We start from the raw sequence: 1,114,603 nt of genomic DNA, 5'->3' as shown, positions 1-1,114,603 counted from the left end.
CAATCAAAGTGAACCTTAAGGGTATTTATACTCACCTGTTTCCCTTGCTCTTTGCCCTATCGTGGTTTCTGTCCAGTTCCCTTTAGTGCTTGTATCGTTCAGTTGGTTTTTTGGTGCTTGACCTTGGCTTTGTTCCTGACTCCGCTCTCTCCTTATCCTTGCTTGCTTATCCGCTGTTTTGTTCTCTGTGTACCAGTCCTCGGCTTGTTCTACGTTACGCTGTCTCTCAGTTCCCTTGACCTCGGCTTGTTCTGACTCTGTCTTTCTCTCGTCCTAGTCCGGCCATTCTAAGGTCCGGTAAGACGAACTCTGTTTCTTGTCTCTTGACTGTGAACTATTCCTGCGTGTTGGGGTATATTACCGTGACAGTATTTTAATTAGTTACATTAAATCTCACAACCTAATTTAGCACTTGTTTCCACTTGGGTTTGCTAAATCAGCTGTAAGCTTTTATGGCTAACAGCCAGTAGACACTTGTAGCCTACTGACTGGTTTAAAACCTCTATAATCACATTTTGCAGCCACCACTATCAATGTCCTCCACTACAAACCTGGTCCACTCCTTTGCATTAACGTATTAGTAACTCAACCATAGAGCACTTGAATGCATGCTTTCTTAGTCATAGCCATAGCGCTGTCAGTGTACCTTTGTGGTCTTCTCGCGGCGATAACATGGAAGGTACTCATTATTATTATTATAATTATTATTATGATATTTATTATTATTACCCATGCTCTTCCTCAGAGCTCCTCCACCGGCAGTTGGAACACCCGTAGCTATGACTCCACCCTGTTTAATAATGCATCACTGTCATCACACTAGTGATGCAGATTTGGGTAGTTTTTTTTATAGACCCCTGACCCAGCTTTTGTCTCTCACTTTCGCTATTTCTGGATTTTATTATATTTGTAATTGATTATTCTCAGTATATATACGTAAATCCTGGCTCTAAGGACCAGTAATAAGATCTTGTATTAATCATTGAAGGTTACACCCTGCGTGTTGTGTAGTTATACTTGACATTAAAACAAAGTCAATGGACCCAGGTGTGAACCTCTAAATGGGTACTTGCGAGGCAGTCATTGAAGACCTTAATCACCACATGAACCAGTTTGCACATGCATTACAGAACTTGCTAAATTATGCTGAAACTGTGCAATTCTAATGGCAAATTCCTCCAGCCACTGTCCATGTGGCTGGGTTAGAAATGTCAGTCCCCGAAGCTTCTCCATACATGACGACATCCATGCCTTATGGTGGAAAACCGAATGTTTGCAGAGGCTTTTTGAACCAAATCAGTATATATTTCGAACTACAGCCTAGAGTCAGGGCCGGATTAACATAGGGGCTTATGGAGCTGCAGCTCCAGGCCCAGGCCCAGGCCCATGGAATAGGCCCATTTAAAAAAAAAGTTCATTTTTTTATTTATTTTTTTACACACTACTCTTAGGTTTGCCACCTGACTGGTATTTTAAGGCACAGCCGGTATTTAAGGCTGCCTAACCGTGCCGATATTGCAGTAATACCGGCAATACAAATGCAAATATTTTTCTCAGTATAAACAGAGATTACTCTGCAATACCAGAACCGGCCAGTAGGGGTCAATTTGTATGGAGAGAGGCAGGGATAGGAAGTTACAGCATTTCCCTCCCTGCCTCTTCCTAATCACTGATCCGCAGGGGAGCAGCTACACAGCACAGAGAGTCCAGACAGCGGCTCCCAGCCTGCAGAGACAGATTACAGACTACAGCTCAGGTATGTGAAGGAGGGGGGAAAGGCAGCAGGGAGACATGGGGACACTGAGACACTAGGCGACACTGTGAGACATGGGGATGCTGAGACACATGGGGATGCTGTGAGACATTGGGACACGGAGACACTAGGGACACAGTGTCTCCATGTCTCCCAGCCAGTGTCCCTAGTTTCTCAGTGTCCCCTAGTCTATCAGTGTCCCCATGTCTCCTAGTGTCCCCAAGTGTCTGTGTCCCCATGCCTCCCAGCCAGTGTCCCTAGTGCCTCAGTGCCTCAGTGTTCCCATGTCTCCTAGTGTCCCCTAGTCTCCCAGTGTCTGTGTTCCCATGTCCCACAAGTGTCCCCAAGTGTCTCATTGTTCCCGGGTCTCTCAGTGTCCCCATGTCTCACTGTGTCCCCATGTCTCTCAGTGTCTCCTAGTGACACGGGACACACTGAGAAATGGGAACACTGGGAGAAATGGGGACACAGACACTGGGAGACTAGGGGACTGAGCGACATGGGGACACTGACACTGTGGTACATAGGGACACTGATGCCAGGCTGGCCTTGCAATTCTTTGGATAGAGATGCCTCTTGGATAGAGATGCCCCCAATTCTTTGGATACAGATTCCCCCTTTTTGGGCATGTTTGCCCCTTTTGGCAGTTCTGGTCACGTGATTCACATCAGTGGCCCACTCTTTTACCCCACCCCTTGACTTCCTGCTTCACTGGACACTGCTGTTAGGGGGTATGGATTTACTTGAAAAATGAAAGCATACATTAGAAAGAGATTAGCATAGAGTATGTGTTTTCTTATAGCTGCATCCTTTGAGTTTCCCTCCAACACCAACTCCATCAGATACATGACGTTTGAGAGGTATGACTGTTGTAGTGTTTTTGGTCGATAAGATGCTGTTTAATTAGCTATTGTGTGCAAATAAGCAGAGGCCTACCCAGGTGTTAAACATTCCTAGTGGGTGGTGATTTTAGGAGTTATATAAGGGTTGTTGTCATTAGCTTGGCTAATATAGCTTGGTTGCTTCATCGAAGTGTTGCTTCTAAGTGTGGTTGGAGATATTCTGGAAAGTGTTGCTTCTAAGTGTGGTTGGAGATATTCTGGAAAGTGTTGCTTCTAAGTGTGGTTGGAGATATTCTGGAAAGTGTTGCTTCTAAGTGTGGTTGGAGATATTCTGGAAAGTGTTGCTTCTAAGTGTGGTTGGAGATATTCTGGAGATAACCTGGAGGTAATCTGAGGTATTCAGGAGGATAAATAAAAAGTTAAGATGTGTTTGATTTAAATTATTCACCTCATAGACATACTAGGAATGGCAGATGGAACACTGTAGGATCTGGTAGACTTAGAGTTGTGGATAAAAGGCATATTGCACAGTCTGTTGCTCTAGATAATTCATTTTCTGCACTTTCAGAGTGTAATGGTGTCATGGAGACAGGCACTGAGGCTAGTGGTGTTGTGGAGAGAGGCACTGAGGCTAGTGGTGTTGTGGAGAGAGGCATTGAGGCTAGTGGTGTTGTGGAGAGAGGCATTGAGGCTAGTGGTGTTGTGGAGAGAGGCATTGAGGCTAGTGGTGTTGTGGAGAGAGGCACTGAGGCAAGTGGTGTTGTGGAGAGAGGCACTGAGGCTAGTTGTGTTGTGGAGAGAGGCACTGAGGCTAGTTGTGTTGTGGAGAGAGGCACTGAGGCTAGTTGTGTTGTGGAGAGAGGCACTGAGGCTAGTGGTGTTGTGGAGAGAGGCATTGAGGCTAGTGGTGTTGTGGAAAGAGGCTTGGAGACTATGGTGAGGCCTAAAAGAAAGCAGTTGTTGTTAGGGGATTCCATCATAAGAGGTGTGGAGATGGACAATGGCGGTCTTGTGAGGTGTCTTCCCGGAGCTACTGCTCACAGAGACAGGAGACGTAACTGTAATATTGTTAAGCGAGCAAAGCAGGAAGGCGAATTGGATGTACTTGTCCATCTAGGGACAAATGACTTGGCTTGCAATGAGGTTTCAGAGGTTAAGGACGGTTTTAGTGTTTTTGCCAATGATATACGGCAGGTTGCTTCCACACTGTTGTTCTCTGAAGTTCTGCCTGTGCATAACCCTCAGAACGACAGGCGGATGTGTATTTTGGACTTTAACTTGGGGCTTGGTGAATGGTGTCGGGAGCAAGGATTTGGCTTTATTTCTCATGGTAGCTCTGTTTGGAATGGAAATAAACTGTACAAAAAAGATGGTTTGAATCTTTCTCAAGAGGGAACAAATGTTCTCATTGAGCAGTTCAGAGGTTTTGCTAGGATTTATTTAAACTAGGAGGGGGGGGGGCAAAAGGGTGATAAAACATCAATCCAATTGTCCCCCAAAACAAGGACAAAGGGTGCCTGTAGCAAGTGTGTTAAAAAATGATAAGCTTAGAGTCATGTCTACAAATGCTCTCAGTTTAGGAAATAAGATCCATGAACTTGTGGCAATAATGGCAACTGATGTAGATTTAGTCGCTGTTACTGAGACATGGTATAATGAGAAAAATGACTGGGACATAGCAATACCAGGGTACTCTTTATATAGAAAAGACAGGGAAGGCAGGAAAGGGGTAGGGGTGGCCCTGTATGTGAAGGATAGCATAAAATCTAGCCTAATAAAAGTTAGTGAGGCGAACATAGAGTCCGTTTGGGTTACGTTACAATTTGGTAATCACACAGTAACAGTTGAGGAAATAGCTAAAATGACAATGAAGGGGGAAGTTATCATCATGGGTGACTTTAATCTTCCTGATGTGAATTGGAAAACAAAAACAGCTGCTTGTGCCAGGAGCACACATATTCTAAACTCACTACTGGGATTGTCTCTAAAACAAGTTGTTGACGAGCCAACTCGTAAAGAGGCCATACTAGATTTAGTGTTAACAAATGGAGATTTGGTATCCGATATTACTGTAGGTGAAAGTTTAGGATCCAGTGATCATCAGTCAGTGTGGTTTAATATAAGAACAGTGACTGAGTCACACCACACAAAAACAAAAGTTTTAGACTTTAGAAAAACAGACTTTTCTAAAATTAGAATATGTGTAAAGGAGTCATTATCAGACTGGAGCAATTTAAATGGAGTCCAAGAGAAATGGGATTATTTAAAAGTTGCACTACTGAAGGCAACAGAAAATTGCATTAGGCTTGTCAGTAAAAGCAAAAAATTCAAGAAACCACTGTGGTACTCCGCAGATGTGGCCGAAATAGTAAAAAACAAAAAGTTAGCATTTAGTAATTATAAAAAAAAAAGAGTGAGGAAGACAGACAGATCTATAAGATTAGGCAGAAAGAGGCTAAGCAAGTTAGAGCTTCCAAATCCCACACAGAAGAGAAAATAGCACAGTCAGTAAAAAAGGGGGACAAAACTTTTTTTAGATACATAAATGAGAAAAGAAAAGTAAAACAAGGATTAGTTAGATTAAAAACAACAGAAGGAAGGTATGTAAAAGAGGATACAGGTCTAGCTGACTGCCTCAATGACTATTTTTGTTCGGTATTTACAGATGAAAATGAAGGAATGGGACCTCAGTTAAGAAAAAGGATAAATGAGTCATTTATTACACATGAGTTTACAGAGGAAGAGGTTCTATTTCAACTCTCAAAAGTAAAGACAAATACGTCAATGGGACCTGATGGAATACACCCAAAGCTATTAAAAGAGCTTAGTGGTGTACTAGCAAAACCATTAACAGATTTATTTAACCAATCATTGATAACAGGAGTAGTCCCAGAAGATTGGAAGTTGGCGAATGTTGTGCCCATTCACAAGAAAGGTAATAGGGAGGAGTCGGGCAACTATAGGCCAGTAAGCCTTACTTCAGTAGTGGGAAAAGTGATGGAAACCATGTTAAAGGATAGGATTGTTGAACATCTAAAAACACATGGATTTCAAGATCAGAGACAACATGGATTTACTTCAGGGAGATCATGCCAAACTAATCTTATTGATTTTTTTGATTGGGTAACTAAAATTATAGATCAGGGTGGTGCAGTAGACATTGCTTACCTAGATTTCAGTAAGACTTTTGAAACTGTTGCACATAGAAGGCTTATCAATAAACTGCAATATTTAAGTTTGGATTCCAATATTGTTGAATGGGTAAGGCAGTGGCTGCGTGACAGGCAACAGAGGGTTGTAGTCAATGGAGTATATTCGAAGCTTGGGCTTGTCACCAGTGGGGTACCTCAGGGATCTCTACTTGGACCCATTCTCTTTAATATTTCTATTACTGATATTGCAGAAGGTCTTGATGGTAAGGTATGTCTTTTTGCTGATGATACTAAGATATGTAACAGGGTTGATGTTCCAGGAGGGATAAGCCAAATGGCTAATGATTTAGGTAAACTAGAAAAATGGTCAGAGTTGTGGCAGCTGACATTTAATGTGGATATGTGCAAGATAATGCATCTTGGATGTAAAAACCCAAGGGCAGAGTACAGAATATTTGATAGACTCCTAACCTCAACATCTGAGGAAAGGGATTTAGGGGTGATTATTTCTGATGACTTAAAGGTAGGCAGACAATGTAATAGAGCAGCAGGAAATGCTAGCAGAATGCTTGGTTGTATAGGGAGAGGTATTAGCAGTGGAAAGAGGGAAGTGCTCATGCCATTGTACAGAACACTGGTGAGACCTCACTTGGAGTATTGTACGCAGTACTGGAGACCGTATCTTCAGAAGGATATTGATACCTTAGAGAGAGTTCAGAGAGGGGCTACTAAACTGGTTCATGGATTGCAGGAAAAAACTTACCAGGAAAGGTTAAAGGATCTTAACATGTATAGCTTGCAGGAAAGACGAGACAGGGGGGATATGATAGAAACATTTAAATACATAAAGGGAATCAACACAGTAAAGGAGAGGAGACTATATTTAAAAGAAGGAAAACCTACCACAACAAGAGGACATAGTCTTAAATTAGAGGGACAAAGGTTTAACAATAATATCAGGAAGTATTACTTTACTGAGAGGGTAGTGGATGCATGGAACAGCCTTCCATCTGAAGTGGTAGAGGTTAACACAGTAAAGGAGTTTAAGCATGGCTGGGATAGGCATCCGGCTATCCTAACTATAAGATAAGGCAAGGGACTAATGAAAGTATTTAGAAAATTGGGCAGACTAGATGGGCCGAATGGTTCTTATCTGCCGTCACATTCTATGTTTGGATGTTTCTATGGCCTTACAGTCACTATTATCTCGGCCGAATCTGCAGCCTGAGGAGGTTCGTACTCCCTTTATTGCGCCTGTAAACACAGGACTAGAGGTAGCTACGGTAGGGGCCTCCTCCCGGGTTACTTCACCACTACCCTATGGAGGTTCACCAGACACTTGTCGAGGTTTTCTGAACCAGATTAGTATCCACTTTGAACTACAACCCCGGGCCTATCCTACTGATAGAGCCAAGGTCGGATTTATCATCACCTTGCTGATAGACAAGGCACTTAGATGGGCTAATCCTTTATGGGAAAATGATAACCCGCTAGTGTATAATTATAACGCTTTTGTGGAAACATTTAGGAGAACATTCGATCCTCCAGGAAGAAAAGCCAACGCCGCTAAGGCATTACTACGTCTCAGGCAAGGAAATAGTACTCTGGTAGATTATGCTTTAGAATGCAGATCTCTGGCTTCAGAGGTAAAATGGAACGAACAAGCCTTCATAGATGTTTTTCTAAATGGCTTATCTGAGGAAATTCTAGATGAGGTAGCCACTAGAGAACTTCCTGAAAATTTGGAAGATCTGATCTCGTTTATTTCTCGCATAGACGAACGTATGAGACAAAGACAAAACACTAGAGATGGAATCCGTAGACCGTCTATCAGATTGGCTCCCTCATTCCAGAATCCCGATTCTATGGCTCTAGCACTACCTGAGCCAATGCAATAAGGGACTACTCATCTAACTGAGCAGGAGAGACAATACAGGAGAAGGGAGGGTCTTTGTTTATATTGTGGACAAAGGGGTCACCTACGCCTTACCTGCCCCACTAGGCCGGGAAACGCTCGCACCTAAGTACCTCCAGAGGACAGGCCTTGGGTGATGCAATCTCGTCCTCTATAAATAAACAAAAAGATCATAAGCTTCTAATTCCTATCTCTTTGATCTGGGAGAAGAGTTATGTTAATACCTTTGCCTTAATAGATTCTGGAGCAGCAGAAAGCTTTATGGATCTAACTTTTGCTAAAAAAAACAACTCCTTCCTTCTCAACTAAGAGTGACACCCTTGGCCATTGAGGTCATATATGGTAGACCATTATCAGAGCCCGTTATTTCTCATGAGACCATACCAATCAAAGCTACTATTGGCGTGTTACACGAGGAAATTATTTCTCTATTGTTAATTTCTTCTCCTTCATTTCCTGTAGTTCTGGGGTATCCATGGTTAAGAAAACATAATCCTGTCATTGACTGGGAATTAGGAGAAATAGTGTCATGGGGTTTGGGCTGTACTGGCAGATGCTTGCAACGGATCACACCAGCTCCCTTAGCAGACATACCTACCCACTGTTCCCAGGTTTCTGACTTACTGATACCTCCACAATACCAAGATCTTAAGACAGTCTTTGATAAAGGGAGAGCCAACACCTTACCTCCTCATAGGTCATTTGACTGTACCATTAAGCTTCTGCCTGGCACAATGCCTCCCAGGGTTACTATGTACCCGTTGTCTACTAAGGAGAATCTAGATAGATTTCCTGGGTTATGTCATTTCCGATGAGGGTTTCAAGATGGACCCTATTAAACTTCAGTCTATCTTAGACTGGCCTTTACCCACTGGACTCAAGGCCATACAGAGGTTTGTCGGAATTTTCCAATTATTATAGGCGCTTCTTTAACGGATTCTCATCTATAACAGCACCCCTTACTAACATGACTAAGAAGGGTGCTAATACCAAGGTTTGGACTAAGGAGGCTTTGGCTGCCTTCAAGACCTTCAAGGAGACTTTTGCCTCTGCCCCGATTTTGGTTCACCCTGACACTTCTTTACCTTTCCTACTGGAAGTTGATGCTTCTGAGACTGGTATAGGGGCTGTGCTTTCTCAAAGACAGGGGTTGGATAAACCGCTGCATCCGTGTGGTTTCTTCTCTAAAAAATTGACTGACACAGAGAGAAGGTATGACATTGGAGACAGAGAACTGTTGGCTGTGATATTGGCTTTAAAGGAATGGCGGCATCTATTAGAAGTGACTTTACAACCAGTTACTATTTTGACTGACCATAAGAATTTATCTTTCATTGGAGAGGTCAAAAGATTGTCCGCTAGGCAAGCTCGCTGGTCCCTGTTCCTTGCCCATTTTAATTACATACTTACCTACAGACCGGGCTCCAAAGAAGTTGTGGGATCAGATTCACCGTGTTCTTGTTCACACTTCGGCTTTATTTAAACAGCAAGCGGATAAACGCAGAAGGCCTGCTCTTATTTTTCATCCGGGGGATAAGGTGTGGCTAAGTACCAGACACATTCGTTTTAAAGTTCCTTCCATGAAATTCGCACCTCGTTACATTGGACCTTACAAAGTCTTACGGAAAATCAACCCAGTTGCTTATCAGCTTGCGCTTCCCCCTGGTCTACGCATTCCTAATTCTTTTCATGTTTCGCTCCTGAAACCTCTCGTTTGTAACAGGTACACCTCGGCTTCGGCTCCTCCCTCTTCTGTTCAGGTTGAGGGTCAGAAGGAATATGAGGTTAGGTTCATTCTTGATTCCCGCATCTCTCATGGGAAATTGCAGTATCTTGTTGACTGGAAGGGATATGGTCCTCAGGAAAGATCCTGGGTGTCTCATGCGGATATTCACGCTCCTCGCCTTCTTCGGGCATTTCATGCCCGCTTTCCCACTCGTCCTGACTCTTTTCGCCCTAGGGGCGTTCCTAAGAGGGGGGGGTACTGTCATGGTACCTGCTACTCAGACCTCATTCTCCTCCAGCAATTTCAGCACTTTGGACGCCGGCCGCGATAGCCCCGCCCCCTTTTATGACGCGGCGCTATGCCGCCGACGTCAATGACGTTAAGACCCGCCGAAAATCTCAAACTAGGACGTTTTGGGGGCGTGGTCATCAATTAAAGAAGCAGGTTATAAAAGGTACTCACTTACAGTGAGTCATTGCCCTGTCGTGGTTTCAGCTTGTCTGTTCCCTCAGTGCATTTAGATTGATTGTTTCTTCGGTTATTGACTTGGCTTGTATCCTGACTTTGCTTACCTCTCCTATCCTTGATCTCGGCTTGGCTTTCGCTTACTTGTCTCCTCGTTCCCTTGACCTCGGCTCGCCCCTGACCATTCTCTGTTCGCTTGACGTTAGTCCGGCCACTCTAAGGTCCGGTCTTTATAGTTTTTAGTACACTGCATGTTGGATCCCTGTCTTGATCCTGACAATAGGGGGCACAGTGTGTAAGAAGGTAACAGTATAGGAGGGTGGACATGTGCAATTTGTTTCGGTCTGAATTTAAATTCGGATGAATTTTGGCAATTCGGACATTCGGATGCTTCCGAATTACCGAATTTCCGAAGTGCTGAAACGAACCGAATTGTGGAAGTGCCGATCCGAACTAAAAATGCCGAAGTGCCGAATTTCAGAAGTGCTGAAGTGCTTCGGATTTCTGAAAAGCGGCAAAACAGGAGAGGGAGGTAAAATTAAAGGAACACTACAGTGCCAGGAAAACAATCCGTTTTCCTGGCACTGCAGGTCCCCTCTCCCTCCCACCCCCAATCCCCGGTTGCTGAAGGGGTGAAAACCCCTTCAGTGACTTACCTGAGACCCCCACCAATGTCCCTCGGCAGTAGTTTCTGCTCGCCGCCGCTCCTCCTCAGCCTTACGTCAGCCGTTGGGCGAGACTGATCCCACCCGTCGGCTGAGGAGACCTAATGCATTAGACCTCCCCACAGGGCCGCCATCAGAAATTTTGGGGCCCCTGACAATGAGGAATTGCGGCCACCCAGACGAACAATTAGAACACTGCGGTGAGAAACGTTCCAAGTTTTTAATAGGTGTTAACAAGCTCCAGGGTGGTCTCTGTTTCGTGCGGTTGTTCGGTGAATGAACCATATAATCCCAATTGCATGAACATAATTACATTATTTTCCCCGGGTCCATAGTCTGTGGGCAGGAGGCTGGCAAGCAGGCTCCTCAAGGAGCTCATGGCAAACTCAGGTAAAAAGGGGAGTTTGTCACAGTGGTGGGATGCAGTATGTGAGGGTGACAATGACAGTGGTGGGGAGCAGGGTGTGAGGGTGACAGTGGTGGGAGGCAGGATGTGAAGATGAGAGTATGGGGCAGGATTTGAGGGTGACAGTTGGGGGGCAAGATGTAAGGATGACAGTGGTGGGTTGCATGATGTGATGACAGTATGGGGGCAGAAAAGTAGGATGGCAGTATGTGGAGGAGACAGTGGGGGGCAGGATGTGAGGGTGACAATGGGGGCAGGCTGTGAGGGTGACAGTGGGGGTGAAGGGTATGAGGATGACATTGGGGTGGCAGGGTATGAGTGTGACAGTGGGGAGGGCAGGGTGTGAGGGTGACAGTGGGGGGGGGGTGATAGGCTGTGATATATGGACAGGCTGTGGGAAGTCTTGTTTTTCAATGCTCCATTCCCTGGTGGTCCAGTGGCTGGCTCTACAGGTCTGCAGCTCCGTCGGGTGTGAGCTGCAGACCAAGTTCTCGCGAGCTCCGTGTAACCCCCGGCAACGCTCTGGGAACTCGCAAACGCTCAATCACATGGTCTGCAGCTCTGCACACTGCACAACTGCAGACCAGAGGCTCTCCCCAGGCAGACTGTTGGAGTGGCCCGGGGGCATACAGGGCAAGCTGCCGGACACCCTCTTGGTGTTGTTTCCTCGGACACTGACCGAGGACCCGACTGATTAGTCTGCCCCAAGGTTTATATATGCAACAGAATCGGCCTGGGGCAGCAAAATGCGCTGTTAAAGTGCCGCCTGAGGCTATTGCCCCAGTCCGTCCTATGGATGGGCTGGCCCTGATACACATGGTCCCTATAACATCGCAATGTATTTCATATCTAGGTCTAACTGGCAAACAGATTGATCAGGATCCCTGTGTGTTCTCTCAGGAAATCATGGAACTGATGCTAGAGACTGTGAAAGAAGCAGTTCCACATGAGGACAGCACAATTTTTTACCTTACAATGGTGGCTCAGGTTGATTGGTGTTGAATAGGGAACTTCCAGATAAAGTGGCTTTTCAAAATACCTCCTTCTCACCAGTATTCCACTTTTCCCTCAGGCTGATCCTTATGACAGTAGGGCTAGTGGGAACTCACACCAACAGCAAGTATTAGCCATGCTTACCACTGTGTACTGATCCTACTCCTTCCCCCTGCATTGACAAATGGTGCCTATCTGAGAGCCCAGTATGCCTGATTTAGGAGGAGAAATGTAAATGTAAATTGGACATGGTGTTTGAAAGAGACATGGGTACATGGTGGGGGAATAGAGATAGGAACATGAATTGGACATGGTGGTTGGGAAGGACAACAGTATGGTTACACTCCAATGGAACATGAAAATATTGAGGGGCAGAGCCTGACAGCGAGACTAGACGTTATTTCTGGCAGCTCCCGATCTGCTGGTGCAATCCATTGAAATCAAATCTTTCACGAGTACCATCCTGCCTCTAATTCCTCAAATACTGGTAAAGATACTCCTACTGCATCATTAAATGCCTTTCTTATACCCCCGCTAAACCTCACGCCGGCATTTCCCAGTCTCAAGAGGTTCCTTCACAGGATCTACTCGACTGAGACATCTGACATCATAGAGCACACCACAGAAGCCTCAGCCTGGTAACATTGCCAACCAAGGAGATATTGGGGCAATGCTGCAATGGCAAGTAAATGCTAAGATGGCTGCCACAGGGGGCCTTGTTATACCTGCCACCCCTCTCTCACCAACCAAGGCCTCCTTTTCGGAGCAGACAGCATGTCAGGGCACACAGTCCTCGGCCACATAATCTACAGTAGGCTCGGCCCCTGCTACCAAGCAGGACTTACAAAATCTGTTACAGGACATTCAGAGGCTCCTGGCAGCTGACCTGAGAATATGTCACGGATAGGGTTCGTGCGACGGAGGAGGAAATGCTGGAAGTGCAGGGCAGAATGGTTGCCATGAAATAAACCATTAAACAGTTACAAACCAGACAACAAGCATTCCCGTTATAGCTGTCTGCAAAGGAGGACCAGTACCATCGCAATCATATAAAAATCCATGACATACCCCTTACAATCTTCATGTAAGAACCGCCACACTACATAAGGTGCCTTTATACTACCCTCAGCTGTTGCCAAAAATATTATAATTGCAGGACTAAATCATCCTACCACCAGTGGTGCATTTTGGTTTTGTGCTGCCCTATGCATGAGTAAACCTGGGCACCCCCTAATCTAAATTTACTCCACCCCTTCCTGTCAAGGACGCACCTCATCCTGATTGGGACACACTCGTAACAGAGCTCCCTGTACCCCTGGCTGGGTACCTCCGCCAAGGACCGCTTCCTAGCTGAAACAGGGGACAAACTGCAGCACTTCTGCCCACAGTTGCCATGGCTTGACTGGGGCCCTGGAACCACTCTCTCCTGGAGCCGAATGGGGAACTCGCTGTAGCAAACCCCCATGCACTGGACGACACTCAGTCCTGAGAGCTCTAGTCCTGGAACCACTCCCTCCTTGAGCCGAATGGGGAATTTACTCGACACCCCCAGGCACTGGACGACACTCAGTCCTGGGATCTCTAGTCCTGGAATGGCTCCCTCCTGGAGCCGAATGGGGAATTTGCTGTAGACGCCCCCAGGCACTGGACGACACTCAGTCCTGGGAGCTCTAGTCCTTACAAGGACTTTCCCCCGTTGAATCCAGCAAAAACAGTATACCTTGCACTCAGGTGCTGCATATATGCTCCGGCCTTCCACCAAGGGGGCGTTCTGTGTGTAGGATGGACACCGCTGAATCCACCAATGTAGTATCAAAGAAGAGAAACACAGGCAGCATTCCAGGATATAGAAGGTAAATGTATTTGTGGGTTCACCACCTCACCAGAATAAGTGCAACGTTTTGGCTCCTTACCTTCTATATCCTGGAGTGCTGCCTGTGTTTCTCTTCTTTCCCTGTTGAATCATCCACACTGGAACAGTGATTAAAGAATAGCCCTTTCCCCTCCCAGTAACCAGACAACACATAGTTCTGGGAGTACAAGCTGGAATATGTTTATTGGCAGCCACAACTGGCCTTATATGCAAGTCCCCATGCAAGGGGTACTCCCCCCTGGACCTGAGAGTAGACTACAGTAAAAACATACACACTATTACATTGGCTCTCAGGTCCAGGACACTCCCATACAAAACAAGATAATCCCTCCCCTGTGCCTGGGAGATAATTGAGTCAAGCACTGTATTAAACTCAATTCTCTCCAAGCACAAAAAACACACATTTCCCAAACACCCCAAAAGTACCTTAAAAATACATAAAACAACACAAACGTTACATCCCCTAATAGCCCCGATCTGGGTGACCAGCATGTGACAAACTGGACCTCATCACTGGTTCTTGGAGGGGCATACTATGGCCCCTGTGATAAAACTTGGTTTAAATCACTATTTGTACCTGTTGGGACCTTTAACAGGAACAATTCGAACTTTAGAAGTGGCTCTTCGAACTCCCGAAACCATTTGAAGTGCCCTTTGACCACGTGGTGGCGGCCATCTTGTTCGCATGGACCAGATCCACGAATAGACTTCAGGGGGACTTAGGCGCGATTCTATGGAACTATTTTCGGCTATGGGACCATGCCTGCGGTCAGTACAAACTATGACTTCCATAAATTTTCTGAACCCCTGAACTGATCTGGGTGATTTTTGGATATGTTGGTCACCCAGATCAGGTCGATCAGGGGATGTAACATTTGTGTGGATATTATGTGTTTTGGGACTTTTAGAAATGTGTGTTTTTTGTGTTTGGAGATAATTGAGTTTAGTATAGTGCTTGACTCAATTATCTCCTAAGTAAAGGGGAAGGCTCATTGTATTGTATGTGGGAGTGTCATGCATTTAACCACTGTTCTTATTGGTTTGCCAGTTTGTGTCCCTGTCCCCAACAAGGTCCATGTGGGTGTCACTCTTGCATGTGGATTTGCATAAAAGTCCAGTGTGGCTACCATTAAACCAGTCCTGCTTTACCCTCAACATAGAGCCTCGCCTCGTGTTTGTAGGGACCTTCTATACAAGCTATAACCACTTGCTCTTGTAAGAGCTTCACAGCTATACCCTCTTGGAGAAGAGGCCTTCCCACTGGGAGCTGGATCCAGGAGTTTGGTCCAGGGTGGGAAGGGACGGCAAGATCCCCAGCCAAGCTATGGCAGCTAGGTGGCTACAGTGCTGATGGTGTCTGGTGGAGGACTTGGAGTCCTCGGTGAGCGCTAGGAGCATCGACTGACGGAGGCACCCGGTCTGGGTAGCAGGCGGTCCGTCACACAACATATCTAAAGATCGGTTCATGGGTTCAGGAATTTCCTGGAAGTCATAATTAGACTGACCGCACACATGGCCCCCTAGCCAAAAATAGTTTCAGGGCTTTCGCAGCTAAGTCCCCCTGAAGTCTATTCGCGGTTTTGGTCCATGCGAACGGCCGCCAGGGAGCTAGCATTCAGTTCTATGAGTACGAATGAAAAGTGCTGAACCATGGGTATTTACAGTCACTGACCTGGCCCATAGTTGGTGGGCAGGAGACTGGCAAGCAGGCTCCTCCAAGAGCTCGTGGCAAACTCACCCCTTCCTCTTTAGGCTCCACCTTTTCATCTTAGAGCTCCATCTTTTTCTCTTAAAACTGCACATCTTCGTACCTAATCCTTTTAAGCACACACACTCTCACTGACCCATACACACACTCATTGGCACACACACTGTTTAACCAACACACACTTTTACTGACAGACAAAATGCCCTCACTGATACACGTACACTCACTGACAGACCGTCATTGTCTCACACACTGTTTAACCAACACACATGTTCCCTGACAGACAGACACTGGCACGAACATGCTCACTGACAGACACACACTGGTAGATACACACTGACATTCACACAGACTCAATGACAAACACACAGACGTCACTGACAGACACAGACTCACTGGTTTGACAAACACACATTCACTGACTGTCACATCCACTCTCACGCTGAAGACTCCAACTTATCATCAGGCATCGGACAGTGTCTAGGTCCCGGGCACCAGACCGCCACCCTGACAGTATGGCCGTAGGCACTTGGAGTTCGTGGAGTGGTCTTTGCAGCTTTCCTGATCTGCCCTGTCTGTATCCTGTCCTGCCTGGATTATGCAGCATACAAGAGTTCCTGTATATGGACCAGTCTACTGGAGATGACTTCCTCATTCCTGTTCAGTCTGTCTGATTCTTGTCTTGGAGGGGGTCGATCTGCTAAGCAGTTCGGTGGTCTCTGCAGGTGTCATCTTGTGATGCTTTGTTCCTGGTTCCGGTTCCGATTTCGGTTTTGTGGCAGTGCTCCTGTTCTGGTGTGACCTTCATTCGCTGCTGGTGGTTCCCATGCAGGAGGCCTTTACGGTGGGGGATCCTTGCCTCCGTGGAAGTCAAGAGGACTTTGTTGCAGGATCCGCTCGCCATTCCTGGTCTCTGCCTGGGAGCTGTTGGGAGTGTCCGGAGGTCGCTCCTTAGGAGGGGAGTTATGTCACATCCTGTTCCTAGCTGCGGATCATTCTGGCTATGGCTTCTGGTATCCAGTACTCTTTTTACAATTCTTGTTTAGTTTTTCTTGTTTTTTTGGTTTTCTATTCTATGTCTGGTTTTCTTTATGCTGTGTTTCTGGGTTCATTCTTATATTCCGTCCCTGGATTTCCCAATCTCTTGGATTCATTTAAATGTTTGTTTTATGTTGCCACACCCGCTTGTTTCCATTATTCCTTTAGTTTCAGTGTTCCTGCAGGCAGCTGCTCAAGTCTTCTGCCCTTTCTTGCAGGTAAGTGCTGTATATGTTTTCTTTGGTTGTTTTAGCGAACATTAGGCAGAGTAGGACCTGCCAGATATGGGGTACATTGGCGTTGTTAACAGGCTTATGCAATATATGATCATATAATGTGACTAAATCCCCATGATTTTTATATGTAGTACTTAGTTATGTCTCCTCTTGTTTTACCTTGTATCTCTTGTCTTTTTTATGTTTTATTTTGTCTTGTATTCCCAGTTCATCTACAGTCCTGTCCTGCCCTGTTCTTGTTTTCCTCATGTCTTGTGTACATGTTCTCGGTTCTGCTTTCTATCCTTCTCCGGTTCTGGGTTCTATTAGTTCTGTCTTGTTTTCATGTTTGGTGCCTATCTCTAATCTTGCCTTGTTTCTGTACTAGATACATTCCTGCTGCAGTACCTCCCTATTCAGCTCTAGGAGGTCTGCTTAATTCCTGCTCCTAGTTCCTGGGATCCGCATAAGCTGAATCAAGGTTCTGGTATGTGGCTGCACAAACGCTGGTGCTCAACACCAGGGGGCGTGCGGTTACCCTGCACCAGACCCTGACCTATCCAATCTCACGCTGAAGACTCCCACTTATCATCAGGCATACTGGGTCCCGGTCCTCGCACCGCCGCCCGGACAGTGTCTGGGTCCCGGGCACCGGACCGCCACCCTGACACTGACACACACTCATTCATTGACACACACGCTCACTGACACACTGACAGACACACAAACACTGACTCTCATTGATTTGACAGACACTCACCAACACACACACATTCACAGACTTGGTCAGGGCCACGCTACAATGGTGCAAATCTATAAACCAACTCTCAAGCCAGCTCTGCTCCGCAGGGATGGCCTACAGATGAAGGACAGCAAGGTCCCTCATTGTCACTCACAACAGCACTGTGCACAGAATCTCATCTGGGGCAGAAACACCCACTCTTATTTCAGCTTTCTTTCAACTTAACCCCTGGCCCAACTGCACAGGCAACCAGCTAGTCCCAGGGCCCATCAAACGTGGAACCGTTTGTGCCGATAACCGGATCGAGGAATCCCTCCGTCCCCTGACTAGAGCAACTGAAGGCTATAATCTCTGGTGGTCAGCTGGCTGCCTCACAGATGTTGATTGTTTATGTTATTTTACTTTTGTTCACCAAAGTTTGCCTTATGATGACCACATTAACATAAAGCTTGGTAACATGTGTAGGGCTACTATGGTGCCTATTCCTAGACCCTCTCTTGGGCAATGTGGTATACAGCCTTTGTCCTGTCTCACAGGGAATGCGACTCTATGCAATGCGAACAACTCCTCCTGGTGCCCCCTTCATCAGGAGTAATCTCTCTTCTCGTGTAGTCCACAATATCTTTTGATATATACCCCATTTCTGATGAAGGTATTTATCTTGGCATATTCCTCTGTGGCGGACACCCCGATGGGAAGAGGCGAGACGAGGCTCTGTGTGAGGGTAAAACTGGAAATGCTCTAATGGGAGCCACAGCTGACCTTTTTTCAAGGGGTTTCTGGTAAAACATTCCAGGGGCATTCCCCACTGGACCTGAGAGGGGACAGCAACATAAGCACACACATAATTACATTACCTCTCAGGTCCAGGACAAGCATAATAAAAATACATCCAAATGTTGATTTAACAATATGATATCACTTCAAGAACTATATACCCGGGTAGCCTGGGTCTGAGCGCCCAACATATGTCGCAATCACTCAGATCCCACGAATATAGCTGAAACGCCACCGGGGTATAATTTAGACCGACCGCACACGAGGTGCCTGCCCAAAATAGTTCAACAAAATCAGGCTGTGCGGTCGGTCTATTTCGGGAATATCAAACTCACAGTTTTATATACAAAACAGAGTTCGTAAATACATTTCCAGAGTATCTGTAGTTTGAATAATGTTTTCACCGAATGCCGCTTCGTTCATATAATTAGTGCCAAACATATTTGCGTATGGAAGTCTTAGCAGACTTAACTGTCTTCTGGGGTAACACTCTTACCATACATTATAATTGGATGCTGTTGTGTATTTCTCATGCCTATGTTTTACTAAATGCACAGCTAAAATAGAGTTCCACACTCATAAAGCCCTTAATTTGGTCCTGCTGAGGGGAAACTTATTACTAAAATGTCAATAGCTTATCATTTCTATTATTTTGCCGCATATTACAATACATTTTATGAACACCAATTTGTCGTATGCACTAAATGAATTGTATTGTTTTGTTCTCTTCCCCTTTTTATTATTTTATTTGCGTGTAACCGGCATACTGGATACTAGGTGTACGTTCTCATTATCAATGGCGTTAAGCATATGAGTTAAGATTTATACTGGGGCTGGGACCCTTTTCAGCACAACTGGATGGACTGTTAAGATTGTTAAATGTATTATGTGTTATTCACAGGGCATTTCATTTCGATATATTACACTGCATATTTTCCTCATTTCTATTTTCTGTGCCTATATTTTGTAAAGGAACCATGTACCTTTTTTATTTTTATATTCTTTATTTTTGTTGTGCAAAGAATAATGCATGAGCATACAATGCCAGTTCAACACTGACCATTTCAGGAATAACAATCGGTGTGAAATTCGATATGGCATGTAGATTGACAGCACATTTTTTACATATCATGAGAATAATTAACTTAACGTAGTATAGTTTAGGTTAATGAATGTGAGGACTAGAGGCCCGGTTAAGTGGTATGGATTGCCCCTCAATGGGGGTGAGGGATCAATGTTATCGTATAAGTATAGTTAGCACTGGGATCGAATGGTTAGATTTAGTGCTAATCATATATAGGTTTGTTGCATACTTGAGTTGATCGTGTAGACCGCAAAGTCATAGCATATATAGGATAGATGTAGAGTCATGGGTTAATTAAGGTTCGGCTCAAAACAGTGGGGATTAGTGTGTGTAAGGAAACTCCTTTAGGTGAGCTGATTTTGGTGTCATGTAGGGGTAATACCTCTCCTTGCTGCGTACTTTAAGTGTGGTTTATTATCTCTGGTCGTTACAAGAGGTAGTAAACCGCTCAGTGGTTCATGATCAAGATTGTACCGTTTGTATTATGTGTGTATACCTGTTCCCTGAGGCTAATGGTGGTGCAGGAGGTATTATGTATCAGTTTAGTGGTCTGCATACTTAGGAATACGGTTGTTGTGCCTTGCCCTCTGTGCCCAAATCATAACATATAAAATGCATTTAAAACAGTCTCAGGTAAAAATAACATTAAAATCAGAACATCAACAGAGAGTAAAACAAATTTTTTGTTTTGGATAGATGCAAGTCTGTCTCTGCAGGCAGACAGAAGCTGGTCAAGTAGTGGCAGCTACATAGGCGTCTCATTGGCGGATCCAGGGGGGGGGCAACGGGGCAATTGCCCCCCCCGAGAAAATATTGCTGCCCGAGGCTCTCCCCTGCCGGTCCATGCAGGGCTGGTGCTATCCAAGCACCAGCCCTGCTGATTGCCATCACGGACCGGAGATCAGTGATCTCCCTCCCCGGCCCACACAGGCAGATTGCTGGGCGGCCGGCAGGGGAGGGAGTGAGAGAGAGAACCCGGGGGAGCTCTTACCTGCAGCTCCGCCGGGTTCTCCTCTCGCGAGCACGGAGCGTTACCATGGCAACGCTCCGTTCTCGCGAGAGTGAACTCTAGCCTGAGCTGCAGGTTAGAGTTCACTCCCCCACTAGAACCACCAGGGACTGGAAGAGAAAGCAATGTCTCCCCCTCCCTCAGCACAGGTAAGAAGGGAGGGGGGACATTAGCTATATTTATTTAATTATTATTTAATAATGAAAACAAAAAAAATTATCTTTTATCTGCCCCCCTAACCCCTCACACACTGCACCACACAGCCCCCCTAACCTACACAGCCCCCCTTACCTACACAGCCCCCCTTACCTACACAGCCCACCCTTACATACACAGCCCCCCCCTTACATACACAGTCCCCCTTACCTACAAAGCCCCCCCCTTACATACACAGCCCCCCCCCCCTTACATACACAGTCCCCCTTACCTACACAGCCCCCCCTTACATACACAGCCCCCCCCCTTACATACACAGTCCCTCCTTACCTACACAGCCCCCCCTTACCTACACAGCCCCCCTCTTACATACACAGCCCCCCTCTTACATACACAGCCCCCCTTACCTACACAGCCCCCCCTTTACATACACAGCCCCCCTTACATACACAGTCCCTTACCTACACAGCCCCCCCTTACATACACAGCCCCCCCTTACCTACACAGCCCCCCTCTTACATACACAGTCCCCCCTTACCTACACAGCCCCCCCTTACATACACAGCCCCCCCTTACTTACACCCCCCCCCTTACACACTCCCCTTACACCCCCCCTTACATACACAGCCCCCCTATTACATACACAGCCCCCCTTACCTACACAGCCCCCCTTACCTACACAGCCCCCCCCTTACATACACAGCCCCCCCCCTTACATACACAGTCCCCCTTACCTACACAGCCCCCCCCTTACATACACAGTCCCCCCTTACCTACACAGCCCCCCCTTACCTACATAGCCCCCCCTTACCTACACAGCCCCCCTCTTACATACACAGCCCCCCTCTTACATACACAGCCCCCCTTACCTACACAGCCCCCCTTTACATACACAGCCCCCCTTACATACACAGTCCCTTACCTACACAGCCCCCCCTTACATACACAGCCCCCCCTTACCTACACAGCCCCCCTCTTACATACACAGTCCCCCCTTACCTACACAGTCCCCCCTTACCTACACAGCCCCCCTTACATACACACCCCCCCTTACATACACAGCCCCCCTATTACATACACAGCCCCCTTACACACACAGCCCCCCCTTACACACACAGCCCCCCCTTACACACACAGCCCCCCCTTACACACACAGCCCCCCCTTACATACACAGCCCCCCTTACACACACAGCCCCCCTTACACACACAGCCCCCCTTACATACACAGCCCCCCTTACATACACAGCCCCCCCTTACACACACAGCTCCCCCTTACACACACAGCCCCCCCCTTACACACACAGCTCCCCCTTACATACATAGCCCCCCTTACACACACACACAGCCCCCCCTTACACATAGCCCCCAATACACTCACTGCCCCCCATACACACACAGCACCCCTCACACAAAAACACACTGCGCCACTCACGCACAAACACACTGCTCCCAATACACACACTGCACCATTTACACACAAACACACTGCTCCCAATATACATATTGCTACCCCATACATACACTGCACCCCTCTCACACACGCACTACCCCTTCATACACATACTGCGACCCTCACACACACTGCACCCCTCACACATACACACTACAACCCCTATCCCGGCAGACATGGGTAAGTTATCAACATTTTTTTAAACAGTTTGACTACTTACTCTGGGAGGGCGCCACAGCAACTCCTGGCACCAAAACCACTACAGAGAGCTGTAGTGGTTATTGTGCCTGGATTGTTTATTAAAATAATCTTCCAGTGCCCCTCCCGAGATTAGCTTCTGGATCCGCCACTGAGGCGTCTGGTGTTGTCCCTTGGGGTACGAATGGAATCACTGCCGCAGGATTCCAAGTGTGGGTTGGAAAGGAAGTAGTGTGTGGTCGTACTTTGACCAGGAAGTCCATTGGCAGTGCCAGTGTTTGCAGAAGATCCTTTGCTTCCTGGAGATACTGGATAGGATACATCGCGAAGCCTGGGTGAACCCTTAACGCGATGCCTTTAGACCGGAGGACAGATGTGAAGGTCTGAAGCGATCTTTGCCACACTATGGTGTTCCCGAACAAGTCTGCGTAGAGCGATAGCGGCATGCCCACGCAGGTGTATGGTGAGTGATTCCTGACTGCATTCAGGACATCTGCTTTATCCTTGCCGCTTTGGAATCGCAAAGCTGAGGTCGGTGCTTTGGCTGGTTTTTGCAGTCAGAATAGCCTTTACAGTGCCACCAGTTTAGCTTGCTTGTGGGGTAGTAGTGCTAGCAGAAGGCGCTCCATAAAATGTGGTAGCTCTGCCTCTGGTGTCTCTTCCGATATCCCTCTTATTTTGAGGTTTAGTATGTGTTTCTGGTCTTGAAGCACTGCAGCCGTTGCTCTGTTTTGGCTTGTTGTAGTTGCAGGTCCTGCACTCCCCGTTGCAGATGGGCTGCTTGCTGGGCATTTTAGTGGGTATCTCGCTTCAAAGCCCCCATGCGGCTTGTAAGGTCCTGCAGGTTTTTTCGGATGTGAGCCATGTCAGCCTGATGGTGCGCTGGAGGTCTGCGAGCAGATCTTTCATGATCGCCGTCATCACCGGGGCCGAGTCTGAGTAAGAAGTGGTCAGCTTGAGAGCCCTCCACTCTGTTGTGTGTTCCTCTGCCGTTCCCAGAGAAAAGTCATCTAAGATTTCAGTACCGTCGTTTGAGATGGTGAGCTGGCACGGAGGGAGAGAAACCACAATGAGGGGGCAAAAGAGACAGACAGGGGCTGGGGGGCACAAAGGGACATAGAGGGTTTGGGGAAGGGGCAAAAGAGACCGACGGGGCCTGGGACACACACAAAGAGACACAGATGGGTTGGGGAAGGGGCAAAATAGGCAGGCAGGGGCTGGGGGAAAGACGACAAACAGACAGAGAGGGGAAGATACATTTAAAAAGTTGATTGCTGACAAGAAGTGTAATATGTCTAGTTACCGGTAAGAAAACATGAAAAATGTATTCAAACTTATCTTAGCAAAGTAATTTTTATAATATGGTATATTTGCAAAATAGTTTAATAATTAATTATAACTTTACTTGGAAAGTGAGGCACTAACTATATCTTCAGCCTGAAGAAGTTAACTTTTTTTTGGCCCCTACATACTGCCAAGTTGTGCAGATCTGAATTAGATCACCCAAGGCAGAGCCAGGTCAAACATTACAAATAAAGAGGAGAAATAATAACATTATTTAATTTCTCCTCTTCACTACATGCTTTCTCTATTTTGACTGCCAGGTGCAAAGGATAAAACGTGTTACAGTGATTGGCAGGGAGCCACGATGGAGGTGTCCAGTTGCAGGATAAATAGGTGTGGATTTCTGCTTAAAAGTTTAGTTTTCTTGTTTTTTTTGATAATTTATTTATTGGTCTTCATTATTTTTTCCATAAAACACATACAAATCACATTGACATATTTTTAACAAATGCATCATTCTTCAGAGTTAGTTACAGACATCTACATAAAAACATTGAGCGATGAGTATCTTCTAGCCCGACCTTAGCTATACTTTTTATCTTTTATTAAAGGTAAATGAGAATCACATTTCTACCAGATGTGTATAAAATCCCCTCTACTGGCCTTACATCTCCAACACACATCCTCAACATTCTGGTATATCTTGGCTAAAAGACTAGGTACTAAATAAAGACTATTACCCACGTGGCCGTGGGAACGGCCACCACAGAAGGCGGCAGACCATCAGGTCCCCGCGGTACTCCCGCCATGGGAAGGACTCGGCTCATAGAGAAGCCCGGGTCCGTGGTTTAGAGATGTTGGCCTTCATCCCGGCCTGGGGCTGGAGGGAGGACTTACTTCGCCCCCGACGAACTGCCTCATCTGTACTCGCTCCTGCAACAAAAGCAAAGGACCGTAATCGGGGCCCAGGGCGTGGGCGCACCCTAAAGGAAGCTCATTACCAGATTGCATGGACTCCCACAAACCACAGAGATCAGATACCAAGCCAAGGGATAGGATGAACCTCCAACAATGTAATACCCGTGGGGCGCATTTCGGATGCTGCCTGGCTTCTATCCCAGTAACTGATGTGTATTGTCCCTTGCCTGGACTGTTTATGCTGTGGCTGTGCTGCGGATTCAGTTAAATATCCGTGTAGTCCTGATGGTACCTAGTAGTTAAGGCACTCTGCCCTCTCTGAGCCAGGACACATTGTCACTATTAATGTCTGGTACAAATCTTTCACGTCATTAAACCTGTCACCTCACTGTATGTGCGACCTATAACACAACTGTCAAAATGTTAACTCTAGCTTACACTAACCCACTATAAGCACACCCAGGGCATACCCCTATCATAACTACAGTCAAGCTAAGTGTACTGACCAACGATCTATGTTTATTATTAACTTAACGCAATCTTACCATTTAGCCTGTTTAGCATGTTCTATGTTATAAAATATAAAATGTGCTGTCTACCGCCATGTTGACCACTACTTTTAATGCGCCTGCTATAGCTGTTGTGGCTCTGCAGGATTATATGCCATGTATATTCATATGCACAAGAAAAATAAAGAATGTAAATAAAGACTATTGAGAATTTTGAATTGTAATTCTATTATATTCTAAAAGTTTAGGGTTTTCAAAACCAAATTCCATGCATAAGTCCATTCTGTTCCTGAAATGTGTTTATTTAGGTCCTTTTCCCATTTTTTTTAAGTGCTGGAAATATTCAGACATTCTCAGAATATCAGCACATTTCTTAAAAAGATTTTTCATCTCATAGCCTGTTCTAAGTTTTTCCAGAGCCTCATACATTTCAAAATTTTCTGAGGCAAAAAGATTTCATTTTTTTTTAAATCCTGATAAAATTAAAATATTCAGAGAGTGGTAAAGTAAATTTTTCTCTGACTGTTTCAAATGTCATAATCTTAGGACCATTGCATCTAAATTTTCTCGATACCAGCATTGGTCCATCGGTCTAATTTTAAGTCTTTCATATTATATGCAAGAATTTTAAAGGGTAAAGCTTTGATTATAAGTTTTTTATTTTCATATAATTTCTTGTCTTTAACCACACTTTCAGAATAGAGTTCACTACAATACTTCCAGCACTTAGTTTGAGAAGTGAAGAATTAGACTCTTGCACAGACCAAAATAATTTTAGCATTTTACTTTCTTCCATTAGACCCTGTTGAACCTCATACCAACTTTCTTTCTTGGATAAAGGCATTTGTGTGATAATACTATGGAATAAGAAACTCGCTTTATAATATTTTTGGATTACTGGAAAACCCACACCATTATTTTTTTCAGGGCTAAGTATTTGCTAGCCATACCTGTTTTTTTTTTACCTTGCCATATGAATTTTAAAAATGCATCTTGACTCATCGTTAACCAAACTATGCAACAAAGTGCAATGTCAATCAGCAGTGGCAAAGGCCAGTAAGGTATTGTCATGCATGAAAAAGGGCATTCATTCTCGGGACGAGAATATCATTTTGCCTCTCTATAAATCACTGGTAAGACTGCATATTGAATATGCTGTGCAATTTTGGGCACCCTAAAAAAGGATATTATGGCACTAGAAAAAGTGCAGAGGCGGGCTACAAAATTAATAAAAGGAATGGAACATATAAGCTATGAAGAAAGGTTAACAAATTTAAACCTATTTAGTTTAGAAAAACGTTGCCTGAGAGGGGATATGATAACATTACACAAATATATTCGGGGCCAATACAAACCATTGTGTGGAAATCTATTCACAAACCGGACTTTACATAGGACACAAGGTCATGCGTTTAGACTGGAAGAAAGAAGATTTTGTCTAAGGCAAAGGAAAGGTTTTTTTACTGTAAGAACAATAAGGATGTGGAATTCTCTGCATGAAGAAGTGGTTTTATCAGAGTCCATACAGATGTTCAAACAGCTACTAGATGCATACTTGCAAAAACAGAATATTCAAGGATATAATCTTTCAATGTAGGGTAATAACTGCTTGATCCAAGTATAAATCTGACTGCGATTCTGGGGTCAAGAAGGATTTTTTTCCCTAGCTTGTTGCAAAATTGGAAGTGCTTCAAACTGGGTTTTTTACCTTCTTTTGGATCAACAGCAAAAAACAAATGTGAGGAAGGCTGAACTTGATGGACGCAAGTCTTTTTTCAGCTATGTAACTATGTAACTCTCTGGGATGGGGTGAGATTTCATTCTCATCATGTAGAGCCACTTTGGTAATATGTATGTTTTTATAATGTTTACTCTTCCCCACCACAATAATTCCAACGATTTCCACTCTTTCAGCAATTTATTTGTTTGCGAGCTTAAGGAGAGGAAATTACATTAAATTATCTTAGTTGGATCGGAGCATGCCTCAATGCCCAAGTATTTAAATGACTGTTCTGCCCAAAGAAAATTAAATTTTTCTTTAATTTTATTTTTGTCTTCATTAGAGATGTTACTAGGCATAATTGTTGATCTGTCCATATTTAATTTATACCCCAATACTTTTGAGAATTCTTCTATTACTTTTATTAGATGTGTTACTGGTTGAACCGGATCTTGTATTGTTAGGATTACATCATCGGCGTACATATTTATCTTGATGTTACTTGAGTTGGGATTAAAACCTAAAATTCTGTCATTTTGTCTTATGGCTATGGCTTACGGTTCCAAAGACAAATTACAAAATAAAAAGGGACATGGGGCACCCCTGTCTAGTTCCATCAGTTAATGGAAACAAGGCAGACGCAAAACCCTGACTCATTACTCTAGCGGTCGGAAATGTATATAATGCATTAATATGTTCCAGGAACCTGCCCTCCATTCCATACGCCGACAATGAAGACCTCAGGAACTCCCAGCTGACCCTGTCAAATGCCTTCTCTTCGTCTAACGGAATGGTTAGCAAGGAAGTCCCCGATATCTGTACGGCGCCTAGAATGTCTATGAGTCTTCTAATGTTATGAATTGCCAATCTGCCCGGAATAAATCCACCTGATCTCGATTTATCAGACTTTCAATTACTGTTTTCATTCTCTCTGCCAACATAGAAGAATAGAGTTTAATATCTATGTTCAGCAAGGAGATGGGTCGATAATTTTTAACAAATTCTGGGTCTTTATCTTGTTTCGGTATCGAGACAATATTAGCCTGCATTAATTCTTTGGCATTAAATGTTTCCAACAGATCTGTTTTTATGTTATTTTTCATTAACGTATAAAAAAGATTATTAAATCCGTCCGGTCCAGGTGTTTTTTTTGTTTTTAATTTATCGATACACGTTATCAGTTCTATTTCTGGTGGTTTATTTAAGTGAAATAATTGATTTTGTGTTAGTTTCGGCAGAGAGATATTGTTAAAAAAGTTACTTACATCTATTTTTGAAGGTCTATTTGTTGAATTATACAATTTTCTGATAGAATGTACTAAAGGCTGTGCCTATTTTCTCTGGTCTCAATAAAGTTTCACCATTCTCAATTATTTTATTAATGATTCTCTTTGCTCTTTCTTTTTTTAAACAATTGGACATACTTTGTCACCTTTATCCCTGAATGGTACCATTTCCTTTTTAAGAAAATTAAGAGTTTATTTGCCTTGCTAATTAATTGATCATTAATTCTTTTTCATTATCTAATATTTTATTGGAAAGTTGTAATGAGGGAACTAGTTTGTTTTGATAATGCAAGTCGTCTAGGTTTATATATAGCTGTGCTAAGTTTTTAAATTTATCTTTGTTAAGTTTTTTTTCTTTAGATGTTAAGTTTATCAGATGGCCTCGGATGACGCATTTATATGCACACCAAATGACTGGGGCCGAAACCTCTTTCCCTCGGTTTTCAGTAAAAAACAAGTCTGTTTGATCTTGAATATATTTCACATTCATATCATTTTTTAATACCCAGTCATTAAATTTTCACTCTGTTCTATTTTTTTAACATGATCGTCTAGATCCATAATTCTCGGGTTATGGTCGGACCATGAAGTTGTAGTAATAAAAATGTTTTTAATGACTTTTGCTACAGATCGATCACTTAATATCAGATCAATTCTTGAATATAAGTTATATGGCTTGTAAAAACACGAAAAATCTTTTTAGTTGGGGTGGAAGATTCGCCAACAATCCAACAAAGCATGCAGTTGAATAATTTAAGAGAATCTTTTAGCATTATTCACTAAGTTCCTATTGTATATTTTTTTTATCCAATGAACATTTGTCTAAGTCAGGGTCTAAAATACAATTAAAATATCCGATAATTACAACCTGTCCTACTTTAATACGACCAATTTTACATAGGACTTTTTGATAAATAAAATTGGTGATGAATTTGGCGCATAAATGTTAGCTAGTGTGTATTTTTGATTATTGATTTCACACACTAAAATAATAAATCTGCCTTCACTATTCAAAACCTGATGATTAATTTTGAAAGCAATATCTTTAGAAAAAATGAAAGCTACGCCTCTTTTTTTCTTTTTAGCTAAAGCTGCGCTTATGACTTTGGGAAAACGTTTTGCATTAAATTTATGTTTATTCTTTATAGTCTAATGAGTTTCTTGGAGGGCCCCGATGTGGATGTGTTCTCTTTTCATATAGTCTAATATCGTATATCTTTTAAAATGCAAAATAACCCCCTGTGCATTTCTAAATACTACTTAAATGACATTAGCCAGCTACTGGTGTTTATTATCTCTAATCATTTTATTAACGTGGAGGGTGTTCAAAATATGTGTATCCTTGTGTATTATATTTAAAAATCAAGTGTTACTATCAACAATTTGAAATATATATTACCGAATTCCACAACATGTGTAAATCTGTCTTAAGTCAGATATATAATTATACGTGTTTCCTGCGTGCTTTAGTGATATACTACCCTTATAGTTAGAACTGGTTGTACTTTTATTTCCTGTTCTCAATGTGGTATATAAAAATTATGTTTTATTTTAACCATCTTATAGTGCTTTTAAATTATTTATATCTTAACTGATTTCCAGAAAAAAAAAAAAATATATATATATATATATATATATATATATATATCATGAATGCTTCCTATTGATTTAATTTTGATTTAATCTTTAATGCATTCTATACTACTATGACTATTTTCAGAACTAAATATATATCTAGACCATTTCTTATTGTGAATTTTTTCACACTGTGCACATCTACCTGTACCTGTGCTTATTTCCCCTTTCCTCCGACCTTCTCTCTCTCCTTTCCTCTTTCATAACTTAAACCTTGTTTTGTCATATATCTCATTTTTGTTCATTTCAATCCCTCTATTCTTGCTTATTACGTGACTAAACCAAGAACATATGAGAGAGGAAGAGGGAGTTTTAACATTTTTTCTTTCCGTATTTCATGCCTTTCCTTCTTAATTTAAGTTATTTTCTTGAAGCCATTGTTTAAGGGACTACGTTTTGTGGAAAATACACTTGTTATCTTCATAAATTAAGCTCAGTCGTATCGGAAAGCCCCATGCATATTTTATTTTTCTCAGCATAACATTAAATGGTGCAAATGCTTTCCTGTTAAATCTTGTTTGTGAAGATAAGTCTTGAAACACTTTTTTTTGTGAATACGGTGAATCTTTTAAGTCTTTAGCAGCATTAGCACGTACCACTAGTGTCTTGAAACGGATTTAATGCAAGAAAATGATAACATCTCTTGGTACATATTCTGGTACCGTATTAGGTTTCATGACTCTGTCACTTCTTTCAATGTAATTGGTTTCTTTGTTTGGGCCTAAACCCAAAAATGAAAAAAAAGTCTTCACAGTAGTCTTCTAACTTATATGCCAAGATATTTTCAGGAATGCCTCTCATACTCCGGTTGTTTCTTCGTGACCTATCCTCAAGGTCTCCAAGTTTGTTTAGTAGACTTTTGTTTTTTTTCTTCTAGTATTTTCAACCTTTCAGTGTTGGTCTGTGTTTGAAGGGTGTCAGGGTACCTGTAGTCTCTACCTCAGAGGAGGTGAGAGACTTAGACGTTTATCCTCCCAGAGGGGTTGTTTCTTCCGTTCCTCGCGGTTCTCTCGGCCATTTACAAGCCAACCGCGAGGGATCCACTTCCTTATATGACGCGACGCTCAGTAGTCGACGTCATGACGCCAACCCGGGTCGACCTGTCAGTCAAGTCCCGAGCACTAATCAGGACTCGTCGGGGGCGTGATTACCCTCTAGAATCAAGGTATAAAGTAAGGCTTTCGGCATCTGCTCATTGCCCTGTCATGGTTCTAGCCTGTCTAGTCACTCAGTGCTCTTGTATTCTAGTTGTCTCTTTGGTTCTGACCCGGCTTGTTTGTACTACCCTGTTTATCTCTGTTACCCCTTGACTCGGCTTGTCTCTCGCTTACCTGTCCTCTCGTTCCCTCGACCTCGGCTTGTTGCTAGACCATTCTCTACTTACTCCTTACGTTAAGTCCGGCCATTCTAAGGTCCGGTATACGTACCTACCACCTGTTTGTACTCTGCGTGTTGGATCCCTGTCCTGATCCTGACATTACGACAGGGCCAATGGATCCTGCAGGTACAAACACTCAGGTTGGTCCTTCTGACTCTAGGTTCGACGCCATGGATCACAGAATGGACCAGATGGCTCTAGCACTACAGGCGTTACTATCTCGTTCCGGTAATCAACCAGAGGAGATGCGTAATACTTCTATCTCTCCTGTGAGTTCAGGTCTAGAGGTAGCCACTGTAGGTGCTTCTTCCCGTATCACTCCACCTGTACGTTATGGTGGTTCTCCAGAGAAGTGTCGTGGTTTCTTAAACCAAATAGGTATCCATTTCGAATTACAACCCCGCTCCTATCCTACAGATAGGGCGAAGGTTGGATTTATTATCACATTACTTGTTGAGAAAGCTTTGAGATGGGCCAATCCATTGTGGGAAAATGATAATCCGTTAGTATATAATTATAATGCCTTTGTAGCTGCTTTCAGAAGAACTTTTGACCCTCCAGGTAGAAAGGTCAATGCAGCTAGATTACTGTTGCGCCTTAGACAAGAAAACCGAACACTTGTGGATTATGCACTAGAGTTCAGGTCCTTGGCGGCAGAGGTTAAGTGGAATGAACAGGCTTATATAGATGTATTTTTAAACGGGTTATCAGACATAATCCTTGACGAGGTTGCTACTAGAGAGCTTCTGTCACGACACTCCTTAGTCGACATGCCCTCGTGCAGTACTCGCACTCACCACTCTTTCTGTTTGGCACTGTTCTCATTTCCTTTCGTTAGGCACTACACCTGGCCCTTGTTTAGCACCTATATATTCTGGTTTCTCCCCTCACTCCCTGTCAGATCATTATCCTCTATCCTTGACCCTGTACCTGCTGTTTCCTGGCTCCCGTGATTCTGGCTCTTGTCTCCTGTCTCCTGTGTCTTGTTTCCTGAGTATCCTGAGTATCCTGAGTATCTTGTGTTTCCTGATCCGGTGTTCCGATGTCCTTATGGTCCTGTGTCCTGTGCCTCCTGTTCCAGTGTTCGCCTGCAGTGTTCCTGTCTAGACTCCTTCTCCAGTGATTCTGACCTTGCTGCATTATTTCTGTGTGACCTGCTTAGGACTTTGCCCCTTGATGTTCATTTTGTACTTGGTGGCTGCACTAACCTGACTAAGCCTTTACCTTTGCCTAGGACTATCGTGGACTCTGCCTGCTCTATTGTATATATTGGGTTATTGTATATATTTATATATTTGTGGCATTGTCATATTTTGTTTTGTATATATTATATATATCTATATCCTTTTGGTTTGCCTTAATACATTTTCTTTATTACTCCATTTATCGTGTCCTAGAATTATTTCTCTGCTAAGTTGGTTCCCACACTTAAAGGGACAGTGCTGTTGCAGGGCAGCACCCCTTCATGCCATGACAGCTTCCTGAAAATTTGGAGGATTTAATTTCTTTTATTTCTCGCATTGACGAACGTTTAAGAGAGAGGCAGAACACTCGAGAGAGAAACCGTAGACCTTCCTTTAAACTAGCTCCTTCATTTCAAAGTTCTGAATCCACAACCTCACTTTTTCCAGAGCCTATGCGGATGGGCAATGCTCGCCTCTCAGAGGAGGAGAGACAGTACAGGAGAAGGGAGGGGTTGTGTATGTACTGTGGAGTCAGAGGTCATTTACGCCTAAATTGTCCTAATCGCTCGGGAAACGCTCGCACCTAAGTTTCTCTAGAGGACAGGCCTTGGGTGTTTCTATTTTGTCCTCTAATCTTAATTATAAATCTCACAGGCTTCTGCTACCCGTTTCTTTAACTTGGGAGAAGGGAGTACTAGAAACTATGGCATTGATAGATTCCGGAGCTGCTGAGAGCTTTATCGACCAAGTTTTTGTTACCAAACACGCTATCCCATCCCAGTTAAGGGAGACACCCTTGGCCGTTGAGGCCATAGATGGTAGACCTTTAGTTGAGCCTGTTATTTTCCGTGAAACCATACCCGTTAAATTAACTGTTGGTATCTTACACGAGGAAGACATATCTTTATTGCTTATTTCTTCTCCTTCTGTTCCCATAGTCCTGGGGTACCCTTGGTTAAAAAAACATAACCCTATTATTGATTGGGAATTAGGGGAGATAATCTCATGGGGTCAGGGTTGTCAGGACAGGTGCTTACGGACAGTGTCACCGCTTTGCGCAGTTAACACACCGATTAATTCTACCTACTCTACAGAGGTACAAATACCGCCCCTGTACCTGGATTTAAAGGCAGTATTTGACAAAAAGAATGCTGATACTTTACCTCCACACAGGTCTTTTGATTGTAAGATTAATCTACTACCTGGTACTATGCCCCCCAGGGGTAATGTATATCCTTTGTCCACTAAAGAGAACTTAGTCTTAGAGGAGTATATTCGTGAGAACCTTGAAAAAGGATTCATTAGGAGATCCTCCTCTCCTGCCGGGGCTGGGTTTTTTTTTGTTAAAAAGAAGGATGGTACACTAAGACCTTGCATTGATTATCGAGGTTTGAACAAAATAACCATTAGAAATGCCTACCCAATTCCTTTGATTACCGAGCTCTTTGATCGTCTAAAAGGCTCCAAGATTTTCACCAAGTTAGATCTCAGAGGGGCGTATAACTTGGTGAGAATTCAGCAGGGACACGAGTGGATGACGGCGTTCAATACCCGTTATGGGCACTATGAATACACAGTAATGCCTTTTGGCCTCTGTAATGCACCAGCAGTATTTCAGGATCTGATCAATGAAGTTCTTAGGGAATTTCAACATGACTGCGTTATTGTATATCTGGATGATATACTTATACACTCTAGAGAGATTGAGACTCACCACAGACAAGTCAGAAGGGTATTGCGCAAGCTTCTTCAACATGGCCTGTACTGCAAATTGGAGAAATGCAGCTTTGACCAATCCCAGATAAACTTTCTTGGTTATGTGATTTCTGGGGAAGGGTTTAAGATGGACCCGGATAAGCTCCAGTCCATTTTGGATTGGCCTTTACCCAGGGGCCTCAAGGCCATTCAGAGGTTTATTGGATTCTCCAACTATTATAGGCGCTTCATTAAGGGTTACTCTTCAATTATAGCTCCTATTACCAATATGACCAGACAGGGGGCTGACACTAAGAACTGGTCTACTGAAGCCCTTCTTGCCTTCAAAACACTCAAGGAACTGTTTGCTTCTGCACCAATTTTAGTTCACCCTGATACGACTCTGCCTTTCCTACTCGAGGTAGACGCCTCAGAGACAGGATTAGGTGCTATCCTGTCCCAAAGGTTAGGTGTGGATAAGCCCTTACATCCATGTGGTTTTTTTTTTCCAAGAAACTATCAGGTCCTGAGAGCAGATATGACATTGGTGACAGGGAACTACTAGCAGTTATCATGGCTTTAAAGGAGTGGAGACATTTATTGGAGGGCACCTTACACCCTGTTACTATTTTGACAGACCACAAGAACCTGTCCTATATTGGGGAGGCCAAGCGCTTGTCCTCCAGGCAAGCTCGTTGGTCTTTATTCCTCACGCATTTCAATTACGTGCTCACTTATAGACCTGGTTCTAAGCATTCTAAAGCTGATGCTTTGTCGCGACAATATGAACCTTCTGCGATATCTGAGCCGGTTTTGTCTTCTATAGTACCCAGGTGCAATATTATCGCCAACACGAGTCTTAGGATTCACTCTCCGTTGCTTGGTCAGATCATGAAGTTGCAGCATCTGGCGCCTAGACAGACTCCTGGGGCAAGGCATTTCGTTCCTCCTGAACTCCAACTGGAACTCTTACAGTGTTTTCACAACAGTAAGGCGGCTGGGCATCCGGGTATTCGCAAGACATGTTCCATGATCTCTAAAGATTTCTGGTGGCCTTCTTTACGGAAGGATATTAGGGATTTCATCGAAGCATGTGAGGTCTGTATGAAGACTAAGCAACCTCATACGCTTCCATGTGGGTTGTTACATCCCTTGAACATTCCAGAGAGACCATGGTCCTGTTTGGCTATGGACTTCATTGTAGATTTGCCTGTTTCTAAAAAACAGACTGTGATCCTCACGGTGGTTGATAGGTTTACTAAGATGGCTCATTTCGTGCCCTTAACTAAACTTCCGACTTCTCCTGAATTGGCGGAGATATTCGCGAGAGAGATTTTTCGCTTACATGGGATACCTTCCGAAATTGTTTCCGATAGAGGTTCCCAATATGTTTCACGTTTTTGGAGATCCTTCTGTTCTCAACTAGGCATCAAATTGAATTTTTCTTCTGCCTATCACCCTCAGTCTAACGGAGCTGCTGAACGTACCAATCAAAAGATTGAACAATATTTGCGTTGTTTTGTTTCTGAACACCAGGACGATTGGGTCGGTTTGATTCCTTGGGCGGAGTTTGCACACAATAATCTCGTTTGTGATTCTACTCGTTCCAGTCCCTTCTTCATGAATTATGGCTTTCATCCTTCCATTCTTCCCTCGGTTTCTCCTTCCCAAGGGGTACCGTCGGTTGATGTTCATGTTGCCAATTTGAGAAAGTTGTGGGATCAGACTCGACAAATTCTCCTACATAATTCCATGTTGTTCAAGAAACACGCAGATAAGCACAGAAGGGCGGCTCCGGTTTTTGTTCCAGGTGATAGGGTATGGTTGAGTACTAGAAACATTCGTTTGAAGGTTCCTTCTATGAAATTCGCTCCTCGTTACATTGGCCCTTACAGGGTTCTGACTCGAATTAACCCAGTTGCGTATCGCCTAGCTCTTCCAGCTGCCTTACGCATTCCTGACTCCTTTCATGTTTCTTTACTGAAACCGCTAGTCTGTAACAGATTTTCCTCCACTATATCCTCTCCTCGCTCTGTTCAGGTTGATGGTCAGGAGGAGTATGAAATCAACTCCATCATCGATTCTCGAATCTCCCGGGGGAAGTTACAATATCGTATTGACTGGAAGGGATATGGTCCTGAGGAGAGGACTTGGGTACCTCAGGAGGATGTACATGCTCCTCGCCTCCGCAGGGCTTTTCACTCCCGTTTTCCATCTCGTCCCGGTTCCTTCTGCCCGGTGGGCGTTTCTGAGAGGGGGGGTACTGTCAGGGTACCTGTAGTCTCTACCTCAGAGGAGGTGAGAGACTTAGACGTTTATCCTCCCAGAGGGGTTGTTTCTTCCGTTCCTCGCGGTTCTCTCGGCCATTTACAAGCCGACCGCGAGGGATCCACTTCCTTATATGACGCGACGCTCAGTAGTCGACGTCATGACGCCAACCCGGGTCGACCTGTCAGTCAAGTCCCGAGCACTAATCAGGACTCGTCGGGGGCGTGATTACCCTCTAGAATCAAGGTATAAAGTAAGGCTTTCGGCATCTGCTCATTGCCCTGTCATGGTTCTAGCCTGTCTAGTCACTCAGTGCTCTTGTATTCTAGTTGTCTCTTTGGTTCTGACCCGGCTTGTTTGTACTACCCTGTTTATCTCTGTTACCCCTTGACTCGGCTTGTCTCTCGCTTACCTGTCCTCTCGTTCCCTCGACCTCGGCTTGTTCCTAGACCATTCTCTACTTACTCCTTACGTTAAGTCCGGCCATTCTAAGGTCCGGTATACGTACCTACCACCTGTTTGTACTCTGCGTGTTGGATCCCTGTCCCGATCCTGACAAAGGGAGATGTTATCCGTCTTCTCTTCCATTTTTATTAATCTTTCTCCGATCTTGGCTAGGTCACTTTTAATGTCAGTAGAGGAGGTAAAGATTTAGTTTTGATTTTAACCAGTTGTGCTTCAACGCATTTAGCTAAATGCTCTGCAGTGATGATAGTCGGTTCTGAACACTGGTTTTCTGGTGACCCACTATCTATTTCAAGCTCTTTAGTTTCAAACAAGCTTGAGTTATCCTGGATTCTGGGCTGAGTACCTTTAGCTGACTGAGTCGGAAAAAAATTGGACACTCTTTTTTCTTGTGATACTAAATGTTTTTTTTTTGTAAATCAATAGTGTGTGTGGCCTCCACGTGCCTGTATGACCTCCCTACAACGCCTGTGCATGCTCCTGATGATGTGGCGGATGGTCTCCTGAGGGATCTCCTCCCAGACCTGGGCTAAAGCATATACCAACTCCTGGACAGTCTGTGTTGCAATGTGACGTTGGTGGATGGAGCGAGACATGATGTCCCAGATGTGCTCAATTGGATTCAGGTCTGGGGAACGGGCGGGCCAGTCCATAGCATCAATGCCTTCGTCTTGCAGGAACTGCTGACACACTCCAGCCACATGAGGTCTAGCATTGTCTTGCATTAGGAGAAACCCAGGGCCACCCGCACTAGCATATGGTTTCACAAGGATCTCATCTCGGTACCTAATAGCAGTCAGGCTACCTCTGGCGAGCACATGGAGTGTGAAACTGCTTTCATCTGTGAAGAGCACAGGGCGCCAGTGGCGAATTTGTTAATCTTGGTGTTCTCTGGCAAATGCCAAACGTCCTGCATGGTGTTGGGCTGTAAGCACAACCCCCACCTCTGGACGTCGGGTCCTTATACCAGCCTCATGGAGTGTGTTTCTGACCGTTTGAGCAGACACATGCACATTTGTGACCTGCTAGAGGCCATTTTGCAGGGCTCTGGCAGTGCTCCTCCTTGCACAAAGGCGGAGGTAGCGGTCCTGCTGCTGGGTTGTTGCCCTCCTACAGCCTCCTCCACATCTCCTGATGTACTGGTCTGTCTCCTGGTAGCGCCTTCATGCTCTGGACACTACGCTGACAGACACAGCAAACCTTCTTGCCACAGCTCGCATTGATGTGTCATCCTGGATGAGCTGCACTACTTGAGCCACTTGTGTGGGTTATAGACTCCGTCTCATGCTACCACTAGAGTGAAAGCACCGCCAGCATTCAAAAGTGACCAAAACATCAGCCAGGAAGCATAGGAACTGAGAAGTGGTCTGTGGTCACCACCTGCAGAACCACTCCTTTATTGGGGGTGTCTTGCCAATTGCCTATAATTTCCACCTGTTGTCTATCCTATTTGCAAAGCAGCATGTGAAATTGATTGTCACTCAGTGTTGCTTCCTAAGTGGACAGTTTGATTTCACATAAGTGTGATTGACTTGGAGATACATTGTGTTGTTTAACCCCTTAAGGCCCGGACTGTTTTTGCGATGTTGTACATTTGCAACCAGGCATCTTTTTACACTTTTGTGGTGTTTGTGTTTAGCTGTAATTTTCCGCTCTCTCATTTACTGTTCCCATACAAATTATATATTGTTTTTTTCAGGACAAAAGGGGCTTTATTTACATACCATTATTTATATAATCTCATGTAATTGAATTTTAAAAAAAATGAAAAAATATGATGAAAAATTGAAAAAAATACACGTTTTTTTACTTTTATGTGAAAAATCTTTTACTCATCTACAAAAGAGAATGAAAAAACTGCTAAATAGATTCAAAATGTTGTCCTGAGTTCAAAAATACCCAGTGTTTACATGCTTTTTGCTATTTTTTTGCATGTTATAGGGCTATAAGTACAAGTAGGATATTGCGCTTTCAAAACATACATTTTTAAAATGTATCAATAGTGACATTGTAACACTATTATCTGTCATAAATCGCTAAATAACACCCCACATGTACATATTTTTTTAAAAGTAACAACCCAGGGTATTCAATATGGGGTATGTCCAGACTTTTTTAGTAGCCACTTCGTCACAAACACTGGCCAAAGTTAGCGTTCATATTTGTTTGTGTGTGAAAAAAGTAAAAAACTAAATTGAACGCTAATTTTGGCCAGTGTTTGTGACTAAGTGGTTACTAAAAAAGACTGGACATACCCCATTTGCAATACCTTGGGTTGTCTTCTTTTGCAAATGGTATGCCATCATGGGGGTAATTCTCATTCCTGGGCTACCATACGCTCTCAAAGGCAACGTAACCAACCTGGCCGTTTCAATGTAAAAATATTTGACCCATATATTTGACCCTGTAACTTTCAAAAACGCTATAAAACCTGTACATGGGGGGTCCTGTTCTACTCAGGAAACTTTGCTGAACACAAATATTAGTGTTTCAAAACTGGAAAATGTATCACAAGAATTATATCATCAGTAAAAGTGCTGTTTGTGTGTGAAAAATGCAAAAAAAGTCACTTTCACTGACAATATCATCGCTGTGATATGTTTTACTGTTTTGAATCACTAATATTTGTGTTCAGCGAAGTCTCCCGAGTAAAACAGTACACCCCATGTACAGGTTTTAGGGTGTCGTAGAACGTTACAGGGTAAAATACAGTGATAGCAAATTAAATTCTCTGGACTTTCGGCCTGGGTTGGCAGGCAGGTCCCTTAAATTGCAATCAATAAAATAACTTAATTATGTAAAAATATTACATAAATACGCACGTAGAATTTAAATATATATGCATATTTATATATTTGAAGTCTATGTGTATATTTATATAATTATTTATGTAATTTTGTATATGGACATATGAATAGTTCGCATTCTTTTTATTTATTTATATATACATAGATATATATACAATTTCATTCTAAGTGTATTTTGATATAAATATATATATATTAATATCAAAATACAGTTAGAATACAATTTCGTATTGATATATAATTTTTTTTAATTTTTATTATTATTTTTATTTTATTTTTATTTAATTTAAATTACTTATTATTCGTATTTTATAATAATATATATATACAATATATATAGTTATTATATATATTATATATATACGTGTGTAATTTAATTACAAGTGTATTTTTATATTAATATATGTACATATTAATATAAAAATACACTTAGCATGACATTATATATATGATATATAGACATATATTATATAGGTATAATATATGTCTATATATCACATATATACACATATATAATAATAATTTTTTTTATTAACTTTCACTTTAATTTTTTTTCAGATTTTACACTGGCAGGGAGATTGCCTGTCAGCACAGACAGTCCCCCTGCAGGCAGACACATGGACACCTATTGTGACCATGTGGTCGCCCTGTTGGGCGATCACATGGCCACAGGGGTCCTAAACCGCCATGGGGAGACTGTCTGGGCTGCAGGCAGTCTCCCCACACCGGGAGCACCGCCGATCGCCGCCGGGGGAACGACGGCGATCGGGTAAGTACATTGGACGGTTAGGACGGTTCAGGACCGTCACCGGTCGGCAACGCAAAAATGCCGATGACGGTCCTGAACCGTCCTCCGTCCTCTGTCCTCAAGGGGTTAAGTGTTGCCTTTGTTTTTTTGACCAGTGTATTTATTTACTACAAATAGGGGATAAGTAAACACAATGACATGAAATAAGCATATAATTAAAGGAATACTATAGGCATCAAAACAACTTTAGCCTAATGAAGTGGTTATGGTATATATAACAAACCCCCGAAGTCTCCCTGCTCAAATTAATGACAGAGTATGCAGGGGTTTGGCAACAAAGTACCTGTCAGTACTAGTAACCCATTTATGCTTGGGGCTGTTGAAATGGTTTAGTAAGACGGATAGGTGCTGTTGTAATAAAGTCCCAGGAGCAAGGGTGAAGCGTATCAGTATACTCTGTCATTGGTTAGTCATCAGGCTATGGACACACCCCACTCGATAGGGGAAATCCTTGGAGAAACTATTGCTACCCAAACCATTAAGAACGGTACAGAGGCGGCGATTGGCGCCACTAATTTGGAACCAAACGCAGGCAGTACAGTTGCCGTCTTGCATTGCTCCTGCATATTCCATAGGAAGTGAACAGCGGCACTGTGTGTGACATATTTTGAGCTCATTAATGTGTTTAAAACCTTAACAGGGTCCTACAAAATCTAATGTAAGCCGTGTTATACTTTGTATTGTATTTTATCTGTAGTAAAGGTTATTATACTATGTTATTTATTTCCTTTTTTTGTACTAAGCTGCAAGGAACAACCCACTTAGAAGAGTGTTTAGTGTGTATGCACTTAAAGGGACACTACAGTCACCAAAACAACTACAACTTATTGTAGTTGTTCTAATGAGTATAGTTAGTCCCTGCAGGTATTTTGCTGCAAACAATGTATTTTCAAATAAATTGCAGTGTTTAGATTGGTCTCCTGGGACACCTCCAGTGGCAGTCACTCAGACAGCCACTAGAGGTGCTTCTTGGGTCAGTTCAGCGTTTTGACACCCTGCATGGAGGTGCTGAAATTTTCCCATAGAGAAGCATTGATTCAATGCATCTCTTTGAGGAGATGATGATTGGCCAGCACAGTGTTTGGCTCCACCCCCGTCCTCCCTCCTTGGCAGAGAACACCAGAATTGACAATCTCAGTACAATCCAATGCTTTCCCATAGAATGCGTCTCCCCTCAAATGTCTGAACTTTTGCACAGCCTCCTTCTCTACACTTAGTATATTCCTTCCTGTTTCTGAAGTGGAGGTTTCTGTGCTCCCCTTTTCATTCTGCCCTTCCATGTGGTCCCATGATCCTATTTCCTTGCATTGTACTCAGTCTCTCTCATCTCTAAATGTCCCATTTATGAATAAAATCTTCAATCTCTCCTTTCCTCTGGTATATTCCTTTCATCCTTCAAGCACACTCTGATCACAATCATACTAAAAAACAACCTTCTCTTGAACCTGATGTTTTGCCTAGCTATCGTCCTAACTTTCTCATAGACTTTGTCTCCAAGCTCTTTGAAACACTTTTCCATATGTGATGGTCGTGCAAACTTATTAACTCCCTGTGCCTTTCAGTAGCCTCTACAAGGCATTTAAAATTACTAAAAAGTTCATTAAATTGTTGTGATATCTTGTCTGGAGAAGAACTAGAAATCATTCCTTTGTAAGTACACACTAATGCCAAAATGGAAATTACTTACTATGGGAAAGCTGACCATCGAGATATACAATACTTCTGACGTCTTCCGTAACTTAAGACACCTTGGTAGCATGCATTTCCTCCACTTGTTAATATTGCAGCCCTGCTATCCTTGTGAATATGTGTGTAAACCCATCATTCATGACGGAAGAGCAGTGAACACTTTCTCCCCATTCTTCCCTGCACCCCTGGAATGTATAGATTTGTAGTAAAATAAATTCTGATATAAAAATATACAGAAAAAAGAGGGAAAAATACCTTTATATAGAAAGCTCTAAAACTGGAAAAGTATAGGAATACACCAAAAACCTATAGAAACAATATAAATGTAATGTGTTCTACTATAAAGATAGCAACAAATATCCAGGAGCTAACTAATAAAATAAATAAAATAAAATAAATGAAATAGAATAAGTATGTAGTAGAAATGAGATAACACACTTATGTATTTAATATAGATGTGCAATGTCAAAAATTGATTCCAGGGACATCTGTATGACATGGATATCCTTAACCCAGGAAAAGAGAATATCCTAGGCCGGGTAAATATAACCTTATGCCAAATTTTATACTTCCATCAAATATGAGAAATGAAAGATATATAATAGCCAGATGGCATAAAAATACTTAAATTACACTGACTACTATCCTGCAAGTCAGATATTATTGATAATAATCAAGCAAAACCAGTACCAAGAGCTGGTTGCTATAAGCAATATGAAAAATATTGCTAAAAAACAACTGAGAATATAAAAGTCAAATTTATTTCAAAATAATAAAATAAAGTTAAAAATAAGTCCACAGTAAAAGCACCAGTCCATTAAAGGTAAAAAATACACAATAATCTTATTTACAGGCACGGATGGATATGGATGTTCTTCACAATTCAATATCCAAATTCTGATCGCCGGTGAGGACGGCTTGCGTACCACAGTGCGTTCCACCTCGAGCCTCACTTTGGGGGAACTGCGCTGCTCGTCGGATGATATTAGTGGGGTGCCTGGGATCCGAGATGATATCTAGGCTCTTGTGATGATACCTTGGCTGGCTGTCACTGTGTGGACGTTCTGTGAACTGTCTGACGCGTTTCGTAGGGAATAGCCCTACTTCCTCAGAGACGTATGACGGTATAGATTTGTAGCCCTGAATAGAAAGGAGTAATTTTTTGCCAATCCTCCTTCCTTTCTAAACTTGTCACAACTTTACATATCTTAAGTCTCTATTTTGACAAATCCATTGCTTTCTTAAACTGTTGCTACACTCCAAGCACAAGTCATGGAGGCAGGGAGCTTCGCCCAAAGGACCACAGTTAAGAAATCAAACTGTTCAAAAACGGTTTGACTCCATACAGTGGGAGGTGTGAGGTGTTGCATCAGGGCACTACTGGCACCATAACTACTACAGCGAGCTTTAACTTTTTAAATGTTTTCTTTTATTTCTGTATACAAACCAATGAAACGTTAATGAAAAGAATGTTTAAAATCCTTCGACTAGGCCACTGCTGTTCCAAAATGACACTCGCCTATTTCCAGCTGTTGTTCCATTTAGTTTTTTTGCTATTATTCTGAGACATTCATGTTTGATGGACATAACACAGTTTGATGGGTTGATTGCAAGTCCTAGTCCGTGATTATACACTCTTAAATGTGCCCTAATAACACCCGGTTATACTTTCTGTTATTTATTACTGGTATGATCATTGATTGTAAACATTCTGAAAAAGACATGGTCACAATGAGAAAGGAAGGATCTCCGTTTAGTGTAAAAACCCTGACTCTGCGTTCCCAGCCGAGGAATGTAAACCAGGCTCAGCGATCAAAACTGCCAACAGCTGCCACAACTCATTACATCAGTTATATGTTTTGAGGGCTCCATCTGTTATTTTATTAACAGTGGTAATGTATAAGGTTTGTATGTGTCTTTTAGGCAAGAACACAACTACCGTGTTTTCGGATTAAATGTAAAGTGACATAACTTCTTAAATGAAAATAAATATAAGGGCAAATAAGCATACATCAGATATTAGGTGACACTGTAGACAATACGCCAGACAATGGAATAATAGGGGATACTGTACTGAAGGATTAAAGAATGATTTAAGAGCAATATCAACAAAAGAGACTAGATCATTTTTTTTTTTTTTTTAAATGGCAGTTATTTATCAAAGTGTTTTGGTCTAAAGTACTAAAACTCGGGCAATCACCATAGAAACCAGGCAGACCAGCAAGCATATTCCACTGGTAACTCCTCCCTTTAACATTTATGCACCACTTTTTAGAACAGAGCAATTTGATATATATCCCCCAATCTTTCACCTTTTAAAAGTACAAAGCAAGATGGACCAAAAAGGTAGAGGAAAGGTAGCATTTTCCAATAACTTAGATGAGTCAGGGTATGAAACCACCAGAGAAATTCAATTTAACAAGCCAGAATAAGTTAAAAGAAATACAAAGTGGACCCCACATAGAAAATACATTTGAGGTCAGAATTTTAAAGTCAGTAAGCAAAGGGGCATACTGACATAATAGAGAAGTCAACTTCAATATCTAAACAATTGGTAAAGCAGTTCACATGTTTTGGGGCTTAAGGACCAAACTTCTGGAATAAAAGGGAATCATGACATGTCACACATGCCACGTGTCCTTAAGGGGTTAAAGGCAGTGCCGCAGATGGCACAATGGGCGAGTGAGGGGGTGGGGGCACATGAAAGCAAATCACACATAGTAGTTCAACAAGCAGTACAGTATCCATGCCACACAGTTAGTGGAGGCTAAGTCAGTAACATACATAACAGTAGGCTCAAATATTTCTTATAAGAGCATTCCAACATCAAAGTGGTAGCAAGCAGACAAATAAAGTGATAAATAAAGTGGTAAAGTGATAACTGCAGCGCTATGGTATTTCCCCAATGTGGCCATCTTAGATGACTTTAGAAGTTCACACTTGTCACATATTTGTTTACAATGTACATGTGACAAAAAGTCCTCTCCAATACCATTTCATAAAACACAATGTATGCATTTATGACTTGAACTGTTTGAACATAGACTCTAGTGTATACAAAGTGGAATTCCACATTGTGGAGTTTCAATATGAAGATGGTAATGGGGTAGATGTTAGAATCTCATGAGCCAGGCAAGGCAGATACATAAAGGTCTTGAGAACATTACTCTGTATGTACTAATCTTACTAAGAAAAATATATGAAAACAACAAAAAAAGCACATGGGAAAAACAAAGAACCTTTACTATATAATCTTTGTTAAGGATGTCTCAGTGTTTGAGCATTGCTAGGAGAAACAATAATGTTTCAACCCTTATAAAGTAACACCTATTGCAGTTCGTCACAGAGACGGTAACATGCAAAGCGATGTAAAGACTGAATCTTCTCCATCAGTAATATAGTATCTCTTGAACAGTGGGATGAAGTATTTAATAATGATAATAAAAGACACCTACATCTGATTCCCCCTTGTTCCACTGTACAGCACTGTACAGCAGTTAAGGATTAAAATACATAGCAACTGGCCAGCTGTGACTGCACATTTGATAAAAGAACCCATGCAATTAGCAATGAGGTAGGGTGCATAAAAGAATTTGGGGGGCATGCTAGTTTTACCCCTCCTGCTTCCACCCATGGGCAGTAGGTGGGTCCCATTAAATGGTCTGGGATTTTCTGCCTCTGAAGCCTGTTGCTCCTACCAATGGACACAAAGTGGAGGCATATTTAGTATTCCAGGGTGAACTTTCTGTCAAAACTACTGTATGACCCAACACGCAAAACTATGATAACACAAAATACAACATATATCGGGCCTTAGAAGGTCCGGACTTAACGTTAAAGAGAAAGGTTGAGGTCAAGGATACAGAATGAGACAATACGAAAATACTAGCCAAAGGTCAGGAACCAGAAGTAGGGAAAGTAAAAAATACAAGCCAATGTCAAAAAACAGAAAATACGAACAAGAACACACTCTCTGACAACCAAAAAGTGGAAACCACGACAGGGCACTGAGAAAAGGGCATTACAGGGGTTAAATATGCCTCTCAGTGCTGTGATTGGTCAGTATGTGGCATCTGACCCCAAAACATGCGTTTAAAGGGTGACCTCACATTCACGCTGGCCACATCTTTAATGTGGGCCCTGTGTATCTTATTATTAAGAAAAGGACCGCAGCGGCTGGTGTCCCTTAGAATGTCTCACCAGCTGGGGCCGTTTCCCTGGAGGATCGGGCGGCAATGCGCCACGATCCAGGTGAGTATTAATTTTCCTTCTCGGTGTGAACACCTTGTTTATGTGTAGCCACACTGGTCGGGGACTTTTGTGGGGCTAGAGTATTGGCGTGACCACACTGATAAGGCGCGATCATGCCGATACGATTCCCCAGCGCCGTCACACTTTCCACTGGTCACCCCAACCCATTGGCACCATCTGGATCTGCATATGGTTATCCTTCATGGCTAAGGAATATATGGATATATGGGCATAGGAGGGAAGCAGGTACTTTTTGTCCAGTAGTGCCAGGTGGATTTGGCATCACTATATATATGAACACCTATATTTAAATGGTGTTGGGGGAGATGGTCTCCTCATATTGTATGTAAATGAGCTTTGGGGAGATGAAAAGACACATTATAATGTATACAAATAGGAAATAGGTTTTGAATACCTCCAAAACCAGCCAAACAGTCCGCACTCATAATTTTGGTGATTTCTACATTTGGGATTAATCCAGCACCAATATTAGAATCTGGGATACATTTAAACATATGTGTCCACATTGTCTTACATATTGTATTCTCCTTTGGAACTGGAGTTGCAGCAACAAGACCACAGGAGCCTCCATAGATCGATGTCTGAATCTCTGGGATTGGACAAAAGTTCATGATGGTGCGCTCAGCTTTTATCAATAATTGTCAACCTCAGGATTGTCCATAAGTCAAAGTAGAGCCTTGTTATGGTATCTCAGGATTGTGTTGGAATTTCACTGCAATTCCAATACAGTCTTGATAAGTATTTAATAAAGAATATATCTTTATAAAATACTGGAAAGTGACAGACTTACTTTCACTGACACACTACATATATATATATCAACAAACATTTACGCACTCTTTTACCACATCTGAAAACTCTCCTCTAACAAATACTGAGGACTAAGTGTGCTGCCCCACTCCCTTGACAAAAATAAATTTCAACTGCATCTAAAGGCTACCCAACAAAAAAACGACAGTCTTAACTAGATAATATCTGGCTATTATTGCATTCGCCTGTATAGAAAAATGAGGGAACAGCACGTTTGTCTTCCCAGGGTCCAGCACATGAAAAAGGTTCTCCCATCATACACCAGTCACAAAAATACACACATGTATTCTCACAGTACACCCAACACAATACATATATTCACACAAATCACAGACTGAATTTCATGGTTTCACAAAGAGACCCAAATATATATTCAATAAGTTTTTTTTGGGCGGTGAGTGTGGAGGGGAAGAGGGGGTGCAGGGGAGAGGGGATTTAGATGGTCCTGAGAATTCTATGCCTACAGGTGCTTCAGCTGTAAATCTAGACATAGAAGCAACATAATGAGAAAGGTTACAAGTCACAATACTAAAGAGGGTAGGGAGAATGTTTAACTGAGGACACCTTAGTGACAAACTCACTATTCCCGTGTCTGTCATTCAGCTATTTTACTTGCTTTTCCCACTTTCGATTTCCGGTTTACGGCCCAATGTAACACAGCCAGTAATAGTTTCATGTGCAACTGCCGCTGTTACCCTTGGCAGCAGATTGGTACACTCAAAAGGATATGATGATAGACACAAAACAGGGTAGGGAGTTAAGAGAGGCACACAAGGGTAGGTGATGGTTAGGAGAAAAAATAAGGAACTGAGGTGGATCAGGAGAGACACAAAGCGTTGTAAGAGGTCAGGAGATACACAAATAAAATGATGGAATGCAGAGAGGCAACACTGTTTACAATTCTGGGGGAGGGACTTGGTGCCCACACACTACACTGTCCAGGACGTCAAATAATCAAGGTACTTCTTCCAACCTGGAAAAGTGGAGTTTACTGCTTAGGTTATGCTATCAATATAGTAAATACATTTTATTATTATTATTATGATATTTATAGAGCGCCTTCAAATTCCGCAGCGCTTTACAATGGGTGGACGAACAGACATGTAGTTGTAACCAGACAAGTTGGACACACAGGAACAGAGGGGTTGAGGGCCCTGCTCAATGAGCTTACGTGCTAGAGGGAGTGGGGTAAAATGACACAAAAAGGTAAGGATAGTATTAGACTAGTGACAGTTGCAGAAGAGGAATCAGTTAGGAGCTATTAACAGTTTAATTGATACACTTTTATGAAGTAGTGGGTTTTTAACGAGTTTTTGAAGTAGTGGAGACTAGGTGTTATGGAGAAACTGGGTGTTTATGGAGTTCAGTCACTTTTGAATGGTGCACTACTACCCTGTTTAATTCCAACAGTGGCGGCTCTAGACTTGGTGAGGCCTTAGGCGAAACTCATCCATGAGGCCCCCACTAACACCATTATTGGAAAAAAATTGCAGTTGACTTGTGTGTGTATAAGAAGCTGTAGATATTTTGAAGGGAGAGCATGCAGCACTGGATATAGAGAACTAGTCTTTGTATACATCATTGCATTGTCTACCAGTGTGTGTCTGGCAGTGAGTATCTTTGTACATGTATGTATGTTTCTCTGAGCATGTGTAGGTTTGTGTACTGCCTGTGGCCTTTGGCATTAAGTTCATGGCGAAGCTGTGTTTTATGACAGTGTGTAGAATGATTGCCTTCAGGGGGTGACAGGGTGAGTAAAGGAGTAACTGTGGCAGGGTGAGTGTAAAAGAGCAGGAGGGTGCCAGAGTGCGGAGAGTGGTGCCTGTTTGTTTAGAGGGAGAGATAGAGTGTATGGAGGTAGGTAACAGTGTGTGCGGAGAGAGGTGACAGAGTGTGTGGGGAAAATGACATAGTGTAGGGAGGTGGCATAGTGTGAGGGGGGGACAGAGTAAGAAGGGGGTGACATTAGTGTGAGAGGGTTACATTAGTGTAAGGGGTGTGACAGAGTAAGAAGGGGGTGACATTAGTGTGAGAGGGTTACATTCGTGTAAGGGGTGTGACAGAGTAAGAGGGGGGTGACATTAGTGTAAGGGGGTGACATTAGCGTGAGAGGGTTACATTAGTGTGAGGGGGGTGACATTAGTGTGAGAGGGTTACATTTGTGTAAGGGGTGTGACAGAGTAAGAGGGAAGAGACAGGGGTGACAGAGTGAGAGGGGGTGACAGCGTGAGAGGGAGAGTGACAGCATGAGAGGGAGGGTGACAGAGAGAGGGGGGGTGACAGAGTAAGAGGGGGCAACAGAGTAAGAGGGGGCGACAGGGTGAGAAGGGGGAGACCTAATGTGTGAGGGGGGAGACCCTAGAGTGAGGGGAAAACCTAGTGTGAGGGGTGGAGACCTAGTGTGAGGGGGGGGGAGACCTAGTGTGAGGGGGGGGGGGAGACCTAGTGTGAGGGGGGAGACCTAGTGTGAGGGGGGGGAGACCTAGTGTGGGGGGGGGAGACCTAGTGTGAGGGGGGGGGAGACCTAGTGTGAGGAGGGAGGGTGACATAGTGTGAGGGGGGGGTGACAGGGTGGTGACAGGGTGAGAGGGGGGTGACAGGGTGAGAGAGGGTGACAGAGTGAGAGAGGGTGACAGAGTGAGAGAGGGTGACAGAGTGAGGTGGGGTGACAGTGTGAGGTGGGGTGACAGTGTGTGGGGAGTGACAGGGTAAGGTGACAGAGTAGTGTGGGGGGTCACAGAGTAAGAGGTGGGGTGACAGGGTGAGAGGAGGTGACAGGTGAGGTAGCAGGGTGAGAGGGGGTGACAGGTGAGGTGGCAGGGTGAGAGGGGGTGACAGGTGAGGTGGCAGGGTGAGAGGGGGTGACAGGTGGGGTGACAGGGTGACAGGTGGGGTGACAGGGTCAAATGTGGTGTGAGAGGGGAGGCAGGGTGAGGGGGGTGACAGGTGGGGTGGCAGGGTGAGAGGGGGTGACAGTATTAGGGGGTGACAGGTGGGGTGGCAGGGTGAGATGGGGGTGACAGGGGGTAACAGGTGGGGTGGCAGTGTGAGAGAGGGGTGACAGGGTGAATTGGCAGGGTAAGGGGGGTGACAGGGTGAAGTGGCAGGGTGAGGGGGTGACAGGTGGGGTGGCAGGGTGAGAGGGGGTGACAGGTGGGGTGGCAGGGTGAGATGGTGGTGACAAGTGGGGTGGCAGGGTGAGGGGGTGACAGATGGGGTGGCAGGGTGACAGGTGGGGTGACAGGGTCAAATGTGGTGTGAGAGGGGAGGCAGGGTGAGGGGGGTGACAGGTGGGGTGGCAGGGTGAGAGGGGGTGACAGTATTAGGGGGTGACAGGTGGGGTGGCAGGGTGAGATGGGGTGACAGGGGGTGACAGGTGGGGTGGCAGTGTGAGAGAGGGGTGACAGGGTGAAGTGGCAGGGTGAGGGGGGTGACAGGGTGAAGTGGCAGGGTGAGGGGGTGACAGGTGGGGTGGCAGGGTGAGGGGGTGACAGATGGGGTGGCAGGGTGAGAGGGGGTGACAGGTGGGGTGGCAGGGTGAAAGGGGGTGACAGGTGGGGTGGCAGCTTGAGAGGGGGGTGACAGGGTGACAGGTGGGGTGACAGGGTCAGATGTGGTGTGAGAGGGGAGGCAGGGTGAGGGGGGTGACAGGTGGGGTGGCAGGGTGAGGGGGGTGACAGTATTAGGGGGTGACAGGTGGGGTGGCAGGGTGACAGGTGGGGTGGCAATGTGACAGGGTGAGAGGGGGGTGACAGATGGGGTGGCAGGGTGAGATGGGGGTGACAGGTGGGGTGGCAGTGTGAGAGAGGGGTGACAGGGTGAAGTGGCAGGGTGAGGGGGGGTGACAGGGTGAAGTGGCAGGGTGAGGGGGTGACAGGTGGGGTGGCAGGGTGAGGGGGTGACAGGTGGGGTGGCAGGGTGAGATGGTGGTGACAAGTGGGGTGGCAGGGTGAGGGGGTGACAGATGGGGTGGCAGGGTGAGGGGGGTGACAGGTGGGGTGGCAGGGTGAAAGGGGGTGACAGGTGGGGTGGCAGCTTGAGAGGGGGTGACAGGGTGACAGGTGGGGTGACAGGGTCAGATGTGGTGTGAGAGGGGAGGCAGGGTGAGGGGGGTGACAGGTGGGGTGGCAGGGTGAGAGGGGGTGACAGTATTAGGGGGTGACAGGTGGGGTGGCAGGGTGACAGGTGGGGTGGCAATGTGACAGGGTGAGAGGGGGGTGACAGGTGGGGTGGCAGGGTGAGATGGGGGTGACAGGTGGGGTGGCAGTGTGAGAGAGGGGTGACAGGGTGAAGTGGCAGGGTGAGGGGGGGTGACAGGGTGAAGTGGCAGGGTGAGGGGGTGACAGGTGGGGTGGCAGGGTGAGGGGGTGACAGATGGTGGTGACAAGTGGGGTGGCAGGGTGAGGGGGGGTGACAGGTGGGGTGGCAGGGTGAGAGGGGTGACAGGGTGAGATAGGGTGAGGAGGGGGTGACAGGGTGAAGTGGCAGGGAGAGGGGGAGTAACCGGGTGAAGGGGGGTGACAGGGTGAGATAGGGTGAGGGGGGGTGACAGGGTGAAGTGGCAGGGTGAGGGGGTGACAGGGTGAAGGGGGTGACAGGGTGAGATAGGGTGAAGTAGCATGGTGAGGGGGGGTGACAGGGTGAAGTGGCAGTGTGAGGGGGAGTGACAGGGTGAAGTGAGGAGGGGGTGACAGGGTGAAGGGGGTGACAGGGTGAGGTAGGGTGATGAGGGGGTGACAGGGTGAAGTGGCAGGGTGAGGGGGTGACAGGGTGAAGTGGCAGGGTGAGGGGGGTGACAGGGTGAAGGGGGTGACAGGGTGAGATAGGGTGAGGAGGGGGTGACAGGGTGAAGTGGCATGGTGAGGGGGGGGTGACAGGGTGAAGTGGCAGTGTGAGGGGGGGTGACAGGGTGAAGTGGCAGGGTGAGGGGGGTGACAGGGTGAAGGGGGTGACAGGGTGAAGGGGGTGACAGGGTGAAGGGGGGTGACAGGGTGAAGGGGGTGACAGGGTGAGATAGGGTGAGGGGGTGACAGGGTGAGATAGGGTGAGGGGGTGACAGGGTGAGATAGGGTGAGGGGGTGACAGGGTGAGGGGGTGACAGGGTGAGATACGGTGAAGGGGTGACAGAGTGAAATGGTGACAGGGTGAGATAGGGTGAGGGGGTGACAGGGTAAAGTGGCAGGGGGTGACAGGGGGAAGTGGCAGGGGGTGACAGGGTGAGATGGGGTGACTGGGTGAGGGGGTGACAGGGTTAGATAGGGTGAAGGGGGTGACAGGGTGAGATAGGGTGAGGGGGTGACAGGGTGAAGTGGCAGGGGGTGACAGGGTGAAGGGGGTGACTGGGTGAGATAGGGTGAGGGGGTGACAGGGTGAGATAGGGTGAGGGGGTGACAGGGTGAGATAGGGTGAGGGGGTGACAGGGTGAGATAGGGTGAGGGGGTGACAGGGTGAAGTGGCAGGGGGTGACAGGGTGAGATAGGGTGAGGGGGTGACAGGGTGAGATAGGGTGAGGGGGTGACAGTGTGAGATAGGGTGAGGGGGTGACAGGGTGAAATAGGGTGAAGTGAGAGGGGGTGACAGGGTGAAGTGGCAGGGGGTGACAGGGTGAGATAGGGTGAGGGGGTGACAGGGTGAGATAGGGTGAGGGGGTGACGGGTGAGATAGGGTGAGGGGGTGACAGGGTGAGATAGGGTGAAGTGGCAGGGGGTGACAAGGGGGAGATAGGGTGAAGGGGGTGACTGGGTGAGATAGGGTGAGGGGGTGACAGGGTGAGATAGGGTGAGGGGGTGACAGGGTGAAGTGACAGGGGGTTACAGGGTGAGATAGGGTGAGGGGGTGACAGGGTGAAGTGGCAGGGGGTGACAGGGTGAGATAGGGTGAAGGGGTGACAGGGTGAGATAGGGTGAAGTGACAGGGGGTGACAGGGTGAGATAGGGTGAAGTGACAGGGGGTGACAGGGTGAGATAGGGTGAAGTGGCAGGGGGTGACAGGTGGGGTGGCAGGGTGAGGGGGGTCAAAATGTACCTTTATCCCTTGTGGTCCAGTGGGGTCAATCTGTCCCTGGTGGTCCAGTGTCCTGGATGGCTCCCTGGTGGTCCAGTGGGCTTTCCGGTCTGCAGCTCCGCCGGATGCAGAGCTGCAGACCACATGGGGAATGTCTCGCGATCTCCTTTCAGAGCGTTGCCGTGGTAACCCGCGGCAACGCTCTGATTGGCTGGAGATCGCGAGACCTCAGTCTGCAGCTCACACCCGGCGGAGCTGCAGACCGAGGCTGGCTCTCTCCCCGGGCGGACTGACAGGAGGGGCCTCGCACCCGGCGGCACAAAGGGCAAGCCGCCGGGCCCCCTCCTGTGTCGGGTCCTGGGTCATAGACCGAGAACCCGACATGTCAGTCTGCCCTCAGGCGATTTAGGCGGCCGCGAGGCCCCTGACTGCGCGAGGCCTTAGGCGGTCGCCTAAATCGCCTAATTAGAGAGCCGCCTCTGAATCATGATATGGTTAGGATGTACCAGGTGTGTGTACATTATTTTATATACTAAACTTGGCAAATTAATCTTGCAACTTTAAAGGGTTACTCCAACCACAAAGAAAAATGTGTTTTAAATTTAAATAAACAAAGCATAAAACTTAGCTCTGCCCCAGCTGGGAGGACAATTTCGCCAGGTGACTTAGTCCAACTCCACTGACGTCACTCCAACTTGCTGCTGGGAGACGGATGTAGGGGGAAAGACATGGGCAACCCAGAGGAGGCAGCATGCTGCCATTAGATACCTGTCGACAGCAGGCTATGCGTGATGATATCAGATGTCCCGTATGCACAGAATTCACATTAGCCAACCTAGAAGAGTTCCAAGCTAGCAAATGAGGCAGCAGGAGATGGAGTTATACCTCCTGCAATAGAGAAGTTAAAGGAACACTATAGTCACCTAAGTTACTTTAGCAAAATAAAGCAGTTTTAGTGTATAGATCATTCCCCTGCAATTTCACTGCTCAATTCACTGTCATTTAGGAGTTAAATCACTTTGTTTCTGTTTATGCAGCCCTAGCCACACCTCCCCTGGCTATGATTGACAGAGCCTGCATGAAAAAAAAAACTGGTTTCACTTTCAAACAGATGTAACTTACCTTAAATAATTGTATCTCAATCTCTAAATTGAACTTTAATCACATACAGGAGGCTCTTGCAGGGTCTAGCAAGCTATTAACATAGCAGGGGATAAGAAAATCTTAATTAAACAGAACTTGCAATAAAGAAAGCCTAAATAGGGCTCTCTTTACAGGAAGTGTTTTTGGAAGGCTGTGCAAGTCACATGCAGGGAGGTGTGACTAGGGTTCATAAACAAAGGGATTTAATTCCTAAAGGGCAGAGGAATGAGCAGTGAGGCTGCAGGGGCATGTTCTATACACCAAAACTGCTTCATTACGCTACGTTCAGGTGACTATAGTGTCCCTTTAAACTCTGTATGTACATGATTTCATAGCGAAATGCACATTCAGATTCAACTTGAAATTTACTTAGCATTTTGACAACTTACTTTTTAGTGACTAACCATGTAAATCATTAAAGGGAAACTCCAGTGCCAGGAAAATGATCCGTTTTCCTGGCACTGGAGGGTCCCTCTCCCTCCCACCCCCCAATCCCTAGTTACTGAAGGGGTGAAAACCCCTTCAGTCACTTATCTGAGGCAGCGGCGATGTCCCTCGCCGCTGTCTCCTCCTCCGCGACGCTCCTCCTGTCCATTGCGTCGGTCGGTAGGCGAGACTGATCCCGCCCACCGGCCGAGGAGACCTAATGCGCATGCGCGGCAATACCGCGCATGCGCATTACGTCTCCCCATAGGAAAGCATTAAAAAATCATTTCAATGCTTTCCTATGGGGTTTTGAGCGGCGCTGGAGGTCCTCACACAGCGTGAGGACGTCCAGCGATGCACTAGCACAGGTTTCCTGTGCTATGGACCAGCAAGTGACCTCTAGTGGCTGTCTAGTAGACAGCCACTAGAGGTGGAGTTAACCCTGAAAGGTAATTATTGCAGTTTATGAAAAACTGCAATAATTACACTTGCAGGGTTAAGAGTAGTGGGAGTTGGCACCCAGACCACTCCAATGAGCAGAAGTGGTCTGGGTGCCTGGAGTGTCCCTTTAATGTTGGTGAGTTGACCCTTGAACTACAAAAATGTATACAAACGGTAACAGTCTTGGAAAAATTATCCTTTTTTTTTTTTTGCATCCAAACTAGTTTGGAATAAATTCTGTAAATTACCTTTTATAGAATCTATGTAAATAACCTGCAGTGTCATGTAGTGCCAAATATTAATACTTTATAAAAACGAATCAAAGTGATGACATGTTTAACAACCTTTGTACCATATTCCATTGCGATCATAAAATAAAGGAGAAGAATAAAAATATTAAACGCACTTCTATCAAAATCCAAACCATGCATTATCTAGCGTGTGTTAAGGGTTTGCAATATGCAAACGCTAAAGGGAAAGTTTCGAAAAATCAATCGAAAATGAGGTGAAACTGAAAGCAGACACAAACAAATAGCAGGGAGGAAGCGAGGTGGAGGCAGAGATAGAGGGAGGGGCAATATTTAACCCCAATGTGATCTCTTCTCTTTCAGAAAGCCGGTTAGCAGCCAGTGAGAGCGATCGAGCTCTAATTCGGAGCTGTGCCATCTACAGTATTTCTGAGAAATCTCTCCGTTCAATTCATAAAATCCACCATCACGACAACAACAGGAAGAGAACAGGGGACAAGTCACAGGACAACTTATAGCCTTGTACAGGAGTATCGGGCTTGATTTCTTCTCCCTGCCATCATGGATGGTGATTTTCCTGTTTGGCCATCAGATCCCCTCCCTGCCATGTGCTAGGGTGGGAGGTGTGTACAGGAGGGTGATGATTTGGAGACTGGAGTCCATGGAACCGGTAGCACTTCCTTGTTACAGGCCTGCGTGACAGACCCACAGCTGGGTGACACCTACAATAACTACTGCACTTCTCTGGGACAAACAGGGCACTAGCTTAGTACCATGAAGAGACATTTCCCACTTCTTCAAATCACATAGGAACTTGGGGAAACTACTGCCATTATTCTTGTAGTTATTTTTTTTTAGGATTATATATATTTTTGTTATTTCATCTCATTTCACTTCCTTGTGTTTTTTTTTTTTTTTTTTTTTTTGTTTGCCATGGGCTGACTTTTGGATATATAGGGACTACGACTTAAAACTCTTTAAAAAGTAATTAATATATATGTACATAATTTTAGATTCAAATTTATGAAGAAGAAAAAAAGTGGATTACATGACATCCTGATTCTAAACTAAAATGTCTAGCCATAGTCATGATAGTTTGTGTATGTAGATTATATTGTGTTTATTGATGTTTTGACAGATTTGGCAGGTAGGGATTCTTTTTGTTGCCTTTTTTGTTTTTTTTTTAAATCGGTGTGTTTATTTCCTTTCTAATACAAATCTATTTATGTCTAGTGTTGTGTTTGCTTTTTTTTTTTTTTTTTTTTTTTCCGAGAAGTTTACTTTTAAGAGACGAGAGTAGTGGATAGACAGAAGTAACTAGTAAAGGATACATTTTTCAATATATTCATCGTAGAATCTTGGCAACATTTTTTTTTCTCTTTATTGCACAGCAAGAGGCTTAGGCTATACAGGTGTACCTTAATATCAGTATAAATCGAAGTAAAATCATAAATATATATTTAAAAAAAAATAAAAAAATATTTCGCTTTTAATTTTGAAATGGACAAGCCCTGTATTGGCCAAGGAAGGAAGTGACTGAAAATAGATTTAAATTGTAATATCTAAGCAGAAGGAGGACAAGGCAGTAGAAGAGAGGACTACAGGGGGTAGCCCAGGGACAGAGAAATCCCTTTAAATAAAGGGTTCAGATTGTGGGCTGTAAGGAGGCTGGGGAGGGGGAGATCTTTCAGTGCTCCGTCAGACTTGCCCCTGATGCCAGGCAGCTCAGATCTTGCCCCTGCCCTGTCCAGCTGTTCCTCCGGGGCCTCCTCGGTGTCAGGGCAGCGCAGGCCTCCGGGCTCAGCAAGGAGAAAGCGAGACCGCCGCCAGAGGAGGAAGCGGAGGGTGCGGGAGCAGGGCCCCTATGTGTCCGCCCCAGGAGTGCTAGGCCTCGGTGCAGCGGCCGTGGAGGGAGCGCAGAGTGCAGCCCGGGGGATGAAGCGATACCGGGAGCGGCGCGACAGGAAAAAGCGGCGCAGGGACCGCGGCAAGAGGCAGCTGCTGAGCCGAGATGGGGCCCTGGCCGCCGCGGTGGAGTATGACGACGTTAGCTCCCTGTCCGAGGGGGCTCTCTCCGCCAGCGAGCCGGGCCGCGCCGCCAACCCGCCCGCTCTGGGACTAGGCCTCGGAGCATCCCCGGCCTCTGATCGGTGCCCCTCCCCGGCCATGTTCCCTCCTCAGCCGCTGGCCCTGCTACGCCAGCCCGGGGATCCGGAGCGCAGCGCCAGGAGAAAGCGCGGCTCCCGCAGGCCGGAGTCCAGGCACCGCAGGAGGGAGGAGGGCCGAGGCGGAAACAACCGGACGGAGGAGCGGCGGAGACCCCTGGCTATAAATGAACTGGTTATCCCCCCGCAGCCGCTGCTGCTGGCAACGCCCTGGAGGCCTCCGGCAGACGTGGGGAAGAGAGCGGAACTCCGGCCCGCGGCCTCCCATAGGCCCAAGCGGGAGGAGGCCGCGGCCTACAGCAAACAGGCGCCCAAAGCCTACCGAGAGGACAAGGCCTACCGGGCCTCCATCCCGGGCAACCACCGCAAGAAATCCGCCAGCCCGGCCCGCTCCCCCAGCCCCGGATACAGCGGCCACCGCCAGGCACGCCGCTCACCCAGCTTCGGCTCCTACGAGAGGACGGAGACCGCCTCCCCCCCGAGCCGCCGGAGATCCCGGAGCCCATACAGTCCTGCTGGCAGGTGAGACCTAGCATGGCTGCTGTCATTCTCTGTATTAATGTCACTTAATGTCATTTTATTCCACAGAGCACGTCCTGTGACAGTGTGTAATAGCAACATTACTGCAATAATCACAACTACACTCTAATTATTATAATAATAATGGTAATCATGGCTCTTCACCCCAGGGTCATTGGGGTCTCATGTCATGTGTCTGCAGCTCTCTATTAGTAGGAACAGGTATTATTATTATTATTATTATTATTGCTATTACCATTTATATAGCGCCAACAGATTCCATAGCGCTTTACAATATAATGAGGGGGGATTTAACTATAAATAGGACAACTCCAAAAAACTTACAGGAACGATAGGTTGGAGTGGACCAGCCTGCTCAAACGAGCTTACAGTCTATAGGATGTCTTATTGTTATTGATATTTATATAGCGGCAACCTATTTTACAGTGCTTTACAATATTTTGAAAGGGGGAATTTAACAATAAATGAGACCATTACAAATTGTTACAGGAACAATAAGTTGATCAGGACCCTGCTTGAAAGAGCTTCTGATCTATAGGCGGTAGGGTATTAAAACCATAATATTCACCTGACCCCTGTCAACTTATCATAACAAGTGATTTACTGTAGGACCGCTGCTTTCCTCAGTACATTGGAAACCCCTTAAGGACCAAGACTTCTTCTTTGAGATACGACAAAATTCACACTTTTGCCGTGCATTTGTTTTGCCCCAATTTCCCAATTTCATGCGTATGATTTATATACCACTTTTTTTTCCATTTTTTCTTATTCTTTATTTTTGATGTGCAGTTTCACAAGTATAAATGGCAGTACACATGCAGAAATAATACCAGAGATGCGTAAACAACAACACGATTCGCCTGATATTGTAAATGAAATAAGAAAATGGTGAGTTCTCACATTAGTAAGAGATACAGCAGGAGTAGTAGGTTCAAGCGCACTGCACATTGTTAGTAAGTACAGTTATAAGCAGAAAAACTTCAATTTTAGATTTTTACAACTTGCTTTTAAAGAGAAATAGGGCTTTCTTTAGATAACCTACATGTATACGTAACACCTCCTATGCCTCACCCTTCTGTCAGTCCCTATATTGGCTTCCTATAAAATATAGAGCTCAATTTAAAATTCTGGTTCTTGCTTTCAAATCTCTACATAATGTTGCTCCCACCTATCTATCCTCCCTTATACACAAGTATGTCCCGTCTAGGCCCTTACGATCTGCTAAAGACTTACGTCTATCTTCTGTCCGTACTCCCACCTCTGATGCTCGACTTCAAGATTTCTCGAGGGCTGCACCGTTCCTGTGGAACTCGCTTCCCTCCTCCGTTAGATGCTCACTCAGTCTCCACTCCTTCAAAAAATCGTTAAAAACCCACTTCTTCATAAAAGCGTATCAATTAAACTGTTAATGGCTCCCGGGAAACCAAGGGGCTGGCTGCACTCACCTAAACATGCTTAAACATGGCTGCACTCACCTAAACATGTGGTGCTGCTGGGGGCCAATAAGTACAGTAAAAATAGAAATCCAGCGCACTCACTTATCAACTAAACAGCTACTTTGATGCTGACAGATTTGACTAGTTTTATTAAAAACACCCAATCTAGGCAAAAAATAATAATGGGGGTTTAGTTACACTATATGATCATACATTGCATAAGCCTGCCACAAACGTCAATGTACCCCATCTTTGGCAGGTCCTACTCTCACTGCCAACTGTCTACTAAATGAGCTTCTCATCTCAGGACCCTATTTAAGCCTTGTACTGCAGAGAACTTGAGATGGAAGGATTTCCCCAAGTGAGTAGCTCATTTAGTAGACAGTTGGCAGTGAGAGTAGGACCTGCCAAAGATGGGGTACATTGACGTTTGTGGCAGGCTTATGCAATGTATGATCGTATAGTGTAACTAAACCCCCATTATTTTTTGCCTAGATTAGGTGTTTTTAATAAAACTAGTCAAATCTGTCAGCATCAAAGTAGCTGTTTAGTTGATAAGTGAGTGCGCTGGATTTCTATTTTTACTGTTAATAGCTCCCAACTGATTCCTCTTCTGCAACTGTCACTAGTCTAATACTATCCTTACCTTTTGTGTCATTTTACATCACTCCCTCTAGCACGTAAGCTCATTGAGCAGGGCCCTCAACCCCTCTGTTCCTGTGTGTCCAACTTGTCTGGTTACAACTACATGTCTGTTCGTCCACCCATTGTAAAGCGCTGCGGAATTTGACAGCGCTCTGTAAATATCATCATAATAATAATAATAATACTACTAAATAGAATAAAATATTAAAAAAATGGGGATGCAGAAAACAAATTTCTTTCAGTTTTACATTTAATAGTTTTTACACACTAAGCGCAACTAAAGAAAGCTAACTTTTAATTAATAGATTAGTCTTGATTGTTAAAATGGCCAAATATGACTAGAATAAAAAAAATTACCACCAGGAGTGAATTGCAGTTTTAAAGCTAAAACTGTTGAGATTACAACTTTTATAGTGGTCACAGAATCCACAACCGCTACACAAAAGTGTGTGTGTGTGTGTGTGTATATATTATATATACACATACACACACATAAAAAAAAAAAAATATATATATATACACACACACACACACACACACAAAGTGTAAATATTGGCTAGCACTCACGGACTTGAATTAAAATGGTACTTTATTGAAAAATCTTAAAATCAACGTTTCAGTCCACGACCGGGGCTTTCCTCGGGATCAACAAACAACAACTGTTTGTTGATCCTGAGGAAAGCCCGGATCGTGGGCTGAAATGTCGATTTTAAGATTTTTCAATAAAGTACCATTTTACTTCAAGACAGTGAGTGCTAGCCAATATTTAAACTCTGTATATTTTTTTGGTTGTGGCTATTTATTGCACCCGGCAATTACATCTGCAGAATACTTCTGTATATATCGAAGTGCAAGGACTGGACAATTTTATGTGTGTGTGTGTGTGTGTGTGTGTGTGTGTATATATATATATATATATATATATATATATATACACACACACAAAAACTTCTCCCAAGCTATGTAACAAAGTGCATTATGACTCAATTTAACAATTTGTTACACGTTTTATTTTGTGGAAATTCATGGAATACACATGTTCTACTACTGCAAACCCTCCATATTTGTATTCTGCTACTTGGCTTAAGTGCAATAATACCCATATATATACCTTCCCCTATTCTCATACTCTATTCCCACCTCTGAGTGATTCCCTCTGCTGATGTCCATACTGACAGCAGAGGGATTTTCTAGCCCACACAGTACAAAGGGCTCTATGAGATTGCAGCATGAGAGGAAGAGCTCCCTATTATGCTGTTCCAGCCACTGAGAATGGTGCTGGGCAGCTGGCAAAGGCTGCGCCAGGCTGGGGGGGACCCTAAATGTATTTGGCCACATTTAAAATTACTGCAACTGAGTGCAATCGTACTCTGTCACGGTATTTAAATCCATTCTAAGAGATATGTGCCGCTCTCACTTTGAGCTGCACATTGCTCTTCTGTCAGTCTGGCGCCAATAATTTTGTCCCCAAGTGACTGTGTACAGTACTCGCTGTGCGTGCTGCACACAGCTAATTTGTCAGTCTGGTGATTTAAACCCTGCTGGTACTTTTAATGCATGACCGTCTGTGGCGTCCCTAGGCGTTTATGCCGTGCAGTGCAGGGCTTCCACAGTTAAAGGGTTAATGTTATTCTATTACAATTGAACAATAGATTATTGAGCTAATTTTCCAGTGGAAAAATAGGTTGCCAAGCAAATGCTATGCCCATTATCTGTATTCCTAGAAAAAAAAAATGTTAAAGGGATACTATTATCACCAAAATTACTTTTAACTTAATGAAGCAGTTTTTGTGTATAGATCACGCCTCTGATGTTTCACTGCTAAATTCACTGCCATTAAATGACCACTATAGGTACCACGACCACTTCAACTCAATGAAGTGGTCTGGGTGCCAGGTCCATCTTTCAGTGAAACTGCTATGTTTACAAATGGGTTAATCCAGCCTCTCATTGACACACTCAGTCTCATTGAAAGCTGCTAGAGGTGCTTCCGCGCTTCTCACTGTGATTTTCACAGTGAGAAGACGCCAGTGTCCATAGGAAAGCATTGAGAATGCTTTCCTATGGACTGGCTGAATGCGCGCGCGGCTCTTGCCACGCATGCGCATTCAGCCGATGACATCAGAAGAAGGAGGAGAGTCCCCGGTGCTGGAGAAAGGTAAGTGATTAACACCCTTTTTCCCCCTTCAGCCCGGCGGGAGTGGGGGCACCCTCAGGGCACTATAGTGCCAGGAAAACGAGTTTGTTTTCCTGGCACTATAGTGGTCCTTTAAGTAGTTAATTATCAGATGAGCTTACTTTAAATGTTTTTATCTCCTGCTCTGTAAATTGAACGTTAGTTACATACAGGAGGCTCCTGCAGGGTCTAGCAAGTTATTATAGAGCAGGAGATAAGAAATTTAAAAATAATTTGAACTAAAGGAAGTGTAAACATTAACTTTTTTTTTATAATAAGTGCTTAGTCACATGCAGGGAGTGAGTTAACTCCTAAATAGCAGAGAATTGAGCAGTGACCCTGTGGGGAGGTGATCTATACAACAAAACTGATTGATTAAGTTGTTTAGTTGACTAAAGTGTCCTTTAACGACCACATGTGAAAAACAGGAGCCATTTTTCTTTGAAAGTCTTGGTGTGGCATTTGGCTGTTGACTGTCATTGATAACAGAAATGTTGACTGTTTTATCTGAAGTTTTTTTTTTTCCATGTTTATGATTACATACCTGCTAGACAGCATGAAAACATATTGAGACATTGCTGAATGAGCTGGTAACTGAAACTTTTGATTTTGGACTTGCATAAAAAAACAAAAAAGGAAGCACCTGTAAAAAGAACACACAAGTGCCCTGAGTTTAGTAGAACGTAATAATGGAAATGTTTTCTGACATACTGACAACTGTTGTGTGTGTTTTTTGGGGTTTTTTTTGTGTGTGTGTGTGTCTGTTTAGATACCTGCTTAGTGCTTACCAATATTTCCCACTCCTGTTATTAACAAGTGTCGCTTTTGCTTTTAGCACTGCCCTTGCTGTTAAAGGACCACTCTAGTGCCAGGAAAGCATACTCGTTTTCCGGGCACTAGAGTGCCCTGAGGGTGCCCCCACCCTCAGGGACCCCCTCCCGCCCGGCTCTGGAAAGGGGAAAGGGGTTAAATCTTACCTTTTTCCAGCGCTGGGCGGAGAGATCTCCTCCTCCGATCCTCCTCTTCTCCTCCCCGTCGGCTGAATGCGCACGCGCAGCAAGAGCTGCGCGCGCATTCAGCCGGTCACATAGGAAAGCATTCATAATGCTTTCCTATGGACGCTGGCGTGCTCTCACTGTGAAAATCACAGTGAGAAGCACGCAAGCGCCTCTAGCGGCTGTCAATGAGACAGCCACTAGAGGACATAGGGGGAAGGCTTAACCCATTCATAAACATAGCAGTTTCTCTGAAACTGCTATGTTTATGAAAAAATGGGCTAACCCTAGAAGGACCTGGCACCCAGACCACCTCATTAAGCTGAAGTGGTCTGGGTGCCTAGAGTGGTCCTTTAAAAGACTACTATAGTGCCAGAAAAACAAACAAGTTTTCCTGGCACTATAGTATTAATAGGTCCCTCCCATGGCCCCCCTCCTGCCTGGTTGAAGGGGGAGGAAGGGGGTAAATCACTTACCTTTCTACAGCGCTGGGGACTCTCCTCCTTCGGACGTCATCGGCATGCATTCCGTCAGTCCATAGGAAAGCATTCTCAATGCTTTCCTATTGACGCTGGCGTCTTCTCACTGTGAAAATCACAGCGCCTCTAGCGGCTGTCAATGAGACAGCCACTAGAGGCTGGATTAACCCATATGTAAACATGTTTACAGCAGGCAGGGTTAACCCTAGATGGACCTGGCACCGAGACCACTTCATTAAGCTGAAGTGTTCAGGGTGCCTATAGTGGTCCTTCTAAGGGTTATATGTAGTTACATTGATCTAGGTTGAAAAAGGACACAGCTTTAAAAAAATCAGGTTAACAGGACTGTTCTCTTTCACACTTTAAAAAATATGTTGATTTCTCTTGAAATTAGTGCTTTTAATTTGCCCTAGCACAAAGCGAAAAACCATGCATTTTGCATTTTCAACTCACTGTCTGAGAGCATCAGCTGATCACTCTCAGCCAATGAATTAAGCTTTGCACTGCTTGTCTTAGTCCACACTGAGAGATTCCAGCTCTTTGTCTGAAGTTGTGGTGTGTGTGGTTTTTTATTTTTATTTTTTTTTATAGACAAAATTTGGCAAAAATGACTACACGATCAAGCTATTAAAAATAAGATATTGCCTGGTAATATTTACAGCTGCTATCTACTATCCTTATAGTGCTTCCCTATTGGCTGAGATCACCAGTATTGATGGTCCTAGCCAGGGAGGCAGAGCACAGTTGACGAGGGCAAACCCTGGGGGTGCTGGATATCCAAATAGTTAGCAGAGCACTGTACATTAGGAATTGTAATTCTGATGTTATATGTCTCCTTTAAACTTAAAAGGTTACACCAATCACTTGTAACCAAAAAAAAAAAAATAGTGTGTGTGTGTGTGTGTATGTGTATATATATATATATATGTGTATGTATGTATGTGTGTTATTTTATTTATATATATATATATATATATATATATATATATACACACCGTATAGAAATAATAATGCCCCATTCATCAGGTGTCCTGATGAAAGTCCACAACGGTGGACTGAAACGTCGACATACAGACAAATTGGAATAAAAGGTTTTTACTTTTTATAAATTGCAAAGTCCTTGAGTGCTGTCTTTTTTCTATACGGTATACATTTGTGTAGCCTAGCACCGGGCAGACACGTGAGGATAGCTGGAGTGCAACTCCTATCAACTTTTGTGTGTGTATATATATATATATATATATCTCATTCACAGTGACCTATGGGGCATTATTTTTTTTATTTTTTTTTATTCTTTATTTTTTCAGTGCATTGAGATATAACAAGCTGGCATGCGGTACCCCAACGGCAGTCCTCATGCTGTTCAACAGATATAACATTAGGGTTTAGGTTAGTACTTGCACAATTTTTATAGTATAGGTTAATTCACTTAAGGAGCATTGCGTTTTTATATTCATACAATGGTAAACAAGCTAGGTATATATATCTAACTGCGAATCATTCTTCATGGCTAAGACTCTGCTAAATGTTATTTATATAGGAACATACAATGTTGTTCTATGCTTAGTATACGTTTTGAAGGTTAAGAATGAGCTGTTGCATGAAAACTAATAGCATTAGAACTGAGCTTGTAACATAAACAAGGTAGGTTAACTACCGTATGTAGCCGTGGTGCTATAAGGTAGGTAAAGTAACTGGGGTTAAGCCATAGCTTAGTAAAAACAGCAGTAGCTGGGTGAGTGCTAGGGGATATGTCGACAGGGTGACACATGGCTGTGCTATAGTGATAGTCAGGCCTATGGTAATATTACAAAGAGAAAAAATAAACATAAAAGATGAACCAAACGCTGTAATAGATGGTCTTGTGGGTCCATTTGAGGCATATGAGGCTGGGTGTCAGCAAATACTTTGTATTAGGAGTGCAGGCCTGTGTTTAGAGTCCCGATCAGCTCACGCCTGTTCTCGTCGGAAAATGATAAACAAAGGGTTAGGAGCTTTTCTGGCTAGATTTAGTAAAGTAGAGGCAGGCGGCAACTGTGGGGTTCTGCCATCGGTCCTTTTAGCCAATGCCCATGAGTGGGGGGTCAGTAACCCAGGAGTGCAAAGTTATCGGGTGTCGTGGTCCTAACTGGGGCCAGTGGGGCTGGCTGGGGCATTTCAGGAGCGGGACAAGCGCTGGCATACCTCGCTCCCCTGGGAGTGTGTGGCCATCTCCGCTCGCACGGCAGTTGGCAGGTGTTGTCGGTCGTTTAACGCGCCGGATGTTCCTTGCGCAGTCTGGCCGTATGTGCCACCGCTGGGTCCCGGTATATCGCTGCGGATTGTTCGGATCTGATCCCTGAGCTGCTGCAGAGGTTCGGCATTTCGTCAATGGTGAGGATTTCTGCCCTACATCTCTGGGTGCCCCTCCGCTGTGCCGACTGTGCTGTTGGGTTCGTGTGTGCTGGGGGTTTGGTACCCCATCTCGCCTCAGAGCCCGGCGATATCTGTTGTGGCGGACGGCCATCTTGGAGGCTCGGGGTATCTGTATAAAGTAGCTGCGTCTCGCTGCAGGACGTATCCATGATGCCACCTTTAATTCAGCTTGGCGGTGAGTTACTCCCCGGCTGTGTAAAGCCTCCCTGAGGCCTGCGCAGAGCCAATCAAAGGTTTCTAGTGAGGACTTGTGTGTCCTGATGCTGATGCTCCGCATTTCGGGCACTGGCTGGGTGGCCCTTGTGGACAGGCTGTGTGGATTTGTTGCCCCACTTTGCTTCACCTCCCTCTTGCCTGCTTTAGAGATGTATGTGGGTGTAGCAGGCTGCTGCTGCGTACCATGAGTTTTGCCGTCGCTTGCGTCCGCCATTTTGGAGGCCCTCACCTCCGGTCTGCTTGTTTCGGCTGTCGGTCCCGAGTGCAGGCGTACAGCCGAGCCAGCTCCATGTGGCGGGGACAGGGATATCCCCCCCGGTCCGTAGGGGGGGGGGGGGGGATGCTTAGTGCTGGCTTGTGGCCCTGTATGGTGAGCGGGAAGCGGCCGCCTTCCCAGCCCGTCTGACCTTGTAGGCCTCACTCCGCCGTTTCGGTTCCCAGGCATGCTGTGTGGCAAGTCGGGTATCCGCATGTGTGTGCTGGTTTCCTCAAGCTTTCTGGACACTGTATGTATGGGGCATTATTAATAGGCCTCACCCACACACTCTTGAAACCTGTTTTAAAAATAAAAAAACAATCTTATCTGACATCCAGTACCAGGCAAAGCTGATGTCTACTTCTCATCTGGCCTCGTATAGAGAAGCTTGTGATTGGATGGTTTTGCTGGTTTAGAACGCTTGCGTGCTAGAAGTTAGTGAGGGGAGGGAAAATTTAAATATAAAACTAAACAAAAGTAATGCTTGCGCGGCCTGCAAGGGAGAAGATTTTTAGGTCTGTTGCCAGATGTTAAAAAATGCACTGGACTGACGTTTCGTGTGCAGGTGGTGGAACTAGCCCCTAGCACACAGGTGCAAAAATCTCTGGATGTGCAGTGTTTCAAGTAGATTACATTCAAATTACTGAAGTGTGGTCATGGTGGTTGGAGTAACTCTTTTAAGAAACGGCTTAGATGGAGCAGCAATTAAAAATACACGGACCATGTTAAATAAACTCCTGAAAGAAATGTTGGTTATCTATGAACAACCATCTTTGCAACATGGAAGGAAGGTGCACTGTAGATCAGCGCCTGCTGCTTTCTTTAAATGGCTCTGTAACCTTCTAGGGTCTTTGCATAATTTGCAAAGATCCCCGGTGATGACATAATTTGCAAAGGTCCCCGATGATGACATAATCACTTGGCGTATGGTGGCCCATGGGTCTAGTGAAGGTACATTTTTGTCAAGTTTTATCAAGTTCAGGATGTTGGTGATTTTATGATATTAAGTTTTCTAACAATTCGATATAAGACAGTACAAACAAGATGTTCAGACCGGGTTTATATCCCATTGTACAGTGCTACAGAATTTTGCTGGCGTTTATAAATGTGAAACTGTGACGCCAACACACATGCTGGCGCCAGACAGACAATGCCTTTATTTTATTTTTTTTGCTTGGAGTAACCATTTCAGGAGATTGTAATAGAAAAGATTGCTCCAAGCTTCATGTCGACTTCAGTGTTTTGAAGTGGTCATGGTACTTGTATGTTAAGTGTTTCAGTTTGAAGCGCTGCACATTGCTGCTGGAGGTGTAACAGCCTCTTTAGCAGCACAAAATGAACGTTCTGGAATTGCTGTTATACTGTACATACAAGGCATCTGTCATTGGCACACATCTTGTCAGGATTAATTTATCACACCTGCTGGTCTTGTCATTGAATTACAGCTTTGGTACATTTTGTTTTCACATTAGTGCATCACTTCCAAAGTCAACTGCCCACAGTAAGTTGTCTATAGTAAAATCTTGTCCAGCACACTGGACACTGATAAGAGTCTAATATGGGTGTTCTGCAGAATTTGTATACTTTTTGAAAACTGGATCACTAATATTCACATTTTAAGAATGAGTGAAGGAAAAGGTAAAAAAAAATAAAGGTTTTTAAAGCATGTCTGATGATTAGCTTGCACACTGGTATTCAACCAGTGTCTCTAAGTGATGTTATATGTTAAATTGATAACAAATTATTACAGCAATCAAAATGTGCTTTAAAAATAAAGCGTGTTTATGAAATGGATACTTCTGCACAAGGCTGTTTTAAGATGTATTGGGTTATTTATCCTTCATGATCATTGCTACTAATTTCTTTCAAGAAAGAAATTCCTTTAGAAAATGTTGCTTTGCAGAGCGCATTTGTAGTCCTAACCCTAATTAAAAAGACAGAATTGACACCATAAATGTGCCATTGCATGTACAAAAATGCTTTGAAGTTGTCTGTAATGGCATGAGGTGCCCTGCTTCAACCTATTAAGCCAGAAGGATGTCCTGGGTTGTGATGACTGTTGTCAAATTGCCAGTAAATTGTTTTTTTAAGCAGCAGCATTGGCAATCCAGATATCTGTCAAAATTTGTCTTTCCTCTGTCACCTGGGGCTTCACTGCTCAAGCTAACGCAGCAGCATTATTTAGAGCAAAAGAGGAACAGAAGATTATTTGTATATGTTTTTTTTTTTTTTGCTTCTGACAGAGTCCCTAAAGGACGACTGTATACACAAACGTGTATCCCAGACTTCCTGAAGAAGTACCACTTGTGGGTTGTGTTTATGGAGATGGGATACTATAAGATTACATTTGACTGGGGTGTTAAGGCCAGGTTAGCAATGTAAGCCCTTGGTAGGAGGCTGGTATGGCTATTGATGTTAAAGAGTGAAACCTCAACCTGGGTCAATAGAGTAAATTATAGGGTGGGTTTTAAAGGCACTGGTTTGTTTACTACCCATATCTCAGCCAATAGGGAGAGGTGATGATGGTAGACGTATTGTTGTCCCTTGTGCCTAGCAAAAGTGGGAGTACTAATAAAGAGCATAAGAACAAATTACATTAATGAGAAAACGTTAAACATATTTAAACTTTCAGTCGGGTCAAAACGGTCTCAGAACCATCAGTCTCTAATGAACTTTAGAATCCATATGTTGGATAACTCTCTGGTTATGTCAAGAGAATTGATCAGTTCCTACACAGTTACAGGATAGGATTCGTTGTCATGGGTGTAATTAAATTTTGCTTGAGATTGGAGTTGAAATGTATCCTCTCAGCCAGGGGTTTGCACATCAAAGTAAATTGGCGTCTTTTAGCTGCGACTTCCGGTGAATATTCTTGAAAGATGAAAATTCTGTGTTTTTGGTAAGTTATTTCATTTGCGCTTCAGTATGTTTGGAGTATGGATTCCTTGTGGCTGCACGAGTCATGGTTTTTAAGGCGGTGTGCTCATTCTATTAGGAGTGGTTTGTCAGAACTGTAGTTGAGATGTAGGACCTCCGGTATCTAATTTTGGAGATATTGGGAGCGTTTCTTCTGCTCCTAATTTCAAGAGCCTCAACTTTCATTTTTAGTTGTCTGATATGATCAGATTGTTGTTGAGCTTCTAGTTTAGTCTTCCAGTCACTATGCCTTTGTTCAAGGCTATCAAGCAGTCACTTTATCAACCAGATTGCCAATAGTGTGGTGTATTGTGTAGAATTTTGCTTCCAGTTTAGGACAGTGAGGCAGTAATATCATCTGTTTAGTGAAGCGGCATTGGTATTCGGTACATCTAGACTAACTAAAGTGTCCGTTGTGGCTGGGCTTGATGGTGGGGAAGATGTTTTTTTTACTGAGCCTATGTGTTTACGAAAGGGAATTGGAATGTTTTGGCTGTGTTTTAGTTTTTTCTGGATTGTACAAATTTCACCAATATTGTTGGTGTAGCAAAGTCTAGAAAAAGGGGGAAATAAAAAATCCTTCTTGACCCCAGAATGGCAGTCTGATCTCTTCTCTCTTAAAAAGCTATTACCCCTCAAATTTAAAATTTATATCCCTGAATATTATTATTTTTTTATTATTTTTTTGCGGGTATTCATCCAGTTGCTGTTTAAACATACTCAGATAAAACCACCTCTTCAGGCAGATAATTTCACATTCTGATCTGTTCTTACTGTGAAAACCCTTGCCTTTTCCTTAAAGGATCACTATAGTGTCAGGAAAACAAAGTGGTTTTCCTGACACTATAGTGCCCTGAGGGTGCCCCCACCCTCGGGGTCCCCCTCCCGTGGCCTGAAGGGGTTAAAACCCCCTTCACCAGCTTACCTTATTCCAGCGCCGGACTCCCTCAGCGCTGGTGGCCTCTCCTCCCCGTCCAACGTCGGCTCCCTAGTGGAGCGGAATGCGCGGCAAGTGCCACGCGCATTCAAAGAGTCCATAGGAAAGCATTTCTCAATGCTTTCCTATGGATACGAAATTTGCATCCTGCATCGCAGATGCGCCTCTAGTAGCTGTCCGGAAGACAGCCACTAGAGGCTGGCTTAACCCCAGATGTAAACATAGCAGTTTCTCTGAAACTGCTATGTTTGCATCTGAAGGGTTAAAACCTGAGGGACCTGCCACCCAGACCACTTCTTTGAGCTGAAGTGGTCTGGGTGACTATAGTGTCCCTTTAAACTAAATCTCTTTTCTTCCTGTCTAAATGCGTGACCTTGTGAGTAGAGTCCTGTTTATGAATCGATTTCCAGAAATTGATTTTTTTATTATTGGCCCCGAATATATTTGTACAGTGCTATCATATCCCCTCTGAGGTGCAGTTCTTCTAAACTAAACTGATTTAAACTTGTTAACCTATCTTCATAACTAAAATGTTCCATTTATTTTATTAATTTTGTAGGCCTCCTCTGTACTTTTCATAGTGACATATCCTTCTTTAGAACAGGTGCCCACAATTGCACAGCATATTCAAGGTCTTACCTTTGATTCATAAAAATGTAACGTTTTATTTTCCTCCCAAGAATTAATGCCCCTTTTTTAAATATTATGGTGCCTTACTGGCCTAATCAACTGCTGATGGACATTTCACATTGTTGCCTAGTTTGTCTATAAAAATGTAAAAATCCTTCTCGTGTGTGGTTAGCCCTCTTTAACTACCGTTTAGGGTTTAAGTTGCTTGTGTATTCTTTACCACAGGGCTTGACAAATTTGTTCGGAATCTAGGAGCCAGCTAGAAAAGTAAGGAGCCAGAGAAATTAACGCCAAAAATACAATTCTTAAAGGGACACTATAGTCACCAGAACCACTACAGCTTAATGCAGTTGTTCTTTGGTCTTTATCCTGTCCCTGAACACTTTTCAATGTAAGCATTGACTTTTCAGACAAAAGGCAGTGTTTACATTGCTGCCTGGTAACACCTCTAGCGACAGTCACTCAGATGGCTTCTAGAGGTGCTTTCTGGGTCAGTGTAACGGATCGCCTGGCACCCCGACCGGGTACCTCCGTTAATGGATGCTCCTAGTGCTTCCTGAGGACTCCAAGCACTCTGGCAGACACCACAATCACCGAATCCGAGAAACCTTTTAAATTCTCCCAAGCATATGAATGCTGTAGACCATTGAATAGGAACCATACGAATAGGCTTGTACTCCTAGCAGTCAACTGGAACAGCATACAATAAATCCTTCCCCCAATAATGAGACGACACATCACTTTGAGGGTAAAACAGGAACTCTGGACTGGCTCATCCAGCCTGGCTTTTATTACACTAATCCACATACAGGCCACACCCAGGGGGAGGCATAAAATAACCAATCACATACATGGTTCAGCCCACACATCCCCTCCCCTCAGATAACATTAAACTCAATTATCCGGTACACTTTTTCAGCCAAGTTCTGGATGTACCCCAAAACCCGGGGGTACACCTTTAAATCCAGCATCGCTTGATAGCCCTTATTCAGGGGGACAACATATCCAAAATTCAAGTCATTCGGATGAACAGTTCGGGAGATATGGGGTTCCAAAGATTTGACCGACCGCATGGGTAAAGTATCCGAAAACAGTTCCATGCATTTTGGCCCTGCGGTCGGTCACAAACAAGGGAATGAAAACAGGCGAATTGCCTGTGTTATAGAGCCTGGAGAGGGTTTGAATGAATTCCCTTGTTTATGGGGTTCTTTCTACCGAACGGCGGGTCATTCGGTAGTTTCCATACGAATTTCTGGAAGTATGGAGGTCTCAGCGGTGTTTGCCTAGTCAAGTGTCCGATTTTAGTTCCAGACACTCGACGGCAAAACACCGCTGTTCGGTAGTTTAAGATGGCCGCCGCCACGTGTTTGTTTCCCGAATGGCGGCCACCCAGAGGACAAAGAATACATTACACTGATTGCCAATTACCCGTTTGCAACATTGTTGCAAACTGTAATTGGAGGCACACTTATTCCTGGGTGGTCTGGTTGTTCGGTAGTTTCACTCAATATAATAAATGGAGTGATTCTACCGAACAATCAGTGAATGCTGCATACATATCCCAGGTTAAACTTAATACACATATAATATTACAGGCAGTACACTAGAATATGTATCACAGTCTTAAAGGGACAGTAGTCCCAAAAGTCCCAATATGTCCATAGATGCTGTTAAAAGGGCCAGTAGCAGCAATATACAGTACAATATGCCCCAAATAACCCAGGGGCCATAGTCAGCAGGTAGGAGGCTAGCAAACAGGCTTCTCCAGGGCCCAGTGGCGAGGTTGGTTTCGCCACAGTCAGTGCTTCACAATGTGCAACACATACGTTAATGTTCCCTATAGAGATGCATTGATTTAATGCACCTCTATGAGAAGTTAAATTGGCGCAGTGGCATTTTGCTGTGCATGCGCATAGTCTTCCAATGCTTTCCTATGGGGAAGCATTGGATTGTCAGAGATCGTCAAGATTGATAATCGCAGCCATGGAGGTGGGGCCAGCTGCAGCATCATCAGCACGGCGTGGGGGAAAAAAGGTGAGTGAAAAAAAACTCACAGGCTCAAATTTCCTGGTCACCATGGCGACCTGGTGCCTGGAATTTGGCAAGCCCTGCTTTACCACAAAGTACATTACTTTGCATTTATCTACATTAATTTCATCTGCCATTTTAGTACCCAGTCCCCAAATCTATCTAAATCCTTCTGCAGCGAAGTAGTATCCTGCTCACATTGTAAATGAGAAAGTGTTTTGGTTTTTTTCTTTTCTTAAGAAAAAGTTCAATAATTCAAGTATTTATTTGGTCTTAATATTTGAATTGGGGATCTGATGTGCATGCGTGGCAGCGGAAGTGCCTCTAAATGTGTGCTTAACCCTTTAATGTAAACATTAGTTTCTACAAAACTGCAGTGTTTTACATTGCAGGTTTAAATTAACAGGACCGCTGCACCCTGAACACGTTTGAGATAAGTGGTCTGGGTTACTTTAGTGGGCCTTTTAAAACCTTTAGATGCAGCCCACCCCCATTCTAAAACAAAAAATCTGCTAAATTATCCTGTAATGTAGCATTGGGCAGTCTGTTGACTGACTGTCGCTCCTCTTTTTATGAGAGCATGATGATTTGAGGTATAATACATTGTTTCTCATAGAGGAGATTTAGGGACATATGCAGCATTCATCGTTTCCTACAATCTGATGCTTCCCATGGAGAAGCACTGAACCCAGTTATTATCTGTGGAAGCATTCCCATTGTTGCTTAGAGACACTAAACATAAAGACTTTCAATAATTAAAAGTCTTCCATGAGGAATTGCCTTTAGTGTCTATCTGTTTGACAAAATAAGTTTGCTCGCTATAAATAATTTTCAAAGAATGCAGAAAAAATATGTTTACAGTTTTTTGATAAATGTTGACATTCAAAAAAGCAAATAACCGTTTCTGTCTTTTTGCTTGGCTGTTTCATTTAGGCGTACAGCAAGGTCACGGAGCAGAAGCCCTTATAAATCACGCCGTTCTCGGTCACGGAGCAGACATAAAGTTTCCAAGTCCAGAAGCAGACAGTCTAGCATCTCTCCAGGAACCTTGACATTAAAGAGCAGCTTAGCATCAGAGCTGAGCAAGAACAAGAAAGCCAGGGAAGCCGAAGCTGCCAGAGTCTTAGCCAAAGCTTCCACCACCTCCACCCCGACTAAAACCCACCCAGAGGTTGGCAGCAGTGTACCACAAGCAAACCACACCAAGGAGCAAACAAAGACAAAAATGGAGATTACTCCATCTCCCTCTGTGAAGACCGAGAAACCCAAGGTTAAGGCACCTACACAAGAATTAAAAGTGGAGAACAACCATCCCGTAGATAAAACTTCCAAGCCACCTGTGAAAGTAACTAAGGTTGATGCAGTTGGAGATGGAAAATCTACACAGAAAGAAAAGAACAAAGTGCATAAAAAAAGTGTGACTACTAGTGAAAAGGTTAAAATTCCATCCTCTACTTTGTCATCATTACCCTTTCCTCCAATGCTCTCCAGTGATGCAGAAAGGTATTTTTTATATATTTATTTGTTTGTACAATATTACGTTTTAATGACCGCAACACATCAAAGAAACTTTTCCTTATATGTGTAGTTCAAATGATTTATTGTTCTCCTGTCACCTGTATATCTACCTCCGTTGTCTCTATCTCAAGGCATTGGCAGAGTTTTGTTTTTTAATTTGAAAATGAGAAACTAGTGAAAGAATGGTAAGGAAAACATATATACCAGTATATACACATGAGTGCATGGGCTGCTCATCCTTTCCCATAATCACTTCAGTGTTCTGGAATTTCACTTATTCACTGTACAACGAATTGACAAGGGAATTGCCAATTTTAGGCCAATATAATGGAATCTGGAAAATGGCTGAATTGAACAATTCTTGTAGCTTGTTGATTTTGGCTTAATAGGGTACTCTTAAAAACCATTAACACTACAGCCCTTGGTATTCTGGTTCCAGCAAACCCTAGGCTCAATTACTTTTTCTGTGTCAAACTTATTTTGAGTGGCTTCAACTCAAACCAAGGGTCCCTCGTGGTGTCGGATCCTTATTTGGCATTTTTGTAATGTAAAAGTTCCACTTCTGCATTAGTGGTGTTTTTCATTTAGTATCTCCTTCTAGGAAATGCTTCTGATTTTACCTTCTAAAAGTATATACTGATCTATTGGCTTCTTTATTCAACAATGTTAAGAGTGGCCTGGAGTTTCATTTCCATTAATCTCAGTCTGCCAAAGACCTAAACCTCCTGGTGCTATACTGACACACCCTATTGTACAACATGAAGTGTAGGATTGAAATAAAAAGCCTTTTTTTTTTTTTTTTTTTTTTTTTTTTTTTTTATTGGATAAATGTATATTGTCCAATTGTTTTAGGCAGGTGTTAAAAAATGCTGCGAAGTCAGAATATTTAATTAATAGACATGTTAATAGTTTATTTTTATAAAATAATTAAAATTATTATAAAATTTTAAATTGGTGAACAAAAGAAAAATTTAAATCCGATTTTTGGTTGACCACTTTTCAAAACTTCATCTGTTTTTATAGGTACACTTGCAGAAAGTCAGGGATTATGTAGGCCTCAAATAAATTCCAGCCTTCACGTTTATCTATCCATATCAGGGCAACTGAAATTCCGAAATTTTTATTAAAATAAGTGTGGTTGCTCTTTGTTCCTTTTTTGTAAGTGCCACTCTGTCTCTCTTAGTTTTAGAGGCTGCATCCCAGGACAATTGGTCAAAAAAGAAATGGAAAGGAAACTCCGTCACTTGCTGTATGATTTGCCTCTACCACCTGTCCATACTGGAGCTGGGGACTTGACTCATAGTCCAGAAGGGAAGAAAGCACAGTCAAAGAGCAAAAGGAGACCTAAGTAAGTTAAAATATTTTAATTTAAAGTTCTAGAAGTATTTTCTGTCAATTACTGTATAATTTATGAGGACTGATGTTATTGTAATGCACTGTTTTACAATGTGATTAATGTAAAGCAAGCAGCTTTTTTGGTGTGGGATTAAAAATGCTCAGTTGTATAAAACCAATTGCAGAGCCCTATGTGTACAATATGACGGCATCTGTCCTCCTCCTCCTTCTTCCTACTAAGTACTAGGCTTCATTAAGGAACCTTGTAATGGATGCTGGTCATAGGCTGACTTTTTGTGTGACAAAGGTGTGTGTGTGTGTGTGTGTGTGTGTATATATATGTATGTATATATATATATATAATATTTTTTTTCCCACACATTTCCCCCCATCCCATAGTGTTTCCCCCCATCCCCTGTCCCATAGTGTTTCCCTCCCCATCCCCTGTCCCATAGTGTTTCCCCCCCATCCCCTGTCCCATAGTGTTTCCCCCCCATCCCCTGTCCCATAGTGTTTCCCCCCCATCCCCTGTCCCATAGTGTTTCCCCCCATCCCCTGTCCCATAGTGTTTCCCCCCATCCCCTGTCCCATAGTGTTTCCCCCCCCCCCCCATCCCCTGTCCCATAGTGTTCCCCCCCCCCCCCCCCCCATCCCCTGTCCCATAGTGGTTTTTCCCCCCCCATCCCCTGTCCCATAGTGGTTTTTCCCCCCCCATCCCCTGTCCCATAGTGGTTTTTCCCCCATCCCCTGTCCCATAGTGGTTTTCAACCCCCCCCATCCCCTGTCCCATAACACCACACACATACACACATACACACATACACACATACACACATACACACATACACACATACACACATACACACATACATACATACATATATATTACAATTATAATTATAAAGAATTTTGGAGGGGAAGCTAGTGAAAACGCTCTCTCTCAGCCTATCACCATCACCCAGTCTGAGGATTCCTCTATGAAGCCAAAGACGTGGCCGTAACAAAAGCGGCAGAAGGATGCTGTCTAAACCACATTGAGGTATAAAAAAAAAAAAGCGTATTTAACAGTATAACCCCCTTAAGGTAAGATGGTGCAAATAACCCCCAAGCACCATAGAAAATTCATTTAAAATTGTTATTTTGGTGCCCAAAGTTTTCCTTTTAAGTAAGATTTGATTTGCCAAGCTAATTTACCCACAATTAGTCTGAAGCAAACAGACCTCATGGGCAGAGGAGAACAAAATGATATGTTTATTTACCATGTTTTCTTCTTTGCATCGGATATCCATACCTGGGTATTAGATCCAGCACAAAGACAAAAACATGGTAAATCTAATTAAAGGAAAGTAGCAAGCAATAGAATTCTTACAATATAGGTGTCATAATGAAAGGAAATCTTAATTAACAGCCATTAAAAATGTCCTTGTCAACAAACCGCTAGCATAGAAAGGAAAGAATAGTAGAATTGTAGTAGATTCTTTTCTGCAAACCAATAAGTTTGAATGACTATCTGTTCCTGTCCAAATTAAAGATAACAAAGTTGTGTGCACAAGAATTCAAGATAACAACAAGTAAACATTATTAATTGGTTTAGGTGTTAAGTGGTTAGTCAAATGCCCTCCCATCAAGAGGTGGTGACATCCTTGACACGGGAGTGGACACAAGATGTAGGTGTCATCCTGTTAGCACGAGGTGTCCACTCGATGGGAGGGGTGCTTTGGCAGCAATTTTGAGTAGTTGGCATTATTAGTTTCAAAGTTAGTTTTCAAGGTTCTTTTAGTAAATACACATTTTATGATTCAGCTGACACATGCTTTATGAAGACCAACATGTAGCTTAGTTGCCACAATGTTTCATTCAACAGAAACTCATTGTTCCGCTGACGCACATTTCCTCCTGACAAAGCATTCTTTTAAGATCATCTTTTATGAAGTCTATAATTCTACAACAGAAATCAAATTTATATTTCTGTATCTTAGGATTTGTGGTCCTCGCTGTGGTGAAATCCATGAGAATGAAATTGATTGGGGCAAACGTTGTGTGGACAAGTTTGATATCATTGGAATCATAGGGGAAGGCACCTATGGACAGGTTTACAAAGCCAGGGATAAAGACACAGGTAAGAAAAATGGCTCAATTGTTAAGCATTAAGCCATATATATATATAATTATTATTTTTTTTTATCACAGAAAATCACTCTGATTTTCTAGGCCAAGCTCGTTGAATCACCTGTCAGCCTTATTTTGATGTCAGCGTGTCAATAATTGAATGCTGACAAATAAAATAAAAGTCCTATAGAGAAAACCTAACTTTATATTTCTGTTGTTGCTTTAAAACCTATTATTATTTATAACGCACCAACAAATGCATGGCTGTGCAATAGATGGTCTAACACACTAGTATTTGTAACAAGACGCGTTGAACGTACAGGAAGAGAGGGTGTAGAGGACCCAGCTCAAGCAAGCTGGATAGAGTGGGGTACGGGTAGGATGTATTTCATGTATGGGGAAAAAGTAGGTTACTAGAATAGTTTACAATGGATGTTTTTTTTCGATGGCACAGTTGCAGGAGAGGAAGCAAAGTTGGTTTCCAAGGTGTGGGGATTGAAAGCTAGTAACAAATTAAATTGATATGCATTGCTAAAGAAGTTTGTTTTTAATGATCCTTTGAAGGAACAAAGACTAGGTGAGAGTGTAACGGAGAAGGGAAGGTAGTTCCATATGAACAGAGCAACCCTAGAGAACTCTTGCAGGTGGAGTACGAACAGCGGATAGACGCAGAGTGTAAGGACTTGGATGAGACATAGTTGTGTTTTAGTGTGGATAGGTAGGAGCAGTGTTATGTAGAGATTTGTAAGCAAGCACCCGATATTTAGATTGAGCCATAAATCTTACGGGAAGCCACTGTAAGGACTGACAGAGGGTCGAGGCATGGGACGTGCGGGCGGACTTGAAGACCAGCACGTAAGCCATATCTGATGTTAGGGGCAAATGAAAGCTATGTTATTGAGATGGAAGCAGCAGGATTTGGCGAGTGACTGGAGTGGTGAAGGAGAGTTTGGAGTCAGAGAACACCTAGGCAGGGAGCCTCCGAGATGGAGTTGATGGTAGTGCCATTGACTTAAAGGGATACAGACATGTGAATTGCAACACTTGAGGGAGGAAAGACCAGAAATTCTGCATTGGACAGGTTAACTTTAAGAGAGTGATCAGCCATTCAGATAGAAATGGCAGAGAGGCAGTTGGAGACCGAATCAAGAGGGATGGCGAAAGATCAGGAGAGAACAGAAAGATTTCTTTGTCATCTGCATAGAAGTGATATTGGAACCCAAAAGGGCTGATGAGTTTACTTAGGGAGGCAGTATAGATTGAGAACAGTAGAGGAAGAAGGACAGAAGCTTGCGTGACCTCAACTGAGAGGGGTAGCATAGAAGAGGGAGAGCCAGAAAAAGAAACACTGAAAGCGCGCTGGGAGAGGTAGGAGGAAAACCAAGAAAGAGCAGAGTCTTGTAACTAGTCTAGTTTTCTTTTCCGGAAGAGCCAAACTGTACAAGCGTAGCATCAATTTATAGTGGAGGAAGTCAGATGCAGAATGAGACTTTCTCCATCGACGTTCAGCATTTCTGGAGCATTTTATTTGTAGGTAATGGGTCAGCTTAGTGTGCCAAGGTAGTTACTGGGGTTGCTTACAATGTTTAAATGTAAGAGAAGAGGGTGGCGTTGTAGAGACAGGTAACAGAGCTAGGGCAGGTGAGGTTTGAGATGAATAAAGGAGCAGGGAGGAAAGACTAGAAGTCTTAAAAGGAGACTTTAATAAAGCGATCTAGGGGAATAAAAATATTGTTTTATTTGCAACCTATTGTCATGCTGTGATATTCCTACTGCTATGTCAAAATAGACTGTAGGCACTGGGAAATATTTTTTTTGTTTCTCTTAAATTGTTTTACACAAATTGTGGAGGTAAAAGTGCCCCGTTTAAAGGATTACGATAGGGTCAGGAACACAAACATGTATTCCTGGCCCTATAGTGAAAAAACAATGTGTAGGTGGCTTGCCCCCTCAGAATGGGTTAAAACTCCCCTTTTATTCAGCTCTCCACTGGTCTGCTGGCGCTTGCCCCGCCCCCTTGGTGACATCATCAGAATTGCTGATTTTCAGCCAATCCAATGCTTTCCCATGGTGAAAGCATTGGATTGGCTAAAATGAGCAAGGGGCAGGGCCTACCACCGTTTTGGCCAATCAGTACCTCTTCGTAGATATGCATTGAGGAAAATTCAGTGTCCCCATGCAGAGCGTGGCAATGCTGAACGCCGAGGCTGCCTACTTTGCAGCACTGAGACAGGAATCGCCTCCAGTGGCCATCTAAGGAGTGGTCATTTGGTGGTGTCCCTAGTGGCATGTTGACATGAAAATGCCTGAAGGGAGCTATTATACTCACCAGAACAACTACATTAAGCTGTAGTTGTTCTGGTGACTATAGTGTCCCTTTAATTTTAATATTTGAGATAAATATAATATAGTTTGCTTTATATTATTAATATTCCTCTAAGCTTTAATAGCTTTCATTAAAAACTTACAAACTTTAATTGTGCCATTGAGTCAGTACAACACAGTTCACTATTTTGTGAATCAACTTAATTATTTTAATATTATTTCACAATTATGTACATCAATCATATGGCCTTTAACATGTTTTATGTATTCAGGGATTGATTTTCCTGATGACAGTGGGAAGAATTCTAAATAAAATATTCATGCACACCAACTGAGCAAATCAAAACTGTTCCAAGATGGAAATTGATAGACACTAAATGTATATTCCTTTTTTTTTTTTTTTTTAATACCTTTTTGCAGGAGAAATGGTGGCTTTGAAGAAAGTGCGTTTAGACAATGAAAAAGAAGGCTTTCCTATTACAGCCATTCGGGAAATCAAAATCCTTCGCCAACTTAACCATCAGAGCATCATTAACATGAAGGAAATTGTTACTGATAAAGAAGATGCTTTGGACTTCAAGAAGGACAAAGGTTTGAACACAGATGCTTGTGTACTTGTGAATTTTAATATATATTATAAATAAATTCTTAATGAGAATTGTATTATAAAAGGCACATCCATGGAAAAAGACGCGTCTCTTTCTGACTTAAACTTGCAACATTTAGCTGTCAGATCACCTTATTTTTCCCAGCACATTGAAATTATAGATAAAGCGCTTTCTCAATTCACAGCTGTAGCTGTGAGGAGTTTCAGTTAGACAGAATCATGATAAGATTAGGTGCCCTCAAATGCACAGGAAAACATCTCCCTTACTAAGATATAGACAGCTCAGCTTTGTTACTTAAAGGAGCACTATAGGGTCAGGAACACAAACATGTATTCCTGACCCAATAGGGTTAAAATCACCATCTAGCCACCCTGGTTTCCCCTTGCCTCCCTAAATATAGTAAAATCTTACTTGTATTCAAGCCTGAAGCTGCTGGCCTTGTCCCGGTTTCCTTTAGACCTGCCCACTGCCTGTTGACATCAGCAGATGTGGTGGTCAGAACCAATCACAATGCTTCCCCATAGGTTTGGCTGAGACTGACAGAGGCAGATCAGGGGCAGAGCCAGCACAATTCAAACAGAGCTCTGGCCAATCAGCATCTCCTCATAGAGATGAATTGAATCAATGCATCTCTATGAGGAAAGTTCAGTGTCTGCAGAGGGAGGAGACAGTGAATGTTTGGATGCATTTTAGGCACCCATGACCCAGGAAGGATATCTAACAGCTATCTGAGGAGTGGCCAGTGAAGTTATCACTAGGCTGTAATGTAAACACTGCATTTTCTCTGAAAAGACGGTGATTACAGCAAAAAGCCTGAAGGAAATGATTCTACTCACCAGAACAAATTCAATGAGCTGTAGTTGTTCTGGTGACTGTAGTGTCCCTTTAACTCCATGAAATGGAAAAAAAAAAAAAAAATGTTTTTATTGCAAATGTATTTATTTATTTTTACCTCGTGGTAAAAACAAGAACCATTGACCTCTGCACATAAAGGGGCACTCCACTACCTAAATATAAAATCACTGTTTAGTAGATACACCTCAAAAGACAATATGCATGCTTTTAATTATGCCTTTTTTCATTTGGGTTATGTCTAAAGCCTCTTGCAAAACCTGCATTTCTCTTGCCTGCCTTTGCAAACCTGCCCCTTCTAACCCCGTCCAGACTTTCTGTGGCTGTCTAATCCCAAACTTCCCAATACAGCTCAAGCAGAAGTATTTGCAGGTGCTCTGAGCAATTCATGCCTCTTGAGTTTAGCTTCACTGAGCTAGCCAAACCAGAAAGTAACAGGGCCTATTGTCTCCTTGAAAGTCAGAGGATGTAACAGATTAATTTATAAAAGTTTCATTTTCTACTGAAATCTGCACGTTTTGCAACATTAAAAACAAATTGGACAGTCTTCAAACCTAAAGCTTTTTAGCAAGCTAAAGTGCCTTACTGGTCAAGGATAGGATCCTATGGTGCATCAGATTGTTGGCATGCTGTTTCTCAAGAGTTATGGGATGTCTGTCTGTTTGCTCCCACCATCTTCGAGAAGTAGCAAGTATATCTTACAATCTGTACAGGTACTTTTGCCAGTATAATGCATAGATCAACTGTATACCTACCTAATGATGATCTTGTCATTATTTTACAGATTACCATTTACTTTAGTACAGTGTAAAGTTGAAAGACTAGCAAATGCAATCATTTAATTGTAAAACCATTTTATCCTTATTAGGAGCTTTTTACCTGGTCTTTGAGTACATGGACCACGACTTGATGGGTCTCTTGGAGTCCGGTTTAGTGCTCTTCAATGAACTCCACATAAAATCCTTCATGAAGCAACTTATGGAAGGCTTGGACTACTGTCATAAAAAGAACTTTCTGCATAGGGATATCAAGTGCTCAAACATACTACTAAATAATAAGTAAGTCACTGTTTATAATTATTTGAAATAGAGCAACATTTTCTTCCGTGTCGCACAGCACAATGGCGTTACAAACAACTTGACGTACAGTATTACAGGAATTTGGTTAAACTGCTTATATATTCAAAAAAATCTAAAAATGTGAATGTGCTTTATTACATTTTAATTTACTATAAACTTGGTAAGATTACAATGTTGGATATGCCTCGCGTTAGGGGAGTTTCCTCAGTATTCACCCTCCCCCCTCAATCCTTACCCACCTTTCTCCGTTTCGGGCGAGTCCATTAATGTCAGCAAGAGAGAGAAATCCGACACTGTAGCCTGCTCTGCATGATCACACTGATCTGACTCCCTCTTTTCTTCCGGTCAGATTTTGTAAGCTGAAGAGAACTTCCAACTGCACGTGTGTCAATTTCAGGCATGCCCTATTCCAGTACTCCGAGGGATAGAATATTGATTGGTTAAGTCAGTGTCCACTCTGTAGTGGTGGAATGCAAGAAAGAAGTAGATAAATGTGAAAATAAATCATATTTACATGCTTTTTTTCAGTCTGCAGAGTTGAGGCAACTGTCTCATTCAAAGCTAAAGCTTTTGAATGAGACAGTTATCTCAAAGTGATGCATGTCCCTTTAATTGCGCAGCCTATTTAAGGGCATTCAAACTGTACCGTATGTTTTTGCCTGTAGATACAGCAGTAAATAATGGCTGATACTGACCAATAGATTAGGACAACAGCTTGATATCCTCGGCATAATGCAGTGATGGCTAACCTTGACACCATAAATTGTTTCTGCACTAGATTTCCAATTATGCTCATTTAGCTTTTAGACTCTAAAAGCTAGCTGAGCATCATAGGAAATGCAGTCCAGAAACAATTTATGGTGTCAAGGTTAGCCATCACTGGCAATATGTGTAGTTCTTTTGTGATTAACATTCCATGCCATGCCACTTGTGTATATACAGAATTCATCCATTTTCCTGGTTTCTAACACACAATTACATATTTCAGATTGGATGTTCTACAAGAGTAGCTACTGTTGATATAGGTTGGACTATGCTTGATGTAATGTAATATATATATATATATATATATAAATGAAAAATATAAATTAAAATGAAAATTGTCACAGATGAGATTACCAAAGAATGTCTCATATATATATATATATATACATATATATATATATATATATGAGACATTCTTTGGTAATCTCATCTGTGACAATTTTAATTTTTGTAAGGATGATGAAAATGGCAACTCCATGTTGGTTTTGTTTGTGGACTTGTTTATTGTATCTTGTTTCAAATTAACTTGTATGTAGTTAACACAACTGTATTTATATTTTGTATCTCCCTTACTAATTTGTTCTCTCTAAATTCATTATTATATATATATATTTTTTTTTAAAGGGGGCAGATCAAACTTGCAGATTTTGGACTTGCTAGACTTTACAGTTCTGAAGAAAGGTACGCCAATGTGTTTATGTGTAGAACCTAAGTGTTGTGTGTAATGTGCTCAAAACAGCAACAGCAGGCAGTTTCAGTTGATTGCCTTTGATATTTCAAGTCCTTAGAATTGTCTGCACTAAAAAATCTTTTCTCGGTATATACTCATTAATCCATCTGTTATGACTTAAGAGAATCTTGCAATTTTTTGAGGACTCACCAAGAATAACTATGATGTAGAACCTTGTATGTTAAGATGGAGCACGTGTTCCTCAATAGAGGGTTTATCCTGACTCATTTCATTCGGATGGACCTGGTCAAATTCATTTTTGCACCTGTATAGTGCAAACCGCAGGATCTACCTACTGGTCCAAATGGATATGATTATGGATGTTTACCAGTGTTAATTTTGGCGTCCAATTTCAGTTTACTTTTAGTCATAGTCTTTTAACTAAGCTCATTGAGCAGGGCCCTCAACCCCCTCTGTTCCTGTACGTCCAGTGGTCTGATCTCAATTATGTGTCTGTTAGTCCACCCATTGTACAGCGCTACGGAATTTGTTGGCGCTATATAAATTATAAAATAATAATAATAACTAAAAAGCCATTTTAGTTTTCGTCGTGGTTTAGTCATCTTTGTTGTTTGTCGACTAGAATCTGACTAAAATTGTTAGTCGACAAAATTAACACTGATGTTTACCATGAATATTTTGCTTGAATCCTCAGAGAATTCTATATTCATCAAAACAACTTTAGCTTCATGAAGCCATTTTGGTGTATAGATCACACCCCTGCAGTCTCACTGCTCAATTCTCTACCATTTATAAGTTAAATCACTTTTCAATTGCAGGAAAAATAAAAAATGGGTTCATTTTCAATCAGACTTTAACTTGCTTTAGAAGTTTTATATCCTGCTCTGTAAACTGAACTTAATCACACACAGGAGGCACCTGCAGGGTCTTAACTGACCAGGAGATAAGACATTCTAGTTTAAACAGACTGTGCAATAAAGGAACCTATTATATCAAGGTTAATTTTCAGGAATTGTTTAGGAAAGCTGTGTAAGTAACATGCAAGGAGTTGTGCCAGGGCTGCATAAACAAAGTAATGTAACTCCAGAGAATTGAGCATTGAGACTGCAGGGGCATGATCTGTACATCAAAACTACTTCATAAAGCTAAAGTTGTTTTGGTGCCTATAGTGTTAACTAGGTTAGTTTTTGTGTATCGGTATGAATAACACTGCTATGCCGTACAAATGGGTGGGTAACATGAGATGGTGTTGGGCACATATATGAAGTTTCTTTCTTTCTTTTTTTTTATTTAAACAATGTTTTTTTGTGTGCTATTGCAAAGTAGTGAATCATTGTCCCTATATACATTTCACTCCAGATTACGTCTCCAGACTGATTTATTTTGTATCTTTCGAATTTTATTTATATAATATAAGGAATATTTATTAATTCTACACTCTGTTTTAAAGGGAGATACGAATAATATCTTTTTGTTCTTTTGATAGTCGGCCATACACAAACAAAGTTATAACCCTGTGGTATCGACCTCCAGAGCTACTACTTGGGGAAGAGCGGTATTCTCCTGCTATAGATGTATGGAGCTGTGGGTAAGTACGTTTGTGGGAATACAATAAGGATTTAAAAATTACTACCTGCATTCTCCTATTTTATTCTTTAATATTTACCCCAACTAACCATTCATGGTTTCAGGATCCAATTTTTATGATCACAGGTAGATTGGTAGACATACAGAAATGACTGACTCTGAATAAGGTTATAATGAAAGCATTTTATAACCAGAAGCAGAGACGATGCTAGACTATTTTGCCCCCACAAAAAACAAAAATTGCTATCTTTCCCCAGCCCCTTGCGTGTCTTTCTCCCCCTCCCCAGCCCCTTGTGTGTCTGCACAGTGGCTGAGCGGACTGTGGTAAAGGATCTTCTGTTCTGATGATCTCCGCAAGCAACGTCCTGTCAGACCAGGTAGTAGATACAGAAGATCCTTTACCGCGGTCCGCATGGCCACTGTGCAGTGCTTTCCCCTCCTGCCGGTCCACTGGACATTGCACTCTAGGTGGCTACCTAGTTTGCAAGTGGTAGAGCCAGCCCATACCTGAAGACCAGTTTTGGAAGTGTGTGGTGTAAATGTATTTAATATATCCATATAATGCAGACTTGTAATGTTAATCCCAGCATAGGCACACTTTAGATTAAATAACTAAAACAGAGTTAAGAGGATCATTCAGTGACTCAAAGGGTATTCCTAATCTCCATGTGTGCAGGCAGAAAATTCTAAACGCCTGTGAGGCCACACTGCAACTTCTATTTTATTCCACTAATAACCCCCCCCCTTCACCCCTTTGGAATCTAGATAATATATGCTGTAATGAGGACTGCTGAACTACGTAGTACATAAACATGTTGAGGGTGTTTGGGTTATGTATTTTCTTAGACGGTTGTGGAAGCACATGATTAGCTCGGGAGTTTAGTGAGAACTCACTTTGTAACTGCACGTTTGTGTTTGTTTTGTTTTGTTTTTCCCTTTTTTTTATTACGTAAAACATTTAGGAGTAAAAGCTTGGTTGAAAGACTGTATAATATAAAAATTATATTTATATATCTATCTCTTATTTAACTCGAAAAATGTGTATAATGTAGATCTAGTAGGCAATGTTCAGTACTCCAGATGTGAAGTGAAACACCTAAAACATGTGTAGAGTGCTAATAGTTTAGTAGATATGCCCCTATAGCAGGTGTAGGCAACCTTTGGCACTCCAGATGTTGTGGACTAAATCTCCCATGTTGCTTTAACAGAATTATGGCTATAAGTGCATTATGTGAGATGTGTAGTCCATAACATCTGGAGTGCTGAAGGGATGCCACAGGGCGCTTCTCCAGGCTCCAGCTTGCTATTAACAGAGGAGATACAAGTTCATTCTAAATGAAACACACTGGTCAATGAAGGAAGTTTGAAAATTGGATCTCTCCTTACAGGAAATGTCAAGGGAGGCTGTGTAAGTTATGGCAGGGGAGGTGTGGCTAGGGCTGCATATACAAAGTAAATTAAAGGGACACTATAAGCACACGGACCACTTCATCTAATTGACTATGTTCCCATATCCCTGCAATGTAAAACAGATGGCCATTAGAGAGACACTTCCTGCATTTTCACAGAGTTTAAATCTGAGAAACGACTTTGGACGTCTTCACACTTTTCATGAAGACACCCAGCATCTTCAAAAATCCCCATAGGAAAGCATTGATTAAAAGCTTTTCTATGGGGAAGCTCTCATCCCCGCTGGAGGATGAGATGGATATAGCACCGAGGGACCTTGTCACTGGATAAAGGTAAGTGTTAAGGGTTTTTAACCCTTTCAGCACTGGGGGTGAGGTGAAGGGGGCAGAAGCAGGGGGACACTATAGCTTCAGGAATACAAAACTGTATTCTTAATACTATAGTGTTCCTTTAACTCCTGAATGGCAAAAAATTGAACAATGAGAGTGTAGGTGCATGATCAATACACAGGAACCACTTAATTAAGCTAAATTTGTTTTGGTGCTTAGTGTATCTTTAAAGGGACATTCTAAGTACCAAAACCACTTAATCTTTATGTTGTGGTTTTGGTTCAGCAACCCTGTCTGTGCAGTCTGACAAATGTAGAGGTACTTCCTCTTTAAAGGGACACTGTATTCACTATAACCATTTCATCTCTTTCAAGTTGGTATAGTGCCTGGCACTGTCCCTCTATTCACACTTAAATCATTTTAGAGCAGTTTAACACTAAATAAGGGTTCCTGGCTACCCATAGTCTGTAACTTTTTGGGGTATGGCAGAGATTACACACTTACATGTAGTTAGATCCTTCATACCAGTTAGAGCTCTGATAGGCTGAGGGTGTCAGCTGACTTATTTTAGCATATCATTACTGCTCATGCTAATACTTCCTTATTAGCCAAAGCAGCACAGATGGGATGGGCTGCTGAGGACTCTCATTTAGCATAAAACATAAAAAAATTTAACTGTATAATGATGAATGAAATCACAACACCAGGGAATTCCAGACACTATAACCAAATTAACGAGCTGAAGCAGATATAGTGTCCCTTTTTAAGACCATCAAGCTAGGAGTGATGACATTTTGAAGCAGCACAACACTGATAATTAATCTCTTTGAGAAGCATCCAAATGGTGGAGTACAGTGATGGTCTCGCATGCGACTTACATTGCCAATGCTTCTATATGAGAACAATCGTATCATCAGAATAGTGATCTCAGAACGGGCGTAGCAGCTACCACAATGAGAATGGGCTACCATTGGATAAAAGGAAAGTTTTATGCAGTTTTTTTTTTTCTTCAAAGGGGAAGCCTTTAATCTAAAATTTCATGGGAACACTCAAACCTTATGAATGCATATTCCTTTTTTTTTTTTTCTATAAATCTTTCTAGCATGTACTCATTCAATGTATGTAGGTTTTCTGATATAATTTAGGGGTTCTATTAAAAAAAAAAAAAAAGTATTAGTCTCCTCTCAGGGCTTGGCACTAATCCCTTTCTGTTTCTTATGTTATTCTTTCAAACTAAAATTCAGGTTTACATGTTTCTACTGACTCCTCTTCCAAAGAGTGACTTATTTTAATTTTAATAGGTGTATACTAGGTGAATTGTTCACTAAGAAACCGATCTTCCAAGCTAACCAAGAACTTGCGCAACTTGAACTTATAAGGTGAGAAACGTACCGTATTGTTCAATTTGAATTTTAAGCACAATTTTTTTTTCTTGGGCAACTTTAACAAATAGTACATTTAAAAAAAAAAACGTTTGCTTATGTTATTACCACTAGGTGGCAAAAGTGTACTGCAAATTCGATTTTCTTACTGCATTTAATTGTTGCTGTTTATTGCCCCAAGGTTTTGGAAAAAGCATCACATTCATGACAATCCTAACATTAGATAAACTGAAAGACAAATATTAGAAAGTGAAAATCACTTTGCATATTGTTGTATGTGCAATAGTCCCTGGCGAACAGCCCAGCAGATATATTTGATTGGTGATGTCAACATCAGAGCTTTATTTGCCATTGAAGTGAGCGATTTCATTGGCATTTCTGTGCAGAGCTCCTATTGATGTAGCAAACATATACCCTTACCAATAAAAGTAATGTATTTAAGAAATATTTCACAACTTACCTCAACCTGCGGGTGCCAGAACAGGACATTATAATCCTGTCATTGTGACATTGTAACCACACAGTGGCTATAAACAGAATTCAATGTCTGCAGTGGTTCACAAAACCATTGAAATCGTATCTGCATTACTAACCGTGCCTTATTCTGTTTAATTTTGATAGCAGTTTGAATGTTATGATTAAAGGGATACTATAGGCACTGTAATTGCTTCATCCCTTTGAAATGATTTTAGTGTTTGGATTAATTTAGTGCTGCCCTTCCCATTCAGTGTAAAACCATTAAAAAAAAAAAAAGAAAAATTCCAGTCTATTTTTTATTGAGGTAATGGCACGATACAAAATGCATAGGAAAAAGCTTAAGCAAAGACAACTTGATTCAGGGTATTGGGGTACATCCTATACTGTATACCTTATTTTTATATATATATATATATATATATATATATATATATATATATATATATATATATATATATATATATATATATATATATATTTATTTATTTATTTATTTTTTGACACAAGAGGAATTACCACCCACCCAGCATTAGCCCCCCAAACAAAAGGCAGAGTTAAGGAAGAGTATGAGAAACGCTAGGCATAGTGTATAACGTGGATCTGCACTGGTAGGTATCAAGTAAAAGGGACTGACCAAATTGGTTGCATTTGACGCATCCGCACCCTATTACCCTGAAGTGATGGGGGGTAGGGGAATGGGGTTGCGTTGCGTTAAAGGTGCACATGGCCATCGTGGGTAGCCTCGTTGGGAGGGTAAAAAAAAAAAAACGCCTACAGGGTTCAACCTGTCAAGTAGAAATTATGCCACTGAAAAAAATCAGTGATGATAAAACAAACGTAAATCTGACTAGAGTCAATGCAAACATAGAGAACCAAGGGAGCTGTTATGCATCCTACGTCAACACAGGGCTGTCGGGACACTCTTCACCGATCACCAGCTACTTTCCTGGGCGTAATTGGCACCACATTATCAATGTCCCATTGTGAAATCGAAGTAAAGGCGGCCCCTCAGGCTTATGGGTCGTGCAGGCGGCGAGCTCAGTAGAAGCCTGATGCGCCAGCTATATCTTCCAATATGTGCTTCTTGCCCGCTCTGGTGGTATATGACAATCACGTTTCGCAGAGAAGCTGTTGTGGGACGGCCCACTCTGTACATCCCTTCAAGTGAGTATGGTTTTCACCTGTTTAGATGGCAGTAAAGAGGAGAGCAAGTGTTTTTAATTCTTCAGTGCCAACTTCGCTCCCAACAAGTGGCGGGTGAGATCTACATGTTGCTTGGTGAGTAGGGCAGAGTTGAATTGGGCCTAACGGGAAGTCGCAGATTAGTCTACCACAGCTTTTATGCAACCGGTGAGGGTATGCATTTCCTCACAGATCCGTGCGCCGCCTGCTTGACACATTGTGCGCAGTTCATGCAGGAGGTGTTTAAAATCACCCTTGTAGTTGGGGCACTGTCTTCCTCTTCCAGTGTAAGGCTTTTGTCAGCCCATGCTTACCGTATGTGGTTTAACATGGTTTAACATTGAATGAAGGGACAGTGCCAGAAGACTCCAGACAATATATCCCATTCAATGAGCTGAAATGGTTATAGTGCCTACAGTGTCTTTTAAAGATAACTGTGACACCCATGGACATGATTCTTTTAACAGTGGATAATTGTGTTTTTTTTTTTGCCATTTCTTTTTGTTTTAAAGCCGTATGTGTGGAAGTCCTTGTCCTGCTGTGTGGCCTGATGTGATAAAACTCCCATATTTCAACACCATGAAACCAAAGAAGCAGTATCGCCGGAAAATCAGAGATGAGTTTGCTTTGTAAGCATTTTATTTAATGTTCACCAGACATTCTTATTAGTACATTATATAAAGTGTAGACAATTGGCACATAATCTGCAAACTGATGCTTACTTCTTTGGGTTGTGAAGCTCTAATGCATATTCAAGGAAAGGGATTGCATTCTTTAAATCTTGTAAATATTCTAGACCAGAAGATACCAAAGCATTCTGCTTATCTAGTGTAGCACTGTATAATCACTTGTTCAGCAGCTGCTGCTACACATGCCTCCATTACTCACATAATAAGTACACATTTAACTGCAATATCTGTTTTTACTTAACCCCTTAAGGACACATGATGTGTGACATGTCATGATTCCCTTTTATTCCAGAAGTTTGGTCCTTAAGAGGTTAAACTTATTTAGTCTTCTATTGCTCTTAACATTTACCCATTTTTTATTTTCTTTGCAGCATCCCAGCAGCCGCTTTAGATCTGTTTGATCTCATGCTGGCTTTGGATCCTAGCAAGCGCTGTACGGCAGAACAAGCCTTATTGTGTGAGTTCCTCCGGGATGTAGACCCTGCTAAAATGCCACCACCAGAGTAAGTAACACTTCCCTCTCTTTCCTGAGTTTATTATGTGAATGTTTTTTATGAATTTAGTAATCTGATAATAAACTCTTATTTTCTGTCACATTACAATATATAATTTAACGTATTCATGCTACAAAACTTGTGACATACATCTTAAAGGGATACTATAGTCGCCAAAACCGCTTTATCTTAATGAGGCATTTTTTTGTGTATAGATCATGCATCTGAAGTCTCACTGCTCAATTATCTGCCATTAGATGTTTACTTTTGAAGTTTTTATCTCCTGCTCTGTAAATTAAACTTTAAATCACACACCGGAACAGTGGCGTGTACACAATCCATGGGGCCCCGGTGCAAAACTGATCCAAGGGCCTACCCCCCTTCCGACAGGCACATTCATACAAACACACGCACAGACGCATACATATGCACAGACGCACATAAACACGCATACATACAAACAGAGAGGCGCACACACACAAGACTCGCATACATACTACAAACAGACAGGCATACAGACATACACATAGACAGGCATACATACATACACACACACACACACACAGGCATACAGACAGACACATAGACCGACAGACAGGCATACATACAGATATACAAAATATTTTAGTCACCCTCCTGTTTCCTACCTTTTAGAAGCAGGAGGGGGACATTCCCTGGGGTCCAGTGGTGGCTTAGGCTGGTCCTTCCTCCCGTGCGGGCTCTCTCTGATAGCTGGGAGGAGTGACCGGGGCAGTCACTTCCTCCCAGCATTGATGTCATCACAGGGGGCCTGGTCGTGCTGTTAAAGCGCCCAGCCCTGCCCGGCCCCCTAAAAATCCATCTCCATCAGGTGGCCCGATGGACCCCTTGAACGGCAGCCACGGTAAAACATGGCGGTGGGTACAGGGTTGCAGGGGTCCGCAGGGCGGGCACCTGCAACCCCTATATGTACGCCAGTGCACCGGAAGCTTTTGTAGACTATTAAGAGTGCAGGAGTTACAAATTTCTAAATTAAACAGACTGTGCAATAAAGGAACTGGAAATATTAGATTTCTCTGTACAGGAAGTGTTTAAGAAGGCTGTGTAAGTCACATGCAGGGAGGGGTGACTAGGGCTACATAAACAAAGTGATTCAACTCCTAAATGGCAGATAATTGATTAGTTAGACTGAAGAGGCATATCTATACACAAAATCTGCTTTATTAAACTAAAGTAATAACTAGTGAACTTTTAATAGCTGTGTGTGCATTTGTTGGCTGTATGGTGTCTGTCATCTTCTTGTTTCTGTTGTGTGCTGGCTGTAGGGTGTGCATGTGTCTGGTGTGTGCTGGCTGAATGGTGTGTGGGTTATCATCAAGTACATGCTTTGTGAGCAAGCAAGGGAGGACAGAATTTGGCGCTCAGCGTTATACTTCCACAGTTGCCGCTGAATCCTTGGTACCGGTAATCCGTAGCGAGTCAGAATGCAGCCGACGGGTGGTGAGCGCCGAAAAAGCGAGGAGAAATTACTGAGGTTGTGGTCACGTGGTAGAATGTGCATTCAAGACTCAGAAATCTCTGGTATGTGTGATGAGAGTCTCTGGTATGTGTGATGTATGCTGGATCTCTTACCAATTCATAAGTCACAAAAGCTGTACTTTCTGAGTCTTGAATGCACATTCTACCACGTGACCACAACCTCAGTAATTTCTCCTCGCTGTTTCGGCGCTCACCACCCGTCGGCTGCATTCTGACTCGCTACGGATTACCGGTACCAAGGATTCAGCGGCAACTGTGGAAGTATAACGCTGAGCGCCAAATTCTGTCCTCCCTTGCTTGCTCACAAAGCATGTACTTGATGATAACCCACATCCATAAACGTGTGAATGCAAAGAAGAAAAAATTACCTTTGATTACAACTTCGGCTCGTGGAAAGTTGGAGAAATCATTTTTTATTTTTTTAATATATAATTTTTATTAATTTTCAATTATACAAACGTTTGACATGCACAAAACTTTGTCAATTTATCCATTGACATAATTTGATTAATATTAAAAACAAATAGGACATCACCGAACACAACAAACAAACAAAAAAAAAAACACAGATCAAAGATGAAAAGTTTACCGCTTAACATCATGGGAGGGTATCTCTCACTTATAATTTCTCAACCTGTTCCAACCACTTTGTATACACATTATCTAATGTTCTACAAATGCCCATCTCCATTTTGATTTGGTAAATAATTTGTATTTTGACCTGATTCCAGCAAAGGGCTATGACCATCTTCCAGCTTCTGTCAATCAACATCTTGGCAGCTGCCAAGATGTGTATTACAATAGTTGAAGCAGGAACAAAACATTTTTGAATGTTTAATTGTAATAATAGAAGTCTGGGGTTGAAATTAATAGTTTTTAAAAGTAAAATTAGAATTTTTGTGTATCATTTTCCAAAATAGTTGGATAGGTTGACATTCCCACCATGTATGCAGGAAATCGCCTCTGTGAACTAGGCATCTCAATCCTCTATCTTAGGCGTTGGGGTCTGACCGCCTATTTGGGACCAAGTACCATTTGTTTAAGAGTTTATAGTGGATCTCCGACAGATTTAAGCAATTTAATTTACCATTTTCAGTGATTCTGACCATTCCTCACAACGAATATCAATTTTTAGTTCTTGCTGCCATTTTTTTTATCACTGGTAAAATAGGTTTGTTAGGGTCTCCCTTAATCAAATCCATACAGGCTGCAACAAGTTTCTTGAATTTCATACACTTAATCATTTTGTTTCTAATTTAATATGTTTGACAGGTCTATCCATTGTTAAATGTTCTTGAAGATAACCTTTTATTCTAATATAATTAAAGATGTCTTATTATTTTTTTATTATGTAAACAAAAATCCGCATTTAACCTGTCATTATCAAGTAGATTTTAAATTTTAGTAAGGCCAGCCTTTGTCCAATTGGAAAGATTTAGATCCGCAACATTGTACATCAGTTGACTTAAAGGAAGACCTGAAATAATGTTATCTTGGAGATAACTGGTACGTCTACATATTTCCCATGTGTTCAAAAGATTATTAAAAACTCTACTTTTTGAAGATCTCTGTACAATATTTATTTTTTTTCTTTTGTCCTTTGTCTGCCAAAATATTGATCCCATTAATTTCCTCTTTGACATTATCAAATGGAGTATAAATAATATGTGCTAACATACAAGCTTTCCAGTAATCTTTTAGCTGGGGTAAGCCTAGTTGAGGAAATCATGGTGATGATGTTATTTTGCTGTAGCAGAATATCATAAAGTCAAATAAGTTAAGGATTCACTCAAATTACCTGAACAACTTTGCGTCATTGGAATGATTATGGCCAGGGAGTGCACTCTGATCCTAGTCTACCTACCCAAAGAAGCTTATAACTGCATAAATTTGCACAAACAAAAATACTGCAGGAGGCTGCCTCTTGGATCACTGAAATTAAAGTCTGCCTTTGCTGCATGGAACACATTTCTGTACAGCTCTGGAGAGACCCTGAACTGCTTTGTGCACATGTGCAACATGCAGCCTTGGAGATTACTGCACATAGCCTGGTTTACAAAACTGTGGGCTGATTGCAACTTATTCAGTATTTCCAATCATCCTGTGTGACATTTGTTTGCTTGTTTTTTGTTTTTTTTGCTTCTTGCAGCATTGGGAATATGGGATAATAAATAAATAAAAAGACGACAGGAAAGCAGCTTTCTATGGTCATTTACAAATCTATTTCACTGATACTTAAACCTTTCTTGTACACTCCCAACATTCTAAGTTAATCGTGCTCAGAAGGTACATCCCCAGATATTTTAAAATGCATTAACACCATTAACATTCTAGGCACCCAGACCTGGTTTGTGCTGGCTTCCTACAGCGGTCTGGGTGTAGTGTCGTTATTGCACTTCGTGTTCACATTGCAACACTAAGACAGCCTCTAGTGGTTGTCTACCAAACAGCCACTAAAGGAGCTTCCGGAATGTTAACAGACTTTTGGTCTGGTAACTGATGCTGGACGTCCTCACACACTGCATAGGAAGCTATTGCGGCAGGAACACAGCTTTGTATTCCTGGCACTATAGTATCCCTTTAAGCTTTGCCATTCTAAAGGCTGGTAGACCATCATGGGAGTTGTAGTTATACGATATTTACATTTTGGGAACCCATGTTCTAAATAGTTTACACCACATGTAGCGTACATTTCAGAGGAACATGGTAACATTTTTCCCTTTCTTTTGCAGTCTTCCCCTTTGGCAAGATTGCCATGAATTATGGAGTAAAAAACGCAGACGGCAAAAGCAAATGGGAATGAGTGATGATGCAACCGCGCCCAAAGTACCCCGTAAAGACTTGTCTTTAAGCATGGATGACAGTAGAAATAACACACCCCAAGGAATGCAGACATCTTCGCAGATAAAAACTCAGGGATTTCCTAGTCTTGGATTAGGTGAGTATACAAAGCTGCAGTATGTGTAATCTTGGATACACCGATTTCTTGATATACTTCATTATTTTTAAAGAAAAATATAAATGTTAATTGTCTAGTATTTATTATTAAGATCTCAAGTTAGAAGGTGACTTTTGCAAGCTTACTATGTCAGTTTGACTTCATCTGTGAAATATGATTGTCATTAAAACTACAAACCACTGAATATGGTAATGCAATTTAAGTAGGTTAGGTATCAATTCTTAATTTTAAAGATTTTTCAGCATTCACACTTCACAAGTGCGTTTTCCAAATAAAAAGCAAACATACACTCTAGGTGTGTCCGTGCATAGTGCACATATGATAAAATTCACCTTTTAAAGGGACACTCCAGGCACCCAGACCACTTCTGCCCATTGGAGTGGCCTGGGTGCCAACTCCCACTACCCTTAACCCTGCAACTGTAATTATTGCAGTTTTCATAAACTGCAATAACTACCTTGCAGGGTTAAGTCCTCCCCTAGTGGCTGTCTTCTAGGGCGCTTCCGGAATCATAGCACAGATTATCTGTGCTATAGCGTCGCTGGACGTCCTGACGCTGTGTGAGGACTTCCAGTGTCGCAACATTCCCCATAGAAAAGCATTTTCAATGCTTTCCTATGGAGAGGTCTAATGCTCATACGTGGCATTAGGTCTCCCCAGCCAGCGGGCGGGATCAGTCTCCCCGCCAGCTGATGTAATGAAGGGGAGGAGCGGCGGGAGAGGAAGAAGCAGCGACGTGGGACATGTCACTGCCTCTGGTAAATGACTGAAGGGGTTTTCACCCCTTCAGCAACCAGGGATGGGAGGGAGAGGGGACCTGCAGTGCCAGGAAAACTGATTGTTTTCCTGGCACTGGAGAGTCCCTTTAAGGAATAAAAAGTCAAGTTGACCATTCTTGTGTAGGCAAACTAATTGAGTTTGTGATGTTTAAATTGTCTTCAACTAAATATTGGGTACAAATTATATATTTGTTAACTTGGGCTTTTTCCGAAGTACTCTGTTAATAGAAGTTTGGTTCATCTCTACACTTGAACGTCACAATAATGTAAAACACTGCTTAACTTTTACAAGTCTTATTTTATTTATTTTAGGTAACCTAGGTGCTGGTCATCATCTTAGCCAGAATGAAGTGGCTATCTTGTTGAATCTACTGCAGTCTCAAGCCAGTGTCAACATGGCACATTGTTTACAGCAGTTGAACATTAAGTTGAATCCTGAAGCTCAACAACAGTTGAACAATGTAACTCTCCCTGCTGGAATCGTAGCTGCGGCTACCAAGCAGCCAGAACAAAAAGAAGAACCCCTTCCTCAAGTTCCAACAACTCAGCCTGAGCTGCCATCCTTTCCACAATTACCAAAACTCAAAGCAGATGGTGCTCCACCAGCTGTGCAGAATGCACTGGCTCTTTTTTTGTCTCAGCTAGTGAAAGACAAAGAACCTAAGACATGTGATGGTGCAAGAGAAGATGAAATTGAGGAGAAGTTGGACAATGAGAGTTCACAGCCCAAGAGACCTCCAAGTCCCTCACCAAATGGTAAGCAAAGAGGATCTTTCCCCTTTGTTATGCATAAAATCTTTTCTAAACATATGCCATAAAACAGGCTTCCTCTAGATGTTGCTGAACTACAACTGTTATGATTCAATGAATGAAATGAGCTGAGAATCATGGGAGTTGTAGTTCAGCAACATCTGGAGTTTGAGGAAGCCTGCCATAAAACAATGTTTGATTAGGGTAGTAATACTTCTTTCTTGCAAGCCATGTGAACATTCACAGTTACATACATAGATTCGATCTCCACAAAAAACATACCTTATCTACTGGAAAAAGCCTACAGATTGTTTTTGTTTTTAATGTTTTTCTTTTGATATAAAAACCATACAATCTACAAAAATAAGGTATAAGGGATAATGCTGCTTACTGTAACATGTTTTGTTTTTCTTTTCTGCTTTTCAGTCTCTAGCTTTTTATTATATTGTGACATTTAACTACTTAACCTTGACACACACGGTAAACTTTATGGCTGATAAGCGTCAAAGTTCACCCTACAAACTACTGTATGATAACTACCTGTTCCCCCTATCGACAGTCTTAATAAAGCTCCTACAGCCATGGGTCTCTCCAATATTATTTTGTATGTCATACTAGTTTATCCTTTTTCTGTTAAGATTCATCAAGCACTGCTTTCTCTGAACCTGGCTAAGGTTAGAGAAAACAGTAGAGTCAAATTAGAGACAAGTCTGTATTAGCCTTTTAATGCTGTAGAGTCAAATTAGAGACAAGTCTGTATCAGAAATAAGATCTGCTGTTTGAAGAATTTGCATGTTTCAACTCTTTATAACTTCTCCAGAAAACTCCAGGAAACTAGTGAACTACAATAGAGGGGAGTTATTGCAGTCAAAAGATATATTGGTGGTGGGTTTTCTTTCCTCCTCTTTTTCTCTGCATCATATCATGATTAAAGGAACACGTCAGGCACCAAAACAACTTAATTGGAATAAAGTTGCTTTGGTATCCAGATGTCCCTGGCACCAGGGATAGTACCTTTAGGAGATTAACCCCAAAGTTCAGTATCCAGTGCTTGATCATTCTGTCACCTGTCCTTCCGCTGCTCAAAATCTTGAAATCAGGAAGCCTCAGCTAGGGTCGCCGCCATTGACGCTCTAAGCCAATCAGTAGCTCTTGCTTCACAAAACTGCTTGTGAAAACCATGTATGTTTCTCAAGCTGTTTTGTGAATGTGGAGCTACTGATTGGTTTATATCAGTGGTTACCAAACCAGTCCTCTCACGGCCCACCAATAGTCCAGGTTTTGTCAGTGTCTCCATTGTAATATAACGGGGAAATACATGAATCGTAGATTGTTGGTGGGCGATGAGGACTAGTTTGGGAACCATGTGTATAGAGCATCAGCTGACCCTACAGCCAATTGACAGCACCTCTGGCCAAGGCTTCCTCTTTCAGGATTTTGAGTAGCGTAAGGATGTGGCAGAGTGATCATATTCTTTGTGAACTCCAGTGGTGTGCTGAGGGGGATTTTTAACCAGATGTTTTGGCAGTGAATTGCTGATAAAATTATTCTATGAAGTCTCTATATATAGCCTAACAAACCTACAGTTCCAGCATACCAAATTCTGCAGTGTTTTTTAAACTTTTTTAAAGCAAATTTCTCTCCTTGTACATTTTGCATTAAAACTGCCAAAATGAAATTTTGGACGTTAAGTTAATCAGTTTTTTTGGATATTAGTAGAAATGGATTTCATTTTACGTATAGTTTATAAAACTAAGCCATACTTGTTTGTTAGAAAAGAAAATGTAATGTGAATTAGTGCACCAGTCACTAATGCAAGGACCTCTACGGTGCTACTGCTTCTTGTTACAATGTGTATCAAATTATTTTTTGCTGAAAAACCTTAAATAAAGATGAAACATAAAGCAAAAGAAAACTGTAAATGTTAGTTTTAGTTTGGGCATATTAAATATATTTAAGGCTATGCTGTTCCTCTTTTTGAAAACACTGTACCGACAGCTAACTTGTCCTTTACGGCATGTATTGCTTTGTACTATTATTGAATATTGATTTACCCCCAATGTTATGTTTTATATATATATATATATATATATATATATATTCGATCTACATCAACACTTAGAGGTGTATGTGTATATAGTTTATTTAGTGAAAAAAAAATAGATTTTCAGGTCCTTGGTGATCAAAGAGAGAGGCAACTAAAATTCACAATTTGACAATAATTTTATGGCTACTTTATTAAAACGGGAATTGCAATTTTTAGACCAAAGGTTAGCCAACTTGGAAAAATTGTCCTGCTTTACGATTTTCCTCCAAAACTAGTAACCTGTGTTTGGAAAATAGAACTAGATTTTTTTTGTTTCCTGGGTGTAACGTGGCGTGTTGGCAATATTAAAAGGAGCTAAATATGAAGGCAATATGACTCCTACACCTTATGAAAATGCAGCAGTTAGAAAATAATATTTAACAGTCCTGTTTTTAGAGTTGTTGATATGTAGACTGGAGAGACACACAGGGTTATTCACTAAACTCTGAATTATCACAATTAAATCACAAAACTGAGGCAAAAATAGCCAAGTTGTTACTATGGCTGAGTTTGAGAATGTTTCCCCTTTTTGCCATTTAAGTGTAATTTGTAAAAAAAAAAAAAAAAAAGTTTAGTGAATAACTCTGTCGGTTTGTAAACTGAGAAAAGTAAGGAACAATGTCACCGAAGAATAGATCTATGTACAGTCAGCTTATGGACAATTCTGTAATCCAACCAGCTGGTGGAATCAAAAAGCAGCCATAAGATTGTCTTCAGCCATGAATCCTTCAAGTTCAGTTGAAGGTCTGTTCTCAGACCATGGTGGCTCAGGAAGACCTGGCCTTCTTTGCTGTTTGGTTACAGACAATCGCGTTTGTTACAATTCAAGTTTGTTTTGATTTACCGAACTTTAAATTAAATGCCATATTTCATTTTTGCATTAGATGAAAATGACTTGGAAGACAGCTGTAATCCACACCTCCAATCTCCACACATCTTGCCACCAGATCAGCGCCCTCCAGAACCACCTGAGCCCCCTCCAGCCTGTGTGGAAGATCTTGATTACAGAACAGAAAGCCAACATGTACACAATGCTAGCATAGCTGCTGGTGAACAACATGCACAAGTAAAAGCACCACTTCATAATATCGTTCAACATCAAGCTCAGGAAGAAGACACAGGTGGTACAAGTTTCCCAGTTAGAACACCATTTGTCAAGGCAGCAGAGTGCACTGAAAAATTTGGATCATCTTTCCTCCAAACCTCTTTCAATAATGATAGAGCTGGCAATATTTCCACCAGTATTTTAGAAAGGCATCCGGATAACCAGCCTTTAAATAACTACAGTACTCCATCTCAGACTAGCAACAGGCTAATGGCCCCTTCAGCTTTTCCAGAACCTTTCTGTAACTCTGCTACTGGATACCAGGACAGCTACCTCAGTGCTGATTCCATGTTGTTCAGTGGTGACAAGGACCATAGGTTTGAATACAGCCGCAGCCCTACTGTTCTTCTGAGAAATAATGATTGCTCTACTCGTTTGGACAATAGTCATTCATTGCCAACAAAGATGCATAATTTTAGCTACAGCACTAACCTACCAGAACACATTGGTATGTCTGATCATATGCATGGTCATGCTTGGACATCCCCTCTACAGGGACCTGCTTTTCCTCAAGGACATCGGGGTCATATGGGCACATATGTCAGAGGTCAAGGTCGGGGCTTACCATTCTGAGTTATTTTTTTTGTTTTGTTTTTTTTTTTCTTTCCTTTTTTTCCCTCAGGCAAAATATTTCTATGTGGAATGACTTCTGACTTTTCAGTGTAGCTGCATTTTACAGCAGCTGTCTATAAGATATCAACAATAATTCAGCAGCTTTATTTTTACGTGGAAATTGTCTTGAAATATAGTAAATTGAGGGGAAGATAATAACTGCAATTCATTATGTGTTTTGAAAACTAGAAAGCTAATTTACATAATGACAAATACTAGTAAACAAAAAAAATCTTTATTTTGTACTTTAAAGTTTTATGTTAAATATTAATTTCAAGGGCATCCTCTGGTATATTTTCCCCTGGCACATGCAAGAATTTTGAAGAACTTTGCATATTTGTGAGATTTTTTTTTTGTACATTTGGACCAATCTTTGGACAAAAAAAAGAGGAAATTACGCTCCGATAACTTTTGGTATATGTTTATTTGTATAAAATAAATTTTAAAAAAATATATAACTACCTTTTTTCAGTCATAGGCCACTGTCAATCTTTACACAGCTTTTGATGTCATTGTGGAAACTGTACCTTGTGCTCATTTCATACAAAAAACTCTTTCCTCCCCTTATGATTCAAACGTTTTATCAACTGTTTTTTTTTTCTCTTTTAAACCTAAGGAAATAAATGTTGATCAAAACGATTAACTGCCTCATTAAGCGTCTGATTTTATATTAATTTTTTTTTTTAATTCTTTATTTTGGTTGTGCACTGATTGAACAAACAGTCGGCGTGTGCCACAACAGCGACATCCGGTATAGAAGGCAAACACTGGTATGACATGTTATGGCATTTGATATACAGGCACATTTTTATAATATTTGAAAACAGTAGTTCAGGATCACGTTTGGTGTTAAATATGATAGCATATTACACATGTCATGGAGAAACAGATATAGAGGAAACATATGCTGGGAACAGGACTTGTGCTTAAAATGTACATATATTATTAAATAATAATAAAAGAAAATTAACTGAATAACAGTACTTCTTACTAGCGTATATGTGTTAACGTTTAAGGTATCTGAATATTAGATCGCTAGAGCCAGGCGCCGTTTTAAAATCAAAATACTGGCTGATTTGGACATATTTAAGCATACTGAGTTAGCTGTAGTGTGGTTCAGGTTAATACAAATCGAATATAAAACCTAATATGCTAAGGTAACCAAGCGTGTTTTAAGTTAAACGTATGTTTTTTAAGACATACTAAACTAGCTATGAGCTAGGTTGGTAATACATAGTAGATTCTTACTAAACAAAACTAATAGCTTTAAGACTTGCATTGCATGCCTGTTCTGGTACCCATGTTTACACCGAGAATAATAATAATTATACCTAAGAGATAAAGAGAAAATAACAATATAAAGAGAATGACATCAGCCCCTATGGTGGTTATTTGCTGAGAAGGGGGGACCTGTAGCCTGGTCAGCCTGTGCCTGTTCGGGGTAGGTCATCGCCCCATGATGCAGTCAGAGTCCAGAGAGCCTGCAGTCCAGACATGGCAACATGCCAGGTGTAGGTAAGGTGTTCGCTGGGTTGTAACGCTGTAAACCTGCGCCATGCTTTACTGTATACGTTTTGGTTAGTCCCGATTGCAGATCTCCTTACTTGGCTCGGTCGCGGGCTGCCTGGTTTCCTGCGCGGTCGGTCCGCTGTGTCCGCCATTTTGGGTCTGTCTCGGAAGGCTGTGTCTCTCCGGGGCTTGCGCCTGTAGTTAGTAAGTAGGCGTTGTGGCCTCTGATGTTTACTTGCTGGTCGCCCCGTGATGGGCTTTTTCAGGTCGTGTCTGCTCTTTGTGGAGTTCTCTTTTGCCACCTTTGGAGCGGCCCGGTGTGGATGCCTGCTCGTCGTAGGAGTGGGGTCCGGGAGGGGAATTACTCCTGTCCCTCTGGCTTCTTCTATTGAGATCTGCGGTGTGCTGTCTGGTGGCGTACCTTGTGTTGCTGGCCAGAAGAGTGCCTCCAGCTTCTCCCATAGAGCGCTGAATAAGCCATTGAGACGGAGCTCGGTTTCTTCACTGGCGCTGTACATGGCTACGGCGTGTGGGCTAGACGCCATTTTGTAGGCCTCAGTAACTTTTTCTCTGTTAGGAGATTTTGTCGCTTGGGTACCCTCCGTTAAGGAGATTGTAAGAGGGCGGTCCGCGATAACCCCCGTCGGACCATGGGGGGGGGAACGAGGGCTCTGGGTCAAAGTTCTCGCCGTCGTTGGCGGCAGGAGAGCGGCCGTCTCCCCTGTGCCCGCCATGCTAGTAGGCCTCGCTGGGATGTCGGTTGCGTACCGGTGGGAACGTCGTTTAACGGGTATCAATGTGTGCACCCCGTTGTCCAGTTGCTTTTGGTGGCCTTTATGTGACTGTGGGTCGCCTTTAAAGTGGCACAGATTGCCGTTCATTCAGTTGGAAGCAGGAGCTCATGCAACCTGCGACCGTTCAGCATGGCCTCCAAGCCCCGCCCCCCATTAATTTTGTTTTTTAAAGCAATTACATTTCATTTTTGAAGAGGTGAATTGTTGGTTAGTGAAAACTTCTTATTCTATTTAAGTAGTCTAAAACCTTATGATTTTTAATATAGTAGATGGGATGATTAAATTCAAACTATGAATTTTCAATGCTACATATACTCCACTTATTTAAAGGAACATTACAGTGTTGGGAATACAAACATATACATTACACATATTTAGGTTGCTCTCCCAGGCATTACCTATTATATATTCGTTTCTTCACAACCAGTCACATGATTTTGCACGGATGTCAAGTCATCATATGTCTTCTTACTGTGCACTTCCGGATTTCAAGATCGGTTTGTGTGCTCTGGGAACATCATTGGTAAGTCTTACTATCTTATACTTAGAAAATTTGTATCTTGTTATATTTTTTTTTATTGGTAATTGATACCTATTTTTACTGCTGCACATGCACAATAGCCTCCCAATGCATTCATATGGAAAAACACTGGATTGGCTGAGATCAATTCTGATGATCTCCGCCAAGGAGTCGGATTGGGAGTGGAGCAAGCACCAGTGTACCCGCACGGCACTGGAATAAAGGTTAGGGGCTGGTAGCCTTAATAGTGTTTAACACTATGCGATATGGAGTACACATTTGTATTTCTGACTCTATAGTGTTACTTTAAAGATGCCTTTATGATGCCTAATATCATCCTTAGATATCCTATGAGTTATCCTATGAGGATAACATATTATATAAAGTCAGCTATTAAATGCGAATATCGATAATGAATTAACAAACTGGAGCATCCCAGAGGCAGAGGGACTTTATGTTCATTTTTTTCTGCAGGAACTTTTCACTGCTTAGAGAACACACCGCTATGGAACTGAAGAATAATCCCATGCAAAGCACTCATCTGTGCAATGAGTAGTTAAAATCAATACATAAGCCTACACTATACGATGGATACTACCAAGAAAGATGTTCTACATATATACCCTTTATTTACACTTTTTATTGCTGAATGAACATAAATCACTGAGATATATTTGTAAAATTTAGACATAGGATGTCACAAACCTAACATTTACTAACAGCATTTCCTAAGGAAATACGAGTCCTGTCATCTACGTGGAAGATTTGGTAAACAAGCATACTATATGCTTTCACTTACGATGAAGATATGTGTCAGCACGCATATAGTAATACAAAGGTTAAATGAAATAGATAGGAGTCAATCAAGAAGTCCCAAAAAAGTCTGGGGGCTAGTCGGTTGGCTCCAAAAAGACCCACTATTATTCTCCTAATTGGGAGAATAACACATAGAGAAAGCCCTACCTTTATTAATCCTAAGGGTAAACAAAACATAGTAACCAAATGAGGAAGGGAGAGGCAGGAGAATATGAAAAAAAAAATATATATATATAGTGTGTGTTTTATATAACCATGCACACAGACATATACACAGAAAAAAGATCTGTGTAAAAACTCAGCTGGGTAAGCTAAGCTACACAAAGCTTAAAAAGATCTAGGATGGGTTAGATATTCCAGCTTGCCTAACAAGGCTCAGGTATGTACAGGTATAGGGGGGAAAGGGGAGGGTACAAAGAAGGGGTTAGACCCCAAAAGAAGCCACCCACAGTATCCCCTAGAACCAAATGCTTAGGTAAAGGCTGTCCCTATAGTACCTCGGTACCATGGGCAAGCCACTAATGCCTACCTAAACCACTGTCCCTTCCTCAACTAAAATAAATTAATGAGACTTAACTTACTAAAACTAGTGCATAGTGCTACCAAGTGTAGTGAGAAAGCAAAAATAAACAAATAGCTCAACGCGCGTTTTGGCGTGTCAGGAGCAGTAAATGTGAAAAAGGTGTGTATGGTGTACACCCACCTTGGTCCCAAACTTATCCCCACCTACTAAGGGGCTGTATCCTGTCCAAATATTCAGTGTTCACACCTATGCAACCTATAGTATAAGCCTATCCTAACGAGGGGCGGTACCTGAAAGGTGTACTACAAATGTGCACGCCCTCCTTAACCCCTTAAGGACACATGACGTGTGTGACACGTCATGATTCCCTTTTATTCCAGAAGTTTGGTCCTTAAGGGGTTAAACTTCATTGGTATTCATCTTCTTAGAGGCGGTATGTTTTACAAAAAAGTGTCTATCATTAGTTATACACCGTTGTAAACACTATGCACTAGTTTTAGTAAGTTGTCTCATTTTATTTATTTTAGTTGAGGAAGGGACAGTGGTTCAGGTAGGCATTAGTGGCTTGCCCACAGTGCCAAGGTACTATAGGGACAGCCTTTACCTAAGCGTTTGGTTCTGGGGGATACTGTGGGTGGCTTCTTTTGGGGTCTATCCCCTTATTTGTACCCTCCCCTTTTCCCCTATACCTGTACATACCTGAGCCTTGTTAGGCAAGCACGAATATCTAACCCACCTTAGATCTTTTTAGGCTTTGGGTACCTTAGCTTACCCAGAGTTTTTTACACAGATGTTTTTTCTGTGTGCATGGTTGCATATATAAAACATATATCCATATGATGTATATCAGTATCGCCATAGATATTTTCTTAACGAAAGGTAGCTGTTGAGTGTGAATTGGTAATGATGATGAAGTAATACCTGAAATATCCTACATGGAGAGTAACTTTGTGTATATGTTTTCACCACTTAAATACCTCAAGCTTTTGTTTTTCCTTAAATTACCTTAAATCAAATGTCCATCTATGCACCCCCCATCTCTTAGCCCATCTGACCTTAAAATACTTCTCTCTCCCACAGTCTGATTTTTAAACATACCCAGTCCAGCATAGAACTCAGAGCTCCATCAGCTGTTCCATGGCCATTTGAAACAGCCTTCTGGAAGACTGACCCTTAGATGTAGCAAATGCCTTGAACAATTACTTTGTCAGATGCTCTACTGCCCTGATTGCCAAGCTAATAAATGACACGCATCCTGAAACTACAAATGTGGATCAGGTCCCACTAAATTTGCAAAAGACCAATATAGACAAATTCATTTTTAGACCTGTACCTGTTAGTGTCATTAAAAAACATCTTAATAATCTAAAAATTAAAAACCAGTCCGCACCTGATAAAATCCCAGCAATGCTGTTGAAGCTCAGTGCGCCGGCAATTGCTAAACCCGTCGCAACTCTAATTAACGAATCCTTGGTGTCTGGAGACATACCCAAACTTTGGAAGACTGCGAGAGTAGTGCCTATCCATAAACGTGGTGACACTACTTTGGTTTCTAACTATTGCCCAATATCATTGCTCCCTGTATTGTCAAAAATCTTAGAAAAATGTGTCCATACGCAACTATGTGAGTATTACCAACAATCAAACTATCTGACCCCTGATCAATCGGCTTTTGCCAGAATCACTCCACTACAACTGCCCTCTTAAGTTTGCAATGACATCCAAACTGGCTTGGAACAAGGAGACCTAACTGGAGTTATTTTCCTTGATTTTGCAAAGGCCTTTGACACAGTAGACCACAATATTCTACTGCACAAACTCAAAAACTCAGGTATTGGTGATCATTCGCTAACCTGGTTTCGATCATATGTATCGGATCGCTCGCAATATGTGTCCATTTCTGACAGCGACTCCCTCCCTCTCCCAGTCACGTGTGGTGTTCCCCAAGGTTCCATTCTCGGCCCTTACTATTTACATTATTTATAAATGATCTGCCTAATGTCTTCAAATCCTCAAATGTACACATGCACGCAGATGACACAGTAATCTATGCGAGCAAATCCAATCTACCGCAACTTGAGGCTGTGCTCCAAGACCAGTTTACAGAGGTAGAAAAGTGGATCGCAAAAAACAAACTCTTCTTGAACACTGACAAAACTGTCACAATGATCTTTGGAACAGTACCCAAATTACACAATTCTTACCTATCAATCAAAACAAATTCAAATGGCACACTGACCGCAGTCCACTCTTTCAAATACTTGGGTATGATGTTAGACCCCAATCTATCTTTTGGCCTGCACATAGAAAAGCTTGCATCTAAACTTTATCCAAAACTAGGTGCCCTGTACAGAAACAAATCCTGCCTAAGCCCTACAGTAAAGGAAAAGATTGTACAGCAAATGCTGATGCCAATCATTGATTATGGGGATGTTGTATATCGCAATCCCACATTAATAAACTCAACACATTGTATAACTCGTTCTGCCGATTTGTGCTACAATATAATTACAGGACCCACCATTGTGACATGCTAAAATAACTAAACTGGCTGTCGCTGGAATCCAGACGTGCACCATTCATCTTTACAGCCTTGTGTTTAAGAGCTTTTCTGGGAAACTCCCACCCTACCTGAACAAAATGCTTTCCCCAGCTGTTCCCACTTCATGTAACCTCCGATCCAGTACCAGCACTTTATTTAGTCTACCTCAATAAAAAAAAGAAAGCAGCCCGATCCTCCTTCTCCTACAGAGCGCCGCAATTGTGGAACGACCTTCCGCACAATTTAAAATCTTCCCTAAGCCTAAAATCCTTTAAGAGATCCCTCTCTACATACCTCAAAACAGAATGCACGTGTCATGGTTGATTATTTATTTCCTACCTGTTCTATGTTAAATTTTGTATTTATTGTGTATTAATATTGGTTTTGTATTTTAATGTACCCTAATGTAACAATGCAATGATTTGTGGACCCAGGACATACTTGAAAACGAGAGAAATCTCAATGTATCCTTCCTGGTAAAATATTTTATAAATACAATAAATAATATACCCTTATGGAACTGATGCATAATCCTATGCAAAGCAGCGATTAGGGCAATGAGTTGTTAAAATGAATACATAAGCCTATACTATGTGATAGATATTACCAATAAAAATTGTGCTTTTACGTGTATGTATATCTGGGGAGTTCTTATGGATTAATAACAACCGGTTACTTTTTCTCAACAAATTGGAGATGATAGTATTCATATCTGCATTTCCAAAAAGCTGTAAATTGCTGGATAGATACATATCAAAAAACAGTTGATGTTAATGGTTATATTCATTGTAACAGTGCATATCACATTTAGTGGATTAGTAATGTACTTTTTGGTCAATTTGCTAGGTTATTTATGCGACTTTGCCAGTGAATCCCCATTGCTCATTGGCCGGTTCCTCTAAGGATTTCCCATGGCTGTTAATACACAAGGCATAGCTGAAAGCTAAAGCTCTATGTAACAGATCCCCTATACTCTTACTGAATATATCCGTAGAAGTCTCCCAGGTCCCGAAGTGAAGCAGTGATAACTCTAAACTACCCAAACATCAGCAAAGACTTAATGAAGGGTACAATGCACTGATTTATTATGGCTCAGTGGCCTGCTTATATACACAGACCCCCAGCATGGGGTCTCCATTCATTTGTACAGTAAGCCCCCCCCCAAGCTTTTCTGTGTCTGGGAGATGATAAAAAAAAATTTTTTAGTTTGCTTTTGCTTAAACTAATTATCTGCCAGGCTCTAGAGGTACAACATATTCTACAGAAACCCTCAAAATACACATAACACACATAGGAACCCCCACAAGTATTATATCCCTGGATAGCCTGGATCTGAGCACCCAACATGTCCAAATAGTGCTCTCCTGCCTTGTCGGGAATACTTAATGACCAAGTGCCGCTGCCTGCGTTCATGAGACAAGATGGCCGTTGTTTTTCACAGCACATGTTGTTCGGTTATAAGAACGGCGGCCACACAGAGAGAACTTAACTGTGTGGTTAGTTTGTAGTTAATGAGCTGGGGGGAGATGGTCGGTGTTTGGTATATTGCAGCTGCTGAATGGAGGAAGCATATTTGTGTTCAAGGAAACTTCTAAACCGAACTAGGAAGAAACTGTCCTAAGGGAAATCATGAGTTTGTCACGGGAGGTTAACTCCAGAACAGGGTCTCGGACCTGGAAATGTACAGGTGGGCAGGAGGCCAGCTTACACACTCCACTAATAGTTCATGGCAAACGTCCATGTTAGAGGGCGTTTGTCACACTCTAGATAGGTTATCATTATTGTGGTTGCAGGGTGATAAGGAAACCTCTAATAGATCCTCTGAACCAATACCAAGGGAAATTACCAGTTTATTTATTGCAGCAAGGCAGCCTAACAGTCATCAGGAAGCGTATTTAAACGCTGAAGAACACGAGGGATAGCAAGCTCCTGAGGAAGTCTCCCGAGATGAAACGAGTCGAGCAGAGTGACGTGAATAAACTAATCCCGAGGTCCGGTTGCAGCAGTGGAGTTCCAAGCCTGGGCCCAAGAACATCTTTAAAGTGTGGACTAAGCTGCATTGGACAGATTTGGTGGGATTGTGCCTTTTGGTACTATGCCTTTTTGCACATTCATTTAAGTACATGCCATGTTCTCCATGTGAGTGAATTTATTTGTTTATTCATTCATACTTTGTTAAAGGTTACACTATTGTATATGTTTTCTTTTCTCTTTCATGAGGACTTATCGAAGTTGGTCATTATAAGAGCACAGTAGTGACTGTGGCGCCCTGATCTCCTTGGTCTTTTACGTATTTTTTTTTTTTTTTAGAGATTTGGGGAGTGACCCTTTATTCAGAGGCTACCTGCATGTATCTGCAACTTAACCCCACTCACTGATATTTGTTTAATAGGAGATTTGGTGCAGACCATAGGATACTCTATAAAATGACAACCGCATAGTTAGAGCGGATGTGAATAACAGTAAATTAGAAGTTTTACTTTGAAAACCTGAGTGATTAGGACTTCTGTTATTTTTATCCCTTTTGGTATTATGTGTTGTTAGTGTAACTAAAATGCACTGTGACTATTTTTTTGCTCATGATAAATATTCCTTTGTTAAGATCTGTCTTTTTCTGTTAAAAAAGAATCACATTGACATCATTGGACTCCGCCTGCATGAAGCATTATATTTCTTCCTCTGAGAAAGTTCTCCGTACTGTTGACCGTGACCTGGGCTGGATCCATTACCCTTGGGAATTATCTGCCAACATTTGCTTCCATCCCATTTACCAAATAGTCAAACGTGAACGCAGGATGTGACCTTTAAGTGAAGGAAACGTGGTACATAACAGCAGGGGGAGTACCTGTACCTATCTCTCCACATTGCATAGTGGAGTCTCTGGATAATCCATCAAAAGTTCATTTCTGGGGGGCGGAGCCAACTGCCGAACAGACTGGTCGCATCTGCAGGGAGCTCCTGGCGATATCGGCCTAAACGACCTAAATACTTGGGAAAACCACCCCCCAAAGTAACCCAGCTGCCCCCACACGAAGCAATAATGGGTAGGAAAACCAAAAAGCCCAAGCAAGATCTGCCCAGGCAGGGCACTAGCATAGGAGACCTATGGCGGCGAGCGCATAGCGCAGCAGAACCAGACATGGCCGCCTACATCAACGACTTTGAGGACTCAGACGATATGCTTTCTGAGCCAGAAGAGCTCTGTACGCCCGCAGTAGGGCCACCTAAGAAACCCAATACGAAGCCTACCATGCAGCCAGACACAGCCCCGGTCACGAAAGTCGAAATGCAGGAGCTCCGCCGGAACATTCAGGAGGATGTAGCAGATATGCGGCGAGACATAAAGGGCCTCACGGGCCGCGTGGAGGCCGTGGAGCAAAACTCCCAATCGCATACCAGACAAATAGCCTCCCTACAGCAGGAGATGCAAAGGCTGCAACAGCAACACTTAAAAGCTGACCAAGCCCTAGCAGCAATGGAAGATACACGAAGAGCCCAGAACTTGAAGATCAGGGGCATCGCGGAATCTGTACCAGACTCCGAACTTCCTCACCTCCTGAGGCGCCTGGTGAGTAAACTACTACCACCAAAGCAAGCCAAGGGAGTAGGCCTAGACGGCATATTTAGAATCCCAAAGCCCCCAACGGCCCCAGCTACAGCGACCAGGGACTTAATAATCAAGTTCCAGAAGCGACAGGACAAGGAAGCGATTATGGCCGCCGTCAGACACACTACCCCGCTCAATTTTGAAGACATGACTCTCTCTTTTTATTCGGACTTGTCCAGGGGGACTATGGCCTGGCGCTCAAACCTGCGGCCCTTCACCACCCTGCTCCGCGAGCGCAACATCATCTACAGATGGCGCTCACCCCACAAGCTCCAAGTGCTGCAGGGAGACTCCACATACCTTATAGCCGACCTGCAAGAAGCGGAGGCTCACCTCTCCACCTTGGGTTTTCCGGAGGATGCCTTGCGACGACGCCACACGACCTTCAAACCGCATAGGTGGAATCCGGCTGCCACAGAACCCTTTGTTCCCGGAGGACCAACACACGCTACACTGACTGCAGCCACCACCTGAGTGCCTTCGTAGGGGTACCGCTAAATATGTCAATATTGCTAATGTGGTAAAGCAAGATCTGTATATAGTTAGGGACGATGCCTACTGGCAGAACGCAATCGGGGGACATATTAAGCATAGAGGTTCCCGCTCTCTAGGGACGGCATCTCAGTAACCACACGTGACCCTTCCCGCCATCGGGAAAGCCCGGGCCGTTTAGACAGCGAAAACCCGCACATAACCAGACACAGCGACTCCCCGTCTAAACTTCACCATACACGGCTGCCCTACACGCATAGAACGGGGTATCCCGCAGCCTTCCCACATTCCCCACCCAACACACTGGCCCTGAGTATGCCACTAGTGCACACTCCTGGAGGGGGCCCCTATATCTCAATCCTCCAACGGGGTCCATAATGCAATATAGAGAAGAAAGAGGATGTAATATCCCGCTACCCATTCAGGCCCCTAAGGGCAAACAAATACAAATATAACGCGGCTCTGCTTAGGAACCACACACATTCTGCTCTCCCTCACAGCCATGCTGTCCCTCCTCATTTTCACCCAGCACATTAAATACATTTTCTTCAGGCACATATTCATAAAGTCCCCTCTCCCTAGAAGGCTTTTCCTTTAAAGTTTCACATAACACATATGACACCCCTTGACATCACACAAATTAAAGCGAACACTACCCAGCAAAAACAAGACATCTATTATCTAAGTGATAAAGTGCAATTCCTGGAAGACAGCCTTGAAGATCTAAACAACCGTTCCCGCAGGAACAACATTAGAATAAGAGGTATGCCAGAAACTGTGGACACAGACGCCATCTTACCCACATTGCAAGATCTATTCAGATCCTTACTCCCACACTCCTCAGACCAAGACAGGGAGATAGACAGGGCACACAGGGCCCTAAGACCAGCAGCCCTCAATCCATCAGTCCCCCGAGACGTGATAGTCCGCCTCTTACACTTTGCCACAAAAGAAAAAATCATGGCGGCGGCCAGAACAGCACAACCAAAGCATGGGAATCACACACTTGCCTTCTTTCAGGACCTAGCCCCTACAACATTAAGGAAAAGAAGAGACTTAAAACCCCTTACAGTGGCCCTGACACAACAAGGGCTAAGATACCGATGGGGCCACCCCTTCAAACTCCAAGTACGCATTGGTGAACAGGAGCATGTCCTACATCACCCAACGGCCATGGAGGACTTTGCAGCGGCCCTGGGACTACAGCTCGCCACCGTAGCACCGCCAAGAGACCGACGCAACAACAGCGAAAGCAGTGAGGCCTACGCGACCAACCGCCCTCACCCGTCGCACCGACACCAAACAAGGAAAGGGCCTCCACCGACAACCGGGACTGAAAACCAGGCCACTGGGACTTGATCAAAACGTTCACGGCCCGTGGACTCTCTCTCCATCCAGTGGACCATACCGCTGTGAACCCTACAAGGACTCAGGCCTGTATACCCTAAAGGGCCGAAATGTTGAAATGTGTTAATGTTTTCTTTCTTTTCTGTTTATACTTACTCCCGTTACGGAGTTTTAATATGTGAAAGCATAGGCTGGCACGCCCTCACGCAATACACACCAGACCAGGAGGGAAAAAAAAAAAAGGCCTAAGCCACCAGCTCAGCCGAAAATCCCCGTCCCTACCTCCCATTTTTTTATGGAGCCACCCTAGCAATCACCCGTAATATTGGGCCGTTAGGAAGACGAGGGTTTGGCGGACTCCGCTTTCCGGCCCACTCCACATTCCCTCTACCCAGCGAGCCATAATATAACCCGCCACCCGGGCACGCTGGCCCACCCCGCGAATAGGCCCAACACAACTAATCTGGGTAGCACTACGCTACATGTAACAGGGCTCATAAATGACAAGGCGCAATCTCCCCCCCCCCAAATGAGACAGGGGTACCGAACAACGCTGACCCCCTTGTTACCATAAGTTACCATGCCAGGACTCAAATCCAGCGGTATCACTATCCCCCCTTCACGGTGGCACAAAGGTCGGTAGACACGTATTCCCTACAGTGGAACCAACCGCTATACCTCCTACGGGAACGTAGACAGGTACACCCATTTACATTACAATGTTGAAATATCTTATTGTTATACTGTTTATGCTCACCCTTGCTACAAAGTTTATATGAGAGGTAACAGACTGATGCACCTGCATAATAAACGGGCCAGACCAAGGGTCCAGGCCTAATCTAACTAAGCCACAGACAACCCTCCCCCCTATCACTCTTTGCACAATCCCCCACAGCACCGAACCGCCAAAACGGCGAGGGTATGGCAGGTACCACTATACAGCCCAAATCATGTCCCCAATACCCAGCAGACCATGGCAAAACCCGCTAGTATGAAAAGCGGACATGCCACGGACCAACAAGACCACTATTCTCTACCACCAGCCACCTAAAGAGCCACGAGCCTAAAAATCCCCCAAGGCGTTTAACACCACCGATATCTTGACGCAAGAGTATGACGGCACTATTCCCCCATCCACTACGACAGGAGTAACAATTAGCAATACTCTGCCCATACTAGGACCAAGAGGTTATAACCCGCTCTATACTGTGGCACAAAAGCCAAGGGACACTCACCCAGCGGACCCGACCGCTAAACCCCGGATAAGGACTAAGAACTATCTACCCCAATAGGTTGCACTGTGTAACTGTTAGCCGGCTATACTCCTCAAGCTCACCCCAACTGTGATATTAACAAGGGAGATACAACCTAGAGTAAAGGTACACAAAACGCACCAGCACAGGGGGCCCCCCTCTCAGAGGTTACTAACGCACAGTCACCGCCCAGGCGTAAAGCCTATAAAATAAAGGACAACCCAAGGTACCACCCACCATGGACCCCCAGCCACCTAAGCTCACCCCTCGTCTTATAACAAAGCCTAAAGATATGTACACTCTCTCCACAGATCCGCAGAACCTATACCGCCTCTACACACCCGGCCAATGCCGAGGCCTCCTCCTAAACGCAACCCCAGTCACCGGGCCACAGCGACCCGCCAAAAGAAAACGATTAAGGTAACACACCCATGGCTCGGAGAGGACGGGAAGCGAGGTTATACCCCTTCCAGACTCCTCCGACTCAACTCACACATCCTACCCTTAACTACATCAACCTAGTAACAAGCGACCAAACCCGCTTCCACCTCCAAAAGGTCCATAGAACACCCACGAGGGACCCGGAATAGGATTGCACCGATACAAGGGCACCTACACCCCCTCTGCCTCCGCCCCCACCTCACCTGGCAGCGTAGGTATAAGACCAGGACATACCCGACCCTCCTCCCGACTCAAAGGCGATCCCCAGACCTCACACACTCAAAGACCCGACTCTTCAAACTCAACAGCCAACAACGGAACAGACAACCCTTCCACCCCGGACCCACACTCACCTTCCCCCCACCGACCCACCCCACACACAACAAGACGCCATGAACACCAAGATGACATGCGTTTCTATCAACTGCAAAGGACTCAATAACCCCGCAAAGAGACACAAACTAATGAGATGGGCAAACCGTACCAACGCGGACATAATCTTATTACAAGAAACCCATTTCACACAATCCAAACCGTTCCCCCTTACTAGCAGACACTATAGAGAGTACTACACAGCAAACTCCCCCACGACCGAACAAAATGGAGTGGCTATCCTACTGAGAAAAACTTGCCCCCTCAACATAAAACAAATACTCAAAGACCCACAAGGTAGATTCCTCACGATCACAGGCCAAGCAGGACACACCCGCTACGCCATAACCTCTCTATATGCGCCACACACCCCAAATAAAGAGTTCTGGGACACATTCCAAGCCCACCTAGCTCTAACCCCAGGCCACCTCAAAATCGTAGGAGGCGACTTCAACGCCACACTGTCCCCTACAGTAGACAGAAGACGAACCCGGACACATCAAAACACGACTCCCAAGATGGACAAACTACTACAGGAATTCGTACAAAGACAGAGACTGGTAGACGTCTGGCGCCTACTCCACCCGACCACTAAGGACTACACGTTCTATTCCCACCCCCACAACTCGTACTCCCGCATTGACCTCTTTCTGATCTCACCCTCCCTCACGCACATGACCCAAGCGGCGGACATAGGCAACATCACGTGGTCAGACCACGCAGACATTACATTATCAATCAAAGTCCCCGACGTAGCTAGACCATGGTCCTGGAAACTTAACCCCACGCTACTACACAACCCACAGATAACAGAGGCAATACACATGGAACTGACAAACTACTTCACACTGAACGCACCCACAGCATCTTCACCGGGCATACTGTGGGCTGCACATAAGACGGTCCTGAGAGGGAAATTTATAAGCCTAGCATCACATCTGAAAAAAACCCAACTGGCAGAGTTAACTACAGTCCTCACAAACCTTCGATCCCTGGAAACGAGCCACAAACAAAACCCCACACAAGACATTCTCAAAGAAATCACAGAATGCCGATCCAAAATCAAGGACTTTATGACAAAAGACACACAAAGCCATGCAATGGACCAAACAAACCTTTTATGAAAAGTCTAACAAAGCCGATATCCTACTTGCCAGGAAACTGAAACGCAGGGCCGACCAAAAACGAATAGACACAATACAATCACCAGACGGCACCAAACACCATACACCATCTCAGATCGGAGAGGTCTTCCAAAAATATTTCTCCACGCTATACGACCACAGCCCCAACACCCGACTACACCCCGACATGACCAGACGATCCATAGACGAATACCTAAAAAAAATACCCCTACCAGCCTTAAAAGCGGAAGCAATAGCCAAAATAAGTGAACCAGTCACCATTGAAGAAATTGCAAAAACCATCAAAAATACCAAACCTAATAAAAGCCCAGGCCCGGACGGATTCACAGGACTATATTACAAAACATTCCCCGCCATCCTCCTCCCCCACCTCTGCAACCTCTTTAACGCAATATTACAAGGACACCCCATACCCCCCGACATCCTAAGAGCAAATGTGTGCCTTCTCCCCAAACCTAACAAAACCCACCTAGATCCAAGCCACTTCAGACCGATATCCTTACTAAACGTAGACGTGAAGCTACTAACAAAATTACTTGCGGACAGGATCAACCCCCACGTACACAAACTTATCCACCCAGACCAAGTGGGTTTCATACCCCTTAGACAGGCGTACGACAACACAAGACGAACCTTTGACCTCCTATGGACGACATCGCACCGACGAATTCCCACCCTATTCCTATCCCTAGACGCCGAAAAGGCATTTGACCGACTGTTATGGCCATTCCTTTTTGCCACCCTGCACAAATTCCGATTCCCGGACACGATCCTAAATGCACTCGAAGTCCTGTACTCCACACCGGTAGCGAACCTCCTAATCCCGAATGCTCAGCCCCCCTCTTTCCGCATTTTCAACGGGACGAGACAGGGCTGCCCCCTCTCCCCACTCCTATTTGCTCTCTCATTAGAACCCCTACTCCAAACCCTACGCACTGACGCATCAATAAAAGGAATACGCATTAGAGACGAAGAATATAAAGTGGCAGGCTATGCCGACGACCTACTCCTCACCATCACCGACCCGAGGAACTCGCTCCCATCCCTACTACACACCATACAAGAATACGCACAGGTCTCAGGCTACCGCCTTAACCTGGACAAGACGGAAGCACTCCCGGTACAAATCCCCCAAGAGGACCTAGACGCACTAAAATCAGACTACCCGTTTCGCTTCAACCTCACACACATACACTATCTGGGAGTCGACTTGCCAGTAGACGTCTCCCAGACATACCGACTCAATTACTCCCCCCTACTGCTAAAAGCAACGGCCGATCTCAAGACTTGGGAATCCCACTCCATCTCTTGGCTAGGAAGGGTAGCTTGCATAAAGATGAATCTCCTCCCGAGATTCTTATACTTATACCAGACACTACCGGTCCAAGTAGTTGCCAAAGACTTTAAACTATTGCAATCACAAATAGACCGCTTTGTCTGGGCCAACAAACGTGCCAGGATACGGAGAAACATCCTCTACCTCCCGACACGGTCCGGAGGTCTTGGCTTACCACATTTCCTCCACTACTTTCACGCAGCTCAACTAGCTCAGATTAAAGCACTGCACACCCCCATAGGACTGAAAAGATGGGTGGACCTAGAGCATGACTTATTTGGCCAAGATTTCCCCTCCCTCTATATCTGGGTCCCAAAACAAGCAAGACCACAACTTCCTCCCACCACACCGGCACTCGACACCTCCATAGCAATCTGGAACAAACTCTCCATAAAACATACACTCACGACGAACCCCTCCCCCATGACACCAATCCTGAGAAACAAACACTTCACACCGGGCATGACCCCAAAAGACTTCGCCCACTACGAAGACAATGATCTCATACGGACATATCAATTCTTCCGAAACCAAAAAATCACTGCATTCACAGACCTACCTCAAAACAGACCATTCACCACGCACGACTTCTTCCGTTACCTACAAATCAAAAACCTCCTGGAAACCCCCACATACAAACAAGCCGGTCTCACACCACTCACAGCCTTCGAACAAACATGCATACATGCCCCCATACAAAAAAGCCAGATCTCCACGACCTACGCACACTTACTCAAAACGACAGGGACACGGCCCCCAGGGTATGTCACAGCATGGGAAAGGGATCTGGGACCCCCCGCAGACCCCACTGATTGGTCAGCCATATGGGAAGCCACAGCAACGGTTACAATATGTGTAACACATAAAGAGCAGGCATACAAAACCCTAATGCGCTGGTACCACACCCCACTAAAACACAAGCAAATGGGACTATCCACATCAGATAGATGCTGGAAAAAGTGCGGCCACAAGGGAACATATCACCATATGTGGTGGGAATGCCCCCACATCACACAAATTTGGACAGACGTAGCGGCCCTTGCCTCAAAAGTTTTACATGACAATATTCCAAGGGACCCGTGGCTATGGCTACTATCCAAACCGCTCGAAGGTACACCGCGAGCCCACAACAAATTGCTAGCCAAATTAGCCTTGGCCACTAGGAGAGCCATAGCCTCCCACTGGGGTGCACCCACAATCCCGACACTCACAGACATAAAAAAGAAAATGAATGAGGCCAGGTCGATGGACAACCTATCAGCACTCATACACGACACCACAACACATTGCAATAAAATATGGGACCTGTGGCTCATGGAACCCTCCACCGCCACCTAGGAAACAGAGGGCAAAGAAAGTGTATACACCGAGAGACTAGCAACTGGCACACAGGAGAACCATAACCTGATCGACCCATGAGGAACACTCAAACGACATACGAAGGGATATATCCACCACAGACGAAAGTTACCCCAGACCTGTGAAAGCTATTATACAGGCAGTAAGATCTACCTATACTCAAACCCGGTCTCAATTGCAACCACACAACAGGGCTAATCTTGATACCACTAAAACACCCTGAGTCAATAATGAGCAACCACTCAACCCAGAGGTCAGGGACGCCTACGCCCCCACCCCTCAACCCCCACCCACTACCCCTCTAGACACCCCAAAACAGGGGACCCCCCAAAAATAAAAAACATACCCCACCCCTGAGTGATGTTTCCCCCCCCCCTACACCTAGCAAAGGGTAAATATTGCTCTTCATATCGCTACAAGGTTACATAACTGTATGTTCAAACTAGCTTGCATTTGTTTAGGTTGAGTTGAAAACGTGTTAAAAAGTCTATGGGAACGACACCCCCAATATTGGTTACAAACATAAACAATGCACGGAATCATTATTGGAACAATGCTCGAGACGCAAAGTAAAGGAAAATGTACCCTACTCCCCACCCTTTTCATTTCTGTTCCCCACCCCAATCCCCAGATACAAAAGATATCGACCAGAAGGTAGAAAATGTTTATTTGCAATTACAGCAAGTGGAAACCACCAACAGTTATATGATATAAACGCTTGAACTGTTTGTCTACCGCAAGAAATACACGATTGTTTTGTGAAATTTGTACTACAAATTTTAATCCCCCGTTTTCTTTTCTGTACCCCCACCCCATAAAACAAAAATCTTTCAAAATAAAGAATTTATAAAAAAAAAAAAAAAACAAATATATAGGACCGGCATGCCAAGGGACTTTAAGATCTTGTTTTGGTACAGTACTACTAAAAGTTTGCCTACCCCAAGACTAGAGAATTGATGTCAACTTTTTTTTTTTCTTTTTCATTTTAAATTCTTTATTTTTATTTTATTGGTTTACAGAAAATAAAATAAATTCATATTACCGTATATACTCGAGTATAAGCCGAGTTTTTCAGCACATTTTTTGTGCTGAAAAACCCCAACTCGGCTTATACTCGAGTCAGAGTCTGTATTATGGCAATTTGCATTGCCATAATACAGACTGGGGGGAGAGGGGGGCTGGCAGAGCTGTACTTACCTTTCCTGCAGCTCCTGTCAGCTCTCTCCTCCTCCGCGCCGTCCGTTCAGCACCTCGGTCAGCTCCCAGTGTAAGTCTCGCGAGACTTACACTGTGAGCTGACAGAGGGAGCTGCACAGACCGCGCGGAGGAGGAGAGAGCTGACAGGAGCTGCAGGAAAGGTAAGTACAGCTCTGCCAGCCCCCCTCTCCCCCCCCACTGAACTACCAATGACACTGGACCACCAGGGAAGGAGCCCCCCTCCCTGCTATGTATCAAGCGAAAAAAACGATATCAAGCGAAAAAAAGACGAAAAAAAAATATAATAAAAAAAATAATAATTAAATAATTAATAATAATACAAAAAAAAATAATATAAAAAAATAATAATAATTAATAATATATTAAATGCCCACCCCCACCAACACATACACAAACACACACTGCATCACACACACTGCATCACACACACTCACACTTCATTCATATACACACACTGCACTCACACACACTGCACTCACACACACTGCATTCATATAACTGGTATGTGAGCGCTCCAATTAATTATGCAGATCTACATAAAAATCAAGATGAAAATATCAATAAACTTAAAAATGACCAATCTCGCCGAGATCACCACAATGACCACCATAAACCACAATTGAATGTACTGGGTGAGTCTTATCTGAATCAGAATACTCTACACATATATATAAGAGTATAACAAAATATCATTTATTGTATAATAAACCAATCATAAAAAATGAAACAACATCTCAAAACGTCCAGTATCAGATGTAAACGTGATGAATAGTAAGGGGCCCCTTATTCATATTCTTGTCGACAAAGGACTGATGTAAAAAATCAGAGATGTGCACATTAGCATAAAAACTATATGTGAACTAAAAAAGTTCAAGCAATAGGCTCCAGTCCAGTCCGTGAAAAAATATATAAGTGGATAAACGGATAGTGCCCAGACGACCAAGCCGTCTTACGGAGAGGGAGCTCAAACACCAGCCAAACACCCTGGTCAAGACTAAGAGGGAAGCGATAGGGATGGCCCCAAAGGTGAAAAATCACATCCAGATATGGAAAACTATGGGGATATCACTTCAGCAACTTACCCTATCCGTCCGACCATCGGGTGAGAAAACTGGGAGCACATAAACTCCAAACCGTGAGGGCTGCAGGAAAAAGGCCGTTCTCGCCAGGTCGCTTGCCGAAAATCAATGGCGGGTCGTAAAGGACGAATCGGCTGGGAAGTTCAAATCCGTCGGCGGTGTGGTGAGGTAGCAGACAGCACGTCTACGCGTTTCGTCCTAGCTGGAGGACTTTTTCAAGACAATGTCTGCTGTCTAAGAGCCGGGTTTATATACCCACTCTTAATTGATTCATAGAATGGTCATGATTGTTAATTGATAAACTGATTGTTAATTGATAAACTGAGATCATTACAGATCTAAAGTAAATGGTCATGATTGTTAATTGATAAACTGAGATCATTACAGATCTAAAATAAAATATGCTGCAATCATCTGCGATCATATATGCTGCGATCATCTGTAATGATCTCAGTTTATCAATTAACAATCATGACCATTTACTTTAGATCTGTAATGATCTCAGTTTATCAATTAACAATCAGTTTATCAATTAACAATCATGACCATTCTATGAATCAATTAAGAGTGGGTATATAAACCCGGCTCTTAGACAGCAGACATTGTCTTGAAAAAGTCCTCCAGCTAGGACGAAACGCGTAGACGTGCTGTCTGCTACCTCACCACACCGCCGACGGATTTGAACTTCCCAGCCGATTCGTCCTTTACGACCCGCCATTGATTTTCGGCAAGCGACCTGGCGAGAACGGCCTTTTTCCTGCAGCCCTCACGGTTTGGAGTTTATGTGCTCCCAGTTTTCTCACCCGATGGTCGGACGGATAGGGTAAGTTGCTGAAGTGATATCCCCATAGTTTTCCATATCTGGATGTGATTTTTCACCTTTGGGGCCATCCCTATCGCTTCCCTCTTAGTCTTGACCAGGGTGTTTGGCTGGTGTTTGAGCTCCCTCTCCGTAAGACGGCTTGGTCGTCTGGGCACTATCCGTTTATCCACTTATATATTTTTTCACGGACTGGACTGGAGCCTATTGCTTGAACTTTTTTAGTTCACATATAGTTTTTATGCTAATGTGCACATCTCTGATTTTTTACATCAGTCCTTTGTCGACAAGAATATGAATAAGGGGCCCCTTACTATTCATCACGTTTACATCTGATACTGGACGTTTTGAGATGTTGTTTCATTTTTTATGATTGGTTTATTATACAATAAATGATATTTTGTTATACTCTTATATATATGTGTAGAGTATTCTGATTCAGATAAGACTCACCCAGTACATTCAATTGTGGTTTATGGTGGTCATTGTGGTGATCTCGGCGAGATTGGTCATTTTTAAGTTTATTGATATTTTCATCTTGATTTTTATGTAGATCTGCATAATTAATTGGAGCGCTCACATACCAGTTATATCTTTTCGGTTTCATTTAATAAGTCGCTCCCTTGTATGTGACGCAGCCCTACTGTTATTTCATCCCATTGGGTATATTTATTTCTCACTGTCAGTCCATATTACATTTACATTTTGCACACTGCATTCATACACACACTGCACTCACACACACTGCACTCACACACACTGCACTCACACACACTGCATCACACACACTCACACTTCATTCATATACACACACTGCACCCACACACACTGCACTCACACACACTGCATTCATACACACACTGCATTCATACACACACTGCACTCACACACACTGCACTCACACACACTGCACTCATACACACACTGCACTCATACACACACACACTGCATTCATTATATACACACACTGGAAATAAATATTAAATTAATATATACGCACACACACTGCACTCATACGCACACACACTGCACTCATACACACACACACTGCACTCATACACGCACTGCACTCATACGCGCACTGCACTCATACGCACACTGCACTCATACGCACACACTGCATTCATACGCACACACTGCATTCATTATATACACACACTGTAAATAAATATTCAATTAATATAATTTTTTTAGGATCTAATTTTATTTAGAAATTTACCAGTAGCTGCTGCATTTCCCACCCTAGTCTTATACTCGAGTCAATAAGTTTTCCCAGTTTTTTGGGGTAAAATTAGGGGCCTCGGCTTATATTCGGGTCGGCTTATACTTGAGTATATACGGTAGATAAGTTTATAAAGAGCAAGCATTTAGAAAAATTTAGAGTACTCCAGTAACAAGCATATAAATAATACAGCATTTTTGAAAGTTTGAGTGCTCTAAATTCCAGTCGAACCGTACATTGTATCTTTTTTTTTTTTTTTTTAATTCTTTATTTTTGTTGTGCAAGCGTTTACATACAGACTTGTGATACCACGACAGTATTGGCAAGTAGTTCAAGCATCAAACATTGTGTAACCTTGACATGGTATATGGAGTAACTGCACATTTTTTTTTTTAAAGCAATATACAACGGGTTAACAATACATGCTGGGTGTATCATGCGATAAGGTAAACTTGCTATATCTGAGGTAGGCTAGGACCACGCTGAACTAGTGTGTCTATCATGTTGTAAGACATAACAGATTTATACTGCACGTTTGGTATCTAGACAAGAAAATATTAAATCCGCATAGATGCCTAGTTCACTGATACTGAAGAATCATGTCAGACACAGGTGGTGAAACCTCTGAGGATATGTTTCAATTATGTTATGCAATGCACGATTGGTACGTTTTTTTGATTGCACAATTTTTCTTTTTATGAACTTGGTTAACATTTCTATTTTGTCTCCGTGTAAAGAATAACCTTAATGCGAGTCAAAGAGATATGCATACATTTCTACATTGCTATAGCATAGAGGGTTAGTTACGGCATTAAGTGAAACAATACTAGTGTGACATCGATTTAAGTGTAGAGAACTGCCGGGTTAAATAGGCATGCATACATCTCCATGGCACATCCGATTAGGTGAGGCATAGTGTTTAACAATTCTAGTGTGTCTTCGAGTTATGTGAGGGATCAGCAGTGTTAAAGAGGCATACATACGTTTCTGTAATATCAGAGAGTACATAAGTCTTTAACTAAGCATAATAGGATAAGCCATGTTAGATGTTACTGCGTTTGCTTTATGAGCAGTGTCCATGGAAGCTGTAGGATTTCTTCACCCCATAGGTCCTCATGCTGCATCTCGGGAATGCTCTGTGCAGGCGGCACATGAGTGGGGCCCAGGTCTTAGTTGTTCAGGGTCGTTGTGCTTGTGCTGAGTGGATGTGGGGCATGTGTGCCTAGTGACTCCTGAGCTACGGTACATTCCGCGCCTTCCATGGGTATAGCACTTTCCTTCTGCGTGTCCGTGGTCTGAGTGCATCGCGGTTCCAGGGCTGCTGGGCAGGAGGCTTCGTACGGTAAGCAGGGGGGTGTGCAGCTTTTTGCCATGGGTGTCAGCTCTCTGGATCCCTCTGAGGGCAGGTACCTTTGGGTAGGCTGCCGATGGCGGGTGCTGTGATGCCGCCGCTTGTTTAATGTTTCTCCTACTCTACTTCCGTCCGCCTCGGGAGGCAAATGTTTAGTGGGACCCCTGAGTAGTTGTCTTGTTGCTGGCTGCGCTAAGTGTCAGGTCAGCAGGAATCGTCGGGCTGCTTTGGGCTCTGCAAGTTAGTTAGCCCGCACATGGGCCTTGGGCCTGTGTAGTGGCATGGCTCTGTTGCCGGGTCTTAGCTGCCACGTTGTGAGTGCGGCTATGGGGTAAGGACCGGGATCACCCCCCCCGGTCCAGAGGGGGGGGAACAGGGCCGGGTCCACGAGGCTCACGAGGCTCAGAGTGCCTGTCAGGCTCCGTTAGGCAGGATAGTGGGGCAGCGGCCGTCGACTCCACTCACCGCCGGATAAGTCCACACTTGGGTCGGCGGAGATCTCACCTCCGAGGGGCTTAAACTCCAGGAGCAAGCCTCTCCTCGGATCTGGTAGCCCTGGCATATCGAGGATCGCAGTGGTCAGTAGTTGGATTCGTCGAGAAGCTTTATTTACTGGCTTAAGTGGTTGAAGTTTTCAGGAGCTGAGCTCTCCTGCGACCGTTCATCTTGGCGGTCCGGCCCCACCCCCTTACATTGTATCTTTTGACGCAACCAGAGACATAATGTATTCTTTTGATAACCAGATTGATGCAAAATTGAAACACAGAAAAAGAAAAAAGAAAGATTGTCCAAAACAAAACAGGAGGAGCAGGACTAGGTGCTCGAGATTACACCCAGTTATAGGAGGTAAGTAATAAGAGAGAAGAAAGTAGAATAAAAAATTTAAGAGAGAGTGCCTTTGTATTCGGTGATAGAAAAGAAGCAGAGCGCTGTGTCAAAATATTAAACTTTAACATTTTAACAAATAAAAGGGATCCCTTTCAGCCAAGGAACACAAACGTTATTAAAGTATTTAGGGGTGTCATGTAGTTATGATGTAAATGTATTCATTTCTACAGCTTCTTGGGTTTTCCTCATTATTGTAGCCATGTAAGGAATCTTTATGGTACTGGCACTGCACTGTATATGCCGGTTTCTTGTGTGTTATGCAAATTGTGCGAGAAGCAATGACCTCCCAAATATCTGACTAGTTGGATGGTTCTTCAAAGGGTCTCAAATCCTTTTCCCATGCAGCTATGTAAAGCAGTGAGATTAGAGTGGAGTGTGCAACTAAGTAAGTGTAAATATCAGATATCAGACCCTTTCTAGCTGGGGAACTTAAGCACACATCTTTGAAGTGGGTCAATTAGGTCGTACCCACTTGCAGGATAAGCGCTGAAGATGTGAAGCTATGGTGTTGTAAAGTTGTAAGGGATGTGTGGTCGGGTATCTCAGAAAAGTCTATTGTTCTGTCAACAGCCTTTAATATTCCTCAGTCTGTTGCTGTCTATATCTTCAAAGTGTAAATCCAGATGGGAATAGTGTGTTATGTAGGATGGGCACGAGAAGAGAACGAAAATAAAGTAAAAATTTCTCTTTCAAACAATCTCCAAGTCCAGTGAGTGAGTTATTGTTGGGAGTTCAAGGGAGGCAGTGATATTTAGGAAGCCAGAGAGGTGATCCTAGCCAAAGATCAGGAGTTCTTAATCTAACCCTAGATGAAATTGCAGTCATAGGACAAAGAAAGTACACCCTCTCCGAATTCTATTGTTTTATTTATTAGTACATAATAATAATAATATACATTCACCCCGGGGCGGGGCCTGACTGCCGAGCAGACTGGTCGCACACAACCAGAGCTCTGTGCGAAAACCGGCTAATAAGTGACTTTTTTCCCCAAAACTACCACACCAAACCTTCCACGACGAAGCAGCAGGGTAGTGGGGTGTCCTCGAGACTCAATTTGCCGGATTGCCGAGCCCGGAGAAGCGACCTGGGGCAGATACAGGATTGCGGCCTAACAACCTATGCAGGCGCGGGAGTGGCGGCCGGCCTCCGCGCCAACAGCTCAGCGGGAAAAAGCTGCAACCCTCCAGACCCCGTTCACCCCCCCTGGCCGGTGAGGGATATCCCGGTACCACCAAGCGACGGACACAGCACATGCGACCCAAGCATACCCAAACGGTGAGCGAGATACTCAGACCGGTTAACTTGCAAACGCACGAGGCACCTGAGGCCCAGCCAAAATGGCCGCCCAGCTAAGACACAGAAACAAGCCAGCGGTCAGCCATGCCACACTCCACCCTCTGATGGCTCTAGACCAGCTGTGCCTGAAATTTTGTATAGCATTGGTGGACAGGGGGGTGACCCACCAACGGGCTGCACAATTAGTAGCCTCGTGGCTACGACCAACCACTCGCAGACGTCACTATGAACGCCCAGCTCTGGCCTTCCAGGCAGCCACCAGGCCACGCAAAAGCCAAAGGCCGGCATGGCGGGATCACGAACCGGGCGCACACACCAGCCCCCTCACACAGAATAGCAACACCACCGAACGGACCCTAAGGCCCAGCACGCTACCAGACCATGGCTACAGGACCACGCCAAAGGCCCAAGGGAACCAGCAAGCACTCAGGCGGACGCATATCAGACCAACCTCCCACCAATATAATAACGAGAACTCACCCACAAGTGATCGGAACCACCTGACAAAGAGGCAGACAACGGCAACGAAGACGGCCCCGACATGGTGGCACATAAAGCATCATACCACACACAGGGAACTGTCAACCCCAGGGAATGGACTTACCTTGCAACCCACTCCGCAGCCTGAAAGCAGAAGTCACTCTCCCTGGCTATCGGGAAATTACACGTCAGGCATAGGCTGAACTGTCTCTGCAACCGGTCGGCCACACGGACTAGAGCCATATACGCTCTCCAGTCCCTTACCACCAGTGGTATTTTCTTATATTTTCCCCATATGATTGCCTTTTTTCTTTATGTTTTTTTCTTTAAATTTCATACTGCCTATATCACCATAATGTTGTTGCCTGATATACGCTTACTTGTAGGTTAAAGCTTATACTATACGGTGATAGTACATAGTAACTTCATTTTAACTCACTTGCATGCTAGACTACAGTGTAGTAACTGTTAACCATTGTTCAGCCTGTTATATCGAATTTGTTTATACCCCAAAAATGTGCACTTACTAACGCCACGAACAAACCTATATGCATATCTATACGAACGCTGCCACAATCAGTTTAACAACTCATACATGTTTATTACCCTAGTGAAACACCACACTTATTGTATATGCACCTGTGAGCAATGCTACACCACCACATATACACCCAGCATGTCTCATGCCATAGACGGTTAGGCACTCACAAGTGACGCCTGACAAACACCCTGTACTTAGCCTAGCACATCTACTGAAGCATAGCTTAACCTGTAAACACAGCTACTGTGATCTTGGTCGACCATAAGCATTGTTTAATTTGCTGTGAAAGTTTGCAGCCTTATATGTCAAGGGGTGTCTAGTCTACAGCTGCTGTCCATCGGGTGTTCTCCCTTGTTTTGATTTGTTTGCTTTTACTTTAACAATATAGTTGTCTAAGCGAGTTAAAATTATAAGAAATGTACGCATTCCCATTTTCTTACTGCATAGGCAAACAAGCGAGATTTAACACTCATAAATCGATTGTTAGAATGCTCTTGTATCTGCGTTCTCTGCACGAGCCATGTTTTTTTCCTCCTTTGTCCCTCCTCTACCTATTTCTACATGGCATGTGCATTATGTTAACATATTGAAAACTAAGCGTCAACCTAAACTATTGTTCTACTATAAAAACTATAAAAATGTGCCTGTATAAAATATGCCATGACTTGTACTATGTTTACCTATCTTACTGAATATCGCTGTTGTGGCGAATATCTGCGATCTGTTAATTCTGTGCACACCTAAAATAAAGAATTTAAAAAAAAAAAATATATACATTCACCCCAAGGTCAGACTGTGCAATGCTCAGATAATATGCAAAAAAAAAACTGTCTCAGACTCTACAGGCATCAATTAGATTGTTAAATGTTAAAGTTCATGACAGTTCAATTAGAAAAAGACTGAACAAGTGTGGTTTGTTTGGAAGGGTTGCTAGGAGAAAGCCTATTCTCTCTAAAAAGAACATAGCCGCATGGCTTAAGTTTGCAAAGTTGCATCTAAACAAACCATAGGACTTCTGGAACAGACAAGCCCAAAGTGGAGATGTTTGGCCATAAACAAATACAAGATGAGCACAAACACCTCATACCAACTGTCAAGCACAGTGATAGAGGTTTAATGATTTGAGTTTGCAGCAACAGGATCTGGGAACCTTGCAGTCATTAAGTCAACCATGTAGAATAAAGGAAAAAAGGTCCAGGCACTCCTTGGTATCAAACTTGATAAAGACCTAGATGGTCGAAACGTTGCTGTGGTTCTAATAAAGTGCCTATCTTGAACCAAGGAGTGCCTGGACCTTTTTCCCTTTATTCTACTACTTTGAGAATCGGCTGTTTGGTTGCAGTACAGTTAAAGCACCCTGACTCAGACTGATGAGAGTGAGTGCACACTCTATAAGGATTTAGGATTTAGTCAACCATGAACCCCTCTGTATACCAAAGTATTGTAGAGTCAAATGTGAGGCCATCTGTCTGACAGCTAAAGCTTGACCAGAACTGGTCAAACAACAGGACAATGATCCCAAGCACACCAGAACAGAATGGCTGAAAAAGAAAAGAGCCAAGGTTTTGCAATGGCCAGTCAAAGTTCAGACCGCAATCTGATTGAAATGCTGTGGCGGTACCTTAAGAGCTGTGCATAAACAAATGCCAGCAAACCTCAATGAACTGAAGCAATGTTGTAAAGAATAGTGGGCCAAAATTTCTCCACAACGATGTGAGAGAATGATATAGTCATACAGAAAATTATTACTTCAAGTTATTGCTGCTAAAGGTGTTTTAACAGCTATTGAATCTCAAGGTGTACTTAGTTTTTCACACATGGCTTTTTGTTAAATAAATCATGACACGGCTATGTTAGGTGTTGTTCATCTAAGGTTGTATTTACATAATTGTAAGACCTGCTAAGGAACAGATGATTGTTTTTATGTCCTGATATGTAAAGTCAAAGAGGGTGTACTTTCTTTTTCCCATGACTGTATGTGTCGTCGTATTTGCGGATATTGAGTTACATGAAAATAGTAAAGAAAGTTGAGAAGCCCAATGTGAAGAAACTACACCTTTTGTTTCATTCCCTTTGATTTTTCTCGTTTGGTATATAAAACTACCGAACAACCACCACCACTCCTGGCTCATTAACTACAAAGCAGACCCCAAATTTACTACTCTCTCTGTGTGGAGATAAAATGGCGGCCATCTTGTTCGCACGAAAGGAGGCAGCGGGAATTGGTCGTCGAGTGTATGGAACTAAAATTGGACACTCGACTCCCCGAATGCCAGTCAACTTAGCAAATGCCTGCTTCATTTCACCAACCAGCCAGGAAAGCGCTATTCGGTAGGTTTGTTCCCACAAACTAGGGGAACAAATGCTACCTATGAGCAAGGGGAACCGTTTGTGGATTTGTTCGGTTTTTAAACTTTACGAAATGAACCAGCCGCACAGCCTAATTTCATGGAACTGTTTCTGGGCAGGAACTTTGTGTGCAGTCGGTCAAATTAAGCCTCACATGAAACCCCCGAATCCCTGAACCGATCTGGGTGATTTTTGAATATGTATGTCCCCCAGACCACGGCTATGAGGGGATATGACTTTTGTGGGGTTTCCATGGAGTTTGGGGTACTTTCTGGGTTTTGTGGAAATGTGTGTTTTTTGTGTTTGGAGATAATTGAGTTTAGTATAATGCTTGACTCAATTATCTCCCAAGTACAGAGGAAGGATTATATTATTGTACGTGGGAGTGTCCTGGACCTGAGAGCCAATGTAACTGCAGAATGTATTTTGTCACTGTCCCCTCTCAGGTCCAGTGGGGAATGCCCATGGAATATGTCAACGTAAACTCTGTACATTTGGAACTGCATATAAACCGAGCGGTTAGCCAGAATAAACCATTCCTGTTCTACCCTTCATCTAGTTTAGGCATCTGTCTGATTTGCTTGGGGAATATACTTGGATGCTGTACTTAGTCGGGAGAACGTTCGAATCAACACCCTAACTGCGAGCTATAATCACTCAGCCACTAGTAGTTCGGAAAGGAAACAGAGGAACGGGTATCGGCAATACCAGTGTTCGTTACAACTGGTAGCAAGTGGCGGGATTCCTATCCCGAATGGACATCCCGAACCAAAGGAAAAGTGAATGGCTCAGCAATATGAACTCCTGAAACGATCAACATTAAAGGACTTACTGGAAGCCCGAGGCACAGTGGCAAGTAATAACACAAAAGCCACTTTTATAGCTGAATTGATACAGAGTGACAGAGCCAGTAACATGGAAATGGAGCACCTGGAGGAAACAGAACTTCAAAAGGATGTATGGTGGATGCTCAGTATGTTGGGGCCCAATCCATCGCAGGACACCATCCTACAAGCCATGGCGCAAGCCCGGGAGATGCAGAGAGCTTGTGAGTCTGGAGCAGGATTACTGCAAGGGAATTTGCTAGCACCCCCAGGAGGTACAAATGGGCAGCCACAGAAGGTGAACAATGCTGCCTTCAAAGCATTCACGGACGGTGAAATGGATATCGACAGCTATTTGCAGGACTTTGAGCGTCAGTGTGCTTTGGAGGGGCTAGAAAAGACTAATTGGGCTACGGTTCTCAGCAGCAAACTCTCAGGATGGGCAGCCGAGGCTTATGGAGTGGTACCTGATGAGGAGATACAGAATTATGAAAAGGTGAAGATATTGTTGGCCAGATATGCGGTCTACACCTGAGGAAATTTCGGGGCCTCAGGAAAGGAAGAAAAGCCTCCTATGCTGAATGGGCATTCCACCTGCACCGCGCTGCACGAAATTGGATGCAGTGGGGGAGATACCACGAAGGCTGCTGCACAATACAGCGACCAACCTAAGATGGCGGACGCCACGTGGATCCCCGGCGCCAAAGAGGACAAACAGGGATACGCGGCTAGGCTGGAGAAGATCTTCCAAGACTTCTGGCGCAAACTGGAGGAAAGGATGCACCACCCTGCCCAGACCCAACCAACTGCCGAACTGTCACACAAGCGACTGCCTGACTTGCGGAACACAAACACGGCTCCTGCAACAAAACGAGCCCCAACATGGCTACCGCACAAGACACGCCAGAACAGAGCAGCAAGAAGGAGGGCACCACTGCGACCCAGCACAGGGACTGTTACACACCCTCAAGTCATGACACCTGGCTTCGTTTGCAGGTTTCCAGCAAGGCTTAGAGGTCTGTCTTTGTGCTATTGTGTATCCATGCACTCTGACCTGCCAGCTGCTGGCATCGGGTGACTGTGGACTTATCCCCCACGACTCTGGCTGCTTCACAAATACAGCCTAAATTCCAGGGCCCCTTTTCTGGCTGACACCCACCCCCTACTAGGCACTTACCGACTTAAACCTCCACACCTACTCCCTAAATAGCCAAGTGACCAGCTTGAAGCCTCCTGGGGGCATCATGCCATTAACTCTCATGTTGTAACAAGCCTACTTCCAATTCAAAGTATGCTACCATTAAGGTTTCAATTTATACTTGACACGTTAGTTTGCATACCCTGTTTTAATTACTACTCCTAATACACGTCTACTCAATAGTACTTTCAGGCCCTAATTTTAAAATGTGCAGTACCTACAATTGCCATAACACTGTCTCGCCTGATAACTCGCCTGTAATCTTTTGCACGCAAAAATAAAGAATTAAAAAAATAATAATAATACTGGAGCAGTTTTTTGATCTGATTGCTTGGGGAATATACTTGTACTTCGTCGGGAGAACATTCGAATCAACACCCGAACTGCGAGCTATAATAACTCAGCCTCTAGCAGTTTGGGAGGAAACAGACGAATGGGTATCGGTAATACCAGCATTCGTTACACCCAAGCTCCCCCAATTTTTTTATTCACATATAGTCTGTCTCTGCATATATGTGGCTTCCTTCTCCTCCAAACAGACCCATCCACTGTAGATTGTAGTGCTTTAAAATCGTATTTAATAAGGGGAATTAGGAATGCCTGAAGGATGTATAGATATCTAGGAAGCCAGTTCATTTTGATATAGGCGACACAGGCTAGCCAAGAAACTCCCAAGTTTCTCAATTATCTTAAGTCAGTGTGCGCTTTCTGTAGAAGGGGAGGAGTAGTTTTTATCATAGGGTGCAAAGGTCATGAGGATTATGAGAGTATTTCAACCTTTTTTTAACCATATTTGGCAGTTGGCACAAGCTTTCCTCCTACAGTGGCAATAAACTCAGTTTATGGAGAGAGAATTTGTAGCAAAATACCAGCAATGGTAGAAGCAGATCCTCAATCATCAAGAGTTTGTAAGATATTCAGCTTGCAGTAGTCTTTACCTTAGAGGATTCAGTTGATGTGCTTAGTGCCCTAGATACATGGCCCTCTCTGTCTACTTGAAGGGCTTTTTTTTGGCTTAGTTCTTGGTCCACAGATGCCTCTTCAAAGATCAGTCTCTGTCCTCTTCTCTTTCAGGTGATATGCGGTTTGTCAAAACATGGTTATATGCATCTAAGAGCAGGAGAAGGGAATAAGGCTTTTCTGCCTTAAGATCGAATGCCTAGAAGAGAATTTCTCCCTACTCTTCCTTTCAGGACAACAGATATTAAAATCATGGGAGAGAATTGAAAGGCCTTGGAAAGGCAGACAGTTTTCTATGAGAGAAGTATAATCCTGTTACCTCAGCTGCTAAATTTGAATTATGTTCACCCCTTTAGGAGAAGGCATTATTGTGAAAGTTCCTCCTATCTGTTTCTTACAAAGCTTCAGGAGGATGGAGGCCTTATTTGAATCTTCACAGGCCCAACAGATATTTGAATACACTCAAATTCAAGATTCAAGTTGAATTATCTACAATCCATTGTAAAGTAGCCATTTTAGAACAATGGAGGATGTCTAAATCATCTGTCTCCCTCTCAGTCCATGTTATATCTGGGACACCTTTTAAACACTGAACAGGATATAGTTCGACTTCAAGACCAAAAGAAAGACCTTTTGCAAATGCAGAGAAATGTTGGTTGTTAATGTTATCTTGACAAAATTATGAGTCTCCTGGAGTTCATGTCTTCCAATATAAGGCTGACAAATTGGCAGTGGAGAATGATGATACTTTAAAGACTTTCCTTCTCCAGATCAGGATTCCACCAAGTGTATACCAGTCCCTGATATGGTGGTTGTGACGGACCGCTGGCACTCCGACCGAGTACCTCCGCCAATCGATGCTCATAGTGCTTACCAAGGACTCCATCTGACACCATCAGCACTGTCAATCCCACTTCCAGCAACGCAGCTGCGCCGGGGTCTCGCCGTCCTTCACCCACCCTGGACCCAAGGCCAGGATCCAGCTTCCAGTGGGCAGGACTCTCTCCCTCCAGAGAGCGTAGCAGGAACAAGAACAGCTCTTACAAGAGCTTACCCTGGGGAGTATAGTGTGAATATAGCAATCCCCAGAGTGTAGTTATCCCATCCCCCAAGCATGAGCCAAGGCTTCAAGAAAGGGTCAAGCAGGTCTGTTTATTAAGCACCAAAGGGCTTTCTTTTATGCAAGTTTTTACACACAGTTCCCACCCACATGGTCTTGTGGAACAGCCAATCAACAACGTACAATACAGTTAAACACTCCCATTCATTCCAGCAAAATCCACCCTGCCTGTGATAGAATTACTGTACACAATGGGTTAATGTACCAGAGAATCAGGCTGTGCGCCCGGTCTATTTCCCCCTGTTAACTAAAGTTCAAGTAGGCCAACGGCAACCGTTCGAATTGTCAAACGAATTGTCGAACGGCGTTCGAATTGTCGAATGAGTTGAAGTCTGGAGAAGGTAAAACTTCAGCTGAATTAAAATGGCCGCTGCCACGTGTTTGTTTGTCAAATGGCGGCCACTTCGGCTGTATCCGAAGTGCCAATATAGAGTTGCAAACTTGCTCCAACACAATTTAAAGGGGCAGAAAAAGTACAATAAAATCCAATATGCCCAAACAACGTTTTTAAAAGGGTCAAATCTTCCAGGGGCCATAGTCACAAGGCAGGAGGCTGGCAATTAGTCCTCTCCAGGCACAAGTGGCGAAGGGCACTTCGTCACAGTGGTTACTAAGAAATCAGGGTTTTCAGGAGATATTCCTTTGACTGTTTTCAATACAGACACCAGCACTTAGAGTTGGGGAACTTTTTCTCAGGAATTTTGATCCTCGGGCTTTAAGTAGAGATGCCCTATCATGCATATGGCCATTCATCTTGGAATATGCAGTTCCACCTCTCCTCTCCTGGAAAACTACATTTGGAACAAGTCCTCATCATCCTAAGAGCCTTACATTGGCCTCACTGACTAGGCATGGACTTACATGGGATCTCCCAAGAGGTTTTAGCCCTTTTCCACGAAGGACCAGTTCTTCATCCAGACCTGCTTTCTCCCACCATGAAGGCATGGAAATTAAAATGAAAGGCGGTATTATTATGGGTTTCGTACAGTTATGAATACCTTTTTCAGGCTTGGAAGTGTTCTACTTCTTCTACTTTTTCAAGAATGGCATGTTTTTTTCTTCTTGGCCTCTTCCTAAGCAGGTGGATAATCAGTATATCTCTACTAAGCAAACTTTGGAATTCCTACAATCTGGACTAGTCAATGTCTGAGTTTTAATACTCTCAGGGTTCGCGTCTCAGAGCTTTTGGCCTTCAAGTGTGCCTATGATATAAACATGGCCTGATTATTACTGTAGTCTTGAAGATCTATCCTTTTGCTTCCCCATGGAATTTACCTTTGCTGTAAGCCCTTCGTCTTTGGATTCTAGTTATCTGTATTTCTCATTAACACAGTTCTACTTAGCCTTTTTCCCCATTCTCATACCCATTAGTGCTGTTAAACTAATAGACTTTATTGCTTACCTAGATTTCAGTAAGGCTTTTGACACTGTTGCACATAGAAGGCTTATCAATAAACTACAATCTTTGAGTTTGGATTCCAATATTGTTGAATGGGTAAGGCAGTGGCTGAGTGACAGGCAACAGAGGGTTGTAGTCAATGGAGTATATTCGAAGCTTGGGCTTGTCACCAGTGGGGTACCTCAGGGATCTGTACTTGGACCCATTCTCTTTAATATTTTTATTAGTGATATTGCAGAAGGTCTTGATGGTAAGGTGTGTCTTTTTGCGGATGATACTAAGATATGTAACAGGGTTGATGTTCCAGGAGGGACAAGCCAAATGGAAAATGATTTAGGTAAACTAGAAAAATGGTCAGAGTTGTGGCAACTGACATTTAATGTGGATAAGTGCAAGATAATGCATCTTGGACGTAAAAACCCAAGGGCAGAGTACAGAATATTTGATAGAGTCCTAACCTCAACATCTGAGGAAAGGGATTTAGGGGTGATTATTTCTGATGACTTAAAGGTAGGCAGACAATGTAATAGAGCAGCAGGAAATGCTAGCAGAATGCTTGGTTGTATAGGGAGAGGTATTAGCAGTAGAAAGAGGGAAGTGCTCATGCCATCGTACAGAACACTGGTGAGACCTCACTTGGAGTACTGTACACAGTACTACAGTACTGGAGACCCTATCTTCAGAAGGATATTGATACCTTAGAGAGAGTTCAAAGAAGGGCTACTAAACTGGTTCATGGATTGCAGGATAAAACTTACCATGAAAGGTTAAAGGATCTTAACATGTATAGCTTGGAGGAAAGACGAGACAGGGGGGATATGATAGAAACATTTAAATACATAAAGGGAATCAACACAGTAAAGGAGGAGACTATATTTAAAAGAAGAAAAACTACCACAACAAGAGGACATAGTCTTAAATTAGAGGGACAAAGGTTTAAATATAATATTCGGAAGTATTACTTTACTGAGAGGGTAGTGGATGTATAGAATAGCCTTCCAGCTGAAGTGGTAGAGGTTAACACCGTAAAGGAGTTTAAGCATGCGTGGGATAGGCATAAGGCTATCCTAACTATAAGATAAGGCCAGGGACTAATGAAAGTATTTAGAAAACTGGGCAGACTAGATGGGCCGAATGGTTCTTATCTGCCGTCACATTCTATGTTTCTATGTAAGTTAAAAGATCTGTTTGTTATCCATCAGTAGATTGTTTCTACCATTTTTCAGACTTACTGCATCTCAGGAGTTTCAGTTCCTGCAAGCGGCTAATTTTCCATGTCCTTTTCTTCCTTATGAGCTGCTGCAATTAGGTTTTCCCCAGGACTGATATATAGAGCAGCTATTTTGGCCTGTTACCTCTTTCATGAGACATGACCAATTAGATGTTAAAACTGGTCAATTTGATTATTCTAATCAGTGTTTTTCTGAATCTAATGGCAAGTAATCGATTCGTTTTTCATGGTTGGATTGTCACTTTCGGTGTGTCTATGCACTTGCATTTGTTAAGGTTGGAGTCTGTGTGCTTTTTTTTCTCCCTTCCTTGGGTATTGCTTATGTTTTCTCGTTATTGTGCTGTCAGGTATATCCATAATTAAATTGTACTTTCTAAACTCGAAAGGTGTTCAATTAATTTAAAAATTAATACTGTATTGAAAGGTGAGAATTCTAAGTTAAGAACTAGAACACATTTAAAATTTAAAGTTTAGAAAAGACTGTCACATACATTGTTGAATGTAATGCTTCATTTATATTTTAAAAAAAATAAAAAAAATAGGTATTCTCTCACATCCAGTTACGTTCAAGAAACACAAAACCTCACAAAATATAACAAAAACTAAAAATTTGTGATTTTATCTAAGCTTATTCTAATAATTTCCCTTTATTATGTATTGATATAGTTATATGTAAAGTACGGAGTGCCCTTAGGTATATCGTGCATGGCCACATGAAGTAAAACAAAATTGTAATTATGAAAATGTTATCTAGACGTTCAAAGGACCAAGCACTCTATGTGTCTTTCTTCCTATACCCTACTTGTTAGTGCTTTAAATCAGATTTTAAAATAACTGCAGCTACAATATGCATGCAAAATTGCAATTGCCAATCTGAAATATTTATAGTAAGATGTATAGAACTAGAGATAAACAGTGCAAATGCTAACAACCATTTACGATAGTTTTGCTCCACTTAAAATCTTATGTCCGTATAATGTCTTTGGTGTTGATATAATTTGCTGAACCAACATGCTGGATCAGTTACGACCAACCTTGTTTTATGGTTGCCTCACGATTTTTTTCCTCCCATCCAACATGGGGTCTCAATTTTTCTTAAATGTCAGTCTTAGTTCTTATTTACCAGTCTCACAGGGTCTGCCACAACCTTTTTTTTTCCTGTATGACAGTTGTCTCCAAATGCACCATAGCTCTCCTTTATCTCATATTATATATATATATATATATATATATATATATATATATATATATATATATATATATATATATATATATATATATACACACACACATATATATATATATATATATACACACACACACACATATATACACACACACTACATATATTCAGTTTAGGTATTTTTTGCATAGAAATTTGAAATTCAATTTGACACACTTCACACTTTATTTACTAACCCTAATAGCAACAGGTTGGATGGATTTCCCTCTGTTCAGACACTGGTGTGCTGGTAATGAAGCCTGTGTGTCAGCATCAAAGAGGATGAGCACCCAGTGTTTGCAAGCCGGGCCAATAATTATGAAAAAGGGCAGAAGACAGTAGGGCGTGTGCTGTATGTTACACAATTTAACAAACAAACCTGGCAGAGAGACTGCATCATTGCTGGAGAGGCGTAAAGCAGGGCAAATCCCAGGTCGTCATGGAGACTAGAAATTTCACCCTGTTGCCTAGGATTTGTCAGCTCTTTAGCAGGGCCGGACTGGCCCACCGGGATACCGGGAAATTTCCCAGTGGGCCGTCGGCACCTGGGGCCGGGCAGGCAGCTGGCTCACCTGCGGCCGCAGAGGGAGCCCTTCTGACGGCCGCAGGGGAAGCTCTTCTGGCGGCCGCTGGGGGAGCAGGCTGTTCTGTCTCTGCTCCCCCTCCCTCGCGCACTAGAAAGAGACCAGGGCCGGAATATGACGTCATATTCCGGCCCCGGTCTCATTAAGCTGCACGCGAGGGAGGGGGAGCAGAGACAGAACAGCCTGCTCCCCCAGCGGCCGCCAGGAGAGTTTCCCCTGCGGCCGCCAGAAGAGCCACCTCCCCCATGGCCACCATCAGACTGAGCTTCCCCCATGCGGCCGCCAGCACACAGGTAGAAATTGTGTGTCAGTGTGAGTGTGTGTGTGTCATGGTGTGTGTCTGTCTGTGTCATGGTGTGTGTGTCTGTCTGTGTCATGGTGTGTGTGTGTGTCTGTGTCATGGTGTGTGTCAGTGTCTGTGTCATGGTGTGTGTCAGTGTGTGTGTGTGTGTGTGTCTGTGTCATGGTGTGTGTCAGTGTGTGTGTCATTGTGTGTGTCTGTCTGTGTCATTGTGTGTGTCCATGACACAGACGGACACACACAATGACACAGACAGACACACACAATGACACAGACAGGCACACACCATGACACAGACGGTGTGTGCCTGTCTGTGTCATTGTGTGTGTGTGTCTCTGTCTGTCATGGTGTGTGTGTGTCTCTGTCTGTCATGGTGTGTGTGTGTCTCTGTCTGTCATGGTGTGTGTGTGTCTCTGTCTGTCATGGTGTGTGTGTGTGTCTCTCTGTGTCTGTCTGTCATGGTGTGTGTGCCTGTCTGTGTCACGGTCTGCCTGTGTCATGGTGTGTGTGTGTGTGTCTGTCTGTGTCATGTAATGTGTGTCTGTCTGTGTCACGGTCTCTCTGTGTCGCGGTGTGTGTGTGTCTGTGTGTCATGGTGTGTGTGTCTGTCTGTGTCATGTAATGTGTGTCTGTGTCACAGTGTGTGTTTGTGTCACGGTCTGTCTGTGTTATGGTGTGTGTGTCTGTCATGGTATGTGTGTCTCTGTCATGGTGTGTGTGTTTCTGTCTGTGTCATGGTGTGTGTCTGTGTGTGTGTTTTTATTCACCTTTTTTTTTCCCCACGTCGCGCTGGTCTCCCCTCGACTGGCCCTGCCTCTATGGCTTGATGATCTCAGCCAATCCGCACTGACACAGGAAGCACCTCTAGTGACCGTCTGAGTGTCTGTCACTAGGAAGCAATGTAAACACTGCCTTTTCTATAAAAAGTCAGTGTTTATATTGAAAAGCCTGCAGGGACAGGCTATAGACACCAGAACCACTACATTAAGCTCTGTGTGTGTGTGTGCGCGCGCGCCTGCTAGTGAGTGAGCTTGTGTTTTTATGTCAATGACCTTATGTATGTCAGTGAGATTGTTTGTCTGTGAGGCTGTGTATCAATCAACTTGTGTCAGTGAGATTGTCTGTGTCTGCATGTGAGTATGCTTACTGTATAATTAAACATTTTACTCTGAAAGGACCAATATTTTATATTGGAAAAAGCAATATATATATATATACATACACATATACATTTACTGTTTAGTGATAGTGGGAGCCTAAATATGTCACTCTGTCCCGAAAATCACTATAGAGAGCACGCAGGGGAGCAGAGGGGAACTGCAGGCAGATCAAAGAGCAGTCCCATGGAAAGATCCACTTAGCTCTCCCAAGTAAAAATCGGTTTAAATATAAAATGTCAACTTATGAGTGTATGTGTGTGTGTGTCTGTTTAGGTATCTGACCCCCTCCAATCGCATGAGAAAGGCGTTTTTACACACTTCTCCCCATGCCGTGCCGTTTTTGCCATGGCTGGTCCCGCCTCCATCTATCTTTATGATCTCAGCTAAGTCAATGCTTTTCCACAGGAAAACATTGAGAACGTCTTGCGCATGCACAGAAAAACACTGCGCTAATCAGCATCTCTATGGGGACCCTTCAGGGTCTCCATGCATGCATTGGGGAGCACCGACCCAGGACTCTAGTGGCCATCTGAGTGACTGTCACTAGAGGTGTTACTAGGCAGCCATGTAGACCATAATTCCCCAAACTCTGGCCCTCCAGATGTTGCTGAACTACAACTCCCATGATTCTATGAATGAAATAGATAGGCTAAGAATCATGGGAGTTGTAGTTCAGCAAAATCTGGAGGGCCGGAGTTTGGGGAAGCACGATGTAGGCACTGCCTTTCCTGGTTCTGGTGACTATAGTTTCCCTTTAAGAATTGCATTTTTTTCATTGAAATAGAAACTTTTTTAGTTTAGAAAAAGTGGCACCCAACATTTTTAGTTGGCGCCTACACTCCAAACAAATTTACCAAGGCCTAGAGTCAAGTATTTAGTTAAGAGCTCATTTAACAATAAATTACCTATAATAGATTTTTACTTGTTAAAGGAACACCAAAAGCACTACAGCCAACCTGGGTTCCCAAGAATCTTTGCTGAATTCTTCTGCAAGACAAGACTAAATGCAGGGTATGCGGCGACAGATTCTAGCATGACCCAGGTACTTTTAGATTATCTTAAAATTTGGCTACTTATGGTGGGACAGTGTCAGGGCTAGCTGGCTGTAATGGGTCTGGTGCTTGGATTAATCCTTTACAGCAAGCATGTCAAACTTGCGGCCCACAATGACTATTTGCGGCCCACCTGTCCTGGGCAGCTTGATGCTGTGGCTATGACCAGCTGCAAGACAGGAAAGATCTTTCCTGTCTGCCCAGCCACAGGCGATTGCGTGATCCAGCAGCCCCAAGAGCGCTAAACAATAGTCCATGCCGGCAGCCAGATATGCACATACATAGGGGCTGCGCAGCGGCGGCGCTACAGTGCGCAGTGGCTGTTTGTCTGCAGAGCAGACCAGCCACTCATCCTTCCCTCCTGCTCACAGTGCCAGAGGAGCTTCTAGCCTGTTTGAGCAAAGAAAAGCAGGGCTGGAACTGGAGGCTCATCTTAAGGTAGGGGAACCTTCCTGTGTACACTCATAGGCTTCAAAATCAACACGATAATGCCATTTGTTTTTTTACAGCTGTGTAACAGTATACATTCACCATTACCAAACGTTTCTTAACATGTCAAGGTAGTTTGACTGAAACATTGGTTTTATGGAAATGCATGTCTCCTTAAAATAAATTTGCTCTTTTGTTTACTTAGAAGCCCTACGAGCATGAGGACATCCAGTGTCTGTAAAGCAACTAGTTTTGTACTGTACTTTTCTAAATAAACCTACGTTTCTATGAAAACTGACGTTTTTGGTTTTTTGAGGCCCACAAACTTAAACCTTGTTTATTTGGCCCTTTAGCCTTTGAGTTTGACATGCTTGCTTTACAGTGTCACTAGGCTCAATAAAAATATGCATGGCTGCAAAGGTTATGGTGCAGAGAGAACCCTTCACCCACTTTCTTCAGCTGTAAGAAAGTCATTCCCTTTCTCTGTCATGTCAATTTCATAAACATAGCACATGCAGAAAGGATCTCTTTACTCTCTACAGGAAGAGATGCATGGATACGTAGTGACAAAAGCTAAACTAGAGCTGCTCTCAGCTTACTAATCAGTTTCACTTGTCTTATGTGATAGGTGATGCTGGTGGAAGATAAATGATTTTTCCCATAAATCCTTGCTGAACGATGGTTATGTAATGTAATGTAATGAAATTTGATTCCGGCACAATAAAAGGCACCTTTATGGATCTATTTGTAGGTGAAGACAGCTTCGCTTAGCTGTGCAACTGCCGAACCTTGAGTACAGTACTTTTTTCTTCAAGTTTTTAAACTTTTTAATGAGGAATACATTTTTTTTACCTATTTTCTTAACATTGAAATTATGATTGTACAGTCCCATTGATATAAATATTCACATAATTACAAACTTTGTAATTGTGTACAGAACACATTATTTAGAAGTTGTTTTCACTATGTCTTGATCAATTGATCAATGTGGCTTAAATGTTCCATCAAATGATATGAGTTATTCACTAAACAAGAAATTGTTTAGAAATGACACATAGCAACGTTTACATCAAAATGGGCAAATATCATTAGATGCTGACAAGGCACCCCCCCCAAACTTTCTCCAGGCCTCATGACTCTTCTATGAGAAATCCCATGTTGCTGAACATTCCTTACCCTTTTCAATAGCTAATGGCAAAAGACAGAGCTGTCCACTGTCTCCGCTTTTATTTGCTCAGTCTCTGTAACTGCTACTGCAAGAGATACAGATGAGAAATGTGTTATTACTAATATGGAGGAAACTGAGAAGCTGTTAATATCTATCACTCTTCAGAATCCCCAGAAAAAGAGAGGGTAATTAGGATGGGTTGGTTATGCAATTAAACTCCAAATACTGTATTTTGTTATTTTTCCCTACAATCATCACTACTTGTATAAGGGCCCAAAACCTCCCCATTTCAGTGCTGTCAGTGGGGTGCCACATGTTCTTCTTGCTGCAGTGAGAATTGGGATTGGTACCAATATACTGTCTGGCATACAAATTAATTTACGCAGCCATAAGCTCTAACATGCCATCTGTTAAACAGGCTAAAATGAATTTCTGGATCATAGCCGTCAACTCTGGTTGTGATGCCAGTGGTTGCCAAAAAAATGGGGGTATACTTAAGGGGCACTTAAATATGGCGCTACCCAGTTATGTTCAGAAGCAGTGTGGCATTCTAAACACTTCCTGGATGCGGTTACAGTGGGAGCACCATGATAAGAAGGCTTGCTCAGGGGCTCTACATCTGACGCAGTGTCTTACTGTCAGACATGTCAAATGAGCCACTCTTCTCTGAATCATGCATCACCTCCACTGCAGTGTATTAAATGGTCACATTAACTAATTTAGTGGTAAAAATAATAGTTTGCTACCTGCCTAACATACACTCTCAACCAACCCCCCAATTCCCACTTGCACCCACAGAACCATACTCCCAAAACCGAAAAAGAACAATTAACCACTGAACGCAAAATAAAAAGCTGCGATTAGCACCGAAAGGTTTATTTTTTTTAAATTAAGGGGGGGGGGGGAGAAGAAAGAGGGGAGAGGAATTGGTCAGAAAACTCTGACACACACTATGCAGTGATCAGAGAGCAGGAAAGGGTTAAAAACCATACAAACCATACAGAGGTTAAAAGGGTTAGATAAAAAAAAATCTGCCTCCCCTTGTAGTGAAGGACGTACAGGCACGTCCCAACGGCGGCATTGGGATACAGTTGTCATCACCACTGATTTTACATAAGTCCATGCAGAAGTTACTGCCCAATGACGAAACACATATGGTGGAGGAAGTTGTATGGGTGGACCGATTTGTAAATAGTAAAATAAGTTCCATGACAATTAGATAAAACAAAAGTTGTTTGGTTAAAAAACAATAAAAAGAAAATGTACACATACACTATAAACAAATTGAAAGCTTTTAATGTTGTATAGCAAGCTATTCCTTATATAGCATACTTATCTGAACTAAAATCTCTGCAGAGCATATGCAATATTACACCTAAGCATCTGTGTAGTAAGTGTTTCGGATGCAGTACAAGTGCGTTATAGAACATGCAGGTTAGGAGAAAGTGGTAAAAAGGGAGCGGTATGTATGTACAGTAACCAGCTAGAATTAAGAGTTAATTTAGAATGGGGACAGAGAATGAAGGCTCAGAATGCTGCAAAACACCTTTCTTGCCAACTGTACACAATGGAGAATGCAATAAATAAATAATTTAGGCCAAAAGTATTAAAAATAAAAAAAAAATGTTTAGTTGCTGCTTGGAGTGTCCATCAAAATTAACATATGCACACGGCAATAGACTTATTTCTAAATCTCTATAAAATTTGCTTTATATAATGCACGGACACTTACCTTTACTATGCTTCTGACATAATTCTTGCAAGCTAGACCCCTTCTGTTAACATTTTATTAATTTAGGAAAAGGCTCTGGACTCTTAGACAATGCATTTATGTGAAAGTCACTTGCCACAAGATTGCAATGGAATAAGTGGAAATCACTTTCTTGGACTGGGCATGGACTACATTTACAACCACGCAGTGCACACACAGTATAGGCATTAGTGATTGATCATCATTTATTCAGTTAAAGGGACACTATAGTCACCAAAACAACTTTAGCTTTATGATGCAGTTTTGGTGTATTGATCATGCCCCTGCATTCTCACTGCTTAAATCTCTGCCATTTAGGAGTTAAATCACATTGTTTATGCAGCCCTAGTCACACCTCCCCCTGCATGTGACTTACACAGCTTTCTTAAACATCTTGTAAAGAGTCATGTAATGTTTACAATTCCTTTACTGCAAATATTGTTTAATTAAAAAAATCATTATCTCCTGCTCTGTTAATAGCTTGCTAGACCTTACAGAGCCTATTGTATGTAATTAAAGTTCAAATTACAGAGCAGGCCATTTTATTTTCATGCAGGCGATGCCAGTCACAGCCAGGGGAGATGTGGCTAGGGCTGCATAAACAGAAACCCAAGTGATTTAACTCCTAAATGGCAGTGAAATTTCAGAGGCATGATCTATACCAGGCATAGGCAACCTTCGGCACTGCAGATGTTTTGGACTACACCTCCCATGATGCTTTGCCAGCATTATGGGTGTAAGAGCATTATGGGGGATGTAGTTCACAACATCTGGAGTGCCGAAGGTTGGCTATCCCTGATCTATAGCTTCATTAAGCTAAAGTTGTTTTGGTGACTATAGTGTCCCTTTAAGAAGCGCCATACATACTTATGTGACAGAGAAAATATAACCAAGGAGAGAAGATCAAGTACAATTATAAAACAAAACACTGTAAATACTAAATGATTGTCTAACATTTGGTCTGCGTGTAAATACTATGCCTTATATACTCTTTTAAAACATAACATCTGTAGCAGTTCTTAACACATTACTTAATGACACAGCTTTAAAGACTTTTTGGGGCAAGTAATTCGTGCACATACCCTTAAGAGTCCAGCACCTCTAGATTCTGTTCTCGGCTCCCTTGGAGATATCAGTACTGCAAAGTATCAGCATAGGACAAATACACAAAGGAACAGACCTTTGCATAATATTACATGTAGGGTGTGGGGGTATCTCTGCCTGCTTTATTTAGTTTTAAATGTTGTACCCGAAGAGTAATTTTCCTGCTAACTTATACTTATGACGCACTTTCCATTTGTGAGACGATAATCTTTTGCATGATGGCTTTCGTATTTGGTGTTATGGGTGTCTGCTTTTAGAATATTTCTTGTTACATGAAGGTTTGCAATATGACCTAATGGTCTCCTGATCAAGTCTGATCCAATTAGTTTAGACCAGTAGAATCCTGTGAACTTAGAGAACCAGTATATAGAGCTTAGACACGTAGTCAAAGTCCTGTGTATAATGTTTAGTGTACTATAATCTGGTTGGTATAGTTAAGCATTGTGTTTTTGGATTACTATGGCAATATTGGTGTCATCAAGCTTTTGGCGCACAAGATCCTGACATACTTGCGACAGTTCAGTAGGAGAGGATAATCCTGCATATTTCACTTACTTTATTGCGATTAGGGAATTTTTTTTTTATAGCTTTGGTTAACCCTTAAGTCACTGCATTCAATGATCTTATGATTTACTGACAGTATGATAACCTAGATTGGCATGAAAACTCTCACACCAAAGTCTTTGTTGATTAAGGAACAGCACATACACAAAACTACAGTTTTAAATTTTACTAGGCTACTTAAAAATCAAAACAAACATATATTGGATTAAGATGCATCAGATGGCAATATCGTGTTACGCCCAGCACTACACCACTGTGGCGTAGTGGTGGGCTTGACACGATATCGCTATACGGTGCAACTGAATCCCCATATTGGTTTGCCGAGATAGGCGATTTTAAGTAGCTATGTAAAATGTTAAAAAAAAAAAAAATTGTGTGGGCGCACTGTTCCTTAACCCCTTAAGGACCAAACTTCTGGAATAAAAGGGAATCATGACATGTCACACATGTCATGTGTCCTTAAGGGGTTAAATCGGTATACATTTTAATCTCTATGGTAGCACAACTGCTAAGAAATGCATGTTCCGAGTGTGCCACCAATTCCCTTTTTATCAACCAACATCTTTACAGTCTTTGACATCATGTTTCTTGATAGATATTTCTGTGGGATACACGTAATTATGGCACTAAAGTTTACAGGCAAAGGTGGTGCTGCATATTTAGATGGTAAGTACCGTAATATCTTCTTTTAAAGCTCTGGGCACCGATAATGAGTAATAACGTGTAACATTTTGTCATCTACTAAGCTCTTATGAATTAAATAGGGTTGCACTAGTAAGCTGTCATCATGCCAGTTTTGTTCCTATCCGAGTTGTTTTGTTTGTACATACAACCTGATTCATGCAGAAGTGGGTTTCTACATAGGCCTGTTTACCATCTTTGGATAGTAATTAAGGCAAGCTAGCCCAGCAAACTTATTATTGCTGCCAGAAAATAGGCAGGCTGTGAAGTTCACTTCTCCATTAGCCAAGTTGTAGCACCAAAAAGCTGATTGTATTGGTTATTATGCCAAATTATGTAAACCTGTTTGAGTGACTTAGTTTGTCGTTTTATACATAACTTCCAAAAGTGTAAAGTCCAGTTTTGCAGCAAAGAAACCCAGTGTGTTTCTGTGAATAGCTCTATCTACATAAAACACCCAATATTTACTAGTGTGTGAATAAAGGAACGCTACTGGCATTCTATGTCATTTAGTTTTTTTTTTAATATTAATCTGCCCTTCCTCAATAAAAATATTAAAGCTAGATACACTACATGGACCTGAACATTACATCAACAGGGACTTTTGTTACATTGCATTCTAAATGCATAGACAATTATGTAGTTGTTCCCCTATTTGCAGCTAGAACAGCTTCCACTCTTCTTTGAAGGTTTTCCACAAGATTTTGAAGTGTTTCTGTGGGAATTTCTGCCCATTCATCCAGTAGAGCATTTGGGAGGTCAGGCACTGATGATGGACAAGAAAGCCTGATTTGCAAGCGCCGTTCCAGTCCATTTGATGGTGTTTGATGGGGTTGAGGTCAGGGCTCTGTGCAGGCCAATCAAGTTCTTCCACACAAAACTCATCAAAAATGTCTTTAGGGACCTTGCTTTGTTCACTGTGTCACATTCATGTTGGAATAGAAAAGGGCCTTCCCCATAATGTCCCCACAAAGTTAGAAGCATAGCATTGTCCAGAATGTCTTGGTATGCTGAAGCATTAAGACTTCCCTTTACTGAAGTAAGGGGCCTAGCACAACCCCATACCATAGCCTTCATCCACCAAACTTTACAGTTGGCACAATGCAGTCAGGTAACGTTTTCTTGGCACCCGCCAAACCCAGACTCGCCCATCAGGCTACCAAACAATGAAGTACAATTCGTCACTCAACTTCTGAAGAGTAGACTTGATCTGAATCTTGTCATTGTATTTGGTAAAGTGAGGCTTGCATGCAGCTGCTTGACCATGGAAACCCATTCCATGAAGCTCCAGTTTCTGTGCCGATAATAATGGCAGTGGAAGTTTGGAACTCTTTAGCAATGGACACAGCAGAGTGTTGGCAACTTTTACGCACCAGATGCCTTAGCGCTCGGTGACTCCGCTCTGTGACGATGTGGTATTCTGCTTCGTGGAAGAATTGCTGCTGTTCCTAAACGCTTCCACTTTCCAATATTACCACTTACAGTTGACTGTGGAATAACTAGCAGGTTTAAGAGTTCACTAACTGACTTATTGCAAAGGTGGCATTTTATCACATTACCACACTTGAATTCACAGATATATTTGTAAACACAGACTGCATGGCTAGGTGCTTGATTTTATACAGCTATGGCCATAGGTCTGATCGAAACACCTGAATTCAATAATTATGAGGTGTGCCCAAATACATTATTCCATATAGTGTAAATATGTTTTCCCCTATAATATATATACTAAATACTTAATTCCTGTCCGTTTATACAGACTAGCAGCTCATTGGCTGCAATTCTGTTACTTCAGAATTTTAACCAGTTTCCATTTAGGAGATCCAATCAGCAAAAAGTAACTGTGAGAAGCATTATGCTGCTGGTGACTATTTCATCACTGGATCTTTTAAAACAAACTGCAGGCAGAAGTTAGACGTGCAATCTCCCCACATATGGTGAAGCACAGAGGGCACTTTTGAACTATTTCTTGCAATCTAGTCAAGTTTCTCCAGTATTGTGAACAACACAGATCATAGTCGGGAAACAGTTTAAAACTTGCACTGTGTAGCCATGGGTGGCTGGATTTACAGCAAGCAGAAAGAGCAATATCATAATGAGGAGGAAAGAGAACGGATTGGAAGCAGAGCGCAGGTACGAGTTGCAAGGAGGTAGCTGGAGGGCACTTGCATTAGCAAGTTGTGATTGGTACTAATGGTCATTTCAGTTTGCTAATGGTGCGATCATAATTAGGAGTGGGAGAGAAATGCGTAAAGCTGATCTGAATCCCATTCATAATTAAGACATCAATTCAGTTTGCTACTGGTACCATTAGTATCAACTGCATTTTGCCAATGACACTCAAGACACAGACATACAAACACAGTAATACTCCCCTTGTGTTTTCCTGCTGTCCTCTTCCATCAATCTGCAGGCCCCATGTCTCCAAACAGCTCAGCTCTCAGTGTCTGAGGTACATACATATTAAATGACTGAGGCCACACTGACTGAAATGGGGGTATGGCTAAAGAGGCAGGCGTATGCAGCAGAAAGCTGCACTTTATTTCTTTCTTTATTAACATTTAACTAGGGAGAGTCATACAGCATATTTTTGAGACCAAAACCTATCAAATGAAGCTGTGTTTGACCCTTTAACGTTTTGCACACATAAATCAAGGTGATACTTCCTTCCACTTATATCAGGAGTACAGCCAGAATCTTGATATTATTGCACTTTGACGCCACATTAAAAAGTTTAATCAACAGAATGTCTCAAATTTTTGATCGTCATAAGACAGTTTGCAGGATTTTAGCAACATACATAAATATATATGGCAGTTACCGTAATATTAACGGAACAAAACACCCATGCGGGAAAAGTAAGTAATCATAATGTAAATTAAACACCAACGATAAAAAGAGCATTAAATATGGACAGTTTCAAAGACATTAGATATAAGATTTAATTCACTAAAAATTGAAATAAAAAACTTGAAACCTTGAAACACTAAAGACAGCAGCAAAAAACACTCTTATCTTATATTTCCAATAAAGCCATCACACCTCCAAATAATGCAACTCAGTTTCACTACAATTTCATATTTAGTGAATAAATCTCCAAACGATTTATAGGTTGTCATGTTGGGTTCTACAATAATTTGAATTCACAAACGCACACAATTTTTTTTTTTTATATTTTTTTAATAAGCATCGGTGCTAAAAAAAAAAAAAAAAAAAATACCTTACACAAAAAGATACCTAGGTACAGAATATTATTGAGGGTGACACATTGACATATTTACATTTTGAGTAGGTCAGATATACTGGCCCTACACAAAAATTATAATTCCTCTGAAAATTATCTACAAATGACATGCTTGTAGCATAAAGAATTACAAACTTATATTGTATATAATCCAGCTAAACAGCTTAAAAATAAATCCCATATAATAATGGAAGAAACGGTAAAAAATAGACTTTATCGTAAGCCTAAATAACACAGAAGATTTAAGAGAGTCTTGGAATCTGAGACCTGAAGACAACAGTCACAAATGAAACGCTGGTGATCATAGAACAAATTGTTCTTGATTGCTGGTGTATTCTTCCTGATTATATAATATAGTGGAGCTCAACACTTCCAAAACATTACAGACTGACATCTGATGTGATAAAAAAATAAATCTGATAAAAGACAGAATCTGTCAAATAAAAAAAAGGTTCTGAATTGTGTCCTTTACAATTTGTGGGATTTAGGTCTACCCAGGAAAATATTACTTTTTGTGGGTGTTAACTAAAATACCGTCCCTTTTTACCAGTATATGTTGTCTGCTCTGTGTTGTTGGTTTGGTTTATATCTGAAAGGGATATTGGCTTTAGATTAGCCCATGGGTCCTCAAGCATTGAAGGTCTGTAATACTTTTCCACATCATTAGACACTCTTTTCCCTCTGCCATGCGCTGTACCAAATGGTGTAGAAGTCCTGGGTGAACCCTTTGAAAAAAAATCATCAAAGTAAAGATATGTTCAATATTTGGCCTATAGTGTTCTACAGTAATTAATGCTAATAATGAAACCAATGTTACATGTTTATAACAGTTACAATTAAAATGGCCAACAATTTTTTAAAATTAAAAAAAAAAAAAAAAAAAAAAAAAAAGCCCCCACCATCACGACAAGCAGATTTTCACATTTACGCTACATATTTCATTATAAATAGGAAAGCGTTTGGAGCAACAGTATTTATGTCTGCAACCAACAAATCTTATGTATCAAGTGGTCATAATGCAGGTCATTGATAGTTCCACATCTTTGCTTCCAACCTAAAGAAAAGTTCAATCTGAATCTTAACTAAATTTAAATTATAAGATCAACACACATTTGAGAAAATACCACCATCCTAGAAGAAAGAAAAGACCTTCTACAAATTGTCATGAATTATTTGTGTTCCTCTCTGTATAAAGCAGAAAATTATTCATTTGGGCAGGTCTGCAAGTCATATGCTTTGGGAAGAGAATTGATACTTAAAGGGACACTCCAGTGCCAGGAAAACAATCTGTTTTCCTGGCACTGCAGGTTCCCTCTCCCTCCCACCCCCCATCCCAGGTTGCTGAAGGGGTTAAAACCCCTTCAGTGACTTACCTGTATGGTTCAGGGTCTGCCCACGCAACTCCCCCGCTGACGTCATCTTGCGGGGGAGACCTAATGCGCATGCACATTAGAACTCCCCATAGGAAAGCATTGAAAGATGCTTTCCTATGGGGATTTCAGCGACGCTGGAGGTCCTCACATAGCGTCTGTGCTATAAACCAGGAAGTGCCCCTCTAGCGGCTGTCTAGTAGACAGCCACTAGAGGAGGAGTTAACACTGCAATGTAAATATTGCAGTTTATGAAAACTGCAATATTTACAGTTGCAGGGTTAAGGGTAGTGGGAGTTGGCACCCAGACCACTCCAATGGGCAGAAGTGGTCTGGGTGCCTGGAGTGTCCCTTTAACTATTTTGTTTTTATCACAATCGCAGCCACAAAGGATGTCAAGCATTATCATTTCGCTATATAGGTCAGTAAGCAATGTTAAAGAAACACTCCATTGCCCAAATAAAAATAAATACAATCACTATTTAGTAGATAAATACCCAAATAAGCATGCATTTTTTATTAGGGGAATATAACAGAACAGCCTGCAAAAGCTATAGCTCTCTTGTCTGCCGCATTTATAAGCCCCCCTTCCTCCCCAGCACAGACTTTCTGTGGCTGCATGGTCACAGACTTTCCAATGCTCAATGAGAAGTCTTTGTAAGGCAGGAGCTCTGGTTAATTGCTGCCTTTTGAATTTAGCTCCACTAAGCTAAACAAAGCAGAAAATAAGACAGTTTGTCAGATTTACAGCCATGGTGGTGCAAAGAAGGTTAATTTATAAAATGTACCATTTTCTATAAAATGGAAAGAAAGAGATAGAGGAAAAAAAGGTTTTGTACACACAAAGCACTTCAGCAAGTAAAGTGTCCCTCTCACTTTCCGGGGATAGTGACTGTTCCACTGGTTGTGCCTGAGGGTGCCGGGTAAAGAAACTGAATAGAGGGTAGAGGGTGACAGGTGTTTTGACTGTGCCTTAAAAAAAATAAAAAAATAAGAAAAAGTAAAAGGAAAGGTGCTGCCAAACAGTCAAAAATTACAATTCCATTTGGGGATTCTTGTTTAAAGGGACATTATAGTAACAAATACCTTATTGTATTTGTTCTGATGAGTATAGTCAGTCCCTGCAGGCTTTTTGCAGTAAACACTTTTTTTAAGAGAAAATGCAGTGTTTACATTGCAGCCTAGAGAAATCTCCACTGGCCACTCCTCAGATGGCTACTAGAGGTGCTTCCTGGGGCAGTGCTGCACAGCGTGAAGCACTGACATTCACTGCCTCCAATGCAACGTTTTGCTGCACATGCGCAATAGCCTCCCAAAGTGAATTTTAAATGTATTGTCAAAATAGCCTAAATGTAAAAATTCAGCTATGCTTCCAGTTTGGCTACTTTGGCCATACATTTTTACATTTCTCTCTTTAGTGAATAACCAGGAAAGTGGGGTTAAATGCCTTTAAACTTGCATGTAATCCAGTGCTGTGACAATCTCCTCTCGGAAGCCACCGAGCCTCATCTGAGATCACTGCTGATGATCTCAATCCAATGCTTCTTTCTGAAGATGCTTCTCATAGAAGAAGCATTAACGTTTGACATCATTATGCTGTGTAAGAATCATGAAGACCTTCAGTTTTGGAAAATTCTTCATGGAGGGGGAGGATCACCTCTAGCAAATGTCACTAGAGGAGTGGTTTAGCCAAAATATAAAAATTGCTGTTTCCCTGAAACAATGTTTGACATTTTAAGAAAAAAAGGACAGTGTATACTTTGGTGCTTGCGTCATGCTTTTAAGTTCCTCTCTCATCCTATCAATCTTCAGCATAGCTTCTATCGTGAAGAAACTGCATACACTTGAGCATATTAAGGAGAATATTCAAGCAAAAAAAAAAATCTCCCCCCCAAAATAATAATCGAGCACTAGACCCTCAAACATCAGCTAATGTTATGAACAATGCAACCGAAAAAGCCTGACTAAGCAAAATGGAGCTCATCTAAAAGATGTAATCTTATTAACATTAATAAAAATTTTATGGACTCCTCAAAGTCTACTCTGAACTTTGGTCCACCCGATCTATGTAACTTTATTAGGTTAAAAAAAAAAAAAAATGTATAGAGGTTTAATGAATTTTGCTTGTTGTACGCTGCCATCAGCTGTCGCTCATTACAGTAGATGGGAACATGTATTTACTTCTGCAATGCTTACTGGGTCACTACAGCATCTAATTGCATACATGTGTATTAGAATAATAAAGGATGTTTTAGGCTGTTCCATTGAGCCTTGTATTGTATTTTGACGCACATAATGCAAAATCATGGCAATTTCAACAGCCAAAAGCTGAACACCAGAACATGGAATGTTAGGAGAAAGTGCACTAAGTATATGTCCTTGCCTCCTTTCCACTAGGGAACAACCATTCAAGCAGGTGTCACCAGAAGGACATTCTTTACTAAATAAACTAAAAACTCTGCCACTTTAACAGAGAGTAAAAAAAATCCAAAAAGAAATCCAATAGAAAAAAAAAAAATCAAGGCAACTATGCTGAAAATAAATCATACACAAAGCACCTTGTCTTAAATGTAACTGGAATACCACTTTAGTTCTTGGACAAGTAATTTTTCTAAAATTTCCAAACCCATTAATGTTTTTTTCCCAGCATGCGCAAGAGTACAGCAGAAAATTGGTTCCTTGAACGTGAAGCACCAGGAGTTGAAGAAAGAACATGGCAGGACTTATGAGGTAGATCAGGGGTGCCCAAAAGGTAGATCCATAGATAATTTAAAACTACAGCTTCCATGATGCTTTGTCAATGTAAATGCATTCTAAAGGCATGCAAAGCATCAAGGGAGTTACAGTACTACATCTTGGAATCTATCTTTTGGACACCCCTGAAGTAGAGCTGATGTCACCTTTGGAGGTCTTTGTGAAGACATCCATAGACCACTGAAAGTGGCAGAGCCCTATTAAATTATTCTTCCTAAACCCATTTGTTTAAGTTTTAAGCATCAAACATGAACGCAACATCTATATAGACTTGGAAAAGAGAAGAGAACAGAGTCTGTCCACACGTGTATGCATACATACACAGATATCAAAACAACAGTAGAAAAGAATAATAAACTTTATTAAATGAAAAACAAAAACTGAACTATGTACAAAGGGGGAAGGAGAGGGGGAGAGAGGGAGATATCCGATGCAAAAGCACCTGGGTAGTTAAAAATAGTTTCCTCAAATAAGGAAACCGCTGGCTAGGGTACTACAGTTATAGCAGGAACCACTGCAAAGAGAGGTAACAGACCACTAAAAATTAGCTCCTTGGTACAATAAGTACTAGCCGAGAGAAAGAGAGAATTGATAGACTGTATCTAAGCAAGGCGTTCACTAATGGTGCCCGGCTTGAAGTAACAACTTGAATCTCCTCGGTACAATGTAACTCTTGCCGAGTGAGACAAACGTGATAGTATGTATCTGAGCGGGGCGAGCACCTATAGCAGGGACCACAGCAATGAGAGGTATCAGCCCACTCAAAATAAGCTCCTCGGTACAATAAATTCTTGCCGAGAGAGAGAGAGAGAGTTAATAGGCTATATCAAAGCAAAGCATACACTAATGGTGCCTGGCTACAGGTACACCTTGAATCTCCTCGGTACACTGTAACTCTTGCCGAGTGAGATAAATAGTAGTGGCACAGGATCCTGTGCCACTACTATTTATCTCACTCGGCAAGAGTTACATTGTACCGAGGAGATTCAAGTTGTTACTTCAAGCCGGGCACCATTAGTGAACGCCTTGCTTAGATACAGTCTATCAATTCTCTCTTTCTCTCGGCTAGTACTTATTGTACCAAGGAGCTAATTTTTAGTGGTCTGTTACCTCTCTTTGCAGTGGTTCCTGCTATAACTGTAGTACCCTAGCCAGCGGTTTCCTTATTTGTGGAAACTATTTTTAACTACCCAGGTGCTTTTGCATCGGATATCTCCCTCTCTCCCCCTCTCCTTCCACCTTTGTACATAGTTCAGTTTTTGTTTTTCATTTAATAAAGTTTATTATTCTTTTCTACTGTAGTTTTGATATCTGTGTATGAATGCATACACGTGTGGACAGACTCTGTTCTCTTCTCTTTTCCTCATCACTTAGGGTTAACCCCTGTTCTGTCCTATAGGACCTACTTTTCTCTGGCCATTTTTCTCCTATACTTATCTATATAGACTTGGTCCAACACTGAAATCATGAGACTTTAGCCTGTTTCACAAGTTTTGTGTGAGACACTTCCTACATATCAAAGAAAGGTGCAAATTAAGACACTAGACCCTACATGAAGTCTCTCAGAAATACTATACAGCACTTTAAATATAAAGGATACGAAACAAAATTATATGACGAATCACTCAAAATGGAAGGAAGAATTAAGATATAGGTTTCAATGAGCACTTCCTATGAAAAATACTTCACTACTCTTTTCTACAACACACATCTAGTTTAAAAAAAAACTAACATCTTAGAACACTGATTAGACAAATACTGGAGGATTACTGTATAGGTTGCACCTATCTCTGCTCCTACTCTATCCGTGTTGTTTTTACCTGTTTCCATTTACCTGACCCTCCGCGATCTCATTACAAAGGTGGGTGTTATTCTATTGTCCCTCAGTCACGCAGGCATCTTTGCCCTGCTCAGGGACACTTCCCCAAGCAGAGCAAACTTCCAAGATGCCAACACATACACACTTTGTGACGTCATTCAAAAACTGCTTGGTGATGTACAGTGGCTTAATCTAATTCACTGCAACTACTATAGTGTAGTGTGAATCTGACCCCGAGTCTGGAGTATTGAAAAGAAAACAAGATGCAGATTACTAGAATAATTCAAACGGTTTTGTCATCTCTCGTTAATGTATAAGTAAATCAGTGATATGGACTGAGTTGGAAGTTAACAGAGTTACAGTGTTGGTCTGTGGAAAATCATCCATAGATCTCTTACTAGTATGTGCATGCACAAGGCTAAATGGGTAATGTGAGCTCCTGGCTTATGAGTCGCCAGGAGCTGAAGAAAGAATAGCACAGTGCCAACAAGGGAGAGCTTCAGGGACACTATAATCACCCAGACCACTTAAGCTCAATGAAGTGGTCTGGATGCAGTGTCCCAGGTCCCTTAACCCTGCAATGGTAATTACTGGAATTCATTTAAACTGCAATAATCACCTTTCACGGTTAGCTCCACCTGTAGGGGTGGTCTATCAGACTTCCAGGTCGTTAGCCTGACCCAGCACTGAGGGACATCGGCGCTGGGCTCAAGTGACAGAACAGGCTTTTCACCCCTTCTGCACAGGATGGTGGGGAACTATAGTGCCAGGAGAAGAAAAAAATTCCTGGCAGTACAGTTGTCCTTTAAGTTTCATCCCCAGATGCAGCACACTGAGTAGGAGTGCCATATACTATAGAGTCTGCAAAATACGCAAGAAACTCCAGAAGTGACAGAGCCACTTTAAGCCATATCACACACTTTTTGGGGGAAATTGTGCAGTAGCCACATCCACCCACACAGAATAATTAGATTGACCAACTGCAAAACCTATACTACACATTCACCATATTCTCTCCACGTGTGGGGGTGTAGGAGGGGGGTGTCTAAATGTGTTTTTTTTGTTTTTTTTAATGCTTACAAAGTTGTAAATGTGGATAATTATTAGTTGAATGTATCTGGTGATTCCATGATAACTGCCCAAAGTACCCCAAAATGGTGTACCACATTACATTAAAAAAAATAACAAAATAAATTATATACATACACACACACACACAATTTAAGGACCAATTTTCACATAATGTGTTATTTAATACAAGCCTAAATTAATGCTCCATTCCCGAGCCCGTTTAATAAACTAAACTGACAAAATAAATAAATATCCCTGATCTTCCCCGTTGTCGTGTTTGGTTTGCACTCCTATGATGTGACCCCCCCTCCCTTTGCATGGTGTGGCTGCGGAGCGCAGAGACACTGTTTTCCCTCCCTATTACCTGGTAGCTTGCCATCGGCTGCCTGGGAGAGGAGTAGCCTCTGCCATGATGATGCTGCTGCTGGTGGTGGTGGTGCTGGTGGTTCGTGTTTCCTGCTCCTCCTGGTGAATTGTAAGGGGACGAGTTATACCGAGGGCTTGGCCTCCGGGTGTCTCCCGGGGACTGGCCGCCATACCTCCCGCCGTGGTAGTTCTGCCCTCCCCCGGAGGCTGATCGCGGGGACTGACCCCCTCCTCCGCTGCCATAAGGCCTGTGCGGCCTCTGCCCGAAGGGCGGGGTGTGGGGGCTCCCGTAGCCCCAGTTTGGCAGCGGAGGAGGCAGCATCCCAGCGCCCGGATTGACCACATAGGGTGGCGGACTGCGAAAGGAGCCGGGGCTCCCTCCACCACCATGGAGCGGGCTGCTCGGGGAGCGGAAATGGGACCTGTGCATGGTTTGTGTTCACTACAACCTGCTCCCCGGAGCCAACGTCTCGGAATCCCGCGCTCACTAACCGACCAAGAGCGCCAGGCAGGCCACAGCTTCCCAAAACACACACTGCGTACCTAGCAGGGCAGCACTTCCGCCTGGTCCTACTGCGCTCTATCGCCCGTCAACTTCCGCTCTACCCTTCAGCGCGGCTCTGAGATAATGGTTCCGGCTGCTGCTTGTGCACACTGGTTTCATAGGGACTTCGAGTGCAGGATTGGCAGGGACATTAGTCTATTGATACACAAATGTGTGGGTTGTCAGTCAAACCAATTTAATTAAACAAAGTCTTAGTCAGCAAAGTGTGAAATGTTGCAAATTGAATTTAACTTCTTTCCTAAGGTGTGCATTCAAAGTGGATTTTACATTAGAAGATTTTAATACAGTGAAACTGAAAACATTGCACACATATAAATACAAAAAATAAAGCACACATAAATCAATGAGTTATTATTATTTGCTTGTTTATATCAGTACAAATTGTTGATCTACTTAAATAAAACTGGTTAGCAACTTTGATCACCAAATGTATATATTAAATAGTGTTGGGATTAAAGTTTTATATAAAGCTTAAAACTGTGAAATAAAGTCAAATCCTGTGTCTTCATTCTACATAGAATAGTCTACTTCTACTTTAAATTTATACTATGCAGCAATAAACCACTGGTTTCTCCATAAACACAGGAATTGTTAGTGTTGCCAATATTGATAAAAAAAAAAAGAAACATAAAAAGCCAGGAATCTCTCTCAGCAGTATAACATAATCCAAACATTCTGTAACCAATGTATTAGCAGACGCGTATTCTAGGGTGTTTATGGTCTGATTGAACAGCGTTCTATTGCCTGGCCCGCTCTTAGTGCTTGTGTTTTAGGAATATTGGCATTGCTAAGCATTTTTGTGTGTGCATGGGAGCCAGTGATACATTGCTACATACAATGGGTAATTCACTAAATTGAGAATTCAGGGTGAATTTCAAATTTAAGGCCAGAGTAACCAAACTGAAAGCCTAGCTAATTTAGCGAATTTACCTATTTCGACCTTAAATTTGAAATTCACTTTGTAATTTTACTTTAGTTATTAATCCTGACAGAGTTATTTACTAAATTGTAGAATTTTCAGAGGACCTTGCACACACATTTTTGGGGGAGTGCTCCCACTCACTGCTTTAAAACAGGAAAGGCCCAACCCAGACAAATACGGTGAAACAAAAAAGTAGGTTTGGGCACACCCAGTAGTTTCTTCAGCAGGTAGACTTTAACCCCTTAAAGACCAAACTTCTGGAATAAAAGGGGATCATGACATGTCACACATGTCCTGTGTCCTTAAGGGGTTAATGTGGAGTACAAAAAAAATTAGACAACGTTTTGGCTCCCCTGAGCCTTTGTGAAGTCTCTTTGTCAAATACTGGGTGTGCTCAAACTTATTATTTACTAAAGTTAGACTTGTTGGGAATTCAAATTAAATTCCACTTTTAAGGTTTCCAAACTGGAAGCATAGCTTAATGTTTTTTTTTATTTTATTTTAAGTTTGGCTGCTTTGGCCTTACATTTCAAATACACTTTGATTTCCCAACAATCCTCATTTTAGTAAATAACCCTGCTAATATATACTGTTCTGTGTGTATTGAAGAAACATGACTTTGTGAATCTATTTCACATTTTTAGGTTTTATATAAAATTTTAGTTCTGACGCAATTGTTTGAACTGAAATCATTGCTTCGCCCACCCATCCCCTATTTGCATAGGTTGGCCAAAATTAGCAATTTACTTTCAGGGTGATCAACTGAACTCTGAATACTCATTGTGTGGATTAGCATCTGACTTTAGAGAATAACCCTGTTGTTTCCAGACCATAATCACATTTGCATGCGGATAGGCAGGATATGAAAAGTGGGGTCTTACAGTATAAGGCATATGTCTTGGAGGGTGGAGGATTGTCTTTTGTAATTACGTTAAACCTTGATATTAATGAGTTAATTTAATTCACATATCACCTTCGTTCTGCATGCTTTAGCACAGCATTTTTCACAGAGATTATCATAAAATCAAGAAGCAAGACATGGAGTAACTTTTCTAAATAAAGCTTGAATCACCCAGCTAAAAAAAATCTCTCAGTTACTAAAAAAAACTGAAAGGAAACAGGAGCCAATGTTTTAATTAGGTCACTTCCCAGAATCCTTATCTGATGATTGAATAACACACATGGTCATCATAATTCTCTGACTCCCCTTTATTTGGCCCTACCCAATTCCTAATCAAGGGGTGACGTCAGATTCACAGTCTATTATAATGGTAATGCAGATTGAATAACATGGTAAATTCCTAATTTGATTAAACGCTTGCTAATATTATTATATACTCATTGACTGTTGGCATCTTTTTTTTTTTTTTTTTTTTACCTATACCTAATGCTTTGTACTTACATTTATGTGTGTATAGCACTCTTTAATCCAAGAAGCATAAAGATTCCAGTCTGGAGTGTCTATTTAATTACATACACTGCAACCACTGTGGAGATTCCTCACAATTCAATGAGCGCGAAATGTTTCCATTCTACGCCAATTATTTTATGGGTTGGTTTGAATGTGGCTATATAATTGGACATAATAGTTTGTTTCACCAACTCGTTTCACCATTTGTTATGAACGAAAAAGAAAACATGTTGCGTTTCCTCTTCCCTGTGTTGATGCAGCAATGAGTCTGAGCAATCATGTTAAATTTTTTGGACCCTTTTAAAAAAAGTCAAATTTCTGGACTAAAAAAAAAAAAAGTTTGTATTTTTGCAGTGCATCTGCATATAACAAACACGAGTGAGGTACCCCAACGGCAATCCTCAGGCTTTTTTATCATTTGTAACATTGAGGTATTCGGGAATGCATGCACAGTTTTATATTTTATGAAGAGGTTAAGCAAGATTAGCATAGGGTAGTTATGGTTCGAAGCAGGACACAGAATGTAACTCAGGTTGGGCCACTACAAGGTAAGGGGTTAAAACGATAAAACAGGCTGAGCTTTATATTGGTAGTGGTAGTGCTGAGCTTAAGTAAGTGAACGTACACTGTGCCAGTGGTTAGGTCAGACAAGGAAAATGGTGAACATACTAACTGGCTGACTAGGCTAATAGGCTAAACAGAAAAAGAGTAAAACAAAACACATAATAACATGTGGTCGGCAAACATGCTGGGTAGATGAACTGCCCGAACTTGCGCCATCCGCTTCATGGTTCTAGAAGTGCGTCTGTGGTGGTGCTTAGTGGACCCAGTTTGCGGGCTACCATGCAGGTCCCTCGATCAGTAGGCTAAACAGTCATCCGACACCTCTGCTGGGATCACTGCTTGTGTTTGGGCTCAGTCCACTTGGGAGAGCAGTGCAGCGTCGTGAAGGTGAGATGCCCCTCCAGCCCTGGTGCTGTGGGAGAACTGGTACCCTTTTGCCACGAGCCTGGAATCCGTCGAGGTCGGGAGGGTGCGGTGGGCCCTGCGTGATTTAGTTGTGTGTCGCCATGTGAGTCTTGCGGCCCTCCACGTGTGTGGCCGGTACCTGTGGGTCTTGACCCGTGTTGCTCTCAGCCCAGGTGGGCATCTTCAGGAGTTTCAGGAGTGGGGGACAGCGTTGCGCCCATTAGAGGTTTCCCAGGCCTCCACTTGCTTCGAACTTGGTCCTTGTGTGTGGTACATGAATAGCCACAGCTGGCCTTGTGTGAGCCAGCAGCTGAACCCAGAATTGGTCAGATATATTATCAAAGTTGTCCCTTGCTTTATTACTGGGGCCTGGCACATCAGGCTGCTGCAGCTGCATGCCGCGTGTAGCTGGGTATGATGAGACCGCCATCTTCGAGACCTTCACCCCCGTTCAGCTTGTGAGGTCCACCAGGGGGGGGGGGGGGGGGGGGGAGTGAGTAGTGTTGCGTGCGGCTTGGAGCAGCGAGCAGAAAGCGGCTGCCTTTCCACTCCACCTTCTCCAGTAGGCCTCAACCCGTTGTTTCGGTTCCCGGATATCCCGGGCGTCAGATTTAGTATGCACAGGTACGTACCGGCTTCCCCAGTCTGTAGGGCTCCTTTTGGAAAGCTTCCCAGCATTTCAGCCCGAGATATCGTTGCGAATAGTGTCCGTGCAGCAGGAGCTCATGCAAAGTATGTCTTGCTTGCGGCGCACGGTGTCAGACTAAGCGCCGGGTAGTCACGTGACACCCGGTGCTCCTATGCAGAGCAGGAGGGGGAGACGCTCCCCCTCCCAGTGTACACTGCGTGCGGTTCCATTATTAATATTTTAATAAAGACGGCCCTGCAAACTACTCATAAACATATACACTATAATAGCCCACGTACACCTAAATACAACATAGCAACTGCAGCACCAAATAAATAACACAAGCAGAATACAGCAACATAAACATCTAAAGAACAAAAAAAAAAGACCTCAAAAAGGGACTTCAAGATCTTGTTTTTGCACAGTACTAGTAAAAGGTTTCTTACCCCTGCCCTACACTGTGTAGCCTGTGGCCTTTCACCTTGCACCTCCATTCCTGTGTGCAGAGTTCATTAAAACTAATAGTATTTATTGTTTTGAACACATTTATATCGCATTTACATTGTCAGTCATGAACAAACAATATAGTTTACTTTAGTAAAATAAATCAGTACAATCTATTTGTCTGGTAAGTAATGCTGCTAAACATTATCTGTCTGTATACATACATTCCTAAGACCACAGATACACACAGCCAAAGGATTAGCCCTCCCTCTGCCAGGACATCCCCCCCTGCTGCCCCTCCTTCCCTTGCTTGTCTCCCTGTTGTGGGAATCCCGTGTCCCTGACTCTTAGTAGCTTAGCAGGATTTGTTGTCCCCTGATCGACGTGTCCCCGAAATATGAAACTCGCATCCCGGCTTCTGGAGGCCTTGAGTGGGGGTTACAGGGTGGTGAGGGGGCAGTTTGGATCCTTCTCTTGCACCTCCCCACTTCGTGCACATCACCCTCCAGTCACCCTGCAGCGGGGTTACTGCACTAGAGGTACACATGTACTGCCACTTATATATGTTTCACAGTGTTCTAAAGCTTCATAATAATGATACTGTGTATACAATGAAGAGGTAACCATAACCACTTTTTGAAAGAGATATGAACCCATCATGACAATACAGTACAATAGATTCGAAATGTATACACTGCATTGAAAACTACACTCTCACTCATTACAGTTATTATGTATTTCTCCAAATCCAATGCTGATAAAGTATTTCAGACACTGACATGCTTATTATTTGTGATACTTATTTATAAAATACGAGTTATAGTTTTGTGTACACCTGGAGCAGTGACTGTGTACCATTGTACCATTATTGTGTACACTGTACACATTTTGTAGTCTGTGTTTATATGGAGGATTCAGTTTATTAATACAAATCTAAGGATTTTATTCACTAAACAGTGAATTTTGACAAACTGAACAAACAATGACTTCTAAAATATTGTGCACTCGGAAAAGTTCTCAAATCCAGATTTATTTTTCAAAGCTGGATATCTTGGAATAAAATGCACAGTTCAATTCTTTTCCCCTCACAACTTGCTGTTTAGTGAATAAACCCCAAAATGTGTAAGCCATAGTGTAAATATTAAATTTTTTATTTTATTTTTTAGTAAGTCAAAATTGAACATTAAAATAAGTGTTACGACTGATGTTTATGTTCTATATTTGCAATAATAACGGGGTACCATCCACACTTACTATACAGTGTGGGGGGTAATGGGTTGGATGATACTTCCCTGAAAACGGTGCAGGATTTGCCCCCAATATATTTCCTACTCAGCAACCACTGGTAATGTCTTGTCACAAGTTGTATTACCATTGTATTCTCCCACCTACTGAATGATCCTCAGTATACAACTATTGTAATCTAGTACAAGGCTGGCCTTAGGCCCCCATAGTGTTCACTATCCATCATTATTGATTATCATTTCATGTTAAAATTTTAAAGCCATGTTGTATGATGTAAAACAGTCCCATCACTAACAGCTACACTCAGTTAAGATTATGGTGACCTAATGTCATAAATTACTTTTGTAATTAAAAAATATCTAGTTTGTGCAATATCGGTGTGAGTATTCCTGTGTGAACAGCTGTTTTGAATGTCTCCCTGTGTGCAATATTATCGTGTATTGTGTACGCAGTGTTAATGGGTATTAGAGGTTCTGTGTATGACCAGTCATACAAAGCTAGTGTTACTGAATGTATACACTGTCAGTACATGTGTATGTTAGTATGCGACTGTTACACATGCAGACATGAACTACTCCAGGTGGGAAGGGGGTGCACAGAGCACAAATGTTCTTGTACTCAATGTATGCATCTTTATGGGGAACGTTCAGCACCTTCATGCAGCCCTGAATTAGGAAGCATCTCTAGTGGCCGTCTGAGTGACTGCCACAAAAGGTGTTACTAAGCAGCAATGTAAACACTGCCAGCGTTTTAATGGCTGAGACTTCAGGGACATGCTATAGACACCAGAACCACTACATTAAGCTGTGGCGGTTCTGGTGACTATTGTGTCCCTTTAAGGTTATTTATTTAGTGGCTGTTTATAAAATAATCTTCAGCTCAAGTGAGTATGGGACAGATTAAAACTTTGAACCATGGTGTTTGCTTAAGAAGGAACTGTAGCAGTACAAAGTCCACATTCTCATGCTGTGTGCTAACATCCATGAAGGAGAAGGAGACAGAATAAATTATAAGGGAACTGGTAATATACAACCTCTTCCCCTGTAAACATCGAAAAATAATATGTTGGTTATGTGTGAAATATATTAATGATATATTTAATTTGTAACTGAAAACTTGGTTAGTGGAACCCATTTTGACTCATCTTACGGTTATTCAATAAACCACATATTGTAGTAAATTCATTAGGGATTTTCACATTTTAGGACAAAATACCTAAGGGGAAACTCTCCTACTAATCTTTTTTACCATCTCAACTGTTGTGACCTACAATATGTAATTCCCTGACAGGTGACATTTCCTGTTTTCTGAATAACCCCCGATGTAATTCACTTTATTTACCCAATAATTACTTTCCAGGTGCACTCAATTTACTGAGCTCTTCAAATGATTCAATACTGTTAGAAGAGTTTCCCACTGATTAAAGGGACACTATAGTCACTAGAACAACTACAGCTTAATGTAATTGTTCTGGTGAGTATAATAGCTCCCTTCAGGCATTCTCATGAACACACTGCCTTTTCAGTGAAAAGGCAGTGTTTACTTTGCCCCTACGGACAACTCCAAGTGGCCACTCCTTAGATGGCCATTGAAGGGGCTTCCTGGCTCAGGGCTGCACAGTAAGCAGTGCTGCCGTTCAGCGTCCCCACGATCTGCATGGAGACGCTGAATTTTCCTCATAGAAATGCATTGATTCAATGCATCTCTATGGGGAGGTCCTGATTGATCAAAACAGCATTTGGCCCCACCCCCGTGCTCATGTTAGCCAATCCAAATTGGCCATTGGCTAAAAATCAGCCATTTTGATTATGTCACAAAGGGGGCAGCGCCAGCGGTACCGCGCGGCGCTGGAAATAAAGTGAGTTTTAAACTTTTATAGGGGGCCTGGGGGGGGGTAGGGGGGAACAAGCCACCTAAATGGTGGGTTTAGCACTATAGGGTCAGGGATACATGTTTGTGTTCCTGACCCTATAGTGATCCTTTAACCCCTTAATGCCGTTACGGCATTCTATGCCGTCCCCATTTAAATGGGCTTTAAAGCCGCTGCGGCGGCATAGAACGCCGTAACGGCTTGCAGCCCCAGGAGGTAAAATTTACTTCCCTCCGCTGCGATCCTCTTCGGGAGGACTGCCTGACAGCCCAGGCAGCCCTCCGCCGGCAAATCAGGCCCCCGGGGGCCATGTGATCGCTCTCAAAGAGCGATCACATGGCCCCCTATAGCTGGCTGTGGATCTGCCTGCAGGGAGACCATCTGAGCTGTCAGACAGTCCCCCTGCTGGTTGAAAGAATTATTTAAAAAAATAATTAAACATAAAATAAATACATTTAATAAAATAAATTAAAAGTATTTATATATGGGGGCGGAGCCAAGCAACGGAGCTGTATGGCCGCATGTTCACTGAACTCCAGGCCACCAAACAAATTACCAAGCAATTTAAGGGGTCTTTCACACCCCAAAACCAGGCTAACTGAGCCCACAGCACACCCTCACGTTATGGGGAGAAAGACCAAGAAGCCAAGGGCCGAGAAACCGAATATGGGCATGAACATCGGCGATCTATGGCGCCAGGCCCAGAGGGGAGCAGAGCCCAACATGGCCGACTTCTCAGACGACTCGGAGATCTCTGAGGACTTCTCACTGGGAACACCAGGAGGTCAGATGCCTGAGCGGAGAACCAGTAAACCCACAACCCCTCACCTAGACTTGGCCCCGGTGACGACCGCAATCATGAAGGGCCTCTTAGCGGAGCTCCAACACACAATCCAGGCCGACATGGCCCAGCTCCGAGGGGACTTACAAGGCCTCATGACCTGCATGGGCACTATAGAGAGTGACACCCAGAAACAGGCCCAACACACAACCCGTCTTCACACAGCTATACAAGAGCTACAAACCCAACAAAGCAAAATGGATAAAAAGCTCACAGAGCTAGAGGACCGGAGGCGCACACCGAACCTCAAGATAAGGGGCATCTCGGAGGAGATCCCGGAGAAGGAGCTACCACACTTCCTACGTCGACTTCTCACAGGACTGCTAACCCATAAGCAGGCCAACAGGTGGGAGTGGAGGGGCCATTCTGACTTTGAAAACCAACGACAGCACCAATGTCAGCACCGAGAGATGTCTTGGTAAAGTTCCACAGCGACAAAGACAAAACAGCTCTCATGAACGCAGTCCGAAACAACTCACCATACCCCTTCGAAGGAATGCAACTGACGTTCTATGCAGACCTGTCCGGAAGCACCATGGTGTGGAGGAGGTCACTTAAGCCTTTCACGGCGTTACTCCGAACCAACGGCTTCAGTTACCGATGGCGACTGCAACGCGCACTGGAGATACTACACGGCACCGACACACACTCTGTCAGCGACCTCAAGGCTGCCGACCTGCTACCCAAACTGGGACTACCAACAAACGCCCTGGACACAGTGCGATCGAGCACGGCGGCATCCCTGCCTCACACCTGGAATCCGGCAACAACACGTCCCTTCATACCACGGGGAGCGCGACAAGAAGAACGGGCAGCTGTCACTACCTGAGCGGCTCCAGATAGCCTGCAGAGACAGGCCTGAACTTGCCTCACCACTGGAGTTGTGTTCTCAGTTAACTCTATTGGGTCTCACTGAACTTTACGTTAATAGTGTATGTTACCGTTTTTCTCTTATGTTGATGTTACCTACCACGCTTAGATCCTCCACCACTGAGGCCACTCGCATGTCACCACTCCCCACACCACACATAGTGGGGCACTACATGACGAGCCACCAGACCGCCAGGTCTCACCCTCACCACATCCCCCGCACTAGCGCTTTCTAATGATAGCACTTCGGAACTTAGCCCTGCTGTGCCAACTAGTGCCTAAATGACCCTACCCTCTGTTAGGGTCAGTCAATCCCACATATGTTACAGTAAATGTAGCTTACAGTACCTGGCACCATAACACACAAGCCACACTGCTCATCAGCACTTAACGTTCATGAGAGCAGCACCCATGGCATACGAACATAGCTCATGCCCCTAATCCTATTTGGTTAACCGCATATTTTTTTATTTTTTTTTTAAATTCTTTATTTTGGCGTGCATAGTGATAACAAACATGCCAGCACTGCCACAACAGCAGGTGCCGGCCATTAATCGACATAGATTACATCTGCACATTTTTTTTATAAGTGTCATGCTTGGTTCAGGGTTAAACTGCAGCTCATGTCAGTGTAACAGGCACTATAAAGCAATAAAGATCCGAACATATACTGACATTGTGAGTAGGTAAGAAAACAATACTAATGCTTGAATTTTTAAAACTGAAGATAACTGGCTTTTTAACATTAGCAGGTAAAGACATAGGAGAGGCACAGAGTTGGAGTGCTGCATTTATGGACACAATAGCATAGGGTTTTCATCGTTGTGTTTTGTACCTGACTGCATGAAAGACCAGGCAGTGAGTTAGCAGGTGGTGCACTCTATACTAGTCACTTTCTAGGGAGTGGAATGTCTCAATCTATTATTCAGTTAGGCTCCTAATGTGTATTTAGACTATGCATGTATATTTATGTCAGGCATTCCAGGCTACACTGTATATACTGCGTGCCACCTTGCATTCTCGCTTAAACTAACATATGACGGGTCCCAATGCCCGAGCCATCGCTTGTAGTTCCATGTTATGTGTTATGTGGTAGGGGCAGTCTACAACCGCAAACAGCACCCACAGAGTAGATCGAGAACTAGTTGAGCGCATATTAATAATCAATGTGAGGTATCAGGCCTCGACTGAAATTGACACATGTGTATGCAGAATGATTAACTGATGTAGTGTTATAAACTAATGTAAGATTATAAAATTATAAACAAAATTATAAACGTCCGCTCATTTTACATATTCGCCAGGTTAAATGTGTTCTGCAGGGTCTTCTATGACGGCATCATCACCGGAGCTGGCTGGCAGGCAGTCCGGGTCTTTTCTCCCGCTTAACCGATGCCCAGTCTATGGAGGGGGGTATAGACGCTTTGCCGCTGACTCATATTGCTTTTAATCCGGTTATCTGTAATGGGAACCCGGGGTGAGGCAGGATGTTGCGGGCTTTTGGATCTGAGATCGTCCAGATTGTGGTTATGGGAGTAGCAGTCCCGGGGGTCCGTGAGTTTAATCAAATGCTTTCTTTCTGCCCCTACCCGCCGTGATGAGCGGGTCTGCTGCTTGCTTAACGGTGGGCATAAGAGTGGTGACCGACAGACGGTCCGGGATGTGCCGGTCTGCTGTTTCAGGGGCTTGGCTGGTAACAGTCGGCTTGGGTGCTGGAGCTGATGCCTTAATTGGGCTTTACCTCGTTTGTGTTTGCGTGGAGGGGGATTCCCGCCAAAACGGCGTCGTGTTGCCGGGCGAATCCATGCTGCCACCTCCTGTATTGCCCTCATGTAGGCCGGTCTCTGAGTGTGTAGCATAGTCCATAGGCTGGCACCAATCTTGTCAAAGAACACCCCTATGTGCTGGGGTGGCGTGTGGAGTATACGGTTTCTGTAAGACCGTGCTTGTGCCGCCATCTTGATCAGGGCCTAGTACTTTCTCTTCGTGTCAGTCGTTGTCTCTCGTGCTGGTCGTGCTGTGGGGGTGATCATCCCCAGCAGGGACCGGGATGACCCCCGCCGGTCCAGAGGGGGGGGGGGGGGGGGGTTGGAGGTGAGTGCTGCGTGGGTATCACCTGCGAGGTTACCATCCAGGAGAGCGTCCGTCTCTCCCTGGCTCGGTCGCGGTTAGGCCTCAGGTCGGGATTGTGGGGACCCGTTGGGGTACGGGTGTGTGTCTGACCTCAAAACGATTCCCTCGGCCTCCCCCACTCAGTAGGCACCTTCCCAGCAGTGAGTGAGCGATGGATCGGGGTTCATCCCCCGTTTCAGTCGACGGTGTGCAGGAGCACTTGTGAAGCACGTCCACCCTGCTAGGAAGCTAGGCTCCGCCCCCGGTTAACCGCATATTAAACCATCACCCTGTGTACCTTGGGTAAATGTACTGCTCAACCCAGCCAAGCCAAACTAGCAAAACACCCGCGCGCACACACGTGTAGTTACTCAATTAACTTGTTGTGTTCTGTACTCATAAAGCATCTAAGTCATACATGTGTATAATTAATACCAATCAATATAAGCATAAAATATGTAAAGCCTGTACCAAACCTGGAACCAGAACTGGAAACAAAAATGCGCAGTAGTTTGCATAGTTACCCTGTAGTTACCCATAGTGATGATGCATCATTGCGCCAAACGAGTTTATACTGTAAATTTGCGTTGAATAACCCAATATTTAAGCTACTCAAAATCCTAGACTGTCGCAACTTTGTTCTCTCTAACTTCAGATAGCATACAGAGTCATTTCTTGCAATTCACTACCACATAAAAAATGTGCAATGTGCTATCAAGCCATGCTTTATTACAATGCTGTTTATTGCTATATCGAGTGCACATGCTGTTGGAGCATGGCACACGCCTCTGTAACTGCTTTCTCCTTTTGCACTCAAAAACAAAGAATTAAAAAAAAATAAGTATATATATATATATATATATATATATATCTTATATATATGTAACGTCATACGTAGTGTATTTTAATGTTAATATAAGTACATATATTAGTATTAAAATACACTTAGAATGAAGTTACATATATATAAGAAATATATATTATATATATAATACATATATATTTTATATATACACGTATAATTACAAGAATAAATAAATACAATAATTAAATAAATAAAAAAAAATTTTAATTAAATAAATCATATATACATATGTAATTTAATTCTAACTGTATTTTGTTATTAATATATATATATATAGAAAAAATTCCAAAGCCAGGCACTCCTCCGTTCAGATAGTTTTAAAGTATTATAGGCCCAGGTGCAATCCCGCGTTATATATATAGAAAAGTAATGAAGGGAGCACACTAGGTCTTAGAAATAGTGCAAAATTATTTACTGCATTCAAAAGAATACATCGCTGTGGTATACAAACAAATCAACGTTTCGACCCTGCTGGGTCTTTATCAAGATCACAGTGCAAACTGAAAATTACTGGCAATTTATACATAATCGTGTGTTAAGCTTACCATTAAGATGATCGGACAGCCTGTAGACTGAAAACCCGTAAGTGAGAACCACCACGTGACATCGTGCGTGTGACGTATTGCGTATTGCGTGAATAGCGTAGTTGCTAGGTAACTACATCCAAGGAGTGAAAACGTATATATATATATATATATATTGGTAACAAAATACACTTAGAATGACATTCTATATATATCTATATATAAAATACAAACTTTCCAATGAGAATTACCCGCATGATTGCATACCATTTGCAAAAGTAGACAACCCCAGATATTGCAAATAGGGTATTTCCAGTAATTTTTAGTATCCACTTAGTCACAAACACTGGCCAAATATTAGTTTTTTGCTTTTTTCACACAAAAATAAATATGAACGCTAACTTTGGCCAGTGTTTGTGACTAAGTGGCTACTAAAAAAGACTGGACATACCCACTTGCAATACCTTGGGTTGTGTACTTTTGCAAATGGCATGCCATCATGGGGGTAATTCTCATTCCTGGGCTACCACACGGTCTCAAAGGTAACATTACTAATCTGGCAAATTTTAATGTGAAGAAAATGCACAATGGAATGTGCTGTATTTGACCCTGTAACTTTCCAAAACACCATAAGAACTGCTAATGGGGGGTACTGTTTTACTCGTGAGACATTGCTGAATACAAATATGTGCATTTTATTGCAGTAAAAGTGAACAGTATTATGAAATTTACAGCTAAAATGTCAGGCGGAACAACATTTTTATTTTTTAAATCTTAATTTCTCACAGTTTTTTAAAATGTTATTCATAATAAATTATGTTTCATATATGAATAGATCATGAGAAATTAAAACCCTGTTTCTCCTGAATAAAATGATATATAATAAGTGTTGGTGCACTTTATATGAAAGAAGTGAATTACGGTTGAACATATAGCGCAAATTCCAGGTTTTGTTTACATTTTGTTTTGATCAGAACGTGTACTATTGACTCCGTCCTGAAGGGGTTAATCTCCACAAGTCACTATTAAAGTCTTTGGGAATTTCCGTAAATAAATAATTTGGACATTTTTCTAGCAGTATTCAATTGGAAAGCATACTAAATTGACACTTGTACTAGTACATTTATGTTCTGGATTTCAGTTAGCTAAATAAAAAGAGTTTATTCAACAAGCAACAAATGTTGGTGAGGTAAAAAAAAATATTTACAAACTATAGAATATAATATCCAGGCTATGAGTGTATATGAGCAAGATATTTTTTTCCGGGTAAAGGGCTAGATTTAGTATTGTTGGATAAGATTTTCAAGTAATTTAACATTTTTGGATTCACTTTTAAAATGATTTCATATTATAAAAAATATTTTCATTTTGTAATATTTAGTTATTTTTTCATATATTGATATATTTTTATGTATGATATACACTGCCTGTCCAAAAAACAAATCGCCACCAAAAAAAAAAAAAGGTCACACATTCTAATATTTTGTTGGACCGCCTTTAGCTTTGATTACGGCACGCATTCGCAGTGGCATTGTTTCGATAAGCTCCTGCAATGTCACAAGATTTATTTCCATCCAGTGTTGCATTCAATTTTCACCAAGATCTTGCATTGATGATGGGAGAGTTGGACCACTGCTCAGAGCCTTCTCTAGCACATCCCAAAGATTCTCAATGGGGTTAAGGTCTGGACTCTGTGGTGGCAAATCAATGTGTAAAAATGATGTCTCATGCTCCCTGAACCACTCTTTTATAATTTGAGCCCGATGAATCCTGGCATTGTCATCTTGGAATATGCCCGTGCCATCTGGGAAGAAAAAATCCATTGATGGAATAATCTGGTCATTCAGTATGTTCAGGTAGTCAGCTGACCTAATTATTTGGGCACATAATAGTGCTGAACCTAGACCTGACCAACTGCAGCAACCCCAGATCACAGCACTGCCCCCACAGGCTTGTACAGTAGGAACTAGGCATGATGGGTGCATCACTTCATCTGCCTCTCTTCTTACCCTGATGCGCCCATCACTCTGGAACAGGGTAAATCTGGACTCAACAGACCACATGGCCTACTTCCATTGCTCCAGAGTCCAATCGTTATGCTCCCTCGCAAATTGAAGCCTTTTCTTCCGATTAGCCTCACTGATTAGCAGTTTTCTTAAGGCTACACAGCTGTTCAGTCCCAATACCTTGAGTTCCCTTCACATTGTGCGTGTGGAAATGCTCTTACTTTCACTATTAAACAGAGCCCTGAGTTCTACTTTTCTTTTTCTACGATTTGCCAATCACGATCAATCAGGATTTTTTTCCGACCACATTTCTTCTACGAAGACGATGATTCCCCACTATCCTACCAGTTTTTAATAATGCGTTGGACAGTTCTTAACCCAATTTTAGTAGTTTCTTCAATCTTCTTAGATCAGGGCTTGACAAATTTGCTTGGAATCTAGGAGCCAGCTAGAAAAGTAAGGAGACAGAGAAATTAATGCCAAAAATACAATTATTAAAGGGACACTATAGTCACCAGAACCACTACAGCTTAATGCAGTTGTTCTGAAGTCTATATCCTGTCCCTGAACGCTTTTCAATGTAAACATTGACTTTTCAGACAAAAGGCAGTGTTTACATTGCTGCCTGGTAACACCTCTAGCGACAGTCACTCAGATGGCCTCTAGAGGTGCTTCCTGAGTCAGTGCTTCACAATGTGCAGCACCTGCGTTAATGTTCCCTATAGAGATGCATTGATTCAATGCACCTCTATGAGAAGTTAAATTGGCGCATTGGCATTTTTCCGTGCATGCGCAATAGTCTTCCAATGCTTTCCTATGGGGAAGCATTGGATTGGCTGCGATCGTCAAGATTGATAATCTCAGCCATGGATGTGGGGCCAGCTGCAGCGTCATAAACACGGCGTCGGGGAAAAAAGGTGAGTAAAATCACTCAAAGACATACAGACACACACACTCAGACATACAGAGACACACATACACTTACAGACAGACAGACAGACACACACAGGCACACACACACACACACACACACACACTCACAGACATACAGACACACAGACACACTCACAGACATACAGACACACACACACACTCACAAACATACAAACACACACACACACTCACAAACATACAAACACACACAAACATTTACTGACATACAGACACACTCACAAGTAGTTACTTATTTAAATCCACCCAGCCTCCTTACTTCTGGGGAGCTGGAGTGGATAGGTATTCCCTGGGGTCCAGAAGGGCTGCTGTTATCTCCCTACTCAGCTCCCTCTCACACACTGTAAGTGAGCCGGGGGCCGGAGTGATGTCATAACCCAGCTCCCGGCATCACTACAAGCCGCGCGAGGGAGCAGGTTAGGGAGATTACAGCTCCCTCGCCGCGGCATTAAGTCAAACGGCCACCTCGCCTCCCTCTGCACTGCATTTCCCGGCCGCCCCCTCAATCAGCCGTCAGCTCTCCATAGGCTGATGGAGGGGATGGCCCTCCAGCAATAAATAAGCCGGCCGCCCCACTGCCTTTGACAGCTCTCCGTGATCCGGTCTCCCTCCCTTACATCTCAATGAGCAGGCCGCCTCCATCTGTCAGCAGCCTGCCTCAGCCCTCCGTGATCCGACTGCCCGCCTCTGCTCTCAGGCAGCCGGTCACCTCGGGGGCTGAACAGGCTCACATATCCCAGGTGCCAGGACAAATTTCCAGGTCGCCATGGCGACCTGGCGCCTGGGATTTGTCGAGCCCTGCCTTAGATGTTTTCTCTGCTTGATGCATACCAATGATTTGACCCATCTCAAACAGCCTAACATAATTTCCATGACCACGGGATGTGTCTTTCGACATGGTTATTTAAGAAATGAGAAGCTACTAATTGCATCAAATGGGGTTAAATTACGTGTTGCCAGCTGAAAGATCTAAATGGCTGAAAGAAAATCGCCCATGCAGTAACTATCCAATAGGAGGCTCTTACCTATTTGCTTAATTAAATCCAGGTGGTGACTTGGCCAGGCAGCGTATGTTTTTATATTTTAATATTTAAAAAAAATCATTGTGGTTCCTGCTTCTTGGCTGTCATGAATAGTGAAAAGTTTAAGTGACTGCTACAAAAGGACACTTACTGTCTTTAATAGCACAGGTTCGGAGCTGCTTGTTTCCACTATGGCTACTCGATTGTTTAAGGGAAAAACCCATGCATCTTACTATCAAAAATATAGGTTCTCTCCACCACAAGAGGTCCAGGACTTGATATTCAACTACATGGGTGAAAGGCTATCCAAACCTTATGGGTTTGCAGTGGATGTTGGATGTGGAACAGGACAAAGCACCAGAATCTAGGTTCCTTACTTTGAAAAGATCTTGGGGACCGATATCAGTCCTGCTCAAATAGAAGAGGCTAACAAAGCTAATGATATCCCAAATGTTACTTATAGTGTTTCTCCCGCTGAGGAATTGCCACTGGATGATGCTTCTGTAGATCTCGTAACTGCATGTGCTGCTGCCCACTGGTTCAGTATTGAAAAGTTCTATAAGGAGGTGGATTGGATCCTGAAGCCTCATGGTCTCCTTGCTATTTTTATGTACATTCCTGACATGGAAGTACATTACAAAGACCGATCAGAACAGTTGACAAAAGTCTTTAAAGAGGGGCAAGAAAAGTTGGCCCCGTATGAAAATGAGAAAGTGAGGCTTGTGAAAACAGGTTACAAAGACCTATTTGATGCCATACCTCATACAGACAAAAAAAGTGTTGAAACCAAAATGCCAATGTTGTTGTCAGACTTTTTGGGTCTCATACAGACCTTCTCTATGTTCCAAGTTTGTCTTAAACATGAACCCGAGAAAGCTAAGGAATTTATATTGACAACAGAAAAAAGGGGTATCCTCCACTGAGACAGAAATTGAAGTGCGGTTGAACAATGTATGTTTGTTGGCCTCAAAGTGAAGAGATAAAACAATAAACATGCCTAGCGCAACAAAGCTTTTGTTACATGAACCATAATATGTCTGTTCAAATTAGAAAAAAAAGCTTAAGTAAATGAATCTTGTAAGGTGCTAAACATTGTATAAACTCTTGAAAAAAAATCTGGGTTTCCTGTTTGATTTTTAATTCACGCAGTTTAAAAATCATGATCAGGAAAAAAAAAATATTGTAAAGGTTTATCTGAAAATATGAAATCTTTTGTAAAGCTTATCGAACAATATTTAATTAACACCAAACTACTTTGGAAAAAATGTTGCAGTTTAGTTTCAGACATCGCCATAAGAACCAAAGAACATTTGTGGGATGGGGGATTAGCAGTTTTCTTCAGACAAAATAATATACTATCATTAGGTAGTCTATTAAACACATAAACAATGAAATATGTGATCCAGAGGGGTGAGGGGATTCATCCCCCATCCCACCTGGTTCCATCACCCAGTGTTTCAGTTCACTATACTTCTTTAGTAAATAAATATTGTAATGCTCAAATTCTACTCTAATATTATCCCAGTGGATGTGTTTAAAGCAATCTGTTAATAATTCTGATGCTGATTAATATTATAATAGTTGCCTACAGCAATTTATATTATTTGTTAATAGACACTATTCTAAATATACTAAGTTTGCAAATTTGGGAACAATAGCTGAATTGTTAACTGATTTACATTAAGTTAATAATTGAATTTGATGTTTAGCTCTTGTAACCAGATTTTAGTAAGTTGCACATTTAGGGCAGAGAGCTGTAGTGGTTATGGTGCCAAGAGTCCTCAGATGTCATCTGCTGGTATTCTGTCAAACTGTTTATGAATGGTTTGACCTTTACTTTGCTTTGTCGGGGGCCCTCAGTCAGTCTGCTCTGGATTACTTCTGCATTACCATATCAACTCATAACAGGTTTAGACAGTATACAACAGTGCTCCCCAACCTTTTTATCGCCGCGGACCGGTAAACGTTTGATAATTTTTCCGTGGCCCGCTTGTTTTGATTTAATAAGACAAAAAAAAAACAGTCACATATTAAAAAAACACACAGACACATACATAGTCAGAAAATCACAAACACAGTCACATAAAGACATAGACTCAAAATTGTTGGTTCAGGGTCCCACACATACGCAGACTGAATGTATATAGCATGTTCATGTGAGAGTTAATAAAAATGGGGGCAGTGTTTGTGGGGCAGTGTGTGTAGTGTGTGTATGGGGGCAGTGTGTGTAGTGTGTGTATGGGGCGGTGTGTGTATGGGGGCAGTGTTTGTGGGGCGGTGTGTGCAGTGTGTGTATGGGGCAGTGTTTGTGGGGCAGTGTGCGTATGGGGGCAGTGTTTGTGGGGCAGTGTGTGTAGTGTGTGTATGGGGCAGTGTTTTTGGGGCAATGTGTGTAGTGTGTGCATGGGGCAGTGTTTGTGGGGCAGTGTGTGTAGTGTGTATGGGGGCAGTGTTTGTGGGGCAATGTGTGTAGTGTGTGCATGGGGGCAGTGTGTGTATGGGGGCAGTGTTTGTGGGGCAGTGTGTGCAGTGTGTGTATGGGGGCAGTGTTTGTGGGGCAATGTGTGTAGTGTGTGCATGGGGGCAGTGTGTGTATGGGGGCAGTGTTTGTGGGGCAGTGTGTGCAGTGTGTGTATGGGGGCAGTGTTTGTGGGGCAATGTGTGTAGTGTGTGCATGGGGGCAGTGTTTGTGGGGCAGTGCGTGTAGTGTGTGCATGGGGGCAGTGTTTGTGGGGCGGTGTGTGTAGTGTGTGTATGGGGGCAGTGTTTGTGGGGCAGTGTGTGTAGTGTGTGTATGGGGGCAGTGTTTGTGGGACAATGTGTGTAGTGTGTGCATGGGGGCAGTGTTTGTGGGGCAGTGTGTGTTTGTGGGGCAGTGTGTGTAGTGTGTGTATGGGGGCAGTGTTTGTGGGGCAATGTGTGTAGTGTGTGCATGGGGGCAGTGTTTGTGGGGCAATGTGTGTAGTGTGTGCATGGGGGCAGTGTTTGTGGGGCAGTGTGTGTAGTGTGTGTATGGGGGCAGTGTTTGTGGGGCAGTGTGTGTAGTGTGTGTATGGGGGCAGTGTTTGTGGGGCAGTGTGTGTAGTGTGTATATGGGGGCAGTGTGTGTAGTGTGTGTATGGGGGCAGTGTGTGTAGTGTGTGTATGGGGGCAGTGTTTGTGGGGCAGTGTGTGTAGTGTGTGTATGGGGGCAGTGATTGTGGGGCAATGTGTGTAGTGTGTGCATGGGGACAGTGTGTGTATGGGGGGTAAGGAGGGTAGGGCGGCTTTTTCTTTTTTAAAATTTTATTAAAATTAATATATTCATGTCCCCCCTCCCTTCTTACCTTTACTGGGAGGAGGGGGGGCATTTCTTAGTCCCTGGTGGTCCGGTGGGGAATCCCTGGTGGTCCCAGCGGTGGTGAGATGAACTCTAGTCCAGTTACAGGGCTAGAGTTCACTCTCGCGAGATTTGAAGCGTTGCCGTGGTTACCGCGGCAACGCTCTAAATCTCGCGAAAGCAGGACCCGGAGGAGCTGCAGGTAAGAGCTCCTGGGTCCTCTCTCACTCCCTCCCTCCCCTGCCGGCTGTCAGCACAGTGCCTGCTGACCGGGGAGGGAGATCTCTGATCTCCCCTCCGGTCCGCAGGCACATTGCAGGGCTGGCACTTGGGCAATGCCAGCCCTGCATTAGCCGGCAGGGGAGAATCTCGGGGGGGGGGGGGATCCGGGCGGCCCGGTACCGTTTGATCCATGGACCGGTACCGGTTCGCGGCCCGAGGGTTGGGGAACACTGGTATACAATGTCGGGGAGCTGTCAGCTGACACTGTCAGCCGGAAATTCCCCTGCACTCTACAGCCTCTATCCCCCAACCCACACATACGCTACAGCCCTTATCCCACCCCCACACACTACAGCCCAGTATACCACAAACAGCATCTCTACACATACTACACCACACATGGTTCCAACTACTACACACACAATGACTTAAGCAACCTACAAACATAAAGATACGTCACAATGGAGTAGTGATGTACCCTCATTATAATAACATGCCTATACCAGGCTAAGTTTGAAAAAGCCCATGTTACATACAAAAACCAATAAGAAATGGTGAAGTATGGCTAAATAACATAGTGTATATATATATATATATATATATATATATATATATATATATATATATATAGGAAACATGGGGGGATGGTTGCACTCACCTAAACATGCTTAAATGGGGTGCTGCTGGGGGCCATATTATACAATAAACAATACACAAGATCCAGCGCACTCTCCTATCCACTAAACAGCAACTTCAATGTTGACAGATTTTATTAGTTTGTAAAAGTTTTTTTTCAAAAACACCTAATCTAGGCAAAAAAATGGGGATTTAGTTACATTATATGATCATACATTGCATAAGCCTGCCACAACGTCAATGTACCCCATCTTTGGCAGGTCCTACTCTCACAGTCTAATGTCTGCTCTTATGAGATTAACCACTTACTTGGGAAAAAATTCCATCTGAGGCTCTCTGCAGTACAAGGCTAAATAGGGACCTGAGATGAGGCACCTGTAACAGGGAGGGGTGCAAAACCAAGGAGTTGGCTAGACTCCCAAATATATATAGGAAACATGGGGGTATGGTTGCATTCACCTAAACATGCTTAAATGGGGTGCTGCTGGGGGCCATATTATACAATAAACAATACACACGATCCAGCGCACTCTCCTATCCACTAAACAGCAACTTCAATGTTGACAGATTTTATTAGTTTGTAAAAGTTTTTTTTTTAAAAACACCTAATCTAGACATGAAGATACGTCACAATGGAGTAGTGATGTACCCTCATTATAATAACACGCCTATACCAGGCTAAGTTTGAAAAAGCCCATGTTACATACAAAAACCAATAAGAAATGGTGAAGTATGGCTAAATAACATAGTGTATATATATATATATATATATATATATATATATATATATATATATATAATTATATAATAATAGATATCACTTGAAACACATACAAATATTATGCTGGGTGAGGTATCTCCTGAGTGAAGAACAACCCATAATTAATAATGTCTTCAAAAGCTTTAGGAGGCTTAAAAGTAAATCAAAATATACATAGTGCAAAGCTTATGATACATGAAAAATCACAATACAAACATAACACACTTACAAACATAAAGCACTGGAAATAGTGGCGGAACTAATGTAGAGAGAGCCCTGGTGCAAGACCTTTTTTGGGCCTCTAGCGCAGTGGTGAGAAGAAAGATCCCTATTTGTTGTACATCTCAACGATGCACTGGCAGCTGATGATGTATTTGTGTTTGAATGTAAGCATGTTTTTGTATCAAATATGTGTGTGCATGTAGTGGTGTATTTGTATGTACTGTTGTTATTGGAATGTAGTGTTGTACTTGTGTGTAATGTTGGCTTTTAAATGCAGTTGTGCTTTTGTCTGTAGTGTTGGTGTTTGTATGTGATTTTAGCATTTTAATACATGTGTGTGTTTGTATGTAATATTTGCATTTGAGTGCAGAGGTGTGTTTGTAGTGTTGGCTTTTAAATGCAGATGTACAATTGTATGTAATGTTTGTGTTTGATTGCATGGGTGTGTTTGCATGTTGTGTTGGTGTTTTATTGTTGGGATGTATGCACATACACTGCCACATACATACTTACACAGATATACATACATATTAACACACAGATACACACATACAAACACACTGCCACATACACAAACTTAAGGTGCTGCTGGGTGAGGCTACTGTGTGTGAGGTTTACAGCAGCTCACTTCTTCTGTCTCTTCTCACTGCTGCCTTTGCCTCCTTTCTATTCTGCCTGCGACACTTTCTCTAGTAAGTTGGGAGGAAGTGACAGCAGATCTGCCGGTATGAAAGGGGCCTGGTCGCGCTCCTAAAGGGCCATGGTGCCTGACCAGGAACCAGTTAAGCAGTACCCATCAAGTGGCTCTAAAGGCAGCTCCTCACTCTGTCCTCCTTCACCCCCTCTTTCCCTCACTCTGCCCCTTGTCACTCCTTCATTCTGTCCCCTCTCAGCCCCCTGTTACCACCTCATTCTAACCCCTGTCACCCCCTCTGTCAGCCCCCTGACACTCCCTCACTCTGCCCCCTTTTATCCCCTCACCCTGCCCCCTGTTACCCCCTCCTTCCCTCACAATGCCTCCTGTCACCCCCCCCACACTCTGCCACCTGTCACCCCCTTCCACACTCTGTCACCCCCTCCAAACTCTATCCCTCCCCTCCACACTCTGTCAGCCCACTCCATACTCTGTCAGCCCCCTCCACTCTCTGTCAGACGCCTTTCACACTCTGTCATCCCCTCCACGCACACACACCCTGTCACCCCCCCCACGCACACTGTCACCACCCTCCACACACACTGTCACCCCCTCAACCTTCCATACTCCTTCCCTCACTCTGTCCCCTGTCAACCCTTCACTCTGTCTCCTGTCACCCCCTCCTTCCCTTACTCTGCCCCCTGTCACCACCTCACTTAGCGCCCTGTAACCTCCTCACTCTGCCCCCTGTAAACCCCTCACTCTGCCACCTGTCACCCCCTCCACACTCTTCCACCTGTCACCCACTTATACACTCTGTTACCCTCTTCCACACCCTGTTACCCCCTTCCACACTCTGTCTCTCCCTTCCACACTCTGTCCCTCCCTTCAACACTCTGTCAGCCTCCTCCACTCTCTGTCAGCCCCCTCCACTCTCTGTCACCCCATTTCACACTCTGTCATCCCCTCCATGCACACACACACTGTCACCCTCCTCCACACCATGTCACCACTCCCCACACACACTGTCACTACACTCCCACACAAACTGTCACTCTCCCACACACACTGCACCCCTTAACCCTGCCACACTCACTTTAACCCCTCCTGATCCTGTCACACTCACCCCCTCCAACCAAACTACACTCACCTCCCCTCGCTCTGCCACACTCACATTACCCCCTCAATCCTGTTACACTCACCTTTTCTCTCACTGTCACACTCCCCACTCCTCTTCCTGTCACACTCCCTCCTCCAACTGTGCCACACTAACCCCCAATCCTGCCATAGTCACCGTCAATGAACCCCCTAAGTCCTGTCACATTTACCTCCCCTTGCCCTATCACACTCACTCCAATAATGCCATATACACCGCAACCATGCCACATTCACCCTGTCACATTAACAATTTAATCCTGTCACACTTACCTCCCATCACTCTGTAATACTCCATTCTCTGGCTCCAACCATGTCATACTTGCCTCATTCTCACACTCACCCCCAACCCTGTTGCATTTACCCCCTCTCCCTATCTTACTCACCCTGCCACAGTTACCCCTTTACTCAACCTGTCACAGTCACCCCTGAAGACAATCATCATACACAGAAAGTCATAAAACATAGCTTCAACATAAACAAAGTGCACAAAGGCCCCAGGCAGCCCCCCATATATACAAAACACCGCAAGCAGCTACGTCACACATACTGTCCCAGACACAAACATACACATGCTCACAGAAACATACATTCACATACAAGGATACTCACTGTCAGACACACACTCTCAGAAACATACACAGGTAGACAATGCCAGACACATTCAGAAATACACACAGCCAGATAAATACACATTGTGACTGTATGTCTGTATTAGTCAATATTTGTGCATCAGTGTGTTTGTGTGTGTATGCATGTGCATGTTTCAGTGTGTATATGTATTTGTGTATTAGTGTGTATATGTGTGCATGTATTAGTGTGTGTGTGTCTGCCTTCAATGTGAGGGTGGTATGGTATGGGTAATGCAAAGGTAAAGTTGCAGGCAACATATATATTATATGCATACATACATACATACATACACATTCATAGGGAAACACATATATGATAATATACAGGGAGTGCAGAATTATTAGGCAAGTTGTATTTTGGAGGATTAATTTTATTATTGAACAACAACCATGTTCTCAATGAACCCCAAAAACTCATTAATATCAAAGCTGAATATTTTTGGAAGTAGTTTTTAGTTTGTTTTTAGTTATAGCTATTTTAGGGGGATATCTGTGTGTGCAGGTGACTATTACTGTGCATAATTATTAGGCAACTTAACAAAAAACTAATATATACCCATTTCAATTATTTATTTTTACCAGTGAAACCAATATAACATCTCAACATTCACAAATATACATTTCTGACATTCAAAAACATAACAAAAACAAATCAGTGACCAATATAGCCACCTTTCTTTGCAAGGACACTCAAAAGCCTGCCATCCATGGATTCTGTCAGTGTTTTGATCTGTTCACCATCAACATTGTGTGCAGCAGCAACCACAGCCTCCCAGACACTGTTCAGAGAGGTGTACTGTTTTCCCTCCTTGTAAATCTCACATTTGATGATGGACCACAGGTTCTCAATGGGGTTCAGATCAGGTGAACAAGGAGGCCATGTCATTAGATTTTCTTCTTTTATACCCTTTCTTGCCAGCCACGCTGTGGAGTACTTGGACGCGTGTGATGGAGCATTGTCCTGCATGAAAATCATGTTTTTCTTGAAGGATGCAGACTTCTTCCTATACCACTGCTTGAAGAAGGTGTCTTCCAGAAACTGGCAGTAGGACTGGGAGTTGAGCTTGACTCCATCCTCAACCCGAAAAGGCCCCACAAGCTCATCTTTGATGATACCAGCCCAAACCAGTACTCCACCTCCACCTTGCTGGCGTCTGAGTCGGACTGGACCTCTCTGCTCTTTACCAATCCAGCCACGGGCCCATCCATCTGGCCCATCAAGACTCACTCTCATTTCATCAGTCCATAAAACCTTAGAAAAATCAGTCTTGAGATATTTCTTGGCCCAGTCTTGACGTTTCAGCTTGTGTGTCTTGTTCAGTGGTGGTCGTCTTTCAGCCTTTCTTACCTTGGCCATGTCTCTGAGTATTGCACACCTTGTGCTTTTGGGCACTCCAGTGATGTTGCAGCTCTGAAATATGGCCAAACTGGTGGCAAGTGGCATCTTGGCAGCTGCACGCTTGACTTTTCTCAGTTCATGGGCAGTTATTTTGCGCCTTGGTTTCTCCACACGCTTCTTGCACCCTGTTGACTATTTTGAATGAAACGCTTGATTGTTCGATGATCACGCTTCAGAAACTTTGCAATTTTAAGAGTGCTGCATCCCTCTGCAAGATATCTCACTATTTTTGACTTTTCTGAGCCTGTCAAGTCCTTCTTTTGACCCATTTTGCCAAAGGAAAGGAAGTTGCCTAATAATTATGCACACCTGATATAGGGTGTTGATGTCATTAGACCACACCCCTTCTCATTACAGAGATGCACATCACCTAATATGCTTAATTGGTAGTAGGCTTTCGAGCCTATACAGCTTGGAGTAAGACAACATGCATAAAGAGGATGATGTGGTCAAAATACTAATTTGCCTAATAATTCTGCACTCCCTGTACATGTAAAGGATTATAGAATATGTTGGGCAAATGTCTATTACATTGTTTTCTTATCTGTAACTTTATTATTTGGTAAATTATATTTTAAAGTCCAACCAAAATGTTAATTTTGTTTCAAATACCCCTTTACACTGGCAGTTATGTATACACGACAACCAGGCTATACAACCATACCCAGGAATTGTGGATAAACGATTAGCAATAATTGCAAATTATGCCATAACTACAGTCAAAGAGCTTACAAAGCACATCATAGGGAGCCGTGACAATGCAGGGCTCTGAAGATGAATACAAAGACTACCTTTCTGTGTCCAATGCTGCAAACCCGCCCTTCATTATGTCTACAGCTCCTTATACACACACAAGTAAACCCCTATTTTTTCACTAATGGTGTTAGTGGGGACCTCATGTTTGAGTTTTGCCTAAGGCCTCGCAAAGTCTAGAGCCACCCCTGATTAGGAATACATGTTTTTATTATTGACACTATAGTGTTCCTTTAATTATTGTGTATCTAAATATATAGGTTTTATTTTTTAGATGCTCGCAATGTGAAGCCATTGGAAGGTGTACGAATCTTGGACTTAACTAGGTACGTTGTGTTATGGTATAATCTACATGTTCCCTAGCTTGTATTAGATGGATTATTTAATTTAAGATCTTATTAGATGAATGCACTATAGTGTTCACTGCACTATGGTTAAAGGGAAACTGCCACTTCCCAGGATTTTTAAAGGGACACTATAGTCACCAGAACAACTACAACTTAATGTAGTTGTTCTGGTGAATATAATAGCTCCCTTCAGGCATTTTCATGTATGCCTTTTCTTAGAAAAGGCCGTATTTACATTGCCCCTAGGGACACCTCCAAGTGGCCACTCTTCAGATGGCCACTGGAGGGGCTTCCTGGCTCAGAGCTGCACAGTAAGCAGCCCTGCCGTTCAGTGTCCCCACGCTCTGCATGGGGACGCTGAATGGCCAAAACGGCATTTGACCCCGTCCCGGTGCCGATCTTAGCCAATCCAATGCTTTCCCTATGGGAAAGCATTGGATTGGCTAATAATCGGCCATTTTGATGTTGTCACAAAGGGTGCGGAGCCAGCGCCGGCAGACCCGCGCTGCGCTGGAAATAATGTGAGTTTTACATTTTATTAGGGGAGCTAAGGGGGGCAAGACACCTAAATGGTGGGTTTAGCACTATAGGGTCAGGAATACATTTGTGTTCCTGACCCTATAGTGATCCTTTGATACTATATTTATTTACGCCTAGTTTTAATATATATATAAATGTGAGGCGTGAAAAACAAAACTGAATGTAGAAATTCACACATAGTTATCCTACAATTGGGTGCCTCCATCTTAGCTCCCTGTCAATCATCATGCCTGACACACTTTGTGATTTCAGTGGGACAGTCCCAATTTTAAGGTCATGTACCACTGTCTCAAATTTGTTCCTTGGAGTCTCACTCATGGTGCTTGGAGTGTTTCTTTAAAAACAATTAATTGTGAACATACAGAAAACTTTTTAATTTGTAAATTATTACAACAGCATTAAAGGGATTCTCTATGCTAGAGGTGAACACCACTTTAATTCATCATGTAGATAATAATTTAAAAAGCTGCAAAGAATAAAATGTAAAAAAAAAAAAAAAAAAAATCCAACATGCATATCTGACAACACTGGCAAACAAAACATTTCTCATTAACTGATTATACAAGTAGGCAGATATTCTTCTCCAGAGAATAAAATTTGAGTATATTAAGAATATTAAGAAAGAATATGTAAATTGACATCTCTCTTTTGCAGAGTGCTTGCTGGACCCTTTGCTACAATGATTTTAGCAGATCTTGGAGCTGAAGTGATTAAAGTAGAACGGCCAGGTAATACAACACACATATGCACACACACGCATACAAAATCTTATTAATGTTGTATTTGTTTTTAATTCCACCACATATATGTATTAAAAGATAAATTTCTTGTATAGCTGACTCATTCCATTGCAAATGATTGGTCAGAATAGTAAATTAGCAAGAGGAAGCAAAATTATATTCCCACTCCAGTCTACCCAGACTGGAAGCTGTTGGACTGTGATTCTTAGTCATGTATGAACTAACAATTTAGCTTTGGATAGCTGTTTTACACAACCCTAGCCATTGCTGTCCAGTGATTAGAAAGGCTAAATCTCGTGGGAACTGGGCCTGTAAAATAAAGGAGAGATATAAGCCCACACCCATGACTTGTGTATGGGGGCTTCTAGATTAAACAAAATGTGGTACATCCTAATGGGGGCTACTTATTAAATTGGGGAACCTAGTGTTACCCACAATCAACACCCACAATACAAGGTGGTACACCCAATGTTCTATCCCAGCCACCACCAATAGGTGGCAGGTATGAATTTTAATTATAATATATGGTGGGGCCTGGTGTCCACCCACAATTCCCAACCATGGGTGGTAGATGGAGGCCCTTATTACATGTGCAAGCACATGCCTTTGTCAATCCCGAAATTGCCAATAGTTCCCCATTGGGTGGTTATGGGTTTCTAGTCTTTTAGTCCCCCCACATGATAAAATAAAGTAACCATACCTACCCATTCACTAATAACAGTGTGTGGGGAAAGGGGGCCTTAAAACCAGTACTTGTATGATACAAAATCAGCATCAGCAGTTTTTTTTTTCTTGTAAAACTCCTTGTAAAACTCCATAATAATGTGATGCAACATCCAGTTCACAAAAAAACCTGATAAAAATAAAAATCAACAAAAAATAGATACATATTCAAATTTCTAAGCTCCTTACACTCCCCAGGCTTTCCCACATTTTGAAATCCAATTGCAGCGCTCTCTTAGGTTGACTTGGTGGGAGGAACAATAGGCCCTCCTTGTGATATAATTCCCAGATTTTACTATTAACATGACGTAAAGTATATATAAAGACATATACGGGGGCGAGTATTATGCATCCTCTTTCCTTTTATTTACCTCAGCAGCAAAGATTGAGAGAAAAAAACTTTATGTATATAAACAAAATAACAATCTGCCTAGGAACAGGGCAGCCAATCATAACACAGGATGGTTTATTAGAGGTCTGATCCAATAGTAAGCTTCCTCTTCTTTGCAGCAAGTGCCGATGATCAGATCATCCGAAACTTGGAACCATGCACCTCTGTCAATGTAGATATTCTCATTTCCCGAATTCAAGCTGTAGAAAGAAAGTGGTATATGGTAAAATCCAGTATAGGAATATTTATTCACAATACAGGTGTATATGAAGTTATTATTTCTGAGTATAAATTAACAAAAACTGATAGTACATATCAAACGATATACAAATATTGGCTAAACCCATCAACTTACCGCCACTTAACATGGAGTATTCCATACCATAAGAACTCATCAAAAACCACTGGGAGGGTGGGCGGGAATAATACTCGCCTCCGTGTCATTAATAAAATCATGACTTTACATCATGTTAATAGGAAAATCTGGGAATTTTATTAATGAAACGGAGGCTCCTAATATGCTAGTTCCAAACTGATCCACAACTCTAGAAGAAAAATGATCGATCGGACGGAAATAAAATTCACGAAACGTGGAATCGTGTGACCAGTACGCTGTTTTCAAAATGTCCTCGAGATGGCACCCACCACAGAAGCTTTAGATGCCATGGCACCTCTGACGGAGTGAATGAGAAACAGCGATGTATCCACACCAGCCAATGACAGCAATACATCCTACGAGTGATGTAAAAAAATAAAAATATGCCCGGTGGGGTGAAGGGTATCGCATTCCAATCCAGAGTAGGCAGAGCAACATCAGCAGCTTCCATGAAATGTGTTTGAGGGGCAATCCACCAACGGGAGACCAAGAGTCTAGTAGAATCAGAACTAGGTTGACATCCCAAAACGAGGAATATTTTGTTCATGGTGGTCTAGCAAATCTAATTCCTTAGAGAAGACAACAAACAAAAGGGTGTTTCCTGATGGGAGTACCATCCAATCCATGCCGTCCCGCAGAAATAGTGGATCTGAATACGTTACGATATGCTTTACCTGATTCGAAAATCCAAGTCAAGAACTGTAACACCATGTTTGAAGGTTGGCAGAAACTAGATCCAATGATCGTTCCATGCACCAGCCCAAGCAGACCGATATGCAGATCTTGTCCCTGGTGTCCAGGCGTTGTCAAGGAGTTTGACAGCTGTGCGTGAAACCTCTGCGGTTGTCCAGGGGCTCTGGAAATCAACCAAACTACTAGATGTAGAGTAGGCCATGCTCTATTAGGTCGTGCAACCTCCCATCTGGATCGAGAAGCAGGTATGGTGCATTCAGGATAAGGCAAGGAAAATCCATCGACATTTCCAAAAATCGTGAGAACCATGGTTTTGTTCTCCATTGAGGCGTAAACTATCACCAAGGAGCATGCGTGTCTGGAGAGGTAAGACAGCGTCCGAGAGATGGAAGGAGGAAATGCGTAGTGTCATGTAGGAGGCCATTCTTGTAGGAAAAGCGTCCACAGCCAAGACAGTTGGACCTGGACGCCAACTGTAATACAGAGGGAGTTGGTAATACAGCCTGGAGGAAAATAGATCAATGTCCATTGGGCCCCATAGTAGTTTGATCGGTCCGAGTAGCCTCCAATCTTGGAATCCCTCAGGTATCTGGAGTTCCAATCCGCCCATGTGTTGTCTAGTCCCGGAATATGTTCGCTACGACCGACACGTTGTTGTGAAGGCAGAAATGCAAAAATTCCTTGGCCAGATTCGCCAACAGTTTTGATTTCGTACCCCCAGATGGTTGATCTATTGAACCACTGACAGATTGTCCATTCGGAGTAGAATGCAACAATTCCCCTGGTCGGGTGTGAGGCTACGAATGGCGAATTAACCTGCTACAAATCCAAGACAATTGATGTGTAGGGTAGATTCCTCTGTTCACCATCTGCCACCAGTGGAGATGGTTCTGCAACAAGCACCCAGCAGTGTAAGCTGGCATCTGACTGTATAATGATGTCCAGTGCTGGTCCGCATATCACTCGACCTTTCCACGCTTCCATATAGTCTGGCCACCATCGCAGCTCTTGCGACAAGACTCGTAAGAGTGACCCAATCTGAGCGCTGTAGAGCGCAGTAGTGCAGAGTTCCCGGGAATATCGCTTGGTTGGATGAGGTGAGTAAGCCCATCACTCTTGCCTATTGACGTATGGAGAGGTCCTGTGTGTAAAGAACTAGTCTGAGTTCTTTTTTGATAGACTTCATTTTCGTGTCTGGGAGAAATAGGAACTGTGCGGAAGAATCCACCTCAAAACCTAGAAACCTTATCTTTTGCATCCGAGTCACAATAGATTTTTTTCCAGTTGATGAGAAATCCCAGGCTCTCGAGCAAATGCACCGTCCACTGTAGATGGGAGCAAAGTATTTCTGGTGAGGTTTAGAATGTCATCCAAGTATATAATCAAGCGTACTCCTCTTATTCTGAGGAAGGTGACCACCGGTTTAATTAACTTGGTGAAGCACCAAGGAGCCGAAGAGAGTCCGAATGGCCAACAAGTAAATCTCCATTGCCGACCTTGCCCTGTAGAGTGAAGTAGATCTCTGTGTTCCTCCACTATGGGGATATTTAGGTAAGCATCCTTGAGGTCTAGCTTGACCTTCCAGTCCCAGGGCTGAAGCAGATCCGGGAGGCAATATATGCCTTTCATATTGAAGAGATGATAATGGAGGAAGGCGTTTAAGTTACGTAAGTTTGTAACTGGACGAAACACCACTGTCTTTCTTGGGCACTAGAAACAGTTTGCATGTGAAACCTGGGTACAGGTTCGGGACTTCTTGGATCTCTCGTTTTGTTAGTAAATCTGCAATCTCTGGGACGGTCTGTGAGTAATGGATCTGGAAGCCCTTGATGGGCCTCTATATCCTTGGCCGGGTGATGGCTTCCAAGACCCGTTTAATATTGGACTGCAGTTTATCTAAAGCCGGAAAGATCTTGACAAATGACCCAAGGTCTTTGACAAAAGAATCGCCGAACAACATGCTCTTCGCCGAAGAGCCTGGTTCTTTAATGGCTAAGTTCACTAACTTGGTTAAATTTTAAGCAAAATTGCCTTGTGACGTTCCACTGTAAGGTCCGTGCATTACCAAGGAGGCATATAAGCCTGTGCACCCATCCTATAGCCACGTCAAGTCTAGATTAATATCACCCGCATTAGCGGCTTCAAGGAGTTTGCATAACTTAGATGCTGGGCCCAGCATATCTAAAATTTATCTTGGTAGTTATGCAATGAGAGAACTCCAGTCCAAACCTGGGCTTCCAGTCCGTCTTAGCGAGGAATTAAATAATTTGAGGGTCCACCTCTGGCTTTTTCACGCTGCGTCAGGGACCGAGGGTCTAGGGCATTCTACCCGCATTTTGCTGCGACCCTCCTTAGAAAGGGGGTTTCGCATACGGAGTGACAAATATGTGGCTATGTTCCCCGGTGGTTCCCACTCTACAGAGCGTGGATGGTGCTGGTAATCTGGATTGAGCAGGGGGCAACCCTGCAGAACCCGAACACCCGCCTCCACCCCCGCTGCTAGAGCAGTAGCACCACAAGACAAGGGGTCGACAACCTGGGAAGGTGGCAAGTTAGAGGATTCCTCAGGTTCAGAATCAGCCTCCTCATACAAGGCTTAATCGGGTACTTCAGATCCAGTTTCCCAACTATGGTCAGAATCTGACCCATCCTCCCAGGCTGTTTCCAATTTCTGGCCGATTTTGCCAGGTCAGTGGCTCTTTTGCACGGTGGTAGCGCGCCATCTTGGACCGCCTGAGGCGTGTCAGTCATATCAGTTACAACTTGAATCGAGGGGTGAATTTCAGAATCAGCCTCCTCATACAAGACGTAATCGGGTCCTTTTACTGTTGCACATGCCTTGCAGGCCGTAGAGGCCGACTTATCAGCACGAAAAGGGGTGGGGGCCAGTGAATCCTGGGTATGCATGAGGGCTTGTGCTAGCGTCTGGGATATAGAGGAGAACATAGCTCCTACAGCCAAAGTTAATGTCCTATGGATATGACCCGGCATAGTGGAATCCAGAAAGGCCTGATATTCATCAGAAAGCATCAGCCCACCATCCTCCAGTGCCAGAGTACAAAGTTCTGGTGTAGGGTAGGATGGCCTATCAGTCCCATCGCCCTGAACCTGCATTGTCAGGCGTGTGGTAGCCCAGATAATATGTTCCATGGTAATGAAAAAAATATAAGGCTGTCACCAAATGCCGGGGGAGAGAAATGTCAGCACTACAGCTGCACACTCACAGTAAAGCCTGGATAGGTAGGTATCAATCAGCCATTACAGTAGTAAGTAGCATGACAAAGGCCCACAAAAACCCAGACAAATATATGTGAACACTAATCCATAGGAAGAAAAACTACAGCATTAATGGGTTGAGTAACCCCACTTACAGTAACACAGGAAAAAGCCAATGGGAACAACAAGAGGAGTAATAAGTACAGCAGCCCGGGCGCTGCAAGGTTATAGATTAAAGGACCACTCTAGGCACCCAGACCACTTCAGCTTAATGAAGTGGTCTGGGTGCCAGGTCCTTCTAGGGTTAACCCATTTTTTCATAAACATAGCAGTTTCAGAGAAACTGCTATGTTTGTGAATGGGTTAAGCCTTCCCCTATTTCCTCTAGTGGCTGTCTCATTGACAGCCGCTAGAGGCGCTTGCGTGATTCTCACTGTGAAAATCACAGTGAGAGCACGCAAGCGTCCATAGGAAAGCATTATGAATGCTTTCCTATGTGACCGGCTGAATGCGCGCGCAGCTCTTGCCGCGCGTGCGCATTCAGCCGACGGGGAGGAGAAGAGGAGGATCGGAGGAGGAGAGCTCTCCGCCCACCGCTGGAAAAAGGTAAGTTTTAAACACTTTCCCCTTTCCAGAGCCGGGCGGGAGGGCGTCCCTGAGGGTGGGGGCACCCTCAGGGCTCTCTAGTGCCAGGAAAACGAGTATGTTTTCCTGGCACTAGAGTGGTCCTTTAACAGCACAATCAAGTGAATTCAATTAATACAATAAATCACTACATGTAGACTGTAGAGAAACTAAATTGTTACTTAGCTGATCTGAGGTAGCAGCAAAGAAAGAGGAAGCTTACTATTGGATCAGACCTCTAATAAACCATCCTGTGCTATGATTGGCTGCCCTGTTCCTAGGCAGATTGTTATTTTGTTTATATACATAAAAAAAAAAAATCTCTCAATTTTTGCTGCTGAGGTAAATAAAAGGAAAGAGAATGCATAATAGGAGCCACTGTGTCATTAATAAAATTAGAGCCCCCACCTACCAAAAAGCAAGTGAATGATATTTTGCAAACGTGCATCCTACTGAATGCATTCAGATCTAATTTAAAAAAAAAAAAAATTGGTACTTGATAAATATTCTGAATCCTCTACTTTGTACAGGGTTCAGATGTGGAAGTAGTGGTTTTAATTTGGACATGCAATTAATCCGGCTGATTTCTTATTTTGGACAGACTGAACAAATTCTGACTGGATTTGGCATTTGTAAATATGATAATTGCCATCCAGACCAAATTCGATGTTTATTGAATTACCCTGTAAAGAAGCAAATTAAAAATGTTTATTTTTTTTATTTTATTTTTATTTTTTAATGATTGCACTCCTTTAATAGATTCGTATTACTAGTCATTGTCAGGGTTTTGCATACATTTTCAGACATTGAAAATAATTTTTCAAACTGTGGAATTCACTTACTTAGATGATTTAGATACATATATATGTTGAACAACTACTGTAGTCCACTGAAGGATCAAGACATTCCTGCAGAAAATGGCACTTTGATCTTGCCTTCATTAAAATATACAATTCCTGACATTTCATGGTTTAGCGAATAACCCTAATTGTTTAAATATTGCAATTTGTGGAAACATTGCTTTATTTCTGACAGAGGTCAGATGTCAGTTGGTTGTAAATAAGTGAAAAACTTGTAATAATCGTATTTATAACCTCCTAATCTGAAGTCAGCTACTTTGAACTAACTCTTAATTAACTTTGAATTCTCACTTTAGTGAATAACCCTGTTAGTGACACTTTTGTTTGTCAGTGGCAGCATTGTAGTTTTGATGTCTGAGTGTGGATCACTACACCTCATGTAAAGATGAGAAAAAGATCATTATCTACTTTACAATTAGGATAAAAGACTTACATGGTTCTTCTCTGATTTCCAAGTGAATCTAAAGGGGCATTCATTGAAGTGGTCTGGGTGCATAATCCCAGATCCCTTAATCCAATTTCAAGAAACTGCAATAATTACTTTTCAGGGTTAACTCCAACTCTAGTGACTGTCTACCTGACAGCAACCAGAGGGAATTCCGGGACTGTTAGGCATCTTTTTATCGCCTAACTGACGCTGGACGTCCTCACACAATGCATGGGGACATCCAGCATCACCCAAAACCTCATGGGAAAGCACTGTATAATGCTTTCCTATGGGGAAATCCTAATGCAAGTGGCCATGCATGCACATTAGGTTTCCCCCGCGGGCGGACCCAAGCCAGCGCCGAGGGACATCCTTTAAAGTTTCCCTTTAGGGCCAGAGTAGCCACACTAAAACATAGCTGATAATTCACTGTGAATTCTCACTTTAGTAAGAAGTAAACCTGTGTATTGAAGATGTTATACAGAAGAAAAATATTGAGATTATCGGAGCTCACTTACTTTATATGACAGACCAGTGATTCTGTTTTGCGTTTATTATTGGTTTTAATCTGTTTACTCACTTTTCATAATTGCAGGATCAGGGGATGATACAAGATCATGGGGCCCTCCTTTTCTAGGAACAGAAAGTGCTTACTTTCTAAGTATAAACAGAAACAAGAAGGTATGTACTCACTAGTGCAGTTTGTTTCCCAACAACAATAAGCATGGGGTAAATAAATTAAAACAAATAAATAAGTAAATAAATACATTTTTGATGCGATGGCAGCAAAGTTACTCAAAGTGTTTGAGCTGTGTTGCAAGTCAGGAACACATATTGATGCTCAAGCCCTATGGCAAACAACTACAGTTTCCCAAATAGGACAAATGGATGCACAATCTCCAAGGGTATTTATAACTTGCCCCTCACCCCATAGAAGCTAAGAATCCCTAAAGCGCTAAACACTGAATCCCAAACACCCACAGCTCTAAACACTGAATCCCAAACCCCCTCAATAAATTAAGCATTTACTTTCCAACTCCCCTTTACCCTAATAAATAATGGTGGAGGGTGGTATGGTTATTAAAAAAAATAGCTGTAACACTCGCAACCACAGGGCAGCCCGACAGAGAATGGGCCATCCCAAGCCCGTCCACATACTCCTGCTCATACCCCCCCCCCCCTCCCCCGGGTTACAGGGGCTACCAAACCCACATGGCAGGCCACAAACCACCCGACTCGCTACGACCACGCGTACCGGGAATGCCATGATTCCTGGAGACAACTAGCCAAGGCATACACCAGCAAATAAGAGACACACACACGACATTACGCAACTAAACTATTGCTCACTACACGACCTACACATTGCCACCACTTCTTGAATGCCTACAGAAACAACACTACTTAATTAAACATAAAATTGTGCAGTCTAAACGAAGCCATATGATTGACTAAAGTTGAATGTTATTATTGCGCTTGAAACAGCTGTTGTGGCAGCTCAAGCATGTCTGTTACTATTTGCACATGAAAAATAAAGAATTAAAAAAAAAAAAAATAGCTGTAAAACAATGACTGAAAAAAGGAAAAAAATACGTGATAATTATTGTTTTAACATACCCCATAAACACTACTGCTCCTACCCATTACACTACAACCCTGTACATTTCAACCACTATCACCCTACACTTCAGCCCCTACCACCATTCAATACATCCTCTCTCCCATCCTACACTACAGTCATACTGCCCTCTACACTACAGCAAGCCCCCATCCCTTCATACACTAAAGCCTCTGTTTCCCATCTACACTGCATCCCCTATCCCACCTGCACTGCATCCCCTATCCCCCCTTCACTGCAGCCCCATCCTCCAACAAACTCACCTACACTTGATCCATTACCCCCTACCCTCGACGAACACACATACTACAGCCTTTACCTCCTACACTAGAGCCCCATTCCGCCCACATTACAGCACCTGTATCTCCCTCTCACACACGCTACATCCCCTATCCACCCAAACACACATTACAGCTCCAACCCGCCCCACACACAGAAGCCCCTAGCCCCCACACTACAGACTCCATACTGCCACACATATATTACAGCCCCTATATAACCACACACACACACAAACACTACAACTCCTATCCACACAGACTACAGCACCTAACCCCTCCACCCACAAAAAAAAACCTCATACATACTTACACACACACACACACACACACACAGTCTTCTCCACACACTACGCCACACACAGTTCCATCCATACACACTCAACCCCACAAGCAACCTCCCCCACCACAGTGCAATTCCACAAGCAGTGTTCTCCTTGACTTGCTACCCTTCATACATGGAACACCACAAGCAACATCCCTACAAATTTGCAACCCCACAAAAAGCATCCTTACAAACACACAATATTCAAAGCAGCACACACACAACACCACAGTCAACCTACCCCCAAATTTGCTACACCATAAACCGCATACACAACCATGCCTTGCCTTTCTTGTCCTCCGGTGTCCCATTTATGACAATAGGAAGTGTGTCATTTAATTTGCTGTGCTAAACACAGTGCATTTTCTAAATGCCAGAGTTTTTTTTACTTCGGCTCTGTGCATAGGCTGCCCTGAAGGGGCACTGAATTAAGAAAGTAGCTAAACTGGAAACATATTCTGGAAGCATAGTCAAATATTTTCAGTTTGGTTATTTTAGCCTTAAATGGGAAAAAAAAATATTGAATTTCAGAATATTCTAACTTTAGTGAATAACCCCATTAAAAGTGAACTATAATAAATTTGCAAAGGAATTGCAAAATCTAGGCTAAAATAGCCAAATTAGCCAAACTGGAAAAACTCTCCAAGTCAGCCTAGATTCTGTAATTTCCCCAACAATCCACCTGATTTCAGTTTCTTAGTGATTGGACCCCTTTAGTATAAAGATCAGGTTGTATATAGAGCAAGTAATTTAGTATTACATTTGATGGGTCTGTAGACATATTATTATTATTATTGTTATTATTAGCAAACAAATGTTAAGGGATCTCAATCTGTTGGAGGCATGGAACTGAATTTGGAGGGGGACAAATAAATTACTTGCCTCCGGATGCCTCATGACCCAAATTTTAGAAATATTTGTCAACTTAAATGTGTTCTTCTGGAGTCAAATACATACCATGCATATATTTGGCTCACATTGATTGAATTGCACATGTTTGTGTTTTGCACTATTTATAGGGCAACGCATGTTTTTGACCTCAGGTCTGATGAAGACTTCTTTGAGGTCTTAAAGCGGCACTGTCATGCCGAATCCCGTTTTTTTTTTAACCCCCCTCCCGCCTCCACTACATCCAATTGACCCCCTAGTCACCCCCAAATGCCCCTAAGCCCCCCAGATTACCTATTTTTAAATCTGTATCTTCTGCCCCGATCTTTATTCAGGGCGCCACCATCTTTGTGTGGGTAGGTGAAATCCCTGTGGGACACGTCATCTACCCACACTAGACAGACTGTGAGATTCCCGCACATGCCCAGTGAAACACCTGGACATGCGAACGGGAATTTCATCTATTCATTCATTCATCAGACAGACGAATGAATGAATAGAAAAAATCAGACGAACAAACTAACACTGAGTATCAGTGTGTGTTTGTTCGATCAGTTTATTACAAGGAGGGAGCTACCGACGTGCAGCTCCCTCCTTGTAATATGTAAAGACAGAAGCGGTGGGGAGCTGTGCTCCCCACCACTTCATAAGCCCCCCAGGTCCCCCCCTCACTCTATGGGGGTCAATATGACCCCCATAATAGCACAAGGGAGATTAAAATCTCCCCAATGCCCCTACTCGCTATACCGCGAGTAAGGGCATGTCCACTAAACAGTGAGCAGCCTGTGGCTGCTCACTGTAAAAACATAAATGGTAATAAGGGGGGGGGGACCTACTGTCCTCCCCCCTGGCCCCCATCCCCTGCGCGGTGGGTGGGGGCACTAATAAAATAATAAGGGGGGGGACCTACTGTCCTCCCCCCCGGCCCCCACCCCTGCGCGGTGGGTGGGGGCCCTAATAAAACAATAAGAGGGGGGGACCTACTGTCCTCCCCCCCCCGGCCCCCACCCCTGCGCGGTGGGTGGGGGCCCTAATAAAATAATAAGGGGGGGGGGACCTACTGTCCTCCCCCCCGGCCCCCACCCCTGCGCGGTGGGTGGGGGCCCTAATAAAATAATAAGGGGGGGGGACCTACTGTCCTCCCCCCCTGGCCCCCACCCCTGCACGGTGGGTGGGGGCCCCAATAAAATAATAAAAGGGGGGGGGACCTACTGTCCTCCCCCCTGGCCCCCACCCCTGAGCGGTGGGTGGGGGCCCTAAATAAAGATAGGGGGGGGGCCTACTGTCCTCCCCCCTGGCCCCCACCCCTGCGCGGTGGGTGGGGGCCCTAATAAAACAATAAGGGGGGGGACCTACTGTCCTCCCAGCCTGGCACCCACCCCTGAGCGGTGGGTGGGGGTCCTAAATGAACCCCCCCCCATCAAGGTGACTAGGGGTCCCAAGCCCCTAGTCACCCCCCCCCCACCCCAAAACATTCTAACCCCTACCTACCCCCCTCACCCTAAAAATAGTGAGGGGGGAATAAAATAACTAACCTGTAAAAAAAATAATTAAACTTACCATTTGACGTCTTCTTTTTTCTAAATTCTTCTTTCTTCAGCCCCCAAAAAGGCCAAATAAAAATCCATCATACCCGTCGCACTTTAAAAAAAAAAAAAAAACGAGCGCAAAAAAAAATTAATCCATGTTCACCCATGGAGGGCACGCCTCGTACTGAGCTCCGCAGGGCGGGTCAAGGCTTATATAGCCTTGCCCCGCCCTGCAATTAGGCTTAGAACACACTGATTGGTTGGTTTAAGCCAATCAGAGTGCTCTGTGTCATTTTACAAGCGTGGGAAAATTCCAAAGAACTTTCCCACGCTTGTAAAATGACACAGAGCACTGTGATAGGATGGTTTTCAAGCCATCCAATCACAGTGCTCTGTGTCATTTTACAAGCTTGGGAAAGTTCTTTGGAATTTTCCCACGCTTGTAAAATGACACAGAGCACTGTGATTGGATGGCTTGAAATCCATCCTATCACAGTGCTCTGTGTCATTTTACAAGCGTGGGAAAGTTCTTTGGAATTTTCCCACGCTTGTAAAATGACACAGAGCACTGTGATTGGATGGCTTGAAAACCATCCAATCACAGTGATCTGTCATTTTACACAGCGTGGGAAAGTTCTTTTGAATTTTCCCACGCTGTGTAAAATGACACAGAGCACTCTGATTGGCTTAAACCAACCAATCAGTGTGTTCGAAGCCTAATTGCAGGGCGGGGCAAGGCTATATAAGCCTTGATCCGCCCTGCGGAGCTCAGTACGCGGCGTGCCCTCCATGGGTGAACATGGATTAATTTTTTTTTGCGCTCGGTTTTTTTTGTTTTTTTTTAAAGTGCGACGGGTATGATGGATTTTTATTTGGCTTTTTTGGGGGCTGAAGAAAGAAGAATTTAGAAAAAAGAAGACGTCAAATGGTAAGTTTAATTTTTTTTTTTTACAGGTTAGTTATTTTATTCCCCCCTCACTATTTTTAGGGTGAGGGGGGTAGGTAGGGGATAGAATGTTTTGGGTGGGGGGGGGGGGGGGGGGGGTGACTAGGGGCTTGAGACCCCTAGTCACCTTAATGGGGGGGGGGTTCATTTAGGGCCCCCACCCACCGCTCAGGGGGGGGAGGACAGTAGGTCCCCCCCCTTATTATTTTATTAGGGCCCCCACCCTCAGTGCAGGGGTGGGGGCCAGGGGGGGAGGACAGTAGGTCCCCCCCTTTATTATTTTACTAGGGCCCCCACCCACCGCGCAGGGGTGGGGGCCAGGGGGGAGGACAGTAGGTCCCCCCCCTTATTATTTTATTAGGGCCCCCACCCACAGCGCAGGGGTGGGGGCCAGGGGGGGAGGACAGTAGGTCCCCCCCCTTATTATTTTACTAGGGCTCCCACCCACCGCGCAGGGGTGGGGGCCAGGGGGGGAGGACAGTAGGTCCCCCCCCTTGTTATTTTATTAGGGCCCCCACCCACCGCGCAGGGGTGGGGGTCAGGGGGGGAGGACAGTAGGTCCCCCCCCTTATTATTTTATTAGGGCCCCCACCCACAGCGCAGGGGTGGGGGCCAGGGGGGGAGGACAGTAGGTCCCCCCCCTTATTATTTTATTAGGGCCCCCACCCACAGCGCAGGGGTGGGGGCCAGGGGGGGAGGACAGTAGGTCCCCCCCTTATTATTTTATTAGGGCCCCCACCCACAGCGCAGGGGGGGAGGACAGTAGGTCCCCCCCCTTATTATTTTATTAGGGCCCCCACCCACCGCGCAGGGGTGGGGGCCAGGGGGGAGGACAGTAGGTCCCCCCCATCTTTAACCCCCGCGCAGGGGGGGGGGGTTATTAGGTGTTTTTTTGTTTTGTTTTACAGTGAGCAGTCACAGGCTGCTCACTGCTTACTAGACATGCCCCTACTCGCGGTATAGCGAGTAGGGGCATATTATTTACTAATACTAAGTAATCTTTACTTAGTATTAGTACATTTGGCTTCAAGACCAATTCAGGTCTTTCAGCCTTTTAGTAGATAGCTCCCTGATACCGTGGGAATTAGGGAGTTATCTACTAAGCGGCTGCAAGATGCAGCCACAGCAATGAATAGGATCGGAGTTTCATTCATTAGAATGAAATTCCGATACGATCAAAGTACCGAATTGCATCCTAACACCAATGGAGAAACTCTTCTCATTCTGTTAGGATGCAATTCGGCAGTTTTGCCGGCGTTCTGTCTAAGTGACAGGACTTTCGGCAATACTGACAGGAAGTATTGTGGGAACTGGGAGGAAAGCTAGGGATCATGGGAAAATTGCTCTGACCAGCGGAAATGATGCACACTTTGCTCCTCCGCTGGTCAGAGCTGGTCAAGCGGAAGAATCCTCCATAAGGCAAAGAGTCCCTACTTTGTCTTATAATTTTAAAGAAAACTAAAGAAGAATGGAAGAAAAGAATAACAGATCCTGAGAGAGGCGGAGAAGAGGAAGAGATTGAGGAAAGGTAAGTTCGGCATGACAGTGCCGCTTTAAACATTGCCGGACCATGTGCAGGGTTAAAACGGTGGCACATGCCATCTGAACAAATGACTTATTTTTTCACTATTGGGACTAAGTATTTATCAATTTGTTTTCCTACACTGGGGGTTGATACTCAAGTTTATTGCTTTTAGCGGGAATTGAGTGCCCAAGTTATAGGACTTTTATAAAATGCTCTTTAGAATAACCCCAATGTGCATTATTAAATAAAATATGTTTTTTAAATAAAAGCAAAGTTGCAAAAAATTTTTAAACTCTCATTTTCACTGATATACATATATGTTTATATTTTTTTGTTTCCACAACAGAGTATAGCTGTGAATATGAAAGATGAAAAGGGGAACAAAATTATTCAACAGGTATGTAAAATAGAAAATGCATCAACATGTTATTCTGTATTAGTAAATTTTGACTTAAAGGAACACTAGTGTTAGGAATGCAAATATATATTCCCAATGCTATAGGTCCCTAGTCACAGTTGAGATGACCAGGCCAGCTCTGCCAGGGTGAAAAGGTGAGATTACTTACTTTTTCTGCCATGCAACACTAGCCTGCTCCGTAAAGTTCTGCTTCTTTGGCTGAGATATCGAGATCGATGATCTCAAGCAAGCCTATGCTTTCCGATAAGTGAACATTGGGAGGCTAGTGATCATGCGAGGAAAAACACCGCTCTGCGCCATCAGATGAGACCATCTGACTGAAATAGCAGAGTTTTTATTTTTAATTTGATTACCTTAATTTGGTAGTTATTATGCTTAGGCAGTAAGATGAGGCAAATAAACATATTTCCACACCGCACTCTTGAATCAAAATATTTTACGAAGACTTTCCATTAAGGTAATGATTTAATGCATAAACAATAGCAAACGAGTTCAGACCATGTTCGTGTATGGTGATAGTTAGAGAAAAAGAAGAAAAAAAAACTCATACACCTGAACAGAAAAAAATATTTTCTCTATTTTTTTAGTTTCAGCTGGGGTCGTGGCACATATAAAGTTTTTATTTACTTTACCATTTGTTAATATACGTAGGATCAGGAGGCATCTATATTTAAGTTTTTTAATTTTATTTTTTTTATTTACATTAGCTTGCAAGAAACTGTGACGTTTTTATTGAAAATTACATTCCTGGCAAGCTGGCTGAGATGGGATTGGGTTACAATGATATAAGTGCAATCGCTCCTCATATTGTATACTGCTCTTTAACAGGTAAAGTAATGTTTTTTAAACAGTTATTTTTCTTGCCTCTGAATACTAGCAATTGATAGAGTCAGTGATGTCCCATAATGCAAATATACACTTGCGTGATCCGCGATGGTCTGACTTCTTTACTGCTAATTTAGTCTAAAAAATGTCCAAGTACCAACAAAAATGTTGAGGTTATGCTGTGGTAGAAATGAACCCTAGCACAGATGGCAAGAAAACACATAGATAGGTGACAGTGAGACTATATCACCAGGACTTAATATAAAAAGCTCTGTTACAAAAATGTAGACGTTTCGTCTCCCCTGAGCCTTTGTCAAAGGTTCAGGGGAGCCGAAACATTGTCTAAATTCTTGTACTCAATAATAAAGTCTACCTGCTGAAGAAACTTCTCGGTGGGCCCTAAGCTACTTTTTTGTTCAACTGGATTTGTCTGGGCTTGGGCCATGCCTGTTTTAGAGCACCCAGTGGGGCCACTCCCCGAAAAAGTGTGTGTGCAAGGTCCTCTGAAAATTCTACAACACTACACACATAAGGCATAAAACAGAAAGCATAAAACATGAGACAGTTGCCTATTATGAAACGGTGAGGATAAATCGCCATTAGTATACATCCTATGCTACGTACCATCGCCGTCCCAGGACCTGGTTTAAATATATGGCACTTTTCTTGTACCAGGACCTTGCTTTTCAGTTCAGCAGATCAGCCAAGTCTTCACCCACCATATAATTGCTGTATTCCTGAATGTAACAAAATCCATAACAAAATCCATTTTTAAATAAATCAATACTTGGATAATAATTATCAACCTAGATGATAACCCTTATTTAACAAGGGAAAGATCAGATCCCACTCAATCTTGTCATTTGTGCTTGCAGAATAAGGGCATCCTGGTGGGTCAAGATGTCTATATTTCCCTTGATAATTCTGAAATTTTTATAACTTATAGAATTTAATATTGTGACCGCTTAGATGGAATAGATTGCTTGAAAAGCAGTTTACCTTTAACATTCATAAGGGGTTTATCAATGTGAATAGGATATAATTTTGAGAACATGTGTCAGACAGGAGTTGGATAAGGGGCCAAATCTTTTAGAGCCTGTCAAACAAAGGGTCATTTTGAGGGAGACACAGTGCGTTATTGTTAAAATTGAGGAAATGCAGCATTTGTTTATAGCGATAATCGCTGGGAAAAGAGGGGTAGCCAGGATGGGGTGCTTGTACCAGTAAAACCTGATGCTTTTATTTTTCACAATACCCATTATAAGGGTTAGTGCCCCAGGTTTTAAGTTCTGCAACATCAGTGGGGTGCCATATATTTTTCATACTGTATTGTGATCTTGGATTCACAGACAGATACTGTCTGGCATACAGGTTGATTTGCTCAACCACCTGCTCAAATATGTCATCCGACATAAAGAGCCTAAAATAGTTCACTGGCTCACGAACATCTACCGTTGTTGTGATGTCAAGTGTAGCCATGAATGAGGGTATTTCTGGGGCAGTAAAGATTTAATTTTGCACTGTGGGGCGTCCTAAGCGCCTTCTTTAAGATTGGAGTGGGGCACTATCACTGGAGGACTCGCTTAGGGGCTCATTGTCAGAGTGTCACTGTCTTCTTAGGGAGATTTTTAATTAATTTGCCTACCTGACTAATACCCACTAGCTCACCGCCACCAAATTCCCACTTTCACCCCACAGAGAACCCTATACCCAACCCAAAAATTTAAATAAAATTACTGATAGCATATGAAACAGCTGCAACAAACATTTAAAGGTTTTTTATTTTTCATGGAGAGAACTCTGTTCACACTTATCACTAATACAGTACTGTACAGCACAGATACAGGGCCAGATTAAGAGCCCAGTGGGCCTGGTGCTGACAATTATGATGGGGCCTAATTACAGAAACTTATCGACCAAAAACACTAAAACAGTCATACCTCCCAAGAGTCATGTATCTGTTGGAGTTAATGTTGGAGGGAAACTCAAAGGATGCAGCTTTAAGAAAACACATACTCTATGCTAATCTCTATATCTAATTAATGCTTTCATCTTTCAAGTAAATCCATACCCCAGCAGTGTCCATGGGCGGGGTAACAGGGTGCACCACTGACACGAATCACGTGACCAGAACTGCCAAAAGGGGTGAACATGCCCAAAAAGGGGGCATGTCTGTCCAAAGAATTGGAAGGCCAGCCTGGCATCAGTGTCCCTATGTATCACAGTGTCACTGTCTCCATGTGGCCCAGTCCCCTAGTCTCCAAGTGTCTGTGTCCCCATTTCTCCCAGTGTCCCCATGTCTCAGTGTGTCCCGTGTCACTAGGATACTAGGGGACACTGAGAGACATGAGGACACAGACATTTGGGGACACTGGTAGAAATGAGGAGACAGACACTAGGGACACAGACATGGGGACACAGACACTAGGAGACATGGGGACACAGACACTAGGGACACTGGCTGGGAGGAATGGGTACACAGACACTTGGGGACACTGAGAGACATGGGGCACTTGGGGACATAGACATGGGGACACTGGGAGGCATGGGGACATTGAGACATTTGGGGACACTAAGGACACAGAGACATGGGGACACAGACACTGGGAGACATGGGGACACTGAGACACTAGGGACACTGGCTGGGAGACATAGGGACACTGGGAGACATGGGGACACAGACACTAGCTGGGAGTCATGGGGACACAGAGACATGGGGACATTGAGAGACATGGGGACACAGAGACATGGGGGCACTTGTGAATACAGGCATGGGGACACTGGGGGACATGAGGACACAGACATTTGGGGACACTGGGAGAAATGAGGAGACAGACACTAGGGACACAGACATGGGGACACTGAGACACTAGTGACACTGGCTGGGAGACATAGGGACACTGGGAGACATGGGAACACAGACACTAGCTAGGAGTCATGGGGACACAGAGACATGGGGACATTGAAAGACATGGGGACAAAGAGACATGGGGACACAGACACTAGCTGGGAGTCATGGGGACATTGAGAGACATGGGGACACAGAGACATGGATGGGGACACAGAGACATGGGGACACAGAGACAAGGGGACACTGGGAGACATGGGGCACTTGTGGACATAGACATGGGGACACAGACATTTGCGGACACTGGGAGACATGGGGACACTAAGGACATAGAGACATGGGGACACAGACACTGGGAGACATGGGAACACTGAGACACTAGGGACACTGGCGGGGAAACATAGGGACACTGAGAGACATGGGGACACTGGCTGGTAGTCATGGGGACATTGGGAGACATGGGGACATTGAGAGACATGGGGACACAGAGCCACGGGGACACAGAGACATGGGGACACAGATACTGGGAGACTAGGGGACACTGGGAGCCATGGTGACACAGACATTTGGGGAAACTAAAACACTAGGGACACTGAAAGACATAGGGACACAGACACTAGGGACACTGGCTGGGAGGCATGGGGACACAGACACTTGGGGACACTGGGAGACATGGGGCACTTGTGGACATAGACATGAGGACACTGAGACATTTGGGGACACTGGGAGACATGGGGACACTAAGGACATAGAGACATGGGGACACAGACACTGGGAGACATGGGGACACTGAGACACTGGCTGGGAGACATAGGGACACTGGGAGACATGGGGACACTGAGACACTGGCTGGGAGTCATGGGGACACTGAGAGACATGGGTACACTGAGAGACATGTGTCCACATGTCTCCCTGCTGCCTTTCCCCCCATCCTTCACATACCTGAGCTGTAGTCTGTCTCTGAAGACTGGGAGCTGCTGTCTGGACTCTCTGTGCTGTGTATCTGCTCCCCCGCGGATCAGTGAGTAGAGAGAGGCAGGGAGATGCTGTAACTTCCTATCCCTGCCTCTCTCCACACACAGTGACCCCTACTGGCCGGTGCTGGTACTGCAGAGTAATCTCCGTTTATACGGAGAAAAATATTTGCATTTGTATTGCTGGTATTACTGCAGTACCATCACGGCCAGGCATCCTCCATTACCAGCTGTGCCTTAAAATATCAATCAGGTGGTAAACCTAAGAGTAGTCTGTAAAAAACAAAATTTAAAGGGGACCCCGAGCATTAGCAACACCCTGCCATGGAACGGCCGCAACAGGTTTGCAGGCAAGCACCGGGAACTGGGGCTGGTGGGGTGCTAACACCGGAGAACCAAGCACCAGACACCACACCAGCAATACCCTCCCTACATCAGGTGTAGGTTGAAAAACTTGAACTTACTGCCAGCGAACGTAAGCTCCATATTGTGCAGTATATGGATCTGCGTGCCACACTAATTTCAATCTCCTAACCTACATTACTCCCAATGTTTGAGTACCACACTGCAACCTTTATTGTTTCACACAAAGTAATTCCATTGCACATATTATGCCAATCTTACTACCTCACTATTGCCCGTGTGCAGCCCCATGCGGTTCCATATCAGATGGCTCCATACTTCAAACCTACTCATTCATACTTGCACACGCGCATGCCTCACTACTCTTGCAAAATGCTTCCTACACAATGTGACATGCCGAAAAGTCTAAGCCTGTTTTTGAATTGTAAAGTGCAAATTTCCATGCCGCTGCCTTATTACTATGCTAGTATACACGCTGCAGATTTAATCCTATTGTTGGCTTATATTACTGTCTTCTAACTTGATATTGCCTACCTGCTGACAAGCCAAAAGTTTTGCCTTTCTTTAAGCCTGAATGTTTTACTCAAAAAATTGTGCTGATTCAACTTATGCCATATATATGTTAGATGCAAGTTGTCGGTACCTGCTATTGTGGCATTACCTGCATGTCTGTAAACCTTATGCACGCAAAAATAAAAAAATGTTAAAAAAAAAACAAATTAAAAAAAATAATATTTTTTTTACTTTTTTTTTTTACAATGGGCCTATTCCATGGGCCTGGGCCTGGAGCTGCAGCTCCATCCGCCCCTATGTTAATCCAGCCCTGCACAGATACTGTACATTACAGTGGCAAGACAGCAGGGAAGGGATTAAAAACAGCTGTGGCTGACACAGAGGGTCAAACAAGACAAAAATATGAATAGTACTGATGTACTAATGGCTGTAATCAGACATTCAGACAGGACTTTTCAACTTTTTTACACACTGTAGCAATAAGCTCTCTGTCTCTCTCCACTCAAATCAAAGTGAGGAAAGAGAGGGGCAATGTTACAAATCATTAGCTGAGACATTGTAACTTTGATCAGGGTGACAGGCAGGTGACATGGATCAGCAGGATTGCCAGCCGGAGGACTGCCTGGTTTGCTGGGGGTAGACAAATTAAAGAAAACACCTAAAAAAAACCTTCTTGTTAAATTTGTAGGGGGTCTTTTGTCTGTAAACAGCTCTCCTGATAAAAATGCCTTTTTCGGGTTCACCCAAAAAAGAAATAAGGGGGACGGGGCCTGATCGCCATGCTGAATGGTCGCATGAGACAGTAGCTGCTACACTCTTCCTACTTTTAAGCCCAATAAAGCTGATCTTGTACCTACCTGACAACCAGAAGCTATGGTCCTATACACAAGGAAGTAGTGATTCCGAGGCGAGGCTTGCAATCTTTGTTTTAGTCCCTTGGGAAGTTATTTGTCGTCTAGAATGAGACCTACTCAGGTGGTGAGTGGCGTGGACAGCCGCCTACCCTGCTATCCTTCCCGACTATATCAAGCTGGACTCCCACAGCTAAGTGAACCTGGCCCTGTTTCCCCCCTTTTGGATCGGCAGGGTTGATCCTGGTCCACATCCTGTGGCCCCTACTGTGACAGTGACTCCACTGCCCCAATGTACCATCATACTGCTGCTTAGACCAGGAGTCTCATATAAACTGGCTGCAAGCGTGAATCCAACGGCTAGCATCAAAGAGGACTACAACTTTCCCTCCTTGCTAGATACAATCCTCACAGATTTCTAGTGGAAGGTAACTATGTTTTTATTTTGTCTGTATTTTCAGATGTACTGAACTTGTGCTGCTCCAACACACAATAAGTATATTTAGTGTGTATCCACATTGGGTGTATACTGTTGTATATCTCGGAAGGTAACTACACGTCTGTGGCAGCCTGATCAGCAGGAACTCAGTGGTATACCACCCAAGTATTTGCCAGCTAAGACCCATCGCAGGGACTGGGCCCACATATGGCGAGGAACATGGAAGTACTACAGGTCGGCGAACGCGGCACAGAACCATTGAAAACTTGTAAACCCTAGAGGACTTACCCTCGTGCCTGTCCAGGCAGCTGGCTCACAGTGTGAGATTTCACTTCCTCTCCCAGTCATATAGGGGCCTTCCCTATCTTCAGCCTTCATATTGCTGACCTTAGTTAGGAAAGTTTTAATTACGTGTTCTGAGCCTAATCTTATATTCGTAAACTGCCTTTAAATTCTACCTGGGGCCTTACTATTCAGCTACCCGCTGTGGGGGTCTCCAGGGTGTTCATGCACTCTAAGATTGTTTAAATTTAGCTATATGTCGAACGTGCTTTCCATTATGAGACTTAGTGGCTTTTTTCATAAACATGGCTGGCATGCATTTGAATTCAACTGTACTCTTCAGGTCTAGCTAGTCATGCCTAATTTATATTTAGCTTAGCCTGCCTATGAACCACATTTATAATGCCTAATAGTTAGACATGATTGCCCAACATGTTTCTTTTTCTACGCCTGACTTATTAAAGATTACTAACTTTCTGTGTTATATATTATACTCCTCATGTCCAAATGGGCTATCTAGTCTTGCACCTTCAACGCAGTTTAGCAATCTATACATGCATACCTAGACTGTAATAATCATGTTACTATAAAAAAAAAAAATGTGCATGATTATCGAGGCCATGCAAATGTTTCTTATGTTTTATTTTACACCTGGGAATCCTTTTGTGACTTGGCACAAAACAATAAAGAACCCCACCCTGCGGAAACAACTAAAACTATAAACAAATCAATAAAAAATTAACCCCCCCCCCACCCCTCACCCCCATCAAAAACAAAGAGCAAAACACAAATTGCCTTAATCAGAAGGTACTGGCTAAAATATAGGGCAGGACAACTGATTGATGGACAAGCTTACTGATGTTATCTATAATTATTTATTATTAAATTAAAGTATAATTATTATAATTATATATATTTTTTTATTACTAGGTTTTGCAGTTGTCTCCTGGTGATTAGGTTTTCCCTTTTTACATTTTTGTTTGTTTGTTTTTGTTTCTTGGATGCTTAGAGAACTTACTTGGTACCATCCTTGAATGTAAGCCTACTGGGTGAATACTTTGGATATAAAACCTATATCTTTATACCCTTTATGACACTGCTCACGTTTTATAAAGAATTTAAATAAAGATTTTGAGGAAAAAAAAGTGTTTAGTACTATCCTAACTGTAATGGAACTCCTGCACTTGTGACATCACAGGAAGTGGAACACTCATGAACCTGCTGCATGCTGTAACCTTAGGTTCTTGACCAGTTTCAGTCGTGCGGTCTTGGTAATCTCAGCTGTTACTATGGCTCTTTCTGCAGAAATGTATGGTTGTGAACCAGTGGAATTAAGGTTACCAACATCTTCAGAACCTGTGACAGTGCAGTATGTTCCTGAATTTTTATTTGGAGACATGTTTATGCAAACATCACAGGCGAATGCATTATCAGCTCGAAAGAATAGAAACATTGATGGACCACCCACGGTCAGCATCTTCGATGATCCACTTTATATTCCAACACCATTAAAGAAAAGAAAATCTTTTCTTTCTACTGTCCACCTGGATCCCTTCAGCAAGCAGGTCAGCATCATCGATGAGCCACCTTATGATCCAACACCATTAAAGAAAAGAAAGTCCTTTATTTCTACTGCCCACCTGGGCCCCTTCAGCAAGCAGGTCAGCATCATCGATGAGCCACCTTATGATCCAACACCATTAAAGAAAAGAAAGTCCTTTATTTCTACTGCCCACCTGGGCCCCTTCAGCAAGCAGGTCAGCATCATCGATGAGCCACCTTATGATCCAACACCATTAAAGAAAAGAAAGTCCTTTATTTCTACTGCCCACCTCGGCCCTTTCAGCAACCATGGTAAAAGACAGGCGCTGGATGACACTTGGGGAAAAGTATCCAACTCCACAGGAGTTGTAAATATTCAAGGAAAATATAGTCTGCCTAAGACTAGAATGTGCAAGCTTGCTGCAGGCTACAGAGCCTCCACCAGTCCATCCAGTGTCATGCAACAGCCGCAGATTTGTAAAGAAGGTATCCTCTCAAGGGTGATTACATACCTGTTCCAATTGTAACAGCTTACAGTAGCTCATTGTTTAATTAAAATGTACACTGTATAAAAAAAAAAAAAAAGAATAAAAAAAAAAGAAATACGTTTTTATCAGGAAGTATTCATTTGAATAAACACAATAATTTAAGTAGGAAATAAATAAGTATAATGGAAAACATTTTATCTAATGTAATAGAAGACAGCTGAATGAATTTCATGTTTGAAAGGATTTATAGAAAGAAGCCTTTGGATATCATGCCTTTCTAATATTGAGTAAGTTAACTGATAGCCCTGAGTTCAGATGTACTAATTAAAAAAAAAAAAAACTGAAAACGAATCTTAACTCATTTACAGTAAGCAATACCGTGCAGCTATTTCCATGCTTTGACGCATATTACCGTTGTGTTCCCCAACATTTCAAAACTTGTACATGAATTATGAGCTAAATTGGTTCAGTCACTGGCATGCCTCCCCTGACATTGGTGTCCCTGAAAGCGGGATCCTGGTGTGCAAACAGGGCAGGATAGTGATGCAATAACATAAATGGCACCGCACAAAAGGTATATGCCAGAGATACTGGCAGGTCAGAGAAAATAAAATATCCCAATGTTTAGGTGATATACCACCACCTAAAAACATTAAAGTGTAAGTGCAGTGCTTACATTGAACTTATCCTATGTACAGACTTGGCTACCCTGCCGGTTCTATGCACACCGTCCTTCCAAATTTAGCTGTTAGTCTTTTACTTATCCATGTATATAATTTTTCTTTTTGGGGCTTACTGCTGACCGTGACTGAACCCTTTCATTTATACATAAGGCTCTCACTAGGCACCATACAAGGCTGTTTATTACAAACTTTGTTAGCACTGCTACATTGTTGATTAGGTGTTACACTATCTATTGGGTGCATTAGCGATCTTTTTTCAGGAGGTCTCAGCCTTTTACTATCACCCAGTCATTAACATTGAGAGTTGTACTTGTGTACTACATTAGCCTATATGTCAATATGGATAAGTGACTGTATTGCTGCCGTTACCCAGGAGGCTTTAGCATACAGTCATACTTATGTCTCTCACATGGGCAAAAAATTGTTTTTTGCGCAATGATTTTCTGTATTGAGGACGCTGAAAACTTTTGAACAGGTCCTCTCTATTCATCCTACCAGGGAAACTTTCCATTATTTGACACTTTTAGTTGTCTATAGATATGGGTTTTACCTTGAAACGCCGGTATATCTAACAGATATCATATGGGAAGTTTATTAACCTTTATATGTTAATAACTATCTACCTCTCAGACATCTGTTTTCTACTAAACCAATATCAGTGTCAGCTTTTATACTATTCTCCTGTGGTTATTCCCACATTAATTTTAAGTGTATTATTAAAGGTTATGTATTAACTATTCTAGGGCACTCACCCCTCTCTCTCCTTTTCTCACTACTGTGGTAGTTCCCCTAGGGTTAACCCCTTTGTTTTTGAGTGCTCTTCTCAGGCTTCCAGCTCTCTCCCTTTTGTTCGCTCTATGTACAGACTTAGAGTTATGTACTCTGATATATACCGTACATGGAAGACAAAAGAAAAAAAACCAATAGTGCAGCACAGTAAACACTATAAATGGGGTATGTAAGCAAAAGATAGATTTATGCTCACAGTGTTTTGAGCCTTTTAAACGGTATGGCTTTGAACGTACACACAGTTGTGCCCTTCTGGTGGCAACTTTACCTCTTTTCAGAGTCAAAATCCTCCAATATGGTACATAAAAGACATGAAGGGAGCATACAATAGTGAAGGTACCTCTGGGAAAGTGCTTAGATAATACACTGGATGTGTATCAGTATGGTATGTCCTTGGGTTTGTCCATGTTTAAGGGATAAATCCAAGGACATACTGTGGTGGAATCTCAGTAAAAATAAATTTACTAGGACAAGATTGCCACGTGGTATGTGTACTTGCATATGTTGATGTATCAGTTAGTCAGTTACACGTAGCTAAGATACAATCAGTAGTGTAAGGAGCAAGTGTAGGAATACTGGATATACGAGTATTTCCCCTCCTCCATTGTGCTGGGCAAGCCATGTGGTCAAACAGGAATTTAGTCTCTATTCGGTTGATTAGATAAGAGTATGTGTAGGTTGAACTGATTATGGGAGGAGCTACATGCCTATATAAGGGACCTACACTGTATGATCAGGGCTCAGACTTTGCTGTTTTTTGGTGACATTAGTCCCTCTGAGTCCCGGTCGGTGAATCGAATAAAGATCTCTTCCTTCCTGAAGAAACCTGTGTCCACTTCTCTGTGCTTGGCTTCCATCAGTTTCTCCGGTATCATTTGGTGCATTGGCCAGGAAGCTCATCGTTCAACGGTAGCTGAGAAGCAGAGGCGTGAGACGGTCTATCTTTGCCCACGCTCTCTACGGCTGCACCCCTGAACTTCTGCGTGGACCTCCCTTTGTCTCGGCGCCACTGGTCTGTTGTCCAGGAGATTATCGGCCTCTACGTAGTAAGTGCTGGGGTGTCCCCGTCGATGAGTGTGAACCCAGGTTCAGGAACGAGGAGGTAAGACGACTACTGTTTTAGACGGTGGACCCACTAGGGGTATTGGATACCGATTGTGCGGTAGGCCCATAAGGGGTTATTTGTGTATGGAATCTGCCCCCTCCAGTGGAGGGAAGGAGCGAAGGCGCACCGCTCAATTAAACGCCCTGTAGTCAGCCCATTTAATTTTGGTTTGGAGTCAGGTTGGGTTCTGTGTAAATAGCCCAAGCCTGACACCGGTGTCTTGTCTAGACTAGCGTTCTAGGGTGTATATTACGTTCGCTAGGTCGTAGGGACCGGGAGACTAAGCGACGTCTGTGTAAATTCGGTCCGCTAGATCTCAACCTATCTTGGCTAAGTGGGAAGGCGTGTAAATTTGGAACCCACTAGATTTTTGATAGAGTATATAGACTAAGAGGGTGCTGTTTTAAATTCCGCCCTCTAGTTCGCTATATGTGGTGCTTGGGCAGCGTGGCTAACCAAAACAGATGTAAATAGTTCTAGGTAGTCCATCGAGGTACTGGCCAATAGATTAGTTGGGAATTGTAAATGTGTTAAAGATTGTCGTAGTAGCGTGTATATCTTGCTAGATAGCGTGAGCTCTGCCGTCTAGCGAGAGTGTGAATAGTGTGTAACTGTATTATAGCGCACGGTACCATAACCATGTATAATTACTGATACTGTAAATAACTACTAATAACTGTCGTCTATGTTGTATGTTTAACACCATAACCACTACTAATTGAACTGTGACTTTAAATTGTACTCTAACCAATGCTAACCGTACTATAACTACTGTTTGTAAAGACGATGTTACTGGGGTATGTTATAGACGGGTAATTCAGATATAGGGAATTATAGCGTGGGTGACTGTATAGTTTCGCCAAAAAGCACAGTAATAGTTATTTAGTGACTGGTGTAACAGCTGTGTGTGTACGGGAATTCCCTGAGTGTTTTGTTGTGTGCGTTTCACCTAGTAACTGTACCACGTGGTGCTGTTGCCAAGGGAACGGGTGTGACCGTTGGAAGTGTGTTTGTTTAGTTTCTGTTGGAGACGACGCTTCATTGTTAGCATGGGTGCGTCAGATTCAACGGTTATGGATCCCTTAGGATGTATGTCGAAAAACTTTAAAAAGGGATACACTGTGTATGATTTTGGGGTAAAGATGTCTCCAACACGCCTGACTACTTTATGTAGTAGGGAATGGCCTTCTTTGGTGGCTGCATGGCCACCACGTGGCAGTTTGGATCCTAATCTGGTACAGCGTATACACGTGGCTGTATCAGGTAGGCCTGAACTTTACGGCCAGTTTCCGTATATTGATTGTTGGAAGCAGGCCGTAAATGACTTGCCAAAATGGATCCGGGTATGCCACGAGGAACAATGTCGCCTCATGGTGGCCAGAACTCGCTTGTCCACTAAGGCCGTAATTACGCCCATTTTGGACACGCCTCCTGAATCCGAGATCCCCATGCCGCCCCCTTACTCCTCCTCCACAGGAAGAGGAATAGGAGGTGCTGTTGGTAACGCTACTCCCCTTGCCCCGTTGTCCCCACCTACCCCCTCCTCTAGCTCAGAGCCCAGCCCTCTTGTTTTAAACCCTCCCCTTCCGGTACCTACCTCCGTTAACCCCACCTATCCAGATTTGACGTCATATCTAGTTCCTGGTCAGGCTCCTCCTAGCCCGGCCCGGAATATTTTACTCACTGATCTCCCCCTCAGTAAAGCGTCCCCTTCCCCTCGTCTTACTACCCCTCGCCCGGAACCCCTAACTGACGTTTCTAAACGAAGCCCCATACTAACCCGACAACTGACCGGTACCCTCCAACCCCGACATTATCAAATGCCTCTCCGACAGACACCAGGCCCGACACACATTAACGGTGACGGCCAGTTACAACACGCTGATCCTGTATTCGTCTATGTTCCCTTCACTACTACAGAACTATTTAACTGGAAGACCCATAACTCCTCATACACCGATAAACCTCAAGCCATGACGGATTTGTTTACCTCCATAGTCCAGACACATAATCCCACTTGGGCTGATTGCCAGCAACTGCTTATGACATTGTTTAACAACGAGGAAAGGACACGGATAAACCAAGCGGCAATTAAAGCGCTGGAAGAAGTGGCCCGTACACAAAATCAGGCCAACCCAGCAGCATGGGCCGCAGCACATTATCCAAATACTGATCTGGAGTGGAATGTCAATGGCGCAGATATTGCCCATTTAAAAGCATACAGGGACGCTATTATTGTTGGCATGAAAGCCGGAGGAAAAAAGGCGATTAATATGTCTAAGACGGCTGAGGTATTGCAGAAATGTGATGAATCGCCCAGTGCCTTTTATGACCGATTATTGGAGGCATACCGTTTGTATACCCCCTTTAATCCAGAGGCTCCTGAGAATTCCCGAATGGTTAACTCTGCCTTTGTCAGCCAAGCCTACGGAGATATAAAGCGCAAGCTACAGAAGTTAGAAGGGTTTGTAGGGATGTCCATAACCCAACTAATGGAAATAGCAAATAAGGTCTATATGAATAGGGAGAAAGAGACGAAGAAGGAGGAAGAGCGAAAGATGCGAAGGAAAGCAGATATGCTAGCAGTAGCTATCGCAGGCGTAGATAGAAGGGAAAAGGAAGTATATAGGGGAACGGATAAAGGTGAGAATAAGTGGAATGGGGAACCTTTGAGTAGGAACCAATGCGCGTACTGTAGGGAAGAAGGGCATTGGAGAAGTGAGTGTCCACGAAGGGAACAGTATGAGAGAGACAGACCTAGGGCAGGATATAGCAGTAATTATAGAGGTAGAGCGAGAGGTAGAGGAGGTCCTGGAGGAAATAGTGGGAATAATAGAGGAAGTGTTAGTGGAGATAGATATTACCCAGCAGCGCAGAGACCCCGCGAGAGAGAGGATAGGGACTTTGTGGGTCTGGCTGACACAGTCATGGAGGACTATTGATACAGACCGGGCTCCATCCCCCTTGGCCGAGCGGAGCCTATGGTCGATGTAGCAATAGGGGGAAAAAGGAGTTCTTTCATGATTGACACTGGTGCTGAACATTCGGTGGTGACTGACCTAGTCGCTCCTCCTTCAGGAAGAACTATCACTGTAATAGGAGCAACTGGAAGGAGTGCCGCTAAACCGGTTCTTAAAAGTCGACTCTGTACATTGGGAGGCCACATAGTGAAACACCAGTTCCTTTATATGCCTGAATGTCCAGTCCAACTGCTAGGACGTGATTTGTTGTCGAAATTACAGGCACAGATAACATTTCTACCTAACGGAACAACATCTTTGAAGTTCAATGGACCCTCAGGTATAATGACTATATCTGTACCAAAGGAAGAAGAGTGGTGACTCTATACAGTGTTGACTAGCCAAAACCCTAAGAGTGATGAATCCTTGTTCAATATACCAGGAGTGTGGGCAGAGAATAACCCACCAGGACTTGCTCGTAATATCCCACCAATTCGTATCGAACTAAAGCTTGGGGTTTATCCAGTAAGCCTGAGACAATATCACATTCCACAAAAGGCCAAGAAGAACATGCAATCTTATTTGGATAAGTTCATCAGGTATGGTATTCCAAAATTCTGTACTTCCCCCTGGAACACCCCATTGTTGCCTGTTCAAAAGCCCGGTACAGATGAGTATCGCCCTGTGCAGGACTTGAGAGCAGTCAATGATGCGATAGTAAGTATACATCCAGTTGTGCCCAATCCATATAACCTGCTTGCTTTAATTCCAGGCGGGGCTACCTATTTCACTGTTTTGGATCTCAAAGATGCCTTCTTTTGCCTTAGAATTGCTGCGGAAAGCCAGTGCATCTTTGCATTCCAATGGGAAAATGCTGTAACGGGCTCGAAACGCCAGATGACTTGGACAAGATTGCCCCAAGGGTTTAAGAATTCACCTACCCTATTTGGATCAGCTTTAAGTCAAGACTTACTGGATTTCAAGTCCATCCCAGGAGAATGTGTACTATTACAATACGTAGATGATTTGTTGATAGCGGCAGTTACAAGAGAGATATGTCAGCAAGCAACACATGATCTACTGCACATTCTTTGGAAGGCAGGATACAAGGTGTCCAGGAAGAAAGCCCAGTTGTGTCAGTTGTATCTGGGATTCCATATCTCTGAAGGTCAAAGGATAATGGGGCCAGAGAGAAAAGAAGCTGTATGCCAAATACCAATACCCAAGAATAGAAGACAAGTGCGAGAGTTCTTGGGGGCAGCAGGCTTCTGTAGGATATGGATTCCCAGTTATGCGATATTGGCGAAACCTCTTTATATGGCTATAAAAGGTACAGAACACGATCCCTTCCTGTGGACCCCCGAACAGCAAAAGGCATTTGAAGATGTGAAGAAGGCATTGATGAGCGCCCCAGCATTAGGTTTACCTGATCATACACGCCCATTCTACTTATATGTACACGAGCAAAGAAGAATGGCTGTGGGAGTATTGACACAGTACTTGGGATCATGTCAACGACCTGTTGCATATATGTCCAAACAATTGGATGCAGTGGCCAGTGGTCTTCCACCTTGTCTAAGAGCCGTAGCTGCTGCCGCCCTGCTGGTAGCCGAAGCTGATAAGCTCACTATGGGTCAGGAACTCTACGTGCGAGTCCCGCACGCAGTACAGACGTTGCTAGACTATAAAGGCACTCATTGGTTTAGTAATAGCCGCATGACTAAGTATCAAGCTATGTTATGTGAAAACCCGAGAGTGCATCTAGAGACTGTTAATACCTTGAATCCAGCTACCCTTTTGCCATAACCTACTGAGAGTCAACATGATTGCCTGGAGGTGATGGATGAAGTGTTTTCAAGTATACCGGACCTTCGTGATTTTCCCATCCAGAACCCTGATGTCCAGTACTATACGGACGGCAGTAGTTATGTGAAAGAAGGGATTCGCTATGCAGGATATGCAGTGACAACCATAGACAAGGTGATAGAAGCTCGGCCATTGTCAAAAGGAACATCGGCACAGAAGGCAGAACTAATCGCACTCACACGAGCGTTACAATTGGCTGAAGGTTTGAGGGTGAACATCTACACGGACTCCAAGTATGCATTTTTAACCACTCATGCCCATGGAGCTTTGTATAAAGAAAGAGGACTACTGAACTCAGAGGGTAAAGAAATCAAGTACGCAGCTGAGATATTACAACTACTGGAAGCCGTGTGGGAACCGAAAGAAGTTGGTATCATACATTGTCGAGCGCATCTGAAAGGTGATGGTGATGTAACAAAAGGAAATCGGATGGCAGATAATGCAGCCAAGCGTGCCGCTGAATCAGGAAAACAGGAGTATGTGGAATGTATAGCTGCTCTCATACCCCTCTGTCTCAATGGACTCCAATTTATACAGCTCAAGAAAGAGAGTGGTTAAAGACTGAAGCTGGGAAGTACCTGGAGAACAATTGGTATCAGTTAGAAGATGGAAGAATAGTTATTCCAGCATCGCTAGCTGTAGAAATTGTCCAGAATTATCATAACGGGACACATTTTGGAAGAGATAGCATGGAAGAATCTCTTAGGAAGCATTTCTACATACCAAGATTGTCCAACTTGACTCAAGCCATTGTATGAAGATGTGTGATATGTGCCAAGAACAACGCAAGGCAAGGTCCAGTGAAACCACCGGGAGTCCAGTATATGGGAGGACTCCCTATGTCCGATCTCCAAATAGACTATACGGTAATGCCTAAATCCGGCGGACATCGCTACCTACTAGTAGTTGTGTGTACCTACTCAGGTTGGGTAGAAGCATGTCCTACTCGTACAGAGAAAGCAGGAGAAGTTGTGCGATTTCTGTTGCGAGAAATAAGACCCCGATATGGACTACCATGCTCTATAGGATCGGATAATGGTCCAGCCTTTGTTCACCAGTGCCAACAACAACTGACTCATATGCTTGGTATTAAGTGGAAACGTCATACGGCATAAAGGCCTCAGAGCTCTGAGAAAGTGGAAAGTATGAACAGAACTATTAAGAACCAATTGGCAAAGATGTGTCAAGAAACTCAACTTAAATGGAATGTTCTTTTGCCAATAACTCTGTTACGCATTCGTAGTACACCTACCAGAATGATGGGTCTCTCACCTTTTGAAATTATGTATGGGCGTCCATCTCCTGTACTTGGTAACTTAAGGGGGGATTTAAGTCAGTTGGGAGAAGGAATTACCCGGCAGCAGGTTGTAGAGTTGGGTAAAACTATGGAGGAGGTACAGAAATGGGTACAAGATAGATTACCTGTGAATATTTATCCACCTGTCCATTGTTATCATCCAGGAGATCAAGTTTGGATAAAGGAGTGGAACAGTGTACCGTTGGGGCCAAAGTGGAGGGGTCCTTATGTTGTTCTTTTGTCTACCCCTACAGCTATAAAGGTGGCTGAAGTGACTCCGTGGATTCATCACTCCAGGGTTAAACCAGCAGCAGTAGATTCTTGGCAAGCTACACCAGATCCAGAGAATCCCTGCAAGATCCGGTTAAAGCGTGTAACTCAGTCGGAGTGACGAGGAGATATTGGGACTTCTAGAGTAATCAAAGAGATCAGCAAGTAGGTGTTTTGACGGCCATAATAAAGCCTGACCACCTACCCACGCTACATAGCCAGAGTGTCTTGAAGGGACCTCTGTAAAGGGAAGAGAGGACTTGAAGGACTCCATTCCTTGCAGCCCTTACAACCTGGAAGCTGAGGTGCCATCGCACAGACGAAGAATTAGGATAAAGATGTCAGGAGAAATGCATTTGATAATGTGTATATTTGTGTTTTTAATTATTCAGGAAGGTAGAGGTACCGACACACCTGGCTGTGAGGTTTGCATTAAGACTACAAAAACAGGTAATCATATTTCCCAGACCCTTATTTGGCATTCACAATATGAGTGTAAAGGATATGTATCGAAGTGTAGATAATTAGGTATAAATTATAGTGTATGCCATTTAGGAGTAGGAGAACCTAAGTGTTTTAGTCCAGAGTATCAACCCCGTACAATTTGGTTGACCCTTCGGAATGGAGACTCACAGGGGACCCTAATAAATAAGACAATACTAGAAACCGTACATTCTTCGAGTGTTCTGCTATTTGATGCATGTAAGGCGATATCAAGTGGTAGAAAACCATGGAATGTATGTGGGGATCTTAAATGGGAAAGAACGTATGGGTCTAATGATAAGTATATTTGCCCCAGTAGTAAGAACAAGTATATAGATCCAAAATGCCCAAATAAGAATTATAATTATTGTCGATATTGGTCTTGTGTAGGGTGGGCAACTTGGGGACAGACAGTAGATAAGGATATGATTGTTACTAAGTTGCCTACCAAACCATATTGTAAGTCTATGGAGTGTAACGTCCTGCAACGTGTCACTGCTTGCCTCTCTTCCATCTCTGACTGGATGTCGCCACGCTTTCTCAAACTTAACATCTCTAAAACTGAACTCCTTGTCTTTCCTCCTCCTAATACTGATCCTCCTCTCTCGCTCTCCCTTCAAGTCAGTGATATCCACATAAGTCAATCCCTACAAGCGGCTGTCTTGGCGTCATACTTGACTCTGGTCTCACCTTTGAGTCTCACATCCAGTTTGTTGCCAAGTCCTGTAGGTTCCAACTCAAAAACATAGCCCGCATCCGCCCCTTTCTTACGCAAGATGCTACCAAGGAGCTTGTCCATGCTCTAGTAATTTCCCGCATGGATTACTGTAACCCTCTCCTGATTGGCATCCCCAAAAGCCGTATTGCCCCGCTACAGTCTGTAATGAATGCTGCAGCTAGACTGATTTTCCTCTCCAGTCGGTCCTCTCACACCTCACCCCTCTGCCAGTCCTTACATTGGCTCCCTGTATTCTATAGGAGTCAATTCAAAGTGCTAACCCATACATTCAAAGCACTGAACAATTCCAGCCCCTCTTATATCTCGTCACTGATCCAGAAGTATGCCCCTCCTCGTACCCTCCGCTCTGCCCGCGACCACCTCCTGACCGCTGCTCGCACCCGTACGGCCAACTCGCGCTTGCAGGACTTCTCACGGGCGGCTCCTCTCCTATGGAATAACTTGCCTACTGCCATCAGACTCTCCCCTAGTCTTCAATCATTTAAGAAGGGCCTTAAAACCCATCTCTTCAGGAAAGCATATGGCCTCCCAGAGTAATCTCTCCCTTACATACCTGTCTCTTGCTCTCTCCTATGGGACAGTGCTTTGCTCTCTCCTCCAGCTCTGCTTCACTCCTACTTGATATTTCCTATCCTAATGTTTCTAATACCCCACCTCCTATAGACTGTAAGCTCATTTGAGCAGGGTCCTCTTCAGCCTATTGTTCTTGTAAGTTTTCTTGTAATTGTCCTATTTATTGTTACATCCCCCCTCTCAAAATATTGTAAAGCGCTACGGAATCTGTTGGCGCTATATAAAAATTGCAATAATAATAATAATAATAATAATAACCCAGTCCATAATCCTGAACAGTTTATAGATAGGTTCGGAAACTTATTTGGGTTCCAGATATATGGGACAGGTTTGGATCCTGGGACAATATTATTCATAGGGATAGAGACCGATACTGTGGCAGCCCAGACTCATCAGGTTTTCCATTCTTTCTACGAGGAGATGAGTGTAGAGAATAAGATCCCCCATAATGCTAAGAACTTGTTTATTGATCTAGCCGAGAGTATTGCCGGTAGTCTTAATGTAACCAACTGCTATGTGTGTGGAGGTACTAATATGGGAGACTGTAACCGCTGGCGGTTCCCTTATTTACCACTATAATGTCTTAAAGCATAGAACTTAGTAGGGCTAACCATACAGATATCTTAGCCATAATTTTATATAGTTAGTAAGAGATCCTCTATTTACATATATAAATAATTGAGAATACAATATAAAATAAGGATTGTCTTGGAAGCAAAAGATTTTGTCTTTTAGATATTTATTATATAAAAATATAAATATAGACATATCAAATCCATTATAGCAGAGTTTATAAGATGAAATTAAATGCTTGCAAATATCATTAATAGGTTAACATACCCTTCTGAACATGTCATCATGTCAGCCTCTCAGTCATTTTAAGATGGAGCAGCGTCTGTCTCCAAGTCTCTCCTATGTGTGTTAACATTTAAAAGTACACTTATTTATACCTTAGGTGTCGTCATTTTAGAGTCACCATAGTTCATATGAAAAAGTCCATAACTAGAAGCGAGTGCACACGTCATGGGAAACTCCCGGACCTGGGGAACTTCCATCAAGTTCAAGGGACAAGATGGCTTCCCAAAGTCTGAATAGCTTATCTGTTGTTTATACTAAGACGTAAGTGCACAGTCGTGGGAGATTCACGGATTTGGGGAAGTTCCATTAACTTGGGGTTACCATAGTATATTGTGTACTGAAAGAGTCGTAGTATAGCCTTGAAGCTTGTTAATGCATTATTGTTATTGTAATTCGTCTGGGACAAATTGGCGCAAACATATTATGCACTGAGGTTATTGCTTAAAGAAACATCTATGAAAAACAATATGTTCAATTTCTAACACCTTGTCAATTTGCAATATCTCTTAAAGACAAAGTACACAGTTTAACCCCTTAAGGACCAAACTTCTGGAATAGAATGGAATCATGACATGTCACACATGTCATGTGTCCTTAAGGGGTTAAGAAATACAACATTTCATTCTAAAACTTGTAATATTTGCATTTGCCCATAACACCCTCTCCATTAAACTGTGGGCATTGTAGACAATTTCTTCCTTAAATTAGTGAACCAAAGTTCTCCAACAGTCTAGGTTTTTTTTGTGCTCCCAGCATCTTTGATCATTGTTGTAACAGTAAAACATCCGTAGTGTGATCTTTGCCTGTAAAGGTGGTTGATTAAAATGAGCAAAGCTTTTGTCTAGCTAATCTTTTCTGTGAAACATTTTTACACCGTTTTATGATGTGTATATATTGGATAATCTCCGATATTCTTTTACGGAATAAATTAATTTACAGCATTTCCAAGACATTGTCTTAAGTGACATGGATCCCATTATAGTAAATGTTATGTTGATACAGCAATCGAAGTGGATTCTCAAGAACGCCTCTTTTTGCTGTATTGGAATCTTTGTAACATCTCAGTGATAGACATCTCAATGACATCAGGTGCTGTTGTGCTAAAAATGTTAACAGGTAAAATCTGTGGAAAAATCTTTACATTTGTTATACTTTGTATAATAATGATAGATGAAATAGTAACATAGTTAATCTTTCTAGTGTTTTGTATTAAAGATAAAAACATTTGTATATGATTTAGATATATAAGGATAATTTGAAGCAGCAAAGTATTTACCGCCTTTGTTCACAATGGTATGTAAAATTACATTCTCTTTAAATGATAAAAAATACTCTTTTATTCAAATTCTCTCAATATATGTAGAATAGTTGCTAATTGGAAATATGACATTAATTATCTTTCTTTGGCCTGTTAGGTAGAAGACAAGTTATTCCCTAAGTTACAATTAGTAAATATAATAACTACAGTTATTAGTGGCTTAAAATACCAGTAACACCAACAAATTGTCTCAATTTTTTTTTTTTTTTACCAAGATCTGACAGCCATTGTGGAAAGTTACGTTCATGAGGTTGGATGCTTAACAATGTGAATCTTAATTGTTTAAGTATATTTACCAACGGCTGTTGGGTGTAACTTAAGATGATTTGGATATTTATTATTTCTAAAAGCGAGTTAAGAAAGCACTCAGATACAATATTGAAGGTATTTATATTTTAACACTACCTTTGTATAGGTGGTTTTATGTACCTTTAACCCCTTAACGCCGTTACGGCGTTCTATGCCGTCGCGGCTTTAAAGGGCTTTAAAGCCGTTGCGGCGGCATAGAACGCCGTAACGGCTTGCAGCCCCAGGAGGTACTGTGTACTCACCTCTGCCGCGATCCTCTTCTGGGGGGCTGCCTGAGAGCCCAGGCAGCCCCCCTCCGGCAAATGAGGCCCCCGGGGGCCATGTGATCGCTCTCAAAGAGCGATCACATGGCCCCCTATAGCTGGCTATGGATCTGCCAGCAGGGGGACTGTCTAAAATATTAGACAGTCCCCCTGCTGGTAGGTAGTGTAAAAAAAAAATATTAAAATGTTATAAAATAAATTAAATGCCTTTTTATATATATATAATATGTATATATATTATATGTATAATATATATACATATTATATATATGTAACGCCATACGTAATGTATTTTAATATTAATATTAGTATATATATTAGTATTAAAATACACTTAGAATGACGTTACATATATATAATATGTATATACATTATATATATAATAGATCTACATATATATATTATATATATATATATATATATATACGTATAATTACAATAATAAATAAATAAAATAATTAAATAAATAAATAAAATATTGAAACAAAATTTAAAATAAATTATATATTCATATGTAATTTCATTCTAACTGTATTTTGTTATTAATATATATATATATTGGAAACAGAATACACTTAGAATGACATTCTATATATATCTATCTATATATAAAATACCGCAAATATATATATAGAGATAAATACATATAATTACATAAAAGATTACATTAGTATACACGTAGAATTTATATACCTATAAATGCACATATATTAAAATTCTACGTGTATATTTAAGTAATTTTTTAACATAATTATGTCATTTGATTAATTAACATTTGATTGACATGCCTGACAACACAGGGAGAAAGTGCAGAGAATGTAATTCGCAAGCACTATATTTGACCCTGTAACTCTCCAAGACACCATAAAACTTGTATATAGGGGGTACTGTTTTACTCGGGAGACTTCGCTGAACTCAAATATTAGTGTTTAAAACTGGTAAATTGTATTACAACGATGATATTTTAAGTAAAAGTGACTTTTTTTGCATTTTTTACAAACAAACGGCACTTTTATGGACTATATTATTGTTGTAATATGTTTTACTGTTTTAAAACACTAATATTTGTGTTTAGTGAAATCTCCCGAGAATAACAGTACCCCCCATGTACAAGTTTTATGGTGTTTTGGAAAGTTAGAGAGTCACATATAAGGCTTGCATTTCATTTTTTTGACATTGAAATTTGCCAGATTAGTTATGTTGCCTTTGAGACCGTATGGTAGCCCAGGAATAAGAATTACCCCCATGATGGCATGCCATTTGCAAAAGTAGACAACCCAAGGTATTGCAAATGGGGTATGTCCAGTCATTTTTAGTAGCCACTTAGTCACAAACACTGGCCAAATATTAGTTTTTTGCTTTTTTCACACAAAAACAAATGTGAACGCTAAATTTGTCCAGTGTTTGTGACTAAGTGGCTACTAAAAAAAACTAAACATACCCCACGTTCAATACCTTGGGTTGTCACTTTTTCATGGTATGCCATTATGGGGGTAATTCTCATTCCTGGGCTACCACACTGTCTCAAAGGTAACATTACTAATCTGGCAAATTTCAATTTGAAAATGGAACGTTCTATATTTGACCCTGTAACTTTCCAAAACACCATAAAACCTGTTAATGGGGGGTACTGTTGTACTCGTGAGACATCGCTGATTACAAATATGTGCATTTTGTTGCAGTAAAACCTAACAGTATTATGACATTTACAGATAAAATGTGAGGCGGAGCTAAAAATGTTTTTAAAAAATTTAAATTTCTCACAGTTTTTTTTTATTTTATTCATAATAAATAGTTTCATATACAAATATTTTATATGAAATAAAAAAAAAGCCCTGTTTCTCCTGAACAAAATGATATATAATAAGTGTGGGTGCATTTAATATGAAAGAGGTGAATTACGGTTGAACAGACATATAGCGCAAATTCCAGTTTTTGTTTACGTTTTGTTTTGATCAGAACGTGTACTATTGACTCCGTCCTGAAGGGGTTAACCATCACAAACCAAATAACATTTTCTTGGTATTTGAAAAACCGATAAAATATTTGATTACGTGTATTTTAATATATATACATAGAGTGGTATGGATGTTGAATTTATATCTTTGACATCTTTTCACCAGTTTGCAATAGGTGACCTAAATGATCAATTTCCAAAATAATCATGTATATCACCTGGACGGGTTAATCAATAATACTCTTTGATTTCCATTGGCTGGCCTTAGCTATGGCAGACTGAATATGTTGATCATTATAAATAAACTTTATGATAGGTGAAGTAAAGTTTCTGCCTGTCTTTCAGTTACATTTTAACTGTTGAAGTACTTCACATATATTAATTAGATTGTATTAATTATACCACTCTGCAAACTTAAACGAATATCGAGTAGTTTCTGATGTAATAAAAACATTTAAAATGTTCTTCTAAAGTTTAAACGTTATTGCAGTTGTTATTGTAATCATATGATCTTTAACTATCATGATTCCATTATTCATCTCGGTAATCAGCTGTTATACTCTTACATGTATGTCTAATATATTTGTTTGTAGGCCAGACTGCAGCTGCATATGGCATTTTAGCAATAATCTTCAATTGCGTTTCAGATATTCACCTATCATAGACCTATCAAGTCTATCCACCTTTGTAATTAACACATTATGTGTTTATTTTATACCATTAATTATAGTATCTGTATTATATTACACATTGTCACTGACACATTTCTGATACAGGGAAAAAAATAGCATGATTGCTTTAGTAATTATAATTTTTCTGTCCATGCACCACATTCCTGGAAGTCCAGAATATAGCAAAAATCCTTTGTCGTTTGATTCTATGGAGCCATTTAACGTTTTGATTGGTATAGGTATACCAGAAGAGCAAGGAGTACATCGGTAGATCACATCTGCAACAGGACAATTACAGATTCCTTGTTGTAGCAATGACTCTGTGTTTATGTTTACAGGAGTTCCTTACTTTGCAGGTATGTACATAATATGTAGAGTTTAAGAAAAGCTGCAAATCGTGCTTTAGTACAAGTGTCCCATGATGTAAGGTTTCTGACAGATTTTGCTGGTCTTTTATATTCCATTCTCTTGGCAGGGCATCTGCTCTTAGTAGGCCTGTGTTGTTATTGATTAATTGCATCAAGGTTTCTTTCGTTAATTGATATGTTTCTGCCGAATTCAAATTCATATGCCACCAAATGTCATAATAAAGTTCATTGTTACAGAATATTGTTCCAGGATGGTTTTTCACTCCAGTAGGAAATCTATATTCCTCTTCTTCTGCTCCTTCCTATTAACCACGTTTCCTGAGTTGTAGGCAACAATCTGCGTCTTGTACTGTGAGGCGCTTTGATAGTCAATCAGGTTTTCTCAGTACCATGTTCCATCTTGAGAAACAGCTGGGTGTTGACAATTATCATCCTTTATTTCTTTTTCCGGTCATCTTCTGTCTGGATAATAGCAATGTCCAGAATTAACATAGCACTTCTTTTCAGCATAAGAAGGCTGTTTGCGGTAGTCATTCAATGATAAACTATATTGCATAGTCTTTTCTTACATCACCTTCATAGGTGCATCCAAAGTATTTCACAAGCATCTGTCCCATCTTTTTCTGATTTCAGCATGCTTTGCCATCATCGTTGAGTCCATTATTAGGATTTGAAATAGTCCAATCACATCTCTCTCATGTATAATCAGTTTTCGGAATGATCTCAATAGGTTCCTTGTGAAATACCAGTGTAGGTCACATTAGCAATCATTTCACTGTGAGCTATGTCTCTCCTTTTGAGATAGTTCTTGGAGGTAGTCCTCACGATCACAGAACTTGTATAGTGTGCAGTCCAATTCAGTTCAGGTGCTTCCTGCTTGTTAACATAATCCCAATGCAGTTTTAAAACGACAGCTAGGGTTGATGTTATGATAATGCTGCAGATTGTAAGAAGGAGACACCATAACCAATTTTCTAGCATACCTTTGCTTGCATCTTTGCATTTCTTTCTTACTGTATAAGATAATTCAGGTTCAGTCTGTTTTCTCCAGAGTCTTTCTTATAATGATGATGATTCATTTTTCATACATTCCATGTTAACTGGAATCTGTCTGTTCATCCTTCTCCTTCACATTTGCAGGTTCAGATGTCAGATCACGATTCAGTCTGTTACGTGGCTATGATTCTGGTCGCTTTTCTGTCGTCCTCTGTTTGTTTTATCTTGTCATCTTTAACAGCATTCACTGTGTCAGTCAGTGGTTCTGTGAACATCTTGGAAGTATTTAGCAGGTTGTAAAATATAAAAACTTACTGTTCTCTGTTGGCTCTAATTGTTCTCTGTAGTAAAAGTTCTCAGAGTCACCCTCTCCAGGACAAACTGGCCAACAGTAAGAAAAAAATAGTGGTGGTGGGTGAGGTGGGCTGGAAAAAAAAATCCCTAAATTTCTCTAATAGAACCAATGGTTCTAAGCTCTCCCTGGTGCAGAAATATGATTGTCAGTGAAAAAACATGTAACATTTCATATGGTGTCTCACCATTTGTATCATCAGGTATGTTGTGAATGCTTATCTGTACCATAGGAATAAATAGATACCACTGTGTGGGGCAAGCAACTAGTAACTTGGTTAATAATCATTTAACCTCAGCATTTTCCCAAACCACAACCCCACTACTTTGGGGGTGGTTGGGGCACTGAAATTCCAAAGTAACCCAAATGTGGTTGCCCAGTTGTAGGTTTCCTTTGCAGTAACTGCAGGACCACCATCCAAATGGATGGTCCTGGGATTATCAAATGCATACTAAGGAAGTGAGACTAGAAAACGTGGCATCAGAGGTTGCACTTCGCACAGGATATATCCAAGTAAACCTGGTACATGCATCAACACATACAAAAACATATTTATAACCATGAGATGTTGGCAAACTTCCAATATATAGTAATTCAAACAGTATGTTAAATATTAATATTTCAATAAACAGTACATCAGTAATGTGGCAATAAGCAAATGCTTATGATTACTAAACACATGAATTACAGTATTTCCCATATTGGACCACCAATATTCCTTTTCAGGAGTTAGTAGTAGATTACCTCTCTCTATAGGAGCTTGTCCTAGCCATGACAAAGCTTTTGGGCAAGTCTATCTTTCCTCTATAGGAAGAACAACCAACATATTACCTTCAATGGTTATTATGTAATTAACCCCTCTGAACGATAGGAGTATTTATGTGGATACCAGGTGGATAAGGTCTGGATATCCTTGCAAGCATAAACTCTGCATCATGACTGAGAGATAGGGTATGCTTTTGTGATCCAGTGACCCCAGACACATTGCATCAAAGTGCCTGTTAACGGCCAACTATATGAGGAGAGGGACCATGCTTTGTTATAAGCATGTCCATACACGTATTACAATGCCAGGCTTTCAATTTGTTACCACAAAGCAAAATGCAGTTGTGGATATAAACACACGACGTATCGTATCGTTTGAACACCAGACTGAGACTAGAGATCAGTTTACAGTGGACCAAAATAGAGAAATGAAATCCTATTAATTAATATACTTTCAATATACTTTCTTTAAATTACTTTATCCTCTGTATTAACTATGATATATTAAAGTTAAAACAATAACATTTAAAAGCCAACTTTTAGTGTGCATAGGAATTACAAGGCCGTTCGTAGTGTGAGATAAAGAACAGCTTTTTTTAAATCCGAATAGTCTGTGAACACAAAATGACCTTGCGCTGAAAATTCACTTGCAGGGGAAAAGAAAAACAACTTTTTTTCTTTAGTAAATTAATTAATTAATTAAACGTAGTTAGAACTTCCCTCAAAGTCCCAATTACTTTGCAAGAAACATGTCGTCCTTAAATACTTGGTAAGTCTATTAAACAGTGAAATAGCATTTTCCCCCTGTATATTATGTTGTCACAGCTATAATGTGCAGTATTACAAACTATTTTATAAGTGTTGTGCCAGCTGTTCATTAAAAGCCAGTGATCTAGCGAGCTATAGAACATTTATTTATTTATTCTTTAAAGCTCTGACCTCAATCGGCAAAGCAATATTGTAATGGTGTCCATTGCAATCTGCTATCTGTACCTGCTGCTCTCAAAAATTCTGAATATGTTCAGAGATTTCTTGGGCAATAATAAATCCCCCAAAACAACTTTGCATTTATGCTAAACTTGCCTGTTGTAAATGTATTCTGTATATTTCTTGACATAAGTACCCCCTTTTTGGATTTCCCGGACACACTCTTAGGCTGGTTGCCTTAGGCAACTAGCTTTTTGTCTTTTCTCTATTCGTGTCTTTGCCCAAATTATATAGGTCTGCGTAGTATCAGGATAATTAATCGCTTATATGTTTTGGCATCCTGAGTTTGGTCCCAGTACGGGTGGTGAGGTGTGATATTTTTTGTGCTGCCTGCCTATCTCTTAACTGTTGTGCTAACAATTTGCTGGCCTTGTTGCCCTAGTGGTATTGAGTGAGTTGGAGTTTTTACATGTAGCTGTGCATCTTTTCTATTGCCTGTTGGTGTATACATCTAGTGATCTGTTTAATGCGGTCTTTCAGGGGGTCTGATAGTGTCAGTTGGTTTTGGATAATACGTTTGTAGAGCTCCCTTTGCCATGTGGTGACCTGTGCTTGTGTTTGTTTGTGAAGGTAAGAAGCCCTCTGTATGAGCAAGCCTCTCATGACGGATTTATGAGCCATCCATATAGTGGTGGGCAACATGTCGTCCAAGACATTATTTGAAAAGTAGTTTTGCAGTTCTGTGTCTAACGGTGTCACAAACTTGGAGTTGTTTAACAGGGATCCATTTATTCTCCAGGGGCCATTGTGCTTGTAGTCATGGAAGTGTAGAAGTGGGGGATGATCGTTTGTTCTGAAGTGTTTTCCTGCAAGCAAACCACATCTGCTCCTAGTGTCGCTAGTTCTCGTCTCAGGAGGTGTCTCTTGGCTGGGACGTTAAGTCCCCTCACATTTAAGATGCAAAATTTCATGGAGGGTCAAAAGACGAAGTTCAGTCCTATGGTGTACATAATGTGTGGAGTTGCCCACTCCTCCCAGCGCTATAAAGCGGAGTGTCAAATCCCCTAGGTTTGGGGTTTACAGTATCCCAATTCCGGCACAAGACAGAGATAGCGAAAACTCAGCGGTTGTGTCACGTAAGCGAGAGTCTCGCTGGCTGTGGCAATCGGACCCACCCACAAGGCCCAGGGTATAAACAGTGTTACAGAAGCATATTGGTGTGGCCCAATACTGAAAAGAAACAAAACTAAATAAACAGAAATTAAACAGCAAATATACAACTAGAAAAGCTACAATTTCTGGGGAAATTGTGTGAAGTGTTCTTGCCTCCACCAGTAGTCTACAACTGGAGTGGGCGGAGTAACTGGGTGGAGTGGCTTGAGTAACTGTTGTGTGGTTGGACTGGGCAGAGTAACTGTGTGGAGTGTTTGGAGTGAGTAAAGATAGTAAAAATTACACTAACCAATTGATTGATCAAATTTAAAAAGTGCACTTGGCAAGCTTGATAGAATGAGAAATGCATTTACATTTTTATTTATTTATATAGCACATTTAATTGCAGCGTTGTTGCCCAAAGTGCTTCACAGTTACATAAAAACATACATTTATAAAAACATTAGCAGGTGTACAAAAGGCCCTGTCTATGACATCACTTGCTGCTCCAGCCTGGCACAGGTCAGAGTATTTTGGCGGTTGCCATCTTCAAACGGTCATATTTGAAAAACTATGCATCCTGCAGCGAAGAGCTTTATATTGTGAGAATCACAAGACCCAGACCTACATTTTGATGCATAGTATGTTTCTGAAGTATTACAAATGAAGGCACAGTCGCAGTTTAGAAATTGACCTTCAAGTTTGAGCTGGCTAGAGTGGAGTTTCAATGAATGTCAATGGACGGCGAGAGTTGCAAACAAATGGTCATATTGTGAAAACATTTTTAGTGGCAGCAGGGATAGCTGAACATTTTGATATAAGATTTGTGTAGGTGGGCTTGAAAATGAGGGCTTGGTGGCAGTTTAGAAATCATGTCCTGATTTTTCAGCTTTTGCCAGCTCCCACTCTAGTTTTGAACATTTTGCAATTCATTCCTATGGGTCCAATTTCGCCGCAAGAACGACGATATTCCGTGAACCATTTGGCGAAACGTTCCACAAAGTAATAGCACACCAATCGGGAACAATCCACACGTTTCGGTATATTACTGTCTATGTAGTGTAAAAACTGTGGGAGGAGTTAGGGTGGTAAATTTGGCTATAATAAGAATAATAATATATATGTGAGATAATATTAAGTGGTCTTGCTATGCAAGAACACTTAATTATCAATTTCTTGGTTGCCTCAGGGAGTTGAAGTAAGTGCTTCTCGTCCTGGTAAGGCTCCTCCTGATGAGGCCTTTTGTTATATTCTAAGGCATGGTGGGACCCTGTGAGGCTTCTGTCTCAATTAGATTTAGTAATGAGTATGGTGTGTCCCCAGGCTAACTATTCCGCTCGGGGGAATTATATAGCAGTGGGAGGCTCAAGGGTCTGAGACTACCTTGAGACATTACATTCCAACATATGTATCTGAGCACATTGAACATCATGGCAGAGTGAGCGAATTGAGGTTAACATATTTGGATTGAAATAAGAAGATGGAGGAGATTAGGCTTTGTTTTTGTTTTTTGTTTTTTCTTTGTTATTTTCCATTTTTTTTTGTTTTGTTTTTAAATTTTTCCCAGAATTTTCATGTGACTAACAAAAGACTTATTATTTAAAAAAAAAAATGTTTTTGTATATCAGCATTAAGGCTAGCCTGTGGCAGAGTCAGCAGGCATGGGTATAACATAGAGTGATATATATGTAGGCAATAAATGAAAAAAAAAAAAAAGATACTTGCTGTGCATAACGGTCCATAACGGTGAGTGTCCTATTTCTTTAGCTCTCTTCCATTCGGGTGACAGTCTCTGTACCTCCGCCGGGTGAGGGCTCAAGGGTTGATGGCTGATGCCCCATTCATTGAGGATCTTGTTTCCTTCTGGAGTGTGGATCACTGTTGTCTTTCCTGCACGCTGTTCTAGGAGTTTAGCTGGGTAGCCCCAGCGGTATGCGATACACTGGGCCCTCAGCTGCTCCGTGATACCTTGGAATGTTCTCCTTTTCTTCAACGTGAACGCGGAAATATCAGTCAACAGGGAGATCCCTCGGTAACGCTCCGGGAGGTCTTTGCGTAGTCTGCTGTTTCGGAGGATGTACTCCTTTGCGTGATAATAATTCAGTCTCATGAGGATGTCTCATGGGGTGTCCGGCGGCAGAGACAGAGGTCTCGCCGTCCTGTGGGCCCGGTGTATCCTTTAGGAGGTCTGGAGAGATTGCCTGGAAGAGGCCTGTCACATACTCTGGCAGTTTGTTGAGGCCTACCGTCTCTGCGACTCCTCGCAGCCTGACATTATTACAACAGGCTTGGTCCTCCATATCCGCCATTTTGAGCTTGTGATTGTTGGCTCCCTCTCTAAGGTTTTCCATTTTGCTTGTGAGGTCGTTGTGGGCCGCTGCGTATTCCGCCATCTTTTCCTCGAGATGTGAAGTTTTGGCGCCCAGGTCCTGGACATCTTTGGTCAGCACACTGATGGATGTCTGCATGGTCTTCATTATTTTTTAAGACATTTCGTCCAGCATATCCTGCATAAGTCTGTTGTAAGTTGTAAGTCTGTTGCCACGCTAGCTTGGTGTGCTTCGAGTATGTCGACGGTGCCATCTTGTGATAACTCCGTTGGGGTGATATTCCGCCCATGCCCCGTTTTCAGACCAAAAAATGTTGCTCTGTCCACTTTGTCCATATTCCTCTTTGCTTTAGGTCGGAGCCCCTAATGCATGCGACCATTTGCACTGAGGAACGTCGCCCTCCCCACCCCCCCGTGTTTTTTTTTTTTTTAAATCACTCCCTCTAACACAGTCCCACCTCACGCCGGCCTGGAGTATGAACATGCATTCTGAGCTGGCAAAATCAGGAGGGGACATGGAAGAGCAGCTTCGCCCGAGACAGGATTACTTGGTTGAAAAATTTGCAGGTTTTATTACAAATTGAGAATGGGGATTACACTGGAAAGGTCCCGCCACTAAAATGTGTTATAGTAAACCTTTAAAGGGACAATATAGTCACCAGAGCAACTTCAGCGTAATGTAGTGGTTCTGTTATCTATATCTTGTCTCTGCAGGCCTTTTCATGTAAACACTGCTTGTTCAGAGAAAAGGGACACCTCTAGTCACTGAGACGGCCACTAGAGGTGCTTCCTGGGCTAGTGCTGCAAATGTGCAGCACTGACGTTCAAAGTCTCCACACTCTGCATGGCACTTAATGTTCCTTATAGACATGTATTGATTTACCAGGGCTGTGTTTTGTCCACGCATGAGTAATAGCCTCCCTATGCTTTCCTGTGGGAAAACATTGGATTGGCTGAGATCATCAAGTTTGATGATCTCAGCCAAGGAGTCTGATCATGAGAGGGGCCAGTCACGAGGAGACCCACCCAGTGCTGGAATAAAGATGACTAAATCACCTTTTTACTGCATGGAGAGCAGGGCTGAACACCTATACTGCACTATTAGAGCTCAAGTGTCAGGAATGCATGTTTATATTTCTGACATTATAGTGCTCATTTAAAGTGTGCAATTGCAATATGTTGAGTCATCCTAATAACCTGATGTATCTAATTGAAAGGGGAAGGTGTGCACACTATATTGTACTTAGAACACACTCCAGTTTACTAAAGAAGTAGAGTGTACATACAGAAACATGTCAATAAACTCCAAACAACAGCATCAATCGTGTAGAAGGAAATGCAAGTTTGTATTTTCCTCTGTTGCATATTTCCTGTTATTAAATAGCACAATAAGGGTTTATAAAAGAGAAACTGTCATAAACAAAATCTCAAGTTTCTCTTCACTGTTGTGAAAAGCGCAAAAAGCTCTAAAAGCGGTCTTAGCATTTAAAGACTTAGCATATGTTTATTTTAAACAGCTGGAGTTGCTTGTGATTCTTGTATTTTGCTACCAACTCTAGTACGTAATTATTCCCTCCGTGACAATTCTGCGGTCATTTTTGACAGGTGTGATAATAGACTTGGCACTTGCGGGCTTATCCCTGAATTGTTTATAGAGCTCACTCATGTGAACATTCCACTGAAATACTGTCTGTGACTAAGCACCACCTAGTGGATAATCCTGTCATATTTTGGGAGCACTGGCTGCTGTTACTGTCATAGATCTCTATGCAGCGTTTCATATACATACATTATGGAGCTTGCAAACTAAGTTGATCTACTTGAACTGTCTTGTTATTTAATACATACAAGGTTATTCATCAAATCGAACATTTTAAGTCAATATAAAGTTAATTGAAACAGTCTCTAAATGAGCTTCCAATTTGGCTTCTCAGGCCTTACATTTTAAATTCAACTTTGAATTCTCACTTTAGTAAATAACCATGTAAAATATTGGAGATGATTCAGTTTAACCCCTTCAGGACGGAGTCAATAGTGCACGTTCTGATCAAAACAAAACGTAAACAAAAACTAGAATTTGCGCTATATGTCTGTTCAACCGTAGTTCCCCTCTTTCAAATTATATGCACCCACACTTATTATATATCATTTTGTTCAGGAGAAACAGGGCTTTAATTTACCATTAACTATTCATATATGGAACATAATTCATTATGAATAACATTTTAAAAAAATGTGAGAAAATGAGATTTTTTTTTAAATTTGTATTTCCGTCTGACATTTTAGCTGTGAATGTCATAATACTGTTAGGTTTTACTGCACAAAAATGCACATATTTGTAATCAGCGATGTCTCACGAGTACAACAGTATCCCCCATTAACAGGTTTTATGGTGTTTTGGAAAGCTACAGGGTCAAATATAGAACATTCCATTTTCAAATAGAAATTTGCCAGATTGGTAATGTTACAAACACTGGCCAAAGTTAGTGTTCATATTTGTTTTTGTGTTAAAAAAGCAAAAAACAAATATTTGGCCAGTGTTTGTGACTAAGTGGCTACTAAGAAAGACTGGACATACCCCACTTGCAATACCTTGGGTTGTCAACTTTTGCAAATGGTATGCCATCATGGGGGTAATTCTCATTCCTGGGCTACCATACGCTCTCAAAGGCAACATAACCAATCTGGCAAATTTCAATGTAAAAAAAAATGAAATGCAAGCCTTATATGTGACTCTCTAACTTTCCAAAACACCATGAAACCTGTACATGGGGGGTACTGTTATTCTCGGGAGACTTCACTAAACACAAATATTAGTGTTTTAAAACAGTAAAACATATTACAACAATAATATAGTCCATAAAAGTGCCGTTCGTTTGTAAAAAATGCAAAAAACTTCACTTTTACTTAAAATATCATCGTTGTAATACAATTTACCAATTTGAAACACTAATATTTGAGTTCAGCGAAGTCTCCCGAGTAAAACAGTACCCCCCATGTACAGGTTTTATGTTGTCTTGGAGAGTTACAGGGTCAAATATAGTGCTTGCGAATTAAATTCTCTGCACTTTCTCCCTGTGTTGTCAGGCATGTCAATCAAATTTTAATTAATCAAATCACCTAATTATGTTAAAAGATTACTTAAATATACACGTAGAATTTTAATACATATGCATTTATAGGTATTTACATTCTACGTGTATACTAATGTAATATTTTATGTAATTATATGTATTTATCTATATATATATATTTGCGGTTATTTGCATTTTATATATAGATAGATATATATAGAATGTCATTCTAAGTGTATTTTGTTACCAATATATATATATATATATATATATATATATATATATTAATAACAAAATACAGTTAGAATGAAATTACATATGTATATATAATTTATATTAAATTTTGTTTCAATATTTTATTTATTAATTTTATTATTTTATTTATTTATTATTGTAATTATACGTATTTATATATATAATATATGTGTATATATCTATTATATATATAATATATGTATATTATATATATGTAACGTCATTCTAAGTGTATTTTAATACTAATATATGTACTTATATTAGTATTAAAATACACTATGTATGACGTTAAATATATATAATATACATATATATTATATATATAATATATATACATATATTATATATATATAAATACATTTGATTTATTTTAAAACATGTCTAATTATTATTTTTTATACTTCCCACCAGCAGGGGGACTGTCTGATATTTTAGACAATCCCCCTGCTGGCAGATCCATAGCCAGCTATAGGGGGCCTGATTTGCCGTGGGGGGGCTGCCTGGGCTGTGAGGCAGTCCTCCCGAAGCGGAGTGCCGGGAAGGTAAGTATCCCGGGCGCTCCAGGGCTTAAAGCCGTTACGGCGTGCTATGCCGTCACAACGGCTTTAAAGCCCACTTAAACCGTGACGGCATAGCACGTCGTAACGGCGGGAAGGGGTTAAAGGGATGCTATAAGCACCAAAACAACTTTAACATAATGAAGCAGTTTTTGTGTATAGACCCTTCAGTGTCAGGGATCAGTTATTTCCATAATAACCCATGCAACTCTTAAAAGAAAAGAAGACCTGATTCACACAAAAAAAAAAAAGAAAAGAAAATCCTGATGCAAGAAATAATAATCCACCTTCACCAGTAGAGGTCTCCACACATAATTAGCTATTATTGATTTTTATTTGGGCTTTACAGGGTTAAAAAAAGAATATTTAAAGGAACATTATAGTCACCAAAAGCTTAATGAAGCAGTTTTGGTCTCACTGCTCAATTCTCTACCACTTAGGATTTAAAAAAAAAAAAATTCTGTCCATACAGCCCTATCCAAACCTCCGTTGTCTGTGAATGATACAGCCTGCATGGAAAAAAAGGTTTCAAATTCAATCACATATTAACTTTAAAAGTATTTATCTCCTGCTGTGTAAATTGAACTTTAATTACATACAGGAGGCTCCTGTAGGGGTTAGCAAGCTATTAACAGAGCAGATAAGATAAGAAATTCTAAATTAAACAGAATTTGCAATAAAGGAAGTGGAACCATTAGCTGCCTCTTTACATGAAGTGTTTAGGAAGGCTGTGTAAGTCACATGCAGGGAGGTGTGACTAGGGTGCATAAACAAAGTAATTTAACTCCTAAATTGCAGAGAATTGAGCAGTGAGACCGCAAGGCCATGATCTATACACCAAAAACTGCTACATTATGCTAAAGTTGTTTTGGTGACTAAAGTGTCCCTTTAAGAAAAACAAAGACATCTAAAGATAACTTTTGTATAGGTATTAAATGTACTAGGCCACTCTCACTATTATTAGGGTGAAAGGGGTAGATAGATTTTGTTTTCGTTCATTGTTTGGAGTGTGCATAAAGGTTTGGCCATGGGTGGGGGGTGAACAATAGTATATTCACCCCCCTCCCCCATTGATTATTAAGTAGCACCACCTGCCGCTCACAGATGAGGGAAATTGGGATACATTATATCCTCCCATATATTATTATTTAATTAGAGCCCTACCACTGGGTTGCAGGGGATCTGTCGAACCCCCATTTTTAAAATTGATGGCCCCATCTTATGACCGTGAGGGCAATTAGGCAGCTATCGTATCATGCACACATAAGCAGTTTTTAACTATTTGCCCCTTGGCTGCTACTACCCCCAGAAGGCAAATAGTTAACCCTGAATCCTGCAGCAATGTGGGAAATAGTGCATGTGGCGACATGTTCTGTTTTTCAGCCAAATAGCTGATCAGCCCAAATGTGGACGAATCGCAATTTTGCCAAAACTGGATCTCCAAGTCTAGTTCTATCTATGCCTTGACTGTGTGTATTTTAAAGGAAAACTTTAAGTACAATACGCTGTACAACTTATTGTAGTGGTTATGGAGCAAGGAGTCTTCAGGCACAGTCCCCTTTTTTCTGTCAAACCAATTTTGTGAAGATTTTGAGGAATTGTCTTAGGAGTGCAGACTAAACTGAGGTAGAGACGTAGAACTGTAGTAGCAATGGCTGATGGAAAGGGATACTTGCAGTAACATAAGAAAGGCGAGAGAGTAGTAGTCAGAATGGGAGTGGAAAAGGAGATTTCTAGTGGGAATGAGGGTGGCTGGAGATCTGGAGTTGTGATGAAGAATTTTCCAGTTGTGAGGTGGTAGCAATGTCTGAAGATGTGGATTATCTGAATTGTATTGGTGGGGGGTGGGGGGTTAATTTTATAGTTATGGCTAGTAGTTTTCATTGTTGTCATAGGAAATAAAGGGCAAAGAACATTGAGTTACCAAACATCAATTACAAATTAGTTAAGGGTTTATTCTTTACACAAAGAATTGTATTGTATTGTAAGCCAAGTTGTAAAATGTATCCAGAATAGTGGATTTGGAAACGTTTGCAACTAGCCCATTTAGCTTTAACTTTGCAATAACAGCTGGTGCATACATATTTCTTAAATTGTGGTTTATCTGTTTATTTTATGTTTTTCTGTGATTGTAGAACTTTGAACTATGTAATAAACAAAATAAATCATTTTTTTTGCAATATCAATATGCCACTATTTATTTAGTAAAAAAATCTTCTATGCAGTTTTGTATTGCTTTTTTACTCCACTGTGAAGTAAGAATATAAATAGACATGATTCAAAATGTAATGCCCTACGTTAAAAGATATACAGGTTAAAGGAACACAATAAGGTCAGGAACACAAACTTGTATTCATGACCCTATAGTGTTAAAATCACCATTTAGGGGGCGGGGCCGGGCCGCCGAGCTGAGCGGTCGCAGGACAGCTCGGCTCCTGCAAACAGGGCCACAATTAGCCTACAAATCGCACTATCTTTGGGAATTACCGGCAATTTCCTGCGACCATCGTTGTACCCGGGCTGCCCGAGCCGAGGAGAGGCTTGCTCTCGCAGTTTTAGTCCCTCGGAGGATGGGGCCCGCTGCACCAGGCGGGACCTGTACTGGCGGTGAGTGAAGCGGACGGCCGCCGCATCGCTATCCCGCCCGACGGAGCCCGACACGAATGTAGAGCCTGCGGACCCGGTCCTGCTTCCCCCCCCACTGGACCGGGGGGGTGATCCCGGTCGACACAAAACTAAGACTCCACAGCTTTCTGAGACACCGCTGTCGTATAGCCTGTGACCTACACACAAAATGGCGGAGACATGTGCATACTACAAGCAGCCCCGAGCACAGGCCTACCATCTGCCGTCATTTATACCTGCACACAGGGCTATGCCACACGGAGGCCCTCGCACCCGAAGCTACCCCTGGCACCCGACACTCACCAACTACCACGCCTGTGAATGCCACGGTCATGGGGCCCGCTCACTCTTCTTCTGAGCTGGGCGCTCACAGGGAGGGAACCCACCCCCCACAGCCTGCCATACACCCAGGGAGAAGCTTGGGATCCGGCGGAACCCTGGGCCCACGGACCTGGTGATGGGCCCAATGGCACAGGGCGAGAGCACCTATACAGGCCTCAGGCCGAAGACCAGCGGCCCTCGACCGCAGAGAAGCCACCACAGGGACCGTGGCGTGGCATCCCCCGCCCGCAGCGAACCCCAGTGGACTCGGGGCGCAGACACTCCAGACCCCATTGGCGACCGAGATTACGGCAAATCAACACAGGCCTCCTGACCAACCTAGGCCTAAAGCGACATCAGTATCATTGCCTGACATGCAGCAGGACACTGCAACCCAGCGTCGGACACACACTACATGCCCATCAGCGGGCTGATACCGCAAACCTGCAAGCCTGGAACCGGCATGGGCCCAAGGGGACTGTACTGTGGACTCGGAGTACCTCTACTCTATACGCCTCACTGTAAGGACTCCCTCCAACTCACGCTCCGGTCAACCAGAATATGCCACCTCACACCGGCTATGAGAGGGTTACTAAAACGAAACCTGCTACCACTTATGTCTTTTTGCTTAATGCATAGCCTACTGTTGTTTCTGTTGATGAGATGCTGCCCCTTGCTAGCCTAACGTAATCTTACTTTTTAACATATCTTGTGGGATATCCATCTCACCCTATTATCTGTTATGCACAATTTGTTATGCATTATTATTTGCTATAGTTTAGTGGGGCTAGAGGGGCTAGTAAGACTTATCTTCATCTCGTAACTCTCGAGACGTGTTAAACAGATGGAGCTTAATTATAATGTGCAAATTAAGCTTACACGTCCATTTTGAACGTATGCATGCCCTACTCACCGTGTCTGGCAACTTGTAATTGATATAACATGTGAGAAGCCTCAACCTGTCTACAGTCTGCGATTCAACTTACATTCTTAACCCTAGCATTTAAAGGGGGCTATCCCCCATACACTTGGTCTCCAGCCTGTAACTAACCGTAACCTTATATGTGTACTAGAAGTGTATGTCTAAAGCCTGTAATATCACACATAGCTGAGGAACATTTTGATGCTTGAATAGCCTATAAATCCCTTATAATTAAACGTATGCATCATTGTAGGCTAGTAGTCAACACTGTTGTCTTACTTTGTGACACTTACCTTCACCTGAAACGCTGTGTTTATTCATGTTATAAAAAAAGAAAAATATGGCAGTCTTTCTTAGGAGTGTAACACAAACCATCTTATTAGCATCCACGCATGTTATCCCTATGTACCTCCTTTTTCTATTCTGTACCCCATAACGCATATGCCATAATAAAAGAAAGATTTACAAAAAAAAAAAAAAATCACCATTTAGATGGCTTGACCCCCTTAAAAGGTAATAAAACTTACCTTTATTTCAGCACCGCACGGTTCCACCGGGACCGGCCCTACCCCTGATCCGCCTCCTTGGCTGAGATCAACAGAATTGATCATCTCAACCAGTCCAATGCTTTCACATAGGAAAGCATTGGATTGTCTGAAATCCTCAGTCGCCACCCTGGCCAATCAGCATCTCCTCATAGAGGTGCATTGAGGTGCAGAGTGTGGAGACGCTAAACATTAGTGCTGCACTGTGTGCATCACTGACCCAGGTGACTGCCACTGGTGGTGTTCCTAGGGAGCAATGTAAACACTGCCATTTCTCTGGAAAAAAAAATAAGATCTCCCTGCTTTGCCTTGTGCCAACTTATTACATAGAATGATTATTGTGATTTGCAGCTCTGTTGCTCTCTTGCTTTCTTGGTGCTTCTCAGTGACTTAGAGTGCAGCGGACAATGCTTAGTCATTCACTGAGGGTGCTGTGAGAAAGCTCTTAAAGATATCTGCACCTGATAGAGGTGCAGTCCACAACGCTTCCCCACCAGATCAGCTAGAATTCTGCTCCATAATATGCATTCTAATTGCCCACAAGAGATTATACTTCCTTCTTGCCAAAGCTGGGTAAACGTGAGAAATGTGTAGGGGAGGCTGCCTCATACACTAAACATGCTCATCCAACACACACAACACAGTGCACAAAGTACATCCTCCAACACACACACACAACACTCAACCACTCTCAGACTCCTGTCCACACACAAAATTCAGCCATCACACACAACACTCAACCAGCACACACTGGCACACTCAGCCTCCCCCAACATACAGTACTTAGTCTTCTCCCCACACATAACACTCAATCTACCACACACTCTCACACAATACTCAGTCTCCCACACACATAAACACCCATCCACACACACACACACACACACACACCACTCACACACCAAACATGACACAAAGCCACCCCAATTTACAGAACAGAACCCAGCTCTGTGTGTTACACTACTATGCACATTATTGTGAGTTGCATAATGCATATTTGCCTGTGTAGTCGAAATCCTTCCACTGCGCTTTGTTGGGCTTGTATCATATTATCAGGTATTGAGCCTGCTACTTCATTGTAGAATTCCTCTCCGAAGACAGGACTATACATATAATTTGCTCAGCCAATAAGATAATTGGGGTTTAATGTATATGTTTTCTGGTCTGACAACATTTGGTATGACATAACCATTGCCAATGTTACTCATATAATGCAATGTTTGTTGATCTTTTTCAATGTTACTTATAAATCCACTCATTCTGTACTTTGTATCCTACCTTATACTCATTCACATTCATTAATGATCTCTGCAGCACAAATGGTGTTTAACATTGTGAAACCTCAGGGAGTAAGATTCTTAGGTTAATTGGGCAAAGTATAAACATACATCATATTTCTGATCAAAGTCAGAGGCAAGTACATTGCCTGGATTCAGGAAATTGGCAGGTTTTCAGATTCTCCTAGAGCAAAAGGTCACTTCATAATAGCAGGGATGTTTATTTTATCATAATTAAACTGTGGATGGTTCAGTTGAATGAGGCAAATCTTTGTTTACATGAATTCAAATCCCATGTGATTAACACACTTTAGACAAAATGAGAAAAATGAACAAAAGGTCTTAATTTTTTATCCCAAGATTTAACATCATTTAAGTTCAGAGCAGGAATTTTATATAATTTGGTGGGAAATGCAAGGGACAGCCAGAGGGATTAAACCGAGACAAGACAAATCAAAATAAATCACAAAGAATGGTTTATGTTCAGAAGGTGGAAATGGCCAACATCATTTTGAAAACATGTAGGTTAAACAAATAACTGATTCGTTCAATAAGAATTCATTGGTACATCTGCTAACATTCTGTATATGTCTGTGATGCCACAGCCATCGCTAATACGCTATAATCTAACAATGCAGATAGCTTGCTAACTTATCTTTGGAGTTCTGGGATGTAGTCTGTAATGAGTTTCTGGTCCATATTCAAACTATTTTATGCTTCATAGAGTGATATTTTCCTACAATTACCAGAAATCCATATCTTAGATTTTACAGAGGAAAGGAACTTTATTTTGTCTGAAATCTATTTAAGTATATACAATATTTGATTGAACTATTAGTGAAGGTTCAATTGTATCCCCTTAGTGACCGTTTTCAGTTTTCTTACTGTTAAGGACCAGGGCTGATTTTACATTTCTGCAGTGTTTGTGTTTAGCTGTAATTTTCCTCTTACTCATTTACTGTACTCACACATATTATGTACAGTTTTTCTCGCAATTAAACGGTCTTTCTAAAGATACCATTATTTTCATCATATCATATAATTTACTATAAAGAAAATGATAAAATATGATGAAACTTTTTAAAAAACACACCTTTTCTAACTTTGATCCCCAAAATCTGTTACGCATCTATAACCCTCAAAAAATACCTGCGCTAAATAGTTTCTAAATTTTGTTCTGAGTTTAGAAATCCCCAATGTTAACATGTTCTTAGCTTTTTTTTTCAAGTTATAGGGCAAAAAGTACAAGTAGCACTTCGCTATTTCCAATTTTTTTCCCCTAAATTACCGAAAGTTACATTGTAACACTGATATCTGTCAGGAATCCCCGAATAACCCTTCACATGTATATATATTTTTAAAAGAAGACAACCTAAGGTATTAAACATGAGGTATTTTGGCTCTTTTCATGCAACCATTTTACCACCAATCTATGCCAAATTAAAAAACAAAAACAGAATTGGTGATTTTTATGACACACATAGCAATTTAAGAATACATGTACTGAGAATTTTAAGGGTTACTGTCAAAGAACACCCCAATATGTTTTCAGCAACATCTCCTGAGTACAGTGATACCACCCATGTATAGGTGTGTCGGGTTCTCTTGGAGATAAAATACCTTATTTGGAGGATGCAAATTCCAACATGGAATTTTCACATCTGGTCATCATGCACCCATGTCCTTTTTTGGGACATTTTTGAAGCCGGCCAATGTAATTTACCCCCATCAAACCATATATTATTAAAAAGTAGACACCCTAGGGCAGGGGTAGGCAACCTTTTAGCAGTACTGTGCCAAAATAAAATTGTGATATCCCATACCGTGTCGGTGCTATTTTTTAAATTGAGGTGTATATGTTGCTGTATTCTGCTTGTGTTATTTATGCTCCAGTTGCTTTGTATTGTGATATTTGTGCGTATATGAATTGTATATTTTCATGAATAGTTTGTGGCATTTTTTGTGTGATACCTATGAATGTTGGCTGTGTATAGGGGCTGCTTGTGGAATTGAGAGTGTTGTGTGTTTGGTGGGGTGTGTATGTGTGGGGCTGCTTGGGGTATCGCATGGGAGAGGCTGCTTGTGATGTTGTGTGCATGTATTTAGATTGTTAGTGGTGTTGTGTTTGTGCGGACTATGTGTGTGTTTGTATGTGAGCTGTTCATATTATTTGTGTGAGTTGAGGGTTATTCTGCATCTTTGTGTATATTTACCAGTGTAAATGGTTTCCCTTGGGTCCAGTGGGGACCATGCTGGCCAGGTACAGGTCAAGGGCAGAAACTGCGATAGCTGCTGCAGGCGGCTCTACTGTAATACGGATTCCCATTTACAAGTGCTAGGAGAAAGTGATCAGAGATTACTTCCTCTACGTGCTTCAATGCATAAATTGAGGATTGTCCCTCCCCACCTTTTTGCATTATGAGATATCTGAAGTTCCATTGGGACTCTTGATAAGCCAGAGAGGCCTGTTTGGCTCCAGCAGCCTTGAGTGCCGTGCAAAGATACCTCAAGTGCCATGCATGGCACACGTGCCATAGGTTGCATAGCCCTGCCCTAGGGTATTTCAAATGGTGACATTTTTACATTTTACATGCACTAATTCTACCACCAGTATTTGTCAAACTTTTGGGTAGTGATTTTTTTGTGTTATTTTTCTCCACATTGTACTTTAGGCATGGATTCTCAGTTCCAGTTATGTGTTACTGACAAAGAACACCCCCATATGTGTTCAGCAACATCTCCTGAGTACAGTGATACCACCTATGCATAGGTTTGTTGGGTGTTTGGAGGGTGCTATGCCAAACTTCTGACATGTGTTTTTCAAATTTGACATATCTTCTTTGCCTATCTTCTTTTTAGGGGCCTTTTTACATATCCAAATTTATTTTCTTGCCATGAACATGCATATATTTGAAAAGTTGACACCCCAAGGTATTGTATATGGAGTGTTTTGATGCCTTTGATGCAACCGTTTTAGCCAACCAAATTGGAGAAAATGTGTGTTGGTAATTTTTCAATTTTAGGGCAGTGATTTGTGTGGGATTTAGGGGAGCCTGTTGTTGGTTATTGCAAGAAAACACTCCAGGTTGTTTTCTGCACATCCTCCTAAGTACACTCATGCCCCCATGCATAGGTTGAACTTGATCATAAAAATAGTCTGGCACAGTAAAAGTAAAAAAACAACAACTCAGGAACAGTAAAAGTAGCCAAAGAAAACAAAAACTGAACAGCAAATGTAAAAAAAAAAAAAAATGGACCAGTGTGTGATATCGCTTGAAGCAGTCCCCAATGCAGAGTCCAGGCTGTCCAGGGCAACCAGGAAAGTAAAATATGATGCCTTTTCTCTGCCTCCTCTTGAAACAGACTCTGCATCTACTATTTTATTGATTTTATTTTTATTTATTTTTATTCCATATTTTATTTATTTTATTTAAGTCTTCACTGAGTGCCTTGACCCCTCGAGGCACTCAATGCACAGGCAGAGCATCGTAAGCCTGCCCAATGGCTTCTGATGCTCTGCTACACTGCCGGGCGCCACGTGGGGTAACCCGGAAGTGATCTCTGCAATACTCATAGAGCGTCTGGAAGTGATCTCTGCAATACCCATAGAGCGTCTGCAATACCCATAGAGCATCTGGAAGCGATCACGATCGCTTCCAGCGCTCATATTGGGTTTATTATATAACAATATTAGGTGTTATGCTCCTACGCTTCAATAACTTATTACAGTCTATAGACTGTAAGCTCGTTTGAGCAAGGCCCTCTTCAACCTTTTGTTCCTGTAAGTTTTTGTTATTGTCTCATTTATTGTTAAATCTTCCCCTTTGATAATATTGTAAAGCACTACGAAATATGCTGACGCTATATTAACCCCTTAAGACCGCAGGGCGTTCTATGCCATCCTTAAGGAAGCGGCTCTAAACGCCGCAGGGTAACATAGAAGGTCCCAGCCATCCTATGTACTTACCCGGTCGTCGGCGATCCCACGCCAGGGATCACGGTGTGGGGACTTACCTGGGAGCCCAGGGAGTCCCCCTCCTTCCTCTTCGGCCCCTCTGGGCCATGTGATCGCGAGGTCCTTGCGAGGACCTCGCGATCACATGGACGGCATAGCTGTCCAAGGTTTTGCCAGCAGGGGGAGTGCCTGTAATGACAGGTACTCCCCCTGCTGTCTGAAAAATAAAATAAAACATGTTAAAACAGTGTAAAATTAAATAATATATGCTTAGATCATATATATTTATTATATATATGATCTAAGTGTATATATATATATATATATACACATATACACACATACACATAAATACACATACACTGTCTAAGTGTATTTTAATATTAATATATATATATATAATTATATATATATATATATATATATATATATTCATATCAAAGTACACGTACAATGATATTGACTAAATATATATATAATTATTATTATATATATATTTATATATAATAACAAATAAATAAATATGTAAATACGTTAAAAAATAAAATTAAAAAAAAATATACAAAAATAAATAAATAAAAAATATATATACATGTGTAATTTAGTTCTAACTGTATTTTAAAATTAAAATATATATTTATATCAAAATACATGTAGAATGAAATAATATATATATCTATATACATAAGTATATACGTATATATCACTATATATATATATATACCTATATATAAATAAAAATAATAAAAAAAATTATAAACACACACGTATATATATATATATATATATATATATATATATATATAATAATTCTACGTATATATTTATGTAATAATTTTACATAATTAGGTCATTTTATTAATTACAATTTGCAGGACCTGCCTGACAACCCAGGCCGAAAGTTCATGGAATTGAATTTGCTAGCACTATATTTAACCCTGTAACTTTCCAAGACACCATAAAACCTGTACATGGGGGGTACTGTTTTACTCGGAAGACTTCGCTGAACACAAATATTAGTGTTTCAAAACAGTAAAATGTATTACAACGACGAAATTGTTAGTGAAAGTGACATTTTTTGCATTTTCACACACAAATGGCACTTACACTGACGATGTAATTGTTGTGATACGTTTTACTGTTTTGAAACACTAATATTTATGTTCAGCGAAGTCTCCCGAGTAAAACAGTACCCGCCATGTACAGGTTTTATAGTGTTTTCAAAAGTTACAGAGTCAAATATAAGGCTTGTGTTTCAGTTTTTTCACATTGAAATTCACCATGTTATGTTGCCTTTGAGACCGTATGGTAGCCCAGGAATGAAAATTACCCCCATGATGGCATACCATTTGCAATAGTAGACAACCCAAGGTATTGCAAATGGGGTATATTCAGACTTTTTTAGTAGCCACTTAGTCACAAACACTGGCCAAAATTGGCGTTTAAATTAGTTTTTTGCATTTTCAAATATTAACACTAAATTTGACCAGTGTTTGTGACCAAGTGGCTACTAAAAAAGACTGGACATACCCCATTTGCAATACCTTGGATTATCTACTTTTGCAAATGGTATGCCATCATGGGGGTATTTCTTATCCCTGAGCTACCATACGGTCTCAAAGGCTACATAACCAATCTGGCGAATTTCAATGTGAAAAAACTGAAAAATGTAACACGCTATATTTGACTCTGTAACTTCCCAAAACACCATAAAACCTGTACATAGGGGGTACTGTTTTACACGTGAGACATCGCTGAATACAAATATATGTATTTTATTGCAGTAAAAGCAAACAGTATTATGACATTCACAGTTAGAATGTCACCAAGAACTAAAACATTTATTTTAAATTCTTATTTTTACCCTATTATTTTAATATTTTGTTCATGTTAAATTATGTTTAATACCTAAATATTTGATGTTAAATGAAAGCCCTGTTTCCCCTGAATAAAATTATATATAATAAGTGTGGGTGCACATAATATGAAAGAGGCGAATTATGCCTCAACAGACATAGCGCAAATTCCAGTTTTTGTTTACGTTTTGTTTTGATCACAACGTGTACATTTGGCTCAGTCCTTAAGGGGTTAATACCAGTAGTAATAATAATAATAATAATTACAGAGTTTCTATGTTGGCTTTGGTACATAATATTCCAGGTGTTTAGGGTATTTTCAAAAATAAAATAAACCCTTCTCTCCTAAAAGGTCATGGAACTGACCTTACTCATACACTCAAATTGAGTAAAAATAATTTATTCATAAAATGCAGACAAATATATAAAAGAAAAGAAACAGTAACTCTTGCATATAATAATATGTCTATGACGAATAACTAAAAAACAGCCATATAAAAAATAAAGTCCAGACCTTATTTGAATGCTCGGCGTCCCGAGTCAGCAAAGATGCATAATGTTGAAAAAATATATGTCAAATAACAGTCCTCTTTGTAATCCAGATGATGGCTGGTATCAGTGGGAGTCAGACCTCTCCAGACGCGTTTCTCCGCTTCGGCGGCTTTTTCAATGGAGGATCCAATGGATCCATTGAAAAAGCCGCCGAAGCGGAGAAACGCGTCTGGAGAGGTCTGACTCCCACTGATACCAGCCATCATCTGGATTACAAAGAGGACTGTTATTTGACATATATTTTTTCAGCATTATGCATCTTTGCTGACTCGGGACGCCGAGCATTCAAATAAGGTCTGGACTTTATTTTTTATATGGCTGTTTTTTAGTTATTCGTCATAGACATATTATTATATGCAAGAGTTATTGTTTCTTTTCTTTTATATATTTGTCTGCATTTTATGAATAAATTATTTTTACTCAATTTGAGTGTATGAGTAAGGTCAGTTCCATGACCTTTTAGGAGAGAAGGGTTTATTTTATTTTTGCACTTGCCTTTTATATATAGGTTGTTAGGTTTCCTATCTATATACCCTACTCTCATCTATCTCTATTGAATCAGCGCTCCACTACATACACTTTTTCCTACATGTTTAGGGTATTTTATTTGTTGAAATTTGTCCAATGAGATAAGTCTTGGTCTAAAGGTGTTTGTTATTGGGATATATAAACAAGGTTTATACTGGATGGCATTAATGGTAAAATGTGGTAGAGATAGCAAAACACAGGAAGACACACAGGATGCAGTAATAGCAAGGTATTTTTGTCCGTTAACAAAGTAGTGCTATTAAAGCATATCTAATTTTTGTTGGTTTGTTTAAACGTTTAGCAATCCAAGCTATATCTGCAAACTATTTTAAACTGAGTGTCTCGACCCCTGCCCGATGGCTTCCGATCCTCTGCTACACTGCTGGGCGCCTGGGGAGCGATCACTCGGCGACCCAGCAGTCAGTAGAGGTATTGCAAGATGCCTCAACATCGAGGCATCACTGCAATACCTTTAGAGTGGCTGAAAGCAATCACGATAGCTTCCAGCACTCATATTTGACGTGGACGTACTAGGTATGTCCGCGGTCCTTAAGGGGTTAAATGTTCAGTTTTTTTGGTTTTTTTTGCTTTTCTTTAATTAACAAATGTATTTACTCTATTACTAAATGGTAATTAGTCCACACTTACTGCTAGAGCCTGAATCCCTCATGAATATCCCTTTGATAGGTCTGAGAAGTGATCCAAAATGCAATTCACAGCTCAATACACACAACTGATGACAAATAAGTAAAATAAAACTAACGTACAAAAGGAAGATAGAGTGTATGTACAGCCCTGGGCAGGGTTACAGTGATGTCATAAAATTAGTGAGGGTAGGGAGCATGAGGTACAGAATAGCAAATTAAACAGTCAGGTTAAGGGTCACAGAATGCTGGAATAATGAATAATAAGACAGGTCTTATACCAAAAAACATAATCTATAATAAGGAATGCACCATAGGACAAGAATCTACAATTTGGCAAGGGAAATTCAGCTAATTTGGATGCATAGTTGACATTTGTTTGGGATTTTCTTGTCAAAAAAATGCTTTAAAAAACCCTGCAATCATGAAGTGACATTTGGCACCAACAATATAAATTATATGAATTAAGTTAGAAAAGAGAAAATGTTATAAATAAAGAATTTATCAGCTTCCCCCCTGTTTTTAAATAGTACAGGAAGTTACACTGGGTAATAGCATCCTTACAGTCAGTTAAAGGGACGAGTGAGTGGACTCTATCATCTCACTGTACTTACCATTCCAGAGATTGATAAAGATAGCTATAGTCATTTTAAGTACCTTTTGTTTAGTTTTTTTAGAATTATATGATTTAACTAACTGTATTTACTGTACGTGGGCATTCTACTCAAATGCAGACATTTAGTTTACATCCTGTTGCAATTTTTAGTAGTGACTAGTAATGCATTCAGGGGCTTAACAAATACCTATATGCAAGGTATTTTTAATTTATACTAAGATTTCAGACTGTGTGAAATATTGCAAGATAGAGGACAATTGTACACTGTAAAAAACTGTTCATTTCCAATCTATTGTTAATAGTATTTTTAATTTGCTTGTCTGCAAAGCAATCTATACACAAAGTAGTTGTGCTATGATATGTTTAGTTATTTTTTTTTTCCTGAGGCTATGACAACAATGTCATATTTACTTCCATATCCTGTAACAAAGACACCCCAATTATCACCTGTGAGAAAAGTGTGAAGGGTTAAAGTAAAACATGAATAAACATTACCCTTATAACTTCAATATCCTGAAGATTCATGCAAGGGAACTTCTGCTCTTCCAAACCTCTAAGTATGTCAATCCATGATTCAAACAAATCTGGTCAACTGTCTCTAACTTAAAATCCATGTAACACAATCTCTCTCAGAAGAATTAAATGATTAAATATATGTCTGGCAGGTGAGCAACGTAAAGAAAGTAGCTGATCATTCACTGTGATATGTCATACATTGCATTTCCAAGTTCAAGGCTATACATTAGTTAGTACCTTGAGTTTATTTTAACATGTTTTACGGGAACAGTTTTTCTTTTGTGTGTGTTACTTCAATATCAATGTCATATTTTATACCTGATTATGACAGAGAAAATGGGCAGCAATCAGTGGTGTACTAATTAGTTATGTTTTTAATCAACTTCAAAGCTATCAAAACATTTGCTGGAAGTAGCATTTACGGCATACATATATAAAAAAAAACCTGCATTTTCTTATGGGACAAATACTGGATGTCAAATGTTTCTGTCAGTGAAGCGTAAAGATTTTTTGGTAATCATGTATACAAGATTCTTCTAACCAGTGTAAATGAACAGTATAACAGAGTGTAAATGAGTATAATAAACACATTTTATTTGGGAGTATAAAGACAATATATCAAATAGTGTAGTTTAAAAAAAATAAACAAAAAAGTTAGGATGTTCCAGGAGTATTGTGATATCATAAAATGTGCCTAATTTAGTATCCAAAAGGGTCTATAGACCTTTTTTTCGACTTCCCTGTTAACTAATTAGGGGCTTGTTTTAAAATTGTTAGATACATTTTGAAAATGATTTAATATTTTTTATACACTTCTAAAATGTTTTATAGGAACACTATAGCGTCAGGAACACAAACATATATAACTAACCCTATAGTGTTAAAATCACCATCTAGCCCCCCTGGCCCCCTCTTGCCTCTCTAAATATAGTAAAATCTTACTTGTATTCAAGTCTGCAGCTGCTGCCTCTGCCCCTTTCTACCTCTGACCTGCCTGCTGTCTGCTGACATCATCAGAAGTGGTGGTCTGAGCCAATCACAATGCTTCCCCATAGGATTGGCTGAAACTGGGCAGATCAGAGTCAGAGCCAGAGCCAGCACAAGTCATACACAGCCCTGGCCAATCAGCATCTCCTCGTAGAGTTGAATTGAATCAATGCATTTCTATGAGGAAAGTTCAGTGTCTGCATGCAGAGGGTGGAGACGCCGAATGGCAGTACTGCACAGTGTGCAACACTACCCAAGGAAGCACCTCTAGTAGCCCTCTGAGGAGTGGCCACTGGAGTTAACCCTAGGCTGTAATGTAAGCACTGCATTTTCCCTGAAAATACATTATTTACTGCAAAAAGCTTGAAGTTGTTCTGGTGAAAATAGTGTCCTTTTAATTTTATTTAAAACAATGTAATATTGTATTTTTGTGATATTTTTTCATATTTTGATATATTTTTTATGCATGTTATAAAATATTGATATTTTAATATGTTTAAAAAAAATAATTCGAAAAGTTTAGCCAAAAATATCAAATCATTTATAAAGCTTATCCAACCATATCAAAGTGAGGCCTAGATGACCTACATCTGTTTTCGTTTTGTTAAAAAATACATGATTTTAAATTATACTTAGCTTCAGATTCTTTTTCCTAAAAGAGCGCAATATTTAAAGGGACACTATAGTCACCTGAACAACTTTAGCTTAATGAAGCAGTTTTGGTGTATAGAACATGCCCCTGCAGCATCACTGCTCAATCCGCTGCCATTTAGGAGTTAAATCCCTTTGTTTATGAACCCTAGTCACACCTCCCTGCATGTGACTTGCACAGCCTTCCATAAACGCCCTATTTAGGCTTTCTTTATTGCAAGTTCTGTTTAATTAAGATTTTCTTATCCCCTGCTATGTTAATAGCTTGCTAGACCCTGCAAGAGCCTCCTGTATGTGATTAAAGTTCAATTTAGAGATTGAGATACAATTATTTAAGGTAAATTACATCTGTTTGAAAGTGAAACCAGTTTTTTTTTCATGCAGGCTCTGTCAATCATAGCAAGGGGAGGTGTGGCTATGGCTGCATAAACAGAAACAAAATGATTTAACTCCTAAATGACAGTGAATTGAGCAGTGAAATTGCAGGGGAATGATCTATACACTAAAACTGCTTTATTTATCTAAAGTAATTTAGGTGACTATAGTGTTCCTTTAACCCCTTAACGCCGTTACGGCGTTCTATGCCGTCGCGGCTTTAAAGGGCTTTAAAGCCGTTGCGGCGGCATAGAACGCCGTAACGGCTGAAGCCCCCAGGAGGTAAGCTATACTTACCTCCGCCGCGATCCTCTTCTGGGGGGCTGCCTGAGAGCCCAGGCAGCCCCCCTCCGGCAAATGAGGCCCCCGGGGGCCATGTGATCGCTCTCAAAGAGCGATCACATGGCCCCCTATAGCTGGCTATGGATCTGCCAGCAGGGGGACTGTCTAAAATATTAGACAGTCCCCCTGCTGGTAGGAAAGTATAAAAAAAAATTAAATACACATGTTAAAATAAAATAAAAGTATTTATATATATATAATATATGTATATATATTATATATATATAATATATATACATATTCTATATATGTAACGTCATACGTAATGTATTTTAATATTAATATTAGTATATATATTAGTATTAAAATACACTTAGAATGACATTACATATATATAATATGTATATATATTATATATATAATAGATCTACATATATATATATTATATATATATACGTATAATTACAATAATAAATAAATAAAATAAATAAATAAATAAATAAAATATTGAAACAAAATTTAAAATAAATTATATATTCATATGTAATTTCATTCTAACTGTATTTTGTTATTAATATATATATATTGGAAACAGAATACACTTAGAATGAAATTCTATATATATCTATCTATATATAAAATACAAATAACCGCAAATATATATATATATATATATATATAGATAAATACATATAATTACATAAAAGATTACATTAGTATACACGTAGAATTTAAATACCTATAAATGCATATATATTAAAATTCTACGTGTATATTTAAGTAATTTTTTAACATAATTATGTAATTTGATTAATTACAATTTGATTGACATGCCTGACAACACAGGGAGAAAGTGCAGAGAATTTAATTCGCAAGCACTATATTTGACCCTGTAACTCTCCAAGACACCATAAAACCTGTATATAGGGGGTACTGTTTTACTCGGGAGACTTCGCTGAACTCAAATATTAGTGTTTAAAACTGGTAAATTGTATTACAACGATGATATTTTAAGTAAAAGTGAAGTTTTTTGCATTTTTTTACTAACAAACGTCACTTTTATGGACTATATTATTGTTGTAATATGTTTTACTGTTTTAAAACACTAATATTTGTGTTTAGTGAAATCTCCCGAGAATAACAGTACCCCCCATGTACAGGTTTTATGGTGTTTTGGAAAGTTAGAGAGTCACATGCAAGGCTTGCATTTCATTTTTTTGACATTGAAATTTGCCAGATTAGTTATGTTGCCTTTGAGACCGTATGGAAGCCCAGGAATAAGAATTACCCCAATGATGGCATACCATTTGCAAAAGTAGACAACCCAAGGTATTGCAAATGGGGTATGTCCAGTCATTTTTAGTAGCCACTTAGTCACAAACACTGGCCAAATATTAGTTTTTTGCTTTTTTCACACAAAAACAAATATGAACGCTAACTTTGGCCAGTGTTTGTGACTAAGCACCTACTTAGTCTATTTAGCCTTTTATACTTGATACTTGTAGCAAAATAAACTCAAGTTTGCTTATGCAAGTTTATATCTTTTAAACAAGTTATAGCATTAAACATAATAATAATTACATAAGACATTGTATAAATTCATGGAAGACTCATATTTTTTGGGAATATTTCCACCTCCCTCTTCAGTAAGTGTAACTGAAAGTATATAAAAAAAACTTTATTGTTTTATGGGTTTCAGGTATTGCCATTTTCCCATGATGCCATGCATGTGTACAGTATATGTGCTGGGCATCCATTTACCTTGACATTGTCCACATGCATGTTGGGCTTGTGCATCACACAATTGGAATCACAAGATTTTAATAATTTGCACTCTACACCAGCTTTTACAAATCTTACAAGCTTATTCACTAAAGTGAAAAATGTTGAGGATTTAAAGTTAGTTTAAAATTTTAGGCCAAAATACAAAAAAACAAGTCCTGCGTTAAAACTCCCATCACTCCTGGGCGGCAGCAACGACCATAGTACACATCAGCCCCAATACATACAGCTCTTCCCAAATCTCAAATATGCGTAAGGATTTGGGAAGAGCGCAGGTAACTTTTTTCTTTAGGCCAAAATAGCGTAACTCAAAAAATTCTCCAAGTTACAGTTCAGCTACTTTGGCCTTCAATTTGAAATTCAATTTAAATCAATTTTGTATTCCAAACAATTCTCACTTCAGGGAATAACCCTGAGTATTTGTTATTAGAATGTGCCATTCATTCGGAAATGACAGTTTCTCTGTAAAATTAAATTAAGCATCTGTATAAATTAGATTGTTATTTGAAAAAAGAATGTCTTGTTTCTTGTTTAGAATGAATTCAAGGAGTCATTATTATGAAATAAACTAAATACTTGTGATTCATCTTGTTTGGCTGACCCTTTCATCATGGATTTAGCTCTTTGAATTGCTAACAAGATCCTGAACTATGAGAAAATACATTGTTGTACAACTGACGCAAATCATTTTGAAATGAATGGTCTTGCAGTATGGAAACAATGTGAAGCTTGGCTTTAAGTGATGTGGACTTAAAGGATAATTAAGACTGGAAATATGAAAGCACTAGGGGGATTACTTAGAGATTACACAACGATCACTTTAAGAAAAAATGTTTAAGTATTTCAGGGAAGGTCTAAAGGGCATACAAATCGGAACCAGCTATTTGATGCTATTTCCATCTCTGAATTTCTAAATGCAGATTTTCACCATTTGACTGTAACAACGTAATATGGTAACAATTTAAAACATTTGAACAATATATTCTAACTGCATTAGCAAAAGCCTAAAGCGGCACTGTTACACCCCCTGCAAAGTGAGCATCTCATAAAGATAAATTTTTTATGAAATACTCATACTGATTGTGTTGGAATTTAATTGAAATTCGAACCCAGACATAAGATATACTGAGACAAAGTAGGGACTACTTTATCTCAGCATTTTTACTACGCCTGGCTCTTTTAGACACTGGGCGGAGTTAGCGCCATGTAGAAGTGTCAATCTCCCAGCCGTCACCAGGGACGCCTGCAGAGATATTAGCTGTATCTATGGAGGATCCTATGGTCTCAGTGGAACCTCCATTGATCTCAATGCTGTACTCTTGCGCATGCACAAGAGTACAGCAATGATGTTGGCTCCTGGTACTGAAGCACCAGGAGCAGAAGAGGACCGTCCAGAAGAAGAGGATTTAATGCATCTTTATGGGAAGCATTTGACATAACCATGCGGAGTGTGTAGATGCCAAACATTAGTTCTGCAATCTTTGCAGGACTGAACCCAGGAAACCCGTCTATTGATGGCATTGGGCAGCAATGTAAACACTGATTTCTCTCAGAAAAGACTGTGTTTATATACACACTGAGCATGCAGGGGCAATCTCTTTGCTCCAGAACCACTACATTACTCCTCTTTTAGAAATGCTGCTTCTGCCATCTGTCAATCAACTCTTCGCATAGATTCCTGTGCTGACCAACAGGGAGAGCAGGAGAGACCCCTTAAAGGCAGTTTCTTTTGCTCTCCAAGCATAGCTAACACATCACATGAGCTGTAGACGCTATGGTAACTCTCTAGCTGATGTTGCTAGTGCCGACAAGAAAGTACAGGACAGATGAGATTTGGGTGTCATAAAAGTGTAACACCCACAAAGCTGTGGACATGGAAGCACTGGAGGTGAGATTATATCTAAATATTTTAGAATAAATACATAGTTTATCTCTGTGATGTCTCACAGTAAAACAATTTTTTAAATGGTGTGTGTGTATATATATATACACACACTTTCCTCCATACCTATGTTAGCTGTGAGGAGAATGGGTCCAATCTGAATTCATGTTCCTTGTGACTTGGGGAATTGCCAGCAGGCCCCTTTCTGTTTACGGAGGCTGTGCAAGTCACATGCAGGGAGGTGTGACTTGGGTTCATAAACAAAGTTATTTAACTCCTAAATGGCAGAGAATTGAGCAGTAAGACTGCAGGGGCATGATACACCAAAAATGCTTCATAAAGCTAACATTGTTTTGGTGATTATAATGTCCCTTTAATATTTACCTTTGTTATTATTTGTATACCTGTCTACTTGAAGGTGCAACTGCATGTATAGCCCTTTTGTTTTCTTAAAAATGTAATATTTGTGAAACTTTTCAAATTATTTAATATTTTTAAAGGGACACTATAGGGTCAGGAACACAAACATGTATTCCTGATCATATACTGACCCCCCCTCCCTCCTTGCCTCCCTAAATGTAGTCAAATCTAACATGGTTTCAAATCTACAGCTGCTGCCTCTGCCCCTGACCTGCCTGCTTGCCTGACATCATCATAAGTGATTCTGTGAGCCAATCACAATGCTTTCCAATAGGATTGGCTGATATTGTCAAGGAGGCAGATCCGGGGCAGAGCCACCACAAGTCAAACACAGCCCTGCCCGATCAGCATCTCCTCATAGAGATGAAGTTAATTAATGCATCTCTATGAGAAAAGTTTAGACACTGAATGGCAGAAGCACCTCTTGTAGCCATCTACGGAGTGGCCAATGGAGTTATCCCTAGGCTGTTATGTAAACACTACATTTTCTCTGAAAACACAATGTTTACTGCAAAAAACCATAAGGGAATGGTTCTACTCACCAAACCAAATACAATAAGCTGTAGTTGTTCTGGTGACTATAGTGTTCATTTAAAATCATTTTTCCAAAATATTAAAATCCAGATATATCTTGTATAAAATATATTAAAAAGTATCAAAATATTAAAAATATGTTTCTAAATATTAAATTGTTTTAAAAGTTTATCCAAAAATATTAAATAATTTGAAAAGCTTATCTACAAATATGAATCAAGGCCTAATTGTCTACTTTTGTCAGGGCTGGATTTCTGATTAGGCCATGACCTGGGGGTGTCCCAGGAGAAGAGGGTTACTCCTCTTTAGCATACTGTTTATCACTGACAATAAAGTTTGACTAGCAGTTTTCTCGGGCAAGAAGGGTAATAGTTTTTTACCCTTCTCGTGTAGTACCCACGAGAATGATAGATTTTCACTTTCAGTACATTTGGTCTATGTTCGTCCACACTACATAGTCTCAGTGGTTCAGTACTTTTGGCCATGCTACATAGTCCCCATGCGTCATTTTCACTTTGAATCAGTATATGTGGCCACGCTACATTTTCACTTTGATTCAGTACATTTGGCTGCACTACATTTAGGTTTAGTACATTTGGCCTACATTTTGTCGCCCTACATATTCACTTTGGGTCAGTACATTAAGCCTATGTTCGGCCACGATACATATTTACTTTGCATCAGTACATTTCGCCCTGCTACATAGTCACTAAAATTTTGTGCATTTGAACTACAGGGAGTGCAGAATTATTAGGCAAATGAGTATTTTGACCACATCATCCTCTTTATGCATGTTGTCTTACTCCAAGCTGTATAGGCTCGAAAGCCTACTACCAATGAAGCATATTAGGTTATGTGCATCTCTGTAATGAGAAGGGGTGTGGTCTAATGACATCAACACCCTATATCAGGTGTGCATAATTATTAGGCAACTTCCTTTCCTTTGGCAAAATGGGTCAAAAGAAGGACTTGACAGGCTCAGAAAAGTCAAAAATAGTGAGATATCTTGCAGAGGGATGCAGCACTCTTAAAATTGCAAAGCTTCTGAAGCGTGATCATCGAACAATCAAGCGTTTCATTCAAAATAGTCAACAGGGTCGCAAGAAGCGTGTGGAAAAACCAAGGCGCAAGATAACTGCCCATGAACTGAGAAAAGTCAAGCGTGCAGCTGCCAAGATGCCACTTGCCACCAGTTTGGCCATATTTCAGAGCTGCAACATCACTGGAGTGCCCAAAAGCACAAGGTGTGCAATACTCAGAGACATGGCCAAGGTAAGAAAGGCTGAAAGACGACCACCACTGAACAAGACACACAAGCTGAAATGTCAAGACTGGGCCAAGAAATATCTCAAGACTGATTTTTCTAAGGTTTTATGGACTGATGAAATGAGAGTGAGTCTTGATGGGCCAGATGGATGGGCCCGTGGCTGGATTGGTAAAGGGCAGAGAGCTCCAGTCCGACTCAGACGCCAGCAAGGTGGAGGTGGAGTACTGGTTTGGGCTGGTATCATCAAAGATGAGCTTGTGGGGCCTTTTCGGGTTGAGGATGGAGTCAAGCTCAACTCCCAGTCCTACTGCCAGTTTCTGGAAGACACCTTCTTCAAGCAGTGGTACAGGAAGAAGTCTGCATCCTTCAAGAAAAACATGATTTTCATGCAGGACAATGCTCCATCACACGCGTCCAAGTACTCCACAGCGTGGCTGGCAAGAAAGGGTATAAAAGAAGAAAATCTAATGACATGGCCTCCTTGTTCACCTGATCTGAACCCCATTGAGAACCTGTGGTCCATCATCAAATGTGAGATTTACAAGGAGGGAAAACAGTACACCTCTCTGAACAGTGTCTGGGAGGCTGTGGTTGCTTCTGCACGCAATGTTGATGGTGAACAGATCAAAACACTGACAGAATCCATGGATGGCAGGCTTTTGAGTGTCCTTTCAAAGAAAGGTGGCTATATTGGTCACTGATTTGTTTTTGTTTTGTTTTTGAATGTCAGAAATGTATATTTGTGAATGTTGAGATGCTATATTGGTTTCACTGGTAAAAATAAATAATTGAAATGGGTATATATTTGTTTTTTGTTAAGTTGCCTAATAATTATGCACAGTAATAGTCACCTGCACACACAGATATCCCCCTAAAATAGCTAAAACTAAAAACAAACTAAAAACTACTTCCAAAAATATTCAGCTTTGATATTAATGAGTTTTTTGGGTTCATTGAGAACATGGTTGTTGTTCAATAATAAAATTAATCCTCAAAAATACAATTTGCCTAATAATTCTGCACTCCCTGTACATTCGGCCACACTTTTGTTTAGTACATTCAGCCTTTGTTTGGCCACACTACATTTTCATTTTGGTTCAGTACATTTAGCCTACTTTTGGCCACACTACATTTTCATTTTGGTTCAGTGCATTTAGCCTACTTTTGGCCACGCTACATTTTTATTTTGATTCAGTACATTTGGCCTATGGTCAACCGTGCTACATATTAATGTGGTTTAGTATAATTGGCCTACATTTGGCTGCACTACACTTTTATTTTGATTTAGTACATTAGGCCTACTTTAAGCTACGCTACATTTTCACTTTGGCTGAGTACATTTAGCCTAATTTGACGCACTCTTATTAGCTTATTTTAAGTCTCATTCAGCCACGAAACCTGTCATTAGGCATTTACATATAATTCATTTATCATATCAGTTAGCCTGCAGGTACTTTTACCCATTTTACTACACTTTTTTTACTAAGTGTAGTTTATTCTAAGTGTCCTACTTGCGTTTTTATCAATCTACCTATTGTTCATTGATTTTCGCTGAATTTACAAGTTTTGCATTACTACAGTATACTTCAAACTAACTCTCTCTCACCTAATTGTATTTGATATACAACATGTTTATCAGTTGCTAAGCACTGTAAATCTAAAGTCTTGAAATTGCCAGGCATTACCCATTACAATATATATGACTCCAACACTGCAACTTCTATAATTCTCAACCTAACACATTTGGTTTATTATTTGACTTTATAGTTGAGTGAATTTATTTTTCAAACGTTTAGCATCAAGTTGGAATACAGTTCACAATTAGTTATTACAGAGGCGTAGCATGGGGGCTGCAGGGGGGGCCGGCCGCACCGGGCGCAACATCTGGGGGGGGGGGCGCCAGGGGCGTATTAGCCGCGAGGCAAACAAGGCATTTGCCTTGGGCGGCATTTTCCGGGGGCGGCAAAAAAAGCCGCCCCCAAATGCCCAAGGCAAATGTCTTGTTAGCCTTGCGGCTAACAGACATGCCGGCGGGCTGCTAGGCTGGGCGGGCGGCATTGGTGGGCGGACGGCGAGGGAGCACTTCCTCTGAGCTGTCTGCTCACCTCCCTCGCGCACCGCAGAGTGAGGCTGGGAGCCGGAATATGACGTCATATTCCGGCTCCCAGCCTCACTCTGCGACGCGCGAGGGAGCTGAGCAGACAGCTCAGGGGAAGTGCTCCCTCGCCAGCCTGCCGCCCGCCCAGCAGCCACTGGACCACCAGGAAGGAAGAGAACCCCCACCCCCCCCCCCCCAGCATTTCCAAAGGTAAGGATGCTGGGGGGGGTTACATTTAATAAAAATATGTGTTAAAAATGTGAGTGTGTGTGTATGTCTGTTAGTGTGTGTGTGTGTGTATGTCTGTTAGTGTGTGTGTGTGTGTGTATGTCTGTTAGTGTGTGTATGTCTGTTAGTGTGTGTGTGTGTCTGTTAGTGTGTGTGTGTATGTATGTCTGTTAGTGTGTGTATGTATGTCTGTTAGTGTGTGTGTCTGTTAGTGTGTGTGTGTATGTATGTCTGTTAGTGTGTGTGTATGTATGTCAGTGTGTGTGTCTGTTAGTGTGCATGTCTGTTAGTGTGCATGTATGTTAGTGTGTGTATGTGTCTGTTAGTGTGTGTGTCTGTTAGTGTGTGTGTGTGTGTCTGTTAGTGTGTGTGTGTGTCTGTTAGTGTGTGTGTGTGTCTGTTAGTGTGTGTGTCTGTTAGTGTGTGTGTCTGTTAGTGTGTGTGTGTGTCTGTTAGTGTGTGTGTGTGTGTCTGTTAGTGTATGTGTATGTGTGTCTGTTAGTGTATGTGTGTGTGTGTGTCTGTTAGTGTATGTGTGTGTGTGTGTGTCTGTTAGTGTATGTGTGTGTGTGTGTGTCTGTTAGTGTATGTGTGTGTGTGTGTGTCTGTTAGTGTGTGTGTGTGTCTGTTAGTGTGTGTGTGTCTAAAAATCCACGGGTTAGGGGGCGCAAATTACTTGCCTTGCCCCAGGTGCTGACAACCCACGCTACGCCACTGAGTTATTAATATTTTAAGTAGCTCTCTATGACTCCTCTACTAAATTGGTTGTTGTTTGTGACTGTTATCTGCTAGCTAAGTTACATCTCAAGTTCATTAATAACTCCTATTCTTTAGAACTGCAATTTAAGGTTCTACTGTATGTTTTAATGCCTGATAGCGACATGATACTCTATATAAACTTGTTTCTGTGACTTTGCCGCTGTGGAGCTCAGTGATGCATGTACGTAGTGCACATTATTGTTCACAACTTTACTGTGGAAAAAACAGAAAAAAACATATAACATGATTTTCAGGCAAAGATCACTTGTATCGTATGGTGTTAATACTGATGCCTATCACTTTGCTCTAATCATTCCTTTCACATTATTGATTTATTGCTTCTTAGCCATATAATTTTCTTTTCATGCAGAATCCAGCTCAGATGTGTATTTTTATTGGCTACCTGCCACTTCATTAACTCGATTTAAGTCTCAGAATGGCAATACAGCATACATCGGTATACTGCAGTAACCCTTCCTCTATATCTATGTGGCCACATTATTTGCTTTAATCGGTTTTATAAGGAGCAAAAATAAAGCTGAATTTCCTATATTTCATTAAAAAAATTGTATCTAAAACAGACAATCAGGAAACAGGCCACTAGCATGCAGGGTACTGGACTCTATGGCTTCAATTTAATATTTTTTGATCAAATACACTTTATTAGGTAACTGGATTAAAACAATGTAATTTCTTGTTTGGACACATTATATTGGCTGGGAGGCAAGATGTCCATCTGTGTACTGTTTCAGTGTTTCATTTTCTGCTTGTTTCCATGGTTTGTGATGAAGTGAAACCATATTTGCAAAGCAGTTAATAAGGCTGCACCTAGTATTGCACGGAAGGCCTGTTATAACAACCCAAGACCTCACATATTAAAAATATCAAACTATGTCCATGATGGGCATGTTTAGCTTCTGCTAATTTTCATTTTTGCCCTGGTGTCTCAATGTTACCAAAACCCATGGTACTCATTGTATTGACATTAGAAAGGCTATACATTTTCCACTTTAATGTGTTAATAGTACAGGCTGTTCCAACTGTGCTTAATATTTGTGTCCTAAATCTGCTGTTAATTATGAACTGTGTTTTTGAGCAGATTTTTTTTTTCATATTTGAAATGAGAATCATTTGGTTGCTTGTAGTGGTTTAACCACAGTTTGCTGAAACATTCATAGACATTTTCTACTGCACTTATTTGTTTTTTGTTTTGTTTTTTACCAACAAAGTGTGTGGCAGATGTTTAAAGTGAAATGGAGATTCACTTATGCATTTTTATAATTAAAAAGTCATCCATTACTTTATTTTGTGTATCACTCAGCAATGTGCTAAACTTTAACCCATTATTTTGTGGCACGGCAGGATTGCTGGTAAGCACCCCTGGGTAAATGGAATGACCAATTCTTTTCTTTATGGAAATGTGTAGCAATTAAAAATAATTAACTCGATTTCCCTTACTTCTATAAAACATGTCAGCGAGAAACAATGTTATGGAATTGATTTCTGCCTTCTCTTACTAGAGCTTCAGAAATTATCATGCTCCGAGGGGAACATTTGGAACTTCTTCAACAGTTCTGACACTGACCAGAAATCTGGGCTGGACTATAATCTTTTGTACCACAATTTTCTGTATTTGCTGGGAACCGAGCCATTGCTCCAGGTAGACTAGTCTCAATGACAAATCCAATAACATGTCCAGTGTCGGCTACTTCTTCTTGCCCACATGAATGGCAAAGCTATATGCTTATATTGTGCCTTATGCAAAAAGATACGTATTAAATCAACCTTTACTGATAGATGGCTGATGCAATATGAATGCTTTATCACGGCTTCGCCTTCTTATACCTTCTTAACACATGACATGTCATGATTCCCTTTTATTCCAGAAGTTTGGTCCTTAAAGGGTTAAAGAGTTACTCAAGGCACCATGATCATTTCAGTGTTTTGATGTGATTATGGTGCTTGTATGTGCAGTATTTCAGTAGAAAATGCTGCATTTTCAGAGATATTTAATGATGCTGCTGGAGGTGTAACTCAGCCCAAAGCAGCGTCATTAGTATGTCATCAGACAGCCCAGAACAAGAGTTCCAGGTTGGATAATGTAAATTCTGTGCATATTATATACATAGAGTATCATTAGTTGGCAGAAAGCGTCCAGCTGACACTCTCTGCCGATGAATTATGGCAGGATTGGCATTTGGCTTTTGCCATTCCAGATGGCACTGCATCTGTTTTGCCCCATCCCATAGAGTCTGCAATGGTTATGATGCTTTGAGTAAAACTTTAATGTCATGTGAAGACCTGGAGATATATTTTGGGCCAATTTGCAATAAGGCCAAATTCAAAACGATTGGGTGATTGGCCAAACTTCTTATTTACAAGCCACCAGGCACTAGAATCAAGGGGGAATCAATGCACCCAAGCCGAACATACGTAGGCAGCAAATGAACAGTTAGTTGTTGAATTTTCCCGAATATGGACAAGCAAAAAGATCTGAGTGACTTTGACCAAAAGTGGTGCAAGGAAGGATTACCGATGAACCGTTAGAGTCAGGCTCAGGGTAATGGACACCCAAGGCTCATTCATCACATGGGGAGCAAAGGCTAGAATGTCACACAGAAGAACTACTATTGCTCAAATTGCTGTAAAACTTAATTCTGACCATGATAGAAAGGGGTCAGAACAAACAGTGCATTGCAGTTTGCTGCATATAGGACTGAGTATCTGCAAATTGGTCAGAGTGCCCTGGATGACCCTTTCCACCACTGAAAGTGCCTTCAGTGGGGATGTGAGTGTCAGAACTGGACCATGGAGCAATGGAAGAAGGTTGCCTGGTCTAATAAATCATATTTTGTTTTAGATCAGATGGATGGTCGGTTGTGTGCATATCGTTTAACTGACTAATAGATGGCAGCAGGATGCACTTAGAAATCAGGCTGGCAGAGTCAGTGTTATGCTTGGGCAATGACCTGCTGGAAAATCTTGGGTCCTGGCATTCATGTGGATGTTAGTTTAACACGTTACACCTACTTAGAGAATTTTGCAGACCACACACCCCCCTTCATGGCAATGGTGTTTCCTGGTGACAGTGGCCTCTTTCAGCAGGATAATGCACCCTGCCACACATCAAACATTGTTCAGGAATGGTTTGAGGAACATGACAAAGCATTCAAGGTGTTGCCTTGACCTCCAAATTCCACAGATCTCAGTCGGATTGAGCATCTATGGGATGTGCTGGAACAAAAAATCTGATCCATCTTACAACTTGCAGGATTTAAAGGATCTGTTGCTAATGTCTTGGTGCCAGGCACCACAAGGTACATTTCGTCGTCATGTGGAGTCTTTGCCTTGATGCATCACTGTGTTTTTGGCAGCACAAGGGAGATCCAAGACAATATGGGGCAGTTGGTTTTAATGTTGTGGATGACCTTTACTGTGCTATGTGTGAGTGAGAGGTAGCCTGTGTCATTGATTCTAGTGTAAGACTGGGGTTAACTCGCTGCTGTATTTAGTTAGCTAGCCAGAAACAACTTTAAGTGGGATATAGGTGATTGCCATTTTGTCTTCTGATGCTAGTGTGAGGCTAGGTTGCCAGTATACAGATGTTGAAATGTTTTTGTTTTTTTTCTGTTAACTGTCTGTAGAAATAAAATCCTTTTTTTAGTGAGTATGCTGTTAAGTTAAAAAACAAGAATACTCTGAGTGGTATTGATAGCCTGCTTCATTCATTATAGTATGACACTGTTGTTTATGTCTAGTGCAGTGTCACACTCCTAGTCTCTGCTACTTTATATCAATTTATAATTACCAATACAGTGGGACCTCGGTTTACAAATTAAAAATTTAATGCGTTTTCCAGGACGTTTCTTATTGCAAAAAATGTGTAAACCGAAATGCGGCTTCCCATCCGTTCTGGAGGTCAGAAAAAAGTCAAAATGAGCTGGCATGGAAACCAACCCACAATGCAGAACACACAATAAAAGGCATGCAAATGACAAAGCTCAGCTCCCTACCTTTCCACAGTTTGAGAAATGCACCAAAAAGTGCCAAAACAACTGCAAACAATTTCCAGCTATTTTTGCCAAATAATGTTGTGATAGTTTACACAATACACAATCATTCATCTACTTAATTTATTGTAATAAGAAAAACAAACCCACCATCATCAATGTTGCATCCTAATTATAAGAACAAACTAAAGTAAGGGGTTGTGTTCCCCAGTCCATAATCAGCAGAAGTACCATGGCCTTTGAGAGTCTGAATAACTCTTCCTCGGCCATGAGGACTGCTGACACCTCCTCCACTGCTGCCTACACCACTGTCACCAACAATGCTGCCAGCACCACTATTAGTATAATTTAGCCTCAGGATTGTAGGATTAGCAGCACGTCTGTTATGTCCAAAACACTACCGAGGAGGCAATTGGATTTTCAGCCTTTTCATGCTGCAATAATGTCTGCTGCCATTTTCACAGGCACTGCAGCTGCTTCTACCAACATTCAAGCATTACAGCTTCTGTGTTTTATTGTGCAAGGAATCAGTGAAACAAGTGGGCGTTTTGCCTGTGTTACTCACTATTTTGTATAACCTCCCCAAGAAGGAACCAAGGGAGAGCTCAACAAAGACTTTGACGGTTCCATCAGTGCCAATCTTTGCTGAAGTTGTACAGCAGAGTGCCCAAGTAGTGTCCCACTTGATCTTGGTAATGGTGGTTGTAGTGAGGACTCTAGTGAAGATGATGACATCACTCTTTTCCAGTATTCTGAAGAGATCAAGTCTGTAGAGTATCTGGAGGTCGACCAAGGGGTTTTAGCCCTTCAATCAAGATCAAAAAACAATAACCATAGAAAATGAAAAAAAGGTGCTATAAAATATAACTTTTACTTAATGCATATAAAAAGTCAGAGCGCATATCATACTTGTTGTCGGGTACTTCCACCGTAGTGTGAGAGCTAGCCAACTCTAGAGGCTGGAGCAAGAGAAAAGAGGGCTTCCTACACACCATCGATGACAGAATGCCAGCAGCCATCAGAACTCCACTTTAGACATGCTAGAAAAAAACTTTGGAGTTGGAGTAGGCAATCCATAGTATCTCTTTCTACCACTCCTTTGGCATTGACTACCCACACAGCAGAGAGAACCAGCAAAGTTTTGGTGTAAAGCTTTTGATAGTTTCGAGGAAGAAAGGGAATCAGCAAGCAACTGAAAGGAGAGTATTAATGCCTCTGAAATAGTCAGAGCTTATCTGCCTGAACATCTTACTGATGACCCTCTGAGCTGCTTGAAAAAGAAGAAGAGTTTGTGGTCTGCTCTATGTCTGGTTTCCCAAGAGCTATTGTCATGGCCATCCACCCTTGTCCAAGGTAAGTGAGTGTTTTCTCTCACAGGGAACATTCTGAAACCACAATGCTCACAAATGTCCCCGCAAATGAAGGCACAAATAGCCTTTCTCAAGTTCTGTCTCTCCAAGTTGGTTACCCTGTTCTTCACTGTGATACTTAAGGCATCATCATCTGCTAACTGAGATCCAATTGGCCAATCACCTCCCCCTTGTTTTTAAATTTGTGAAAGTACCGTATATACTCGAGTATAAGACGAGTTTTTCAGCACATTTTTTGTGCTGAAAAACACTCACTCGTCTTATACTCGAGTCAGTTGTCTGTAGTATGGCAATTTTCATTGCCATAATACAGATGAGGACCGGGGGCTGTCAGGAAGCTGTAACTTACCTTCACCGCAGCTCCTGTCAGCTCCCTTCTCTCTCCTCCGTCCGTGCAGCTCCCAGGTCAGCTTCCTCTGCAACTCTCGCGAGAGCCGCGGGGTCAGAGCGTTGCCACGGGTTATTTTCTCCTATTCCTTATTTTCTCCTATTCATGTACATTATCTAATATCTGCAATACTCCATTTCCTCTCTCTGATCACCACCTCTTATCGTTTGCTCTCAATTACCCCCTCACCCAACAACCTCAGCCTAACCCCCCTCAGCTCAGGAGGAACCTTAACTCTATTGACCTCCAGCAGCTGTCGGCTGACATTGATTCACAACTGCTATCCATCCCTTCCCTCTCCTGTCCCTCACTGGCCATCTCCACATATAACACTACCCTCACATCTGCCTTGAACACTGCAGCCCCACTCCAAACATGCACCACGAGGAGAACACGACCCCAACCTTGGCATAATAAATCAACACGCTATCTGCAGAGTTGCTCCCGCTGTGCTGAACGCTCCTGGAGGAAGTCCCGCACCCAGGCAGACTATCTTCATTATAGATTCATGTTGCTTTCGTACAGCGCAGCCCTTGCCCTCGCCAAACAGTCCTACTTTTCCTCTCTCATTAGTTCATGCTCCCGCAATCCCAGACGTCTCTTTGACACTTTTAATTCCCTTCTCCGCCCTGCTGTGGCCACCCCCCAAACTAACCTTACAGCTGATAGCTTTGCATATTACTTTACTGACAAGATTGAACAGCTAAGGAAACAATTCTCCCCTCCTTGCCGTTCTCTTTCTCAACCACACATAAATCATGCTTTCCCTACCCTTCAGACTTTCTCCCCAGCTACTGAACAAGAGGTGGCTGCACTTCTCTATTCCTCTCGCCCCACCACTTGCCCACTTGATCCTGTCCCATCTCACCTCATCAGATCTCTCTCCCCTTGTCTTGTGCCTATCCTAACACACATCTTTAACTGCTCTCTCTCTTCTGGCACTGTTCCTGCTGACCTTAAACATGCCACTGTAATACCTATCCTGAAAAAACCATCTCTTGACCCGTCCTTCCCCTCGAACTATCGTCCCATATCCCTGCTCCCTTACTCATCAAAGCTTTTGGAAAGACTTGTCTTTACCCGTGTGTCTCACTTCCTTAATTCCAACTCTCTCCTTGACCCTCTTCAGTCTGGCTTCCGCCCTCTCCACTCTACTGAGACCGCTCTTATCAAAGTGACTAATGACCTAATCTCCGCTAAATCCAAAGGTCACTACTCCATATTAATTCTCCTTGACCTCTCTGCTGCCTTTGACACAGTTGATCATGCTCTCCTCCTTCAAACTCTTCAATCACTCGGTCTCTGTGACTCTGTCCTCTCTTGGTTTTCCTCCTATCTCTCCCAACGCTCATTTAGTGTCTCCTTTTCCAAGGATACCTCCTCCCCTCGCCCTGTCTCGGTTGGAGTTCCCCAAGGCTCTGTCCTTGGTCCCCTTCTATTTTCTCTTTATACTGCCTCTCTTGGAAAACTTATTGCCTCTTTTGGATTCAACTACCACCTGTACGCTGATGACACTCAGATATACCTCTCCTCACCGGACCTCTCCCCGGCCGTCCTGCGAAGTGTCACTGCGTGCCTCTCTTCCATCTCTGACTGGATGTCGTCACGCTTTCTCAAACTTAACCTCTCTAAAACTGAACTCCTTGTCTTTCCTCCTCCTAATACTGATCCTCCTCTCTCACTCTCCCTTCAAGTCAGTGATATCCACATAAGTCCATCCCTACAAGCGCGCTGTCTTGGCGTCATACTTGACTCTGGTCTCACCTTTGAGTCTCACATCCAGTTTGTTGCCAAGTCCTGTAGGTTCCAACTCAAAAACATAGCCCGCATCCGCCCCTTTCTTACGCAAGATGCTACCAAGGAGCTTGTCCATGCTCTAGTAATTTCCTGCATGGATTACTGTAACCCTCTCCTGATTGGTCTCCCTAAAAGCCGTACTGCCCCGCTACAGTCTGTAATGAATGCTGCAGCTAGACTGATTTTCCTATCCAGTCGGTCCTCTCACACCTCGCCCCTCTGCCAGTCCTTACATTGGCTCCCTGTATCCTATAGGAGTCAATTCAAAGTGCTAACCCATACATTTAAAGCACTGAACAATTCCAGCCCCTCTTATATCTCTTCACTGATCCAGAGGTATGCCCCTCCTCGTACTCTCCGCTCTGCCCGCGACCACCTCCTGACCGCTGCTCGCACCCGTACGGCCAACTCACGCTTGCAGTACTTCTCACGGGCGGCTCCTCTCCTATGGAATAACTTGCCTACTGCCATCAGACTCTCCCCTAGTCTTCAATCATTTAAGAAGGGCCTTAAATCCCATCTCTTCAGGAAAGCGTATGGCCTCCCAGAGTAATCTCTCCCTTACATACCTGTCCCTATGGGATAGTGCTTTGCTCTCTCCTCCAGCTCTGCTTCACTCCTACTTGATATTTCCTATCCTAATGTTTCTAATACCCCACTTCCTATAGACTGTAAGCTCATTTGAGCAGGGTCCTCTTCAACCTATTATTCCTGTAAGTTTTCTTGTAATTGTCTTATTTATTGTTACATCCCCCCCCTCTCAAAATATTGTAAAGCGCTACGGAATCTGTTGGCGCTATATAAATGGCAATAATAATAATAATAATAATAATAATAAGACAAAATAGTAATTTATTATTTCTATACAGGTTTTAAATAAAAACATTGTACTGAATCTATGTTTTAGTTTTCCCTAAATTAAGTGCTTATTGGTTTCAAAGAGAAGAAATTTAAAGGAATATTTCAAATCTCAAGCAGCCAGCAAGTTTCATTGACCTTAAAGGGACACTATAGTAACCAGAACAACTACAGCTTATTGAATTTGTTCTGGTGAGTAGAATCATTACCTTCAGGCTTTTTGCCGTAAACACTGTCTTTTCAGAGAAAATGCAGTGTTTACATTACAGCCTAGTGATAACTTCACTAGCTACTCCTCAGATGGCTGTTAGAGATCCTTCCTGGATCATGGCTGCCTAAAATGCATCCAAACATTCAGTATCTTCTCCCTGTGAATGCAGACACTGAACTGCCCTCGTAGAGAGACATTGATTCAATTAATCTCTTTGAGGAGATGCTGATTGGCCAGGGCTGTGTTTGACTCATGCTGGCTCTTCTCTGATCTGCCTCTTTGTCAGTCTCAGCCAATCCTATGGGGAAGCACTGTGATTGGATCAGGTTACCACTTCTGATTATGTCAGCTGGCTGTGGGAAGGTCAAAAGGAAACAGGGACAGACATGAATAAAAGTAAGATTTACAATATTTAGGGAGGGGGGCAGGGGCAGGGGGTGGTTTTAAACCTATAGAGTCAGGAATACATGTTTGTGTTCCTGACCCTATAGTCCTTTAATCCCAGCGAGGCCAACATTTACCTCCCTGGAATCCCCATTTTCAAAAGATCTTTGCACTGTTCCACCTAGAACAGTTAATATGGCACCATAACCACTAAAGTTTATTGTAGTAGTTATGTTGCTATGAGTCTATGTGTGCCACTCTGATTTTCTGTGAAACTGCTTTGGTGTGGTTTGACAAATATGCGGGCTCTCAGAGGCATCCATAGTCCACCCCCTCTGTGGCTATAGGGATAATGATAAAGTAACTGTTCAGGTGAGAATCTGTCCAACCTTAAATGGCAATAATAGGCCGAGAGGTGATATGTCATTGGTTCATAAGGAGTAACCTGTTTCAACTTTCTCTAGTATATGATGTACTTTATCCTGAGGTGCATCTATACTCCTCGCTGCACAGTAGATGGTGCTGCAGACTGATGTTTGTGAACATAAATATGTAATTATAAATAATAGCAGAAATTGTCTTTGCCTTACGGAATAACTTTCTCAAGAAAACAGTTTGTGAACGATCTTGGTTTTTAGATTGTAAGCTCTCAAACATATAATTTATTTTGGAATATATTTTCAAAAGCATCATATTGTCTTAATTTTTCTTTGTAAAAGTAATGCCAAATATTTTGGTGGTTTGTAAATAAAATATAATAATTCTGTTTTGGCTGTAATATGTTGTGGGAATTGTTTTGATTTTTAAAATGCAATTCCAGACTTGAAAATGACCGTAAGTTTGCCTTCCTTCCTTTTTTTTAGCTGTGTTTCATTATGATCCTATTTCAGAATTGTAATTTTTATAATTACTTTTTTAATCTGTATTTAATTATCACACACACATCTAAAATCACAAATATTCTATAAATCTAAAAATGCTTCAGAGCTTAAGAAATTCAAAGAACTGCAATTTCCATTTTTCTCATTTTTTGCACCAACACATATTATACACAGTTTTTAAAGAACAAAGAGAAGCTACGTGTGAACAACTAAGTACACCCTTACTGCTTCTACAGGAATTAAGATGCCAAGTAGGAGACAGGTGCTGCTAACCAAATGCCCTTGATTAATTGATCATCAGCAAGTGTGACCATCTTTATAAAGCAGGTGTTCTAGCAGTTTGCTGGTCTGGAGCATTCAGGTGTGTATTAAAACATGCCAAGAAGGTAAGACTTCAGCAGTTGTCTTACAGAAGCAATTGTTGTTGCTCATCAAACTGGGAAGGGGTATAAGGCTATTTCCAAAGAATTTAAAATACATCATTCTAGAGTTAGAAAGATTATTGAAAAGTGGAAAACATTCAAAACAGTTGCAAGTCTTCCCATGAGTGGGCTTTCCACCAAATTCACCCCATGGTCAGACATGCAGAAACTGCAAAAAAAAAAATCCAAGAGTTACATCTCAGACTCTACAGGCCTCAGTTGGCATATTAAATGTTAAAGTTTATGACAGTACAATTAGAAAAAGACTGAACAGGTATGGTTTGTTTGGAAGGGTTGTCAGGAGAAAACCTCTTGTCTCTAAAAAGAACGTGGCAGCATGGCTTAGTTTTGCAGAGTTGCATCTGAACAAAAGATTTCTGGAACAATGGCCATAATGCACAGAGCCACATTTGGTGAAAACCAAACACAGCATATCAGCACAAACACCTCACACTAACTGTCAGGTATGGTGGTGAATGGTAGATGATTTGGGCTTGTTTTGCAGCCACAGGACTTGAGAACTTTGCCGTCATTGAGATGACCATGAACTTCACTGTATGCCAAAGTATTAGAGAGTCAAATGTGAGGCCATCTGACTGACCGCTAAAGCTTGGCCGAAACTGGGTCATACAACAGGACAATGTCCCCTAGCACACCAGCAAATCTAAAACAAAATGGCTGAAAAGAAATGGTGTAATATGTAATATGGCATGTGTTGTTGTTCATCTGAGGTTGTATATACCTAAATTTAAGACCTGCTAAGGAACAAGGAACAGATGATTATTATGCACTAATAAGTAAAACCATAGAAGTCAAAGAGGGTGTACTTGCTTTTCCCATGATTGTATATATATACAAAAAAACTCAAAACATGTATACATAATGTAAAATAATAATGTATACATAATCACCGCAGTTAAAGAAAAGTAGTTGAAAATAAATTCACCCATGTCTCCTGCTTTACAAAGTACATCATATGTCTAGAATTCCAGTTTATTTTTGGTAGCTACAGGTAAAAAAAAATACACAGAGTAAGATAAACTTCAATGTGGAATGATTTAAGAATTCGGTATGTTTGTCTTCATTTATACACACATTGTAATTTTGCTGATTGTTTTTAAAATCTCTTGTGTGCCACTGAAATACAATTTTCCTAACTATACTCAGCAATATCAACTGATACCTGGCTCTCTGTATGTGGCAGGGATAGTTTTAGCATCTGTGGATTTAACTCGTATTTAAGGAACTGAGTGTAGCTCTTACTTTGAGCTCTCTGTGCAGGTTTAGATCTCACTTTGAGTGTAGCGTAGCATGCAGTTCATCTGTCAGTGTGGGGCGACCAAGTGTGGTCCCAGCTGACAGAGGGGGTCTGAGGTATCTATTGAAACAGTCCCTGCTGGTAAAACATCACATGATAGAATTACTCCATTATAGGTCCTTAAGGGAAGGACATACATGATGGAATAAATTCTTGAAAAAATCATTTAAAAAGTTTATAAAATAAAAATAAATACATAATCTAAAAAGCTTATTCTAAAATGTAAAAGTGAGACCTTTGGCTATTCCCCTAGAAGAGTTTCTCTATAGTGAACCTTCACAATTTATTTATACATTTTGTATTCATTATTTTATTATAAATTTAAACTTCACATGTAAAAGCTTGCTACAAAAAATATACATCAAGACAAGTATAAAGAAACACAATTTTTTAAATTTAACATGGTATTAAGACCCTTGAATTGTCATTTTATCATGTCTTTTGGTGCTAGAAATGCACCGTATGTTTCAAATAAAGCATTGCTAATATTTTGTCAAACAAAAATTGCTCAGAAGTCAAGGGGTTCATTTAGTAATTATATAGAAGTTCAGTTTACTACCTCAATAGATATTGTATCAAAGTTCCCCTTGGCCGAATGTGGATTGTGAAACACATTATGACATCCCTCCAGTGTTTTTTATGTCTGACTCTGACCACTGACCTGATATTTTTTTTTTTTTTTTTTTATACATATTTATCAACACAGAGGTGGGATACACAGGATTAACACCTTAAGGACACATGCCATGTGTGACATGTCATGATTCCCTTTTATTCCAGAAGTTTGGTCCTTAAGGGGTTAAAGCATCAGGACATTAGAGAAACATATTACACCCAGCAAAAACTATAAAACAAAAGAGTCCTGAACCGAGCAGTCAACCAATAAAATACCATCTTGAAGAGTGCTCTTTTCAACTTGACTGACATTATTATTTTCATTATTTTCTTATTTTCTTTCTGTTTTCCCAGCTTCTGGTCCTGCCCTCCTCTTGTCCTCATCCTGTCGTTGTAATCTCCTTACCAAATGCATTGTATAATTGTATTAAAAATAATTGTGGGACGGGGTATGCATAGAGAAGCTCTGCTCCATCTGCCTTGAGAAGACCTAACACTCAGTTGTCAATTCCAGAGCCCATGAAGACATGTGCCAAATCCAGTGAGATGTGTTTTTTTAAAAATTTAATTTATGTTTATTAAGTTTTATCTTATCAAGCAGATATTCATAGAAGTGAGATGTGTTGATGCAGTTGAATGTCTACATACCAGACACCTGCAAGTGACAAAGTCAAAAGAAAGGCCATAGCTCAGAAATCAAATTAAGTTAACTTAGATTGTAAGGACACATGGTAGACTATGGGTATAGGGGCTTGAACATTGTCATCCATTTGTACTGGAGACATGCATCCTGGTACCAAGTAGACACCAGCTGAGGGCTTATATTAGTTTAAGGTCTGGGATAGAGACCTAAGATGGCTATAGTAACATATTACTGGATTCAAACCAAATGAATGTCTTCATAAAGTGTCATGAGCTTCCAAGTAGGATATGAAATTCAAATTATGTTGATGATTTACTGTGTATTTCTGATATCCCACAGCTGGAAGTGCATATATATATATATATATATATATATATATCAGTATATAGTAATAAAGTTAAACTTTAATGAAGTTAAAGTATTTAGTAATAAAGCTAAATATTATTGGCACAACCAGCCTCGACATTATAATTATCATTTTTATTATTATTATCATTATATGTCAGCAAATTCCACAGATTCCATTGTTTCAAGGCTAACTATAGACTCTACATCAGGACTTACTCCAGAGCAGAGCACGTCTTCTTTCTTGCAGAGACATGGTAGCAACATAAATATAGTTATAGGAACTATCTGTTAACATTATACAAAATGAAAGTTGGAGATTTTTTACAAGTTAATGTGCCTTCTTGCACTTCTCCATTGAGTTCAGCAATACAATTGTCTGATCTACAGTGTGAAGATAGTCCATATATCATCCACATAGCAAGCATACTCTGCTTAATTTGAAAGTATGTGTTTCCCTTTGAGCGTGCATATTTTTGCTCTTTCATGTCTGGCAAGCTCTTCTGTAGCTAGATATTTATTTACAAATCACCCTAGGCATGACTTGGCAGCAATCTATTAACAAATGTTCCTCCATGGAACAGCTACAATTTTTATTTTTTATAATTTGTTTTTTAATGTTAGGAACCCAATCCATGTGGCACTTCTTCAGAATTTGTCATGTTCATGTCATCCATATCTGTCTCATACAATGCGGGCAGTGATGATAACATTTATGTTACTTGTAAAGTGAAGAATAGAATGAGAAATATATCGATAAAAATGTCTCCTCCTTATATTTGTTTCCAATATTGAATATATTGAGATTTTTTTTTTATCATATTTGTTTTAATTTCGTTTTGTCAAGTTGACATACAAGCAGTAATATCAGCATTGAACTTTTTTTTTTTTAAATTCTTTATTTTTCTTGTGCAAGGAATAACAATACATTTGTCAATGCCACAACAGCATAGGTAAAATATATAAACATAGTAGTTGAACGTTTACGGCATGAGAGTATCGGCACATTTTTTAACTGTTATGAACATACTATACATACGTATTATACATACGTTAGCAATGACTTTCTGGGTAGATTGTTGTATGAGAATCATTAGACTATATAACAGGGGTTCCAACACGAGGTAACAGTATGGTTAGTTATGAGAAGGATTAACAATATACTTGTACTGTTAGTATAGCTGACAACATTCCATCTCTTATATATTAATGTAGCTAAACAAGCCACTAATGCATGGAAAGTGAGATGTCTCAACGATAGAGTGATTAGCTGCGAAATGCGTATAAAAAAAGAAGAGAAAAAAAATAAATAAAAAAAATTTGTAAATGACAATCATGCGTATAGCACTCGCCAGAAAGGTAGCCTGTTAGCCGCTGGGACACAGGGCAGTAAGGATTGTATGATCCAGGATGATAATAAAGTGGTGTCTATTGATAACATTGGGGACTCTGAGGTACAGGGGCAGAGTATGCCATGCTTAGCTCTATGTCCGTGGGTTATTCATTGTTTCTTTTACCCAGCACACACATTCTGCACAGTCCCCAACACACGATCCCTTCTAACATTTACATGTAGCACTCTTACACACATCATCCCCCGCACTCTCACATATCTCCCACACAGCACTCTCACACTCTTCATCTACACCACCCTCACACCCTGCACCCTCACACACACAGCACCCCTCGCACACAGCAGAGCAATCATCACACACCCATATTGCACCCCTCATGTACGCACTACACCCCTTACACACCTCCACTGTACCCGTCGCATACCCACAGAGCCCCCCCTATCCACTCCCCCGCCCTCATACATAATACTTCCATGCAAGAAAGGTACAATCATACTTGAGGTGCCATTACAACATGCAATGGGTTGTCAACGAAAATACTTCACAGGCTCAGAGAAGCTGGCAGACAGCATAATTAGTCATTATAGGTATCCTAAGAAGAGTTATACTTTTTTTGTTGCGGCCAGTTTGGGGTAATAACTAGGTCGGCCGTGGGTCCGGAGACATATTAGTGTGAAGCCAAGCGATTTAGTAGTGAGTTAGACTGCCCAGGACTATGCATAGCTGACTTACACAGACTTATATTCGGTATGTTTTAAGGACTAGCAAGGTTATAAGTACAACATTCGTCTGTGTGAACTGGCTAGGGACTTCTCACGCTGTGAAGGCATGCTAGGCATATTTCTGTAGGTACACAAGCTGAAGCAAATATAAACACCAGGTTAACAGGCTTATAGTGAAGGCATCTACACTAGCAGAACTTAGACCCCTGTGGTAGCATAGTGTGACGCAGACTAAGGCTAGGCTAAACAAGAGTGCGAGAAATTGTGACTAGGAGAGGCAGGTGTATGGCCTCCCGGCATATAGTCCACTCCTGTCATAGGGTGGGTGCTGTCCCGGTCTGGGGAGGCATTAAGAGGAACAGTGGTAAGTTAACTTGGTGAGAATCAATCTATAGTAACGTTGTGCTTTGTAGTGCTAGTCAGTCATTCCGGTAAGTGACTGCTGAGTGTGTAAGGCTACGTGAGCTTTGTGCAATGTCTGGATGCTCAATGTATAAACCTACCCCGCTATAACAGTAGACTAAACATGAAATAAAAGCGCAGTAGATAGGCACAAGAGCGAGTAAAAACAAGTATAAACGTTAAGTATAAACCATATAAAGTATGCATTATCACGGTATTGGAGCCTGCAGGATTGTAGGCCACTGCAGGTTCATACAAGATTCCGTTGCAGCTCGTCAGCTCGGGCCGCTCCGGAAAATTGGGTTGCAACGACCATCCCTAAAAATATATCACATGTGCAAGAGTCCTTAGCTGGGTGGCTGGATTGTGCAAGTGTCCCATGGTGGCCGCGTTGGAGCCCAGCAGTAAGTGGAACAGTAATCCAGATGATGGACAGCGAAGTCCCAGGGGTTATAGGGTGCTCGGCAGAGGTGGGTGCCGTGGTTCGGTATAGCTAGGTGATGGCGATGTCGGAGTTGGGGCACGGGCGCCTCAGTCCTGCTTAGGTGGTGACAGCGGCATATGTTATTGGCGTGAGATTTCGGGGTATGAATTGGGCACTGTTCGCTGGGTCCCAGCTGCGCTTTGGTGTGGTGGGGGCTCGGAGGCCCGTTTGGAGGAGTGAGTCCCAAGTCAGGCCCAGAGTCCGGAGTAGTTCAGCTGCGTCCTGTGGGTCGTGGATGTGGTGGGTTGTCTCACCCTGCTGCACATTGAGTGAGTGGGGGGTCCGCCAGCGGTATGGAATTTTGAGTCGCTGGAGTGTGGCGGTGAGGGGTCGGAGTGTTCTACGCCACGCCAGGGTTCCCCTGGACAGGTCGCTGTAAAAGCTCAATTATGTATTTTCAAATTGTAAGGGGGTTTTTCCCCGGAGTGCGGTGAGGACCGTTGCTTTGTTCGCTCCGTTTTTAAAGGTAAGTATTGTGTCCCTTGTGGCCGAGTCTGGAGCCCTAGCGGGTTTCAGGATCCGGAAGATTTCTGTGGGTACGAAAGGTTTAGTATGGCCTGGGGACAGTATGTTAGTCAGGAGGCGTTTTATTGTGTGCAGGACTTCTGTCTCCGACAGCTCCTCTGGGATCCCCCTGACCTTAATATTCTGTCTCCTCCTCGTGTCCTCCTGGGCATCCAAGCGCTGTTCAAGCAGTGCATTTTTGCGGCTCAGATCCCATATATTGCTTTGCAGTGTGGCGATAGTGCGCTGGTGGTCTTGAGAGGAGGCCTCCAGCTTAGTGATGCGGCCTGTCAGGCCCTGCAGTTCTCCTCTCAATGCGGTGACGTCCGCGAGAATGTTATTTTGAAGGTCTGCCAGTAAAGCTTTTAGTACCCCAGTGGTCACGAGGTCGGCATCGGGGTTATTCCGTGGCTTACTTAGTTTTGCCTTTGGTTTTGGGTCCGGTGTTGGGAGGTACTCCTCATCTGCCTCCTCTGAATTGCCGTCCGAGAAGTCCATGCAGCCTCCGTGGAGCGCCGCCATATTTGCTTCACTCGGGCCGCATGCTTGCCTCCACATGTCCCCTATTGTAAGCCCCGGGGCTGGTATATCCGATGACTTTTTCTTTTGTTTGGGACCCATGGAGTTTATGGGGTACTTGCGAGTAGTCAGCTGTTAGTGGGGGTGATTTGGGCTGCGATTAGGCTTGTTTTTTCCGATTTTTGTACGGAGCTCCAGAGTTGTGCGTCTGTTTGCCTCGGTTGTTCGGCTCCGCCCCCTGAGCATTGAACATTTTTGACATTGCTTGAGTTACATGACTTCAGCCATAGGTAGGGCAACACATCTTCAGTTCATTACATTGGAAGCATACAATACGGTGACATGTATTTACTTGCTGTGCTGTTGCTCGGTATGAATACGGGCTGTGAGTGCGTTGTGTGACCTTCGTGAGTCAGATTTTAGCTACCAGTGTAGTCGCCATCGCGCTTATGTGTATCTGGTGCATGGCCTAACAAAAGTGAGTCCCACAACTGGCAAGCAATAATATAATGAGGGAAGGGGAACAAAGGAGAGTTAAAATCAACCAAACTTAGAACTTTGATCTGGGATTCCTGCGTCATATATTGGGGTTTGAGCAGGGGAGTGTGCTCGTTGCGTTTATAAACTTGTGTATTATGGTTGTGACTGTTGGGCAAGGCCTGCAGTGGGTGTCCCTCGGTGCATGAGCCAATCGCGCCACAGAACCTCATGCTGCTGCACTTTTTCCTCCAATCAAATGCATAGGGGCTTTCGAGTTGTGTCGTGATTGTGTGTGATAGTAGGATGGGGAGAGCTTGTGTTTTTGCAGTGTTGTTTTTGTAGTAGGATACATCGCTGTACTTGGCTAGGAAGTTATGGAGCATTGGGATTTAGTGTGGGTTTGTAATATATAGGAGGATATCATCGGCGAACAGTGCTAGTTTTTGTTCGCCTCTTGGAGTGGATATGCCCTGAATGCCCGCAGTTTGCTTTATATGTTGTATCAGAGGTTCTAGGCATAGAATAAAAATGAGCGGGGATAGAGGGCATCCCTGTCATGTGCCATTTCGGATGGCCAGTGGAGCTGATAGGAAGCTTGTGCTGAAGACTCTTGCTGAGGGGTCTTGGTAGAGGGCCAGGATACTGGTTAGGAATGCTGGGGGGATGCCCATTTTGGTGAGTGTTAATAGCATGTACCACCAGTTTAAGCGGTCAAACGCTTTTTCAGTGTCCAGCGCTAGCAGGGCTCCCCCTTGATGTGTGGAGTGGGCCCATTCTATGAGGTTAATGAAGTGTCTAGTGTTGTCGCCTACTTGTTTGCCCTGGACAAATCCCGCCCCATCTTCAGAGATCAGGGCGGGGAAGAGAGGTTTGAGTCTATTAGCCAGCAGTTTGGCATATATTTTGACGTCTGCGTTGAGTAGAGATATAGACCTCAGATTGGCGCAGATTGTTGGAGGTTTGTTTGGTTTGGGCAGCGTAACTATGAACGCTTCCAGCATTTCTTTAGGAGTCCGCCCGGTGAGTTTTACGTGGTTGAAGAGTTTGGTGATGTGTGGGGTTAGCGTGTCTTTAAATTTATGGTAGTAGTAATTTGACAGCCCACCTGGGCCGGGCGATTTATGCTTAGGTAAAGTGGCAATCGTGTCGGCTACCTCTTCGCAAGAGAATGGGGCCTCTAGATTTGCTTGTTGTTCTGATGTGATGAATGGAATGTGAGTTTGGTTTAGGAAGAGGGTAATTTCCTCATTTGATGGTTGGTGTGTATGCAGATCCCTGTCGAGCTGGTACAGGGAGGCATAGTAAGTTGCAAGTTCCTCAACAATGTGGTGTGGGTTATATAGTTTGTTGCCTGTATGGGAAGTGATATAGGGGATTTTCGTGTGTAAATATTTCTGTTTCAGTCTCCTAGCAAGTAGCTTACCTGCCTTATTCCCTGTGGAGTAATGGGTTTGTTTAAGGTATCTCATGCGCTTTTCTGTTGTAGCAAGTTCGAGATTATTCAGGTCAGATCTGATTTGTTCTAGTTGCTTGTGGGTTCGTTTGTTTGGGGTGGTTTTGAGTTGGGACTCTAACGTTACTAGTTTTGAGAGAAGTTCAGATTTAGTATTGTTGTGTTGCTTATTGGTGGAGGCCCCCGCCTGAATCAGTACTCTTCGAATAACAGCTTTGTGAGCGAGCCATTGGGTGGTGATGAGGTTGTGCATGACGCGTGGTGCGAGAAAAAGTCTGTGAGGTGGGCTAGGATGGCAGAGTATGTGGCAGGGCGATCCAGGAGGGCCTCATTGAGGCGCCAGGACCCCATGTCACACGCTGGGTACGGGACCCGTAGGGTCACCGCAAGCGGTGCGTGGTTGGACCATGTGATGGGGCCGATTTCAACATTCGTGACGTGCGTCAGTGTGGTTTTGTCCATGAGGCATAGGTCTATCCTAGAGTGTGTCATATGCACGGGGGAGTAGTAAGTGTAATCCCTAGTTCCTGGGTAGAGGCAGCGCCATGAGTATATTGAGATTTCTTATCGTCTACATACTGTTGAATCATGATCACAATGAAAGTATTATGCATATATTTAAAAAAATGTTTATGGTATAATAACAGTACGCCGATGAAGACATGGTGCTACATACAGGTCTGTTGGCTATGTGGTTATACAAAAATATAATTTGTATGGTATACTAAAGTTCCATCAGATTTACTAATAGTTAAGTTTATCTAGTCTTTTTTTAATAGTTTATTATAATTTATATAATGTGTTTTGTATTCTTAAGACAGCTATATTGACATGTTCTATAGCAATTAGAAGAAACCTACAGCGCACCATTTCATACAAAAATATTTATTCAATTAGATACAATATATCATATAATAAGTGTACGATCAAAGGGGCAATATAGATAAAGTGCAAAGTGCACCTTAATCCACATAAATAAAGTGCAACAAGGTTACCTTCAGAAACTGTATACTGACCTAGGGCTGGAGAAAAAAATACCCCAATGTTTCGGTCACTGCCTTGATCACAGGAGTCTCCATGTTCTATAGCAATACCTGCCCTACAAATCAAACGTCTGAGATATCTTATTGTGGTTGGTAACTTTTAATATGGTATTATTTTATGGTATTTCTGGTACATAAGAATTTAATAAATATCAATATGTGGTTTACCTGTGAAAACCTGCTAAAAATATATATATTAAACCAGATAATAAAAAAATAAAAAAACAAGGTAAGGAGACAAAATTGATTTATCCTTACGCAGCCATCCATGCAGGTAAACCCACAGACTGATTGCATAGTGTTAGAGACCGGTATCTCAGAATAGTAACTCCTCGAAACCTCCCAACGTTCTCTGTCACTAGACCAGTTTGATATAGCACTGGTAGAATAGAATATTTCTTTATAGGAGACCTTGACTGAAGGGGAACTGTTGCTTTTTCGAAATTGAAGGGGAACTGTTGCTTTTTCGAAATTTATAACATTGAATTAAACATTTAAAATAACATAACTTGTGTTAACTTTTTTGTTCTTGAGATGTTCATATTAAAGATTTGCTTAGAGCAAATGAAGAGAGTCAGTATTTCCAATTTCTGGGTTTGTGGATTGAGGACAAAGGATCAGAGATGGAAATGAGACACAGTAATATGAAGGTATTTAAAGCTATGACGGGCAAAGGAAGGCGATAGAGAGGGAGTGGGTAAAACATACATTTGGTGTATACAACTGAAACGTTTACCAACCAAATTCTATTACCCCAAATATTAATAACTATGTGTACATGAACTATTGGTGGAATACATTTAATGAAAATAACAATGAATAACTGCATGCACAGAAAGTGGCTATCTACAGGTAAAATGGTGACAATGTTGTAGTAAAAATAATAAGGTGAGAAATGCAGAATAGATGAGATAGATACAGTATCTTATAAGCTTCAGTCAACACCTAAAAGTTGCAAGGAAATAAAAATGAAGAGAGTCAGTATTGCATGTTTCTAGGTTTATAGAGGGAGGCCTGAAAGTTGCAATGCAGAACATCTTCAAGCATGACTGTGACAAATGCATGTTTTACAGGGATCTGTTTTTTTTAATAGCACAAACAACTCCTCCTAGTATGTATTAGAAAGTGGGCAGTGAGAAGGGTCTCTATATTTTGAGATTGATGTCTAGTCACTGTTCAATGTTAAAGTGGACTTGGGAATAATCTTCCATAGATATACTCAAAGTGGTAAATAACTTGAAGGATTATTTAACGGGGATGGGGGTGGGAGGGGAGGTGTAAAGGCAAGAAGGGTAAACATAGAAAGAGAGACCGTTTAATCTCCATACTCTGTTATTCAAGTAGGCTGGAGTATATTCAAGTAGGCTGGAGTATATTCAGTTCCGCCATTATGCATAACGGGTTATTGATTTGATTCCATAACGGATTCCCAATTATTCCGTAGCTTTAGGAATTTAGTCGTGTTGCCCCTTTTTGCCCATTCTTTCTCATGGATGTAGGTGGCATTGACTCTGTTTATCACCTCCTGAGCGGTGGGGCACGAGATGCTCTTCCAGTGGGCGGCAATACTAATCTTCGCCGCCAAAAGGATATTCAGTACCGCCGCTCTTGAGGGGACCTTCCCCAGATCTGGTATTAAGTGAAGGAGATAATTAGCTGGTGAAAGCGAGAGTTTTTGGCCGCTTACTAATTCAATTAATTGTTGTATTTTTAGCCAGTAATTGTGTAGGGTCTCACATTCCCAGAATATATATTTTAGTGTACCTTTGTTTTTGGTGCATCTCCAACAGTCCATATTTATCCCAGGGTATATTTTACCAAGTCTGTTTGGGGTCATGTACCATCTCATCAATATTTTAAAATACGCTTCCCAGTGAGTAACACACTTTGAGGATTGTTAAGTATATTTAATAGCTGTTTCCCAGTCTGAAATGGGAAAATTGTTATCTAGATCCTCTTCCCATCGAAGCATATAGGGCAATTTATCGTTGTCCTTGCTCAGTGACAGTATTAGGTAACAGAATGATAAGGATTTCGATGAGGGGGAAGTTTTGTTAGTTGTGTAGCAGACATGCCCCAAATTACTCAGTGATAAAGGATTGATATATTCTATTGATCTGGATTGTAATATATGTTTCACCCTTAAGTATAAAAAAATATCTTGTGGTGGTAAATTAAAAAGTGTTTGAAGATCTGGGAAAGGAATTAAACCAGTATTTAATGAGTATACATGGGTGATTCCTTTCGTTATCCAGTGTTGTACTGGTAAATCTGGCGAGATAGCCGAAAGGGCTTGTAGTGGTGCTGTGAAAAGCAATTCTTTTTGAGGGCATAGTGATCTAGTGGTGGGTAGTATAACCGATGAAGTGGGTATGGATAGAGACCAGAGATTGTTAGGTAAAGGTTGAATGTTCCCACAATCTGATTCTAATTGGAGCCACACTGGATTGGTTCTATTTGTTATAATGTCAAGGCTTTGAGCCAGTACTGTTGCTCTGTAGTAATTTTTAATATTAGGATTGTTAAGGCCTCCTTTTTTAATGGGGTACCAAAGGGAATGAAAGGAAACTCTTGGGGGTTTCTTCTTCCATACATGGTCACTAATAGCCATCTGGAAGCGTTTTAGAAGAGAGTTGGGAAGAGCAATAGGTAACGTTCTGAACAAATAAAGTATGTTAGGCATGACCATCATTTTATGGGAGTTGATCCTACCCAACCAGGAAGCATTTGCTTTGTCCCATGAGTCTGTCTGTTTTAAGATATTGGATAAGACTACTTCGTGGTTTTCTTGAATAGTTTGTTTTTGAGCTATTTTTACGCCCAGATAGGAGATCGAGGTTTTACGCCATTCGAATGGGTATCGGGTTCTTAGATTGTTTGTTATCTCTGAATTCAATTTGATGGGAAGAATTTGTGTTTTAGTAATGTTGTTTTTATAATATGATATTTTGCCGTACAATGTCAATGTCTAATGCTATCAGTGTACCACTTTCTTTATTTTTAATTGCCCAGTCTAATAAATCCATACCATATCTGGTGTTATCTCCTACTTGCTTACCAGGTACGAAGCCTGCCTGTTCTATGGATACCAGATTGGTCAGGAGGGGTTTTAATCTGTTAGCAATTAATTTTGCATATAGTTTTACATCTGCATTTAATAGAGATATTGGCCGTAGGTTACTACAGATTGTTGGTGTTTTATTTGGTTTGGGCAGAGTTATAATGTACGCTTCCAACATTTCTTGTGGGAATTTTCCGTTCTTTTTGACTGTGTTAAACAGTCTTGTGATGTGTGGGATTAATATAATAATAATTTGATAGCCCATCTGCAACGTAATCTTCCGTAAATGGAGCGCTTATCAGATCATTTGTTGTGATGTAACTTGTGGGAGATCGATTTGTGATAAATAACTCCACACCTCTCCACACCTGTTTTTAGATTGTATAGATCTTCATAGTAATAGGATAATTTGTCTACTATGTTGTTGGCATTATAGATTGTTGTATTTGATTTGGAAGTAATGTAAGGGATTTTTGTCTGGAGGTATTTAGATTTTAATTTGTTGGCTAATAATTTGCCTGCTTTGTTGCCCATATGGTAATATTGTTGTTGAAGCTTTTGTGCGTTTTTAGTGTATTCGCGAGTGTTTAATTGTTGAAGGGCTTCTCAAGTTGCGGCTATTTGTTTAGATAGAGACTTGGAGGGGGACGATTTATTGGATTGTTCTAATGTTGCTAATTTTTGAATTAATGCAGTTTGTGAATTGTGAAACTGTTTTTTAATGGTTGAGCCTATTTTAATAAATTCTCCCCTAATAACCGCCTTGTGGGCGATCCATTGTGTTTCAATTGATGTATCGTCAGTTGAGTTGTGAGTAAAATAGTTGTCTAATTCTAAAGCTATTGTTTTGTGGTTCTTAGGGCAGTCTAGAATAGATTAATTTAGTCTCCATTTTCCCCGACCTTTTGTAGGATAAGGAACTGCTATTATGGTCTCAATTGGTGCGTGGTCGGACCATGTTCTTTGTCCTATTGTTTGACTAATTAAATGTGGTAGTGTAGATTTATCTATTAAGCAGAGGTCTATACGCGTGTACGTCGTGTGGACTTGTGAGAAATATGTGTAATCTTTTGCCGTGGGATAAAGATTCCTCCCAAGAGTCGTACAGGTCATGTGAGTGAATTAGGTGAGAAAAAAGTTTACCTGTGTGCATGGAGTTTTTACTCGGTGGTTTGTTGTGTAAATGTTGCGTGTCCATCGATGGGTCTAATGTGCAATTGTAGTCACCGCAAATTATCACATGGCCTTGTTTTATACGTAATATTTTTTTAATTGCTTTGTTTAAAAACGGATATTGGGCTTCATTTGGCGCGTAGAGGAAGGCTACTGTTAATAGGAAGCCATTTAACTTGCCTACTAGGATCAGCAATCTGCCTGCTTGATCTGCATATTGTTTGTGCAAAGTGAATATCCAATCTGAGTGGAAAAGTATGGCAACTCCTTTAGTTTTATTAGATGCATAAGCATGGTACCCTATGGGGTATCTTGTTGACCGTAGTGTGGGTGGGTTTGTTTTGTTAAAATGAGTTTCTTGTAGGCAAACTATTGCCGCATTAGATGTGTACATATCTTTCAGCACTTGTCGTCTTTTGTAAGGGCTGTTAAGGCCCTTAACATTAAAGGAACACTATAGTCACCTAAATTACTTTAGCTAAATAAAGCAGTTTTAGTGTATAGCTCATTCCCCTGCAATTTCACTGCTCAATTCACTGTAATTTAGGAGTTAAATCACTTTGTTTCTGTTTATGCTGCCCTAGCCACACCTCCCCTGGCTATGATTGACAGAGCCTGCATGAAAAAAAAACTGGTTTCACTTTCAAACAGATGTAATTTACCTTAAATAATTGTATCTCAATGACTAAATTGAACTTTAATCACATACAGGAGGCTCTTGCAGGGTCTAGCAAGCTATTAACATAGCAGGGGATAAGGAAATCTTAAGTAAAAAGAACTTGCAATAAAGAAGGCCTAAATAGGGCTCTCTTTACAGGAAGTTTTTATGGAAGGCTGTGCAAGTCACATGCAGGGAGGTGTGACTAGGGTTCATAAACAAAGGGATTTAACTCCTAAATGGCAGAAGATTGAGCAGTGAGGCTGCAGGGGCATGTTCTATACACCAAAACTGCTTCATTAAGCTAAAGTTGTTCAGGTGACTATAGTGTCCCTTTAAGGGACAATATTTTCATTGTATTATGCGTCATGATTACATTTGTGTAGTAAAGCGTATGGGGTGGTTACCCAAGGTCATAGGAGTGGGTGGCATATGATATGTCCATGTAGGGTGTCTATAGCCTTGTGTGAAATTTGTATTCACTGTGCCATCGATGTGTATTTTTGCTAAATGTATTCTACTGTGAATAACAATCTCCGTTTTTGTGAGGTTGAGTTCGATAAACGGATCTCTATGGGAATACAGGGGTGGAACAAAAAACTAAAGTATGTACACCTATCTCCTTCTTTGAGGAGATGAAACTCGGTCATTTAGAGAACACTAATTAGTGATCCCGAGAGGTGACCTAGGATGGGGGGGGGGGGGGGGGGGGTGGAGCTCCTATCGTCCTGATATTGTATAACCCAAATACAGTTAATTGTAAGAATGCATATAAAAGAAAAAACAATCACAAAAGAACATAAACTCTGGCATTACATACTCAGAAACCAATAATGATAATAATAGTCTGTCCACCTTGTGTATTCTAGGAGATTGATGCCAAAAATATCAAGTTAACTGTCTATGTCCTGGCTACTGGTAATATTTAATCTAAATTAACCCGTACCTGCTAGTTTGGTGGGTATTTAAAAAGCAGGTAAAGTAAAGTCAGCGACCCAACAGTTTTAGTGTGCCGAAGGATTTGGATTGCCATAAGCTGAGGTGTGTTGAGGGGGCATCTAAGTGCCACATACCTCTATTATGTGGGAACAGGTTTGTCACATGGAGGATTAGTATCAATCAAGCATCTTCAACATTCTAGGGTAAATTTTTACTCTGCATGGCAGAATTTGATGAATTAAATTGCTTGTGTTCATTAGAGGCGAGGAGGCAATACCAGTTTTGTTCAGATGTACAATATAATTTTAACCATATACAAGGATCCGTAGATTAGTGTATGCTTATGTGTGGCTGTGCACCATAGAGGTGAGCATACCAACCATCCTAAACTTTGTGGAAATATATGGAATCAAACTATTATTAAACAGAAATCATAAACAAACGTTATAGTGTTCCGGGAAGTTATACCCGGGATGATCTACCTGGTCAGAGTAATATATATATTATGTTATGAGCTTGACCCAACTTATGCTATTTGCATAGTGATAATGACCCCCTTACAACATGGATCTGTGTAGGTGGTTGTATACCTGAGTTAAAACTAACACATATAACTAAGATCAGCTGCTAGTGTTCATACCCATACCGCCAACTCGGTTAAGGCAAGGAATGTCTGCAAGTCTATTTCTTCTTTTTCTGTGCACCAGCCATTTGCCACTCTGCCTGTATTTTCCTTGGGGAGGTATCAATGGAGTCTTCTCGATGTTCACTGGTGTTACACCATAAACCCCATTCAGAGAGTAGTTTCATTCCTTCTTTAGGCTCAGCTATCACTCGTGTTGTACCTTGGCGCCAAATTATCAGTTTAGTCGGGTATCCCCATTTGTAAGACACGTTGTTGTTCCGCAGGGTTTTAGTGATGGTGATGAATTCTTTACGCCTTGCCATGGTGGCCGCTGATAGATCTGCAAATAGAGCGATTTTATTATGCGGATCAGGAAGCGTTGAGGTTCTTCTCGCTGCTGACAGTAATGAATCTTTGTGGGCATAGTAATGAAATTTAACGATCACATCCCTGGGTACTTCGCTAGACAGTCGGGTCGGTCGTGGGAGTCTATGCATTCGATCATAAGCCCATGCGGAGTCGGGTAGGTCCGGGACCAGGGATCTACATATGGAGAGAATATAGGCTGGAAGAGCATCCTGGGAGACATCATCAGGTATACCTCGGAAACTGATGTTTTGTCTCCTCGATCTGTCTTCCAGGTCAGCCAGTTTTAATTTTTGGGTATCGTTTTCTTCTGCCAATTTTTGAAGTTTGTCCACAACTTCATTGTGGGCAGTACATAATTCTCCCGTCTTGTTTTCAAGATGGCTGGTTCTTTCACCCACGCTTGCTATTTCTTTTCTGAGGTCACCATCTATGCAATGGAAATCTGCCTTTATCGTGGCTCTTAACTCCTGTAGCATCTTATGGAGGCTCCTTTCCGTAATTGGGGAGTCCGAGTATTTAGAAGAAACCGATTCTTGATCGGAAAGGCCGTCCAACATATTTTCTATCTCATCGTTGCCATCTTGTGTGTTTTTGCGGCGGTCTCTTTTCTTTGTTTTTATCGACTCCGGTAATTTGAGCTGCTTGGATGGTGACATTTTACAGCTCTTCCTCGTCCGTAGAATATAGATTTATTTGTTCTTTTGAATCGCTGCTAATTATTGCTTGTTTGTAGCTTATCAGGCCGATTTACCGCCGGAGCTCCTAAGCCATGCGACTAGAGGCACCGGAAGCCAGACACGCCCCCCTTGTAATTGTATATTAATGATATAGCGTAAGGTACATGGTCAGAACTGATTAATTCCATACTAATTAGTTACCAAAACCATTATGATTTAAAATACAGAGTGTCTACGGCAGTGTAGTTAAATGATTTTGTAATATTCTAATCAAAATTATTCAACCCCATTTAAAAAATCAGGGTTATTGTCAAAATTTACAGGCTTTCAGCTGTTTGCAATGAACAAATCAAACAAAAGCAATTGAAATAGCTCAACACCATGAATGCTTCACGTGGTTTTCCCAAATTCAACTGAAAATACAACTTATAATAATTTCTTCATTCTCAAAATTATCCAACCGCTTCATGGCAAACATTTTTAGTACATAGTAGAGCACCAGACACCAGCTTCTGGTAGCATTCCTGAGGAATCTTAGCCCATTGCTTATGTGCAATAGCCTCAGTTCAGTAAAATTCTTGGGTTTGTGTGCTGCAACCACCTTCTGCAAACCCCACCAGAGATTTTCTATGGGATTCCAGTCAGGTGACTGTGATGGCCACTGTAGAATTTTCCAGGACTTCTTCTGTATCCAAGCCTTGGTTAAATTTGAGGTATGTCTTGTTGATAGGTTCAATGACACTAAGGCTTCAGCTTCCTCACAGACGGCATGACGTTTTCTCCTAGGATTTCCTGATACTTCAATGAGTCTATCTTGACTGTCATACATTTCAGGGTTCCAGTGCCAGAGAATGCAAAGCAGCCCCAAAGCATCACCGAGCCACCAGAATGCTCAACTGTAGGCAGAGTGTTCTTTTCAGCTTATGCTTTATTCTTTTTCATCCAGATATACCACTGATCCATTGACCTGTAAAGTTCCAGTTTTGTTTCATTGCTCCACAAAACAGAATTCTAAAATGTCTGTGGCTTATTTATATGATTTTGAGAAAATTGGAGCCAACTTGTCTTGTGCATTTGGGTCAGTAGTGGTGTACATCTTAAAGTTCTGGCATGGAATCCTTCTACGTTTAATATGCGCCTTACTGTACTCACTGAAACCTCAGTGCCTGTTGCCATCAAATCTTGCTGCAGGTCTTTTGCAGCCATTCAAGGGTTTTTTCACAGTCTGCTTTCTCAGAAATCTGATTGCAACCATTGATATCTTCTTTTTTGTGTAACCACTGTTCGTCAAACTGTGAACTTGCAAACTATGCTTCAAATATTGTCTCTATGAACATATAGTACCTTTGCTATCATTTTATATCCTGTTCCTTGTTTGTGAAGGGTGATGATCTCTTCTCTTAACTTTGTGGACCATTCTTTTGACTTAGCCATATTTCTAACATTTAGTCAAACATGACACTCAACAAACCCCTAGCCAGTTTAGGTATTTCAAGTGTTCCAGCTCAAGCTCACTTGCTGCAACTAATGAAGCCCTTGATTGTATCAGGTGTGCTTAAGACAACACCTGTTTTACATATGTGTGCTGTTGTGAGGCATTCTATTCAGGGGCTTCAATAATTTGGAGACTGGAGAAGTCATTATAAGTTGCATTTTCGGTTTTTGGGGAATTTGAGAAAACCACTTGAAGCATTCATTGTGTTGAGCTTTTTTAAATTGCTTTTGTTTGATTTGTTATTTGCAAACAGCTAAAAGTCTGTAAATTTTGACAAAAAAAAAACAGAATTTCATTAGGGGGTGAGCTGCATGACGTGGATTTTAAAGTGGTAACTTACATGAGTTGCTTGAAGTTATAATAATTTGTATTTTCATTTCTTCTGTTGAAAGGATATGGACAGACAGGACCTCTCTTCAAGAGAGCTGGCTACGATGCTGTTGTCTGCGCTATGTCTGGCCTTATGCATATAACTGGACCTGAGGTATGATTTCCATTTTTTTATGTTAGACTTTCTAATTATGGCCTTGATTTCATATTTTTGGAAAGGTGTTTGAATTATTTCATATTTTTGGATAAACGTTTATAATGATTTTCTCAGAATATTAAAATATAAAAAATATATCATATATAAATTTATATATATATATATATATAAAAATCTAAATAATAAAATAGAAAAATGTTTACAAAATACTAAATGGGTTTTGGAAGTTGATCCAAAAATATTAAATCATTTGAAAAGCTTATCCAAAAATATGAAATTAAGGCTTATCTGCTCTATAAATCTGTCTAATGATAAATTAAAATGTACTTTGTTTTTAACAGGGATATTGAATGTAACAAGTCAGCCTTAACTTAAGCCTAAACTAAGCTTATATTCCTTTATTGATTTTAATAGGGACTTGGCAGAACTAAGAAAATTATGAAATGGTAAATTTAAAAATGAGGCAAACACCACAATATAAATAACAGTAGAAAAAAGTACTCAATTCTAATAAAATTGTATACAGTATTTTCATTTATTTAATCAGCTACAACTTAATCATTAAAACACACAAAAAAGGGTGCTACAGTATATAAATAGTGACAATACCAGTAGCATCAAAACATGGAATCCCCAACACCTTGTAACACACAGGAAGGTATAAAAACAAGAAAAATTAGAACTGCGCTCGATTATGAGAATACGACACCTCGTGGTCAATATATCTATACACTTACAGATTCTTTTATGAAGGAGATGTTCTCATTAAAGGTAAAACTAAAAACAAACAGTATTATAGTGTAGTATATATGGTTGAAGTTAGATAAATAATAAGCCAAAGACCCACTCACTCACTCACTCTATACAGAGCTATATCAAACTCTGGGTGTAAAAAGCTTGGACGGTACAATCTTTGTCTTCCATATTTGCATGCTTGTGAATATAGACTTTGGATAATGATGACTCCCAATGTATATTGAAAAATAAGTATACAAAGAAAACAATGATATGATAACTAGAATATGTAGTAACATATAAGACTTAAATATATGTAAAGCACTGATTTTAATCCAAACACCGAGCAAAAAAAATAAAATAGTTTTGTCCAAATCAATTAGTTTGGAAAAAAAAATAATAATTTTCTTTATTTATTATATATTTAATAAATACTGTATATAAATATATATTTTTTACATTTATTTTGCTGATCCTCTTTTTTATTCCCTCTATTGGCCACTTCTCACTTGATCTGTGAATAAAATCAACATTTATAGGTTGTCCCCTAACCATCAATCATCTTTCTTTTGGCGATAAGGACAGAACTCTAATTTGGACAGAATTGTGATTTTGTCCAATTTGGCATTTTTGAAACATGGAATCCAGACAAATTCATTAAATACCAAATGCGCAAGTTTAGGTGCAGCACAGATTTCTAAATTGTAAGAATAATGCACTGCTTTTATTTGAGTTCCACTAGTATATTCCATTTATTCCACTCTTAAACATGAAAACTTTCAATATTCAGATACCTAATCATGTGCTATTTTTTGTTATGCATTATTACACTAATATGCTTTCAGCTTGCACATTTTTATAGCATTTATTTTTATTTTCTGCCTGAAAATCTATGCAAAAGTGAGTAGATTAATCACTTTTTAAATCTGAATAGCATAATCGGAATACAAAACACATCTAATATATTTTGACACAAAATGTAAGATAACAAGGTAACAAATGACGAGCAGTTACAGCAAAATTATGTGAAATTGTTTATTTTTGTTTTTGCGCATCTTCAGGATGGGGATCCTGTTCGTCCAGGTGTTGCAATGACGGATCTTGCAACAGGACTATATGCTCATGGCGCAATTATGGCTGGTTTGCTCCAGAGAAGTAAAACTGGGAAAGGAATGCATATTGACTGCAACTTGCTTTCATCACAGGTATGTTTCCCATAAGAATTCTCTCTTGAAAACATTCTGTTTGTTGACTTTTATAAAAGAATTGAATCTCCCACTACAAACCTGATTTATGTCAACTATTAAAACACTAAAGCTAAAGTTCTTGGGATCCTATGTTTTTGATGACAAATCATATTGTAAAATCTATTGCAAGATACTAAATCAAGTTACCCATTGTGCTATTATACCTCAGCCACGATGGACCTACTGTTTTGTTCCTTTATCTCCATCTCCTTGACAAATATGTCAATAGAAATCAGTTGTTCAATTTGCTCTGCGAAAATCATGACCCTGTAACCAAGCCATTGACACTTACAAGGTTGCTTACTAAAGAGAGAATTCAAGATTATTTTTAAGTTAATTTAGATATAAGATTATAATTACTTATATTAAGAATGCATGAATTCCCATCCAAGAGTTACAGGGGTATGTATGAAGGCCTATATCCAGCATATACATATACACAAGTAGTGTATATGTACAAGTATACACAAGCACATACACAAGTACATACTTGTGTATATTTTGTATGTGCTTGTGTATATTGTGTATACTTGTACATATACACAACTTGTACATATACACAATTTACACAACATGTGTATATGTACATGTGAGTGTGTGCATGTGTGTGTGTGGATATAGGCCATACATATCCTGTAACTCTTGGATGGGAATTGCATTCCTAATATAAGTAATTATTTTGTTGTTACTCTCCCCTTCTAGCACCATCTTCTGCACTGTTTGCTTGTTTTTTTCCCTCTTTCTCCTCTCTCTGTGATCTTCACACAAGATATTTACAACCCTCTGTGAGAATGCAGTCTATTTTCTATCAAACCTGTGTCTTATCTGCACTCATGTCGCTTTAACCCCTGTATCACAACTCAACTTTGAATTCTATGTATTGTCTTGCTCAGAAATGCTTCAGACTTAAGAAAGGGGGTTCTCCCAAAAGCATGTCATTAAAAAATTTTGTTAGTCCAATAAAAAAGGTATTACAAGATACAAATTGTATTTTTTTTTTTACACCTGCATCACTGGACTAATACGGCTACAATATATATACATATATATAAAAAAAATGATTTTCCCACCCCTCCTGGGTGGTATGTTTATTCCTCATTTTCGGGTCCTTATCTTGGCTTTTAGTAGGACTGCACTCTTCTGGACAGCTTCTCAGATGTCCCACCTGGAATCTGTTGAAGCCACTCCCCCAACTTGAGAGTCACAGCCCCGAGTGCTCCTATCACAACTGGGACTACTTCAGCCTTCACTTTCCACATCCTTTCTAGTTTCAGTCCTTGGTATTTCTCCACCTTCTCATGTTCCTTCTTGCTGATGTTATAGTCACTGGGTATTGCCACATCCACAACGACTGCAGTCTTCCGTTCCTTGTCTACCACCACGATGTCGGGTTGGTTGGCCAGCACTTACTTGTTTGTCTGGATGTTGAAGTCCCACAGGATCTTAACCCTATCATCTCGACTACCCTTTGGGGTATCTCCCATCTGGACTAAGGCAGGTCCAATCCATATTCTGTGCAGATGTTTCGGTACACAATCCCAGCAACTTGGTTGTGTCTCTCTGTGTATGCTGTTCCTGCTAACATCTTGCATCCGGCTACTAGGTGCTGGACTGTCTCAGAGGCCTCTTTGCACAGTCTGCACCTTGGGTCTTGCCTGGTGTGGTAGACTCCAGCTTCTATTGATCTATATATATATTCATAAAAAAACCAAAAAAAAACTATCTAAATAAACTTTGTATCTTTATACCCCTTCTTATCTTTGGCCAAGGACGCAGGACATTGTAAAACTCGAGCCTGCAGCTCCGCTAGCTAGAGTTCACTCTCACGAGATCCAGCACTGTGCTGTGTTGGAGCACTGCTGCAGTTACCTGTCAGGGTAGGAAGGGGTGCTGACCTATGACAGCAAATCCCTTTACAAACAGGAACCCAATATGTAGATAAAATAACAGACACCTACAAGTAATGAGTGCAGAAATATGTATATTACGAAATAAACAAATGTGATACAAGGTAACCAAACAAAATACAGCATTACTACAATGCCAATATAAATTATACAGTAGACCCAGGTCTAGCACAGGAGGTGCAGGCTGTGTATCAGGGTACAGTCTTTCTGGGTTAAGTAGAGTATGCTGGGCAGGACCAGGTAAGTAGAATAGGAGATAGACAGGATTCAGGTCCAGAGCCACAGGATGTACAGTTAGAGCCAAAGGAGAGCAAAAAACAAGTCACAAGAGTGCACTGAGGACGGACAGCAGCTGAAATAGCCTGCCGTTTGGTGGGTCCCCGATCAGAACTCAAGCTGGTTTTAGCTCATCTTGTGCCATTACAGAGAGAACATCTCTGAAGCATATCAGACTGGTCCCACCGATACGGGCAGTTCAGATCCGAAATGCCAGCAAGTTCCCTCTGCGCGAGAGATACAGCAACCCCAGACGATCGTTTCAACCTTGTTAGGCATCATCAGTGAAGCATAGCTGATATCTGTCTAGGCACCGTAAGTAAGGGGTCCACGTCTGGATTACCCTTTAAAATTGTGGAGAGCAAAAAACAAGGCACAAGAGTGCACTGAGGATGGACAGCAGCTGAAATAGCCTGCCGTTTGGTGGGTCCCCTCTCAGAACTCAAGCTGGTTTTAACTCATTTTGTGCCATTACAGAGAGAACATCTCTGAAGCATATCAGACTGGTCCCACCGATACGGGCAGTTCAGATCCGAAATGCCAGCAAGTTCCCTCTGCACGAGAGATACAGCAACCCCAGACGATCGTTTCAACCTTGTTAGGCATCATCAGTGAAGCATAGCTGATATCTGTCTAGGCACCGTAAGTAAGGGGTCCACGTCTGGATTACCCTTTAAAATTGTGGAGAGCAAAAAACAAGTCACAAGAGTGCACTGAGGACAGACAGCAGCTGAAATAGCCTGCCCTTTGGTGGGTCCCCGCTCAGAACTCCAGCTAGTTTTAGCTCATCTTGTACCATTACAGAGAGAACATATCTGAAGCATATCAGACTGGTCCCACCCATAGGGGCAGTTCAGATCCGAAATGCCAGCAAGTTCCCTCTGCACGAGAGATACAGCAACCCCAGACGATCGTTTCAACCTTGTTAGGCATCATCAGTGAAGCATAGCTGATATCTGTAAATAGCCTGCCCTTCGGTGGGTTAGAGCCAAAGGATGCAAGACCAGATTCACAGGATACAGAGTCACAGGATAGAGGACCAAAGTCACAGGATGCAAGGCCAGAGTCACAGGATACAGGACAAGAGTCACAGGATACAGGGACTATACTGCAACAGGAACATAGAAACAATGATCTGGCCCTGAGGGGAGGGGAGGGTGAGGCCAGATTATAAAGGGGCACCAAACTAGGTGAGTGGTGATCAATGGTACTGTACAAGGGGATATCACCCAAGGAGTGAACCATGAACCGTAACATTACCACGACAACGCTCCAAAACAGCACAGTGCTGGAACTCATGAGAGGTCCTTCTTCCATCTCCTCTTGGGATTTAAGTGCCTGTGAGCCGTGAGGGAGATCTAGGATCTTCCCACCAGCACGTGATGGCAATCAGCAAGGCACTTGGATAGCATCTGCAGTGTAAGGGCTGGCAGGGATAACCCTATTGAGGTCAACCAGCATTTGCCCAGTTTATTCGATGTCCAATCCAGGCATGCATATAAATACACCTCTTCATGGACACACATATACTCCATACAAAAACATGATTACATTCAAATGCACAAACACTTCTCACAAATACCACCCTGCAAAAATTGGCAAATGGTAAATCCCCAGATGGCATAGTATCGTGGGAGTTGTATGACAGCTAAGGATTGTAAGCTTTCGCCTCCCATGTACTAGAGTAGGGCCCAAAAAATCTTCTTGCACCAAGGTCCTCACTACATTAGTTCCACAGCTGTATTTTAAACCCTATTAGTAGGTTAAGAATGTGTGTAAACTGTTGCATACAACTGCATGTAAAGATGTAAAGATACAAGTCTAATATTCACTATATCAATAAATTAAACACTATAGGGTCAGGAACACAAACATGTATTCCTGACCCTATAGTGTTAAAACCACCATTTAGCCCACCTTGCCCATCCTTACCCACTAAATATAGCAAAATATTACCCTTTTCCAGTCTTCTACTGCTGGCTCTACCCCTGAACAGCTTGCTTGGGTGACGTCTTTAGCAGTGTTGATCAAATGCCAATCACAATCCGACTGTCAAGGAGGCAGAACCAGCACAGGTCAAACAAAGCCCTGGCCAATCAGCATCTCATCATAGAGATGTTTTGAATCAAGTTCAGTATCTCCATGCAGAGGGTGGAGACACTGAATGTCACTGCCCCAGGAAGCACCTTTAGTAGCCATATGAGAAGTGGCCAATGAAGTTATCACTAGGCCATAATGTAAACACTACTTTTTCTCTAAAAATTAAGTGTTTACAGCAAAAAGCCCGAAGTTAATGATTATACGCACCAGAACAAATACAATAAGCTGTAGTTGTTCTGTTGACTATAGTGTCCCTTTAAGTTGCAAATGCTGCTAAAATCAACACCCTACATCCTGTTGCTGTCAGGATGCAATATAATCTGACACTCCGGACAACCTATCTGTGAGATTGCAAGAGATACAAAAAACAAACTGCATACTAATCCTTGGGATTGGTGTAGCACAGCGTCTACAGAAAAGAAAAACACCTTTGTGAACTGGTAGATAATAGTCGGGGATAAGCCGAAGTCTAAGATAACAGAAGTCAATGAAGTCAAATTAGAGTTGAGTCAAAACTAGAAATCACAGAAACAATATAATAGACATAACTATGCACCATTACTGGGCAGTAGATATTCCAAGAAGTGCATTTAATGAGCCATAGGCTAGAGTCATAATTGAGATGACAAAGTGTGCAACTATAATGTCTCACCAATGACACCACAAGGCACATCCTTTGGAAATGAAACACAGTTCATGAAAGGACAGGAAAGAGTAGCATCCAGCATCAGAAGTTGTTCAGGAATGGACAGGATTTGGAGGTGAGCAAGACCACGCAGGGCCGGCGCTACCTGTAAGGCGGACTAGGCAGCCGCCTAGGGCGCCCCTTGGGAAGGGGCGCCGCCAGGAGCGCCGGCCCCCCTAATGCTGCAGCCGCCCGAGCGCTCTGTAGAGAGCCTCAGGCGGCTGCAGCTTTGCCCGGGCTGGTGCGTCCATGAGGGCGCACCGCCCGGGCACAGCATGAGGAGAGGGAGGGGGCTGACAGGAGGGAATCGCTCAGCGCTCCCTCCTGTCACTCCCTCTCTGTAGCGTGACCGAGCGCAGTATAGTCCGCCGGTACAGGGAGCATCTGTCTCCTGTACTCGGACGGACTAACAGGAAGTGAACACTGGTGTTCACTTCCTGTTAGTCCGCCGGGTACAGGAAACAAAAGCTCCCTGTACCCGCGGACCATGATACAGAGCTCGGCCACGCTACTATAGAGGTAGGGGAGGGTGGGGGGAATAAATAGAGAGGGGGGGGGGAGATAAATACATGGAGAGGGAGGGGAGGAGGAGAAATCAATGAAGAGGGGGGGGGGGAGAAATAAATGGAGAGGGGGGGGGAGGAGAAATAAATGGAGAGGGAGGGGAGGAGGAGAAATCAATGAAGGGGGGGGGGGGAGAAATCAATGGACAGGGAGGGGAGGAGGAGAAATCAATGAAGAGGGAGGGGGGGGAGAAATAAATGGACAGGGAGGGGGGAGAAATAAATGGACAGGGAGGGGGGGGATAAATGGACAGGGAGGGGGGGAAATAAATGGACAGGGAGGGGGGGAAATAAATGGACAGGGAGGGGGGGAAATAAATGGACAGGGGGGGGGATAAATGGACAGGGAGGGGGGAATAAATGGACAGGCAGGGTGGGGGGAATAAATGGACAGACAGGGAGGGGGGAATAAATGGACAGACAGGGAAGGGGGAATAAATGGACGGGGGGGGGATAAATGGACAGGGGGGGGAAATAAATGGACAGGGAGGGGGGGAAATAAATGGACAGGGAGGGGGTAAATAAATGGACAGGGAGGGGGAGGGAATAAATGGACAGGAGGGGGAGGGAATACATGGACAGGGAGGGGGGGGATAAATGGACGGGGGGGATAAATGGACGGGGGGGATAAATGGACAGGGAGGGGGGGGGAAATGGACAGGCAGGGTGGGGGAATAAATGGACAGGCAGGGTGGGGGGAATAAATTGAAAGGGGGGGGGATAAATTGACAGGGAGGGGAATTGACGGGATTAGGAGGGGGAATGAGAGTGGGGAGGGGAGAAGAGAGTGACAACGGGGGAGACGAGAGTGACAAGGGAGGGGGAGAAGAGAGGGACACGCAGGGGAGAAGAGAGTGACAAGGGAGGAGGGGGGAGAAGAGGGGGGAGAAGAGAGGGACAAGGGGGGTTGAGAAGAGAGTGACGAGGGAGGGAGAGGGGGAGAAGAGAGTGACAAGGGAGGGGGGAGAGATTGACATCCATCACACACACACAATGCACCCCTTGCACACAGAAAAACACACAATGCATTACACACAGACACACACACACAAGCAATTCAACCCTTACACACAATGCATCTCTTACACACACAGAAACACACAATGCATTCCTTACACACACTCAATGCACCCCTTACAGACGCACACACTGCATCCCGTACATACACAGAAACACTCATTGCAGCCCTTACACATACAAACACAGATTCACACAATGCATTCCTTACACACATATCAGGACATCCCCTACTCCTGTGAACAAACTAATTGGTGGAACATTAAGGTGGACCCTGGGGCCCAGACCTTGAGCTGTGCAAAGGGCCTTAAAAAAAATGGAGCCTTCTTCCTGTTCTCCCAGAACACAAACAGCCTCCAGAGAGCCTGTTCTACACCAGACCAGTGGAGCCAGACTGCAGGTAGAGCCCATCACCATCCTCATCTGATTGTAAGTAGGCAATCTAGTATATTATTCGTGGCACTAATCTCTAATTTACCTCACATTAAAGGGACACTTTAGTCCCCAGAACCACTGCAGCTTAATGTAGTGGTTCTGGTGTCTATAGCCTGTCCCTGCAGGCCTTTTAATGTAAACACGGTGGCACTGCAGCACTTGCGTTAGTTAACATGGGGCATTGTGATGTCATATCGGGGGGGGGGGGGGATGGGGGGCGGCAAACTTTACTTTTGCCTAGGGCGGCAAAAATCCTTGCACCGGCCCTGAGACCACGTAATGCAGCAGTTGCCTAATGCCTTCCAGAGGCTGCAATGTTTTTTTGCTTGTTACATAAAGCATCCCTCTGGGAATCTTCCTTGAAGGCAAATGAATATACTAAAACGTGGAAGTAGAAAAATGACTCCCTTACAATGCATCAGTGCTCCAATTCTATAAAATATAATTTCATATAATACCACTGCAGCACATTGTGGAGAAGAGAAAACGATATATTAATTAGGTGTCAGAAACTCCCAAATTATCCAAAATGTTCCAAATCCTTTATTAATGTAGCCAAATTGGTGTATTAACCCCTTAAGGACACATGCCATGTGTGACATGTCATGATTCCCTTTTATTCCAGAAGTTTGGTCCTTAAGGGGTTAAACTGGATTCACACACGAATCACAACATGGATTTGAAATGAATAATTTTACATTTGGACTTTTGAAAAGCATTTTTCACTCTTAGTACAGTAAGGCCAACGAGTAATCTTTGAAGGAATAGTTTGTGGTCAGTGGGTGTATGTCTTTTTGACTCCAAACATGAAGTAGGCTTAATCTGATGTAAATATGAAGATAAAGATGTGTTTGGAATCTGCTGACTACAGTTCAGAGATGCTGACGACTGCAATCATTTTAACCACATTAAAATATCAAACTAGTACTTGTTTTCTTCCTTTTGTTTAATGCAATTAATGTATACATGATTAATTACATATCTGTGTTTGCAGTAAGCCTTTTAACCCTTTCACTAAACCACTGTGTTCGGCTGTCGTTTTAGTTTTATGTTTAAAGAGCAGACTTGTTCAATCATAGTTGTTTGACTCTGGAATAACCTTGTTAATTAGAGGCTAATCTTTTAGATGTAACATTGATTTTACATGAGTCAGGTTAGGCAGAAATGTACATTCTAGATAATTTTAGAAAAATAATTTGATTATCTGCTTTGTACTGAGTTTGACACTGGCAATTTAATCCAGTGAGTATATGAAGGGACATTTCAGATATATCTTAACAAATAAAAAATATAAAGGAAAATAACCACTACTTGCAATCCATAACCTTAAAGGGTTAACCTGGCATTCACTGCTGAGTATGTACACAGTGTAGTGCAGATCCCTTGGCTCAGCATCCTTGGTAACAGACTTCAAAAGTTTCAAATAATAAAATGCTGTGCTTTAGGGATGAATCCTTCATGAGAAAAAACTTTGAGCTGCAGCCTATAAAATAATGCAGTAACACTTTATTGTACAAAAATAGATTCAAATATAAAATATCTTATTACAGACCATCCCGATCCCTCAGAACGTGTTTCATGTGGGAACTTATCATTATGTGCACATTCCTGCATGAAATGCATTAGGTCTGAGGAAATGGAACGGTCTGCCATAAGGTATTTTGTATTTGAATTATTTTTGCACAATAAACTGTTAAGGCATTATTTTGGAGGTTGCAGCTCAAAGTACAGCATTTTATTATTTGTTATGGTATCGGCACTTGTTGCTGAACTTCGATCCACACATTGCCTCACTGTACGTCATTCCTACTGCGATACTATTTCCTCCTATATCACTGGTATCATGCATCAATCTAAGTAAACTGTTTCCAAGGCGTCATCAGACTACTCTCACATATTATTGTAGCTGAAACACCAGCCTGTAGGATTTTACGTTACACTATATGAACTTCTCCCACTTGACATGATTTCTGTTGACGTGATTTCTATTGAGAGTGCCTATGGGCAGGGACTTTTTAGCCGCGAGGCAAACAAGGCATTTGCCTTGAGCGGCATTTTCCAGGGGGCGGCGTTTTTTGCCTAGGGCAAATGCCCAGGGCAAATGTCTTGTTAGCCTTGCAACTAACTGACATGCTGGCCGGGCGTGCAGGGTGCTGTGGGCGGGTGGGCGGCTGGCGAGGGAGCACTTCCTCTGAGCTGTCTGCTCGGCTCCCTCACGCGCCGCAGAGTGAGACTGGGAGCCAGAATATGACGTCATATTCCGGCTCCGCTTCCCAGCCTCACTCTGCGGCCCGCGAGGGAGCTGAGCAGACAGCTCAGAGGAAGTGCTCCCTCGCCAGCCGCCCGCCAGTGCCGCCCTGTAGCCACTGGACCACCAGGGAATGGGAGAACCCCCCCTCCCAGCATTCCCAAAGGTAAGGAGGCTGGGGGGGTTAAATAAAAAAAATATATATGTTAATATTAGTGTGTGTCTGACTGTGTGCATGTCTGTTAATGTGTGTGTGTGTGTCTGTTAGTGTGTCTGACTGTGTGTGTGTTTGCCTGTTAGTGTGAGTGTGTGTGTCTGTTAGTGAGTGTGTGTGTGTGTGTGTCTGTTAGTGTGTGTCTGTGTGTGTTTGCCTGTTAGTGTGAGTGTGTGTGTCTGTTAGTGAGTCTGTGTCTGTTAGTGTGTGTGTCTGACTGTGTGTGTGTCTGTTAGTGTGAGTGTGTTTGCCTGTGAGTGTATGTGTCTGTTAGTGAGTGTGTGTTTCTGTTAGCTAGTGTATGCGTATCTGTCAGTGAATGTTTGTGTGTGTGTATTTAGAAGGTGGGACGGGGGGAAGGGTTGGGTGGGGTGGCGCGGGGGGGGGGGGGGGGAGAAGGGGGGCACCTGAGTTTTGTCCTGCCTAGGGCAGCACAAAACCAGGATACACCACTGCCTATGGGACCCTTGGCTTGCAGTTCTATGTAGATGACACACAGATCAATCTGTCCTCTCCATCTCGCCATCCCTCTAGATTCATGTCTTTGACTGCCTCTCTGCTATTTTCAACTGGATAGCTGCTCACTTCCATAAACGTAATCTATCCAAAACAGAACTTCTCAGCTTTCCTCCCTCAAGTGTTGCTAATCCTATGTCTGTCTCCTTCCAAGTCAATGGCACTACCATGAGCTCTAGCTTGCAGGCTCGCTTCCCAGGTGTTCTTCGACTCCAACCTCTCCTTCATCCTTCACATCTCATGTTCAGTCACTTGTTAAATCCTGCCACTTCCATCTCAAGAAGATTGCATCTGCCCCTAACACCAGATACGACTTAGATGCTGTTCCATGCCGCTGTCATCTCTCGCTTTGACTACTGCAATTCACTTTTCAGTGGTCTTACGCATTTACAGCGTGCCCCTTTACAGTCTATAATGATGGCTCACCTCAGCTGCTTCACCCCTCTATCAGTCCTTAAACTGACTTCCTGTAAGATTTAGGGCTCAATTTAAATTCTGGTGCATGCTTGCAAATCTTTAAATAAGGCTGCTCCTACCTACCTGGCCTCACTAATACACAAGTATATCCCATTCAGGCACCTACGCTGTGCCGAAGATCTGCATCTGTTGGTGCTCGCACCTATGATGCCCACCTTTAAGGTTTCTCTAGGGCTTTCCTTTCCCACAAATTGGTAACCCTGCTTCCTTTCCTGCAACTTTGTCATCCAAAAAAATAACCCTTCATTGTAAACTATTCTAGTAACCTACTTTTTCCCATACATGAAATACATCCTACCCTTACCTCTTGTTCACCTTTCCCCCACTCCTTCTAGAATGAAAGCTCGTTTAAACTGGGTATTCTACACCCTCTGTTCCTGTGTGTCCAACGTGTCTTATAATAATAATTAATAATAATAATAACAATTGTTTGTCAGTCCACCCATTGTACATGGCTCTGGAATTTGTTGTGATTTTATAAATAATAATAATAATAATAATAAAGATAATGTGATGAACGCAGGCATTCACTCTGATATCACTCTGGTTCTATAGATAAATAATATTATTCTACTTTAACAGATATAAGGTGTGAGGTCTGTTGGCACCATAGTACATAAAACCACTGAGCTAGCACAGTGCCTTCAGGCCATGTACTTAGGCTTTAATAAATCTGTATCAAAATGAACTGCAGCTGATTGCTTCCATTTTGGCCACCAAAGAGATATAGCCAATTTTGCGTACCCACTTTAAGGCTATTTAACATCACTAGTCCAGTGCTCAGGTGTATCATCAACAGCAGATGAAGCAGGTATGCAACGACCTGACCACAGAACCTTATTTTAGTTGAGGTGCTTGAAAATCAAGGCCAGCAATGTGATTAGAAGTCTCATAACCTGCAAGAACATAAGCCCAGTGAGACAGACTTACTCACTGAATTGTTTAACCAGATATTTTGTAATATCACCCCAAAGACTATCTTCCTTCATAAGGTGTATAGTCCATGGAGACCCCGATGCTGAGCTGAACACATCCTTCCTCTTTGACTATGTGATGTCAAATGTACTATTACTTTCCATATTATAGATATATAAATGCGTGGTAGTTCCCACAGATGGCACTGATCTTTGGCATTCTACCTCCTTATATGCCAGCAGAAATGCTTATATATAACACTTCTAATTACTAATTATTACATATTAGACATCCATTACTAAACACCTGTTCAATTCATTGAAATCACTGACCACAGCCCTCTGGGGGTCACCTAATGCATGCCTGATTAATAAATGGATGCCAGACGTGGCATAACAGAACAATTCTCCTTGCCCTGGTTCTCATAGTTGGAGTACATCTCATGGAGAAATGGTTGATTGTTGTGATCTCAATCCAAGCAGCCTCACAGGTACAAATGTCTGTTCTATATTCAGATTACATGTAATAAATATGAACATGTTTCTCCTTCTCTATCCTCCCCTTTTCTCTTCCATTCTCTCTTCTGTTTCTACTCTTTACATCTTCACTTCTTTCCTTTTTGGGTCTATGGAATAGATATAGTATAGTATATCTATCCTATAGACCCAAAAAGGAAAGAAGAGGTGTTGGGTCCTGAAATATGGTGCAACATTGAAAAGGTGGAATCATTACCAGTGTAATATCCCTACTCATTCTATTTGTTTCCAGGGTGAATTCTCAACTCTTAGAACTTTTGCAACACTTTTTGGGGCATGACAGTTATATAAATCTTGTCTTTTTTATTGCTGTTTGAAAATTGCACTTGCTGTTCCACTCATTTCACTACAGTGCTATTCAGATGAACGTCTTTGGCAATAAAGATTATCAATGATATATCTTGCTTGTAATTTACATACAAATCACCCATTACTTCCATAAGACTTACGTCAGAACCTGCCACCTTTTAATGGCATTAGAATGTTCAATAACTATAAAATCCATGGGGTTCAAGATGGAATGCACATGAGTCGCGATTGAACATGCAAAGTTCATGAAGGAATGCATATTGTTCAAGGTGGAGTGCACTGATGGAAGATATGTGGCTTGGACCTAGTCAAATGACAGGGCTCAGAGAGCATGAATATTGATCTGTATATACCTCAATATTTCTTTTTGATGTCTTTTGCTCCTTTAATAATACAATATTGGGGAAAAAGAAACTGTAATCAACTTGTACAATAAATGTTCAATATTAATTAGCTTATTTAGGACAAAGGCCTTTTATAAAATATCCACTAAACTTACAATATTTCACTACCCTTACAATTTTTAGTAAAAATGGAATACGTCTAACTAAAAATATATTTCATAAAACATATTGACTGTAATAGCTCACTCAACAATAAAAATATATGTAGACTATAAAAATGGAAGAAATACATACCGAAAAGGTAAATTACTGTATTAGAAGCATTTAATGCCTGGACAACTGTTCTTTCCAGTTTTTAATATTATGCTAATTTATTCCTATATTTAACAGATATATATTTGTGAGGTTTGAAAAATAAAATAAAATGTAGAAATCCACACCTCTAAATTCAGTAACTGGGCACCTCCATCTTAACTCCTTGTCAATCATTGTTATAAACTCTGTCCTTTGCACCTGGTATTCAGTAAGCATTGAAGAAGCTTTAAAAAGTTAAAATTTCTCCTCTAAATTTACAATGTATGTCCTGGCTTCGCCTTGTCTGAACTGTATTATAATGTAATTTTCTAAATCTTTGCTATAAATTTAAAAGAATTTAGAACATCACATGAAAAAAGATTAGCACATTATAGATAATTTTAAATGTTTCATTCCGTGGTGTAAGTGTGACAGTTTCCCTTCAAAAGTCATTCTGTTGCATCATAAAACTACACTGTCAATATTCATTTGAGTGTTTACAATGTACTCTGCTTAACAGTTGCTCAACAGTTTTATATAGATTTAATCATGATTACTGCACAAGGTCCTCCAATGAGCAATTTACTGCAGACACGTGAAGACTAGGAAAGGATGTTAGCAGTTAAAAAGCCCCATTTAATGTCTGTTAGCTTCAAAAGCGTAGTTTATGTTTGTATTTACAGAATTTAAGCATTCACTCATTACTCCTACCAGCATTGTCTGGGTCTTCAAAATCTGACTGATTACACCCTGGAGAATTTTATAGTGTATAATGGGATTCCCACATGTAACAACCAAGAAAATAAATATTAACGAGCTTGACTTTGCCTGACTATATCAAGGATCGAGTTGTGAATATTCTTTTTGACACGCAAAGCTGGTTAATCATGTGTATTAGGATTTAAGGCTCATATTGATTTTGCAGTCAATAGATATAGATCTTTACACAATCTGGATGTGTTACGTCCCTAATTTATATGAAGAAGCACATCATGGCTTTGTATATAATTTACATCATTAAAGAAAACAAGAAAAAGTGTTAACACTTATTGAAACACAAGGTTTGTTTGCAGAACCTGGCTTTAATTAAATGTAGGAAGGATATGAACCTTGCCAAGAAATTCCTTAAACCACAACTGAAGAGTTTAAAAAACCTTTTTGTGTAATCATAACCACATTCAAAATCCACTTCCTTTCATGGCATACTGTTGTCTGAAAGACACCTTCTAGATGCCAACATGTACACGTATCCGTGAGTCACGCATGTATACCCTGGAAAACATACAGACAGTCTGTTTTGTAAACCCACATGGCATCTCCCTCAATACATTCTACTTTGCAAGATGTTTTTCTCTTGCAATAGGATATTCCAATATCATCAAGATGCAAGATTTATTGAAACAAAGAGCTGGAACACTAAGCATGAAACTCCACAGTCTGAATGCTGGTAAATTTAAATTAAACTTCCAGCAGACTTTTAAAGGACCACTCTAGTGCCAGGAAAACATACTCGTTTTCCTGGCACTAGAGTGCCCTGAGGGTGCCCCAAGCCTCAGGAACCCACTCCCGCCCGGCTCTGGAAAGGGGAAAGGGGTAAAAACTTACCTTTTTCCAGCGCTGGGCGGAGAGATCTCCTCCTGCTCTCCTCCTCCGATCCGCCTCTTCTCCTCCCCATCGGCTGAATGCGCACGCGCGGCAAGAGCTGCGCGCGCATTCAGCCGGTCACATAGGAAAGCATTCTCAATGCTTTCCTATGGACGCTGGCGTGCTCTCACTGTGAAAATCACAGTGAGAAGCACGCAAGGGCCTCTAGCGGCTGTCAATGAGACAGCCACTAGAGGACATAGGGGGAAGGCTTAACCCATTCACAAACATAGCAGTTTCTCTGAAACTGCTATGTTTATGAAAAAATGGGTTAACCCTAGAAGGACCTGGCACCCAGACCACTTCATTAAGCTGAAGTGGTCTGGGTGCCTAGAGTGGTCCTTTAAGAGATAATTTCAAGCATGACAAAAGAGTGCCTGATCTTCAAGTGATAAAGCTAAATGTACTATTACATAGTTAGGTGAATAAAAACCTATATTCTGTGTGGAATATTGAATACTTTGGATGTTTAGCTACTTTTTCGGTATAGCACCAATTCCTCCAACATTTTCCTCAGTCTGATCCTTTAAAGATTTTAAATGTACTGAATTTTTTTATAACAAAAATATTAGTTTGGGATAAAAAGGCACTATGGCAGCAAGCTTATAGGATAGAGTTGATGGATTAACATTCACATGAAGGGAGTTTAAGCAAGAAGGATTAGTGATCGAAGAAGATTCACCGATCAAGTGACCAATAGAAGAAAAAGGTAGGAGAAGTAAAACAATCAATACTTCCAAGCAGGATTCTGCAAGACACTTTGACTGCAGATATTGAAGGAGACAGACCAACAGCGGCACAGTGTGTATGTCACGGGTGACGGTATGTAGAGTAAGAGTCCCAACGGCCAAGGGTGCTCCAGAGCAGGACCAGCAATCCCAGTACAATAATCCAAGAAGAAAAAACTCACAGGCACTCCAACTTCAAGCCGCAGGCAGATTTATTATGACAGAATGCAACGCAACGTTTCGACCGGAAAGGTCTTTTTCAAGCGACGGTATGTAAACCAGGACCCCTGTGTGCCTGATGATGATCGGAGTCAACCTCGTGGAAATGAAACAATCAGGGCCTGGTGCAGGGTAACCACACGCCCCCTGGTGTTGAGCACCAGGGTTTGTGCGGCCACATACCAGGGCCCTGATGCAGCTTCTGCGGATCCCAGAAACAGAAGAAAATATGCAGACCTCCCTGATCTGGATAGGGAGGCTCTGCAGCAGGTATGTATCCAGTACTAGAAACAAGGCAAGACTAGAACAGGCACCAAACAAGAAAACAAGACAAAACTAGTAGAAACCTGAACTAAAGAAGGATAGAAAGCAAACCCCAGAACATGCACACAAGACATGAGGGAAACATGAACAGGGCAGGACAGGACTGTACATGGACTGGGAATACAAAATAAAACAAGACAAGATATATAAGGCAATACAAGAGGAGACAAAACTAAGTACTATATATGTAAAACATTGGAGATTTAGACATACATAAATGGCCAAGATGTATGCAGCCCACCAACTGCGGCAAAGTACTCCAATTATGGTGGGTTACTAACTAACTAGATATGCATGACTAAATAAACAATAATAAAACACACACAGCACTTACCTGCAAGGAAGGGGCAGAGGACTTGTAACAACTGCCTTCAGGAACCAACTGAAACAAAAGGAATAATGGAAAAGGAACGGGTGTGGCAACATAAAACAAACATATAAAGGAATCCAGGAGACTGGGAATTCCAGGAACGGAATACAGGAATGAACCCAGAAAACCCAGCATAAAGAAAACCAGACATGGAATAGAAAACAAGAAAAAACAAGAAAAACTAAACAAGAATTGTAAAAAGAGTACTGGATACCAGAAGCCATAGCCAGAAACGATCCGCAGCAGGAACAGGACGTGACAGTGTATTACCCTGAAAGTGCCTGTGTTGGAGTGGAAGATAATCTGGTAATTGAGTCTAGTGTAAGAATAGGTTTGGTTTACATCTGTAACTACCTAGCTAGCTACTGCCAGTGGCATTTTTAAACAACTTTTAATGGGAGATAAGAGACTGCCATTGTGTCATTGATCCTAGTGTTTTTTTGTTAGCTGTAGAAAGAAAATACTTATTGTGGGAAAAGTGTTGTTGAGTAAAATGCAAAAAAAAAAAAAAAGTTCCTCTTTCCAAGCTACTGCCGCAGTGGCACTCACACAAACTTCGAGTGGTAGATAGCCTCCTTTATTAATTTTAGACTTGTGGTTACGGTTAGTTCTGTGACATATTATTAGCCACTGCCACTTAATACCAACTTGAGTAGTTGAGTAAAGAGCAAAATCAAGTTCCACTTGCATAGCTACTACTACAGTGGCACTCAGACATACATTTAGTGGAATATGGTCTCCTTCATTCATCCTAGATGGGTGGTTACAGTTAGTTCTGTGAATATAAACATACAGAATTAAGCCCTGCACTAAAACTTCCACTGTTCCTGAGTGGCAGCAATGACTAGAGTAAACATAATCCCCAATACATACAATAAAAACTAAGTTAACTGCACTTTATCCCAAATCTCTATGCACATCTAAATAACTGGAGGTTTTTAGTATAATTTCAATGGCCATTCAAGTGTAAGCTCACCTGCCACATCAAGGTTGTTTCTATTTTTGAAAGGCAATGTGGTAGCCAAAAAAGCTACAATGGTTGGTGACAGGCTGCCCCTGAATTTATTTGAGAGAGAGAGACGACCACCAGCAGGAATAGACCCAAGGGATGGTTTGAGTTTGGTGATAAAACATGGTGATAATTTATCACTTTTTTGTTTTCAGGGCATTGACAGAGTGCAGCTTCCCAATAGGATATCAACCTTCCTCACGTTATGTCCAAGCGGGAGATGTATTGGATTTTTACTTTAAGAACCAGGTCTCCCCTTGAACTTAATGTTAAATGGGATATCTAATTTTCGTATTAAATTATTGCTATTAATATAATTTTAATTGCCAAATGGATTAGTTATTAATTTCATTATATGTTTTTCTTATATTTTTATTTCATTATTTCAGCTTGTTTTCATTATTTGTATTTTTTTATTTTTTTACTATTTTGTATTATTGATGTATTTTCTATGATAATTTTTGGCTAATTCTACCATTTGCACATCTTTCTCTTTTTTCTCAATAACCCTAGCAAGGGGTGCGGGGTTCCAAGCCTGGTTGTGTACTCACGATTTGTCTAACAATTATTGTCTAGTGTTTGATCTAAAATTGTCCTTGTATTCCGCATTTAGATTCCTACTAAAAGCTAGAAAAAATGCTGATAATTAATTTAAAAAAAAAACATATTTAATGTGATTATTACAAATAAATATTTTTATGAATTAATATTCATTAAATGTTGGTCAATTAAAATATTGTGATCAGCCACAACATTAAAACCACCTTCCTAATATCAGGTTCTGTCACCTTTATATCATTGCCAACATTAAATTTTTCTGCAATTTGAGCCACAGTAGCTCTTCTGTGTGATCGGTCCACATGGGCTAGCCTTTAATTCCCACATGCATGTTCACCGGTTGTTCATCCTTGCACCACTTTCAGTAGGATATAACCACAGCATACCAGGATCAATACTTAACATTTTGGAGATGCTCTGACGCAGTCATTTAGCCATCACTATTTGAGCCTTGTTAAAGTCACTCAGACCTTTTTGCTTGCCCATTTTTCCTGCTTCCAACACATGAAATTAAACAATTGACTGTTCACTTGCTACCTGATATATATCCCACCACTTGACAGTTGCCATTGTAATGATATTTTTTTTCACTTCACCTCTTTAAATGTAGCGTATCAGTGTAAATTTCACTGGGTGCGCCATAAAATGTGCTGCACCTGCCTATGCTTTCAATGTACACAGTGTAGAAGTATGTAAAATAGGTGATGGTGGCCCTCAGTACAAAGGAGGGGCCACGAATTAGGTTAATTGTTCCTTTAAGGGTAAGAAAGACAAGTATTAAATATAAGCAAAATCATGTATAAGAAAATAGCCTAGTTTGATTTGTTGTTTTCCATCACTTTATAGTGACTCACCCAATCTCAATCTATTTATACTTATTTATATCGATTGAATGAACCAATTTATGTAAAAATAACAAATTGTGTTTACTATGCTATGCCGAAGCCTATGTCTGTTTTTACTGTCTGGGTAGTTGACATTTTATATTTAAATCCCTTATCAAACATTAGCTATTTTGTACATGTAAGAATAAAAGTTTTAAGCTTGCTAATACGATATAAATTGTAATAGATCACCTAACCTTTATTTAGTATTTGTTGTCTGCTTGATACATAATTACATTATAATCTAGGTTGAGTAAAAAAAATAAAGAGTTCAACCTTTAAACACACCTTTTTATACTACTGCAAAAAAAAAAAAAAAAACATTTTGAAGCAATGGCAAATTATGGCCTTGATTTTATATTTTTGGATAAGCATTTCAAATGTTTTAACATTGTGAAAAATACGTAAAAGATTTAGATATTTTACTAAATCGATAATGTCACAAAAAGAGGGAAAAAAAATCCTTACTGACTCCATAACGGCAAGTAGATTTCTACTGGGATGATTCATTATTCATGTGCATATTCATTATTTCCTTGAATATTATGCTATTCAAAAGGGGAAAAAAAAAAGTTAAAACATGCAGGCCTTTTTAAAAATGGGAGGTGATCAGCGCAAAAAGTAAAATAGAATGTACATACGGTACAAAGGCAGTATCAAGTATATAAATCTATGGATACAAAGCAAAAGACAAATTATGGTGCAGTACAATTGGTAGGCTAAGTGGGATATGTATAGGTCAAGTGCACACTCACACTTTTTATAGCTGTACCAGCTCTTTTTGGAAGGCCTGGACTGAATATTCCCCGTCTATGGATATATGTAGAAGGTCTTCCAAGCTTGATTCCAAAGTTATGGAGACATCATGTGGAATAAAAAATGCCAATGGTATGGTACACTTACAGAAATGATATAAAAGGAGGAAATAATCCTACTTACGTAACCCAGAGCAATATCCTGTTCTGGTATGAAGAACGTGAGGTGGAATAATCCCCACCCAAGGATATATGCAGGAATCGGATAAGTGGTAGAAGCTGTATATATGGATACTCCACAGGTAAATATATATATATATATAAAAGGTACTTTATTGTGTAAAAAAAAAAGCTGAATGCAACAGCAAATAGTGCTTGAAAGATTGAAAGCTGCTTCTCAGCGTCTGCTTTTTAGGGAGAATATTTTCTAATTTTCAAGTGTGCACTTGACCTATACATATCCCCCTTAGCCTACCAATTGTACTGCACCATAATTTGTCTTTTGCTTTGTATTCATAGATTTATATACTTGATACTGCCTTGTACCATATGTATATTCTATTTTACCTTTTGCGCTGAGCACCTCCCATATTTTATCTTGCTATACATTTCAAAAGGGTGAGGGAACCCCTTGTTGGTGATTTGCTGCCATTTTTGTTGTTCTACTCATTTTTAAAATGATCTACAGAGTCTAAGAAAGTGGCATCTTTCCACATCTTTCCACATCTTTCCATCTTTCCATCTTTCCATCTTTCCACATCAAAATTCCACATCTTTATCCACTGATATTAAATCGATCATGTTAAATTTAAATTCCTCATTATTATATCTGAGTCAGGAGCTAAGGATCTCAAGGAATCCCCAGGTTTTTTTCAAACCTCTTAAAACTATTTTATTAAACCTAGTGAGACTGAACCCGTAGCCTAATAACACCAACACTACTACAATAAGAGTTTGTTCTTATGATTGTTAATATCACTTTTACTATAATTTTCTTTGGTATAATTGCAGAGGGTCTTTAGTGGGGTTGCTTGTACTCTGAACATCCAAAGTTTACCTCGTTAACACCTGCAATTTAATAGTAGTTTCTTTGTTTAAAATAACAATTGAAAATAGCACTTAAACAAAAACACTACAAAATTGTTTAAGATGTCTAATTACAAAAGGTACAAAAGCACACATTTGTAAGAGTAGGTGTTGAATGAAACTACAAATAAACTATTTAACAGACAGTGTAATAGCTGACAATTTACTGTAAATGGCAGTACTGTGAGAAAGCCAGATGTGATTTTTGGAAGTCTGTGTATTTCAATCAGCAATATATATTAAGCTTTCTAATCAAAATATCAACTGGACTATTTTAATTTCCAATTAATATTTTCATTGGAATTCAATCAGTCTTTTGAATCTTCAGTTCATCACTATTAACAGTTTAGCTATTTATTCTTTTCCTTTAGTTAGCAAATGGGCTTATCAATTTTCTAGAATAGAAATGATCAGACAATGCACATTAGCAAAATAAACAACAACATATACCTTAACATTTTTATGAGAAAAACCATATACATACACTTCATGCTTGTTATTAACTCAAATAATGTACAAACAAGCACAGTTATACTAAAAAAATATACCCACTATACCAAAAAAAGGGCCGTGTTAAGCCCTGCCCCCACTTTCGGATTGGCTCTGCCCCCAAACAGCCATAGCTCCACCCCCAAACTTCCGTGCGGCCACTTCAGCTTGCTTGTCTCTGCCTGTGAGCTGTGCGACACCCCAGCTGCCATGCGGCACAGCTCACATGTCCCCCTTTAGCTCTCAGACCTGGGTTATAGTATCCCCCTACCTGGTGGCACCCGGGGCGGACCGCCCCCTCCACCCCCCCCTTAGTCCGCCACTGCTTCTAGTAACTATAACTTTTATCATCCAAAGCTGGGGACATAAAATTAACTCACACTTCTTCCTCATCCCCTGTATAATAGCTTTGGAATTTATATGTACTTGGGATGACATATTAACCAGGGGAAAATTAACCTAAACCTCCTCTACGCCCTCAGCTAATATCCTCTGATCAGCCCCAATAATAATCCCGCCTGTGTAACATTATGTAGGCCCCCCTTGTTCTGCCAAAACAGCTCTGATTTGTTGAGGCGTGGACTCTACAAAAGCCAAGTTGCAAGGTGGGGCCTCCATGGATCAGATTTGTTGTTCCAGCACATCCCTCAGATACTCAATTGGATTGAGATCTGGAGAATTTGGAAGCAAGATAACACCTTGAATTCTTTGTCATGTTTCTCAAACCATTCCTGAAAATATTTTTCCAGTGTAGAAGGGTGCATTATTCTACGGAAAGAGGCCACTGCCATTAGGGAACACCATTGCCATGAAGGTATATACGTGGTCAGCAACAAACTCTAGCTAGGTGGCATGTGTCAAAGTAACATCCACATGAATGTGAGGATCCAAGGTTTCCAAGCAGAACATTGCTCAGAGCATAACACTGCTTCTGCCGGATTGCCTCCTTCCCATGGATCCTGCTGCCGTCTCTTCCCCAGGTAAACAATTCACAAACACCAAGTCACCCACCTGATCTAAAAGAACATATGATGCATCAGACCAGGCAACTTTCTTTTTAACACTATTTAGCACTTGACAAAGTCACTCAGATCTTTTTGCTTGCTTCCAACACATGAGATTTAGGAACTAACTGTTTACTTGCTGCCTAATATATCCCACCCCTTGACAGTTGCCATTGTAACAATATAATATTTTTTATTGACTTCACCTGTCAGTGATTTTATTGCTGTGATTGATCAGTGCATTTAGGACTTATATTTTAATAATATCTGTATTGCTTACTTTATACCTTTGTTAGTGGAACGGGGTATATTGATTATTAATTTACCAAATGTCTCCAACACTCATGGCATAAAACTGCAGGAAACTTGACAGATAATATGATGCCACTGGATGCCACACCCCTGGCACAAAATGTTCCCATACTCATCCAAGAAATATTGTGTCCATGTGTGTTAAAAAATGGTGCCAAGTCTCTTTAAAAGATATATATATATAGATATATATCAAACCCAAACCAGTTATCCGAAATATATATGGGCATGCAGTGGTGACATTCCTTCTTCAAAAATAACTTTAAAAATAAATAATTTTATTCTTATATCTTATATCAGTGCTGCGTAGTAAAACAATGAGCTCAAGTCCTTGTTTTTAACTCATAAAAATAACATGTCTTAGGTAACCTAATTAAAAAAGTTCACTTCCAGAAATATTGGAAATATATGAATCTCTTTTGCATTGACTGCACTTTATATACTATTAATATATTATTTTTTGCTAGAAGAAACAGTATCTCACACAACTCTTGGAAAAATGCTGGCAGTAGGAAATGAACATGTCTATTAGACCAGAGCAATCCATCCAGCCTCTTTGGTTCCTTTTGTAATGTTGCAGGTGGCATTAAAATCTGAGGGAGTTTTTAAAGAGAAGCTACCTGGGAAAGAGGCAAGTGCAATTGACAAAGTCTGGAATTGGGACGAAACTCAATTGGTTGAAAAACCCTTTATTAAGGGTGGTGGGGCCTAACTCTCAAGCAGGCAATATGTGATTTTCAGGAGCTCCTGCAAAAACAAGCATTTAATTTACAAACACTGCTAAAACAAAGCAACAAATAACTCAGAACCAAGCACAGACGATACTTCTAACAAAGGGGACACTAGGGGTCCTGAAAAAAAAAAGCTTTTTCAAGCTTTTCCTGAAGTCTGGCCCTGTGGCCTAATGGCATTGCTGGCACCCCAGTTGGGTGAAGCGGCCGATCACCCACCTGGGGCTGCGCACCTCTAGGTAAACCTACTAAAGCCCCATTACCCCACCTCCCGAACCGGTCGGATTATCCCGGTCCCAACTGGAAACACTAACTACGCGGCAGTAGCCACCTTATTCTCTGCCATTCACGCGACCACGTGGCAACATGGCCGCTGCACCAAAACCTCTATCCTGTAAAGTAGGCCCAGCGGTCCATCTCTTTGAAACCAAATTTTACGAGCTGTGTCAAAACTTCTGGGCTCGTATGTCCTGCCGCTCAAGTTCTAATGCCTCACCTGCTCGAATTCTGTGACGAATGCCAAGGCTCAACACTCCAACCTGAGCAACTATGATGCAAAGCTAAACCAAAACAAGCTGGACGAGACCACGTAGTGCGGAATGTGAGGAAACGGAGGCAGGTGCCCCGAAGGAAGCTTCAATTTCGCCGACTCGGCCCTCCTTAGAACCGATCCCTTCCTGGGCCAATGGTTATAATGGGACAGTTCCACACTCGATACTCCCATCTTCGGAAGGCTTTTGATCAATGCTTCTTACAGAGGCCTATCACTAGGCCCTGAGTTCAAAACCAGCTTGCGGTTTGACAAAGGACTTATAAGACCAGTGCAGTGAACTGTATTTCAGCCCAAGACGGGTGGGGTACAACCAGTTGGAGCTCACGTGACCAATCTCAGCGGGTCATTATACACTTTATACACTTACTAAGGGGTATAGGCTGAGCAGCTTCTTACAGGCAGAGATATAGGCTAACCAGGCAGCTTCTTAATGGCAGAGATATAGGATAACCATTTTTTGTTTGTTGTTTCTCACTGAATGTTTTCCTGCCCAGAGGTAATTTTTACTAAGCAAACAGCCAATTGATACAGCCTGATTTTTTTTCCCTTTGTTTCTGTCGTCTTTATGTTACCTTGTTAATATTTTAGATCTGACTATTCATCAACTTGACATACCGATTAATCTTATTTTCAAGGAAAAAAAACAGTGCAGCCTCTTGACATAACATGTTAATTTCTGTTACTGTATAAGCTTACAATGCCAATTTGACTCTGACATGTCAGTTTAGCCTATTACCTAACATTTCTGATTATTCTTACTATCAAAAGAAAAAAGTGCAGTCGACTATTGACATTTCATTTTGCTGCAACATCCATGTCTCTTTGTAAACCATCTTGCGAAATGTTTATGCATGCTTACCTGTCAAACTACACTACACTAGAAAAATAAACACTTAGCAGGTTAGATATTGCCATACAATTTTCTGCATGTTTCTATTTTTTCTTACTTAAAAATGGTTGATCTGTACAACAGTACAGATCATATTCCGAATAATATGTTTTCATTTAAACCAGGCACTATTACCCTAATGTAATAAATACATTTCTGACACTCATTTGCAATTAATGTTTTAGTAATACAAAAATTTATTTAACAGATGCGTAGGCAGATTACATCATGTAAATAAATAGTTTGTAATTCATTTGCAATTGATCATTACACAACTATGAGCCCTGTGTATTCCTCATGTATGCCAACTGGTATGGACACATACTTACATCAGCCCTATATGTCATACAGTAACGTCATCTATATTAATCTCAATTAGGCTTGAAGAATCAGTATTGGAAGAATCACGATTTCGGTCAATTCTGCTGAAAAACCGAACTCTGAACTAATCCTAAAGCCACTAAAATGCCCAATGACTGGTTGCTTTGATTAATATTATTATTATTATTTACAATATTATGAAAGCAGGAACTTTAACAATAAAAGAGACAATTACAAAATGATACAGGAACAATGGGTAGATGAGGACCCTGCTCAAATGAGATTGCAGTCTAGAGGAGTGGAGTGTAACGACATAATAGTAAGGGCATCTAATGGGACAGCAAACAAACAAGGTGGGGGATTAATATTTGCCCACTGACAGCACTAGCAGCAATAGTTAAAAACTGCCTATGGGTTCATCATTACAATGGATGTTTTATATCTCCTCCATGAGTGGGGGCATTTCTGCTAAATAGTGCCTGATATTGCTGCACAGTCATTAGTAACATAAACCGCTGTGCCCCCACTCATGGGCTTTGGGTTGGGTCTTTAATGGGTAGTGGACAGATCAATGTCCATCTCGTGTCCCCCACAGCTGGACTACAATAAAGTGTTGAAGCCCTTACATTAGGGCTCTAATTATAAAATAATGTGGGAGGACTTCCTTGCAGCCCCGCCCATGGTCAGTGGGTGAGGGCTATACTTAAAATGAACAGGCGAACTTAGTGTCTCCTGCATCCCTTACCATTGACCAGCAGATTTATTAAACTAGGGGAGACCTAATGTCCCTGCCAGCCCCCACCATTGGGCTGCATTTGGGGGCTCTAATATTAAAAGCAGGTGGGATCTAGTGTCCCCCATCTTCCTCACCTTTGGATGGCAGGGGACTCTACATAATATAATATTGCTTAATATTGCTTATTAGCTGTTTTTAGGGTTGAGCTTCTTTATACACTCAAAATGCACATTACTGTGCCACTCTAATTTCTCTGTTAAAATTATGCTTAATGCATATACGCTTGAGTTCTTGTCTCTGTGATGCACTCATACGCACTGCACATTACTGTCAACCTCTGTTTCATATACACGTTGTAAGGAACATTTTGTCAGAACTACAGTATATAATATAAGGGGAATTAAAGGGACACTATAGTCACCAGACCCACTATAGCTTAATGTAGTGGTTCTCGGGTCTATAACATGTCCATGCAGGCTGATCACTGTAAAAACTGCCTTTTCAGAGAATGAAGATGCAGAAAGCTGCATGAAGATGCTGAAAGCTCCCAATAGAGATTCTGATTGGTGCAGCGAGGTATTTTGCCTCGCATGCGCAATGGGCTCTCAGTGCTTTCTTCTGGAAATGCATTAAATTGACAGAGATCATCAAGATTGCTGATGTCAGACACGGGGCCAACTGTGGCGAGACCAGCGTGGCGGTGGAGAAAAGTTGAGTAAAATAACCTTTTATCTTCACAGAGAGAGGGTCTGGCAACCTAAACAGCTAGTTTAACATTATAGTGCTAGGAATACATGTTTGTATTCCTGTCAGTATAGTGTTCCTTTAAGTTTTGAAACAGTAAACATGTATTTAGTGAGTTTAAAATGTAAGCATATTTCATATTCTGGAAAACAGAACTCGGTGTATTTAATACAAAATAATAAATTCCAGAGCTGCTCAGGAGATGGAGTCCAGCAATGAAACTAAATTGCATAAACTGAAAAAAAGAGACGTGGCATATGTAAATAAGTAGTTCATTTTTTATTTCATAAAAAGTCCAGTCACAGAAATTGAAGACTGGGAAGGATTCCACACAGAGTACACAATAAAATTAACACATTTTCTACAAGAACAGACTCATAGCCTATGTTAATAGTACATTCATGGATGAAACATAATAGGCCTTTTTAGAACTCAATGTAGAATCATTCCCAGACTGTAACTGCTGTGTCTACACGTTTGGAAAATAGAAGTGAAGTTTTTAATGAATGATCATTATTCCACCTTGAATTTCACATTGCTACATTGTGAGACCTGTGCACCCATAGGGATGTTCCCAAGTCCTCCTTGGATGGAGGGCCCTTTGGATAGGGCTGATGTGCAATGCCTTTATCTATATGTTGTTGCATGATGTTGATCTAGTTTGTTGTTTTTGTCCACTCAGGTGGCCTGTTTGAGTCACATAGCAGCAAATTTCCTTAATGGTGGAATGGAAGCCAAGCGTTGGGGAACCGCCCATGGAAGTATCGTCCCTTATCAGGTAGGCTTTGGTAATATATTTGCCAGTATTATTTAAAGACTGTGCTAAATAAAAAGCCTTCGGTGTTCAGCATATGTAATGGTAAGCCAAACAGTGCGTTTTCTATGTTATGTGCTTGTTCATAATGTGAAATTTATTTATTTATTTATTATTGCTATTTATAAAGCGCACACAGATTCCGCAGCGCTGTACAATTAGTGGAGAAACGTACAATATACACATACAAATACAAGAGGTAAGAGAGCCCTGCCCGTAAGCTGATATCTAGCCATTGGAGCTCTTTTATACAAAGTGCTTGGCTAGATGGCCCGTGAGCTTACAATCTAAAGGAAACCATGGGGATTTGAGACAAGAGGTAGCAGGGGAAGTTTGGAGGTGATGGCTGAAAGAGTTATCAGAGAGAAGCTATTGGTAAGATGTTAGGGGAATGAAGAGGTAATTGGGTGAGAATCATAATGATCATAGTGAGATCTTGGTGGAAAATTACAATAAATTTGAAATGCTGGCACATAATTAGGTCACCGTAAGGTCTAGATCAAGACAATCCAATTGTAATTCTCTTACATAGTTATAGTCTATGGTCTGTTGTTAAACCACATCTCACTGGGTGTGCAGAAGACTGGGGAGGTTGATCCATCCATCAATCCATCTCCAGAGAAAATCAGACATCATACTCTCTAAACTATGAAATATAGATTGTTTCCTCAATTTTTGATTTTGAATACTGATTTATACAATCAACTGAATAAATGCTAAACATGTGTTAGAAACTGGACCATACAGTAATGTAGTGTGATTATAGGAGTTTTTTTGAGTAAATTCTCAAGAAATGTTGTAGTAGTGTAATTTGACATCTGTATTTTTGGTTTACACTCTTCAGAGACAGAAGCATAAGCACTGCCACACATTTCAGACCCATTTGTCATACAAAGTCTTAAGCTCAGTGTAATATGTCCTGTTTAATGAACACATTATTTTGAATTGCTAATAAAATAACATGGAAGATGATGTAAGTAGAACAAGTTGTCTATTCTCTTAAGTGTTTGGGTCCAACACAGCAGACTCACCATCTGGACTTGGCAGATAGTATTAGTAGTAACTAGGGCTTTTCTTTGGATGTATTGTCCTTATCCAAACAAGTGGGGAGCTTGGCTTCTGCTTAGCAGCGCTGTGGGAAACTCGTTAATCCATTCATTTAAAGGTTCAACTTTAATCTGGTGATATCATGTTCATTTAAACAATTTAGATTACAGTAGTTCTCCTCTAGGTAAATTGCCTGATTTACAGAGCATTGCATTTCTCTTACAATCTATGGGTTGGTTTACAGCTCTATCTACTATCTCACCTGTTATGCTTTTTTTTTCCGATTCTCTGTCCATTTACCTGTTTACTAAGGCTTTCCACATTATTGAAGTTTTTTCAAAGCCCTTTATTAGAATGTATTTGAAACCAATTTTAAAACAAAATGCTCAAGTATAGTACACCTTAGACATTTTATTTGCTCTGTTATATTTACAGTTTCTGGTATGTGGACAGGTACAAGGTATAGATTCAGGGCTGTCCACTCATTTTGGCATCAATTAGCCAATATTTATTGAATATCTAAATAAATATATAAAATCAAGCTTTGATAGGACACTTATAATGTCTAACATTTGCAAGAACAGTCGCTATTATTATCATAGGATAAAGATATTTAATATATAATCCTACAAACATTTTAAAAATGAGTAGACCATGAGCAACATAATTTTTGTATAAAAGAGCAGGAAATAGATACAACTGCCTTGATGAATTTTAACGCATATCTCATCAAACATGTATGCATATGGAATTAGAATGCACGTAATAGGAGCAATAATTTGGTAAGTTTATAAAATAAGAAGTGAGAAACTCTATGAAGATGGTATGATCGAAGAATGCTATGATTTACAAATCAAACCCTACAGAATACACTTAATAAAAATTGACTAGGTTAGCACCAAAAGATTTATAATATATAAATACATTAAATAACAGATTGATAATAAAGAAATAGAGAAAATGACAGGTTCTTAACGGATAAGACTTGTAAAGGATTACCGTTCTCAACAAAGGATAAGGTCAATAAACGGTCATCGTGTGGGCAAACCGTGAGATGGAAATTGCTACCCAATGGTATAGAATTTTACCTACAACTGCATCTTAGAAACATTATACTGAAGATGCAAATGTCCTTAAAAAGTATTCTAAAATCTCAGGTTTACCAGCATGTCTGTTTAACATCCATTATTTAACATAAGGTATCACACTTTGCAAAAACTCCTAAAGGACCATAATTTGCTCAGTAGACCTACTTTTGGCCTGCTTATACACCACGTTGATTCTCCAATAGACGTGCTTTTAAAACATTCCAGCATAAGTCTTTGAGCACTTTCTTTACTCCATGTGCTTTCAGTACAGAGCACATTTTAAAGCAAAACATCTGTGAATTGTTGGCCCGCACATACATTATACTCGCTGATGGCACAATGTGTTTTAAATGTTCCTTTTACAAACATATTTCTCAACCTTTTATCACTGGTTTAGCCTAGATTAAAAATAAACAAGCACTACAGTGAGTTTCTGCGACTGCACAGTCATTTAGCGTGGAAATTAGCAGCAAATTACAGTTGGCTAATAAGTATGCCGAAAATTGATAACTGAAAGTAAGATGTGGCATATCATTTAAATTGTGTTTTTTTTTTTTTTAAAGTGTCAAAATATTGTATTTTTTAAGTTACATAATTTTTCTTTCTTTTTTTTTTTCTTCCTCAAGCGGTCTTTTTGCACAGATGTTGGGGATTTGTTAGGCAAAAATGTAAACGATTTCGAACATCTGCATCTTTGTGCATGACAATAGCCTGATCACAGTCACCCCAGTGCTTCAGTCCAATGAATGTAATATTTAATTAGACTGCACAAAACTTGCCAAATTATGTGATTAAAGATTCTTTTTGTCAAGAATCATGTTCCCAGGATGTGAACTATGTATTTATAGTTCAGAAACCTGGGATTGAACTACTATAATTTTAACTACTGCATTTTGTTCTTATTTTTTGGAGCTTCTTCTTGATTTAAAGTTGATATAAGGTGAGGTCTGTTGTAATGTTTGACTAATACACTTACTGTGCTGGTAAGGTAATCACAAATACAGTTGCATTTGGCAATACCAAAAAGATAAAAAAAAAAGCATATTTGGAAATGCATTATATGTATATAATCTATGCCCTCTTCCTCAACGTTATTGTTCATTTAACCAATTCATCTCCCCCATTCCTGTTGCTGCATTTCCCCTGCCATAGCTATTTAACCTCACCTTGTTTCCTCCATCTTTTTTTACCATTGCTTGGTTCTCCTTCCTTTGGTTCCTCTTCACCGGTATATTTTAAGCTCTCTTTTATATATTGCCTCAATTTCAGGGTTTGCTCCCCCATCTATCTCTACACTCTTGCCACATTGTTCTCTATCCTTGCGGATACAAGGAGAGTGAATACAAGAAGAGGATTATACAGACACAGAAACATAGGCAGCATTAAAAATGTATTGTTACACAGGAATTTACTTCACTTTTTGAGGCTCCTTAATAATCCTCAAATTGAGCTGAAGCATTACATATGTGACAATACATTACTCCTTTTTCTAATACTGCCTGTGGTCCTTTCTGTATACTACTGTGGAAGAAGTTTGCCATTTAGTATTGTGAAGCAACAGGAGAGTATTCTTTCTATATGGGTGTGTGCTTTCTGCTTTATATTAGACCCGAGGAATGACCTGAGTATTGAGTCAAAGGACAGGCCCTATCATTGTTTCATTGTCCTTGTATGTAGATTGTACAGTGATAATAAAGTTGAATCTGAGTTAGTCTTCAGAGCAAGCCTGAGTCGTGGGCATCATTGCAGTCTCAATCATTGGACTGAAGGACAGATCCATGGGCTTGGATCCAGGCTTGTTCTGGGTATCGTCTCCACACAGGTCGAGGCAGATGGTGAGTTTAAGGACATGCCCAAGAGCTAGCCATTAGGAAAAGTTGAGAAGTAGCCCACCACCTATTTTGGTAGTAAGAGGACAGGCACTGGCTGGTTCAGTAAACACAGTTACATTACGCTGCTACAACAAGAATCAGTAATTTGTATATTTCTATACGGTTTTGCAGTGTGATAGCACAACAGATAAAAAACAATGGATTATATATGAATGTATATGCGTGTTCAAATGTGACCCTATTTGGGATCCACCTTCTTCTGCGACAAAGCCATTTAAACTACATGAAAGTTAATTTCATCGGAACTTGAAAGTCTCTGTTTTTATTGCTTTTGTATTCATGCTAGTAGCTTAGAAAATGACTGTAAAAAACTGGTGTGACTAGGAAACAGTGCAGTGAACAGAAAACATATGGACAACTTAATAAGTATGTGCTTTTACTAGTGCATCACTTTAGGCTGGAACCCAGTATTTATAAAATCCAGAACTGTTTCTGTGTGATATCTGATCAGTTAGTATATATCCAAACAAGTGGCTGGTTTGAATTATCTCGCAAATTTTATTAGGAAATTAGACTGCATAAAAAAAGAAAGCTTTCCTTCTAAAGCAAAGTAGTTGAAGTTTTCATGGCAACATTAGCTAACCCTCAATTAGCAAATGTATAACTTGAAGGATACAATCTCTGACATCAAGCCAGTGATAAGTAATACGCTTAACTGTTCTGGACTATAAAGCTGATGTTATGCCGTTACTACATCCCAATCTACTAATTCTACTAATGCATTTTTAAATTGTATCTTTTTAAAGTAATACACCAAGTACCATAACCACCGATACATGCAGCAGAAGTCATGGTGCCAGGAGTGCCCTGGCTTCCTTCAGGAATAAATAGTCAAACCATTTAAGAACAGTTTGACAACTTACCGGGGTGCCCACTACCACCTTTGTATTTTGTCAGTCTCAGGAGGACACATCCATCAAGTTCAATATTGAAACATATTAGTTTATGTTGTTGATCCAAAGGAAGAGGGAAAAACACTGTAGCCATTTCCGATTATACCACAAAAATGGGAACACAATGCTGTGATGTTCTTTTTTGAATGATACTCGTAGTATTAAGTAGATCCTTTGTGAGGGTCACTTGCCATTTTTGTATGCTTCTATGTGCTTGTATGACTCATCAATCTTTTTTTTCTATGATAATGGTAGTGTTAAGTAGATACTTTGGGTGAATGACACCTGCCAATTTTAGAGTTATCTATGGGCTTTATGTATCTTGAGTTATGTGAAGATATTTCCTGTGCCAAGTCCTCAAACTTGCACATTTTGATTTATATTGTTGATTATTAAAGCTGTAAATACCCTAAGAGCTCCTTCACCTTGCAGTTGGATTTTCTAAATCTCCGAAGCACCAATTAGAGGCTGTCCTCTCTGTCCTCTTAATATTGATTGGTCATGGAAAATGTCCTCTAGCTGCACCGAATGGATTATCAGTAGAGATCACAAAAACAGACAATATGAGAACAGACAAAAGCTTAGAGAAACTCAGAAGCTTTCAATCCCCGCTTAGGTCTTAAAATAATAGTTTTTGCACACTTGTGCCATTACAGAGAGAGCCTATTCCAAGGCATTTCAGACTAATCACACCCATATGGGTAGTCCAGAGCTGAAATGCCGGCATCACTGCTGACCCATCACACCACTGTTGCCCCCCAATAATACACCAGACACATCTCGCCCGCATGCAACACTAGCGTGGCCGGTACTGAAATGCTTCAACTCAATTGCACACATTCTGAATACATCTGATCCCAGCATAACCCCCTCAAACCCCTCCAATGTACCCGAACTGACTCATAGGGAAAACCCAAGGTATGACCAAATGCTCTGTCCTACGCATGCCTGGCTGTGAACATATAGCTGATAACGCAAATTTCCGCAGACCCAACCACTTCAGAACCTCCGGAGAGAGACGTAGCTGACTCGCCTGAGTACCCACCCCTATCCGGAAGGAATGTGACGAGTACTGACTCGGATCCAATCCAACCCCCCGCCCTCATACCTGAAGGGTCCTGAAGAACTGGTTCAGTGGCGTCCCATCCTGATGAAGCAGAAGGGAACACTCCACCACATCTCAAAACCTCAGCTACTGCCTTACCAGCCAGACCGGGCAAAATAAGCCCTCGGTGTCCCCGATACAAACTCAAGCTCCCACACCTGCCTGGTCCGTCTTCGACCGGCGAATCAATATAACTATACCTGAGGCAGTCAGAGAAAAATCCTCCTGCCGCAAGGGAGATTGCGATGAGGCACAGGGGGTGTAATGCTTACTTGATAAATATATGGAACACAACTGCAGATAACTGATGGTTTTGTTTAATGAATAGGATTGGAGATAATGTATTAAATAGTACTGGTACTGTATCTTTAAATAATTGGAAGTTGTTAAACGGAACAAGCAGCAGCAGATTTGCAAATAGTGTAGGAGAAAGGCAATAGTTAGTCCATGGAAGAGAGTAGCTTTCCAGAGTTGAATTAGTTTGGTAAGTTGCAGGAGATAATAGTTGTAGCGATAGAGAGTAAGCAGACTTGCAAGCAGGCAGAATCCAATTTTGGACTAAGTGTACTACTTAGCTTTGTAGTGGTGGAAGTCCAGGCTTGCTTTAGCGTTTTCTCCAGAAATAAAAAAAGGTCTTAGCAGGTAAGAGTTGGTCCGTGGTACAATCCGTGGTCGAGGTGAGGAGAAGGTGGGTCAACGGTTTCCAGTCCTGGTCCGGTACACATAAAAGGAAGAAGAATACTGATTGCCGGTTTTGAGGTTCGCGGGTAAAGCTTTCCAATAATCCAGCGTTTTGAATCTGTCGAGGTCTCCCTATGTAGCGTGGGGAGACCGCGTCAGAGAAGGGGGCGTGACGGAGCTCCGTCTACCCGGAAGTGTCAAGGTAGCGGTAATGCCGGCAGTTAGGAAATGACAGTACCCCACTTTCATGGAGCACCCCCTGGGTGCTATCGACATGGTTTGGACGGATAACGTCTGTGAAACGCGGCAATTAACCTGTCCGCATGAACGACAGCGGTGTTTTCCCAAGTGTCCTGATCGATTCCGTAACCTTTCCACCTAATCAGGTACTGCAGGGAGCCACGATGGATCCGTGAATCCAGAATCTTTTGGATCTCGTATTCCTCTTCACCTTGTACCAAAATAGGATCAGGAGAAGTAATTATATCCCTATGGAAAGGGTTGGAGAGGTGTGGTTTAAGTAAGGAAACATGGAAGACAGGATGACGTTTTACAGTAGGAGGAAGCTTCAATTTAACAACGTTATTGTTGATGATTGTCAATATTTGAAAAGGACCAAGAAAGAGGAACTCAGTTTCTTCGAAGGACGGTTGGTGGCTATGTTTTTAGAGGAAAGCCATACAAGATCGCCTACTTTATAAGTAGGAGGAGGTTGCCTTTTAGTATCGAAAAACTTCTTTTGGTTATACGATGCGAGTTTAAGATTTTCACGTAATTTGAGAAATAGGGAGGACATGAAAGAATTTCGATTTGAAACAGCGGGGTTAGAAGAAGGAATGGTGTGGTTAGGAAATGAAGAGGGATGGAACCCATAATTTGAGAAGAAGATAGTCATTTTACTACTGGTGTGAATGGAGTTGTTGTATGCAAATTCGGCCATAGGCAACCATGTGATCCAATCATCTTGTAGATATAAACAATAACATCGTAGATATTGTTCTACACATTGGTTAACTCTTTCTGTTTGCCCATTGGTTTGGGGATGATAGGCAGAGGGCAGTTTGCGTTGGAACTGAAGAGAAGAACACATTTCTTTCCAGAACTTGGAGGTGAACTGAGTCCCTCTATCTGAGATGATTTCATCAGGAAGTCCATGAAGTTTCACAATGTTATCGATGAATACTTTAGCCAGTTCAGATGATGAGGGCAACTTCTTCAAGGGAATAAAATGGGACATTTTCGTGAAGCGGTCTACTACTACGAGAATGGTGGTACAATGTTGAGAAGGAGGGAGTTCTACCAAGAAGTCCATAGAGATGGATTGCCAAGGTCTTTCCAGGATCGGTAGGTTCAATAATTGACCAAATGGTTGATGATGTTCAGGCTTGGACCTCTGGCAGGTTGAACAAGTTTTGACATAGGATTCGGTGGTTCCGTCCTGGCAAGGCCACCAATAATATCTCGTAGATAATTCTAGGGTCTTCTTTATACCAGGATGACCAGCCAAAGGTGAATCGTGAATTAATTTGAGTATTTTATTCCTAAATATAGGAGGAATGTAAATCCTGTTATTGAAATAGAAGATGCCGTTTTTCTTTGTTAATTTAGTTGACTTGGGAAGTTCAAGATCTTCCTCCTTTAGATTTTTTATATCATCTATTAGGGATCATATGATTCCAATAACTTTATAAGGAGGAGTTCCTAGTTCAGGAAGATCCTTTAATTTAAGACCTTGAGGGATTCTGGAAAAGGCATCTGCCTTTTTGTTTCTAGATCCGGGTCTAAAAACGATTTGAAAATTAAACCGAGAAAAAAAAAAGATTCCATCTTACTTGTCTGGCTGAGAGGGTCTTATTGGTGTAAAGATAGTCGAGATTTTTGTGGTCAGTATATACCACTATAGGATTTTTTGTTCCTTCAAGAAGATGTCACCAAGTTTCGAAGGCCGCTTTTATACTCAGTAATTCCTTTTCACCGATAGGGTAGTTTTTCTCAGCGGGAGACATGGATCGTGAGAAGAAGGCGACTAGTTTTATGTTGAGAAAGGACAGCTCTGATAGCTGTCTCTGAAGCATCCGTTTCCAGGACATAAAGAAATGAAGGGTTAGGTAGTTGAAGAACAGGAGCAGTTGTAAATCTTCTTTTTAATTCATCGAAGGCTGATTGAGCCTTTTCATTCCAAGTAAATGGACGTTTATTGCTGTTAAGGAGATTAACCCCTTAAGGACACATGACATGTGTGACATGTCATGATTCCCTTTTATTCCAGAAGTTTGGTCCTTAAGGGGTTAAGTGAATGAGCTACGTCGGAGTAATTTTTAATGAATTTTCTATAGAAGTTGGCAAACCCAAGAAAACGTTGTAAGTCCTCTACGTTAGTAGGAATAGGCCAGCTAAGAATACAATCTATTTTGGAACTATCCATTCTTATGGAATGAGGTGAAATAACATACCCTAAAAAGGTAATTTAATTAACTTCAAAAATAAATTTTTCTGGTTTAGCATATCATTTGTGAGTTTTCAGTCTGGATAACACCCATCTCACGTGTTTCCTGTGTTCATCGAGACTGTTAGAGTATATAAGAATATCATCTAGATAAATGATAACGCATACATCTAGAAGATCCCTGAAGATGTCATTTATGAAATGCTGAAAGGTTGTGGGGGCATTACAGAGCCCGAAAGGCATAACAAGATACTCGTAGAGGCCATATCGGGTCCGGAAGGCGGTTTTCCATTCATCATTAGCTTTTATTCTAATAAGGTTGTATGCCCCACGGAGGTCAAGTTTAGTGTAGATAGTAGCTGTTCTTAACCTTTCGATCAACTTATTTATCAGGGGAAGGGGATAACGATTTTTAACAGTTATTTTGTTCAAGGCTCTATAATCTATGATGGGACGTATAGTCTGGTCTTTGTTTCTTACAAAAAACATACTAGAAGCAGCCGGTGAGCTGGAAGGTCTAATGAACCCCTTACGGAGGTTTTCATCCAGGTATTCCTTGAGGTTTTCTAATTCTGTTTCGGAGAGAGGGTAGATGTGTCCATAAGGGATAGGAGCACCAGGTATGAGGTCTATTGGACAATCATAAGGACGGTGAGGTGGGAGAGTCTCAGCTTCCTTTTTACTAAAAACATCTGCGAACTCAGAATAATAGGTAGGTATAATCGGTTCTTTAGTAATTTGAAAAATGGGGATATGCTGTAAACATGTTCCTTTACAATAAGTGGAGCGAAATGTGAGAGAGAAGGGAGACCATGTAATTTGTGGATTGTGAGTCCTTAACCAATTGATTCCTAATATAACCGGATAAAGTGGAGATGTGATAACATCAAACACAAGAAATTCAGAATGAATATTGTTAGTAGTTATTCTTAAAGGAATAGTTTCATTTCTTATGGGTCCCGAGGATATGAAGGAGCCATCAATAACTCTGACAGAGACAGAAGTGATTTTACGAACACAAGGGATTTTATTATTTGTTACAAAGGATGAATCGATGAACACCCCATTAGCACCAGAATCAATAATGGCCTCAGTCGTATTTCTTTCTTTGTCCCACTGCAATATGAGAGATATAAAGGAAAAGTGAGTGGTTGACTTTGGAGGAAGTACACTCAGTATAGGAGCAAGTAATAGGAGCATGCTTACCGCCTCTTGGACGTTTCAGTAAGGGACATTCTGGTATCACATGATCTTGTGAAGCGCAGTACATGCAGAGGTTTAATTGTCTTCTTCTTGTTTTCTCTTCTGGAGTAAGAGGACCTCTTATTACCCCTAAGTCCATAGGTTCTGTTTGTATTGATGGTTTTTCAGGCATCTTTGAAGGAGTGAATGTTTTTTTCCATAATGAACTGGAGAGAGCTTTTTCAGCCTTTCTTTCTCTAATTCGTCTATCGATGCTGATTGAAAGTTTAATCAGTGTGTTCAAAGTAGGAGGGAGTTCAGTTCTTGAGAGTTCATCCTTTACAGCTTCTGATAACCCACACGGAACTGGTTGCGTAGGGTTATGTCGTTCCACTGAGTTTCTGTTGCCCATCTTTTTTTTTTTTATAAATTCTTTATTTTGAATTGTAGTTATAGCACTAGGGTGGTGGTACAGAAAGAAAAACTTGGGAACAAGGTTATTGATACAGAGTTTCTTTGGTAACATTAACATTAATTGTAGTAGTTTTAAGTAGCATTTAATTGCATGACATGTTAATTGGTGCCTGCATAGTCATTTGTTGTCGCTTTTGGACTCTGTGTTTTGTGGGGGAGGGTGACCGCTCCAATAATCTGGTGGGGGGTAGTTCAGTGGTGCGTGTTGTCGGGTTGTGTCTTCGTTGTCTATAGGATTGGTGAGTTGTGGTTTGAGCTTTTGGGTACCCCGTGCGTCACTGTTGTTGAGGTTCGTTCTGTCTTAGCTCGTGCTGTTCCCGACTGGGAGTTTGTGGGGAGGGGATGGGGGTGGGGGTGGGCCGTGTGGTTGCCCATCTTTTAAATTCAGCAATATAATCTTCGACGGGTCTGTTTCTTTGATGTAAGGTTCTAATGGTTAAATCCGCTGTAGCTTGTTTATTAGGATCTTCATAAAGAAGAGACATCGCTTAAAAAAATTCATCCAATGAGTCTAAGATGGGGTCATCATTCTCCAGGAAGGAGTGAGCCCAGGCCATAGGTTCACCTCTCAGAAAAGAAATAACTGAACAGACCTTGGACCTTTCAGTGGGATAAGATCTGGGTTTTAAGGCAATCAATAATTTGCAGGAATTAAGAAACTCCCTGTATTTGGATCGATCTCCAGAAAACTTTCCAGGGTTGCAGACAGCAGGGTCGCTAGCAGAGTGCAGAACCGTATGGGTTACATAAGTAAGGATTCTTTCGTTTGCAATCTGTAGATCTTGCATGCCTTGGGCAAGTGTATCTACTCTTTGGTTCAAGACAGAAAATTGGGAATTGATATCTGCTGGATCCATTACAGAGGCTGGATTATTCTGTAATGCTTACTTGATAAATATATGGAACACAACTGCAGATAACTGATGGTTTTGTTTAATGAATAGGATTGGAGATAATGTATTAAATAGTACTGGTACTGTATCTTTAAATAATTGGAAGTTGTTAAACGGAACAAGCAGCAGCAGATTTGCAAATAGTGTAGGAGAAAGGCAATAGTTAGTCCATGGAAGAGAGTAGCTTTCCAGAGTTGAATTAGTTTGGTAAGTTGCAGGAGATAATAGTTAGTTTGTAGCAATAGAGAGTAAGCAGACTTGCAAGCAGGCAGAATCCAATTTTGGACTAAGTGTACTACTTAGCTTTGTAGTGGTGGAAGTCCAGGCTTGCTTTAGTTGGTCCGTGGTACAATCCGTGGTCGAGGTGAGGAGAAGGTGGGTCAACGGTTTCCAGTCCGGGTCCGGTACACATAAAAGGAAGAAGAATATTGCTTGCCGGTTTTGAGGTTCGCGGGTAAAGCTTTCCAATAATCCAGCGTTTTGAATCTGGCGCGGTCTCCCTATGTAGCGTGGGGAGACCGCATCAGAGAAGGGGGCGTGACGGAGCTCCGTCTACCCGGAAGTGTCAAGGTAGCGGTAATGCCGGCAGTTAGGATATGACAGGGGGCTACCAATTCCCCAATCCGAAGTGCGCCAAAGAAGCACAACAAAAAGGCCACTCTAAATAGCAGTACCTCTTAGGAAGAAGAGCACACCTGTGAGAAAAAGGACAACACCTCGAAGGAGATCGGCCGCCGCGTATCTGGCTTCCGGCACTGAAGCCTCCCTTTTACCACCCAAGTCTCGCAAAAAGCCTTCGACACATCCTCCCAACTGAGCCATCGACACAAAAAGGACAGAGCGGACAAGTAACAACTCGCAACTGACACTGTCTAACCTGCCGCACATAACGACTCCAAGAGTTCCAACGTAGCACTCAACCTATCCGCTGCTGACGACAGACACCCAGACGATCTCATGCCACACCAGCTACGCCATACCACTGTGTATGACTTCCAGGACGACTTTGAGAGAGATCCTCTAACCAACCTCCTCAAATGTCTGAAGTCAGGTCCCATAACTCTCGCGGGGTGCCTCCCGAAATAGGTCCCACTGAAACCGAGAAACAGAGTCGGCGATGACATTCAATGCCTGGAACGTGGCACGCTACTATCCCCACATTATAGCGCAGGTTCAGCAGAATTAGCCAACTAAGCAGCGCTAGCACTGGAGGTGACGCAGACGTGGACCTGTTACTCACATGGACAATCGCCATGTAATCCGTGTGCACCACCACCTTCCGATTGGCCAAATCCTCGCCCCAAAGCTTCACTGCCACAACAATGGAAAAGAGCTCCAGGAACGTAAGACTGCCAGTCAATCAATCAATCGCTTTCCTTCCACTGACGCGGCCAGGCTTCCGCATACCACCGACCGTGAAAGTACGCACCAAACCCCACCGAGCTAGATGCAACCAACACGACTGCCCATTATACGTACCGAGGATGGAACTCCAAATCCGAAGATCATGCCACAGTCATTTGGTAATCCATATAAAGTGGAAAGGATGCCGCACTCCCACCAACGCCAAGGACAAGCACCGGCAGAACGCCAGTGCCAAGGATAGCACCCGGCAAGCAAAATTGAGGTGACCCAACAGCACCTGCAAGTGGCGCAATTGAACTTTCTTGGCACCCTTCACCATATCAACCAATCATAGCAACTGCTCCTTTCTTCCTGCTCTGGTTGTTGTGCCCAGAGTTGGGACGGACGTTCTCCCCAGCGCGCTGACGTCCCGTATGCGCCCGGCATTCCGGCCTCGACTTCAGGTGCACGCACGTCACGTCGCGTGTGTTATGACGTATTTTCCTGTCCTGCCGGAAAAGACGTGTGCGGACTGCGCAATCTTCCAGCGAGCCCTCCGTCATTGTTCAGACTGCCATCTTGGGCCTCACCTGAGCCACCTCATCCGAATCGTCTCCTGCGTCCAACGGACACCGCTGTCGATGCTGCAGCTCCGGATTTGCCACCGGCAACCCCCTGGCTCCACCGCCGCCTCCGCTCGCCGTTCCACACTGGACTGAGGAATAAGTGCAACAGAGGCCTGGACTGCCTGGCCCTCCGCCCGCTCAAAACCACAACGCCATCCGCTCCCGCTGACCCAGAGGTCGTCTCCACTCCAGACACCAGGGCATCCAAAGCATCCGGCCCATGGGATGCCTGGTAGGCCTGCAAGAGGCTCACCAGATCAGTGTCCGAGACAGGAGGTAGGGTAGCCATTCTTATAAAGGTGTCACACGGGATCCAGGAAGGCCTCAGTGCAGTTTTAACAGTGCTCTTTTATTTTCAGCCCTCTTGGAGATTTGACAGGAAAGCCAGTAAAAAGAAAGTCAGTCTGCTCCTGTTCTTTGACTCTGCTGACTGGTAAGTCTCCTCCCCTAGCCTCTTTCAAAACCCATCCATTTTGCAACATTGTTTCCAATTTAAACCAACCCACTAGGCATGGGCAGCAGTCATGATCCCCCTTCCCAAGTTGCAGGTAGCAGGCCTAGAAGATACACAGCGCCAACGCAACCTGAAGATCAGGGGGGTGAGCAGCGACATAGGCACTGAAGAATTGCCTCAGTATGTCTGACGCCTATTCTCCTCACTACTACCAACCAAGCAGGTGAAATGGATGCCCATTGAGGGGATATACTGAGTGGGCAGTGCCCGTGGACCCACGACAGCTCCTCTGCGGGACGTGATTGTGACCTTCCGATCCCTTGCTGACAAACGGGCCGTGATGTCTGCCGTCCGAGACAGACAACCACTGAACTTTGAAAGTTCCACTCTATCCTTCTATGAAGACCTCAGCAGAGCCACTCTCACATGGAGAGCATCCCTACGTCCCGTTACTCAGCGACTACAGGCAGCCGGGATTCGCTACAGATGGGGCAAACCACGCATGCTGTGCGCCTACCGAGGAGCAAGGAACACAGACTGGAGGACAACACCGGAGCACCCGGCTTTTTTCAAGCCCTTGGTCTACCCGACCAACCAGCTCCAGAAACTGCTCTTACGTCCTCCTCACAATGAGACACAGATAACGTGGTGCCATTCACGCCCAGGAACGCACCAGGCAATGGGTGAAGAGACCCTGATAACCCAGGGTTAACCCGGGCTGTTAAAATACCTCTGCAGTGTCCAATGTTGCAATCTAATACCCTGAGCACTACACTTTAGTTTTATTATTGTTTTGTTATGTTCTTATTTACGTTCTCCTTCAATGCATGACCTCAGTTAATGAGGATCTATCAGTAAAGTCTCCCTCCTAAGCAACCCACGATGGCTATGACCGCCTATAAAACTATATGGGGCAACTATAGTGCCAAAGGTTTAAAAATAATATCAGGAAGTATTATTTTACTGAGAAGGTAGTGGATACATGGAATAGCCTGCCAGCTGAAGTGGTAGAGGTTAACACAGTGAGGGAGTTTAAGCATGCGTGGGATAGGCATAAGGCTATCCTAGACTTAAGATAAGGCCAGGGACTAATTAAAAGTATTTTGAAATATTGGGCAGACTAGATGGTCCGAATGGTTCTTATCTGCCGTCACATTCTATGTTTCTATGATATTAATATAAATTAATATAGATCCTTTAGATCAGGATTCCTCAAACTATGGCCCGCAAGGGTCCTGAAACTGGCCTAAGCATTTAGGGCCACCCGATGGGCCCTATATCTTCAGGGGCCTGGTCAGCGCTGTGGCCATGCAATAGCGCGACCGGGCCCCTTTAAAAAAATCTCTGACGCAAAGTAGTGCTGGGAGGAAGTTATGACCGCTCACTGCCTCCCAGCTCCCTCCACACGGAAAGACAGTTGAGGATGGGAGAGCCACGCCGACTCCCATCAGCCACAGCCACCATCCTGCTAAAAAAGTAAGAACATTTTGCTGTGTTTGTTTGTATGTCATTATGTGTATGTATGTATGTGTCTGTCTGTGTGTATATATGTAACTGTATATATGCCTGTAAGTGTATGTATGTATGTATCTGTATGTATGTCAGTATGTGTCTGTACGTATGTCTATCTGTGTATATGTATGTGTATGTATGTCTGTGTGTGTGTGTGTATGTATGTATGTATCTGTATGTATGTGTATGTATTTCAGTATGTATGTCTGTGTGTGTGTGTGTGTGTGTGTGTGTGTATGTATCTATCTGTATGGATGTCTGTGTGTATGTATTTCAGTATGTATGTATGTTTCAGTATGTGTCTGTGTGTCTGTCTGTGTGTATGTATGTATGTGTTTATATGTGTGTCAGTATGTATGTGTATGTATGTATGTATGTATGTCAGTATGTATATGTGTCTGTCTATGTCTATGTCAGTATGTATGTATGTATGTGTGTCAGTGTCTATATATGTCAGTATGTGTGTGTATGTATGTCCTAATGTGTGTGTGCCTGTATGTATGTTAGTATGTGTCTGTGTGTCTGTAAATGTCTATGTGTCTGTTTCAGTAAGTATAGGAATTAGTTCAAATTTGTTTCAAACTTTAGTCCAGCCCCCAGCAGTGTCTGAGGGACAGTGAACTGGCCCCCTGTTTAAAAAAGTTTGAGGATCCCTGCTTTAGATGGTTAAATAAAGTATGCCATTTTATAACAATATTACTCTATCAATTACTCTTGTTTTTCTCTCTGTGTTTTTTATGCAATTGAGAGTCTTAGTTTTTTCTTATATTTAAAAAGGACTGATGATAAAGATATTTGATTTTTAGTATGTATATATTTTTTTCTTACTTGTATAGTTATTTACATGCTTCTTATGTAATAAATCTATGGCACCTAATATAGCAGCCCTTTATCATTTTCAACTCTGTGTATTGTAATGTGTAGTTTATAGGTTGGCAGAGATAAACTAGGTTTCTTGCAGCTAGCTACATTCTATCTTTATTGCTCACTATAAGTTTATTGATATTTGATAATTGCATACAATATACTTGTTCAGAGTGTCTAGTTTAAGTCAGCAGCTTCTAAAGCTGTTGATGTTATTGTCGTGTAAAACAGGTAATCATGCTTTTATCTATTGTCTGTTGTAGGAAATAGCCACAATGTGGTAATTTGAGTTTTAAGTCCTGTTTTTCCTCACAAAGTATACATTTTAGGGTATTTTCTTGCCATCCTGTATTTGTTTGTGTGCTCCTATAACTATTAATACTTTGTATTTATTTGTGTGCTCTTATAACTTGTAATATTTTGTATTTATTTGTGTGCTTCTATAACTATTAATAATTTATATTTGTTTGTGACATCCTGTAACTATTAATATTTGTCATTGGTTCCCCAGAAAGCATAGTGTGTGCATCATTAGATGCTCTATGCTATGGGCTCAAGGACCGTACAGAGAGCACTTTTGTGCATTGGTCAATGTTCCACCCTTAATGGGGCTGACCAGTATGATTGGCAATCAGCCCAGTGTACATTCACACCAGGCTGACGTGTCCTTTCTTTAGGCGGACTGCTCTTTCATCTTGTACTTGTCCGCTCCTCTAGGCAGTGTCAGTAATGCAAAATGTGTCACTGCCCTGCCCTGTTTAGGTCCAACTAGTCGTCTCCTGCATTAAGTGCCTTTCTTTGTTGGGGATTTTGCTATACTTAATGAGGGAGAAAAATAAAAGTCTGGAGTCATTAAAGTAATTGGACAAGGCCTGTAACTTGCATGTTGATATGTACCTTTTATTGTACAGATATGAAATGGAGAAGCCAAACTTTGCATGGTTTTTATTCATAAGTCAAACTTTCAGTTTTGCAAATTAATAAAAATATAATAATGGCTTCTGCAGAGTGTGTTTTTAAAAATACATAGGATCGGAAAGGAGCAACTATCCTGTGAATAGGTGTAAAATATATGGGCCTACATATATCTTTCCTCCCTTTCCTTGATTAAATTATGTAAATTGCATAAAACTGAAGAAATCACATGAAAAGATCATGCGTTTTCTGATTTTATTTTCCCATGGATTAGTTTAGTATTTGACATTTCTGAGGTAAAACTGCAATTAAAAAACTCAAGCATTCTAGTTTACTTGTTTGAAAAGCTTTTATTTAGTTAGGGTACAAATGTAACTTTAAAGAGCTGACAGCCTTGGCAGGTTTTAAATCCAGCTGTGATTTTGTCCTACACTTGTTTTTCCGATCATGAAAGTGCCTCGGCCTTCTGAAAGTCATTGTCACTCCCTTTGGAATCTGAAACAACCACGACAGTCTATCTATTTACTTGCTTTGGGACTTTATTGAAAAACCCTTTATACAGAAACTGAAACATACAGGGATACTCACTAAAATGCAAACTGTCAGGAATTTAAGGTGCATTCTAGTGAATTCAAATTTATGAATTCACTGAGATTTTTTGCTGCTATTTTGGGTTTAAAGGATCACTATAGTCAGGGATGTATTTACCCCGAGGTAAACAAGGCATTTGCCTTGGGCTGCACTTTCTGGGAGGCGGCAAAAAAAGCCGCCCTCCAATCGCCCTGGCAAGTGCCTTGCTAGCCTCTTGTCCTGGGGGGCCCAGGAGCTGGCCGGGTGGCCACCTCGGGCCCCCCAGGCTGGCAGCGGCATCACTCTCCGGGCAGAAGGCGAGGGAGCACTAATCCCCCTGTACAGCTCCCTTGCGCGCACCGCAGTGATGCCGGAGCCGGAATATGACATCATATTCAGGCTCCGGCATCACTACGCGGTGCGCGAGGGAGCTGAGCAGAGAGCTCAGGGGAAAGTGCTCCCTCGCTGACAGCACTGACCGGCCGGCCGCCCGCCCTGCAGCCCCACTGGATCCAAGGGAAAGTGTTAATCCACCCCAGCATTCCCAAAGGTAAGAAGGCTGGGGGGATTGAATTAAAAAAAAAAGTGAGTGTGTTAAATTGTGTGTGTGTCTGTTAGTGAGTGAGTGAGTGTGTGTCTGTGAGTGAGTGAGTGTGTGTCTGTTAGTGAGTGTGTGTCTGTTAGTTTGTGTGTGTGTGTCTGTTAGTGAGTGTGTGTGTGTGTGTCTGTTAGTTAGTGAGTGTGTGTGTGTGTGTGTCTGTTAGTTTGTGTGTGTCTGTTAGTGAGAGTGTATGTGTGTCTGTTAGTGAATGTGTGTGTCTGCTAGTGACTGTATGTGTCTGTTAGTGAGTGTGTATGTCTGTTAGCTAGTGTATGTGTGTCTGTCAGTAAATGTGTGTGTCTGACACTGAGTGTGCATGTGTATTTTGAAGGCGGTGCCTGGGGTGGGCAGGGGGGGCACGGGCGGGAGCAGGGGGGTGCCTAGGGCAGCACAAAACCAGGATACACCACTGACTATAGTGCCAGGAAAACAAACTTGTTTTCCTGACACTATACAACCCTTAGGACCCCCCACCGTCAGGTCCCCCCTCCCTTGGCGCTAAAGGGGTTATAGTCAGTGGTGTATCCTGGTTTTGTGCTGCCCTAGGCATGACAAAACTCAGGCGCCCCACTGCTCCCGCCCGTGCCCCCCCTGCCCACCCCAGGCCCCGCCTTCAAAATGGTAATAGGGGTAATTCTCATTCCTGGGCTACCATACGCTCCCAAAGGCAACGTAACCAACCTGGCCATTTTCAATGTAAAAATATTTGACCCATATATTTAAACCCTGTAACTTTAAAAAACGCTATAAAACCTGTACATGGGAGGTACTGTTATACTCGGAAGACTTTGCTGAACACAAATATTAGTGTTTCAAAACAGGAAAACGTATCACAACAATTATATCATCAGTAAAAGTGCTGTTAGTGTGTGAAAAATGCAAAAAAAGTCACTTTCACTTTTTTTAGGGTGTCATAGAACGTTACAGGGTAAAATACAGTGCTAGCAAATTAAATTCTCTGGACTTTTGTCCCGGGTTGGCAGACAGGTCCCTCAAATTGCAATCAATAAAATTACTTAATTATGTAAAAATATTACATAAATACACACGTAGTATTTAAATATATATGCATATTTATATATTTGAAGTCTACGTGTATATTTATATAATTATTTATGTAATTTTGTATATGGACATATGTATATTTTGTATTATTTTTATTTATTTATATATACATATATATATATATATACAATTTCATTCTAAGTGTATTTTGATATAAATATATATATATTACTATCAAAATACAGTTAGAATAAAATGTTATAAATATATATATATATAATTTTTTTTAATTTTTATTATTATTTTTACATGTTTTTATTTAATTTAAATTACTTATTATTTGTATTTTATAATATATATATATATATATATATATATACATGTGTGTAATTTAATTATAAGTATATTTTTATTCACTTAGTATGACATTATATATATGATATATAGACATATTATATAGATATAATATATGTATATATATATATATATATATATATATATATATATATATATATATATATATACAAATATATAATTATTATTTTTTTAAATTAACATTAACCTTTATTTTTTTTAATGATTTTACACTAGCAGGGAGACTGCCTGTCAGCACAGGCAGTCCCCCTGCAGGCAGACACTAGGCAGACACTCTGTTGAGCAATCACATGGCCACAGGGGTCCTAATCCGCCATGGGGAGATTCCCACACTGGGAGCAACGCCGATCGCCGCCGGGGGAACGACGGCGATCGGGTAAGTACATAATATTGTTAGGACGGTTCAGGACCGTCACCGGTCGGCAAGGCAAAAATGCCGATGAAGGTCCTGAACCGTTCTAGGTCCTGAAGGGGTTAAAAGGACACTATAGGCACCCTGACCACTTTATCTCACTGAAGTTGTCTGGGTGAAATGCCCCTATCCCTGGAAGTAAAAACAATGCAGTTTCATACTATAATGCAGGGTTAAGATAATCTCTACTGGCTCTCTTCCTGACATCCACTAGAGGTGCTTCCTGCCTTCTCGCAGTGTTTCACTCCGTGAAATGACATTAGATGTCCTCATGCTTTGTATGAGGATGTCCAGCATATTTAAAATCCACCACATTAGGTTCTCCATTGGCATGATGTCGGGACATCGGCACTTGGAATTAAGGTAAGTGAAAAAATAGTTTTTAACCCTTTTCATGCTTGCGTTTGGGTGCGACCTAAAGCTAGGACCAGGGGAATTCTATAGCATTGGCAATACAGTTTTGTATTCCAAGTGCTATAGTGCTCCTTTAAATTAGACAAAAGGAAAGGAGATTTTGCGCACACAATGGATAGCTGATGGTATAATCTATATGTAAACAACTCTCATAGGGCAATATGTATGAGATTAAACATATAATAAAAAATATAATAAAAAAGTAATTGGAAGCACTCACACTCTAGGGAGCCATATAAGTAGGCTCTCTACTGTAATGGCACGTAGGGTATTCCACCAGTGGTGCTGTATTTTGGATGGTCCCCCAGGAACAGGAATCAAATTCTGTCTGGATCAATTCAGGAACCAAAATAACATGTAAATAAATAATACACCTGAGGAAGACCAGGACACTGGTCGAAACGCGTTGTGCTTGTTCAGCTTTTATTTTGAATAAAGTATTATTTATTTACATTTTGTTCTATATACCTGTATATAATTTAGCACCTTTTTCCCATTTATTGTGTTTGTATACTCCTTTAAATTAGCGCTGTTTGAGAAACAATTGATATAATTGTGAAACTGCTGGTCTGCACAAACACCAAGAAAATTAAAGACTGGGCCTTGGGGCAATGTGCATTTTTTCTCCTAAAGTAAAATAGTATTGATATATGTAGTGGCTGATGAACTTTTCCTTGTACATTTGTATTATTATTTCAATGAAAAGATTGCAACTCATCAGTTAATTTTACTGTTGGTGGAGCTGATCAGTTAGAAAACACTGAACTTCACACAAGTTTAGGGCAAAACATTTATAAGGGAAATTTTGGATCAATTTGTGTAATGGCAAACATTTAGGATTATCATCTCTGTTTGACCATCTTAACCCACTTCTACATTTTTCCCTTTTATTTTATATTTAAATTGCTTAAACTTTGTTTCTAATCTGATAAATTTTTAAATATTTTTAGAAAGAGTGAAATCACATTAATATGGAAGCTACCGTTTTGCTGCATGCTTTTGAGGCAATTAGCCTTTGCTCAACCCAAGCTCTCTTGATTGCTGCCTGCCTTGTGACTTTTCCATTTTTTTACCTGTCTTTTGATCTTTGAACCTTTTTTTTTTTATTTTATTTTTTTACAATTATACTTTTTATTGTTATTTCTTACACAAATTACATACATTACCAGATTACATTTGTACAAAAATACATTAAAGGACCACTCTAGTGCCAGGAAAACATACTCGTTTTCCTGGCACTAGAGTGCCCTGAGGGTGCCCCCACCCTCAGGGACCCCCTCCCGCCCGGCTATGGAAAGGGGAAAGGGGTTAAATCTTACCTTTTTCCAGCGCTGGGCGGAGAGCTCTCCTCCTGCTCTCCTCCTCCGATCCGCCTCTTCTCCTCCCCGTCGGCTGAATGCGCACGCGCGGCAAGAGCTGCGCGCGCATTCAGCCGGTCACATAGGAAAGCATTCATAATGCTTTCCTATGGACGCTGGCGTGCTCTCACTGTGAAAATCACAGTGAGAAGCACGCAAGCGCCTCTAGCGGCTGTCAATGAGACAGCCACTAGAGGACATAGGGGGAAGGCTTAACCCATTCATAAACATAGCAGTTTCTCTGAAACTGCTATGTTTATGAAAAAATGGGTTAACCCTAGAAGGACCTGGCACCCAGACCACCTCATTAAGCTGAAGTGGTCTGGGTGCCTAGAGTGGTCCTTTAATACATATCAGACATAAAAACACATTGTCATACAATATTTCATTCTTATTGAAAGACAGTCCTATTACCCATCGGTTTAAATTATTTCATTTTTTTTTTTTATTATATAATAAATAGGGTAAGGGCCATTTGATGCTAATTTTTAGACCTTAAGCTTCACTCATACTATGCGACCCATAACAGGGAAGAGAGAGAGTGGAAAGAAGAGAGGAAAAAAAAAAAGAAGAGGTTTATTAAATACTATTCATTTACACTTCGATTCGAAGTTGAATGTAGATTCATTTTATATACTTTGATTTTTCCAGTATGTTACCTAGGGGTTCCAAATCTTTTTGTAGCTCGTAATATTTTTTGCGGCTCTATCTATACCTTTTTCCATATTACTTTGGAATTTGACCTGATTCATAATTTCTTTTGGGCCTGGAATATCATTCAGTTTCCACTAGCGCGCTAAAAAAAGTTTAGTCGCCATAAAGATGTGAATCATTAGAAATTTAGCATACTCGGGGGTCTTGGGTAGAGCCAAATGAAATAGAAACATTTCCATCTCTATTTTCAATTCACTGTTTAAAACCTCCTTTATTAGCTCTTTCATCCATTTTTTAATTGCGTCAAATTTTTTAAAGGCCACCAAATATGCATGTGAGTTTCCATTTCACATCTCCAACATATATTGGAGTTTTCCAGATTGAATTTATGTAATAAGTATGGAGTTCGATACCATCTATGAATAATCTTAAGTTTGGTTTCCCAGATATTAACCTTATATATTGTCTTCTTGAAGGAACTAAACCAAGTCTCTAAGGAATATGTTTTTTCAAGATCTTTTTCCCAATTAATCATTCCCAATACCTTCCTGTTATCTTTACTAAAATACAATATTTTATTAATTTTTGAAATGATTTTATCTTTATCTACAGATATCAGTAACTTCTCTATGTTCGTATCTTTTGTAATTAACTTATTTTTTAAAAAGGAAGTCACTCTTATGAATGATAAATATTCTTTAAAGGGTATACTGTATTTTGTCTGGATTTTAGAGAATCGCATAATCTTTCCTCTATCCATGATATCTCCCAACTGTTTTATTCCTTGTTCTATCCATAATTGTAAACTCAAGTCTTGGATATGTATTTCTAAGATTTTAATAGGTGTTAGAAATGTAAAATATTCCTGTTGTCTTACATATTTTTTTTTTACATTTCTAACTGATACATATAATTCATGGATAATTCTATTATCTATACTTAGATTTTTGAAAACATTTGATTCTAACCAGTATATCCACATTAAATTAAAGTTTTTGCAGCATGATTTTTCATATAGATACCATAATGGTGGATCTTTACCAACTGTATTCCATGCACGATAATAGGAAAACATTATAGAATTAAAAACAAGCAAGATATCAGGGAAAGACATTCCCCCTTCATCGGATTTTCTGATCATATTAATCTTAGAGATCCTAGCCTTCTTTTTATCCCAAACATAGTTCCACATCAAGCTTTGAAAATGTATTAGTATCTTATCTGGGACTCTTATAGGGATGTTGATCTTTGAACCTTTAAACGCTTATTCTGTTTTCTTCTGCATAGGACTAACTCATGCTATGATAATCCTTTCTGCAATTTGCTTCTCAGTCTACTAGGGCATCATAAGGCCTACCTTCAGAAAAACTCAAAAGGTTCTGTGTTCTAAAACAACTTGGAAGAGTCGCTACAGCTCAAAACTGATTTTAAATCAAGGAATTAAAACATGTGGTAAACCACATGTGTGTAGTAAAATATGTGTAGTATAATAGTTTTGTAGGTTTTAACGTTTTGTAAGTTCACAATAAACATTTCTGATACATGTTTCATTTTAACGTCAGTGCATTTTTTTTTGTAAATTTTTGCAGTACCCTCATAGTATGTGCAGTAGGTTAAAGCAGAGGCCGAAGTACCGCTGTTACAGGCCGCATGCTGAGGGGTCCCATCAGATGGCACATGAACTAAGGGCCACTATATTTGTCTCTATATTTGTGTGTTATATGTGTATGTGTATCTCTGTGTGTACGCATGTGTGTCTATATGTGTGTCAGGGTGTGCACCTGCATGTCTAATGAGGCTCTTGTGCAGTGCTGCGTGAGGACAGTTTCCTGGTGAACCCGGATGCAGGACACCAGAGAACTTAATCGGGATGGCAGAATAGGACCTCAAAATCAATACGGTTTTGCCAAAAATCAGGACTACGGAGGGGCCTGGAAATTGCACTCAGGGACATACTTTTCTCTATTCACTAAAACAGGCACATTCACAGATCTACCATTACAAATAATTTGGAGTGCAGTTCCTGTTAATTGATCAATGTGAGTCACGGCTGTGATTGCAGTCACGCAAATAGTAAAAAAAAATATAATAAGTGTGTGTGTATGTGTCAGTGTGTCACTGTGTGTATCTGTGTGTGTGTGTGTATGTGTAAGTGTGTGTATCTGTGTGCCAATGTGTATTTATGTGTAAGTGTGTGTACCTGTGTGTCAGGATCTGTGTATTTGTCAGTATGTGTATCCAAGTAGGTGTGTATGTGTGTCAGTATGTATCTGAATGTGTGTTCGTGTGTCAGTGCATTTATATGTGCATATCTGTGTTTGTGTTAATGTGCATGTACATCTGTGTAAGTCTGTATATATATGGCAGTGTATGTGTATATGTGCATACATCCTAGCAAATGCAAACACTATATGCAAACACACCTCTGCAATCTAACACAAAACACAGATATAACAAACAAACACATCCCTGCATTGAAACATCAAAATTATATACAAACAAACCCCTTCATTCAAACACCAATACTACACACAAATGTACCCCGCATTTAAAAACAAACACTACATGCAAACACAACCCTACATACAAACGCAAATTCTGCATATAAGTACCCCACTGCATTCCAATGACAACAGTACATATAAATACACCCAAACATGTACACACATACTCTATACAAAAACATGCTTACATTGAAAAGCACAAACAATGCTCACAGATATAATCCTACAATGATGGGGGAATGGTGGATCCCCAGCTGGCATAGCATCGTGGGTGCTGTTCAACAGATAGGGATTTACCTTTTGGCTACCCTTTAGCTAGAGGAGGGGGGGGTCAGAATCGTTTTCTTGCACCAGGGCCCACTCTACATTAGTTCTATTTTTGGTACTCCATCCCCGCATGATTTGCTTTTATTTCTCACTAAGCTTTTTTGAAATATATTTTGCATCACAATCATTAAATGACAAATCCCTGGTTGTAGAAATAGCATATGCAATTAGGCCTAGACTGACTGTGAAAAAATGGTCTAAAACATTATTTCTTAGCTCCTGAGTACCCATGTTATTGGGTAACAATTGGTTAGAACATACTCTTATCTTATAATCAGTATTGCAACTGAGAGCTCTGTAACAAATTCAAATCAGAGTGTTTTTTTAATATAATTTATTGTAGAATGTACTAAAATTTAGGAATGGGTCCCCATGGTAATTGCTGTCGGTCCAGGGTATTTCTGCCCATACAAGAGCCCTTGTGCAGCAATCTGCTAACAAGCAGTCTAAAATGGATGGCTTGCAGGGCTGCCTGTCAGTTCTAGAGACAAGCTGACATACTCCCTTTCCAGTCTAAATGATGCGTGGCAGACCCTGACTCTGGAACCACTCCCTTCCATTCTGATTTAATACATTCCAATATTCGGAGATACGCTTCACGAGAATTGCTCCAATGTTCCTTTGTTATTTCTTATAGCTAAGCGGAAAAAAAACCCTAATATTGTTTTTAAAACATGACTTTCTTGTTGTTTGAAATGTTTGGAAACAGCTTGAAAATGCTAATGAATACTTTACATTTAAATAATTAAATATATTCAATCTCAGAGAATATGACATCACAGGAAAAGGAGTAAACACATGAAATTAATGCCATTATCAAGCTGTTATGATTTCTCACGACTCATGTGCTGCTTTTAATATATGCATTTTAATCAGCAGGGATTTTTTTTTTTGTTTGTTCATACTAATTAGTTTATGCTCATGCACTTGTCTAAATGGAAAGTTCAGGAATGTAACTTTTAGAGGGCAAGTGGAATATTTACTGTATAACGTTAATTTAAAAAACATGCTGAGCATAAGATTTTCTTGGAATGATGAAAACAATTTTAAGTAGAAAAGTTTCTGTTATTACACATGTTAGTAAGAGGGGTTCATGTGCTGTACGAGATTAGTCGAATTTCGCCACTAGATGTCACTCCTGTATATTTTATAACTATGTCTACGGCAATTCTAACCCTTTTTCTCACTCTATATATGTGTGTATGTGATGCATGGGTAAATCACAGACTCTATATTTTTGTGAAAGCAATAACAACGATATAGTCCAATCCACATTAGAAACTTCCTTGTCAAATTTCCAAGATTTAATATTTAATGAATAACCTCATTTATCTCATACCACTGTATCTGATTTGAATGCTCACTCCACTGATTTATTTTTTTATTTTTTGAAACATTTTTTTATTTAGAAAATGTTTTATTAGAAAGGATACATTGAGATTTCTCTCGTTTTCTTGTATGACCTGCAATTTAGTATGTATACCCCAAAGTAAAACATGCATGTATTTTTCCTGCATGTTTTCTTTGAGGCTATATGATAAAAATACATGACATGCTGGCTGCAGTATTAATTTTGGCGGCAAATTTCAATTTAGGTTTAGTCATAGTCTTTCGACTAAAAAGCCATTTTAGTTTTAGTCATATTTTACTCATCTGAATTGTTTCGGTTTTAGTCTAGTTTTAGTCGACTAAAACTTGACTAAAATTGTTAGTCGACAAAATTAACTCTGGCTGGCTGAAGCCTTTTCAAGCCCTCCTCTCTTTTCCCAGCAAAGAGTTAAAGTGTGTTCCTGGGAATACACCAGTCCAAGGCTTGTCACGGAGAACGCTATGTACTGGAGTGGTGATTTCGCGATTGCGGCATTCCCATGCTTTCCTGTGCTTCTCGATGAGCTGTAGTACAACTCATGGAAAAGGGCGTGTGCCCAGAAACATCCGTTAGATATGTGCAGCTAAAGGAAGGGGGAACAAATATCTCCCCAGCTGTCAGGTAGGGTATTTCAGTGAAGTTTGAAAGTGCTGATAAACTGTCACAAATATGACGGACTCCGGGCATACAAGCTGAAATGCTTTATGCGTCTTTAGTGTTCCTTTATTTATTAAATGCAATATCCATATATGACTGTTTATGTATGTTATTAATGTGCCTCATTTATCTAAGTATCAGTTACTCTATACAATATAAATGCCTAGTTATAAGTAGATAGGTTCAGCAATTGGACTTTCAACATTGGACTTTATATAGTAAACAGTATATTTAGAAAAAAAAATGATGGCAGTTTCTTTGACATAAACAACATCCAGTTGCAGTATGAATATGTTTGATACATAAGAAAGAGAGCTCAAAGATCCATGTTTAGGGCATATGGGACAAAGGGTTACCATTAGTGGAATTACAACTGAAGACAAAAAAGATATGCCCTGAATTAACCTATATTTGAACATATAATATGTAAATCCATCATAAATAAATAGACCTAAAACTTAACATTTATTAAAGTTATCAATAAAAATGCATGAGAGATAAACAAAATATTTTATATATTTATATATACAAACATTAGACGAAAAAAGGGGTAAAGAACAAAACCAAAAACAAAAGTATTTACTGAGATAACACTAATATATTATTAATGTGTGGTCTGTTAGGATATATCTATGTGGACAATTATATCTGGCTAGATTTATCCAGTGGCGTCTCTAGGATTCATTGATAGGGGGGGCACATGGTGGGCCAGGGACAAAAGTAGGGGGGCGGGGCACATTTAACCACGCCCACACCACAGTTTGATCCCGCCCCTGCCACATGTTAAGCTCCGCCCCCGACACAATGTGTTTTTTTTTTATAATCCCTGGTGGAGGATTCATTATTTTCCACCAGGGATTATTAAAAAACCAAAAACATTTCCCTTGATACAGTGCCATAGTTGACACTGTATCCACACACACACACACACACAAAACACACAGATTGCTGAGTCCATACACACACACACACACATGCAGACTGCTGAGTCCATACACACACACACACACACAGACTTCTGAGTCCATACACACACACTGACTGCTGAGTCCACACACACACAAAGACACACACACACACACACAGACAGCTGAGTCCATACACACACAGAGAGACACACACACACACACACACTGCTGAGTCCACACACACACACAGACTGCTGAGTCCACACACACACAGACTGCTGAGTCCATATACACACACACAAACACACCGACTGCTGAGTCCATACACACACAGACACACAGGCACACAGGCACACACACAGACTGCTGAGTCCATATACACACACACACAGACACACACACACACACAGACTGCTGAGCCCATACACACAGACACAGACACACAGACTGCTGAGTCCATACAGACACACAGACACACAAACTGCTGAGTCCATACACACACACACACACACACACAGAAACACACACAGACTGCTGAGTCCACACACACACACACAGACTGCTGAGTCCACACACACACACACACACACACACACACACAGACTGCTGAGTCCATACACACACGAATACACACAGACTGCTGAGTCCATACACACACGAATACACACAGACTGCTGAGTCCATACACACACAGACTGCTGAGTCCATAAAGACACACACAGACACACAGACTGTTGAGTCCACACACACACACACACACACACACACACAGACTGCTGAGTCCATACACACACACACACACACACACACACAGACTGTTGAGTCCATACACACACGCATACACACAGACTGCTCAGTCCATACACACAGAGACTGCTGAGTCCATACACACACACACACACACACACACAGACTGTTGAGTCCATACACACACACACACACACACACACACAGAGATACACAGACTGCTGAATCCATACACACACCCACACACAAGCTTCCTCACTAGCAGACACACACCTGTGACTGGAGGCTGTTGCTGGGGTCAGACAGCCATCCTCTGGCCTTTCCAGCAGCAGCAAGGTCTGCTGCTTAACAGCGGGGGTGGGGCTTATGTGCGGGAGGTGGGGCTTGGTTTGGGGGTGGGGCCTGTGCCGTGGAGCCTGTCAGTGCCTCAGCATCTCTCACAGACAACACCCAGCATTGCATTCCCTGGGGCTGTAACAGACTGTTACAGTCCGAGGGAATAGAATTTAAGCGCATTGCAAGCAAGTTGCCGGCACTTGGGGGGGGCACAGCATGATGTAGGGGGGGCCATGGCCCCCTCTGCCCCCTTCTTAGCGACGCCACTGGGTTTATCCACATCAGACAACTAAAAGACCATACAGATGTTCTACATTAGACTCATAAGCTACAGAATAATAGAATAGCTACAATTCGTAACAAAAAATAACAAATTAGTATCACCAAGTGGTGTGTCAAATATCATACTGTAGTGAGTGAAATTCTAGCAAGATACCGGCCTCAAGCACACAGATAATATACTATAAATCAGATTTAAGTAACAAAGCTGAGCTGTCTATATCTTCGTAAATGAGATTCTTTCCTGTGCCTTTGAGGGCACCTAATCTTATCATGATTCTGTCTAACTGAAACTCCTCCCAGTCCCAGCTACAGAAAATTATTTTGTAGTACTCCTTCAAGTTAGAAAATAATAATAACAAGGTATAAAGAGGTCCGGATCCTTATTTTACAAGGGGAAAATCAACTTGCATTACCAAAAAGACCCTAAAATGGGTGGACTTAGAAAGGGGGTGTTACCATCCACGGAAGGAATGTGTCAGCCTGGTGTGAACACATGCCAAACTGACTGACATGCTAAGCTGGCCTCACTCAGGGCAGACCATGCAGAAAGTGGCACAATGTGAGCATGACCTTAGATGCAGGACACCAGCTGTCCTACCTAGGGTTCTCCTACCTTAGTCAGGACAACCAGGAGGCCTGTATTTCTATATGGCTGTTTTGAACTTTTGCTCATTCACATGTGCTGACAATGCAGAATTTATGATTACTTGCAGCCTAATCTGTAGTATATCTTAGACTCATATTTGACCCACAGAGTATTTTGCACTCTTTTGTGCTTTCTATATTCTTCAAGTTCATTTACTTTTTTTGTCAATATTGGCTTACTCACAATATTCCTGCAACCGATAATACTTGGCGTGGACCTTCATGTTTGGCATATTGGACCTCAGCTAATTTTCTCATTTTGTTGGCACCTAAGCTTGTTTGGTGACTACCAGTATTTGATATTTTCTGCATTTATATCTTTCCTTCCCGAAGCATTTTTCTGTTAAAAGGTCACTCCACTGTCCAAATAAAAATAAAATTTCAAAAATGAATTTTTTCCTTGGGGATATAGTTAAAGCAGCTTGCAAAAGCTGCATATCACTTGTCTGAAGCCTTTATCTTGTAACCCAGCCCAGACTTTCTGTGGCTGTCCAATCACAGAATTCCCAATGCAGCTCAATGAGAAGACTTTTCTAGACACGTGCTGTGGACAATTGCTGCCTCTTAAGTTCAGCTCACCTAAGCTGAAATACCAGGAAGTAACAGGACCAATTGACTGATCGACAGCTAGTGGGTGTAACAAGGTTAATTTCTAAAAAGTGGCAATTTCTATTGGAATCTTTACTTATAATGAGATGAAAATAGAGGACACACTCTTCACACATAAATCACTTCAGCAAGCTGAAGTGTTTTAGGGGTTTGGAGTGTCCATTTAAGCTCAGCTACTCTAAGGACCAGTCATTAATCTCTCTGTCACTTAAACCTTTATTTAACTGGATTTAGATACTCTCTATATTTGCAAGTTAGTTTAGGCTTGACTTGATACCATGGTCACACCGCTGTGAGACATTCCAAGGACTAGGATGATCTTTTAATCCCTATTCCTTCTATTTGGAAAATGATATATTAATTTGGGACCAATCATGTCCTACCAAGCCATCAGTAGATGGGAGTAAGGGGCAGAAGCATCATACAACCCTTGTCTGATTTATTAGACCTTCATTTTGATTTGAATGCATATTTCCTTTAAACAAATGTTCATATATAAAGGGCACTATTGAAAACCTCAACAAAAAGTGGACAGCTGCCCTCTTCTATTTATATAAGGCTACATCATACTTATTAAATCAAGCTGATTATTGTGTACTTCTTTGAGATAGAAAACAGAGGAAAGGGAGCTCCTGTGACACTGGTACAATCATATTCATACAGGGCAACAACATTGAATAAATTGTGATTTAAAGCGTTTTTATGTTGTCTAAGCATCTTGTCATTGTGCAAAAAAATCAAAAAGCCAGAGAAAACAACTTCAAGGGCTCATTCTAACAATAAAACTGTAGCCGTGACTGTGAAGGGCTCTGAGGTCCATTTACCAATATGTCCATCAAATTTGCAACATTCAGCACTAACCTGAGCATTAGTTAGCATGAAAATAACAAGTGATTTATCAAAATCCCTATTTGACACTCCAGCAGCCAGGACATTATCTTTTACTGAACAAATTAAGGATGTCAGGGCATTATTACATCCAGCTCATTCATCAGCTAAAATCTCAACCAACTTACCTGAAGCATGCTTAAATCCACTGCAGAATTCAGAAATGGACACCCGTTTGCAAAAAGCTCCTTCCACTTCCTTCCCTCAGTTGCCCACGGAGTGGTCTAAAGGTCCTCCCCCAACTACTAAGGTAATTTGGAGAATGCTCCAATCACTTCGTACAGAGCTAAGTGAGGATCACCGTCAGGACATGATGTTAATTCGTGGAGATATAGCTGCACTTTCAATTTGGTCTGAGAAATTCAAGGCCGAGTTGCAGGAGCAAAAGAATTTGCAGACCGAGTTGTCAATTCGGGTTGCCCAATTGGAAAGCCAATTGAAATTTGCCAAAGAATAAAATCACTGACATTGAGGATAGAAGTTGCAGGAGAAATATAAGGGTCAGAGGAATTCCAAATTCCCTCTGTGAAACCGAATCTAAGGAATTTAGAATTTACCATTAACAAAATCCACAAACTTCCAAAGCCTAATTTGGCCACATCGGTTGAGTGGGTTTTATCATTTTTTTCTCTCCATGGACAGTTTTTGGTTTATTATATTAATGTTTGGTGTGTTCGTGGCCCCTCACATTTTTCATATTGTTATCATTTTTTCTATTCTTAGCTTTTAATAAACAATAAGAATGGTCTTTTTTAATGTGAGGGTCCTGAACATGCCACATAAGTGCAGATTATTGTTTAGGAACGCAAGGATACAAAATATAGCATTCTTTCTCTTCAGGAGACATATTTCAAACATTATAAAATTCCATCCACTATTTTAGGGGATTACTCTCTTCAGTTTCATTCCACATTTGAATCGAAATCTAGAGGCATTTCAATTTTTTTTTTTTATAGGGATGTGGCTTGTAGCACCAATGGGGTGGTTACTGATCCAGAAGGTAGGCTTTTGATTTGGAAGGGTATGCTGAATAATGTGATATACACTTTGGTAAACTCATACTTCCCTAATCATGGTAAATATATTTTTTACAAAAAATAACTTTCAGAAAATGTTAGGGGCAGAATGATTATTGTGGGTGATATGAATTTTGTTTTAGATTGTGACCAAGATATTATTCGAGAAAATGATCAGATCCCTAAAAAATTCTCTTTTCACATGGCTTGTTTGATTGCTGAAGGATCCAACATGCGGGAGAGAAAGAGTATACTTACTACTAGGTTACTCATAATATGTACTCTCGTATTGACAGGTTTTTGATATTTGATATACCTTGTTGGATCATGCCCCTATAGTGTTACATATAGACGAATCCCTTCAGATGAACTTAATAGGTCATGGAGACTGGGCGACTATCTAATTAAGGAATTAGAGAACAAGTCACTTGCGGAGAAAGTGCTTAATGATTATTTTAGGGACAACTTGACTCCACATGTACAAATTACTTCTGTATGGGATGCCCAAAAAGCTGTCTTAAGAGGTAATTTTATACAACAGGCTTCATACTTAAAGAAAATTCGATCTAAAAACGTGAAAGAATTAGAGAAATAATTATATAATTTAAATTTGGCAAACAAATTTGGCCCTTCTTCTTCTCTTGCTTCAATGATTTCCGAAATTAAAAATAAAATAAATATAATTCAGTTGGAACATACAACCTTGATGTTAAGGAGGCTCAAACACATTTTTTATTCCAAAGGAAATAAGGCCTCTTCTCTATTAGCCTCAAAGCTAAGGCCTAGACTCTCCCAGTCTAGGATTGAGCACTTATTGACAGAAGATGGTGCAAAAATAACATATCCAATAAATATTAGTAATGCTCTTTCTAACTATTATAAAAAAATGATTATTTGACATAAAATCCAACTGTGCCGCAGCCCTCAATGGATAAAATTCACTTGTTTCTAGATAAAGTCCCTTATTTATCTGATTTATTTAACCATTATTGGACCTGTGGAGTAATGCCAAGGGAGGCTTTGTGTGCTCAAATTATAACATTACCTAAACCTGATAAGACACCTAATTCATGTTCATATTTCCACCCAATTTCATTGATAAATAATGATACAAAAGTATACTCTAAAAAATATTGGCTAATCGATTGGCACAAATTCTCCTATTTTTAATTGACAAAGACCAGGTGTTTTTTTATTTTATTTTTTTATTTTAACCGTCAGGCCCCAGATAGCACCAGGCATTTTATAAATTTGATTCACCAAATTAAACTAAATCGCATGTCTTCTCTGCTGTTATCTTTTGATGCAGAGGAGGCATTTGACAGGATTCATTGGGATTTCTTAAAAGAGGTTATGTCGACCTTTTTATGTTCCAGATCCTTTCATCAAGGCTGTATTTGCGCTATATTGTAATCCAACAGCTACGGTATCTGCAACTTGCTTTATTTCTGAAAATGTTACTTTGCGGTAGGAGATAAAGAACATAAGATAGGCCTTTCTGCAGATGACATAATGCTATCTTTTTAAAATCCTTTGACCTCGGTTCCATCATTAATGTCTATCTTGCAAGAAGTTGGCGGAATTTCATATTGCAAACTGAATACAAATAATACCCAAGCACTTTCCTTCTTTGTCCCATGTCAAGAATTGGATATTATAAGAGATACATTTGACTTTGACTGGAGAGAATCATATATTTCCTATTTGGGCATCAATCTATGTAAAAATCTGTCGAAGATGCATATCTATAGCCTAGCTAAGGTCTGGCCCACATTTAGGGAGGACATTGAGAGGTGGTGTGGTCTTGAAATGTCATGGTTAGGTAGATTTAATTAGGTAAAAATTACTCTCCTTCCCAAAATGTTATATATCCATAGAGCGATTCCCTTCACTACACCATTATCCTTTTTTAGGAAGATTAATTCTTCCCTTCTGATATTTATATGGAATAGGAAGCCCTGCAGAATTCAATTGGCCATCTAACAAAAGCTCAGAGTTAGTGGAGGTATGGGTTTGCCAAACTTTTTTCATTATTATTTTGCGACTAATGCGGCCAATGCTCTTAAATTTAATATGGTTCGTGGACGCCTCCTGTGGCTTGAGATGGAGGCTACAAAAATTATTCTTCATTTAATAAAATAAGTGTTATGGTTGCCTCCATCCCAACGGCCGCGGGTGGCGAACATGTTTCCGACTACCAAAGTCATTACTAAGGCTTGGGATGTCTTGTATAAAAAAGATCAACCCTTCTACTACCTGGTCCAGGGCTGCTCCCTTGTCGGTGTTGCAATCTGCGTTTCTTGATCTAGATGTAGGATATTGGCTTTCCCATTCTGTCATACATATTAATGATTTATTTTTGTCTAATAAGTTTTTACCTTTTGACCAATTACAGACCAAATTTGGTCTGGATGCCTCCGATGCCCTGATGCACAGACAGATGTTGGATTTACTTAGTGATCATTTTACCTCAATTCCTTTGTCAATTCACTATTTGTTGAATAATATTCATTTTATTATGCAACCTAAAATTACGATAATTTTAGATAAAAAAGATAAAATTACCAATTTAACATTCATTTCTTCTTTCAATCAATTTTTGCTTGATTCAGTAAGATGAAAAGGTCATAACATTTGACATGAAATTTTTGACCTACAACATACTAAAATTAGATGAAAACATTTCCATGCTTTTAAAATGTAAAAGTGTTTTTTTTTTCTTTTTAATTTATGATGCGACTTTTGTAGAAATATATGTACAAGCATAACACTGTGAGTAAGAGTAACATTGTTTATAATGAAAATGTCAGAGAATGGAATTAGTGAATGGATAAGTTCATAAAACTCTGGTCATGACTTCATATATAGAACAATAGCAACATTATCATTCACCGCATCCATTCATCTGCAACATCATCATTCTCCCCACTGCATCAAACCTTCTTTTTACTTAAACTCATCTCAGTTTGGTCATCATTACCACCTGCTTTTAAGGAAGTGTTTGAAGATTTTTGCATAGACGCATATATAAGAAGGTTGTTGAATCTTGACCCTTTAGCTGCTGTTCGACTGCACAAGTCAGGATTCTCTATCTTGCAACAACAGCTGTTGTGGCAAGAATAAAAAGCTTGTGATATACTATATAGTTATGTTCTAAACAGCTGAATATATTTGGACAGTTCAAGATACTAGGTAAGTATTAAAATAAATCAGACTGAGATGAGTTTATAGCATAGTCCCAGTATTGAGACATTATTTGATGTGTTTTTTTTGTGGAAGTTTTCTTTTGTGGTATTGCAAACAACTGAAGGTTTCATAGAAGTGATCTATAAAAAAATAAAATAAATCTGGTCATATGGCCAATGGGTGCGGGATAATGAAAAAAAGTATATAATAGCTCTGTGCACAGCAGAAAGATATATTTGTGACAATAGAATTTAGACCACGGTTTGGCTTGGCAGAAATGTGCTGTTAAAAAGTCTGGGCATCCAAAAAAGCTGAAAAAAAGTTGAAGGGGATGGACTGCCCCAATCTGGCATTACTGTGGCTCAAATTTTCTCTCACGTCGCTAAATGGAATAAAAACTGACACTAGCTGCACTATAAATCTACCAGGCATAGGCAACCTTCGGCACTCCAGATGTTTTGGACTACACCTCCCATGATGCTTTGCCAGCAGTTTGTGTATAATAGCATTATGGGGGGTGTAGTCGACAATATCTGGAGTGCCGAAGGTTGCCTATCCCGGAAATATACAATCCTCAGATCCCTGTGGGGAGTCAACACCCATAGACTGGTGGGCAGATAGACTATGGATAGCTCTCTATCACCACTTGCTGACATCCTGTGGTAGACAGTATTTGAGAAGACCTCTTTTTTCTTGTTCTTGCCTCAAGAGTTGGCGTGTCCTCACACTACAGGGGGGAATGCCCAGAATTCCTCCTGCCATGCTTAAGTATAATGTTGGCTTCCTGAATTTCACCCTTGACCTCAAGATATAGGATGTGTGCAGAAAAACTCACAGCTACAAAGAATTTCTGTCACAGTGCTTTGAACATGATAGCAGCTCTTGAACAAAATTTGCAGATGTGTGCCTGTATGATCTCCCACCCAATTTGACACCATTAGTCTGCATGCCCGCAGTATGTTTGCAACAGAAGAGATTGATACTTCAGCATGTAGCAGGATAGAGAAATTGCCTTTCGCCTTACAGATCCACTCCCAGACTGACATGCTGCTAAGGTTGGACCTCATCCACTTCCACACAGATTGGGGTGCCACCAGTGATGCCAAAGAGAGGAAGGCATGCTGGTCACTAGAAACATTCCATGAAGTGCACCCACTAACCTACAGCCTTAGCCAGCAGCTCCTTTAATAGTAGCACACAAAAATGGCACAGTGATGAAATTACGTATGTTCCTTCTGAAAATTAATCACAAGGGAATTACATATTACAGAGGGCTTGCACCAGCTGCTTTGGAATTAAATTCAACAAAATGTTAAAGAGTGGACTGGTGGACATGTTCCCGGATTGACTAATGGTAATGGGAAGGGAGCTGGTGGTGTTAATCATAATCCCACTGAAAGAGCTACTTCACACACTGGCAGGATATGATGCTCCAACAGTTTCCATTAAATGAAATAAATTAAATGAATTTTCATCCTGGGACAGACTTAAACAAATGTTGGAGGAAAGAGCAATATTGTCATCACCAGATTTCTCACCATGACCCCCACCAAGAACATACATTGGCTACACTACTCGAGTACTCCATTCTACCTCTTCAGTAAAGAGTAGCCTTGATGACATGACAAAGACTCTGCTAAACTCTCCCTTATATGCTTTTTGGCGGATGGCTAAAAGAAATAGGTCTAACACAGGAAACAGAAACTAGTCCACTGTAGTCCTGACCCTCTAGTGTTCAAAACACCATCTAACCCCTATGCCCCACCTTGCCTCCCTAAATATAGTAAAAGCTTACTTTTGTTCAAACCTGCAGCTGCTGACTCTGCCCCAAGTGTTGTTCTGAGCCAATCACAATGCTTTCCCACAGGATTGGCTGAGACTGTCAAGTAGGCAGATCAGGGGCAGAGCCAAAAACAGCCCTATCAGCATCTCCTCATAAACATGTATTGAATCAGTGCATCACTGTGAGGAGAGTTCAGTGTCTGCATGCAGAGCATGGAGACACCGAATGTTGTGATGCACACTAGGCAGGACTGGCCCAGGAACAACCTCTAGTAGCCATCTGAAGAGTAGCCAGTGGAGTTATCACTAGGCTGTAATGTAAACACTGCATTTTCTCTGAAAAGACTGTGTTTCACAGCAAAAAGCCTGAAAGGAATGATTATACTCACCACAACAAATACAATAAGCTGTAGTTGTTCTGGTGACTATAGTTTCCCTTTAACATATATCTTTCTTAGAAGAGTAATAGTTACAACTTTATAATAATATTATTGTTTAATATACTTTACTATACCAGAGTTGTGCCCATCTTTATGGAGGCATTAGTACAATTGTTTGCCATTAATAGACAGATGTAAGACCTAATCTCCTTCTTTTGGCTTCATTACTTAACCATGAAATGTGACTGTATTGGTTTGTACACAAAGTGTTATATAATACAACTTCTATCGCCTGGGATTAAAGACATAGAAAGGCTTGAAAAAGAAAAAAGTTAGGATTAACTTTGTAGTATATTTTGTACGGTAAAACAAAGCAGTATCGATTGATGAGAAAAATCACAAGGACATTAGGTGTAGACTGTTAGATGTGCAAATAAAAGGATTGACCACTAACAAAATAAATTCCTTTGTGGTTTCAGTAATGTTATATGATTAAGAATTAATGATGTTAGGCTGAGCGGGACTCAGGCTCCTATTCTGTTTCACTCTTTTATTTATACATAGTGAGTACAGACAAGTCAGGTCGGCTTAAGATGGTTTCCTTTCAGGTGAGTTATGAAACAAGGTCAACACTGAAGGACTGTGGGAAATAGCATATTAACGATAACTCATGGTGCAGCATACAAGGAAACATTCAACTGTTATGTTTGTTGCCAGTGACTGTTGTGTTTTAAAGATATGCATTTTTTACGTGATTTTTATTTTTTTTAAACGCCTGCAACTAATCTATAGTAAAGATATATGTATATATACAACCCACCCCCCTCCACCTACACCCCATCCCCCCCCCCCCCCCACACACACACACACATAAAGGGTAAATCTTGAGAGAGCAAAACATAGAGTATGCTTGAAGCAGCTACTGTTTTTTGAGAAGTATGAAAAATCTGGCTATTTATTTTGTAGGTTGAGAAGATCAATCTGTGTTGGTATCGGAATAAGAAGGAATAACTCCACTGGCTTTGTTGGAAATTACAGAGTGTTTTCAGGTTTACCGATATGCAAGAGGTTTTTTCATTGGGTGCTCGCCAGAACAAATTAAAGTATAACATATAGGAGAGTACTAGAACCTTTTTTATTTTTAATAGGAGAATTACATCATTTCATGATATAAATGTAACCATACACACTTTACCCAATAAACTACATGCTAATGTAACCTGCATGATAAGTGCAACTAACACATGCTGGAGACTGCCATATACATACTTTATAGCATGCTTCACCAGCTGCTTGAGATCTCACTCAATTACATCTTCATTCCGCATTCATCCTTTAATTCTCCATCATTATTCCCCGTGACACCTCTTGTTCTCATCTTAACCCTTAGATCTAGCTAAGAACTTTCTATAAAATAGTTCTAATGGCTAGATCTCAGTTCACAAGCTGGTCCTTCTTTACATTTTGTATTGGTTGATATTTTTTATAGGTTTTTTGCAGAACATGTTGGAGCTGTATAAATGCCATAAATATGTATATATGTGTGTGTGTGTGTGTTTGTACATGTGTGTGTGCTTATATATAGATAGATCCATATTGATCCATAGCAACAACAGTAGTTTAACATTTACTAACCTTTAATGGTCCTTGGTAATTATAGCTTTCATATGATAGTTGACCAAGTAAGGTCTTTCTATCATTTGTTGTAAGTTATTTTGCGCTTATTTCTCATATGTCCCATTGCCCTTCTGATGGTACCAAGACATAACAGCTTCCTTATGAGGGAAGGAGTCAATGAGTTCTAAGAACTGGTCATACCAAACAGGTTATTATTGTATGCCTCCTGTTAGGGTACCATTTGGAATGCATCAGATCTAAGCTAAGCATGCTTTTGTTGATAATAATAAGTCAAATCAAGCCTGATTAACCTTTATTGAAGTTGAGACATGTTTATAATCTTTGATATATTTAATCTAAACATGTTTTGCACTAACATCTCCTCTAAAAATAATAATGACATATACAGTATTTAAATAAATTATCATTGTATAGTACATGCTATATGTTTTTCTAGGAATGTCATAAAAATAAACATAACAAATATTCTTTCTTTTTTACAATTTAAGAAACCCACCTGACATTTGCCATACACTATTTTATAGCATTTCACGTTGTAAACCCAGGACGTCTGTTCATAACAACAGGAGGGAATGTTTATATATAAATTATTTAATATAACTGGTCAATCACTTAAAAACTGCCATATGTAAAAAGCACTATAATTGTGTTTTTGAGCAATTTTGTTCATATGACTCTACTAAAACGGAAATATTTTTAGCAGGTGTATGACGATAGGAACTTTTATTTAATTCAAGAATTACATTTATATTTTTCCAATGCCACAGAAACTAATAGTTTGTGCCATTTTTTTTAAATTATTCACAATCAAAATCTGTTTTTTTCCTGTGGCTTCCGTTCTTTTTAATGAAAGATTTTGCTTTGTCCAGAATTTTTTTCTCTCTTCTAACATAACGCCATCTGCCATTGCTGCTTAGTGAATAAACCTGTTAGATTAAGTGACTCAAGACAGAGGGATTCAAACACCTTTTTATATATTTTCTAAATCGCGCGAATGGTTCTTAAAATAATAAGTAATATTTTATAATACTGGCCCCCCACTTGTTTCTCACAGAAAAGTACTGAGAACACAGGGCACATCAGTCAGTTCAATCTACCAATCCAATACTGCTTATAGAGAAACATTCAATGTGATGCTTATCTATGAGAAATATTCACATCATATACTGTGTGTGGTGTCTACAAGTCTGAACTTCTTCAAAAATTGAGGGATGTAAGGAGGTATCAGCAATAGTGGCAATCTGACAGCTACAAGAGTAATTTATTTTCAATCAAATGTAAACATGGTAATTTTGAGAAATAGAAGTGTTTTATATTATTCAAGAAATAGGACAGGTATTGATGCTCATTGTGTCCACCTAACATTTATCAGTTAAATCTGATAGCTATAGTACCCACCCCTGTTTCTGCTACTGCACCAATACCCGACATGGGTGATGTATTGCTGGTGGATTCTTGCCTAGAGTCATGCCTCAGGTATACCTGTAGCTAATTAGGGCCATAAAACCAGTATCATGAGGGTTTAATGACTTGATGAGTTTTTAGTATTTTAGGTTTATTAAAGAAACAATCCAAGCACACACACACACACACACAGTGTGACACAGTCTCACGCATAAATATTGGCTTCCAGAGACTCTTCAGTGGCATAGGTAGGGAGTGGTGCATGAAGACAGACACCAGGTAAGAAGACAAACTATTAACAGTTATACTACATGCATTATTGGGGAGACAGGGTACACCTGGCCACAATAACCTGTACAGTTCACTGTAGTGGTTATGGTGCTTGAAGAGATCCTTTAAGGATGGATGTCCTGTGCCACCAGGTATTGCTGAAATGGACCTTACTGGTCAGTGAGAAGTCATCTTCAACAAGTGAGAAATCATCTTCAACATCCACAAGATTTTCACTTTTTTCCCTTTAAATGTGATGGATATGATGCATAACAATAAAACACTTCAACAGAAAAAAAATTGCATTTCATGCAAGAACACTTAAAGTAACACACACACACATAAACACTTCTTTTTAATTGAAGCGCTCCTTAGACTCTTCACATTACTAAAAGTAAACTCACCTTTGTTTTAAATCCTGGAGAGTCACCTCACTGCACATTGTACCCACCTGATCATTACTAATGGTTTGAATTCAGTCACCTGCTTCTCATAGAGGACTATTGGAATGAGAAGCATAACAGAGTTAAATTCGGTTATAGATCAAATGACGTCCTAGAGAGCATTTGATTAGCGCAGTAAGACATTTTTCCTCACATGCACACAAGCCTCCCAATGATTTCCTTGGATTTGATTAGCTGATGATCTCAGCCAGGGAGGTGGAGTAGCAGCACGAAGAATGGTGTGCTGCAGGATGTAAGGTAAGTAAATCTTACCTTGGGGTTTGGTAGATAAACTGGTACATAGGTTGGAGAACACTATAGTGTTACAAATACATGTTTTTATTCCTAATGCCATAGTGTTTATTAAATGGTGCAATACAAGAATAAACTGCAAGCGTGTACTAGAGCCCCAGACAAATATCCATAGAAATGTTGCCTTGACTGTTTTTTTTTTTTAAATAGTGCAAAAATCCTCATGCTTCCAAGAAGATGTGAGACATACAGATATATTTCTAGGAAACCCATGGGCAGCATTTTCTCATTGAAGTGAATTAAAAATATAGTTAGAAATCCACTGCAGTGTCCCTTTAAATCATGAATTATTTTTAGTAAGATAATATACATATGCAAGGCTGAGAATAGAGTATAATCTGTACATGATTGCATTTTCCAATTATACACACACATTTTGCTGTATCACGCCTGTCAGACGAGAACAGATCCATTTTTCATTAGCAAATGCCTTCCCTTACGTATTGCTATGGAAAGCTAAAAGCGTCCCTCGTCAATTGAATTATAAACAGCATGTGAGCCTGAAATTTGTACAGGTGGAACAATTGTAAGGCTGACACATGTTTATCCTTCTGTACGGCTTAATTGTCTCTTCAGGTCACTGTTCTCTAATGTCTCACAGGAAATTTAGCTTTCCGAAGTAACACACTATTGCTTTTTTTTTTTCCCTTCCGCACAGCTGTTCCACACATGCACTTGCACAAAATAGACGATGTATACATCAGTATCCCATTCGGTAAGCTAAGCCTGTAAAATGCAGCAGCTTGGTAAAATTAAGCAGAGCATGACTTCCTGAATACTTTAGGTTCCAGTCTAAAACCAAACAAGAAAATCCAAAAATGCATATCTTCTTTATTTTTCCTGCTAATCGAGCTGCTTTGGTTACTCGCCAAAATATTACACTTTGTTTAAGTAGATTGCTAAGAAAAGTCACAGACAGGCACTGGAGAGTAGTTTCATGTAATATTTTGAAAGGTGTTTTCATCAGCTGAAGGATAGTTTTAAAACTGCTTCCTCCTTTGGAATCTAAAGTGTTAGAAATCCCAGAGATGGAATCTCAGAAGTTCTTTGTTGTCCTTGCAATTTTACTTCCCCTGCCCCCCCACCCCCTGTATTTCCATGTTACTCACAACATAAAGGATCACTCAGAACTCCAGACAGACTCAATCCATTTAAAATCCTTTTACATTTCATGCTTTATATTATCAAACATTTTTTTCAGCCTCTATAAAATTCTCACTCTAGTAACTGCTGCTCTGCTGTTTCACTGGAGCATTGTATTGTATTGTTATTTGATGAAATTATGTATTTAATCTTTAGACTTCTACTTTTTATTAGGTGTTAATGTTTAGGTTTTGTATTTCCTTGTCGGATGTGTTTTTTGTTTGTGCCCTTTTGCGTGATTTAAAAAAAATTGTTATTGGCACGGCTACTAGCCCACAAAGGAGCCTCGGCTGCGGTCCTCTCGGGGGGACGTCCAATGGGGGCACCAGTTAGAACGATAACATAATGGAGGATTCTTTATAGAGTGGCCGGGGGCCCTGAGCTTCCTTCCCGAAATAACACCCCCATAGGCGGGGGTTCCACACGACTCACAGGTCCACGGATAACCCAAGGAACATCATACTCACAGGGGCCGATACTTCTCTCTCTGGCTCAATAGTCTCACTATCATTTCCTCTCTAAACCTCTCTCTAACATGTATGTTACTTTGTTAATTTTTATTCGTAATACAAAATATTAAGTATTGAACAAGCGGGTACGCAAACAAGGGCCTTGTGGCACACTTGATGCCTAACTACTCATTTTGAACATAGCCAGAACCTCATTACTGGTGTCATAACATGAGACAATTGTTAGCAACATGAACATGATGTCATCACTTATGCAGTACCAATCGATAGTTGCTTTAAATGTACAGTCTCCTCTTATTACCTGCTGTCAATACACAAATAAAGAATAAAAAAAAAATAGTTACCGGTATTGGAAATCATAAAAATAAATATATAATTTTCAGTATCTTATGTTGGCACTTAGCATCAGTTACAGCTAAGATATGTTTAAATGATAAGTGATTTGAATAGGAGCAGGACTAGACATAGTCTTAGAGGGAGGAAAGACACAGAGTCTTGGAGAATTTGAGTTTTAGGAATCGTGAAGTCATACACTCAGAGACAAAAGTTACTCAGTTGGTAACATGATCCAGCAGACAGGGAGAAAGGTCAGGTGAGGGTTGGTAGATCTTGATATCATCAGTGTACAGTTGATATTGAAAACCATAGCATCAAATAAGGTCACCAAGAGAGGCAGTGTAAATTGAAAAGAGAAAAGGTCCCAGGACAGTCTTGAGGAACTCCAACCGAGAGACTACAAGAGGGGAGGAGGCACCAGAGTAGAAGTCACTGTGAGGAGATGAAGTGTGTGTGCCACAGTGTTGAAAGTGACAAAAAGATCAAGAGTATAAGTATGGAGGCACAGGTTAGCAGATAGGTAGGACAATAGCTAGGCAAAACATCCGGATCAAGCGAACGATTTTTAGTATGGACGTATGTAAACAGGGAGAATAATACACTACGACAAAAACCATACATGAGTATCTGTTCCTAATGGGAAAAAAAAAATGAAAGCATTTTAAAACAAAAGTAATAAACACCACCAACTATACACATCAAAAAATAAATGAAGGCAAGAAAAAAATGCAGGATTAATGACTAAACTCCGAATTTTCATAAATTACATCAAAATAGTAGTGACTATGGCTGGGTTGAACATTTTCCCAAAACAGCTATTTTTACCTTGTTTTTTCTGTTTGGATTTCATTTATAAAATTGATTGAGTTTAATGAATAACCTTAAATGGAGTTTCTATTGAAAGGGCAGCTATTGTGAATATATAATTAACTGAAACTTTATGTGATGGCACACTATGTAGCTACTTTATTATTGCCCTTTTCTAGATCATGCAGATTTTGGAACACTTGCATCCCCTTCCCGAGAGAATATTTATGATATTTACCAGTATGATGTAACTTAGAAATAGAGATTCCACATAGCCTAATGATTCTGCAGTGGCAGTCTATAGACTTTGCACACATTGGCCACTTAATATGGACTACCTAGACTGTATATTCATGTATCTTGACAAAATGAATCTTGTGCTTGTCTTTCTGTTCTTTCCTGAAAGGAACACTATATAGTTAAACACATATATAGGGTCATTGGCCCCCCTTTGCCCTCCTTAAATAAATTTTAAAAGGTTTTGCACGGCCACCTGCTCTAATCTGCCTCCTTGGCTGCCATAATCAGAACTCATGATCTTAGCCAATCACAATGCTTTCCCATAGGAAAGCATTGGATTGGCTGAGATTGTCAATTCTGATGAACTCAGGGACGGGGTGGGGGTAAACCCAGCCCTAGCCAATCAGCATCAATGCTGATTCAATGCATCTCTACAGGGAGCGTTCAGCGTCTCTATTAGACATGTGCAATTTGTTTCGTTCCGAATGTCAATTTCCGATGAATTTCAGGAAATTTGGACATTCGGATACTTCCGAATGTCCAAATAGCTGAATTGCCGAAGTGCTGACATTAACAAAGTTGCAAAGTTCTGAAGCACAGAATTGCCGAAGTACTAATATACCCAATGGAAGAAAGAAGAGTGTTACACTGTATAGCAGTTTAACCCCTTAAGGACCAAGCTTCTGGAATAAAATGGAATCATGACATGTCACACACGTCATGTGTCCTTAAGGGGTTAAATAAAAAGTATAAAAACAGGATTCAGCTGTAAGCATTTGCAACACTTACAACAATCAAGTAACACATTCAAATAAAATGTAAGTTACTTAGCCAAATTATTCTAATTTAGGGCCCCTACCGACCGCTCAGGGGTGGGGGTTGGGGGGGAGGACAATAGGTTCCATCCTTATTCTTCTTTAGGGCCCCCACCCACCACTTGCGGTATAGCGAGTGGAGGCAGAATTTACTAATACTAAGTAAATTTTACTTAGTAATAAATTTGTCTGAAAGACCAATTTAAGTCTTTCATCCTTTTGGGAGATAGCTCCCTAATACCGTGGGCTGCAAGAGAACATCCGAAGTGTCGAAGTTCTGAAGTGCCGAACCGAACCGAATTGCCAAAGTCCCGAATTTTGGAATGCCGAACCGAACCAAATATTTCCCCCATGCAAATCCCTAGTCTCTATGCAGAGCGTTTACAGCAAAATGCCTGCAGGGACAGACTACAGGTGGTCCTCGTTTTGTGACCTACTTGTTTTACGATGGGCCGCACTTAGGACCAGCTCTCTCACAGGGTGGTAAGTGCGAGCCATTGTGTGAATTAGAGGGATTCCCTGATCTGCTGCGTTCGTCTGTTTTCAAGGACATTTCCCCGAACATAGACGAATGCAACAGAGCAGGGAATCCCTCTAATCTATGTTCAAGGAAATTTCCCCGAGCATAGATTAGAGGGATTCCCTGCTCTGCTGTTTACGTCTATGTTCGGGGAAATTTCCCCGAACATAGACAAGCGCGCCAGATCGGGGATTTCCTTAACTCCTCACTTACCGACCAATTCGTTCTACGACCGGGTCGTAGGAACAGAACCCAGTCGGTAAGTTAGGAGTACCTGTATACTCATCAGAACAACTACCTTAAGCTGTAGTTGCTCTGGTGACTATATTGTCCCTTTAATTACACTTCGATAAAGACAGAAGAGGGCTCCACTATGCACTTGTAGTTATAACCACTGAGTTCACTTTGTATATATCATTTGCACAAGTAAATATATATATATATATATATATATATTAATTTAATTCATTAATTTATGCAAATGGCGGGTGTCTGTAGTCGTTTCATTTGAATATACATCATTTTTTGCATCTCCTAACAACTTATAATCATACTCAATTTAGCCCCAGTTATTAAAAGGAACACTGTAGGTACCATAACTACTTCCATGCATTTAAGTGGTTATGGTGCCTTGTTTTCCGGGGTGCCAGATCCTACATCTTTGCTAAATGGTTTACTCACTATTTAGTAGAGAATTTCTGTCCATGGCAGCCCAGCCTCTTGTGACAAAATGGCAGAGGTGATGCTGTGCTCCACTTCATGCCATACCAGGGTTAGCAGGAAGTTAAAGGCTAAGAGTGCCATTAGAGCGCTGTCAGCCAATTGGTATGATGTGAGCAGGGCCGGTGCAAGGATGTTTGCCGCCCCCACTCCTTATGTTGTGACATCACAAAGTCCTACCTATATGATCCGCCCATGTCATAACATCACATATGTCCAATCCCTGAGGGACTGCTTCTACAGCAGTCTGACCGTCTGGCCAGTATTAATGCTCTTTGCTGGGTCTGCCTGGAGAACTCCTAGTCATTGCCTAGACTCCAGTTGAGTGAATGTCATCAATTGTGAATGGAATTCCACAGAAAATCCCAAAGATATAAATATTTAAATGTGGGATAATAATAACGGTAGAACCAAATATGTGACAAAAAAGGCACTTAATAACTTAACAGAATGTAATACTTGCACTTTCTTGAATAATCATGTCACAGACACCTAAAATATATAAGCAAAACAGGAGCTAGTGCAATACAGTCTGTATATAGTAATTGGTGTGCAAATCTATAGGAGATTGTGACGAGACCAATCTCGCCATATTTCATTGGAGGAGCCTGGTTGCCCGCCTGCTGCCTTTGGACTATGGACCAGACGTTATGTGAATGTGTTAACCCAGATAGCTATGCCATGGAGCCCATTCGTGTAGTTAAAGACTTCGGCTCCATGGCAATTGAACTGTGTGAATAGGATCTGAGCGCTATTCGGTAGTTTTGTGCGCTCAGATCCCAGCTATCTGGGGATATGTGAAATGTCTGTGTGTTATGTGTAAAAGGTGACTTTATGTATTTTAAAGTGTTTTACTGTCTTTGTGTCCCCATGTGCTCAATGGAGTCTGCCTCTATCCCTGGATATAATTGGATTATTTTCCCAATGTCTCCAGGAAAGAGGGCTCTGTAAAACCGGTCTGAGCCAGATAGCCATGTGCCAGCCAGGGCCCAAAAGATATTTTACTAACTTCTGAACCCCTGGTCTGATTCATGCCATTTTTTTATATGTTGTTCCCTGAATGGGTTGATTGTGAATATGTAATTTTTATGTGAATGTGATGTATGGTTTTAGAGTTCTGAAAGTTGGGTAGAAAGTATGTTTAACTGTATGTATAATTGAGTTTCCTCTCAGGATAAGGGGAGGGAATATGTGGGATGTAACTGATATGTGATTGGTTGTTTTATACCTCCCTGTGGGCGGTCCTGTATTTGAAAAGACTGTAATAAAAACCAGGCTGGGTGTGCCAGCACCTGAGACCACTGCTTGACCCTCAACACGGAGCCTTGTCTCGTTATTGGGGGGATTCACTGTATGCTGATAGAGACTGATTGCCAGGAGTGTAAGCCGCTTGGGAGCTTTTCCTGTTTGTCTGCTAGCAGCTATTCGTGAGGTTCCAGTTCGGGAGTTTGGAGTGCTACCTTATTCCCTTGTATGCAGTTCGGGCGTTTGGTGCATTCACTTATATCCAATTTGTGAGTTTTGGTGTTCTGCAGTAGCTGTGCCTGTGTCTCAGAAAGGGGATTATCGCCTAAACGATTTTAACCCCTTGTCTGCTGAAACGGTCCGTTACATTGGTGGCAAGCGGTGGGATCATTCCTACAGCCAGAAGGACAGCTACAGGAGACACCATTTCTTTGGATTTACAAGTTGGGGGCAACGCATGTCCCAGTACAGCGACCCTAAAAGCAACAGGATGGAACCAGCAGTGTTATACGAGGAGGAGGACCTGGATGGCCGGGATGCATTAAGGAAAGGCATCTGGTACCAGGCCCTGGATAATGTACAATACCAGCGGGGTGAGAGTCTCCCCAGTGAAGAGCAGCGGTTGCAGAAGCAAGTGGCCCTGCGGATGCCCTTCCTGGGAGAGCAGCCCCTGGAGGAATGGGTGAAGGAACTAGAGCACCGGGTATGGCAGGAGCTATGGCTGGAGGATGCCTACCAGGCGCTCTGGTGGTATATGGCACAGTATATACCCTGGACAGCCGAACATGACAAGCCAGAGGGAGAGGAGTTTGATGGTCCTGGCTTGTTATGGGAGTCCTTTGCAGAGCCTGGCTTTGGGAGCCCTGTGCAAACCAGACTTCATGACATTTTCTATTAGAGGGAGGCTAGGCATGAGTGGGATGACCCCCCTGAGGTAGAGCAAGACCTGGCTCACCTAGCAACCCTGGAGTGGAAACTGGAGCAGGACTACCGAGATCTCTTCCAATCCATTGGGAAGGCTCAGCAGGACAGTAAGGTGACAGAGCCAGATCCAGACCTATTCAGCTGGGCAGATATTGTAGAGTGTTACTGGGAAGGACCCCAGGTGGCCAGTAGAGATTGGGTCTTTCCACCGGTCCAGCAGGGAATAGAGAGTCCAGTCTCCTTTCCCCAGCAGCAGGACACTGTATTGGGAGCAGAGACATTCGGTCTCCCTCCACAGAGACTGGAAGTATGTATGGGAGAGGAGCTTGTTACCACCTCTCCCCAGCGGCATATTAGTAAGGTGCAGGGAATAGAGAGCCCAGTCTCCTTTCCCCAGCGGCAGAGTGTTCTATCGGGAGAGGAGCTTGTTACCCCCTCTCCCCAGCGACAGCTTAATGTACCAGGGGGAGACTGTAAGCCCCACACCTGTGCAGATGGGACCGTGGTCTCTGCACTTACCACACAGGAGGTAGGGATGGTCTGTCCTACCCCCCCACGACAGGGCTGTTTAGCCAAAGGGGAGACAGTCGGTCTCCCCCTCAGGCAGCAGAGCTGTGTATCCAAAGGGGAGACAGTCGGTCTCCCCCTCCAGCAGCAGAGCTGTGTATCCAAAGGGGAGACAGTCAGTCTCCCTCTCCAGCAGCAGAGCTGTGTATCCAAAGGGGAGACAGTCGGTCTCCCCCTCCAACCCACCAAGGCAGCCTACCAGTCACCCACACAGCCGTGGTGAGGCACCTGGACATGGACAAGATTCTCCCTTACCCAGGTGTAGTAACCATTTATTGTGGGTGGGCTGCACTGCTGTTTCTGTTTTATGGGTGGGCTGCTGAACTAACAAGGGCACTGACCGGCAGGAGGTCAGGTACCCTGTTAGTCTGTTTGGAAAAGGGGAGAGATGTGACAAGACCAATCTCACCACATTGCATTGGAGGAGCCTGGTTGCCTGCCTGCTGCCTTTGGACTATGGACTAGACGTTATGTGAATGTGTTAACCCGGATAGCTATGCCATGGAGCCCATTCGTGTAGTTAAAGACTTCGGCTCCATGGCAATTGAACTGTGTGAATAGGATCTGAGCGCTATTCGGTAGTTTTGTGCGCTCAGATCCCAGCTATCTGGGGATATGTGAAATGTCTGTGTGTTATGTGTAAAATGTGACTTTATGTATTTTAAAGTGTTTTACTGTCTTTGTGTCCCCATGTGCTCAATGGAGTCTGTCATGCTCAATGGAGTCTTTTTATGTGAATGTGATGTATGGTTTTAGAGTTCTGAAAGTTGGGTAGAAAGTATGTTTAACTGTATGTATAATTGAGTTTCCTCTCAGGATAAGGGGAGGGAATATGTGGGATGTAACTGATATGTGATTGGTTGTTTTATACCTCCCTGTGGGCGGTCCTGTATTTGAAAAGACTGTAATAAAAACCAGGCTGGGTGTGCCAGCACCTGAGACCACTGCTTGACACTCAACACGGAGCCTTGTCTCGTTATTGGGGGGATTCACTGTATGCTGATAGAGACTGATTGCCAGGAGTGTAAGCCGCTTGGGAGCTTTTCCTGTTCGTCTGCTAGCTATTCGTGAGGTTCCAGTTTGGGAGTTTGGAGTGCTACCTTATTCCCTTGTATGCAGTTCGGGAGTTTGGTGCATTCACTTATATCCAATTCGTGAGTTTTGGTGTTCTGCAGTAGCTGTGCCTGTGTCTCAGAAAGGGGATTATCGCCTAAACTATTTTAACCCCTTGTCTGCTGAAACGGTCCGTTACAGAGATAAACTCACAATTATAGAGTGGTTATAGTACTACTCCAGACTATTTGGCATAGGGAGAATCAGACCCTTGAGAGCGTTGGATCCTACTGTGGGTTGTATAAGATCATCACCATCCAGAAGATAAGAGGTTAAAAAACGATTTATTATCACAATACTTTAAAAATAAAACAAAACCAGCGTGAGGGTCTCACTATATCTGGAGCAGTTGCAAGAGTCCTGGATATTGTAAGATATTTAGTTTGAGCGTCCTCTTCGTGTATCTCACACAGTCTCCATCTCTCTACTCACAGATATTTCCGGGTGTTGGCTTGTTGCAATGTACTTCCGGGTTGCAGCGTGATCCGATGCTACACGTTTCCCCCGCCTCTCGGGGCTTTTTCAAGCATAATCAGAGTCTCCCACAATTGTCTAATATATCTTCCGTGAACAGCTCAATACCCGACATTTTAAAGTGGCAGCAGTCTAAAATCATAACTTTCTTAAAAGGATCTTATTCAGATTATCCATTTATCTATGTGTGTATGAAATCAGTATATATTATTAAAGACCCATGTTAGTCACATCAAGTGATTAAAAGTAAAACATTCAGCATTCAATATTAATCGAAATACATCAGCAATTTATCACATCATAGAAAACTTAATTAGTTACTATATTGTAGCAGGGGACATAATGTCCAAGGTTCATAATAGATAGCAGGAAAAATGTACAACATATAAAACATTTAAAAAGACATTGTAGCGTGTCAATTGAGGTATGTCAACTAAATTGTTAAAATACATCACCAATCAATATGTTTTAATATCATCATAACCAAATAATAAAAGGGTCTCAATCCAAATACATCATTTAAACTTAATAAAATATTAAATAGCAAACAAAGACCCCCACTGGATCCGTGTGTATGTAAGGGGCCCAAGCTCACTGGGTCTGTGGGTATGTAAGGTGCCCAAGCTATCAGGGCCCCTTACAAGTGAAATCGTTTGGCGGCATATATTCTTAGGGGGGTTTGGGGGGGATGAGGGAGCAGAGTAGGCGCTCGGCGTGCCAGCTGTTGCATGCGTGCCATAGGTTCCCCATCGCTGTCCTAGAAGCATGCTTATTCAGTAAAATGTATGCAGCAATTCTTCTTAAAAATATTTTTTTTACAGAAAACCAAACCATTTTAATAAACACTTTATTGATTTAACTCATACTGTATTAGTGTATTACAAATGTAATGAAAGAATGTAATGAAAAAAAAAAAAAAAACAATCTGAAAAACAACCTTTTCACATCTACTTTATACAAACCTACCCGTTTCTTCTTTAAAATTATTAATGTGAGAGCTATTGTGCAGGTTGCAGTAATTGGCTTTCGTCAGCATGTACAATTATTACTTAAAACACTTGTCCCCCTGTTTGTTTCTTTGTTTGTTTGTCTGTTTGTTTGTTAGTTTTCTAGATGTTTATGTTATCTGCTTGGAAAGTGTAAGCCAATTTTCAGATATGAGATACATAAGATAGAAGGGGATGTCTTATAATAAATCACTCTAAGCAGCACTTTTGAAGTAGTTTTAATTTTGTTTCTTTTACTTTTGTGGTATTTCTAATACATTTCAACACACCTGCATTATATTTACATTATCCAACAATGACAGATTTATATATTTGCAGATTGTTTATAAAACCGCCTGACAAATGTTTAAATCTATTTAGTTTACATTTTGTTCACATGTGTATTCAAGGTAAACTTGATATGGTATTAAACTGGATTAGACTAAACCAGATCCCAAACATATCTGTTTATATGTATACTTACATAACTGCTTTACAGTTACTTAGAATGGCATAGAAAAGTTATACATATTTTTTTTGTGTGTTATAATTAGCTGTAACACAATCAAAACATGTTCCTGTTACTTAATGCAGCACTGTTATAGAGTTATTCACTTAAGTGGGAATTGCCTGGAACGCAAAATGTACGTCAGAAAAGCCTAAATCGAATCAGTTCTTTTTTCAGTTCTGCTATTTTTTCCTTGAATTTTGAAATTCTCTTTGAATTTACTGTGTATTCTGGCTATTCTCACTTTAGTCATATCTCCCAAGTGTCCCTATTTAAGATGGACAGTCCCTATTTTGGGCTCAAGACCCTCTGTCTCTCTTTTCTAAATCAATATCCATCTTTTCTAGGTGCTCCATGTTGTTGGTATGTCTAAGTATATAACAGAGCTCCACATATTACACATATTAATGTTCCTTTAAACTACAAAAAAATGTGTTTACAAATTAATCTGTGTAAATAAGATACAATGTTGTTGTTCTAAATTACATTTTATTTGCATAAGTAAATTACCTAAAACTTCTCAACACAGCCTTGTCCGCACTCCTACTCAAATCCACAAAGTTACTTAGTTACATAGTTACATAGCTGAAATGAGACTTGCACCCATCAAGTTTAGCCTTCCTCACATTTGTTTTTTGCTGTTGGAAAAAAAAAAACAGTCTGAAGCATTTCCAATTTACAACAAGTAACAACAAGTATTTCTTTTTGTTCATTTGAAATGTTGGGATGTATGCTTTAGTAAATCCCCCCACTTAATTTTGAATATTTCAAAAATAGCATCCTTATGAAACACCGCAATGCTGGAATTTGCAACACAATCAAAAGATATCATAAGACACAGTAAATCCTCCTTTGCCTTATAAACCATTGCTGAGGATTACAGATGTTGACAAAAGATGGAGCTTCAAAGGAGCTTCTGCCATCACCCCTTTTCCTAGTAGCTGTCACTAGCTGAAGATGGACACCACAATGAAAATGATGGCACCAATAAGGGAGATATTCAGATAAGTATATCTACCTATAGATTCCCCCCCTGGCCACCATAGTGCAAAATATGCAAAGATCCTGCAAGTGCCACTTTAATTTTATATTAATATTTAAAATATGAGCCACTCAGGCCTTCAATAGTTCTGTTTTGGGGATAGTGTCCTTCTGTCTCGCTTCAGTTGCCTGGTGTCCCTCATCTGATGATACCATGGAAATGTCCCAGTGCAGCATATCATTAGATCGGCCTGCACTGTGCAGCAGGCACCAAGACCATGCAGGAAGTGTTTCAGCATGCACTCCATGCATGGTACCAAAGGCTGGGGGCCTTAGGGCCCTGCCACCCTGCCCTGTATCCATAAATGCCTTTGTAGAGAGCTATGCCAACTTTATGAAGTGCTGAATACAAAAATACAGTTTCTATCCTCTGGTGTTACGGTCTTATAAGTTGCACTGTGTTGACGTGGTGTTCTGAGACACTCACACATAAATTGTATGACATGATTCTCTTACTTAATGTATACTTTTTCAGGATGTGCCTAAATGCTTTTTTAAAGGTGGAGGCAAATATTATATGTTAAAAAAAAATTCCGGCTGCTATTTTATAAATTCTTGAGAAGCAATTTTAGAAAAATATAATGCAATTCAAGAATCAATGATCACGTCATTGATTTGAGGTAAGTTACCTCAGAATTGCCCCACATTAACCTTGAATTTATTATTAGAAAATTGCAGTGAACTGTAGCTTCCCTGAAATGAGTTGATCTCAGAGTGTAGCCAGACATCCATTTTACTCTCAAACCAGATCCGATTAGACCAGAAATTACTATGAAATTAACAACGACTGAGGGGATAAGGAGACCATAGAGAAGGCTTTGCTCAGTAATTGGTGAATTGCCGTGTCACATTTATGCGGTATTAAAGGAAAAAGTCAAAACCTTGCTGATGTGCTTTATGGGTTAACAGAGTGTCCCCTCTTTTTCAACTTATAAAAGTGTTCAATTCAAGTGCTAGCGACACTTTTATAAAACTTCTGGATTACATCATTCTGGCTATCAACCGTTGCAAATTTCAACAGAAAGATGCATTTCAGAGTTACTGTCACTGTCACTACTGTCTGCTTTTATATAGCCTGATTGAACATTATAGTCCTGATATTTCTTTTTGTAATAATATATCGGGCAGGTGCCTAACATAACATTTAAAAAAATAATATCAAAAACACTAATATTCTCCTTCCTCTTCCACCACCTTGGACTAAAGAGACCCGCCCACACCCAAGTAATGCCTATGGCTGTCTGAATTCACCATAACACACTGTTTAGAGACTAGTCTCCTTCATTAATTGACTCTAAAAGGAACACTATAGGAACCCAGACCACTTCATCTCAATAATGAAGTAGTCTGGGTGTCATGTGCCGGTAGTTGGGTCCCTGCAAGTGAAAACATTGCTGTTTTACATGAAAAGCCCTGCTTACATTGCGGGGTTTAAATGTCTCTAGTGGCTGTCTTTCAGCATTTTCGATAAAATATCAGTGTAAAACTTTGCTATTTATATCAGATGGTCTCACAGCAACCATCTGGTTGGCACATTACAAAATTTTGCTCCGCATGTGCACTAGCCTCCCAATGCTTTCATTTCAGAAAGCATTGGATTGGCTGACATCATCAATCTTAATGATTTCAGCCAAAGGGGTGGGACAGCAGCTCAGAGACCGGCACTGCAAGGGAGAAAAGGTAAGCAATACTACTTTTTACCTCCGTTGAAAGGGGGGCAGGGGGTGGGGACTTAAACTTTTAACAGGGCACTATAGCATTAGGAATACACATTTGAATTCTTATCGCTAAAGTGTTCCTTTAAAGGTGACTTGCTCCACAAGTTGGGCTAATATCTTGCTAGCACAACTTATTCCTATGACATTCATGGGACATTTTACATTTGTTCTCACTTATCTATGTTCTTTTTATCCTTTTAAGTTTGTGGCCAGGGAATTAAGATGGAACAGTACTGTCATTAGCTTGAATTAAGCATTAAAATTGAGTAATTGTTAACGAAACAATTTCTTATATTAAATGTCATGGCGAAATAAATAAAGATGACATTGCCCCAGATGTACATAATGTGTTATTCACATATATATATATATATATATATATATATATATTTATATATATATATATTTACAGCAGCTTAACACTGAGAACAATATGAGAATGTGCATCCCTTTACACATTACCTTTCCCTTTCAACGCTGTCTGGACTGCTCTTAGTGATTTTGGAATTTTCTCCCACTCACTAGAGTGCTGTTGTATCCAGGCCACAGAGAGCTGTGTTAAACCATCTGACTGTCAAAAGCCTATCGAATCACTACTTTACTTCATCCCACTAGTCTCCAAGCCCTCTATTGTCAGACACATCTGTCACCTTGTGCATGCATCTAGCAATAAGGAAAGGGATATGTTCCAGCTGCTTAGTTAGCAGGATGCTAACAGGAAATCCCCCAAATCTCCACCCTTAACTATACCTCTCATCACCTCATGTTTGCAATTTCTCTATTTTAAAAAAAAAAGTGAAATGAAGATCCCAGCAAACCAACGTCACCAGCTTCATTACATAAAGGAAAAATGGTCATTGATTTTTTGTTTTTTTTATTACTTCTGAACACAAAATATTATATGTAATATAGCCTGGCTGTGAGTCTCCTGGTTTAACCAGAAATCTTAGACCTTTTTTGGTTGGAGTCACAACTTATTAATAAGACCATGCAGAACTTGAAGGCCTGAAATCACTCCAATAGTATTTTTGAAATGCAAGCACTTCTGCATCATGTTAGGATTTAACAAACAATGACTTCTGATTTCGTTTTTATTCAGTTTTTATTCAGATTTGCTATGCCTCTGACTAAAGATGACTTAAAGGAACCCTGTAGCTATTGGAATACATATCTGTATTCCTAATGCTGCAGTCCTGATGCCCCTTAATAATTTGTTGCCTACTGCATGAATAACACATATATTTTTTACCTGAATGCTGAATAAATATTGAGATTTTCACAGAACTCTGTGGTTCTTGACGTTGAATTAAAATTGGGCTGTGGTAAAGCCCCTTCGTACACCCAAGGTCAGATTTGTTAAAACGCAAAGTAGGCAGTTGCCTAAAGGAACTGGTCTGTCATAGAGAAACTCTAGCTACAATAATTCTCTATGGCTGACCGTGATGTCACTGCGCATGCACGCATGATGTCATAGTATGTTACGGTACAAGAACCAGGAAGTAAGAGTCTCGGCTCTTATACCCAGAGGGCTTGGAGACATGCATTTAGCACGCCTCTAGAAACAATATTTTATTCAAATGTTAAACAAGAACAAATCAAAAGGGCAAGAGCAGTAGAAAATAACTTTTTTTTTTTTAAATGTGTTTTTTATCACCAAAATCTACGCTTCTTGTGGCTTGCTTTGATGTGATGGGACACTAAAATCAAATCACATGTAAATCAAACAATAACATATGTGCTTCTGCAATAGCTTAAATGTAAATTTATAAAGGTAAAGAATGGGCTCAGTTCATTTGCATAACTTGGTAAACTTAGAATGCTGGTTGGCATTAATGTTATGGAATGAATTTATATTCTTAAACCACGAATGCAACCAGGATTTATTATTTTTATTTATCCAGTGTTGCTAATACTGGGAAAAAAATATCCTAATTAAAATCCCATAGTGTCAGTTTAAAAGCATCAAATGTTCTCTGTATGCAGGGCTAACTTCACATCTCATGTGCCTGCAAGCACAGAATTGTCAGGCTCCCTGACCTCCCGCTTAAAAAAATCCAGTTTTCTATTGCTCTCTAACAAACTGACTCTACAAATTAAAAATGCAATTACCATGTAAAAAAGTGAGCACACAGTCAAGAGGGCTTCTTGAGCATTTGTTTCAATGCTTCTCTATGGAAAACATTGTTGATCTTGATAATTGCCGTGCAAGTGCCATGTATTCCAATGCTTCTCTGTAAGAAGCATCTGATTGTGCCCACGTCATAAATAATGAGCTGGAGTAAGAGAATGTCCTGGCACTTTTCAACTGGGAAATGAAAGGGGGGGGCTGTGACCTAAACGCAACTAGGAACCGACCATTTACAAAAAAATATATATTTTTTTTTCATTGAAGTGTTCTTTTAAATCAAAATGTTACAAGCGAAATGTGATTTCTTTTTTTTTATATGTCAAGGCAGAATGGTATGATCACAATGATATGATAGAAAAATTACTGCTTTCTTTTTTAATTAAAAATAATAATAGCGGCCTGCAATTTCCTATATATTTTAAACACAGAAATGATTTATTTTTTTATTTTTGTGTAATTTGTCTGAATCAGCATTCTCATAAAATCCATCATGTTCTTACAAATGACCTATATTTCAGAAAATAACAAGCGTTACATCAGGACTATAGGCTCCATTCTGTCCACCCCACTTTGTGCACCTCACTATTGGCAATACAAAATTATAGTTAAGGAGGGGGCGTGGCCGACCACGGAGCAGCATGGACGTGCTTTAATCCAGCTCCTCCAGGCCTGACTGTGAATCCGCGTACATCGGAGACTTTATTCAAAAATGGGGAACCCCAAAAAACAGGGAAACAATCAAGAGAAGACTGGGAAGACCCCGTTATCGAAATCGGGCACTCTAAACCATTTCTTCAAAGAAAATTTGGATAATGAACCCAGCGTTGAAAACCACAAAATGGCCGCGCCTGACAGGGGAACGGAGCAAAATCCTTCCAGCCCATCGGGCTCCGAGCAATCAATTACAACCCTGGACTCAAGGAAGGAAGCTGATCTTAGAGATCTAATTAAAAATTTACCTTCAAAATCTGATCTGGCTACCATGATGGGCAGACTGGAAGCGAAGATGGAGTCCGTCGAGGCCGCAATGCAACAAGTGACCAACCGCGTTTCAGACCTAGAGGAAGAGAGAGATGTCACCCAGGCACAAATCACCAACCTAGCTACTATGGTTGAATCACAAGGCAACACACTGGCTAGTTTTCAGAGGTATGTCGACGACCTGGATAATAGAGGCCGTCGTAATAATCTAAGAGTGAGAGGCCTTCCAGAGCAACAAGGGGAGGATGTAACCTCATCACTTACCGAACTATTTAACCTACTCTTGAATAAACCAGGAGAAAGTCCTATCTTATTTGACAGGGCTCACAGATCCCTGAGACCCAGGGGCTTGGCACAAGACGCCCCCAGAGATATCATCTGTAGACTGCATTACTTTTCCGTTAAAGAGGACATCCTCCACTCTCTCAGGGATACTTCCCAACCACTTCTATTTCACGATTCACCAATTCAAATTTTTCCGGACCTTACCTGGTATACTCTCCAGGCGAGGAGATGCCTGAGACCAATTACTTCTCTACTACGCCAGCGTTCCATTAAATACCGCTGGGGCTTCCCATTCGCCCTAATCGTACAACACAAAGGCACATTACTCACGATTACCTCGTATCTGGATGTGAAGCCTTTCTTGAGAGCTCTGGATCTCCCAGACACAGCTATAATGGACTGGAATACACCTCCTGCATCTACAGTTAGCTCTTCTGCTCCCTCAACCCAGCGAGGATATACCCCTCTGAAGAAACGCCGACCCGACATCCGTCTATTTTCTCCCAACAGACGACCTCCAGCACCTCAAAGGGAAAACAGAAAGTAAATCTTCAATCAGTCTCAATACTCCCGTTACAACTAAATCTTTTGGGACTTAACACTGCAATACCCTTAAGCACACGCGATCTCCAGGAACTGTCCTTTACTACCACCGGCTACCGACCTGTTCCAACCTTCCCTACCCGGCAGATCCACAGCACACGCTACACTCACTCGAAATCCAGCTGAAAATTCACCGGAGTTATAATTTTTCCTGCAACGAAGTCGGACTCAGAAACTTGCACTCCATGCCATCTTCACAGAGACTTCAGTCAAAAGTTACCTTGTAAAAGATCCTCTTGGAGGCTTAGATTTCCGAGATAACTCTGCCTTAACATAGGTGTAGGGGGAAGCTGCCGGTTCATCTCCTGCCAGGTTGTATATCCCCCAACTGTAAAGGTTACATACCAGATTTTACACACGGACTGTTATCTAGCTTACACCTTGTACAAATCCCCCTTTCATCCCGACCTTTCACCTTTACCAATCCCCTTACAATCCTCCCTATTAGGTGTTGAACCAGGCCCCAAACCTTAACGGCAACAAGTATGGGCCACATCATATAACGATTAATTTGGTGCATCATTTTCATGGAGATTTTCGTAAAAAAAAAAAATTGACAAAATATTAATAATGAAAAAAAAAAAAAAAAAAAAAAAAAAAATATTAATAATAATAAAAAAAAAAAATATATATATATAAATTCTAAAAAAAAAATAAATGGAAAAAAAAATATATATATATAAATTTCAATTAAAAAATAAATAAATAATTACGCCCACACATTTATACATGCGACACTCTATCATTATAACAGTATTGAGTTCTTAAGCCCATCCATTAAGTTAATCTATTCTCCATTGTGTATTTTATATTTTGATCATAGTTACCTTTATAACATTGTATAAGCATCACATAAATCCCTCCCCTCCCCTTTTCTCCCTCTCCCCCACTTCCTACCATCCCTACCCGTTTGAAACCGTTCTCCCACAACGTAGGCATTGGGTATATGTAAACTTTGACTTACAGGGACTACTACACACATTCTACCCCCTCCCCATCGCTACATTTGTTACCTCCTCACACAACTTAAGGTCTTTGCAACACCGCTATGTCACTAAATACAGACATTATATATTATGAAATTTGGTGTGATACTTGTCCCCTCTTCTTTCGCTCATAAGGAGAGGAGGTGTTATACAGTAGTAGATGGTGATAATGTCTGTTATATTCCTATAATCACATTTTTATATTCATCTACACATTGGAATTATCCTAATGAATATGTATTAACAGACTTCCCTGTACAAATCATTTACTGCACATTTTAATGTAAGGTATTTTTGTATCTACGACTCTCATGTCCACGCTTACCCATCTATACTTTCCCCATTCCACCCCTATCCACACCTTTCCCCCCAACTCCCTCCCCCCTTCCTCTTTTTCAGCAATACTCACACAAAGGATGACGGGGCTCCACCAGATAGTTCCCGGAACCGATCTGGTTTGATATACGCAACTATATTTCTAACACTAGGAGTCATCCTCAACTTAAAGGTATCATAATATTCCCTGCACTATAGATTTGATACGTGGAATAGTCAAATCTCAACCCCCCCTACATTACACTCCCCTTCCCTCACCCCACCTACCCTTCTGTCCCTTTATCCTCTCTCTTTCTCCTTCTCTCTCTCTCTCTCTCTCTCTCTCTCCATCTCCCCCTCCCCCTCGAGAATCAACACACTCTGCTGGGTTTCAACTTGTTTCAACACGAGCACACAATGAATACTTTTTTGATCCACCGTCCAATCTATATTTGGAAGGATTCTATGTTTATGTACTAACAGGTCTAGCGATGTATATTTGTATATCATGTATATATTACCTATAATATGCCTAGAGCTCACACCTGTCCACCTCCTCTCTCTCCCCCCCCCCCTCCCACCCCCCCCCCCCCCCCCCTCCCACCCCACCCTCTCCTCCCCCTTCCACCCCACCCTCTCCTCCCCCTTCCACCCCACCCTCCCCTCCCCCTTCCACCCCACCCTCTCCTCCCCCTTCCACCCCACCCTCTCCTCCCCCTTCCACCCCACCCTCCCCTCCCCCTTCCACCCCACCCTCCCCTCCCCCTTCAACCCACGAACCTGGGAGAGCCTGGCGTCACAACTAATTCAGCAAACTCGCTTTTGGGTATTAATAAAACACTCCCTAACACATTGACATTGACACACTTGTCTCCTCAAAAAAAAAAAAATTCAAATTTTAATAGTGGATTTCACTACACAGGGCCACTTATTGTCCACCCGCCCGAGAAATTAGCTGTTCCTCTTGTGCACGGAGAGAGAACTAGCACACCTGTCATCGCTTTAGAGCGTGACAAGACACAGGCAATCACTAGCCGTGTCACTACTGTCTGGGAATTCATCATTGTCTCAAGGGGGGCACACATACCTGGGCCCTCCTCGCAACCACCAGACACTCTTCGGACGAGCGCCGCTGCCCCTTGGCATACTGCCGTCTGACTTTCGTTAGTACTTTCGTTTATCCTTGCTACTTTTATTTTATTTCATTTTTCTTTTCTTCACTTTGATTCTACTTCTACCACATATTTACTTAAGGAGTTAGTTGTCTGCAGTTTGCTTGGGCTATACTATACACATACACGAAAAAAAAAAAAAAAAAAGGAAAAAACTATAATAGAAACCAAAATAAGGATACTAAATAAATAAATAAATAATTAAAAAAAAAACAAAAAAAAAAAACATAATATTAAAAAAAAAACATTCAAATCCTAAAGGAATAATTAAACAGAAACTAATATAAACTTATCTACTTGCGGGGAACATAACTGTGCTACAAGATAAACCTTGATTGGGTCTTTCTTTGGGTCCACCTTCTATAGAAGCGAATTTCACACAACCTCACATCATACGAGGCTTAAGTCAAACACTTAAGTCCCATATATAAATACAACTCTTTAATAAATAATTACGTCACATCAAGTTAATTCTAAAAGTCTGCTAACAAACAATATTATCGGGGAATAGGCTCCACCTAATCCTAACCAGGACCACTTCCGTACCCCGTAATCTCTATTGGAACATATATAACATCCCCCCCCCCCCTCCTGCCCCATCCACCCCCCTTTTTATTAAAAAAAAAAAAAAAAAAAAAAAAGGGAATCTAAAAATGGCAACTATTAAACTATTAACACAAAATGCAAGAGGACTAAATACCCCTGAGAAAAGAACCATAGCCCTATCTGACTTCAAAAGACATAAAGCTGACATTATATTTGTTCAAGAAACTCACTTCCGAGCTGACTCGACTCCCAATTTGCGAAATAAAGACTATCCGACAACATACTACGGTAACTACACAGGCTCTAAGTCCAAGGGAGTGGCAATTTTGATAGGAAACCGTACCCCGTTTGTGTACCAAGACTGCCTATCCGACGACTCAGGGAGGTTTGTCTTTGTAAAAGGGAAAATAGGAGACACCAAAGTCACGTTAGCCAATTTATATCTGCCCAACAAAAAACAAAATGCAACACTGAAAAAAATACTATATAAACTAACCTCCTTCCAGGAAGGCATTCTTATCGCAGGGGGGGATATCAATATCTCACTGGATGGTGACCTTGACTCCACTGCCACATCCCAACTGCACCTAACTCAGACTCGGAAACAAATCTCCACAACACTTTTCGAAGCACAACTATTCGATAGTTGGAGAACCATCCACCCTACACGTAAGGATTATTCATTTTACTCCCCTCCATCGGGAACTTATTCCCGTATTGACGCCTTCTTCCTCCAACACAGATTCCTCCACTTAGCTAAATCGGCCTCGTACGGGCCGATTACTTGGTCGGACCACGCACCTCTGACGATGGATCTGTTGATCCCTTCCATACCTAACCCGACATCCCAATGGAAACTTAACGATCTAATCCTTAACGACCCTGAGGTAATTTCGCAACTCCAACATACAATCACCTCCTATTTTTCGGACAACGCCCACCCCGACAGCTCGCCTGCTTTGATTTGGGAGGCACACAAAGCGGTAGTAAGGGGCGAACTGATTAAAATAGCGTCCCAATTAAAACGGAAGAGAGAACACACGATCACACAACTGATTCGTGAGTTAAAAATACTTGAAAGTAGACACCACCAAGGGCTCAAAGGCCTAGAGGAATATAAAAACATATTAAAAAAGAGATCTGAACTGACTACACTTTTACATCTCCACGCCAAACGCAAAATCTCTCTGACCAAACATACATACTATACGAAGGGGGGAAAGGCAGGCAAACTCTTGGCTCAAACCCTCCAACAACCAAAACAGTCCACATTCATTTCTGAAATCAAATCGGAAGACGGTTCTACGTCCAGACATATGCCAGACATTATAAATTCTTTCCATAAGTACTACACTAATTTATACAACCTTAATACATCAACTCCTGCCTCGGAGGATATCCAACATTTCTTAAGTACTAGGATCAAACAAACCCTCCCTTCAAGCGATATTGCTTACCTAGAGGAACCCATCACAATAGAGGAATTCACTAACACTGTCAAAACACTTCGATTGGGTAAAAGCCCTGGTCCAGATGGTTACACTGGGAAATATTATAAAATACTTTCCCCAACATTAGCCCAACATTTCATAGAGGCATTCAATGTACGAAATTTAGCAACCACACTGCCCACCTCAGCTTTGGAGGCTAATATATCTCTAATTCCTAAATCAGGAAAAGACCCCTCACTCTGTGGAAACTACAGGCCGATTTCTTTAATTAACATCGACTTAAAAATTTTAACCAAAATACTAGCCACCAGACTAAAACCCTTTCTTCCTCTACTCATACACCAGGACCAGGCGGGATTCATCCCCACTAGAGAAGCTAAACACGAAAATTATAAACATCATTCACTGGGCTCAAAAACACAAGGTTCGCAGTGCCTTGCTGGCCATAGATGCGGAAAAGGCCTTTGATAGGGTCAGCTGGGCGCTGCTTACACATACAATGCAACACTTAGGCTTTGGCCCTCGTTGGTTGACTTGGTTATCTACCATCTACTCATTTCCGACAGCAAGAATTCGCATTAATGGCCAACTATCTCGCCCAGTCACAATTACAAATGGCACAAGGCAGGGATGCCCGCTTTCCCCTCTCTTGTTCGTCCTCGTCTTAGAGCCCTTCTTACAAGGGATCAGAGATAATTATCTCATTCAAGGAATTCAAATTGCAAACCACGAATACAAGGTTACGGCGTTTGCGGACGACCTCCTATTCACCATTTCTAACCCGCTTACCACATTACCACACATCCTCACAGAAATGAAGATTTATGGTACGATTTCCAACTTCCAAGCCAACCTATCGAAATGTGAATTAATGCCAATCTGCTCCCACTCCTCACACAATAAAACACTGAGGGAAAACTTTCATTTCTCTTGGGCCCCTCATTCAATTAAATACTTAGGAGTTCACATTCCATCAAACCTAAACAACCTCTTCGATCTAAACTTTCCTCCCCTAGTGAAATCCATTGACTCGGATCTGCAATCCTGGCAGAAACCCTGTTTTGGCTGGTTCTGTAGATCTAATATAATAAAGATGAATATCTTGCCGCGACTATTATACCCGCTTCAAACATTACCCATCATGATACCTAACAAGTTCTTCAAAACAATCAGAACCTTAATTAACAACTTTATATGGACCAACAAACATCCACGTTTAGCCCTCTCGACACTAAACAACACTAGGGATCAGGGAGGAATTAACCTCCCGGATCTTGAAACATACCACAAAGCAACCCACCTGGCCCGAATTTACGAATGGTCGCGACCTAACCCAAACCTCCACTGGGTGCAGATTGAAAATGTATCTTCGCCCATACCTTTACATTTAAGACCATGGCTATTCACAAACCCAGCTCAGCGTCAACTCACAATTGATAACCATCCCACGGTTAGACCTACCCTTCAAATCTGGCAGAAGCTAACCAAAACATCATCAATTGCCCCTCACCCCTCCCCGCTATATCCTCTCACGCACAATCCAGATTTTCAAAGAGGGCAATCAGGGAGCACGTATGACCTCTACCATTCTGGCGAGGCCTTACAACTAAAAGATATTACCGACACCAACGATAACATAAAATCCTTGACTCATCTAATTCCCAACACCACCCCAACGGGCAACCAACGATTACACTATGCCCAACTGATCCATTTCCTTAAAAGTGCCAATCTCTTTCTTGCAGAGAAAAGACCACTGACTGACTTTGAACAACTTTGTTCAGAACACACAATCACAAAGAAAACACTTTCTATCATGTATAGACTAATAAGGAAATCTAGAGATATATCTTTACCTGCTAGCACAAAACATTGGATGGAGGAACTGCAAATAGACATATCTCACTCTGACTGGGAAAAAATTTTCATGATCGCACACAAATCCACCTCATCCACCGCTGCTCAAGAAAGTAATTATAAACGCATCACGCGTTGGCATTTCACCCCAGCTAAACTTAAAAAAATACATAATCTGACACAACAGACATGCTGGAGATGCAATCACGACCTAGCGCATCATGCCCACATTTGGTGGCTTTGTCCACGGATTGCAACATTCTGGAAGAGGATTCAGGTCATAACACAGCTGATACTTGCTGCTACCATTCCGCTTACACCGCAACATTACTTATTCTCCTTAGCCCCTCCAGATATCGGAAAAAACAAAGCCTCACTGTTCAATTACTTAGTAATGGCGGCGTCACAACTCATTCCTATATACTGGAAGCAAGCGCAAATCCCTTCTATCAGAGAGTGGATTAGTAAAGTAGACGAGGTCAGACAAATGGAAGAAATAACCTATGCACAAACAAAAAATTTTCAAACCTTTACCAAAATCTGGAAGCCTTGGCTGCACTTCCTGGCAACTAAAGGCATCGAATACTCTAAGCCTAAATCCGCTTGAATCTTTCACCTCCCAATCCTCTCCCCCCCCCTACAACCTCCCCACCACGTAACTCATGTCGTTCAACATTCGAATGCCCACCTTAAACACAACCTCACGTCAATCTACTATCTCAGTTAAACTACACACACATTTAATGCAATGCTCGAATCTAACCTGTGATTTCGTACAAACGGTCTCATTGAATTACTTAATTATTCCCTGCCATAACTAGCAACACTGCAACAACTGCGCCTACCCTCTCTGTCAGGCTATTTCCTATTAATTCTACCTAGTTGAATTTTAAATATTGTTTCATTTATTGGTTTTTTTTTTTTTTTTCTTTAGTTGACCAATTTGAATATATGTTGAGTAACTACCTTGCCATGACAGTTTATCAGTTGGCTTACTCACTTACTCTGTTTTGAACCTTAATTATTGTGTTATCTACTGTTTTGTATACATTCCATGAAAGTATTTACTGTGAAACTCAATTTTTGTGTATTCTACTGTAATGTATGCAATATTTGGTAATGCATTCTGTGACACATCTTATTGTTCTATATTTCAATTTAAAAAAAAAATAAAAATCTTAAATTAAAAAAAAAAATTATAGTTAAGGAATGATTACTCGCCTCGTTTACAGCACCGAAACTCCTCCGTTGCAGCCTCCAGCTCTTTATCTGGTGATGTCAGCACGCAAGCTGACATCACCCACGACGTCCTCCAATCCATTACTTCTCGTAGAAGTTCTCGTTGACCAAGTTTCACTTAGTTCTGGAGGAGGAAGTGCCTTTAGATGTGGCAGTCACTATGACAACTCTAGCGGTGGATTTAACCATGGAAATTAAACATTGCAGAATTAAAATGACAAGACCACTGCATCCAGACCATTTCATTGAGATGAAGTGGTCCAGGTTACTTTAGTAGTTCTTTAACAAATATCCATAAATGTTTGACCATTTTGTATTTCTTTGTTTTTGTCATCCCTACTGTATGGTAAAATTCGATGTATATGCTTTAATGCAAACTTAGTTTAGAAGACCTGAAGTATTGCAATATAAGGGATAAAATGTGAACTCTAAAACACATTTCTCCAAATAAATCTGTTAGAATGAATGGGAAAAAAGTGTAATTATACATAATTTAAATTTGTGTAGCTGTGGCTGAACAGCAAAACATTTATACAGTTGTTGCTTTTTTATGTTTGTGTGCTAGATATGCATCCCATGTATCAAATAGATGTTATGCTATTTTATAGGCAAAATAACTTGGTGGTGAATTGGTTAACAAAATATTACATGATATCACCATGCATTTAAAGTTACAGAGTGCAGTAAAAAATTCTAATGAGTCATAAACAATATGTCTTTTGTTTAGGCATAACTTTGATAAAAAAAAAATGCATGTGTCCTTTTTTAACCTGAACAAGGTACTTTGAACATTTGAGACATATGGAAATACGAGTGTATTAGTTGCCGTGCATTGTCTCCCTAAGCTTTCATTTATTGTTATCTTCATGTTGTATAATAGTGAGTCTCTAAAACCAAAATATATAGTTTATTCATCAAAGATTTAATGCTGGATGTCAGGGCTTGCAGCAAAGCGCACAGTTTGAACATAAGAGGAAAACTTTTGAAATGAATGTAAGGTCAAATACTGTCATTTGAACATACAACGTCAATTGGTTGTACCTTTGCTGACATTAAAAATTAGTTCAGCCATAAGTTCACACTCTACTGACTCATAAGGAACATCATTTGCACGCTAGCATGGTGAAGAAAACGAGTCTTAATGGGTTTGTGCTTTCAAGTCTTGTTAATACTATAAACTTTGGCATTCCCTGCCATCCAAGGTCAGCAGTTTGAACTCTGTATAAAGAAAATGCTAAATATGAGTGTCATTGCATATCTTACTTGGTATTATCTGGCATTCCTGACTGACTCTTACTTTTCTAAATCCTTAAGGTACAAAATTGGAGAGTATTTTAATCTTTGTAGTATGGCACTTAGAGGTTTATTCACCAGATATTGAAATTAAGTAAATAGAAAACTGCAAAATCACAGATTTAAAAAAAACATTCTCCAATTCAGTTACCGTCACGGATTGGTGATTTTGATCTGAGTTTTCAAAAAAAAAAAAAAAAATATATATATATATATTATTATTATTATTATTATTATTATTATTATTATTAAATATATAATTATTAATAATAATAATATCTGAGAAACAAATGTAGTCCCAAAAGTAGCAACACTTCAGAGGTATGTAAATGGAATGTGGGAGTGAAGTGCGAGGCAGACTGCTCTTGCGTTAGTGTATAAGGCACAGTTAAAAACCTGAAATACCAATTACCACATTTGTATTTTAAAAAAAAAAAAAATTAAAATATTTTTGGGAACAATTTAGCTACTAAGATCAATGTTTTTGGTCAGTTTTGTTCTGCTTTCTGAAAATGAGAACACTACCTTCCTTCTAGGGGAAATTTACAGTTTTTAATTTGTGTTCCTACAAGACAAACCCAGGGTGACAGAAAGTTCAGTTTTTAAGGCTTTTGGCCGCTCCCATACAGCAACTGCCAACTCTCCGAATGATGTGAGTTTTTAGTGATGAGGTCTATAGATTGTGAAGGGCCGAGGTGAGAACACTAGCAGAACTCTCACTGGAGACCTCCATTTGGACAGCATTCTCTGAGACAGGTCAAAATAAGTTGTATCCATTTAACTGGAGACTGCAGCGTTCCTGCAATTTTTGTTGGAAGATGTTGTGCATTGTTTTGAATGCTTCTGTAATGAACTATTTTTATTTAGATTTATAGTGTCATAACTCATAACCGGTGCTTCATTTTCCTTTGTTGCGCTGAAGAATTCAAAGTGGAAATGAATTTCCCCCTTATGTCATCTAATCCACATATTTATTTGAAAACTTGTTTTAAAGTACACGGCTCTTTTTTTTTTGCTGAGCTGGCAGAAAATATTAATATATAATAAAAAAGCCAAGTAATAGTAAAACATTTGCGTCTAAAATTAGAGTTTCAGGCACATTTTGTGTTGTAAATCAAACAGGGCTTGTCAGTTGCAGGAAATGGTTTAGAGTCTGTGGTATCATTTACTAAAGTAATTTTGTTTAGAATTTACAGTAGTTATTCTCCTGTGCTCCCGGCAGGAACTTTTACTTAGATAGTGCTGTGAGGGAGAAAAGGTAAGGGAGATCAACTTCTAAACCCTTGCAGCAGATACGTGGTCACCTAAATGATGACTCTGGCCAGTGGCGGATCGCGGGGGGCGCAACGGGGCAATTGCCCCCCCGAGATTCTGCCCTGCAGTAGCCGGCTACTGCAGGGCTGGCATTGTCCAAGTGCCAGCCCTGCAATGTGCCTGCGGACCGGGGGGAGATCAGAGTTCTCCCTCCCCGGTTCGCAGGCACTGTGCTGACAGCTAGCAAGGAGGGAGAGGGAGGTGAGAAGACCCGGGAGCTCTTACCTGCAGCTCCTCAGGGTCCTCCTCTTGCGAGCATGGAGCGTTGCCGTGGTTACCACGGCAACGCTCCAAATCTCGCGAGAGTGAACTCTAGCCCTGGAGTGCGGGCTAGAGTTCACCTCACCACCACTGGGACCACCAGGGAATCCCCACTGGACCACCAGGGATCCAGAAATGTCCCCCCTCCTCCCAGTAAAGGTAAGAAGGGAGGGGGGACATAAAGTATATTTATTTTATTAAATAAAAAAAAAATCAAAGCCTCCCTACCCTCCTTTCCCCATACAAACACTGCCCCCCAAACACACACTGCCTCACAAACACTGCCCCCATACACACACTACACACACTGCCCCCATACACTGCCACCATACACACACTACACACACTGCCCCACACACACTGCCCCTCATACACACACTACACACACTGCCCCCATACACACACTACACACACTGCCCCCATACACTGCCCCCCATACACACACTATACACACTGTCCCCCATACACACACTACACACACTGCCCCATACACTGCCTCCCATACACACACTGCCCCACAAACACTGCCCCCATACACACACTACACACACTGCCCCCATATACACACTACACACACTGCCCCCATACACTGCCCTCCATACACACACTGCCCCACAAACACTGCCCCATACACACACTACACACACTGCCCCATACACACAATTCACACACTGCCCCCATACACACACTACACACACTGCCCCACAAACACTGCCCCCATACACACACTACACACACTGCCCCCATACACACACTACACACACTGCCCCCTATACACACACTACACACACTGCCCCACAAACACTGCCCCTGTACACACACACTACACACACTGCCCCCCCATACACACACTATACACACTGCCCCACAAACACTGCCCCCCATACACACACTAAACAAACTGCCCCCATACACACACTACACACACTGTCCCACAAACACTGCCCCCATACGCACACTGCACACACTGCCCCCCATACACACACTACACACACTGCCCCCCATACACACACTGCCCCACAAACACTGCCCCACAAACACTGCCCCATACACACACTACACACACTGCCCCCATACACACACTGCCCCACAAACACTGCCCCCATACGCACACTTCACACACTGCCCCCATACACACACAACACACACTGCCCCCCATACACACACTACACACACTGCCCCCATACACTGCCCCCCATACACACACTGCACACACTGCCCCCCATACACACACTTCACACACTGCCCCCCATACACACACTGCCCCCATACACACACTGCCCCACAAACACTGCCCCCATACACACACTACACACACTGCCCCCATACACTGCCCCCCATACACACACTACACACACTGCCCCACAAACACTGCCCCATGCACACACTACACACTGCCCCACAAACACTGCCCCCATACACACACTGCACACACTGCCCCTATACACACACTACACACACTGCCCCCCATACACACTACACCCACTGCCCCACAAACACTGCCCCCATACACACACTACACACACTGTCCCACAAACACTGCCCCATACACACACTACACACACTGCCCCACAAACACTGCCCCCATACACACACTGCACACCCATACACACACTGCCCCACAAACACTGTCCCACAAACACTGCCCCATACACACATTACCCCCACTGCCCCACAAACACTGCCCCCATACACACACTGCCCCACAAACACTGCCCCCCATACACACACTGCACACCCATACACACACTACACACACTGCCCCCCATACACACACTGCCCCACAAACACTGCCCCCCGTACACACACTGCCCCAAACCCACACACACTGCAACTCTCACACACACTTCAACCGCTCACACACACACACTGCAGCTCTCACACACACACTGCCCCACACATACACTGCCCCCTAATACACACTGCAACCCTGACATACACTGCCGCCCTCACGCACTCGCACACACACTGCACCTTTCACACAGACTTCACGCCTAACACATACCACCGCTCCTATGCCCTATATCGCAGCAGACCCCAGGTAAGTTGCCAAACTGTTCTTAAATGGTTTGACTACTTACTCTGGGATGGGATCCTGGCACTATGGGCGCCATAACTACTACACTGAGCTTTAGTGGTTATTGTGCCTGGATTATTTCTTTAAATAATCTACAAGTGCCCCTCCCGAGATCAGGCTCTGGATCTGCCACTGACTCTGGCACTATAGCTTTAGGACACACATTTGCATTCCTAACGCTTTAGTGTTCTTTTAAGTACTAGAGAAACTCATGGAATATGATGGTAAACAAAATGTTTATGTGGTTTAAAAATGTTGTAGCTTGCTTTTAGGACTCTGATGTAAATGAAAGATCTATCTATCTCTGTTTTACTGTAGCTCATTGTTTAGGAAACAAATCTCTATAGTCTAAAGCAGCGGTAGGCAACCTTCAGATGTTGTGCCATACAACTCCCATAAATCTCTTACAGCCATAATGCTGGCAGAGCATCAGTGGAGATGTAGGCCAAAACATCTAAAGTGTGGAAGCTGCCTACTCCTGGTCTAAAGTTGCATACATAGTTACATAGGCTGAAAAAAGACGTGTCGATTATGGTTTTGCAAGTATTCATCCATCTGATGTTTAAACATCTGTACAGACTCGAATGAAACCACCTCTTGAGGCAGATAATTTTACACCCTTATTGTTCATACTGTAAAAATACCCTTTTGTAGTGGTTATAGTCTTTTAGACTTCAATAATAATAATTAACATAAATGAGCAATTTAGCAAATAACTTTAGGTAAGAACCAATTAGTAATCTCAATAACTGGAGAACTTATCTTGCCTTTCTTGTAGTTCTTTCCAGAGTAGAGTGGGTTATGGTTCCCTGAAGTAAGTGGAGAGAGGTAGAAATCCGAAGTGAAGTCTGTTCCTTGTCAGGGAGTTGAAAGTAGAGTGTGAAATACATGACCTGATTGTCAGGATTCTCCCATGTTGTTTCGGAATTCCTCCATATTGTTTTCAGATCGATCGGCATTACCCGTATGACTTCTGCGTTTCGCCAATCCGTCTCCGCCCACGCGTCTGACGTCACGCGCTTCCCTTCAAAAGGAAGCTGCGACCGCATCCAAATTGCTCCATTAATGTTTGTTCATCTTTGATGTGCTCTCGCTACTTGCTACATTGTTGGGCCCTTCCCGACAGAGCTCGGCTAACTGATTTCCTGTGTACCGAACCTCTCTGGCTTGGATCCTGACTACACTCTACTCTCAACTCTCTGACAAGGAACAGACTTCACTTTAGATTTCTACCTCTCTCCACTTACTTCAGGGAACCATAATCCACTCTACTCTGGAAATAACTGGAATACTAAAGTCTGCCCTCTGGGATTCCACTTGCTATCTCTATTGAAAATCTCATTTGTTAAATTGCTCATTTTTGATTATTATTATTGAAGTCTAAAAGACTATAACCACTTCTTAAACCAGGATATATATCATTGCCAATATTTACTGGTTCAAGTTAAAAGACTGTGTTACTTTCCAACAAGAGGAATCACCTGCTCTGTCAAAACTATCTTGACGTCTAACAAACTATACTACCTATTGCTATTTAAGCATTCCTTATTTCATTTATTTCTAAATGCTATATTCGTGTGAAGCAATACTGAAACAAGATTCTCATTATTTATGGATTATTATTTCAAATCCTTATTGCTGCAGAAGTCTGCCAAAGTTAAATTACTTTATTTTAATCAATTATATTTTCTTCAAGTGACAGACAGTATCAAATCTCTTCATTCACCTGCGGTTGAGTTCCAAATAATTTTTCCCTGAGAGTATTACACTGATGTCCTATGCATTGTCCTGTCTATGAATAGATTTCCAGACAATGGTTTTTTTTTTAAATTAACCCTGAATATATTTGTATAATGCACTCACATCCCATCTGAGGTGCCATTTTTCTAAACTAAATACATTTAAATGTTTTAACTTTTTTTTTCATAATTAAATTGTTCCATTCCTTTGTTAAATTTTATAGCCCAACTATTTGCTGAAGTATCCATTTTGAAAAATTGCACAGCATATTCAAGATGAGGTCTTACCATTGATTTATAAAGAGGTACAATTATATTTATTGTAACAAGTAATACAAATAGTTGTGTAGGCGCTTCAGATATTAAAAAAGGATTTAGCAAGTGGGTGTGAAAATAAGGTTTACCGTATATACTCGAGTATAAGTCGAGTTTTTCAGCACATTATTTGTGCTGAAAAACACCCACTCGACTTATACTTGAGTCACTGTCTGTATTATGGCAAGTTACATTGCCATAATACAGACCAGGACCGTCGGGCTCATTACAAGCCCAACAGTCCTGTTGGGGGCTGGCAGGAAGCGTTTACTTACCGCTCCTGTCAGCTCCCCTGCAAGTTTCGCGAGGTCCGTGGGGTCAGAGGGTTACCGTGGCAACGCTCCACGCGGCCATGAGACTTGTAGTGGAGGAGAAGGGAGCTGACCGGAACGGAAGTGAGAGAAGGGAGCTGACAGGAGCTGCAGGAAAGCTTAGTAACAGGTAAGTAACAGCTTCCTGCCAGCCCCCCTCCTACACAGCCATCCACTGGACCACCAGGGAATGAGAGCCCCCGAAAAAAATATAAATACAAAAATTAAATAACAATAAAATAAGAAAAATAAATAATATTAAAATAAAAAAATATTAATAATATATATATAAATAAAAAATAATAATAATAATTTTAAAAAATAATAAAAATGACCCCCCCCCCCACCAAGGCTCTGTATCACATACACACACTGCATTCATACACACACTCACACATACACACTGCACTCATACACACACACACACACACACTGCATTCATACATACACACACACTGCATTCATACACAGACTGCATTCATTATATATACACACTGTAAATAAATATTCAATAAATATAATATTTTGGGGATCTAATTTTATTTAGAAATTTACCAGTAGCTGCTGCATTTCCCACCCTAGTCTTTTACTCGAGTCAATACGTTTTCCCAGTTTTTCGGGGTAAAAGTCGAGGGGTCTCGACTTATATTCGGGTCGACTTATACTCGCGTATATACGGTAATCCCTTATCATCTAAAGAATGAATAGTAAATGAAAGGTAAATAACAGTATACCACATATTGCAGGTATTAACAATACAGTTCCATCTGAAAAACAAATAAAGCATACATAGTGCTCTCCATAACATATAAATAACAGAAATGTAAGATATATGTGGAATGCACTCACAAAGACGGAACCACATAGGCTCTATGTAAACAGCTCTTGGGTGCCTGTCCAGGCTCTCGATATATTTCAGGGAAGAACACGATATCCACAAGGATGGAAATATTAATATAAATTTATTGAAACAATATATAATTAAAAATATGTGGATAATAAGGGACAAAATATATTTATTTATTTATAAAATATTTTACCAGGAACGATACATTGAGATTTCTCTCGTTTTCAAGTATGTCCTGGATCCACAAAACATTGCATTGTTACATTATGGTATAATAAAATACAAAACCAATATTAAATACACAATATATACAAAATTTAACATAGAACAGGCAGGAAATATATAATCGACCATGACACGTGAATTCTGTTTTGAGGTATGTAGAGAGGGATCTCTTAAAGGACTCAAGGCTTGGGAAGATTTTAACCCCTTAAGGACCAAACTTCTGGAATAAAAGGGAATCATGACATGTCACTAGTGATGTCCCGAACGGTTCGCGGGCGAATAACATAGCTTGTTCGCGTTCGCCACCGAACATATGCGATGTTCGGTCCGCCGCCTATTCGTCATCATTGAGTAAACTTTGACCCTGTACCTCACAGTCAGCAGACACATTCCAGCCAATCAGCAGCAGACCCTCCCTCCCAGACCCTCCCACCTCCTAGACAGCATACAATTTAGATTAATTCTAAAGCTGCATTCTTTTTTTTAATTATTATTATTTATTTTTTGTGTTTGTGTTTATTATACATTATCCTTCATAGCCAGTAACCTGTGTTTATTGTACATTATCGCCCCATAGCCAGTAACCTGTGTTCATTATATATTATCCCCCATAGCCAGTAACCTGTGTTTATTATACATTATCCTCCCATAGCCAGTAACCTGTGTTTATTATACATTATCCTCCCATAGCCAGTAACCTGTGTTTATTATACATTATCCCCCATAGCCAGTAACCTGTGTTTATTATACATTATCCCTCCCATAGCCAGTAACCTGTGTTAATTATACATTATCCCCCCATAGCCAGTAACCTGTGTTTATTAAACAGTATCCCCCCATAGCCAGTAACCTGTGTTTATTAAACGTTATCCTCCCATAGCCAGTAACCTGTGTTTATTATACATTATCCTCCCCATAGCCAGTAACCTGTGTTTATTATACATTATCCCCCCAGGTAAAACAGAAATAAAATATAAAAAAAGAAAATGGGGAAGATATGTCAAGTATATTCAATATTTCTTAAAAAATATAAAAATATTTTTTAAAAACTTCTGTGACAACTCTTCAGTGTACAATCGTGCCCTCTACCCAGTCCTTCTTCCTTACAATGACAATTAAGCTCACAGGCTCATGTGATGGGAGAAGTGGGGGTAGAGAAGAAAAACCAACATACTTTATTCAGCACAAGGACTGGTCTTTAACAATTCTACAATCAAATTAACACTGACAAAGGTAAAACAAGATAAAACATATATCCAGGCAGGGGAGTAGATATATACATATATATATATGCAAAAAAAAAATCATGTAGTTTAAGCATTTGAGAAATTCCATCCAAAATTCTCACAGCAAGTAGACGAAGACTTCAATGACATTGATATTATCAGAATTATATTAGTTTACACATTCTATGATAATGGGGGTGTCTGGATGTATCGCATCATAGGACACCATTGATTTGAATACAAAATCAAGTTGATAAGATTTATTGAAACATAAATCACAAAAGTTATCATTTAACATTTAATTTGATAGATTATATCACCTGTCTAAATGCTTAGCTATAATGTTATAAAATTCTGCCTTTTTATGGCTTTACATATAGAATCATTAGCTATTTTTTACTATTATATTCACAGCTCCTCAAAATTAATCTCAAAATTGTAGACCAAAGATCTTTGTTGTCTTTTGGATGAAGAAAATGTTACTAACAGACATTTGTTGATATCTGTTCTTGGCCATTGGTATAGTACACGTAAGACATTAATACTATTTGTGTCCCCAAGAAAAAATATACACATATCCTGATTTATTATTCCTTGAACAGTGAAATTGAGTACCCCTAGTATAGATAGAATATCATAGATTATAATTTCCAGCACAGCCTAAATTTGTATAAATTGGCAACTCATGTTAACATATCCCAATTGAGCATTCAGGAAATTAGAAGTTTTATAAGCCGGAGATTACCTAATTATTCCAGAAGAGACACAGACGTCGATTTTAGTTCTAAGATTTACTGAGTTATGGTCAGGAAGTGTTGGATTGAGAAATAAAGTCCATACTTTAAAAATTACTGCATTGTAATACACATGTTGATTAGGTATGAATGACCTATAAAAGTATGTGCAATTTAGTTTCCTCCCTTTGACATTTTTGCATTAACTTGTGTAATATTGAAATCTTCTGTTATTTTATAACATCCAAATACGAGGTATTAAAAAGGTATCATAAATAATTACTATGTTGGAATTTCCCCAGCCATGTGTGTAATACACACATGAAAAAGCATTGGTGTCACTGAGCCTTGGATTAATAATAAAAAAAAATATGTCATAGTCACTGTATTACAGGAAACCAAGAAAATGGTCTGAGAAGCCAATAGAAATAATCACAGGAAAGCTTTTTCACACAGAAGAGAGTTTTTTTTAAATTAATTTGGAATGGGTTATAGATGATAATGTTATTTTTGGATGTTAACTGCTTGTTTTTCACCATTTCATGACTTGTCAGAATATAAAGGACACATTATGTGAATTTAATCGAGGCAGGTCCAAAGTAAATTGAAAAACTGCACCTATGAGCCAATCAAGCAGACCAGCCCACTGAGAGCAGAACATGCAGAGATCACTATTCTAATGCTTTCTGAAGGGTCCTAGTGCCCTGGGTGAAGCACAAGCATGTCTAATGATGCACTCATGCTACACTTTTTGGTCATGGTTCCCTGGTATCCCCAAATTTGTCGGGACAGCAGGACAGGACCTGAAAATTTAGACTATACTGCTGAAATATGGATAGTTAGGAGGCATGTACTTAGGCCTTGATTTAATATTGTTGGCTAATTTTTTTCAAATAATAGAATTTTATGTAAAATATTCAAATTGTGAAATATTTAGATAAAAAAATGAAAAAAAAATATATTTATTATATATGTTATATTTTGATATTTTAATATGCTGACAAATCATGTAAAACATGTTCTAAGCTTATCCATCAATATTAAATTGAGGCCTTAGTGTTTGTTTTTTGTTTGAGCATTTCCCCTTTTCCTACTCCTCCTGGACACCAGCGGCCAGCCTTTCTTAGACCGCTTGGGACACACTCCTTTTTTTTTTCCCATCCCTGGGTCTTTGTCTCTCCCTTTGCAAGTCTACCCTTGCTTTCTGCCCTCTACACTCCTGCTTCAACCCTGGTGCTTCCTTTTCATTCTGCTTCTTTCAGTGGCTGCTTGCTTTTCTCTCCAGACCGATTGTGCTTTGGGTAGCTCCTGCTCTGTTTTTCCATCTTCTCTCATGGGGTATTGCCAGTCTCCTGCACTTCATCTGGAAGCCCTCTTGCCATGTGGGATTGCCTATTCTCCCACACTTTGCTCTCTGATTGCTTCATGTGCCTTGCTTAGCCTGGGCCCTGATTTATACTTGTTGGCTGTTGTTGACTAAGTTTGGTAACTGACTACACCTGTGTCTGATGACTCCCTCACTGGTGAGCTGCTCCTTCTGAGCATTTACTTCCTTGACTATGTGACGGTAGTCATCATCACTGGGAACATATGTTTGATGCTTCAGTGTAGTGTCCTACTGTAAGCCACTGCCACTTAACAATAACTGGAACTCACCACTTTACAGCTGGACAGTTTCTTTTGATAAGTGCTTGTAGTAAGAAAATCCTTTTTTATTTTTCTATTTCTGAGTGTGTTCAGTCTAGTGTGTGAGCACTGTGCAATACACTTGTGCTATGTACAATATCCACAATATCTCATTCCATAGTGAATCAAATTAAGGCTGTAGGTCAGTGGGTGCACTTCACCACAGGTTTATGGAATGCTTCTAGTGGACAGCATTCCTTCCTCTTCTTGACGACACACTGGTGGCAGCCCATGGTGCCTGGGCATGGCTGAGGTAGTGGAGGAGGTCCAACCTTATCAGCATGCCATGTTAGGAGTGGATCTGTACAACAGCAGGGTAAATGATCTCTGCTGGTACATGCTGAAGTGCTGGGTGAAATGCACATTTCGGTAAACATTGTACAGCCAATCAGTCTAATGGTGGCAAATTGCTTGGGGGAAATCAGGCATGCACCAGGCTACCAATGGAGCTGCTTAGATGGTCAAAGCTCTGCAACAAGGTTCCTTTGTAGGTGTGCGCTGTTCTGCACACATTCTACATCTTCTTTGTGTGATCCTAGCATGAAGGGTAAAGTATTACTCTGATACAATATCGTGACTTCTGGAGGAAAAAAAAATATTAACACGGTCCATAGTTTGCAGTGAAAGAGTGGCATGCTGCTTGAGGAACATTTGCACATTAAACATAACACGTTTTCATGGTCTACTACTCCCAGCAGCAGCGGCACCACCACAACCCCAAGACAGCAGAGTTGAATGTCTGCAGTTTGGGCTGAAGCTGTTGGCTGTTTTGGGGGAGAGAAAGTGAGTCAGCAAGCAGCTAAAATTAGACTATTGATGCCTATGAAGTGGTCAGAGCTTACCTGTGTGAATATGCTTTGCCTCCCAGTGAGAACCATCTGAGCTAGTGTCTGGTTGCACAGCAGCTTATGTCATGTCCACCCATCAATGCCCAAATTCAGCGAGTGTTTTCGCTTACAGGAAAGATTATGAAATCCCCAATGCTCACAAATATTCCCACAACTGATAGATCAAATAGTCTTATCTCAAGTTCAGTCTCCAAAGTTGCGTTACCCGGCTATTCACTGAGATACTCAGTGTGAAGGAATTCCCCTGTTTGGCGTTGGGGTGACAGTTTGTATTCCCTTGTTTCATGTTGGCATTTGACTCCTTGAGCCTTTTTTTTTTTTAAATTGTCAGTTGACTCCCTGTACTGTGCTTCGTCTGGACTGGGGGATTTTTACCTGATATACCAGTGGAGATACGTATGCTGTTTGGGAGTTTGTGTGTCTTACTGAGGGAATTATCCAGGGACACTATTGAAACTACATGGGGATTCCTCTACCATAACTACCGAACGGAGGGCTATGTTCACTACGCTCTGGTGGTCCGGGAGGAAACTACCGATTGAGGTTTAAATACACTTGGTTTCCTTACAACTGGTGGCAAGCGGCGGGATTCGAATCCCAAACGGACGTTTTAAACAAGCAAAGGAATGAATGGCTCAGCAGTACCGACAGCTTAAGAGAGCCACGCTTAAGGATTTATTGGAAGCTCGAGGCGTAATAGCAAGCAACAAAACAAAAGCCACGTTAATTGCAGAACTGTTATAGAGCGACAGGTCTAGCACTACAGAAATGGAGCGTGAGGATGAAACTGAAATGCAGAAAGACATCAGATGGATGCTCAGTTTATTGGGACCTAACCCAGCAACAGAAGCGGTTCTGCAGGTCATGGCGCAAGCCAGGCAATCGCAGAAGGAGCGAGATGACCGTGACAGTCTGCTACAGGGGGATCTGCTGCACTCCCCGGGAAGTACAAATGACCTACCAAAGAAGGTAAATTATGCTGCATTTAAAACCTTTAATGACAATGAAATGGAGATTGATAGTTATCTGCAGGATTTTGAAAGGCAATGTGCACTGGAGGGATTAGACTCCACCAAATGGGCCGCAGTACTGAGCAGCAAGTTATCAGGCAGAGCAGCAGAAGCGGCACGAGCAGTACCTGATGAGGATATTCACAATTATGGGAAAATAAGACATTTTGTTGGCTAGATATGCAGTTACCCCTGAGGCATACAGGAAGAAATTCAGGGAACTGAGGAAAACAGGGAAGGATACCCATACTGAATGGGCATTCCGGCTACACAGGGCAGCCCGAAATTGGATGAAGGGCTGCCAAGCAACCACTCTGGAGGATGCTTTACAACTCATCCTATTAGAACAATTTTGTAACCATACAGCAGAGGACATTAAGGACTGGGTAAAAGACAGGAAGCCTAAATCTGTGGAGGAGGCTGCAAGACTAGCAGATGAATACCAGGACAACCGGAGGCGAGAACAAGGGGTGAGCCGACCTGCGTTTAGGCAGCCGTATTCAGCCCCAACCACGGCTGCACCACCCAGAGGCCCCCTGAGTAATCCGACGCCCAGCTCAACAGCAGCACCACGGCAACCTGCAGTGTGTCACTACTGCAAACAGCCGGGACACTACAAAAACCAATGCCCACGTTTAAACCGGGGAAGCTGGGAGAGGCCGCCACCACAGTCCCAACCCAGGGCCGCTACTCATTGTGTACAGCAGGAGAGTACACCAGTGTTCCCTACCCACGAGGAACAATGGAGTGTGTTGCACGAAGTTAACCCCGTGCAAGCAGGAGGCGATAACCGGAACCACCACCGTCAGTGGATTACAGTAGATGGGGTGGGGGCCCGCGCTTTAAGAGACTCTGGGGCCACGTTAACTGTGGTTCAACCCCACACTGTCAAGGCCCAAGCTCACACGGGCAGCACTGTGGCAGTAAGGGTAGCCGGGGGTGCCATTCACAAACTACCCACGGCTAAAGTCCTTGTGGATTGGGGCTCGGGATCTAAAAAATTGGAGGTTGGCATTATGCAGGGACTACCAGCCGAAGTACTGTTGGGGAATGATGTGGGCTGTTTCACTTCCCAACTAGCCCGAGATCCTGCGTCCGAAGCCTACCCGGTTACCACCCGAGCTCAAGCCAGACTGGAAGCACCGCCGCACTCTGAGGAGACCCAGGTAGGAGTTGAAATACCCCCTTCACCCGACCCCCCTTCCCCGTTCTGGGATACTCCCCAGGGGTTTGAGCAGGAACAGAGGACGGACCCCACACTGGAAGGGTATAGAAAAGCGGTAGGGAATAATAGGGGCGACAACCCACACAAAAGGTTTGAGTGGCACAAGGGACTGTTGTATAGGGTGACAGATGGGGCAGGACACGGGACCGCCCAGGTTACTAAGAGGCAGCTAGTAGTACCCCGCAAATTCCGGGCAGAGTTATTAAGACTCAGCCACGATATTCCCTTAGCCGGACATTTAGGGGTGAAGAAAACTAGAGACCGACTGACCCAAACCTTCTTCTGGCCCAGGGTCACTCAAGACCTTATATACTACTGCAGGACCTGTGACGTTTGCCAGAAAATAGGGAAACGGGGTGACCACCAGAAAGCGAAGCTCCACCCGCTACCCATCATAGAGGAGCCATTTCACCGGGTAGCGGTGGATTTAATAGGACCCCTCAGTCGACCCAGCCAGTCGGGTAAAAAGTTTATACTCACCGTAGTGGACTATGCCACTCGGTACCCCGAAGCCGTGGCTCTCCCCAATATAGAGGCCGAAACCGTAGCCGAGGCCCTGGTCAAAATATTTTCCCGGGTAGGTTTTCCCCAGGAGATCCTATCCGACAGAGGGACTCAATTCACAGCTCTCCTGACACAACAGCTGTGGCAGAGCTGTGGAGTGAAAGCCCTAATTAGCACTCCATATCACCCTCAGACCAATGGTCTCTGTGAACGTTTTAATGGCACGCTCAAGCAAATGCTAAAAACGTTCGCAGAGTCCTACAAGAACTGGGAGAAGCATCTTCCCCATCTTCTGTTTGCCTATCGTGAGGTGCCCCAGGCATCCACAGGGTTCTCCCCCTTTGAACTCCTGTTCGGGAGAAAAGTTCGGGGCCCCCTGGATCTCGTACGGGAGCACTGGGAGGGCAACACAGATAATGGGGGGATCCCTATCATACAGTACGTACTGGAGTTCCGCGACCGGCTGCGGACTCTCACCGAATCAGTTCGGGAGAATCTGCAGGCGGCTCAGGACTGTCAAAAGAAGTGCTACGACAGGGGTGCCCGAGACAGAGTCTTAGACTTAGGCCAAAAGGTGCTAGCCCTGAGACCCGCCAAGAAGGATAAGCTCCAGGCAGCATGGCAGGGACCTTTTAAGGTGGTGGAGCGAATAAGCGGTACCACCTACATTGTAAGTAAATGTTCGGATGAAAGACTGACCAAAGTCTTTCATGTAAACATGTTAAAGCCCTACTACGAGCGAACGGCCGTATGCGCCCCCTCTTCTGAAGATAGTGAGGGGCTCCCCCTCCCCGATCTGCTAGACCCCTCGCCCTGTAGTATTGACCAGGTCAGCCTGGGTCAGAACCTACAACCCCTAGAGCGAGGAGAAGCGTACGGCCTACTCCGGGAATACCAGGATATGTTTTCCGCCATTCCCGGCTATACCTGCGCTGCGGTACACCGAGTAGAAACCCAGGGAGAGACGCCACTACGGCAGCCACCATACCGTATTCCCGAGGCCGTGCGTGAGAGCGTGCTGTCGGAAATTACCGACATGCTCAAGTTAGGGGTAATAGAACCCTCTCAGAGCCCTTGGGCATCTCCGGTAGTACTGGTACCGAAGTGTGACGGCACCACACGCTTCTGTGTAGACTACCGGAGGCTCAACGACCGCACCATAACGGATGCCTTTCCCATGCCCAGAATAAATGAGATGCTGGACCGTATGGCTGGGGGTAGTTACTTGACCACCCTGGATTTGTGCAAAGGATACTGGCAGATCCCCTTGGAGGCGGCGGCCATCCCCAAGTCGGCATTCGTCACTCCTTTCGGGCTCTACCAGTTCAGGGTTATGCCCTTTGGAATGAAGAATGCCCCCGCTACCTTTCAGCGGATGGCTGACGGGCTCCTGGAGGGACTCCAGGACTTCGCATGTGCGTATTTAGACGATATTGCTGTCTACAGCCGCACATGGGGAGACCACCGAGGGCACATGTCCAAGGTGCTCGAGAGAATTCACCAAGCAGGGCTTACGTTAAAACCGGACAAATGTCACGTTGGTATGGCTGAGGTACAGTACCTCAGCCACAGGGTAGGGTCAGGTAAACAGTGGCCTGAGCCTGCCAAAATAGAAGCCATAGTTAATTGGCACCAACCCCGGACTAAGACCCAGGTCTTAGCCTTCTTAGGAACAGCCGGCTATTACCGGAAATTTCATCCCCAACTATAGCGCCCTGGCCAAACCCCTCACTGACCTCACCAAAAAGGCCCTTTCCAAACAGGTTACCTGGACCCCAGAGTGCGCGGAAGCCTTCCAGAAACTGAAAGCAGCATTGAGTGAGGCTCCTGTGTTGGCAGCACCCGACTACTCTAAACAATTTCTCGTCCACACAGATGCCTCCATGTTTGGGCTGGGAGCCGTGTTAAGCCAGGTGGGAGAAGACGGCATGGAACACCCGGTGGCCTATCTCAGCCGTAAACTTTTGCCCCGGGAGGTCAGCTATGCCACCGTGGAGAAGGAGTGCCTAGCCCTGGTGTGGGCGCTTAAGAAACTCCAACCATATTTGTACGGCCGGCCATTTACTCTGATGACCGACCACAACCCGTTGGTGTGGTTAAACCGGGTAGCTGGCGACAACCCCAGACTCTTACGGTGGAGCCTAGCCCTTCAACCGTACAACTTCACCATGCAGTACCATCCGGGCAAACAAAATGGTAATGCAGACGGTTTGTCCCGCCAAATGGAACTGGATGTTTAACTTAGACCTTTCTTTTTTTTTCTCGGACATCTCCAAGCCAACCCGTCAGGGTCTTGGCGGGTATGCCGACCTATGGACATATAGGGGAGCAGTGTGAAGGAATTCCCCATTTTGGCGTTGGGGTGACAGTTTGTATTCCCTTGTTTCATGTTGGCAGTTGACTCCTTGAGCCTTCTTTTTTTTTTTTTTTTTTTTTAAATTGTCAGTTGACTCCCTGTACTGTGCTTCGTCTGGACTGGGGGATTTTTACCTGATATACCAGCAGAGATACGTATGCTGTTTGGGAGTTTGTGTGTCTTACTGAGGGAATTATCCAGGGACACTATTGAAACTACATGGGGATTCGTCTACCATACCTACCGAACGGAGGGCTATGTTCACTAGGCTCTGGTGGTCCTCGAGGAAACTACACTTGGTTTCCTTACACTCATCATTTTCTTGCTGAGACCCAATTAGCCACTTACTTCCCCCTTACAATTTGTTTCAAAATGTAAAAAGGATTCTAGAATCTGGTGGTGAATAAAAAAAGTCTGAGTAAAATGGTCCTGCCACTGCTCTAACACCTTCTTTTTTTCAAATATCTTTCATTGTGATGGCTTCATCCTGCCTGACTGAGTCTTAAAGTGCCTGGTACCTCTTCAGATTTAGTTGAAGCTGATTGGATACAGTTTAGGGAGAAGCTGATTGGATACAGTTTTTTTCCATTCTGTAGGGTGGTCACTCACACTACCAGCTGGATGTGTTGGAATGCGTTGTTCTTGCCAGGATGGAATGAATGCGTGGGTGGTCAATTCCTTTTGACTTTTTCTTTTTTAATATTTGGAAAATCCCCATTCGTCAACTTAAAATGACTCTAGGTCCCCATTTCTCATTAATACACGATAGCAAGGGGAAAAAGTTTACAATCATGTTTTTAATAAAACATATGATCTCACACTTACTATTTCTTCTTTTAATCCAAATTTATGTTTGATTTTGATAACTCAGAATTGGTTTTGCATAAATGCCTCATATTGCATTGCCATTGTGACATGCATTATACTAGCCAGTTTTTTATATCAATCTTTCTTTCCTGCTTTTTTGGCTGCCTGAATTTGTCAGAACTCTGACAGCATGGACTACATTCTGCCATCCTGAAATTTTGTCTAGTCTAGTTCCAAGTTTTCTGCGATCTCTCTTAATTTTCATCACAGAGGTAGAAAAGTGGATAGCAGATAACAAACTTTTCCTAAACACTGACAAAACTGTTCCAATGATCTTTGGAACTGTACCTAAATTATGTAAACTACAAAATCAACAACTGTGTATCAGAACAAATTCAAATAGCACACTGACAGCAGTCTGCTCTTTTAAATATCTACGTATGTGGCTAAACCCCAATCTATCCTTTGACCTTCACACTGAAAACATCTCTTCAAAACTTTACCCAAAACTTGGTGCCCTGTACAGAAACAAATCCTGCCTAAGCCCTACAGTAAGGAAACAAATAGGGCAACAAATACTAATGCCGGTCATTAATTATGGGGATGTAGTGTATGCACCCGCACCGCAAACCCACCTTAATAAACTTAATATGTTATATAATTCATTCTGCCACTCTGTACTAGAATGTAGTTACTTTACCCACCACTGTTACATGTTAAACAAGCTAAACTGGCTATCGCTGGAATCCCAACGTACTCTTTATCTTTCCAGCCTTGTGCATAAGAGCATTTCTAAGAGGCTCCCACCCTACCTGAGCAGAATGCTCTCCCCGGCTGTTCCCACCTCCTATAACCTCTGATCCAGTACTAGCACGGTACTTAGCATGCCGCAAAATAATAAAACAAAAATAAAGAGCACCACAAATATGGAATAATCTAAGGGACACAGTCAAATCTTCATTCAATACAAAATAGATCTATGGCAATATACCTCAGCACAGAATGCACCTGTCATTGTTGAATATATTTATTACCTGTTATGTGTGTATATATATATATATATATATAGTTTGTATATTGCATTTTGTAATATTATAAAATAATATTAATTATTAAATCCATGACTATGTGATGTTATACATTAACCCCTTAAGACCGCAGGACGTACTATGCCGTCCTTATTTGGGCGGCTCTAAACGCCGCAGGACGGCATAGTACGTCCTGGGCGGTCTTACCCCCCACGTGGCCGGCGGCACATGGCCGCTGCAGATCCCCTGTGCCTGGGGACCGCGGTCTGCAGCTTCCGATCGCAGTGACAGGCTGTCACTGCGATCGGTATTTACCATGTGTCAGCCGATTTTAAAATCGGCTGACACATGGAGCCGCGGCATTTTCAATCTGCAGATCGCAGTCGGGGGACATGCCTGGCCCCCCAGGCAGTCCCCCTGCGGTCAGTGACCGCGATCTGCAGAGTCTGATCGCAGTGAGAGGCTGTCACTGCGATCTGAATGCAGAGACAGCCTCTCCCTGCGATCTGATCGCAGTGACAGCCTGTCACTGCGATCAGAGTTACTATGTGTCAGCCTATTGGCTGACCCATAGTAACTGCAGGCAGGGGCGTATTAGCCGCGAGGCAAACAAGGCATTTGCCTTGGGCGGCATTTTCCAGGGGGCGGCAAAAAAAAGCCGCCCCCAAATGCCCAAGGCAAATGTCTTGCGGCCTTGCGGCTAACAGACATGCCGGCGGTCGGGCGGCGCTGGCGGGCAGGCGGCCGGCGAGGGAGCACTTCCCCTGAGCTGTCTGCTCAGCTCCCTCGCCAGCCGCAGAGTGAGGCTGGGAGGCGGAGCCGGAATATGATGTCATATTCCGGCTCCCAGCCTCACTCTGAGGCGCGCGAGGGAGCTGAGCAGACAGCTCAGGGGAAGTGCTCCCTCGCCGGCCGCCCGATCGCCCAGCAGCCACTGGACCACCAGGGAGGAAGAGATCCCCCCCCCAGCATTCCCAAAGGTAAGGAGGCTGGGGGGGGGGTCTAAAAATAAATTTAAAAAAAAACGTGTTAATAATAAATAAAAAAAAATGTGTTAAAATAAATAAAAAAAAAAGTGTTAAAAATAAATTTTAAAAAAATGTGTTAATGTGGGTGGGTGAGTGTGTGTCTGTGTCTGTTAGTGTTTGTGTCTGTGTCTGTTAGTGTGTGTCTGTGTCTGTTAGTGTGTGTGTGTGCCTGTTAGTGTCTGTGTCTGTTAGTGTGTGTGTCTGTTAGTGTTTGTGTGTGTGTGTGTCTGACTGTGTGTGTCTGTTAGTGTGTGTGTTTGCCTGTGAGTGTGTGTGTATGTTAGTGAGTGTGTGTGTCTGCTAGTTTGTGTCTGCTAGTGAGTGTGTGTCTGTTAGTGTGTGTCTGTTAGTGAGTGTGTTTGTCTGTTACTGAGTGTGAGTGTGTCTGTTAGTGTGTGTGTGTTTCTATTAGCGAGTGTGTGTTTCTGTTAGCTAGTGTATGCGTATCTGTCAGTGAATGTGTGTGTATTTAGAATGCGGGGCGGGGGGAAAGGTTGGGTGGGGGTGGCGCGGGGGGGAAAGGGGGGGCGCGTGAGTTTTGTCCTGCCTAGGGCAGCACAAAACCAGGATACACCACTGACTGCAGGCAGGATCCCCCTGCAGATCACGGTGGGGGGCATGCCTGGCCACCCAGGCACTCCCCCTGTGGCCAATTACCGTGATCTGCAGGAGGTGATCACAGTGACAGCCTGTCACTGTGATCACTGATCCTGTGTGTCAGCCAGTGTCTGCCCCTCTCCTGTAATAAAAATAAAATATTAGTTAAAAAAAATAAATAAATTACAGTTACACATCAAATATACTTAGATCATTTATATATATATATTATATATATGATCTAAGTATATATATATATATATATATATATATATATATATATACACACACACATTTACACATACACTAAGTGTATTTTAATATTTATATATATATATAATTATATATATATATATTAATATCAAAATACACGTAGAAGGATATTGATAAAATATATACATAATTATAATTATATATATATATTTTATAATAAAAAAATATAAATACGTAAAAAAAATAAAAAATAAAAATAATAATGAAAAATATATATGTGTGTAATTTCGTTCTAACTGTATTTTGATATTAATATATATATATATATATTGATATCAAAATACACGTAGAACGAAATAATATATATGTATATACCTAAGTATATACGTATACATCACTATATGTATACCTATATATAAATAAAAATAATTGTAAAAAAATTATATACATATATATATACATATATATATCCACACACGTGTATATATAATAATTTTACATATATATTTATGTAATAATTTTACATAATTAGGTATCCTAATTAATTACAATTAGCGGGACCTGCCTAACAACCCAGGCCGAAAGTATAGGGAATTTAATTTGCTAGCACTATATTTAACCCTATAACTTTCCAAGACACTATAAAACCTGTACATGGGGGTACTGTTTTACTCGGGAGACATCGCTGAACACAAATATTTGTGTTTCAAAACCGTAAAATGTATTACAACAATGATATCGTCAGGGAAAGTGAAATTTATTGCATTTTTCGCACACAAACGGCACTTACACTGACGATATTTTTGCTGTAATACTTTTTACTGTTTTGAAACACAAATATTTGTGTTCAGCAAAGTCTCCTGAGTATAACAGTACCCCTCATGTACAGGTTTTAGGGTGTTTTCAAAAGTTACAGAGTCAAACATAAGGCTTGCGTTTCAGTTTTTTCACAATGAAATCCGCCAGATTGGTTACGTTGGCTTTGAGACCGTACAGTAGCCCAGAAATAAGAATTACCTCCATAATGGCATACCATTTGCAAAAGTAGACAACCCAAGGTATTGCAAATGGGGTATGTTCAGTCTTTTTTAGTAGCCACTTAGTCACAAACACTGGCCAAAATTGGCTTTCAAATTCGTTTTTTGCATTTTTCACACACAAACAAATATTAACGTTAACTTTGGCTAGTGTTTGTGACCAAGTGGCTACTAAAAACGACTGGACATACCCCATTTGCAATACCTTGGGTTGTCTACTTTTGCAAATGGTATGCCATCATGGGGGTAATTCTCATTCCTGGGCTACCATACAGTCTCAAAGGCAACGTAACCAAACTGGCAAATTTCAATGTGAAAAAACTGAAAAGTGTAACATGCTTTATTTGACCCTGTAACTTCCCAAAACACCATAAAACCTGTACATAGGGGTACTGTTTTACACGTGAGACATCGCTGAATACAAATATGTGTATTTTATTGCAGTAAAAGCAAACAGTATTATGACATTCACAGTTAGAATGTCACATAGAACTAAGAAAATGTAAAAAAAATTCTCTCATTTTTTTATATTGTATTCATATTAAGTTATGTTCCATACCTAAATATTTGATGTTAAATGAAAGCCCTGTTTCCCCTGAATAAAATGATATATAATAAGTGTGGGTGCATTTAATATGAAAGAGGTGAATTACGGTTGGACAGACATATAGCGCAAATGCCAGGTTTTGTTTACGTTTTTTTTGGATCACAACTTGTACATTTGGCTGCGGTCTTAAGGGGTTAATGCTAATTGCTATGACAAGGGATTCACTGCACACCTTTGAGTTTGGTTACTACACACACTGAAGGAGTAGTTTTGGATTTTGCACTTGTCAGGTATGTAATGTGTACATGGTTCCATTATACATGATTAAGGCCTTTGGGATGAAACATTTTATTTTTATTTAGTGTTCCTGTTTCCGATAAATGTATACCGTATTTTCCTCAAATCTAATGCGCACCATTTTTGGAAAATACATTTCCCAAAATTTTAATGCACATTAGATTCGATGGTGCATTACATTTGGGGCAAAATTAGCAATTTTCCAGCAAATTGCATTTCGGTAAATTTCATTCTGGCGAATTAAAACTGAGGAATTAAAACGAGTGAATTATAACTGGTGAATTCAAACAGGCGAATTAAAACTGGTGAATTAAAACTGGTGAATTAAAACTGGTGAATTTAAACTGGTGAATTAAATCTAGTGAATTAAATCTAGTGAATTCAAACAGGTAAATTTGCACAGGCAAATTCACACAGGCAAATTTCATTCTGGCAAAATTACACAGGCAAATTTTGAGGGCTTAAGAAAGATTTTACTTAACAAGTAACACTATTTAATCCCATCAATGTTACAATGGCAATAAACATTTTCATTGTAGCACCATGTTGTATAGTAGTATCTTGAATAAATGTGCATTGCATTCACCATCGAAAACATTTTTCAGTTTCCAGGTTTCAAAAAGTGTGGTGCGAATTAGACTCAATGGTGCATTAGATTTGAGCAAATACAGTATTTATGTAGCTACCCTGTTGAACCCATAGTTCGAGGGGTTGAATCATAGCAGCAGATATAATATGTACAAACTATCCAACAAAAATGCAATGTGTATGTAAAGAATGCAAAATTTATTTTTACCACAAAAGTTAAAATAAACTGGAAAAAATGGCAGCACAAGATACACCATATGAGATACTGTGGAGTGCCTACTTTTACAGTTTGTAAGTCTTTGTGGGGTTATTTGAACTGTCAGACTGCTATAATGCCTCAAATTGAAACCTACACCCATCAAACCCATCTATCTTAATTCGAACTGTAGAAACTGGATATTCTTGCCTCTTATATGGCACTGTAACTTAATTATGACAGTGGCAAAGGCATACATTAAACATAACTCAGGGTTCAATCACAGTTTCAAACATCAACAGTGCAACATTAAAAACCAGTCCTGCAGTGTGTGTGTAGTAACTATAGCTACCAAGCTCAATCCAACATGTGTGGAGTGAATCCCATGTCACAACATTTGGCATACATGTATAACATCACATCATAGTGCAATTCCATATGATTTTATAAAGGTAGTATATGGAGAAGAGAAACACAAGAGCAAACAATAGAAGCTCATAGCAAACCCGATTATATGCATCAAAGATAGAGAAGATGGTCCAAAATATTATACCATATAACAAGCCATATGACCATTTAACCAGCGCTGCAAAAATGCAAAAAGTTAAATAAAAATTACTACAAACTCTGACATTTCTCTCGTTTTTAAAAAATGTTTTTAAAAAATGTTGCACAATATACACCATACAAGACCCTGGACTGACTGCTTTTACAAATAGTAGGAGTAATTTGAACGGTCAAACTGCTCCAATACCCCAAAATGAGACATAGACCCATTAAATCCATCAATCAAAATTGTAACTGTAAAAACCTACTGGGGGCTAATGACAGATTCCCATTTTTTATTAGAAATACAATTCCCACCTGACACCCATGTGTGAAGGCTGAAGTTGACCAGTGGCAAGACACCATTGTATTACTGCATGTGTCTCATTGTTCTGTTGCAATTTACCCCAAAAGCTGACAATACCCATATTGGACACGTATAGGCAAGTGGAAGAAGGTTTCTCTGCATCAAAAATATGTCATTTTAACGTGTATAACTAGGAATATTTCTTGTCTTATTTATAGACAGCCATTCATTTATTTTCTAATCTGCTTTATGGTATGTTTATGAAAGAGAACTAGACTGTGTAAGAGACTAGTCGTGGGTTTACATCCTAGTGTCTACATTTTTATATAGAATTTATATTATAGTCTATCAAAACAGATCCAGATATAAATGAATAGCCCATCTTTATGAAAGTCATAGGGTTTCTGCTGAAAAAGGTAGGGAAAAATATATGCTTAAAATATTTTACCAAGAAATGCCAATTAAGGATTATTTAAAGCTCTCCTCGCATTTAAGAGTTGTCTTTCCTACTAGTATAAACTTGTTCTATTTAACTCAAGATTACATTAAGTAACTTGTGCATCTGTATCCATAGATGTATTCTGAAAAGTTGTAAATGCATAAATTGCCAGTTATCACTCGATCATTCATAGTACAAAATATAAGAAAGATTGGAAATAAGATGGGCAAACGATGCTAGCACTCAAGAGTTTGTATCAAGAGTTTATATTGTATAATAACATGAAGACTAAAATAAAATCAGACATTAGATATAAAACTCTCTGATGTAAACCTTAATTTAATTCTTCCAGTAGAAAACAGCTGATAAATATTGTCTGTTATTTTATAAAATTGGTTATTTTTACAGTGGCCCAAGTTTGTATGTATATTTTGTTATTAGGCCTCATCTGCTGCTAATGGGTGGGGACGAGGGGGTGGGGACGGGGGGGGGGGGGGGGGCGGCATTAATCCCACCATGGTCTAGTATTAATATTAACCCTCCTCTGTTCATGGATGGGGGCTGGGGTGGCAATAGCACTTGGATGGCCTCTTACTTTTTTTTTACTCTTTAGTCTTCACCCTTACTAAATGGATTTGAGTAACGGAAGCCTATATTTTCAATGTACACTATATGAGCTTGAGATTAGATAATTTTTCTGGCTCCCAGCAAGACTTTAACTGCTGTAATCAATTCTATCAAAATCTGCTGATAAACTTAAGAGCGGTAGCTAAGCCCTGCAATGCATACTAGATCTACACCTCTGGATTAGCTCAGACCGAGAGCTGGAAGCAGGGGGCGGCTCTCAAGAACACCATCACTCCCAGGCAGATAAGAAAAATCCCTTTCAAAGGACCTGTTTGGACAGCAGAACAACTTCATCTAAATTAAGATGTTATGGTGCCAGAAGGTCCCTGGCACTAGGACCTTTAGTGGATTAAATAATTCACAAACAGTTTATCCCAAAGTGTGTGCTCCAGTGCCGGGTTGCTCTGCCCTCTGTCCTTCCTCTTACTGAATTCTTAGATAGCGGAAGGCTCAGACGGCATAAGGCAAGAGCCCTGCTGATTGGTTTAAAATGGGCAGCTAATACTCTATGCCAGACCTGCACAAGATACGGGCAAAGGATTTCGGACGGCCCACCAGGAACTACCACTGTTGCAGCCGCTGCGCTGCTCCGTGGCCGCACACTTAGATATCCCATGCACATATGGTCACCCGGTGTTAATGTGTCAGCAGGGGCCCAGTCGGACACTCTGGTGCTTTAACAGGCGACCGAACCCTTAACTTATTGACGGCTGGGAGGAAGTGACAGCCGCAAGTCTTTTCCTCCTAGAGACCGAAGCTGCATCAGAGGGGGAGGAGTTTGTGAGGATGGGACCAGGCTGGGGAGAGACTGGAGCTGCACCGAGGGAGCAGAGAGAAGGCAGGAGCCAGCCCCCAACTCCCAGCATCCTTAGCCTGGAGACTGGACACAAGGGAGGCCACCCTCCAGCACCCAAAAGGTAGGAAACTGGAGGGTGGCTGTAAAAGTTTATATTTTGACCTGCGTGTTTGTGTGTATGTCAGAGTGTGTGTCTCTGTGCGTCTGACAGTGTGTGTGTGTCTTTATGACTGTCAGTGTGTGTGTCTGTATCTGTGTGTTTATCAGTGTGTGTGTCTGTATGTCTGTCAGTGTGTGTGTATCTGTCTGTTAGTGTGTGTGTATCTGTCAGTGTGTTTGTATCTGTATATCTGTCAGTGTCTGTATGTCTGTCAGTGTGTGTGTATCTGTGTATCTGTCAGTGAGTGTGTATCTGTCTGTATGTCTGCCTGTGTGTAAGTATTTGCATGTTTGTCAGTGTGTGCGCTTATATGAATTTTCATATGTCATTTAAACCTTTACTGGAAAGTGATTGTTAGCCCATATCTACGGCCTAGTTGTGCAGGTCTGCTCTAAGCCAATCATTTCCCATTCGGATTTTTCATTTTTGCACAGGTATTTTAAAAGACACCAAGATTTTTGAATTCAAAGACTGAACAATGAAATACATATTTAAGTTTAATGGAGCCTAATCAAATCTACTGGAAACAAGTCTTCTTCATTAAAATGATTTTAGTCTACTAACATTTTTACAGTATACAGGTATACATTAGATAAATGTTTTTCAAATATTATTGTTATTAAATCACCCTGACATATCTTTCCAATTATGTTCTCAAATAAAACATACACAAATCTTTAGAAGTATGCACCTGTAGTTATCTTTGGTGCATTTTTATTATGACAACATGGCAGACTAAAGGTCAGATGGGTAGATTTAATATAATTATGTTAATACCATTATAGGGCTGTTTAAAGTTCATACATTGAAATCACATTATATAAAGAAAACACACTGATAACTCTAACATTACCATGTCAAAAAAAACTCTGAAATGTGTTAAAGACAAGCAAAGGAAATACCACCAACACAGACAAATTAATTTTAAAAAGTCTTGACCTTAATGTTTGGCAGATACATGCATGAAGAATAATATACCTCGGTAGCAGCTCGACAAATTATCCACAGTGGTGTCATTCATCAGCTATTAATTTCTCTCCCAATTTCATCACTAGAGCATGTTTGTCTCTTAAAATAAGCTTCTGTGCTGGGTTCTCCGTTCTTCCTTTCCCACATGGCTCCTTCAGAGGAAATAATGATCAATAAATCAAAAATTAATCAAGTTAAGTGAAAAAAAAAATATCTTGTTGAAAAAAAGCACATTTAGCTTCTTTTGAGCTTGTTTTTTTTGTAGTGCTTCAGTGTATTAAAGAGTCAGTAAACTTTATATAATGGAAACAAAGTGAAAACAAGCTACTTTACCTGATATGGAAATAAAATAGTAGTACTATTTATTAGACTTGTTGATTGATTTTGTTACTAATGGCAATTCATCTGAATTTTGACCGATCGGGTGATTGCCTGGATTCCTGATTTCCAAACAATCATATAGAATAATAGATGAAACAAACAACTCACAGAATGGACGAGCATGTTCGTTTGATTTGTGATTCGAGGTTCCACCTGTGGCACCAAAACAAGACATGATTGATAAAAAAAAATAAAAGATGATCGATGGATAGCGGATTTAGTTTTATTCACTGATCAAGTAAAAAGTAAGCAAATGAAAAAGGGAGCTGTAAAAATATTCTATATGTATAAAATGTTGAGATATATATATATATATATATATATATATATATTGTATATTTAACAAATACAAATATAAAAATAAACAAGCTGTCTTGGAATAAATTGTTTTTACGCACATGCCAGGGATGTTGTATACTGCGTGTGTGCCACTGACCTATTGATTTCTAAAGGTCATATGGTAGGTTTTTCACAGGAATTATCATTACTCTTAGAAGACGCAAAACATGTTAAGTTGTTTCTAATTTTTATTTTTTCTGTTCCCCTCCTGCTTTGATGTATGTGATATTGGGATAATTCCTGTGGACACTTTTTTATGTATTTTATTACACACATTTTCTGCAATTAAATTTATTGTATTTAATGGTCGGTTTCCTCAATTCCATTTGGATTTTTTAGGTGTGTGGTATTTATACGTTATGAGTGTTTACATTTCATATGTTTGTGCACCTAAACCTGCACCAAATATCTGAATAACAGTGAGTAATGTTATAGTAAACTATTGTATTTTTGTTTCTATTCTGTTGGGTTAGTGGTGTTTATCTATTTTTTTTTGTTTAGTAGTTTTCTCTTTTATACACTATAATTTTATTTGTATACATAGTTTAGAATAATTTGTTTTGCACATTGTGAGCCTGCCCTGTGGATCTTCTGTCTGCACCTATCCAGGATTCTGGTGCTGTTTCAAGGACGGGAGTTCTGCCCTATTTCAGCAACAGAGCATAACAGCCTTTTATAAGGAGCCAATATACATAGGCTCCAGTACATGTGAGTGGCCTGCTATCATTAAGTCATAAATATTGTAATACCATTACCATCTGCACTATACTTTGTATTCTCTCTTTTTGTCTTTTTATGTACTGAATTATTTCTATGCATGTCAAAATAAACGTGGCGTATGTCATTCCACTTATTTTTGCACTTTAGCGCTCCCGGTATTCAGTCTGTGACAGAAAAAAGGTGAAACTAAAGAGTGTAGAAGAAAGGGGGCATGCCATAGTGTGCAAAATCAGCTTTGCCTTAACTGATTTAATTGTCAGCCAGTCTTGTTCCCATGCATCCCTCTTAAGTTACCATACTTAATTCTCTACACACAATGCAAATGCATGTAAAGAGCAGTAAAACAAAATTAAATTATTCTTTTTAACCCCTTAAGGACACATGACATGTGTGACATGTCATGATTCCCTTTTATTCCAGAAGTTTGGTCCTTAAGGGGTTAAATAAATGGGCCTATTAAATGGGCATGAGCCTGGAGCTTCAGCTCTATTCGCACCATTGTTAAGCCAGGCCAACAGCAAATTAAAACATATTTTTTATAGACAGAGATAAGGCAATGTTAATAGAAATCTAATTGGAGGAAATTTGGAGAACATTTCAAAAAAAATATACATATACCGTATTTATCGGCGTATAACACGCACAGTCGTATAACACGCACCTCATTTTCAGAAGGAAATTCCAGGAAATTTCCCCCCCTCCCATAGTATTCCCCCCCCTCATCCCATAGTGTTCCCCCCCTCATCCCATAGTGTTCCCCCCTTTCCATAGTATTCTCCCCCCCTTTCCATAGTATTCTCCCCTCCTCCCATAGTATTCTCCACCCCTTCCCATAGTGTCCCCCCCTCATCCCATAGTGTTCCCCCCCTCATTCCATAGTGTCCCCCCCTTCCATAGTATTCTCCACCCCCTTTCCATAGTATTCTCCCCCTCCCATAGTATTCTCCCCCCCTCCCATAGTGTTCCCCCCCTCATCCCATAGTGTTCCCCCCTCATCCCATAGTGTCCCCCCCTTTCCATAGTATTCTCCCCCCATAGTATTCTCCCACCCCCTCCCATAGTATTCTCCCCCCATCCCATAGTATTCTTCCCCCCCTCCCATAGTATTCTCCACCCCCTCCCATAGTGTCCCCCCTCCCATAGTGTCCCCCCTCCCCTTGTCCCATAGTGCACTTTCCCTTGTCCCATAATTACTTACCTGTCTTGAAGCGTGGGCTGGCTTCATGTGCACACTTCCTTTCAGTCCCGCCGGAAACCGGAACCTGAAATTGAAGTTCCTGTACCACGGTGCGCGCTGAACACCGGCCCACGCTTCAAGACAGGTAAGTAAATATGAGATATTGGCGTATAACACGCACCCATCATTTCCCCCCTATTTTCAGGGAGAAAAAGTGTGTGTTATACGCCGATAAATACGGTATTTAATGGCAGTCAAATTCTCAAATTGAACCAAAAGCATATAGTTGTAGTGTAGAACATGTGTCTTTGCTTTCTTAAGCTGACAATCATATACTTTTTTGGGAAGTCTTCATATAAAACAGAAGCATTCACACATTTTCCTGTAATGTGTCTTTAATTATTTCAGCGTTATATCTGTCAGCATTTCTACACCACAAAGAAATAAACAAATTAGATTGTCTGACATGGTTTTTGTTGGAACAAGACAGAGTATATTTTATTTTTATTTTCAGTAACTCATCAGAGATGGCAGATATTCTGTTGAGCCAAAACTTCAGTCAGTTGTGAACACAACACATTTTCAGTACTGCATGACTTGCCGTAGGTTGAAAGAGCCGTAGACTCATATGGTTTAATAGTTAGCGCATTGTTATCGTCTGTAAGTTGGTAACAATTTAATATAGTGACAACTTAATAAATAATGGGTTCTAAGCTGACAAGAAACTTTCTTCTGAAATCACAGGTTCTGTACTACTTTATTAGGTAAAAAACAATAGTATTAAACACTCATTTTATAAGTATTTTCAATGATTTAATAAGTGAATTCCATGGATGTTTAAAGTTTATTAGATGTAATTGCCTACTATTTCCAAACGCCAAGAGGTTTGGTTATTGCTTTTTAAAGAATTCCGCTAAAATCTGGTCTTGTTTATACTGTCCATCTACTCATAGCGTTATAAAAAAAATGTCGTTTTCTTATAGCAAAGGCATAACTATAATATTTGCAGCCAAAACACTTTAAACTTTTACAAGGCTTCTTACACTGGCTTAATAAGTAAATGTTATTGAGAATTTGCAGATGTGCATTATAATGTAGATTTGTTGGGTTTTACCATCAAAGAAAGGCTCAGATATATAAAACGGAGAAATATATTTAACACAAGCTATAAAGCCATGATCAAAACATAAACAGGGCATTTTGGCGTCCACACTAATACTGTTCCCTGTCAAAATCCACAGATTCCTCCGTCAATATTGATTTTTAAAGTGGGACTCTAAGCACTATAATCAACAAAGAATGTGTAGGTGCTTAATTTCTGTGTGAGAATGCTTTGTCAAAATTTGTATGCCATGTTTTTGGTCATCTGCTGTGTCCAGACTAAACTAAGGAGATGAAGACTAAAATTATCGTCCAAAACCACATAGTGAAATAATGTTAAGACATTCAATTAGGAAATGCGTTTTTATATGCTGTAATGGTATTCAGTACTGACACAAGCTTAGTTTGGTCATGTTAAATGAGTGCGTAAACAGATCTCTTATGAATTATTATCATGGGTGATGAAAATCCTTGAACCCATCTGAGGGTAACTCGAGGGATAACTTGATGAATTCTCTGTCCAGCTGGGATCCAACAGGGAATAGTACAAACTTCTTTTCTTGTCATTTCCTCTAACTAGAGCAGCTTAGGGACAATGTGCCAAAGATATATATATTGAGTGTTAAGCTCCTGAGCCAGGTCTTAACATAAGTCAGTCATAATTGTAAAATAGAATCAGATGGCCTTCCAAATCCTGGTCACTTAATACATAATAATTATCTCTAAAGAGGAACTTTCACTTCTCTGTAATACACTCCATTGAATAAAACATAAAAAGCACCTATAACGTGTGCCTGTTAACCTGTTCTTCATGAGATCTTCCGTTTTCTTTTAAATTTATATAAAAAAATTAGCAAGTGACTTTATAATCCCATTCAGACAAGGCAAAGCCAGGGCAAACATTGCAAATGAAGACAGAGGAAAAATAGGAACACTGTTTAATGTCTCCTCTTTTCTGAATGCTGACTGCCAATTGCCAAGGACATAGCTTGTAACAATGAATGGCAGGGAGGTAAGATGGAGGAACCCAGCTGCAGGATGAATAGGTGTGGATTTCTACATTTTGTTTTATTTTTAACACCTTGAAAATACATGTCTGTAAAATCTAGAGATAAGTAAACATAATATTAAAAGAACGCTGAAGCATTAGGAATAGTGATGTCCCAAATGGTTCGCTGGCGAATAGTTCCTGGCGAACATAGCGTGTTCGCGTTCGCCACGGACGGCGAACATATGCGATGTTCGGTCCGCCCCCTATTCGTCATCATTGAGTAAACTTTGACCCTGTACCTCACAGTCAGCAGACACATTCCAGCCAATTAGCAGCAGACCCTCCCTCCCAGACCCTCCCACCTCCTAGACAGCATACAATTTAGATTAATTCTGAAGCTGCATTCTTTTTTTTTTTTTTTTTTGTGTTTGTATTTATTATACATTATCCTCCATAGCCAGTAACCTGTGTTTATTATACATTATCCCCCCCACAACCAGTAACCTGTTTTTATTATACATTATCCCCCCACAAGCAGTAACCTGTGTTTATTATACATTATGCCCCCATAGCCAGTAACCTGTGTTTATTATACATTATCCTCCCCATAGCCAGTAACCTGTGTTTATTATACATTATCCCCCATAGCCAGTAACCTGTGTTTATTATACATTATCCCCCCCATATCCAGTAACCTGTGTTTATTATACATTATCCCTCCCATAGCCAGTAACCTGTGTTTATTATACATTATCCCCCCATAGCCAGTAACCTGTGTTTATTATACATTATCCCCCCGATAGCCAGTAACCTGTGTTTATTATACATTATCCCTCCCATAGCCAGTAACCTGTGTTTATTATACATTATCCCTCCCATAGCCAGTAACCTGTGTTTATTATACATTATCCCCCCCATAGCCAGTAACCTGTGTTTATTATACATTATCCCCCCATAGCCATTAACCTGTGTTTATTATACATTATCCCCCAACCCCCATATTCATTTATCGTTGGACCTAGGCAGCATGATGTCTTAGGCCGGTCCAGAGAGTGAGTGAGTGAATTAATAATATAATATATATGTTCAGAAACATATTAGTAATATATGTAAGTCGGGTTCATGCAAAGAGGGTGAAAAGGTATTAAAGAAAAACACACTTATTGCATCAAATTTACAAAGCCAAACTTTTAAAAGCTTTCCTCATTTCTTTCTCGGGATGAGGAATATATCGGTTGTAGACTGAGGATTTCCATCTGCCCAATCTTTTAATAATATGCACTGGAGTGTCAGTGTTGAAGGAGACCGAAGCTGCCCCTATTCTAAATGAAAGACCCGAGACATGGATACAACCCAATCTTAGGAGTAGTGTTCTGATGTAGAAGATGAATTTAGCCGTAGTCAGAGGGATTCAGTGAGAGTAGTAGTGAAATGTGTGTGGCATGACTGAGTGTGGTTAAGTAAGAGTCAAGTATTTTAACTGGGCACTAGTTCTAGGTGGGATAAAGTGGTATAGCGGACGGATGAGTAGTTTGGTTCATTTTAGAGGTTTGTAGAGAAAGTATATAGTGATCATGATTTTTTGCGATATCCAATATTTTTAAGGTGGTCTCAAACAAACATAAAATGCTATATAAAATTTGTGGGAATATCGAATAGTCGTGTACAGTAAATCAGAGAGGGCTCAGAATATCGAACCATCGATCGGTAACGTGGATGAAGTAGGGGGTCTATCTGTTTTATTAAATACGCAGTAATATGCTTTTAATGGGATAGGACGTTAGGAAAGGTGTGTGATTGGGATAAGTGGTTGTGGCTATATTTACCTTATCCTGGGACCGACCTGGCTCCTAAGCTTGAGCCGCGCGTGGCTGGATCACTCCTGCCTCCACACGAGCCGCATGCGGCTTGATCTCCTCTTCTGACTTAGCCGCGTGCACTGACCGCAGTGATCGGTCACGTGGCCCGCCTAGCACTAGGAGCACGGCTCGAGTCACGAGCTCTCTCTTAAAGGGGCAGTGGGAGCCAAAAGTTGATTCAGGCTCCCATTGGCCCACGTCATTCCAGCACCCCCACACACGAACGTTTTGGGGCACAATAGCTTGCATTTAAAAAAAACAAAAACCTTTTTTGACTGCAATATAATAGCAGTCAGTTTCCTTCACACTTGTGCATTTCAGGGCCTGCCAGGGCACAGTGTCACACTCACACCAGTGCAACTCATATCTGGTGTAACAGTAGTGTACATTAGAAAAAAAACTAGAAATTTTACTGTGAAATAATAGCAGTCAGTTTCCTTCACACGTGTGCGTTTCAGGGCCTGCCAGGGCACAGTGTCACACCAGTGCAAGTCATATGGTGTAACAGTAGTGTACATTTAAAAAAAAAATACTTGTTGTCACCTTTCGGGGACCCTTGGTGTTGTACGTGGCTGGGTGGAGGAAGAGACCTTCAATGACATCAGTGAGGACAAGGAACGGGAAATGGCTAGCTTGGTATTCAACATGGGGAGTTTGCGGTTGTGCAAATGGACTGTTTGCGGTTGTTTGCGGTGCGTTAAATGGGGAGTTTGGTCTGTCACAGTGAAGCGGGCGTAACCCTTACACTACCTGATCGATACAACATCATACCTGATGTTTTAAAGCATGTTATTCAAAACAATTTAGGAATGTTAGGTTATTTATGCCCTTTATGGATTAAAACCAGACTCTGCATCAACTATGTAATTTTCCATGGGAGTTTTGCCATGGATCCCCCTCCGGCATGCCACAGTCCAGGTGTTAATCCCCTTGAAACAACTTTTCCATCACTATTGTGGCCAGAAAGAGTCCCTGTGGGTTTTAAAATTCGCCTGCCTATTGAAGTCTATGGCGGTTCGCCAGGTTCGCCCGTTCGCGAACATTTGCGGAAGTTCGCGTTTGCCGTTCGCGAACGGAAAATTTCATGTTCGCGACATCACTAATTAAGAATACAAACACGTTTGTGTCTCTGTCCCTAATTAGACAGGTTCCCCAACCCAGTGAGTGTCCAATAAAAATGAATGAAATAAAGGTTCTTAGTTAGTTTCCAGCGCCACGGCTCCCTCACTGCTGCTTACCTCATCACCTCCTGCAACGTCATGGAGCAGGCGTGGCCTCCTTTGGTGTGGTTACATCCCTGATATGCATCTGCGACAAGTTCCGTGCGTGTATCCATGCTACCCCATAGGAAAGCATTGAATAAAAACTTTTCTGTGGGGCTTCAGTGTCACATCACCAAGTTTTACTCAGTCAGTGCAGCGACAAGTGCCTTTAGTGGCTGTTAGTGTAACAGCCACTGAAGGTGTGTTTAACCATTCAAGGTTTAAAATAGCTGTTTCTGCATAACAGCAATGTTGTACCTTGAATGGTTACGTTACCAGGGCCACTGCACCCAGTATGAAGTGGCATACGTGACTTTAGTGGTCCTTTAAAAAAAAAAAAAAAAAAAAAAAAACTGTAAAGTATCAGTTCCACTTTAAGGACAGCTATTTACTCCAAAACAAATCATGATGGTTTGTGTACAATAGAGGGAGAAGGATGATAGGTGCAGATGTTTGCATTAAAATGTTGAGCAGGCATGGAGATTTAATTATTTTTCCTACTTAAATCAAGGCTACCAAAATTCCCCTTCCCCAGCTATTGTATTAAAGGACCACTATAGGCACCCAGACCACTTCAGCTCAATGAAGTGGTCTGGGTGCCAGGTCCAGCTAGGTTTAACCCTTTTTGCTGTAAACATAGCAGTTTCAGAGAAACTGCTATGTTTACCTATGGGTTCATCCAGCCTCTAGTGGCTGTCTCATTGACAGCCGCTAGAGGCGCTTCTGCGCTTCTCACTGTGATTTTCACAGTGAGAAGACTGCAGCGTCCATAGGAAAGCATTAAGAATGCTTTCCTATGAGACTGGCTGAATGCAGGGCTCTTGCCGCGCATGCAGCCGATGACATCAGAAGAGGGAGGAGAGTCCCAGCGCCGAGGGAGCCCGGCGCTGGAAAAAAGGTAAGGGATTAACCCCTTCCTCCCCCTTCAGCGCCACGGGAGTGGGACCCTGAGGGTGGGGGCACCCTCAGGGCACTATAGTGGTCCTTTAAACATTCTCTGCCATAAGCGAGCCTTTAAATGAGGGTGTTGTACCACCCAACAACAGCTAAGGGGACACTGGTTGACACCACTAGCTTAAATCATCCTTTTGTATTGCTGAAGCCTTTGCTTCCATATCCTGACTTCACTTTTATTGTTTAAGCTTTTTCTCCTTATGCTTCTAATTTGAATAAGAATTTTTTTTCTGGAAATATATTAAATTATGTATTTCAGCTTGTCAAGTTTCCTCTGAAAGTTGAAATGATACATATCAACTAATTATATAGCTTGTTGCCATCTTCCATGAGTCTAACCTCATTGTAATGCTTTACAATAATGGAAAACAGCAGCAACCAATGGTTTATATTTCAGCAGAGACGGAAGAGCTTAGACAGGTCAGCAATGTGCAGACAGGAAGTGATATCAAGTGTGTCAGGTTATGTGTGTGTTTCTGTGTGTGTGGGTGTGTCAATGTGTGTTTGTGTGTATGTGCGTGTCAGATATGTAGTATGTGTATCTGAGTGCATGGCACTGTTCTACTACTGCTGTTGTCCGATCTAGGTGTTCTCATAAGGTCTTTGTTTAGCTTGTTTTGAATGACTATGGTCTTCCCAAATCCAAAGGTTAATCCAAACGTGGACCCTTGCTTCCTATGCCTATAGGGGTATCAGCTGCACCTCACCGATGAGACGGATGACAGCAGAAATGATCGGCTTGCTGTATCTTGCTGAGGGATCTTTCTGGCATTTCAGATGTGGACTGCCCTTGTGTGATGGATCATTGTGAAATGCAGTTGGCTAAGGTTTTCTCAGTGAAGACAAAAGTGAGCTAAACTTTGTATGAGATCTGATCAGTGACCCACTAAAGGGCAAGATGTTGTCCTTTGTCTGTTTTCTAAGGTTGTATGCAGCAAGTCAATTTAAAAACATGTATAGATGAAACACGTTCTTCAAGTTTGTTAAAACTTATACAGGGTTACTTACTAATGTGAGAATTCAAAGTGAATTCACAGTAAAATTCAACTTCAAGGTCAAAATATCTGAACTGTAAAAATTCTATAAGTCAGTTTGACTTTCAATTTGGGTACTTTGGTCTTTAATTTTAATTTCCTTTGAATTCTCACTTTAGCGAATAACCATGATGACTTATAAAATAAGTATTCTCCTTCTCCACTGTGAATCTAAAAACCTCTACCAGTTCATATTTTTCAGAACCATTAACAATAACCAAATAAGATGCTTTTGCGTTTTAACATACAATTGAATTATTACAGCTACAGGACTGATTTTTTTCACCAAGGAAGTAAACTGAGCTGAGTCAAGCATTTTTATTGATGAGGTTCTGAGAGTTGATAATGGCTTCTTGAACTATAAGTATATGTAAAATGTAGTGGAAAAAATACGGTCAGCCACAGCAGGAAAAGGTGAAGTGTCCACATAAACTGGAATTGATTTAGGGTGCATTCTACAATGAGCAAGGAAAGGAGTTTGACATATAAAAGCATTCTAAACATTATTGTATAAAACCTAAGCCATATGCATACTAATCACCCTGGAAATGAGTAGTACGATATGTGAGTTTTGTTCCAAACTCTGATTAGTTCCTGTAGTTGCCCATATGTTTGTGGATGATGGCCAGACATAATTGCATGATTGATGTGGAATATTTTACACACGGACCTACAAAATGTAATAATGGAAAAACAACAGATTCCTTAAAGGGACACTCCAGGCACCCAGACCACTTCTGCTCATTGGAGTGGTCTGGGTGCCAACTCCCACTACCCTTAACCCTGCAAGTGTAATTATTGCAGTTTTTCATGAACTGCAATAATGACATTGCAGGGTTAACTCCACCTCTAGTGGCTGTCTAGTAGACAGCCACTAGAGGTCACTTCCTAGTTTCTAGCACAGGAAACCTGTGCTACAGCGTCGCTGGACGTCCTCACGCTGTGTGAGGACCTCCAGCGTCGCTCAAAACCCCATAGGAAAGCATTGAAATGATTTTTCAATGCTTTCCTATGGGGAGACGTAATGCGCATGCGCAGCATTTCCGCGCATGCGCATTAGGTCTCCTTGGCCGGTGGGCGAGATCAGTCTCGCCCACCGGCCGACGCAATCACAAGGAGGAGCGTCGCGGAGACAGCGGCGAGGGACATCGCCGCTGCCTCAGGTAAGTGACTGAAGGGGTTTTCACCCCTTCAGTAACCGGGGATTGGTGGGTGGGAGGGAGAGGGACCCTCCAGTGCCAGAAAAACTGATCGTTTTTCTGGCACTGGAGTTTCCCTTTAACTTTGGGAAGTGTCTTACACTAAATAATGTAAATCCATCCACAATGACAAGTCTAATGTTAATACCATTAGACAGAGGTGGGTCCAATCAGGACCATGTTTTTTATGGAATTGGAAGTAGTTGTGGTTATAAATAGTTGTTACAACTATACAACAATAATACTCCAACAAATGGGTTCTTGGTTCATCAGAGCTCTGTAGATAATCTGAAATTAATCAGCATGATTTTTCTCTATGAAGGTAAATGATGTTGTTTTCAAAGGCATTTATCAATAAACCTGATTCTGACTTAATCAGTTATTAGTTTGAAGTTTAAAAGGTAATTAAAAGTATTAAACTACTATAATCATTACTGGACACGTAAGTTTAGAAATGAGTAAAGACTTATAGTCTTAAGTTTGCCTTTGGATATCTTGGGAAATTCTTGTGCAAAGTGTCTTTATACCGCACAGTTTAGGTTTTCATTGGGTCATTTGTAATTAATAAGTGGAGGTAGGTAGAATTATCTTCTCAAACTTCTTCTTCCCCCAGGGCAGAATCCTGGCCCCCACCCCAAAATTGCCTCTGATACACAGTGAAATTGTAAAGCCCTGCAGAATATGCCAGTGCTGCATAAATAATAATATTATTAATAGTGACTCTACTGCTCTTTACTGGGACAAAAAAGGTATAAAAGTTTGCAACAGGATGAAGAAAGAATATTAATGAAGGCTTTAGTACTCAGTGTAATAGGATGCAGATGACATTTTTAGAAATTGCATATTTTTATGCAAACATAATGCGATTTCATATTTAATAAAAAGGAACAATGTGTTCACCAGTTATATCTGAAAACCTTTTTCTCATCTCAGGAGGCAGCTGTGATTGAAAAATTCCCGGGCCAAAATTTTTTCCCAGTCCATCCCTGGCCCCAATGTACAGGTTTTATTGTTTTTTGCAAACTTACAGGGGTTAAATGTAGGGCTTTCCCCTTTTCCATGTTTGCACATTAAAAAAATTGCCAGATTGGTTTGGTGTGCCTATGTTGCCTTTGAGACCATATGGCAACCCGGAATGTGAATTAACCCAATCATGGTATACGATTTTCAAATGTTGACAACCCAGGGTATTCAAAATGAGGTATTTCCAGTCTTTTGTAGTAGCCACTTAGTCACAATCGCTGGCCAAAGTTTTTATTTGTTTTTTTGCATTTTTTTAAACAAAAACTGCACTTTTACTGGTGATATCATTGCCGTGATAAGTTTTACTTTTTAAAACACTCATATTTGTGTTCAGCAAAGTCTCCTGAGTATAACAATAACCCCCATGTAAAGGTTGTATGGTGTTTTGGAAAGGAAAAGGGGTAGAGGTAGGGCTAGGGTTAGGGGTAGGGGTAGGGTTAAGGGTTGGGTTAGGTTTAAGGGTTGGGTTAGGGGTAGGGCTAGGGCTGGAGGTTGGGGGTAGGGTTAGGGGTAGAGTTATGGTTAGGGTAGGGGTATGGGTAGGTTTGGGGTAGGGTTGTGGTTAGGCATATCATTAGGGGAAATGTAGTCAATCTGTAGTGCTGAAAGTTGCCTACCCCTGCACTATACCAACACTACCCTTAACACTATTCTTAAACTAACTCTATCCATACACCTACCGTAACCTAATCCCTAACCCTAGAACAGCATGAAGTCTAACCCAGCATTAACTCTTATTTTACCTTAACACCAAACCTACACTAAACTAACCCTACCCCTAAAAGATTTATTCTGTTAATAAGAGTACTGATATTAGCATATGGATTTTCTAGCTGCAACAGCAGAGGGCAGACTGAAATTGCTTTCTACTCGCTGTTTGCAGCATGACAGGGAGATCTCCCTGTAATGCTGAATCTCCAGCATGATTTCCCTGCCGATCACACTAAGATAGGTGCTGGACAGCTAGCAAAGTCCAGCATTGTTTACAGCTGGCAGGGGGGTATGCAGGGAGACCCTTTCAGGCTCTGTTTGCACTCTGGGAGGCTCCCTTGAGCAGATGGCAGCTGAGAATCACCACAGCTGCGTGTGATCTGCTCAGCCACTGTGCTTTCACTGGACCTAAAGGGCTGTATTCTCACTTTGAGTGTTACAGCTCATTGGTCAATCTGGGCCCATTCGGACAAAATGTGGTGCTTAGTGAATAATCCTGAGTTACAACATTTTTTTTTTTATTCACCACTAACAAACCAGTTGATGACAAAAAATATATATTTTTTTTATTTCCTCTACTGTTTGATCTTTTAATGTGACACTTCAAACGCCTAAAGCACTTTAGCTTGCTATCCTATTGTCCAATTTTTTCATTTTTGAAAAAAGTGTAGATTTCAATAGAAATTTACACTTTTATAAATTATAATGATTACACTGCCACTGGCTTTTCAAGCAGACTACAGATCCTTTTCTTCCTGGTTTAGTAAGCTTATTTGCACTGAACTCAAGAGACAGCAATTGCCCAGAGCCCCTGCCTTGCAAAGACTTCTCATTGAGCTGCATTGGAAAGTCTGTGATTGGGGTTAGAATAGGAGGGCTTGCAAAGGTCTGCAGTTCTGAAAGCTCATATAATTCAATTTAAAAAATGCATAATTAAATGTATGCACATTTTCATTTATGGTATATCTACTAAACAGTGTTTTTTTACTGTTTGAGGCACGAATGCAGTTTCAAGTTTCATGCTTAATTACATTCACCTTTTTTTAATGTGAAGGTAATGTGGATTTCGTCTGCAACCATCTGTTATAGATTATAAATGAAATAACATATTATATCAGTCAGCTTCAAGCACATGAGGACAAACTGTTTGATAATATTTAGTGCATTTATTAGTTCATGTATTCTCACCCTAGAACCAAGAACCTAGAAAGCTGTGCACCCTAGCAGTCACCTTCCTGTTAGATTTGTCTTATAACTACAGGGATTTGTAATACAGTGGGACCTCGGTTTACAAACGACTTGATTAACATAATTTTTGGTTTACAAATGAAAACCCATTGAAAATAATGCCTCAGTTTACAAAAATTTTCGCAATACAAAGCAAGTTTCTTCAAGATGCATTGAACATGGGAGGTTTATAGCACCGCCCCTGCATGCTGGAGCCTGTGGGTAGCATGTGGTGTCGAGGGTGGAGGTGTTGCAGCGGATTTTGCATCAAGTTTTGGAGCCACTCTGGAAATTGTTTGCTGTTGTTTTGGGATTTTTGGGTGCATTTCTCAAGCTGTGGAAAGGTAGGGAGCTGAGCTTTGTCGTTTGCATGCCTTTTATTGTGTGTTCTGCATTGTGGGTTGGTTTCCATGCCAGCTCATTTTGACTTTTTTTCTGATCTCCAGAACGGATTAATTGGTTTTCAGTGCATTCCTATGGGAAACCGCATTTCGGTTTACAAATTTTTCGCAATAAGAAACGTCCCGGAGAAAGCATTAAATTCGTACACCGAGGTGCCACTGTATTTTTATTTTTTTTTGCTTACGTTGAATTCATTCTGTGTAGATAACATTATGTATTTAACAATGCCCTAATGTTGCAATGTATATGACTAGGATGTGCCATAAAAAAAACTTAAAATCTTGACTAATGATCGGGGCAAGAAAATAAGAAAATAAAACCATAACTTCTGAAGGTTCACATGCTGCAAAAATGTTTGCTAATAGAAAGAACAATTTGTATTATGAAGCATAAAGAAACATTTATTTTTCATGCAGATCTTCCAGTACGCAATGACCTCTAAGAAACTCAATATTCATTTCAACATCAAACCATGTTCATTGATGAGTGTCCAAAAATTTGGCTTGCTTTTGACATTACTTATTAGATCTTAAATCCCACTGTTTATTCATTAGGACATTTCTGCTGGAAAACAATTTGATTGCAATCTCTATAGGCTTACAATCTGCAAACTAAAAAAAAAAAAAAAAAATCTTCACTAAAAGCATTTTTTTGGTTTATTATCATGGACATTCAGGGAAAGACTATGTTGCAATCACATATCCCATTTTAGCAAAAGAACAAGAGCGCTGTTTCTGTGCACTTATTTCCTTTTTCATTAATATAGGAGACATAGAATACAACATTGTTATGATCAGTTTTCTAATTTGATGGTCTTGAGTTTTTTTTCCCAACCTAGATTATTATGTAAATGTAATTTGAAGGGTTTATGAAATTATCGCAGAGCTTCACCTAACTTGTGCAGCAATGTAGATATAACTTCTGCCCTGTTTTCTTTTTTTTACTATATTGAACAGCTTAGGTGGCATTTACAATGTTCTTTGCAGGTTCTGTTCCAGGTTTAAAGCAAAACGTACTAAGTACCAGGCACTTGATTGCTGACCCACATAATTAACCCCTTATAACATTTTCACATTTTCCCTGTATCCTTCCAACAACCCATATAAATGAGACATCACCAATAATCCTGCTTGGGTATAGCATCGACCACAGCTTTGTTAAGATTAAAGGGACACTATCGTCACCCAGACCACTTCAGCTCAATTAAGTGGTCTGGGTGCCAGGTCTCTCTAGGGTTAACCCTGCCTGCTGTAAACATAGAAGTTTCAGAGAAACTGCTATGTTTACATTTGGGGTTAAGCCAGCCTCTAGTGGTTGTCTTCCGGACAGCCACTAGAGGCGCATCTGCAACGCTGGAAGCATATTATGCCTCCATCACGCAGAGCGTCCATAGGAAAGCATTGAGAAGGGGCACCTAAAGTAAAAAACACAGCATGGTTACAACACATGTGGGTGGAAATGTTAAGAAACCCGCTATACCCAAACACTGCACCTCTGCATCTGAGAAGCACATACCACTAGGCTGTATTGACACACCAATCTGAAATAAGAGCGATAAATACCCTGTGAGATCAGCACCCTATGAGACCAAGCATGACTAAAAAAGCCTGAGAGACTGTATACCTAGTAAGGAAAGGCTGATCCTGATTAATCAAAAATGGAACTACAGGAAACCCTAACAAACAAAAATGACCTTGCTAAAACAACGGAACAAAATTTCCCTCCTGTGGCACATATTCGCACCAAAGCACCCTTGCCCACTTGATCCATTTTTGATCTGCGGGTAGAGACCTCTACAAAATCTGAACTAACCAATATTCCAAAAGAATCAAGGTGGATAGCTACTAACTAACCCACTTGAAAAGCCCCATAGAAACAAAATGAGAAAGCAACCTGAAACAGCAAACTATCATGCCGAGACAAACACAATGATCCCAATAAGTAGAGCAGCACATGGAGAAGCTCAATCAACACAGGCCTCCGGTAATCTTTCTTTCGCCAACTTTTCAATATCCGCTGAACCAAACAGTCATTCAAATGATCCTACCAGCCAAAGCAGCAAAACAGAAAAAACCTCTTTCCGCCAATGAACAGAAGACTACTTTTTGTTTCAAATCTGAGTGAGAATGTAATAAAGACAGCAGCATTCCCAACATGAGACCACCGGCGATCGCTGTGATGTCCATACATTTCTTAATTTCATCTACATGTATAAACACCATGAGCGGGAGTACAAGGAGTCCTGAATCAACTGCCACATGTTTCGGAAGCAAAGCTCTGTAAGTGCTTTGGGCACACAAACCCTTGGGCAGTTGCCTCTGGGGCAGACTCTCTGTACTGTTCCCACTGAAAATGAGACAGAGAGTATGCAATCACATCAAGAGAACCGGGAACATGAAATGCTTTGATCCAGATATTCGCTAAAGACAACCTCAATCGAAAAAGCTGTATCCATGGTAAAAACGTGACCCAACAAAAATTGAATCTGACATAATTGAACCATTTTGGCGCCCCTCACCTGCAACATCATCCACCACAATGCTACTAACTTCTGTTCCAGAAAGCGAAAAACTATTTTCTCTGTATCAATTTCACTGCGTCATTTGTCCATCTTTTTTTCTTCTGCCACTGGAACCCCAAACTCTGCCGTCACCCGCTGAAATGACTGCAACAAAGATTAGCAGTCCCCTAACCCAAAAGGACCTACAAACAAAAAATCATCTAAATATTACACCAAATAATTGACACAGACTCTATAACTCACTCAGGAAATGTGCTAAAGGCATCAAAATGCATATCATAAAAATATTCAACCCCCCAAAAACAGCCTAGCAGATGAAAACAATCTGGATGGACAGGAAGGTGACAAAAATCTGATTTTATGTAAGACTTTGACAAAAATGCCCCCTGCCCCACTGTTTAAATCAGTTCTAGAACTCTGTCAAATTAGACATAATGCACCCTGCTCTGCTCTTTTGCTATTCCATCATTCACTGAATTCACAGAGAAATGTGACAAATGATGAATGAATGAATGATGAATCAACCCCAGAGGAGTCCCCAGAAGTTTCTTAAATGGGGGAAAGGAAACAGTGTTAATTTTGGCAGCAAATTTCAATTTAGTTTCAGTCATAGTCTTTTGACTAAAAAAACATTTTAGTTTTAGTTGTATTTTAGTAATCTGAATTGTTTTAGTTTTAGTCTAGTTTTAGTCGACTATATCTCCAGTAGATTTTAGTTGATTAAATCTCCAGTAGATTTTAGTTGACACAACTAAAAATGGGTTTAGTTAAAGACTCTATCTGTCTATTTTGCCCTTTCCCCAGCCCCTCTGTGTCTCTCTGAGTCCTCCAGCCCCTCTAGGTGTCTCTCTCCCTAGCCCTGGTCTATCTCTTTTGCCCCTTACACAACCCCTCTGTGCAGCATTAATTTTGGCAGATTATTTAAATTTAGTTTAAGTCATAGTTTTTTGACTAAAAAGCCATTTTAGTTTTAATCATATTTTAGTCATCTGAATTGTTTTAGTTTTAGTCTAGTTTTAGTCAACTAAATCTCAAAAATTGTTAGTCGACAAAATTAATACTGAAAGGAAAGTGGCTGGACTTGAATCCACTCCCTCCACTCCACAATTAAGCTATGATATATCTTCCCTACCTAAACACAAACACAAATTATTTGTAAATCCCAGGAAACAAATGACAAACCCCCTCAGTCAAAACAAACGGTGCTGCCCTACTACTGAGATACTGCTTGAGCCATGGGTGCATCTTTTGCGCACTCACTGGCACCCTCACCTTAGGGATCTTCTCACACCCACCTTGTGTGAAAAAACTACTTGCCTCTCTTAAAACATCTAATGGCTGGGTGAGCTCCTCTGTAGTGGGAGCACTTGTGTTTTAATCTGCAGGTGCTGTACCACCTGCAGTGACTCTCATTAAAGTGCCTTCAAACTCCCTTCTGCCTACTGGCTGCGTGCTGAAAGGGGTCTAGATGACAGGGTATCATTAGGATTAACCATAAATTCCCACCCTGCATGCCAAACTCTATGCCTCTCTGACTAGCCTGACTACCAGCAGAAGGCAAACACTCAAAATGGTCTAAAGCAACTGCATCAACTCCCCGTGGCCTCCTTGCCTTGCTGCACTATGCACTGTAGGTGTGCACAAAACCCAACACAAGCCAGATTCACTGCATGCAGCACCACCCAGGGATCTGGAAACTCTGTCTCCACTGAAGACTTTTCTGACTCCATCTCCAACCTCTATCTTGACTTCTGGCTTGATCCTGGCATGAAGCGAATTCCTCTCTGGTCCATGTTAAAATGGTGCCAGTGACATGGAGTGTGTGTACGCCACTGTATAGGACACCAGGACTACTTCACCGAACCTCTGCACTTTGATCTGCCTTCAGATCTATTCCTACACCTTGGCGGGCTGGGAGAAAGCCAAGAGGGTGGCCCAGCTCTCCTAGCCCTTATTTCACAGACCTACCTCTCCGGGCTGGTGGGATTCCTGACACGCCTGGCACTGTTGCCAAAAAAATCTTGGAGCAAGGATTCACCATGAGAAATCTAATAAGCCTCCCACATGGCTAGTAGATCCTTCTGAGTCACTGATGCTGACATGGCCACCAACACTGTTGCAACAGAGTAATATAATGCACTCTGACACTTCCCTTGCCCATAAGCTTCAAGTCAGCAGAGGTGCTGAGGACAAAATCAGGTCAGCTTCACTCAACCCTCGTGCACTTCTGGTAAGTCTCCGCCTCTTAGACCCCTGCCAAAACCTGTGACTATATTACCATTTAGTAGACCAATCTCTTTTTACTTGTGTGCAGTAGTCATGCTTCCTCTTCTTTAGCTGTCCAGGGGGAGAACTTTGCCCCAGAAGAACTTTACAAACAGCATAACCACTCTACAGAGCAAATTTGCAGGGTCCTGTTTAGTGGCCGATAGTGCTCAGCTGACATTCTCAGCAAATGATTCAATCTTACATCCATCCTGCTTTGTTCTAAACAGTGACATCTGGCATCTGCAGCTGCAGATGACAAAATCTATTGCACGTGGAACGGGTAACTGGTGGGGCCGATGTAAGTCGTTCATTTGTACTAAAATGGTTTGATTTCTTACTTGTGATAATGATTTAAAAATGAACACACACATATTTATGTATAGAACACGCACAAATATATGTAGAAAAAACTTTCACAAATATTATTTTTATAAACTTTACCTAAATTTTCTACTTTCTTGATCTAGCAATATATTTATTTATTATTGTATGCAGAAGACAAGCACAGAAGGATATTAGGTGAATGACATAGAATACAATGCTTTGATTTTTGTAAATCCAGAGTTTTGAAGAGTTAATAAAGAGCAGGTCATCTTAATGCCTGATGAGTTCATGAATAGAGATTAATCAATCAACGAGACTCAGACAGACATCTTCTTTCCAAGTTGTCCATTTCTCTGCATCCTGTTAAATGAATACGGATGTTTACTTCTTGGTTTCTGGGTGATGTTTTTTGAATTAGCGCTGCTTACAAAGTTCCGTTGTAAATATCATGACGTGCAGTCATGTAAGTGAAGAAAGAAGAAGACGTGGTAATTATGGCGTGGGAAGAGCAATTGACGCTGGCTAAAGTTTGATGCTGAGAGATGTCATCTTTTCCACAACCATGAAAGATCTCACAGGACAATTTATGTCAACGCTTAGGAGTTACCTCACTGAGATTACTTGACTTTTGAACTCTCCTGTCTTCTAAATATCCACTTCCCCTTATTTTCAAAAATAATACTTTCATTCGACGAGTACATCTGATAATATTGACTGTAAAATTTGGTATACTGTGACATATTAAGCAAAATAAGCCTATGTTATTATATCATAATTACTGATGCAATGTGTGGCAACATTTGGATGATAGTGGTTATAATTAAAAATATTTTTATGTTGTATTGTTAAATTATGTAAGATATAAATTACTCAAATGTATATTTAATCAACTGGATATATATAGATATATAGTGCTAACTTGTAAGAGGCAAACTACCTTATAGATCCAATCAGAAGCACTCTCTAACAAACTTTTATAAAGTGGATTCTTAAGCCATCATTTCACATTTAAAGCTAGATCTAGATTTCTAATCTATATAGATATTTATATCACGTTGGACTGTGAATATATGTCCTGACATCATTAATGTACATCGACTTGGAGCATGATTCTAAAAATCATGCCATTCTATGTTAAAAAAAAAATATATGTATATATATATATATCCTAAATGTAGTTTTAAATAAATCCAATTTCCCCTGATTTCAGTTTGGACAAACTGCTGGGTCAAAGCTCCGCCCCTCTGATGTCCCGCAACGAGCAGGCTCTAAAAATGCGCATGCACCCAAATGCTGGAGAAAAGCACCCATATGCAGGATTAAGAGATATGGATTTATTTTCTCTTTTTTTTGGGGGGGGGGGGGGATTTCTTTATTTAATTTAATTTTTCACACCTCACAAATATATATTTGATAAATATAGATAAAAGTAAGCATACTATTTAACATTCTGGGAAGTGATATTTTCCCTTTAACATTTAGCATGCCATATAGTACTAACCAGCTACATTTTACAATGTTACTTATTTCCATTAATAATCAGCCAGAATGGCCTCCTCGTCTAGTTCACTGTTGCTGATTGGCTGGTTAGCAGGTTCATGGATGGAATCAGCATATTCTAAAAACTAAATTCTAAGAAATTATCCCAAGCACACCACAGTTTTGCACATAAAAAGAGTATTTATTCATGCATAGAAAATACAACAAGATATCATTATAGCAGAGAGAAAGTGCATAGTATAGTGCTAAACTAGTATATAGTACCAAAACCACAATGTAAGTAAAGTGCTAAATGCAAAAACCCATTAAAAAAGGTATACTGACCAAGAGCAGGAGAAATGAAACCCCAATGTTTCGGCTGTAAAGCCTTCCTCTGGGGGACCTACTCTTCTTATGGTAAAAAAAAAAAAGTATTTTCTATGCATGTATAAATACTCTTTTTATGTGCAAAACCGTGGTGTGCCTTGGGATCATTTCTGATTTTTTTATTACATGTATATATCTGGTATGGGAACAGATTCTATTCCTTTAAGAGCACCCTGTACCTTATAAACCACACACTTATTACCCATTTTTCAGTAGAGCTCTTCCTGTAATTTTATGTTTAAATATTAAAATAAAACCATAGTTGCATTAAAACTTTTAGTGTTCCCAGAACCTCACACATCTTTCATAAGGGTAGATGATGGTCACAATTAAAAATTGGTTCAATGAGTGTATTTGATTCTTTTTGTTTACTCCACATACAATATTTCTATTTATCTAAGTTGACAATAGTATTATTCTTTTATAACAAAAACATCTGGCATGGGGAACTGACATCACATTTTTCTCTAATGCAGATTTGAATGCCATTTATAAATATGCCTTTGACATGCACTGTGTTACGTACATTTACATTATTTCCAAAACTTGTAGTTCATGTAGAGGTGGAACCTTAGGAAGCAGCAACACAGAGGAAGAAGTGGATTATATAAAAGTATTTTGGACACCTTAATTCAGTGCTGTGAAGGACACGGCAAGGAATACGCCAATTTTCGAGATGAACACCTTTAATTTAATACGTCACTTTGGCAGTGACTGCTAGACCTTACATGACCCAATGCATTGCATTTGATACAAATATGTCTTGCTAAAGAGATTTGTGTGTTCGGAAACAATTGCAAAAAATGAATCAAACACATTTTTCATGCTTCTTGTCCTTAGATATATACTTGTTTTGTGGTTGCCTGGAAAAGTTTTTTTTCCCAGCAGAATTTCCAACTTTACATTGAGTTCGAAAACAGAAATCATGCTACTTGTACATTAAATAGAAGCTCCAGGTAGATGTTAAAGGAACACTCCAATCCCCCAAACCACTACAGTGCGCAGTAGTGGTCATGATTCCAGGGGTGCTCTGGAACCACACCGGTGTATATAGTCAAACAATTATGGGGGTCTGCCTTTCTGACGACCAGGAGGTCTTGCTGTCCTGTTAGGAACTTCCATTACCTATCCTGAGCTAAGCCTTGCAGTGCAGAATAGTACATTGTAGACATGTGCACCAGGGAAATTTTCATTTTGTACGAATGATTTTGTACTAAATAAAAATACAATTCGGCAATCCCGAATTTCGTCTGTAAACCATTCGTTTTCGAACGAAATTCGTTAAAAAATAATTTGTTTTTGTCCATTAATATGACCCCCATATTAATAACAGGGAGGTTAAATCCTCCCACACGCCCCTACTCATAGCATGCCGCATGCCCCTACTCATAGCAACCTAATGTCCTCCCCCTTGGCCCCCACCCCTGAGCGGCGGGTGGGGGCCCTAAATTGGAATAAGGGCGGGGACCTAATGTCCTCCCCCCTGGCCCCCTGAGCGGCAGGTGGGGTCCCTAAATACTAAAAAGGGGGGACCTAAGGTCCTCCCCCATAGCCCCCACCCCTGAACGGCGGGTGGGGTCCCTAAATACTAATAAGGGGGGGACCTAATGTCCTCCCCCCTGACCCCCACCCCTGAGCGGCGGGTAGGGGCCCTAAAACAAATGTTACCCCCCCCCAGGTGACTAGGGGTCCCAAAACCCCTAGTCACCCCCTCCCCCACCAAAAAAAATAACTCCCTACCTACCCCCCTCACCCTAAAAATAATGAGGGGTGGACCTTTAACTAAGTACCTGTAAAAAAATACCATTCAATGTTTTCTTTCTTCTAAAATCTTATTTTTTCAGCCCCAAAAAAGGGCAAATAAAAATCCATAATAACCGACGCAATAAAAAAAAAAAAAACGAGCGCAAAAAAAAAAAATTATCCATCTTCACCCGGCGAGGGCTCCGCGCAGACTTAATCCACCAATCAGAGAGTTATGAGTCAAATTACACAGCGTGGGAAATTTCCAAAGAACTTTCCCACGCTGTGTAAAATGACACAGAGCACTCTGATTGGTGGATTTCAAACCAACCAATCAGAGTGCTGTCACAGGTACATGTAGAGACTTACCTGTCTCTTCATTTACCTGTCTCTTCAGTCTCTTCATTTACCTGTCAGAGCACTCTGATTGGATGGCTTAAACCCACCAATCAGAGTGCTCTGAGCCTAATTGCAGGGTGGGGCAAGGCTTTATAAGCCTTCCCCCGCCCTGCAGAGCTCAGTCTGCGCGGAACCCTCGCCGGGTGAAGATTATTATTTTTTTTGCGCTTGTTTTTTTTTTTTTATTGCGTCGGTTATTATGGATTTTTATTTGGCCTTTTTGGGGCCTGAAAAAAGAAGATTTTAGAAGTAAGAAAACATTGAATTGTACGTTTTTTTTTTTTTTTTACAGGTACTTAGTTAAAGGTCCCCCCCTCGTTATTTTTAGGGTGAGCGGGGTAGGTTGGGGGGGTTCATTTTTTGGGGGGGAGAGGGGGTGACTAGGGGTTTGGGGACATTAGGTCCCCCCCCTTATTAGTATTTAGGGCCCCCACCTGGCGCTCAGGGGTGGGGGCCAGGGAGAGGACATTAGGTCCCCCCCCTTATTCCAATTTAGAGTCCCCACCCACCGCTCAGGGGTGGGGGATGGGGGAGGACATTAGGTCCCCCCCCTTATTAGTATTTAGGGCCCCCACCCACCGCTCAGGGGTGGGGGACCAGGGGTAGGACAATAGCTCCCCCCCAATATTTTACATTAGGGCCCCCACCCGCCGTTCAGGTGGGGGCTCGGAAAGGGGGACATTTTTTTTTTTTAAACAGTGAGTTTTATAGCGAGTAGGGGCATGATTTACTAATACTAAGTAATCTTTTAGTAGATAGCTCCCTAATATCATGGGAATTAGGGAGTTATCTACTTATTCATTCCTGTCATTCCATTGACAGGCTAAATAACTTACATTTTATATGAATGTATGTTACTTGATTGTTGTAAGTGTTGCAAATGCTTACAGCTGAATCCTGGCTATGTTTGTATACTTTTTATTTAAAATTGTATACAATGTAACATTCTTCTTCTTTCACTGGGTAAGTATATTAGTACTTAGGCAATACTGTGCTTTGGAACTTCGGCACTTCAGCACTTCGGAACTTCAGCACTTCGACACTTCGGAAATTCGGTAATTTCGGAACTTCGGGACCTCGGCACTTTGGCAATTCGGCACTTCAGACATTCGGAAGTTCCCGAATGTCCGATTTGCCCAAAATTCGCCCGAATTCATATTCGGACCGAAACGAATTGCAACAAACAAACAGACAAGTAAATAAAAATGTAAAATTAGCCATAGAATTGTAGTTTCATTGTTTTCTGTAAGAATAGATCAGTAGATTTACACTATAAACACAGTCATACACCAAATCATTTTGGAATAAGGGATGTAACAATATTAATAATTATAATATTTATAAGTTATTAATATATGGCTGCTTATTATCAGCAGTGTACAGGTGGGGAAATCTAGCCAGTGGGAAATATTTAGTTTGTTAATTTTCTCTATATGGGATGTAATATGACTAATATGTTCAAGCATGTATTAAATGTTACGTTTGGAGAATTTGGTCCAGTTTGACCAGATAGTCCTGTTTTGTGTGATATTACCGGCTGATCTGTAGAATCCAATTTCCATTTGACCCTTATAGTCAATTTGAGTATCTATGTCTGACCATACAGGTTCTGATGAAACTTTTCAATTTCTATCTAAAATAAGTTTTGTGACCATAAGTATATGGATTAAGAGAGCTTTATGTTTTGATCTACATTTAGAAAAGTCTAGAAAGAACAAGGATAATTGAGGTGACAAGACTGTTTCCTGTATGCACAGTGTTGTAAAAATGTTGGTGATCTGGCCTTAACATTTAAGACTGGATTCTATTAACACAGAGACATTTTATTTCTGTATTTTATTTCTGTATTAACAGAATAGCAGTTTTCCCACTTAAACAGAGGAGTGACTATTCACTAACCTGAGCTAGAATTCCCTTTGGAAACAGAATCAAGTCCAAATTTCCCTTACAGTTCCCTACCTTGTAGATGCTTATATGGAGAAAATTAAAATCTAAATAACAACATTTAAGGGGGGGAAAAAAGTCTGTAACACGGCTTTAGCCAGAACTTCTCTATTTTCACTTAGCTTTGCAATTCAGATTTCACCACAGTTCTGTTTTTAGTGAATAAACCACATTGAATTTGTACTCTAAATTAAATCTTTTATTAATGTTTGATACATTTCTGGTTTAATTCTACTCAATGACTGAGGTCTGGCAACTCATCTTGGCTTCAAACTCTAGCATTAGTCTAGCATTGCATCTTGGAAGTATTCATCATCCATTGTTTGACTCTTACGTTCTCTCTAAATCCTTTTGACGCTCGACTAGTTCATAATGAATTCTCTGTTCTCCTCTATATTTTTATAGTTTTGCTCAGATTAATTATTTAGCCTTTGGGGCTCTCTTTATGCCAAAACCGACAGCACGTCTCAGTCTGGATCTTCAATTTAGCTCTTCTCATTCATGTTTAGGCGAATAAGCACATTGAAAGCTTTTTAAAACCTCACAGAGAAAAAAACACACTTAGGAGAGTTCATATTCACTTTCATATGATTATAATATACATTTATTCCATTGCAGTTTTTCCTCACTTTTTGGTAATATGTTATTTCTGTTTTCCAGAATTCCCTTTCCTGAAAGTGAAAATTCTTAGTTTGCTTACAATGAAAATTTCTGCCATTCAGTGATAAAAGACAGCATAGTCTAGGGCGGCACAGAAACACAGCAGAAAAAGTCCACCAACATGAAATAGCAAATGTACTAATTTAACCAGTTATGGCCCAGAACTTTACATATAGAATGATAAAGCCACTCTAGAAAACCCAAACAAAAGAAAATGACTGTTAGGACATCATGGTCATATAATTAGTGAACTAGTATAGATATGTGTTGTAGAGGCCATCCCTATGATGTGCCTAACAAAGTATAGAGTCTTTATGACTTATGCCTTCTTGTGTAGGTTCCTTATGACCTATTTCTCTAAGTACATAAAGATGGACAACACAAGCCCTATATATTCATGGCTCCATAATAGTTCCAATACACTAGAAATGACATATGACCATTTGTAAAATGTTCGACTGGTGTGTGGCCAGTGGAAGATTCCATGGCCCTTTCTAGTGTTAAGTGCTTTAGTCAACTTTCAATGTTACTTTAGAAGGCATATCTGATGAGGTTCTTTGTTAGTCATAAATTAAATTGTTCAGTTGATTATAGCAGCAGCCAACTCATGTTGAAAGTTTGAAGAAAGCTGCATGCATGTTCCTGGTAAGAGACAGTCTTATCAGGATAAGGATCATCATGAAAGGGACTGGAAGCATCTTAGGTTCATGGGATATAGGATCATAATATTCCTAGGATATAGGAAAATAAACCAAAACATTAATTTTTTTTTAAAAAAAACAAAAGACAACACACATATATTTAAAAACATGCCATTTAACAATATTTTTTTAAAATAAAGGATTCAGAGTTAACCTTCATTTCAGCTGTGCTTACCTGATAAAAAAAAAAAAAAGAGGACATATACTTTGAACCAGCCGTAAACATTCTATAAATGTAAAAATGTAATAGAAGGTATTACAACTCTCAATGTGGAGATATGTCAACTTGATGAAAGTGAAGGTCTCAAGTCCAATATTTAGCTTTTCTTCCTCTACAAAAAAAAAATGTATGCCAGTAAATTATATATGGAACATGCAAAACATATCCAAACGTGACTTCAGAAACAAAGTTAGAAAACTACATGCAAAAGAGCCACAGAAAATAAGGTAGCTGGATCAGAATAGGATTATGTTCTGGCAATAGACTTAAAGACATTAAATGAGGTCATGGTTTAAGATAAGGTTATTGAGGATAAGAATGTGGTATTGGTTTGTTTAAAATATTTTATTTGTTGCTATTGAGTCTACCAGGACTATTATTAGGATTACGTCTGAATATATTTCTTACATGAAGTGCTCAGCAACCATGAAAAAATAAGGTTGAAGAGCTTTAATAGACATATGCATAAAAACAGGGTGCAATCAGTTTGTTAAACTCTCAAATTCTTTAACAGAAAATAAATTCACTGGTTAGATAAATCACAGACTGTAAACATAGTTTGTTCTTCATTCACATAAAAAAAAGAAACATTTCAGACCAAAATCTTTCTTTATTCAGTCTGATCAGTGACTTTCTTTTTCAAGGTTGTGCTTTCCTAACTTAACAATAGCCTGTCGTTGTATTTAGAGGGGTACTATAAACATGCTAACCACTAGAGCCTCCTTTTAGTAGTTATGGTGCCAGGAATCCAATGAAACCATTTCATGGGTTAAACTGTTTATGAATCATCACAGGAGGTCTTCACAATAGAGGTTACATAGTTACATAATTACAAGAGACATGTGTCCATCAAGTTCAGCCTTCCTCACGTCTGGTTGATCCAGTTTGAATCACTTCCAATTTTGCAACAAACTAAGACAAAATCCTTCTTAATCCCAGAATCACAGTCAGATCTCTCTCTCCGGATCAAGACATTGTTTCCCCAAAATATTAAAAATGATATCCCTGAATATTGTTTTTTTGCAAGTATCCAGTTGCTTTTTAATCATCTGTACAGACTTTGATAAAACCACCTCTTCTCAGAAAATTCCACATCCTTATTGATATTACTGTAAAAAAAAACTTTCCTATGAACATAGTCTAAATCTCCTTTCTTCCAGTTTAAATGTGTGACCTCGTATCCTATGTATAGTTCAGTTTGTAAACAGATTTCCAGAAAATGGTTTAAAGTAGAAGTTCCACTTGAGCTATATCAATTTTGTACAACGTTTAAAAGTTTCCATTAGCTGAATTAACACTCTTTCTTTAATTTAATCTTTAATCTACATTAATATCCATTTATGATCACTTGAAACCTCAATGACTACATGAAAATCTGCAATTAAATCCATCCCTGCCCTTGAGAGGATTGTTTATAAAACCACCATGTCTCCATAATTACTTCTCTAGACTCTTTGTAATATTTTGTTTTATAAATGAAATGCATTAAACATAAAAACAGAGATGTAAACACTCAATGTAGCAAGTTAGTTACAGCTATCAACTGATGTTGCCATGCCTGTAGTATTACTGACAGTCACTCACTTAACAATCACATTTTTCTATCTAGCCTGCAAGTGGAACAAGTCAGAGAAGTTCAAAACATGTTTGTACCTTTCATAAAACTTGACAATCTTTACTTTTGGTGCTAAGTGATGCTAACACATTAAAGGACCACTATAGACACCCAGACCACTTCAGCTCAATGCAGTGGTCTGGGTGCCAGAAGTCTGGGTGCCTGCTATGTTTACCTCTGGGTTAATCCAGCCTCTAGTGGCTGTCTCATTGACAGCCGCTAGAGGCGCTTCCACGCTACTCACTGTGATTTTCACAGTGAGAAGACACCAGCATCCATAGGAAAGCATTGAGAATGATGGTGGTGGATGATGGGGAAAGGAGGCGGAGAGTCCCGAGGGAGCTTTTGGCGCTGGAGAAAGGTGAGTGTTTAACCCCTTCCTCACCCTAGAGCCCGGCGGGAGGGGAACCCTAAGGGTGGTGGGTGGTGGGGTGGGGGGGGGGGGGAAAGGGGGGGTCCTAGAGACCCTATAGTGCCAGGAAAACTAGTATGTTTTCCTGGCACTATAGTGGTCCTTTAACTATTGTAGAAGACCCACCATTTGTGAATCATAAAGTCTTTAAGAATCCATATCAATCAAAATATAGCTTTTACATGCTTATGCTATAGCCCAATTCAGCAATTTGGTTGAGGTAAAGCTGACAATTATATACAAAAGATGATTATGGTGTCCATACATGTCTAAGTTAAACCTACTGAAAGAGTGCTAATTGTCAACCTAACATGGTTTCAGCGCAAAATAACTAAAAAGAAGATTATACAGTACTTCTTCTCTAGTGAAATTCCCAGGATAATTGTTTCTGCATGTAGAAATGAAAAATTAGTTGACATGCTTTCTGATATGTAGGTTCATTATTTATGAGTCTGGCATTTGTAGATAGACTCACATTACACAAAATATATTTATCAATTATAGGTGTTTAAGAAATTTAGGATACCCCATTTATCCTTCTGTCATTGCCTTCTTTGTTGTGTTATTGAGTGAAGTTGTTGAAATATAAAAATCTGAACTCATTTTGCCTTATCTTTCTTTCTCTATCACACTCTCTTTTTTAAATTTTATGTGGTCTCCTTTATTATGAATGAAATTCCATGAAAAGTTTTAAAACTGTGTCTCTTTGCCACACATCGAAAAAAAAAAAAAAAAAAAAAAAGCTTGTATTTATAAAGCACCTTAGTTAGGAATCCTAAACCTGGGTCAGTGAAATGGCGTGGTTAGTTAAAGGGACACTATAGTCATCAGAACCACTACAACTTAATGTAGTGGTTCTAGGACCTATGGCATACTTCTGCAGGTTCAGCACTGTAAACACTACCTTTTATGAAAAAAAAAGTCAGTGCAGTGTTTACAATGCTGCCTTTAAAAGCATGGAAATATCAGCCACAAGCCAAAAACACATGGTTATGTGCTTTAAAGCCAACACTTGGCCAGCCACTAGAGAGACTTCTTGGACTCAAGAATCATGTATATGGTTATTTACTAATCGTAGGGATGAGTTTTTCCCATTATTTTTTACAAATATTTCAATAAAAAAAAAACCCCAACAACTCTATTTCCTTTCAAAATTTTATGAAATAATTATTTTATAAAAAAATAGTTTTGAGGTGACAGTTAACTCTATAATTCTAAAATAACAGTTTAGGTTTCAGGCACCAGTCAGCATCTCCTCATAGAGACACAATGAATCAGTGCATCTCTTTGAGGAATATTCAGTGTCTACAGGCTCTGCACTGTGCAGCACTGACTCAGGAATCACCTCTAGTGGCTGTCTGAGTGACAGCCAATTGAAGTGTTCCTGGGTACTAATGTAAATGCTACCCGTTTCCTGAAAAGGCAGTGTTTACATTATAAAGGTCAAGTACAAAACCAAGTACAAGCTATAGATACCATAATAACTACATTAATCTCTAGTTGATCTGATGACTATAGTGTCCCTTTAAGAAAAGAAGATACTTTTTATTTATTTATTTAATTAGTTTTTTTGTTGTTGTGCATAGTGATCAATACAGACAGGCTTTGGGTGCCCCAAAGGCAGTCCCTGAGCTAGTTTCAGGCTTAACAACAGGAGCATTAGGGAAAACGGCACATTTTTTTAGTATTATAGACATGTGTTGCATGATAGAGAACATGCTGGTAAGAAACTGATCAACGATATCAACAATTTGTCAGCAGTAGGGGGATCAATATTTAACTCGGCTGCTTGTTATGTAGACTGACAACATGAGTAGTTAGGTTGATAGGGTAAAGGGAAGGGGTGAAAAAGCATAAGGTATAAGCAAGTAATTACTAGACTTCCCTTTTGACCACTAAGATTAACATAAGTGTGATCAAGATTGGTGAAACCTGCTGGGTCAACTAATGAAACTTTTAAAGCTTTGTCGCCACTGGTTCCTATTGAGACAAGTTAGGCATAAAACGGGGCATATTACATATGAAAAGTTGAGTATGGCAAATGGAGTCCACTATACTCAGATGGGGTACAGAGTGTGGGCCTACATACGGTGAGGAAGGCGCGATCAGCCTACTCCACTAGACGGCAAGCTCTGGATGTGCACATAAAGTTCGCAAAGGCTACTTATCCCCTGCACAATCTGGATTGGAGGTCCAATCGGTGTATGAGTAGGGATGTGCGGGCTCAAGACGACGGCTCCAGGCTTGGGTGAGGGCTTCTTTCGACCCCAGGCTTGTAGAAGGGCCTGTTCTGTATGCCCGCAGCTTCGGGCACTCCTGGGGGTCGAGATCTTTCCCCCTCCAGGAAAGGCATGGGCTCTGAGTGGTGTGATCCGCCGTCGGCGCTTAATCTTTTGCGCTTGTGGTTGCTTTAACGGGGCAGCGCATCAACTGCAGATATCCTTTAGCGTTCCTTGTGACTGTTAGACAGACCACCTGCTGGGTAGCTATGGCAGGCAGGGATGTTTTGAATTTTGTATTTTTTACCCACAATGTGAAATTAACTTTGACATTCTGATAATTCACTTAACTTTTTTGAAGTTGACGAGTTTGTTCTTAATTATGCAATTTCAATTCATCCTAATTCATTGTTTAATGAATAAATGCTGTTAATTGTCAGTTGGATATAAAAATAGCTGATTTGGAAACAACTCTTCCCCTGTCAGACAGTCCTGTTTGTCAAATCCCTACCTGGAAATAGGTATTAACAGGCTTCAAACATGAAATAAAATATACTAAATGGTGTAAAATAAACACCAAAACAGCCCCAAACAGTCCCGATTATGGTGAGACATTTTCGATTTTGGGGTCCCATCCCACCATCCCGATTTAGTTCCCACATCCTGGTTTTTAATTTACTACAAATCTGTGTTTATTAAATACAAGTCATTAAACTGTGAATTGTTGAAAATTGACTGTGACGAGACCAATCTCGCCACATTGCATTGGGGGAGCCTGTTTGCCGCCTGCTGCCTTTGGATTATGGACCGGCAGCTAAAGGGTTAATTTTACTGTGCAGAAAGATTTATTTTTCCCTTTCTGCACAGCCGTTCGGTAGATTCTATCTACTGAACAATCAGCTCCTTTTCAGCCTCCCCAGAGCCGTGGGAAGCCGGCCGGCGCTGTTAATGGGCCACCCAGAAGCTGGCGTGTGCCTCCTATTGACTGCGGTTAACCGCAGCTTAACGCAGCTTAACAATCGTGTGCCAGCAATTGACCACCCAGTAGCTGCGGTTAACCGCAGCCTAATTGATTGTGACTGGGTGGTCGCGGTTACACTTAGCCGCCACACGATGGCGGTGTTCTGGAGCTCCCCGGGCAGCCTGCGCTTTTCTGCCCGGCTTTCCTGCACCAAACCCGGACACTATTACGTGCAGGCACCGCTGAGCCGTCCGTCTCCTGGTTCCTATTTGTGGGGATGTAGCCGAACAGCCGTACATTCTGTATTTTTATGTGAATTTGTGGTAACCCAGATAGCTATGCCATGGAGCCTATTCGTGTGATTAAAGACTTTGGCTCCATGGCGATTAAACTGTATTCGTGTGGTCTGAGTGCCATTCACCTAATAATGTGCACTCAGACCTGAGCTATCTGGGGATATGTTACATGCCTGTGTTTAATGTATAAAAAGTAACTTTATGTATTTTAAAGCATATTACTGTATTTGGGTCCCCACGTGTGTAATGGAGTCTTGCCTTTGTCCTGGGAGATAATTTAATTACTTCTCCAATTATCTCCAGGGCAGAAGGGAGGAAGCCAGGATGCATTGTGGGGATGTTTTACTTCTGTGAGTCTGTAATGTGATACATGTCTGTCTGTGTTACAGTCTTCCATTTGGTCTCCTAGGGGAGTGTCCACCAGGTGGGAGACCTGCATAAATACAGGGGCAGGTAGCCCTCAATAAACAGACCACTGTTTGACCCTCAACACGGAGCCTTGTCTCGTTCTTGGGGGGATTCACTGTATGCTGATAGGGACTGACTGCCAGGAGTGTAAGCCGCTTGGGAGCTTTTCCTGTTCGTCTGCTAGCAGCTATTCGTGAGGTTCCAGTTCGGGAGTTTGGAGTGCTACCTTATTCCTTTGTATGCAGTTCGGGAGTTTGGTGCATTCACTTATATCCAATTCGTGAGTTTTGGTGATTTTACAGTAGCTGTTCCTGTCTGTGTAAAGGGGATTATCGCCTAAACGATTTTAACCCCTTGTCTGCTGAAACGGTCCGTTACATTGACTATGGGATTTAAAAATTTAAGATCAAAATAGCTCAACTGGAAAAATTATCCAACATAATTATATTTCTAAAAAGAAGAGGAAAAGGGTTAGCGCTTTAAAACAGAACAAGGCAGCAACTTTAAAAGGGAATCCCTCAAAACCCTTAAAACACAGCAAAATAAAATAAAAAATAAAAGCTGCGCCAATAAAAAATGAGTCAGTCAATAAAATAGTCCAAATAAAAGAGAAAGTCCAAATAAAATAAGTAAAGTCTTAGCTGAATAGATCTTCTTTAGATAGGATAGTCTATACAATGATGGATGGGGAACGGTGTCCTCGTTGTCCTTCCACAGGTAAATCCAATGATATGAAAAGATAAAACAAATAACCAAAATAGTGTAATATATTCACTAGAGTGTAACAAATAAAGAAAGAATAGTATAGCACTCACATTTGATAGAGCTATAACTAGCTCTAGTGTGGAAAGCGTACAGCGGTTTAGATCCCCGCTTGTAGGATATACTGCAGATTTTATTTTCTTCAAAGGAAAAATGCCACTCAAAGAGAATAAAAAGACACAACCAATAGTATTCTCTGTATAAAATAATGAAGAAATAAAATAAATAAATGAAATGGTACTCAGAAGAATGGAGCAGGCTGACTGCTCCTTGATGATAGCGGAGGTGGAATAATCCCCACCAAGGATTGCTTGGAGTCCAGAGGTAGAAAATGCCAGGTAAAAATAGAGTGTGTGGCGAAACCAACCTCGCCACTGGGCCCTGGAGAAGCCTGTTTGCTAGCCTCCTACCTGCTGACTATGGCCCCTGGGTTATTTGGGGCATATTGTACTGTATATTGCTGCTACTGGCCCTTTTAACAGCATCTATGGACATATTGGGACTTTTGGGACTACTGTCCCTTTAAGACTGTGCTACATATTCTAGTGTACTGCCTGTAATATTCTATGTGTATTTGTGTGTTAAGTTTAACCTGGGATATGTATGCAGCATTCATCTGATTGTTCGGTAGAATCACTCCATTTATTATATTGAGTGAAACTACCGAACAACCAGACCACCCAGGAATAAGTGTGCCTCCAATTACAGTTTGCAACAATGTTGCAAACGGGTAATTGGCAATCAGTGTAATGTATTCTTTGTCCTCTGGGTGGCCGCCATTCGGGAAACAAACACGTGGCGGCGGCCATCTTAAACTACCGAACAGCGGTGTTTTGCCGTCGAGTGTCTGGAACTAAAATCGGACACTTGACTAGGCAAACACCGCTGAGACCTCCATACTTCCAGAAATTCGTATGGAAACTACCGAATGACCCGCCGTTCGGTAGAAAGAACCCCATAAACAAGGGAATTCATTCAAACCCTCTCCAGGCTCTATAACACAGGCAATTCGCCTGTTTTCATTCCCTTGTTTGTGACCGACCGCAGGGCCAAAATGCATGGAACTGTTTTCGGATACTTTACCCATGCGGTCGGTCAAATCTTTGGAACCCCATATCTCACGAACCATTCATCCGAATTACTTGAATTTTGGATATGTTGTCCCCCTGAATAAGGGCTATCCAGCGATGCTGGATTTAAAGGTGTACCCCCGGGTTTTGGGGTACATCCAGAACTTGGCTGAAAAAGTGTACCGGATAATTGAGTTTAATGTTATCTGAGGGGAGGGGATGTGTGGGCTGAACCATGTATGTGATTGGTTATTTTATGCCTCCCCCTGGGTGTGGCCTGTATGTGGATTAGTGTAATAAAAGCCAGGCTGGATGAGCCAGTCCAGAGTTCCTGTTTTACCCTCAAAGTGATGTGTCGTCTCATTATTGGGGGGAAGGATTTATTGAGTGCTGTTCCAGTTGACTGCTAGGAGTACAAGCCTATTCGTATGGTTCCTATTCAATGGTCTACAGCATTCATATGCTTGGGAGAATTTAAAAGGTTTCTCGGATTCGGTGATTGTGGTGTCTGCCAGAGTGCTTGGAGTCCTCAGGAAGCACTAGGAGCATCCATTAACGGAGGTACTCAGTCGGGGTGCCAGGTGATCCGTTACAGAGTGTATATAAAGATTATTGGCACAAACGAAAAAGTGACCAAAAGAATCTTTAATATATAAAATACACAATATAAATGTCCATAAACACATTTTGCCTATAATGGCTTTATCAATATGGAATAAAACATATAACCTGGCAGGGTGACTTTACTTATTTTATTTGGACTTTCTCTTTTATTTGGACTATTTTATTGACTGACTCTCATTTTTTATTGGTGCAGCTTTTATTTTTTATTTTATAATTATATTTCTACCTCTGTTATTATAGCTATTTTAAAATTCCATAGGCCAAAAAAAATTAATAAAAATATCCACTTTAGTAAATAACACTGAATTTTACTTTTATTATCTTTGTAAGAAAATATGTTGCTTTTCTTCACATATTTAAAAAAAAAGACCCTCTCAATGACATAATTCTCTTGCAGCAATTGTTTTACTGTTCAAAAATCGAGATGATAGGTTGTTGAACGGTTTACCAAAACAAAATCTCGTTATATTTTGTAGAGCCTTTGTGTGGTTTTCAACTCATATTGTGACCAGAAAGGACCCTGTAGTAACATGTGTTTTGTGTGATCATCTTCAAATAGCAGATGACATCATAGCAGTCACTTTTAGGTTAAATGATAAATGTGTTGCTAACGATGTTTGAGATGTTTCAGCTACATCAGCAGCACCGAAACCCTTTTTAGAAATGAAACCTGAAAATAGCCATCAAAGAGCTTTTACGCTAAGCTTCTTGCTAAGCAAAAACCGCTGCATCTATCATGACATAGCTTGTTTTGCAAAGATGACATAATACGTTTCTGGTCTTTTAAATTTACAGACCATTAGGAAAAACCCATTTCCCACACATAAAAGAAACCATTAGAAATGTTGGGCTTACTTTTATATGTGGATTAGAGAACCTATTGCAGAAAAGAACAACAGTTTTAAGAAATTCTATGATGCAAAATGTTTTCACGAATAGTAAACAGTGCACATTTGCATTAGATAAATGTTTTGTTCTTTTTTTTCGGTTTAGATGGTTAATATTATTATTTTAAATATTTATATAGCGCCAGCAAATTCCGTAGCGCAGTACAATGGGTGGACTAACAGTCACGTAATTGTAACCAGACGAATGGACGCAAAGAAACAGAGGGGTTGAGGGCCCTAGTGACACAAAGGGTATATATATAAGTAGGGGTGAAATAGGTTACTAGAAGAGTATTCACTGAGAACTTAGTAAGTTATTTTTGAAATTACGACACTTCAATTTGTTTCATGGGAAGTGTAGTCCAAACCATCTGCAGTGCCGAAGGTTGCCTATGCCTGCTCTAGGGAATCGATCAGACAACTGGTACTTTTACTTCCTGGTCTGTTTAGCTCAGTGGATCTAAACTCAAGAGGCAGCAACTGCCCAGAGCACCTGCCTTGCAAAGACTTCTTATTGAGCTGCATTGGGAAGTCTGTGATTGGACAGCCACATACAGTCTGGGCATGGTTAGAAGGGGAGGGCTTGTAAAAGCTGCAGCCAGTAAAACTGCATGTTTTGCAAGCTGTTTATATAAACCCCTAAGAGAAAATGCATTATTAAATGTGTGCAAGTTTTCATATGGGGGACATCTACTAAACGGTGAATTTAAAAATATATTTTGTATTTGGTCAGTGGAGTGTCCCTTTGACATTTTTGTCAGTATACACAGTCTTGGTTAATTTTTTTATATTTAACATACCTCCCAAGTGTCCCTATTTAGGAGGGACTGTCCTACTGTTCCATTTTTCTAGGGGCTTCATGCTTTTGGTGTGTCTGAGTGAATAACAGAGCTTCACAGAAAAAAAATACTTGCAGTATTGTATCTTTAAACCTGAATACACATATGTCATATTCAGTATGAGTAAATAAAATACTAGCTCTAAATTACAGTACAGTTGCATAAAATGTCATTAGTAAGACACCTACAATTTCTCAGAACCACCCTGACCATGGCCACACTCCCATACACAGCTGTACAAGTAAAAGTTGTGTAGCCCTTTCTCCGTTTGAAATGTTGGGAGGTAAGCAGATTAAATACCAATGAATATATATTAGTTGAAATCCATTTTTTTCTGCAACCCTTTATAAAGAATGTGCATGTGATTTGACCTTTACAAACTGAGGAGAGCCTACTTGGGGGTTATCACACAGCACTAAATCTAGTTGACTCTGTGTTCATCAACCCAGATTCTGTGTTATCTGAAATATCAACACAATGTTTAACCCCTTAAGGACCAAACTTCTGGAATAAAAGGGAATCATGACATGTCACACATGTCGTGTCCTTAAGGGGTTAAATAAGCCTCCAGCTGCACAATTCTGTGTGTAAAACGATTAAAATATAAGTTGCAAAGTAAACATATTTTTTTCTGTATATTTTTAATGCATTTTTGAAAGTGACCTTATGTTTATTTTCTTTCAGTCATTTAAGTCAAAGGACGGTTACCTTGTAATTGGGGCAGGCAACGATCAACAGTTCTCTACTGTTTGCAAGGTAAGCCCTGTGATGACATAATGCAAGTGTTCTTCATAATGATCATCTCACATGTTTCTCTTACAATCCACCTTTTTAAACATTCTAAGTTGTAAAAACAAGACTGATAGGAATGGCCATTTGATAATGGGCTAATTATTATTTTTCTTGGCAACCCTAAATACTGCTGGGTAACTGAGCCCTATACATGACCTGGTTGACACACACCAGATTGTACAAACTTAATTAATGTATACAGTTTTGATAGAAATTGCCTAAATAAAAAGCTATCAGTTTACACTCAGGCTTGCTTCATTTCTATATAGGAGAAGGGGAAAAGCGCTATGTTCTTGACCATACCATGAGTATTTGTAAGGTAAACTTTGTCAACTTTTATCTTAAACAAAGTATAGAAAATATGTATGTACATAACCAGAGAGCGTAACAACGTACACAGAAATACAGTGGTCTGATTTAAAGAATAACTTCAGCAATATGTTGTAATAAAATAAACGTGCTAATACGAGCATTGGACTAAGGTATTTCTTAATATCAAGTCCAAAATAAAGGTCTCTTTGTGAGTTTATAGGTAAAGGACCCTCACAGCAGAGCAGGAACTGAGCTCAGTAGATCTGTCGTTCAATTCCATAAATACAATGTATGGAGATTATATATTAGTATTTAGTATTCATATTCCATCTGTTGAATATTCACTGCTGAGCAAAATGTCTTCACCAAATTTTGTTTTACAAAGTGTTAGGTTATAGTTATGCAGTGTATTTTATTTTAATTGTATTAACCTTATATAGTTTTTATTTTCAATTTAAAATTAGTTTTGCTTCATATGTTACCCTTCCTGCCTCTCTCTTTCCAAATAATTTCCCGTTATTCTCCAAAATAATTCAGTACACAGCACCATAACCTAGGTTTCTTGGAGTTGTAGTACAGTTATTTATTTATTTATTTTTATAGAAGAAAACTGAAGTATGTCTAAAACTCGCATAAACCATTACTATGCCCATAAAGGATTGCAGATAGGGTACGCTCAGTAGTGTTAATAGTAGATGGTTAGGTGAGCACAGTCGCTTCTTGCTGGTGACAGCTCAGTGGAGAATGCATTAATGTCATGTTTTTCTGTTACCTTTTATTAAGAATGGGCACCTACAGTATTAATTGTACTGTTTGAAATATGTCTACATTTAGTCCACGCATGATGGTGTATCTCTGTTGTAACATGCATTTTAAAGTAATAGAATACTACGTCTGATATGCAATTTATATTGACCGATTACCACTTCTGTGCCAGAGTTTCTTCATGAATTGTGTATCCGTGTCTAGATGTACAAGCTATTGTTTGCTAAGTACAATTTATTTAAAATAATCTGAGTCATATCGTTGTAGCATTGATGGTGCCTGAGCTTTAAAAGTTTCGCTGAGTGCTATGGACCTGTCATTAAATGCCTTTTTTAATTTACCCAGAATTTGTTTTTCTTCTGCTATTATGTATTATTTATAAAGTAACAGCAAATCCATGACTCCATGACACTCATCCATGTGTCATTGACATAGCTCTTGACTCTCTTGTAGTAATTACCTTTCCCTTTTGTCATTAATTATACTAGCCTACTTTTCTTTGATGACTGATGTTTTGGTTAAGCTGCGTTGCTTATCTTAGTATTGAGTTGGAGTAGCTTAATAGTCTGGATAGTCATGTACAGTTTTTTAAGAAGCAGAACTGCATAGAATTTTGGCTGCCAAACTTGCCGTCCAAGAAGCAGGGCACCAGTGGGAGGGAAGTAAAGGGGCGGGCCATTGATGTAATTGTCACTGGATACACCCAAAAGTGACAGGGCCAACCTCTAAAGGGGGCGTGTCCACCCACATTACTGGCAGGTCAGCTTGGTATGAATAAACATCAGGCTGCCTCTCAATAATTTTAGCCAACCCACTTAGGGCTGGCCCTGCGGGTAGCACTAAACTTCCCCCTGGAACCAAACACTGTCTGTTTGGTTCCATAGATAACGATATATCTTTTGGTTTTTGGGGAATTGACATTTCTTTAGTTCAATTCCAAGAGGATCATAAATCCTGAAATACTTTCTCCCACTGGTACTCAACTATAATCCACATAGTCACTAGATATGCTGCTTTTCAGACACATCTCCCACTTCTAATCTGGGCTTTTCTAGATCCATGTGGTTGTTCAGAAGGACTCTGTCATCATAATGTAGCCATCTCTGTCTTATGTCTCAATGTTTGTCTATTCTTGAACTTCTGCTGGGGTATTTGCCAACGATGGCTGTTTTGCATTCTTGACATGCACTTCTTCTTGGGTGCTCATTCGTATCCTTAATTGAGACATGTAAGGTCCAATGCCTCTCAAATGCCTCCTTTTTCTTCTCAGAATCTGTCCTGACTTTGTTAGCACTTCATATGATCAGATTCCTACAGGAGCTTGTAGGCATGCATAATGCCTCTTTACTCTGATTCACTAGAGGTTGTACCCACATCTACCGACATTTAGACACTGAAGGTCTTTGTCTTCTATGTTGTAGGGAGCATGATTGCAGTGTTGAAGTATTGGTGCCTTCCATTCATTACTTGATTCTGTAATAACAGACTCCCTCTCATTGGGAGTAACAATTTGGTTATTCAACCCATCAGTTTTAAATGGGACTGTACTCCTGGCTTTAAACTATTTTGATATAAAGTAGGGTCCATTATCTATCTGGAATTCCAGATTTTTTGAAAAAATGCCTTTAATTGTTATTACTGTAGTGGATCTTGTATCCATCAGATGGACTATCTCTCAGAACTCATTTTTCAAATATTCCTTACCAAAGAGGGGCTGATGGGGGAGTAAAAAACACAGAGGGACTGTGAAGGGGCGAAAGACACACAGAGAGGCTTGAGGGGGTGAATGACATACAGAGGGGCTTGGGGGGAGACACCCATAGGAGCTTCGGAGGGCAGAAAAACGCAAATGTGCTTGGGGAGAAAGAGACACACAAAGGGCCTGGGGGTGTAAAAGACACACAAAGTTGTTGGGGGGAAGAAAGAGACATAAAGGGAATGGGAAAAAAATACACAGAGAGGCTTGTGGAGCAAGAGATGCACAGAGGGCCAGGGTAAGAGACACCAAGAGAGGCTTGGGGGAAGAAAGAGATAAACAGAGATATAGATGGGAGACACACAAAAGGGTTCGGGCGGGGGGGGGAGAAACAGTCATACAGCGAGGCTGAGCGGAGAAAAACACAGAGACGGGTTGGGGGAAGAGACACACAGAGGGGTGGGAGACACACAAAGGGGCTTGTGAGGAGAAAGATACACAAAGGGGTTTGGGGGAGAGACACTTGGAGAGCTTGAGGTAAGAGAAACACACAGACAAGCTGGGGGAAGAAAGAGATACACAGAAGGGTGTGTGGGACACACATACATGGGCTTGGAGGGAGAAAGAGGACTGGGGGAGAAAGAGATACGCAGGGAGGCGGGGGAAAACATGAAGGGGCTTGAGAAGGAGAAAGAGACACACTAGGAGGATTGGAAAAGAAACACAAGGAAGGTTGTAAGAGACACACAAGAGGCATTGTAAGAGACACTCAAGATGACGCACAAAGGGAAAAAAATGGGTAATGAGATACACTAAAGTGGGTAAGACAATCAAAAGAGGGGATAAGAAACAAAAGGGGGTAAGACATTCAAAAGGGGGATTAAGAGAAACATAGGTGAAGATGTTTTTTGTGTGTGGGGGGGGGGGAGGTAGGGGGGTCTCCTGCTCTTCCTGTAACTCAGTTCTTCAGCCCAGGAGTCTATGCCTCTTATTAAATAGGCTTTTCTACCAATATATACATTTTTCTAGCAATCCTGCTAGCATAATGTACAAATAGAAGCTGTAATTGACGCAATTCTGACATATATAACATATATGTAATGAGCAAATATGGGCCCATTCTTCTTGCTAGGTTCACACTCCAGCACAATAACATATTCAAAATGAAGAGCACACTCACTGAACTTCAAAAAAAACAAGATAACTTCATTTTTTACAGTTGTGCAACAGCATACATTCAACATTTCATTCCCATTACCAAACTTTCTTTAATATGTTAAAGGAGCACTATAGGGTCAGGAACACAAACATGTATTCCTGACCCTATTGTGTTAAAACCACCATCTAGCCCCCCTGGGCCCCTCAGGCCTTCATAAATATAGCAAAATCTTACTGTATTCAAGCTTGAAGCTGTAAATCTGCATGCTGTTTGACTCAGAAAAGCAAGCAGTCTGCTGACATCATCAGAAGTGGTAGCCTTATCCAATCACAGTGCTTATCCATAGGATTGTTTGAGACTGACAAGGAGGCAGATCAGGGACAGAGCCAGCATGATTCAAACACAGCCCTGGCCAATCAGCATCTCCTCATAGAGATGAATTGAATCAATGTTGGGAAAGCTCAGTGTCTGCATGCAGAGGGAGGAGATACTGAATGTTTGGATGCATTTTAGGCAGCCATGACCCAGGAAGGATATCTAACAGCTATCTGAGGAGTGGCCAGTGAAATTATCACTAGGCTGTAATGTAAACACTGCATTTTCTCTGAAAAGACAGTGTTTACAGCAAAAAGCCTGAAGGTAATGATTCAACTCACCAGAACAAATTCAATAAGCTGTAGTTGTTCTGGTGACTATAGTGTCCCTTTAAGGTAGTTGGACTGAAACATTGATTATATGCAAATGTCATTTGCTTAAACTAAATCTGCTCTTTTGTTTATGTTGAAGACCTATCAGTGCTTTATTTCACGTTTGAGTATTAGTTTTCAATTTTAAGTTATCTTTTCCACCTCTATGACTGCACACTATGCTAGTGTGCCGCATTATTGGGCTGATAGAATTTTTTTCCAGAGCTGCTTTTAGGTCCCAGACGGCCCGAGTTGAGGGGGTTTATGGTCATATTGCATAGCTATTCTGTCCCAGTTGTGGAACTACCATCAGTGCAGCTGCACCGGGGCCCCCAAGCTCAGGGGGCCTATCCGGTTACCCATGCTCGTAGGGCCACCCAATGGGAATTGCTGGCCCTTTAACAGTGCGACCAGGCCCCTTTTACATTGCTGATGCTGTGAGAAAGTGAGTACAGATTACTTCCTCCCAGCTACAGGAAGAACTGTGCAGGAGGGAGTTGTGGCTCAGGAGGAGACAGAAGATGCACAGGAGGTGATGGAGGAGGCACAAGAGGAGGGGGGAGAAGCAGAAGACCCAACTCCAGACCAACACTTCCATCAGACTCAGGCAGCAACAGGACTCTAGGCAAGCCACCCTCATGTACATAAAATGTATGTTAACTAGAGGGTAACTAAAATATTTTTAATAACTGACATATGTGTATGTATCTCTGTGTGTATTTTTGTGTCAGTGTGTATATGCCAGCATGCGTTTCTGTGTGTCATGGTATGTGTATGTGTCAGTGTGTGTATCTGTGTCTCAGTATGTGTGTATGTGCCAGTGTATTTATATGTGTGTATCTCTGTGTATGTAAATGTGTATGCATATTTGTGCAAGTATGTATGTGTGTATGTGGCAGTGTATGTGTGTAAATACAAAAAGAAGTCCTGCGCTCACTCCCATTACTACTGGGCCGGCAGCAAGGACTACAATACACATCAGCCCCAATATATAGTAAAAACCAAAGAAAAGAAAGTTACCTGCGCTCTCTCCTTAATCCCTATGTATATTTAGACAAATGGAGGTCATTTAGTTGCTCCAATGGCCATTGGAGGGAATGCCCGCTGCCAACGTCAAGGCAGACCCCCATAAACGGGTCCTAACACTGACTCTTCAGCCTGCTTCCTTGAGCTTCTGGCAAAGATATCTCTAATGAGACAGAGAGGGGTATTTTTTTATATACACCCCTATACTTATTAACCCTTAATAGGGAACACATGGGATGGGTGGCAGCATTGTAACCAGGCTGTGTGATACAAAGTAAATACAAATACAAAAAGAAGTCCTGCGCTCACTCCCATTACTACTGGGCCGGCAGCAAGGACTACAATACACATCAGCCCCAATATATAGTAAAAATCAAAGAAAAGAAAAAGTTACCTGCACTCTCTCCTTAATCCCTATGTATATTTAGACAAATGGATGTCATTTAATTGCTCCAATGGCCATTGGAGGGAATGCCCGCCTGCCAACGTCAAGGCAGACCCCCCTAAGCGGGTCCTAACACTGACCCTTCAGCCTGCTTCCTTTCAACTCATCAGCATGAGATAGGTTACTGGCTTACTATGGAGGCTTGGCATTACTTGTTAAGTACATACCAAATTATTTGTGGTGGGGAAAAAAAGTGTGGATGAAACTTCCGCCTGAAATAGGTGGATAGTTAATGCAACTCGTCAAAGCTGTTACATGCAGCAGGCACATACTCCAAGGAATCCGTGTATAAAGTGGAATTATGAGGCAAAAATGTGGTTCTTTGTTGAGCTCATTTGCATACGCCTACCCAGAATCCCTTGAAGTAGTGAGAGCACTGTTAAAGTGAGATTTCTGTGGTAAAAGCAAGTCTTATGGCTTGACTGGTGTGTGTATTTGTGTTTACCATTGCATTAACTATATATATATTTAATTATTTTTGAAAATGCATTCATTTTATTTATTTTTATTTAAAAAAAAACAATAACTTTGTATTTCCCCTTTTATTCTGTCCAGGGAGGTAGGGGGACATTGCAAGCCCTGGTGGTGAGTGAACTCTAGCCTGGGCCGGATTAACATAGGGGCTGATGGCCAGCTCCAGGCCCAGGCCCATGGAATAGGCCCATTAAAAAAAAAAAAAAAAAAAAGTACTTTTTTTTTTTACACACTACTCTTAGGTTTGCCACCTGACTGGTATTTTACCAGCACAGACGGTATTTGAGGCTGCCTGGCTGTGCCGGTATTGCAGTAATACCGGCAATACAAATGCAGATATTTTTCACAGTATAAACGGAGATTACTCTGTAATACCAGCACCAGCCAGTAGGGGTCACTGTGTGTGGAGAGAGGCAGAGATAGGAAGTTACAGCATATCCCTCCCTGCCTCTCTCTACTCACTGATCCGTGGGGGAGCAGCTACACAGCACAGAGAGTTCAGACAGCAGCTCCCAGCCTGCAGAGACAGACTTCAGCTCAGGGAAGTGAGGGATGAGGGGAAAAGCAGCAGGGAGACATGGGGACACTAAGGGACACTGAAAAACTAGGGGACACTGGGAGACCTGGGGACACTGAGACACTCGGGGACACTGTGAGACATAGGGGCACTGAGACACATGGGGACGCTGTGAGACATAGGGACATTGGGAGACACATTGGGACACGGAGACACTAGGGACACAGTGTCTCCATGTCTCCCAGTGTCCCCATGTCTCCCAGCCAGTGTCCCTAGTGTCTCAGTGTCCCCATGGCTCCCAGTGTCCCCTAGTCTCCCAGTGTCTGTGTCCCCATGTCTCTCAGTGTACCCACGGCTCCCAGTGTCCCCAAATGTCTGTGTCCCCATGTCTCCCAGTGTTCACATGTCTCCCAGCCAGTGTCCCTAGTGTCTCAGTGTCCCCATGGCTCCCAGTGTCCCCTAGTCTCCCAGTGTCTGTGTCCCCATGTCTCTCAGTGTACCCACGGCTCCCAGTGTCCCCAAATGTCTGTGTCCCCATGTCTCCCAGTGTTCACATGTCTCCCAGCCAGTGTCCCTAGTATCTCAGTGTCCCCATGGCTCCCAGTGTCCCCTAGTCTCCCAGTGTCTGTGTCCCCATGTCTCTCAGAGTCTCAATGTCCCCATGGCTCCCAGTGTCCTCATGTCTCCCAGTGTCCTCATGTCTCCCACCCAGTGTCCCCATGTCTCCCAGTCAGTGTCCCTAGTGTTTCAGTGTCCCCATGTCTCTCAGTGTCCCTAGTGTCCCCATGTCTATGTCCACAAGTTCCCCCATGTCTCCCAGTGTCTCCAAGTGCCTCAGTGTCCCCATGCCTCCCAGCCAGTGTCCCTAGTGTCTCAGTGTCCCCATGTATCCCAGTGTCTGTGTTCCCATGTATCTCAGTGTCCCTAGTGTCTTAGTGTCCCCAAATGTATCAGTGTCCCCATGTATCCTAGTGTTTGTGTCCCCATGTCTCTGTGTCCCTAATGTCTGTGTCCCCATTTCTCCCAGTGTCACCGTGTCATGTCTCCCAGTGTCCCTATGTCTCCCAGTGTCCCCAAGTCTCTCAGTGTCCCTGGGTCTCTATGTGTTCCCGGGTCTCAGTTTGTCCCCATGTCTCTCAATGTCCCCTAGTATCCTAGTGACACAGGACACACTGAGTCATGGGGACACTGGGAAAAATGAGGACACTGAGACACTGGGAGAGTAGGGGACTGGGCGACATGGGGACACTGACACTGTGATACATAGGGACACTGATGTCAGGCTGGCCTTCCAATTCTTTGGACAGACATGCCCCCTTTTTGGGCATGTTCGCCCCTTTTCGCAGTTCTGGTGACGTGATTCGCGTCAGTGGCCCACCACCCCGCCCATTGGCTTCCTGCTTCACTGGACACTTCTGTTAGGGAGTATGGATTTACTTGAAAGATGAAAGCATAAATTAGAGAGAGATTAGCATAGAGTATGTGTTTTCTTATAGCTGCATCCTTAGAGTTTCCCTCCAACACCATCTCCATCAGATACATGACGCTTGGGAGGTATGAAGGTTTTAGTGTTTTTGGTCGATAAGATTCTGTAATTAGGCCCATCATAATTGTCAGCACCAGGTCCAATAGGCTCTTAATCTGGCCCTGACTCTAGCCTGCAGCTGCTCCGGCTACAGTTCATTCTTGCAAGATCCCAGCACTGGAGCATTGCTATTGTAACCGCAGTAACGCTCCGAGCTCGTGAGAGGATTATTAAGCACCTGGCAAAGCTGATGGCTAAAGATCCGAGGTCCTCTTTCCCTCTCTTAAAGTGCCTGTGGGGCGATGAGGGAGATCTTTGATCTCCCTACAAGCCATTGATGGCACACAGCAATGCCGGCACTTGGATATTATTAAGCTGCGTCCTTAATGGGATATATAGGTGTGTCAATGTAAAAGAACTTTCTCAATTTGGATCATGGGTGCCCAAGGCTCATTGATGCACGTGGGCGAAGGCTAGACCTTCAGAAGAGCTACTGTAGCTCAATTTGCTGAAAAACTTAATGCTGGCCATGAGAGAAAGGTGTCAGAAGACACAGTGCATCGTAGTTTGTTGTGTATGGTGCTTTCTAGCCACAGACTTGTAACCATGATAACCACGCCGAAAGAGCCTGTCATGTGGATTTACTTTGGTATTTACCACCTATCTAAAGACTGTTGCAGACCATGTACATCCCTTTATGGCAATGTTGTTCCCTTATGGTAATGGTTTCTTTCAGCAGCCTAATGTACCCTGCCACACTGCAAAAATTGTACAGGAATGGTTTGAGGAACATCATGAAGAGTTCAAGGTGTTGCCTTGCCTCCGTATTCACCAGAACTCAATCAGATTGAGCATCTGTGGGATGTACTGGAACAACAAATACGCTTCCACTTCAAAATTTGCACAACTTAAAGGATTTACTGCTAAAGTCTGGTTGCCAGATACCACAGGACACATTCTGAGGTCTTGTGGAGTCCATGCCTCAAAGCATCAGAGCTGTTATGGCAGCATGCAGGAGACCTACATGATATTAGGCAGAGGGTTTTAATGTTGATCAGTGTATGTTAATGCTGATCAGGGACTTAGCTGCTTTTAACTTCTTTTCACCAGACAAGAGGGTGGTGCAGTCTGTAACTCTATCTGTTGCTGTTTGTTAATTTTTGCAGTTGGGAAACAGACACTACTCATTACAAATAGTGACAGGCTGCAAATGAGTCATGGGAGGGGGTGAGAGTGATCAGGTCTCTGTCATACATATACATACATTTTTGATATAGTTAAAAATAAATAGATTTCAACAAGAATACAATATATCATACTTTAATTATTTTGTATTTTATATAATTAAGTTTTCCCTTTTGGGATTCTTCTAATGCACTACCTGATGTGCTACTGGTAAACACATCATAACAACTTAAACATTCTCACAGTTCAAAGCAGAAGGATAGTACTTATAGGTTGTATAGTTATTATGTTTGTTTTTCGATTGTTTAATAAGTGCGTTGAGCGTGTCTCATTTTGCTAGTACTGCTCATCTTTTGCTCAAGAAGTAAGATAATTTAACTTGGAAAAAAAAATCACTGCAGCATTTCTCATGGATATTGTGAGATGCAGAGAATTCATTTAAATGTAAATTTCATGTTTTGTGCAAAAATTGAAAGGCTCTGAATCAGTCTGCATGTTATTAGAATTAGAAGTTCAAACCTCAGCTAATAGTGTGAAGTGATGTCAAATTTAACTCTGCACAAAATTAAGTCATTCAACCATGATCAAAGCATAGGTTTCACAGAAAGGGTTGTTGGTACAAATGCTAAACACTCATTGATTGTTGCCTGAGAATTTATTTACATTGCTCTAAGATGTATGTTCTAAGTGGTTTCAGACATGCCACACATTTGTGATTGCAATTGTTTGATCTTGGGGGGGAAATAGCTATTTAATGTTTTTTTTTTAAAATAATAGTGCTATTTTTATTTTCTAAATGTTTGTAAAATAGCTAAAAATATGCTTTATTTCCCCCCTCATAAAAGTACATGTTGACACTTTACAATAGTTATATTATGTTGCTTATTTATTTGCAAATATCACAATTAAATTCACAAAATGCATTAGAATAATAATATGCATTAATAGTATACTATTTTTTTTTACTTCAATAGTTATTTTGCAACATTCACATATATATTAAGTATGTTCATATACTGACAATACGTCAGGTATTAAGAATTAGCATTGCTGCTTTTCAATAAGTTGGGGGGGGGGGGACTACAACAATTTACCTCAAAATCGTTGTCATTAAGCACTTTGTGAGAAATATAAACAGACGATTTTGTAAAAGAACAGTTTTATATTTTTATTTGCCTTAAGCAGATAATTTGTTTAACAAAAATAAATTGCAAGCAAATGCAACTATAATATTCTTTCCCTTGCCGTTTCCATAGCAGCATTGGAAACAGGACAGGAAAAAGCAAACTAAATTGTAAAAAGGATCTCAAAGTCTAAGGTTTCCCAATCAAGTGACTAGCTCTAACACATTAAAAGGGCCAATCCAAAAGGATGGGAGTCTAATGCTGCCATGGAAACATAGCTGGGGAAATAAAATTATGGTTAGCAAAGGAATTATTTTTCTGTTTTACCAACTATCCATGACAGTATTGACTGTGGGTAATACCCAAGAAAAATAAGGAAGAGATGGTGCAAATTCATTTTTTGGAAGGAGAAATTGATTCAAAAACATTTCTTAGCCAAAGTTAGCCACTGATGCTGCTGCCATATCAAAGTGATAACACTTAATTTAGGCATTGAAGGATGACCATGAGACTGCCCTGCAGATTTTCTCCATAGAGGCTTGTGACACTCCCGCAGAAGAAGCTGGGAGAGCTTGAGTGGAATGAGCTTTAATTACAATTGAAACAGGAAGATTCTGACAATTGTAGCAATTGCAGCAACAATCCAGCAATTTATTTATTCCAATGGCAATATCAAAAAACTAAACAGATTCCTGCCAAGATTAGGTTCACAGAATATAAGCCTTTAGGCAATGAGTCATGTTCAATGCATGCCACTTAGTTTCTTCTGCAGAGGTAAGGTTTGGGAAGAAAGAAGGAAGAATCATTTCTTGACTCACATGAAACGATGCAACCACCTTAGAAAGAAAATGTGGAACAGGACAAAGAATAACCTTTTCATCACACAGGACCAATTCCGTGGCACCTCCATTCTGCATGTTCACAAATTTCTGTATCAAGTGGTCTTGCTTCAGATGAATGTTTTGCTTTGGTATAAGGTTGTCACGAGAGTCGTACCCTAACATGCAGGAAGAGTCGAAACCCACAAGAGGTGGATCTGAAAGACATATTACTGAGCCTTAGAGTGGCCAGACTTAATGTATTAATATAGCGAAAAACAAGGTCAGGATAAGTCAAGGTCAGCAGTACAGAAATACAAAGAGTATATACAAAGCCAGGTCAGGATACCAGAAAATCATGAGTCAAATACTAAGCTGGATCAGGATACTAGAAATCACAAGTCAAATACAAAGCCGAGGTCAGAATACCAGAAATCACAAGTCAAATACGAAGCCATGGTCAAATACAGAAAATCACAAGGGAATCTCTAGGAGCACTAAACAAGGACCTAACAAGAAACCACTATAGTGCAATGAAAGAGGGCTAAAACAAACCTTGAATAGGCTTACCTTTTCCCTGATTAGGCCACGTCATCATTGCAACTCAAACAGATTAAGGTCACCTAGATGATGTGGTACATTTAAGAGGAGGCGTGATGTCATGCAGCAATCTTATATAAGAATGCAACCATAGAGCCAGCAGCATTCTAAGTTCTACCAGCAGAGTGAAGCAGTAGGGCTCCGGCAAATGCGGAAGAGCATTTCGCCGACACTGAAGGCTATTTATGTATATTTATTTTTCACAGGGGCCATGCCATGCAGCCACATGGACTGGTCGGTAAATGCGGCAGGGGGAGGGCTGCATGGCTCGTGAAAGCTAAGTATCGCTACATCGAATACATGGAAAAAAAACTGTGATAACAAACCAATGCTGCAGACATTTGAAAAAAGATGAACACACAAATCACATACACTATGTGTGTATGCCCACTCACATTTACCAGGGCTTCAAACCAGCTCTTGATTAAATGACATGCAGCTGGATGATTCCCATAGTGGGACTGTGTTTCTTATAGATAACACCCAATGATGACTAGTAGTGAATCGTGATTGATTAGATGAAAGTCAAGAAATAAAAGGAGAAAAGGAAAAACAATGGAGTGAAACTGTAAATCAATGTGGAAAGTTTAGTCATTAGGAAGTATGCCCACAAGGAGATAACTTTTGTCATAAGATAACCATTGAGTTGTTGATTTTATATATATATATATATATATATATATATATATATATATATATATATATATATATATATATATATATATTATATGTATTCACTTAATTATATGTATTTCATTATATAGTTGAAATATTGACTACCTGCAGCTGTTATATAGACAAACATACATTTCTAGCAATTGTCTGGTTCTCCAGCTGAGTTTTTCTCAAACCTAATACATCATGAACATGTTGATTTTGCATGGGTGAAATGGGACAAACACCAGTGAATAGCATGAATGTGCACTGCCATACCAAATAGGAAATAAAACAGATACACCTGTGGGAGAACACTCTTGTAGCACCAACCGTAACATCAAAGACATGAAAGAAACAATTGTCAAGGGGAACATCTGACCGCAGAGACAGGAAAACATGGGAATATGAACTCGTGCAAACACAGGATACCATGAATACAGGACTCAACTGGCGTAAGGAGTTCAGATCTCATTATTGTCTATCAATACTTTGTACCACTGACTTTCTTTAGTTCAGTCAGAATCTGCTATGTAACAGGATCTCCAGGTTTACAAGGTCCCTGATGTCAACCAACAGCTTAGACACCTCACACCAGACCTTCTTACCTTTAATCTTCTCTGCTTAGCAATGCTTTGTTTGCCAGTTCTATTCCTAAAGGGAACACTGTCCCACCTAAAAATAAAGCATACATTTTGCAGTAGAAAATATCCATTCCAAGCAATCTTGTTGATTGGCAATGGTGTATTTTTCATGTAGTAAGTATACAAGATTTATTTATGTAAGAATGATTTCGATGACATATATATATATATATTTCCAATAGGTTTTGGATAGTAATGCTTAAAATACAGATGCTGGTGACACGGTAAGTGAAGATGTTCTTTGGGTACAAGAAACTGCTATTTGAAATTTATAAATATTCTGCAATTTTAGCATATCATTTTAGCTTTCTATCTATGCCAGCAGTCTACTACAGAAACAATTTTAGTTTTATGGCAGAAACAGGCAGAGACAGAGATGGAATACTGCAACTTACAAAAAAATTATGTTGTTCTTTTAAAAATGTTTCACATTTCCAGGATCGGTTATTAATTGATTATGGGCAGTCAGGAGCAGGTTCAGAGCCCAAATTGTGGAAGGGTATTTCTGGATTTTGTGGCAGATTACACCCACAGATACACAAACTTACAAACATCTTTTAATGAGATTTTTTGTGCGGCAAATTCTTCTTATGTCTGGTTTTACTAGGTGTAGAATTTTATTTTTTTCATTGTGTGATATTGGGCAAAAATGTGATATACAAACATTTTCAGCAACCCACTTTTAACCAGCACAATCTGACTTAAATAAGCAAAAGAAACCCATATCCTCAGATGCCACATTAGGTTCTAATTTAAAGGGCAGCACAATAAAACAAATACATTCCCTTCAATGTGAAGCCAGATTGGACACAATACTGATTGAAAATTAGCTTTGCATGAAAAAAGAGAAAATAAAGAGAAAATAAAGAGATTAAAGAGATAGGGGAAATTTATAAAGTTTCCAGTATAAAGTTTTCCAGAAAATTAATAATAGCCACCAATAAATGTAATACTCTTTCTCAAATAGTTCAGTACTGTTATAAAATATTTCCAAATTATTTTTCTACAGAAGTCACCATTAGAGTCTATGAGAATGTTTCCTCTATGCTAATGGTGAAGTGCTTAATTACACAGACATAAATGACCATACTTCACTTTCGACACTTGGCTATATCCGATACATGCAACTTTGTAATTTCGCCCAGCTAACCTCTTTTGAATGCGCATATCTCCATAACCCAGCCCAAACAGGTCAACAATCCTCTTTATAGAACTCACTAGTGACATGCTCTCCTCTACATTGCTGTATGGGAAATGGATTTGAAATGTATGTATTCTTTGGGGGGAAATCTTAAAAGAACTTGCCAAGGCTGCAGATCTTATGACATCCAGCCATAGCAAGCTTTCCCCCTTTTTCCATTGAGAAGCCTCTGAATTGGTGCCCACACAAATGCGTGCATCGGCTCATCCAAATGCGGGCACCGACTCATGCATGCACACCTGTCTGGTCTAAGGTCTGGAGGAGCTGATCTGTGGTCTGTGTTGGAGGAACGTGCCTGCCACTTCTGTTAGCTAACAGAAGGAGGCTGCAAATCTCCTTGACTGTTTGATTGACAGCCGGGGGGGGGGTGGGGGGGTGGGGGGGGTGGACGGGGGTGGGGGGGGGTGTTCCCATAGTTAGTTTATAAAAGTGCCGATTTCATACAGAAATCTGGAAACTTTTATAAACTGGGCTTACACTACGATACTCCTCAAGCTGAAGTGATTTTTGGATATGGAGTGTTCCTTTAAGAACCTCCAGCTACAGGTCCTCTCTCTGCTCTCCTGGATTTTAGGCACACAATATCCGTTAGACCCCCGGGTGCTATTGCATTATATGCCCTTGCACTCATTCCATGAGTCCTTTTAAATCAAATCTATACAACTAAGCATTTCCTGACCTATAGAGCACACTGATACTCCTATCTACTCTTCTCCCTCACTTTTCTCCTCTCCCATTCTTCCATTCTTCCTCTCTATTCCCTTATTCTTTTACTCGGCATGATCTTCGACATAACACTTTCCCTCTTCTATATCCTGCTAATTTCCCTGCACATTATCTCTTTATCTACTTTATTTACAAAAAGAGTCTATGAGAATTTTGTAGTTATATTTAGAAAGTTTTTAAATATTTTTCTGAAATTATTAAATCATTTGGAAAGCTTATCAAATAATCAAGAAACATATACTTCATATTCCATATTGTCTACCTCGCGTGTCCTTCTCTTAAAGAGGAACTGTCCCTATTTGGGGTCTGAACCTCCTGTTCCACTTATATATCATAATATTCCTCTTTCTTTAAGCTCCACATTGTTTGGTGTGTATGAGTCATGGCAATACAACAAAGTAATCTATCTTTACAAGAACGCTATAGTTAAAAAAAGGAAATATATTTTTATGTTTTAAAGATGTGTTTATATATATATATATATATATATATATATATATATATATATATATATATAGAGAGAGAGAGAGAGAGAGAGAGAGAGAGAGAGAGAAATATATATATCAGATGTGTTATCTTCTTTTAGTTTAGATGAACAAAATTTGCTAAGAAATCTCAACTACTTCCTTCTCCTTTTAGAAGTTACAGTTTTGCAACAATCAAAATTCAGAACTAATAATTTTTCTTTCTTTTTAAATGCATTATATTAGTAGTTAATTACAAACCATTTGAAAATGATTCACCAACTTTTAACACAAATCTGGAAATTTTGCTAGTTTTTGTCCATACGAATTATATTCTATTAATGTGTTGGAACTTATAAAATGAAAAGAATGCATGAATTGCGACATCATACAATATTCATAGTCAAACATTGCAAGTAGCCAACTTGTTAATTCTGTCAGTGATATCCATTTACATTGCAACCACATGATGTCACCGTTGCTTCAAAAGTTGTTGTCACTCGGACAAAATGTGCCTTACAAGCACAACAGAGTAGTAAACGTCTCATTGATTTATAATAGGGGCAATAAATCTTTAGAAGTACAATGATAAAATTCCAATAAATAAGTATGTTTTCACTCAATAGATGAGTTGCTTTAGGTCACTTGCAGTAATTCTTCAAGAAGGCATCAACAGATCTATGCAAGTTAAAATAAACAGGGCTTTTTAGACTTGCATAAACCAATGCATTAAAAATCTCAGTGATTTAAGAATGTGCCAATTTTAAAGTTTATTTATTATCACATTGTGTTTAAGGAAAAAAAAAGTATTTTTTTTGTGATATAAACTTGTAGGATATTTACTAAAGGGGTAATTGACCGTGAATTGAAAGTTAATATTAAATTTAAGGCCAGAGTAGCCAAACTGGAAGCCCAGCTGACTTACGGAATATTTCCAGTTTATTTTGTTTAATTTGTTTTATTCAGTTTATTTTGAAGTTAAATTTGAAATGTGCCTTGAATTCTTACTTAGTGAATAAGCCTGTTAGTCTCATGTTGTGGTAGATGATGTTATATAATTTGGCAATTTGCTGTGGCATATACTGTAGCAAAATTACCGGTAAGCGGAAATTTAAAATTAAACATTTAGAAAAAAATGTACACATATTAGTCTTCATTCATTCATTCAGTTTTTATCAATATTTTAAATATTGGTTTTATGTGTCCTAATTTATTTATTTATGTATTATTCATTTATTTATGAAATATTTTACCAGGATGCATACTTTTGAGATTTCTCTCATTTTCAAGTATGTCGTGGATTTTGTGGCAGATATTGTGATATTTTGATAAAGTATACTTAATAAAAAAAAACTTTTAATCAATATTTTAATGAAAATATTCATTATGTTTAAGAGATCTACAACAAGATAGACGTCTATCCTGACTAATCATATTATCATACAACAAAAATGCTAAGCCAACAGAACATCCGCTACAAATGGGCGTTTCCACATAAAATTTTGATTTATTATGAATCCAAAGTTTTTCGTTTTGTAGAACTGGACTTACTATATAAATAGATCCAAGAGACAAAACTGGAGGTTTGACAGAAATGCTGAGAAACCAAGTAGAGGGAGGAGACTCTAAAGACTTAAAGGGCCTGAGTTTTTTTGTTTTGTTTTAGCGGATTCTCTGTTTGACAATTTTGCATGTGGTTTGCATGAGTCTCCCTTTATTGTATAATATGCACTATGCTATGTAAAAGAATCATAACTTCTTCACGAGGAATCTGTGAGTTTTAATATTAAGGATATTGGGGGGCAGGGGAGGCATCTTGACTAAGGAATATATTGGTCTTTCTTGCACTCATGACTAAAGATCCACATTGAGAGAGTTTAATGTGGAATTATTTTTCTATGTTCGCTATGCAGTACTCTTGGGAAGTGCTTGATGATTTTAAGTGCAAACTGTGAGCTTTGAAGATTGTTAATAGAATATTGGGTGCATAAGTTGGGTGCATGTACCAGCACTTTATTTAGTCTACTCAATACAAAAAGAAAGCGTCCCAATCCTCCTTTTCCTATAGAGCACCGCAATTATGGAACGACCTCCCGCACACTTTCAAATCTTCCCCAAGCCTAAAGTCATTTAAGAGATCCCTCTCTACATACCTTAAAACAGAATTCACGTGTCATGGTCGATTATATATGTCCTACCTGTTCTATGTTACATTTTGTATAAATTGTGTATTAATATTGTTTTTGTATTTTATTGTACCATAATGTATCAATGCAATGTTTTGTGGACCCAGGACATACTTGAAAACGAGAGAAATCTCAATGTAACTTTCCTGGTAAAATATTTTATAAGGGGGGGCGGAGCCTAGCAGCGCAACAGAGTGGTCGCACCTGAACACCGCTCCAGCGATCTACCGCACTAAAAGGCGAATAACGGCGGCATCGTATCGCCAAAATAGAAACCGGGGGCAGCTCTGTCTGCAGAACGATACACTGCAGCGGCCGATACCTTTTTTCATCACACCGGGCAAAAAAACCCGCAGCCGCGGCCCGAAGGCCTACCGCGTGAGAGACCAGGCCCTCGCGTACCAAAGGGCGTACCCGACGTGGAGTGACTTCGACCTGTCCACGCTCCTACCGACTACACCGACAGAGGGAGACATGGGGAGGAAATCCCAAAAGCAGCCGGTAACCGACAACAAGACACAGAGAGACATCGGCCTCATGCTACAGCCTCCAACGCTGGCCCCAACCCAGCGGGAAATCTCCTGCTCGAGAGACTCCTCACCCTCATGGTCGGGAGGGGGAGCTTCCCCTCGGAACCCAGCACCAGCCTCAGGGAGTGCCTCACAAACACTTGAAGCAACTCCTGCAACCAAACAGGAGATAAAGGACATGCTTACCAGCCTTCAGCATAACCTCCGGAGAATGTGGGAAGCTGATTTGGCGGTGCTCACCACGGAGGTACAGGCCGTCACTGCACGCACCCAAGCCACAGAGGGGGAGGTGATTGACCTTAAGCAGGGGCTGAAGGAGCTGGGCGACCGGGTACAACAAATACAGGCCTCACAGTATCAAACAAACAGGCAAGTGAATATCTTGGACGATAGGGGGCGGAGGAAGAATATAAAGATCAGGGGGGTCCTGGAAACAATCCCACTCGACGAGCTGCCACACTTTATCCGGAGGCTGGTGGCCTCCCTACTCCCAGCAAAGCAAGCCAAATACTTTACCTTCGATGGTGTATATAGGATCACCAAATCCCCCCAGGCACCAGCGACAGCACCTCGGGACGTCATCCTGCGATGCCAATCAATCACGGACAAGATGGGACTCCTACAAGCACTGAAGGGACAGTCTCCCTACGAATTTGAACAATGCCAACTCTCCCTCTTCCAGGATTTAAGCAGAGCCACCTTGTTGTGGAGGAAATCCATGCAACCCCTAACGAAAATCCTGCAAGCCGAGAAGCAGCCCTACAGATGGGCGACACCGCGATCAATCTGGGTCACAAAAGCTGACAAATCGTACAAGGCCACAGACCCGACCGAAATCCCGGCCCTGCTGACGGCACTGGGTATCCCACAGCAACGCACAGCTTCCCATGGGCACACACCCGCAAGAGTGGCCACGGCCAAACCCACGCTTGAGCCGGGAAGGGATAAGAGACTTACCTGAACTTCTTCAGTTAAGGAGACTTTCAAATTATAATTTGTGTTTATGTTTTAATTCTGTTTTAAAGTCCGTTTATATCTTACCAATACCACTCTCTCTGATAGGCCTAAGCCACAAGGTGGCAACACCACGTTACGTCTATACAACCCCCCCCCCCCGAGTGCTCCAGGGTAAAGGTGCACAGCACAGCATGGAACGCCACATATCACCCCAGGAACCTGACATATGGCCAAAACACACGACTACCTTAGACAGGTCCCGAAGACCACAGTCACCATAGCTCCGACCTACGACGCCATCCCGTATAGAAGCTGAACTTTTAGCCAGGCAGTGAGGCACCCAACAGACCTCACCTAATGGGGGTGTGAGAGACTCTACCGCCACAGAACACTGAGGATACACTAGACCGCTATGGTAGGACAACACGCTCTCACCACTACAATTTACTAAGCAAATTGGGGGGCGACCAAACACGACTAGCTAAATAGAGCCCTGCTACACCAACACCAGGTGGGAGGACAATTACCATATAGGCCCCAAGCACACCAACCAACACACCCCTACAACATTGACAATGCCATCTCTAGCCTGGCACCTTTACAGTCATAGAGGAGACAACTCGTTATAACGCTCTAGCCCACTATAAAAAAAAAATTGTGCATAGTTACTTTCACTGTATCTAACGATGTGTACCACAATGTGATATTTTACTGCAAAGTATTGTTATGTTTATGACACGATGTGTTTATATGCCTGTCTATGCCCGCTGTTGTGGCGAGCTAGGCATCCCTGTTCTCTCTAAGCACAAATAAAATAAAGATTGACAAAAAAAAAAAAATATTTTATAAATAAAATAAATAAATAACATAATTTAATACAGCAATTACAATATTGCAGGGCTTTAATTGGGTTCTTATGCTTTTATTTTTGATTCTTTATGGTTAGAAGGAGCTTATGGATTTGCAATGGTCAAAATACTGAAACTACACTTTTATAAGTTTAGTTTATATATTACCCTATTGCTGTTAATCTGCAATGTAGTAAGAACAATAATCATCAAGACACGCAATGGATTATCTCACCTCAGTGCACAGGTTTCACTTTAAAAAAAGAGATAAGCTTACCCGCATGCATGATGATCACAAATACACTGAAGGATGTATGAGCTCAGAGATACTACAGGTTTAACTTATCAGGCACATGAGAAGATTATGGGAAGATCTAGAATTCTGTAGAATTAGGATTCATTTTTTCTGTCTAGAAACAAGTCTTTTCTGGTTTTGCAATGGCCAAAAAGAGTGAAATTACTTTTGTATAAATACTTTTTTTGGTTTGTTTTTTAGAGGTCATAAAAGATATAACTATGGTTAGGTGAATTCATATAAGTGAAGGTATAAAGCTTCGGTGTGTTGTTGTCTATTTTAAAAATAAAAATAATTTATTCTCCTTATTAAGATCTTTAATTTCATATATGGTTTGCAAGTATCACTTAATTTCATGTATTATGACTATTCAATGTAAGAACTATAACACTTTAATGAGGAATCTGTGAGTTTTAAGAGTTTCAGGATATTGAGTGACAGCTTTGGAGTGCATTCAGAAGTGCAGGGTAGGCCTCTTGAATTAGCATAAAAAATATATCGGTTTATGTCTTTCTTTCCCTCATGACTGAAACTACGCATTAGGAGTGGTTTGTTGTTGACCTTTTTTCCCTTTTTTTATTGTATTATATGTACTATTCCTTGATTGATGGGTACAATTCTATAATGAGTATTTTGAACGTTTAGAGGGGATACAGTTGGAGAGATTAAGAGTACATTTGGATAGTTTTGGATGATCTTAACTGTAAATTTTGAGGTATGACCTATTGTGTATGTATGTGTGTAATTTTATATATACATATATGTGTAATTTTTCCTATCTCTCTCACTTCTATCTTGACTAAGAGATCATGAGTAGCAATTTTGTTTTATGCAGTACTCCGCCATTTTTATTTTCAAAGGATATGGATCATATAATATTATTTTTGGTCATAGACCAGGAGGGTCCATTTATTATTATAATTTGCTAAATACAAAGCAAAATGTATACCATAGAAAATGTATATGCCCAAAATCGGTCTCCTGTGAGTTCCATTACAAAATTTCTTGATAAAGAAAAAAAGATTAAACAGGGATTACTGATGATTCTGGGAGATTTTAGTTTAGTTCAAGTTTTGTCGCTTATTGAAAAGGACCTCTTTTTGACTTATGAAGGATTTTTCATACCAAAGAAAATGACATCAATTTTTTTTTTTTTAAACCTCATTGTGCACATTCAAGAATAGACCTGATCTCAGGAGATGCTAGCATTGCACAAGCTACAAAAGCCTATAAAATAATCACAATTCCATGGTCTGATCATAATGGTAATAGTGGAGTTGAAAAACCACTATGTTAGAGCGAGACCAGACTGGAAACCCCATGGCGGATTGCTTCTACCAGGGGGAAATATGTAAAGCGCTACGGAATCTGTTGGCGCTATATAAATTGCTATAATAATAATAATAATAATAATTAAATATTGTGAATTTGTTAGTATCCTATTTTAGAGACAATGAGGATTCTGGTTTATCCCAATATATACCAAATGTGTCATTATGTGTCATCTAAGGCCCTAATAGGAGAGATAAAAGAACTAGAAACTAAAATAAATGATCAATTCATTATTAGTGCAAATAGAAATTTGGACATTTTAAAATCTAATTTCTATTATAAAGGAAACTATGCAGATAAATTATTGACCAACAAAGTCAAGGCAAGACGTACCAATAATCATTTTAATGAAATTATTATGGGTCAAGATACTCTCATTTCCCCTAAAATAGGAACAGCCTTTAAAACATTTTATCAAGGTCTATATAATCTCCTGTGTTTTGTCACACATGCCCATCTTCAGTCTTAGTTTTAGGATAAAATAGAGGGACACTGCAACCACCCAGACCACTTCTGCCTATTGGAGTGGTCTGGATGCCAACTCCCATCACCCTTAACCCAGCAAGTGTAATTATTGCAGTTTTTATAAACTGCAATAATTGCCTTGCAGAGTTAAGTCCTTCTCTAGTGGCTGTCCACTAGAGGAACTTCCGGCTTCTTAAAACATGAAAAGTGTTTTAAATGACGCTGGACGTCCTTACACTATGCATGAGGACCTCCAGCGTTGCCGGAATCCTTATAGGAAAGCATTAAATAATGCTTTCCTATGGGGTGGATTAATGCGCGCACGTGTGCCCATTGCTGCACCTGCACATTATGTCTCGCCCACCAGCTAACATCGGCAGGGGAGGAGCGTGGGCGGAGCCTGACTCAGCGCTGAGGGACATCGGCGCTGGATTCAGGTAAGTCACTGAAGGGGTTTTAACCCCTTCAGCAACATGGGGTGGGGGGTGTGAGGGAGAGATGATTTGTTTTCCTGGCACTGGGGAGACCCTTTAATGACTCTAAACACCATGCAATTAGGTCTTCTAAATGAGAGGATTACTCTGGACGAAGTGGGTTCAGTCATAACTAATCATAAAAGGGCACTGTAGTCACCAGAACAACTACAGCTCAATGTAATTGTTCTAGTGTGTATATTCAGTCCCTGCAGGCTTTTTAATGTAAACACTGCCTTTTCACTGTTTACATTACAGCCTAGGTAGACATCTAGTGGCCACTCCTCAGACAGCCACCAGAGGTGTATCCTGAGGTAGTGCTGCACAATAAGAAGCAGGGAGGATTAGGACTCCCTAACATCTTTTTATATTATAAGGCCTCAATGCTAATTCTTGTGCTATACATGATTATCAGTAATCATAATTCACAAGGCTGGTATGAGATGGAAAAGACTAGCATAAAATCTCCTATGAAGCTGGTCAATTGTCTATGGTTTGTATGGAATAATCAAAACTCTCACGAGTTCAGAAACATATATTTCAATAACATGATACTTAGAGACGTATTGCATGTCTGGAAACAATTTAAAAAACAAATAGAATTAAAAAACAAGATTCTCTCTTCCTTACTGAGAGGGTTTTTGATGTATTTCATTGAAAATCTGGATTTAACTTTATGGATACAATCGGGGATTAATACAATCTCCATGTTATTGGATGACACCAGCTTTAAATCCTTCCAAAGTTTACACCAAACATTTATTCTTCCTAGATATGAATTTTTTGATTATATCAGCACAAGAAGGTTTCTGAACAATGTATTCTAAAGAGGTTATACATCTAGTTCTCTTAAAGGGAATCTCCAGTGCCAGGAAAACAATCCGTTTTCCTGGCACTGCAGGTCCCCTCTCACTCCCACCCCCCAATCCCCAGTTGCTGAAGGGGTGAAAACCCCTTCAGTCGCTTACCCGACGCAGCGCCGATGTCCCTTGTCGCTGCCTTCTCCTCCGCGCCGCTCCTCCTACTGACTCCATCGGCTGGTGGGCGAGACTGATCACGCCCACCGGCCAGGGAGACCTAATGCGCATGATGCGCATTAGCGCTTCCCATAGGAAAGCATTGAAAAAGATTTTCAATGCTTTCTCATGGGGAAATGAGCAACGCTGGAGGTCCTCACACAGCGTGAGCACGTCCAGCGACGCTCTAGCACAGATAATCTGTGCTATAATCCAGGAAGTTCCCTCTAGTGGCTGTCTAGTAGACAGCCACTAGAGGTGGAGTTAACCCTGCAAGGTAATTATTGCAGTTTATGGAAAACTGCAATAATTACACTTGCAGGGTTAGGAGAAGTGGGAGTTGGCACCCAGACCACTCCAATGGGCAGAAGTGGTCTGGGTGCCTGGAGTATCCCTTTAATAAATTAAATTCCATTAGTGGTGATGGAATGGACTCCAGACTACTATCTAGATGCATTAATTTAGTTAGAGCAACGTAAGACATAGTTATCCCTAAAGCAAAAGAAAGATGGTGCATAGATTTATGAATAGAAATACATATTGACTACTGGCACACTGCTTTTCACACAGTTTATTCATCAGTACATTGTTTAAACATAATGGAGACTCGTTTCAAGTTATTAGTAAAAATGTTTCCTCCGTATAATTTCCCCTGCTGGAGAAACAGGACCTCCATAGGTTATGAAATCCACATTTGGTACTTTGGTGAATCAAGTATGGTTAGCTGAGATGGCACTATTGCATTTAAAACTTCCAGTGATGTCGAAAGATAACAAATCTCTACAGATCCACGCCTTCATGGCCTTTAAAAGTCCAATAGCTAGGAACTGGAAACCAACTAGGGTTGACTTTTGGGTACAGATCAGAGATAAGAGTTGAGACCCGGAGACCTAGATAAATCCTTATGAAGAAATGTCCTAGACTCCGTAGACAAATGACTTCTGCCCTGCCACAACTGCATCTTGGTATATCATATTTGTTTGTGTATATGTCATTTATACATGTCTTGTATTGTAGAAATTTCTAATAATGATAATAAGATAACATTTATTGTATGTTTTCTCTAATGAATATCCAATACATTTGTTTGTTTTCACTAATAGATGAGTTCCATTAGGTAATACTTTGAGATGGCATAAACAAATTCTATGCAAGTTAAAATAAACAGGGCTTTTTTCAGACTTAACCAATGCATTAAAAATCTGGGTGATTAAAGAATGTACAAATGTTAAGGTTTATTTATTATCACGTTCTGTTTAAGGAAAAAAGGTTGTGACATTTGCTTTGTGAAAATATACTTCCAGGGATAATTACTAAAGGGGGATTCGAAAGTGAACTGCAAGTGAATATCAAATTTAAGGCTAAACTGGAAGCCTAGCCGACTTATGGAATGTTTCCAGTTTGGATATTTTGAACTTATATTTTAAATTTGCCTTGAATTCTCACTTTAGTGAATAATCCTGTAAGTTAGTCTGATATATGTTTTAGTAGATATTATGCAATTTGGCAATTTGTTGTGTCAGATATAGAGGAAAATTAAGCAGAAATTTAAAAGTAAAGTCAACATTAAAGGATCACTATAGTGTCAGGAAAACAAAGTGGTTTTCCTGACACTATAGTGCCCTGACGGTGCCCCCACCCTCAGGGTCCCCCTCCCAAGGCGCAGTAAAAACCCCTTCAGCAGCTTACCCCCGTCCAACGTCACTCAATGCTTTCCTATGGACGCTCTGTGCGATGGAGGCGAAATTCGCCTCCAGCGTCGCAGATGCGCCTCTAGTGACTGTCCGGAAGATAGCCACTAGAGGCTGAATTAACCAAAAATGTAACTGTTATGTTTGCATCTGAAGGGTTAAAACCTGAGGGACCTGGCACCCAGACCACTTCATTGAGCTGAAGTGGTCTGGGTGACTATAGTGTCCTTTTAAAAAACATTAAAAAAAAATGTACATTCATTCATTTTGTAAAAATCGTATTTCAAATATTGGTTCCAAATGTCTTAATATGGCTTTTGCGACGGAATTTATGTATTTCACGGCAGATATTGTGGCAAAATGTAAAAGTACACTAATTGTAAAAAAAATTAAATCAGTATTTTGAGGAACTGTTCAATATGTTTTGTATAAGAGAGACTTGGCACTTAAAATGATCATCTTTACAATCTATATTGTTACACTTTATTATGAAACGAAGATCAGATCACACAATTTTTTTAATCAATACCAATAAGACAATGCTTGTACAATATTATAGATCATTTATTTATTCAGAATCTCACAGTACAGTGACACGCTAACATGACAGACAAAATAAAAAAGCGAGTGTAACTGTTATTAAACCTTTTAGGACCAAGGCTTTTTTTTAGCTGCCATGCGGTTTTGACCAAGGCCTCCTTGGCACTTTTGCCATGTGTCCATTCTACCACAACTTCCCAACTTTCTGTTTAAATACACCTATCATATATATTTTTTTAAAAGAAGAAATAGCGCTTTCTTTTGATGCTCTATATCTATACGTAACGCAAAATTAAATAGAAATAATATATTAAAAAATGTGAAAAAAATAAAAAAAATGTATCAGTATTAAATTTTATCATTTCTACACACGTGCAAATAAAAAAGCCGACCCGAATATAAGCCGAGGCCCCTAATTTTACCCCAAAAAACTGGGAAAACGTATTGACTCGAGTATAAGACTAGGGTGGGAAATGCAGCAGCTACTGGTAAATTTCTAAATAAAAATAGATCCTAAAAAAATTATATTAATTGAATATTTATTTACAGTGTGTGTATATAATGAACGCAGTGTGTGCGTATGAATGCAGTGTGTGTATGAGTGCAGTGTGTGTATGAGTGCAGTGTGTGTATGAGTGCAGTGCGTGTGTATGACTGCAGTGCGTGTGTATGAGTGCAGTGTGTGTGTATGAGTGCAGTGTGTGTATGAGTGCAGTGTGAGTGCAGTGTGTGTGTATGAGTGCAGTGTGTGTGTGTATGAGTGCAGTGTGTGTGTATGAGTGCAGTGTGTGTGTGTATGAATGCAGTGTGTGTGTGTGTGTGCAGTGTGTGTGTATGAGTGCAGTGTGTGTGTATGAGTGCAGTGTGTGTATATGAATGAAGTGTGAGTGCGTGTGATGCAGTGTGTGTTTGTGTATGTGTTGGTGGGGGGTGAGCATTTTGATTATTGTTATTTTTTAATTATTATTTTAATCATTTTTGTTATATTATTATTTATTTTATTAATTATTATTTTTTTTGTTATATTGTTATTTTTGTAATTATTATCATTTTTAATATTTTATTTTATTATGTATTTATTTTTTTCGTCCCCCCTCCCTGCTTGATACATGGCAGGGAGGGGGGCTCTTACTCCCTGGGAGTCCAGTGGCATTGGTAGTTCAGTGGGGGAGGAAGGGGGCTGGCAGAGAGCACCTACTTCTCCTGCAGCTCCTGTCAGCTCCCTTCTCTTCCGCGCCGGTCCGTGCAGCGCCTCTGTCAGCTCACAGTGTAAGTCTATGACCCCGCGGCTCTCGCGAGACTTACACTGGGAGCTGACAGAGGTGCTGAACGGACCGGCGCGGAGGAGAAGGGAGCTGACAGGAGCTGCAGGAGAGGTAAGCGCTCGCTGCCAGCCCCCAGTCTGTATTATGGCAATGTAAATTGCCATAATACAGACACTGACTCGAATATAAGCCGAGTTGGGGTTTTCAACACAAAAAATGTGCTGAAAAACTCGGCTTATACTCGAGTATATGCGGTAACTCAAAATAGATTCACTAATTAGTCCTAATTGATAAAATGCCCAGTATATCTAATAGATATTTAGAGGTTATAAAACAAATTCTGCAAAGAGTGAATTACGGTTTTAAAGCTAAAACTAAAACTTAACAAGTTGGCATGCTGAGATTACAACTTTAATTGTAGTCGCTGAATCTAAAACCGCTACACAAAAGTATATATTTGTAGAAAAAAGTACATCCCCAAGGCTATGTAACTAAGAGCATTTTGACACTATTAATTTAACCAATTTATCACAAACCTAGGTCAATTTAGTTAAATCTGTTGTGTTTTGTTTCCACACATATTTTATTTAGTGAAAATTCACAGGCCACACTACTGTAAGCACCCCATATTTGTATTCTGCTACTGTTCTCGAGTACAATGATAACCTACATGCATACTTTTTATCCTAATTCTGCCCCTAATCCTACCCATAATATTGTCCCTAATCCAACATTTTATTAAACCCTTAATCCAACCTATAATCCTATTTATAATCTAACCCAACCTCTAATCCTACCTATCATGTAACCCTAATTGGGCTAAAATACAACCCATAATCCTACTCATAATCCTACCTATACTCCCAGACCCTAATCCCAGTACTGACATCAGCAGAGTGATTTCCTAGCTCACATAGTGTGAGCTCTCTGTACTGTGTCATTGCAGCATTATCACTGTATTTAGCATGAGGATGACAAGGCATTTGCCTTGGGCGGCACTTTCAGGTGGGCAACAAAAACGCTGCCCCCTAAATGCCCCGGCAGATGCCTTGTTAGCCCCTTCAATCATGGCCACCTTAGGGCCCCCCAAGAATGGCAGCTGGTCCCTTTGAACGCGGGCTGTGAGGAAGTGCCTCTGAGCTCTTCATGCTCAGCTCCCTTGCCCTCTTCCTCTGAGCTCTTCCTGCTCGGCTCTTATGTCCGCCCTGCAGTGATGCAGGGAGTCGGAATATTAAGGCATTACTAACCGATGCATCAGAGAGCTGAGCAGGAAGATCAGAGTTCCCTTGCCGCCTGCATTGACTACTCACCCTCCTGGCCAGAAGTGAAAGGATCCTCAGTGGACCCTAGGGAAATAGAAAATCCACTCCAGCACTCCCAAACGTAGGGATGCTGGGTGGATTGAAATGAAAAATTAAATTAAAAAATTGTGAGTTTGTCACTGAGTGTTTGTTTGTCAGTGAGAGTGTATATTTGTCCATCAGTAAGTGTGTATGTGTGTCTGTCAGTGAGTGTGTATGTGTGTCTTTTAGTGAATGTGTGTGTCTCTCAATGAATATGCATGTCTGTCACTCAGAGTGCGTGTCTGTCAGTGAGTGTGTTTTTGTGTGTCTGCCAGTTAGTTTGTGTGTGTGTCTATCAGTGAATGCGTGTGTCTGCCACTAAGTGTGTGTGCTTGTCAGTGAGAGTGTATGTGTGTCTATCAGTGAGTGTGTATTTATGTCTGGCAGTGAGTGTGTGTGTCTGTCAATGAGTGTATATGTGTGTGTCTGTCAGTGAGTGAGTCAGTGAATGTGCATGTCTGTCAGTGTGTATGTGTCTGTCACTGTGTCAGTCACTGTGTGTGTATCTGTCTGTCAGTGTGCGTGTGTGTGTATCTATCTGTCAGTGTGTATGAGTGTCTGTCAGTGAGTGTGTATGTGTGTCTGTCAGTGAATGGGTGTGTCAGTGAGAGTATATGTGTGTCTGTCAGTTAGTGTGTATGTCTGTCAATAAGTGTGTATGTGTGTGTCTGTCAGTAAGTGTGTGTTTGCTTGTCAGTAAATGTGTATGTCTGTCCATTTGTGTGTGTTTTTCAGTGTATATGTGTATATGCCAGTGAGTGTATGAGTGAGTCTGTCAGTGAATGCTTATGTGTGTCTATCAATGAGTGTGTGTGTGTCTGTCAGTTTGTGTAACTGCCAGTGGTGAGTGTGTGTGTCAGTGAAAGTTTGTGTGTGACTGTATGTCATTGTATGCATCAGTGAGGGCATGTGTCTGTCAGCCAAAGAGTGTGTTGGTCTTAAACAGGAAAAGGTGTGGCCTTGACAGGAAGGGGTGGGGCAAATTTAAATTTGGGGGTGTCCAAGTTTCGTCATGCCTAGGGCAGCACTAAAGTACACCACTGTGCAGCATGCGAAGGAGAGTTCTCATGTAGCAGCTCCAGCACACAGTTCAGTGCTGGGCAGTTGGCAGAGCCCAGCAGCAATCCTGCAGCAGGGGGTAAGAAATTGTCCTACAGCTGCATTTAAAGGGATTTATAAGGCTATAAGAAATGCTCGCTTTGAACGCTGCCTATAGCTCTCATGTCAGTCTGGAGGCCACTAACTGTTGCCTCAATTGACAGAGGGAACCACACGTATCCAAAGATAGATACCTGGGGGTCCCTTTTTTGATGCAGGAGGCTGGGGGCAGTGATAGAAATACCGCAGATGAGTGATCTTACTGACAAAGAGGACCCCCAGTTATCAAAAAACACCTGGGGATACTTCATACCAGCACATATTTAACTCCTGCTGGTAATTTTACTGCATGACGGTCTATGCCTTCAGTGGATGTTAAAGCTCTGCACTGCATGACGACATAGACCGTCATGTGGTCGTTAAGTTTGTAAAGGGCAGCTTTGTTTTCCATGGTTGCCCTTTTAGCCTGTAAAATGTGTTTGTTTTCTGAATATATTAGCATAGAAGCACAAATACATTTGCTTCTCTTACAATAGGTGTGATATAAATATTTTAAAATGGTTAAATAACATGCTTATGGGTTTCTGTAAAGAACCTATTGACCCTTTTTGGGAAGACAGAGTCCTATACAGAGGTAAATATAATCTGTTTGACTTTTTAGTTGACAGAAAACATAGCATATCTAAAAATAAAATAGAGTTATACCTGGAAAGCAGAAAGATTTGTGATAGTACTAACAGGGCTTTATTTCAGTACTGCAAGTGTAGCGAGTGGAGGCCTGCATAAAACGTTATCTCTGGCTATGAGCAATGCGTGCTGCCATGCTTGATTCTCTGAGATCTTGCATCTTAACTGGCAGCAATTCTAATGCAGGATGCTGTTACATCACGCCCCATTTATTTCATGTAGCAAAAACCATGTACCAGTGACAGAGAACAGCTCCAAGTAGGTGCTCCATAACAAGGGGCTGGCTTGCCGCTATCCACACTCCTTTTACTCTAAACAAAAGATACCATGATTTGGTAAATGTTTGCTGTGCACTGACATGTATACATTCTAGGCAAACAGGGACAAACTATACAATAGTTATATTTTGGTTTCCTGGCTCCCTTGTGCTGTGTACTTTTTGGTATTTGACCCCGCTTGCTCTCATTTCCTATGTTCTCTGTCACCCTTACAAGGAAACTCCACAACACTAAAGCACTTTAGCTTGCTGAGTAGCTCTATTTGTGAAGAGTGTCCTGTTACTTCCTGATTATTTAGCTCAGTGGACCTAAACTCAAGACTCAGGCAATCGACCATAGCCTCCTGATATTTAAATTAATGAATTAATAAATAAATTATATATACAGACACACACACACATATACAATATATATATATATATAAAATATAAACAAGCACCTATTTTTTTTTGTCAACAAAAAAGCAAAAAACATATAACCACTAAATTAGGTTGACATTTCGTACATTTATAACATGTCAATAATCAAGTACCATATCTGATTACTTGATGACAAAATTACTTACATTTTGTTGTTTACTTTATATTACTAGATAATATTTTTGTGTTAATAAAACATTTGTGAGATGCTAAGCTGTTCCATAAAGACAATATCCAAATTCTCTGAAAACCGAAGTGGCAATGTCCCTATTTTGCCCCTTCTTAAAAATCTTTAATTGAACTGGTCTGGGTGCAGTTTTCCTGTCCTCCTCCTTACCCATGCAATGTAAAACATTGCATTTTTAGAGAAACTGCAGACCCACCAAAGGAGCTTTCTGCAGGAGTTTAACTCTGTGAAACCATGCTGGACATCCTCACGTCCGTCCTAACACTATAGTGTTCCTTTGAACTTTTATATGTTTTCCATCATTCAAGAATACACATATATATTTGCTATACAAATGTACAGGCTAGAATTACATTTATATTTTATAATCTATAAAATATAATTTCTCTTTTTGTTTTTTTACATTCAAACATAAATGTAACCCTGATTACATATATATATATATATATATATATATATATATATATATATATATATATATATTTATTTATTTTTTTGCTTGGCTGGTCAAAGAACAAAACTGGTAAAGCAGTTATATTAAACTATTTGCTCATTTCTGCTATTTGTATTTTTGACATTTTTATTGATAAAAACATTGATGAAAACAAGAACTCAGTAAAGTAGATTATCATAGATTATCATATAGCATTTGTGTTATTCCATGTCAAATGTCTTTAAAGCCCCAATTAGAACAAAGACAAAATAAAATCATGTTAACAAAATCAAGAGGGAAGACACTTACTTTGACATGTTGTTTTGTACATGTACTTAAAAAAAAATAATAATATAAGATCTATGTTTTATTATTTGTTGTTTCTAAAAAAAGTTTTTTTAATATTATGCAGGTCTTGGAATTACCAGAGCTAATTAAGGACTCAAGGTTTAAGACAAATGAACTCAGAGTCAAGCACAGAAAAGAACTCCTGTCTATGTTATCCAAACGGTAAGTCAATTTTTTTTCCATTTAAAGTTTTTATTGAGTTTTTTCATCAACAATTCAGGTGAGGAGGGGTTACGGTACAGAAGGGAAGAAGGGGAGGGGGTTAGGAAGCATACTGCCTTTTGATTGCCACTTCAGTACAGTTAGGGCATTTCCATTGGTAGCCAGCAGGTACAGTACATTTTAATGCATCACAATCTTTTACATAAGTATACGGTTGTCATTTATATAGTGACTTAGGTAGGGAGTCTACCGGTCGGGAGATGTATAGGAGAATGTCGTCCGCAAAAGCGCTGACCTTGATTTCTCTGTCATTGAGGGTGATCCTGTGGATGTGTTCGTGGTGTCTGGTTTGGCAAAGGAGAGGCTCTAAGGCTAGTACGTATAGTAATGGCGACAGGGGCACCCCTCTCTGCCATTCGATAGGGGGAACCGGTTCGAGAGGAATCCGACCTGCAACATGTGCCGTGGGGTTAGAGTATAGCGCAAAGATTTGTTTTAAGAACGATTTGGGGAAGCCGAATTTGACAAGGGTCTGTTCGAGGAAGGTCCACCCCAGGCGGTCAAATGCTTTTCCGGCATCTAAAGCTAGCAGCATACCGCCCCGGCCGGACCCCCTAAGGTTTTCCAGTACCAGGGAGAGTTTTCTGGTGTTGTCCAGGCCTTGTCTACCCCTAACAAAACCTGTCTGGTCGTCGTCAATGATGTTCAGCAAGAGGGGAGTCAATCTGTTGGCTGGTAATTTAGCGTATATTTTTGCGTCAGTATTAAAGAGGGATATGGGTCGGAAGTTTTTACAGCTGTCTGTGGTTTTGTCCAGTTTGGGCAGTGTTACGATTGTGGCCAAGAGCATTTCGGGAGGGAGGTAGCCTACCTCTGACGCTCTTTGATACACCTTCAACAGGTGAGGCGCTAGCGTGTCCACAAACGTCTTATAGTATGCGTTTGAGAACCTGTCAGCTCCCAGGGACTTACCTGGGGGTAAGTGTTTGATAACTGCTAGGACTTCCTGTAACGTGAATGGTTTGCACAGTGTGTTCACATTGTCTTGGCTGATTGTTGCGAGATTTATCCCGTGTAGGTAGTTTTGTATGGAGTTGGTCTCCGGGGCCATCCTTCCCTCGCCTTATTTGAGGTTGTATAGTCGTTTGTAAAATTGGGCAAATTCCTGTACTATGTGTACAGGGTTCATTATTTTATTGCCTGATTGGTAAAATAGGTGTGGGATTCTAGTTGCCGCTTGATTCGTTCTAAGTCTGTTGGCTAGGTATTTAGATGCTTTCCCACTGTTATGATATGTAGTGGATCTCAACCTGTGTAGGAAATATGTAGTTTTTTGTGCATTGAGTGTGGTACGGTCCTGGTGCTGGGCTTTCAGTTTGGAGGCCAGTGCTGATATGGGCGTATGTTTGTTTTGGGCAGTGGTCAGTGCGATCTGCTTATGGCACTCTAGTAAACTAGTTTAGTGGCATTTCTTAAGGTATGTCGCATGTCTGATGATTTGGGTAAGTACATTTTTAAATCTCATCCATAATATATCAAATAATGCTAATTGTTATTCAGACATGCATGCTAGTAATAGTGGCATAGCTTTGATCACAATTAAAATTCAGTCACCGCCATTATGTTTACCTCTAGGAAACATGAGATGACATAAAATAGTCTTAGAAGGAGCACTGACCACCTCCCTCCAAACCCTACTAGAAATAAAAGTGCATGTAGGCCTTTACTGCCAAGGAATTATGCCTGTTTGTCAAGTAAACTTAGAAGTAAATATATGTCAAAGGGGTTGGAGAGAGCCATATCTGAATTGTGTTAGTGCTTATAGGAAAATGCTGGGTGAGAGGTAGTTGGGAGAGATCCCTTGATCAGAATTTTACAGAAGGTCAAATACCAGGAGGCCAATGTAAACTAATTTCAATGTGGTGTTGTGCACTATAGTTACTGAAAAGAGACATCCATCCATCAATTTCAACAAAAAGCTACCGGTATATACAATATTGGTATTCAGCTATGCATCTAAAACAAGGATAAAAAAAGCACATAGTGAAGTATATCAAAGTATAAAAACTCTGTGCTTGTAGACATGCACTCACAGTAATATGGAAATTATTTGCCTTGGGGTACCTTCTTCAGGAACACAGTGAAATATAATAAAATACAAATAATCACCTATGGTGAACATGTCCCCCCAAAATCTAAATCTAAATCCCTCTACAGTGAAGTAATATCCTCACATTGTATTGCTTAACAGAGCTTTGTGTCATCTGCTAACACTGAAATATGACTTTATATGCCTATTTCAAGATCATTTATAAATATTTTGAATAGAATCGATCCCAGAACAGAACCCAGGGGGACACCACTTACCACTTTTGTCCAGAATAACATCATTATTATTATTATTTATAAAGTGCCAGCAAATCCCACAGCACTGTACAATAGGAGGACTAACAGACATGTATTTATAACCAGACGAGCTGGACACACAGGAACAGATGGGTTGAGGGCCCTGCTCAATGAGCATACATGATAAAGCAGGCCTGCGTCCCCCTGATGTTTTGAACTACTACTCCCATGATTCCCTGGCTATTAGCTATGAGTTCCTGGTTATCTATTTCATTCAAAGAAACATGGGCGTTGTAGTTCAAAACATCCGCGGTGCCCAGAGGACGGGGCCTGACTGCCAACAGAGATGGTCGCATGGAGCTGAAGCTTCTCTGGAAAATTTACTTTTATAGCCTCAAATGGGACTCTGTTGTTTCTTCTTGTTGGCCAAATCGTGTCTCTATACCGTAGGACCACTTTGCCGATCAGTTAAACCTGTAGCTGGTGGACACGGCCCGTGTCTGACCTTCCTGCGGCCTGCTACTACAGTTGAGGACGCGGAGGCAGCCAATCCTCAGCCTTGACTTGGAGCCTGTGACTCGTACCCTGTCTCCCCTCCCCAACCGGGCAGGTAAGCGATATCCCTGTCCCCACTGGTGACTTGCAGTGGTCGCCATTATACACTCCCCAGCTGACCAACGCTTTGGAGAGCTTGGGTCTAATTCCCACAATGTCTGCCCTGCTGGGGCCTGGGGTCTTCCCACAGTAACATGTGGACCCGCTACTCCAGACCTTCGATCGGATCTGTGAAATATTCTTGGCGCAGCTCCGGAGACCAATTTCCATTCCTGCAAGCCGGGTCGAAGTCAAGCAAACCCCACTTCTGTAAAGCCTAGGTCTCAAGCGCAAGGCCAGCATGTTCTCAGAGGGGAGTGGAAAAAGAGAAGATGCATGAAACCACAGCGGCAGAAGATCCATGCAGGCTGTACCTCACACCGACTGAGGAGCGACAAGTCTCTTCATCCCCAACATAACTCACCTAATTCAGAAGGCTACAAGTCATGCCACTGGGTGAGGGGGCCTGCGGGAACGCAACTACATGCCCTGGTCAATGCCATGAGGAGAGCAAAGATGGTGGTCCAAATCAGACACCTGGCTAGCCCACTATATAGGGGACCATGCAGACAGCGCTGCAAAAGTGCTTTCTGAATGGTCCCAGTGCCCACTAAACAGTGCGGACACGTCTAATGATGCTCTCATGCTGTGCTCCCTGGGGACATTTCCCTGGTTTGCCTGGATGCTGTACTCCAGAACCACGAAATCATGAATGTTCTAACAAAAATTGGGAGGCATGGAGCACGTATATATTCAAGATGGTTGTGTTGATCCTCCTGATGAGAATTTGGATAAAGATGTTTGAGAAGAGGAAAAATGTGTAATCAGCAGTGGAGGAACCTGCAGCTTTTAATGTAAAGATGTATAACTGAACAGTCAAAGACATCCAGGAGGCTGGACCAAACACTGACTGGTACTATAAACACAACTTCTATAGATCTGAGATACACTTCTCATTTCACTTCAATTGAATGTTTATGATATTGAACTCGTAATATGCATCGTGTGGTTATTGTATCTATTTGCATGGCTTCTCCATCTTTTTCCATTCATTGGTGACATGGAAGATCAGTAGTGAAATGAAAAGACCTTTTTTAAAAAAAAAAAAAAAACTTATTAAATATACTTGTGTTTCCTAAAAGGGAAACTGTTACTTCTCTGGAATTTGCACCATTTGAATAAAACATTGAAAATCATCTATAACAGGGTTAATTACCTGGACGATATTCTTCTGTTCGGTTCAGAGAATTCAAGACTGCGTCAACATTCGCGATTCTCTGCAGTCCGGCTGGAATCATTGTTTTGTAGTGGATGGTCCACTTCTTATGATTCGTAATCGACTCTGCGTTTTGCACACTGAAGCTTTACCCTTCAAAGGTCTCCTCTATCCTCAAGGAAATTTGCACTATCCTCCACTGCAACACCGTGACCTGATCGATTGGAACTGGGATAAACCCCGCCAGTCCTGGGGGGGGCGGACGGGGGGGGGGGGGGGGAGGGGAGGTGGAGGTGATTCACAGGAGTGCCAGTTTCAGCTTATGAACCAGGAGAGCATCCTCCTCTCTGTGGCTCAGCTTCGTGTAGGCTGCAAGCCTCTATTGGGTCAGTCGAGTTTCGGAGAAGCCCGTGCGAGGTACCATTGGGTACAGCAACGTCTCCCGGGTAGGATTAGTGGAAGCTGTGGACAGTGAGTATAGATAGCCAGGGGACGCAACCCGAAATTTGTCGCCAGACGCGGGAGCTCTTGCTGAGCACGTCTGGTCTGCTTTGCTGGCAGGCTCTGCCCCCTGGTTCTTTTCTTCTATGTGTTTCTTTGCTGCTGTGGAGCTAGTAAAGAGAGATTATGCAAAATACTCGCCTCCTGTCATTACTAAAATTAAGATTATTAGTACACTAAAGCTAGTATAATCTTCAATTTCTTGTTCATTTTTTGAACACATTCCCTAAGTATTAATAATTTTTTTAACTCTTAGCTATTTAAATAATGTATTTAGTATCACTCCTCCCTCCGCTTCATGAACATTAACAGTTTGTGTGTGGTTTTTTTCTCTACAAAGAACAAACCGTAATTTAATTAACAACATGTTTTATATTGGTTGTTTGACATTCTCACTATATTTTTGACTGCTGAACACATTGCACTGACACCATTTAGATTCCCCGGCCTCATTTCATAGGCATACCTAGCAGTGCTCACTGTTTTAAACACAGCTCTTGAAGCAATGTAAAGTTTAGAATCCTCAGTTTCAGGCAGTTTAGATTTATTGCGTCTTCTTAGTGTTGTCAGGGTCGGCAGCTGAAAATCACTTGCACGACATTAACCAAGACACTAATTAAATAATAGTGAGAAATATGCATGCATATTATACGTATGATTAGCCACCAGCATTTACCACAAGCAACTTGTGGTTAAAATAATAACAATTTATATAATGACAAATTAGATTTTTTTCAGCAAAAAAACAAAAAAGTGTGCTTAATGCCTTATTTACTGACAAGGAAGTCATTTGACTTTAAATTTAGGTCAAGAGCTTTTGTTTCAGGATGTAATGATGAATGTGTCCTCTGGTAATCAAGGAATGCAAAGATGTTCTGTCCCAGACTGACTTTGCTTAAAGGTATTTAATTTCCTCTCCCACTGCATAATATAGACATTAGTTACGGTATTATTGCAACAAAAAATAAAAAAAATAATAGCAATAATAATCATCATAACATATATTTTCTTTTCCATAAAAAGAAAATAAGCCGTTTATAGTCTTGGAGGATGACACTCAAAGATCCGCAAACACAAGATGTTTAAGTATCCCTTTGTGATTACCATAGAATCCTCATTGTTACTAAAGGCACGTTTGATTCTGCCATTGCGTTTGCTTTAGAGAGCATGATTGAGCCTTGTAATGTAACTCCAGATATGATGTATGTGCTCGCCTTGAAAATTCATTAAACGTACCATGAGAGCATAATGTTTACACAGACCTGACTCATTGACATTCTGACTGAAAAGGTTCCGATTTTGGAGAGTTCCGGTTCATTCCCTCTGTAAGTTATCTTTTTACGCAGTACAATTATTATCTGATTTAATGTTAGTCTTAGCAGTATTGTTTCAAATGTTCGTACAGCATCACATGTGTAAGGATACTTTTTGTGGTTTTGCATCTATCATTTTAGAACTCAATGAGAGCCAAGAATAATTTGTCAAAAAAACATCTTGGTGTGTGCAAGTATGTATAAATACCAAAGTGTTCCAAAATGATGTTAGTTTAATAAAAAAGGTAAGTCATTCAATTGTCACAGGACTAATATCAATATCATGGCAGTGATAAATGTCTAAGACTGCTCAGAATTAGTAGGAGTACCACTCCTGGGCAACAGCTGATATTTGCAGCTGATGACATTTTAATTAAACTGTCATTGACTTGGGTAATACTAATAATGATATAGTAAAAGAATAGCATAGGAGACAGTCACACTTTTTCTATTCGCTTAGCTCCTCTCCCGCCATATCATTATCAGGAATGGCACTGGGGGAAAGAGGGGGGGGGGGGGGGAGCCCAATTATGTATCCACTTCCTTTTTCTACTATAGCACTTTCTAGAGAGTTGAATTAATGACAGCAGCTTTATTTCCAAAGGAAGATCATAGTTTAGCATCTACTACTGTATGGCTGTTGATTTCATCCATGAAATAATACCCCATAATAAACAGGGAGTAAGGCATGGGGTCTTATCTATGGCAGAACATAGACATAGACTGTTTGTGTTAGTTGTGGCTAGACATTTTGTGTTGGGGTACTATATATGCTAAGGGGAGGCGTTTACTGTTTTGGCATCATTGTTATATACATGTCACAATGCTGCCTGAGACCTGCTGCCCTATACCTAAAAATAAGTGAGGATGAGCACCTGCCTAATGTATGTGCTAGCAGGATGATGGGAATGCATCAGGCCCAGTCCAGCTCAGGGTCCACATGGGACCCTGTCTCACTTATTGGTCCAGTTGTGGCGATAGCAGTATCTCCCTGAAGTTATGGGCATTTGCTGGTAAAATCTCTTATTATATGAGAGTCTGCAAAGCTCCCTCGCAAGCAGCAGCGCTTGAGGATGTGATATCAGAGATATTGCTTTCTCCCAACATTACCATGTTGTGGGTCAGTGTGTAAAGGGGATGGAGATATGACATGTTATATTGACAATCTCCATCATTGTGTACTTCTGTCTGGCAATGTGTACGTGTTTAATCTGAGTGTATTTTGAGTGTGTGAATATAATCGTTTATGTGTATTTGTGTGTGTCAAGGAGTTTGTATATAGGTGAGAGGGTCAGACCAATAGTTTTTTAACGGGCCCTTAGATTTCTGATGACAGCTCTGTATACTATCATTTTCAGATTAGAAACATCTATATATCTATCTATCTATCTATCATAAAATTGTGTCCCGAGCTGGGTCAATCAGGATACAGAAAGTTGGGACTGGACAGTTGTACCATCCACAGACTCTCCAAGAGCAAGCATAAAACAGCACCAAAATCAAATAAAGATAAACCATCTTAAGGATAAATCAAATATCTGATGCTTTTGAATTGTTATATATTTAGTTGAACCTGGCATTACATTAAAAGGTAACTATTTTAGATTTATTTATTGAAGGGTAACCTTTAAAAATGCTGTTTGCTTGTACCACTCTGGCCACAGAATGTAAACTCACCTGTAAGTGTCAAGGCCGGCATCTTTGGGGAATCTTACACTAATATGTATTTAAAACATTATATACGCAACTTTTCTTTAATCCAAGCACAAATCTCTAATGATAAATAAGGTTACTAATAAAACATTGTGCACTAATTAACCCTAAACAGGGAATCCTAAAATTGGATTGCGCCAAACGTATCAAAAACCAGGAGATTGTAATCCACTTTTCATTCTGTTCATCACATCTCTCCCAGAGAACGCAGTATTAGTTCACACATTTTACCTCTTTCCTGAGGCTGAAAGATTAGCTCCCACTTCTCCTCTTTCACAGGGGTCAGATGATATAAATCAAAATCATCACCACTTTTACAAATGCCAAAGGCTTATCTCCTACTCTTCACCTCTTAATGCTGAGGTCAGAAGGTTGCCCCCCAAACCCCTCAGCACTTTTCTACATTGTGGAAGATTAACTCAAGCTCTTCACCAGTTTTGCAGGTGTCAGAGAAATAGCTCTGTTTTCTCACTTCCTTCCTATAGGATGGAGGATTATCCCATTAATCTTTTGAAGGATGTCTCCCACAACCTACTTCCCTTTCAGAGGCTAAATAATTAGCAACCATATATCACATGTTTCTTTCTGTGTTTAGCAAAGGCCCAATGATTAGTTCCCACTTGTCACCATTATATGAGGTTATTTGAGCCTATAAGAATTTCTTACTATGCTTATTTGTTTCACAGAGCCTGTATGATTATCTAAAACTCCTTACCTCTTTCAAAATTGTTAAAATATTAATCCATGTACACCTTATCTCTGTATGCTCTTCGTTTTTCTTAAAGACCAGACCCTTATCTCCTGCCCAGGTAATGAAAGACATAGGATGGGTAGCAAGGGCTGCTATCATACCAGGTCATGGGCTGCAGCTGCACATTATTCTTCTGAATATTAAAATAGTAGAAGGTGATCTGGAATGTCTATTGCCAGAATTCTATAGAAGTAAGGCAGCAATCAAGTATTGGCCCTTTGCAAGTCCTGTCTGGATTTGTGGTTGGGTTGATAGCCCACAATCCCAATGGTCTCCAGGCGTGGACTATCCCACTGAGCTTTGTGAATGGAAATATTTGGGACTGACCATACTGACAAACAAACTATCATGGGTATACATGTTGTTGGGAGTGTATAGAAGTGACTGCAAGTTGCCTTGAGACTGCTTTTCACCATCATAACAAACAATGGTTGTCATTGGCGGCACACATTTTGTAGGCATGCACAGATATCTGTAAATGCTCCCTCATGTTGTTCAAGTCATAATGATTGTGGTTGCAGAGATATATGATGTCACACAACTCTAGTAGCCTCCTCCTACCATTCCATTTATCTCATGCTTAAATAAGTAGGACCATTCACACATAAGTATGTGAGTTTTGTGCAGAGTCTGGTAACCCATTAGATAGCATTGGCAGCTGCCTAGGGTCCAGACTCAGAAAACTGCCTGGAGCCAGCTGGGGTATCAAAAGATCTCCTTAATCTGCCCTGTGTTCCCTCACTTCATTGAAGGACTGTTGTAGTCTGCACCTCTATTGGATTCAGATCACTTTGAGAGCTCTCTCAAGGTCCCAGTGCTTTTCAATGACTCAGATCACTGCAGTCAGTTCTCAGTCATTGACTGTTAATTCATTTACTGTGTTAAAGTGATCTGGAACCAATGCCACAATGCTTGCCCTCAAAATAACACTAGGAAATACCCTTAACCGGACCACCAGGTATTATACGCCCCTCCTGCCAAAGGGTAATCAACAGGAAGGCAAGTAAAATAAATTAAGTAACAATGTTTGGGAAGACCTCCCCAAACACACTCAACCTCCTCCCCAGCACACATAGCACAGCCTCTCTCCCACACAACACCCCACAAAAAAACAGCCTCCTAGAGTTACATATGCACACAACACTCAGCCATCATGCACACAACACCTAGGGCTCCAGGGAGGGACTCCAATTTTTCTTCCTCCACAGGGCCCTGCACAATCCACCTCTATTTTTCTGCACATAAAAATACAATTTGTTTGTTCTTTCCCTGAAGGCTAGAAGTTGCCACACTTCCCCTGACCTGCCTTTTACCTAGTTTTTCTATCTTTTTCTGCTCATTTTTAAAAGGACACCAAATAAACTTTAGCTTAATTAAGCTCTAGTATATAGATCATGTCGCTGCAGTCTCACTGCACAATGTTTTGTCATGACCCACCTTTAATTATGTAGTTCTAGCCACACCTCCCATGTCTTCGACCCACAGAGCTTCCATGAAATAAAAGGTTTTATTTTCAGTCACAATTTACATAACAGTGTCTTTACTGTAGACATTCCTCTGCTCTGATATAAGGGAAACTAAGAAATGTAGACTGCTTTTTCAGGAAGTGTGTAAGGAGGTATGTGTAACGAACCTCATGTACTTCATATCGTACGCTCGTTCGCAATCTCCAGAAATCCCTCAAGGTTGTGTGAATTATAGCTCTCAGTCGTTCACATACCCAAACATCAGTTGAGACTTGATGAAGGGTACAACAGGCGTCTCTGTGTCTGGGAGATAAGTGAGTTTACTTCGCTTCAACTAATTATCTCCCAGGGACTAGCGGTACAATGCATGAAATATAAAACACCCCAAAACATACATAATATTAATAGGAACCCCTTTCAAGTTTTATATCCTTGGATAGCCCAGATCCGAGTGCCCAAGTTTTCCAAACAGCACTCGGTGGAACAAAATCACCATCCGGGTAAAGTTTGGACCGACTGCACATGTGGCGTATGCCCAAATTAGTTCCATAAGAAAAGTGTTTGCGGTCGGTCACTGTTGGTGAGTTCCTATATGAAAATAAACAAATGGTTCCCCTGGCTCATAGGTAGCAATTGTTCTCCTTGTTCGTGCAAACCTTTTTTCACCAAACAGCGCTCTCCTGGCTTGTCGGGAACAGAAGCAGACGGCAGCACAAAGTTACCAAGGTTTGCGAGTTATGTTATTCGTTTTGGAGTTCCAGATACTCGACGACCAAGTACTGCTGCCTGCGTTCAGGAGACAAGATGGCTGCTATTTTTCAGAGCACGTGTCCTTCGGTTATACGAATGGTGGCTACCCAGAGAGAGCACTTAAGTTTGTGGTTGCTTTGAAGATAATGAACCAGGGGGTGGTCTGCGTTCGGTAGAAACAAAGGGAAAACAACTTGGACTTAGGGAAAATAAAAGAGTTCCAGTGCAGTTTGTCACAGCGTGTTAGTCACAGACAGTGGCGGTGTAGCTAGGGCTTCATAACTAGGGAATCGACCGGTATTGATTTTTTAGAGCAGATACTGATAATCTGTGAACTTTCAGGCCGATAGCCGATAACTTACCGATATTCTGTACATTTACCATTTTGAAAAAAAAAATATTTCTAAAGGTAAATGCACAAAATATATATGCCACCTGTAGTGGATGCAGTGTGTTTAGACAGGGGAGCTGTGTGTGTTTGTGTAGTGTGTGTGTGTAGTGGATGCAGTGTGTATTTGTGTAGTGTGTATATAATGAATGCAGTGTGTACAGTGTATATTTGTGTAGTGTGAGTGTATAGTGAATGTAGTGTGTGTGTATAGTGAATGCAGTGTGTGTAGTGTGCGTAAAGTGAATGCAGTGTGTGTAGTGTGTGTATAGTGAATGCAGTGTGTTTGTGTAGTGTGTGTATAAAATGAATGCAAAGTGTGTGTGTTTGTGGTGTGTGTATATAGTGAATTCAGTGTGTTTGTGTAGTGTGTACCGTATATACTCGAGTATAAGTCGAGTTTTTCAGCACATATTTTGTGCTGAAAACCCCCAACTCGACTTATACTCGAGTCAATGTCTGTATTATGGCAATTTACATTGCCATAATACAGACAATGGGGGCTGGCAGGAAGCTATTACTTACCTCTCCTGCAGCTCCTGTCAGCTCCCTCCTCCTCCGCGCCGGTCCGGTCAGCACCTCTGTCAGCTCCCACTGTAAGTCTCGCGAGAGCCGCGGGGTCAGAGTGCGGCTCTCGCGAGACTTACACTGGGACTTGCAGAGGGAGCTGACCGGACCGGCGCGGAGGAGAAGGGAGCTGACAGGAGCTGCAGGAGAGGTAAGTGCTTCCTGCCAGCCCCCCTCCACTGAACTGCCAATGCCACTGGACCATGTATCAAGCAGGGAGGGGGGACGAAAAAAATATGAATACGAATGTAATAAATAAATAAATACAATAATAATAAAAAAATATAATAAAAAAAATTACTAATTTAATAAATGATAATATTAAAATAATAATTTAAAAAATAATAATAAAAATGCCCACCCCCCACCAAGGCTCTGCATCACACACACACACTGCACTCATACACACACTGGACTCATACACACACTGCATTCATACACACACACTGCACTCATACACACACTGCATTCATACACACACTGCACATACACACACTGCATACATACACACACACACTGCATTCATACAGACACTGCATTCATACACACACACACACTGCATTCATACACACACACACACTGCATTCATACACACACACACTGCATTCATACACACACACACTGCATTCATACACACTGCACTCACACACACATACTGCACTCATACACACACTGCATTCACACACACACTGCACTCATACACACACACTGCACTCAAACACACACTGCATTCATTATATACACACACTGTAAATAAATATTCAATTAATATAATTTTTTTAGGATCTAATTTTATTTAGAAATTTACCAGTAGCTGCTGCATTTTCCACCCTGGTCTCATACTCAAGTCAATAAGTTTTCCCATTTTTTGGGGGTAAAATTAGGGGCCTCGGCTTATATTCGGGTCGGCTTATACTCGAGTATATACGGTATATATAATGAATGTAGAGTGTGTGTTTGTGTAGTGTGTGTATAGTGAATGCAGTGTGTTTGTGTAGTGTGTATACATAATGCATGCAGGGTGTGTGTGTGTTTGTGCAGTATGTGTATAGTGAATGCAGTGTGTTTGTGTAGTGTGTATATATAATGAATGCAGAGTGTGTGTTTGTGTGTAGTGTGTGCATATAATGAATGCAGAGTGTGTAGTGTGTTTGTGTAGTGTGTATATATAATGAATGCAGAGTGTGCGTGTGTAGTGTGTGTATATAATGAATGCAGAGTGTGTGTTTGTGTAGTGTGTAATTTGTGTAAAATGGGGGGAGGCAATTTTAATTATTAATTTTATTTTAATATTCTTTTTTTAAAATATTACATTAGAAAAAAATATATATATTCCCCCCTCCCTGCTTGTTACCTGGCCAGGGAGTTGGGATATGGCATTCCCTGGTGGTCTGGTGGCATAGACCGTGCAGAGGGGGCTCAGCAAGCGCTTGCTTACCTTCCCAGCAGCTCCCTTCAGCTCCCCTGTTTTAATCTTGCGGCCAGCGAGCCGCGTGGAGCATTGCCATGGTAACCTGTAGCAGCACTCTGACGGCCGCGGGGCTCACGGGATTTAGTCAGGGGAGCTGAAGGAAGCTGCTGGGAAGGTAAGTAAGAGCTTGCTGGGCCCCCCCCAGGACCGCCCGGCTTGTCAATGGCCCGGCGGTCCTGGTATGTATTATCGGTAGTATCGGTATCTTTATTGGCCGATACCGATATTGCCGAAAATACCGAATACCGGCCAGACCAATAATCGGTCGATCACTATTCTTAACCAAAGTGGTTTAACTCCTAAACAACAGATAGTTGAGCAGTGTGACAGTTGTTTTGGTGTTTAGATTACCCTTTAAAACATAATGCCTGTTCTTTGCACATTGACAACTTTATTTGTGTTGAGAAGCTGTACATGCAAAATTCCAACCATTCCATGTACCGATAAATATTCTGTCTCTTTAAATCACAATATATGTTGTTATTCTAGGGGCATGCCTAATTAGGAATTATTTCTATCATGTCACAGCCTTAGAACCTTACCATCTGTTAATATTTACACTTTTCCAGACTATATTTCTTAAGGTTATTTACTAAGCCATATGTTTTCTATATCATTATTATTAGCCAGTGTGCAGTTTAAACCAACCTGACGTGCATTGCTTCTGCTAAATTGCAATCTAATATGACAAACGCTTTGTACACTGTTTTTCTTTCATGTCAGAGACTATAGAGCTACTTAAGATATACTCATTAGATCTATCAAATCTGTGTTGTATCATCTGTTGTCATTCCACTTATCTAAAACAAGTGGACAACAAATTGGATGGGGTTACAGGATTTGCCCATTAGAACAGTTTGACTAGGTACTTTAGTGAAATTTAGTAACTAGCTACACATTTCTAAAACATTTTCACATCCCAAGTGTCTTGCCATAGACACTTGTGACACCTGTCAGTAATCTGTCCTTATGCCATATTTCCAATATCCAGTATTCAAAGAACTTAATTTGGAATTATTTGAAAACATTTTCATAGTTCTCCAATTAATAAAATCTTCTTTAAAATCTCTAACCTTCAAACATACCAATATTATCTCCCAAAACACTGAAGGAAACCTTAACTACATCAATCAAAATCTTACACTAAACCAATTCAATGTAAAGTCGTCAAGGAATGATGTGAAATGCATTTTTCATATACAACATACAACATACAACATACAACATACAGGCATTAAAATCACTTCCGAATCTTGTAATCACCCAAAAAATTTGAAAAAATAAACTTTTACATTTTATACAAAACATTACCAGGTTATATCATTTTTGATGCCTGCAAAATCCAATTGAATTGTTTGGCATTATTTGGAGAGACTGTCCTGGTTATGGTTGCAAGCATGGCATATGAGTCTTGGTAATTCAACATTCAATATTTTTAGCTAAGGGGTATTCCTTTGCGTTGGAAAGTCATAAGGTTTAATGTAACAACATTTTATGCCAGCATAGCATTCTACAGTATATTCAACATGTTGATCATTCACTACCCCACAATAGTACTGATATCGTTGACTCCAACTGTTTAAGATTTAACTTTTCATTGGTATTAGTATAACCAACCAGCAATCCAGCAACCAATTCAAAATGCATCATTCACTTGGAAACCAGACTCATTACACCATTTGTTTTTTAGATAACAGGTCACAGGTTCTATTTGATGTGTTAGTTATCGGGCTTTCCAGAGTAATACACCCTTAGGTGCCAAGGAATTGACATGTGACAGGAATCGTGGTTTCTATAATGGTGGGTGCACCTCACAGTCCAGCACATACCAATGAAAAACATCACCCCCTTGTGTGGCACAGCATGACCATCTCTTTTCTCTTTGGGTAATTGCATATAACTATATATTTCAGAAAACCATAGGTTTCTTGTAATTATTATTAACCTGCTTACAGGTTATAAACTTTATAATTTTATCAATGTTGATATCAAGCATGCTCTATGTCTTTAACAGTGAAATAGTCATGTCAATGTTAGCATTGACAAATCTTCTTGATCCCTGCCATGGTCATGCCATGAGTCTTTGTCCTGATCCTTACCATACCCATGTTATTATTGACATTAGTTTGAACGAAGATCATGACTTTTGTCAATTTTGATGGGACTGCTGCTGACATTCGTCATTTTGTAGACAAATATCTCATTGTCAAATTTCGGATGCAACCAGCCCAACATCATTCCGAAGTTGATGCACACACACATTTGGGCCCACAAGAATGATGTGGGTCTGGCTACAGACCCCAAACCTGTATAATGGCCTGCTCTGCTTAGTGTCTCTACCCTGTTGTGGTTTCTCTGTGATTCCCCATAGCACTTTACTTTTTCCCTGTGTTAATTTGCCATATTGACTAGGCTTTTCTTACTGTTAGACATGTGCAATTCAGAAGTGCTGAACCTAAATAAATTTTTTGCCCATGCACATCCCTACTTACTATCATGAATTACTACTGTATTCCTTGACCTAGATTGACTTTAAGTGTATATCTCTGTATATTTCTCTCTCTGACATTGGCTTGTTTTCCGACTTCTTTATTTTCACATACTTTAGGTATTGTGTTATGCCCTGCCACCCTAAGGACCAATAATACCCTGCTATCCTTTGTTATGCTGTTGGATTTGAGCTTTGCGTGATGGGTTATTCGATTTACCTTGACACAGGAACACATTTGTATATATCTGTTTTGCTTAGTAAACTTTTACACTAATACTTTTAGTTGTGGGGGAACTGAAAAACCAGGTTCCTCCTAAAAACCCTTCAAGATATCTTTAAAATCCCTCTATCACCCTTATGTCTGTGCCTCACTGCCACATTTCTGCACCATATTCCCCTACACCTACCACAACATCAAAACACAATATCTATATACTGTAAGTCTCAGCTACATATTATATTCCTTTTTTAAACCTCAGACAAACATTACAACAAAAGTGCTCAGTTCATGGAAAAGTACAGAAATGCTTTAAAACATAGCAAAGACCCTGAAGCAAATAACACTTACTGTATATTTCTATAGAGAAATTTGTTTAGGAACAGTTTATTAAAAAACAATACTTTAGGTTGAAATACTATTATTACCAACAAGCTGCTCAAATGTTTTCTTTTGTGCCTCTGCTTCACGCGCTTCTCTCCACTCTCCCTTCCTACTATCTCGGATGACTACTCTTCTGTTCTCATAAACCATGCCTGTTCATTTGTATCTTCACCTCAATCTATTCCATTACACAATCAGCATAAACTACTGACACAAGGCAGAACAGACCCATGCATTCTTGTTGAATATGTCAAATTCTGTCCTTGTCATCTCCATGTCTCCATTGTATTTTTTTCTGCCTCAGTTTTCTGTTTTTTGCTGCGGAAGCCAGCAGGATATTTTGCTGCTTTATTCAATCCAGGTCAAAGTTCCAAGTGTTTTTTTTAGATATGCTCTTCTACATAGCATTGTTGGAACACACATGCATCTCTGCTGTTGCTTTTGTGTCAGCTTAAACCCGTCTGGCCATTATCCTAAAATATCTCTCATACCGAGGCTTTTTTAGCCAAACAGAATTGCTACTTAATAAATTATTATTTCTGCCTTTCTCTGTAAACTCTACATACTATTGCGTTTAAAAATATCAGCAGTTTATGAGATACTGAACTACCAGCATGACTGGCCCCATCAATCCTTCCATGGGCAAAGGCACTTATATTGCATCCCATCTCTCTATTCCACATTCTATGTTTTGTTTGAATAACAAGCTCTTGACCATATCTGCATGCTTTTATGCATTGAAGCACTGCCACATGATCACGATTGGTTGATTGGATGTTTTACACCCCACCTCCTATAGAATGTAAGCTCTATTGAGCAGGGTCCTCTCAAACCTATCGTTCCTGTAAGTTTAGTTTTTGTTAGTTTGTAATTGTCCTATTTATAGTTAAAGTCCCCTATCATAATATTGTAAAGCTCTACGGAATCTGTTGGCACTATATAAATGGCAATAATAATAAATATAAAAATCTGCTTTAAAAAAAACAGGTGTACCGGGGGCGGGGCCGGACCGCCGAGCTGGACGGTCGCAGGCAAATGAAGCTCCTGCTGTTCAGCACCAAATATGTCGAAAAAAAACGTATCTTTCGCCAAAAAGCTGACCGACAAATACAATGCCCAAAGCAGAAGGCCTGCTGGAGCCAGGGAGAGGCTGGCTTATCAAGCTACAGTCCCCTGGAGGAGAAAACCTTGATGTCCCAACCGGGGCCTTCTCCGGCGGTTAGTGGGGCGGACGGCCGCCGCACCACTATCCTGCCACACAGCACCCAGCCTGGGGCTCGAACCTGGGCGGACCCGGCCCTGTTCTCCCCCCTATGGACCGGGGGGGATGATCCCGGTCCTCACCCGGGGGCATGGCAGCCGGAGCACACAGGTACCATCGTCACACTCGAGGGCCCGACCGCACCACATAAGATGGCGGCTGCCACGTGCACCGAAGTCTGCAGAAGGGAACGTACAACAGCGGAGCTCGGAACACCCAGTGCAACAAGCAAGCACGGGCCCAGGGAGTCAGAGAAGTTGGCGGCTCCACTTTCTCGCAGCTCACCAAATGACTTCCTACCTGTAAGAGCAGCCAGCCTCGAGAAGACGAGCAGCAGCGGAGACCTACCGGACCCGAAGCGGCAGAGACACCAATATGCAGGGACTTCGCTCCACACTCACGACCCTGCCGCCAAGCAAAGAGAGCCACACGCCAGAGTATGCAACACCCAATGTTGACCTCGGAGAACGCTCCTCCCGATTCCCAACAGAGGCAAGCCCGAGAGATGCATCTGGAGAGATACTTCAGCCTAAAAGGACACTAACACCGGGTCGCGCCGACATGCTGGAGCAGGCAATGGCCGACCATATGTCCACTACCACCCATGAAGCATCGGACCCACCATGCCGGCGGTTCCTGAAGCGTGTGCAGCCTTACGAACTTTTGATCAGCCTGGGTGATATTATATCATATTATATCTGTAGATGGCTGCCTGGCCTTAACATGCTTAAGTTTATATGCTGAGCCTTTGACCATAGCTTATCGCTTGCATCCTTTTCATTGTAACACATAAAATGCTAGCATTAATGGCACCCTAACACTGCAGGAATCGTTAATCAACCTTCACCCATGCCTCACTTGCAACAGAAAAGTTTTAGGCCATAGTGTTTATTATGTGTTCCCCCACTCTGCCTGTAATTGTAACATGTGCCCTACCTTCCCGGGTGAGCAACCTAGGAGTAATCCTGGATAAGCAACATCATCACACAAAACATAGTGTCTACACTCGTGTACCGTATTCACTTGTCAAATTAACCTTATATTATATATATATCCTACCTGCATAACTCATCTAGCTATATAACTAAATAATGTTGTACGTCATCTAGTTAGAACGCGACCTTAACACAACAATGTGCAAGTACAAACGTATACCCCAGTGTAATTATTGTCTGACTAACACGAGGAATGCCTTTGGGTTACCCCGTGCAAAGCTGTAACGTCTTATGCAGTGCAAAAAATAAAAATAAAAAAAACAAAAAACAAAAAACAGGTATATAGATGTATATATATATATATATATATATATATATATATATATATATACACATACCGTATATACTCGAGTATAAGCCGAGTTTTTCAGCACATTTTTTGTGCTGAAAAACCGGAACTCGGCTTATACTCGAGTCAATAGTCTGTATTATGGCAATTTGCATTGCCATAATACAGACTGGGGGGAGAGGGGGCTGTCAGAGCTGTAACTTACCTTTCCTGCAGCTCCTGTCAGCTTCCTCCTCCTCCGCGCCGTCCGTTCAGCACCTCGGTCAGCTCCCAGTGTAAATCTCGCGAGAGCCGCGGCTCTCGCGAGACTTACAGTGTGAGCTGACAGAGGGAGCTGCACAGACGGCGCGGAGGAGGAGAGAGCTGACAGGAGCTGCAGGAAAGGTAAGTTACAGCTCTGACAGCCCCCTCTCCCCCCCACTGAACTGCCAATGCCACTAGACCACCAGGGAAGGAGCCCCCCTCCCTGGCCAGCTAGCAAGCAGGGAGGGGGGACGAAAATAAGAATACAGATATTAATAATAATAATAAAAATTTAATAAAAGTATTAATAATAATAATAATAATAATAATGAAAACATATTAAAAAATAATAAAAAAATAATAATAAAAAAAAATATAACAAAAAAACAATTAGTATTAAAATAATAAAAAAAATAATAAAAATGCCCACCCCCACCAAGGCTCTGCATCACACACTCAAACACTGCATTCATACACACTGCACTAATACACACACACCCATACTGCATTCATACACACACACTGCATTCATACACACACTGCATCACACACACACACTGCACTAACACACTGCATTCATACACACACACTGCACTCATATACACACACAGCATTCATACACACTGCACTCATATATATATACACACTGCACTCATACACACACACTGCACTCATACACACACACTGCATTCATACACACACTGCATTCATACACACACACTGCATTCATACACACACACTGCATTCATACACACTGCACTCATACACACTGCATTCATACACACTGCATTCATACACACTGCATTCATACACACACACACTGCATTCATACACACACACTGCATTCATACACACACTGCAAATAAATATTCAATTAATATAATTTTTTTAGGATCTAATTTTATTTAGAGATTTACCAGTAGTTGCTGCATTTCCCACCCTAGTCTTATACTCGAGTCAATAAGTTTCCCAGTTTTTGGGGGTAAAATTAGGGGCCTCGGCTTATATTCGGGTCGGCTTATACTCGAGTATATACGGTATATATATATATATATATATATATATATATATATATATAGCTGCATACATAGATGGAATGTGAATATTATTAAAATGCTATTTAAAGATTATTCTGAATACCAAAACCACTGCATCCTAATGTTGTGTTTTCGATTCAAAGACTCTGTCCTTACAGTCTGACAAATGTAAAAATTGCTATTCATGAGAAACATCCATGTTTACATTTGTAAGAGAGCATGCCTTTCGTGGATGTTAGGCTGACAGTCACTACAGACATTTCCTCATGAAGACCATCTCCATGTTCAGCATCATCATGCACAGCATGATCACGCTAATTGCTTATTTTTCTAATTGAGAAGTATCAGAATAATGCTTCTCTATAAGAAGATTTGATTGTTGGCGTACAAATGCTGTAGGTCCCTAATGCTTTTTTTGAATTGGGCCACAGATCATCAGAATGATGGGCTCATATAGAGCTCGGCAGGATGGCACTGAGTCAATTTGAATGTTAAAAGGAACACTATTATTTAAATTGTTAGCGTGTTCATTTAAGGTAACATTTTCTACTTCTCTATTCTGTCTTTATGTTACAGTACATCACACTGCAAAAGAAAAAGTGTAGCAATGGTTAAAAGAAAACATGAACATGAATAGCATGCACATTCTGTAAAGTACAAATACACAAAATGTGTTCATGGAGTAAGATGACTGACAGCACACCAGGGAGATGCAATCAAAGAACAAGTTTATTGACAGATCATGTTGACTGCTTCATTCAATAAACAGCCCTTAGTTGGGATTACACAATGAGAAAAAGCAAACAATGTAAATATCCACTATACTAAAAGCAAATATCCAAAATAAAACGGACATAAATATACGTAGCAACTGCAGCAAAAATGGTCCTTGGGTTGTGTTTTTGAACTTACTTAAAAAACACAAAATTAACCTAAAAAACATTCGGTCATGAATTGTCAGAAATGTATTAGAAAATGGGATATTTTTTTCTTAGGTCAAAATAAACAAATTATTAATATTTTTCACTTTATCTATGGAATTACACTGTGATTATGTTTTTTGTTATTTTATACAGTGAGATAGCAATAGGGTTGGGCATATTGCAATAATGTTATACCATGAGACAGTAAATTAATATTATCCACTCCAGTTAGAAATTGATAAACGCCAGCAATAGGGTTGGACATATTGGACATATTGCATATTGCAATAATGTTATACCATGAGGCGGTAGAACAGAGTGCAACTGTAGGCTTCTACTGTGATTGGCACATGTGTAAATGTCAATGGTATTGATAATCTGTCAATTACGGATGTACTGCCGTTGGAAGTTGTGATCCCCCCCCCTCCCTTTTTCCTTTCTGTATACCACCCCCTTCTTTTGTTTTGAAAAAAAGAACAAAAAAACTTTAAATATAAAAAAAAAAAATAATAATATAACCCATAAAGACACCTAAAGCGTGATTCCAGAGCATGGTTAATAGAGCATTTCTGTTCATGTTTTACATTTATTTTGAATGCACCTATTATTTGCTTTTGTTTTATAATTTATATAGTACCCCTGGATGTGGGGCAAAAGTAACATCCCCATGACGTACTTGAAAACGAGAGCAATCTGAATGTGCCTTTCCTGGTTAAATACTTTGTTATTATTATTATATGTCACTATGATTTATTTTTTGTATTTCTGTTTTATATGATATCTGGTTATATGGACTATAGGCCAATACAATAAGTGATTTAAAGGAACACATCTAAGCGCCATGACCCCGACAGCCTGCTGTAGTGTTTATGGTGCCAGCAGTACCCCTTGCACCCTCAAACCCTTTAGATGGCTTTGACAACTTACCTGGGATCCGCTGGGTACTGCTTTTTACCTCCTCTGGAAGCTTCACAAATGTAAGCATGTGGAGGGCAGGCTTATTGGCTGAGAGCATCAGATGAGTGCTTTTAGCCAATCAGCTTGTTTCTGAACTGCTGGACATGCTCAGTGCTGGAAGCTTCTGACTAGAGAGTAGGTGGCAATGAGCATCCAACAGACGGCAGGTAAGATGTCAATCTGTACTTTAACACTGGGTGTCCCCTGAGAGCAAGCCTGGGTATTTCTAGCACCATAACTTCTACAGCTGACTGTAAACTGTGAATTGTAATGAATTAACAGGGGAATTTCAGGAGGCCAATATGGCCAAGGTGGATACTTGCTGTATTGTGTAAATTTTACAATATGTCTATTTTAGCTATATATTCCATTGTTAAACCTCCAGAATTCACAGTGCAGTGAATAAACCTCACTGTGAAACATTTATTAATATACTAAAAAAAAAAAAAAGCTAAGAAATTAAGAAATAAATTCTTATTTTTCAGAATTGAGCAAATATATTCACAAGTATAAACTCTTTTTGCATGCTGACTGGCAACACATTACACATTAAAGGGACACTATAGCCACCAGAACAACTACAGCTTATTGAATTTGTTCTGGTGAGTAGAATCATTACCTTCAGGCTTTTTGCTGTAAACACTGTCTTTTCAGAGAAAATGCAGTGTTTACACTACAGCCTAGTGATAACTCCACTGGCCATTTCTTAGATAGCTGTTAGAGATCCTTCCTGGGTCATGGCTGCCTAAAATGCATCCAAACATTCAGTATATCCACCCTCTTCATGCAGACACTGAACTTTCCTCATAGAGATTCATTGATTCAATTCATCTCTATGAGGAGATGCTGATTGGCCAGGGCTGTGTTTGAATCATGCTGGCTCTGCCCCTGATCTGCCTCATTGTCAGTCTCAGCCAATCCTATGGGGAAGCATTGTGATTGAATCAGGCTACCACATCTGATGATGCCAGCAGACTGCTTTTTTTTCTGAGGCAAACAGCATGCAGAGTTAGAGCTTCAGGCTTGAATACAGTAAGATTTTGCTATATTTATGGAGGCATGAGGGGCCCAGGTGGGCTAGATGGTGGTGTTAACACTATAGGGTCAGGAATACATGTTTGTGTTCCTGATCCTATAGTGATCATTTAACATTAATTGTTTCTTTAAACATATTATGTACAATTCATATTTACTGTGTACATTCTTACGCACTATTTATCAAAGTAGCACAATTATGTTTGCTATCTTGGCTTTGGACAGGTAATGTGGAAGTAAAGTAACTTAGACATTCACTATTGCGATTTTTTCAAACATTGTTCACTTTTTTTTATATTCCCTAATTACTTTTTTATTTAGCAAAACTAAGCAAAAATTAAGCCATTACCTAATGAGTTTCCTCTAGCCATGAATCCATAACATAACTAAATTGGTCTGTGTAACACATTATATGTGCTTTGGATACTAAGAAAAATATTGGAATGATTTTGGAAACTTTAATAGAACCGTAGTAGATGAACTGCCAACTGATGTAACATAGTAAATTTTTCCTTCATATTAAATAGCTAGTACTACCACAAAAGGAAAAGTATTATATAACAAGGTTTTGGCTCTGCACCATTGCTCACGGACCCTAATCATACAACTTTGTTTCCTGCTTACCCCTATCAAAAGGTCATATCTGCTGCCTTTGTCCATAACATACACTAATCCTATTGCTCACTGAAAATGCTACATTTAACAGATGATTTTCTATTTTAATAATTGTTCTGTGATCACAGCTTTCACCAGGTTGCAAACACAAATTTGCCCAAATGCAGGATGTGTAGAGTGAGTTGTGGTCCGTGCCCTAGTGACCCTGTAATCCATGTTTCAAAATTATGTTGTTAATAAAGGTGAACATCGCTTAGCTATCTAACAGTTGCGGTTGTTTTTTTCGACATATGTTTCACATATCATAGGCAGGAAAACGTTAGGACTGTTTCATATCAGATTTTTCAGATCAAAACTCGGGCAGCTCAATATTTCATTTTTCTTCCTTTCCCATAGAATGTTAATGCTTTTGTCTTACAAATGTGATGATCGTTAGAGTGCAACAGGCCTTGAGGAAATTTACTGACCATATATGAAATTGCTGATAATTTTGGTTTGCATCTTGTATTAAGACAATCAGATAGAATTACAAGGCTCTTTAACCACGTTCTTTGCCTGAGGGTTTAACTTTCGCATTTCCGCTGTACATTTTTGTTTTAATATCGGCTGCCTGGGAATAAACCAGTGTGGTAGTGCTTTACATCCTTTGGAATTTTAAGAAAGAGAGAGTTCAGACCACAATCTTTTGTTTGTTTCTAGGTTCTCAGAAAAAAACACCAGTGACTGGCTGCAGCTCTTTGAAGGCAGTGGCATCCCTTATGGTCCGATCAACAGTATAAAACAAGTTTTTTCTGAGCCCCAGGTTAGTCAGTGTTGTTACAAATTGTAAAATGTCACGTACAGGGTTATTCACTAAATTGAGAATTCAGAGTGAATTCAAAGAGCATTTCAGATTTAAGGTCAAATTAGCCGAACTGTAAAAATTCGATAATTCTTCTATGCTTCCAGGTTAGCTACTTTGGCCTATAATTTGACTTTGAATTCACTCTGAATTGTCACTTGAGTGAATAAACCTGATACTATTGTTAGTTTATGTCCGCTATCTGTGTACATATGCTGTCTTATGGTACTGCTGTTGTCAGAGCTAAAGTATACATCGTCATTATTACTATTATATCCTTGCTTGCTGCATTCAGACCTATTATGACAAAAAATGAAATATGCTGTGCATGCATCGACTCACATGGCAAGCAAGAAAGCATGCTTCCTGTAAGTGCTATAATCTTTACGGACCACTGTAGTGATTACGATATATGGCACCATACCAACGTAATATGTCAAACCATTTTAGGAGAGTTTCATGACTTACCTGGGTTTTGCAAGGTGCCACCCTGCTACACCTCTGATTTGGTTGTGCTCAGTGGTTTAGAGTGTCAGCTAAATGCTCTCCACTGAGTGCAGTCCTGGATTGCGCATGATTAGCATTACCAAACCAAAATATATTTGCCATTGTTTAGCCAAATCACGCCACATACACAATAAATACTTGAATTAATTAATTAGAAACTAATTTAATGATGGGTGCTTGAGAAAGATCATCAACAGGGTCGGGACATCACCTTTAGGCAAAATAGATTGGACACAAATTTAAGAAGGAGACATTGCTGTTTGTGTTTTTCCTTCAACATTGAAGACTAGACATAGGGAAGAAAAAGTCCCCAGAGACTAGTGGCAATGTTATTTGAGTTGTATGCCTTTATTGTAAAAGCCATACAAACATTTAAGTTTTATCACAGGCTTAAGAAGGATCACTCTAAAAGAATGCTCAAAGTTCTTTCTTTGCCTGAATTTCAAAATATATGTTTGACACAAAACCAACGCTAGTCATTAGTCAAAGAACACAGTACATACTATTTTGCTTGGTGGTGGCTACGTCTCTTTAATGGGCCAGGTCCACATAGAGAAGGAGGTAATTGCTTCAAATATAAAGTAATTTTGACACAAGACCTCCTATAAAGCTGAAGTCAAAGAAGGATTTAATCCTTAAACACAATAAACATAAGCATACTTTTCAACTATTTGTTAATTTATTAAATATTATTGGGTACAAGATGATGTGAGCATTGATAACTTTCATATAAAATTGATTCCTCCAATGCATAATGCTTTGAGAGACCGGCTACCCATGCTACTGGCATACCTTATGCTGAAGCATAAATATATTCTTATATGGCATTGTATATGCAAGAGATTAATATTTACTGGCTCTTAAAGATATTTTTTAAACATGTGTCTCTATGCATTTGAAGCATAAAACAGATATTTGCACAATATTTACTATTTTTTTAAATTACTTCATTAGACACAATGAAAATACTAATACATGCTTGGAATTTCTTTATGTTCTGTTTTCTCTGTCTATGGTCTTGTTGCTTTGAATTCAGAGAGTACAAAAAAGAGCCAATTATGATTTTATTTGTTAAACTGTTAGCTATAATGATTCACAATGCTACAACTTACTGTTACGTAAACAAATATTAAATATGTAAATGGTCAATCCACCTTTTGCTTAATGATGTGGTTGTGGTGTATAGATCATCCCCCTGCAGTCTGACTGCTCCTTTCTCTGCCATTTAGCAGTTAAATCACTTTGTTTATACATATCTAACCACTCCTCCCCTGCCTGTGATTTGCACAGCCTTCTACACACTTCCTTTAATTATGGATCTAATCTGTAAACTTTGTTTATTGCATTACTTTAGAATTTTTTATCTCATGCTCTGTTAATTGCCTGCTAGAGCCTCCTGTAGGATTAAATTAAATTAACAGACCAGGAAATAAACACATCTAAAGTAAACACACTGTGCTGTAAGACCTGCTTGAAAATGAAACAATTTATTTTCATGGAGGATGTGTGAGTTAGGAGGAGGCATGGCTATAGCTTTATAAACAGAACCAAAATTGATTTGACTGAGAACTGAGCCGCGGGTATACAGGGCTTTATCTATACATGAAAACCGATTCATTAAAAATATTAAATATAAATTAAGCTAATAGTTGAATGTGAAATGTGAACTGACAGCATCACATCTGCTAAATATAAAGCAAACAAAGCAGCTATCTATATTCATTTATTCTGTTGGAAGTATAATTGACAAGTGAAAATATAAAAAATGTTATGGCAAATTCTGAGAGCTTGTTGCCATGCCCGAGAATCTGCTAATGTTGAGAGATTTTGTGCTATCTTGTTGTATATGAAAAAATAAAATCTCACTTTATTTTTATATTTTATTTATATATATATATATATATATATATATATATATGCATAGTTATCATTGAACAAAAATTTAGAGTTGTATGCCTTATTTTTTAACTTGTTTTCCTAACTTTTAATGGATGAAAAAAAAACAAACAAACATTGCTTACAGTATATTCTATTTTGTCATACACACCTGATTACTAAATTAAGAATTTATAACCAGGGCTGTACTTGCAATAAGTCACTAAATGATAGAATGTAAACATTTTCAGTCAAAAGCTTTACAAGTCTCTCTTTCTTTCTTTCTAGATTAGCGTAACTTGTGTGGGTCAACCCTTGAGCTGCTGGGTGGTGGTGTTAGGCGTTTAGTTACAGTTTCACAGTCTCTAGGCAGAAGAGTAGTTATCAAGCTCCTCTGCATGCCTGAGCATGTGAGACGTCATGAGTAGTGGGGTTGTTGCTCCTGGCAACGTTGGTACCATACAAGAGGCAACAATGGCATCATTAAGATTGAGGAAGCTTCTGTCAGATCTGACACTGATATTAGGCTCTTAGGCCTGGCTTACTGTCAGCATTATATTTCAAGCCCAATATAAATGGAGCTTTACTTAGGGCTCTGTGCAAGCCAGACAAGCTTATCCAACGTGACAAACCTGTATAGGCATTGGGGACAGTTCCAAAGTTCTTGTTATATATAAAGTCATCATCATCTAGAATGTCATTGTATGCCACAGGACTAAAATGTCCTTCACTGCAACTAAATATTCTAATCTAGATTAAACCATTAATAACCATCCAAAATGTTTTTAAAATGTACAATTATTTGTTAAATAAAAACCGTAAAATAAAGTCTTCCACGCTTTGCATGTAGAGGGCTTGCTCAACCAGTTATTTGGCATATATTAGTGTAAGTTTTAAATATATATTTGATCTACTTATAGTATATGATTGAGTCCTGAGGCTTCACTATTTGCATGAATCTAGTTCAGGTCAAACTAAAGAGGGAGTTAGTTGTATTTAGGCTCTGGATCAAATGAGCAATTATTCACTCATTGCTGTTTCAGTACAGCTATTCAGAGGATTTTTGTGGATAATTCTCCTGCATTATTTATAGAGAAATTCATGGGAAGTGGTGGTGTGCTATCTTAATGCATAAAAACCCTAGAATTTAGAGCGTACCTTTATGTGAGTGTGATATCTCACCACCTTTTTCCTCACGTTATTATATATTTTTTTATTTATCACAGTACCACACAATTGGATATATTTTTTCTGTTTTCTTTTATGTCATATATGAGGTCATACACCTCTGTGATACAAAAAAGTGCAAGTTCACTAAGCTACCAATTATGTTTGAACTCTATTCATTATTGTTTAGTTATTCACCAGTATATATTCATTTTTGAATGTTTTGATGTGGTGTTGGGTGTGAGAGCAATACCTTTGTGTGTGTGAAAGCAGCTTATATATTATATTCACTATCATATATAGCAAACCACTTATTTTGAACACTGGTAGAACTACTTGGCTTGGGAGGTGGTGATGCAGCTCTTACAATGGTCCCTCAGGCCATTATACTAGGCTTTTTCTGCCAATAGGTGGGCAAGGAGGTGGCTGGGGAGAAGGCTTAAGCCTTGGTGGTTGGAAATAGTTGCCCAGGGTGAAGGTACCTGGAGAAAATGGTTCCCTAATACCAGGCCAAGTTGTCCCAAAAATCCCTTTCATTTGCCTTGGCTCTGATTATGAAGGAGTTCATTTTTTTTCATTTTGGAAAAGTCAAGCCTTGCTGTGTAGGAAGAAAATAAAATGCTCTGCCTCACTGCATGGTTTCCCTTGATGACATCCTCACTGTCATTGTGATGTCATTGAGCAAGCCTGTCCATAGCCAGCACATTCAAGGTCTCTGCCAGTTCATCCTAGACTTTGACAGAGCATGGACATAGAAGGGCAGAGCTCAGAGTCACAAAGGAATTTAGCATTTCCATAGTTGATTTGCTAATACTGGAAATGAGGACCCATGGATTTTAAAACTAGGGCCAGTGTAGATAAGGTAAGATAAAAAGGAAATGTCTTTTCATGTCATGGAACATTTTTGTTATATGAGATCACTATTTTAGCCCAGGTTGTGGATTTTCTTCTTAAAGAATCTTGATGTGTGGTTGTGTATATTAATTTAATTGCTTATGTGATTTTATTGTGTGACTTATGTGACTTTTATAATGTGTTGTTTTTTTTTTTTTTTTTTAAGTAGGCACTGTAATATATACAAAATGTGTAATGTTCCTAATGGTTTTTACATATATGCTGCAATATGTATAAGATTTGCATTACTGTCCCTACATTAAAGTGGGAGTTTCAGGTGAAGGTATTTTAAGGCACTCAGTTAATTATATAAGGTGTACACTTGGTAAACGTAAAATGGTAAAATGCAACATTCGTGTTTAGTTGCCTTAAAGGTACACTATAGTCACCAACACAACTTTAGCTTAGTGAAGCAGATTTGGTGTATAGATCATGCCTCGGATGGTTCACTGCTCAATTTACTGTCATTTAGGAGTTAAATCACTTTTGTTCCTGTCCATGGAGCCCTAGCCACACCTCCCCTGGCTGTGACAAAATAATTTCATTTTCAATTTGATGTAACTTACTTTAAAAGTTTTTATCTCCTCCAAGGAGGCGTGACGATGTGATGCACGCACGCTCGCGCGCTTTTAGGACCGGGCAACGAGACGGCAATGAAATGCAGAGCCCGGAAATAGAGCCCCGACGCCAGCGAGAGACTCTGCAAACAACATTATTTCAGTCCTCCCTGCCGACATCTGCCTTTCGGGGGGGTGAACTCTGTATAACCCTTCTGTCCTGACCCTTACCACTTGCTGTTCGTCCTGGAGAGGAGCTGGCGGAAGGAGTGAGAAGAGCGAGGCTGCAACAGTCGGGCAGCGTGGTTAGACCTTGGGCGTGAGCTCTTAAGACAGCCTCTGGGATTTAGAGTCTATTGTGTGGGGGTAACGTCCAGAGTCTGCTGGAGCTTGTTGGAGACCGTTAGAGAGCAGCGGAAGAAAGGAGAGGCAAGATGCAAGATATTTTGCCCACAAGTCATTAAGTTCCTGTGATGATGTACTCAAGCATAGGTTGGGAAGACCGTGAGTAAAAACTGTAGTTAGTGTTCGCTACTACAGTTTTTCTCCCTGTTATTCTGCTGTAAACCCTCAAAGCTACATAATGGTGAATTAGTATATAGACTCAATCTGTAGCTCTATGCTGCTGCTTTATGCTATTGTCCAGTTATGTTTTTTTTTTTTTAATTAGTGCCATATGCACCTGGGCAAGTCTTTCCGAATTAAATACAGGGCTCACTATATAGATTGAGCAAATTAATCAGTTCCTCCTATACAACAGAGAACAAATGACTCTGACAGTATCTCTTTTTTTTTTTCTGAGCAACATTCTGGGAAATAATCAAAATTTAACTTGCAAAATCCCAGGTATCTCAGGTACTCACTCTGGTCCTCTTTTGCTCTACTATCTACCCTCTAGGACTAACTAAGCAGATTTTGTTATATAATAGAGAATCAAACGACTTGTCCATCTCTCTCCAAGCTTCCGTGGAAAAAACTGTAATTTTAAGTAGTGGATTTAAGTTCCTGTTTTATGTTACAGTTTGAACATAGCAGAATTATTATTATTTTTAATTTTTTTTATTTATTTTTTTACATGGCGCCACAGAAGGAGAAAGCTGCAAACCCTGATAAAAATAAACAAATCAGTACATTCTATTCTCCTAAAGTGCAACCCTCTAAAACAGATAATCAGCGGAAATCATTAACTATAAACAACCTTGATCTCTCTGTTAACCAGAATTCCATTTTTTCAGACTAAGACTTTCCATCTCTCCTGCCTCAACCTCAGGGAATATTGCAGGAAGTGTTAGCTCAAATGCTGGCCAATCTCTACATAAAAATTAAAAAAGATATAGATCACAGCATAAATGATCTTAAACTGGAAGTCGCTGCTATATCGGAGAAATTCTCTATCCAATAGACATGTGCAATTTGTTTCTGTCCGAATTTAAATGTGGACGAATTTTAGCAATTCGGACATTTGGATGCTTCCGAATGACAGAATCGCAGAATTTCGGAAGTGCTGAATTTTGGAAGTGCTGAATTTCGGATGTCCTGAAGAGCTTTGGATTTCTGAAAAGTGGCAAAACAGGAGAGAGAGAGGAAAAATTTATATGATCTTATTGCAAATCCCTTTGCTAAGGCTAATATAAATTTAAATTTAAGATATTAGGGTTGATTATCTTGCTCTTTGTGTGTATTGAACAACATAGCGTCTGGATATGCACTGAAAATGTATTCTTTCTTTCCATTATATGGCGTATTCCGGTACAGATTTTAAATACTGTAGGCTTGGTTTGGGCTCCTGCGGCGGCAGCAGGAATAGTACGGAGACTTTAGTTAGAGGCCTTCCGTACAAAAGAATGAACACAAGGATTTTAAATAAATATACTATTTGGATTCATATTTTTAGCTGTTATATACTTTTTACTAGCGCTCTCTTGATACTACACATGTCATTTTAGCAATCAGTTCCTTATTCTGATTTCCTCTGCCCTGTCTGGACTTAATATACTTTTATATTAAATATAAAAAATATGTAATATTTGTCATCGGTATCACCAGCCCTTTGTTGTTTTCACAAGCAGGGTTATAATGGACTCTTATAGGTTCCATTATATTATATACTGAATGTATATCTAATATTGTTATTTTTATCACTTGTATCTCGTTTCTCTTACTATACACAATTGTATTTTGTTAATCATTACGGTAACTAGATTTTTAGCTCCTGGATACTCACACTGTAGTTTATAGTGTTTTTCTCCTATGTTTTTTAAGGTTTGGTGATTCCTTTTTTCCAGTTTTAAAGCTGTTTACCCTTTTCTGTCTTATTCCCTCTTTTTAGTCTGAATATTCTTTTTTTTAATATCAGAATATTTATATTTTATAAAATTAGGTACTTATATAAAACAACAGAAAAGGAAAGACTTGAACAATCTATACATAGAGTTGGCAAAGCTTGAGAGGTTTCATAAGATCACCCTAGATCTAGGAATTATAAGGGACATTAAGGTTATTGGGCAGGAGATACTAGAAAGAACCCAAGAAAAAATAAATAAAGCAATACTAACACTTAATCAAGGTTAGTATCATGGAAACAACAAAACAGGTACAAATCTTACAAACAAAATTAAAAAAATAGGAATAAACTCCTGAAGGAAATTATTTCTCCAACTCCAATAGGTAAAGCATTTGGAGAGTACTATAAGAACCTATATAATTTGAACGCTACCCCTCTCCCCATCCCGGTAATACAGCAATTCTTGGACAAGTTAAATCTTCCAAATATCTCTGAGGATAAATTAACCCAGCTAAATAGCCCCTTCTCTCTACAGAAGATCAGTGACGCCATAAGAGCACTAAAGAGTGGCAAATCTCCGGACCCAGATGGGTTCTCATCAGTTTTTTTATCAGAAGCTAAGCGATTTATTTCACCTTTTTTGCTGAGGACCTTTACAGAGTTTGCCATATATAAAACTATTCCACCAGAGGTGTTCCGGGCATTCATTATACCAATTCCCAAACCGGACAAAGATCCTGCACAAACTTGTAACTATAGGCCAATCTCACTTATCAACTTAGACATAAAGGTGTATTCCAGAATTTTGGCCAATAGAATCAATGGGGTCATATCAGATATTATCCATCTCGATCAGTCCGGTTTTGTGTGGGGCAGGAGCACATCTGACAACATTAGGAAAATTATGAATGTTATCCATTATGCGGGCCAACATAAGTCACCCTTTGCTTTGGTTGCCCTCGATGCCGAGAAGGCCTTTGACCTCGTTGGTTGGAGGTAATTGGAGGAGGTCTTGTGCTATTGTGGCAACAGGGGCACTTTTAAAGATTATATCATGGCCTTATATGGGGACCCACAAGCCAGAGTCTCAGGTTTTACGTTTCAACCTGATTGGTTCCCAATCCAGAACGGGACCGTAACGGGGGTAGGTAGGGTTTTTTTTGGGGGGGTGGGGGGTGACTAGGGTTTTGGGGACCCCTAGTCACCTTGGGGGGGGGTAAATTTATATTTAGGGCCCCCACCGCTCAGGGGTGTTTGTTCTTTTTTTATAGCGAGTAGGAGCATAATTTACTAATACTAAGTAATTTTTACTTAGTATTAGTTAATTCGACTGAAAGACCTATTTAGGTATTTCAGCCTTTTAGTAGAAAGCTCCCTAATGCTGTGGGAATTAGGGATTTATCTACTTATTCATTCCTGTCATTCTATTGACTGGCTAAGTAACTTGCATTTTATATGAATGCATGTTACTTGATTGTTGTAAGTGTTGCAAATGCTTACAGCTGAATCCTGGCTATGTTTGTATACTATTTATTTAAACTTGTATACAGTGTAACATTCTTTATTCTTCCACTGGGTATATTAGTACTTGGGCAATACTGTGCTTCTGGAATTTCGGCACTTCAGAACTTTGGCACTTTGGAACTTCGACACTTCGGAAATTCGGCAATTTCGGGACTTCGGCAATTCGGCACTGGAACAAAACAAATTGCACATGTCTAATCTTTAAGTAAATGATCATTAAGGTAACCTTTTGCCCTTATATATGTGAAAATCTCTTTACTATCAATATTATATTCCATATTTAAATCATTAAAGTCTTTAATTTTACCATTTTCTATGATATATCTTCAATTTCCTTAACACCAAGATTAATCCACTTATGTATATTTAGGTCCATTATGTTACTATTTAATTGACGTATAGGAAGACTTGTGATTATTTTATCTTGCACATCTAGATCCTTTCTAAGCTTGTTCCAAGAACCTTTTTATCTTATATGGTGCAATACCGACTGTGGCGAAATTAACCTTGCCATTTGTGCCTGGAGAGGACTACTTGCCAGCCTCTTGCCATGTGATTATGGTCCCTGGGAGGTTTGGCCCTTTAAATACAAGATTTGGGCTAGTGAATTTATATTGTGCTGCTGGCCCTTTAAGAACTGCATTGTGACTTATGGACTTGTATTGGACCATGCTGGCCCTTTAAGAACCGTCTGGGGACATATTGAGACTTTGTGTGACAATGCCCCTTTAAGACGGTGTCCCCAGTGTCACCAGACTTAGTTTAAACATGACCTATCGCTTTGAGGGCGACGATTACAGGGAGGAGGTCAAGAGGCGGTTAACCAGATATGGCCCGAATCCTTTGACAGAGGCAATTATGGCAACCCTGCGCAAGTTGGCTATGGAGAATCGAGCGGCATGGGAATATGAGCTTTGATTGCGGAGATTGGGGCTGTGGCCAATTGGTCTCTCTCCCCAGCGGCAGCAGGCATCCCAGGGAGAGAAGATTGTTGGTCCCTCGTCCCTGCAGCAACCATCATTACAGGGAGGCGAAGGTGTCGTCCTTCCTCCCCAGCGGCAGTGCGAGTTACAGGGAGCCGAAGGTGTTGTCCTTCCTCCCCAGCCGCAGTGCATCTCACAGGGAGAGGAGACAATCGGTCCCTCTCCCCAGCGGCGGCCTGAGTTCCAGGAGGAGGTGATGGTAGATCCTTCCACCGTACAGCAACCAGTTCCCTGGGGAGGGGAGGCAACCGGCCTCCCTTTCCAACAGCAGCCAGAGGTACCAGAGGTGGGCAACCTCATAGACTTGTCCTGTGGACACACACAGATGGCCAGCGGAGATGGGACCGAGGTCTCTCTGCCGGCCCTACAGGGATGCTGGGCAGTCGGCCCAGGTCCCCAGCGGCAGTATACTATACAGGGAGAGGAGACAACCGGTCTCTCTCCCCAACGGCGGCCTGAGTTCCAGGAGGAGGTGATGGTAGATCCCTCCACCGTACAGCAACCAGCGTCCTGGGGAGGGGAGGCAACAGGCCTTCCACTCCAACAGCAGCTGGAGATACCAGGAGAAGGGGAGAACAACCCTAACCACACTGGCGCAGATGTTTATAAATGGGTTAATCCAGCCCTCAAATCCACTAGAGGAGTTGAGGACTGGATTAACCAATTTATAAAAATAGCAGTTTCTCTGAAACTGCTATGTTTATAAAATAAATGGGTTAACCCTAGCTGGACCTGGCACCCAGACCACTTCATTAAGCTGAAGTGGTCTGAGTGCCTATAGTGGTCCTTTAATGTGCCAAGGGGCTGTTACTTTATACTGCCAGGGAAAGTATTTCTTCACTCTGAAGTGCTCACTCTCCTTAAGACATCCCATAAAATGTGATAACTGTATTGTCAAAAATAATGTCACATTCCAATGATATGTTCAAGAGACGGGATAGGTTTAAAGCTAGGTTTAGAGTTAGGGTCAAAGCCTGCGGATAGGGCAAGAAAATGGCCACACACAGATGGTTATATCACTTTGGATAAAATAATTATGCTTCTGCTTCGGTGAATTTTGTTATGGTAAAAGACAATAACTGAGGAGGAATTTAGATAAAGGAAATGTAAATGGTATATTGGGGTATGGATGTAAGAGTTAAATGGAAAGTGAGAGGGTTCAGGTAGTTTGAAAAAAACAAAAACAAAACAGGATTGATAGAGAGGCAGACAGACATATAGTTTTATTATTTTACCATTGAACTTACTTCAAATGATAAATGTGTAGTTTTTAACTCTGCAGATACTGTTGCAATGTAAACATTTTAGGGTGTTGACAACATACATATGTCACAGATGGTCAGTGCATGACATGATGCTTGAAGTCGTAGATAGCAGGACTGGTAAAGTAAAGCCATTTGCATCTTGGTGTAGCAGGCTAAGGATTTCCACCAGAGTAAGGTATTTCATTATTTAAAATGTACTAGTATTCACAATAAGGGAACAAAAACGAGAGCTGGTAATTATTAAATGGAGCTTAACATACGTTTTAATCATAAAACAAAAGGAATATATGTAATGATGCTTTCTATACATGGTTACTTTTGTGTAACAGTTTTGGATTCTATGAGTGCTATTAAAGTTGTAATCTTAGCATACCAAATTTTGCAGATTTATCTTTAAAACCATAACTCACTCTTTCTGTTATTTGTTATATAACTTTGAAAAAATTAATCAAAATCCTGGATATATTGATTTTAACAATCAATACGTTTACAAATATTTTGAGTTATTTTTATTTAGTTGCCTTTTTGTAGAATTGTAAAAGTGAGCTAAATTTGTTTTTCTTTATTTTTTTTCAGATGTTTTAAATATATTATTCACATTTATTGTTGTGTTATGTACGGGGGCAGGGATGCAATTGTCCCCCAGGCCGCCCTAAATCTAGGGTCGTCCGCATCCAGCAAAGAGCCTCTGGCTCTGGCCCTGCCTCTGGCTGGGGACTTGGATTTTTTAACTTACCTCTCTCCCTGCAGCCATCCTCTCCTGATGATGTCAGGAGGAGGGGGCATGTCTTTTACTGCTCTTCTCCTAGGACCACAGGGAGAAGCAGGGCCGGACTGGGGATACAAAGCAGCCCTGGAAAAAAATCAATGCCAGCCCTATAAGTAACTACGCCATGTATTGTCACATGTAATACTTATGGCTATGTGTTGCCACCCGAGATGATTGAGTAATATATATATATTATGTGTGTATATTACTCAATCATCTGGGTTGGCAAGACATGCATACATATGCATATATGCCTTACATATTATTGGTATGTGTGTATATATATATCTCTATCTCTCTAATATGGTGGGGATGGGGGACTGTGAGGTGGATAGGTGTCCTGTAAGCTGGGTGGGGGGACTGTGAGGTGGGTAGGGGAACTGTGAGTGGGTAGAGGGGCTATATGGTGGGTAGGGGGACTGTTAGGTGGGTAGGGGGACTGTTAGGTGGGTAGGGGGACTGTGAGGTAGGTGGGGGGGCTGTATAGTGGGTAGGGGGGCTGTATAGTGGGTAGGGGGCTGTATAGTGGGTAGGGGGCTGTATAGTGGGTAGGGGGGCTGTATAGTGGGTAGGGGGGATGTGAGGTGAGTAGGGGGCTGTATAGTGGGAGGGGGCTGTATAGTGGGTAGGGGGGTGGTGAGGTGAGAGGGGGGCTGTGAGATGGGTAGGGAGCAGTGTAGTGGGTAAGGGGGCTGTGAGGTGGGTAGGGGGGGTATGAGGTGGGTAGGGGGGCTATGAGGTGGGTAGGGGGGCTGTGAGGTAGGTAGGGGGGGCTGTGATGTGGGTAGGGGGGCTGTGATGTGGGTAGGGAGGCAGTATAGTGGGTAGTGGGGCTGTGAGGTGGGAAGGGGGGCTGTGAGGTGGGAAGGGGGGCTGTGAGGTGGGTAGGGAGGCAGTATAGTGGGTAGGGGGGCTGTGAGGTGGGAAGGGGGGCTGTGAGGTGGGAAGGGGGACTGTGAGGTGGGTATGGGGGCTATGAGGTGGGTAGGGGGGCTGTATAGTGGGTAGGGGGATGTGAGGTGAGTAGGGGGCTGTATAGTGGGAGGGGGCCTGTATAGTGGGTAGGGGGGTGGTGAGGTGAGAGGGGGGCTGTGAGGTGGGTAGGGGGGCTGTGAGGTGGGTAGGGGGGCTATGAGGTGGGTAGGGGGGCTATGAGGTGGGTAGGGGGGCTGTGAGGTAGGTAGGGAGGCAGTATAGTGGGTAGGGAGGCAGTATAGTGGGTAGGGGGGCTGTGAGGTGGGTAGGGGGGCTGTATAGTGGGTAGGGGGATGTGAGGTGAGTAGGGGGCTGTATAGTGGGAGGGGGCCTGTATAGTGGGTAGGGGGGTGGTGAGGTGAGAGGGGGGCTGTGAGGTGGGTAGGGGGGCTGTGAGGTGGGTAGGGGGGCTATGAGGTGGGTAGGGGGGCTATGAGGTGGGTAGGGGGGCTGTGAGGTAGGTAGGGAGGCAGTATAGTGGGTAGGGGGGCTGTGAGGTGGGAAGGAGGGCAGTATAGTGGGTAGGGGGGCTGTGAGGTGGGAAGGGGGGCTGTGTTGTGGGTAGGGAGGCAGTATAGTGGGTAGGGGAGCTGTGAGGTGGGAAGGGGGGCAGTATAGTGGGTAGGGGGGCTGTGATGTGGGTAGGGGGGCTGTGATGTGGATAGGGGCAGTATAGTGGGTAGGGGGTAGTATAGTGGATAGGGGGGCTGTATAGTGGGTAGGGGGCAGTGAGGTAGGGGGGCAGTGAGGTAGGTAAGGGGGCTGTGATGTGGGTAGGGGGGCAGTATAGTGGTAGGGGGGCTGTGAGGTGGGAAGGGGGGCTGTATTGTGGGTAGGGGGGCTGTATAGTGGGTAGGGGGCTTTATAGTGGGTAGGGGGGCAGTACAGTGGGTAGGGGGGCTGTGAGGTGGGAAGGGGGGCTGTATTGTGGGTAGGGGGGCTGTATAGTGGGTAGGGGGCTTTATAGTGGGTAGGGGGGCAGTACAGTGGGTAGGGGGGCTGTGAGGTGGGATGGGGGGCAGTATAGTGGGTAGGGGGGCTGTGGTATTGGTAGGGGGCTGTATAGTGGGTAGGGGGGCTGTATAGTGGGTAGGGAGCTGTGAGGTGGGTAGGGAGCTGTGAGGTGGGTAGGGGGGCTGTGGTATGGGTAGGGGGGCTGTATAGTGGGTAGGGGGGCTGTATAGTGGGTAGGGAGCTGTGAGGTGGGTAGGGGGGCTGTGGTATGGGTAGGGGGGCTGTATAGTGGGTAGGGGGCTGTATAGTGGGTGGGGGCTGTATAGTATGTGGGGGGGCTGTATAGTATGTGGGGGGGCTGTGATGTGGGTAGGGGGGCTGTCTGTGAGGTGGGGGGCTGTATGGTGGGTATGGGGCTGTAAAACGGTAAATACCTTCAGTTTCCTGTTGGTCCGGTGGGCAGTTTTTCAGCACCATGCGTGGGGGCGGAGCCTGTTAGTGGGAGGCGGAGCTTCCGTTTGGGGGCGGGGCATGCGGCCGAAATGATTGGAGACTGTGCAGGGAGACTGACAGGTCTCCCTGCAGCTGCTGCCAGCCACACCAGCCCCCAGCTCCTCCCTCCCCTCGGACTGACAGGCTGGCACAGTCCGAGGGGAGGATTTATCATAATAATCATTAGGGCTGTCAGCCCGGCCCCAGCTTAATGCGGCCCACCGGGAAATTTCCCGGTATCCCGGTGGGCCAGTCCGGCCCTGGGGAGAAGAGCAGAGAAAGTCACCCCCCCTCCTCCTGACATCATCAGGAGAGGCCGACTTCACTGGCTGCTGGCTCCTGCTCCTGCCTACCCCTCCCTGGCCTAAGGTAAGACTCAGGAAGGGGGTGAATACACTTTAGTTTTTTTTTATCCCCCTCCTCAGCCCCTGTCCTTTTGCTAAGCCCCTGTCCCTTTCATCAGCCCTGCCCCTTTCCCAGCCCTGTCCCTTTCCTCAACCCCTGCCCCCTTCCTCAGCCCCTGTCCCCCTTCCTCAGCCCCATGTCCCTATCCTCAGCCCCTGTCCCTATCCTCAGCCCCTGTCCCGTTCCACAGCCCCTATCCCCCTTACTCAGCCCATGTCCCACTACTCAGCCCTTGTCCCCTTTCCTCAGCCCCTATCCTGTTAATCAGCCCTTATCCCCTTACTTAGCCCCTGTCCCCTTACTTACTCCCTATCCCCTTCCTCAACCTCCATCCCCTTGCTCAGCCCCCTGTCACTTTGCTAAGCCCCTGTCCTGATCAGCATTGTCCCCTTTCCACTTTCCCTTTCCTCAGCCCATATCCCCTTCCTCAGCCTATATCCCCTTCATCAGGCCCTGTCCCCTTCTTCAGCCCATATCGCCTTCCTCAGCCCCTGTCTCCCTTCCTCTGCCCCTCCCCCTATCAGCTCATGTCCCCCCTCTCAGCACCTGCCCCCCTCAGCTTTGTTCCCAGCTCCTGTCCTCCCCCTCTCAGCTCCTGTCTCTCCCTCTCAGCTCCTGTTCCCCTTCCTCAGCCCCATGCCCTTCCCGCCACAGCACCTATAACACCCCCACTGCAGCTCCTCTCCCCCAATTGCAACCCATATCACCCACACAGCAGCTCCTTTCCCAAATTGTAGCCATCAACCTACTTCAGCCCCTATCCCCCCACTACATTTCCTAAACCCCCAATTATAGCTCATACCCTCCACTACAGCCCCTATCCTCCCACTACAGCCTCTAGCCCCCTACTACAGCCCTGTCACCTTACTCAACCCCTGTCTACTGACTTTTAAAGTGTAAAGTTTGTGTGTGTTTGTGTGTGTATGAGTATGTATGTGTGTGTCAGTATGTATGTGTGTGTCAGTATGTCTGTGTGTGTCAGTATGTCTGTGTGTGTGTGTGTGCCAGTATGTCTGTGTGTGTGCCAGTATGTCTGTGTGTGTGCCAGTATGTCTGTCTGTGTGTCAGTATGTCTTTCTATGTGTGTGTCAGTATGTCTGTGTGTGTGCAAGTATGTCTGTCTGTCTGTGTGCCAGTATGTCTATCTATGTGTGTGCCAGTTTGTCTGTGTGTGTCAGCCAGTATGCCTGTGTATATGTGTGCCAGTATGTCTGTATGTGTGGATAAGTATGCCTGTAACAGTGTGTCTGTCTGTCAGTGAGTGTGTGTGTGTGTTTGTTAGTGTGTGTTAAATCAGCAAGTGTGTGTGTGTCTGTCAGTGAGTGTGTCTGTTTAGGTGACTGCCCCTCCTTTCAATCACATGGAAAAGGTGTTTTTACTCTCCTCTTGGTGCAATGGGCCACTTGACTGGATTTCTCCCCCCCCCACCCCCAGGCCTAAGGCTGCCAGCCCCTGGTTATGTATATAGAGTAACAAAATAAATATCTATTTATCCTTTAAAATGATATGCAATAGGTATGGGTGCACCTAAACAGAAAGGGTGGTAAAATGAACACAAGGTAACAGAACCAAAAAGACCCTAGTCACCAACTTACTGTATCTCAAAAGAGCCTTGGTCCTTAAATGGTTACTCCAACATATTTTAATGTTCATTAATTAAAATTGTTTAATAAAATGGATTCAACTTACCATATAGACAAGCACTTGATTGGGCCGATCTCCAGGCTGTGGGTACTTATGAGCCAGGCATGACAAAAGGGGTGGACAAAGGAAGGGACAAGGGAAAACAATGTAATGAAACTGAATGTATAGAAGCGGGGAGGACTGGGAGCAAAAACACCAAGGGAGGGAGGAATTTGTAGGGGAGACCATCCCAGCTCAGTACGGCTGTTGGCATTGATGACCTAGATATTTTTTGCACAGCTCCCAGGACACAAGTAGAAATATTTCTATATGTGCAGCGTTTCAAGCAGAAACAATGCACATACAGATTCCTTCCTTAATGACCACTTCTAAAAGAAGAAGTGCTCATGGACATCGGAGTAACCTATTTTATCAGTAAAATATTTAGTATTTTTATCAACCTTTGTATGTGTTAAATTGTACATTTATTAGTAGATTTAGTTATATATTTGTTTAAGTGCAACATATTGCTGAACACATAATAATATGAAAGGGACACAAGACCTTGACCAAGAGCTTACACTCTGGCAAATGCTCCCATTGGTCAATTGAAATGCGTTTCTGAATGTGGAAAGCAATCATGGATAACTGCTGCACCTCATTGACTACAGCAGAGGTTCTGTGATCTGTCATGTGTCTGTGAACAGTGCATGCTCTCCGAGCTCATGTTCACATTGGGAGCTACCTGACTTTTCCCTGGTTCAATCTCACATAGCAAATAATAGTTGACCAGAGCAACCTTATTTGAGCAGATATTTAATGAACAGATGTGATTGTTGGTATTGGTTGACTGTGTGATGTTATGCCGTGATGCAAGCAGTACAGTTCATCCATTGCTGGAATTAGCTATTAAAAGCATGTAACAGCTTGGTTTTATACATCTGTCAGCAGTGGTTGTGGTTGCAATATATGAATTGGTGTCTACATACTTCAGGTCACATAGTATGTCTTGTTATTATCATTATAATTACCATGATTTATACCGAACAAACACATTCCACAGCACTTTACAAATATAGAATGGGGCTATTAGAGACAACAAAGACACTTGCAGGTAACGTCTGACGGATATTCAAATATGGATTCCATGTGAATGATGCTCCAGTGCAAATTGCTTTTCCAATGTCCACTTGTGAGCTACTGAACCCTGAAGCAAAAAATCTATTCTGACTGCATTTATTCTATGCCTGGTGCATGTCATGCATGCACATAAGTAAATGGAACTAATGTTTCTCTTCAACCTTATGTTTGTGTTACATATGCTTTTTGTGTTCTTTATATACGCTGTACACATTTCCAGCATGTGGCAGCATACGCTTCATGGATACATTAAAAATGGCGGAACCTCAACAGCCTGAGATAGTCTGGACGTTAATAAAACCTACCAACTTCACAGACATCCACAAATAAACAGATGAAAACAACAGATAATTTTTCCACTCATCAAATAGTTTAGTTCTTTTTTTGGCTGTTTTGTTTTCTGTGGCATATTTATCTTAGCCGGAAGAACTGTGAAAGAAAATGGAATGGCCTTTTGGGACAGGAAGAATACTGTTTCTGTAGAAATGTTAAATACATTTTTATGGTGATGCGAAATCAGTGACTGGTTGTTAAGGGATGGCTCTCTGCCATTGGGTGGAGTTTTGTTTTGATATCCCATTCTAGTGCTGCAGGTGTTTGGCACAGGCTGAAATCATGGCCAGCTGTGATATTTCACTGCTGATTATCCCCTCTTAGTATTTCTCAGCAGCGATGTATCACAAACAGTTTCCTCCACCTGATAAAGTCCACTTGTGTGGCATAATCAGAGATGCCCTGTTAGTATAATTGGTTGTATCTTTACCATTGTAACTGCAGTTTTTGATTATGTCTGCACTGACAACGAAAAATATATCATCTGCACATAAACCATTGTAACTCAAGCTTTATTGCTCACTTCAGTTGCAAATTCAACACATGTGCACACATTATCTTTTCAATTACTAAATTCCGAAGTTGACATTTGTAATAAATTCTTGAATTGTGACCCGGAAGCTCTTTGTAATCCCTTTTGCGCCGTAGAAATGAGCAATGCACTGTGCAGTAATGTTTTGCTAACCTATTTGGTAAGGAATGGGTTATCTGGATTTAATTCTATATTTCAGGAATGTAACTGTCTTTCCTCTTGCTCATAATGTACACGTTGTGCCTTAACAGGAAACAGCATTGTAGGCATAAAATATATTAGGCAAGCATTTTACAATGATCAGCCAATTTCCTTGCATTTATTATTTAGTTACAAACTCCGATAGTAAATTCTTCTGTGTGTCACATATTTTATCCCCTACCAGTTGTAGCAATCCGAAAGCTGAGTTCTATTTATGTAAAAAAAATACTATTCACTTTTAAGCTTGTATATTTTTTTATGTTTAGGAAAACCTCAAACCGCATTGTATTCAGTTCCTAAACTCCCGAGGCTGCTGTAAATAAGACCAGATTAAGGTCATCCATTAAGATGTAGAATCTTGTTAAGAATTTGTTTAATGTACTGTTTTCCATGATTAAAGGGTGATTACCTTTTCACAAAAAATAGTTACACATTTCTTTTCCAGTTGTCATATAAACGTGTTATTTTGTGAAGAATTTTCTGTTAAGAATTGAACATGTTATTCTGTGAAGAATTGACTTTCTCACCCCTCCGGTGGTATTTTTGTGTATTCTTCAGTCTTAGGTACTCTACCAGAGGCTTGGTAGTCTGGCACTCCTAGAACTGCACTCTTGGTACTCCTGGGGCTGACCAACTCATCATATCTCCAACAATGATGGTGACTGGTTCCTGTCCTGGGAGCATGCAGTGGTCTGCTTTCAGATCTAGTAGCCACTGGGCTTGGTGTTATGTGATGCTTCATTCTCCCAGATGATCTTCCTATACTGTTCAGGCTATGCTATGGGTGGGTCTTGAGTGGATGTGTTGTGGTCACCCTGCCGTTGTGCATACACCTTGGATTTTTCTTTTGTTAACAGAACTTTTATTTTCTTTGCATCTTCTTCCCTGGTGTATCTATCAATCTGCTTGACAGTGCTGCCAACCTTTGCTTAGCTGTTTCCAGTGCCTCCGGTATTGGCATTTCACTTGTATTTCCAGGACCTATCCTTGATATTTTCACCTCTCTGAAGTTGATTCAGCTTGCTAACTTCCTTATGTGTTGCCTGTATCTTGGCTTTCAGTCATGGTGGGCATTATTTCCTCTTTAGCCTGATCTTGTAGTCAAGCTGTTAGAGGACCAATAATGCTGTGGTATATTTGAGCTTGTTGGTCTCTGTGACGTTGTTGGTTGGGAATGTGACAAGTGCCTCATTAACCACTCCTAGCATACTATCTGGTGGCAGTTTTCCAGTGATCTTTGGTAATCTTAACTGGTGTTCAAGGACTTTTCTATTACCATCTTTCTTATATCTGATCTCGGGCAGATATTCAGGTTGGCAACTCTCTGTAAGTAATTTCTTCCTCCTCATGGTTCATGCATGATGTTATGTGTAGTCCATCTAATTCTAGTTGTGTCTTGACAATGCAACTCTAGTAACAACTAGTAACTCGCTGTTTTGGTGGTAGTGTAGATTAAGGTCCCTTATTTATCCACAGCACAGACAGTCCCCCTTCTGCAATTTTGGACCCCCAGCGGCCATGTGACCGCTCTAAAAGAGTGGTCACATGGCCACAATAGGTGTCCACAGTGCTGCCAGCAGGGGGACTGCCTGAACTAACAGGCAGTCCCCCTGCTGGTGGAAAAAGTTAGAAAAAAAAAATATATATGTATATATGAGATAGATATATTTATATACATACATCAAGTTATTCACCGACCTCTCCTCTGAGCCCATGTTTAAACGCCACACTTTTGCACCCATTACCACAGTTATGTGTGCCGCAAATATCTCATACATATGGAATTTCCTGGTCAATTTGTTAGTTAAACAAAGTGGAGTGGACAAACCCATATTCACTCTGGAAGACGGGAGGAAGATCTTGCAAGAATGGAATATCCCGCTGCGCTTTGATGACCCAAGGAATACCTCTGTGGCCCCCACACCAAAGTATCTACCTAAGGCCTGGCTCCAGATGCCCAGATCCACACGCACATCGGCCAACCACAGAGCCTGCCAGACCTGAGTGGACTGTCATGCTGCAGTGCTGTTCCGGTTACCAACGAGCTAAATTACCACTAAGGTTAATTGTTCCTGTTTATTCAATCATTCACCCACTGTTAATCTAAGGCTGTTGTCAATAACATAATTGACCCAAGGTTTAGACCACAGTCGGGCGGGTTAGCACCCGAACGTCCATTTCTGATTCCAACATAGCGTACGATCTTTCTAAAATCTCACCAATCTCGGTGCTTCTCTCTTCCTACGACTACCCCCAAGGCTTCCTCTATAGCCCTTACTGTCCGTTGCTTTCGAGCAGCTTAATGCCATACTCGTATAGCAAGCAGAACATTGTATATAGTTATCATTTTGTTAACCCCCTTTATTTTATTATGAGTATGTTACCTACAAAAGCTACACTCAGTCTGGTGTTGTATACGGGTTTTTTTTTTCCATACGAATGGAGTTGTTGTGGCCATTATCATATAATTTGCCCGACAAGCTATTACAGGGTCTCTTAACTATGACACAGCGGATATCCTAGGCCATTTACAATGGTGTTAAAAATTCTATCTTTCAACGCTAAAGGGCTTAATTCCCCTAATAAACACAGGTTGGCTATGAGGGAAGCTAAACACTACGGAGCCCTGGTAGTGTTATTTCAAGAGAGACATTTTAAATGGGGTAGCAGACCTAAATTTAATTCCAATTGGTTTCCACATGATTTTCATGGCTGCTACTTGGCCAAAAAACCTGGTGTCTCCACCTTAATTATGTAAGGATGCATCATTTTCATTGCTCCGTAAAATTAGTGATAAAAAAAAGAGCAATACTTAATATTGCAATGTCTCCTCAATAATAATCCGTATACCCTGGTCAAAATTTACAGCCCCAATGATTTGTATGATTTATAGCTTTAACTGATATGTATAAATATGGGGAGGTTCTTATTGGAAGTAATACAAATTGTTTTGTTAGATGGCATGGCAGACTCATCCGCTTCTGCAGATCTCTCTTCTTGTACCCTACAGAAGCGATCAACCTTGTTGGCAAGAATCTGTGCCACATTAGCCTCACATCACTTTGTAGATATATGACGCATCCAACACCTGACAGAAATTGGTTATACCTGTCATACAGCAGCACACAACAGTTACTCCCGAATTGACCGTTTCCTTATACCCGACACCTCATTGCCCACAATCAAAGTGTCCACCATTGGACTCATCTCATGGTCGGACCATGCTCCAATTACCCTTAGCATAAGAGAAAACTTCCCAAATAAAGGACAGGGTTCATGGAAGCTCAATTAATCCCTTCTCCCCCTACCCCTTCATAGTCTCCCACATCTCGACAGACCTACAACACTATTTCCGTGAAAACACAATTATTGACTCCCCTATTGACCAGATCTGGTTAGCGCATAAAGCATTCGTTCGATGCAGCTTTATCAAGAATGACTGCCACGCCAAGAAATTAAGAATTGTCACATATAACTCTTTTATTGCAAAGATCACTAAGTTAATGCATTCTAATAAACACAAGCCTAGCTCAACCATGTACACTAAAAAAAAACCACATGCTATTGTTAACTAAATCTCCGGGCCCAGATGGCCTCTCAAACAAGTATTATCAAACCTTTTCCTCTATCGTATCCCCACATTTGTTAACCCTGCTGAACCACTGCGCCGTGAAAGGTGCTCTTCCAGAGGAAATGCTCATTGCACATATATCCACCCTCCCTAAATGGGGACTTCAAGATTTACGCCAAACTTGTTAGCAACCAACTTACCCCTTTACTCCACAAACCTGTACATAACGACCAGTCGGGCTTTATCCAAGTCCGCCAGGGATCAGAAAATACCAGAAAAATACTTAACATCTTGTCAACCTTGGAGACCCGGGGTACTGAGGGCCTTTTTCTCACTTTAGATGCAGAAAAGCCCTTCGACTGGTTGAACTGGGCATATATGACTAAAGTACTGTCTAAATGCAATTTTCCAGAAGAAAAAATTGGCACCCCTACAGCCAGAGTCTCGCACGGGGGATTCCTGTCTACGTCCTTTTCAATCACAAATGGAACCTGACAGGGCTGTCCCTTATCGCCCCTACTGTACATACTGTCCCTTGAAACCCTAGCATGCAAGACCCGCAAATATCCCTTAATACAAGGTATCCCCATTCATGGCAGAGAATATAGTCTAGCACCATTTGCCGACAATATCTTATAGCACTTTCGGACCCTCTACAATCCCTTCCTCCTCTCCTAGATTTACTATGACACTGCAGTAGTGTTCCCCATTATCGGTTGAATTAAGGACCCAAGCCCTTCCTATTAATCTCCTTGGTAACTGACTAACTCCCTCCGCAACAGCTACTCATTCGACTGGAGATTGACCTCCCTTACTTACCCAGGGGTGAAAATTGCACCCACTATGCCTGCTATCCTGAAACTAAACTACACACCTCTGCTTGCATTATGTAAAAATGAAAGTAATAAATGGAGACAGGTACTCCTGGCTCTGATCCCTCGTATCCTATATGTTTTTAGCATGTTGCCTATTAAAATCATGACACAATATTGTAAATCCCTACAGAAATTTTGTGGTGCATTTATATGGGGAGGCAAGAGACCCAGGGTGTCTCTTTCTCTCTTACAGACCACACCACGACTCTGAACACCAGATATAGTTGAGGAGCTCTGTATTGATCATTTAGGATGTTGATGATGCACAGATGGTGTGATGTACCCTGGTTAACCTATTCCCCTTTTTCTTTCTGTACTCTTATTTCCTTTATTATACAAAACTAATAAAATTATTAAAAAAAAAAAAAATACCACCATTAAAATATATGGTTTGATGGAGGTAAATGACATTGGCTGGCTCCAAAAATGTCCCAAATAGGACATGGGTGCATGATGACCAGTAAAAATTGCAAGTTGGAAAACTGGAATGCGCACCCTCCAAATAAGGTCCTTTAGCCCCCAGAGATTTTGACACACCTGTACATGAGTGATATCACTGTACTCAGGAGATGTTGCTGAACACATATTGGGGTGTTTTTCGTCAGTAATACATAACAGGAGCTGAAAATCCATGCCTAAAGTACAATGTGTTTGAAAAAGAACACAAAAAATAGGACATGAGTGCATGATGACCTGCTGTGAAAATTCCAAGTTGGAAAACTGTAATGCGCACCCTCCAAATAAGGTATTTTAGCCCCTGGAGAACCTGACACACTTGTACATGGGTGGTATCACTACACTCAGGAGATGTTGCTGAACACATATAAGGGTGTTCTCTGACAGTAATACATAACAGGAACTGAGAAGCCATGCCTAAAGTACAATGTGTGTGAAAAATAACACAATAAATCACTACCCAAAAAGTTGAAAAGACTGGTGGTAGAATTAGTGCATGGGAAGTGTTAAAATGACAACATTTGAAATACCCTAGGGCAGGGATAGGCAACCTTTGGCACTCCAGATGTTGTTGACTACATCCCCCATAATGCTCTAACACAGATAATGCTGGCAAAGCATCATTGGAGGTGTAGTCAAAAACATCAGCAGTGCCGAAGGTTGCCTATGCCTGCCCTAGGGTGTTTACTTTTCAAATCTATATGGTTTGATTGGTTTAAATTACATTGGCCAACTTCAAAAATGTCCCAAATAGAACATGGGTGCATTATGACTATCTGTGAAAATTCCAAGTTGGGAAACTGGAATGCACACCCTCCAAATAAGGTTTTTTAGCCCCCAGCTATTCATGGGGGGTATCACTGTACTCAGGAGATGTTGCTGAACACATATTGGGGTGTTCTTTGGCAGTAACCCTTAAAGGTCTCATACATGTATTCTTCAATTGCAATGTGTGTCAAAAAAAAAAATTCACATTTTTTTTTTAATTTGGCATAGATTGGTGGTAAAATGGTTGCATGAAAAGAGCATTAAAAGAGTCAAATTACCCCAAGTTTAATACCTTAGGTTGTCTTGTTTTATATATATATATATATATATATATATATATATATATATATATATATATATATATATATATCTATAGATATAGATATATATATAAAAAGTCCAGACTCTGGCACTCACCATAAATAAATCAATATAATCAGCAGTACCTGGGTGCTTCCAGCGCCACAAAATAGAAGATGAATGAAAGGAGCACTCCGAGGAAATTTTCCAATCGTGTATTTATTCAAGAATCAACGTTTCGACCCTCCAGGGTCTTTATCAAGATTATCTTGGACCCTGGAGGGTCGAAACGTTGATTCTTTAATAAATATATGATTGGAAAATTTCCTTGGAGGGCTCCTTTCATTCATCTTCTCTCTCTATATATATATACATATGAAGGGTTATTCAGGGATTCCTGACAAATATCAGTGTTACAATGTAACTTGCATTAATTTTGAAAAGAAATGGTTTGGATATAGCAAAGTCCCACTTGTACTTATTGCCCTATAACTTTTAAAAAAAAAAGCCAAGAACATATTAACATTGGGTATTTCTAAACTCAGGACAAAATTTAGAAACTATTTAACATGAGTATTTTTTGGCAGTTGTAGATGCGTAACAGATTTTGGGGGTCAAAGTTTGAAAAAGTATGTTGTTTTACATTTTGTCATATTTTATAATTATTTTTATAGTAAATTATATGATGTGATGAAAATAATGGTATCTTTAGAAACACAATTTAATGGCGAGAAAAAGGGGTATATAATATGTGACACAAACACCGCAGAAATGTAAATACAGCCCTGGTCCCAAATAGTAAGAACATTGAAAAGTGGTCTGGTCACTAAGGGGTTAAATAAACCTAATATAATATAGCATAACATAACAAGACACCATGCAGCTGTTTTTACTTCTGTGAATGTTTTGTTGTATACTAATTGGTGACCTTATTTTGATTGAGAACATTCTTTTGCTTGCTGATGTCACCAATGGTCAGTTCAGGGCTCTACATAATGTACATCAGGAAAAGTATGATTAGTAATGCCACATTCTGCAGTAAAATGTACAACTAATTCAAGTATATTAGGGTGGAACAGTGGAAATGTTTTCCTCAGATGTTGTTGGACTACAACTCCCTTAACGTTCTGATAGCCAAGATTGTATGAGAGTTATGGGAGAGAGAGTTCATTAATTATTTATTGTGTTTGTGTAGCAGGAAAATAATTGCAGAAAAACAGTGACAACTTTCAAGTAATGCCAATTGAGAGTTGGTGGATCAGAAACGTTGTTGAGTAACTTAACACTTGGGAACTTGATGCTCTGAAATTATCACACATGTCACATTTTGTAGATAAAAAAGATTTATGAAAACTAATCTGACTAAACAAAACGGAGAAAAAATGGTCCAATTGATGTATTGCAAAATATACATATACATACATACATATATATATATATATAAACCAAATAGGTTATGGTGGGGAAAAATTGTGATTGAAAACCCCTTCCACCTGAAGTCTGTGGATAGTTAATACAATGTTAAACAAAAATCTGCACACCAGTCAAGCCATAAGGAATTAAAAGGAATCCATGTTTAAAATGGAATGAGGCAAAAATTTGATTCTTTGTTAAACTAATATGCATATGCCCACCCAGAATCCATTGCGGTTGCAACATCGCTGCAGTTTTGGGATTTCTGTGGGAAAAGCAAGTCTTGTGGCTTGACTGGTGTGCAGATGTTTGTTTAACATTGTATTAACTATCCACAGACTTCAGGTGGAAGGGGTTTTCAATCACAATTTTTCCCCACCATAACCTGTTTGGATTTTGCTTCCCAAGCACTACCAAGCCTCAATAAGCAAACCAGTAACCAACCTCATGCTGATGAGTTGCTTTAACAACGAAACAGCTGTCCATGAGTGGTTCACTGGTTTTGCATTTTTTCCTAAATTGTGTTCCATGCAGTTGTATACTGCAAACACATATTAAAAGGAATCCATGTTTAAAATGGAATGAGGCAAAAATGTGATTCTTTGTTAAACTAATTTGCATATGCCCACCCAGAATCCTTTGCGGTTGCAACATCGCTGCAGTTTTGGGATTTCTGTGGGAAAAGCAAGTCTTATGGCTTGACTGGTGTGCAGAGTTTTGTTTAACATTGTATTATATATATATATATATATATATATATATATATATATATAGTAAAAATAGTAAAAATAGAAATCCAGCGCACTCACTTATCAACTAAACAGCTACTTTGATGCTGACAGATTTGACTAGTTTTATTAAAAACACCTAATCTAGGCAAAAATTAATGGGGGTTTAGTTACACTATATGATCATACATTGCATAAGCCTGCCACAAACGTCAATGTACCCCATCTTTGGCAGGTCCTACTCTCACTGCCAACTGTCTACTAAATGAGCTACTCACTTGGGGAAATCCTTCCATCTCGAGTTCTCTGCAGTACAAGGCTTAAATAGGGTCCTGAGATGAGACACCTGTGATGGGGCGGTGCAAAACCAAGGGGCTGGCTAGTGACCAATTTTTTTTTTTTCAATATATAATTTTTATTGAAATCAAATGTGCAAAGGAAGAACAATCACATCAGTAGTACAACAATACTGTAGTGAGAAACAATAATGCACACGGAGACTTCATAAATTTACATGGATATGAGGAATACAATGCACAATACAAGATACAAATTGTTTAGCAGAATATAGTATGATGACTGATAATTCTCAGTGTATGACAACATAGCGAAGTAAACATACAATATAAACATACAATATACAATATTTTATAGCATTCTGTCATAATTGTTCACCGAAGAAAATTACAGTGTTACCATGTGAAACTCAATGACACTTTAAGTTGGGAAGTATAATCTGCATGGGACATCTGACGTCTAATGACGGTACATGGTGGGCCTAAAGTCTGCAGATTAGGGTGAACAATCCACATGGCCTAATTATAGATCGTACCTTGAAATATGTACTACGGCTGTAATGCCGTTAACTCGCTTCCTCTCTAGAAAGACTGTCTGTCATGTAACCAGTTCTGTCCTAACAGTTACTTAGTTCTCCAGAGCACGTTGCAAATACTGAACGAGAGATTAAACATAAACAAAATTTTTACTTAAATAGGGCGATGAACAGGGAGAAAAGAGGGTGAGGGGGAGAGAATAGAATAAACACTCTAGTACCAGATATTAAGCGAAGTCCGTAGTCGGATTACCAATGGCTTCCCAGTTGTACCACAATGCATTAAAGGAATCCAAGTGTCTTCCCATTGCCCACTTTTTTTCAAAGACATAAGTGGAGTTAACTTTGTTTATTACCTCCTGAACTATGGGGCATTTTACACTCTTCCAATGAGCGGCTATGCTAGTTTTCGCTGCTACAAGAATGTTTAATACTGCTGCTCTCGATGAGAGGTCGCCTAAATCAGGTAATAAATGAAGAATGTAACTGGCTGGTTTAAGTGGAATATCGTGACCACTAACTGATTTGATCAAAAGTCGTATTGAGTCCCAAAACGTGTGTAGAGCTGTACAATCCCAGAATATGTGTTTCAACGTACCATTGGGATCGGCACATCTCCAACAGTTAGGGGTCGAACCTGGATATATTAAACCTAGCCTGGAAGGAGTCAAATACCACCTCATTAATAATTTAAAATAAGCTTCCCAGTGAGTAACACATTGTGAAGATTTTTTAGTGTATGTAATAGCGGCTTCCCAAGTAGATAGAGGAAATATTTCACCTAGGTCTCGTTCCCAACGGACCATGTACGGCAGTTTATCGCCTGGATTTGATGATAGGGACGAGTAGCAAAAGGATAAAGATTTTATAGAGGATGTGCTTTGGCGTGCCAAAAAACACAAGTGCCCTAGTTTACTCCACTCTAGTGGGTTGATATATTTGATGGATCTGGATTGCAGAATATGTTTCAAACGTAAGTACACAAAAAGGTATTTTGGTGGCAACTGGAAAAGTTTTTGTATGGTAGGAAATGACATTAAACCTGTCCTTGTATACAAAGAAGACACATGTGAAATACCGCTGGAGACCCAACGTGATAATGGCAAGTCCGGGGAGATAGCCGTGAGCGCCTGCAAAGGAGCCGCGTAGAGTAGCTCCGAACAGGGCCCCAGCAATGAGCTCCAAGACAACCATGATTTCATTAAAAATGTTGTAGTAGACAGCATGGTTGGTGATGTTGGATGTGTCATTGACCATAAATTGTAACTCAGGGGGAGTGAAGTACCACACTTTATTTCCAGATCTAGCCACACAGGCGTCTCCTTGAGTGTCATTATATCTATACCTTGAGCTAGAGCAGACGCTATATAATAGTTTTTAACGTTAGGGATTTGAAGGCCTCCCTTTTTAATGGGGTACCACAGGGAACGGAAGGACACCCTTGGGGGCTTTTTTTTCCATACATGAGCGTTTAAGGTCATTTGAAAACGTTTTAAAAGGGCATTAGGAAGGGCTATAGGCACTGTTCTGAACAGATATAGGATATGCGGTAGAGCCATCATTTTTAGGGAGGTAATCCTACCTATCCAGGAGGCATTTGCCCTGTCCCAGGATGCAATTTGGTTTGAGATTTTTGCTAGAACCACTTCGTGATTTTCTAGAATAGTTTGTTTCGTTGATCGAGCTATCTTGACACCTAGGTAGGAGATAGAAGTTTTGCGCCATTCGAATGGATATTGGGCCTGAAGTGTGTTTAACAGCTGTGTATCTAGGTTAAAAGGGAGAATTTGTGTTTTAACTATATTGTTCTTATAGTACGATATTTTGCCGTACTCTAGCAAATTGTTTATAACATGCGGAATCGAATGAGACGATTTGGTAAGAAATAGCATGATATCATCTGCAAAAAGTGCTACCTTTTTTTCACCTGCGGGCGTGAGTATGCCAGGGATCAAGGGGTCTTGTTTGATCGCTCTGATCAGTGGTTCCAGGCATAGGATAAAAATATGGGGAGAAAGGGGTCAGCCTTGCCTGGTTCCATTAGTTATAGGAAAACTGCGAGAGAGAAAGCCGGTATTGAACACCTTGGCAGAGGGCGCTGAATATAGGGCTTTAATGCTATTAATGAAGGGGCTGGAGAATTGAAACGCCAATAGTGTGCTTTCCATGTATGACCAATTGAGGCGATCGAACGCTTTTTCAGCGTCCAATGCCATAAAAACGCCTTGTTCTTTTTTCTTCATAGCCCATTCCAATATATCTATGCAATACCTGGTGTTATCTCCCACCTGTTTACCTGGAACAAAACCTGCCTTTTCTTCTGAGACTAGGTTGGGCAATAAAGGTTTCAATCTGTTGGCGATGATCTTAGCATATAATTTAACATCAGCATTTAAGAGTGAGATCGGCCGAAGGTTACTGCAAATCGTAGGGGATTTATTTGGTTTGGGTAGAGTTATAATGAATGCTTCTAACATTTCTTGCGGGAAAGACCCAGATTTTTGGACTGCATTAAATATGTTTGTAATGTGAGGGGACAGATGTGATGCCATTTTAATGTAATAATAATTGGAGAGGCCGTCAGGGCCAGGGGCTTTATGTTTGGGGAGGGAGCGGATAGCTGATTCAACTTCTCCGGTCGTGAAAGGTGTGCTCAACAACTCGTTTTGCTGCGGTGTGACATGTGGGAGATTTATCCGTGTTAAAAAGTGCTGAATTTCTTCTATAGTGGGTGTGTGCGTGTCAGTGTGTTTTCCCAGATTATATAGGTCTTCGTAGTAGTGAGATAGTTCGTTGACAATATCATTAGGATTATACAATTTCACTTCGTCTTTGGATGTAATGTAGGGAATTTTAGTCTGGATATATCTAGATTTTAATTGGCGCGCCAACAGTTTGCCGGCTTTATTACCCATATGGTAGAAGTGTTGTTTCAGTTTTCGAGCATGATTAATATAGTCGTCTGCGTGTAGATGGTGAATGGCCTCTTGTATTTTGGCTATTTGTTTAGATATGGACTTCGAGGGGGAGGCTTTATTGGATTTTTCCAATGATTCTAGCTGTTGGGTAAGCTTAACCATGGAATTTTGGATGCGTTTTTTGTTTTTTGAGCCCAATTTTATGAATGCACCCCTAATGACTGCTTTATGGGCAAGCCATTGTGTTTCAACGGAGGTGTGATCGGTAGAGTTAGTATGAAAATAGTGGTCTAATTCAGCAGCAATCGCTTTATGGTTTTCCGGACAGTCTAAAAGTGATTCATTTAACCTCCACTTTCCCCGACCCTTGGCGGGGTACGGGACCTCAATAATGGTCTCAATTGGGGCATGGTCAGACCAGGTGCGCTGGCCTATTGTTTGACTGACCAGATGTGGTAGAGTAGACTTGTCTATGATACAAAGGTCTATACGCGAGTAAGTTGTGTGGACATGTGAGAAATAGGAGTAATCCCTGCCCGTAGGATATAAATTTCTCCAGACATCATATAAATCAGATGAATGGAGAAGGTGGGTAAATAGTTTGCCGTTCTGTATAGATGTCTTAGTAGGGTTTTTTTTATGAGTGCGTTGGGTGTCCAACTGGGGGTCTAAGGCGCAATTGAAATCGCCACAAATTATTAAATGTCCTTGTTTAAGCCTGGAGATTTTATTAAAGGCTTTTTTTAAAAAAGGGTATTGAGCTTCGTTAGGTGCATATAGGGATACTACTGTAGCTTTTATTCCGTTCAATTCACCCACTAAAATTAGTAATCTACCCGCTGGGTCTACATATTGTTTATACAATGAGAAAGCCCAGTCTGAATGGAAGAATATGGCAACTCCCTTGGTTTTGTTTGGGGCATGTGCATGAAACCCAGTTGGGTAACGTGGTGAATATAGTCTAGGCGGGCCTTTCTTTTGGAGGTGAGTTTCCTGTAAGCAAACGATTGCTGCATTAGAGGCATGCATGTACCGTAGCACCTGCCGCCGTTTGTTTGGACTATTAAGCCCTTTAACATTGAGGGACATAATTTTCATTGTATTACGAGTCATATCAACAACAGTATAGAGAAAGTGCTAAGGACATGGCCGTAACGTCCGATGGACAAATGAGAACACTGAACTATAATCTGAGTGAACGTTTGCTTTACAAATAAACCGCCCTGCGAAGTGGTCGGGCTGTGCATGTGCCTTCCTTTTAAGCCAATGGTGATGAATGCAGCTTCCACTGGTAACATGTATAAGAGTGTGGAAATTACGGGGGAAAGGGGAGAAAGGGGAAAAATAAGGGGAAACAACAAACAAAAGTATATACAATTATCTCCATTTAGAAGGAGATGAGAAAAGGTCATATAGAGTACACCGAAAGATGAACTCAAGAGGTGACCTAAAAAGATGGTGGGAACGTGGGAACGTGGAGCTCCTACCGCCCTGATGGTGTATAACTCAAAAGCAGAAAAAGAGAGAACGTATTTTCATAAAGGGTAGTATCATGGCGGATATGCCGTGCCCTAATCATGATTGGAAACAGCAACCTTAAACAGCAACATAACAAGTGATTTGAATAGAGTGCAGTCGGTAGCCACAACAAATAAGCCTGGGTCAAACTGCAGTATATTGCAACAAGTTAATTTTGGTCTGAGCACGGAGTAGTTATAATCGTTAGGTTGTATTAGTCAAAGTGGCTCTTTAACTAAACTTAGCTTTAAATTTAGATCTAAAATTTAAATGGAAATTAAAATTTAAACGGAAAGTCTGGATAACAGACGGAGCTTTAAGGGTATAACTCGTGAGTTATGACGTGACCTATGCACGCACAGAGCACACTGAAAAGACCAATGTTACATATACCACGGCATCATAAGAATAAAACAATATAAATAAAGCATGAACATTTTTGCTTGAAGTTGAACCTTCAGCATGGCATAGGATACGGGCCGACTTTAGCGTCTACACGCCTTTTACAGGAACAATATAATATGACATAACATATAATGGTAACTTCAACCCCAAGGCCGTCAAAGTGATTAACATTTCTGACTGATAAATAAATAAATGAGGGAGGCCTTAACCATATGGTCAGGGTGAAAATGCTGACAATCGCTCTTACTCTTATTACTATGCCCCTTCAACAAGACCTATCCTTGGTATATGCAATAAGTTAACAGGTGGGTGTTTACAGACGGGATAGAAACCCCTCTGGAGCATACAGTGGAATACTATACCAATATTGCTCGAAATATATGGTGCATGATGACTGTAAAAATTCATTTCGCTGTAGTTTGGGCTCCTGCCATCTGCCACTCATTTTGGATTTTCTTCGGAGAGCTCTCCCCGGGTGCCACTTGACGTTCTCCTGTTGTTCGCCAGAGTCCCCATTCAGAGAGAGTCTTCATACCTTCTTTAGGGTCGCTTATAACACGGGTTGTTCCCTGTCTCCAGACAATCAATTTTGTAGGGTAACCCCACTTGTAATTCACATTGTTGTTCCGCAATGTTTTTGTAATAGTGATAAATTCTCTGCGTTTCGCCATGGTGGCAGCAGACAAGTCCGCAAATAAAGCAATTGTGGTGTGTGGGTCAGGAAGGTTCGCCGTTTTCCTCGCTGCTGACAATAGGGATTCTTTGTGTACATAGTAATGAAATTTGACTATCACGTCTCTGGGCGATTCAGGAGGTAAACGAGACGGTCGAGGGAGTCTGTGCATACGATCATAGGCCCATGCAGAGTCGGGTAAGTCCGGGACCAAGGCCTTGCAAATAGAAAGAATATACGCTGGGAGAGCATCGTGGGAAATGTCGTCGGGAATACCCCGGAATCTGATATTTTGCCGCCTGGACCTGTCCTCCAGGTCAGCCAACTTCAATTTCAGTGCTTCATTTTCATCCGATAATGATTGGAGCTTGTCCACAACTTCGTTATGGGCATTGCATAGGTCGCCCGTTTTGTTTTCCAAGTGGCTAGTCCGGTCGCCCAGGCTTGTAATTTCTTTCCGCAGATCTTTGTCAATACGCTAGAAATCAGCTTTTATGGTAGCTCTCAGCTCTTTTGAGCTCTTTTGATAACTCAGTTGAGTTATCGCTTTGGGTAGCTTGAATTGTAGCCTTCAGGACGGTTTAACGCCAGAGCTCCTACTCCATGCGGCTGCTCACACCGGAAGCCAGCGCTAGTGACCAATTTATATATAGTGTTCAAGTAGAGATTGTAGCCGTATTAGTCCAGTGATGTAGATGTAAAAAACAGATAAAATTTGTATCTTTTAATACCTTTTTTATATATGCATGGTACACTTTATACATTCACACACACATAAATATATACATAAAATGTACCAACCTCTGCACTGTCTGCTTGTTTGTTTTTCTTCTCCCTCTGTCTCCCCCTCACTCTGCTCTTCAGAAAGATATTTATGTCCCTCTGCAAAAATGGTGTCTATTTTCTAACAAACCTGTGTCTTATCTACACTCATGTCACTTTAACCCCTGTATCATAACTCAACTTTGAATTCTATGTGTCGTCTTGCTTAGAAATGCTTCAGACTTGAGAAAGGGAGGTTCTCCTGAAAGCTTGTCATTAAAAGATTCTGTTAGTCCACTAAAAAAAGGTATTACAAAGAAGGTAAACCAAGAATTTTATCTGTTTTTTACATCTATAAAATTTCCTTGGAGGGCTCCTTTCATTCATCTTCTCTCTCTATATATGTATACATATGAAGGGTTATTCAGGGATTCCTGACAAATATCAGTGTTACAATGTAACTTGCATTAATTTTGAAAAGAAATGGTTTGGATATAGCAAAGTCCCACTTGTACTTATTGCCCTATGACTTTTCAAAAAAAGCCAAGAAGATATTAACATTGGGTATTTCTAAACTCAGGACAAAATTTAGAAACTATTTAACATGAGTATTTTTTGGCGGTTGTAGATGCGTAACAGATTTTGGGGGTCAAAGTTTGAAAAAGTATGTTGTTTTACATTTTGTCATATTTTATAATTATTTTTATAGTAAATTATATGATATGATGAAAATAATGGTATCTTTAGAAACACCATTTAATGGCGAGAGAAAGGGTAAATAATATGTGACACAAACACCACAGAAATGTAAATACAGCCCTGGTCCCAAATAGTAAGAAAATTGAAAAGTGGTCTGGTCACTAAGGGGTTAAATAAACCTAAAATAATATAGCATAACATAACAAGACACCATGCAGCTGTTTTTACTTCTGTGAATGTTTTTTTGTATACTAATTGGTGACCTTATTTTGATTGAGAACATTCTTTTGCTTGCTGATGTCACCATATATATTTACTGCTCCTCATTTTTTTCCTCAATTGGTCACTTCTCACTTTATCTGTGAATAAAATCACTATTTAGTGACTGTCTCCTAGCCATCCTATTTTTCCCAGCAATCAAATCAATCATCTAATTTTTTTATGGCACTACATGTGGAATTCAGAATCAGGAATCACAATGAACACTCATTTTGTTTGGTTTGTGATGATCCCAGTTTTGGACGCATTGAATATTGTAGGAAAAGGAAACTCCAAGTCTAGAAAATACATTTTAACATTGATTATGACAGCGTGGCAGCATTTACGATACTGACTCCTATGATTCACAGCCATCAATTCAGCTCACTATTTATGCCCTGTATAAATCCATAGATAGATAGATGGCAGCTGCAATGATTAAACAGATTTTGCTGATGAAGACATTTGACAAGTTTACATGCACTGACATGTATAATCCCCCCTCGCCCCCGAAACATGTGATGATAGTTGCTCTTTTTTTTCTCAGTGTCATTTTCAATCTTTTGGGTTTCTAATGGACATTGTTTGTTCATGACATATTTTATTAATCATTTCTCTGTTGCATTAACCTCCATTCTAGTTTTCTCAATGTAAATATTGCAATGAGTCACTTTCTCCAAATCCTATCTAGAATCAAGTCAGTATGTGCGTTGGAGCCTCTTCTGTAATGTTATAAAACCTCAGGAGGAACTATTAGATTTTCTTTCTTATCAGGTACTTGCTGCTCAGGGTCAGACTGGGAATACAAAGCAGCCCTGGAAATATATGCCAGCCTTTTAAGTCATTGTGCCATGTAGTGTGTGTGCCACTACTCCATACTAATTCATCTTGACCTCTCTGTTTCCCATCTCTTTAGGAAAGCTTATGGCCTCCCACAGTAACCTCTACCTCACATACCTGTCTCTTGCTCTCTTCTAAAGGGTAGCACTCTACTCTCTCCTCCAGCTCTGCTTCACTCACACCTTATTTGATTGCGAATTCCTGTCCTAATGTGTTTTACACCCCACCTCCTATAGAATGTAAGCTCGTTTGAGCAGGGTCCTCTTCAACCTATTGTTCCTGTAAGTTTTCTTGTAATTGTCCTACTTATAGTTAAACCCCCCCCCCCCCTCATAATATCGTAAAGCGCTACGGAATATGTTGGCGCTATATCAATGGTGACAATAATAATAATAATAATAATAATATATACTTTATATATAAACTAATTCTATGTTTATAAATAATTCAATTGTCTGGGGTAGCAAGACATACCCATATTTTAAATGTTATACAGTAATATTTGCCATTATCACTGGAGAGTGTGTGTGTGTGTGTATATATATATAATATTATTGGTGTATTTCTTTTTTCTTTTTAAATGCAAAATATTGTCATTTTCAGAGAAAAAAAATAATGTAATTTTACAGTAAGCATGCTCACATATTGTATAGCAAAAGCAGCTTGTGTGCGGTAGAGCAGCTTGTGTGCGGAATGCAGCTGGAAATTGTAAAGGGAGACTTACAGTGCTCCCTTAGGTCACTGGCAGCCTTAATGCGGGCCGCACCAGCCTCCTGCACCTCCCTCCTTACTTCCCTCGCACTGTCACAGTTCGAGGAAAAAATCATTCAAATGGCATTAGGGCTACCTGCCCAGCCCCAGTTGCCGCAGCTCACCCGAAAATTTGCCAGTATCCTGGTGGTCCAGTCTGGCTATGTTACTGCTTTTACCCCCTGAGAATTTGGTGATCATCTGCCAACATTCTTACAATGAAAATTTCTTCTAGATTAATTAAAGAATGTTTTGAGAGGGGAACTGTTCAGAACTCTGGGTATAATCATTCTCAAAGCTTGTTTGAAACAGGTTTAAAGATAAAATGGCACCTGGACTCAAATATAATTTGTTTATGCAAATGTCTTTATCTATCCATTAAAGCCTCACTGATGAATTGCTACTTATCCATACCTCCTATCTGTCCCAATTTAGACAGGACTGCCCCAATTGCAGACTCCTGTCCCACTGTTCCATTTTGTTCCCTGGCCAGGAAACATCAAGGGACTTACTCTACCACCACGAGCACTTCAGCATTTTTATCTGCATGGTCTGCATTGAATGGGTTTAATCAGCATGGCATGTGTTCATGTGAGGCTGACATGCTCCTTCTCAGGCGGGTACACCCATTTTGGCCATTGCCAGTAATACAAGTTGCCTGTAGTCCTGCCCTTCCTTATTTGGGAGGCATGCTTATCTGATGTGTTGTTGTTGGAAAAATAACTTTGATAGCCACTATTATACATATTAAGTATGATACTTTGCAAAGCCTTAGTCATGTTGCCATTCTGTTGAAAATATATTAGACTTTAACAGAGAGGTAGTAATTACCAGTCAACTAAAACAATGCAACTGTGTTACAGCCAAAATGCACTATATATACACCTGATACTATGTTGATACTATGTTCAAGATTTAATAGAATGTAGCAATGTAGAGATGGATATATTTTACGAGTACAGACAGGCCTACTGCTGTCTTTAGAAAACTCAGAAAACACAATGTTTCATAAACATTTCCCTTTAATCAATGTCACACCCTGTTGCTCTGACTCTTCTTCGTATTGTATACGTTTCTACATTCATGAGCCATTTACATTAATTGTTTAGTAATAAAGCTTGGCATTCTTCAAATAGATAATCTCAAAGAAAAATGACAAATATAAAGGCGGAGCCTGTATTTGTGGGAGGGGTTACGCAACCTATAAATAGCGAGCCGCCCGTAATACTGGGCCAATTCCGCCTGGTTCATCCCACACACCCACCGTTCCCTTCTCTTATATATACTTCACTTGGTGGGCCCTCTTTTGTTTTACCCAAACTTCGGTTTTGGAACACCACAACCAACTTATAGCCACCACTACCGTTTGCTCTGCTTTTGTCTCAGACCACAAGTCTTACATGGTTAGAGTATTACCCTACTTGTAGCTAGCTACATCTGCTTTATTTCCTAAACAAAATGGATTATAATGGTTTACATAATTTATAATAAATTATTACAATTGCACAGATCAGTGACCACAGACATTTTGCGTGAGGGTTTATTAACAAAAACAGGATCTAATTATAAATTCATAATTCAAACTGGCTGGGAAAATAGTGCAGTTGGGCAAGTGGAGCTAAATTTAGCTTTTTAAACAAAATTTCTAATTTTATATTCTGATTCCATATTTCAAGGCAAAGAGACAGAAAATGTATGCCTGGTTAATCCGTATATAATATGGTCTGATAAATCTGATAAATAAATTATATCAATAATTATAATACATTATAACATGTCATTTTGGGTTTCAAGAAAAAATATAAAAATTGATAAACTTACCCAAAAACATTCTAAGGTTTGTCCTTAAGTCTTGTGCTTATTATGTTATTCTAACTTGTATTTTTAAGGAAATTTTTAAGGAAATTACATCTATCCACTTTTGAAGTTCATAAGCCAAATTTTAAGTAATCCAAGGTTATACCAATAAGTCCTTTGTGTGACCTCTAGCAGGTGGTGTTTATTGAATGACATAGTTGTTTTGGTGGGCCCAGTCATTTAACCAGTCTGAAGTATATGACTGACTGTAAGAACGTTGGCCAGCACAGTTTGGTCAAAACAAACAAAAGCAAAATGAAGTAAATCAGATTAAATGAAAGCATCCATGTTTTATTGGACAATAATTCTCAAGGAAACAAAGGTGCAGTAAAATGGTAGCAATATTTATCTCAATGGAAATAAGATAACAAAACTTTATTGAGGCGGTTTGAAAAAAAAAATATTGCAAAGGCCTCAAAACTGTTTAAAAGTACAAACCATATGGCAGTGATTATTCTGTAATCAGACTAAAAAGGGAAATATGGTCTATATTCCATTAGAAATGAAGCTTAAAGCGATACAAGTATAGGAAAAGATTGCATGTTTATTGTTGATTTTACATATCTTTACAATTTAGTTCAAATGTTTTACTGCTGTTGCGTATGTTACACACGGTCAGGAACACATGCAAAGGTGATTTGTCAAACACAGTTATTGGTAGCCTTTTTTATTGTGCTCATGTGGTTTATATTTAGATTTTTTTATAATCTGTTGCAAATACATAAAGTTGACAAATATGATGTTCTAGTTTGGTATTTGTGTCATGACACTGTATCTTCTAATAATCCTCAAAATCATTGTTATTAGGCCCTATATGAAAGTTAATACTGTCATGGACAATTGAAAATTCCATGTAAAATTCTATGAATGCAGCTTTAAAAAGCGTGACCACTTATTTGTACCATATAGTCAGGCTGCAAAGTGTTTCATACAACCCCAGTGAGGTGAAATACTATACTTGACAACTCTCCTGGATATTAAGGGAAATACTCCACTATTGACTTCCTATCCCAGTATCCTGCTGTCCTAGCATCTGTCCTAAGTTAAAATCTGGGATTTAAACTCCTTATCATTTAAGGGTTCATTAACTCTGATTTTACAGTGATATAACATGTTCATATTATGTTAGATTATCTTCATATGTAATAGGGCATAGAATTGTGTTACATTGTAATCTATACTATGGCTTCCGTTGAACTTTTTTTTTTTCTCAATCTAATTTCAGAAAAATTAGATATACAATACACATAATAATGAGTTCATCTATACATATTATACGTATGTAATTATTACAAGGAGATGAGCATAGAAAGTGAAACTCCTAGAGAAGTCTGCCTAATTTTAAAGTGATATACCAACATATGAAAAACAGCATAGCAAAAATATCTATGCAAGGTTAGAGTAGAAGAAGTCATAAACCTGGTACATGTTAATCACGAAAAGATAAAAACATATCAGTAAAGGGCACTGTATAACATGCCAGATAGGTGTACAAGAAATATAACTATATTTATCAATATGCTGCAGCACCAAAGAAAAGAAAATAGCTCAAAGAATGTCAAGACAAGGAACCATAATGAAAAGCAAAACATGATAAGAGAATGCCGTCTGTCTATATCAAAATAGGGGTGGACGCAGGAAGGGGCCCATTGCCATATCAGCCAACTCCCGAAAGTGGCAGGGCAGGAACATGTTTTAAAAAGTCCATACAGAAGCATAATACTTTTATGTGGAGGCTAAGAAAGGTTACAACTCCAGAGAAGTTATAGGGCCTCCCTCCCACCCTATCCATAGTTATATAGGGTCTCATATAGTCCAAGTCCAGGCCCTTAAGGTTGAGAGAAAAGGCCTGGTCGGTTCATCGCTGCCTATGGTAGGTGGTCTTCTGTCTGTGTAAACGATGCAATGGGTCTCTGCCCCTGTTGGCCTTCAGCCCAGGGTGCTAGTAACATATAGTATCTATACTTGCGTGATGTGAGTACCCAATGGAGGGCCATTCGCTGTCCGACGTTCACGCTTCTGTTCTTCTTTCTGCTTGTGATGCGGTAAGACTGTTATTTGCTGGGCCTCCAGGGAGGCCCAAAAGCACTTGAAAACTTTGTCCGACCAAACTTCTGGAATAAAAGGGAATCATGACATGTCACACATGTCATGTGTCCTTAAGGGGTTAAGGAACTACTGTGAGAAAGGGCTGCCACCATCTTGCTGTGTGCAAAGAGTAAGTAGATTCTGTATCAATAATTCACATTTGTGCTTCCTGCAAGCCAGTGAAGATGGGGATAACCCCAGCTGGTCCAAATGGGGGTGGAGGGGGGACCGCAAGGATGCTTGTTAGGGCACTGTGTCGTTATCATTAGATTATCATTAGATACCTGGGGCTCCTCTCTGCCAATTAGTGGCCCCATCCTGACCAATGACTTTTATGCAGTGCTAAATGTGAGCACTGCATTCTGCTCTGTAAATGGGGATTTATATCCTTATTTGCTGTATTGTAGCGTGAGCAGTGTTAAATCCCTGCTCACACCAGGCGATCAATTGATACCTGGTGAATTTCTACCAATTTGTGTCCCCAGACTGACCAATGAGGTGTATGCCCTTTTGTGTCCAATAAAGTATGCTTTGTATTTACTGTTGAGTGCCAAGTCCAACAGCTTTGTTTCTACTTAAGTAGAAACAAGCAAACTAAAGCTGTGTCCTTCAGTGGTTAAGGGCCAGTGAACCATCAGCCTGTTTTAACAATACCACTAATTTCACACCATGTCTGAGTTATTAAAGGGATATTCAAGACCCCTAAAGCACCCCAGCTTGCTGAAATGCTTACTGTATGAAGAGTGTGTCGTTTTCTTGTGTCCTTTTTTCATTTTACAAAAAGTGCAGATTTTAATAGAAATTGACACTTTTATAAATTAACTTTGCTACACCCCCTTGGCTTTCAATCAGACAACTGGTTCTGTTAGTTGGTTGTTTTTTTTTTTTTTTAAACTCAACAGGCAGGCAATTGCCTGGAGTACCTGCCTGACAAAATACTTCTCATTGAGCTGCATTGGGTTAGAAGGTTAGAAGGGGAAGAAGGACTTGAAAAGGCTGCGGACAAGAGATCTTCAAATTTTGAGATGTTTTTAGATATCACCAGAGAAAAGTACATAATTAAATGTGTAGTGGACGCCAAATTACCTGACTGGTTACCTCTGCTATTTTCTCCTCTCAGCCAGACTGGCTCAAGCTTGATCTTCACCTAGTAACTAGACAAGACATAGTTCTTGGAGTCATCTGATTTTTATTTGGCCACATATGGCTTTTATGCACTGACTCCTAGCATTTTGTTTCCATAGCAAAAATAAAAGTGTTTTTTCCCAGAACCCTCTGTGTCTGAGAGATAATTGAGTCAGAAAACCATAACTCAATTGTCTCTCGGTTACTGGAAAATATACAAAATATTATACAATCCCCAAAAGTATCCCCAATATGAACAGGAACCACACAAGAAATACATAACCGGATAGCCCTTGTCTGCGCGCCCAGCTTGGTCAAATAGTGCTTACATCTGTTTGGTAGAATGGAAAAGCCACTGGGGTGAAGTTCTGACCGGCCGGCCACAAGGTGACAGCCAAAAACATTTCTAGGGAAATAGGTGTCCCAGACGGTCTCTGTTCAGGGGTTCCTGTGCGAACACTGTAAAAGGTATTCCGTTGGTTTCAGAGAATACACCCCCCGGTTGGTAGTTCCCATCTCCCGAACGTCGTTCGATTAGCTGGTCAGGAAGTGGGACGGGCCGCGGTATAATCTTTGCTGGAGTTCATGCGAGTGCCTAGTCGAAAAGAGTTCCAGGCACTCGACGACCAAGTACCGCTGCCCGCATTCGGGAGACAAAATGGCCACCATTTTTTTGTTGACCTGGTGTATTCAATTACACGAAATGGCGGCCACCCAGGTGAAGCATTCATTAATAACTTCCCTTGCGGTTTCGCACTTATGTTCACTGGTGTGAAGGTTCTAATGGGGTGCAAAGGTGGTCCTCATTCGGGAGTCGAATACAGTGGGTTCGGGTAAAATAACTCCTGAACATTTAAAAAGGTAAAACTATCGAAAGGAACGGTATGTTCCACCACAAAATGCATGCATGTTTTCATTTGGGGAACTGTATATCTACTAAGTAGTGATTTTTTAAAATGTGGGCAATGGAGTGTCCCTTTGCAAACATGGTATTGATACTCTCTAGAAGTCCATTTTGAATGTTCTACAGCATGGCCCCCCAGATGTTGCTGAACTACAACTCCCATGATTCTCTGGCTATCTATGTAATTCAAAGAATCATGGGAGTTGTAGTTCAGCAACATCTGGGGGGCTGGAGTTTGAGGACCCATGATCTACAGTGTCATTGTCAAACTGGTAGCCTTTGCCGTTGGCTATTCAATTCAGTTGTTTTATATTGTCTCTTCCATCTAACAAAAACCATAGGTCCTATTGTATTTTATCATTAATTTTAAAGTTCCCACCCTAAAACCTAAGCTTCAGAATAGTGTGCCATCCTTAACACTTAAATGTGTGACAACATTTCTCTAAAGCATGGATTTCCAGTGGAAGATTAATGAATACGATATAGCTCTCCATGTCTTTTTTAGACATTACTGTCCTAAAATAACCTTTAAATTGCATTGTACTATACTATCTTAATTTACAATGTTCTGCTACTATGCATTTACATATTGTATAGCTCATCCACTCTAAAAATATAGGCAACACTGAAAACACTGAAACCAAAATATCTTCTGCCTTTGTTTTCATACTTTGCCCCTTTCTTTCTTTATATGCCCCATTTATTGCATTATGAATCCCTTACTAACAATATTTTAATTCATATTTACACTGATACATATTTTGAGTTAGTATTTTTTCTATAATATTCAGACATATTCCATATCTGTGCAATAGGGTATTTTCATTATGGTGATTCTTACAGGGATCCTAAATGAGCCTTTTTTATACTGTTTAGTGCCTTGCTTGTTATATATATGTATTAAGGCAATTTAGCCTGGATTTGTGGGAGGTGCTTGGTATCCACTCCTAGCCTACTTAAGACACACCCCTTACCTTGCTCCTTACCGTTCGAGGTCAGCATTGAATGAGGATCCACTTCCGGGTTCTCTCAGACGCCATCTTTGTTTTCAGTATCCACAAGTTTTTACGTGGCAAGCTGTGTCCAGGAATCCTGTTTCAGGCCTTTCCGTCCGTCCAGCTTCTTCTGACCCCGGTCATCGTCGTAGATCGCGCCCCAGGGACTCCTAAACCGTAAGTTAGACCTACCTGTCACGCCTGGATCGGTTCCCATGGCGCAAGGTACAGCACGGGTCCTCGCTTTACGGTTTTCCCTGTTATGTTGCAAATTGAACAAGCCGTTCACGGTTTCATTTCGTACGGTTATTCCGCTAATCAGTATATTAGTTAAAGTGGTCATTTCCATATAACTGTTCCCTTGTTACAGTGAAACAAATTATCATTTCGGTTGTTTTGCCGTTCGGCACTTAATTCATGATATGCTTAAACACGCTTGCTGTTCGCATAAAATTCATATGTTTAAACCATTCGTTCCAGCTTCTGTTTCCCTTCACATTGGGTTTCGGTTTTCTTTCTATGTATTACGCATAAATCCTTTCGTGGATTGCATTCATCATTTCATGTATATACCATTCGGGTAACGATTTGCTTGATTAAATAGACAGATTATTTCTATTACTGTTTAAAGGTATCAGTATTTTATCAATGTCCATACAAAACCAGCTCACATATCTGTATGGTTCATTTTGACTCCCACACTTTCAGGGGTCCTCCAGACTTATCCATTTCATTCAAGTTGGTTTCAGCCTACATTACAGGCCTCATTTCTGTGTTTTAAACTACGACACATACATAAGGATACAGTTTCCTTTTCCAAGTAATGAATTCTCTGGTTGAATCACACGTACTGATCGTACCAATCATACGTCTTTTACATTACAGTAATATATATATATAACTTTACATCACTTTAAAGCATTGTTTTTATCCTTGCCCCTTTTGTTATTCTATTATATAACAACATAACGCTGTTTAAATATAGGCCACGGCCTCCCTCACCCCATCCTCTTATTCTACTTGACACCCATCATACATTCCCCACTGTTTTAGACAGAATTGTGCATTAAAGACACAGCATCACTTTGCCTTGGTAACACATTTATATTCTCATGGTATATCACTACACTTCATTTACCAAGTAATACGCCATCAAGCCCTTAAAAAACATCGCTGGTACGGGCTACACAGTCTACTTCATTCCCACACAGTCCTCACTCACTATACTACTCTCTTTTTACCCATTTCAGGCTGTCCATGTTTAAATATATATTTCACCACACGGTTTTCCTGTGAGATATTCATACTACCAGGTACGTACACCTGCTCATATGGTATTCTGCCATACATTTAATTTCTCCAACCTAGGTTAGAGTACTGGCAATAGGGTCATAGGCTTCCCAATAGGTATTTACCCCTTCTTGGCAATTGCCATCAGTTAGTGGTCCCGCGAGGCCAACACCCCGCCTCAACGTTTCAGAGGCAAACAACCATAGGGCCACACGTTAGCTAGCCGCCTCGCATGTTGCATGGAGAGGGCCTCACCTGTCACTCCCTTTCCCTGTTTTTCTGTGTTTCAGTCACCGAGAGGCCTAAACTTCCTGCCACTACGACGAGTGGCCTCAAATCCCCTCGCATCAACGCATAGATAGAGCCTCTCAAGCCAATTGGCAACTAGTAGGGCCTCACCTGTCACCAAACAAGTGTAATGTTTCGCCATCCGGCTTAGCTAGCCTGCCAGTACGATTTTGGTGGTTTTTCATACACTAATTAATTGTTTTGTTTGTAGTATGTCTCAGGAAGGGGTAGAGGATTTCTCCCTGCCTAGCACTCCGGCTAGAGCTATCACTCCTGCACAAGGAGGAGAGGTAACTAGTCCAGCATCGATCAGATCCTGGACGATCCCTCGTATAACTATGGAATTGAGGAGACGGCAAATCCCCTACCCCGCTACAGCAAGGAAAGCAGAACTTTTCAAACTGCTACGTACCTCAACAAACAACATGGATGCTGGGGAAGGACCTAGCCAGTCCAACCCAGGAGACATACATTCAATGTTGTCTTCACTCATGGCGTTCATGAGCAAGGTCAACTCCAGGCTGGAGAAACTTGAGTCGGTCACCACGGCCCTTAATCTAGCAGGGCCACCCGCTGCTGCTTCACAATCACCAGCCGACTTGCTATTAGTTGCTCCAGCCATCACCCTGGATGACCAGGAAATTAGCCCTGCTCATATGATCCCTGAGCACATAAAAAGAGATATCCTGGAAGGTAAAGACGTCAACCTGGCTTCCCTGCTGATTGCCTCCCAGGATATTGTGGAAAATAAGACTTATGCTTATGATGATGTGTCTGTTGTTGTCAGATCTAGGGACGCCCACCTAAACAGGAAAATGACTATCCCCGAGTTTGTACTGGCCTTTGGTATTTACCGGGATGTCATCTGTGTGATCTATCCCAATAGAAGAGAGGAGTTTGATCTTTATATGCACAAGCTGGTATACCTGGGCAACAAATATGGTTGTTCCGCCTTTTATGACTACCATAGGTCTTTTTCTGCAAAAGTGGCTGGAGCCTTCTCCCAGTATGGAACAAGATCCAACTGGGGAAGGATTGATACCGTCATATTTTGCAGACACTTTGCAGGTCTAAGAACACCGGCTTGTGCATACTGCTCCTCTACGGCCCATACTACAAATTTCTGTCCCAACACGGCGGACGAACATGCCTCCACGCAAGGAGCTAGTTCCTCTGGTGTTCCAGAGAAATTGACAAGAGACAAACTGGGACGCCCAATCAAGTTTCTGGGCAAGTCCCAGATATGTAATAATTTGAATGTTGTGTCTTGTAATTATAGCGGTTGCACATTATTGCATATCTGTTTAAAATGTTTTAGGGCACATGCAAAAACAATGTGTCCAAATAAAATGTAGCCTTACCTAACGTCCATTAATATGCTGGTACTTACTGCATTTATGTCACATCACCCATCTAAACACTTGGTGGACTTTCTTATTTCTGGTTTAACAGAAGGCTTCCACATGGGTATTCTACACATACCATCCGGGACTCTGGAATGCCCTAATCGACAATCCGCACAACACAACCCCACAGCTGTTGACACTCTCATAGCCCAAGAAGTGGCTGAGGGTTTCGTATTGGGGCCTTCCACAGCTCCTCCATTCAAAGAATGGCGCACTAACCCCATTGGTATTGTCACAGTGAAATCTTCCCTTAAACAGAGACTCATCATTGACTTGTCTGCACCACACTCATCGACCAACCCCAGTCTTAATTCCCTCATACCCTCCGAAGAATTCTCACCACCATAGATCACGCCATTACAGCTATCATACAAGCAGGGGTCGGAGCATGGCTTAGTAAGACCGATATTACTAATGCTTTTAAATTGTTGCCAATCCACCCCACGCTGTGGCACCTGCATGGCAATAAGTGGGCTGGGAACTACTATTTTTTCTCTCGTTTAACTTTTGGGTCCAAAAGTAGCCTAGCTATTTTCGACACATTTGCCGAAGCATTGTGCTGGTTACTATTGAACATAGCCAGATGCCCTATGGTATTACATTACCTGGACGATTTCTTACTGGTCGAGGAGAATACTTCCCCTCCTAGTAGCCTCAAAGCTACCACCAAGCTATTCGAGCAACTAGGTGTACCAATCTCCCCTAAGAAAACGGAGGGGCCAGACATGATTATCACTTTCCTGGGCATTCAATTAGACTCAACCACAATGCAAGCAAGCCTACCACACAACAAGATATAGAACATTCTTACCTACATCAACCGCTACCTTCAGCTCGGTGCTTGCAACCGAAAAGAGCTACAGTCCCTGCTGGGTTCACTAAATTTTGCCATGCGTATCATACCTCAAGGCCGCTCCTTCATATCACGACTCTTGTATCTTTTTCCATGCTTCCTACATGACACACACAGGTTGTCCTTAGATACCCAAGCTACGGCAGACTTACGCATGTGGAAGACATTTTTAACCACTTGGAATGGTAAAAGTATGTTCCTCCCTCAATTGACTGACTCATCACCTACCATTTGGTCAGATGTGGCATCTACCACAGGTTTTGCAGCAATTTTTGGGAACAAATGGCTTTGGGGCAGCTGGCCTACAGCAGTTCAGGATTTGGAAGGTTTTTCTACTACCTCAGCTCTCTTTGAGATCTATCCCACCGTGGCGGCTGCCGTAGCATGGGGTAATTTATGGGCAAATATGCCAGTTCGTTGTTACTCAGACAACCAGGCAACCTGTCACATCATCAACCAAGGTCGTTCCAAATCCCTTACGATCATGAGATTTCTGAGGAAACTCACTTGGTTGGCAGCTTGTCATAATTTATTTCTATATTGTTTCCATGTTCCAGGTATATGTAACACAGCTGCTGACAGTTTGTCTCGTTTTAAATTTCAGGCATTTCACCAAGCACTCCCGTCAGCTGCGCCCACAGCCACCACCACTCCTACATTTCAACAACTAATACTGGACTAGACACCATCGTGCATCATAGCAGGACACTGTCCCAGTTGACACTGTCAAAAAATACACACAAAACATACAACAGGGCTTTTACACTATTCAAAAGATTCCTTTTGGAACATAACATCATGCAACCATTTGTTATGACATCTTTTTTGGGTTTTGCTTCTTTTTGCCACCTTAAACTTAAAATGTCATATAACACCATCAAACGTTATCTCACAGGCATTCAACTCCATATGCTAATCTTACAAGCAAACAACACTAGTTTCATGGCCTCTCACGAGATTAAGACTATACTCAGAGGCATTCAGAAATCTGAACCCACACGTACATCACAGCGGCTACCCATAGATAACCATATCTTCAAATCATTATCTAACCTGCTTGATTTAAAACCTTTTGACACCACTACAAATTCTGTCACCAAAGCAGCAATATACATAGCTTTCTATGGATTCCTAAGACCTAGAGAGTTCACTACAACCAACACAACGCAATCTACTCCTATTCTCCTCTATTCCCACTTAACAAAACACATGGATCATTACATCCTGACTCTACCTCACTCCAAAACCAGCCAGCACATACCAGTAAACATTCCATACTATCCCACGCACAACAGGTGGTGCGCCGTCAGGGTTCTTGATGCATACATACAGCATCATAATTTACTACCATCACAACCATTACTACTATTACAAAGTTCGGTACTCACCACTACAACCACTACTTTGCTCACTCAACTGGGCCTCAACGCAGCTAACTACTCAGGGCACTCCTTCTGCATAGGAGCAGCATCCACAGCCTCCAGTGTCAACATTCCAGTTCATGTTATAAAAACACTGGGGCGCTGGAAGTCATCCGCTTACTCACGGTACATACTGAACCCAGTACAAGAATTAAGGGATGCTTTCAAAAACATGTCTGGTTGATATATATATCTGTATTGGTTGTCTGTAATAAATGTGATTACTTAATTTTTGCCCTCTTCTTTCTCAGGCCTACCTCATCGTCGGTTCCGGCACACCACAACCGACTTGCCCTTTTTACTATCCTACATTTAATTATGGTATTTTACTCTGTACTATCTTGAGCACCTAACACAAATATATATATATATATATATATATATATATATATAATATATATTATTTCAACATCCAATTCACTATATGAAGCAGCTACATTTCCTAGTAAGAGCTATGCCTCATAGAATGTGATGGAAGTTGTTAAAACTATATCAGAATATCAAAGTTTAGCCCATTATGTCAGGCAGGGTTAATTCTTAAACCTTGCCCTCATTTTTTTGTGGGGAATGCTAGTAAACAAAGACACCAATAATCATCAAGTGACCTTTAGCATTTTATCACTATCACTATGTAACAAGTGTTGTGTTGGCCATTGACATGCGTGGTTTGGTCAATAACTTAACGTGAGGTGTAGGTGGAGGATTCATCTTGGATTATAGTGAGCTTACATACTTCAGGCCATGACTAAAGAGCAATATAAGTACAAATTTGTGATCTAACTGTGTCATATTTATGAGCTAATTTCTATTCTGATCATTACTTTACTGTCTTAACCATCCCCAGCATATGCAGTTCACGTAAACTGCACTAATTAATTCATGGACCTTCCAAGTGTCTCATTAAGGAAAGACAATCTCTCTTCAGAACTTAAATCCCTCTCTATTTTTTGAGAAGCAATTCAAATTGTGGCATGTAGTGATGCCCTAAAAACAGGGACAATATTGCTGAGAAAGTGATCTGCCACAACATTAAAACCGCTAACAGCTGAAGTGAATAACATGGAGTAAATCATTATGATGGCATCGGTCAGAAAGTGTGATATATTAGGCAGCAAATTAACAGTCAGTTCTTTAATTTTTTTGGAAGCAGGAAAAAACTGCAAATGAAAAGATCTGAGTGACTTTGACAAGGGCCAAATAGTGATGGTTAGACCACTGGGTTATAGCACTTCCAAAATGGCAAGCGTTGTGGGGTGTTACCGGTATGCAGTGCTTAGTGCCCACCAAAAGAGGTACAAGGAAGGACAACTGTTGATCAGGTGTTAGGGTCATGGACACCCAAGGCTCACCGTGACCGTGGGGAGCAAAGGCTAGCCCTTCTGGTCCAATCACACAGAAGTATCACTGTATCTCAAACTGCAAAAAAAAAAAAACTGAATACTGTTCATAATATAAAGGTGTCAGGGCACATAGTGCATAGCAGTTTGCTGCATCTGCGACTGCGTAGGTGCAGACTGCTCAGATTGCCAAAAGTCCATTCAATGAGAATGTAAGTTTCAAAACTGTACCATGGAGCAATGGAAGAAGGTTGCCTTGTCTTAGGATAAGGTGGATGGCCGGGTGCATGTGAAATGGTTTACCTGGGGAAGAAATGGCAGCAGGATGTATTATGGGAAGAAGGCAGGCTGACAGAGGCAGTGTTATGGTCTTTACATTTTCTGCTTGGAATCCTTGGGTCCTGGCATTCATGTAGATGTTACTTCGACAAATAGCACCTACATAGAGATTGATCCCTTCATGGCAATGTTGTTTTCTGATGGCAGTGGCCTCTTTCAGCAGGATAATGCACTGTGCCACATTGCAAGTATTGTTCAGAAATAGTTTGAGAAACATGATGAAGTGTTCGAGGTTTTACATTGGCCCCAAAATTTCCAAGATCTCAAGCCGATCTGAGTGGGATGTGCTGTACAACAAATACAGTCCATGGAGGCCCCACCTCGCAACTTGCAGGACTTAGAGGATCTGCTGCTAATGTTTTAGTTCCAGATACCACAGACACATTCAGACGTCTTGTGGACCTCAATGCATCAGTGCTGTTTTAGCAGCATTAGGTGGACCTACATGAAATTACGCAGGTGGTTTTAGTGTTGTGAATAATTAGTGTAGATATTTACATTGATTTAAAAAACAACAGTTCACACTGTAGTGAATGACCCTGTAAGTGTAATTCATAGTCATTTATAGATACACATGAATAATACCCAGCTTCACTGACACACGTAGGTGGTATGTCTAAATGTGTATTATGAATTGTCACTGAATAGCACTGTACATATTGTTTATGGTTAAAATGTGTAGCAAAGGGGGGCGGGGCCTGACCGCAGAGCCGAGCAGACGTGTCTCCGTGCGGCTCCCGCTTCAAACGACTAACTACGCCAGTAATCTGCTCGGAGAAGCGGAGGAGAGACAAATCCTGACCCTAACGAGGCAAACAGAGCCGGAACCTACCGGGGGATACCCCTCCGGTGGCTCAACCCGACGGATTCTCTACACCAGCATATGCGGCCTACACATGTGGCTGGCGCTGGGGAGACGGCCGCTCCCCGGCGTCCACTAGCTACGACACGCTCAAGCCTGAATCCCCGTTCCCCCCCCTATGGACCGGTGGGGGTTATCCCGGTCCCCGCCAGCCCGAGGCACACAGCAAAGCCACCCATGGTAGCACTTCACCGACCAAGCGCTACTGGCGGCGGCCAGTACAAAATGGCGGACGGGCCCACGAGGACAGAGCTCACATTACCACAGCCTACTGGTAAGCAGCTCACCCCGGTAGAGCACTATTCAATGCAGCTAGACATAATTTTCCAGCGCTTCTGGGACAGACTGGAACTACGCTGTAAGCCGATGGAACCAGCTTCAGAGAAAAGGGCAGAGAGGCGGGAGGCGCAGAGCAGGAGGGGGCCACATCCAGGCACACCATGCAGAGGAGCAACCGACACTCGCCCTGGCAACCATCCTGGGCCGAAGGCCAAGCGGAGAATCACTCCACGGCACCGACCACACCGCCGGAGGCCCGTCCGCCACAGGTGGCGGCAGCAGAACATCCGGGCTCTCTGAGACGTCCATATAGGAATCGACCCGGCCTCAAAGAGCCCCCGGGTCAGTGGCCTACAGGTGCTGGCCTTCCCACCGGCCTGGGGCTGGAGGGCGGCCTCCCAACACTCACTCCTCGCCATGCCCTTGGGGACTCTGCAGACGCGCGTTACCTCCCCTCCACGCAGAGGTATCGGCTGAAAACGGGTCTATCGGCACGCTGACACCTCCAACAGTGAGCAGCAAAGAACATCTCCAGGACTATCTGTGACAACCTCCCGAAATTTAACCACATCTAGCCTGTTCTCACCTTGGGCTGCCAAAACGGACTGATGGCCTTTATAGCCTGCTTCACAGGCTTCTGCAGCCTGGTTTAATATTACCCGGTTCTTACTTATGTATGCTCAGCCTGAGACACACCAATCTACGAGATCCAAGACATGCTCTTCTTGTGATTATTATTAAGTTACTGTTAATCGTTGTTTTACTCTTACCGTGACTTTACCTAGTTAACCTAAGCTAGAACCTTAGACGTAAGTTTAACTATTAGTGCTCATAAGCCGTAGATATGTCTATTCTGCATAGCTACGTTTGCGCATATTTTGCTAGTTACCTATATCTTGCAATCGCATGTTAACTACCTACATAGTGTACCAGCAAGTTACTTCGCACTGAATAGCTCTCTAACAAGTTTGCGCTCAGATGATTCCAACGTATTAGCTATTGGCTAGGTGAATAACATGATTGTATATACACTGTATCTGCATTGAATACAGAGCTCCAAGCATAGCTCCAATATTCAGGTAGTAACTTAACATTGGCGGTGTTTGCTTGCCTTTAAAATGCTTTATATATGTTTTCGTTAATCAACTTAAAAAAACAAAAAGTGGCATTACTAAACAAGGAAATGTTTCTACCTAATCTTGCGCTAACTATGTATTAACCCCATCCTGTGAACAAACCGTACATTTCCCCATCTCTCTCTTCTGTATCCCATCTCATATGCCGCAATAAAATAAAGATTGACAAAAAAATGTGTAGCAAAAATAATCAAGTACAAGGAAGTAAATAAAGTAAAGATAGCTCAAGATTTTATTGTAATGAAAAACAAAATTATTGAGTTCTCCTCTAATAACAATAAGTAGCATTTTTTTTATTTAAAGTTACATTCCAACAGCCTGCTGTTGTGCCTGTAGAGGTTATAGTGCCTGCAGTGCCCTGGCACCCTCCCAAGGTAAGCAGTCTGAAGGCTGTAGTGGTCATGGTGCATAGAGCATTTCTATAAAACTGAATTTATTTGACTTAAATGTTGCTATACATTTCTTAAATCACTTTTTAATGAATAAACCTGTACGAATTATGTTATGATTAAAGTTAAAAATGATTTTTGGTTTAAGAGCAGCCTAATAAATTGTATGTTCTGTTAATATAAAGCTATGTTGCATATATAAACTGACAATGCCAGACTGCAATTAAACTTAAAGCAAGACTATTAAATGTAAACTCTATTGTTTTATATCAAGTCACAAACTCTCCTCCTATTCAATAATACACTCATAGGAAAAAGCCTTTGATAAAACAATTTGATTAAGAATTTGTTGGCTGAAGCCATAGACAACCTGCTTTCAGAAGTCAACATATATTTTGCCAAAGCAAATAAAATTCCTATATATATACAGTGCATTTAGGGAGGGTTTTAATGTTTTCACCATTCATAACTTTAAAAGACAGAAAAGTAAATCTATTCACATGGGTTTTTCCTGTCTGGATTTAACGGCGGGCTGGGTATCCGCCAAATTTGATGTCTATTTGACTCTAGCACCTCTTCGTAGAGCTGAATTATTCCCCCAAAGTATAGACTTTAACTCTTCAATTTACATTTGGCTTTTAAAGCATAATGGCAATTGAATATTTTGAGAGCCAGTAATAAATAAGGATTTAAAACTATGATTGTTCTGTCTAGTAGTTGCTTTGCTATGCAGTTTTATAAGCATCCTTTGGTAACTATAGTAAAATTCATATTCTATCACATCTGCTAAGGTCACCAAATGGCTACGGGTTTCCTCTTTCTAAAATCTCCAGTTCATCCTTATTTGTCTGAAATTAAATGAAACAAGACAAAGCATTTTTAAGGAAAATTTTTAAATAGCTTTGTTTTCTAATGTTATGTTTTAGAGATAATGTCTTGTGCTTGGGGCTCTTTTCTTAATGGAGTTTGAGAAAGTTATGATTATAATGCAGTAGGATTACTTAAAAACTACTCTTGATTTGATTCTTGACCCACCGAAGGGCAGTCTATTTGAGTTGTTTTCCGTTCTCAGTACTCTCTTGCATCTTGTTTTTTTGCTCTTCACAAGTCTAAAGGGTAATCCAGACATGAACCCGTTGCTCACGGAGCCTAGAGCGATATTGACTATACATCACAGACGACGTCTAACAAGGTTGAAACAATCCTCTAGGTTTGCTGTATCTCTCGTGCAGAGAGCCGGCCTGCATTTTGGATATGTTCTGCCCTTTTGGGTAGGATCAGTCTGGTTCTTTTTGAAATGGCACAAGATGAGCTAAAACTAGCTTGAAATCTAAATGGGGACCCACCAAAGGGCAGGCTATGTGAGCTGTTGTCTATTCTTAGCACCCAGTACCTAGTACTCAGAACTTGCATCTTGTTTTTTTTATATGATTATTGGTTTCATTTTATATAGAACAGGGTATATTGCATCTGGTATCAGATTGTATGAGGTTATCACGATGCACAGCTTTTCACCTTCTGTGGATCGTGTTAACCTCATACAATCTGACACCAGATGCAATATATCTATCTGTCCATGTGTCTGTCTATATATCTATCTCTCTCTGTTTATCTATTTGACAGTCTATCAGTCCATCTGTCTGTTAAAGAAACTCTGCAAGTACCATAATCATAATAGCTCTCAATGAGTACATTAACACTGTTACCACATACTTTGTTAAAATATTTTAGGATAGTTTGATACTTAATTGGGACCTGTTGGGTGTCTGCGCTATTTCCAGTCTTCTTTAAAAAGGATGTTGATGTAGGCATTTGTTCATTGGCTGAGAGGACCAGCTAAGCACTCACAGTCAATGAATGAGTTGAACTAATAATGTGAGAAAGGAAATTGGACACATGACAAAAAATAAATAAAATTAAATACATTGAATAATTGATAACACAAAAGACAAAAGAGAACTTGTGATCTTCGTTATAGTATCCTGGAACATGTACAATAACTATGTGGTGTTTAAATTATGTCATTTTATAGTTATCTGATTTGACAACACGTTTTTTTGAGTTTCTAATGATGACAACTGTGATGCTCCAACTGCTAAATATCAACAAGTTACCGTCTCAACCAGTGTTATTCACTTAACTCCGAACTTTCGTGAGATAGATCTGAACAGTACAACTGAGATAAGACTATTTTTGCCCCAGTTTTACCCTTTTGAATTAATTTCCATAAATGTAAAATTTATTAAATATCCCTTAGAATTAACGAAGAACACAAAAAGCTTCTTAACATGGACAGCAGTTATTTAGTAACAACTCCCATATAGATTGGTTGCTACATCTAAGTGCTGCTTCAAAGTGTGTGATTGAGATATTCTGGCGAGTTTTACAGAATCTTCAACTGTCTAAGATTTTGCTTATAGTTTTGTTTTTTACTGTTCCAGGTAACAGTAAACTGGAGGTAATCTGAGGTATACTGGAGGACAAAAAAATTAACTAGTTAAGATTTGTTTTATTTAAATTATTCACCTCATTAAAATGGCAAATGGCACACTTAGTTCAGTGTAATAGTTGTTATGCACTTGTTTCACGTTCCACTTTTTGGAGATTTGGATGCTGTCTAATCTGTAGACAGTTCTTCACATTGTGGCATGAGATTGCATTTTTGAAGTCTGAGATTTGTAAATTATCTGGTAAACAAACTCAGGCTGGAACTGCTGCAAAGCCACTGCCGCAGAGACGTACTAGGAACGGCATATTAATTACTGTAGGATCTGGTAGACTTAGAGTTGTGGATAAAAGGCATATTGCACAGTCTGTTGCTCTACATAATTCATTTTCAGCACTTTCAGAGTGTTATGGTGTTATGGAGACAGGCTCAGGCACCAAGTGTAGTGGTGTTATGGAGACAGGCTCGGGTACTGAGGGTAGTGGTGTTGTGGAGACAGGCTAAGGCACTTAGGGTAGTGGTGTTGTGGAGACAGGCTCAGGCACCAAGTGTAGTGGTGTTGTGGAGACAGGCTCAGGCAAGGAGTTTAGTGGTATTATGGAGACAGGCTTGGAGAATATGGTGAGGCCTAATAGAAAGTAGTTGTTGTTGGGGGATTCTATCATAAGAGGTATGGAGCTGAACAATGGTGGTCTTATGAGATGTCTTCCCGGAGCTACTGCTCACAGAGACCGGAGACGTATTTATAATATTTTAAGCGAGCAAAGCGGGATTGGGAATTGAATATGCTTGTCCACTTAGGGACAAATGACTTGGCTTGCAATGAGGTTTCAGAGGTAAGGGATGTTTTTAGTGTTTTTGCCAATGATATACGGCAGGTTGCTTCCACGCTGTCATTCTCTGAAGTTCTGCCTGTGCATAACACTCAGAACGACAGGCGGATGCGTATTAGAGACTTTAACTTGTGGCTTAGTGAATGGTGTCGGGAGCAAGGATTTGGCTTCATTTCTCAATGTAGCTCTGTTTGGAAAGGAAATAAACTGTACAAAAAAAGATGGTTTGAATCTTTCTCAAAAGGGAACAAATGTTCTCAGTGAGCAGTTCAGAGGTTTTGCTAAGAAGTATTTAAACTAGTTTAAAACATCAATCCACTTGCCCCTCAAAACAATGACAGAAGGTGCCTGTAGCAAGTGTGTTAAAAAATGATAAGCTTAGAGTCATGTCTACAAATGCTCGCAGTTGAAGGAATAAGATCCATAAACTTGTGGCAATAATAGCAACTGATAATGTAGATTTAGTCGCTGTTACTGAGACATGGTATAATGAGAAAAATGACTGGGACATAGCAATACCAGGGTATTCTTTATATAGAAAAGACAGAGAAGGTAAGAAAGGGGAGGGGTGGCTACTGTATGTGAAGGATAGCGTAATATCTAGCCTAATACAAGTTAGTGAGGCGAACATAGAGTCCGTTTGGGTTACGTTAGAATTTGGTAATCACACAGTAACTCGTGTAGGTGTGATTTATAGGCCCCCAGGACAAATAGAAGAGTTAGATAATCTACTAGTTGAGGAAATAGCTAAAATGACAATGAAGGAGGAAGTTATCATCATGGGTGACTTTAATCTTCCTGATGTGTATTGGAAAACCAAAATAGCTGCTTGTGCCAGGAGCACACGAATTCTAAACTCCCTACTGGGATTATCTTTAAAACAAGTTGTTGAGGAGCTAACTCGTAAAGAGGCCATACTAGATTTAGTGTTAACAAATGGAGATTTGGTATCAGATATTACTGTAGGTGAAAGTTTAGGATCCAATGATCCCCAGTCAGTGTGGTTTAATATAAGAACAGTGACTGAGTCACACCACACAAAAACAACAGTTTTAGACTTTAGAAAAACAAACTTTTCTAAAATTAGAATATGTGTAAAGAGTCATTATCAGACTGGAGCTATTTAAATGGAGTCCAAGAGAAATGGGATTATTTAAAAGTTGCACTGCTGAAGGCAACAGAAAATTGCATTATGCTTGTCAGTAAAAGCAAAAAATTCAAGAAACCATTGTGGTACTCCGCCGATGTGGCCAAAATAGTAAAACACTAAAAGTTAGCATTTAGTAATTATAAAAAAAAAAAAACCAGAGTGAGGAAGACAGCATGATCTATAAGAATAGGCAGAACCTCCCCCCTCCCCCTTCTTTCCGCCCCCCGGACCCGACCAATTCAACTACCCACCCCCCCCCTCCCTCCATTGCACCAAAACACACAGTACGTGACAACGGATACTGACCAGGGCTTTGCAAACCTACACAGAACCACAGATAAGCAGTAATAGGCTACCTTGTTAGAGGATGGTAAAAGGGCGGACACACTAAGAAAACCATTACGAGGGCAGCGCTCAGGCGCAGGGCGACCACCACAGACAAGTGACCCTGCTCTGACACCTACGGAAATAAACTGCAACAGGGTGGACGACCACACCATTCAGGCCACCAAATACCTTCAAAGAACGGGTTATCAAATGGAGGGCGTGCTACAAATGACTATTGTTGATAACAGGGACAGACAGACACTACCCCCATAACATACCAGACGAAACACCAACCCAGACACATTGGATGATGTTTCACTCCTAAGACGCCATGGTAACCTGCGCTGTTCTAGACGCTGACCCGACAACCAAGTACACAAACGAAATGTCTGACGGACCCTAACACCGAATGAAGTAAATGGCATTGTATATAAGATTATGTCCTGTGTCGGATAAACTTAGTAATTGGCTTACCCACAACCACGAACTGCTACATAAAATTAAAAACGACACAGGGTGGCACACAAGAGTCACTTCACAGCATACGAAACTTCTTGTCTTATGTAACATGCAATATTACCTACATCTGTACTAGGCCCCTGCGAGGGCCACTGTATACTGCCAAATCATACTCTGTGTCAAACTAAAATAAAGAAATTAAAAAAAAAATAAGATTAGGCAGAAAGAGGCTAGGCAAGTTATAAGAGCTTCCAAATCACACACAGAAGAGAAAATAGCACAGTCAGTAAAAAAAAAGGGGACAAAACATTTTTAGATGCATAAATGAGAAAAGGAAAGTAAAACAATGATTAGTTAGATTAAAAACAAAAGAAGGAAGGTATGTAGAAGAGGATAAAGGTCTAGCTGACTGCCTCAATGAATATTTTTGTTCAGTATTTACAGATGAAAATGAAGGAAAGAGGCCTTAGTTAGGAAAAAGGAAAAATGAGTCTGTGGCGGAACCAACCTTGCCACCGGGCACTGGAGAAGCCTGGTTGCTTGCCTGCTCCCTTTGGACTATGGCCCTGCAGGTTAAACCTGCTATTTTCCCTGCAGAAAGGCTTATTCGTGCCTTTCTGCCGGGGTGTTCGGTAGATTTGATCTACCGAACAAACTACCGAATGCACGACCACCTAGGAGCTGTAGTGTGCCGCCAATTGACCTCCCTGAAGCTGCGGTTAACCACAGCTTAATTGACGAACGCTGGGTGGCCTTTGTTCGTCAAACGAACACGTGGCGGCGGCCATCTTAACTCCCGAACAGCTGTGTTTTGCCATTGAGTGTCTGGAACTAAAATCGGACACTCGACTAAGCAAACACTGCTGAGACCTCCAGACTTCCATGGATTCGTGCTGGAACTACCGAACAGGCCGCCGTTCTTTAGAACTACTCATACGAACAAGGGGATTCCAACGAAGGCAAGCCACAGCTATTCCCTTTGGTATTTTCAGCCGGTTATACTCATAACCAGAGACCGACCGCAAGGCCAAACCTTATGGAACTATCGTCGGCTACTGTTGCCTGTGCGGTCGGTCATAACTTGCAACATCCATAACTCCCGAACCCCTGGTCCGATCTGAGTTATCTTTGAGTATGTTACTCACCCAGATCAGGGGATCCCCTAGTTAGGAGTGTACTCCAGGTATTTGGGGTACATCCAGAAAGTGTGGAAATAATGTACACGATTAAGGGGATTATGTGTCATGCTGAGGGGAGGAGATGTGTGGGAGGTAACTCATGTGTGATTGGTGTATTGTGTAATTATTGTAAATCCCTCCCTTGCATGGGAGAATCCTTTATAAGGAAGTTATGTGAATAAATGAGTGTTCCTGTTTTAACCCTCAAAGTGAAGTGTCATCTCATTCTTGGGGGGAATTTGACTGTATACCGATTGCCAGGAGTGTAAGCTGTTCGTAGGGCTTTTCCTGTTCGGCTGCTTCCAGGGTTCGTGTGTTTCCTGTTCGGATGTTGGGGGATTCATGTAGTTTGGAGTTCAGGAGATTGGTGATTGCAGTAGCTGCTGGTCTATCTGAAAGGGGATTATCGCCTAAACAGTTTTTACCCTCTTGTGAGCGAAACGGTCCGTTACAGAGTCATTTGTTACATGTGAGTTTACAGAGAAAGAGGTTCTATTTCAACTGTCAAAAGTAAAGACAAATAAGTCAATGGGACCTGATGGAATACACCCACAGTTATTAAAAGAGCTTAGTTGTGTACTAGCAAAACCATTAACAGATTCATTTAACCAATCATAGTTAAGGGGAGTAGTTCCAGAAGACTGAAAGTTAGCGAATGTTGTGCCCATTCACAAGAAAGGTAGTAGGGAGGAGTCGGGCAACTATAGGCCAGTAAGCCTTACTTCAGTAGTGGGGAAAGCAATGGAAACCATGTTAAAGAATAGGATTGTTCAACATCTAAAATCACATTGATTTCAAGATCAGAGACAACATGGGTTTACTTCAGGGACATCATGCCAAACTAATCTTATTGATTTTTTTTTTTTTTATTAAGTAACTGAAATAATAGATCAGGGTGGTGCAGTAGACATTGCTTACCTGGATTTCAGTAAGGCTTTTCAAATTGTTGCACATAGAATGCTTATCAATAAACTGTAATCTTTGAGTTTGGATTCCAATATTGTTAAATGGGTGACAGGCAACAGAGGGTTGAAGTCAATGGAGTATATTTGAAGCTTGGGCTTGTCACTAGTGGGGTACCTCAGGAATCTGTACTTGGACCCATTCTCTTTAATATTTTTATTAGTGATATTGCAGAAGGTCTTGACGGTAAGGTATGTCTTTTTGCTGATGATACTAAGATATGTAACAGGGGTGATGTTCCAGAAGGGATAAGCCAAATGGCAAATGATTTAGGTAAACTGGAAAAATGGCAACTAACATTTAATGTGGATAAGTGCAAGATAATGCATCTTGGACGTAAAATCCCAAGTCCAGAGTACAGAATATTTGATAGAGTCCTAACCTCAACATCTGAGGAAAGGGATTTAGGGGTGATTATTTCAGATGACTTAAAGGTAGGCAGACAATGTAATAGAACAGCAGGAAATGCCAGCAGAATGCTTGGTTGTATAGGGAGAGGTATTAGCAGTAGAAAGAGGGAAGTGCTCATGCCATTGTACAAAACACTGGTGAGACCTCACTTGGAGTATTGTACTCAGTACTGGAGACCATATCTCCAGAAGGATATTGATACTTTAGAGAGAGTTCAGAGAAGGGCTACTAAACTGGTTCATGGATTGCAGGATAAAACTTACAAGGAAAGGTTAAAGGAACTTAACATGTATAGCTTGGAGGAAAGACGAGACAGGGGGGTGGCGGGGGGTATAATAGAAACATTTAAATACATAAAGGGAATCAACACAGTAAAGGAGGAGACTATATTTAAAAGAAGAAAAACTACCACAACAAGAAGTCATAGTCTTAAATTAGAGGGGCAAAGGTTTAAACATAATATCAGGAAGTATTACTTTACTGAGAGGGTAGTGGAAGCATGGAATAACCTTCCAGCTGAAGTGGTAGAGGTTAACACAGTAAAGGAGTTTAAGCATGTGTGGGGTAGGCATAAAGATATCCTAACTATAAGATAAGGCCAGGGACTAATGAAAGTATTTAGAAAATTGGGCAGACTAGATGGGCCAAACGGTTCTTATCTGCCGTCACATTCTATGTTTCTATTTCTCTTGGGTGGCAGCAATGACTATAGTACACATCAGCCCCAATACATACAGTGAATTCAAAATGTTATTTGCACACTAACTCAAATCCCTATGCATATTTAAATAACTGGAGGATTTTTAGTATCACTCCAATGGCCATTAAAGTGTAAGCTCACCTGCCACGTTAAGGTGAAACCTCCTTTTTAGTAGTTAACTTGTGCCTGTGTAAAATTGATACTTGTTTCCTATTCTAAAACCAGTTACTCAGACTTTGCACAGCTAATATTGTGCAGAAAGTGCCAACTTTTCCACAAAAGCATTTTTTAAACAAAATTCAACATAAAACTTATTCAGATCTGACTTTTTTTCTTTCCTGTAACTTTACTCTTGGCATGTCTGCCAAAAGAAACGTATTTTTAAGTAACTCTAATTCCTTATTTCTTCGTTCCTTGAGTAATAAAATTAGGAAATTACTAAAAGGATTTTGCTAGCCACAAGGGAGGCTTAAATAAAAATCCCTAAAAACAGGGGTATATGGAACTATTGACGATAAGTGTGTACTGCTGGAAATAGGAAAATTATCTCCCAGAAAGCCACATCTTATAAAAAGAAACACACCATTCAAATAATGTATATTCTGTATTGGGGGATTTTGGTGGACACAGCTGTTTTAACTTACAGTTTGATTTGGCATTATGCATTTGTAAAATCCTGTTTTGTATTGCTTCTATAAACACTGAAGTCTGTAAAGAGAATATAGTTTTCCTGCCATCAATTTTAAACTAGATTCCTTTGAAGGAACAATGTTCTGGTAAAAGAACTTTCTAAGCACTATAACTACATACAATTGTAGTGGTTATAGTACTATGAGTCTCTCGGCATCATCACCTGATTTTCTTTCAGACTGTTTTGGGAAGGACTGACAAAAAATTTAGCTCCCCCACACTCATCACATAGACCTCCTGCAACTTCATGGATGTAATAGAAATTACACTTCCTCATTATCCTTATAAACCTATCCAATGATAGGATGAGACTGTTGGTCCTATAGTCTCCCTATTCTAAAAATTAAAAATTAGCTACGTGACCCAATAGCGAGTCAATTAGGAGACACATTGGTTTGTCAAGTAATGTAATCAATATAAAAAATAAAAAAGTGCATTCTTTTTATTATGCTCTTTCCTGGATCAGCATAATAAAATTGCGTAAGTAGTGCTTCTACAGTAAAGACCCTATTGTTAGGTAGACTAACATCATTTTGAAAAATAGCTGCTTATATATCATGATAGCTAAAACGTGATATCTAAAAATATTTTAACAAGTCCAATGTAGTAGACTTTATCTTCTGTGTTAAGTTTCCATGTCCTAATTTTCTAATAACAAGTTGAAAGACTATCTAAGCTATGTGAAAGGCAATCATGACCGTAGCTGTGTGTTACAACACACATAGCCACCAATGCTGCCCTACAAGTATAACTTTATTTTTGAGTTAATGGTACATTATAACATCCAAATAAAAGTTAACAATGAGTTTTGATTTTAAAAAAAATATATATATATTTGGACTCCACATCCACAAGTATGAAACAGCACTTACCCCTAATGGTGCACAGGAGTCCAGCCTCTGCCCAACTCCCGTCCTATAAAACGTGCAAGCCAAACAGCAATACTCCAGCATGTTCTTAATTCTTAAAAGAGCTTTTATTAAAATGCACAATGTGAAAAGAGCAGTCAAATAAAAGGCTGGGATGGCCTGATGTACAGGAGCAGGGCCGCCATCAGGGGGTGACAATCATAACGGTTGTCACGGGCCCGGCAACCCTGGGGGGCCCGGCCGCCCGGACCCCACGTGGAGCGGTGAAACTGCTGCAGGTGCATCTGCACCAGGGCCCATCAGGTGGCCCAAGCATGTAGGGTCATCCGATGGGCCCTATATCTTCAGGCGCCCGGTCAGCGCTGCGGCCGCGTAATTGCGCAACCGGGCCCCTTTAAAAAAAATTGCGGCTACAACGCAAGTTCTGCTGGGTGGAAGTGACGGCCGGTCACTTCCTCCCAGCTTACTTCGAGCGGGGGGAGAGGGAAAGGACAGGAGAGCCCAGCCACCCTCCTGCAACTTAAAGGTAAGAGGAGGGTGGCTGATAAATGAGGTTTGTGTATATGTATGTGTCTGCATGTATGGATGTATTTTTGTCAGTATGCATGTATGTCTGTGTATGTATGTGTGTATGTCAGTATGCATGTGTGTATGTCTGTGTGTGTATGTCAGTATGTATATATGTGTGTGTGTGTGTCAGTATGTATGTGTGTATGTATGTCAGTATGCATGTCAGTATATATGTGTGTATGTATGTAGATATCTATCAGTATGTATGTCTGTGTGTGTGTGTGTGTGTGTGTGTGTGTGTGTGTGTATGTCAGTATGTCTGTGTATGTATCTGTGTATGTATATATCTATCTGTGTATGTGTATCTGTCTGTCTGTATATATATATATATATATATATATATATATATACATATATATATATCAGTATGTATGTGTATGTATGTGGTTATGTGTATGTATGTATGTCTGTTTGTATGTCTGTATGTCAGTTTGTATGTATGTCTGTTTGCCTGTATGTGTGTGTGTCAGTATGTGAGTATGTATGGATGTCAGTGTGTGTGTTTGTATGTCAGTATGTGTGTGGGTGTGTATCTGTATCTCCTTATGCATGTGTATGTGTCTATATGTGTGTATGTCTGTTTCAGTATTTGTGTCTGTTAGCATGTGTGTATCTTTCTGTGTGTGTGTCTGTGTCCTTTTGTGTCTGTGTGTGTGTATTACTGTGGGCGGGATTTGGAGGGAGGGCTTGGAGGCGGGTGTCAGGGTACCTGTGGTCTCTACCTCCGAAAGAGGTAGAGACTTAGCTGTTCCTCCATCCAGGCGGTCTGATGGCTCCCTTCCCCGCGGTCTATCCGGTCATGCTAGGCCGGCCGCGAGGGAGTGACTGCCTTTTACAGCATCTAGGCAGGAAGTAGTCATCAGGACACTCCCCCGGAACAACCTGTCAGTCAATGGCTGCAGGACCAATCAGGACGCCTTGGAGGCGTGGTTACTGCTCTGAACAGGGTATTTAACAGAGCTTCTTTCATTAGCTCATTGCCCTGTCGTGGTTCTAGCTTGTTCTAGTCACTCAGTGCTTGTGTATTCTATTATCCCTTTTGGTTTTGACCCGGCTTGTTTACCTTACTCTGCTTATCTCTGTTACCCTTGATTCGGCTTGTCTCTCGCTTACCTGTCTTCTGTTACCCTCGACCTCGGCTTGTCTTTGACCATTCTATACTGTACTACTTACGTTAGTCCGGCCATTCTAAGGTCCGGTATACGTATCTGGCTACTGTTTGTACTCTGCGTGTTGGATCCCTGTCCCAATCCTGACATTACGACAGGGCCAATGGATCCTGCAAGTACAAACAGTCAGCTGGCTGCTCCTGATCCTAGGTTTGAAGCCATGGATCACAGAATGGATCAGATGGCGCTTGCGCTACAGGCTCTATTAGCTTGTGCCAATAACCCACCAGAGGAGATACGTAATACCCCTGTTTCTCCTGTCTGTTCAGGTCTAGAGGTAGCCACAGTGGGTGCTTCTTCTCGCATTACCCCCCCAGTACGCTATGGTGGGGCTCCTGAGAAGTGTCGTGGTTTTTTAAACCAAATTAGTATCCACTTTGAATTGCAACCTCGCTCTTATCCTACAGATAGGGCAAAAGTAGGATTTATTATCACCCTACTCATTGAGAAAGCTCTGAGATGGGCCAACCCACTATGGGAGAACGATAACCCATTAGTTTATAACTATAACGCATTTGTAGCTGCTTTTAGAAGAACATTTGACCCTCCAGGTAGAAAGGTTAATGCAGCCAGATTACTGTTGCGCCTGAGACAGGAGAACCGAACACTGGTGGATTATGCACTAGAGTTCAGGTCTCTGGCGGCAGAAATCAAGTGGAATGAGCAGGCGTATATGGATGTATTTTTGAATGGCCTATCTGATGTAATCCTTGATGAGGTTGCTACCAGAGAACTCCCTGAGAATTTAGAGGATTTAATTTCGTTCATCTCTCGTATAGATGAACGTCTAAGAGAGAGACAGAACACTCGAGAGAGGAACCAGAGACCTTCTTTTAGGTTAGCTCCTGCTTTTCCAAGTCCTGACTCCACGATATCTTTGCTTACTGAATCTATGCAGATAGGGTATACCCGCCTCTCTGAGGAGGAAAGACAGCACAGGAGAAGAGAGGGTTTGTGTATGTATTGTGGAGCCAAGGGTCATTTACTCTCGAACTGTTCTAACCGCCCGGGAAACGCTTGCACCTAAGTCCCTCTAGAGGACAGGCCTTGGGTGTTTCTATTTTGTCCTCTACTCCTAATTATAAGGATCACAGGCTTCTGCTACCAGTTTCCTTAACTTGGGGGAAGGAAGTAGTAAGGGCTATGGCATTGATAGATTCCGGTGCTGCTGAGAATTTTATCGACCAAGCCTTTGCTAGTAAGAACAATTTTCCATCCCAGCTAAGGGAGACACCTTTGGCCGTTGAGGCCATAGATGGTAGACCACTACTAGACCCTGTTATCTTTCGTGAGACCGTACCCATTGATTTAAATGTTGGTATCCTACACGTGGAGAATTTATCTCTTCTGCTCGTTTCGTCTCCTTCCGTTCCCATAGTTCTGGGGTACCCATGGTTGAAAAAACATAACCCTATTATCGATTGGGAGTTAGGAGAGATAATCTCGTGGGGCCAGGGCTGCCAGGATCGGTGTTTGTGCAAGGTTTCTCCATTAGCTAATATTAACATACCGGAGAATCCTACTCAGTCCACAGAAAGACAAATACCAGACCTTTACCTAGACTTAAGGGCAGTGTTTGACAAGAAGAATGCTGATTATTTGCCTCCACACAGGTCATTTGACTGTAAGATTAAGCTGCTACCTGGCACTATGCCTCCGAGGGGCCATGTATATCCTTTGTCTGTTCAGGAAAACTCGGTTCTAGAGGAGTATATTCGGGAGAATTTAGAAAAGGGATTCATCAGGAGGTCTTCTTCTCCGGCCGGGGCTGGGTTCTTTTTCATTAAGAAGAAGGATGGCACGCTGAGACCTTGTATCGATTACCGAGGCTTGAATAAAATAACTGTCAGAAATGCCTATCCTATCCCACTGATTACCGAGTTATTTGATCGTCTTAAGGGCTCCAAAATCTTCACCAAGTTAGATCTCAGAGGGGCTTACAATTTGGTGAGAATCCAGCAAGGTCACGAGTGGATGACGGCATTCAATACCCGGTATGGCCATTACGAATACACTGTTATGCCATTTGGACTATGCAATGCTCCTGCAGTATTTCAAGATTTGATTAATGAGGTACTTAGGGAGTTTCAGCATGATTGTGTTATTGTTTACCTGGACGACATACTAATACACTCTAAGGAGATTGAGACTCACTATAGACAGGTCAGAAAGGTATTACACAAGCTGCTGCAACATGGTCTATATTGCAAATTGGAAAAGTGCAGTTTTGATCAGTCTCAGGTAGACTTTCTTGGATACGTGATTTCAGGGGAGGGTTTTAAAATGGATCCTGTAAAACTCCAATCTATTTTAGACTGGCCCTTGCCCAAAGGACTCAAGGCTATCCAAAGGTTTATTGGTTTTTCCAACTACTATAGGCGCTTCATTAAAGGATACTCCTCTATCATTGCGCCTATTACCAATATGACCAAACAAGGGGCTGATACTAAGTTCTGGTCTAAGGAAGCTCTTGGTGCTTTCAAGACTCTCAAGGAACTTTTTGCCTCGGCTCCCATTCTAGTCCATCCTGATACGACTCTGCCTTTCTTGCTCGAGGTCGATGCCTCTGAGACAGCAGTTGGGGCTGTTCTGTCTCAAAGGTTAGGGGTGGATAAACCGTTACACCCTTGTGGTTTTTTCTCTAAGAAATTTTCTGGGCCTGAGAGCAGATATGACATCGGGGAAAGGGAACTGTTAGCAGTCATTAAAGCCTTAAAGGAGTGGAGACATTTGTTGGAGGGGACCCTACACCCTATTACGATTTTGACAGACCACAAAAACTTGTCCTATATTGGGGAGGCTAAGCGCTTATCCTCTAGACAAGCTCGTTGGTCCTTATTCCTGACTCACTTCAATTATGTACTGACTTACAGACCTGGTTCTAAAAACTCTAAAGCCGATGCATTATCTCGCCAATATGAACCTTCTACTGTACCTGAACCAGTTCTTTCTTCTATAGTTCCGAAATGCAATATCATTGCTAATACGAATCTCAGGATTCATTCTCCATTACTGGCCGAGATCATTAAGTTGCAACATCTAGCACCTAAACAGACTCCTGCGGGCTGTCATTTCGTTCCTCCTGCTCTTCAACTGGAACTTTTACAGTGTTTACATAATAGCAAGATGGCGGGACATCCTGGTATTAGCAAAACTTACGCGTTGATCTCTAAGGACTTCTGGTGGCCTGCTTTACGGAGGGATATTGAGGAGTTCATCGCTGCATGTGAAGTTTGTACTAAAACCAAACAACCCCATACGCTTCCATGTGGATTCCTGCACCCCTTGGAGGTTCCAGAAAAACCATGGTCCTGTTTGGCCACGGACTTTATTGTCGATCTACCTATCTCTAAAAGACAGACTGTTATCCTCACCGTGGTTGACAGGTTTACTAAGATGGCACACTTCATTCCCCTGCCTAAACTCCCGTCTTCTCCCGAATTGGCAGAGATATTCGCTAAGGAGATTTTTCGCCTACATGGGATACCCTCTCAAATTGTATCGGACAGAGGCTCCCAATTTGTTTCCCGCTTTTGGAGGTCCTTCTGCTCTCAACTTGGTATTAAATTAAACTTTTCTTCTGCCTATCATCCTCAGTCTAACGGAGCTGCTGAACGTACCAACCAGAAAATCGAACAATATTTACGATGCTTTGTTTCTGAACACCAGGATGATTGGGTCGGTTTGATTCCTTGGGCGGAGTTTGCACACAACAATCTCGTTTGCGATTCTACTCATTCAAGCCCCTTCTTCATGAATTATGGTTTTCATCCGTCTATTCTTCCTTCGGATTCCCCTTCCCAGGGGGTGCCGTCGGTTGATGTTCATGTTGCCAATTTGAGGAAGTTGTGGGATCAAACTCGACAAATCCTTGTGCACAACTCTATGTTGGTCAAGAAACACGCTGATAAACGTAGAAGGGCGGCTCCGGTCTTTTTTCCAGGTGATAGGGTATGGCTGAGCACGAGGAACATCCATTTAAAAGTGCCCTCCATGAAGTTCGCTCCTCGTTATATTGGACCCTACAGGGTGCTGACCCGTATCAATCCAGTTGCGTATCGTTTAGCTCTTCCTAATACCTTACGCATCCCGAACTCGTTTCACGTTTCATTGCTGAAACCACTCATATGTAACAGATTTTCCTCCACAATAGCCCCTCCTCGCCCCGTTCAGGTGGAGGGTCAGGAGGAGTATGAGGTTAACTCTATTATTGATTCTCGAATCTCCCGGGGGAGAGTACAATATCTGGTTGATTGGAAGGGATATGGTCCTGAGGAGAGGAGTTGGGTACCTCAGGAGGATGTTCATGCTCCCCGTCTCCGCAGGGCGTATCACTCTCGCTTCCCATCTCGTCCCGGTTCATTCCGCCCGGTGGGCGTATCTGAGAGGGGGGGTACTGTCAGGGTACCTGTGGTCTCTACCTCCGAAAGAGGTAGAGACTTAGCTGTTCCTCCATCCAGACGGTCTGATGGCTCCCTTCCCCGCGGTCTATCCGGTCATGCTAGGCCGGCCGCGAGGGAGTGACTGCCTTTTACAGCATCTAGGCAGGAAGTAGTCATCAGGACACTCCCCCGGAACAACCTGTCAGTCAATGGCTGCAGGACCAATCAGGACGCCTTGGAGGCGTGGTTACTGCTCTGAACAGGGTATTTAACAGAGCTTCTTTCATTAGCTCATTGCCCTGTCGTGGTTCTAGCTTGTTCTAGTCACTCAGTGCTTGTGTATTCTATTATCCCTTTTGGTTTTGACCCGGCTTGTTTACCTTACTCTGCTTATCTCTGTTACCCTTGATTCGGCTTGTCTCTCGCTTACCTGTCTTCTGTTACCCTCGACCTCGGCTTGTCTTTGACCATTCTATACTGTACTACTTACGTTAGTCCGGCCATTCTAAGGTCTGGTATACGTATCTGGCTACTGTTTGTACTCTGCGTGTTGGATCCCTGTCCCGATCCTGACAGCGGGCACCCGGGGGTCATGACCTTGAGCTGTGTTAGGGGCCCCACAATTTCTGATGGCAGCCCTGTACAGGGGCAAAGGTTTAAAAATAATTTCAGAAAGTATTACTTTACTGAGAGGGTAGTGGATAAATGGAATAGCCTTCCAGCTGATGTGGTAGAGGTTAACACAGTGAAGGAGTTTAAGCATGCGTGGGATAGGCATAAGGCTATCCTAACTATAACATAAGGCCAGGGACCTAATGAGAGTATATAGAAAATTGGGCAGACTAGATGGGCCGAATGGTTCTTATCTGCCGTCACATTTATGTTTCTATGAATAAAGAGACCCGGCACTCAAAAATACATCCGCTGATGTCTAATGGTAACAAAAAGCAATGTTTCGGCTGACACAGCTGACTTTCTCAATCTTGAGAATGACTGCTGTATCAGCCAAATCTTTGCTTTGTATGCAATTTAAATGCCACTAGATGTTTTTTTTTTTTTTTTTTCTGAGTGCCTGTTCCTCTTTTTCTTTGATATGCTTTTTAGGGTAATGTCTGCCCTGGATCATTAAAGGGACACTATAGGCACCCAGACCACTTCATCTCATTGAAGTGGTCTGGGTGCACCATTCTTGTCCCCCTTAGTCTTGCAATGTAAAATATTGCAGGTTTTGAGAAACTGCAATGTTTGCATTGCAATACTATAACTGCCTCTAGTGGCTGTCTACTGAATGGTCCCCATTAAGATGGATTGATTCAATGCATTTCTACAAGCGTTTTGCAGTGCATTCACAATAGCCTCCCAATGTTTTACTATGGGAAAGCATTGGGTTGGCTGTGATGATCTCAGCCCCGGAAGCAACTAAAAACCCCTTTTTAATGTAGAGAAAGGTGATTTTACCACTATATTCTCAAGAATACATGTTTGCGTTCCTGACATTATAGTGTTTCTTTAAGCCATACTAATGGAATTGTAAAGATCAAGTCAACTATGCTTCCAATTCAATTCAATTCAATGTCCGACAACTTACATTTAAGTGAATAACCCTGTGTGACTTAACAACATGTCATTACTTATTTTAATGTGATAAAAAAGGAACTGGAGAGTTTATGCAGCAGACTCAAAACTCTACAAATTATCACTGGTTTTTGGTCTAGGGATTACTGTTTCCTTTCTTTTCAGGACAGACTGCTTTGTGGTTTCCTAATCTGGTTTTATCTTCCATCCATAAGGTTTGTTCTGAAAATGATTTTGATCTATTTAATTCATATTCCTGGCTCAGCACTCTGCAATTATTTAGCTTTTGATATGTCAACTGAAATGAAAAAGATCTCTGATATGATCTCTGATATGCTGAACTTGTAAAGAGTCCATTGCTGCCCTGTTATCACAAAATGTACAGACCCATATAATTCAGTGTACTGAGTGATGTATATGATACATTTGAAAATATTTTACGAAATTTGTCAAACTCAATGAAATGGCACTGTTATCTGAGTAACAGTTTTCCATAGTAACGTAACTTTTCAAGAGGAAACATTCACAAAGCACACTGTATATTCATGATTTGTAAAAAACTTTGCAGTTTTAAGGTTTCCCCTCAAACCCATGAATCAAATATTCATAATATTAAAAGGGGTGCACAGGAAGGGGGGTTGCTGGTGTGCATACTTTAACGTATGGACAATTTTCCAACCTTTTTCCTGTTTAGGTTTATAAAAATAATTTTGTGTGAGTTTGAGTTAGCTTATAATGCTTTTTTTTTTTTACTTGAAACTTTTTTTTAATTTTATAAGGCACAGAATAGAGTACATTCCAACATGTAACTTAATAAATTGTCACAGTGTACATGTATCACAAAACATAGCTTAGCATGTATAGAAGCATGTTTTGAGTATCTTGGTGTAAGCTTGTGAGAAATTCTCTGTAAGCACCTTGTTATTTTTGGGGCAAAAACGTGCCTTTTGTTAATCTTTTCTGGGGGCAAGATTTAGGGTTACAGATTTGAATTCTGGCAGGGACAACTCTATTTTTCAAAAATTGATAAAAAGATTAACATTACTTTAGGTTGAACCTATTAATCAGTACTTGTTTAACCCCTTAAGGACTGAGCCAAATGTACACGTTGTGAACAGAACAAAACGTAAACAAAACCTCGCATTTGCACTATATGTCTGTCCAACTGTAATTCACCTCTTTCATATTAAATGCACCCCTCCTTATTTTATATCATTTTATTCAGGGGAAACAGGGCTTTCATTTAATATCAAATATTTAGCTATGAAACATAATTTAATATGAAAAAGAAATGGGAGAAAATAAGAAATTTTGTTATTTTTTAGTTCTACATGACATTTTAACTGTCAATGTCATAATACTGTTTGCTTTTACTGCAATAAAATACACATATTTGTATTCAGCAAAGTCTCATGTGTAAAACAGTACCCCCTATGTACAGGTTTTATGGTGTTTTGGGAAGTTGCAAGGTCAAATATAGCGTGTTACATTTGAAATTGAAATTCGCCAGATTGGTTACGTTGCCTTTGAGACTGTATAGTAGCCCAGGAAATAAATTTACACCCATAATGGCATACCATTTGCAATAGTAGACAACCCAAGGTATTGCAAATGGGGTATGTCCAGTCTTTTTTAGTAGCCATTTGGTCACAAACACTGGCCAAAATTAGCGTTAGTATTTGTTTGTGTGTAAAAAAATGCAATACCTTGGGTTGTCTACAATTGGAAATGGTATGCCATCATAGAGGTAATTTTCATTCTTGGGCTACCGTAGGGTCACAAAGGCAACGTAAGCAATCTGGCGAATTTTAATGTGAAAACAAATGAAACACAAGCCTTATATTTGACGCTGTAACTTTTGAAAACACCATAAAACCTGTACATGAGGGGTACTGTTGTACTCGGGAGACTTCGCTGAACACCAATATTTGTGTTTCAAAACAGTAAAAAGTGTCACAGCAATAATATCGTCCGTGTAAGTGCTGTCTGTGCGTGAAAAATGCAAAAAAGTCACTTTTACTGGCGATATCATCGTTGTAATACATTATACTGTTTTGAAACACTAATATTTGTGTTCAGCGAAGTCTCCTGAGTAAAAAAGTACCCCCTATGTACAGGTTTTATGGTGTCTTGGATATAGGGTTAAATATAGTGCTAGCAAATTAAATTCCCTATACTCTCGGCATGGGTTGTCAGGCAGGTCCCGCTAATTGTAATTAATTAGGATACCTAATTATGTAAAAATATTAAATATATGTGTAGAATTAATATATGTATATATATATATATTCAAATGGAAAGAGTGCACTCAAAGGTCTTCTTAAGGATATAAACGATTTATTTTGCCAAAATTTCAAAAGACATACAAGTCGACGTTTCAGTCCTCGTGGGACTTTTTTCAAGACCTTGAAAAAAGTCCCACGAGGACTGAAACGTCGACTTGTATGTCTTTTGAAATTTTGGCAAAATAAATCGTTTATATCCTTAAGAAGACCTTTGAGTGCACTCTTTCCATTTGAATATATTGAAGGCTGAGGCAGCACCGAGGCAAGTACAAGACCGGTACATTGAGTGCGGGACATCTGCAGTTTATATATATATATACATATGTGTATATATATGTATATATATATATATATATCATTTTTTAAATATTTTTATTTATATATAGGTATATAGTGATATATACGTATATATTTATGTAAATATATATATATATATTATTTGGTTCTATGTGTATTTTGATATAAATATATATATATATATATATATATATAATTATATATATATATATTAATATCAAAATACAGTTAGAACGAAATAACACACATCTATATATTTTTTAATAATTTATTTTTAATTATTGTTTTAAGTTAATTTTTTTACGTATTTTTTATATTATATATAAATATATATATAACAATAATTATTTAATCAGTATCAGTCTACGTGTAATTTGATATTAATATATATATATATGTATATTATTATATATATTAATAGTAAAATACACCTAGACAGCGTATGTATATGTGTATATATATACTTAGATCATATATATATATATATATATATATATATATATATATGATCTAAGTGTATATATATATATATTTTACACTTATTTAATTTAATTTAATTTTATTTTATTTCCAGCCAGCAGTGGGACTAACTGTCATTACAGGCAGTCCCCCTGCTGGCAATGCCTGAGTCAGCTATCCCGGCCATGTGATTGTGAGGTCCTCGTAAGGACCTCACTCTCACATGGCCGGGGGGCTCCCATGAGGAAGGACGTGCCGCGGGGGGCTTCCTGAGAGTCCCCCCAACCGCGATCACCGTTGTGGGATCGTCGGCGACCGGGTAAGTAAGAAAAGACCGGAGGGTGTACAATTACGCCCGGCGGCATTTAGAGCCGCTTAAAATAGGGCGTAATTGTACGCCCTCCGGTCTTAAAGGGTTAAAGCAGCACTGTCACTGTCTGGTGACTTTGCAGAATTTGGTGGCTGAGGGGGGAAGGTAAAGGTGAGTTCTAGTTACCTGGACCCTTCCCTCGCGTGAGCGGCCATCTTATTCCGGATTGTTTTCTTCAGCTGCCGATGTCACAACTGTACTCTTGCACATCCTCCATAGACAGAGACAATTCCCTGTAGTTATCACTGGTGACGGGGTGGGGATGGACACTTCAGGTGTCACGTTACCTGTTATCTTGTCATGTCATTGTCATGTTACCTGTTATCTTTGATGTGGACAACTCCACTGCGACATACACTCAAAATAACTCCAGGCCTGCATAAATCCAATTACAACAGTCACGTGCCTTCTGTTGCTGTTAAATTGATGCTAGCTAATACGATGTCCTTGGCATATATTTAAACGTAGACCTCACTCCAGAACGGTTTTTCCAATGTGTGGTTTTTCCAGTTACTGACTACAGACTTGGACTTATACTCTGCTGGTATCTATTATGCTGACCATAGCTAGTTCACACAGACATACACACACACAAAAAAACCCTAAAAATCTATATTTTGTTAGACAAATAAATTAATATAATACCATGATGTTGCAATTCAAATAGCCTTACTGTTGACTTTTCAGGATACTTCTGCTTGACAAACATGTACTGAAACCTGCCAGTCTAACTATCAAGATAACTAAGTAGTTACATTTACAAATAGATATCTGTCTGAATTGATTAGACCTCTAACAAAGATCAGCTTTCTCAAACTAAAACAAACGCAGCTTTAAAATATATACTTTTCCCCATCATTTTAAATGTTAAAGTAGACCTGTCACATGTGGGTTGAAATGGAAATGTACATATACATAGGTAACCTGACAGGCTGAACTTTTAAATCTAGAAGTAGAGTTAAATGCAGTTAAATGATTATAACTTGAAATAATCATCATCTGCACCTCTTGGTAGTCTAGCTTGCCTATCAAGGCAATAAGCAGATAGATTAGAGATCACCCAAGAGGATGAGTATTACAGAATTAGACAGATTATATACATTTAAAGGGAAACTCCAGTGCCAGGAAAACGATCCATTTTCCTGGCACTGGAGGGTCCCTCTCCCCCCCACCCCCCAATCCCCAGTTGCTGAAGGGGTGAAAACCCCTTCAGTCACTTACCTCAGGCAGCGACATGTCCCACGTCGCTGCCTGCTCCTCCCCCGCCGTTCCACCTTCTTCCTCCGTCAGCCGGTGGGCGAGACTGATCCCGCCCACCGGCCGAGGAGACCTAATGCGCATGCGCGGCAATGCGGTGCGCCATTGGCGCACCCCATAGGAAAGCATTGAAAATTAATTTCAATGCTTCCCTATGGGGAATAGAGCGACGCTGGAGGTCCTCACACAGCGTGAGGACGTCCAGCGACGCTCTAGCACAGATAATCTGTGCTAGGGACCAGGAAGTTCCCTCTAGTGGCTGTCTAGTAGACAGCCACTAGGGGAGGACTTTACCCTGCAAGGTAATTATTGCAGTTTATTAAAAAACTGCAATAATTACACTTGCAGGGTTAAGGGTAGTGGGAGTTGGCACCCAGACCACGGTCTGGGTGCCTGGAGTGTCCCTTTAATTATAGAGCAGTTGCTTATTATGCAATGCTCTATACCCTACTGACCTACTGGTGTACAAATATTGAAAGTTTTACAATCTGGAAAAACGTGTCACTTTTTAGATCAAGTCGTCACTATTTTCCCTTAACCCCTTAAGGACACATGACATGTGTGACATGTCATGATTCCCTTTTATTCCCGAAGTTTGGTCCTTAAGGGGTTAAAAGAGCATTGTAAGCGACATATCCACTCAGGGCCGGCCGTCCATTTGGCCAAGTGGAGTGATGGCTCCAGGCGACACCTAAACAGGGGCGGCATTTTGCCGCACCTGTACACTATAACCTGTGCTAGGGGTCCTGGCTGGCTTATTGCATACATGGGACCGATCTTCATTGTGTAAAAAAAGAGAGGCCTGGGAGTCTGCAGAATTACCTCCTCTCTTCTTGCAAGCCGCGAGAGTGGGACCGTAGGTTGCTATGGCAACACTCTGTCATACATTGCGTGTCGCGCGGAGCGTTGCCATAGCAACCGTGGCCACGTTATTGTGGCTTGCGAGAAGAGATAAGTTAATGCTGGAAATAGAGGTGCACCTGGCCAACCCATCTTTATATATAGTGTGCCACCGGACCACCAGGGAGTCCTCTTTCCCCCCTCCCTGACCACAGGTAATAGGCTGGTTTCAACACCTTGACCATTCGTTTTCAGACGAAAGTCGATCATTATATACATTTCAGAATTTCATGTGTAAAAAATGTATTCCATTCTGGGCCACGGCTGCATCTGCTACCCTTGTGGGATTGCCATATAATATTAGGCAAGCTATTAGGGAACTATTTTACGAAAGACCAAAATTAAGTTTTTTCAGCTAACTCTGGAACAATTAAAACTCAGATGCCAGGTAGTAAAATAATAACAATGATAAAGATAAAATGGCTAACTTATAACAAAGAAAGTGGCAAAAAAAACCCTTTTTTAAAATACAGTTAGTTAAAAGTTCCACAGCGCGTTTCTCCCCTTAGGGCTTTCTAATTTGTTATTATTTTACTACCTGGCATCTGAGTTTTAATTGTTCCCGAGAGATACTACTCCAAAGCATCCTTGGTGGGGATTATACCACTTACGCCCTATCATTGAGCAGTGCATCTGCCCAATTAAATGTGAGTAACCATTTGGGATTTTTATACACTCTCCTGGTTTTATCACAGTAAGCACTATTGCTGTTTTTTACATTACATATGGAACCCATCTGATGAGATATCGACTTACAACACTCCCTCATGTATCCCATAGGTGGGGATTATACCAATGTACGCTGTTTATACTGCAACTAGTTTTTAGCTCTCAAGAACGTGAGTAGGACCATATAGACCTATTTATCGGCTGCTACCTATTTAGATTTTATTGAACTATTAGATTTTATTTTCTCTTTCATACGGATCCCACAAACCCCTCGATCCCACTACTCCATAGACGTCTCTACCTCAGATAGAATTGTGATTGTTCTCTCATCCAAAGGTTTTACCGGACTCTTTTTGGACTGTTATATAGAGAGGACCGACTAGAGAGGCAAATCAGTCTGGCGGCGGCATTCATTACTGACTGTAGTGGGGCAATACAGCTTTTGGGAAGACCAATCAGGAGAGGGTTGTAATAATCCATGCGGGAAATTACTAGAGCATTAACAAGCTCCTTGATAGCATCTTTTGTAAAAAAAAGGGGTGGATGCGGGCTATGTTTTTAAGTTGGAATCCACAGGATTTGGCAACAAACTGGATTTGAGGCTCAAAGGTGAAGCCAGAGTCAAGTATGACGCCAAGACAGCGCGCTTGCAAGGATGGACTTATGTGGATACCACTGACTTGAAGGGAGAGCGAGAGAGGAGGATCAGTATTAGAAGGAGGAAAGACAAGGAGTTCAGTTTTAGAGAGATTGAGTTTCAGAAAGCTGGAGGACATCCAGTCAGAGATGGAAGAAAGGCAAGCAGTGACACGTTGCAGGACGGCAGGAGAGAGGTCCAGGGAGGAGAGATATATCTGGGTGTCATCAGTGTACAGGTGGTAGTTGAAAACAAAAGAGGCAATAAGTTTGCCAATAAAGGCAGTATAAAGAGAAAATAGCAGAGGAGCAAGGACATAGCCTTGGGGGACTCCAACCGAGACAGGATGAGGGGAGGAGATATCCTTGGAAAAGGAGACACCGATTGAGCGTTAAATAAAATGGGGATCTAAAGGCATCTGGTGGGACAATAAAGTGTAGAGAAGTCAGAAGAGGGGTTAAAAAATTGATGTTAATCCTACAAATAATTGTTTAAATTTCCAACTTTTTGTTTATGCTGATTTCAAAGAAACGAACATGACCTAATTGCAAATATTACATATTGCTGGCTCATGAAAGCTTTTCATCTCCATTAACATTTTATTTTTACTGATTTTGTAACCTAAAAAAAAAATATGAATCCTTGCACTGACAAATAGGCCTTATTTTCTAAGCAGAAAAGAATGAAACATTTTCGTCTTGACAGATGTTAAGTCAGACTTTGTGACGTGGTACTCACACACATGTTAACTGCAGTTAATTCACAGTAATGTGGATTGTTTAGTTAAAATGAATGAAAACAAACAATTGGCATTCAATGCATTCCTTTGATCTGTTTGGAATTTGTCACGGTACTCGCACGATGCCAGTTATTGTCAGCTTTAATAAAAAACAAGTGTTCCCGTTTATTGATATTAATGTTAAAAGTTGGATTTCTGCAAAATGATGATACTTCTTTCAAATATGTCTTTGATGACAAGCAATATAAATGTGATTACCGTACATTCATTTAATTAATGGTCACATCTTTAGGTATTGTGTAACTGATAGAAGAATAGATTTTAACAGAAGATGAGAATAATTTGGTTTGTCTTGTCGAAACATGGTTAAAGTGACAATCTAAGCACCATAAGCACTACATTTCACAGGGTTATTCACTAAGTGAGAATTGTGAGGATTTCAAGTGAACTAAAAAGGGAATTTAACATGTAATTGGACTGGAGATTTCTCCAAGCAGGCTATGCTTCCAATGTGGCTATTTTGCCTCATATTAGAAGTTCACCTTGAATTTAATCTGAATTCCTGGCCGTTCTAACTTTATAACTTAAAGGGACACTATAGTCACCCAGACCACTTCAGCTCAATGGAGTGGTCTGGGTGCCTGGTCCCTCAGGTTTTAACCCTTCAGATTTGTAATTTATTTGTTTATTCATATCTGAAATACTTGAGAGATGAAAACTTTTCTTGAAACTTCATATAATGTTCATATAATGTTTCGTAAGAGGAAGTGGCTGTTATTCATAAATGAGTGGAACCATTCCTGGAGTATACATACAAGGATTTATAGGCTAAATGTTGCTTTTTCAAAGCAAAGTAAAAATGTGTGCACACATTTTTGGTAGTGAAGGGTTTAGTTCCCGATAACTCTCTATTTATATATTTGCCAACTGCTTGCCTAGCACAGTCTATACAGCATTTTGAAAAACACTGTACCTTTAAGATTCTCATCTGGTCAGTCCGCAATAACAGAAGAGAGTAGAGACTGCAGATGATTCTATCCTTTTGCTACCTATATGTCAGAAGGGAAATATTTGATGTAAATTAACTCATAATCTAATCAGGAAGCACCCAAGGGTGGTGATATAATCAGTGACAGTCTCTTCCAGTCACTAGCATGTACTTGAAAAGATTCAAGATAATCCCGTGCTCTCCCCTCTGGCATACAATAAGTTACAATACATTATTTTGCCTCTTTTATGATTTATAGCCATCAAACCACAGGACATTGCAATTCATTCAAAAGTTCAATGTTATTTATTTATATTAGTGAGAGAATTTACTCAATATATGTGACTTTGCAGATGGATAAAACAAACAAACAGACATTGTGAAACAAAGTAAGGGCATTTATGTTGTACTTCATATGTTGTTAAATGATGGGGGCGGGGCCGGACCGCCATGCTGGGTGGTCGCAGGGACATGCGGCTCCTGCGCTTTTATTGACAATAACACTACTTACAGCGGAATTTTAACCTACTGGAAACAGGGAAGCTGCGGTTCATGCTGTAAAGCGGTGCTGGTACTGGGGCTGCGCATGTAGGTTGCCTCTCGGTCCCTGGGATGGAGCTCCACGGTCCTTGTGGCTGAGGCCTACTGGGCGGTGAGTGGGGTGGACGGCCGCCACCTCGCTGTCCTGCCTGGTAGCTGCAGGTTAGAGCCCCGGTGCTACACATTACCGTCCCTGCCCCCCCCTTTGGGCCGGGGGGGGGTGATCCCGGTCCTCGCCCCTGGGGGATCCACCATTCCCATTGCCTACCTGTGAGTTGCTGAATGACTCCTAACCGGCAATAAAGCCCTATCTAAAATGGTGGCAGCAGGGAGCAAGCGGAAGTTGCAGGGAGCAAGCAGATTATGCAGGGAGCAAGCAGATTATGCAGGGAGCAAGCAGATTATGCAGGGAGCAAGCAGATTATGCCACTGGGCTCAACAAGGTCCCAGCAGACTTTTGGAGACACCCGACATGATGCCTGAGTCTGTCTGCTACAGGGGAGAAACTTCACCACCCAACCTCAGCACTTACCAATCGGGATCCCTCAGGCAACATCCTGAGAGGAGTGATACGCTTCAGAACGCCTACTACACCACATGACCCATCTTGAATCCCTCATCCAGAGATCGGCAGGGACGACGCAAACGACACTGCAGCCTTTACCGAGCCTCCTGCCCCGCATCATCTGGACACCACTCTGGCTAAGGATGGGACTATACTAGAAGCGGGACTATACTATAATCATGGAGGGCATCAGCTGACTCCTGCAGACCTACTATCACTCACATCCAAGCCTATAAAAAGGAGCAATGATTTAGTTCATTTTATGTTATTTCTGTTTTTAAGCCATATGCTCCTATTAGCCTCCTGTTGCTGTGGGCACTTCGGGTCCCCCGGGTGATACTTATTCTAGCATGTCTATAAACATGTGCAAAATGCCAGCTTAACTCCAGTTGCAATGAATGGGCGTTCAGAGCATTAGCCTAATATTGTAATATCAATGTACTAGCCTGTTTTCATAGCAAACGTTGTGTATCAGCATTATCTAGACCGTTAATAACCTATTCACTGACCTAGCCTAAACATACTCTAAAGCTACTGTTACAAGCGATTACCTATATCTGCCTTTAACATTAAAAAAAAGTGCATGTTAAGCCTGTGCCCCGCATGTTAAGCGTGGGAAATGCTTGAGGACTGCTTTTGGGGCACCTCTTGCCTACTGCTGTTGTACAAATGCACTGCAAAAAAAAAAAAAAATTCAACAGTGTACATCTAGTAACTTAAACAATCATTCAATTAGTGCCTTGTGTGGACTCTCGGCTGCGTGTCACATTGCAAGTGAAGACAGCTATGAGGGTGCACGGGGGGGTATATGTGTTCAGTCTCGTGTATAATATACATATCTGTGGTTGATCAGTGTTGATCGGTAGTGTTGTGGCCCATTATGCCGGTGGTTTGCGGTTGTGTTGCCGGTAAGTCTGTAGTGTGCCAGGGGATTGAACGGTAGTCCCTCATTTGCTTTCGGGGTGGCGATGTTGCTGGTGACCGTGCACTGCCAGGTTGTGTCACAGGAATGTTCCATTCTCTGAGCATTTTTGCGCCGTCACTTGGTGTAGAGATTACTTTGTCGACTCTTTTCTTTTCAACAATAGTTTTGTAGGGAATCCCCATTTGTATGGCGGCATTCCATAGAGCCATAGTAATAGGTGCGAACGCTCTTCTCTTGAACATGGTCGCCACGGACAGATCAATGAATAGTTTGATGTCAGCAAACGGATTTGGCAGGAGTGGATTACTTCTAGAGGCCTGCATTAAGCGGTCTTTCACTGTGAAGTAGTGTACTTGTGATTACATCCCTCGGTGTTGAGGGTGGTAGATGTTTTGGTTTTGCCAATCAGTGAGTGCGGTCTAGGCTTAGGTCGGAGGCCTCCAGCTCCGGAATGAGTGCCTTGAACACATCTTGGACAAATTTAGTCAGGTCTTGTGGGCCTGCTTCAGGTACTCCTCGCAATCTTATATTGTTCCTTCTCTCTCTATCTTCGTTGTCCGCTATTTTCCCTTCACTGTTGTAATGCAGTGTGTGCTTCGGCGAGCTCGTTGTGGGCATCTCTCAGCCCTTCCGTCGCCTCTTCTAAGTGTGTCGTCCTATCTCCCAGGGCCTGGATGTCTGCCCTGATGTCCGCCGCCATTTTGGAAAAATCTGACCGGAGGTTAGTCTGCAGCGACTGCAGCATGCTGCTCACGGAGGCATCCGTGGCCAGTTGGTTGTAGGGGATATCTGGGAGTTCTTGGCTCTCACCATTCTCGCGGACTGAAGCTGTGTAGCTCTAGCCGTCTGCCCCATCTTGGTTGCCGTTATTTCCCATTGTTAGGTGAGAATGCAACGTTTTCTGTTTTCGTTTTTTGGTGGATTTGTTGGACATATCGTCCCCTGTGTCCCCGTCAGCTCGAGGGAGAGTTGCAGGTGATATTTTGCATCTCCTCATGCATTGAATCCATGAAAAGGCAGTGTTTACAGCAAAAAAACCTGCAGTGAAACGTATAGACACCATAACAACTAGAATTAGCTGTAGTTGTTTTGGTGACTATATTGTCCTTTTAAATCTAGCTTTTGTACTAAAATATTTGTATAAAGCCCCATTGACAAAATTGAGAATTAAGTATGGTTAGAAAAGGAGAACAATATTAGGAAACATGGCTGTGAGGAAGGGGAGTATATTGGGTATGTATAAAACCGAGTAGGGCTGGGTATCACGTATTCATCTGCACATAAAAATGTGGTTAATGGTATTTACTGCCCTGACAGGAAAAATTGTGCCGAGCACCATTTCTGTCCTGACAGGAAAATTTGTGCTGAGCAGCAATCGTGCACTTGGAAACCTGGTAATTACTTTTGGGGTCAAAGGCCGGTCATGGTCAATCAAATCCACCTGAGGGTTTGTGCTGAGCAGCAAGCATGCACATGGAAACCTGGTAATTACCTTTGGGGTCAAAGGCCGGTAACAGCTAATCACATCCACTGGAGGGGTATTTAAATCCAATTCTCCTCTTGCTCATTGCCCTGTTGTGGTTTCATGCCTATGGGTTTTAGAGAGTGCGTTCCTGATCTTGATTTTCTGGTATTTGACTTTGGCTTTGTTTTGACTTTCCTGATATCTGGTATCCTTGACGTTTGGCTTTCCCTCATCTTTGTGTCTGATTCTGTGTCCCTGACCTCGGCTAGTATTTTGACTATTCTTGGAGACGTTAAATCCGGCCATTCTAAGGTCCAGTTATACGTTATCCTTAGTCCTAGGTGTGACAAAGTACTGTGTGCTGGATCAACTTGTAATCCTGACACTGGAAAACAAATAGTCTAAGTAACAGTAAAGAGATGTCATAGAAAAGAGTGGGGAAGGAGTGCAGAAACGAGGGAATGGAAGAGGGTGAGATCAAACATTGTAGGTGGGGAGGATGGGTAAATAATTGGAGACGTGGAGAAAAGAGGCATAGGGGCACTAAGGAACCAGTGGAACAAAAAAAGCCAGTGACCACCTTAGTCAGGGCCGGATTTACAGGTCAGGTGCCTGTAGGCACACAATTCTAAGGCGTCCCCTGCTCCCAAACAAACATTAATATTTGAGAAAAGCATATGTATAAATGTATGTATGTGTATATTTCTGCCCTGCATGTAATATATTTAGTTTGAATTGAATCTTTGAGTGTATGCAGCTGTGTAAATGCCTGCAGGATTAAAGACAATGTTAGAAGTGGTTTGGGTAAAAGGGTGTTTAAGGTTAAAGATGGGGTAATGTCAGCGTTAGATTACAAAGAGTGTTTAATGTTAAGTCCTCACTTAATGTTAAGTGCTGGCCTTTAGGAGAGAGCAAGGGGCAGCCCTTGCTCTCTCCTAAAGGGCAGCACTCTATTCTCTCCTCCAGCTCTGCTTCACTCACACCTTGTTTGATTGCTATTCTCCTGTCCTGTTGTGTTTTATACCCCACTTCCAATGGACTCCAAGCTAATTTTTGCAGGGTCATCTTCAACCTATTGGTCCTGTTAGTTTTTGTAATTGTCCAGGGGTCAAGTCCTGGGGAAAAAAGTGTGGGAACTCACCCAAGATTCCCGCCCCTCCCCCTTAAAAAAATTTTTTTTTACACTCCTATGCATATAGTGCAGTGTGTGTATAATTAATGTAGTGTGTTTGTAGTGAATGCAGAGTATGAATAATAAATGCAGTGTGTTTGTAGTGAGTGCTGTGTGTAATAAATGTAGTGTGTTTGTAGTGAGTGCAGAGTGTGTATAATGAATGTAGTGTTTGTGTTGTGAGTGCAGTGTGTGTATAATGAATGCAGTGTGTTTGTAGTGAGTGCAGTTTTTTACACTCCTATGCATATAGTGCAGTGTGTGTATAATTAATGTAGTGTGTTTGTAGTGAATGCAGAGTATGAATAATAAATGCAGTGTGTTTGTAGTGAGTGCTGTGTGTAATAAATGTAGTGTGTTTGTAGTGAGTGCAGAGTGTGTATAATGAATGTAGTGTTTGTGTTGTGAGTGCAGTGTGTGTATAATGAATGCAGTGTGTTTGTAGTGAGTGCAGTGTGTATAATGAATGCAGTGTGTTTGTAGTGAGTGCAGATTGTGTATAATCAATGTAGTGTGTTTGTAGTGAGTGCAGAGTGTGTATAATGAATGTAGTGTATTTGTAGTGAGTGCAGTGTGTTTGTAGTGAGTGCATAATGTGTATAATGAATGTAGTGTGTGTAGTAAGTGCAGTGTGTATAATGAATGTAGTGTGTTTGCAGTGAGTGCAAAGTGTGTATAGTGAATGTAGTGCGTTTGTAGTGAGTGCAGAGTGTGTATAATGAATGCAGTGTGTTTGTAGTGAGTGCATAGTGTGTATAATTAATGTAGTGTGTTTGTAGTGAGTGCATAATGTGTATAATGAATGTAGTGTGTGTAGTAAGTGCAGTGTGTATAATGAATGTAGTGTGTTTGCAGTGAGTGCAAAGTGTGTATAGTGAATGTAGTGTGTGTGTGTGTAGTGAGTGCAGTGTGTATAGTGAATGTAGTGTGTTTGTAGTGAGTGCAGAGTGTGTATAAGGAATGCAGAGTGTGTACAGTGAATCTAGTGTGTTTGTAATGAGTGCAGAGTGTGTATAATGAATGTAGTGTGTTTGTAATTAGTGCAGATTGTGTATAATGAATGCAGTGTGTGTGTGCTGGATGATGTGTGTGTGTGTGTGTGCTGGATGATGTGTGTGTGTGTGTGTGTGTGTGCTGGATGATGTGTGTGTGCGTGTGCTGGATGATGTGTGTGTGCGTGTGCTGGATGGTGTGTGTGCGTGTGCTGGATGGTGTGTGTGCGTGTGCTGGATGGTGTGTGTGCGTGTGCTGGATGGTGTGTGTGTGTGTGCTGGATGGTGTGTGTGTGCGCGCTGGATGGTGTGTGTGTGTTGGATGATGTGTGTGTGTTGGATTATTTGTGTGTGTGTTGGATTATGTGTGAGTGTGTTGGATGATGTGTGTGTGTGTGCTGGATGGTGTGTGTGTGTGTGTGTGTGTTGGATTATGTGTGTGTGTGTGTGTGCGCTGAATGATGTGTGTGTGTGCGCGCTGGATGATGTGTGTGTGTGTGCTGGATGATGTGTGTGTGTGCTGGATGATGTGTGTGTGTGTGCTCTGGATGATGTGTGTGTGTGTGCTGGATGATGTGTGTGTGTGTGCTGGATGATGTGTGTGTGTGTGTGCTGGATGATGTGTGTGTGTGCGCTGGATGATGTGTGTGTGCGCTGGATGATGTGTGTGTGTGCTGGATGATGTGTGTGTGTGTGTGTGCTGGATGATGTGTGTGTGTGTGTGTGCTGGATGATGTGTGTGTGTGTGTGTGCTGGATGATGTGTGTGTGTGTGTGTGCTGGATGATGATGTGTGTGTGTGTGTGCGCGCTGGATGATGTGTGTGTGTGTGTGCGCGCTGGATGATGTGTGTGTGTGTGCGCGCTGGATGATGTGTGTGTGTGTGCGCGCTGGATGATGTGTGTGTGTGTGCGCGCTGGATGATGTGTGTGTGTGTGCGCGCTGGATGATGTGTGTGTGCGCGCTGGATGATGTGTGTGTGTGTGTGCGCGCTGGATGATGTGTGTGTGTGTGTGTGTGCTGGATGATGTGTGTGTGTGTGTGTGTGTGTGCTGGATGATGTGTGTGTGTGTGTGTGTGTGCTGGATGAATTGTGTGTGTGCAGGATGATAGGGAGGGGAGCATTTTTTTTCATAAACTTTATGTGTGTATTTTTTTAGTTTATTCCCCCCTCCCTGCTTCTTACCTTGTCAGGGAGGGGGGAGATCGCCTGGTGGTCCGGTGGGGGAGCCAGCCGCTGCACACAGGTCCCATCACACGCTGTGTTTCCTCTCCAGCTCTAACTCTCGCGAGACTCGCCTGTGCGGAGCGTTGCCATGGTAACCCGTGGCAACGCTCTCACAGCCGCGGGTCTCGCGAGAGTTAGAGCTGGAGAGGAAACACAGCGTGTGATGGGACCTGTGTGCAGGTAGCAGGGCAGGTCCTGCAGGACTGGGAACGGGAACGGCGTTCCTGCTTTGGAAAAAGTGCAGGAACGCCGTTCCCATGCGTTCCTGCAGGACTCGAGCCCTGTAATTGTCTCATTTATTGTTAAATCCCTACTCTGAGTATTGTAAAGCTCTACAGAAAATGCTGGCGCTATATAAATACCAATAATAATAATAATAATAATAATAAGAATAAAGTAGATTAATAGCTTGAGAAGGGTTAAAGTTGTGGTACAACGGCTGTTTAGGATTGCTGACTTTATTGTTAGAGTTGGGATGTATTTTGTATTTTGGTACATGCAATGTTTAGTTTTTAAACGTACAATTAAGGTAAAACGTTTATTTTCAAGTTTAGTCTTTAAATTCCAGAGTTTGCAAAGTATTCACCCTCCTATGTATTCTGAAGACTGGTCAGATTGATATTAGAGGTGCATGAGTGGTTATACAGTGTGTATCCCTGAGAGCTTCCTCTTCTCCTCCTGCAATGCATTTCCAATGTTAGAGGTTGGGCAGATGGGAAGTGATCCCTTCCCTATTCGTGATACCTGGACTAAGGTTCACTCCGCTCTTGAAACTGCAGCTGCTCGCTTTAAGTTTCATGCGGATAAACGGCGAAGTACCAATTCAGTTTACCAGGTGGGTGATTGGGTTTGGTTATCCTCCCGCAACATCAGGTTGAAGGTTCCAGCATGAAGTTTGCTCAGAGTTTCTCCTATGTATTCTGAAGACTGGTCAGATTGATATTAGAGGTGCATGAGTGGTTACAGTGTGTATCACTGAGAGCTTCCTCTACTCCTCCTGCAATGCATTTCCAGTGTTAGAGGTTACTAGTGGGCAGATGGGAAGTGATGCCTTCCCATTCCTGTCCATCTCTTCATGCATACACTGGAGGAGCTGGGACAGCACTGCATTTTACATCCTCTATAACAGTTCCAGCAGTTCTGCTATCAAGCATAGGAGTCTAACTTGACTACAGAGGATACAAAAAGAAAATAAATATTGCACTAGAACTACAATCCAGGGTTCAATTGCAGAAAGAAAAGTCCTGCGCTCACTCCCATCACTGGGCGGCAGCAAATGACTACAGTACACATCAGCCCCAATATATAGTAAAAACCAAAGAAAAACAAGTTACCTGCGCTCTCTCCTTAATCCCTATGTATTTTTAAACAAATGGAGGTTTTTTTTAGTTAAATGGAGGTTTTTTAGTTATGTGGCTATTGGAGGTAACTAAAAAAAAACTAAATTTGTTTAAAAATACATAGGGATTAAGGAGAGAGTGCAGGTAACTTGTTTTTCTTTGGTTTTTACAATCCAGGGTTGTCTAAGGGCTTAACCTAACTATCATAAAAAAATGACTCAAATTATCATTATTATTATTATTATTATTATGTTATTTATATAGCGCCATCAAATTCTGCAGCGCTTTACAATGGGTGGACGAACAGACATGTAGTTGTAACCAGACAAGTTGGACACACAGGAACAAAGGGGTTGAGGGCCCTGCTCAATGAGCTTACATGCTAAAGGGAGTTGGGTAAAATGACACAAAAAGGTAAGGATAGTATTAGACTAGTGACAGTTGCAGAAGAGGAATCAGTCAGGAGCTATTAACAGTTTAATTAATACTCTTTTATGAAAAAGTGGGTTTTTAACACATTTTTGAAGGAGTGGAGACTGGGTGAGCAGCTAACGGAGGAGGGAAACGAGTTCCACAGGAACAGTGCAGCCCTCGAGAAATCTTGAAGGCGAGCATCAGAGGTGGGAGTATGGACAGAAGATAGACGTAAGTCTTTAGCCAATCGTAAGGGCCTAGACGGGACATAATTGTGTATAAGGGAAGATAGATAGGTGGGAGCAGCATTATGTAGCGATTTGAAAGCAAGAACCAGAATTTTAAATTGAGCTCTATATTTTATAGGAAGCCAATGTAGGGACTGACAGAAGGGTGAGGCATGGGAGGTGCGGGCGGACAGGAAGATGTCCATTTATTATGGACTGTAACGGCGCAAGTTGGGAGCACGGAAGACCACTGAGAAGCGGATTACTGTAGTCAAGGCGAGAAAAGACAGTGGAATGGACCAACACCTTAGTCGCATCTGGCGTTAAGTAGGGGCGGATGCGCGCAATGTTTTTGATAGATTAAACCTAAGAATAATCATTGGAAAGTCTAACCTGGTATTATCCAAATCTCTGTATGAGTTCGATACAGTTAATATTGTCTGTAAAGTGTGTCTAATCAACAAACACATAGATTCAGTCTCAAATCAAAACAAATAGCAATGTGTGTATTGTATGTCAATGTAGCAAACACTGGTAAACCACTATCAGGCTTTAATAAGATAATGGTTTTTTTTTACTCTACCTCCTCCATGACTAGATGCATGTCTAGCTGGTGTGATTGAGTATATAATTGGCTGGTGTGACTTAAATTTTATGTTATGTATATCTATATTTATATATAAAATATTTTACCATGAAGGATACACATAATAGGTAATACATATAAACAACCATGACAGGTGCATTCTGTTATGTTGCTATAGATCTCTTAAAAGATTTTAGATTGAATGAAGATTTGACTGTGTCTGTGAGGTTATTCCATAATTGCGGTGCCCTGTAGGATAATGAGGATCGAGCCACTTTATTTTTGTATTGCGGTATGCTAAATAAAGTCCTGGTACTGGATGTATATAAATGGAGAAAGTCCTGCACTCCAGCCTCTATGAGTAATATTACCTGGTGCTCAGCTGCACAGTAGATAATGAAAGTTTGAATTGAGAACTGAAACGTTGACTTTGGCTGAATTTATTTGAGATTTAAATTATTTATTTTCTACCATGACCTTGAGTGCTAACTTCTTTTCTAAGGAGAATATATATATATATATATATATATATATATATATATATATATATATATATATATATATATATATATATATATATATATATATATTTGTGTTAGGGGCACATAGCCGTATATGGAATAAGGTTCTAGTATAAGCATAGGATAGTATAAAAGAGCAAGTGGATTGTGGTGTGCCGGGACCGACGATACGGTAGGCCTGTAAATAAAGAGGGCCAACCAAGGAGTAAGAAAAGACAAGTAAAAAGAAAGAAAGGAAACATTTGTGAGAATGTGGAGTGGTGGGGAGGGTCATTCAGATGCTGACCTTGAACGGTATGGAACCAGGTAAGAGGTGTACCTTATATAGGTAAGTGAATAATCAGAAGCCCCTCCCACAATTACAGGCCATATGGCCTTAATACTTGTGTTAGGGGCACATAGCCGTATATGGAGTAACGTTCTAGTATAAGCATAGGATAGTATAGAAAAGCAAGTCGGTTGTGGTGTGACGGGACCATCAATACGGTAGGCCTGTAAATAAAGAGGGCAAAAAGTGATCAATGATTTAATGCAGTCAACAAATACATATAAATTAACCAGACATTTCCTTAAATACATTTCTTAATTCCTGTGTTGGTTTGGGTATGTATCTTGTGTAAGCAGCAGATTTCCATCGCCCCAGTGATTTTATAATATGAACTGGTATGTTGACGCCGGTAGGGCGCCCCTATACGGAAGGAGTGACCCGAGTAGGTAGAAGGGTTGCATGGTTAACAAAGATCTGACATATCTCATGAAAGTAGCGGTAGTAAGTGCTGAGCCTTGGAATACAAATAATGGTTGTGATGGTAGTGAGGTAGGGTTTTGATGGTATGTATCTAGGACCGCCACTAGGCACCATTTATTGTGGGTAGGATAATATGTGGTTTCTACTGGTGGTGCGTGTTAGCTCGTTTTGAACTGTGGTAGAGCAAATATGTAGTGATCCTTGTGTTTGCGTAGGTGGGATCGTTGAAGACATCTATCAGTCTGAGTGGTGGTGATGGTAGTGAACTCTCTTGGCCTGAGAAAACCGTAGAAGGCTATGTACATGGCCACTTTAATGACAGAGTTGGTGGTAGCAGTAAATGGTTTTAAATCTAATAGATCGGATAGTGATTGAAAAAGTTATCTATAGGTAATCTCTGAGAGGTGCTTGGGCAAACCGATTTCTGAATGCCTCTGAGTATATTTTTTATCTGATATGATGACATAAAGCTAGATTTTTTTTGGCCATAGGGTTAGCATGTGGTGTTGTATGCCTGTCAAATATAATTTAATGGTGTTGTACGATAGTTGTAGTTTGAGATGGCAAAAAGAAGCGAAACCCAGGATGGATGTCATAGCGAAAGGTTGGGATATGTCGTGCTCTAATATAAATCTTTTGAACAATGTGAAGGCTCTGTTGTACGTCCTACGAGTATTAGATGACAGTGCTAATTTGGACTGATCCCTGCTATGTTGCATAATTATGTCTAATCCATGATTAGTTGCTGGAACAAAGGAGTGGCTGTCGCTGCTTGAGCGGCTGTAGGAAGTGCTTAATGAAGTGCCTGAAAATTGAATCGAGATAAATTGTCAGTGGCTGTGTTACAAATGCCTGGTACATGAAAGCAAACCAAGAAGAAATTGTGACATGCAGCCAACCAAGTGAATTTCCTGAGAAATCTCATGATTGTTAGAGACGATGAATGGCCCTTGTTGATTATATGACATGTGGCTTGGTTGTCTGAGTAGCAACGGACTGATGACCCTGACCATAAATGACACCCATGCCAAAGCAGCTGCTAGAATAGGGTAGATCTCAAAAAGAGCTGAGGTAGTGAAAAAACCTTCCAAATCCTGAACTTCTTCCGGCCAACTACCCCAAAGCCATTCATCCCCAAAGATTGCTGCGAAACCCGTGGTAGACGCCGCGTCTGACCATATTGTTGGTGACGTGTCAGACAATCCTGGGAGGAACAAGCTTTTACCATTCCATGTGGTTAAGAATTTCTACCACATGTGCAGGTCTGCTGTGGCTTGAATATCTAGGGACAGTCTATGGTCGTCATGTCGGAAGTGTGGGAAAAGAAGTCTGGATATGAAAGCCCGACCTTGTGGTATAATGCACATGGCAAAATTTAAGGAACCTAGAAGATATTGTAGTTCCTTGAGGTTGCAAGTACCCAGCATGATGTAGTGATTGATGCTGTTGAGAATGTTCGCTATTTTCTCTTGTGGTAAGCTTGCTTGCATGGATGCTGAGTCAGGTTGTATGCCCAGGAATGTAATCATAGTGTCTGGGCCTTCCGTTTTCTTAGGGGATACTGGGACTCCCAAGTGGTCAAAAAGACTAATCGCTTCCTTTAGGCTTCTGGGGGGAAAGGTGTTTTCTTCGACCAAGAAAAAGTAATCTAGATAATGTATGACTGTGGGGCATCTGGATATGTTTAATAACAGCCAGCAAAGAGTTTCAGCAAATATGTCAAAGATTTTGGGGCTACTCTTTGATCCAAAGGTTAAGCGGGAGAGGTAATTGTAATTGTCTGCCCATTTGATGCCATTTAAATGCCAGAGGGTAGGGTGGATTGGTAGCAGTTTGAAAGCATTGATGAGGTCTGTCTTGCTTAACCAGGCTCCAACCCCTGATTGGGTGATAGCTGTAACGGCATGATCTATGGTGGCATATTGTAGGGAAAACTCCTCGGAAGGAATGTTGAGACCAGCAGAGGTGTGAGGTGCTGATAAATCTATGATAAGTCTTTGTTTGAGGGAAGATTTCCCTATGACAATCCCAATGAAAGGCCCAAATAGAAACCCCTCTGCCAGTTCTTGGGCTATGAGTGAGTCTACAGCCGTGCTGTTGTGCTGACTGCAAGTTAGGGCATTCTAGATACCCTGAGGGCATATGTATGATACCTGTATGGAACCCCTCTGAAAATCCAAATATAAGGAAATCTACTAAATGTCTGGAAGGGTGATGCGTCAGTAGTGTTGAAAAATCATGAACGTTGACAGACGTTAAGTACTGTTTTGGGTACATTTTATTGGGGCACATGGTTTTTGCATGCACCCTTAAACATTTAGAGCATATATGCAATAGTCTACATGCACTGAAGCTACATGAACCCACGTTAAAATTATTGCAAATCTGTGATTTGCCAAAGAATATGTTGGGACGACCCAGTTTGTCTCTGGTAGTTCTCTCCGTTCTACCAGAGGTGCTAGTGCTTGGAGCCTGAGAGTGATCGTCCGCCGTGCTTGGACAAAAATTTGTTGTGTGGGTAGTGGAAAAGCAGGATGCACAAGCTTGTGTTTTGAGACCTGCAAAGTGTCTGCAGAACATTTCTGTATCCAGCCTGCTCCAGTTGATTCTGTTGCCAAATTGGGAGAGAGCGCCAGACACTTTGGTTGAAAATTACCTATGATCGTCATAAAATGCTGAACTACCATATTTGTTTCCTAGGTCTACCTTGCTTGTGCATATACAAATCGAATTCTTCCCTTCTGTTACACTGCACAAATCACATCTCTATATATCCCAAACGCAAAACAAACTCAGGGATGGTCAATTTCCGGTTTAACATGGAATCCCTGGATCTGACCACCACAGATATATCATCATACATATACGTTTTGTTTTCTACAATATCCTGGGAGGCAATTAGCAGAGATGCTAAGTTGACATCTTTACCTTCCAGGATATCTTTTTTAATGTGCGCTGGGATCGAATGTGCAGGGTTAACGTCCTGAGTGTCGGAAGAGTTGATTGAACCAGGTAACCGTGTTTCGGTTGGTGCTGGTTGTACACTAGCAGGAGGCCCAGCCTTTGTGAGGGCTGTGGTGACTGACTCGAGACTTTGCTCATGGAATTCATGAGTGAGGCTAGCATAGCCTGGATGTCACCCGAATTGGTGTTGCTGGGTCCTTCCCCCGCCTCCATGTTACCTGTTGATGTGCGGAGAAGTTTAAATAGTTCCGCTTTCCTTGCTGTGGCTGGGTAGGGGATTTGTCGCCTCCTTATCTCGGTGGTAATGCATGGGATTGTCCAGGATCTGATTGATGCTGGACTAGCAACATCTCCTCTACGTGAAGGTGTGTCGAATCTAGCCGGAGTGCTAGGAAGAGAAAATTGAAGATTATATTAGCTTTAGTGTACTAATAATCTTAATTTTAGTAATGACAGGAGGCGAATATTTGCATATCTTTCTTTACTGAAAACTCCAGCAGCATAGAAACAGTAACAACCAATCAGAGAAAAGATATGCTGCCCATAAAAGGGCCTGTCTATGACATCATTTCCTCTTTCTTTGAGGCGAAAAAAAGGTAACAGTCAATACATAAAATATCAATACAGATTAACGATTCAACAATATAAAACGATAAAGAACTTAGGTAAATCCATGATATGACTCAGTGGAAAACGATTCTTCGTCCCATGAAATGAATATTCACGCTGAAAGAAAAAGAAAAAGGTGAAAGGTTTCTGGCGTGGAAACGTGTCCGCATATCATAACCATTGTATAACTGAACAATAATATATTAAGAGTAGAAATTTAAATCTAGGGCATCAAAGTATTATACTTAAACTAGGTATCAAAACGGAGCGTGATTAACATGACCACAACATCAAATGAAAAAAGTGATGATATGAATAATCCATACATAACCAGAATAATGCGAAAAACATATGCTAACATATACAGTAGTAACCTGCATGCTTACCTGAGCACTAGGACTTAATACCTGAAGAAAAACAAAATATCTGGGGGGGAAAGAAAAAACCCTAGGGCGGGAAATATTCGCCTCCTGTCATTACTAAAATTAAGATTATTAGTACACTAAAGCTAATATAATCTTCAATTTTACCACATGACAGGAGGCTTCATATTTGCATTTTTAAAGCTTAGGCCTAACCAGTGTGAAGGAAGCATGTGAAACCTGGCGAAAATAGAATGTCCGAAAAGTACTTTCCCTAGACCAGTCTGCGCAACGCATAATGTCGGTTAGGGAGGCGCCTGCCAAGAACGCTTGGGATGCCGCCGCCCCCCTAACTGAGTGTGCCCCAAAGCTAGAATCGATTCCCACCAGTTGTAATAACCAGCGAACCCATCTGGCCAGGGTGGTCGTAGACACTGGTCCGTGAGGCTTCACGTAGGAAATCAACAGTTGACCCGTCGGGACCTGCCGTAGAGAGGCTGTGCATTCTACGTATCTCTTGAGTGACTTGACAACACACAGTTTGGGGTCCAATTCAAAGTATGGATAGGATACAGAGGGCGTATCCGATTTAGTCCGTCTCGCAATGGAAAAGGTGACTCCCTCTGGAGTGAGAGAGAAACCGTCCACGTCAAAGGCCCTAATGTCAGACACCCGTCGAAAGGAGACCAGACACAACAAAAGGGCCAATTTTGCTGAGAGTTGTTTCAGAGATAGAAACGGGTTGTCCGGCCAACCTCTCAGAAAGTCCAGTACTTTACTTACCTGCCAAAGGTTGGAATATTTGGGCGCTGGGGGTCTCGTCATTCTAGCGCCTCGCAGAAGGCGACACACCAGCGGGTCTTGACCCACCGGTCTGCCTTGTACTGGGATGTGAGCCGCTGAAATGGCCGATCTGATCACGTTAAGGGATCTGAATGATCTACCAGTCGAGAAGAGATGGGCCAGATAGTTAAGTATCAGCGGGATAGGGGCAGTAAAGGGATCGGAATCCCTCTCCACGCACCAATCACTCCAGGCTGACCAAGCGGAAATGTAACATCTCCTGGTGCCCGGGGCCCACGAATCCCAAAGGAGGTCCTTAGTAGACTGCGATAGGCCGTGGACTGACCAGGATCCCCTGAAATCGTCCAAGCCACCAGTTCCAACTGGTCTTCCAGGACGAGGGGGTGAGGTTCCCCTCGAGGTCCCGACAGCAGGAGTGGGAAGGTCGGGAGTCGCACGGGAGTGTCGTGGGACATCTCCAGGAGGTCCGGAAACCACGGCTGACTCTGCCAGAGGGGCGTTATGAGTAGAGCCGAAGTCCTGTGGGTGCGTAAGTACCGTAGCACTCGTGGGATCATCGAGAATGGAGGGAAAGCGTAGGCTCCGTGTGAGGGCCAGTCCTGCAGGAAGGCGTCCGCCGCTTCGCTCATCGGATCCGGAAGCCAGCTGTAGTATCTCTGCAGTTGGTGGTTGGTCCTCGATGCGAACAGATCTATTGATAGCGGACCCATCCGTTGTCGCAGTGACTGAAATACCTCTCTGTTGAGCGTCCAGTCGCTGGTGTCTCTCCAGTGCCGGGAGAACCAGTCCGCCGTCAGGTTGGCGACCCCTGGGAGGTATTCCGCCTGTAACGTGATGTTCCTCTGCATGCAGAAGCTGTAGATGTCCTTCGTAGCTTCGGTCAGGTCTTTGGACCTCGCTCCGCCCAGGCGGTTGATGTATTGCACCGCCGAAATGTTGTCCATGCGGAGCAGGATACAGCAGTTTGATTTGTCCTTGGCCAGGCTGCGTAAGGCGAAGGAGCCCGCGATCAACTCCAGGCAGTTGATATGCAGACCGGTCTCCTCCCCTTGCCAAGGGCCCCCTGTGGAGGCCGCTGAGCAGTTGGCGCCCCATCCCCATAAACTGGCGTCTGATTCCACAACGAAGTCCGGGGAGGGGCCGAAGATCGCCTTGCCGTTCCAGGCTTGTATGTGTAGCAACCACCATCTCAGTTCTGATCTCACCTCCCGAGTGAGTGGGATCCAGTGGTCGTAGGAATGTCCGGTGCGTAAGTATCCCGCTTTCAGCCGTTGCATGGCCCTGTAGTGTAGTGGGCCCGGGAATATCGCTTGAATGGATGAGGACAGGAGTCCTACAATCCGGGCGAGCATCCGGAGCGGCATTGAGTCCATCTTCAAGACTCGCCTGATTTCCTTCCTTATTGAGGCAATCTTTTTCGAGGGAAGGCGTAAGACGCATTCCCTCGAATCGATGTCGAACCCCAGGAACTGCACTGACTGGGATGGAGTGAGAGACGATTTTTGCATGTTCACCACGAATCCCAGGGACTCTAGTAAGTGAACTACAAAGTTCGTCTGCGATCGTAGCCTGGACGCTGATTCGCAGAAAATCAGCAAATCGTCCAAGTATACGAGACAGCGTATGCCCCTTGTACGGATGTGAGCCATCACCGGTCTCAATAGCTTCGTGAAACACCACGGAGCCGAGCTGAGGCCGAATGGCAGACAGGTAAATTGGCATACCCGTCCTCTCCATCTGAAGCGGAGAAACTGGCGGTAATTTTTGTCCACGGGAACCGTGAGATACGCGTCTTTGAGGTCCAGGCGCGTAAACCAGTCGTTCTTGACGAGCAGGTCTTGTAGAAGATGGATGCCTTCCATCTTGAAGTGTCTGTAGGCCACAAAGGCGTTTAGTTGTCGGAGGTTGATAACCGGCCGATACTCGCCTGTTTTCTTCTTCACCAAGAAGATATTGCTTATAAAGCCTCCCCCGTCTGGCGCGTACTGAACCGCGCCCTTCTCGAAGAGCGAGTGGATCTCCTCGTCCACCAGTCGGTTTTGTTCTGCCGACATGTGTATCGGGGGGGGGAGAGCGGTTTGGACAGGTTGTGCGGTGAAGTCTATTACGAAACCGCGTACCGTCTGGAGGACCCAGGCGTCTCTGGTGATCCGTGTCCAGTTCTGGAAAAAAGAAGACAGGTTGCCTGCAATAAACTTTGGGGCAAATGTACGTATGGAGGGACTCACCATTATTGAAGCGGCCGCGTCCGCGGCTCCTGAAACCTCTGGACCTTCCTGCGCCTCGAAATGTAGAGGATTTTTGCGAGGCGGACGGGAAGAAGGTTGGCGTCTGTGGGAACGCCCTGGAACCTGAGGTCCAAAATCGGCTGCCGGCACGGTTCCGCTGTCGGCCAGCCCTTCCAAAAACACCTCTAGCTGGAGGAGCGTGGAACACTTGTCTGAGTGAGGTCTGGGCCTTGTTCAAAGTTGTGAATAAGTTCACATGTCGTTTCAGTTCAGAAATGAAGGCATCGCCGAATAAAAGACCTTTGGCCTTAGGCCCGAACTCCTTGGCTCCCAGTTCCAGGAGCTTGCTGTCGATTCTGATCAGAGCCGATCTGCGTCTCTCGACACAAAGCGCTGCGTTGGCGTTACCCAGCAGACAGATTGCGCGTTGGGCCCATTCGCGCATGATATGGGGGTCCAGTAGCGATCCTTGATTGAGGGCCATGTCAGCATGATACAACATCTTGGCTATGGGACCCAGTAGGTCCAGCACTTTGTCCTGTGCTGCCTTGATGCCCTTTTCAACCCCTTTGCGCGGGTCTCTGCCCGAGCGTGACATAAAGGCTACCATTGTATCATCGAATTCTGGTGTTAGTGCCACCTTGTCGGGGATCAGGGGTCTGGGGCATTCGGCCCGGAGGCGCGTCCGCACCTCCTTCTCCAATGGCTTGCGCAGCCAGTAATGAATAAATTTTGCCAGGTGTTCTGGCAGTGTCCACTCTGAGGAGCGAGGGTGTCGGATGGTGCGTGGGTCAAACAGCGGCAAGCCCTGCTCGTCCATAAGGACGCCATCCCCGGACGGACCGGCGGTGTGGCTGTCATCGGTCTCTCCGTCCAAAAAGGTCTCTTTGACATAAGTCGAAGAAGTGGGTGGCAGGTCCTGCCAGTCCTCGTTGTCCGAGGGTGAACCTTCCCGTTGCCATTCGTCCACCACATTTAGGTCACGTGGGTCGTAGGCGTCGTCCTCGTCCGAGGACAGGGGTGCGCGGGGTGCGGGTTGTTGGTCCGCGCCCTTGACCCTTTTGGCGGGCACCTTGCTCTTCGCCTTGGCGGAGGGGGGGCTCAAAGGTTTCTTGAGTCGCCTGGTCTTGGACGTCTCAGAGCCCGACGCTTCCATGCGTCCCGAAGGGCTAGTATCACCATGGCTGTGGGGAAGGGCTCGCAAGAGGGCCTTTTCCACGGAAGCCGCCACGGCGGCGTTGATCATGGCTTGAAAGTCTGAGCTTTGCGTATCTTCCATGACCAAGTGTAGCGTCAAACCTGTGGGGCGAGAGCAAGGTTCAGTGGGGAGAACCGTGGTGGTTTATCGTATGCAAACATAGACAATATAGTCGTATATAGAAGGCTTTTATGCACGTATTTTATCCAAAAAAGGGCTAAGCGTCGGACTTAGGTACGCCCTAGTGCATATTCTCGGGGTTCACCCCGGGTGGCGTGCCGTGGTAACCAGAGGACACCCACATCAACCAAAAAAGGGGGGCTGTATCGCCCTGCATGCGTGACTGGGGGGTCACCCCAGGTGGTGTGCCATGAAAAATACCCAGAGGACACCCACATAAGTTTCACCCTTGGGTGCAGTAATATAACAGGACCCTATGAGGGGTACCCAGTGATATACCCCGAAGGGTTGGTAGTGCCAGTAATTTCCCCTGAGGGGTGATAGCATATATATGTGTATATGTATGTATGTCCCTTTAATAGTAATCACAATGAGGGGACGATAGCCTTATGAGCCTTCAAATTTTAGCATGCAATCCCTTGCCTTACAGTGAGGCAGATGTACAGATAGGAAAAACAAAAGTGATGTGAAGAATTTCTTCTCCCTCAGTGAGAGAGAGTGCATCAAACATTCAAAACGTAAGTGTAACTTTCCCTGCCTGCGGTGCAGGGGTTGGGAGAGCAAGGAGACCGGGGAGTCACACTGATGGAGGTCCCCGGTGTCGTGACGGCGGTCGGTGAGTACCGAACCGCAGAGAGAGGCCGCCGCGGATCTCGCGATAACCGCGAGATCCAAGATGGCCGCCGGCCGCGTGGGGAAGGGGTTCCCGCTCGCGGCCGCGATCGGTAAGGAAAAACAAACGCGGAAAAAACTTAAACAAGCCCTGGTACCCTCCACCCGTCACCCCACAATAACCCTGCGCTAGGTAGAGGCAGGTCCGCGCGGCGAGCGTGGCACAGACAGCCGCGCCGCCCGCGGATCGCCGGAAAAATGAAAGGTAGAAAAAACGAATAAAAACGAGCACAGTGCAGGGAGAGGGGAGCAGGTACAGGCAGTCAGGGCAATTATAAACACATATATGCAACCAATACAGTACAAATAAAGTAGGTATGCAGTAAGAAATCTTTGCACAAGGCAAAATACTCTGACCTGTTAATGGCTGGAGCAGCAAAGAAAGAGGAAATGATGTCATAGACAGGCCCTTTTATGGGCAGCATATCTTTTCTCTGATTGGTTGTTACTGTTTCTATGCTGCTGGAGTTTTCAGTAAAGAAAGATATGCAAATATGAAGCCTCCTGTCATGTGGTAAAATTATTTGCCACCTTCTTAAGACATACTTAAATAACAAGTCATTTATTATAGTAATTATTATTTGAACCACAGGGGTCTTGTACTGGCTTGCTAACTAAGCCATGAGGCAAAACAATTAAAGCTTGGTTTTGGTTGACTGGTGAGACCCTTCTAGTTGCCAAGTGGCTTGAGAGGCTCTGTCTATGCGTTGGCGCGAGGGGATTTTTTGTGGCCACCAAACGTAGTGGCGGGTTGTTGGCCTCTCGGTGACTGTAACCAAAAAAATAATAGGAAAGGGAGTGACAGGTGAGGCCCTCTCTATGTTACTATGCGAGACGGCTAGCTCACGAGTGGCCCGATGGGTGTATACCTCCGAGTTTGAGGCGGGGTGTTGGCCTCGCGGGACCACTAACCGAACAGCATAATGCAGAGAAAAGGACCTATTGGACCCTGAAATCCCTAAATGCCAGTACGCTATTTACTATTTTAGGGAAAATAGGATATGAATACTACATGAGCAGGTGAACGTACCTGGTAGTATGGTATTGAAACTGAAAATCCGTTATAGTAGGTTTTAGTAGTACCTGTAAACTGAATGAATAAAACAACATATGACATAATGGGTATGGCATATACCAAGCTTATCCAAATATGTGAAGTACGTACAAATAAAAGCAAGGTACCGTAATTTGTGAAACTGCTATAACACCATATGCAATAATGGATAACTGCATATGTACCAATCTTAACATTATTAGGTACCGCATGAACCCGTGGTAGAAGAAAAAGTGTTCTGACCTTGTATGCTGTATGTCCCCCTTCTATGGAGAATGTATGCTGTAAGCAGCGATCTCTGTATATGTGTTCATAAAAATTAATTAAGTACAGACTGGCTATTGTTAATACAATATGTGTAATTTATACCAGTTGAAAAATTATATGTGATATGTGACACCGCTGTTATGGCTATTGACCGATAGGGCTCAGTAAGCATAAGTGTTAGTAGAAATCCCTTGAATCATAATGTAAGTTAACCTGAGATATTAGGAGTGACATGTGGGGGTCAGTGTAGGTATGGTAAAATTGCTATTCGTGAGCTATATGGCCCAACATAATGGTTGTATAGTGACAGAATAACCGAAAGCAGTGCCTGTTCGTGAGCTTAAATATATACGAAAAATAAAAGCTTGGTATAACAGGCAATGTGAAAAACAGTGATCCCGTTCGGGAGATTTAAATGCACAAACAGAATTGCCTGGTATGATACACAATGAAACGCACCAGTTTCCTGTTCAGGAGTTTGCCAAAGCACGAACAGAGCAAGTAATGCTTATACAATGTGATTAAACGAATGGATGTGCACGAACATGCCACAGTAAGTATGAAAAATTAGACGAACGTAACCGTAAAGTGAGGACCTGACCCGCGAATGATGCCGTGGGACTGATGCCTGGCGTGACGGGCAGGTCGACTTACGGTTTTGTAAATCACTGGACGTTATCTGCGACGATGGACTAAAGAAAGAAGCTGGTCTGACGGAAAAGCCTGCAGCTGGATTCCTGGACACAGTGCAGAGTAGAAGACCTCGTGCAGCAAAAGGTTTTCCGAAAATGGCGTCTGGATGAACCGGAAGTGGATATCATTCAGATGCTGACCTTGAACGGTATAGAGCCAGGTAAGGGGTGTACCTTATATAGGTAAGTGAATAATTATAAGCCCCTCCCACAATTACAGGCCAAACAGCCTTAATATATATATATATATATATATATATATATATATATATATATATATATATATATATATATATATATATTAAGGCTGTTTGGCCTGTAATTGTGGGAGGGGCTTATAATTATTCACTTACCTATATATAATCTAAAGTCACTACAATGTTAAACAAAGATCTGCACAATAGTCAAGCCATAAGACTTGCTTTTCCCACAGAAATCAATCATTTGCAGTGATGTTACTACTGCAAATAGGCAAATTAGTTCAACAAAGAGTCACATTTTTGCCTCATTATTCTATTTCAAATATGGATTCCTTGGAGTTTGTGTTTGCTGTATACAACATCTTTGAAACAGAAATCAGGAAGAGATAAAAAGCCAGTGAACCACTCATGGACAGCTGTTTCATTGTTAATGCAACTTATCACCATGAGGTTGGTTACTGGCTTGCTATTGAGGCTATTGAGTACTTGCGAAGCACAACCATAAAAGTTATGGTTGGGAAAAATTGTGATTGAAAACCCCTTTCACCTGAAGTATGTGGATAGTCAATACAATGTTAAATACAGATCTGCACACCAGTCAAGCCATAAGACTTGCTTTTCCCACAGAAATCACAAATTTGCAGTGATGTTAATCCTTTGCAGTAGTAAAGACTGCTTTGTCTTAGTATATTTCCTACGCTTGACACTTCTAGATATTAGATAGAGCTTCTGCCATATAGCAATGGCAATTTCCCTGCCATCACCAGCGGAGATACTAGTTGTGTCTATGGAGGATCTTGCGGTTTCGTGGGACCGTCCATAGACCTCAATGCTGTGCTCTCCCACATGTGCGAGAATACAGCAGTGACAGTGGCTCGTGGTGCTGAAGAGGACTAACCAGGAGAAGATGGCAGCGCCCGTGAGGGACAGGTTTAGGTAAGTAAATCTCACCTTTCCCTGACCCCCAACCACCAGACCACTAGTGGTCACTGTTGGGGTGACACATCAAATTATGCAAAGTCCCCAGATGGTGACAGTTCCACTTTAAGACTAACCCCCCCTCCCCCCCCCCCCCCCCCCCCTGCCATCCCCCCAAAAAAAGTTACCTGTGTAGTATACTAAATCACTATGCACATTTAAATAACTGGAGTTTTTTTTGTTTCACTTCAATGGCCATTAAAGCATAAGCTTACCTGCCATGTAAAGGCAAATTTTGTAGGTGAGTCCTACACTAACAATTCACTTTGCTGCTTTCTGCTAAAAAACGAAACCTCCAATGATACAGAAAGGGGTATTTATTCTAAACCTCTTTATATGTATTAACTCTAAGTAGGGTACACATGGGGTAGGTCTCAGCAGTGTAACATGGCTGTGTGATACAAAGGCAAATACATCCGAAATTAAGCCCAGCACTCAAACGCACACAACTCCTGGGCGGCAGCAATGATTATAGTACTCATCAGCCCCAATACATACAATAAAAAACAAAAAAGTTACCCGAGCAGTTTCCCAAATCCCTATGTATATTTAAATACCTGGAGGTTTAGTATCACTCCAATATCCATTAAAGTTTAAGCTCATCAGCCACGTCAACGCGCCTTCTAAAGTGAGTTATTTCTTTAAGACTGTCCCAGGAGAAAATCAGATACGATACAGCAGGGGAATGAAATGCGGAGGATCCAGAGAGCAGAGGCAGCTTTCTGCACCTACTGTGCCCTTACCACTTTCTCTAAGTCTATCTCTATCTGCTGTAGAATAACCTAATTTAGTGGATACAGATAGAGCATCATCTCCTACCAGTTCCAGAAGAAGCTCACTCAGTGATATTATTGTTAACACCATCACCTTCCTTTTCCATTAGCATTAATCTGCAAAGTGCTAGTGTCGAGAAAGCTTCTAAAGATGCAATTCAAACCACTTTAGCCGCCCACAAGGCTGGTATCATGGTAGTATCATGGTAGTACACATTACCAGTATGCTTATAATTCCCTGTTAATTTATCCATGTAATTTAAATCGACAAACTATAAAGCTTCATATCTATGTTTCCCCTGAATTCAGCACTTATCTGAATATTCCTTAATGTGTTCTTTCTTCTTTCTACCATGTAACTATATAAATTAGTAAATACCTTTAGTTCCTTGCATTTTACAAACCAATTTGAGCTATAGAAAGTTAAAAAAATAATAATAAAAAAAATAATACTCCCTTTGGAAGCATTTTAAAATCTTTGTCCCTCATTTAATAAATGAGTGCAGGTGCAGACAATATCTCTTGTCTGTTGTTCATTCTTTTTCCCTGTAGATGGCTGCCTTGTTCAATCTATTGTAAATGCCATACACTACAGCGCAATCAATAATATATGTAATATTTACACTATGTAAAGGTCAAGGTGTGAACTGTCAGTCACGTACCATGCATTCCACCAGATGAAGTAAAGCAGAAATGTATCTAACAGATGATCAACAGGAAACATATATATGTTTGGACTATGAAACAGGTACAGAATTCAGAGTTGATTTAATTACATGTACACCATTTTTAACACAAACTTTTTTTTTTTCTCCAAATCTATAAAAAGAACTATGAAATCTAAAAATAAAGGGATTTTAACATCAAAATGTTGCAAAATTATGTAAGAAACTAATGTTGGCCTTGTATGAAGCATATAAGTGTATATGGTATGTCTGTAAACAGGGGCGGACTGACAGGTCAGGCAGATCGGTCATGGACCGAGGGCCTGAGGCAATCAGGGACCCGGCAGCACAGCCATGCTCTGGGTGAGGAGATCAGAGATCTCCTCAGCCATAAATACATGATTCCTCCCATATTACAGTGATATGGTGCAGGACCCCTGCAATATATCACTCTATAGATACATCCTCCCTCACCCCCTTCATCCGTTTCTCCTCTCTCAGGGAGACCTGACAGCGATTGTTCAGTTCTCGCTGCCAGTTCTCCTCCCCCTGTGGGTGCTGTGTGTGAAGAGGAAGAGTCGGGGCCAGGAAGTGACATCACTTCCTGCCCTCGCCTGAAGAGAAGAAGCTGCAGCAGCCTGGCAGACATCTTTACATCCTCACCTTAGCACTCCCTGCACCCACCACATGTCCCTCATACCCACCTCAACCTGCCAGGACCCATCTCAGCACCCCTTGTACCCACATCATCCCCCTCTGCTCCCACCTCAGCCCCCCTGTACCTATCTCAGCCCCCCTTTATCCATCTCAGCACCCATTGTACCGACCTCAGTCCCCCATGTACCCACCTCAGCCCCCCTTGCACACCCACATCAGCCCCCTCTGCTCCCACCTCAGCCCCCTCTGTACCCACCTCAGCCCCCCCTGTACCCACCTCAGCCCCCCTTTTATCCATCTCAGCACCCCTTGCACCCACATCAGCCCCCACTGCTCCCACATCAGCCCCCCCCCCACCCTGCTCCCACCTCAGCCCCCTCTGCTCCCACCTTAGCCCCCCTGTACCCACCTCAGCCCCCCTTTATCCATCTCAACCCCCCTTGTACCCACATCATCCCCCTCTTCTCCCATGTAACATTTGGTAGTGGAAATTAAATAAAACATTTATAGCTGTGTTGCATACATTTACAGTAAGAGCATTTACATTGCGAAAAAGGTGCCAACCCATATTGTATGCATTGATGTATGCTCTTCAATTCAATTTTGAGCTTCATGAGTGGGCCTTAAAAAGATATTTTTTAACATATACTGGATGCAGTTAGTGGTGTACACCAAAAAAGCTGAAAAATGCTACCTAAAGCCTGGCAATCTAATTAGATTCCGCTTGGCTAAGTTTGTATGCATACATGAGGCAAAGTAGCTCATATTTTGTTTATTCTTATCAAATTTCAGCATGCTATAAAAAAAGAAAACAATCTTACTGGTTCTCTGAAAACCATAAGAGTGACAGTGCTGCTTTACATATAGGTGAAAGGAAAGGAAATAAAATCTATTTTTTAATTTATTTTTTTAACTTAAGTAATGTCAAATGATAGGTATGGGGTTCTTATTTTCCTACATGGCCATTTCCTCAGAGATAAAAAAAAAAATAGAGCCAGACAGCTTGGATGTGCATTATTCTTCTATCTCAAAGGCATAAAGGGATGGAAAAAGGGGACAGTCTACCCTCATCCTCCCATACGTTCCTCCCACACACACATGCAGACAAACAGATACACATGCAAATACACACAAACACACACACACATACAGGCACAAATACACACACACGCACACACAAACATAAAAACAAACATACATACAGACACATACATACAAACACACACACACACACACAGAGACACATACACACATACACACACACAGACAGACATACACAAACATACAGACATACAGATATACAGACACAAATACAGAGCTGCAGTGCTGACCAGGCCCCCTCGAAATACATTACCATCGGGTGGCCCTAACAGCATGGGCCATCCGATGCGCCCCAATGCGTTGGCCATGGCCGCATTACTGAGCCGGTGGGCACCGCGGTCGCAGGGGTTCCGCAGGGCGACTCGGCCCCATGGAGTGACTGGCCCAGTTGCAGCTGTGACCCCTGCGACCGCGGTAGTTCTGCCACTGGATCTACTACTAGCTTATCTGTAGATTGTGTATTACTTACTTCCTACTTTCTTGTGATTAATAGGAGCAGAAGGATGCAGGAGGATTATTGTCACAGGCATGTTATGTGCAATTCCTTCTCTCTTAGAGGCCAGCACTCAGATTATTGATATGTTTTTTACAACATTAGACTATATTGAGAACTCATGCCTGGAAATGAGTACAGCTTTAAATGAACATTCTAAAATAAAAATAAAAAAAAATATATATATATATATATATATATATATATATATATATTTGTGCTCAGAATTTAAATACGTAATGGATAGTAACTGTGAGCAAAGTTAGTTGTGGTGTGCCGAAACCAACGTACGAGTGGGCCTGTAAATAAGAGGGCCCACCAAGGAGAATGTAATTATAACAGGGTGTAGGTGGGTGGGAACAATCAGCTGAACGGCAGAGGTGAGTAGGGGCTGGGAGTTTAAGTAGGGGACTTACTCCTCCCACAAATTCAGGCCTCCACAAGTTCAGGCCTTTTAACTTGTGCTCAGAATTTAAATACGTAATGGATAGTAACTGTGAGCAAAGTTAGTTGTGGTGTGCCGAAACCAACGTACGAGTGGGCCTGTAAATAAAAGAGGGCAAAAAGATAAATTCGAGAAATACACACTTTATTGCATTTTTTACAAAAGCAAGTTCCTGAAAGCTTGGCGAAGCTCTTTCTCTGGCTGTGGAATATATGCAGTATATATGGAGGATTTCCACCGTCCCAGTCTCTTGATGATATGGACCGGTGTGTTAGTGCTAGAGGCTGCAGAGGCGGCTCCTATACGGAAGGAGTGCCCAGAGAATGCCGTCGGGTTGTGTCCGAGCATAGCTAACAGAATTCTGATATGAACCATCAATTTTGCTGTGGTTAACGGGTGCCCTTGTAGTGTTAAGAGCGGAGAGTCCTGTGGGTGACCGTGCAGAGATGACCGTAGGTGGTCTAGTACTTTTACCGGACACCAGGCATTATCAGTAGGGAAGAGAGGAATTATAGTAGGGTGTAGTGATCGGTTGGTTTTAGTTGTAGGGATCGAAAGTTGGTAGTGATCCTCTATTTTAGTGAGGTGTGATATTTTAAGACTTAGCTTTATATCTCCTTGGCAAATTACGGTGAACTCTCTAGGTCTGAGAAAACCGTAGAAAGCGAGATATATAGCAGATTTAATCACCGTATTTGTGCCGATTTCGAATGGGGCTGTGTCAAGGAGATTGCTAAGTGACCTGAAGATAGGCCCATCTATAGGTAATCTAATGGTAGAGAGTGGAGGTGTTATACCTTTCAAAACCTTTTTGACGGGATATGAAGAATGGAAAGGCGAGTTGTTAGGAAAAAGGGTGAGGCTGTGGTGCTGGACCCCCGTGAGATAGAGTTTAATGGTGTTGTGAGATAGTTTTAGGTGTAGGTGGCAAAAAGAGGCAAACGCCACCATGGTTTGAATAGAGAAGTCACCTTGTAGACCGAACTCTGCAGTGAATTTATTAAATATATTAAGAGCCCTATTGTAAGTGATAGCCGTGTTTGGTGATAATGCTTGGTGAGTGAGTGCTCTAGCGTGGTTCAAGAGTGTGTTTAATCCAGGATTAGATCGTGGAACCGTGGTGTCCTGGATGGTTGTAGGTGAGCCGTTGGGAGTGCCTGAGAAAATGCCTGAAATTGAGAACGAGAAAGAGCGTCAGCGGCCGTGTTGTGAATACCCGGGATGTGAAAACAAACTAAGTGAAACTGGCCGGATGCTGCCAACCAGGTCAGCTTGCGAATCAGCCGCATGATGTCAGGGAAGATGATCGCCCTTTGTTCACGATTTCGCAAGCTGCCGAGTTATCAGAGTAGCATTTGACTGCCTTGCTAGACCAGAGATGACCCCAGGTGTGTGCGGCCGCCACAATGGGATAGATTTCAAATAATGCTGAGGTCTCTCTGAATCCTGGCAAGGCATCCGTATCAGTGGGCCAATGGCCCCTGAACCAGTGGTTCCCGAAAATGGCTGCAAAACCGGTATTGGCTGCTGCGTCTGTGTGGATGATGGGTGAAGAGGTGGAGAGAGGGGGAATAAACATGGAGATTCCATTCCAGTCTTTCAAAAACTTCCCCCACATAGCTAAGTCAGCCTTGGCGTGGGGGTCCAAAGAAACTGTGCCAGAGTCCGGAACTCCGTGCATCAGGCAAAGAAGTCTGGATATGAAAGATCTTCCCTGCGGAATGATGCGCATGGCAAAGTTCAGGGATCCGAGAAGGGACTGAAGTTCCTTCCTAGTGCAAACATCATTCCGCAGGAACAAGTCTATTTCCCCTCTCAAACGTGCCAGTTTGTCGTGAGGGAGGCTAGCTCTGAGGTTAACCGAGTCCAGTTCTATCCCCAGAAAGGTCAATTTAGTTGTGGGGCCTATAGTTTTAGCTGGGGACAAAGGGACTCCAAGTGTGGCAAATAGTGCAGTAGTGCTTTTGATTGATGTGGGTGATGGTGACCCTGGCTCTATAAGTAAAAAGTCGTCGAGGTAGTGGATAACGGAGTGACACCTGGTGATGTTCAGGAGCAGCCAGCATAACGACTCTGCGAAAATGTCGAACAGTTTGGGGCTGCTACGAGAACCGAAAGTGAGTCGTGTAGGGAAGTAGTATTGATCACGCCATTTAATACCGTGTAAGTGCCAGAGTGAGGGGTGCATGGGTAGTAATTTAAAAGCGTTAGTAATGTCCGTTTTGCTAAGCCAGGGTCGGTTACCAGATGATATGATGGAGTGTATGGCGTCGTCGATGGTTACGTATTGAAGTGAAAATTCGTCTGCTGGAATGAGTGCGTTTATGCTAGGAACAAAAGAGGAATGCGGTGCCGATAAATCAATAATTTAACGTTTTTTATTAGAATATTTGTGAGTAGCGATGCCAATGGGGTTAGTGCGCCAGGAGGAAAATGGTGAAGAGGTGAAGGGGCCTATCATGAACCCGTTGGTGATTTCTGAGGCAATGAGGGTGTCTGTGGAGACTGGGTCTAAACGTGCAGACTGTAGATTAGGGCATTCTAATGTACCTGGGGGAATGGCAACTATACCAGTGAGAAACCCTTTAGTGAACCCTGTGGTGAGATAATCTACCAGATGCCTGCTAGGGTGAGACCTTAGATAAAAAAACAGGTTGTCGATGTTTATGTCGGTTAGTCATTTGTTTGGTGACAACCTGACTGGACACATGGTCTTTGTATGTGCCCTGAAGCATATGGAGCAGATGTGCAATAATCTACAGGCGCTGAAACTGCAGGAGCCTGCGTTGAAGTTATTGCACACCTGCGCCTTCCCTAGAAAGGAGATGGGCCTACCTAGCTTATCCCGAAGACCACCTGATGACTTGCTGTAGGGGGTGAAAGTGGAGTGAGGTGTGAAAGAGTGAGAGGTGGGTGTGGAGGTGGTGGGATCTGCTTCGACTGGACATAAGTCCGCCATGTGGGATGTCGAGTTGCATATGGCACAAGCCGGGGGCCTGAGTCCAGCGAAGTGGCGACAGAACAATTCAGTGTCCATCTGACCCCAGTTCATTTTGATATTGAACTGTTTCAGATGGGTCGCCGCCTTCGCTGACACTGACTTGTGGTAGTCATAGAAAGAGGAGCCCCCGTACTTGATGCCTAGATCCACCACCTTGAGCAGATAAAGGTCTAACTCCTCTCTCCTGTGGGGGTACACTGTGCAAATAACATCTCTATATATCCCGAAGGCTATCACAAACTGTGGGATTGACAATTTCTTATTAAGCCTGGGATCCCTTGTCTTGAGCACCACAGAAATGTCGCCATAGTTGAAGGCCTTGTTCTCAAGAACATCCTGAGAGGCTATGAGCAGAGACACCAGACACACGTCCTTCCCGTCTAAGATATCTTTCTTGATAGAGTCAGGGACGGAGTGTGCTGGTGACTCAAATGGTGTAATGGCTGTGCCTGGTGCTGGGGGGGGGGGGTATGGGAGGGCATGTAGGTATGACGGGTACAGCCGTGATAGGGGCTGGGACTATCGTGATAGGGGCTGGGACTACCGTGGTAGTACCTGGGGAGGAGATGGCGCTCTCCACCTTGGATAGTCTGTTATTGAGGGCCTGTAGATTGGCCAAGATCTCTGCCAGGGTATCCTGGTTGGCCGTGCTGTAGCTTGGTGGTAGTCCTTGAGAGCTAGTGCCTGGCCTAGGCTCGGGGGCTTGGTGGGTCAGTAGCCTATAAAGTTCAGCCTTTCTGGCTGTGGCCGGAAAGGGGATTCCCCTGAGCCTAAGTTCGGCCGTAATTTTGGGAATAGTCCATGCTCTCAAGGACGTGGGGGTTGAAAGGGTGAGAGAATCGCCTGGAGACTCGGGTCTGGTTGGCGTAAATGGTATATCTTCAGTCAGTTCTTCAGTTGGCATAGGTTCTTGGGACATTCTAAAAGGAATGATTATGCGAAGATACATTAGTGAGGGAGTACGGAAGTTGGGGTGTGTGGGGGGTGGAGTAAATGACAGAACTGGACTGTAATGCTAGATGCCGAAGCGAAGAGTTTAACTGTTGAATGTTTTGGTAGGTGAGGCCCTGCTAATGCCAAGTGGCGGTGAGAGGCTCTACCTATGATTTGGCTTATGACGTGATTGCCACAGACGTGGTGGCGGGGTGTTGGCCTCTCGGTGACAGTAAAGAGAGATCAAAACGTGTGGCCGTGACGGGTGAGGCCCTGACTAGAGCCCTATAGTAGGGCATGCGAGGCTTCTAACTATGATTTGGGCGTGGGGCCGTACCTCCGTGTTGAGGTGGGGCGGGGATGGATGGCCTCGCAGGATAGGATTACCTAATAGGGTGAGCTTAAGGCATAAGGCCTAGACCCTGTAGCCAGTTCGATTGTATACTAAGGGTATAATGCGTGGCCTGGAGTGGTGTGTGGATACCAACCTTGACTGGACGCAAATGGTCTCTGGAACCTTTTAGGCAGATTAAATGTAGTGAGTCTTGTCGTCTTGTTGTCCTCGAGGAAGAATCCTGGGAATTTAAGAAAGATGTTGATGTATTTATGCGTATCGTGGTGGCGTATGATTTGTATTTTTTGATAGGGGCGGCATGTGTGATCCTGCGTTGAGGGATCTGGAATGTTTATGGTGTTTGATTGGGATGATTTTAGCTATTTTTTTAGAGAAGGCTGAATGAGGCCTAGGGTTGGAAAATGGACGTATTTGGGAAGGGCGTAAGTACCTGAAGGTATGGCTGAGTACCGGGTCAGGATTTGGTGTATGTTCCAGAGCCTGAAGGCCGTATGACCGTATGTCTGGATAGAAAAATAAAATAACGAGTTAACGTATCGTGGGCGTAAGCCTTTGAAAAAGCAGAAAAGAGATAATGAGACCACGTGAGGTCTTGTATGAAGAGTTGTAAGTATGTAAGTAGAAAATAGAGGACTATACCTTGGTTAGACGTACAGAAATTTCGTTTGGACGTAGTAGGTTACCAGTGTAGACCGGTGGAAGCCTAGGTTAATTCAGGAGCTTAAGGATTAACCGAACAAAATATACATAGGTAACAACAGGTGCGATGGTATGTAATGAATTTTATATTTATATATATTTTTTTTTTTTTATGAATTTTTTACTTAGACCGTTAAGACTCAGAGTGATGAAATACCGTACCTGTTCCTGTAATAAAAAGGCCTTGAAACTATCAACTTTAGCTCAGAAAGTGAGAAACCGAAGTACTCTGTAAAGTCAAAAATATGTGGCGGCGTGATTATATGAGAAATGCTTTAGTACATGTGTTTAAAGTTCCGGGTGTTTATGTTTAGACAAAGCATTTATTAGGATATGTGACGTATTGCAGAAAATTAGGAGATATGTAGCGAACCGTATGTTTTATAATAGTAGTGGGCGTATTTAAGGTTAGTAAAATGAATATTGCTGGCTAACATTGATAGAAAATCAAAAGGCTGGTATTTAAATGAGTTAAATATAACACCAAACAGACGAGTAGGTATCAAATAGTAACCTGAACATGGAATAACATAAAGTTTGTAGAATTCTTTAAAATAGACCTAAGTGCATACAGTAGCCTATTTAAATAAGATCTAATCGAATATGTGTAGGAGCATCGTGTTTGTACTTAAAATAAACGAAATAAGGTGGTCCTGGGTGACCGCACGTAATAAGGGCATACCGGTAATATTATTGTGTATATGGAATCATAAGATAAGTCGTAAATAACGTATGAATATGTAAACGATATGTAAACGATATGTAAACGATGAGAAAAAGTACATGTGCGAGCGTTGATTAGTTTAAACGAGCATGTAATAGTGTGATTAAGTTTAAAGGGAGCCTACCCCCACGTTTTTAGGCCCGGACGGCGGGAAAATAGCGGAACGCTATTTCCTTCGCCTAACTCACGAGTACGTGCCGGTGTTGAGACCGGAAGCCGGGTACCTCGACCGGAAACGGCTTGGAGGCTTCGAACGGACGGAGGACTTGTTCTGAACGTCTGTCTGCTGGAAACACGAGAAAATTCTGGCGGGAACCGGAAGTGCTGGTTGCTATGGGGACCAAACAATCAGCTGAACGGCAGAGGTGAGTAGGGGCTGGGAGTTTAAGTAGGGGACTTACTCCTCCCACAAATTCAGGCCTCCACAAGTTCAGGCCTTTTAACACACATATATATATATATATATATATATATATATATATATATATATTAAATGTTAATGTACTTCCTGTAAAATAAAATTTAAAAAAATAGAATGTTTACTTACCTTTATCCAGCTTTGGGGCAATCTCTTTCGGGGAATCTCTAAAATTATTCTGGGATTACCCTGATGGCTGACCTTTGGTCCAATGTTTTTCACAGAGAGTTTTCACAAGGAAGTATCTCTTAAGGCTCTCTCTCGAGGCATTCTGACCGACAAGTAGAAATATTGCTCTTTCTAACAAATGTCAATGTTTACATTTGTCAAACTGCAAGGATAGGGATATTAAGAAGTCACGGTCCTGGTATTTAGAGTGTCCCTTTAATTTCTGTGCAAAAATCAGAATGAATGGACCCCTGCGACATGAAATTGAATTGCGTGAGAACTACCCTTTGAGATCTTAGACTGCTTATTAAATCAAGCCCTTTGTTGGCAGGGTTTGAGACACATGGTTTACCAAGTGTCTGCTCACTGTTACACCTTTTCAACATCAATAAAATTCCTTTGCAATTTTGTAATCTTAAGAGACATAAAATTGCTAGAATAAATGTCATGTTCCCTATTACACTGCAGTGTATGTAAGCAAAAACTGAACATTTAATGTAGAAATTGTATTTCCATCCCAAAACTACGTGATACGGAATGTAAGCAAAAACTGAACACTGAGTATATTACCTGTACTTACTGCTAATTGGCTACCATTCAGCTATATTCAAATTGTTCTGAGATCACTCCTGAATTGATAAGCTAAAATATGATAGTTATCAATATGAGATTTACCTAACATGAACTATACTATGGATATATTTTACTCAACTACTTCATCTTGGTTGAGTGTAATCATAATCCTGCTAAGAAAGATGGTTAAACAAACTAGACATGTGTAGTCGCTAAACTGAATAAAAACGTAAGTTCCATCTTAAAGGGACACTATAGTCACCCAGACCACTTCAGCTCAATAAAGTGATCGGGTGCCAGGTCCCCCAGGTTTTAACACTTCAGATGTAAACATAGCAGTTTCAGAGAAACGCCACGGGAGGGGGGGAACTGAGGGTGGGTGGGGGGGGGGGGACTGAGGGTGGGGGTCCAAAGGATGCTATAGTGTCAGGAAAACGAGTTTGTTTTCCTGACACTATAGTGATCCTTTAAGTCATCTTAAGGTGTACACGGTGACAACAGACATATATTTTTTGCACATAATTAAGGTTTGTGTGTTAGGGTGCAGTAATCCTTCAGCATTAACATGCAAATATCTGTCAATGAGCAACATTTCAAACAGAAACACTGCAAATATATATTCCTACCACCACTTCTAAAAGCAGAGGTGGTTATGGTGGTTGAAGTAACCCTTTAAGTTTAACTTTCTAATTATTTATTGTCATTGAAAATAGCCACTAGGTTTGAGAAGTATAATCTTACACCTAACAAATAAAGTGCTGTGTTTCCAATAAGGAAAGCTGGTTAACTTTAATTTTTATGACCACTGTTATACATATGACCACCGAGGGTCTGTGCCTAATTGACCTATGCATAATTAATGTTTCTGCCTTCTGTCTATATTTTTCCAAGATGTCAGAGCCTAATGATTTCTAATAGCAGCTCTAAATTGGTGATATAATGATTGATTATCTTTTTAAGGCAATAGTTTTAAGAATACAACTATTCTATAATAACCAGTAGGGTACATTGAACAAAACGCTATACGATGTGATCTGCTTCACTGCACACATGCCATTCACCTAACTATTCCTGGGATGAAAGATTTATTCTTCAAAGCTTTCCTTTTTCGTTAAGCTAAATGTCGCAAATCATAGTGTTTCTGGTTCAGTACATTATACAGCATGTGAAATGATCTCTTTGACGTCGTAAGTGTTATTTTATTGTTTTCAAATATAAATAAAACATGACACATTCCTAAAACATTAGCATTATACAGGGATATTTACTGAAGTGAGAAAAATCAATGTGAATTCACCTTTTTGGTCTTCCTAAACACTTCACAAAAAAATGATAACAATATTGTCTGGCCTAATGGCTACGCAATAACAGGCATTTTTGCAATGCCATTTCATTTCCATTAGATTATTACAAATCTTGGTCAAAATAATTGGAAGTGAGATATTATTTTATAATAATTAATTGTAATGCTTTTGTTTTACTATTTATATTAATGAAAATTCAGGAGCAGGAGTAATTTCACTGTTGATCATCAACATCTTCTTCGCATTCTCCGTAATTTTGGTCTACGGGATACTGCTCTCTCCTGGTGCTCCTCCTACCTCTCCCAGCGCTCTTTCAGTGTTTCTTTCTCTGACTCTGACTCTGCCTCTTCCCCCCCAACCACTCTCTGTTGGCGTCCCCCTAGGTTCTGTCCTTGGTCCCCTACTGTTCTCTATCTACACTGCCTCCCTTGGTAAACTCATCAGCTCCTTTGGCTTCCGTCATCATTTCTATGCGGATGACACGCAAATCTACCTGTCCTCTCCTGATCTCTCCCTGCCCATCTTGACTCGTGTCTCTGACTGCCTCTCTTCGATTTCCAAATGGATGGCTGCTCACTTCCTAAACTCAACATGTCCAAAACAGAACTTCTAGTCTTTCCTCCCTCAAGTGTTACTACTCCTGTGTCTCTCTCCCTCCAAGTCAACGGCGCTACCATCACCTCTACCTCGCAGGCTCGCTGCCTGGGTGTTCTTTTTGACTCCAACCTCTCCTTCACCCCTCGTGTCCAATCAATTGTCAAATCCTGTCGCTTCCATCTCAAAAACATAGCGCGCATCCGCCCCTATTTAACCCCGGATGCGGCTAAGGTGCTGGTCCATGCTCTTGTTCTCTCTCGCCTGGACTACTACAATACTCTTCTCAGTGGTCTTAAGTGTTCCCAGATTGCACCGCTGCAATCTATAATGAATGCGGCGGAGAGGCCCGTTTTCCTGTCCGCCCGGACCTCTCACGGATCCCCGCTCTGTCAGTCCCTGCATTGGCTTCCAGTTAGATATAGGGCTCAATTTAAAATTCTGGTGCTTGCTTACAAGTCCCTACATAATGCTGCTCCAACCTACCTATTCTCCCTAATACACAAGTATGTCCCGTCGAGGCCCCTACGCTCTGCCAAAGACCTACGTATATCCTCTGTCCGTACTGCCATCTCTAACACTCGCATCCAAGACTTTTCCAGGGCTGCACCTCTTCTGTGGAAAACACTTCCCTTCTCCGTAAGAATTTCACCCAGTCTCCACTCATTCAAAAAATCATTGAAAACTTACTTCTTCAATAAAGCATATCAATTAAACTGTTAGCAGGTTCTCATCCCCCACCCTCCATGACTCATCTCCTGCAACTGTCAAAAAATACCTACTAAGCCTTCAATTAATGCTTTTCTAACAACCTACTTCGTACCCCTACTTTTACCCTCTGTGTCACTATACCCCACTCCCTCTAGAATGTAAGCTTATGGAGCAGCACCCTCCACCCCTCTGTTCCTGTACGTCCAGTTGTCTGGTTACAATTACATGTATGTTAGTCCACCCATTGTACAGCGCTACGGAATTTGATAGCGCTAAATAAATAATAAAACAATAATAATAATAATTTCAAGTTGGGGATTTATCCAAAAATGAAAGTAAAAAGTCAGTGGGCAATTAACCACCCATTCATCCTGACAAGAGCAAATTTTCCCACACATCCAGTCTGTAGCATTAGTGGGAGCCCTTGTGGGAGCAGGAGTTATTTAATTGGAAAAAAATTATTTTTCAAAAGTGAAACGGTGGAACTGGTGAGCAGGTCATCAACTACCCATCACTTTTTACTTTTATTATTTGAAAAATCCGTTAATTTAAATGTACACTATAGTCACCAAAACAACTTTAGGTTAATAAGGCAGGTTTGGTTAATAGATCATGCCTCTGCAGTCTCACTGCTCAATTCTGTGCCATTTCAGAGTTAAATAACTTTCTTTATGCAGCCGTAGGCATGTGAATACAAAGCCTTCCTAAACACTTTCTGTAAAGATTCATCTAATGTTTACACTACCTTTATTGCAAATTATGTTTAACTTTTAAGTTGCTAACTTTTAAGTTTATCTCATGCTCTGTTAATAGTTTGCTAGACCCTGCAGGCCTCCTATATGTAATTAAAGTTCAATTTACATAGCAGGAGATTACAAAGTTTAAAAATAGAAATATAGAAAAAAAAGAACCATTCAGTCCATTTTACCCAGTTTTCTAAATACTTTCATTAGTCCATTGCCTTATCTTATATCTAAGTTAGCCTTATGCCTATCCCTCGCATGCTTAAACTCCTTCACTGTGTTAACCTCCACCACTTCAGCTGGAAGGCTATTTTGCATCCACTACTCTCTCAACAAAGTAATACTCCCTGATATTATTTTAAAACCATTGCTCCTCTAATTTTATACTTTGTCCTCTATTAGTGGTAGTTCTTCTTCTTTTAAATATGGTCTCCTCCTTTACTGTGTTGATTCCCTTTATGTATTTTAATGTTTCTATCTTATCTCCCCTGTCTCGTCTTTCCTCCAAGCTATACATGTTTAGATCCTGTAACCTTTCCTGGTACGTTCTACCCTGCAATCCATGAACCAGTTTAGTAGCCCTTCTATGAACTCTATCCAAAGTATCAATATCCTTCTGGAGATACGATCTCCAGTAGTGCATACAATACTCACAAGTGAGGTCTCACCACTGCTCTGTACAATGGATGAGCACTTCCCTCTTTCTACTGTTAATACCTCTCCCTATACAACCAATAATTCTGCTAGCATTTCCTGCTGCTCTATTACATTGTCTGCCTACCTTTAAAGGAACACATGTATTCCTGACCCTATAGGGTTAAAACCACCATCTTGCCACCCTGGTCCCCTCATGCCTCCCTAAAAATATTAAAATCTTACTTGTATTCAAGTCTGGAGCTGCATGCTTTGTCCCTGTTTCCTTTAGACCTGCCTGCTGACATCAGCAGAAGAGGTAGCCTGATCCAATCACAATGCTTCCCCATAGGATTGGCTGAGACTGACAAAGAGGCAGATCAGGGGCAGAGCCAGCACAATTCAAACACAGCTCTGGCCAATCAGCATCTCCTCATAGAGATGGATTGAATCAATGAATATCTATGATTGAAGTTCAGTGTCTGCATGCAGAAGGTGTAGACACTGAATGTTTGGATGCATTTTATGCAGCCATGACCCAGGAAGGAGCTCTAACAGCCACCTGAGGAGTGGCCAGTGAAGTTATCACTAGGCTGTAATGTAAACACTGCAAGCTCCGCCACAAGCTCCGCCCCTCAAATTTATATGGACGTGCGCGTGACGTCATGACGTCAACGCACACGCACGTTCTGGGGTCAGAGGTCACCCTCTGACCAATCAGACCCCAGAGAGGGATATTTAAATCCCTAATTCACTCCAGTTCCTTGCCCTGTCGTGGTTTTCTGTTCCTGGTTCCCGAGAGTGCATTTATCTTTGTGAATCTGACTTCCTGGTATCTGATCTTGGCTTTTCCCTGGTTATTCCGAATTCTGGTTCCCCTGACTTGGCTTGTTAAACGGTATCTGAGTATTTCTGGCTTCCTTGACCTCGGCTTTCACTTTGACCATTCTCTATCTCTAGCGTATTAGTCTGGCCATTCTAAGGTCCAGTTTACGCTCTGTCCTTTTATTTCCTTTCCTTTTATATGTATGGATCCTGCGGAACTATGCAAACATATGATTGCCTGTGAGAGTAGGGTGGAGGATATGCACCACAGGTTAAATCAATTTGCCCAAGCATCCCAGACCTTGCTCCAGAGAACTGCCTATCCGAAGGCACCTCCGGTACCGCCTGTGGCTCCGCCACCTGTAGTAGCACCTGTGGCACACAAACCACCGTCCATAACCCTTTCACCTCCCCCTCGTTTTGGAGGTGATTCTAAGGAATTTAGAGGTTTTCTAAACCAATTTGAATATCACTGTGAAGCTTCCCCTGGTTCATTCCCTACAGATAGATCAAAAATTGGCTATCTAATGAACCAATTAACGGGTAAGGCTTTACCCTGGGCCAATCCCTTATGGTAGAGTGGAAATCCAGTTGCCCGTGATTACAATGTATTCCTAACAACATTTAAAACTACTTTTGAGCCAAAAGGGAGAGAAAAGAACGCTGCCAGAGCCCTAATGAGAATAAAACAAGGCACCCACTCTGTAGCTGATTACGCCATAGAGTTCAGGACATTGGCGTCTAAGGTTGACTGGACCAATAGCGGTTTGGTGGCTGCTTTTTCTGAAGGTTTAGCGGAAAATATACAAGACGAGACCGCAGCCAGAGATCTTCCAGTTAACCTTAATGACTTTATTGCATACATGATAGACATTGATAACAGGCTCAGAGAGAGAGAGAAAAACAAACAGCGTACTAGACGTTCTAACTTATCCATAGCCCCTCGTTTCTCTAACCCAGTGGTAATTAGCCATGCTCCACCTCCAGAACCTGAACCCATGCAACTGGGCATTGCTAAACTCACTGAGGCAGAGAGACAACACAGATGCAACGAGGGGTTGTGTTTGTATTGTGGCAAAAAGGGACATCAAAGGTTTTCATGTCCGGTTCGGCCGGAAAACTTGCGCACCTAAGGCATTCGGGGACCGACCTTAGGTGTGATGTATATGTCCCCTAAATTGACTAAGAACTTTTTCCTTATAAAAATTACTTTGTCTTGTAAGAAAAACACTGTACAGTGTGAGGCTATGATTGACTCTGGGGCAGCGGAGAATTTTCTAGACAAGGAATTCTCTGCCAAACATCTCCTGCCCTTAAGGCAGAAAGATAAACCCATAGCAGTAGAGGATTTCGATGGGAGACCTCTTACCCAGCCTCTCATCACGCACGAAACCCTGCCGATCACTGTCTCAGTGGGTATCTTACATTCTGAAGAAATGGTTTTCCAAATTATATCTTCACCTACATGTCCGATAATACTGGTTTTCCCTTGGCTCCAGAAACACAATCCACATTTAGATTGGGTTGAAGGAGAAATTGTGAGTTGGGTTGAGAGATGCAGAGGTATTTTTTTAAAACAGGTGCAACAACGAATTGGTACCCTCAATATACCTATAGCGCCTCCCTTGACCACAGAAATCCCACCGTAGTATTTGGACTTAAAAGAGGTATTCAACAAGGTACAGTCGGAGGTATTACCACCACATAGACCCTACGACTGTGCCATACATTTGTTACCAGGCACTATGCCCCCTAAAGGAGGAGTATATGCACTATCTCCCCACGAAAATCTTTGTTTAGAAGAGTACATAAAGGATGCTCTCAGAAAGGGTCACATACGTAGATCCTCTTCACCTGCTGGGGCTGGGTTCTTCTTCGTTTCTAAAAAAGAAGGAGACCTACGCCCTTGTATAGACTATAGGGGTTTGAATAGAATAACAAAAAAAAACGTCTATCCCATTCCCCTTATTTCTGAGTTATTCGATAGGTTGAAAGGGCCCAAGTCTTCACTAAGCTCGACCTCAGAACTACTTACAACCTAGTCAGAATTAAGGAAGGTCATGAGTGGATGACCGCGTTTAATACGAGAATGGGACATAACAAATACCTAGTTATGCCGTTTGGACTGTGCAACGACCCAGCGGTGTTTCAGGATTTCATTAACGATGTCCTTAGAGAATATCTTCACATGTTCGTTTTAGTGTATCTAGACGACATTCTCATCTATTCCCCAGACTTAGAGACACATCACGAACATGTAAGAACATTACTAAAAACCCTGTTAAAGAATGGCCTCTACTGTAAGCTGGAGAAATGCCAATTTGACCAGACTGAGATACAGTTTCTTGGGTATGTTATATCTCCGTCTGGTTTCAAAATGGACCCACGCAAATTGGAAGCAGTCTTACAATGGCCATTACCCAAAGGCCTTAAAGCTACACAACGCTTTATATGTTTTGCGAATTATTACCGCAAGTTCATTAAAGGTTTTTCCTCTGTTATCTCTCCTATTACCAACCTAACCAAGAAAGGAGCAAATTGCAATTAATGGCCCAAGGAAGCAAAGGAGGCATTTGAGCAATTAAAATCTTTATTTGCCTCAGCACCTGTCCTGACACATCCCGATCCGACCAAACCATTTATTCTAGAAGTAGATGCGTCAGAAACAGGAGTAGGAGCCATTCTGTCTCAAAGAGAAAGTCCTGATGCGCCTTTACATCCCTGTGGAGAGAAAAAATATGACATTGGGAATAGGGAGTTATTGGCCATTGTACTTGCCCTTAAAGAAGGGAGGCATCTCTTAGAAGGTTCCAAAGAGCCACTTCTGATTTTTACCGATCATAAGAATTTGGCTTATATTGGAGACGCTAAGAGATTGTTCTCTCGTCAGGCTAGATGGTCATTGTTCCTCTCCCGATTCAATGTTGTAATTACGTATAGGCCCGGGACCAAGAACACCAAGGCAGATGCGCTGTCTAGGCAGTTTGAGACAGATGAGGTTCCTGAACAAGAGGTATTCCCTATCATACCTCCAGAATGCCATATTGTCACTACAATTTCCAAAGTGTCTTCTCCACTCTTCTGTGCCAAAATAACAGATCAAACTCAAGCACCCGTGGAGAGACCTCCGGATAAACTGTACGTTTCACCACCATTAAGGAAAAAGGTACTTGGATTATTCCATGGTAATTTGACAGCAGGTCATCCTGGAGTCCATAAAACTTTCTCTGCTATCTCCAGGAGGTTCTGGTGGCCTACACTTAGGAACGACATCAAAGATTATATAGGGGCATATCAAATATGTGCAGTTTCTAAAGCCTCTCACAAATCTCCTCCTGGGTTGCTACAACCTCTGCCTGTACCTAATGCTGCATGGGCCCATTTTAGCCATGGATTTCATGGTGGATCTGCCCAATTCATACAGATTTAACACAATCCTCATGGTCATAGATAGATTCTCAAAAATTGCACATTTTGTACCTCTTAAAAAATTACCATCTGCTCAAGATCTTGTACACATATTTTTGAAAGAGATCTTTTGGTTACATGGAGTGCCAAAAAACATAGTATCTGACAGAGGTACCCAATTTATTTCTAAGTCCTGGCGTGCCTTTTGTAAACAATTGGGTATAGAACTTTCATTTTCCTCAGCGTATCACCCTCAGACTAATGGCACAGCAAAGAGGGCCAATCAGTCTTTAGAATCTTATTTACGTAGTTTTATCGATGCCAATCAGTCTAACTGGTACAAACTCTTACCCATGGCTGAGTTTGCCAGAAATAATGCAACTCATGAATCCCCTAATCATAGTCCATTTTTTGTAAATCAGGGTTATCACCCCACTGTTTTACCTTCTGAATTTTCAGACACTGATATCCCTGCCTTGAACACCCGTTTGGATTCTTTTCATGACACTTGGGATTCCGTTCATATAGCACCACAGAAGGCATCAAAACATGCTAAAATCCAAGCTGATAAGAGACGGGGTGCTAATCCTGTCTATCAACGAGGAGACAAGGTGTGGTTATCCACACGTCATATCAAACTTAAGGTTCCTTCCATAGGTCCTTTTCGGGTCCTCCGTCGTATCGACCCTGTGACTTATTCATTGGCACTTCCTGCTCACATGAGAATTGCCAATTCATTTCATGTGTCCTTGCTTAAGCCTCTTACTTGCAATCTATACACTAAAGTGGCTGCCCCTCCTCCGCCCTTGGTAGTGGGTGATCAGGAGGAGTACGAAGTTCGTTCTATATTGGACTCCAAAATCTCCAGGGGTATTTTGTCTTATCTAGTTGACTGGAATGGATATGGTCCTGAGGAACGTTGTTGGGTTCCTGCTGACCAGGTTCATGTGCCCCGTCTTATCCGGTCGTTTCACAACCGCTTCCCTCAAGTGGGGGGTACTGTTGCGGCTCCCGGCCTGCCACATGATGCAGCTGTGCCCGACCGGCACGACCTCGCTCCTCCGCGTCTCCGCGTCTTCTGGGCGTTGCGCCCAAATCAAAGATGGCACACCACAAGCTCTGCCCCTCAAATTTATACGGACGTGCGCGTGATGTCACGACGTCAACGCACACGCATGTTCTGAGGTCAACCTCTGACCAATTAGATCCCAGAGAGGGATATTTAAATCCCTAATTCACTCCAGTTCCTTGCCCTGTCGTGGTTTCCTGTTCCTGGTTCCTGAGAGTGTGTTTATCTTTGTGAATCTGACTTCCTGGTATCTGATCTTGGCTTTTCCCTGATTATTCCGAATTCTGGTTCCCCTGACTTGGCTTGTTAAACGGTATCTGAGTATTTCTGGCTTCCTTGACCTCGGCTTTCACTTTGACCATTCTCTATCTGTAGAGCATTAGTCCGGCCATTCTAAGGTCCGGTTTACGCTCTGCCCTTTTATTTCCTTTCCTTTTATATGTATATGTTTACATAGTTTCTGTGTGTTGGACCACACTAGCAGCCGTGACAGTAATGATTCTACTCACCAGATCAAATGCAATAAGCTGTAGTTGTTCTGGTGACTATAGTGTCCCTTTAAGTCATCTGAAATAGTCACCACTAAATCCCTTTGTTCAGATATTGAGGTCAGGACTCTATCAAATATTCTACACTCTGCCCTTGTATTTTTATAACCAAGATGCATTATCTTGCACTTATCCGCATTAAATGTCAGTTGGCACAGCTCTGAGCGTTTTACTAGTTTACCTAAATCATTTTTAATTTGTCTTATCCCTCCTGCAACATGAACCCTGTTGCAAATCTTTGTATCATCAGCAAAAATACATACCTTACCATCAAGACCTTCTGCAATATCACCTTCTGAGGCAGTGGCGTACTAAAGGAGGGCCGGGGCGGTCCGCCCCAGGTGCCACTAGGTGGGGGGGTGCCATGACCAGGGCCAGGGATGTGTGAGCTGTGCCACACAGAACCCTATGGCAGCTGGGGCACCAGGCAGCTGGCACAGTTCACAAACGCAGGGGCAGGCAGCCACATTACTTCCAAACTGGCTGCCAGTAAAGAAGGTGGGGACGGAGTTAAAGGGACACTATAGTCACCCAGACCACTTCAGCTCAATGAAGTGGTCTGGGTGCCAGGTCCCTCAGGTTTTAACCCTTCAGATGCAAACATAGCAGTTTCAGAGAAACTGCTATGTTTCAGAGAAACTGCTATGTTTACATCTGGAGTTAAGCCAGCCTCTAGTGGCTGTCTTCCGGACAGCCACTAGAGGCGCATCTGCGACACTGGAGGCATATTATGCCTCCATCACGCAGAACGTCCATAGGAAAGCATTGAGAAATGCTTTCCTATGGATACTTTGAATGCGCGCGCGGCACAGACGGGGGAGCTGACGTCGGTGGGGGAGGAGAGGTAAGGGAGCCCGGCGGTGGAATAAGGTGAGTAACTGAAGGTGTTTTAACCGATTTGTTTTCCTGACACTATAGTGATCCTTTAAATCGGCAGCGGGGTGGAGCTGCTGTTACTGCTGCACATCAAGGCAAAGCAAGGAGTCCCTGCTTCCCCAACTAACAGGGAGGGACTTCAGTGAATCCACTCCTCTTCCATCCTATACTGTCTGTAAGTAAGAGTGTGTGTGTGTGTGTGTGATTGCCTGTGACTGTGTGTATATATGTGTGTGTGGCTATCTGCCTGTGACTATGTGTATGACTGTCTGTGACTGTATTTGTGACTGTCTGTCTGTGACTGTATATGCGATTGTCTGCATGTGACTGTGTGTGTGACTGTCAGCCAGTAAGTGTGTATATGTGACTGTCTGCCAGTAACTGTGTGTGTGTGTGTGTATCTGCCTGTGACTGTGGGATGCTGCCTCCTACTGTGTGTGTAACCAACTCCCTGTGACTGTGTGTGTGTGTGTGTGTGTGTGTGTGACTGGCTGCCTGCCTGTGACTGAATATGTCACTGTCTGCCTGTGACTGTATATGTCACTGTCTGCCTGTAACTGCCTGAATGTGACTGTGTGTGACTGCCTGTAACTGTCTGTGTGTGACCGTGTGTGTGTGTGACTGTCTGACTGTATCTGTGTCACACTAAATCTGTGTGTGTGACTGCCTATGACTGTATGTGTGACTGTCTGCATGTGATTGTGTGATGCTGCCTGTAGCTGTGTATGTGTGACTTTCTGCCTGTAACTGTGTGTGACTGTATCCCTGTAACTGTGTGTTTGACTGTCTACCTGTAACTGTGTGTGGGGGGGGGGGGAGGCAGGGATTTTGTAGAAGGGGGCAGGAGCTTTGTATTGGGACAGTGGTCTTGAATAAGGGGGGCTGAGTAGGGGATATTTGGAAGGGGGAGCAGGGGTTTTGTAGGAGGGGGAAGTACAGGAGTTTGTAGAAGGGGGGCAGGACAGAGGTTTTGTAGGAGGTGAGCGGGGCAAGACAGGACAGTGGTTTTGTAGAAGGGGGCAAACAGGGGTTTTACAAAGTTTACACATTTGTGCAATACATTTAGAGGGGGTGCCAAACACAGAATGCTCTGGGTACGCCCCTGCTCTGAGCTTGCTTCGAATATACTCCTTTGACTTTAACCCTCTGTTGCCTGTCACTCAGCCTCTGCCTTACCCATTCAACAATATTGGAATCCAGACTTAAAGATTGCAGTTTATTGATAAGCCTTCTATGTGTAACAGTGTCAAAAGCCTTACTAGAATCTAGGTAAGCAATATCTACTGCACCACCCTTATCTATTAGTTTAGTTACTCAATCAAAAAAATCAATAAGATTAGTTTGGCATGATCTCCCTGAAGTAAACCCATGTTGTCTCTTATGTTGAAATCCATGTGATTTTAGCTGTTCAACAATCCTGTCCTTTAAAGGAACACTATAGTCACCTAAATTACTTTAGCTAAATAAAGCAGTTTTAGTGTATAGATCATTCCCCTGCAATTTCATTGCTCAATTCACGGTCATTTAGGAGTTAAATCACTTTGTTTCTGTTTATGCAGCCCTAGCCACACCTCCCCTGGCTATGATTGACAGAGCCTGCATGAAAAAAAAACAAAAAACTGGTTTCACTTTCAAACAGATGTAATTTACCTTAAATAATTGTATCTCGATCTCTAAATTGAACTTTAATCACATACAGGAGGCTCTTGCAGGGTCTAGCAAGCTATTAGCATAGCAGGGGATAAGAAAATATTAATTAAACAGAACTTGCAATAAAGAAAGCCTAAATAGGGCTTTCTTTACAGGAAGTGTTTATAGAAGGCTGTGCAAGTCACATGCAGGGAGGTGTGACTAGGGTTCATAAACAAAGGGATTTAACTCCTAAATGGCAGAGGATTGAGCAGTGAGGCTGCAGGGGCATGTTATATACACCAAAACTGCTTCATTAAGCTAAAGTTGTTCAGGTGACTATAGTGCCCCTTTAACCCCTTAAGGACCAAACTTCTGGAATAAAAGGGAATCATGACATGTCACACATGTCATGTGTCCTTAAGGGGTTAAAATGGTTTCTATTACTTTCCCCACTACTGAAGTAAGGCTTAATGGCCTATAGTTGCCTGACTCCTCCTCACTACCTTTCTTGTGAATTGGCACAAGACCAGTGCTCTAGCCCCTAGCGCCAGATGGCTGTTGCAGCTTAGAGAGGAGCATAAAGTTTGCAGACAACTGTCAGAAAAATGGGTGAAAAGGTTCTTTTGCGATGGCCGGGAATCAAACCTAGGTCAATTGCTTGGAAAGCAGCTTGGTAGGACGAGCGATGCAGCATTTAAAGGATGAGAAAATAGCAATTGCCTTTTTGTTGTTGAATCAGACATAATGGGCATGCTGCTGTTTGCACTATCCTGACATTGAATACTATTACACAGTACAAGCGGATAACCTTCCTGCCCTAGTACATTCTCATTTTGCTTCTCCCCTCTGTAATAAAGACTTGTGGTATCTTTGCCACACAATTTACACTTTACAATTCATTCTTCTAGAGGTTGTCAAAGTAATACCAAACTTGGTTTTGGCTTAATATATTAGCCTCAACCCTTTGTCTTGTGACTGATGAAGATGTGGGTGGATTTGCATTGGTGAGAGTTGAAGCTGTTCCAACACTAATTTGTACATTAGCACTTGGTTGACTAATGGTAATTGTAAGGGAGGTGTTGGCATTCATTATAATAACATCCCTGTGTGAGCTACTTCTGGCACTGTTAAGAGATGTTGCTCCAACTGTTTCTATTAAAAGAGATGATTCTACTGCAGATAGAGAATGACATAGACTAAGTGGCAAGGGCACAATAGGTGCAGAAAATGAACTGATTAAAAACAAACAGTGTACATTCACCTGTGTGTAGATAGCAAACACACTTAATGGGTATTGGGTGAAACACACACACAAATTACCCTTAAATTAACTGTATTGTAGACAAAGGATTCCTCTTATATCCTCAAGGCAATAACAACAAAGTACCAAAGAAATGGCAATCTACAATACAGAAATAATAGAGAAGGACATAGCGCAATATTGTTGCAAAAAAATAATAAAATTATGGTTTAAAGGATTGCACTCACAAAAGGCAGTTTGATTGAAGGCACATCAAATATACTGCTCTGACGAGTTCAGGACTTGTAGACCATCAAAATCAGAATTGCAGTGTCAAATAGGCACATCAAGGTTTCAGATGAAATAATACATCCCAGTGGAGAAATCCAAAGGAGCAAAAAAACCAGGTGCATAAATAAAATCAACAATATAATAAAAATTAAAAAACTCTAGCACTAAAGAGTTTAGTGCTAGAGTTTTTTAATTTTTATTATATTGTTGATTTTATTTATGCACCTGGTTTTTTTGCTCCTTTGGATTTCTCCACTGGGATGTATTATTTCATCTGAAACCTTGATGTGCCTATTTGACACTGCAATTCTGATTTTGATGGTCTACAAGTCCTGAACTCGTCAGAGCAGTATATTTGATGTGCCTTCAATCAAACTGCCTTTTGTGAGTGCAATCCTTTAAACCATAATTTTATTATTTTTTTGCAACAATATTGCGCTATGTCCTTCTCTATTATTTCTGTATTGCAGAAAATGAACTGCCGGCTCTCCTCTCTGTTATGTCCTGTTCTTGTTACTCTGTAAAATAGTTGATTTTGTCCTGGGACAGATTTAAAAAAAAAAAAACATCTGGAGTGGTCGTGGAATGTGCAATATCACAATCACCAGATTCCTCATCACCATCAGACCAGGTATTCGGGTTACTATTTGGGTACTGTGCATTGCCTATTCAGTGAAGAGTAACTCTGATAGCACTGATAAAGTCTCCACTGAACTCTCTCTTAGTTACTTCTTTGGTGGGTGGTGGTGGTGGTGGGGGAGGAGGAAATACAAGAATTAGAGGGCAACACAGGCAACTGTAACAAGTCCACTAGGTAGAATAAGCTGCAGTGCCAGTGGAAGTGGGAGCACAAGTTATTACAGCATGAAAAGACTCATAAAATCCAATTGCCTCCTTGGTGGTTAATCAAAAAGTTATCCAAATAATCCTTGACACTACTGCTGATGGTGGATTGGGGAACACCACTCATTCTCCTACCCTTCCTCAATTTCTACATGGGATGATGGTGGGTTTGTTTTCTTATTACATACATTTGGGAAACTAATACAATTCTCTTTTGCAATAATAGGTATTTGTGTTGCAAAATGGGTTGGTGCTTGGTGGATTTACTACTGTAACGTTATTGTGCCTGACTTAAAGAAACACTACACTGCAGACAGCACACAGTCACTGCACATTTGCACATCACACACTGGACTGAACACACTTAAGTAAATAAATTAACAAGGATTTCCTTTCTACAAATACTGAACAAAAGGTTAGTACTAAGTAGCAGTGGCTAGCAGGAGGTCACTGCACTCACTGACCGTAACCACCAGTCTCACACTAGGATGAATGAAGTAGGCTATCTGCCAATCAAAGTTTTTTTTTAAGTGCCACGGTGGCAGTAGCTAGGCAAATTGATTTTCTTTCTTTTTTGAAAGTTTTTACTGAACAATGCATTTCCCAAAAAACACAACTTTAATTTAGTAACAGAGCCTTACATTAGGATCAATGACACAATGGTCTCCCACTTGTTTTAAGTGCCACTAACTAGTTAGATAGTCCAGCAATACCTTAAAATTAGTCTTGCAATGGTAAGCACCTATCTGTCACTCAAAGTTGTTTTAAGTGCCACTGACTGTTAGCTAAACAGATAGTAGACATGTGCAATTTGTTTCGGTCAGAATTTACATTCGGATGAATTTCGGCAATTCAGACATTCGGATGCTTCTGAACGTCTAAATTGCCGAATTTCAGAAATGCCGAACCGAACCAAATTGCCAAAGTGCCGAGTTGCCGAAGTTCCGAATTGTTGTAGTGCCTAATTTCGGAAGTGCCAAAGTGCCTTGGATTTCTGTGGCAAAGTGGCAAAACAGGAGAGGGAGGGAAAATGAAGGGAATGATGACAGGAATCTAACCCTAACCCTAACCTGAACCCTAACCATACCCCTAACCCTAGTAGGGTTAGGGTTAGTGGTAGGGTTAGGGTTGGAATTGGCATTAGGGGCAGGGGTAGGGAATTGCCAAAGTGTCGAATTTTGGAATTGCCGAACCAAACCGAAGTGGCGTATTGCCGAAGTCCCTAAATTTCTAAAGAACTGAACTGAATTGCCGAAGTCCTGGATTTTTGAAGTGCTGAACTGAATTTTTTGCCCATGCACATCCCTAATAGATAGACACAGGAGTACCTTACACCTAAGCTCACACTAGGATCAATGAAGCAATGGCAATCTCTTGTCTCCTACTTAAAGTTGTTTCAAGCACACCTGGCAGTAGCCTGCTAGCTAGCAGTAAGTTATACATAGTAGAATCAATGACATAGATTATCTTATAGAAACATAGAAACATAGCATGTGACGGCAGATAAGAACCATTCGGCCCATCTAGTCTGCCCAATTTTCTAAATACTTTCATTAGTCCCTGGCCTTATTTTATAGTTAGGATAGCCGTATGCCTATCCCACGCATGCTTAAAATCCTTTACTGTGTTAATCTCTACCACTTCAGCTGGAAGGCTATTCCATGCATCCACTACCCTCTCAGTAAAGTAATACTTCCTGATATTATTTTTAAACCTTTGTCCCTCTAATTTAAGACTATGTCCTCTTGTTGTGGTAGTTTTTCTTCTTTTAAATATAGTCTCCTCCTTTACTGTGTTGATTCCCTTTATGAATTTAAATGTTTCTATCATATCCCCCCTGTCTCGTCTTTCCTCCAAGCTATACATGTTAAGATCCTTTAAACTTTCCTGGTAAGTTTTACCCTGCAATCCATGAACCAGTTTAGTAGCCCTTCTCTGAACTCTCTCTAAGGTACCAATATCCTTCTGAAGATACGGTCTCCAGTACTGCGTACAATACTCCAAGTGAGGTCTCACCAGTGTTCTGTACAATGGCATGAGCACTTCCCTCTTTCTACTGCTAATACCTCTCCCTATACAACCAAGCATTCTGCTAGCATTTCCTGCTGCTCTATTACATTGTCTGCCTACCTTTGAGTCATAAGAAATAATCACCCCTAAATCCCTTTCCTCAGATGTTGAGGTTAGGACTCTATCAAATATTCTGTACTCTGCCCTTGGGTTTTTACGTCCAAGATGCATTATCTTGCACTTATCCACATTAAATGTCAGTTGCCACAACTCTGACCATTTTTCTAGTTTACCTAAATCAGTAGCCATTTGGCTTATCCCTCCTGGAACATCAACCCTGTTACATATCTTAGTATCATCAGCAAAAAGACATACCTTACCATCAAGACCTTCTCAATATCACTAATAAAAATATTAAAGAGAATGGGTCCAAGTACAGATCCCTGAGGTACCTCACTGGTGACAAGCCCAAGCTTCGAATATACTCCATTGACTACAACCCTCTATTGCCTGTCACTCAGCCACTGCCCTACCCATTCAACAATATTGGTATTCAAACTTAAATATTGCAGTTTATTGATAAGCCTTCTATGTGCAACAGTGTCAAAAGCCTTACTGAAATCTAGGTAAGCAATGTCTACTGCACCACCCTGATCTATAATTTTAGTTACCCAATCGAAAAAATCAATAAGATTAGTTTGGCATGATCTCCCTGAAGTAAACCCATGTTGTCTCTGATCTTGAAATCCATGTGTTTTTAGATGTTCAACAATCCTATCCTTTAACAGGGTTTCCATCACTTTCCCCACTACTGAAGTAAGGCTTACTGGCCTATAGTTGCCCAACTCCTCCCTATTACCTATCTTGTGAATGGGCACACCATTCGCCAACTTCCAATCTTCTGGGACTACTCCTGTTATCAATGATTGGTTAAATAAATCTGTTAATGGTTTTGCTAGTACACCACTAAGCTCTTTTAATAGCTTTGGGTATATTCCATCAGGTCCCATCGACTTATTTGTCTTTACTTTTGACAGTTGAAATAGAACCTCTTCCTCTGTAAACTCACGTGTAATAAATGACTCATTTATCCTTTTTCTTAACTGAGGTCCCTTTCCTTCATTTTCATCTGTAAATACCACTTCCACTCCCAGTCCCACAAAAAGTGTAAAACACCTAGTATCACTGTTTGTCTCCCTAAAGAGCTACATTTAAAGTGTCTGAAACAATACTGCTTGGAAGTATATATTGTTTTATTGCTTTTCCCTCTGTTGGTCAGATGTCACTTGAAATGTGAATAAAATCAACATTTAGTGCTGTCTCCTAACCATAAATCAACTTTATATTTGTTACTTCCTGATTGGACAGGATGTGCAGCCCACATAATTTGGTGTCCTCTTGTACAATATGGCAAAGTAACCTGCCTATTTTGTCTCCCCCCCAAAAAAAAAACAGCCTATTCTCCATGTCATCCCCTGTTTTTCTAATGCCAAGAAAGGCACTCCAAATTATGAATCAAAACAAGCAGGTTCGTGTTTGCATGAGTCAGTTTATACGAGATTTCGGCACATGGCTGTTCAGAAATCAGAATTGTGCCCAGTTAACCCAGGTTTGGCCCAAAATCAAATTGTAGTTATGTCTGAAACAAATCTCCAAGACTAGTCTAGAACAGATGAGGATATACATTTTGCCAAACCTGCAAATATGTTGTGTTTCTCTTAGAGCCGCCGTGTTTTGCAAAAGCATAACCATTTTTTTTAATGTGTGGCTTCCAAGTATTATATCAAATGGAAGCATGAGTTGATGGAATCTGATTGAAGGTTAGACACCTTTGGAGCAATGTTCTTCCTTCGGAAGGGGAGAGCTCATTAGTGCATAATTATATTGGCATGGAATACTTTTTCATTTTTCAATCTCATTTTATGGTCAGTGCTACTTGAGAAGAAGGAAAACATGTACAGTGTAGAAGTGTGTTCTCTCATGTGTTTTTAATGGTCTACCTTTCAACTTAAAGGATACACTCAGCCAGAGAACCGAGTGATATAGCAGTTGAAAACAATACTGGCATCACTGGTATACACTAAAAAATGTAATACATACTGTGCAACTTTAACAAGATTAGGTCAGTACACATAATATATGAGCACGCAGATTACAACTAAACTTTTTGCATTACTGCAAATTACCCCAGCCAGTTGACACATGTTAACAGGAAAGTGAGAATTAAAAATAATTGGTGGGCAGGTGAAATATATTTAACAGTATTTCAATATATGCTAGAATATGAAAGGGAGACTTTTGTGGTAGGAATTCAAAGCTGTATTCCTAGCACTAAAGTGTTCTTCTGCCCTCACCCCCGTCTTAGCCTCCCCAGCAAATAAAGGGTCAAAACCCTTTTTGCACACACCTTATTCCAGCCCTTAGGTCCTTCAGCACCAGATCTATCTCTTCCTTCTCTGATATCAGCGCCCTGTGGGAACATAAAATGCATAGTCGGTGAGTGCCACATGCATTAGGCCTTCCCCATAGGAAAGCATTCATTCAATGCCTTCCTATGGGGAATTTAAGAAGAATTTAAGTCAAACTCAGTGACACAACAGCACATCTTGTGGCTGTCTGGTAGACAACCACTAGAGGCAGTCTTAACCCTGCAATATACATATTGCAATCTCTTTGAAACTGCATTATTTTAGATTGAAGTTTAAGGGGAACAAGGACACTGCACCCAGGCTACTTTAATATTTACATATTGTTAATTTACAGGTCTCAAAATTTCTATTACTCACTAGCCATTGTCAAGTGAAGATTCAGCTCTGGTGAGTAGAAATTCACCATTGGTGACTGTGGAATGACTCTCCAGGCTTGCGGTGACAAGAAACATTAAGTCTTGGATGTTAACACAGGACTTGAAATGCTTAACTCTGTAATCACTAAACAAAAATAAACAGAAATGTCCATTAGATACCATTTTTGTACCTAATGCGTTGTGTTCCTGACTTTTGACGGCTGTGGAATCATCTCTTTTGTGTGTTTTTTTTTTTAAATTCTTTATTTTTGTCGTGCAGTTGTATACAACAGAGCTTGGGGTGCCACAACAGCAGTCTCACGCGCAAATACAGAAACATAATATAACATGAGTATGGCGTGAGAGAGACTTGCACATTTTTTAAGTAAATAGTGATTCATCGTCAATACAGTATAACATAAGTGAGTGGTGAGTATATGTTACAAGTTGAGGTACATTATCCCAGTCTGGACAGTTACAAAAATCTTAGCCCTGTAGTAGTGGGCTAATCAGGTGAGACAATTATGCTTTTTGTGTGTTTTTAACATGACAATGCTAAAGAAAAACGCGAAGGTGACATTTTTACTTTAGGTAAAAGTTATAACAAGACATAATTTGACAAGTCATTCAATATGGAAGGTGTTAAAGGGACACTCTAGTCACCCAGACCACTTAAGCTCAATGAAGTGGTCTGGGTGCCAGGCCCCTCAGGTTTTTACCCTGCAGATGCAAACATAGCAGTTTCAGAGAAACTGCTATGTTTACATTGCAGGGTTAAGCCAGCCTCTAGTGGCTGTCTTCCGGTCAGCCACTGGAAGCGCATCTGCGACGCTGGAGGCATTTAATGCCTCCATCACGCAGAGCGTCCTAGGAAAGCATTGAAAAATGCTTTCCTATTGACAGCTTGACTGCGCGCGCGGCACTTGCATTTGGCTCCGCTGACGTCGGCAGAGGGAGCTGACGTCGGCGGGAGAGGAAAGGTCATCAGGGCCAAAGGAGCCCGGCGCTGGAAAAAGGTAAGCTGCTGAAGGGGTTTTAACCCCTTCAGCGCCACGGGAGGGGGACCCTGAGGGTGGGGGCACCCTCAGGGCACTATAGTGTCAGGAAAACCGCTTAGTTTTCCTGACACTACACTGTGTGCAGAATTATTAGGCAAATGATTATTTTGACCACATCATCCTCTTTATGCATGTTGTCTTACTCCAAGCTGTATAGGCTCGAAAGCCTACTACCAATTAAGCAAATTAGGTGATGTGCATCTCTGTAATGAGAAGGGGTGTGGTCTAATGACATCAACACCCTATATCAGGTGTGCATAATTATTAGGCAACTTCCTTTCCTTTGGCAAAATGGGTCAAAAGAAGGACTTGACAGGCTCAGAAAAGTAAAAAATAGTGAGATATCTTGCAAAGGGATGCAGCACTCTTAAAATGGCAAAACTTCTGAAGCGTGATTATCGAACAATCAAGCGTTTCATTCAAAATAGTCAACGGGGTCGCAAGAAGCGTGTGGAGAAACCAAGGCGCAAAATAACTGCCCATGAACTGAGAAAAGTCAAGCGTGCAGCTGCCAAGATGCCACTTGCCACCAGTTTGGCCATATTTCAGAGCTGCAACATCACTGGAGTGCCCAAAAGCACAAGGTGTGCAATACTCAGAGACATGGCCAAGGTAAGAAAGGCTGAAAGACGACCACCACTGAACAAGACACACCAGCTGAAACGTCAAGACTGGGCCAAGAAATATCTCAAGACTGATTTTTCTAAGGTTTTATGGACTGATGAAATGAGAGTGAGTCTTGATGGTCCAGATGGATGGAGTGGTAAAGGGCAGAGAGCTCCAGTCCGACTCAGACGCCAGCAAGGTGGAGGTGGAGTAATGGTTTGGGCTGGTATAATCAAAGATGAGCTTGTGGGGCCTTTTCGGGTTGAGGATGGAGTCAAGCTTAACTCCCAGTTTCTGGAAGACACCTTCTTCAAGCAGTGGTACAGGAAGAAGTCTGCATCCTTCAAGAAAAACATGATTTTCATGCAGGACAATGCTCCATCACACGCGTCCAAGTACTCCACAGCGTGGCTGGCAAGAAAGGGTATAAAAGAAGAAAATCTAATGACATGGCCTCCTTGTTCACCTGATCTGAACCCCATTGAGAACCTGTGGTCCATCATCAAATGTGAGATTTACAAGGAGGAAAAACAGTACACCTCTCTGAACAGTGTCTGGGAGGCTGGGGTTGCTGCAGCACGCAATGTTGATGGTGAACAGATCAAAACACTGACAGAATCCATGGATGGCAGGCTTTTGAGTGTCCTTGCAAAGAAAGGTGGCTATATTGGTCACTGATTTGTTTTTGTTATGTTTTTGAATGTAAGAAATGGATATTTGTGAATGTTGAGATGTTATATTGGTTTCACTGGTACAAATAAATAATTGAAATGGGTATATATTTGTTTTTTGTTAAGTTGCCTAATAATTATGCACAGTAATAGTCACCTGCACACACAGATATCCCCCTAAAATAGCTATAACTAAAAACAAACTAAAAATTACTTCCAAAAATATTCAGCTTTGATATTAATGAGTTTTTTGGGTTCATTGAGAACATGGTTGTTGTTCAATAATAAAATTAATCCTCAAAAATCCAACTTGCCTAATAATTCTGCACTCCCTGTATAGCGATCCCTTAATCATTCTTTATAAATGGTATCATTACTAGTATACAAATAAACAGATTTTTCATCTCTAACTCTATTATAGTATATTACAAACTTCATTGTGAACTTAAGCCAGGCTACAAGGGTATGCAGCACATTGAAGAACAGAAGGTCAATGCAGTGACCCAGATTAAAACAAATTAGATTGCTGAGGTTTGGCCGGAGCAAAGCAAAATTAATCATTATTGAAGGAGCTTATAGAAGCATTGTTTGTTGGCTAGTTTTGGTGTGATTGTTTGTTGTGGCAGTTTCTCTTCCACTAGGTGGATCCTATTCCAAGGCCTTCTGGGAGTATAATAATATTCAGTGTGTACATTTCATGCTTATGTTTATTTTAAGAGCTTTAGGAGAAGTAATAAAGGTTATAATGCTCTTTAAAAGACCCCAGGTAATATGCAATACTATACTTTATGATTTTAAGAAATCTAATTATAAGCTCCTTTACAGGCATGCATTCAATTTTTGTATTAACCCCTTAACCCCTTAAGGACTGAGCCAAATGTACACGTTGTGAACAGAACAAAACGTAAACAAAACCGGCATTTGCGCTATATGTCTGTCCAACCGTAATTCACCTCCTTCATATTAAATGCACCCCCCTTATTATATATCATTTTATTCAGGGGAAACATGGCTTTCATTTAATATCAAATATTTAGCTATGAAACATAATTTAATATGAAAAAAATTGGAGAAAATAAGAAATGTTATTTTTCTAGTTCTACATTACATTTTAACTGGCAATGTCATAATATGTTTGCTTTTACTGCAATAAAATACACATATTTGTATTCAGCAAAGTCTCACATGTAAAACAGTACCCCCTATGTACAGGTTTTATGGTGTTTTGGGAAGTTACAGGGTCAAATATAGCGTGTTACATTTGAAATTGAAATTCGCCAGATTGGGGGGGCGTGGCTTGCCGGTGCATGGAGTGAGACGTGCTTTTCGGAGCTCCGCGATCTCGACCCACATAGCCCCTATTATTAGCGAAACCACGCAGGCGAAATGGGGAAGACTAGGCGCCAGGGCACCCCTGGACCATCGGGCACTAGCCCATCGAGAAAACAGGCCGGCCCGATGGATGATTTTCTCTCCACGCCAGACGCTTACCGTGCCACGAGGCAGGCAGACAAAATGGCGGCGGCATCCCCTGGTGCTGAGAGCGGAGCAGGCTCGGAGCCAAGCCCAGCCAGAGGGGAAACATTAACACAAATCACGGCGGAACTGACAGCCATATCGGCTAATATGCTCACCAAGCAAGATAAAACTGCCATGGTAGCGGAACTGAGAGCGGCGATCCGTGAGGAGATTCTGGAGGTGCGCAGGGACCTCACGGCCTTGGAGGAGCGTGTCACTGAGCTGGAACATGAAAACTTGCAGGTGATTCAACACTCCCAGGCAGCTGACCATGCCACTGCCAGGCAGGGCTCAGTGCTCCTAGACCTCCGCAGACAGGTGGAGGATCTGGACAACAGGGGCAGGCGGAATAATATCAGGATCAGAGGCATGCCCGAAACTGAAACTGAGGACCTGGGTACTGCCCTCGCACAGCTTTTCACTCGTATACTGGGCGACGGAGCTCAGGATGACTACCACATCGAACGTGCACACAGGGCCCTGCGGCCCCCGAGAAGGGATGGCCTGCCCCGAGATGTGATCTGCTGCCTCCTCTCCTTTCAGCTCAAAGAAGCCATTATGAGGGCAGCTCGCACGCAGACAGTCACCTATCTGGACGCCCCGATTTCCTTATACCAAGACCTCTCTGCCCTCACTTTAGATGCACGGAGAGCCCTACGACCCTTGACAGGCATCCTTCAGGAAAAGCGCATCCCATACAAGTGGGGCTTCCCCTTTAGCCTACAGGCTAAGAAGGGCAACACGTGGTGCTCCCTGCGTTGGCCTAACGATATACCCGGCTTTCTGAGAGCCCTCGATCTACCGCCAGTCACTGTCCGCAACTGGATCCTGGACCAGCCTCCACCGCGACCATCCCACCCCGAGGTCCCTGAGGCTCTCCGTAACCAACCTAGGAGAGATGCACAACCCGCCCGCTGGGGGGGCCCGGCAGGCCCCGAAGAATAACAACTGGTCATTAGATAAGCATCACGTCGTCTTGGTCCCGCAGCAGCAGGAGCCGACCTGAGGAGGCCTCCCCAGATGACTTCGCTAACAGATAAGTTGCCACGATTATATTTACACTTGAACACTTAGCTTGTAACATGGGTGGGAACCGGGACAGACCGCCGGCAGGGCCTCCCTACATACTTGTTGCGGTGTGAACAGTGGCGGTTTTCCCAAAGCCACATTTAGGCCCTTGCCGAATTTGGGTGGGGTACGGGTAAATGCCAACACCTTCTTTCTCAGGACATTTGGGACTCCATACACCCTACCACCCCATGCGAGCAGGCCCAGCCCGATCGATAGTACTCCTCCGCCTGGGGAGCGGCCAACTTACCCTACGGCAGCAGTTGCAGGACCCGTTTAGGAACCACCCTTACACGCTGCCTACGAAGGCCGGCCAGCCTGAACTTTTGGCACACATTTTGCAAGGGGGCATCCACGGGGCAGAAGAGACGTTCTGTAATTGTATTTGGGCAGTTTATGAATATTGTTGGAGAGCGGGGGCTAGTACTATACCATGGTGTGTCACCTTATCCGACTTAGTAGCACATGCCGCCCCACGGCAGGCGGTGGGCCGCTAGGCCGGCGCCTGCGGTCTGGCGGTACTGAATGACGACCTGGGCTGGCTTTCTGTCTATTACGGCTGGTGCGGCCCGGGGGCCGCGCTGAATCGCTCGCGCCACGTGCTTTCCCCCCAATTAAACTGTGTGCGGTCTCCCTACAATGCCGTGGCGGGCGGTTTGGGCTGCGACCCCGGGGTCGCTCCTCCCCAACTCACGAGGCCCTTAAAGGTTAATGTATGTCAACAGTTATGATGTATTACAACAGTTATGTTTGGTCCCTTGTTGTTTTATTACGTTATGGATAACTTTGATGTAAGCAAACTGTCTAAGGTTACCGGGGTATGCTGATGACGCGAGGTGGCAACACTTTCACAGCCAGTACCCAGACTCCCCAACCCGGACGGTACCACCCCCCCTGCCCGGTTTACATGATGGCTCTGGCGCTTCGCCACGTGATTCCCATTCCCCGGACGACTAATAGCCGAGACGTACGCCCCACAACGTGGGTCGAGGGAGAGCGGGCACCGCTCTCTTTGGACGAACCTCTCCTACCGGACTTTCTCATCCCCCTGCAACCGACCCACCTGTAGATCAGGTCACCCTCTCACGACCTAGGGTCTTAGTTGCCTAACCCCCCGAAGCCCCTGACGGGCCTGAACCCACAGACAGGGATAGTACCCCTACCTCTCCCTCCCCAGCTTCCCTCCTTCTCCCCACTCCGCCCCGAACAGCCATGGCGACCACTTTCACCTCCGCTTCCCTGACCCTATTCTCGCATAATATTCGAGGTCTTAATGCCCCCGAAAAACGGCGACAAATATTGAGAACCTTGTGGTCACATAGGGCCTCGATAGCGTTTCTGCAGGAAACGCACCTTAAAGGCAATGAGGCCCCCCAGATACGGGATAGACGGTACCCGCTGGGATTTTACGCCAACAACCCAGATTCCAAACGCGCAGGCGTGGCCATTATTTTCGCTAATAAGGTCCCGATCGAGAACACTACCTCGCAAGCAGACCCACAGGGGAGGTTTTTATTTGTAAAGGGCGCAATTGCAGCACATAAGTACACATTTGCCACGATCTATTGCCCCAATAAGGGACAGCATCGATTCCTGATGAAAACCTTGGCACAACTGGAGAGGTTCCGAGAGGGAACTTTGATACTAGCCGGCGATCTTAATATCCCGCTGGATCCCCGGATGGATACATCCGTGGGCACCAGTACCATCCCCGCACACTGCTTAAGGCAAGCCAAACAAGCTCTGGGTAAATCGGGTCTAGTCGACTGTTGGAGGGTGGCGCATCCCGACGCTAAAGACTACACATGCTACTCCGCAGTACACAATAGATACAGCCGGATAGACTATGTCTTCCTTGCCCAAGAATACCTCCCCTTCCTCCTCACATCCAACATTGGAATACAACATGACTCGGACCATGCCCCAGTACTCATCACACTTAAGTCCCCGCTCTTCAAACCCCGGGAACGCTGTTGGAAACTCAATGAAAGTGTATTAGGAGACACTACCTTCACCACCCAAATAGCACAGACCTTGACGCATTATTTTGCAGACAACGACGGCACCGACGTGGCCCCCCTCACGGTGTGGGAGGCACATAAATGTGTGATCAGGGGACATTTTATCAAACTTTGCACCCAACGCAAGAAAGACCACGCCACACGGATCCAGACACTGACACGAACTATAGCGGACTTGGAGACGCAACATAAACAAGACCACACAGACGATACCTACCGCCTTCTCACGACCAACGTAGACAACTCAGGGATTTGCTTTCACAGAATCTGTTACACACTATCCGGAAGTCTAATAGACATTTTTACGAATTCTCCAACAAATGCGGGAAAATGTTGGCCCGCACCCTGACACAGAGGCATAGACAGCAACATGTACATCAGATAAGGGGCAGGGATGGAACGGTGAAACGGACACCTCCGGACATCTTACAAGCATTTAGGCATTTTTACGCAGATCTGTACAATATTGACGCAACCTCACACCGTACGGACACCTCCCTACATCAGCATAATATAGAGGCGTTCCTCTCTGAGTACGTGGGGCGCAAGGTCCCGGCGGACGTAGCCGAGGACTTGGACCGCCCGATTACTGAGGAGGAACTTGCCGCAGCCCTTAAACAATCTAAGTCCAACAAAGCGCCAGGCCCCGACGGCCTGCCGACCACATACCTGCGCAAATTCAAAAATATACTACTGCCTCATTTGCTGCAGGGTCTCAACTCCCTGTTGGAAGGTGGCAGGTTCCCTGTTGACACTTTACACGCGACGGTGACGGTAATACCCAAGGACGGTAAGGACCCCTCTGACTGCGGGAGTTATAGACCGATATCACTACTCAATGCAGATCTAAAATTATTTGCCAAGACCATGGCCCTGAGACTCTCCCGCATACTCCCCGCGCTGATCCACCCGGACCAGGTGGGCTTTGTCCCTGGTAGAGAGGCACGGGACAATACTATCCGAGCCCTCAATCTGATCCACTCCGCCCGGTCGACCCACAAAAATTTGGTACTGGTCTCCACGGACGCAGAGAAGGCCTTTGACCGGGTGGATTGGAAGTACCTAGAAGCCACCCTGCGTCATATGCAGTTCGGGCCCAATATCCGCTCATGGATCTTAGCTTTGTACACTAACCCCACGGCACGTATCCGGATCAACGGAGCGCTCTCGGCCCCGTTCAACATACGCAACGGCACCAGGCAAGGCTGTCCCCTGTCCCCCCTCCTGTTCGCCCTCACCCTGGAGCCCTTCCTGGAGGCGGTCAGACGGGACGGGGGTATTACGGGGTACAGCATGCACCGAGTGGAGCATAAGGTGGCGGCATACGCCGACGATATGCTGTTTTTCATAGACAACCCCATAGTGTCATTCCCCAACCTGCTTCGGGCCTTCAGGGAGTTTGGAGACATCTCCAATCTCAAGCTGAACATGACTAAATCGGAGGCCCTACCGATCTCACTCACTGCGTCAGGGATCGCTCACCTACACTCACAATTCCGCTTTTCATGGTGCACTGATAAGCTCAAATACCTCAGGATCTGGCTACCTACTAATTTGACCCTACTGTACCAGTTAAACTTCCTCCCCATCCTTTCGGCCTTACAGAATGACCTCCGGCGCTGGAGGGGCCTTTATGTCTCCTGGTTCGGCCGGATCAACGTTGTTAAAATGAATGTGCTGCCCCGCCTGCTATTTTTGTTCCAAGCTGTCCCCGTTACGCTGCCAAGAACCTTTTTCCAAACGATCTCCGCGGCGGTGAGAGACTTTGTTTGGAACGGGAGAAAGAGTAGGGTAAGCAAGGCGATACTAGAACGCCCAAAAACGAGAGGAGGCGCAGGGCTCCCGTCATTCCTGAGATACTATCAAGCAGCCCACCTACTCAGGCTGGTGGACTGGCACGCCCGCCCAACCAACAAGCTGTGGGTCCCCATGGAACTCGCGCAGGTGGGTGGCGTTCTTCCCTCACGCCTCTGGTTAAGCACTCTAACGCTGGGAGCCTTGCGAACTGGCAACCCCCTGATTGACGCCACACTGCAAATTTGGTGCACACTGCGATACTCACACCAACTTACGACCACGGACAGTCCTCTCACGCCCATAACGCACAACCCGGGGGTGGGTGGGGGACTAACGCCTGCAGACCTCAGCACATACACCGACTCCGACTGGCTCAGCTTTCAGCATCTCACACTAGGGAACCGACTTAAACCCCTGGCGGACATTTTAGGGGATAAGGTACCCACGGGACTAGACACCTTCCATTACATGCAAATTCAAGCATACTACAAGACTTTCCCAGCCAAACAATGCCTACACAGAGCCCTCACACAGTTTGAAACTCTCTGCACAGCCAGGTCACACCCGGATAAGGGGGTCTCTAGGCTATACGCACATCTTCTAGCTAGCGAACACCTGTCACATCCGAGATATGTTTCCAGGTGGGAAAGGGACACGGGGACCACACTCACAGACCAGGAGTGGGAAAAGATTTTCATACTGTCACATAAGTGCTCCATCAGCTCCAAATTCCAAGAGACGAACTTTAAGATCCTTACGCACTGGTACAGAACACCGGACACTCTGCACCGCATGGACGCGGAGATACCTGGTGACTGTTGGAGGTGTGGAGCCTCAGACGGCTCCTATCTGCACATTTGGTGGAGCTGCCCCGAGATTATCCCCTTTTGGACAGCGGTCAGGGATTCCATTCAACAGATCACGGATGTTACACTACCGCTCCAACCCCTCTCCATGCTCCTTCACCACACAGACATGTCGCTTGCTGCATATAAAAAATCCCTGATAAAACACTTGCTGACGGCAGCCACATCACTGATCCCCACGATGTGGAAGCAGCGGGATGCGCCTACACTCCGGCAGTGGATGCACAGGGTGGGGGATATATATACAACGGAGTCCCTTACGGCGGCCCTACAGGATAGACAAGAAAAATGTACCCATGTCTGGACGCCATGGCTGTGGCACATATCGGCCGCCGGGGCGGGGAGTGGGAGACAGGCAACCTGACCCTCTCTACCCTCACCCTCCCTCTTTCCCTCCTCCCATCCCCTTAGCCCCGACAGTCAGACTCCTTAACTCCTCCGTAGAGACTCCCCCCCTGATTGCCGCACTGTATTGTACCGTATTGGGTACGGCCTATAAGCGCTCTCGACCGTCCCGAGTGACGAACTCACAGACCCGTCAAAGAGTAGACACTCTCCCCTCCACCGACTTGACTATCTAACACCTAGTGTCCTGTTATAGCTCACATGGACCAGACATAGATACCCCACTGACGTTCAACTTCATGGTGGCCCCATATCCCTGCGAAGATGGCACGTAGTTTGACTACAGACACACGGATAGTCCCACATGTTACTGGGGGGAACTACTGGAGTGAGATGAGAAATCGAATCAGAGTGAAATAGGTTGAGAGCTGCATGCAGCTTCATAACGGTATAACTTTGTATCACTAACATTGCACAGAAACCCAGATAGCCTGATATATCTCGCAGGGATCTCCGACGAGAGTTCTACAAAAGTCCTACCACCTCGACTGTACTAGGGGTTAACAAGATATGTATAACAGTTGTGAATATATTGCGCACTCAATATCATATGCAGTCTCTTATTAACTAAAACTCTCTACCCTGGAATATCTGATGTACACCCGTTATAAGATTGGTGAATTGTACTCATGACATGTTTTTGCTTGTTATTGTTGTAATACCTCTTGCTATGCTATCCAAAATAAAAATAAAGATTGTCTAAAAAAGAAATTCGCCAGATTGGTTACGTTGCCTTTGAGACTGTATAGTAGCCCAGGAAATAAATTTACACCCATAATGGCATACCATTTGCAATAGTAGACAGCCCAAGGTATTGCAAATGGGGTATGTCCAGTCTTTTTTAGTAGCCATTTGGTCACAAACACTGGCCAAAGTTAGCGTCAGTATTTGTTTGTGTGTGAAAAATGCAAAAAACGCCAATTTTGGCCAGTGTTTGTGACTAAGTGGCTACTAAAAAAGACTGGACATACCCCATTTGCAATACCTTGGGTTGTCTACTATTGCAAATGGTATGCCATCATAGGGGTAATTTTCATTCTTGGGCTACCATAGGGTCACAAAGGCAACGTAAGCAATCTGGCAAATTTTTATGTGAAAAAAATGAAACACAAGCCTTATATTTGACGCTGTAACTTTTGAAAACACCATAAAACCTGTACATGAGGGGTACTGTTGTACTCGGGAGACTTCACTGAACACAAATATTTGTGTTTCAAAACAGTAAAAAGTATTGCAGCAATAATATTGTCCGTGCAAGTGCTGTTTGTGCGTGAAAAATGCAAAAAACTTCACTTTTACTGGCAATATCCTCGTTGTAATACATTTTGAAACACTAATATTTGTGTTCAGCGAAGTCTCCCGAGTAGAACAGTACCCCCCATGGACAGGTTTTATGGTGTCTTGGAAAGTTATAGGGTTCAATATTATGCTAGCAAATTAAATTCCCTTTACTTTCGGCATGGGTTGTCAGTCAGGTCCCGCTAATTGTAATTAATTAAGATACCTAATTATGTAAAAATATTACATAAATATATGGGTAGAATTAATATATGTATATATATATATATATATATATATATATATATATATATATATATATATATATATATATACGTATTTGTATATATATATATATATATATATATATATATATTATTTCGTTCTACGTGTATTTTGATATAAATATATATATATATTAATATCACAATACAGTTAGAACGAAATAACACACATCTATATATTTTTTAATTATTTATTTGTAATTTAATTTTTAACGTATTTACATATTTTTTTATATTATATATAAATATGTATATAACAATAATTATATATATTTAATCAGTATCAGTCTACGTGTAATTTGATATTAATATATATATATATATATATATATAAATATATATATATATATATATATATATATATATATATTAATAGTAAAATACACCTAGACAGTGTATGTGTGTGTATGTATATGTGTATATATATATATATATATATATATATATATACTTAGATCATATATATATGATCTAAGTATATTATTTTTTTTTTTTTATACTTATTAATTTATTTTATTTTATTTTATTTCCAGCCTGCAGGGGGACTACAGGCAGTCCCCCTGCTGGCAAAACAGCAGGCAGCTAACCCGGCCATGTGATTGTTGGGTCCTTGCAAGGACCCCACTCTCACATGGCCCGTGGGGGCTGAAGGAGGATGGACGTGCTGCAGTGGGCTCCCTGGGAGTTCCAACAACCGCGATCGCCGGCGTGGGATCGCCGGCAACCGGGTAAGTAACAAAAGACCGGAGGGCGTACTATTACGCCCGGCAGCGTTTAGAACCGCTTAAAATAGGGCGTAATAGTACGCCCTCCAGTCTTAAAGGGTTAATATGAGTTTGCAAAAACAAAAGAAAGTATATACACTAAAGATAAGAAAACGTATTACTGGGAGTGATCCCAGGTGTACTCCACAGCCACCTAAGTAAATATGGTTATATATAGAAAAGTGGAACCCACCCAGAATACGTGAAATATAAAACAGAATAACCTGTTAAGTAGATATTCCGGTATATGTTTCTGTATAAATAAATCAAAAAGCTAACATAGCGTAAAAAATATATTAAATATTAGGTCTCAATATATGTGATATAGGTACACTCACAAACGAATGAGAAAAACGAGCCTTTCACCCACTCAGGGGTACTCTGACGAAAATGAGCGGTAGTCTTCCAACCAGATATGTGAATAAAGAATAAGAATATAGTGAAGCACGTATGTAAAAAAGTATAACAAATTTATTGGTCGCACTTACACTTCAGTAGTAAAAAAGAGGCATATCTCCAAATAATTGGACCTCCTGATGTTTGGAAATCCAGAGTTCCGTAGTAGGAGTCTTGGAGCCGTAATACAGTGGTAACAATACATAAAATAAACAGTATAAAAATAAAAGTCCACAGGGAATAAAAATCCAACGCGTTTCGTCCTTTGTAGAATATTGGACTTCTTCAGGGATTCTTGTGGGTCATTCCTTGTGAGCATTTATACCTGGTGGAATCTCCGGTTCACCTCAATCAGCTGTTCGTTTCATATGCGTTCCAAAGATGGGACGCATAAGGGCGCCAAACGTCCGGGATTCTCAATTTGTGTTTCCGGGTATGAAGACGCATGCACGAAATACGCGCATGCGTGTACAGAGAGTACCGCAACCTGCGAGGGACAAAAAGCAAAAGGCGAAAGACCGCCTGAAAATCTGATACTAGCGAGCAAAATTTACATAATCATGTGGGCGTGATGTTGGCCAAAAACCCATAATATATTAGAGAGGGATTATTTAAAAATAAACCTAAGGAAAAAATATATAAATAGCAGTTCTGAGACCACACCAAATATGGTCTATACAGAAAAAAACTCTCTAGTTAACCAACTAATAGGGTCAACTTGATATTGTCTTGTTTTTGAGTTGTCACACCAACATAATATGTATCACTGTAACCAAAATACAACCATTTATAAGAATAACAATAATAATATAAATCAAATTTAAGTATATGTTATATTATTAGCAAACCCAGTTACCATAATTGCATATAGGGAATATAAGTTGCATCCTAATACATCATATTTAGATATACGCGCATGCGCATGCGTCTTCATACCCGGAAACACAAATTGAGAATCCCGGACGTTTGGCGCCCTTATGCGTCCCATCTTTGGAACGCATATGAAACGAACAGCTGATTGAGGTGAACCGGAGATTCCACCAGGTATAAATGCTCACAAGGAATGACCCACAAGAATCCCTGAAGAAGTCCAATATTCTACAAAGGACGAAACGCGTTGGATTTTTATTCCCTGTGGACTTTTATTTTTATACTGTTTATTTTATGTATTGTTACCACTGTATTATGGCTCCAAGACTCCTACTACGGAACTCTGGATTTCCAAACATCAGGAGGTCCAATTATTTGGAGATATGCCTCTTTTTTACTACTGAAGTGTAAGTGCGACCAATAAATTTGTTATACTTTTTTACATACGTGCTTCACTATATTCTTATTCTTTATTCACATATCTGGTTGGAAGACTACCGCTCATTTTCGTCAGAGCACCCCTGAGTGGGTGAAAGGCTCGTTTTTCTCATTCGTTTGTGAGTGTACCTATATCACATATATTGAGACCTAATATTTAATATATTTTTTACGCTATGTTAGCTTTTTGATTTATTTATACAGAAACATATACCGGAATATCTACTTAACAGGTTATTCTGTTAATATGAGTTTGTCATTTATTTACTATATTATGTCCTCATTGTAAAATTATAAAGCGCTGAGCATTAAGCATCCCTATGCCACTAAAGTTATTCGTAATGTAAATTAAGTTGGTATAGTGCCAAGAGGTCCCCAGGTGCACTCTTACCTTGAGGGGTTAAACCATTCTCAAATGGTTTAACCCCAAAGGTTGCCTCTAGTGCTTATCTCCAGGTCCCCCAGAGGGCATCCAGCTCCTACATCTGAGTTACAGGAGGGTACATACCTTTTTTATCAGTTGGGAGCTACAAATTGCTTAGATCATCAGCTGACCGCTCTAGCCAATCAGGGACACCCAGAGTCGGACTGAGAAAACAATTCAGCCTGGGCATTTTTTAATCACAGCGGCCCACTAAGAAGGGGGCGGGGCAGACAGGGTGTGTTTTGTCATCACCAATGACAAGCACACCCATTCTCTAAGTGAGCATGTTGGTTTAACCCCTTAAGGACCAAACTTCTGGAATAAAAGGGAATCATGACATGTCACAAATGTCATGTGTCCTTAAGGGGTTAATGCTCTTCCAGGGCAGACCAAAATCAGATCTCTGCTGAAGAGCTGTGACATGAGAAAGAGGCCCTGTTTTTGTTCTGCACAGTGCAATCAAATTCAATAACATGTTTGCGCCGTGTTTCCTTGCAACTTGTCTCTGGTGTCTCTATAAATGGGATGCCAGGAGACAAAAGGGCTCAGAAAGAGTATTGTGCGTGTGTTTGGAGCCTGCTTGTGGGATAGTGTGTGGTGTATAGGGGATCCAGAGTGTGTATGTTAGGAATGTAGTGTGTGTGTAGGTAATGCAGTGTATGTGTGTGTGTGCGTGTATAGAGGTATAGTGTGTGTTTTTCAAGGACCCAGAATGTGTATAGGAGATCTAGTGAGTGTGTGTATATAGCAGATTCAGAGTGTATATTGGGATCTAGTGTGTAGATAATCCAGAGTTAGGTAAGGGATCTATTGTGTGTCTGGAATGTAATGCTTTTAGGGGTGCAGTATGTGTGTGAGGGGTGCGGTAGTGTATGTGTATGTGTGTATATATATATATATATATATATATATATATATATATATATATATACGTATGTTTGGAAGTATTGTGTGTATGTGTGAGGGGCGCAGTGTGTGTGTGTGTGTGAGGATAATGTGTGTGAGAGAGTGCTGTGTGTGAGGGTCATGTGTGTGAGAGTGTTGTGTGTGAGGGTGATGTGCTTGAGAGCGTTGTGTGTGAGGGTGCCGTGTGTGAGAGAGTGTTGTGTGTGAGGGTGATGTGTGTGAGAGCGCTGTGTGTGAGAGCGCTGTGTGTGAGAGCGCTGTGTGTGAGAGCAATGTGTGTGTGTGTGTGTATGTTAGGAGGGATTGTGTGTTGGGAGGAGAGAGATTAATGCCACTATATAAAAATGTACCGTATATACTCGAGTATAAGCCGACCCGAATATAAGCCGAGGCCCCTAATTTTATCCCAAAAAACTGGGAAAACTTATTGACTCGAGTATAAGACTAGGGTGGGAAATGCAGCAGCTACTGGTAAATTTCTAAATAAAATTAGATCCTAAAAAAAATATATTAATTGAATATTTATTTACGGTGTGTGTATAATGAATGCAGTGTGTGTGTGCATGAATGCAGTGTGTGTGTGTATGAATGCAGTGTGTGAATGCAGTGTGTGCAGGGCCGGTGCAAGGATATTTGCCGCCGTAGGCAAAAAAATTTTTGCCGCCCCCTCCCCCCCCATATGTCCTGACTTCCCCTCCTCCTCCCTCAGTGGTCCTTACCTCCCCACCCCCGTGTTCTTTCACCCCCCCCCCCAGTGGTCCTGACTCACCCCTCCCCTAGTGGTCCTTACCCTTCCCTCCCCTAGTGGTCCTTACTTCCCCTTCCCCTCCCATAGTGGTCCTTATCCCACCCCCTCCCTCTCATAGTGGTCCTTATCCCCCTTCTCCCTCCCATAGTGTTCCTTATCCCCCCCCATCCCTCCCATAGTGGTCCATATACCCCCCCTCCCTCCCATAGTGGTCCTTATACCCCCCCTCCCTCCCATAGTGGTCCTTATCCCACCCCCTCCCATAGTGGTCCTTATACCCCCCCTCCCTCCCAAAGTGGTCCTTATACCCCCCTCCCTCCAATAGTGGTCCTTATCCCCTCCCTCCCTCCCATAGTGGCCCTTATCCCCCCCTCCCTCCCATAGTGGTCCTTATACCCCCCCTCCCTCCCATAGTGGTCCTTATCCCCCCCCTCCCTCCCATAGTGGTCCTTATACCCCCCTCCCTCCCATAGTGGTCCTTATACCCCCCTCCCTCCCATAGTGGTCCTTATACCCCCCTCCCTCCAATAGTGGTCCTTATCCCCCCCCTCCCTCCCATAGTGGTCCTTATCCCCCCCCCTCCCTCCCATAGTGGTCCTTATCCCCCCCTCCCTCCCATAGTGGTCCTTATACCCCCCCCCCTCCTATAGTGGTCCTTATCCCCCCCTCCCTCCCATAGTGTTCCTTATACCCCCCTCCCTCCCATAGTGGTCCTTATCCCCCCCCTCCCTCCCATAGTGGTCCTTATCCCCCCCTCCCTCCCATAGTGGTCCTTATACCCCCCTCCCTCCCATAGTGGTCCTTAACCCCCCCCCCCCCTCCCATAGTGGTCCTTCTACCCCTTTTTTTTGTTATTATTAATTTTTTATTATTATTATTATTATTTTTTTATTATTATTTTATTTTATTTATATATTATTTTTTTCGTCCCCCCTCCCTGCTTAATATATGGCAGGGAGGGGGGCTCTCCTTCCCTGGTGGTCCAGTGGCAGTTCAGTGGGGGGGAGAGGGGGGCTGGCAGAGCTGTAACTTACCTTTCCTGCAGCTCCTGTCAGCTCTCTCCTCCTCTGCGCCGTCCGGTCAGCTCTTCTGTCAGCTTACACTGTAAGTCTCGCGAGAGCCGCGGCTCTCGCGAGATTTACACTGGGAGCTGACCGAGGTGCTGACCGGAAGCTCCTGCTAGAGGTTCGAATGATGGTTTAGTCAGAGCCTGCACGATGAGTGGTAGGTCACATATGGACTTCAGCACCCTCAGTGAAGGCTTGAGTTTAATTACATGAAGCAAAGCACCAGGGGCTCCAATACTCATTGGGTACCCTTCAGTACAAGTAGAGAATGACATTGATAAGCATTCACCTTAGGCAGGAACTCTGGTGCTAAATGGAAGACAACCACATCCTGTTGAAAATTATTGAATGGAGGTACACATGATCAAGCCTGGAGTTTATACATTCATCTTGCTGAGGTACCAGCCACCAGCAACAGCACTTTATGTGCTGACACCATGCTAGAGGTTCAAATGGAGGTTTAGTCAGAGCCTGTAAGACCAGAGGTAGGTCACATATGGACTTCAACACCCTCAGAGGATGCTTGAATTTAATAGACATGTGCAATTTGTTTAGTTCCAAATTGCAATTTAGACGAATTTCGGGCAATTTGGACATTCGGATACATCCGAATGTCCGAATAGCTGAATTACCGAAGTTCCGAAATTGCCGAATTTCCAAAGTTCTAAAGTGTCGAAGTTCCGAAGCACAGTATTGCCGAAGTACTAATATACCTACCCAGTGGAAGAATGAAGAATGTTACAATGTATACAAGTTTAAATAAAAAGTATACAAACATAGCCAGGATTCAGCTTACAACAATCAAGTAACATACATTCATATCAAATGTAAGTTACTTAGCCAGTCAATGGTATGACAGGAATGAATAAGTAGATACCTCCCTAATTCCCACGGTATTAGGGAGCTATCTACTAAAAGGCTTAAAGACCTAAATTGGTCTTTCAGCCAAATGTACTAATACTAAGTAAAGATTACTTAGTATTAGTAAATTATGCCCCTACTCGCTATACCGTGAGTAGGGGTATGTCTATTAAACAGTGAGCAGCCTGTGGCAAACAAAAAAACAAACAACATTTTTTTCCCCTGGCCCCCACCCCTGAATGGAGGGTGGGGGCCCTAAAGAAGAATAATGGGGGGGACCTATTGTCCTCCCCCCCCGGACCCCACCCCTGAGAGGCAGGTGGGGGCCCTAAATATCAATAAGGGGGGGATCTATTGTCCTCCCCCCTGGCCCCCACCCCTGAGCGGTGGGTGGGGGCGCTAAATTAGAATAAGGGGGAAAACTTATTGTCCTCCCCCCTGGCCCCCACCCCTGTGCTTCGGAGCTTCGGCACTGTGACATCTCAGAACTTCGGCACTTCAGCACTACTGCACTTCGGAAATTCGGTAATTTCGGGACTTCGGCAATTCAGCTATTCGGACATTCGGAAGCACCCGAATGTCCGAATTACCTGAAATTCAGACGAATTTTAATTCGGACCGAAACGAATTGCACATGTCTAACTGCCACTGACATTCAGTAAGAGTTTCTGCGAATATGTAAAATAACTTTGGGCTACTCTTTGCCCTGAAAGTTAGTCAGTTGGCGAAATAGTAAAGGCCTTTCCATTTTATTCTGTGCAGATGCCACAGTGACGTATGTATTGGAAGTTTGAAGGCATGGATATGTCGGTTTCCCCCAACCAAGCTGCCTCCCCCGTCTCCAATATTGCCAGTATGGCATTGTCTACCGTGGCATAATGCAGGGAAAATTCCTCGAAAGGTATTAGTGAGTTTAGGCTTAGTATGACAACAGAATGAGGAGCCGAAAGGTCTATGATTAAACGTTTTTTATTGTTGTATTTGCCGGTTGCGATACCTATCGGGTTGGTTCGCCAACATGAGAATGGTGGTGTTTGGAATGGCCCTATTATGAAGCATTTTTCCACTTCTGTGCTTAAGAGTGTGTCTACTGTTTTGTGGCCTGTATCCCAGTTACGGTGTCGTTAATTGCTTGCCCAGATTTCAGTAAGGCTTTTGACACTGTTCCACATAAAAGGCTCATCAATAAACTGCAATCTTTAAGTTTGGATTCCAATATTGTTGAATGGATTAGGCAGTGGCTAAATGACAGGCAACAGAAGGTTGTTGCCAACAGAGTATATTCGAAGCAAGGTTTAGTTACCAGTGGGGTACCTCAGGGATCTGCACTTGGACCCATTCATTTCAATATTTCTACTAGTGATATTGCAGAATATCTTGATGGTAATTTTTGCTGATGATACTAAGATATGTAACAGGGTTGATGTTCCAGGAGGGATAAGCCAAATGGCAAATTAATTAGGCAAATTAGAAAAATGGTCAGAGCTGTGGCAACTGACATTTAATGTGGATAAGTGCAAGATAATGCACCTTGGATGTAAAAACCCAGGGGCAGAGTATAGGATATTTGATACCCTACTCAACATCTGTGGAAAATTATTTAGGAGTAATTATTTCAGATGACTTAAAGGTAACAATGTAATAGAGCAGCTGGAAATGCTAGCAGAATGCTTGTCTGTCTGTCTGTATGTGTGTGTGTCAGTGAGTCTGATTGTGTGTGCCTGTGAGGGAGCCTGTGTGTCTGTCAGTGAATGTGTGTGTCTCTGAGTGTATATGTGTGTTGGAGTGATTCTGTGTGTCTGTCAGTGAGTGTGTCCCAGTGAGTGTGTGTGAGGGTTTCAAGGAGTAATGGGAGGATCTGCTTTTTTAAGGTGCGGATGGGGACATTGGGGGTATGCCAGAGGCTGGACTCTAAACACTGCTTGTTGGCTGTTTATTTATTTATTTTATAGAATATTTGATACCCTACTCAACATCTGTGGAAAATGATTTAGGAGTAATTATTTCAGATGACTTAAAGGTAGGAAGACAATGTAATAGAGCATCTGGAAATGCTAGCAGAATGCTTGTCTGTCTGTGTGTGTGTCAGTGAGTCTGTTTGTGTGTGTCTGTGAGGGAGCCTGTGTGTCTGTCAGTGAATGTGTGTGTCTCTGAGTGTATATGTGTGTTGGAGTGATTATGTGTGTCTGTCAGTGTGTGTGTCTGTCAGTGAGTGTGTGTGAGGGTTTCAAGGAGTAATGGGAGGATCTGCTTTTTTTAAGGTGCGGATGGGGACATTGGGGGTATGCCAGAGGCTGGACTCTAAACACTGCTTGTTGGCTGTTTATTTATTTATTTTTAAATAGGGGCAGGGGTTTAGTAGACAGGGGGACTGGGATTTAGTAGACGAGCGGGGGCTGGGATTTAATAGACGAGAGGGAGCTGGAGTTTAGTAGATGAGTGGAGGCTGGGGTTTAGTAGAGGGGGTGAAAATTTGCGTTTGTTGTTTTGCTGCCCACATAAACTTAAACCTTGTTTATTTGGCCCTTGCTAGCCTTTGAGTTTGACATGCTTGCTCTACGCAAATATAAGTGTTTTAGAGCAGTAAACTGTATTATACTGATAATATCAGTAAAGTGGCAGTTTCTGTGTGAAAAATGCAAAAAATAAATGAATATAAATGCTAGGGTTCGTGACTAAGTGGCTACTAAAAAAGACTGGACATAACCCATTTTGAATACCGTGGGTTGCCTACTTTTACAAATGGTATGCCATGAAGGGGTTAATTTTCATTCCTGGGCTGCTATACGGTCTCAAAGGCAACGTAGGCCCAGCAAACCAATCTGGCAAATTTCAATGTGCAAACATGGAAAAGCCCTACATTTAACCCCTGTAAGTTTGCAAAAAAAAAAAAAAAAAAAACATAAAACCTGTACATTGGGGGCACTGTTGTAATCAAGAGATGTTTCTAAACACATACTGGGGTGTTCTTTTTCAGTAACACATATCAGGAACTGAGAAGCCATGCCTAAAGTACAATGTGAGAGAAAACACAAAAAAACGACTACCCAAAGGTTTGACAAAGACTGGTGGTAGAATTAGTGCATGGAAAGTGTTAAAATACCACTATTTGAAATAACCTAGGGTGTCTACTTTTCAAAAATACATGGTTTGATGGGGGTAAATTACATTGGCTGGCTTCAAAATTTTCCCAAATAGGACATGATGACCAGCTGTGAAAATTCCAAGTTGGAAAACTGGAATGTGCACCCTCCAAATAAGGTATTTTAGCCCCCAGAGAACCTGACACACCTATACATGGGTGGCATCACTGTACACAGAAGATGTTGCTGAACACATATCGGGGTGTTCTTTTGCAGTAACCCTTAAAGTTCTCAGTACATGTATGCTTAAATTGCTATGTGTGTCAAAAACCAATCACCATTTTTTTATATTTTTTAAAAATTTGGCGTAGATTGGTGGTAAAATGGTTGCATGAAAAGAGTCAAAATACCCCAAGTTTACTAACTCAGGTTGTCTTCTTTTAAAAAATATATACATGTGAATGGTTATTCAGGGATTCCTGACAAATATCAGTGTTACAATGTAAAAAAATGGTTTGGAAATAGCAAAGTGCTATTTGTACTTATTGCCCTATAACTTGCAAAAAAAGGCTAATAACATGTTAACATTGGGTATTTATAAACTCAGGACAAAATTTAGATAATATTTATCATTAGTTGTTTTTTTTTTTTTTGCGGTTTTAGATGCGTAACAGATTTTGAGGGTCACAGTTAGAAAAACAAATTTTTTGTCATCATAATTTATATATTTTTATAGTAAATTATATGAAATTATGCAATTAATGGTCTCTTTAGAAAGACCATTTAATGGCAAGAAAAACAGTATATAATATGTGTGGGTACAGTAAATGAGTAAGAGGAAAAATATATCTAAACACCGCAGAAATTTAAAAACAGCCCTAGTCCCAAACGGTAAGCAAATTGAAAAATGGTCTGGTCACTAAGGGGTTAAAGAAACAGTCAATCATGAAAACATTTTCAAGTGGTTGTATAAAGCAATATTTATTTTAATATTTATTTCAGCAGTAAATGTAAATATATAATTTGGATCTTCCTGTCAGCATTTAACGTTTTAAAAATAATACTAATTCAAGAAAAACCTAGTAGGGATTTCCTGGATCTCCAATAAGGTGGAAGCTATGAATCAATCCCCTCCTATTCCTTTATTCTATATGGGTGAGGTGGGTTATTCTGTGTATGTCCTAAAGACGACTGTAATAAGTGTAGGAGAGTTAAACATCAATGTGGGGAGAGCCGGACTAACATAGGGGCTGATGGAGCTGCAGCTCCAGGCCAGTGATGGAACTACCGCGGTCGCAGGGGTCGCAGCTGTGACCGGGCCCAACACTCCAGGGGGTTCGGCTGCCCTGCAGACCCCTGCAATCAGGGCCCCTGGCCTGTGCAGTGTAACAACCGGGGCTTCATTGAATGGGCATATCGGGTTGTCCATGCTGTTAGGGCTACCCGATGCTATGTATGTCCAGGGGGCCTGGTCAGCGCTTTAACAGCGCAACCGGGCCCCCTCTGATGATGTTAGATGCTGGGAGGAAGTGACTGCCCTGGTCACTTCCTCCCAGCAACCACCAGGAGCAACGCAGGAGGAAGAAGAAGAGGGAGTCAGAGTGGGAACTCTGACTCCCATCAGGCTGAGCCATTGGACCCCAGGGAAAGGTATGTGTTTCTGTATGAATCTATGTATGTGTGCATCTGTATATATGTGTGTGTCTGTCTGTCTGTGTGTATGTCTGTCTGTATGTATGTATGTGTGTATGTATGTCTGTCTACTTGTATGTATGTGTGTGTCTGTCTGTGTGTATATATGTCTGGGTGTCTGTATGAGTGTGTATGTCTGTCCATGTTTGTGTATGTCTGTCTGTGTGTCTGTATGTTTGTGTGTTTATGTCTGTATGTATGTATGTGTGTCTGTATGTATGTGTGTGTGTATGTATGTGTGTCTGTATGCGGGTGTCTGTCTGTTTGTGTGTATGACTGTCTGTGCATCTGTATGTGTGTGTGTGTGTGTCTATGTATGTGTGTCTGTCTGTCTGTGTGTCGGTATGTGTGGGTGTGTATGTATGTGTGTGCATGTCTGTCTGTATGTATGTCTGTCTGTGTGTCTGTATGTATGTGTGTGTGTGTCTGTATGTCTATGTGTGTATGTTTGTCTGTATGTTTGTGTCTCTGTGTGTATGTGTGTGTGTTTGTATATATGTGTCTGTATGTGTGTTTGTCTGTATGTGTGTTTGTTTGTATGTATGTGTGTGCCTGTGTGTATCTCTGTATATGTGTGTGTCTACATGTGTATCTGTTTATGCCAAGCTCAGGGGGCTGTTGCATAGCATGCCCATTGTTGGTCAGCCTGCATGATTGGCAGGCAGCCTGACATGCATTCACACCAGACTGACCTTCTAATTCTTCAGGCAGACACGTCCCATTTTTGGGCATGTTCTTCCCTATGGGCGGTTCTGGTTACGTGATTCGCGTCAGTGGCCCTCTATTTTACCCCCCCCCCCCCATTGACATCCTGTTTCATTGGAGACTGCTGTTAGGGGGTATGGATTTACTCATCAACCTATTGTTCCTGTAAATTTTCTTGTAATTGTCCTATTTATAGATAAATCCCCCCCTTATAATATTGTAAAGTGATATGGAATCTGTTGGCGCTATATAAATGGCTTTTCATAAATAATAATAATGAAAGTGAGAGATTAGCATCGGATATGTTTTTTTTTTTTTATAGCTATATCCTAAGAGTTTCCCTCCAGCACTACCTCTGCCAGATACATGACGCTTGGGCGGTATGATGGTTTTTGTGTTTCTGTGAATACGATTCTGTAATTAGGCCCATCATAATTGTCAGCACCAGGGACAATGGGCTCTTAATCTGGCACTGAATAGGGGTACTGTCGGGTTACCAGGAGAATGGAGAAGATGACATCACATGTGAAGAACAAGGGACTTATGTAATATAATTTGTGACTGTATAGTAATGAAATCTAAAAAAAGGTGCGAAATTCTTTAGGAGGAGAAGTAGTTAACTTTTCAAATGGACAAAAAGAAGATGGGGGCGAGGCTATACTGAGAAATATTAGATGACTTACCACTAATAATGTATGCAACTAAAATGGCAGACTGATATCTAAACACATTTATTGAAGTTTAAAGACACATTACTGTATTATTGCTGTGGAGCTCTGTTATACACTCCAACAATATGGAGCTCATTGAAAACAGGGACATTTGGATAGAAAAGAGAGACAGAGGGATTTGGGCCAAAATAGGGACTCTTCCTCTTTAATAGAGACACTTGGGAACAGTGGCGTACACACCGCGGTCACAGGGGTCGCAGCTGGGACCGGGCCAATCACTCCAGGGGGCCCAGCCGCCCCGCAGTCCCCAGCGACCGGGTGCACGCCTCCATGTGTTGCGACCTTGGCCCACATGGTATAACCGCCGGGGCCGTACGTTAAGGGGCCCAACAGGTGGCCAATGCTGTTAGGGCCACCTGATGGCTATGGATTTCCAGGGGCATTTTGTTGGCATTGCACAAATGGGGGAGGTAGACATTGCCCAGGTGATACATTGAGTTGATAGCTACCATAAAAACGGAAAGGGAAGTTTCAAGATGTAAAAAAAAAAAAAAAATGGACTTTTAAAAACTCATTACAACGCACTATTTAGTGAATATGTTTTCTAAGCTTATGTGCAAGTCAAATCTCAAGCTATTTCAGAACGTTTTGTTCCTTCTAAAAAAGATGAAAGTTAATTTTATGGTCTTTATAGAATTAAAGAATTAAGAGCTGGTAAGGTAAGAGGTAGTTCCCAGGCCCAGAGTCATATCAATGCATAGCTTGTGGTTGCAGATTCTTAAATTAGAATGGATTTTGAAATGAAGACATAGTATAAAGTAGAGCATTTAGGCAGACCACAAAAAAGGCACAGACCTGAAAATACAAACCAGAATGTTTAATACAACCATTTAGCTCCAGATATACTAAATCGGACTTCCTACATGTGCCAGACGTAGGGATGAAGGGTAACTAGTTTCATTTACATTTTACATCCTTGGGCATGTTTCTGCTTAACAGCAGTATAACAGTGAGGTTAATTTATCAAACAGTGAATTGTTACAGCATAAAATATGTTTTAGGATAATTCTTTAACTAAGCTATTTGTAACTAGGGATAAATGCTCATTAAAAGGACTCACCAGGGGGGGCGGGGCCTGGACGCAGAGCCGAGCGGGCGCAGGTCAGAGCTGCTCCCGCTCCAAATGCCAAATCTGCTGGTTAAAAAGCCTCAAAACGACTCCAAATCTCATCAAATGGGCCACCAACGAAGAGCTGCTGACAAGGGCTACGCGTTGGTGCCAAATACCAGGCACCGACTGCAGAACACCCAGCAACGCAACCCGAGGCCTACAAGCATGGCCGGCGTGGAGGAGGCGGCCGCTCCCCCGCCGCCAGCGACGGCTTACAGAAAGAGACTGGGCCCACGTTCCCCCCCCTATGGACCGGCGGGGGTTATCCCGGTCCCAGCTGCCCATTACCTGCTGCCAAGCGACGACGGGGTAACCCGAAAACGACTGACACTCTGTGCAGCCGTGGACAAGATGGCGGACTCTGCACGGACCCCCACCACACCGGACCTACTGGAGCCGCTAGAGGTCCGCCTTGACAAGCTATTCACAGCCTTCTGGAAGAGGCTCGAGAGCAGACCACGAACCGCGAAACCGCCACCTGACCCACCTTGCCCTCCCCACTACGCACCAAGCTTGATCAGCCGGCAGGCTCATGAGACACACTCCGACGAGAGGCGGAGGAGACGGGTGAAGCCCAGGGCACGTGGGCCATGCAAGCAGAGGAACAGGGGCTGCCACCAAGCACCCACCCGCAGACCTGGGGGCACTACCTGCCTTCCCCTAAAAGGAATCCGCTGGGCTACAACGGGACCACCGAAGCGAGACACCGTGAAACAGGCACCGGAACAGAATGCTGGCAGGAGGAACGCCTTACCGCCGCATGGCAACTGGGTTCCTGCACGCAACACCGGCCTCTATGCAACACTGGCTGCTCTATCCACCGACTGCCTCGTCTGCCCTCACTCCCAGCGCACATGTCCAGCCTCCAGGGAAGGGGTTGGGTGACCGAGACGGACTCTAGTCTCCAGCTGGCTAAGGACAGTGTCCCCCCCTCTGCGGGCATAGGCTGAGTAAACTGTCGACCACTCTATAACAAAGCATATCTGTATTTTGTTCTTTTTTGTTTCTTCACAAAGTTAGACATAAGCCTGCTATCCTAATACTGCGGTTATTGTATATGCTATACTGTATCCTAATTACCATCTTATACCCTATACTCTATGTTACAGTATACTACTTTCTATTATAATGAGTACTCCCTCGCAAGTTAGACATATTTTTGCCATTATGAAACCGCAGTTGTCACATTAACATGACCCAGTGGCACTTTTATTTGATTTTATTTTATTACTCTACCTATGTGTAACTGCCCATTAAGGGAAGCCTGGACCGTAATTACTTACTAAGCAAGTCTGTCTACAGCCTCACTTAGGTAATGTACAACTAGACCTAATCAACAGGGCTTTCTTGAACTCCACGCTTAGTTCCACGAAGGTTTGGCAGACCTATCAGTAGAGGCAATATCGGTTAGACAAGCCACACTATTACATGTTTAAGTATCCTGGGTAATATAGCGGTAATTGCTTGCGATTAAATGGCTACCACCCTACACGCAACCTAACTGAATGTTCCTATTATAAACTTGTTAATATATAAAAATGTGCTCATTATACTACTGCTCCTAATGTAATGCTTGAAAAATGCTTGAGGATTGCTGTTGGGGCACCACAAGCTTGTATGTCTTAATCACTATGCACACCAAAAATAAAGAATTAAAAAAAAAAAAAAAAAAAAAAAAAAAAAAAAGGACTCACCAGGCAAACTCCTAGAACCAACTCAACTTAAGTGCATTGGGTAGGTTTTCACCCCTTTTAATGGTATATATTTTTGTCCATATATTAATTAAAAATAAAATGTTATGCAGCTTACTGCAATATAACCTGCCTTTTCAGCCACACGTCCAATTTTTCACACAAAAACTTTAGACACTGACTTATCGAATTTACTTTACCTTACAGCCAGTCTTTATTGTCATCTTATTTTGTTTGTTTTCAGCCTTACATATTTCTGTTGGACTGTAATCCAGCCCACTTAAAAAAATAAAAAAAATACATGAAAAAGCAAAACTCTGATTTGATTTGATTTGTTTATTTTATGCTGCATAGCTTTTTTAAAATAGTAAAAATTTATTTTAAAATTGTGTGAATACTATCCTTTCTCCACATTAGTGTTCTTTGGTGGAGACTGTACCACCAGTCAACAGAGCAAGTTGTAAACATTGGATCTTTTCATTCATGCAGATGTTACTTTGACACTTACCACCTATCTAGAGATTGTTTCATACTATGTACACACATTCATGGCAGTGGTGTTCCCTGACGACAGTGGCCTCTTTCACAAGGATAATGCACCCTGCCACACTGAAAAAATGTTTTGGAAAGGTTTGAGGAACATGACCAAGACTTAAAGGACCACTATAGGCACCCAGACCACTTCAGCTTAATGAAGTGGTCTGGGTGCCAGGTCCAGCTAGGATTAACCCTTTCTTCAGGGCCAGATTAAGAGTACAGTGGGCCTGGTGCTGACAATTATGATGGGCCTAATTACGGAATCTTATCGACCAAAATCACTAAAACAGTCATACCTCCCAAGCGTCATGTATCTGATGGAGATGGTGTTGGAGGGAAACTCATAGGATGCAGCTATACGAAAACACATACTCTATGCTAATCTCTCTCTAATTTATGCTTTCATCTTTCAAGTAAATCCATAACCCCTAACAGCAGTGTCCAGTGAAGCAGGAAGTCAAAGGGAATGGTAAAAGGGTGTGCCACTGGTGCGAATCACGTGACCAGACCTGCCAAAAGGGGTGAACATGCCCAAAAAGGGGGCATGTTTGTCCAAAGAATTGGAAGGTCAGCCTGGCATGAATGCATGTCAGGCTGCCTGCCAATCCTGCAGGCTGTCCAACTAATAGCATACTATGCAGACAGCACCCTGAGCTTGACATAAATGTGTCTAATGATGCGCTCACTCCATGCTTTCTAAGGACTGTCCCCTAGCACTCGCTGGTCCACTAGTCTCCTTACCTTCTTACTAGCAGGCAGTAGGTAAGTTCCTGGTATATAGTCTGAGACAGAGAAAAGGTGTATGTAGTGAGTGTAGAAGAAAGGGGACATGCCACAGTGTTAGAGAGACCAACGTCTGCATTACCTAAACTAATTTTATTGTCAGCCAGTCCACACAAGCGTTGTTCCCATACACCCCTCTTAAGCTTTCAAACTTAAAGGGACACTATAGTCACCAGAACAACTACAGCTTATTGTATTTGTTTTGGTAAGTAGAATCATTCCATTCAGGGCCGGACTGGGAAAAAAATTAGGCCCGGGCATTTTTCAATCAGAGTGGCCCCCTAAGAAGGGGGCGGGGCCTGAGAGGGTGTGTTTTGTCATCACTAATGACAAGCACGCCCCCTCTCAAAGTGAGCATGTTGGTTCAATGCGCAGAGCCGCGCTGAAGAGCTCTGGCATTAGAAAAAGGCCCTGTATTTGTTCTGCGCAGTGCAAGCAAATTTAATAACATGCTTGCGCTGTGTTTGCTTTTAAATTGTCTCTGGTGTCTCCACAAGTGGGATACCAGAGGACAAAAGGGCCAGGAAAGTGTATGGTGCATGTGCTTGGAGCCTGCTTGTGGGATTGTGTGTGTGTAGAGTGTGGTGTGGTATTGTGTAAATAGGTCAATTTCATTTGTGTTTGTGGTGTAATATGTGTGGCTAGGGGCTGTAGAGAGTGTGTGTATAGGGGGCATAGTGTTATAGGGGATGTAGCGAGTGTGTGCATACAGGCTGTAGTGTGTGTGTATAGGTGACGTAGTGTGTGTAGGGGTTATAGAGAGGGTGTGTTTAGAGAATGTTGTATGTGTTTGCTTACACGGAATGTAGTGTGTGTGTAGGTGGTGCAGTGTGTGTGTGTGTAGGACATCTAGTGTGTAAAGGACCCAGAGTGTGTATAAGGAGATTGTGTGTGTGTGTGTGTGTGTGTATATAGAGGATTAAGAGTGCATATAGGGTAAGGGATCTAGCGTGTATCTGAAGCGTAATGTGTGTAGTGCTGTAGTGTGTGTGTGTGTATATATATATATATATATATATATATGTATATATATATATATATATATATAAACAAAATCCTAAGCCAGGCACTCCTCCTTATAGGAAAAACTCTCAGATATAAATAAGCCAAGGTGCAATCCCGCGTTATACATATGAAAAAGCAATAAAGGGAGCACACTGGGTCTTGATTGTAGTGCAAAAATATTTACTGCATTCCCAATGAATACATAGCTGTGGTTTAAGCAAAAAAAATCAACGTTTCGACCCTGCTGGGTCTTTATCAAGATCACGATGATCTTGATAAAGACCCAGCAGGGTCGAAACGTTGATTTTTTTTGCTTAAACCACAGCTATGTATTCATTGGGAATGCAGTAAATATTTTTGCACTACAATCAAGACCCAATGTGCTCCCTTTATTGCCTTTATTGCTTTTTCATATATATATATATATATATATATATATATATATACATATATATATTTGGATGTATTGTATGTGTGAGGGGCGCAGTGTGTGTGTATGTAAGAGGAGTGCTGTGTATGAGGGTGTTTTTATCTGACGTCACATTCGAAATTTTTTGTCTGTTAACTCACTGAGGGTTATTTATATATTATATATATATATATATATATATATATTATATATATATATGCACACATATATATATATATATATATATATATATATATATATATATGTGTGTGTGTGTGAGCGAGGGTGCTGTCTGTCTGAGGGTGCTGTGTGCTGTGTGTCTGAGTGTGCTGTGTGTTTGGGTGCTGTGTGTGTCTGGGGGTGCTGTGTGTGTCTGAGGGTGCTGTGTGTGTCTGAGGGTGCTGTGTGTGTCTGAGGGTGCTGTGTGTGTCTGAGGGTGCTGTGTGTGTCTGGGGGTGCTGTGTGTGTCTGGGGGTGCTGTGTGTGTGTCTGAGGGTGCTGTGTGTGTCTGAGGGTGCTGTGTGTGTCTGGGGGTGCTGTGTATGTCTGAGTGCTGTGTGTGTCTGGGTGCTGTGTGTGTTTGAGGGTGCTGTGTGTGTCTGGGTGCTGTGTGTGTCTGAGGGTGCTGTGTGTGTCTGAGGGTGCTGTGTGTGTCTGAGTGATGTGTGTGTCTGAGTGCTGTGTGTGTCTGGGTGCTGTGTGTGTCTGGGGGTGATGTGTGTGTCTTGGTGCTGTGTGTGTCTGGGGGTGATGTGTGTGTGAGTGTGATTTTTTTATTTAAATGTAATTTTACTAATTTTTTAATAATTATTTTGTATTAATAATAATAGTAAAAAAAAGTTATATCCCCCCCTCCCTTCTTACCTTTAGCCTGGGAGGGGGGGAGCCGTTTTGCCTGGGGGGGGGGGCCGTTTTGCCTGGGAGGGGGGGGGAGCCGTTTTGCCTGGGAGGAGGGGGGAGCCGTTCTGCCATTGGAGAGCCATGCTGCCTGATCCCTGGTGGTCCAGTGGTGAGAGTGAACTCTAGCCTGCAGGCTAGAGTTCACTCTCGCGAGATCTGAGCGTTGCCACGGTAACCGCGGCAACGCTCAGAATCCCGCGAGAGGACCCGGCGGAGCTGCTGGATAGAGCTCCGCCGGTCCTCTCCTCCCTCCCTCTGTTACACCCCAGCAAGCGGCCGCCTGGAAGTGTCTCTGGGTCGGTAAAGGGAGATCTTTGATCTCCCCACCGGCCCATGGAGGCACACAGCAGGGCTGGCGCTCGGGTAGCGCTGGCCCTGCAGGAGCCGGCCGGGGAGATCCTGTGATCTCCCTGCCGGCCTCGGCCCCACGGCCATCGCGGCCCACCGGGCATTTGCCCGGTATGCCCGATGGCCAGTCCAGGCCTGATTCCATTCAGGCTTTTTGGAGTAAACACTGTCTTTTCAGAGAAAATAACTCCACTAGCCGCTCCTTAGATGGCTGTTAGAGGTGCTTCCTGGGGCAGTACTGCCTAGTGTGCAGCACTGCCATTCAGTGTCTTCACCCTCTGCACCGCCATTCAGTGTCTCCACCCTTCCTCATAGAGATGCATTGATTCAATTTATCTTTATGAGAAGATGCTGATTGGCAAGGGCTATGTTGGACTTGTCTGGCTCTGCCCCTGATCTGCCTAGTTGACAGTCTAAGCCAATCCTATGGGGAAGTATTGTAATTTGCTCAGACCACCACTTCTGATGATGTCAGCAGACAGTCAGTTCAGAGGCAGAGCCAGCAGCTGCAGACCTGAATACAAGTACTATTTTACTATATTTATGGAGGCAAGAAGGGGCCAGGATGGTGGTTTTAACATAATAGGGTCAGAAATACATGATTGTGTTCCTGACCCTATAGTGCTCCTTTAAGCAAGAGCATGTGAAGAGTAGTTAAGGTTGCCACCTTTCTTGGAAAAAAATGCCAGCATTAATCATTTGTATAATTAATTAGTAATGTGTGACATCACATGATGTAAATCACAAGGAGTGACATCAGAGGAAATTCTGTAAAATCACCAACAAACTACTCACAGTTTGATTTTGCTGTATAGATGGATTGTTCCCAGTGTCTCCCTGTCTCCCAGTGTCTCAGTCTCGCAAGTCACCCAGTGTCCCCATGTCGCCTAGTCTCCCAGTGTCTCAGTGTCCCCATTTCTCCCAGTGTCCCAATGTCTCAGTGTGTCCCCATGTCACTAGGATACTGGGGACACAGTGAGACATGGGGACACTGAGAGACCCGGGGACACAGAGACATGGGGACACTGGGAGAAATGGGGACACTGAAACATTTAGGAAAATTGGGAGAAATGGGGACACTGAGACACTAGGGACACAGACACTGAGAGACATGGGGACACTGAAACATTTGGGGACACTAAGACACTAGGGACACAGAGACATGGGAACGCAGACACTGGGAGACTAGGGGACACTGGGAGACTAGGGGACACTGGGAGACTAGGGGACACTGGCTGGGAGACAGACACTTGGGGACACTGGGAAACATGGGGACAGTTGTGGACATAGACATGGGGACACTGGGACCTATAGGGACACTGGGAGACATGGGGACACTAGGCACACTGAAACACTAGTAACACAGACACTGGGATACATGGGGACACTGAAACATTTGGAGACACTAAGACACTAGGGACACAGAGACATGGGAACACAGCCACTGGGAGACTAGGGGACACTGGGAGACTAGGGGACACTGGCTGGGAAACAGACACTTGGGGACACTGGGAGACATGGGGACAGTTGTGGACATATACATGGGGACACTGGGACATATAGGGACACTTGGAGACATGGGGACACTAGACACACAGACACTAGTAACACAGACACTGGGATACATGGGGACACTGAAACATTTGGGGATACTAAGACACTAGGGACACAGAGACATGGGAACACAGACACTGGGAGACTAGGAGACACTGGGAGACTAGGGGACACTGGCTGGGATACAGACACTTGGGGACACTGGGAAACATGGGGACAGTTGTGGACACTGGGACATATAGGGACACTGGGACACTGGACACACACAGTAACTCCCAGTACATGGAGTTACTGTGTGTATCACTAGGCACACTGAGAGACATGGGACACAGACACTGGGAGACTTGGGGACACTGAGACACTAGGGAACCTTGGCTGTGGGACATGGGGACACTGGGAGACATGGGGACATAGTGTCTCCGTGTCCCAATGTCTCAGTGTCTCCCAATGTCCCTATGTCTCACAGCATCCCCATGTGTCTCCGCATCCCCTAGTGTCTCGGTGTCCCCATGTTTTCCAGTGTCCCCAAGTGTCTCAGTGTTCCCAGGTCTCCCAGTGTCTGTGTCCCCATGTGTCTGTGTCTCCATGTGTCCCCTAGTGTCTGTGTCCCCTAGTGTCTCAGTGTCCCTATGTTTTTCAGTGTCCCCAAGTATATCAGTGTCCCCATGTGTCTGTGTCCCCATGTGTCCCCTAGTGTCTCAGTATACCCATGTGTCCCTGCTGCCTTTCCCCCATCCCTCACTTACCTGAGCTGTAGAGCGGCTGTCTGGACTCTCTGTGCTGTGTAGCTGCTCCCCCAAGGATCAGTGAGTAGAGAGAGGCAGGGATATGCTGTAACTTCCTATCCCTGCCTTTCTCCACACACAGTTAAATTGTTAAATTTATATATGTGTGTATGTGTATGTGTATGTGTATATATATATATATATATATATATATATATATATATATATATATATATATATATATATGTATGTATATATATATATATATATATATATATGTATGTATATATATATATATATATATCTATATATATATATATATATATATATATATATATATATATATATGCATATATACAAACAGACAGGTCCATAAATATTGGGACATCAACACAATTCTAATCTTTTTGGCTCTATACACAAACACAATGTATTTGAAATGAAATGAACACGATGTGCTTTAGCTGCAGACGTTCAGCTTTAATTTGAGGGTATTTACATCCAAATCAGGAATTACAACAGTTTGCATATGTGCCTCCCAGTTTTCAAGGGACCAAAAGTAAAGCGACAATTGGCTGCTCAGCTGTTCCATGGCCAGGTGTGTGTTATTCCCTCATTATCCCATTTACAAGGAGCAGATAAAAGATCCAGAGTTTATTTCAAGTGTGCTATTTGCATTTGGAATCTGTTGCTGTCAACTCTCAATATGAGATCCAAAGAGCTGTCACTATCAGTGAAGCAAGCCATCATTAGGCTGAAAAAACAAAACAAACCCATCAGAGAGATAGCAAAAACATTAGGTGTGGCCAAATCAACTGTTTGGAACATCCTTAAAAAGAAAGAATACAGAGGGTTCACCACAAGATGTAAACCATTGGTGAGCCTCTAAAACAGAAAGGCCAGATTAGAGTTTGCCAAACAACATCTAAAAAAGCCTTCACAGTTCTGGAACAACATCCTATGGACAGATGAGACCAAGATCAACTTGTGCCAGAGTGATGGGAAGAGAAGAGTATGGAGAAGGAAAGGAACTGATCATGATCCAAAGCATACCACCTCATCAGTGAAGCATGGTGGTGGTAGTGTCATAGCGTGGGCATGTATGGCTGCCAATGGAACTGTGTGACGAAGTGCCCTTCGCCACTTTGTACTGGAGAGGCCTGCTTGCCTGCCTCCTCCCCTGTGACTATGGCCCTGGACTGTATTGCCCTGTAAAACTTACATTTGGGTGTGGCAAAACCGACCTCGCCACGTGTCCTTGGAGGGGGCTGATTGCCCGCCTCTTGCCTTTGGACTATGGACCAGACTTTATGGGAATGTGTTAACGCAGATAGCTATGCCATGGAGCCCATTCGTGTAGTTAAAGACTTCGGCTCCATGGCAATTGAACTGTGTGAATAGGATCTGCACGCTATTCGGTAGTTTTGTGCGCTCAGATCCCAGCTATCTGGGGATATGTGAAATGTCTGTGTGTTATGTGTAAAAGGGGACTTTATGTATTTTAAAGTGTTTTATGTCTTTTTGCAACCATGTGCTCAATGGAGTCTGTCTCTGCCCTGGGAGGTAATTGGATTACTTCTCCAGGAGAGAGGGCTCTGTAAAACCGGTCTGAGACGGAAAGCCATGCTTCATTTAGTCACAAAGGACTTTCCCTTAACTTTTGAACCCCTGGTCTGATTCGTGTCGTTTTTTAATATGTTGTTCCCCTGAATGGATTGATTATAAAAATGTACGTTTTAATAATGTACTATGTAAAATGGGAAAGTTATAAAAATGTATAAAAATGTGTAAGTTTTAGCTTGGAGATAATTGAGTAGATATAGTAGGAAACTCAATTATCTCCCAAGCAGAGGGGAGGGAAACTGTGGACTGTACTATTCTGTTATTGGTTGTTTTATACCTCCCCCTGGGTGTGGTCTGTTTGTACCTGACTGTAATAAAAAGCAGGCTGGGTGTTCCAGACCTCAGACCTCTTCTGACCCTCAATACGTAGCCTTGTCTCGTTATTGGAGGGAACTGCTATATCACACTGGGGATTGCTATGCTCTGCATATTCCCCTGAGCTTAATCACTTGGCTCTTTTAAGAGCTTGTTCCGGATACACTCTCCTGGAGGAGAGGTCTTCCCCACACGGACCTGGAGGACAGAATCCGATCCAGGGTGGAAGGAAGACGGCGAGGCTCCAGTTAAGCTATGGCGGTTGTGGAGCCTGCAGTGGTTGTGGTGTTGTCTGCAGTGCTTGGAGTCCTCTGTAAGCGCTAGGAGCATCCGTCAACGGAGGGTACTCCTTCGGGGTACACAGAGCTCCGTTACAAACTGGTTCTCTCGTATTTATTGATGATGTGACTGCTGACAAAAGCAGCAGGATGAATTCTGAAGTGTTTGCAATATTATCTGCTCTTTTTCAGCCAAATGCTTCAGAACTCATTGGACGGCGCTTCACAGTGCAGATGGACAATGACCAGAAGCATACTGCAAAAGCAACCAAAGAGTTTTTTAAGGGAAAGAAGTTGAATGTTATGCAATGGATAAGTCAATCACCTGACCTGAATCCGATTGAGCATACATTTCACTTGATGAAGACAAAACTGAAGGGAAAATGCCCCAAGAACAAGCAGGAACTGAAGACAGTTGCAGTAGAGGCCTGGCAGAGCAGCACCAGGGATGAAACCCAGCGTCTGGTGATGTCTATGCGTTCCAGACTTTAGGCTGTAATTGACTGCAAAGGATTTGCAACCATGTATTAAAAAGTGAAAGTTTGATTTACGACTGTTAATCTGTCCCATTACTTTTGGTCCCTTAAAAAGTGGGAGGCACATATACAAACTGTTGTAATTCCTACACCGTTCACCTGATTTGGATGTAAATACCCTCAAATGAAAGCTGAAGGTCTGCAGTTAAAGCACATCTTGTTTCATTTCAAACCCATTGTGTTGGTGTATAGAACCAAAAAGATTAGAATTGTGCTGATGTCCTAATATTTATGGACCTGACTGTATATTGTTTGTATACTATACTTTATTTGTAATATTGTATCCTATTGTAACAATGCAATGTTTTGTGGACCCAGGACATACTTGAAAATAAGAGAAATCTCAATGTATCCCTCCTGGTAAAATATTTTATAAATAAATATAAATAAATATGACATACTATAGGGCCAGGGTCAGCAACCTTTGGCACTTCAGATGTTGTGGACTACATCTTCACTGATGCGTTTCCAGCATTATGGCTTTTGAAGCATTATGGGATATGTAGTCCAGATCTGGAGTGCCAAAGGTTGCATAGCTCTGCTATAGGGCATCACTTTTCATGAACTGCTCTTTAGCATGGAAAAGTGTGATGAGTGCTCTCAGAAAACATAGTGCATCAGGAAACTTGACTTAGGGCAGTGATGGCAAACCTTGACACCATAAATTATTTCTGGACTACATTTCCCATGATGCTCAGCTACCTTTTAGTGTCTAAAAGCTTGATGAGCATCATGGGAAATGTAGTCCAGAAACAATTTATGGTGTCAAGGTTAGCCATCACTGACTTATGGGCATCATTAGGAAGAAATCAAAGGAGAAGTTCTAAAGATGTAGTTTTTTTTTTTTTTTTTTGTCTTGAATCTACTTTGAACCTTGCATGATAAAGGTGTTCATGACCAGTCACCTAATAATGTTTGAAAAAGTCAAACGAAGCTTCAAGGCGGTTTTCATTTTGGTTTTAAAGAGCAATTTCTCTGTCATTTGCAGCTTTATACTAAACTTTCTGTTTCCTGCAGTCTAAAACTGTACAATCATTTGAGGAGCAGAACAGTGGCTAGCACATGGCAAAACGATACTTCGCTGACTCATTTAACACTTAAATGGTTAACACAATATTAAACAAATGGAAGCAACTGTTTGGCCTCACATTGATAGCTTGAAATGCAAAAAAAGATTAGTTCTTTCAAATAGAAAGACGAACAAGTGTTTTTGTATTTAGGAGTTTCCGGATTACTTTCTCGTGGTCCTACATGAAAAATGTCCTGCTGGCTGGAAAAAGGATAGTGTTACAAGTTAACGGCCAGTAAGCTAATACATAAAAACATTTCCCAGTAGGTGGCTAGGTATTCTTGCAGTAAGCACCTCCAATATTTGTTGCTATAAAAACCATTCCCCTGATGAAATAAATTATTTCAGCTTAAATAGGCATATTTAATAGAATGCAAAAAAAAAAGAAAATGGCAAAAACACAAATCATATCAATTTTACAGAGTAAAACATTCTTTACAGTAAAGCGTTTGAGATAATTCATTTTCTCAGAAGAATAAAAAAGTTAGCACGTTCGTCTAACCCTTTCACCACCGAGCACATTTTGAATTGAAAAAATATTAGCATAACATTTATTTTCAAGGTATGGAATGGCATAGCTAACATATTTTGTGTATATATTGCTCTGTAGACAAGCTTACATATTAAAATTATGTCAATGTACATCATTTTTTATTTTTCACTCATTTGTTCATCCTTTATAAACAATAATGTGGGAATGAAAAGCTTTAGACAAAATACAGTGTTCTTTAGTTTGCAATATTTCACACAAGATCTAAGATAGCATAAAAGCAATCATGCTATTTTATTCACATTCAGTATTTATGTCAACAATGTATAAATAAAAATGTTTAAATCATTATCAAAGTCTAGACTGTTAATGTAATGCTGACAGGGAAATAGTAGAGTCCATTCCACTCCTTCCTGTTGGAATAACATCACTCAGTGAAACTCCCTGTGTACTGTGTGAAAGCAGGGAATGAGCTTACATGTTCAGCAACTTTACAGGCATTAGTAACTTGTGGCTTCTGAAAGAGAAAAATGTTCATCTATACTACCGGCTGGCAATCATCAGCGTGAGTATGAATAAGGGTGAGTGACTAGATTTTTCATACTACAAAATACATGACAATTAAAACGTTTATACTTGATGTTGATATTGAGGGGGTTAAGGAGCTAAGGTTTATAAGCAACTGTCATAGAAAACATTGGACATTTTATTGGTACTTTTTTCCTCTATCTTTATACCTTTCAGTGAATCTAATCACAAAATGATATAGAATAAGAATGCTGAGAATGTGACAATTGGTGTGACCAACTGAACCTCGTCACAGGTGCTTGGAGGGGCCTGCTGGCCAGCCTCATACAGAAAGACTATGGGCCCTGTAAAAAAAATATGTGAACAGACTTGGTTTCTGGGATTTTACATTTGGTTCGGGAACCGAATAGCCACACAAACCAGAGACCACCCTGGTGCTTGTTAAGCCCTGTTGACACCTTGTTACTAGTTTCACCGCAGTGTTCTAATTGTTCGTCTGGGTGGCCGCAATTCGTATGAATGACCATGAGGTGGCAGCCATCTTGTTCGCATGAATGCAGGCAGCGGTGTTTGGTTATCGAGTTTATGGAACTATTTTCAGACACTCTAACTCCCGATCACCGCTGGACTTACATTATCGCCTGTGTTCAGTTTTATAGCACTTAGAAAGACAATGTTCGGTGGAAATTTTCCCACGATCAAGGGGAACTATGTTTGGTAGTTTGTTCATTTTTAACCATGTGTGCGGTCGGTCAAATTATGACTTCCAGGAAATTCCTGAAGCCCTGAACCAATCGGGGTGATTTTTGGATATGTTTTTTTTTAAAGGTATGTTTTCTGTGCCTGGAGATAATTGAGTTTAATACAGTGCTGACTCAATTATCTCCCAGGCACAAGGGAGGGATTGACCTATTTTGTATGGGAATGTCCTGGTCGTGGAGAGCCAATGTAATTGTATGTATGTTTTTTTCTGTAGTCTACTCTCAGGTCCAGGGGGTAGTGCCCCTTGCATGGGGACCTGCATATAAGGCCAGTTGTAGCTGCACTTAAAGAGATTAGTTTTACCCTTCATGAAGTCTAGGCTCATGTTTGGGGGATTGGGGATTGCTATAAAGACTATACTCCCTTGGCTTACAACATTGCTCTTGTAACAGCAGCCCGCTTTTCTCTCAAGACTAGGAGAGGTCTACCCACTGGAAGCTGGATCCTGGTCTTGGGTCCAGGGTGGGTAGAGGACAGGGAGACCCCAACCAAGCTGCGGTGGTTTGTTATGGTGTCCGGTGCGATGCTTATAATTCTCAAAAATTACTGGGAAGCAGCGATTGGCGGAGGTACCCGGTCCATCACAATTGTGACCAAAAATAATTGGTAATTTTGCTCATTAAATTATTATGTAAAAGGGATATAACAAAATTTGCATTATCTGATTTTTGTAGAATTTCAGAATTTCAGAAGTAGCATTGCTCTATTTTGACATCACAAAGAGGATATTTGATTTTACCATTTAATTAAACTGTATCTCACATTTTTGTAAATATTTTATTATATCTTTTCATATGACAACACTGAAGAAATGACACTCTGCTACAATATAAAATAGTAAGTGTACAGGCTGCATAACAGTGTAAATTTGCTGTCCCCTCTAAATAACTCAACAGCCATTAATGTCTAAACCATTGGCAACAAAAGTGAATACACTCCTAAGTGGAAATGTCCACATTGGGCCCAAAGTTTCAATATTTTGTGTAGCCACCATTATTTTCCAGCACTGCCTTAAAGGACCACTATAGTGCCAGGAAAACATACTCGTTTTTCTGGCACTATAGTGCCCTGAGGGTGCCCCCACCCTCAGGGTCCCCCTCCCGCCGGGCTCTGGAGAGAGGAAGGGGTTAAAATCTTACCTTTCTCCAGCGCCGGGCGGGGAGCTTTCCTCCTCCTCTCCTCCTTCCTAGTGACGTCATCAGCTGAATGCGCATGCGCGGCAGGAGCCGCGCGCACATTCAGCCAGTTCATAGGAAAGCATTTACAATGATTTTCACAGTAAGAAGCCACATAAAGGTACAAATAAATAAATAAAAAGCTTATGGGGCCAATAAGACCTTCATAATACTATAAAAGAGGATTAACACTTCTGTATGCCCCAACCAACTATGCTGCTTTGCGGGCAAATCTGCTTACTGTTTTAAACTAGTAACTAGGCAGACATTTCTGCCCAGATGCTGGTAAGGACCAATCCCAGGCATGTTATCGCCCTGTTCCTACTCATGTGCATCGGGTGGGGACATTTAAAAAAATAATAGGGGTGTGGACAGATTATAATATTATGGGGGAATAGTGTCCCCCCAGCCCTCAGCATTGGTGTTGTGTAGGGGCCCTAATAGTAATATCAAATAGTAGCAAGATGACCCCTTGCACTCTTCCCTGGAGTGTCTAGTGGCTTTCAATCCCTCAGCCACCCCCATTAAAAATAAATAATCCTACCTACCACTGTTTATAAGATGTGGAGGCAGTAAAACTAATATCTGTAAAAAAAAAAAAAAATTAGGCTTACCATCTCAAGTACTTTTTCTTCTGACTCTTTTTTTCTTCAGTCCCAAAAAGGGCCAAACTAAAATCTTGAATTCCTGATGCAACCAATGAAGCCATTAAAAAAAGTTCACATAATAGACGAAAAAATCCAACACATTGCAATAAAATCATTCCATCTTCACCCCGTAATTGCTTACCACAGCCTGAGCTATCATAGCTCTCATACCTTGTAAAGACTTTCCCTTGCTATGTCAGCTATTGAATTGTGTGGGGAAATTTCCTATGAAATATGAGTGTGAGCACTCTGACTAGTAAGTTAACCAATCAAAGTACTCCGACAGCCAAATCACAAGTGGGTCAAGCCACCTAGGCTTTTTATTATTTAGAAATAGTTCAGATTTTTTTTTTTTTTTTAAATCCAGGCCTGGATTTGAAGCCTCTGGGCCCCGATTTTTAAGCATTAGGTTTTAGCCATCCGCCGGTGTTCAATCCAGCTGAAATCGGGACCAAATTATGGCTGTCCGGACCTAAATAGCTAAATCTGGACATTGTTGAATAATGTGCTAAAGTTCAAAATGACACTGAAACCAAATGGTGTAAAACCATCCCAGTGCATACAGACCCATTTGGACTTTAGTGAATAACAATGTAAGTTACAATAAGTGGGCTAACCTTCTAGAGCAGATGTACCGAAAAAGTAGATTCCAAGATGTTTTAAAAGTACAGCTTCTAAAGACATGCAAAGCATCATGTGTTGTAGTTCTTTAACATATGGTGATCTACCTCTTGGGGACCCCCTGTTCTAGAGCTTCTTAAGACAATACAATTGTGAGATGAACTTTGTGGACTTGCAACAAGATAAATGTATTAATAAATGCATTGTGGTTTCATATTTTGTCTGCATTACTGAATTAACACAATTGAAACTAAGCCTTTCAGGATGGGTTATTCCTACAGATAGAGCCAGAGGAGCCTAAAGCACCTGCCTTCCAAATACTTCTCATTAATTGGGAAGACTTTGATTGGACAGCCACAGTAAGTCTGGACTGAGAAATAAGGGTAGGACTCGCAAAAGCAGCAGACAAGAGACCTGCAGCTTTTGCAAGCTGTTTTTAGAAATATTTCAAATATAAAAATTTTCATTAGGGAAGATTATTATTATTATTTTTTTTTTTTTGGTATTTGGGCAGTGGAGTGTCCTTTTAGGTTTAATACAATAGGGTTCTCTTCTTGGTTACAGTATAAATTAAGATTGTTTACATTAAGTGACAGCTGAGGTCAGTCAGCTGTCAAGTTACATGTAGTGAATGAAGATTTGAAGTTAAATAGAACAAAGCTATTTAAAAAGAGTTGATTAAATAAATAATAACTTAAACAAACACAGGATATACTAGAAAAGACAAAACACACCATACAAACAGAAAGTAGAAAATAACCCAATCTGCTGTAAGAACTAAGTATGTTTTTGTTTTGAGGAATTCACGTTTATTTCTCTTGCATCTTGCTGAAAACTGTTTACTGGCAATCACACACAAATCATCAGAAATCCTTTCTTATATATATTAAAAAAAAAAAAAAAAAAACAATATCAAGATCTTGATGTGAACTATATTTAACTTAAACATTGGAAGAATTTAAACTTTGGCAAATTTAACAAGTATTTTTCTGGGTTGAGCCTAATTTTTAAATATTCAAGACTCAATTTACTGAATAAGAACTTATACATTTTCCTTGTACTGTACATTGCATGCTTTTTATATGGCTTATTCTACACTTTGACTCACTTATGTCATCCCACTCTCATTATGAAAACAATACACACTTTTTGTAAGAATTTTGTCTACTTCCCTACCGCTTCCATTCCAGAAAAAAAGCTTGAAATAATTCATAACTTAATGGAAGAAGACCATTCATTTTACTTAGACTTCATAGGGTTATATAAACATATAACTTTATGTGTTGATGATTGTGGTTTGAATATATGCAAGCCTTAGGCCAAAGCATGAGTAATATGTGATTGATTCTTTCATTTCATGAACAAACGATTGTTTTGCAGCATAGCTAAAAATATGAATAGTGTTTCATGTCTTTATCAAATACTACACTGCAACTTTTCAAAGACTCGCTGAAAAAAACAAAACAGAAATCTTGATAATTGTATAATGCATTAATGTTAATTATTTCTTGTGAACAGTGTTTAAGGGTATTTAAATGTTTTGGTAAGCTAACATGATGTTTTGTCTATCAGGGCCCGTTTTATTAGCCAGGAAATTATAAGACAAGGCTTCTGTCTCCTAACTATTATTTGCAGAGGCTAAAATTAGCTTCTTAATTTCGTACAATATCATGCTAATGAAGATTGCGCAAAGTGAGAAACAACAGAATTTAATGTTTGCTGGCACGTAATTGACAATTTGCCACTATGAATCAGTTATTGGCTCTTGATTTAATTACTATGTCATTACTAACTTTCACTTTTTCACTTTGGGTAACTCCAGGACACAGTGTTTTAAAAAATATCAAAGACTACACAAACTAAAATGGATGAGAACAGCCATTATTAATTTGATCAAAAGAAAAGAAACTAGAAAGGGATAGATTGTGGTTCTCAATATTGAGCTACTTAACATTGACATTATTATTCACTAAAATGCAAATTGTCAGGAATACACAGCAAATTAAAAGCAAATTTCAAGGTTATGACCAGTATTGGCAAGCTAAACACATTATACAATTTTACATTACCTTCTGCCGCTCCAATATAAACCTTTTAGTAATTTTCCATGAGCTGATCTCCAAAATTCTTTTCAGCATGTCTAAAGTGGAGTTCCACTGAGTGCTGACATCCTGTTTTAGATGGTATATATAAGGCTGCAGAGAACTTATGAATTATTTCAGCAGCCGATGCAATTCTGTAACTTGCAGAGTATCTCTCCAAGTTCCACCATAGTTGAAATAGTAAATGTTTCTTTGATGTCTGATGATGTGATGATCTGTTCTTAAAATTCCAAGGTTAGCTGGTAACATTTTTAGAAAAAGAAGCATTTGCTGAACAGAGTGAAAATGATTAATACAACTTATAGACAGTTTATAAAATGCTAGGTGATGGTGTATAGAAGGGTTCTAATTATAGAGCCACTTTAATTATTATTTAATTACAACTGTGTTTTTTTTTGGTTTTTTTACAAATGACTTTAGTGATGAAATAAAAAGAAAACAAGTAAATGCTCTTCTAAATCTTCTGAGCCAACTGTTAAGATAGAAAACTGAAAACTTGGGAGCAAAGCAAATACCAGAACTTGGACGCTAAACAGATTTGATATTCAATTCATAATTAAAATCTTTATTGCCTGTGTCAGGTTTGGAAAACATCCTCCCAGTTGTTGGTAGACCATCAAAATATGCTGTAGGAACATGATATCAGATTCATGTGAATGTTAACGGAAATAGTCTTTCCAAAGTACATGATTCCAACAAAAGATGTATATTATGTTCAATGAAATCAATGTGTCACCCTACACTAGGTTTACAAACAAAAGTGTGAATTGTCATACTTTTAAATATCTGCAAAAATCAATGATTATAATTACCAGAAAAAAAGAATAAGAATATTCACTAAACCCTTAGTTTTTCATAGTGGACCCAAGATGTTATGATTCTTGTATTTTAAGTTATATAGAGTACCAGACCTGTGAAGATCGGCTTATTTAAGCACCCTGCCATGATTTATGCAAAAGGAATTTCTGCACAAACTGTCAGAATATGTCTCAGGGAAGCTCATCTACATGCTCGTCGCCCTCGTCGGGGTATCGACCTGACTGCAGTTCGTTGTCATAACCGACTTGAGTGTGCAAATGCTCACATTTGATGGCTTCTGGCACTTTGGAGAGGTGTTCTCTTCACGGATAAATCCCGGTTTTCACTGTACAGGGCAGATGGCAGACAGTGTGTATGGCATCATGTGGGTAAGCGGTTTGCTGATGTCAGCTTTGTGGATCGAGTGGCCAATGGTGGCGGTGAGGTTATGGTATGGGCAGGCGTATGTTATGGACAACGCACACGGGTGCATTTTATTGATGGCATTGTGAATGCACAGAGATACCGTGATGAGATCCTGAGGCCCATTGTTGTGCCATTTATCCACGGCCATCACCTCATGTTGCAGCATGATAATGCACGGCTCCATGTTGCAAAGATCTGTACACAATTCCTGGAAGCTGAAAACATCCCCTCCCCCCCAATCCCCCTCAATACAGTAAAACTGCACATTTTATTATGGTCAGCCTAAGGCACACCTGTGCAATAATCATGCTGTCTAATCAGCATTTTGATATGCCACACCTGTGAGGTTGATGGATTATCTCGGCAAAGGAGAAGTGCTCACTAACAATATTTGAGAGAAATAGGCCTTTTGTATATTTAATGCTGGAGTGTTATTTTGTCTTTTTAGATCAGTTGACTCCACCTTTACCCTGAAACAAAGAGTTATGTATTCCAGTGGCAAGGGTGTCTTCTCTTCACAGCTCTGCTGATGATCAGAACTAACAATCTCCCAGCCAACACAATGCTTCTCATAGAAATGCATTACTATACAGGGTAGGGCAATTACCGCGCTGTACCTGTGAGAAAAGCATTGCCTTCTACGTTTTGCTGGAGCAGAAAGTGATCAGAAAGAGCACCCTCCTAGATTGACAGTTGGGAGGCCACAGCCTTGCCACTTTAAGTACAGATTTCTCTTGAAATCTGCACTTTTCCAATGTGACAAAGAGGAGGCATTGTGTTAAAGCTGACGTGCTTTAATATTGTGAAAAGTTCCTATTAACTTACCTGATTTTTTTTTTTTTTACATACTGATATATTTAGGTTCAAGTATACTTCTGTAACTAGAAACATCCATTTTACATTATCTTAAAGTAAATTTGGGAACTAAAGAACAATGAGTAGACTGAGTCCCTGGTGTTATTTCTGGGCTTTCAACCAGCACAATATAAATCTAGGCACGATTGCTGAGGGAGCTTGTATGTTGCATCTAAAGAGCTGTCAAACCTAAAATATTACCAAGTAAACATTGGCAATTAAAAGAATACTTTTTTTTTTGTTTTGTTTATATGCTTTGCTACTTATTAACACTACTCACCCACTTGCGGTTTCGATCATACCTTCTCTGTGGAGTTCATATGCTTGCCAATCTATTACTTTCTGCTTTGTATATTGCATATGTCATCTATAGGGAAATACTGAGTAATAAATCACGTTAATCAACAATAATAGTTCATTGCACAGAAATTATATCTCATCAAAATGGCTTTGCTAAGATTTTACAGTGCTCTGTATGTACTCGCATATCTGCATATTTTGGCAGAGTTCTTATTTTTTTGCACTGTGAGTCTTAGGCTCATTTTTGGGCCTATTCAAAAAGGTCTGACTTATCAAGTGAATTTGAAATGAAAGTCGGTTGATTCAAATAATTTTTGATCGTGGCTTGGACGTCGGACCATATAAATGGCTAAGTACCAAGCCCTGGCCAGAGCGCTAGTACAAACACTGCAAACAACCGCTTCAAAACTTAACTCATAGACATACATATTCTCCACACACTTGGATAGACATGAGGTCCTCACAGAAGAGGGATTCACTGATTGCCCATCTTTTCACACCACACTGCAAGGTTATGAAGACAGCTCAAGATAATGGCGGAGGGAGGCTACACAGCTCCTAGCAGATCAGGAGTGCAGATGCAGTCTCTAAAGCATTACAACCTTACTCAAAGGGCACTGCCATTATCCTGATAGAGATGCAGACTGACAGAGTCTTCCTGACAAATTAAATATAAAGGAGCACAGGGGAGGTTAATGTTAAAATTAAAACTTCAGCCTGCACTTCAGAGCTGGAAACCATAATGGAAAAGGTAGTTTGTGCACGTAACACTATGCTAAACAGCACCAATGAACTATTCATCTTGCTCCATGCCATGGGGAGTTTGCTGGAGGAACTATCTAATAGGTTCTGTTGCAATAATGTGTGGATTAGGGGGTTACCAGATTCATTGGGAGACATGTCTCTCCTATAGCGTATCCTAGGTATATTTCATTGGCTCCTACCTGGTATTACTGACCCAGGATGGACTGTAGCACATAGAGCATAAAGGGCACAAAGACCCCAAGGTTGGAAAGAATAGGCCACTTGCATTAAAGCTCGATTGAGTAAACAATTATTTAAAAATGTAGGGGGAATAAGGTGTCATGTAAGGGTGCACCACTCCAGGTTTTGCAGGACCTGTCTCCCAGCACTCTTCAATAGAAGCAAAGAAAGTGCAAATAATGTGCCCTTTGCTTGAGGCCACCCCTTCAAGATCATGACCTTTAAAGGTGGCAAGACGACAGTGCTCCAACCCCAGGGAGCAAACCACCAAATTTGTTTAGCTTGTTGTTTGGGTTGTCAAATGTTGCTATCATTTTGTTGCAGTAAAAAATTGGAAAGACAGCAGAATGTCCCAATGGCACAAGGGAATAGTATCCCAATTGCATAGGTACCCAGGCATTAATGGTACCTAAGAGAAACCCACATTTAACCAGGTGTATATTCTTTATTCAAAAATCACATCTGCCTAAAACCTCCCCGATTTTCTCTCAAGGACCACAATTATGATAGAGTATAATATACATCTCTAGTTCCTTTTGCAAAATATGATATGATTATACACAAGAAATGCAACCTTCAGGTTACAGGAGTTCAAACTGACAAGTAGTTTTGGATCTCAAACTCTTCTCTTGTTAATGCTGATAGATCATATTGGGACAGGTTGGGGGAGCTCACTGACCTTTTCTTTATAATATGAGGTGACTGTAATGTAAACTGTAACTGTACACTCCCTAGTACAGTCACCCCTATTATGAAGAGGAGGTCAGTGTCTGATGGTTGACAGGAGCTCAGTTCCAGGTACTTTTAGATCACATGGAGCGAGTAGTCAGGATGGTATCTTAAAGATATTTATAGAAGCTGTCAGGTTTTAGCAGTATGAAACCTGAAATGTAGTTTTTGTAATTGAAAACAATAAAATGAAGTCCAAGGCAAACAAATCCGTCTGGAGGAGACTTAGCCAAGGTCAGGCAGTCCAATAGGCAGAATCCAGGCAGCAAAGGTTAAGGAACGATGGGGCAGGTCACAGGTCAGGAAAATCCAGGTGAGCAAAAACATCACATGCCTCTATAGCACCCTAAAGGTGCATGGGGCTGTAAACATCAGGGGTTGCCATATAAGTAAATAGTACTGTAATTAGTTCCAGCTGTGCCCACAGGGCTGCACCGTGGCATGGAATGATTGTGCACATCTTCCAAGCATCGGTTGTTGCCTGGGAGACGCTATGCAATCTGAGGTTGTGGCCCGACCCAAGCATTTGCACGTATGCAAATTTCTGGCAGCGAGGGAATGAAGGTAAGTCTTAACAGAAGCAAAAAATCTGATGGATATATGGAGAGTACAGCATCATGCCGGTCGGTGCACAAGGAGGTGACCAGGGGACATTTGATTTATATAGCTACCCATTGGAAAAAAAAGAATTCCCAGGCGATTATCGACTTTCAAAAATAACTGAAAAAAGAGAAGTCCAGGCATATAACAGACCCAATTCACAGATCCCTAGAGGAATCAAGGACTATTAGAACACACTTAAAAAGACTCCTGTAAGGGGATACAGCCCGTCAGATCATATGGATTTATTGTTTTTTCTATGAGAAGGTGAATAAAATGGACTTGTTGCTGGCTAGAACTTTGCACTCTTGGGTGCACTACAAACCAATCACAGCAGTTAGCAACCACCGGGGAAGTTGATGTCCACTCTGCAGCCTTATTTTCAGCATTCAAAGACTTCAACAGATAGCGCTATAACCTCACTCTGGAGCACTCACTTGATAACTAACCAACGACTTTAATGGCTCCAATTATAAAGTTTTGATTGAAGTACTAGTCCCCCACATGGTGTCAGTGTTACGAGGCAATGAGAGCTGACACGTTATCCACAGAGATTACTTTAGCTACATCATATTATTGCCAAAAGAGGGGAGGTAGTGTACCATGGTTAGCAACTACAGACCCATTTCGCTAATCAATACTGGTGCCAAGTTGTTGTCGCTAATCAATACTGGTGCCAAGTTGTTGTCGCTAATCAATACTGGTGCCAAGTTGTTGTCGCTAATCAATACTGGTGCCAAGTTGTTGTCGCTAATCAATACTGGCTGTTCAGCTTACCCCCCTTCTGCCAAAATTGTGTGAGGGACCTGTTGAGGTCTGTGTTCCAGAGGACATTTGATGTAGAACACTGGCTCTTTCTATTATCCTGGCCATTAGATAGCTTTCCAAAGAGGGCACAGAAACTAATTAAAGGGACACTGTAGGCACCCAGACCACGTCAGCTCATTGAAGTGGTCTGGGTGCTGTGACTCTTTTGCACTCTTTTGCACTTAGTTCCAGACTTTTGGTCTGTTATCTGACGCTGGACGTCCTCACGGACCTCCAGCATCAGATTTTCCCCATAGGAAAGCATTGCATAATGCTTTCCTATGGGGAGGTCTAATGCGCGTGCGGCCATTGCCACACATGCGCATTAGGTCTCCCCCACCGGTTGATGTCGTGGGGGGGATATTAACTCTATAGTACCAGGCACTATAGGATCCCTTTAATACAATTTGGCCGCAAGACAGGTTTTGGCTGCATATTGGCTGGAAAAAACTGCCTATTCAATGAGAGAATTAAGAGCAAAAATAGAGGACCAGCTCATGGACCTCCCTGAAGAAGTCCGGTCCAGACTTAATGCGGCAGGTGAACATGTATTGACACCACACATCTTGTTTTTATTGTTTTTATTGCAGCTATTTATCATATTCTGCCATCTTTTTTAATTGAGTTACCTGCCTTTCATAGAGTATGGGGCCCTTGGCAAGCACTTTACCTAAACATAAGTGAATGGGTAATCACCTTAAGGCTTTGTCTGATCTCATTGCAGTGGTTCCCCCCCTCTCCATCCCCTCTCGGTTAGTATATTTTTTTTTACCTATTTTTACAACATGCTGTTTTGATGTTATCTTCACATCTTCAAAACTAGAGGTTGTTGGAATGCAATTGCTCTGTGCCAGTCTTACATCTTATTGACACTTATTGTCTGTCTGATAGATTTTGAGAGATAATTTGAGAAAGAAAGAAATCATCAAGCAGCCAATTAACATCACACGTGTTGTAAAGGAAATTTATTAAGCTAATATTTTATTTTTAGACGGAAGAATTACTGAGAGGCACTCCTCTGTAAAAGGAATAGAGAAACATTGTGTTTCTTTTTTATTATAGTAAACATTAATTTGCTATGAAATTTGACTGTGTAACACTGTTTATTGTCTGAGGGAATGGACATCCATGTGGCATCCTAATTTAGGGGAAGATGATATTTTCTGGATAAAGAAGATTGGTGAGATAGAGAGAGAAGACTAAGAATTCCGGATCTGTGTTCTTTTCCATTAATGTATTGCTTTGATACTTTCTTTTAAAGCAATCACGTTGTGATCTTCTAAGCCTTGGAGAAAGTAAATTGTTCTTGTAGCTCTGGAAAAAAATTTTTTTTTTTAAATAACAACCCGAGGTATTTATAAAAAATAAATATTAGTAGTATAATTGTTAATGTGCTGATTTAGCTTTGAGCAACAACAGATTTTGCTCTTCCCTCCAGCATGCAGAGGGTTTACAAAGAAGGCATTCTCAAACCTAAATTATGAGATACAAGAACAAAGCTCTGATAAGAAAATATATACCAAAATAACTGCTGCAGACCACACTTCTATTTTACACCGAAACTATTCCTTTTGTAAACGAGTAAATCATGCTAACTTTTTCAGACAAATGCTTATTCCATTTACAGATTCTGTCTACATAAAGATGATCTGTAGGAACCTGAAGAATTATATATTTAACAAGCTTGTGGTAGTTTTACTATGCTTATAAATTTAAAAGATTTTAAAGTTTTGTCTTTGGAATGTTGACATTTTAAGAGGAATGCAAGGATCCTTTGACATCCTGCAAGGCTGCATTTCTTTCCTTAAAAGAGTGTATAAAGTTTGTAACAAGTGTGCATGGTTGTATGTTTTTATAATGTTATGTCTGTTTAAAAGTGTGCTTGTCAGTATCTCTCTATCTGTCTACCTAACTACCAACTTATCTCATCTATGTACCTTTTTTCTCTGCTTACGTTTTTCCCTGTTTTTTTATTTTTGCCAACACTGATGAATGGGTAGGCCAGCATGAAACAGCCCCCCTAATATTAGGATAATATTTATTAGAAGTGATGGGTGGGCTTCTAAAGACAGTCTAAGCTGGGAGGGGACTAGAAATAGGTCTGATAAACCCTCAACAAGTCCAGGCCTTAACTTTACCATATATTATATGGCATTTCTTTGTAGTTAATTATGTTAGATGGACACATTTAAAAATAATAATTGTTGAATTGTTGGGAATTAAACATGTATTCAAAATGTTAGGCCAAATACCAAACCTGAAAACATAATTGACCGACTGGTTATGACCTACAATTTGAAATTCACCTTGAATTCCTGGTAATTTTCTGAATACCCATGTCTCTTTTGGTAGAGAATATGAAAAAAAAAATAAAAAAAATATTAGTTGTATTACTTTCTTCCTATTTGAACCTAGGATTCCTGTGCTAAGATAATCAAATTAAACCCTTTGAAGTATAATGTAAAGATACAGGGAATCGGATAACACTTTATTCATTTAAAAATGTATTGATGTTTGTGATCCAACACCAAAGGGAGAAGCTGTTGCTTTGATCAGCAAATTGTCATTGATGTCTGAGGCCACTGTTATTGGAAATGAATTAAATATATAGCAAATGAAGTATTTTTGATGGTTATCTATAAAGCGCTGTCTTGTGATGCAAAACAGACACTTACAAGTATCCAAAGCACCTTGCATTATGTGTCTAGGATGAGTGAGTACAGTAGCTGTCTGTGAGAAGAAATATGAGAAAAAATCCAGAGCTTTTTCAGGATTTCACTGTTTGCCATTGGCAGAACGTGACACTCTGTATCTACTTTGATAAGTCACAATAAATGCCTATTTTAGTGATATCATTTTTTGTTTCTATTATAATAATGCCTAAACCCCTATATTTTCTAAAGAACACATAAAACATAACAAAATGGATAGAAGAAATTACTAGAACCAGGCAGGTTTGTGGCCTACAAATATATACATATATATGTTAGCTTTTACTACAGTTTGATTTATGATGTTTCTCTCCCACAACATGTTTTATCCTACATACATTCATTGATCTTTATTTACTGACATACTATTTTTACATACATGCATTTGTGGTATGTATACTGTTGTGACAAATTTCACTCAGATACACACACATACATTCTAAAAATGGATATGTACACCTCATAGGACATAGGCTAACAGATGGTAAATATTTATGTTGGCTTTTTTAAATGTCATGGGGAATAGAATGGTGCGGTAAGTTGAAAACAAAGAGCTAGTCTCTAACTCTAAATTAAATTTTCTGTTTGTTAGAGTTATTTCTGCTTAGCGTTTCCACTCATAAGGTGAAAGAACTTATTTTTCTGTGGGACATTTATTGGTCACAAGTGCATCAGAGTCCTGGATTATATAGTAGTCTGCATAGACACAAACATTGCTGATGACATTGCCATACAGTTCAGTATGAAGATTGAATAACTGCTAAAATTGTTTCAGCGAATGTTCCAGTTATATTACCAATAAACTTATAAGGTATTTTAGTAGCTGTAGAACCAAACTGCATACAGTGGTAAAACAGAAATTATGCAAATGTAACTTATATTACTTTATCACTCGAATAATTGTGGTCCCCCTCCTCTTTTCTATCTATGATGCTTCTCTTTGGATTCTAGTGCCACCTTTATGCTAGTGATACCCAGATCCCATACCTACCACCTCTCCTCTACGAACCTCTTTGCATCACTCTTAGATCACATCACCTCACTTCTCATTTTCTGAAACTAAGTCTCTCTAAAACATTTCTTGTGTTTCCTCCTTAAAGTACTACTTCTCCCATATCAGTAACTCTCGCTCAATAATGCTATCATACACGGCACCTTTTCACATTCATTTTTGACTCTAACCTCTTCTTCATTTCTTACATACAGTCAGCTTTATGTCAGCCTCAGAAAATCACATTCCCCAGCTATAACAAGTGTTTGTAAGAGTTTCCTCTTTTTGGCTTTAAACTTAGTTTAACTTCTTAGATATCCCTTTTAGAACTCAATGGCAGGACTGCATATACTTAAATTGAGATTGGATTTTTTTTTGTGTGGTGTTTATCCTTTTTATTAAATCTAAACTGCATAAATATCATAACATAAACACTGCAAAAAACATAGAATGTTACCATGATTTTTATTTTATGTAATTCAATGCCGCAGTAAACTTTGGTTACCAACATAATGCATATAACCCAGTGTATAAATACATGCAAAGTAAGTTTAAACAGTCAGGGGAACCATGTGGCATATGAGTAGCATTTAATTTTGGACAAATGTATTTATTTCACTTATATAGTTAAAAGCAATGGATTAATTATTTTACCAATACTACGTAGCAATAGTTATGTATAGTAACATGTTAGACACTCTCATCGTCACCCATTTTTATGCAGTTTTTCTGGCTACCTTTATTATAGCGATGCACTATTTCAGCTATAATTTGTTGTACCATAAGCGTAATTTGATAAGAAATTGGTTTGTGAACTCATCTGGGACTGAAAACTGTAATTTTAAACATGTTTATGTACCTTTGAATGGATGTTGTGAAACAAAGTGCTGTGTCTACCTATGTATCATGAATAGATTTTTTTTTCTTTCTTTTTTTTAAATTCTTTATTTTGATTTGTGCATGAGGTAACAGGCGTGTAGCGCCACAACAGCTGCTACAAGCATTCTCATTGCATTTCAACATGTGGCGGATTAGACAACACAATTTTTATATATATGAAAAATCAAAACTACAAAACATGAAGGTAACAGGCTGTGTTTCGCTAGTTGTGCAATGTGGAAATGTTAGACTAGTCATGCCTACAACAGAGCCAGTTCTATAACTGAGCTAGTTACTTTTAAGAATATGATGTGCAGAATGGCATTGCTTTTCTGGGAAGGGAAACGTTTATATTTATACTGAAGCCAGAATTACTACAGCTTAAGTTCTTGCTTGGTAGTTAACAGGATAAGCTTAACACAGTAGAGTTTCGTACAAGATCATGCTAGGTTTCAATATCAAATTGTATGACAATAGCTTCGCTAGGCTTTCATGCAGGAGTGGTTGAGCTCAGGCTAAACCAACATGGTACCGTGTGGTTGCTAAAGGTATACACTTATTCTACCTTTCCGCTGGTGGTTAAGGGATATGTCTGTGTCAGTGAGTGTTAAAGCGGTAGGCCTTTCACTAATGTCGGCTGTCGTGTAGTGTGCACGGGAGGCCTCATGCTGTCGGTTGCAGGGTGTAGGTTGTTAGTGTGAATAAAAAAGAAAAGAAAAGAAAATGTAAAAGTTTGAGTCCTATCTTTAAACAGGAATGTCCGCCTTGCCCCTTATGGTGGTACCAACACCTGTCCTCGATCAGCCGATCCCACACATGGGCCACTTGAGATGGATAGTCTCTGTGACTGGTAAGGTTATGGGCCCCTCTCCGACGTGAGTTCTCCTGGTAGTCTGCTGTGCCGTGGCTTGGTAGGTCTCTTTAGCCCTGGATTGCAGAGTGTTGGCTTGCTGGCCAGAGATGCTGTGTTCTGATGCATTGCTGGGGTTTTGTGGCTGCCCGGTATTCCCGTTCGCAAATACGTGGGTGCTTGGTTGCCGCCGTTTGCTCTGCCGGGTGGCAGTTTTGGGGGCTTGTGGTAGGGGCCTATAGTGGCGGCGCCGGGATGTGGGGCGGATCCAGGGGGCCACCGCTCGCACTGCTTGGTCGCGGGTCAGCCCCTGGTGACAGAGTAGTGTCCAGAAGCTCTCACAGAGCCGATCAAGAGTGTCCAGGGACCCTGCCCTTGGCCTGGTGTGTGCGGCTTTTGAGTCGGGTTGCTGTTGAGCCACCATCTTGGCCGGGCCTTGGTGGTGCGGTTTCCCCGTGGGTGGAGACGCCGGTGAGCGTGTCGTCTGCTGCAGCAATCTGCTTTTCACGTGGGGGCTGGGATGGTCCCCGCCGGTTTCTAGCGGGTCTCGTTGGGAGGCATTTATGGCGTCCGCCATTTTGATTGGTGCACCCAGGTAGGCCTCGGAGTTCAGGTCGCTTGTGGGGTGTTAAATACCCTTTTAGTGGGAAGCCTTAGCCTGTGTGCAGGTGCCGTGATATCTCTCACTGGCAAAAAAGGGGGGGGTACAGGAGCCCCTTCCACCTCCCATGTGCCCTGGCGCTGCTGGCTGCAGGGAGACCGGCCGTATCTCCTCCGCTGTGCCCGCATGCAGGCCCAAAGGAAGCTTTGGGTTCTGACCACCTGTCGAGTGGCGGGACGCCTCACAAGGTGTCTCTCAGGATTGCAGAGTGATTCTAGTCGGATCGGAGCCCGGTTTCTCGGGAGAGAAGTTTTTTTTTTTTTAATTGTTTGCTTTCCCTTTGCAGGAGCTCCCTCCGTGTGCGACTTGTCTGCATGGCGGTCAGGCACCGCCCCCCCATCATGAATAGATTTTTAAGTAAACATCCAATACTTATGTAATTCTCGGTCACGATTTAAAGACTTTTGCACAGAGCTGAATTTTGCAATAGGCACCCTCTGTAATAGGGTGGATGTCTTGGCACTTTACATTTGTATTTAATGTTCTATTTTTTTCCGGCCTCTCCCCAATTTTTTTTTTTTTTTTTGTGTGTGTGTATTTTTTTTGTGTTTTTATTGTGGTATTGAAATTGTACAAGACAACAGCAAGTCAGCAAAATAAACCACATGTTAAATAATAATATTTCTTCTTGATATCAAATACAGATAAGACAATAATAAAAAGAAAACGACAAGCAAGCTAGTAGAGGCATCCTCTTAAAGTCATTGCTGACTCTCTGGGATGTACATATTACCTAAAAAATGTATAGAGCAGAGCAAAATACTGAGAACATATTGACTTAATGAGCAATAAATCAATGACTGTTGCTCATTAAAACTAGAGGCCCAGAGCCACAGAGCAATCTAGTTTGTACTCTTTGGGTTACTTCAGCCTACACCTTGAAGGTGCAGGTCTTAGCTATCATGCTCCCCTGGATTCTCATGAGGCAATTGCCCGCAGAGTCCCAGACACCAGCTCGTGTCTGTACAGTAGACCCCCTAATAGGGCTAAATCTTGTGACCAGATGTCTTCCACAATCAACTCTGCAATTTCTACTGGTAACCAACCCATCTGAAATGCAAGGACCCACCTTCTGCAAGGATGAGGGCAGTGTTGTGGGTGTTCCTCCTTTTAGACCGTGGCCACTTTTACTGATAATATTGTCATTATTATATGTCTTACTGCTCTAAAATATTCCTATTTGTGTTCAGAGATGTCTCATGAGTACAACAGTACCCCATATATAGGTTTGTACGGGGTTTTGGAAAGTTTAAGGGTCAAATAGAGGTTATGGAGCTTGCAAATTAAATTCTCTGGACTTTCTGCCTAGGTAGATCTCCTAATATACAATTAATAAAATCACATAATTATGTAGAAATCATGCATAGATATACACATATAATTAAATAATCTATCTATCTATCTATCTATCTATCTATATGTGTGTGTGTGTATATATGTACTTAGCATTACATTATATATATATATTAGGCATTTGCATGGGGAAAATTTTCAGTTCGGTTCGGCATTCCGAAATTCGGGATTTTCACAATTCAGGACGTCGGCAATTCGGCACTTCAAGACTTCGGAACTTCAGCACTTCGACACTTCGGAAATTCGGCAACTTCGACACTTCGGAATTTCGGAACTTCGGCATTTCGGAATTTCGGGACTTCGGCACCTCGGGACTTCTCTTGCAGCCACTTGGTAGATAACTCCCTAATTCCCACGGTATTAGGGAGTTATCTACCAAAATGCTGAAAGACCTAAATTTTGCCCCTACTTGCTATACCGCGAGTAGGGGCATGTCTAGTAAACAGTGAGCAGCCTGTGACTGCTCACTGTTTAAAAAAATAAATAAATAAATAGTACCCCCCCCGGCTCCCACCCCTGAGCGGCGGGTGGGGGCCCAACAGGGCCGGACTGGCCCACCGGGATACCGGGGAATTTCCCGATGGGCCGCGGCACCTGGGGGCTGCGCTGGGAATGTATGTGCCACCGGGTGGCAGCCTCGCCGGTCCGGCGGCACTCCTGTCATTAATGCTGGGGGCTGAAGGAGGAGGGAGGAGCATGTCTCTGTACCATGCTCCCTCGCGGTTCCCACAATTCCCAGCACAGGAACCACGAGGGAGCATGGTACAGAGACATGCTCCTCCCTCCTCCTTCAGCCCCCAGCATTAGAAATGCCGCCGGACCGGCGAGGCTGCTGCATGGAACGCGGCCGGCCCCCCTGACTCCTCTCAGGTGCAGGGCCGGCACTTTCATTAGGCCACCAGCTCACTGGGGGCGCCGCAGAGGAGAGCCTGCTGCTGAACAAGCCGGCAGGAAGATAAAAAGATTTCCCTGACCGGGCGAGGTGTCGTCCGCCCCCTCACTTTCCCTTAATAGAGCAAGACCTGGCAGCACTAGAAGTCTCCCTACCAGGTCTTGCTGTCTGTTTGCTGGAAGGAGTGCTTGGTCCTGAATAAGAGGAGGGGATAGGGAGTAACAACACGTCCCCTCCTCCTTCTACTCACATGCTGTGGGCTCCCTCCCAGCACTTGCTAAACACTGCAAGGAGGAGCTGTCTGCAGGAGGGAAGATTACTGCAGAGGCATGCTGCTCAGGGGCTGGAGGAGAGAGAGAGTGACCACACACCAGAAAGAGGCAAGTTAGAGCAGAAATAACGGGGGATTGAGGAGAAAGAGGTTAATAAATAGTAAATTGAGGCAGAGGTACAGCTAGGGGGTGATAAGAGAAGGAAGTGGAGTGATAGTGACAAAGTAAGAGATGACATACTCACAGGAAAGAGAGAGCCCTGGACTGTGGCTCTGCCTAAAGCTGAACATTTCATTTAGGCAGAGCCGCAGTCCAGGGCTCTCTCTTTCCTGATTCTCATCCCCATTATTTCCCATAACCTCCCCCCCTCCCCCCCCCCTACAAATTTGTAACCCCACTACAGCCCCCAGCCCCCATTACAGGTCCTAACAACACTCTTGCCCCTAAGCAACCACTACAGCACCTAACCACGATTACAGCTCAAAACACCCTACCCCACTATTGCCTCTGATCAACCAATACTGCCCCTGACACTTACACTACAGGTCTTGACCCACCCCTACTGCTCCTTATATCCATTTCAGCCCCTAACCCCCATGTACTGCCTGAGATCCCAATCAACAGCAAACCCCCAATACAATTAGAGCTAACCCTGATTCTCCCTTCCCATCTTATGCTAAATGGAAATTCCTCTACTTTTTTACATGTTTTTCCTACACCTCACACATTGCCACACATCACTCACAGTGGCCCAAACTTTTCACTCATGGCTACTCACACAGCTGCACATAAAGATACCACTCACGTCTACCCACATGCAGCCACGCACATCACGCACAACTATAAACAGAGCCAGCCTTATACATCACGCACAGAAAGCCACAACATACACCTAACACATAGCTACTACACTTACAGCCACCCTACACAAGACGCACACCCACACCACACATCCACTCAACATTTTAATAAATATTCACATTACATAATATTAAAAGAATAACATAGGGGAATAATTTCCTGGTACACATCCTACTGAAATACACTGCACATCCCTATGTGCAGCACGTAGTGGCTTTACTGTAATCTGGGCAAATAAGCTGAGATGGGTGAGTCATATGGTTGTTACGTCACAACATTGGGGGGGGCGGAAAATTGTTTTTTTGCCTAGGGCGGCAAAAATCCTTCCACCAGCCCTGCTCAGGTGGGTGGGGGGGGGGGGGGGGGGGAGAAAGGTAGAGGGTTCAGGGAAGAAAGAGACAGAGGGGGGAGAATAGAGAGACAGAGGGGGGAGAATAGAGAGACAGAATGGGGAGAATAGAGAGACAGAGGGGGGAGAATAGAGAGACAGAGGGGGGAGAATAGAGAGACAGAGGGGGGAGAATAGAGAGACAAAGGGGGGAGAATAGAGAGACAAAGGGGGAGGGAGAGTGCCATAGGGAAAGGAGGGAGAAAAGAGACAGAGGGGGAGAATAGAGAGACAGAGGGGGAGGGAGAGTGCCATAGGGAAAGGAGGGAGAAAGAGACAGAGGGGGAGAATAGAGAGACAGAGGGGGAGGGAGAGTGCCACAGGGAAAGGAGGGAGAAAGAGACAGAGGGGGAGAATAGAGAGACAGAGGGGGAGGGAGAGTGCCACAGGGAAAGGAGGGAGAAAGAGGCAGAGGGGGGAGAATAGAGAGACAGAGGGGGGAGAGTGCCATAGGGAAAGCAGGGAGACAGATACAGAGGGGGGAGAATAGAGAGACAGAGGGGGAGGGAGAGTGTCATAGGGAAAGGAGGGAGAAAGAGACAGAGGGGGGAGAATAGAGAGACAGAGGGGGACGGAGAGTGCCACAGGGAAAGGAGGGAGAAAGAGACAGAGGGGGGAGAATAGAGAGACAGAGGGGGAGGAAGAGTGCCACAGGGAAAGGAGGGAGAAAGAGACAGAGGGGGAGCACACTATGCTGGCGCGATGCATTATGGGGCTGGTAAATATTTTTTTCCAGGGCTGCTTTTAATTGCCAGTCCGGCCCTGGGGCCCAAACGTAAAATGATGGGGGGGACCTAGTGTCCTCCCCCCAGCCCCCACCCCTGAGCGGTGGGTGTGGGCCTTAAATACTAATAAGGGGGGGAACCTAATGTCTCCCCCCTGGCCCCCACCCCTGAGCGGTGGGTGGGGGCCCTAAACACTAATAAGGGGGGGACCTAATGTCCTCCCCCCGGCCCCCACCCCGAGCGGTGGGTGGGGGCCCTAAATTTTAATAAAGGGGGGACCTAATGTCCTCCCCCTGGCCCCCACCCATGAGCTGTGGGTGGGGGCCCGAAATACTAATAAGGGGGGACCTAATGTCCTCCCCCCGGCCCTCACCCCTGAGCAGTGGGTGGGGGCCCTAAATTATAATAAGGGGGTCCTAATGTCCTCCCCCTGGTCCCCACCCCTCAGCGGCGGGTGGGGGCCCTAAATACTAATAAGGGGGGGACCTAATGTCCTCCCCCTGGCCCCCACCCCTGAGCTGTGGGTGGGGGCCCTAAATACTAATAAGGGGGGGACCTAAGGTCCTCCCCCATGTCCCCCACCCCTGAGCGGCGGGTGGGGGCCCTAAAAAAAATCCCCCCAGGTGACTAGGGGTCCCCAAACCCCTAGTCACCCCCTCCCCCAATACAAATTATCCCCTTACCTACCTTTGTCTAAGTACCTGTAAAAAAAAACAAAAAAAAACTTACCATTCAATGTTTTCTTCCTTCTAAAATCTTCTTTTTTCAGCCCCAAAAAAGGCCAAATAAAAAACCATAATAACCGACGCAATTATAAAAAAAAAAAAAAATAATCCTTCTTCACCCGGCGAGGGCTCCGCGCAGACTGAGCTCTGCAGGGTGGGGGAAGGCTTATAAAGCCTTGCCCCGCCCTGCAATTAGGCTCAGAGCACTCTGATTGGTGGGTTTAAGCCATCCAATCAGAGTGCTCTGACAGGTAAATGAGGAGACTGACAGGTAAGTCTACATTTACCTGTCACAGCACTCTGATTGGTTGGTTTGAAATCCACCAATCAGAGAGTTATGAGTCAAATTACACAGCATTGGAAAATTCCAAAGAACTTTCCCACGCTGTGTAAAATGACACAGAGCACTCTGATTGGTGGATTTCAAACCAACCAATCAGAGTGCTGTGACAGGTAAATATAGAGAATTACCTGTCAGTCTCTTCATTTACCTGTCAGAGCACTCTGATTGGATGGCTTAAACCCACCAATCAGAGTGCTCTGAGCCTAATTGCAGGGTGCGGCAAGACTTTATAAGCCTTCCCCTGCCCTGCAGAGCTCAGTCTGCGTGGAGCCCTCGCCGGGTGAAGAAGGATTAACGAATTGCACATGTCTAATATACACACACACACACACGAAGAAGAAGGGCACTCACTGGTCTTCTTAATTTGCAAACTTTATTCACCAATGTGCAGAATCTTTACAGTATCATCAACGTTTCAGTCCTCATCTGGACTTTCATCAGGATACACATATATAAATAATTTAATTCTAAATGTATTTGAATATATGTATATGTATTTTTTTTTACATATTTAAATGATTTTATTATTTCTAATAATCTGTCAATAATGCTGATTTGAGTCATATGATCGTGGTTCGATCGGATCCGGGCTGTTAGAGAGTGCTATGCCATCCTAACAGCATTAAAGCCCTCCTTTTGTAGGATGCCGTAACGTCAGGAATGGGTTAACAAGGAAAGCACATCAGCAATGTGAATAAGTCCTTCCACTTGTTTCCTATTTCTCAACATTGCAATTGCACAATGGTTGAGTTTAAATTGGATTCATGTGTTTCATATTTTAATAATGTCACAACATTATATCAGGTACTTTAGCTGTCCTATTCATGGTATAAATAGTAACTGCTTCAAGGCGTTAGTATTCATTTCTGGCATTTTTTCCACAGAAAGGTTTCCTCAATTTCTTTTCCAGTGTAGGAGTATATGTTTGTGGAAAAGATCACGGGAAAGGGCATTATACTGGAATAGTTAGAAACACTATGAGCTTATTATATCATCATAAATCCAGGAATGTGCTTGAAAATTAACATGAGTAAAACAAATACATTTGTTCCATATATATATATATATATATATTAAATATTACCATTTATACATTTTCAGATCCTGATATTCAAATGAAATGTCATTGTTTGTGTAGTTTCGACAAGCTCATAAACTTGAATTTTGACATCAGACAGAAGCCACTAAAGTGAGAATTGAGTGAAATATAAAGGGAATTTCAAATATAACTTTAACATAGCTGAACTGGGAAAATCCTCCAGTCCAGCTTTGCTTCCATACCAGCTACCTTAAAGGGATAATATAGGTATCAAAACAACTTTAGCTTAATGAAACAGTTTTTGTGTATATATCATGCAGTCTGACTGTTCAATTCTCTGCCATTTAGGAGTTAAATCTATTTTGTTTCTGTCCATGCAGCCCTATCCACACCTCCCCTGTCTGTTAATGACACAGCCTGTGTGAAAAAAAAAATGGTTTAAATTAGCAGTTAGACATTAACTTGCTTTAGAAATCTTTATGTCCTGCTCTGTAAACTTTAATCATACACAGGGGGCTGTTGCAGGGTCTATAAGGCTATTAACAGAGCAGGAGATAATAAATTATTAATTAAACAGAATGGGCAATAAAGGAAGTTTAAACATAAGTGTTCTCTTTATGGGAAGTGTTTAGGGAGAGAGAGAGAGAGGTGTGACTAGAGCTGCATAAACAAATTGATTTAACTCCTAAATGGCAGTGATGGTCTAATGATTTGTGAAAAATATGTAAACATTTGATTTTTTTTGGTGAGCTTTCTTCCCTTCAATGTTAGTCTTTCATTCAGTCTCCATTACTTCAAAAATCATTAAAAACTCACTTCTTCAGGAAGCATATAAATTAAACTGTTAACAGTTTTCCCTTGCTGCACCTTGATTCCTCTTATGCAGCTGTCATCAAAAAATCAAACAAGCAAAAAACAAACAAACACTCAAGCCCTCAGAGAATACTATTCGAGCAACCTACTTTTCTACCCTACCATACCCTAACATTTTGTGTCACTATACCCCTCTACCTCTAGCATGTAAGCTCATCGAGAAGGGCCCTAAACCCCAATGTTCCTTTGTGTCCATCATGTCTCGTTCAACTATGTGTCTGTCAGTCCACCCATTGTACAGCGTTTTATAGATAATAATATAAAACAATTAAACCCAGAACAACAGAACTTTTTATTTTAAACTTAAAGAAGTCAGTTAATTAACCTTGAAAAACATGGATTGACTTTAGTTTATAATTCACACTGTAGCTGGTTGAGCAAAATACGAGGTGCACTTTAAAGGCTTCCAGACAGCTTTTAGATGATAGGTGCATTATTAGGCCTCTGCTAAACACTTATAATTTAAACGATGTGTGTGTCCAACTTTAATTATATTTTTTTTAAAACTGCAAAAGTTTGAGATTAATAAACAATTTATGTGACTGCCATCTCATCCAAATAATTGAAGACACAAAAAAATCCTTAGTCTTAGATTTTAGGCATATTTAGATGGCTTATTTGGTATGTGATTCACATCAGTGATTCTTTAACTAAGACAAATTCCTAGAAAAAAAAGCCAGATGCAACTACACCTGCCACTGCTGTGACAACAAGACCTTGTTTGCGTCTGACCTGGAAATGGAAAGTTCCCAGTAACTGATAGCCACAGATTATATTAACAAATATCAGCTTGTTGTTTAAATAATTTATTTTTGCCACTTTTCATGACAGAAGACAGCTTATGTGTGTCATCAGATAAGGCTATCCTATGATTTAGTTAACACAAACTGATTTCTTTACCAAGTAGGGGATTGGGGTAGATTGAAAACCAGATTGTAACACTGAGAAGTTATTATTCACGTCTGTATATATAGCTTAGTTGGGGAATTTGTTTGATTCTATTATTTTGACTTACATTTGAAGGGAAACTGTCACTTCATATGTTTTTTGATATTATCAGAGTTATTTAGTAAAGTTAGAATTCAAAGTGAATTTCGAGTGCATAACTGACCTAGATAATTTTTCCAGTTAAAGGAGCACTATAGTGCCAGGAAAACAAACTTGTGTTCCTGGCACTTTTCCTGGCACTATAAAGTTATTAGGTTCCCCCCTCCCTCAGGGCCCCCCTCCCACTGGGCTAAAAGGGGTTAAAACCCCTTCAGCCACTTACCTTAATACAGCGCCAGGCTCCCTCTGCGCTGGTGACCTCTCCTCCCCTTGCCGACGTCAGCTCTGAATGTGCATGCATTCTCAGTGCTTTCCTATGGATGTCCAGCGTGTCCTCAATGTGATTTTCGGCATTGAGTGGCTGTCAGGTAGACAGCCACTAGAGGCTGGATTAACCATCAATGTAACCAGCAGTTTCTCTGAAACTGCTATGTTTATCGCTGGAGGGTTAAAACTAGGGGGACCTGGCACCCAGGCCACTTTATTGAGCTGAAGTGATCTGGGTGCCTATAGTGGTCCTTTAAGCAATATTAACCTTGAATTTAAAATTCAATTTGGTGAATACCCCTGACTGTTTTCATATTCCGATATTTTACAAACATGTATTTGTGAGGTGTGAAAATTAAAAATTAAATGTAGTAACCCACACCCTTTTTCCTGCAACTGGGTGCCTCCATCTTAGCTCCCTTTTATTCATTGTTATAAGTTACTAGACTTGAAGCCAATTAGGTAATTGTTAAAATTCCAGAACACCAATCTGAAATCTAGCCAAATCACAAGCCAAAGGAAACATGCAATGGGCGAGTATGTTTGTTTTGATTTGTAATTCCATTCACAGAGCCAAGAAAATGATGATTGATATGTAGGGGACAGTCACTAACGTGGTTATTTACTAAAGTCCATCTGCATACCGGGCCATTTAACCCCTTAAGACCGGAGGGCGTACAATTACGTCCTTTTTAAAGTGTCTCTAAACGCCGCCGGGCGTGATTGTACGCCCTCCGTTTTTTTTTTACTTACCTGGTTGCCGGCAATCCCACGCCGGCGATCGCGGTTGGGGGGACTTCCAGGGAGCCCCCCGCGGCACGTCCGCCCTCTTCAGCCCCCCCGGGCCATGTGAGAATGAGGTCCTTGCGAGGACCTCACAATCACATGCCCGGTATAGCTGACTGCAGCAATTCCAGCAGAGGGACTAACTGTAATGACAGTTAGTCCCCCTGCTGGCTGGAAATCAAATTAAAAAAAGTGTAAAATTAAAATAAGTATATAAAAAAAAAGATATATATATACTTAGATCATATATATATTATATATATATATGATCTAAGTATATATATATATATATATATATATATATACACATACACATACACACACATACACCGTCTAGGTGTATTTTACTATTATTGTTATCAAATTACACGTAGACTGATACTGATTAAATATATAAATAATTATTGTTATATATATTTATATATAATATAAAAAATATGTAAATACGTAAAAAAATAAAATCAAAAAAATAATTAAAAATAAATAATTAAAAAATATATAGATGTGTTTTATTCTGTTCTAACTGTATTGTGATATTAATATATATATATATTTATATCAAAATACACGTAGAACGAAATAATATATATATCTATATACATTAATATATACGTAAATATCACTATATATATACCTATATATAAATACAAATATAAAAAAATATATATATATATACGTATATATACACATATGTATATATATATACATATATGAATTCTACACATATATTTATGTAATATTTTTACATAATTAGGTATCCTAATTAATTACAATTAGCGGGACCTGCCTGACAACCCATGCCGAAAGTATAGGGAATTTAATTTGCTAGCACTATATTTAACCCTATAACGTTTCAAGACACCATAAAACCTGTACATGGGGGGTACTGTTTTACTCGGGAGACTTCGCTGAGCACAAATATTAGTGTTTCAAAACAGTAAAATGTATTACAACAATGATATCGCCAGTAAAAGTGACGTTTTTTGCATTTTTCACGCACAAACAGCAATTACACGGACAATATTATTGCTGCAATACGTTTTACTGTTTTGAAACACAAATATTTGTGTTCAGCAAAGTCTCCCGAGTACAACGGTACCCCTCATGTACAGGTTTTATGGTTTTTTCAAAAGTTACAGCGTCAAATATAAGGCTTGTGTTTCATTTTTTTCACATTCAAATTCGCCAGATTGCTTACGTTGCCTTTGTGACCCTATGGTAGCCCAAGAATAAAAAAATTACCCCTATAGTGGCATACCATTTGCAATAGTATACAACCCAAGGTATTGCAAATGAGGTATGTCCAGTCTTTTTTAGTAGCCACTTAGTCACAAACACTGGCCAAAATTTGCGTTTTTTGCATTTTTCACACACAAACAAATACTAACGCTAACTTTGGCCATTGTTTGTGACCAAATGGCTACAAAAAAAATGGACATACCCAATTTGCAATACCGTGGGTTGTCTACTATTGCAAATGGTATACCATTATGGGTGTAAATTTAATTCCTGGGCTTCTATACAGTCTCAAAGGCCACATAACCAATCTGGCAAATTTCAATTTCAAATGTAACGTGCTATATTTGACCCTGTAACTTCCCAAAACACCATAAAACCTGTACATAGGGGGTACTGTTTTACACGTGAGACTTTGCTGAATACAAATATGTGTATTTTATTGCAGTAAACGCAGGGCCGGCCTTAGGCATTTGGGCGCCCTGTGCAAAAAATCTTCACAGCGCCCCCCCCCTCCCCCACTCCTTACCCCTTCCCACACACCCTGTCACACACACACAGGCAGACAGCCACACACACACACAGGCAGACAGCCACACACACACAGCCACACACAAACACACAGGCAGACAGCCAAACACACAGAGGCAAACAGCCACACACACACAGACAAACAGTCAAACACACACAGACAAACAGTCAAACACACACTGTCAGACAGCCACACACACACAGTCACACACAGACAGACACACACACACACACACTGGCAGACAGTCACACACACACACACACGCGCAGACAGTCTCACACACGCGCAGACAGTCTCACACACGCGCAGACAGTCTCACACACACACACACACAAACATAGGCAAACAGTCACACACACACAGGCAGACAGCCACACACACACAGTCAGACACACACACTCACTAACAGACAAACACACTCACAGACACACACTAACAGACTAACAGACACAGACACACACTAACATACACACACACACACACTAACAGACACAGACACACACTAACATACACAGACACACACTGACACACACACACACACTAACAGACACAGACACACACTAACATACACACACACACACTAACAGACACACACACTCACCCACATTAACACATTTTTTAAAATTTATTTAGACACCCCCCCAGCCTCCTTACCTTTGGGAATGCTGGGGGGGGGTCTCTTCCTCCCTGGTGGTCCAGTGGCTGCTGGGCTGGGCGGTCGGGCGGCTCTGGCGGGCGGCTGGCGAGGGAGCACTTCCTCTGAGCTGTTTGCTCAGCTCCCTCGCGTGCCGCACAGTGAGGCTGGGAGGCGGAGCCGGAATATGACGTAATCTTCCGGCTCCCAGTCTCACTCTGCGGCGCGCGAGGGAGCTGAGCAAACAGCTCAGAGGAAGTGCTCCCTCGCCAGCCGCCCGCCAGCGCCGCCCAGCAGCACGGCATGTCTGTTAGCCGCAAGGCTAACAAGACATTTGCCTTGGGCATTTAGGGGGGCCTTTTTTGCCGCCCCCTGGAAAATGCCTTGTTAGCATTGCGGCTAACAGACATGCCGTGTGAGCTATGCGGCCGCAGGGCGCCCCCTGCACCATGGCGCCCTGTGCGGCCGCACAGCTCGCACACCCCTAAGGCCGGCCCTGAGTAAACGCAAACAGTATTATGACATTGACAGTTAAAATGTCATGTAGAACTAAAAAAATAACAATATTTCTTATTTTTTTCATATTAAATTATGTTTCATAGCTAAATATTTTATATTAAATGAAAGCCCTGTTTCCCCTGAATAAAATTATATATAATAAGGGGGGTGAATTTAATATGAAAGAGGTGAATTATGGTTGGACAGACATATAGCGCAAATGCCAGGTTTTGTTTAAGTTTTGTTTTGTTCACAACTTGTACATTTGGCTCAGTCCTTAAGGGGTTAAACTGCAAAACCTGGACTTTACTCATGCAATTCAACAACGTCTGAATTTTGCAGTTCTGACTCGTAAAAGGCCTGAATTTGGTTCAGAGTTTAGTCAGATTGAACTCTGTCAGACAGCTGAAATCTGGACTAAACCCTGCAAAAACAAATTCTTAACTATTTGCCTGCTGGCAGCTCTAGCTGCCAGGCAAATAATAAAATAACCCATGAGGCAGTGAGAGGGTTAAAAATACATTAAAAAAGCATTGGGGGTCAATAGTTACCAATATTCAATATTGCCAATATTGAAAACTAGAGCTTGGGCAGCTATTGATGCTCAGACGCTAGGAAAGGCTCAGTCCCATCCCAAAGTCATGAAGCACTGCAGTAGTTATGATGGTTGGGGTAACCCTTTAACAGGAGAAAATGGTTCCTGAAATGTGGATTTTGATCTCTCTGATAACTGTCATGTTATACTGCCGAAAAGTCAGAAAACATTATTAATTGGTTGCTGACACTGGATCCTATCATAGATCTTAGTTAAAAATATGGAAATGTAGAAACATATAGAGAGGTAAGTTTATATATTTTTGTACGGGCTTTTTTGACCTATAATTTAAAATGCAATTATTACCACATATTATTGGTTACAATAAAACAGCAAAAGTGATAGGTGAGAGCACTCTATGCTACTTTACCCCTTTTAGCATATATAAGCCAATATATAAGCTAAAATATAAAATATAAAAAAATATATTAAACCAGGAGAACAAGTCAATTCCAAAGGGGGATTATAAATATGGAGTAATCTCAAAATCTACATTAAGACCTTGTGGTATTAAGGTATCCATATTAAAAATCCACTTAATTTCAGTTATATTAAGTAAAGTATCTAGATCTCCCCCTCTCCAATGTACATCAACCTTTTCTATTGCTACAAATTCTAACTCTTTGGGGTCACTATTATTGTGTTCCATAAAATGTTTTGAGACACTGTGATTTATAAATTTACGATTTATATTATAAATGTGTTCCCTATTTCTAGTTTTAAGGTTACGGGAGGTTCTACCTATATACTGTAGTCCACATGGCACTCACATTTGGTGATTGTAGCACTGTATTTTTAAACCTTTTTTTAACCTTAATTCTCTTTTATTTTTTTACATATTATTGGTTAATGACTACCCCTCCACATGGATTACATAGCCATAATATAGCCAGTTCAATTTGGTCTTCCTTCCGAAGACAACCATAAAATGCAATCTAATTTGAAAAATTGTCAGCGACAGCATACTATTGGAATGTAAATTATTTTTGTGACACATTGGCATTTTTTTCCCATAACCTTTAAAATCACATTATAAAACTGTGGGATAAGATAACACCTGCTAAGAATTTACAAGGACGTTTACAAGGTTTGCAAAGAAAAATCAAACAAAAACATATTTTTTTTTTATAGCTCTTCATTGGGGGGCGTCTGAGAGCCAAAACACATCCAGTGCACTATGTCATGTAGGCTTCTATGGGGTGTCATGTGAAATCTAGCTATAGTGTTGAAACCTGTGTAACGATCTTGATGGATAGCACAGCTGTTTGATAATGCAAATGTAAACACAGAACCTGCAGGTTTTAGCAAGTGATAGGAAGGTCTTAGGGAGGGTCTTACGCCAAGTATAATTTATGATTGATAATGCAAAAACACAACTGCAGTCACACTCCACAGGCAAAAGCTGATTGCTGCTCTTTGCTGAGAAAGGTCATACTTTATCATGGGAGGTTTGAGAGAATGTATTTATGGTTAGACTGAATTGAATAAATAAGTACCTATAAGGACAGATAGGTAGTAATACAGAGAATATAAAAAAAATGAAAAAAAATACAAGATCAAGTATTTCTGGCATTAGAGTTTTAGAGTTTTTTCCATGCCTACTCAGATTTTTGCCCACATGTAAAAATTAAATAAAGTATTTTTTACTTAACCACACCATGCCAGACTCCTTGTACAGAGTTGCATATTAAGGAAGTAGAAATACTTTATTTCACAGTTATTGGATCACAGAGGTGGATCCTTAAAAGTACTTGTGACAAACTCCCCTCTCCAAGTGAGTTTGCCACAAGCTCCTGGAGGAGCCTGCTTGCCAGCCTCCTGCCCACAGACTATGGGCCCTGCAGGGAAACCTGTAAAAGACTAGCAAACTTTACCAACTGTTTTCCCTGGAACTATTTTGGGCATAGGACCATGTGTCGGTCAAAACTTTAACTTCCAGGAAATTCCTGAACCCCTGCTCTGATCTGGGTGATTTTTGGATATGTTGTTCACCCAGATCAGGGCTATCAGGGGATGTGATGGGGTATGTTGTGTTTTGGGGTACTTTTGGGACTTTTTGGAAATGTGTTTTTTTTTCTGCCTGGAGATAATTGAGTTGATACAGTAATTAACTCAATTATCTCCCAAGCAGAGGGGAGGGATTGTTTGCCTTGTGTGGGAGTGCCTTAAATTGTAAATGTGTTGTTATTGGTTTGGAAGTTTGTGTCCCTGTGCCCAACAAGGTCCACTTGGGTGTCACCCTTGTTGGGAAACTTGCATAAAAGGCCAGTGTGCCTCCATTAAAATTCTATTCCAGCTTACACTCCAAAACTGTGTGTCATCCTGTTATTGGAGGGAAAGAAGATTTACTCCTGTCTGTGTCTGCTGTTCCAGCTTGCAGGGGATTCAATGGGGAAAGTCCTTGTAAGGACTAGAGCTAATTCCCCAGTCTGCTCCAGGAAGGAGCAGATCCAGGGCCCCAGTCAAGCCACGGCGACTGTGGGCAGAAGTGCTGCGGTTTGTCCCCTGTTCCTGCTACGCTCTCTGAACTAGGAGAGGTCTACCCACTGGAAGCTGGATCCTGGTCTTGGGTCCAAGGTGGGTGGAGAACGGCGAGACCCCAACCAAGCTGCGACGGTTTGTGGGGCCTGCGGTGGTTATGGTGTTCCCGTGCAGTGTTTATGGTACTCGCAAATACTAGGAAGCAGCGATAGACAGAGGTACCCGGTCCGGGTGCCAGGTGGTCCGTTACAGCAATTTTTTAATGTGCAACATTGTACAAAAACAATATAAACATGGGAGAAACATACTTTTCCCGTTCCACTGTAATAGAAATTTGCACTACATGAGAAGGTCAGTGGTAGCTTGTGAGTTGAGGGATATTCGACTGCTGTTAGAAAATTCTGGGAGTAGACGAAGAAGTCTAGATATAAAGGCTCCACCTTGCAGGATGATTCTCATTGCAAAATTAAGGGAGCCTAGTAGAGATTGTAATTCTTTGCGGTTACAGGAACCGATTTGAATATAAGTAGCGAGATTGGCGGTCTGTATGCACCTGAAGTAGCAGCATACAGATTGCCAGACGAAAGGGTAGGAAAGGGGGGGGGGGGGGGGAGTCCCTTATATAGGTCCATAAGCCCCTCCCACAACTTCAGACAAAGCCTTTACATGCATCTCTTTGTGGAATGTTTAGTATATTCATGCAGAGAGTAAAGACTCAGAACGTCAGTCCTGCAAAGATATAAGGACAATAACAAAAATTATTGAGTGACAGCCACTAAAGGACTTCTAAGGATGAAATGTAAACACTGTTTTTTCTCAGAAAATGGCAAGTGTGCATCATATTTTCTGCTAATGGTTGAAATTAGAGTTTTGTCTTCAAGGTAGGATCAAACTTGTGTTCACATGTAAAATATCTTTAATAAAGTTTTTGTATTTCCACTTTATGCTAGTACATGTAAGTTGTGGTGGCTTTCTAGAACCTTACCAATGGACTTACTGATGTATGGGATTGGAAAGAGATAATGAGAGTCTGTGTTCAGATAATGAGTTGGCTTCACAGTAGCAGACCATACGAGCATTCTATTGTCTATTATTTTCAAATCACAATACTTAATGGTACATTGTTTTTGAGGCTGTTATGTTTCAGGAGAAACGGTTGCTTTGAGTCTCTGCTAAGTTTATTTGATACATACAAGGTAGGATTTACATTAGCTGCAGATGGACATCCATTATTTGCTTGTTCAGTATTATATGCATGTTCCCAGAATATTATATCTATTTGTGTCTATTCTTGTTGTATGTGAAAACTATGATGGAAAATTGAATCAAAATAAAATTACAAAGTGTTGGCGTGACTCTCAGTCATGTTTATTTTAAACAAACCAAGGTAATATTTACATTAAATTCATATGTCATAGCTGTTGTTTGCTTTTTGAGTAGGATATACTTGTGTCCAAAATATTCTATATTTTTATATCTATTCTTGTTGTATATGTATATTATGGCAGCCAACAGAATCAAAATGTGTTTTTTTTTTTTTATGTATTACATTTAAACATACCTACAGAAAACAAATATACAGAGACAGATGGCTTTTTTCATGCCGTCTTTGGAATAAAACAACCCCTTATGTGGCAAGGTAACAGAAAACATTGCAAAGGTCATTCATCAAAAGTCAAGGAGTTGTGTAAATACAAAAAATACACAACTTGTCTCTGTCAGTTACAATGACAGATACTATATGCATTACGTAAAATCTCCATATGAGGCATCAACAGAACCATTGTTTTATAATCACTGAAAGAAAAAACGTGATTGCTAATAGTTGACTTATTTATATCAAACATAGTTATCTGCATTGTCAAAGGTCAAATGTTAGTTTTTGAAATCTAAAAAAAGATTGAAAATTGAATTAATGTTTTTGACCTAACTACAAATATCTTATCACCTAAGATATAGTATGTATAGTACTATAAAGTTAAAATAATATATAGCAACAAGCGTTGAATGAGTCTTATAGTTTTATATGAAGTATGAACACAGTTACTCTGTAATTTGAGCAATTTTCGTATATTTTTGCAGATCTTTATTAAAGAAGCACTCCAAGCATTATAACCACTACAACTAACTGTAGTGGTTATGGTGCCATAAGTTCCCTGGTGCCCCTTCTACCTTATTGTAAGTTAAACTGTTTTGGATGGGGTCATCTAGGCATCTCTCCACACCATGACTAAAGTTGCCAGAGAGCTGAAAGTTCCTAAGCAATGGCGGATTCAGAAAACATGCCGCCAAACTATTTCTCTTGTAAGCGGCCCAACGAGTTGGGTATTTGCAGAGCTAAGCATCAGGAAGGAGGCAGCAGACTCTCTGCCTTCACTTTTGCGGCCGGAAGAGTTCTGGCTTTAAGAGCTAGATTCAACATGGTTACGGGACTCGTGAAAAGAGCATTCACCCGGCAGAGCCAGAGAGGTAAAGGCTGAGAGCTCCTAGAGTGCAATCGGACCACAGGGAATACAGTGCTACCGGACTACCAGGGAATACAGCGCCACCGTACCACCAGGGAATATGCTGCCCTTTCCTCGCTGGATACAGGTAAAACACAGGTAGGGGGAGGGGAACACTTTAAAAAACATTTTTAAAATAAAATATAAAAGAATATATATATATATCAAATGAAAAGCTCTTGCACTCCAGCCAAAAAAAAATAGTAGTACCTGGTGCTCTGGAAGCTTAGCAATATAAACAGAAAAAATACCGGCATCAACTCCTTCGTGGAGCTTTCATCAGGACATTCACGAAGGAACTGAAACGTTGTTGCCATTTGAATAAAGAAGAATCATTTGAAAAATCCTGGAGTGCCGGTATTTTTTCTGTTTATATATATATATATATATAATAAAATGAAAAAGCTGTTCCCCTCTCAGACCCCGTAACACTCAGCCCCAGTCCTAGCCTACAAATTATCTCTCAAACTTCACACACTGCACTCCACACAATCACACACACTATACCCCTCACAATCACACACCGTTCACCCCTCACAATCATGTACACTGCACCCCACACGATCACACACACTGCACCCCTGACAATCGCACACACTGCACCCCCACACACTGCACTCCTCACAATCACACACTGCACCCCTCACAATCACACATTGCACCCCCCACACTGCACCCCTCACAGTCACACACTGCACCCCTCACACACTGTACCTCTCACAAGGACACGCACACACACTGTGTGTCAGTAGAAACTATAGCGCTGCATATAAGATATCTGAAATCTTCAATGTTGAGTGCTATTTTATTATTATCATTATTATTAATTTATAACATTCCAAAACATTCCACAGTGCCGGTCATGAGACAAATGGTGCAAGCAAAAATACATAAGTACAATACATCTATGATAATGCAAAATTAGACAAACAAATGCAGGAGGGGTTGAAGGCCCTCTTCCTGCAGGAACTTAAAATCTAGATGGATAGGAGGTGTGAGAAATCCATATTTTAATAAGAATCCAGCACAGGCACCTGTGCAAGAAGCATATAGATATGATAATGAGATGACAACACAATAGTGCTGACAAGTAGATTAATTTATCATTCTTGTTCTTGGTCCTTGCTTGGTAAGTAAACTCAAGATGTAGAATTGCTCAGAACTAACCATGGGTCTGGACACTAATCCAGTGCTGGATGACTTTACTACATCAGTTGATCATCTGTGATGACACTCGCAATTATGTGCATTCGTGGCTGGTGCTTGTAGTAGGGGTCTTGTGACTTGCCTGATGACATTGCAAAATCTTCCAATTTCGCATACCTGATTCTATTGTGATTGTGCAGTGCATTTTTCTTCCAGCATACCTACAGATCGGACATTGTTTGGATAAATTGGTTACAAGGGAAACCCACCTCTGGGCATGCCTCCTGCTTGAATTTAGACAAAGGGAGCAATGCTTGCAAGAGGAAATAAGGGTAAGGGAAAAGCTCTGTGTATAAGCAGCACCAGCAGCAAGCACAGGAGAAAAACAGCCATAATGATTTATTGCAGCAACTTCAGGCAGGTAATATGAGAATGGAGAGAGAGAGAGAGATCAGATACGTTTTATTTTAAAAAAGCCTACGTAAAGTGTTGGCGACTTTTAAGCAGTTATTGTAAGCAAGTCTTGCTTCCCAAACATGGCTATGCAGGAGTGGTGTGTCTTACAGTAAGTGTAACACCCATTGAAAAATGATTGATTGTCTCAGTAGGCGATAGGAGTAAAGTAAACAAATTAAAATATAAGCTTTAAACAGAATTATTGTTATTATTATTATTATTGCCATTTATATAGTGCCAAGAGATTCCGTAGCTCTTTACAATTTTATAAGTGTAGCAGCCTCCAGGTAATTCGACCGATTACCACCGCTAATTCCCTTTCTTCCGCCGATCAGGAACCACCTAAATTGCAACGAGACCCATTTCCCCCCAGTAACTGGACAAGACCTAGTTCTGCAGTTACAACACAATTTTATTGGCCACACACGGCTTTTATGCATACCCCTTGCAAGGGGTGAATCTCACACACATGCTAAGACATATCCCACAATCCTCCCCCTCCCCGAGGTCCCATCACGGGAAGGGACTCCGTTCCTTTTGTCCCCAAAGACCGCCACTAAATCCCCGGGGTTCCCCACACCAACCGCCAGGGGTCTTCTTCCCAAGAGCCTCTGTGCCTGGGAGTCTAAGCGCGGAAAAAGGGACCATACCTTTGTCTCCAACACACACAAGAAATCTCACCCGTGGGAAAAGAGTTGATCTCTTTGTCCCTCGGGCTTATCAGAGCCTGCTAAAACTCACCAGTGCCTCAAAACTCACCAGTGCCCCCAGTTGTGAATCCCAGACAAGGGAAGCGTCTCCTTTCGATGTATGAATGCTCCTCTTGGATGGCATTCGTATATATGAAATGGCGGCCACCCAGGGGAGCACTCATTAATTACTTCCCTTGCGGTTTCACACCTAGGTTGCAAGTGAGAATGTTCTGATTAATTGGTGCAAACGTTCTAAAGGGCACTGTTCGGGAAACAAACAAGTCAGGAAACAATCCACAAACGCCGCCCCTGGCTGGCGTTTGGCTGTACGAATGGCGGCCGCCCAGGGGAGCGTCATTAATTGTTTCCTTTGCGGTTTGATACTTATGTTGCGAGGTGTGAAGGTTCTAAACTAACATTCTAAATGGGGGTATCAGGGTGGTCCCCGTTCGGGAGGCTAATTAATTCCCTTTGTGGAGGCCCTCCCGAACGGGGAGCGGGCAAAATGTACGAAAGGCTGGGGAGAACACACATAATAATAAAAAAAAAGCAATTCACAGACAGGCAGCAGTCCCGCCCCAATAAGGGGAGGGGGGATTTAACTATAAATAGGGCAATTACAAGAAAACATTCAGGAATGATAGGTTGAAGAGGACCAACTCCCACGATTCTCAGCCTATCTATTTAATTCATAGAATCATGGGAGTTGTAGTTTAGCAACATCTGGCGGGCCGGAGTTCTGGGAAGCCTGGTCTATAGGGTTAAGGAAAGAAGCACCTAATTGGATAACATGAGTCAAGCCAGATGTAATAAAAGGTTCACTTTTATGTGGTATTCCTGATGGATGATCCCAGGCAAATCCAATGCTTCTTACAGAGAAGCATTGGGAATCTTCTGAACATGTGTAGCAGATGCTTCGCCCAACCAATTTAATGTTTCTCATAGAGAAGCATTAAATCCACAATGCTGACTGTGATGTCTTTTAATTATTGACAGTCTTCTGGAGAAAGTGACTCTGTCTGACAGCCACTAGAGGCATTCTGACTGAGAAATGAACACATTATGATTTCTCACAAATGACAATGCTTACATTTCATTACTTGAAGATGTCCCAACATTTTCTTTGTGACTTGCAACTTGGGGTGAATACAGAGAAACATGTATGCTATTTTTCCATATACATAGAACCCCCATGCGTTCATTTCCACCTTGTAATAGGATGCTTCATACCCATACCAAATAATTCCACAATTTGTTGTTGAACAGTCCTCAGAGTATTAAGGAGGCAATAAAGCAATATCTGTGCTGAAACCACATTTTAGAAACAAAATGGTAATTATAAACAGTGACCTTGTTTGCATGTGCTTGCCAGTCATAGCACATAATTAAACAACCCCCCTTAACACACTAACAGTTACAAAGCATTTTCCAGTTGAATTATGTATTTCATTATGATTTCCTGTGGTACTTAAAATATTTAATTTATAAAGTATTCTACTAGAACAAATCCATTCAGAACAGAGTTTTCACATTTTTCAAGTATGTCCCGGTGTGAGATTGAGCAATAGAGTGCTACGCAATTGATATAAGGTATATTAAATACAAATAAAGAATTAACAGCAGCAGACGTATTTTGCACTACAATGAAGGAATGTTTAATGGACTTTTTTCCACTATTTACTAAATGGTAAATACTTAGTTCTGGAGCTTGGTAGGAGTAGGCTACTAAAATCACTTCCATTGTGATGCACACAGAGATTATATGATATAGATGATGAGCATAGCCAGAGCAAACCTATTGTTTACATTCTATTTCAGTATGAAAGAAGTAGAACTGCTAGATATTTATCAGATTTCAGATATGTTTGAGAACAAGGTAGCAGATTTAGTTATTTTAGCATAGTAACTTCGGCAGTGAAATGTTAGAGAACAAGGTGACATAAAGAATTGATGTTGCTGTTCAAGTTGTCATATCACATAATGACAATATTCATATTAATAATTATCATATCTTATATTGTTATTGTTGAAAATGTCTGTTTAAAAGTAACAAAACACGAGGGGCGGAGCATAGCTGCAAGAGCGAGCGGTCGCACCAAACGGGAGCTCCGGGCTCAAAGCTAAACATCGAGGGAATACACCCCCTAAACGGACCCCCAAACGAAAGCCAGGGCCCCCCCTGTGTGCCCCCAATGGGACGAAACAATAGAAAAACAATCACGGACAAACCGTCCTCAGGGCTTACCATCGGGGACATGTGGAGACAGGCACGAGGCCCAAGCGGATCCAATATGGCGGCGCTCCACGGAGGCTGCTCAGACTTCTCTGAAGAAGAATCTGGAGAGGAATATCTGTCAACACCTGAAACGGGACAACACTCACAACAGCTCAAACCTAACCCGGACTCAGCTCCGGTAACTACAGCGGTCTTAAAACAACTACTCAATGACCTACAAACGACACTGCAAAAGGACATCACAGCGGTGCGAGGAGACCTGAAGGGCCTGACGACCCGCATGGGCGCCCTTGAGAAGACATCCACAACCAACACCAAGGATATCGGGGAACTTCAGCGGGCTGTAAACGACCTGCAAACAAAACAACGTAGACAAGAACTTCGCCTTGCGGAATACGAGGACGTTAGGCGGAGAACCAACCTGAAGGTGCGTGGGGTCTCGGAGGCAATACCCGATGCAGAGCTCCCGCGACTAGTTGAGCAATTGCTTGCTAATATAATGGTGCCCTCGAACACCATCACCGTTAGCCCTGAACGCGTCTTCAGGATCCCCAAACCACCTAAAGCGCCGACCACGGCCACCAGAGACTTAATTATTGTCTTTCGCAACACCCGGGACAAAACGACAATCCTTACAGCCCTTAGGGGTAAGACACCCCTTCAATTCAACAACACGACGCTAACTTTTTTCACCGACCTCTCGAACGAGACCCTGGCATGGCGACGCTTCCAGCCGCTCACCACACTACTCCAAAGGCATGACTTACAATACAGCTGGCGGCCTTCCCACACGCTCGTAGTACGGCTAGGAACGGAATCCCACAGGCTACAAGACCCAGCCGACTCGGCGCAACTACGGCAGGCCTTGTGGGCCTACCCCCGGACTCCCTCAACCAGGTAGCCCAACAAGGCATCGACTCGCCACAGCATTCCTGGGACCCGACGAGAATAGTCCCATTCCTACCTCAAGGACTGACACCCGACCCATACGTAGCGGTCACTACATAAACGGAGACCTGCTATAATACCAGCCGAAACATGGATGAACTTGATACCCGAAACCGATACAAGGCCAGAGGTCCACACGTTACCCTTAGTTTATCACATCTCACCAGAGATACCCCCACTAGGCTCCCATTGAGCCATACCACCTCCCTATGATTTAAGGTGGCCTTAATGCTTTCACCGGTTTTCACTCGTTTCAAGACATTTCAGATCCCGATGGGGGACCTCACTTTTTCTCACCACAGATAAAGACCTCACTGGGACATTTACAAACTGTATGTACTACCGACCCTCTCAGGTCATCTCATTATTTGTTCTCTGTACCTAGATTGAACCTATCTGAAAAACATAGCTAAATATGACTTGTTGCATATGCCTTTACCCACAAAATTGTATATATGCGGATGTAGCTAAGATCCATTATATTGCTTGGTGACGTGGACAAGGATTTGTTTTTTTTTTTGTTTTTTCTCACATCTATCTAGTTGTACTGGCAGCTAGACAATGCAAAAGCTCCATGACATGGTCCTGAACATACAGAGGTTTGCTATACGAGCACTGTAGCATAGTAGCGGCTACACCAACAGTGCACCTAATCTGCCACTCATGCCCAGCTCGTATTTCGTAGTTTGCATGCACAGTATACTCATATGCCCTATCGTAATTTGTACGACCTACTATCATAGCATAGCAGGCTGCCCTATAACTCAGATAGCATAGACGACACTCACTCTTGCACAATAGCTGGGGACCACACATGCTATGTCCACCAAACATCTTTTTCTAGTCCTACACCGCTTTAGACTGTGCATTAATATTACCCCATATTATAGGACAGACATAACGTTGCTGACAGCTTTCTACTACATCATAACCTATATGAGATTAGCGCACCCGGTCTCACAACGTATACCAACCAACCATTATTCTAATCACTGTTACCTGTGGCCCATGCTTTGAGCTATCATGAATGCCCTTACCTGAGCGGAGACCAGATAACCAAATTAAGGGCAGAACGCATAGCTAAAAAGTCATACCTTACCAGTCTAGCTATCGCCTTACATTGAAAGATGCAATGATAACCAGTAATACAATATGGGACCACAGCAAACTAAGGGGAATGTTTCACTAGGTAATAATCAAGGTGTATCCTGTCCAGGTACAGTGTCTAGTTTATTTTCTCGCCTCCCAACCTCAGTGCCCAGCGGAGCATTTAAACACCTAAGCAGGTCACCTAGAACCGCCAACAACACGCTAACTGCCTCCTCTGACCAACCCTGATTTAGCGACTGACAGGTCCCATTGAAGAGGTTTACGACCTCCATACCAAGCGGCATGCCTAATCTAAATACCGCTGTGCTCACGACAAGCATTCATTGTCACGTTCTGCTCAACACCTTGTTTTACCTTATGTTAACAAACGTCTTTTCTTTTTCCTTTGCTTTTACTGATAACGTAACTGTTTTGTTTAAGCGTGATATCCGCTACATTATATGAAAAAAGTGCAATCTGTCTGTCACTGAATACCTAATGTAATCTTGAAATGCGCTGTTGTGGCGTCCGTTAATAATCTGTAACCATCTGCACAACCAAAATAAAGAATAATAAAAAAAAAAGTAACAAAACACATGCAGGTACACAATGGAATAAAACTAAATGATATAAAAAGGGCTATTTTTTGCCACCAACCCAAGCAAAAGCTCAGGAGGCAAAAGGTTAGCGTGAATGGAGTGTGAATGGAAAGTTCTCAAGAAAAGCCTATACTGATTCTTTTGGTGTGCTTCTTCTGTTTCTTAGGTTCCCAAACCATGATTAGTATAAGGATCTCCAAAGATGCACAGTGCAGTTATTACTCCTGGTTGGAAACCAGAGTGTCTGTCTGTGGCGGAATTCAAAAAAGTTACAGCCATACATATATGAACAACAATTCACCTTACTCACAGATCACAACCTGTTGGTGTGGCTTAACCGGGTCGCTGGAGACAATGCAAGGCTGTTAAGTTGGAGCCTGGCCTTACAGCCTTATGACTTTACAATTCACTATAGACTCAGTAAGCAGAATGGGAATGCCGACGGGTTATCGAGACAAACAGAACTGGAGAAGTGATCTGTGAGTACTCCACCGGACATTCCCAAGCCGATCCGTTGGGATCTGACTGTGTATGCCGGCTTGTGGTTTAAGGGGGAGCTTTGTGGCAGAACTTACACCTATTTGCTTCCCCCTTTTATTTCGTATATTTTATATTTTTCCCGTTCGGGAGTACTTCATACGAATGGAATTATTTCATCTCCCGAATGAGGACCACCCCTGTATCCCATTAGAACATTAACACCAACCACTTAAGTGCAAAATCGCAAGGGAAATAATTAGTGCATGCTTCCTCTGGGTGGCTGCCATTTTGTGTAACAGAACACGTGGCAGATAAACAAATGACGGCCATCTTGTCTCCCAAACGTGGGCAGTGGAACTCTTTTCGGCTAGGCACTTGCGCGAACGCCTATAAAACTTAGACTGCTGCCCGTTCTATTTCCCAACCACCTATACGAACAACGTTCGGGAGATATGAAATATCTCAGGGGGAGCATTCATATCCCGGAATTAAGAGATTCCCTTGCATTGTGTTTGCACAGGAACCTCACAAATGGAGACCGGTCTGGACACCTATTTTTCTGGAACTGTTTTGGGCTAGTACCTTGTGTCTGGCCTGTCAAAACTTTACCTCAATGGCATTACCATTTCACCGAACTGATGAGTGATTCTTGGATATGTTACACACTTAGATCGGGTGTATCGGGGAATGTACTTTTTGTGGAGTTCTTGAGTACACTTTTGGGGTACAGTATATTTTGTTGGATTTTCTGTAGATGAGAAATAATTGAATTAGATGTTTTTTCTCATGCAATTATCTCTTAGGCACAAAGGATCTTGGTACTGAAACCCCTGTGTTATTGTGTTGTAAACCCCTTGTAGGGGACTGAGCATAAAAGCTGTGTGTGGCCTGAATAAAATCAGTTGACTCCCAGAACTATGTTTCATCTGTTTACTGGGGGAATGGATGCCTGTTGGTGTTAATGGTTCCAGAGTGTCTGAACGAATGAATTAGAGGAGGTAACCAGTCGAGTTACTGTCCTTCCCTAACATTTTCTTTTAGTCTCTTCTCTAGAATTATAAGCAAACCATATACTTTATGTTCACTTCACTCAAAAAAGGTGTTATTGATTTCCCACAGTAATGCATTAAGTGTCATCACTCAGTGATGCTTCCTTGAAGCCATTTCCCAATGATCAGTGATGTTTTTGTCATGCTAAAAAGTACAAAGAACATGACGTATAATTCATGTAAAAGTCTTTAGTTGTTTTTTTTTCAACTTTTTATTTAAATTCAAAGTTTGCTACTTTGGCTTCCAATTTGTTGTGAACGTGCATTATTGCCCCATAGCTGTTAGATGAATAAACTGTTTAGTGTTTTTGAGCTGATATTACAGGTAGTTGAGGTAGCACCTCCACAAATACTTTAGCATAGTAGTATTGACACTGATACATAAAGACTGTAACAACTTATGACAATATTTATGTAGGCAGTTCTCTGGTGCGTCAGAAATATTTGTCCATAGGATTCCAGTCGGAATTGAGTGCCTCTAGGACATTATCACATGTTGAGTGTGACCTCTGTAACACAGCATATAAACATTAAGCAGCCATGTTTTTATTGATAGAGGCTCTGAAATGAATACTTTGTAATAACTCGCACCTTGTCCTGGTAGGCCCGTAGTGAGATCACAATTCAAATGTTTAATGTCCCTTACAGACTTACACCTGCAGCTGATGCAGAAAACTCATATGTAATTGTATTTATATAGCCCCAATAGTGTGTTTCACAAGGTTACAACAGAGAAAGTTATAACACAGTACATGATAAAATAGAACCATTACAGCTATGGGCATTCAGGGCTTTGTTCGTTATTCATATTTTAATTTGGGTCTACCAGTTGCAAGGAACATGTACATTACATTACTACATATTTTAAATTATTTGTTTAAAATTGGACCAGATGTTAGCATAGCAATTGAAAAACATATACATGCTCAACATAGTTCAACAATCTCTTTCAATGGGTTAATAATAAACTCGTAGCTTACAAAATGTCTGTTAAATGTCTCTGTCAATGGCAATAAATAACATAGTAGATAGAAGAATGGGGGGAAAAGGGGGAAACCATGTGAACACATATAACAGCACATCTTTTAAATCATCCCTTAGTCATTTTGGAAATGCGCCATTGGGGGAGTTATAAAAGTGATCTCAAAAATACCCTTTAATTTTTGGCATCTAATTTGTTTGTATTTATTAAATAGTTCTTAAAAAATAGATTAAAAGAGTCAGCTTTTCTCTGTAGGAAGAACACCCTTCATTCATGCTTGTAAAGCGGCTTGGTCACCTTTTGGGATCTTAGCACATTTGCTAAGCTCCCTTATGATGACATTACTGCTTTGGGTGTGGTGGTCTGGGGGTACATCTAGTGTGAGTTATATTAACTTGATGCGGTCCTCCATGGGTGCTGCCATCTTCTTTCTTTGGCTTCTGACACTTTATCTGCCAGGAGCCATGTTAATGCCGTTCTTTGGGCCATATGTGAGAGTGCAACACAAATGCCTATAGAGAACCCTGTGGAAGCACGGAAGCCTGTATTGATAGAATCTTGCGTTGAGCGAGACAAGGACTTATTCCTACAGCTGACATTAGTGACGGGTGGAGGAAGTGACAAAATTTGATGGCGGTATCTCCACCTTTTGTAAAGTTTTGTCAAAGTAGGATTTCATCAAAAGACAAAGTAGTCCTTACATTGTTTTATGAGGTACAGCATATGATTGATGTATATAATTGCAAAGTTATCGTCATATAATTAATAATAATAATTGATGGAGTATTATGAACATATATATATATATATATATCAGATATGCTGTCCGTGCTCCTCTGTGACTTTTTAAAAAACATTTTTAAGAATGTACTTTTTAGATAACAACACTTAGACATAGAATATGTGTTCTCCATAGCCGAACTCTAAATGTGCATGTGATGTATATAAGGATTTTTTCCCCTAAGATGTTATTGAATTTGTGTGCAGCTCTTGCATTGTTTATCTAGTCAAGGGTACACACAATTTATTCTGTTTGTAGCATCATTTATTTAAACATTTCAAATTAATTACTAGTGCTTTTTTATAGGATACCATAAAATAACTTGCTCAACAGAATTTATTTACTTGAATATGTTATTAATAGAATTTCATACAGCCCTTATAGCTCATGTTATGTTGGATACACAATATTCAACACAATGAGCATATTGGGCCACTGAAACAACCTAAGAATTGCCTTCAGAAAGGATGTAGCATTTATCAGTGTTGCAATGATCATGCTGATCATATTATTGATCACTCTTGCATACATCTCCAAACATAACTATTATAAATAAATATATTACTATTATTTTATCGTTATTTCAGTGAGCTGACCTTATTACAGAATGCCTTACTGCAAGGATGGTGACGTCATCCCCTGTAATAAATTGGAAAATGCACAGTTAAGTTGTGTGCTGTTTTGGGATAAAGTTTAATATTGAACACGAATATATAATAAAAGGTAAGCACATGAACTTTGTTAATCCAGAGGGGACAAGCATTATTGATGAGTTGTGAAAAATGGATGTTGTACTAAAAAAAACCATCAGGGAAACAACAGGATTTACCTGTGATTGACAGCAGAAGAAAAGCAAAGCTGTCAAATTCCAGACAGATGTGACTGTTAAAAAGCTCATATTGTAAGGTAGAGAAATATAGCAGTTGTTATGAGACCTGAGGCTAGTAAAGAAATGACACCTGTGAGTTAAAGAGGGAGTTGGCTGAACGTGGTAAACACATGGCAGCTGCAATTCACATTGGGATATTAAAAGTGGCTGACATCCTGGTAAATGGGAAATGATAGACATGTGGAGTGGACACATGGAATCAACCACAGGACCAACCGGTATTCTATCCAGGGATTGTGAATCTCTCATATCTGTGGACTATTTTTTTTGTTTTTTGAGGTTCTGGTTGAGTTTCTTTAGAGTTATAGTGTATACTTGTTTACCACCCACTGTTGGAACAGATCTAAAGAATTATACAGAGGTATAAAATATGTTATCCAGTTAAGTTGTCTTCATTACTTTTTTTTTTTTTTTTAATTCTTTATTTTTCTCATGCCACACATTACTTGTACAAGAAAGTATAAGCCACAGGTCACAAAAGAGAGCTGAAAAGTGATACACATGGTATCTTTGACAATATTTCGCTTAAGTGACAATGGTAAAGACTGAGAGGTGAGTGAGTTTGTGACATGCGTGGAAGTGTGGGATGAGGATTTTTTAAAATATAAAGGAGGGTGAACGGGGGCACCGCCTCCCATGTGTAGTAGTATACAGAGAGGTGGACCGTGAGCCCGGTAGGGACTAACTGGAAGGGGTGGGGTGGGAGGGGGTAGGTCGCCTATGGCGATGAGCAAAGCATGAGGGGACTTTCCGGTCAGGTCTCCAAGCTATCTGCATGCTGTAACGTGGTGGTGCAAGAGTTACCCCTGGTATGTGACTATGTTGTACAGCAGAGTTTGGTGCAACTGTGGTTTACCAGGGCAGTACAGAGGAAAGAACGGAAATAAAAAAATAAAAGATAACAAAAGGTAAAAAATGAAACACATTTGAAAAATAAGGAGGCGATTAGGAAAACATCAGTAGCTAATAGGTATAGTTCGGTGGTGTTATTGTATGAGTCCCGGTGTGATGGGAGGCTGTCAACTTGCTCATATTTTCCTTGCCCTAGCATGCAGTTTTCTCTATCTTTACTCTCTTGTTATTTTTGCTAGTTCACAAAGCTCCTATTTTGATTTCAAAATTCCTAAAAAAAAAAAAAATCTAAACTATTTGTGGCCAGTTGAGTGGTGTTTCACCAGAAATTAATGAAATGTACCCAATGGTAGATAGAAATACCACTGAACCATCACTGTTTTCTTGTAGCCTCCCTAGAAATGTGGTTCTTTAGGCAAGTGAATGAATTACCACCTAATCCATGTCAAAATATAATTGTAGTAGGAACAGAGGTGACTCATTCTCTGTGCAGGATACAGACCTATTCCGTTGTGTTGTTCATCCCTTCTGTCCACACCAATGACCACTACTGCAATTCTTCTTGCACTATACCCACTCAATTTGCAGCCATTCTCAATCATATGCTAAATCATTCCAGGTAGTAACTTCTCCTCTGCTCAACCCTTCTTCCAGACATGCAACCTCCTCTGCCTGCACATGATCTCATCTTTATAAAGATGCTTTAGGTTTTTTGAGGCAAAATGACAATGGCTCTCTGCAAAGAGGTTTTCAGATTCTGTAGCAGTTTGTTGCAGTTGATTTATTGTCAATATGTATCAATATTGGTAATATTTGAAAACACTGATCACCTCATAATGGCTCATTTTTTATAGAAAACCATTATCATTGCTACTGAAAAATACCTCAACATAGATAATTTATCCGTCCTCATTTTTAGAATACCTCAATACCTCTACAATGGAAGGAATGTCAACATCCTTACAGACTGTAAGCTTGTTTAAATAAGAATCTTTTTAGAACCAGGGTGAAATTTAAAAAGCAGTCAATAAAATGCCAAATTGCTTCACAAAATATCAATAAATAAATATAAATATAAATACAAATATGCACCCCAGAGAATGGTGGCATTTGGCAAAATGTATGGTTATTTATTTTTACTTTTTTCTTTCTATACTCAAATTACATTGATTTTGTTTCTGAGAATATTGCAGTCTTGAAACAAAAAATATATAATCCCATTTTATGTTTAGCGAAATCCGCTGAGCACATTAATAGCAATATCTAATAGTTTGCCAGTTTTGGGGGGGAACATGTTTGTTCAAATTAGAGAGCTACCCTTTTCCAAAATCAGACTTCCAATTCTGACAGACTTATTTGCTTGTTCCATGCCATTATACTATAGAATACCAGTACCAAGGAGAATTAACCCCAATACATATCCAACTGCAAATTTTCCCCATAGGGTTGCACACCTTGTCAGGTAACTTGCCTATTATCTATTTCTGCTACTGTAAAGATCCAGATTTCTACTCTGCTATATCCACTGAGTAAAGAAATACCTCCTTATATGCTATTAGGAAAATTAGCATCAGATTAGAGACATGTTTTAATTTTGAACTAGCTTCTAACTTGCATTGTATTTTCTTTTACATAAATGGGTATCATTTGGCCACCAAGACTTCTAAGAATAGTCTGCCTTCTGGTCTCCTAAAATAAAAATCATCCCTCTTTGGGTGGTATGAGATTTAGGTTGCTGCCTGAACTTTCTCGTTTCAAATCACCTATTTTGATTTAATATTTGTTATAATTTTAACATAATATAACTCACACTTTTGTGACTATGATCCTCTAGTGAATACCCCAAAAAGTTAAAATGATCACACAATGATTGATCACAACTCCATTTGTCAAATCTCATGTTCTCCTCTGCATATACGATAACACACGCAAAGCAATGTTTGTTTTTGTGTTGACACTCAGGGCCGGTGCAAGGATTTTTGCCGCCCCAGGCAAAATAAAAATGTGCCGCCCCCCATGTGACATCACAATGCCCTACCCATATGATCTGCTATATGAACTAAAGCCAGTGCTGCACACTGTGTTTACATTAAAAAGCCTGCAGGGACAGGCTATAGACACCGGAACCACTTCATTAAGCTGCAGTGTTTCTGGGGACTATAGTGTCCCTTTAATGTGAGGTTAATTAGAGATTAGTGTCACTAATAATATACTAGATTGCTTCTTACAACCAGATGAAGATGGTGATGGGCACTGGCTGCAGTTTGGCTCCACTGGTCTGGTGTAGAACCATATCTCTGGAGACTGTTTGTAACTGCGGTCACAAAATTCAATGTTCTGGGAGAACAGGAAGCAGCTCCATTTTTTGAGGCCCCTTACACAGCTCAAGGTCTGGGCCCCAGGGCCTGACGGTGAATATGCCCATAATGCCCACCCATAAGTTCACCTATATGTTCCACCCATTAAATTCGCTCACAGGGAGTGTAGTGTGTAGGGGATGTGTTATGTATTATTGTAGAGGATCTAATGGGTGTGCTTATGGAATGTAGTGTATAGGCATACCAGTTTGTGTAGGTGATGCAGTGTGTTTGTGTGTAGTGGAAGCAGTGTGTGTTTGTGGTTGTGTGTAAGGGATCCATTGTGTAAATCTGTGTTTGTATGCATAAGGGATGCAAGGTGTGTGTCTGTAAGTGTGTGCATTGAGTGTGTGTAAGAAATGCATTGTTTCTGTGTGTATGTAAGAGAAGCAGTGTGTGTGTGTGTGTGTGTTTGCATGTGTGTCTAAGGGATGCATTGTGTGTTTCTGTGTATGTATAGGGATGCATTGTGTGTGTGTGCGTGTAGTGTGAAAGAGCTCTCCCTTCTGTCCCTTAGAGGTCTCTCCTCTCTCCCCACCCTCCCCTGGGGGTCTCTTCTCACACCTACCCACCCTCCCTGTGTTTTCCTCTCCTCCCCTTCTCCTCATCTCCTTACCCCTTCTCTTGTGTTATTCTCACCTCCCCCTCCCCTGTGTTCTTCTCACTCCCCCTCCCTGTGTTCTTCTCACCTCCCCCTCTCCTCACCCCCCTCCCTGTGTTCTTCTTACTCCCCCCCTGTGTTCTTCTTACTCCCCCCTCCCCTCTTCTTCTTACTCCCCATCCCCCTTTTTTCTTAGTCCCCCCTCACCCTTTCTTCTTACTCCCCCCTCCCCTCTTCTTCTTACTCCCCCTCCACTTGTCTTCTTCTTACTCCCCCTCCCCACTTTCTTCTTACTCCCCACTCCCCCTTCCTTCTTACTCCCCCTCCCCTCTTCATTTTACTCCCCCCTCCCCTCTTCTTCTTACTCCCCCCTCCCCTCTTCTTCTTACTCCCCCCTCTCCACTTGTCTTCTTCTTACTCCCCCTCCCCCTCTCTTCTTACTCCCCCCTCTCTTCTTACTCCCTCCTTTCTTCTTACTCCCCCCTTTTTTCTTATTCCCCCTTCTTCTTACTCCCCCCACCCCTCTTCTTCTTACTCCCCCCCTCCACTTGTCTTCTTCTTACTCCCCCCTCCACTTGTCTTCTTCTTACTCCCCCCTCCCTTGTTTTCTTCTTACTCCCCCTCCCTAGTTTTCTTCTTACTCCCCCACCTTCCCTCGTCTTCTTACCCCCTCCCCTTGTTCTTCTTACCCCCTCCCCTCCCCTCGTTCTTCTTACCCCCTCCCCTCGTTCTTCTTACCCCCCCCGTTATCCTTCCCCCCCATCCCCCAGTTCTCCTTCCCCCACCTTCCCCCAGTTCTCCTAACCTCACCTCCCTTGTAGCGTGGCCGAGCTCCTCTCCTATCAGTCCGGCCAGGACCGCGGACCGGAGAGGAGCTCAGCCACGCTACAGGGGAGGTGAGGCAGTGCGGGCAGCCGCCTGAGCGCTCTCTATAGAGCGCTCAGGCGGCTGCAACATTTAAAGGGCAGGCGATGGGGGCGCAGGGCTGCCTAGTTCGCCTTATAGGAAGCGCCGGCCCTGTTGACACTGTCTGAGACAAGAGTCTCAGCCTTTTTTTTTTTCTTTTTTTTCATATTACATACAGTATTTGACATGCGTGAACACAGGTAAAGAATATTACAAGTAGCAATCTCAAAGAATTAAGAGTAACTTTGCAACGGACATATTATTTCAATCCAGACTGGTGATTCACAGTTGCGCTTACAGGTCTATAGTTGCTATCGTGACTCCTTTCGTATTTCTACCCACCGTCCCCCCCTAATGTTCTCTATATTTTGTGGGTCTTTCACACGTCCCTCGACTACTGGTGTAGCACCTCTATGCGGTATCTTGGTTGAAGCTTTGAGCATCAGTTAAACCTAGTCGAATTCGTATATGCACGTAACAACATAACCTTGGGTTTATAATCTAAATGCTTCTCCAACCACTGTTGGGTTCGTTTTGGGTCTCAACTTCTGGTTCCCATGGAAGGAGGTGAATTCTGTACTCTTTTCTATTTCTGTATTCAATGTATATCACTCAATAAAAACGTAATTAAAAAAAAGAGTTAAAATTATTTTAAAAGTTTACATTCTGTGCTATTTGACATATGAGCTAAATACAATATTGTAATAGCTATGAATACATTTACAGTAAATATGATTTAAGAAAATGTTAATCTCTGTTTTTTGTAAATAATCCTACGAGAAGCAGACCTCCCATTCAATGATATCCTTAGCTCCCACCAGTCAGAGCTCTTTAATATTCTTAGGGAGATGAGGCAAAGTTGAAACCACTAAGCTGAGCTGGAGAAGCTGAACAATATTATGTCTAGGGTCATTGATGTACTCTGGTTACACAGCTGTAAATCCTTGTGTTTCCCTTTAACTCAGTAAATTTTGGAAATAAGCCTCACAGATATTCAGTACCTGTACAAGAAAGTTTGTTTTATCCATTTGTTGGCGACTAGGGATGCATAAACTAGTTTGTTTCCAAAAAACACAACTCTTCATCCACAAGCCGTTTCCCTTTATTACCAGAGACAAACACCAAACCAGGAAATCTGTGATATTAGAGCTTTCTCCGTGACCCTGGACACACCCATAGCTAATGCAAATAATAGTCTCTGTGGAGGGCATCAGGTTCGCAGAAAATGCTTTATCATACAACTTGTGAATTTAAGGTTCCTTTGGGACATTTTTACACATTTTTACAAGTATCGTTTGGTTTAGATGCTAATGTAACTAATGGTAAATAATGTTTAAAATTGTTGTCTTTATCAAACAAGACTTTAGTCTATTATTACTTTAATAAAATAAAGCAGGCCTGTCCAAATCCTGGCTTTGGTTGGACTGCATCTTCTGTCGGTCGTGGCCAGCTTTGTTGGTGGATGTAATGACAAAGCTGGAGGGCGACAGTTGGACAGTCTTGAAATAGAACACAAGAAGTCATGGTTATGGGAGTAGACTAGAAATTGTAAGCTCATTTCAACAAACTTTTCGTTGTTTCGCCTCAAATCTCACACATATTTGTATTAGTTTAATTATTTTGTTTTAATTTCTTAACGTTTACCCCTATATGTATGCCTGTTCTAGAACTACACCTCCCACAATGGTTGTCCCAGTGACAGGGCTGATTAAAATTGTGAATAAAAGTGTAAGGTACTTTTCAATTGTGAATTTTATCAAGTTTTATATTATTTGCCATTTTGAACATCCAATCCAAATTCTCTCCTGTTCAGCATTTAAATAAAATAAGTAGACTCCCATTAGTGCTATTTGCTGCAGTATATTTTATATGAGTTTAAACAATTCCATTTGGATCCTCAATGCTAGCTAAATAGATATGGGAACAGTAAAGTCTGTGAAAAACTATATATAAATCTCTCCAATTTCAAATAAATTTTGCTGGAAAAAAAAAACATAACTCAACATTTATTTGATATTTGGAATGTGTAGCTAGCAAATATGCCTACGAGAAAACAGATATTACCTGGGTTATTCACTAAAGTCTTAAAGACCTCGTACTGAATGAGGCAAAGCTATCTGAATGCATACAGGGCCATAAGGACTGCAAAATACTGGCTTGTTTGCGCTGTTCAACAACGTGTTGATTTTGAAATTCAGACACTAAATGCGCATACACTTGGTCCAGATTTCAGCTGTACCGAATGCCGCTGAATGGCTGCAACCTCGAGCTACATGCTTTAAAGGATCACTATAGTGTCAGGAAAACAAAGCGGTTTTCCTGACACTTTAGTGCCCTGAGGGTGCCCTCACCTTCAGGGTCCCCCTCCCGTGGTGCTTAAGGGGTCAAAACCCCTTCAGCCACTTACCTTAATCCAACGCCGGGCTCCTTCAGCGCTGGTGACCTCTCCTCCCCGTCAGACGTCACTGGAGCCGAATGCGCATGTGCGGGAAGTGCCGCACGCGCATTGAAAGTGTCCATAGGAAAGCATTTCTCAATCATTTCCTATGGACGCTCTGCGCGATGGAGGTGAAATTCGCCTCCAGCATTGCAGATGCGCCTCTAGTGGCTGTCCAGAAGACAGCCACTAGAGGCTGGATTAACCCCAAATGTAAACATAGCAGTTTCTCTGAAACTGTTATGTTTACATGTGAAGGGTTAAAACCTGAGGGACCTGGCACCCAGACCACTTCATTGAGCCGAAGTGGTCTGGGTGACTATAGTGTTCCTTTAAATCTGGCACCGAACACTTCAAATCCAGGCTATTTGGCTGCTAGTAGTCAAATAGTTAGAAACTCTTGGTGGTGAGAGGGTTAATAATGTGGTAGGTGGTCAGTGCTTGCTAGCCGGCTTGCACATTTAAAAAGTTCAAATAACGTAATCATTGATCTGAGTGATCTGAACCAAGGAGGCGGGACTAGATGCAGAGAGAGCAGCACGGAATGGGAAACAAGCTAAGTTAACTCTTGAGGGTTTAACTATTGACCTTCACATTCGGGGTGCTTGGTCACCTAAATGATGACTAGGGCACTATAGCGAAAGGAATGCACATTTGTAGTACTAACACTATAGTTAAGATTGCTGGATCAGTTGCCCTCTATGTAGCTTGCTTCTTCCTGTTCTATCAATGTGAACACAGGGATTTACCTGGCCCTATAGGTCAAGCAATGTTTGCTAATTCTTCATTTCAAAGTGTTCAATTTATAAAAAGCTTTTTAAACTTAGGTGGTTAAAGGAACACTATATGTATTTCTGACACTATAGTCCTGATGTGATTTTAGATTGTGCTGAAAAGGGTATTTTATTCACCGTTTTCTCCCATGCTATGTCCGTTTTGCTTCTGCTGGCCCTGCCTGGCTTGACATCCATGTCTGAGATCATCAGTCCAGAGGAAAGCACTGGGAGGCTTTTCTGCATGCACAGCAAAACGTCACGCTGCGCCAATCAGCATCTCTTCATGTGGAACATTCAGAGCCTCTATGCAGAGTGTGGAGATGCTGAATGTCAGCGCTGCACACTTAGTGACTGCTACTAGGAGTGTTACTAAGCACTAATGTAAACACCGCCTCTTGTCTGAAAAGATAGCGCTTCCATTGAAATAGACACCAGCGCCACTACATTATGCTGTGGAGTTCTGGTGATTACAGTGTCCCTTTAAAGCAAAGTTTTTGTTTTGTTTTTTTCTTTTCCCATGCCCATTTTCAAATAAATTATTTGGTATGATATATAATGAATGTGTGTTATTGACTCACATGTTGTCCTTTACAGAAGATGTCAAATATGAAACAACACTTGAAAGGATACACTGTTTATATGCAAGTCACTGACTCAACTTGTAATTCAGCATGACATACACAAATCCTTTATGTTACTAATATGTCCACGTGCACCTGATTACATTTCCCGTTCACAAACTGTACCTATTATGATTGCCCATGTTTTACTACTTACTGACATATAACACAAATTAATAGTACACATGCAAACCCTCTGCTTGCTTATTCAAGTCCATGTGGAGCAAAATTGGTTTTCCATGATTTCAGAGTGCATGGTTGGCCTCGGTAAACAGAGTTCGTATAATGTTTTAACAGACCACGCTGAGTTCTAAGCCATTGGGGCATCTTTATTTAGCTTTTGCCCTTTCGATCTTGGTTACTGGGGAAAAAAAAACAACAACAGCGTTTCTGTACAAAAGTAACAGAATTGGGGTTTATTCACAAAACACTGAACTGTAGTAAATTAAAAGTTGAATTGTAAAACTTAAAATATTAAAGTCAAATATTGAAGCTGGGGTTATGGTATAGTTGGAGAACTTTTACAAAGTATCACTTTTTGTCTCGATTTTGCATTTCAGTTTTCAATTCACTATTATTCAGTGTTTAGTAGATATTTAAATTTGTAATTTAAACCATTTGCTTCTGAAGTTCTATGAAAGATCCCAGTCATCCAGCAACATGTTTCCTTACCCCAGAATCATGCATGGTTTAACCAACTACAGACAAAATTTGTTTATTGAAAATAAATTTTGTTTACAATTGGTGCCCAATCTGCATTAGGCTGTCTGTCCACAGGGCCGTCTTTAATAACGACTGGACCCTGGGCAAGCGTTTGCTTGGGCCCCCTGGGCCCTGCCGCTGTCGCCCCTCACTCCCTGGTATGCAATCACAGCATCCATCCCAATGCAGTGGCGGCACTAAAATAGAATGAATTTTATTGGGACACCCAATTGCAAGATTGGACTAAAGGTAGAACCCCATCTGTCGTGCAACTCCAACAATGCTTTGACAGCTGGGGCTCTACCAATTTCCCATGCTTGCAGGGTTGTATTTAGCACTGTTTTGTGTGTTTGAATGTAAGCATGTGTGTGTATGAAGTATGTTTGTGTGAATGTGTTTGTATGTGGTACTGGAGTTTGAATGCAAGTGTGCATTTATGTGTAGTGTTTGTTTTTGAATGTAGGAGTGTGCTTGTATGTAGTGTTGAAGTTTGAATGGAGGGGTGTATTTGTATTTAAAGTTGCGGCTCAGATGCACAGGTACATACTCTGACACACAAGCAGATACACAGATACATACACTGACTACATACAGATAAGCAGGCACATACACTGACAGACATACTGACACACAGGTACATATATTGACACACACAGACACATACACTGGTAGACGTACTGACAGACACACACAGGCTCATATACAGACATACTGACATACTGACACACATACAGACATACTGACACACACACTGATCAACATACTGACACACATACACTGACAGAAATACTGACACCCACACACAGGCACATACACTGACCGAGATACTGACACACACACACACACTGACAGACACACTGACACCCACATACACTGAGAAATACTGACACACATACAGGCACATATACTGACACACACAGACTGATATACTGACAGACACACAGACACACACAGCGACTGACACATGCATGCACATGCACTGACAGACATACTGACACACACACACAGATACATTGACACACAGACAAACAGACATACTGACACACACAGATATATTGACACACAGACAAACAGACATATACAGACACACACACAGACATACTGACACACACACAGATATATTGACACACAGACAAACAGACATACTGACACACACACACACAGACATCCTGACACACATGTAAAATGTACATTTTTAAACCCACCCTCCAGTTTCCTACCTTTTGCTGGAGGGTGGATTCCCTGGGGTCCAGTGTGGTGCCTGAGGATGATGGGAGTGAGGATCCCCACATCCTCACTGCAGCCTCGTCCTCTGTCCCTCGCGACTCCTCCTGCCACCTTCCATGCAGCTCCTCTCTTTAAGGGAGGAAGTGACTTGCGGCTGTCACTTCCTTCCAGCCGGCTGCCGGAAAGCAAGGGGCCCGGTCGCGGTGTTAAAGGGAAACAGCTCCCGACCGGGCCCCTGCTGATACAAGCCCTCCGGGTGGCCCCAAGTGCACGGGGAAAAAAGAAATTGATGAGGGCAGCGGGGCCCACGGGGCAGGTGCCTCGGGCCCCCCAAGAGAAACTGGGCCCGGGGCAACTGCCCCGTTTGCCCCGCGTTAAAGACGGCCTTGTCTGTCCATATGACAGAGCCGACACTAGTATCCGAGCATTGGCTCTGTGACGCGCTCTGCCATTTTACAGGCAGGTGAGATCTGCGCTCTCTTGCTAGTGTAAGGAAGCTGCATGTCTGCGTGCCACTACCATAGAAAACTACTCATTCCCTGCCCATAAAGTAAGCAGGAGGGAGAAAAATTAAAACACAAGACTGGACTGAGAAACACAGACTCCCACACATATTCACCCCTCCACATTCATCCCACTGTCATCTTGCACCCCCACACAGACACTCACTTTCATACACACATAGTCAACCCCACACAGACATTATCCCTCATACACACACAGTCACCCCCCATACAGACATTCGCCCACCTTGCACACATAGTGACCCCATACAACGCCATCCTCATATAGACACACAGTCACTCCCCACACAATCACCTTCATAAACAAACAGTCACACCCCCACAGACACCCAGACAAACAATGTAGAGAGATAGATAGATAGACAGACAGACAGAGATACAGACAGACAGAGAGACAGACAGACAGACAGACAGACTTAGGTCCTAAATGCCGGACCCGGCACTGGGAATGTATTGTAAGTAAATATGTGGCTTGAAACTTCTGCACACAAGATGAAAACAGCAATACACCTAGTATAACATCTGTTACACTAACTTCTATTCCAAATTAGACTGGACAGGTATTCCAGATTGTGTCATGTGACACAAAAGGTAAAATGAGAATACATTTATATCATGTTAAAGATAAAATATTTGTATAGGATACCAAGTTTACAACTGATAAAAATAAATATATATATATATATATCCAAATAAGTTTGCACTCCTGGTAAATCCAATGATTTCTATACCCGGTGCTGGTCCAACAAAAATAAAAAAATGACTGAACGCACTCCAAAAAGTATTTTTGTTTGTCCTGATGAAAGTTCCCTTGGCGGGACTGAAACGTCGACTTCTTTTACTATGAATTAATAAAATTTAAGTATTACTTCTTACGTATCCTTACAAGTCATTATATATATATATATATATATATATATATATATAGAAGAGTTTGAGTTCAAATAAGATTATTGATTATGATGTCTATGAAAGTTCCTTTATAGTTTACACATTTTATACAACATTTTTATGATGTGCCCTTTGCTACGAATTATAAAATAGTTTATCTATTATGAAAAAAAAAGTGAAAGTACTGTTGTTTGTGGTCAAATAACTAAAAATCAGTAATATAATAAAGCAGAGATAATACATATTTAAATATATATTTAATAAATCTATATGTAATATATGTAATAAATATATATAAATGTTGTGTAACCCAAGATATGTGAATGACGTAACTATTATTAAAACATTCATTGCTTTTTAAATATATAGTCAATATCTAAAAATTATAATAATTTTACACTATTTATAAAGCTCAGCAAAAAAAGTTTGTGAAGGTGCCATATCTGTAGTAAATAAAACATGCTCAACAAATATACTGCTGGCAAACTCATCTGTTGGTGAAATTGTTGACTCGTGTAACCTAGAAATTTCAGAGGAGTACTGTCCATGAAAAATGTGGAGATTTAATAATAAAATACATCAGCCATTATCATGGCATATTGAATGAATGAATTCATTATTCTGTGTTTTCATTTATTTTTCACTTAAAAGAAAAATGAAATATCTAAAATCAGATATTAAAGAATATGTGTTAGATCTGGTTGCCATTTGTTAAAAATAATAAGGAAACAGAAGACTTAGGACCAGAAGATTTCCAGAATAAAAAAGGTTACACGACAAACGTATTTTGGAGGATTTCATCTGGTATTCAATTCTAACAAACAAGCAGATCTTGGAGGTGAAGCTGCAGGGTGTCAGTGACTAAGCATCTCTATCAAAGAGTAAGCAAACTGTGAGCAAACAGGACCCAATGCCCACTCAGTTGAAGTTGTTATGGTGCCTACAGCAGGGGTGTATCCTGGTTTTGTGCTGCCCTAGGCAGGACAAAACTCAGGCGCCCCCTCACCCCCCCCGCCACCCCCACCCAACCCTTCCCCCGCCTTCTAAATACACACACACTGACAGATACGCATCCATTAGCTAACTGTTAGCTAATGGATGCGTATCTGTCAGTGTGTGTGTGTGAGTGTATGAGTGTGTCTGTGTGTGAGTGTGTCTGTTAGTGAGTGTGTCTGTTAGTGAGTGTGTGAGTGTGTCTGTTAGCTGCTAACAGACACACTCACACACTCACTAACAGACACACTCACACACACTGACATACACACACTAACAGACACACACAGTCAGACACACACACACACACACACACACTAACAGACACACTCTCACACACACACACTCTAACAGACAAACAGACACACTCACACTCACTAATAGACACACACTAACAGACACACTCACACACACTAACAGACACACTCACACACACTAACAGACACACACAGTCAGACACACTCACACACACTCTCACACTCACTAACAGACACACACACACACACACACACACTAACAGACACACTCACACACACTAACAGACACACTCACACACACTAACAGACACACACAGTCAGACACACTCACACACACTAACAGACACACTCACTCACATTAACTCATTTTTTTTTATTTACCCCCCCAGCCTCCTTACCTTTGGGAATGCTGGGGGGGTTCTCCCTCTCCCTGGGGTCTAGTGGGGCTGCCGGTCGGGCTGCTGGGCTGGTTGCTGGGCGGGCGGCTGGCGAGGGAGCACTTCCTCTGAGCTGTCTGCTCAGCTCCCTCGCGCGCCGCACAGTGAGGCTGGGAGGCGGAGCCGGAATATGACGTCATATTCCGGCTCCCAGCCTCACTCTGCGGCGCGCGAGTGAGCTGAGCAGACAGCTCAGAGGAAGTGCTCCCTCGCCAGCCGCCCGCCCAGCAACCAGCCCAGCAGCCACCAGCCCAGGATGTCTGTTAGCCGCAAGGCTAACAAGGCATTTGCCCTGGGCGTTTGGGGGCGGCTTTTTTTGCCGCCCCCTGGAAAATGCCGCCCAAGGCAAATGCCTTGTTTGCCTCGCGGCAAATACACCCCTGGCCTACAGTGTTCTGCTAACTGTTGATAAGTCGTAAATTTCTCTGTTAGTAGATGTTAGTAAAAATCCTGGCAATAGTGTTTACTAAATATTGTTAAAATGTCATTCATCAAGTAGCGGACCAGCAGAATATTAGGCATTTATTTAAATGGTAAGCCTATCCATTTCCAAAAGCTAATACTATGTTTGTACAACATTTATTTATAAAACTAGTAGTAACAGATAATACAATATCTTTAGCATGTTTTGAGATTCATGATTTCTATTCATTCTATATTTTAAGTGTAAACACATCATCATAAATTGTTTACCATTATCATTAATTTATGATTAATTTCAATGTGCATTTGTGTCTGGATAATTGTGGAGAGTTTGCATTGCGAAGGAAATAATTAATTTGTAAGTTACATAAAACATGTGTAATCACATTTACAAGAGAATTCAGTGTGTACTTTTTTTTCAAAATTATGGATGTTTTGGCCAAATGTAAGTGATGTATCCATTTATTTATACAATTATATAAAACATTCTGTTAATGTATAAGAACATTACATGCATGAATAAACAACTAAGGACAACTTTATTTCAGAATTAAACCTAGTCCACACTGTGAATTCTCACTATACACATTTTCTTATCTATGTAAAGCACATATTTTTTCTCTTAACTTTGTTAAACCATCTACACTATCTTTATTTTTAGTGGCCCCGTGTTTATGGGGCATTTCAGGCCAAAACACACGAACCACGGCTTTCAATGGTTTGTTTCAGAGTCTGATTAACCAAGATACCAAAGTAGAGTTATCATGGCCTTAATCAAGTCCAGTTGTTTCAAATGATCAATCTAAGCAAATTAGTTTATCATTGGCAGTGATCGTGGGTTGAATTACCAAGGGCAATCATGAGAAGAGACACTCACATGAGTGCAAAATTAGGAACAAGCCACATTCTATTCTTTACAAATTTCTTGAACTTATTTGAACTCAAACTCTTCCCAAACAAACAACAAACAACAATTAGGGAATCTATCATATATTATACAGGCGATCCATTTCCTTTCTATCTTTTGTCTTCCATTGTACAATGCCTGTGTCTAAATGAGGCTATTGTGAAAATTGTGCATTGCATGGCTGAATTAAATTTATTGGCATATACGTGTTTTATGTTAAAATTAACTGAAGCTAACAACCAAAAAAGTATATAATAAAAACACAACAATTTGAAGCTTTTAAAAAAATAAAAATAAAACATGCTGGAAAATACATATCCATTACCAGCTACATTCAAACCCAACAATTACTAGGGCATCATTAAACAGCAATCCTTCCTAATATGCCTTGCACATTTGTTAAACTAGACTGGTCAGTTTTTTTGTATAACATGTCCATTTTGCATAAGCATACTAAGGGGTGCTAGAGCACGTTTTAGCATTTATGGTATTTATGATATTATAGTATTTATGGTTCTAGAATTTGATAGACACACCTCCTATTTTTTTTAATTTTTATTTCAATACACTTTTTAGAGTTCTCTGATTATGAGGAAACTACACATCCACATTATCAAGTATTGGCCCAAAATGGATGGTATTAAAGGGTTGATGTACACTTTAATAAACAGCTCTTAAAGGACCACTATAGGCACCCAGACCACTTCAGCTCAATGAAGTGGTCTCGGTGCCATGTCCGCCTAGTTTTAACCCTGCAGCTGAAAACATAGCAGCTCCAGAGAAACTGCTATGTTTACACTGCAGGCTTAAACCAGCCTCCCGTGGCTGTCTCCCTGACAGCCACTAGAGGCGCTTCTGTGATTTACACTGAGTAAATCGCATTTAATTGATGCTGGACGTCCTCACAGACCTCCAGCGTCAAAATAGATCCCGATGGAAAAGCATTGAGTAATGCTTTCCTATGGGAGGGTTTGAATGCGCATTCGGCTCCACTCGGGAGCTGACGTAGATGGAGGAGGAGATGTCACCAGTGCCAAGGGAGCCCAGCGCTGGATTAAGGTAAGCATATAAATAGTTAATTAATCATTTATTTGGCACAGAATGGGGCCCTAGTCAAATATTTGTATTCCTAATGCTATAGTGTTCCTTTAACAGGGTTAAATAGAGGGATAGCTCTCAAAAGCTGTACCATAAACACTGCTATGAGCTGTATTAGTGTTAGTGTTGTTGTTTTGTGTCCTTCTTTAAGATATAGCATTGGTGTGCATACCTTGCCATTTTGCTGAAAAGTTTACTTACATATTGCATTGAGATTATATCAGTGCAATATCAAACATATTGCATGTGGTACTTTTTGCGGGTATTGGGCTGTTGCAAAAATGCTAAACTCTGTTTAATTTTCAAAGTAATTTGTCTTCAAATTCACATATCTAATCAAAACACAATGAACCTAAAGTTGACAAATGCAATAAGTTGTTCTACTGTTAACAGTAAGCGACAATACCCATAACGCACAGTCAGCCTGTGACCTAACCATCAGCTTTATGTAATGATGCTTTATCATCTTATATGTTCCTATTCAGTGTTTAATAATGCAAAACTGTATTGTCTGTGCTAGAGAATTACTATAACTGGTTTCAACATCATTTTTATTTAACTTTTTTTATTTTTTATTATTTGTAATTATTTTAGTTCCTGTCCCTCCCTCCCAACTTGCAGTATTTCCCTATTTGCTAATATTCTTGTTCACAATGTCATGAAAACAGGATTATAATAAAATTGGAGAATAAAACTAAAGAACAATTTTAAAAGAATAAGCTGTTAGAATGTCTGCGCTTTATAAATAGCAGTAATAAATAAATAAATAATGTAACAATATTCTACATTTGGAGATGTCATTCACTTGGCAGTATTTACGTGTATTCTGATATTGCCTTTCAAGTGTGTCATTAAATAAATACTGTAGGCACTTTAACAAATTCATTTTAGTGAAGTTGTTATAGTAATAAAAGAATACTCTGACCATCTGGATAAGGTAACCAGATGTAGGGAGTATGCTATGGAGTTATTGAAGTGAGATACTCAAAATAATAATAGATAACTATGGAGTAAATAGTGGTACAGCATAGATATCCAGTAATGGTGGTCAGAAACCCTAAATGGGTACAATCATGCCTAAATGGCTCACCTCTAAATATCCTAGTGATAGAATTACCAACAACTGAATCTCTGACTTGCTACAGACTACAGACTTTAATATTATAACATGGGGTCATGTCTGTAGGCTCAGAGAATAAAGTGTCTTAACACTAAGACACTAAGTATCATATAGAACTAGGAAACTGGTCACAGAACTGAAGATGAATGAATTCTTGAGTGGCTGCCTATTGGCTCTTATAAAAGCATCAAACTGAGCCTAGGCAATCTCAGAAAAAATCTATACAGCTATAGGTAGGTAACGCAACAGGCTTAAAACAACTTCACTGCAGCAGACAACAATATTACATAGGGTGAGATCACCTTAATAGGATCAAATGAATCCCTCAAAATTGCAGTGTATCTAACAGTAGCAGTTTCAGTATGAGGTTATATCGTTACAGGTTCTTGTGGCGTTAGCCTGAGAATCAAGTTACCCACACATAAAAGTGATGGCCAGTTAGAGAGGTGAAATGATAAGTAGAATTTAAAGTGTACTTATGTGCAGAACCATACTTAGGTTGTTGGTTACCTGCACATAGCGACAGAGTACCCTAGTGAAAAGAATTATAAAGTGAAAAGAAGGAAGAAACCCGAAGCGCGTTTCGGTGCTTTCTTTAATGCACCTTCGTCAGGGACTTAGTGAAGTTGTTATAGTGCCTGTAGTCCTGCTCCCCCATCCCCCTTTCCATCTTAAAGCCCTTTATTTCACTAAATAGATGCTTGGACGTGTGGTTTCAAGACACACCTCCAAGCCCTTCAAGTATGAGAGCCTGAAGGTTTACTTCCTGGCTCTTAACATACCATGATGTTGTTCTTGCATGTGTAGTGCCATCACGGTCTGCCACAGAGAATCAATGTATTCACTAACTCTAAATGGCTGAATCAAGTGCCGCACATTGGGTGTGTTTAGTGGATGCAATGTGTATAGTATGTACAGTGTCTGTGTTTGTATAGTCAATTTAGTGTGTTTAGTGAATGCAGTGTGTTTGTGAAGTGAATGCAGTGTGTTTGTGAAGTGTATGCAGCCTGTATAATGGATGGATCGTCTTTGTGTAGTAGATGCAATGTGCATAGGGACTTTATGTACAGTAGACTGACACAAAAAGACACACTACACGTCATTGTGATATTTTGTTTCTGGAAAAATAACACATATAGCCATGACAAAAAACACTATGCCTATTTTTTGAAATAGCAGATATTTTTGTAATTTCTAAATATGTAACAGCTTCCTCAGCTGGCAGGTACGTTATTTTTTAAGCAGGGAATGAGAGGTATTTTCGGCTTAGTAAACTCTTCTCTCAGTCATGGAGTATCTAGAAATCAACTACACTCTCTATCTCACCCTCTATTTTCTTTCTTTCTTTCTTTCTCTTGTTCTCCTTCGTCTTCTTCTTCTTCATCTTTGGCAGCAGATGTTTCCAGAGCAGTCTTTGAAGGAATTTTACACAGGTTATTATCGGTTGGATTGTTTCATTGAAATTCATGATAAACACCAACTGTCCACACTGCAGATTTCTGAACGCTTTGATCTTTAAAATAACCTTTTAAAGCCGGGATAAGTTTTCACTTGCAACCTGGAGATGATTATTTTTTTTTTCCTCTCCTTTAAAGGAAAATACTTTTTTTGGAAACTGTATACCATTTTTTTTCTTGTCAGTTTTTTTGTTTTGTTTTCTTTTATTTGCCTTTTGAAAAGTGTTGACAAAAAGCGTGTGTAATGCCAGTTCCCTCAAATAATGTTTCAGAATGAATGCCAGATAAATTTGCGTATGAAATAGTAGTCTGAGTACAAGCTGAAATGCTCTTTCTTATGTTAGAAGCATTGCAATACATTTATGACACTGTAGACACAAGGGGGCAGTGACCAGATTCTTACAATGGATGCAAGTCTACATTTACAGTTATTTGTAATTTTCATTGAAAGTTTGGTATGTGTTTCCTCTTTTTTGGGTTCTGTTATGTGCTGTTAGTGTAAAAATGTTTTTACATTGACTATTTATCTCATGCTGTAAATCTTAGAATATCTGGTGGCACTATTTCCTGTACTCAATGCATAACCATTGTGTGTATAAGGTGGGAGGGTGGTGACCCAGCTAATTTATTACCTAGAAACTGTGAAAGTGATTGGATGACTTTAATGAGACACTCTAAGCATTAAAACCACTGAAGCTCATTGTGGTGGTCACGGCCGAAAGAATCTTGAGTGTCATGCATTTGGTTTGTCTCAAACTATTTTTGAGTGGTTTGACAAAACTATGCCTTTTTGGCATCTAAGACTTGACAGGTGTATAGTCGCCATTTTGGGCAGTCGAAATCCAGGACAAACCAAACCCATATCCTAACCCAATAACACACAGACACTAAGGAATATGGGGAAATTTGTCCACAGCTTTATTAACCAATAATAATAATAATATTAATAATAATAATAATAATAATAACGATAATAAATTAACAGATAAACATGGGTCATTGCCCCCCATACTCCGCCCCTTCGCATCCTGTTCCTTCGGCTACCATACAAAAGGCAATGACCCCCATATAATAACACATATACATACTTATAATATACACCAACATTATTCCAATCCACCAATTGTAAAAGTGCCAACCATCCATTAACCACGGCAGGGGTATACCCGGATACCCCTGCCCCACCAGGTTCTGAGCCACCTCCAGGACTCGAAACCTCTCAACCACCGATGACCACAACTTGTTTGTTCCACCTCACGTTCATCCTGGGGAGCCTATTTCCTCTCCTTCAGCTCCCCGTCCCGCCGCTGTGAAAGAAACGGGTAAATTGACACATAACAAACAGAGGGAGGGTGGGTGGGACAAACTCGACCAGGTAGAAAGTTAGAATGACTCACCTAAAATGGCAGCCCATTTAAATAGCCAATCCTACTTACCCATAATTCCAACCCTTGCTTACTTCCTCCTAAGCCTGCCTCCTAACCCCTGTCAAGGCCTTTTTCCGCTTAGCTGCGCTCTAGCTACATGGGGCTACATGACAGGTGTATAGTCGCCATTTTGGGCAGTCGGAATCCAGGACAAACCAAACCCATATCCTAACCCAATAACACACAGACACTAAGGAATATGGGGAAATTTGTCCACAGCTTTATTAACCAATAATAATAATAATAATAATAATAATATTAATAATAATAATAATAATAATAATAATAACGATAATAAATTAAAAGATAAACATGGGTCATTGCCCCCCATACTCCGCCCCTTCGCATCCTGTTCCTTCGGCTACCATACAAAAGGCAATGACCCCCATATAATAACACATATACATACTTATAACATACACCAACATTATTCCAATCCACCAATTGTAAAAGTGCCAACCATCCATTAACCACGGCAGGGGTATACCCGGATACCCCTGCCCCACCAGGTTCTGAGCCACCTCCAGGACTCGAAACCTCTCAACCACCGATGACCACAACTTGTTTGTTCCACCTCACGTTCATCCTGGGGAGCCTATTTCCTCTCCTTCAGCTCCCCGTCCCGCCACAAGCTCAGACCTTGACCCCTTAAGCTGTCTGAGCTCCGCCACCCCGAAGAAACAGTGCCATCTGTATACCATCCTGCCAACCCAAGTTGAGCAGGTCCAAACCCACATCCGAGAGATGAACACTATCCGAGCGGTAGTATCCTGGCAACCCTTCCTCCAGCTCAAGGTGCCTCACTACCACACCCCCCACCTTCCTGACAAAGCTTGCCATCAAGCTGTTCACTTTCTTCCTGCACCTATCCATAGCCACCGCATCCCGTGCGTGCCGCCACCGGCGCCGCGGGACAATTTCCGACCAGACTAACATAACCCCCGGAAGCAGGCCCCTTAACTTGTTAATGTCCTGCTTCATCCACTTCACCAGCCGGCGTTGCGGCGTAAGACCCAAGTCATTACCCCCCACATGTAGGACCAGCAAGTCCGGCGTGTGCCCAGCCGCTAGCATCCCAAACAGTGCACCACAAACATCCCCCCAGCAAAACCCCCGATACCCAAACCAACGAACTGCCAACTGGCCCCTCGGAAAACCCAGCTGCTGGCCTTGTGCTCGAGCTGCGGCCCTCCTCTCGGCCCAGAAGACAAAGGAATGGCCCACGATCCATGCCACACGCCCTGGGGAGGAGAAAACAAATGGTGAGGGAAGTCCAACAGAGACCCCCACCCCCGCCCAAAACATCAAAGTGTTCCTTTTTATTTATTTTGTTATCTTTTTTTTTACCGTCCCCCAAGTCCATCATTCCAATAAACCCAACCGGACATAGGAACGGAATCTTACCGATTCCCACCTCCCTATCCGCTTCACCACCTCGTCTCCCAATCCCAACCGTGCTGCCTCCGTGGCCGCCCCAATACGGAACGAGTGCGTTCCAAAACGTTCAGCCCGAAGCCCCAACTTACCTAGGCCCAACCAAATAACTTTTGTGAACTGGAACCGAGAAAGGGACGATCCGTCAGCATGTACCAACATGGAACCCCCTACTGCCGGCCTCCGCGCCAGGTACTCCGCTGTAGCAGCCAACGGGCACAAAGCCGAGCCCGGCAAGGCCCACAGTGTCACATCCCAGCCTACGCCGCGGACGTCCGTTTTGGATCTGCCAAGGTGCACTACTACCTTCCCATCCAAAACACGAACCCCCGAAAATTGCAGACCCCCTTGCACCATCTTATTAGCACTCACCAATTCCCCTATGCGGAACGCCAAAATAAACGCCACCTTGAACAGAGAAGCTTCAAACCCATCGAAACAGACCTCGGGCAACAGACCCACCAAATCCCCCAATAGCTTAACCGACACCGGGCGCCTGGTATCTGGTGACCTGCGTCCCTTGCGATAACCCTTCAGGGCTTGCCTGATGACGAAGGTCTTGGTAAAGTCCTCCTTCCCACGCCACCTAAACCAAAACGCCATCGCCGCCATGGACCTGTCCACCACGGCAGGGGACGCCCCCTTAGCCAGTAACTGACAAGTGTACCACAGGAAAGCGTCCCGCAGTGCATTCCCGCTGTCTATGGCCAACCCGTCCAGCGACCGCTCCCAGGAGTCCCAGACCTTACTGTATGAGGCCCAAGTGGCCGGCGCCAGAGAAGCCTTCACAAGTCCTCCAAGCAGGATGCTCCCAGCTGCCAAATCTCGTCCGGGCAAGCCTGCCCTTCTTTCGATGCCCCCGGCGCTGCCAGCCAGAATCGGGACCACTGAAAACGAGACAGAGCATCAGCCACCTCATTCAAATACCCTGGAACATGGCGCGCGAAAAACAACATTCCGAGACATACACAGCAATACAAGTCGCCTAAGCAGCTTAACCACCGCCTTTGAGGCCGCAGACTGACGATTCACCGCGTGTACCACTGCCATGTTGTCCGAGAAAAGGACCACCTTCCGATCGCGCAGCCCGTCGCCCCACAGTGCCATTGCGACGACCAACGGGAACAACTCAAGGAAAGCCAAGTTGCGCATAAGAGGGCTCGACCCCCAAGATTCCGGCCACCTCTCCGCGCACCAGCAGCCACCGAAATATGCCCCAAAGCCCACACTGCCCGATGCATCCGTGAAAAGCTCCAGCTCGGCCGACGACTGGCCCTCCTGCCGGAAAAACACCGTCCCATTAAAATCCTGCAAGAAGGCATCCCAGATGCCCAAGTCCGCTCTCATGGCCGCCGACACCCGGATGAAATGGTGCGGAGACCGAACCCCCGCGGTAGCAGCCGACAAGCTGCGACTGAAGACCCTCCCCATTGGTATGACCCGGCATGCAAAATTGAGCATCCCAATCAAAGACTGCAGCTGCCGCAGGGTAACCTTGCGCGCCCCAGCCACAGCAGCCACCGCCCCTCTAAGCCTGTCCAGCTTATCCCGGGGCAGCCGACATTCGCCCAGCCCCGAGTCAATCTCCAGTCCCAGGAAACTCAGACACGTGGTCGGGCCTTCAGTTTTATCCGCCGCCAGCGGAACCCCGAAGTGGCCCGCCACCCACTCAACCGTCCGCAGCAGGCGCAGGCATTCCAAGGAATCAGCCGGCCCCACACACAGAAAATCATCCAAATAATGCACGATAGAACGATTCCCCGCCTCCTCCCGTACCACCCATTCGAGAAAAGTGCAAAATTTCTCAAAATAGGAGCACAAGTCCACGAAGTAGGCCCCATCGAAAAAACACCCCAGTAGGTGATGACAGTCCGGGTGGACCGGCAGCAGCCGAAACGCTGCTTCAATGTCCACTTTAGCCATCAGAGCCCCATGCCCGGCCCGCCTGACCAGTTCGACCGCCCGGTCGAAAGATGCATACGACACCGAGCATAAGTCCTTACTAATACCGTCATTCACAGACTCCCCTTTCGGGTATGAGAGATGGTGAATGAGTCTGAATTTTTCCGGCTCCTTCTTGGGAACCACCCCGAGTGGGGAAATCCGCAGGCCCTCCATCGGAGGCACTGCGAACGGGCCCGCCATGCGGCCCAGCCCGACCTCTTTGCCCAGCTTCTCCCTCACCACGTCCGGGAAGTCAGCAACAGACTTCAGGTTGCGCAGCCTCCCCGATCCCCCCCCCGCTCCTGGAACGGAATAAAAAACCCCGTCGCAAAACCCGCCAGGAGCACAGCAGCATCCGCCCTGTTAACGTAGCGGCTTAGCCACGGCTCCATCGCGCCTAGCCTCACTGGGGTTAAGGCCTGGGGAAGCGGATGCACCCCCTCCACCGGTCGCGACAGCCGCACCGGCGCCTCCGGACTTACCCTTCTTGAAGCAGCGGTTGAGCCCATGAGCGCCCCCGCAGCCGGAGCAATCGTGCTTGAAACGACAGGTGGCCCCCCATTTGCATTGGCCCTCATTATAGAGCCAGCATAAGCCCTTTTGTAAGGTGGCCGACGAGGCGGACTGCCCCCTTGCGCCGGCCGAGTTCTGAAAGGGCTGCGCCTTCTGCGCCATCATCAGCTTCATCCAGAGCGGCAGGTCCATCTGATCCCACCTCATACCTGGATTAGCCGCCAGCCGTTGCCTAAACTGCTCGTCATACCGCCACCACGCCAACCCCCCATAAGTACGGTACGCTTCCCAAATGCCATCCAGATAGCAAAACAGAGACGAGCATAACCCCGGCGATTTCTCGCCGAGTACGCTAGCCAGCACGCAAAATGCCCTCAACCAATTACCAAAGGATTTCGGAATCTTGCGATACCGCTTCCTTTTTTCCTCCTCCTCCTTTTTCTCATCCTTCTTATCCTCCTCTTTGAGGTCAATAAAGTCCTCTAACGGGAGGAGGGAGAAAATCTCACAAAACTCACCCTTCCAGATCTTATCCTTCACGTCCTGTTTCAGGTGAACCCCCAGCGGACCCGCAAAAGATACATACGCGTGCTGCCTAGCCGCGTCGGGGATACCCCCAGTCAACTCAGCCCGCTCACTCCCAGCCTCCCCTACGTCCTGCGGCACCACCATGTCCCCGCCCGAACTAGGCCCTGTGGAATTCCCGACCCGAGAACCCGTAGCCACAGCTCCTGGAGCCCACACCCGACCAATGCCGCTAGTGTCACCCCCCACCCCCAATGAGTGGAGTAGTGCCTGAAGTGTGGTAACTAAAGCTCTGGAGTGTAGTGACCCACTGGACTCACCGGCCAAGCCCCCCGACACCGGAACGGTGGGGGCTGCAGTGCTGATCGCCCGACATCCAGGAAGAGGAACTTCCGCCGCTGTCTCACTGACTGGGGAGCCCACCCGGTGCCCCGCCTGCGAAGAGACGGAACGGCTCCGAGACCTAGGACAAGGAGAAGAAGTCCTGGGTAGGGTGTAACGAACATCAATTCCCCTCCCGTCACGACCCCGGGAGCGCCTGCTCTGCACCGAAACCTCCCGCTGAGCTCTACTACCCCACGGCACCTGGGAACCCCTGGGACTACGACTCCTCCCGTCTCTACCAGTAGGCCGCCCCCGCCGACCATACCTAGGGGCTGCCTCACCATCCCCTGCCGAGCTGTCCGAGGGGGAGCAGTGCCGACCCGACCTCCTCCGAGTATCCCGGGACCCCGGAGATCTAACTGTCGAGGGGCTGCCACTACTACTCCCAGAACCCAGGCCCCCCCTTAGGCCGCAGCCCCCCCGCCGCCCACCCACTACAGAGGATCCCATTCCCCCGTCTACCCCACTTCTCTGTCTATCTACCTCCGAGACCCCCCTCCCCGCACCAACTGCTACAGCCCCCTTACCCTTCCCCCCATGCTTACCAGACCCTGACAGCCCAGACCTACCATCCACCCTCTTGGGGGACCCGCTCACTGACCTGGCAGCACCCCGAGAACCCCCACCGCCCTTGGAACCCACCCCTTTTAAACCACACTTTCTCTTAGGGGCCCCAGGACCCTCCCCCCTTACGACTAAGGCCCGGGTGCCCTCTACTGGCCCACTCCCGCCCCACCCTGTGGCAGAGCTCCCCCTAGCGTCCTTCCCGCCAAGAGGGCCCCGGCCGGAGCCCCCTGCACTTGCCTGTTGCCTCCTAGGCCGGCCATGCGGTCTCCCGGATCCGGACTCGTCATCATCACTCTCCGATGGGGGGGAAGCCCTCCTGGACCTCCCCTCCGTGGTCCCCGATCCACCAGGGGGCCGCCCGGTCACCTCCGACCCGAAAGCAGCAGCGCCCCCGTCCACGATATCCTTCCGCCTCCGAGTGCTCATCCGAGGCTCCGGCCGCACGCGGGGAGGCAAGGCCACGACCACGCGGCCACCGGGCCTGCTGACGGCCGCAACCGAAACTCCACTGCATCCGGGGGTAACTTCACTGGGCCCCGCGCCCGGGCTTAGCCTCCTTGGGGGCCTCCTGGCCCGAACCGGCCTACCGCCATTGCCGTCCCGATCCGCCGCCTCCGCCAGGGCAGGGCCTAGCTGGGCCCGAAGCCAGTCCGCACCCTGATGCCGTGCTGCCGACCTGATCCCCTCCAGCAAACGCTCCACGTCGTCCATTGGCCCTGCAGAGGAGACAAAAGAAAATCCGCCAAGTAAAGTCCGCGCACACCGGGGTGAACACAAACTCGACCAGGTAGAAAGTTAGAATGACTCACCTAAAATGGCTGCCCATTTAAATAGCCAATCCTACTTACCCATAATTCCAACCCTTGCTTACTTCCTCCTAAGCCCGCCTCCTAACCCCTGTCAAGGCCTTTTTCCGCTTAGCTGCGCTCTAGCTACATGGGGCTACAGGGCCATCTGAAGTTGCAAGGATAATAAAGAATTCAACTTACGTTATGGCTATCCAACTGTGGATTTTAATTATTGTCTGTAAGTGCTGGGCAGAGATCAGGGAATGTGTCGATGATGCAATGCTTCTCACTGCTGATATGCAACTGAAGGAACACCCAAAAACGATAACACCAGTTCACAGACGTGTTGAGCTGTGGCACTCTCAGCCAATGAATGATGTGAAAAGTAGCAGAAAATATTTATTTAAAATGCAATGAGAACTTTGCTTTAACTGTATCTAGAAGACTAGAAGAACCTTGGGCACTGGCAGGACAGTAGGGTAACCCTAACCCTATTCCTAACTCCAACCCTAACCCTACCCCTAAACCTACTCCTAAACCAACCCTACCCTAAACATTGCAGTTTCTCTGAAACAGGGTCACTGCAGCCAGACCACTTCAATGAGATTAAGTGGTATAGGTACCTATGGTGTTCCTTTAAAGGTCACAAACCATATTACCATATTACATGTTTGGTTAAATTTCTTTAAAATAATATTTATATGTTCTTGCATATAATAAAAGGTTGATACACTGTTTATTAATTTGAGTATTTTTCTGAACTTAAAATGATTGCTTAAGAAAATGCTTTTTTTCCCCCTTCTAGTTTTGATTGGCTGCTGTATCAGTAGACTTGAATATACTTAGTTTTAGCTGTCCTGAGAGACCCCTATAAAACCACAGGTGTTCAACGTTAGCAAATACTTGTTATTATATGTATGGTCTTTTGGCAGCTACTAGGACTGTTTCCTGAGATTGAAAAATGATTTTCTACCTTAAACAGTGGTTTTACATTACTGGAATATTGAGGAAATGGTTTTGCTCCCATCAAACACTATTTACATTTTTTGTTCCTATGTGTTGTAACCATTTTATGGATTGATTAGCTTATGGCCTTATGCAAAGCAAGATATCTGAATTGGTCATCTTGACATTCTTAAACTGTGACTCCAAAAAAAAATGTTATGTTCATTTTAAGTACATCAAATATGTTTTATAATTAATAACATATGGTCTATGAGATGATTTACAATGAAATATGTTTTATGAGAAAAAAAGTACCATCAAGGAGTTCTGGATATGTCTTAATAATCCAGAAGAGCGAATATCTCCAGAATTTTCTCCTAATATATGCCTGACCATTATGCATTTTTATAATGTATGGTTATCTATAAGCAACTATACTTTTTTTGGGTTACACACATAAATACACAGCAACACATATACACTTGTTTGGACTCCGTTTCAGACTTAAAGTACAGTTGTTGCACTAGATACAGCTGCTGTTATTACTTACCGAAAAACAGAGAAAGAGTGATGACAAAGGGAAGGCTACTTATTATTATTATTATTATTATTTTATTATAAGGGTTATATTTACTCTTTTTGTCTCTATTTTTGTTTCACCACTCATACAATATGTTCACAGGCCTCCCAACAGTTCCAATTTGGGCAGGACAGTGCCTATTTATGTTTCTCCATTCCGACTTTGGAAAGGTCCCCAGACTGCACACTACAGCAGCACTCTGTAGAAGGGCAAGTTACATCCCTGGCAATGCCTCCTCAGGACTCACCCTCCCATCCTGATCCCATACCTCCCCAAAGCTGGGAGTTTTGTGTTCAGTGGGAACTGCATAGGACACAGGCAAATGGTGTGGTTATCGGCTTCTGACTGTTTATTCCCCACTGTTCCTATAAACCTATATAAGCTGACATTTATAAACTATGAAAATTCAACACTGTCTCCAGCCACGTCCATAACAGATCATACCATTTATTGGCCAGGGTAGCATCAATACCCCATTAAATATATGTTTTATCTGAAAAAAAACCATTTATGTTATGCATGGGCAGACTGAGAGCCTTTGGGGCCCCCGGCAAAATTAGATCCCAGGCCCCTTGAAGGCCAAATATATGTGCATTAATAAATGTTAAATATAACTCATATATAATCCGGAATTCATTTGGATGTGTAAATTGTAAAGACCTGTGTACCAATGCATGTTTGTATTTGAGTCTGTGTGAATGCACTTGTGGGGGGGGTGACTGGTGACAGAGTGAGGGAAGGGGTGACTAGTGACAGAGTGAGGGAGGAGGTGACTAGTGACAGAGTCAGGGAGGAGGTGACATAGTGAGGGAGGGAGGAGTTAACTAGTGACAGAGTGAGGGAGGGCAGGAGGGAGGGAGGGAGGAGGTGACTAGTGACAGAGTGAGGGAGGGGGGACTAGTGACAGAGTGAGGGGGAGGTTACTGATGACAGAGTGAGGGAGGGGGTGACTAGTGACAGAGGTAGAGAGTGACTCCCCATTTTCCCCTTGCTCTCTGTGGTCTCTCCCCATCTTCCCCTTTTTATTTCCTACCTCTCTTTCTCTGTTCCCTCTGGTCTCTCCCAGGCTGCTGCTCCTTCACCCGCTGGCTGTGAGAGGAGAGTACAGGAAATGTTACTTCCAAGCCCCGCCTTTCTCATCACACAGAGCGCCGCGTGGGACAGGGAGGAGGAGACCTGGCAGAGAGCAGTTGAAGCTGCCAGGTAGGGATGTGCATGGGAAAAATATTTGTTTCGGTATTCCGAAATTTGGCACTTCGGAACTTCGGCACTTCGGTTTGCCACTTTGGCACTTCAACACTTCGGAACTTTGACACTTTGGGACTTCGGAACTTCGGAAAATCAGGACTTCAGGACTTCGGGTGAGTGTAGGGTTAGGGCTAGGGTAGGTTAGGGTTAGGGGTAGGGGTAGGGTTAGGGTAGGGGTAGGATTAAGGTAGGGTAGAGTTAGGGTTAGAGGTAGGGTTAGGGTAGGGTTGGTTTAGGAGTAGGTTTAGGGTAGGGGTAAGGGTTAGGGGTAGGGTTAGGGGGAGGGTTAGGGTTACCCTACCCTAACTCCACCCCTAACCCTACTCCAACCACTAATACTAACCCAACTCCTACCCTTAACCCTACCCCAACCCTTACCCTACCCCTACTCCAACCAGTAACCTTACCCCGACCCCTAACCCTACCCCAACAACTAACCCTACCCCAACCCTTAACCCTACCCCTAACCCTACTCCAACCACTAACCCTACCCCACCCACTAACCCTACCCCAACCCTTTACCCTAACCCTACCTCTACTCCAACCACTAACCCTACCCCAACTCCTAACCCTCTCCTGTTTTGCCACTTTTCAGAAATCCGAAGCACTTCGGAAATTCTGCGTTTTGGTTCGGTTCGGCATTTCGAAATTTGGCACTTTGGAACTTCGGCACTTGGGCAATTCGGTTCAGTTTGGTTTAGCATTCCGAAATTCGGCACTTCGGACATTTGCAAGCATCCGAATGTCTGAATTTCTGAAATTCATCCGAATTGGCATTCGGAATGAAACAAATTGCACATGTCTACTGCCAGGTCTCATTTGAGGATGAGGGGAGAGGTGATGTGCAGAGCGGTAGGTTGCTGGGGCCCTGCACTTCATCAGGGGCCCCACAACCTTTCAATGGAAGAGATCTTTTTTTTTTTTATTTTGCCGTTCCAGTTGGAGAGATCTCTAATCTCTCCAGCTGGAGCTTGGCTGTGCGGCCGGGCCCCTGGCTGTCTCGGGCCCTCGGTCCATGATCGATGTGCCCGAGGGGTCAGTCTGCCCCTGATGCTATATGCATTTCTTCAAACTTTTCATACAAATTAAGCACAGTCTTTAACAATATTATTTAATTTTGTTGATTCTTTCAAGAAATTTGAAAAGTGTGATCTCCAAAATTTGCCTTTTTAGCAATGTACTTAACACTTTGTTAATTTCATAATACATAGAACAGTAATGTAGGCAGGGCAAGATGTCACTCTGTGCAGCTGTAGAAAATTAACAGGGAAACTAGCACCTTAACAAATATATTGCAAGTTCTGGTATATGTGCTTAAATATTTTCAACTTTGCATTATGTATGAATGCCCAATTATTTTTGTGCTGCTTCATACACTAAACAGTGGTTTATCATATGTTAAAAAATAAATAGCTGAAAGGACAACTGCCATTAAATCTTCTCTTCTCTCTCTCTTTTTTAAAAAAAATTAAATGTATTTACTTTAAACTTAAAGGGAAACTATAAGCTAGGAATACCCTATAGTGCCCCCTGTTGCACCCAACACCTTACACTTTAATATCACTATCTCTAGTTAAGAAGGACCTGACAGCCACTAAAGGTGGACGTAACCCTGCCATGTACATATTGCAGTTTTAAAAAAAATGATGAAATGGTCTGGGTGACTTTAGAAGTCCTTTAACTGGACATTGTGGGTGATGGACAAGGGATTCACACGTTATACCAAAACTGAGAGCCTTATATTTGCAATCCCTGTGTCAATCCACAATTCTCTTTGAGTCACTATGTTGAAATTGCAAAACGTAGGTTACAGTAGCTGATTTAGAAGTATATGCAATTCATGTATTTTCTGCTTAAAATATATTCTTCCAATTTATTACAATCTCTTTAGTGAAGAAAACATTATGAAAAAAATTGTGAAAGTACAATGCCTTTTTTACTACTGATGGAAATCACCACTGCTACTATAGTGATAGCAATACAAAGTTGTATTCCTAGCAGTATAACTCCTTGGCACCCCACCCCCTTTCTTCGCACCCCTTCCTCCACACTGTAAGGGTTAATAAACCCTTTGACGGTAGTCACCTCACCTGGACCTTCAGAGAGACTATTTATGTAGGTTGCTGGACTTTTCTTATGTTTTAGTCACCCTATACCCATTATAGGTGCAGGTTGTGTGTGTGTAATGTTATTGTTTATAATGTGTATGTGTGTGTATACTGTTAAATGTTTTGCCTGCTCTCCTGTACTGCTGAGGATTGCTACCAAATAGGTGGATTTGGCTATGGAGCCTGTGTAGTGCCCTCTGTTGGTAGCAACAGCAATATGCACTATCTGAATAGCAAGACTGGTTAATTTGCATATTTGGGTAGATTTGCATATTGCTTATTCTGCAGGCAGGAGAGATATTTTCTGTTAATTATTGTCTTCCCCACCCCTTTATAAATATGTCATTGTGTTATAATAAGTTGCTGTATGTTGTCTGCTATGATTTGACTGTTTGTATTTTAATTGATTTGTCACAGCAATCTCTATGTAAAAATCATATGGGCTAGTCCCGTGAAACATTTTGTATGTCAGTTCCTTTTGGAACTTGTGTCCTGTGTGGATTTGTAGGGATCACAGTGACAGAGTCTTCAGACTTGTTTGTGGGATCCCTCTAGCCATGGGATAAAGCAGGAATTGGAGGGGTTGACAGAGCTAATCAATGAGGAAGAGGTAGGGGCCACCATTTCCAACCTGAAGGGCAACAAAGCGCCAGGCCCAGACGGCTATGACAAGAGCTACTACAAAAAAAATTCAAAGACAAACTGACGCCCCACCTAGTAGCCCTGTGCAATCACTTTCAGGAGGGTGGAAGGCCAGATGCGGATATGGCAACAGCAAACATCTTAATACCAAAACCAGACAAGGGTCACACCCAAACCTCTAGCTACAAACCCATCTCACTAATAAACTCTGACCTAAAAATCTTTGTGAAAATTCTAGTAACCAGACTCACACCACTCCTGACACGACTGGTGCACCCAGACCAGGTGGGTTTCATGCCAGGACGACAGCTATATGAGAACACCCGTAGGGGTGCAGATCTACTGTGGTGCATGAGGGAATCTAAAATGCCTTCTCTGGCTCTCTTGTGAGATGCCGAGACGGCATTTGACAGGGTCAAATGGCCTTTTATGTTCGAACTGCTCCATAAGATAGACTTCCCAAACCCCTTTATCACCACTATTAAAGCCTTATATACAGACCTTTGAGCACAAACCCTCATCACTGGGTTTCAGAAGACCCCCTTTCCCTCGGGCAATGGTACACGGCAGGGGTGCCCACTCTCGCCACTGCTGTTCGCAATAACCCTCGAACCACTGCTCCTGGCCATCAGATAAGATCCAATGATCCGAGGTGTGGAAATAGCTCTCCAACCCTTTAAAGTGTCGGCATACGTGGACTGTGTCCTGCTGACCCTCACAGACCCGATACAAAGCATTCCCAAACTTGAAACCCTGCTAAACCAGTACGGAGACCTCTCCGGCTATAATGTCAATCTCTCCAAGTCAGTTGCGATGCCCTTCCACCTCTCGGACCCGGACACAGCCACCATTAGACAGACATAACTGTTTAACCCCTTAAGGACACATGACATGTGAGACATGTCATGATTCCCTTTTATTCCAGATGTTTGGTCCTTAAGGGGTTAAAATAGCGACAGACAAGTTTAAATACTTGAGAATTAATTTAACAGCAGACCCTGCCTCCCTATGTAGGCGAAACTATACCCTGCTATTCCCCACCCTCATAGGAGACTTAGAGAAGTGAACAGAGGCCCATCTTGTGGATGGGGTGCTTACATTCTGTAAAAATGAATGTCCAGCCGAGATTACTGTTCATGTTCCAGTCACTGCCCTTAAGAGTTACCAGAGGAGACCTGACGTCTACGCAAAAAGCAATCGACTCATTTATATGGCAGAAAAAACGGCCCAGACTGGCCCGCAAGTCAAAATAGACCTATAAGTGGAGCGCTAAACAAATTGTATATATGAGGTAGACTTACCACACGTAACTTGATTAAAAACTTGGTATGAGATACATATAAAAGATAAAAATACAGATAAAAGACAAAAAATACAGCATAGTGCAGATGGTGCAAAAAGTGGAGCACACAATATATGATATTGAAGTCAGGACACTCACATATTAAGGAGCCTGTGTGTGAGTACTGGCTCCGTAATCAAGCTGGTGTGCTTTTATGGCAGCACCACACCTCCTATACGTCGTAAAATGGATCTTGTTCTGAGCCTAGCAATCCCGGCTCTGAGGTGTGCAGGCTACTGTACCATCCGTGCTCATCGAGGAGAGGGGTTTCGCCGCCCAATCAGGAGAAAGGGCACGATACCTGTTTTTTATGGTTGCTTCTTCTCCCATTGGTCGCCTGCGCCCTGCAGCAATCAATCAGCGCTCACTCGTGCCGACCAATCAGGAGAATGTCGCGAACCAAGTTTGAATGGGCGCTCCTTCTCCCGTTGGTCGGCACAGACTTGCAGGTGGCTAGTGGGGCCCCTGTGGCTGTGTAGCCGACTCACCGCTCCAGGTACTCAGCTAGGGCTTGCGCCTCTCGCCAGCGGTTACCTCCACTTAGGCAGCCCAGAAGAGAGCACTCTCGGGCAGCCATGAGCCTGGCCTTGTAGCTCCCAGGTAGGGGAAATAGTGTTTATTGCTCCATTAGGAGAAGGTAGGGCAATCCCCGACTTTGGGACCTGAAGCTGTGCGACAGGCCCGTTTGAGAAACTAATACTTCCCCTGGGGGGCGGTCGGTTATACGAACCGGCGGCCATCCAGAGGAGCATTCGCTAATGATTTCCTTTGCGGTTTTAGAATGTTCTAATAAGCATTCTAAATGGGGAATCAGGTGGTCCCCATTCGGGAGATGAACAGGTTCTTTTTGTATGAACTCTCCCGAACAGGGAGCAGGCAAAATACACGAAATACCTACAAATACATGGGGAAACACAGAATGCAAGGGGGGGACCTTAATAATAAACAAGGGGAACACAAAATACAAGAAGCAAAATATACAAATATCCAGTGGACATGGTACTTAGTGGCCCGCCACATGCTTCATTCATGTTTTTCATAAAATAAGCATTTTGCATCCTTGCATTGGCATAGGCACAGACTAAAAAAAAACAAAAAAAACACTGGACTTTTTATGAGATTGCTTATAAAGGTTTGTATGAGAGTGTATGCCAGTTTCATAGGAAACTATAGTTTTGACCTGTGATGTCATACAGCAAGGGATGTTCTTTCAGATGCTGCGTGTTCTGTAAATCTTTACAGCTACTGATAAGAGAAAGCTCGGAGACTGTTTCAGGGGGCTCCTTGCACCATAACCTATATATATAGTGTTTAGACATCTCTTAAATAAGAATCTGCTCCCCTTTATATCTAACTTTAATGCTTACATTTTCTCTGCTTTGAAGATGCATTCACTAAAATAGTTGTCCCATAACATTTATTTTGCAGCATATTGAAGAATATTATATCGATCTATAATAATTATAAAACTTTATGATATTTTTAAGCATCATGTCTGATCACACCAGTTCAATTTCAAAACATTTCCTAAATATTGCCATATTAATTTTATTAAGTGTATTAATAACCAATGTACAGAAACTAATTGTTGGAAAACAGTGCCGTTTAGGATTTTAGTTCTGCAGGTGGCTATAAGGATTCACTGGAGACTTGACTAAAGAAGAAATAGGTGTAACCTTAAAGGGAACCAAAGAGTCAGTAATATAGTCACTAATACATCGTGGACAAAATTCTAACATGGACTAAGTGCTTGCAATTCCAAAACAAAAAAACTTTATTGAAATAGAAATAGCTTTAAAAAAGTGCAACAACCCTATAAGTGATGTACTAAAATGGTTATATCTCCATGCAGACTTCACTTGCCTATGGCTGTTGGTTACAGTGTTGAAAATTAGATACCCAAGGTAAGCTCAAATGAAGGCAAGGAGATAACACTCACTAGCTGCAGAACCACTCTAATTGATCAAGAGTGGTATCTCTTATCATCTGCAATGAGTATCGATTAGAGTGTATATATAAAGACCACCAACTGACTGGTTTATGGTGGTGGTGGTGGTATATATAACACCACTACACTAAGTACAATAACTCAGGTGGGTGGTCAATAATAAATATTACAGTAGTGAAGATTTAAATAGCTAGCAACCTGAAAAGTTCCTAAATGTCCTAAACTTCCTTGAAAATAATTATAAAGGAGAGGGGGAAGGAGGGAAAAAGAAGGTAAAGGATCCTGATAACTAGATTGGAGCTTAGTCATATATGCTCAGGCTATGCAGAAGTCTAAGCTATGTACAGATGTCCTATCTGACCATATTAACATCTATGTGTCCCTCTGATGAGCTTGGGCGAAACGTGTGCGTTTTCCACATTATGCAGCATTGTTAGTTTTATTATGTCTATTTTTATCATGTGTATGAGGTGTATTCACGGTTAATTTTTGAGTACCGATGTGAGGTATAGTTTTACCTACATTCGAGGGGGATTAGAGATAGGTGCCATCGAAGGCACCTAGTACAGATATTATTTAAGCTACTTACAGATCTATATAGAGGTTGTGTAAATACTTTTACATTAGTAGAGCATACATACCTATCAATATGGTTATGTAGAGTAGAAAATCAGCTATAAGTTGTGTAAACATTTTTGTGCAAACATAGTTTGAGATATTTTTATTAACGGAACACTCCAAGAATCATAAGACTAAGACTAAAGTTCATCAAGTTCAACCTAAATATATTCCAAACCTGTATGGGAAAAAAAAATAAAATATAGTAATTCAATTAAAAAATAATGCATCGTGTCCCTCTGAACCCTCAATAATATCAGGTAGGGGCCCAATGAGTCATCATCTCCCCCCTGACCCCATAAGCAGAAGGGTAATATTAGGTGTTTAGGCAATGCTCAATCTCCTGGTCCTCTATTACTGCCCCCATAAGAGGGTCCAGGAGATGTAAAGCCTCCTAGGTTCCTATGATATCCATATAATGAGGTGACCATTATAAGTCTCATTGATCCTGTTATGTACTATTGGGATTCAGAGAGAAACCACAATTTTTTTTAAATTTATTTACATTTATAGAAATAGGTGATTGACTTTATGTATATCATAAAGCTTTAATTTTAGTATTGTGAGTGGAAATGTGACCATGTGGCTGAGAAATTTTAGATGACTTGCTAAAAACAATTTATGCACTGAAATGGAATTTAGAACAAGAACAATAGAACAATGTACCTTGCTTGCACAGACTGATTTCTGAACACAGTTATAGTAAATGAATTCACATTACTGTGAGCATTATTGCTGTGGTATGCTTGATTGTATCTGTTTCTATGTGGCAGAGACAGGCTTTAATTTGAGCAGGGCCGTGTGTGTGGGGGGGCTCAGTCTGTGTGTGTGTGTGGGGGGGGGGGGGAGATCAGTATGTGTGTGTGGGGTTAGTCTGTGTGTGAGTCAGTCTGTGTCTGTGTGTGTCTCTCTGTTCCCCTGCACGCTCTTTGTAGTGATGCCAGAGTGACATCATGTCACTAAATAGCGCGCAAGGGAGGAACTGCAGGAAGGTTACTGCTCCCTTGCGCGCTGCCTCCATGCTCCCCGCAGCGGCCAGTTTTAATGTTTCCTGCGTGGCTTAACAAAGGGCTGACAAATGCCTGGCGCAAAGACGAAATGTCTAGTCGCCATGGCGACCTGGCACCTGTAATTTGTATTTGAGCCCTGTGTATGTATGTGTGTATGTGTGTGTGTGTGTGTGTGTATGTACATATATATATATATATATATATATATATATATATATATATATATATATATATATATATACACATACACACACACACATATATACACGCACACACACACATACATATATATATAAACATTTTATAACTCCCCCCTACTTTTCTCCCTGGTCCTTTATCTTTCCCCCTCCCTCTTCCTCCCACCCCCCACCCCCCCAAGTATGAATCCTGGAGATGCCACTGAGTTTGAGGGATTGCAGCACCCAGTAAACCTTAACCACAAGGTTGGAAAACAGAAATGTAAAGGTCCCTATAGTCATCCAGACCTCAATGGTTGTTTTACATTGTAGGATTAAAAGCATAGGGCCATCCTTTTAACCCCACAATGTAAAACATTGCAGTTTTTTTTTTTATATTGCAATGTTTACATTGCAGGGTTAAATCCACCTCTGGTGGCTGCCATACCATCATACAGCTAGTCAGTAAAAGTTACTGACAACATTAGAAATGAGCCCTGCATTTGAAGAACATAGACTTTTGCACTTTTGAGTGGACTGTGAGCTGCACAGACTAATCCCAAGTACATGAACAGACCTTTGTGAAATGCCCCTGTATATGACATGCTTGTTCTATGGAAATTGAGAATTTATGAGAACACCAGGTATATAAAAAATGGCATCATTAAGAGATTTAGCTGATCAGGAATAGATACCTATTTATGTGAGATGATCTAAAATAAAATTAAACAATTAAAAAATTAAACCGAGGAATAGTTACATAGTTAGACAATACTCTAGGTTGAAAAAAGACTAAAGTCCATCAATTTCAACCTAAATATACAGTGGTACCTCAGTTTACAAATTTAATGCGTTCTCTGGGACGTTTTGTATTGCGAAAAATTTGTAAACTGAAACGTGGTTTCCCATAGGAATGCATTGAAAACCAATTCATCCGTTCCGGAGGTCTGACAAAAGTCAAAATGAGCTGGCATGAAAACCAACCCACAATGCAGTACACACAGTAAAGGGCATGCAAACGACGAAGCTCAGCTCCCTACCTTTCCACCGCTTGAGAAATGCACTCAAAAAGTCCCAAAACCGCTGCAAAAAAATTCCAGAATGGCTCCACAACTCGATGCAAAAACTGTTCCAACACCTCCACACTCGACGCCATGTGCTACCTACAGACTCCAGCATGTACGGGGGCAGTGCTATAAACCTCCCAAGGCGCAATGCATCCTGGGGAAACTTGCTTAAAATTGCAACAAAAAAAAAATTGTAAACCAAGGCATTATTTTAAATATATTTTCATTTGTAAACCGAGGCGTGTGTAAAACGAGGTGCCACTGTATTCCAAAACTGGAAGCAGAACTTTTAAATTTATGTTGAAAATTATATGACTTTATTCACTTAATTATTTACATTTATTTTTCCTTAAATTATCCTGCTGATAATTTAATATCACATAATATCGTAATAACTGACACTATTGGTTTGCTAATTCTTAACCCCTTAAGGACCAAACTTCTGGAATAAAAGGGAATCATGACGTGTCAGACACGTCATGTGTCCTTAAGGGGTTAAAGACATGCCATTATTTTGTGAAGTTTGATAATGTGATACTTTATTATCTTTTTTTAATATGATGCATGAATAAAGAATGCTCCATAGCAGTGCGTAAGGCATGACTAATACACAGTGTGGAGCAATTTTCAAAAATGTCATAGTTTAAGGTTCACATACTCTATTTCACTATTTGTATAAAACAAAAATAATAAAAACAGAATTGGGAGTATTGACGGATTTTTTTAAATTTAATATCTCAATGTGAATTGGCTGAAGTGAATTCAAAGTGAATTTAAAATTTAATGACACAGTAACTGAGTGGAAAGTACAGTTGACCTGAATTTTTCCAGTTCGGCAATTTTTGAATTCACTTTAAATTTACCAAGAAATCTCACTTTAGTGAATAACCCTGTTAGTCTCTGGGGTCTTTCCTGCTTCTGTGCACAGTGTGATGCAGGGAAGACTACAGAGACTGTTGGTTTTCTAACCATGTCTGACCCAAGATGCATGTATATGGGTTATGGATACTATCATATACTAAAAGTAGGGATGCGGTTTTCTTTTCTTTTCTTTTTTTTTTTATACATCATTTAACATATTTGTTTCCTTTCCAAACTTGAGGAAAAGATGATTATATTAACACCTAGCTGTGAGGTGACAGTTGTCCTTTAATAGACGTGGACTTTAATAGACTATTCTGGCCAATTGGAAAATCGGAAGAAATTCTGATTTCCGAGCTGCCATATGCCAATTCATGTTCGGTTTAAGGCTTGATTCTGTGTGCTGATCCTGATCATATTTAGGGATAGCCACTAAATATTGACTTTATTGACATATTAAATAAAGTGACCAAAGAAGGTTAAAAAAAAAAAAAAAAAACTATACTTCTTATAGATGCTTTAACTTCAGCTATTGAGGGAGACAGACCAGCAGTGATCCTGTATTTTGACCCCTGTTGTGCCTGTGTTGGAGTGGATGATAGTCTGGGTCATTGATTCTAGTGTGAAACGTTTATCTTTTTAGCTTTACACAGTATCTAGTGAGCAGCTACTTACTTGAAACAACTTTAATTGGGCGATAGGTGATTGGCAGGCATTTTGTCACTGATCCTAGTGTGAGACTTAGCTGTGGTTATTGATTCTAGTGTGAGACTAGATTTAGCAGTTTCTGCTGTAATGGGTTGATTTTGCTCGTTATAGCCAGTTTGCTGTGCTGGAGGACAGGATAGCTAGAATGCGTGAAAATATTTGAAACTAGTGGTGTGGGGAGGGACACAGATATCTACAAAATGTAGATAGGGCAAAGAGGAGATGGGATTAAGCTCAGCACGATGGGGTGGGGATGGGAGGAAGAGCAAGAGCAAGATCAGAACACAAGTTCTTTACATACAGTACAAGTGTCTCATGACAATATTAAATGTCTGCTTACCAATCCAAGTAGCCTAAATAATATAATGGGGGAACTAGATGCAATTGCATACACTAAGCAATATGACATAACAGGCATAGCGTGGTGGCATGAGCAGGGTGACCAGATGTCCCGGTTTTACAAGGATAGTCCAGTTTTTTGGCGATATGTCACAGGCGCATACATTTCTCGGGACGCATAAATGTCCCGGTTTTTGCAGGCCCTGTTAAAACTGGGATGTCTGGTCATCCTCTCCCTTACTTGCAGTTTGCTGCCACTGCAGAAAGAGGAAGGGACCCTGGGGCTGGGAGGCAGGAAGCACCTCCCATGAGTAGGAAGGTCGGAGCGTGGCCATCTGTTACCATGGCAATGCTCCGACACAGCCATGTACTCGCGGGAGTAGAGAGTAGTCAGCCTGCAGCTGGGGGAGCTGCATGCCAAACTGCACGTGCCACAACTGGACCACCATGGATTAAATAGTAGTCGCCCCCCCATCCCCCGACCAAATGTAAGAAGAAAATAAGAAGGGTGTGAAGGGGGTAAGATAAAGAATATATATTTTTTTAAATATATGAATTTGCTCCTTTATCCCCCACCAGACACACACACAGCACAATCCACACACATTGACCCCCCACACACACTGAACCCCTACTCACACTACACCTGCCACACACATAGCACCCCCCACACAACCAGCACACCGTCCACACACACTGAATCCCTTCCGACACTATACCCCCCACACACAGCACCCCCTCCAAACACACTGAACTGCTACACACACTGCACCTTCCCACAAAGCACCCCTTCCGCACACACACACACACACACACTGCACCCCCGCACACACACTGCACCCCCGCACACACACTAAACCCCCCACACACAATGCACCCCTCACACACTGCACCCCTCACACACTGCACCCCTCTACACACACTGCACCCCTTTTGTTAGCGATTTTTGTATCGCTAATGGGTGTCCAACTTTTTTGTTTTTAAAATCTGGTCACCCTGGGCATGAGACACATAGTTAAAAAGTTACACATTATTTAGGCAGGATAGGAAAAACAGGAAAGGTGGAGAGGTGTGTCTGTATGTCAACCATGAGGTAAAGTCTAATATTAGGCAAGTGATATGTGACGTGGAAAATTGGGTAAATGTGGGAGCTTTATGAGTAGATATTTGCGTGGGTAAAAAGAAGGGAAATCAATTATTGGTTGGGATATGTTATAAACCAACTAATGTTGATATTGATGAGGAAGAACAGCTATCAGACCAAATTGGGAAAGCTGCACATCTGGGTAACACCAAGAACATGAAAAATGGATAAAAATACCTTTATTAGAAAATGTTATTTAAAAAAGAAAGATATTGCCATAGTAATATTCTATAATTATGCAAACATAATAAATACAAAAATACTTAGTTAATGCCTACAAGGTTAACAGAGTGAATCTAATAATTTCCTTAAAATGTTGAAATTAATTAATATGTGTATTACCACATTCCCATCATTATGGGTCCCTGTAACTGACCACCTCTTGCATACATTCAATGTGTTAATGCCTAAGTGATAAGTTTGTCTAAGGGTAATTTGTGAATGTAGTACCCGAATTTCCCTTCAGAGTGTTCCAATACTCAGATTGTATAGGCAATGAGGGGGAAAGATTGAAACTAAACAGCACACAATAATGCAGAGGTTAAAGGCAATGTCAAAGAAAGGCTGTTCCCTACTCTAGCCTTTGCCGAAAGGCTAAATGTGACACTGTATTCCTATGTATTTGCCAGCCATCAAGGAAATTGCATAAGCATAATACGCGTATGAAAGCAAATAAATGGAACACGCACTCATCCGACTTTTCACACGCTACACCAGATCATCATGAGTGCCGAGTGTCAAATACATACCCCCAATGACATTTTTTTTATTCATTGGGGGTATCTAAAGTATCTACTAAACAGTTATTTCTTCTATTTTGCCCATTTGAGCAGTGGAGTGTTCCTTTAATTAATGGTACAGAATGGTACAAATGTATATAAATGTTACATATTGGAATGTACTCTTTAGTATCAGCTGATCACGCTGGACAATCAGTGGCACTCCTGCTCAGCAGCATTCCGCACTTCCTGAAACTCAGTTTCAGAAGCCAGATGCTGGTGGGGAACCTGGACGTCCGGTGATGGAGGCAGCCTTTGGGGTTCAGGTCACTCGAGATTGATCTAACCCCTTAAGATAAGAGAGTACCAGAGGGCCTCCTGGCATCATAACAACTTAATCTAGATGAAGTTGTTATGTTGATCAGAGTGTTTCTTTAATTTACAATACTTTTCATATTAAAGTTTATTTATGTATTGAGGCTTTGTCCTGTTTAAATGTGGAGACCTGACAGACATGTGGATATCGTTTTCTTCCCAAGATAAATGAGAGAGAGTAAATAGTTTTTGGATTTGGCAGTAGGAGAAATATAATAATGGTATGAAGACAGTCAAATGTATTAGGGTTTTCTGACTAAAGAGACATAGTTCCACAAGGATTTAAATGATTGGAGCATATGAGGATTGCATTGCAACAGTTAATATTTTCTATAAGAACTTCTTATGTATCAGTGGTTTACTAATTTTAGTTTTGTGTTGGCTGTTTCAAAAACAGCAACAATATTACAAATGTAATGTAATATGTCATGTGTATGGACCATTGTCCCATGGGGACATTTAATAAGAAATGGCCATATATAAAACTATTGTGTTTCATCCATGCTACAAAAATTAAGTTAACCACCAAAACCACTTTATCTCAGTGAAGTTTTTTTTTTTTCATATATTCTGTCCCTTTTCTTGTACAGATTTGTTGCTGTTTCTGAGAAATGTTTACATTAGTTTGAGAACATACCTAGTGGTTGTCAGTCACACAGCTGCCTAGAGGCACTTAAGACCCTACAGTTTTGTAGTTCTTCACGTTTGGCATCATCATGCTATGCCTCATCACGTTGGGCGATGCTAGTGATTCTCATACAGATGCATTTTATTCAGTTGTTCTGTATAAAAAGCTGGACAGGCAGAATGCAATCTAAACCTATTAAGGAATACTCTAACATTTATATTTAGTCACTTCCTTTAATGACTATGGTTTATATATATATTAGATATATCATGCAGTGTCTGTTTTCATTCACTCTGGAGTTAAACTCTTTTTTAAGGACACAGCTTAAGAGTCAACTAAAGGGAGTTGTTGTTTTTTTTACAGATGTTTTGAGTTTTGTTAGGGCTCACAATTTCAACTTGCCCACTAGCATTGTGGAGTGAAAAGTCAACTTTAGCAAGTAAAACTTAACCCCTGGGGATTATGCCATGGACCCTCAAGATTTGCAGTGATGACTAACTTTTAGGCCTGTCCAGTAGACCTGAGCCCTGGTTTGGTCATTAATGAAGGGTTTTATATTATTATTATTATTATTATTTATAAAGCGCCAACAAATTCCGCAACGCTGTACAATAGGTGGACTAATAGACACATATTTTTTTACCAGACGAGTTGGACGCACAAGAACAGAGGGATTAAGGGCCTGCTCAATAAGCTTACATGCTAGAGGGTATAGGGTATTGTGATACAAAAGATAAGGGTAGGGGTAGGAAAGTAGATTGCTAGGATAGTATTTACGGAGGGCTTAGTGTTTTGTTGTGATGACAGTTGCAGGAGAGGAATTAGGGTGCGGGCAGGGAAAGCTGTTAACAGTTTACTTGATATGCTTTCCTGAAGAAGTACATTTTCAAAGATTTTTTTAAGGAGTGGAGACTGGGCGAAAATCTAAGAGAGAGGGGAAGGGCATTCCATAGGAATAGTGCAGCCCTAGAGAAGTCTTTGAGGAGAGCATCTAAGGTAGGAGTACGAACAGAGGATAGACGTATTAGGTCATCGGCAGAGCGTAGGCGCCTAGAAGGGACATATTTGTGTATTAGTGAGAATAGGTAGGTTGGAGCAGCATTGTGTAGAGATTTGTAAGCAAGTACTAGGATCTTAAATTGAGCCCTATATCGTACAGGAAACCAATGTAAGGACTGACAGAGGGGAGGCGTGGGAGGTGCAGACGGACAGGAGGATTAGTCTCATATGTTCGTATGCAACTGACAAAGCACAGTGATGCGAAACGCGTCCATCATTCATTCACTTCCTTTCTTCCATGTAAGCAGTATATTTTACATTGCTATTCTTCTTGTTTTTGACACTATTTCTGGCACTTCTTCAATAAAGGTCCAAACCTAACTTGATTCTATTAACTCCCAGCATGCCAATTATTGTCCCGTGCGATACGTCTTACAGTCCATTGAAAGTGGATGAAACATGCATACGTTTCTTGTTTGGGCATATGTGGGACTTCGAAACAGGATTACTAACTCTAAATTAAATGTGTTTTTTGCTTTTTGTTTTTGACATACAAAACACATCCTTCTTGTACTCAAAAGGTTAAGGATATACATTTGTGAAAGAGACATTGAAGTCCTGGGGTGAAGTTAGATCTAATTAATGTAGATGGATTCTGTGTACTCCAGCTAGCTTCTGCCTTACATCATTCTAGATCTATTTTGTCAATGGCCCTGGCAGCCTCCATACTATTCAGTTATTGTACACAACATCAGTTTTTCTTTAACGTATCTCCCGTGGGAGTCTTTTTTGTTAAGTTGCAGAGCAAAGTTCAGATGAATTAAATAAAGACAAACCCAGCTGCGGATCTGTTCAGTGTAGGTAATCTCATTTTAGTACCCAGGCTATATAAAAACATTGCTGAGATGATTGGCTGATAAAGGAAAAGCATTTATGTAACTGATTTAACAGGAACAGTTTAAATTTATCAGATAACTTCAAAAATAGAATTGCTCATATTAACCGTGAGAAAGAAAGAAAGAGCCCCCAAAATGCCATGTAATTTATAACCAATAATTTTCTTTGGAAATAAAAAAAAACAAACTATAATTTTTACCATTCCTTTAAACTCAAAGTTATGCAACTGTATAATATACACTAAGCTCATTGAAAAATAATGACATTCTTAAAATTAGTCACGGTTAGGTATTGCGTTTCCTTTTTTTCTTTTTCTTTTTCTATATTTTACTATGAATTTAACTTTTCTCATAGTCTTTTATTACTGAAAAATATTATAAGATCAGACTAGTTAATAAAATAAAAATGCTTGATTACACAAGCATTTTATTCTTATGAGTATTTTATTATTGTGATTTACAGTGGTTTAATATGCAGCAGAGAGACTAACAAAGATATAGGTATATGTCCCTATGAAATTGAGCACCTCCACTAACACTGATCCAGGTGAAACTAACAAGATTTTCAGGAAAAAGTAAAAAAGGCACCATGCCCAAATTGACACAAAACAGGAAAAGAAAAATACTATTTAGTTCATTGCTTATAGCCTTAATTGTTTCATGGCCAAGACACTTTCTCATAGTCTTAGTTCAGTAGAAACAACTGAATAACCCTTAATATTTAAAAGACATCTGTCAACTCTCTCTAAAGAAGTTTCCCCGAACATAGACATGCGCACCAGAGCAGGGAATCCCCACGACAGCTCGCACTTATGCCTGGTCGTAAGTGCGAGCCGTCGTAAAACAGGTAGGTCGCTAAATGAGGACCACCTGTAATTAAGAGTAGTGAGTCAAGCAGTATTATTCTGACCATGTATAAACACTAGTAGAACTAATTTCATAGTTACATAGGCTGACAAGAGACATGTGTCCATCAAATTATGCCTTTCTCACATTTGTTTTTGCTGTTGATTCAGGAGAAGGCAAAACACAGTATAAAGCACTTCCAATTATGCAACAAATTAGAAAAAAAATTATTCTTGACCCCAGAATGGCAGTCAGATTTATCCTTGGATTAATACGCTATTATGCCTAGGGCATCGCGGCTGCCTAAATCACCTTAGGGGAGACTAACATGTCGGGTCCTTGGTCTATTATTGAGGGCCCGGCGGCTTGCCCATTATGCCACCGGGTGCGGGGCCCTTACCTCAGTCTGCTCTGAGAGAGCCAGCACAACAGTTCAGTCAGCTCTGCCTGGTGCACCTTTCCCACCCCCATTCCCTCCTGCTCCACACAATATTACCCCTGCTCCACAGTATATTACCTCTGCTCAACACTATATCACCACCCACCACTCCACACTATATCACCCCCCCGCTCCACAGTATATCATCCACCCGCTCCTCACTATATAACCCCCCGCTCCACACTATATCACCCCCCGCTCCTCACTATATAACCCCCCACTCCACACTATATCACCCCCCGCTCCACACTATATCACCCCCCTGCTCCACACTATATCACCGCCAACACACACACACTCTCACCCCATTTACACATTGTCCAAACTCATGCCGAGAATCAATGCCCCTGTTTATACATGACAATACTTTAATGGCCTTAGCCATTGCTCATTGACATTGCATGGTGTTGCCTAGTTTATTCCCAAATTCCCAAATCCTTCTCGTGTTTTGTTATCCCTAATTCACTACCATTTAAGGTGTAAGTTGTTTGTGTGTTCTTTAACCCAAAGTGCATAACTTTGCATTATTCTACATTACATTTCATCTGCCATACCCTGCCCCCCAATCAATTTAACCTCTCAGCAAAGTAATATCTTGCTTACATTGTATTACTGTACAGAGTTTTGTGTCATCTGCAAACAGTGAAACATGACTTTCAAAGATCATTTATAAATAGAATCTGTCCCAGAACAGAACCCCGAGGGACACCACTTACCACTATTGTCCAGCTTTAAAATTTTGCATTTATGACAACTCTCTGTACTCTATTTTTAAGCCATTGTTCTACCCTAGACCAATTTTGTTTAGTTTAAACGCTAACCTATTGTGTGGAACCATATCAAGCACCTTGGCAAAATCCAAATAGATCACATCCACTGCAACACCTTAATCTATAATCCTACTTACTTCTTCGTAGAATACAATGACGTTAGTTCGACAAGACCTGTGTTTCATAATAAAACCATTCTGATTTTTATTAATGTTCTTCTCAATTAATTCCTGAATATTATCCCTTAATAACGTTTCATATATTTTCCCAGCCACATAAGTTAAACTCACAAGTTTGTTATTTCCAGACAAGGATTTTGAACCCTTTTTGAATATATGAACCACATCTGCCTTCTTCCAATCCTCCGGTACAATTCCTGAAAGAATCTTGGAAGATTAAAAAACTGTTTTAGAACTAGGGAATTATTTATGATAATATTTATTGACTCGAGTTGAATGCATAAATTACTTTTCTGTATGGATCCTCGTGTCCCATAGATAAGGACTCTTTACGGAACTAACACAAATTTCTTTTGACCCTCATGAGTTGCCTTCAGTTTGTAACCATGAGTAAAAATTATTTTGTTTGCTGCTAATTTTAAGTACATATACTTTGAAGTATCTAATGGTCTGGACTCGAGACCATATACAGATGGGACCAAAAGCCATCTTTTGTGATGGTAATTAAAGGCCAAAAACTCTACACCCAAGTGTCTGCGCATTATACGGAGAGTTATGTTGAGCTGAGAATTAAATCGCAAAAGTTATACCAAAAAGTTGGAAAAATCGCCAGGACTTTTGAATTCATAGCAATTTTTTTTAGAAGAAAGCTTTTTAAGACTGACAGGTTTAGGCCATGGAGATCATAGATTTAAATCATTTTACATGAATAATATGTGTTGTTACAGTATATATTTTTTTATGCTCTTAGCATGCTGAAACATGATTTCTATAAGTTGAACAGTGCTGATAATGTGTTTTTACATGAGTAGCATGAATATCGCTGGAAGCAGTTATTCTTTGAGATTTGAGGACTAGCAAACTGATCAAATAGCAAGCTGTTTGAAAAGTAGTTCTTTGGTGACGTTTTATAGCAACCTGGACAAGTAGTTACATTAGCAGCAGTCAATACTTTGCATCTATGGCCAATCTAAAGGGTCACCTAAAGCACCATAATATCTGTATATTTTTGCAGATGGTATGATGCAGAGCATAGTCTCCTGCCTGTTTCTCTATCGGAAAAAAAACGTAATACAAATATATGCTAGCTATCTGGATGTTACATTAAAGGGATGATTTTAAGTCCTTTGTCTTCCAAGATCGGGCATTCACACAGACCAGTTCACAAAACATAGTGAGCAGAACTACTTATTTCACAAAGGAAAGCATAGAACAACTATCTGGCAATACAAACATTCTGAAAGTATTGCTGAAGTTGAGAAAAGCTTAAGGAGAATACATTAAATATTTCTTAAATAGCTTAAATATGAATTATTTACCTTCCCCACAAGGTAAGGTAAATAGTTATTTTAGTTCACCATTATGTATAATTAAAAAGTAAAAAAAATAGTGTTACCTTCTCTAAAACAATGTTATTGTATTTTGTGGAATTTCGGTTGTATTTTGCACAGTTACAGGTTACATCTTGCATTTGATGAGTAAAGTCACATTTTTAAATGGAGGAGGTAAAAAGAGTATCCTTTGAAAATTATCTGCCTATCTGACACTAAGCTGCGCTATTAGATACGCAAGTTACTGCTGATGACATTTACATTCAAGAACATTGTACGTTTGCCTTTATCTTCTTGGCCTTTGCTTCCTGACAAATTTCTCACACCCATTTGCACAGAGCTTTCCAGATTCTTACAATCATATAAAAGGATAATTTTCAAAGCCTTTCACTTCCATGTCAGTAGCGCAGATTAAAACACGATACAAATACCTGTTGCATACTTTCTTTAAACCTGAGCCAATAGAACAGTGACTGTCATAGGGAAGGTCTTTTCATCTCACATCATACAACACTTTAAAGTGAACGGTGTGTGGATGTAATCCAATTTCTAATCTGTAGAGGTCAGATAAATGCACTTCTGGTGTCATAGATCTATTGATCTTTTTCTCTTTTTTTTTACGTTAAAAGTTTACCCAAGAACTTGGATATTATTTGAGACACTAAATTTGATGGACATGTTGAGGTCACTTGTCATTATCTAAATAGTTCTGACATTCTTTCCTCAAGTATGTAAAAATGACTGTTGGTGTAACTTTTTAAACTTGAAATTCAGACACATGGACCATGATCTTTAAAAATACTCATGGTGGGAAATATAATCGATCTACTTAAAATAACATAGGTTACAATAGTATTTTGGAAGATAAATAGAAAATAAGAGTTCAATTTGAAATTCCAAATTTTCAGTTTCAGTGTTTTATAAAAATAGATATCTTTATTTGCCTCGATGTCTTTGATGCAGAAGCGGAATGTGTTTGTTAGATTTTTAAAGTGTTTCAGAAATTCTAGATATGCCTGTAACTTCAAAAATATGTAGAGGAGGACCAATCGTCTTAATTAACCGTACACAGTGTTTTTTTTACAGTTTTCCTTACAGGGACACTAAACATAAAGCCTTGAAAACACTCCATTATTAAGACACCCTTCATTTTTAAAATAAAACAACTTACTCAGACCTCTGGTCATCTTCTCTTGATGAAATAGCAGAGCATCTTCCACAATCTGTCAGACAATTAGACCAATTTCCTCTTGGTGGCAGTGACAACATGAAAATAACGAGAAAAAAATAAATTAAATAATTCTAGCTCTTCATTTTCATAATTGTTAAAAGGAAATAGAAAATGCATGGATTACATTTGTCTGAGTTTCTGTATCTCAGTGACAAAATAAAATGTGTTTTTTTTCTATGCTTTTGTTACACCCACACATAATGCATATTTTGTTTAACGGCACATAGGGCTGTACAGGGCTGTAGATTAAAGGAACCACATCATAAAGCATGCAGGAATTTTACTTTTCATAGTCGTACATACAAAAGTATCCCAAGAATTCCAGACCTCTTGATAGTTACATTTATTAAAGGCTGTTGTGAAGGATAACTTTCCATATAACTGGTTGATGTGTAGTTTACCATAATCATTTGTTGTAGATTGACATTCAGGGGATTTCTAACCAAGAGTGAGCCCCCTATTAGTTGCCAAAGAAAGTGAGTAATACATGTTTTGGTGTATATGAGGGTTATACTGGTAAAAATATACAACAAATCAAAAGTACAACATAAGCAGCCTCGCTTCATTAAAACAACCAAGTAGAAGTGTATCACAATGATAACTTTTGGTTTGAGGTACATTGCTAGTATGTAACATTATCCTCAAGTTAAACTTGTACATTTACCTAACAAGTGAGATTTTCCAAGTAGTCTCTGGGGATGACCACTCCACACCCAGCCCCAGATCTTGAACTGCCCGATTTTCATCTAAATCTTCCACATTTTCATTAAGGAACAGCTGGTAGGGGAAATAAAAATGATATAATGGGAACAGAAGAAAGGTATGAACAACAACACACTGACTAAACCTGATGTCAGAAAGAATACCTCTATGTCCAAGAGCAATGACTGTGCCCAACCCTGGATTTCGGTATCCTGCACGCCTGTGCTACTCTGCACCATCCCGTATTTTTGTATGACTGACCTCCTGTAGTCTTTTCCTCCCCTCCCATTACCCCCACACCTGTTGATGTTTATGGATTTTTCCTATCATTCTGTATGACATTTCTTCGTAAATGTATTATTTGGTCAGTTTTCTCTTCACTTGATGTATGGTGGGAGGGGACGTCGACTTCCAGGATTGTGCTATGCTTATCCTTTCCTTTAATATGATATGTCAGTTTAATTGTGCCATGGAACTCTTAGAGGGGAACATACTGAAGAGGTAAAGTATTATGTGTGAGTGTTTTAATCAACTAAACTCAGCTAGTATGTGGCAATATCGGAAACAGTGTACCAGGGTACTTTATCCTGTAGGCACTGTGATACCATCTCATGGTTAATTTGTAATGTGTTTCCCAGTGATTTAGGCATCTGGAGACACACTTCATGTTCAGATGAACATTTTCTAGTCCTCATTTGCAAATAGTCTTATTCAGGTCTTCTTCCCATCCAGTCATGTTTATGGGAGCTGAAGTTGTAGGCCATTGGTAGTGGTTAATCTCTTCTTGTGGTATTACATAGCTGTTTCCTCTGTGTGGTATTGGCCTGATCATAGCTCTTGAAATGTCAATATATATATATATATATATATATATATATATATATATATATATATATATATAAGATATGCGAACAAGTTCATGATCAGTAACTTAACTTTATCTTGTAAATTGGGGAACAGTTTTATCACATTGATGTGGTGTACTTTAGTTGCTTCAGCTCTCACTCAATTTAAGAGCACTCTAATACATGAACTGGAGCATACACTATATATGGATTTGATAATAGGAGCATTGGCATGTTAAGTCTTCAAATAAAGTGTAACCTTAACCAGGGGAGTACAATCGGGCTGCCTCCAAAGTTTAGATTGTGGTAACCACAGTAAGTATACGACTGGGTAGAGCCATGCGAATTCTTTCTCAAATTTTGACCTTTAGGTCAAGAATGTATACCACTTATGCTAATATTGATGCTATGTAATATAACTTCATGTCTGGTACTCCCAGTCTCCCTCAATCAACCGAGGTGCATAGAGTGCTAGCAAGAGGTCTTCTCTTTCAGATGTGAGCATTTAGTAGGAGTTGAAATCTGTTTAGCAAGGATGTTGGTAGCACTATTGGTAGTGTTCTAAGTAGAGGCTCTTTGGGAGGATCATCATCTTAATCGTGTTGAGTCTGCCCAGCCATGAAATGTCTACATTTAGCCATTTAGTAAGTGTCTCTGGTCTCGTTTAGCAGTTTAATGTGGTTCTCGTGAATCAGCTTGGTTCTGTATTTTGTTAACCTAACGCCAAGTATATTATATAATCTTCCCTCCAATAAAAAGTGTATTTGTCTAAAAGGGATATGCGCTGTTGTGTTTATTCCCAACAGCATTTCTGATATTATTTTTATAAAAAGACACCACACGTACACTTCTAACATGGATTAAACGGCAGAGATGTCATAGGGTTGCAAAGGATTTGTTGTACATAGTCTGGTAACAATGTTATCTTGTGGTAATATATTAGTGTTTGAAATAGTTTAATCTCTAGTTGTCTCTTAATCATGTGAACCAACAGTTCAAGAGTTAGGATAAAGATCAGAGGCGACAGGGGCCAACCCGGTCTTGTAATTTTTGTGATAGTAAAAGCTTAGCATAAGAACCTTGAATTCAAAATACAGGCCGATGGGTTCAAATGGAGCACTGATATGACTTTTATAAATGTATCAAGAAGGCCAAACCTCTAGAGTGTGGCATCATATATCCCCAGTGTAATCTATAAAACTCTTTGTGTGACACAAGGGTGAGGAGTAGTCCAGTTCTCTCTGCAGAATTTACCTTGTCTATTAAAGATAGGATGTGTCTCATATTTGGACTCGTTAGTCCCACTGGGACAAACCTCACTTGCACAGTGTCACGGCTTATTTTAGTTGGGAGTCCGGTAGGCAGAGATTTGTGCTCACCCTTGCAGATATACACAGTCCAAGGTGATAAGGTTAGAAACCACTAGGACTGTGAATCTGTGCAGGGGGTTTGTGCATGAAAGGTGTTTCCAATATGCAGTACAGACAAGGGTGAATCCAGAAGAGTAGTCAGACATGGTTCCAAAAGTCAAGGAAGGCAGCGAACAGGCAATAATGGATAATCCAAGAATAGGGTCACAAGCCAAATCAGTCTTAGGAAACAGGATACATGAAACAGGATACAACGAACTGACTCAGGGAGAGGCAGTGATTTATACCTGGAGTAATGATCAATCTGCCTCAGGTGGACTTTGATAGTCAGGTAGGAGCCACTGGTGAAGTCGAGCCCCCTAGTGCTGCAGACAATGCTAGAATAAACAAGTTCTGAAGTGGCTCAGAGGCAAGACAGCAGGAACAGGACACATGAGGAACACAGTTCAAATCCCCTGTTGGGCACGTCTGGCCATCTGGATGTCATGGTGAGAACTGTGACATACAGGAGACACCAACAAGGGGATATACTTTTTCAATCTTAAAGCTAGAAGCTTTGCGTATAATTTAATATTGGCATTTAATAATGATATCTACCCAAAGTTGTCGCTGTGCGTTGTTGTTTTTTTTCCTGGCTTGGGTAGTGTTATTATGTTTGCCTTTAATGCTTCACTTGGTGTTGAATCATTTCTTATTAGAATATTGAAGAAACACGTGACTTTGTGGGAATTTAACAAAATAGGAATTAGGAAATTCATCTGGTCCTGGAGCTTTAGGTTTGGGGAGTGAGCGAATGCCTGTCAGTACTTCTTGTTGTGTGAATGACATTCCCAATCTCTTGTTGTGTGAATGACATTCCCAACCTCGGCTTGTGATTCAGATAAGGAGGATAAATTAAGCTTTTGAAGGAAGGATTTTATCTCCCTTTCTGTGTGGAGCTGTGCTGCTCTGATTAATTTTTAAATTACATTGAGTACCATAAAAACTGCCCATTTTGTTAACTATGCCTGTCTGGTTGGTAAGTTTTATGTTGGCAAAATAAATAAGAAAGGGGATTTTTGTCTGTATGAATTTTTGTTTTCATTGCCTTATTGCTCTGTTCATAATATATATTGGCCCTAGTTTCTGTAACCTACGTTCAATGGTGATTAGATGTACAGCTTTTAATTGTTGTCTAGCATCAAGTACTAAGATAAGTTTTATGTTGCTTTTCTAGTTCTTCAAGGGTTTTTGTTAGACTGTCTATGTTTGCAATTCTCTCTTTTTATGAGTGGATCCGATCTATGATGTGTTTCCTGGCCACTGCCTTGTTTGCCAACCATATAGATGAGGCCATTGAAGAACCATCTGGATTACTAGTAAAATAATCAGGCAGCACATTAACTCTCTCACATACATGTTTGTCAGACAACGAAGCCTCATTTAGTCTCCACACCCCAGATTCTGTAGTCAGATGTAGTACAGAAATGGTAGTTAGTATGGGAGCATGATCGGACCAGGGGTTTACATCTACTTGGTCTCTCAATAGTTTTTTTTTTTTTTTTTTTAGTGACAATCCATCCACAAAACACATAACCAATCTGGAATACAGACATACAATGTATATATTTTTTTTCCGCAGAGTATAAAGCTCTCCATGTGTCATAAAGGCCATACTAATGGAGAAGTGGACATAATCAATTGCCCAGCCTTATTTCCTTTTGAGAGGGTTGTGTCTTTTGTCCACTGCTAGTATCTAGTCTGGATCTATTTGAAGCCACCAGAGACTGAAACCTAGTCTGCTTGAGCTTTTCCATTTTTTTTTTTAAATACGTATTGAAAAATTGTATCTGATCTTCATTGATTACATAGACGTTTGGCATTGTTACAGGGGTTATATTTAGAGTTCCTGTTAAGATGATAGCTTTACCATCTTTGTCTGTATACTGATTCTTCAGGGAAAAGTTCCAGTTTTAATTGATCAAGATCGTAACTCCTTTAGATTTTGTTTTGGAGTATAAGTGTTATTTAACTGGATGATTAGCGGATTCAATGGAGGGTGGGTTGGGCTCAAAACAACGTTTCCTGCAAATATATGACAGATGCATTGTGTTTACTTATTTTACAAAAAAAACATTCTGCACTTGTGAGGTGCATTTAACACTTTTATATTTAAATTACACTATAGTATATAGCACATCATTTTGCAGGAGCTCTGATTCGAACATAGTGTCTGATGCTGGTGAGAATGCCTAGTCATATTCGTCATCATGGTCCAGACAGGCTATGTCTTTCCTGGCTGAATCTGAGCATTTAGAGGTTTTTCCAATTTGCCGCTATGTGACACTTTAAGGAACTATTCCGCCATGCAACTTCTCTTCATGTGTCTCTGACACACTCTGATAAAGTGACACTATCTGTGACCTAGATTAAATATTAATGTTGTGCCAGGAGCCTCAGCAGAAAACAAAACTGCTAAAAAAAAGAAAGGAAAACACAAAAATCCTATTCTAATGATAAATGTTATTCTAACCCAAACACATATTGTTATTTCACAGGTAGAAGAGATATGGAACACAACGGCAGATTAGAAATTTCCTTATTTTATAAACCAGACTATTATTAGAGATAGGCAAGAGTCCTTTAAGTAAGCACATTTTACTGTAGCTTTAAGGATTCGTGGATAAGTTTAAAGCAAAAGCAATAGCAACTATAGCAGAGATAGTGGCAACCAAGTTGTAGCAGGAGATAGTAGCAAGCAAGAGAAAGTTCGTTAATAATGCAATTTTCGGGAGCGGGGCCGGACCGCAGAGCTGAGCAGCAGCAATCCTTACCAGCTCCTGCTACCAGCTTCTGTAAAAGCGACATTAAGCTGCTGAAACGGCACCAAAACGCCAAGCTACAGCCACCAAGTGAAGGGGGAAATCGGGGCAAACAAAATGATACCCCACAAGCGACACCCGACCCGATCGAAGCCCGATGCACTGATGCGGCGCGCTGGAATGGCGGGCGCGGGAGAGGCGGCTGCTCCCCTGATGCCCAGAACAATGGAAAAGCAGACTCAGAGCCCTCGTTCCCCCCCCTATGGACCAGCGGGGGATATCCCGGTCCTCCCTCACACGATCAGCCGGACAAGCCATACTCAAGAGTCAGGACCACGGAGTCCGGAGGCCACATGCGGAGAAAACAAAATGGCGTCCGGCTCACACACCACTACTAGTTGCGAGATCAGAAGGGACATGGAACTCAGGTACGAGCGCATGTTCAGGGCAGTCTGGGAGAGACTGGAGGCCCTACTGCAGTCCCCACTCACAGAACCCTCAGCTAGCAAGAAGTGGCAGGACCCGGCACGTACAGGCAATAGGAGAGCTGGGACAAACCCCACTCTCGAAACGTTCACCCATCCCAAGGTGTTGCTGACACGTTCCCAATGCGGGTGCACACTCCCTCCAGCAAATCAGAGCCCGGAAAAGGCGCCGAAAGAAACGAGGCCCCCTGAGGAACCGCAGCCCTATGCAATCAACCCAGCCGATGGTGCCAACAAGCTGCAACAACAATCCAGCCAAACCCAGCCTGCCATCAAAGCAAGCACCGCTCCCTACTACATACTGGGACCGGGCGCGACCGCGGAGGTCGGGACAGTACCCACTGAACCTCTTCCACCTTCACCGCCCGGATGCAGACCACAGGAGAGCTCAGCGCTCACCTCTCTCACGCAAAGCTAGAAAGCAGAGGAGATCGGTGAAGCCAAGGCCCCCTCAGGTGCCCAACACAACGGGGATGACACCGCCCCAAGCAACTATGCATGCAATACCCTGCTCCAGACCCGCAACCACGGCCTCCAGAACGGGCATCGGCTAAGGGTAGGGGGGCTCCCTCACCATCCGGCTTCCAGCCATAGCCTTTGCTCACACCAAGAAAACTTTGAGTTTGCTCAGACGCTCAGATAACCTAGCTTGATTTGTATAACACAAAGACTAACTAGATTACAGGGCACAGCCAATAACTTTTCGTTTAATTTGTTTAATATGTGTGTTGTTTAGTGTGTTAAGTTTCAGTATGCTATAGTATACCATGACTGGCTAGCCGGCTCGACTAAAATGCAAAGTACTTGAATGTTCTACAGACATGTGGGTTTAGCCTGTGTTTAATGATTTGCCTCTTATGTTTACTGCTAGCTTAAAATCAGTCAGACTACGAGTGTTCTAGTTTCCTTTCTACAACGTACACAAGCTTTAGGGAAGGTATCCGTTACTAAACGAATTGTAGCCTATACATTAAAGGGGCTGACTCCTCCCTGCACTACACATTACCTAACTATTAATATAATGCTAGACACGATAACACGATATGACTATACCAGTGTAGTTAATCTTACACGGCGACGCATCGCTAACTCTACCTTGCTTCAGCTAACCATACCCGGACAACACAACGGGTTCAATTCTCAATGTGTATAGCAGGAGTATAACGCTAACTAACACATTAACGTGGGTCTGGCATCATCGTCTACCGTACTGCATATCTTAGCCAGGTACAGACAATCAACACCTAATATTATTGAAGTCACTGTTGAATATTTAAATGTAGCTAAATACAGAAACATACTTGAGAAGTCAACATTTTACTCAGTTTCTGTTTTGTATTAAGTTCTTGTCTGGAAAAAGAGCTTAGTTTTACACAATTTGTAGAATCTGTCCTGGTTAGACCTGTACTGTGTGTCCTTTGAATATCCTCCTACGACCTGAATTAGTTGAGATAGTGCTACAGTGTGTCATCATAATAGTGACACACTGTTGTTGTTTTATAAACAGTCTTTTTATAGAATTGCTGTGTCTTATCAGCATGATAATCAGCATGGACTGTATTTTCAGATGTCAAATTTGTTACAATAATATGTAGGAAGTTTGTGGTTTAACCCTATAGGTGACATACATTTTATGCAAAGTAGTGTCTTAATTAAAGGAACATATGTGTATTCCTAAAGCTACTATTATAATATATAAGCCCTGATGCCCCTTATAAATAAGGTCCCACCTCTGTGTAAAAAAAAAAAAAAAAAAGTTTTTTTACAAATTACTCACCTTCTCCTCAGGTTGCGTCATACTGGAGGATTTTATTTCAATGGAATATGTACAATATATTATATTATTTTCTTTTAATGGAATATATACAGTTATGTACTGTTATACAGCAAATCAAATCTAAAAATGGTGGGGAAAACTAGGATTTGGAAGGATTGTGTAAATATATATATTGCCTAATAGTAACCCCTTAATGTTTAACATCAATTCATGTTCCTAAAAGAAACACTCAGACCCTTGTCAAACTCCAAACCAACTTAATTTCAATAACGTTGTTATGGGCCCTGGAGTCCTTTACAACTGTTCAACACTAACGTTTTGTCCCCTGGCTCACATCATACCACCTCCTTGCAAAATAAAAGTTCACTAGAAGCAGTAGATAAATTAAGGCAATATAACGAAGATGACCATTATCATTTAATCAATGCCTTGTTGAGTTACCAGTGTACACAATATGCTTCTGAAATATAAATTGTAAAAAAAACCATATAAATATATATATATATATATATATATATATATATATATATATATATATATATATATATATATTTGTACAGTATAAACTGATGCACAGTGTAAAAATGCATTTTAGTGTCCTTGGAAATCATTGTCAGATTATGTAGATATTTTTTTTAAAGGTCTGGCTGTTGGAAAAACTAAATTATTCAAGACTATAATTAACATGTATGTGGGTTGTTGATCCAAGATTATCTAAGGAGAAAGGAGAAATCTGATTGCCATTATAGAGTAAAGAAGGAATCCCCCCCTCTTTGTAACATAATTAGCATTTCTTCAAGTTATTTGCCTTCTTTTGGAGTGAGAGGATAAAAAAAATGTGTTGTAAAGGTGGAACTCAAAGGACTTGCGTCTTTTTTTAAACTTGATTACTATTTAACTATAAGTGGACTTGCAATAAAAATACAGTGAGTTCAAGACTACAAGACTGTTTAAATTGCCAGAAAGCTGACCAGACTTACTTTTGAAAAACCCATTTTAAGTACAGGTTGGTAGTTATACAATAAGTCTATACAATTTTAACAGGTACATTTTGAAATGTAATATAAAAAAATCTGCTCCTTGACAGGAATGTACTAAAGCATCCCTCTCAGTTGTTTCCAATCCAAAAGGACTGTCCAGAGTTCATGGTTCTGTCCCACCACCTTAGGTTTCTTGCCTGGTGTCCTGCATCTGAGGACACCAGATAATTGTACTCAATCCGTGTAATTGAAGTCGAACAATATACCTGCTCTCACTGCACAGAGTATCCTCAGGGCACGAAACCCATGGTGGAGCTCTTCCAATGCCTGGATAGCACTAGCCATGCAAGGGAGGGCAAAGGATAGCCTCAGTTTTCTAGGAGGTGGGTGGGGGGGTGGGGGGGCGTACAGCAATTGTCCCATTGCCACCTCCCCTTCTAGAAACCTCCCATCATAGAGGCTATCATTTGCTCTCCCTTGCAGGGCCGGTGCTATCCAAGCATCGGAAGTGCTCCACCATAGGTTTAGTGCCCTGAGGATAGTGTTTCTTTAATATTAAAATACACTGAGTATGAAGTGACATACATATATATATATATATATATATATATGTATTCATGCCCAAACACCGCTGCCTGCGTGCATGTGAACAAGATGGCCGACACCTCGTGGTTGTCTATAGGAATTGCAGCCACCCAGACGAACAATTAGAACACTGTGGTGAGAAACGTTCCAAGTTGTTAATAGGTGTTAACAAGCTCCAGTTTGGTCTCTGGTTCGTGCGGTTGTTTGGTAAACGAGCCATTTAATCTCAATTGCACGAACAGAGACTTTTACATTATTTTTTCACAGGGTCCATAGTCTGTGGGCAGGAGGCTGGCAAGCAGGTTCCTCCAGGAGCTCCTGGCAAACTCAGGTAAAAAGGGGAGTTTGTCACATATCTTCCCCTTCCCGGGGAGACTATCCAGACCCCAGACCTCCAATCGGTCTGGGTCTGTGATAGTCTGGTGGCTTTTCCCAAAAGGCGTAGTCATCCAGACGGCCTCCTGCCACAAGTGCTCATTTGTAGATCCTGCAGTGTCCTGCGGGGAAACAACTTGGATGCCCTCCCCTTGGTTGGATAAAGTTGTTGCTGGGGACAGCGGGTGCAGTTTCCCTCATCCGTGCCTGTTGGGCAGAGGCCAGCGTCGCTCTGCCCCATAGCCTGTGGTTCAGCAGGGTTGGTTGGTGGGTCGTCAGGCCCCGGAATCTCTGCTTCTGCTGGAAGAGGGTCAGTAGAGGTCTTGGTTCCCTCTCCTGCACCTGGACTATAGTTGGGAATGGGCAATTGGGGGTAGGCTGCCCAGCATTCCTGTCGGGCTGGTGCAGAGCCTCTAGTGGCTGTCTCACTGTGAAAATCACCTCTTCAGACCCCTTCACCCTAGTGGGAGTGGGACCCTAAGGGTGGGGGGGGATCTAAAGACCCTATAATACCAGGAAAACAAGTTTGTTTTCCTGGCACTATAATGGTCCTTTAACAATTAAAATATGCAAATAACTATATACCAATTTATATATTTTTTTTTACCAAAATGACCATAAGTCAAAAACTGTGCATTAGGTATTATATTTCTAGGTGTTTACTAAGTCATATAACCCTAAGTGGATAAAATGTGTTACTTACACAATACAATGAATACTTACATATCCACCAGAATAACTGGACCACAAATTGATCTTATAGTTGTTAGATCATAAAGAATAGATTATACCACAAAGACCTAGGGAGCTTTAATGTAAAGCCCAACACCACTAATACACTCTGACTCTTACTGTAATAATTATCAGGCCCATAACAATTATAGATTATTTCATAGTTTCTCTTTAAAACAACAATTATTTATATAGTGCCAACACATATATGCAATACACATTACGATAAATAAAACAAACTTTTAATTCTAACAAGACATGTTTGACATATGGGAAGAGCAGGTGAATAAGCCATGCCCACATGAGTTTACAATCTAAAGCAGGGATAGGCATCCATTAACATTCCAGGTGTTGTGGACTACATTTCCCTTGATGCTTTGCCAGCACTATGGCAGTAAGGGTATTTTGGGAGATGTAGTCCACAACATCTAGAGTGTTGAAGGTTGCCTACTCCTGGTTCAAAAGGATGAGAAACAAATAAAGGGAATCAAATTATCTGTATGTACCTCAAGGATGTACACAGTGTTCAGAAGGAGGGAGCACAGAAGATGGGAGACAGAGAGGAATGTTATAAGGAATGAGGAGGGGAGACTTTTCTACAGAAGTGATTTGTCCTTAGTACAGAAGAGATATGTCCCACATCACATTTAGCCCAAGATGTATCCTGGTTTTCAAAATGAAAGTCCATAATCATGAGGTGCAAGATCAGGTGTGATCTCTCAAATTGTCCAATATTGATTAATAATCTGCTCTGTTGGTTCTTTTGTGATCTAATTGGGGCATATATATTCCTGTGTAAGTAGAAATACTCACATAGGAATACAGTGCTATTAAGACATAAATATAGGACTGCAACTCTCTATTCATTAAACATGACATGCCTGATTTAACAATTATATGTATTATGGAAATACTGGTAGAGATACACTGATCAGCCACAGCATCAAAACTATTGGCATGTGAGGTGAATAGCATTGATTATATAATTACAATGGCACCTGTCAAAGGGTGTCATATATTAGGCAGCAACTAAACAGTCAGTTCTTGAATTTCACGTGTTGGGAGCAGGAAATATGGGCAAACAAAAAGATCTTTGACAAGGGCCAAATAGTGATGGCTAGACAGCTTGGTCAGAGCATCTCCAAAACTGCAAGTCTTGTGGTGTTTTTCTGATATGTAGTGGTTAGTAAATACGAAAAGCGGTGCAGGGAAGGACAACTGGTAAACCGGCATTAGGGTCATGGGTGCCCATGTCTCATTGATATATACGTTGGAATCGTGGCCTACCCCATCTTGTCCGATCATACAAAAGAGCTACTGTACCTCAAACTGCTGAAAAGTGTTATACTGGCAATGATAGAAATGTGTCAAAACACACAGTACATCACAGTTTTCTGCATATAGGGGTGTGTAGCCACAGATGAACCATGTCCGTTGACAATAACACCTTCAATTGGGATGTGAACATCAGAACTAGACCCTGGAGCAATGGAAGAAGATTGCCTGGTCTGATAATTCACATTATCATTTAGATCAGATGGATGGACAGGTGTGTGTGCATCATTTACCTGGGAAAGAGATGGCAGCAGGATACACTATGGGAAAAAAACAAGCCGACAGAGAAAGTGTAATGCACCGAGCAATGTTTTGCTGGGAACCCTTGGGTACTTACGTTCATGTGGATGTTTCTTTGACATGTACCACCTACCACAAACAGCTATTCATGGCAAAGTTGTTCCCTGATCGCAGTGGCCTTTATCAACATAGTAATGCACCCTGCCACACTGCAAAAATTGTCCAATTTGACAAAGAGTTCAATCAAATTGAGCATCAGTGGGATGTGCTGGAAAAACTAATCCAATACATGAAAGCCTCAGCCGGCAAACCTTTGCTAATGTCTTGATGCCACATACCATTCAGAGGTCTTATGAACCGAGTCTATGCCTGAACGCATCAGAGCTCTTTTGGCAACATGTGGGGGACTTACATGATGTTAGGCAAGTGGGTTTAATGTTGTGGCTGATCAGTGTACATACATTCAGATAGATAGATCGATTGATAGATAGATATAGTTTTTACCCTTAAAAAAAAAAAAACTCACATTTTCAATAGTTATACAATATTTGTGACAATGTAGTGACTGTTGCGATCAAGCAAAGTAAAATGCTGCTGTTTGAAATAGCAATCTTTGCCCATGCAAACTAGAGACAAAATAAAAACACACAAAAACAAATTCCCTTTCACCTCCCTGCTGTAACAGAAAGCCCAATAAACAAAATGAAAAAAAAAAAAAAAAAAACTAATTGAAAGCTGTTTCAAATAAAGGAGATGAACAAAAGTGTTTGTCGTTGCTAAACGAAATGTTCTTGTCATCTGCCAACATCTGTCATACAATCCACACAGTAGTTAGTTTTTTGGGATCATGATGCATCACTGACAGGTTTACAAAAAAAAACCTGGGTCCACCAAAAGAAGAGGATTTGGGAATTGAGAGAAGATTTTACATAGCTTCACATTATTTATACAGCTGGAATGTTTATAAACAGAGCAGACTGTAACAAGAGTAAATTCTGAACCACATCAAGCATTTCCCTTGCTGTGCAAGTCATTATAGCATAGAAAAGGGCGTTGTGCTGTTGTCTTCAGACATTACAAGGCCACAACTAAGCATCTTAGAAACGTATCCTGCACATTTTTTTTTTTTCAAATGTGGAAAAACAGCTATTCTCTTTTCATAGTTTTAAGCATATTGTTCCAGTTGGTGTGTTCCGAAACATCTGCTGCCTAAAAAGAAAGAAACAATAAAATCCTCTTTTTTTTTTTCTCTTTTGTCTCCCACCTTAATTTTTATTTTTTTTATTATTATTTATATTAAACTTTTTGCATTCTTTACTTTATGGTTATGAACTTGGAGGGTGTTTTTTTTTTTTGTTTGTTTTTTTTGGAGCCTCTGCAGCAGGGAAGTAAAGTTGGGCTGCAAGCTACTCTTAACTTACAGCCTTTGTCCATCACAGAGAATTATGGGAGTTGTAGTTTAACACTAATGCACTGCAGACGTGGAGATTTCCCTGTAATGTTTTTTGGAGCAAATGTGAATTTATTAAGCATAACAAACTCCAAAAATGGAAAATGAAAGTTTTTTTTTATATAATGAATGATTCACTCACAAGGAATTAGCATTGTGACTTGCAAAGAAAATGTTTTCTCTTTACTTAGTGATGTTAATATGCATGCTTTAAAGATTGTTTCCTTCAAAAGCTGCTTTCCTGGTTAGATCATTTTACTTTGAAATTGTAATCCAAGTGCTATTTTGGGAAGGTGTGCAAAGCATACAAAATACCGGACAGAGGAAATATAAAGACGAAAGTTGCAACAAATGTTTAAATTTTAGGTATGTATTGCAATGTCTACCTGCGGTTTGAGTTTCAGCTGGGCTAAACTATTCTGATTGTATGTATAAGATCCTTTCTTATCTCTGCTTCTAATGGGTACCGGAAACTGTTCGATATAAAACTGCTTGTAACTCTCACTGAACATGCATGGTTCCTTTAAAGGAACACTCCAATCCTCCACTTCTTACCTGGAATCAGCCAGGAACAGCGCCGAGTCTCCTCTCAGCCGCAAGTGAGAGCCGAAAGCTCTCACAGAGGCTCAACAGGTTGTTGTTTTTTTATTCTTGCTCTGTTAATGCTCTACACAAATCCATAGATGTAGAGATATTCAATAAACTAGGCACTGTTGATAATCGATAAAGGAGTTCAAGTTTTAGGCCAAAATAAAATCTTACAAAACCAAAAAATTGCAATTCTCTTGCTGCTTTTTTGAGGTAATGATTTGGTGAATTACCTTAAACAAAAATGGCATTGACATTACTCTGGTCTTTAGTGGATTAGAAAATATAGCGCAAGAGATTTCAAAATCTAATAATCTTTAAAGGGATACTATAGGCATCAAAACAACTTTAGCTTAATGAAGCAGATTGAATGTAAATAAACATCAAGCCTTTGCAGTCATACCGCTCAATTATCTGCATTTTAGGCATTAAATCATGTTTGTTTCTGTGCATGCTGCCCTAGCCACACCACACCTCCTCTGACTGTGACTGACACAGCCTGCATAAAAAAAGATTTCCTTTTTAATCATATGTTAACTTGCTTTAGACATTTTTATCTCCTGTTCTTTAAATTGAATTTTAATCACACACTGCAGTCTCCTGCAGGGTCTAGAAGGCTATTAACAGAGCAGGAGATGAGAATGGCAGATTATTGAGCTATAGTGTCCCTTATGGTTGTCTTAAAATGTTAGGAATGTTCTTAGGACCCAGAGATGTATTTTTAAGGTTGAACTTGATGGACTAGGGTCTTTTTCAACCTGCATTACTTTGTAAATATGTTATAGGGTCCTTGCTCAAGATGCCTCTAATGAGTATGGTATTTCAATGCTTTTCTCTTTAGTGGTAAATGTTTACATTCTGTTTTGTCATGTATGCATATTTTATGTGCTTCCTCAGTCAAACAGGGTTTTTCAGTTGTGAACCCCTTACCCATTGTGCCTTAATGGATATTATCTATTGCACTATGACAAACCCAAGAGAAAGCTACAATGATCATCTCAAACTAAAGTGTCATTTGTGCACTGTGTTCTCTAATATATTCTATTTTTCCTCATAAACACCACATTGGATGGTGCATAGGGCACAAATACATTATGCAACTGTAATTATGCAACTGAAAACATGCCTGAAGAGCCTCTCTCTGTGATATTATTATTTGGTATTTTGTTTAGACACTGTTACACTACTAGGGGTGATTTGGATTGGAACTCAACTGCAGCTTGTAATCTCCCTAATTACAATAGTGAAGAAATGGAGAATTCTTAAGTATCAATACTGTAGCTTTAAGAAAAGAGAGAATCACTGGTAACTTGATTCAACCAAAGTTTTAATAAGTGTTAAACTTAAATAAATTGCATTTAGGCAATAATCCAATAAGAAGAAATGCAAGTAATCAACAACACAAAGTTCATTATTAAGTATTTCTTCAGAGATGCATTAAGTAACATTAGTTCATGAGAATAATCTAATGAGAATAGGAACAATAATCAAGTAGCAAAGAATATTTGCAAAGCAAGAACAGTTCATAGTGAATAAACATGATGGGAGTTATTATTATTATTATTATTGCCATTTATATAGCGCCAACAGATTCTGTAGCGCTTTACAATATTATGAGAAGGGATTTAACTATAAATAGGACAATTACAAATAAACTTACAGGAACGATAGGTTGAAGAGGACCCTGCTCAATCAAGCTTACATTCTATAGGAGGTGGGGTGTAAAACATATTAGGACAGGAATTTGCAATCAAATAAGGTGGGCTGCCCTTTAGGAGAGGGCAAGAGACAGGTATGTGAGGTAGGGGTTAGTCTTTGAGGCCATAAGCTTTCCTAAAGAGATGGGTTTTATGGCACTTCTTAAAAGATGCAAGACTAGGGGAGAGTCTGATGGCGGTAGGCAGGCTATTCCATAGGAAGGGAGCTGCCCGCGAGAAGTCCTGCAAGCGTGAGTTGGCCGTACGGGTGCGTACAACGGACAGGAGGTGGTCACGGGCAGAGCGGAGAGACCGAGAAGGGACATACCTATGGATCTGTGAGGAGATATAAGAGGGGCTAGAGTTGTTCAGTGCTTTATAGGTGTGAGTTGGTACCTTGAATTGACTCCTATAGCATACAGGAAGCCAATGTAAGGACTGGCAGTGGGGTGAGGTGTGAGAGAAACGACTAGAGAGGAAAATCAGTCTAGCAGCAGCGTTCATTACGGACTGTAGGGGTGCAGTATGGCTTTTGGGAAGACCAATCAGGAGAGGGTTACAGTAATCCATGAGGGAAATTACTAGAGCATGGACAAGCTCCTTGGTAGTATCTGGTGCAAGAAAGGGGCGGATGCGGGCTATGTTTTTAAGATGGAATCTACAGGATTTGGAAACATGCTGGATGTGAGGCTCAAAGGTGAGACCAGAGTCAAGTATGACGCCAAGACAGCGCACTTGCAAGGATGGACTGATGTTGGTACCACAAACTTGAAGGGAGAGCGAAAGAGGAGGATCAGTATTAGGAGGAGGAAAGACAAGGAGCTCAGTTTTTGAGAGATTGAGTTTCAGAAAGCGGGAGGACATCCAGTCAGAGATGGAAGAAAGGCAAGCAGTGACACGTTGCAGGACGGCAGGGGAGAGGTCCGGGGAGGAGAGATATAGCTGGGTGTCATCAGCGTACATGTGGTAGTGGAATCCAAAAGAGGTAATAAGTTTGCCAAGAGAGGCAGTATAAAGAGAAAATAGAAGGGGACCAAGGACAGAGCCTTGGGGGACTCCAACCGAGACAGGACGAGGGGAGGATGTATCATTAGAAAAAGAGACACTGAATGAGCGTTGGGAGAGATAAGAGGAAAACCACAAGAGGACAGAGTCACAGAGACCAAGCGATTGAAGAGTTTGAAGAAGGAGAGCATGATCAACGGTGTCAAAGGCCGCTGAGAGGTCAAGAAGAATTAGAATGGAGTAGTGGCCTTTGGATTTAGCTGCGCTTAGGTCGTTAGTAACTTTGATTAGGGCAGTCTCTGTAGAGTGGAGAGGGCGGAAGCCAGATTGAAGGGGGTCAAGGAGAGAGTTGGAATTGAGGAAATGAGACACGGGTAAAGACAAGTCTTTCCAGAAGCTTTGAGGAAAAAGGGAGCAGGGATATGGGACGGTAGTTAGAGGGGGTGGACAGGTCGAGGGATGTTTTTTTTTAGTATAGGTACTACAGTGGCATGTTTAAGGTCAGCAGGGACGATGCCAGAAGAGAGAGAGCAGTTGAAGATGTGTGTTAAAGAAGGCACGAGACAAGTGGAGAGAGATCTGATAAGGTGAGATGGGACAGGATCGAGCGGGCAAGTGGTGGGGCGAGAGGAGCAAAGAAGAGCAGCCACCTCCTGGTCAGTAGCTGGGGAGAATGTCTGAAGGGTAGGAAAGGCATGATCTATGTGTGGTTGAGAAACAGAAAGGCAAGGAGGGGAGAATTATTTCCTTAGCTGTTCAATCTTGTCAGTGAAGTAACATGCAAAGTTATCAGCAGTAAGGTTAGTTTGGGGGGTGGCCACAGCAGGGCGAAGAAGAGAATTAAAGGTGTCAAAGAGACGCCTGGGGTTGCGGGAACATGAACATGAGAGAGGAAAAATATGACTGTTTGGCAAGGGCAAGGGCTGCACTGTATGAACACAATATGAATCTATAATGGAGAAAGTCTGATTGGGTGCGAGACTTCCTCCAGGAGCGTTCAGCACAGCGGCAGCATCTTTGCAGGTAGCGCGTTGATTTAGCATGCCATGGTTGGGGGCGGGTCCTCCTTGAGGTGCTTGTTTGGAGTGGCGCTGCAGCGCTCAAGGCAGATGTAAGAGTAGATTTATATGTGGAGATGGCCAGTGAAGGAAAAGAGAGGGAATGGATGGACAGCAGTCGTGAATCAATGTCAGCTGACAACTGCTGGAGAGCAAGAGAATTAAGGTCCCTCCTGAGTTGAGTGGGGTTAGGCTGAGGTTGTTGGGTGAGGGGGTACGTGAGAGCAAATGATAAGAGGTGGTGATCAGAGAGTGGATATGGAGTGTTGCAGATATTAGATACTGTACATGAGTTGCCCTTCATGAGATTAGTAACTTGAAGCACTGAATGTAATTGCAAAGCAAGAAACAGTTCATAGTGACTAAGCATGATGGGAGTTGTCCTTCGTGAGATTAGTAACTTGTAGCAATGAAGATTTGAGTAAGCAAGCATTAGTTCATTAATAAATGATATTGTAGACAAATAGCTGAAAGATATACTTAAGGTTAATATGGGTAGTCCTCCAATAGTTCAGAGATATGGTCCACTTATAAAGTAGCAAAGTATCAGTTCTCCAGTAATCCTTTATGGCATGCAGCAATCCTTGCATTTGCTCAAAGGCTGGAACGGCTTGTCTGAGCTTGTGGAGAGGTAAGTCTGGTGGAAGTAGCTCTCAGTAGCTGAGCCTGTGGAGCCCGCGGTCTCGCGGAGGCAGCTCACACGTTAGCTCACACAATCAATCACCAAGCACCCTCTCTCTGGCCCAGTCTCCCTAAATACCGTCAGAGCTGTGTCAGAGGGGGGCGGGTTCCGGCTCCTCACCGCTGAGTGCCGTACCCAGAAGTGTTACTCCATGACAGACACAACAGATAGCAAGATAATTGTCTGGTACACAAAGGAGAATTGTTAAAAAAAAAAAAAGGTAGGACTAAGAATGTTTTAGAGACTTATACTGGGGCATGGCTAGGTGACACAAGACCAGGGGCTTCAGCCCAAAAATACGTTTTAGTGTTCCTGCCAAAACCCTGCAGTATTGCACCCCTTATGTTCTGTATTATATAAACCTATATTTCTAAAGTGAAAACACTGATTCTATTAACACTAAACCATGCTGTAAGAACTCAGCACCCGCAGCATTATCACCGAATGTGTAGCATAAAACCTACACCCACTGTATTAAAACCCTGCACTCACATCAATACCTTCACACTACTATATGATTTATGATTTATTCAAATTATGAAAACACTAAAGTGATATTGTCACAAATTAGCTGTAGATGTTTTTTGTCTTTCCTAAATCAAATATGTTTTTCAGGCCCCCACTTTGGGTTGCAGCCCTGGTCAGATGATATAATAACTCCCCAGACCTCATCTTTAATTGTTTAATATTATCAAACTTCTGGGTGCCTGGAGTGTCCCTTTATGATGACAGCTCTCTCCTTGTGTGTGTGTGTACTTCTACTTATTACCTTTTTTACATCACGTAGAATTACAGTATTATACTATTGTTGTTCTTTTTTATTTTTTTTATTCAAAAGTATATTTTAATTAGTGACTACTTGCCACTATTATTCACAAGAAACACAGACCTACTATTGGAATTATCTGATTGCATGTCATTTCCAACTAGAGTTGGTTTGAAGCTCTGGCAAATGTGAGTGGGCATTCACATAGTGCATGTAGTTTGTGTCCCTTTTTCTGTAAAATTCCTATTATTTCTATGATTTAATAATTATAACGGAGTGTTTTTTTTTTATAATGTCACTGTTACTATAAATCAACATTTGAAATTCTCACAATTCGAAGCTAATAAATATAATTGATAGAACAATCATAGTTCCCAAGTCACATGTAATACATAATGTATCTTTATTATATGTAGTGTTTTTTTTTTTTGTGTGTGTGTGTGTGTATGTTTTTTTATTTTACAAATAGCAAAATTATTGTTATATTATAAACATACATATTCTTAGATACTGAATTAATTCTGTGGTTGGCTTTAACAACGATGTAAGTGCAAAATTAAACATAACAGATTAATTTAATTAAAACGATTGTGTATTAGTGAAACAAACCATAAGATGGAGCCCTTTACATTATTATGTGAAGGCTACATCTTAACACCTATACTAGGAGAAAGAAAACATTTCTATTCACACATATATCTACTGAATGTATAAATATGTGTTTAATGCTCATTAAATGACCAATTATTACATTTAAAAAGTATAATTTATTTGATTCTCTCAGAGAAAAAAACAAACAAACACGCAAACAACGTGATAGTATTTAAAATTACAAACTCACATTGCAGATTGGGCTCTTAGCTTATCAGTAGCTCCCCATTAAGAAAAGACAGTGAAACATGTGTACCTGTTTTCTGTCTTTTCTCAGTGGGGTGCTACTGATGTTGAAGAAGAAGGCACACAATGTGAAAGCCAACTAGTTGTGCAAGCCTCTTGGTCTGTTGCACAAGGTCCCTCATTTTGCAGGATTTAAAGGGACACTATAGTCACCAGAACAACTATAGCTTATTGGATTTGTTCTGGTGAGTAGAATCATTACCTGCAGGCTTTTTGCTGTAAACACTGTCTTTTCAGAGAAAATGCAGTGTTTACATTACAGCCTAGTGATAACTTCACTGGCCACTCCTCAGATGGCAGTTAGAGATCCTTCCTGGGTCATGACTGCCTAAAATGCATCCAAACATTCAGTATATCCTCTCTCTGCATGCAGACACTGAACTTTCCTCATAGAGATTCATTGATTCAATTCATCTCTATGAGGAGATGCTGATTGGCCAGGGCTGTGTTTGAATTGTGCTGGCTCTGCCCCTGATCTGCCTCGTTGTCAGTCTCAGCCAATCCTATGGGGTAGCATTGTGATTGGATCAGGCCACCACTTCTGATGATGTCAGAGGTCAGAGGAAGTTCACAGGCAGAGGCAGCAGCTTTAGGGAGTCAAATGGGGCCAAGGAGGCTAGATAGTGGTTTTAACACTGTAGGGTCAGGAATACATGTTTGTGTCCCTGACCCCATAGTGCTCCTTTAAGCAGTCTCTTTACCACCTTCAACAAGAAAATGTTTCAGAAACCTGTAAATTGTCTCTCTTACAAGCATAAAACCATTTGCTACTGGGCATCTGTGAGTAGATATTGAGGTCAGTTCTATATGAACTGAAACATTATTGCTACATTTGCTACTGCCAACGTTTGCACACATAACTATATATATGAAAACATGTTTCCATATGGTAAACCATATATATATATCAAACTTGGCATAACATACTGGTTTCGTCCATGAGATAATTTCAGGAGAGATAATTCGGATGAACCAAAATGGTAATTCACCAAATCATAACCTCAAAAAAGTGGCAAGAGAATTGCAAATTTTAGGATTTGTAAGAAAATTGCCTATTAGTGTTCTGCAAAATAACTAAAATAGTGCAATGCCAATTATAAGTTGTCATAATAAATACATTACAACATCTATATAAAAATATAAAGTTTATACTGATTGTTTTTCAAACAATGAAAAGTTAAACAGCATTTTGAAACATCACCACTACATAATACTTTTTAGAAAAAGATTTATAGGAAATTTGTGTCTGCAGTAGTAGCAGATGTAGTTACGCCACAAGACTTCGACAGGCATGGAAAAAACATGACTATTAAAGGTATTTTTTAAAAAAAGATGAGCAGCAGTAGCAGCAAGTGTAATTTAATTTGAAAAAAAACAAGTTTTTTTTTGTTTTTGTTATTTTTAATTCACTGCCAGATTTTAGAATAATTTAAAAAAAATCGGACTCTGTGTTGAAGGGAGGGATGAGTGGGCACTTAGATCTCAGCTAACATATAATGATGCCTCACGTGTAATCTAACTAGGGGAGACTAAACTGGAGGAAGGCTGTTTGCTCCATCAGTTGCATTTGCATTCCTCCCAACAAAGGCAGTCCCAGAATCGGGGATTAAAGGAATGGGCAGTTGCATCACTGGCTCTGCCCACAAAACGAGGAGGACCTGCATAGAAAGGGTGCAGACCAGCCCAGAAAGGGAGCGTGTTCGTCCACATTAATGAGAGGTCAGCCTGGTGGGAATACACACCAAACTGTCTGTCAACCATTTTAGCTGGCCCACTGAGATTTGACTCTGCAGGGAGCACTGTTTCAGTGCTCCCTGCAGTGTCCTAGTGCCCTAAACATAATGTAAGCGCGTCTAATAATATGCCAGTGTCATGATTGTTGGGGGCATTTGTCCCCCAAAAAAGGAGATGCAGAATCAAGAAATCGGGGCTGTCCTGCCAAAATCAGAAAAGTTGTGAGACTAGAATTTATGCACTGTAGTGGATGCCTGATACAGAAAACATTTACTCACTTTATACAGTGCTTGGTGGACAAGGTCAATAACTGCTAGGGAACCAGAGAGACAAAGAAGGCCATGCACTCTTCTTGTCAGCAGTAGGAGGCAAAGTAGGCAAAGGCACTACTCTACTTCCAAAAGCTTGCTGCTTCACTTGCTCCCCTCAAATTGGCAAGAGCCTCTGCCCAAAACACAGATGCTCTTGTGTGGGGTTTGTGCTGCTGCTGCTGCTGCTGGGAATAGCAGACATGTCAGGTTCAATCTGTAAATATACCTCAACCGGCATGCCTGTCTTTCACTGCAAATCATGGACCCTGCCAATATGTGTCTAGTGGCAAAGCAGCCCACAGCTCCTTCACCATGGGCCACCAAAAGGTAAAAAGGGCCTGCAGTCTAGTGGTTTGAGCTCTCTGGTGTATATAGTTATGATTACATACACACACACACACACACACACATAAACACACACATAAACACACACAAGGTTTCATAATCCTTATATCTCATGTTTCAGACAAACACAGTAGCAACTGGAACTGAATGGTTTTCCATGTCTAAACTGTTAGTTATGCTTTCTGGCCCTTCTTTGCTTTGTTTCAACATTTTATGAATTGTACAAGCATTTAATATGTATACTGGGATTCATAAACCAATTACTTTTGAAGGGCAGATTTGTTGAGAAATTGTCATTCTTTAAAAGAGGAGTTGTCCATCCACAAACGTTTGATCATGTCCCTGCAGTTAGTGCTTGCTATCCAGCCAAAGTAAAATTTAGCAAAACGTCCACATTGTAATTTCCAAACAGAGCAGAAGTAGCATCCAATCTGATCGAGAATCAACCACAATGCAATTAACTCAGCACTGCACTGAAGGGGTGGCATCAGGGACCTAGAAATGGGAAAAAATACTGTGCATCGGGGACAGTATTTCATATACTCTTTCTGTTATGTCCAATAAATGACTAGGAATTTGGCTCTACATCTCATCCTTAGATTAGAAAAAGGGGAATCTGCAGAGGCTGGTAATGTTTCCCACACAAGCATAATAATATATTACTTTTTTTTCCTTTAGCATCTCTCTCCATCCTCTTTGGGATAGAGTTGATGTATTATATACATAATTCCATAAACCTTCTCAACAACTTTTTTATTGTTTTTTGGTGACGTTTTTTTCTCTCTCTCTAAATCTTTTCCAGTCATTCTAAAGAACAGCTGAAAATTGCTTTCAAAGATGACTTATACATTTATACAATTCTGAGAAATTCTGTGAGACTTGTCACTGATACTCATGTATTAAGTCTTTTCTGTACCGTGGTGTGTTATATATTAGTTGACTCTGTTGAAAGATAAGTGTCAAAGACGGGAGTTGAATTTCACAGTGTTTCTTACTGCATGAGGCAATATATATATATATATATATATATATATATATATGTGTGTGTGTGTGTGTGTGTTTTCTGAGATGATTTACTGCAATGAAAACCTTTATCTTAAGTATGTTAGTGCAAATCAGCATATTTAAAACTCTTGCCAATCACTTACTTTGGTTTCTACATGGTTGCCAAATTTGGCACTGTTGAGTAATTTTTTTTCAGTTAATTGCACAATTGATTATTATTAACACTTTTTGCTCCTGCACAAAGAACTTTGTTTATATAGAGTACACTTTAATTTTAAGTTCATCTCAAGTCACTTGCTGTCATATATTTTGATGTTAAAAACACACTATTACAGTAAGAAAAGCAAATGAAAACATCTCACAAAATATGTGTTGCTGAATTGTCGACATTCAGAACTATAATGCACAGGTTTGGATATCAGATTCCAACTCCAACTCTCGACATCAATACAGGAAGAAACTGGGCAAGAGCGCTTTCTTTGGGGCATGGAGCAAAATGTGTAACCTGCAAGACGTCAGAAGCTGGTACAAGAAGGAGAAAGAAAAGGCCTTCAGGCTAAATGCTAAACCTGGACAGAGCTCTGGAACTTTGCAAATCAGAAGATTAGTCTGGTTTGAGCCTCTGCAATCTGTATACAGGCAGTCCTCACTTACCGACCGGAATCTGTTCTTACAATTCGGTCATAAAAATAATTAGTCGGTAAGTGAGGATGCTCTAGCAAGCATAAGCAAGAGAGCAGGTCTACATACAGGGGAATTCCTCGAACATAGATAAGTTCACTAGCGCAGGGAATACCACAAATCTATATTTGGGGAAACTTCCTCCAAACATTGATTAGCTCACTAACGCGGGGAATCTCTGAAATCTATGTTTGAGAAAAATTCCCCGACCATAAACCAGCTCTCTAACGTGGGGAATTGCTTGAATCCCCAAGCTAGAGAGCTGGTCGTAAGTGCGAGCCGTCATAAAACAGGTAGGTTGTAAAGTGAGGACTATCTGTATTCAGTTTCCATCAGTTTTTATTTTACTTTAATATTTTTTGTTGATTAACAACTTCAAATAAATATTTCTTTGATCTGATGACCAGAGTGGGAGCTGAGATCCACATCATCCAAAGGTTCTGGTCTTATTTATAAATATTGTATAGTAAACAAAAAAAAAAAAAGTGCTCACCATTTGCATATTTATATTAGATGATAGTCTTTTTTTTTAATTCTTTATTTTATGCGAGTGATCGCTTAATGTTAACATGGCATATGAAACATTTCAAAATATGACAGTTAAACATGGTACAATTTCTAGTTGTTAGGTCTCATTTCTGTAGTCCACTCATTTTTAGGTTTTAGTAACTGGGATTCTCTATTGTGGTGTTCTATGGCAAGCTATGATTATAGAGGCGACTGGCCTTAGATCTCGTAGTGCCTCTTAGGTCTGATCGTGATATGGCTGTGAGAAATCAGCTTCACTGAGGCCGTCAGTGTGGTATATGTTTAGCCTGCTAGCCTTCATTTGTTGTGGATTTGTGCTTGGTATACAAACGCTAGGGTGGAAGGTCTGAGGAGTGGCTCGTACGAGCATGGTGTGCTTAGCTTAAAATGGTAGAAACAGCAGGCCATTGCTCGTTGTGGAGGGGGGGGGGGAGTGTGTCGTATTATAGGGCTAGTCCGTCAACTTCCGGAGCCAGTGTAGAACTTGGGGGGGGGGGGAGAGAGGGATAAGGGGATAAATTCTGCAGTATAGGCGATAGGCAGAACGGTCCACCAACAGTGTGAACAGTCAACATGGGTGTCTGAAAGTCCTCTCTCAGGTGGGTGAAGTATCCCTCTCGCGTCTCCCCCTTCCTGGAACAAAGGGAGTGATTTCAGCTACTGTCCATGATGGTCGCTCTGCTTGCAGTGCTTTCTCCGTTGGTATGCCTAGGCGTTGGAGGAAAGAGGGTGCTTCTGTGAGGCATGACAATGCGTGCATCTTGCCTGCTTTATCCGCTATAATGCGGCGTGGGCCCCATCTGTAGGGGATAGAGTGTTCCTGTAGTGCCTGGGTGACTTGCTTGAGGGACATCCTCCAGGTAAGTGTGTGCCTTGAGAAATCTCGGAAGAAAGTTAGTTGTGCCCCCTCAAACGATACTGTGGTGGAGCCTCTTACTGCCCCCATGATCGCTCCGCGGTCGGAGTCTCGGGTGAGCTTCAGCAGGATGTCTCTGGGCACTTCTGGAGCAGCGTTGTTGGCCTTGTTGAGGCGGAAACAGGAATCCACCACCACCTGCTTCGCCTGTTTGGGCATGAGCAGTGAGGCGAACAGCCTCCAGCAATAGTGGGGGAGTTCCGCCCCTGCAATCGACTCCGGGGCCCCCTGGATTCTTATGTTGCGGGCTCTGGCTCTGTCCTCCATGGAGGCTATTTGCGCTTGTTGGTCTGCGCATTGTTTCTGGAGCATGGCTATAGCTGCGTCAGTGGCTGATTGCGCCAGTTTAGTGCCCTCCATTCCCTCCTCCAGTGTTTGTACCTTATCAGTCAGCTTTGTGACGGCTTCTCTGATCGGGGCCATGTCAGCATTAAACATTGCTTTGATTTCAGCCATTAGTGCCCTGATGTATGCTTTGGTCGATGGTGCAGACTCTGCTAGCATGGTAGCTGTTTGTGGACCTGAGCGTGGTCGGGAGGGAGGTAGAACTTCTGCAGCAGCACTGTCATCGTCCGACGACGTTGGTGTGTAGGCCTCATCCGGCGCCATCTTGGCAGTGTCTGTCCTCGAGGGTGTGCAGAGGAAATCACCAATATCGCGGTTGCCCGAGCCCGGGTCCGCTCGCTGTTTTTTTGTTTTTTTTCCCCATGGCTTCAGCAGTCGATCCGGTGCCTTTTGGGGTGGCAGTGCAGGATATGGGACCGCAATTTTCGCCGTTTATCAAGCGCGATGCACGTGAGCAGTCTCAGTGTGCGTCCGGCTCGTACAGGCGCTGGCTCCGTCCCCAGATGATAGTCTTTTAAGTCACAAGATTTGAAATGGCTGCTGCAGATTGAAAAGTACACCTTTAGCTTCTTATTTGCATGTGCTGTTTGCAATTTTGCACATTACAATATTGCACGTTTTTCACTTTGCAAATACACTAAAACCATTGACATGTGAAGTGAATAATGTTGATTATATTGCTACAATGGCACTTGCAAGGAGTGGGATATATTAGGCAACAAGTGAACAACCATTTTCTGGATTTCATGTGTTGGGAGCAGAGTGTCTTTGACAAGGGCCAAATAGTGATGTCTAGAAAAAATGGTCAAAGCATCTCTTGAAGGTTGTTCTCAGTATGCCGTGTTTAGTACATACCAAAAGCGGTGCAAATAAGGACAACCAGTGAATTGGCATCAGGATAATGGGTGCCAACATACTTATTGATGCATGTGGGTAGCAAAATTAGCCTGTCTGGTCCGATTACACAGAAAAGCTACTGTATTGCTTGAAATTGCTGAAAAACTTAATGCATGCCATGATCGAAAGGTGTCAGAACACACAGTGCATCACAGTTTGCTGCCTATAAGGCTGCATAGGCACAGACCAGTCAGAGTGCCCATGCTGACTTCTGTCCACTGCTGAAATTGGCTTCAATAGGGATGTGAGCATCAGAACTAGATCATGCAGCAGTGGAAGAGGGTTGCACGGTCTGATGAATCATGTTTTCTTTTAGATCAAAAGTTGGTCAGAAATGCATAAAAAAACAAGAGTTCTTGACAAAGAGATCAAGGTGTTGCCTTAGCCTCCAAATTCCCTAGATCTCAATCCGGCTGAGCATCTGTGGGATGTGCTGGAACAACAAATCTGATCCATGGAGGCCCTGCCTCGCAACTATTATCACTTAAATGATCTGCTGCTAACGTCTTGGTACTAGATACCACTTCAGAAATCTTGGGGAGTCCATGTCTCACCACATGCGAGCTCTCTTGACAGCATAATGGGGACCTACAATATATTAAGCAGGTGGTTTTAATGTTTTGGCTCATCAGTGTGTAAGTGTTGGCATTTTGCACATCGATATAACATTACTTGTGAGACACTTTAACCCCTTAAGGACACATGCCATGTCTGACATGTCATGATTCCCTTTTATTCCAGAAGTTTGGTCCTTAAGGGGTTAAAAGAAATAGCGCTTGTATATCGTCTATTGGGTTTTATTTGAACAATAACGCAATATTTTTTTTTTCTTTAACTATTTTCATATTTTCTTTGAATTTCCAAAATGCAACTTTGAGGTCCTCTATTTTTTTTTCTTTCTATAGGGGTTAACACACTTAATAGCGTTGCTACCAATATCATATATACACATTTGTTTTACCTTTATCTGCTTTGCAAAACTAAATTTAGTTTATAAAACCTCACTTATTATTTATACTCGAATAATTAACAGCTTGTAGAGGAATTCATTTTTATTCCACACATTCCACAGCCCCTCCCTTACTCCCAAACAGTAAAGGAAGCTTCAAAGATCATATTAGAACTGGAGAGTCTGTTCAGGCCAAACTGGAATTTCTAAAACAGGATAGGGGATAAACTACAATTTTATCTGAAATTTTGATTTCTAAACTGTCATGCACCAGATTCTCGAGAGAACCAACTCACACAAGACCATACATGCTCATTTTCATTCTTGATTCGGAGTTCCATTTTTGGTACACAGAAAAATGGGTATAGGATAGAAATGTCCGTCAACTTACGGAGCCAGTGTAGAACTTGGGGGGGGGGGGGGGGGGAGAGAGGGATAAGGGGATAAATTCTGCAGTATAGGCGATAGGCAGACTAACGGTCCACCAACAGTGTGAACAGTCAACATGGGTGTCAAGTATCCCTCTCGCGTCTCCCCCTTCCTGGAACAAAGGGAGTTATTTCAGCTACTGTCCATGATGGTCGCTCTGCTTGCAGTGCTTTCTCCGTTGGTATGCCTAGGCGTTGGAGGAAAGAGGGTGCTTCTGTGAGGCATGACAATGCGTGCATTTTGCCAGCTTTATCCGCTATATTGCGGCGTGGGCCCCATCTGTAGGGGATAGAGTGTTCCTGTAGTGCCTGGGTGACTTGCTTGAGGGACCTCCTCCAGGTAAGTGTGTGCCTTGAGAAATCTCAGAAGAAAGTTAGTTGTGCCCCCTCAAACGATACTGTGGTGGAGCCTCTTACTGCCCCCATGATCGCTCTTACTGCCCCCATGATCAACATGGGTGTCTGAAAGTCCTCTCTCAGGTGGGTGAAGTATCCCTCTCGCGTCTCCCCCTTCCTGGAACAAAGGGAGTGATTTCAGCTACTGTCCATGATGGTCGCTCTGCTTGCAGTGCTTTCTCCGTTGGTATGCCTAGGCATTGGAGGAAAGAGGGTGCTTCTGTGAGGCATGACAATGCGTGCATCTTGCCTGCTTTATCCGCTATAATGCGGCGTGGGCCCCATCTGTAGGGGATAGAGTGTTCCTGTAGTGCCTGGGTGACTTGCTTGAGGGACATCCTCCAGGTAAGTGTGTGCCTTGAGAAATCTCGGAAGAAAGTTAGTTGTGCCCCCTCAAACGATACTGTGGTGGAGCCTCTTACTGCCCCCATGATCGCTCCGCGGTCGGAGTCTCGGGTGAGCTTCAGCAGGATGTCTCTGGGCACTTCTGGAGCAGCGTTGTTGGCCTTGTTGAGGCGGAAACTGGAATCCACCACCACCTCCTTCGCCTGTTTGGGCATGAGCAGTGAGGCGAACAGCCTCCAGCAATAGTGGGGGAGTTCCGCCCCTGCAATCGACTCCGGGGCCCCCCGGATTCTTATGTTGCGGGCTCTGGCTCTGTCCTCCATGGAGGCTATTTGCGCTTGTTGGTCTGCGCATTGTTTCTGGAGCGTGGCTATAGCTGCGTCAGTGGCTGATTGCGCCAGTTTAGTGCCCTCCATTCCCTCCTCCAGTGTTTGTACCTTATCAGTCAGCTTTGTGACGGCTTCTCTGATCGGGGCCATGTCAGCATTAAACATTGCTTTGATTTCAGCCATTAGTGCCCTGATGTCTGCTTTCGATGGTGCAGACTCTGCTAGCATGGTAGCTGTTTGTGGACCTGAGCGTGGTCGGGAGGGAGGTAGAACTTCTGCAGCAGCACTGTCATCGTCCGACGACGTTGGTGTGGTATATGTTTAGCCTGCTAGCCTTCATTTGTTGTTGAGGTTTGTTTTGTCCATTATGACAAACTAAGCTGCTTATTTGCCCCCAATCAAAAAAGAGGTCTGGCCAATTTGGGAGTTCTCCTGTCCAATAAAGAGGTAGAAAACAAATTTGACTGCTGGTTAGAGTTCTGAGAGTTTGAACACCTCACTTCTATTGGCACTGTAGCTGATGGCATTTGTGGTAGCCCACAGTACCTGGGAATGTTGGTGGTCGTGGAGGAGGTTTGCAAACCACACTTGAGTGTTGCAGGATAATTGCAGGGTATTTTCACTGTGGTGTGAGGACTAGCCAACTCTTGATGCAGTAGCAAGCAAAAAGAGGGCCTGCCTTACACTGTCTGACAGTCATCTCAACATGTGATTTGATAATAATAGGGCAGCTAGTGCCAGTTCATATTCAATTTAGGGACATGAGAGAGAATTTGAGGCACACTTATGCAGGTTTATTTAAAAAAAAAAATTGTAGCTGATGCTGATAGTTATTTTTTCAAATGCCCTCATTGTAGCGGTTTCGCCATGCTTTTCTGATTCTTATGGCATCTGCTCCCTCCACAGACGCATTCAGGAGAAGTTTGAAGGGGCACAGTTTCTTTCCACACTGAAGGACAGACACTGAAACTACAGACTGTATGTGTCAGAAAGCTTTGTTCTTCTCAGGGTGGGAGATGCCCACTCACTTTTTCCTTTCATTTTTTGATGCATACCATAGTGTTATTAGCATCTTAAGCCATGAATGTTTGTGAGGGAGATTGTGACAAACAGTACCTATTGTCCTTTGTCAATCTTCAGGTGGTACATAAAGAAACATATTCCCTACTTTTCCTCATGTATAACTTTGTAAATATGGATAACATAATGGCCCATGCAAGGGGGTGGAGGGGTATAGGAATATGTCTGGTTTTTATTTATTTATTTATTTATTTTTTATTATTATTATTATTAAGTGACAGATCTACTTTAATTTTCTTAGGAAGTTGTTTATATTGTTTGCTTCAATGGAACACTCTGAAAACCTAAAGCTTAGATTGCTGTGTATGTATGAAGAATGTGTCCTCTTTTTAATTTTTCAATAGAAATTGTCACTTTTATAAACTAAACTTGTTACATCCAGCTGTCTGTCAATCATATGTCCAATCTTGTTACTTCCTGGTAGCTTAGCTCAGTTGAGTTGAACTCAAGAGGCAGGCAATTTTCCAGAGCACCTACCTTGCAAAGTGCTGTGCAAGTCATGTGATTAGACAGCCATAGAAAAGTTTGAAGGAGAGGGTTTACAAAAGGACAGACAAAAGATTTGCAGCTTTTGCATGCTGTTTTAGATATAATCCCAATAAAAAATGTATCATTAAAAGCATGCATGTTTTTATTGGGAGTCTCCCAGATGCAGTTGGGAGAAGCTGATAGGACACGTACCCCCCTCCCCCCCACACTGAAGGAAGGTCACTGATGCTCTGGACAGGATGTGTGAACGCTTTGTGCTTGTCAGGGTGAAATGGGTGAGTAAGTGAATTGCCCACTGAGTTTGTGTTTTCATTTTTGGATAAATCCCCATTTTAAATTTGATATGACTCCTGTTTCTCACTTGCATTAGGATTGCAATCAATCATTATAAAGGAAAGTTCTAATTTCATTAATTTTCTCAACTCAGAATTGGTATTGGATAAATGTCAGATATTGCATAGCATAGATATAACCATCAGGGCAGACATTATTGTAGCTGTGTTTTGCATGTCAGCACAGTTTTAGGCACTCTGACCATGCCAATTTGTTTTGGCACAAAAAAAATTGCCCGTGCTGAACAGAGGCAAAAAGTAAAACCTGTTTTTATATATATTTTATATATATATTCGTATTAAGCAAAGAGGTGCACTCATAGGTCTTAATCCAAACGTTATTCATATGATGTCCCGATCAACGTTTCTACCTCTCAGGGTTTTTCAAGATCAAATATATAGTGTACATGACACGTTTAAATACAATTTTAGTGATGAACACTTACCAAACACAGTGTGTGTGTAGCTCCTTCCCTCCGAACCTGGAAGTGCACAGGCGAGACACGTGAGCACCCTGACGTGCGTGCGTGTGTGCGCGTTTGCGTGGTTGCTAGGTGGCTGGTAAACAAAGTGCTTTTATGCATAGTAACAGTGTCGTGCTGGAGTTCCGTGAAAGAAAAATATGTTTTTTTCAATTAATGGGGGTATTTTTAGTTATTTGTAGTCATAACCTATTATGCCTACCTTGGGAAGCCCCAGTTATGTGTAACAAAGGGAAATGACAGTGAGAATGGTGCCATGTGTAAGTTATTAAGCATGCATGTGAAAAACAAACAAACATCCAAAACCAAATGAAAAAAGAGAGAGACTAATCCCAAGAGCCAATAAAATGTCAAAAAGATTACTCTAAGAATAGTAATGCATAGTAAAGGGCTGGGTGCTATATCTATGCAATATATATATAAAGATATTACATTTGTGCATATTTATCTCATAGAGAGTAGCTATATGTGTTCCTATAAACAAAATTGTCAGCCATATATGATCTTTCTCAAACAATACTAGGATAAATCACAACATTATATATATCAGGTAGAAATAAATGTACCACAAAGAAACCTGGATTAAATTTAAGCTACTATCAAGCTTTGTCTTGGAATAAACATATAAATGCTTGAGATGCAGAAAGTAAATACATGTTAATATAACTATATACATATCTGGCTAAATGGATGTACCATAAAGATAAATAAATGAAGTGTAAGCTATAGTAAACCTGTATCTTAAAATAATAAGATATATATATGTAGGTAGTGAAGAGAGCACTCCAGAGGACTTGTTGAGATCTTGTTGAGATCATTTATTCAGTGCAGAGGAAATCAGGTCTTTATCAAGATACTAAACAGTGTGCATCAGTGACATTTTATACCCGAAGTAATTGAGGAGTAATCACTTACCCTGGAATAGCTGTGTACCCCCAAGCCATGTGTGAGCGCTAATATGTGATTGCAGAAAATGCCGTACAGGTCCCGTCGGTGAGTGATGACGTCAAAGATAGTGCGACCGGAAGAGGTCGTGAATATGCGTCTGGTAACCAAGGGAACTTGTTGTGAATGGACTTACGTGATATATGTGGAATAACGTGTGTTAAAGGAATATGTATGTTAGGTGGAACTACTGATGGAATTTAATACTGATGTGGGCATGTACGGTTACATAGAGCGAAAATCCTCGGGTTAATAAACTATTCAAAGAGTGCCTAATGTACGAAAAAAACGGGTTACTGGCCACAATGAGCCTGAAAAAAGATAGTGGTGAACAGAGTGCAAAGTAGGTGTATCATAGTTAGAAAGTGACGAGAAAACATAGGAGAAGCGAAAAGTATACTAGTGAACAGACATATGTAAAATAGTAAATAATGCTATACACACAAGTAAAGAGAAATCAAAACGAGCCTAATCACCAGAAGATGAAAAATGAAGCAGAAAAGTGGTAATGGAGAAAACTGCAAATGAGTATGATAATACACTTAAAAAATATCACAAAAGTAGAGATGTGTGAAGATAAAAAATAAAAATGCATACGTGACTGAATGTATAGTGGATAGAAATAAAAAATAGGAATAAAGTACATAAGTAAAAAAATAAAAATAAATATGAATATAAAAATAAAAATAAAAATAAATAAATAAAAAAATAAAAAATAATAAAATAATAAATAAAAAAATAAAATAAAAAATAAAAGTAAAAATATAAATAAATAAATAAATAAATAAAAATGAATAAAAATAGAAATAAGAATAAAAATAAAAATAAAGATAAAGATAAAGATAGACATGAAAATGAAATCGTGAAAAGTAAAGTGAGTTTTAACAACAAACCCAAGGACCCAAGCGTAAAGTAGAGACAAAGAGGCGAGAATACAAAGACCAAGGTGTATAGAAACTGTGGATTACAGGCCCTATAGCGAGAGTACTGCCCACCCTCCTAAAATACAGGAAGCAAAGTAGACATTGTTTGTATAAACTGTCAATGGCTAGATCTATGCAACATAGTGCCAAACAAGTCTATATATGAATACACAGTGTAATGTCCATCAGGGGTGTATAGGTGGCGTACACCAACGCCAAACGTGGAATATCACAACGATGCAGAGCCCAAGCAGATAATTGAACGAATGAATCAAATGGGCCAAACAAAACATAGTAATAAAAGGCAAAGGCAATAGACGGGTCCAGGCTTTGGCAAACATTAGTACAGGTAGATTGAAAAAAAATTTTAAACGGGTGTCCAAAAAAGCATGGAGGGAGACGTATTCGTTAAGGCCCCTGGGGTGTAGAGTGTCCAGTGTCTTGATCCAATATGCCTCACGTTGGAGCAGGATCCTAGATCGGTCACCCCCTCTAGAAAGAGGGGGGATGTGATCAATGGCTATAAATTTAAGAGTGGGCAGACGGTGGTTCACCTCCAAGAAGTGTTTGGCCACCGGTTTGTCTGTCTTGCCATCCCTGAAAGCCGTCATGATTCCTGATCGATGGCCTCGCATTCTGTCCCGTAGTGTAAGGTCGGTTTTCCCCACGTAGTATAGTCCACACGGACAAGATATTAAATAAACTACGTGTTTGGTAAGGCAAGTGATATGGTGTTTAATGAGATACCGCTTCCCTGAGTGTGGATGGGCGAACGAGGAGCCTGTGAGCATATGGCCACAAGTGACACAATTGGTGCATTTAAAGCAACCTAATTTGGTGTGGGTTTTGTGCGTCCCATATTGGTCAGGGTAATCATTTTTGACTAAGATGTCCCTGAGATTCCGATTGCGTTTAAAGGCAATACGAGGGGGATGTGAAAAAGCGGAATGCAGTGTGGAGTCGGAGTCCCATCTCCTGCGAATGGCCTTGGCAATTTGATCACTGGCTGTGTGATATAGCAGAGGTAGTGTGACAATCCTGGGTTTATTCAGAGACATCGTTGGTTGCGTACCAGGCTTATTGTAAATCTCCCAAGCTCTCTCCAATGAGCGTTTCAGTGTTGGATGCGAATATCCTCTTTTCAAAAAAGCCTGTTGCATCGACGAGATCTGTGTCCTGGTATTGTCCAAATCTGAATTATTCCTCAGGACTCTGAGGAACTGTGAAATTGGGAGTGATCTCTTAAGTGCACCAGGATGGAAACTTGTGGCATGAAGGACAGTGTTGCGGTCCGAGCTTTTTTTGAATAAGGTATATCCAATGGACTTGGGAAGTGTATTATCATACTCATTTGCAGTTTTCTCCATTACCACTTTTCTGCTTCATTTTTCATCTTCTGGTGATTAGGCTCGTTTTGATTTCTCTTTACTTGTGTGTATAGCATTATTTACTATTTTACATATGTCTGTTCACTAGTATACTTTTCCCTTCTCCTATGTTTTCTCGTCACTTTCTAACTATGATACACCTACTTTGCACTCTGTTCACCACTATCTTTTTTCAAAGTCCTGAAGAAAGTTCCCGAGTGGAACTGAAACGTTGACTGTTGGAATAAAGACATAACATTTAGTTTTGGAAAAACCCTGGGAGTGCTGATTTTTCTTGGTCTATATCTATTTCAGTGCAATCGAGCACCGGGTCCACATTTATGTAAGTTGGAGTGCAAGGCTTTTTTCTTTTTATATATATATATATATATATATATATATATGTATCTTCCTATGATACAAAAAGTAAATACGAGTTAATCTCTCCTATTGCAGGTCTTAGAGAAAATGGAGAAAAATCAATAACTGCTAGCCGATTTTCCTTAATTATTGGTACATTATTAACATTGGATTTATGTTTCATGTAGCAGGTGCGCTAAATGTAAGCATGGGGAAGCAGGATCTATAAACTATATCTTAACTATTTACAAAAACATAGAATAGGAAATGTATTCATTCAGTCCCTTGGGAACTACTGTGCCAAGTTGGTGTATCCAGTATATTTCCCTTTGTAGGAGAAGTTTAGATCTATCACCACCACAGGGTAAAAGAGGGATATGATCTATAGCCATAAATCGTAAAGTAGGGAGTCTGTGGGAAGCTTTTAAGAGATGTTTTGTGACTGATTTTTCCATCTGTTGACCCTGTAGGCAGTCATAATACTGGATCTATGTCCTCTTATTCAGTCTCTGAGTGTTAAGTCTGTCTTGCCGACATAAGAGTCCATAAGGGCATGTAATAAGGTAGATAAGTAATGTAATGAGGTATTAAGATTATTTTACCACTATGTGGATGTGCGAACGTTGTTCCTGTATTCATGTGTCTACATTTCACGCAACCGCTGTATTTGTAGCATCCTTTGTTCTTGCAACCTCTTTGGTTTTTGGTAACATTGTATTGGATCGCTCCGGACTAATAGATCTTTTAAGTTTTTTGTTTCTTCTGTAACTAATAATTGGTTGTTCTTTAAAAATATTTGGTAAATTCGCATACGAGCTTAAAACTCCCCAATATTTCTTAAAGGACCACTATAGGCACCCAGACCACTTCATCTCAATGAAGTGGTCTGGGTGCCAGGTCCATCTAGGGTTAACCCTGCCTGCTGTAAACATAGCAGTTTCAGAGAAACTGCTATGTTTACTTTAGGGTTAATCCGGCCTCTAGTGGCTGTCTCATTGACAGCCGCTAGAGGCACTTCCGCCCTTCTCACTGTGATTTTCACAGTGAGAAGACGCCAGCATCCATAGGGCATCATTGAGAATGCTTTCCTATGGACTGGCTGAATGCGCGCGCGGCTCTTGCCGCGCATGCGCATTCAGACGATGACATCAGAAGAGGAAGGAGGAGAGTCCCCAGCGCCGAGGGAGCCCGGCGCTGGAGAAAGGTAAGTGTTTAACCTCTTCCTCCCCCTTCAGCCCGGCGGGAGTAGGACCCTGAGGGTGGGGGCACTATAGTGGACCTTTAATGGATTTCCGTATACATGTAGTCCCTGTATGAAATGTAAGGGGTAAGTACATTTTCGGTGCGTGGGTGACCATAGGTGGATCATTCTGTTCGATGTCACATTTTCACTTTTCAATGGCTTTTTTCTTGTCTATTTACAAGATTCGAGGTTGGTAGCCTCTTTCCAAAAATCTATTTGTCATATCCTGTGGCTGTCGCTCCCGATTAACGGAGTTGTGGTTATATCGGAGTACATGCAGGTACTGTGATATGGGTAGTCAATCCTTTAGTTTTTGGGGGTGGTAGCTTGGGGATTGTAGCAGAGTATTCCTATCTGTATCTTTCCGATGGAGTGTGTATCCCAATCTGTTCTCATCTCTGTAAACGGTCACATCTAAAGTTTTTTTTTATCTCAGTCTCCTTACATGTCATCGTGAGTTTGACAGGGAGGGATGAGATGTTAATTCCATTCACCATGTTTTCAAGTTCCATATATGTTCCTGTCCAGATCAGGAATATGTCATTCACAAATCATAATATGTGCGGATGTGTTGTGCATATGGTCTTAATATATGCTCTTCTTCAAACATGAACATGTAGGCATTGGCATAAGAGGGGCTGCCCCCATAGCAGTACTCGCTATTTGGAGGAAAACATGTTCTTCAAATTTAAAGTAATTGCATGTTAATGCTACATTTAGAAGATCAAGGGGGTACTCTATTGGAGGACCCTTGTATATATCTGACGCACTCAAAATTTGCCTAAGAGCCTGTACACCATCTGTATGAGGGATGATGGCATACAAACTCTTGACATCCAATGTCGCCAACCACATCCATTCTCCTAAAAATCACTAGTGTCACGTAAATAAATCCAAGACTGTTTTTTGATGTGATAATCAACATATTTCGCAATAGGTTCTGGGAGACTGTCCCTGGCAGAGACGATTGGTCTCCCTGGTGGCTTGTTAAAATCTTTGTGAATTTTTGGTACTGTGTACAGTACCGGGTGTTTCGGATGTTCCACATACAATAATTTTATGCTATTGGTGTCCATATAGCCCATCTGTGCTCTTATTGCTAATAGATTACATATTCTTTTCTGGAACTTTTTGGTAGGTGGAATTATCGGATAATTGTTGAATGATTTCATTCCTGTATTTCTCATATATCATAATCACAATTGCTCCTCCTTTATCGGCTGGTCGTCTGAGGATACTCAGATCTGTCATAAGATCGTTGAAAGCAGTTTTTTCTAAACCTATAAGGTTTTGTCTGTGGATTTTTCATCATTTGATCTGTATCGATTTTCAATGCCAGCATAAAGGATTTAGTAGTATTGTTAGTAGTTTTAATGTCTCCTTTATATTTCACTGAAAAAAAGGTTTTTTTTGATGCTGTTGAATAGGGCTCCTTCCTTTGTTCATTTTGAATTAGGGTACGCTGTAGTTTATACAGTTCCATGTCTGTTTTAAAAGGATCGGGTTTGGACACAGGAACAATAGTGAGTCCTTTAGTCAAGACTGAATAATGTTTAGTCAATTCCCTATCTGAAAAGTTAAAGATCATGGTAATTTTCTTTGTATTGGTGGTTTTCCCATATGCCTTATGATTCTTCTTCCCCTTGTTTCCTCTGCGGGGAATAGCGTTTTTCTTACGCCTCTAGTATTCATTCATGTGAACGCTTACCTTGTTCTAAAAAAGTCTCTGTACGGCTTTGAGTTCTGCGGATTCACCCTAGCTTACATCTACCGTTTGAAAGGATGTTTTTTTAAGTACGGTATCTATATTGTGGAGCATGTTCTCTACCCGGTGATGCAGTGCCACTGAACCATCTGTACACTTGGTGGTATGTGTAGTTGTGGTTTACTTTGTCTAACTTCTGTTCCTTAAACCTAATGAGGTCATTTTTGTACTTATTGATGTCTTCTTGGAGCTTCACCATTTGGTTTGTGGCTGATGAGGATTGTAAGGTGATAGTATTGGATACTTCAAATTCTTGGATGGATTTTTTTAACCACAATTAACTCCTTGCCTACTTCCTCCACCACTATGACCATCCAATCAAGTGAGCGTTTCATCCATTTCTTACAAAAATCAGTTTTTTTCCTACCTATAGTTGGTGAATTTCTTACTCTAAATCTTCTCTTGGCCTTGTGGTAATCTGAGATGAAAATCCCATGCAGGTCAAGATCAACTTCTCTTCTTCTTAGTTTAACTAAATTGTTTTATAAATCTTTTATTGTGCTTGAATGGACAAGTTCCTTAGTCGTGTGTGGCCAAAGTATAGCTTGTGCTTGATCATCTGATATAGATAAAGTTTCAGCTGTGCCTGTTAGAACCTTTGCCAAAAAATCCTCCATAATGAATTCTTGAAAAAAAAGGCAGAGCTGGACACACTGTTTAGTAGATATGTCACTAATTGTTGAAAGGGGTGAGTATATATATATTTCAGAGGTCCCCGGCACTGTATTTGAGAAATACCTGTATTTGAGAAATGTATGATTTACCTTTATTTGCTACAAATTGCCATTTTAAATAAGCTATATTAATACTAGTTGTACCAGTAATACCACCAGGTACATTACAAATCCAGATAAAAATGGTATTTGCTCATTTTATCTGTTTATTTTGTATTTGAGAAGTTTTTTTATTTAGCTTTTATACAAAATTTTCAGACCCTGTGTGAAATATTACAAGATAAGGGATACTGTATACTGTCTAAAGCGTTTTTCCCTCAAATATTATTATTTTTTTTAAAATAAAGAATGAACAATGAATGAATATAATTTAATAATATAATTTTTTTATAATTTAATTTCTTTGTGTTTTGTTTAATGTTCGTCAGAACAACAATCTATACACATAATGTTGTTGCATTATACGTTTGTGTCCTAGCTATACTCCCAATGCTTCACATAAATGTTATACTTTTTTTTTTTTTTTAAGACAAATATTGCATGATAGTGAAAGGGTTAGGGTTGCTTTGGCCATTTATCGTGATGATTTGCATCAACTGACACCAATTCAAACATATATTTAACATATTTAGAGCTAGATGCCTAAAATATATGTATACAAGTGACTTGGCATAAGTATATGTACTGCTCTATAAATTATGTGACAGAAAACATTGATCTCTTTCACCAACTTTGCTATATTTGTGTAATTTTACCTCATTATGAACATTTATTGTTTATGTCCACTGATGAAAAAAGGTCCATTAGGGGCACATAGCTCTCCTCCTGTGTCTATTAACCACAAAGAATGCAGATTGGATGCCCCTTCATTCTATGAATAGACATGCATATGTTTGGGTGGCCCTCTATGTACACATCTGTGATATCTGCAAGGACAGGGATAAAAACCCTCTTGGCACAGCTCTTCTGCATATCATGCTCTGTTTACCAGCTATTTGAACTGAAGCCATCAATGGCACAGAGCTCTCCCACATAGTTCCATTGTTTTTCTTCTTGCTTTGCTGGCCTTGGTGACTAAGAACACCAGAGCGTAAAATCGTAATTAGTTACATAATATTTACTGTCAGAAAGTTAGAACCTCCTGTTAAGTCTATGTGCCTTGTCAAAATTATTTTTTTATCCATTGAAAATAGTGCATCTCTACCATTGAAATTATTGTCTATTGTAATAAAATATATTGACGTTATATGTTAACAAAATCGAGTGGGTAGAAATGGCATTCTTTATTTACGAAGACAATCTAAACATCCTGCCAATTATTATGTGTTGTGAAATTCTAATAAGGGGTTCATTGCTGTTATTAGCACATCTTGTTATTAGGACACATTGTGTGTGTTTGTGTACATACTTCCTTTACTGAACTAAAGTTGTTTTGGTTTTATTTTGTTTTATTTCATGTTTATTTTGTAAAATGGTAATATGTTATTTAGTTCTTTTAAATACTTGTCACAGTGGTGGAAATAAAGACAGGGCACTGGTGCAATACTTTTTTTAGGTCCCCTCCCATCGCAAGGATGACCAAGGATTCCAACCTGTCATACAACTCCCACAATTGTTTGCCAACTGGGGATCTACCACTTTTCCATCCTAGCAGGATTGTATTTAGCACTGAGCAGCTGTTTGTGTGTTTTAAGGTATGCATGTGTTTGGATTGAGCATGTGTGTGTGTGAATGTAGGAGTGAAGTTGTGTGTAATATTGTGTGGTCTTATGTACTATTGTTAAAGTTTAATAAAAGATAACCAGACACACAGATTCACATACTGACACCCATACAAATACAAGGACAAACACACTAACACACATGCAGATACACAGACGCATAATAACACACATTCAGTAACATAGGCACACAGAATGACACACAGATACAAAGACACACACACATACACATACAGACACACAGGTAGATACATAGACACAAATACAGACACACAGATAAACATATAGACGCACAGATAGACACACATACCCACATACGTTAAATGACTAACCTAACCATGCATAACAAATAAAAATTTACATTGTAATTACAAAGATTGTGCTCTATATAATATGCAATTTACTGAAATTGGAAGTTGTCAAAATAAAATTATACATGCTTGTATCCCTTTAAATCCTATACAATGTATATTGTAGCGTTGAAACTGCAAGTAATAAAACAATATATATTTCTTCCTCACTGGATAGCACATTTTTTAGATGATATATAACAGTTGGTATGAAAACCCTACAAAAAAACAGCTTTTCTTAATCACAATTAAGAGCTGTTTTTCTCTCTCTTTAAAGACTGTCCAAGGAATTGCAATGAATCAGGTTTGTTTCAGGGGTATACATTAAACATCTACATATTGAACATGTTAGGCCGATTTACTATTATGTCTGTTGATGTCTGTGTCAAATACTTATTTGGCAAACTCTGTTCATATGTAACTAATGTAACATGCCAGTGCAATTTAGCTGGGGGTTCTCTTTAGAATTCATAGAAGGATGTATACAATAACTAGATTTTAGATTGCTCCCACTGTAACCTCTCTAGAGACCACTGAAGAGACTCCGTTCATAAAACATTTTCCTTGTTCTATTTAAAGTGAGTTAATAACAGATTTATAGAGCATTGGAACTGGACAGATGTGTAGTTACAAATAAAGGAGCCTTGCTAGGGTAGAATATGTAGTTACACATGTATAGGGTGGTCATAACTTTCTGGTGACTTCCTAATTGTCAAATGAGCAATGTGTTAGTTTGACAAAGTTTTACTTTCCACTGTATAATGAAGTACCAGTCTAATGTGATGATACCTGTAGTAATTTAAAAATATGATTTATTATTATTTCCTAGTTATACTAGAGGGTGGATAGCATACATGACAAATACCACCTCACACTTCTCTTGAAAGAGATCCTCGTTAAAGAGTGCACCATCAGCTATAGTTGGAGGGTAAACTGAGTAGAGTAGATGGTAAAGAATAACCCAGACCCGTTTATGTTTATACATGATGCTTATATACGTTATTTGTTAACTTTTCATGATTGCTTCAACCAATTTTCTTCGTGTAATTATCTAATTGAAAGTTGAGTCACAGGAAACCCTCAAGTCCATTTTGACCATATTTTTTTTTTACTATCCAATATAATAACCAATATAAGGTTTTTCCACTTATATTTACGTTGTTACGGTTCAATGCATGCAGTAAAATCTGTATCATATTTTTATTATTTTTTTAAATTCATTTATTCTTTCATTCATTTATTTATCTGATGCTTTGCATGAACTATTGGTGAATCGTGAAAATGCCCTATTTTCTCCTTTTGCAATTTTCTGTTGATGTTCTATTACCATTGCAATCCAGTAGATAGGAACCGAATTTTTTTTTTCTGTCATGTGTTTGAAATTGAGTATTATCAAACAAAAATAAGTTCCAACAGATTTCACTGACCTGTTTTATTTAAAGGCTTGTCTGAAACACTTTTCCCAGTTTTAAATCAGAAAACTGCACATGCAAGCCAAATGTTTGGTGGAGCCATGGTGAACTTCAGTTAAGACTAAATAAAAAATAACTTTTCTAGATCTGATTTTTTTTTAAAGATGCTCACCAACAGTGATTGTTTAGCTCTGCTTGCAAGCTTAGTTAACCTATCGCTGTCATACAAATTCCCATAAACAAATTTACATTACAACTGTTTAATCAATAAAGTTGGTTTGCACTGACACATTGTAATATACTACATCCAGTTTGTGAAAATTTCCCAGCCCCCCCTTATGTCTACCCCCTGCCACTCCCCCATACATCTACCCTCCCCATCCCATATGTTCCCCTCCCACACATGCAGACAAACAGATACACATGCAGACACAGATACAGAGACACACACAGACAGACACATATACAAACACATACACACATACATACACACAAACATACAGGCACATACATACAAACACACACACATACAGACACACAAGCAGACATACACACATATACATACAAGCACACATACACACACACTCACACACATACAGACACACATGCACACAGACATACATACAGACACACACACACACACACACACACACACAGGCATACATACAGACACACAAACACACATACACTTAGACATACACATGCATACATACAAACACACATACATACAAATACAGACACACATACATGCATACATACATACACACATACATACATACATACATACATACAAACACACATACACATACATACAAACATACATACATACACACACAGCCATACACACAGGAAGACATATACACATGCACACATACAGACACACAGACAGACATACACACACAGAAACATTCATACACACACACAAACACACACACATACATGCAAAATCATATGCAAAATGTTTTAGTCATACTCCTGTTTCCTACCTTTTAGGTGCAGGAGGGTGACTTCCTTGGGGTCCAGTGGTGGCTCAGGCTGATGGGAGTCAGAGTTCCCACTCTGACTCCCTCCTCTCCTTCTTCCTGCGCGGCTCCCAGTGTAAGCTGGGAGGAGTGACCGGGGCAGTCACTTCCTCCCAGCTCTGATGTCATCACAGGGGGCCCGGTCACACTGTTAAAGCACTTCAGCGCTGACCAGGCCTCCTGGTAATTCATTGCCACCATGGGCCACTTGATGGGCTCCTTCAATGCGGCCCTGGTGGCCCGTGTTACTTAGCTGGTGGGCACAATGGTCGCAGAGGTCCGCAGGGCGACCAGGCCCCCTGGAGTGATGAGCCCGGTCCCAGCTGCGACCCCTGCGACTGCAATAGTTCCTTCACTGCCATCAGCTACATTATGTCTCTCATCCCCATGCTACCATGTCTCATAGCTATCCATGTTCATACAGGGCATACCATGGGCATCCACAGGAATTTTTCCAGGGGGGGCACAATTGCTTGGTCCATTTTTGACAGTGTCATGAAGGGGAGGAGCATAGTCATTATCACATAAAGCCAAGGTGAATAGCGTTTTCACAACTATGGTGTCAGGAATAGATGTTTGTATTCCTGACACTATAGTGTTCCTTTAAGCAAATTAAAGGAACATTCTGGTCACCATAACAACTTAATCTAAATGAAAATGCTATGATGCCAGGAAGCCCCTGGGTGCTCTCTTTCCTTCAAGGGGTTAAACCGCTCTCAAATGGTTTAACCCCAAAGGCTTCCTCCAGCTCCAGATTTCCAGGTCGCTCAGTGGTATTCGGCTTCGGAAATGGAGTGTCAGGAAGTGCAGATTGACGTCAGGCATGGATGCTACAGATTGGCTAGAGTGGTCAGTTGATGCTCTAAGCCAATCGCTAGTTCCCGGTTCATAAAAATGTTTTACTTTTTTATGAATGTTGAGCTACTGATTGACTTAGAGTGCCAGCTGACCGATCTAGCCAATCAGTGACACCCCTCCCCAGCGGCACTCCCTAGTGTGCTTCCTGACACTCAGTAAATAAAAGTGAACACATTAACACTGATATATTTTTTTTTTTTACCTGGGGAGATGAGAAGGTCCAAAGTTTCCATGCCAGGCCCAGGTACCAAAGCCTTATGATGTGGTGTCCAGAATATGACACTGTCTTCTCTCCTCCTTGGCTCCTTCTGCTCCGTTACCTTTCTGCTACTTTCTGCTTATTTTGCTCCCCCTTCTGCTCCTTTCTCTTTCTAATCCCTTTCTGCTCCTTGCAGACCATTTCTGCTCCTTCTCCTACTATACCTTTGTTCTCCTTGCTGTCCCTTTCTGCTACTTGTTACCCTTTTTTGCTCCTTCTCCTACTTTACCTTTGTGCTCCTTCTGATTCTTTCTGCTCCTTTACCTTTGTGCTCTTTCTGTCCATTTCTGCTCTTTGCAGACCCTTCCTACTCCTTGCTGTCCCTTCCTGCTCCTTACAGACCCTTCCTGCTCATTTCTGTTCCTTCTCCTACTTCACCGTTGTGCTCATTCTGTCCCTTCATGCCCCTTGCTGCAATTTTCAGCTCCTTGCTGACCCTTTCTGCTCTTTCCACTTTACCTTTGTGCTGCTTTACCTTCCAGCTCCTTGCTGACCCTTCCTGCTCCTTGCTGACCCGTTCTGCTCATTTCTATTCCTTCTCCTTTCTGCTCCTTCTCTTACTTTACTTTCCTGCTCCTTGCTGACCCGTCCTATAAGGCTGTCTCCCCACCCCTTACTTACCTGATTGCTAGGCTGTCTCCCCCCATCCCTTACTTACCTGATCTATAGACTGTCTCCCCCCCATTCCTTACTTACCTGATCTATAGGTTGTCTCCCCCCCATCCCTCACTTCCCTGATCTATAGGCTGTCTCTGCCCCCCCATGCCTCACTTCCCTGATCTGTAGGCTGTCTCTGCCCCCATGCTTTACTTCCCTGATCTGTAGGCTGTCTCTGCCCCCAATGCTTCACTTCCCTGATCTGTAGGCTATCTCTGACCCCCCATCCCTCACTTTCCTGATCTATAGGTTCTCTCTGCCCCCTCCCCATGCCTCACATACCTGATCTATAGGTTCTTCCTGCCCCCCCCCCCCCCACCCACCATTCCTGACTTACCTGATCTGTAGGCTGTCTATGCTGGCCGCATGTGCTGCTCCTCTGCAGATTCAGTCAGAGAGAAGCAGGGATAAGATGCAGCTTCCTATGCCTGTCTCTCTCCATACACAGCGCTACCTACTGGCCGGCGCCGGTATTGCACTGTATTTTCAATCTTACACGAAAAATAGCAGAACAAGCTTAAAAATCCCATCCCCCTCCTCCCTCCCCCCCCCCCCCGTGGACACCCATGCTTGCAAGGCAACATTTTGATTACCAACAGAGACCTTTATCAATCCTTTATAGTTGACGACCAAAATGTTGCCCTGTAAGCTTGGTCATTTGCTTCATTAATAGCTTTACTTAAAAGGTTGAGTACCTGGACCACTTTCTTTTGCTTAGATATTGTGACCATGGACATGAGCCTACCCCAGGACCTGGAGCACCACATCCATGTTTGGTGTTACTTAGAATTAAGGGTATTTCCTATAACAGGAGTGCAGTCCCGTCCATTGGAGGTTCCTACTAAATACACAAGACTTTACAAAAGACTGTGATTGATGCCAAATTTAAAGTCCAATGAGTCCAAATTTAAAGTCCAACATAAAAAAAAAAAAAACTAGGAAGCATTCCAAATGAACACAGACAAAAAGAAAGATCCTTAATTCAAAGTTTGAAATACCTTTAAATCTTATTATCAAATATGAAATGAAAATTACAGATATATTTTCAACATATTCTAAAAGGGTAAAGCATGTAATACAGCTCCCTTTTTAAGTTTTTCTTCTCCTTTGGGAAAACCTAAGCACATTACAATTCATATTTATAATATGCATTTCTATTTATATATTCCAATATTTTAAACTTCTTAATTGTGGTTTATATTTAGTACAAACAAAGCTATACCTGAACAATTGTTCTACATTCATCTTATTCATGACTAGGGTCTGGAAATATTTCTTAAAACAAGTTCAAGGATTTTCACATTTGTCAGTATTTTCCAGCAGGCCGTAGTTTGTACAAATCGTTGCTCAGCTAATTAACACCAGATCCACCAAACTCTATTAGACTATTAATGTGACATTTACCCTGTATGGTGTTTAAATCACTCCTCAATTAGGCGTTAATGATCAATGCTAGTTCAATTATAAAAATAACATTGTGTTATAGTCATGATATATCACATGTAATGAAAAGATGAGTGTAACGGGCACTTCTTAAATGAGAAAATATGTGTCTGTTCAGAATGAGAAGGAGTGGAATGGTGGGATACATTGAGACAAGTAAAGAATGGTTCAAAGATGAAGAGTTTTGTGATCATTAAAACTGAAAATTGTGACTGTAGGTTCTCTTTATATTCATGAATTTACTCATTCACATGTTTCACTCTGCCAGCTCTCATACCTTTTCACTTGGGATCACATGTTAAATTGTTTGGGATGTGGGAAACAGGTTTTATTGAATTGAGGGTTATGAGTTTCCAGAGCTTCGTATGGATGAAGGAAAGTACAGCAGACCTAGAAGAGCAAAGGGAATGCCAAATGGAAGTTTGAAAATGTAGACACCCTCTCCCGTAAACACATGCTAAAGAACAGTAATATGTATATTTCTTTCCATGAGAGAGATTACTGCATGGTATGGTGTTGCTTTCTTTATAGTTTGGTTGACTGTGTAGACACTTGAACTACAGAAGTTAAAGTGTTTTCTTCTCTGATGAGCTGTGTTTTTTTCGGAGAAGTGGAGCCACAATTTCCCATCAGAAAGCAAATTCTTTCATTTTACTTTTCATTTTCAATTTTTTATGTTCACTATTTTTCTCATTTTTTGATTTCTGATTACTTCTCCATACTTTAGTCTTCAATACTGTGATAACATTTTAAGAGAGGACTGTCAACTTCTAGTTTACTATTTTTCTTTCTGTTTCCTGATCCGTTTTTTGATCTGCAGTTCTGACATAATGCCCAATCCTGTAGTGGAAACTTGAGCTCTGTCCCAGTCGGGTTTGGTACTGAAGATTATGATGAGCCTAATTACAGAATCTTTCAAGCCTACACACATGTCATTCTCTCTCTTCCATCTCTCAATCTATCTGTCAATCTTAAAAGCTGTCATCTTCTCTCTTTTACAAATCACAAACTCTGAATCCTCTCTCCTCGGGACTCACTTGTCAACTTCTCTCATTCCCTCCTGGTATGCATCCTGGGACAGAGAAAGAGGTAGATGTAGTGAGTGTAGCAGGAAGGGGACATGCCCCTTTTGTTGGAAGAATCAATTAACCTTTTTCAGGGGCATGGACCGGAATAGCAGTTCCTTTAGTTCCTATATTAATCTGGCTCCTGCCCTCACCATATCTTGTGTGCCTCCTTTATAAAGGCACTTTCGGCTCTCAGGCCTAGCTCTCTTGATTCATCCCAGTGCTAGAGGGATCGTGCAGCCAGCCAACAGGTAGGACCACTCTGTTACTGGGATCTCTAAAAATCCACACAGGGCACTTAGTTCCAAAAAGAACCAACATACATATCTTTATTTTTACTTGGGACTAGCCCATATGATAATTACATAAAGCTTACGATGATACACTAAAATAAATACATAAAACCAAATCATATGAGGAAGCATACAGGCACTCATAATAATACATAAACATATTAATAAAGGGGCAAGGAAGACAATAACCAACATGAAATATTTCTCCTGCCTTTAGAAACCATAATATGCAAATCTACCTCAATATGTAAATTAACAAGCCTTGCTATTCAGATAGATTTGCATATTTATGTTGCTATCAACAGGTGGCGCTGTACAGGATCTACAGCCAAATCCACCTACTTGGTAGCAAGCATCATCAGGACTAGAGAGCACACAAAACATATAACAATAAAACAACAGTACACACCCTGCACCTATAATGGGCACAGGGTGACTTAGACATAGGCGTAGTCCAGAGTCCTAAATAAAGTGTCCGTATGAAACCCCATGTGATGCTGACTACCCTATATATCGGCTTTGCTTCCCAGTGTAAGCAGTCATCCACCTTATAGTTCCTATTTCTTTGTCTTGATGTTCTGTCATAAACTGTGGTCACAAAGAATACAATTTTTTTTGGGGAAAAAAATAATGTAAAATGTTTCTGAAAAGAATCCTTCATGCTCCTGAAAATGGAACAGAGCATAATATTGCTTATGTAATATAAGTACATTTTAACTATATTTTTTTACATTAATTCATAATACATTTCCAGAATATCCTTTCTACTAAAAATCTCGTTTCTTTGCTAAAATGTTTTATTTTTCCACGAAAATAAAATGCATATATATTAGAAACCCTTGTGTAGGTGGTGATGAAAACCTACGAAGAGACAGCTCCTATATGTTTACTAGTATTTTCTCTCCCAAATGTCATACATTCTTTTTGCATACACACACATTTTAATAATGTCGTTGCCTGAAGAACTGCAAACTATTGACCTCTACACAGTACAGCTTTCAATTTAACCCTTCTACCATCCCGTCTTAAAAATATAATACACTCCCAAAGGTAAGTTACTAGCAGAAAAATCTGGCAATTTCACATTATTAACTTATATTGTATCCAAATTTATTTTCTGCATTCTTATAAATAACAAACACGTCATCCCCACACATTATATAACAATATCTCTGAAAAAAAAAAATTGGCTACATACTGATATTTGCCTGAGAAAGCTTATTTCACTTGTAGTGTCACTGAAAAGGCCAGTTGCATTTTATAATTGTAATAGGATTTGCACCTGTGTGACTTGCTGTGTGGTATGTTCCGATTGTCAAGCACAAAAGCCTTACAACTGATGAATAAATTATCGACCTTTGTATTATGAGTGCCGGAATCATCAATAAAGGGGGGCTAGAGTAGTCATGTAGTTTAAGAATAAGAGGCAAAGGTAATAACAATCTAAAATTTTAAGGACAGAGATTGTAATGCATGTCCACTGGGGTAGGTGATAGAACGTTGTGATTATTAAACATACCGTATATACTAGAGTATAAGCCGAGTTTTTCTGCACATTTTTTGTGCTGAAAAAACCCAACTCGGCTTATACTCGAGTCAAGGTCTGTATTATGGCAACTTACATTGCCATAATACAGACCAGGACCGCCAGGCTCATTATAAGCCCGGCGGTACTGTTGGGGGCCGGGAGCAAGCTGTAACTTACCTGTGCAGCAGCTCCTGTCAGCTCCCTGTCAGCTCCGTTCAGCTCACTGTCTAAATCTTGCGAAACCCCCGGCCGTCAGAGCGTTGCCACGGGTTACCGTGGCGACGTTCCGCATGGCACGCAGCCCATCCACTGGACCATCAGGGATTGAGATAGCCCCCCTCCCTGGCCAGGCAACAAGCAGGGAGGGGGGACGGATTTTTTTTTTAATTAAAATAATAAAACATTAACAATACTAAAATAATAAAAATAATAAAATAATACAATAAAATATTAACAATACTAAAATAAAATATTAACAATACAAAAAATAAATAAAATAAAATAATAACCATATTAAAATAAAAATGCCCTCCCCCCACCCAGTTTACACACACTACACAAACACACACACTCTGCATCATATACACACACACTACATTCATACAAACACACACTCTGCATCATATACACACACTCTGCATCATATACACACACTGCATCATATACACACACTCTGCATTATATACACACACTCTGCATTATATACGCACACACTGCATCATATACACACACTCTGCATTACATACACACACACACATACTGCATTCATACAAACACACACTGCTTTATATACACACACTGCATCATATACACACACACACTGCATTATATGCACACACACTGCATTATATACACACACACACACTGCATTCATACAAACACACTCTGCATTATATACACACACTGCATTCATTATATACTCACACACTGCATTCACACAAACACACACACACACTCTGCATTCATTATATACACACAATACACACACACATACACTGCATTCATTATATATACATACTGTAAATAAATATTCAGTTAATGTAATTTTTTGGGGATCTAATTTTATTTAGAAATTTACCAGTAGCTGCTGCATTTCCCTCCCTAGGCTGATACTCGAGTCAATATGTTTTCCCAGTTTTTTGTGGTAAAATTAGGGGCCTCTGCTTATACTCGAGCTAAAAAGTTAAATAATATAATAATAATATATATATATATATATATATATATATATATTGAAATCAAATATTATTTATGCTTGTTTAACCCCTTAGTGACCAGACCATTTTTCAATTGTTTTACCGTTAAGGACCAGGGTTGTTTTACATTTCTGCGGTGTTTGTATTTAGCTGTAAAGCTGTAAATATCTTCTTACTCATTTACTGTACCCACACATATTATATACAATTTTTCTTGCCATTAAATGGTCTTTCTAAAAATACCATTATTTTCATCATATCATATAATTTACTATAAAAACAATTTATAAAAAATTATGACTTTTTTTTTAAAACACACTTTTTCTAACTTTGACCCCCAAAATCGTTTACACATCTACAACCGCCAAAAAACATCCATGCTAAATAGGTTCTAAATGTTGTCCTGAATTTAGAAATCCCCAATGTTAACATGTTCTTAAAGCTTTTTTTTTTTGCAAGTTATAGGGCAATAAGTACAAGTAGCACTTTGCTATTTCCAAACCATTTTTATTCAAAATTAACACAGGTTACACTGTAACACTGATATTTGTCAGGAATCCCTGAATAACCCTTTACATGTGTATATTTTTTTTTAAAAGAAGACACCCTAAGATATTAAAGTTGGGGTATTTTGACTCTTTTCATGCTCTTCATATGCAACCATTTTACCACAAGCTATGCCAAATTAAAAAAAAAAAAGATAATTGGTGATTTTTTGACACACATAGCAATTTAAGAATACATGTACTGAGAACTTTAAGGGTTACTGCCAAAGAACACCCCAATATGTATTCAGCAACATCTCCTGAGTACAGTGATGCCACCCTTATGCCACCCTTATGTGTGTTGGGTTTTCTGGGGCTACAAGACCTTATTTGGAGGGTGCACATTCCAGTTTTCCAACTTGGAATTTTCACAGCTGGTCATCATGCACCCATGTCCTATTTGGGACATTTTATGAAGCCAGTCAATGTAATTTACCCCCATCAAACCATATATTTTTGAAAAGAAGACACCCTAGGGTATTTCATATGGTGGTATTTTAACACTTTCCATGCACTAATTCTACCACCAGTCTTTGTCAAATTTTTGGGTAGTCATTTTTTTTGTGTTATTTTTCTCTCACATTGTACTTTAGGCATGGATTCTTAGTTACTGATATGTGTTACTGACAAAGACCACCCCAATATGTGTTCAGCCACATCTCCTGAGTACAACAGTGCCCCAAATGTACAGGTTTTATGGGTTTTTGCAAACTTACAGGGGTCAAATGCAGGGATTTCCCCTTTTCCATGTTTGCTCATTGAAATTTGACAGATTGGTTTGCTGGGCCTATGTTGCCTTAGAGACTGTATAGCAGCTCAGGAATGAAAATGAACCTCATCATGGCATACCATTTGTAAAAGTAGACAACCCACGGTATTCAAAATAGGGTATGTCCAGTCTTTTGTCATAGCCACTTAGCCACAAACGCTTGCCAAAGTTAGCGTTCATATTTGTTTTTTGCATTTTTTACACAAAAACTGCACTTTTACTGGTGATTTCATCGCCGTGATAAGTTTTACTTTTTTAAACACTCATATTTGTGTTCAGCGAAGTCTCACGAGTATAACAATACTCCCCCCATGTACAGGTTTTATGGTGTTTTGGAAAGTTACAGGGTCAATATAGGGCTTGTCCAATTCAGTTTGCCAGATTGGTTTTCTGGGTTAGTGTTGCCTTTTGAGACCACATGGTAGCCCAGGAATCTGAAATAACCCAATCATGGCATACCATATTCAAATGTAGACAACTCAGGGTATTCAAAATGGGGTATTTTCAGTCTTTTGTAGTAGCCACTTAGTCACAAACGCTGGCCAAAGTTAGCATTTTTATTAAAAAAAAAATTCCATTATAATTATTATATGTATTATAATTAAAGCATTTTACAATATCTTATACATATATAATGCATATATATGATTTCATAATAAGTGTATTTTTTAGATATATGTGTATATATCTCAAAGTACACTTATAATGAAATCATATATATGCATTATATATATATACATAGCGAGACCACTTAATGTTATCTCACATATATATTATTATTCTTATAATAGCCAAATTTACCACCCTAACTCCTCCCACAGTTTTTACACTACATAGACAGAAATATACCAAAACGTGCGGATTGTTCCCGATTGGTGTGCTATTACTTTGTGGAACGTTTCGCCAAATGGTTCACGGAATATCGTCGTTCTCAAGGCAAAATTGGCCCCATAGGAATGAATGGAAAAATGTTCAAAGCTAGAGTGGGAGCTGGCAAAAGCTGAAAAATCAGGACATGATTTCTAAACTGCCACCACTCCCTAATTTTCAAGCCCACCTACACAAATCTAATATCAAAATGCACATGGCTAAGCCATAGTCCTGATTGTTTTCACAATATAACCATTTGTTTGCTACTCACGCCGTCCATTGACATTCATTGAAACTCCACTCTAACCAGCTCAGATTTGAAGGGCAATTTCTAAACTGCGACTGTGCCTTCATTGTTAATATTTCATACTATGCATCAAAATGTAGGTCTGGGTCTTGTGATTCTCACAATATAAAGCTCTTCGCTGTAGGATTTATAGTTTTTAAAATACGACCGTTTGAAGATGGCAACCGCCAAAATACTCTGACCTGTGCCAGGCTGGAGCAGCAAGTGATGTCATAGACAGGGCCTTTTGTACACCTGCTAATGTTTTTATAAATGTATGTTTTAATGTAACTGTGAAGCACTTTGGGCAACAACGTTGCAATTAAATGTGCTATATAAATAAATAATAACAGTTACCCCGCCCACTCCAGTTGTAGACTACTGGTGGAGGCAAGAACACTTCACACAATTTCTCCAGAAATTGTAGCTTTTCTAGTATAATATAGTATACATATATATAGACTCCTATTGCGTCAATGTGATCATGGTGATCACATGGCTCTGGAGGGCTGGGTTTGCCACAGCTGCTGCAGGGGGACTGCTGGAGTCTCCGGCAGTCCCTCCCCAACCGTGATCACCACGGATCACCGGTCCAGGAAAGTCCAGGGGTCCTATTTGCTGCAGACGTTTGCTGCAGACATGCTAGGTACATTCCGTTGTCCTTAACGACCATTTTTTGTTAAGGGGATATATGTGTTTTTAACGTAATTCTAAATGTATTTTGATTATATATGTTTATATATGTATGTATATTATTATCAAAATACAGTTAGAACAAATATAAACCGCTTTTATAATTTAATTTTTTATGTATATATAATTAATGTTATTCTAAGTGTATTTTAATATTAATCTATATAATTAATATATTAAATTATATATATATATATATATATATATATATATATATATATATATATATATATATAACGAAAAAACGAGTGCACTCAAAAGGACTTAATAGAAACAACTATTCAATTTATTCACAAACGTGCCAGTGATAAGTTCAACGTTTCAGTCCTCGTAGGACTTTTATCAAGACAATCAAAAGGCGGGTAAACAATGTTTAAATATGGTGGAGACAAGCTTCAATTGGAGAGTGAAAACGAGGCTGTGATGTCACCAGTGATGGGTCAAAGTTCAATAGACATACCTAGAAAGACTTAACCCCTTATAGTATGACAAGTGCAAAATAAAGAAATCTGTAAAACATTGATAAATAAATAATTAATCAAACTATATATAATAATTAAATCCTGTAAGCGGTCAAGGTCTAGATCAGGGGTAGGCAACCTTTTAGCAGCACTGTGCCGATATAGGATTGTGATGTCCCGCAGCGTGCCGGTCCTATTTTTTTTATAAATCGAGGTGTGTATGCTGCCGTATTCTGCTTGTGTTATTTTTTACTGTAATTGCTTTGTATCGTTGTATTTGTGCGTATATATGCAGGGCTGTCTTTAATAATGACTGGACCCTGGGCAAAGCATTTGCTTAGGGCCCCCTGGACCCTGTCCCCCCTTCCCAGGCATGCAATCACGTCCTCCACCTCAACACAGTGGCGGACCTAAAGTAGAGAGGTGCAAGAATTCTTGGCTGTCTCCCTGTTGCACGGGTGATTAAAAGGTAGATCCCCATCTGTCGTGCAACTCCAGAAATGCATTGACAGCTGGGGCTCTACCATTTACTCATGTTTGCAGGTCTGTATTTAGCACTAAGCAGTTTTTGTGTGTTTTTGTGGAATATGTTTGTATGTGGTGTTGGCCTGATTGCAAGCACGCACACACACATACATATATACTGACACACACACAGACATGCTGTCATACAAACATACTGACACACACACACACAGATATACTGACACAGATATACATGCTGACATACAAACATACTGACACACACAGATATACTGACACACACACAAACATACTGACACACAAGACATGCTGACACACAAACATACAGATATGACACACACACAAACATACTGACACACACACACTGACAGGCATACTGACACAGACATACACTTTAAAACCCACCCTCCAGTTTCCTACCTTTCCTGCTGGTGGCTGAAGTTGTTGGGAGTTGGGGTCTAGAGCTCTTGGCCAGCCCCCCTCCAATCTGCCTACTCTTCTTTCCTGCGCGCTCCTCTCTTGGGAGGAAGTGATGCGTGGCCGTCACTTCCTCCCAGCCTGCTGCCGAAAAGCAAGGGGCCCGCTCGCGCTGTTAAAGCACCTCAGCGTGTGACCGGGTCCCTGCTGACAGAAGGCCAGCGGGTGGTCCTTTGTGCATGGGCCACCCGGTGGGCCTCCTTAGTGTGCAGATTACCAGCCAGAGGGTTAGAAATAGTTGAGGCCAGCAGGGCTCACGGTGCAGCTGCCCAGTTTGCCCCACGTTAAAGAAGGCCCTGCGTATATGAGCTATTATATTGTTTATGTTCATGAGTAGTTTATGGTATTGTGTATGATACATAGATATGAATGTAAACTGTGTATGGGTGCTGCTTGTGGAATTGTGTGTGTGTGTGGATGGATATGTCAAAGTGTTTGGGGTATTGCATGTGGGGTTGTGTGCATGTATGTGGATTGTTAGTGGTGTTTCGTTTGTGCGGATTGTATGTTTGAGTGTGGGCTGTCCGTATTATTTGTATGAGGGGAGGGTTATACTGCATGTCTGTGTATATCTAGCAGTGTGGGTGGCTTCCCTGGGTTCCAGTGGGGACCAGGCCGGCCAGGTACATGTTTAAGGACAGGAGCTGCAACAGCAACTGCGAGCTGCTCTACTACAGTGTGGCTTCCTATTCACAAGTGCTGGGAGGAAGTGATCTGAGATCACTACCTCTACGTGCTGCAATGCATAAATTGAGGATTGTCCTTCACCACCTTTTCGGATTAGCAGATATCTGAAGTTTTACTGGGACTCCTGATAGGCCAGAGCCTGTTTGGCTCTAGCAGCCTTGAGTGCCATGCAAAGACACCTCGAGTGCCGTGAATGGCACTAGTGCCGTAGGTTGCCTACCCCTGGTCTAGATTATCTGTACTTATAAAAAATGAATTTAAAAACAAGGAAAATAAACCACAAAAGACCTCATAGAGTGGTAAGTCTACTAAAGATCTACCTTGTGGAGCACCCAGAAACAGAAAAACCATATAGCAAACACCAAAACGGCGTATCGAAGAAAAGCATAGCTAGTCTGCAAAGTAAATATACAAAATTGATATACAGTATACACCTACAAAATATCCTGTCAGTGTATAACTTTCATGGCATAGAGATACAACTGAAACAGTCTGGGATAAATTATGATACAATGTAACACAGCTATGCTGTTACATTGTGAGAGACCACTTTCTATCTTTTGGAGATGAAACAGTTCAGTGGGTTAATCTCATTTAGCCCCCCGGGAGACAATGTTCCCAATGTAAAAATCCAGTAGGCTTCTCTCTGGAGAAGCAAATTGTCCCAGTCACCTCCCCGTCGTGGAGCCGGGACCATTGAGCTGCATTAAGAGGTTTGTGATTGGACAGCCAAAGAAAGTCTGAACTGGGGAAGAAGGGCAACGTTTGCTAATGCAGCATTCCTGAGATTTGCAGCTTTTGAAGTTATGCATAATTAAATGCATGCATGTTTTCATTGGGGTCTACAAAACAGTGATTTTTTATTTGTCTTTGTATTTGGGCAGTGTCGTGTCCCTTTAAGGATAGATTTGGGTATATTAACCCTTATCACTTGATGAGATAGTTGCTCATATTTATTTGTGAAGTACATCATAATTCTGCTCATTTGGAATATTGTTTTTCATGTTAACTTAAAGCACTTATAGCATAACATTCCACTTTACTGCCATTTCAATGGTGAAGAAGACCCTCTTTACTATATTACATGCCTCTTCTCTAGGTTTATAGACCAAATACTGGGGAATTATTGCAGCACGAGAAAATACTTTCTTCATTATTATCAGGCAAGGTACATGGGTTATATATAGGTTTCTATAACTTTCCTGGATAATGCCCATTGCCATTTCTTTAGATTAGCATCTAGCATTCTGTGTTTATTGAAGATCCCCAACAAATAATAGGTACAATATAAACGTAAAGAAACTGGATAGTGCATAGCTTTGACATTGACTAGACTCATGTGTAAATGAAAGATTACTACAAACTACTAGATTTATTTGTTTTCCAATAAAATTCCATGAAACAGCTCAGGAAAGTGTTATATTTCAAGGAAGAAGACTATTTTTTCAGCTTCTTTTATTCTTCACATAAATCAATATGCTCACTAGGTGTGAATGTAAAGGCTGAAACAACATTATTTCTGTGAGAAAAATAGCAACCTCAGAAATTATAAAAAATAATAAAAAGATTTCAAGTAATTTCACGGAAGGGTTAAATATGACCTGCAATGTTTTGTCTATGGTTTGGAAATTGATCCTACAATGTCCCATGCAAAATGGACATATTTTTAAAACATAAATTAAGTTAATGTACCTTTGAGAATAACAGAATTTGACCTTTTATTCGCTGCGTTCTATGGTTTTATGGCTGATTTCTATAAGTGTTCTTGATTTCCAGATGAAGTCTTCCTATATCAGCAATATATAGCTTCAAATATTTTTCAAATACAAATTGTAAACCCTAGCGCAGATTCACAAGCAGGTAAATGTATCATTGATTCAACCTAGACAATAGAATACTCCGTATTATAACAATGAGTGCCATTTTTTTTTTATTTCTCATATGAACTGGGTACGGCAGACTCAGTAATATTTTTTCTTTTTTTCATAATATGTTTTAAAAGTACATTTATTATTTTATTTTCAATTTTTTACCTTTTTTAAACAAATAAAGACAAATAACTAAATCATAACAAGCCCCCCTGCCCCCACCCAAACACATACAATGATCCACAGTGAATCTAGTCGGACGTAGACGTTATAGTCTAAACACACCATTGTGGCACTTATATTGTAGTAATAAAATAGATGGGGGAGAGTCCGTCGTATGATACTATCAACAATAAAGATTTTAAAAAACAACATTTAGTATTTGTCCTCTCCCCATTTATTTAATCCGTAAGATCAGACCAATGCTTAACCCATGTATCTGTTTGCACCTTGATTTATTTAAAGAATATTGAGCAAAACTGGGATATATAACTCATTGCATATTTATAAAATATCGTGCACATTTCTGGAATCCAAATAGAAGATCACAGTTTTCTATAAATGTTGGAAAGATGACCCAGCTACCCTGTATTTGAACAAAAAGTTGGTCTTCTTCCATTATGCTAATAATTTGCTATTGTTTATCTACTAGAGTTATTGGACAGGAGTTCTATTATTTCTCTTTGTAATATCCAAGCATGGTTTTTAGACCCGTCTTAATGTCATTTAAATAAGTGTTATTCTGCTTTTTATTGCCAAGAGCAGGATTTGTAGCAAGAGCCTAATTATAGGGCCAAAATAAGAGTGTTCGACATGGCCCAGACATGTGTGATGTCATAAGTGAAATCTTGATAGCTGTTCCCTTAGGATAGGTGGAAGGTGATTAAATAATTTTAGAGATAAGTTGAAGTATGATCCTGTTAAACCATAAACATTTTCCAGAACAGCTGCTTAATTTTCATTCCTGAGCACGTGTTTTTTTCCATTCAACAAATGAGTGGCAGCCAAAGGAGAGCATTTCAGCAAATGAATCAAACCAGTAACCTCGACAATTATAATAATTGTGCTTGTTTTTGACCTATCATAAGCCTCAGACTTTCCCAAGTGAGTAGACCTAAAAATCCATTCACCCTAGACTCAAAAGAATTGAAAGACATATGTATTATGGTGACCCTATGAATCAAATTCTTAAACTAAAATAAACACAAAAAGTATATCTCTATTTCTTCTCTGCTTTGGAAATCTTGAATTATTTTCACAATTGGTAAAATTAAGAATAACATCCAAGTTTTTCAAAATGATACCACAAAATAACATGTTGCGCTTTGGATCCTTCCTTAGAAATACTATACAAATAAAGGTCGGACTATTTATTAAAAGGGGATTTCTGAATTTCAGTAATATGATACTATACAGTATCACATGTAAATTATTTGCATGTAACATAGCTAATAAACCGTGTAAACCACATAGCTATTAAACCGTGATGTAAGGGGGCAGGCTCCAAGTGGGAGAATGCAAAACTTTGCACATTTTGTGATAATGATCGCAATTAGTGTCCTAAAGGGAAATGCCCTTTTTAGACATATATAATGTTCAAATTAGAGAGATCTCTAAAACCAGACATCTCCTTTTTAACGTTATCTATGCTAAATTCTGGAAGCATCATACACCACGAGGCCAGTGACTGTGTGGTTTTTGGATGTATCCAGAAAATTAAGATGGCATTATTTTACCATAACAAATGCTTTATCATCAGAGGAGTGCCAGAGATTGTCTGTTCCCTACAATTCCAGCTGCTATGTAATGCATCTTCTACTCGCCTACACATGTCAGACAGACAGACAGAAACACACACATACACACACTCTTTCTCTCTCTTAGATACCCTATGTAATCCATTTTTCTCAAGGTATGAGATAGTGAAATGAACACACAGGACTAAGGAAACTTAGAAATTAGTATAGTAACTAGGGCTCCCTCTGAGCCAACACTGGTTTAATTTTTATAACCCTGATGTTGGACAATAAATTATATTTTGTGTATCAACCAACTGAACTATCTCTACAACATGGATTTGAATTTACTTTGCATATAAATGTACAATACACCTTGTATTTTCAGATTTTTTTAATTTTAAATATTATTCATATTGGCTAATTGTATTCAGACCATGGTAAGCTAATGAGGAAAATGAGTTTTTATTTCTATCCATTACTTTGAACTATACAACGTGTCTTTATTTTTTATGGTGCCTTTCCAAAAATAAATACATCTTTAGCTGTTTAAATGTCTTTCTAAAAATAAAATAAAATTTAGCAGATCATGTTTGCCTGTTTATTTCTGACTTACTTTCATCAACTATTGCTTTGTTTTATTTTTAGCTCACGTTGAGAAAAAAACCCCAACATATTTAATTAATTTGTTTCATGGTCATAATAATAGCAAACTGTGGGAAGACCCACTCATAACTGTAAGTCCAGAATCTCTTAAGTAGCAGTTGTCTGTTTGTTCAGCAATGGATTTATAGCAAGATTGACAGAATGTAATCATTCGTGATGATGGTTTTGTCAAGTCATTTGTTCGTTCCTTCGGCAAGTGTCAATAAATACTTACAAAATGGTTAAGACAATAAACCTGGCAAGTATTTTTTTTTCTTTAATCCTTTGATTCTATCATGTAACAAAGTTTAAGCCACATTGCTACTTTTAACTCTATTTGAAAAAAGTATGTGTGGTCATATGAGCAGGATTAAACAGATTTTGTCTACCCAGAAGGAATGGAGTGAGGTCAGGTTATGAATTGGGGTCAGTAACTCTATTGAACAATTGATTACCTTTAGGCAAGCTGTCTTTAGCACTGGGATTCTTGTGAACCTTTAACACAACAAGGTATTGACTGAAAGTGAAAAGTTCAGAGATTCTTAAATCTTTCTAGTATGTGCTTTAGGTGTTGAGTGTTAAATAAGAGGAGCATATACAAAGAACATGGTTTCTTTAACATGATGGAGCCAGATCATCATTTGACATAGGTAATCCTTAAACAATTCACAGTTATGGTCTGAGTTGCAAATATAGACCTGAAATATGTTTATTCTTTTTTTTTAAAGTCTATTTTTTTATTTTTTTATAATAAACAAACTATTTTTCCTGGCACTATATATGCCCCCTCTGTCAAGGCCCCTTGCCCTAGTGCAGAAGGGGTTCATAACCATCCCTGGCTTAGGTCCGCCTTCACTCCTCCCCCCCCCCCGCCTTCACTCCTCCCCCCCCCTGGCCACACTCACATTAGGATTTTTTAAGCATTGAATGAGGACGTCAAGTGTCATTTAGGCGAGTCGCTTGCGAGCCCGGAAGCCCCTCTAGTGGCTGTCTGGTAGAGGAGGAGTTAGCCCTAGCAGGTAATTATTGCAGTTTATACAATCTGCAATAATTTCATGCTCAGGGTTAAGGGTGATGGGACACTGCACCCAGACCACTTCAATGAGCTGAAGTGGTCTCTGTGCCTACAGTGTCCCTTTAAATTAACTACAAATCTGACAACTATACTTGAAATGTGGGTTGGGGCACGAAGGCACAATTTTCTTTGAATTTCGGACATTAATTAAGAGTAGAATACAATTTTACTATTTTGTCAGAAGATAAGGTAATTGCAAAATTCAGAATATGATCTGATTTGTGGACTTCATCCATTCCTCTGTCCATACAGCGGTTCTCCTGTTCTTAATTTCTAGCTAAACATAATTAAAAAATAAGCATAGGAACAATAAATTGCATAACATGATAATGATGAGTATCTCACATCTATAATGTTTGAATTTGATCATATTGTGTGTTTAAAAGGACTCTGTTATGCACAAATATGTGGATGAAAATGTCCTCCTCCGGTAGATATACAGAATAAAGCCATATATTGTGCAAGATAAATCACCAGGAAAGTATATATTTAAAATGTTTAGTTATCTGAAGATCATCTGATACTCTGGTGGATGGTCATGCTCACATTTAATAATTTGTGAAGTTTAATAATTGTAATAAGTTTCGTTGTTCAACACTCTGCAGTGATAAGTGTACCCGGATACTTTGGGAATGATTTACTAAACACTGAATGGTGGTAAAACTGAATACCATCATTTAGGTAGTGAATAGGAAAATTAAGGCGAAAAAAACCTAGCTAATCTGGAAAAGCTCTGCATTTATGCTATAGCAATAGTTGGTCATTTTAGACTAAAAAATTTTTTTACATTTTCTATTCACAAGGATTCACTGGTTACATTTTCTATTTATGAGGATTCACTGGTTAGTGCATAAAACCCTTTATGTATTTATGTGTGCATGGCATTTGACTAGAATATTATACAGATAAAGTTGGGTGCACAGGAAAACTTACTTCTTGTCATATGTCATCAGAAGCTGGCTTTTAAATTCTTTTAGAGGTTGTAGAAAATTAAATCAATTGGAAGGACACATTCAGCTGAAATATGTTGAGCTGTTTCTGTATATATATATATATATATATATTTTTTTTTTTTGGAGGATTTTTTTTTTAGAAAAGTGCCTAGGGGTACGTTTATATAATCACATAAGTAGATGTTTTGCACAAGAGTTTCTACATTAACCCCTTAAGGACCAAGCTTCTGGAATGAAAAGGAATCATGACGTGTCAGACATGTCATGTGTCCTTAAGGGGTTAAAGTAAAAAAAAAAAAAAGCTTTCATTTTACCTTTAATGGAAATGCATGCTTCTATTTAGCTTGCTATCCATCTTTCTTGTTTATATAATAACAGGACTAAGTACATTATTAACATACGAAAGGTTTGATAAAGTAGGCATGATTCATTTTTATGAAGTGTATATTTTTTAATCATGGACTTGTAAATCCCATAACATGATTCTTTCAGACATGTTAGAAGATTGGCTTACTTTGCTACATGGCATGTGGACATATCCTGGTGAACGGACAGCTGGGCAGATGCATGGCCCATCAGGCTGAACACCGCTGGTCATATTTAAATCTGTCTCTACCCAAAATTACAGGGGATGTGAACATTAACAGAGAAGGCAACCAAAACACCTCATGGGACTCACAAGTTCCTTTTGTGTGGGCACACTCATTTAATACATATTCTTGCACTCAACACCAGAGATGGATTACCCACAAGGTTGCATAGGCAGGTGCCTTGGGCCTGGACTCAGACATGTTCTCAGTGGGCCCTTGTCTGGGCCTGGAGCTCAAGCTCTGGCTATGAGGGGCTCTCCACGAGCCAGCAGGAGATCACAAGCCCTGTGCCCCCTCACTACATTAAGGAAGGTTTATGGTCTTCACCACTAATGGGTGTTGACCATCAGGGATTACATCTCTTGCTGCCAAAACATAAGCAGGAGGGGGGGCAAATGAAAAACCTCCCCAACATACTCCATTACATTACACATACAACATTCAGCCACACACACATACACCTATACCACTCAGATTCTATAACACACACAATTCAGCCAACACAAACAACACTGGACCAGCACACACAATAACACACACATACGCACAGCTCTCAGCCTTTTCCACACACAACACTCAGCAACCACACGCACTTTGACACACACAGCTCTCAGTTTTCCAAACACTCAACCATAAAAAAAAAATTAACCCAGGACTCCAGGACGGGCCCCAATCTGACATCCTGACTAGGGCACTGGAAAATCTTACTATGGCTATGCTTAACACCACTGCTGCTCAAAGTGTGATGAGGAGGAAACTGTGTAGCTGCCTCTGTTTGATATTCACACTCACACTCATTTTGTTGTTTTTGCAGCCAGCTTGCTTTTAATTTATAGTTATTACTAATATGTGATTATAATTATTAATATTATGTGAAATACTCTTAATACTAATTGGATGCTGGTTCAGCATTGCTTAAAGGGATACTGTAGTGCCAGGAATACACAGCTGCTTTTCTGGCACGATCGCCTCCTCTGCCTCTGCCCTGCCTCTCCCCTCTCTCTCGTGCCCCCGCCCGGTTGAATAAAGGGTTAAAAACACTTTATTTGCACACCTTATTCTAGCGCTGATGTCCTTTGGGGCTGGGTGAATGCTTTACCTCCTCTGACGTCCCACAATCAGGAGGTGCTAATGCGCATGCGCGACAAATGGCGCACACGCATTAGACCTCCCCATAGAAAAGCAAAAATTGAATCCATGCTTTCCTATGGGGAAAAATCTTACGCTGGATGTCCTCATGCAGAGTGTGAGGACGTCCAGCGTCAGATACTGGACCAAAGGTCTGTTTCGATCCAGGAAGACCTCTAGTGGCTGCCTATTAGACAGCCACTGGAGGCAGACTTAGAGCTGCAATGTTAACAAGTGCAAAAGGGACACTGCAACCAGACCACTTCTATTAGCGGAAGTGGTCTGGGTGCCTATAATGTCCTTTTAACAGACCGCTATCATTAAGAGATTGTTTGCTCAAAACATCTATTTTCAAAGTTAGCTTGAATCTGTATTTTTTTCCCATGCAGGTGAAATTAGCGACACTGTACTGTTTACGTGTAAACTTTTTTTTTTTTTGTAAATATATAATCTCCATATTCTAATTAACCCTTGTTAAATTAATAGTTTGTGAGGTCTCCTTCCCTTACTCACTGAAATAGCAAAATCAATATTTTTATTTTTTTTCAATGTATTAACACAAAAGTCCTATTTATTCTCTACTAGGTGGAAGATTCCTCAAAAGAGCTGGGTTACTACCTCATTAGACCATACCTTGTCATCCATCAAATTAATTGTTAGTCCGATTGAATGAAATGTTCTACTCTTTCCTTCTGCATTAATTGTTTTTTTTTATGCCTGAAAAATATGTTGCTTATTTATTTTTCCATATAGTAGGGAGTATGTGTTCTGTGCCATTAAGAAAGTAAACATAATCTTTTATTTATGTATGAAGAGATTGTGTGGCTCGGCAATAACTAATGTTTTTTTCATCAGCAACAGTAGCCAAGAGTTTTAGTGTGTGGTAGAGGAGTATATAAAAAAAATAGAAAGTTCACCCGGGAGGTGGGTAGGAGTCTTTGGCTGCTATGCTGTTTGATAGAGCATTCATGTTGCTCCTCTGGGGATCTCGCTAAATTCTGCACTGTAATTCCCAAACATAAAATATTGTACCAACACAAGTGAGCCATAGAACACTCTGTAATAATGCCCAGGACATTTCAGCTGAAAGACTAATAATCGTGTTATATAGTTTTCACAGTAGCCAATGCTGTTCACTTGTTGGCAGCATGTTGAAAGAAGAAATTAAATGCTGTGGCTCTCATGTGAAGATCAGGAATGTGGTCCCTGAGTGGTCTGAGATGTGGAGAATGCTGTAATATGACATGGGCTGCATGCAATGCAAAAATTATATACATATACACAAAGCCGATTGTTCTATATCATTTTTGGACACGAATACGGAGCTCGAAACAAAACAAAGAAAGCACTAAAAATGACTCTGATTATATGTTTAGCAGACAGTACATTGGGGCATAATATGGTTTATAAATATATCATAATGTATGTGAATTATACTGAATTACACTGAACTTACTGACAAGAAATGATCATGTTTAATACTCTTTAAATTATTTGTCCCTTGGTGGAAAGTATATAAAATTGTAAAAGTCTATTGTAGCATAAAAATAAAGTAAGTGCATATCCGAAACATCAGAAAGTCCTCTCTAAATTGGATTCATTTATATACACCAGAGGCTGCTTTTAGGATCTTCAAAGAACTTAATATATGTAGAAGGATAATTATATAAACATACATGGGGTGAGTGGTAACATTCATTAAATGTAAAGTGTCTGGCATGTACTTTCTTCATGGTTCGGTTCCAGCTCTATAAAACTGACCCAGAGAAGAAGGAAGTACACTAATCATATATATGTCTATTTTTATTGTATTATGCTTTCACAAGTCTGAAGACATCTTTACCAAAATAAGTACATTTTCTTCATAGATAACTGCATTCCTAATTTTAGGATTGTTTTGTTTGATTGTTGGTTGTTTGTTTGATTGTTGAACGTTTATGTTGCAGGGTCATACTGACAGCCACTAAAGGCACATACTGCTGCATTCATGAGTTAAACACATGACTGCAGCGCACCATATGTAAGCTCATATAGCTGTCAAATGTTCTGTTTTTTCAAGTGATATGCAAATATCAATCATTAAATTTAAAGGTACACTGTAGTCACATAAACCATGTTCCATGTCATGGAACTGGTTATCATTAGAGATGTCCCGAACAGTTCGCCGGGAACTGTTCGCTGGCGAACATAGCTTGTTCCCGGTCGCTGCGGCGGGCGAACATATGCGATGTTCGGTCCGCCCCCTATTCGTCCTCATTGAGTAAACTTTGACCCTGTAGCTCACAGTCAGCAGACACATTCCAGCCAATCAGCAGCAGACCCTCCCTCCCAGACCCTCCCACCTCCATGACGAATAGGGGGCGGACCGAACATCACATATGTTCGCCCGCCGCGGCTACTCCGAACAAGCTATGTTCGCCGGCGAACAGTTCCCGGCGAACTGTTCGGGACATCTCTAGTTATCATGTCTGGAGTCCCCTGGTGCTGTCCCTCCATCCAGTGTTAATGCAATTCCCAACAGTTTAATAGTAAATAAGGATCACTTGCCTCCCATAGCTTGGCTCTTACTGGAGGTGTGGCTAAAGAAGAGATTATTATTATTATTGTTATTGGTATTTATATAGTGCCAGCTTATTCCGCAGCGCTGTACAATAAGAGAGGAATTTTCCAAATGAGACAATAACAAAAGGTAACAGGAACAATAGGTAGTTGAGGACCCTGCTCGAACAAGCTTACAGTCTAGAGGAGGTGGGTATAAAAACACAATAGGAAGGGTATTGAGAGAGACAGCAAATAGACATGGTGGGAAAGTAACAGAACTGGAGGTGAGAGTGGAGAGTGGCCCTTAAGGAGAGAGCGAGAGGAAGGTTTGAGAGATAGAAGTTATTCTTGGAGACCATAAGCAATCCTGAAAAGATGGGTTTTGAGGGACTTCTTAAATGATTGAAGACTAGGGGAGAGTCTGACAGGGGTAGGCAAACTGTTCCAAAGGAAAGGAGCCGCCCGTGAGAAGTCTTGCAGGCGTGAATTTGCACTAAGGGTGCAAGCAGTAGACAGGAGAAGCTCACCAGTAGAGCAGAGAGACCGAGAAGGTGCATACCTATGAATCAGTGAAGAAATGTAAGAGGGGCTAGAGTTGGTTAGAGCTTTATAGGTAAGGGTTAGTGTTTTTTAATTGACATCTGTAGGGTACAGGAAGCCAGTGTAAGGATCGACAGAGGGGTGAGGTGTGAGAGGAGCAACTGGAGAGAAAGATCAGCCTGACAGCAGTATTCATCACAGATTATAGGGGGCCAGTACGGCTTCTGGGGAGACCAATTAGGAGAGAATTACAGTAATCCATGCTAGAGATTACTAGAGCATGAACAAGCTCCTTGCGTAAGAAAGGGGCATATGCGGGCAATGTTTTTAAGCTTGAAGTGACAGGTTTTAGCAACAGACTGGACATGAGGCACAAAGGTGAGGCCAGCATCAAAAATTACACCAAGACAGCGAGCTTGAAAGGATGGGGTGAGGCAGGTACCGTCAACCGGCAGGGAGAGTAAAGGAAGAGGATCAGTGTTATGGGGAGGAAAAATAAGAAACTCATCCAATCAGAGATAGAAGAAAGGCAATTGGTGACGCGTAGGAGGTAGGAGGTCAGGGGAGGAGAGGTATATCTGGGTGTCGTCAGCGTACAGGTGGTAGCGGAATCCAAATGAATTAAGTTTGTTAAGAGAGGCCGTATAGAGAGAGAACAAAAGGGGACCAAGAACTAAACCTGAGATAGGACGAAGAGAGGAGTTGTCACTGGAAAAAGAGACACTGGAGGAGAATCATGAGAGGGCTGTGTCACAGAGACCAAGAGATTGAAGAGTTAGGAGAAGGAGGCCATGATCAACAGTGTCAAAGGCAGCAGAGAGGTCAAGAAGAATTAGTATGGAGTAGTTATACCTATTCATACTAGCAATGGGCACTCTTATAGGCTAAAAGCAGCCGGCTGACACTCCCAGCCAATCACAGCTGCCCATTGCTGCTCATGCTATTACTTCCTTATTGGCTCAAATAATACAGGGGTGATGGTCTGCTGCTTTCATTTAGAGTTAAAACATAAAAAAACATTAGAAACTGTTTAACGCTGAATAAACAGATAGCACCAGAGGATTTCAATTAAGCAGATATAGCACCTGCAGTGTCCCTTTAATTCAAGGTTGATGCACATCATTTATTGCTAGATTTGAAATTAATCAAGTTCACACAGTACAGGTATTTTGTAAAGAAAATGCCTTATTTTGGGCACCATTTTCTTCAGAGGCCAGAGGAAAGCTATGGATGTTTGTTCTTTCAAATCCACTAACTTTATTTTTAAGGGTAAAACTCACTTGAAATAAAAAACAAGCTGTGGAAGGAAACTGTTTTATAGAAATGCATTGAGAGTTGATGTGTAGATTGAAATGATTGTCCAGGTGTTCATGATGGCTAACAAGTACGTATGTTATCAGCAAATGTCAGTATGTAGGCCTGTTTTGCTGGGTTATGAAAAACAAAATCTGTGTGCTGTGCACTCACATGAAATAAATAAATACAAGCTGGAGAAGGGATGCTTTTCGTAAAAATGCATTGAGAACTGATGTGTTGAGTAAAAGAATTGTCCAGGTGTTCAAGATGGCCAACAATTCCGTTATCAGCATGTGTCAGAATGAGGGTCTGCTTTACTGGGTTATAAAACAGATCTGAAAAACACATGTTTCATAATGGTCTAAATAGGTTGATTGAACAACACACACATTTTATACTTGAGCTTAAAGTCAACATAGTACGTAGTAATGTTTTTTTATATATATATATATTTTTTCATTTATCCAGTTTTATATATTTTGTTTTTAGTTTAGTTGCTGGAGCATGTTTGCAATACTGGTGTCTTAATCTTTCAGTGTATAATTCCGTATTTTAACTGTCTGAGTTTTCTGAGAAATGCATTTTACTATTTTTACATATAGTACGGTCACACGCACCGTCAGTAGTTCTTCTCCTGGTTATTTACATGTCTATCACTTACTGACTTTTATTTTTAGATTGCTGCAGTGAGTAGGGTAAGACCACGGTAACTTCTGTCATCAGCCTTCAGACTGCCTTTGCCTATTATTTGTCCGAGATGGAATGGGTTTAGAAAGTTTAGGGGGTATCAGGGCTAGCACTACCACAAGGTGGCACAGTCTTGGGGTATTCACTCTTTCTCTTTGCCTCTATACCCTAACCTCTTACTATACCTGTACACTAGCAATATACACTAGCGTTATAATAGTGGTATATTTGCCTGGTGTCGGGCTAGTGTAGTGGATTGGCTTAGACCTCTCAGTTAGCTACCTTTCCAACATTGTGCTGGATACTTATAGGCATTTGTGTATACATGTATACACGCAAGTTATAAATATATCTAGTTGTCTCTCACCCTTTCCTGTTTTATATTTAGATTAGTGATGTCCCGAACGGTTCGCTGGCGAATAGTTCCTGGCGAACATAGCTTGTTCGCGTTCGCCACAGACGGCGAACATATGCGATGTTCGGTCCGCCCCCTATTCGTCATCATTGAGTAAACTTTGACCCTGTACCTCACAGTCAGCAGATACATTCCAGCCAATCAGCAGCAGACCCTCCCTCCCAGACCCTCCCACCTCCTAGACAGCATACAATTTAGATTAATTCTGAAGCTGCATTCTTTTTTTTTGTATTATCTATTTATTTATTTATTTATTTATTTAGACAGAAGTGTGTTATATTTGAGCATGCTAGGCTGAACGTGCGTATATCATGGCTAGTTGCACTATGGGTATGAGTATATAGCAGTACATTGTTGTGAAAGATGGCTGTCATGTTTAGGGTGTAGCTTGCACGTCAGAGGTGGCTCTCTAATTAGGCGGTTTAGGCGGCCGCCTAAGGCCTCACGCTGGCTGGGGCCTCGCGGCCGCCTAAACCCCCTCTGGGCAGACTGTGTCAGGTCTTCGGTCACTGCCCGGCCAGCCACCGCAGACACCAGACGCTCTGATGGTCTCGGGAGATGACATGGTCTGCAGCTCTGCGGAGCTGCAGACCGGGAGCAATGGCCACCGGACCACCAGGGAGCCCACTGGACCACCAGGGACTAAGGGTAGGCTCTCTAACCCCCCACCACCACTCCCTACCACCCTCCCCACCACCCTCAGCCTCATCACCCTCCCTACCACCCTCAGCCAGCTTCCCCACCCTCCCCACCACCCTCAGCCTCACCACCCTCCCCACCACCCTCAGCCTCATCACCCTCTCTACCACCCTCAGCCTCCTCACCCTCCCTACCACCCTCAGCCTCACCACCCTCCCCACCACCCTCAGCCTCCCTACCACCCTTAGCCTCACCACCCTCCCCACCACCCTCAGCCTCACCACCCTCAGCCTCCCTACCACCTTCAGCCTCCCCACCCTCCCCACCACCTTCAGCCACACCACCCTCCCCACCACCCTCAGCCTCCCCACCACCCCCAGCACCCCACAACCCTCAGCCTCAGCACCCTCCACAACCCCCACCACCCTCAGCACCCCACAACCCTCAGCCTCAGCACCCCCCACCACCCTCAGCCTCACCACCCCCACCACCCTCAGCCTCCCCATCCTCCCCAATACCCTCAGCCTCACCACCCTCCCCACCACCCTCAGCCTCACCCCCTCACCACCCTCAGCCTCACCACCCCACCAGCCTCAGCACCCCCCACATCCTCAGCCTCTGCACCCCCCACCACCCTAAGCCTCAGCACCCTCACCCTCCCCACCACCTTCAGCCTCCCCCCCTCCCCACCACCCTCAGCCTCAACAGCCTCCCCACCACCCCCACCACCCTCAGCACCCCACAACCCTCAGCCTCAGCACCCCCCACCACCCTCAGCCTCACCACCCCCCACCACCCTCAGCCTCACCACCCTCAGCCTCCCCATCCTCCCCAATGCCCTCAGCCTCAGCACCCCCCAGCACCCTCAGCCTCCGCACCCCCCACAACCCTAAGCCTCAGCACCCCACCACCCTCAGCATCACCCTCCCTCACCACCCTCAGCATTACCACCCTCACCACCCTCAGCATAACCCCTCTCACCATCCTCACCACCCTCAGCATCACCCCATCACCATCCTCAGCATCACCCCCACCCCCTCAGCCTCACCCCTCACCACCCTCAGCCTCACCCCTCACCACCCTCAGCCTCACCCCCACTCCACTCAGCCTCACCGTCCTCAGCCTCACCCCCTCACCACCCTCAGCCTCACCCCCTCACCACCCTCACCATCAACCCCCCTCCTTCTCACATCACCCCCTCCTTCTCACATCACATCACCCCCTCACTCCCACATCAACCCCCCCTCCTTCTCACATCAACCCCCCTCCTTCTCACATCACCCCCCTCCTTCTCACATCACCCCCCTCCTTCTCACATCACCCCCGCTCACTCTCACCATCACCCCGCTCTCCTTCTCACCATCACCCCCTTTCCCTCTCACCATCACCCCCCTCACACCATCACCCGCCATACACACAACACACTTCAGTCTCAGACAAAAACGCAAACATGCTCACAGAGACATACATTCTCACACACAAGGATACTTTCTGTCAGACACACTCTCAGGCACATACACAGGTAAACTGTGCATCAATGTGTATATGTGACACTTTTTTGTTAGTGGGGCCTCATGTTTGAGTTTCGCCTAAGGCCTCATAAAGTCTAGAGCAGCCTCTGTTGCACGTTTTTAACTGTGTATTTATATCAGCAGCTCCACCACTAGTTATAAATCAAGTGTGAGTCGCCCCATGAGATGAGACTAGTGAATAACATAATACATGAACGGTTAAGGTAAAGGCATGTAAGGAACTACAACAATAAACTCTTTAGGAGGTGAAATAATGACATGTTTAAACGCTTGCTACTTTACGATTAGTTAATGTGCAGAGAGCAGTTCATGTTATCAAAGGCATGGTGTGGAGGATCTGCTATAGTGGGACATGCTTGGCAGGCTGCTGTTTACTGCTTGTGCTCATCCGATCCCTTCTGGGCGCCAGGTGCAGACCTGGCTGAGTGCCGGGTTCGCGGCTTGAGGTGGTGGAAGCTTGTTTTGTCGGGTGGTCGGATCTGTCCCGGTGGTGCTTCACGTCCGGTGGCTTAAGGTGGAGGCGAGTGCTTGACGTGGGGCAGACTCTGCATTTCTCTTTGTGCCTCCGGTCCCGTCTTCAACGCCTTTTGCATTGGTGGAGTTTTAATGGGGACTGCTTCGCTTAGCTGTGGTGGAGCTTGTTGGGGCTGTGGTGGAGCTTGTTGGGGCTTCCTGCTTGTTATTTGCTTCCAAAATTGATTAAAGAGTCTGTCCAGCTTAGACTCAATATCCTGCCATGCTTTGCTGGTACCAGGAGGACACGCGGCTGCCGCCATATTGGGAGAATTGCAGATGAGTATGTCAGCCTGGGCGGCTGTGCTCTGTGCGTCCATTAGCTCCAGACAGCCTCTCAGGGGTGGACCGGGATAACCCCCACCGGTCCAAGGGGGGGGGTAACGGAACTCCTGACGGGAAGTAGCTGCTCCTGGGCATGCCAGGATCGGGAGATCGTCCGCCTCTTCCGCCTCCCCACCACACTTGCCACGCGGAGGTAAGTAAGACTCTGTCGAGTTGCTGACCGCTATTAAGCATGTCGGGTCGATCAGGTAGGAGCAACATTGCTGGGTCATCCCCTTCTGGGGTTAAATTTGCTTGTTGATAGCTGCTTAAAGTGAGATATTGAGGGAGCTCACACGAAGTGAGTCTTTCCTCCATGACAGCTAGGCCCCGCCCCCCGGAAGCTGCATTCTTACTGAGAGGAGGGACAGTGTAGCTGCTGCTGATTTAATAGGGAAATCGATAGCTAGGCTAGTGTATTCAGTGTCCACTACAGTCCTGAAGGACTCATATGATCTCTGCTGTAAGGACAGCACCCCAAAAAGCCATTTTTAGGTCTAGAACATCAGTCTGCTTTTTTTTTTTTCTGTGTAATCTAATTGCAGTTGCCTGCCTGCCAGCGTGTGTGTCAGGCTCACAGCGTATACTGTGCCCACTTGCCCAGTGCCACCACTCATATCTGGTGTCACAATAGCTTGCATTTAAAAAAACTTTTTTGACTGTAATATAATAGCAGTCAGTTTCCTTCACACGTGTGCGTTTCAGGGCATGCCAGGGCACAGTGTCACACCAGTGCAACTCATATCTGGTGTAACAGTAGTGTACATTTAAAAAAAAAAAAAAATACAGGGGGCTTGTTGTCACCTTTCGGTGACCCTTGGTGTTGTACGTGGCTGGGTGGAGGAAGAGACCTTCAATGACATCAGTGAGGACAAGGAACGGGACATGGCTAGCTTTGTATCCACCTTTGTGCAAATGGGGAGTTTGCGCTTGTGCAAATGGACTGTTTGCGGTTGTTTGCGGTGCATTAAACGGGGAGTTTGGTCTGTCACTGTGAAGCGGGCGTAACCCTTACACTACCTGATCGATACAACATCATACCTGATGTTTTAAAGCACGTTATTCCAAACAATTTAGGAATGTTAGGTGATTTATGCCCTTTATGGATTAAAACCAGACTCTGCATCAACTATGTAATTTTCCATGGGAGTTTTGCCATGGATCCCCCTCCGGCATGCCACAATCCAGGTGTTAGTCCCCTCGAAACAACTTTTCCATCACTATTGTGGCCAGAAAGTCCCTGTGGGTTTTAAAATTTGCCTGCCTATTGAAGTCTATGGCGGTTTGCCCGGTTCGCCCGTTCATGAACATTTGCGGAAGTTCGCGAATGGAAAATGTTATGTTCGCGACATCACTAATTTAATTCTTTTTATACTATAGTATTTTCCCTAGGATTATTAAAGGTAGGGCTTACCTCTACTTTTTTCCCCATTCTTTATGTTAACGCTCCCACTAGGACATTCTAGTCCATTTCTATTTACTTTGTGCATCGTGGGTTATTCCCCGGATCTAGGGGGAGTAACAGGAATTCTCTGGCACTGCTCCACTAGCCCCTCTTTGTACTGGGACTTCTGGACCAGTGCCTGTTTTCTTTCTTCATTTTTTCTAATATAAATAAATATATCATATATAAATATATGCATGTAATTATATAAATATAATTTACTGATCCTCCTTTTTTTCCCAAACTGTTCGTTAATTCTTCACACTTGATCTGTGAACCAAAAATCAGTGTACAGCAAAATGTATGTAATATTTGTATTTTTATGCCATTTTGGTTTGTCTGAATTGTGTTTCCCGAAATACTCACATGAAATTAATCAAAACTAAACAGCAACACAGATCAAACCCGATTTGCATGAAACAAACAAAAACATGTTTTCCCTCAGTTATATAAACTTGGGGTGTCTGCAGATTTTTGTTCATACCAGTAGTAGTAGTGAGCTGACCTGTCACTCTCCCCCTACTCACTTCCTTGCCGTCCAATTTGCTTTTTGTGGTTCACTCTTCTAGGAAACTGTCAAAGTAATCCAAACGTTGCCTTAGCACGCTATGTTAGCCTCAGCCCTTGAACTTGTGGCTGATGAAGATATGGGTGGATATGCATCTTTAAAAGCTGCCGCAACACATGCTTTTATACTAGCACTTGATTGTCTAATGCTGATGAGAAGTGAGATGGTGGTTACTGGGAAAGCTATCTGACACTGTTAGGAGATGCTCCAACAGAATGAGGTGATTCTACTGCAGATATAAATAGACTTGGATAAAACAGTGAATGCACAATAGGTGCAGAAAATAATGGATTGCTGCCTCTCCTCTACATATGCTTTTCTTCTAATTCCTCAGCATCATAGTTGATTTCCTCCTGGGATAGACTTAAAAAAACAAACAAACAAACAAACATTACTGCTTGTTTTCTCTTTCTGTGATTTGTATCATTTTGTTATTTGTTATTGTATTTATTTTCTTTTTTTCATTCATCTGTTGCTACACTTTGGAGGCCCCTAAGGAAGTCCTATTTGGGACAAAATATGTAGGATCACTCCTAGCAACTTATATGTGTTTTTATATTTTATTATATCCTGAGTGTGTTTTTATACACTAATTTTAATAATAAATAGCAGTTTTTTGCATTGTGAATATCTGAGTCCAGCTCAAACTTCCAGCGCTACTGGGAAAGGAGGAAGGTGTTTTGGATTAGCCCCCCTTTTTATCAGGGGAGGCACCCTGAGGCGAATTACCACTCTTCATCTTGTGAGTGCCACTTTAATTTGCGCTACTATTTAAGTCATATAGTGTTACACTATTTTATTCTTTTTATTTTCTTATTTCAGTTGTAGATCTGCAGCTGTATTCTCCATTGTGTTCGATTCTTTCAGATTTAAAAAAAAGTCTGGAGCGGGGAAAGACTGGTATCATCATCACTAGATTCCTCATCACCACCACCAAGACCAGATATTGGGGTACTCTCTGCTCTACCTCTTCAGAAAAGAGTGGCACTGATAGCATCAACAAAATTTCTGCAGGTCTTAGTTGCATCTTGGGTCGGTGGGGTTCCAATAAATAGGGGGTAACACAGGCAATGACGAGTCCACTAGTTTAACTGATTCCTTGCTCCAAGCACCTTAAATACAGAAGCTATAGAAAAAAAATTGCAACAGAAGTTATTGCAGTATGAAAAGACTGAGAGAAATCCACTTGCTTCCTGTGTGGTGAATTAGACTAAAAGGACATTCTGCTGATTCTAATCTCTGCTGGTCTGTCTCTCTCAACAGCTGAAGTCAAAGTAACAAGAAGAATCCTGCTTAGAAGTATAGTTGTTTTGTTGCTTCTCTTTCTTTCCGTCTCTATTTGTCACTTCACTTGATCTGTAAATACAATCAAAATTTAGTGACTGTGCCCTAACCATCAAACTTTTTTTGCTACCTCTTGATTGGGCAGGAGGTCCAGTCCACATGATTGGGCAGACCTTTTGTTTATTGGTGGTTATTTACCCTCACTAAAAAATATCCTCTTCTCCTTTCAATCTCCCCTCCTTACTGGTGCCAGGAACTGCACTCAGAATTAAGAACCAAACTGAACATGTTCAGGCTTGTGCGAATCAGTTCCCTTGAGATTCTTGCACTTGGCCGCTCAGAAATCAGAATTTAATTCAATCACCCAATCGGCCAGAATATAGATCAAATGCAGTTCGGCTTAAACAAATCTCCAAGTCTAGTAGTCACTAATAACCAGTTACTGTATGTCAACATTTTAACATGGAAACAGTCAATAATTACTGATGATAGAAGCAGCCATTACAGAGTTATCGCAAAATAATTGCAACAGGCATTGAAGCGAGCATATAGTCTTCTTCAACTAATAACCAGTACTAGTGGACCTCTGACCACCGATAGATCTTTAATTTTACATTCCTGGTCTAGAAACATTGAACTCACTGCCTTTTAGAGATTATTTTATGGGCATAGCCTGCCTAAAAAGCCCTTCGATCATTGTCTTACATCATTCATTTAAATTATTATTTTTTGGACTTTCAGACTGTTTTTTTATGAATTATGTATTTTTATTCCCATTAGACACTGGTACAACATGGATATAGAGGAAAGGTCGATACTGACATTTATAATCACCTCTCTATATTTACATTCCGCAGCCCTTGACAACTGCAGCTTCCTTGCTATATCCCTGGCAGCTACTCTTTCGTAGGCAGGTAGCAGAAACATGCTAAGTAAGATAAATGTACCCATCCCTACATCTTAAAAGTCACTGAGGAATTCTGCAAAAAAATTTTAACACACACCATAGCAAGGATGAAAGCAAATTGCCTACATGGCATTATGACCTTGAGCAGAGTTTTACATGTCGAAAGACTGCATGTTAAGCAAAAGTCTCCTTAACTGATCTTTAATACAGTGTTTAGCAAATTCTCAAAGAATTGAATATCCGACATGTCATTTTCATTTCAGTCACATTAAAACACTTGCTTTGAAGGAAAGAGGCATCTGTCTTTAGTTTGTTTTTTTAAAGTTTTTTTCCCAAGCTTTCCTTGCTGAATGTAGTTTGCATGCTCCAATCCTGTATTAGTGATTCACCCTATAACCGGCACTGCAGGAAATTGAACTGCAAAAAAGCTAAAGTATTTGCAAAAAGGAAGCAATGTTTGGAAACCCCGGGTCTGTAAAAGAGATCACGGAAAACCTTATGAATAAAGTCTTGATTCTTTTCCTTACCTTTTGTAAAAGGGTTAGTAATTCATGCATAAGGAAAGAAAAAGTCTTAAAAACTATTCTCAGGGGACATCAGAAAATTTAGTTTTATCAAACCGGCAAAATAACCGCTGTACAAGAAAAATCAGATTTATGGATGGGAACAGTTAACAATGCAGTTGTATTACAACAAAATCACTCTAAAATAATAGCCCTGAGTATTCCGCTTATATAACAGGAATTATAATCCATATTATTACAGAGATCAGCCAAGCCAGTTACATTTCTTTGTATTGAATTATCTGGCTCTGTGCTGACATAAGTAGACGGTTATTGTGTTTCTCCGATTCTATATTTGCCACACAACTTGGCCTTTTCATGCTTTAAATAATTTACAAAGAGGACATGAGGTTGCAATTTAAACTAGTTCTTTTAAGGCAACTTGAATTTATTTCCCTGTCAGTTCCAGTTTTACCGAATTTTTCTTTTTTCCAGTTCATGCTTCATGGAAAAGGAAAATGACAGGGTCTCTTCTAGATTACATGAATGCCTGAGACAAATAGGACAATTAGAGTTTTCTTTAATAGCACTTTTTGTTACATTATATTACATTTACATTAAGGTTTCCATTAATTATTTTTGCACATAGTAATGTATTTATGTATTAATGTAACTAAATAAATTATACAAATTAACATTAATGTGTTGGTTAATGTAGGTGCCCATGACTAAACTGAGTAGTTTGGGTCCTTTTTCCTTGCTCAAAAGTTCTTCACATGTAGGTCAGAATGTGTCTGCTCTAGGCCCAGCTAAATTGATACCTCCCAGTTAACTACACTGTCTATATTACTTACTGTAACGGACCGTTTCGCTCACAAGGGGATAAAAAACGTTTAGGCGATAATCCCCTTCCCAGATAGACCAGCAGCTACTGCAATCACCAATCTCCCGAACTGTAAACACATGAATTCACCAACTCCCGAACAAGAGACACACGAACCCTGGAAGCATCCGAACAGGAAAAGCAATACGAACAGCTTACACTCCTGGCAATCGGCATACAGTCAAATTCCCCCCAAGAATGAGACGACACTTCACTTTGAGGGTTAAAGGACCACTATAGTGCCAGAGCTGTGCGCGCATTCAGCCGGTCTCATAGGAAAGCATTATCAATGCTTTCCTATGGACGCTTGTGTGCTCTCACTGTGATTTTCACAGTGAGAATCACGCAAGCGCCTCTAGCGGCTGTCAGTGAGACAGCCACTAGAGGATTTGAGGGCTGGATTAACCCATTTATAAACATAGCCGTTTCTCTGAAACTGCTATGTTTATAAAAAAAATGGGTTAACCCTAGCTGGGCCTGGCACCCAGACCACTTCATTAAGCTGAAGTGGTCTGGGTGCCTAGCGTGGTCCTTTAAGCAGGAACTTAGGTGCTGGCACACCCAGCCTGGTTTTTATTACAGTTGTTGCAAATACAGGACCGCCCACAGGGAGGGATAAAACAACCAATCATATCACAATTACATCCCACATATCCCCTCCCCTTATCCTGAGAGGAAACTCAATTACACATACAGTTAAAACATACTTTCTACCCAACTTTCAAAACTCTAAAACCATACATCCAATCTTCATAAAAATAACATATTCAGACTCAGCATACTTTAAACATAAACATTCTCAAAAAAACATACAAATCCCTCCAGTATATCAAAAGTTAGACGGAAGTTCTTTTATGACCGACCGCAAGCACATTTTCTTGCCCAAAACAGTTCCATAGATTTGGGCTGTGCGGTCGGTCAGTTTCCTGCATAAAAACGGCTAAGTCCCGTTTGAAGTTTTGCCGGTACTTCGACTTTAGTCGAAGTGGAGGCGATGGTAAGGGTCGGCGGTGTTCGACTTTAAAATGGCCACCGCCACGTGGTCCTTTGTCCGATGCCGGTCACTTCGACGACTTCGACAACTTCGGTAACTCTCCAGTGGCTTCTCCAGTTCACAGTGGCGAGGTTGGTTTCGCCACACTTCTTCCCTTTACCAACTAGACTAACAGGGTATCTGACCTCCTGCCGGTCAGTGCCCTGGTTAGTCCAGCAACCCACCCACAAAAGAGAAACAGCAGTACAGCCCACCCACAATAACTGGTTACTACACCTGAGTAGAGGAGAACTTTGTCCATGTCCAGGTGCCTCACCACGGCTGTGCGGGGGGCTGGTAGACTGCCTTGGTGGGTTGCTGAGTGGGCAGAGACCAGCGGTACTCTGCCCTGGTTCTAGCACTACCACGGAAGTAGCATGGTTGGAGCCTGGTTGCTGGAGGGGGAGACGGACTGTCTCCCCTCTGGCTACACCACTCTGTGGCTGGGGAAAAGGGCCGACTGTCCTTACCCCTGGTGCTGCAAACACAGAGACTACAGTCCCACCTGCACAGTTGTGGGGCTTAACATCTCCCCTTGGGGGGTAAGGCTGCCGCTGGAGAGAGGGTGTAACAAGCTCCTCTCTCTGAACTGTAAACTGCCGCTGGGGAGAGGGGGTAGCAGGATCCTCTCCCTGACACTCTCTCTGCTGGTGCAGAGGGGGACCAGCTGTCTCCCCTTTCAATATTTTGTCCTGCTTCTGGGGTGCGAGACTGACGGCCTCTGCTCCCTGCAGGACACTCTGCCGCTGGGGAGAAAGGACGGCACCTTCAGCTCCCTGGGGTATACACTGCCGCTAGGGAGGAAGGACGGCACCTTCAGCTCCCTGGGGTACACACTGTCGCTGGGGAGGAAGGACGACACCTTCAGCTCCCTGGGACTCACACTGCCACTGGGGAGGAAGGACAACACCTTTAGCTCCCTGGGATACGCACTGCCGCTGGGGAGGAAGGACGACACCTTCAGCTCCTTGGGTTACACACTGCCGCTGGGGAGGAAGGACGGAACCTACAGCTCCCTGGGGTACTGTCAGGGTACCTGTGGTCTCTACCTCCGAAAGAGGTAGAGACTTAGCTGTTCCTCCATCCAGACGGTCTGATGGCTCCCTTCCCCGCGGTCTATCCGGTCATGCTAGGCCGGCCGCGAGGGAGTGACTGCCTTTTACAGCATCTAGGCAGGAAGTAGTCATCAGGACACTCCCCCGGAACAACCTGTCAGTCAATGGCTGCAGGACCAATCAGGACGCCTTGGAGGCGTGGTTACTGCTCTGAACAGGGTATTTAACAGAGCTTCTTTCATTAGCTCATTGCCCTGTCGTGGTTCTAGCTTGTTCTAGTCACTCAGTGCTTGTGTATTCTATTATCCCTTTTGGTTTTGACCCGGCTTGTTTACCTTACTCTGCTTATCTCTGTTACCCTTGATTCGGCTTGTCTCTCGCTTACCTGTCTTCTGTTACCCTCGACCTCGGCTTGTCTTTGACCATTCTATACTGTACTACTTACGTTAGTCCGGCCATTCTAAGGTCCGGTATACGTATCTGGCTACTGTTTGTACTCTGCGTGTTGGATCCCTGTCCCGATCCTGACATTACGACAGGGCCAATGGATCCTGCAAGTACAAACAGTCAGCTGGCTGCTCCTGATCCTAGGTTTGAAGCCATGGATCACAGAATGGATCAGATGACGCTTGCGCTACAGGCTCTATTAGCTTGTGCCAATAACCCACCAGAGGAGATACGTAATACCCCTGTTTCTCCTGTCGGTTCAGGTCTAGAGGTAGCCACAGTGGGTGCTTCTTCTCACATTACCCCCCCAGTACGCTATGGTGGGGCTCCTGAGAAGTGTCGTGGTTTTTTAACCCAAATTAGTATCCACTTTGAATTGCAACCTCGCTCTTATCCTACAGATAGGGCAAAAGTAGGATTTATTATCACCCTACTCATTGAGAAAGCTCTGAGATGGGCCAACCCACTATGGGAGAACGATAATCCATTAGTTTATAACTATAACGCATTTGTAGCTGCTTTTAGAAGAACATTTGACCCTCCAGGTAGAAAGGTTAATGCAGCCAGATTACTGTTGCGCCTGAGACAGGAGAACCAAACACTGGTGGATTATGCACTAGAGTTCAGGTCTCTGGCGGCAGAAATCAAGTGGAATGAGCAGGCGTATATGGATGTATTTTTGAATGGCCTATCTGATGTAATCCTTGATGAGGTTGCTACCAGAGAACTCCCTGAGAATTTAGAGGATTTAATTTCGTTCATCTCTCGTATAGATGAACGTCTAAGAGAGAGACAGAACACTCGAGAGAGGAACCTGAGACCTTCTTTTAGGTTAGCTCCCGCTGTTCCAAGTCCTGACTCCACGATATCTTTGCTTACTGAACCTATGCAGATAGGGTATACCCGCCTCTCTGAGGAGGAAAGACAGCACAGGAGAAGAGAGGGTTTGTGTATGTATTGTGGAGCTAAGGGTCATTTACTCTCGAACTGTTCTAACCGCCCGGGAAACGCTCGCACCTAAGTCTCTCTAGAGGACAGGCCTTGGGTGTTTCTATTTTGTCCTCTACTCCTGAGTATAAAGATCACAGGCTTCTGCTACCAGTTTCCTTAACTTGGGGGAAGGAAGTAGTAAGGGCTATGGCATTGATAGATTCCGGTGCTGCTGAGAATTTTATCGACCAAGCCTTTGCTAGTAAGAACAATTTCCCATCCCAGCTAAGGGAGACACCTTTGGCCGTTGAGGCCATAGATGGTAGACCACTACTAGACCCTGTTATCTTTCGTGAGACCATACCCATTAATTTAAATGTGGGTATCCTACACGTGGAGAATTTATCTCTTTTGCTCATTTCGTCTCCTTCCGTTCCCATAGTTCTGGGGTACCCATGGTTGAAAAAACATAACCCTATTATCGATTGGGAGTTAGGAGAGATACTCTCGTGGGGCCAGGGCTGCCAGGATCGGTGTTTGTGCAAGGTTTCTCCATTAGCTAATATTAACATACCGGAGAATCCTACTCAGTCCACAGAAAGACAAATACCAGACCTTTACCTAGACTTAAGGGCAGTGTTTGACAAGAAGAATGCCGATTCTTTGCCTCCACACAGGTCATTTGACTGTAAGATTAAGCTTCTACCCGGCACTATGCCTCCGAGGGGCCATGTATATCCTTTGTCTGTTCAGGAAAACTCGGTTCTAGAGGAGTATATTCGGGAGAATTTAGAAAAGGGATTCATCAGGAGGTCTTCTTCTCCGGCCGGGGCTGGGTTCTTTTTCATTAAGAAGAAGGATGGCACGCTGAGACCTTGTATCGATTACCGAGGCTTGAATAAAATAACTGTCAGAAATGCCTATCCTATCCCACTGATTACCGAGTTATTTGATCGTCTTAAGGGCTCCAAAATCTTCACCAAGTTAGATCTCAGAGGGGCTTACAATTTGGTGAGAATCCAGCAAGGTCACGAGTGGATGACGGCATTCAATACCCGGTATGGCCATTACGAATACACTGTTATGCCATTTGGACTATGCAATGCTCCTGCAGTATTTCAAGATTTGATTAATGAGGTACTTAGGGAGTTTCAGCATGATTGTGTTATTGTTTACCTGGACGACATACTAATACACTCTAAGGAGATTGAGACTCACCATAGACAGGTCAGAAAGGTATTACACAAGCTGCTGCAACATGGTCTTTATTGCAAATTGGAGAAGTGCAGTTTTGATCAGTCTCAGGTAGACTTTCTTGGATACGTGATTTCTGGGGAGGGTTTTAAAATGGATCCTGTAAAACTTCAATCTATTTTAGACTGGCCCTTGCCCAAAGGACTCAAGGCTATCCAAAGGTTTATTGGTTTTTCCAACTACTATAGGCGCTTCATTAAAGGATACTCCTCTATCATTGCGCCTATTACCAATATGACCAAACAAGGGGCTGATACTAAGTTCTGGTCTAAGGAAGCTCTGGGTGCTTTCAAGACTCTCAAGGAACTTTTTGCCTCGGCTCCCATTCTAGTCCATCCTGATACGACTCTGCCTTTCTTGCTCGAGGTCGATGCCTCTGAGACAGCAGTTGGGGCTGTTCTGTCTCAAAGGTTAGGGGTGGATAAACCGTTACACCCTTGTGGTTTCTTCTCTAAGAAATTTTCTGGGCCTGAGAGCAGATATGACATCGGGGAAAGGGAACTGTTAGCAGTCATTAAAGCCTTAAAGGAGTGGAGACATTTGTTGGAGGGGACCCTACACCCTATTACGATTTTGACGGACCACAAAAACTTGTCCTATATTGGGGAGGCTAAGCGCTTATCCTCTAGACAAGCTCGTTGGTCCTTATTCCTGACTCACTTCAATTATGTACTGACTTACAGACCTGGTTCTAAAAACTCTAAAGCCGATGCATTATCTCGCCAATATGAACCTTCTACTGTACCTGAACCAGTTCTTTCTTCTATAGTTCCGAAATGCAATATCATTGCTAATACGAATCTCAGGATTCATTCTCCATTACTGGCCGAGATCATTAAGTTGCAACATCTAGCACCTAAACAGACTCCTGCGGGCCGTCATTTCGTTCCTCCTGCTCTTCAACTGGAACTTTTACAGTGTTTACATAATAGCAAGATGGCGGGACATCCTGGTATTCGCAAAACTTACGCGTTGATCTCTAAGGACTTCTGGTGGCCTGCTTTACGGAGGGATATTGAGGAGTTCATCGCTGCATGTGAAGTTTGTACTAAAACCAAACAACCCCATACGCTTCCATGTGGATTCCTGCAACCCTTGGAGGTTCCAGAAAAACCATGGTCCTGTTTGGCCATGGACTTTATTGTCGATCTACCTATCTCTAAAAGACAGACTGTTATCCTCACCGTGGTTGACAGGTTTACTAAGATGGCCCACTTCATTCCCCTGCCTAAACTCCCGTCTTCTCCCGAATTGGCAGAGATATTCGCTAAGGAGATTTTTCGCCTACATGGGATACCCTCTCAAATTGTATCGGACAGAGGCTCCCAATTTGTTTCCCGCTTTTGGAGGTCCTTCTGCTCTCAACTTGGTATTAAATTAAACTTTTCTTCTGCCTATCATCCTCAGTCTAACGGAGCTGCTGAACGTACCAACCAGAAAATTGAACAATATTTACGATGCTTTGTTTCTGAACACCAGGATGATTGGGTCGGTTTGATTCCTTGGGCGGAGTTTGCACACAACAATCTCGTTTGCGATTCTACTCATTCAAGCCCCTTCTTCATGAATTATGGTTTTCATCCGTCTATTCTTCCTTCGGATTCCCCTTCCCAGGGGGTGCCGTCGGTTGATGTTCATGTTGCCAATTTGAGGAAGTTGTGGGATCAAACTCGACAAATCCTTGTGCACAACTCTACGTTGGTCAAGAAACACGCTGATAAACGTAGAAGGGCGGCTCCGGTCTTTGTTCCAGGTGATAGGGTATGGCTGAGCACGAGGAACATCCGTTTAAAAGTGCCCTCCATGAAGTTCGCTCCTCGTTATATTGGACCCTACAGGGTGCTGGCCCGTATCAATCCAGTTGCGTATCGTTTAGCTCTTCCTAATACCTTACGCATCCCGAACTCGTTTCACGTTTCATTGCTGAAACCACTCACATGTAACAGATTTTCCTCCACAATAGCCCCTCCTCGCCCCGTTCAGGTGGAGGGTCAGGAGGAGTATGAGGTTAACTCTATTATTGATTCTCGAATCTCCCGGGGGAGAGTACAATATCTGGTTGATTGGAAGGGATATGGTCCTGAGGAGAGGAGTTGGGTACCTCAGGAGGATGTTCATGCTCCCCGTCTCCGCAGGGCGTATCACTCTCGCTTCCCATCTCGTCCCGGTTCATTCCGCCCGGTGGGCGTATCTGAGAGGGGGGGTACTGTCAGGGTACCTGTGGTCTCTACCTCCGAAAGAGGTAGAGACTTAGCTGTTCCTCCATCCAGACGGTCTGATGGCTCCCTTCCCCGCGGTCTATCCGGTCATGCTAGGCCGGCCGCGAGGGAGTGACTGCCTTTTACAGCATCTAGGCAGGAAGTAGTCATCAGGACACTCCCCCGGAACAACCTGTCAGTCAATGGCTGCAGGACCAATCAGGACGCCTTGGAGGCGTGGTTACTGCTCTGAACAGGGTATTTAACAGAGCTTCTTTCATTAGCTCATTGCCCTGTCGTGGTTCTAGCTTGTTCTAGTCACTCAGTGCTTGTGTATTCTATTATCCCTTTTGGTTTTGACCCGGCTTGTTTACCTTACTCTGCTTATCTCTGTTACCCTTGATTCGGCTTGTCTCTCGCTTACCTGTCTTCTGTTACCCTCGACCTCGGCTTGTCTTTGACCATTCTATACTGTACTACTTACGTTAGTCCGGCCATTCTAAGGTCCGGTATACGTATCTGGCTACTGTTTGTACTCTGCGTGTTGGATCCCTGTCCCGATCCTGACAGGTACACACTGCCGCTGGGGAGGAAGGACGGTACCTTCAGCTCCCTGGGATACACACTGCCGCTGGAGAGGAAGGACAGCACCTTCAGCTCCCTGGGATACACACTGCCGCTGGGGAGGAAGGACGGCACCTTCAGCTCCCTGGGATACACACTGCCGCTAGGGAGGAAGGACGGCACCTTCAGCTCCCTGGGGTACACACTGCCGCTGGGGAGGAAGAACGACACGCTTCTCTCCCTGCAACTTGCTCGACCACTGGGGTCTCTCCCCACCTGCCAACTTACGTGCCCGCCCTGCTCCGACCTGCAGGTACTCTTCTACCTGTCTACTCACGAGCTGCACGTATTTCTCCGGGGGGTTGGGTCCGAGGAAAATCAGCCGTGATCTCAGCTCTTTGTCAAACTCCTCCTGCGTGTAGCTGGGTGCCATGCTTGTTCTCCTGAAGTTGGTTCCTTTGTAGATAGGAGCGCTGTACGGGTACTGGCGTTGCCCTCACTTTGTAATCCAAGGAATGGTTTTGCCCTGTAGCTATCCTTCTGGGCTGTGGAAATGCCACCAATTGTTACGGACTGTTTCACTCACAAGGGGATAAAAAACGTTTAGGCGATAATCCCCTTCCCAGATAGACCAGCAGCTACTGCAATCACCAATCTCCCGAACAAGAGACACACGAACCCTGGAAGCATCCGAACAGGAAAAGCAATATGAACAGCTTACACTCCTGGCAATCGGCATACAGTCAAATTCCCCCCAAGAATGAGACAACACTTCACTTTGAGGGTTAAGCAGGAACTCAGGTGCTGGCACACCCAGCCTGGTTTTTATTACAGTTGTTGCAAATACAGGACCGCCCACAGGGAGGGATAAAGCAACCAATCATATCACAGTTACATCCCACATATTCCCTCCCCTTATCCTGAGAGGAAACTCAATTACACATACAGTTAAAACATACTTTCTACCCAACTTTCATAACTCTAAAACCATACATCCAATCTTCATAAAAATAGCATATTCAGACTCAGCATACTTTAAACATAAACATTCTTAAACATCATACAAATCCCTCCAGTATATCAAAAGTTAGACGGAAGTTCTTTTATGACCGACCGCAAGCACATTTTCTTGCCCAAAACAGTTCCATAGATTTGGGCTGTGCGGTCGGTCAGTTTCCTGCATAAAAACGGTTAAGTCCCGTTCGAAATGTTGCCAGTACTTCGACTTTAGTCGAAGTGTCGAAGTGGAGGCGATGGTAAGGGTCGGTGGTGTTCGACATTAAAATGGCCGCCGCCACGTGGTCCTTTGTCCGATGCCGGTCACTTCGACGACTTCGACAACTTCGGTAACTTCGGCACTTCAACAACTTCGACAACTTCGGCACTTCGGCTGCATCCTGTAGCGTTACTCACCATTTCCAGCGGCCGGCCGCGGTCCTCTCTTCAAGCCGCGCGCGGTCTTGCTGCTGCACGAGCCGCGCGCGGCTGATCCGACTGCTCACACAGGATGGCGGGCAGTGACCGCGAGAAGCGGTCACGTGTCCCGCCTGAATCTAAGAGCGCGCCGCAAGTCTCGGGCGCGCTCTTAAAGAGACAGTGGGAGCCTAAATTGCCAAAAGGTTCCCATTGGCCCCTGTCATGCCACACACCCCATACACTTACCTTTTGGGGGTGTGGATATGACAGGAACCAATCACATTAGTTCAGATGCTACATATACTTACCCTTTTCCCTTAGTTCCTTGCCCTATCGTGGTTTCTGTTTCAGTTCCCTTTAGCGCGTGTTGTGTTCAGTTGTGTTCCTCCGTATTTGACCTTGGCTTTGTATTCTGACTTCGTTTTCGCTTTATCCTTGTCTGTTCTGTTTGCCGGCTGGCTGTTTCCTGTGTACCAGACCCCGGCTAGTCCTCGTTTACGCTGTCTCTTTGTGCCCTTGACCTCGGATCGTTCCTGACTCTGTACTTCTCCTGTATACGTCGAGTCCGGCCATTCTAAGGTCCGGTAGACGTATCTCTCCTCTGTGCTGTCTTCTGTTTAGCTGGATTCTGCGTGTAGGGGTATATTCTCGTTACACATCCGAAGTGCCATATGAAAAGTGCCAATCCATCTCCCACAGTAATTAAAGGGCCAGAATGAGTGACATGCACTCTGTTAGGACCGAACACTGTTTTTAAAAGGGCCCAATCTCCCAGGGCCATAGTCCAAAGGCAGCAGGCGGGCAACCAGGCTTCTCCAGTTCACAGTGGCGAGGTTGGTTTCGCCACACTTACATCATGTTAGATCCAGAGCTGGCACTTCCTATAGGCCAATAGGCATTCGCCTAGGGTGCCTCTTAAGGGTTGGCGCTGGCAGTGACTTTACTATTCCTTTCGCCGCCCCTCTATGTGTGACTAATTGTCTAGCGCATCTCGCTAGCCATGCTAGCGGATGCACGTACATGGCTGCTGACACACCTGTTACAACCAGGCCTCCCCCACCCCTAAAAGGCAAGGACATGGAGACAAGTGGGCAGTACGATAACAGAAAATTGGTCTGAGACATGGAGTGATGGTGCAGGCAAGATAAACACACAAATTGTAAAATGATCTATGCAGTGGTGGTAAGATGGGAAATCTCAATGTGTTTCAAAGAATATGTTAAGTCTGCTTCAGTCAGTATATTTGTGTCTGTCAGTCTGCATAGGTCAGTGTGTGTCTGTATGGTTCAGTGCTTGTGTCTATATGGGTCACTGTGTGTGCGTATGCATTGGTCAGTGTTTGTCTATATGGGTCAGTGTGTATCTGCATGTTTTAGAGTGTATGTGTCTGCATGGGTTAGTGTGTGTGTCTGCATGGGTCAGTGTGTGTGTATGTGTGTGTCTGCATGGATCAGTGTGTGTCTGCATAGGTCAGTGTGTGTGTCTGCATGGGTCAGTGTGTGTGTATGTGTGTGTCTGCAGGGGTCAGTGTGTGTCTATGTATGTCTGTGTAAGTCAGTGTGTGTCTTAATGGGTCAGTGTGTTTGTGTGCGGGTGTGTGTGTGTGTGTCTGTAAGGGTCAGTGTGTGTCAGTCTGGTTGGGTCAGTATCTTTCAGACTGCATAAGTCAGTGTGTGTTGGTCTGCTTGGGTCAGTGCGTGTGCCTGCATGGATCAGTGTGTGTGCAAAAGTCTGCATGGGTCAGTGTGTGTATGTGTGTCAGTCTTCATGGGTCAGTGTGTGTGTGTGTATGTCAGTCTGCATGGGAGTGTGTGTGTGTGTCAGTTGGCCTGGGTCAGTGTGTGTGTGTGTGTCATTCAGCATGGCTCAGTGTATGTGTGTATGTGTTTGTCAATGTGTGTCCGTCTGCATCAATCAGTGTGTGTCTACTTCAGTCAGAATGTGTGTGTCAGCCTGCATGAGTGGGTGGAGCGAATGGGGCAGCAAACTTGTTCTTGCCTAGGGCGGCCCTGGCTAGATCACACCCAACAAGCCATGCTCACGTACACATACTTGGCCATTCACACAGTTGTTAAGTCATATCTATATATAAAATGAAACACAAATACACAGGGCCGGCGCGTCCATAAGGCGGCACAGGCGGCCGCCTAAGGGCGCCAGAGGAGGGGGGCGCAAAAATCCGAATCCCCTGCCTCTGGCTGGAGACTCGGATTTCTAATCTCACCTCTCTCCCTGCAGCCAGCACACAGCAGGAGCCTGGCAGTGAAGTCAGCCGTCCTCCTCTGATGATGTCAGAAGGGGGCGGGACTTCTACTGCTCCCAGACTCCCCAGCGGTCCTGACTGCAGCTCCAGCCTCCAGTGCAGCCTGTCCCAGCCGACCACCAGGAATAAGGTTCTCCCTCCTGGCCCAAGGTAAGCCCCTGGGAGGGGGAGGGGGAGGGGGAGGGGGAGGGGGAGGGGAAGGGGAATAACTTTTAGTATGTTTACTTTTATTTTATTTTGTAAATCAAAACGTTTTTTTGTTTTTTTTGCAGCCCCTCTCTACTGCCCCTGCCCCCAGCATACTCCCCCTGCCCCCACTATACTGCCCCTGCCCCACTATATTACCCCTGCCCCACTATATTACCCCTGCCCCACGATATTACCCCTGCCCCACTATACTCCCCCTGCCCCACTATACTCCCCCTGCCCCCACCATACTCCCCCTGCCCCCACCATACTCCCCCTGCCCCCACCATACTCCCCCTGCCCCCACCATACTGCCCCTGCCCCACTATACTGCCCCTGCCCCACTATACTACCCCTGCCCCCACCATACTCCCCCTGCCTCCACCATACTGCCCCTGCCCCCACCATACTGCCCCTGCCCCCACCATACTGCCCCTGCCCCCACCATACTGCCCCTGCCCCACTATACTGCCCCTGCCCCACTATACTGCCCCTGCCCCACCATACTACCCCTGCCCCACTATACACTATACTGCCCCCACTATACTGCCCCTGCCCCACTATACTACCCCTGCCCCACTATACTGCCCCTGCCCCACCATACTGCCCCTGCCCCACTATACTGCCCCTGCCCCACTATACTACCCCTGCCCCCACTATACACTATACTGCCCCCACCATACTGCCCCTGCCCCCACCATACTACCCCTGCCCCACCATACTACCCCTGCCCCACCATACTACCCCTGCCCCACCATACTACCCCTGCCCCACCATACTACCCCTCCCCCCACTATACATTATACTGCCGCTGCCCCCACCATACTCCCCCTGCCCCCGCTATACTCCCCCTGCCCCCACCATAGTGCCCCTACCCCCTCTACAGCACTTATATTTCCCTCTATAGCCCCTGCCCCCACCATACTGCCCCTGCCCCCTCTATGCGCCTGCCCCCCACTATACTGCCCCTGCCCCCTCTATAGCCCCTGCCCCACCATACTACCCCTGCCCCCTCTACAGCCCCTCTATGCCCCAGCCCCTCTATAGCCCCTGCCCCACCATACTACCCCTGCCCCTTAACAGCCCCTCTATAGCCTCTGTCCCCACCATACTGCCCCAGCCCCCCCTCTACTGCCCCATGTGCCCCTCTCCAGCACTTCTACTTCCCTCTATAGCCCCTGCCCCCACCATTCTGCCCATGCCCCCTCTACGTCCCTCTATAGCACCTGCCCCACCATACTGCCCCATCTGCCCCTCTACAGCACCTCTATAGCCCCTACCCCCACCATACTGACCCTGTCGTCCTCTACTGCCCCATGTGCCACTCTACAGCACCTCTATTTCCCTCCACAACCCCTGCCCCACCATACTGCCCCTCTACAGTCCCTCTATTTCCATCTACAGCCCCTGCCCTGTCTACAGCCCCTCTATTTCCCTCTAAAGCCTCTACCCCACCATACTGCCCATGCGCCCCCTGTATAGCCCATGCCCCCCTCTACAGCCCCTGCCCCCACTATACTGCCCATGTCCCCCTCTATTGCTTCTGTGACCCCCTCTTTATCCACTGTGCCTCCTCTATTTCCCTCTACAGACCCTGCCCCCTGCCTCTGCCCCCCTTTCACACGCCTCTACTGCCCCTGTCTCCCCCCTCTACTTCCCCTACCCCTATACAGCCCCTGTTCCCCCCGTCCCCCCCTCTACTTCCCATTTACCCCCACCATACTGTTCCTGTGACACCACTTTATTGCCTCAGTGTCCCTCGTTACAGCCTGTGCCCACACCATACTGCCCCTGTGTCCCCCTCTACTGCCCGTTTCCAACCACATTGCCCATTTTCTCCCACCACAGCCCTTCCACTCCCTTGTACAGCCCCTATTCCCTTACTACAGTCATTACCCCCACTACAGCCCCTCTCACCCAATTGCTGCCCATATCCCCCACACTACAGCCCCTGTTCCCACTTGCAGCCATCAACCTACTTCAGTCCCTAACCCCCTACTACAGCCCCAATTCCCCACTACATTTACTAAGCCCCCAATTACAGCCAGGGAAGAGGGACACACAGAAAAGGGCTGTGGGAAAGAAAGACACACAGAGGGGCTGGGGGGGAGGGGGGGGAGAGGAGATACACATGGGGGTTGTAAGAGACTGTGGCGAAACCGACCTCGCCACGTGTCCTTGGAGGGGGCTGATTGCCCGCCTCTTGCCTTTGGACTATGGACCAGACTTTATGGGAATGTGATACCCCAGATAGCCATACCATGGAGCCTATTCATATAATGAAAGACTATGGGAAAGACTTTAGCTCCATGGCAATTGTACTGTGTGAGTAGGATCTGCGCGCTATTCGGTAGTTTTGTGCGTGCAGATCCCAGCTATCTGGGGATAGGTGAAATGTCTGTGTGTTATGTGTAAATGTGACTTTATGTATTTTAAAGTGTTTTATGTTGTTTTGCAACCATGTGGTTAATGGAGTCTGCCTTTAGTCCTGGGTAATTGGATTACTTCTCCAATTAACTCCAGGGCAGAAGGGAGGAAACCAGGGTGCATTGTGGGGATGTTTTTCTGCCAGAAAGGAACAAAAGATACTTTTAGTAACTTTTGAACCCCTGGTCGGATTCATGCCATTTTTTTAATATGTTGTTCCCCTGAATGGATTGATTGTGGATATGTATTTTTATGTGAATGTGATGTATGGTTTTAAAGTTATGAAAGTTGTGTAAAAGTATATTTTACACTGTATGCATAATGGGATTATGTGTCACACTAAGGGGAGGGGATGTGTGGGAGGTAACATCTATGTCATTGGTTCTTTTATGCCTCCCCCTGGGTGTGGCCTGTATGTGTGAGTTGGAAATAAAAGCCAGGCTGGATGAGCCAGTCCAGAGTTCCTGTTTTACCCTCAACTTGAGTCCTGTGTCTTATTGGGGGAATCTGCTACAAGGGATTGCTATGCTAGGCATATTCCCTTGCTATAATCACTGAGCTCTTGTAAGAGCTTGTTCCTGCTTCGTTCTGAGGGGAGATAGCTGCAGCCTGCGGTGCTTATGGTGTCTGGTGGAGTGCTTGGAGTCCTCTGGAAGCGCTAGGAGCATCTTTCAACGGAGGTACCCAGTCGGGGTGCCAGTGGATCCGTTACATTGGTGGCAGCGGTGGGATGGCGTCCTAGTGTGAGGTAAAGCAGCTCAGAGACACTGTTTGGATTTACAAATTGAGGGCAACGCTAGCAGTCGTGCAGCGCCCCTGGGAGCAGACAAGTATGGAAGGTTCTGGCTCTGGAGATGATTGGCTGGCCGAGGTGAGGCAGCGAGTGGCCGAGTATGGGGATGATATACCCATGGAGACACGCCGGGTGATCTGGAACCAGGTCATGGCTGAGCGAAACACAAGGCTGGACCGAGAATTCCGGTTGGCAAAAGAGAGGAAGTATGCTCAGCAGCAGGAGCGTTACAGCAGCCGAGTAGAGGCGGCGAGTCTTTCCCTGAGGCGGCGAGAGGAACCCGAAGTGGGGGTCCTCATAGACTGGTCCTGTGAGGAACCACAACAGGCAGGTAGAGATGGGACCAAGGTCTCTCCACCGGGCCCACCGGGATGCTGGGCAGCCGGCCCAGATCCCCAGCAGCAGCCAGAGTTGCCAGGTGGGGAAGCAGGTGGCCCTTACTCACAAATGTTGAGGGGCCTCACAGATTGGTCCTGGGAAGACCCACAGATGGCAGGTGGAGATGGGACTGCGGTCTCTCTACCGGCCCTACAGGGATGCTGGGCAGTTGGCCCAGATCCCCAGCGGCAGTGTGCGTTACAGGGAGCTGAAGGTGCCGTTCTTGCTCCCCAGCGGCAGTCTACGGTGCAGGGAGAGGAGCCTGTTATCCCCTCTCCCCAGCGGCTGAAGGTGTGTAAGGGAGAGGAGTTTGTTATTCCCTCTCCCCAGCGGCAGCGCAGCTCACCAAGGGGAGACAGTAAGCCCCTCACCAGCGCAGATGGGACCGTGGTCTCTGCGCCCTGCCTACAGGGAGTACAGAGGGTCAGCCCTGCTCCCCAGCGGCTGAAAGTGTGTAAGGGAGAGGAGTTTGTTACCCCCTCTCCCCAGCGGCAGCTTAGCGCACCAAGGGGAGACAGTAAGCCCCACACCAGCGCAGATGGGACCGTGGTCTCTGCGCCCAAGTTACAGGGAGCTGAAGGGGCCGTCCTCCCTCCCCAGCGGCAGTGTGATTTGTTGGGAATTGGGAGCCCAGTCTCCTTTCCCGAGCGGCAGAGTGTCCAGCAGGGAATAGAGAGCCCAGTCGCCTTTCCCCAGCAGCAGGACACTGCATTGGGAGGAGAGACAGTCGGTCTCCCTCCACAAAGACTGAAAGTATGCATGGGAGAGGAGATTGTTACCACCTCTCCCCAGCGGCAGCTTAATGTACCAGGGGGAGACTGTAAGCCCCACAACTGTGCAGATGGGACTGTGGTCTCTGCACCTACAGCACAGGGGGTAAGGACAGTCAGTCCTGTCCCCCAGCAACAAGGCTGCTTAGCCAAAGGGGAGACAGTCGGTCTCCCCCTCCAACAGCGGAGCTATGTATCCAAAGGGGAGACAGTCGGTCTCCAGCAGCAGAGCTGTGCAGCTAAAGAGGAGACAGTCGGTCTCCAGCAACCAGGCTCCAACCAGACTACTCCCGTGGTAGTGCTGGCACCAGGACAGAGTACCGCTGGTCTCTGCCCCCTCAGCAACCCACCAAGGCAGCCTACCAGTCCCCCACACAGCCGTGGTGAGGCACCTGAACCTGGACAAGATTCTCCCTCACCCAGGTGTAGTAACTGTTCATTGTGGGTGGGCTGCTCTGCTGTTTCTGTCTTGTGGGTGGGCTGCTGGACTAACAAGGGCACTGACCGGCAGGAGGTCAAGTACCCTGTTAGTCTGGGGGGTAAAGGGGAGAAGTGTGGCGAAACCGACCTCGCCACGTGTCCTTGGAGGGGGCTGATTGCCCGCCTCTTGCCTTTGGACTATGGACCAGACTTTATGGGAATGTGATACCCCAGATAGCCATACCATGGAGCCTATTCATATAATGAAAGACTATGGGAAAGACTTTAGCTCCATGGCAATTGTACTGTGTGAGTAGGATCTGCGCGCTATTCGGTAGTTTTGTGCGTGCAGATCCCAGCTATCTGGGGATAGGTGAAATGTCTGTGTGTTATGTGTAAATGTGACTTTATGTATTTTAAAGTGTTTTATGTTGTTTTGCAACCATGTGGTTAATGGAGTCTGCCTTTAGTCCTGGGTAATTGGATTACTTCTCCAATTAACTCCAGGGCAGAAGGGAGGAAACCAGGGTGCATTGTGGGGATGTTTTTCTGCCAGAAAGGAACAAAAGATACTTTTAGTAACTTTTGAACCCCTGGTCGGATTCATGCCATTTTTTTAATATGTTGTTCCCCTGAATGGATTGATTGTGGATATGTATTTTTATGTGAATGTGATGTATGGTTTTAAAGTTATGAAAGTTGTGTAAAAGTATATTTTACACTGTATGCATAATGGGATTATGTGTCACACTAAGGGGAGGGGATGTGTGGGAGGTAACATCTATGTCATTGGTTCTTTTATGCCTCCCCCTGGGTGTGGCCTGTATGTGTGAGTTGGAAATAAAAGCCAGGCTGGATGAGCCAGTCCAGAGTTCCTGTTTTACCCTCAACTTGAGTCCTGTGTCTTATTGGGGGAATCTGCTACAAGGGATTGCTATGCTAGGCATATTCCCTTGCTATAATCACTGAGCTCTTGTAAGAGCTTGTTCCTGCTTCGTTCTGAGGGGAGATAGCTGCAGCCTGCGGTGCTTATGGTGTCTGGTGGAGTGCTTGGAGTCCTCTGGAAGCGCTAGGAGCATCTTTCAACGGAGGTACCCAGTCGGGGTGCCAGTGGATCCGTTACAGAGACATATACAAGAGGGTGTAAGATACACTAATATATACAATACACTAAATGGGGATTTCAAAAGGCTGGATACGGGACACCGCTAAAGATACATCTTATTTGTGTGTCGGGGGGAGGGGGGCGGCAAAATTCACCTTCGCCTGTGTAGCCAAAAATCTTTGCACCGGCCCTGCAAATACATATGTATGTCATATTGTTTTAGAAAGGCACACACCAATACCCAAACACACATACTTAAAATTTTACTATCTCTTCTTCCAATTTGGTAACCCCCCCTTTTTTTTTTCATTGCCCTGTTTCCCATCTATTATAACTCCATTTCATTACCCCTTCCACCTGCTCTCATATCCCCCATTTCATTGCCCCTTTCTCCCACTGCATGCCTTTACATTGCATTGTTGCCATATTATAAAATATTATAGCAATATTGTTAGGAAATTAAAAAAGTAAATTGTATTAGTAGGTCTATCTTTGAAATAAGTTGGAACTCAAAGTCCATTCCTAGTGCTTGAGGAACATGCATTTCTAAGAATACTTGAGTTCTTTCCCATTATGTTGACTGGAGGCAAATGATAACACTTGGTTGAAGGAAAAATTACCACTGGTCTTTCCTAAAATGATCTAAACACACTCCTCATACATAATTTCAGTTAAACCTTCTAAACAGACATCCAGTTTAAATAAAGTTGCGTGAATCACCCTTGTAAGTAGAGATTACTTATATATTTATGGCCTGTTGGTTTGAACTAGTCCAGTCATTCTCTACTGACTGCTTTCTTTAACAAGATGTTTTTGTCCATAGAATTAGTTTTTTCTGGATGTATTATCTCTCCATTCTCTTTAAATTCTGAAGATTGCAGTATGGGAAAATCCCTGGAATGTAGCTGTTTCTACGAGACTGAAGCTGCAGTGCCTGGCACCACCCAACAAACAACATTTAAAAGCTCTTCAGTCACATATCATTTTAATGTTTGGTCACCTAAAACTCTTGACCATGTCTGCATGTTATATATCTTGAGTTGCAGACACATTATCAGTTGTATGGTTATCTACATTAAACAACCAGAAGGCCCCTGAATGTTTATACTATCAATGATAAAAAAAGGCATATTGCATTCAATGATAAAAAATTGCTGGATGAGCATTTAACTAATTTCTGAACGCTGATATATCAAAAGCTAGTGTTTGTAATGTTTTACCTGGAAATTTGTAATGGAAATACTACTTTACGTATCAATATTTTTTTTCATTTGCTATATCCCTGCAACATTTGTGCATATACACATCTCATCATTTTGTGTTTCCACTGTTGTCCTTTTCTTTAGTTAATGAATAAAATCTAATGTTAATCATAAGAATCCAAAAATGCAGTTGAATTGGTTTATGGCTGGTATATGTACGTATTCTACTTGTTCCACTAACAATGTGCTTACCCCACAAAATTGGGTTCAAAAATAAACTCCGCTACCCTCACTGATACACAGTAAAAGTATACTAAAACCACAACAGAAACACAAATAAATATGTAGGGTAAGGAGGAGATTATATCAAGTAAACCATCATGAATAAATGTTTGCTTGTTTTTGTTATTTACTATAAAAAAAAAGGCAGGTATAATCACTAAAATGTAGCAAATTATAGAAAAATTTACTACCATACTATCACACAATAAAATATTCCAGTGTAGGACAAATGCAGAGATCAAGTGATCTCTAAGGATGTCATCCACTTAATAGCAACAACTGTCTCGAACGTAACCAACCTAAATGATTTAAACAGATACCCAATAAGCAGCCAATCACAAAGAAAGATAACATGCATGCTGGGAAGTGTTTTGTTCCCAACTCATTAGATGGGAAATGAAAAAATAAAATGAATTCTTTAAACTTGCCCAAACAAATGCTACAAGTTTTTAAAACTATAGAAAATGTTTTCAACAATAAGAATGGATATAATGACAGCTTCTGTACTATCTTTTCAGTTACAGGATAGAAAACAACATTGATAAAATTACTCAACTATTCATTATATAGTTTATATGCTAAGCTTTTGGATATGCAGAACTGGATTAATGTGTGGTATCATTTTATTGATAAGCATGTTATAGATAACCCGTTAAAATGCATTTCTTAAAAAAAAAAAAAAAAAAGACTTTCATGCCTTCTGTGGCATATGTTCCTACCTAGAGATGGCTATCATATCTCTGCCAATCTCTTGTCTCTCACTGTAACCAGAACAGTATGGCCTATATACTTCTAATGTGCAATGCTTACTAGTCGCCTATGAGATAAATATATTGTAAAATGTTAATTAGCCACTAACATATTTTTTGCAGAAGTACCATTGTCTTCATACACCAACAGCAACTGCCATTAGACAAAAATTATATTACAATTATAGATTTTTGGAGGTTGTATAGCAGAGCCTAATTATCATCATTATAACTTTTAGTTTATTGACATGATACCAACCAGTGGTGTATTTTGGTTTCATGCTGCCCTAGGCATTGCTAAACCTGAGCACCGCCCCCCCAATCTACATTTGCTCCACCCCTTCCTGTCAAGGCCGCACCTCTTCCTGATTAAGAACCCACTTCTTCCTCTTTAGACTTCACCTTTTCCTACTCCTTTTATTTTTTATTTTTAAATTCTTTATTTTTGTTGAGGCATGTGGTTACAGAAAAAAGAGAGGGAGACGTTCAAAAGTTGTACAGGATGGGGTCGTCATAACATATTGACATTGTCTCCTATGATCATCAACCTCATTTTATATATAGTAACATACTATGGCTAAATACTATTATCTCTCGCTTTAAAACTGTAATCTCTCGCTTTAATACTGTAATCTCTCTCGCATTAATACTGTAATCTCTCGCATTAATACTGTAATCTCTCACATTAATACTGTTTTCTCTCGCTTTAATACGGTTTTCTCTCGCTTTAATACTGTTGTCTCTCGCTGTATTACTGTTATCTCTCGCCTCAATACTGCCATCTCTAGCTTTAATATCGTTACCGCTAAATCTAAAAATACCAGTGTAATACGTAAGACTAGTTATGGTTAGTAAGCTGTAGATTAAATCACATCATGGGACTAAAGTCTGCAAGCGCTCGGTTCGCATACCTCGCTAAACATAATGCTTATTGGTAGAGCTTACAAAACTGCAGGCTAATATTCCAAGCTTAACAGTTGCTAGACTAGCATGAATAGTAAAAACTGTATGCTTTCGTGCGCGATTAAAAGTTAATCATGGTGTGCCTGCATGAAAAGCTGCAAAGCTAGGTAACAAAACAAAGGGTGAAGATAACTTTGCTAAATAAAATATGCTTTTATAACATTAGTGGTCACCACCGTTATCCACTGGCTGCACACTTCTCTGGCGGTCTGAGGAGTGGGTTATAAGGCTGGTAAGTTCATGGCGTTGGTTGATGGGGTTGACTGGCAGCAGTTTATCAGTCCCGTGCTCGGTTTAGGTCGTTCACCCCACCCCAGTATTCGGGAACAGGTAGGTGAGTGCCCATAAGGGTGCCGGGTCTGCGTGCTTCACGGTAACCCTCTTGCCCCAGACCTCGGGAGGGGCCCGCATTAAATGGCCACAGACTCGGGGGTTCCTGTCGGAGTCCAAATCTTTCCCATGGGGGGTGCAACATTGGCCCCTGATGCGTTTTCGCCACCTATAGCGGGGGGCTTTCCGTCGTGGGGGCCGGTGCGTTGGGTGTTTCCCCCTTTTGGCCCTTGGCCCAGGTGAGCCTTTTGTGCTAGTGGCTGTAGCTCGCAATTGTCGAGTGTTCGGAGGGTGTACCTGCGCCTGCTGTTCTTTTCCCCCTCGTGGGCTCTCCTGGCTCTGTGAGTGTTTGGCTTCGGCTCGGGCTTCCAGCTTTGCCCAGAAGCGGAGAAAGAGCTCGTCGATTCTTTGTTCCAGGCTGGCAGGTAAGTTCAGGGTGTGTGGTGACTTCAGTGCCGCGCATCCGTCCGCCATCTTGGGGGAGTACATGGCGATCTCCGCCTGCATTATTGTTGCCGCTCGTAGGTATGTGTAGCGGCCAGTGGGGACCGGGATTACCCCCACCGGTCCAAAGGGGGGGGAGGAGATCAGCTCCCGCCTCAGCTTTCTCCAGCGTGTGCGTTAACAGCCCGTGACAGTAGGGCAGGGCGGCGGCCGTCCACCCCGTCCCCCGTTCCACTAGGCCGCAGACCGCGGGGTATCGCCGGAGCGGCCAGAGCTTTGATGTGGTAGTTGTGGGATCAGGCAGCCTCCTCTTCAGTATGCTTTGGCACCAATTTAGGTCTGTTTATTGCAGGATTGGCTTGCTTAAAGTTGTGGTACAGGCCTAAAGTTCCTGGAGCTCAGCAGACATGCGACTGATCCGCTCAGTGGCTCAGCCCCGCCCCTTCCTACTCCTTTTAAAGGGAAACTATAGTGCCAGGAAAACAGCTTTGTTTCCCTATTGTGCCCCTCCACCACTCACTCGGCACTGAAGGGGTTTAAACCCCTTTAGTCACTTACCTGAATCCAGCGCTGGTGTCCCTCGGCGCTGGGTCAGGCTCCTCCTCCGCGCTTGCATTAGGCTTCCCCATAGCAAAGCATTGTATCAATACTTTCCTATGGGGATTTAGCAGATGCAGGATATCCTCATGCACAGCGTTTCTCAGAATAATTAGACTTACACTCAAATAATTACACTTGCTGGGTTAAGGGGACAATGAGCTGAAGTGGTCTGGGTGCCTGTAGTGTCCCTTTAGGCACACACTCTGATAGACACACACACATTTACTGACAGACACACACTGGCTGATACACACTGACAGTCTCACATACACACACTCAATGACAAACACACAGACGTCACTGACAGACACAGACTCACTTATCTGGCACACACACATTTACTGACTGACATACATTGGCAGATACACACTGACAGTCACACACATACATGTCACTGACAGACACAAACTCACTGACTTGACACACACACATTCACTGACACACACTCACTCATTAACAGACACACACACTGACAGACACTCATTGACAGACACACTGATAGTCACACACACAGACTTTCACTGATTTGACAAACACTCACATACAAACATACACTCATACACACACACACACATACACTCATACACACACATACACTCATACACACACATACACTCACACACACATATCCACAATTATATACACTCATACACACATACACACACATACACTCACACACACATACACTCATACACACACATACACTCACACACACATATCCACAATTATATACACTCATACACACATACACTCATACATACAGACAGACACACACACACACACCAGGGAAGCCCGAGTGAGCGTTTGGGGGCTGCATCTGGTTAGATTTTGACTAGCCAAAGATGATGATGATGATGACAATGAGCTATTTAATTGATTATTTAAAACTTTAAAACCATTTAAGTAAACTGTTGAAACCCAGTACAATTTCTTTTACTGCTGTATTGATGTATGCAGTTGAAGTGGTAGGCCTCCTTTAAGTGTTTCTTATCTCAGGAATGTGTCATATAGGTTGACATCATTTCATTATGACCTTTTACTTGACATCAAAATATGCCACTTCCACTGGCTAGCTCCATTTATTTGGAATATTTAGAAAGCACAGAAGTTAAAAATAACACTATTACTTCTGTTTTACTGATACGTTTGTGGCTCTCAAAATACATCAGTTAAGTAATAGAGTTTGTTAATCTGTATTTAGATATGTGAATAGTTTGACTATAATGGTTATCTAAGGGTTTTTGCTGTCATTAACTATGTGTAAATAGTATTGATGTTGAATAAGAAACATAGATGATTGCATATAAGATAGCTACTGCTGCTAGAAGACAAAGCTAATTGATGGACCTGACTGACCCACCTAAAATCCAGTGCTCTAGTTTTTAACTGACTACTGACGGTTAAAGCTATTTTTAAAAATAAATTAGTGGCAGAGTGGAGGAACGTTGCTAGAGAAAGGGAGGTTGGAGGAGCAATGGCAACCAGTTGCTACTCACGGAGCATAGTGTTGAAGCCCATCACAATATTGTAATATACCCAGGCCTGTGCATATGAAGTGAGAAGGGACAATTTCTTATCACCAGTTCCAGTGCCAGGCTAGTGAGAGATGGCTGCTGATATGGGAGAACTTAAATGCGAGTGTGCACTGTTTGTCAGAGAGAATGAGAATGTGTCGGTGAATGCGTATGCATGTCAGTGTGCATCATTGGGTGTGTGTGTTGTATGAGTATACCCATACCATTCAATGTTTACCCATCCATTATATGCAGAACATAGACTTGGGCAGCATTTATGTACCCACACTAGTGTTCTAAACTGGGTGATTAATGGGTACATGAAAAATACCAAAAAATGGGTGCATGTTCTCATTCAGTAAGCAGATCCATTGCACCCTGAAATAAACTATAGTTAAAACCCAGATTTTTTTTTTTTTACCCCTTCATTAATGACTACAGTATTATTAACAAAACCTCTTCTACCCATTGGCTTATTTTCTACCTGCCATCAGATTTGTCATGCTACTGCTATCTATATAAAAACGATATACCGGTATTTTAATAATGATAAACTCAATTGAGCAAATCTATTATCAAACTTCCCTCCCACAAATTGCTAGTTGAGAGATATATATATATATATATATATATATATATATATATATATATATATATTGCATAAAATATAACATGCATTCATGCAAAGATTAAAACAAAGCTGAATGAAACAGATGATCGAAAGAGATGGATGAACCGAACAGTCAAACCATGAAGATGGGTAAGCAGCATCTCCAGCATTGTTCTGCTGACTCAAATCTCCAATTTCAAGGTTCTAGCTTAATTTCATTAATAGCTAGATTATATTTAAATGTATCAACTCCTGATCCACTCTCTGGTATGCAACCTTTTGGAGATGATGAGTGTATATTTAAAGAGTAACTTCTTGTTCTCAAAAGATGGGGAAAGTAAGGACAGTTTTCCAATAGACATGTAAATTAATGTATATAGACATGTAAATTAAACATGTAAATTAAACTTTTACAGTTAGCTAGTGACATCTCATGAACATAGATAGTATAGAGGTATAGATTAAACATGAACCTTACCACTAGAAGCTTTGTTTTGCTTCCTCCAAGATGGTAAACAGGATGGATGTGAACCAATCCACATACCTGCCTAACTGAAAATACTCCAAATATCTAAATTTAGACTAAAATAGGAAAATGAATACACAGAACACATTTCCGCTGCCCTTTGAATTCACTATGAATTCCAGACAAGACACAAGTGAATCACCCTGCTAGCGATGCTATGTAGACTCCTTTTTGTGGGGAAAAATGGCTGGTGAGATAGCTCAGTGGGCTAATTTATCATCAATAGAAGCTGATCCCTTGGGTTGCAGATTCAAATTAACCCCTTAAGGACAGAGCTTCGGAAGCTTGTCTTTCACTTTGTGACAACGGCATTTTTTGCATTTTTTGCTGTTTGCGTTCAACTGCAATTTGCATTTGACTAATTTATTGCACCGACGCATATTATATACCGTTTTTTAAAGGACAGAAGGGCTTTCATTTGATGTAACATATATATATACATGCTTATTTATTATAAAAAAAATACAGAAAAATGCAAAAAAAATGAAAAAATTAGATTTTTTTTACAGTTTTTGCAATAATAATGTGTGCCTAATTAGTGCAGGTTAAGGAAAGTAATTAAAAATAAATTCATTTAGTTGTTCTGATTTACAGAATATATAATGTGTCTGGGATTTTCAGTTTTTTTTGGTAGTTACAGGTCACAAAGCACAAGGAGTAAAATAAACTTTTAATATGGAGCGATTTTAGAATTTGGTATGTTTGTCTTGTAAGCTTTATAGCCATAAAAGAAAACAAAATTGCCACACAAAAGTATATATTTATATAAAGTAGACACCACAGGCTATTTACCTAAGGTTGTTTTGACACTTTTTACGTAGCCATTTTACCGCCAACCTCTGCTAAATATTGGAGTAAAATTGTGTTTTTTGGGTTTTTCGCACACAAACTTATAACAAAGAACTTCTCATGTGTATTTTGTAAAGTTGGTGTGTGCTATTCCTGTACAAAGTTTTATTATGTGTTCAGTTACTTCTGCTGAGTACAACGGTACCCCCATTGTATGTCTTTGGCACTATTTCGTGAAGCTACAGTGCCATATAGGAGACCTGTCCTTTTCAGTATTCACAGTAGAATTTTGAGAGACGGATTTAATGAGCCTATGTTTCCATTTGGGGTATTATAACAGTTTGACTGTTCAAAAAAACCCCACAAAGGCCTACCATTTGTAAAAGTAGACACCCCAGGGTATCTCATAAGGTGCATATTGTGCCTTAACATGCCCCCATTTTTTTACCATTACATGCCAAAGTATGTGGTAAAAAATAATTTTGTGCATTTTTTACATACGGATTGTATTTTTGCTGGGCATTTTGTATATTTCATATGTGCCACTAAGTTCAAACCCCCAAAATTATGCTCAGCTAAGTCTTCTGAGTAAAAGGACACCCCCATTGTATGTCTATGGCACTATTTCGTGAAGCTACAGTGCCATACAGGAGACCTGTCCTTTTCAGTATTCACAGTAGAATTTTGAGAGACGGATTTAATGAGCCTATGCTTCCATTTGGGGTATTAGAACAGTTTGACTGTTCAAAAAAAAACCCACAAAGGCCTACCATTTGTAAAAGTAGACACCCCAGGGTATCTCATAAGGTACATAAGGTGCATATTGTGCCTTAACATTCCCCCATTTTTTTACCATTACAAGCTACAGTGCCATATAGGAGACCAAGCCATATCAGTTTTTACCGAACTTTGAATTTTGACGCCGGGCCTAAGTGCAATTTCCAAGCATCTTCGCAGGTTTTAAATTCAAACTACCCCACAAAGGCCTACCATTTCTTAAAGTAGACACCCCAGGGTATTTCAAAAGGCATATTTTGAACCTTAGCGTGGGATCATTTTTCCGCTAGCGTGTACCAGGTGTAGTGGTAATAAGCGTTTTTTTCTGCCTTTTTGACACACAAAGTGAGTTTGCACAGTATATTTTGCAAACCATATGTGTACTACCACTGTATAATACTTCATATGTTGCTCAGCTATGTCTGCTGAGTACAAAAATACCCCCGTATGTACCTTTGCCAGGTATATGTGGACATCGGAGGGGCACATTTGAGACACAGCCATTCCATTTTTTTTTCCCAACTTTCAATTTTTACGCTGTGCCCATGTCCCATTTTAGAGTATTTTACCAGGCTATATAATCCAAATACCCCATAAAGCCATACCATTTCTTAAAGAAGACATCCCAGGGTATTTCAAAAGGCATATTTTGAACCTTAGCGTGGGATCATTTTTCCGCTAGCTTGTACCAGGTGTAGTGGTAATAAGCGTTTTTTCTGCCTTTTTGACACACAAAGTGAGTTTGCACAGTATATTTTGCAAACCTTATGTGTACTACCACTGTATAATACTTCATATGTTGCTCAGCTATGTCTGCTGAGTACAAAAATACCCCCGTATGTACCTTTGCCAGGCATATGTGGACATCGGAGGGGCACATTTGGGACACAGCCATTCCATTTTTTTTCAAACTTTACATTTTTACGCTGTGCCCATGTCCCACTTTAGAGTATTTTACCAGGCTATATAAACCAAATACCCCATAAAGCCATACCATTTCTTAAAGAAGACATCCCAGGGTATTTTAAAAGGCATATTTTGAACCTTAGCGTGGGATCATTTTTCCGCTAGCTTGTACCAGGTGTAGTGGTAATGAGCGTTATTAAATTTAATTTTTTACTTTTTAAAACTTTTTTTACTTTTTAAAACTATTTTTTAAACTTTTGTTTTGCTTATTAATTTTTTTAAAGTTTCCTAAACTTTCGTAAAACTTTTTTTTACAGATTTAACATTTTTCTAAGCTTTTTTTTTAACGTTAACCCCTAACTAGCAGTAAGCAGCACTAACAGTAAATTCCCCATTTTCCCATAACTCCCACCCACCCCAGCTAGCAAAATATTTAATTATATTTAATTATACAATATTTAACCCCTGAGGGTTAAAAAATAAATAAAAGTTAATCGTCAGGGGTTAAAAAAAAATTAGATCACAGTATAATACTGTTATCTGTATTTTGATCACTGTAGGCAGTGATCGACTGGCAGGGAAGGGGTTAATTTTGATTTGGACTGGGTAAAGGGTTTATTTTTTTTTATTTTTTACTTAAACGTTATTACAACTTTTTTTAACTTAATTTTTTAACTTTTTAAAGCTTATTTTTAAACTTTTTTTAACGTTAACCCCTAGTTAGCCTAATACTAAATCCCCCAATTCCCCACTAACTTCCACCCTCCCCAGCTAGCTAAATTTATAACTTTAAAAAATTTAAATTAATTAATAAAATAAATTTAACCCCTGAGGGTTAAAAAAAATAATAATTAACCCTCAGGGGTTAAAAAAAAAAAATCAGATCATAGTAAAATGTAATCCCCGCCAATTGATCACTGTAGTCAGTGATCAATTGGCAGGGAAGGGGTTAATTTTATATTAAAATGGGTAAAGGGGGGGTAAAGGGGGGTGGGATTTTTATTTAACTTTATTGTTTTGTCACCAGGGGGCAGGATCACTGAAGATCCGGCTCCCTGCACTTCACACAGAACCAGGAAGTGCAGGGAGGCGGAGGTGAGTATAGAGAGCACATGTGCCCGCTCTGGCATGCTGTCAGAGCGGGCACATGTACTCTGACAGCCCGATCCGGTGCTCCCGGTCTGCCTCTAATGCGATTGCGGCGATTGCGATTGCGGCGATCTGGGGTTAATTTTAACGGGTGACGGACGAGGTCCGTCACTCGTCGTTAAGGCAATCCCCTGAGTGACGGACCTCGTCCGTCACTCGTCGTTAAGGGGTTAAATTGGGTAATAGAAACAACTAAGGGGATGTTGGGCTAAGGTAACATCCCAAGGGCATACTTGAAGACCAGAGTAATCTGAATGTACCTTCCCTGGTTAAATACTTTGTTATTATTTGATGGACAGATTTGTTGTCTCTTTCACTTTTATGCCAATGGAGAAAATCATGTAGGCGTTACATTAAAAATGAAAAGTAAATAAATAGGAATTTTATCTGTGCATTTGCAAGAAATTTTCCTAGTACAATAGATTGATAGCATTGCACTTTCTATAAAGTGTTATCACAGATGACGAGTACAGTGTAATAAATCTTTATAATTGTTACTCATAAGAATATTCATTTACATGCTGTTGATATCTGGGTTAAGTATAAGCTCCATTACACAGTGGATTGGAACAACAATCAGAGAACATGAGTTATTAGCTACAGGGCAAATTCTCTGGTGCTTTTCAATGACTATTTCTCAACGAGCAAATAAAATATACAGAGGAAGTCCAAGTCGCTCTAATAATGTTATTTTATCTTATGTGAGAACACATAATTTGATGGTATGTTATCATATAGGTCTAATTTATCAAAGTTTCTACAATAACTCAAATCATGATGAATTGACCCTATAAAACAACATAGCCTAAAGTCATATTTTCTCACATTAGATAAAATAACACTGTTTAATACTTAAGCACTGGGGCCTAGAGATGTATTAGTTTTGGCACAGCATCATGTCAGTAAACTGTAGTTACTGCATGAACTAATTATTTCATTACTGTATGTTACGTGCAGTTAAGTGGGAACATCATTTTTTTGTATCATGAGAAGTCAAATCATGGCCCTTCAGCTAATACTGTGTTACAACTCCCATGACACTCAGCCAACCTTAATAACAGTTTCACATATATTAAAGATTATTTCCTAGAACTGGGTTGATGCAGTCATATGCGCTAGTATACCCCTGGGAAGCAGATTGTCTTTTTGCTAAGTGACATTCTATCCTGCGAAACCATTTTTGTTATCCTTACATCCATGGTTACTTTTGATACTAGTTAAAGGAACACTATAAAAACATGATTTCCTAATACTATAGTTTTCTACTAACCAGTTAGATGTTTGTCCCCATCATGTGCACAAAAAAAACACATTTACTTGACGTTTAGCCACTCCCGCGCTGGTCTCAATCTTCTTAATCTCTACGAGGAGCGTTCAGTGTCACCATGCAGATAGTGGAGATACTGAATGTTGGTTCTGCAATCTCTGCAGGACTGAACACAGGAAGTCCTTACTGTGGCTGTCAGAGTGAAGGCCACAAGAGGTGGCCTTAAGCAGCAGTGTATATGCTGCCTGCTGCCTTTCTCAGGCACTGTTTACATTGCTGAGCCTGCAGCAAACAGCTATATGCCCCAGAACCACTACATTAAGCTGTAGTGCGTCAGGTGACTATATTGTCTGTTTAATTGATCCCTTTTAAGAATCAAAAGGAACAATCAAAGGTTCATAAAGAAACAATCAAATTATATGACTTAACCACTGCCTGGTCATATAGAACCTCTGTCAGCATTAAAGCTCTGCATATTTAGTGTCCGCAGCTTTGTAGATGAATAGATCATTCTATGCTAGAATAGAATATTTAAAGATTTGATTCTCATTGTACAAATTACTATATATGAATACTTAGTGTTATTTGTACTGTTATCTGATTTTGATAAATAATTGAATTTTTGGAATATTTATTTGTGAATGTATACCCCTTTTATTTATCTGCACCCTTTTTATCCAATTATTGATTGTTAAAAAAACATTTCTGAAAATACTTAACCCTTTAAAGGGACACTATAGCCACCTGAACAACTTTAGTTTAATGAAGCAGTTTTGGTGTATAGAACATGCCCCTGCAGTCTCACTGCTCAATCCTCTGCCATTTAGGAGTTAAATCCCTTTGTTTATGAACCCTAGTCACACCTCCCTGCATGTGACTTGCACAGCCTTCCATAAACACTTCCTGTAAAGAGAGCCCTATTTAGGCTTTCTTTATTGCAAGTTCTGTTTAATTAATATTTTCTTATCCCCTGCTATGTTAATAGCTTGCTAGACCCTGCAAGAGCCTCCTGTATGTGATTAAAGTTCAATTTAGAGATTGAGATACAATTATTTAAGGTAAATTACATCTGTTTGAAAGTGAAAACAGTTTTTTTTTCATGCAGGCTCTGTCAATCATAGCCAGGGGAGGTGTGGCTAGGGCTGCATAAACAGAAACAAAGTGATTTAACTCCTAAATGACAGTGAATTGAGCAGTGAAATTGCAGGGGAATGATCTATACACTAAAACTGCTTTATTTAGCTAAAGTAATTTAGGTGACTATAGTGTTCCTTTAAGATCGGAGGGCGTACAATTACGTCCTTTTTTAAGCTGCTCTAAACGCCGCCGGGCGTAATTGTACGCCCTCCATTTTTTTTTTACTTACCTGGTCGCCAGCGATCCCACGCCGGCGATCGCGGTTGGGGGGACTCCCAGGGAGCCCCCCGCGGCACGTCCGTCCTCCAGCAGCCCCCCCCGGCCATGTGAGAGTGAGGTCCTTGCGAGGACCTCACAATCACATGGCCGGTATAGCTGGCTCAGGCATTGCCAGCAGGGGGACTAACTGTAATGACAGTTAGTCCCCCTGCTGGCTGAAATCAAATAAAAAAAAAGTTAAATAAGTGTAAAAAAAAGAAATTATATACTTAGATCATATATATATATATATATTATATATACCGTATTTTTCGCTCCATAAGACGCACCACACCATAAGACGCACCTAGTTTTTAGAGGAGGAAACCCAGAAAAAAATATTCTGAACAAACTGTCCCATAGTGTTTCTTACTATGGGACAGTTTGTTCAGAATATATTTTTTTCTCCCCTGTCCCATAGTGTTCCTTACCACCCACTCCCCTCTCCTGTCCTATAATGATCTTTAACCCTCCCTCCCCTGTCCCATAGTGATCTTTAAACCCCCTCCCCTGTCCCATAGTGATTTTTAACCCCCCCTTCCTTTGTCCCATAGTGATTTTTAAGCCCTCCTCCCCTGTCCCATAGTGTTATTTAACCCCCATCCCCTTGTCCAAGTGTTCTTTAACCCCCTCCTCCCCTTGTCAAATAGTGTTCTCCCCCCTCCCCTTGTCCAATAGTGTTCTGATCCCATAGTGTTCCCCCCTCCCTTCATCCCATAGTGTTTTTCCCCCTTCCCATAGTGTTCTCCCCCCTCCCCTTGTCCCATAGTGCACTTTCCCTCCCATAGTGTCCCCATCCCCCCTCCCCTTGTCCCATAGTGCACTTTCCCTCCCATAGTGTCCCCATCCCCCCTCCCCTTGTCCCATAGTGCACTTTCCCTCCCATAGTGTCCCCACCCCACTTCCCCTTGTCCCATAGTGCACTTTCCCTCTCATAGTGTCCCCACCCCCCTCCCCTTGTCCCATAGTGCAATTCCCCTCCCAAAGTGTCTCCACCCCCCCTCCCCTTGTCCCATAGTGTCCCATAATTACTTACCTGTCTTGTAGCGTGGGCCAGCTTAACAGCGCACACCACGGTACTGGAACTTCAATTTCAGGTTCTGGTTTCGGGCGGAACTGAAAGGAAGTGTGCACACTGAGTGCGCACTTCCTTTCAGTCCCGCCGGAAACCGGAACCTGAAATTGAAGTTCCAGTGCCACGGTGCGCACTGTTAAGCCGGCCCACGCCACAAAACAGGTAACTAAACCTTCACATTCGCTCCATAAGAAGCACAGACATTTGCCCTCACTTTTGAGGGGAAAAAATGCGTCTTATGGAGCGAAAAATACGGTATATGATCTAAGTATATATATATATACACATATACATACACACACATACACTGTGTATATATATATTAATATCAAATTACACGTAGACTGATACTGATTAAATATATATATAATTGTTATGTATATATTTATATATAATATAAAAATAAATATGTTAATACGTAAAAAAATAAAATTAAAAAAATTATTAAAAATAAATAATTACAACATATTACAAAAATACAGTGTTATTTCGTTCTAACTGTATTGTGATATTAATATATATATATATATATATATATATATATATTTATATCAAAATACACGTAGAACAAAATTATATATATATATATATCTATATACATAAATATATATGTATATATCACTATATATATACCTATATATAAATAAAAATATTTAATTTATATATATATATATATATATATTTATATATATATATACGTATATATACACATATGTATATATATATATATATATATATATATATATATATACATATATATATATATACATACATATATTAATTCTACACATATATTTATGTAATATTTTTACATAATTAGGTATCCTAATTCATTACAATTAGCGGGACCTGCCTGACAACCCATGCCGAAAGTATAGGGAATTTAATTTGCTAGCACTATATTTAACCCTATAACTTTCCAAGACACCATAAAACCTGTACATGGGGGTACTGTTTTACTCGGGAGACTTCGCTGAACACAAATATTAGTGTTTCAAAACAGTAAAATGTATTACAACAATGATATCGCCAGTAAAAGTGACGTGTTTTTTTGCATTTTTCACACACAAACAGCACTTACACGGATGATATTATTGCTGCAATACTTTTTACTGTTTTGAAACACAAATATTTGTGTTCAGCGAAGTCTCCCGAGTACAACAGTACCCCTCATGTACAGGTTTTAAGGTGTTTTCAAAAGTTACAGCGTCAAATATAAGGCTTGTGTTTCATTTTTTTTTCACATTACAATTCGCCAGATTGCTTATGTTGCCTTTGTGACCCTATTGTAGCCCAATAATGAAAATTACCCCTATGATGGCATACCATTTGCAATAGTAGACAACCCAAGGTATTGCAAATGGGGTATGTCCAGTCTTTTTTAGTAGCCACTTAGCCACAAACACTGGCCAAAATTGGCGTTTTTTGCATTTTTCACACACAAACAAATACTAACGCGAACTTTGGCCAGTGTTTGTGACCAAATGGCTACTAAAAAAGACTGGACATACCCCATTTGCAATACCTTGGGTTGTCTACTATTGCAAATGGTATGCCATTATGGGTGTAAATTTATTTCCTGGGCTACTATACAGTCTCAAAGGCAACGTAACCAATCTGGTGAATTTCAATTTCAAATGTAACGTGCTATATTTGACCCTGTAACTTCCCAAAACACCATAAAACCTGTACATAGGGGGTACTGTTTTACACGTGAGACTTTGCTGAATACAAATATGTGTATTTTATTGCAGCAAAAGCAAACAGTATTATGACATTGACAGTTAAAATGTCATGTAGAACTAAAAAAATAACAAAATGTCTTATTTTCTCTTCATATTAAATTATTTCTCATAGCTAAATATTTGATATTAAATGAAAGCCCTGTTTCCTCTGAATAAAATGATATATACCGTATATACTCAAGTATAAGCCGAGTTTTTCAGCACATATTTTGTGCTGAAAACCCCCAACTCGGCTTATACTCGAGTCAGTGTCTATATTATTGCCATAATACAGACTGGGGGCTGGCAGCGAGCGCGTACCTCTCCTGCAGCTCCTGTCAGCTCCCTTCTCCTCCGCGCCGGTCCGTTCAGCACCTCAGTGAGCTCCCAGTGTAAGTCTCGCGAGAGGCGCGGGGTCATAGTGCGGCTCTCGCGAGACTTACAGTGTGAGCTGACAGTAGAGCTGCACAGACCGGCGCGGAGGAGAAGGGAGCTGACAGGAGCTGCAGGAGAGGCAAGTGCTCTCTGCCAGCCCACCTCCCCCCACTGAACTGCCAATGCCACTGGACCACCAGGGAGTGAGAGCCCCCCTCCCTGCCATGTATCAAGCAGGGAGGGGGGACGAAAAAAATAAAATAAAATAATAATAAAAATAAAGAAATAATAATATAACAAAAAAAATTAAAATAATAATAATAAAAAAAATATAAAAAATGCCCACCCCCCACCAAGGCTCTGCATCACACTCTGCATCACACACACACACACACACTGCACTCATACACACACACACACACACACACACTGCACTCATACACACACACTGCATTCATACACACACTGCACTCACACACTGCATTCATACACACACACTGCACTCATACATACACACTGCACGCATACACACACACACTGCACTCATACATACATACACTGCACTCATACACACACTGCATTTACACACACACTGCAGTCATACACACTGCACTCATACACACTGCACTCATACACGCACTCACTCATACACACTGCACTCATACACGCACTCACTCATACACACTGCACTTATGCACACTGCACTCATGCACACATACTGCATTCATACATAAACACTGCACTCATACACACACTGCACTCATACACACACTGCAGTCATACACACACTGCAGTCATACACACTGCACTCAAACACACACTGCACTCATACACACACTGCACTCATACACACACACTGCATTCATACATACACACTGCATTCATACATACACACTGCACTCATACACACACACACACTGCAGTCATACACACTGCAGTCATACACACTGCAGTCATACACACACTGCAGTCATACACACACTGCACTCATACACACACACTGCATTCATATACACACACTGCATTCATATGCACACACACTGCATTCATTATATACACACACTGTAAATAAATATTCAATTAATATAATTTTTTTAGGATCTAATTTTATTTACAAATTTACCAGTAGCTGCTGCATTTCCCACCCTAGTCTTATACTTGAGTCAATAAGTTTTCCCAGTTTTTTGGGGTAAAATTAGGGGTCTCGGCTTATATTCGGGTCGGCTTATACTCGAGTATATACGGTAATAGAGGGGGGGGGGGGGCATTTAATATGAAAGAGGTGAATTACGGTTGGACAGACATATAGCGCAAATGCCAGGTTTTGTTTACATTTTGTTTTGTTCACAACTTGTACATTTGGCTCAGTCCTTAAGGGGTTAAATAGAAACTATTTGAAAATATTCTTATGAAAAGTAGACTTTACATGGTCCATAATGGGTTAATAATGATAAGAGATTGTCTGCAAAGTTAGACACCTCAAATGCAAGTGAAAAGATAAGGCTTTGTTATTTTCAAAGTATCCAACAGCATTGCTGAGCGTAGTTCAGTTCATTTCTGTGCGGTCTTGATAGCTGAACTTAGATGAAACTTACTGCAAGTTGTCAATTTCAAATGTCATCTGGTTTTCCTAGCTCTCAATGGGCTACCAATTAAGAAAGGACTCCAGTGTCTACAGATGGTGATTCTCCCTTCCAGAATGTGATATGAGTCATTGATGGAGAAGACACTTCCCACCAAGAATGATCTCTGTGGGGTGCTCACTTTTTACCTTTCATAACTAGTTCTTGTGATGTCTTCATTATTTAAAATAAATATCCTAAGAACCTCTTCCCGAACAGCTGAGTGACAGGGTCACTTTAAGCACATACTATATTCCACAGATGCTAATGCAATCTGCTATTTGAGACAACATTTTTTCCTTTAGTTGGAAATTGGTGAGTTCCACCTTCTACTGTTTTAATGCTAAAAAAAAAAAACAACCAATATATATCCTTATAAATAAATAAAAAATATATATAATAGCATACGTTTCTTGCCTCTGCCTTTAGATTTCACATAGGCACAATAAAAAAAAGTTTCCACATAATTAATTCATTAGGAATTGTGTCTCCTTATAAAGTGCAGTAGCTTAGGTGCAATGTCTGTCTATTTAATAAAACATGTCTGTCTGTCTTTATAATAAAGCGTGAGAATCAGGTTTCTCTAAACTTTTGTCCATTTTTCTGCAGTGTTCATTTAGGTAAAAAATGTTGTCCAAAGAAAATATTTAAATAAAAATAGCTCCAACGGCTCTCTCTGGAGTCGTATGATGTACCTGTAAGTATGTGCTAAAAGAAAATGTGGAAAAAGTTTAATGTCTGCTTTGGTTTATTTTTGGAAAAGTTAATATGGAAATTGTTTAAAAAAAAAAAAAAGAATGCAGACCAGACAGATTTAAAGACTTGTCAAAAAAACACTAGCTTGGAAAATAATAAATGTCCATTAATTGCATTAACAAGCTGAAAGAAGATATGAAAGGGAACCTTCAAGTGCTGACAGCCCAGTGGACGATTATATATTAATTGTGAATTATTTATTAATAGTGATTTATTGTGAATTAACACAGATTTTCAAAATTCAGGTAATATTAGTCAAACAAGATGACTTGCAATGTAAATCCTCCAGAGCTTACCATAATTAAACAATAACATTTCTTACTGGTTAAGGTCGCCAACTGCAGTGACCTTTCATTTCCATCAAAGTTAACTCAGAATGTCATCTTTCCCAGGTAAATAAAACGAGAACCGTTCAATTTGGCAATCATTATATCAGAACCTCAGGATATACCAAGAAAACATTGACAATTAAATGTACCCTACCTAACTTAAACTAATATTATAATAATAATTCACATACACTCATAGTTTAATAAATAGACTTCCTAGTCTTACTATCTGCTCGGATGTATTCCCTTCTAGGAAGAGTTAGCTTACTATAGCACTAAGAGTTTGGAATCCACAAGAGTGAAAGTTTGCATCTTTGCTATGCTTAGTGAAACCTACCATTTTTATATTTGAATTTATATAAGAAGTCAGGGTTAGACATTTATATCTGCATTTTTTCAAAATGTTACTGCAATATGCTGGCTGCTAGTGAGGTAAAATTTGGGACCCATCGATCCTGCTTGAGCTGCAATTTTTTTTGTCAGTTCTTAAATAAAGGATATTGTCATGAAATGCCACTATTTGTTTTATATATATTAAGGCAGAATAGTGTGTTTTGTAAGTTACAGATAATGTTGGAAATAAGAAAGTATTCCATACTGAGGATATTTTGTAGGATACATAAATATAGTATTTCAGTGTATAGTCTAGGTTTAGCAAAGTGGTTTGACCACAAAATAATTGTATGAATTGTTAAATTCAGTGGAAAGACCTGATACTCATAATGCAGCAACAGTGCTGGTATTAGTCCAGAGATTTGCTAAGGAACATTACACAACCGGGGGGAACATAGTTTACATCACTGGTATCAGGGCCGGCCTTAGGCATTTGGGCGCCCTGTGCAAAAAATCTTCACAGCGCCCCCCCCCACTCCTTACCCCTTCCCACACACCCTGTCACACACACACACACACACAGGCAGGCAGACAGCTATACACACACACACACACAAACACACTCAGGCAGTCATACACAGACAGCCACACACAAACACACACACAGACATAGAATGTGACGGCAGATAAGAACCATTCGGCCCATCTAGTCTGCCCAGACAGTCACACATAGGCAGTCACACACAAACACACACACACACACCGGCAGACAGCCACACACACACACCGGCAGACAGCCACACACAGCCACACACAAACACACAGGCAGACAGCCAAACACACAGAGGCAAACAGCCACACACACACACACACACAGTCACACACAGACAAACACACACAGACAAACAGTCAAACACACACAGACAAACAGTCAAACACACACAGTCACACACAGACAGACAGACACACACACACACACACACTGGCAGACAGTCACACACACACACACACACTGGCAGACAGTCACACACACACACACGCAGACAGTCACACACACACACACACACACGCGCAGACAGTCACACACACACACAGACAGTCACACACACGCGCAGACAGACACACACACACGCAGACAGTCACACACACGCGCAGACAGTCTCACACACACACACACACATAGGCAAACATCCACACACACACAGTCAGACACACTAACAGACACAGACACACACTAACAGACACAGACACACACTAACAGACACACATACACACACACACACACTAACAGACACAGACACACACTAACATACACAGACACACACACACACTAACAGACACACACTAACAGACACACACACTCACCCACATTAACACATTTTTTAAAATTTATTTAGACACCCCCCCCCCCAGCCTGCTTACCTTTGGGAATGCTGGGGGGGTCTCTTCCTCCCTGGTGGTCCAGTGGCTGCTGGGCTGGGCGGGCGGCTGGCGAGGGAGCTCTTCCTCTGAGCTGTTTGCTCAGCTCCCTCGCGCGCCGCAGAGTGAGGCTGGGAGCCGGAATATGACGTCATATTCCGGCTCCGCCTCCCAGCCTCACTCTGCGGCCGGCGAGGGAGCTGAGCAAACAGCTCAGAGGAAGAGCTCCCTCGCCAGCCGCCCGACCGCCCAGCATGTCTGTTAGCATTGCGGCTAACAGACATGCCGTGTGAGCTATGCAGCCGCAGGGCGCCCCCTGCACCATGGCGCCCTGTGCGGCCGCACAGCTCGCACACCCCTAAGGCCGGCCCTGACTGGTATGACCTCAAGTGATGAGGGTTGTAATGGCATATTCATGATGATATTCAGAGGTTCCAAATGAAAGAACAATAGATTGTCAATACATATGTTCACAAAAACCTCTGATCATTCTAGTAGTTTGTAGCCCATAGTAACTTAAAATCTGTCTTCAAAAACAATGTTTTAGTTCAAAAGAGACTTAGTCATACATGATGATGGATGTCATTTTCATTATATCTAGACGTGCTCAACATATTTTGACTGTTGCTGAATAATAAGTGGAGGGTTCATCATGTTCTTAGATTGTCATATGTACTTATTTTTAATCAGTTTTGTCTCAAACTTTGTAATGCTGGCTTTAAAGAAAGTGTGTGATCTTTAATCAAATGAGATTTTCAGCGCATTGATACTATTTGTATTGTTGTTTACAGCTGTATTTTTTAGCAGTGTATAATGCAAACCACCTGTAAATAATATTTTACTAGGCTGAATTGTTATTTTTAAAGAGGTCAATATCCTTAAAGGGACACAATAGTCACCCAGACCACTTCAGCTCGGTTAACCCTACCTGCTGTAAACATAGCAGTTTCAGAGAAACTGCTATGTTTACATTTGGGGTTAAGCCAGCCTCTAGTGGCTGTCTTCCGGACAGCCACTAGAGGCGCATCTGCGACGCTGGAGGCATATTATGCCTCCATCACGCAGAGCGTTCATAGGAAAGCATTTAAAAATGCTTTCCTATGGACACTTTGAATGCACGCGTGGCAGTGCAACGCATGCGCATTCCGCTCTGCTGACGTCAGACGGGGGAGCTGACGTCGGCGGGGGAGGAGAGGTAAGGGAGCCCGGCGGTGGAAGAAGGTGAGTAACTGAAGGGGTTTTAACCCCTTCAGCGCCACGGGAGGGGGACCCTGAGGGTGGGGGCACCCTCAGGGCACTATAGTGTCAGGAAAACCGATTTGTTTTCCTGAGACTATAGTGATCCTTTAAATTGGCCCCAAATTAATCGCTTTTTCTATTTCAGACAACTTAATTGCAAAGTTGAATTCCTAGTGATTGCATAGTTTGTTGAATCTGTGTATGTTTATTTTGTAGGCTTCACATGTTTCCTCCTCTTGGTTTAAATACAACTTTATTCAGGTGTCGTGAAGACACAAAGCAGGAGGTGGAAAAAACACATATAAAAATGGGAGGAATCGGAAAAGATGCAACATGTTATTTGAATTGCTAGATTGCTGGTTTCTATATAAACAGAATAGGTATGTAGTGTGCTGTTCAACTGTTCGGGAAAAACTTAAATTACGTTACCAGCATTCGGAAAAACTAAATTATGTTACCAGCATTGATTTCTGCATAGGATAAACTTTTAACTTTTGAAAACACCCACAACAGTATCCTCAGAACAACTATAAAAAGTAACCAATAGCATAACAACACAGGTGTGTGTCTCTCTTGCACTGAGCCGTTCACAGCTGTTTTCCACGGACATCAGGATTTTAAATGAATTTAGTTTCTTTAGAACTAATTAGCATCATGAGAAGAAAAATGTTTTGGTACATTTTTGGCTACCTAATTTATTTTTCTATTTTCAGGAAGGCATGTCTTATGAGTTTCCTTTTAAAATGTCTTTTAATTTTTATTGAAACAAAAAACATTGTATGATGATTTTTGTTTTTTAAAAATATTTTTAGAACTCTATTTGGTTTATCACAGACTGCTTTAATCATATTTCTATGCAATTCCATTTAGGTCTGTATGGTTGTTTCATAAAAGTGTACTTTTTACACTGGGTCCAAGGGTTAAACGTAAGAAGGTTACTTCCTTAAAGGGTTCATTCTGCTTTTAGTAGTGGCCATAGTGGTAGGAGTCTGTATATGCAGCATTGCTTGCAACACTATATATTAATCAATATTTACACGTTTGTGCCAGGGGCTAGCAATGCTGGCACACGTGACTTGTGAACTCTGTTCTGGGCTGTCTAATATTCATTCTGTGCCAAAACATCTGTTGTCAGCTAGCACTGCTCACTTGTGGCAGAAGTAATGAGCTCTTACCGCTAGCATGGGGAAGTCTCTATATCTCCTCCCTCTTTGTGTAACCTGCGCCAGTCTCCCCGCCTCGCTACATTAATTGCTATTCATCTGTTTGTTGGTTTTTGTTTTGTTTTTTAACTCCCTCCCTCTGTCCACCTGACCCTCTTTCTTTACGCTCCCCCACTCAGAGCACACATGCATTTAGAGCAAGTGAAAATGCTTCTCTAAAAAATGCTTCTCTATGAGCATTAGGGGCAATGTGAATTTGGGACGGGGTGTGGAAGATCATCACCCAGTTCTGGATTTCAGGTCATTTTTACCTTCACTTGTCAGATTTTTTAAAATGGAATAAGGGTTATTAACTAATGCCCAATTGGTCACTATTAAGAAAAAAATGGAAAGATAAAAAAGGGCTGGAGTAACCATTGAAGCTATGAGTATAATTGAAGAGTCAGCAAGACAAGTCAGGTTCAAGTCAGTTGAAAAGAAGCCATATATTTGAAGGAGGATGTAGGAATTTCTAACTAAAGGCAAATATAAATTTGAGAGCATCCAAGGAACAAGGGATATCATCCCTGATACAATAGCATAGCAAAATAATTTGTGTGCAGAGAATATGGTTTGCCAAAAAGCAGGGTAGGCATTTTTCTAGAGACACCTGTAAGGTAGGGACACCTAATCCTGAACCAAAGAACAGCAGACTTATAATTGGGAAGTGAGGTTAAAGATGTGACATAAGGGTACGGCCCTACTGCAAGACTTTGGTTGTCAGACACCTTTTAAGTGTTTTGCAGTATATTTTATACTATACAAGAGAGTTAAAAGTGCATGAGAATTTTGTGCCTTCATGTACATAAAGCCATGTGAATGCCCTTAATCATTTTTGTGTTGTTGGATGAGCTGTGATGATTTCAGTGGCCTTGTGAATTTGCAGATCCTATTTCTCTGGTGTTAGAAAACAGGCTTCTTAAAGTGAGCATATTACTGCCATGTTGAGCAAATTTTGCAATTTACCAAGTATGACCAAGTATGATTGGAAATTATATTTGTACAGTAGACTTTAGGTTTAATTCACCAAGCTCAAAATAGAAAAATAGCAAAAAATAGAAATAGAAAAAATAGAAAAATATAGTAAAATCCTTAGCTGTGATTCCTTAGCAATATACACATTTCACTATCTATAAAATGAAAATTCAGAATTGGAGCCTATCCAAATTAATCTAAAGCGGGGCAGAATGACCCTGACAGTAATCTACTACCTCAGAAGTTATTTTGGAGTGAAGTCCCAAAGCAATTTCCAATTTAGTAATTTAAGGTATATACGTTGCCTGCTAAGTGTTAATCACTCATCCACCAACCATTTTGATACGGTATGGGGAGAAACCATTAACCAGTACTCTTCTTGTTCATACATTGAGAGTCCTCCAGACCTTTGACACTATTATCTATTATTTAACCCAAATTCTACAAGTGTTAGAGCTGTCCCTTAACCTTTGGCAAGATAGTGTCAGAGAGGGACTCTATCTCTTTTGGCACTATAGAACCAAATACAATGAAAACATTTATCATGGAAGCCCTTAGGCCAGCACAGAGGTTCCATGATCAGTTTCACTAACATAAATGGAAGACACACTAGACCTACTGCAACATACAAATAATGTGGTATTGACAACTTGTTACAAAAACCCTCTGGGGCATGAAAGCTAAAGGTGGAGCTGAATTCTGTAAGCTTTCCATGAAGATTTCCCCCCATAAAAGCTGACAGCTGACATATTTCTGCATCATATCAAAGAGACACTCTAAGCACTAACACTACATTATCTTAATAAAGTGGTTTTGGTGAATAGGCCCTGCTCCTTTTAATAGAACATGTAAAATATTGTCATTTCATAAAAATGGCAATGTTTACATTTGTTCTGAAACCATAGTTCTGGTGGCTGTCAGACTAGTAGCCACTAGAGACTTTTGAACATCAAAGGTCTTCAAATTCATTGTCATGCTAAATGCTATTAATGCATTGGATTCAATTCTTCCTTATGAGAAGAATTGGTGGTTTGCAGCAAGTGGCATACTTTCTTATTTATATATATTTGGAGGGCATTTATGATTGATAAAGGGACAGGGTCCTGAAACGTCAGTACTTTGAATGCTCTTTGAAAAAAAATTGGGCTGCACAAGTGGGCCCCTATAACTAAGCTGCACTTTATGGATGAATACTTTGGATTGCTTCAATATAGCATTGGGCCGAACAAAAAGTCATCATTACAGATAACTTCACAAGATGCAAGGGGGCTGCTTTGCTGGAATAAAGGTGAGTTTTATAGTTAATTTATACTTCTTACTTTTGTTTTGTTTTGATGTTTTAGATGAAATGTTGTGTCCCAGTAATCTAACCACTAACAATCTAATGTTAAAAATAAATATATATTATTATGTCACCCAACTAGTCCAGATTGTGATGTAGCACTCTCTTCCAGAACAGCGTAGATGGGTGGACTTGTAATAAAATCTCTCAGCTAGTACCTACGTCCTTAGTTGGGACTAAATTTATTTAGATCAGAGACATTGCATATTTTGGGAAAGTTAAACTTATTGCCAATAAAAAAACTTTCCCTATTTAAGAGTCTGTGCGACAAGTATGCCACCCAGACAGCCTTGATATCTACTATATTAGGGGGAATTGTCCTATGCTATACAGTGATAAACTGACCTGGGTGAGGTCCTAAAGGGAAACATGTGGGAAACCATGGGTGGGAGTAGCTCTGAGAGCAGATGTTCAACATTGGTACACAACCCCTGTTCAATTATTTTGCATGGGCAAAAATTACCTTTGCTGCAGAGGGTATCGTCACAAACTTCTATATACATGTGGTGGCATTGTCCGAGTGTGACCCAAATTATGCACAGAATCAAAAACCTGTTGGTCAGGGTGTTGGAAAAACCTTTTGACCTAGACCCTTGGTCCTTCATGCTGTCCAGGATGATAGGGGGACTCCTGGGAGGCTCTCAAAAACTTTATAATAAGATAACCTGGACAGCCAGAAGATACATAGCTGCTAATTGGCTTCAGAAGGAGATGCACACTGTACGAGAGGTTAAAGTCAAGTATAAACTCACTGCTACTGTACTCTCATTTGTGGGATGATTTTATTAATCCTCCTTAACGTACTAGTGTTCATTATCATAGCACTGACCAGAGCAGCAACGTCTGCCCCCTCCCCTTGCTTTTTTTCCCTCTTCTTCATTTTCCTCTTTCTGTTAACCTTCTTAATTTGTTCTTTCTTTGTCTACTGGTAAACACTTCTTTTGGTATCCAGGGTAGCAGGGTACCCTGATCGCTCTCATCATAAGTGTTTTAAGACTGATGCCCTTCCAGGAAACGCTGGACACACGGGGCTTTACTTTTAACTATGAGGGGTTCTAAATGAAGTAGACCGACTTCTTGTATAATAATTTTTTGAAAAATGGATGGGATATATCTGAATATGTCTGTATTAAGAATCCGAATATATGATGCTTTATCACAATGTATAATACTGTATCACTTCATTTCTTGAAAATGAAGAATTAAACAAAATAAATGTATTTATTTTTAACATTAGGGTGTTCCTTTAAGTAAGGCGGTTTCTCTTAATATAATCTTTAATCAATATTTTAAATTGCCCATTTAATCTCCAACACAAAATCATTGCTAATGTAAATATTTAATATACAAATGTTAGACGATTCCTTTAAAAAGGCTTACAGGTTTTTAATCGGTGCCTGCAGTTTGCCCACGTATTAGAATAGAATCCCTTGGCTACTATTTTACTAAGACTATATTTTTTATTTCTTATAAACCTCAGCTTTGAGTGATATTGTAAAGACTGTTGTTTATTAGTTGCTCAAAACAAACTATTGCTTAACTGTGGAAGGACATTTCTCATCCCTATAGCAGTAACAAAATATGAATTCTTTGATGCACTGGAATGTTTGTCATACGTGTCCTTATTTTGTCCTTTTTACCAATGATGTTTTTTAAAATGTTTTTTTTTTTTGTAGAATGCATTGCATTTTGTATTTTATATATTTATATATCACATATTATTTACCTTTCCAATGCTATTTTGGATAATGCCTGTTCTACTGCAGTGTTCTCTATGTGGTAGATAGTGTAAATATGGTTACATAAACTATGTAAATGTTTGTTGTTATGTTTGCCTTTACAGGCATACTGGGAGCACAAAAATTACGTCATTGCAATGTAAAGAAGTTGTTTTGGGGCATAGACCCTGTCCCCTTTTTCTGATAATGTTGCCGTTCCAGAGAAAACAATGCTTTCTTGTTGCTTAAAACACACCACTAGTGGCTGTAAGGCTAATGTTTGCATGATGGATTATAGTATCCTAACATCTGATTAGTGTAATATTGTAATATCTGTTTAGAGTATTACCTGTGTATTTATCTGGGATTATTACATGGGTTAGTTTAAGGAAATTGGACTCTCTAAGGACCAATATTACTTCTTCCCATTACTGTTACTTTCCTTCACCTTCTGGTTAGAGCCTGAGCTATATCTGTGATGTGGGTTATTAGCATTGGAAACTCACAGGCAGAAAAATAAATAAATACATATATAGTATCAGACACAACTAATATATAAAAAAAAAAAATACAATGAAAAAAAATATGTATTTTTTTAAATTAAATCAACCACTACAAAGGCAGCAAAAACATGATCATGAACTACGGTTTTACCTGATTAGGTTTTCCCTAATCCAAGGCTGCTCTCCCAATGTTTGCAATGCATCTTTAGGCTAAATTTATTCAGTGATGTAATAGAGGTACATAATGTGACAAATGCTTTTTTCAACGGACGTTTGCCACAAAATCCTGGAACTCCTGCCAATTTTGAGTTTAAGACTCAGGGGGGCTGCCTCAAAGCAGCAGGGGGGAGGACAAGCTAGTAAGATGGGTTGGACGGGGTTTTCACATGTATACCTATTCACATTCATTTAGACGTTCTCCTTACTCGACTACCCTCCCCTCCCTTTATCCCTACAGGGTCTGTGACTGTTCTTTTTCACGGAAACGTTTTTTCCGCCCATCAACATTTAATGGCTATTTACTAATTATATATGGCTCTTTATATTTATACTAACCCCCTTTGACTCTTTTTTTTTTTTGCAGTGCATAATGACAATACAAACATGCTTGAGGTTCCCCAACAGCAGTCTTCACGCAAGTTATCTTGCATAACAGTCAGGGTAGTGAGATAAACATGCACAATTTTATGTAATAAGTATAGACTAAGCAGATATATGTTACTAAAGGTAGGAACATATGGAGTACAGACTTATCGTAACTGACAGGCTACCACTACACATTGTAGAATGCCTGTGGTGTGAGAGAACAGCTCTAGAAATCAATGCATTATTCATTGTACTAGCTAAGTCACAAACAGTACGGTAAGCTAGATAATTATGTCAGACATGGTGAGAGGAAAGTTTCAGTCGATATACAAGTGATCAGAAAAACAAATAACACAAGAGATAAATAAAAGAAAACAAGGTGTATGGGAGAGAGTTCTCACGGTGTGTGATCGGGCTGAGACCAGATGTTGGATAGCTAGTCAGTCCATATCAGTTCAACCGATGAACATTTTGGAGGCTTTAGATGCAGGGCTGGCAGGTATGTTGCTGGGTCTCCCCAGTTGTTCTTTGGTGACCAATGTGGCTATGGCAGTCACTCTGCATGAACCGGTCGAGGTTCTCCTTCTGCCCTGGGACCTTCCTGGAGCCAGCACCAATGTCTCACGGGCTTGCCGCCATCTTGGGGCCAAGTCCTTCCCCCATGTGGGGTAGCGCAGGGTTGCATTTCTTAGCTGTAGCAAGCTTACTTTCCTCCGCAGGTGTGAGTGGTGTGAATGGGTCGCGCCCCATGTGGCTCCGTTCCCAGGTGGGCCAACTATCTGGTTTTGCGTGGTTCTGGTATGTGTTTTGCCCGGATGGGGCCTCCCCGGCTATGCCACGGCTGTGCATCTTGCTGTGGGTCGAACTCTGCCTGGCCGTCGTAGTTTGGGTACCGTGACCTTGTCGTCGGCTAGTGCTGGAGTCAGCGGCTGTCGCTTAGTCTCTAGGCTTTCCCAAAATCGCCTACAGATGGCATCAAATTTCTGCTTGAATGCCACTGCCCATTCCGTGGGTGTCTGTGGCGCCTGGTGATTAACGGGGCCGCCGGCCATCTTTGTTAGGCCACGTGGTGCTTTTCTGCCTGCTGTGTGTCCTGGATTGCTTTGCAGAGTGTATTCTCTCAGTGAGTGTAGAACGGGATAACCCCTGCCGGTCCAGAGGGGGGGGGGGGGGGGGGGAACGAGGGCCCTTGTGCTGGCATGCGGTCTGTTGCAGCAGCAGGAAAGCAGCCGTCTCTCCTGCGCCTGTTGTGCTTGTAGGCCTCAAGCCCTTGCCGGGTGAGCGGTGCACCAATAGTTGCTTAGGTGGTGTCACCTCTTTATTGGTGGCCTTTCTGATTGAATTAGTAGCCTTTTAGGCTGTGAAAATCTGCTTTATGCGCTGCATATAGTGGGAGCTGCTGAGATTTGCTTCCAGTCAGCTCAGCAGTCAGGCCCCGCCCCCATCTTTGACTCTATATTTAATTCAAATTTAGTGTCTAGTCTATCTCTCTTATTATATTATCTACTACCCACATCAAATAAGGGTATTACTGACAGTTGTCTATTACTTTGTATTTATATATTTGGAGGATATTTTACATTGTGATTTGAATTGTGTCTAGTGTCTATCTAATTACAATCTGTCTGCATATACTTAGTAGCCCTACAGACCACTAGGTGTCCATTTCATCTTTTTTCACCTTCTAATTAGCACTTCTTTGTGATTACTTCACTACAGGTTGCACATACACCTCTAAATATTTATTCTGTTTTGTGTGTTGGTTCGTTTCTAATAAAGGTTATTACCGTACATTGATTTTTAATTTGCGGTAAATCTATTGGGGTTGGCCTTTCTCCTTAATTTAAGGAGGAGTCTAACCTCATATGTTCTTTTTCATGAGTGTGGAAGCTCCTGTCCACCAACTATGATGCAGATCGGAGACACCGTTCGGTAGTTATCCTGCCCAGCCGTCATTAGCAGCTTTCACTCTGTGCCCCTGGTTCGGCACTTTCCCTTCATTCGAATGGAACCGAACGCTAGCTTACTGGCGGCCGTTCGCCTGAACAAATCCACAAATCCATGGTCCTCAGTGGTACTTAGCTAGTTACTGAGATGGAAAATTCACTACTCAGCATCTGGTTCCAGCTCATGGAGGATTCAGTGGGGAAGGTCCTTGTAAAACATTAGCTCCCAGGACTGTGTGTTGTCCAGTCCCTGGGAGGGAATAGAGCTAGTCCCCCTATCCTGTTCCAGGATGGAGAGGCTCCAGGAGGACCCAAGTCAAGCCACCAGCGATAAAGTTTTCCCTGGTTCCAGCTTGGAAGGGACCCTTGGTAGAGGTACCCAGCCGGGGTACAGGAAGCTCTGGTAATTATTTATTTTTCCTGGTTTTGCAGTCTATTTTTACTTGTTTTATGTCTGTTTTCTAATGTTTGTCTTTACCTGTGTAGAAAATATAAATTCAATTGTGTCAGCAGCAAAAATGTTGCAAGGTAAATATGAATTTATGCTTTTGCTATTTTTAATAAATTACATAAAGTTTTTTCTGTCCCCTGCCCACTTGGAATGGGGCTCATATTCAACACCAAGAGATCAGCCATTTGATGGTTATTCGTTAGCGATTTTTCCTATTTTAGCAACAGATGCTTTTGGGAAGCTAAACCAAAACAAAAAATGATATTCTTAAACCTAAATAGACAGTTATACCACAAAAAATGTTTGCTGAAAGCAATATTTTTATGTAAAATCTTAAATATGATCTCTTGCCAGTTACACATTTAGTATCCATGACTTGTAGAAGAGTGTTGTGTGAGTTAAAAACAAAACTAAGCAAACGCTACCAGCACTGTGCACGTAATACAAAGCTGCATTGATAAAGCATGGTGTCGGCAGCAATCCAGTTCTCAATGACCCCAATAATCCAGTTTTCTTTTTGAACATAGATAATCCGTCAAACCTGAATCGATGGTTGAGTTTGATTACTAATTTGTGACTCTCATTTGGGATCTGTGGGCTCAGTAAAAACACTTTTGGCTTGCATGCAAGTTGCATTTTAGCTAAAGGCACGATAGCATCAGCCTGATATGCCACCTTTTTTCAATAAGTTGTACTGGTACAGTCACTATGCACAGTAGTTTTTATGCTGTGTTTTTTTTTTTTTATTAGTTTCTTACTTAAGTCCTCTGTATCCAGCACAAAAGCACATTGCTAAGTTACATTGAATTAATTCCACATTATTAGCCAAGTTTAGTGAATATTGGTCATCGGAGTGGTTTATCCAAAAAATAATAATAAAACGGAAAAAGCATGTATACAAACATACAGACAACTGGAGCCATATGTATGAAATACAAATGTATTTTATATGTTTGAGATACAGAGGAGTAAGAGACTTTTCATGAAATACCGTATATACTCGCTCATGGACAGCTCAGTTAGAAAACTACCTGCTGCACCTGACACCCCTGCAGTTGGCTACCTACAAAAAGACAATCACCCCATATTTGGTAAATGCGGCACGCAGTCCGATCCTAACGTTTTGGAAGAAAACCACAACCCCATCCATGATGGATTGGATAACAAGGGTCGAAGAAATTAGGTCAATAGAGGAACTCATCCTGACTAGATAGAACCCACAAATCCATCCACGGTGGACTGGATACTGAGGGTTGAGGACAGGAAGACCATAGATAAACAAATCCTGCCAACTAGGAGACTCATACACACAGGCCAGAAGAAATGGCTTTGAGGGCCTCGATGGCTAAGGACTAGACGAACGAAGAGGAAACTCTGACTGTATTGTGTTTGATTGGCTGTTCCACAAGACCATGTGGGTGGGAACTGTGTGTAGCAACTTGCATAAAAGAAAGCCCATTGCTGCCATTAAAACATATCTTCTTGACCTTCAACACATAGTCTTGTCTCGTGATTGGAGGGATCTGCTATAATCACACTGGGGATTGCTATGCTCTGCATGCTCCCTTGAGCTTTAAATCACCTAGCTCTTCTAAGAGCTGTTCCTGATACGCTCTCCTGGAGGAGAGGTCTTCCCCACACAGTCCTGGATGCTGGAGGTTCATACAGGGTGGAAGGAAGAGGTCTTTCCCACACGGTCCTAGAGGACAGAAGCTGATCCAGGGTGGAAGGAAGACGGCGAGACTCCAGTTAAGCTACAGCGGTTGTGGAGTCTGCGGTGGTTGTGGTGTCCGGTGCGGTGCTTGTGGTCCTCAGTGCAAGCTAGGAAGCATCCATCAATGGAAGGTACTCGGTCGGAGTACAGGGAGTTCCGTTACATGAATCTTGTCAGTCCTTTACTCCAATAACCCTGTTTCAGCTAATTTTGTGCCTCAATGGCATCATGAGATGTCCACCTGAATTTTATTTGCTTGATGGCTTGGAAATTAATCTAAGCCACAATGTGGCCTACCTAGCTATGTGCAGCCCTTACACCCTATGCAGGACAACACAATATGCTGATCCTGATTGTCCTGCCAGTTTAGTGACAGTGCTTTGCCTGCTCTTTGATACCTTGGTTTAACAAAGGAGGTGAGGTGCTTGCCCCTACCTAGGGCTTCCTTTGGCACTGTCCGGCTTGGCTTCATTCCCATCCCTCCCCGTTGGACTGGTGGGGGGTTATTCCAGTTCTGTTGCAATTTTGCTCTCATCACCTCCCTCTCACCATCAACCCTCTCTCCCTCTCACCATCACCCCCTCTCCCTCTCACCGTCACCCCCTCTCACCATCACCCCCTCTCCATCTCACCATCACCCCATCTCCCTCTCACCATCACCCCCTACCTCTCCCTATCACCACAACCCTCCCCTCCCTCTCACCATCACCCCCTCTCCCTCTCACATCACTCCCTCTCACCATCACCCTCTGACCCTCTTACCATCATCCCCTCACCATCACCCCTTCAATATCACCCCCCTTTTACAACCCCCCCACTCCCATCATCCCCCTCCCTCACCATCACCCTCCACCTCTCAATATCACCCCCCTCCCTCACATCAACCCCCCTCCCTCACCATCACCCCCCTCCCTCTCTCATCACCCCCTCTCCCTCTCACATAACCCACCTCTCACCATCAACCCCCTTAGCTACACCCCCTCTCCCTCTCATCACCCCCCTTTCACCATCACACCCTCCCTCTCTCATCACCACCCTCTCACCATCACCCCCTCTCACCTTCACCCCCTCACCATCACCCCCTCCCTCTTCCTATCATCCCCCTCTCACCATCCCCCTCTCACCATCACCCCCCTCCTCACATCACTCCCCTCCCTCACCTCCCTCACCATCACCCCACCTCTCAATATCACCCCCCTCCTCACATCACCCCCTCTCACCTTCACCACCCTCACCATCACCCCCTCCCTCTTCCTATCATCCCCTCTCACCATCACCCCTTCAAAATCACCCCCCTCTCACATCACCCCCCTCCCTCTCTCATCACCCCCCTCCCTCTCACATAACCCCCCTCTCATTATCACCCCCCTCTTACCATCATCCCGCCCTCCCTCACACCATCACCCCCTCTCTCACCATTACCCCCTCTCTCTGTCACCCCCCTCTCCCTCTCTCCATCACCCCCTCACCATCATCCCCCCCCTCTCACCATCACCCTCACACACAGGATCACCCCCCCCACACACACAGTATCACCCCCCTTACACACACAGCCTTTCCAGACACACTGTTAGCATCCCCTCACACAGTCACCTCCCCACACATTGTCACCCCTCCCTACACTGTCGTCACCCCCCACACTGTCAGCCTCTTCATGCATCCACACTCACATTAACCACTCCTAATCCTGTTAACCTCACCCCCTCCAATCTCACCTGCCCTCACTCTGCCACACTCACCCTGTCACATTAACCCCCTTAAACCTGTCACACTCGTCCTTCCTACCATGCCACAATTGCCCTGACACACTTACCTCCACTCGCCCTGTCACACTCCCTCATCAAACCATGTCATACTCCCTCATTTTCTCTCACAACCCCACCCTGTCCCTTTACCCACTTCAGCCTGTCACACTCTCCCTGCCACTCGTACCCCTTTACTCACATTGTCACAGTCACCAGCTGAAGACATTCATCATACACACACAGTCAGGAAACATAGCTTTGCCATAAACACAATGCACAAAGGCCACAGGCAGACCCCCCATACACACAACACACTTCAAGCAGCTACCCCATACACATACGGTCGCAGATAAAAACGCAAACATGCTCACAGAGATATACATTCACACAGACAAGGATACTTTCTGTCAGACACACTCTCAGGCACATACACAGGTAAACAGTGCATCAATGTATATATGTGTGCATGTATTGCAGCTCTATTTTTTTTACTTTGGTGTTAGTGGGGCCTCATGTTTGAGTTTCACCTAAGGCCTCATAAAATCTAGAGCCGCCTCTGCTTCATGCCAACTGGGATGTGGCTGGACTATATACTGGGTAGTGATGTCGCGAACATAAAATTTTCGGTTCGCGAACGGCGAACGCGAACTTCCGCAAATGTTCGCGAATCGGCGAACCGCCATAGACTTCAAGGGGCAGGCGAATTTTAAAACCCACAGGGACTCTTTCTGGCCACAATAGTAAAGGAAAAGTTGTTTCAAGGGGACTAACACCTGGACTGTGGCATGCCGGAGGGGGACCCATGGCAAAACTCCCATGGAAAATTACACAGTTGATGCACAGTCTGGTTTTAATCCATAAAGGGCATAAATCACCTAACATTCCTAAATCACAATGGATATGGATTGACACCTGACATATGACATATTGACACCTTGACATATGGATTGACACCTGTCCTCAGAGACCCTGATACACACTGACACAGAGCAGAATAGGGACTGTTCCCCCTACATAGGGTCACTTGGCACGTGGGTGGGGGCCATAAAAATAATGAGGGGAGGGACCTACTGTATGATGTTGTATCGATCAGGTAGTGTAAGGGTTATGCCCGCTTCACAGTTCCTTGTCCTCACTGATGTCATTGAAGGTCTCTTCCTCCACCCAGCCACGTACAACACCAAGGGTCCCCGAAAGGTGACAACAAGCCCCCTGGGACGCCTGCTGTGTTTGGTCTTCCACCTCCTCAAAGCCACCTTCCTCCTCTGACTCCTCTTCTTCAGACTCCTCTCTCTGCATTGCCTCTCTCTGCGTTATTATAAGGCATGTTAAGTAGTACTATTCTTATCAGTTTAATCCCTGTTACGAGTAGAGGACTATTTCCTTGTTTCGCCAAACCCCTTCAAAGATGGAAAAAGCGGTATGAGTGGAAGAAACGAGGAAATGTGGTCAGGTGGTGGTGCCAGCCCCACCGAGGGCTTGTACCCAGGTATGCTAATAAACTGAATAAAGAAAAAATCTCCCAAGAAGGAAATCTAATACTGGCATAGGAAAAGGTTAGACAACTATAATAAAGTGATACCTACAAATCCTAGTGAGCATAGGTGTATAATAGAGGGAGAAAGGGAAAGCAGAGTAATGCTTCCTAATACCGTGGTTACCCTTTGTTAAAGTAAATTGAGTAATGGACAAAAGTCTATATTGTAACATTTATAAATAGCAAAGGCATACTATACTCATTCCCCTATAGTGGCTAATTGTGTAATAATGGTAATACTATTACCTATTATATAATATTGCCAGGGGCAAGGAAATTTCCTCTAAATAGATGGGTATAGGCAGAGAGTATGGAGACCGGAGTGATACTGTCATAAAAAGTGTCAATATGGTGATATAAAGTTAAATGTATCACAGACACACAGCCACCCTTTCTCTTAGCTAGTTTCCAGAAATGCTGGATATTTAGAAGGGCTATAAAGACTCAGAGAGGTCTAAGAAGAATCCTCTAAACTAGCCCTAATCTCCTTAAACACCTTCAAGGGTGTTCTAAGCTAAAGCTCAATCTAAACGTTTAGATGACTGCCTGATTTCCCATCACAGATGCTGGCTAGGAATAACACTGTGCAAGACAAAGAGTGGATCTAAGTGCCCATAGTGCAGTAAAGTGTCCCTAGTGAAGTGAAAAAGAGAATAACGAGCTGGCGCCCTATCAGGGGACTGTGCACAGGCAGAGGTTGGCAGAGTACACGCTGTAGGCCTGACACCCGCTTGAAGACCACTAACTGCTATTCAATCTATAACAGTGAAAAAAAATGTTTTGTTTTTAAATGCACGCTATTGTGACACCAGATATGAGTGGCACTGTGCACTGGCAGAGGTTGGCAGAGTACACGCTGTTGGCCTGACACACAGACGCCTGCAGACAACTAACTGCTATTCAATCTATTACAGTGAAAAAAAAGGTTTTTGGGTTTTTAAATGCACGCTATTGTGACACCAGATATGAGTGGCACTGTGCACTGGCAGAGGTTGGCAGAGTACACGCTGTTGGCCTGACACACAGACACTTGAGACAACTAACTGCTATTCAATCTATTACAGTGAAAAAAAAAAATTAGGTTTTTAAATGCACGCTATTGTGACACCAGTTATGAGTGGCACTGTGCACTGGCAGAGGTTGGCAGAGTACACGCTGTAGGCCTGACACACACGCTTGAAGACAACTAACTGCTATTCAATCTATAACAGTGAAAACAGTTTTTTGATTTTTAAATGCAATCTATTGCGACACGAGATAAGAGTGGCACTGTGCACTGGCAGAGATTGGCAGAGTACACGCTGTAGGCCTGACACACCCGCTTGAAGACAACTAACTGCTATTCAATCTATTACAGTGAAAAAAATGTTTTGTTTTTAAATGCACGCTATTGTGACACCAGATATGAGTGGCACTGTGCACTGGCAGAGGTTGGCAGAGTACACGCTGTTGGCCTGACACACACGCTTAAAGACAACTAACTGCTATTCAATCTATAACAGTGAAAAAAGTTTTTTGGTTTTAAATGCACGCTATTGTGACACCAGATATGAGTGGCAATGTGCACTGGCAGATGTTGGCAGAGTACACGCTGTAGGCCTGACACCCGCTTGCAGACAACTAACTTCTATTCAATCTATAACAGTGAAAAAAGTTTTTGGGTTTTTAAATGCAATCTATTGCAACACCAGATAAGAGTGGCACTGTGCACTGGCAGAGGTTGGCAGAGTACACGCTGTAGGCCTGACACACACGCTTGAAGACAACTAACTGCTATTCAATCTATAACAGTGTAAAAACATTTTTTGGTTTTTAAATGCAAGCTATTGTGACACCAGATATGAGTGGTGGCACTGGGCAAGTGGGCACAGTATCCACTGTGAGCCTGACACAGAAACTGGCAGGCAGGCAACTGCAATTAGATTACATAGGGAAAAAAAAGCAGACTGATGTTCTAGCTCTAAAAAGTGCTTTTTGGGGTGCTGTCCTTACAGCAGAGATCAAATGAGTCCTTCAGGACTGTAGTGGACACTGAATACACTAGCCTAGCTATCCATTTCCCTATCAAACGAGCAGCAGCTACACTTTCCCTCCTCTATCTAAGAATGCAGCTTCAGAATGAATCTAAAATAGATGCTGTACAGGAGGTGGGAGGGTCTGGAAGGGAGAGTCTGCTGCTGATTGGCTGGAATGTGTCTGCTGACTGTGAGGCACAGGGTCAAAGTTTACTCAATGATGACGAATAGGGGGCGGATCGAACAGCGCATATGTTCGCCCGCCGTGGTGAACGCGAACACGCTATGTTCGCCAGGAACTATTCACCAGCGAACCGTTCGGTACATCACTAATACTGGGAACTGCTCAGTTTTTATTATTTATTTGGTTAGAATATGGTGTTATTTTTGGCACCCTGGCCTCTGTTCTCCTATGTACCAATGCTTCTTGTAAAGGTCTCCTATTCTGCATTAGGACAAACCTCTGCTTGGTCTCTGCAGCTATGAGACTCTAAAGTAGAACTTTTATGTTGCTTTTACACAGGCTTTACTAATTGTCCTTGACATTTACAGTACTTTTGTCTTACCCAAGCTTTGAGAATACTCAATCCTATAGCATAATGGAACAAACTCAGGAAGTGTGTTTAGTGTCCTCTTTTACTTACTGTGTAGCATGTTATAATGTGCTCTTTCCTTACCTGCTGTTTTATTATGAGTGATGAACCATTTAGCTATATTCTAAACATTGTATACCTTTGGATGTGCTTATCTAAATTCTTGGTGATCTTTATTTTCTCTATGTTGTATTTTACAAAACAATAAAACCTTTGAATATAAAAAAAGATATATATACTTATATGCATGCATTATAAAAAAATATACACAGGCTAGGATAAATATAATCTTTATTCTATAAGTAAAAAAAAAAAGCTATTAATGATGACAGTGTTCCTATAACGAATGCACTTTATTTTATCAGCAACTGAAAGAAAGTGTGTGGGCTTTCTTCGGGGCATTTCGGATCGGGAAACTGGTGAGTGCTAACACACTCGGAGTTAGGGGAATTCAATGGTCGGATGTGGACGTGGGGTCAGACTGGGTGTCGATTCTGCATTGGCGCTCCAAGACCGATGTGTTCGGCAAAGGCTGCTTGGTGTTGCTCTATTCCCTACCGTGCTTTGGCGCCTGCCCAATGGCATGTACCAGTATATATCTGGACTTTTGCATATAGGTTGAGGGTTGTTTCCTATTACACGAGGGTGGGTCAGCCCTGTCCCGTTTTCAATTTTTTAGGGTTTTTCGGCTGGGGCTACAAAGGTTAGGTTTGGACCCCAAGCAATTTGGAGCCTACTCATTCAGGATCGGGGCGGCCACGGAGGCCTCTCATTTAGGGCCAAAATGGTTCTGTGTTTTTACTGGAGGTATGCTTTGGACCCGGCAGCTGTAGGGTGGTGTCGGGGGAAAGGTAATAAGACAATGGCAATTTTTGTGAGGAGAATAGGGGGTATAGTGGTGAGACATCGGGATTTGGAAGGTATGCTTCCTGGGTACGTTGGGAGGGATGGGGTCCATCTATCTGATGTGGGGTATGACCTTCTTAACCAGGGCTTTCAGGAGGGTATTGCCAGGGCCCTGTTCTTGTGTGACGAGCCAGGTCGGGCGAAACGCGTGCGTCATGGTGTGTATTATCACACTGTCTTAGATCTCAGCATGACAGCAATTTTCTCTGTTTTCACTTAATTTGTAGTACCTAGTCAGCCGGGTAAGACTTAGGTGCCCTTGAAGGCATGGGGGGCTATAGCTAGCTTACTTAGGGATACTATATTTTTTTTACTATTTTTCTCATTTGCAATTATTGCCATCTCCGTGTTGTTCTAGATTTCAGCATGACAGCTTGTATCTCTGATTCAGTTAACTGACATTACTAATCCAGTATTCAACTTAGGGATACAATTTTCTATTATCTGTAGTTATTGCAATTTTCTTGTTATTCTAGATTTCAGTATTACAGCATATATCTCTGATTCAGTCTAATCGACACTACTTATCCAGCAGTGATAGATTCAGGTGCCCTTGAAGGCATGGGGGTAATAGCCAATATCTAATTATCATTGTATCTAGGCATACAGCCTTACTCCTATGTATTTCAGCTACATGGTGCTTGTATTACCCTAGTTGATCAGAATCTTTGGGAACCGTTCTGGGACAGCAGTTTTTCACTGCTCTAATTTTATCAACTATGCTCGCTAGTACGGAGGCTAACTGCCAGCATAGCACACTTGCATTTAATTGCTATTCGCACAACAATTACCTTCAGTATACACTACTGATTTACTGATACATTGTAACTTTTATCATCTCCAGTTACACAACGTTAACTGAAATGTAACTGTATTTTTTGGCACGATCTCCAATGACTGCTAAAATCTAGCAATCATAATGTTTTGCCTTCATCCATTTAATTATGCCGTTCATTTAACTATGAGATGACCTCTTATGTCCAGCACAGAGTTGATTGCCAGCATAGTACTTAAATTTTAATCATTTGTTGCTCTTGGATTAGTAGCTTATGTGCATCATTGTATGTGGTATTCATATGCTATCAGCAGTATCACCACTGCTATTTTTATACTGGCAACCTAGGGGTGTAAGATATAGTAAATCTTAAATCTAGTAAAAGTAAATCTTAAAAAAAAACATTTCCCGTATATTCGTAACGTGTATTTTTTTTTATTCAAATGCTATCAGCAGTATCACCACTGCTATTTTTATACTGGCAACCTAGGCATTTTGGACTAGGAACTATATATACTGTTACCATCTAACTATTACTTGTATCCTACATATGCAACATATAGGAATCACATGCTCTATATCCTATGTTGCTTTATTAATTAGAATTAACTCTATACTCCCCGATATTATTAGGCATTATCAGATACAGCTTACCGGTCAGCACAGACGTGTGCTTTTGCTTATTATTTCTATATCTTGTGACTTCAGAGTTTTCTTATATTGAGCTCCGCATTTATTTTATTTACTTTAGGTTTTCACTATTAGTTTAGTGTGTAGAACTTTGGGTGATTGCTATTTTTTGCAATTTTTATATTTTATGAAAAAAATATTTTTTTGTTTTCTCCTTTGTACTTTAGACTCCTACATTTATTGTGGAGCCTTTTAGCACTTTAACAGACCATTTTTTCTCCCAGTACCGTCTCATCGGTACACTATCTTTAAATATTTTGTGTGGGGGTGGGAGCTCAGGAGCTTTAGGGGGTCAAGTCCTGAGCTATGGTGGGGAATGGCAAGGTAAATTGGAAGCTACCGGGAGTAGGATGGGGGGCATGGATAGGTTTAAGGTGATTTAGGCAGGAGGTTACGTGGTTGGTAGGTTTGAACTCCTTGGTGGCTCCGAACCTTAGTGGTGCAGGGATGTCCCGGTACACCCCTGCAGTTTATTATTGGAAATGGGGTCGTATGGATGGCCATGTTATCTTTATATGTTATGTGTTATATATATTGTTATATCATGTTTATGGTTGGGTCATTGCCAGGGGAGACTATGTATGGGGGGATTATGCTTTTTTTTTTTTTTTGTAAATATGTTTTTATTTAGTATTTTCAGTATCAAATTGTTTCAATAAACATAGTATTGTATAGACATGCAGTAGGTGGTGACACGCAGGTCGCCGTATGGCACTTGTGTAAGCATTATTCAAGCAAGTAGGTAGAGGTGACTCGCAGGTCACGTCCCGGCTTTATGGGAAAAATGTATGAGCAAACAGGTAATGGTGACTCGCAGGTCACGGCATAGTATTTCTAGAAGCATTTTATGGACACGTAATCGAGGTAGGTGCATATATCACTGCATAGTATGCGTATAGTTTCTCCACCTGCACAGTTCAACCTCGGCCCAGGGGAACGAGCGCAGCCCGAGCGGCGGCGGCTCTGGTCAGGGCACTCTAGGTTTGTATTGCATCTTATGTATGCCGGCCTCCCCAGCTGCGCCCGTCCCCATGCGCCGAGTGGGTTGTCGTGTACCGTGTCCGTTCGCATGGCTGTGGTGTGACGGTCAGGTATCCCTCCTGTGCGGTGGTCTGGTGTCGTGGCAGAGTGTTCTATCGGTCACAGTGGGGTTCGGTAGGACGTCCAACCCCCGTAAACAAGGGTCTGTTCGTGGAGATGCAATTACTGTGGTCTCCCCTTGGGGAAGTAAGTATCGTCGTAGGAGCTGTTCATGTCCGCTCTGTTGTCGCTCCGGCTGTGAGCCATGCTAATGATCAGTGTGTGTGTGCCAGAGGGTAGGGGGGAATCGGGAATGACTTGTCAGGGAGGGTAGGGGAAGGGTGCGTCTGTGTCCAAGTCCCTTCTGTCTGAGTCCGTCCTGTGGTTGTCCGGTCTTTCGTCCCCTCAGTGTGTCATTATGGGTCGTATCGAAGTCTGGTCGCAAAGTCTGCCCTTGTGGTGGTCAGTATCCATTGGGTCCATATTTCCATGTACCTGGTCGTTGTGTTGGATGTAGTCATAATGAGTTCCTCTATGGCCCTAAGCTCCTCCATTTGGGAGAACCAGGATGTTAGCGGAGGTGTCATTTGCCGTTTCCAGAATTGGGGTATTACCTGCTTGGCAATATTTAGAATTCTGATGGTCAGTGAGTGTTTGTAGCGTGTTCTCGGGGTCTGTGTGTGGTGAAGGAGCATGTTTTCTGGGAGGAAGGGGGGTGGTATGTCGGTGAAGGTTTTCAGGATGCTGTGTATGCCCCGCCAGAAGGGCTGCACCAGTTCACAATCCCACCAGAGGTGGAGTGCAGTGCCGGTCTCCCTATTGCACCTCCAACAGAGGTCTGTATGTTCAGGGTCTATGGCATGCAGTACCATTGGGGTACGGTACCAATTCGTTAGCAGCTTAAACGCTGTCTCTTGGGTTTTGCTGAAGACTGAACAGTGGTGTGTCAAGTAACACATCTGTTCCCAGTCTTCCTCCGTGAAAGTCTTCCCTAATGTTCGTTCCCATTTCCCCATGAATTTAGGAATCTCCGCTGGTGTTTCCCTTTGTAGCAGGGCGTATATGTGTGAGATCCCGTGAGGTTGCGGGTCTGGCTCCATACATAGCCTCTCAAATGTGGTGGGGTCGCGCTTCCTTGCCATGCCCTCAGGGAGGGTGTGCACAAAACTCCGAAGCTGTCTGTGTTTAAGGTGGTGTAAAAGGGTGGGGGCAGTCCCTTCCAGTAAGGTCGGGAGTGTCTTGCATTCCGTCCCCACCAGGAGGTGATGTAGTCTGGGGATTTTATGTCTGATTAGGTCCCTGAACGCGTTGGGGTCAAGCCCCGGGGGGAAGCTGTTGTTGTGTGTGAGTGGGAGCAGGGGAGACGGGAATGGGGCCAGTCTACTTCTCTTCGCTACTCTCTCCCACACCCTCAGTGTTGCGGTCGTGTATGGCGTGCCCAGTCCTCCATAACCCCCTCTCCCCGTCCACGGGACCGTGGACAGTGGTGTCCCCGTGTCCGTTTCCTCCGCCTCCTTCCAGCGCTTGTGAACATTCTCTTTTGTCCACTCCATGACTCGTTGGAGATGACATGCGTCGTAGTACCGGGCGAAGTCCGGTATGGCTAAACCCCCCCTATCTTTTGGCAATGTCAGTGTGGTTAGTTTGACCCTTGGCCGTTTGCGGTCCCATATGTATTTCCCGATGTCTTGTCTCAGGGTTCGGAAGAATGAGCTGGGGATGGTGACCGGTATGGCTTGCATAAGATATAGCAGGCGCGGGAGAAGGTTCATCTTTATAACTTGAACCCTACCCAGCCATGAGATGTGCGGGTATGCCCATTCAGTTAGGTCTTTCCGGAATCTGTCCAGTAGGGGTGTGAAGTTGTGTTTGAATAGGTCAGTGTCTTTCCTTGTTAACCAGGTGCCCAAGTACTGTATGCGGTGTTGTGCCCATTGGAAGGTATGGCTCTGTCGTAGAGGGGAGGCTCTATGTTCCGATAGGTTCATGTTCAGGATGTAGGATTTTGCGTAATTGATCTTAAGGTTAGCAATCTCCCTAAAGGTCTCAAAGGCCTTCAGGATATTCGGGAGTGAGACCTCCGGGTTGGAGACGAAAAAAAGGAGGTCATCGGCATACGCCGCGATTTTGTGTTGCGTGTCTCCAGATCCAATTCCCCTGATTGCCTCATTGTGTCGTATGTGCGTCAGGAAGGGTTCGAGCGTCAGCACGAAGAGCAGGGGGGATAGGGGGCATCCCTGCCGCGTTCCGTTGGTGATGGGGAAGGCGCTCGTCAGGGCTCCGTTCACTATGACGTGTGCGGTGGGCCCGTCGTACAACGCCCCGACCCACCCCCGGAAATGTGGGCCCAGTCCGATGTGTGTCAGTATGTGGAACATATATTGCCAGTCGACTCTGTCGAAGGCCTTCTCTGCGTCTGTCGACAGCAGCAGAACGCCCTCGGTCCCGCCATGTCGTCTGTGCATGAGCGTTAGCGCTCTGATCGTGTTGTCTCTTGCTTCGCGTCCCCTGACAAAGCCTACCTGGTCTGGGTGTATGAGGGTGGGGATGTGTGTCTGGAGTCTTGTGGCTAGTATTTTAGCCAGCAGTTTGACATCGCAATTAATCAGTGAGATGGGTCTGTAGTTCCCGCAATGTTCCCTATCCTTGCCTTCCTTGGGGATGAGCGCGATGTGTGCTGTCAGCGACTGTTTCGGTAGGTGGTGGCCCTCCCTGAGTGCGTTTAAGGCCTCTAGAAGGGGTGAGTATAGTAGGTCTGCGAACGTAGTGTAGTATTTGAGAGGTAGCCCGTCTGGGCCGGGACTTTTGCCTTGTTTCATCATTTTAATGATGCGGGCCAGCTCTTCTATGGAGATCGGTTCGTCTAGCCTGTCCGCGATTTCCGGTGTCAGGGACGGGAGGGAATGTTCTGACAAATAGTCCTGTATTTTCGCATGCAGTTCTTCCCCGTGTTTGTGTTGGTGGGGTCTGGGAAGGGCATATAGGTTCGCGTAGTAATCCCGTGTTATGTCAAGGATCTTGGAAGGCAGTTGGTGTAAGGTGCCCTTAGAGTCTCTCATCCTGTCAATATATGTCCCCTGTCGTCTTTTGGCTAGCATTCTAGCCAGTAGCTTTCCACTTTTGTTGCCGTGGAGCAGGAAGAAGGCCTTGTGTCTAAGTACGTCCCTATGATGTTGTCTGTGTAAGAGGCCCGTCAGGTCGCGTCTAAGTTGCAGTAATGTCGCCTGATGTGTCGGTAGTTGTGCGGTTTTATTGAGTGTTTCCACCTTGTGTATTTCTGTTACCAGGTCTGCCATGCGACTATTGGTCTGTTTTTTGAGAGTGGACCCCTGGCGGATGAAGTGGCCGCGTATCACACTTTTGTGTGCCTCCCATCTGATGGTAGGTGAGGTGTGGTCAGTAGTGTTCGTCTCAAAATATTCCTTGAGTGTGCCTGAGATTTCGGACGTAAAGTCGGGTCTGGTCAGTAGGTAGTCATTAAGTCGCCATTTGTTGTGGCGGGGCCTGAACATGGGTGAGGAGAGTGTCAGGGTCACCGGCGCGTGGTCCGACCATGTCGGCACCCCGTGCTCCGCCGCGCTCGTGGTCGGTAGATTATAGTGAGAGGTGAAGATGTAGTCTAGTCTGGGGTAGGTGTTGTGGACATGTGAGAAATATGTGTAATCCCTCTCGTCTGGGTGGTAGGCTCTCCAGCAATCTATCAGTTGAGATCGGGTCAGGAGGGTTTTGATTGCATTCAAGTGTTGCGACGGGACCCCCGACTTCCCGGTCGAGGAGTCCCACCTCGGGTTGAGCGCGACATTGAGGTCGCCCCCAACTATGAGGATCCCTTCCGAGAAGGGCTTAAGTATCCTAAGTGTGCGTGACAGGAACCGGTATTGCCGAGTGTTCGGAGCATATACATTTGCGAATGTATAGGCCTGACCGGCTATCGTGCCCTTAAGGAAGAGGAATCTACCCTCTCTGTCTGTTAGCTGTCCCGTTACTACTAGTGGTATGTTTTTCCCGATTAGAATAGCCGTCCCTCTGGACCTCCCCGCGTGGTAGTCGCTATAATATCCAGTGGGATAATGTTGGTTCGTCAGTTTGGGCCTAGACCCTTCCCGGAAGTGCGTTTCCTGAATTAGCACTATCGAGGCTCTGTGGGTGTGGAAGTCTCGGAGCGCTCCTGAGCGCTTCTCCGGTTTATTAAGACCTCTGGCATTGATGGAGAGGACCGTGAGGCAGTCCGGCACGAGTGCCCTTGTGTCGGGGTGTGAGGGTGGCTGTGTCATTCCGTCCGTGGGTCTCAGTCCAGTCCAGGGGTCTGTGGTCGTCTGCGTCTGCTAGTTACGGGTCAGATGGGGTATACAGGGAAGGAGGGGGAGGGGAAAGGTGATGTGTGAAGTATATGAAGGTGTGTCCTCGCCTCTGTAAAGAGATGGTGAGGTGACAGCGACGGGGAACGGATTAGTCAGCGGCCACCTGTGGCCCGCTGATCCCGTTCACCTTGTCTTGGTCGCTGGGCCCTGTAGGGCAGTAGAAGGAAGTCGAGCGACTCCGGGTGGAACCAGTCCTCCCCGCGTCTGTGCGTCTGTCTGTGGTAGACAAGTGAGTACCTGGTTGTGTAGGTCGGTTTGTAGGGTCCGTGTAGTTTCTCTGTCGGCTGTGTCAGCTACAGTCGGGTTCGTGTTAGCGTCCTCCTCGGTTTAAGTCGTAAGTATTAGGCTCCGGGTCTTAGCACTGGTCGCCGTCTGGGGTGCCTGTCTTGCGCATGTGGAGAAGAAGCAAATAACATAACAGTTACAGAAACACTTGCCATATAACTCTCTCAACATTAAACATCAAACAATAAACTGTGTTGTGGTGTACATCCGCCTGCTGCGTAATTCAATTCTTGTCATAGTTACGTACCTAACTAACGTGCCCTCTCCTCCCCCTCCCGCCACCCGTGTCCCAGCCCAATCGCCATTTTCCCGGCCCTCCCAAAAGAGGTTCCTATTCCCCCCCTATGTTAGTTTTCTCCATGTTCGTGTCTCACCACATGTGTGTGTTGAGGGAGCGGGAGTCTAGGCCGCTGTACAGTGTGGCTCTTTTCTCCAACCCTTAAGCTATATGTGAGTGAGTGAGACCCCCCGGTGGAGCTCGCCCCCTGCTCGTTTGAGTCATCACAGGGCGGACCGGGCTCCAGCGGTGGGTTCCAGTCCTAATAGAGCTCCGCTGTCGTAACTGCACCGGGCCTAGTGGGCGCCTCTCTCCCCCCCCCACCCCCCCACCCTCCCCAGTGGTCGTCAGATGGCATTTGTGGATAGCTATGAGTGCCAGTTGTATAGGAGCGGGTGGCTACCTCAATGGAGCGAGTTCTGTTCCTTTTACTCCTTACATATCCCCCCAGTGTCTGCCTCCCTCCAAGTGTCCGGGCCGGGTGGGTCCCCCCTGTATCCCTAATCTCCCCTTGCGTAGAGCAGTGTGTTTTAGTGAGATAGTCTAAGAACCCCCAGTGTCTCTGGGGGGACTAAGCCCTGTTCAGGGGAGTGAGTCCCGTCAGCTGGTACTTGCGGTTATATGCTGCAGCAGTCAGTGGCGTTCACTTAAACCGCCATCCCGGAGGGTCGGATGGCCTGTTGTCTAGTCCCTCTGCTCCTGGGTTGCTGTGGCCGAGGCCCTGGAGTCATCTGTAGCGGTGCGTAGAAAGCGAGAGGATCCGGCCATTGCAGGGTGACAGGTGGGAGGCGTAGTTCCAAAGCTAGGTCGCTCAGGTCTTCCGGATTTCGGATTGCAAAATGCCCTTGCTGGGTAATGACTTGGAGTCCGGTCGGGAAAGACCACCTGTATCTGAGTCTGTGACTTTGAAGTAGTCTTGTGAGGGGCTTCATAGCCCGTCGGTAGGCCAGGGTGGCCGGTGAGAGGTCCGGGTATAATTGTAGTTCCACGCCATTTAGCTGCACTTTTTCAGTGTTGCGTGCTTTCTGTAGGATTTCTTCCTTCAGCTTGAAGTCGGCTAGGCAGCAGATGGTGTCTCTTGGAGGAGCCTCAGGAGGGCCCCTTGGTCTCAGGGCTCTGTGGGCTCTGACGAGCTCTATCTCGGAGTGCTCAGGGCGGCCCAGGATCTTGTTGAACAGGTTCATGAGGGTGTCAGCTATCGGCGTCGCCTGGTCCAGGTCTTCTGGGATGCCACGCACCCGAATGTTCTGGCGCCTGCCACGGCTGTCCAAATCTTCCATGTGCAGGGCCATTTGTCTCATTTGTGCCGTGTGGCGGCGTAATGTATCTGTGGTTGCAGATTGAGCAGAGGTTAAATGGTCAGTGTCTGCTTCTAGTTGGGCCACTTTGGTGTGTAGGCCCTGGATGTCCTCCCTGAGGGAGTGCAATTCAGCGGTGATAGAGGCTTTCAGCTCAGAGTTGGCCTCTTTCAAGTCTTGTCTGGTAGGCAAGGCTTTGATTAGTTGGACCCAGTCCGGGTGTTGGTCCGGAGGGGTCTGGGCAGCAGTTGTTGGGCCCTCGCCTCGTGGCGACGCTGGGCGGGAGGCGTCAGCAGGCTCTTCATTAGCGTAGGCCCGAGTGGCCGCGTCCGCGGGAGCCACGAGGAATTGCCGCAGCGATGCCGTTGCTGCGCCCTTCGGCGTGTCCGCCGGCTTGGTAGTGCTCGATGCCCGGTGGGATTTACCCATTTCTGCCCGCAATATCAGTGCTGTGAGGAGGATTAGTGCTCAGCCTGCAGAGGAGCTCCGGGTCTACGCCGCCATCTTCCTCGGCTTCCAAGCCACGCCCCTCGGGATTATGCTTTTAATATGCCGTGATGGTTGTTGGCAATGATCCTAATTGTTATATTTATGATTATATATTTAATAAAGCTGTGGACAAATAATTCCAACAGTATAAATTGGTGTCTGTGGTTTTTGGGGGTTTGGGTAATGGGTATACCAACATGCCGTGATACGACGGTGCGCATGTCATGTGGATGGTTATCTTGATATCATACTGTTACAATAACCAAGATCTTGCTATTATGCTGTAATACAAGGGTATCATTAGTCAGAGGGACTGTGAAAAGTAAAGGTGTATGACAATTCCATAAGTAGATTTTTGCCCATTCTATTTAAATATTTCAGCATGGTGATGGTTTATGGTTAAGAAATGTTGTTGTTTTTATGCTGTTAAATTAATTTTTTTTCCAGGTTTTAAGGGGTGTAAGATATAGTAAATCTTAAATCTAGTAAAAGTAAATCTTAAAAAAAAACATTTCCCGTATATCCGTAACGTGTATTTTTATCTGAGCCAATGTAACATACATAGACTATTGAGCACTGCTCACACCACAGTCCCTTTGGAAGAAACACTTGCTGCTTCCATGTTAGTCTGGAATAGTATGCAGAGTACAGAGAGGAACGTGTTAATGTAGCCCAGTACAGCTTACATAACATACATTTTCATGTGACTGAATGTGATTATTTTTTTCTTTAGCTGCTTCATTAAGGCTTGAATTTCTCAGCACTTTTTCAAGCATCAGTAAGAACTATTTACTGGAATTGAAATGAATCTGCACAAGTATTGTTCAATATTTTGTGGAGAACATGTTCTGTTAATTAAGAAGAAATGCTAAGAGAGGATAGGGATATATGGTACGGGTGATTAAAATATCTTCCGCCCTCCCCCCCACATTTAAGATGTATAATTACAGTAGTAAATGTAAACATTGCATGCTCGTTTTTATAACTGACTCATTTGTATATGGAACCTATTGAGTAGGCATTAACTAGCTCCCTTTTATTAACCTTACAGAAATATAAAGTATTTACACTCTTTATAATTTGTTCTATTCATTTTAATTCTATTTTTGGCTATTTACGTAAATAGTAATAATAACTACCTTTTGAAAATAAAAAAATACAGGTTATCGTAGTGAGTGTGGCAGAAAGATGACGAGTGACATTGCCACATTCTTTCAGGCAGGGACATTGCTAGTGTCAAAAAACACCTTGTTTGAGTTCATAAATTAATTGTTTACCCCATCCTTACATTCCACACCAGCCCCCTCCTCAAACCCTGCCCCTTCCCAATCCCCCCACTTTACACACCTCTTGGCACACTCACCGTTATTTACAGACATACACATGGTTACATATACACACATGTATACACAGACCCACAGTGACATGCACAAGCACACACAGTAAACAGACAGGCACAAATATATACATAGACAGGAACAGATAGGCACAAACATCAACAGGTACACAAGGGCACAGACAGGAAGAAACAGGCACATACAGAAACAGACAGGTACATACGGGTACGGTAAGGTAAGCAGAACATCTTACATTCATGTACATAGTAGAGTATCAGAGACAGTTACTTACAGCTATTTAACAGTTACTCCACAGCTATAAAACACAGAGTAATGTAAATTTTGTTTGTCAGTATCACAATGTCCCACTGTAATAAACCTCAGAATTGATGGTGACTTGTCTTTGGTGTTTCCATAAGTGGTATACCAGAGGTGAAGTTATACAGGGACTGCACATGGTATTGTGAATGCTTTTGGAGACTGCTTGTAAGATTGCATGTGTAGTATGTGTGTCTAGGGGCTGCAGAGAGATAATCTGTGTGTATAAGGACTGTAGTATGTGTTTATAGGAGGATGCAGTGCATGTGCACGGCATGTAGTGTGTGCAATGTGTGAGTAAGGAATGTATTGCCTGTGTGATGGTAATGTGGTATGTGTAGTGGATGCAGTGTATCTGTATGCTAGGGATGCACTGTATGTGTATGTGTTGGTGATGTATCATGTGTGTGTAGGGGATGCAGTGAGTGAGTGTCTGTGCTGGGGATCTGTATGGATACTGAATAGGTGATATATTATGGGATAGGGGCTCTAGTTTGTGTGGAAGGGTGTGAGATGGGGCTGAACTATGTGTATATGTCCCCTCATGTGGGACTGGATTGCCAACTGTATTTGTTTGCAACCATTTAAATATGCAGGAGTTACATAAACACATTTACGGGTTTCTCGAGTGAGCTTATCAAGTTTCTATATCATGGCAGGAGTTTGACACTGGGGCCTCAAGGGAGACAGTGAGTGCAAGGTCCAAGTATAGGTGAGGGGGGCATCGTTCCTGTGGTCTCTCCCTCTGCTGGGAGTAGAACTTGTGTAATGGATCCTATGAGTAACCCGTGGCAATGATCTAAACTGCCTGGAGCTCATGTCAACCAAATAGACTCTCGTCTGCTCCCGGCGCTTCGATTTCATGGCGGTAGCTCTGCTCAGTGTCAAGCAGAGGAAAAATACAAGGACAATATATTACCTACTTTGTCTCTGTATATCTTTTGACTCGGTTGAAAACTTCAGTGAAATCCCAACACTGTCAATATTAAGGTATTTCATAAAGATCTTTTTTTTTTTTTTTAATGAAATACTAATGCAGGGGGAATGACAGTGCTACTTTAAAGGGGAACTGTCAACTGACCGGAATTTTTAATATATTTTTAATATATTCCTTTCAATGTGAAATTTGAAAATAAAATTAAATGTAGAAATCAACACCTCTTTATCATACAGCTGGGCATCTCCATTTTAGCCCCCTCTCAATCATGTTATAACTTAGCTCTGTCCTTTGCACCTGCCAGAAGAAGTAGTCTATCTACCTGTAGAATAAGTTTAATGAGAAGAGGAGGAATAAAACAATGTTTCTATTTATCATCATTTGCAAATTTTGCACTGGCTTTGGCCACTCTGAACTAGAGTGAGATCTAATTTGCTATATTTTTAATAAAAATGTAAATAAAATGGACTATTTCACGAAAAAAGTTAAACATAAATTTGGCAAATTTTAAATGTAATTTAGCTTGCTATTGTGCCCCCCTCCCTTGCACCTCCCCACCACCCTGGGGTAGAGAAGGGGTTAAAAACCCCTTCTGTCATTTACCCTATTCCACAATGTCCCTTGGTGCTGTTTCAGGCATCTCCTCTTCTCCTACATAGTGTGAGGGAAGGCGCCCAGCGTCCGTTAGGCGACCAAAAGTCGCTTAACCATCTGGCAGTCCCTCTGGTGGCTTTCTGGTAATCTAGTGGCTTTGCAGGGTAATTTGGGCGTTGGAAACTGCACCTAGACCACTTCAATGAGCTGTGTATCTTTACTTTTCAGACCTCACAAACAGACATTTTATAAACATTTGTGGTTAAATAAAAATAATATAAAAATCCTGCAAAGTGACATTTTCCCTTTAAATAAACTCTGTGAACTATTTTTTTTTACATTTTGCTTAGAAAATCTATTCAATCTATTAGATAATATTTGCGTTTACATAAAGCTTCAGTCAGTGGAATATATTATCTATGTTAATGTACCTTGAAAAATAGAACTGTGTAGGTCACGTTATTAGTATCTGATGGTGTTACATATGTATTACTTCTAACAGAGCAATCTAACATAATTTGTGTCAGTATTTATTTGAACTGGGCTGATCACCTGAAAAATACCACGACATTAACCGGTAGACCCGACTAGCTGTCTAGATGTTATGTCAGCATTTTTTTAAGGTTCAGCAGTTTCAGGTGTTTTAATAATAAAGGGCAATAAATCTTTTAGTCCCATTATATAGAATGTATTTGACGTTCTCTTACAGATTGGTTACATGTGTTATGTATTTTAAGTATTTATTGCTTGATTTATAGTGGACAAACGTAAGGGGCTGAAAGGCAAAAGGTCTTTGAAGAGAAAAGAAGGTTTAATAGATATGTAAAAAGAAATGAGACAATAATATTAAATGTATATAGAGAGGTATTAATCACAATAATAGAAAAGCTGAAGAAGTGTAAAACTAAAAATAAACACATGTATGATAAGTCTATGACATGATAAATTTAGCAAGGAAAAATTCTAAGTCTACCAGAGAATGAGCAGCCGAGCATCATGGGATATGTAGTTTATCATGGCTGGCATTGGGAAGATTAAATATAATGTATTGTACATTAATTAATGTTTACTCTGTTCGTTCATGAGATATTCCATAGCACATGATTTGAAATAATAGAAATATTAATGTATGCTTACTGGTTACATATTTTAGAAATAAATTGATGAGAGCTATTTTAACAGCAAACTTTGCTTTTAGCATTATTGATACAATCATTAGGCTATTGGTTTATTGAATTAACACATGGAAAAAAAGGGATTAAAAGGGACACTAGTGGTACCAATGCAATGTTAATGCACCGGATTTTGTCCTCATTAATATGTTCCTTTTTTGCATGCTTATGTCTTCATAGTTTCTGCACCAAAAAGAAATGTTTTGCAGAATGCTGTACCATAAGCCTGCCTCCTTAGCCATGCCCCCTCATGCCAGAAATACTTCCTTATCAAAGGTATGCACACAGTCTCAACCCAAACAGAGTGAGCTGCTTTTAATTAAAAACCTGGCTGCAGACAGTCAGAGATTCATCAAACAGGTAGTCATATCCTTACTATATGCCTTCGTGGGCTTCCTCTCCTCCTAATGCAGGTGGTTCTGTAGTTGAGATCACTAAATGCTGTTGGTGGTTGTGTATATACATTTGAGAAGGAAATCTTTCTTCTGGAATGAGGTGGCATGGCTAAGTAGGCAGTTGTATGGTGCACCATTCTGCAAAACAATTTATTTAAAGGGAAGTGTTTAATATTAGAGCATGCCCAGGCCATGCATGCCCCAGATTAGTTTACCTGGTGGCAGGTAATATGGCTTTAGAAGAGAGATGAAATAAAGGAACACTCCATAAAAGTTTATAGACATACCCCTAATGCAAATGTAATTTGTTTTGCATACTTTCTTTGGGGGAATAGGACATATTGGCTTGCAATAACTGCAGATCTAGTATCTGAAGCTATTGCAGCCCTTCCATTCTTCCCCAACACAGACTTACTGTGGCTTGTCTAGTCACAGGCTACTTAGTGAGCTGTATTACATCTCATTGAGAAGTCTTTCAAGGTAGGTGCTCTGGGCAATTGCCTGACTCTTGAGTTTAGCTCTACAGAACTAAACAGCGAAAACATGATATGGACATGCTACTTTTCAATTATAAGTAATCATTTCTACTAAGATCAATATTTCTATTAAACAAAAAATAGCAGACACACTTTTCATAAAAACAAACAAAAAAAAAACACTTCAGCAAGCTGTAGTGCTTTATGTATTTGGAGTATGCCTTTAAAATGACAGAAACTGTGATTTGAGAATGTAACTCTCACTAATCTTGGGGTAGATTAAGAGTGAATGGAAGTGTTATGGTAGTAGTGTAGCGGTTAATGGGGGATAATTAAAGGGACACTATAGTCACCTGAACAACTTCAGCTTAATGAGGTTGTTCAGGTGAGAACTATAGCTCCCTGCAGCCTTTCTCATGTAAACATTGTATTTTCTGAGAAAATACAGTGTTTACATTGAACGCTAGGAACACTTCCAGTTGCAGTCACTCCGAGTTGATTCAGTATCTCCTCCCTCTGCATGCAGACACTGAACTTTCCTCTTAGAGATTTATTGATTCAACTCATCTCTATGAGGAGATGCTGATTGGCCAGGGCTGTGTTTGAATCATGCTGGCTCTGCCCCTGATCTGCCTCTTTGTCAGTCTCAGCCAATCCTATGGGGAAGCACTGTGATTGGATCAGGCTACCACATGTCAGCAGACTGCTTGTTTTTCTGAGTCTAACAGCATGCATATTTACAGCTTCTGGCTTGAAAACAGTATGATTTTTACTATATTTATGGAGGCATGAGGGGCCCAGGGGGGGCTAGATGGTAGTGTTAACACTATAGGGTCAGGAATACATGTTTGTGTTCCTGACCCTATTGTGATCCTTTAATGTTAGGGGAAAATGAATACACCAGTTCTGCCCCATAAAAAGTGTTCCCATCATTGCACTACAGGGAGAATCAAAATAACGGTTAGATATTGCTATATGTGCATACAGTCCTTGTTTTCTTATACTGTGAATACTGTGCAATATAATGAGTTAGTTTAGTTTGGTGCTATATAGGGAGTGCAGAATTATTAGTCAAGTTGTATTTTTGAGGATTAATTTTATTATTGAACAACAACCATGTTCTCAATGAACCCAAAAAACTCATTAATATCAAAGCTGAATATTTTTGGAAGTAGTTTTTAGTTTGTTTTTAGTTTTAGCTATTTTAGGGGGATATCTGTGTGTGCAGGTGACTATTACTGTGCATAATTATTAGGCAACTTAACAAAAAACAAATATATACCCATTTAAATTATTTATTTTTACCAGTGAAACCAATATAACATCTCAACATTCACAAATATACATTTCTGACATTCAAAAACAAAACAAAAACAAATCAGTGACCAATATAGCCACCTTTCTAAAGCCTGCCATCCATGGATTCTGCCAGTGTTTTGATCTGTTCACCATCAACATTTCGTGCAGAAGCAACCACAACCTCCCAGACACTGTTCAGAGAGGTGTACTGTTTTCCCTCCTTGTAAATCTCACATTTGATGATGGACCACAGGTTCTCAATGGGGTTCAGATCAGGTGAACAAGGAGGCCATGTCATTAGATTTTCTTCTTTTATACCCTTTCTTGCCAGCCACGCTGTGGAGTACTTGGACGCGTGTGATGGAGCATTGTCCTGCATGAAAATCATGTTTTTCTTGAAGGATGCAAACTTCTTCCTGTACCACTGCTTGAAGAAGGTGTCTTCCAGAAACTGGCAGTAGGACTGGGAGTTGAGCTTGACTCCATCCTCAACCCGAAAAGGCCCCACAAGCTCATCTTTGATGATACCAGCCCAAACCAGTACTCCACCTCCACCTTGCTGGCGTCTGAGTCGGACTGGAGCTCTCTGCCCTTTACCAATCCAGCCACTGGCCCATTCATCTGGCCCATCAAGACTCACTCTCATTTCATCAGTCAATAAAACCTTCAGTCTTGAGATATTTCTTGGCCCAGTCTTGACGTTTCAGCTTGTGTGTCTTGTTCAGTGGTGGTCGTCTTTCAGCCTTTCTTACCTTGGCCATGTCTCTGAGTATTGCACACCTTGTGCTTTTGGGCACTCCAGTGATGTTGCAGCTCTGAAATATGGCCAAACTGGTGGCAAGTGGCATCTTGGCAGCTGCACGCTTGACTTTTCTCAGTTCATGGGCAGTTATTTTGCGCCTTGGTTTTTCCACAGGCTTCTTGCGACCCTGTTGACTATTTTGAATGAAACGCTTGATTGTTCGATGATCACGCTTCAAAAGCTTTGCAATTTTAAGAGTGCTGCATCCCTCTGCAAGATATCTCACTATTTTTGACTTTTCTGAGCCTGTCAAGTCCTTCTTTTGACCCATTTTGCCAAAGGAAAGGAAGTTGCCTAATAATTATGCACACCTGATATAGGGTGTTGATGTCATTAGACCACACCCCTTCTCATTACAGAGATGCACATCACCTAATATGCTTAATTGGTAGTAGGCTTTCGAGCCTATACAGCTTGGAGTAAGACAACATGCATAAAGAGGATCATGTGGTCAAAATACTCATTTGCCTAATAATTCTGCACTCCCTGTAAATTACAGTCTAAATAATACATCATGCAGAATTCTCTAATACGAAGATATATATGGAGATACAATGCAAGGCTGCAATGTAACACCAGTTAGGTATTCAGTATGCAGTAATTAAAATAGACATGAAGTGGAAGGTGCAAAAAAGCACAGTTCGGGGACAATATCTTATTAAGAAGTCGTAAGTTCACTTGAATTCAAAAGGAGCTGATGACATTTTACATTGGAACAGTTATTAAAGGAAAAACAATACTTGCCGAGATTTTTAGTTATATGTTTACTTATAACTATATTTAACAAATGTATATTTGTGAATTGGGAAAAATAATATTAAATGTAGAAATCCACACCTCTTTATCCTGCAACTGGGTGTTAATTTTCAATGTTATCTTCAATTCCATAAAATCCACCCAAAAAAGTGACAATTCTCCTTTAAATCATGTTGAGAACTGAAAAACGACACCACCATTTTTTCAGTTAGCGTTGCTTAGAAAGTCGTACTCACATTGTTAATCTCTCCTGTGGAATTCCAAGGGGTTAATACTAGATCTCTTTATCGCTGGTATACACGTGGACGGCTTTTTTTAGCTACTTAGCTGAGAACAGATAATTTTGCAAAGCTGGTGTGCGTTTGGCTAATTATGGCTTACCTGCCTGGCTTTCTACAGAGCCCATTTTCTGTAATACTTAACAGAATACTTAATACTTTAACAGTATAAAGAAGGGCATGTGACTGCCTTTTGATGTCTTTTGCTTCGGTGAGCTTTGTTTATACAACAGAAGGATGTAGGCTGTCTCTGGGATCCTGGCACAGAAAGGCTGTAGATATTTTCTGGCGACAGTCTGTGGCTACTCTATTCACTCCAAACATGTGCTGATGGATTAAAACAAAAAACAGTCATTGAGTCAGTTGCCTATATCAAAGACAGCTTGGCTAAGGACGGAGGCTCAACATTCTAACTGATGAGTCCAGATTAACTACAATTCACAGTCCAGACTCTGTCCCGCTTTGTTCACGAATTTTTTTTTCTTTTTTTTAATTGTCTCGAAGTAAAAGCATACTCTTTCAAAGTCGTGTTATTTTAAGTCTTGAAATATTTAGATGTCTGTCCAAGCAAAGAAAACAGATAAGGAATGTTCTGGTATTGCAGTTTTTGTGGAATAAGTGGAATATGAGAATTGAATACACACTCTTAATTTTACTTATAGGACATTTTAAATAATGATCTATGTTATTAAATAAAAAATTTAAAACCGTTCCCACCCATAGAAGCAGAGAGAACTCACAAAAAAATTAAATAAACAAAAATCACCTGCTATTTATTATTGCATTTTTGAAAAAGGAAAAAATAAATAAATATTTGTACATTCCAGGCCACCCCTACATTTAGGTATATGCAAAATAGAGAAATAACTTTAGTTTCATATCCTTATTCAGGAGGTGAAGGCACAGCAATGCAGTCTAAAATTGCAAATACCTATTTCATTTATAGTATTGTATACATTGTATAAATGGTTCACATAAAAAAGCAGAAACTTAAAAGCAATAAACCAATATCAAATAAAAATCAAGAAACTACTTGTAGCCAGAAACTGGAGGACAGTTATAGCTCAGTGCGGGCCAACCTTTAGGGAGCAGTTCTTTTTCCAGGTTAAGATAGAGATGGGTATAGCTCGATCGAATAATGGTCGATTCCACCTTTGTAAGAGAATTTAACCTCCTGATACTTCTTGTATCTTATACTTTTTAAATTTTTTTAGTATGTTAAAGCCTAGGTCTCTCCTATCTCATATTGACCCATAACACAGGGATATGTTATATGTTGTATGTTAAATGATGTGCCTCATTTGTTCTTCAAAAAGCTGAGTTATATGAGCACATATTGTTATTATGTGATTTAGAATAATAAAAAAAAATACATATTAAAAAAAAAATAATAATCAAGAAATGAAAAATATACTTAGTTGAGTGGAGAGTTTTCTGAAATTCATGCTGAAATGTATCAGAATCATGAACCAACTAAAACCAGTAATGGTCAAGCATGTCCGCATCGGCACAAGATTCTGAATACTGAAAAATGACTGATGGGAGAAAAAAGAAGATTGATGGCTGGGAAACAGTCGCTAAATGTTGATTCCACAAGTCAAGTGAGAAGTGAGCAATAGAGGAGAAAAAAGGTGGAGCAGTAATTAAAACAACAAACATCTGTATTTGTATGTTATATATTTAATAATATATAATATACCAATATAGATTTGTTTCACTGATCCTTCCATTTTTCTCTCTGTTGTTACTTTTTTTGCAGCACATTGATTGACCAATTTTTATATTGAGAAAAATGGTTTGATCGAGCCAAATTGTTTTGCCACACACAAGTTTAATGCACATGGGAAGATTTTTCATTTGGCGAGGGCCAGAAAGAGAAAGTGCCTGTTTTACCTGATGTATTTTATTAATATTGGTGTCCATTTTTAAGTATGCATTTATTTATTTGTGAAAATTAAATAATCACTCCATCCTGAATTATGTAAATAATAAACGGAAAATATTAAAAAATAGATACATGCAAAATTTCTACTTTGCAGGATCTATTCTTTCATTCTGCTTGCTGCAATGCCAACAAGGAAGAGATGGGTAATTTATAACCATTCACTGTAAGCAGCACTTAGCAAGCAAATTATGTTAAATATGCACATTAATTCTTTTTATATGACAGTGCTGCAAAAATGTATTGTTTATTTTTTTACTGATGTAAAAACTATAAAACCCCAAACATGTATACTAAAAGAGTTAAAGGGACACTATAGTCACCAGAATAACTACAATTTATTGAATTTGTTCTGGTGAATAGAATCATTACCTTCAGTCTTTTTGCGGTAAACACTGTTTTTTCAGAGAAAAAGCAGTGTTTACATTACAGCCTAGTGATAACTTCACTGGCCACTCCTCAGATGTTTGTTAGAGATCCTTCCTGGGTCATGGCTGCCTAAAATGCATCCAAACATTCAGTGTCTCCTCCCTCTACATGCAGACACTGAACTGATTGGATCGGGCTACGACTTCTGATGATGTCAGCAGGCAGTGGGCAGGTCTAAAGGAAACAGTGACAAAGTATGCAACTGCAGACTTGAATTCAATATTGTAAAGTGCTACAGAATCTGTTGGCGCTATATAATTGGCAATAATAATAATAATAATAATAATAATAATAATAATAAGTAAGATTGTACTATATTTAGGGAGGTATGAGGGGGCCAAGGGAGCTAGATGGTGGTTTTAACCCTATAGGATCAGGAATACATGTTTGTATTCCTGACCCTGTAGTTGTCCTTTAAGCTATTTATCATAATCTTTAATTCACTAAACTGAGAATTCAAAGTGAATTTTAAAATTTAGGATAAAAATTGCCATACTGGAAACATTTTCCAAGTCAGCTATGCTTTCAGTTCAGCTTCTCCAGCCTTAAATGTAAAATTCACTTTAGTAAATAACCCTATTTGTCTAAATTACCTGTGTGACTGATGTGCTCCTCTTAAGAAATATCAGTTGTGAATAAAAAGGTAATAACAGTCAACGTCTGTTCTGCCTGTAAAAAACTTATAGCAGCTTTCAATGTTTGCAAGGCACAATTAAATAATAATATGATGGGAAAAGTGCCGTTGTACGACTGCATAGTAATCTTCTTACTCTCATATTTAGGAACAGCTTAACTAATGTTTTTAAAGGATAATATTTTCTTTGATGTTAAAGGGTGCTATTATGGCCAACCCTGTGTTTTTCTGCCAAGTTCTATTACATATTTACGAGATTTCTTGTTGAGAAATGAAAAGTGATTTCTCTGTGTGTGTGTGTGTATTAAATAAATACCCATAATTTAAACATAGCTTTAGGCAGAAATGATGTTGCCAGTCATATATTCTTGTTCATTTTTCTGTTATATATATATATATATATATATCAGTGTAAGGAGGTGATTTGGTGCTTTATACGACAGAATTTGAAATTAGGATGACTTAATTCTGATTATTTTTTTTTTTTTGATGAATGAATTTTAGATAAATTAAATATTAGTCATGTGCTGCAATCTAAAAGGGGCTGTGCCCCTGACAATTGTAATCTAAATTACTCTGATGTAAATACGGAGCCTGGTCATCTTCAAACCACTCTGTGATGACAGAAATTAAGGAATGGCTTGCTTCCTTCACAGCCGGCCCGGTTTCATTGGTCAATGTTGGGTGTGGATGGATTCAAATTTGCCAACTTCCTAATTGTCGAATATAAGCCATGATATCACTTATTTTTTTTACATATAATCATATGTATATAGTTACATAGTTACATAGCTGAAAAGACACGCGTCCATGAAGTCCAGCCGTTCCCATATCTTTTTTTTGCTGTTGATCCAAAAGAAGGCAAAAAAAAAATTAAAAATAACAGTTTGAAGCACTTCCAATTTTGCAACAAACTGGGAAAAAAATCCTTTATGATCCCAAAGTGGCAGTCAGATGTATCCTTGGATCAAGATGCTATTACCCCACAATTTAAAAATGATATCCCGGAATATTATGTTTTTGCTTATTTTTACTAATTTCATTTATTATTTCGAGTTAAGATTTTTTTTTTTAAAGGTTTTATATTGCGTTGTTTGTGGATTATATTATCATTATCTATGATATTATTACATTCTTGCTAAATCGTCAGGAGAATTATATGCTGGAGTTTATTCACTGAATTGTGGTGAATAGTTAACCGGATCAGATAACTAGATTTAAAAAAAAGTAGTTGAGTTGGACAAACTGTCCAATTTATTTTGTATTACCGTTTTGAGTATTTTGCATATTTTGCTTTTCGATCCTTTGCAAAATGCTATTTAGTGAATAATCCCCAGTGTGTCACGCTGCACTAATTTGAGAACATTTTTTTTTTTCTCCATTACCTGAAAACTCTCATATGGCACCAATTCTCAAAGATTTACAATCTCTTACCAAAGGGGAATACTATCTCAGCATAATGCTATCCACAAAGACCTCACAATTCAGATCTTCTACGGAAGGTCATGCATAGATTACTAAGCAAACATAACTTTGTATTACAGTAGTGTTAAGCATGGATAAATAATTAGAGTGAATTAGATCCCCCTTTTTATATCATTATCTTGCCAGAGAAACCTTTACATGTAGAGTTACATAAATAGAACACTCTTAGATCTTCACAGAGACATGCCAGCTATCCACTCAAGCATAAAATGACATCTCTTAAAATGAAATCATTTAGGACCCCGAGCTGTGTATTGCTCCTTCATTTGTTACTTCAAGGGACATTCCTACTTTAAAGGTGATAGAATGCATCTGAGTAAATCATAAAGTAATTTTAAGAACATTGCATTCTATACCTTGTCTTTGAATTCTAAGGCTAACCTAAAATGAACAGAACTTCAAACATGACAAATACAAATGTTCCCTTTAATAAAAATATTGAAATAACAAATAAATTCATATACACATGGATTTAATAGGAGGACATTTTCTGACCCCCCAAAAAATGTAAGTTCTATTGAAATTACCAAAATCACATTTAGCACTTCTATATTATACAAGCTATAAAAGGGATAGCTGTACAATGTTGCATCAGTATGATTAAAAATATTGCCAGTATACAGTGATACATATTCCTTAAACAGGTTAAAAGGAAGGTCAAACGTTACACCGAATGTTACTGTCTAGTTATTGGGTAGCTAAACTGTAGCTGTCTGATAGAACAGAAAGAAAAAAGCTTATTGCGCACTATCCCAAATTACTATGCACATTTAAATTACTGGAGTTTTTTACTATCAGCCATTTAAGTGCAAGCTCACCTGCCACATCAAGGAAAAACCTCTTATGTGAGTCCTACACTAATAATTCACCTTGATAACTTCAGCTATAAGGTAAAATTTCTAATGAGACTGAGAGAGGTGTTTATCCAAAACCATACACTCGTATTGACCCTTAATATGGAACAAGGTGTGTGGCAGCATTGTAACTGGCTGTGTATTACAAAAGCTGATTTTTCTTTTGTTTTTATTGTATGTAATGGGGCTAATGTGTACTATAGTTAATGCTGCCGCCCAGGAGTAGTGAGAGTTTGAGCACAGGGCTTAATATTGTATGTTTATATTCACTTTTATTTTACACATTCATGATACAGTGCTGCCCCCCTGACGCCCTTATGCTTTAGAAATGTTTTAATTGTTTTGCCTTGACGTGGAAGGTGAGCTTACAATTTAATGGCCATTACAGTGACACTTTGTTTTGTCAATATTTGTTTTATTGAGCCATAAAAGTAGCATATAAGACAATAACACTTTCATGACACGCTGCAAGTAAGGACAGATGTCCACATACAGATTTGGCACAATATTACATGAAGGTAATGTTGATGCAGTATCACAATATGATTATTTATAATAAAACAAAAGAAATTAAGAGAGTATAAACAAGCTTAACAACGGAGTTAGTTACCCAATACTCATAGGTATAAGAACAGACTGACTGCCTACGCTAAGAAATGTGAAAAAAAGACACATTTCCCACTAAATGTATATATAGGCATGAGCGTATTACGTAATGGATGAGACCACCGAGTTACCCCCTCAATAATGTCAATAATGTAAGAATTCTCTGTACTGTACTTTGTGTGTATCTAAATGTGCATAGGGATTTGGGATAGTGTACAAGTAACATTTTTCTTTGGTGTAGGATCAGCCTTAACGTACATTTCAGATATTTTATTAAAAAGGAAAATAGCCATTTATATTTTAGGAAATTAAATTTAATAGGGTTGTACTCTTTCACTATGGCACAGAGATATGTTTCAGAATGCTCTTGTAGAGTTGAGAAACTCTTCGCATTCCTTGTTTAGATGGCTACAAATATCTTACAGAGAAAATTCAACTCAACAAGTTTCTTAAAACACATGGAATATGTAATATATTAAGCATGAAAACAGTGCTAAATATCCAAGATAACATCAAAACAATAGCCAGTAGTGGCATGAGTTACCACATACCGCTAAATTAATATGGAAAACAAAACATATACATCTAAAAAGAATAGGAAGACATGAAACTAGTTATATCTAATAGGAAACATCATAACAAACAAGATTCATTATTTATAAAAGATAAACATTCATCATGAACAATAAACATAGAAAGTAAGAGTGAATTCAAACCTGGTGTATCATGATTGTAATTAGCGTACTGCAATATTAATGTCACAGTAGATAACCACTACATTGAAAGACAGTATCCTCTTCATATACATAGCTAATCATTAGAGCATGTGGGATATGTCAGTGATTAGTGCTCAAGCTGTATCTCTATTCGTTTTCTGATGGCATGTACTCTACCATGGTTAAATAATTGTATATTATATTATGTATATTATATTATAATTATCATTATAACATTACTTTAGGATGCATTTCCCCCACCCTATGAAAAGTCTATATTTCCTTAAAGTGACACCATAGTCACCAGAACGACTACAGCTTAATGTAATTGTTCTGGTGAGTATAGTCAGTCCCTGCAGTCATTTTACTGTAAAGACTGCCTTTTCAGAGAAAAGGCAGTGTTTACCTTGCTCCCCTGGGACACCTCCAGTGGCAGTCACTCAGGCGACCACTAGAAGTGCATCCTGGGTCATTGCTGCACAAGTTCAGTGTCTCCACGCTTTGCATGGAGATGGTGAATGTTCCCCATAGAGATGCATTAATTCAATGCATCTCTATGAGGTGTGCTGATTGGCGCAGTGTGGAGTTTTGTTATAGTAGCATCAGTACTTATTCTGACAACTAACCAAAAACTGAAGGCACATGAAAAATTCACATTTAACACCCTAACTTTTTAGAAACTCTACACGACAAAATATATTCCATGTGCATATAATGAGAGAAAGTATCTATTCTAACTCTGCATCCAAACTATTTGCTGGCTGGCAGTGCTAGCAGCCAGCAGCCAAAGACCCTCAACGGCGGGAGTGTTAATTATATGGCAACTGGCCAGCACTTGCTAGCCAGCCAGCCATCTTTAAAAAATAAAATAAAAAAATCCTATGGGGTCAGAAACATCAATAACGTGTTTGCAATGTTCACCTTGTTCTTCTTTCACATTCTTTTTGATAGTTTCAAGTTGTGAGGAATTGTAAACACAGACTTCAAAATGTCCATTCATCCTCAGTCACTGGTGAGTTAAAATTCAGCCCTGGCAAGTAGAAATTAACCATTGTGAGTGTGCTATGGCCAGTAACATTTAGACCTGTCCAGTAGGGTAAGGCTTGAAATTTTGAGTGAACTTATTTTACTTGCTATTAGCATTAATTTTTGAAATATTATTGTTCATGAGACTACTATTAGGTTTAGTTGTATCTAGTTCTTTCTGTATGGAATATTTGCTGTGTTGGCAATTTTCTCACCCATGTTACAGGCTTCCAAATAGTGTTTCAAAACTGACATTGCAAATGGATATACTGTGCCCTGCACAGCAGAGACTAAAGGATTCAATATGATTGATAATGCACAGTGCACTTGTGAAAACTTGTTTTTGATTCCATACATCGATTTCACACTGTGTCCTAAGCAACATAGAAAAGGTTTATTATCTATAAACACTCATGAATCAAAGACTGTCATCAGATTCTTTGCATTCCTTTAGCAGAAAATAATCCTTTATCAAAGAGACACTGAGAGACAGCCTTTAATAGAAAACTTATATAATTACACAGAGATGATTTAAAGAAAGAGAGTGAGAAAGAAAGAAAAGCAACTTCAGTATATGTAAGCGTTACTAATTCTACAAAATGTAAAAATAAAAAAATACATTCAGTAGTTACATTATTCCAGTTTGATTTAAACAGCAGATGTGATGGTATAATCCTGGGAAGCTGATGTTTGAAAAATCAAGAAAAAATAAGGTTTTACCTGTGTGAAACATCTTAATGACTCCCTTCATGGTCACAATGCCTTTTTAGCTATGTCCCCTTCCTCCCCCCATCCAGTACCTCCCAAAATTAAAAAAAAAAAGATGGAGAATTGCTAGGAATTCAAAGTGAATTTGATATTTAAAAGCAAAGTAGTCAAAATGGATGTTTTTCATATTCCATCCATCTTGCACAAAGTTCCCGTGCACTACAGAAAAGGTAGTGGCACAGTGAGGTACTGCATCAGGCTGATGGGAGAAAACATGACATCCACTCTATTCCATGCCCCTCAAGGCTTGTTTACCTGGGTTGACATAGAAGACTATGACTTACTCATTCAGATTGTTGGATTTTTTTCTATGGTCTGGGCAGTTTAACACCAGCTTTTTTAGATTCTGGTTGCCTCCTACTCAGCACACAAGTGGAACATGTTGGTTTATACATTCATCTACTTAAAACCATGGTTCACAGTTTCACCATTGTCAGCTGTAAAATTACCAAATTCAGACAGCAAACTCTTCCTGAGGATGTCCAAGGGTATTCACTCGGGTACCTATGTGAGAGAGGAACTGTGCTTGCCCTTCAATTCATTATGGACTAGTGGTAATAATATGCAATATCCTTCACTAGAATCCAGACTGGAAAAGTAGATGGAACAGCCCACGTCATGCTATGGAACGCTTGTGCCTCAAGTTCCCCGAGCCTATAAGTCAAATCTCTATCTGCTGCAACATATCTTTTCCAGACATCCCTCATTTCAACTACTTCTACATTCTTAAAAAAAAAAGGTGGCGAGTATGGCTCATTCCATAAGCAACACACTAAAGACATAGATGATAAACAACTGTGTATTAATGTGAATTTTATTCCCTAGTTGTATATGAGCAGGCACTGCTCAGTGGGTTGTTCTTTAACAGAGAGATGCGTTCTATCTTAGTTTTTATTTATCTTTTATACTCATGTGGCATGACTATTTTACTACTTCAACATGTTTTTAGGATGTGACTTCTTGCACATATGCTATTATGATTATTTTTTATACATGTCTGTATTGCATATCTTGAAACATTTTCCAATAAAAATTAGATTTAGAAAAATATGTAAATCAAAATAGGAAACAAGCTAGATTTTCTTTTAATAGTACAATTCATGGCTTTTAGCTGGCTGTTTGGTTGTGCGAGCATCACCTATCAGCACTGTAACTAGAGACCCAGATAACATTAAAAGTGTGAGCATAAGCACATGTTTGTGCAATTAGTGATTCCAGTGTACAAGAAGGAATTAACCCCTTAAGACGGCAGTCGTTATATGCCGTCCTTTTTTGGGTGTCTCTAAACGCCGGAGGACGGCATAAAACGTCCCTGCTGTCGTTCATACTCACCGGGTCCCTGCCAATCCCACGCTGGGGGTCGCGATCCTGGGGTCTGCCTTTTTGTAAGACTTACTACACAGACTGTAAGAACTTGTTATTCTATTTTCATTTGCTTATTTTATAAATGTCTTGTACACTTTATGGATAAATAAAGCACTTTTCCACACAACTGAATTTGTGGCTACAATCAAAAAGTTGCAGCAACTACCAGCCTTAGAAGAGGGAGTGGGACCTCAAAAATCCCACTAAGCTGTAATTTTGAGCTGAATTTCACTGGGTCCTAACTTGTGAGTGTACCTACATATACCTTTTTTATTTGAACACTAGTATACAGATGATATTGTACTAGTGTTCGTTTCTCTCTTTTTTAATCTACCTTTATGATCATACTTCTTAAGGATTTATCGTACACAATACTCTCAAACCTCATGTAAGATACTCCACCGTGTTTTAAACTTGTTGGTGTGGGTTAAAGGGATCCCACAAAGGTGTTAGAGTATCAGATATTGTTTGTAAACTCACTGGGATTTTGCACCCATATTGTTTCAAGCCATATCTATCTATCTATCTATCTATCTATCTATCTATAGTTAATACAATACTCGGGAGACTTCGCTGAACACAAATATTAGTGTTTCAAAACTGCAAAACATATTACAACAATTATATCCTCAGTGAAAGTGCAGTTTGTGAAAAGTGCAAAAAACTGCACTTTCCCTGACAATATCCTCGTTGTGATATGTTTTACTGTTTTGAAAAACTCATACTTGTGTACAGCGAAGTTTCCCAAGTAAAACAGTACCCCCCATGTACAGGTTTTATGGTGTCTTGGAAAGTTACAGGGTTAAATATAGGGCTTGCGAACCAAATTCTCTGGACTTTCTGCCTGGTTTGTCAGGCAGGTCCTTTACATTTTAATTAATCAGATAATTTTTTTATAGTGTTTTCTAAATTTACAGAGTCAAATATATGGCTTGCATTTCCTTTTTTTCACATTGAAATTTGCCAGATCAGTTATGTTGCCTTTAAGACTATATGGTAGCCCCGGAATGAGAATTACCCCCATGATGGCATACCATTTGCAAAAGGAGACGACCCAAGGTATTGCAAATGGGGTATGTCCAGTCTTAGTAGCCACTTAGTCACAAATACTGGCCAAAATTAGCGTTCAAATACATTGTTTGCATTTTTCACACAAAAAAAATATACACAAGTGTAGCTCAAATCATTTTAAAATAATTCTCTTGTAGAACCTTCTTTTTTAGTTTTACAGTAAATACCTAGACATTATTTTGTGGGAAATGCATGCTGTGTCATGTAGATCTTAGTCTAGTAGGATTCAAATACTCTGGAGGGAAAATTGAACCATATCTGTAACCGGTGACCTGCTGAATATATGAATTCCTTTTTAAAGGGGTGAATAATGGTTGAATTGATAGATATAATCGCTAATGTTTTATTTGGATTGAACATATTTCTCTATCAGTAATGTGTTTCTTTTAAACAGGTTATGGTCTATAAGGGGTATGTAGGCTATTTAGCATATTATAACTCTCCAGAGATGTTTGCATGCAATTGTAGAATTTTAGGGATAACACAAAAGGCTTTTATTCTTATAGAAAGTGAATACGGTCAATGATTGCAATACTGTACAAGTTATTAGGAGACATTTCACATAAGCAAACTGTCACTTGTCATAAATCAATCCTTCATTCTTCTCAACATTTATAGCTGTGCATTATTTTAACGTGTCATTATCATTGTAATTCATATGTTTAGCGACTGAAGAGCCATTGTGAAATTATTGTGGATTTATAACAGAAAAAATAAAACAATTTAAACTGATAAAAAAAATATGCTGAATATAGATTAATCAACGTATTTAGTATTATTTATTTAATGATGAAAATTGTATTAGCAGTATAAAAAATTATATATTCTAAATATTTGCTTGTTTAAAGAAAGCTGTGCTCTAATTAAAGGGCCATTCTAGTCATCAGAGTCACTGTAGTGGAAATGGGACAAAGTGTTTGTTCCTGCAAGCTCAGCAGTGTAAACATTGCCTTTTCTGAGAAAAGGTAGTGTTTACATTATCTTCAATGAGGACGGTCACAAGAGGGACTTCCTAGTCAAGGTCCTGCAAAGATTACAGGAACATTGTTTACCATCTCCCTTTTCTGCATAGAGACAAAGGACACTCCTCATAGAGATACATTGAGTCAATACATTTCTAAGAGGAAATGGCACAGTGCTGTGATTTCATGCATTCACACCAGACTTGGATTGGCTGAGGTCATCGGTATTGATGATCTTAGCCAGTAGAGGTGGGGTGTCCACAGCGAGAGTGATGCACTTGAGGAATAAGGTAAGTAAACCCCTTTATTTTATTAATTCTGAGTGGGGGTGGGTGTTATAATCTAACTAGTTACAATAACACTCATGTTATAAATATATGTTTTTATCCTAACGCTAAAGTGTTATATTAAGCAAAGGCTGTAGAACCATACATCGCCAAGCTGTGTTCTTGATTCATTGGGTAATATAAATATAAATTTAAAATGTTCTGCTAATTATTTGAAATATTTTTTACAGGTCACACACAATGGCCTTATTCTAGAAATGGATCATCCTACAGCAGGCAAAATATCTGTTCCAGGTTTGATTTTTTTTTTTGTTGTACATTTTATTTGCAAATGTTTTGATGCAAGTGGTTGTTCTTTTGCTCTTGTAATGTGCTGCTATTCTTACATTTAATATTATATTTTATAATAGGCTTTGATTCTGAAGTTCATTTAAATATAATCACTCAGTCTCAGTATATTGGCTCAATAACCAATTCTCCATATAGCTTTATATATGTATATGCTGTGGTGATGGGTGTTGGTATCAATCAGCAAGATTTCTGGCTCCCAGGTGTTTTATATACAGGTAACGAGCTGAGATTAGGAGCACTCTCTTAAAGGGAGTGCTCCTAATCTCAGCTCACTACCTGTATATAAGAAAACTGTCCAAAGAAGCAATCAATCAATCTGATTCCAAACTCTCCACCATGGCCAAGACCAAAGAGCTGTCTGAGGATGTCAGGGACAAGATTGTAGACAGCACAAGGCAGGAATAGGCTACAAGACCATTGCCAAGCAGCTTGGTGAGAAGGTAACAACAGTTGATGCGATTATTCACAAATGGAAGAAACACAAAATAACTGTCAGTCTCCCTCAGTCTGGTGCATCTGTGAAGTTTTGATGATCATGAGAACGTTGAGGGATCAGCCCAGAACTACACGGGAAGATCGTTTTAATGATCTCAAGGCACCTGGGACCATAGTCACCAAGAAAACAATTGATAACACACTACACCATGAAAGACTGAAGGTTCCTGCTGTGCCTGCAAGGTCCCCCTGCTCAAGAAAGCACATGCACAGGCCCATCTGAAGTTTGCCAATGAACATCTGAATGATTCATAGGAGAACTGGGTGAAAGTGTTGTGGTTAGATGAGACCAAAATCGAGCTCTTTTACATCAACTCAACTTGCTATGTTTGGAGGAGGAGGAATGCTGCCTACGACCCCAAGAACACCATCTCCACCGTCAAACATGGAAGTGGAAACATTATGCTTTGGGGATGTTTTTTTTTTTTGCTAAGGGGGCAGGACAACTGCACCTTATCAAAGGGACGATGGATGGGGCCATGTACCGTCAAATCTTGATTGAGAAACTCCTTCCCCCAGCCAAGGCATTGAAAATGGGTCATGGATGGGTATTCCAACATGACAATGACTCAAAGCACACAGCCAAGGCAACAAAGGAGTGGCTCAAGAAGAAGCACATTAAGGTCCTGGAGTGGCTTACCCAGTCTCCAGACCTAAAATCTGTGGAGGGAGCTAAAGGTTTGAGTTGCTGAACGTCAGCCTTGAAACCTTAATGACTTGGAGAGGATCTGCAAAGAGGAATGGGACAAAATCCCTCCTGAGATGTGTGCAAACCTGGTGGCCATCTACAAGAAACGTCTGACCTATGTGATTGCCAACCAGGGTTTTGTCACCAAGTACTAAGTCAAAGGGGTCAAATACTTATTTCAATCATTGACATGCAAATCAATTTATAACTTTTTTGACATGCTTTGTTTCTAGATTTTTTTTGTTATTCTGTCTCTCACTGCTAAAATACACCTAACATTAAAATTATAGACTTATCATTTCTTTGTCAGTGGGCAAACGTTCAAAATCAGCACTGGATCAAATAATTTTCCTTCACTGTAGATAGATAGATAGAGCTTTATACAGCTAACACTGTAATTCTGTAAATGAAAAAACATAAAATGAATGCAGTAGTAATCAAATTATTGTGTCAGCTATTGTCACTAACATCCTTACATACTTCAAAGGAACAGAAAAGTGTTTTGTTTAAAGGTACATTATAGGCCAGTGGCGTATGCTGGTTTTGTGAGGCCCCCTCTCCCCCCAGCCCCGCTTTCTAAATACACATACACACTCACTGACAGACACATATACACTAGCTAACATACATACATACTCACTGACAGACACAAATACACACTCACTAACAGACAACATACACACTATCACTATGTCACGGGTGGAGGCACGGAGACCGGGACCCCTGAGTGCCTGATGATGATGATGGGAGTCTCAGCGTGGTAATGGACCATCAGAGCCTGGTGCAGGGTAACCACACAGGGTATGTGTGGCCACATACCAGGGCCCTGATGCAGCTTCTGCGGATCCCAAGAGCTAGGAGATTGATGATATGCAGACCTCCCAGGAACTAGATAGGGAGGCTCTGCAGCAGATATGTATCCAGTACTAGAAAAGGCAAGACTAGAACAGGCACCTAACAAGAAAATAGAAGAAGCCAGAACCAGGGCACGACAGAAAGCAGAACCCAGAACATGTACACAAGACATGAGGGAAACATGAACAGGGCAGGACAGGACTACATGAACTGGGAATACAAGACAAAATAAAACAAGACAAGAGATACAAGGCAAAACAAGAGGAGACATATCTAAGTACTATATATGTAAAACATTGGAGATGTCCCTATTTCATCTTCACCATGCTACTCTGCATCCAGAGTTGGGATTTACATGTAAAGTTGTTCCAAGTGCATATTCCCCCTCTTCTTTTGAAGTCATGTCTTGTTTACATCTACATTGCTTGTTAATGTCTTTGCAAGGCAGGTATTCTGGGTATTACCTGCCTCTTGAGTTTAACTCGATTGAGCTAAACTAACAAGGGTTAAAAGGAAGACAGGGGAGGTGTAACAAGGTTCATTTATATAGGCAACCCTTTTCTATTAAATTAACATCTTTAATATGAAAAAAGAGGACACACTCTTCATCATGGTTGTCGCTGGGAGAACTCGAGTCCCAAATGTGTGCCTCTATAGTCAAGAATATGTTTGCCTCCTACCTATTTTGTTGTCCCTGCTCACACCCGGTTTACTCATGAGTCAGCCAAAAGCAGTATTAGAGATACACAGGGGACATGATAGAGTGTCATATTACCTGTGCTTATTCTGCTCCCATCTCAATGAGAAAACTGAACATAGTGGGCTGGGGGAGCACTGCAGCAGTGACAGCAGGGGAGACTGAGGAGACTAAAAAAAGAGCACAACAGCAGGCGCCTGAGTACTCTCTCTACAGAAGTCTTGCGGCCGCCAGCCATGCTGAAACAGTGACTGGCTACCTGTCTTCTCCACAAGCAACTTCCAAGGTATAGAGCAATAGAGATATTATTTTTTATTGTGCATATGTATGTCGGTGTATATCTCTTTGCCTGTGTGTACCTATCTCTGCCTGTCAGTGTTTGCATGCTGCTGTTTGTGCCTGCATGTGCCTGTGTTTGCCTGTCCATACCCAGGGCCGGCCTTAGGGGTACGTGAGCTGTGCAGATGCACAGGGCGCCATGGTAACTGACTGCCCACTGCCTGGTGCAGGAGCAGAGTGTGAACTGGGAGGCAGAGTTAAGCTCTGTCTCTCTAATACCACACAGAGAATGGCTGCAACTGAAGAGCTCTGTGAGGGAGTGCACTGGAAGATGAATTACTCCTTTCCAACACAAACTATACAAAATAGTAAGTACATAATATGGAACACACTCTGGGTTAGAGGAAAGCACACTGAGAGGGAAATAGAGATTGTGAGATAGTGTGACAGATTGACAATGACGATGAAATGGAGAAGTGTCAGATAACTAATGGAGAGACAAATGGGGTTAGAAATTGAAGAGGGACAATGGGATAATGGGGATACAACAGAGGTAAAACTAGAGTGAGAGACACAGGTAGAGAGACAACAGAGATTAGAACTGGGGGAAGCATAGGGGGATAATGGAGATACAATAGAGGCAAAACTTGAGAAAGCGACCTGGGGGAAATGAAGAGACAACAGGGTTAGAAATTGGGGAGAAACAGATGGGATAAGAGAGAGAACGATGGGGATTGAAAGGGAGAGAAGAAAGATGAAGACTGAAAGTGAGAGATGGATGAATATAAAAGAGAGCTGGGTTAGAAGTAGGGGAGACAGTTTGGAATGTGTTGCTATGAGGAGAGACAAATGGGATAGAGGATAAGCTAGAGATGGGTGGGATGAGAGACAGGTGGGGAGGAGGGGGGATGAGGGAGACACAACTATGTGTCCGTGTATGAGATACAAGAGATGTGTGTACAGCGCATAAATGACAGTAATAGCAAAGGAAAGGTAAGAGACACCAGTGAGGGAAGGCAGGTTAATAGACAAGCAGGAGAGATGGATGAAAATAGACAAGTGGGAATATGAGTAGAATGATAAACATAGGAAATAGAGGGGAAGAAACACATTGTAGAGTAATGGAGGAGAGTCAAATGAGCAGAAATAAGTGAGAAATATATGTGAGAATATGAGGATCCACAAAACTGTGAGAAAAGGGCAAACTACTTAAAAAAAATTAAAAATTGTATGCACGTTTTCAGTCTCTGCACGCACAGGACACCCAAACATTAGTTACAAAAATACACAATTTCATCCATATATTTACACACATAGAAACTGACATTCCACACAAGTACTCTACAACATTTAAACATGCACACACACAATTGTGCTATGTAGACGTATTCTTAAATTACACACACTGACACTACAAACACACTAGCACTAGACACTAGCACACAGGGAATGGCCAGAGAGGGATGTGGCCAGGGGGTGCCGTGAATTTTTTTTCTCACAGGAACCCTAAAGGTCTAAGGCCAGCCCAGTCTGTATCTGTCTTTATCTGTGTGTGTCTGTCTGTGTCTACCAGTCGGTACCTTTCTGTGCTTGAGTGCACCTTTTGGTGCCTGTCTGTGTATGTTTGTGGCTGTCTGTGTGTGTGTGTGTGAATATGTGCCAATCTGTTCATATGTATGCCTGTTTGTGTATGAGTGTGTCAGTGCCTGTGTGTGTTTCTGGTGTGCCTGTAAGTACTTGTGAATGCCTATGTATGTCCACCCTTCTATGTTTATGTGTGGGTATATATATCTGTGTGCTTGTAATTAATTGTTAGAATGCCAAGAGGTGTGTTCAGTGGCAGAATTGGGGAGAGGCAGTGGTGTGGTTTGGGGAGGCCAGGGAATGGACTTTAGAAAGGGAGTCATCAAATTATTTGTGGACTTAAGTCTAGGGTATTTTCTGATCTTAGAAACTCCCCTGCTCTTCACACATAAACTCTTTAGAAAACTGGAGTGCTTTATGCGTTTGGAGTGTTCCATTAATTCAGGATTATGATCTAATAAGTGCAGTTTGTATGCCAATAATCGACAATTTATTGTGTAGTTAATAAACCGAACAGTTTTAAATGTTGTCTTTACAAACTGTATGGGTAGGACACTTGTCTCTCACCACAGGGTTAACATATATCCACAAGATATTATAATTGGACTTATCTAGCATCCAGATGTGGCCACTATTCAGTGTTTACATTTGTTGCTTTTCAGTAACAACGGTCTAGTGTGACATTTAACAATAATGTGATTTTAGGCTTAAAATAATGCACTAATTATTCATGTAGATATATCAATGTTTGCACACATACGCATTCTCATACACATGTGTAGGCGGATAAACACATCTGGAACTTATTGGCAAATTGGGATTTGGCTATCAGGTTTTTTTATGCAGGTAGAAAAGCTTTTAACTCCAAAGGGAACTTGCAATCATGCTGCATACATTACATAATCTATCTCTGAGAAAGAGTATACCCCTTTTGGGACAAGTGCAAAGTGCAAGATGAGGGAGTCGAAAGAAATGTCCAAGGATATGTCAGGAAAATCTATGAATTAAAGTACACTGTACAGGTAAAACATCCCATAAATTCCCAATTACTTTAAACAATGAGAAACCATAAATACCACCAAAGAATTGGATTTAGAGTCTGAGAGGGAAGAGCTTATTTGCAACTGTTAAACATCATCTCACATAAAGGAAATGGGAAGCTACAATGTAAAACCCTTTAGAATATACCATTCATTTACATTTGCAAATGTTATCAATGTATGTGTATTTGATATATATATATTTAGAATACCATAAGTTGATCTCATTAAATGCTCAAAATATGGTGAATAATCTAGTATTGCATTTTTGATCTATTTCTAAAAAAGTAAGCTCATTATAAATGATTGGTGTATATCAAAGTAGCTCCTTATTGTACTATTTATCCTAGCATTTTAAAAGAGGCGCAATGTAGTTTTGGTAATACAGATACCAGGGACTAGTTGCAGTTGTAGGCAACATTCGGCACCCCAGATGTTGTGGGCTACATTTCCCTTGATGCTTTTCCAGCATTATTTCTGTAAAAGCATTCTGGGAAATGCAGTCCCAACCATGTGGAGTGCCGAAGGTTGCCTACCCCTGCTAGTGATTTATCTGTTTGGTCCATTCCGAGAAGTGGAAAGTAGGCTCTGTGGCAAAGCAGAGCTCTTCTGAGATATGAATAAGTTCAGTATAGCAATAATTTAAATGGGACACATGGGTTTTGGCAAATCAGATGGAAGTCTTCATTAAACAAAGATGTTAACTACATAACAAACATCTTGATTCAAATAATGTTAAACACTAGAGACTTAAATGGATAATACTGAAATATCAGGGTTCAGAGGATGTTTTTAAAGGGGAGCTGTCATTTTTTCATTGCATGCCTTGCTTCTTTTAAATTTATATTAAAGATTTAGCAAATTAAATCATAATACAGTTCAGACAAAAAGAAGAAATAGAAACATTGTTTATTGTCTCCTCCTCTGTGTAAGCTTTTTCTATACTGACTGCCGGGTCAGTGGACAGAGCTTATAACAATGATTGTCAGGGAGCTAAAATGGAAGCACTCAGTTGCAATAGGTAAAAAATTATATATTTACTTTTACTTTTCACACTTCAAAAATAAATATTTGTTAAATATAGATATTATATATATAAACGTGATATAGAAAATCCTGAGAAATGGCAGTTCCACTTTAATTGTAACAATAACAATATTAGTCATGCTTCTTAAATTTGCACTGCAGGCTAGTTTAATCCCTTTTCTATGGAGCACTGTTGATTGAAAAAAATATTAGCATAACATGTATTTGAAGTAACAGATTGCTGGCATATAAATATAAATTACCAAACTATATGAATAAAAATGGTCAAATACCTTTCTTATAGGTATTTGCAAAGACCCTAAAGGCATAACTAGCAGTACAGCTTGTTCAAAATGGCAACAGCATGTAAAACGAATATCTGCATTTTATAATGCCAAGATACAGTAAATAGAGTTACATAGTATAATTCCTCCGCTACTACTACCATCACCCTTTGGCAAAACAGTGGAAATATTGTTCCAGTAGTCAACAGAGACTGGTTGGAAAGATATAGTTGCTCCTCTCATTGTCCAGTGAATTAAAAACGAAAAATACAGAAAAAAAATCATCTTGCATTGCTGCTGTTGCCAGTGTTATTTATACCCACTTTGATTATACCCACTTTGATTTGGAATTGTTTTTACTGATTTGTGTTTATATTGTGATTATTTGCTTTGCAATGTGCTTCTGTACCACTGCTAGAACATTTTAAGCTTAAAGGGAAACTCCAGTGCCAGGAAAACGATCCGTTTTCCACTGGAGGGTCCCTCTCCCTCCCACCCCCAATCCCCAGTTGCTGAAGAGGTGAAAACCCCTTCAGTGACTTACCAGAGGCAGCGACAGGTCCCACGTCGCTGCTTCCTCCTCCCCCGCCGCTCCTCCTTCTGCTTACGTCGGCCGGTGGGCGAGACTGATCTCGCCCGCCGGCCAAGGAGACCTAATGCGCATTAGCGCACCCCATAGGAAAGCATTGAAAATGAATTTCAATGCTTCCCTATGGGGAATAGAGCGACGCTGGAGGTCCTCACACAGCGTGAGGACGTCCAGCGACGCTCTAGCACAGAAAACCTGTGCTATAGAGCAGGAAGTTCCCTCTAGTGGCTGTCTAATAGACAGCCACTAGGGGAGCACTTAACCCTGCAAGGTAATTATTGCAGTTTAAAAAAAAACTGCAATAATTACACTTGCAGGGTTAAGGGTAGTGGGAGTTGGCACCCAGACCACTCCAATAAGCAGAAGTGGTCTGGGTGCCTGGAGTGTCCCTTTAACTTCCCATACACAATATGTTGCTACAGTTCACTGCAGAAGTGAACCCTGCCTTTATTGAATTTGACAGTAGTAGTGTTGCAGGCAGGGAACAGCATCATTGAAGATTAAGAATGAGTTTGCAAAGCCATTTTGTTCTTTAACTTTGTGCTGTGCAAGTGTTGAAGCACAGTGCAATGTATATACATTGTGCTCCTAATGGCCCTTATGCATTTCTTTCCCTGACGGGACACTGGTGAAAGCCCATAGTGCCTGGGTGGGTATCATGGTGGTAGTGGAAGAGGTCCATCCTTACTGCAAACCATACTTGAGCATTGCAGGAGGACTGACAGGCATTTTCACCGTAATGTGAGAGCTAACTAACTCTTGAGGCAGGAGCAAGAGAAAATATTGCTTCCCATACACCTTTGCAGTGAAACTTCATTTTAAATCTGGTGGAAAAAAATTTGGAACAGCAAAGGGCAATCCATAGTCCATATTCCCACCACTACATCAGGGCTGACTCCTCACTAAGACATGAGGATTGGACAATAAGAACGCAGCTAGTGTCAGATCTTGTTCCATTTAGGGATGTGACATAAAGTGTGAGCCACAACAATAAGAGTTTTCTACAGATCATCTTTATGATCATCCACCTCATGTCCCCATGTTTTCAAATGTCTTTTACTGTAGTTGTTTCCCCTTGCCAGGCGGAGCCTTGTAGTGTCTGATCCTCCTGCAGATGCAGTTGAGAGAAACAGACAGGGCACTACTTTTCACTCCTAAAAATGGTCACTGATGTTATAGACTGGATGTGTGTGAAATCTTTCTTCTCAGGGAGGAAGGGGTGAGTGAGTCATTAATTGCACTTTTCCTTTCATTTTTGGAAGCACCCCAAAACATTCGCAGCTTAAGCCATGGGTGTTTGTGAGGGATAGTGCGACAAGCAGCATCTGTCATTTTTGTGGTGTTTGTAATAAGTGGGCCTTTGGAGAAAAAAGTTAAAGTAAAGTACAACTTTTGCTCAAGAAAAGTACAAATTAGTGATCTGAAGAAGCTCATGACAGCCTAAACAGGCAAGATTATATTAAAGACATGGTATTCCATCTTTAACCACTTAGTGACCTGACCGCTTTCAATTTTCTTACCGTTAAGGACCAGGGCTGTTTTTACATTTTGCGGTGTTTGTGTTTAGCTGTAATATTCCTCTTACTTATTTACGGTACCCACACATATTATATACAGTTTTTCTCGCCATTAAATAGTCTTTCTAAAGATACCATTATTTTCATCATATCATATAATATACTATTAAAATATTATAAAATATGATTTTATATAATATAATTTAAAAAAACTTTTTCTAAATTTGACTCCCAAAATCTGTTACGCATCTACAACCGCCAAAAAACACCCATGCTAAATAGTTTCAAAATTTTGGTCTGAGTTCAGAAATACCCAATGTTAACATGTTATTGGGTTTTTTTGGAAAGTTATAGGGCAATAAGTACAAGTAGCACTTTGCTATTTCCAAACCATTTTTTTTTTCAAGATTAGCGCAAGTTACATTGTAACACTGATATCTGTCAGGAATCCCTGAATTACCCTTCACATGTACATTTTTTTTTTAAAAGAAGACAACCTAAGGTATTAAACTTGGGGTATTTTGACTCTTTTCATGCAACCATTGTACCACCAATCTATGCCAAACTTTACCAAAAAATAATAATTGGTGATTTTTTTGACACACATAACAATTTAAGAATACATGTACGGAGAACTTTAAGGGTTACTTCCAAAGAACACCCCAATATGTGTTCAGCAACATCTCCTGTGTACAGTGATACCACTCATGTATGGGTGTGTCGGGTTCTCTGGGGGTTAAAATACCTTATTTTACCCAATGATCATCATGCACCCATGTCCTATTTGGGACATTTTTGAAGCCGGACAATGTTATTTACCCCCATCAAACCATATATTTTTGAAAAGTAAACAACCCAGGGTATTCAATATGGGGTATGTCCAGTCTTTTTTAGTAGCCACTTAATCGCAAACACTGGCCAAAGTTAGCATTTATATTTGTTTGTGTGTTAAAAATGCAAAAATCATTTAAGAACGCTAACTTTAGCCAGTGTTTGTGACTAAGTGGCTACTAAAAATGTCTGAACATACCCCATTTGAAATACCTTGGTTTGTCTACTTTTGCAAATGGTATGCCATCATGGGGGTAATTCTCATTCCTGGGCTACCATGCACTCTCAACGGCAACATAACCAATCTCGCAAATTTCAATATTTGACTCTGTAACTTTCAAAAACACTATAAAACCTGCACATGGGGGGTACTGTTATACTCAGGAGACTTTGCTGAACACAAATATTAGTGTTTCAAAACAGTAAATGTATCGCAACAATGATATCATCAGTAAAAATGCAGTTTGTGTGTGAAAAATGCAAACAATGTCACGTTCACCAACAATATCATCGCTGTGGTATGTTTTACTGTTTTGAAACACTAATATTTGTGTTCAGCGAAGTCTACCGAGTAAAACAGTACCCTCCATGTACAGGTTTTAGGGTGTCTTGGAAAGTTACAGGGTTAAATAAAGTGCTAGCAAATTAAATTCTTTGGACTTTTGGCCTGGGTTGTCATGCAGGTTCCCCAAATTGCAATAAATAAAATTACTTAATTATGTAAAAATATTACATAAATGTGCACCTAGAATTTAAATATATATACATATTTATATATTTGAAGTCTACGTGTATATTTATGAAATTATTTATGTAATTATGTATATTGACAAATGTATATTTCGCATTTTGTTTATTTATGTATACATAGATGATATATATATATATATCATATATAAAATGATATATATATATATATATATATAAAATTTCATTCTAAGTGTATTTTGAGATATATATATATATTTTAATATAAAAATATTTTAATTATGTTTACATGTTTTTATTTATTTTTAAATAATACATTTTTGTTTCAAATAATATATATATAGATAGTCATTATATATATTATATATATATATGTGTGTAATTTTACTGTAAGTGTATTTTTATATTAATTTTATGTATATATTAAGAAGAAATACACTTAGTATGACGTTATATATAAGATATATATATATATATACATATTACATATAGATATAATATATATATATATATATATATATATATCATATATACATATATATATATATTTATTTATTTTTAATTTATTAACTTTATTATTTTTTTTTTACTTTTTTTTTACTTTTTTTAATATATTTTTTTACCAGCAGGGGGGCTGCCTGTCATTTCAGGCAGTCCCCCTGCTTGCAGCACTGTAAACCCTGGGGGTCCTAATTGCAGAGGGGGGACTGCCTGGGCTGTCAGTCCCCCCAGTAGAGCAGAAGACCGAATGCCGGCAGGGAAATGGCGGTTATCGGGTAAGTACATTGGAGAGGGAGGGAGGGAAGGGGTTAATTTTTTTTTTTAATTATTATTTTTTTAAATTTACTCATTTCTTCACGGATACCCCTCGAGGCACTCAGCAGAGGCAGAGCATGAGAAGCCTGCCTGATAGCTTCAGATGCTCTGCACTACACTGCCGGGCACCACGTGGAGCAACCCGGAAGTGATCACTCCGGGGGAGTAATCACCCGGTGTTTTCCCGAGGCCCGGCAGTGAGAGAGGGTATTGCATGATGCCTTGACATCGAGGCATCACTGCAATACCATAATGGCAGCTGGAAGCGATCATAATCGCTTCCAGCGCTCTAATTCCCCGTGGACATATCATGTACATCTGCGGTCGTTAAGGACCGTTTTTTGTCGTACGTACCTGATACGTCCGAGGTTGCGATGGTGTTAAAGACCATGTGACATTACGTTACGAAATTATGAAATTCATGATAGGATGAACCTGGATCTGTACTACTATAGTTTCTTCTCTTCCGTGAGAACCTATACTCTCTTTTTCTTATGGAAGGAAATGACTGTCCTGGGCCCCTTTCATCATGCCCATCATTAAGACTGCAGCCTGTTTGTTAAAACACAATTTCTACAAAAGTACTCAGTTTAAGTTATGTTGTAAGTCCTACATTGTTAACCCCATTTGTGGTAAAAAAAAAATGCTTGACCACAAATGGGAAAAATATAACAATCAACTATTCTAAAACAAAGTTTTCTTACCTCCTACAGATATAGAATAATTAAATGTTGCATTCTAAGAATTGACATTGCAAAAATGACTGATATTGCATAGACGTTAAGTCGGGCAATATTGTAGACATTCATTTTTGCATGTCAGCACAGTCACAGGCATGAATTTGTCTGTTGTTCTGGCTTCTCGAAGAGTACAACACTGAAGTCTATGGATGATCAAGCGAGACCGTGGGATCCACTAAACACAAAGCCTTTTTCCCCTCAGCTGTCACTAGTCCCTACTTTGTCTCAGCATATCTTTTAACTGTGTTGGAATCTCAGTGAAATTCCAGCACAGTCAATGTGAGTACTTCATAAAAGATTTTATCTTTACGAAATACTCATTTTGGAGTGTGTGTGAGGGGAGGGGGTGAGAGTGCTTTTTTGGACATTATTCCCAGATTATAACAGCTCAACCTGTGTTCAAGAATCTAATCTAAAATTGAGTTTTCTAGTTTGTTTTTTTAATTAATTCTTTAGAAATGTCATCCTGTGTATTCATTTTATTGCAGTTTACAGAGAAATCCGGTCTTATATTCATATCAAACACCAAACTACCTGCTGCAGATTATTTAGGTGGTAGATCATTTAGGTAATTTATTCATTGTCAATAAAATGTTTTATCAGCTGGATAATTGAGAAGTAAAACAGCAGATTATGTCTATGGTCATTAAACAAAAGCCTGTAAATAATTGCCCTGCGAGACATTACAGAAAATACAAGTTCTGGATAAAAATCTGGATAAAAGTCTCATTCTGAATAAGGATCATTGTCAATGGTGAAGATATGATGGGAACTATTGACAACAAAAAAAGAGAGAGCATTCTACTGCATTTAGGAAAAGGGTTTAACTGGATCCTCCTGGACACGCAGAGAGGAGGAACATAACTGCTTCCCACGTGCTTTAGGCAGTTTTAGTACCATAGCATGTCCCATGAGTATAATGGGTTCTATTAAGTGTGTTGCTTCTCTTTTGTCACATCCAGTGGAGTTATGAAGCCACCAGAATTATCCCCCATTATGGGACATGGGAGTCACGGTCTACAATATTGGCTGTCGGCAGTGTTAAGTTTGCTAAGTTTGCTTTGGACTCTTGGAAATTGTTGATGCTAACTGTTTGTTGATAATCCCCCAAAAGGTGACAGCTGTTTAAGTTTAAATATATATAGTTGATATTTTAATTAAATGTGCACAGGGCAGCAGCCACAGCTTAATTTTAAGTTTGTAACCAGTGTATATATATATATACTCAGTGGTGTATTCTGGTTTTGTGCTGCCATAGGCATGACAAAACCCGGGCATAGACACACACCCTTACTGATACATGCACTGACATACACTCACTTACAGATACACAGTCATTGTCACACACACTGTTTAACCAACACAGACATACACACTCACTCATTCACAGTTACATACACACACTCACACACTCACATTCACCGACAGACACACATATACACTGACAGACATGCATTCACCGACAGACACATACACACTCACTGACAGAAATGCATACACACTCACTGACAGACGCACTCACTCAGTGTCACACACACACACACACACACTGAGACACATATGTACTCAATGACAGATACACACTGACAAACACACATACACACTCACTGACAGATATATAAACACTCAATGTCAGACACACACATTCACTGACAGACACAGACTGACGGACATGCACATTCGGTAAAAGACATACTCTCAGTGTTAGACACGCATACACAAGCTGACACACATGCGGAAACATGCTTACATACACTGACAGACACGCATACACACACTGACAGACATGCTGAAACACGCATACATAGCCTGACAGATATGCATACACACATACACACACTGACAGACACACACTCTCAGTGACAGATACACACACACTGACAGACACACTTTCACACTCACTGACAAACACACATACATTCTCAGTGGCAGACACGTATACACTCTCACTAACAGACACACACACTCCCTAACAGACACACTAACTCACACAAACACACTCACAATTTTTGTTACTCACTTTTTAAGTTGCTGGAGTGTAATATTCCCCAATTGGGTCCAGTGGGGCTGACTCGGCAGGCACAGGTGGGCTCGATAGGCAGGTAGGTGAATGGTGGAGGCGGGCGGCGAGGGAGCTCTGATCCTCCTGCTCAGCTCCCTTGCATGCCTATTAGTGAGGCCGGGGCCAGAGTGACGTCATATTCAGGCTCCAGCATCACTCGCCGCCCGCCTCCTCCTGAAGAGATGCCATGCCCGGGGGGGCCCTGAGGTGGTCAGTTGACCAGCTCTTGGGTTCCCCAGGACAAGAGGCTGGCAAGGTATTTGCCAGGGCATTTGGGGTGGTGGCTTTTTTTGCCACCCCCCTTAAAGTGTTGTCCAAGGCAAATGTCTTGTCAGACTTGTACTAGATAAAGCGCTGTATATTCTGGTTATAAACTTGGCAAGTTTAGGCATTTAGTAAGTTTAGGCATTTGTGAGAATCATTTGTAAGTTATGACAACAATAATTTTTTCCAGGGGTCTGATCATATTTTCAAGGCATAAACATACAAAAACATGTTTGTTTTTTTTGAACAGCAAAAAAATAAAAAGGACCAAAAACAAGTTTTAAATGTAACACTTACAAATACTTACTTTACAGAAGTAAACAAGTTATTGTATTTTAACGTTTTCCTAGCTACTGTAGTTTAGCAGATAAGAACTTGTTTGTACATCCATTACAATCATCACACAGGTCCTGCTCGAAATCTATTCTGTGTTATAAATGATAGAGTGCAAAGACACATTATAGAATTCCATGATGCCTAATCATGAGGCTTGTCTATAGTTTCTCAAAAATAGTTTTTTTCCACGGCAGAAAAAAAACTTCCTTCAACAAGATCTCCAATTTCCCTTAACACAGGAAGCACCAGCATAGAACATATTTTCTATAGCATATGGAAACATCTGAAAAAGTAAAAACATGTAAAATAACATGACAATAAATTTAAGAAAGGGGATTTGTATTTAGTACTCTGTTAATGCACAAACTTTCCATTAAAGGATGTCTGGACATAGACCATCAATAATTGATGATTTACTGTTGCTTGAAGGAAACTCTTGAGAAAATCCCTTTCCAAAACATACAATTTCAAGTATTATCATTTCCATTGATGGCTACATTATCACTGAAACATAATGTTTTAAATGTACAAAACACATCTACAATGCAGAGGTAAAGAAACATAAAAATAAAAGAAAACTGGCAGAAAGCCAGCAGCTTTGTTTGGAGATAACCAAAATGCTGAAGACTGGAATAACCCATTCATATCCTCATATAAAGGTCTTTAAACTCATCTCTCAGTGCTAGACACACCTGTCATTGAACTGTACATACCGTGGCTTTGTTGGTTTCAAAGTTCAAATAAGAAGCACTTTGATGGCTTATGAGCTAATCCCTTGTGTACAAGTGCTTCCCTTGTATTTTTTACACAAGTGGAAATAGTGCAACACATGTGCGGACTTTTTTCTCTGCTTCTGTATACAGTAGGTGCTGTAAAATCATTAGACCATGTCGTATTTAAACATGTAATTATGTTGTTACACAAAAGATAAAATATAGACACTGTCTTTGATTGTCCTTCTTTGACACAAAGTGGTTTTAAAAGGTTCTATATTTAAATTAAAAGTTTTCACACAAATATAACACATACACAATGTTATATTTTATGTTCAAAAATACCACTGAAATCTTTTAACCTTGCATGTCTGCAATATTCGTATCAAGTCTGCAATATTGGTATCATTAGAATTCATCATACAAACAAAATATAATACATTGCATGCCAACATTTTAATATTAAATGTTTATACTCCAGAGAAATACATTTATCTGCACATTTCCAAACATTTACGCATATAACATGCTTGAAAGAATTGGTACTGGAACTGTGGTCCAAATGTAAGCATGGACTCCAACAGGGTTATTTACCAATGTCAGAATTGTCAGAAGTCAAAGTGAATTTAAAATATAAAGCCAAAGAAGTCGTACAGGAAAAATACTCCAAGTCAGTTATCCATGTAGATTGGCTATTTTGGCCTTAAATCTAAAATTCTCTTTGAATTTCTGATAATTCTCACTTTAGTGAATAAAGCTGCAAGACTTTCAAGAATAAATCATAATATAGCATGATTGTACATGTATTTGCAAAGAAATAGACTATTTATATTAACCTGCAGTGCCGGTATTGTAGGATAAGATCAGAAGCAGAGGCTACAGCTGCTGGCACAGCCAGGACCCAGGTAAGTTGTCAAACTGCAATAAAACAGTTTAAACACTTACTGTGGGACTACACAAGGAAACTTACAAGCTGTATGGGTGATGGCGCTTGAAGTGTTCCTTTACCTGTTCCAGTCCAAGATAATTTAGCATTATAATTTTCCTGACTATTGCAGATTACATAATGGCACTTTGATCATTTTAATTGCATAAAATAGCAAAATAACTCTGTTCCTGGGACATAAATCCAATATATACTGATATATCAGCGGTCCTTCAAGAGGCATTTCATGTACTGACACAAGTTTAGCATTTTATAGATTTTAGTTGACATAATTATGTAGTATGTTTTGTGTGGTCTGTCCCATCTCCATCATTCTAGAACTCTGTCTTCTTGCTGGTCACTGTGTTTATCAGTCTCCCTAACTTGCAGTGTTCAAGCTATTGTGTTCAAACTTTATAAGTTGTATAGTTCGTCTAACATCTTTCATAAGTCAAATTCGAATTTGCACAAAAAATTGTTTAAAAAGGATTTTTTAAAAAACGTTTTTTATTTTATTGGATGTTTTTACATATTTGATAAATACATTATTTATTAAATGTATTAATGTAAATGTAAACAATGGGTACATTCCAGCAACATATGTCCCTCTAAGAACACTATTCCAGTAATACAGCACAGTTTAGGTAAGAAGTCCTAAGGTTCTGACCCCCTTCATAAGTTGGTCCCCAGACAAAAATATATTGAACATTACTGCTTTGAAGCAGAAATATGCTCTACCTCTTAATACCTCCTAAATTAACAGTGGGACTGTAACCTAGAAGAGTGTTACCTTTATTAATATAGCATTAAAAGCAGTCTAGATCTTTAAGATAACACGTTTCAAAATGGCTCAACAGTTTCTGAGATATATTTAATAAGAGATATTAGCCAACCTGCTGTGAAACTCATTATGTTACGGTCATTTAGGGAATTCCTCTAAACCAACTCCTATATTCTGGTTTCTGCATCATTTATAAAACATGTTACACAGATTTAGAAAATTAGAAAATGAGCAACCAGTCAGGAACAGGGGTCAAGTGCACAGAGCGGAAATGTGTTTTAAAAAAATATCTTAAAAACTGCTGAACCATTCAGAGTTTTTTTAGGTGATAAATCTGCTCTAATATGTAATATGTTTGATAATGCTGTACAGTCCCACTTTTGCCTTTTTGGATTTGACACCAAAATGAGACTGTGTGTTTTTATGTATTCCAACCAAATGCTTTCATCAAAACTTAGATATTCACATATGCTCCCAATTATTTGCGTATCATACTTATTGTGGACAGATTTAAAGAGGAAACGATCAAATTTTCTGATGATAGCATATTTTTACTAATTTCGATAAAACATATTGCAGTGTTTACTGGGTTTAATGGTGAGTTGTGCAGGTACCGTAACCACTACAGTGCACTGTAATCATTATGGTGGTCTATTTCACTGTTTTGGAACAGTCTAACACATCATATAGATGCTAACACATCACGTAACACACATATATGTGTGTGCTAATACATCATAAAGATCATTATTTGAACATTATAGTTCATAAAGTAGTACATTCAAATCAGGATATACCGTTGGTATATAATGTTTAAATTAACTCAATATTTTTATAAATAAATATATTTTTCAGACAATCATACTAGGCTTCCATTGATTAAATGGGATACTTAACATTATCGGGCAATTCAAATAAGCATTTCTTGTATCCATCACAGTGTAATGCAGCTAAACATACAAATCACAGGCCCTGATTTGCTGTTGGCATCATGTGTTCTTGGGAACCTCTTTTGTTATCAATAACCTTCTATTACGTTAGTGTGTGGCAATTTCAAAATGTCCTCCAAAACTGTCAGATAAACAGATATTGGTTACTGCTAGAATTACTATTGCTTCATAAGATTTTGTTTTATTTTTTTTATTTAGATTGATAGAATTTCTTGTGTGTAAAGTAATGTATTACTTGTGAAATGGTGAATATATAGGCTATGGTGAAAAAAATACCAGTTGTCCTGTTTACTTTTGAATCTGTCTGACTGATGTACTTCATGATGTTCTGATGCATTCCTTAGACATTTTAGAATATGCTTACATGTGTTTGCCCTTTTCACTGGAAGTTCAATCCAACTGTGATGAACAATCCAGTAATAAGGCATCAAAACAGTTCTCATTTAAATAATAGTTTGTTCCACATATGGTAACTGGTTATCAATTATCACTCAATTTAATTGATTGACATGCTATCTTTGTGCAGCATGTATGAATGAATTCTAGACGTTTGAACTTTCAGACTCTTTGACTCAACTTGTTTCTTGAGATGGAACTTGATGATCTGTCTCTTGTCTAATACTTTGTAAGTGGAATACAATTTTGGCCCATAATTCTTCTGTCTTGAGCGCTCATCGTGAAGTCATGAATTCTTATTCTAGCACTTTTCTTCTACACCTGCTAGCTAAAAAAAGAATGGAAGAAGGCTTGTTGGACCATTGGGTTTAATTTTCTTTCTTTTTTTTTTTTTAAATCAGTATGTAACAGATTTCTTATTAATGTTTTTATTTTGTGGAAATATACAATATCCTCTTGTTTGGGAAACATGACCGTGCATTCAGCCTGCTGGGAGCCATCGCAAATACCAAGATAATAGAACTTTACAATGTCACTTTAATGTTTTGAATGTTCGTAAGGAGTGTGAATGGAATGGCATTTTACAGAAAGGGTTCATTAATTTGACACAATATGTGTACTCAGCTTGCAGATGGTTTAAGAATCAAAAAACCACTTTAAAGCTTGCTTTAAAGGTTTGTTTGTAGAAGGATCTAATGAGGAGATGAAGACTAAAGGTGTGTGGCAACCTTGTAGATATCGTGTCTTTCGTCATGCCTCCTTTGATATAGAAGCTGGCCTGTTTTCAGAGGTGAACTAAACGCAGGTGTATCTGTTACACATGGATGAGTCACATTTAACATTCATGTTCCTCTGAAAACACTGCTTTACTTTGTTGCAATATTTCCAATGCATGGTGTTAAAATGTTTTTTTTTGTACAAATATATAGTCAATCAGAATATCATTTGATCTAGATAAAAGCTTGTATGTGATAAAATAAAAATAGCCAAGTTCTGCCAAAACAAAACCGTAATTTTGGGGGTAAAGCATTTTGTATGTGTTCACTCCTTTGGTACAAAATGGAATGAGGTTCCCTGAGATATTTATTTTTCCTGGTCCTTAAAAAAACTATATTTTCCCACCCTCATTGTACTGCAATACAAATCCCATGGCTTGATTGAATTCAATCTGAGCTAAATTTAAAGTATCATAGCAAAGGGTCTGAATACTTATGTCAATGAGCCATTTCAATTTCTTCTATTTAATACATTTGCGAAGTTTATAAAACAACAACTGTTTTTTCTTTGTCATCAATGGATTTGAATGTAGGTTGAAATAAAAAAAAATATTAAAAAAAAAAAGAAAAATATGAAGAGGTCTGAATACTTTCTAAATTTACTATCGTATATCGTATAACTGGTTCTGTTTGATTTGACTAAAATTAGGTAAGGCCATATGGACAGTCAAAACAGAGCAACAATGGGGCCTATAACTGTGCTGACATGTCTTCTGTTTGAAAAGGGCCTTTTTATTTTCATAATTGTAAAGCACTGCAGAACATGTTGACACTATATAAATTCTATTAATAATAATAATAATAATAATACTAATATTAGAAATATTTATATTTCCTTCTTATGTTTTGCCGATTAAGGGTCAGGACTGTAGCAATCTATACTGCTGGGATTATTTTAAAAGACTTTAAAAGTGCATAAGATACAAATATATATATTTTTTTTTAGATAAGCAATATTTTAGCTTCCATGAAAAAAATCAGTTGTTTGTCCGATGTTGTTAAACTGCATATGTAAGTAAAAGAGTGCACACATGTTTTTTACAATTTAACATTTTTGAAAGTTTTATTAAAGTCACTCTCATATCAAAAAACACATGTGGATTTTGATTTACTCGTCTTCAGAAAAAACGTATATAGACTTAGTCTTAATATATGGTCTTACCGTGTCAAGACCACCATTGCATCACAATAGCTAGACTTATGCAGGGTATAAAAAAAAAATTGGTTTTTCTAAACCACTTGTAGAAAAGAAAATGCTGCCTAATGTTTTTATAATATCAGCCATTTTTGCAATATATTTAAATCATATTTTAATTAACAAAAAAAAGATATGAGAGAACGTTTTAGAATGATTGATTACCATCTTTTTAATTTTTGATGTCTTGCATTAATGGTAAATCAGGAGCAGAAGTCATTTCAAGTTGAAAATAGGGGCTTATCCAAAACTAAAAGGAAAATGTCAGTCTTAAATTGACTAACCACTAACCCCTACCACCCTGGCAAGAACAAAGCATTTGAACACATCCAGTCTGTAGTGTTAGTGACGGTCATTCAGTGTGGGGGAAAAACATAGAGCCTTATCAACACCTCCCAACTGTGGATGTCACACCACAAGAAAAGTAAAACAAGGATTAGTTAGATTAAAAACAAAAGAAGGAAGGTATGTAGATGAGGATAAAGGTCTAGCTGACTGCCTCAATGAATATTTTTGTTTGGTATTTACAGATGAAAATGAAGGAAAGGGACCTCAGTTAAGAAAAGGGATAAATGAGTCATTTATTACACGTGAGTTTACAGAGGAAGAGGTTCTATTTCAACTGTCAAAAGTAAAGACAAATAAGTCAATGGGACCTGATGGAATACACCCAAAGCTATTAAAAGAGCTTAGTGGTGTACTAGCAAAACCATTAACAGATTTATTTAACCAATCATTGTTAACAGGAGCAGTCCAAGAAGATTGGAAGTTAGCGAATGTTGTGCCCATTCACAAGAAAGGTAATAGGGAGGAGTCGGGCAACTATAGGCCAGTAAGCCTTACTTCAGTAGTGGGGAAAGTGATGGAAACCATGTTAAAGGATAGGATTGTTGAACATCTAAAAACACATGGATTTCAAGATCAGAGACAACATGGGTTTACTTCAGGGAGATCATGCCAAACTAATCTTATTGATTTTTTTGATTGGGTAACTAAAATTATAGATCAGGGTGGTGCAGTAGACATTGCTTACCTAGATTTCAGTAAGGCTTTTGACACTGTTGCACATAGAAGGCTTATCAATAAACTACAATCTTTGAGTTTGGATTTCAATATTGTTGAATGGGTAAGGCTGTGGCTGAGTGACAGGCAACAGAGGGTTGTAGTCAATGGAGTATATTCTAAGCTTGGGTTTGTCACCAGTGGGGTACCTCAGGGATCTGTACTTGGACCCATTCTCTTTAATATTTTTATTAGTGATATTGCAGAAGGTCTTGCTGTGCCATGTTCTTTCCATTTGGTTATGATAGATTTGATGGTGCTCCTGGGGATCATCAAAGATTTGGATATTTTTTTATAACCTAACCCTGACTTGTACTTCAATAACATTGTCCCTTACTTGTTTGGAGAGTTCCTTGGTCTTCATGACAGTGTTAATGGGGCCTCTTGCTTAGGTGTTGCAGCCTATGGGCCTTTCAAAAAAGGTGTGTATATGTAATGACAGATCATGTGACACTTAGATTGCACACAGGTGGACATAATTTCACTAATTATGTGACTTCTGAAGGTAATTGGTTGCACCAGAGCTTTTTATTGGCTTCATAACAAAGGGGGTGAATACATACGCACATGCCAATTTTCTGTTATCTATTTCTAAAAAATAGTTTTATGTATATATTTTTCTCATTTCGCTTCACCAGATTATTGTGTTCTGATCCATCACATAAAATTCAGATTAATAAAACATGGAACTTAAGGCTGTAAAGTAACAAAATAGGTAAAAAGTCAAGGAGGAGCGGTAAATACTTTTGCAAGGCACTGTATGTCTTCTTGCTGATGATACTAAGATATGTAACAGGGTTGATGTTCCAGGAGGGATAAGCCAAATGGCAAATGATTTAGGTAAACTAGAAAAATGGTCAGAGTTGTGGCAACTGACATTTAATGTGGATAAGTGCAAGATAATGCATCTTGGACGTAAAAACCCAAGGGCAGAGTACAGAATATTTGATAGACTCCTAACCTCAACATCTGAGGAAAGGGATTTAGTAGAGCAGCAGGAAATGCTAGCAGAATGCTTGGTTGTATAGGGAGAAGTATTAGCAGTAGAAAGAGGGAAGTGCTCATGCCATTGTACAGAACACTGGTGAGACCTCACTTAGAGTACTGTACACAGTACTGGAGACCATATCTTCAGAAGGATATTGATACCTTAGAGAGAGTTCAAAGAAGGGCTACTAAACTGGTTCATGGATTGCAGGATAAAACTTACCAGGAAAGGTTAAAGGATCTTAACATGTATAGCTTGGAGGAAAGACGAGACAGGGGGGATATGATAGAAACATTTAAATACATAAAGGGAATCAACACAGTAAAGGAGGAGACTATATTTAAAAGAAGAAAAACTACCACAACGAGAGGACATAGTCTTAAATTAGAGGGGCAAAGGTTTAAAAATAATACCAGGAAGTATTTCTTTACTGAGAGGGTAGTGGATGCATGGAATAGCCTTCCATCTGAAGTGGTAGAGGTTAACACAGTAAAGGAGTTTAAGCATGCGTTGGATAGGCATAAGGCTATCCTAACTATAAGATAAGGCCAGGGACTAATGAAAGTATTTAGAAAACTGGGCAGACTAGATGGGCCGAATGGTTCTTATCTGCCGTCACATTCTATGTTTCTATGTTTCTATGTTTCTATTCAGCCTCACAGATAGAAACACTACAAGCAGAGGCATTTAAAAAAAACAAAGGAGGAACTGAAGCTGCAGGAGAAACTTGGTTGGATTTTTTTTGTACCTTCATAATTCCGTACACTTTTTTACAAATTTAAAAACAACTTTGTTTGGATGGAGCATCTGCAGTTTGGCCTAAGGTTGTTGACAGTTTGAGTGTGAAAGGAGCAATCAGCCAAAAGGAGACTATGAATGCCTCTGAAATACTCAGACCTTACATGTGTGAACATGCTTTGCCTTCTAGTGAAGAGCACCCGAGCTACTGGGATGGGAAGACAAGTGTGTGGCCTGTTTTTTTGTCTGGTTGCCCAGCAGATATTGTCGTGTCCATTGACCACTATCCAAATTGAGGTTTTTCTCATACAGGAAAGATTCTGAATTCCAAGTGCTCACAAATGCGTCTGCAACTAAGCAAATAGCCTTCCTCATGTTCAGTCTCCTAAAGTTGGGTTACCCTGCTCTTCACTGTGATACTTGAGGCACCATCATCTGCTAGATGAGATTCAATTGGCCCTCACCTCTTTAAAGATCTATCAGCATTTATAAAAGTCATTTAAAATTTGTTGGTGCGTAAAAAGAAAAATCTAGTTAACCCCTTAAGGACACATGACATGTCTGACATGTCATGATTCCCTTTTATTCCAGAAGTTTGGTCCTTAAGGGGTTAAAGTTCTCCTTTTGCTGCTGAGCTCCACCTATATCAAATGCTTTTCAATGTAGTGTTCTGCTCCGTCCACATTTGCAGTTTGGAGAAGCTGATAGCACACTGTGTTTTAAAACAAAGAAAAGAAAAGAGGATTGCACTCAATCATAAAAATCACAGGGTTCTAACTGAGCATGGGTCAACATATCCCATAAGAGTAACTATAAAAGAAAAAAAACTCAGGCACTCACTGTGATACATTTAGGCAGCTTTATAGGACACCGCAATGTTCCGACCTGTACCCAGGTCTTTATCAAGCTTGGTAAAGGCCTGAGTGCAGGTCGAAATGTTGCAGTGTCCAATAGATCTGTTTAAATCAATTACTTTGTTTTTGCCACATTAAAGGACGACAGACACTACAGACTGGATGTGTGAAAAAGCTTTGCAACAGGTGAGTGGGTGGTCAGTTGCCCACTTACATCTTCCTTTCCTTTTTGAATTAATCCTCTATTTTCAACTTCAAAGGGATCCTACTCCCAGAATTTCATCAAAACAATACAGTAAAAGGAAAAAATATTAGAATCAATCTTTTGAAACATTCACTTCCTATTCTTTTTTTAATCAAATTCTAAGATCTAATTTTGCCAACTCTAAATTGGCATAGCAAATATGCCTGGTATTTCCATTATACCAGTCAATACTATAGCCATTTGCGCATGTTAGCATTTTAATAAATGCTTTTTGCCTGCTTTATTCTCGAGACTCATTTTTCTTTTTCAAATTTTTTCCTGTAACAAAACTCCAATGGCCACGTTAAGGATACCAATTTTTGTAACATGTACAAGTCTAATAGCTACATCATCTTATGGCAGTTATTTACATACAATAGTGAAAATTAGTGCAGTTTCCCTTTCCCTTAATTAGCATGCCTATTTTAATCACTCTTTCTGTTTATAGATCAGAATTTATTAGGTTTTCAGAAAAAGCACAGTATAAAATAAGTCATTTAGATCAGTCAGTATCAAAATAACACAAACGAAAATTACAGGCTAGGACATAACACCATAATTCACAGTGTCATAACTCACAGCCATAGTGGTAACAGACTGACACATTAACACGATTACCAAAATAAGATTAATCTAAGCAAGGAACCATTTATCAAAGCAAAATGAACAGTAGTAAAAGAAATTAAAGAAATTGAGAAGAAATAGGAAGAAAAAGACAGAAACATAGAGCCAGGTCCAAGAATCTCAGTCACTAGTCTTACCAACATATTCAGGCCATCATGATGGACAGTAGGTCCAGAAGCCGCTTAGGTGCAAGGGGGAGGAATTAAGACAACAAGGAGCAAAAGTCCTCTAATCTTGAGGTTACCAGTCATTGTGCCCAAATTTCCGTGTATGTCTGCTACCTGCCAGATGCACTGAATGTCAGCTCCTTCATTGAACGCAGCACTTCCATATGTTTATAACACAGTTGCAAGGAAGATGAAACTGGTTGTTTCCAAAATAACTGGATAAGTCTTTTAGCTATATTCAGTATGTGTATTGTCATTGATTTCTTGATTTCTTTGTTGTTTGGTGGAGGAGAAACGGGACTGACTGGCTGTATAATTGGGCAGCCATGCCCTCTGCCTGGTTACATCTCCAGCAGCAGCCAGAGGGTGATGGGTTGATGGCCCACACAGCTTTGGTCACTCTTTTAATAGAGAAGTGCTCTTTTGTGTAAAATGTACCCCCATTTCTCTACCACGTTAAGTGCAATCTTTCAAACATATAACCCAATGCAGAGGCAAGCTTTAGCACACTAGATGTTATGGATACATCTTCTATAATGCTCTTAAAGCCATTATGCTGGCAAAGCATCAGGGGAGATGAAGTCCACAACATCTAGAGTGCCAAAGCTTGCCTACCCCGACATAGTTTAAATGAAGAGCTAAATATGTTTAAAGCAGGACATACAATCTACTTCAAGGGCATTAGTCTACCTCCATGGTGGTGTTCTACAATTCTTATAATTCTCTGCAATTCTATAATTAGAATGTAGGAATTTGTAGTCCTCTGGGGGGCTTCTCCAATCAGCTAATATAAAGACTACAAAAAAATGATTTTAAATGTAATGCATACAATTACCTTTTTGCCCACAAGTCTCCCTAAGTGTGCTGCTGCTATACTTTTTAAAGCAGAAATAAATATCAACATGTTTACTACTGGAAACACAATGTGCTCAATTTTTTGTTTAATTTGTCATGTGATTTTCCAAAACAAGTTACTGCTACCCTTTCTAATACCCATTTTTAGGAAGTTGCAAAATGAGAACAGGCCATTAAAATGCTTCTTTTGTGAACATTAACATTTGAATTTCAATGAGAAACATCTTTTTATGCATAGTCACTAGTAAACAAGCCTTTTTTGAACAAGCTTTTATGTTTAATTTGACCTACATTTTTTCTTCTTTTTGGCTACATATTCATTTGGCAGCATGATAAATGGACTTTATTCACAAACTAGTTGTTTACAATAAGTAATCAAATGTGTTTTTATTTTCTTTGATTTATGCAACCTTTTAAATATTTAAAGTATCTGACTATGTTGTTGTGTGTTAGGTGATAGAATATATTTTAACACAAGGGGGTTTACTCATTATGTGGCAAATCAAGATGATTTACAAAATTAATTTGCACATTGCTAGTCCAGAATAACTGATATTATGAAATGATCTAACTTTTTTCACATTTAAGGTCAAAATAGTCAAACTGAAAAAGTCAATGCTTCAAATTTGGACTCAAAAAATTTTCTCTTCAGTGAATAACCTTGTTAGAGTTTTGTGACATTTGAATAGATAACCCATGTACACTGATCAACCACAACTTTATAAACACTGACAGGTAAAGTGAGCAACATTGATTATATTGTTACAAAGGTAACTGTCAAGGGGTGGGATATATTAGGCATCAAGTGAACAGTCAGTTATTGTATTTCATGTGTTGAAAGCAGGAAAATTGGGCAAGGGAAAATGTCTTTGGGACTTTGACAAGGACCATATAGTGATGGCAATATTGTTGGGTCAGAGCATCTCCAAAATGGCAAAGTCTTGTGGGATGTTGCTTGTATGCGGTAGTTAATACCTACCAAAAATGGTGCAGGTAAGGACAACCAGTGAACCAGCAATAGTGGGATGTGCTGGAACAACAAATACAATCCATGGAGGCCCCACTTCACAACTTGCAGAACTGAAATGATCTGCTTCTAATGTCTTGGTGCCAGATACCACAGGACATGTTCAGAACTTCTCTGGAGTCCATGCCTCGACGCATCAGGGCGTTGTGGGACTTACACAATATTAGGCAGGTGCTTTTATTGTTAAGGCTTATCGTGTGTATACGTGTCTTTGCACAGTATGCAATTGTTTCATTTAGTTTAGAGTTAAAATAAGACTAAAGTATTTCAATATAATTCCTGCATCTGCAAGATATCGTCCTGTGAATAAAGGATTTACAATATCCTTTCTAAAAGTTATATATATTTTCCAGCTGTGAAATTCTAACTGACCCATTAATGCAGAATTCTTGTTTACGTCAGTCTGGGATACGAATGTTCATCAAGTATGGTTTTATGGATGTGTTGTACTTGTTTGGTAATAATGTAAAGATTTGTTAATGGATGATTCTACAGGTATGTAAGAACTCGCTGTTACAGAATCTGCTTCCATAATATGAAAGAGGAGTTGCTATTTTTTCCAAATACTTCAGTGTCACTCCATAATTAATACAAAAATACATAGTATATAATATATGGAGGATTGTAGGCTGGCACCACTTTTACATAAATTTACGATACATTTCAGTCTGCGAGTGTTTAATTATATTATTTTTATGAGTGTTACATAATTCAAGAAATGCAAGTGATTTCAGGGTTTGTGTATTAGTATCTCACAATATGTCAAGTTTAAAAAAGCCTCTCCCATTTAAATTATCAGCCAGCTGCATATTCCATTATTCCATAATGTCACTATATCGCCTTCCCTTTTCCTCTTATTATGTAATAATTAATCATCTTTCCTCTTCCCATTTTACATTTATAATCTCTGGTATAATTGTATCCTTTATCTCCCTCCCTCACAGTTTGGCAGTATCTTATGCTATTAAATGGTATCTACTTTATTCAAACTGTAAATCTGTAAAGCCATTAAAATGTGATGTGTTATTCTTACTCATCTCATTATTAATACCAAAATCAGTGTTTCCATACTACTAATGTTGTATCTGTACACTTTCTTTGCCTTGCCATCACACTATTTTAAAAGTTCCTAACATTTTAATTGGTCAATAAAACAACTCTTCTGTTTCAGTATGGGATAGGGGCATGGGATTACTAATGATAATTCACTAAACACAGGGTCAAAATGTTGCTCTGTCACCTCTGATGAACAAAAAAAAAACGCCTGTGGTTTGAACACTGCGAGTTCCTGAAGATTTTTTTTTTCTACTGTGATTATACTTGGGATTTTCTGGACCTGCTTCAGTAAGCACACGGTGCTCAATTGGAATTGAGTGCGGTTCCATTGGCCATCTTGGTAATAAACACTGGGTTTGTCTAAATGGACAAAATCTGAGGGAATCTGCAGCAGTCACCAGAATGCAAGGATATAGGATTTGGATGATTCACAAAGCACCAATTTTAATCTGTTAGGGGCTGAATTCATAAAGCTGGATGCACATTCTTAAATTATTATTTACCTTCATGACTTCTTGCCTTCATTTGAAGTACTATTTGAGCACTGGCAACGCTTGTGGCCAGTGGGCAAATAGTTAAAATCCCTTTGTGGAGTGAGTGTTAATTATGTGACAACTTGCCAGTACTTGCTAGCCAACCACCATAATAAAAAAGTAAATAAATACATTAATTAGAAGCCTAGGGGGCTCAATAAGATATTACCGTAAGGGAGCTTTCAAACCTCCCTATGAGCCCACCTGCCATGTGGCACAGTGGCTTTATTACGGCCCCTGCAGGCTTCCTTCCGATTGACAGTTTTACATTGGCATTATCCATATTTCATATCTATGCCTTAGGCGGCCACCTAGTTGGCATAATGCAGGGGCAATCTCTGCCCATACCTATTAACCATCCTACTTTTTTGAAGGACAGTCTTGAATTTGTTCCACTAAATCCCACATTTGAACCTTGGTGTAAAACTTCTGATGCCATGTCCCCAGAATATGCATGGGAAGCTGATGGGTCAGAGCAATGTCCAGTGCATTCACTAAATGCTAACATGCCCATTTTCAGCAGGAACCATCACTTTGCCGGGGCATGCATTCACATTATGGTCTCATCAGTGACATTAAGGATATACTAGCCATTCTCAACTAGTAAATAGATGAGAATCATTATATATATATATACATATATATTTAGAGTAATGAGCATTATAATTTACAGCAATAACTGACCACTACATTTTATATTAGTATTGTGTCAGCTGGACATCACACAATATGGTAACTTGCAGCCTCTATGGTAGCTTATTTGGTTGCCAGGTACATTATTATTGTTATTTATACTGTGCAAATGTATTCCACACAGCAGTACAATAGGTTATCTAATAACCAAACAGTAGCAACAGGACATATTGGATGTAAGGAACAGAAGGTGACGAGGGCCCAACTGAAAGGTGTTTAAAGAGAGTAGGTAGAATTACAGAACCATACTTCTGAAAGATCCTCCTTTGAGTGGGACAGTCGCAAATAAGGAGCCATGTCCCACTGTCTCTCTTTTGTACAAAAAAAACCTGCCTACACTTAACCTGTATCTGATACAGTGGCGGATCTGGGAGGGGTGGGGAGGAGGGAAGGGGCAACGGGGCGATTATAATAACATATAGCATATATATATATATATATATATATATATAACTATATGCTATATGTTTTTACTGTACAAATACATACATTTTAAATATATTTTAAGAAGTCCTCTGGAGCCTATCGAATCTACATTGGGGCAGTGCCATCCCCTCACAAATTGGCACCAAGCCATTGTACCTCAGAGCCGGGATTACAAGGCTCTGGAATAGGTGAGCATTTTACCTATTTCACCTTTTATACCACTTCAAACAGATTACACATAGGTCCCTCTCTTGTTGTGTTTTCTCTTTGAGATACTCCATACCGCGGATTGAGGGTGTGATGCTGCCTTAAAAGCATACAAGCTCTATCACGGAGCCAGTATTTATACACATGCTCCCTTAAATGTGAGTGCTCCTATTTCACCACCATTTTACCTCATTGTTGTTTACGTACCATCTGCACTATATTGTATTTTTATTCTCTCTTACATATATTACCTATCACGGTCGTCATTATGCCACGCGGGGTACGTTTACCTCATCCATAATTTAGCGCTCCACTTACAACTTTTGTATCTGATATGTGTAAGACATATTTGAAAAATGATACCTTTGCCCGGTATTGAATAAGTTGTAGTCTCTCACAATCACTGTCATCTAACTAGGACAGCCACTCACTTTTGCCAATAGGATTTTGGAAATGATTTTCACTTGCTGGCAGCACCCTCATTAGTAATTGTGTAAAATACTTTATCAGGCATTTCTGAAAATAAACCTTTTATTTATGCTAATAGAACTTGGCAGGGAGGAAAAAATTGGCAGCACTCTACGTTCCTGTTGCTTAAAAAAAGTAAAAAAAAAATCTGTAAAGTTCTAAGCATAAAAAAGAAACATTAATCAGTGGCATACCATTTTAAAAGTGCCAACTAATATCTGGGATCTGGGCGGAAGGAATTATTTCCTATCAAAGTGTACAATACCAAACTTGGTTACAATACAAGTGGAGTGTGTCTAGCAAACGTTTATTTCTGAATAATCTCTTCCTTTTTATCTAGCTTTTGTTTATAACAGGAAGTACATAAGGTATGTTTACGTTATAATGCTATTTTGCTCTATTTTAAGCAATTACTGTAAGCTATGACTTTGGAGTATCTAGATAGATAGATGGGCAGACAGATATATAACTAGATTTGTCAATTTCTCTTTCTTTCTTTCTTTCTGTCTTTCTTTCTTTCTTCCAGTGGCGTGAAAAAAGATTTGATTGGGGGGAAAAACTGAATGATGGCTAGGAGACACACGTAATTTTTATAGATTAGGGGGAAGTGACCATAAGAGGGAATCAAAAAGTAGTAAAAAAATAAGTCTTGATTTATATATTTAGTAAATATATGATATATAACAATATGAATATAGATTGGTTTCTTTCTCCCCCTTTGTTTCCCTTTATTAAGTACTGCTTTTTTAATTGATCTGTGAATAAAATTGCATGAAAATGTGCCTGTTAGACTTGTGCATTCGCATTTGACCGTATTGCAATTTAGTTAAATTTGGGACGATCAGCCATTTAGCCAAATTCTGTATCTCCGAAACACCATATGGACACATAACCAAGCAAACGATAAGCGTGAAGGCGAACATGTTAGATTGATTCAGTTCTTAGTGTACCATGGGACATGGGGCACCAAAAAAATAATTAATAGGAAAAAAAGTTGATTGATAGCAGAACAGCTACTAACTATTGATTTTATTCACAGATCAAGTGAAAAGTGACCAGTAGATGGAAAACAGGAGGATCATTAAAAATATATATATTTATATACTATATTTTTAATAAATACAGCTGTGCTTAAAAGTTTGCATACCCTTAAAGAATTTGTAATATATGTACCAAGAAAACATGAGTGAGCAGGCAAAACACATTTATTTTGTTTCTCATTAGAAGCATATTCAACTGTAAGTTATAACAGAGTGGCACAATCATAAAACAAAACATGGCAACAAAGAAAGAAATTAAATTACCCCTGTTCAAAAGTCTACATAATCAGGGGCAGACTGACCACTCAGGCAGATCGGTCATGGGCCGAGGGCCAGAGGCAGTCAGGGGCCCGGCTTGGTGCACAGCTCTGATCAGAGATCTCCCCAGACAGAAAAAAACCCCAAAATTCTATATATTACAGCGATAGGTTGCTCCTGCTGATCCTGCCAGTTCTCCTCCATGTCTGGCTGTGCGGGGAATAGGCAGGGCCTGTGAGAGGGGAAGTTACTTCACTTCCTGCCCTGCCCTCTCCTGCAGAATATGCTGTAGCTTGGCAGAAAGCAGGTTTGTAAAAAAAAAGATTAAGCTACTATCCCCGCTTCACCCATCCCAGCCCCTATGCCCCCCATTTCGTATCCCAGCCCCTCTGCCCCACTCTTTACCCATCCCAGTCCCTATGCTCCAATTTCCTATCCCAGCACCTCTGCCCCCTTTACCCATCCCACCCCTATGCCCCCCTTCTTTACCCATCCCAGCCACTATGTCCCCCTCTTTAACCATGCCAGCCCTTATGCCCCCCTCTTTACCCATCCCAGTTCCTCTGCCCCTTCACCCATCCCAGCCTATATGCCTCCTTTAAACATTCCAGACTCTATGCCCCTTTTCACCCATACAAGCCACCTATGTCCCCATTCACCCATCTCAGCCCTTATGCCCTCTATTACCTATCCCAGACTCTATGCTCAATTTCACCCATTACAGCCACCTATGCCCCCCTTATTGAATGGGTAAGGCAGTGGCTGATTGACAAGCAACAGAGGGTTGTAGTCAATGGAGTATATTTGAAGCATGGGCTTGTCACTAGTCACTCAGGGATCTGTACTTGGACCCATTCTCTTTATTATTTTTATTAGTGATATTGCAGAAGGTCTTGATGGTAAGGTACAGTGCCTTGCAAAAGTATTCACTCCCCCTTGGCATTTTTCGTGTTTTGTTGCCTCACAACCTGGAATTAACATGGATTGTTTGAGGATTTGCATCATTTTTAATTTACAGAACATGCCCACAACTTTGAAGATTGTTTTTTCTTTTATTGTGAAGCAAACAACAAATAGGACAAAATAACAGAAAAGGTCAATGTGCATAACTATGTATCCCCCTAAAGTCAATACTTTGTAGAGCCACCTTTTGCGGCAATCACAGCTCCAAGTCGCTTTGGATAAGTCTCTATGAGCTTGCCACATCTTACCACTGGGATTTTTTTTTCTATTGGATTGAGGTCTGGGCTTTGACTAGGTCATTCCAACACATTTACATGTTTCCCCTTAAACCACTCAAGTGTTGCTTTAGCAGTGTGTTTGGGGTCATTGTCCTGCTGGAAGGTGAACCTCCGTCCTAGCCTCAAATCACGCACAGAGTGGTACAGGTTTTGCTCAAGAATATCCCTGTATTTAGCACCATCCATTTTTCCCTTAACTCTGACCAGTTTCCCAGTCCCAGCTGCTAAAAAACATCTGCACAGCATAATTCTGCCACCACCATGTTTCACTGTGAGGATGGTGTTCTTTGGGTGATGGGTGTGTTGGGTTTGCGCCAGACATAGCGTTTTCTTTGATGGCCGAAAAGTTCAATTTTAGTCTCATAAGATCAGAGCACCTTCCTCCATACATTTTGGGAGTCTCCCACATGACTTTTCACAAACTCAAAATGTGCCATTTTGTTTTTTTTGATGAAAGTAATGGCTTTCTTCTGGCCACTCTGCCATAAAAATAGCAAGTAAAACTAATACAGTAGAGAAAAGTGATGGAGTGTGACAACAAGACTGTTGTAACCACCTGAGTGGGACCCCTCAAACCACTCTAACAATAACAAATACAATACATACAATGGTGGATCACACTTCTTAAGGCTTCCTAAAATAAAAAGCATAAAAACATATAGTCTTATACAGTCAATATGCAAATGGAAGGAAATTAATAAAGGTCATGTACTCACAAGCCGGGAGCCAAATAGAATCATATGGCTCCCATGAGTTTTGCAGTGGGACACTTAATAGGACGTCCCTGTCCTTCTTCTGGTCGTTCTGGAGATAACAGGACCGACAGAGAAAGGGATTCTTTCTTCAAAGTAAATTTATTGAGGCAGAATATATATGTACAGGATTGCTCTTGATAAAACAGAAGGTTAAAAAGAAGCAAAGTCCAATAGCCAGATGGCTATCCAAGTCCATAAAAAGCACTAAAATATAAAATATAAAGTGCAGCGGGAACAGGTGTAAATCACCTTGTGAGTCTTGTGAAAAATAGGCACAAATGTCCTCAAGGGTCCTGATGGACTTTGCTTATTTTTAACCTTCTGTTTTATCAAGAGCAATCCTGTACATATATATTCTGCATCAATAAATTTACTTTGAAGAAAGAATCCCTTTCTCTGTCGGTCCTGTTATCTCCAGAATGACCAAAGGAAGGACAGGGACATCCTATTAAGTGTCCCACTGCAAAACTCATGGGAGCCATATGATTCTATTTGGCTCCCGGCTTGTGAGTACATGACCTTTATTATTTCCCTGCCATTTGCATATTGACTGTATTAGACTATATGTTTTTATGCTTTTATTTTAGGAAGCCTTAACCCCTTAAGGACACATGACGTGTGTGACATGTCATGATTCCCTTTTATTCCAGAAGTTTGGTCCTTAAGGGGTTAAGAAGTGTGATCCACCATTGTATGTATTGTACTCTGCCATAAAGCCCAACTCTATGGAGCGTACGGCTTATTGTCATGAACAGATACTCCAGTCTCTGCTGTGGAACTCTGCAGCTCCTCCAGGGTTACCTTAGGTCCCTGTGCTGCCTCTCTGATTAATTCCCTCCTTGCCCGGTCCGGGAGTTTTGGTGGGCGTCCGTCTCTTGCCAGGTTTGCTGTTGTGCCATGTTCTTTCCATTTGGTTATGATAGATTTGATGGTGCTCCTGGGGATCATCAAAGATTTGGATATTTTTTTATAACCTAACCCTGACTTGTACTTCAATAACATTGTCCCTTACTTGTTTGGAGAGTTCCTTGGTCTTCATGACAGTGTTAGTGGGGCCTCTTGCTTAGGTGTTGCAGCCTCTGGGCCTTTCAAAAAAGGCATGTGACACTTAGATTGCACACAGGTGGACATAATTTCACTAATTATGTGACTTCTGAAGGTAATTGGTTGCACCAGAGCTTTTTATTGGCTTCATAACAAAGGGGGTGAATACATACGCACATGCCAATTTTCTGTTATCTATTTCTAAAAAATAGTTTTATGTATATATTTTTCTCATTTCGCTTCACCAGATTATTGTGTTCTGATCCATCACATAAAATTCAGATTAATAAAACATGGAACTTAAGGCTGTAAAGTAACAAAATAGGTAAAAAGTCAAGGAGGAGCGGTAAATACTTTTGCAAGGCACTGTATGTCTTCTTGCTGATGATACTAAGATATGTAACAGGGTTGATGTTCCAGGAGGGATAAGCCAAATTGCAAATGATTTAGGTAAACTAGAAAAATGGTCAGAGTTGTGGCAACTCACATTTAATGTGGATAAATGCAAGATAATGCATCTTGGATGTAAAAACCCAAGGGCAGTGTACAGAATATTTGATAGAGTCCTAACCTCAACATCTGAGGAAAGGGATTTAGGGGTGATTATTTCTGATAACTTAAAGATAGGCAAACAATGTAATAGAGCAGCAGGAAATGCTAGCAGAATGCTTAGTTGTATAGGGAGAAGTATTAGCAGTAGAAAGAGGGAAGTGCTCATGCCATTGTACAGAACACTGGTGAGGCCTCACTTATTGCACACAGTATTGCACACAGTAATGGAGACCGTATCTCCAGAAGGATATTGATACTTTAGAGAGAGTTCAGAGAAGGGCTACTAAACGGGTTAATGGATTGCAGGATAAAACTTACAAGGAAAGGTTAAAGGAACTTAACATGTATAGCTTGGAGCAAAGACGAGACAGGGGAATATAATAGAAACATTTAAATACATAAAGGGAATCAACACAGTAAAGGAGGAGACTATATTTAAAAGAAGAAAAACTACTACAACAAGAGGACATAGTCTTAAATTAGAGGGGCAAAGGTTTAAAAATAATATCAGGAAGTATTACTTTACTGAGAGGGTAGTGGACGCATGGAATAGCCTTTCAGCTGTAGTGGTAGGGGTTAACACAGTGAAGGAGTTTAAGCAAGCGTAGGATAGGCATACGGCTATCCTAACTATTTATAAGATAAGGCCAGGGACTAATGAAAGTATTTAGAAAATTGGGCAGACTAGATGAGCCGAATGGTTCTTATCTGCCGTCACATTCTATGTTTTTATGTTTCTATGTTTACTCACTACAGCCATATCCCTCTCATTCCTGTCCCCCCCTGTACCCACCACAGCCTCTATGCCTTCCTGCACACTCTTCAGCTTCTATTTCTCCCTGTACCCACCTCACCCCTATACCTTCCTACACTCACTACAGCCCCTTTCCCTCACTGGACCCACTACAGCACCTATGCCTCCCATCACCTGATTCCACCCCTACCACTTCTGTACCCCCTATAGTCACTATCCCCTCATGCACACACTACCGTCCCTATGCCCTCCTACACCTACTACAGAAAATATATCCCCCCTCATGCAGCCACTATCCACACATACTGCAGTCTCTGTATCCCCCAGACACCTACTATAGCCCCTATCCCACACACATACAGCAGCCCCTATCCACACACTCTGCAACACAACCAGCCCTCTCCATTTACATACGACACTGCAAACAGCTCCAGACACACACCACAAGGAACCTCACTGTATGCACCTAAGCCCACAAGCAGCATCCCCACAAATGCAATACCACATACAGCCTCCCTACACACACACATCACAAGAGGATTTTTCCATCATTGCCTACAGCCTTCTTATACACACAAACACAATTATTATAATTACTTGTATAGCACCAACATATTCTGCAGCGCAAATTATTCATTCTAACTCAACACGTTGACATACAGGAACACAACATCACAAGCAGCATCCCACACACGCAACCACACATGTGGCTACTTGTATGGTTACACAAATGGGGGCGCTGCATGTAATGTCACTAACAAACACAGAGGATTTTTAATTAAATTTGCTTTATTTCTTTATTTTAATGGGGGGCGTGAGGCATGCCAGTAAGGGTTACTCAATTATTTGTTTTTTTGAATTATTTTCGTTGTATTAACCCCTTTTTGGGGTGGCCCTGCACGTGTGGGAGTCATGGGTGCTGGGTAGCGCGCACATAATATCTGTGTGAAAGCTACACAAAGACCTTGCACCAGGAGGGGGGCCCTTTATCTCCTACTGACCAAGGGCCCAGTGAGTTTTCAGTCTGCCCCTGTGCATACCCTTAGATCTTAATACTGTGTATTGCCCCATTTAGCATCAATGACAGCATGCAGTCTTTTGTAATACATGTGGTCATGCATAGTCTTGTATGAACCACATGTTTGAGATCTCCCATAGTGTCTCGATGATATTAAGGTCAGGAGACTGTGATGGCCACTCCAGAACCTTTACCTTTTTCTGCTGTAAGCACTGGAGGCAATGGCGGATCCAGGGGGGGGCAGGCAATTGCCACCCCCCCCACCCCCTGAGAAGATAGTGAGGCTGAAGCTCTCCCCTGCCGGCCCATGCATGGCTGGCGCTATCCAAGTGCCAGCCCTGCTGTTTGCCTTCACTGACTGGAGGGGAGATCAGTTATCTCCCTCCCTGGTCCACAGGCACATTGGTGGATGGCTGGCAGGGGAGGGAGAGAGAGAGAACCCGGGGTAGCGCTTACCTGCAGCTCTGCCGGGTTCTCCTCTCGTGAGCACGGAGCATTGCCACAGTTACCATGGCAATGCTCTGTTGAGCTGCAGGCTAGAGTTCACTCTCACCACTAGAGCCACCAGGGACTGGAAAGAAAGCAATGTCTCCCCCTCCCTCAGCAAAGGTAAGAAGGGAGGGTTGACATTACCTATATTTTTTTTGTAATACTTTTTTTTAAATTATCTGTAGTCTGCCCCCCTATCCCCTCACACAAACTATAACCCCATACACACTGCACCACACACAAATATACAACCCCCATACACACACAGCCCTCCATTACACACACAGCCCCCCTTACACACACATCCCCCCTTTACACACACAGTCCCCCTTGCACAAGCAGCCCCCCCTTACACACACACCCCCTTACACACACAGCCCCTCCTTACACAAACTGCCCCATACATGCACAGCCCCCCATACACACACAGCCCCCCCTGCACACACTGCCCCCATAAACACACTGCCACCCATAAACACACTGCCTCTTTATATACACAGCCCACCCTTGCAAATACAGCCCCCAATACACACATAGCCCCAATACACACACTGCCCCCATACACACACAGCACCCATCATACACAAACACACTGCTCCCAATACACACACTGCACCCTTTACACACAAACACACTGCTCCCAATATATACATTGCTACCCCATACATACACTGCACCTGTCTCACACACACACTGCATCTCCATACACATACTGTGACCCTCACACACACTGCACCCCTCACACACTTACACACTACAGACCCTCTCCCAGCAGACCCCGGGTATGTTATCAAACATTTTTTTTAAACGGTTTGACTACTTACTCTGGAAGGGCGCCACAGCAACTCCTGGCACCAAAACCACTACAGAGAGCTATAGTGGTTATTGTGCCTGGATTGTTTCTTAAAATGATCTGCCAGTGCCCCTCCTGAGATTAGCTTCTGGATCCGCCACTGACTGGAGGGTCAACATGGCCTTGTGCTTAGGGTCATTGTCATGCTGGAAAATCCAAGAGTGTCCCATGCGCAGCCTTCATGCAGAAGAATGCAAATTGTATGCCTGTATTTTCTGATAACCTGCTGCATTTTTTGCATCTTGCCATCAATTTTCACAAGATTCCCTGTGCCTTTAGAGCTCACACACCACCAATATATCAGTGAGCCACCACCATGCCTCACAGTGCGGATGGTATTCTTTTCACTATAGGCCTTGTTGACCCGTCTCCAAACCTAGTGCTTATGGTTGTGACCATAAAGCTCTATTTTGGTATTGTCACTCCTAATTACAGTGTGCCAGAAGCTGTGAGGCATGTCAATGTGTTCTCAGACATATTGTAACCGGGCTTTTTTGTGGCATCGGCGAGTAAAGGCTTCTTTCTGGCAACTCGACCATGCAGCTCATTTTTCTTCATGAACCGACGTATTGTGCTCCTTGAAACAACCACACCATCTTTTTCCAGAGCAGCCTATATTTCTCCAGAGGTTACCAGTGGATTTTTCTTTGTATCTTGAACAATTAATCTGGCAGCTGTGGCTGAAATCTTTCTTATTCTACCTGACCTTGGCTTGGTATCAAGAGGTCACCGAATTTTCCACTTTTTAATAAGTGATAGAACAGTACTGACTGGCATTTTCAAGACTTTGGATATCTTTTCATATCCTTTTTTATCTTTATAAAGTTCCATTACTAGGTTACGCAGGTCTTTTGACAGTTCTTTTCTGCTCCCCATGGCTCATTATCTAGCCTTCTCATTGCATCCAGGTGAGAGCTAACAAACTCATTGACTATTTATACACAGACACTAATTGCAATATAAAAGGCCACAGATGGAGGAAATCAACATTTAGTTGTCATTTTAACATGTGTGTGTCTGTAACAAGGCCAAACAGTCAAGGGTATGTAAACTTTTGTAAACTTTTGATCAGGGCCATTTGGTTGATTTCTGTTATCATTATGATTTAAAAAGGAGCCAAATAACTATATGATAATAAATGGCTTCATATGATGACTATCCTTCACAAAATATTTTTTTTGGCCTGATCAGTCATATTTTCAAAATCAATGTCAAAATTTCACAATTTCTGCAAACTTTTGGGCACAACTGTATGTGACAGGACATTAGATATAGCACAATATTTTTTCTTCAAGGCCATCTTAATAGCACTGTAGACTCCTGGGCAAAGCAGTGCACTGGGGCCCTACCTTCATAACCACTCACAAGAAAAAAATGTAAATTATCAATGAAATTAAGCTTAGATTTATTGGTACCTCCAACAAACAGTGTTTAAAGATTAAAAACATGCTGTACAGCAGAGATTTTTTTTTTAATTCTTTATTTTTGTAGTGCACAGTTTGACAGGCAAGCATGTATAAACATTTCACAGGATGACATATAACAATACATGAATGCTGCAGCAATATGAAATGTCAGGAGTGAACGACACTGTTTTTTTTATTCTTTTTTTTTATAAGAATCAAGATAAGTATTAGAAGTCATAAGAGGTAACAATAACACAAAAGTACATGCTAGAAAAGTCAGTGGTATTGAGAGTGTTCCAAGAGGTAAGGACCACTGGGTATATTAACTAGAGCTATGCAGGTAGGATGCAAGAGCGCAAGACTAGGAGAGAACAGTAGCCATATGAAACCATAGATGCCTCAATAGCAACAGTAAAACTGCTAACCTGTAGATTAGGCTGATGTGTCATCTAACCGATGCCCAAGGGTGGAACGTTCCAGCATTTCCCACTGACAGCACCTCCCCCGAGGCCTCCGCTCAGAGCACAAGCTCCCAGACAGTCTGGAGAAATCCATTCCATGAATGCAGCATGTTCACCTACTGGAGTTTGCAGCTGCAGTCTCCTGCTCACCAGGTAACTAGGGTAGGGGGTGCCAGGGGCAGGCTGATCACCCTGGATGCAGTCCAAAGTGTGTGGGGGGAACAGGGCACCAGGCCAACAGGCTCCAATTAAGTAGGTAGTAGGATCAGGGAGCAGCGCTTGTGAAGGAATTTCCACGCTCAAAGCGATATGGAGGAGAGAAGGAAAAAGATATAGTGTAGTATATTGAGATCTTAAGTGATGGTCTACCTACATCCATTGTACCACCAGAAAAGAAGAGACTCTGGTTTTTGGGAAGTTTCAGCAGCCACGTACTACAATTGCAAGTACTGATATTCCACCTACCCCTCTATTAGGCTCCAATTAAGGGCTGGGGATCGGCCGCCTCCCCGACCTAAAGTGCAGCTGTAGGCCCCAGGAAAATTCAGGCCGGCTTTATCTGCCGGTCGCAGGCAGATGAGAATCAAATAATTAATAGGATGCTCCCCAGGGTTAGTGACAATTTTTATTTGCCCAAATAAAGGCAATTAAGGCCAATAACAGGCTCAATTAGTGAGTTTTCCTGAGAAGTTCCAGCACCATGCGTCTGTCTCGGTTAGCAGTCAGGCTCCGCCCCCTGTACAGCAGAGATTAATCCATTCAAACGTTTGGGCAATATAACATGAGCAAGTGACATGGACTTTTTAAAGAACATTTTTATTATAGCTTTACGGTTTCAAAAAATTGCATGTGTTGATTTTGTCTTGCTTATGTAGAACTAGTATGTCTATGTTTTTTTGTCAAGGTCACTATATGTATTTGCAACAGCAAGATCGCATGTATAGATACCAGCTGATACTGAGGTGATTAGTCCACCTAAACATTTCAATAAGGAGAGTTTGAAGGTTCTGAATAAATCTCACAGAATAGTAAACTAAAGAGTTGGCAAGCCTATCGGGCTTATATGCTCATGGAGCCCCCAGGCAACTACCCAGCATGCCCATGCCTTAAGATGGCTCTGGTTATTTTCAGTAGAGTTATGAAGTGACTCATATTGAGCTCATGATAATTACATGGTCAAAAGTGTATAGGAATGGGTGATGCATATCAATATATCAATTGGGTAGAGGTCCCTCTGGCAGATAGGACATAATGGGGAAAGATTTATAAAAAGCACAATAAAGAATAACAAAAAACATGCATCCTGGTCACCAACAGCCCAGCATGTTTGGACTAGTGGGTATGTGGGTAAACAAGGAGATGGACCAACATAAGCTCCATAAGGAGAATCAAGGCCTGTACTACTTAACAGTCAGTGAGTGCCAGTCCAGCTAGCCAGTATGAAGCTATTAGATTTAAAAGGTGGTAAGTATTCAGGAAAAAGGACATAGGACTTGAAAAGATGTGACTATTTAGCCCTGGATAAGATCCATCAGCTCAGTGCATCTTTTTTGGATGGTTGCTGCCATCTTTGTCGCTGCGGTGTGTTTTGTTGTTGTAGGGAGTATCAGTACTTAATTGATGTGTCAGGTAGGTCTAAAGACCTGAGAAATGGTTCCACATTATGAATGATGGAGATTGAGTGTGTGGACACTTTGTGGTTTCACAAAAATGGCAAACAGAAATTCCAGTGGTATTTTAATTTGCGGTTACAGGGTTCGGTAATAGGCCTTATGCCCCCTGTGGCCTTAAAACTTGGATGGTATTGCCATATAAATTATAGAAATAGTATTGGGGGAACATGACCCAACAAGCCTCAATGTCCTTTTTAAGGGAGTAATAGTGCAACCTGCAAATACCATCCCTATGGGATTAATTTGGGGTACCTCTAGGCCTTAAGGATCTATGTACTCTGTCCTGGTCGACCAGAGTACCAGGATCAAATTGAACATCTAGATTTAAGAGATCCCAAAAGGAGATCTCTAGATTGGTATTTATAAGGAACTCTTTACAGTCCTAAGAGTGAATGCAGCTGTGATAGAATGAAAGGGAATCGATCCAATTTGGTAACAGAGTAATTCACTTTGTTGCTTATTCAGTAGTTTATTGGGCTTTATTTATTAGTTGCCAAAATGAAAACTGACATAAAGTGTAACTCTGTGTAACTCTGTTTACCATGAAATTATTAATGTAATGGGAGTATCAATAATCCCTCTAAAGCAAGCATGTCAAACTTGCGGCCCAAAATGAATATATTTGTGGCCCACCTGCCCTGGGGCCGCTTTGTGCTGTGGCTGCGACTAGCTGCAAGACAGGAAACTGTTTCTTTTGAAATTGTGAACAAAGAACCGTGCTTAGTGCGCTTATAATTACTTAGTGTTTGTTTGTAACCACTGCTTCACACTCTAGGGGGGTCTCCCTCACCCCCTGTGATAATGAAATGGTGAAAAATAATGTATGCCTTAGATTGGATAAACACCTCTCTCAGGGCATATATTATAGTGGAGTGCTTCAGTGATTTTTGTAACAGATATTTTCCACTTACATACAATGTATATGTTGGATGGTGTTCGAATATAGAAGAAAAAATAGAAAAAGTTGCATAGTATAATTCTGTTAAATGTGTTTTCCCATAAGCTTAAATAAATGGGTTCAACTCACATTGATAAGAGCCTAATGGAAGGACAGGCTCAATTCACACACGTTTCTGTGCCTTCTGGTGGCACTTTACCCTTTAGTAGTATGGAAAATAATCCTCAAAGAAAAATATACAAATATAGAGAACTCTCTGGTGAAGTATATCGTAACCAAAATAAGTTAAAACAAAAACTAAATGGTTTGCTCACCTTCTCTAGAGCCCTTTTAGCCTGGCTCTAGGTATATTCACTTAGGTGTCTGTATAGCGGACACCCACCCTTCTTGGTTTGGAAGCAGTAGTCTAGGTAGCCAAAAATGGACTAAAAGTGTAATTTATTACAAGTAAACAAAAAAATAAATAAGCTTAAAAAAAGCATAAAATACCAAATTGTTAAATATATCTCGTAATGTACTTAAGATTCCTTAATCCGAGACGTGTTTTACCCAATCCCTTGGGCTTTCTCAATTGGACCGTTGACTTTTCTGCGTCCTCCTGTGTGTTATATACCATTTTCTGTATCCTCATTGGTTCGTTTGAACTGTAAATGATCAATCTTGTAGAGTGTCCAATTAACTCTGTAAGTTGTATTGTATACCATAACGGGGGATATAGACAACGCCTACCTCCTAGTCACTTCCGGTTCGCATGCGTCCATCTTCCTTCAGGGCGTCTGGACGTGAACGGTCCTTACCGGAAGTGACGTGTCGAATCTGGCTGTACGTCATCATCCCTCCGTTTTCGCCCCCGATGCCAGTCGGGAGATGTAGTCCGTAATGATCACATTGATTACAAGATATTGATGCATATTCTCGTACCGCAGTGGGAATATGAAGATAAAAACAAAAGTGAAAAATAAAAACTTTTTAAATAATATGACATATCTCATCTTATTTATACTAATATGGTATAAAAGCATAAAATGTAATACAATTTATATAGTATCTTCCCAGTTCTTGTGAATCCCATCATTCTTACAGCCACCGAAATGCTTATTACACAGTATGTTCCATACAGTACACATTATTCAATACTCTCTCAGTGACATCCCTATATATATATATATATATATATATATATATATATATATATATATATATATAAAGTCTTATGGTTTGACTGGTGTGCAGATTTTTGTTTAACATTGTATTAACTATCCACAGACTTCAGGTGGAAGGGGTTTTCAATCACAATTTTTCCCCACCATAACCTATTTGGACTTTCATAGTTCAATAATAGTGTGTCTATTTTCATTTAGAGGAAATCACATAATTCAAAGTCACTGTTATGACCTTTCGGGAGTAGGGTTTCCAAATTGAAAATCCAGCACATCTCGCACTGTCCCATTTTCCTAGTTAAATCTTCACCCCTCCAATTTGTCCTTACTAATTGTATCCCTGTAAATTCCAAATTGGTTGGATCTTGGTTGGGCTTCTCTTTAAAGTGGGCTGACAAAGCATGTTTGGCAAATCCATTCCTTATATTCCTCACATGCTCCTGTATACAGGTTTTTTGTTGTATAAATGTTCTGCCCACATAACCCATACCGCAAGAGCATGTTATGAGGTAGATCACATTCTTTGAATGGCATGTTATGAGATCCCTAATTCAGTACTTCTCTGCTGCATCTGATGGTTTATTAAATTCTGTATTTCTTCCTATTTTTCGTGTTCCTACAGGCAATACACTTTCCACAGCCATAGAACCCTGGTGGTTCTTTAAACATATTAGTTTTTTTGCATGGTCTATATGGTTATGTATTAGATTTATTTTTTAATTAGGGACCCCCTTATAGATTATTAGTGGTCTTTCTGGAAGTAATCCATTGAGTATTTCATCCTCCCGCAGTATCGGACAGTACTTATTTATTATCCTTTTAAAGCTGTTGCTCCTACAATTAAAGTCGCAAACCAAAGCCACCTTATTTTCTTCATTCCGATTCATCCGTTTATATTCCAAAAGGGATTGCTTATCAACTTTTACTACTTCTTCATATGCCTTCTCAGAGTATCTTCCTTATAACCCTTGTCTCTAAAATCTTCCAAGATCTTCTGTGCTTGTTCTTCAAATAGCATATCCTCTGTGCAGTTCCTTTTGATTCTCAACAACTGGGACTTGGGAACATTCAGTAACCATGGTGATAAGTGACAGCTATTCTCGCCTATGTATCTTTTCACGTCGACTGGCTTGAAGAACGTACATGTTTTAACTATGTTATCTTCTATATACATTTTCAAATCCCAAAAACTCACCGTTGACTTGCTATATTCACTCGTGAGGGATATACCCCATTCACTTGAATTTAAAAACGTTAAAAAATTCTTAAGTGATATCTCATTCCCTTTCCAGATAAAAAATATATTGTCAATGTAATGACGATACAGCACCAGGTTCGCTTCCCAGTTCGCATTCCCATATATAAAACTAGATTCCCAATATGACATAAATTGAGAAATCCCAAGGGATTGGGTGAAATGCGTCTTGGATGAAGGAGTCTTATGTGGACATTACAAGATATATTTTACAATTTGGTATTTTATGCTATTTTTAAGCTTATTTTATTTTTTTGTTTACTTGTAATAAATTACACTTTTAGTCAATTTTTGGCTACCTAGACTACTGCTTCCAAACCAAGAAGGGTGGGTGTCCCATTTAGTTTGTGTTTTAACTTATTTTGGTTACGATATACTTCACCAGAGAGTTCTCTATATTTGTATCATTTTCTTTGAGGATTATTTTCCATACAACTAAAGGGTAAAGTGCCACCAGGCGGCACAGAAACATGTGTGATTTGAGCCTGTCCTTCCATAAGGCTCTTATCAATGTGAGTTGAACCAATTCATTTAAGCTTATGGGAAAACACATTTAACAGAAATATACTATGTAACTCTTTATCTGTTTTCTTCTATATTTAAACACCATCCAACATATGCATTGTATGTAAGTGGAAAATATCTGTTACAAAAATCACTGAAGCGCCCCACTATAATATATGCCCTGATAGAGATGTTTATCCAAGCTAAGGCATACATTATTTTTCACCAGGAAACTGTTTCTTGTTTTACCTCCCACAGCCACAAGAGCGCAGAGTTGCTGTGTGTCTGCAGAGCAGGCCATCCAGTCCCTCTTCCTTCCTGCTTGCAGTGCCAGAGGAGCATCTGGCCTGCTTAAGCAGAGAAGAGTAGGGCTGGAACTGGGGGACGGGCGACTCATCTTAAGGTGAGGGGCTTGGGGGACATCTAAACCTTCCTGTGTAATGTGTTAAATTGGGGGGGGCAGTGTATTAATTTGAAGGAGGGGCACTGTATTAATTTGGGGAAGGGAAGCGGCCAGTGTGATTAATTGGGGAGGGGGAAGTGTATTAATTTGAGGGTGGGAGGGGGCAGTGTATTAATATGGGGGAGGGTGCTAGTGTATTAAATTGGGGGGGAGTGGGACAGTGTACTAGAGTGGTGGGGGGCAGTTTGTTAAATTGTGGGAGGGCAGTGTATTAATTTGTAAGAGGGAGATGGCAGTGCATTAAATTGGGGGAGCGAGTGGGTAGTGTATTAATTTGGGGGAGGGAGGGGACCAGTGAATTAAATTGGAGAGTGGAGGCAGTGTATTAATTTGAGGGAGCGAGGGGACAGTGTATTAATTTGGTGGAGGGAGGGGGCAGTTTATTAAACAGGGGGAAGGAGGACAATGTATTAAAGTAGAGTGGTGGGGGTAGGGGCAGTGTATTCAATTAGAGTGGAGGGAGGAGGGGCAGTGTATGAGATTAAGTGGAAGTATATTAGAATGGGTGACGGGGCAGTGTATTAGAGTGGAGGGAGGGGTGGCAGTGCATTGGATTTGTGGGCAGTGTATTAGAATGGGTGAAGGGGGCAGTGTATTCGAGTGGAGGGAGGGGGGTAGTGTATTGGATTTGGAGGCAAAGTATTGGTTTTGTGGAGGGGGAGTGTATTAGATTGGGTCTGCATGGAGGCCCTTGAACACTCCCCATGGAGATGCTGATTGGCCAAGCAGCGTTTTTTCACACATGCACAGTAGCCTCCCAACGCTTTCCAATGGGAAAGCGTTGGATTGGCTGATATCATCAAGTTTGATAATCTCAGCCAAAGTGAAGAGCACACTCATAGGACTTCAAAATCAACAAGATAACATCATTTGTTTTTGTTTTTACAGCATACATTCATCATTTCAGTCCCATTACCAAACTTTTCTTAATATGTCAAGGTAGTTTGACTGAAACATTGGTTATATGCAAATGCACGACTCCTTAAAATAATTTTGCTCTTTTGTTTATTTTTAAGCCCTGCAAGCGTGAGAATTTCCAGTGTCAGTTAGGCAACTCTTTTATACTGTTCTTTTCTAAATAAACCTACGTTTCTATGAAAACTAAAGTTTTTTTTTTTTGCTGCCCACATAAACTTAAAACTTGTTTATTTGGCCAGTCTTAGCCTTTGAGTTTGACATGCTTGCTCTAAAGAATATGAATCAGACTCCCATTTCTGGATCTGTTTTATAGTAGTAGAATACAATTTTCTAGTCCAATCCCAGGCTGGGTTCTGCTCTGAGATTAGATAGGGGAAAGATTCAGTAAACGGTTACTTCACAAATAGACAACCAAAAATGAGGATATCAAGAGAGTATTGCCAATAAGGATGATGCTAATTATAGAGAGGGGAATAGGGATAGTTATAGGAGGTTACAGTGTCCACAGTGAAGGGACAGGGGTGTCAAGGAAAATAGTTGAATCCACAAAACAAAGAGGAGTGAATCCTATAACGCACCCTGTCTGCACCTTAACAGGTGCTTAAATTCTGTATAGATCCATTGCTGTTCTGACAAATATACTAGCTGCAGCTACCTGCCAAATGCTAGGCTTAATGGTAGAATAAACTTCTCCTAGTTCTCCCTGTCTGCACCATATACCGCATTTAAAGCGGCACTGTCATGCCGAATTCCGTTTTTTTTTTAACCCCCCTCCCGCCTCAACTACATCCAATCGACCCCCTAGTCACCCCCAAATGCCCCGATGCCCCCCACATTACCTATTTTTTATTCTTTATTTTCTGCCCGATCTTTATTCAGGGCGCCGCCATCTTTGTGTGGGTAGGTGAAGTCCCTGTGGGACACGTCATCTGCCCACACTAGATAGCGCTGAGATTCCCGCACATGCCCAGTGAAACACCTGGACATGCGAACGGGAATTTCACCTATTCATTCATTCATCAGACAGACGAATGAATGAATAGAAAAAATCAGACGAACAAACTAACACTGTGTATCAGTGTTAGTTTGTTCGTTCGGTTTATTACAAGGAGGGAGCTATCGGCGTGCAGCTCCCTCCTTGCATTATGTAAAGATAGAAACGGCAGGGAGCAGTGCTCCTCGCCACTTCCTAAGCCCCCCATGTCCCCCCTCACTCTATGGGGGTCAATATGACCCCCATAATAGCACAAGGGAGATTAAAATCTCCCCAATGCCCCTACTCGCTATATCGCGAGTAGGGGCATGTCCACTAAACAGTGAGCAGCCTGTGGCTGCTCACTGTAAAAAAAATAAAATAAAAAAAAAATAAAGGGTAATAAGGGGGGGACGGGGGGCCTACTGTCCTCCCCCGCCGGCCCCCACCCCTGGACGGCGGGTGGGGGCCATAATGGGAATGAGGGGGGACCTACTGTCCTCCCCTCAGGCCCCCACCCCTGGGCGGCGGGTGGGGGCCATAATAGTAATAAGGGGGGGGGGGACCTACTGTCCTCCACTCCCCGGCCCCCACCCCTGGGCGGCGGGTGGGGGCCATAATAGTAATAAGGGGGGGGGACCTACTGTCCTCCAGCCCCCGGCCCCCACCCCTGGGCGGCGGGTGGGGGCCCTAATGGAAAAAAGGGGGGGACCTACTGTCCTCCCCCCGGCCCCCACCCCTGGGCGGCGGGTGGGGGCCATAATAGTAATAAGGGGGGGGATCTACTGTCCTTCCCCCCCCCCCCCCCGGCCCCCACCCCTGGGCGGCGGGTGGGGGCCATAACGATAATGGGGGGGGACCTACTGTCCTCCCCCCGCCCCCACCCCTGGGCGGCGGGTGGGGGCACTAAGTAAATTCCCCCCCCCCCATCAAGGTGACTAGGGGTGCCCAAGCCCCTAGTCACCCACCCCCCACCCAAATAAAAAATGCCCCTACCTACCCCCCTCACCCTAAAAAATAGTGAGGGGGGAATAAAATTGCTAACCTGTAAAGTAAAATTAAACTTACCATTCGACGTCTTCTTTTTTCTAAAATCTTCATTTTTCAGCCCCAAAAAAGGCCAAATAAAAAACCATCATAGCCGTCGAACTAAAAATAAAATAAAAAACCCGAGCGCAAAAAAAAAACCCGACGAAAAAGAAAAAACCCGAGCGCACAAAAAAATAATCCATCTTCACCCATGGAGGGCTCCGCGCAGACTGAGCTCCGCAGGGCGGGGCAAGGCTTATAAAGCCTTGCCCCGCCCTGCAATTAGCCTAAGAACACTCTGATTGGTGGGTTTAAGCCAATCAGAGTGCTCTTTGTCATTTTACAAGCGTGGGAAAGTTCTTTGGAATTTTCCCACGCTTGTAAAATGACACAGAGCACTGTGATTGGATGGATTTCAAGCCATCCAATCACAGTGCTCTGTGTCATTTTACAAGCGTGGGAAAGTTCTTTGGAATTTTCCCACGCTTGTAAAATGACACAGAGCACTGTGATTGGATGGCTTGGGGGGGGGGGGGGAACTTACTTAGTGCCCCCACCCGCCGCCCAGGGGTGGGGGCGGGGGGAGGACAGTAGGTCCCCCCCCATTATCGTTATGGCCCCCACCCGCCGCCCAGGGGTGGGGGCCGGGGGGGGGGGAGGACAGTAGATCCCCCCCCCCTTATTACTATTATGGCCCCCACCCGCCGCCCAGGGGTGGGGGCCGGGGGCTGGAGGACAGTAGGTCCCCCCCCCCTTATTACTATTATGGCCCCCACCCGCCGCCCAGGGGTGGGGGCCGGGGGGGGGAGGACAGTAGGTCCCCCCCCCTTATTACTATTATGGCCCCCACCCGCCGCCCAGGGGTGGGGGCCGGGGGGGAGGACAGTAGGTCCCCCCCCCTTTTTTCCATTAGGGCCCCCACCCGCCGCCCAGGGGTGGGGGCCGGGGGCTGGAGGACAGTAGGTCCCCCCCCTTATTACTATTATGGCCCCCACCCGGCGCCCAGGGGTGGGGGCCGGGGGGGGGAGGACAGTAGGTCCCCCCCCCCCCTATTACTATTATGGCCCCCACCCGCCGCCCAGGGGTGGGGGCCGGGGGGTGGAGGACAGTAGGTCCCCCCCCCCTTATTACTATTATGGCCCCCACCCGCCGCCCAGGGGTGGGGGCCGGGGGGGAGGACAGTAGGTTCCCCCCCCTCATTATCTTTATGGCCCCCACCCACCGCTCAGGGGTGGGGGCCGGGGGGGGGACGACAATAGGTCTCCCTCCCTTATTTTACTTTACGGCCCCCACCCGTCATTTAGGGGTGGGGGGCAATATTTTTTTTATTTTTTTTTTACAGTGAGCAGCCACAGGCTGCTCACTGCTTACTAGACATGCCCCTACTCGCGGTATAGCGAGTAGGGGCATATTATTTACTAATACCAAGTCATTTTTACTTGGTGTTAGTAAATTTGACTGAAAGACCAATTTAGGTCTTTCAGCCTTTTAGTAGATAGCTCCCTGATACCGTGGGAATTAGGGAGTTATCTACTAAGCGGCTGCAAGATGCAGCCGCGGCAATGAATAGGATCGGAGTTTCATTCATTAGAATGAAATTCCGATCCGAACAAAGTACCGAATTGCATCCTAACACCAATGGAGAAACAGTGCTCATTCTGTTAGGATGCAATTCGGCAGTTTTGCCGGCGTTCTGTCTAAGTGACAGGACTTTCGGCAATACTGACAGGAAGTATTGTGGGAACTGGGAGGAAAGCTAGGGATCATGGGAAAATTGCTCTGACCAGCGGAAATGAAGCACACTTTGCTCCTCCGCTGGTCAGAGCTGGTCAAGCGGAGGAATCCCATAAGACAAAGAGTCCCTACTTTGTCTTATTCTTTTCTTCCTGTCTTCTTTAGTTTTCTTTAAAACCATAACAGATCCTGAGAGAGGGGGAGAAGAGGAAGAGATTGAGGAAAGGTAAGTTCGGCATGACAGTGCCGCTTTAAGCACCTATTACGGTGCAGGCAGGAAGAGTTATAGGATTCCCCAACATTCTGGCTAGGTCACCTTTGGAGGCTAGATTATATAGTAATTCCCTGAGATCATTGTCCTGGGAGCCCACTAAAATTATTGGTCTTAGAGGGTGAGATCCGTCCTGCATTAAGACAGGTAACATGTTTGGATCCGGTCAGTGGCGGTCAGTGGTGTCTTTGAAACATTTAGTCAGGGTGCCTACTTTTCCTGAGAGCTGTGGGTTTTCTTTCTGGTTCCCCGTAGTGGAATTATGCCCTAAATTTCTTTCTACACAGCATGGAGCTCTCCTATACTGCGTCCATGCAGTTCTGAGGCCAATTACACCCCCTCTAACAAATCCTTTGCAACAAAATGCACAAAATACTGCTCCCAACTTCAACTGCCAGCCATGTTTGCTCTGTTTACATCTTCAAGGGATATTGTACATGGTATATTAGTATAAATTATATACAAATGTATAATAATCATGTTTTTGTGAAGTTAATGGATTGTAGAGCTATATTATTTTATACAAATATTTTTAAGTTGAATGGGACTTTTTTCTTTTTGAGTCACAGTTCGAAGTCACTGCAGTCTGACTTATGTTGTCTTCTTCACATTAACAGCAGCAACAGTGTTGTGTAAAGGGTTGTTCACGATGGACTTTTTTTCCCCCGACCTAATATTCAATATAACCAGCAGGTATCTGTTTTAATTTATTTTATCTGCAACATACGTTGTGCACAAGAGTTTGATGTTTGTGTAAGGTTGAAAAAGTTAAGCATATTTAATATTATAATGACAAAACCATTCAGTGCGTCTCTGTGATCCTGCATACTTTCTTTTACTCTTACCGTATGTGGGCCTAGGCTGGAGGCTAGAGTTTTTTGGACTCATCAATACTATGTCTTATCCTGGATTTCATTGTTTAAGTTGGATTGAAACGAGTGTGTCTGTTCAGAGATTCTCGTGTATGTATTCAAATCAAAGTGATTTTCCAAAATTCAAAAATATGCTCTATTTTCAATGCCGGAGGTCTCAATTACTTTTATTTGTAGCGTGGTTGACATTGTGAAGTTTATTTTCCAATTTCCTCAAAAGCTAATGCTTTGGTTCAAAATACTCTAGTTATTGGCTTTAAGGATGTAATTTAGGCCCAATATAAAGTAAGTAAATTACAAAACTATTCACTGGATTTAAACCATATGACTCATGTCTGGCTATACTTTGTTAAAACAAATTAAAAAAAAATTATTGATCAGTCTATATGTCATCGAATGTAAAAGTGAAATTTAAAAAAATTGCAAAAACAAAATAAATTGTTAGAAGTCATATAACATTCTTCATGATTTTTATTAACTCATTTGATGCCACGTGAGACCCCAATCTACTGCATAAGATGCCTGATGTGCCACCGAAAAATAGGGAAATGCATCGCTGCCCAGACTTAACTTCTGACTTCCAGCTAACAGCTTACTTCAGTAATTTTGTCGTAAGAATAACAGAAATATCTGTTCTTGCATTGTTCCTCAATCCGAGCCTCTATCACAGCAGGCAAAACAATTACACACCAGAACCACTACAATGTAATGCCAGATTTCCCCAGTTTATGGTCCACTTTTACAAATGTGGATATAGAGGGAGTTAAAAGAACCATGCAAAAGTTACACCCTACTACATGTGACTTAGACCCTGCTCCAACTCCGCTTATATCCGCATGCATTGAAACATTCACCCCAGCCCTCACAAAAATAGTGCAGTGTTCACTAAAAACTGGAGACTTCCCAGATCTTCTAAAAGAAGCTGTGGTAAAACCACTCCTAAAGAAACCTTTATTAGACTCAGACTGCATGGCTAATTACAGACCATTATCCAACCTTCCATTTCTGGGGGAAATAATTGAAAAAGTAGTGGCAATTCAACTGGAGGCCCATCTATCAAGCTTGAACATCTTTGATCCTTTCCTGTCAGGTTTTAGATGCCGCCACAGCATGGAAACAGCGCTAGTCCGAGTGCTAAATGATCTCCTTATAGCGAGAGGTGATTACTCCATCCTAATCCTCTTGGATCTCTCAGCTGCATTTGACACCATTAACCATAGGATTTTAATAGAGCATTTGCAGCACATCTGGGTCTAGGAGGCAAGTCCTTAACTGGTTTAAAGCATTCCTTACTGGTAGATCACAGAAAATAACATCAGGACCAAGCTCATCGGCACCAACAGAACTGGCCTGCGGAGTTCCACAAGGATCCATCTTGTATCCCATGCTATTTGCAATTTACTTACTACCACTGGGGAACATCATTAGGCAACATGGCCTAAGGTATCATTGTTATGCGGATGACACACAACTCTACTTCTCCTTTGTTCTAGATACCACAGACCCAACATGCCGCATCAACAGTTGCTTAGCAGACCTCATAGAATGGAGGAATGCTAGTTGGCTTAAAGTGAACCTGGACAAAACAGAGTTACTCTTGGTGAAGGGACCCCAGGCAACAAAGATATCCCATGATCACCCAACTGGCCTGGTGCTTGGAGGCTCAGAGTGCTGATTGACTGCAGACTGTCATTTAAACAGCAGATTTCCCTTGTAATAAAATCTGCCTACTTTCATCTGAAAAACATAGCCAGGATACAACACTTAATTCCACCGGATGATATGCCAACATTAATCAATGCATTTGTATCCTCTGGGCTAGATTGCTGCAATGTACTTTACTTGGGCCTCCCAGAAAAAGACCTCAATAGCCTTCAGACTGTACAAAATGCAGCAGCCAGACTGCTGACCAATGAAAGTCGCTCCTGCCACATAACACCTGTTCCCTGCATTGGCTTCCAATTAAATGGCAAACATATTTTAAAATTGAAAAAAAACAAGTCAAACTCCCATATATCCTGGGAGGCAGCAGGTAACGTTTTTCTTTATATTTTAAAATTGGCCTGCTAACCTTCAAAGCTTTAAACAATCAAGGCCCACAGTACCTGAAAGCGCTCCTGACACCCTACATTCCATCCCGTTCACTTCAGTCAGCCAGCAAATCCTTCCTGTCAGTGCCAAGCATAAAGACAGACTCAGGTTCCAGAGCATTCAGCCACGCTGCCCCTACCTTCTGGAACTCTTTACCGTGCACAATCAGAGAGGCACCGTCCTTACAGACTTTAAAAAAAGCTAAAGACTCACCTCTTCCATCTGGCATTCAGTCCGCTCAGCGGAACTTCAGAAACTCCTGACTTTTATGTCTTTATGTTTGTATACTTGTAAAGTGCTTTGATTCTTACAGGGATAAAACTGCTATCACAATCTGAAATTACTATTATATATTAAAATCATTATTATATATATTGTTGTTAAAACTGCTGCTTCTTAAAAGAGATAATCCACTTTTGTTTTTCATCTTTGCTCTTATGTAAGTCAGTAGATGCTTAAATAGTAACTGCTTAGTAAATGGGTAGGCAACATTTGGCACTCCAGATGTTGTGGACTACATCTGATCTGATGCTTTGCCAATATTATGGCTGTAAGAGCATTATGAGTAGTCCAAATGTGCAGTGCCATAGATTGCCTACCCCATGAGACCACCATTGCCAGTGTGAGTTAGCTGTGGAATAAAGTGGACATGTGTATTGCTATGGATTAATTTATAGAATTTCAGTTTTACATTTCAATAAACTTTTTTATTGTTCAGGATTACATGACAGAAACGTTCTTAGTGCATTAAAAAATGCGAGAGTCTGTGTGCTCCCAGTGCAAGTTATTTTTACACAAAGCATAAATGGGGAGCTAAAATGTATATAAACACCAACATCAATCATTAAGCATGTGCTATAGATATGAGGCAGCACAGAACGGGCTGCTCTAGCACAACTTTGTCGATTTCCGTGAGACACGCAACCACCCATTCTCCTGTGTTAAGTGCGCATTTAAACATTGGAATCTGTGTTTTCACTTGGCTGCTCATTTAATGTCACTTTTCATCTCTGGATTCCGAGCATAACTGCTACATGTGCTTATGATCTTGCAGCAACTGGAAACTTGGAAATACATATGAAAGAGAGACATTGCAGGCGAGAAAGACATGATATCTGCACCTATTCTGTCCCTCTGATTCCATAAACAATAAACACACATCATTTCATTTTTAATATTTTGAATGTATAAATGTTTTCTTATATGTCACATCACAGGAACTTTGGCAATTGCCCCAGATTTAGTGGGACAGGCTATATATAAAAAAAAAAAAAAAAAAATCATTGGTCCCCATGGCTCCATACTTTGTTGAATTTCCATCTACAGGATCTGTTAATGATTCCGCATCTCAAAGGAGAGTTGTAAGGACATCAGACTAAAACTCAAGGTTCCCGTGCAGGTAGATATCCAACTGTTACACAATGACAGGTCATATGATTCATTGCCAGTCTATCTGGCATCACACAAGAAACAAGTAAACCAGGGATAATCAATAGGCAGATTCTGGTTATTGTGGAGCATTAACTTCCATAATGATTTGCTAGCCTACTGGGATTACTATCCTTTAAGAGTTAAAGGAACTCTAGTTACATAACCACTACAGCGAGGAGTCACCCAGAAAAAATTATAATTATCCAGAGATGAATAATACCTCCTGTTATGCATATTCAGAATGCTGAAGGTAAAAATGTCCTAACATAACTAGTGTACCTTAGGCCTTTTGGGGAAATTGGGAAAGTCAGCAATTCTAAGTTGCATACAAGTTTGTTAAGGTTTCTTTGGAATGGGTATATTGTGACAATTTCACTAATGTAAAATGTATTCTGGTACTGCAAGAGATATGAACATTTTTTAACTCTTTTATACAAATTGGTATGAGATGGTAGGTTTAATTAACCTAGAATTCCTATAGTCACACCTATTCTCCATCCTGCAACCCCTTCGTGCCGGCTTGGGAAATCAAGATGGGTACAGAGGGAATCATTTCTATGACATGCAAATTAAAGAGCAACTGTCATCTCAAAACAATTTTTTTAATATAATAATAATATGTAAAAAAAAATGTGATAAAAACTCATCCATACCTTTAGTATATGGCAGGCTCCTTCTGCCATATACAGGCACATTAGGTCAGATAGTGTTTGAAAACCTATACTTAGTCTCTGTAGTTTTTTCAGGTTTTATGCACATTCTTGTTTCTTAGACTTAGAAAACCTAGAAGTCCCAATATAATGCTTGAATTATAGTCCTACATTTGTAGGGGTACCTAGATAAGTATAGTGTGCATTCAGAACCTTTAAGCTTTGAGACTTTTCTTTTTCTTTTTTATGGGGATGAGAAATTTTACATTTCCCATCACTTTTGGGTTAATACCTCTGGTGGTAGCATTTGACTGTAAAAATTGAGTTTGAGGTTCCACTCATTTCAGAGTTAGGGCTAGTATAAATCTGTGAAAGAGCCTATTTTAGTCAAATATTTTCAAAAATGACCAGATGTATTATAAGTGTAACAAATAATAAAAATGAATGTTCATGAGTGACACAGCATAATTTGAAGCTACATGTTTAACTAGAAGATGATTTCCACCATAGAAGACTTATATTTGTGAAAATGGCAGGTTTTTATCTGATTCTCCACTAGAGATATTCAACCTAAAGTGAAGAAATGTTTTCTTTTTTTAATGCCCCTTTTTTACCCCCATAAAAAAGAAGAGAAGTCTCAAACCTTATATGTTTTACATCCACTCTACACTTACCTAGTACCATTTTAAATGTGTTCATTGTTTGCAGTCTTAATGTCAGCCTTGACCGCAGCATGTAACAAGAAAAAGTTGATCACTTTCATCTTCTCAAATGACCCTGCATGCAGAGAATGAAAATGAGACCTCTACTTTTTCTCCATGTTTGTGGGGTAGGAAAAGGGATAATGCAATAATGAGAGTCCTTGACCCTTGTAACGTACCCTGAAGTGGTAGCTAGGGGTTCGTCTGTTTTTATCTGAATGGCTAAGAGCAGAAGTGATTATAGCTCGCCATTCGGGTTTCCATTCGTCTCTTACTCCAGAGTAGATACAGCTTTCCCAGCAGAATTTCCCAAAGTAGTAATCAGGTATCCAAACATCAGCTGAAACATGATGAAGGGTGTAACAGGAATTAATCTTTATTGTGCCATAATGGCTTTTATGCCATTCTTCAGGCCAGAGGAACACCCCCTGGACCTGATGGAAAACAGGGACATGACTTATTACAGCCAATGACAATACAGGGACAAACAGAGACACGCCCAGTACAAACAGTTAATCCCCTCCTCCCTGCCTGGAGATAATTGGGTCAGATAAAGTAATAACTTAATTGTCTCTGGGTAGAGGGAACATAATTTTCACAAAACTTGAAAAACACCCCAAAACATACAGGACCCCCAGAAATGTCACACCCCATGATAGCCCCGATCTGGGTGACCAACCTATCCAAAAATCATCCAGATCGGTTCAGGGGTTTTCAAATTTCATGGAAGTCCCATTTGACCGACCACACACGAGGCTCCTACCCAGAAACAGTTCTATGTGTTTAAGCTGTGCGGTCGGTCAATTTCGTCAAGTCACAAAAAACGAACAAATGCACAAATGGATCCCTCTGGCTCATAGTAGCGATTGTTCCCCTGGTTCGTGGGAACCAAACTACTGAACAGCACTCTCCTAGCTGTTCTGGAAAAGGAAGCAGGTGTTCGTCAGTTTGACCGGTGTTTCGGGATGTCGAGTGTCCGATTTTAGTTCCAGACACTCAATGACCAAGTCCCACTGCCTCCTTTCGTGCAAACAAGATGGCCGCCGTTTTCTCTTCCACGTGGCGTTCGGCTATACGAACGGCAGCCACACATAGAGAGCGCTTAATTGAAGGTTTCCTTCAGTAATAATGAGCCAGAGGGGTGGTCGGCCATTCGGAGAAATATCCAAAATATTGTACAAACAAAGTTAGAAAATGCTGGTTTTCTCACAACCCCAATAACAGATAGACCTACGGTCAGCTGATGTCCACTAACCTGGTACTAATATCTATAAAACTAGAGAGGGCTCAATCCCTTGTACCTAGAAGATACACTTGCTTGCCTCCCTCACCGTCTACCTATACTCTGATTCCAGTACTATGGCATGCAAATTAAAGGACAACTGTCAACTCAAACCTATTTTTTAATTTAATAATCATCTCAAGTTTCTATACCATCAGGCCACCATAGAGGGAACTAGGCATTCGCCTAGGGTGCCGACCTGCTGGGGGCGCACACCGAGATATTTCCTGGTGGGCTCCCCCTGTCTGGGGCCACAGCGCTGGGTGAGCTGCCACACACTGGACCCCGGGGAGGTGAGTGTTTGACTGTCAGTGAGTGAGCGAGTGTGTGTGTGTGTGTCTGTCAGTTAATGTCTGCCTGTGTGTGTGTGTGTGTGTGTGTGTCTGTCTGTCTGTCTGTCTGTCTGTCTGTCTGTAAGTGAGTGTATGTATGTATGTATGTATGTCAGTGAGGGATGTGTGTTTGCCTGTCAGTGAGGGAATGTATGTATGTATGTCAGTGAGTGTCTGTGTGTGTCTGTCAGTGAGTGAGTGAATGTATGTCATTGTATGTCTGTGTGTGAGTGTGTGTGTGTCTGTCAGTCAGTGAGTGTGAGTGTCTGTGTGTGTGTCTCTCAGTGAGTGTATGTCAGGGAGTGCCTGTGTGTGTGTGTCTCTCAATGAGTGAGTATATATCTCAGTGAGTGTGTGCTTGTGTGTCTGTCAGTGAGTGAGTGGATGTCTGTCACTGAGTGAGTGTATTTCTGTCAGTAAGTGTATGTGTATGTCTGTCAGTGAGTGAGTATATGTCTTTCAGTGAGTTTCTGTGTGTCTGTCAGTGAGTGAGGGACATGAGGGGGCGGAAAAATGGATCTTTGCCTAGGGCGGCATAAATCCTTGCACTGGCCCTGCATACCATCCTTGACAAAGACCTCTTAAAAGATCAAAACGTTGCTACTCCTTGTGTTCTATTAAAACTGCATGCAGCTTTAACACCTTGAGTGTCTGGAGAATTTCTTGTGTTGCCTTATGATTGTGGGATTGCTGGTCCTGCTCCAGAGCACCAGGTGGCTGCTGTGATTGCAACTCCTATAACCATTTTTTCAATACCATCCTTAGACTTTGCAGTTATTCTATTTTCTCTCCAATCCATTTGACATGTGGTGGAGAAAGACTTAAGGGACATTTGCTGTGTCCATACCCAGTTAAGTCTTCCATATATCGAGAGAGATGTGATGACGTGACGACATAGGGGGCGGCACGTAGTTGCAGGCACGCGAGCAGGAGCATAGACAGGAGAGGAACAGCGTTTAACTCAAGATCCGTCCGAGAACCGAAATGGCGGCTGTCACGAAGACATCTGTGTAGGGCTGAAGGTACTCACAACACGGGGTTGAGACAGAGGCTGGGTTCGGCGAGATTGGGGCTGCTGGTGGAGAAGTAAGCGGATGTAAAGGGATTGAATACCAAGCGGCAGAGGAGTAAAGCAACATCAAACATTAAGGGAAACGGCTGGAAATATTGGGACTCTCTAATTACAACTTGGTGGCTATTTGTTAGGAGGTGATATAATATGGAGATAAAAGTATAACTATAAATGACCCTTCAGATGATCTTGACAAATTGGGCATTCCTATAGGGAAATAATGTATCTGTTTAAAGTATCACTCTAGCCAATCTTATTTTTATGGGATTCTAGTATCATTTCCTACTCTATTTTGTTTGTAGAATTTGATTCTACCACAGTAGAATGTGATATTAAATTCTCTCAATCTTAATATTGTATCCCTGGGGACATAATTGTATTTGAGATCTCAAATATGGGACACTTTAATGAAAACTGTCTGTTTTGGCTAACAGTAATTAATAATTTAATATATAATTGCTGGATTGTAGGGATATTAGGAGACAAGAATTGGAGAGAAAGTCTATATCAGAATTATTAAGAAGAGATATGGGAAATGATATCTTCATCATATAAGGAAACTCTCAATCTATCACAAAGATAAAAAATGAGAGTAGAATCTAATACATTGTACAGCATAATTTATTTTAAATTTCCACATGGATTGAAGAGACTCTTAAACTTTTTTAATAAGATCTTTTTAAAGATCAATTAAAGGAAAGTTATTAGGATTACAATTAATACATCCAGTTAATTTGTAGATATATCCAAAGCGACTTATGAGATATTCTAAGATAGCTATTTAAGTCTAAAAAGGAAATGTTGGATATCTATAAAGTTTCAGGACACTATCACGATGAAAGGGAAAATAGTAAGTGGGAAATGTTAGAAATACTTTATACATTAATAAAAAAAATAGGGACACTTGGTTTCAGCTATAAACACTATTTTTTTTTTTTTTATTCCGATTAAAATATAAGGTACTTTTAATTTTATTAAGAGGAAACCACTTTAAAATTCATTATATAATATATAATGGACACTAGAATATATTACATTTATTTTAATATAAAGGTGGAAAGGGGTAGGGTATACAGTTTTGACTCAATGAGGATATTGAATCTCTTATAATATTACAACACAATCAATACCAGGAAATAATTCACAGTATTATGACAGATTAAGTTATGATTTTAAGAACTGTTTTATAAAATGTCTCTTAGGAAACGGGTTATAAATCAAATCAAATGGATATTTGTAATCTTCTGATATAATCAACTTACCGTATATACTCGAGTATAAGCCGACCCGAATATAAGCCGAGGCCCCTAATTTTTCCCCAAAAAACTGGGAAAACTTATTGACTTGAGTATAAGACTAGGGTGGGAAATGCAGCAGCTACTGGTAAATTTCTAAATAAAATTAGATCCTAAAAAAAATATATTAATTGAATATTTATTTACAGTGTGTGTATAAAGAATGCAGTGTGTGTGTATAAGTGCAGCGTGTGTATGAGTGCAGCGTGTGTATGAGTGCAGCGTGTGTATGAGTGCAGTGTGTGTGTGTATGAATGCAGTGTGTGTGTGTATGAATGCAGTGTGTGTGTGTATGAGTGCAGTGTGTGTGTATGAGTGCAGTGTGTGTATGAATGCAGTGTGTGCAGGGCCGGTGCAAGGATATTTGCCCTCCCCCCATATGTCCTGACCTCCCCTCCTCCTCCCTCAGTTGTCCTTACCTCCCCACCCCCGTGTTCCTTCACCCCCTCCCCCAGTGGTCCTGACTCACCCCTCCCCTAGTGGTCCTTACCCTCCCCTCCCCTAGTGGTCCTTACTTCCCCCTCCCCTCCCCTAGTGGTCCTTACTTCCCCCTCCCCTAGTGGTCCTTATCCCCCCCTCCCTCCCATAGTGGTCCTTATCCCCCCCTCCCTCCCATAGTGTTCCTTTTCTCCCCCCTCCCTCCCATAGTGGTCCTTATCCCCCCCTCCCTCCCATAGTGGTCCTTATCCCACCCCCTCCCTCCCATAGTGGTCCTTATCCCACCCCCTCCCTCCCATAGTGGTCCTTATCCCCCTCCCTTCCATAGTGGTCCTTATCCCCCCCCCCTCCCTCCCATAGTGGTCCTTATCCCCCCCTCCCATAGTGGTCATTATCCCCCCCCTCCCTCCCATAGCGGTCCTTATACCCCCCCTCCCTCCCATAGTGGTCCTTATACCCCCCTCCCTCCCATAGTGGTCCTTATCCCCTCCCTCCCTCCCTCCCATAGTGGTCCTTATCCCCCCCTCCCTCCCATAGTGGTCCTTATCCCCCCCCTCCCTCCCATAGCGGTCCTTATACCCCCCCTCCCTCCCATAGTGGTCCTTATCCCACCCCCTCCCTCCCATAGTGGTCCTTATCCCCCCCTCCCTCCCATAGCGGTCCTTATACCCCCCCTCCCTCCCATAGCGGTCCTTATACCCCCCCTCCCTCCCATAGCGGTCCTTATACCCCCCCTCCCTCCCATAGTGGTCCTTATCCCCCCTCCCTCCCATAGCGGTCCTTATACCCCCCCTCCCTCCCATAGCGGTCCTTATACCCCCCCTCCCTCCCATAGCGGTCCTTATACCCCCCCTCCCTCCCATAGTGGTCCTTATCCCACCCCCTCCCTCCCATAGTGGTCCTTATACCCCCCCCTCCCACAGTGGTCCTTATACCCCCTTTTTTTATTTTATTATTATTTTTTATTATTATTTCTTATTTTATTTTATTTTATTTTTATTTATTTTTCGTCCCCCCTCCCTGCTTGATACATGGCAGGGAGGGGGGCTCTCCTTCCCTGGTGGTCCAGTGGTAGTTCAGTGGGGGGGAGAGGGGGGCTGGCAGAGCTGTAACTTACCTGTTCTGCAGCTCCTGTCAGCTCTCTCCTCCTCTGCGCCGTCCGTGCACCTCCTTCTATCAGCTCACACTGTAAGTCTCGCGAGAGCCGCGGCTCTCGCGAGACTTACACTGGGAGCTGACCGAGGTGCTGAACGGACGGCGCGGAGGAGGAGAGAGCTGACAGGAGCTGCAGAACAGGTAAGTTACAGCTCTGCCAGCCCCCCTCTCCCCCAGTCTGTATTATGGCAATGTAAATTGCCATAATACAGACCTTGACTCGAGTATAAGCCGAGTTGGGGTTTTTCAGCCCAAAAAATGGGCTGAAAAACTCGGCTTATACTCGAGTATATACGGTAAGTCAAAGAATATTAAGATCTTTTTCCCCTTTAGATTGTCTTGTAAATTCTAACTAATGCTAAGAATATAATTAATAGCCTGAGCAATGAAGATACAATCGATATCACTATAGGGGGCTAAGTATTATATATCTAATCTTTAATGGAATTTAAATCAACGATTAGACTATAGGAATGTCTTTCTTCTTAATCCTATATCTTCCCCGCCGTAAAATACAAATACCCTTTATTTAAACATAAGATAAAAACATTTTAAAATACACATTAGTATGAGTTTGAGACGCAAAAAAATAAAAAAATAAGTAAAAAGAAGGAAAGGGGAAGAAAAAAAATTAAATAAGAAAAAATATTTTAGGACAAGAATAGATAAAATGTTAAGAACTGGATATGATTATAATAATGGGAATAAGATTAGATAGTGGAAATTATATTTTCTTACTAAGGAATTCCTATATCAATTTAAGAAGATTGCAAAATATATGAGGATAAAGACTAAGATATCATCAAAATATGTAATATTGACTTAGAAATATCTTAAGTTCCAGCCAGATTCGGAGGATTTTATATGGTTTAATGAAAAATAGAATGGACTTCCTACAAATAAGTTTGAGATATAGATTTTTAAGATATTTAATTAAAACTTGGAGGATTTAATCACTAGACAAATAAGGGATTTTTTTTGTTTAAATTCTTTATTTTTTGAGTGCAGTGAGAAGTACAAGCTTATATATTGACATTTGACAGGATGCATAATGACAGCCGGTAAACAGATAAAGTCAAGAATCTTTGCACTCAGTTTTTGTGGTAATACATGCTTATTCATCTGCAGACTAATTAAGTAGTGATAATAATAACAAAGATTAACCATGCAAAAAGATAATGTAGTTAGATTTATTAGTGGGCACTGGGCAGTAATCGCTTAGCAGTAGCCAACAAGCTGAGGTAGTTCTGGTACTGAGCAGCGTGGGGTTGCATATAGGTACTAGAAAGGTAGAGACATCTGTATCAGTATTATGTGTACACTGGTATTGCTCTGAGATTGACATATTGACATATTAAGACAAGAAAAGTGGCAGTGTGTTGCTCATCCAGTGGGAGTTATATAGGTTAGGAGGTGGAGAGCAGTGTAACCCGCAGAGCCTTATTCTGCTCAATATGGAGCTTGCGGTCAGTGGGATCAAATTAAAATCATTCGTGCTATGCAGAGTGAATGCACAGAACGCTTGAGTGTATCGCTGAGTATACTAACAGGGTAGTTTATGTAGGCAAAATTTTGTGAAGCTCCCTAGTGGCTAATGTCCGATTTCGTAGCGTCCATTGGTGGCTGTCCACTATTTCTAGTGAGGGAATCTGGAGCTGATGGGCACAAGAACTAAATGCTATAGCAAGAGAGAAATATAAAACAGTTAAACAGTGAAAGTTGGAGGTATAGACCTTGGGCTGAGCAGCCAGGCAGCGGTGGGTGATGCAAATCCCCTTGACCGTCCGCTTAAGTCAGCCAATGCCCACCCTGGAGGCTGGAGACGGAGGTCCGGCATGGATGAACACCCAGTCCAGCTGTGAGAGTCCCAGTGTTGGGCCCACTCGCCCTTTGCTGTGGAGAGTTGTGAGCACAGCGCAGAAAGATGATGTGCTCTGTGGGGTCTGTTGGGACCTTTTCGACGTTATCTGGGTCCGGTGCAGTGATGAGTGACGATTTCTCCGCGGCACCACAGCAGGTGTCGGTGTGCAGCTGGGTTTAGAGGGGACCCATCGTGCTGTGTGATGAGGTTTAGCTGTCTGGTGCAGGCGTTTGAGTTTCCGTTTTGGCGGGAAAGATCTTCAACCATGGCACCGTCTCCAAGTTCCCCCCGAAGGCACAACTGCGCGTCTGTGGGCAGGGTGTGCAGTCTTTTCTCCGTGAAGGTATGTCCCAGTTTGCCTCTCCCTGCTGGCCAGTTTTGCCCAGAAGGCATCGAATATGGCATTAAGCCTTGACAGGGTGTCAGATCTCCTGTCAGTGCCTCCGGAGGTGCATGTGGCGTCCGCCATTATGCAGGCCCTCGCTTTTGGGAGCTGCTTGTTCGGCCTCACAGCCTGTAGCCTCTGTAGCCCAGTTGCTCCGGGGGAGTGTACCAGGATCACCCCCGCTGGTCCTGGGGGGGGGGGCAGGAAGTCAGTGGCTCCGGCGTGAGGGCGAGGAGAGCGTCCGTCTCTCCCCAGCTCCATCCACCGCAGGCCGCAGCGTGCCACTTCTGGTTCCCGATCGTGGAAAACTGTCATATCGGGTATCTGGCGCTTCACCAGGGTGCCCCCGACTTGGGTGGCATACCCCTGCATAGATTCAGGCTTTGTTTCTGTGATTATTTCCATTTAGTCAGCTTGTACAGTGGGAGCCCATCGGGCATGCGACCACTCAGTTTGCAGGTCAGGCCCCGCCCCCAGACAAATAAGGGAATTATATTTGTTCTTCCCTGTCTCTTAGCACCTGCTCATGCCAGCAACTGTACCCTAGCTCAGCGATTTAGAATTTTCTATATTGCTAGGGACTAGCCTAGTTTAGTCTAGGTATATAGTTAAAGGATATGAAAGGTACTTGGATGAATGTTGGGAATGTATGTTGAGTGCTGTCATATGGGGAGGGGGGGGGGATTGGTCTGGTCACCGTTGTTATCAAGACAGATATATAGCACCTTTGGTATTTAATGACGATTAAGGTGCTTTCAGTTAACTCCCAGGGAATAAATTCCCCTCAGAAAAGGGGATTTCTTCATCGCTCTCTTATAAGCGATAAGATAAATGTATGCTTTACTCAAGAGACACATTGGAAAGAAGATGGTGCTCAAATGGGGAGATTCACTAAATAACCACTGACGTTTACCTCTAGTTTTCAAAATAAGAAAAAGAGAGGGGTAGCAATTTTGATATCAGCACATGTGAAATTTGATCTCATTTAGGAACAAAAAGATTCTGAAGGCAGATGTCTTATACTTGCATGTAAAATTAATGACATATTGTATATATTGGTAAATATCTATGCACCAAATATATATTCTCAAAGATTCTTTAGGAAGATATTCACTAGGATATCTAAAATACAGAAAGGTAAATAATTAATAGCAGGAGATATAAATGTGATGCCAGATGAAATAATGGATAGAACAAGTAAAAATGTTTCAAATAGGTATTCACAAAATGAGAAGGGGAAATTTAGAGCCTTTCGGGAACTTATGTATGAGTATGATCTGTTCGATATTTGAAGGGTTCACCACCCTAGAGATAGACTTTTCTTTCTTCTCCAAGGGCCATAAAGTTTATTTGCGAATATATCTTTTTATTACAGACTCTCCCAATGTAAATCAGTTTGAAAAATCTAAGATAGGCGTTATCTCTTGGTCAGATCATGCTCCAATATCCCTGGACATTAGGGAGGAATACAAGTTAGGAAATAGATCATTGTGGAGATTAAATGAAAATATGTTCAAATCAGAAGAGAATTATAGATTTCTGCTAGGCCAGATTAGGGAATTTATTAAATTGAATGATAATGATGGAAGTTAAGATACCTCCTTTATGGTGTGCATTCAAATGCTATATAAGAGGAGTTTTAATTAAAATGGGGATTCGATATAAGAGAAACTTGGGTAAACCTCTAAAAGACTTGTATATATCTCTGGCTCAACTTGAAAACAAAAATAAACAGAATATAACAACATATAGAACATCCCAAATAAGAGAACTCCAAAAGGAGATAAAAATAGATTAGAACTCAACACATCAAATACAATTATGAAACTTAATCAGCACTGGTACCATGGAGATAATACGGTGGGTAAACCATTTTCAAATAAGCTACATTTTGTTTTTAAAAAACCTCTAACTTCAATCAGGAAAATAGTAGAGGGTAACAAGGTCATATATATTGTATAACTTACCAGTCCCTACATTACCATCAACAACAGTGACAGAGTTTAAAAAAAAAAAACTTAAATTACCAAACTTAGATAGTACAACTCTTACAGAGCTGAATGCTCCTATAACATTGGAGGAGATATCGAGGAATATTAAAAATTTGAAATCCGGAAAAGCCCCGGGCCCAGATGGATATACAGCAATGTTCTACAAGGGATTTGATTCTTTGATCTCACTGATTCTTCATAAACTGTTTAATGGAATCAGTAAGCAGATGCAATTCCCTAGAGAAATGCTTCAGACAAATATAACAATTTTAAAGCCAGGAAAGGACCCCAATTTTGTTAGTAATTACCAGCCAATTTCTCTCATAAAAATAGATATTACGCTTTTTTCAAAAATACTTGCAGAAAGAATGAAGAAGGCAATACCTAGATTGATTCATTATGATCAAGCAGGCTTCGTTATGAATAGATGTGGAAGTGGTAATGTTCCTAAAAATCTGAATTTGATTCAGGAAGTAAACAGCAATATAGATCCTGCGGTATTCGAAGCTCTTGATGCAGAAAAGGTCTTTGACAGGGTCAGTTGGCCTTACTTGTCGGAGGTCTTAAAAGCTTTTGGATTTCATTGTACGATATTCAAATGAATAATGAGCTTGTATATATTTCCATCAGCAAATGTATGTGGAAGGGGATTAGATTCTGAAATACTTATGATAAACAATGGGACAAGACAAGGATGCCCACTGGCCCCTATGCTCTATAACCTTACCATCAAACCCCTAGTCACAAATATTAGACAATCAAAAGAGATAAAGCGAATTAAAATAAACAATCATCAATATAAAATCTTGTTATATGCTGATGATATAATTCTCACCCTCGCCCATCCAGAGGTCTCAATTCCGGCCACACTTAAATGTATAAAGGATTTTAGTATCATATCAAATTATAGAATCAATCTAACTAAATCTTATGCTATATATTGTGATGTAACGTATTTAAACATCTTAAAAGAGAAATATAACTTTAATTGGTCTGATGAATCTTTGGATTACCAGGGTGTTAGTCTGGGATTTAACTAGAATAAAATTATTCAGAATAATTACTCCTCTCTTCTTCAAGAAATAAAACAACGTATCAATTAAATGGAAACCATTATATATATCATGGCTGGGTCAAATTAGCGTAATAAAAGATTACATCATACCTAAACTTGAATATCTAATACGCACAATTCCATTGAGGATACCCAAAAAGACCCTGAGCGAGTTTCATTAAATTTTCGCACCTTCTAGCCTCAAATTATAAAAATCCTGATCAAACAGTCTGGATAGAAATGGAAAAATAAGCTTTGAAATACTTAGAGCCTTCCTGGTTAATCTGGCTATATAATAACGATCTTAGAATGCTGAATGTCCAAAACAATACTCTTATAGACCTATTTAGGTCTATCAAATATTTAAAAACATGTTATAATATCGAAAACAATCTTTCTGTCTTGGCTCCTATAGATGTATTTATGGGGCATCTTTCAGATATAAATCTAAGCAAATGGAAAGAGGCAGGATTTAAACAGTTGGGCAGGGCCGGACTGGGAGAAAAATTCGGCCCGGGCATTTTTTTATCCCAGCGGCCCACTAAGAAGGAGCACGCCCCCTCTCAAAGTGAGCATGTTGGTTCAATGCTCTTCCAAGGCAGACCATGCGCAGAGCTCTGCTGAAGAGCTCTAGCATGAGAAAAAAAAAACTGTATTTGTTCTGCACAGTGCAAGCAAATTTAATAACATGCTTGCACTGTGTTTCCTTGCAACTTGTCTCTGGTGTCTCTATAACTGGATACCAGGAGACAAAAATGCCAGGAAAGAGTATTGTGCATGTGTTTGGAGTCTGCTTGTGGTATTGCGTGTGTGTAGAGTGAGCTGATTGTGGTGTGGTATTGTGTAATAAGGTTAGTTTTAGACATGTTGTGTCTGTGGTGTAATGTGATGCATATGTGGCTAGGGGCTGTAGAGAATGTATGTAAAGGGGATGTAGCATGTGTGCAAACAGGCTATAGAGTGTGTGTATAGGTGATGTAGTGTTTGTAGAAAGTGTGTGTTTAGGGGTGTAGTATGTGTTTGCTTACAAGGAATCTAGTGTGTGTGTGATTCAGAGTGTGTATGTTAAGAGTGTAGTATGTGTGTGTGTGTGTGTGTGTGTATGTGTATAGGAGTCTAGTGTGTGTTTGAAGGACCCACAATGTGTAAGAGATCTAGTGAGTGTGTGTTTATAACGGATTCAGAGTGTATATAGGGATCTAGTGTGTGTATATGTGTGTAGATGATCCAGAGTTGGGTAAGGGATCTAGTGTGTGTCTGGAATGTAATGTGTTTAGGGGTGCAGTATGTGTGTGAGGGGTGCTGTGTGTGTGTATGTATATATATATATATATATATATATATATATATATATATATATGTGTGTGTTTGGAACTATTGTGTATGTGTGTGGTGCAGTGTGTTGGGGGGTTCTGTGTGTATGTGAGGGGTGCAGTATGTGTGCGTGATGGATGCTGTGTGTGAGGGGTGCTGTGTGTGAGGGTGCGGTATGTGAGGGTGCGGTGTGTGATGTGTGTGAAAGTGCTGTGTGTGTGAGAGTGCTGTGTGTGATGGGTTAGAGAGTGCTGTGTGTGAGAATGCTTTGTGTGATGGGTGTGAGAGTGCTGTGTGTGATGGGTTAGAGAGTGCTGTGTGTGAGAGTTCTGTGTGTGTGTGTGAGAATGCTGTGTGTGAGAGTGCTGTGTGTTATGTGGGTGAAAGTGCTGAGTGTGATGGGTGTGAGTGCTGAGTGAGAGTGCTGTGTGTGATGGGTGTGAGAGTGCTGTATGTGATGGGTGTGAGAGTGCTGTGTGTGAGAGTGCTGTGTGTGAGAGTGCTGTGTGTGTGTGTGAGAATGCTGTGTGTGAGAGTGCTGTGTGTTATGTGGGTGAGAGTGCTGAGTGTGATGGGTGTGAGTGCTGAGTGAGAGTGCTGTGTGTGATGGGTGTGAGAGTGCTGTGTGTGATGGGTGTGAGAGTGCTGTGTGTGATGGGTTAGAGAGTGCTGTGTGTGAGAGTGCTGTGTGTGTGTGTGTGTGAGAATGATGTGTGTGAGTGCTGAGTGTGATGGGTGTGAGTGCTGTGTGTGATGGGTGTGAGAGTGCTGAGTGTGATGGGTGTGAGAGTGCTGAGTGTGATGGGTGTGAGAGTGCTGAGTGTGATGGGTGTGTGAGAGTGCTGAGTGTGATGGGTGTGTGAGTGCTGAGTGTGATGGGTGTGTGAGTGCTGAGTGTGATGGGTGTGTGAGTGCTGAGTGTGATGGGTGTGAGTGCTGTATAAATGTTAGAATGGATTTTGTGTGGGGGGGGTAAACAAATAATATAACAGGCATTATTATGTCCCCCCTCCCTTCTTACCTTTAGCCTGGGAGGGGGGACTGGTACCTGGGGCTGGGAGGCAGAATGGCAGTGTTCCCTGGTGGTCCTCGTGGTGAGTGAACTCTAGCCTGCGGGCTAGAGCTCACTCTCGCGAGATCCGGTTGTTGCCATGGCAACGCTCCGGATCTCGCGAGAGGAACCCGGCGGAGCTGCAAGTTAGAGCTCCGCCGGGTCCTCTCTCCGGGAGGGCTGGCTCCCTCCCTCTCTCCCCGCCGGCGGCGGCATATCTATTCAAGTGGGCCGATGAGGGAGATCTTTGATCTCCCCACCGGCCCGTCATGGAATACAGCGGGGCCGGCGCTCGGATAGTGCCGGCCCTGCATAGACCGGCAGGGGAAGTCCTGGGACCTTCCCCTGCCGGCCTCGGCCCCACGGCCATCGCGGCCCACCGGGCATTTGCCCGGTGTGCCCGATGGCCAGTCCGGGCCTGGTTGGGAGATATATATATATATAGGTAACAATTTAAAATATTTTCAAGAAATACAGGGAAGGAATATCTCCTTAAAATCTGAGTTCTTAACCTACCTGAAAATAAAAAAGCAATCTGATAAAATAATAGCTTCATATTTATTTGAAGAAATATTCTCGATAGATGGGAATAATAACTTAATTCCAAAAATAAATAAGATACTTTATGATCAAATACCTAAAGGGAAACTAAATAGTATCATAATATGATAGTAGACAAAAGCATTTAAGTTAACCAAAAAAAACTATAATATCTATTAAAATTATATTAAGATTTTACATAGATGGTCTATAGTTCTGGCAAGAGTATATAAATTTCAGAAAAATATACATAATATCTGTTGGCGATGTAACTTAAACCTGGGTACACATAAACATATATGGTGGGATTGTATAAAACGTCTGCCTTTAAAACAAGTTATTGGAGACATCATGGGTCTCTCATTTCAGGTATCATCTCATACCTTTCTTTTTCACTTAGACCTACCTAATAATAATAAAAAAAATCCATATGCTGATGATTAACATTTTGATGGCAGTAAAGATATGTATTGCTAGACGATGGAATACATCTATAATCCCTTGCTGGACTGAGATACAGACAGATGAATTATTGATGTTTGATGGAAAAAGCGGTATATATTAATATTGGTAATCTTGAGAAGTATTATAGCATATGGAATCTCTGGGGGAATGGAAATTTTACAGTGGAGGACTAGATGGAATTCCCCCTGACCCCCATCGACAGTGTGTATGTAAATGGTGTATGGCTGGTTGTATAAATGAGGAAGATTGTTACCCTACATTTTTCATGTAATTAAAATAGTTAGTTCATAGAAGTTGGAGTGAATGATGGGAGAATTCTCCAAGATATACAGTATACTATGGTTACATTTAGAATCCCCAGGAAAGGTATAATGTACCCTGAGTAATGTACATTATTTAAGGAGAACTTTAATATAAAAAAACAAATGATGGTATTTGATAATAATGATCACAAAGACTAAGACAACATGGATTAAAAAATAAAAATTTCTGATGTTTAAAAAAAAAAAAAAGTCTTCGATATATCAACGTGCAAAAGGGTAGAGGAAGAAGAGGAAGCTTTTACTTCAACCCCTGCTTGTTAATAATTCAGAATATAGGACTGCCCTTTTTTATTTTTATTCATAAAATGTTTGAATTATTTCTTGTGATGTGTTGTGGTCTCATGGGTCCCAGACGTATTTATGTGGGTTTTTTTTTAGATTTTTTTTTTTTATTTCAGTCTCAAGAAAACAGAAGAGAGAAGCACATTGTGTTGCTCACTGCTATTGCCCTAAAATGATACATTTCCTAATTAGTTTTAGTTTTTGTGTCATCACAGAAATCTTTGATTTACACCCAAATATATCGCTATTTTCTGAGTATATCTCTGAATGGTAACAAGCATCAGAATTTTTAGGACTGCTTCTACACATGTATATTGGGGAGGATTTTTTGGCTCTGTATGGAGTATATTCTGCAAATAGAGTAGATAAAGTCTAGGAATGCTAAGTATGACATTGTTAAATAACTGGTCAAGGTGAAACTTACTGTAGGCAGTCCTTTAGAGCCCATTATGTCATCAATGAATGAAAATGTTTAGTCCTTGGCTTTTTAGCAAATTGTAATTATCATATGCATATAATTAACACCTATCCCTTACGTGTTTTGAACTTCCAGAGAGAGGATGTAATTGTTGGCTTAAATGGAATCCACCATGAAAAATGTGCACGATCATATTTCAGTATAGACATAGCCTTACATAAACAGTTTAAGACGTTGTCTCATACAAGTGGTAATTTGCATAACAGTATGTGTTTTGATGGCTGTATTCATAGAAACATAACATTTAAACTTCTTTTTTTTCCTTTTTTTAGTATATTTACATGTTTAGTGTCTGGCAAACAATTAGCTATGAAAGCCTAAACCTATCAAACGATTCTGTCTAACTTGCTTTTGGAATTCACCTCAATTCTACTGCATTTGGTTGATAAAATTTCTTTGTGGTTCCCTGTATTCACAAAAGATGGTAGCTGAATTGAATCGAATAGTTCCCGTCTATTTTTTTATTTTTTTTTTAAATATATGATAAAATATATTTCAATTTTCATTCTAAATGACTGGTACCTTAAGTGTCTTTTTATCTCATATTATAATTCTGTGTTTTAGAAATATATATGTCAAAGAACCTTTACTGTACTACACATTCAACCTAATATATATTGCAGAGTAGATTTATTAGATTTGTTAAAACTATTATGACTTCTAAGAGAGAAAAACAATAAAATAAAAATTCAACAAAATCAGCAATCATAATTAGAAGAAAAAGGCCATGACAACTAATATTAAAAAATACATGTCAAATCAAAATCAAATTTTAGTCCTCTAGTCTTTGCATACTTTTAACATTGTATTGTTTCTTCTACTTTATTTGTAAATGCTAATCTATTGCCTCTTCTCTATATGTTTCCACTTTATCGACCCCTATACATTATAAAAGTGTTTCTACCGAAAACTGGGCAGAAATTTAAATGAGAGGAGACAATATATATCTATGTTTCTGTTCATTGTATTGTTAAAGGGACACTCCAAACCGCTAAAGCACTTTACACCCACCAGCTGTCCTGTTACTTCCTGGTTGTTTAGCTGCAAGAGTTAAAATCAAGAGGTAGGCAATTTTTTAGAGCTCCTACCTTGCAAAAACTGAGCAAAATTGGGGAGCTATGACTGGACATCTACAGAAAGTCTAGACTGGTGAATAAATGAAGACAAGAGACCTGCAGCCTTTGCAAGCTGTTTTAAGATATACCGCTAATGACACAAATGCATAATTAAATGCAAGTATGTTTTTTTTTGTGTGGTATATCTACTAAATTGTGATTTTTATTGTTTTCAGTACTTCGGCTGTGGAGTGTCTCTTTAAAGTGTTTAGAACTTGTAACAAATCGGTTTGTCCTATGTACTTTATTCAAAATCATGAGTAAATTAATGTACAGTGTTTCCATACAAATGCTAATTTATCAGAATTTAATGCAGTTAGTTACTTTGTATGGAACTCAAATGAACTAATTAAAATAAAAATGTGTCCATGCACTTTGTTCATACATGAGGTACAGGTACCCTCTATGTAATAAGATAATTAAAAAACAGGGGGAGGAGGGGTTGGCCACCATGGTGGATGGACGTGCATAGTGTTTGCTCCTCACATTAAACTTGGATAACACAATATTATGCTGGGAGTATACCTACAGAGGTTGCTCATACACGTACCTACCTAATCCAGTATGCTGGTGTATGCTGTGGCCTGAAACTGTTTTGCGGCCTACACACTGGGTGTGATCCACTAATGTAAGAAGCGGACAGTCTCCCGGCCTGGAGCTACTGGCGTCTGTGACATACATTCTTGATCCCTGTTCCCCTCCCTTTGGACCGGCGGGGGATATCCTGGTCCCCACTGGACCATCTTGTGGCCTACGCTACAAAACATTTTACCTAATACTCAAGATGGCTGTCCAACGAGAGTCTGCTGAGACCTATGCCTACCCACAGCTGTCCACCCATGTAGACCCGCTCCTTCAGGAGTTCGACCATATATGTGCACAATTGTGGATGAGACCTAGAAATCGGGCAGTAGGCCCTGCCTCGGTGCCCCGTGCTAGGCCTTTTGACCAACTTCACAGGACTGGGTTTTTCCTGTGCTGACCCCCCGTGGCATCACAGAGGTGGAGAGGCAAACAGCGGGCACATAAGCACCGAATACCTGGTTACCACACTTGCTCCCACTCACCAGGGCTGCGAGTTCTTAGGATCTGTCTCCCCAGTCTGCCCAGACGAGAGGTGTTGGCTGTGCGGCGCTATGTGCGAGAGTCTGGAGGACCGGAAATCAACACGCCGTAGTGCCTAAGAGCTTGGTCCCATCAGAGTAGCTTATCCTCCTGCTTATTCTACTGGCCTGCTGACTTCTGAAATTGGGTGAAAGGGAACTTGCAGGGGCTGCATAAAAGACTATCATGCAGACTTACTAAGTGCATGATAACAGTGACCGATATCATGATGTATACTTTTGTGTATGTTTGACCTGTTGTCTTTTATTTTATTTTCACATGCTTGAGGCTTATAACGCTTTATTATCAATATGACGTCAAATCCCAATGGTGTATATTCTGTGGTGTGTGCATCTCATCCCTATAACTATCTCAGAGATGTTAGAATTCTATGATGATTTTTAGTAACATGCTGTAACTGCTTTCTCAGTCGCACACGCAGCATCATCCTTGTCTCATTTATATTATTTTATTTACACAAAACCGTGCTCTTGATATACAGGTCATGCCAGTGTCTTACTATGTCTGAGTTTATGTGTTTGACAATGCTGTTGTGGTGCTGTTAGCCTTGTCAGTTATCCTGTGCACAATAAGATAAAGAATAATTAAAAAAAAATAAAAATAGAAGTGGTAGCGATCTCTGCTTCCAGATGGTTTCTTCCTTAATAGTTAATTTAACTATGCACCCTTAGTTCACAAGAGACATCTAGTGCTAAATATGTCAGTAACCCCCTTTGGGGCAGAGCTACAGTGAGAAAACCCTGTCCTTCCAGGCCACATAGCCTAAGATAGCAGAGGAGAGCGAGGCAGATGGCAACGGTGAATGTTCCCAACCCACATCACCTAGTGTATTCCTCATCACAAAACCAGCAACATAGAGAGACAATGAAGCACTCCACTTGGAGCTAAGGAGGGACATTCAGGGAGACATCAAACTCTACAGAAGGACATCAATAATCTAGGCTCCAGGAGAGATGCCATGGAAGGCTGCATTGGCAAAATTATTGTGTACCTCAACCATCTAGCAGACCAACATTTGTAAAGTCATTGAAATTTTAGCTCACATTCCTAAAAGATCCATCTTGGAGAAATAACATCAATAACATCAACATCAATAACAACACCAAAGGACACTCCTCAAGATGTCATTACAAGTGTCCATTGGAAGAGTTTTAAGGGACACCATGATGAGAAGGAAGATGGCACCCTGATCAATATTCTCACCTTAAGATATTCACAGATCTCTCCCTGTTTATCAACCAGCTCTGTAGAGAATTTGTAAATGTCACTGAGGCACTGTGGGCTTCCAACATACCTTACTTCGGGGTTCCCTGTTAAAGGACTAATCCAGTGAAATGGGGTCACAGTAGTGGCAAATACACCCCAAGAAAGATTGGAACTTCTACAACAATGGGACTTATCCTGCAAGAATCTCAAGTCCAAGGCATCCCCATCGACAAGCCCTGCTTATCTGAAAGAGGTATCGACCAAAGTGGAACAAAGCTCACCAAGTCCACCACAAAACCTGGCTGATGGAGCCCCACAAGTATTCTGTTATTATCAGTCTGAGATCCATCACATTTCTGGCACTAGGCACTTTATACATTCTTAAGTATACATTCCTTTTAGTTAGAGGGCGAAGGTTATGAAACATTGATCTCCCTTTTTAAATTACACTCTTTACGACCATGTTATAATGGTTAAATCACTGGTCTTATCTACCTGAAGTGATATATTTTACTTAAAATATCATAATGTTGGGGGCGCGGCCTAACGCCGGAGCTGAACGGACGCATGTAGGAGCAGCTCCAGACACAGAAACCGAAAACGAGCAAAAAATAAGCGGTACACTAAGCGAAAACCGAACCAAATGCTCGGAGAAAACAGCAACAATGTCCCAACGGCAAAAAAACAAATCTGGGAAGTCAGATAGAGCCTCCTTCTTCCTCACAAAAACCGCGGCCTCCAAACAGCGAGATAGCCAGGAGCCCGCGCAAGATGGCGGTGACCAGAGGAAGCGGGAACACTCCCTCTCACCTCGTATATCCCCTTCTCGCATGGCAGATGAGCAGCCGCTAACGATGGGAGGCATCCGCGAAATTATGGTGGAATTTACAGACAACATTCAAAGGAATATGAAGAAACAACTTCAAGAGCTGTCATCTGAACTCAAAAAAGAAGTCCAGGAGATGGGTAACCGCACAGCACACATAGAAACAAAAATGGATGAATATGCAATGGCCCACAATAGCCTGGCAGATAAAATACAAGAAATGGATGACATCCTAGAGGCTCACAGGTTAAAACTGGCGGATATGGAAGACAGAGCCAGAAGGAACAATCTCCGGTTCCGTGGGATCCCGGAGTCAGTGCAAAACGCTGACCTGCACAAATATCTATCCGACATGTTCCAATCCCTCACACCAGAAATCCATCCAGACCAACTGATAATTGATAGAGCACACAGACTACGCAGACCAAAACCAACAGCAGCAAGAGATGTTATTGCAAGAATACATTTTTTCCATGCCAAGGAAAGAATTATGAGAGCCAGCAGAAACGCAGACATGCCGGACGACTACAAATCTATAAAAATCTTTGCAGATCTATCGGCGGAAACACTACACTTCAGGATATCACTGGCGCCCATCACCTCCATCCTGCCGGAACAAAACCTGAATTATCGATGGGGATACCCAGCAAAACTTTTAATATCACACCAAGAAGCGATCCACCCCGTTACAGACGTGGCTCAAGGACTCCAAAAGTTGAGAGATTGGGGACTTCCAATCCCATCCACAGAACCTACCAAATTGACCAAAGTTCCAAGAATGTCGCCAGAATGGACGACCCAGTGAGACGAGACGATGCTTAAGGCACACGTAACTATACACTACATACACCCTATGTTCAGGCACTAACTTGATATGCTAAACTATTAGAAGCTATACACAGACACTCACTCTTGCTACAATATACGACACGTTACCACTGGCCTCAGGCACCGCAAGCCCAAACCATAAGCAGCATATAATGCTGGTTAGATCTTGACTCTGCACATTAAGCACAATCTACCCCAAGAGGGGAAGGACTGAGCCACGACCTGTACTGTACAGCAGACATAACAGTAGTGTATAAGCACGTACATAATAACTGTGCAATGTGAAATTGTATTAACTGTTTTGTAGGTTTTAAATGTTTAATTGTTATAATTGCTCAAAGGTTTCAAGGTGAACGACCGAGATGATTGACATCCTCACCTTTGCCCTCTCCCCCCACCAACCGCACGTATCTACTAGGTTGCGAGACTAGGCCCCACGTTTTGGAGCCAATCTGGGTACTCTACCCGCATATAATTTTACACCCTCCTGTCTCCCCACCCGCCCTATTCCTAGACAACAGACCACATTCAATGTCCTCAGATCAATCATTCCCACGAAGGACCCCAAAATCCGCATTATAGCAACAATCCCGAAACACCAAAAAAAAGGACAACGCAAAAACCGATATAATGCCCCTTACTACACTAACCACCCAATATGAAATTATTAACATATAACGTAAAGAGGTTGAATACCCCAGGTAAACGAAGACTTCTGCTGCAAGAACTCAAGAACCAGGGGACCGATGTTGCTTGTATTCATGAGACACATTTTAAAAACACTAAGACCCCCGAAATCTTCACTAAACTCTTCCCGATTCAATATCATGCGCTATCAGAGAATAAAACGAAAGGGACATCTATATTAATACACAAAGATGTGGCGTTTGTAGAACACACAAAATTTGTAGACCCCCAGGGACGATATATTATCCTGCTGGGACTCTTTAATAATGCCCAATATACCTTGATATCCACACATTTCCCAAACACAGGTGCAGAGAGATTCCTCAGGCGCTTATTACAAAAAATCGAAAACCATAAATTAGGGGGACTGATACTCTGTGGAGACTTTAACTTCATTACGTTTCCTGAGGAAGATACGACAGCGCTCCTTCAGGGAGTAAGACGGACAAACATGACAGCCATAGGCAAAACATTGACTAAATTGCTTACACTGCATAACTTGTATGACACCTGGAGAGTACTCCACCCTGGGGTGAGAGACTATTCCTTTCATTCCAAAGTACATAATACTTACACCCGCATAGACACCTTTTATGTAGATCAACCCACGCTAGCCCAGGTCTCGACCTGTAATATGGGGAATAGCTTGGTCTGACCACAGCCCAGTGTACCTCAAACTGTACGATTCCTTTCAATTTAAAGGAAAAGGGAACTGGAGGTTCAACGAATCACTACTGCAAGACCAGACTTTCCTAAGCCAAATGACGACAGACCTCACAGACTACTTCCGAACGAACTCAGAGGGAGAAGTGTCTGACCAAACAGTGTGGTCAGCACACAAGGCCGTAGTGAGGGGCCTCTTTATCAGAAGGTCATCCCACCTTAAGAAACATAGACATAAAACTCAGTTAGAATGCCTAAAACTACTAGCAGTGGCAACTGCCCAAAACAAACTAAATCCCTCCCAAATCCTGGCAAACCAGGTTCAAACCCTGACAGACCAACTAACGGAACTAAATGCAGCCAAAACAGCAGGCTTTCTACAAAAAATGAAAGCAACGTCATACCACCACAGTGGGAAAGCCACGAAATACCTAGCCAACCGACTGAGGGCGAGACAAGGAGCTTCCAAAATAACACACCTGCACAACACTGAGGGCAACAAAATACAAAACCCCCTAGATATCTCGCAGGAGTTCGCAAAATACTACTCTGCATTATACAACCTCAGGGGTCAAAAAACTGTAGCCCCTCTAGACGAAATGTCGATACGCACATATCTGACAAAGCTCCCCCTCCCACACTTAAACCAGACCCAATTCGCAGCTCTACTCAAGCCCATTACCCTCGATGAGGTACTAGCTGCTATAAAACACCTGCCCACAGAAAAATCTCCGGGGGCAGATGGCCTACCCAATGCATATTACAAAACATTAGCAGATATACTCGGCCCGTGGCTAGTGCGACTATTCCAAACAGCGACAGAAACAGGGGAACTCCCTCCTGAAATGCTCCTGGCCACGATAGTGACCTTGCCGAAGCAGGGGAAGACCCCAGACCAATGCAAAAACTTTCGCCCCATTTCACTATTGAACACAGATGCCAAGATTTATGCTAAAATCTTGGCCTCCAGAATGGGCGAAATCCTCCCAACTCTTATCCATGATGACCAAACTGGGTTCGTAATGGGGAGACAGGGACTAGATAACACCCGAAAACTATCCCTTATAATGGAAAGGATGAGGGGGTCAGGCCCAGGCAGACTGCTCCTGGCCCTGGATGCCGAAAAGGTTTTTGCAAATACGAGACTACTTCAAGCTTTTGCAAATACGAGACTACTTCAGCTGTCCTCCCTTGGGAGCACCCCCACCCCAAACATACTATTTGCATGCTGCACAGACTAGCTACTAAAAATATTCTAGCTTGACGCAGCATCTCAAACTGCTATGAAGGGTCATACACTGGGAGAAAGGTTATTTAACAAGTTAATAATTACTTTACAAAATAGTAGCACTGTGGTGTATGGTTCCTACATGGTTGCAACATCTTGGACAACAGATTGAGGACCGGTGGTGAAGAGCATGCGGGGAGTGGGGAACTATGTTACACATATGGTGAAACTGCCTTCAACTTTTGCCCTTGTGGAGAGTTTTTGTAATGGACTCCCAACTGATTGGGTATGAGAACTCCTAACCCACAAGTGTCGATGCCTAATATAGTCCCACCGTACATGCCCAAGCTTTAAAAACAGATGTTGTGCTATATATTCAATGCTACCAAAAAAAACTACCGTATTTATCGGCGTATAACACGCGCCGGCGTATAACACGCACCTCTTTTTCAGAAGGAAATTCCAGGAAATTTCCACCCCTCCCATAGTATTCCCCCCCCTCATCCCATAGTGTTCCCCCCCCCCCTTTCCATAGTATTCTTCCCCCCCTCCCATAGTATTCTCCCCCCCTCCCATAGTATTCTCCCCCCCCCCTCATCCCATAGGGTTCCCCCCCTTCCATAGTATTCTTCACCCCCTCCCATAGTATTCTCCCCCCCATAGTATTCTCCCCCCCTTCCATAGTGTTCCCCCCTCATCCCATAGTGTTCCCCCCTCATACCATAGTGTTCCCCCCCTTCCATAGTATTCTTCCCCCCTCCCATAGTATTCTCCACCCCCCATAGTGCCCCTCCCATAGTGTGTCCCCCCTCCCATAGTGTCCCCTAGTGCACTTTCCCTCTGTCCCATATTTACTTACCTGTCTTGAAGCGTGGGCCGGCTTCACAGCGCGCACCGCGGTACTGGAACTTAAATTTCAGGTTCCGGTTTCCGGCGGGACTGAAAGGAAGTGTGCACACTATTGTGTGCACACTTCCTTTCAGTCCCGCCGGTTGTGGAACTTAAATTTCAGGTTCCGGTTTCCGGCGGGACTGAAAGGAAGTGTGCACACAATAGTGTGCACACTTCCTTTCAGTCCCGCCGGAAACCGGAACCTGAAATTTAAGTTCCAGTACCGCGGTGCGCGCTGTGAAGCCGGCCCACACTTCAAGACAGGTAAGTAAATGTGGGATATCGGCGTATAACACGCACCCATGATTTTCTCCCTATTTTCAGGGAGAAAAAGTGCGTGTTATACGCCGATAAATACGGTATATTGCAAAAATCTAAAAGGAACCACACTCAATTCACTTAAGACAGGGTGCTTAGCTGAACGAAGGGCCAGCACAAGCCCAGAAGATAAATACCAATATTAGAAAAAGGGTGCATGCATTCCAATGTCTTCAGGCACCTTCATTAGAACATGTGAAATACTGCAACGTTTCGACTCCCAATAGAGTCTTTGCCAAGCTACTTCACACAAAAGCTTACAAACATTTATAAGAAAAAACTAAGTGAAAGGGCAAAATCACAATCAACCAACTAAATAATCAGTAGTTTATTAATTAACTATAATTAAATTTTGGCTTTATAAGCAAGAAAGGATTTGGTACTCACCATCCATCAGAACCACATCTACGGCTGGTCTTTATAAACAATATTTATCATGGAAATTGCATGGACAAATCAAAAGAAATAACATAATATAAATATAAATATAAGGGAATAAATAATGAATAAATACTGGTGTGTAAAGAAAGAGGGTTTGAGAAAGACCCAACAAAGTGGGGAATTCCCAAGAGATTACCATTAATTGAAGCCACTATATCAAGGTAAAATGCAAACTTTATGAATTGGAATAAAACCTATATAAACAACCCACCAAAAATAGTGTGCTCTACAAGCGTCATTGCGTGAAAAAGCTACTGTGGTTAGTAGACTATACCTATTGAATAATGAGATATGATTTAGAGAGATATTTAGAGTGTAGCTGCATGATAAATACTGAAAGTATTTCTATATTGGAAGTAAACTAGGAACAAACGGAGGAAGGAGAATAAATCTCCTCTTTTAACTAAGCCTCCTATAAGTAAATGAGACAGATACACTGTATCTAAGTGGTAGCCACCTAGTACAATTGATTAGATGTTACAAAAATGTTATGTAACCAAGCTCAATCAGTGATACTAGAACATACCACTTCGAACTCTCATTAAATTGCAAAAAAGGACAATTAACTGGGTATGCAGATTGCTAGCATTTGGTATGAAAGCAAAGTTTGAATACAAAACAGGAAGTAGTATTGGAGTAAGAGTTAAAGTTTAGAAAAAAGGCAACATTCACCTCCTATAATATTACATCTCAGTAATACAAGCACGTTTCATAACCTACGTGGTTAATATAAAAAATGTGCATTGTGTTTCCAAGTCATGCCTTGACACTTTAACATACTGTCATATCGTCTGTGTATGCTGCTGGGGCATTGCTACTACTTCTGTAACTGCTTTTTCTTTATGCACACAAAAAAAAGGCAACATTAACCTGTAGTTAATACGGATATGAAGTATTCCCTGCCTCTAGATTCTAAAGGTAGATACTATATTCCTAATAATAATATATTAAGCCCCTACTGCTTCGAGGCAGTCCCCAATATGACCTACAAGCCATTTTCCTTAGATTAAAAAGGTAGCCAAAGTGCCCAACCACAGTAAAAGGTGAACTCAAAACAGATGCACGAAACAGACTTACAAAACAGACTCGACAAGTCTCTTGAGGAAGGCGCAGCTTGCGCCGAAATGCTTGTCGAGTCGACATTTTGGGCGATATGCACTAATAGAAAAATACTGTTATGCATCACCTGCATATTTCAAGTTGGGCTTTGAGAAGTCCTTATTGGGCATAGAAATACAAACAAATTCACATTTCCACACTATCTCAGAGTTCCAGGCATTGTGTTTCAGACTTTTTTACTGGCATGGGTCTTATTTTCCGTCTCAAATTTGTTTCCATGCCAAGAGAGTGACAAAAAAGAGTGTCACCCAGGTCACCATTACCTTGATTTACTATTAGAGAAACATCAGAGAACCAGAGATTGTAAACCTCCACCATTTCACCACTAGTTGCATATATATCAATGCAATTTCTTTTTTTTTGTGTGCAATATATTGATTACTAATTATCATTGGTTGCTGCAGTTTAAAATTATTAAGTACATTTTGAAAGCATTTCAAGAGAGCTTTTAAACAAAAAAGGTCAAATCTTTCTGATGCCTATTTCAAATAAGTAATCTCTTAAAAATGATACACTAGATTAGGGATAGGCAACCTTCGGCACTCTAGATGTTGTGGTTTACATCTCCATTACAATCATATAGCCATAATGCTGGCAAAGTGTCAATGGAGATGTAGTTCATATCTGGAGTGAGAGGTTGCCTACCCCTGTACTAGATATATGTGGAATGCTGGGCTTTATAAATGAATGCTAAATACTAACAATGTAAGAGTAACATAATTTTCAGGGAGCATACTTTAGGTTAAAAAAACCTACTTATGTAGTATTGTGTATTGTTCCAAAAATATGCTATCATATATGATATAAAAATTGCACTGTAAATACATTGCAAAATTATATATATTACGGTTGTATATATACATATATGTGGACTGACTTACATTACTATAAGAAATAGGACATTGATCAGTATCACCTTTAGACTTCTTCATGGTGGACAATTTGCTTTGGGTGAATTACTTCTGACTGAAATTAAAATACACTTTGGGACAGCTGAATTTTAACCATATGGCTGTTCGGCTTGGACAAAATTTAGTTAACAATAAAGATTTGTGAACCCAAAGCAGACAAACCAAAAGGTTGTGAAAATGGGCCAATCAGTTTACTTTCATTATATATACATAATACAAATATCAAGTATATATTTTACAGTACACTAATAGATATTGACTCTACAATTAGAACATTGTACATTTCGAGAATTACAGAGCTAAAATGCCTTGAAAAGTGCTTGAAAACATTTTTCTAACAATTAACAAATACCCCAAATTATACACTTATCACCTACTAGTTTTAGCAATGTGCTATAATAATGGTACTAGTAGTCGAGTCTGTTGCCAACATGGACATAGGCTGTAGGAGGATGAGGACCAAAAGCATCATCAGCATTAATCAGTAATGGGGAGTTGTGGTAGATGAGAAACTTGATCATCACATGAAAGGGTCTAGCCAGCAGGGTAAGGGCAACTAAGAATTCCTCAAGACACTGCTCAACACTGAAGACAGATTGCGCTTCATATACGGCACAAGAACATTTTTCGTGCTTCAAAGGATGTGAAGATACATGAGATTTTTTAGTTTGAGAAGTGACATTTCCCACAAAGATTACCATTGGGTATAGTTGCATCCATCCTTACTAGCATACTTAACTTGCGCTGTCAGCTGGTAATATAAAAGATACATAATGATGAAGTATTAAGAGAAAATAGTTTCATCTCTGGATACTCAAGATATTCAGTCTCTTGGTTTATTATGATGTCTCCAGAACCCTTCGATGACGTTCATTACCCATAATACGTGTATTCTCTACATGTGTAATAATTTATTAGATTCCATTGAAGTATTTATTTTGTTACAATCTATTCTTATTTTTATCGATTTATTATATACATTTTTAAAGAGAGAAAAATAAATTCTTAAATAGACATTTCAGGCCCCAATGATCTTTTGCAACTCCAAAACAATATAAAAGGAACTTAATAGTTTACATCTGTAGCTAACATGCTATTTAAAGGTGGCATCTAAAATGTGACTGGTCTTCATTTTAGGCAGCTGTCAGCAATATGAGCATTGCAATTATGTCCGCCAAGTCAGTATTTAATATTTGAAAAAGCAATGAACATTTAAAAATTCTAAATGCTCTTGTACATCCCAATCCTGTGAGGCCAAAGAAGGTCACACATGACTTTGAGTACAAAAAAACACAACCAGTAAATAAAAGCAGACCAGGAATGCTATAAATTCATCTTGCTCATACCAAACATAGTAACGATCCTGGTGGTGGGAGATATCACACAGTGAACACATAATGAACATATAATGTCAAGAAAAATTTATATGTTGTTTGAATGTGTAGAAGCCACAGGCAAACCATGGGAAAAAATAAGATAAGCTGAAATCAACTTGAATAAGTATTTTCTCTGAGTATGAAACACCATACTCATAGAATGAATCATGGCACTCTCACTGAAAATAATAATGTATTAATAATTATTAAAAACTGTTTATTCCAGAAAGGATACTTGGAGATTGCCTTTGATTTTCAAGTACCTTTTCAAGAACTTCACATTCAGGATTACTTACTAAAGTTTGAATGGCCTCTTACCAAATTGAATAAATCTATTTGGCGCAGTACAGTGCAACTGGGGATGAAAACTCCGGACATTATTCATAAGAATTTCCAATGTATGAATTTTGTGGAGCAGGCTTCAAATAAGCCTAGAGTTCAACTGGGCCAGAAGCAGCCAGAAAGCTGAAATACGTCTGGGTAAAACCTGGGCTCGGAAGCTTAAAATCAAGGTCCGAATTTCAAAACTCTGAATTATTTGCCCAATGCCAGTGCTAGCAGGGGTTAGTCATGTGGTAGCTGGCCAGCACATTAAAAATAGAAAATAAATAAATAATTAAATACATAAATAATAGAAGCCTTTTGTGATTTGGAACTATCCTGGGCTGGAGACACATGATTCCAGATTTGCTGTTGGGATGTGTGTGTTTTACGATGGCCTTCTTAAAGTGGGTCATATGGGGGTAGGTTTGAGTTTGTGAGGGGGGCCATGGCAGTTTAACCCCTTAAGGACACATGACATGTGTGACATGTCATGATTCCCTTTTACTCCAGAAGTTTGGTCCTTAAGGGGTTAACTGGGAACTACCTTTCTCTTCTTCCAAGTCCCCTCCTATGTCCTATGAAACAGGGCATTTCCTGTGACACATATAACGTTATTTCCTCTCATTCATACAGTAGCCCATGAGGGTACAAAGGAGGTAATTGTTGAACTTATAGCAGCTAGCCAAAGTTAACTATGTGGAGTAGACCTTAAAGGGTTACTCCACCCTTTGTGGGAGAGGACTTTTTCTGTGTAAATTGCCCAATTCCGTTTCCCCTTCCGTTTGCAGTATAACCTGAAAACCTATAACTTAAAAAAAATTACTTAACTAGAAGCCAGCACTGGGGAAAAACGCAGACTTCCACGCCACACCCTGTCATCACAGGGGAATTGCGCGGTGATTAGACCTTTTGCCGCCTCAGAGCACCAGTGTGAAATCTGAGCAGGTGAGGAGAGGGAGGTAGAAAGAAAAGGAGTGAAACTGGGATGGGTATTTAGGTAAAAAAATAATATATATATATATATATATATATATATATATATATATATATATATATATATATATATATATATATATATATATATATAGATTTATACATATACTATACAACTAATGGAGAAAATAAATAAATTACAAACAAATTAGCATAAGATTAACAAATCAACATGCTAAGAATAACATAATGCCTCAATATCCAGATAATATGTACATAGTGCAAAAGCGTTTATAAACTGTCATATAACTTTTAAAAACACTGTTTACAGTGACTTTCTTTTAGAAATATGTTGACATGGTTTAGTGGACTGGCAGTTTTATTACAAAATATAATGTATAGTTAATTACCTAATGTTTAATTATTTTATTAGGTTAGCATTATTTTTTTAATGTTGTTTTTAAATATTTTGAACCACACTAAGATGTCCACCCTTTCCGCTTTTTGAAATTCCTTAAACAAAATTTAATAACAGCTATGCATTGCAGCTATTGTAAAGCTACAAAAGTGTTTTTTGGCTGCTACAAAAGAGTAAACTATAGGTGAACTAATAATATAAAAATGATTTAAGTGGACACATCTTATTCCTGGCTACCAATGTATATTTCCAACTCCTATTGAGATAACACTTGCTGCATTTACGTACAACATAGTTTCCATCATACATTCTGTGATTTGTGACATGGGTTTAATGTTATATATTCTATTCACGCCTAATTTATCTGTGTTACAGTTGGCCAACACTCCAGATAGTTACCATTCACAAGGTATTCTCATTTGAGAAAAATAGGAAATTACAAAGGATTATTCTCTATGCGTCTCAATTGTTGTATGTAGCTTATCGGATACAAAAATATATAATCCCTTGTTGAATTTGAAATATTTGCATCCTGTATATTATTACATTTGTCAGTTGTAGTAAAATGGATTAATAATGTAGGCTTAGAAGGGTTTTGGAAACCTTGGCATTTTATTGCTATATTGCTTATAAAATAAAATGAAAAACTACTTGTGATACTGAACACCTTGTGTGAACTGTCCCCAGGCTGCATGCATTTAAGATGTCAGACCTGAATTAATAAAGCAGTACTGTCATGCTTGCTTGTTTTGAACATTCAGTTTTGTTTCCAACAACGTGAGTGTATATTATATATTTCTATTTTCTACTTTGCAAATGTAGTGAATTTTTTACCTTAGCTATATTTATGGGATTCTCTTCCTCGTGGAAGTATCAGAATTGTATTTATTTTTTATTTTTCCACAACTGTGTATGTACTATATGTACTGTACTGTAGGTACATATAGTGGCTTGTTAGATACGGATTGTGCATCAGCGATAGTTGATAAGGAAGGTCCATAAAATAAAACAATACTTTCACCTTTTGTTTCCCATTCTCTATCTCTCTCAGAATGTTCTTCTTTCTTAATTTCTGATCTTTTTAACCCCTTAAGGACACATGACATGTGTGACATGTCATGATTCCCTTTTATTCCAGAAGTTTGGTCTTTAAGGGGTTAAACATAAAAATTACATAAACATTACATAAACATTAGACAAAAACAGGAACTACTTTGTCTTATGTATTGGTCTTGACCAAGTGTGGAGCTTAAGGCATGCTCCACTTCCTTTCTCAATTTTGTCAAGCTAACAAAGGAAGTGGGACTTGCCTTAAAGGGACTCTAGTCCACCATCCCCTTGAAGTGTTCTTGGTGCAGTGTTCCTGTCACACTTAGTCCTGCAATGTAAATTATTGCAGTCAGACAGTCACTAGAGGTACTTCCTGGATGCTAATGGACTGTGGGTCCCCTAAATGATGCTGGACCTTCTCATGGAAGAGGACATCCAACGTCAGTGCACACCCCATAGGTAAGCATTGAGGCAATGCTTTTGTATGGCAAGGGTCTAATGCGCTTGTGGCACTCACCACGCATGCGCATTAGACTTCCCCATCAGATGACGTAGGAGGAGGCAGAGCACCAACCTTGTACCGAGGGGGATTGTGCTTGAAGCAGGTGAGTGATATAAGTAATTTTTAAACCTTTACATGCCAGGTGGGAAAGTGTGTGTGGGGGGGGGGGAGGGGGGGGGGGGGGGGAGGGGGGAGGGGGGGAGGACACTACAGTGCTAGGAATAGATTTGCATTCCTAACAATATAGAATCCCTTTAAGCTCTACACTTAGACATTTGTCAGTTGTAGGAAAAATACACAGACAAAGTAGACCCTATTTTGCCTTATATTTTAAAAAGAAATAGATCAGAAATGGAGAACTGATTCTGAAAGAGATTAAGAAGAGGAAACAATAGGAGAAACATATGTTTAAGGTGACAGAGCCACTTTAATGACAGAACTTTTGCCCGGTATTGGTGGGTTAATTACTAAGGCAATGTTGACAGGTTTGCATCCACTAGTGACTAGTCTGTACTATCAAACTTTCTCATTAATCAAATATATGCAAAACAATTAAATATTGTTTTTAAAGGACATATAGGGTTATCTTGTCGTACCCAATATGTACACAGAACACTCCCTAAGTTTAACCCCTCAAGGACCAAACTTCTGGAATAAAAGGGAATCATGACATGTCACACATGTCATGTGTCCTTAAGGGGTTAAAGTATTAATAAAATAACAACAAATTTAGAAAAGTTTAAAGAAAAGAAATACACTTTTGCTAATAATAATTAGTCACAGAACATCCATTCTAGAACCTAATGCTGTCTGTAGAGGAAGTAATCTCCTGCATAGTATATCTTCTATTTGATACATTTATTGGTTGTTTCAGGAATTGCTACCAGAAGGTGAACTTGTCAGCCCCAAGATTTGTGGACGATGGGTTCACGTTAAGATCTAATATAAGAAAGAAAGACATAAAAACATAAAAAACAAAAAAACCCAGTAGAGCAATTATAAATAAATATTAACTATGGGATTGCAGGCATCAATGGAAAAGTATTGTTTTGTAGCTTAGCATATGTCTTGTATTCTTGTATTTGTATGTTTTTGTAAGTATACTTGAAATTCATACTTGCTAAAACACGAAAGAAGGCCATAATCACAAACTTTTGCCAAACATATTGTATACCACTTACTACAATCAACATTTGTTTCTGACCTTGTTTACAATCATAGCACAGGAAACTATTGAGCTAAAATCTAAAAATTAAATAAAAGAAGTGGGTAAGTCAGAAGACTCAGATTTAACCTTGGGGCAGCCATTTGTTTTCCGCTGTTTTGCATTCTTGGTATCAATCTGTTTTCACTTTTCGTTATGAGTAGGCTCCTACATAAAATACACATTGTAAACATAGCTAGAATTGCATTTCTGTAGCATCAATTGAAAGTTTGTGGTGGTAATTTTGCCATTTGGCTTCATTTTCCCATGCCTTCCGAAAACATGGAAGTAGATTATGCATAATAGCAAAAGACTGTAAGCGAGACAAAAGAGCATAATTGCTGCTTTCGAGTCTGCAAATCACAATCTAGAAAGGACCTGTTTTCAATTTGCTAACTATTCTGGTAGTTGTTAATTTTGTATAGTTTGTTTTTTCGGCTCTTAACAATAGTGTTACACATAACTGTGAAACAAATAAAACCTATTTATTAATTAATTAAAAAACATGCACTGCTGGTACAAACTTTGCATAAAGGGGTATTTTATTTGAACAACACAGTTTAAGAGCTGCGAATATCTGGATAACTGTACTTTACTAATGTAGCACGTACTTATTGTGTGTAGCTAATGTAGCTATTTGCAATGCACATAACCTGAACTGCGAGGAAACTTGTTTGGTGCATAGAGAGTTGATATGGTGGGATTTCTGTTTGAGTGTTGGACTACTGCAAAATCTGTGATTTGCAACATCTACCTATGTGGGCAGTGGTTAGTGGATCTCAGTCTAGTGCTATTGCTGATGATAGTGCAATATGTTGGCTTTTCTTTGACTGAGTTGTAAAATGCTGCTGGGATACTGGGATGAGATTCAACAGAAATCATTGTAAATAGATTAATTATTAAATTGAATTCATACCGAGGAATGATGACTGAATCTGCTTTCAACTAACACCCCAAGCGCCATAACCACTACAGCCCTTCTAGTTGTTAAGGTGCTAGGATTGTCCATTCATCGTCCGAGAGTAATTTTATCAGACAGTTTTAGCATGGATACCTGGGTACTGCTTCAGGCTTCCTCAGAGTTGGAGAAACCACCTATGAGTTTGTTCAATAGGTCTACTGTTGAATTGGTGGTGTTGTGGAGACAGGCTCAGGCACTAAGTGTAGTGGTGTTGTGGAGACAGACTCAGGCACCGAGTGTAGTGGTGTTGTGGAGACAGACTCAGGCACCGAGTGTAGTGGTGTTATGGAGACATTCTCAGGCACAGAGTGTAGTGGTGTTATGGAGACATTCTCGAGCCCTGAGTGTAGTGGTGTTATGGAGACAGGCTCAGGCACAGAGTTTTTGGAACCACCATCCTCTATGTCAAAGTTGTGCAAGACTGTAGCCAATGACAAAAAGGATAAGGTGAGGCCTGATATAAAGCAGTTGTTGTTGGGGAATTCTATCATAAGAGGTGTGTAGCTGGACAACAGTGGCCTTGTGAGATGTCTTCCTGGAACTACTGCTCACAGAGTCAGGAGACATGTGTAATATTGTTAAGCTAGCAAATTAGAAAGGGGGAATGTAATGTACTTGTGCATAACACTCAGAATGACAGGCAGATGCGTATTAGGGACTTTAACTTGTGGCTTGGTGAATGGTGTCATAAGCAAGGCTTTAGCTTCATTTCTTAAGGTAGCTCTGTTTGGAATTGAAATAAACTGTACAAAAAAGATTGTTTGCATCTTTCTCAAAGGAGAACAAATGTTCTCAGTGAGCAGTTCAGAGGCTTTGCAAGGACAGAAATTGCCTGTAGCAAGTGTGTTAAAAAATTATACACTTAGAGTCCTGTCTACAAATGCTTGTAGTTTAGGGAATAAGATCCATGAACTTGTGGCAATAATGGCAACTGATAATGTAGATTTAGTCGCTGTTACTGAGACGTGGTAAAATGAGAAAAATGACTGGGACATAGCAATACCAGAGTACTATTTATATAGAAAAGACATGGAAGGCATGGAAGGGGTGGCCCTGTATGTGAAGGATAGCATAAAATCTAGCCTAATAAAAGTTAGTGAGGCAAACATACAGTCTGTCACACAGTAACTCGTGTAGGTGTGATTTATAGGCCCCCAGGACAAATAGAAGAGTTAGATAATCGACTAGTTGAGGAAATTACAATCCTGGGTGACTTTAATCTTCCTGATGTGAACTGGAAAACCAAAATACATGCTTGTCCCATGAGCACACGTATTCTAAACTCCCTACTGGGATTGTCACTAAAACAAGTCATTGAGGAGCCAACTTGTAAGGAGGCCATACTAGATTTAATGTTTTAACAAATGGAGATTTGGTATCAGATATTACTGTAGGTTAACGTTTAGGATCCAGTGATCATCAGTCAGTTGTGTTTAATATTGTTACAAACTGCTATTTGTAACTGGCACTTTAAATGTAAAATTGCCCTGCTTCCCTGGATTGAGGAGAAGCCTATTTGCCAGCCAGAGAGGAGAGCAGCGACCTCCCTCCCCAGCGGCAGTATACCGTGCAGAAGGAAGAGACAACCTGTCTCCTTCTCCAACCACAACCAGAGGTACCCGAGGCAGCGGGCCTCATAGACTGGTTCTGGGAGGACCCCAAGCAGGCAGGTGGAGATGGGACCGCAGTCTCTCTACCGGCCCTACAGGGATGCTGGGCATGCGGCCCAGATCCCCAGCGACAGACCCAGCTACAGGGAGGGGAGAGCATCGACCTCCCTCCCCAGCTGGAGTGTGCCTTCCAGGGAGAGGAGACAACCGGTCTCTCTCCCCAGCCGCAGCATGTTCCACAGGGAGCGGAGAGCATCGACCTCCCTTCCCTACGGCGCAGGAGTATCAGGAGGAGGAGGTAAGCCAATCCCCCCCTCGCCAGCTAAATCTTAACTTGGGCCCAGGGTTAACAGTGGAGATGTTAACCCCCACTGACCCCCACGTTCCCTTTGCCACCGGGCAGGACTATGCCCCAATTCCCCCAGCAGAAGAGCTGGCACCAGGGCAGAGTGCCGCTGGCCTCTGCCCCCCAAGTACCACCAGCTATTTGCCCAGCTGCACCAGGAAGGCCGAGGATGCTACACTTTCATCCTACAACCTGGAACCTACAAGCCAGTACTATTTATTGTGGGGGGGCTACTTTGCTGCTAATGTTTATTTGTGGGTGGGCTGCGAGACTAACTTAGGCACTGACCGACAGAAGGTCAGGTGCCTGGTTAGTCTCCCTCCAAAAGGGGAGATATGTTACAAACTGCTATTTGTAACTGGCCCTTTAAATGGAAAATTGCCCTGCTTCCCTGGATTGTGGAGAAGCCTATTTGCCAGCCTCCTTCCTCATGACTATGGCCCCTGGAAGATTGTGCCCCTGAAAACGTATTAACTTTTATTGGGTGTGTATGGCCCTTTAAGAACCGTCTGGGGACATCTTGTAACTTTGGTGAACAATGTCCCTTTAAGACTATGTCCCCAGACCTGTAAAATAACTTGTTCCTGGCTTTCTCCCTCTTGGTTCAGTAAATAGTGCTTACTGAACCAAGTACCACACAGGCAGACCACCCAGAAGTTAAAGTATGCAGGCAATTTACCTCCCAGGCTGTGAGGTTACTGCAGGTTGCTGACCGCTGGGTGGCCGCAGTTCGTGCAAACGAACACGTGGCGGCGGCCATCTTTGTTCATTTTAATGTGGTCAGCGGTGTATGCTAAAGATTCTGTGGAACTAAAATCGGATGCGCAAATACACGAACACCGCTGACCCTTACCTTCTTCCATACTGAACTTGCAGCTCCAGAGACTAAGTCCCGTTCGAACTTGATCTGCATGAAATTGACCGACCGCACAGCCCAAATCTATGGAACTTTCCGTCAAGACCTTCTGCAATATCACTCATAAAAATATTAAATAGAATGGGTCCAAGTACAGATCCCTGAGGTACCCCACTGGTGACAAGCCCAAGCTTTGAATATACTCCATTGACTACAACCCTCTGTTGTCTGTCACTCAGCCACTGCCTTACCCATTCAACAATATTGGAATCCATACTTAAAGATTGCAGTTTATTGATAAGCTTTCTATGTGCAACAGTGTCAAAAGCCTTACTGACCACCCTGATCTATTATTTTAGTTACCCAATCAAAAAAATCTGTAAGATTAGTTTGGGGTGATCTCCCTGAAGTAAACCCATGTTGTCTTTGAGCTTTAAATCCACGTTTAACAATCCTATCCTTTAACATGCTTTCCATTATTTTCCACACTACTGAAGTAAGGCTTACTGGCCTATAGTTAATAACAGAGAGAAGAAAAAGGTTTAGGTCCCTTAATACTGGACCATCCAACTAAAAGGGCCTAACCCTGATTATAATTACAGAAAGTTGTTCCCAAAAGAGGAACCCAAAGGATATTGGATAGCCTTGTTTAATTTCAGAGCTTTAAGTTTGATTTAAATATAAAGAAAACACAAAATAACATTTAAAAATGTAGGAGCAACAAATTAAAAAGGGAACTAAAAGACAATGCCCTCACATGTAACCAGTGCTAAGGGGAAATCCTTTATTAGTTGCTAGGGTATTTGTAAAGTGGCATGTCCACTAAATGTCTCACAGTAGGAGCACATTTTTCTCTACACCGGGGGTAGCCAATATAAGTCTACCTGTATCCACAGAGAACCACAAGATGTTGCTAAGATTGTTAACCTCTTGTGCCTGAATGGCAACACTGTATGAATAGTGTCACAAAGGAGAGATCAATATTATGAACTGAAGGAAGTAGGAAGAGTGCAATTCAATCTGGATCATGCACACAGCATGTATACCCCCCTGAGTTACCCAATCACCCTGAAGGATATGTCTCCCGACTACACAAAAATATATAGCCAGTGTGTAGTGATAAGGTACAGATTCTTACAACCAAAGTCTGGAGGAAAGATTACCCCTATGGAGGTCAAGTATAATACACACGTCTTCTAAGATCAGTAAGCAATCTCTCCAGCAAATCTAGAGGCTGCCTTGTTAGGCAAGTGATTCACTAAGTCAATACAGAGCGTACATAACGGTTACCACTAGAGTCTACATACACCAGTAGCTGAAAAGTGATATGACCTAACATGAACACTATCGCTGGTCCGCAGCCACTAACCGCTAACCGCCTCCTAAATATGAGACTGACTAAATCATATTAACACTAATCATGTCCTACATTGATTCACCCAACACCACACCAAATTAAAAAAGAAAATAGCTTGTAAAGCACCCGACGTGCGTTTTGGCGCTGCTAATTGCGCCTTCGTCTGGGGCTAGTGAAAAGAGCCCTCCCGCCCCCACATAGAGCCTTTTAAATATTGGCGCCAAATGTAAGTCCCTGCCCCTAGAATGAAGTCCGCTTATTGGATCGAAATGGGGGCGTGGAGAGTGACGTAATGTCTATCCTTACTTGTAACTGTACCGGATAGGCAATGTTGTATCTAAATAAGTGATCTGACATTCATAATGATGCACTGCACCGCTAGATCGTCGAGTAATATACAGTAATATATATAGGCCAATAGTTTCCCGACTCCTCCCTACAATCTTTCTTGTGAATGGGCACAACATTCACTAACTTCCAATCTTCTAGGACTACTCCTGTTAACAATGATTGGTTAAATAAATGTTAATGGTTTTGCTAGTACACCACTATGGTGACTACTTTAAATTCTAGCAGGTTAGAGTCTTTCAGAAAGTGTGTAAAAAGAATGTGTGTTTTTTTATCCACGGGCAGTGTGGCTAAAACTGCAAACAGTTTTAAAAACAGTTTTAAAAAACTTGAAGGGGACGACACATTGTTGTCCTCAGCAGGAAAGACAATCCTTAAAAGATGCTTCTTTATGGAAGGATTGTGTGATACTGAACCAGCTAATTAGCTTTCATCTGTTGTCAAAATCAATTTTCCTGAATTAGTTTCAAGTTAATTTGAAACAATTTTCTACCACATACAACAGTCTCATAATCAGTTTATTTTTTTGTGTATATATTTTATTTTTATTTTTTAACAACAAATTCCCTCTAAGCTTTTATAAGTGCATTAACACTCATCCGTTTCACCCATCGCTCTACCCTTGGCAGCCAAAATAACTCTACAGAGAGAAATAATATATATGTTAGAACGTTTGTACAGGATCTTTAGCTTCTTAGTGTTTTATTGATGCAGAAATTTCCATTTGATGTGCTTTTTAAAGAGAATATATTTGCTTTTAATTTCCATTCCAAGGAAACCATCTGTGAAGTAGTGTTTGCTGAAGGCTTATCCTGTCGTTCATGATCTGACCTGATGTATAAAGTGTAACTTTCCAAAGCTCCCTCTACAAAGTAAATCTAATAGGAGGAATTAACTGATTAAGAGTGGAATTTGTCAGCACTGAAAACACTGTTATTTAAAAGTACATACTAGTTTACCTGCTATTTATAATTTCCCTCCTTTAAGTCTGAAGTTAGTTATCCTATTACCAAATCACAGTTCTTCAACAATTCGGATGTTAGCTATGGAAACAGATGAAAATATCTACTAGAAGTATATTCTTCATATTTCCTGTCTGAATGGGATTTCCAATTACAGACACAACCATTATTCTTTTTTCTTGTGCAATGTGGAAAGGTACATTGGAAAATCAGGAATAGGATATATTGTTATGTTGTACCAAAAAAATGTCTTGAATAATTGGTCTTGTCATTCTCAGTAAATTTCACAGACTTATTTTCAATAAGCATACTTTTAAATACTCATTGCAGTATAATTGTGCTACTCTGGTTGGCCAATTCATTTGCAGTTCTCGGATCTTCCAATCAACATTATGGGAATAATATTTGAGCTCCAACCTAGCATTTGTGTGCGCAGGTTTTGCTTGTGGTAAAAAGTATTGTACTATTAAAATAACATAGCATTTTGGTCTATGCTAATGCCTGGAACAATTGAAATTTATCATTTATAATCATTACTTAATAGTCTCTGATGACCTGAAGTGATGAATATTCTATCCACCTAATCCACAAACCTTTTTCTTAGCTAAGGTTTGTAACATGGTATATATTGATACTGAAGACTAATCCTAGTAAAGTTCAGTGTTCGTAGAAAACATTAATTCAATTGAGGGTTTTATGATCCATGTTTACTTTGTTTTTGAAACTGCCTACCCATATGCTATGTTTCTGTTTTAGAGAAAACATGTTTGATCAAAGTACCTTCTTCTACCAATGTCTGTTGGGTGTTGGCTTCTGCTACATACATTTTAGAAGCTTGTATGCACTGTATGGTAAGGTTCTTCCAGTTCCCCCCTCTCCAAAAAAAGGACATTCACATAACAGTTATTATCTGGAGATTGCAGGCAAAGTGTATTTATATCAGATACCTGCATATAACTGCATATCTGTATGCATTTCAAATATAGGAACTCCAGAGATGGTATGCTGCCATGAGAGAGTCGGTCTGTCATTAAATGGGTACAACAATGTGAGAGACCTTAAAAGGGCTGTTCAGGAATAGAGAGGATGGGCTTTCAAAAATTAAAAAAAATGTCCTAATGAACATAAAGACATAAAATAAAATGTGACCTGCAAAGCAGTCCTTATCGTTCTGCTGTATGGAGGACATGGAATAGACTGAGGTTCACATGACAAAGGAACCTTCTTATAGAATGTATATACAAAGTATTATATAATATATGTGCATATTTCTGCTTGTAATATATTGAATAATATATTATATAATATATATATATATATATGGCCTCAATTACATTTCAGCTGCTCATGGTTTGTAGTTTATCTGCTCATGATAAGCCTTTTTAATCAGTTTAAGTTAATCAAATTGTTGCCATTACAGGATATAGATATAGCTGATAGCTGATAAATATCACTTTGAGTAATATACATTTTTGATAAGTACCAAAAATAATATCTTACATAATGTTGCAGGATCCCCAACTAAGTGGAGTGGTGACTCCACATGTATCTCTTACAGCACGAAGGGGTAAAAATTTGAAGGAGGCTCTGGTACCTAGCCATTTCCTAACTAAAAAAGCAAGACAAAGTTGGCTTTCTGTACAGGGGACTTATCAATGTGGTAGATGTGTAACCTGTAGGTACATGACCAAGGAATCCAAAACACTCACCAATTCTGGTGACAAGATCGTGTGTAGGGTCAGACAATTTTTTAATTGTAATACAAAAGGGGTCATATACCTTTTAATCTGTGTATGTGGTCTTAGGTACGTAGGAAAGACTATACGCCCCCTTAAGAAGCGTGTTATGGAACATATACATTCCGTAGAGCTGATTAATATCACTTTGAGTAATATACATTTTTGATAAATACCAAAAATAATATCTTACATAATGTTGGAAATATCAGATGTGGTGCTTCACAGACCCCCACAGGCCCCACCTGTTGTCTTCAGGGGTGCTTTAATTATAATGATAATTGGTGGTGGGTGAGGTCTCTAATATTAGTAATATTTATTGGGACATAGTTTATCCCCTGTCCATACTCACAGACAACAGGTGGGGCTATAATATTATTAACTATGGGGCAACAAATGCCCCCCTCAACCCAACCCATTTGCCACCAGTGGGGACTCGAATATAAATATCATGGGGGAGATTAGACAATGGGTAGGGGCTTTAATTAATGTATTCCCCCTAGGGGCCCCTACCCCCTTACCATATTTGTGGGCACAAGGGCACACCTTTTATTTGTTTTATTAGAGCTCCACTGTAGGGGCCTCTGGTTTCTTGCTGTTTAGCTGACATGCCTCCACTCGTGGCATGGCGAGTTTACGTATGGGGAGGTAAAAAAACCTATTGTACTAATATTGGGATCATATTGACCCCTATATACTTTTATTTAAATTCTTTGTTAATAACAGGTTAGTCACTAAAAACGGCTGATAACAGACTATTTATCAGATTATATGTTTTTAGATAGAGGTGGGTTAAAATCAGATTTACTTTACATAGGGTGTCTAGTATTAAGAAGATTTAAAACTTGAGAGGCATTGAAGTTGTGGTATAAGGCATGTTTAGGATTTTTGAGTTTAGGGTTACATTTAGTTCTAGGCTAGGGTATGTTGGATGTTAAAGAAGAGTTAAACCTAGAATTAAGATAAACATATTTTTCTTTGAGTGGTTACATTTGGACTATGGAAGGGTTTGTTTAGGTCATGGGAGCTGTTACAGTTAGAGGTAGAGGAAAAGGGTGATTAGGGTACAGACGTGTATTTTGAAGGATTATCTGCAAAGTACATATCCTCCTATGATTGATAGTACAGTTACAGGAGCTGTTATACAGTGTGCATTACTTAATGCTGTGCCTACTATTCTTGCAAGGCATTTTCTGTGTAAGAGGATATTAATGGGCAGATGGGAAGCAATCCTTCCATGTCCTGTGCAACCTCACACACTGACTCTGGAAGAGCTGGGATAGGAGAACTGTTCCTGAAGCTCAACTTTCAAGCATAGGAAGCTGACAATGGACAGTGGTCAAGGCTCATGATACGTATTTCTCCCCTTAAGCCTTCTTAAAGAGACACTCCAAAATGGAGTAAGGGAGACAGGACAAAAAAGTAGTAGGAATGGCAGGGTCGAGTGGTGTTTTTTTTTTGTTTTGTTTTTTTGAAGTGGAGAGATAAAGGCCATTTTGTAGGTATGTAGATAGTATCCAGAAGTGAAAGAGTGATAATAAAACTGAGATAAGGTAGGGTAAATTGACTGAGAGGAGGGAAGCCAAGAGAGTGTATGGTATAAAATTAGAAGGAGAGGTGGTAGCATTCTGCCCGGATCACCTGGAAGGAGACAATATATATATATATATATATATATATATATATATATATATATATATATATATATATATATATATATATATATATATAAAATGCCTATAATAAATGCAATCTAAATGTTACAGTTACTTTGATAAGTAACAGACTGAAAAAAGGGACACTATAGTAACCAGAACAACTGCAGCTTATTGTATTTGTTCTGGTAAATAGAATCATTTCATGCAGGCTTTTTGCTGTCAAAGAAAATGCAGTGTTTACATTACAGCCTAGTGATAACTCCACTGGCCACTCCTTAGATGGCTGCTAAAGCTGCTTCCTTAGGCAGTACTGCCTAATGTGCAGCACTGCCATTCAGTGTCTCCACCTTCTGCATGCAGACACTGAACTTTCCTCATAGAGATGCATTGATTCAATTCATCTCTATGAGGAGATGCTGATTGGCCAGGGCTGTGTTTGACTTGTGCTGGCTCTGCCCCTGATCTGCCTCCTTCACAGTCTCAGCCAATCCTATAGGGAAGCATTGTGATTGATTTAGATCACCACTTCTGATGATCACAGCAGGCAGGGCAGGTCTGAGGCAGACAGGGGCTGAGCCAGAAGCTGCAGACATGAATACAAGTAACTTTAGGGAGGCAAGAGGGGCCAGGGGGGCTAGATCATGATTTTAACACTATAGGGTCAGAATTACATGTTTGTGTTCCTGACCCTATAGTGCTCCTTTAACCCCTTTAGACCGGAGGGCGTACAATTACGTCCTTTTTAAAGCGGCTCTAAACGCCGCTGGGCGTAATTGTACGCCCTCAGTTTTTTTGTTACTTACCCGGTCGCCGGCGATCGCGGTTGGGGGGACTCCCAGGGAGCCCCCCGCGGCACCTCCGTCCTCTTCAGCCCCCCCCGGGCCATGTGAGAGTGAGGTCCTTGCGAGGACCTCACAATCACATGGCCGGGATAGCTGGCTGCAGCAATGCCAGCAGGGGGACTAACTGTAATGACAGTTAGTCCCCCTGCTGGCTGGAAATCAAATTAAAATAAGTTAAAATAAGTGTAAAAAAATATATATACTTAGATCATATATATATATTATATATATATATGATCTAAGTATATATATATATACATATATACACACACATACACTGTCTAGGTGTATTTTTTTTTTTTTTAAATTCTTTATTTTTTCATGTGCAAAGAGTGACAAACAGGCTTGAGACGCCACGACAGCTGTATCAAGCGCATCACAAACAAGTAGCATAAAACAAAGACATGGTTATAATAAGGCAGCACATTTTTGAGTTTAAGTGATAACAGTGGTATAGGTAGTCACTAGCAGTGGTCGTGAATTTGAGAATATTTAAGTGATTACAAATATGTAGATATTCACTAGCTGTGGTCTCGAAGTAGAGAATGTTGAGGTGATATCATAGATGTAGACATTCACTAGCTGTGGTCGTGAATTAGAGAGTATTTAAGTGATAACATATATGTAGAAAGTCTCCGGCTATGGTCGTGAAGTAGAGGATAATTAAGTGAGAACATAGCCGTATGTAGTTGCTATTTGTGGTCATGAACTAGAGAATAGAAGGGGATGACGCAGGTTTAGTGTGTGGGCCTAACTTGCTGCTGTGTCTAGTCAATGCCTAGTGTTCCTGCGGGGCATGTCTTCACCTGCGCTTGGTGTGTGCGGGTCATCCGTGGTTAGCATGTGTGGATAATCCAGTGTTTAGTAGTCAGATGTGAGTTTAATGTCCCCGGTAACCCTGGGGGGGGGGGGGGAGGTAGAACGATATGCGAACTCCCTTGATGGCCCTATGTCTGTCGGGCCGCTCTGTGGTCATGGGTGTGACTACTGTAGCGGGACACCCTGCTCCCAGGCCTTAAAGGAAAGGTAAAGTCTGTGTCGATACTTTTGCCTATAAAACAGTGTATAACGTTAGGAAACATAAGATAAGGAAAACAAATAACTTGTGCACTGTAAATAATTGTGCGGTTCAGTGTTTCTCAGTTTATGCCCTCTGGGCAAGTCTGTGGGCCTGGGCCCCCATGTATGACAAGGAGCGGCCTGAGTAGCCATCAAAGTCCCGTCAGGTTGCAGCTGCTGCGTTTTTCCGTGATTCAGGCCGTCGGGGGACGAATGGTAAAGTTGTCGCCGGATCCCCTAATCCAGGAGTAGCTGGTATGTTGAGTTGACCCGTCGTTGGTAAGGAGTCCTGTCTGAGGCCCAGTGTAGGGAGTAGGTCTCTCGCACCCTGCATATCCTGGATGGTGTACCGGGAGTCTCCGTGTGAGAGCTGTAGCGCACGGGAGCCCCTCCACCTGTATGTGATGTTCTGCACCCGGAGGAGAGCCGTAAAGGGTTGGAGGGAACGGCGCCAGGCCATTGTGGACCGCGAGAGGTCTGAATAAAATGAGAGCGACTGATTCTCAAACAGGTAGGGCGAGCGGTTTCTCGTTGCGTTCAGCACTGTTGTTTTATCTCTGCTGTTCGGAAGGCGTACCAGTAAGTCCCTGGGTTGCGTGGTAGGGGCTGAAGTAGGCCTTGGAAGTCGGAACATCCCTTCTGGGGTTATCTGCTTGGCCTGTTTAGCCGTTAATAGAGTTGTGAGTAATCGCCTTGTGAAGTGGGGTAATTCCTCCTCCGGTATCTCTTCTGAGATCCCTCGGATCTTAATATTTTGGCAGCGTCGCTGGTCTTCCAGGGCTGCGAATTGGTGCTCAAATTTAAGATTCTGGAGCTGCAGATTAGTGACCAGTTGCTGCAGCTGCTTGGTGTGTGTGCTGGTGTGCAGGGATCCCTGTTCCAGGGCGCTGATTCGGCCTGTCAGGCCTTGCAGGTCTGTGTGTATTTTCGCCATATCAGCTTGGATGGCATGTTGGACACCGGCCAGCAGGTCTTTCATGACCGCTATGGTGACCGGGGGTGAGTCAGGTTGCTGGGGAGTAAAGGGGGGGACCTTTGGTGCGGGTGCTGGTGGGGGCTCTACCTCTAGTCCGGTTGAAAAATCATCGGACATGTCAGAGCTATCTTCATCATGAAGGGCGGCCATGTTTGGACTCACCGCAATCCGTGCCTGTCTCCATAGGTCTCCTATGCTCGGGTTTTGCCGTGGCCCGTCCGGCTTGGGCTTTTTAGTTTTTCGCCCCATCACGTCCGCCGTCGCCTTCCCCTGTGTGGAGGTCTTTGTGTAAAGACTCCGGAGACAGAGCGGCCGACGTTTTCTCCACCTGGTCACTTGCAGGCCTCAGCTCGGCTCCGCGGGCTTACTGCGTCTCAGAGGTTCGAGAGTGGGGTCTGTGTGATCAGCGGCTTGTCCCCAGGTGAGTTTATGGGTATAGACACCCACATTCAGGCTGGAAATTGGGGTATTACCCCGTTAAGTGTCCGGTTTTGCAGGAGCTCGCTCGGCATGTGGCTGCTCAGCTCCGAGTTCAAGCTCCGCCCCCCGTCTAGGTGTATTTTAATATTAATATATATATATATATATAATTATATATATATATATTAATATCAAATTACACGTAGACTGATACTGATTAAATATATATATATAATTATTGTTATATATATATATTTATATATAATATAAAAAAAATGTAAATACTTAAAAAAATAAAAAAAAAAAATAATTACAAATAAAATATTAAAAAATATATAGATGTGTTTTATTTCGTTCTAACTGTATTGTGATATTAATATATATATATATATATATATATATATATATATATATATATATATCAAAATACACGTAGAACGAAATAATATATATATATAAATCTATATACATAAATATATACGTATATATCACTATATATATACCTATATATAAATAAAAATAATTTTAAAAAATTATTTATATATATACGTATATCTACACATATGTATATATATATACATATATTAATTCTACACATATATTTATGTAATATTTTTACATAATTAGGTATCCTAATTAATAACAATTAGCGGGACCTGCCTTACAACCCATGCCGAAAGTATAGGGAATTTAATTTGCTAGCACTATATTTAACCCTATAACTTTCCAAGACACCATAAAACCTGTACATGGGGGGTACTGTTTTACTCGGGAAACTTCACTGAACACAAATATTAGTGTTTCAAAACAATAAAATGTATTACAACGATGATATCGCCAGTAAAAGTGAAGTTTTTTGCATTTTTCATGCACAAACAGCACTTACACGGACGATATTATTGCTGCAATACTTTTTACTGTTTTGAAACACAAATATTTGTGTTCAGCGAAGTCTCCCGAGTACAACAGTACCCCTCATGTACAGGTTTTATGGTGTTTTCAAAAATTACAGCGTCAAATATAAGGCTTGTGTTTCATTTTTTTCACATTAAAATTCGCCAGATTGCTTACGTTGCCTTTATGACCCTATGGTAGCCCAAGAATGAAAATGACCCCTATGATGGCATACTATTTGCAAAAGTAGACAACCCAAGGTATTGCAAATGGGGTATGTCCAGTCTTTTTTAGTAGCCACTTAGTCACAAACACTGGCCAAAATTGGCGTTTTTTGCATTTTTCACACACAAACAAATACTAACGCTAACTTTGGCCAGTGTTTGTGACCAAATGGCTACTAAAAAAGACTGGACATACCCCATTTGCAATACCTTGGGTTGTCTACTATTGCAAATGGTATGCCATTATGGGTGTAAATTTATTTCCTGGGCTACTATACAGTCTCAAAGGCAACGTAACCAATCTGGCGAATTTCAATTTCAAATGTAACACGCTATATTTGACCCTGTAACTTCCCAAAACACCATAAAACCTGTACATAGGGGGTACTGTTTTACACGTGAGACTTTGCTGAATACAAATATGTGTATTTTATTGCAGTAAAAGCAAACAGTATTATGACATTGACAGTTAAAATGTCATGTAGAACTAAAAAAAATATATAATTTTTTATTTTCTCCCATTTTTTTCATATTAAATTATGTTTCATAGCTAAATATTTGATATTAAATGAAAGCCCTGTTTCCCCTGAATAAAATTATATATAATAAGGGGAGGGTTGCATTTAATATGAAAGAGGTGAATTACGGTTGGACAGACATATAGCGCAAATGCCAGGTTTTGTTTACATTTTGTTTCGTTCACAACGTGTACATTTGGCTCCGTCCTTAAGGGGTTAAAAAGTTGTTAAAAAACAAACCCTTTCTTATGAGAAAGAAGCACTGCACTGTTTTCGGAATTTTTGGCACCTAAGTGAATTCTAACTGTGCTCTAAAGTTAGACGTTAAAACTACATTATATACACACGATACCATAATGAAATTGAATTGTGATAAAGTAAAGTAAGACTTGTAGACAACAGTTGATTAGTCCCAGTTGTGAAGGTATACAAATGTTACTGATGACGCTCTAAATCTTCTCAGGTGCAAATACAGTGCATTGTTTGAAAGGTCACAACCATTCTGTAATCAAATTTGTTTAACTTTTAGATAACTACCCTCCAGTATACAAAAGCGTTCAATCTGCAACATATTATATTTGTCAAACAAAGCAGCCATAAACATTGAAGCTTGTTTTTCCTACAATATACAAGCTAACATGGATAAAATGGAAGAAAATGGGCAAAAATGGGAGATAGATTTATTTGTACAGTGTTTTTCATGCACCCAGGAAAAGCGTGGCAGGGTGTACTAAAGTGGAAGGGACAGCATTTTATTTCACCTTGTGTGCAGTGATTGGCAATATTATTTAAAGGACCACTATAGTGCCAGGAAAACATACTCATTTTCCTGGCACTATAGTGCCCTGAGGGTGCCCCCACCCTCAGGGACCCCCTCCCGCCGGACTCTGGGGAGAGGAAAGGGGTTAAAACTTACTTTTCTCCAGCGCCGGGTGGGGAGCTCTCCTCCTCCGATCCTCCTCCTCTCCTCCCATTTGGCTGAATGCGCATGCGCAGCAAGAGTTATCAATGCTTTCCTATGGACGCTTGCGTGCTCTCACTGTGATTTTCACAGTGAGAATCACGCAAGCGCCTCTAGCGGCTGTCAGTGAGACAGCCACTAGAGGATTTGAGGGCTGGATTAACCCATTTATAAACATAGCAGTTTCTCTGAAACTGCTTTGTTTATAAAAAAAATGGGTTAACCCTAGCTGGACCTGGCACCCAGACCACTTCATTAAGCTGAAGTGGTCTGGGTGCCTAGAGTGGTCCTTTAAGTAGAATGCCAATGTGTGGCTCTAACCAATTCGTTATCCCCAGTGAACTAAAGTGGAGATGTATCGTGAAATGAAATGTATTATGAAATGCATCAGATTTACCAAAGAGGTCAGGCTTTCTTGGATTTCTGTCTTACCCCCTTCTTAAAGGGAAACTACAGTGCCAGGAAAACAAACTCGTTTTCCTGGCACTATAGCTTCCCCCTCTGACAAGGCACCCACCAGTGGTGCAGCGCCGATGTCCAGCGGCAATGGCTGAACTCGCATTAGGATTTCCCCATAGGAAAGCATTATTCAGTGCTTTCCTATGGGGTTCCAGTGACGTCGGAAGTCCTTATGTATAGCAAAAGTCGCCTATCCACCCTGTGACAGCCACTAGAGGAGTAATTAACCCAAGCAGGTAATTATTGGGGTTTGTCTACTAAACAGTGATTGATTTAAAAAAATGTTTTTAAAGGGACACTATAGGCACCCAGACCACTTCAGCTCATTGAAGTGTTTTTAAGAAACTGAAATAATTACCTGCTAGGGTTATCTCTCCACCTCTAGTGGATGTCTACTGGACAGCCACTAGAGAGACTTCCTGGTCGTTAGGCGACTTTTGGTTGCCTTACTGTCCCTGGATGTCCTCATGCAATGCATGGTGACGTCCAGCATCACCTACAACTATATTATGGAGGAATCCCTAATGCAAACATGTTTTTTAGGCCCTTCTGCACTGGATAGGGGGCACTATAGGGAGGTTTAGTGCCATAAAAACAGCTTTGTTTTCCTGGCACTATAGTTTCCCTTTAAAGTGGACATAGACACAGCACAACATATAGGCACCTTCTGGAAGCCATATGTTGCACTAAACATGCCAAATAGAATACTGCAGACTATTAAAGAATTGGAACCACTGATCCTTTTTGCTTCTGTCAACATCCAAGAATAGCTTATAGATCTTCACCCAAACTCTCTCACCCCAGGAATCGTCAGTGTGCTGCCCAAAATCTATAAACTTTGTCAATATTTGGCACATTATATCAAACTAGAAGTCAATAAAGCCTTCTGGAACCATTAGTAACCAAAAAAAAGCCAGATTACAAATTTTTCACAATTCCTAAGGGAACAAATAACTGTTAGAAAAAACACTTTGGGCTACTCTAACTACAGTTAAAACTTCAATGTTCAGTGTGTACAGAAGTTCCTCGCAAAGAATATTTAGAATATATATAATATATACCATTGTTTTTAACATTATATATTTTGTATATGATACTGGAACACATGTGAACCTGCATTACAATTACATTTCTTATGACGTTTGGATAGATATACCATGATTACTGCTCATTATAAATGTCGCGAACATAACATTTTCCATTCGCAAACGGCAAACGCGAATTTCCGCAAATGTTTGCAAACGGGCGAACCGGGCGAACCGCCATAGACTTCAATAGGCAGGCGAATTTTAAAACCCACAGGGACTCTTTCTGGCCACAATAATGATGGAAAAGTTGTTTCAAGGGGACTAACATCTGGACTGTGGCATGCCGGAGGGGGATCCATGGCAAAACTCCCATGGAAAATTACATAGTTGATGCAGAGTCTGGTTTTAATCCATAAAGGGCATAAATCATCTAACATTCCTAAATTGTTTGGAATAACGTGCTTTAAAACATCAGGTATGATGTTGTATCGATCAGGTAGTATAAGGGTTACGCCCGCTTCACAGTGACAGACCAAACTCCCCGTTTAACGCACCGCAAACAACCGCAAACAGTCCATTTGCACAACCGCAAACTCCCCATTTGCACAAGGTTGGATACCAAGCTAGCCATGTCCCGTTCCTTGTCCTCACTGATGTCATTGAAGGTCTCTTCCTCCACCCAGCCATGTACAACACCAAGGGTCCCCGAAAGGTGACAACAAGCCCCCTGGGACGCCTGCTGTGTTTGGTCTTCCATCTCCTCAAAGCCACCTTCCTCCTCTGACTCCTCTTCTTCAGGCTCCTCTCTCTGCATTGCCTCTCTCTGCGTTATTATAAGGTGTGTTAAATAGTACTATTCCTATCAGTTTAATCCCTGTTACGTCCCCTACCAGGGGACGTGTATATGGCATCGATTTTAGGAACCGGGAGATGGAAAAAGATGCTTGGTCGGTCCTCCTACTTCAAATTTGGGGCACTGCACGTGCAATCTATTGTGCCACCAGATAGGAGTGGTCTGTTAAGTAGTACTATTCTTATCAGTTTAATCCCTGTTACGTCCCCCTCATCAGGCCTTTTTTAGTCGAATGTATCGCTCACTGTCAGTCCCTTCGGGATCCATCCCTCATTCATCTTAATAAAGGTGAGGTAATCTAGACTTTTTTGACCTAGGTGACTTCTCTTCTCAGTGACAATACCTCCTGCTGCACTGAAGGTCCTTTCTGACAGGACACTTGAAGCGGGGCAGGCTAGAAATTCTATCGCAAATTGGGATAGCTCAGGCCACAGGTCAAGCCTGCACACCCAGTAGTCAAGGGGTTCATCGCTCCTCAGAGTGTCGATATCTGCAGTTAAGGCAAGGTAGTCTGCTACCTGTCGGTTGAGTCGTTCTCTGAGGGTGGACCCGGAAGCAGTGGCGTACATACCCGGCCTCCCCTGCGACCCGGTATGTAGCCACTGGGCCAGCCTCTTCTCCTGGGGGGCCCTAGAGCCGGCCACCTCCGGGCCCCCCGAGGCTGGCCCTGCGGGCGCGCGAGGGAGCACTCTCCCCTAAGTGCTTCCTCTTCAGCTCCCTCGCGCACCGCACTGATACCGAAGCCGGAAGATGACGTCATCTTCCGGCGCCGGTATCAGTACGCGGCGCGCGAGGGAGCTGAAGAGGGAGCACTCAGGGGAGAGTGCTCCCTCGTGCGCACGCCAGCCTGACTGCCCGCCGGGTGACCGCCCCCCCCAGGAGCCCAGCAGCACCACTGGACCCCAGGGAATCCCCTCAGCACTCCAAAAGGTAAGGAGGCTGGGGGGGATTAAATAAAAAAAACAAAAACGCATGTGAGTGTGTGTTAGTGTAAGTGTGTGTTAGTGTTAGTGTGAGTGTGTGTGTTAGTGTTTGTGTCTGCTAGTGAGTGTCAGTGAGTGTGTTACCGTGTGTGTCTGTTACTGAGTGTGTTTGTGTGTGTGTGTTAGTGAGTCTGTTTGATGTCTGTTAGTGAGTGTGTGTTTGTCAGTGAGAGTGTATGTTTTGTAAGTGAGTGTGTATGTATGTCTGTCGCTGAGTGTGTCTCTGTCAGTAAATGTGTGTGTCTGTTAGTGTGTATGCGCCTGTTTGTGAGAGTGTGTGTGTGTCTTCAGCACTTACCTTTCTCCAGCGCCGGACTCCCTTGGCGCAGGGGATCCCTCCGCCTCACACCCCACGAGCCGGTGAGGCCTACTGGCGTGGCAGGCGCGGGAGAGCCTGCCGCCCTCCCGCCGCCGAAAATGAAGGGAACACAGGCATGGAACCCCCGTTCCCCCCCTCTGGACCGGCGGGGGATATCCCGGTTGTCAGGCCTTAAGCCTCCCGATGTCTCCTCATGCTTCCGGGTTTGACGGAGCTTAGCCACACCCCCATTGCCGCGGTCTGCTATTTAATGCGACCGCACCAGCTGATAGACGCTGGATTATTGAAACGCGTACCGCGCCAAACTCACCGGCTCACATACCTCGCTGAGACGACCACTCGCTACTAGACCGGACCGGAGGAATATTCAAGTCCCCAACATCTCTCCTCATCAGAGACAGATACCAGCACTCTCGGCAACCATTCACTGAAGCAACCGCCTCGGAGGAGAGCTGGGGACACAATCCCTCTACTTCTAGAAGTTAAGTAACTTACAGTCTCTGAGTTAAGAGCTAATAATGCTAAAGCTTTATTTCAACTTAGTAAAGTCTGCTATCAAGTTCTCCAGCAAGCCTGTTACAGCTTTCCTCAAATCAAGTATTATTCAAGTTCAGCTGTACCTGTCTTGCTACAGATAATCTTATTTCTTCATACTAAAGTCTGTTATCAAGTTCTCCAGCAAGCCTGCTACAGCTTTCCTCAAATCAAGTATTATTCAAGTTCAGCTGTACCTGTCTTGCTACAGATAATCTTATTTCTTCATACTAAAGTCTGCTATCAAGTTCTCCAGCAAGCCTGTTACAGCTTTCCTCAAATCAAGTATTATTCAAGTTCAGCTGTACCTGTCTTGCTACAGATAATCTTATTTCTTCATACTAAAGTCTGCTATCAAGTTCTCCAGCAAGCCTGCTACAGCTTTCCTCAAATCAAGTATTATTCAAGTTCAGCTGTACCTGTCTTGCTACAGATAATCTTATTTCTTCATACTAAAGTCTGCTATCAAGTTCTCCAGCAAGCCTGCTACAGCTTTCCTCAAATCAAGTATTATTCAAGTTCAGCTGTACCTGTCTTGCTACAGATAATCTTATTTCTTCATACTAAAGTCTGCTATCAAGTTCTCCAGCAAGCCTGCTACAGCTTTCCTCAAATCAAGTATTATTCAAGTTCAGCTGTACCTGTCTTGCTACAGAAAATCTTATTTCTTCATACTAAAGTCTGCTATCAAGTTCTCCAGCAAGCCTGCTACAGCTTTCCTCAAATCAAGTATTATTCAAGTTCAGCTGTACCTGTCTTGCTACAGATAATCTTATTTCTTCATACTAAAGTCTGCTATCAAGTTGTCCAGCAAGCCTGCTACAGCATCCCTCAAAACAAGTACTATTTAAGTTTTGCTGCACCATTCTTGCTACTGATAATTCCAATGTATATAATCTCTTATAATTTGAACTGTTAACAAGAATAACGGACTCTAATGAATTCTGAACCTTGTCAATGCTAAATGAAACAAACCGTTTATTATTTAAAGAAACAGTAACTGTTATTCTGGAACTGAAGTCTCAGTTCCATCTAAGTGTCTTAATAAAAGATCAAAGTCCTAAGAAATCTGCAGTTGTGTTCCACATCATTTACTGTGAACGTGACACCGGTCCTACTACTAAACGAGACTAATCGGCCACGGAAGGCCCAAGCGATAAACCCACAAAGCCCGGAGACGGCGGGCGAAGCTCACAAAATGGCGGTCACCCAGTGCTCCGATGCCGAGCTCATGATCCAGAGGGAAACGAAACTCCGGTACGACCACATATTCCAGACACTCTGGGAGAAGCTAGAGGCTTTACTGATGCCCCCACAAGCTGGACCTCCACCCAGCGGTGTGTTGCAGGGTAGGAAGCGCAAGAGCAAGGAGACAAGCGGGCTGACCCCCCCTCTTAACATGAACATTCATAAGAAAGGGTCCATCTTAACAACGCCTAAACGGCGCAATACTGCCTCTGGACACAGCCCATACAAAGCTCGAACACCCAAGAGGGTTCCTGTGGTACAGAGCTGCAGGCAGCCCAGCCGGAGAGCATCCACCCAACGCAGACCCAAACACGGTAAAGCCCAGCCTGACAGAAGGAGAAGATGGCGGACTGTTCAGTCTTAACCGACGGAAGCCACTACAATGCCGCAGTTGAGCCACTTCTCCACCACAGGGACAGCCTCACAGACGCCCCATACCGGCGCACAACTGCCTTCAAGGACCTCCCGGCAACCTCAGACAGCCTGGAAGCAGTGCCCAACAGTGCCACCGGCACCTCACGTAAGGGCATCGGATAGGCAGACTCACCCAGATCAACACGCAGCCCCATGTAAGGGGACGGGCGGAAACCGGACTCTCTGGTCGAGGCCACCCTACTCACACCAATGTAGAGCCCACTACTTACATTTCTTCCTATTTGCTTTGGTGCCCCTTTTTCTCGGGACAGTTCCCCATATATCTCATGATGGCAACCAAGTACCTTTTATGTCTATAATAACTTCTCTGGTGACACCCTTTCGATGTGCTAGGCAGACAACTAGCGATACATAGCAAATGTCCAACAGTAGCTACCAGTAATATATTTTACATGCTTTATAACCCTGTTTTCCTGCTTTAATGGTATCAGCTTCTTACTTAACCTTGTTGAAGAATAGGTGGTGTCATACGCGCTGAGCTACGCATTACGGTTTGTTCATTTATTTAGCAAACAATTCTATGTATGAGCCACCTTATAATCGTGATACCGCACCATGACCGTGGCTAATAGCGCAAACCAACTGTTGTTTTGTGACACATTGCTCTATTTAGTCGTGTACCCCACCTGTCCTGTTCACAGAGCAGGGAAAGGTGCCTGTAAGATCGATGCAGCTATGCATTCTAGAATACTTATGTAATGAGATACCATGCTATAGTGACTACCCACCTAAGCAATGCTAGCACTCTAAGCCTGAAATTAATGCTTTAACTTTTAGGCCTACTCGTATGTTATTTTAGTTAATGCCTATTAATCTATTAACTTTTGCATACCTTTAGCTTAAAAAATCGGCAATCTACATGTCTTTACCAACAAACTGTTCATATATTGCCTTGTTTTTGCTTGTTTTCACTAAAAAAAAAATGTGCACTGTTTAAATGCCATGACTGTATAGTAACTGTGTTATGCTTCGGCTTTCAAACGCTGTTGTGGCGAGGAAAGCTGTCTGTTATCTTTCATGCACGCAAAAATAAAGAATTAAAAAAAAAAAAAAAAAAAAAGGATGCATGAGCCTACAGTCTTTGCGCATGAGCGTCCACTAACGTGGCAAAAAAATTCCCAGCTCCGCAGAGGCTGTCCTAGCACCCCGGTCATACAAATAGTCGTTAACGGCTTTTTCTTGTTGGAGCAGGCGGTCGAACATTAGGAGTGTTGAATTCCAACGTGTCGGGCTGTTGCAAATCAAGCGCCTCACTGGCATGTTGTTTCGCTGCTGGATATCTGAAAAGTGCGCCATGGCCGTGTAGGAACGCCTGAAATGGCCACACACCTTCCTGGCCTGCTTCAGGACGTCCTGCAAGCCTGGGTACTTATGCAGAAAGCATTGTACGATCAGATTACACACATCTGCCATGCACGGCACATGTGTCAACTTGCCCAATTTCAATGCCGCCAACAAATTTCTTCCGTTGTCACAAACCACTTTGCCGATCTCCAGTTGGTGCGGAGTCAGCCACTGATCCACCTATGCGTTCAGGGCAGACAGGAGTGCTGGTCCGGTGTGACTCTCTGCTTTCAGGCAAGTCAACCCCAAGACGGTGTGACACTGCTGTATCCGGGATGTGGAATAGTACCTGGGGAGCTGGGGGGGGGTGCCATTGATGTGGAGCAAGACGCAGCAGCAGAAGAGGACTCAGCCGAGGAGGTTATGGAAGAGGATGGAGTAGAAGGAGCAGAGGAGTTGGCAGCAGGCCTGCCTGCAAGTCATGGCGGTGTCACCAACTCCTCTGCAGAGCCACACATTCCATGCTTGGCAGCCGTCAGCAGGTTTACCCAATGCGCAGTGTAGGTGATATACCTGCCCTGACCATGCTTTGCAGACCAGGTATCATTATTCAGATTGACCCTTGCCCCAACACTGTGTGCCAGACATGCCATTACTTCCTTATTGTCAGGGTGGCGGTCCGATGCCCGGGACCCAGACACTGTCCAGGCGGCGGTGCAGGACCGGGACCCAGTATGCCTGATTTTCAGAGTAGGAGTCACTGTGTGGAGCTGGATTAGCAGGGTCTGGTGCAGGGTAACCGCACGCCCCCTGGTGTTGAGCACCAGCGTTTGTGCAGCCACATACCAAGACCCTGAATCAGCTTAAGCGGATACTAGGAGCATGGAAATTAGCGGACCTCCCAGGAACGGAATAGGGAGGCTCTGCAGCAAGATTGTATCCAGTACTAGAAACAAGGCAAGACTAGAGATAGGCACCAAACATGAAAACAAGACAGAACTAATAGAACCCAGAACCAGAGAAGGATAGTAAGCTAAACCCAGAACATATACACAAGACATGAGGAAAACATGAACATAACATGGGCATGACTGGACAGGACTGTACATGGACTGGGTATACAAACTAAAACAAGACAAGATAACATAGGCAAAACAAGAGGAGAAATAACTAAGTACTACATATGGAAATCATGGGGATTTAGTCACACTATATGATCATACATTGCATAAGCCTGCCAGCAACGCCAATGTACCCCATATCTGGCAGGTCCTACACTGCCTAATGTATGCTACAACAACCAAAAGACATATATAGCACTTACCTGCAACAAAGGGCAGAAGCCTTGAGGAGCTGCCTGCAGGAACACTGAAACAGAGTGAATGATGGAAAACAAACGGGTGTGGCAACATAAAATAAACATTTAAATGAAACGTGGAGACTTGGAATCCCAGGGATGGATTACAGGAATGAACCCAGAAATCCCAGCATAAAGAAAACCAGACATAGAATAGAAAACCAAAAACCAAGAAAAACTAAACAAGAATTGTAACAAGAGTACTGGATACTAGAAGCCAAGGCCAGACATCTCCACAGAACAGAGCAGGACGTTTTGCACAATCGAGTGGAGGTTGGGCATTGCCTTTTGTGCAAAGAAATTTCGGCCGGGTACCTTCCACTGCGGTGTCCCAATAGCTACCAATTTTTGGAACGCCTCAGACTACACCAGCTTGTATGGTAAAAGCTGGCGGGCTAAGAGTTCAGACAAGCCAGCTGTCAGATGCTGGGCAAGGGGGTGACTTTGTGACATTGGCTTCTTACGCTCAAACATGTCCTTGACAGACACCTGACTGTGGGCAGATGAGCAGGAACTGCTCAAGGCGAGATACGGAGTGGCGGATGGTTGAGAGGGGGCAAGGAGGACAGCAGTGGTTGACGTGGCTGAAGATGCTGGACCAGGAGGAGGATGGCGGCTTTGAGTTTGTGTGCTGCTTGTACTCATGTGTTGATCCCATAGGCGTATGTGATGTGCGATCATGTGCCTTTGCAAAGCAGTTGTACCTAGGTGGGTGGCACAGGTTGCAAATGGCATCGCTGTTGTCAAAGGCAGACACACAAAAAAATGACACACTGCTGAGCTCTGCAATGACGGCATTCTGGTGGTGGCAACAGCATGCGTTGATTGGCGTGCTGTCTGGCTGACCCTGGGTGCCGATGCATGCTGTCTGACTGTGTCACTAGCTCCTTGCGACGACCTCCCCCTGCTTCCAACTCGTCTCCTCCTCCTCTCTGTCTCCCCATCTGAACTTTCCCCCTGTTCTTCTTCTCTTCTAGCGGGCACTCACGTGACATCCACGGACGCATCGTCATCATCAACCGCTTCACTTGTATCTGACAACTCAGCAAAGGAAGCAGCAGCGGGTACAACATCATCATCATCACACCGTATGTCCATGTGCGTAATGCTGCCTGACTGAGACATATCCCTGTTATCTACATCCTCTGGCAATTATGCTTGTGCATCACTCATTTCTACCAACTGATGTGTAAATAACTCCTCTGACATATCAAGTGAAGCGGCTGTGGTGCTAGTGTCGGTGGTAGCGGCAGGCAGGCGAGTGGTAACTTGAGAGGTGCCCGAAGCTAAGCTGGAGGAGGATGGTGCGTCAAGGTTCCAAGCGGAAGCTGTAGAAGATTGGGTGTCCTGTGTTAGCTAGTCAATTATGTCCTCAGAACTTTTTGAGTTCAGGGTACGTGGCCTCTGAACACTGGGCATTATTCTAGGGCCAAAGGGAATCACAGCACCACGACCACGACGGCCCCTGCGGGGTGGCCTGCCTCTGCCTGTCATTTTTTTTTTGATTAGTGGTACTATGCATGCAAGCTACTGTGACAACAGATATGAGTGGCACTGTGCACTGGCAGAAGTTGGCAGAGTAGACGCTGTAGGCCTGACACACATGCTTGCAGACAACTAACTGCTATTACAGTCAAAATTTTATTTTTATTTTTTTCTTAAATGTACACTACTGTTACACCAGATATGAGTTGCACTGGTGTGACACTGTGCCCTGGCAGGCCCTGAAACGCACACCTGTGAAGAAAACTGACTGCTATTGTTTCACAGTCAAATTTCTAGTTTTTTTTTTTTTTTTTATGTACACTACTGTTACACCAGATATGAGTTGCACTGGTGTGACACTGTGCCCTGGCAGGCCCTGAAACGCACACATGTGAAGGAAACTGACTGCTATTATTTCACAGTCAAAAAAGTTTTGTTTTTTTTAAATGCAACCTATTGTGACACCAGATATGAGTGGTGGCACTGGGCAAGTGGGCACAGTATACGCTGTGAGCCTGACACACACGCTGGCAGGCAGGCAACTGCAATTAGATTACACAGGAAAAAAAAAAGCAGACTGATGTTCTAGCCCTAAAAAGGGCTTTTTGGGGTTCTGTCCTTACAGCAGAGATCAGATGAGTCCTTCAGGACTGTAGTGGACACTGAATACACTAGCCTAGCTATCAATTTCCCTATTAAATCAGCAGCAGCTACACTGTTCCTCCTCTCACTAAGAATGCAGCTTCTGAATGAATCTAAAATGGATGCTGTACAGGAGGTGGGAGGGTCTGGGAGGGAGGGTCTGCTGCTGATTGGCTGGAATGTGTCTGCTGACTGTGAGGTACAGGGTCAAAGTTTACTCAATGATGACGAATAGGGGACGGACCCCCCGTGGCGAACGCGAACAAGCTATGTTCGCTAGGAACTATTCGCCAGCGAACTATTCGGTACATCTCTACTGCTCATTAGACATATACAAGTAATCAGGAATGTGGAGTAAAAATGCAGTGGTAAATATATGCCAACTCCAACTAAATGTACCATGTAAGCCTGCACAGAAATTGACTCCCCAAAATTCGAGGTGGGTGTTGTATAATTTTAGGTCTATATTTGCCAGATAAGTCAATCTCCAAATTAATGTGTAATATTTGGCCTCACGTGCTAACAGTGATGGTAAGTAATAATGAAATTCTACTAGAAAAGAGTATTCTTGGAACAGAAGTTAGAAACGATAAAGAGGTATGAGAGGATAAAAACATGATGTGTATTAATATAGTATTATTCATTATTAAGACCTTATTTTGGTCTCTTCAGTATATTGACACCTTTATATTCAATGTCTTTTATTTTTGTGAGTTTTTTTATAGTTAAAAGTTGACTTTTATGGAACCACATACAGTAAATTATAACACAGTAATTGTAATATAACTATACGGTATATAATATGATAGAAGTAGTTGAAGGTTTTGTGTACTGAAATCACAGCCCTAGAAGTAAATATGTGAGATAATAGTGAGGGCATTTCTAACCACAAAAAAAAAAAAATTACAATAATAAAAAAAAAAAAAATTCTATATATATATATATATATATATAAAAATATATACATACATATATATACAGCAGCACTTGGTCATCGAGCATATGGAACTCAAAGTCGATACATCCTCGTGCGAACCTCGCGATTTTGCGTTGACGCCTGCTTCTTTTTCCGACAAGATAGGAGATCGCTGTTCGGTAGTATTGTTCCAACAAACTAGGTGAACAATCGCTAAAATGAGCCAAGGGAACCTTTTGACATTTTATTAATTTCTGAACTCCCAAAAGTGATCTACCGCTACCACTATTTCTCTGGAACTAATTTGGGCATATGCCACGTGTGCGGTCAGTCAAAACTTTACCCCAGTGGCGATTCAGCTGTGTTCGTGGCATCTGAGTGCTATTTGGATATGTTGGGCGCTCAGATCCAGGTTATCCGGGCATATAATGCTTGTGGGGGCTCATATATGTGTTATGTGTTTTGAGGGTTTTGTATAATGTTTGGAAGATAATTAGATTAAGCTAGCTCTCTTATCTCCCAGACAGGCTGTCACGGGTGGTGGTACAGAGACAGTGACCCCTGAGTGCCTTCAGCGTGGAAGTGGATTATCAGGGCCTGGTTCAGGGTACCACACGCCCCCTGCTGTTGAGCACCAGCGTTTGTGCGGCCAGATACCAGGGCTAGGAGCTTGATGATATGCAGACCTCCCAGGAACTGGATAGGGAGGCTCTGCAGCAGATATGTATCCAATACAGAAATAAGGCAAGACTAGGACAGGCACCTAACAGGAAAACAAGACAAGGCTAGAAGAAACCAGAACCGGAACAGGACAGAAAGCAGAACATGTACACAAGACATGAGGGAAACATGAATAGGGCAGGACAGGACTGTACATGAACTGGGAATACAAGACAAAATAAAACAAGACCAGAGATGCAAGGCAAAACAAGAGGAGACATAACTAAGTACTAATCTGTGCAATAAACGTTGGAGATTTAGACATACATAAATGGCCAAGATGTATGCAGCCCACCACTGCGTCAAAGTACTCCAATTACGGTGGGTTCCTATCTGCCTAGATATGCATTACTAAATAAACAATAATAAAACACACACAGCACTTACCTGCAAGAAAGGGGCAGAGGAATTGGAGCAACTGCCTGCAGGAACCAACTGAAACAAAAGGATTAATGGAAAGGGAAAGGGTGTGGCAACATAAAACAACATATAACGGAATCCAGGAGACTGGGAATACAGGAATGAACCCAGAAAACGCAGCATAAAGAAAACCAGACATAGAATAGAAAACCAGAAAAACCAAGAAAATTAAACAAGAATTGTAAAAAGAGCACTGGATCCCAGAAGCCATTGCCAGACATGATCCGCAGCCAGGAACAGGATGTGACACAGGTGCCTGGACAGGCTTACTGTACAAGTGAATGGAGACCCCATGCTGGGGGTCTGTGTAAATAAGCTGGCCACTGGGCCGTAATAAAACAATCCTTTTGTACCCTTCATCAAGTTTTGGCGATGTTTGGGTATACCTGAGCTATAATCACTGCTTCACCTTGGTATTCGGGAGATTTACAATGAATATACTCAGAGTATAGGGGATCCGTTAAACTCGTTGTGTTCACATTCAGTATATACCAAAAGAATATTAATAACACACTAAAGCGTTTCACCTGTACAAAGCCTGTGTTATTAATATTCTTTTCTTTTTTTTACTTGTTTATTAATAAAAATCATTTTTCAAATACATTTTTGGACCTTCCACTCTGTATCCTTGAGATCTTTTACTGGAGAAGCTGTATCTCACATTCCTTGGTGGGGAATATACCACCTTTGCTGAGTATATTTCCTTATATTATTTATGTTTTATATCTGTCATGACTAGTAATGTGGTCCAGCACGCAGAAACTATGTAAACATATACATAAGTAAGAAAAGGAAAATAACAGGATAGAGCGTAAACCGGACCTTAGAATGGCCGGACTAATATGCTAGAGACAGAGAATGGTCAAAGGGAAAGCCGAGGTCAAGGAAGCCAGAAAATACTCAATACCGATTAAACAAGCCAAGTCAGGGAAACCAGAGATCAGAATAACCAGGGAAACGCCAAGGATCAGGATACCAGGAAATCAGAAACACGGAATTAGCACTTTCAGGAAACCAGGAAACTGAAACCACGACAGGGCAAAGTTCTGGGAAAAGCTAGGGGTTTAAATACCCCTCTCTAGGCTATGATTGGTCAGAGGGCGACCTCTGACCCCAAAACGTGCGTGTGCATTGACGTCGTGACGTCACGCACACGTTGGTATAACTCTCGGGGGCGGGGCTATCCATAGACGCGACCACGTGGTCGGCGCCATATTGGATTCGGGCGTGATGCCCGGAAGTAGTGACTGCGCGGTTCCCGGCTCGCCGACGAGCAGGTAAGCTCGTGTAGTCGGTACAGTCGTGCCGGTTGGGCACGGCCGTGAGGCTCGGCGGGCTGGTGACCGCAACAGTACCCCCCACTCGAAGACCGCGCACCGGGCGGGAAGGACCCGGCTTAAGAGGAAAGCGGTTGTGAAATGACCGGATAAGACGGGGCGCATGGACCTGGTCAGCAGGAACCCAACAACGTTCCTCGGGGCCATAACCCTTCCAGTCAACGAGATAGGACAAGACTCCTCTGGATAACTTGGAGTCTATGATAGAACGGACTTCATATTCTTCTTGATCACCTACTACCAAGGGCGGAGGAGGAGTGGATAACTTGGTGTAGTGATTGCAAGTAAGGGGCTTGAGCAGAGACACATGGAAAGTATTTGCAATTCTCATATGAGCCGGTAGTGCCAAAGAATAGGTCACTGGATTAATACGTTGGGTAACTCGAAAGGGACCTATGTACCGAGGGGCAAATTTCATGGACGGGACCTTAAGCTTGATATGTCTTGTGGAGAGCCACACCCTGTCACCTGGAAGATAGACAGGATTAGCGCCCCGTTTTTTGTCAGCTTGGACCTTTGCTCGTAATGAGGCTTTTTGCAGAGCTGAATGGACGGAATCCCAGGTATCATGAATCGATTCTAAACGGGTGTTCAAAGCGGGGATTTCTGTGTCTGAGAATGCAGAAGGAAAAACAGCGGGGTGATAACCCTGATTTACAAAGAATGGACTGTGATTAGAAGATTCATGAGTGGCGTTGTTTCTGGCGAACTCAGCCATGGGTAAGAGCTCATACCAGTTAGATTGATTGGCATTTATAAAGCAACGTAAATAGGCTTCTAAAGACTGATTCGCCCTCTCTGCTGCTCCATTTGTTTGAGGGTGATATGCTGACGAAAAGGAGAGTTCGATGCCCAATTGTTTGCAAAAGGAACGCCAAAACCTAGAAACAAACTGGGTACCTCTGTCAGATACTATGCTTTTGGGTACACCGTGCAACCGAAAGATCTCTCTCAAGAATATTTGAACTAGATCTTGAGCAGATGGTAATTTTTTAAGTGGGACGAAATGTGCCATCTTTGTGAATCTATCAATAACCATAAGGACTGTATTAAACCCGTTTGAACTGGGTAGATCCACAATGAAATCCATGGCCAAGTGGGTCCATGGAGCACTAGGTATGGGCAGTGGTTGTAACAGTCCAGGAGGTGACCTAGGAGGAACTTTAGAAACGGCACATATTTGACATGCCCCAACATAATCTTTGATATCGTTTCTAAGAGCAGGCCACCAAAACCTCCTGGAGATGGCAGATAGAGTTTTATGGACTCCAGGATGGCCCGCTGTGAGGTTGTCATGGAACAAATCTAGTACCTTCTTTCGAAACTGAGGTGACACATACAGTTTGTCCGGAGGTTTTCCCACAGGTGCCTGTGTTTGATCTGCTATTATGGCACAGAAGAGTGAAGAAGACACTTCGGAAACTGTAGTGGCAATGAGGCATTCAGGAGGTATAATAGGATATATCACCTGTTCCGGAACTTCATCTGTCTCAAACTGCCTAGAAAGTGCATCTGCCTTGGTGTTTTTAGTACCAGGCCTGTACATAATTACAAAATTGAATCGGGAGAGGAACAATGACCACCTAGCCTGACGAGAGGACAGTCTCTTAGCGTCCCCAATATAAGCCAAATTCTTATGATCAGTAAAGATCAAAAGTGGCTCTTTGGAACCTTCCAAGAGATGCCTCCATTCCTTAAGGGCAAGTACAATGGCCAAAAGTTCCCTATTCCCTATGTCATAATTCTTCTCTGCAGGTGTGAGTTTGCGAGAGTAAAATCCACAGGGATGTAAAGGCGTATCAGGACTTTCTCTTTGAGACAGAATGGCTCCAACTCCTGTTTCTGACGCATCCACCTCTAGGATAAATGGTTTGGTTGGATCAGGATGGGTCAGGACAGGTGCTGAGGAAAATAAAGATTTTAACCGTTCAAATGCCTCTCTTGCTTCTTTTGGCCAAGATATACAATTTGCTCCTTTTTTGGTTAAATTTGTTATAGGGGCAATCACGGAGGAAAATCCCTTTATGAATTTGCGGTAGTAATTCGCAAAACCTATAAAGCGTTGAGTAGCTTTAAGGCCCTTGGGTAATGGCCACTGTAAGACTGCCTCCAGTTTGCGGGGATCCATCTGGAAACCAGACGGAGATATAACGTATCCAAGGAATTGTATCTCCGTTTGGTCAAACTGGCATTTCTCCAGTTTACAGTAAAGGCCGTTCTGTAACAGGGTTTTCAGTACAATTCTCACATGTTCGTGATGTGTTTCTAGGTCTGGGGAATAGATGAGAATGTCGTCCAAGTACACTAGAACGAACATGTGAAGGTACTCTCTTAGGACATCGTTAATAAAATCCTGGAATACCGCTGGAGCGTTACATAATCCAAACGGCATAACCAGGTATTCGTAATGTCCCATTCTGGTGTTAAATGCGGTCATCCATTCGTGACCGTCCTTAATCCTGACTAGATTGTATGCACTTCGGAGATCGAGCTTGGTAAAGACTCGAGCTCCCTTCAATCTGTCAAATAGCTCTGATATAAGGGGAATAGGGTAGGCATTTTTTATGGTAATCCTATTCAAACCCCTATAATCAATACAAGGGCGTAGGTCTCCTTCTTTTTTAGAGACAAAGAAGAATCCAGCCCCGGCTGGTGAGGAGGACCTACGGATATGACCCTTTCTGAGAGCATCCTTAATATATTCCTCCAAACAAAGATTTTCCTGGGGGGACAAGGCATAGACTCCTCCCTTGGGAGGCATAGTCCCTGGTAATAAGTTTATAGTACAGTCATAAGGTCTATGAGGAGGTAACCCTTCTGACTGGACCTTGTTAAATACCTCTTTCAAATCCATATACTGCGGTGGAATTTGTGTGGTCAAGGGAGGTGTAACAGGAACATTAATGGTACCAATAGGTTGTGGGATTTGCTTAAAGCAAACACCTTTGCATCTCTCACCCCAACTCACAATCTCTCCTTCAATCCAATCCAAACGTGGATTGTGTTTCAGGAGCCAAGGGAAACCGAGTATTATCGGAACTGTAGGTGAAGATATGATTTGAAAGGTCATTTCTTCAGAGTGGAGAATACCCACTGAAACAGTGATTGGCAGAGTTTCGTGTGTGATGAAAGGCTGGGTAAGAGGCCTTCCATCAATGGCCTCGACTGCTATAGGTTTCTCTTTATGTCTTAAGGGCAGGAGATGTTTTGCAGAGAACTCTTTGTCTAGGAAATTCTCCGCTGCCCCAGAGTCAATCATAGCCTCACACTGAACAGTAGTGTTCTTGAAAGATAAGGTTACTTTGACAAGGAAACGGTTCTTAGTCAATTTAGGGGACATATACATCACACCTAAGGTCGGTCCCCGTACGTGCCTTAGGTGTGCAAGTTTTCCGGCCGAACCGGGCATGACGATCTTAGATGTCCCTTCTTGCCACAATACATACATAACCCCTCGTTACGTCTGTGTTGTCTCTCTGCCTCAGTGAGTTTAGCACTACCCAATTGCATGGGTTCAGGTTCTGGAAGAGGCGTTTGGGTACTCACCACTGGGTTAGAGAAACGAGGAGCTATGGACAAATTAGAACGTCTGTTACGTTGTTTGTTTTTCTCTCTCTCTCTGAGCCGGTTATCAATGTCTATCATGTAGGCAATAAACTCATTAAGATTAACCGGAAGGTCTCTAGCTGCAGTCTCATCTTGTATATTCTCAGCTAGACCTTCAGAGAAAGCAGCCACCAGACCGCTATTGGTCCAATCAACCTCAGACGCTAATGTCCTGAACTCTATTGCATAATCGGCTACAGAACGACTGCCTTGCTTGATTCTCATAAGGGCTTTGGCAGCGTTCTTCTCCCTGCCTTTAGGTTCAAATGTAGCCTTAAAGGCCGAAAGAAAGGTACTGTAATCACGGGCTACTGCGTCACCACTTTCCCATAAGGGGTTAGCCCAAGTCAAGGCTTTTCCAGTTAATTGGTTCATCAGATAGCCTATTTTAGATCTATCTGTTGGGAATGAACCTGGGGAGGCCTCAAAGTGGTATTCAATTTGGTTTAAAAAACCTCTGAATTCCTTAGAATCACCTCCATAACGAGGGGGCGGTGACAAGGTTATGGACGGTGGTTTATGTGGTACGGGAACCACTACAGGTGGCGGAACCAAAGGTGGTACAGGAGGGACCTCTAAATAGGCAGTCCTCTGGAGCAAGGTCTGAAATGCCTGGGCAAATTGGTCTAACCTGTGATCCATATCCTCCACCCTATTTTCACAGGCGATCATATGTTTGCATAGTTCTGCAGGATCCATGGCCCTGTCGTAATGTCACGACTAGTAATGTGGTCCAGCACGCAGAAACTATGTAAACATATACATAAGTAAGAAAAGGAAAATAACAGGATAGAGCGTAAACCGGACCTTAGAATGGCCGGACTAATACGCTAGAGACAGAGAATGGTCAAAGGGAAAGCCGAGGTCAAGGAAGCCAGAAAATACTCAATACCGATTAAACAAGCCAAGTCAGGGAAACCAGAGATCAGAATAACCAGGGAAACGCCAAGGATCAGGATACCAGGAAATCAGAAACACGGAATTAGCACTTTCAGGAAACCAGGAAACTGAAACCACGACAGGGCAAAGTTCTGGGAAAAGCTAGGGGTTTAAATACCCCTCTCTAGGCTATGATTGGTCAGAGGGCGACCTCTGACCCCAAAACGTGCGTGTGCGTTGACGTCGTGACGTCACGCACACGTTGGTATAACTCTCGGGGGCGGGGCTATCCATAGACGCGACCACGTGGTCGGCGCCATATTGGATTCGGGCGTGATGCCCGGAAGTAGTGACTGCGCGGTTTCCGGCTCGCCGACGAGCAGGTAAGCTCGTGTAGTCGGTACGGTCGTGCCGGTCGGGCACGGCCGTGAGGCTCGGCGGGCCGGTGACCGCAACAATATCATAGAGATCACTATTTTTGCTTTTATATTCTTTTCATACTGCTAGAGCACTATTCACCGACCTATTGGTATATACTGAATGTGAACACAGTTGTCTATACAATGAGGATTAACGACACCTCACCAAAGAGGACCAGGACCAACTACATATCCACAGACGGGGATTGTACTGTCAAAGCGCAGTGATCTGGAGCTGATCTCTAGCTCCAGAAAAGTGTAAGTGCAATACCTTCTTTTTTTCTAACTTTTGATTCCTGTCCCTTTTTTATCTTATACTGCTCCATTGAATTCTGAAAACTAGGACCTTACACGGAAAGCGATGCTTCCCTACGTACACTTTTCTATTCTCACCTACAACCAGAAGTAAGAGACTCTGGTTTGGGAAGTTCGAGCTGCTACATATACATTAGGCCAGCGGAAGAAATCTCATCTGTTGTTATATGCCAGAAAGAAGCCTTTACTGAGCCAATGCCACAAAAAATCCCGGCTACAATATGCCTGACACACTGTAATTTGGAGTGACAAGACCAAAATAGCCAAAATAGAGCTTTATGGTCACAACAATTAGCGCTATCTTTGGTGATGGGTCAACAAGGCCTATAGTGAAAAGAATGCCATCCCCATTGTGAAGCCTGGTGGTGGCTCACTGATGTTTTGGGGGTGCATAAGATCTAAAGGCACGGGGAATCTTGCTTTAATAAAACCAGATGTCATACTGTTGTACTGAATTCTTGGAAAGAAAGGAAATTACATATGCCTTAGAAATTAAACATTTTCCAAAGAAAATAGTTAAATGTGTATCATGTTTTAAGGGTTAACAATGATATAACTTTTCAATTGTTGGGTAATAGCTTCTTGATCCAAGGATAAATCTGACTGCAATTCTGGGGTCAAGAAGGACCTAGTTTGTTGCAAATTTGGAATTACTTCAAACTGTGTTTTTTTGCCTTCTTTTGGATCAACAGCAAAAAAACATGTGAGTAAGGCTGAACTTGATGGACTTGATGTAACTATATAACTATGTAACCATTTCATTGACTTCATCATGTTGTCATTACACATGTATGTGTTTAATCACTGTAATTCTACAGTTTATGCCATAAATAGATTGTATATGCTGCTTAAAGAACTCAGACCAGACACTGTTAACAAGTGTCTGCTAAATTATATATTTAAATTTCTACCCCTTCACACGTCAGGCTCTCAAGGACCCTCACACAATGAACCAGAAAAAAATGACGGTTTAACTTAGTGGTAGTGCTGCAACTGAGCCAATGATCCATTTTCATTTTCTATTCCTCTTAGTGTTTACATTCCACAAAATATACGGAAACACATTTTCAAGTAACAATGAACGTAACAAATAGCATCCAAAATTGTGTAATATGTAAATACCTAATAATATTGGATATTCAGTGATTCCCATTTTGTGCACCATGGGACTTCCAAATGTGTGTTTTGAAGACACACATTTCAATTGCACACCTACTTTTTATTTTAGCAGCAATGCTTTCAGTTGGTACACAAATAATTCTTAAAAATTATAATAATACCAGTAAAAAGAAAATGCAGTTGCCAGCAAGGGAGGGAGAGACCTGCAGCTCAGCCGGGTTCTTCTCTTGCGAGCTCAGAGTGTTGCTGCAGTTACCATGGCAACGCTCTGAATCTTGCAAGAGTGAACTCTAGCCTTTGGAGCTGCTAGAGTTCGCTCTCACCACTTCTCCACCGAGCCACCAAGGTTTAGTACTTTCCCCCCTCACAGGCAAAGGTAAGAAGAGCTCCAGGCCCATGCCCATGGAATAGGTCCATTGTTTAAATAAAACAAAAAAAATGTTACTACTCTTCACTAGTGATGTACCGAACTGTTCGCTGGCGAATAGTTCCTGGCGAACAAAGCGTGTTCGCGTTCGCCACGGCGGGCGAACACATGCGCGGTTCGATCCGCCCCCTATTCGTCATCATTGAGTAAACTTTGACCCTGTGCCTCACGGTCAGCAGACACATTCCAGCAAATTAGCAGCAGACCCTCCCTTCCAGACCCTCCCACCTCCTGTACAGCATCCATTTTAGATTCATTCTGAAGCTGCATTCTTAGATAGAGGAGGGAAAGTGTAGCTGCTGCTCATTTGATAGGGAAATTGATAGCTAGGCTAAGGTATTCAGTGTCCACTACAGTCCTGAAGGACTCATCTGATCTCTGCTGTAAGGACAGCACCCCAAAAAGCCCTTTTAAGGGCTAGAACATCAGTCTGCTTTTTTTTTTTCTGTGTAATGTAATTGCAGTTGCCTGCCTGCCTGCCAGCTTCTGTTTCAGGCTCACAGTGGATACTGTGCCCACTTGCCCAGTGCCACCACTCATATCTGGTGTCACAATAGCTTAAGCTTGCATTTAAAAACAAAAAAACATTTTTTCACCGTAATAGATTGAATAGCAGTTAGTTGTCTGCAAGCATCTGGGTGTCAGGCCTTCAGCGTGTACTCTGCCAACCTCTGCCAGTGTACTTTGCCACTCATATCTGGTGTCTCTATAGCGTGCCTTTAAAAAGAAAAAACGTTTTTCACTGTAAGCTAATAACAGTTAGTTGTCTGCAAGCGTCTGGGTGTCAGGCCTTCAGCGTATACTCTGCCAACCTCTGCCAGTGTACTTTGCCACTCAAATCTGGTGTCTCTATAGCGTGCCTTTAAAAAGAAAAAACGTTTTTCACTATAAGCTAATAGCAGTTAGTTGTCTGCAAGCGTCTGGGTGTCAGGCCTTCAGTGTGTACTCTGCCAACCTCTGCCAGTGTACTTTGCCACTCATATCTGGTGTCTCTATAGCGTGCCTTTAAAAAGAAAAAAGTTTTTCACTGTAAGCTAATAGCAGTCAGTGTCCTTAAAAAGGGTGTCAGGCCTTCAGCGTGTACTCTGCCAACCTCTGCAAGTGCACTTTGCCACTCATATCTGGTGTCTCTATATCGTGCCTTTAAAAAGAAAAAACGTTTTTCACTGTAAGCTAATAGCAGTTAGTTGTCTGCAAGCGTCTGGGTGTCAGGCCTTCAGCGTATACTCTGCCAACCTCTGCCAGTGTACTTTGCCACTCATATCTGGTGTCTCTATAGCGTGCCTTTAAAAAGAAAAAACGTTTTTCACTATAAGCTAATAGCAGTTAGTTGTCTGCAAGCGTCTGGGTGTCAGGCCTTCAGTGTGTACTCTGCCAGTGTACTTTGCCACTCATATCTGGTGTCTCTATAGCGTGCCTTTAAAAAGAAAAAAGTTTTTCACTGTAAGCTAATAGCAGTCAGTGTCCTTAAAAAGGGTGTCAGGCCTTCAGCGTGTACTCTGCCAACCTCTGCAAGTGCACTTTGCCACTCATATCTGGTGTCACTATAGCGTGCCATTAAAAAGAAAAAAAGGTTTTCACTGTAAGCTAATAGCAATCAGTGTCCTTAACCCCTTAAGGACCAAACTTCTGGAATAAAATGGAATCATGACGTGTCAGACATGTCATGTGTCCTTAAGGGGTTAAAGCGGGTGTCAGACCTTCAGCGTGTACTCTGCCAACCTCTGCAAGTGCACTTTGCCACTCATATCTGGTATCTCTATATCGTGCCTTTAAAAAGAAAAAAGTTTTTCACTGTAAGCTAATAGCAGTTAGTTGTCTGCACGCATCTGGGTGTCAGGCCTTCAGCCTGTACTCTGCCAACCTCTGCCAGTGTACTTTGCCACTCATATCTGGTGTCTCTATAGCGTGCCTTTAAAAAGAAACAAAGGTTTTTCACTGTAAGCCAATAGCAGTCAGTGTCCTTAAAGCGGGTGTCAGGCCTTTAGCGTGTACTCTGCCAACCTCTGCAAGTGCACTTTGCCACTCATATCTGGTGTCTCTATAGCGTGCCTTTAAAAAGAAAAAAAGTTTTTCACTGTAAGCTAATAGCAGTCAGTGTCCTGAAAGCGGGTGTCAGTCTCTATCCTGCTCTGTGTCAGTGTGTATCATGATCTCTGAGGACAGGTGTCAATCCATATCTGCCAAGTGACCCTATGTAGGGGGAACAGTCCCTATTCTGCTCTGTGTCAGTGTGTATCATGGTCTCTGAGGACAGGTGTCAATCCATATCTGCCAAGTGACCCTATGTAGGGGGAACAGTCCCTATTCTGCTCTGTGTCAGTGTGTATCAGGGTCTCTGAGGACAGGTGTCAATCCATATGGATTCAGAGTGCGTGTATAATTAATGCAGTGTATATAGTGGGTGCAGATTTTATTTGTGTAATGGGTGTAGTGTTTGTGTGTGTTAGATACAGTGTGTGCAGCATGTGCAGTGTGTGTGTTTGTGTAGTGGATGTAGTGTGTGTACAGTGAATACAGAGTGTGTTTGTGTAGTGGATGTAGTGTGTGTACAGTGAATAATTGAGCCCTATATCTAATTGGAAGCCAATGCAGGGACTGACAGAGCGGGGAAGCGTGGAAGGTGTGAGCGGACAGGTAAATGAGCCTCTCTGCCACATTCATTATAGATTTCAGCGGTGCAATGTGGGAACACATAAGACCACTGAGAAGGGGATTGCAGTAGTCAAGGTGAGCAAGAACAACAGCATGGACCAGCACCTTAGCCGCATCTTGCGTTAAATAGGGGCGGATGTGCGCTATGTTTTTGAGATGGAAGCAACAGGACTTGGTGATAGATTGGACATGAGGGGTGAAGGAGAGGTTGGTCAAAAAGAACACCCAGGCAGTGAGCCTGTAAGGTAGAGGTGATGGTAGCACCGTTGACTTGGAGGGAGACAGACACGGGAGTAGCAACACTTGAGGGAGGAAAGACCAGAAGTTCTGTTTTGGACAGGTTGAGCTTAAGAAAGTGAGCAGCCATCCAGTTGGAAATCACAGAGAGGCAGTCAGAGACATGAGTCAGGATGGGCGGAGAGAGATCAGGAGAGGACAGGTAGATTTGCGTGTCATCTGCATAGAAATGATAATGCAAGTCAAAGGAGCTGATGAGTTTACCAAGGGAGGCAGTATAGATAGAGTAGGGGACCAAGGACAGAACCTTGGGGGGATACAGACAGAGAGTGGTTGGGGGGGAAGAGGCAGAGTCAGAGAAAGAAACACTGAAAGAGCGCTGGGAGAGGTAGGAGGAGCACCAGGAGAGAGCAGTATCCCGTAGACCAAACTTACAATGCAAAGAGAATGCAAAGAAGCTGTTGATGATCAACAGTGTCAAAAGCAGCAGAAAGATCAAGGAGAATTAGGATAGAGTAATGGCTGTGAGATTTAGCATAAATTAAATCTTTGGATACTTTGCTCACAGCTGTTTCGACAGAATGACCAGTGCGGAATCCAGACTGACGCAGTGTGTGTATTGTACTAGTGTATGCAGAGCGTGTGTCAGTGTAGTGTATGCAGTGTGTGTTATACTAGTGTATGCAGATTGTATGTCAATGTAGTGTATGCAGTGTGTGTGTTGTTCTAGTGTATTCTGAGTGTGTGTCAGTGTAGTGTATGCAGTGTGTGTGTTGTACTAGTGTATGCAGAGTGTGTATCAGTGTAGTGAATGCATTGTGTATTGTAGTAGTGTATGCAGGGTGTGTGTCAGTGTAGTGTATGCAGTGTGTGTCAGTGTAGTGTATGCATTGTGTGTTGTACTAGAGTATGTAGTTTGTGTAAATGTGCAAACTAGGGGCTGCAATCTGCGGGGGGGGGGGGGGGGAAAGGAGAATGTTTTCACATTATTTTAATACATTGTATTCCCCCCTTCCTGCTTCTTACATGAGTCCAGGGAGGGGGGGAGATTCCATTCCCTGATGTCCTGTGAGTTTCCATCCAGCACCACCTCTGGAGATTTTATTTTTTTCTGTCGATAAGATTTTGTAATTAGGCCCATGATAATGGTCAGCACAAGGCCCAATGGGCTCTTAATGTGGTCCTGACTGTACCCCTCGCACACTGCCAACCCCACACACACACACTGTGCCCCTCACGCACACACTACATTCTTCTCCCAAACACTTCACCACTCACACACACACACACACTACATCCTTCACAAACACAATGCACCCGGTACACACTGCGCCCCTCACAAGCACACACACTGCATTCCTCACACACACTACTGCACCTATCCCCTAATACAGGCCCTATCCTGGCAGAACCCAGGTAAGTTGTCAAACTGTTCTTAAAGCTCTGTCCCTTCATGGGCTGTAGAAGAGATTCAGACAGCCTCAATCTCTCTCTCTCTCTCTCTCTCTCTCTCTCTCTCTCTCTCTCTCTCTTTCATTCTCTAGCTCATTGGACCACCAGGGATCAGCATGCCACGTTCCTGCAAATTAATAAGAGGGAGTGAGTAATAAGAGGGAGTGGGGAGTATTTTTTTTTTTAATAATTAAAATATTAAATTCATGATTTAAGTCCCTAACCTACCCCCTATATACACAATACATCCCCTGCACTCAAACACACTACACACACTCTATAATTGCCTATAACATTATACCCCCACACTCACACACACTAAACACACTCTATACTCCTTATAAACACATTTACACATCTGCACTCACACACTCTTTAACACATTATGCACTCCCCTATAAATGCACACACTATACACCTATATGCATAGATTATACTCCTGTACACACAGCACACCTCCTGAGCACACACTATGCCAATATACACACACCACACTTCTATACACACACTACAGCTCTTAGGTCTACACTATACTCCTACACACAGTACACCATTTTTGCACACACCACATCCCCTATACACACATGCACACTAAGCCCCCTATACACACATTACCGCACATATACACACATGTGCACTACAACCCCCATAGGCATACACACACTACATTTCCTAGATACAAACACAATGGAAACCCCTGCTGTCCTCAGATACACTATGTACAGCCCCTACATGCACACACAACACCCCCTAAGTGCACATAATCTAAAGGCCCTATAAACACACACGCTGCGGCACTTAGCAGCACACATAGAATACCACAAACAGACACTTTACAAAATAAACAGTCTTGCCTATACATATGCAATCCCGCAAGCAACCTCCAAACACATACAACACCACAAGAAGCATCCCCACGCATGCACAACACACTTGAACTGCTTGTTCCACTTTTGTCCTCTGGTATCCCACTACTGAGGACACCAGAGACAAGTCATTAGCAAATGCAGTGCATGCTTGCATTGAGCAGAAACAAAAACAGGACATTTTCTCCATCTGAAAGCACTAGATGCTCTGGAGGGGCATCACACTAACATGTTATTTTTTGAGGGCAGGCTTGTCATTGCTGATAACATAACATGCCCCCTTTCTGACTCCGCCCTCTTAGTGGGCTGCTGGTGTGCGTTCAACTTCCCCGACTGTATTTTTGATTATGAATGTCATGACACTGTCTTATCTCTGTGATAACTTTAAAAAGCAGTCAGAAACATCATACAGCCTGGTCTTCTCAGATACTGTGGTCCTATGGGTAATAACTGTGTGCCAATCCAGATCTGGGGAGCATCAAGCACAGAGCCTAATATCCCATGCATGCACAAACCCGCCCAATGCCAGGCTGGAAAAAGGTTGAGGTTGCAGCCCATATCCCAATTGCCAGGCCACTCATGCTAGAGGCTAGGGGGTGGGGGGATTTCCCCCTGTACACCTTGCCAGCCATTCCAAGCATGGGTGGCATAAAATATATTGGCACCACCAAATTATATAAGGCTGAAAGAAATGGCAAAAATATATCCTAAAAACTATCAGATATCTAGTCGTCTATTCTTGCACAGTTCTATTACTGACTAAGTATGAAAAATACAAATTATTGCCCTGACAGATTTTGGGGAAACAGGTTACTTGAACAATGAGCTGTGTCTGGCTACCTCTAGCTGTTGACACTTGAGAAACCCAGAATACATTTGCATGGAGTATAGAGAAATTTACAGTGAAAAATTCTAGGATATATAGTTCGTTTTATAAAAGAAAAAATGGGCAGAGTAAGTGGAATTGCACCTTAACATTATTGCTTTTTAATGGAACAGCTGGCCTTAATTATGAAATAAGTTAAAATGTTTAACAGGTACATAAGTACAAGATGAAGTCATTTTTTGGAAAGCTTTATTTGATGCAATCACAGAAAAGTTGGGGAATCACTAGACAATAGGACGTTAGATTCCAGGAAAGCCACACAATGAATTTTATTTTATAGTGACTATTTTTTTTTTTTAGGTCTTTGCAAATGATCAAGAATTCCTTCCATGCTGTACACCTGTAAGACTAAACTTTTATGTCAGGTTATGAGGAAATATTTTGTGTGCTATACGGCCGTCTGCACATTAAATCAGGAAGAACACAGATGGCTTCGAAATCATTTAGGGAATCAGCGTAATCTAGGGAAAGGATTTCACTTGAAATTAGACTTTTCCTCTATGCTTTCCACAAAGAATATACTATAGTAGATAGCACTTTTATTTTGATTAGTTGATGTACGTTGCCATTTTTTTTTTTTATTCTTTATTTTTGTCGTGCAAATGAGATAACAACACGCCTGAGGTACCCCAAAGGCAATCCTCACGCTTTTTCATAAACATTTGAAAACATAATGGGGTATGTTGGTGCATGCACATTTTTATAAGTAATATTTAGTTTGGTATGCTTATTCACGCTCTGGTTTCTCCTGACTGTTAAACTGTAGTATAACATATGCAACTCAGGTAAGGTAGGTAACGCTTGGACATGGATGCTTGTGACTAAATTGTTAGGTGTGACTGAGCAATGTGCCCTTGAGAATATAAATACATCATGTAAACAGTAGCTGGCATTTAAAGGTACTGCACAGTTTGTTAAAATACATCTTACATAAGGATATGATTTTTCCTGAGCTTGTCGAACTGCTTACAACTAATAAACTGTAACAGAAAACTTTTGGCTAGGCTGTGCTTAAATGATGTGACCCGTTTGTGGACCTACGCAAAACAAGCTGGAGGAACTAATTCAAAAGAAACTAACAGTTTTAAAACGGCAGGATAGCGTCCCTTTTGTGTGAGACTTATATGTTATCACTTGTATGTTATCTAGGGAATGTCCATTGGGCACCCGCTTAGCCTATTCCCTCTAGGGGGCAGACACAGTCCTCGGGTAAGCGGTCCTGTGGGCTGTCGGTGTACCTTTGCCTTTCTCTCCCCGTTGTTAGTATTCCAGGTGTCGAAGCCGTCGCTTGTTCCTCTCTCCGGACCCGGTTAACGGCCTGTGTGTGCCGGTTGGTCCCTCCATTACGTGCTGGAGCTCTGGGGTTGGTGAGCGCGGTATGTAGGTCGGAGGTCTCCGGAGTCTCCGAGTGAGGTCGGGTATGTTGGCTGGTCTCACATTGACGTGACTGTGGTTGAATGCTGTCGCTCGTGGGCCCGGCCGGCTTTTCCGGCCATTTCGTTTTTCGGCGCCATTTTCGTCGGGAGGCCACGCTGCTGATTCTTGGCGGGAGTCCTCCCAAGGTTCGCCGTACTGCTGGGCGAATCCAGGCCGCAGCCGCTTGTCTCGCCATCTTGAAGGCTCGGCGCCCAGCTTTGAGATTCGTCCAGAGGCCTGCGCAGAGCCGGTCGAAGAATGCCCATATATGTTTGGGTGGCGTGATACGGGGACTCTGTGTTGCAGGCCATGCCTGTTCTGCCACCTCAACGGTCCCCCTGCAAGTTCGCCTCACCGCAGGTTTTATCTTCCGTTCGCGTTGCTTTGCGGGGGTAGGCTGCCCCGACTGGGACCGGGATATCCCCCGCCGGTCCAAAGGGGGGGGTAGCGGGGCTACGAGTGCTTGTTGCTTGTGAGCGGTTCCTGTGTCGGGTGAGCGGCCGCCTCTCCCAGGCACCAGTCTCCGCTCCCGTGTAGGCCTCGTGGTCGGTTTGAGCGCTCGTGTTGCCGGTAGTTGCGAGACACATATCGGTGCATTCCGCCGGGTGTCCTGCAGCATTTTACGGGCATCAGGTGTTGTATACATAGTTTGCTTGTCCAGGGTTGTTGATTTAATGCCCGCTGATGTCGGAGCGCTTAAAGAACACGTCCGGCCATCTTGGCAGTCAGGCCCCGCCCCCCCTACGTTGCCATTTTTATTTAAATTATTGATCTAAAACCAAATAGGATATCAGTAAAACAAAATGTAAATCTACTTCAGATTACCAAACATAAACCAAGAGAGAAATTAGTTTGACCTGTTAATAAAAAAAAGATATATTCTCTGTAAACCAAGTAGGTTTATTTACTAAGGTCTGAATGTAAAAATTTTGGAACACCTACCAAATATAGCCTACATTTTAAATTGCATGTATTTATTAAAGGCAATTGGGACACATTTTATGGAAATCAAATGTACTAATTCATTTTCATTGTCTACTACAAAATTAGCCGAATTCTTCGGCACCTATGAGCACCCACTCCACTTCATCTCAATAAAGTGGTTTGGGAGCCATGTTCTGCCCGCTTTAACCATGCAAATGAAAACCTTGTCATTCTGCAGAACAGCAAAGTTTTCATTTCATGGTGTAAATGCCTCCAGTGGCTTTTACTTACACAGCAACTAGAGACAAATCCAATGAAATAGCAGAGTAAACTTCTGCTATTTCTTTTAGATGGGCTCAGAGAGACCATCTTATTGGCACAGTGCGGCATTTTGCCATGCATGTGCACTAGCCTCTAAATGGAAAAGCATTGGATTGGCTGAGATCATCGATCTTGAGGATTTCAGCCAAGGAGGCAGAGACCAGAACTGCAAGGGAGAAAATTTAAGCAAAATACCTTTTTTTTCTTTCTGCAGGTGGGGGCCAGTCTCCTAAATGGTTTCCAGGGCACAATAGTATTAGGATTACACATTTGTATTTGTAATGCTATAGTGTTTCTTTAAAATGCAAAGTACGAGAATTCAAATATTTATCATGCGACTTCAAACTGCCCTCTTAAGCGCCATTTGAACATACATTTGAAGATTTTAATTCCTCTGTTTTTATTTATTTATTTTAAATTATTAATTTTTAATTCTTTTTTTCCCCCCAATAAACAAATCATATAAAAATTTAATGAAAATGATGATTCACTGGGAGTTGATGTAGAAGATTTTATTAGATTTGGAAGTAAGTTACAAATAAAATCTATTGTCGCACGGTTTGCATAGTTTCCTTAACAAATTCTTCCTTAACCTTACAAGTGGTGACCATAGCAATTTTCTAAATGTCTAAGCCTGTCACTCGAAACAATTAAATGATTTAAATCGGAAGGAAGGAAAAAGAACACGTTCTACAAAAAAAAAAAGTTAATAAACATTAAAAAAATAAAAAAATGATGCAAGCGCAAATGGCAAAAGATCAAAGGTTACTGGTGTGTAGGTGGAAGGTGCTGTAGAATCTCCCATGCCAGTATTTCTGGAAAAAAAAAACCTATTAAAACTAAGCATCTGTTGTAAAAGGTCAACTATTGAGAGTCACTAAATAGTAAACACATTGAATGAAACAATTAAAAAAGACAAGACACATGGCAGACAGTTTAGAGGGTAGCGAAAGCTGAATAAGGTGCACTGGTAACTTCAGATGAACTGTCATTCTTTGCACTGTAAACGGTTGTAAATGGTGTTCCTGTGCTGAATGTGATTTTAATTTGAGTTCTCATGCTATTGAGTTGTAATCTGGAAACAGAGCATGCTGTTCCAGAAAGAAAGCAAATTATCTTTGGATTGCTTCCTAGTCTTCTTGCGCATTCTCTTTGTAGGGTGTGCCTTCCGTTTAGTGTTCCAGTTTTCTGAAAACAAGATTTTTAAGATCAATTTTTTAAACATATCAATATAAATAAAAATAATACTAATGTAATAATAATTTTGTATTAACTGTTCAAAATCTGCTTTTTTTATATATCAACGGCACAAATTCTTAAACAAATATAAATGTGACAGTATAGCCACATATTTCAATATTTACAAAGCATTATTGGTATTTAATTAAGAAACAATCTTCTTCTAGATCTCCTGTATTTTTCTCTTCAGATTAAAAATGTCAAAGGCTAAATTACATTTTCTTACCATATCTATTTTCCATTATTACCTAAACACTATAGTCACCAAAACAGCTTGAGCTTAATGAAGCAGTTTTGATGTATAGATCATGCTCCGTGCAATCTCATTGCTCAATTCTCTGCCACTTAGGAGACAGATCACTTTGTTTATCTACCCCTAGTCACACCTCACTGCATGTGACTTGCACAAACTTCCCAAACACTTCCTCGAAAGAGTTATCTGATGTTTAAACATCCTATACTGCAAATTATGTTTCATTTAGAATTGCTTATCTCCTACTCTGTTAATAGCTTGCTAGACCCTGCAAGAGCCTTCTGTGTGTGATTACAGTTCAAACATTTAAAGTAAATAACACCTGGTCGAAAAACTATTTTTTTTGTCATGCAGTTTATGTGAATCATAGTCAGGGGAGGTGTGGCTAGGGCTGCATTAGCAAAAACAAAAGTGATTTAACTTCTAAATAGCAGAGAAAGGAGCAATGAGACTTCAGAGGCATGATCTATACAGCAAAACTGCTTCATTAAAGGGACACTATAGGCAGCCAGACCACTTCAGCTCATTGAAGTGGTCTGGGTGCCGTGCCCCTATTTCATTTAGTGCTGCAATGTTAAACATGAGTGTTCTAGAGAAACTGCAATGTTTACATAACAGCACTAAGTCTACCTCCAGTGGCTGTCTCCCAGACAGCCACTGGAGGTGCTTCCTGCATCAAAACAAATTTTCAGTGCATGCGCATTAGCGCCCTTTCGTCACAGTACTTCGGAGGAGGAATAGCCGCGACTCAATGCTGAGTGATATTATCACTGGGGTAAGGTAAATAAATAAAGGGTTTTTAACCTTTATTTACTGCGTCGGGAGGTGCGAGGGAGAGGGAAGGCAGAGGGAGCTATAGTGTCAGGAATACAGCTTTGTATTATTGGCCCTTATAGTATCCATGTAAGCTGAAGTTGTTTTAAATTCATAAAATCATGCACAAAAAATTATATGGAATGGTTATTACCCATTTAATCAATACTAGTGTATTTTATTTCTGATCACAACAAATACCCATAAATCAATACAAAAAAACAATGATCAAGATAATTTATCAAATGATACTCAATATATATAATTTATCAAATGCTACTCAAAAAGTGTGTACTCTGTCTGGTATAACGTATCACACATATAGATACAGAGGATGTCAATAACCTTATCATCAACTTATGTGTTTTATATGTACCTAAGTTTTTGTTCTAGATTTGGACAGCTAGTTTTTAACCAAACAATCATTGAAAATGTAATTCAAAATTTGGAGTGTTATTTATCAGCATCAAGACTCTTCAATTACAGTGGGAATGTCCTGAATGTTGCTGTTTTGGAAATGTTTTGCTGAGTTATATATCTAACATAATAATAATAATAACAACAACAAAGTAATTTACCAGAAAGGTACATTCAGATGACTCTGGCTTCCAAGTACGTCCTGGGGATGTTACTTTTGCCCAATATCTAACATGGCAGATCAATGCTAAGGGTTTTCCGGCACATTTACACATTTAACATTTTTTTTGTTAAGTCCTATTGCAATTAGAAGATATGGCTAACTTAGGCCTAAATTTAATATTTTTGGATAAACTTTTAAAATTATTTAATAGTTTAAAAACATGTTTATATATATATATATATATATAGACATGTGTGTGAATGATATATTTTATGTTAATATTTTGTAAAATAAAAATGTAAAAAGGTTATCCAAAGATATTAAATCAAGGACCTTTTTTGTAAGGTCTTCAGTTCATGTGTGATGATATGAGAAATAAAGTAAGATCTGATTATTATGTATACCATTTATGAATCCCAACTCCCGATCTGTGCTTATTACAGGGATGTTGCTACAGGGATTGTTGTCCTTTCTGTTCATAAATCCTCTCTATTTTAACACAAGATCTCCTGCTGGCTTTTGTTATATACCGTTCTGGTTTGTAGCTTTGATGTATTATGGAATAAGATCTCTGCAGGAAATATTATAATATTTATTTACATTTCTTTTTGTTCTTTCAGTAGTATTTAGGGGTGATAATAAGACCTGCGTTAGAGGGTAAGTTAATGTTTTTTTTTGGATTTGAGTTCTCACATTTTCAATGTAGGAGATGCCTTAAAAAGCTTCTTTTTTTGTGTCTTACTTTCTTTTCTATGTAATTTTTGAACTAAAACTCTAATCGCATGATTAGAAACCAAATTAGTCACATTGTTTTCATGTGCTAGCTCTTCACAAAACTTCTCCTGAACAACTCTATGATTTAAACCCATACCTCCCAAGCATCTCAAATCTGGTGAGACATTTTTTATTTGAGGCTAGCTTGAACATGTCACTAAATGCCTTTATGTTTGCACGAGGATATTTCAGATAATTTATAAAGTGCTCTTTCCAGATGCATTATTCACAAGTTATATAACAATCCAACTCTAGCTGTGCTATCACATATCCTATTTCTCTTCCCAATCTTGGTGTTCTTCACCCTACCAACCCATCTTATTCCAACTCATCTGACCTCACACTCTACTCCCTTATTCCATAACTGCATTTCCGGTAAACTTATCACCCAGTCTTCTAACTCTCCTTCCCTAGTTAAAATGTCACCACTCCAATTTCACCTTTTCTAGGTGTTTTGCATGTCCTTCGATAATTTTATATCATACTATTTTGTATTATCTTGTATTATCCCATTATAAAGCGCTACAGAATTTGTTGGCGCTGTATCAATATAATAATAATAATAATAATAATAATAATATTATTTACTGTTAATGATTGTATAATCAATGTATACATCAATAACTGCATTTTTACATCAATCGACTGGGACACCACCTGATTTTAAGATTGTGTGTGCTTTTACTCATATTTTTACTCATATAATGATGCAATCATTTTACACTCTCCGATTGTGTTATTAATTTTGATGCTAGTCTAAATAAAATACACTGTATAATAACACATTATCAAGAATATATTTTAAATTATCTCTACACTGCCATGGGATATTTATGAAATGTGCTAATTGATGAAAATAATAAAAAAAAGTTATAAATGCAATAAAGAGAGTAATTTTACCCTCTTACCCTGACCATTAAATGCAATGTGCATTTTGTGTGAGCCTTTCTGTCGATTGTTTTTTTCCCCTGCTAGTTTTAGTCTTTATATACAGTCTATATGTTAAGGATCAAAATAAAACTTTTTTTTTTTTTTTTAACGTTTAATTCATTTGACTTTTTATGTTTTTAAATCAGAGAAAGCTCTGTGTTTCATTCTCAGTACATGACTAAATTCAAATACAGCAGGATTTGTTAGGAATTAATACAAAGATATAAAACAGATGATTATTTGACCTGCGCTGTAAGGTAAAGGGGACTGTTTGTACTTATTGACCGGCATGCTCTAAGAACATTTGTGTTTGCCGTTATTAATGTAAATATTTGTCTCAGAAATCTTTATGCAGTTCTTTGTGCACAAGAAGCAGTTGTTTCGAATAAAGCATAACACTGGACGTTTTAGAAGTGGAATTAAAAGACCTTTTGTGTCATGCCCAATTTCTCAAGCTACTGTAAAGAGTAACCAAGCGTAACTAATTCTTTTATTACATATTATAGGGTGTTTGTAGCCATATTGGCCCCAGACAAAGTAAATTACATTTATATATTGTGCAAGCCGACACAGTGATATTGGTAAGTAGAAGACTGGAAGAACAGAAAGGCTAATACTATGTGGCCATTCTGTCTTCAAGCCTGAAGTGCTATTTTATTTGTAGAACTGGTAATAAGTCCATTATGTGAAATTGTTTTGTTTTTTGTTTATTTTAATTCTACCTTATTTTTCTTATTTGATGTTAATCTTAAAGTCTGAAGGGCGCCTTGCAATTTATATTAGTCTCCTTGAGATATGCCCGTAAGGGTTCATAACAGAACAGTGGCTTTTACACTGGTTTTCCACAAAATATTGCAACAGTAACTGAAAAGCTTATTTTTAGTTTTAATTAAGTTCCTTACTGCAGCTAATGCTAGGCTCTTTAAAATGACTATATAAGTAAGCTTAAGGGGTATAGCAAGCCTCATTTAGACATGTCAAAGCAGTAACCCTTCCAATGATTGCCTTGAAACTAATCTCAACCCTGTCGGTCTTAATCATTAGCATTAACAAATCACAGGGAGCCATGTGAAGTTCAAGACAGATGATCATTTTAGTGGCTTTAAGATGCTGATCTGTTGAGTGCATGCTGATGTATATATTTACCTATCATCAGTACTCTTTGTTTGAGCACAAGCTAAAGTATTTGGTATAGCACTGAGCAATACTCAATGTAATACTATTTGCATTTCACATATCATATTTCCATAAGGCGTCTGCAAACATTCTCTGGAAGGAAAAATAAATGACAAGAAAAAAATTAGCAAAATATTTTATTTATTCTATAATAACGCAAAATATACAGCAAAAATAAAACAAAAGCTACCCCATATAAAAAAATGCCGATGAGGGGAATAATTGTCCAAATGTATTTTGCTCCCCTCTGTTGGGAAAGTGCTGAGGATTACCAAATATATTCTGCCAGTTATTCCCACTTCTGCCTTTTTGTATGGGGTCACTCTTGGGTTGTTTTTCATTGCTAAAGTTGTACTTCTATGGAATAAAGAAGATTTCTTGCTGATTTGTATTGTCAGATAATTTTCTTTATAAATATAAAATGAAACATCTCAGGCACTCACTTTGATGAATCAAACAAATTTATTGGACACTGCAACATTTCGACCTGTACCCAGGTCTTTATCAAGTTTGATAAAGACCTGGGTACAGGTCGAAATGTTGCAAGTTTGATAAAGACTTGGGTACAGGTCGAAATGTTGCGGTGTCCAATAAATCAGCTTGATTCATCACAGGGAATGCCTGAGATTTTTCTTTTATACTTGTTCTTATGGTTTTTATGATTGATTGCAGTCCCACTTCTGCTCCTTGGAAACTAATTTTCTTTAGTCTTCTCACTTTACCTGTTCCCATTAAAGGATAAAATGGGCAGTGGTGGGCAAAATGGGTCAGTCGTAACCTTGGGAATATGAGAAGCAATAGGACAAGTATACCTTCACCCCTAAATTAGCCGCTTTTCATAAATTTGTGGGCACATCAGATTGCCACAAAGCTTTGGATGTGGGTCTGTTGCCTGCCAAACCCCAATCTATGCAGAAAACGCAAGCTATTTCAATTTATCATTCTGAGGATTGTTAAGATGTTGGTACGTTTAAAGTCAGATAACATCTAGTGTTTTGGTGAACAACATGGGATCAGTTTTGAGTTAACCTTAGATTATGTAATTGTGCAAAATGTTCAAATCCAAAATGCAATGTTTTAGTTTTTTAGCAATAAGGTTAAACTGTAATGCATTTCACCTGGTCTTGGGTAAAAATGTAGGGTTATATTTAGGCCCAAAGATGAACTAGTCTTTAACAGCAGTTCATTAATACCCCACAGAGATAATTTTTTAGTTAATCATTTTAATTTTATTCTCAGCTATCATTGTTTATTTCCATTTGTGAATAATCCCCTATATGACAGTTAAATCAAGATCTTAATGAATTGTTTATAGTTCCTGGAGTCCTCTGTCACTGTCACTCTATTCAGTGTTAAAATATTTTCAAGCAGTTTGAAACAAAATAAGAGTCTCTGGCTACCCCTGGCTATGTTTTAATGTTGAATGGAAGGAAGGTGCTAGTAGACTCCGCATACTATAACCACTTCAGTGAGATGAAGCAGTTATGATAGCTACCTGAAAAACATCAGAATCTAATTTCTAAGTGAGTCACCATCTTTCCTACCAGAGACCCCCTGTTGCAGAAGTGTTATTTTGAAGAGCCGAGAAAGTGATTGGATTTCTGTAATTTTATGCTTTTTTGTTTTTTATCTATTGTTGGTGTAAATCATTGTTTATCATCTATTTGTTTATCATCTATTTTATTATGCACTGTGACTTTTTCTCATAATAAATATTCCTTTATTAAGTTTTGCCTTTGTCTGGTAAAAGAATCACGTTACCTGAAGAGACTAATTAGTATTTTGTAAGACTAATTAGTATTTTGTAATTACCTAGATATTGTGCTAAGTTACATTTGGTGGGTTTTTATTATTGATTTATCTGGGGGACCAAGGCACCCCATTTATAAATTGTATTGGTGGTGACAGCATTAAAACAGTAATAGTTATATTATTATGTGGTGAGGTTAAGGGGGATTTTGTCATTATTTCCAGTCTAGTGCAGCCTTTAACCCTTTCACCATCACAACTACATCATGCACATTCTTGAAGTAGGGTGCGTTCGTGACACCCCCCCATAAACGCAATTATCCCCATACACACAATTGTCCACCATACACACTCACTGCCCCCCATACACACACATTGCACCACCATACACACACACACTGCCCCTCCATACACATAAACTGTGCCCCACACACATTGTACCCCTCACACAACCTGCCCCCCACACACACTGGACCACTCACAAACACACTCTGCCCCTCATACAACCTGCCTCAACACACACACTGCACCCCCGACACACAGTGTACCCCTTACGCACACGCTGCCCCACATATATACACACTGCACCCCTCACACACACTACTGCCCCTATCCCCTTCTACAGTCCCTATCCCCTCAGATTCCACATAAGTTGTTAAACTGTTCTTAAAAAGTTTTACTACTTACTCTGGGAGGGCACCATAACCACTACAAAGTGTTGTAGTGGTTATTGTGCCTGGATTTTTTCTTTAATTAATCTATCAGTGCCCGTTCCAAGATTAGGTTATGGATCTGCACTTGAATGGCAAGCATTTCTGCCGAACAGGGGCCCAGTATATGCCGCATGCTCTGTACAACCTAAAAACGTTTTGACTTGGTGCGCCTTGGAAAAATATTAAAATATTAAAATATTAATGGCGCCTTGAACCTAAAAAGCTTGGGAACCACTGTTTTAACACACACCTAAATGCTCCAGACCAGTAAACTGCAAACACTTTTTTAGTACCTGTCTGCTACTTAGTCTTTTAATTCCTATTGCAGCAGTAAGGGTATTTTTCACACACAATTTCTCCATGTTGGCTTTATTTTTGGTAAATAAATCATGACATGTTGTAATATGTCATGCGTTGTTGTTCATCTAAGGTTGTATTTACCTAATTTTAAGACCTGCTAAGGAACAGATGATTTTTATTATTCACATTATTCACATTTCTGTTTGTCTGGGTTAATAGGAGGACCCTAAAAGTGCCACAGCTGCTTAAATCCAATGAGATACTATAATAGATTAAATAAGCGCCTCAGTTCACATGTATAAGAACATTTTGTTTTTCTTATTTTGTTGTCTTGATTTTTATTGTATACTGATATATTAAACCATGGTATTCAAAAAGGGTGTACTTTTTCTTCCCATGACTGTATATGCTGCTCACTCAGAAGATGTCCTATTTTCTTACTGTACAACTAAACATCTGCAGACTATTATATTAGTGTAAAGTATTGTTTTAGTCTACTTAGTCTACTAATTTTAGGTATTAATTCCCTAATGTAGTTTTGATTTTGGGATTGAACCATACTTATTTACCATATCTGTTTTTTGTTCTTTTTAGCAAAATTTTGGCATGGTGATTAAATAGGTAGTCTAATGCCACGTGCCATTATGTGTTCTTAACCTGAGAAATCAGGAAAAGCAGTAGGTACCTACTTAGAACTGTGTAGGGTTGAATTACTGGCAACACAATTGGTGATATTAACAAGCCCACAGCAAGTCTAACTGAGCTGGTAATCACAGGAAACTTCTGAAGTATGTCAGTCAGGATTAGGCTAATTGGGTAGCTTTCCATTCATCATTGATATAATGATCAAAACACACTTTAAATGCAATGTTTTTGAAGTTTGCTTTGTTCAGAATAATGTAATGTTTTAAACACTGTAACATGCAAAGTATTTTCAGAAGGTTATACAATGGGAAAAAGTTGAGAATGATGGATTATTGCTACTTGACAGCAGGTATACGTAGGCATTTGACTGGTAATGTATACTATTGGGATCATTGGGAAGATCGAAAAATATATCGAAACAGGACTGTATGGTCAAGATTTTCAAATATTTGTCTTCACCGACAACCATACCAAAATCTGGAGTAGATAATGACAAGAAATAACAAAACAAAATAATCTGTCCTCATCACTGAACAGTATAAAAATACAATTAGTCCTCCACTCATAATGTATTTTCAAAGGCTCATTGACACTAAATAATATTACCAGGTGCGGACTGACAACAAACGAACCCTCAGGCAAAAAATACTTCACCAGTCATCCCCAGCAGCCTCTGGGCCTTCTTTCTAATTTGAATGTACGTCATAAAATAATTATTTTCCAACCATAAATGAAAGTTATGTAAACTACATACTACAATGCTGAGTTAAAATCAATGCTACAGTGATCCAGTGAATTGTGCAGTTTTTAATATCATCCGTATCACTACATTGCATATGTGATGGTACCCTAAACCATCAACACGATCAAAATCTCAATACTTTAGTAACTATAAACAAATTACTCTTTTTAATACAGGAAGCAATTCCATATCTCTCTTTCTCTATTTATCAGACTGGTGACTGTTTTACTGTCAAGACTGTAACAGAGACCTGAAAGGGTGGGTCTTGTAGACGTTGTCGCTTGTCTTCAAGATGTAACAGTTACAATATATAGAGTTTTCTGAAGCCAGAAATGCTCTGAATTAGCATATTCTATAGTAACATTTTAACATGGGGTGACATCTTGACGCTGATGTCAATGGATACACATTGTTGGGGTTCCATTTCCATAATTTTACAATGGATCTAGACAGCAGGGAAACATATGAAAATTGCAAATATCACCAATGAAAAAGAACTGCTGAATTAAAATGATGGATCTGAGAGTTCTATCTCACCATCCTCTAGGTCAAGAAAGAACAATATAATCTCCTCGGTGACAGATAGCTCTGAATTCAGTAAGTGTTTTCATGGTAAACCCATTATCCATGAACCAATTGCAACACACAAAGAAATAGAACAATTTATATTTAGCTTTTATCTGTTGTCCATATTTAATTAATTTACAGGAACAGCACATTGGTGACATGAACCAGTCGGCAGCAACCCAAAGAGTTCAACGCGCTTTGCATCTTGCCAGGCACTTACTCATAAGCAAGCAATGCTTGTTCGTGATGTTAGCCTATGAGTAAGCGCCTGGCAAGGCATGAAATATGTTAAGCTGTTTGGGCTGCAGCTTATTGCTTCATGTCACCGATGTGCTGTTCCACTCATTTTAGTATGGACTCCAATTAAAAGCTAAGTAATAGTTACTCTAACTTCTTTGTGTGTTAAAATGTTTACGCCAAAGATTGCTTGAACTTGTTAATGTGTTTACTTTGATGGAGGAAGAAACACTGAGCTCATGGGGCTTTTCCTTTCAATGACAAATTAAATGAAGGGATCTGGGTGCAACGGCATTTTTGTTTTAACCCTGCCATGTAAAACATGCCAGTTTTTTTTTAGAAACTAATATGTTGTCATTGTCTACTATTCTCAGCTGCAGTTTCTTCAGCATTATCCCAAGACAGCAGAGTTGAGCAGCTGCAGTTTAGGCTGGGGATGCTAACATTTTCAGGGAAGAAAGTGAGTCAACTAGCAGCCAAATGAAGACTATAAATGCCTCGTAAATGGTCAGAATGTACCTCTGTGAACATGCTTTACCTCCTAGTGAGGACCATCTGATATACTGAGATTAGAGATTAAAAGTGTGTGGCCTGTTCTATGTCAGTTATTGTAATGTCCACTGACCACTGTCCAAAGTAAGTGAGTTTTCTCTAACAGAGAACATTATGGGTCCCCAGTGCTCACAATCGTCTCTGCAGCAGGTGGAGGAAATAGCCTTCCTCAAGTTCAGCCTCCCAAAGTTGGGTTACAATGCTCTTCACAATGTTACTTGAGGCATTATCGTTTTCTAGCTGACTTCCAAGTGGCCACTCATCCTTCCCTTCAAAGTTATTTCAAAAACTTAAAAAAAAAATGAAATTAACATTCTTCTGCTGCTAGAGCTCCTCCTTCTTTTTTAAAATGTCTTTCATTGTAGTGGGTTTTACCTTCTTGGCTGAGTTTTGCAGTGTGTCTACACCTGTTGCCTCCGCAGACATAGTTGGGAGAAGCTGATAAGGCACGTTTTTTTATTTTTTTTATACACTCAAAGATGCTTGGTGATGCTACGGACTGGATGTGTGGGAAAGCTTTTTTCTTTGCAGGGTGAAAGGTTTGAATTAGTTGTCATTTGCCCAATTTTTCTACTTAAAATAACTTATGCTCCCCATTTTTCATTAATTCAAGACAACAAAATAAAAACAATAACAAGCAATAATTATAAAACAATGTTATCTTACTTCCTTATTATTTATTTAATCCATACATATAATAATACAATTTTGGCCACTCAGAATTGTCATTGCAAAAATGTCTGCTAGGCCAGAAGTTATTGTAGCCATTTTGCATGTCAGCACAGTCATAGGCAGTTTTTTCCAGATGTTATTTTTGCAGGATGAATTGCTTTGTTTGGTACCACAATGTTGAAGAGCTGAAATGCACCATAGGCTAAATTCTGCTAGCCTGAATTTTTTTTTTGTTTGGGGTGAAGTGGTTGATGTTAATATAAATATTAACAGCTCAATACTGTTATATAAAGGAAACGCAACAAGTTACGTTATATTGCTAAATCAGCATCTAAAAAAAATGCCGTAATTCTTGTAGAAATGACAACTTGGAGTACGGCCTAGGGCAATTACTTATATCCTTGAAAGGCAATCTATGACTGGAAGCTACATAAAAAAAATAACATAAAGTATGTTAAACAAGAACTGAATAGGCACAGCTACTTTGCAAAGTGAGTAAAATCTTTGATTCTTACCCAAACTGCTATTCTAAATTGTTAAAAGCTCTGTTTAATCTGCAGTGGTGCCACTTGGTTGGCAGAAAGCAGATGTTGTGACTTTATTCATTAACCTTACAATTGTATACTTGGCTAAATTCTACAGTGGGAAAGTAACTAAAATGCTTATTGAGGGATAGAATTTAGGAGTATGTTTTCACTCAACAATATGATTAGTGGAAAAGCATACTTTTCTGAGTAATAGATCATGTCAAACCAATTCCCATCTTTACTATGAAACATACAGCAGAGTGAGAAAAAAAAGAATATGATCTATTTAGATTTTGAAAAAAAAATCTTTTGATATTGTACCACACAATGAGCAAGCAATATAAATGAGAAATATAGGGAATGATTTTGCACTAAAAAACTGGTTGAAAGACAGAAGACAAGTTGATTCATGGATAATTCTCAAGTTGGATAATAGATTTAGCCCTAAATATTTGTGTAGAGCATAGTTGTGAGTGGTAGTAGTATGTATAACATAATTTTTTTTTTAGCCCCATGCAAATAATTTTTACACCAAAGTGAATTGAGCATTTCAAAAAGACAGTTACTATTTAAAACAAAATGAATAATGCACATACTTTGCTTTTGACTTACGTAGATTGTCTTTGCTCACTGTTATATTATAGTGATATTTGAAAATAATATCACTAATAATATAATACATGTCAACGTTTCAGCTCTATGCCAGGAGCTTTCATCAGGACAACTCCCGGCGTGAAGCTGAAATGTTGACATGATTTAAAAAATATATTAAAAAAAAGTTATGTTTTATCTACAATCCTTGTGAAGTCCTTGGAATGCAGTGCACCCTTCATTTAATATATATATATGTGGCCTTAAACAGGATATTTGTTTTAGTGAATAACCTTGATATTATTGTTTGTATTTGGGTGCTTGCAATTCGACTTTCTGACTCTGCATTTACACTTACTGAGATACGTGGCTTGCATGTCACTGTGGGTGGTAATCGTGTATTTTGCTATCTCTCTTGTGTTCACAGCTCGCTTTTGCTCTTTCATGTCATATCCTCAGCTTTTCTGTGTCAGTGGTCAGCATTTATTGTTTGCCTTTGCCTTTCTTGTTTGTCTTGATAAAATTCCATCTTCAAATGAAATGTTCACACCGTTTCTAAAGATTTCTCTTATAGTTTCACGTTACATTGATTAATAAGACCAGTTTCTGAAATAGTAATTAAAGATTTCTTTGTGAAAGTTTATATTTGACTTCAGTTTGAAGCTCAAAAAAACAGAATAAAAAAAAAACTCTGAAAAATCTCAAAAAAATATAATTGTGGAAAAAGTAGCATTAAACTAAAAAAGCTTATTAATATAATATAATAGTTGTGAAGAAGAAGGATGATCAATAGAAAAAGCAGCTCACATTGAGACTAATATTGTTTTCTCGTTGAAAAAGAAGAATTTACACATAATGTGCTTTTTCTCTTTTTACTCAGTCAACTATTGCAAGCATCTGGAAATGTTAAACTTGATGGACTCTTTCAACCTTATTAGCTATGTAACTATATAAAACAGAATGTTAAATTCATAAAAACCATGTGAAAATGTAAACACTATTAGCTAAACGTTTGCTGCTGTATTCCTACAGTAGTGATGGCTATCCTTGGCAGAGTAGACGTTTTTGGACTACATTTTTCCAACATGATAAATGTAGTTCACCTATATCTCTAGTGTTGAAGTAGTAGAATTAATGAATATTAACATGATAAGGACAACATTCTAGTACTTGTTATAAGTTTCCTATGAGAGTCAGCAATACAGAATCCCTAAACACCTGATTTCTAGTAAACAGTCTCCTTCTTTGAAAGTGCAATTGGTATTGCCTTCTAATAAGGATGGTAAATGAAAATATAGGTTTGCATTAGGATGAATTATTCCCTGAAAGTTGCATTTGTATATACTGCCACCTTTTATACATGAAATCCAGAACTCTGGGTGGCATACAAAGTACTTTTGTGCTTGGGTCATTCAACCTGAGCTTAAAATACATATTTTTTTTTTTTTTTACTAACTATTAGCTCTTATTTTTCAACCTTCTTGCTATGTTGGACAACAGTTGAACATTTAAAAAAATTATATTCTAAAAGTGGGCTTAACCAAAGAAGCAGGAGTAATGTGAATCAAATAACTGGCAACATAATTTATATATGTTGTGATGCGTTATAGCATCCCACTTGAATGAATGAGAAGATACCTAAATGGGACATTTTCTCACATTAGGTGAAAAATTATAAAAACGTAAGAGATAAAAAAACAACATATGCTCCCACGTACCAGGGATTTGCAGAAGGCAATGTATTTTCCGAGTTCCTCTTACACTCATTATTTTAAACAAAAAAGGCTGTCATAGGTAAATGTTTCCACATGTGACTGTGGGTCGTCTGCAATCCAGTTTGTATTTAAAAATATTACAAATCGGTATTGTCCAAGGAAGAAAGTATGATAACTACTTGTACAATTATGTACTTGACTTCTAAACTATCATCGCTTTTCTAAACTTTTCCAGAACAACCTTAAGGCTACATTGCATGATTAATAGGTACATATGAACAGCTGCATCTACAGGTTGACTATTTACATCTAGCTCAAAACACATAGTCAACTAGCCATGTTCTTGACTACATTAACGATAACTAGGTAGCATATGGAATGTAGTTGGATTTGGGCTGGCAAAGTCCTATATTTTTACTTATTTTTTTTTAGTATTTTGTTTAGTTGCACCGTTGTAAGTCCTTCGAAATGGTAATTTGGTAATGTTATTAAGCAATAAGATAAGGTAAGATATACAAGTGGAAAGCCATATAATAGAGGAATATTGAACTGGAAAAAAAGTTATATTAGTATGAATGTCTAGTATGATTTAAATTTAAAAAAGGCACAATGTTGCCTCAATTAAGCACTATTCTCTCTTTTAAATAGCGCTCCAGGATTCTGCATAATTGAACTTGGCTGTGTCCTGATTTTGCATACCACTGTTTGATAGATCTGTTAGCTTAATAAATGTGTAAAATTTCAGATAACACAAACCTATAGGGTAATGAATTGATAGCATCATTGTTTGTCATTCGACAATATATTCCTGCTATCACCTACAAAGGACAGGCAAAATATGCAGATAATAACAGAGAATAATAATGTACACGTTATTTGTGGTAGTGTAAGTTTAGAATCAAGTTGATTTGGTGTTTGTGAGATGGATGCAAGCCTCGAGGTAATTTTTAGCCACCATTTTACCAGCAACACCGATTTTTTATTAGTATGCTTTCATCAAATTATATCATCCAGTTCTCCAAACTATGCATTAGAACAGTATGTACTAATCCACATTGGTAAAATTGGTAAAATAACCATTAGATTATTTAATGACTTATTTTTGTACTAAATTTAGCTAATTTCACCCAACAGGCATTTTAGAAATGCTCTTCTTTTTTTTTTTGCAGAAAATCATCATTTGGTTTTATTTTATTTGCTCCATATGCCACATACATCTTCATCTTTTATTTGCTGGTGGGTAAACTGCTGACTCATTTTACGTTTAAAGGAAAAATTAGTCATATAAAAAAAAAGAAAGATTTAATAGCATTTACACTCCAATTAAATTCTGTAGCCACTATTTTTAATTTCTCATTATTTTTACTTTAATATTAAAAAAGAGAGGTATTTTACCCCAAAAGGGCTTTTTATTTTTATTGCATTAACTGCATTTGCGTCTTCAGGGACTGGTTCCTATGATGGAGGCCCTTGTCTTAACAAAGATATTTTATACCGTGGGTTGACTGTAAAACATATTTTTTCCCAAAACCACAGCGACGTTCCTCACGTTATTACTTTGCTGTCTAGGTTTCTTTTACAAAGGTGTGCTCTGTTTATCTTGCAGTGCTACTTGCTGCCACAGAAACAACACATTCAGTTTTTTGTTGGCTGGAAGCAAATTATGGTAAAACATGATTTACGCCATATTACTTAATATAGCCACAGATAGCAGTTATTCTCTACTGGTCTGTGAATTTTGATAATTTTGAAAACTATTTTAGCCTTTGCATGAATTTCTTTTGAGTGGGAACAGTTGACCAATTTAAAGCGTAACTTGTATAGAGAATGGAAAATGTGTCTTTACGGAACACAGCCAAGAATACTGGTGTCTCCATATTCTACGGACTTGTCATGCTAAATTCTAGGTCTCGCTGAATTACGTTATTGTCTGAGTACTTTATGGACAAATAGTACTGCTGAGAAACTTTGAAGAATAATATGATTTTGGACTTCATAATAACACAAACCACAGAATTGTTTCCATGAAAATGCTTTTTAGGTGATTAGATCCTTCTCCTGCCTGCTTGGTTTGGCAGTTTATCCAAATGCCACATGTAAAACTTTTAGTTTGTTCCAAATAACCTCAAAATCATAATAGTCCCAAAAGCAAAGGATCTCGGATCAATTATAAAACAAACAATAGGCTGTTTGCTGCGTTATGCCATGGCACCATTCATGAATTTGCTTAATTAAATGACAGATTTATATGTAAATATAATTTATATATATATATATATATATATATATATATATATATATATATATATATATATATATATATATATATATATATATAGAATATTCAACAAGGTAGCAGCACTCACAGAGTTATTAAAAAATCCAATCTTTATTGTAGCATTTTAAGTATAAATAAGATCTTATTTTAAAATGCTACAATAAAGATTGGATTTTTTAATAACTCCGTGAGTGCTGCTACCTTGTTGGATATTCTGGATAATCAAGCCCTGGCTAAGCACCCGGTTCATAAGGTGATTTATAGCGTGAGTGCAAGAACTTTCTCCTTTCTTTTATATATATATATATATATATATATATATATATATATATATATATATATATATTAACACACATATGTATGTAAGTGTTTGTGTTTATGTAAAACCCTTTTTTTCAAATGGTTAACCATAATTTTTTTTTTTTTTAGCAGTGTGTTATTTTAGAAATTAATAAAACTTGTCTGTGTGTACAGAATCTATATTCGATGCGTAGTCAATATTTTTTTTAAAACAGCTTCACATATAGCAATCATTCAAGATTTGCACTTGCAGTATTTATTTATTGTGACTATTTTATCAAGGGTGCCCCCTAATTAGCAGGCTCTATTATTAGTGACCAAAAGTTTGGGGGATCCTAAAGAGAGTCTTGTGTTAGTTGATAGTCCAGAATGTTGGATAGTCTTGTGTTAGTTGATAGTCACGAATGAGGGATAGCATTCTGGACTATCAACTAACACAAGACTCTCTTTAGGATTCCCCAAACTTTTGGCCACCAATAATAAAGCGTGCTAATTAGGGGACACCCTTGAGTCAGTATCTCTTAGTCAGAGAAAAGCTAAGAGCTTTAGATTTGATATATTAGACTTTCTCAGTAACTCTTTTTTGGACAAGTGGATATTTTAACATTGTTTATTACCTATCCAGTGTATATCCACATTCAAAATCATTTCTTTTTTGCATGTGGATATTATAACTTTTTTTCTCTCTCTTTATTTTGTACACAGGGGTTAATCCTTAGACACCACTGGAGTGTTATTCTGGTGATTATATTCAGGGTAGAAGGCCTTGCACAAGCAGTCCACCTTGAACTAAAAATCTTTTTATTTTATCAAGTAACACTACATTATTAGGTCAATTAAACTAAAGCTTTCTATACTAATAATTCAAAATGCAATGGCTAATCTAATTAAACAAGAAAGCAGATAACATTTGTTTTGTGCATAACTGCAAACTGTTCAGTGAGAAAGTGAACTGATTTAATGTTTTAATGATTTAATGTTTTACAACCGAAAGCTAATCTAGCAATTTTGTAAGACCTCCATTTACATCGTCACAATATTTAACAACGGTCTTTCTGTTTCCACAGGTCCTGCTGTACGATTCAGTGACTTTGATATGCCCAGTCCAATTCCACCACCTCTCATTGGACAGCACACTGTTGAAATTTTGAAAGCACATTTGGGATACAAGGATGATTACATTGATGAATTAATCAAAGCCAAAGTAGTTGTTCAAAATGAAATCCAGTAGAATTAAAGGAAACTGTGATAAAAAAAAAAAATGATGTCTCTAAATCATTAGCTGTTGGACTGGCATCGTGAAGCAAGCCAGCACTTAAGCAAGCTTCTGATTACACATTCAAAAGAATGAAATCTTTAAATGTTAACTATACTCTAAAATAAAGTTGTCAAAAGACTACCTCTCTCATTTTGCTAGGCCATAACTGAAACAGAAAGTGGCATACTATTAAATGAGACATATATAACAATATGTGTTTGCTTAATTTGAAAAATTCCTTTTATGATAGTTTTATGCACTAAACAGTGAATTGTGTTGCGATGAATTAAGACTAATATAGTAGAATAAAAATAAGAAGATTAGAAAAGATCGAATTCATCTTAGTTGGAAAAACTGCTGTTCATTTTGGCCTAAATTGTTCAAGTGAATTTTAAGCTTAGTATGCAAAAGTCAGTGTTTAGTGAATAAATCAAGCCAGCTCAATATTTACATTTACATCATTGACTGTTTGAATCTATCAAAACTAGATAAAAGTTTTGTAATATAAAAAAAATAAAAAAATGAGTTTTTCAATCTTTATATTTGTGTTTTATACTTCATAATCATATAATAATTCACCATAATGTGTATTTGTGGACAGTTTGCCGAGTAGTAGATTACATGTTATGGTTTTAGCCAAGATTCAGAAGAAGATGTATTGATTTTATGAGAATAAAAGGGGAAGGGGGTGAGAGGAAGTGATTGAGGGAGTTAAATGAAAAAAAAAAACTGTGAATAATATGGAACCCAATATGTGTCGGTAAAGTGGAAATGCATCAAACAGTAAAGGGACGCTCTGAAAAAATTAAAGTGTAGGTACACTGGAAACAGAGATGGGTCTGTTAGCTAATGAAGACCAGGAAAAGGCAGACATTTGAAATAACTATTTTTCTTCAGTATAGATTAATGAGGATCCTATGGCAAGAGATCTGCAAATGATTGCTGCAAAAGACTTGCAGATAACTTGTGATTGGATAACTTGAGACAAGGTGCTACAGCTGTTAAAGAAAATTAATGTAAATAAAGCTCCGGGGCTTGACGGTATTCACCCACAAGTACTTAAGGAGCTAAGTAGGGAGATAAGTGAACCTCTGTATTTAATTTTTCAAGATTCTTTTGTTTCAGGTATTGTACTGGAGGATTGGAGGAAGGCAGATGTCGTTCCTATATTTAAAAAGGGTTCAAAATCCTTGCCTGGAAATTATAGACCTTTCAGCTTAACTTCTGTGACTGAGAAAATATTTGAAGGGCTATTAAGGGATAACATTTAGGAATTCATTGAGAAGAACTTTGTTATTAGCAATAATCAGCATGGTTTTATGAAACATAGGTCATGTCAAACTAACCTAATTGCATTCTACGAAAAACTAAGTAGAAGTCTAGATCAGGTTGTTGCAGTGAATGTGATCTACTTGGATTTTGCCAAGGCATTTGATACGGTTCATCACAATAGGTTAGTCTTCAAACTAAAAAAAAGTGGTCTAGATAATTATTCTTGTTCTTGGGTAGAACATTGGCTTAAGGATAGAGTACAATGAGTTGTCATTAATGGTTAATTTTCAGGCTGGACAAAAGTGGTAAGTAGTGTCCCTCAGGGTTCTGTTTTGGGACAGCTTATATTTAACATATTTATAAATGATCTTGAAATAGGCATTACAAGCCATGTTTCATTGTTTGCACATGACACAAAACTTTGTAAAGTAATAAAATGTGAGTAGGATAGTTGCTGCAGAGGGATTTGGATAGATTGGGAGCTGGGTACAAAAATGGCAGATGAAATTTAACATAGAGAAATGCAAAGTTATGCACTTCGGGGTTAAGAATGCACAAGCAATTTACACCCTAAATGGTAGTGAATTAGGGATAACCACACACGAGAAGGATTTGGGAATTGTTATAGACAACAAATTAGGCAGCAATATGCAATGTCAATCTGCAGCTGCTAAGGCCAGTAATGTATAAATAGGGGCATAAATTCTCGGGATGAAAATATAATTTTGTCTCTTTATAAATCGCTGGAAAGACCACACCTTGAATATGTTGTGCAATTTTGGGCACCTGTTCTAAAGAAGGATATTATGGAACTAGAAAAAGTACAGAGACGAGCTACAAAATTGATAAAAGGAATGGAGCATTTTAGTTATGAAGAAAGGTTACAAAATTTAAATCTCTTTAGTTTGGAAAAACGGCACTTGAGAGGGGATATGATAACATTATACAAATATATTCAGGGCCAGTACAAGCCATTGTCTGGAAATCTATTCATAAACAGGGCTATACATAGGACAAGAGGTCACACATTTAGGCTAGAAGAAAGGAGATTCATCTAAGGCAAAGAAAAGTTTTTGTTTTACAGTAAGAGGAATAAGGATATGGAATTCTCTGCCTAAAGAGGTGGTTTTATCAGAGTCCATACAGATGTTTAAACTGAAATTGGATAAATACTTGCAAAAACATAACATACAGGGATATAATTTCTAATTAGTGGGGTAATAGCTGCTTGATCCAAGGAGACGTCTATTTTGGGGTCAATAAGGAATTTTTCCTAGTTTGTTGCAAAATTGGAAGCGCTTCAGACTAGGTTTTTTTGCCTTCTTTTGAATCAACAGCAAAACCATATGTGAGGAAGGCTGAACTTGATGGACACAAGTCTCAGTTATGTAACTATGAACCCTTAAAGCATTTATGTCCTAATTTATTTAATTGTACAGAAAAATTTAAGATTTAAGCAGAAACTGGCATTTTTATAAATCAACCTTGTTACACTGGGTTTCAATCAGAAAAGATGTCCTGTTACTTCCTGGTTTCGTAAGCTCAGTTATCCAAACTCAAGAGGCAGCACTTGTTCAGAGCTGCATTTGAAGTCTGTGATTGGACAGCCACAGAGTGCCTGTCTTGGGGAAGAAGGAGAGGGCTTGCAAAAGCAGCAAACAAGAGAATTGCAGCTTTTGAAAGCTGTTTTTAGATACACCTCCAATTACAAAAAGTGCATAATCAAATGCATGCATACCTTTAATTTGAGGAATATCTACTTGTAAGTGATTAATTTTTTAATTTGGGCAGTGGAGTGTCCCTTTAAAATAACTTTCCCGTGTGCTTCATCAAAATATAATTGTTTATACAAAAACCTAGAATCAAATATATACGAATAGCAAACTTGTAGAAACACATTATTTTTACTGATACAGTATCATGGGTATATAACATATGTGAGATGGTGGTATGTTCTAAATAACTAATGCAATACCTCATATGGGAACAATTTTATTTTTTTGAAATATAATAAACTCACATGTTCTAGAGGTAAACTATACTGATGGAGTTAAAAAAAAGTGGGCATTTTTAAGGGTATTCTTAATTTGTGGCAAATTACTCATCTCTTAAAAATAATTGTATGGGCAGATAGGCCAAATATGCTGCAATATGTTTTACAAAAAAATCCACTATAGCTATCTCCCCTAAGAGATCGAAATATGCTGAATTTCACTATCACAAAACTAAGGAGTTAACAATAGTCTTCAGATAGCTTTTAAACCAATCGTGTGTATCACTCTCTCCTGGCCATACATGGCAGCATCACATATGGGTAAGCTCCTCCTCCCAGCTGTCAGGACAGGAATAATTAAACAATTAACTTTCCAATAATAGCCCTCTCCCCTCTAGATCACTCAGTCTTTTTTCCTGTCCCAGAAGACAAACAGGGATTTGGGATCCCTTTAAACAAACTTTTTTTCCTGGACTCACTACCATGTTTAACATGGTTCTTCCAGGGGGAGTTCAGCCTCTCTTCCCCTGAAGAAACCAGTAAACAGACTGCACTGGCAGCACTAACTGGTTTGAGTCTCTTTTTAACAAAAGAGACTTCACCGTGGGACTGATTGTGCCTTACGTTTCCAAGGACAACCACTCCTATTATCCCCAGCAGTTTGGACTAGACTAACAGTCCGTTTTAACCTCTAACTAAGGGAGTGTGGGAAGCCATCTTACTAGGGGTTTTAAAATCCTTGTATTGTGTGCACCATGGTTCCTGAATAATTCTGCAGTCTTCAGGATCCAGCGATGTGAACTCCGGCATCGCGTCCCCGATTTCCAAGATGGCGGCAATCACTTCCATTTGACCGCAGAACTCTTGCGCATGCACGGCAAGTTCTTATAGACGCACGGGCGCAACCTAGTGGTATAAAAGTATACCACCGTTAGGAATTACCTGGAAAATTAAAAAAAATCAACATTGGTGTAAGTGTAGGCTACCTTTGCTTCCTGCATTCGTCCCCAAGTTTAGTTATGCTTGCAAATCTGCTATGGTTTTCTTAGAATTAAATGTTTCTTTGAAAGTATTCTAAAATTTTAACTTTATTTAACTTCTCCCACCTCCCTTAGAAGTGTATATAGAAGAAAAAGGTGAGTCCACTTCATGGGGGTGCAAAAAGAGTGCATTGACGGCCTGGAGGTATAAATATATGGCCTTGTCTTTTCAGCCCTAGAACTTCTCAGGATTCGTTACCAAGAAAGAGGACACAGAATGGGCTGCGGTCCCAAAGCCCCATAGGGGAAGAACTTGGGCTTCCAATGTATGGAAGAAGTAGCAGAGAGACAAACTAAAAAAAGCTCACCCCAAACGGAATTAAAACAAATGGATTTCTGATGCCATCTCTGAAGCCTTTCAATCAGCATCCAAAAGGGCAACACAAGCTATTGAGAAGCTTATGTCTCTTTGGGATCTAGCCTGGAGCTAAATGATCCAAATTCAGATGATGAGGAGTGCTGTGAATACTGGAACAAATCTCTAGACTCCATAAAGGTGGAAAAACGAATTTTCTTTGGTTGGAAGCACCTTAAAAATTCCAGAAGGGGGGCGTGGCTTGGAGGCCGAGGCAGAAGGCGACGTAAACCTGGAGCTCCCCGGCAGGCTCAGACAACATCCTAGTCAAAGCACGTAAATTCCAGGCAACCATGGGCAAAACTCACTGGGCATCACACACAAACAAAACAGCCAACCCCAAAGGGATCCGCTGCCTCCTCAATGTGGCAATATCTAGTAACTCCCACAGACATGGCCTCGCAGGCCTCCAATGACTCGGAGGCCTCTGGCATCTCCCGCCTGGCATCCCACGTGGCGACCCGGACCTCCCTGGATCCCCAACCGGACTGGGTGGAACTGATCCGGGCACTCCCGACCAGACAAGACCTGAAGGAGGCTAACTCGGAGTTACGACCCTCCATCACCGCATTTCTACACTCCCTGCGGGAGGACATTCAGAGCCTACACACGAAGGTGTCCCAATTACAAGCGGATTGTGACCATCTGACGTCCGCCCAATCTGCAAACACCGACACCCCACATCGCCACACTGCACAAATGAGACAGATGGCCTTACACATGGAGGACCTGGACAACCGGGGCAGACGACAAAATATCAGGGTGCGCGGCATCCCAAAAGATCTTGATCAAACAGCACCGATATCGGATACTCTCAGAGAACTATTCAACAAGATCAACAAGGCCGCCACTGCCATCGAGTTCGTCAGAGCACACCGTGCATTGAGACCAAGGGGCCCACCGGAGGCCTCCCCAAGGGACACAATTTGTTGCTTGGCCAGTTTCCAACTCAAGGAGGAGATATTGCGAAAAGCACGTGGCACAGAACGGGTAACGCTAAACGGAGTGGACATACAACTGTACCCGGATCTCTCACCAGCTACCCTAGCATACCGTCGGGCGATGAGGCCCCTCATGAGAATCCTCCAAACCAATAAAATCAGATACAGATGGAACTTCCTGACCGGTTACAGGTCATCACTGCGACAGGACCTTTCACAGTCCGACACCCAGAGGACTTGAGCGACCTCAGTATGGAACTCCAACTCCCACACGTCAATATGACATGGCACCACCTGCGTCCCAGGGGCTCCCTCCACAACCACACAGAAGCAGAGTGTCCCGCCAACAGGCTACCCGGCCCTCGGGGACAGCCGCATAAAAGATTGATGACGGACGCATTGCATAATCGCAAGAAACATTAAAACGGGACTCTCTCTCCAACTGGGGTACCAGTCCCCTTACGAACACTTTGGGGTTCAGACCCGCAAACGCACACCACTATGGATAGAGGGGGGGAAGCGAGGCAGGGATGGGGATCACCCAACTACCGTAACCCTGGCTCCTGAGGGAAGGTGGGTCCGGGGACACAAGCAAACGGGACAAGCAGGCATACCTGAATAGGGTATTGAGATAGAAAGCCAACCTTGGCAGATGCCGGGGGTCACCGACTGTTTAGCGCGACCTTATTCCGACTCACTTCACTATCCTGATGTTGCACAGGCGCAGGCCTTAGACGGTGGGGCAGCTATAACTCATACATATTTCAACGCTTGTTAGGACAACCAAAGTAGAGAATTAGCTGCTAACTGAGAGTGTGTAGACAGGGGCCTAACAGAGCATACTTTACTTCATGGTTAAGTTCCCAAGTGGGGCTATAATCCAAGCAATAATGACCTAGTTCTTGCAATGTTCACCGATACCTATACTGCTGAGGGGGAGAGGGTGACAACAGAGACCCAGCGGGCAGTGCACTAGAAAGGGGGACCAAACTAGCTCATAACCAAGACTGGGCCCTGCTGCTGGGACCTCGGTAACCCTGTGATAACCCAGCCGAGCGGGGGGGGGGGGGGCACCGGTGGGGCTCACACGCACACAGAGCCCACATAGGAGAGGGAGGGACGGAAGGGGGAACAGCATGAAGGTGGCCAAGGCCACTGCCGCCACCCCGCAACAGAAAAGGATCGCATAAGACCCACTAGACTTAGCAAGCACCCCAAGATCCGACTACACCAGGCTGCCGACATTGGCGCCCCACTCCCCCCACACACACAAACAGGTCTGAAGGGACGAAGGGGCACACATGAGGGGGGCTGGAGGGGAAGAGGGGAAGTCTCCAGAGGGGACCAGAGACTTGAATAGAGCAAAGGGCAAACATGCTAAAGAGGGAAATATTAGACAGGGCTTGCCCCCACACTGTGACAGGAACACCTATATTGTGGAATATGCAACTGTTATGTTATGTTATGCTACCTGGTTTGAAATTTACTTTCATGTTCGAAAAGATTTAGTTACTTGTTCTGTTATACCGTTTCTCTTTGCACGTGCACGCAGCAGTCACACGAGACTGCCCCACGACACACAGCCTGGAACCCATGGGTTACAACCTCCACTGACGAGGACCATAATAACAACTCAAATCCAGCAGATAGAGGCGACAGGGGACCTACACGGACCCGACGGACCGAGACACGCTACAAAGGTACACACCAACCACCACCACACACGCGGACACGGGGAGGACTGTTTCCACCCGGAGTCCCCTTGCCTCCTCCTACAGCCTTACAGGGCACAGTGACCTAAGACAGGTGAGAGGACACCGTGGACCACAGGTGGCCACGGGCTTAACTGCTCCCTGAACTACTCAGACTTATATACCATCGGGAGAGGAGACACACAGCATAAGGTGGGAGCATATGCCGACGACCTCCTGTTCTTTGTTACTAACCCAGAGGTCACACTCCCAAACATCCTGAAAGCCTTTGGGGAAATATCCAACTTTAAAATCAATTTCTCCAAGACCTATATCCTGAGCGTAAGCGTACCCGAACACAGAGCCACCCCACTGAAGCAGAGCCACACATTCCAATGGGCAAAACACAAGATACAGTACCTGGGCATGTGGTTGACTAAAAATGACAAAGACCTATTCAGTGAAAACTTCATCCCCCTACTAGACAGGTTCCAAAAAGACCTATCCGACTGGGCATACCCACACATATTGTGGCTGGGCAGGATTCAGGTCATAAAAATGAACTTTCTCCCATGCCTACCTCATGCAGGCCCTACCTCTAATCATCCCCAGATCTTTTTTTTCACACCCTGAGACAGGAGATGGGGAAATATGTGTGGAACCAAAGGAGGACCTCACCCTGTACTATGAATCATGTCATCTCCAAAGAATTATGGTGTGGACAAAGGACAGAGTGCTCAAGAGATGGACAGAAATAGAGGAAGTGGAAGCGGGGAAACCACTGTCCATCCTACCATGGCAGAGAACCGGGGGGGACCGGGAGGCGGTGCTCACCCTACACGGCAGCAACACTGTAGGTGTGGGAGGGGTGGCAGGGGGGGGGTGCGGACTAGCACCATACCCGTCTCCCCTGCTTCCCCTAATGCACAACGACAGCTTCCCACCGGGCCTAGACCCCAATGCATTTAGAGACCTTCTCCGCCACAGGATACCGAGACTACATCACCTTCTTGACAGAACCGACTGCAAAACGCTCCCGACCTTAGTAGAGGGAACCACCCCCACCCTCCTACACCACCTAAAACACAGGCAACTACGGAGCTATGTACATACTCTCCTGGGGGGCATAGTAGGGACGCGGGACCCCACCACATTCAAACGAATGTGTATGGACCCAGACCGACAACCCCACTGGATCTCACTTATCTATTCCATGCTCCAGAAGGAGACCCCAACGAAGGAACCCAAATTCATGGGGACATGGGAACAAACATTGGGCAAAACTTTCACTGACAGTGACTGGGAGAAGATGTGCGATTTGACGCACCACTGCTCGGTCCCCAAGAGACGGCTTTCAAAATACTAATGAACTGGTACCGTACCCCAATCATACTCCATGCCATAGACCCAGACTACACAGACCTTTGCTGGAGATGCAACAAAGAGGCCGGCACCATGCTCCACATGTGGTGGGACTGTGAAGCCATACAGCCATATTTGGAAAGGCATACACGGCTTCCTCCAAACATTCTCAGATGCACCGCCCCCCTTCCTCCCTGAAACCATGATCCTACACTACAGCAAGTTGACTAGATCTCGCTACAAACACTCACTGACAGTACAAATTCTCAACATCGCCAAACAAGTGCTTCCACAATTCTGGAAGCAATCGATAACACCCCCACTGACAACATGGTTCACCCAAATGGAAGAACTTAGAACCATAGAAGAACTTCCCCCGTACAGCCCACTCCTGAAACCCACCCCACGCCACACATAACTCACCACGGACTCTAAACACGGACGCTCAGGCCCAAGGAAATACCACCTCTAGGAGACACAAGTGACCACATCACCCAACACGAAGTCACACAACCTCACAGAAACATGGCACACAGAGGCAGACAGAACCCACAGATGGCTCCTACCAAGACAATGCCTATGGCACAAACTGGACACACACGGCATCGCAACAACAAGCCAGTCACATTGGGCAGACCAAACATGACAAACACAGCTACACGCCAACACACCAATTCAGACTAACACGCACCCGACATGCAAACCTAAGCCGCAGAAACAGGAAACGACCCACAAGACATAACACACAACCAAACTGTATGCCTTTACACCGCACGCAAGTGGTTTACGCCTACCTTGGGCCTGCGTGCTGCATAAAGGATGACAGATGCAAGACCTGCGTGTCTCCAGACAACCAGAATTTTATTAAGTTGAACATCTGAGAGTTTATAAACATAATCTGTACTGAAAAGTTTGCAGTAATGTAATAACCTTTTATACGCCTAAGGGGACCCGCGAGTCACAAAATTACTTCCACTTCAGAAAATCAAATAAAAAAAAAAAGTTAATAGAAGCCAATTTCTTACCCTTATTAAAACAAACTAATAAAAACCTAAGGGACTGGAGGGGTTTGGATTTCTCTTGGTCGGGCAGAATCAATATACTAAGTGCTTATATATTACCAAAATGGCAACATTCATTGAGAATGATCCCTCTTAACTGCCCCGAAAACTGGTTATTAATGTTGCATGCCTTTTTTTTTTTTTAAATTTGTCTGGGATGGAAAGAAACCAAGAGTAAAAATGAAAAATGTACCTAGGTTAAGACAAGATGGAGGTTTGAGTTGCCCAGAAATCCATGTTATCAGGCCAGTAGACTGTTTCATATAATGTTATCACAGAATACATCCGCAGAAAAGGAAAAATGGTATTCAATAGAGAAAGATTGTACAGGGGTAATTAATCTATCCTCTATTCTTGATTTTAGATCTCAACAAAAACTTTGTAACTGAGGCAAGATCCAAATCACATGTAATTAGAGATCTAACAGGTTGGTGGGACATATTTAGAAAAAGAGTTGGATTAAAGAACAGAATAATAGATGCACTACCAATCTTAGTGATTAATTATATGCTAGTTATATGAACTATGGTAACCCTAAAATGGAAACACCTAAGGTATAAATAGGTGTACTTTTAAATGTTAAGACAGAGGAGAGGGAGCTTGAACGCCAAGCGGAGTGGACGCGGACCGCATGAGCTCCCGCCTAACAGGCAAAATCAAACAAAGAACCCGCAATTAAAAAGCCCACAGACATATCAGGGTGCACTCCTCAAGCTAGGGGTGCACCACACAAGCTAGATAATATTAGGATCAACTCTTGGAAGAGCAAGGGAATAAATAAAATCATAGATATAACAGAGGATTATAAAATCAAGCCCTTCCAACAAATAAGAGAGGAATTCTGTATCCTACCGAAGGATATCTTTAACTACCTTAGAATTAAAGGGTTTGTCTTATATCATAAAGAATAGAAAGTGTAAAACAGATGGGATTATTCAACTTGTTGAACAAAAAAAACTGTAACAATATGCGGTCTAAATATGTTAAAGTCTTATATAAGTTAAGACATGATAAACTTTCCGGAGCACTTGAAAAGTGGGAAAAAGATCTTCAAATATAAATAGATGGGGAAATTTGTAAAAGTTATTTTAATACATTATATAAGCATGTCCACTGCTTAAATTTGACATATTTACAGTTTAAACTTTCGAATAGATGGTACTTAACACTGAATCTTTTAAATAATATATACCCAAATACATCCAATAGATGTTGGTGGTGCAATATTGATAAGGGCACTTTATTAATATATGGTGGTACTGCCAACCGATATATATTTACTGGAAATATATAATTACACTAATTGACTATATGACAGGAAATTAACAATGGATCCAGGAATAATTTTATTAAATTTAAATAAGTCAGAAATGAAGACAAAGGATTCAATCTTAATTGTACCCATCATTACAGCAGCCAAATTATTGATAGCATGGAACTGGAAAAATTTACAAATTCCATCCACCCGAGAAGTGATAGCACAAGTAATATGGCAAGTAATATGGATGCCCACCGCGGTCTACAGGAGCTTCAGCCGGGGCGTGACGGCCGCTCCCCCCAAGCTCGGAACGACCTGGCAAACAACCTACCCCCCCCCGGACCGGTGGGGGTCATCCCGGTCCTCCCCAGCCACACCAAGCACACTTGAGGACGGGCCACGCAGACTGTAGGGGTGCAACACAGCCAAGATGGTGGCCCAGCACAGGCCCTAGTCGAATAGTACAGACACCCAGCCATCACTCCAGCCCATGGCAGCGCTAGAACGACTCTGTAAAAGCTTTTGGGCAATACTCTGCAACAGCGGAGCCACACACGTTCAAGCTATGAGAGCAGTGGCCGCGTGGCTTCGCGCGGCCACCAGACACCGCCATTACAACGCCATGCTGAGGGCCCCCAGAACAACTGCCCGATGGGGCAGCCGCAAACGACCAGCAAAGCAGGAAACATTACCCGGGCATACGGGCGCAAACACCCGACCTCACCCACGCAGGAACCTCTGTGCCGCACAGGCCCCACAAGCAAGTTCCTCGCTGAGCTCGAGACTCAGAGCCCAGCGCGGCACTTGGGGGCCCTATGCGGTTGCAGCCGCCTACCGGATCGCGGTGAGCGTGTCCACACTGACACCCGTTGGAGGCTCTGAATCACAGCATAGAGGTGCCACTGAATCCACCTGTCAACACAGACTGGGCCCACAGGAACACCTGAATCGGCTTCCAGGGAACGCAATCAAGGCATCCAGAACGGGCATCGGCTGATGCAACCCGGATTGCAGCCCGCGACCCTGCCTACAAAGCAGAGACTCTCTCTCCCCAAGGACAGAGGCAAAAGTACCCCAGTTGCATCCTCTTATCTACTTAATTGTGATTAATCATTACAACCTTTTAGCTTACTCTTGCCACATTGAGGCTCAGAGAATACACTCAACCTACACAGCTAGGCAAACATAGGCACCTCATACATATGTATACACTTGTATGCCCAGTGAAGTGTAAATGTAAGCTTTTAGTAAACTCACACAGTGTCTAGCCTTAAGCACAGCTACCACTGTATGCACGTTTAGCATAGATACCTCCTTACAAATTGTTTTTTCTACTGATGAGTATTCAGATAGTTATCTAGCTTGCAATATTCTTGAATGTTCAGCCTGACAATTTAATCACCTAATACGTGTCTACGATGTTATATAGCCTACTGACTCTGTTTTAATAGTTTATCTAGACAGGCCTTGCTTCTGGTTATAATATGTTTTTGCTACACAACAAGCCAAAAAACAAAAAATGAGGCATCGCTACTCAGGAAATGTAGTTTCTTCAAATTAATGATGTACGAACCCTCCACTGTAAACCATTATTGCATCTCCCTCTTTTTATTTTGTACCACACTTTGTATGCCTCAATAAAAGAAAGATTGACAAAAAGAAAATAAAAAGACAGAGGAGAGACTTGGAGACAGACATTGCTCCATCTTAAAATGACAGAGAGGCTGACATGATGACATGTTCAGAAGGGTATGTTAACCTACTAATGATATTTGCAAGCATTTACTTTAATCTTATAAACTCTGCTATAATAAATTTTATATGTCTATATTTATATTTTTATATAATAAATATCTAAAAGACAAAACTAGTGCTTCCAAGACAATCCTTATTTTATATTGTATTCTCAATTATTTATATATGTTAAATAGAGGATCTCTTACACTAACTATAAAAAATTATGGCTAAGATATTTGTATGGTTAGCCCTACTAAGTTCTATGCTTTAAGACATTATAGTGGTAAATAAGGGAACCAGCCGCGGTTGCAGCAGTATGCCTGTATGCCTTGCCTTACGCGTTTCGTGAGGAAAGCCTCACTTCATCAGAGGCTGGAATAGCTGGTAGACACGCTTGGGGATACTTTTATATCCAGTCAAAGTATTAAACCAGCTGTTACAAATTACATTGTGTCAAATACAATCATGATACATAGCATAGGACAGATATCTTTGGAAGCATTAATATATAGAAATAAGATATAGAGGATAGGTATTAAATAAAAATATAGTAGCTAAAGAAAGAATAGTATAGAAATAGGAATATAAAATGTAAATATAAAACATATACAAAGAAGTGGAGAATATATCATATAGAGTAGAATTAATGGAGAGAAGAAAGAAGGGGGAAGAGAAAAAATAAAAATAAAATAAAAAATAATGATAATAACTAAAGAATATATATAACTAGGGTAGAGAATGATAAATATAACAGAGGTAAATAGATGGATAAATAAAGATAAAGATGAAGAATAGAAAATTAAATACAATATAAAAATGAAAATAGAAGAAAATAGAAATAGAAAAAGAAATAAACAAGAATAAAAACAAGATATAGAAAAAGTAAAAGGTAAATGAAAAATATATATATATATATTAAATGAGACTCATGAAATGGATATGGAAATAAACATAAGACTAAAGAGAATAATCAAGACAAAATAGCTAAATATATATATATATAGCTGGAAAATTGTAGTCCTATAAATAGACTAAAGCTACATCTGTGGACATACATAGAATAATGAAATAAATAAGAGATAAAACATAACAAATAGCAAGAATCTAGATACAACTTAAGTAACTCTCATGGGTATTAAAATATTAAAAGAAAAAATAGGTAAATCTATTTATAAAATACAAAGACCTAAAAACATGAATGAGTGGTAATGAATAAAAACGAGGAAACATATAAAAGCACATATAATAATAATAATAATAATAATAATAATAATAAGCATATATAAAAAGAGAATGAATTAATAATTATATCATAGAAGGTATATCATAAGAATGCATTAAGCTCGAAATCTACATTTAGGCCTCTCTGGGCTAAGGTGTTAAGAGTGAAGATCCATCTAGCTCCTGCTTGGTCTAGATAAATCTCCCCCTCTCCAATGCACATTCACTTTTTCAATAGGTAAGAATTGTAACCTGCCTGGATCTCTTCCATGGACATCATTAAAATGTTTTGACAAATTATGTGTTTTCAATCCTTTCTTAATATTTCTCATGTGTTCTGACACTCTAATTTCTATATATTTTAGGGATCTTTTTGTTCTTCCCACATAATGTTTTGGACAAGGACATAGATAAATAGATTACCCCTGTTGTGTTACAATTCATATTGTATTTTACTCTATATTCTTTCTGATTGTCCAACTAGAGAAACGTATCTTTAGTGTGATCTTGGTTGGGATTATTTTTACATTCGATGCATTTCTTGCACCATGTTCAGCCTTTAATGGGTGTCCTCGTAGTGTTTTGGAGATGGATTTTGTCAATCTTACTTTTATTGAAGCATTTTTGATGGGGTACAGAAGAGAAGGAGGGAAATGTATAGTTTGATTACAGTAGAGGGTTTAAACATTATCAGCTTTAAACTATTACATTTCTGGGATAACGGTGCTTCGTTTTTTAAATAGTTAACTTGTCGTTCAGGAACAACATAATATATTCATGAGCACTGCATGACGTGTTAGAGTGTCAAAGGAATAGCAAAATACAATATAATTTCCTAGACATGCAGTTAGTAAATCTAGCACGATTCAGGCTGGATTCGCTCCAAAAACTACCGAACATATCACAACAGAATATAACAACTGTAGCGTAGCAGACAATCACATAACACGTAAATTAAGCGGGTATGACCTGCGTATGGACTAAGTGAACTGTAACACGGCTTCCATTGGTGTCTAGCGCCTTCTGCCCCTTCGTATCACCCAGTTAGACTAACGCTTAGACGGTTTGGTTTTGGGCATGTAGACAATATTAAGGTACCCCTATGCACCGGTCCCTGTCTATACAGTGTAATGCCTGTTTATAAATCAAATGCATGTGAGCATGTGTTCTCAAGTGTGTGTAAGGTCAGGTGGCGGGTATGTGTCGGTGTTGCATAACTGTCTAAGCTCTAAAATGCTTTTGCTGGCAGCATATAACGTGTATCTGTACCTGCCACTGTTTACCTACATAGCAAGGTATAAGATCAGTTAGATAGGAATCATATTGTCCAAAAGCGTGTCCGACCGTCTGGTAGGATCTACTAAGAGCATGCTAGTGCCCAGAGTATGCAGGCTAGCAGAGTGACAGTGTCCCGTACCAGCGTTTACATGCAGCCTCCATCCGGTTCTCTATCACCTGATGCCGGCTCTGCAAAGGCGATGTGTGTCCGACTCTCGGTAGTTGTGGTTAGCTGCAATTCCTGTGTCAGAGAGGGTGTCCCCCCAGCCCCAGGCTGGAGTGCAGGCCTGCATCTTCGTTCCACAAACTCGGTTGCCTCTGGGGTCCGGGTTTCCTCCTCTTGTGGGAGAGACGGAAGAGCGGGTCGTTGTCTGTCGCTTGCATGTATGTTTCCTCCGCCGATGTGGACGATGCTTACGGGCTCTATGCCCTACGGCCTGCTGCCCGGGTGGGTAAGGTTGCGCTTGGATGGGTAAGTGAGATGAGTTCTTACCCGGGGTTAGTTCCCTTCTTCCCCAGCATTTACAGTTCCGTTTGTCGTTCTTCTGTGGTGGAGGCGTTTTGGGTCGGGTCACCTGTTGTCTCCCCTTAGGTGAGTCCCAGGGGTGGGTCCGGATCGCCTCTGGGAGCCTCAGTAGTGCGGTCGGTGTCTGCAACATCCTCACCATGCGGGATAGTGTGCCGTCCGCCATTTTAGGTGGTCTCGTTAAGGGCCTGCTGATTAGTACGCCCGTGTCATGCTTGTGCGGTCTGCTCGGCTGCGTGCTTTTGGAGCAGATTGCGGTCCGGGATGACCCACCGGTCCAGGGGGGGGGGGCGGAATAGAAATGGGGGCTTGAGAGGGTCGATATCTGGCATTACCATCCAGGAGAGCGCCCGTCTCTCCCTGGCTCCGGCACAGATAGGCCCCATACACGGATTTCGGGTTTCCGTGCGATTTACTACTCATTTGTGGCTTCATTCGATGCCCCATGGTTACCCTGATTCAATGGGTGCACTCAGGCTCCAGAACGTGTCCGTTAGCGGGGTTTATACCCCCGTTTTCGTCGTTGTTTGTGGGAGCTGATTTACAACACGTCTGGTCGGCTCGGTGGTTAGGCTCCGCCCGGAGATTGATTTTAAACTTATCGGTAGGTGCCAGCATGAGTTTCAAATTTGGAGCTTGGGAGAAAATATTGGTGGGATGTTCGTCCAAAAACTACTTGAGTATTTGGTCACTTTTCAGTATATCCCAGTGTTTAGCTAACACTTTCCTAATATTTTGGAATTGGTTGCTGAATTTCATTATAAAAGCAGGAGCTCTCTTATGTTCCTCTGGTTGCTTTCCCTTGTTACGGAGAGTATCTTCTCTTGGCATAGATATGGCTTTCTTCATTGCTTGTACCCGAATATCCTTTTACCTCAAATCTCTGTTTCATTTCTTGCATTTGGATTTGACAAGTTTCTAATTCTGAAAAATTCTTCCTTATTCTTCTGAATTGGCCATATGGAATGTTTTCAATCACGTTTGTGATAGCTGTTAAAAGGGATACAACTGTTACAATCAACATTCTTCTTAAAAGTTTTTGTTTGGTTTTTCCCATTTTTGATGTAGACTTAAAGATCTAAAAATTAAATT

At 41.4% G+C, this 1,114,603-nt stretch overlaps 3 protein-coding genes and 1 pseudogene across 3 annotated transcripts; 3 read left to right on the top strand and 1 right to left on the bottom strand.

The window, feature by feature from the left end:
• Window positions 1-56,340: 56,340 nt before the first annotated feature.
• Window positions 56,341-102,271, top strand: CDK13 (cyclin dependent kinase 13). Its single transcript, XM_063452135.1, has 14 exons — window positions 56,341-57,844; window positions 73,925-74,494; window positions 75,693-75,857; window positions 77,824-77,963; window positions 80,699-80,869; window positions 82,607-82,796; window positions 84,207-84,263; window positions 85,760-85,861; window positions 88,901-88,978; window positions 91,153-91,269; window positions 91,701-91,832; window positions 96,074-96,279; window positions 97,392-97,835; window positions 100,800-102,271. Exons 1-14 carry the CDS (start codon window positions 56,871-56,873, stop codon window positions 101,591-101,593), a joined length of 4,140 nt encoding a protein of 1,379 aa, XP_063308205.1. The 5' UTR covers window positions 56,341-56,870; the 3' UTR covers window positions 101,594-102,271.
• Window positions 102,272-150,671: 48,400 nt separating this feature from the next.
• Window positions 150,672-158,910, bottom strand: MPLKIP (M-phase specific PLK1 interacting protein). The gene is made up of 2 exons (XM_063452134.1): window positions 158,305-158,910; window positions 150,672-151,651 (listed from the first exon to the last, which is right to left on the bottom strand). The coding sequence occupies exons 1-2, from the start codon at window positions 158,734-158,736 to the stop codon at window positions 151,448-151,450; spliced, it is 636 nt and encodes a 211-aa protein (XP_063308204.1). The 5' UTR covers window positions 158,737-158,910; the 3' UTR covers window positions 150,672-151,447.
• Window positions 158,911-163,547: 4,637 nt separating this feature from the next.
• On the top strand, window positions 163,548-1,098,267 carry SUGCT (succinyl-CoA:glutarate-CoA transferase). The gene is made up of 14 exons (XM_063452136.1): window positions 163,548-163,784; window positions 185,558-185,609; window positions 186,825-186,898; window positions 194,816-194,901; window positions 201,676-201,726; window positions 202,455-202,575; window positions 293,004-293,095; window positions 294,895-295,038; window positions 321,955-322,050; window positions 455,741-455,812; window positions 488,325-488,422; window positions 512,645-512,747; window positions 944,309-944,372; window positions 1,097,586-1,098,267. The coding sequence occupies exons 1-14, from the start codon at window positions 163,643-163,645 to the stop codon at window positions 1,097,747-1,097,749; spliced, it is 1,359 nt and encodes a 452-aa protein (XP_063308206.1). The 5' UTR covers window positions 163,548-163,642; the 3' UTR covers window positions 1,097,750-1,098,267.
• Window positions 175,644-176,709, top strand: LOC134608028 (putative methyltransferase DDB_G0268948; annotated as a pseudogene).
• Window positions 1,098,268-1,114,603: the final 16,336 nt, after the last annotated feature.

Source organism: Pelobates fuscus, chromosome 4, assembly GCF_036172605.1.
Source record: "Pelobates fuscus isolate aPelFus1 chromosome 4, aPelFus1.pri, whole genome shotgun sequence".
Lineage (NCBI taxonomy): Eukaryota > Metazoa > Chordata > Amphibia > Anura > Pelobatidae > Pelobates > Pelobates fuscus.
Note: the sequence above shows the minus strand (reverse complement) of the source record. Positions and strands in the feature narration are given on the sequence as shown.

Excerpts from the sequence above, each read along its gene's own strand:
- CDK13 (XM_063452135.1), top strand. The coding sequence starts at position 56,871 with ATGCCAGGCAGCTCAGATCTTGCCCCTGCCCTGTCCAGCTGTTCCTCC. Across the intron at positions 84,264-85,759 it reads CTTTACAGTTCTGAAGAAAG|TCGGCCATACACAAACAAAG; the intron begins GTACGCCAATGT and ends TTCTTTTGATAG. Across the intron at positions 88,979-91,152 it reads GCGCAACTTGAACTTATAAG|CCGTATGTGTGGAAGTCCTT; the intron begins GTGAGAAACGTA and ends TTTGTTTTAAAG.
- MPLKIP (XM_063452134.1), bottom strand. The coding sequence starts at position 158,736 with ATGCACAGGTCCCATTTCCGCTCCCCGAGCAGCCCGCTCCATGGTGGT. Across the intron at positions 151,652-158,304 it reads AGCCGATGGCAAGCTACCAG|GGTTCACCCAGGACTTCTAC; the intron begins GTAATAGGGAGG and ends TTTTTTTCAAAG.
- SUGCT (XM_063452136.1), top strand. The coding sequence starts at position 163,643 with ATGAAACTCGCATCCCGGCTTCTGGAGGCCTTGAGTGGGGGTTACAGG. Across the intron at positions 186,899-194,815 it reads GATTAAAGTAGAACGGCCAG|GATCAGGGGATGATACAAGA; the intron begins GTAATACAACAC and ends TCATAATTGCAG. Across the intron at positions 944,373-1,097,585 it reads AGGCAAAATATCTGTTCCAG|GTCCTGCTGTACGATTCAGT; the intron begins GTTTGATTTTTT and ends CTGTTTCCACAG.